Source organism: Eurosta solidaginis, chromosome 2, assembly GCF_040869045.1.
Source record: "Eurosta solidaginis isolate ZX-2024a chromosome 2, ASM4086904v1, whole genome shotgun sequence".
In the NCBI taxonomy this organism is placed as follows: domain Eukaryota; kingdom Metazoa; phylum Arthropoda; class Insecta; order Diptera; family Tephritidae; genus Eurosta; species Eurosta solidaginis.
Genome location: NC_090320.1, coordinates 191,801,868 through 192,918,236, shown reverse-complemented (window position 1 = coordinate 192,918,236; position 1,116,369 = coordinate 191,801,868). Strand labels below are relative to the sequence as shown.

At 37.9% G+C, this 1,116,369-nt stretch overlaps 16 protein-coding genes and 3 long non-coding RNA genes across 49 annotated transcripts; 10 read left to right on the top strand and 9 right to left on the bottom strand.

Annotated features, from left to right (window-relative positions):
• Positions 1 to 39,650: 39,650 nt before the first annotated feature.
• Positions 39,651 to 41,130, bottom strand: LOC137242517 (uncharacterized). Its single transcript, XR_010950271.1, has 2 exons — positions 40,227 to 41,130; positions 39,651 to 40,165 (listed from the first exon to the last, which is right to left on the bottom strand). It is a non-coding gene; the product is annotated as an uncharacterized lncRNA (long non-coding RNA).
• A 2,746-nt stretch (positions 41,131 to 43,876) lies between these two features.
• On the top strand, positions 43,877 to 150,893 carry l(2)05287 (WD repeat-containing protein l(2)05287). The gene is made up of 11 exons (XM_067766707.1): positions 43,877 to 44,267; positions 44,324 to 44,707; positions 44,776 to 44,883; positions 44,955 to 45,087; positions 64,754 to 65,164; positions 65,235 to 65,413; positions 65,610 to 66,705; positions 70,445 to 70,586; positions 70,679 to 70,839; positions 70,914 to 71,120; positions 150,196 to 150,893. Exons 1-11 carry the CDS (start codon positions 44,176 to 44,178, stop codon positions 150,673 to 150,675), a joined length of 3,393 nt encoding a protein of 1,130 aa, XP_067622808.1. The 5' UTR covers positions 43,877 to 44,175; the 3' UTR covers positions 150,676 to 150,893.
• Positions 85,164 to 86,340, bottom strand: LOC137242516 (protein OPI10 homolog). The gene has a single exon (XM_067769795.1). It carries the CDS (start codon positions 86,338 to 86,340, stop codon positions 85,765 to 85,767), a length of 576 nt encoding a protein of 191 aa, XP_067625896.1. The 3' UTR covers positions 85,164 to 85,764.
• LOC137240440 (uncharacterized) lies at positions 150,683 to 159,325 on the bottom strand. Of its 4 annotated transcripts, none has more exons than XM_067766711.1 (5): positions 159,175 to 159,325; positions 156,065 to 156,281; positions 152,617 to 152,728; positions 152,503 to 152,556; positions 150,683 to 152,286 (listed from the first exon to the last, which is right to left on the bottom strand). In XM_067766711.1, exons 1-3 carry the CDS (start codon positions 159,300 to 159,302, stop codon positions 152,633 to 152,635), a joined length of 441 nt encoding a protein of 146 aa, XP_067622812.1. In that variant the 5' UTR covers positions 159,303 to 159,325; the 3' UTR covers positions 150,683 to 152,286; positions 152,503 to 152,556; positions 152,617 to 152,632. The 4 variants fall into 4 exon arrangements, with proteins under 4 accessions (XP_067622812.1, XP_067622811.1, XP_067622810.1 ...); XM_067766710.1 differs by having other exon boundaries at positions 150,683 to 152,178; XM_067766709.1 differs by having other exon boundaries at positions 152,503 to 152,728.
• A 108,696-nt stretch (positions 159,326 to 268,021) lies between these two features.
• LOC137240438 (uncharacterized) lies at positions 268,022 to 269,516 on the bottom strand. Its single transcript, XM_067766706.1, has one exon. The coding sequence runs from the start codon at positions 269,378 to 269,380 to the stop codon at positions 268,094 to 268,096; it is 1,287 nt and encodes a 428-aa protein (XP_067622807.1). The 5' UTR covers positions 269,381 to 269,516; the 3' UTR covers positions 268,022 to 268,093.
• Positions 269,517 to 322,036: 52,520 nt separating this feature from the next.
• Tbc1d15-17 (TBC1 domain family member 15/17) lies at positions 322,037 to 342,008 on the top strand. Its single transcript, XM_067766705.1, has 4 exons — positions 322,037 to 322,475; positions 329,425 to 330,235; positions 334,239 to 334,699; positions 340,770 to 342,008. The coding sequence occupies exons 1-4, from the start codon at positions 322,392 to 322,394 to the stop codon at positions 341,415 to 341,417; spliced, it is 2,004 nt and encodes a 667-aa protein (XP_067622806.1). The 5' UTR covers positions 322,037 to 322,391; the 3' UTR covers positions 341,418 to 342,008.
• An 18,592-nt stretch (positions 342,009 to 360,600) lies between these two features.
• Positions 360,601 to 616,893, bottom strand: kis (kismet). 15 transcript variants are annotated; one of them, XM_067766698.1, is made up of 21 exons: positions 555,980 to 556,359; positions 534,717 to 535,362; positions 527,323 to 527,649; positions 506,380 to 515,525; positions 504,503 to 504,692; positions 493,887 to 493,974; positions 491,817 to 491,970; positions 480,862 to 481,189; positions 480,571 to 480,660; positions 473,003 to 473,047; positions 472,323 to 472,523; positions 470,154 to 470,296; positions 469,189 to 469,367; positions 465,403 to 466,140; positions 375,385 to 377,776; positions 375,035 to 375,308; positions 369,666 to 369,879; positions 369,366 to 369,606; positions 368,922 to 369,270; positions 368,463 to 368,849; positions 360,601 to 368,402 (listed from the first exon to the last, which is right to left on the bottom strand). In XM_067766698.1, exons 2-21 carry the CDS (start codon positions 534,758 to 534,760, stop codon positions 365,465 to 365,467), a joined length of 18,468 nt encoding a protein of 6,155 aa, XP_067622799.1. In that variant the 5' UTR covers positions 534,761 to 535,362; positions 555,980 to 556,359; the 3' UTR covers positions 360,601 to 365,464. The 15 variants fall into 15 exon arrangements, with proteins under 15 accessions (XP_067622799.1, XP_067622793.1, XP_067622790.1 ...); XM_067766692.1 differs by lacking the exon at positions 555,980 to 556,359 and adding an exon at positions 616,798 to 616,893 and having other exon boundaries at positions 469,189 to 470,296; positions 534,717 to 535,233; XM_067766689.1 differs by lacking the exon at positions 555,980 to 556,359 and adding an exon at positions 616,287 to 616,861 and having other exon boundaries at positions 469,189 to 470,296.
• LOC137240088 (cilia- and flagella-associated protein 263) lies at positions 500,347 to 504,386 on the top strand. The gene is made up of 2 exons (XM_067765999.1): positions 500,347 to 500,878; positions 503,626 to 504,386. The coding sequence occupies exons 1-2, from the start codon at positions 500,347 to 500,349 to the stop codon at positions 504,384 to 504,386; spliced, it is 1,293 nt and encodes a 430-aa protein (XP_067622100.1).
• Positions 518,219 to 520,637, top strand: LOC137240436 (uncharacterized). Its single transcript, XM_067766704.1, has 2 exons — positions 518,219 to 520,431; positions 520,524 to 520,637. Exon 1 carries the CDS (start codon positions 518,276 to 518,278, stop codon positions 520,367 to 520,369), a length of 2,094 nt encoding a protein of 697 aa, XP_067622805.1. The 5' UTR covers positions 518,219 to 518,275; the 3' UTR covers positions 520,370 to 520,431; positions 520,524 to 520,637.
• A 25,452-nt stretch (positions 616,894 to 642,345) lies between the features above and the next one.
• On the bottom strand, positions 642,346 to 700,139 carry Rpp30 (ribonuclease P protein subunit Rpp30). 2 transcript variants are annotated; one of them, XM_067766687.1, is made up of 7 exons: positions 699,991 to 700,139; positions 699,824 to 699,928; positions 699,582 to 699,769; positions 660,004 to 660,072; positions 659,662 to 659,936; positions 659,527 to 659,606; positions 642,346 to 645,874 (listed from the first exon to the last, which is right to left on the bottom strand). In XM_067766687.1, the coding sequence occupies exons 2-7, from the start codon at positions 699,912 to 699,914 to the stop codon at positions 645,684 to 645,686; spliced, it is 894 nt and encodes a 297-aa protein (XP_067622788.1). In that variant the 5' UTR covers positions 699,915 to 699,928; positions 699,991 to 700,139; the 3' UTR covers positions 642,346 to 645,683. The 2 variants fall into 2 exon arrangements, with proteins under 2 accessions (XP_067622788.1, XP_067622787.1); XM_067766686.1 differs by having other exon boundaries at positions 699,824 to 699,916; positions 699,991 to 700,122.
• Positions 672,427 to 803,383, top strand: LOC137240432 (uncharacterized). Its single transcript, XR_010949730.1, has 5 exons — positions 672,427 to 673,456; positions 730,836 to 730,981; positions 792,811 to 793,836; positions 801,431 to 801,602; positions 803,028 to 803,383. It is a non-coding gene; the product is annotated as an uncharacterized lncRNA (long non-coding RNA).
• Positions 717,904 to 719,415, top strand: LOC137240087 (myb/SANT-like DNA-binding domain-containing protein 3). Its single transcript, XM_067765998.1, has 3 exons — positions 717,904 to 718,294; positions 718,352 to 718,476; positions 718,529 to 719,415. The coding sequence occupies exons 1-3, from the start codon at positions 717,904 to 717,906 to the stop codon at positions 718,757 to 718,759; spliced, it is 747 nt and encodes a 248-aa protein (XP_067622099.1). The 3' UTR covers positions 718,760 to 719,415.
• Positions 720,080 to 724,106, bottom strand: LOC137242515 (uncharacterized). The gene is made up of 4 exons (XR_010950270.1): positions 723,778 to 724,106; positions 721,776 to 722,037; positions 720,871 to 721,721; positions 720,080 to 720,811 (listed from the first exon to the last, which is right to left on the bottom strand). It is a non-coding gene; the product is annotated as an uncharacterized lncRNA (long non-coding RNA).
• On the bottom strand, positions 734,094 to 935,546 carry LOC137240428 (tRNA-dihydrouridine(16/17) synthase [NAD(P)(+)]-like). Of its 8 annotated transcripts, none has more exons than XM_067766681.1 (8): positions 935,456 to 935,546; positions 782,795 to 783,020; positions 767,982 to 768,152; positions 755,722 to 755,881; positions 755,475 to 755,670; positions 751,922 to 752,170; positions 751,673 to 751,847; positions 734,094 to 734,987 (listed from the first exon to the last, which is right to left on the bottom strand). In XM_067766681.1, exons 2-8 carry the CDS (start codon positions 782,990 to 782,992, stop codon positions 734,466 to 734,468), a joined length of 1,671 nt encoding a protein of 556 aa, XP_067622782.1. In that variant the 5' UTR covers positions 782,993 to 783,020; positions 935,456 to 935,546; the 3' UTR covers positions 734,094 to 734,465. The 8 variants fall into 8 exon arrangements, with proteins under 8 accessions (XP_067622782.1, XP_067622783.1, XP_067622784.1 ...); XM_067766682.1 differs by lacking the exon at positions 935,456 to 935,546 and adding an exon at positions 866,973 to 866,989; XM_067766683.1 differs by lacking the exon at positions 767,982 to 768,152.
• Positions 770,351 to 771,912, top strand: LOC137242513 (uncharacterized). Its single transcript, XM_067769794.1, has 2 exons — positions 770,351 to 770,740; positions 771,293 to 771,912. The coding sequence occupies exons 1-2, from the start codon at positions 770,369 to 770,371 to the stop codon at positions 771,809 to 771,811; spliced, it is 891 nt and encodes a 296-aa protein (XP_067625895.1). The 5' UTR covers positions 770,351 to 770,368; the 3' UTR covers positions 771,812 to 771,912.
• LOC137240430 (fibrous sheath-interacting protein 2-like) lies at positions 898,481 to 902,628 on the top strand. The gene is made up of 4 exons (XM_067766685.1): positions 898,481 to 898,824; positions 898,882 to 898,995; positions 899,075 to 899,203; positions 902,034 to 902,628. The coding sequence occupies exons 1-4, from the start codon at positions 898,633 to 898,635 to the stop codon at positions 902,541 to 902,543; spliced, it is 945 nt and encodes a 314-aa protein (XP_067622786.1). The 5' UTR covers positions 898,481 to 898,632; the 3' UTR covers positions 902,544 to 902,628.
• Positions 911,451 to 935,508, top strand: LOC137240429 (uncharacterized). The gene is made up of 8 exons (XM_067766684.1): positions 911,451 to 911,741; positions 911,799 to 911,912; positions 911,993 to 912,121; positions 914,955 to 915,455; positions 923,624 to 924,043; positions 934,487 to 934,666; positions 934,739 to 934,943; positions 935,010 to 935,508. The coding sequence occupies exons 1-8, from the start codon at positions 911,550 to 911,552 to the stop codon at positions 935,255 to 935,257; spliced, it is 1,989 nt and encodes a 662-aa protein (XP_067622785.1). The 5' UTR covers positions 911,451 to 911,549; the 3' UTR covers positions 935,258 to 935,508.
• Positions 935,547 to 973,178: 37,632 nt separating the features above from the next.
• Positions 973,179 to 976,960, bottom strand: Dnz1 (DNZDHHC/NEW1 zinc finger protein 11). Of its 3 annotated transcripts, none has more exons than XM_067766673.1 (5): positions 976,875 to 976,960; positions 975,386 to 975,627; positions 975,141 to 975,314; positions 974,826 to 975,083; positions 973,179 to 974,757 (listed from the first exon to the last, which is right to left on the bottom strand). In XM_067766673.1, exons 2-5 carry the CDS (start codon positions 975,499 to 975,501, stop codon positions 974,478 to 974,480), a joined length of 828 nt encoding a protein of 275 aa, XP_067622774.1. In that variant the 5' UTR covers positions 975,502 to 975,627; positions 976,875 to 976,960; the 3' UTR covers positions 973,179 to 974,477. The 3 variants fall into 3 exon arrangements, with proteins under 3 accessions (XP_067622774.1, XP_067622775.1, XP_067622773.1); XM_067766674.1 differs by lacking the exon at positions 976,875 to 976,960 and adding an exon at positions 976,725 to 976,741; XM_067766672.1 differs by lacking the exon at positions 976,875 to 976,960 and adding an exon at positions 975,730 to 975,945 and having other exon boundaries at positions 975,386 to 975,677.
• A 15,504-nt stretch (positions 976,961 to 992,464) lies between these two features.
• On the top strand, positions 992,465 to 1,030,319 carry Stam (signal transducing adaptor molecule). Of its 4 annotated transcripts, none has more exons than XM_067766668.1 (6): positions 992,465 to 992,894; positions 1,018,431 to 1,018,708; positions 1,018,896 to 1,019,195; positions 1,023,988 to 1,025,035; positions 1,025,097 to 1,025,372; positions 1,029,304 to 1,030,319. In XM_067766668.1, exons 1-6 carry the CDS (start codon positions 992,852 to 992,854, stop codon positions 1,029,645 to 1,029,647), a joined length of 2,289 nt encoding a protein of 762 aa, XP_067622769.1. In that variant the 5' UTR covers positions 992,465 to 992,851; the 3' UTR covers positions 1,029,648 to 1,030,319. The 4 variants fall into 4 exon arrangements, with proteins under 4 accessions (XP_067622769.1, XP_067622768.1, XP_067622772.1 ...); XM_067766667.1 differs by lacking the exon at positions 992,465 to 992,894 and adding an exon at positions 1,008,537 to 1,008,650; XM_067766671.1 differs by lacking the exon at positions 992,465 to 992,894 and adding an exon at positions 1,009,983 to 1,010,217.
• Positions 1,030,320 to 1,116,369: the final 86,050 nt, after the last annotated feature.

Below are 1,116,369 nucleotides of genomic sequence, written 5' to 3'. Positions count from 1 at the left end.
TTATCAGCGAAAATTCATCTGCTATGCAGATTCCGTTCGGAGTCCCGCCAATTTGTAGGTAAAATTGAAAAGAAGCACGACGCAAATTGGAAGAGAAGCTCAATATAAATCTCCTCGGAGGTAAATCGAGCCAGGTATTTAGTTTTTTTAGCTATTCAGATGTCCTGAACAATATTTTCACTATATCAAAAGTAAAATAAAATTTGTTTGGCACACCCTAATATACATACATATATATGGATTTGCTACCAATGTCAAAATACAAGCATACTTATATGTATGATTCTAATATGTTTTTTTGAAATAAATTTATTTACCTAAAATTTTTCACGCAAATACTAACCCTTAAAACATTCTGCCTACTGTAGCTACCGTATAGCATTCTTAAATGTAAATATCCGATTTAAAAAACTTCTCAACAGTAGCAGGTAGTTATGTATTATGCATGTACATACATATATACACGAGTACGTATGGATACAGCGTATTTCAATTATGATGACAGCAAATGTAAAAATAATAGGTAGATACATTTACATGAAAAACAAAGTTTTCTTTTATTCTTTTTGAAATGAACAAAGTACAAGAAAGGGAACTACATCCTTATAAATATTTCCATTTATTAAAATATCAATTCACTTCATATACATACGTACATATATACAAATGCAATTCAACACCAAATTTAGTAAATGAAAAATTTGAAGTACATACATATGTAGGTATAAGAAAGTGAAAATAAACTTAAAAATATGAAATCAAAGAAAATATAAAATATTAAAAGAGATTCATGCGACAATTTAGTAAAACTTGAATAGAACTACTTTTTCCAGTAAAATATTATTGAGCTTAATCATAAGTAAATCATTTATTGTGTTACTGCTTAATCTGGAGCGCTGCTTAGTGAGAATTGTAGATAACGCACTAAATCCTCTCTCAACGGAAACTTGACTTGACGGAACAGCTAAAATGACTTCAGCCAGCTTATACAAATCCTTTTCTTTTATGGAGAAATTTTTCTAATAATCAAGTATATCAGCCGCAAAAGGCTCCCTTTCGCCGTATGCTAAATTATAGAGCTTTTGGCGGATATTAGCATTGCTATCAGTTGTCAATGTACACCTGGTCATGATGTTGAAGTCCTCTTCTAAAATACTGTGGGGATCATTAAGCAAACCTAGCGCAGTATCTTCTGATTCATTTCTTTCGTTGGGCAAATTGCATTCTCCATTCAAGGAATTAAGGCTTGCGTTTGTTCGTAATATATGCACCTGAGTAAATGACAATTTTTCAAACAAAAGCACATAATTAGATTTTTTACACATACCACTGCACTTTTCTTCTGCTCATCAGTCATATACGGTGAATCTAAGAAGTTAAATCTTGGATCGAGGTATATACCAGCAAGGAATGCAACGTTGTTCATCAATATTTCTTTTCTCTTTTCCATAGATTCTAACCGTTTGGCACCAAAGGCATTTCCAGTTATTCTTTTTAATTTGACTTCACATATTAGCCAATCTCTGTGGAAATCACCAATGATGTATTGCTCAGTTTGAAGTTGCTTTGTACATTGCGCCATTGGTTTGAATGCATCGCCAAGCTTTCTACAAAGATCCAATCAATTTCAGTATCAACATGAAACTCGATCTCGTTCCTGTTTATGTAATCTTTTAAACTCAACAGGGACTCCATCATTTAAAAAGTTAAGTTCCAGCGGGTGATGTTGTCCAGAGGTGGCATACGTATGTCCACAGTGTTACGACCACGCCTAATACTCGCCCTTAGGAGTTTCACAATTTTTCTGCAATCTTCTGATTTTCCTTGCATATGCTTGAAGGAATCATGTGCTGCAAGTTGAATTGTATGCGCAGCACATCTAACTATGGCCAGCACTGAATTTAAGCGATCGTGTACTGATTCGCAGTCGTCATCCTCGTTTTCTGAAGGAACCTCCAACTCATCATTTTGCAAGTCTGACATTTCCTGCTGGAGTAGTTGGGAGGCTTTTATCATGTTTCTTTTTTTCGTAGGGTCCAATCATTTGCTTAAAATATAGTTCGTCGTCGAAAATTCGAAATGGTATGTTTTTTACAGTTACCGGTCCAACACAACATTTTATAAACTCGGTTTTATTAAATTTTACACGATTTGAGTTCTTACTTGCACTTGTGGATGGTTCCACTTCACCAAAGCTATGTTTATGTATGGACTCATAGTGTCTTTTAATGTTTCCTAATATATGCCCTTTAAGCTCTTTTTCGCATAAAAGGCATTTTGACAAATTGGTATCTTTATTAAAGGCCACAAGTTTTGCCTTGTCAATATTCGACGTTTTCCCCATTTTTTTTTTTTATTAATATAATATTACTGATATTACTGATTAAACTCAACTTTTTGCATTCACACCGTAGGAACAACAATCGCGATTGCTCAAAAATTCGATCTCTAATACGCCAATTACACGGCTCAAGTATCCTTGTGCCAATTACCAATTTGCACAAGGATTTGACCGGTGTGTGCACTGGTTGCGCTATTTGCGCAGAGAACTGCGCTAAAATCAAAACGATTTTGATATTTACGCATGTCTGCAAATATTGCACATGCTTTTTTCTTCGTGTGTGGTGAATCTTACACAGTTTACCTGTGGTTCCTGATAATATAACATCAGTAATTATTGCTTAAAAATGTTAATATCGAAGGCGCAAGGACCATCTCTAGTTTGTAACAGGAATTCACATAAATTTAATAATAAATAATAATTTTTTATACAATTAGAACACATGTTTCATTTGTTGTGCTAGTTGAAAAATGAATATTGCGCAGTGCTGCAATGAGTTGAGCTGGCCTTGCAACTAAAATATATATTTTATAAATACAATGGAAAATAAACGCTTCTGTGCGAATTTTTCGGCTTATACCGTGAATTACCAGCACTGTGGAAAATAGTGATTTTTTATACAATTAGTGCCTTTTTATACAATTAAAATACATGTTTCATTTGTTGCGCTACTTTAAAAATGAATATTGCGCAGTGTTCTTGAGACGTGTATGTCAAAATTTTCATTTGCACAAATTTCGTCGTTTTATATTTGCACATGGTTTTTGTATCATGTATGGGACGTATAACGATAAATGCTAAGTTCAACGAACGTTTGTTAAAATATTTTTCGTAGTTGAGAAACCGCAGGCAATAATTTTGTGTATACACATCGAAAAAGAAACGAGCGTACAAAGCGATCTATCGCGGCGGAAAGGCTGCTGTGAAAAGTTGCTTATCTAGTCTCTCAAAAACGAAAAAGGTATACATATATTGTTTTACAATCGTTCGTCCTTATAAGTATTTATCACGAGAAATCGCGAACGTAAAATGAGATAATATGAGAAAATCATGTTTTTGAGCAATCGCGATCGAATTTTTGCGCCCCCTGTTTGTAACCACTTCTGCTACTGTTTCCGCTTCTTGGTTTGGAATTGGATATACCTCTGGCCATTTACTGCAATAATCCATAACCACAAGTACGTATTTGTTTCCGCGGTTCTCCTGAAATATACTGCTTCATCTGGCCATGACTTCGTGTTTTGGGCCCTTTCGCTCTGTTGCAAACAGTTGGCAATTTCAATGCTACAATAGTTCCTCTCTAGTTTTCCAATCGAACGGCTGTAATATGCAACTACCTTCTCCTGTCCATCGACCAGTTGTGATAAAACGCCTCCTATAGCATATCCACTCGCATCTGTATCTAGAATAAATGTTGCTCCTGGAATCGGATATGCCAACATTGGAGCAGTGCACAAACGCTCCTTCAATGTTTGGAAAGCCACTCCTTGCTCCTTCTTCCATTCAAAAGCTTTATTTTTTCTTGTAAGCTCATGGAGGCTATGGGCTACGCTGGAAAAGTTTGGTACAAATCGGCGGTAATATGTGCACAGCCCAAGGAAACTTCTCAATTTACGTAGGTTCTGTGGTATTGGCCAATCCTGTACAGCCTCTATCTTTTCGTTCCCAGTGCAGATGCCCTCTGTCGTTACCTTGTGACCTAAATAATTCACTTCCTTTTTAAAAAGCGCACTTTTTGAAACTTAGTTTCAGACCTGCGCCAGCTATTCTCTGCAAAACTTCCTCCAAGTTTTTAAGATGTTCATCAAAGTTCTTGCCCAATACGATGATGTCGTTTAGGTACACCAAGCATGTTTTGCAATGTAGTCCTTTCAATACCAGATCCACGAGTCTTTCAAAAGTAGCTGGTGCATTACAAAGTCCAAAAGGCATTACTGTAAATTGCCAAAGACCATCTCCGACGCTGAAGGCTGTTTTCTCTTTGTCTTCCTCCTTGACCTCCACTTGCCAGTAACCACTTCTCAAGTCCAGTGTGGAAAACCATTTCGTACCAGAGAGAGAGTGCAGATTGTCGTCAATTCTTGGCAATGGGTAGCTATCCTTTTTCGTGACGTCGTTCAACTTGCGATAGTCCACACAAAACCTCATTTTTCCATCCTTCTTCTTCACAAGTAATACAGGTGAGCTCCATGGACTAGCTGATGGTTCGATGACGCCGCTGTCGCTCATTTCTTGTACGATTTGACTCAACTTCCCGCTCCGCCAATGGAACACTACGAGAAGCTTGACTTATCGGCCTCGCGTCTCCAGTGTCAATTTGATGTTTTACAACATTGGTGCGGCCTGGTTTGGAACCATCCTGGTCAAATATGTTTCCGTTGTTACGGTCTCCTGTTATGGTCTACGGTTACGGTCCACTTGGGAGCGTTTTCGTTGGAACGGTCTAGTGGCTGGGGATGGGACCTAAAAGTTGCGAGGAAAAGTATCGAAACAAAAAATTAAAAAGTCGGCGATCGCTAGTAGGAAAAAAAACCACGAGTTTCCGGGAAATCGAGGAAGAAAAAAGTTTTTCTTTTTTGGCACGCTGACTTGAAGTTCTTTCTTGGTCGTTTTGGTGCAGTTTTTCCCACAGCAATAGCTTGATAAATATGCTTTAAGCTCTCAACCAAAGAAGTCTAGAAAAGTGTTATCACAGTCATTGATATTTTACGATAACCAAAAGAGTTTTAATGCATTGAATGCAGTGGCTAAAGCTACTTCATCTGGGGTCTTATTCATGAATGCAGCTATCATTTCTACTCTGGCAGTCTTAACATGTTGGGGTAACTTGGAAGCTCTTGTATTTGGATACATGAATGGCGAATCAGTTTCAACGAGCAGTCTATCAATGGGAAGTGTTCCATTTTCTAAAAGTTTGCGTACTCCACTATCTGATTTGTCCTGTTATGAAAGAGCCGGCATCTAAAATTACCAGCAAAAACCATAATAGCCGGCAACTAAAATTACCAGCAAAAACCATAATAGCCGGCAACTAAAATTACCAGCAAGAACCATAATAGCCGGCAATTAAAATTACCAACAAAAACCAAAATAGCCGGCAACTAAAATTACCAGCAAGAACCATAATAACCGGCAACGACACATAACCGGCATCAACACAAAACCGATAAGGACAACTACCATCAACCACATCATCAGGAGGTACACCAGCAGATGCCGCCGGACGGTCTATTCTGGCTAAGTAGGTACCGGCCTACTGGGTGAGTCCGTTCTGGAATAACAATAACCACATTTTTTTTTTTTCTGATGAACAAATTTTAATGTAACCAATTTTTATTATTGATTCCCACCGTACTTATACAGGCATATGTAGTCTCACAATTAAAACAACAACAACTCTATTTACTTATGTATATAAACTAACTACCATAATAGATTAATTCCGTACATGCATACATATTTATGTATGTGCATAACTTTAAATTCACCCTTTCAACGTTATCATTAATAAAAAACGTACTTTACCTTGATTCAAACAAATTTTGCCAAAACCAAAAAATATATATATATATTTTTTTTAAATTAATGTCTCCTATTAGTGAATATCTTTTTACGCGCTGCATATATGTTGATTTCTTCACCTCTTAACATACATGCTTATAAACATACCTGTACAATAGTGTATAAAATATTGTCACGGATGTTGGCATCGCTAAGTTATCCCATCACTGAGGCGATGCTAAGGCCATGCCAAGCAGTATTTACGTTAATAATCAAATCAAGTATACACATATATAAGGCAGCCGAAAGATGTCACACACAGATGCATTTACTTATACGCCTATGTATGCGCGAGAGACGGTAAACTACAAACATTCACATCAATAATTCAATCATTATGTATCTACATAAACGAATAAATAATTGTGTCTACACATATGTACGTATACGAGCAGCGGAGCGGCAATGCACAAACACATGCATATATCTTATCTGAGATGTTACAAGAGAGAGCAATAATTTGTGCACGTAGTTGTGGCTGGCGATTTTGTAGCCGAAACTAACTAGTAACTTCTGGAAATCGAAGAGCCTAGAAGTATGCAGCGTAAACTATAAAAGCGGGGCAGGCGAGTAAGAAGTAATTCAGTTTGATTTGAGTTGTCAAGCAGTTGCGATTAAGACGATATCTAGCGAGCAATAGCAGTATTATTTTGAATAGTAGAGTTTCATTGAGCTATCAACCAGCGTGGTTATTAAGCAAGCTATTCGTTGCACAGTTTGAGTGTATTGTGAAGTACTTTAATAAAGGCCATTTTGCATTATTACAAATTGGAGTTATTTATTCAACAGTTTAGTGATTCGAACTTAGCAGAGGATTTGCAAGTAAATTCGTTACAATTGGTGTCGGAAGAGAAATTGTTGAATAAATTCCAGAGGACAACAAGGACATGGCAAAGTTCAGTGAATTGAAGATCCAGCAACTGAAGAGGGAGTTGGAGAGCCGTGGATTGAATACAAGCGGCGTTAAACTTGAACTTCAGGCACGGCTACGAGAGACAATGGAAGTAGAAGGAATTGACGTGGAAGAGTATGACTTTCATCTTGATGGCGAGGAAACAACAAAAATGGAAGAGACAGTTACGCAGACAGTTACGAGCACAGACTTGAACATGATTTTGGCTGCAATATCTGCTCAAACATCGCCAATGTCATCTCAACTAGAAGAACAGAAAACGTATATGTCATCTCAACTAGAAGAACAGAAAACGTATATGTCATCACAGATGGAATCCCAAGAGACACGAATAACATCGCAGATGGAAGAACAGAAAACACACATGGCGTCACAAATTGCAGAACAATGAAAAGAACAAGAGGCACGCATAACATTACAGCTCGAAGCACAAGAAGAGCGTATCTCAACAAAGCTGGAGGCACAGGAAACAAAATTCTCATCGCAGCTGGAGGCTGTTAGTGAACGACAAAATAAAGTGGAGGCCGAGATGGATGCTTTGAAAGATCGGATTCAGGAGTTACAATTGAACCGTCAAATCACTTCAACGTCTACTCTGAAGGTAAAATCCCCAACGTTTGATGGTTCTGTTCCATTCCAGGTATTTAAGCTCCAATTTGAGGAGACGTCGGCAGCGAATAACTGGAATGCTGAAGATAAAGTTGCAGCTCTGTTCGTGGCATTGAAAGGGCCAGCAGACGAAATCCTACAGACGATTCCCGAAGGAGAGCGGAACAACTATGAAGCATTGATGGCCGCTGTCGAGAGACGTTATGGAAGCGAGTATAGAAAACAGATATTCCAAATTGAGTTGCAAAACCGCTACCAAAAAGCAAATGAGACATTGCAAGAGTTTGCTTCAGATGTTGAAAGGTTGGCTCATCTCGCAAATGCGGACGCACCCGTGGAATACACCGAGAGGGTAAAAATCCAGAGTTTTATAAATGGCATACGAGACGTGGAAACGAAGCGAGCTAAATACGCAAACCCAAAACTGACATTTGCTAAAACGGTATCACATGCATTGACTCAGGAAACGGCCTCACTATTGAGTAAACCAGCATACAAAGCTCATCGTGTGGAAGTGGAAAGACCAGATTGGGTAGACACAATTTTGGAAGCACTGAAGGGATCACAACAGAAAAATGCCGGAGTGATTAAATGTTTCAAGTGCGGCAACCCAGGTCATATTGCACGACATTGCAGCACCGGTTCCAATAGCTCCAACAATGTGGGTGGCCGTAAACGCAGAGCTGAAGGAGATGAGCATATCTCCAATTCCACTCAATCGTTAAACTAAAGCGAGTCAGCCGCAAGGGGCGAGAGTGGACTTCTTAATCGACCAGGGCATCAAGATCGGCATGCAAAGCAAGACGATGCGATATAAGAACATGGATGTACCACTTAATTTCGGCTACGAGAAAGGCTACAGCAGTAAACGAGTGCTGGTGGAAGAGAGTCAGCGAATACCACCAAAATCCGAAGCAGTCATCTGGGCAAAGGTTGATGGAGATTGTGGGACAAACAAATTGTGGGTTGTCGAAGCAGCAAACAAATCAGCACTGAACATACTTATAGGCAAAACCCTGGCTATGACAAAACAAGATGGACGTATTCCGGTAAGAATACTCAATGAGTTCAATTCACCACTCAAAATGACTAAAGGAGCTATTTTGGGAAGATGCCAAGAGGCTGAAGTAGTTATTAACTGTGACCAGCTCCAGGAACACGTTTCAGCTAGTAATACTAATCTTTCAAATGACATCACGGCATGGACGCAGGGGCTAGAGGAAGCATATCAGAGTAAGGCAAAACAACTGCTCCTAAAGTACGCGAACATATTTGACCAGGATGGTTCTAAACCAGGCCGCACCAACGTTGTGAAACATCAAATTGACACTGGAGATGCTCCACGTAGTGTTCCACTGGCGAAGCGGGAAGTTGTGAGTCAAATTATACAAGAAATGAGCGACAGCGGCGTCATCGAACCATCAGCTAGTCCCTGGATCTCACCGGTAGTACTTGTAAAGAAGAAGGATGGAAAAATGAGGTTTTGCGTGGACTACCGGAAGTTGAATGACGTTACGAAAAAGGATAGCTACCCAGTGCCAAGAATTTACGACACTCTGGACTCGCTCTCTGGTACGAAATGGTTTTCCACACTGGACTTGAAAAGCGGCTACTGGCACGTGGAGGTAAAGGAGGAAGACAAAGAGAAAACAGCCTTCAGCGTCGGAGATGGTCTTTGGCAATTTACAGTAATGCCCTTTGGACTATGTAATGCACCAGCTACTTTCGAGAGACTCATGGATCAGGTATTGAAAGGACTACATTGGAAAACATGCTTGGTGTACCTGGACGACATCATCGTATTGGGCAAGAATTTCGATGAACATCTTAAGAACTTGGAGGAAGTTTTCCAAAAAATAGCTGGCGCTGGTCTGAAGTTAAGTCCCAAAAAGTGTTCGCTGTTTAAAAAGGAAGTAAATTATTTGGGTCACAAGGTAACGACAGAGGGCATCTGCACTGCGAACCAAAAGATAGAGGCTGTAAAGGATTGGCCAAGACCACAGAACCTACATGAATTAAGAATTTTCCTTGGGCTGTGCACATATTACCGCCGATTTGTACAACATTTTTCCAGCGTAGCCCATAGCCTCCATGAGCTTACAAGAAAAAATAAAGTTTTGAATGGAAGAAGGAGCAAGAAGTGGCTTTCCAAACATTGAAGGAGCGTTTGTGCACTGCCCCAATGTTAGCATATCCGATTCCAGGAGCAACATTTATTCTAGATACAGATGCGAGTTGATATGCTATAGGAGGCATTTTATCACTACTGGTCGATGGACAGGAGAAGGTAGTTGCATATTACAGCCGTTCGATTGGAAAACCAGAGAGGAACTACTGCGTTACGCGGAGAGAGCTGTTGGCATTGGTAGAGTGCGTTAAACATTTTCACAAATACCTCTACGGCCAGCGATTCCGTGTCAGGACAGATCACGCAGCTTTAAAATGGCTACTGCAGTTCCGTAATCCGGAAGGACAATTGGCACGGTGGATCGAGCGACTACAAAGCTATGACTTTTCCATTGAGCATCGAAAAGGTAGTACCCATGGAAATGCCGATGCATTGTCACGAAGACCATGTAGTTTGGAATGCAAGCACTGTTCAAAAGCCGAGGCTAAAGAAGACATTATAGATGTCCGGCTAATGACTATAACATGTACAGATGAATTAGACAATGAACAGCTAAGAAAGTGCCAGCTAGAAGATGCAGATCTGTCACGTGTTATGCAAGGGCTCGAACGAAATGAAAGACCAAACAGAGAAGAGATATCAGCAGAGAGTCACATTGCGAAGTCATATTGGGCATAGTGGAACAGTTTAGAATTGATATCCGGTTGCCTTCATCGAGTATGGGAGAGTGAGGATGGTAAATACAAGAATAAACTGATAGTTGTTCCCAGAAAGAGGATTCCTGATGTGCTCAGCGAGCTGCATAATGGTCCAAGCGGAGGTCATCTTGGAATCACGAAGACGCTCGAGAAGATTAAACAGAGATTCTATTGGGTTGGTTGCCGTCAGTCGGTCACTGAGTGGATTGCGAACTGCGAGGTTTACAGCAGAGCGAAAGGGCCCAGAACACGAAGTCATGGCCAGATGAAGCAATATAACTCAGGTGCGCCATTTGAAAGGATCGCTATGGATGTCGCCGGTCCATTTCCTACTAGCAACGGCGGAAACAAATATGTACTGGTAGTTATGGATTATTTCAGCAAATGGCCAGAGGTATACCCAATCCCAAATCAAGAAGCGGAAACGGTAGCAGAAGTGTTTATAAACAATTGGGTTGCAAGGTATGGTGTACCAATGGAGTTACATTCTGACCAAGGCAGGAATTTCGAATCAGCTGTGTTCCAGGAAATGTGTAAGTCATTGCGCATTCGAAAAACACGGACAACTGCATTGCATCCTCAATCCGATGGTATGGTAGAACGATTCAATAGAACATTGGAGGAGCACTTAAGGAAAGTAGTGGACAAGTACCATAAAGAATGGGATACCCGCATACCATTATTCTTGATGGCTTACCGATCAGCAGTGCATGAGACAACGGGCCAAACCCCTGCAAAAGTAATTTTTGGCAATGACCTTAGACTGCCAGCTGATTTGAAGTTTGGGATAGATGCCAATGCGGAGAGAAATGTCAGGAAATCCACTAGTGATTTGGAAGAAGAGCTAAGAGAAATACATGATCTGATAAGGCAACGAACAAAGATTATGAGTGACAAGATGAAAGCCAGATATGATAAAGCAATTAATTCAGAAGGTTTTCAGGAAGGAGATTTGGTGCTGTTATACAACCCGCAACGAAAAAAAGGTTTGTCCCCGAAATTGCAATGTAATTGGGAAGGCCCATACAAAGTTGTAAAACGGATCAACGATGTAGTGTACCGCATACAAACCATCGGTAAACCACGAACCAAAATGAAAGTGGTCCATTTGGAAAGGCTGGCAACGTTTAGATCGAGAAATTTGTCTGATCGGGACGATCAGACTTAGGTGGAGGGCAGTGTCACGGATGTTGGCATCGCTAAGTTATCCCATCACTGAGGCGATGCTAAGGCCATGCCAAGCAGTATTTACGTTAATAATCAAATCAAGTATACACATATATAAGGCAGCCGAAAGATGTCACACACAGATGCATTTACTTATACGCCTATGTATGCGCGAGAGACTGTAAAGCTGAAGTCATTGGTGCCGTATGTCGTATGGCTGTATCCGTATCGCTAACGTAATCAGCTGTTTATCGTTACGACGGTAAACCAAAACCCAATTGGTTGGCTACGATACGGTTACGACCTTAGCGGCACCAATAATCGATTGCATTGATTCTCATAAGGTTGGTCGAATCAGCTGTTATAAGGTTACCGATACGGTTACCGATAAAGCACCAATGTCTCCAGCTTAAACTACAAACATTCGCATCAATAATTCAATCATTATGTATCTACATAAACGAATAAATAATTGCGTCTACACATATGTACGTATACGAGCAGCGGAGCGGCAATGCACAAACACATGCATATATCTTATCTGAGTTGTCACAAGAGAGAGCAATAATTTGTGCACGTAGTTGTGGCTGGCGATTTTGTAGCCGAAACTAACTAGTAACTTCTGGAAATCGAAGAGCCTAGAAGTATGCAGCGTAAACTATAAAAGCGGAGCAGGCGAGTAAGAAGTAATTCAGTTTGATTTGAGTTGTCAAGCAGTTGCGATTAAGACGATATCTAGCGAGCAATAGCAGTATTATTTTGAATAGTAGAGTTTCATTGAGCTATCAACCAGCGTGGTTATTAAGCAAGCTATTCGTTGCACAGTTTGAGTGTATTGTGAAGTACTTTAATAAAGGCCATTTTGCATTATTACAAATTGGAGTTATTTATTCAACAGTTTAGTGATTCGAACTTAGCAGAGGATTTGCAAGTAAATTCGTTACAATATATTGTTTTGGATACATTTTTAGCAGAGATAAAAATCAACTTATATGTAAAAGGAAAATGCAAAGATATACGAATTCGAAAATCTTACTAATTCCTACACCCCCCCCCCCCCCCCCCCCCCCCCCAATAATTTAATTAAGCTGCTCTATATACATAAATACATAAATAGTAAATTAATTTAAACAAAACTTGCCGTTAAACAAATAACAGATTTTATGTATGTAAAGCAGAATAGCATTTAAAGAAAATGTTTAAAACAAAAATACCAAAAACACGTTAATATAATAAGTTTATTATACTTATATGTGCAAACATATATACATTTGTGAATTTATATTATATTTTATGTAAGCCCAACAAAATCCAAATTTAGACTTCAACCAATTAAAATTAAATTGTATTGCCTTATGAGCTGAAAAGTTGCGAAGAGCATTCATGAATTGCTTTTGTAAGAAATATTTACAGGTGCTTGAACGTGGACAAGTAATTAGAGAGAAAGTGAAAGCCTACATAAAATATCGTACAGATTCATTTACGGCATAAATTAAATTTAATAAATACAAAGTTTTTGATGAAGTTTAATCATGAATTATAAATAAAATTGTAATAATAAGAATGGGAACGCTGACTCCCTGATTCATTTAGAAGGCACTTAGGGCATACAGGTAAGGAGCCACCGAAATTTAGGTGCGTCGGTGGCCATGGTTTTAGAGGGTGGGACAAGCACCGGGCGTCGCAACAACACCCGCGGCGCCACTATGTATATTCGGCCTATTTTCTTTTTCCTTTTCAGCTTTTCTTATTTTATTTAAATTTCAGCGTTTTTTTTTTGTATTTTAATTTTCAACGGCCAGTAACCGGTCATGTCCGGTTCGGTAATTTTTTTTGAGTTTAGTTTTTTTTTGAAGTTTCTTTTTTTTTTTTTGAATTTAAAATTTTGAATGTTTAACGGTCTGTCCGTGACATCCGGTTCGGCTGGATGTTGTTTTAGTTTGAATTTATAAGCGGTTTGAATTAGTTCTGCGCTTTTGACAGTTGATTTTGAATAGGCATGATAGGACATTTTTTCTGTTTATGGCGCAGGAACAGTAAGGTTGGCGGACCCCGCCCAGCCGACAATGACTAGCCACTGTGCACCACAACATCATGCCGACCGCCTTCCTTACTGCTTCCATCATAAATGCGTATCCACAACACCGTAGTTAGGAGCAGTGGCTTTGCCTTACTCTGATAATCTTCCTCTAGCCCCTCCGTCCATGCCGTGATGTCATTTGAAAGATCAGCATTACTAGATGAAACGTGTTTCTGGAGCTGTTCACAGTTAATAACAACTTCAGCCTCTTGGCATTTTCCCAAAATAGCTCCTTTGAGCAGTTTGAGTGGTGACTTGAACTCATTGAGTACTAAGCTGGGTTGATTTGCATGGAAGAAAGTTAACCAATATCGCGTCATCGATTTTTCGATAGGTTTTGGGCTCAGGAAAAAAAGTTCCACTAAGCATACCCAAAAAAATAATAATTTTCGAGCCTGCAAAATTAGAGTTGTTTGACTTTTTTTCTTTAATTTTTAAGGTTTTTTTCATGAACCACTTAAAACATTTTCATTTGATTTTAAAATTTTCATGTATACCCTGTCCGACTCAAAATTGTCCGCTAAAAACTTTGGCGATAACAGTTTTTCGAAAAAAAATATATTTTTTTGGTTTTGAGGAGTCTTTTGGTGAAAAAATTTAATTTTTCGCCATTTTTTTAAGGGTTTCTTCAGAAACGTGCAAAAGTGTTGCCGATGAAAACGAATTTGTCTCATAGTTCCTATCCCACTTAAAATTATGCGGTAACAAGTAAGGAAGGCTAAGTTCGGGTGTAACCGAACATTACATACTCAGTTGAGAGCTATGGAGACAAAATAAGGGAAAATCACCATGTAGGAAAATGCACCTAGGGTATCCCTGGAATGTGGTTGTATGACATGTGTATCAAATGGAAGGTATTAAAGAGTATTTTAAGAGAGAGTGCGATAGTTCTATGGATGGACGCCATTTAGGGATATCGCCATAAAGGTGGACCAGGGCTGACTCTAGAATTTGTTTGTACGATATGGGTATCAAATGAAAGGTGTTACTGAGCATTTTAAGAGGGAGTGGGCCTTAGGTCTATCGGTGGACGCCTTTTCGAGATATCGCCATTGAGGTGGACCAGGGGTGACTCTAGAATGTGTTTGTACGATATGGGTATCAAATGAAAGGTGTTAATGAGTATTTTAAAAATGTGTGTGCCTTAGTTGTATATGTGAAGGCGTTCCCGAGATATCGCCATAAAGGTGGACCACTGGTGACTCTAGAATGTGTTTGTACGATATGGGTAACAAATGAAAGGTGTTACTGAGCATTTTAAGAGGGAGTGGACCTTAGGACTATAGGTGGGCGCCTTTTCGAGATATCGCCATTAAGGTGGGCCAGGGGTGACTCTAGAATGGCTTTGCACGATATGGGTATCAAATGAAAGGTGGTAATGAGTATTTCAAAAGGGAATGATCCTTAGTTCTATAGGTGGACGCCTTTTCGAGATATCGCCATAAAGGTGGGCCAGGGGTGACTCTAGATTGTGCTTGTACGATATCGGTATCAAATGAAAGGTGTTAATGAGTATTTTAAAAGGGAATGGGCCTTAGTTCTATAGGTGAACGCCTTTTCGAGATATCGCCATAAAGGTGGAACAGGGGTGACTTTAGAATGTGTTTGTACGATATGGGTATCAAATGAAAGGTAGTAATGAGTATTTTAAAAGGGAGTGATCCTTATTTCTATAGGTGGACGCCTTTTCGAGATATCGCCATAAAGGTGGGCCAGGGGTGACTCTAGAATGCGTTTGTACGATATGGGTATGAAATGAATGGTGTTAATGAGTATTTTAAAAGGGAGTGGGCCTTAGTTCTATATGTGGACGCCTTTTCCATATATCGCCATAAAGGTGGACCAGGGGTGACTCTATAATGTGTTTGTGCGATATGGGTATCAAATTAAAGGTATTAATGAGGGTTTTAAAAGCGAGTGGCCCTTTGATGTAAATGTGGACCAGGGTGATCTAAAAAATCATCTGTCAGGTACTGCTAATTTATTTATATATGCAATACAACGAACAGTATACCTGTCAAGATTCCAAGGGCTGTTGATTTCGCCCAGTAGAACTTTTTCATTTTCTTCTACTTAATATGGTAGGTGTCACACCCATTTTACAAAGTTTTCTAAAGTTATATTTTGCCTCAATAAACCAATCAAATTACCATGTTTCATCCTTTTTTTCGTATTTGGTGTAGAATTATGGCATTTTTTTCATTTTTCGTAATTTTCGATATCGAAAAAGTGGGCGTGGTTTTAGTCGAATTTCGGCAATTTTTTATACCAAGATAAGGTGAGTTCAGATAAGTACGTGGACTAAGTTTAGTAAAGATATATATGCTTTTGCTCAAGTTATCGTGTTATCGGCCGAGCGGAAGGACAGACGGTGGACTGTGTTTAAAAACTGGGCGTGGCTTGAACCGATTTCGCCCATTTTCACAGAAAACAGTTACCGTCATGGAATCTATGCCCCTACCAAATTCCAGAAGGATTGGTAAATTTTTGTTCGACTTATGGCATTAAAAGTATTCTAGACAACCCATTTTGAAATTTTCTTTTATTTTTGTATTTTATTGCACCACCTCATTAGTGGAGTTGAATGTTGACATAATTTACTTATATACAGTAAAGATATTAAATTTTTTGTTAAAATTTGACTTTTAAAAAAATTTTTTTTTTAAAGTGGGTGTGTTCTTCATCCGATTTGGCTCATTTTTATTTAGCGCATATATAGTAATAGGAGTAACGTTTCAGCCAAATTTCATCATGATATCTTCAACGACTGCCAAATTACAGCTTGCAAAACTTTTAAATTACCTTCTTTTAAAAGTGGGCGGTGCCACGCCTATTGTCCAAAAACTTACTACTTTTCTATTCTGTGTCATAAGGTAAACCCACCTACCAAGTTTCATCGCTTTATCCGTCTGACGATGAATTATCGCATTTTTTCGGTTTTTCGAAATTTTCGATATCGAAAAAGTGGGCGTGGTTATAGTCCGATATTGTTCATTTTAAATAGCGATCTGAGATGAGTACCCAGGAACCTACATACCAAATTTCATCAAGATACCTCAAAATTTACTCAAGTTATCGTGTTAACGGACAGACGGACGGACGGACGGACGGACATGGCTAAATCAAATTTTTTTTCGATACTGATGATTTTGATATATGGAAGTCTATATCTATCTCGATTCCTTTATACCTGTACAACCAACCGTTATCCAATCAAAGTTAATATACTCTGTGAGCTCTGCTCAACTAAGTATAAAAACGTTGGCATTAACAGTTTTAAAAAAATTTTTATACTCAGTTGAGCAGAGCTCACAGAGTATATTAACTTTGATTGGATAACGGTTGGTTGTACAGGTATAAAGGAGTCGAGATAGATATAGACTTCCATATATCAGAATCATCAGTATCGAAAAAAAATTTGATTGAGCCATGTCCGTCCGTCCGCCCGTCCGTCCGTCTGTCCGTTAACACGATAACTTGAGTAAATTTTGAGGTATCTTGATGAAATTTGGTATGTAGGTTCCTGGGTACTCATCTCAGATCGCTATTTAAAATGAACAATATCGGACTATAACCACGCCCACTTTTTCGATATCGAAAATTTCGAAAAACCGAAAAAATGCGATAATTCATCGTCAAAGACGGATAAAGCGATGAAACTTGGTAGGTGGGTTTACCTTATGACACAGAATAGAAAAGTAGTAAGTTTTTGGACAATAGGCGTGGCACCGCCCACTTTTACAAGAAGGTAATTTAAAAGTTTTGCAAGCTGTAATTTGGCAGTCGTTGAAGATATCATGATGAAATTTGGCAGGAACGTTACTACTATTACTATATATGTGCTAAATAAAAATTAGCAAAATTGGATGAAGAGCACGCCCACTTTTTAAAAAAAAATTTTTTTAAATTCAAATTTTAACAAAAAATTTTATATCTTTACTGTATATAAGTATATTAAGTCAGAATTCAACTCCAGTAATGATATGATGCAACAAAATACAAAAATAAAAGAAAATTTCAAAATGGGCGTAGCTCCGCCCATTTTCATTTAGTTTGTCTAGAATAATTTTAATGCCATAAGTCGAACAAAAATTTACCAATCCTTCTCAAATTTGGTAGTGGCATAGATTCTATGACGGTAACTGTTCTCTGTGAAAATGGGCGAAATCGGTGGAATCCACGCCCAGTTTTTATACACAGTCCACCGTCTGTCCTTCCGCTCGGCCGGTAACACAATAACTTGAGCAAAAACCGATATATCTTTACTAAACTTAGCCCACGTACTTATCTGAACTCACTTTATCTTGGTATAAAAAATGGCCGAAATCCGACCATAACCACGCCCACTTTATCGATATCGAAAATTACGAAAAATGAAAAAATGCCATAATTCTATACCAAATACGAAAAAAGGGATGAAACATGGTAACTGGATTGGTTTATTGACACAAAATATAACTTTGGAAAAAACTTTGTAAAATGGGTGTGACACCTACCATATTAAGTAGAAGAAAATGAAAAAGTTCTACAAGGAGAAATCAACAGCCCTTGGAATCTTGGCAGGAATACTGTTAGTGGTATTGCATATATAAATAAATTAGCAGTACCCGACAGATGATTTTCTGGATCACCTGGTCCACATTTTGGTCGATATCGCGAGAACGCCCTCACATATACATCTAAGGGCCACTCGCTTTTAAAATCCTCATTAATACCTTTAATTTGATATCCATATCGTACAAACACATTCTAGAGTCACCCCTGGCCCACCCTAATGGCGATATCTCGAAAAGGCGTCCACCTATAGACCTAATTCCCACTCCCTCTTAAAATGCTCAGTAACACCTTTCGTTTGATACCCATATCGTACAAACATTCTAGAGTCACCCCTGGCCCACCCTAATGGCGATATCTCGAAAAGGCTTCCACCTATAGACCTAATGTCCACTCCCTTTTAAAATGCTCAGTAACACCTTTCGTTTGATACCCATATCGTACAAACATTCTAGAGTCACCCCTGGCCCACCCTAATGCCGATATCTCGAAAAGGCGTCCACCTATAGACCTAATGCCCACTCCCTCTTAAAATGCTCAGTAACACCTTTCGTTTGATACGCATATCGTACAAACATTCTAGAGTCACCCCTGGCCCACCCTAATGGCGATATCTCGAAAAGGCGTCGACCTATAGACCTAATGCCCACTCCCTCTTAAAATGCTCAGTAACACCTTTCGTTTGATACGCATATCGTACAAACATTCTAGAGTCACCCTTGGCCCACCCTAATGGCGATATCTGGAAAAGGCGTCCACCTATAGACCTAATTCCCACTCCCTCTTAAAATGCTCAGTAACAACTTTCGTTTGATACCCATATCGTACAAACATTCTAGAGTCACCCCTGGCCCACCCTAATGGCGATATCTCGAAAAGGCTTCCACCTATAGACCTAATGCCCACTCCCTCTTAAAATGCTCAGTAACACCTTTCGTTTGATACGCATATCGTACAAACATTCTAGAGTCACCCCTGGCCCACCCTAATGGTGATATCTCGAAAAGGCTTCCACCTATAGACCTAATGTCCACTCCCTCTTAAAATGCTCAGTAACACCTTTCGTTTGATACCCATATCGTACAAACATTCTAGAGTCACCCCTGGCCCACCCTAATGCCGATATCTCGAAAAGGCGTTCACCTATAGAACTACGGATTACTCCCTATTAAAATACTCATTACCACCTTTCATTTGATACCCATATCGTACAAACACATTCTAGAGTCACCCCTGGCCCACCCTAATGGCGATATCTCGAAAAGGCGTCCACCTATAGACCTAATGCCCCCTCCCTCTTAAAATGCTCAGTAACACCTTTCGTTTGATACCCATAGCGTACAAACATTCTAGAGTCACCCCTGGCCCACCCTAATGGCGATATCTCGAAAAGGCGTCCACCTATAGACCTAATGCCCACTCCCTCTTAAAATGCTCAGTAACACCTTTCGTTTGATACCCATATCGTACAAACACATTCTAGAGTCACCCCTGGCCCACCCTAATGACGATATCTCGAAAAGGCGTCCACCTATAGACCTCATGCCCACTCCCTCTTAACACCTGTCGTTTGATACCCATATCGTACAAACATTCTAGAGTCACCCTTGGTCCACCTTTATGGCGATATCTCGAAAAGGCGTCCACCGATAGAACTAAGGATTACTCCCTTTTAAAATACTCATTACCATCTTTCATTTGATACCCATATCATACAAACACATTCTAGAGTCACCCCTGGCCCACCCTAATGGCGACATTTCAAAAAGGCGTCTACCTATAGACCTAATGCCCACTCCCTCTTAAAATGCTCAGTAACACTTTTCGTTTGATACCCATATCGTACAAACATTCTAGAGTCACCCCTGGCCCACCCTAATGGCGATATCTCGAAAAGGCGTCCACCTATAGACCTAATGCCCACTCCCTCTTAAAATGCTCAGTAACACCTTTTATTTGATTCCCATATCGTACAAACACATTCTAGAGACACCCCTGGTCCACCTTTATGGCGATATCTCGAAACGGCGTCCACCTATGGAACTAAGGATCACTCCTTTTCAAAATACTCATTAACAGCTTTCATTTGATACCCATATCGTACAAACATATTCTAGAGTCACCCCTGGTCCACCTTTATGGCGATTTCTCGAAAAGGCGTTCACCTATAGAACTAAAGCCCATTCCCTTTTAAAATACTCATTACCACCTTTCATTTGATACCCATATCGTACAAACACATTCTAGAGTCACCCCTGGTCCACCTCAATGGCGATATCTCGAAAAGGCGTCCACCGATAGACCTAAGGCCCACTCCGTCTTAAAATGCTCAGTAACACCTTTCATTTGATACCCATATCGTACAAACATATTCTAGAGTCACCCCTGGCCCACCTTTATGGCGATATCTCGAAAAGGTGTCCACCTATAGAACTAAGGATCATTCCCTTTTGAAATACTCATTACCACCTTTCATTTGATACCCATATCGTGCAAAGCCATTCTAGAGTCACCCCTGGCCCACCTTAATGGCGATATCTCGAAAAGGCGCCCACCTATAGTCCTAAGGTCCACTCCCTCTTAAAATGCTCAGTAACACCTTTCATTTGTTACCCATATCGTACAAACACATTCTAGAGTCACCAGTGGTCCACCTTTATGGCGATATCTCGGGAACGCCTTCACATATACAACTAAGGCACACACATTTTTAAAATACTCATTAACACCTTTCATTTGATACCCATATCGTACAAACACATTCTAGAGTCACCCCTGGTCCACCTCAATGGCGATATCTCGAAAAGGCGTCCACCGATAGACCTAAGGCCCACTCCCTCTTAAAATGCTCAGTAACACCTTTCATTTGATACCCATATCGTACAAACAAATTCTAGAGTCAGCCCTGGTCCACCTTTATGGCGATATCCCTAAATGGCGTCCATCCATAGAACTATGGCCTACTCTCTCTTAAAATACTCTTTAATACCTTCCATTTGATACACATGTCATACAACCACATTCCAGGGTTACCCTAGGTTCATTTTCCTACATGGTGATTTTCCTTATTTTGTCTCCATAGCTCTCAACTGAGTATGTAATGTTCGGTTACACCCGAACTTAGCCTTCCTTACTTGTTTTTTTTTGGATTTTGGGACTTGTTTTGGTCGAAATCGATTTTTTTAATTTTCAAGGCTCCAAATCATTTTTTATGTATATGTTTCCGTTAGACCCACCAATAAGTATACCGAAATGATCAGGGGACGAGCTAAGTTGATTTAGCCATGTCCGTCCGTCCGTCTGTACGTTTGTTTGAACGCAAACTAGTCCCTCAATTTTTGAGATATCTTGATGAAATTTGGTAAGCAGGCATATTTTGACGGGAGATTTGACATTTGTCGGAATCGACCGGATCGGACCACTATAGCTTATACCTCCCACACAATCGATTGTTCAATAAGAGGGTTTTCGCCAATTCTGCCTCATTTTAATAGCTAGCAACATCAAATTTTACCACAAGCTTACGTATTGGGCATAGATGATTGTCTGAAAAAATTGTCAAGATTGGACATATTTTTGTGGAAATCGATTTTTAGTCCCAAGTGAATTTATGCGCTAAAGACGGTGGTAAGCGCAGCTTTTAAAAAAAATGTTTGTCCCATCTTGACGATTTTTTCAGACAACCATCTATGCCCAATACGTAAGCTTCTGGTAAAATTTGATGTTGCTAGCTGTCAAAATGAGGCAGAAATGGGGCAGAAATGGCGAAAACCCTCTTATAGAACAATCGATTGTATGAGAGGTATATGCTATAGTGGTCCGATCCGCTCGATTCCGACAAATGTCAAATCCCCCATCAAAATATGCCTGCTTATCGAATTTCATCAAGATATCTCAAAAATTGAGGGACTAGTTTGCGTTCAAACAAACAGACAGACGGACGGACGGACGGACATGGCTAAATCAACTTAGCTTGTCCTCTAATTATTTTGGTATAGTTATTGGTGGGTCTAACGGAAACATATACATAAACAAGTAAGGAAGGTTAAGTTCGGGTGTAACCGAACATTACATACTCAGTTGAGAGCTATGGTGACAACATAAGGGAAAATAACCATGTAGGAAAATGAACCGAGAGAAAACCTGGAATATGTTTGTATGACATGTGTATCAAATGAAAGGCATTAAAGAGTATTTTATGAGGGAGTGGGCCATAGTTCTATAGGTGGACGCCATTTAGGGATATACCCATAAAGGTGGATCAGGGTTGACTCTAGAATGCGTTTGTACGATATGGGTATCAAATGAAAGGTGTTAATAAGTATTTTAAAAGGGAGTAATCCTTAGTTCCATAGGTGGACGCCGTTTTGAGATATCGCCACAAAGGTGGACCAGGGGTGACTCTAGAATGTGTTTGTACGATATGGGTATCAAATTATAGGTATTAATGAGGGTTTTAAAAGGGAGTGGTGGTTGTTGTATAGGTGGTCGCCTTTTCGAGATATCGCCATAAAGGTGGACCAGGGGTGACTCTAGAATGCGTTTGTACGATATGGGTATCAAATGAAAGGTGTTAATGAGTATTTTAAAAGGGAGTAATCCTTAGTTCCATAGGTGGACGCCGTTTCGAGATATCGCCATAAAGGTGGACCAGGGGTGACCCTAGAATTTGTTTGTTTAATATGGGCATCAAACGAATGGTGTTAATGAGTATTTTAAAAGGGAGTGGGCCTTAGTTCTATAGGTGTACGCCTTTTCGAGGTATCGCAATAAAGGTGGACCAGGGGTGACCCTAGAATTTGTTTGTACAATATGGGTATCAAAAGAAAGGTGTTAATGAGTATTTTAAAAGGGAGTGGGCCTTAGTTCTATAGGTGTACGCCTTTTCGAGGTATCGCAATAAAGGTGGGCCAGGGGTGACTCTAGACTTTGTTTGTACGATATGGGTATCAAATGAAAGGTGTTAATGAGTATTTTTAAAAGGGAGTGGGCCTTCGTTCTATAGGTGTTCGCCTTTTCGAGATATCGCCATAAAGGTGGACCAGGGGTGACTTTAGAATATGTTTGTACGATATGGGTATCAAATGAAAGTTTTTAATGAGTATTTTAAAAGGGCGTGGGACTTAGTTCTATAGGTGGACGCCTTTTCGAGATATCGCCATAAAGGTGGACCAGGGGTGACTCTAGAATAAGTTTGTACGATATGGGTATTAAATTAAAGTTATTAATGAGAGTTTTAAAAGTGAGTGGTGGTAGTTGTATATGTGAAGGCATTTTCCAGATATCGGCAAAAATGTGGACCAGGGTGACCCAGAACATCATCTGTTGGATACCGCTAATTTATTTATATATGTAGTACCTGCCAAGATTTTAAGGGTTTTTTATTTCGCCCTGCAGAACTTTTTTAATTTTCTTCTACTTAATATGGTAGGTGTCACAACCATTTTATAAAGTTTTTTCTAAAGTTATATTTCGCGTCAATAAAACAATCCAATTACCTTACCATGTTTCATCCCTTTTTTCGTATTTGGTATAGAATTATGGCATTTTTTTCATTTTTCGTAATTTTCGATATCGATAAAGTGGGCGTGGTCATAGTCGGATTTCGTTCATTTTTCATACCAAGATAAAGTGAGTTGAAGTAAGCACGTGAAGTAAGTTCATTAAAGATATGCCGTTTTTTGCTCAAGTTATCGTGTTAACGGCCATGCGGAAGGACAGACGGACGACTGTGTATAAAAACTGGGCGTGGCATCAACCGATTTCGCCCATTTTCACAGAAAACAGTTAACGTTATAAAATCTATGCCCCTACCAAATTACAAAAGGATGGGTTAGTTTTTGTTCGAATTATGGCGTTAAAAGTATCCTAGACAAATTAAATGAAAAAGGGCGGAGCCACGCCCATTTTGAAATTTTCTTTTATTTTTGTATTTTGTTGCACCATATCATTACTGGAGTTGAATGTTGACATAATTTACTTATATACTGTAAAGATGTTAAATTTTTTGTTAAAATTTTACTTTAAACAAAATTTTTTTTTTAAAAGTAGGCGTGGTCCTTCTCCGATTTTGCTAATTTTTATTGAGCGTACATATAGTAATAGCAGTAACGTTCCTGCCAAAGTTCATCATGATATCTTCAACGACTGCCAAATTACAGCTTACAAAACTTCTAAATTACCTTCTTTTAAAAGTGGGCGGTGCCACGCCCATTGTCCAAAATTTTACTGATTTTTATTCTGCGTCATAAGTTCAACTCATCTACCAAGTTTCGTCGCTTTATCTGTCTTTTGTAATGAATTATCGCACTTTTTCGGTTTTTCGAAATTTTCGATATCGAAAAAGTGGGCGTGGTTATAGTCCGATATCGTTCATTTTAAATAGCGATCTGAGATGAGTGCTCAGGAATCTACATACCAAATTTCATCAAGATACCTCAAAATTTACTCAAGTTATCGTGTTAACGGACGGACGGACGGACGGACGGACATGGCTCAATCAAATTTTTTTTCGATCCTGATTATTTTGATATATGGAAGTCTATATCTATCTCGATTCCTTTATATATGTACAACCAACCGTTATCCAATCAAACTTAATATACTCTGTGAGCTCTGCTCAACTGAGTATAAAAAGGGGCAGTGCCACGTCCATTTTTCAAGATTTAAATTTTGTCTCATTTCTTGTTATATTGACTATTTTTCGCTAAGATTCAACTTATTATTTTTGCCTACGACCCTTTTTAAAGTAATTTATATAAAAGTGGGCGTGGTCTTTAACCAATCTTATCCATTTTTACTAGAAATATTTCCTGCTATTAGGAAAATATGCGTACCCAATTTTGTTAGGATATGTTTATTTTTCTTCGAGATATGGCTCCCGAAAAATTGAAAAGTGCTTAGACAAAAAAGGAGCGATGTCACATCCATTTTCTAAAATTTTAGTGTTTTCCAATTTAATGTAATAATTAAATTTAGAAAGTCAAATGTTATGTAATATATATCAAATGATATAAAGCTCTTTTTCGCTAAGATATACATAGCTTATTAGTTTCGTCTACAACCCTTTTAAAAATCTTTTATATAAAAGTGGGCGTGGTCCTTAACCGATTTTGTTAATTTTTTTTCAAAGCATTAATAACCAACCGTTATCCACTCAAAGTTATAATACCCTGTGTACAAGTACAGCTGGGTATAAAAAGTATTTTTAAAGGGAGTTCGCCTTAGTTCTCTAGGTGGACGCCTTTTCGAGATATCGCCATAAAGGCGGACCAGGGGTGATTCTAGAATGCGTTTGTACGATATGGGTATCAAATTAAAGGAATAAAGGTTTTTAAAAGGGAGTGGCCCTTAGTTGTATATGTGAAGGCGTTTTCGAGATATTGACCAAAATGTGGACCAGGGTGACCCAGAACATCATCTGTCGGGTACCGCTAATTTATTTATATATGCAATACCACGAATAGTATTCCTGCCAAGATTCCAAGGGCTTTTGATTTCGCCCTGCAGAAATTTTTCATTTTCTTCTACTTAATATGGTAGGTGTCACACCCATTTTAAAAAGTTTTTTTTTTAAAGTTGTATTTTACGTCAATAAACCAATACAATTACCATGTTTCATTCCTTTTTTCGTATTTGGTATATAATTATGGCACTTTTTTCATTTTTCGTAATTTTCGATATCGAAAAAGTGGGCGAGGTCATAGTCGGATTTCGGCCCTTTTTTACAACAATACAAAGTGAGTTCAGATAAGTACGTGAACTGAGTTTAGTAAAGATATATCGATTTTTGCTCAAGTTATCGTGTTAACGGCCGAGCGGAAGGACAGACGGTCGACTGTGTATAAAAACTGGGCGTAGCTTCAACCGATTTCGCCCTTTTTCACAGAAAACAGTTATCGTCCTAGGAGCTAAGCCTCTACCAAATTTCACAAGGATTGGTTAATTTTTGTTCGACTTATGGCATTAAAAGCATCCTATACAAATTAAATGAAAAAGGGCGGAGCCACGCCCATTTTGAAATTTTCTTTTATTTTTGTATTTTGTTGCACCATATCATTACTGGAGTTGAATATTGGCGTAATTTACTTATATGCTGTAAAGATATTAACTTTTCTTTTAAAATTTGAATTAAAAAAAAAGTTTGTTTAAAAAGTGAGCGTGGTCGTTCTGCGATTTTGCTAATTTTTATTAAACAGATATAAAGTAATAAGAGTAATGTTCCTGCCAAATTTCATTATGATATCTTTAACGACTGCCAAATTACGGCTTGCAAAACTTCTAAATTACCTTCATTTAAAAGTGGGCGGTGCCACGCCCAATGTCCAAAATTTTACTAGTTTTCTATTCTGCGTCATAAGCTCAACTCACCTACCAAGTTTCATCGCTTAATGCGTATTTGGTAATGAATTATCGCACTTTTTAGATTTTTCGAAATTTTCGATATCGAAAAATTGGGCGTGGTTATTGTCCGATATCGTTTATTTTAAATAGCGATCTGAGATGAGTATCCAGGAACATACATACAAAATTTACTCAAGTTATCGTGTTAACGGACAGACGGACGACTGTGTATAAAAACTGGGCTTGGCATCAACCGAATTCGCCCATTTTCACAGAAAACAGTTAACGTCGTAAAATCTATGCCCCTACCAAATTTCAAAAGGATTGGTTAATTTTTGTTCGACTTATGGCGTTAAAAGTATCCTAGACAAATTAAATGAAAAAGGGCGGAGCCACTCCCATTTTTAAATTTTCTTTTATTTTTGTATTTTGTTGCATCATATCATTACTGGAGTTGAATGTTGACATAATTTACTTATATACTGTAAAGATATTAAATTTTTTGTAAAAATTTTACTTTAAAAAAATTTTTTTTAAAAGTGGGCGTGGTCCTTCCCCGATTTTGCAAATTTTTATTAAGCGTACATATAGTAATAGGAGTAACGTTCCTGACAAATTTCATCATGATATCTTCAACGACTGCCAAATTACATCTTGCAAAAGTTTACCTTCTTTTAAAAGTGGGCGGTGCCACGCCCATTGTCCAAAATTTTACTAATTTTCTATTCTGCGTCATAAGTTCAACTCATCTACCAAGTTTCGTCGCTTTATCGGTTTTTTGTAATGAATTATCGCACTTTTTCGGTTTTTCGAAATTTTCGATATCGAAAAAGTGGGCGTGGTTATAGTCCGATATCGTTCATTTTAAATAGCGATCTGAGATGAGTGCTCAGGAACCTACATACCAAATTTCATCAAGATACCTCAAAATTTACTCAAGTTATCGTGTTAACGGACGGACGGACGGACATGGCTCAATCAAATTTTTTTTCGATCCTGATTATTTTGATATATGGAAGTCTATATCTATCTCGATTCCTTTATATATGTACAACCAACCGTTATCCAATCAAACTTAATATACTCTGTGAGCTCTGCTCAACTGAGTATAAAAATGATTTGGAGCCTTGAAAATTAAAAAATCGATTTCTACCAAAACAAGTCCCAAAAATCCAAAAAAAAAATTCTTTAAAAAACTCTTAATGCCAACGTTTTAATCGCAAAATTTAAGTGGGATAGGAACTATGAGACAAATTCGTTTTCATCGGCAACCCTTTTGCACGTTTCTGAAGAAACCCTTAAAAAAATGGCGAAAAAATAAATTTTTTCACCAAAACACTCCTCAAAACCCAAAAAATATTTTTTTTTTTTCAAAAAACTGTTATAGCCAACGTTTTTAGCGGACAATTTTGAGTCGGATAGGGTATACATGAAAATTTTAAAATGAAATGAAAATTTTTTAAGTACGTCATGAAAAAGACCTTAAAAATCAAAGAAACAAAAGTCAAAAAACTCAAATTTTGCAGGCTCGAAAATTATTTTTTTGGGTATGTTTAGTGGAACTTTTTTTTCCTGAGCCCAAAACCTATCGAAAAATTGATGGCGCGATTTAGGTTAATAAATCGACCCAGTACTCAATGAGTACTCTTACCAGAATACGTCCATCTTGTTTTGTCATAGCCAGGGTTTTTCCTACAAATATGTTCGGTGCTGATTTGTTTGCTGCTTCGACAACCCACAATTTGTTTGTCCCACAATCTCCATCAACCTTTGCCCAGATGACTGCTTCTGATTTTGATGGTATTTGCTGACCTTCTTCCACCAGCACTCGTTTACTGCTGTAGCCTCTCTCGTAGCCGAAATTAAGTGGCACATCCATGTTCTTATATCGCATAGTCTTGCTTTGCATATCGATCTTGATGCCTTGGTCGATTAAGAAGTCCACTCCATTTATGATTTCATCAACAATCTCTGCCACTATAAAATTGTGTAGTACCGTGATGTTCCCAATGGCTACTTCACATGTTAATTCTCCAATTATCTGGGTGTCCTCTCCCGTGGCTGTGCGTAATCTTGCTCCAAGCAATGGTCTTATCATCTTGTTGACTAAATCTGATCGAATGATGGAATGAGATGCATCCGTATCTACAGTCAGTAAACGTTCCTTTCCATCCACACGTCCTCCGACAGTAAGATTGCTTGACCTTCTTCCAATTTGCGAGATAGAGATTATGGGGCATTCAATTGCGGGAGCCAGCTGTCGCCCCTTGCGGCTGACTCGCGTTAGTATAACGATTGGGTGGACTTGGAGCTTCCAAAATTGTGTCCACCCAATCTGGCCGTTCTACTTCCACACTGTGGGCTTTGTACGCTGGCTTACTCAAAAGTGAGAGAGTTTCCTGAGTCAGTGCATGGGATACCGTTTCAGCAAATGTTGGCTTTGGGTTCGCATATGTAGCTCGTTTTGTTCCGACATCCCATATTCCATTTATAAAGCTCTGAATTTTAACCCTATCGGTGTATTCTACGGGTGCATCCGCATTTGCTAGATGAGCCAATCTTTCAACATCCGATGCAAACTCCTGCAAATTCTCGTTAGCTTTTTGGTACCGGTTTTGCAATTCTATTTGGTAGATCTGTTTCCTGTGTTCGCTTCTGTACCGTCGTTCTACAGCGGCCATCAATGCTTGATAACTGTTACGTTCGTACTCTTGGATGGTCCATACTATCTCTGCAGCTGGTCCTTTTAAAGCCATGAACAATGCAGCAACTTTATCTTCGGCATTCCAGTTGTTCGCTGCTGACGTCTTCACAAATTGGAACTTAAATACCTGGAAAGGAACAGAACCATCAAACGTTGGGGATTTTACCTTCAGAGTAGACGTTGATGTGATTGGACGGTTCAATTGTAACTCCTGAATCCGATCTTTCAAAGCATCCATCTCGGCCTCCATTTTATCTTGTCTTTCACTAAAAACCACAAGCTGCGATGAGAATTTTGTTTCCTATGCCTCCAGCTGCGAGGATATGCGATCCTCCTGTCCTTTCAACTGATCAGCCAACTGAGATGTCATATATGTCTTCTGTTCTTCCAGTTGTGATGCCATATATGTCTACTGATCTTCCAGTTGAGTTTCCAATTTGGATGTTATCTATGTCGACACTTCTGAAATACGTGTTTCTTGTGCTTTAATCTTCGATGTTATTTCTGACGACATTTCTGCAATATGTGTCTTCTGTTCTTCCAGTTGAGATGACATTTGCGACGACATTGATGTTACTGTCGATGTTTGTGCAGTTATTGCAGCCAATATCATGTTCAAGTCTGTGTTGGTAACTGTCTGCGATGTTTCGTTTTTTTCTTCAATTTTTCTTGTTGATTCTTCCAAATCAGGATAAAAGGTATACTCGTGCACATTAATTCCTTCCAACTACAATACCTCGCGTAGCCGTGCTTGAAGTTCGATCTTATTGCCGGTTGAATTTAATCCATGGTTCTCCAACTCCTTTTTCAATTGCTGGATCCTTAATTCACTTAACTTTGCCATGTCCAAGTTGTATTCGAAATCTCCAGAATTTATTCAACAATTCCTCTTCTGACACCAACTGTAACGAATTTATGGAAATTCCTCTTATTGTTGAATAAATAACTGCAATATTGAATAATGCAAAAATGGTCTTTATTAGACGACCTGAAAATACCACTTATACTTCGCAACTGATAGCTTGCTTAAATCAAACTGACTTGTCGTTCCTTAACTGTTGCTGCTTTTATACTGTGTGACTTCCTCGTTGACATATTTCTAGGCGCTTCTATTTCTAGAATTTACTAGTTAGTTACAGCTATAAAATTACCAGCTATAACTACGTTTATAGCTTCTCATATGCGCGTGTATATGTGAGTGATACCTGCACAAATTATTGCCTACTTTTGGGAGTATCTCAGATATATGCATGTGTTTGTGCGTTGCTCTCCGCTGCTTGTATGGATATATCTATAGACATAATGATTGATTTATTGATGTGCATACAAGTCACTGCTTAGTGTTGACTTAGAGATGATAATATCCCTTAGTGTTGCTAATATTCGTCACAATATTGTATAGTACTGACATATTTAGGGAGTGTTTTTACTGAAATGTTTTATCTCAAATTTGGTTCAATATTATTATTTAATGTTACTCAAACATATACGCATATTATAAACATGCAGAACACCAAATATTACAGATTTATTTCAAACATATTTTCAAGTTAATTCAACTCACTTGAAAATAGTGATATGCAAAACACTTTTGGAACCGAAATATGCAGTAATTTTCAGAGTCATTTCATTATTCTCCTAAGTGTGAAAGTTGCGTGCGCTGCCCACCACGCCCAAGGTCGGGGATTCACTCAATTTTAGAAACAAGTTTTTTCAATTAGAAGAAAGTTTTTGTAAGCATGGTTGCACCTCGGCAGTGATTAAGTAAGCACTCCGAGTGAATTTTTTTTTTTGCCATGAAAAGCTTCTCAGTGAAAACTTGCAGATGCCGTTCAGAGTCGTCATAAAACATATAGGTCCATGAAAAGCTTTTCAGTGAAAACTCATATGCCTTCCAGATGCCATTTAGAGTCGGCATAAAATATGTAGCTCCCGTCCTGCCCATTTGACGGAAAAATTAAAAGGAGCACGACGTAAATTGGAAGATAAGCTCAGCCTAAAATCTCTTCGGAGGTTATCGCCCCTTACATTTTCATTTTTTTAGCAGGTTTAATAGATTAATTATTATGATAAAAATATTCGTGAAATATTTCTCTGAGAGGAAGTATATTTATTGTCACGGATATTAGCATCACTAAATTATCCCATCACTAAGGCGATGCTAAGGCCATGCCAAGCAGTATTTACGTTAATAATTAAATCAAGTACACACATATATAAGGCAGCCCAGAGAGATGTCACACACAGATGCACTTACTTATATGCCTATGTGCGCGCGGGAGACTGTAAACTACAAACATTCACATCATTAGTTCAATCTTTATGTATCTACATAAACGAATAAATAATTGCGTCTACACATATGTACGTATACGAGCAGCGGAGCGGCAATGCACAAACACATGCATATATCTTATCTGAGTTGTCACAAGAGAGAGCAATAATTTGTGCACGTAGTTGTGGCTGGCGATTTTGTAGCCGAAACAACTAGTAAGTTCTGGAAATCGAAGAGCCTAGAAATATGCAGCGTAAACTATAAAAGCGGGGCAAGCAAGTAAGAAGTAATTCAGTTTGATTTGAGATTTGGATTAAGCGCTATCTAGCGAGCTATAGCAGTATTATTTTGAATAGTAGAGTTTCATTTGATCTGTCAATCTGTTTGGTTTTTAAGTAAGCTGTTCGTTGCAAAGTACAAGTGTTATTGTGAAGTACTTGAATAAAGGCCATTTTGCATTATTACATATTGGAGTTATTTATTCAACAGTTTAGCGATACGAACTTAGCGGAGGATTGCAAATAAGAGGATTTGCAAGTAAATTCGTTACAATTGGTGTCAGAAGAGGAATTGTTGAATAAATTCCAGAAGACAACAAGGATATGGCAAAGTTCAGTGAATTAAAGATCCAGCAACTGAAGAAGGAGTTGGAGAGCCGTGGATTGAATACAAGCGGCGTTAAACTCGAACTTCAGGCACGGCTACGAGAGGCAATGGAAGCAGAAGGAATTGATGTGGAAGAGTATGTCTTTCACCTTGATGGCGAGGAGACAACAAAAATTGAAGAGAAAAACGAAACATCGCAGACGGTTACCAGCACAGACTTGAACATGATTTTGGCTGCAATATCTGCTCAAACATCGACAGTGGCTTCTCAACTGGAATCGCAAAAGACAGATATAAGATCTCAACTGTCATCTCAACTAGAAGAACAGAAAACGTATATGTCATCACAAATGGTATCACAAGAAACGCGTATTTCAGAAATGTCGACACAGATTACATCGAAGATTGAAGCACAAGAAACGCGTATTTCAGAAATATCGTCGCAAATGTCATCTCAACTGGAAGAACAGAAGACATATATGGCATCGCAACTGGAAGAACAGAAGACATATATGATATCTCAGTTGGCTCAGCAGTTGAAAGCGCAAGAGGATCGCATATCATCGCAGTTGGAGGGTTTTAGTGAACGACAAGATAAAATGGAAGCTGAGATGGATGCTTTGAAAGATCGGATTCAGCAGTTACAATTAAATCGTCCAGCAGTTTCAGCGAGTAATCCAAAGGTAAAAACACCATCCTTTGACGGTTCTGTTCCTTTCCAGGTCTTTAAGTTACAGTTTGAGAAGACCGCAGTAGTGAACAACTGGAATGTGGAAGATAAAGTTGCCGCACTCTTCGTAGCATTGAAAGGACCAGCTGCCGAAATCTTACAGACTATTCCAGAGTACGAACGGAACAGTTATGACTCATTGATGGCTGCTGTAGAACGGCGATACGGAAGCGAACACAGGAAACAGATATTTCAAATAGAATTGCAAAACCGCTACCAAAAAGCAAATGAGACATTGCAGGAGTTTGCTTCAGATATTGAAAGATTGGCTCATCTTGCAAATGCGGACGCACCCGTGGAATACACTGAAAGGGTAAAAATCCAGAGTTTCATAAATGGCATACGGGACGTGGAAACGAAGCGAGCTACATACGCAAACCCAAAGCTGACATTTGCTGAAACGGTATCACATGCATTGACTCAGGAAACGGCCTCACTATTGAGTAAACCAGCATACAAAGCTCATCGTGTAGAAGTGGAAAGACCAGATTGGGTAGACACTATTTTGGAAGCACTGAAGGGATCACAACAGAAAAATGCCGGAGTTATTAAATGTTTCAAGTGCGGCAACCCAGGTCATATTGCACGACATTGCAGCAGCGGTCCCAATAGCTCCAACAATGTGGGTGGTCGTAAACGCAGAGCAGAAGGTGATGAGCAAATATCCAGGACCACTCAATCGTTAAACTAAATCGAGTCAGCCGCAAGGGGCGACAGCTGGCTCCCGCAATTGAATGCCCCATAATCTCTATCTCGCAGATTGGAAGAAGATCGAGCAATCTTACTGTTGGAGGACATGTGGACGGAAAGGAACGGTTACTGACTGTAGATACGGGTGCATCTCATTCCATCATTCGAGCGGATTTAGTCAACAAAAAGATAAGACCATTGCTTGGAGCAAGATTACGTACAGCCACGGGAGAGGACACCCAGGTAATTGGAGAAGTAGAATGTGAAGTCGCAATTGGGAACGTCACGGTAGTACACAATTTTATAGTGGCAGGTATTGTTGGTGAAATCATAATTGGAGTGGACTTCTTAATCAACCAAGGCATCAGGATCGATATGCAAAGCAAGACGATGCGATATAAGAACATGGATGTGCCACTTAATTTCGGCTACGAGAGAGGCTACAGCAGTAAACGAGTGCTGGTGGAAGAGAGTCAGCAAATACCACCAAAATCAGAAGCAGTCATCTGGGCAAAGATTGATGGAGATTGTGGGACAAACAAATTGTGGGTTGTCGAAGCAGCAAATAAATCAGCACTGAACATACTTGTAGGAAAAACCCTGGCTATGACAAAACAAGATGGACGTATTCCGGTAAGAGTACTCAATGAGTTCAAGTCACCATTCAATTTGACCAAAGGAGCTATTTTGGGAAGATGCCAAGAGGCCGAAGTAGTTATTAACTGTGAACAGCTCCAGGAACACGTTTCATCTGGAAATACTGATTTTTCAAATGATATCACGGCATGGACGCATGGGCTAGAGGAAGCCTATCAGAGTAAGGCAAAACAACTGCTCATAAAATACGCGAACATATTTGACCAGGATGGTTCCAAACCAGGCCGCACCAATGTTGTGAAACATCAAATTGACACTGGAGATGCGAGGCCGATCCGTCAAGCTCCACGTAGTGTTCCACTGGCGAAGCGAGAAGTTGTGAGTCAAATCATACAAGAAATGAGTGACAGCGGCGTCATCGAACCATCAGCTAGTCCATGGAGCTCACCGGTAGTACTTGTAAAGAAGAAGGATGGAAAAATGAGGTTTTGCGTGGACTACCGGAAGTTGAATGACGTTACGAAAAAGGATAGCTACCCGTTACCAAGACTCTGGACTCGCTATCTGGTACGAAATGGTTTTCCACACTGGACTTGAAAAGCAGCTACTGGCAAGTTGAGGTGAAGGAGAAAGATAAAGAGAAAACAGCCTTCAGTGTCGGTGATGGTCTTTGGCAATTTACAGTGATGCCTTTTGGACTTTGTAATGCACCAGCTACTTTTGAGAGACTCATGGACCAGGTACTGAAAGGACTACATTGGAAAACATGCTTGGTGTACCTGGATGACATCATCGTATTGGGCAAGAGTTTTGATGAACATCTTAAGAACTTGGAGGAAGTTTTCCAGAGAATAGCTGGCGCTGGTCTGAAGTTAAGTCCCAAAAAGTGTACGCTGTTTAAAAAGGAAGTAAATTATTTGGGCCACAAGGTAACGACAGAAGGTGACTGTACAGCGAATGAAAAGATAGAGGCAGTAAAGGATTGGCCAAGACCACATAATCTGCATGAATTGAGAAGTTTCCTTGGGCTGTGCACATATTACCGCCGATTTGTACAACATTTTTCCAGCGTAGCCCATGGCCTCCATGAGCTTACAAGAAAAAATAAAGCTTTTGAATGGAAGAAGGAGCAAGAAGTGGCTTTCCAAACATTGAAGGAGCGTTTGTGCACTGCCCCAATGTTAGCGTATCCGATTCCAGGAGCAACATTTATTCTAGATACAGATGCGAGTGGATATGCTATAGGAGGCGTTTTATCACAACTGGTCGATGGACAGGAGAAGGTAGTTGCATATTACACCCGTTCGATTGGAAAACCAGAGAGGAACTACTGCGTTACGCGGAGAGAGCTGTTGGCATTGGTAGAGTGCGTTAAACATTTTCACAAATACCTCTACGGCCAGCGATTCCGTGTCAGGACAGATCACGCAGCTTTAAAATGGCTACTGCAGTTCCGTAATCCGGAAGGACAATGGGCACGGTGGATCGAGCGACTACAAAGTTATGACTTTTCCATTGAGCATCGAAAAGGTAGTACCCATGGAAATGCCGATGCAATGTCACGAAGACCATGTAGTTTGGAATGCAAGCACTGTTCAAAAGCCGAAGCTAAAAAAGACATTATAGATGTCCGGCTAATGACTATAACATGTAGAGATGAATGGGACAAGGAACAGCTAAGAAAGTGCCAGCTAGAAGATGCAGATCTGTCACGTGTTATGCAAGGGCTCGAACGAAATGAAAGACCAAACAGAGAAGAGATGTCAGCAGAGAGTCCCATTGCGAAGTCATATTGGGCACAGTGGAACAGTTTAGAATTGATATCCGGTTGCCTTCATCGAGTATGGGAGAGTGAGGATGGTAAATACAAGAATAAACTGATAGTTGTTCCCAGAAAGAGGATTCCTGATGTGCTCAGCGAGCTGCATAATGGTCCAAGCGGAGGTCATCTTGGAATCACGAAGACGCTCGAGAAGATTAAACAGAGATTCTATTGGGTTGGTTGCCGTCAGTCGGTCACTGAGTGGATTGCGAACTGCGAGGTTTGCAGCAGAGCGAAAGGGCCCAGAACACGAAGTCATGGCCAGATGAAGCAATATAACTCAGGTGCGCCATTTGAAAGGATCGCTATGGATGTCGCCGGTCCATTTCCTACTAGCAACGGCGGAAACAAATATGTACTGGTAGTTATGGATTATTTCAGCAAATGGCCAGAGGTATACCCAATCCCAAATCAAGAAGCGGAAACGGTAGCAGAAGTGTTTATAAACAATTGGGTTGCAAGGTATGGTGTACCAATGGAGTTACATTCTGACCAAGGCAGGAATTTCGAATCAGCTGTATTCCAGGAAATGTGTAAGTCATTGGGCATTCGAAAAACACGGACAACTGCATTGCATCCTCAATCCGATGGTATGGTAGAACGATTCAATAGAACATTGGAGGAGCACTTAAGGAAAGTAGTGGACAAGTACCATAAAGAATGGGATACCCGCATACCATTATTCTTGATGGCTTACCGATCAGCAGTGCATGAGACAACGGGCCAAACCCCTGCAAAAGTAATTTTTGGCAATGACCTTAGACTGCCAGCTGATTTGAAGTTTGGGATAGATGCCAATGCGGAGAGAAATGTCAGGAAATCCACTAGTGATTTGGAAGAAGGGCTAAGAGAAATACATGATCTGATAAGGCAACGAACAAAGATTATGAGTGACAAGATGAAAGCCAGATATGATAAAGCAATTAATTCAGAAGGTTTTCAGGAAGGAGATTTGGTGCTGTTATACAACCCACAACGTAAAAAAGGTTTGTCCCCGAAATTGCAGTGTAATTGGGAAGGCCCATACAAAGTTGTAAAACGGATCAACGATGTAGTGTACCGCATACAAACCATCGGTAAACCACGAACCAAAATGAAGGTGGTCCATTTGGAAAGGCTAGCAACGTTTAGATCGAGAGATTTGTCTGATCGGGGACGATCAGACTTAGGTGGAGGGCAGTGTCACGGATATTAGCATCACTAAATTATGCCATCACTAAGGCGATGCTAAGGCCATGCCAAGCAGTATTTACGTTAATAATTAAATCAAGTATACACATATATAAGGCAGCCCAGAGAGATGTCACACACAGATGCATTTACTTATATGCCTATGTGCGCGCGGGAGACTGTAAACTACAAACATTCACATCAATAATTCAATCTTTATGTATCTACATAAACGAATAAATAATTGCGTCTACACATATGTACGTATACGAGCAGCGGAGCGGCAATGCACAAACACATGCATATATCTTATCTGAGTTGTCACAAGAGAGAGCAATAATTTGTGCACGTAGTTGTGGCTGGCGATTTTGTAGCCGAAACAACTAGTAAGTTCTGGAAATCGAAGAGCCTAGAAGTATGCAGCGTAAACTATAAAAGCGGGGCAAGCAAGTAAGAAGTAATTCAGTTTGATTTGAGATTTGGATTAAGCGCTATCTAGCGAGCTATAGCAGTATTATTTTGAATAGTAGAGTTTCATTTGAGCTGTCAATCAGTTTGGTTATTAAGTAAGCTGTTCGTTGCAAAGTACAAGTGTTATTGTGAAGTACTTGAATAAAGGCCATTTTGCATTATCACATATTGGAGTTATTTATTCAACAGTTTAGCGATACGAACTTAGCGGAGGATTGCAAATAAGAGGATTTGCAAGTAAATTCGTTACATTATCATCAAATATTACCTCACATAGTATTTGTATATATTTTACTGGATATTTTTAATAACGTATTTTTACCAATTTTTTCATAACACAACTTTAGAATACTTCGGAAATATTCCTTGTAATATTTTTGAAATATCCAATGCGAAAAGCAGACATTTTAATAATATTAGATATAATATTACAGTGCCCTATAATATTGTGCCCAAACATTTTAGCGCCATTTTGAAAATATTTTTTTCCCTGTGAGATGCATTCAACACAATCTTATGCTTGATGAGTAGATTGCATGTACTTTTATGGAGAACGGCAGATAGAGCTGCACTAGCGCCAACATACGAAAGTTGGCAATCTTCAACTTTTGCTACATGTAAAGCATAAGAAGAAGAACTCGACATTTGCTTTGACTATGAGTGCTTTCACACTTTGCAAGTGAAACTATTTTCCCCACTCTTGGTACTCTTGTTACTTTGGTTTCTTCGTGGCTTTCCATTTTTTCAAAAGGATTATTAAAAACCGTTACAACAATATTTTTTATTGTTATTTATTTTCAATATATCGCTAGCTTAATTCACAAAGCCCTTAACCAACCGATTTTTCGACTATACCAACCAACATAATAAAATTTTTTTTTGCTTCTCCTGTAAAATTCCAAGTTTGTTGGCTAGGGCCGTTGTGAATTAAGCTACGATATGTAGATACAAAGCAATTTTACAATAGGTATGCGGGATTCAAGGGGTTGATAAGCGCAATTCATAGTTTCGGCAACCCAATTGGCAATTCGCAAGCCGAATCCTGTATCAAAAATGAATGTATCACACACATATTTAGCAGGCGAAAGTTCCCCATGGAACTAGAAGGTGTGGCGGGATGACCTAGAAAACTCAACATGGTTATATTAAACCGTTCCCGATATGTTAAGGTCACATTAATGGTGCTTGTAACTGGAACGTATCGGATCTATATCCGGCAAAAACAATCAACAACAACACTCACCAAAACCTGCAGGGAGTGTCCTTATCGCTACAACAACAATAACGGAATTGGTGTTGAGCAAGTCTGGCTTAAGGCCCGTATTATGTATATACATAATAACGCCTAGTGATGGACGATATGGCTATTTTGAGCTATCAGTGAAAATAGATATGGCTATTATTGAATCACGGCTATTTTTTATAGCTATAGCGATGGCTTTATTTTAACAAGCGCTTCTATACAGAAGATATGATGGGCGATACAGCGATTTTGAGCTATCAGTGAATATAGATATGGCTATTTTTTACAGCTATGGCGATCGCTCTCGTTTATCTTTGATAAGCGAATCTGCAATTATTTGTATACTTGGATATAAAAAATTAATGCTTAAGTTTGTTACCGGAGTAGATTGAATGTTATACATTAATTTAATTTAGTATACAGAATATATGAACCAAAATTGTAATAAAAATACAAAAATATGAACCTTTTATTGTAAAATGATGTAATGTGAAATTCTAATTTTATGAGATGTTATATATTATTAACTGGCTTACGATAATATGTTCAGTCTCGTATTACACTCAATGAGAAGAAACTAGCTGAAATAGATGTCTATGCATCTTTGTTTTATAAATTTTGCTAATTGAAAATGCTTTAATTTTTAAATGTAAGATGAATCAACCCGAAATAAATCTGTATATGTAACAGCATAAAAACATGATTTATTTACTATATTATACTTCACCGATGTATTCAGAAATACTCCGTATGAATTTATTCTGAAAGTTGTATTTGGCTGCATAATATTTGTATAGTAAAGTGAATCAATTTTTAATGAAAACTACAGAGGAAAAATATAGCAAATTCTTTAAACTATTATAAAAATATTCTTTAGCAAAGCTCGAATTGCATTCTCCCAAAAAACTTAAATTTTGATTTAATCTGTTTACAATAAGACGAGTGATATATGTTTCTAAAATTCTTTTATTTTTCCATCAAAACACAAATTTTATACAACTGTTAACGGCTAAAGCCTAGAAGTATTAACTTATGAATAACACATGCATTAGTTTCATGTCCGAATCAGTTTTAGCAAGCGTAAAATATGCTATTGTTTTGTTGTTTAGGCCAACGTCCCACCTAATTTCTATACCCTCCTGTGTTTGCGTTTCTTTTAAATTTTTATCGTATTCTGTTTCTAGGCGTATTGATAACCATCTTAATAACGCAATAGCACTTGTGATGGTTCAGTATCTATACCTGGCTTCTCTAAATCCTGAAATGTTGCATCAATATTTTCCTTCCATAATTCCTCTAATTTGTTTATTTGTGCTGCTGATAATTGTCGTGCATGCCACTGCTCTTGCTCTGTAGGCACCTTAACCAACCACAGCAAAAACGAACGGTCAGTTATAAGTGGTTTCCATTGTTCTTGATCCCAATTCATATTTTTCAAATAGTTTTGCACTGCACATGGTTGACTAAAATTTTATTTTATTCGTTTAAATACACCTTTTAATATTTACTCCATTTTCAGCTTACCGGCATAACAACGCTACAATAGATTCCTGTGCTGTGCCTGTGCTGGAATGAATCGTAATACCAATACATTACGTACGCCACACGAATAACATTTTTAGTACTGTTTCTCCAAGTGGACCTTCACAATGTAGGGTGACTTCCCTATGTTTAGTCCTCACCGAAAGATTAACAATTTGGGATCCAGAGGTGCTTCCACGCCCATTGCAAAACCATTTTTTGCAATTATTGCACATCATTTCGTCGTCGAAATTGTTGTTGCACAAGTTTGCCTTGTTCCGTTCGTCGTTTCCACAATTTCTCTGCACAAAAAGGACACTTTTTTCGCCCTTATTTTTCGTTGTGCAGTTCCTAAGACAACCATCCCCATTTTTCGATAATAGCTGGCAAACTTTTGTGAAAGTATACTTTTTCCAATTTTTTTTTTTTTTGATTATTAGTTTCTTGGTTAAAGCGTAAGCTTATAAAACACCAGGTTATCCCTCCATTGGTGTTAATCCATAACACCATGTTATATATTCAAATTTTAATGTCTTTAAATTGTTGTACAGTTGCTCCACCAACACACAGGTAATACACTAAGGCCAGAACCATGTGCGTAGGTTTCTGCGTAATTAAGGTTATTATATATTTAGATTTAATGGTTTACTCCAAGTACGATGAATTATATTTAGATTTAATGATTTATACTCCAAGTACGATAAATTTTAAGTTTTTCAACTATTTTTAATAATTTTTTGTCATTTCGATTCCCTCATTATCCGCCAATTTGTTCTCAACCGCATGAATAGCGTCCTTTTATAGCACGCGGTTGAGTTGTGGGGAAACGAACTTGACGCGACGACGCTACAGCACGAAGTGTTTTTCCAATTTTCGAGAAAATTGTTCCTTTTTGTATCCAATAAACTTTTTTACTCAGTCAGAAAGTAAAGAACACAGATGATTAGTGATGAACGATATTTGATTATCGATGATTGCATCCCCGCTATCACTATGAGTATTAGAATTTCAGGTGAAGGAAAATCGCCAATCGCTATAATCGCTATTGGCCATGGCGCAACAATACAAGGTGGCAGCATGGAACAGCTGATTATAAACTTTTTTTATTTGATTTGATACATCAACTTCCGGTGCAGTAGGATTTTGACATTTGTCCATCGAATTTACAAAAACAAAGTGCATGGAATTTTTATTTATGTTTGTAGGTATGTCACCATGCTGCCACCTTGTATCATTGCGCTATGCTATTGGCGATATTCTGTCAGAGGTGATTATCATTCAAATGAATCGAATGAAGGAAAATAGCCAATCACTGATATTTTTGGATTGCAATAGCTATAGATATTAGCGATTTGTCAATAGCGGCGATGCAATCACCAATAGCGAAATTTACTTATAATCAAGCCCCGTCACGTAAGAATTTCATGCAGAATCGTTCGCTAACAGAGATTAGATGTATTAATTTATTTTAATATAATATATATACACTTAAAATTTGCATGAAGAGCGACAAAAAGTGCATCACCAGCGACATCTGACATGCAAAAGCACCACTTCAACTTCTGTTGCAAGCAAAGAAAAAGAATTCGATATATCTTTCTTCTACATAAAAGCACATGAGCATGAGACAATTTGTTGTGACCCCTTCAAAAAACGCGAGTACTCCATAAATAGTGTAAGGAATACTCCTTTGGGAGTATAGGAGTGTTCCAAAACTGATCTGTATTCATTCAATAAATGTGCTCCGCTCAAAAGCTTTTTCCATTATAATATCAGTGTTTTTTTTTTACTTCTATATACGTTTACGCTTAAACTTTATATAGACTGCTAAGCGACAAACTTTAAATACACCTCTGAAATTGCTGCGCATAAAATTTGTCCTACTAAATTTCAATACGCATTATACTCAGATGTAACTGAAATATGTGTCTTTGTTTCACCCTCTACACTAATTCTATGTATTCTATGTGTGTCCACAATTCATCGCAACTGATTCAGCTATATGTTATACCCTATGGCCATCAGAGGGTTGTGTCTCCGCTTTTAGGTACACCTTTGCTGTAGCTGTAGTTATTTAACCACTGCCGCTAGATGGGTCTCCTAAGCATTGTCTAAGCGAGGATAGGCGTTTTTTTTCACGCGCAAACGAAACGTATACGCGTGTAAAAAAAACAGGCTAATAAATTAAAACCGTACTTAAAGATTGAGCTCAGCGTTGGTTTGAGGTACGGATGAGGAAGCGTTTTCTTCATGCCATGCAAATAGCACTTCAATAATCTGCTCGCTTTCCTTTTTTAACTTTTTTTGCTTCATTTTCACTTACTAGTATTTATTATTATAAATAAAAAAACTTATTTCGCAACTTGTAATATTTCCACTATTTTTATTTTGTTTGTATAACCAAAGAGGATAAATACAATAAGAGCCGTCACTCGTTATTTTGTGGCGAGTCTTTCGCTGGAAATTGAAAAAATTGATGCCGAATGTTTTCTGAGAGGGACATTTTTAATTGTCTCGCATTTATCCATGCCGTGTAGGCCCCTTGTGCAACTGTGATTTTTGGAAAGAGAATTAAATAAGTTAATTAAATACACTCGGAAAAATAAACACAAATACCCCACGAAAATGTATAGAAGACATTTATAAACATCTCGCAAAAAAAAAATTGTGCCTACCTCTCAGTATACATCGAGTAAATGCCTAAAAAATAACGAGTGACGGCTCTTATTTTTTACCCTCTTTGGTATAACACTGAGAATGAGTGATCATGTCATGCAAGTAATCGATAACTGTGACAATAATCATAACATCGCATTTCTAGTGTTATTCGAATCCTTTCATAAGTTGCCTTTTTTGCAAGCGAGCTTAAAAAAACGCTTCAACTAGCTAAACAGTTTCATTATGGCAAAACCATACAGATGGTGAAAGTTTATCAGCTAATTGTTACTTTTTTTAGCTGCTATGACATTTCTACTTCTAGCGCAGTATGGTTTTGACACTCAACCAGAGAATTACAAAAACAAAATACATGAAATGCGTGTGTTTGTTTGTATGTATGTCACCCTGCCGCCACGCTGTTATTTTATTATTTTTTTTTATCTGCACTTTCGTATGTTCATTTCATTCGCTGTTGTTGTTGTTGTAGCAATGCTCGCCCCACCTAATAGCCGCGACCGATCACAAATTGTCATCATATTTCATTTCATTCGCTCGTTGACAATAGTGCCCTATTTTTGAATATGCAACACTATACAACACTATCAATCATGTCCACAAATACCTAAGCGGTTTCCACTGAAACCGCTTATCCAACTCAACTCGATTACTTTTTATTGTTGCTTTCCATGCAATTCGGTAAGCTAGCTAATGTTTTAATTGTAATAGTTAGCAACGAAATACAGCTATAGTCGAATTCTAACCTAGTTCTCTAATCTAGTTTTCGATTCGAAATGCATTAGAGAACTATATTAGAATTCTAATGTAAAATAACAATATTTCTCTAACGTTAGAAACTGTGTTTGCTGGGTTGGAGTTAGTTATTCAACAGTTTAGTTAGTCGAAAGTTAGCAGAAGATTTGGAATAAGCGGAATTGCACTAAATTCGTTACAGTATGAATAGTGATTTTTTCCTTAGAGGGGGAACATCATTCAGCCATCACTATCGGTTGCTGTCATTTTTTAACAGCAAATATCCAGTGTTTTACAGATTCAACACGTGCGGCTAAGCAAAGTATTTGAGTTAAATAAAAAAAAGAACTCGGAAATAGTTTATAAACGCTCTTAGTGCTTTAGGTAATGGTCTGCACTCTACCTGATGCACAAGAAGCCGATCCCAGCAAACAATCAGTGCAGCATAAGAACGAACGCAAACACATCCGCACGTTTGTCCGTTGACACCTCTGATACTGCATGAACTGAAAATATAATAGAAAATTGGCGGAAATCATACCTAATGGATTTCGAAGACTTTGATAAGCTCAAACTGCAATATTTGGCCGGCGCTAATCTCGTAGAACACACACCGCTTTATACGCCAGGTGGAGAGTGAGTTGTGGACGATAAAATGTCGGGGAATCTTTCTCATGTCTTCTACCCTTTAGGTTTATATTGATACAATCCAATGATGTAGTGTATGTGTATTCTACAACAACAGGCGTGCTGGCACGCCAGTTGGTGGGTGCCTGCTCGCAACTAATTTCTATGGAGTTGGAATTGCGCGATAATGAGACGTTGGTGGCATGTACAGCTACTGGAGAGGTACTGCGATGGTTTTGGCGTAGTGGACGTCTACAGCACACACTTAAATTAAAATTGCCACAAAATTCTAAAGTCCTAACGTTTAATTTGCTAAACTACTATGGTAATTCAAAAACGGCATGCGCGTTTGTAACAGTCCGCATTAAAGGCGATGACCAAGTAAAATGGTTTGTGGTGGATACATGTAATGCCGATAGGTTCAATGTGCCTTGTAAACTAAAGCTGTTGTAAGTATTGCATTCTTATTTTATCAAATTTTACTTTTAATATCAAATCTTTTTGTTTAATAATAAAGAGAATACGATCCCATTGTGGCTGCGGAAACCAAGAACTTTAATTATATAGCAGTTGTTCAAGCAGGCTTTATATATTTTGTTAATTACAAAACATGGCGTTATATTAGGTTAGTATATTACCATAATTCGAAGCACCACTTTTACGTTTCTGATATTAAATTTTCTCGTTTCTTTGTAGGTTATTTAATGCATACAAAATTCCCATGACGGTTCTGCGCATACACCCTGTAGAAGAATGTGTAATTACAGGAGATGTAGGGGGAGGAATATTATTGTGGCGCGAATTCTGGAATAAACGCTCTGTAAAAACGGTAGGTAGATTGCGTAAAATTAGTAATAATAGCAACAGTACAAAAATTAACAGTTTGCAAAAAAATTAACAATGAATGCGAGGTAAAGACTGCGTCCCATAGCTGCCCTCAATTCCTTCGTAGTACATCATCTATGTCGAACGCCCTAAAGATGTCGGGGTGGTATTCGGCCTTGTTGTTGTTGTTGGTGTTGTAGTTGTTGTTATAGCGATAAGGACACTCCCCGAAGCCCTTGTGGAGTGTTATCGATGTTGATGGTCCTTTGCCGGATGCATATCCGGTAAGTTCCGGTACCAAGCCCGACCATTTCGGGAACGATTTGTTATGACCACATGCGACCTTCTAGGCCATCCCGCTCTCCCACCCCCTACCTACGCGAAGAGTCTCGGCTGTTAATGAAACAGGATTCGCCAGGGATAGGTGAGGTTAACAATTGGGTTTGGAGAAGCTATATATTGCGCTGGCAACCTGAAAGGGTTGTGCTACACAACTCCTTGAATCTATTTGGTATTTTAGTCGCCTCTTACGGCAGGCATACCTACCGCGGGTATATTCTAACCCCCTAACCCGCTGGGTGGTGGTATTCGGCCTCAAGGAGAACGGTATATTGTTAGCATTTTGACCCGCCGGGGAGATGAATAGAGCACCGATTTGAATTATTTCAAATTAACTGGATATCAATTGATTACTTTTATTACCCAGCGGATACTTGCACACAAGGCTATATTGTAACATTGATTATATAATACCTGTACGTGATGGCATAAAGGAATCGAGGTAGATATAGACTGTTTTATATCAAAATAATCAGCATCGAAAGATTTTGACTGAACCATGCGCATCCGTCCGTCAACACAATACATACGCGAAAGCTAAGGACACTACGAAATATGGTAAAATGGCTTATCTAGAAGGTCCGTCAAGCTAGACCCCCCTATGATGGATAAATTCGATCGGCCATGAATTATGTGCTATTTATGTGCGAATTTGTTCCTAAAATAAAAAAAATTGTGCCCAAAAGTTACGTACTTTTTTATTCTCAAAATGGGGTACAGTTGGCCGACCATTTTTTGTTTTTGACAACTTTTAATGTTTTTTTTTTTTAACTTCGAAAGTAGGGGGTCGGGCTGGACGTCCACTTCTGCACTTATCCCGTTTCTATTCTGTCGGTTCTTTATAAATAGCATACAATTCTCACGTTTAAAGGTTTTGTTTGATATAGTGCTTATGAAGGGGCGGGGGGGGGGGTAGGTCTGACCGTCTGGCTGGACGTCCAGCTGCACCTCCCATTTTTAGCTAAAAAAAAGTTCTTAAATTTTGAGTACAAATTTTATTTTGGGAACAATTAAAAATACTTAAATACAAATGTATATATTAAATTCAACCATACATATGAAAGAAAGATCGCTTCTCGAAACCGAGTATACCCGTTGCTTTGGTTACCATTGATGAAATATGCGTATTAAAAATCAGTTTTGGATCAAAAAGAACGCCTAGATCAATTACAACAGATATACGCTCCAAAGGCGTGCTGTTTAGCGTATAGGATGTCAAACTTGGCTTCATTCGGTGAAATGTCATTAGTTTGCACTTCGAGCAGTTCAAAACTAGTAAATTTGCAATACACCAGCATTGAAATGAGTCCAAGTCTGCCTGAAGAAACTCCACGCAGGAATACTCCAAAGGCAAGTATGAGTAGCAAAGTTTAACATCATCCGCATAAAAACTAATGAACCAAAAATGACTACCTTGATGCACACCAGACGTTACATCTAGCAACTTTGAAAGACTGTTTTTAAACAAAACTTGTTGAGTCCGATTCACGAGATAGCTTTCAAGCCATACAAATAAATGCTTCGGAAACCCAAGTACATCAAGTTTGTAAACTAAAAGCTCATGATTGCAGAGTCAAACGCTTTACTGAATTCGGTATCGATCACATGCGTTTGCCTATTGTTTAAAAATCCATCCATTACAAAAGAAGTGAATTCCAGCAAGTTGGTAGTGGTTGATCTACGCGGCACAAAACCATGCTGGCAGGGTAATATAGAGCTACACATGTGTTGAAGTTGGCATGTAATTATTTGCTCAAATGTTTTGGGAATAGCTGACAGCTTAGCTATACCTCTATAGTTCTCAATACTAGACCTACTACCTTTTTTGTGTAATGGTATAATAAATGATTTCTTCCAAATCAAAGGAAAAGTGGCAGATTCCAAAGATAATTTATATATCGGCTCAGATGAATTAACTGCACAGTATTTGAGCACACAACTAGGAACCCCATCTGGACCCGCAGAAAAAATCGGTTTCAAACCTAGAATGCTCTGAAGAACAGTATTCTTATTAATTACTGGATTAGGAATGCAATTGAAACTTTCCAAGTTGTACGAGTATTGACCCCGGGTTGAAAACATTTGGATGAGTAGGTCGACTTGAAGAGTTCTACAAATAATTCCGCAATGTCATTATCAGAACTGGCATTCTTGCAACCAAAAGAGAAGGTAGCTGGAAAACCTGATGTTTTCCTCTTAGAATTAACGAAAGTGTAAAATCTATTCGGATTGTTGAAAAATTGAAATTTACAACTGCTTGAGTACAACTTATAACATTGTTGGTTTAAACAATGAAAGTTGCAACGAGCAACTGAATGTTTAGAAAAATTGGCAGAAGATTCTGATCTCTTCAAACGTTTATAAAGCCTAGATTTAATGTTATTGAGTCTTATAAGTTGTCATGTGAACCAAGGTGGTTTACTTGTTCCTACACTACCACATCGAAGTAGAACATAGCTTTCAAAGAAGCTATCAAGAATACCGTAGAATAATGAAGTCGCTTAGTCGACGTCGTTACACGAATAAAGATCCGACCAGTTGTTGTTGTTGTTGTCATGAGCGGCAATCACTTCGTTGAGCTTTATGAAGTCTGCTTTATAAAAACATCTTGAGCGGGATCGATATTTTAATTTTGTAAAACACAGCACCAGGCTAAATAATATCAATTGCTATTTCAAGCGTAGGATGTAAGGGATCTTCTGGAAAAGATAAAGGAGAAATACGATTGAGAGCAATACCCACTGATTCATCCACAAATACCAGGTCAAGAATCCTGCTTTTATTGCTGATCTGTAAGAGTGATGTATCTAAAATATTGTTAGAGAAATCATGCTGACAGGTGGGAGTCAAAGTGTTTGAGTCGCTCAAGCTAATCCAAATTACCGAGGGCAGATTGAAATCGCCAAGAACTTCTAAATGATCTTTGTCTCGCAACTGAGAGTACGAGTTGCAATAGCTAAATTATGGCAATTATAAACATACATATTCGACCGGGGCGGAATATATGAGCAGCAAATATATATGTAACTAAAACATCGCAATGAAATCTTTACTACTATAAACTCAATATCAGATGCGTTGTCCGACAACAACAACTCGGATGAAAGGCTTGAGGCCACAGCAATGAGAACACCGCCTGCTCTAGATATACGCTCACGTCGGTAAACGACGTAATTGCTTGAAAAGCTTAACATCTGAAATTGCTGTGTAAATGTATTTTTATGAACAGTATATGTACATTTTTGTATTGCCAAATATTTGGGAAAAAGCGGTAGATAGTACACATTTGGAATTTGTATTTTTCATTTTTATTTTATAAATAGAAAGTGGGCGCGGTGTAATCAACCGATTTTGATAAGGAAAGATGGTTATAAATAACATCACAACATCTTCAACCGGTTTTGAAGTCGACGCAAAGACTTCCAAAGTTGCCCATATAAAATTTTAGAAATAAATGACGAAAATAATTAATTATCACAGAATTATTTTTCATTTTGAAATAAATTTTTTTATAGTAGTCTCATTTGCGGCCAAAAGAAGTAGTGTGTTAAAATTCATTATAATACATTTCTCTAAATGATGAACCCTATGAATGGATAAGCAATGCTAACCTAAAATTTTTTTCGCTTGAGACTACAGATTTTTTCGGTTGACTTAAGTAAGATATTGAAAAAATAATCGCTGGGCACTACCAGCGATAATGTCGATAGTGGCTACAGAAAAAATAAGATTTTTTGGGAAGCGGGACGAGATCCACATACATGTTTTACGCCGTCTCCGAGCGGCACCTTTAAGGCAGATTAGTTTTCACTGAGAGCTTTTCATGTCAGAAATACAACCGGAGTGCTTGCCAAACACTGCCGAGGGGTGGCCCGGCTTAGAAAACTTTTCTTCGAATTGAAAAACCTTATTTCTAAAATTTTGATGTTGCTTTGCCCGGGGTGTGAACCCAGGGCATACGTGTTGGTAGGCGGAGCACGCTACCATCACACCACGATTGCCGCCACCGCTTAAAAAAACTGTTTTCTAATTGAAAAAACTTGTTTCCAAGTTTTTGATGTTGATTTGCCCGGGACTTGAACCCCGGATCTTCGGTGTGGTACACTACTACTATACCTCGGCGGCCGCGAACGAAGTTTGGTAGAGAGTCTTTGTTATGACAAAAACGGTTTCTTGTTTCGTTCGACCGTTAATACTATAAATATAGCAATTGAGATACATGGGCTTTGTAGCATGCAACGTTTTGTAGTAAGCACAGTTTATGCAAAAAGTAAGTAGCGGGTGCACGTCTTTAAATCCGGCTCTTGCTCGTCGGCTAACGGGGTGGAGTTCTTGCTCCTACCTTTCGCTGTCAGCTCACACTACAGCACAATTATTTTATTTAACGTGCCAAGAAAAAGAGACACCTAAAGGAAAGCGGATACCTACAGTGACTTACAAGTCTTGATGTCGCATTGGTTTCAGTACGGGGCCTGTTGCATGGTGTTGTTGCAACAATCGCCCTCCCTACCATGATTTCCGTAGTATCCAACTAAAACAAAACTAATCTGGAAATCCCTAAAACTTACCACACTCAACTGCTATCAGGCTAGGGAATCAAAAATAAAAAGTTTTAAGAGTCATGTTAAATTTTACAAAATTTATTAGATAACCCATAAGCTTAAACTTATTCATGAACCAAACCCTTCACCGAAACTGAATTTTCTTAATTCGAAAATTATCCAACATGCTTTTGGAAATAGTCATAATAATTAATGTTATCTCAAAAAATTTAAATTTACAAATATTTAAGGGCGTGTTATAAAATTCAGAATTTTCCGTTTAAGAAAAGTATTTAACTAACCACTAGTCGTAATAATAAATATATTTCGTTGCTACATTAGCATTTTAACCAGATCGAATTTTGATTTGCTTAAATTTATACATTTCAATTTGTTTTTCCAAAAGATTTTATTAAGGTTAATTCTATAATTTCGAGTACATCAAAAGGTAAATATTTATGAGCTGAACAATCAACAATAATTTTTAAATGTTTTAGGTTATTTTCACATTAAATTTTAAATTGAAGAAAATAGAAAGAGTTTCAATTTTTCTTCTCTAATGCTTTAATTAGGTCTTACTTTGCATCATTAAAAATCCCGAATAAAAGTTAAATAAATTTTGGGTACTAATTTTAATGTACGAATATGTCAACACTAACTTTATCTAAGTTAGAAAAATTATGCGAAAAGAGAAATGAATAATGTGTATATCATGCGCTCACCAACACAGCATAACCAAAAAATATGTGAGAGAAATAACAAAAACAAAGTTCACTCACCACTTACGGCTCCAACGTTGAAAGATCTTTCAGCAGAGGACCTGGAACAAAATGTATGCTGGAAATCGAAAATTATTAACATCTAAACTTGTTGTTGTTTTCGGTTTATATGTTAAACCAAAAACAAAAAAAAATTATTTATTTCCCTTTCCGCATGCGATTTTCTTTTGTATCACACTTTATCGCGCATTTAATAATGCAAAGTTAATGTACGGAACACAAGCAAACTATTGTAACGAATTTTCTGCAAATCCTCTTATTTGCCCTTTTGCTAGGTTCGTATCGCTAAACTGTTGAATAAATAACTCCAATATTGAATAATGGAAAAATGGCCTTTATTAAAATACTTCACAATAACACTCAAACTGTGCAACGAATAGCTTAATAAACAAACTGATAGCTTAAAGGAAACTCTTTCAAAATAATACTGTTATTGCTCGCTAGATGTCATCTTAGTCGTAACTGCTTGACAACTCAAATCAAACTGAATTCCAGCGCCTCTACATCTGCGGCCTTTTATACTCTCTGGTTTCCTCGTTCGCATCTTCTAGAATCTACTAACATTGTCCATGAGCTCTCAAACTTCTCAGCTGTAACTACAATTGCACAATTTTATAGTTTTTCTCATTGCATACTTATAGGAGTATCTCAGATATATGCATGTTAGTGCATTGACTCTCCGCTGCTCGTATAGGTACATGGTACATATATGTAGACGCAGTTATTGTTTCGTTTATGTAGATACATAATGATTGAATTATTGATGTGCATTCACGTCACTGCTTAGCATCGGCTTAGAGCTGGCAGCACTCCTTAGTTTTGCTAATATTCGTAACACTGCCCTCCACCTAAGTCTGATCGTCCCGATCAGACAATCTCTCTAAACGCTGCTAGCATCGCCAAATGTACCACTCTTCTACTCCGTGGTTTCTCAATGCTTTGTATGCGGTAGGTGGTATCACTGATCTTCTTCACAACCTTGTACGGGCCTTCCCAACTGCACCGAAATTTGGATGAAACACCTTTCCGCCGGTGAGGGTTGTATAACAGTACCAAATCTCCCGCCAAGAAACCTTTCGAATTATTGTTCTCATGGTACCTGTGTTTCATCGTACCACTCAATACCCTGGTTCGTTCCTTCACACTCTGTTGTTTGGCCGATGAACTACTTCGTAGAGCTTGCGCTGGACGGATTTGCTTTGCATAATCAGTATCGTTCCCACGTTTCCCCACAGTAGTGCGCTCTGGCTTGAAACTACCCTCGCATTCTTTCTCGGAAATTCGTTGCTTCGTTTTCCTGCGTCTTTTAGGTTTTGTCAATGCCAGTGTTTCTTTCGCAGGTACTTTTGATTTTGATTTATTTGGCCCATTCGATCTATCAACCTTTGCCTTTAACTTTCGTGGTCTTTGTCGAGTCTTTCCACCAGTACCCGATTACTGCTGAACCCTTTTTTCAAACTAAAGTTAAGTGGTATGTCCTGGTTCTTATAGCGCATAATTTTTCTCCGAATATCGATCCTGATGTCATGGTCAACCAAGAAGTCCATTCCCAATATGACTTCATCAACGCTCTCCGCCACAACGAATTTGTGTAGAACCATGACTTTTCCAATTAATACCTCACATACCACTTCGCCTTGGACTTGATTATACTCGCCTGTGACCGTACGCAACCTTGCTCCAGGTAATGACTTTACTCTCCTGTAGACCAAATCAGATCGAATCAAGGAATGAGATGCCCCCGTATCTACAGTCAGTACACGCTCTTTACCATCCACATTCCCTCTGATGGTAAGACTGCTTGATTTCCTTCCAATCTGCGACACAGATATCACAGGACATTCAATAGCAGGGGCAAGTTTTCGTTCTTTACATCCGACACGCTCTTGCTCATTTCCGCCAGCTTTGCGTTTACGGCCACCCACATTGTTGGAACTATTAGAATTGGTGTTGCAATGTCGTGCAATATGACCTGGGTTGCCGCACTTGAAACATTTAATAACTCCGGCATTTTTCTGTTGTGATCCCTTCAGTGCTTCCAAAATTGTGTCTACCCAATCTGGTCTTTCCACTTCCACACGATGAGCTTTGTATGCTGGTTTACTCAATATTGAGACGGTTTCCTGAGTCAATGCATGTGATACCGTCTCTGCAAATGTTGGCTTTGGGTTTGCGTATTTGGCTCGCTTCGTTTCGACGTCCCGTATGCCATTTATAAAGCTCTGAATTTTTACTCTTTCGGTGTATTCCACGGGTGCGTCGGCATTCGCCAAATGTGCAAGCCTTTCGACATCTGACGCAAACTCCTGCAAAGTCTCATTAGCTTTTTGGTAGCGGTTTTGCAACTCTATTTGGTGTATCTGCTTCCTGTGTTTGCTTCCGTATCGCCTCTCTAGAGCGCTCATCAATGTTTCGTAGTTGTTCCGTTCTCCCTCGGAAATAGTCTGTAGGATTTCAGCAGCAGATCCTTTCAATGCCACGAATAGTGCAGGAACTTTATCTTCCGGACTCCAGTTGTTCACTGCTGCGGTCTTCTCAAACTGCATCTTAAACACCTGGAAAGAAACAGAGCCGTCAAAAGTTGGAGTTTTTACCTTCGTATTGCTTGCTGAAACAACTGGGCGAATTAGTTGCAATTCCTGTATACGACCTCTCAAAGCATCCACCTCTGCCTCGAATTTTTCTTTAAACTGCGTTATTTTCTCGTCCATACGCGCTTCGAGTTTTGATGATATTCGTGCCTCTTGCTCTTTCAGTTGTGTTTCCATCTTTGATGTAATCTGTGTCGACATTTCTGAAATACGTGTCTCATGTGATTCCAGCTGGGATGCCATATATGTCTTCTGCTCTTCCAGTTGATATGACATTTGCGACGACATTTCGGATATACGTGTCTCCTGTGCTTCCATCTTGGATGTTATACGTGTCTCCTGCGATTCCAATTGTGATGACATATACGTTTTCTGTTCTTCTAGTTGTGTTTCCATCTTAGATGTTATATCTGTCTTTTGCGATTCCAGTTGAGATGACATGTTGGTGGATATTTGTGATGACATTTCGGACATTTGTGCCGATATTGCAGCCAATATCATGTTCACGTCTGTGTTCGCCATTGTCTGCGGTGTTTCATTTTTCTCCTCCAATTTTGTTGTCTCATCGCCATCAAGATGAAAGACATACTCTTCCACGTCAATTACTTCTAATTCCATTGCCTCTCGTAGCCGTGCTTGAAGTTCCATTTTATTGCCGGTTGTATTTAATCCACGGTTCTCCAACTCCTTTTTCAGTTGCTGGATCTTCAATTCACTGAACTTTGCCATGTCCAAGTTGTATTCCCAATCTTCGGGATTTACTCAACAATTCCTCTTCTGACACCAATTGTAACGAATTTTCTGCAAATCCTCTTATTTGCCCTTTTGCTAGGTTCGTATCGCTAAACTGTTGAATAAATAACTCCAAAATTGAATAATGGAAAAATTACCTTTATTAAAATACTTCACAATAACACTCAAACTGTGCAACGAATAGCTTAATAACCAAACTGATAGCTTAAAGGAAACTTTCAAAATAATACTGCTATTGCTCGCTAGATATCGTCTTAGTCGTAACTGCTTGACAACTCAAATCAAACTGAATTCCAGCGCCTCTACATCTGCGGTCTTTTATATTCTCTGGTTTCCTCGTTCGCATCTTCTAGAATCTACTAACATTGTCCATGAGCTCTCAAACTTCTCAGCTGTAACTACAATTGCACAATTTTATACATCTTCTAGGCGCTTCCAGAAGCCACTAGTCCAGTAGCTCTCAAACTTCTCAGCTGTAACTATAATTGCACAATTTTATAGTTTTTCTCATTGCATACTTATAGGAGTATCTCAGATATATGCATGTGTTAGTGCATTGACTCTCCGCTGCTCGGATACGTACATGGTACATATATGTAGACGCAGTTATTGTTTCGTTTATGTGGATACATAATGATTGAATTATTGATGTGCATTCACGTCACTGCTTAGCATCGGCTTAGAGCTGGCAGCACTCCTTAGTTTTGCTAATATTCGTAACACTATTTAATCGAATCCATAATTATTTGACTAATATTAATTACACTTTAACTCTAAATTCCGTTTTTATTTACTTTCTTGAAAATTTATTAACATAATTTCTAAACATTTTCTCTCTAATCAAAATACTAGTTACACACCAAAAATTCTCTCACTGATATAGGTATGCGCTAGTATACATATTTATATGTGTATACTTTGTGAATATTTAGTTAAACATGTTTTATTTCTAATTGTTTTATGTATTTTTGGGTTTTAATGATTTTTAACACACTTTTAGAAGCTAATGATATAATATGTATTTTCTAACTATTTTTTCTTTTGCAAGAGGAATTTAAAATCTAATTTTATTCATTTTTCTCCTCAAAAAAAAAATCACTACATGATTTCTGCTTCTTCTTCATGAAAGATTATGCATAGGCACCAATACGTGTAATGATTAAATGTATGTACCTACACCTTACATTTATATATTCATTTTTCCACATTTTTAGCAAAAATTAAGAATTATGGAACTTTCTTTTCTTTCTTTTTCTTTAAATTTCTAAGAAAACAAGATTTAAATTTTAATCAAAAGTTTTAGAAATAGGGACAATATTTCATGTTCGGAAAATTAAATTTTTTCTTTTTAAAGCTAAGTAAAAACTTGGCGAACTTCACTCTTTTATGCACTAGGGAATATGACGCATCCAAATGAGGGAAAATATCCACAGGAACTCGTCCTCAGAGGATGATGAAACTCCATGCTGGATTTTGGGAAACTTTTCCATTTTTGAAAGTTGTAGAATATTATAATTAATTTCGTCGATTAAAATATCTCGAATTTTATAAATTATTTTATTTCGATTATCGCGAACATTTCGAAGCGATTTTTAAGTTCAGCTTTCAATTTTGAAAAAAACCACGTGAGTCACACTTTAGACTCAGAAATTTCACACGGTAGCGAAGCTCGAATCAAAAAATATGAGATCTTAACTCTTTGAAAGATCAAACTAAAAGGGGCCGAACCACTGCGTTCTTCAGCTTAGCTTACCGCAACTTGCGGGACTTTTTTGTTCTTGCTTAATCATCGCGAGTGGCGTGATTTCAAGATCTTAAAAAAAGACATAATGATAAATGTCAGTGTAAACATTAATATGGTTTACAAACAAGTGGCAATTCCTAGATTAGCAAATGATAAAACCGGAAGTTCGAGTGTTTCGATATGAAAGTAATTGGAAATTCGGTACTTCTAATTAGAATTTAACCTTAATAAGGTAAAGTAACGTAGGTATAACTAAATAAGAACTAAAATCATAGAACAAAATAATAAAGATAAAGCAGATATAGTAGGTATAAATAACATAGTTTTAATTAGTAATAAAAGCATAGATATGGTAGGTATATAAAAAAATGTAGATATAGTTGCACTAAAATTCAATCAAAAATTTTGATTGGAAGCTTATGATCGAAGAGTTCGCATTCTATTAATCTTATGCAAAACAAAATTAGTCTGTCAAGTAGAATTGTAGTTAATGTGAGATCGGAATGTTAATTCGGCTACAAGCGCCACAACAGCTTATCTGAACTCACAATATTCATATTACCATTGAAAAGGCTGATGTTAACATTAACTAATTGAATGCCAGCTTCGTAAGACTACCAACTTCAGTCGCTAATATCTGTACTGGTAGCTGCCCTGAGTGTGCTAATATAGATTCCAGTTTATGTGTGTCGATGACTGTGATGTACTGCAAGCCGTATTTTCTGTGAAGTCGAATGCCATGGGGTTTGATGGTATAAATGCCAAGTTCTTAAAGATCATTCTTCCTATAATCCTTCCCCATTTAACTTATTTGGTAAACTCTATTCTGACCCCTGGTATTTTTCCTAAATGCCCTTTTCCCTTTTCTATCAAAGGTCGTTGAACGAGTTTTGCATGGGCAGATTACGAAGTATGTTGTTGTTGTTGTTGTTGTTGTAGCAATAAGGTTGCTCCCCGAAGGCTTTGGGGAGTGTTATCGATGTGATGGTCCTTTGCCGGATACAGATCGGGTACGCTCCCGTACCACAGCACCATTAAGGTGCTAGCCCGACCATCTCGGGAACGATTTATGTGGCCATATTAAACCTTCAGGCCATCCCCTCCCTCCCCACCACCAAGTTCCATGAGGAGCTTGGGGTCGCCAGAGCCTCGTCTGTTAGTGAAACAGGATTCGCCGCGGATAGGTGAGGTTGACAATTAGGTTTGGAGAAGCTATATATTGCGCTGGCAACCTGAAGGGTTGCGCTACACACCCCTTGAATCTGGTATTTTAGTCGCCTCTTACGATAGGCATACCTACCGCGGGTATATTCTTACCCCCTTACCCGCTGGGGGAACGAAGTATGTTCACGACAATAAGCTCATTACTGACTGTCAGTCCGGTTTCCGGTCAAAGAGAAGCTGTACAACGGCACTTCTATCTGTGATAGAAGACATTCGAGAGCGAGTTGATGATAATCATATTATTTTTCTGACCCTTTTTGACCACTCCAAAGCCTTCGACTCTGTCGACCACACCCTACTCTGTAAGAAGCGGAAAAGTTTATTTAATTTCTCGAGTCATGCAATTTCACTTATTAGATCGTATCTTGGCGACAGGACTCAGGCGATTTGTTTAGACAGTAGAAAGTCTAACTTCCTACATGTTTCCAGAGGCGTCCCACAAGGGTCTATTCTGGGTCCTCTGCTATTTGTTCTGTACATCAATGACTTGCCAAATGTGCTTAAGTTTTGTAACGTCCATATTTATGCTGATGATGTGCAATTGTATACATGTTGTCCTCGTGATGGTACCGCTTTGTGTGTAAATAATCTGAATTATGATTTGAATCAAATAGGTGTGTGGGCTTCTAAGAACGGCCTATGTCTTAACCCCAAAAAGTCGAAATGCATCGTTATTAATAGAAAGTCGTTCCCTACTAATGCTTTGGACAACATAGTTATTGACAATTCTGTCATCGAATACGTTGCCGCTGCAAAAAACCTAGGAGTAGTTTTTAATAACACCTTGACATGGAAAGACCACATTTTTATCACGGTAGGAAAAGTGTATGGAATGCTTCGTACACTGTGGCTAACTCAATATTTCACTCCCCTACATTTTAGACTACTTCTAGCGAAAGCGTACATAATACCTAAACTCCTTTATGGATGTGAGATTTACTCAAATTGTGACTATGTGTGTATGAATAAACTTAATGTTGCTTACAATAATATTGCTAGATATGTATTTGGGTTAAGAAGACTTGACCACGTTTCAGAACACGCTGAAAGGTTGTTAAACTGCTAAACTGTGATAAACTGGAATCGGTCCAAAAACAGTTTTTGCTTTTTGCTTTGAAACAATTGCCTTGGAACACGTCAAGGAATCTTCCGCCGTACTGCAGCCGGTTAAAACTATTACAGTTGCCAACATTACAGAGCCGTGGGGAGATGCTTAATGTCTTATTTATAGTAAAACTCTTAAGAGAGATGATAGCTAGCCCATTTCTGCTTAGCGAAATTAAGTTCAACGTGCCAGTCAGACCGTCTAGATATTTTCAACAACTGCATATAAGTACATGCAGATCGAACTTTGAAATGCATGACCCACTTCGCGGTATTTGTCATGATTTCAATAGTCACTGCAAAAATTTAGATACATGCGATCCGATTCTCAAAATTAAAAAGTACCTACTTACTACCTTAAATATGTAAGGTGTAACCCCCTATACCTCTGTGTGTCTTTGCATTTGAATGATTTAATACATAAGTATACAGTATATTTTTGTAATTATTACATATTTAAGTTGTCAAGCCTTTTGTTTGTTTTTTATACTATACTTTATTTAGTCTGATTAATTGTGAAATTTGTAGACTAATAAATAAATAAATAAATATTTCTTTTCACAATCTTTTAAAAGTTAAAACACTGACTATCCTTCACAAAATTATATATACAAAGGAACCTGATTATTTATATCGGAGGCTTACGTTTCTTCATTCATGGAGATCAGTGCTTCTTCTCACGCACATAAGATACCGTTTGCTAACCTCTGGACGGCAGTTCTTCGTTACTTCCATACGCCTTTGGAATGCTCTTTCCGCAAGACTTAGACAAATAGGAAATGCTCGGCACTTCAAAAATGAGCTAACCACTTTTTATAATGATTTGTAAGCCGAAACTATTTTTGTATTCTTGCTAATGAGATTGTATTATCTCATCTTGTTTCCTCTTTCCTTTCCCGCTATTGTCTAAATGCTGATTTCTACTTGCTTAATCTAATAATCATATTTGTATAAGTATCATTTCTATTTTTACTGATATTATTGTTGTATAGCTTTATTTACTTGATGTTAATTCTATTGCCATATTAATTCATCTTAAATTTAACTATTTACAATTCCTGACTAGCACTGTAAAATAATTTACCAAATTGTTGTGCTAGGAAAATGTTTAATAAATAAATAAATAAAGGCTCGAAATATGATAATAACCGCGAGCCATAAATCAGAAGCTGCCAGTATCACTTTGCAATTATGCAAAATTTTGGTTTTTGCTATTATATTCTAACAAATTCTGCGGATTTTTGATATTTATGCACCTTCTGCTAACGTTCGAAGCGCTAAACTGTTGAATAAATCACTCCAATATTCAGTATTGCAAACTGGTCTCTTGGGAGTAGTACTTCATAATTATACTTCACAACCAATAGCGTGTTTAAATCAAAACTGATTAGTTATTACTCAGCTTGCGCTGCTTATATACTCTCTGTTGGTTCGTCCGCATATTTCTCAAAAGGTCTAGACGTTTCACCTTCTAGAACTGTTGTATATCCTTGTAATGTACCTTAACTTTGGTAGAATTTACTTTTGTTAAAATAAAATAGAACGATTGAGAAGGCACGTGTTTTATTATAGTTCGTGTCTAGAACAATCTTCAATAATGTGCATATCCAAAGTATGTACAATAAGAGTGGTTGTGTAGTAATATGTATATATAGGAATGTGTATTGTGAATCGATTGTATGTGTGTTCCTGAACCGATGATAGGTTTGTTCCTGACATCCCTCCTTTTCAGCGGTACCTTGCGGATGTTTTAATTACACGTCCAGAGCGAGTGCGTGGTGGATGATTGAGGCTAGCTGCATCCTGTGGTGTGGCGGGCGTGGAAGGTTCAGCTTCACGAGGCACGTCATCTGGCGAACACTGGTGTGTTGTGGTTTCTATCGGTGGCTGTGTTGGACTCGAAGAACTTTAGTTTTTTGGTTCAACAGTAGGACGATCTGTGGACGAGTTAGGATCAACGTCGAGGGATGAAGTGGCTGGCTTAAGATGCCATGTGTTTCTTCTGTATATGGCGCCATCCTCGGTTTGTACTCTGTACGAGCGGCGTCCTTCTGGTCTCACTATATAAGCTGGAACCCAGTTATTATGGCTTTGTCTAAGCAGTACTTTCTCTTGCGTTGTGTATCTCTACTCTGTTTTTTATTTTTATCTGCTGTTCCTTTCTCACCTTCCTTGAGTTTTGTTAGTTTTTTGCTTACGTTTTTTATTATTTTTGGATTGAGTAGCTTTTCATTGGTAGGTAATAGCGTTCTGGTTCTTCTGTTCATTAATCGTTGAACTGGAAACCCTAGGTCCATGCGTGGAGTATTCCGATGATGTAGCGACGCTAGCTGTATGTCCGTGTTGTCTTCGAGCACTTTTTCATCAGGTTTTTGGCCTCTTGTACAAAGCGTTCGGCTAGACCATCTGAACGTGGAAAATGAGGGCTCGAAATTCTATGTTCAAAGTTCCATTCTTTCTGAAAAGCCCTGAAATCGCTGCAATCAAATTGTTTACCACCATCTGATAATAGTACTTCCGGGATGCCGAAGGTAGCAAACCATGTCTTAAGTTCTTTAATGACGTTGAAGCTGGTGATATTGTTTAGTTGTTTAAAGTCAAAGTATCCTGAGTAGCTGTCTGCAATGAGGATGTAATCCTTTCCTCTTAAGTGGAATATGTCCGAAGTGACAACACTCCATGGCCGTTTCGGTGCTGCGTGTAAATTTATTTGTTCAATCTGATTATCTTTTTGTATTTTGGTGCATGCACTGCAAGTTTTTATGTACTCAGTTAAATCTTTGGTCATTGTTGGCCAGAATACATTGTCACGGGCCAGTTTTAGCGTGCCTTGTAGTCCTTTATGACTAAGGCGGCAATGTTTCATTACTAATGGCACCATTGAGTTGGAACCAATACTCTGTGATCTTTAAAAATTATGTCCTCGTAAACGCTGAGAGCCTCTGTAGTACCAATATTTTTTGAGATTTATTGATGGTCTCTGGCCATCCTTTTAATATGGTTGACTTTAAATCATTAAGTTCTTTACTTTTAGAGGTCTCCGCTTTAAGTTCGTCTTTTCGCGTTTTCGTGAATGGCACAATAGCACATATTTGTAGATTTTCTGTATTTAAATCTTCACTATCTAAGTTTTCGCAGTCTCTACTCAGTAAATCTGCTACATACAATTCCGTACCTTTTTTATAAGTGACTTTTGGATTATAAGGCAGGATTTGATACATGATTCTTTGCAATCTCGGTGGTGCATCTGTAATTGGCTTTTTAAATATTGTCTCAAGAGGCGTATGGTCAGATTCGATTGTTAAATCTTTGCAACCCCAAATGTGCATGTGAAATTTTTTACATGCAACTAGAATGGCGTTTGCTTCTTTTTCTAATTGGCTATAGCCCTGTTCGGTTTTTGTGAACGCTTTCGCACAGTAAGCGATCGGCTTCTGTTTTTGTATTAGTACTCCGCCACATGCATAGCTACTGGCATCTACTGACAGCAAAATTGGCGCTTTCGTGTCATAATACCCTAGTACTGGTGGATTCTTTAACAGATTTTTCAATTTATTGAATGCTTCATTGTGTTGCGTATCCCACACCCACTCAACATCTTTTCGCAATAATTGTCTTAGTGGTTGGGTGATATCTGCCAAATTTTTTATAAATTTCGACACGTATGTTACCATACCCAAGAATCTTTGCAACTCTTTCACGTTTTCCGGTTGCTTGATTTTCGTTATAATTTCTATTTTTTCGGGATCAGGTTTTACCCCTTCAGCGGAGACTATATGTCCCAGAAACTTTACTTCTTGTGTATTAAAAACGCATTTTTCTTTATTAAGCTTAAGGCCTGCTTTTCTGAATTTGTCAAGTACCTCTTGAGTGATCCTCTCTAGTTCTAGTTTGCTGGTGGCATGCAAGAGAACATCATCCATGGACACCTCCGCGTTCTTTACGTCAGCTATCAACGAACTCATTACTTGTTGGAAAACTTCCGGAGCCGATGCTAAGCCAAATGGAATTCTTAAGCAAGAGTATCTTCCGAATGGGGTACTCAATGCCAGATATTCTGAAGTACGGGGTGTTACTTGCAGTTGCCAAAAGCCTTTTTTACAATCGAGTAACGTGAACCACTTAGAGCTGTGGATGCGGGCTGTAATTTCTTCTAACGTAGTAAATGGGTAATAACGTCTTTTGAGATTTTTATTTATCTCCGATGGATTAAACAGTCTAATTTTATTATTTTTTTTACTACGACCATGGGTGACACAGCCGGAGTCGGTTTAGTTATGGGTTTAATTATTTTTTGCGCTACCATACTATCAAGCTCATCTTTAACCTGCTGTCTAATAGTATGCGGGATTTTTTGCGCAGGGCATATGCTTAGTTTCGGATTTTCTATTAAGTCTATGTCGTATTTGTATTGCTTAAGGCAACCAATTCCTTCAAACAAGTTTTCATCAACAGTTAAGGTTTACGCTTCACTAATTTCAATTTCTCACATGTTGACTTACCAAGCACTGCTGTAACATCCGCTTTGACAACTAAGTATTTTATGGGTACCTCTTGTTTTTTAATAAGCGTGTCTATGACCACTTCACCCAGTACGGGGATTTTATGGTTTGAAAACGATGTTAATTGCTTTGTTGGCGATGGACTGATGTGAACGTCTATTTTCTTTATTATTTCGTAGTTTAAAACGTTGCACTGGCTACATGTGTCAAGCTTAAACTTTACCATTACGTTTTTGGCCAGCGTAGCTTTTTCATACCAATCTTCGACGTCCACCCTGTCTAAATCCGCACCTACCGTAGACACTACAAAACTGTAATCGTTGCTTTCTCGGTCTTGGACCAGTTCGTTGACCGTTTTGCTTTTGCAACATTTGGTAAGGTGGCCTTTTCTTTTGCATTTTTGGCAAACCTTTTTAAAGGCTGGACAGTTACGGCGACCGTGCGTGGTATCACACCTATTGTAGTGAAAGGGTTCATCTTTTTTGTTAGTTTCTTTGATGTCTCTTTTAGTTTGCTTTTTTTTCCACGTAACTGCGTCAACTGTGGCCGCTTGCTTCATTGTTGTTACCTGCATCTTAACTTGCTCTGCAGAGTGACATATATCTATTGTTTTTTCCAGGGTTAATTTGCTTTCCGCTAGTAGTTTTTCTCTTGTTGTGTCATTTGTTATACCCACTACTATTCTGCCGCGAATTAAAGTGTCTTCTAACGTCCCGTAACCACAATTTTTAATTTTGCTTCTTAGATCTGTAACGAATTCATCAAATGTTTGACACTCCTTTTGTACGATGGTGTTGAATACATAACATATCTTTCGTACGTTTCGTTGATTTGGGGTGTAAAATTTCTGTAAATCGCCTTTTGATTGTGCTGACGCTTTTTTTATCACTTTCTGTTAAATTAAAAGTATTGTAAATTACTGCTGCGTCATTTCCTACCGACGACATGAATACTGCGACTTGCACTTCTGGTTTCTTAGTATCCAGTTCTGTCGCGATCGCGCACCACTCGAATTGTTGAAGCCACAATTTCCACTCGTTTGCCACATTTTGGTAATTGTTGATGACAAAACTTTTTGGTGGTCTAATATTTTGGTCCGGTTTTTCGCTATTAGTTGCTGATTCTGGCATTTTTTCGCTTTAATTCGGGTTTCGGCACCATGTAATGTACCTTAACTTAGGTAAAATTTACTTTTGTTAAAATAAAATAGAACGATTGAGAAGGCACGTGTTTTATTATAGTTCGTGTCTAGAACAATCTTCAATAATGTGTATATCCAAAGTGTGTACAATAAGAGTGGTTGTGTAGTAATATGTATATATAGGAATGTGTATTGTGAATCGATTGTATGTGAGTTCCTGAACCGATGATAGGTTTGTTCCTGTCAATCCTGCTTGGTAATTTAGTTATATGCGTGTGTATGTGTGAGTAAGAACTTGGGCTGATGACTACATGTGTGTGTGTGAGATATCTCTTCACTTCGAGCTGCTGGTTATGTGTGTGCATGTACTTCTCGTCGCCTTCCATGCGTGTGTAACTGATGATTGATGTGTTCATGGATACAAGTGTGGCTTGCTTTAATGTTTTTGTGTTGTGATTATTTACTAACAGCATGGTGATGCTAATATTCGCCACAATATATAGATCTAAGGAAATTTCGTTAACGAACAAGCCCTCTTTATTTAAAAAAGTTGTCTAAAGTTTTAGCCATCACAAAATTGGTAACATAGGCACGTAATTATAAATTTAAAAAAAATGGTCCGCTTCTTTTAGTAAAGCCCTTCATAAAACTTTTAAAACCAAAGTCGAACAAAAAACAACCAATTGTAACGAGATTTGGTAAGGGCGTTGTTTCTATGACAGTAACTGTTTTATAGCTTCTTACGAAAGACGATGTTTGCATACATATGTAGGTACGTATAAGTAGTATACTTCAGCTCATCATTAAATTTTCATAACCTTTCTCTTTAAATATATCCTTAATATATATACGCACAGCTGGGTATAAAATGTTCGGTGTCGTCCGAACTTAGACTTATTTAACTTTATTATAATAATTTGCAATTATAATTAATTTTCGTCACTCTTTACAGACTCTCTATCATTGGCATCACACCGCTATAACAAGCATAGCCTTTACTCCCACCGGTACTAGCTTCTACAGCAGTGGTCTTGAAGCGGTTCTTGTCCTCTGGAATATCAAGCACCCAGAAATACGTCAATATCTTCCGCGTATGGGAACGGCCATTCTTCAAATATGCACGAATGAGGATCTTTCACAAATAGCTGTATGTACCGCAGATAACGGTGTGAATTTCGTTGGTACAGACAATAAAGTGTCTCACACTTTGCAAGACTTCACTTATATTGAAGATGACAAAACTGGCTATAGTAAATTTCCAGTAGGTTTACGTTTAAATCCGCGAACGAATACTCTGGTCTTGAATGGCAAACGGGGTCATTTACAATTTTATTCTGTATACACGAAGGCTATGCTGTATAATGTAAGTTATTGTGCTTTGAATGAAAGCTAGCGTGGTTTTTTTAATGATGCTAAAATTATTTGTTTCACAGATGGATATTGTTATGCAAAATATTCCCTCTCTGGAGGCTCATCAGGTTCTTTATAATATACGCGTAACTAAAGCAGCTTTTAATATTGATTGGATGGCGACTGGTGAGGTGTTTGATGACAAAGAGCATTTGCCAGAGTTACGCTTGAAATTTTGGAAATATGATGATGCCGCAAAAACGTGAGTGATCCACACCTTGTATAGAGAACATAAACTTGCGTTTGTATAGATAGTTTTTGTGGAGTTAATGCGAGCAGTATTCCTCACCAAGAAGTATAAGGAAATTTTACCTTTTCTTTCATTTATAGAGTGTATTCATTTTATGTATATATACATATGTATGAATTTTAAATTTCATTCATCTTTTCCTTCTCAGTTATAAATTAAATACAAATATCGAGATGCCTCATGAAGGTGGATTTAAAGCCATTGAGTTCTCTTCTCCAAACCAAATGGATAATCTACTATGCGCCACTGTTGGCAAAGATAACATCATAAAAATGTGGTCGCTCGAAGAATCCGATAACATTTACAAAAAAGGCAAAGTCTGGTATTGCATAGCGAAAACAAATTATTGTGATTTGTGTGTAGAGTCTATCTCATTCTCGCAAGATGGTTCTGTATTAGCTGCTGGCTACGGCAAAACGCTTTGTATTTATAGAGCTGAAAATTTGAAAATGAAAGCAGCATTAACTCCCCCTCTGGGCTTTGATGGTGTCGTGCCGCACATACAAGTGAGTTTGCGGAAAAAAGGAGAAGATTCTCCGCTTAAAGATGAATTTACACCAGAGAAGCGAAAATACTGGATGCAACTATTTTATAATTTTATTGAAAAGAATGATGAAACTCTTATTAGAGAATTTGACCGTTTTGCTGAAAAATGCGAAAAAATAGATTTCAAGCCTGAAGAAGTGCCAGCAGAAGAAGTCGATGAGGAGACGAGAAAGAAGTTATATACAAAAATAATGGATATGCATCAGTTAAATTTCCATCATAAAGTGCTGCTTTTTCAAAGACTGGGTATACGTCTTAAAGTGCATCCACAAGGACAGCAACGTATACTCACGTACTTGTACGATACGATAATGCCAGAAGGTCAACGGGAGCGACTGCGTAAAATGCAAGAAGAAATAAAACATATTAGCCCAAGGGAACGATACAAAACAAAATTGCGGTTATATGAATTTGAAAAAAGGCTTAATCGATATGAGACAGAAGTACAAAATAAGCTTGTGCCTCTAATGGAAGTACTTGATTTTGGTGATAGCAGGCAAGAATCGTCACTACCAAATGGCACAAAAGAGTGTATTAGTCCAGCAGCTGTTCCCACGTCAAAGGCGAAAACGAAATTAGAAACGACGACGGAGCAAAAAGCTAATGAAGCAAATCAACTAAAAGAGATTGCGTGGCTGCAACCAGCGACTGCGCAAATTTCAAAGGTTCAATTTGCATCTGGCGAATGGGCTCATTTGGTAAACAAATTGTCGAAATTAGTTATTTCAATTTATATCTTGCGAAAACTACCAATTGCGTCTTCTGGGTGATGAAAGCTAAACCTCAAACTGAGTTTCTTGTTTTTTTTTACATGGTGCTGGATAATGACATAAGTTGCTTATAAAGATATTCCGGTTTTCTGTAGATATCGATAATGCGAGTTAAATGAAAACTTACTTCCGTAACTTAAAATTTCCAAACGAGTGTACTCAAATTTAACACCCGTTTAAGACGTCCTTTGGACTGGCTGCCGTGGGAATATTTGTGTTTGAATTTTTTTGATTTTCCCAGCACGATTTGACAAAATTTTTATAAAGTGGTAGTTAGAAAATCATAAGATAACAAGCGTAAATAAAAAAGGTAAATATTTAATAGCATAACAATAAATAAATTGATTAACAATAGATAATTGATGGAGCATTTTGATTGAAATATAGTCGAATTATCAATTTCATTAAATTTGCTATAGTTGTTGCAATTAATTTTTATTACTCAAAGCTCCTTTACAACTCTAGCCCCGGGAAAGCTAGAGCAGGAAAACCAAAATAATTTTTAGCTTTCGTCAGTCACAAAACGAAATTGCTACTTTTCGCCAGATAGAGGCCGGAAGCTTTAGTTTTCGTTAAAAATCTTGAAAGTGAAAGTTTTCGTTAGAAATTTTGAAAGCGTTAGTTTTCGATAGGCATGTCGAAATGTAGTTGTTTACACCAACTCTAGCAAAATCGCACTCTTAGGGAGTTGTTTTAATGATGAAACATTTTCAGAAGATTTTACTAAGTGCTTTGAATCGACGGTCATGCCATCGGCATGCTATGTCAGTAATAAGTGCGGTACTATTACAACAAAATTATGTTAACGTCTTTTACAAAATCCTAAACAACGGAATGCTTACTGGTATTTGTCCTTCGAGCTTTAATGGGATGTTTTATCAGCCTTGGGCTATGACTTTAACTCTTTTCCAAAACGTGCCTTCAACACCTTCCTTCTCCGACATATGCAGCAGAACAACAGCCTGGACGGGGGATAGGTTCCCCCAGCGGGTTAGAGGCTTAGAATATACCCGCGGCAGGTGTGCCTGTCATAAGAGGCGCCTAAAATACCAAATTGATTCAAGGAGTTGTGTAGCGCAGCCCTTTCAAGGGGTTGCCAGCGCAATTTATAGCTTGTTGTTGTTGTAGCGATAAGGATACTCCCGAAGGTGCTACCCAACCCTTGAATCTATTTGGTATTTTAGTCGCCTCTTACGTCAGGCATATCTACCTACCGCGGTCATATTCTAACCCCCTAACCCGCTGGGGGAATTTTTATAGGTTCTCCAACCAAATCGTCAACCTCACCTACCCGTGGCGAATCCTGTTTCTTTAACAGCCGATGCTCTGGCAACCCAAAGTTCCTCATGGATCTAGGGGGCGGGATGGCATAGAAGGTTTCATGTGGTCATACTAAATCGTTCCTGAGATGGTCGGGCTACTACCTTAATTGTGTTTGTTACCGGATCTGCATCCGGCAAAGGACCATTAACATCGATATCACTCCCCAGGGCCTACAAAAACAACAACCGGGCTAGCTTCAATACCTTCCCGGAGCAGGAGGGTATGGAGCAGTGCAGCTGCAATGAGCTGCTCCGAGGATGATAATGAGTGCTCCGGTACATAGAACCGGCTGCCGTGGGAAGCGAGTCACCCTGGCCCAACTTCGTTCTGGATACTGTAACAGGTTGAACTCTTACTTGTCCAGAATCAACCCCGACATGTATGCATAATGTTGTTGTTGTTGTGTTAACAGTGTTAAATGGGGTTACACTGAAATGACAGCCCTTGGTCGATAAAAAAAATCCAAAGTCGGTCCGGTACATAGAACCGGCTACCGTGGGAAGCGTATATCCTGCATTCGATGTGTCCCCACATGATTAGAGTTGGGATTCTACCGGGTATTTACCATTTTTATGGGTAAATATCAGGAAAATACCCGGAATATTCCTTTTTTGTATCTTTTTTTGGGTATTTAAAAATCATTTGAATCGAGGCTGCTTGGAATTACAATTCAGCAATTAAATTTATACGTCATTTGAAATTAAAAAAATTTCGTTTTGATTTTAAACAAACAACCCAGCAAACACTTGGAGTCAACAATTAGTCTGAAAGGAGTCCAAACTTTGGATCGTTTGCACTCGTTATAAACTCATTTAGGAGCCTGAAGCGAATGTTATATGCTCATATTTTGCCTCTAACATAAGTCTTATACAGGTCTGCTTCCGATATCATATATGAGCCTTATTGGCGTCATATACTGCTATTTTTGAGTCTTTTAATGACACTACTTCAGGGCGTTTAGGAAGAATTGTTGACATATATCCGAAGAGGAAAACATAGGGAAGAAAATTGTTGTGATAAAACTCCCATCAGGATAAGATAGAAATGAAATATGATTAGTTGAATTAATTATTTATTTAGAATAAATTGTCGCAGAAAAGTTTCTGAGTTTTTATTCCGGAGCTGCCTAGTTTACTGATTTTAATATTTTTCGTTTGTTCATAATTTAATCGAATTGGAGTCATAAAAGGCTCTAAGGTGATAGAATTTTTGAAGACACATATTGATCTTCTTAACTGTAAGAGAATGTTTATAGGGTACACATATTTACGCGAACAAGGCTACCTCTCAAAAGATGCTCACGGCGCTCATAATTCAAGAATCCAAGGGCAATGTAGCAGTCAGAAAAGCGTCGAAACGCGTAGGAGGGTAAAAGAAAATTAAATGTTTGCCTTTTATTTAACGACCTAAAAGCTCTTAACCTAGCATGCAAAAATTATCATTTATCAACTTTGTTACCACAATTTTTATTGCTACCCTTGCTATTCTTTTTTTGTATAAGCAGCGACGTTTGTCCGCTCATGGACGCTTCTCGACATTTTGAATGTGACCGCAAAGCTGCCACGCTCAGTCCAGGTGTGTCGAACTATATATGACCCTAATAAGCGCTGACGGTGCCTAATAAATAGGCCATATAGATGTCAGATAATCAGAGTTTATTAGAGTTAAAAATGACGGCGGAGGGTTCCAGTAGAGTATAATATGAGCTTTTTAAACGCCTTGTAAGACTTTCTTATTTAGACTCAAATGATATACGTTAATAGGCTCATATAGGACGACCATTGCAAGAAGGGAAATACATTGGTTTCGGCCTCCCAAATGAGCACATACCGACTGTAAACGTTCCAATTTAGATATTTTTCCGACTCTTGTTTGACTTCAAACGTTTACTGGGTAAACTTAAATTTTTGCGACGGATGTATTATTGGCTAAATATTTTTGAAAAACTCTGGATTACAGATTAAAACTAATTCAACCGATAGCGTAATGGCTAACTACCCACCAATATAGGGCAAATAGGGTACATTTTGGATTGAATTTGTGGGTTTGTTTCCCATATTTTCCAAAAGATTATTTTTACCCTTCTTTTGGGTAAATATTTGGGTATTTACCCATTTTTACCATATATACCCAATTTACCGGGTATTGACCATTTGGGTATTTACCCATTTCCCATCTCTACACATGATACCAGCGCCTCTAACACCAATCTCCCTATGGTCCGCCCCTGTTGAAACTACAACTTCCTTCGACTCCCGTTAACAGTTAACAACAACAACACCCTCCCATATCGAAGAAATGATATTCTATATAGCTTAACATACTTGTATTCCTCCTTTCACAGGTGATTGTTTGCACCGAACGGCGCGTTTTAATTTATAATCTACTTACGCTACGTATACAAGCTGTATGTAAACTGTCCGTACAGCATTTAGCCTTTGATCCAATAAGCAATTTAGTCGCTGCTTTCACCAAATACAATGAATGTGAGTAACACACGCACAGACTCATGCCGAAGTTTAATAGTTTAAAATTTATTTATATATTTACTATTTTAATAAAATGTTTCTAATTTTAGTATATGTATTTCATCCCAATGTGCCATTATCCATTTATGAACGTCGCAATTTGCCACGCTTACATGGTGCAGCTTGGTTGCCGCGGCGTCATCCTAAGAACCGCTCAATTAATAGTGATTGGCAGGCACAGTCAACGCTATACTTTTTAACAGAGGAACAGGTAGATTCTGAAATCCCACAGAGATACCAGTCACACTATATAATATTTATATGATATGCATTTCCTTGTTTTAGAAAATTTATTATTTGGGTGTGCCAGATAGTGTGGACGACGATGCGCCACCTCCAATTAATTTTAGTAATTCAGCTAATCAATCGGTGCAATATAGCACCTTTGGCACTTATGCCACACAAAAGCATTCAGATATGCAGATTAATAATACACGGCAACCGATTGGGCCATTGGTAATCGGAAGTTCTGGCAAAATGGCTGTGAAATCGGTAAGTGAATCGATGGATTTCAATTTATTGTATTTAATTTAAGAACCAGACGTTCTTGGATAATCATAAGCGTAGTAAAGTGATGGAATATTGGCTTTGTTAAACCTCGGTTTTGATATTTTTAAATATTCCATATGTACCTAGTAGTATAAGTCTGCGTATTAACTGTATACCATATATGTTATGGCCTCTTTTTTTAGGCTTTTTTTTGCTCCCCTTGCAAACGCATGCTATCAACTTATCTGTCAACGCACGATGTTGCACCGAGCATATTATATCTTCCGGCTTTACTTTGTGTTCGTTGGATTAGGCGTCAAACAAGAAGTAAAAACGCTAATTTTGTCATAGTCTAAATATATAAAACTACACTGTGGTACAAATTTAGGTTAGGTCGATTCTGAGCGTGTTGGGTGAAAATAGAGGCTAAATTAGAAGATCCGTATCGCGGCGTTTGTCTATGTTAGTCCGAATTTTTTTTAATCGAACTTTGCAGTTAAATGCCGATTTTCAGCATATTGTTTGTATGGTTTTTTGGCTATAACTCGTCCACTAATTGATATTTTTTCAATATGTTATAGCCAAATCATTGCTAGAGACCTGTGCAACATTTAAAATTAAAAAAAAAAATTGATTTAGAAAACTTTTGTAGTGCTTATGAAGCAAAATGTTGGAAATTTTTTTTTGTGCTTTTTGAACATATTTTCCACAAAACTAAGTCTTTTTTCTTTCTGTTTAATCTATATTATGCTTCTCAGCATGGCGCAACGATACAAGGTGGCAGCATGGCACAGCTGATTTTAAACTTTTTTTATTTGATTTGATACATCAACTTCCGGCGTAGTACGATTTTGACATTTGTCCATCGAATTTACAAAAACAAAGTAGATTAAATTTTGATTTATGTTTGTAGGTATGTCACCATGCTGCCATATTGTATCGTTCCGTTATGCTTCTCAGTTTCTTCAATAAATTTCATTTGAAAAAAAAAACAATCATAATACAAAACTTGCGTTTTCCAGCTTATTATAAATTTACTTCTCATTTCTTATGTACCAATTTTTTCAGTGTTGGTTTTGAAGAAACATTGAAATAGAAATTATAAAAATCCGGAAAAAATATAATTTGGAAATGTTAGTTATGAAAGTTTTAAGTAAAAAAAATTTAATAAATTAAATTAATGATTTGGCCAGTCGCCGTTTAGCAGGCGGCTGTGGATCAACATCACTGCTCTCTCTAATATCTTGGTCATCGTTGTTGTTGTTGTTGTTGTTGTAGCGATAAGGTTGCTCCCCGAAGGCTTTGGGGAGTGTTATCGATGTGATGGTCCTTTCCTCCGGTAACACAGCATCATTAAAGTGCTAGCCCGACCATCTTGGGAACGATTTATGTGGCCACGTTAAACCTTCAGGCCATCCCTCCCTCCCCATCCCCAAGTTCCTTGAGGAGCTTGGGGTCGCCAGAGCCTCGTCTGCTAGTGAAACAGGATTCGCCGCGGATAGGTGAGGTTGACAATTGGGTTTGGAGAAGCTATATATTGCGCTGGCAACTATATCAACATTCAAGTTGATATTTAAAAAATCTTTTATTTTGATTTTGTTTTTAAAAATTTATATTTTGTTTATTTTTGAGTTTAGATATTTTCTAACTAATTAGAATTTTCTTTTTTTGAAGTTATTCAAAATTTTAAGTTAACACGAAAACTCAATTAAAATTATTTTAAAAATTAAAGTAAAGAGTACAAAGTAGTTAACACTATATTTACTCCCCCTCCAAGAAAATTTGAAACAAACAAATTATTAATTAATATTAAATGTAACCTTTTTTTGTTTTTTGTTGTTTAATGTATTTGTATTTAAATTAGTGTTAATAAGTATGTTTGCTGGTTTAAGTAAATCAATTGAAATATTTTTAATAGTATTATTGTATTGAATTGTAAATGTTTTATGTTTCTTAGATATAACTTTAAAAGGTCCTTCATAAGGTGATTCTAAATTAGATTTACGAAGAACTTTAACAAAAACATACTCACAATTTTCTAATTGTTTAGGAACGAAAACATTTTCTTTGTTATGATGAAAAACTTTAGAACGAACAAGTGAAAAATATTCTCTTATTTTATGAAGAGCGTCATTAGAAAAATCATGTTCTTTATTACTATTTGAAATAATTAATTCACCAGGTATTCTAAGTGTTTGGCCATAAACAAGTTCAGCAGATGAACATTTTAAATCTTCTTTAATAGAAGTTCGTAAACCAAGTAGAATGAATGGTAAAATGTCAGACCAATGAACCGTGTCGTTTGATGCTATAATTGCTGCTTTTAAAGTTCGATGAAATCTCTCTATCATGCCATTTGCTTGGGGATGGTAAGGAGATGTATGAATTTTATGAGAACCTAAAAGTTTAGTTAATTCCGCAAAAAATTTTGAGGTGAATTGTGAATCATGATGTTATTTGTATGGTTGATATTTTGATTTTCTGCATTTGTAAATTTACGAGTTCGTATTGGTGAACGTAGAACCATATGAAAAAAAAAAAAAAAAAAAAAATAAAATGAAAAATTTGAAAATTAGGAAATATTTAAGATTTTTTTTGGAAAGGGAGTTAACAATTTAAATAAAATATTTAATTTTATATAAAAAATAAGTAAATTTAAATAATTGTTAAAATATAAAAATAATCTTAAAATAAATTTGAAAGTTAAAAGGTTTAAAATTTTAATTTAAATTATAATTGAAAAATTTTAAATTTAATATTAGAATAAAAATTATACTTACATAAAATTAAATTTAATAAAAAAATATTAAAATTAATAAGTAGTTGATTGATGATTGTTTAAAAAATATCTTGAAATTAATATCTGGATTGTTTGATATCGTAATGCTTTTAAAATATGCAATGGCTTTGTTGTTTTATTTGTAAATCTCTTAATTTTCATCGTGATGTCTTCATTTTAAATCTGTTCTTGTGTGTATTGCGTGCAAAATTGTTGTTGTGGTTTGGATAACCCAATCGCTGCTTTTAAGAGTATTAGGTTGTAAATGTTTTAATTTTGTTTCCACACACGTTTTTAGAGTTTTTTATGTTTTTAATTTGATTTTCAACATTTATTCTTTGTTTTAATGTTTCGTATATATAATTTACAGCGACTGTTATATGAAATTTGCACAGAATGTTGTTGTATTTCTTCTTGTTCACAAATATATAGGGAACACAAATATAGTTAAATTATATGCACAAGAATTTCAATAGTGCTATTTATTAAATTTTTTATTTAGTTAATTCTTCAGCGCGTAGTATTCAGACACCCAATTCTTTCGGCAGATCGGAAAGTTGATTGCATGACAAATTCAGCAAAGTAAGGCGTGTAAATAGAGATACAAATGCTGGTACTTTAGTTAGTTGATTCTTGACAAACACCAAATCACCAGCACAGTCCTTGAGAAGTTGAAGCAATTCAGGCAATGTACATTATAATGGATTGTTGATAGAAATTGTATTGTAATAGTAGAGAATTTAATTTTTTTTTATTTTTGTTCACTATTGTATTAAAAATTTAAAGATTCTTGTTCAATTAATTTAATGATATTGAAGCGAAAATTTTGCACATAAACTATTTTGTAAATAATAGTCTAAATTATTTTAGATGTTTTTACACTATACACATTTTTAGTTTATTTTAGAATATGTTTCTGTTAATCAAATTCCTATATAAAATAGTCTTTGAGTTTTAAACTAATCACTGCCTTAATGATCTGGCTTTTCTTTAATCACATTTCCGTATCATTGTGTAAGCACATGTATGTGATAATTATAGTCACATTAACATCTATAATGCACTAGTTCTGCATTTAACAACGTTAATTTAAGTCCAAATTCGTTGTACAAGTATGCACGTTCAAATAATTTTAGGTCCGTTGGTAGGATCGCCAATATATCAACATTCAAGTTGATATTTAAAAATCTTTTATTTTGATTTTGTTTTTAAAAATTTATATTTTGTTTATTTTTGAGTTTAGATATTTTCTAACTAATTAGAATTTTCTTTTTTTGAAGTTATTCAAAATTTTAAGTTAACACGAAAACTCAATTAAAATTATTTTAAAAATTAAAGTAAAGAGTACAAAGTAGTTAACACTATAGCAACCTGAAGGGTTGCGCTACACAGCCCCTTGAATCTGGTATTTTAGTCGCCTCTTACGACAGGCATACCTACCGCGGGTATATTCTGACCCCCTAACCCGCTGGGGTCATCGTCATCATCATCAGAAAGGTCGATAAATTGGTCCAACTGATATTCTGGAATTTCATCTTTGTCTTCCCCTTCTTCCTCTTTTTCCTCGTCTTCCTCTTCTTCAAAGGTCCTTTTATACAACCAACAAATTTTAGCGAGTATTGCATCTGGAGATTTCTTTCCTCTGTACCTGAAACGAAAATAGTTGTCAATCGTTAACATGTTTAAATTGTGCACTCTGACATAGATATGAGAAAAATTTAGTTACCTTATTTAAAATGAAAGCGCAGTTTGGTGATAATGTTCGCCTTGCTCATCAGATTCAGTTGGCAACTGTTCAGCGAGTTGATCAAGATGCTGATGCAAGAGATGAATTTTGTACGACATATTAACCCCCATTTCATCGAAAGCTGCCAACATGTTTTCAACAGATTCCCTGTAGTTGTCTTTGCGTTCTTTACCCAAAAGTCCTTTAATGGTCAAAATCTTGACGACTCATTAGTGTCCCTATGTCGGGACCATTAACAACTCCTTCCTGAATTTTGACGTTAGTTAGTCTTGGGAAAATGTCTTTTAAGCGGTCGAATACTGTTTAGGCCCAATGCCTAACTTGTATCTGATTGACGGCGCCCCTCCCTAACGTTTTAATAATATTTCCAGCCACCCACACTCACGCCGCATTCGTGTGCATGCATGCACATGCATGCGTTTCAGACGCATGCACGTGTGTGTGTGGGTTGTCAGCACCCATGCACGTATAAGTGGGGGTTGTTGTGTGTGTGGCTTTTTTCCCCTCCTTAATACCAGAGGACTTTTTCGCGGCTTAGCGGTTGTCCTCAACGGGATAACCGGCCTCTTTTTCGATCGACCGCCAACCAGCACACATCGCAAGGATCACCATCGTCACTTAAAGCGCCAAGGTAATATTGTATCAACACTATATATATTCCCATCACTCTAAATTAAAGTATTATTTTATAACGAGGAATTCCTCTTGTGTTTTTATTTATTTCTTTTGAGCGAATCATCCATTCCAAGATCGACCCGTGTGCGCCTACCCACTGCCGGTTCCAGACGCACCCAGGCCGAACATTGGTCCTTCGAGCCGGATAAGGAACTAAAAGCACCTACAAATTACAGTCCACATATCAACCTGCACAGCACATTTGCATACTAGACAATTTGTCAAAGGATTGCCGCAGCAGCCAAACACAACACGAGAAAAGTGGGATTATATTACACAAATTAGCAGCCACCGGAGCCACAGCCATCACAGCAATAAATACCGCCAGCACAAAAACCAATAAGAAGTAAGTGTCATATTTCTTGCCACTTTTTTTTTGAGTGTCCGTGACTAAAAAATTAAGAAAATACCCGTGTTTTTGCGAAAAAATTGAGATCGAGCGGGGGTGAAAAAGGTGAAACTTTATTTTAGTGAGCGCCAGTTTTTTTCTTTCTTAAATTGTTTTTTCTTCGAATTTAATTCACTTGGTTTTAATATTTATTTCGGTCCTTGTGATTATCTGGTTCATCCCCCCACAAGCGGTAAGGTTTTCCAGACACAACACAAGGAAGAGGATAACCTAACCTCACTTTCCTCACTATATTGAATAGGTTTTTTTGTTGTTGTTATTTCGTGCACATCACAAAACGAGGTTAAGTTCAACTTAGTTAATCCGGCGCTCACTTCACTGAAAACACTTTTTGCACTTTTTTCCGCTTATTCTCAATTCCGAAAAACAATATCGCACGCACTTGTCTTTTTACAATTCAACCATTAAACTGTGTAGGTGGCGAGTGGTCCCCTTTTTCTGTTATTTACTGCCGAGGCAAAAGTCCAAAAATAAATCCTTTTTGTTGTCGCTGTTGTGACAAAAATTCCATAAAATAAACCCTTTTGCGTTGTCGCTACCAAGACAAAAAGTCTGCAATAAACAAAATAAATAATAAACTTGAAGTTCAATAGTTTTTATTTAGGGCTGGGCAGGCATTTTAACTCTGAAGAGTTCCATTTCTATAATCGGCAATTTTCTCGTTAATAAACGTAAATAAAACAATGGAAACCTACATCCGTTTAGCAGAATCAATCGCAGAGTTTGATAAAGATTACAGCCTTATTCCGGAGAGCGACCATAGCAAACACACCCTTGCAATACAGCAGGAAGAGTTGCGGCTCTTGTGGAAGAAGGTAAAGTCTGCGTTTGATTCGCTATTGGGATCTGATGAGGTGTCAGCGGATGACGTTATGGCGATCAGAAAGAAGCAAAAGGCAGCATACGCAATCTACGTGCGATGTTCAGCGTCTATATCTGCTGAGGCAGAAAAATACAAGAAAGCGGACAAGAACGTCAACCCTGAGCAAGAACCTCATGCGCATAAAATTCGCCTCCCTGCTTGCGACACGGAAGTTTTTAAAGGGGATTATCTGTCTTGGCCAACTTTTCGCGACCTTTTCACGGCAATTTATATAAACAATTCCAGCTTGAAAGGGGTGGAAAAGTTATTCCATCTCAACAACAAAACGCAGGGCGAAGCAAAAGATATCGTTAAAAAATGCCCTCTTACAAATGAAGGTTTCGAGATGGCCTGGAAAAACTTGTGTGAAAGATACGAAAACAAACGTATCTTAGTTAACACACAACTACAAATTTTATTTAACTTAAAAAAGGTAGAGAGTGAGTGTGGCAGTTCAATAAAAAAGCTGCAAAATGATATAAATAATTGTATTTCGTCCCTCAAATGCCACAAAATTGACACTTCCAATTGGGATGCAATCCTGACCTATCTATGCTCAACCAAGTTACCAGAGAGCACGCTGGCTCTTTGGGAGCAAAGTATAGACCATAAAATGGACATATCCAAGTGGGAGGATATGGATAAATTCCTGTCTAATCGGTTTCAGACACTTGAAACAGTGTCTGGTTTTACAGGGCATGCCACTTCGAAAGTGCAAAAACAAAACGCGTCGCGACAATCGTCAGAAACCCCTACGAAAAGACTTGGTGCTTTTCAAACGAAAGTATCCAAACAAACAATAAAATCAATTTGTAAAATGTGTAAATCCCCTGAACACAGATTACGCAACTGTTCACGCTTTAGCGAGTTAACCCCTCCAGAAAGGATTAAATTCATAAAATCTACAAGTGGTTGTCTGAATTGTCTATCCCCAGGACACACAGTGACCAGATGCACCAGTTCCTACAACTGCAATACGTGCCACTCTCGTCACCATACGCTCCTGCATGCGGATACCCTACAGAAAAACACCACCTACAACCCGCCCCAACACTCCTACGATAATAGGCCCTCTACTTCGAAAATGTGACATCCTGTCATACGAATTCCAGCACAGGTGTGCTATTAGGAACTGCTCGCGTACACATTCGCCATAATGGTACCGACTTCTCCGCACGGGCATTAATTGATTCAGGGTCTGAATGTTCCTTTATAACTGAAAGACTGAAACGCAGAATCAATTTGCCAGCGAGAAAAATGCATGCCCAAGTTTCAGGCATCACAAATGCGGTGTCAGCTCAGGTGAAAGAGGCATCCAAAATTGAATTACGTTCACCAGTGGATGCCTGCTTCAGCCTGACTACACCCGTTCTAGTCCTAGCCAAACTCACTGGGAATCTTCCATCCTGCCATATCAACGCCATGACTATGCAGGCATTCCCAGACTTGGTTTTGGCAGATAAAAGGTTCTACATCAACGAAGACGTAGACTTCATACTTGGAGGAGACATATATCCCCAAATTATACTGAGCGGTCTGAAAAAGAATGTACTAAATACACTTTTGGCCCAAGAGACAGTGTTCGGTTGGATACTAACCGGTCGCATCGAAGCACCGAGTCCAACGAAGAGCATCATGTCATTCTACAACGAGGTTGCGTTAGACAATCAATTAAAAGCTTTCTGGGAGGTAGAAAATGTGCCCAAAAATAAAATGCTTAATGAAGAAGAAAGGTATTGTGAAAAATTATTTAAGGACACAACAAAACGTGATGAAAGTGGAAGATATACCGTTTCGCTACCATTCAGGCAGGATTACCCTGAGAATATTAAATTAGGACCGTCCCTAAAGCGAGCATGTTCACAATTCTTCAGAAATGAGGGGCGATTACTGAAAAACCAAGAGTTAGGGAAAGAATATGTTCGGGTGTTATCCGAATACGAAACGCTTGGACATATGAGAAAAATCAAAAACAACATTCCATCCGACGATTCCGATAGTTATTTCCTGCCCCACCACGCCGTGGTAAAAGCGGAAAGTACCACTACCAAAGTGCGCGTCGTCTTCAACGCGTCAAGTCCGACAGCAAATGGCATTAGTCTAAACGACATACTCCACCCAGGTCCAGTACTCCAAGCAGACTTGCCTATTTTAATTCTACGTTGGAGACTGTACCGCTTTGTCTTTAATAGTGACATAGAAAAGATGTATAGGCAAATTTGGGTGACCGATAATCACGCCAAGTTTCAAAGAATTGTCCATCGAACATCCCCCAACGAACCCATCAGTCTTTACGAACTAAAGACTGTCACCTTTGGTGTAAACTGCGCCCCCTACCTCGCGATACGGTCACTTCTGCGGTTGGCTGATGATGTAGAAAATACGCACCCAATAGCATCGGGTATATTACGAGAAAGTATGTATGTCGACGACGTTTTATCTGGAGGACATACAATAGCGTCAACCATCAGAGCAAGAAACGAGATTCGCGAAGCATTACAATCAGCTGGCTTTCCATTGCGCAAGTGGACATCAAATTGTGAGGAAATCCTTCAGGACATCCCCAAAACGGATCTGCTCAGCGAGGACTTCCTAGCGTTTGAAGAGGCTAGCTCGGTGAAGGCACTCGGAATACGATGGAACGCGCATTCAGACATGTTTTACTTCACCGCAGGAGCTTTAGAGAGTGGCGAGAACATCACCAAACGCGTAATCCTATCCGCTATAGCAAAACTTTTCGACCCTTTAGGCTGGCTTGCACCAGTGGTCATAGTGGCAAAAATACTAATGCAGCACATCTGGTTAGAGGGCACCGGGTGGGACGAACCTGTCTCCCCAACTACCTTAGAACGGTGGGAAAATTTCACCCAACACTATAGCGAAATAGATAACATTAGGATACCGCGGTGGGTAAATTTTTCACCGGAAGACGACATAGAAATCCACGGCTTCTGTGACGCTTCCGAGAAAGCATATGCGGCAGCGGTATACATGCGCGTGAAAAGAGACGATCAGTTTTTCATTCACTTACTCTTAGCAAAAACCAGAGTAGCTCCAGTGAAAACTATCTCGCTACCACGTTTAGAACTCTGCGGCGCCGTGCTTCTCGCAGAAATGATGGAATCAATATTCCGAAATATTCATTTGGGACCCGTAAAAGTTCACCTCTGGACGGATTCAACCATCGTACTCGCATGGATAAGAAAGCCGCCCTGTTCCTGGTCAACCTTCGTCGCACACCGAATCACTAAGATCATCGATATGGTCGGTAGCAAGGACTGGCTTCACGTGGACTCGGAATCTAATCCAGCGGATCTAGGAAGCAGAGGACTACTTGCATCAGAGTTGACCAACAATTCGTTGTGGTGGCAGGGACCTTCTTGGCTGCAAGAAGACAATTCCCACTGGCCAGCACAAGAGACCGAATACAAAACGTCCGTTGAGGAAAAGAGGGCACAAACATATGCCACGACAAGGGTAGATCATGTAGATATTCTCGATCGTTTTTCAAATTTACCCAGGGCTTTGAAGGTTCTATCCTATGTTAGGAGATTTTATAAACGAACTCACCCAAAAACTAAAGCGATGTTCCACGAAAGGTCGTGCATAATCTCAGCCGATGAGATTAAGGCAACGACTCAAGCATTAATACGAGTCTGCCAGAAACAATTTTACGGGACAGAATATTTAAAATTAAAAAATAGGGAACCTATCGATCGCAAGAGTGAAATACTGTCCCTAAATCCATATATCGACAAAGATGATATTATTAGAACAGGGGGGCGTCTAGGGGCGTCAAAAGACATATCATACAACGAGCGTCATCCGATCATCTTGCCTTACAATTGCAGGCTGTCTCGCCTGACAGTTATGATGGCTCATCATGACTCCCTTCATGGCGAGAACCAGCTCATGCTCCGTCTCATCCGAACCCAATACTGGATACCGAATGTCAAGACCATGATCAGAGCCATCATCCACAATTGCAAAACCTGCATTATTCACCGAAAGCAGGCACAGTCCCAACTTATGGGGACCCTTCCCTGCGAGCGGACTACTTTTACCCGCGCGTTCACCAATACCGGGGTAGACTTTGCAGGGCCTTTCGACATCAAAAGCTACCGCGGTAGGGGATGTCGACTGTCAAAAGGCTACGTATGCCTTTTCGTCTGTTTTTCCACTAAGGCTATCCATTTAGAAGCCACTAGTGACCTTAGTACCCCAGGCTTCCTCGCGGCCTTTTCACGTTTTATCGCGAGAAGAGGATGTCCGAAGAACATCTACTCCGACAATGGTACGAACTTTGTCGGAGCTTCCAGATCTCTACGATCGGAATTCAAAGCTTTCCTGGCAGAAAGCCGAGACAAAACAGTCTCCAAGTATAGCCATCAAGCAGTAACTTGGCATTTTATTCCCGCTGGCGCTCCACATATGGGCGGCTTGTGGGAAGCGGGAGTGAAGAGCTTCAAAAGCCACTTCAAAAAGATCGCTTCTCCCCACAAATATACTATGGAGGAGTTCCAAACACTTTTGTGCCGGATTGAGGCGTGCCTCAACTCGCGCCCTCTCAGTCCGGGGTCGAATGACCCAACGGACCTGGAACCCCTAACTCCAGGACATTTCCTAACAGGCAGCCATCTTCTGGCGCCGCCAGAACCGGATGTGAACGAAAGCACGGCCTCCATAATAAACAGATGGCAGAAGCTCAAAGCCCTCCATCACACTTTCTGCAAACGATGGAAGGTGGAATATCTATCCGAACTTCAAAAACGAGTGAAGTGGAAGCATCCCAAAGAAAATATAAAAGTGGGAGATCTCGCTGTCCTCAAAGAGGACAACTTATCTCCCAACGAGTGGAGGCTAGGTAGAGTCGTCGACGTACACCCCGGAGAAGATAACCGAGTACGTGTAGTCGACCTCATAACCGAGAAGGGTCAAGTCAGACGACCTTTGGTCAAACTGATCCTTCTTCCCACGGAGATAGATTGTGCGAGGACCAAAAGCTTCGCTTAACAATCCCCCCCCGTTCCTCCACATCCCTCCGTTCAAAAAAAAATATCCCACTTACTCGTTCTCCCATAATGAGGATACCCGAAAAGCCCTCACGCAGATCCCCCATCTGCCACAAAATTCTATTTTTTCATTTTCAAAGAGAACATCCCATAATTCACTCGCTCACCCCGAGCGAGGTCACCAGAAGCCCTAACGCAGACCCGCTATCTGCCAAAGAACATAAAGGCCTTCGGCCTAATTTATTTACAATTTTCAAAATCCAAACCCTGCTCTCGCTCCCCGAACGAGGCCAAAACACCCTAACACAGATTCACTATCTGCCACAGAATCCACAATTAAATTAGCAATTACACCGCCCAAATATCATATCCCATATAACCTAAACGTCCAAATTTCAAAGTATTTTCGATTCGAGAATTATAAAATCGTCGAGAGAAAGTGTATTTCAAATGTTATTATTCTCCAATAATAATTTTCTATTGATATCCTTACACATTTCTGATCTAAGCTGTTAGTGTATTTGATATCATTGCAAAATTGAGTTTTGCCTATATGAATTAATGTTTGATTGTTTTTCGGTGTCTCTTTCCGATCATATTCATGAACATTTTTCAATCATGAGGATATGCTACAGAATTTTTAAACGGAAAGGTATTCCAAAAATTAATTTCATAAATGCGTTTTTAATTATACCTAGTATGAAAGAATTGACTTTTGGGTTTATATTTTAATTATTATAGACAATTCCATTTGTAAGGAAATTATAATAATTGCCAAAGGTAATCTCAAATGTGACATATACATCCTCCGTCAGAGAAAACCCAAGTCATTCTGGTACGTAGAACCAGTTGCTGTGGCAATTTTCATTCAACATGAAAATGCCAATTTTCACCACTAGCTTCTTTGAGAAAGAATATGGACAATAGGGATATGTTTTACTGCAGTAAAAGTTCGTTGTGGTACATTTAAAATTACAACACCTGTACTACTTATTATTGGGTAGCTCGTCGACGCTTTGCTAATTTTCTGCTATACTCATAGCCATAATCCAAGTTAGGATTGACTGCATTTCTGTTTCGCATGATTCGTTTAATTAGGAAATAAATTTGGAGATGAAGACCAGGGGCTCGGAAATGGTATGCACGATTATCAATTATTCAATTATATCGCGTAAATCGTGTTCCATGGGTTATTAGGTGTGTTATTTTGAATACGAATAATAACTATTACCACCCTTATATAGCTTTGGACTCCTACTTTCTTTATAAAATCTCCGCCTACACTCTTTTCATTTCTTCTGATTTTATTAACTAATTAGTACGTATTTAAACATCATATGACAAATACAAATTAATGACTTACATGCTCATTGTCGCTCCCTAATACAATGGTTTTTGTATTTGATTGTGACTATCCCACATCCCAGAATGTAAGTGAGCCATTTCGCGTTGACATAAAACAATTTTATTCCTCTAAAAATTAGGAAGTTAAATTAAAGGGTCAGCTTACTGATATTTCACAATATGAACGTCAATAACACTATCACCAATATACACAAATGAAGCTCACCTATCATGATTTTGTACCTCCATTTCCTTCTCCAATATTTGTAACGCTTTAGACTCCGGTTTTACGATGTATACGCTGCCGCCTCCAATGTCGAATTAGCAACATCTGCGCCTTCTAAGGCTGTGTTTACCCCGTCAGTTACAGCATCATTGCAATTGATTGTGCGTAGAAATACGATGGGATCTTTTAAACTATCTGAATTAAGCGCATCACAGGACTGACGATATTGCTCACTGAGCACAAATGACGCATAATAGTCTTCTTCTTAAAGTTTTAAAAGTGTTCATTATATCTCAATAAGTGATGATCCACATCATTGGGGTAATTGCGATTAATAAATTTTGTTTATTTGTCGGTTGGGTTGCTTCATGTACAATCGGGCCTGTGGCAACTTTGCTTATAATGTAATACCCGCCTTATGCTGCCACCATCAGGTGCTGGTGCGAAATAGTATTCTTTCACCATCTAAGCTTTCGAGTTTGGGTTCATTGATAGAATTTGCATCATTCCTATGCGAACAGAGTTGTGTGACCAAGATTCCATCGCCGTCTACTTTTTGCTTCGAAGTAGCACGCACTACTTTAGTAACTTCATTGTTAAAATGACCGATGCGTGGGCGGTTAAGAATATCTATAAACTTTGGATCCGATTGGCAATGCACTTCTCTTAATCCAAAAAAAAAAAAAAAACATTGAATACACTTCTCCTTAGCGCCACAGTGGACGCAAGAACGTTGTGTTGGCGTTGTATTCTTGCTCTTTACCACAGGCTGTAATTACTGGAAATCGCCACCAGGTTTCAACTGAATTCCACAGAAGGGGTGCTCATTTTTTGCGTATGCGTCTGACTGCGGCCTCGATTTTCTCAAAATATTGTCCATACACCATGGAGATCTCGTATCTGATTAGTCATTTGCATTTACGCCAGATTTGAACACTGGCTGGACGAGATGCCAATTCAATATAACGCTGTAACCCATAATCACCAGTGCCGATCCCGGCCAACACGTGCAAAGTTGCAACACCAATAAGACAAGCAGCTACACCTGTCGAAGCTGTAGCCACAGTGCCATCCGGTGGCAGAGCAGATATGATTTTACGCAAAAGAATACTTTTCCCTGTACCAGCAGAGCCCGTGAAGAATACACTCCTACCCGAAGGGCAGGTAATCAAAACAGTTATTTGTTCCTCACAAAGTCCTCGGAACCTAACGTTGATGTACTCTGATCCTGATAGTCTTTTTGCAGCTGGTTCTGCCTGATCATCGCCACCTTTATTTAATCGAAACGTCGTTTTTTAGCAGCCAGTGGCGGTGGCGTTTTCCCCGGACCACGTCCTAGCAGACCAATCTGCATCCTGGCCATTATTATATCCATTGTAGTTACTGGCGATGAAGCCGCCTAAACAACATCGCTATTCTGTATAAGATCACCGTATTAATCAGATAAATGCTCGATTTAAGAGGAAAACTCATCAGAAAGAATTTTTCTGGACTTAAAATCATCCTTCCATGTGCCCGATCACAATCGAAATGAACAAACCCGCGTACAAGAATTAGATTACTTCTTCTCTCGAAGTATGAACAAGATGCTAATTAACACTTCCAGAAATATGGATTATGAGCCATACGTCTTTGAAAGTTTGCATACCAATTTTGCAATGTCGATAGAGGCACTAGCGTTTCGTTGCTCAATGGTGGAATCTGTTGAGGAGTCACGGTGAAACTGGATGCGTAATTGAAAAAGTTTTCTAACATCTTTTGGCTAAATTGCAGATTTGCATTCGTATTTTGCACAGCTGGCGTCATCTCAGCAATCATAAGCTCTGGTTCGACTGAGATTGCAATTTGTGATGTATGTGAAATCTCTTGTGCACCAAAAATCATTCCATGCTCCGTCGCCTCTAGTTCATGTCTTTTCTTAAGTTGTGAGATTTTAAAGCTTGCACTGGATATGTGACCCAAGTACTGCCATGTTGGAGCCGAATTATCATCAGGCCAACTAAAGTATACAGCGGCTGCTGTTCCTTCGGGCAGGGCTGTTACACCAGTTAAAAACACAACTATATAGTTAACATGATCTATATCTGGAACATTTATGACAACTTTATTCTCACCCACGGGTGTAAAATCTGTCTGCGGCAAACGCCCTGAAATAATCAATCCAAACATATTCAGCTACTCTACACCTTAAAAAGGCAATGAATAATTAAAAAATTTGCTCAACGAAGCGCTCTAGAACAATTGGCAACTACGTGACGATTTTAATTTCCGTAGCAACCAAGTTGAACTGGCCCAACGATTGTCAAAACTTATAATGTGGGTTGCAATTGCGAATTTGATTTTGGCACCAGTTATTTTCATATGGCAGTGCTTATATTTCTTATTTTCATATGCGAATGTATTGAGAAAAGAGCCAGGAATGTTAGGAATGCGGATATGGTCTAATTACCAGTTATATTTACATTTTAATGAACGCGAACATGGATTGGACGCACGGCTGAACCGCGCTTATGATTACGCAGACAGGTACCTAGGGTCAGTTTCACCTCCTTTAACGGCAGTAGTAGCAAGAAATATATTATTTATATCTGGTGGAATTCTGGTGCTAATCCTGGCCCTGGGCATATACGATGAATATGTTTTTCAAGTGGAACACGTTTTAACAATAATGCCCTTTATACTAATGTTTGTATTTCGGCCGCAAGCATTGAAGTTGGTAAAATTTTTCAAAAGTTTTACAATGACTGTGAAGGGTGTCGGAAATGTGTGCTCATTTGCACAAATGGACGTTCGAAAATACGGAAATCCGGATTGGCAAATACCAAAGCCTTCCTTAAAACAAAAGGTAAATCTAGATGACCATGGCTTAGCTGCCAAAAATGAACACGATAATGGAAAAATTGAGCCTTCTTTAATTCGTTTTACCTTAACCAACCCCGAATGGAAAGTGCCACCAGAAGCTGCAAATGTTTTAAATGAAATACGTGAACATGCTGCTGAAGACCTGAAAATTAAAATAAAAGTAATTATTAATGGAAAATAAAATAAAATAAAAAATTGATTTTATTTTTGTAATAATGAATAGAAGCAAATATTAGAATTGTACTTACCCTTACATATTCTGCATCCAATATTCCGCAAACGATTGTACTACGGCCACGCGCCGTAGTAAAAGGAATGAAGCAACGGAAAAAAATCTTTCGATTAGTCCCGTTTGTTTCAGTTCAGAGGAATTTACATTCTATACACGGGTGTGTATGAATGTGCGCAATTTTTTTTTGTCTTGGCTGCCGGTAAATATCTACCAGTACGCGGACTTTTTAAGAGGAAAATGTTGGTAGACAAAAAAAAAAATGAAAATAGTAGTAGTTGGTAGTTTTTTACCAAGAAAACAACAGCTACAGTTCAGATGTGTACAAACAATTAGTAAGGTATTGTAGAACAAATATCGCACATTTCCAAGGAAATGACACCTTTAAAACACGTAAACAAGACAAAATTACATGCACATTTGTATATACCTATGTACATAGCTTATGCCTATACGATACTCACTTTTTTCCTGTATCGTGAGTGTGAAATACTGACAAACATGCACCAAAACGTCTAACCACAACAACAATTTTCCAAGGTACCAAAATTACTGCCGAAAAATAACCGATTTCAGCATGTTATCGTTTACGTAAAACTTCCTATTGTCGTTCAAATTATTCAAAAAAAAAAAACTGAGAAAAATAGCGCAGGAAATATTCGCGTACTCAGTCATTATATTTCTCTACTCAAAAATTCATTTCCTGTTTAAGTTCTTTTTTTCAAATTTACTGATTTGGTCAGTATCGCCTCCTAATGTTAGTTAGGTGGGCTCTGCAATTCAATACTTTAAAATTATCGCAGTATGCGTTTTCAGTGCGAAAATACTGAAATATTGGTAGAATCTAAGTGTTGGTAGCAGAAGTAGTAAAAAAATAAAAATGGGTCAAAAGGTAGGTCAAACTACCAATGCGGTAAAGTACGTGCACTGACTGCCCATATACTTATACCAACGTATGTACATATATATGCCGAGTTTTAAATGTACATTATATTAGGGATGCATAAAATGATACATACGGGTACCGAAGAACCCGTTTCCGGAAAATCGGTTCCGGAGCCAAGTACCCTTCGGGAACCGTGCCTTTTGCTAAAGGCCATCAATAAAACAGGACTACAAGCGTACTTGGGGAAAAGTTGAAGAGATAAGTGAAGGGCAATACAAAACAAAAATTATTCATTCTGCAAATTCTTCTCTTCGTCCAAAACGAAGATTTTTATTTTTTTATTTTTTCGTTACATAGCATACAATTTGCTGTCCAAACATATTTTTTGTGGCGGGCAGGGAAGTTGTTGATTTTTAGCATCAACAACACAGATAACAGCGACTCAAAAGAACCCACGCTACACACTTTCTACCCGGTTCGGTACCAGAATGTGCGAACTGAAAAATCGTAAATGCTCATTTTTCCGCAGCACTAGTGTGCCCGTGGCTAACTAAAACGCTAGCGGGTGACACAAAATAAACGAAATAAGGCACTAAAGACCCAGGCACATAACGTGCGTTGAAAGAGGCCATGCACATGATGTGCGCCAAATACGAATATTTTATACTGCTACAGATGGTTGCCCCCTACGCACGCGAAAATTTCCCAAATCTCAACAATACAATTAGGGACCACTCGCCCCTGCACTTTGACAATGACCCGACCCATTGAAACCTATTTCACTCCTTTCAGGAAAATGGGTCGTTTTGCCGCTTTAAAACGAAATGCTGCCACGAACGCAGCGCGTTATTCGTCGGAATGCCGAGTGTGTCTTGAGCGACACCCTATCCGCTTGTGCCCATCCTTTAGGGCGAAAAGGCCAGAAGAGCGCCTCTACGTAACCATTCGCGAAAGCTACTGTGGAAATTGTCTGGCGCCTGATCACCGCTCTAACGCATGCCCAAGCCAAGGGCGATGCAAACGGTGCGGCGAGAAGCACCACACGATGCTGCACATCGCCTCGATCGACGAAGAGGAGCAGCTATTACAAGAAGCCCGCTCCAAGCCATGGAGCGTCCAAGTGGAAGAGGAGCTAGATTCACCCCGAGAGCGGATAGACGACTCAATCTCGTTATATGCGTCGGACGCTGGAACGGAGACTGGACCTCTTCGTCCACTCCGAAACCGAGATGCCAGCCGAACCGGAGCGGAGACGCGGTCTCTTCGCCCGACCATAACGCCTACAGCCAAATCATTTCGACCACTTCTGCAGCACGAGAGGAAGCGGCTCCAACAAGGGACAGCGACAGCCCAGCGCCGTACATATAACGGCCGAGCGGAGACCCGGTCTCTTCGCCGGCAACCCAGGAACCCCCAACGGAGACGACATTCGCGCGACCGCAGAGCGGAGACACGGCCTCTTCGCCTACACCAACGACATCAGCCACAAGATCGCAGCCACGGAGGCAACACGCTGCAGCTCACCACCGTGTCCACCTTCCGGTCAGGGCTCGTAGCCCAGCATCCAGCGGCCACCGCCACCATGATACCAACGGTAGCGATCACACCCACCGCGGTCGTGAAGATAGAAGCTGGGGGGCAGCTACACCTCGTCCGGGCCTTAATTGACGGATGCTCCCCCACCACCGTGATAGCATATGAGCTAGCCCAGGAGCTCCAACTCCCTGCCAGCAACATTGGCGGGCAAGCAGGATGCCTACTACGCATACGAGGAAGACACGGCCAAAATAAACGAATTGCAACCCATGCGGCGGTCGTGTCCAATTTTCGGCGAATGGCCCCCACGACCAGCGTCGACAGCGCCATCGCATCCCCGTACGCACATCTCCGTCTGGCGGATCCACAGTTTTATTCATCCGCCCCGATCCGCCTCGTACTAGGGACAGACGTATATGCCGAAATAATGCTACCAGGGATTCTGCCCACCACGTTTGGCCCTTTGCTGGCTCAGAGTACCATCTTCGGTTGGGTACTCTCGGGCACAACCAAGGCCTAACATGAAAATGTTCGGTAACGACCGATATCCATGAATTTTTACACTTTTTTGTTTTTATTGAATTTCTGCTGTACACAGTCGCAAGAGGTGTGCATTGTGATTTCGTACAAGTGAAAAATCTTTCTATCCCTCCATTGCCATACCTACGTGTCAAATCATAGCTGACAGGGAGAACGGCTGTCGCGAAGGGTCAGAGAATGGAAGAAAGGTTTCTCTTTCTTGTGTTCGCCGTTATTAAATTGAAGTGCCATGAATTGCACATTTGTTTCAAATCAGCTTTTCCGTTAAATTTATATACAGAAAATCAGACTACATATTAATACTCACTCGCTGTTCACTATTGTGAACGTTTTATCGAAAATCCGCCACTTGTATGAATTCACAATGGAGGTGTGCGTTTTAAAGGCTTGTATCATTACAATAAGTTATTTTTTATTGAATTTTCTTCATACAAAATTCACAAGCATAGAATTTCCAATGAATTTGTAATAAACGGCAAGAAATATGAACACGTATATCTTCTTACTTCTTTTCGCAATCCCTAGCCCTAGGCAAACCTGGCTCACGCCTTACACCATAACGGGAAAATTGGTGAATGACCGAGGCAGCAGCAACCAAGCTCCCACACTGCGCAAACCATTTTGCGTGCCGCCAAGCCGGCGGACTGCCGGCATTATGTTAAGTTAGATATAATTAATTATAAGTTTTTATTTTTTTTCCCTCTTCTTCACGGTCGGTGATCCTTGGTGGACTGTGATGTTGCGTACCGCAAGGGGGGCGGCATGTTTAGGCCCAATGCCTAACTTGTATCTGATTGACGGCGCCCCTCCCTAACGTTTTAATAATATTTCCAGCCACCCACACTCACGCCGCATTCGTGTGCATGCATGCACATGCATGCGTTTCAGACGCATGCACGTGTGTGTGTGGGTTGTCAGCACCCATGCACGTATATGTGGGGGTTGTTGTGTGTGTGGCTTTTTTCCCCTCCTTAATACCAGAGGACTTTTTCGCGGCTTAGCGGTTGTCCTCAACGGGATAACCGGCCTCTTTTTCGATCGACCGCCAACCAGCACACATCGCAAGGATCACCATCGTCACTTAAAGCGCCAAGGTAATATTGTATCAACACTATATATATTCCCATCACTCTAAATTAAAGTATTATTTTATAACGAGGAATTCCTCTTGTGTTTTTATTTATTTCTTTTGAGCGAATCATCCATTCCAAGATCGACCCGTGTGCGCCTACCCACTGCCGGTTCCAGACGCACCCAGGCCGAACAAATACTGCTGGCCTTTTTGCGATACATTTCAAAAAATTTTTAGCAATGCCAAGTTTAATGTGGAGCAACGGCAATAAAATTTTCAATTCGGGGACAAGAGTATCGTGTAGCCTATTGTCTTTAGGCCATCTCCGTCCAATGCGACTATTCCAGTTATGCTGTTGTACTGGTTTCCTCCTCTAATACCTTCTCCGTATCGTGAATCCCAATCGCGAAAAAAACACGGATATTTTGGACGGCCAGATGCTGTTAAGCCTGTAATCAATGAAACTATTTTGAGGTCGCAGCAAATGCACCCCTGGTTTTCGTTATATTTGACTACTTCCAGAATGTGTTTCAAATTATCGAAATTTTCACTACGTCAGTGCTATACTTAATTGGAACAGAAGGCATTCTATTCGTCTTGTGCAAAAGCACAACTTTTAAGCTGATTAGTGAACTATCGATGAATAAACGCCAATCATCTTTTTTTATAGGTTAACCCTATCGTCTTCATTAACTTTTCGATATCGTTGCAATAAGCGAAGTTTTTTGCATCATTCAAATAGAAGAACTTTTCTAACTCTTTTTGGCGTTTTCGATATGCTGTTACTTGCTTATGCTGTACCTTTCGCCAGCAAATTATTTCCTTTCAAAAATGAAGCCAGTTCTTCTGATTTCTTCTGAGTCAAACACAAAATTGCAACAATTGCATTCAATTGGTTTTGTGTGACTAGGATTGATGTTTTATAGGATGTACATTCACCAGGGTCGTATTCTGAGAAAAAATGCAGGGATATAACAGTGGCGGTTGTAGTACTGATATCTGTTTGAAGATCAATACTTCGGTATGTTGGTACTGGAACGAATTCTGAGTGCGGTAATGGTAATTGGACACTTGGCATTGGTACATAAGTTTTATTCTTTACTTTCCTTCTATTCAAAGTTTTATAGTAGTTGATACCAGAGCTGGGGAACTTCGATTGGAATTGGAAATCATTATGATTAGAAAAATAAATAATCTAATCATTAGTTTTTTTGATTGTTTAACATTTTATATTACTAATTGATTAGATTAGAACTAATAAAAAATCTAATGGCGATTAGCGAAGATTAGCATATCTAATCATAACTAATCAAAACTAATCAAAAAAAAATTCGATTAGATTTCTCGATTAGTTTTGATTAGATTTGATTAGATCAACTATTTTGAAATATTTCTGTTCTTTTTTTCGTTTAATTCATAAAGTATCAAACTTAAAAGAACTTTTATTCAAAATTTCAATGTAAACATAAATCTTATTAAACAAGTAAGTACGGGTTTGTCTTCGGCTCATAGCCCTGGTCATTTCGGTACACTTATTGGTGGGTCTATCTCCACTTTTTCTCATACTAGTTGTAGTATAAAAATTAAAGGCACGTTCTGAAAAAAAAAAAACATGAGATTCTCGACGCTTTAAATGTATGCTGATTTATATTACATACATATGTTTATATTCGACTTCATTACTACCAACTTTTCAAAAGAAAATTCAGACAATGAATTCCGTCTTGGAGTATTGACTATTCCAGCAAATAAAACAGCCTTTCGACGGGCGCTGATGACGTAAGCGGGGTATTGAACGCTAGACACGGTTCCTTCAGTGCACCATATTTATTCCAAATTTCAGGACAAAAAAAGAAACGAGAGTATATACAAAAAATAATAAATTTTTTTTTACAAAAATATATGAAAATAGTTGATCTAATCAAATATATTCAAAACTAATCGAGAAATCTAATCAAATTTTTTTGATTAGTTTTGATTAGATATGCTAATCGTCACTAATCGCGATTAGATATTTGATTAGTCATAATCTAATCAATAAGTAATCGATTAGTATAGGCAACTAATCGTAATTAATGAATTATTCTGCAAAATAAAAGTTTCTAATCCGATTACTAATCATTAGGATTACTAATCATTATTCCCCAGCTATGGTTGATACATCCATAGCAATTTTCTTGTTGATGCGGGCTGTTGTCTAACCACATCATTGGTATACCAAAAGGCATGGCCTTCTTCTTTTCACTTTTCCATTACATAAGACTGGAGTAGCAATTAAAGCAAACTTTTTTAGGGGCATAGTTTACGTCAGTGATAAACTCTTGCGAGAAATATTGTTTATAGGCTTCCAAAAAACAATCACGTGCATTGCCACATTTTTCATCGCTTGCTATGAAACGTACACAAACATTACAAAAATAGTCCATTTTACATTTTGGTTCCGACATTTTTAATACAATATATATTATACAATTATATGTTTGTATGTTTAATAGTGTGTTCAGTTTTACTTAAGATTTTTTTTTCTTAAGAATTATTGAGCTTAACACCGATAAATGATAATTGTTATTCAATTATTATTTTTGGTTTTATTGGGAAAAACTGAAAAGAAGGAAACATTTACTGGCATATTGCGATGGTACCATTTCGAAAACCGCCACGTCATCGTCGTCAGGCAATTTCGAAATGTTATCAAAGGTTTCACCGAGATTCGAACTGCGAATCACACGGTGAAACTGCAGTTGCCTTAACCACTAGGATATCCTGCTTGTATTTGTCTCCTTACCTAATTCAGTTTGTTATTTCTACACTAACAACACAACTGTGATATTCTCTCTCTATTACTTTGTGTGTATGTAGATATGTTTTTGTAAAGTTTCTTTTTCGATGCGAATGAGAAGCTTTGTAAACTCGGGCTCAGTTTTACATATTTATGTTTGTTTGTTTAATGGTGTGTTCAATTTATACTTATTATTTAAGAATTCATGAGCTTAACGCCGGCTTATAATAATTGAATATTCAATTATTATGTTTTTTCTAAGAGAAACTTGAATATTCAGTTATTATAAGCCGGTTTAAGCTCATGAATTCTTAAATAATAATTATATATTTAGACTTAAAATAAAATTTAAGACTAACAAAAGAGAGCACTAGCTGCTATGGCTATCAGCTCACATGTTTGTAGAAGTACATTTGGCTTTGATATACATAAATATACATAAATATGAAAAGGCACATCCAGTTTCTGAATCTATGCGTCATACTGAGTAATATTGCCTATGGCACCATAGGTCTGAAATGAATTTAGAGCCTCCCTAATTTGTTAGAAAATTTAATATCAAAATTTTCTCACTTGATTAGGGAGGCTCGAAATTCATTTCAGACCTATGGTCCCATGGACACTAGATAGATCCAGAAACTGGATGTGCACCTGAAGTTTTTTTCCCCATACAATTTGACCCGCCCTAATAAATATGTATGAGGCATTGCCGAGAATAACTTTTTAGATGACGAAATTTACCAAACAAGAAAGTCTTGAGTTAACTGTTTATATTTTTTGTTGTTCAAAATTTACATTACAATACTAACTATAAGCCAGTTAGAATGCCTTATACATTTGGGTAATTTGTTGGTTAAAGCAAGTAAAAAAAATTTATCAAAAGATATCTAAGATATTTTTTTAAATTTTTACGACTACGCTTCATATGAATTTACTTAAAACTATTGTTTATTTATTTTACTAAGCATAATTATCTTTAAATATGTTTTAAATTATATTAAGTACAGAAAAAGGTTAAGCACGTGCTATGGAAACTTATTCAGCCCGATTCTAAATATTCCCCCGGAATTTTGTTCTCGCAGAAGAAGAAGAAGACGGCGGGATAACAAATCCGCCGGAGTTGCCTGCTTCCATTCAGCAAAGCAATTTTCTGGCGACCAAGTCGAGTTGAATTCGTCTTTCGTCATATGCCAAAATCTATTTAAGCCTTCTTAAAAAATACTTGCGCAATTTCTGGATGGCTGCATCAAATATACCAAGTGCTCTTCCGTGGCTTATGTATACTTTTCGACTTAAAATAAAGAATATTGTGGTTGAATGTACATATTTTAGCACAAATTTGTACAAATAAGTGTTCTTTCTTAAAAGAACCAATTTCCTTTAACTACTTTGATGCATTCCTTTTAATTTAACAAGTGAAAAAACTCCCAAGAAATGGCAGAGAAATCTCCCTCTCACTCACATTCATAATACCTACTTTTCTCCCATAACCGTTTTCCGCTTTTTCGAATATTGTTCAGAAAAGGAGGAAAGGGAGAAGTGAAAAAACTCACAAGAAATTTTTATTTAGAATACGAGGAATGGGAAAATTTTTGTTTAGAATTGGGCTGATTATATAGTATTTTTATTTTTCCTCATATTAAAGTAAAGAAAAAAAAACAGTCAAAATAACGAAACTCAATTATGCATATTAAACGCAATTATTGCATTTGTAATCACCTTTTCGAGTTGAAACAGTAATTTAAGTTTAAAAGTCCGAAATAAAATGTATGTATTTATTTTGTGTTGGGATGGTATCTCTCATCACTTGATTAAATTTTGTGAAAGCAAGCAGAAGATCTTTTTTTGGATTTAAAGAAAATGGTAGGAGCAGTGCTTAATCAGTCCTCAATCGCAGCAACTTCCGCTTGGAATACACTGAAGTGAGCAGCCAACTTAAACTTGCGGCCCTTGACAAAAGACCCTCCCACCAGCCTTTCCGTCCCACTTCGACCCATCCGTGAACAAGTTAACCGGTCCCCTGCCTGGTGTTCTTCTGAGAGCGCCACTGATACTAATCAGCGCCGTCTGTTGCACTGACACTAACATTTTGGAGGTGCTAACCGTGTCCAGTGCTTTCCACCAGACCAGCACCCCATAGAGTAGAAACTGTTTCACCACCATCTCATAAACCCAGTGTACTACTCCTGGCGAGAGTCCCCATCTCTTTCCGATAGCCCCCCTGCAGCAGTACAAGGCAATCGCGGCCTTCCTCGCCCTATCTCCCACTCCGCTGCGACAATTAGAAGTTTGCTAATAAATTCAACCAGAGCCGCCTCGACTCCTAAACTCAGCAGAGCTCTTTCGATTGCTCCGTTAAGACATTGTTAAAAGCCTCCTCGATGTCTAGAAAGGCACCCAGAGCAAACTCTTTGTGTGGAATAGAGTCGTTTCCGTCGATCTGCCCTTGCAGTAAGCATGCTGTGAAGCCGACAGTAACCCCCGAGGAATCCTTTCCCGTAGGTACAGGTCAATCAACCGCTCAGACGTCTTAAGAAGAAACGACGAGAGACTGATTGGCCTGAAATCCTTAGGTGATACATGAGAGCTTCTGCCGGCCTTCGAAAACGGAGAACGGAGGCATGATGAAGAATATAATTGATGCAGATTGGAGCAGACTTATTTTTTCTGTAGGCAAGAGTTGTTAGGCAGAGCCCAGTTTATTCGCAGTTGGCGATGCCTTCTTTAATGACAAAATTTATACTTTAAAAAAAAAACAGGGTTCAATGCTATTGGTCTAAAATTACTGAAATCTTCTAAATCCTTGTCCCTTTTTGAGATTGGAACAATTTTGATGTTACGCCGCCTCTCAGGAATTTGATTATTTAAAAAGGCATTATTTAAAACTGAACGTATGTTATTAAGGGAAAGCTCAGGAAGAGCTTTAAGCATGTTATATGTGATTTTGTCGACACCACCAGGTGAATTGTTGCTCTTGTTTTTAATAGTGTCACGTAGTTCTTTAAAGGTCATCTCAAGATCATTGTTATTGTCTATTTGGCGATTAATGCTCCATTGTGCCTCATTGGTAGGTACTTCGTTTTTAATATATTCCAGAAACTTTTGATCATTGTCATTCGACCACATATGTACCACGTCCACTTTGTTTGAAGTCACGCTTTGGCAAACTTCCACGCTTGTTTAATGCCCTTGCTCTGGCGTTAAAGTCACAAGACATTGTTGCAGTTTTCCAGGAAAGAAATAATACGCTCTATTTCATTGTTGAAGCTACGCACAGGTTAGTTCGTTGGGAAATATGTGACACAAATAGTTAGGTTAGGACGGATATTTGTTATGCGGGTGATTAATACATCAAAGTTGGAAAAAGGAAACTTTTTGAAATTAAATATTTTTTTTAATGCAATGGCTACACCACCCTCGCGGTTTTTTTCTACAATGTTGAAGTTAATGATGTTTCTATATAAAAATTATAATTAACTATTTAGATAAAGCTCTATATAATTGCAATTGGATTTTAAAGATTGACAATTGAATTAAAGCACCTGCATACTGATGCTAAAGAGGGTTGAGGTCTGTTCTCGTTAATAAGCCTGGCGTCATCTTCTACTGGCGTCATCTCATATTGTTGTTTAATTGCACTAATACCGTCTCGAATGGACCCTATTTGGGAATTGGAAATGTTCTTAGAGGAAAAGTTGAACAGTTCAGATACAATTTTTTTCTAATTGTGGAACTTAAATTTTAAGATATGCTGTGGAATCCAGCACAGAAGTGGTCTGATGACTTTTTTTAACATATGAGGGGGTGTTGTTTGGGACAAAACGAGCATTATCCCTAATTGCTTTTTTGGCAACATTATTGTACCTTAACGTACGGATTTTGCTGTTAACTTCTTTAACTCTGTCTCTGCTTTTTTCGGATTCCCTAGGGAGAGCAGGGAACTCGTCATCGTCGCACTGCAAAATATTAAATCGACTATCGTTATTTAAATAAGTGTCCAAGACGTCTCTTCTGGAGATTTTGCAGACTACCTTGACGAAGTTAATTTCTTTTTCCCCGATTCGACAATGGTTTCTGGCCTCTGTCGAATGATCAGCATCACCACAAAGAAGACAGCATTGACAACATTGAGAGTCGTTACAATCTTGTCTGTAACATTATAGACAGTATTTTTTGGATTTACAAGAAAATAACTTTTAAATTTTTAATTTGTTTATGCAAAGCCAAACCATTCTTGATTCTTTAATTTTTTAGTTGATCACACGAAGAAGTATAAACTAAAACGAAATACATAGATGCCTTTAAAATTTGCTGGAAAATTGAAGCGTTGTCATGACCATTGGTTTTGCTATAAATAGCCATATTGGCTTTGTTATGTTCCGCCATTTTGTTTGACACGCTTGCATTTTCTTGAGAAAATGGACTTAAACAAGCACCTAGCGTGTCACCATATGCATCAATATTCATATTAAGGTTTTCACCAGAATCATTAAAATCGTCACTTTTTTTTTAGAAAAGTCCCGTGTTGAAATTAAAATTCTCACTTTTGAGTGCATTCATTAATTTCGCCTCATTTTCACGTTTCATCAATTGATGCCTCGTTGGCCGTTGGTGTCGTCGAACCAGGAGTCGAGGACGCCATAGCAGCCTTGTTTTTGTTTAGCCGCTGCAGGCAGGCTAAAAAATAAAGCGCACTACTTATATGAAAAAAGAACTATTAAACACTCAGGATCAGCAAAATAACTACACAGATTATAAGAAATTTGGTAAAAATTGCAGCTGTTGTTGATGTTAATATGGGAGCACAAAAACTATCTAAAGCCACTAAAAGAAGCTTAGAAAAATGGCACCTCTGGTATATGAAAATGTACAAATATTTCAGACCAGATTGCTGTACAGAGAAAATCACAAATGAAAGCAAGACACGTCCATGGTAGAAAAAAGAAGGTAGTTTCACTCAAAATTTTTGGACGTATTTGGGGATTTTTGAAGTTTCATAATGTTTGTTGTTTTGCCAGAAACGTTGCCATACCGTTACTGGTTAAGGCGAAATCGTGGTTTTTCGATATGGAAACTTCTTTTTGGATGAAAACGCAATGGTCATCTGAGACAATAATAATATGCCTTAGCACGATTTATGTGCATATATATATTGATTGAGAATACAGTAAAATATGCAATTTTATTGAAAAATAGTGGATAATGACTCATATCTTTATGGCAGCTTGACCCCTATACAGAAAAAAATACACGAAAAATCCTGTTGTTCTAGCATGGCCCTATTACCATGCCCCTACAGTGGATATTTCTCAAGGCATGTTGAGAAAAAGTGTACTTCCAAAGTCTGCACGTCTATGTCAATGCTATGCTAAAAGGGCACAGAATGTGTATAGGCGGGGCTGCCCCAAAGGTGATCCCGGGTACAACGGGCAGAAACACTCTCCTAACTAGTGGCTAACCTGCAGGGCTACAGGGTAATGTTCTCCCTAAAAAATGGTTTAACAATTCCCTCCTAAAGCGCAACGCTTGAATTATACAATAAATAAAAAAATAAAAAATGTGGACTTGTAGCCGATTTATCAAGCAATTGCGGTGTGGGTTTATAAGGACCTCCTTTGAGCAAGCAATTGACAAACGTGTATGTTTTGTCAAAATGTTCTGAGCAAACGTACGGACACTTAAGACGGCTATATTCACTTGCTTTGCATACTTCGATCCATGTTTCTTCCGCCAAAACAATTTTCAGGAGCTCGAAAAACTTATTAAAAACCTTCTTTTCTAGACTGATATTTCGTATTAAAATATTTCTAAGGCATGGGGCTCATTTTTTTTTTTCTTCTTTTTTATTTAAAATAACTATGAAAGAAATTTAGTCGTATTCGTTATTATGAAATCCATCAAAATTAGAAAAATTCGTAACATTTTTCAATCTGGTAGCTTGTTTTTGGTGTAATTGTCATTGTCCCCGCAAAAGTCAAGTGGCTAACGTCACACTAAATGGAACTACCTCCGATTTTTGTATCATGGACACGTCCACACATGCTGAAATTTGCCGCGAGAAAATGAAGAAACTTAAAAGATATAACAAAAATTGTCTTATTTATAATTTAAACTGTGGAAATTCAATGTCAGAATTAAACAGTAAAGGCTTGGTTTCCTCCAAAAGTGGTGCCATTATGTTACGACCGCTAAAGAGCGGCTGATATACTCACCGTTATCGGAGGCACCGCTTTGTTGGAAACTACAAACAGTTACGGCAGACGATTCGTAAAATTGATTTCTGCATTTTTGCGTATTTTTTTTTTAGTTTTTTTTAATATTTTCTTTAAATAAACGCACAAGAAAAAAATTTTAATTAAAAAATGTAAATTTTTTTTTATAAATAATTTCAATTACTTGACAAAATGTTCAACGGTTTGACAATAGCGGTGGCAAAAAACGGTGATGAACGAGTTTCTACCGTCATGACGGCCGTAATATTTTATGCCCTGCCGCTATATTACGTTACGGTAAACTTCACCGTATTCTTATTTTCCACATAATTACTTTTACACTGCAACATTTTTGACAACATACTCTACCGCTATAAAGCGCCACCGCTTTCGAGGAAACCAAGACTTAAGGCTGTTCAGATCGTGAACAACTTTTTTAGTTTAAATTTTTTTCTTTCCAAAATTTGTTTTGGATTGACAGTTGGTGATTTGCTATTTTATGTTGAGAAGATATGCTACTTTTTGATGCTGTGCATAGCCGAATATTTTGTTGGTGCATTTTGTCAATATATCACACCAGTTGGCAAATGCAATGATGCTAGACCCTTTGCACTAAATCCTGAACTGCCCTAATGTTTTTGTTAATAAAAAAAATTACTAATTGAACAGGGTAAAATGCGACATGTCAAATTTGCGACCAAACTGTGACTACCCAAATAGGAAAATTTATGGAAATATTTATTATACACCTTTGAACACGCTTGAGGTGTCGGATTGTAATAAGGATATTTCACTGCCGCCAAGCTATTTCCCTGGCACTTCACAAGAGTCCACATATATTTTAAATTTAAAGTTTTTAGTTGTTGCCATAGTTTCCAATACGCACATACGGTGAAGAGAACACCTTGTGACAGCGGGTTAGAGGCTTAGAATATGCCCGCGGCAGGTATGCCTGTCGTAAGAGGCGACTAAACATAAACATAACATAACACAACCTTCGGGGATTGTCCTTATCGCTGCAACAACAGAAGACCTTGTACCGATATAGAAAAGAATCTAACATATAAAACTTGAAATTTTTGTTTGGCCGCCCCAATTGTTCATAAGCTAAGCCCAACACTTGACCAGTTGAGCAACGAACGAGTTTCGAGCGAGTATGGAGCTACTCAAACAGCTTGATACCCAGCTATCTTGAGCTCTAGCAAAAATGGTTCTTCCAGCTGTCTATCTTTTAAATAACTCATACAATTTTTATTTTGTTTTACAATTAAAGCTAAAAAAGAAGCAATAAATATAGCCAACAATTTTCCAAAAACTATTCGAAGATTTTAAATCATGACCAACAATATGCACATATACCAGCTTCTTACATTGACAGAATTGGTTTACTGAACCGGAAAATATGGTCTTAACTTTGGTTAAAAAAAAATTGTTTTAAGGATGATATCGATACTATTTCCGAATAATTTCGTTATAATTTTGGTCCTGGAGATGGATCGGTTCGATTCTATTTAATTCCTAAACATCTGTGAGTGACTTTCGGTTATGCTGGGAAGTCACAAAATTGTTTTTGCTGTATCTTTGTAAAGGTACTTGTTTTTATTAAGATATTTTGTATTATTCCAAAAATATTCCGTATTATCCCCGAAATCATCGAGAAATACTCTGAAAGTAATCCCGAAACTAGCGGGGAAATATATATAAAACAGAATGCATTTTTAGTTCCTCGTCACTCAATTAGTTAGGTGGATTTAAATTTAATTCAATGTGCTACGTAAAAACTATTCCTGAAGCCAAGACTGACAAAAATATGAGATAAATCTTTTGGAGTTTCGTAGAACTTTTTCGAGGAATCTGTTTTCGAAACTCTTAAAGTCAACCCATTGTCACTCATCGCGTTAAAAAAGAACGGATGTCTTCTTTCTTTTTAAAGCTAAAGATATTTACGATGACCACAAAGTATTGATTTTTTTTGAAAGTTTTGTATCATTACTTATGTTTTTCTCACCGGAATCGGATATTCGGAAAAGTTTATTTGGGGACACCATTCCAAGATTTCAATATATACCAATCGATTACATTAACAAAGAAGAAATATGTGGTACGTGCACTTCGTGCACGTAATTTTATACAAAATCGAAGTTCGATTTTCGAAATCGAATAAACGATGAGTTGCGATTATTAGAATAATCTAAATAAACCCACTATTCGAGTAGTGAATTTTTATTTATAAACGTACCAAAATATAGGTAAAAGCGAATAATCGAATACTTTTAAGAGCCCTACAACACCAATAAGGTTGCATAAAATGTGGTTTTTTCGAATTCGATTTCTAAACTCAAAATCGGTGTTTGTTTTTGTTAGAAAAGCAAAACATATACATTTTACTGAAGAAATTTGAGCTTGAGCAAACGTATATAAGTTAATGATGCATAGTGGTTTGCTATATACATATGTAGGTATGCGTAATTGACGGTTATAGAAATTTCTAAAAAATATTCCTTATTATTGTGCTACAAATAAGACTTAAAAGAATAATTTCCTTACGTGCTCTATATTATATACCATACAGACATTCTTATCATCGACGTCGCTGTAATATCTGCTAACTTCATTCAATAATATCTCACGGTAAAATGAAAAAATTCAATTGAAAGAGAAAACGTTAAAATTTCAATATTTATTGTGTATACCACTCACAAATTGTGAATATGCTCTAACGGTAGTCCGAAGAAACTTGCTGTTTTAACAGGGTTGGACCAGAGAGATAAGAGCATGAGAGGCGATGGTTCAACAATGCATTTGGTGTCATGTGGAGACATGTTAGAAGCAGGTTATACATTGGGTATGTCGGGGTTGATTCGGGATAGATAAGAGTTTAACCCATTACGGTACCCAAAACGAAGTGTATTGTGTACGTAGTACATAAAGTTCGATGCTTTTCATAACTTTGTTGGAGTTAGCAAGTTTTAGATTCAATAATATTTAGCGAGACTAGACATTAAACAACCATCGTCCCTCATTCCATCAGTCTCAAAAAGCCGTTTTTAGTGAGAACTGGAGTTAGGAGCAAGACGTCGACGATATGTAGTACATATTGTAACGAATTTAGGAAAATTCCGCTTATTTCAAACCTTCTGCTAACGATCGAATCGCTAAACTGTTGAATAAATAACTCCAATATTCAATAATGCAAAATGGTCTTTATTAGACTACTTTGAAAGTACTTCACAATAACACTTATACTTCACAACCAATAGCGTGCTTAAATCAAAACTGATTACTGATTACTGAGCTTGCGCTGCTTTTATACTCTCCGTCGCTTCATTCGCATATTTCTACCAAAGACTGATCGAAGAATAAAGATGTTGCAGGGACGAAAAATAGTGTGAAGCAAGCTTCAAAAAACCTCTAGTAGGTCACATTCACCACTTACCACAGCAGAATTTGTTAAACTACCACTGTCTGTATTTGTTATTTAACAATTATTTGTACACTTTTAATTCAGCTATGTGTTCAGAATTTACATTTTTACACTCTAAAACTACAATCAGTGTGTTTTTGTGCTTAAATTATGTTAAAAATTGTGTTAAAGTGTTTGGTGTGGTGGAAGTGACCTACAAGAATTTTGTTACGCTCCGCTGCTTTCCACCGAAGTTCGCGCCTGCAAACATCTTTATTCTTCGATAAGTCTTTGTTTCTACTAAAGTCTAGACGTTTTGCCTTCTGCTTTATCTCCTGCTTGGTAATTGAGCTACATATATGCGTGTGCATGTGTGAGAACAACTTCGGCTGAAGACTACATCTGTGTGGGAGTTATCTCTTCGTTGCCTTGTATGTACGTGTGTAAATGATGATTGATTTGATGTACACAAGACTGGCAGCTTGCTTTATTGTTGTTGTGCCTTTATTTATTTAGTATCAGGTTAAAAATAAAAAAAAAAAATTAATGTAAGGCGCGATAGCCTCCGAAGAGATCTAAGGCCGAGCTTCTCTTCCAACTTGCGTCGTGCTCCTCTTGCTTTTCCCTACAAATTGGCCGGACGGGACCTACATGTTTTATGCCGACTCCGAACGGCATCTACAAGGCAGATGAGTTTTTACTGAGAGCTTTTCATGGCAGAAATACACCCGGAGCGCTTGCTAAACACTGCCGAGCGGCGACCCCGCTTAGACAAATTTTCTTCTAATTGAAAAACCTTATTTCTAAAATTTTGATGTTGCTTTGCCTGGGGTGCGAACCCAGGGCATACGGTGTGGTAGGCGGAGCACGCTACCATCACACCACGGTGGCCGCCAATATCAGGTTAGTCATGCTAATATTCGTCACAATATTAATATTAGGTTAAACATTTATTACATATTTTTACATATTTTTCGTTTGTTTTAGTCAGAACTGGGCGTTATTCGAATTAATATTTTTTATGCGAATGAAATCTTTTCTAAAAGAATTGTTCAGAGTTAATTTATTCATGAATAAATCATCTGTGAATAAATTTTTGATCTATAATTCATTTTCTAATAGATATATTTTGATTGAATATTATTTTTTCAAAAACTCATAAGGGTAATTCGCTCAGTCTAGAAATCGTAGTAAACGCAGAACTTATTCCACGTTTTCTAGACGGAGTTAGCAATACTCAGAGAAGGCACCACTTACATAACTTATATCCTTTTAGTGATGGAACGATATTTCGCTATTGGTGATTGCAACGCCGTGAATGAAAAATCGCTAATAGCGATAGCTATTGCTATCGAAATATATCAGTGATTGGCGATTTTCCTTCAGCATGAAATTCTATACTTAATAGTGATAGCGGCGCACAGTGCTTCGTGTAGAACAAGCTAGCTGGACAAAATTATTTTATGAGATTTTCCGTTTCATATGCAGTCATTTATTACAACTACGTAATTTTTTTCAGCCATATGTTCTTTTTTTATTTTTTTCCAAAATTTTACTTCATATGCATACATTTGCTTATTTCATATACAGTAACTCATGTGAATAAGTGACATAGATCCAAAAAAATTTAAAGGACTTAAGAATATTACTTTATTGTACTTAAATTGAATGGACTACAAATCTCAATACTCTAAAAAATTCTAAAAATTCGGAAAAAAAATTTTAATTTTTTATGAAAATTCGTCGAATTTTTCAAACATTTTTAAATATAATTTAGTTTTTTTTATAGATCGTGACAAATTTTCTTATGGGAAATAAGTTAAAATAAATTTGCGAAAGCGAAAATTGTAAGAATTGTCCAAAAAGGGGTGTCTACTTATTTATGTGAGTGACTGTACATATGTACATACATGTTTTGTATTTATTTGAGTATTTATCCTGGCACTAAAATTTTTACAAAATTATTTTATAGTACCAGCCAGGAATGTAAAAGTGAATTACAATAATAATAATAACAATGTAAATAATTTAATTAATTATGTGAAAATTACTTATTACAAAAACTTAAAAGTAAAGTATCATACAACGTAGAAAAGACAATAGATCTAAATTAAATAAAACCTGATCCAACAAAAAGTTATAGGGAAGGTTATCTTTTATAATTATGTTATTATTCGCTATCATCACTTTCATTCGACGAGTACCTTGTGGAATAGTCATGAGCATCAGCAACACTACTATGAAAGCTTGAAACAACTGGGGTATTTATTGACTCCTCAACATTATCAGGGGACAGTAAATTTAAGACTTCTGAAGTCAGTCAATAGGTAAAATTGCTGATTTTATAATATCAGTACTATTCACTAAGATTTTATGAACTGTAACAGGCATGTTAAACCATGGATAGAGATCTATGTATAGTTTTTTAGTCTCGACCGCAAATTTTTCAAATCTTTGGATATTTATATTGTACCCAAATGCTAATGCGCGAAGGAGAGTGTCGAATCTTTTGATGAGTTACATCCAATCCCGTAATCTCAGCACTAGCCTCAGAATTTTCGAAAAACCTACGAGCAGTGTTGCCGTCATTGGTATTGCCGGAACCTGGTTTTGGTTTATCTACTATCAATCCAAGTACACTTTTAAATTTATTCTGGATTTCGTTGGAACGTAGTTTTACACTCTTTTTATCTGCCTCATTCCTAAGCTGCTATTTTTTTACTCCGAGGCGATAACTTATGTGAGGCAAGCATTCAAAACATCTTATCCATGCATGGAGAGTAGACAAACCAAAACCAAGATTATCTCGGTTAGGCGTAAAGTCCCGTAACTCATTATTCATATCTTTTGGAGTGGCACCACAAATATAACACTTTTGTGCGGAAGAAGTTTCAGCCAAAGCATTGCAAACTTTTCCGTCAATTATTGTTAGAAGCATATTGTGATTTACGGAAACTTCGTATTGTTCGAGCATGTACTTTGTTGGCAACAACGCAGTTATCTCCTCTAAAACTTTGTTCGTTTCAAAAACAATAAAATCTTTTGATTATTTAGAAAAAATAAATTTAATTGGACGACAATACATGGTAGAAGAAGGTCGAGGATTCTGCCAAACAATGTTACCTTTTTCATCCTGTAATTGAAGAGGAACGAAAGAAAATATAAACAAAAACTCATCAGTGCCATGTAAACTTTTGTACTGCATGAAACTTTTGCTTATAGGTGCTATGGCCAGAGCTTCCATCGGAACCCTACTTGCTGATTAAAGTATACGTCAAGTTTGTAGGTAATAAACTTACAAAAACTTCTTGATTTGCTAAAACTAAACGCTCAACAGTTTTATCTAATACGGACTGGACTTTAATTTCAGCACGTGTTTCACCCACATCAATTTCATTTGGATAGCATTCTGCCTTAGCTTTTCTTAGACTGTAAAATGATGGATAAACCTTATGGCCTGCCTTGATGCTCCACTTCCGAGTCGTTTTGTACCCATGAGTCGTCGACTTGCTATCTACGTAGTATGCTAAAGCTTCTACATTGCTCAAGCATCTTGCATCTGGCTCACATCACATCTTTTTGCCGGATATTTGAGTAGTTTCCTGTAATTTTTTTATAATGTTAGCAACATTTCTATTGCCGGACATACGCGTTGATACTTCTGCCGCATAAAGTAACTCACAAGGACTTCTAGATTGCAAGAGGTCATCCACTCGACGCCGTTTGGTTTTTTCACTGCAGATAGTAAAGTCCTTCTTTCGTCTTCCGGGGCCGGGGTTACCTGAAGAAGTGGTTGTTTGGTCTGATGGCAACTTTGAATCCACCGTTATTGTAAATGTTTGGACCCGAAAGCCACTCCGAGTTTTTATTCAAAAATCGCTCCTTATGTCTTCCAGAAGTGTTCCACTTTTGATCCAGCTTCGACGAATATGCCGATATTTGTAAGCTTCAACTTTTTATCAAATATTCGGCTGCTTCGCTGAAATCGTACTTAAGTACAACAAAACTCCATAATTCTTTATATCTGGTTTCCTTCGAATGTTGAACCCAAATGTCAAAAAACTCCGTTCTTGGTACGGTCATAACTAAACTGCTTTGTGTTGTTGATTTTCCGACGGGGTGAATTGTTGATGATTGTTGTGCTGCCATCTTAAGTGTCGTTGAACGTTCTGATTTGTTATCAGTTGTGCAGTATTTATATTACATTCAGGTATTGGCGTAGATGCTACCAAATGGGGTTGTTTTGTGTAGCATTCCTGTGTGGTTATACCTGCATTAGGATTGCTTTGTATGTACCTGTTTTTATGCCTTGGTGACTGGTGCGGTAGGTTGTGGCAGGTTGAAGTCAGTGATCTTCGCCTTTTTGATTTTGGTGTGCTCTTGTTGACCTTGCGCGTTTATTTTTGTGTGTTTTATGGCTACGTGTTTGTTCCCTGTACCTGGGAATTGGTTTTGCCGTTTGTAGATCAGCTTTAAAGGTTCAAATATCTCGTCGGAGCTGGTACGTACATACGTCCTATTTTATATGTAGAGATAACTAAATCTACAAAAAAAATTTAAAAATAGATGTGCAAAGAATTCGCAATGGTTTTTTCTTTCGACAATTAGAGAATACTTGCGACTACAACATATGTAAAATTTAGCCCGGATGTCCGCGGATGTATGTAACTTTTTTGTCCCTAAAGTTAAAAATATAGAGAAAAAATACCTTTTCTTCTTAATAACGGAATGTTAAATATATTGAAAATACTCTAATTGCGAAAGAATTACTATTAAAAAAATTTAATTTCCATCGAGCTTAGAATCCATCAAAATATTATATAAAAGTGTTCACTTAAAAGAAATATGAAGCTTATTATTCAACAAGAATTTTGCAAATTAATCAATGCATTTTACGGCCACTCCTGCCTTCTTACTTCAATTACTCAATATATATGAGCAAATATTGCTGATTTTTGATAGCCTTGTAAGTACTTATTATTGTAAAAAATTTAATGAGCTGATAGGCCTTAGTTAAATAAAACACAATATTTAAAGTTGTGTTTTAGTTTTACTTCGTCGATATTTCGATTTCAGTCTGAAATCATCTTCAGGACTGTCAAACACAAATAGAAAAAAGGACTATTAGAATAATATTCTATTTTGCATGTAGGTATATAATAAAGGAACTTACACATATGACTATGTTTGATCGACTGATCAGATGTTAAAAAATTAAGTATAATAAAGCATAAGAACGAAAGTAAACAATAGAAAATACCGCAAGTGTAAACAAATTTTTGCAATAACAATAATACATAGGACAAAGAACAATAAGACAGAAAAAAATGCATGAGCCATAACTATGGTGTTTAGTTGTTGTCATTGGATAGATTTTTAGCTGGATGTTGGCTGGACGCTGTTTGAATTTGCTGAGCACCGTGAAGCTTGCACTGCATTTTGTTGTTGTTTCAGCAATAGATGTCGATATGCATATGCACATTGGTCGGTGTCGCTTTTAAAATTCATTATCTTATCATTAGGTGTGCTCATAATATGGAGCATTTCCAAAGTAAAACGCTTATTATAATGTTTCTCAATATCCAAAATAGAAACATTTTTGAAGTCAGGATAGTGACCAGTATCCTTACATTGAGCTGTCAAGGCCGTCTTATTGTCCGAAGCATTGTTTCTAAGCTTTATATTGGACTTATGACCGGAAATCCTTGTCTTTAGCTTTAATTTGGATGTCCCCACATATACCTTATCGCATAAGTGGGACCCGTCACCGTGGAATTTTATAAATGATGTTGGATTTCTCATCTTTCGAGATTCTGTCCTTAGTATTGCTGTAAACCTGTCGTAACGTATTGTTATATGTGAACGCTAGTGTAATTTTCTCTTTACGAAAAAAAATTAGAACCTCTAATGATGAGGTAACACGTGAAACGAAAAGTAAAATATACAAGTCTATAGTATATGTTCCAGGAATATCGGAGAGAATAAAGACATCGCAATTATATGATAAAGAGGAAGGAACTCAACAGCTACAACAAGAACATCAGATTTACAGTGGAGGTCGAAAAAGACGGTCAACTACCATACCTTGACACGCTAATAAACACGCACAACAATAAAATATATTTTGACTGGTACAAAAAACCCACAGCTTCGGGAAGATTAATCAACTACAACTCACACCATGAAAGGAAAACAATTTTAAATACAGCCAAAAACTTCATCAGTAGGGTACTCACTATTAGCGACAGAATATACCACGGAAAGAATATTGCGATTATAAAGAAAATTCTAGAAGAAAATGAATTCCCCAGTAATCTCATCAACAAACTCATACGAAATTTTAAAATTAGAACCTCTAATGATGAGGTAACACGTGACACGAAAAGTAAAATATACAAGTCTATAGTATATGTTCCAGGAATATCGGAGAGAATAAAGACATCGCAATTATATGATAAAGAGAAAATTACACTAGCGTTCACATATAACAATACGTTACGACAGGTTTACAGCAATACTAAGGACAGAATCTCGAAAGATGAGAAATCCAACATCATTTATAAAATTCCATGCAACGGTGACGGGTCCCACTTATGCGATAAGGTATATGTGGGGACAACCAAATTAAAGCTAAAGACAAGGATTTCCGGTCATAAGTCCAATATAAAGCTTAGAAACAATGCTTCGGACAATAATGCTTGACAGCGCATTGTAAGGATACTGGTCACTATCCTGACTTCAAAAATGTTTCTATTTTGGATATTGAGAAACATTATAATAAGCGTTTTACTTTGGAAATGCTCCATATTATGAGCACACCTAATGATAAGAGAATGAATTTTAAAAGCGACACCGACCAATGTGCATATGCATATCGACATCTATTGCTGAAACAACAACAAAATACAGTGCAAGCTTCACGGTGCTCAGCAAATTCAAACAGCGTCCAGCCAACATCCAGCTAAAAATCTATCCAATGACAACAACTAAACACCATAGTTATGGCTCATGCATTTTTTCTGTCTTATTGTTCTTTGTTCTATGTATTATTGTTATTGCAAAAATTTGTTGACACTTGCGGTATTTTCTATTGTTTACTTTCGTTCTTATGCTTTATTATACTTAATTTTTTAACATCTGATCAGTCGATCAAACATAGTCATATGTCTAAGTTCCTTTATTATATACCTACATGCAAAATAGAATATTATTCTAATAGTCCTTTTTTATACTCAGTTGAGCAGAGCTCACAGAGTATATTAAGTTTGATTGGATAACGGTTGGTTGTACATATATAAAGGAATCGAGATAGATATAGACTTCCATATATCAAAATAATCAGGATCGAAAAAAATTTGATTGAGCCATGTCCGTCCGTCCGTCCGTCCGTCCGTTAACACGATAACTTGAGTAAATTTTGAGGTATCTTGATGAAATTTGGTATGTAGGTTCCTGAGAACTCATCTCAGATCGCTATTTAAAATGAACGATATCGGACTATAACCACGCCCACTTTTTCTATATCGAAAAATTCGAAAAACCGAAAAAGTGCGATAATTCGTTACAAAAGACAGCTAAAGCGACGAAACTTGGTAGATGAGTTGAACTTATGACGCAGAATAGAAAATTAGTAAAATTTTGGACAATGGGCGTGGCACCGCCCACTTTTAAAAGAAGGTAATTTAAAAGTTTTGCAAGCTGTAATTTGGCAGTCGTTGGAGATATCATGATGAAATTTGGCAGGAACGTTACACCTATTACTATATGTACGCTTGATAAAAATTAGCAAAATCGGAGAACGATCACGCCCACTTTTAAAAAAAAAATTTTTTTTAAGTAAAATTTTTACAAAAAATTTAATATCTTTACAGTATATAAGTAAATTATGTCAACATTCAACTCCAATAATGATATGGTGAAACAAAATACAAAAATAAAAGAAAATTTCAAAATGGGCGTGGCTCCGCCCTTTTTCATTTAATTTGTCTAGGATACTTTTAATGCCATAAGTCGAACAAAAATTAACCAATCCTTTGAAATTTGGTAGAGGCATAGATTTTATGACGCTAACTGTTTTCTGTGAAAATGTGCGAAATCGGTTGATGACACGCCCAGTTTTTATACACAGTCGACTGTCTGTCCTTCCGCTCGGTCGTTAACACGATAACTTGAGCAAAAATCAATATATCTTTACTAAACTCAGTTCACGTACTTATCTGAACTCACTTTGTATTGGTGTAAAAAATTGCCGAAATCCGACTATGACCACGCCCACTTTTTCGATATCGAAAATTACAAAAATGAAAAAAATGCCATAATTCTATACCAAATACGAAAAAAGGGATGAAACATGGTAAGGTAATTGGATTGTTTTATTGACGCGAAATATAACTTAAGAAAAAACTTTATAAAATGGTTGTGACACCTACCATATTAAGTAGAAGAAAATGAAAAAGTTCTGCAGGGCGAAATAAAAAACCCTTAAAATCTTGGCAGGTATTACATATATAAATAAATTAGCGGTATCCAACAGATGATGTTCTGGGTCACCCTGGTCTTCATTTTGGTCGATACCTGGAAAACGCCTTCACATCACTCCCTTTTAAAACTCTCATTAATACCTTTAATTTGATACCCATATCGTACAAACATATTCTAAAGTCACCGCTGGTCCACCTTTATGGCGATATCTCGAAATGGTATCCACCTATGGAACTAAGGATTACTCCCTTTTAAAATACTCATTAACACCTTTATTTTGATACTCATATTGTACAAACAAATTCTAGGGCCACCCCTGCTCCACCTTTATGGCGATATCTCGAAATGGTATCCACCTATGGAACTAAGGATTACTCCCTTTTAAAATACTCATTAACACCTTTCTTTTGATACCCATATTGTACAAACAAATTCTAGGGTCTCCCCTGGTCCACCTTTATGGCGATATCTCGAAAATACGACCACCTATACAACAACCACCACTCCCTTTTAAAACTCTCATTAATACCTTTAATTTGATACCCATATCGTACAAACACATTCTAGAGTCACCCCTGGTCCACCTTTATGGCGATATTTCGAAACGGCGTCCACCTATAGAACTAACGCCCACTCCCTTTTAAAATACTCATTAACACCTTTCGTTTGATGCCCATATTGTACAAACAAATTCTAGGGTCACCGCTGGTCCGCCTTTATGGCGATATCTCGAAATGGCGTCCACCTATACAACAACCACCACTCCCTTTCAAAACCCTCATTAATACCTTTAATTTGATACCCATATCGTACAAACACATTCTAGAGTCACCACTGGTCCACCTTTATGGCGATATTTCGAAACGGCGTCCACCTATAGAACTAAGGCCCACTCCCTTTTAAAACACTCACTAACACCTTTCGTTTGATACCCATATTGTACAAACAAATTCTAGGGTCACCCCTGGTCCACCTTTATGGCGATATCTCGAAAATACGACCACCTATACAACAACCACCACTCCCTTTTAAAACTCTCATTAACACCTTTCGTTTGATGCCCATATTGTATAAACAAATTCTAGGGTCACCCCTGGCCCACCTTTATGGCGATATCTCGAAACGGCGTCCACCTATGGAACTAAGGATTACTCCCTTTTAAAATACTCATTAACACCTTTCATTTGATACCCATATCGTACAAACAAATTCTAGGGTCACCCCTGGTCCACCTTTGCGGCGATATCTCGAAACGGCGTCCACCTATGGAACTAAGGATTACTCCCTTTTAAAATACTCATAAACACCTTTCATTTGATACCCATAACGTACAAACGCATTCTAGAGTCAACCCTGATCCACCTTTATGGCTATATCCCTAAATGGCGTCCACCTATAGAACTATGGCCCACTCCTTCATAAAATACTCTTTAATGCCTTTCATTTGATACACATGTCATACAAACACATTCCAGGGTTACCCTCGGTTCATTTTCCTACATGGTTATTTTCCCTTATGTTGTCACCATAGCTCTCAACTGAGTATGTAATGTTCGGTTACACCCGAACTTAACCTTCCTTACTTGTTCTATTTTTGTTTGACAGTCCTGAAGATGATTTCAGACTGAAATCGAAATATCGACGAAGTAAAACTAAAACACAACTTTAAATATTGTGTTTTATTTAACTAAGGCCTATCAGCTCATTAAATTTTTTACAATAATATATGAGCAAAAATATAAAAAAAGCAAAAATGCCGTTATTTTGTTTGTTTTCTTTCATTTATCATTACACTTTTCTTGGAATAAGAACTTTGTTTTTGTCCAGCTAGCTTGTTCTACACGAAGCACTGTGCGGCGATGCAATCACCGATAGTGCAATATCGGTCATCGCTACTAGCTATCCAAATATATCAGTGATTGGGATTTTGACAGCATTTCGCCAATAGCGATACTTCTTCACTCGGTTGTGTTTACTTTTAGCTAGTTTGCTCTTTCAGGCGACGTTATTTTGAATTGATATTTTTATAAACGACGTTTTAATGTGGTTGGATGCGAAAATTGGGTTGTATTAATTTATTAAAAATCCGTTTTAATACCGAGTGAAAGATGAGAGCAAATTATAGTAAAAAAAGAAGTGAAATGTGGCAATTTTATGAGCCCACGCATGCAAAGCTCGGTGATATTTGTAAAAGTCCCCGTTCATATAAATATTTCACGAAGTGTATAAAAGAGATTAAATGACTGATTTTTTTTGTTTTTAATTACTACAAATTACGCCAAATATACCTGGGTCTTTAGACTTGGTCTAAGATTGGTTGCCTGTGTAATTCCTAAGTTAATACTTCTAGGCAGTAGCCGTTAGCAGTTTTATAAAATTTGTGTTTTTGATGGAAAAATAAAAGAATTATATAAATATGTATCACTCGTCTTATTGTAAACAGATTAACTCAAACTTTAGGTTTTTTGGGAGAACGCAATTCAAGTTTTGTCATGTTATATGGTTGAATTCTCCGGCTAATTTCCAGGGCACTGAACTGGGTGGCTAGTTTTCTGTCGAAGAATATTTTTATAATAGTTTGAAGAATTTGTTAGATTTTTCCTCTGCATTTTGCATTAAAAATTAATTCATTTTACTATAAAAACATCATGCAGCCAAATACAAATTTCAGAATAAATTCATACGGAGTATTTCTGAACACATCGGTGTAGTAGAAAATCAGAGTTTCAACGGTGTAATAGAAAATTAGATTGGCAACGATGATTCAAACTTTTTGACTCCTGTCACTCAGCATGATTTTATTGGCTCACTTATTGAATTGCCGCTAGTTCAGATCAATAATGTGGTGAACTCTAAAAATAAGTTGTTAGATTTAGTTTTTGGTGATAGTTCTATAGGTACTCAGTCGAATCCCTGCCTGAAGATCCCTTGCACCCCATACTTGAGGTTACACTGGACAATTTACTGCCTACGATTAATTTCATGGAAGTGTCATGTCATTCTCGTTCGAGATATTTTAATAAAGCTAACTTTGATTTGCTTAATCAACTGTTATCTTCCCACGATTGGTCTGACCTTTATGCTTGTACTGATGTTGAGGCTGCCACGTCTGTTTTTTATAGTTACCTAAGTGACTTTATTAATCGTTGCGTTCCGTTTCATTTTGTTAAGGCTAAAAGTAGTAAACCACCTTGGTTCTCGATGCAACTTGCTAACCTGAACAATATTAAATCGAGGCTCTATAAGCGTTTTAAAAGATCTGGCGCTTCTGAAGATTTTTCTAAATATTTAGTTCCCGTTCTAATTTCCAACGCCAGAATCAAAACTGCTACAAGTCGTATTTAACAAGATGCAAAATTGAGTTTTTTAACAATCCTAAAAAATTTTACGGGTTTGTTAATTCAAAACGCAAATCTTCGGGATTTCCATCATCTTTGTCTTTGGGTGGCAAGAATGCTAGCCTTGACCATGATATTGCCGACTTGTTCGCAGACTTTTTCAAATCGACAGAACCGATCGTAAAATTGTTCAATTTATCTTTGCAATCGGCGTCATTTCCATCGATTTGGAAACAGTCATTTATCATACCTCTACACAAAAAAGGTAGTAGATCTAATATTGAGAATTATAGGGGAATTTCTAAGCTTTCAGCTATTCCTAAAACCTTTGAACAAATAATTACCTGTCAGCTGCAACATTCGTGTACTTCCATATTATCACCCTTTCGGCATGGGTTTGTGAGATGTAGATCAACCACCACAAACCTACTTGAGTTTACCTCTTTAGTTCGGGATGGTTTTTTGGCTAGAAAGCAAACAAATGTGATTTATACGGATTTTAGTAAAGCTTTTGATTCAGTGAATCACGAACTTCTGATTCTGAAGCTTGATTTACTGGGCTTTCCGAAGAATCTGACTTCATGGCTCTCAAGCTATCTTTCTAATAGAACCAAAAAGGTGCTTTATAAAAATATTATTTCAAAATCAATTAATGTTACCTCTGGTGTACCTCAAGGCAGTCATTTAGGCCCATTGCTTTTTACTCTTTTTATTAATGATCTGCCACAGATTTTGAATCACTCACGATCTCTAATGTATGCCGATGATGTAAAAATTTGCTATACATGCTTGCCTTCGGATTTAATTCGCTCAAATCTACTTCAAGTTGATTTGGACTCATTTCAACGTTGGTGTACAATAAATGCATTAGTTCTAAACTGTTCCAAATGTAAGTTCATGACATTTCATCGCGTGAAGCCTGTCCTGTCGTCTTATGCACTTTATGGCACTCTTATGGAGCGTATATCTTGGATTAAATGGTTCTGTTTGACTCGAAACTGAGCTTCAATTCACATATTACAGCTATTACTAATAAAGCAATGGGTACACTTGGTTTTGTTAAACGCTGGGCTAAGGAGTTCAAGGATCCGTATCTGACCAAAGTCCTCTACATTTCGCTGTTCCGCCCAATACTTGAGTATTGCTCGTGTGTTTGGTGTCCATTATATATATCTCATATAAAGCGTATTGAGTCTGTGCAGAAACAATTTTTAATTTTTGCTCTACGCGCCTTTAACTGGGACTCAAATCTTCATCTTCCGTCTTATAGAAGTAGACTTCTTCTCATTGATTTGCCAACTCTGGAAAATCGTAGAATATTACTCGGGGTAATGTTCCTGCATAAGCTAATTCTAGGTGAGGTTGACTCCTCTGAGCTGCTAAGCCGATTGATCTTTGCAGTTCCTGCTAGGGTGTCCAGACACTACGTGCCCTTCCATATACCCCTGTGTCGTTTAAATTTTGGCAAAAATGATCCTATACGTGTTTGGTGCTCGTACTATAACGACTTCTATAATTGCATTAGTATCGAATGCTCGTTTGTTGCCTTACGCAATGCTATACTTTTCAGTCTCAACTGATATCTTAAAGTTTACTTGTTTAATTTGTAATGATAGTTTAATTTTAGTTCTTGTTCAACGTTAAACAAAATTGTAAATTTTTAATTCTATACTTGTGTATATTTTTACGCTATCTTTTTTATGTTACTTTCCTTTGTATTTTGTTAGTCGACCACTCTTGTTAGTTGACTTTAAATAATTAAATAAATAAATAAATAAATAAATATCAGTTTACAATAAAAGGTACATATTTTTTTCTTTTTATTCCAATTTTGGTTCATATATTATGTATACTAAAAAAAATAATTTATGTATAACATTCAATCTACTCCGGTAAACAAACTTAAACATTCATTTTTTATATCCAAGTATGCAAATTGCAGATTCGCTTATTAAAAATAAATTAAAGCGATCGCTATAGCTATAAAAAATAGCCCGATTCAAAAATCGCCATATCTTTTTTCACTGATAGCTCAAAATCGCTGTATCGTCCAACACTATATCCTTTCGATATGATCCTACAATTAGCTTCAACAAATTAAAATATAACTCATATTTTATGAATCCTAAAAGTTACCAAAACTGCACACAAAGATTTGATTTTTATCACTTTCCTTAGATCTCTTCGGAGGTTATCGCGCCTTACATTTTTTTTTTTATTACTTCCACTATTCTTGTCATATTTATAAATTTTCTATTCAAATATGTAAACATGAGAGTAGAAAATGTTACACAGACGTACTTTGTTGTGGCTTATAGTTTCTATAGTTTCTAGGCATAGAGAATACCCCTATAGTTATATAAACAATTTTTTTATTAGTTACACTATTGTGGTATCTGAGCCCCGCTACCTGAAATAAAACAGGTGATTATTTCTGATTTATTTATTTAAAGATAAAATAATTTATTCTTCACTCAATAAAATTTCTTTAAATAAGCAAAATTATCTATTAGTTGTGTTTTTTTTACATGTATAAACATATGCACTTAAACTTTATATGGACTGCTAAGTGCGTAACTTTATCTACACTTATGAAATTGTTGTGCATCAAATTAGTACAAAAAAGTGTTTGTCTCCAATATCTCTCCATTCACTAATACTATTTGAAATTCGCGTGATTTTTTTATTTGCGAATGAAGATGTATATACATGTTATTAATATTATTACAACCGCTTATTATTTTGCAATCACCAAAAAAATATTTGCTTTTATTCGTTATTCGGAAAAATTTCGCCCAACTCTGGTTTTAGTTTGATAATAATGTAAGTAATTTCCCATAAACTTACGTACATACAAACATTGTTAAGTATATGTATATAATTTATGTGATAATCAGTCAGTGTGTACATATTGTCATATGTACATATATATAACAAAAATTTGTGCGTCTCCATATCTATACATAATCGAAACTTATGCTTATTTTTGCTCCTTTTTTCCTACTTTTGCTTACAATTTTTTTTCTGCTATTGCATTATCATTCACCCTCTGGTACCCTTCATTGTACATTTATTGTCATGTCAATCTGCTGCAAGACAATGTGGTGGAGGCCAGGGTCTCCCAACTATAAGCTTTCATTTAACATTACTCGAACGTGGCGCCGTTGGAACATGCAAATGTCGACAGCGGCGCATCATTAACAAATCATGTTTGAAGTAGCGTAAGCAATGCCATTGTGGTATTTTTGAAAGATGTTGCTGTAATGATAAAATTAAGAAGAGAAACATAAAAAATTTGAATAGGTTGGCTCAATTGGTTTATATGTTTGTGGATTTCTGTGGGAATTTTCAGATTTTCGCTTCTCTATTTTGCTCCCCATATTCTAAACAAAACTATATATACAAAATACTTGTATATAAATATTTATGTAGTTGAGCTTTTGCTAGAAATTCTTACTATGCAAACAATATGCATAAAAATACAAATAAAAAAATTCTGGTGAGTGATTCACGTCATATGATTGGTACCATTTTTTTATGAAAAAAAAAAAAGATTGTAGTCTATACTGTATATTTAGTCACCGTAACATAATATGTATATATATTAGGGTGGGTCGATTTGTATGGACGAAATTTAACCGACATCATATGTATACTCTGTCCGACCCAAAAATGTCCGTTAAAAACGTTGTCGGTAACAGTTTTTTGGAAAAAAAAACATATTTTTTTTAGTCGGAAAAATTAAATGAAAATTTTTTTAGTAGGTCATGAAAAAAACCTTAAAAATCAAAGTCGAAAAAAAGTAAAAAAAATTAAATTTCACAGGCTCGAAAATTATTTTTTTTAGATATGCGTAGTGGAAGTTTTTTTCCTGAGCCCAAATCCTATCGAAAAACCGATGGGTCGATATCGGTTAATAAATCGGCCCAGTCTAATATATGTATATTAGGCCGGGTCGATTTGTGGGGAGTCAAAAAAATCGCCTATTGCTCTGCGAAAATCATATTCTCGGGATCAAAATAAGAAACTTTGCCGGAGGAACCATACCTCTAAAACGAATTCTGATGTCCCCCCCTTTGGGTCGTAGGGGCAAATTTTGAAAAATCCCACTCTGAAATGCCTATGTTTTTTCTTTTTGGAGTTTATTTTTCTCTTTAGAAATTTATTTAGTCAGAACATATGTAAATGAAAAAATGAATTTAACTTAGTAATAGAAAAGAAATTTAAAAAAATTATTAGAAATTAGCGTTTTTACAACCCCCTTTTAAAACCAAGGCATCACTGTGATGCATTTGCATGTCGTAAACATAGTTGTGTGGGTTTTTTATTCAACCGTTTTAAAAAATGAAGGTATCACTGTGACACAATTGCAGATCGTAAAATTGCTTGTGTTGTTTTTTTTAAGCCACCACAAGACACAGCAGGTAGAATTGAAATTGCCCCTACCCAAAAGTTCGACCCAAAGGGGAGGACATCAGAATTCGTTTTAGAGGTATGGTTCCTTCGGCAAAGTTTCTTATTTTGATCCCTAGAATACGATTTTCACAGAGCAATGAGCGATTTTTAAATCGACCCGCCCCAATGTATATACTAAATATATATGAACGACCGGCAATAACAATTTAATTTGTTTCAAGAGTGAATAAATGTGAACATTTTATCATATCCGTAAAAATTCAGCATAAAACAAGTAAGGTGTCCAAGTTTGGGGGTAAACATACATTAACTATACATAAACTAAGCTGAGAGCTTCTTTCGTAAGAGGCGCACCACGCCCAATTTACAGTTTTTTTAATCCCTCCAATTTTTTCTTATAATGGTATTTTGGGAATTAATTTTCGCAAAGATATTGCCTATTCCTTTCGTCTACGATCCATTTAAAAATCATTTATATACAAGTGGACCATGCAATATATTCCGTCCATAAATAGAGAGAGAGAGTAGAGGTTTTCGAAAGATTTACGGATCTCTCTACGCGTTGGCTTGGGCGAGTACTAAAGAATATTGCTGGACGAGCTGTAAGTAGACATCAACTTAGTTCAGCGAATGAATGACTTAGTTCAGCGAATGAAAGATGATGCTCCGTCTAATAAAGTATTCTTTTTGGATTACGTCTGCGGAAGCAGAGGAGGGGGCGGCCCCCAATCCGCTGAAAAGGAAAGGTGGAAAACGATTTAAATTCTCTTAGTGTTACCAATTGGCGTCAGTTTGCAAAGCGAAGAACGACTGGCGTTATTATTAAATTATTTTTCACAAGGTTACTGCTTTACTCTTGAGGTATCTTTAAAAATCGTTTATATAAAAAAGGTCGTAATCCTCAACAGATTTCGCTTATTGTTTCCGCTCTTATTCCTAATAACAAGAACGAGTCGGACCCGTGCGCATCTTGCGCAACAAATATAATAGTCTCATATCAAATATCAACAGAAATCAGCTGTTCTATCAATCAAACATCTATGTCTGGCATCTGGCGAATGTTAGCAACTGCCTGTAATGAAGTGTTAGTTCTAATCAAATATTCACAATAGTGCCATAGTACAAATAGATTTCTTTGTGTGCTCACAATCGTTTATTTTTAACAAATTATTTTAATAAAATATAGCTAAACAAAAGCACTACGACTAATAATGCCCAAAGCTCGCTAATAGCACGAATCCCCATCTTTACAACCAAAACTTTATTTATAGATTTGGATTCCAAATAAGAGCGAAAAAGGGACCTGTACATAAAAACAGCATTAGAAATAATATATACGATAATTAGCTTACTGAGTTTCAATCGTTATCGTGTTTGCTGATGGGCGGACATGTCTAATGAGTCTATATACACATGTATATCTCGATTAGTTTACGCCGAAAAAAATTAGTACACACTGTGAGCTTTCCTCAGTTGAGTATAAAAATGCCAGAAAACATGGGACATCCCATTTAACTTTCATTTTAACTTTTGTCATTTTCACTGAACTTTTATTATATTTAGTTTGTACGGATATGTATACAAGTTTCTCTTTTATTCACTCTTAAGTATAAATCGAGTTTTTAGTGCCGGCCGTATAAAAGTATATGTATGTTTATATACGTATGTATAATGGATAATGTATGCACCTAGATTTTTTGATCTCTATTCCTGGCCAAGAAGCATTGATCCGCAAATTTTCCCACTTCTACCAATAAAAAAATCTCATAAACCTTTCATTTATAGACACGATTAATTATTAAACCATTTATTTTAGCGTGAGCTCGAAATATTGTAGTGGAATCTCGGCTTCAAACTTGCCAGTATAAAAATAAAAAACCGTTTTTTTTGTAATTTGAACCTATACAAATTAAATGTGTGACACTGATAAGAAAACTATTTTTGTTTTTGAAGCACGCGCGCCTTTAATATTCACCTTCAATTGTCCCACTGAATCTTCTCTTTTTATACATTTGTACAACCACAAATATTATTAATCATAAATCAAAAATCGTTAAACCTATCGTAACAAAATTCGGCAGAGAGGCTGCTTTTACTATAAGGAATGCTTTGAAGAAAAATTAACGAAATCGGTTAAAGACCACGCCCACTTTTATATAAAAGATTTTTAAAAGGGTCGTGGACGAATAAAATAAACTATATCTTTGCAAAAAAGAGCTTTATATCAATGGTATTTCATTTCCCAAGTGGATTTATAACAATAAATAGGAAAAACTTCAAATTAAAAAAAAAAAATGGGCATGGCACTGCCCCTTTTATGACAAAGGTATTGTCTATGTTTCGGGAGCCATAACTCGAAGAAAAATTTGTTCAGAATAGAACCAGATGTACATATATGTATTATTGCACAGCCTTGTAACACTATTAAGCACACAAAACAAACAACAACAGCATTTCAAGTGTACAGCTGGGTATGTGATGTTCGGTTTCACCCGAACTTAGACTTCCTTACTTGTTGGTATTATTTTTTGTCAGCTTAGTTGAGCGTAATTTTTTTTTGGGGACTGAGATTATAAGGTGAGATAACAGTAACAGTATTAAAATTCAGTGATTACAAAACTGCATACTCAGAAAAATTCTAAAAACTTAGAAAATTGATTTTCTTAAGAAAAACTAAGAGAAATATCAAAAAAGTACTTGTGCCAATACTTTTTGCACTGAATGTAGGTAAAAATGCTGAAGCGCTCTCCAATTCTCGTCCATTTCCTGATAAACTCGCGCTGCATCATCACAGGCAATTGGTTTACTGTGTGTGTTATCTGGTATTTCCTTACTTAAGCAGCAATTACCCGCCGACGTGTGCCGTACGTATGGACGTTTGTCGTACGAAACACGTTTGACCGAACCCTCAAGTCCGTAGGAATCAATGTGTGCGTCTGTGTACATGTACATAACATATTTGTGTGTGTATTGTTTACAGATAAGCACTGTTGCTATTGACCATTTTGCATGCATGCTTATGGAAACATCAATTTTTTCAAATTTAATTTTTGATGTTGTAAAAGGCTGGAATTAATATTAAATAAATATAAAAAGATCACATATTTATAATCTGCACTTTTACATAATTATTTCGAATTATTTTAACGATTTTAACAACTTTAATTAGGTGTTTTTGCATAAAACTGCAAACGGTCAAAAATTAACGCACAAAAGTTTACTAGGCAACTCTGTCTAGTGAGGGAGCGATCAGCTGACACGTTCTTACGGAAAAAATCAAAATTGTTTTGATTTCTACGTTCCGGGCTACGTACGTACGGGCGTTGCACGTCGGTGAGTTTTCGTTTACATTGCACACTCATAAGATAGGTCGTGTCAGCTGACACGCTTTTGGTACGTACGTTCGTGAGTAACTGCCGCATTAATTGTGCAAAACACAAACAAACGAGACCATCAGTTGCCTTTGCATTTTCTAGACAGCGAAGGGCAGTTTTGTCCTCCACTTTACTGTGTTGAAAAATTAAATTTTTTGCGACAAAATATAATATATGTACATATATGTATATGTATCTACATATATATATCCGTACAATGACAAACAGGTAATAATCACCTAGAAATAAATCCATATAGAACCGGATGCTCAAAAAGTATAAACACGTACAGGTATAGAGAACTTTCGAAAGACGCGCTTTGACCTCGGTATCCATACCTTTGTGTGACAAAAAAAAAATACCTGGGCTGTAATGCCATTTCTGTTGTAAGCCTTGTCGAGTAGAACACGAATCGGGATCAAAAAATTTCCAAGCACCTCTAGAACCTACATTTACGAGTAGGGAACCGATTTTCGAACCTTGGTGCCCTCATAGGCCCATAACATGGGTACGGGTTACGGGTTTTTGTATTTTTGGTAACACTGTGTAATCCGAAAATTTGAAATTTTTTTCTGGCGATGGAGTTTTTAAGCAGTTAGAACTGTTCACCTCAAAAGCTCGATATGGTATTGTATTTTGTCACGTAAAACTTCAATTTTCACACGGTGCCTAACAGCTGTAATCAAATCCTTACCCCATCCACTCTTGGCAACGGTCCACATTGACTGGCTGGCATAAGCGCAAATAAAAACAGCGCACCAATAGTAAAAATGTGGAACAATTTCAGTAGCATTTCCTTGTTTTTATTTGTTGTTATGATTTATTTATTAAGTTTTTTTGTTGTCACTTGAACTCTTCAACTCTTGATGCGCTTAAAAAGCTTGCAGCCCCAACTTTTAGTTCTGAATGATCTAATAATAAATTCGGTTTTATTTTATGTGGAGTATTTCTTAAAATTAATTTGCAATAATTTTTCAATATTGCAAGCTTTGTTTACTATTTTACTTTGCGTAATTGATACGTTTGTAACACTGCAGTGCCTTTGCTGGTATCTTAATTTTTATTTTATTTTTTACGTTCTCATTTGCTATCCTTATATTTGTAACAATTTTGTTTGTTCTTTTACTATTCTGCTTTCAACGACATTCACAACACTAAACTATTAATAATGTTGGGTGTTTTTTTTAATGTTTTATTTACATTCACTGCAATTGTTTGTTTATTTGGTTATTTTGCGTGTGCTGCCGCATACGCCACGTTGTACAGCGTTTACTCTTTTGTGTGTTCGGTCGAGTGCGAATGACAAATTGAAATAATCAGAAATAGCGTTTCATGATTTCCAATTTATATATGCGGGAATGGATGTTCGTATTGTTTCGTACGACCGCGATGATGCCGACGATGGCAACACTACTCCAATAGCGCAGATAACTGCCATAGATTGCTCATAGTCGCGGTGATGGCAAAATGGGCTGATCATAGACTTCGTACTTTGTGATAGTTTTATAACGACAACTACAATACATGCATACTTATATTGTTGTTGTGTTGCATGCTGCTGCATAAAGTTGGTCGCTGTCTTACTTGTCGCAAAACTGCTGAAAAAGTCGGGAAGTCTTTTAAGGGTCAATAATTTAAGCTAACTTACTTACTTAATTGGCGCTCAACCGTTTAAACGGTTATGGCCGTCCAAAAAGCGCGCCAGTCGCTCCTTCTCTCTGCCAACCGGCGCCAATTGGTCACACCAAGGGGGGTTTAAATCGTTTTCCACCTGGTCCTTCCAACGGAGTGCGGGCCGCCCTCTACCTCTGCTTCCATAGGCGGGTTCCGATAGAAACACTTTCTTGGCCGGAGCGTCATCTTTCATTCGTATAACATGGCCTAGCAAAAAAATATATGCAAATAATATCTGGATAACACAGGGCCAGATAATTTAAAAAAATTCCACACCAGAACGAAGAAATTACTTTTTGAAAGGTTTTTGGTTTACTTAATCTAAATACCGATTACGATTTTTTATTTTGGTTCTTGTTTTCGAGATACTCTTACGTAAAGGAACGAAATCACAATTTTCGACTGCATAACTGGGCATTAAAGCTCGGTTTTTCAGTGCACATTTAAACTATAGATAAAGTTGACTATTTAACCTTACCACTTTGGCCGCTTAAACTGAGATGAACAAAGTGGCAATGTCAAACTCTGGTTAAACTTTAACTGAAGTGCATTGAAAAACCGGGCCAATATGACTAACTAAACTATCTAAAATTAGAAATGTGAAACAATTTTAGAAAATCTGACACCACATTTAGACTCAAAGTGCCGAAAGCCTTTGATAAGGTCTGGCCTATATCTGGGTCTAAAATTTGTCGCCCTTGTAATTTGAAGAAAGAAAAAAAGCCAACTGAGCATCAAAGAAATGTTTCTTAAACCTTTGGAAAATATTTCACGCTAGGCCCGTATCGTGTTATACGATCACGAATGAAAACCAAGTTCCACTCAAATGATAAATATGAATCTGTCAACCTTTTCATAAAAATTGATAATACATTATGTATCTAATAAGGACTTGCTGCCTATATTTGACGTATTACCTAAATCCTAATCACAATTTCAGTGCTATTGCGATTCGAAAAAGTGAATTCGATCACGGATCGTATAACACGATACGAGCTCTGATATCCAACTTGCGAGAAAGATAGTTTTACATTTTTCACTCAAATATTTTAATTTATTTAAAACGTCATGAATATCAATATATAGCTTTAGTTTATATATGGGCTGCTGAATGGAATATCACCTTATCCCGGCTGCCTTTTCAAAAATACCCTATCTCGGAAATTTGTTTAAAAACGCCATATTCCAGAATTTTTTGAAAAATTACCCCGTCCCAGAACATGTTTTAAAAACGATTTATCTCAATATTTTCTGACATAAGAAGAAAAAAACAAAAAACATTCTGAGGCTGGCCGTTATTCAACCAAATTCAGTGAAAGCGCGTTTTTGAAACAACAGCAATCGATATATAAAATCAGTGCCAATTCTTCGAAATTAAATTCGTTTAAACTTTCATACATATAGTTCCTACTATAAATTTCACATAGGTTTGTTGGGTTTTATCTGAAGACAGAAAAGGTAAGAATATGTCCAGGACTTCGTTGACACTTTGGTACGACCGAAAGTATCCAAAAAAAGTATAGAAATTGGGCTTAATAGGTCGAAAGGTATCTATCTATCCACGTGCGGGAAAACTTTGCTTCGCAAACATTATAGTACTGTTATTCGTCGAGAACATTGAAACATACTATGTATGTCTGAGCTATTGCCGTTTGTAGATATATAGTGCTAGATTTAGGTTTATTACATTTATTAATTATTTTATATGCATCGTTCCTCTTCTTTTCTCTATGTGGTCAATGTAATTGCAATACCAGATAACCATTTTAAGTCCGTGAGTTGGACGTTTTTTATGGCAGACTGTTTCATTTCAATATCAATAAAAAATTCTATTTTATTACTCATTTGTAAATTGGCTGGATACTTTCGTCAAGGCAGTTTAGTGCAGTTACAGAATGTCAGTATTGCTAATGTTGTGGTGGAGTTAATGTAAGGCTTTTGACAATTATTTCAATATTTTGGTATGTCAATGTCGAATATTAATTAACTAAGTTTTTGATTACTTACTGACTCAGTAGTACACTTATTTTACATCGTTCGGATGTTTTTATACCTACCCATTAAAAAAATTATCGCTCTTAGGGTTTTTCAGAATGTATCGTTTTTCTAAAAGCAGTAATGCAAAAGGAATATTTGAGAGCACTCTGCGTTATACTCTCCCTCTCACATTTTTTCATGCTTACGCATGCATTTTTTCAGTCTATAAAAAAAAATGTCTCGAAGTATATTTGTCGTTAGTCAAACATAATGATTGTATATTGTATGAATACAAAAAGATATCGGCTCAAAGCCACGCCTTCCTTTACGATATTTGCTCAAAATGTACTTAAGCTATTCTGGAGAATTACTCCACTTTTTTACAAGACATTGCCTCACCTGTACATACATACAAAACAGCACGTGTTTTCCTGAAATTTTGAAAATGGACGTGTCCTATTTTGAATAAAAGTATATATATCACATAAAGGAAGAATAGTACACCACAATACACATTTAAGCTTAATTCACATTAGAGTTCAAGTTGAGTTCTATGCTTTTAAAATCTCAAGCGTTCTTTCTAAACAGTCTAAGTTCTAAACTTGAGAATCATAGCGTTTTCAACAAAAGGCCTTTTTGTTAGGTCTTTTAAGTTGAGCAAAATATTGTTTTTAGGTTGTACTCAAATGTGGTTCTATAACGGCTGCAGGTCCGGAAAATAACATTACTGTGCAATTGAAGACGTCCCTTCCATGGTTCAAGCTAGTTGTTCTCCTTGCTAACTTAGACATAGGAAACGTTTGCAACAGCGCGAGATGGGCAGACATGCTAGCCGCCTTAGAGCAGCGTTTCCAAATACCAAATACTACTTACAGCGCGTCATCAGAAGCTACCTCAGTGATCGCATCGTCATATATCAAACCTCTGAGGGACCGCGGACCATGAAAGTCACACGATTCACAAAAGAAGCGCGCATAAAACTCAATCTGATCATGATATCCGCAAAAGAGTGGCTAGACTCGCACAGACTCTAGTTGTCAGCAGCAAAAATAGAGTTGATACTTCTAACAAAAAAGCTTATGCTGCTGAAAGTTAACTTTGAAACCTTCTCCGGAATTATAACATCAAAAAAAGGTACTCAACTATTTAGGATTAAGGTTAAACTCCCGACCTATATATCGGCCGTAAATCCAAAATAGGCATAAGAAGGCATCTAAACAGGTGCCGCTGCTAAGCAGTTTTTGACAAACAACGGAGGATAAACAGAAAGCACAAGAAATCTGCTTATGCACTTTTCAGCAAACCCTTTTTGGAAAAAGAATCGTAAGCTTCTAACAGTTGTGCAGCAAAGAGAAGCTCTGAGAGTAAGCCTCCGCTTATCAGGACCAGCAGCACAAGTGATTACCGGAACAATCCCTACCGCAAATTAACGCAGGAATGTGGCAAGAACGATGGGAAAATTAACAACGAGGCAGATGGACAGCGAAACTGTCCACAGATGTTAAAGCATGAGGCACCAGAAGCTTTGGTAAGGTAAATTACCAGGTTACCTAAACGGTGACCGGTACTTGAAGGAATTCCTGCACAGAATAAAAAAGCTCGAAGGTCCTAAGGGCCTTCTTAAAACTGTACAAAGACTAGAGAATAATAAGAATGAGGTTGAGTATCAATTTGAGAATTAAACATTTCTAAAAGGATGGATAATATTGGGAGAATGATGTTGAATATAAACTGGAGAACTTAAAAAGTCCTGGAAAATGATATGGGATGTTATCTTAGGAACTATAAATTGAGTAGTTACGCGTAAAAAGGAGTCAAGGGTCGAGGTTCGCTTTTTGAGTTAAATAGCTCAATAGGATGAATACATTCTTTTTATACATATCGCTGAAACTGTCTTCGTATAAATGTAAAGCCTTAGCAGCCTTTTGCTCTACGTAATTCTTCTTACGGTCAATGTATTTAGGTAAATCCGCCATGAGAGTCTAACTGCGTACTTGAAATAAAATAACTTTGTAAAAAAATATTTTTTTAAAGCCCGACAAACAATTTTCCTTAAAATTTGCAGCCATTGTGGCTGAAGTAAATTTGTACACTAAGCTTCCCAGAGCATTTATCGCATCTGAGATTGTTCCGTATTGTCGACGTCCTACAAATCGACCCGCTCTAGTGTATATATCAGAAGTTTAGTATAATGTTTGCTTTCATTCGAACTTTAACTATCTTACTTGGGATCATGGGTTTGCGCTCATACGCATAATGAAATATGTCATCATGTCTGTGTGATCCACCATCAAAGTCGCAGAAGCGCTTTCGTCATCTTTCACATCAGTCGTCACCTTTCACATCAGTCGTCATCTTGTCGACGCAACTTATGATGCATTTTAGTCACCTTGCAGCAGGTTCCGCAAGTGTTAGCATGTTTTGTCCAGTTTCAGCGAGTTCCTCATTTACTTAAATGCTTATATACGTACGTATACCGAAATCGAAAGATTATAATTTCCTTATAATCTTGGGGGTACGCCCTCATTTGTTGTTCTGTCGCATTTCCTACTCCCTTGAATTATTATCGCTTCAGTTTGATTACAATCATAGTTGGGCATCGAGCACTAACATTTTTTCTTTTGACTGTATTTAAGAAGATATCCGTTAGACTTTCTCTTGTTAGTGTCATACAAATGAACCACCATTTGACCTCTTAGTACACCTCTAACAATTGGAGCATAAATCTGAAATTAATGCTTTTCAAAAATTCCACATTCCAGAATTTATTTAAAAAACATCCATTCTCAAAATTTGGTTGTATGTATGTATTGAACTTATGCTCAAATAGAACGTGTCCTAAACATAATTCTGTATTGCTAAATAGGCTCAGCACTCGATTTGTATCTACATATTAATAGGTAAGTTGAAATTTCGCTCCCCTTTTACGGCTAACAATAGTTATAAGGTATAAACAAAATAAAAGTGAATATGAGTAAATCTGTATTTTTCATTGCTGATATTGAAAGTGTTTACAAAAACAAACTATATTCAACTTGGAGTATTTATATGATTTGTTGGAGAGAAGGTTAGGAAATACAGGGAGATGAAAGGAAGGGAACGGAAAGGAAAGCAAAGGTATAGTGCCTTGTGTAGTGGTTGCGTTTTAACCCCCGGGCGAATTTTAGTATATATACATATACTTGTATATTCGGCAGACTTTGTCCTGTCCAAAAATTAGTTTGTCTGCATACAAAAAGTGAGCCTAGCTTCCCATTTTCTCTCTACATCATTCTCGCCTACTTTATCCTCCTTTGTATACCCAGCTGTACTTGTACACAGGGTATTATAACTTTGATTGCATAACGGTTGGTTGTACAGGTATAAAGGAATCGAGATAGATATAGACTTCCATATATCAAAATCATCAGTATCGAAAAAAATTTGATTGAACCATGTTCGTCCGTCCGTCCGTCCGTTAACACTATAACTTGAGTAAATATTGAGATATCTTCACCAAATTTGGTACACGAGCTTATCTGAACCCAGAATAGATTGGTATTGAAAATGAGCTATATTCGATGATAACCACGCCCACTTTTTATATATATAACATTTTGGAAAACACAAAAAACCTGATTATTTAGTAAATAATACACCTAGAATGTTGAAATTTGACGTGTTTACTGATATTGAGACTCTTGATAAAAATTTGAAAACATTTTTTAAAATGGGCATGGCACCGCCCACTTGTGATAAAATCAATTTTACAAATATTATTAATCATAAATCAAAAATCGTTAAACCTATCGTAACAAAATTCGGCAGAGAGGTTGCCTTTACTATAAGGACTGCTTTGAAGAAAAATTAACGAAATCGGTTAAGCACCACGCCCATATATAAAAGATTTTTAAAAGGGTCGTGGACGAATAAAATAAACTTAGTTAAATCTTAGCGAAAAATAGTTTTGTACCAATCGTATTTTGTGCCATTATAACAAGAAATGGGAAAAAATTCAAACCTTAAAAAAATGGGCGTGGCACTGCACCTTTCTTACAATGTATTTCCCAAAGTTTCTGGAGCCATAACTCGACGAAAAATTTGGTGCACATGTATGACTTTTAACCAGGGACAGAAAATTATTATTTTTTTTTCGGAGTCGAAAAAGTCCTGGTAAAAAATTGTCCTAGGTGAAAATGTTTGAGCAATATCATGTCGAATCATGTATCCTTTTTATTTTTCGAACTTTTTCCATAAAAGTCCACATATAAAAATAAAATCTGGATTTAACTTTTATTTCCGGACTTTTATTTTTAATAGTCCGAGTTTAACTAGTTCTATCGGACTCAGGTAATAAAAATCCGAAAATAATTTTCATCTTGATCCAAATATATTAAAAGTCCAAAATTAATAGTTTTGCAAGGAATTATATTATAAAGCCCCTGCTTTTAACAGGAAATATTTTCAGTAAAAATGGACTAAATCGGTTAAATCGCCTTCTTTTATATAAAAGATTTTGTAAAAGTGCGTAAAAGCAGGTAATAAGCTATTTCTAGTAAAAGTTGGAAAATTTCGTTAATAACCCTGCCTTTTTAAATTTTTTGTATACTTACTTGTAAACAGTAGGGAAATCCCCATATCTGAAGAAAAACTACATTATTACCCGCTCAAGGTCATTGGTGTTAGCCTCTGTATCCTTTTTGCTTCTTTTAAACGAAAGTTAGTTCAGAATAGAACCATATGTATGTATATGTATTATTGCGCAGCCTTGTAACACTATTAAGCACACAAAATAAACAACAACTTCATATCTCTCTCCCGATTTCACTCCCATTCAAACTCTCACACCCACTTCCGCTCTCACTCCCACTCCCACGCTAACCTCGTTCCCACTTCTACTCTTAACTCTACTCCCACTATCAATTCAACTCATACTCCAAATTTCTCACTCCCACCCCGCTCGCATTGGCAGTGCCTACTTTTCAAAAAAAAAAAAAAATTAAACCATCCTTTGACCATGAATGAAACTAAAAATATTATCGAAATCCGTAAAGTCGTTTTTGAGTTTTAGCAAAACTAACGCACAGTAATTTACTTCATATATATAAAAAGAATACTTGGCGGTTTTATCCTCCGAGGAGATTAAGACCGAGCTTCCCTGCCAGCAAGACACATCCTTGAATTTTTTCTACAGACTAGCGGGACGGGTCCTACATGTACTTCCGACGTGATAGGCGGAGCTCGCTACCATCACACCACGGCGGCCGACCAAAAATAATCAATGACTTGAGAAAACCTTATTTTAACTTTTTTGATTTTTTATTTAATCTCGTTTTATGATTTTATGTGTTTTGCTATTACCCGATAATGGTGCAAAGCTTCTTTCGTTATTCAAGACAGGGTTCTTCTGAAATAATCAACTTTTTAAAACCAAAAGAAAAAAATGTTGGTATAATTAAAATTATATAAAAAATACAAGGCGCGATATACCTCCGACGAGAATTTGGCGGGACGGGATTTACATGTTTACGCGGATTCCGAACGGCATCTGCAAGGCGAAATACCCTCGGAGTGTTTGCGTAATTACTGTCGAGTCTAATTGAAAAAACTTGTTTCTAAATTTTTGAATATTTTTGCCCGAAAATTGAACCCAGGATCTTCGGTGTGGTGGGCGGAGCTCGCTAGCGCCACCATGACAGCGGCTATTTAAAATTACGCTGTCGTTATACATCCGAAAATTTTCACTGTGTAGAATATCTGGACAAGTATTTTTTGTTATTTGTCCGAAGCCTGTTGTCAATGTTAGTTTCTTTTTGGTTGCTTTTCTAGGCATTTTTGTTGCGCTTAATTTACCAGCAAATCTTCTGGACGAACATAAAAAAAGGCGGAAATTTCAGATCGAATAGTCCCTTCCCTAAAATTACATATTTTTTTAATTCTTATTTTCCATATCATTTAAAAATTTAGTGCACTGTGCCCAACTATGGTATAGCTTTCCTGCAGTCAAAAGCCAAACTACTTAACACACCAGTCTAGTTCATCGATTCGAATTTTGTGGGCTTATTCATACTACTTTGAATAAATCATTGACTAGAATTTTGAGGATATACATATTTATATTCACTTTTGTTATTTTTTTTATTGAATTGGCAAAAAAAAATTTATTTTAGCTAATTTAGCAATTTTCGCGAGATTTTTCAGTACGAATAATACTACCGTACCATACGTAAACTAGTATATTAAATAGTAGGATTCTGATGTACATATTTTACTGCAAATCCTTTTATTTGCAACCTTCTACTAAGTTCGAATCACTAAACTATTGCCCGACAGATTTCGTGCTTAATCAAAACTGATTGTAGCGCCTCTATTGTTGAGGCCTTTTATACTCTTTGATTTCCTCGTTGCATCTTCTAGGCGCCTCTGTTCTCGAATCTACTAGTTGGTTATCTGTTATAATTATAACAACAGATGTACGTGTATAGCTCTCATATGCGCGTGTGTTTGTGAGCGACACTTCCACAATTATAATTGCATATGTCAGATAAGATATCTGCATGTGTTTGTTGCTTCTCCGCTGCGTATACGTTCATATGTGTAGGCATAATGATTGAATTATTGATGTGCATTCACGTCACTGCTTAGCATCGGCTTAGAGATGGCAGTACCCCTTAGTGTTGCTAATATTCGTAACAATATGTACCGACTAGTACTCAGCTTATGCCTAGATAAATTAACATGACAACTTATATGTTCGTGATTCATAGACTGAGTAGCATGCCATAGGGAATGGTTAGGTTAGGTTGAACTGGTCGGTCAATAAAGACCTCACATAGACTGAATGTGTCCATAGTGTTACCAGAACTTGTTTGACGGCCAAACGGAAGAACCCTACTTCCTACACCTGCTGTTGCTGATAAGACCTAACTTATAAGCATGTGACGCCAGAAGGCAGTGTACAGTTAGTGTGCACATCGTACGCCTTAAGCCTTCTCACTTCAGAGATATGAGCCACTTTGTGTATCTAATATTGTAGGCTTTGTACATAACCTTCGAAATTTTGTAGCCCCGCGCTTTTGTCCACGCCTTTGCTGCTTGATGGAACATATGCAACTCCTGTCTCCTTTGATTTCGCCCAAACCAAAGGATATGGTAGTGTTGCGTAAATTAAAAATAGTATGTGAATTAGTATGATGCTGATGCAGACTGGCAATTGAAATTTATAGGACATCGCCGTGTTAAAAATACCAGTCATTGTGGATAAGACAAGTGTGATATATTCAGCATAGACGACAAAATTACAAACAGAACCGATCACCTGATTTTTAAAGTGACTATCTGGCTTCATTCTGTTTCTTTTTCTATCACCCGCTGAAGATAGCCGGTCGTGTGCCCCGCCATATTGAACATCCTGTGAAAACGCTAAAAAGTAGCTATCTTGAACATCCTGTCAGGCAGTTGGCGAATAAGGTATCTCACTTGTTTTGTAGACAATAATACCACTGGTTAATATGAAAAAAAAGAACTCTAACCAGTTGGGATTTTCGGCAAACTAGTATTCGTCTGGTATTCAACTAGTTGGTTTTGCTGCAGGGTAGTGGCGTAGTGATGTGTCGGAACTCCTAATATTCGCCATAATAGGTTTTTAATTTCAATGCTGCCAATTCATTTCATCGATATCAATTTGCGTTCTATTCCGCACGTTCAAAGCAAATGACTAATCGAAGTAGGCAGTTTTGCACGCGATATCTTAAAATAAATGGCAAGGCGCTATAACCTCTGAAGAGATTTTAGGGCGATCTTTTCTTCAAATTTATCTCGTGTTACTTTTAATTTTTGCTACAAATTGGCGGGACGGGACCTACATGTTGTACGCCGACTCCGAACGGCATCACGGATGAATAAAAGTATAGGAAAAGGGTGAGGGTAGGCGAGGGAGAATAAGAGGTAAAAATGTCTTAAAAATTATGCAGTTAGACGAAAGTTAGGGCAAAACAACGTCTGCTGGTCTACTACACCATTTTCAGATTAAAATGAGAAACCTTCAATTAAAAATCAGAATATTCAGTTTAAAATGAGAAAATTTCAATTCAAAATCAGACTTTTCAACTTAAAATGAGAAAGCTTCATTTAAAAACGAGAATTTTCCATTTTAAAGTTGGATTGTTCACTTGAAAATGAGAAAATTTCGAGTCAAAATAAGAAAAACTCATTTAAAGATCGGATTAGGCAATTCAAAGTAAGGAACCTTCATTTTAAAATAGGAAATATTCATTTGAATATAGGTATAGGTATAGTCATTTTAAAATGAGAAAACATTTAAAATTAATAGACTTTTATTTAAAAATAAGAAAGTTGTGTTTTAAAATGAGAATATAATATCGTATGTGCTTAAGTTTAAATAAAAATAACTATGGACAACAGCACCTCTTTAAAGAAAAATCTTCTTCTCGGTCGATGTCATGGTTTCGTTGTCAGAGCAGAACTGCAGTATTACCCTTACTGCATTTCAGACGAGAATTTGCGCTGAGTCCAACGTGACCTTGGCTCGTTCGCCGTTTAGCAATTACCTTGACGATAAATTGTACACACGAAAAGCTGTACACACAGAGCCAATAACCATGAACAGCAGGGAAACAGATAGTTTTCATCGACGGAAAGAATTTAAATTTATTTTGTCGTCATACCAAAGGCCACTCCAAAATTTAGCAGAACAACGGTTGCAGTACTTGGAAAATTTGGTGGACGAAGATAAAGTAATCATAACTGGACATAACAAATGCTGGAGCTTTAGAAAATATGCCTGTAGGCAATTAGTTATAATAAAATTGTTATATTTTTTTTCTCATTTTCAATTGGTGTATTCTCGTTTTCAAATAAAAATGTCTGTTTTTATACTCAGTTGAGCAGTGCTCACAGAGTATATTAAGTTTGATTGTATAACGGTTGGTTGTACATATATAAAGGAATCGAGATAGATATAGACTTCCATATATCAAAATAATCAGGATCGAAAAAAAATTGATTGAGCCATGTCCGTCCGTCCGTCCGTCCGTTAACACGATAACTTGAGTAAATTTTGAGGTATCTTGATGAAATTTGGTATGTAGGTTCCTGAGCACTCATCTCAGATCGCTATTTAAAATGAACGATATCGGACTATAACCACGCCCACTTTTTCGATATCGAAAATTTCGAAAAACCGAAAAAGTGCGATAATTCATTACAAAAGACCGATAAAGCGACGAAACTTGGTAGATCAGTTGAACTTATGACGCAAAATAGAAAATTAGTAAAATCTTGGACAATGGGCGTGGCACCGCCCACTTTTAAAAGAAGGTAATTTAAAACTTTTGCAAGCTGTAATTTGGCAGTCGTTGAAGATATCATGATGAAATTTGGCAGGAACGTTACTCTTATTACTATATGTACGCTTAATACAAATTTTTTTTAAAGTAAAATTTTAACAAAAAATTTAATATCTTTACAGTATATAAGTAAATTATGTCAAGATTCAACTCCAGTAATGATATGGTGCAACAAAATACAAAAAAAAAAGAAAATTTAAAAATGGGCGTGGCTCCGCCCTTTTTCATTTAATTTGTCTAGGATACTTTTAACGCCATAAGTCGAACAAAAATTAACCAATCCTTTTGAAATTTGGTAGGGGCATAGATTTTATGGCGTTAACTGTTTTCTGTGAAAATGGGCGAAATCGGTTGATGTCGCGCCCAGTTTTTATACACAGTCGTCCGTCTGTCCTTCCGCTCGGCCGTTAACACGATAACTTGAGCAAAAATCGATATATCTTTACTAAACTCAGTTCACGTACTTATCTGAACTCACTTTATCTTGGCATGAAAAATGAACGAAATCCGACTATGACCACGCCCACTTTTTCGATATCGAAAATTACGAAAAATGAAAAAAAATGCCATAATTCTATACCAAATACGAAAAAAGGGATGAAATATGGTAAGGTAATTGGATTGCTTTATTGACGCGAAATATAACTTTAGAAAAAACTTTATAAAATGGTTGTGACACCTACCATATTAAGTAGAAGAAAATGAAAAAGTTCTGCAGGACGAAATAAAAAACCCTTAAAATCTTGGCAGGTATTACATATATAAATAAATTAGCGGTATCCAACAGATGATGTTCTGGGTCACCCTGGTCCACATTTTGGTCGATATCTGGAAAACGCCTTCACATATACAACTACCACCACTCCCTTTTAAAACTCTCATTAATACCTTTAATTTGATACCCATATCGTACAAACTCATTCTAGAGTCACCCCTGGTCCACCTTTATGGCGATATTTCGAAAAGGCGAACACCTATAGAACGAAGGCCCACTCCCTTTTAAAAATACTCATTAACACCTTTCATTTGATACCCATATCGTACAAACAAAGTCTAGAGTCACCCCTGGTCCAGAAAGGCCCACTCCCTCTTAAAATACTCATTAACTCCTTTCGTTTGATACCCATATTGCACAAACGAATTCTAGAGTCACCCCTGGCCCACCTTTATGGCGATATCTCGAAACGGCGTCCACCTATGGAACTGAGGATTACTCCCTTTTAAAATACTCATTAACACCTTTCATTTGATACCCATATCGTACAAACAAAGTCTAGAGTCAGCCCTGGTCCACCTTTATTGCGATACCTCGAAAATGCGTCCACCTATAGAACTAAGGCCCACTCCCTCTTAAAATACTCATTAACTCCTTTCGTTTGATACCCATATTGCACAAACGAATTCTAGAGTCACCCCTGGTCCACCTTTATGGCGATATCTCGAAAAGGGGTCCACCTATAGAACTAAGCCCCACGCCCTTTTAAAATAATCATTAACACCTTTCATTTGATACCCATATCATACAAACGAATTCTAAAGTCACCCCTGGTCCACCTTTATGGCGATATCTCGAAAAGGCGAACACCTATAAAACGAAGGCCCACTCCCTTTTAAAAATACTCATTAACTCCTTTCATTTGATACCCATATCGTACAAACAAAGTCTAGAGTCACCCCTGGTCCACCTTTATTGCGATACCTCGAAAATGCGTCCACCTATAGAACTAAGGCCCACTCCCTCTTAAAATACTCATTAACTCCTTTCGTTTGATACCCATATTGCACAAACGAATTCTAGAGTCACCCCTGGTCCACCTTTATGGCGATATCTCGAAAGGGGTCCACCTATAGAACTAAGCCTCACGCCCTTTTAAAATAATCATTAACACCTTTCATTTGATACCCATATCATACAAACAAATTCTAAAGTCACCCCTGGTCCACCTTTATGGCGATATCTCGAAAAGGCGAACACCTATAAAACGAAGGCCCACTCCCTTTTAAAATGCTCATTAACACCTTTCATTTGATACCCATATCGTACAAACGCATTCTAGAGTCACCCCCGGTCCATCTTTACGGCGATATCTCGAAAAGGCGTCCATCTATAGAACTTAGGTCCACGCCCTTTTAAAATACTCATTAATACCTTTCATTTGATACCCATATCGTACAAACGCATTCTAGAGTCAACCCTGATCCACCTTTATGGCTATATCCCTAAATGGCGTCCACCTATAGAACTATGGCCCACTCCCTCATAAAATACTCTTTAATGCCTTTCATTTGATACACATGTCATACAAACACATTCCAGGGTTTCCCTCGGTTCATTTTCCTACATGGTTATTTTCCCTTATGTTGTCACCATAGCTCTCAACTGAGTATGTAATGTTCGGTTACACCCGAACTTAACCTTCCTTACTTGTTTAAATGATAGTTTCTTATTTTTAAATGAAATATTCTCGTTCTCAAGAGACTTGTCTTATTTTCAAATACAGGTTTCCTATTTTGAAATGAAAAATTCTCATTTTAAACTGAAGTTTTCTTATTTTAAATTGACTATTCTGATTTTCAAATGAAATTTTCTCACATTAAACTAAAGCTATCTCATTTTAATTGGTCTATTCTGATTTTCAAATGAAGTTTTCTTATTTCAAGTTGAAGTTTTCTGATTTTTATATTCAAATGGTGTAGTTTTAAATAAATCTGATTTTGTACACCTTTTCCGGGAAAAGTAACCATTGCTTTTCGTATATTTTTTTAAGATTTTGTGACGGTATGGACGACTCAAACTTCCCCGAAGATGTTTTGCATGTCCTTAACCAAGTACCGTTCCACTGGGCTCAATTCTTGGGAGTTTGGTTGACTTTTAATATACTGTTCAAACGCTTTTGTTGGGCAGACATCAAATTGATTCAAAATGAAGTTGGCACAATGTGCTGCTATAGAAAGGTATCACAAGTTACTTTGAACCCTTCTAGTTTTTTATACCTTTGATAAAGTGCCCTTTATATCACAATTACAGATTGTCCTTAAGCCTCTGGTACACGTAGATTACCATACAAGTAGTATTTCAACAAACCTTTTTATTCAAATTATTGACAATGGAAGGTGATATCTATCGGTTTGATGCAAAACTTCAACTATATAATATTTGTTCATCCAATTGAATGTATGTTTAAATATCCGTTCTTATTCACCAAACATGCTTAGTTCGTAGATTTTTAGTGATCTATGTTTTCCTAATATCAACTTTTTTTATACCTTTTATGAACATGAACTGGTATATTAACTTTGGTCCGATGTTTGTAACGTTGAGAAATTTAGAAGACAGACTCACTATTAAGTATACCGAATTGATCAGGGCGACGAACTGAGTTGATATAGCCATGTCCGTCTGTCCGTCCGTCTGTCTGTCTGTTTGAACGCAAACTAGTCCCTCAAATTTTGAGATATCTCAATGAAATTTGGTACAAGGATGTATTTTTGTATTATATTATACATTTTTCAGTTGCGGTAGGATCGGACCGCTATAACATATATCTCCCATACAATCGATCGTCCAGATAAGACGATTTTGGTCATTCCTGCCGCAATTTAAAAAGTATAAACGTGAAACTCGGTGATATATATTCTAATATATCATAGAAGATATCTTGAAAAAATCACTTTGATCGGAGCTATATATAGTATATATCCCATACAACGGATCGTTCAGATAGAAAGATTTTTGGCGATTTCTCCCTTAATTTCCAATATAAAAACGTTAAACTTGGTGATATTTATTCTAATATATCATATTAGATTTCATGAAAAAATAATTTCGATCGGAGCTATATATAATATATATCCCATACAACCGATCGTTCAGATATAAAGATTTTTAGCCAATTCTTCCTTAATTTCCAATATAACAACGTTAAACTTGGTGATATTTATTCTAATATATTATAGAAGATTTCTTGAAAAAATCACTCTAATCGGAGCTATATGTATATATTATATACCTATCCCATACAACCGATCGTTCAGATAGAAAGATTTTTGGCCATTTCTCCCTTAGTTTTCAATATAAAAACATGAAACTTGGTGATATATATCCTAATATATTATAGAAGATTTCCTGTAAAAATCATTTCGATCGGAGCTATATATAATATATATCCCATACAACCGATCGTTCAGATAAGGGGGTTTTTTTTCCATTTTTTATTTTATATTTATGTTAAAAATCGTTTAGGTATGTACATTTGTTCACTACATATTTCTTATCTTATACATCCGATTATTTGGAGATTACGAACGGGATAAGATTATTGTTCAGCCCCATTCATGAAAGGTATGAAGTCTTCGGCACAGCCGAAGACAGTCCCGTCCTTACTTGTTTTATTTGTTTTAATACTTTTTGCTTTTTAAAAGATTTCATGTGATGTTATTGATAAGCTTATTTTATCATGGCGCCCGTAGCTCTCAACTTTTTCGCTAAACATGGTACTGATATTCATTAATTTCTATGAATTTAGGTTTTTATTGTTTATTTGGAAGAGCCTAACATTATTATTTAGCACTTCTACAATCATCTTCTACAATTTAAGCGACTTTTAAATACAAATCTTTATTTTAACTGTACACTTTTTTTCATGATATTGTCCTTCAATCTGCGGTGAAGAAGCTAATAGAAAAACCAAAAACCAAAATAGACCACACCCTCTAACACTGATTTACCCTTAATGATTTGACGCATACACTTCTGGAAATAATTAATTAAAAGCGTGCACTTTCTTTTCGGAACATTCCTTATATTCTATTTCTAAAATCATGATATTTTACGCAGCTCTGGTGGAATTTACTTTATTTTTTTAAGCGAAAAGTTTCTTTCGAGTCCAGACCTTTGAAAACTCCGGGCTGGGGGAACAAGTCCCGACCCCCCATCTGGTTGGGCTTACCATTATGACACTAGCCCCATCATCTGGGGAACGATTTGATATGACCACGTTAATCAACCTCCCAACTCCCTTCTTCCAAGAGAAATATTAGTGGCAGAAATTCCTTTGTGTCCAGCAGTAAAATGCGCTGGATTTACCCTTATATACATACATTAGGGCGGGTCAAATTGTATGGGGAAAAATGGGGAAAAAAAACTTCAGGTGCATATCCAGTTTCTGAATCTATGGGTCATACTGAGTAATATTGTCCATGGGACCATATGTCTGAAATGAATTTCGAGTATCCCTAATTTTGTTAGAAAATTTTATATCCCAATCCGAATAGCGGCTCTCACAAATAAAATACATGATAATAAATGTCAAATTCGGATTCGGATTGGTATATAAAAATTTATAACAAAATTAGGGAGGGAAATTCATTTCAGACATATGGTCCCATGGACAATATTACTCAGTATGACCCATATATTCAGAAACTGGATGTGCATTTTCAACAATAAATTTGACCCACCAAACATACATGCATATATAGTTATAAAATTTAAAGTTCATTTGTAGGTGCTGTTTTTTGCCGATAGGCTTATCGGGCACTATCTCATTCTTATTTAACGCTTTGACCCTTGACTCTTGCCAAATTTCTGCACCCCGGCACGTAACAGTATGGTGTTAAATACAGATGGGAGTTTATTTATAGCATAACCGACAGATGTGGAAAAAAATCCAAAACAATTTTGATTAGCTCCGTTTAATACAATTAGTATATGTGACCCGGTCTATGAAAAGGTGGCTTATGACTCAAAAAAAAAAAAGAACAGCACAAACGTCCTGAAGAAATGCATTGTTTATCTTTAACAGCTGTTTCTCGCAATTTATTTTTTGAGTCATAAGCCACCTTTTCATAGACCGGGTCACATATATGTATTTTATTTTGCATGATAATGCTTTTGACAGGGTAAAAGGTTGGATTTTTTTGGCATGATTACCTTGTCAATTTTGGTTAGGATGAAAATCAATTTCTGAAGAACTCGTTTTGAGTTGTACATTCTTAGGCCTGGTTTTCCGTAGTTGGCTTAAACTATGCCCCTATTAGTTGCTGTTTACGCAAGAATATTTTGCTTGGTGTAACTCATTTTTAGGCGAAGAGGAGGAGACGAGGAAAGGGGAAGGGCACCGAGTTTCTTGTGCTCGGCGAGTCGCTTTGTGCTGTGTTTATTCTGTCATTTCATTTCATTTCATTTATTAGGCATTTTCCTTATATCTATGTATGTACATATTAAAATAACATCGTAAAAGCAAACAATTTAATCTTATATATATGGGATATATGTACAAGTAGATATAGGAAAAGTTAAGACATTTTTATGCCAATTCAGCATAGTGACAAATGTCAATTATAGCAAATATAAAAAATACAGTGGGGTGAACTGTTAAATAAAGTGATTAAATTATAAATGGTTGTTTAATTTGATTAAAGTATATAAAAAGATTCAGCTAAAATTCCAACAAACCCATGGGTAAATGAAAGGAAAAGCAATTACAATTATGAAGTATTTGTTATTATAAACGGTTTATGTAGCTGGCTGAAGCAAAACTTCGATTTCATTGTGTGCGAGGCCTAAGAGGAAGGACTTAACACTTTCTGTAAATTGCCGAAGATTCCGTAAAGTACGTATTTCGGTGGGAAGTATATTGAAGAGTTTTCGTGAAACAATTGTAAAAAACTTGCTTGAATGTGTGGTTCTGGTCGAAGGTACAACGACTCTAGTTTGTGAGTTTGTCCTCAGGTTATATGTTTCCGACCTCATACTTTGCAGATAGCCACATCTAATAAAAAAAATTGTTAAAACTTTGAAATAATACAGGTCCTTGACTGGGAGAATCCCTAGACTTCTAAAAAGTTCTCTCGATGGATGCAGCCGGTTAACATTAGATATTTTTCGAACAGCATACTTTTACATTACTAGTAACGGCTGGGTTTTGTTAAGAGTGGCGCCACCCCAGCAGCTGATTCCGTATTTTAATTTAGAATGAAAGACCGCATAATAAACTATTTTGAGAAGATTGTTGGAACCGGAAGTTCTGAGATGATAAAGACAACGCAAAGAGAATTGAAGATATTTTTTTATACGGGATATATGGTTACCACAGCTCATATTCGTATCAACCGTTACACCCAGATACTGAAATTCATCAACATAGTCTATCGTGAAGCAGTACTTACTACAGGCCACAAGCGAGGCGAAGGTACCGGACTGAAAAACTTGGCACATATTGTCATGTAAAGCAAATCGCTCGCAAATCGCAGAATGAAAAACAATACTTACATCCGGTGGTTTTTTTATATTTAGACTAAAACTCATGAGTTTGGTCTTATTGCTAGCGACGAGCTTATGTTTTGCAAACCAAGTTCTCAGTAGATGTACATCATGGTTTATACTACTTATCAAATCAAAGGTGTTAGGAGAACTATAGGCCATCGCAAGATCATCTGCGAATGCAGTGACTTCCCCCAAGAAGGGCATATCAAAAATTGAATTAACATAAATTAAAAATAAGATGGGACCGAGCACGGAGCCTTGCGGAACCCCTCTCGTGATTGGATTAGTCTTCCCCAGCTTTCCGCAAACTCTGACGCATTGTACCCTTTCAGAAAGGTATGATTGAAACCACTTATGTACAAATCCTCGAAAACCGGCATCATACAATTTATTTATTAAAATAGCATGATCTACCGTGTCAAAAGCTTTGGTTATGTCTACGAAAAGACCAGCGCAATTTTTTTTATTGTCCAACTCTTGATAAATAAAAGAGCAGAATTCTAGTAGAGCATCTTCAGTAGAGCGGTTTGCTCTAAAACCAAACTGCCTTGGACTAAAAAAGCTTCTGCTTTCTAGAAACTGCATAATTCGATTTTTAAGAGCTTTTTCAAAAACCTTAGATATAGAGGATAGAAGTGAAATAGGCCTATAGTTATTTTTATCTTCCCTGTTACCCTTTTTAAACACGGGTATAATAATTGCACATTTCAAGGCATCGGGGAAAATTCCTGTAAAAACACTAGTATTAAATAGATGCTTTAGTACGTCCAGCATATTAAGGGCTATGTTTTTAAGAAGTTTATTTGAAATACCGTCGTATCCACTAGAGCCAGAGTTGCTTAGTTGCTCAGTGCCTGTGAAGGGTTCAAACATAAAACTGCACCTAGAAATAGATGCGTCACCACTGGACATGATGCAGTTGCAGGAAGAAGTATTGCATTGACCAACAGACACAAAAAAATCATTAAAAATATCAGCAACAACAGAGGGGTCGTCAATCATATTGCCACAATTATTCAGAGCAATAACCCGTTCACTACCAGAGCTATTTCGGTTGATAATGCTATTTACAACTTCCCATTCTTTTTTAGTGTTCCCATGGCAGCTCAATAGTCTACTCCGGAAATAAGTATCTCGGTGTGATTTTATGTCTTTATTTAATTTTTTGCACAACTTTTTATAACGAGATCGAAGCGCAAGATTTCTTGGATGCTTTCTACACTTAACACCTAACTTATTTTTCAATTTAATACTTTTTAAAAGGGCAGAATGCATCCAGGGTTTAAGCTTGGTTTTGGATTTACGTCGAGCACAAGTGAAACTAGAGAATTCTATGTGACCATGCAATATATTTATAAACAGAGAGTATGCTTTTGAAATATCTTTCTCAGCGTAGACAACAACCCAATCCTCATAAAGCAGCTTTTCATTAAGCATGGAATAGTTTATCATATTCGTTTTTGTATTGCTCGTTAAATCTTTCTTTTTCATATGGAACTCAAGTTTGACACCAGTCATACTGTGATCTGTAATACCTAGTTCCAAATTAATACCAGTGCACGCACACAAGCTGCTAAGACGGCAAAAAATATGATCCAGACAAGTGCCAGAACAGTTCCTTGTCGGCTCATTTAAGTACGATGTAAAACCGTGACTGGCCAATAGTGCTAGGTAGCTTTCAGATACCGCATTCAACTGCATTATATCTATGTTCAAATCACCTAATATAACTACATCCCTCTCTTTTAAACCATTTAAAAAATCTGAGAACTCTTCCAGAAAGGCCTGACTAGTTTCAGAATGTAACCTATATACACATATTAAGGCTAAAGTTTTTTCACCATTTTTTAGCAAAACTTTCAAAATATCAGCACTTTGCACGTTGTATTTAGCAATAGTACAATCAAACGTGTTTCGCACAAAAGCTCCCACACCTCCAGCAGAATAATCGTCATTATTAGTTGCAAAAAAGTTATAATTAGGAATATCATAAAAGCTATTCTCATGAGAATATATCCATATCTCCGACACAACTATTATGTCTGGGTAGACTGGAAACGATTCTGCATTACACATTAGAGAATCGAAGTTTTGCCGCAGACTACGTATGTTTTGATGCAATATATAAATACAATTTTCAATATAAGAAAGCTGGTTAACATTATTTAAAGGGCTGTTATTGATCTGTTGATCTGTTGTTCAATTCTGGTGTTTGCATTTTTGTTTGTTTTTTACACACCATTTTTCTAAGTAAATTTAATATTTTAATTACTTCATAATAATTTTAAAATTTGTAATTAATAAAAAAATATTTCTGTTACAATTTTTCAAAAAATCAAAAAAAAATTTAGTTGCCTAATCTTACAACCATTGTGGATAAAACAAGTGTGATTTCTTATCCGTCAACTGCCTGACAGGATGTTCAAGATGCCTACTTTTTAGCATTTTGACAGCGTTTTGACAGGGTGTTCAATATGGCGGCACATAGGGCCGGCTACCTTCAGCGGGTGATAGAAAGAGATACAGAATGAGACAGCGATAGTCAATTAAAAATCAAAATCCATTCTTTTTGTAATTTTGACGTCTACGCAGAAGTTATCACGCTTGTTTTATCCACAATGCTTACAACTTCTTGTGGCATTACCGTTTACAACCATGTGCTAGTGCGGTCGCAAGACGCCAAAAACTGACTGAGCCGTCACAGAACATTTTTGGAGTTGTTTTGAAAAAATATAAGAAAAAATTAAAAACTATTAATAAACCTGTAAACAAAAAATATTTAGATCTCCAAATCGGTGTTGGCCCCACCCAGGTGATAGGTGTTCTGTGCGAAAATATTATAGATCGGACTCCCTTTCCCAGAGCGATCCAGGTTATTTTTTCGGTTTCTTATGAATATCTTTTGATATAAGCAAACATTTTTCTCGCTTTCTGATTATTGACATTGTGGTCAAAACGCGAGAAATGTCTCCCAATATTTTTGGACGCGTAAGCCCTTCTCTAACCTATTACAAACAAAATAAGGTTAGAGATAACAACCATCAGTTTGAAAAACTTATTAACTTTTTAGAGCGATATCCAAAATTTTGGTTTTAATCCACTTCGCATAAATATGCTCAATAATACGTTATACTTCTTTAACAACTATTGATATTGTATGTAAGTTGTACCAGCCCAATATTGAAATCATGTTTACAACATTTTGGATGCCATTCAATTTTAACTACTCCTTTCACATACTTGGCTCTTTGTAGTTCCAAAAGATTCGACTGATCATGCAGATTTTTCCGAATACGCCGCATATCAATTTTTGGCACTAATACATTCGTCATTATAAAATAAATCGAAGCTAATGTCCATTTAAAATCATTATCTGTCAAATCATCACTTTTTTAGGTTGGCAACATCAATTCAACTTCAACGGAAATGAGTTGTAATTCGTAATGCCAAAAAGGAATTGAATCGAGGTGTAAACCGTAAAGGAGAATAAGTTTGCTTAAACTCTAGTCAAATTAGGACTACAGTTAAAGGCCGCCTTTGGGGTAAGTTTTTTGTACGGCGACATTGGCTTTTCATTACTGTCCCAACAAACATGGGAGAACTATTTCTCCTGTCTTCGAGAAAAAAATAGTATTTAGTTCTGCAGTTGATATCCAAAATCATTCTCAAATTATTCTCAAACCTGATAGCTCTCAAGCTGATATCCAACATCATTCTAATTACTATCCATCCTTTGAGAAGTTTTTTTAAAATTTATAGTTCTCAAGTTGATCTCCAGCATCATTTTAAAATTATTCTCTAACCTCGGAGTGATTTTTAGAAATGTATAGGTCTTAAATGAATGTCTAGCACATTTTCCCAATTAATATCCTACATTGGATATCGAGTTGAGGTAGAGTTGAAAAAACAAAAATATATTTTCCAAGATAAAACCCCCAAAGCGTACAGCTGTTTATTGTGAGAAATAAAAAGTGGTTGGTTGGATTATTGAAGCATTATAAATTAAAAATAATTGATGCATGTTTTATTTTATTTTCATGAAAATACTGCGGTATAGGAACTTTTAATTTGAGTCCACTTGAGTATAAGTTGAGAACTACCTTTTGCTCAACATGAGTAATAGGGTTTTTTGCTTTTTAAAAAATTCCCGTTTTGTTGATCACGCTGTGAATCTCAAGTTGAGCCACTGTTTAGAAATAACGCTTGAGATTTTAGAAGTATGCTAGTCATCAACATGAGCTCTTATGGTAATGAAGCCCAAATCTTTATTAGGTACATATTAGTAAAAGTATAAATTAAAAAACTATACTTACATTCCTCACAGGAAACATTAATTTTTTATATAAATATGTAAATGTAAAAGTGTTATTTGTTTATTTGAATGTTTTTTTGTATTTGCAATCAAACCAACAATAATGTGGTTCAATCCCCTGTGAAACCTATTGAAATAAATAAACACATTACGAAATTTCCTGACAATATTGGCGTGGCGGTTTTCGAAATGTTACCATCGCAATATATGAGTAAATGTTTCCTTCTTTTCAGTTCTTTAGAAATTGTCGCTCTTAAGTTAACAAAATTTTGTAAATTTGACAGATTCCTAATCAATCTAACTGATTTTTCTGTTAACACAACTGATCTTACAGGTAATTTCAAAGGCGGTCAACTGTCAATACATGATCAAATTTCGAAGAGAATTTTACGCTTACTGCGCTGTCTAGTTTGTACTTATGACGATGGTGCCACTTGTTAAAAAAAAAACACCAAAAGAAGAAAATCGAAATCGAAAAAACACACAAAATGGGAAAACAACAAAAAACTAGTTTTCAATACAAAACGAAAAACCATTTTTTGAATTTACTGTGCAAAAAATTATGAGATACCGGAACACCAATTTATCGGGTACAATTTTGCAACTTCTCCTCCAAGCGAAACGCAAAATTGCGCCCTCTTGTTGCAAAAGTTTTGTTTGAACGAACAAGATTTTTCCAAAGTTAGTAACATTTTGTTCAAGTGTTTACGAATTTTCATTCACGCGAACGAATCTAATAAGATAATAAAAAACATCATTTTTTAATGTTGATGTTTCCGACAGCATACAAGTTTGCTGCAACTGAGAGAATTGAGAATCAGTTTTGTGACTACTATTTTCATGGCGGTCACCGTGGTGTGATGATAGCGTGCTCCGCCTACCACACCGTATGCCCTGGGTTCACACCCCGGGCAAAAGCAACATCAAAATTTTATAAATAAGGTTTTTCAATTAGAAGAAAATTTTTCTGAGCGGGGTAGCCCCTCGGCAGTGTTTGGCAAACGCTCCGGGTGTATTTCTGCCATGAAAAGCTCTCAGTGAAAACTCATCTGCCTTGCAGATGCCGTTCGAAATCGGCATAAAACATGTAGGTCCCGTCCGGGCAATTTGTAGTGAAAATCAAGAGGAGCACGACGCAAATTGGAAGAGGAGCTCGGCCGTAGATCTCTTCGGAGGTTATCGCGGCTTACATTTATTTTTTATTTTATTTTCATTTCTATTTGCAAAGCGAAGTTCAAAACTATAAATTAAATAAATTCTAAAATATAAAATTTGGCGAAAGGGCGTTTAATAAAACAAAATAATAAAGTGTATAATGTTTAATGTGTGCCAGCATATTTGATGTAAGCCCAATTGAAATTCGATTAGTAAGTGCGTACATATGTATGTATATGTAGCAAGCATGCGTATTTATGTATTCATATATTACGTATTATGTATGTATATGGCAACATAAGTACTTTCATACAAAGCTGTCGCAACAACTTTGTTTGTTTATTTGACTACTAAAACGGTCAATTACGAATCAACGATTTGTTCGCAGTTGATTCAGCATCTTGTTGCGATGGATAAAAATTGACAGAAATTTCGGTTGAATTGACCCGTATTTCGGTTGATTTTACCAGTATGTTTCTTTCAGTGTACAAACAAATAAAGGACGAAAAAATCGGATAGGTTAAGTATAGTTCAACTCTGCCGGATCGGCCGCCTAAACTTCAGTTAAAGTTTACTGAAAAGCTGCATAATAGGTTTAAACGTAGGTAGGTTTAAACTGACGAAATGAATTGAACTTGTAGTGAAAAACCGGGACTAAGAATTTTGCATTTCTAGGACCAGTCTATGTCTTTGACCGACCAAACGTTGAGGGATTTAGTTTTGCTCTCAAAGTTCTTTGGCCAGTATATGTTGTGATTGAAATAAACTTCGTTTTGATTGAATTTGGTGTTCACTAAATGCTGTCAAGTAGTCCCAAAGTGGTCCAAGAATATACAATACAGTTCCATCCTCACACACCCTCACAAAGGTGTCACTTAGCTTAATATTAGTTGATATGCCCGCATATCCCTACCAATTAAATGAATAGTATGATGTGTCCACTTGTAATTAATGATATAAATATAAGCATTTGCAAGCCCCTAAATAAGTATGGTCCTTGCAAATTAAAAGATTAGAAAAAAAATTTTTAAAATAAAAAGATTTGCAAAAAAAGATAACAGTAGCGTGAGCTAAAGCTTGTAAATGAGTGCCTAGTAAAAAGCAAAATATTTCTTCGAAATCAAATTTATTATTAAATTTTATTTCTTTTCGATTTTTTTCCAGCTCATTAACATGTCCACCCACACAATGCCGCCACTAAGTCTACTTGCTGCCGATTTTGTGAAATCGCATTTAAAAACTGCAGATTCAACAGCAAAAGTTGACTCAGAACAAGACGAGAAAAATGAGGATAAAACTGGCAAACCATTATATAACAGAAGAAAAATATTAAATGGTGGTGGTGCTTTTATGAATGGATATGATAGACGTTCAGGTGACGATGATGATAATGATGATGACGAAAATGAGGACACGACAGCATATGCAAATGGCACGAAGAATAATATGAAGCCTGCGGTAGCAGGTGACGGTGATGTGGAAATGGAAGATGAAGAAGCTGCGTTGAAGAAACGAAAGAGTTTAATTGTAAAAAACGAGGAAATCTCGGCGAATGCGTCAAAAGCGTCTGGAGGACAAAAACATCTCGATATTGAAGCGCAATTGAAACGCATTGCTGAGGCGAGTTTAAATATAGATTTCTAAATAATAATTTTTATTGTAGATGAAAACACATAGGTAAATAAAGTAAATCGAAATATTGGTGTAACATCTATATATGTAAAAGTTAAAGGTAAACAAATATTTTAACTTTATTTATAACATGATCATTTGTAGAGTTGATTTATTCTATTCATACTTGCTATTTGTGTAAATAAAATATCATACATTTTTGCTTCTTTGCATATGCACAATACTTAAAAGCTAATGACTATAATGTAATGGTTAAAAAGTCTGCTATACAGTCGTGTCTGGATATGGTGAACTATTTTTTGCCTGACCTGTTCATAGCATCCAGGCTGTTCACTTTATTTAAGTCGATCTTGTTCATTTGTTTTATTTACTGAAAATTCTTGTTTATGTATGAAAGCTCAACAAAGTTTTGTAATACATTTTTATTTAGAATAATTTAAATGGGTAATTGTGCAGTTTATGGTACCCAGCGAAATCGCGCGATTTTTTATTCCAAATTTTCATATTTTATGATACGATTTATGCGAGAGGGGTAAAGAAGAGGAGAGAAGAGAAGAGAAGGGAAGGGAAGGAAAGGGAAAAGTAGAGAAGGAAAGGGTGGAGAAGAAAAGGAAAGGGTCTGCACCCTGAAGAAAATAAAAGGGAAGAGAAGAGGAGAGAAGATTAGAGAAGGAAAGGGAAGATAAGAGAAGGAAAGGGTGGAGAAGAAAAGGAAAGGGTGGAGAAGGGAAGAATGAAGGGAAGAGAAGAGAGAAGAGAAAATGAGAAGACTGAGCCTAAATTAAAATGAAAATTAAAAATATTTGCCAGCATCACTTTATTTGGATAAATAGACATATTCTCTTCTCTTTTAATATATTAAATTGCAAGATATTCAGTAAATTACAAAAACAATGTAATTGTATGTTTATTTAAATTTATGTTGAGCCGCCACCGCATTGTATTAATCCTAACAGAGAACAACAAAGGTAATTTTCATCGTTTCTGAGCTGGAAACACTGGTCACTTTCATGTGTTTTAATTTGGACAGACATTTTTTGCAATATTTGTTTTGATATTTTATTAGTGAAATTTAACATAATTTTTTCGTTAATTCGTGCAAGTTAGATTATGTTAATATACTAAATATAAAAAGTAAAGTGATGTGTGCGCTTAAAAGGTTGTAAAGGTGCGGGAACAGTATTACACAAACCTGTTTTTCGCCGATAACTTTTAAACGGGTAAAAAAGTTAACTACCGGATTCTTAATCTAGGCGTGAATACGCGTCTTTTGATACCTCACTCGGTGGGTACCATAAACTGCACTACCACCTTTAAATGTTCATATTAATTTATATATATTTTTACTTCATGCGTTCGGCAAATTAATTTTTAGAACGCTATTTCGCCGATTTGATTTCCCTTATGACTTCATCGAGGTGTTCACTATAGCGGATGTCCACTGCATCCTGGCGTGACAGCAATTTCATACACGATATTGCTTAAATTTTATTACGACCATAATAAATCGTTAAGCTAGATTTAAAACAAAGTTAAATAAAAAAAGGAAAATTAAATTGTGTACAACCATCCAAACATAAATACATACATATGTGCGTATTCGAAATGTATGTAAATACTACCCTAAAAAATAAAAATAAAAACATTTACATGGCATAAAAACAACAATATTATTAGGCAATTCACAAAAGAGTTGTATTCATTGTAAAGTTTATCCATGGTTTCAAAAATAAAATTTAATTAAAACATAGGACGCAAAACGAATTGGAGACGTTGTCAATTGCCTAAATAACATATTTTTTTGCACTTCAGTAAAAATGCTATAAACTGGTACTATACCTTTAATAATATAGAATGAATGCAGGTATGCTTGTAAGCTCCAAACAAGTTTAACTTAATAAAACAAAATATTCAGTTGTTGGAAAAATTTTCATATACTTGTTTTCCAATTACTACTTATAGCCACGATTCAAATTAGTTTTCCTCTTCGACTTATTAATCCAGCATGCACGAGCACATTATAGATCTCAGCTCGTGGTATTTTTTCCGCTTGACGATCGTATACCTGAAAAAAAAAAACGCGTGGCTTTAATAACACTGTACAACACTTGCCTGGGTATCGAAACAACCGAGTTTTTGATGTGATACGGTTCGGTTGAAATTGCCGCTTAATAAAAGCCTCACATAGACTGAATTTGTCTATAGCGTTTACGAGAATTTCTTTGACGCCCAAACTGAAAACCCGTAATAAGTTACCAGCTATAATAAAGTAGCATAACTCCTTCATATTGGCAAATACTAGACGTTTTCTAACACCTAGCTTAATTACCGCAATTCTGCGCCTTGTAGTTGGAGCATTGATCTTGCGAGCGCAGAACACTAACATGGGACGTGCTCACCGTTTCTTCCTACAGCTCGCACTTCTAGCATGTGCTAATACGAGGCCTAACTTATAAGGACATCGTGAGCCTTAAGTTTTCCCTTTTTTGGGATATGAGCAACTTTGTGAGTCACATGCTCTTAGAAATTTTGAAGCCTGCCCTACTATCCATATCTTTCTTGCATGATGGATCATATGCCACTCGTGTTTCCGCATTGAGTCGTCTACTGTCCGTTAATTTTCCAACTCATCAGCCTTTCGGTTACCTTAAATCCCTTTATGACCGGGAACCCTGACCGAAGTTTCTTAAATGCTTCTGTAGATTCTAGGAAGTAGATTGTCCAATGATGAAGTATATTGTCTAATGGACACGGTCCGCAGGAGGCCCTGGATTAGGAGCTTGGCAGCTCTTACACCCCTATTATGAATTTTCATACGATAGATGATAAACGCTGGCCAGCGTATCGTAAAAAATCAGCTTTCATATTGTTATTTCCACACACCCCATAGATGTACTAATGTGAATGACAGCAGAGTTTTGTTTACAAATTTTTGTGAATCTATACGAAACAGATAGCAAAACAAAACGTAAATACTAACAATTCAATTTTATTGTACATATGTAAAAGTGGCAACAGTTTGTAAAAGCTGTAATAATAAAATGTTTTCTCTGTTGCCTTTTATGTAAACTCAAATGAACAAATTGACGAAACTCGCATAGAGAAAAGAAAGAAAGAAAAGAAAGAAGAAAATTGAGAGATGCTTCCAATCTTCTTGAAAATAACTATACTGTAATTACTTGACATACTAAAAGTAAAAAAAAAACGTTTAATAAAAGAAATAGATTTTAGAGGATGTCTTAACAGAAGTAGAAGGCAGTTTGAGCGCGTGTATCGTATGAGTCCATAATAGTGGTGTTAGTCACCCACACGCCGCCGCCCTCCTATGAAGATACGGGTCCTTTAACCGCTTAGATCCAACGACAAGTTGCCTCCTATAGTTAGGTTTGTAGTGATTCATCCCTAAGCAAAAAGAGGTGTACTCGTTTTTTAAAGTACTAAAACAAGTTCGAAGTTCGAAATTGGACTCATCGTAATATATATTTTTATTTATTACTAGCGTATAAGGCAGATACTTTAATGCTATCATTAAAATAAACAGAAATACGTCATAAAAATGTATAAAAGGCATATTTATAAACGTATCTGAAAAAAAAAACATCGATTACCTTGAGTGATTTGACAAAGTATCGAGTGACGGCTCTTAACCATGGTTCAATTATATGGTTGGCTCATCTCATCAGCTGATTTTATTTTTATCATTGCATGGTCGATGGGATTGTCAAAAGGAGATGGCAAACTCAAAATGAAACCAACACATTGACAACATTTTCTTACCCCGCACAAAAACTGCTTTGTTTTATGTTTTCATTTCATTCCATTCGCACCAACACCAACACGCAGATTTTGACAATTTGAACAGACGTGATTTGGTGCTTTACAGATGAGCTAACCATATAGTTGAACCATGGCTCTTAACAAGTAAAAGCCTTGCCTATACCACTTAATTTTTTTTGATATTTGTAATTTATGTACCAAATTTGAAATCTGCTTCAAATAATACATGAATAGACCGAATTTAAATATTTGCTAATAGAGGCTGTCAGCACTCACTTTTTGAAAACTTTGTATAGTCATAAAAGTACCGGGTGACCACGCGAACCTACTGGAAAACTTGTCAGTATCGGTTGAGTACTTTGGACGCTCATGAGTCACACACAAACATAGAGTACGCTTACACAGCCACCGATTTTGATCGCCCGATGCCGGTCGTAATCGTCCGATAAAAATAAACGCTTGTATTTAGATGAGCGTGTGTACATTTCAACCGATCACCGTGTTGTCGTCGGCCGTTGTCGTTTGTCACGGCCGATAAATTCGCGCGTGTTCAATTTTATCGTCCGATAAATTGCGTGCATTTACTGTGAAGAATTAGTTGTTTGTGCGATGGACTGAAAAATTGATTGTTTGCAAAATAGGCGCCCTTTCTGGGATAAGCACATAAAAGCATAAACGCAAGCGTATTTTTGCGAAAGAGTTAAATGTAAGAAAAAAAGCTGGCGGCCGATAATCGGTTGCAATTTCAACACCAGCCCGGCCGATTTCATCAGCTGATTGCAATTATTCGGTTTATTGGCGGCTGTGTAAGCGTACCCTTACTCGTCCCAGAAAGGGCGGACTTTTGAGCATAAAGTGATAGGATGATTCCACCTCCTCATCATACATACAGCTTACCCAGCTGGGGTTGTCCACCGCATGAAATCTCTGTTAAAACTTCAATTAACATGGATAGATGAATCTTCTTTATTAACCCTTATACCCTCGCCGCGGTAAATTGCGCAATTTTTTTTTTTTTTTTTTGTAAGTGATAAGTGCTAATTTCTTAGTTTTCCCTACAAACGGGACGTAACCTAGATGTTTTATGCTGACTCCGAACGGAAATAAACCCGGAACATTTTTTTTATATTTTGATGTTGCTTTGCCCGGGACTTGAACGCAGAACCCCGCTTACTGTCATTATATGCTGTCAGCCCAGCACTTGCTTAGCAGGCTCGAGGTCCAGCTCGCAAGTGCCTGCTCGAGCCAAAAGATCAGCTTGACCCTGAAAAGGGTTCTTAGCGCATTCAGAAATTTACCTCTGACAAGGATAGCCAGGTCGTCAGCTACTGCAGCCTCCACATTATTGTTAGTGAAAGAAGGGGAGATTGACTATTTTACTCTAGGTAAGACTATGAATAGGTTTTCACGCGAAGGTAACTTCGAAACTCTTTTCTTTACATTTTCCAATTAAGTCACTTGCCAGAAGCTCATGTAGAAAATGCAAATTTAAAGTTGGTCGCATACAAGGTCATCGGTTTTTTGAACTTTTAAGTACCCATATCACCTATTTCCGCTTGCATTACATGTAATTGTTGCAAATTAAACTTAAACTTAAACTAAATGGACATTTTTTATCATTTACCGGCATCTCACCAGGTCCAAACCAGCTTGATTTGGCTAGAGCTGCACGTACTCGTGGTGTCTTATAAAAGGGATTTCGTAGCTCGTTGGGCAGAGTCTCTTCATACGCAGCATTTTCGATAACGGCAATATGCGCATAACGTTGTGGATATGCCCAAGCAACTGTAGCAACAAAAAGTAAAAAGGCGAAGTAGATAAGGTGGCATATTTTCGAGAACCTGAAATACAAAAGTTAAATGAATACACAAAAAATATTCAAGAGATTTATAAAAAAAATATAGTAAAAAATAATGAAAAATAATAATAAATTATTTGATAGAAATAGACCTTGACCACGATTGTATGTGGGACCATACAGGTGCCGCAACCTACATATATACTTAAGTATTTATATTGGTAAATACGCCGACTAAAAACAAATAAAACGAATTATTAATGATTTTTTTGGACAGTACAAAAGAGATGAGTTTACCGTAATTAAGCTATTAATCAATTAATTAATGGGGACTGCATATATCAGGGGCCAAGGATTGAAGCCGACGTAAAAATAGCTTAAAGCGACTTGCGTGTTGATCCCAGAGCCGCCAGACGTTACTTATTTTCTGACAAAATGTGTCGGAAAAGAGTAGTGTTAGCGTGTACTATAAAGACATGGACACCTCCTATCTTGGGCCGTGGGTATCACAAACTTTACTTACAGTCTCAACGCTGATTTTTATGTATGTGGAGGTCCACGCGCAACATTATTATTATCATTATTATTTATTTCATTATTCTCATAAGTATATGTACTATAACGATAGCTTAATTTTACTTGTCTACAATATCATTACTTAGAGAATAGTTAGTCACTTCTTTATTTTATATACAGACCAATTCTAAATATTCTCGCGGAATTTTGTTCTCGCGGATTTTTTTATTCCCGCGGAAAAATTCCTCCAATTCTTTTTTCCTAGGGAGAAGAATAATTGGGGAATAGGAATTTCGAAGTAAGCTGTTTTGTCAATTGAAATTTCGTTGCGCATTTCTTATTTTGTTTAAAAAACTTTAAAGTTTAATTATTGTTGCCAATTTGTTTGAAATTAAGAAATAAGGTATAAACAATGCACATTATTGCATTTCATGTGGTATTCACTGAAATGAGTAATGAATTGGTGCCACAGCAACATCAACAGAGGAGGAGCATAAGAAGAAGAATACAAATCCGCCGGAGTTGCCTGCATTCATTCTGCAAAGGAATTTTCTGGCGGCCAAGTCGAGTTGAATTCGCCTTTCGCCATATGCCAAAATCTCTTTAAGCCTTCTTAAAAAATCCTTGCGCAATTTCTGGATGGCTGCATCAAATATGCGAAGAGCTCTTCCGTTGCTTATGATATAATTTTCGACTTAAAGAATATTGTGATTGTTGTTGTTGTTGTATTAACAGTGAGAATATTGTGGTAGAATGTAAATACATATTTTAGCAAAAATTTACAAATAAGTGTTCTTTCTTAAAATAACCAATTTCCTTTAACTATTTTGATGCATTCCCTTTAATTTAACTAGTCAAAAAACTCCTATGAAATGGCAGAGAAATCTCCCTCTCGCTCACATTCATAATACCTACTTTTCTCCCAAAACCGGTTTCCGCTTTTTTGAACATTGTTCATAATAGGAGGAAAGGGAGAAGTGAAAAAACTCATAAGGAATTTTTATTTAGAATACGAGGAACGGGAGAAGGGAAAAAACTCACACGGAATTTTCGTTTAGAATTGGGCTGATAATAAAAATAGTGTTGTATGTCACATCATGTTTTAACAAATTCATTTATATAAATAGGAGTAGTGGGGTGAACAAAAAAGAATACAAGATATATATAAAAAAATTTATTTACAATGAGAACAAAATATTTCAAAAACAAATTGACTAAATGAAGTCATGAAACAATTTGAAGAAAGAAGATAAAAGCTAAGTTTACAGAATTCCTCATATGAAAACAGAAAAAAGAAAATTCAAAACTATACAATGCTCATATAAAAGTAAAGACTATCAGCCTTATTGTAAACTTCGCGTGAATGCAATTCCCAATGGAAAAATTCCCACATTTGTTCTGTTCTCATTGTGAACTTCACATGTGAAAAATTTCCCATTTTCGAAAAATTACCCTAACCGTCAACAAATTTTTTTCCACGTGAATGTAAAGAATTTGTTCGCAAACTGAAAGTCGGGAACAACACTCGATAAAATGTAAGGATTGTTTATTGCATATTAAACTTGGTTAAGAATTATTTTATATCACGTTAGGTCTATAAACAAAACTCAGTTGACTTTCTTGGTAAGCACTATGTCAGAAAATCCTGAAATAGGAAAGGGCTTCCAAAAAAAAAAAAATAAAGATAAAGTGCTGGCTTTTTTGAAGAAATTTAAAAATTCCCTCAATAGCATGGGCCCACCATCAAAATCAATCTCCGAATGGAAAAAGGTGACTATCAATGCAATGTGGCTATGGAATGTGCCATAATTTATATAGCCATTGCTTACAGGTTTGGATTGATCAAAAACGATACGTACGAAACAAGGCTGTCGAAAATACCAAAAATAGGAAAAAGACCGGTGGAGGACCTTGCAAGCAACATGTTCTTTCTGTATTAGAACAGTCAATTTTGGATATAACTCGGTCAGTAACAGCTGCGGAAGGTGTCGAAGATGGCAAGCCTTTTGGTTTGAATGCAACGAAATCAACTGGTAAGCAACGTGAAAATAACAGTAGTGATGAAGACAACAGCTCTAGGAGGACTCTGAAGTGGAACTTAGTTGCATGGACAATAGCTTGGACGAAAATAGCACCGAAACTGCCGGTGACACGCAAAGGGAAAGTGCTTTGCCTGCACAAAAAACCAGCCAGCAAACTCGCAAAAAAATTAACCCTTCGGAGCTATTAAACATTGAACTAGATGTTCAAAAAGAAATGAATGACAACGTCAGAAAGGGCTTGGAAATCCAGAGTCATCACTATACTGAAATAGAAGGCCACTTAAAGGAATTAAACCAATGCCTCGAAAACTTTCAAAATATTCAAAACAGTTTACTAAAGGAAACAAAACGCCACAATTCGGAAATTTTCATGTTTACCTTGCATTGGGTAATTCAAGGGGATTACACTTGTCGCGTAATATCCTCTTGGACACTCGTTCAGCCAATTGCTGACTGGTATTAGTTTCTTCTTCAATTAAACAAAGGCGCAAGTAAGCACTAATCATTACAATTTTAATATTTAACGCAAAAATAAAAATGTTTGACTACACATCAGCAATTTTTTCTGCAAAAATTTGTAAACAAACCATGAGTGATGTTCACAATAGCATATTCGAAATTCGAATATAAGAATTTATTCACATGAAATTAACGATACAAAGGCGCAAGTAAGCACTAATCATTACAATTTTAATATTTAACGCAAAAATAAAAATGTTTGGCTACACAACAGCAATTTTTTCTGCAAAAATTTGTAAACAAAACATGAGTGATGTTCACAATAGCATATTCGAAATTCGAATATAAGGATTGATTCACATGAAATTAACGATACCAAAGACTCTCTAACGCCCCGATTCTAGTGTGGTAACAACATTCTTCACCACGGTAACGAAATCATGTAATAACTTTTACACCCTTTTGGTATTCTACCCGCTAAAATTGCCGGATAATTTTTTACTCACAAGAGCAGGCGGTTACATCGACATAACCACACATCAGCTGTTGTTTAGAAGAAAGCAGAACTGAAAAATAAAGAATTGTAAGCGCAAATAAGTAAAGATAATAGTAAAAAAGTGTTGCCTCCTGCTATACATATTTGTTTACATTATGTACTTTCACAGAATAAATTACAATATACCTATGTAGAAACTTATCATGCATAATATGCATATACACATCGCCCCGATTATTCGTTAACCTCGTATCTACAAGTGAGACATTTTCGGTAAAGCGAACACGGTTGCCACACCATGTTTTCATTTGAGACCAAAATTCATCGAAAAAAAGGACCAAATTTTGGTTTTATTTTATTAGTATAAAAAACAAAATTTTAGGATGTTTCCATTTAAAATTTTACTGAACATAGTGAAGACTTTCCTTTAATTCAAGCTGAGCAAACGAATATATGTAGATGCAACCAAAAATGGTACTATATTTTGACATATCAGAGCCTAGATTCAGTAAGTGTGAGTTTTGATCCCAGGTCTCAGGGGTTCTGCTAGCACCTACGGGAATATTTTTATACAAAACATTTCTTCCAAAATCAAATCTGCTTTGCATTTGCTTCCTTCTGTCTTCGAGTTAAAATATTTCTTGTGCCAAGATACTTCGTTTTCAATTACCTTGCGTGCCTAAACACTACAATAGTCCTGGAATTCCTTGAACTCATTGAGCTGGGTGAGAAAGATTTAAATATCAACGTGCTAAACCAGAAGTAATGCATAGAATTTCCTTGTATAAGTTTTGAAAGTGTTAGGCTCACGGCAGAGTGCTCGCTATAAGCTATGCTAGGCGAAAAGCAATTTTTATTTGCATATATTTACATAGTGCTTGATAACAGATCGAAATATCTAGCCGTTATTAATATTATTATGAAACAAGAGTTTTTTTGATTAGTCGGTTATTTTATCAACAATTAACGGCAATGTGTTTGCCAACACTTTTATTTTTAATGCCTGGCATAAATTATATCCTGGGTGAAATGTTATTGTTCTGGTTGTTATGGATACGCATTTTCGGTGGAAGCAGTAAGGAAGGCGGTCGGCATGATGTTGTGGTGCACAGTGGCTAGTCATTGTCGGCTGGGGCGGGTCCTTGCCAACCTTACTGTTCCTGCGCCATAATCAGAAAAAAGTTCCTATCATGCCTATTCAAGACTCAGCTGTCAAATTCAAAAAAAAAAAAACCGGCAGAAGCGCAGAGACCGACTCAAAACGCTTATCAATACAAATTAAAATGACATCCGGTCGAACCGGATGCCACGGACAGACCGTTAACATTCGAAAATTTAAAAACTCAATATTCAAAAAAAAAACTGACGCAAAAATAATTACCGAACCGGACATGGCCGGTTACTAACGCTAAAATCAAAAATCAAAAAAAAAAACGCTGAAAAATTAAAAGAAAACAAAAAGAGGCCGAATATACATAGGGGCGCCGCGGGTGTTGTTGCGACGCCCGGTGCTTGTCCCACCCTCAAAAACCATGGACCGACGCACCTATTTTTCGGTGGCCCCTTACCTGGTAACCCTAAGGGCCTTCTAAATAAACAAGGAAGTCAGCATTCCCATTTTAAATTACAAATTTATTCAAAATTCCTTATTAATATGTTGTTGTTAAACCTTTTCTTTGAAAAATCATTGGATTATTAGCTAAATTTCTAATATAAACTATAATCTCTAACGACAAAGGTATTCAAATTAATTTGCTCATATTTTGTTAACCAGAAATATATATAAAGTTCTGTTTTGGTTACTATCATAAGGGGTTGGTGGTTTTGTTGGGTGTTGGTGTTGTTGGTTGCGAGTGTATATAAGTTACATCCATACATACTTGTTCTATACACATACTATTTTAGTGTTATATAGTTTATCCCCTTATTCATTTTGGCCTTAAAGTACATTGTTACAATAATCACCTATTATTTGCTTTTTTTCACTTACAAAAATTATTATGTTGTTATAGTAGAACTTATTTTTGAGTGTAACAAAATATCAAATTGGTATAATGCTAATGCGCATAGTATAATGATAATAATATGTAATATGTACTAAGAAAATTTGTTACAAAAGCAATAAAGATGACATTGCGATAGCAATAGGTATTACGTGCACGTATATTACTTTCGTATTGTTGGTCGTAAGATATTGCCCGCAATAGGGATTCATATGTATATATATATATATTGCATTTGTATGATATAAGAAAAAAATTTAATTGAAATCCTTTTGCCAATTCGTGCATAATCGACGAATGGCTGCTGTCGCAAAAAAAATTGTCTTTAAATTTATGGGTGAGCTCCAAAAATGGAACGCTAAAACTTTTCAAATGATACAGACCGGTGATGTTGTTGTTGCTGGTGAAGGTGTCGCTGTCGTCGGTTATGGCGCCCGGTCTTGGGCGCGCTGTGTTGGTACTGTTGGTGGTTGTTGCGCTCTGGTCCGAGGTAATCGAATGAACCTGGTGGCGATAAAACTTCGTGCTGACCTTTACGATCTGGATGACTTGGTAATTTTGGCGTTAGTTGTATTACGCGGCAGCGTACTGCTGGCCCTGGAGGCGGAATTGGTGTCGGACGCTTTTCCGAAGGCGGTAGTGTACTTCGTAAACGTAGAGAAAGGCATTTATCTTCGGATACCAAGGGTTTCTCATCAACAATTAGTTTAGTGCCGCCCGAATCCGAATCGGAATCACTAGAACTTTCCTCACTAGGGGTGACCTTGAAACGCCGACCTACTTCAACTGGATATTCTATACGTTGAGCTTGTGTCAACACAACACACCCGTTGTAAAGTTTATTACCACCCAAAATAGATGAGTAGAAACTAGATTTGTCGGAATGAACTCTGTCGGTACTTTGCGCTATTGACTCTTTCCTAGTTTCTGGGCATTTACCTGTTTGTTCTTCTAGTAGTTGGTTTAAGGAATCGGCCTGCAATTCCTCGTTGCAGTCTTTTGGTTCTTCAACAATACTCGCTTGAATACGTGCACAGCCGGTTAGGGTGTTTGCGATTAGTTGAATATAAGTGGGGATGTGCAGTTGATGTAGCAATAATGTTAATGAAGCAGTATAGGTGCTTGACGCCTTTGCTGTTGAAGTTGTGCGAATAGATGTTACACGATCCTTTGTATAATCGCCGGGCCGCCAAACATTAGGCTCAAGCAAATCACAAATGCCGGAAACTTATGGCAATTTTCGCTCGTTGTAGTTTCTCAATTTTTCAGACTTCCTTTTACTTTGTCATGCCGGAAACTCATGGCAATTTTCGCTAGCGATCGCCGGTCTGTGTTTTTCTTGTTTTCGATACTTTTGTATCGCAACTTTCGCCCCATCGCCAGTCACTATGTGTGTTCGCGCGAACACGCTCCCAAGTGGACCGTAACCGTAGACCATAACAGCAGACCGTAACATGGTACATTCTATTGACTGAGCAATTTTTTATGGTGAGAGTTCCATTGAAGTAAATTCAAAATTATATGGGAGCTAATGAAAGTGTGGCGAATTTTTGGGCAATATTGTTAATTTTTACCTGAGTGAAAAAGAAAGAAAAAAACCAATCGTGGCTACTGCCTAAAAAGGATAAAAAATTGAAGAAAAGGAACCAGCGGACAAAATGGGGATGGAAGGGACCAAAGTGGCAACAGTGAAAGCGAAGAAAACTACCTTTCAAATTTCTCCACAGACACTGGTGAGTTTTTCGGTGATGACGGCGTTACCACTTGGGCCAGAGTCTTGGATAAAAGAACTATGGCGCCAGCGCCAATGCGGTGCCAGCTCAATGGTAGCTCATTGACGCAATGACTCCAAGCGAATTTTTGACGCTGCTCAGTAGTGAGTGCGTAGTAGATTTCACTTGTGCTATTGAGTGAAACGATTTTTGTGTGTCAGGCACGAGTTTGGTGTTATTGGCGCTACTTGCAATGATGACACTGACCTGATGACGGTAGCGCTGGTAGTTCAGCTTTTGAATCAGAGAAAGAATTGATGACCCGTGTAAATTATTATGGCTTTGGCTATTATTGGCTGTGACTTTGAACCATACAATGTTCAATAAAGCTTGTATATCAATTTTAAATATATGTAATTTCTTGGCGTTGAATATTTAAAATACATCTTACATAGAGGCAGGCTCAAATCGTAATTTTTCATTTCAAAATCGTCCAAGCGTCAATCTAGGTGAAAGTCGTCAAAATGACGACGGCGTCGTCAATCTGTCAACGCTGGCTATAGCTGCTGATGCCTTTTTGATGTCAATAGATTTATATATTTCTGTTTAAATGCACAAAACAACTATTTTATAAAATTTTGCCAAAAAAATTAACATCAAAATTGCCGGTGCACCGCAAAACAGCTGATTCGAACATCGGATTTATTTACATTCGAAAAGAGCAAGTAAATTCGTTAATATAATATATTATAAAAACAATGGAAACTAAACGCTTCTGGTGCGATTTTTTCGACCTATACCGTGAATTACCAGCACTGTGGAAAATAAAGAGTGGTTTTTTATACAATTTGTGCTTTTTTTATACAATTAAAACACATGTTTCCTTTGTTGCGCTACTTTAAAAATGAATATTGCGCAGTGTTTTTGAGCCGTGTATGTGAAAATTTTCATTTGCACAAATTTCGTCGTTTTATATTTGCGCATGGTTTTTGTGTCATGTATGGGCCGTCTAAGTCATTTATTGTTCAACGGTATCAACGGATGCGCATCACTGCCAGTTATAACAAACGAATTGCGAAATTTAACTCTTTCTAACTGTTCAAAAGTTATTTAAAAAAACAAGCGTTGCTTAACACGGACTGCATCACCAAATTATTAAAATAAAACACTAAAAGAAAAGTTATATAATAAATTTATATGCACACTTTGATATTTTTTCAAAAAATTAATAATGAACAATGAATTCAAATAAAATGACCCAAGGCGAACATGTTTTCAAATTGTCCTCAAGTTTTTAAAAAAAGCAAATACCCAAAAAAGGTGCCGATTTTTTAAAAAATGTCATATTACGATTGGCTGAAAGAATAAGCTGAATCAGTGATGCAAAATCCTTTACTAGGTTCTAGGCGCATAAACACTCCTTTGAAATGATTCTTACCTCATACTTAAGTTGAGGATATATGTACGTATGAGCAGGGTTTGAGAAATCACTTGGGCTTACATTCAAACATCTGTTGTTTATTTTCGAAACTATACAATAGCGTCTGAAATGTTAATTTTGATTTACACACAGTCTCCCGCTTTGACATTTCCTAAAGTTGGCGGCCCTATCCAAAACTAGTACCTTGGAGTGAATCACATTGATTATAGCCTATCAACCAAGTTTAAATATCAGCTACACGTTACGGCTCCTTTTACAAATGTGAAGACGTAGGCACATATATTTACCAGCTGAGGCTTTGTCCTTCGCAAGAACAATCAAATTGGTTAATCAAAAGCTTTCCCAAGACAGTTGAACTAATGACCGTGTGTGTTACTACCCTAACGTAGGGGACAGTCGAACTAGTATGAAAACTGAAGCTACGCGGTCATCCATAATGAGCTCTTATATCATAAGGTCGGAAACAGCAGTTAACATCTTTCAACTCAAAATTGGTCGACTTTCATTCTAAAATATCGTTTTGATTTAACGAAGACTATTGAAAGCAATGTTGTGAACACAAACGTCTGCAAACTTTGGTCTACATTTTAAAAATTGTATCCAAGGTCCTTGTAAAATTTTAATTATGTAGATGCGCCGAGGATTATACGATTTTCACCCATTAGTTACGCAATGACATCCACTTAGACTGCTTATGATTTCGAAGGCGGCATCCTTGGCCGAATAGTCACTCCCTAACGTTTGAAGGTGTTTCTCTGGTGTAGCTCGGCAGCATAGCGCGACAAAAGCATCCGTTGGAAAGTCTTCGGAGCTACACCTAGAGCTTCTAGGAAAGTGACGTTGACGAAGGTATGAGTTCGAAGTCGCAGTCCTATAGCTTCTGTGCTGGCATATGGTGTGAGGGTCAGGAGGCGTGGTAGCGACTGGTGGCCCGGATTGCTTCTGTTCTCACATCGAGAATAGTAACTCTTAAAAATAGCGGAAAAACTGCAGGCGCCCTGTGTCACGAGAGTCATGAGTATTAATATACCATTAATAGCAACCGTAGGTCGTCTTTGTGCGTGACCGCCAAGGAGCCACAAATGATTTAAAGAAATTGTGTTTGCGACGATTATTAGGAGTTATCCCTAGGTGAAAGTACGCTTTGCAGAGATATACAGACAAAAGTGTGACTATATAATGTATATCTATTTCTTTTCAGCAGACGCGGCAGTACCAATTCCAAAGACCGGGGTTAGGTTCGAAGCCTCTCTGGAGTATGCGAACGAGGGACAATCCCTCCTCAAGGAGCTACTCCTGAAAAATTTTCAACGGTCTGCGGGATCTTGAGGCAAACACCCCGGATCTTTCCAAAATGGCCAACACGTTGATTTCCTTAAATGCATACAAACAAAACCTTTCCTAAATATTATTTTTTTAAATAGAAAAATCAAGCGTTTTAAACTAAGAACACCGGTGTAAGCCGGGGCGCCGCCCACCCTGTCGCCGCCGATAAAGCGATCGGCGTAAACCTCTAGCCTATAGAGATTAAGACACCGAGTCCCTGGAATCCCGAACCTCGGGATTTTCGTTCCAGTTTTCTATCCCGAAATGACGGGATTATTCTTTAGGCCTTTCTTAAAATAAAACAGTCTTCCGACTTTTTTGAAATAAAACAGTCTTTTATTTTCTCTTCTACGCGTTTCGACGCATATTCGCGGAAGGCTTTATTAAAAATACGGAAACCAACAAACAACCACAAACTTTTTCTAGATAATACTTTATTTCGACTGTTGAGTGGAATATCTCCGTATCTTGACTGTCGTTTCGAAAACGCCCTATCTCAGAAAACGTTTGAATAATATTTAAACATTTTTTTTTTCAAAACGCCCTATGTCTTTTCTTAAACACCGAGCTAATGTCAAAATAAAACAAAACAAATTGTTTACTTATTTATAAAATTTGTCTTGAATTATTTTTGTAGCATTGGACTGAATAAATGGTTATGTTTAACTACTCGTTTGCATTTACGTTACATCATTTCTTGATTCAAAATTCAAAAATAACAGTCTCTGGATAATCCTAAAAAAGCTCGGGACCCCGATATTCTCATATTCAAATACCGATTTCCATTTTGCAATATGATGTAACGTAGAGGAGGGTTCTGCATTTCCTTTAATGGATGGGAGTTATTTCGTTTTTGTATATTACATCAATGATGCTTCAAAAAATTATACCTTATAGATTTACCGAATGACAAAAGAGTCTTTGGCTTATAAGTCCTCTATTTCAAACAGTGTTGGCTAACTAAAAATACCTTTTAACTACATTAAATTTGTAATTTGAAATGAAGCAAAGAACGCTAAACCGTGATGATACTGTTCAACCCTCTGTTTCAAATATGAAGTACCAGTTACTTGAAATTTGTTTGCAAAATTGCGTTGTGATCATTATTTTTATATGTTTGTACTCAAATTTATTCTGTATAAATTCTATCTACTATTAATTTGCTCTATTGTCAATTTCATAAATTGTTATTTAATAGCTCCTTCATGAGTACATTTTAACACATTTACAACATTTTAACTTCTGCTTACTTCTAAGTTTTGAATTGAAATTGTCAAGCGTTTAATTAAATTCTGTTTAAATGTTACTTTAAAATTGATGACTGCATATGTTGTTTATATTCTGCATCATATCTTTGAATTAAGTGTCGGTATATTTGGTCTTTATAATTGTTTAATTTGTAGACTGATAAATAAAAAATAAAAAATAAGAAAAACTCTAGAACCGCATGAAACACCTCCTCCAGCTTTATGGTATGTTATCTGTATCGTACATGAAATCTTTAAGGATAAGTAATTGCATTTGGTCTGTATGAAAATTAAATTTTTAAACAAATTAATAAATTAATAACCAAATAAATAAAATGATCAAATCCTACAGACGTTGTTATGACTTTTCTTATCTATCCACCTTGCTATCCTGTCTCCCTTTTTTTTCCTCTCTTATATCCCCTCCCTTCTGAGTTTTTCCAGTTTATCTTAATCGACCCACTTAATTCGCCTACCCCTTTCAATAATCCGTAAATCTTCCCCATTTTCATCTCACTCACCCTGTTCTTGTTCTTATCTAACTCTCAATATTACTCGTTATCTTACAATACTGTTACTCTAACTGTTCCTGTTGATCTCTCAAACCTATTTTTTCTCACTATTATTCGCGCCCCCTTTCCCTCTTTTGTTCCCTTCACTTTTCCAACTTCCTCTAGTTTCGTTTCGATTTCTCTTTTCCAATGTGGAGATATATCGAATTTGGTATTTTTTTTCTCGGACGTTGTGGCAGCGCACTGCCCTCAACTGGCCCGATGAAACCAGGCTAATCCTGTTATTTTTTTTGTTTTTTTAATTCATACATAGTTTTTTTTTGTTTGTATCCTAATTCTTATTTATGTTTTATTTATAATTTATACTTTTTTTTGTTACCGAGTCTTTGAGAGGCAGTGGCTTCTTAAGCGCCGAGATCTAAAACCGCTCAGCTACAGAGAAACTCATCAGCTGAGAAATATAGATTCACAAAAAACAATAGACTAAAAGTATAAATACAATTTTTTAATTATTAAGAGAAGATAGAACCGTTTTTTTTTTATGGCAAAGAGTGAGTCCGAAACATCAATTATTCTCGAGTGAGAGTTATAATGTTCACACAAACGAAAAGGTTCGTTCAGTTGGAAATTGCTTCTGCATTGTTTAAGAATTATAGGTTTATAATGCCTTGAAACTCGGCATGGAGCATTCAAGTTTACTTCGTTCAAAAGAAATGGGCTTGAAATCGATCCATTTAAAAGTCTAGCCATAAAAAGTACACATAGCATTTCTCTATCTTGCAAGGGTAGGAAGATTTATTAGTTTTAACCGATTAGTGTAAGGAGGAAGATTATACGGAGAGTCCCATTGAAGATTTCTCAAGGCGAAAAGTAAAAACTGTTTTTGAATTGATTCTAGTCTATCCACATGAACTTGATAACGCGGATTCCAAATTATCGATCCTAATATCCACCTCACCAATGATGTAAAAAGGGTTTTTGTAACGTAAGGATCAGTAAACTCTTTTACCCATCTTTTCACAAACGCTAAAACTCCTCTTGCTTTATTGACTGTGGCATTAATATGAGGGTTGAAACTAAGTTTGCAATTCATTGTAACTCCCAAGTCTGCACATTGTATTATTAAAGCAAAATAGTACCCAAAATTTTCCCTCACTGATACTTTAAAATGCTTGATTATGAGGGCTGTTAAACTTTTGTTGTTGTACTTTTGATTTCACCTGTCTGGTTTTATATACAGGCTGTGCTTTAACTCAGAATGTTTTACAAGTGGGCGTCTACCAAAATCCTCAAAAATTTTACTTTTTGGAAAAAAAATATTTTTTATTTAAATTTTTTTATTTTTATTTTTACCTTTATAATAAGTCGCTTTCATGTTTGGCCCCTCATTTCCATACGAATTTTTGACCCACGGAAAAGTCTTTTTCGGTAACTTCCCGTTGAGCTAGACACTTGATACTTAGAACATAGTTGAGATCTGAGAGACACTACAATGCAAGTGAAAAAAAAAAAAAAATCCGCTAGGCAATTCGTAGAAAACAAAATGCCGCCAGGTGGCAGACGAATCCAGATAAACGAAAATCTCTGAAAAAACCCAGGGAATCTTGCAATCAATTTTTGGGTAGCTTCCCGGTGAGCTGGAGATATGAAACTTGAGCAGTAAGTCAGAACCCGGTGACAATACAATATTTATCAAAAAAATTCCGCTAGATGGCGCATGGATAGAGATATTAGGAAAATTAATTTTAATTTGGGAATCTTTCAATCCATTTTTAACTAACTTCTCCGTCACCTAGAGACTTGTAACTTAGCACATAGTTCGAGACCCGGTCACAAAACAATTTATAGAAAACAAAGTTCCGCTAGGTGGCGTGCTAATTGAGATAACTACAAAGCCCTGAAAAACGAGGGGAATCTTGCGATCGATTTTTGAGTAACTTGCCGGTAAACTAGAGTGATGTAGCTAGCAAGACTCTCTAAATATAAGATGGCAAAGACTCTCTAAATATAAGATGGTACATTGTAGAGTTCTAAAGCTTTGTGGAAATTGTGGGACGGCTGTACGAGGAATTCACCTTTTGCTATGCTGTCCGCCTCAACATAGCTGACTTTTTAAGGCTGTATAACTCTGTAATTTATTTTGCCTTTGGAAAAATTACCTATTTGAAAATAAGCTGGCTGAAAAATATTGGCATAACAGCTTAAGTTAAATCAACAAATGAAAATCTCAGCCAAGCGATTTGTAAAAAAAAGCTGTCTATTTGTTACTTTCTCGATATAAGGTGTGTTCGAGCTGCAGCAGTGTTACTTTTTATGCCAGCGGATAACGGTCTTCAGCAACATTTGAGCAGATGTGGCAATTTCGCGCGTTCGTTGAACGAAATGTTGACAATCTATTGATCATCTCTAGGAAATTAGCGACATTCCATCAATTAAGCAGCACTTTAGCAATACTACTGTTATTATTTGGCTGCTCAAACACACCCATATTAATTGTGCATTAAATCTAAAATATAAAATTCAAAAATGACTTTGCTTGTTATGTCCGCAACATTTATTTAGTTCAAAGTCACAGGCAATAATAGCCAAAGCATTAGCAAAGATAGTAGATTAATAAGAGGGAGCATTGTAGAGTCGTTCATTCTCCACAAAGTGGGACGGCTGCGCCAGGAATACGCCATACCCTGCTTCGTTTTCACCATCACGATTAAAAAAGTCATGAGCCTGGGCATTCGCGCAATTTTAGTTGCCACCTCAATGGTAGCTCATTGACGCAATGACTCCAAGCGAATTTTTGACGCTACTTGGTAGTGGTGCGTAGTACATTTCACTTGCGCTATTGAGTGAAACGAGTTTGGTGTTATTGGCGCTACTGGCAATGATGACACTGAGCTGATGACGGTAGCGCTGGTAGTTCAGCTTTTGAATCAGAGAAAGAATTGATGATCCGTGTAAATTATTATGGCTTTGGCTATTATTGGCGGTGACTTTGAACTAAATAAATGTTGCGGACATAACAAGCAGGGTAATTTTTGAGTTTTATATTTGAGATTTAATGCACAATTAATATGGGTGTGTTTGAGCAGCCAAATAATAACAGTAGTATTGCTAAAGTGCTGCTTAGTTGATGGAATGTCGCTAATTTCCTAGAGATGATCAATAGATTGTCAACATTTCGTTCAACGAACGCGCAAAATTGCCACATCTGCTCAAATGTTGCTGAAGAACGTTATCCGCTGTCATAAAAAGTAACACTGCTGCAGCTTGAACACACCCTATATCGAGAAAGTAACAAATAGAAAACTTAGCTTTTTTTTACAACTTTACGCTTGGCTGAGATTTTTATTTGTTATTTAACTTAAGCTGTTATGCCAATATTTTTCAGCCAGCTTATTTTCAAATAGGTGATTTTTGCAAAGGCAAAATAAATTACAGAGTTATACAGCCTTAAAAAGTCAGCTATGTTGAGGCGGACAGCATAGCAAAAGGTATGGTCAAAGACTCTCTAAATATTAATCTACTATCTTTGGTATGGTGAATTCCTCGTACAGCCGTCCCACAATTTCCACAAAGCTTTAGAACTCTACAATGTACCATCCTATATTTAGAGAGTTTTTGGTTATACCCTATGGCCATCAGAGGGTTGTGTCTCCGCTTTTCGGTACACCCTGTGCTGTAGCTGTAGTTATTTAACCACTGCCGCTAGATGGGTCTCCTTCGCATTATCTAAGCGAGGATAGGCGTTTTTTTTTTCACGCGCAAACGTAAACGTATACGCGTGTGAAAAAAACACGGCTATTATTGGTTAATAAAATTAACTAAAAAGTAAAAAATAAATTGACTGTAAAGAAATATAACACTTTATAAGTTCATTGTAACCTTTAACGATAATTAGGCTTTTTCGTCTGCGACAAAAAAATTCTATATTGTACATAATTATATCTGTGGGAATATATTATAACATCTTAAGTCGAGTTAAGTCAAATTCGAGTTGAGGTCAGATTCGGGTTCATTTCCTTACAATGCACATTTGGGTTCAATCCGTTTCCGAATTCCCGTTGTAGTGGCGCTTGTAGCCAAATAATCATTCCTAGCTCATAAGGAACAGTTAAGCTTCATTGCTAATTTATTTCTACAAATCCTTAGCCACACAAACTTGCATTTTTTTTTTTGACGTTTAGTATACCTTTATATACACATTTTTCTATCTACTATTGCTATGCTATTTTTACCAATTATTACTATATTACTTATATATATTTACTACAAATAGGTTATTCTACCATATTAATAATTGTTTACTTATACATATATGCTAATATATATAAAATTAATGTATCTAATTATTACGAAATTCTAATAAGAAGTACCGAATTTGGATTTCATTTATATCGAAAAGTTCGAACTTCTGGTTTTATTCTCGGCTAAGTCAATACATTTTTATTTTATGTATCCAATATTATTCTTTGCACAATACTATTGTTTACCCTGACATTTATCTCTACGTGTTTTTGAATTTCCATGAAAATCACGCCACTCGCGATGATTAAGCATAAGAATTAAGACATTGGAAAATGTCCGCAAATAGCGGCTTTGCTGAGGCTATCATGGCGGCAGTTCGATCTCTTTGGTTTTGGACAAGCAGACAGTGAACATCATTTTTCTAACGTTTCGAAAAGTTATAGAGTCTAAAGTGCGACTCACGTGTTCCATATTTGATTAAAAATTTAAAGTCGTTTGAATTCGCTGAAAATGTATGCGATAATCGCGATTCAAAAATTTAATGAACGCGTATATTTAATAAAATAAACCTACGAAATCCATTTTACATCTCTAATGGGAAAAGTTTCCCGAAACCAGGATGCAATCATCATCACTATCATCACTTCAGAGGACGAGCTTTGGCAGCGTTTTATACCTACCGTCAAGCATTTGGATGCCGGAATTTTTTTTTTTGTTGTGCATAAGACTGTGAAGTTAAATGTCAGAATTTCATATAGTTTTTGGACTTTTTCTTAAATTTTTCTAAGATACAAGTTATCTAAAATTTACTTCAGTTTTCTGAAATTCCTTTGTTTCTGATAAAATTGAGAAATTTGCATAAAATAAATTCTTCTTAAAAATTTGTATAAAGAAGAAAATGTTGAAAATATCATAAAACGTGTACATATATTTAATCATATTCATGTATATGTACATTCAGAGTGAGTGCCTATAGCTTTTCTAGCTTGAAGAAGAAGAAGCAGAAATAGTAGATGTATACCTACATAAAATATGTATACCTAACTTGTAAATTAGTATACGCATACCTGCATATACATATTTTAGTGTTTTTGTTTTGCTCTAATAGAGAAAGAATTAAAATAATTTTTGAAGCCTTGCTAAAAAGACGTAAAATAGCAGTTTAAAAATTAGTGGTTTTCCTTTTAATTAGTGTGGAAGTTGAAAATTTAAATATTTAATGTGTTAGTGTACCAAATTAGAAGCTTTGCATTATTATAAATGCGATAGAGTTCAAATTGCAAAATTTATCGCATGCGATTTTTCGGATGCTATATAAATTGCATGTGTCTGTTAAAATCTCACTTCAATGTTGAGTAACATATAACATTTTGAACCTGCGAAAGGAAAGGGAAATAAATAAGTGCTAATGACGAAATTTTTTTAATCGAAAACAACAACAATAACATGCATTTCGATTTCAGTCATCATTTTAGTTCCAGGTCCTCTGCTGAAAGATCTTTCAACGTTGGAGCGTAAGCGGTGAGTTTGTATTGTTTTTGTTATTTCTCCCAATTTTTTTTGTTGGTGAGCGACTGGATATTAAAATATTCATTTCTCTTTCGGTGAGGTTTCTAACTATGATAAAAGTGGTGTTGCACCATTCGTGCATTAAAATTAGTACCAAAATTTATTTAACTTTTATTCGGGATTTTTAATGATGCAAAGCAAGACCTAATTAAAGCATTAGAAATCAAAACTCTTTTTATTTTCTTCAATTTAAAATTTAATGTTAAAATAACCTAAAACATTTAAAAATTATTGTTGGTTGTCCATATCATAAATATTTACCTTTTGATGTACTCGAAATTATAAAATTACCTTAATGAAATCTTTTGGAAAAACAAACCGAAATGTATAAATTTAAGCAAATCAAGCTTCGTTCTGTTTAAATGTTAAATGCTAATGTAGCAACGAAATATATTTAATATTACGACTAGTGGTTAGTTAAATACTTTTCTTAAACGGAAACTTCTGATTTTTATAACACGCCCTTAAATATTTGTAAATTAAAATTTTTTGAGATAACATTAATTATTATGACTATTTCCAAAAGCATGTTGGATAATTTTCGTATTAAGAAAAGTCAGTTTCGGTGAAGGGTTTGGTTCATGAATAAGTTTAAGCTTATGTTTTATCTAATAAATTTTGTAACATTTAACATGACTCTTTAAACTTTTTATTTTTGATTCCCTAACCTGATAGCAGTCGAGTGTGGTAAGTTTTAGGGATTTCCAGGTTAGTTTTGTTTTAGTTGGAGACTACGGAAATCATGGTAGGGAGGGCGATTGTTGCAACAACACCATGCAACAGGCCCCGTACTGAAACCAATGCGACACCAAGACTTGTAAGCCACTTTAGGTATCCGCTTTCCTTTAGGTATCTCTTTTTCTTAGCACGTTAAATAAAATAAGTGTGCTGTAGTGTGAGCGGACAGCGAAAGGTAGGAGCAAGAACTCCACCCCGTTAGCCGACGAGCAAGAGCCGGATTTAAAGACGTGCACCCGCTCCTTACTTTTTGCATAAACTATGCTTACTACAAAACCTTGCATGCTACAGATAATAAATTATTTTTGGCGCCCAACGTGGGGCCTGAGATGTACAGATCCCACATATGTTTTGTTTTGATTTCGATTTTATTTTATCTCTTACCGAAGTGAATCTATCATACTTTTTGGTTATAAACTTTCCTATCATTCATTTTTCGAATTATACCAAGATGACGTTGTGATGTTCGCTGGAATCGTAACAGCCTCGACATTTGCCGAGCTGTTAACCAGAACAGAACTAGTGATTTAGGGAGTTATTTTTTTTGGTTTATTTGTGTGTTAATTGGAATTGCGATTTTTGGAAAATATTCAATATCAGACCATAGCAGACATATAAGACTTATAATAATTTAAAGATTAAATTTTAACTTTCATTTGATTTTTGTATGTGTTTTTTTCAATTTTTGGAATTCATTTGGAAATGTAGATTATTATATTGATGTAATATCTAACCAATGCGTACCAAAAGAGTGAATATAATCACACTATCTTTCACATGTTCGGAATAGTAGATTTTAGTTTTGGAAATCTAACCGACGGAATTACCATTGGGGTTGGATGGATTTTCGCTTAATTTTTTTGATTGATCGCAGAGGTGAATGGATCGGTTTACCACTACTTACTTCTATCAGACAAATTAAGGAGGAATCAGCAGTTTATCTATATTTTTTTTGTATCTTATTTTGGGCAAATAAGGATATCTATCTTTTATTGAGTTTACATATATATCCTGTATATCTTATGTATCTTTCGTACTACTTGGTTTTCGCATTTACATTTTTTTTGTTTTGAGAAAACATAACTCTTAACTTTAATAGAGTTTATACCTTTTAATTTCTTTTTGGCGTTTTCCTTGAGACCTTGCAACATGCCGCTAAAGCATAGTAACGAAGACTTAACCATGTCAGAACCACCAGGGTCGCGTTGTGGCATATGCAATAACCTTAGTAGTAGTATCGCAAATTTGATTAAGACTAGGTGTGAACATGCTTTTCTAACAAAATATTTAAGGAACAACTCCAAATGTCCAATTTGTGATACGCGGGTAGTGTCAGAATCGAGAACTCCCAAACCTGCCACTCCGAAATCCAACACTCCACATCGTTACGAAACTCGGCTCCAAACAGGTTCACTAGAGGAGTCTAAGTCTAATCAGACTGTTACTAAACCTGTACAGAGTGCGCAACAATCTGCCACCACCCCTGTGAAAGTAGATAATGTTCAGACTATAGTTACAGCAGCAGTAGGGGCGCAGCAAGCAGAAATGTTGCAAAGTCTTGACCATTCAATTGATAGTAGAATTGAAACACAAATGGAAGAAAGGTTTAGACGTTTAAGCCTTCAATTTCCACCGATTCAAAACCAACAACAACCACTCTTATCTAATTTTAATACTTTACCCAATGTACAACAACAAAGCTTAGAGCAGTTACTTGGACTTCCTTCCGCGGGCGTGCCAAATCCCGGATCGTCAGCTTTTAACCATGCTCCTAACAGAAGTGCCATAAGACAGGGTTTGAATTAATTAGCGTCTAGGCCTGATAAGGTTGGTCACATTATTGCCAATTGGAAGTTGCGCTTCACCGGTGCGATTGATGGTATGCCAATTGAAAATTTTATATATCGTGTTGAGGCCTTGACTAATCAGACATTAGGCGGGTGCTTTGATATAGTTTGCAGACATGCAAGTTTGCTTTTTAACTCCAAAGCTAGTGACTGGTTCTGGAGATATCACAAATCTGTATCGGAAATTCGCTGGCCTAGTTTATGTGAGGCCTTAAGGCGTCAATACAAGGAAACCAGAACAGATGTAGATTTTAGAGAGAAAATACGTGATAGAAAGCAAAAAGTAAATGAAAGTTTTGATTCGTTTTACGACTCGATAGTTCAGTTGACTGATCGGCTAAGTCAACCACTTCCGGAAAATACACTTGTAGAGATTATTAGGAGAAATCTCTTACCTGAAATACAGTATGAAATTTTAAATATTGATGTTTTTTCCATTGCTCATTTGCGTGATATTTGTCGGAAACGTGAATTTTTCCTGCAAGACATGCAAACCCGGCAAAACTATAACAAATCGTTACCAATTCGCAAACGTGTTTCTGAAGTTCAAACCAATTTTTACTTTGCCAGCGACGGAGATGTAAGCGAATATGACGAAATTGAGGAGGTAACCTTAGTTTGTTGGAATTGCAAAAGGAATGGACACAGATATCAAGATTGTGTTAGCGAGCGTAGGGTTTTCTGCTACGGATGCGGAACCGCTGATGTATATAAACCCAATTGTCCGCGTTGCAATGTTTCAAAAAACGGCCAACCGAGTGCGCTGAAAAGTGCACGCAGACAGACACGTTTGAAAAGCCCGAAACAACAAGCAACAAACACAGAATAATTCCTATTGATATCTCGAAACCCACCACAAACAAAATACTTGATTTACCTAACCCAACTAAACCTTTTCATGTTCGTGTGAAGGAATACGACCTTGCACGTGAACGAATCTTTCATGATTTTAATCAAAATAGTATCGATCTTAAATCAAAAAGTAGGTCCAGTAATCGGATAGCCACTTTTTGGAATAATGTTCGCAATAACAGGAAACTACTATTAAGTTGAATTTTTGATAAAACGAAGACATTCGACCATATGCGGAAGTGCAGTTATTCGGCAAAACTGTTTCCGGGTTGCTAGATACTGGTGCTTCTGTCAGTTGTGTTGGAAACAAACTTGCAACACAAATTTTGGAAGAGGATATACCTATTAAAACTTTTACCTCATTTGTTAAAACCGCTGACGGAAAGTCACAAAAAGTTCTAGGGTGTATAAAAGCCCAAATTACTTTTCGAAGCGTGTCGAAATCAATAAATATTTTTGTTATTCCCACCTTAGCACAAAATCTGTACTTGGGAATAGATTTTTGGAAATTATTTGATCTTTTACCTATCCATTTAAGTGAAATAAATCAGGCTTCTGACGAAGAGCTATTGTCAAAACATACTTTCACAGAAAATCAAAAACATGATTTAGAAAAAGTTATTCAATCATTTCCTTCTTTCGCTAAAATTGGTCTTGGAAAAACGCATGTGATATCACATGTCATAGACGTTGGTGATGCTAGACCAATTAAACAGCGGCACTTTCCAATCTCACCAGCGATAGAAAAGCTAATTTATGCTGAGTTGGACAGGATGATTGAACTGGACATAATAGAAGAATCTGATAGCGCTTGGTCTTCACCGATTGTACTGGTACGTAAGCCTGGTAAAGCTCGATTGTGTCTGGATAGTAGAAAGGTCAATAGCGTCACAGTAAAGGACGCATATCCGTTGCCAAATATTGAGGGTATTTTAAGCAGGTTACCTAAGGCTGAGTTTATAACGAGCTTAGATTTAAAGGATGCCTTTTGGCAGATCCCTTTGTATCCGAAGTCTAGGGATAAACTGGCCTTTACAGTGCCAGGTAGGCCTTTATATCACTATAAAGTAATGCCGTTCGGCCTCTGCAATGCTCCTCAAACAATGTCCCGTTTGATGGACAAGGTTATACCATGCCATCTACGCAGCGAGGTATTCGTATACCTGGATGACCTCCTAATTGTCTCGGAAATTTTTGAAAAACATATGGAAGTGCTTCGTATAGTTGCTCGGCATATAAAGGAGGCAGGGCTAACTATCAATATCGAGAAAAGTCATTTTTGCCTTAGTGAAGTGCGATATCTAGGTCACATTGTGGGGAAAGGGATTATAAGAACAGATCCCGAAAAAGTAGCTGCCATCACAGATTTTCCGACTCTGGTCCGTTGAGGCTCAGAAGTCTTTTGAAGAGTTGAAATCCATACTGAGTACAGCTCCCGTTCTGCATAGTCCTGATTTCAATAAAACTTTTTATATTCATTGTGACGCTAGCTTAACAGGAGTAGGAGGCGTGTTAGTCCAAAAAAACGAGGAAGGTGAAGAATATCCTGTTGCGTTCATGTCCAAGAAGTTGAATAACGCTCAAAGAAAATATTCAGTAACAGAGCAAGAATGTCTGGCAGCAATGCTCAGTGTGAAAAAGTTTCGTCCTTATATTGAAGGTCACACATTTACTATTATAACAGACCATGCATCTTTAAAATGGCTAATGTCTCAAGCGGATTTGAGTACGCGACTAGCGCGTTGGGCTCTCAAGCTCCAAGGGTTTTCTTTTAGCATTGAGCACCGACGTGGTAGCCAAAATGTTGTACCGGATGCCCTATCCAGGGTTAATACTGAGGATCTTTCATCTCTGGAGGCTGGTATGTTTGTTGATTTGAATTCATCCCAATTTAAAGCGGACGACTATATCGAGCTTAGAGAAAAGATACTCAAAAACATTGAAAAATTACCTGATTTGAAAGTAAGGTAATAGTCTAGTTGAGGGGTCGACTGCTAATACGCTACCAAAAATATCAAGTGAGGTGTCAAAAGACGCGTATTAATCTCGAGAACAACAATCCGAAGGCGGAAAAGAAAAATTTTATCTCTGTCGGGAGATATTTGCAATTGAAGTTGGCAATTTCCATGTGGTTGTTGTTGTGTTGGTACCCACCAAAAAAATTGTGCATCACCGTGGCGGTAGCCACGGTTAAACCACACACCCGGACGTGGCATGGCGTAGCCCAGGGTTATTTTTATACGCGCGGCCGAAGGCCGCCAACGCCGAAAGGTGTTCTGCGCAAAAATACTATGGATCCGACCCCCGGTTTCGGAGGTACCCGCGGGTCTTTTTTCGATTTTTCGTTAATATCTTTTGAACGCGTTAATATTTTTATTTTCCGCCTTCGGATTATTAATACTGATGTCAAGACGCGTCTTTTGACACCTCTCTCGATATTTTTGGCAGCGTATTAGCAGTCGACCCCTCAACTAGACTATTACCGAAAGTAATTGACGGCTTTGTGTATAGACGGACTGAACACTCAACCGGAGAGCAATTACACGACGATATGGTATGGAAACTTTGGATACCTAAAGGGTTGATTCCTGATATTTTGTATAAAGCGCATGATGCACATTTATCTTCTCATTGTGGTATTAACAAAACTATAGAGAAAATTCGGCGATATTATTATTGGCCTGGTCTTGTTAACGACGAGCAAGAGCCGGATTTAAAGACGTGCACCCGCTCCTTACTTTTTGCATAAACTATGCTTACTACAAAACCTTGCATGCTACACCGTTTTTGGAAAAAGTTATGACGGTTAACATTTTCAACGGCTTTATTTTTTGAATATAATTCATACGAAAAAATGTCTTACGTTAACTTAAGTTTTTTTAAATGTCTATTGGCTATTAAATATTTTGTGCACAAAAACTTTGTCAACATAAACTCAATATATATTGGTCAATTTTTATCAAGTTAAATAGAAGCAAAGACCTTATGAATACTTAAGCGTTTATGTATGAAATAACCTTCCAGATTTCCTTAACTTAAATTGACATAAGTTCTTATAATACAATAAAAATGATGAAAAAGTAAAAATGTGTCCTTTTGCAGATCATCTTAAGTCCACTTAAAATGCTCTGCTAAATTTTCGTTTGCCGATAATAGGTATTTTAAGTCAACATAAGTTTGTTTTTGTGTGTGCTAATTACTTCCCTTTTTCTACATAAGCTGTTCAGGTAACGAAATACTGTCGAGTTGTTAAGACTATTTCTTTATAAAAATGGAAAGTGAAAACGCATTAAGTCTTTTAAACATTAGCAATGTGAGTACCAACATCACTATTTTCTACTGACGATTCGGTTGTTGATCCAGATTTTAATATAAGTGATTGCACGGCGCCCAGCTCGGATTCAAAAAGCGAAGTTGTAAGTATTTTACCTCAAACAAATTTATTGGCTGCGTATAAAAAAACTAAAATTTATAAAAATTCGGAGTGTTGTAAACGAAGCGGTACCAAATAAAACCTCGCACAAGTCACGAAAACAATTAAGAAATCTCAGGGAAAGTTATACCTCAAAAGCTGGAAAACTTATTCCTGCTCGTGTTGTGCGCTCGCTGAAATCTTGTAGAAAAAGATGCGCTTATAGAATAACATTGGCAGCAAGGCTCCTGTAACTTCATACTATTATTTTTTAGAGCGTGAGGGTAAAAGAATTTCAGTTTGTCAAAAATTCTTCAGATTTACGTTAGCTGAGACAGAACAATTTATAAAAACGATTGCAAAAGCAAAATTTGAAGGAGGCAGTGTAACTGGAAATTCGCGTGGAAAACATACGAGCTCTAGAAAACTTTCTGCGGAAAAAGAACGGGAAATTATAGATTTCATAAAAAGCTTTCCGTCATATGAGTCTCACTATACTCGTTGTAATAACTCTAAGCGCTATCTACCGAGTGATTTGTCTCTAGCGGAAATGCATCGCCTCTATAGAGATAAATACAACAATTCCATATCCATTTCAAAATATACTCAATTGTTTGGAACTCTAAATCTAAAATTTAAAAAACCAAAGGTTGATACTTGCCACAAATGTGATTTGCTTCAATGTAAAATACAACTTGCCAAATCTGAAGAACTGGAATCTCTAAAATTAGAGCAAATGGGATATCTCAATCTAGCACAACAAGCTAATGATGCTAAAAAAATGATAAGGAAAAATATCTAAATGATATTAAACTCAAAGTGTTTTGTTTTGCCTTCCTACACCTCAGTTGAGAACTTCACATTTTACAAAAGGCTATTGTGGACCTTTAATCTGACCGTACATGACTGTACAACAAATCAACCAATATGCTACGTGTAACATGAGGAAATAGCCAAAAGAGGTAGAAACGAAAAAGCTTCATGCGTATTAACTAATTTATTGCAATTCAGTGCCAATATAGATCATGTTGTTTTCTATAGTGATTGCTGCCCAGGTCAAAAAAAAAAATTCTTTCGTTGCAACTATGTTTGCGATTTTGCTGCAATTACACAACAATGTAAGCATTATAGACCATAAATTCATGATCCCTGGTCACACGTACATGGAGTGCGAAAGTGACCATGCTGCGTTAGAGAAAAAGAAAAACAAATCTTCAATAAAAATCCATCATCCCCAGGATTGGTTTCAATTTATAGGAACAGTCGGGTTAAAGAAAAATGTTTGGTTAATGAAATGGATCAATCAAATATATTAGATTTTGCACACGCATCGAAAAGTTTCTTTACATGGCGAATAGTAGATGAAAACGGTGATAAATTCAGTTGGAAGGACCTTAAGTGGTTCAGATTTACTAAGGAATATGGTAAAATATATTTTAAAACATCTTTAAGTGGAGAAGATCCTTTCAAATGCATAATATAACAAAGATTCCTCAGTTGTGTTAAAATAAAAGATTTACAAACTTCTCGTTATCTCCAATAAAAATTAACACAAACTGTGAATTAAATTATTCTGTTAATAACTTAAATTTTATTATAATTTTATTTTGAGGTGATTAACTATAAATGATTGTTTGACTTTCTACTACTGTTATATAAACTCTTTTTAATTGAAAATTATTTCCTATTTTTTAGTTCGGTAATTTCAAGTAATTTTACAAGTTTTATTCGAGAGTGATGAAACCTCGAAACGCCAGCGGTCCATGGATGAATCCAACCCCACGGCACCGAAAAGGGCCAAGACGCAGTGGGGCTGGACGCGGTCTTTCGCCGAAATTGCCAAGGGTCGGCAGATCATTGGCATTATAGACGAGAGCTGCGAAGATGGCAGGATTCCGAAACAACAGTGGAAGTGGATCGAGGCCGCGCTCGCTACGGTGGCCGTTAAGATTAAGAAAGACAACCCTGGTCCACCGCCATCTTACACCGATACAGGGTGGTTCCAGGGCAATGTCAAGCTAATTGCCTGTGACGACGCCAAGTCGGTAACCCTATATAGGGCCGCCGTGACGCTGATAGGGGTGGTATATCCGGGCGCGCGCCTCAAGGTAGTGGAGGCGCGTGATATCTCCTCACGACCAAGGGCTAGATCCTGGGTTCCAGTGACGCCAACGGACCCAGCTGACATCCTGAAGTTACTCCAGGAGTACAACCCGCCACAGGTTTGAGATGCAACGTAGTTCGGAGCTCTGCATTACCGGGGCTCTCGGCTCCACTCCAGATTCCGTTACATACATACATGGATACATAGATAGATACAGGCCAAGCTAATAATCGTGTTAAAAAGGGCTCCAGTATGCTCTTTCGTAGATGTGCCATGCATCCCCTTCTATCATTAATAAAGGAATGCGTTCTTCGCATTATGTGCAAGGTTTCAAATCTATGGTCATTTGGGGTGGTCATAAGTTAATTGACCTTATGTCCGTTAACCTTATGTCACCCCACCATCACATTATTGCATTGTCATTGAGCCTTGATACGTGTGCAAAGTTCCAATCAAACTTATGGCCATTCAAAGTAGTAATAAGGCCAATTGACCTTATGGCCGTTGAACTTATGTCACCACACCATCACATTAATGCATTGTCATTGAGCCCTGATACGTGTGCAAAGTTTCAATCAAACTTATGGCCATTCAAAGTGGTAATAACGCCAATTGATCTTATGGCTGTTGAACTTATGTCACCACACCATCACATTAATGCATTGTCATCGAGCCTTGATACGTGTGCAAAGTTTCAATCAAACCTATGGCCATTCAAAGTGGTAATAAGGCAAATTGACCTTATGTCACCGCACCATCACATTAATGTATTTTCATCGAGCCTTTATACGTGTGCAAAGTTTCAATCAAACTTATGGCCATTCAAAGTGGTAATAAGGCCAATTGACCTTATGGCCGTTGACCTTATGTCACCACACCATCACATTAATGCATTGTCATCGAGCCTTGATACGTGTGCAAAGTTTCAATCAAACTTATGGCCATTCAAAGTGGTAATGAGGCCAATTGACCTTATGGCCGTTGACCTTATGTCACCGCACCATCACATTAATGCATTTTCATCGAGCCTTGATACGTGTGCAAAGTTTCAATCAAACTTATGGTCATTCAAAGTGATAAGACCAATTGACCTTATGGCCGTTGACCTTATGTCACCACACCATCACATTAATGCATTGTCATCGAGCCTTGATGCGTGTGCAAAGTTTCAATCAAACTTATGGCCATTCAAAGTGGTAATAAGGCCAATTGACCTTATGGCCGTTGACCTTATGTCACCGCACCATCTCATTAATGCATTGTCATCGAGCCTTGATGCGTGTGCAAAGTTTCAATCAAACTTATGGTCATTCAAAGTGATAAGGCCAATTGACCTTATGGCCGTTGACCTTATGTCACCACACCATCACATTAATGCATTGTCATCGAGCCTTGATACGTGTGCAAAGTTTCAATCAAACTTATGGTCATTCAAAGTGGTAATAAGGCCAATTGACCTTATGGCCGTTGACCTTATGTCACCGCACCATCACATTAATGTATTTTCATCGAGCCTTTATACGTGTGCAAAGTTTCAATCAAACTTATGGCCATTCAAAGTGGTAATAAGGCCAATTGACCTTATGGCCGTTGACCTTATGTCACCACACCATCACATTAATGCATTGTCATCGAGCCTTGATACGTGTGCAAAGTTTCAATCAAACTTATGGTCATTCAAAGTGATAAGGCCAATTGACCTTATGGCCGTTGACCTTATGTCACCACACCATCACATTAATGCATTGTCATCGAGCCTTGATACGTGTGCAAAGTTTCAATCAAACTTATGGTCATTCAAAGTGATAAGGCCAATTGACCTTATGGCCGTTGACCTTATGTCACCGCACCATCACATTAATGTATTGTCATCGAGCCTTGATACGTGTGCAAAGTTTCAATCAAACTTATGGCCATTCAAAGTGGTAATAAGGCCAATTGACCTTATGGCCGTTGACCTTATGTCACCGCACCATCACATTAATGTATTTTCATCGAGCCTTTATACGTGTGCAAAGTTTCAATCAAACTTATGGCCATTCAAAGTGGTAATAAGGCCAATTGACCTTATGGCCGTTGACCTTATGTCACCACACCATCACATTAATGCATTGTCATCGAGCCTTGATACGTGTGCAAAGTTTCAATCAAACTTATGGCCATTCAAAGTGGTAATGAGGCCAATTGACCTTATGGCCGTTGACCTTATGTCACCGCACCATCACATTAATGCATTTTCATCGAGCCTTTATACGTGTGCAAAGTTTCAATCAAACTTATGGCCATTCAAAGTGGTAATAAGGCCAATTGACCTTATGGCCGTTGACCTTATGTCACCACACCATCACATTAATGCATTGTCATCGAGCCTTGATACGTGTGCAAAGTTTCAATCAAACTTATGGTCATTCAAAGTGATAAGGCCAATTGACCTTATGGCCGTTGACCTTATGTCACCGCACCATCACATTAATGTATTGTCATCGAGCCTTGATACGTGTGCAAAGTTTCAATCAAACTTATGGCCATTCAAAGTGGTAATAAGGCCAATTGACCTTATGGCCGTTGACCTTATGTCACCGCACCATCACATTAATGCATTGTCATCGAGCCTTGATGCGTGTGCAAAGTTTCAATCAAACTTATGGTCATTCAAAGTGATAAGACCAATTGACCTTATGGCCGTTGACCTTATGTCACCACACCATCACATTAATGCATTGTCATCGAGCCTTGATGCGTGTGCAAAGTTTCAATCAAACTTATGGCCATTCAAAGTGGTAATAAGGCCAATTGACCTTATGGCCGTTGGCCTTATGTCACCGCACCATCACATTAATGCATTGTCATCGAGCCTTGATGCGTGTGCAAAGTTTCAATCAAACTTATGGTCATTCAAAGTGATAAGACCAATTGACCTTATGGCCGTTGACCTTATGTCACCACACCATCACATTAATGCATTGTCATCGAGCCTTGATACGTGTGCAAAGTTTCAATCAAACTTATGGCCATTCAAAGTGGTAATAAGGCCAATTGACCTTATGGCCGTTGACCTTATGTCACCGCACCATCTCATTAATGCATTGTCATCGAGCCTTGATACGTGTGCAAAGTTGCAATCAAACTTATGGCGATTCAAAGTGATAATAAGGCCAATTGACCTTATGGCCGTTCACCTTATGTCACCACACCACCACATTAATGCATTGTCATCGGTCCTTGATACGTATCAAAGTTTCAAATTAATCAGACTTCTAGAAACCGGTGAAAATTAAGCTGAAAGATTCCGTTACATACAGGCCAAGCTAATAAAAGCGTGTTAAAAATGACCATGCCAAAGAAATTTGACCAAAAAATACAAAACAACCCTGAAATTGTTGCACAGTGTTATTACTCTATTGTAGAAATAGATCTAAATTTGTTGTTATAGTAGACGAAGGATTATGCCGATTGGTGAGTATGCGGAAGAAGATATCTTATATCAGTGTTTAAACTTGAATTAAAAAATACGAGTGTTGCTGATAAGATCTGCAAGTGAGTTACATAACCGGCTTTACGTAGCAACAGGTTTTTAATTTTATTTTTTCGTTTTATTGTTTTCGTTTGTCTTGCCAAAGGTAGCAAAGTCACGTGCAACAACTTTTCTTAAAACTGTAACAAGATTCCAATTCAGATGACAACTGACATTTTGCCTATACTTGACTTATTTACTGATGAATGTGTGGTTGGTGTGTACACTATTTATATTCACCCTATTCCCGAAATAACGGGGCTTACAGCGTTGTGCAAAAGAAAATATTAAAACACTTCGAGAAAATTTTTTCGGTAGCCTCTATCGCCTTAATCGGTGGAAGCGTCTAGCTATATTTTTTTTATAAACGATAGACAGTCCCTCCGTCAACCTTCCGTCCTTGGAGTCATCCTCACATTTTTTTTGCTATGACTTTCATTCATAGAATTAAATTTTGATGAAATTCAACATACTACTTCTTCTGACCGCGACTAAACCCCTGCTAAAAATAGACATAACAGGTATGAAGTCACTTCCACTTTTTATATATCTAATATTATTATAATATATTATAATATACAAATAAAATATGATTCTGTGATAATCCAATACTTAACCTTTATGAGCCCGGTAGTCTAAATTTGTAGCAAGTTTTGAAAGAGAAAGGAAAATAATATAAAAAGTTCGAAAAAAACGAGGGCCCGAGGTTTTTAGTAACTTCTTAGTTATCTATTCCCAGCCGATTAAGTCCATAAAATCATCAAACTGTTATTATCCTGACACCCAGGCACTACTTGAAAAAACACTATGTCTCAGCCGGTGGCCTACATTTATAGCCACCATTTAAAATGAATAGAAAATCACATAATATGGTTGACCTCAATATGTCGAAACATGATTTTTTTTCAGCTGTTGTTATCACTAGCTTACAAGAGACTTTCTCTGGGTAGGCACCTTGTCGATGGTGTGATGGCTAAACCGAACTTCATAGCGGACGACTATTAGGAGGGCGCCAGGAGGGTCGCTGATCAAAAACTGTGGCTCTTCTTTCCTATACCTTGTGTTCATAACAAGAAGGAGAGAGGGAGAAACCAGTCATACGCGAGAGTAGACAAAAGCCCTACAAGCAATACGTAGGACTCGTTGAAGAGGTTTGCCGCTAGAAACCTTCGGTACAGCAAGCAGTATGACGAGGAAGAAGCTTCACACGGCAGAATGAAAAAAGCACGTATAACTATCGAAACGGCACTAAATCGATGCTTATCTGTGACTTTTGATGCTTCCAACGAAAAACAACGTTGTCGACATTATGAACTATTTGACATAACTCGAGTTTATCCCAGGCTTTGGGCACTTTAACGAAGATGATAGTTAAAATGAAAGCAATATAGCCAAAGTGGTAAGGTTAAATTGACCTTGTTCTTGTAACAGTGCTGGCACCTATCCAATAGGTGCGACTACTCACAAATTGTAATCAATATCATCTTAAGGGAGTTCAAGGAAACTTGCAGCTTCAACTGGGGTGACCCAGAGAGAGTTCCACATTGTAATTGAAAGATATAGACCGAAGTTGAGCTAGAGTAACGCGCGTCTCCCTGGGGAGGTTTTTTTCGTCTGCTGCGAGTTTGGGGTATCTGACTTTAAGAACGGGATTCGACAGGCAATTCCTGCTATAGAAGTCCGACGCGTTTTGTTGGATTTTTCTGAGGACCTTTTTGTGCCCTTTTCCTTCATACGGCTGGGTTGTAAGGTGCCGCATTTTCTTATAATGCTTGCGGACATGAGTTCTTAAGTCTCTGGGAGGTGGGACCTCTTCAATCAGTTGCCTGCTGGGATGCCCAGGCTTCTGGGTATCCAGCAAAAACTGTTTGTTCAACATTTATTTTCTTTCCTTTATGAGGAGTACTATCCCCTTACTATGTATATGGTGTTGCGGGGACTTAATGAGACAGCGCGTAGCAGTTCTGAGGACGGAATTTTGGCCTGTAGTTTCTTCCAATGAGTAACCCATAGGCTCGGCGGCCATATCGGCGACGCGTAATATGCAACCGGCCGGCCAATTGCTTTGTAAGTGGTAATGAGCGCCTCTTTATCTGTCCCCAAGGGCTGCCGGCAACAGATTTGAAGATATTATTACGGCTCTGCATTTTAGGTACAATTGCAGATGAATGCTCACCAAAATGTAGATCCTGTTTAAACATTACACCCAGTTTTCTTGGATGTAAGACAGTCGCTAGCGTAATACCATCGACATGGATCTCCATTATGGTCGACATTTATTTTGTGTATGTTGTAAATAAGGTCGCCGATGATTTAATCTGTGACAATATTAGGTTTCACCAGGCGAAGAAACTGGAGACACTAGGGAGATAGTCGTCTATTATGTAGCCATTATTGTGCAGTCATCAGCGGACACAACGGTTACTCCTTATGGTGCCAAAGGGATCTTCGATATATAGAAGTTAAACAAAATCGGGGATAGGACACCACCGTGAGGCACCGCATCTTTAATTCTTCTAGGTTTATATGTTACTTTACTGAATTGCACCGATGCCTGAAGGTCAGACAGATAATTTGAGGTTCATCTTTTGAGATTAGCGAGAAAGGGGGAACCTTCCAAGTCTTGCAGTAACGTGCCGTGGTTGACTGTATCAAAAGCTTCTGATAAGTCTGACGCTACGAGTACTGTTCTGTGATGGGGAGTCTGATTCAAACCGCAATTTAGCTGTGTGTTGATGGCGCTTAACGCGGTGGTAGTGCTTTGTAGTTTTCGAAAGCCTGGTTTGCGGTGAAATAGAGCATCAGAATAGCTTTGAGTGTCTTGGCTACTGACGATAGGAGAGATATTGGACGATATGATTATCCTGATTGGCCGGTTGGTCAGGCTTTAGAAGCGGTAACACTCTCCGATTTTTCATTTTTCGGGGATAGCAAAGATGGACAAAGGCAGGTTGAAGATATGTGCTGAATATATTAATTCCACATTCCCAAGGTTTTTAAATAGGCGTGGCTATACCGCATGGGCCTACTGCGTACGATGTTTTAGCAAGTTTCATGGCTTCTTCAACTTCTGTGGCTGTGATGGTTTTTAAAGACGCGCTATGTTTGTGTTTATGTGCGCGTCTGACGGTCTGGCAGAAACCGTAGTAGTAAGGAGTCCCTTGAGATGTTTTTCGACACACATTTCCCATTGAGAGATGATTCAGAAGAGCCAGCAGACAGCGCTTAAACTTTGATTACGGAGCGGGTAGTGCCGGGCTTGGTGACCGATTCCGAGATCGAATGGGCGGCGAAAAATGTCTCTAAGTATAAGCCGCCTGGCGAAGATGGTATATTCCCAGCCATGACATGCTTCAAGATTTACGCGGAGTGGTCGTGAAATGCCTTATTATAATATTGGACTAACTAAGACTGAATCATATTCCGCACTCTTGGAGAACTCCTCGTGTAGCCTTCTTACCAAAGGGGGGAAGATCGGTCATATGTATCCCAAAGACTACAGGCCCATTAGCTCAACATCATGTCTGCTCAAAAACTTTGAGAGGCTGATAGATGTGTGCCTGCCAGGCTAAGACTCCAGCTATTAAAATTGCTACAGCCGTCATATCTAAAAGAAGCAAATGGCATAGATCCTAGAAAGCTTGCCAAAGGGACGGAGTTACTTTATAAAATGGATCCTGCTTTTTGGCAAGTCGATAAACAAACTTCTGGTAACCCTACGGACTCATTCATTTGATAGGACTTTACGGAAGACCATATTTTACATACACCGGCAGAGAGATTGTCCAAAAGCTTTCTAAAGCGTTGGTTAATGTCCGTTATTTGGGGGTCGCCAGGGTCGTGCTGTCTATAAGGTCACGCTCTATCGCCAGGGTTGCGGCCTCCGTTGAAAAGTTTGGCCGGATTTCCAGAATTCTTCCAGAGAAATAAAACGAGCCGACGCGGATTCAATGACCTTGCGGAAAACACGCTCCCCTGGATGAATTTCAGTCTGGATTGGGAGGCCAGCAATGTGATTATCTGTATATTTTTTGTAATCTTTCCACTTTCCTTTTTTTTAAATTTATGTAAGTGCGTTTTTCTGAAATAATAAATTCGGCTGATCGGCCGAGCGGAGTATGTGGTCGGATGCAGATGTAGATATTAATAATTTCTAAATTTGTATCGCATGACCGCACAGATATGCCTTGACGTTGGAGGACACTGTCTGTGCTACCGGTGTCGGGATCAAATAAATTATATTTCACAGAGTTGTGGGTGATAAATGCGAGTCTGCGTCCACTACCACTCTCACGACTTTTCTATGGACGTTGTACCCAAAGCAGGCCTGCAAAGCAAATATTGCCGTGAGTTTAGTCTCTTGGAAGGCAGCAGGATGTTGTGCCACAACAAAAATCGTCTATTTCTGTGATCTTCCCACTAAACCCATTGCAGTTAAACTACAGTCATGAGAAGTTTAATGGGTAAGATGTCATCGCTTTGGGGGTAAGTGACGGGTGACTGCGTTGGGGAAGGCTGTATCGCAATTGTTGTTGCGGCCCTGGGACTGAACGTCTTTGGGTAATGATCGGAGTACTGTGTGGCCACGCCTTCTACGCGCGCTCGTATCTTTTAAAAAAGCTTTGAAATCTCTCTTTCCTTATCAAAAAAGAATTGGTCTATACAATAATCACAAAATCGGTTGATTACCACGCCCACTTTCAATATACAAATAAAAAATACACATATAGGACACATATGTACAAATTCGCGATATTTATGTCTGCCTCAAAAAATGGAGCAGAAGTTTGGCATACCATTGCAGACTTTGAGGTTTCTTGGATCAGCATGTAAATATCTGTGGAAATTTGACAAACCCACCTATTTCGAGTTAGGATAAAAGTGATATTTTGGCTTTATAACAGAAATTCATTACTGATCCCCCTGTTGTTGTTGTTGTTGTTGCATTAACGTTAAAGACCCTCCGCGAAGGCTTTGGGGAGTGTTATCGAAGTTGATGGTCATTTACCGGATATAGATCAAGTACGCTCCGGTAACCAAGCACCATTGAGGTACTAGCCCGAACATTTCGGGAATGTGTAATATGACCACATTAAACCTTCTCCCCGCCCTCCCCATCCCCTAGTTCCATGAGGAACTTAGGGTCACCAGAGCCTCGCCTGCTAAATATGCATATGATACATTCATATTTGTAACAGGATTCCCCTCGCGTTGGTGTGGTTGACAATTGTGTTGCGGAAATGGATGCTACAAAATATAGGAAGTTACAATGATGAGTTGCGGTTATCTCTTTAGATATATCTAGGTCCATTTAGCGCCATTATCCTTACTCGAAAAGGGTTGTTTTGTCCAATTGCCACAGATAATAATGTAAGAGATGTGGGCATATCCTACACCACGTCATCGGTGGTTGGAGTGACTTCGAATTTACTTAGTAAATGCTATCCCATTGGGAGTCAAAAGAACTTTTTTTTACTTCTTTATAGACACAATCTCGGGAGTCACATGCCTATCATTCCAATACGAAATTAATAGTAAGTAAGCCTCATACATGGATGGTAATTGGAGTAGCGAGACGTTGATTGAAAATTTATGTCGCAGTTAATAAAAAGGTGAGTGGCAAGTTTATCCAGTTTTATTTTTGTCGGCGTTGACCATACGTAGCCAGCGCCACTCGACTGCAGCTACGCATTTTTCTGCATTTGTACCCTTCCTCGTTGCCAATATAATACAGGTATATTATTTTGATACCAACACAACCATTGGCTCCACAGGCGTAGCCAGACTCAAATTTAAGGGGAGATGAAAATATGTAAAAGTGAGGCTAAATCTGAAATTTTTTTGTTCCACATATATGACCAGACTAAACTTGGTTTAAAATTTAGAGTATACCGGTCTTTTTGAAAAATGAATGTGCAGAACTGAGTTTTAATTTTAAACTGGAGAAGTTTGCACTTGCAGTTATAAAAAAAACTAGTAGGCGTTGGCCTGATTTGAAATCACTGTGCCTTGAACCACAGTGTGTATTAACTTTGATTGGATAACCGTTGGTTGTACACTGTACAATATACAGGTATAAAGGAATCGAGATAGATATAGACTTCCATATATCAAAATCATCAGTGTCGAAAAAAATTTGATTGAACCATGTCCGTCCGTCCGTCCGTCCTTTAACACGATAACTTGAGTAAATATTGAGATATCTTCACCAAATTTGGTACACGAGCTTATCTGAACCCAGAATAGATTGGTATTGAAAATGAGCTATATCCGATGATAACCACGCCCACTTTTTATATATATAACATTTTGGAAAACACAAAAAACTGATAATTTAGTAAATAATACACCTAGAATGTTGAAATTTGACATGTGGACTGATATTGAGACTTTTGATAAAAATTTGAATTTTTTTTAAATGGGCGTGGCACCCCCACTTGTGATAAAATCAATTTTACAAATATCATGAATCATAAATCAAAAATCGTTAAACCCATCTTAACAAAATTCGGCAGAGAGGTTTCCGTTACTATAAGGAAAGCTTTCAAGAAAAATTAACGAAATCGGTTAAGGGCCCGCCCACTTTTATATACAAGATTTTTGAAAGGGTCGTGGGCGAATCAAATAAGCTATATCTTTGCAAAAAAGAGCTTTATATCAGTGATATTTTATTTTCCAAGTGGATTTATAACAATAAATAGAAAAAACTTCAAACTTAGCAAAATGGGCGTGGCACCTCCCTTCTATAACTCGAAGAAAAATTAACGGATCGTAATAAAATTGGGTACACATATTTTCCTTATAGCAGAAAATATTTCTAGTAAAAATGGACGGGATCGGTGAAAGACCACGCCCACTTTTATATCCCTAGAATATCATACTTATTTTTAATACGTAAACATCATACTTCGTCGAATCGACTACGGTAATATTTAAAAGGTTACAAAGGATGTCTCCTGTTTAAAAAAGATGTTTAAATTTGTATTAATAAATTCTTTTTAATGTATTTTAATGAAATAAGACAAAAACAGTTTAGCTTTTTAATAATATCTATACAAAAAATCAGCAAAAAAAAAAGATAAAAAAATTTTTGTTGCTATATCGGCCTACTGATTTGTAAGATCGCGGGTTCGAATCGAGCTCAAGGCCTAACAATAATTATTTTATCATTATTATTGTTATGATAAATTTTTATACTCATTTGAGCAGAGCTCACAGAGTATATTAAGTTTGGTTGGATAACGGTTGGTTGTACATATATAAAGGAATCGAGATAGATATAGACTTCCATATATCAAAATAATCAGGATCGAAAAATAATTTGATTGAGCCATGTCCGTCCGTCCGTCCGTCCGTTAACACGATAACTTGACTAAATTTTGAGGTATCTTGATGAAATTTGGTATGTAGATTCCTGAGCACTCATCTCAGATCGCTATTTAAAATGAACGATATCGGACTATAACCACGCCCACTTTTTCGATATCGAAAACTTCGAAAAACCGAAAAAGTGCGATAATTCATTACAAAAGACAGCTAAAGCGACGAAACTTGGTAGGTGAGTTGAACTTATGACGCAGAATAGAAAATTAGTAAAATTTTGGACAATGGGCGTGGCACCGCCCACTTTTAAAAGAAGGTAATTTAAAATTTTGCAAGCTGTAATTTGGCAGTCGTTGAAGATATCATGATGAAATTTGGCAGAAACGTTACTCCTATTACTATATATACGCTTAATAAAAAATAGCAAAATCGGAGAAGGACCACGCCCACTTAAAAAAAAATTTTTTAAAGTAAAATTTTAACAAAAAATTTAATATCTTTACAGTATATAAGTAAATTATGTCAACATTCAACTCCAGTAATGATATGGTGCAACAAAATACAAAAATAACAGAAAATTTCAAAATGGGCGTGGCTCCGCCCTTTTTCATTTAATTTGTCTAGGATACTTTTAACGCCATAAGTCGAACAAAAATTAACCAATCCTTTTGAAATTTGGTAGCGGCATAGATTTTATGACGTTAACTGTTTTCTGTGAAAATGGTTGATGCCACGCCCAGTTTTAATACACAGTCGTCCGTCTGTCCTTCCGCATGGCCTTTAACACGATAACTTGAGCAAAAATCGACATATCTTTAATGAACTTAGTTCACGTGCTTACTTGAACTCACTTTATCTTGGTATGAAAAATTAACGAAATCCGACTATGACCACGCCCACTTTTTCGATATCGAAAATTAGGAAAAATGAAAAAATGCCATAATTCTATACCAAATACGAAAAAAGGGATGAAACATGGTAAGGTAATTGGATTGTTTTATTGACGCGAAATATAACTTTAGAAAAAACTTTATAAAATCGTTTTGACACCTACCATATTAAGTAGAAGAAAATGAAAAAGTTCTGCAGGGCGAAATAAAAAACCTTTAAAATCTTGGCAGGTATTACATATATAAATAAGTTAGCGGTATCCAACAGATGATGTTCTGGGTCACCCTAGCCCACATTTTGGTCGATATCTGGAAAACGCCTTCACACCACTCCCTTTTAAAACTCTCATTAATACCTTTAATTTAATACCCATATCGTACAAACTCATTCTAGAGTCACCCCTGGTCAACCTTTATGGCGATATCTCGAAAAGGCGAACACCTATAGAACGAAGGCCCACTGCCTTTTAAAAATACTCATTAACACCTTTCATTTGATACCCATATCGTACAAACAAAGTCTAGAGTCACCCCTGGCACACCTTTATGGCGATATCTCGAAACAGCGTCCACCTATGGAACTAAGGATTACTCACTTTTAAAATATTCATTAACACCTTTCTTTTGATACCCATATTGTACAAACAAATTCTAGGGTCACCCCTGCTCCACCTTTATGGCGATATCTCGAAAATGTGACCGCCTATACAACAACCACCACTCCCTTTTAAAACCCTCATTAATACTTTTAATTTGATACCCATATCGTACAAACATATTCTAGAGTCACGCCTGGTCCACCTTTATGGCGATATTTCGAAACGGCGTCCACCTATAACACTAAGGCCCACTCCTTTTAAAATACTCATTAACACCTTTCATTTGATACCCATATCGTACAAACAAAGTCTAGAGTCACCCCTGGCACACCTTTATGGCGATATCTCGAAACAGCGTCCACCTATGGAACTAAGGATTACTCACTTTTAAAATATTCATTAACACCTTTCTTTTGATACCCATATTGTACAAACAAATTCTAGGGTCACCCCTGGTCCACCTTTATGGCGATATCTCGAAAAGACGAACACCTATAGAACGAAGGCCCACTGCCTTTTAAAAATACTCATTAACACCTTTCATTTGATACCCATATCGTACAAACAAAGTCTAGAGTCACCCCTGGTCCACCTTTATTGCGATACCTCGAAAAGGCGTCCACCTATAGAACTAAGGCCCACTCCCTTTTAAAATATTCATTAACACCTTTCTTTTGATAACCATATTGTACAAACAAATTCTAGGGTCACCCCTGGTCTACCTTTATGGCGATATCTCGAAACGGCGTCCACCTATGGAACTAAGGATTACTCCCTTTTAAATACTCATTAACACCTTTCATTTGATACCCATATCGTACAAACGCATTCTAGAGTCACCCCTGGTCCACCTTTATGGCGATATCTCGAAAAGGCGACCACCTATACAACAACCACCACTCCCTTTTAAAACCCTCATTAATACTTTTAATTTGATACCCATATCGTACAAACATATTCTAGAGTCACGCCTGGTCCACCTTTATGGCGATATTTCGAAACGGCGTCCACCTATAGAACTAAGGCCCACTCCCTTTTAAAATACTCATTAACACCTTTCGTTTGATGCCCATATTGTACAAACAAATTCTAGGGTCACCCCTGGTCCACCTTTATGGCGATATCTCGAAACGGCGTCCACCTATGGAACTTAGGATTACTCCCTTTTAAAATACTCATTAACACCTTTCATTTGATACCCATATCGTACAAACGCATTCTAGAGTCAACCCTGATCCACCTTTATGGCTATATCCCTAAATGGCGTCCACCTATAGAACTATGGCCCACACCCTCATAAAATACTCTTTAATGCCTTTCATTTGATATGCATGTCATACAAACACATTCCAGGGTTTCCCTCGTTTCATTTTCCTGCATGGTTATTTTCCCTTATGTTGTCACCATAGCTCTCAACTGAGTATGTAATGTTCGGTTACACCCGAACTTAACCTTCCTTACTTGTTTCTTCTATTCTGGTTCGTGCCAATTGATATTCACAACACTGCGACATCTGTTGCAGAATGGATGTGAAAATTGGACTTGTTTGATGGCAATGCTGCCATAGTGTCATATTTTATTGACACTTTTTTCCCCGTGATCTGGGATGTATTAACAATTTTTGTTGTTATATCGGTCTAATGATTTGTAAGATCGCGGGTTCGAATCGAGCTTAATACTAAGTTCAAACACACACCAAATTGGCAATTTCTACTATTTGGGCAATTTATTACGCAATTTGGCATATAATAAATTGTAATAATAAATTGCCAATTTAAAAAAAATTGCGTAATAAATTGTTTCAAACTGCAAATGCAACATTGTAAAGTGTGTTTATTGAGTATATTTCAACGTCAGTTACGCATGGCTGAACTATATGGTTGGCTCATCTCATCAGCTGATTTTATGTCTTTCATTTCACTGGAGTAGGGATTGTCAAAAGAAGATGGCAAACTCAAAATAAAACCAAAACATTGAACACATTTTCTTACAACACACAAAAATTTCAAAGTTTTATGTTTTCATTCCATTTCATTCGCCTAATAATGTACGTGTTCATTTTGACAGTCTGAACAAAGGTATGTTCTTGATGTAGAGATGAGCCAACCAGCTATCAAATTACTATTGTGTAAGCTAAATCGAGTTGTATGAACAGCACTCAATTCAAATCGAAATTTCCTCAATTTATTTTTCTGTTTGAACATAGTATAAGGCCTAACAATAATTTTGTTATCATTATTATTGTTATGATAAATTTTTTCTTCTATTCTGGTTCGTGTCAATTGATATTCACAACACTGCGACATCTGTTGCAGAATGGATGTGAAAATTGGACTTGTTTGATGGCAATGCTGCCATAGTGTCATATTTTATTGACACTTTTTTCCCCGTGATCTGGGATGTATTAACAATTTTTGTTGTTATATCAGCCTACTGATTTGTAAGATCGCGGGTCCCGAAATGGATCTATACAACCAGCTTTGGCAGTTGTCTATATTTTTTCTTTCTTCTATTCTAATTAAAATTTTTTTTAATTAAGAAAAAATGTATCATTACAATAATAAATGATACAAATTATTGTTAGGCCTTGAGCTCGATTCGAACCCGCGATCATATAAAAAAAATAAAAGGAGAAAAACCAAAAACAAAAACATGCGTCGTCGTTTCGACGAAGTATGATATTCTAGGGATATAAAAGATTTTTAAAAGGGTCGTAGACTAGATTAATAAACTATAACTTAGCAAAAAATAGTTTTGAATCAATGATATTTCACTTATCAAATTTACTGTAAGAGGAAATGGGCAGAAATTTTTTTTTAAACGGGTAGTGCCACGTGTTATGTAGAAAAGTAATTTATCTGAAATGAAATGTACAATTGAAGCTCACGCTGAGTATATAATGTTCGGTTACACCCGAACTTAGACACCTTTACTTGTTATATTTAAATATCCAAAGTGGTTTGGGTTTGGAATTTACAAAATTTTGAGATTTTATACGTATTGTTCAATCAGAGTATAAAAATGAGGGAATTCCATTGTCAGTTGTCGGTCGCCATTTTAATACCTTTCATGAAAATGAAATGGTATATTAATTTCGTCACGAAACCCAAAATTGTAAGTCCTTAAAGGAAAATAGATAGACCCACCATTAAGTATACCGAAATAATCAGGTTGAAGAGCTGAGTTGATTTAGCCATGTCCGTCTGTCCGTCTATCTGTTTGTATGCAAACTAGTCCCTCAATTTTTGAGATATCTTGATAAAATTTGGTGAGCGGGTGTATTTGGGTGTCCGATTAGACATTTGCCGGATCGGACCGCTATAGCATATATCCTCCATAAAACCGATTTTTCAGAAAAAGAGGATTTTTGTAATATGTTACTCAATTTAACAGATTGAAGCTTCAAACTTCATCATATACTTTCGTATATTGCACATATTGTTGTCTGAAAAAATTGATGAAATCGGTCGTATATATAGTATATATCACCCACAACCGATTGTTCAGATAAGGAACTTTTCGTAATTACTGCCCTATTTTAAGAGCTAGATGCTTCAAATTTCAACGAATTTTTACGTATATAGCATATATTGTTGTCTGAAAAAATCATAAAGATCGGTGGTATATATTGTATATATATGGTGATATATATAGTATATATATATAGTATATATATATATTTTCGCAATTTTAGCCCCATTTTAACAGCTAGAAGCTTCAAATTTCACCGAATGCTTACGTATATAGCATATATTGTTGTCTGAAAAAATCATAGAGATCGGATGTATATATAGTATATATCTCATTCAACCGATTGTTCAGATAAGAAACTTTTCGCAATTTCTACCCCATTTTAGCAACTATAAGCTTCAAATTTCACCAAATGCTTACGTATATAGCATATATTGTTGTCTGAAAAAATCATAGAGATCGGTGGTATATATATTATATACTTCATATAAACTCTCATTTTTGCCCCTTTTTTAAGGCTAGAAGCTTCAAAATTCATCAAATTTCATCAAATAGTTACGTTTAGGTCATATATTGAAATACGTGATTCGTAGTCATAGTTTTTACACGCAGACCACAAAAAACCTGAAACTTTGCATCCTCACACAAAGTACCTACCTATTTTTTTATTTTATATTTATCTTAAAAAATCGTTTAGGTATGTAGATCTGTTCATTATATATTTCTTATCTTATACATCCGATTATTCGGAGATTACGAACAGCATAAGATTATTGTTCAGCCCCATTCATGAAAGGTATGAAGTCTTCGGCACAGCCGAAGACAGTGACGTCCTTACTTGTTACTACCTGACAATAACACAGATTATGACATTTCGTGCTACCATCTCAACTAAAAATAATCTTTCATATTTTTATTGGTTTCAAAAATCTATGCAATTTTCATGCTCTGTTAAAAATTTACCAATCTGGCCGGGAAAAATTGGCAATATAAAAGGAATTATTACTAGTTATTTCGCCAGGGTATACATACTGCGAGTCATCGAGAGCCTTCGTAACATTAGAGCCCGATTGGAAAGGCTTAAATTTGTTCAAATATCTATGTCTCAAGTCAGCGTATTATCTTACCAAAACGTCAAATATGTCATGGGGAACTGATTTCACTCCAGAGAAGGAAGTCGGCCGCAGTGGCTTGTCTACCTCTTTTTTATTGTTCTACTAAAGAACCGACGCACTATGGCGCCTTTTGAGTTTTTTCTTTGCAATAATCATAACTTTTGAACTAATGAAGATATTTTAAAGATTTATACTGCATCTGAAAGCTAATTATTTAAACTTTGGACAATACAGGGTGCCAGAGTGACAGGGTGCTTCACAATAATTCGTTAAAATTGAAAAATTGTAGAAAAATACAAAAAAAAAAAAATTTGTTAAAAACTGAAGGACAAACTTTGAAACTTTTTTATGAGGATGTATTTGAACATGAAATCAGATAAACTTATGATTTGTATGAAGGAGTGTGGCTCTACCCACTTATGATTAAAAGTTTTGTCTTAGTAGCAAGGTTATCAATATCCACCAAACTTGATGGACGCATTACTCCTTTAAAAATGTTATACTCTTATAAAAGTGAAATGTGTCCGCTAGGGGATAATTATATAAACATTGCTTGAAAATTCATTGTATACATTTACTTACATATTTTTGAAAAATTCAAAAACCAAATATTTTATTAATACTTAACTAAGAAAAACTATTAAAAGTTGTTCAATATTATTGTATATGTGCCAAAGATGAACAACTAATGAATTTTTGAGCACTGCCCACTTATGATAAACAGTTTTATCTTAATAACCGCTTTACCAATTTTATTGATTTCTGTAAAAAATTTTTACTCTTCTGATAGCCAAAGCCTACGCTTTAAAGTAAATATACATAAAGGGTGCTTCAAAACTCATCTTAAAATTTGATAAATATTAAAAACGTGTAAAAACGAAAATTATATGATTATAATTACTAAATGAAATAACTGTATTATTTATAATAAATAATAAATTTGTATTTATTGATTTTTTTTTTCAATAAAATAAAAAAAAACTAAGTACTAAATAATTTTTTTGTTCTGATAGAAAAATGTGGATCATTTATTTAATCTTAACGCAGTCTTCCTCACTTGAAAATATATCTAACAAGGAAACCATTTCTGAGCTATAGGTGTCTGTAAGATCCTTTTGTGATCTTACATGCCTCATGGATGATATAACTGGATCAGAAGAGATGGCCAACATGTTGAAAAGGTCCTCGTTTTGTCTAACTCGTGAGATTTTGCAAGCGTTAGTACTTCTATATCTTTTGTAGTCCTTGTTTTTAGATTCTTGAGCTTCTTCAGACAATTCTCCTAATGGTAAACACTGGTATTCTATTAAATCTTTTCTATGGGCCAAAATTTTCTGTACCGTTAGTGTGAGCTTTTTCTCAGGATACCTTTGAAGCAGCAGCTCTGCAGTTTTCGATGCATATTCTCCAAATTTAGGTCCGTTAACTTTTTCATGGCAATTTAAAATATATAAAATTACTCCCAATCGTTTGACAATATCTCCATCGACTCCAGTAATGCGACCAGTCATTTCATCGTGTTCAAAAAATTTTCTTGAGGAGTTTCCATCATTTGTGTTGCCGTATCCATACTTTGGGCAGTCAACTCTCAGGCTAAGCTCCTTATAGAATGCATCTTGGATTATTTTTTTTCTAATGTTTTGTTTTTCCTTAGATGTTGCATTGTCGTCGAAAACTTCTCCTTGTTGTGGTAGTGTATAAGCCAGTTTCAAAACGAATCCCATGCACCTTATCCTCGCATGCAAAGGAGATATTCCATACTCATAATTTAGTTCGTATAAATGATGTGTAGATGATGTGTTTGTTAGAAGAAAATCATGCTTTATGGTAATAACATTCCCGTCTTCGATTTCAATTATTGTTGGTTTTAATTTTGCGATTTGATTTTTTATATCACTCACTGTAGCTTTTATGAGTTCCAAAGACTCCTTCTCATATTTAAATAATATCGGCCGGCACAATTTAACTGGTGGCGGCCGTGGATTTTTCCCATATTCTGAAGCTTCATCTTTTAAACGGAGGGGAACAATAGAAGCCATAAACATATAACCATCTGTAATTGTTCCATCGTCTACATTTATTCTTTGTTTATATGCACTTTGTCCTGATGATCCATCACAGCCACATTTATTTATCAATGTTAGGCTTTTTGGCAGTGATCCTTTAAGTTTTGGAGCTCAACATCAGCTGATACTTCCGTTATTTTGGCTCTTGGAGGAACTGCTTCTTTCTTGGCTTGAGTGATTTGTTTGTATCCAGGGAAAAGATCGGCATTATGTTGAAATAATGACTCACGCAATATATTATATTTATCCTTCGATAACCCGAGATCTATAAACAGCGCCAAAGACTCTTCAGGAGTGTATCTCCTAGGTAGCGCATTTGGTGGTGTGGGAATGCTGTTTGTGATCCTTCTCAGTCACACTGGACTTGCCAACGCAACTGCTCCTATGGTATGAGACTTGGTGTTTTCTTCGTCCTTTTTATATTTAATAGCCAATGCTTCTGAAAGATGAGTCGTGGCGATAGTTCTAGTATAATCTGACAGCTTCCTTTTCCTATGGGTTTTGTTGGTCTTCCTCTAGTTCGATTGGTTGATGTGCTAGGCATTTCTTCGTCCACAAAACTTTTACCAGCTAGCCAGCTTTCATGCTTACTTATAAACCCTGAAGTAGAACGACCGACTGCATGCCATTTTCTTTGTATTGGAATGTAGAGGAAGCCAATCTTTTCTTTCAAGTCTTCGTCTTCTTTGTTGCATACTGCATTTGGTAATTCTGTCATAATAACCTCAACGAACTCCGCTTTTGTCTTTGAAGCTTTGAACACCTCAAATAGTTTGGAGTTTTCTAGAGACATATTAAAATTTGCCATCGGGTATATCTTACTAAAAAAATATGTGAGCTATATTTATGTTTATTTAAATAAACAGAATACCTTATTCTATAGACTCCAAAAAACGATTGATTTTGAGCATTGTATTAAACATTGCTTCATATACTCAAATTATGGAAATGAGTTCCAGGTATATTATGCAGCTTGTAACCGAAAAATTTGGTTTTATTAACAAATTCCAACAACAAAAGTGACCGTACTAAATTCGCCTCCTTCTTACCTATACCTGCTCAGGCGCGTATTTGTACCCAAGATTGCTTCACTTTATTTGATGTAAAAAGTGAAATCGCAGCCGGACGCAGGTGAACCTTATAATTCAGGTAATTGAATATTTAGGAAATTCCTACTGTAGACTTCACGGAGATCTTTTTTGTCCTTTTTTTTATTTTCCATCAAAGTTTGAAAAAGGTCCTAAAAATAGGCTTTTCGAAAAACAGGTAGGTCTGACAACTTTTATAAAAAAAAACAAATTTTATGTTTTGCTTCAACCTAGAATTAAATATCCTTTCGTTATAATACAAGGAAGCAGTAGCAGGCCGTTTTATTTAGAGACAAAACCATTTTTAATACAACAAAAAAGAACAAAAACCACAAATTTTTCTAAGTGTTAAAAATTAATCAACTTTGAGCGGCTCTACCCCCTAAAATATCATTTTCTGTTTAATAAGAGTTATATACAGTGTACTCTCTTTTAACGGACACCTCTCATAACCGGACAGCTTACAACACTTTTTTTTTTTCATTTACTCTTTACCATATTCGTACAGCTGCTGCTTATTCACTAATCCGTGCATGGATGTAGTGGAGTCCCCTAAATACGAAGAACCTGTTTTCAATACAGTAAAAAATATAAAAATGTATGTACCTATTGCATACACGTAGTTAGTATCTTCTTGTGTGTGTAAGTACGTGAATCGCAATACCTAAAGTAGTGTTGAGTATTAAAAACAAAGTTAATGTCATTGAAATTCATAAGAAAGAAAAACTAAGTGTACGAGAGTTGGCAAAGAAATGTAAGATCAGCAAAACGCAAGCTGCTAGCATTATCAAAAACAAAGATCAAATTTAAGTTTGTGGGACACTGACATCAACCCGGAGAGAAAAAGGAGTCTGCTGAAGCCCAAAGGCCTTAATATTGATAAATTGTGCTACGAATGGTTTGTGAAGGCTCGAAATAAGAGCATTCCTCTGTCAGGCACACTTATAAGGAGCAAAGCTAAAGAAATTGCTGTGAGACTCAATTACGACGATTTTAGTGCATCATCCGGGTGGCTGGAAAGGTTCAAAAAATGTCACAATATAACTTTCCGTACAATTTCTGGAGAGGCCGGTAAGGGTAAACCAACAAGACGTCAAAAGTTTTTGCGCAAAAGTACCATATTTGATTGAAGGATATGTTTCACGAAATATTTATAATGCAGATGAGACTGGCTTATTCTTCCGAGCATTACCCGATAAAACATTTGCATTAAAAGGTGAAAAACTGACATTCAACTACATCTTCAAGATGTTGAAATTAAAGGAAAACCTCGCCAAGCGAAAATTTCTAACTTTTTAAATTATTTTGAATATTTTGTACACAAAACTTTATTCTTTAATTTATGAACAAAGCTTTACGAACCTCCTAACTCAATCTTATTTGTATGTATTAATATTCTTGTTTTGGAAATAAAACTGTTTAAACATTCATCAATAATACTTTTCTCATAAGCGGACATCTTTATACGCGGACAAATTTGGCAGTCTCTTAGGTGTCCGTTTAAGAGAGAGTACACTGTATTCGTCTTCCTGGAAAATTCTCTATTAAATACATGTATTAGGTTTATCGAACGCTTTCATGAAATTTTTGATTTTTGCCAGGCTTTTCGGGCAGAGGCGCCATAGTGCGACGTTCGAACATTGATATTTTTAAGGTAGATGTTGCATCCCGATTTGATGATGCCGTTCGGAGTCGGCATAAAAGAAGTAGGTCCCGTTTTTTTTGATAATGCCTTTTATAAATAACCTACATATGGGGTATTCCATCCCATTTCGACCAATTTTGAACCCGACCCCTTTAGAATTAGCTGAAAGTTTTTCTTCTTTTTCTAGCTTACGAAAGACGTTTTTCAGAATTTTTTCAAATTTTTTCATCCAACTCAAAAAAAGTTATGAATTTTTAAAAAAACACCGTTTTTGTTTTCAAAATGATATAACTTTTTCAAAAATTGACCGTTTGGGATCTTTTTTTTTTAAATTTGTTTTTAAATGTAGTTTTCGGAAAAAATACAAAAAAATGTTTAAAGTTTTTTTTTAATTTTTCAGTTTTTCGAGATTTTTCGAATTTCACCATTTTTTTTTTTTCTCATAAAAAACTTCAATCAATTCTGCAATCATCCCCACTAATCCCGGAGTGGGCCGATAATTTTTTTTTAATTAATTGAAAAAAAAACTTTAAACATTTTTTTGTATTTTTTCCGAAAAGTACATTTAAAAACAAATTAAAAAAAAAAAGATCCCAAACGGTCCATTTTTGAAAAAGTTATAGCATGTAGGGTTGCCATTTAGAGTTAACACCTATTCGAAATGAAAAAAAATTGCTAGAGATATGCCGATATGGGTATCAAACGAAAGGTATTTCACTCCGCATAACAATAGGGAATTTTTGAGTAGGGTTGCCATTTAGAGTTGCCACCTATTCGAAATTAAACGAAAAATTGCTTAAGATATGACGATATGGTTATAAAAAGAAACGTATTTCACTCCGCATTACAATAGGGACATTTTTGAGTAGGTTGCCATTTAAGGTTGGGGTAGTTAGATGAAATAGTACTCTACTTACTCATATTCTATTAAAGCTTTAAAGGAGACCATTAAAGTTAAAAATCTTCGTAAAAAAATCTTATACTTGATTTCTCATCGTAGCAAAAAGATATCTCACCATGGTAATTTGCTACCGTTGAACACTAGAGGCATATGTTCAATTTGAAAACGACATCTAACCATTTAACTACTTACCAACAGATGGCGCTTAGGGAAGTAAGTTGACATTTAATTAAACTAACTGATAGTTGTCATTCGTGAAATTTACAAGTTTTTGGAATGTAAGAAAGTTGTGAGACTTTCATAGTGTATAACTAAAAAAATGTTTGAAATTAATAATTCGGCGCATGAAGATAATCGAGAAACGTTGGCAGCACAACGACACGTTGCCGAGCAAAGCTCGGTCGCCCAAGTACTGTATTTATACACGCGATATCAATACTAGTTCAACTATTTTATAGTGATATCAGCTTATTCATATAAGAAACAAAACTATGGATGATCTATTCGGATCACATTTTTGTTCCATTTGCATGTAAAATTCCTATCAATATCTGGATCGATATCCATTGGAAGGCGGGGGATACTACTTTTGACAAAATTAGTAAACTCATCTGAGCAAAGCTTACAGAATATATTAACTTTGTCTCATGTCGTATATGGCATAAACTAAAAGAAATAGTACATACAGTGATAGGGTGATTATTCACTAAATAATGCAGCTACAATAACCAAATTTCATGCGTAGGTTAAGGTTATTATAAAAAATGAAAATCGGTAAAAGGCCACGCCTACTTTTATATAATGGACTTTTAAAGAGATCTTAGGCGAATATAATATATCGGCGTAACTTAAATTCTACAGTATATTTTTAACAAGAAAATTAATAAACAAAAAAAAAACAAAAAATTGTTTTTTATGAAAGTGGGATAAAAGGAGCGTAGACTATATCTTCGCGAAAATAACTTTATGTAATGTAATATAATAAAAGACTTCTTGGATATGGACGTGGATTCTACCTATCGTGAAAAGACTCGGTACACTTATGTCCTTTATAAAGAGGAAAATTTTTGAAAAAAAAAATTATAAAATCGATTAATAAAACCGGCATATTTTGGCAAAACTTTGTATCAAAAAACTGAAGATAAATGAACTAAGCTGGCGAAACTGGCGGCCACCGTGAGGTGATGGTAGCGTGCTCCGCCTACCACACCGAATGCCCTGGTTCACACCCCGTGCAAAGCAACATCACAATTTTAGAAATAAGGTTTTTCAATTAGAAGACGGGGCGCCCCTCGCCAGTGTTTGGCAATCGCTCCAAGTGTATTTCTGCCTTGAAAAGCTCTCAGTGAAAACTCATCTGCCTCGCAGATGCCGTTCGGAGTCGGCATAAAATAAGTAGGTCCCGTCCCGCCAAATTGGAAGAGAAGCTCGGCCTAAAATCTCTTCGGAGGTTATCGCGCCTTACATTTATTTATTTTTTTTTTTATAAATGAACTAAGCAAAAGAAACTCTAAACAGAGTATTTAATGTTCGGATACACCCGAACTTAGACAGCCTTTTTTTTTTTTTTTATTGGACGTTGTGGTAACGCACTACCCTCAAGTGGCCCAATGAAACCAGGCTAATCCTGTTCATGTGTCCGCACTCCGTGGGACCGCCGTTAGGCATAACGTCATGGGTAGGAAAGGTGATTTAGTCGCCACTACTTCGTAGGCACATTTCTTTCTATCTTCAGTCTTTCGCCGTGAAAACGGAGGGACAGTGTGACACAGTGTGGACAGAAAGGATCCTCCTCTATCCCACGCTTATGTAGATATTCCGCCGTGCCCGCTTAATATTTGTGTGAGGCGGTAATTTAATTCGCCGTGTTTTCGCTCGTACCATTCCGCTATACTCCGAACTAGCATGAAACTCCAGCGCCCATTTCTGGATTCTTCCCAGCGTTCTTGCCACCTAACTATTGTTCGTGACCGTGCGCTTTTATTAGCATCTTCAGATTGTCGGCTGATTCCAATGCCATAGAGATCGGTTATTTCACCTGAGAAAAGATCTACTGGGATTTTCCTGGATAAAACATGGATCGCGTTTCACATCGCGAAAGCACATGCTATTCGTATAGCAGTAATGAGGTTGGCTGCTAGTATATCTTTTTGGTGGCCCATTTTAGATACGTGCCATACTGGTGCTGCATATGGACACCCTTACTTGTTCAATATCATTGATAAGACTGAGGACCAGAGGTAGCACCCCGCGTCCACGCATGAAATAGTTTCATAATTGTTTGTTTAAGAATGACAATTTTATACACAATAAATGTTTAAGAATATTTTGTATATTGGACTATATAACACGGAAAGCATATCAATATTTGTTGATAAGACCGGATTATTAAATTTTATTTAATGTAGTATCCATTGTTGTGAATGATCGAGCCATAGGTTTTACTTTGTGTACAGGTCTCTATACATACCTCGAAATGCAACATCAATGACTATGGTCTTTACTGTGATCTTTTCACTGAAGCATCTTCAGTTTTGGTTGGAAGGCGCACTAACTGATTTTAATATATAAAAGCAATTTCACAAGTGCTTTTAACTCTGCCAACTTTTCAACAAAAAAATAACTGAAATTATGCTAGAATCTGCAGCCTTTTAATAATGGACGTGGTCAGACGAAACTGACGGGAAAACTAACACAAAATACTTTAGGCATATTTTTTTAAACGTGGCGGCCCTGCGACAGTGGCGTAGAAAGCCCTTCGAGTGGAACTCTACCATGAAAATCTTCTCAGCTAGTTTGCACATCTACACGAGGTATGACCACTACAACTGCCGTCAATAAGGAGCAACAAGAGATATAACAAGTAAGGAAGGCTAAGTTCGGGTGTAACCGAACATTTCATACTCGGCTGAGAGCTTTGGAGACAAAATAAGGGAAAATCACCATGTAGGAAAATGAACCTAGGGTAACCCTGGAATGTGTTTGTATGACATGGGTATCAAATGGAAGGTATTAAAGAGTATTTTAAAAGAGAGTCGGCCATAGTTCTAAACGTGGACCAGGGGTGACTCTAGAATGTGTTTGTACGATATGTGTATGAAATGAATGGTGTTAATGAGTATTTTAAAAGGGAGTGGGCCTTAGTTCTATATGTGGACGCTTTTTCCAGATATCGCCATATAGGTGGACCAGGGGTGACTCTATAATGTGTTTGTACGATATGGGTATCAAATTAAAGGTATTAATGAGGGTTTTAAAAGGAAGTGGCCCTTAGTTATATATGGGGATGCGTTTTCGAGATATCGACCAAAATGTGGACCAGGGTGACCCATAATCGGGGTGACCCAATGTCGGGTACCGATAATTTATTTATATATGCAATACCACGAACAGTATTCCTGTCAAAATTCCAAGTGCTTTTGATTGCGCCCTGCAGAACTTTTTCATTTTTTTTTTTCTACTTAATATGGTAGGTGTCACACCCATTTTACAAAGTTTTTTTCTAAAGTTATTTTTTGCGTCAATAAACCAATCAAATTACCATGTTTCATCCCTTTTTTCATATTTGGCATAGCATTATGGCATTTTTTTTAATTTTTCGTAATTTTCGATTCCGAAAAAGTGGGCGCGGTTATAGTCGGATTTCGGCCATTTTTTGTACCAAGTTAAAGTGAGTTCAGATAAGTATGCGAACTGAGTTTAGTAAAGATATATCGGGTTTTGCTCAAGTTATCGTATTAACGGCCGAGCGGAAGGACAGACGGTCTACTGTGTATAAAAACTGGGCGTGGCTTCAACCGATTTCGCCCATTTTCACAGAAAACAGTTACCGTCATAGAGTCTATGCCTCTACCAAATTTCAGAAGGATTGGTAAATTTTTGTTCGACTTATGGCATTAAAAGTATTCTAGACAAACTAAATGAAAAAGGGCGGTTTAATGTGGTCACCTTAATGGTGCTTTGTTACCGGTACATACCGGATCTCTATCCGGCAAAGGATCATCAACACCAATAACACTCCCCAAAGCCTTCGGGGAGTGTCTTTATCGTTAATAGAACAACAACAACAACAGAAGCTTAGGCAGAAGCTCTACTTAAACGGACAAACTCTATAACATAGGCATTGAAAACACCGATATTGCCTGCTTTCAAAACTTCCCTACTGATCGGTTTCAACAAAAAGTGATTGATACTAGTATATAAAAAAAAGGCGGTATATTTAGGATTTCACAAGGTTCAGTTCTAGCGCCACTACCATTCAACATATGTATATATTAACGACATAAATACAGAATCACAACATTCCAGAATAAAGCTGTTTATTAAAGAAGAGTGTGTAAACGCTACCGCCAGTTGGATAGGGAAGCGAGACGCCTTTACAGGAAGAAAAAAGCAGAGGCATAAAGACGTGACATGAGCAGCTGGCAACCAGGAATAACACCCGCCAAAACAACAGCGACAGACGGAAGATTTTAAGTCCGGGGCAAATTCCTGTAAGAACAAAAACGGCCACCTTGTTACCGATGTCCAGAGAGTACTTACCCTATTAAGGGAACACTTCTCTGCCGCCCTAAATGGAGTCAGCGATGAACCGCATGGGATGATGAACCCGATCCCACAATCGAAGTAGGGGAGATTCCAGGACATTGGAGTTTTGTGACAAAGATGTATACCCTAGATATTTACGCCGATCACTTTATCGGCGGCGGCGGCGTAGGCTCTATTATATACCGTCGGCGGCGGCGTACGCCGGTTTTCTTACTTTAAAAAGCTTGATTTTTCTATTTAAAGAAATAATATTTAGGAAAGGTTTTATTTGTATGTATTGAAGGAATTCAAAGTTTCGGCCATTTCGGAAAGACCCGGGGTTTTTGCATCAAAAACTCGCAGATGTTTCAAAAATTGTCAGGAGTAGCTCTTTGCGGAGGGATTGTCCCTCGTTCACTTACTCCAGGGAGGCTCCGAACCTAACCCTGGTCTTTGGAATTGGTACTGCTGCTTCTGCTGAAAAGAAATAGAGATACATAAAATGATCACACTTGTGTCCGTATATCTCGTGCAAAGCGTAGTTTCATCTGGGGTTAACTCCTATTAATCGTCGCGAACAAAATTTCTTTAAATCATTTGTAGCTCCTTGGCGGTCACGCACAAAGGCGACTTACGGTTGCTATTTATGGTCTATTAATACTCATGACTCTCGTGGCACACGGCGCATCCAGTTTTTTTCGAGCTACAATTCCCGATGTTCGAACAGTATCAATCCCGACCACCAGTCGCTACCACGCCTCCTGACCCTCACGCCATATGCCAGCACAGAAACTATAGGACTGCAACTTCGAACTCATATCTTCGTCTACGTCACTTTCCTAGAAGCTCTAGGTGTAGTTCCGAAGACTTTCTAACGGATGTTTTTGTCGCGCCATGCTGCAAAGCTACACCAGAGAAACACCTTGAAACGTTAGGGAGTGACTATTCGGCCCTCGAAATCATAAGCAGTCTAAGTGGATGTCATTGCGTAACTCATGGGTGAAAATCGTGTAACCCTCGGCGCATCTACATAATTAAAATTTTACAAGGACCCTGGATAAATTTTTTAAAATGTAGACTAAAATTTGCAGACATTTGTGTTCACAACATTGATTTCAACAGTCTTCGTTAAATCAAATCGATATTTTAGAATGCAAGTCGACCGATTTTAAGTTGAAAGGTGTTAACTGCTGTTTTCCGGCCTTATGATATAAGAGCTCATTATGGATGCCCGCGTAGCTTCAGTTTTCATACTAGTTCGACTGTCACCTACGTTAGGGTAGTAACACACACGGTCATTAGTTCGACTGTCTTGGGAACGCTTTTGCACTTTGATTGTTCTTGCGAAGGACAAAGCCTCAGCTGGTAAATATATGTGCCTACGTATTTACATTTGTAAAAGGAGCCGTTACGTGTAGATGATATATAAATTTGGTTGATAGGCTATAATCAATGTGATTCACTCCAAGGGACTAGGTTTGGATAGGGCCGCCAACTTTAGGAAATGTCAAACCGGGAGACTTGGATATTGAAGGATCAAATATGAAAATCAAAATTAACATTTCAGACGTTATTGTATAGTTTCGCAAATAAACAACAGATGTTTGAAAATAAACCCAAGTGATTTTTCAAACCCTTCTCATACGTACTACATATATCTTCAACTTAAGTATGAGGTAAAAATCATTTCAAAGGAGTGTTTATGCCCCTAGAACCTACTAAAGGATTTTGCATCACTGATTTCGCTTATTCTTTCAGCCAATCGCAATATAAATTTTTTTTAAAAATCGGCACCTTTTTTGGGTATTTTTCTTTTTTAACAACTTCAGGACAATTTGAAAACATGTTCGCCTTGGATCATTTTATTTGGATTCACTGTTCATTATTAATTTTTTGAAAAAAATATGCAAAGTGAGCATGTAAATTTATTATAAAAATTTTCTTTTAGTGGTTTGTTTAATTAACTTGGTGAATTGGGTGATGCAAAGTCCGTGTTAAGCTGACATCGAAAGCGCCTGTTTTTTAAAATAACTTTTGAACAGTTAAAAGGAGTTAAATTTCGCTATTAGTTTCTGGCAGTGATGCGCATCCATTGATACCACTTTCGACCATATCCGACCAATTTTCGACATGAACAATAATAAAATAGTAACGCACCGGACGCCGCCGCCGCCACGCCGATATTTTTGGCATTCGGCGGCGGCGTGCGAAAAACGACTAAAATCGGCGGCGGCGTTTATCGGCGGCGTATATCTCTAGTATACCCAGCCATCCATGCTATGCTCAAAATTTTATGTACGATGTGTGTCACGAATGCAAGCGCCGAAAGGTCTTTTTCAACATTACGTCGGTTGAAAACGTGGCTCAGAACCAGCGTTGCTATATATTTTTTTTCCAAGTCGTCAGACACCTCCAAAAAAATCGTAAAAAATCGTCATATCTATGGCAACAACCAAAGTTGAGTTAGGACAAAGTTGGGTTATTACCAGGGGACGTACGATTGTATTCACCGGAAACTAAAATGAGATCGCCGGATTTCATTCAACAATATTAACTTTAAAAGCGCTTTTCTGAAAATTGTCTTTGATTGTTATATTTGTTGCCACATACCACACACAAAATCGTTTCTAATTCATTTTATTTTATTTTATAAATAACAAAAACGTCTTAAAAGATAAATTTTATATTACATACAAAAGGTACCTGTTTTCAGCAAGTTTAACAATTATTTTTCTTTTGTTTTCTTAGAGCTCGAATCGAACCTCGCATAAACTCCTATATCATTTTATTTTCTTAGTTATACATTTTCGCGTACATCTTTTTTAGCATATTTATTTGCGGTTCAATATTATGACAGGAAAAGTTATTCAATTTTAAATAATCAGTTTCCAGAGAGTTTCGTATTTTTGTTTTGTTTAAATTTATTTTAGCTGAAGACCTTAGAAATGTCTTCAAAATATGTCTTAAGTTCTAACAACTTCAATTCCCTATACTTGCTATCAATATCCTGCACAATTTTCTGATCGATTGTGTGCGACAAAAGTTGTAAGACCATATGCAAAGAATCAATTTTTTTCCAGCAAATTCTTTGGGATCCATAAAACTTAAGTTGCCATATATTTTGTTAAAATCAAAACGCTTTCTAATTTGATCACACAGTTCAATATAAAAACTAATACAATGTTGTTTAAATTTGACGTCTTCTTGCTCCGAAATGTTAGAGGCGATAAGCTTATCCATCGCATAAACTCCTATATAAATCTGATCACTTTGCAATATATTTGAAATGTTTTTATAATCTATAATTTCTATGTTGTCTAATGTATATATTCCGGCTTTACCAAATTATACAATATACTTAAATAGTCTTGTTATTTCTGAACACATATTATACTTGAGGGCCCTCATTCTGGAAAATATTATTAACTTTACTAATATTTTGAAGGATATACTTCAGGAGGGAAAGAGATATATTTCATCCATATCATCCAAGTTATCATTTATACAATTATACACATTGGTGCGCAATGTTTCTACACTGCTGGTTAGCTTTAAGCAGGCATACGAAGAGCAAAGTGCCAAAGAATGATTTACGTGACCTGGAATCATGAACGGGATCTATTGTGCGAAAACGAGTTTTCGAGAAAAACGTGTTTATAGTTTTTGTTTAGCTTGATTCGGTGTAGCGGCCGGCCTTTGTGAACGAATTTTGTAATTAAAATTTAAGTAACTTCCCGATAAGCTACAAGCTTGAAACTTGGAATATAGTTCAGAACCCGATGACAATGCAATAATAAGAAAAAAATCTCCCATAGGTGGCGCATGGATCGCAATATTTCAAAAAATCGTATTTGTGGTCCGATTTGGCTTTAAATGCGATTTGTGAAAAAACTAAGAAAGAAAACTACGGATTGTTCCATTGGAGAGAGCGTTAAATTTTCTATAAGAATCACTCAAAAAATTAACAACGGTATTTTCGCACAATAGGCCCCTTTCATTATTCCAGGTCACATATACATTTAAAAGCAATAAAGTTAGAAATTTCTTTTTCAAAAATTCTGGCGACCGAATGCTTCAAGCCGGTCATGTTATTGGCCCCATCTGCAGCAAAGCTGGCATATTTTTAGTATAAGGTATACAATGTTCAATAAAGCTTGTCAATTTTAAATATATGTAATTTTTTGGTGTTTGAATATTTACAGTAAATATTTAATATTTAGATATTTAAATTAAATCGTAATTTTTCATTACAAAATCGTCGAAGCGTCATTCTAGTTGAAAATCGTCAATCTGTCAACGCTGCTCAGAAGGACTATGCTTCAGCAAAGATTGGTCGGTCTGGCGTTGCTGAATATACATTCTGACATTAAAGTGAAACCAGAAGATATCGTCGAACGATTCTCGAATCAGGGAGGACATAGGATGGTTTTATAGTGCGTGTTTCATTTTGAGTGAAAATTTCTTAAACGGATCACTTAAAAACGTGATAATTGAGCAACAGAAGTATTATTTGATAGCTGTGAAACAATAAAAAAAACGCTTATCTTCGATTTTTCCAAAAAAAAATCGTGTCCTTACTAATTGCCGTTTGAGTTTTTTGTCCTCTTTCTTTTGAAGTTGAGTAGCATCCTATAGGTTTCACCGATTTTGACAATTCAAACACCAATTTGCTTGTAATTAAAAACTCTTTAAAAGCACATTTTTTTTATTTCTGTGAAATATATTTCTATTTTTAAAATTGTTGCAAAAACCGTGCAAAAAAAATTGTTCTGGAGCACATTTTTGCACGCAAGGAAGACCACATACGCAAAATTTTACTCTCTATGATACTCCGTTGAGAAAAAATGGCCGGCAGTATTGATGCTAGATATTTTCATTTGCACACCTTGAACTTGAAGATTTTCCATAAAAAATTTTATTTGAGTTTTCAAATACTTTACAGAACAAAAATGAAATATCCAAAGAAAACAAATATTAAAATGTTCAATACTTAAAGAATGAATTCACAATGGCTTTAATCAAATTTTATATTGGAAACCATGGAAACAACTCATATCTGACAATCATGGTTCAACTATATGGTTGGTTCATCTATACAGCAACAACATACCTTTCTTCAGATTGTCAAAATCTGAGTGTTGGTGTTAGGCGAATGAAATGGAGAGAAAACATAGAACTTTGCAATTATTGTGTGCTGTGGGAAAATAATGCGCTAAATTAGATGGATTTACTAAAAAAATAACTTGAAGTGATGTGTTGTTGTTGTTGTTGTTGTAGCGATGCGGACACTTCCCGAAGGCATTGGGGAGTGTTATTGATGCTGATCGTCCTTTGCCGGATGCAGGTCCGGTACGTTCCGCTACCAAGCTCCCACCCCCTAGATCCATGAGGAGTTTGTGGTCGCCAGAGCCTCGGCTGTTAATGAAACAGGATTCGCCACGGGTAGGTGAGGTTGAAAAAGGTTTGGAAAAGCTATATATTGCTACTAAAAGGGTTGCGCTACACAATCCTTTGACTCTATTTGGTGTTTTAGTCGCCTCTTACGACAGGCATACCTACCGCGGGTATATTCTAACCCCCTAACCCACTGGGGGGCTTCAAGTGATGTGAAACTACATACACCCAAAGAAAACCCGTCTTGGAAAATTAAATACGTTCCTACTCATTTTAACTTTGCTTTATTTAAATATGAGAAGCTGCAAGTTTGACTACCAAACACTTTAAATTTAAAAAAATACATATTTATTCTGCTAAAATAATATGAAATTCCTAAAACTCATACGTAAATATTTAATAATGGCAGAATTAAACTTGGGTTAAATATGAGAACACTTTAAGTCAAATATGTTGTCTAATTTGGTTCAAGTATTTTCATCCTTGAAAACGCAATGTTGATGATCAACAGATATTTTAAGTGCATACATAGTTAGACTGACGAAATTACAATTTAATGCAAAACCATTGGTAAAAATAGTTAAATCTAAGTGAAAATATTTAGAATTTCATGTTTTTTCTCTGGGTGTATTTCTTAATAAAAAATTTACCACCACGGCAGCAAATAATTGTCAATGTGTTGGCTAAATTTTCCGTAAGGTGAAAAGAATCAGCTGACGAGATGAGCCAACCATATAATTGAGTCATGCTTAAAATTTTACATGAATACGACCGACACTCTTGTCAGTTGCACAGGTATATATAACTTTTAAAACTTTGTTTTTTTATTACAAAAAATTTAAACGGTTTAATAACGTCAGCAATCGAATAATGACAGTTAACCGTTTGTATGCTATGCTGAAATTGAATACAAGGTTGTTGATTTTCAATCCACTAGGCCATTAGCCGAGTAATCGATTGTACACAAGAGACCTAGTACTTAGCATGCATTACATATAAATGGTTATTTAAGACCGCACCTTAGCACAATTGCATGTAAATTGCCCACTATCCATTATCCAGTAGCTAATAAACTAATTGTAAAACAAAAGCTCGAGTTGAAATTTATATACAAATATTGCAAAATAGCCAAATTTTGCAAGAAAATTAGCATACGAGCTAAACTAAATTAAAAACAAGTAAGAACGGGACTGTCTTCGGCTGTGCCGAAGACTTCATACCTTTCATGAATGGGGCTGAACAATAATCTTATCCCGTTCGTAATCTCCGAATAATCGGATGTATAAGATAAGAAATATATAGTGAACAGATCTACATACCTTAACGATTTTTAAGATAAATATAAAATAAAAAACAGGTAGGTACTTTGTGTGAGGATGCAAAGTTTCAGGTTTTTTGTGGTCTGCGTGTAAAAACTATGACTACGAATCACGTATTTCAAAAATATATGACGAAAACGTAACTATTTGATGAAATTTGATGAATTTTGAAGATTCTAGCCGTAAAAAAGGGGTCAAAATGACAGTTTATATGAAGTATATAATATATATACGACCGATCTCTATGATTTTTTCAGACAACAATATATGCTATATACGTAAGCATTTTGTGAAATTTGAAGCTTCTAACTGTTAAAACGGGGCAGAAATTGCGCAAAATCTTATCTGAACAATCGGTTGTATGAGATATATACTATGTGTACCACCGATCTCAATGATTTTTTCAGACATCAATATATGCTATACACGTAAGCAGTTGGTAAGGTTATAGCTGTTAAAATGGGGTAGAAATTGCGAAAAGTTTTTTATCTGAACAATCGGTTGTATGGGATATATACTATATATACCACCGGTATCCATGATTTTCTCAGACAACAATATATGCTATACACGTAAGCATTTGGTGAAATTTGAAGCTTATAGCTGTTAAAATGGGGTAGAAATTGCGAAAAGTTTCTTATCTGAACAATCGGTTGTATGAGATATATACTATATATACAACCGATCTCTATGATTTTTTCAGACAACAATATATGCTATATAAGTAAATATTCGGTGAAATTTGAAGCTTCTAGCTGTTAAAATGGGGCTAAAATTTGCGAAAATATATATATATATACTATATATATATACTATATATACCACCATATATATACTATATATACCACCGATTTTTATGATTTTTTCAGACAACAATATATGCTATATACGTAAGCATTCGCTGAAATTTGAAGCCTCTAGCTCTTAAAATAGGGCAGTAATTACGAAAAGTTCCTTATCTGAACAATCGGTTGTGGGGATATATACTATATATACGACCGATCTCATAAATTTTTTCAGGCAACAATATGTTCAATATACGAAAGTATATGGTGAAGTTTGAAGCTTCAATCTGTTAAATTGGGTAAGATATTACACAAATCCTCTTTTTCTGAAAAATCGGTTGTATGGAGGATATATGCTATAGTGGTCCGATCCGGTCGGTTCCGACAAATGTCTAATCGGACACCCAAATACACCTGCTCACCAAATTTTATCAAGATATCTCAAAAATTGAGGGACTAGTTTGCATACAAACAGACAGACGGACAGACGGACAGACGGACAGACGGACATGGCTAAAACAACTCAGCTCTTCAACCTGATTATTTCGGTATACTTAATGGTGGGTCTATCTATTTTCCTTTAAGGACTTACAATTTTCGGTTTCGTGACGAAATTAATATACCATTTCATTTTCATGAAAGGTATAAAAATAGGTAGGTAATCTGTGTGAGGATGCAAAGCTTCACGTTTTTTGTGGTCTGCATGTAAAAACGATGGCTACGAATCACGTATTTCAAAAATATATGACGTAAACGTAACTATTTGATGAAATTTGATGAATCTTGAAGCTTCTAGCCGTAAAAAAGGGGTCAATATGACAGTTTATATGAAGTATATAATATATATACCACCGATCTCTATGATTTTTTCAGACAACAATATATGCTATATACGTAAGCATTTTGTGAAATTTGAAGCTTCTAACTGTTAAAACAGGGCAGAAATTGCGCAAAGTTTCTTATCTGAACAATCGGTTGTATGAGATATATACTATGTATATATATCACCGATCTCAATGATTTTTTCAGACATCAATACATGCTATACACGTAAGCAGTTGGTGAAATTTGAAACTTCTAGCTGTTAAAATGGGGTAGAAATTGCGAAAAGTTTCTTATCTGAACAATCGGTTGTATGAGATATATACTATATATAGAACCGATCTCTATGATTTTTTCAGAGAACAATATATGCTATATACGTAAGCAATCAGTGAAATTTGAAGCTTATAGCTGTTAAAATGGGGTAGAAATTGCGAAAAGTTTCTTATCTGAACAATCGGTTGTATGAGATATATACTATATATACAACCGATCTCTATGATTTTTTCAGACAACAATATATGCTATATACGTAAGCAATCGGTGAAATTTGAAGCTTATAGCTGTTAAAATGGGGTAGAAATTGCGAAAAGTTTCTTATCTGAACAATCGGTTGTATGAGATATATACTATATATACAACCGATCTCTATGATTTTTTCAGACAACAATATATGCTATATAAGTAAATATTCGGTGAAATTTGAAGCTTCTAGCTGTTAAAATGGGGCTAAAATTTGCGAAAATATATATATATATACTATATATATATACTATATATACCACCATATATATACTATATATACCACCGATTTTTATGATTTTTTCAGACAACAATATATGCTATATACGTAAGCATTCGCTGAATTTGAAGCCTCTAGCTCTTAAAATAGGGCAGTAATTACGAAAAGTTCCTTATCTGAACAATCGGTTGTGGGGGATATATACTATATATACGACCGATCTCATAAATTTTTTCAGGCAACAATATGTTCAATATACGAAAGTATATGGTGAAGTTTGAAGCTTCAATCTGTTAAATTGGGTAAGATATTACAAAAATCCTCTTTTTCTGAAAAATCGGTTGTATGGAGGATATATGCTATAGTGGTCCGATCCGGTCGGTTCCGACAAATGTCTAATCGGACACCCAAATACACCTGCTCACCAAATTTTATCAAGATATCTCAAAAATTGAGGGACTAGTTTGCATACAAACAGACAGACGGACAGACGGACAGACGGACATGGCTAAAACAACTCAGCTCTTCAACCTGATTATTTCGGTATACTTAATGGTGGGTCTATCTATTTTCCTTTAAGGACTTACAATTTTCGGTTTCGTGACGAAATTAATATACCATTTCATTTTCATGAAAGGTATAAAAATAGGTAGGTAATCTGTGTGAGGATGCAAAGCTTCACGTTTTTTGTGGTCTGCATGTAAAAACTATGGCTACGAATCACGTATTTCAAAAATATATGACGTAAACGTAACTATTTGATGAAATTTGATGAATCTTGAAGCTTCTAGCCGTAAAAAAGGGGTCAATATGACAGTTTATATGAAGTATATAATATATTTGGTTGGTTTTATTGATTTTAAACCCCCCAAATTGCTTCCAGTTACGAGACGACTATTTAATTATAAGTGAATAAACCGTGGTTAATAAATATTGCTATTTTATTAACTATTGTAACTAAAAACTGTGTTGAAGATTTTTTATTTCGCTATCGTATAAGCGCGCACTTGTTAGCCAGTAAGTATTGCAAAAAGAATGGTATAGAGAAAATGAATAACAACTACAGGTGTACAAAATAGAACATATGTAGTAAAAGCTAGTATGTATGAAGATGGAATAGTGCAGGGTGCCACAGTACTCCCCCGCTAGATGAAACTACCGGAATCGATGTGGTATGCTAACGTGTCTACCACTGCGAGTATGTTTCATCGAAGTATGTTTATACTGCTCCTCTGTATTTTGCGTGACAGTCGATTCCGTACAGTCGGGATTTGCTATGAATGCTGGCTTTAGGCGGTCTATGCTTATATTCGTATGGCGTCCTCGTACAAGTAGTTTGAAAAATTTCGGCGATCGCTTGACTACAGGATACGGCCCGTCGTAGGGACATGTTAATGATGGTCGTACACTATCGTTGCGCACAAATACGTGAGTTGATGTTTGCAGCGCGGGCGATACGAACATTTTTGATGTTGTATGATGTGCTCTCTGTGTGGGTTGAAGGTTTTGCATTGATAATCTGAATTGCGATACCGTGTCTTCGTTGACATCGTTTAGCTTCCTAGTTTGGAAAAACTCGCCAGGAATGCGTAGTGTGGTACCATAAACGAGTAAAGCGGGACATGCTTTGATGTCAGGCTTTAAGGCGACGCGTAACCCCAGCAAAATCATAGGTAACTGCTGAACCCATTTTGATGGCTCGTGGCATAAAATGGCGGCTTTTAAACTCCTATGCCACCTTTCGATGATACCGTTTGATTGCGGGTGGTACGGAGTCGTTCGGAGATGTGTTGCACCGATTGTGGACATTAGTTTTGCAAAAACTGCAGAGTCGAATTGCCTGCCTTGATCTGACGTTATGCGTTCTGGAACACCAAACCGTGCTATCCAATGGAATATGAGTGCTTTTGTGACGGATTCGGCGGTCATGTCAGGCATAGGCGCAGCCTCAGGCCATCGCGTGTATCGATCAATGATTGTTAAGCAATATCGTTGCCCCTCACTAGGTGGGAAAGGGCCAACGATGTCTATGTTGATATGAGAAAATCGGTCTTTTGGAGGTTCATATCTCGAAGGCAATGATTTCGTATGGCGATAAACCTTCGCTCTTTGACATGCTTCACAACAGCGTACGAAATTTGCGGTGTCTTTCCTGATACCTGGCCAAACAAATCTTTGAGTCATTAGCTTAACCGTTGCACGGACACCTGGGTGTGACAAACCATGAATTTTTCGTAGCACGATCTCTCGAAACTCTTTTGGGACGTATGGGCGGACGGCTGATGTTGATGTGTCGCATACTAATTGAGCTGTGCTGTTGGGTATCGGAAAATTTTTTAGTACTAGTGAGCTGTTATGCATACCTGGTTCATTTAGAAGTGATTGCAACTGAGTGTCAGTTTGTTGCGCGGCTGCAACTTTTGTGTAGTCAATCATATGCTCGATCGATTCTATTCGCGAAAGTAGATCTGCTGTAACATTTCCTTTTCCGGCTACATGACGTATGTCGGTTGAAAATTGCCCAATAAAATCGAGTTGTCGGAGTCGGCGGGGTGAAGCTTTTTCGGGTTTTTGACGGAATGCATAAATAAGTGGACGATGGTCGGTCATGATGTAGCATTTTCGGCCTTCAAGCATATAGCGAAAATGTGACACGCCTTGGTATACCGCAGCCAATTCGCGGTCGTACGTGCTGTAGTTGCGTTGCGAAGCAGTGAACTTTTTTGAGTAAAATCCGAGCGGCTGCAGCTCACCATTGACAACTTGGTGCAGTGCAGCTCCGACAGCGGTATCTGATGCGTCGACGTATAATGCTAACTCTGCATCCGATGCGGGGTGTGCCAGAAGCGTTGCGTTTGCCAATTCGTGTTTGCAGCGTTCGAAAGCGGCTTCGGCTTCGGCATTCCATTGAATAGGTGTGCGGTCGTTTTTCTTATTGCCGATGATGAGACTATGTAGATGTGATTGATACGACATCGCATTTGGTAGGAACTTCCTGTAGAAATTTACCATTGCTAAAAAACTTTTTAATTCTTTGGCGACGGAAGGCTTCGGGAAACTGCGAATAACCGAAACTTTCTCGGGCAATGGGTGAATGCCTTGGGCGTCGACCAAGTGTCCCAGAAACTTAAGGTGATTTTTGCCAAACTCGCATTTCGAAGGATTTATAGCGAGGTTATGTTCGCGGAGACGTGTAAAAACTGCTTTTAAATCGTGCCGGTGTTGCTCGATGGACGTGGATGCGACGCAAATGTCGTCGATGTAGGGAAATGTAAAATGCAACCCACGCAAGACCTCATTGATAAGCCTTTGAAAGGTCTGCGCGGCATTGCATAGACCGAACGTCATGAAACTAAATTCGTACAAGCCGAATGGTGTCGTAATCGCCGTCTTTGGGATATCATCCTTATGTATGGGCACCTGGTGAAAAGCATGTTGAAGGTCAATTTTGGAAAATATGGTCTTACCTCGCAAGTTTGTAGTAAAATCGGTTAGATATGGGAGCGGATATCGGTCGGGCAGCGTCTGCGCATTGAGAGCGCGATATTCCCCGCATGGTCTCCATGTCCCGTCACCTTTTTTTACTAGGTGCAACGGGCTGGACCAGTTGCTACTAGACGGACGACAAATTCCTGCCTTCATCAAATATTCGAACTCCTTTTTAGCAGCCTTGAGCTTATCGGGAGGTAGACGCCTCGGTCGAGCAAATACCGGTTGACCAGTCGTGATTATTCGGTGCGTGATGGTGCTTTTCGTCGATGATCCTTGCGGTGTTAGTTTCGTAATGTCGGAGAACTCGGCTAATAAAGATGCAAATGGGTCAGTTGTATCGAACGTTTTGATTGCGATTCTTTCCGTAATTTTTGGCAACGTAAGTGGCGCACAAAGTTGGGTCATGTTATCTACAATTCTGTTTCGGCGTAAGTCTATTAACAAGTCGTAAAAACGAATAAAGTCTGCACCGATGATTGGAGTCGTTACGTCGGCTATAACAAACGACCATTCGAAATTGCGGCGGAGGCCGAGATCTAAATTAATTCTCTTTTCTCCGATTACCTTTATCGGCGTTCCATTTGCGGCATACAGCTTTGTTGAAGTAGGTCGTACATCGTAGGTTTTGGTTGCGATCGGCAGAACAGACACGTCTGCACCAGTATCCACGAGAAAAGATTTTTTTGAATTTCTGTCGTGGACCTGTAAGCGAAGAACTTTGCGCTCGGTGTCCGGGTCTTCGCCACGACTCGGCACGCGCGTTGGCAGTCATTTTGTGGATGAATTGGTGGTCGTTGCAACTGCTGCACGACTTTTGAGACGGCACGGGCTCCTGCATTTGCGGGCGCTTCGCCCATATTTTTGTGATACCAACATTCATCAACCGATGCGCCTGATGCGGAATCTCTTGGAGATAAGTTACCAGTTCGAGGTCGTGCACGTGAGGTACTGCGACCGCGATTCGTAGAACGTGAACGAGATGTTAGTTTTTCGAATTTTCTACCCAACTCCACTATGGCCGCACGTAACTCGTTAATTTCGTTGGGTTGGTCCGCACTGACTTTGTTGATATGGTTTGGAGAAATGGCGTCGACAATGGAATCAGCTATTTTTGTAAATTCGGCTGCAGTTCCAGATGAGGCGGCTACTACTGGCTGCGCGAATTCTGGTAAACGCTTCGTCCAGAGGCCTTTTAGGGCTGCCTCCCCCAGAGTGCTACCAGCAACTCTCCTCATTTCGTAGTAGAGTTCTGACGGCTTTTTGTCTCCTAGCGGCAATTCTGACAAAAGGCGATTTAATCGTCGCTGCTCACTATCGGCAAAATGTTCGATGATCTTCTGCTTTACGTAGTCAAACCTGTCGTTTTGTGGTAACGAGGCAATGACGTCGCTCAACTGTGCTATAACATTTGGATCAAGTGCTGCTAGAATTGTTGCTGTTTTTTGTTTATCAGCAGTAATACCCGATGCTGTAAACCAAAAATCCATGGTAGTGAACCATGCTTCGATGTTGGTGTTACACATCGGTGGTACTGGGAGCCTTGCGTACACAACTGCTATATTGTTTGCTGATGGCGCAGCTTGTTGTGGTGGAGTACCCGTATTCGTTAATAAACCGCTGTCGTTGTTCATGTTGTCGACTTAACAGCGAAAAACCGCGTGGTCGTGGTGTGACGATGAATTGGAATATGTAAACCCGTTTCAAGAGGTGGTGTGACTTAACGGGATGTTTTTGCCGTTACCCGAAAAATTGTCTGCGGGGTCACCAGTTTTGGTTGGTTTTATTGATTTTAAACCCCCCAAATTGCTTCCAGTTACGAGACGACTATTTAATTATAAGTGAATAAACCGTGGTTAATAAATATTGCTATTTTATTAACTATTGTAACTAAAAACTGTGTTGAAGATTTTTTATTTCGCTATCGTATAAGCGCGCACTTGTTAGCCAGTAAGTATTGCAAAAAGAATGGTATAGAGAAAATGAATAACAACTACAGGTGTACAAAATAGAACATATGTAGTAAAAGCTAGTATGTATGAAGATGGAATAGTGCAGGGTGCCACATATATATACCACCGATCTCTATGATTTTTTCAGACAACAATATATGCTATATACGAAAGCATTTTGTGAAATTTGAAGCTTCTAACTGTTAAAACGGGGCAGAAATTGCGCAAAGTTTCTTATCTGAACAATCGGTTGTATGAGATATATACTATGTATATCACCGATCTCAATGATTTTTTCAGACATCAATATATGCTATACACGTAAGCAGTTGGTGAAATTTGAAGCTTATAGCTGTTAAAATGGGGTAGAAATTGCGAAAAGTTTCTTATCTGAACAATCGGTTGTATGAGATATATACTATATATACAACCGATCTCTATGATTTTTTCAGACAACAATATATGCTATATACGTAAGCAATCGGTGAAATTTGAAGCTTATAGCTGTTAAAATGGGGCTAAAATTTGCGAAAATATATATATATATACTATATATACCACCATATATATACTATATATACCACCGATTTTTATGATTTTTTCAGACAACAATATATGCTATATACGTAAGCATTCGCTGAAATTTGAAGCCTCTAGCTCTTAAAATAGGGCAGTAATTACGAAAAGTTCCTTATCTGAACAATCGGTTGTGGGGGATATATACTATATATACGACCGATCTCATAAATTTTTTCAGGCAACAATATGTTCAATATACGAAAGTATATGGTGAAGTTTGAAGCTTCAATCTGTTAAATTGGGTAAGATATTACAAAAATCCTCTTTTTCTGAAAAATCGGTTGTATGGGGGATATATGCTATAGTGGTCCGATCCGGTCGGTTCCGACAAATGTCTAATCGGACACCCAAATACACCTGCTCACCAAATTTTATCAAGATATCTCAAAAATTGAGGGACTAGTTTGCATACAAACAGACAGACGGACAGACGGACATGGCTAAAACAACTCAGCTCTTCAACCTGATTATTTCGGTATACTTAATGGTGGGTCTATCTATTTTCCTTTAAGGACTTACAATTTTCGGTTTCGTGACGAAATTAATATACCATTTCATTTTCATGAAAGGTATAACAAATCCAAAAAATTTAAAACAAATAGCAAAGTAAACTGAAATAAACCATGTAAAATGTAAACAATCCAGCAATAAAACAGACACTTTTTCATTTAACAGCTAAAACACCCACTTGATGCAAAAACATTTGAGCGCTCTTGGACTACCCATTGACATTTTGCCGTCTACTACTACTTGTTGCAACCGCAATTGACATTCAATTGGTTTTTTTTTTACCTGACAAGAGGAATACTTACAAATTTTTTACTTTGGTGCAAGGGAAACTATTAAAAATGATAGTGAAGTTGACTGAAGTTGATGAATGATCGGGCACTTCTGCCGAAATGGTTTGCTTGTATCTTATACCCAACTGCGCCGCGGTTCGTGAAGTCTTAGAGATAGCGTTGGTTAAGCATATTTCCTTATTATGATCTTCCGTTTGTATTTCATCCTGCCCTTGCTCATGGTCTAGCAGCCAGTCGACCCACCTGATATATCGTGTTCTCGTACGTTTATCTTTACCCACTCCTGTTATAGTTTTTGTTGCAGCGAATGATAACCTTTTCACCTTCACAAATGAACTCAAAGTTAAGCTTGCGGTTGAACCAATTGGAATGAAATATAAAAGGGATAGGTATAGTTGACTTGAAATTAGTACCAGTGCTAAGTGGATACTGACATGCTCTAAGTTGAGCACTAGCGCGACCAATTTCGTATCTCGACTGCTTCGAACTGTTCTAGTAAAAAAAATCCTCTGAATTCAAGAGCAAAGCCACATCTCGGTAACTTCAAATCAAGCGGTCATCTTGGCCCGTATGTGATCTTGAGAACCGAATGGTAAGGACTTGGGATTGTTCCGAAAAATAAGTGGACACTTAAATTATTACTTATCGAAGTGTATCGGACCAATGGGCAAAACACACAGAGTGGGGTCTATTCTGGTTTTACTACTCGATTATTGTCTGATAGAGCCTTTTCAAACACTTGAATCATTTGATCAATAGTTTTATTTAGACGTTTTTATAAATGATTGCTATATTGCATTATTTACATTTTTTGAAATGTTTGCTTCACTGAATGATCATATTTTGTTTGTTATTTAGATATTAAAAATTTATATAAATATTGTGGCGAATGCATATTAGCATTTCGATACATCACTGTGCTGCTAGTAAATAAATGCACAACAGCAAAGTACATAACCACACATATGTACATGTAGGAATCAAAGCAAGCAGCCACACATATAAGTAAACATCGAAGCTAAGAGCGAAGATATTATTTCACATGTAGTCAGCACCTAACAGCGAAGAAGAAAGAGACTCAATCACACCTCATTTAAAAGCAGAAGTTACCCAATATGCACAAGTACAACTTTTTTCTAACCTTTGAGAAATATGTAGTTCTCACAGGGAAATCCAACTTTTACAACAATTGGAGATCAAATCGTTATTCCAAAGTTTGTTTTCAAATTGAGTGCTCTTGGAGGTCAATTTGAGGTACTACTTAACATTTTTTCAGATGGTAACGCGTTTATTCATTTATGTGTGTGGCAATGCTGACCAATTATCTCTCAAAAGATTGGATAGCAGTGAAACTGAAAGTAGTGAAAAAAGTGAATTAATTGATATATTTCGCAGAAGTACACAATTTTAATATTGTAAGTATTTAATTAATTTAATATACATATGCGCAACTATTAAAATGCATAGAAGCAAGAAAATTAGAAGTGAGGTAAGGCAGTTGGTGGCTTTGCTGTCGGAGCGCTCGCAGACAATTGAAAGTTTGCCAATGGAGCCTTCCACGTCAACTTCTGCATACAAACCTCCTTTGGGAAACTTTTCAAGTGAAGAAACTTCCTCGGAAAGCGATTCAGAAGAGATTGGGGATGATTTTTCCAACTTAAATGATGAAAGAGGTAGAGGGCGGCCCCCATCCGTTGGAAGCACCAGGTGGAAAACGATTTAAACTCCCTTGGTGTGACCAAATGGCACCGGTTGGCAGAGAGGAGGAGCGACTGGCAGGCCTTGTTGGACTGCCATAACCGTTTAAACGTCAATTAAGTAGGTAAGTAAGTAAATGATGAGTTAGCTAGTTGGGCAGTAGAATTCAATATTACAAATGCAGCTGCCAATAACCTTTTAAATATATATATTTCCATACAAATTTTCTACTATAAGAGCTTTATAAACTATTTTATTTATATATTCTATTCTACTGTGTACTTCGTACTTCTTTCTCCTCTAGGTTGTTGAACTCCAAACTATAGTTTGTGGCAATTCCACGCTTCATAAAATAGGTGTGGCGAAAAGTGATGAGCGATGAAGCTGCCAGGCACTTCACTTGGAAAGGCACGTCCAACAAGAAAGATATTAGAGTGATCAGTACAACGGGATACCAGAAGGGTAACTATTACATGTCCATTGTTATTTTAATTTATAATTAAAATCTTTTTTATGCCAGAGGCTTACAATCAAAAATTTGCCAACTCTTCCGATGAGGACTTTGAAAGGACTAATATGTCCTTCTTTCATCAAGCCAACAATCGCGTGGTGAAAAAAATGCAATACAGCAAATAAATATAAAATAGTCATTCTAAAATAATCATTAAAAATTTGAACTAATTGTAATTCATTAATTAGATTCTTACAAAATTTGAAAAATTCTTTGCACCAAAGCTGAGATATTTTTGTTCGTGCTCAAAGCAGCGAGAAACATAGAAAAATGTAAAAAAGTGGGGGCAACTGGAGAAATTATGAGATAATTGAGGTTATGTACGCGAAAAACGGATTTTCCCCCACTTTTGAGATTTTGTATCATTTAATACTACTCTTAATCTTCAATTCAAGATATTACGATCTTAATTATGAACTCTTTTCGTAAAAAAAAAGTTAGGAATTACAAGTACTTTATACTTTTAAATACTTTTAATTTATTTTTAAATATGTAAAATGAATTACTATTTATTTTAATATATGTTTATTCTATTAAACTGAAACCAAATTTATATACAACGCTGTTATTTTTATTCAATTGGGATGGGAAATTTAATTCTAGAAGAGTTTTCTTTTTTCATTGGGAGATTGATGTTGTAGTTCAAATTTATATCAAAGAATTTCTCAAGTGGAGAACTAAGATTATTTACGTATAAAAAATTTGCCGTTTTGTTTGAGAATGAGTTGGTTCTCCAATGGAGGTACAATGGATATTAAACATTGGAATTTGGAAAAGGAGTTGGATTTCCATTTGACCTCAAACCAATTTCCAACAAAAATGTTTATTGGGTATAACTTTCACATATGCACGCATACAACTAGAGGACAAACGTAACGATCAGATGCAGAAATGAGAAATAAATAAGCAGCTGTTCAGTTTCAGTTTTGCAATTAACCGACTGATATCACTGTTTATCTTCGAGAGTCACCAATTAGAATAACCAAGTTTGGTAAAATACCACTTTTATGGTAAACTATTTGTACTAGAGGCTTAAGGCTGTGAGGGTTCAAAATATCGTCTGACACCTTTCTACTGCAGCACATTGTATCATTTGTTTAAAAAAACATCTCAACAATTATTTAAAAAGAAGAGAATCCACCACACTTTTCAGAATTGCGCCCTTCTGAACGGTACTGTATTATTGACAGTCATAACTTGACCAATTCTGTACTACTCTGAAATATTAGAATAATTCATTAAAGCCACCATACGTCTCGCAAAGCTCGTAAATCGTGCAAACCTTACAAACACCTATGGAAAATATTTTTACTAATAAATTTTCCATGGTAACGAAGCGTTTGCTGTTTGATTGATTTGCTTTAGTGTTTTTATTCAAATTTATGTAAAGGACCTTATGGAGAGGCATGTTCCCCGGGTCCATCACAGGTCTCCCACCTTATTCTCTGCGATAGTAAATGGTCACCCCCAAGTTAATTTGCGGGTCTTTTTCATATAATAAAATCGAAAATGTGATAGGTATTTTTTGGGGATCGGTATGTGATAGGTAAAGGGGCTGCCCTATGAGTTAAGCGGGGATTGCCCGTATTGCTTTAAATGTATGAAAACGTTTATTTGAAGCAATTTTTAATTTTATAATTTATTTAATAATTTCGGAAAAATTTACACAACGTGACATCAGGACGGACAAGGCGACAGCTGTTTCGATTACTGCCCTTTGCCTGCAGGCTTAGGATCACTCACTCAAAGCGACCAGTTGGGTATATAAAGTTCGGATTCACACGAACTTGAACTTACTTAATTTTTTTACACTACTGTCAGCATAATTTGTTGTTATATATGAGGTTTTCTTCTCACTATTGTTATGACCAGTAGGTTTTTAGGCTTAAAGCTGTTAAAATGTTTTTGAGTAATTAAGATTCATGGGAGTTATAAAATTAAAATTGATTTGTATGTGCATTAGAGTAATTTTCAACAGCTATAGCTAAGAATAGACATACATACATACATATACATATGTATTTATAGTTATTTTATAATGGTACATAGTGAACAGACAGAGTTTAAGTGGGCGACAATATAAATGATTTTTGTTTTTATTATGACCTTGCTACATACCTAACATACCCTAAATACCTCGTACACCTAAATCAATAGGGACCTAAGTCAAAAATCTGAAATTTTGAAGTTATGCATACTATCAGATTTCCCAATAACGTGGGATCAGCTTATAAGGTCCTTTCAAGCGTATATTTCGAAATATTGACGTCCTTGGTGAATCGGCTGATTGGACCTTATCAGTGCGGCTTCAGACCTGGTATATCTACCATCGACCAAGTTTTCACTATGCGCCAAATCTTGGAAAAACATGGGAAAAAAGAATTGATAGAAAAGGAGTTATCTACATATATGCCGCTATGTCTGAATTTGACTTCCCTGCAACCCTGTACGCTTGTCCAAAAATGAATGCTTGAGAAAATATATAGTAGGTAGCTACAGCGCTTAACCGCTCTGGAACAATTTTTTATAAGAGCGTGCAACTAATGGCGTATGCTGACGACATTGATACCGTCGACCTAAATATCTGCGAAAAATAAAATATTTTTATAAGTAGATCGTATGGAATTGGAAAGTGAAGTCATCCACTTCTATAGGCGGGTGATTTTGTAGTCCCACCCGTCACTCTTAAAAAATGGCATTTTTTTTTGTGTAAATTCCACACCTTACTTTTATATGTTACTAGCGTACCCTCGCCCGCTTCTTACTTACTTAAAACCGCTTCGCTAGGCGATAAATTCAATGATTTGCTGAGAGTTAAATTAATACGAAACAAAACAAATTCTTTGATAAAATTTCATTTGAACTTTATTGTAACACTTTTTGGTAGACAACGTTTTTGGGTTTTCCATCTTTCGCGTAATTGATTAATGACGATTACTCGTGAGCAAGCTATATACAATTGTCCATGAGAAAAAAATGGGTATTCTAAATTAATACCGCACATTTGTAGAGATTGTCCTGCGCCTTATTAATTGTCATAGCGAAGGCAAGGCGAATAGGGAACTGAAAACGTTTGAAATCGAATGGTAAATTCATCGGAATAAGTGGAATTCTGGGTATCAAAACGTCTTCTCCTTTGTACTTCCCTTTCAAAATTGTTGCTTCGATAACGTTACCCATTAGCTTCTTCACAGCTAGTCTGGTACCTTTGCAAAGTCGTGGCACATTTTTGTTGCGCAGCATAATAATCGGTGCTCCAATTTTTAATCGTAAATTATGAGGTGGTAGGCCTGGCAAATAGAGTGAGTTTAAGAATTCAGTTGGATAATTTACGACATCATCTTGATCAATAATAGTGTCCATTGACTTATATGCAACTATGTCAGCAGGTATTTGATCCAGAATAGCTGCATTCATATCACTGACGTCCTTATTTTTCCCAGCTAAAATTGCTCTTTCGTTGAGACAATCATGGTTTTTGTAATGTTGAACTATGTTTCGAAATACACTCTGTATCAATGCCTCTTTAAACTGTGCAAAAGTGCAGAAATTGTCAGGCAATATAATCATTCCTGTTGGATCGACAGACATTTGGCCATTTCCGATTTTCAGTAATTGCTGTGAAAATTCAGCTGCTGACGGATCGTGTTGTAGTTGAACACGTACGTTTGTAGTAAGTGTAAGCATCTTTACAGGTCTCCATAAATATGATGATTTTAAACATGCATTGATTTCATCTGCAGCCGTGTATTTTGGGATCACAGGTAATGTTTGCCTGAAGTCGCCAGCCAATAAAATCATGGCACCTCCAAAGACTGTTTGGCTTCCTCGTAGATCTTTCAAAGTTCTATCAAGTGCTTCCAATGATTTCTTGTGTGCCATAGTACACTCGTCCCATACGATGAGCTTTCATACTTTAAGAACTTTTGCCATTCCAGATGTTTTCGAAATATTACATGCTGTTATTTCATTTCCCTGCATATTCGAAGGCAACTTTAATGCAGAATGTGCTGTGCGACCTCCTTTCAGTAATGTAGCCGCAATTCCGGAAGAAGCGAGTGCCAATTCAACGTTATTATCTGATCAAATTGTTGCTAATATCAATGAAATCAAAGAGATCTTGCCTGTTCCCCCAGGAGCATCCAAAAAAAACAATCCACCAGTTCCATGGCTAACATTATTCATGATTGTATCATAAACATGTTGCTGTTGGTCATTCAATTTCGTTACATTTGATGTTACAAATGTGTTTAGTTCATTACAATCATAATGGTATTCACACTCCAGTTCTCGATTGAACATATCATGGATTGGACGATTTGCTGCTGGCATGCCCAATTGTACTAACGATTTGTTGAACATCGACAAACAAATGTCGTCACTCCTTATCAATGCTTCATTGTAAATTTCCAATATGAATTCCAACTCATAAATTGCAGTATTTCGACGCATTTGGTTTAAAATATCATCTGCCATATAATCTTTGAAATTATTCCATAATTCCAATGGATTATATGGGGAGCACATTGCAATTATTATCGAAAATAATGTTCGTATTTGATGTGGACTGTCTATTACAGCTGAAACGGCAAGCGTATCTTCCCAATTCTTGTCATCCACCAACAAATTTAATTGTTGAATTGTTGGAATGATGTTGAGCCACGAACATTAATTAACAACAATCGCAAGTAAAAACAAAAATTCGTATATTTATCCAAAAAATGTTGTACACATGAAATGATCTCGAGGCACTCATCACCCAGAGTCAAATTACCACTCATCAGCACAGCTTCCTTTTGATACCCATAATGTAAAAACACATCCTAAGGTTATTCTGATCCACGTTTTGGGCAATATCTCGTGACCATAGTCACACAGATGTATGAAAACTACCCTCTGCTAAATAACTCAACAACAGCTTTCATTTGATATCCATATTGTATAAAAACATTCTTGGGGTGCCCGGGTCCACACTTTGGCCTATATCTCGAGACCCTAGTCACCTAGGGGTACGAAAAGTACCCCATATTAAAGTACTCATCAGAAGCTTCCATTTGATACCCATATTATACAAACACATCGTAGGCTTATCCGGGTCCACGTTTTGACCTATATCTCAAGACCCTAGAAATAAATTTTAAATTTTTTTTTGCTAAAAACCTTCCCCTATTTCATCCCTATAATATGAAAAAGAACGAATAAAACTGGTCTCGTATCGGCCCCAAAACATGGACAGGAACGAACATCATTTCATTTTTATAGATATAGATAGTTTTGTATCAAACCAGTACTACTAAAAAAAGAAATTTTAAAACTTCTACAATTACTAGTTAACGAAAAAATACTCAAAACTTGAGACCGAATTGCCCACCCGTCGATATGGAATACCACATGGTTAAAACACAACTGCTATTGATGTCCTTTAAAAAAAGGTAGTAAATCTTTTCACTATTTGAAATTGTTATATCCACTTGTTTTGCTTTTAATTTTGCTAATATGACAAAAGTTGAATAAAGTTGCTTAAATTTATTATAACTTGCATATAATATATGAAAATCAAAACCAAGGAAAAGCTTATAAGACTTTACCTCTTTCGGCTGCGAAATTTCCCATATATGTATGCTTATCACGATTCGATACATTCAAACAGAAAACTGTTCAACGTAGAGCCGCCAGCCAGTTGGATAAGGAACCATAGTACACGAAACAAGTTTATCACGATTCGATACATTCAAACAGAAAACTGTTCAACGTAGAGCCGCCAGCCAGTTGGATAAGGAACCATAGTACACGAAACAAGTTTATTTCGATGGTCTAGACCCAGGCCCTCAACGCTGGTGCTCCAACTATCCCAGTATCCTATTAAGCCGCGTAAGTCATAGCCTCCAAATCTAGTCATCCTTCACCTTTGCTTCCAACGCAGTGCGGGCCTCCCATTTTTCCTCCTACTACCAGCGGGTGTCAGTAAGAATATCTCCTGGCCAGGAGCAATTTTATGCGTTCACACATCTTTCAGCCAACGAAGGCTTTCAGTTTTTGCTTTATTTCCACAGCCGATATGGCACGTTATGTACGCGTTTTAGTACCTTTAATAAGTTTTCAAGACCATTTCGGGACTATATTGGGGATAGTGGTTGTGATCCACTGAGCAATGGTAGCACATTTCCCCCTCATTACGTATCACCACTTCTAAGCCCATATATTTTCAGCGAGTCCACAAAAGCAACTGGTATGATGAGGAACATCGCGCTTGAAAAAAGAGGACGCTACATATAGAGCCACGCTTCGTACGGACGCGGCAACGAGCAGTACAATGGAGCGTTATCGTGAAGTAGGAGAGGCGCTTATTTAGAAATCACGTGAGGCAGAAAACGGCGGGAATGTGAGGAGCTTCACATTAGAGATATACGCCGCCGATAAACGCCGCCGTCGCCGCCGATTTTTGTCAATTTTTCTACCAATCCTCGAACGCCATAATTATCGGCGCGGCCGTGGCGGCGCTCGGTGCAGTTCAATAATTTGTACTTATTTTAGACTGTATAATGCTAATTATCTACATCGAAAATCGGTCCGATGTCATGAAAATGGGGTATCAAATAGATGTTTTTAATTAAATACACGAGTTAATGTATATGAAATAGTAAGTAGCTTAAAATATAGACATAAAATATTTGTTCTCAAAAGATATACCTGAATAAACATATAGGTATTCATTTCATATTTAAATTTACAAAGTGCTGAAGTGCATTCAGGGCAAATATGATGGATATAAATTTGAGAGCCATACATTTTTAAAAACTTCTCTAAGGTTGGCTAGGTCCGGTTGAAATGGCCGGTCACATAGACTGAATGAGTCCGAAGATTGCATAACCAAGCCGAAAAACCCTATCAAAAACCAGGACCTATGTTATAAAATATCTCCGTCCTCATGCAAATACCAGAAGCTTTCTAGGACCTATGACACCTGCTGTTTCTAGAGACAGCTGATCACTCCTGATAGCTGGAGTCTTAGCCTGTCAAGCGCAGGGAACAAGCATAAAACGTGCTCGACCCTTTACTCCTCCAATCCGCACTTCCTAGATATTTAAATTACTGACCAAGCCTAAAATAAAGGTATGTGACGTCAGAAGGCAGTGTCCAGTCAGAATGTCAGCCATGAGCCTACAGTCCTCTTTTTTTAATGATAGGAGTAACTTGGTTAGTCGAAGGTTGTAGGACCTAACCGTGATCTTCGACACTTTACAGCCCCGCACTTGGGGCCACGCCTTTCCCGCCTGATCGATCATAATCTTGCACAATCTTATTGGGAAAGCTAGTTCATCCGCTTTTTCATTCCCATATACCCTGGGACCCAAGATAAATGTATGCTTCTCCCTATCCCTTTTCTTTACAGGGACTGCTTAATTGCCTTAATTAGATACCCAGATGTCTAAATCCCGAAGCGCCCGATCTATCAAAGAGCTAGTTGCTGGAATTGTTGTACTTCTGGAAATTGCAACGGTCATCTGCGTAAGCCGTATGTTTGACGGGTCCCTAATTAAATTTGTTGATAGCCAGCGTCCACACCAGATGTGATAACACCCCGCCCTGCGGCGCGCACCTCTCCACAGATTCCTTGGCCTCATACAATCGCCATTGTAAAGTTATCTTCCTGCAATTAAACATGCAGCCGATTCATATGGTTTTGACTGTATGCACTTCAATGCAGTTAAGACCATCCATGATCGTCCGTTTAGAGATATTGTTGAAAACCCCGTTAATGTCTACGAAGACTCCTGAGGCATACTAATATATTCTAGTGCTTTCTCTATGTTTATAACTACCGAATTAAATGCAGTGTCTACTGACATTGTGGAGATCAGTTTTTGGATTTTATGTACACATCTATCAGCCTCTCAAGGGTTTTGGGCAGAAATTATGTTAACCTAATGGGACTGTAGTCTTTAGAATACATATGACCGATCTTCCCCGCCTATGGTGGGAAAGCTACACGAGGCGTTCTCCAAGAGTCTTATGCACCCATTGAATATTATTTTAAGCCATTCCACGACCGCTATACTTGAAATTTGTAGCATGGCTGGGAGTATACCATCTAGGTCCGGCGATTTAAACTTAGAGAAAGTCTTCACCGCAAATTTGATCTTTGTATCGGTCACCAATGCCGGCCACACCTGCTTACTGATCGAAGTGTAAGTGCTATCTGCTGGCTCTTATGAATCATCTTCCGATGGCAAATATGTATCACAAAGCTCTCCAAGAGACTCCGTACTATTAAGTGACCATTTCCGGTCATCTTTCTCTTGTAGTCCCTGGACTATGTCTCCCCTTTCTAGGATTTTCCTCAACCGCGATGTTTTACTGGAGCACTCGATGTCCGCACAGAAATTTTTACACGAGACGTCCTTCGCCTTGAAAATTTCAGGCTCGTAAATCCTCAACAGATCGCTCGTCCCGGCACGCTTCCCTTCTAAGGTTGAAGAATAATTGAACAAAATGGGGCAGATCAAAATTTGTTTACCAAGTACGCCGGCGAGCCCTTATTCTAAGTTGGTAACAACACTCTTTTAACCGATTACGAAAATAACAACCAACTTTTCGTATTCTGATTGCGGATAACGTTACCGTGCAAAATTGCAAGTGTTTGCTAAATATTTGGTTGAAGATTGAAAACAAAAAAGTGTATCCATGTTGATACAAAATATTAATACTTTTTAATACAAAATTTAGTCCATTTTATTCTCAATTGTTCATCTTTGTTTTTGACAGTATAACTGTAATCGCGGTTACATGAACTGGTAACGATTATCGGTTACATAATAATCCTTTTTTATTTTGAAAGCGAGATACAAAAAATCATATTGTAACGAATTCACTTGCAAATCCTTTTATTTGCAACCCTCTGCTAAGTTCGTATCGCTAAACTGTTGAATAAATAACTCCAATATTGAATAATTGAAAAATGGCCTTTATTAAAGTGCTTCACAATAACACTTATACTTTGCAACGAATAGCTAGCTTAATAACCAAACTGATTGATAGCTCAAATGAAACTCTACTATTCAAAATAATACCGCTATAGCTCGCTAGATAGCGCTTAATCGAAACTGCTTGACAGTTCAAATCAAACTGAATTACTTCTTACTCGCCTGCCCCACTTTTATAGTTTACGCTGCATACTTCTAGGCTCTTCGATTTCTAGAACTTACTAGTTAGTTTCGGCTACAATATCGCCAGCCACAACTACGTGCACAAATTATTGCTCTCTCTTGTGACAACTCAGATAAGATATATGCATGTGTTTGTGCATTGCCGCTCCGCTGCTCGTATACGTACATATGTGTAGACGCAATTATTTATTCGTTTATGTAGATACATAGTGATTGAATTATTGATGTGAATGTTTGTAGTTTACAGTCTCTCGCGCATACATAGGCGTATAAGTAAATGCATCTGTGTGTGACATCTTTCGGCTGCCTTATATATGTGTATACATGATTTGATTATTGACGTAAATACTGCTTATAGTGGCCTTAGCATCGCCTTAGTGATGGTATAACTTAGCGATGCTAATATCCGTGACACTGCCCTCCACCTAAGTCTGATCGTCCCGGTCAGACAAATCTCTCGATCTAAACGTTGCCAGCCTTTCCAAATGGACCACTTTCCATTCAAGCCATCAAGAATAATGGTATGCGGGTATCCCATTCTTTATGGTACTTGTCTACTACTTTCCATAAGTGCTCCTCCAATGTTCTATTGAATCGTTCTACCATACCATCGGATTGAGGATGCAATGCAGTTGTCCGTGTTTTTCGAATGCCCAATGACTTACACATTTCCTGGAGCACAGCTGATTCGAAATTCCTGCCTTGGTCAGAATGTAACTCCATTGGTACACCATACCTTGCAACCCAATTGTTTATAAACACTTCTGCTACCGTTTCCGCTTCTTGATTTGGGATTGGGTATACCTCTGGCCATTTGCTGTAATAATCCATAACTACCAGTACATATTTGTTTCCGCCGTTGCTAGTAGGAAATGAACCGGCGACATCCATAGCGATCCTTTCAAATGGCGCACCTGAGTTATATTGCTTCATCTGGCCATTACTTCGTGTTCTGGGCCCTTTCGCTCTGCTGAAAACCTCGCAGTTCGCAATCCACTCAGTGACCGACTGACGGCAACCAACCCAATAGAATCTCTGTTTAATCTTCTCGAGCGTCTTCGTGATTCCAAGATCACCTCCGCTTGGACCATTATGCAGCTCGCTGAGCACGTCAGGAATCCTCTTTCTGGGAACAACTATCAGTTTATTCTTGTATTTACCATCCTCACTCTCCCATACTCGATGAAGGCAACCGGATACCAATTCTAAACTGTTCCACTGTGCCCAATATGACTTCGCAATGGGACTCTCTGCTGACATCTCTTCTCTGTTTGGTCTTTCATTTCGTTCGAGCCCTTGCATAACACGTGACAGATCTGCATCTTCTAGCTGGCACTTTCTTAGCTGTTCCTTGTCCCATTCATCTGTACATGTTATAGTCATTAGCCGGACATCTATAATGTCTTCTTTAGCCTCGGCTTTTGAACAGTGCTTGCATTCCAAACTACATGGCCTTCGTGACATTGCATCAGCATTTCCATGGGTACTACCTTTTCGATGCTCAATGGAAAATTCATAGCTTTGGAGTCGCTCGATCCACCGTGCCAATTGTCCTTCCGGATTACGGAACTGCAGAAGCCATTTCAAAGCTGCGTGATCTGTCCTGACACGGAATCGCTGGCCGTACAGGTATTTGTGAAAATGTTTAATGCACTCTACCAATGCCAACAGCTCTCTCCGCGTAACGCAGTAGTTCCTCTCTGGTTTTCCAATCGAACGGCTGTAATATGCAACTACCTTCTCCTGTCCATCGACCAGTTGTGATAAAACGCCTCCTATAGCATATCCGCTCGCATCTGTATCTAGAATAAATGTTGCTCCTGGAATCGGATATGCCAACATTGGGGCAGTGCACAAACGCTCTTTCAATGTTTGGAAAGCTACTTCTTGCTCCTTTTTCCATTCAAAAGCTTTATTTTTTCTTGTTAGCTCATGGAGGCTATGGGCTACGCTGGCAAAATTTGGTACAAATCGGCGGTAATATGTGCACAGCCCAAGGAAACTTCTCAATTCATGCAGACTCTGTGGTCTTGGCCAATCCTTTACTACCTCTATCTTTTCATTCGCTGTACGGATACCTTCTGTCGTTACCTTATGACCCAAATAATTTACTTCCTTTTTAAACAGCGCACACTTTTTGGGACTTAACTTCAGACCAGCGCCAGCTATTCTCTGGAAAACTTCATCTAAGTTTTTAAGATGTTCATCAAAGTTCTTGCCCAATACGATGATGTCGTCCGGTACACCAAGCATGTTTTCCAATGTAGTCCTTTCAATACCTGGTCCATGAGTCTCTCAAAAGTAGCTGGTGCATTACAAAGTCCAAAAGGCATCACTGTAAATTACCAAAGACCATCACCCACACTGAAGGCTGTTTTCTCTTTATCTTCCTCCTTCACTTCAACTTGCCAGTAGCCGCTTTTCAAATCCAGCGTGGAAAACCATTTCGTACCAGATAGCGAGTCCAGAGTGTCCTCAATTCTTGGCAATGGGTAGCTATCCTTTTTCGTTACGTCATTCAACTTCCGGTAGTCCACGCAAAACCTCATTTTTCCATCCTTCTTCTTTACAAGTACTACCGGTGAGCTCCATGGACTAGCTGATGGTTCGATGACGCCGCTGTCGCTCATTTCTTGTATGATTTGACTCACAACTTCCCGCTTCGCCAGTGGAACACTACGTGGAGCTTGACGGATCGGCCTCGCATCTCCAGTGTCAATTTGATGCTTCACAACATTGGTGCGGCCTGGTTTGGAACCATCCTGGTCAAATATGTTCGCGTACTTTAGGAGCAGTTGTTTTGCCTTACTCTGATATGCTTCCTCTAGCCCCTGTGTCCATGCCGTGATGTCATTTGAAAGATCAGTATTACTAGCTCAAACGTGTTCCTGGAGCTGTTCACAGTTAATAACTACTTCAGCCTCTTGGCATCTTCCCAAAATAGCTCCTTTAGTCAGTTTGAGTGGTGACTTGAACTCATTGAGTACTCTTACCGGAATACGTCCATCTTGTTTTGTCATAGCCAGGGTTTTTCCTACAAGTATGTTCAGTGCTGATTTATTTGCTGCTTCGACAACCCACAATTTGTTTGTCCCACAATCTCCATCAACCTTTGCCCAGATGACTGCTTCGGATTTTGGTGGTATTCGCTGACTCTCTTCCACCAGCACTCGTTTACTGCTGTAGCCTCTCTCGTAGCCGAAATTAAGTGGTACATCCATGTTCTTATATCGCATCGTCTTGCTTTGCATGTCAATCTTGATGCCCTGGTCGATTAAGAAGTCCACTCCAATTATGATTTCATCAACAATCTCTGCCACTATAAAATTGTGTACTACCGTGACGTTCCCAATTGCGACTTCACATGATACTTCTCCTAGAACCGTGCTGTCTTCTCCAGTGGCTGTACGCAATCTTGCTCCATGCAATGGTCTTATCTTCTTGTTGACTAAATCCGCTCGAATGAGATGCACCCGTATCTACAGTCAGTAAACGTTCCTTTCCATCCACATGTCCTCCGACAGTAAGATTGTTTGACTTCTTCCAATTTGTGAGATAGAGATTATGGGGCATTCAATTGAGGGAGCCAGCTGTTGCCCCTTGCGGCTGACTCGCTTTAGTTTAACGATTGAGTGGACTTGGAGATTTGCTTATCTCCTTCAGCTCTGCGTTTACTGCCACCCACATTATTGGAGCTATTGGAACCGGTGCTGCAATTTCGTGCAATATGACCTGGGTTGCCGCACTTGAAACATTTAATCACTCCGGCATTTTTCTGTTGTGATCCCTTCAGTGCTTCCAAAATTGTGTCTACCCAATCTGGTATTTCCACTTCCACACGATGAGCTTTGTATGCTGGTTTACTCAATAGTGAGGCCGTTTCCTGAGTCAATGCATGTGATACCGTTTCAGCAAATGTCTGTTTTGGGTTTGCGTATGTACCTCGCTTCGTTTCCACGTCTGGTAGGCCATTTATAAAACTCTGGATTTTTACCCTCTCGGTGTATTCCACGGGTGCGTCCGCATTTGCGAGATGAGCCAACGTTTCAACATCTGAAGCAAACTCCTGCAATGTCTCATTTGCTTTTTGTTAGCGGTTTTGCAACTCAATTTGGAATATCTGTTTTCTATGCTCGCTTCCATAACGTCGTTCTACAACAGCCATCAATGCTTCATAATTCTTCCGCTCTCCTTCGGGAATCGTCTGTAGGATTTCCGCTGCTGGCCCCTTCAATGCCACGAACAGTGCAACAACTTTATCTTCCGAATTCCAGTTGTTCACTGCTGCGGTCTTCTCAAACTGTAGCTTGAAGACCTGGAAAGGAACAGAGCCGTCAAAAGATGGAGTTTTTACCTTCGTAGTACTCGCTGAAGCAGCCGGCCGATTAAGTTGCAATTCCTGTATACGACCTCTCAAAGCATCCACCTCGGCTTCGATTTTTTCCTCAAACTGCGTTATTTTCTCGTCCATACGCGCTTCGAGTTGTACTGTTATGCGTGCCTCTTGTTCTTTCAGTTGTGTTTCCATCTTTGATGTAATCTGTGTCGACATTTCTGAAATACGCGTTTCTTGTGCTTCGTGTCTCTTGGGATTCCATCTTGCATGTGTTTGTGCATTGCCGCTCCGCTGCTCGTATACGTACATATGTGTAGACGCAATTATTTATTCGTTTATGTAGATACATAATGATTGAATTATTGATGTGAATGTTTGTAGTTTACAGTCTCTCGCATATACATAGGCGTATAAGTAAATGCATCTGTGTGTGACATCTTTCGGCTGCCTTATATGTATGTGTATACATGATTTGATTATTGACGTAAATACTGCTTATCGTGGCCTTAGCATCGCCTTAGTGATGGTATAACTTAGCGATGCTAATATCCGTGACAATATTATAACATTTAATGAAAATTTGGAATTGAAATCGCCTACGGCGCTTTCGAAAGAGATTTAATGTCAATTTACGTTAATTCAATTGACGTTATTGTACGGCACCATAATTAAAATATTCCAATGAGAGATTTCTTCAATAATAGAACAATACCGAAGATATTTATTTTTACTTATAACCAGAGGTCGAATTCGTATGCCAATGCATATCTTTGTTTCAGGCCGTAGAGACCCCAGACAAACTTACAAACTTGTTATGTATCAGAAGGATTAATATATCCCTGATATGTTTTGCATATTTACATAGGTTTTGGTGCATATTTTATGCATACTTCTTGTATGTTTACGTTAAGTATACACCGATTTCACTAAGAACAATTTTGGCTTCGTGCCCCGCTGCTTTGAAAACTATTTTACTTTACTACAGTTAAGTTTGTTTTTGTTTTCATTCAAGTTTTATAACACTTTCAGTTGTGAATAATTAATTATGATGCAGGTGGTGTTGTGTTAATGACATTTGTTATCGACGACCTATCGTAATGTAATCAGCATTTTATCAGTTTGTTACCGACGAGTTATCGAAGTTTTATTGGATCGTTATATATAGCGACATTATCAACGACCATAGGTTTTGTTATTAAACAGATGCCGAAAACAGATTATCTAGTAATACAGCGATAACAACTCGATATCAAGCCGATGAGAAACTAATAACAACCCGATGACTCGACAATTACAATCTAATAACAAACTGATAACTCCATGAAAGTTTCGCTATCGATAACAAACGGATAGCTCGTTGGTAACGGTTTTTACCGATGTTGCTCTTTTTAAAAAGTGCCGCAATTATACAGAAATGGTCCTTAAGAATTGCCGACATAATTCCGATAAACGTCCCAAAGCATTTACGAAATAAATCCGAAATAATACCCAGGTATGTAGATGCGAAATGACCCGGCAGATATCCGAACTAGTTCCTACATCATTACAAAGAGGTTTCGAATTTGATTCAGATAATTCACACTATTCAATAATGCAAAATAGCCTTTATTAAAGTACTTCTCAATAACACTACTATTGCTCGCCAGATAGCGTCTTAAATCAAATTGATTGCCGTGCCTCTACTGTTGCTGCCTTTTATACTGTCTGGTTTCCTCTTTGCATAGTTCTAGGCTTTTCTGTTCTAGAATTTACTAGTTAGTTATCTGCTATAAACTTACTACGTTTATAGCTTGTCATATGCGCGTGTATTTGTGAATGATACTTGCACAAACCATTGCCTACTTTTGGGAGCATGTCAGATATATGCATGTGTTTGTGCGTTTTCTCTCCGCTGCTTGTATGGACATATGGGTAGACATAATGATTCATTTGTTGATGTACATACAAGTCACTGCTTAGTATCGCTTAGAGATGACAGTACCCCTTAGTGTTCCTAATATTCGTAACAATAGTATATATCCCATACAACCTATTGTTTAGATATGAGATTCATCGTCATAGCTATCTCATGTAGATAACAAGCAACGTTTAACTTTGTGTGAGGGTCACCGATCTATTATTTATGTTATATTTATTGTAACTTTCGCTTATGCACATCTGTTTTCTTTATATTATACATCTTATTCGGATATTAGAAATGGGATACGACTATTTCTCAACTTTATCATGAATGGTATGAGCACCGTCCTTCCTTGTTAGAAAGAGCTGGCCCACGATCCACTTATTCGTATTACCCCTTGAACAAACTCTCCTAGTAGAAGTTTGCTTCTCGTTCCACAATACCGAAATAACATGATTCTGGGTTAGGTTAGGTTGAACTGGCCGGTCCATGAGGACCTCACATAGACTGATTGAGTCCGTAATGTTACCAGAAGTTTGTTTTAACGACCAAACTGAAAAACCCTATCAAAAACCAGGACCTATGTTATAAAATAACTCCGTCCTCTTGGTAAATACTAGAAGCTTCCTAGAACTTAAGCCACTTGCTGCTTCTAGATCTGACAGCTGTATCACTCCTAATAGCTGGTGTCTTAGCCTGGCAAGTGCAGAGCACGAGCACAGAACGTGCTCGATCGCTTCCTCCTTCAACCCGCACTTCCTACATCTGCTATCACTGACCAAGCCTAATTTAAAGGCATGTGACGCCAGAAGCAAGTGTGCAGTCAGAATACCCGTCATGAGTCTACAGTCCTCTCTTTTTAATGATAGAAGCAACTGTGTTAGTCTAAGGTTGTAAGACCTACACATAATCTTCGACACTTTACAGCCCCGCGCTTGAACCCACGCCTTTCCCGCTTGGTCGATCATGTCCACCTCTGGCCTTCGCTTAATCTCGCCCAATCTAATTGAGACGTCTATGGAGCAAGCTTCAAGGGATGCGCCCTTTTTAGCTAGTTCGTCCGCTTTTTCATTCCCATCTATTCCCACATACCCTGGGACCCAATATAGATGTATGCTTCTCCCTGTCCCGATTCTCTCCAGAGACTGCTTACACTCTAACACGCATTTAGATGCGGTGCTATGCGAGATTATTGCCATAATTGCTGCTTGACTGGCAATATAAAAGTTAACACGGTTGTAGCTTAAGCTATTCTCTTCCAGGGTTTATACTGCTTTGGTTACGGCTAATATTTCCGCTTGAAAAACGCTACAGTAATCCGGCAGCCTGTAGGATCTGCTTATTTCCTGATCAGCGCAATATACCGCAGACCCTTCTCCTTCCACTACTTTGGATCCATCGGTGTACACATGTATCGCCTCGTCCGCCATTTGCGCACCCTTGCGCCAACCGTCCACCTCTATTGTAGCCTTAAGATCTCCCCCGAAGCGCAGATAGGGAATCAGGTAGTCTGTTCGTCTTGTGATTGATGACGCTATACTACTATGGCCATATGGTCGGCGCACAAGTTGCCCCGAGGCACCAAGCCTGGTTGCGGTCGTTAATGCTTTGTTCTTTGCTACCAGGTCTACAGGCGGAATGTACAGAACGGCATACAGTGCAGCCGTCGGGGTTGTTTTCAGGGCTCCCGTAATGCTAAGCATCGATAGTCTGCATACCCCCTCTAATTTTTTGAGGTATGTTGTTTTTTGTGTGGCTTTCTACCAAACAGCTCCATAGTATAGAATAGGGCTTACAATCGCTGTAAAAACCCAATGAGAAAGAGAGGGCGATAGGCCCCACGTACACCCCAACATTCTTTTACATGCATAGAGTGCCGTTGAGGCCTTCTTGACCCTCTCCTCCACGTTGAGCTTCCATGACAGCTTACTGTGTAGGATGATTCCTAGATATTTTGTGCAAGGTTTCTCCTGTAAGGTCACCCCTCCTAACTTAGGCCTGGTCCAATTTGGGACCTTGTACCTCTTTGTAAACAAGACCATATCCGTCTTCTCCGCATTGACTTTCAACCCGACATTAGATGCCCAGGTATGAATATCCCGAAGCGCCCGATCCATCAAAGAACTAATCGTTGGAAGGCACTTTCCACTTATGACAATTGCAACGTCTTCTGCGTAAGCCGTAAGTTTTATGGGTCCCTCATCGAATTGCCTGAGCAGTTGGTTGATGACCAGCGTCCACAGCAGAGGTGATAGCACCCCTCCCTGCGGCGTGCCCCTGTCCACTGATTTCGTGACCTCGTACAATCCCTATTGTGATGTAATCTTTCTGCAATTTAACATGCAGCCGATCCATCTGATTAAGGCAGAATGTACTTTAATGTAATTAAGACCATCCATAATCGCCCATTTTGCAACATTATTGAAAGCCCCGGCAATGTCCAAGAAGACTCCTAAAGCATACTCCTTATAATTCAGGGATTTCTCTATGCTTATTACCACCCAATGCAATGCGGTGTCTACCGACTTGCCTTTGGTGTACGCATGCTGTATTGTGGAGAGCAGCTTTTCATCCACGTTGGACTTTATGTACACATCTATCAGCCTCTCAAAGGTTTTGAGCAGAAATGATGTTAAGCTATAATGGGTCTATAGTCTTTGGGATACACGTGACCGATCATCCCCGCCTTTGGTAGAAAAGCTACACGAGCAGTTCTCCAAGAGTGCAGTACATGATTCAGTCTTATGTACCCATCGAATATTATTTTAAGCCATTCCACGACCGCCCTACTTGAGACTTGTAGCATGGCCGGGAATATACCATCTGGGCCCGGCGATTTAAACTTAGAAAACGTCTTCACTGCCCACTCGATCTTGGTATCGGTTACCAAGCCCGGCACTACTAGCTCTGTGATCGAAGTGTGAATGATGTCTGCTTGCTCTTCTAAACCATCTCCCGATGGGAAATGTGTATCGAGAAGCACCTCAAGGGATTCCTCACTATTACGTGACCATTCCCCGTTCTTTCTTTATTAGTCCCTGGACTATGTTTCCCTTTGCTAGGACTTTTTTCAACCGTGTTGTTTTGCTGGAAACAGAAACTTTTCCATGAGTTTCTCTTCGCCCTGGTAATTTCACGCTTGTAGATCCTCAGCAGATCCCTGTACTCGTCCCGACACGCTTCGCTTTCCGCGGTCTTTGCGAGCTCAAACATTTCTTTTACCTGTCTTCTTAGAAGACTCAGCTCATTGCTCCACCATGACGGCTTTGCTTTTCCTCTGAATCTTCTTAGAGGGCAAGCTTTGTTATACGTAGTTATAAGCGTCCTTGTTAGGAATTCATTCGACTCCTCCAGTTCCTCTACATTAGCAACCTCTTTGGGTGGCCCCAGTTTTGTTTCTACATGTTTCTGGAATTTAGTCCAGTTCGTTGACCTAGGGTTTCTAAAGGTTCCTCCCTTTTCTACCCTCTTTAGGGGGATGCTGAAGCTGATATACGCATGGTCGGAGAAGGATGGCCTATCAAGAACCATCCAATCATACCTTGATATATCACGCTCGGAGCTCAATGTAATATCCAGAACATTGCTGGATGTTGGACCAATGTATGTAGGGGCATTTCCCCTGTTGACTATCAGCAAATTGGTTTGCAGGATGTGCAGGATGTAACAAAATAAAGATTCGCCTCTCTTGTTCGTATCTGCTCCTCCCCACGCATTGTGGTGCGCATTTGCATCTGCGCCTATGACCAACCGCACTTTGCGCCCTTCCTCCTGTACTAGCCTTTTGCACTCCATCGGTGGAACCTCCGCAGCATGGGCCATGTAGCAGGACGCCAGGATAAATGCCTGCTTATTCTTTTGCTCAACGGCCACCGCTACGAGATCCTCAGTGGTGTAATTAGGCAGCATATATGAATGCAGCTGTTTCCTTACCATTACTACAGCTCGCACCCGTCCTTCCGTTTGCGCGTAGTAAACGCCAAACCCGCGCGCGCTAAGTCCAGAAACCTTTCCTTCCGATGAGATCCACGGCTCCTGGATCACCGCCACGTCAAACGAACCCTCCTGAAGGTTTTGGAGGAGTTCGCTCGACGCCACTTTACTGTGTTGGAGGTTTATCTGTAGGACTCGCAGCACCATTGCGGTGTTTGTCCCCCTCCAACACCTTCGTCTTGACGTCGTCCTCCCCCCCCCCCCTTACCCTTTTGGTTTAGAGTATTCGAGGCCCCTTCAGCCTCTCGTGACTCGCCGGGTGTTCCTCTGTGCGAGTCACAGCACCATTTAGCAGTTGGTCCTCTTTTAGCACGTTCGTGGTGACGTCGGGAACCTCTACCTGTCTTTTTTCCCTTAGGGATTTGAGGTCCTTTCCGTTTTCGCCCACCTCTAACGTGTTAGGGTTTTTATCCTCGGGACTTCTTTTCCTGAGTCGCATGTAAATTTTGCCAGTTCCAAAGGACATTTTGCCAAGCTGCGTGTACAAAATATCCTCCGCCTGCTTGTTTATTTGGAAGATGTAGAACTGACCATCCTCAGTAGGCCGAGATACAGTAAGTACCTTCCAATCCTGTGCCGGTATGTTCGGATTCTGATTCTGCAGAAGTCGCAGTGTATCCTCCGACTTCATCACGCATGGTATCCATACCTTAACTTTTGGTACTGTGGGGATTTGCGCTTTATCCACCACCTCAAACCGCGCGTTCGTGCCTTGCCTTTGGAGGTTTGGAACCACTTCCTCCAGCCACCGCAAGCTCGCGATGTTGTCGCACGCTATCATCTTCACACCATTATACCATCCCCCCGAATCAAAGGTTGGAGAGGTTTACTTGGTTGTTCCCGCATCATCTTAAGCATTAAGCTAATAAGCTCCCTTTCCACAGATCTCCACCATTCAGTAGTCATTTAACCGAAAGGGCTGCTACGATCAACCAGCGCCACAGTCAGTGACTGCTTTGCCACATCACTCATCTTCTCGGGAAAAGCAGGAGTCTTAGTGTTATCTCCCTTTGGCACCTCCGAGAAAGCCGGAGTCTTAGCGTTAACTCCTTTTAGCGCCTCCGAGAAAGCCGGAGTCTTAGCGTTATCTCCCTTTGGCTTATCTCCTACTTCCGTAGTTGGAACTTCCTTCTGACTCGCAGCTTTCGAGGTAGTTGCTATCTCGCTATTGGAGCCCATCTGTCTTACAGCTTTAGGCCTACCTGTCTTGTCTATGCGACTGCCCAGCCTCGCGGCTCTAGGACTGGGTCCTTTCTGCCTCTTGAAAGCAGGCTTGTCGCCTTCCGCCGAACGTTGCCTCTTCATTCTGCCATTCGACGCTTCTTCCTCCTCGTACCGGTTGCATAACAGAGGGTTTCTCGCAGCAAACCTTTTGAACTGCCTTCGACCTACTTCTACCGCTTCATGGGCCCATTCCAAGCGCTCGATCTCCACTTGTGTTGGGTCGACCACTGCTGCCAAGCGTTGTACAGTTCTTAGTGCTGCACGGTACTGCGAGAGAGCCCTTTTACTTCCTCTGCTCCGTACTCTTCTCCACTCTTCTAATCCGTTTTCATTTGTGTGCTTCTCCAACACGGAGTTCATTTAATCAGCACTACTCTCGCTCCCCGAGTCCGACGAATCGCCTAATTCGTATTTGTCGTCCTTGGATTGCGACTCAGCTCTCCTCTTTACATCGTCCTTATTACAATCAGGTAATTAGTCGTTCATTTTGGTTATACGACCACCTGCCCGACAAGGCGGGCTCAGCGGTCCAGTATTATATACGGGGAAAGAACCGTCCGCCACAGCAGCGCCCCTTACTGTGGTAAGGCCATAAATACTTCCCGAGGTGGCCCGGTATCGGGAAGGCTCCGTTCGAATACAGCCGAATTTATCCCCTGGCTGCAAATCGTCCAATAGGCATGGTCCACATAACACCCTGGATTAGGGGGTTGGCAGTTCTTGGTCACCGACATCCCACCGCCCTCCTATGAGGCGAAACGGCGTAGATGTCAGTCCTAAACAGCTCCACCTCATAGTCGGGCGCTATGGAGTTCGGCTAAGCCCTCACACCAACGACAAGGTGCCTGCCCTAGTGAGGGATGATTCTGGGACGTCCGTTAAAAAAGTGTAAGGCGCGATAACCTCCGAAGATATTTTAGGCCGCCCTTCTCTTTCAATATGCGTCGCGCTCCTTTATAATTTTTCCTACAAATTGGCGGGACGAAACCTACTCGTTTTATGCCGACTCCGAACGGCATCTGGAAGGCAGTTAAGTTTTCACTGAGAGCTTTTCATGGCAGAAATACACTCGGAGTGCTTGCCAAACACTGCCGAGAGGCGACACCGCTTAGAAAAATTGTTTTCTAATTGAAAAACCTTGTTTCTAAAATTTTGCTGTTGCTTTGCACGGGACGTGAATCCAGGATCTTCGGTGTGGTAGACGAAGCGCGCTACGACCTCACCATGGCGGCCGCCCGTTAGATGCTCGTAAAAACTGCGATATCGAACAGTAATAATAAGAAGCAATATAGCTCCGGGGAGATCAACAAGGACTTATTTTCCAATTTCCAGATGCTACTATATAAAAAAATAACCGTAACACGAAACAATCGAAATTATAAATTGCAAAAACTTTCAAAATGCCATAAAATAACTTAATTAAAACTCGTTTATCCTACCTTGCACTACGTATAGTAAAAATTTTATTTATATTTTACAAAAATGTCCTTTTATTATGCCCCTTTCTCACGTACTTCCTTTCTCAGCAGACAGTGCTTTGGCATTTTTCACTATTTTTGCCAAGTAAATAAAATTGTATGATGTTAGCGGAAAATTGATTTGGTTTGGCGAAAAAATAAGTTGCCAATATAGTGCAGTTCCAAGTATCCTCGCTTCTGCTGAAAAATATGATCTTTGTTGAAGGTATCCGTTGGTTCGTTCTTGGCCCTATTCTTCGCGTGAGTAAGATAGACTCATTCATTCATTATTTGGCGCTTAACCGCCTAGACGACTTTGGTCATTAAGTTACAAGCCACTCCAGCTAACCCTGTTACGCGATAGCTGATGCCAATTGGGTGCATCAAGGGAAATCAAGTCTTCCCACACCTTCTTCTTAGTCAGCAAATACGCTGTTATTCCTTAGCTTAGCTGATAATCATCTTCCGTGGGAATGAGAGTTCGTGGAATTTTACGGCCAAAGCCAGCCGCCGTGTTATAGAGATAGTGTTCTGACCTATTTAGGACCGCTAATTTGTAGAAAAACGAATACTCCATACGCATACTCCAAATTGGATAAAAACATGGCTTCCTCGGAGATACGTATATCACGCCAAATTATTATTACTAGTAGATTCCTCGAATCCCCATATTAGCGGAAAGACGTTCTTTAATTCCCGTTGCGTAAACACAAATTATTGTTTAAACAATTTGTTGAATAATATCCCTCATACGGGAAAAAACAATACAATACGAGACTTAAAAAGTCTGTAATGCGGATGTCACTTATGATTCCCTGCCCACCAAAAAACTTCCTTCCACCGTTTAAGATACCTGTTCCCCATAATTATGAAAAGACGAAAAATAAGTTACTGTTTGTTATTTTTATACTCAGCGTGCTTTGCACACAGAGTATATTAACTTTGATTGGATAACGGTTGGTTGTACAGGTATAAAGGAATCGAGATAGATATAGACTTCCATATATCAAAATCATCAGTGTCGAAAAAAAATTTGATTGAGTCATGTCCGTCCGTCCGTCTGTCCGTTAACACGATAACTTAAGTAAATATTGGTATTGAAAATGAGCCAAATCGGACGATAACCACGCCCACTTTTTATATACATATATAACAATTTTGGAAAACACAAAAAACCTGATTATTTAGTAAATAATACACCTAGAATGTTGATATTTGACGTGTGGACTGATATTGAGACTCTTGATAAAAATTTTAAAAAAAATTTTAAAATGGGCGCGGGGCCGCCCTTTTGTGATAAAATCAATTTTACAAATATTATTAATCATAAATCAAAAATTGTTATACCTATCGTGACAAAATTCGGCAGAGAAGTTGCCTTTACTATAAGGAATGCTTTGAAGAAAAATAAACGAAATCGGTTAAGGACCACGCCCACTTTTATATAAAAGATTTTTAAAAGGGTCGTGGACGAATACTATATCTTTGCAAAAAAGAGCTTTATATCAATTGTATTTCATTTCCCAAGTGGATTTATAACAATAAATAGGAAAAACTTCAATTTTTAAAAAGCGGGCGTGGGACCGGCCCTTTTATGACTAAGCAATTTTCTATGTTTCGGGAGCCATAACTCGAAGAAAAATTAACGGATCATAATAAAATTGGGTACACAAATTTTCCCTATAGGAGGAAATATTTCTAGAAAAAATGGACGGGATCGGCTAAAGACCACGGCAACTTAGATATAAAACAAGTTTAAAGGGGTCGTAGACTAGTATAATAAGCTATAACTTAGCAAAAAATAGTTTTGAATTAATGATATTTCACTTATCAAATTTTATTGTAAGAGGAAATGGTGTGACATTTGTTTTTAAACGGGCAGTGCCACGTGTTATGTAGAAAAATAATTTATCTGAAATGAAATGTACAATTGAAGCTCACGCTAAATATATAATGTTCGGTTACACCCGAACTTAGACACCTTTACTTGTTTATTATGAAAACAAAATCAAAATAAAAAAATTAATATGTGAGAACAGTGAGAATTAAATTTTTTGTAATCCTTATTTAGTTTAGTTTAGGTTTTAGCTTGCAATATTATATCCAGTGTACCTGTATACAGTGAATTATATTTCGATTGGATTGGTTGGTTGTACAGGTATAAAGGAATCGAGATAGGTATAGTTCCATATATCAGAATCATCAGTATCGGAAAAGAATTTCATTTAGCAATGCCCGTCCGTTAACACATTAGCTTGAGTAAATATTGAGATATCTTCACCAAATTCAGTATTATCTGGACACAGTATAGATTGGTATTGAAAATTAACGAAATCGGACTATAACGCCCACCCTTTCAATATCGAACATTTTAAAAAATTGAAAAAATGAGATAATCCAAAAACGAATACCGCTAAGCTAATCAAATTTGGTAGGTAGATTAGTTTTATGACGCAACACATAAATTCCAAAGATTTTTGATACCACCCACATTTGGAAGAAGAAAATTTTGAAGTTTAAGGAACCGTAAATCAAACTCCGTTAAAGATGTTATATTGAAATTTGACAGAGACACTATCCTTGCCAAATTATATAGACTGAGTGAAGACAATCAAAACCGGATAAAGACCACGCCCACTTTTCCTAAAGGTCTAACCTTAACAAAGTTTGCAGTAACTCTATGGTATTTAACAACATTTGACTGATATTCTACCTCAGTAGTGGTATGGTTGAGTTAAGAACAAAACTTAAACAAATTTTGAAAACGGGCGTGCCCCTTTTATTGATACTCTTTTACTCTTTACAAAATACTTTTAACATCTGGCATTTGTACCCGCTCAAGTTCATTAGTGGTAGCCTCTGTATCCTTTTTGCTTCTTTTTAACGAAAATGAGTTCAGAATAGAACCACATATGTATTATTGCACAGCTTTATAACACTGTTAACTATACAAAGCAAACAACAACAGCGTTTCAAGTGCACAGCTGGGTATGTTATGTTCGGTTACACCCGAACTTAGACTTTCTTACTTGTTTTATCATGCTAAATACAACCTGGAGCTAAGGGCGGGCGATTTGACAGCTGTCAAAATATTCTACACCTTCTACTACTTACATTATGACATTGTAGAATCCTGGTGAAAAAAATTACAAATGAAATAAACATTCTAATTTTCACTTCAATTTAATTTTACTTTAAAACTTATTTAGCTGGTGAACTTTCTATGGCAGTTGAACAAACTTTAATTAAAGAAAAAAATTATTTTTTTTTTTTTTTTGTTTATCTAAAGTCGTGAAATATTTATTAAAATTGGTACTTTTATGTTTTGGTAGTGGGTTTAGCTTTTATTATTTTTATAAAACTCAATCAGTCAGAGTGTAAACATTAAACACTTAATTGCTTCCTTTTTGTAAAGATTTGTATGGACTTCTAAGCGTAACCAATCGTTTTGCATATTATAAAAACTTTAATAATAATTAAACTAGTATAAACAATTTTACAATTTCACACACACTCACATTTTGGACAATAATTCAACGATGACTTGTTTATTATCTAATCAAAAGACTTTTCCGTGCTTTAACTCTTCACAATTTCGTCTCACGTACAAATATACCATTAAATCGTAACTGAAATTTTTCAACTTTTATAAGTCTTTCGTTGTTGTATCTTTTGCGCGCTTTACGTAGTTTAATTGAACGCGTCCGTTTAGTAACTAAAACTTACAATGCATCTCTTACCCAAGTAACCAAATGTGCAGTCAGTCTTACCGCCCCACCAAGTGCTGAAATAGGCCTGGCTTGAGTTTTTGAAAAATTGTAAACCGTTACTAAAATGTACATATGTCAGTATATATATGCATGTATGGAAGACGAAGAAGGCTGAAGAACTTGTCAGGGGCATAAAAGAAGAAGAAGCTACAAAATATCAAGCGAATAAAATGATTAGCCAGTCGTGTAATACATATTTTGCGAAGGAATTTTTGTTTAAATTTATTTTATGTACTTTGGTGCTCGAACAAGTTATCTCATAGTTAAGTGGCTGAGCTGAGTATGGATGAGTTAGTGTTGAAACAAAAAAAAGAAAATAAATGCAAAACATGCAGATACCGGCATACACAAGCAAGTGGATAATTATGTTTTCTCTCAAAACATTGGAAAATTAAATGCATCAACATTTTGGAAAAGCGTCAAACCATGCTTTACTACGGTTATTTTGAGACAAGTTTGGTGAGAAGGTGTAATGTTAAATGATTTGTTGGTTGAGAGTCTCGTATTATGTAGTAGAATTGTGATTTATATGTGGGAGACAGTTTACCGCCTCCTAACACTAATCGCACAATTAGGTCTTGTTTGGTCATATGTGTGGATTTAGATGTGGTTGTTGGGTAGTTATTGTTTTTGTTGTAGCGGTGCTTGTTATTGGGTGGTCCCCTTAGGTTAGGTTAGGTTAAGAGGGCGTGCGTGGGTATTACCCACACTTCCACTCGGAGACATTTTTGTCCATTGTGAGTGCCCTCAGTAAGTGTATGGTGGCGGCAAATTCGTTTAGCCCCATTACCTCCTAGTGGTCCGCAACGAACCACTTGCTTTCCCTGATGAACCCAAGAAGAAACGAAACGTTAACCTTCCCAACCTCTGCCAGGCTGTCAAAAAACCGCGAGCCCAGCAATTTGAGCCTTCTTCTTTGAAGCGCCGGACATCGGCAGAGAAAGTGGTAGATCGACTCCACATTCTGACAGCTTCTGCAGAGGGAGCTTGTTGGTATTCGCCACCGTCGGAGCATTGGTTCGATAGCACAATGACCTATGATGACATCCGTAAGTACCCTCACCGCAGATTTGTTCAGTTGGAGAAGGAAGCTGGTGCCTTTCCTATCCAAGCATGGCCATAAGGACCTTGACACTTCGCAGTCAACCCTATTGGTCCATAGCAAGTCCGTTACCATGTTCTCATATTCATCGATTCTCCCTAGGAGATAACTCAGCGGCTGTCGGACGGAGCTGTCCACCTCACTTATGTCTAAGTCGGAACCTTTTCTAGCCATCTCATCCGCGAGTTCATTCCCTTCAATGCCGCTGTGCCCAGGGACCCAGCAAAGGGAGACAGTGAGATGACTTATAGAAGCCAGAGACGTTCTACGCGTCCGCACGATGTCCGATTTTATCATGTTGGACTCTAATACCCTTAAGGCGGCTTGGCTGTCAACAAAGATTGTTACGTCGGTGTTGGAGAACACACTATCTTGGAGCAGCTTTGCCGCTCTGTCTATGGCATAGACCTCGGCTTGGTATACACTGCATGCGTCATGAAGTCGGAATGATTGGCTTAACTGTAGATGTGTTGAGTACATCCCAGCTCCAGTTCCCTTTACTAGGCCTAGGCTTACTTCCCATTCCTCCCTTTGTGGCATTACCACAAGACAAGGTATTTTTATTTATGTAAATGCCAGAATGAGTCTAGCTTGTAATGCACAACCAAATGAATTTCTTCTTCGACCACAAAGAGAAAGTATTTCTGAATAAAGAACAATCAGATTTCTGCGCTGAACATAAGCGCTCATTGAAATTACTTTGTTTTATCTTCTTCAAATATTTTATACCTTGAAGTATATCGTATGTTCTGAACCTGGAAGCCCAAAGCCCCTGTGATGTGGTCCGTTTTGGCTGTTAGGTCGGTTATTATTCCGTTTAATTGCCCCTTCGTCATATCGTCCAGAATCGTCGCGTGTCCGTGCTTAGCTTTTTTCCACATGTTGGATTCTCTTAGTCGTAGAGCTCCTCTAGCAGCTAATCCCTGCCCGAAGACTTGTAGAGGGGTCAAGTGAAAGATTACATTAAGCGCTTCCTGAAGTGCACTGCTCACGGCGCCTGACATTCCCAGGCATGCCAGCCTTTGTACCTTCCCGATGCTCCGTTGATTACTCTTTTTGTCTAGCGCCTTCGACCAGACCAGAGCTCCATATGTTAGTATCCGTCGAATGACTGTGCTGTACATGCCATGAATGACATGTGGTGCCAGTCCCTAGTTCCGCCCAAAGTCCTTTTGCAGGCGTAGTATGTTGCAAGAGCTTTCTTTTATCTCATCTCAACGTTCCTTCTCCAGCTTAATTTGGAATCGAGTATAATGCCAAGATAGGTTTCACGTTATGCCGTTTATCCACGGTAAGTTAAAGGAGGGTATCTTTGTCTTTGTCGTGAATAGCCTATTTTGCGCTGCCCATCGCGAAATGTCGCAAAGTGCCGTTTCCGCTGACAGTTGGCAAGAATTTGCCTGTGATCAGAATCACTAAGTCATCGGCGTACGCAACTACCTTTCTTCCTTTTCTCCTACAGATTTCAAGAACCATTGACCACCAGTGTCCAGAGAAGAGGCGATAGCACCCCTCCTCTAGTGATCATTTTGCCAATAGAACCAGTCCCTAAAGTTGCGTTGACAACTCTACTCCTAAGCTGGGGATCGATCCATGCAACTATAGAGCTTTCGGTTCCCTATCGTGTAAAAGCCTTGCAGATGGCTTCCGTCTGCACGTCGCATATCCCCTTACAGTGGCGCATTTAGAAATTTTTTATAAGGCGGCTTTAATTAAGTTTTTAGTGAAATATGTACATGTGTATGGAAAAATTATGTGGAAATCAACAGCGCTACTAATTTTCAATCAAAAGTATTTTCGAGCATTCGAAAATTGTGAATTGCTTCTTGTTTAACTTGACTAGAGCTTCTCTTCCAATTTGCGTCGTGTTCCTTTTAATTTTTCCTACAAATTGGCGGGACGTTTTATATGATGAGAAACTTTTTATGGCAAAAATGTACTCGGAGTGTTTGCCAAAACACTGCCGTGGGGCCACCCCATAAATATTAGTAAATGTGTAATTTTCCTTGCAGATATTCAAAATGATAGCGATATTCGAATTGGAGATATTCCTCGTATTGTTGGTTGCAAAATTATGTATACTACTTTGTACAAATACAATATAATAAAGTAAAATAAAATAAAATAAAATAAAATAAAATTTAAAAAATAAAATAAGATAAAATAAAGTTAAACAAAAGAAAAATTTTAATTGTAATTCTAACCCTTTTCCCAGTATCGAAATAAAGTCCACTTTTTATCTAGAGTGCTATAATTTTCGACAGTTTCGCAAATCGTCCTCCAATCTTTTAACTTAAAGAAATAGGTAGACTTCCATTCGTTTTCTAATCGTTCTCTAACCGAAATGTTTCTTGGGTATATTGCTCGCAATGAGTTTTGAATTCGAAATCAAAGGAAGACGGCCTACAAAACTTTTGTGAATGTGGCAACTTAAATGTGAAAACATGATTCAATTACCAGATGTTTGTGCTCTAATAATAGCAGAGCTTTGACACTCCCAAATTTAAAAATTAGTACGGACGGCTTTTATCAAGTACGGAAAAGTGGGAATAATTAAATCCCCTTCAGCGAAGATTATAGTACAAAACTATATTTAGTAGTATATTAGTAGTGATACTAATTTGTAAATGCCAACAGATTTTGGGGAAATTATTAATTTCTTACTAAATATTTTGAGAAAAGTTAAAATGTTATATTGCTTTGATCATTCTTTCAGAATTTTTTAAAGAACTTCAGAACTTTATTCAAAAATACTAATACCTCAATTTTTTTTTCAAAAACTGACTACCTGAGTATAATATCAATACAGTTTTGCATAAGATAGGGCGTTTATAAAAACATTCTGAGATAAGGGGTTATTCTACCCAATTCTGATATAGGGCGCTTTTGAAACAAATCCTGAAAAGGGGAATTTTTGAAAAATATTTTGTGATAGGGCGATTTCGAGCCGGCAGCTGACATAGGAAACTTCACTTAGCAGTCGCAATAAACTCACAAAAAATAAAAATGGCTGATTGTCTTAGAACTTTATACAGGAATTATTTACCTATTTATTCTGAAACTTCGAAAAACTCTTTTCCGTTTAAGTATTCATGTAATCGTTCAGGATATACCGTTAATTTGGAATACTCACAACACGTTCGTTTGATACTACGTCACGAGGTCCGAATTTTCGAAATAAGTATATAAATAATATTCCAAATATAAAATCGATTATCCAGCGTTCAATCATGAATTTAAATTTCGATTAAGCTTTCGTATACTCATATTTTTAGTTTTCATACAAATTTCTTTTATTCAACTCCACGAAAAGATATTTAATAAATTCACCAAAGAATCGAAAAAAGTAATACTAAGGAATTATGCAGTTCAGCCCGTACCGGGCTATTGTAAATAGTTTACCCCCATTTCTACTACTAACATTTTTATTACATCGCGAAGAAACAACACAGAATTCGATCTGGGAGCAAGATGGCGTTTTCTAAAATCTAAATTACGTTTTCTAAAATAAAATTTACAAATCTAAAATCCAAAACAATTCCAATTGACCCTTTCGAAAATCCAATTCAGAATTTCAAAACGCAAAATGTTTCAAGATCGGAGAAGAATTCCTGCAGTAGCAAATGGTGATCTGGGAATCTACGGTGTTTTCTTCAAAGAATTCAAAGTTAACTGCCCGACAAAATGCGAATAACAATATGGATGGGTTGACAGCAAATTGCGAAAATTCAGGGATGGCGACACAGTGCATTTATTTGCATGGTGACACACATGGCATTATCAGATGAGGTGGCTCTGGAAGTGTTTCGAGAGAAAAATTCTTCGAAAGATTCATGAGCCTTTACGCGTCGGTGACGTCGAGTACCGAAGAAAATAATGATGTGATGTACGAGCTTTTTACAGACATCAACATAGTCCAGTGAATTCAAACACAGCGGGTAGGCTACGAAAGGCAGAGGGCGGCCCCCACTCCGCTGGAGGGACCAGGTGGAACACGAGTTGAATTCCCTTGGTGTTACCAATTGCTGCCAGTTAGCACAACGAAAAATCGGCTGGCGGGACTTGTTGGACAGCCATAACCGTTTAAACGGTAAAGTACCTGTTAAGAAATTCACACTCCGGGAGACATATCGCTAATTTTCAGAAAGGTCCATGATCCTAAAAGTCACAACTTCAGAAAAGTGGCATTAAATTTGTATCTGTGTTTTACAAACGTATTTTTTTTTTGTGAATGACTGTTAAGTATTCTCCAATTGAATGGAATATCCATAATGGTTTGCTATTGATATTAGAAAAATTTGCAAAGTTTACAAACGGCGATGGTTACTGGGACATGTTTCTGAATTTCACTTCTTCATCAGCTAGCTTCTCGGGAGCTGAATATTGAACCCGAAGTCTACATACTTTATACTAGTGTAAAGGCCACTCAGGATTGCGCAAACAAAACTTCAGAAATTGTACTATAAGCGCTCTGAAAATAAAATTGTTTTTTGTCCTTCTCAAAAATTCTAATAAATAATATACATAGCTTATGTCGCATATAAAATATACTGCTTTTGGGGTATAACACAATCATTTACAAAATCCACATAAACACATTTAAAATCCCGAAATATATAATCCCGAAATGTCCAAATCCATTCCGACACGATCAAATCCCGACAGGACCAAATCCCGACTTTAAATTCCGGCAAAAATCTTGACAACATGTAAATTGGGAAATCACACATAATGTCATAAAAAATACATACATATCTTCGGTTGTTTGGTTGGTTGCTATGCCGCCTGGATACCAAAGATCCGAGCCCAAGTCGCGCGGGGCGCCATTTTGATGCACATTTCTCCTGGAACCAATTGCTGCTGATTTACTATGTCTACTAGTACTAGTCGGTACTCCGTTCGAACCATTTGGATTGGACGACAAACCTGCTGATATCTTTTACAGAGCATTTAGCTACTTCCTTAAATTCCAGCAGTATATAACTGCCCATAGTTAGAAACATAGTGTGTGCCGGAGCTGGGCATTCGCACAAGTAGTGCGCGACTGTTTCTTTGCTGCCTTCCTCGCCGCAGCTCTTGCACATATCTTCGGTATTGTTCTACTATTTTAAACATCTCTGCGCAATAGCACTTACCCGATCGAACACCATCTACGCGATCCATAGTATTTTTCGCAGAGCACCTTTTTGCGTAGGCGGCCTTCACTGTGATTAAAAAAAACCCTTAACTAATTCAACCATTCTTACTTTATTCTTGTGTTGTATTTTATTAATATAAGTTAATGACTTTTACGGACAAAATATGTTACAAGTAAACACTACATCGGCTCTTATTTTAAAATTTTTTTCCTATTTCAAATCGCCGAGCATAAAAAGTTTCCTTTTCACCTAATTACTCAAAATATAAAATTTAGTGAAGGTTAGGTTGAACTGGCAGGTCAATAAAGACCTCTCATAGACTAATTGTGTCCATAGTGTTACCAGAATTTGTTTGACGACCAAACGGAAGAGCACAAATTGAGTAGGTGCCAAGACTTAGGTTATAGAATAAGTCCGTCCTCTTGGAAAATACTAGAAGTTTTGTAGGACCAAGCTTAATTGCTACCTCGAGATCTCGCAACTCTACCGCCCAAATAGCTGGAGCCTTGATCTGGCGAGCGCAGTACACGAACACAGAACATGCTCAACCGTTTCTTCCTGCAGCGCGCACTTCCTGTTACTGATTAGACCTAACTTAAACGCATATGACGCCAGAAGCCAGTGTCCAGTGAGCCTTAAGTCTTCTCTCTTCAGAGATATGAACTACTTTGTGAGTCTCATATCTTAGGATTTGCATTAGAAGTTCTGCAACCCCGCCCTTCTGTCCATGCCTTTCCTGCTTGTTGGATCATAGGCAACCCCGGTATCCTTTTGATTTATCCCAAACGAACTGGGACGCCTTCCGTCGATTTAGCGGCGGTATATATTGACGTGACTGCAGCCTAAGCACGCTTCCTCCAGAACTTCTGCTGATTTCTTCACGGCTATTATTTCCGCTTGTTTGACCATGCAGTAGTGTGGCAGCCTGTATGATCTACTTATTTCTTGGTCGACGCAGTAAATAAGATACCCGACCACTTCTGTAAATTTAGAACCATCGGTATACACGTATATAGTATGTTCTGCCATTTCTGCACCCTGGCGCCAACCTCCGGCTCTATTGTGGCCCCAAGATCTCTTTTATTTATTTATTTATTTTATTTTTGTCTAGTAACAGATAAGATTAGTACGGACATTTTACGTAAGCTAGAATGGCCTGTCACGCTGCTGTCAGGGTAGTTTTAAGGGCTCCCGTTGGGCTAATCACTGATGATCTTCATACCCCCTCTGGTTATTTGCTATACGCAGTTTTTTGTATGGCTGTCCACCAAACAAGGACCCCATAGAAAAGTATGGGTTTCAAGATTTCCGTAAATAAACAATGAGAGAGTATGTGTGATAGGCCTCATGTGCATCGTACCATTCTCTTGCATGCATACAGTGCCGCAGAGGGTTTCTTCACTCTCTCTTCCACATAGAGTTTCCATGACAACTTACTATCCAGTATAACTCCTAGATATCTTGTGCTATACTTTTCTTGTTTGGTAACCCCTATAAGCTTAGGATTAGTCCAATTAGGGACCCTATACTTTTTGGTAAATTATACTAGATCGATTTTGTTTCGCGTTGGCGGTTAACCCTCAGTATTCGGGTTAATTTGTGGTTAATTTTTGGTGAAAATTTATATGAAAACAAGTAAGGAAGGTTAAGTTCGGGTGTAACCGAACATTACATACTCAGGTGAGAGCTATGGTGACAACATAAGGGAAAATAACCATGTAGTAAAATGAACCGAGGGTAATCCTGGAATGTGTTTGTATGACATGTGTATCAAATGAAAGGTATTAAAGAGTATTTTATGAGGGAGTGGGCCATAGTTCTATAGGTGGACGCCATTTAGGAATATCGCCATAAAGGTGGATCAGAGTTGACTCTAGAATTTGTTTGTACAATATGGGTATCAAATGAAAGGTATTAATGAGTATTTTAAAAGGGAGTGATCCTTAGTTCCATAGGTGGACGCCGTTTCGAGATATCTCCATAAAGGTGGACCAGGGGTGACCCTAGAATTTGGTTGTACGAAATGAAATGTGGTTAATGAACATTTTAAAAGGGAGTGGTGGTAGTTGTATAGGTGGTCGCCTTTTCGAGATATCGGCATAAAGGTGGACCAGGGCTGACTCTAGAATGTGTTTGTACAATATGGGTATCAAACGAAAGGTGTTAATGAGTATTTTAAAAGAGAGTGGGCCTTAGTTCTATAGGTGGCGCCTTTTCGAGATATCGCTATAAAGGTGGACCAGGGGTGACTCTAGAATGTGTTTGTACGATATGGGTATCAAATTAAAGGTATTAATGAGGGTTTTAAAAGGGAGTGGTGGTAGTTGTATAGGTGGTCGCCTTTTCGAGATATCGGCATAAAGGTGGACCAGGGGTGACTCTAGAATGTGTTTGTATGATATGGGTATCAAATTAAAGGTATTAATGAGGGTTTTAAAAGGGAGTGGTGGTAGTTGTATAGGTGGTCGCCTTTTCGAGATATCTTCATAAAGGTGGACCAGGGGTGACTCTAGAATGTGTTTGTATGATATGGGTATCAAATTAAAGGTATTAATGAGGGTTTTAAAAGGGAGTGGTGGTAGTTGTATAGGTGGTCGCCTTTTCGAGATATCTTCATAAAGGTGGACCAGGGGTGACTCTAGAATGCGTTTGTACCATATGGGTATCAAACGAAAGGTATTAATGAGGGTTTTAAAAGGGAGTGGTGGTAGTTGTATAGGTGGTCGCCTTTTCGAGATATCGGCATAAAGGTGGACCAGAGGTGACTCTAGAATGCGTTTGTACAATATGGGTATTAAATTAAAGGTGTTAATGAGTATTTTAAAAGGGCGTGGGGCTTAGTTCTATTGGTGGACGCCGTTTCGAGATATCGCCATAAAGGTGGACCAGGGGAGACCCTAGAATTTGTTTGTACGATATGGGTATCAAATGAAAGGGGTTAATGAGCATTTTAAAAGGGAGTGGGCCTTAGTTCTATAGGTGGACGCCTTTTCGAGATATCGCCATAAAGGTGGACCAGGGGTGACTCTAGAATGCGTTTGTACAATATGGGTATCAAACGAAAGGTGCTAATGAGTATTTCAAAAGGGCGTGGGGCTTAGTTCTATAGGTGGACGCTTTTACGAGATATCGCCATAAAGGTGGACCAGGGGTGACTCTAGAATATGCTTGTACGATATCGCTATCAAACTAAAGGTATTGTAACGAATTTACTTGCAAATCCTCTTATTTGCAATACTCTGCTAAGTTCGAATCACTAAACTGTTGAATAAATAACTCCAATTTGTAATAATGCAAAATGGCCTTTATTAAAGTACTTCACAATAACACTCAAACTGTGCAACGAATAGCTTGCTTAATAACCAAACTGATTGATAGCTCAAATGAAACTCTACTATTCAAAATAATACTGCTCTTGCTCGCTAGATAGCATCTTAGTCGAAACTGCTTGACAACTCAAATCAAACTGAATTCCAGCGCCTCTACAATTGTCGCCATTTATACTCTTTGATTTCAACCTTCGCATCTTCTAGGCGCTTCCAGAATCTACTAGTCCAGCAGCTCTCAAACCTCTCAGCTGTAACTACAATTGCACAATTTTATAGGTTTTCTCATTGCATACTTATAGGAGTATCTCAGATATATGCATGTGTTTGTGCATTGACTCTCCGCTGCTCGTATACGTACATGGTACATATGTGTAGACGCAATTATTATTTCGTTTATGTAGATACATAATGATTGATCTATGGATGTGAATTCACGTCACTGCTTAGCATCGGCTTAGAGATGGCAGCACTCCTTAGTTTTGTTAATATTCGTAACACTGCCCTCCACCTGAGTCTGATCGTCCCGATTAGACAAATCTCCCGATCTAAACGTTGCCAGCCTTTCCAAATGGACCACTTTCATTTTGGTTCGTGTTTTACCGATGGTTTGTATGCGGTACACTACATCGTTGATCCGTTTTTCAACTTTGTATGGGCCTTCCCAATTACACTGCAATTTCGGGGACAAACCTTTTTTACATTGTGGGTTGTATAACAGCACCAAATCTCCTTCCTGAAAACCTTCTGAATTAATTGCTTTATCGTATCTGGCTTTCATCTTGTCACTCATAATCTTTGATCGTTGCCTTATCAGATCATGTATTTCTCTTAGCACTTCTTCCAAATCACTAGTGGATTTCTTGACATTTCTTTCCGCATTTGCATCTATCCCAAACTTCAAATCAGCTGGCAGTCTAAGGACATTGCCAAAAATTACTTTTGCAGGGGTTTGGCCCGTTGTCTCATGCACTGCTGATCGGTAAGCCATCAAGAATAATGCTATGCGGGTATCCCACTCTTTATGGTATTTGTCTTCTACTTTCCTTAAGTGCTCCTCCAATGTTCTATTGAATCGTTCTACCATACCATCGGATTGAGGATGCAATGCAGTTGTTCGTGTTACGAATATTAGCAAAACTAAAGAGTGCTGCCATCTCTAAGCCGATGCTAAGCAGTGACGTGAATTCACATCCATAGATCAATCATTATATATCTACATAAACGAAACAATAATTGCGTCTACACATATGTACCATGTACGTATACGAGCAGCGGAGAGTCAATGTACAAACACATGCATATATCTGAGATACTCCTATAAGTATGCAATGAGAAAAACTATAAAATTGTGCAATTGTAGTTACAGCTGAGAAGTTTGAGAGCTGCTGGTCTAGTAGATTCTGGAAGCGCCTAGAAGATGCGAAGGTTGAAATCAAAAGAGTATAAAAGGCGACAATTGTAAGGGCGCTGGAATTCAGTTTGATTTGAGTTGTCAAGCAGTTTCGACTAAGACGCTATCTAGCGAGCAAAAGCAGTATTATCTTGAATAGCAGAGTTTCATTTGAGCTATCAATTTTTGTTGTTGTCTCGTCCCCATCAGGATAAAAGACATACTCGTCCACTTCAATTCCTTCTGATTCCATTGCCTCTCGAGGGGTGCCTGAAGTTCGAGTTTAACGCCACTTGTATTCAATCCACGGCTCTCCAACTCCTTCTTCAGTTGCTGGATCTTCAATTCACTGAACTTTACCATGTCCTTGTTGTCCTCTGGAATTTATTCAACAATCCCACTTCTGACACCAATTGTAACGGATTTACTTGCAAATCCTCTTATTTGCAATCCTCTGCTAAGTTCGAATCACTAAACTGTTGAATAAATAACTCCAATTTGTAATAATGCAAAATGGCCTTTATTAAAGTACTTCACAATAACACTCAAACTGGGCAACGAATAGCTTGCTTAATAACCAAACTGATTGGCAGCTCAAATGAAACTCTACTATTCTAAATAATACTGCTCTTGCTCGCTAGATAGCGTCTTAGTCGAAACTGCTTGACAACTCAAATCAAACTGAATTCCAGCGCCTCTACAATTGTCGCCTTTTATACTCTTTTGTTTCAACCTTCGCATCTTCTAGGCGCTTCCAGAATCTACTAGTCCAGCAGCTCTCAAACTTCTCAGCTGTAACTACAATTGCACAATTTTATAGTTTTTCTCATTGCATACTTATAGGAGTATCTCAGATATATGCATGTGTTTGTGCATTGACTCTCCGCTGCTCGTATACGTACATGGTACATATGTGTAGACGCAATTATTGTTTCGTTTATGTAGATACATAATGATTGATCTATGGATGTGAATTCACGTCACTCCTTAGCATCGGCTTAGAGATGGCAGCACTCCTTAGTTTTGCTAATATTCGTAACAGTATTAATTAGGGTTTTAAAAGGGAGTGGTGGTAGTTGTATAGGTGGTCGCGTTTTCGAGATATCGCCATAAAGGTGGACCGCGGGTGACTCTGGTATGCGTTTGTACAATATGGGTATCAAATGAAAGGTGTTAATGAGTTTTTTAAAAGGGCGTGGGGCTTAGTTCTATAGGTGGACGCCTTTTCGATATATCGCCATAAGGGTGGACCAGGGGTGACTCTAGAATGTGTTTGTACGATATCGGTATCAAATTAAAGGTATTATGAGTGTTTTAAAAGTGAGTGGTGGTAGTTGTATAGGTGGTCGCCTTTTCGAGATATCGCCATAAAGGTGGACCAGGGGTGACTCTAGAATGTGTTTGTACGATATAGGTATCAAATTAAAGGTATTAATGAGGCTTTTAAAAGGGAGTGGTGGTAGTTGTATATGTGAAGGCGTTTTCAAGATATCGACCAAAATGTGGACCAGGGTGACCCAGAACATCATCTGTTGGATACCGCTAATTTATTTATATATAATACCACGAACAGTATTCCTGTCAAGATTTCAAGGGGTTTTTATTTCGCCCTGCAGAACTTTTTCATTTCATTCTACTTAATATGGTAGGTGTCACACCCATTTTACAAAGTTTTTTTCTAAAGTTATATTTTGCGTCAATAAACTAATCCAAATACCATGTTTCATACCTTTTTTCGTATTTGGTATAGAATTATGGAATTTTTTTCATTTTTCGTAATTTTCGATTTCGAAAAAGTGGGCGCGGTTATAGTCGGATTTCGGCCATTTTTTATACCAATACAAAGTGAGTTCAGATAAGTACGTGAACTAAGTTTAGTAAAGATATATCGATTTGTGCTCAAGTTGTCGTGTTAACGGCCGAGTGGAAGAACAGACGGTCGACTTTGTATAAAAACTGGGCGTGGCTTCAAGCGATTTCGCCCTTTTTCACAGAAATAAGTTATTGTCCCAGAATCTAAGCCCCTACCAAATTTCACAAGGATTGGTAAATTTTTGTTTGACTTATGGCATTAAAAGTATCCTAGACAAATTAAACGAAAAAGGGCGGAGCCACGCCCATTTGAAATTTTCTTTTATTTTTGCATTTTGTTGCACCATATCATTGAATGTTGAAATAATTTACTTTTATACTGTAAAGATATTAAATTTTTTGTTAAAATTTGACCTAAAAAATTTTTTTTTTAAGTGGGCATGGTCGTTCTCCGTTTTTGCTAATTTTTATTAAGCATACATATAGTAATAGGAGTAACGTTCCTGCCAAATTTTATCATGATATCTTCAACGAATGCCAAATTACAGCTTACAAAAGTTTTAATACCTTCTTTTAAAAGTGGGCGGTGCCACGCCCATTGTCCAAAATTTTACTAATTTTCTATTCTGCGTCATCAGTTCAACTCACCTACCAAGTTTCAGCGCTTTATCCGTCTTTGGTAATGAATTATCGCACTTTTTCGGTTTTTCGAAATTTTCGATATCGAAAAAGTGGGCGTGGTTATATTCCGATATTGTTCATTTTAAATAGCGATCTAAGATGAGTGCCCAGGAACCTACATACCAAATTTCATCAAGATACCTTAAAATTTACTCAAGTTATCGTGTTAACGGGCAGACGGACGGACATGGCTCAATCAAATTTTTTTTCGATCCTGATGATTTTGATATATGGAAGTCTATATCTATCTCGATTCCTTTATACCTGTACAATCAACCGTTATCCAATCAAAGTTAATATACTCCGTGAGCCCTGCTCAACTGAGTATAATTAGGATGGGCTATAGACATATGTTTCTTTTGGTAGGTATAGTAAAAATATTGTTCAGAATATCTAACAAAGTAGCCGGTAAACATTTCGGGTTTAAATATTTATTCTAATGGATTTTAGTTTTTCCATAAAAATCGTATGGGGAATTTTCGACAAAATAATCTATGTTGCATATGTATAACTTTGGCAATTTTGAACTTATTTGGGACTTTCAAACCCTTTTATATATGTGATTTCAATGGAAAACAAAAATAAAACTTAGCTTTGTAACAAACTCTGCTACAAGCGATAAAATGTAAGCTATATTAAATGACTACACTTTCATTATTTTTGCTTGGGCCCGCCCACAAAATAATATCCGATTCTCACCAAATTTTATATTTTGAGTATAGAGGTGAAACGTCGGTTGTTTCGGCTTTCAACATACTAATGTAACTTTTTACTTCAGTTAAGGTATTAAACAATAAACAAATTACTTTTAATTCTTATCATTTAATATGAAACTATCTATAAAATCTTCTAACATATCTGTCAATCTCTCTCTGTAAATGTCGTCTGACTTAAACGCTTTCAAACACAAATCCACACGCCTGGAACCGAAGAACTCGTCGAAACCATTAGAAGATCCCATCACTGACGCTGTCAGCTCCGTTGGTAAATCAGTCAAGTGAGAGAACATCAAACTCTCAATCAATCCCACAATACGGAATTTAACTATCATCTCATCAAACTCCGAAGGCGTCAAGAAGTCTTCAATACTAAGTTGCTCACGTTTCAAAAAATCTGTCATAAAACGATAATAGTCAGAAAGTAGCTCTGGCATATATTTTTTACGAAAACTACTAGTCGTCGGTATAGTGAGTAACGCCATCAAATCCAACATAGGCGGTGCATAACGCGAAAGCTGAAAGTCAACCAAGCGACACTGCAGAGGAGATTCGCCAAATTTGTCATATTGAAACATTACATTGTTTGCCCACAAGTCACCATGATTGAACACGTTCAGATACTTGGTGGATGTCTGTACCAGTTGAAAGATCAAAGATATGCGCTTTGGAAATTCATGCAAAATATAATCCAAATGGTGCTGATATTTCTTTAAATTTTTTATCAATTCGATGAAAACTAAGTTTGCATTTTTAAAATTCAGTATACGTGAGTGCTGTTCAGACTGACCTAAAGGATAGGCGTTCTCCAACACTGTCTCAGGATGTAATTCATTTAGCTTACAACCATGACGCACTTCGTACACAATTGAACTGGCGTGCAATGCTGCGACCGATTTGAGCGCGTAATGTAGATGTGCATAATTTAAAATTCCATCACGCTCGGCAGCCATGCGAAACCCCTGATCAGCTAAGTGCTCGAACACAAGCAAACGTTCGTCCGCATAATAACATTTTGGGGCTACATTGGGAAAGATCTTTTCGAATTCTGGTAGTAGCTCATGATAGACATGCATTTCCTTTTTGAATACCCCCATTTCTTCAATATATATCATGCGCGAGATCAACTCCAGTGGTGGTGATTTGGTAAAGAAACGTATCTTTTCGAAATGCTCTTTTCCGATGTTATCAATTCGGCGTACTTGGAGTGTAAGAATTTGATGGCGTCCAAGAAATCCGGTTACAGTGTCCGCGTTGGAGAAGTGCTCATAGCTCAAAACTTCAAGGTTGCGTGGTTGATTGGATTGGTAATTGTGATCATGGTAACTCTGGCAGAGATTGTCTAATGCATTGCTGCTCAACTCGATTGTTGCGGCCATGTTGCTAGAAGTGCAAAACTTTTGCAGTCTACGGGAACATCAAACTTTGTGACACTAATTATCAATTTCCCACAATTACAAACCAACAACGAACGGAGCTTGAAATAGAAAATGTCTGAGCCTTTTCTCTCTTACGAATTCGCATTTATATTAAGATTTTTGTACGTTTAAGGAAAAAAATATTTTGTTTAAATAGCTTTGCATACTATAAGATTTATTAAAATCATTATTTATTCGCTTAGAGATTAAATTTTTATTAGGCATACGTAAGTGAGCAGACTTCAGTATATCTTATCCGTTGGAAAGGTAAAGCCTACAGGTACATCCCATAAAACATTTGTGACTTTGTCTGAATAAATTAAATAATTGTAGACACATTTTTCGATAGCAACCACTTCAAAATTACATTCAAATTCAAAGTGATTGCACTTGAAAAGAGCCTCCATTACCTAATTTTGGTAAGATTATGAACGATAGAATAGTCCTGTCAATTTAGACAATTAAAAGAACAAAAATAACGACAAAGCCAAATTTGGGTCAGGTTAACCATTAACAAGTAAGGAAATTTAAGTTCGGGTGTAACCGAACATTACATACTCAGTTGAGAGCTATGGTGACAACATAAGGGAAAATAACCATGTAGAAAAATGATCCGAGGGTAACTCTGGAATGTGTTTGTAAGACATGTATATCAAATGAAAGGTATTAAGGAGTATTTTATGAGGGAGTGGGCCATAGTTCTATAGGTGGACGCCATTTAGGGATATCGCCATAAAGGTGGATCAGGGTTGACTCTAGAATGCGTTTGTACAATATGGGTATCAGACGAAAGGTGTTAATGTGTATTTTAAAATGGCGTGGGGCTTAGTTCTATAGGTGGACGCCTTTTCGAGATATCGCCATAAGGGTGGACCAGGGGTGACTCTAGAATGTGTTTGTACGGTATGGGTATCAAATTAAAGGTATTAATGATGGTTTTAAAAGGGAGTGGTGGTAGTTGTCGGCAAAAAGGTAGATCAGGGGTGACCTTAGAATGTGTTTGTAAGATATGGATATGGGTATCAAATTAAAGGTATTAATGATGGTTTTAAAAGGGAGTGGTGGTAGTTGTATAGGTGGTCGCCTTTTCGAGATATCGGCAAAAAGGTGGATCAGGGGTGACTCTAGAATGCGTTTGTAAAATATGGGTATCAAACGAAAGGTGTTAATGAGTATTTTAAAGGGAGTGGGCCTTAGTTCTATAGTTAGACGCCTTTTCGAGATATCGCCAGAAAGGTAGACCAGGGGTGACTCTAGATTGCGTTTGTACAATATGGGTATCAAACGAAAGGTGTTAATGAGTACTTTAAAAGGGAGTGGGCCTTAGTTCAATAGGTGGACGCCTTTTCGAGATATCGCCATAAAGGTGAACCAGGGGTGACTCTAGAATGCGTTTGTACAATGTGGGTATCAAACGAAAGGTGTTAATGAGTATTTTAAAGGGAGTGGGCCTTAGTTCTATAGTTAGACGCCTTTTCGAGATATCGCCAGAAAGGTGGACCAGGGGTGACTCTAGATTGCGTTTGTACAATATGGGTATCAAACGAAAGGTGTTAATGAGTACTTTAAAAGGGAGTGGGCCTTAGTTCAATAGGTGGACGCCTTTTCGAGATATCGCCAAAAAGGTGGACCAGGGGTGACTCTAGAATGTGTTTGTAAGATATGGATATGGGTATCAAATTAAAGGTATTAATGATGGTTTTCAAAGGGAGTGGTGGTAGTTGTATAGGTGGTCGCCTTTTCGAGATATCGGCAAAAAGGTGGATCAGGGGTGACTCTAGAATGCGTTTGTAAAATATGGGTATCAAACGAAAGGTGTTAATGAGTATTTTAAAGGGAGTGGGCCTTAGTTCTATAGTTAGACGCCTTTTCGAGATATCGCCAGAAAGGTGGACCAGGGGTGACTCTAGAATGCGTTTGTACAATATGGGTATCAAACGAAAGGTGTAATGATTATTTCAAAAGGGCGTGGGGTTTAGTTCTATAGGTGGACGCCTTTTCGAGATATCGCCATAAAGGTGGACCAGGGGTGACTCTGGAATGTGTTTGTATGATATGGGTATCAAATTAAAGGTATTAATGAGGGTTTTAAAAGGGAGTGGTGGTAGTTGTATAGGTGGTCACCTTCTCGAGATATCGGCATAAAGGTGGACCAGGGGTGACTCTAGAATGCATTTGTACAATATGGGTATCAAACGAAAGGTGTAATGAGTATTTCAAAAGGGCGTGGGGTTTAGTCCTATAGGTGGACGCCTTTTCGAGATATCGCCATAAAGGTGGGCCAGGGGTGACTCTGGAATGTGTTTGTATGATATGGGTATCAAATTAAAGGTATTAATGAGGGTTTTAAAAGGGAGTGGTGGTAGTTGTATAGATGGTCGCCTTTTCGAGATATCGGCATAAAGGTGGACCAGGGGTGACTCTAGAATTTGTTTGTACGATATGGGTATCAAATGAAAGGTGCTAGTGAGTACTCCAAAACGGAGTAATTCTTAGTTCCATAGGTGGACGCCGTTTCGAGATATCGCCATAAAGGTGGACCAGGGCTGACTCTAGAATGTGTTTGTACGATATGGGTATCAAATTAAAGGTATTAATGATGGTTTTAAAAGGGAGTGGTGGTAGTTGTATAGGTGGTCGCATTTTCGAGATATCGGCAAAAAGGTGGATCAGGATGACTCTAGAATGCGTTTGTAAAATATGGGTATCAAACGAAAGGTGTTAATGAGTATTTTAAAGGGAGTGGGCCTTAGTTCTATAGGTGGACGCCTTTTCGAGATATCGCCATAAAGGTGGACCAGGGGTGACTCTAGATTGCGTTTGTACAATATGGGTATCAAACGAAAGGTGTAATGAGTATTTCAAAAGGGCGTGGGGTTTAGTTCTATAGGTGGACGCCTTTTAGAGATATCGCCATAAAGGTGGACCAGGGGTGACTCTAGAATGTGTTTGTAAGATATGGGTATCAAATTAAAGGTATTAATGATGGTTTCAAAAGGGTGTGGTGGTAGTTGTATAGGTGGTCGCCTTTTCGAGATATCGGCAAAAAGGTGGATCAGGATGACTCTAGAATGCTTTTGTAAAATATGGGTATCAAACGAAAGGTGTTAATGAGTATTTTAAAGGGAGTGGGCCTTAGTTCTATAGGTAGACGCCTTTTCGAGATATCGCCATAAAGGTGGACCAGGAGTGACTCTAGAATGCGTTTGTACAATATGGGTATCAAACGAAAGGTGTAATGAGTATTTCAAAAGGGCGTGGGGTTTAGTTCTATAGGTGGACGCCTTTTCGAGATATCGCCATAAAGGTGGACCAGGGGTGACTCTGGAATGTGTTTGTATGATATGGGTATCAAATTAAAGGTATTAATGAGGGTTTTAAAAGGGAATGGTGGTAGTTGTATAGATGGTCGCCTTTTCGAGATATCGGCATAAAGGTGGACCAGGGGTGACTCTAGAATTTGTTTGTACGATATGGGTATCAAATGAAAGGTGTTAGTGAGTACTCTAAAACGGAGTAATCCTTAGTTCCATAGGTGGACGCCGTTTCGAGATATCGCCATAAAGGTGGACCAGGGGTGACTCTAGAATGTGTTTGTACGATATGGGTATCAAATTAAAGGTATTAATGATGGTTTTAAAAGGGACTGGTGGTAGTCTTATAGGTGGTCGCCTTTTCGAGATATCGGCAAGAAGGTGGATCAGGGGTGACTCTAGAATGTGTTTCTACAATATGGGTATCAAACGAAAGGCGTTAATGAGTATTTCAAAAGGGTGTGGGGCTTAGTTCTATAGGTGGACGCCTTTTCGAGATATCGCCATAAAGGTGGACCAGGGGTGACTCTAGAATATGTTTGTACGATATGGGTATCAAATTAAAGGTATTAATGAGGGTTTTAAAAGGGAGTGGTGGTAGTTGTATAGGTTGTCGCCTTTTCGAGATATGGGCATAAAGGTGGACCAGGGGTGACTCTAGAATGCGTTTGTCAAATATGGGTATCAAACGAAAGGTGTTAATGAGTATTTTAAAATGGAGTGGGCCTTAATTCTATAGGTAGACGCCTTTTCGAGATATCGCCATAAAGGTGGACCAGGGCTGACTCTAGAATGCGTTTGTACAATATGGGTATTAAAAGAAAGGTGTAATGAGTATTTCAAAAGGGCGTGGAGTTTAGTTCTATAGGTGGACGCCTTTTCGAGATAAATCCATAAAGGTGGATCAGGGGTGACTCTAGAATGTGTTTCTACGATATGGGTATCACATTAAAGGTATTAATGAGGGTTTTAAAAGGGAGTGGTGGTAGTTGTATAGGTGGTCGCCTTTTCGAGATATCGGCATAAAGGTGGACAAGGGGTGACTCTAGAATGCGTTTGTACAATATGGGTATCAAACGAAAGGTGTTAATGAGTATTTTAAAAGGACGTGGGGCTTAGTTCTATAGGTGGACGCCTTTTCGAGATATCGCTATAAAGGTGGACCAGGGGTGACTCCAGAATGTGTTTGTACGATATGGGTATTAAATTAAAGGTATTAATGAGGGGTTTAAAAGGGAGTGGTGGTAGTTGTATAGGTGGTCGCTTTTTCGAGATATCGGCATAAAGGTGGACCAGGGGTGACTATAGAATGCGTTTGTACAATATGGGTATCAAACGAAAGGTGTTAATTAGTATTTTAAAATGGCGTGGGGCTTAGTTCTGTAGGTGGGCGCCTTTTCGAGATATCACCATAAAGGTGGACCAGGGGTGACTCTAGAATATGTTTGTACGATATGGGTATCAAATTAAAGGTATTAATGATGGTTTTAAAAGGGAGTGGTGGTAGTTGTATAGGTGGTCGCCTTTTCGAGATATCGGCAAAAAAGGTGAATCAGGGGTGACCCTAGAATGCTTTTGTACAATATGGGTATCAAACGAAAGGTGTTAATGGGTATTTTAAAGAGAGTGGGCCTTAGTTCTATAGGTGGACGTCTTTTCGAGATATCCCCATAAAGGTGGAACAGGGGTGACTCTAGAATGTGTTTGTACGATATGGGTATCAAATTAAAGGTATTAATGAGGCTTTTAAAAGGGAGTGGTCGTGGTTGTATATGTGAAGGCGTTTTCCAGATATCGACCAAAATGTGGACCAGGGTGACACAGAACATCATCTGTTGGATACCGCTAATTTATTTATATATATAATACCACGAACAGTATTCCTGCTAAGATTTCAAGGGTTTTTTTATTTCGCCCTGCAGAACTTTTTCATTTTCTTCTACTTAATATGGTAGGTGTCACACCCATTTTATTATTTGGTATAGAATTGGAATTTTTTTCGTTTTTCGTAAATTTCTATATCGAAAAAGTGGGCGTGGTCATAGTCGGATTTCGGCCATTTTTTATACCAATGCAAAGTGAGTTCAGATAAGCACGTAAACTGAGTTTAGTAAAGATATATCAATTTTTGCTCAAGTTATCGTGTTAACGGCCGAGCGGAAGGACAGATGGTCGACTGTGTATAAAAACTGGGCGTGGCTTTAACCGATTTCGCTCTTTTTAACAGAAATAAGTTATCGTCCCTACCAAATTTCATAAGTATTGGTAAATTTTTGTTCGACTTATGGCATTAAAAATATCCTAGAAAAATTAAATTAAAAAGGGCGGAGCCACGCCCATTATGAAATTTTTTTTTATTTTTGCATTTTGTTGCACCATATCATTACTGGAGTTGAATGTTCACATAATTTACTTATATACTGTAATGATATAAAATTGTTTGTTAAAATTTGACTTTAAAAAAAAATTTTTTTAAAAGTGGGCGTGGTCGTTCTCCGATTTTGCTAATTTTTATTAAGCATACATATAGTAATAGGAGTAACGTTGCTGCCAAATTTGATCATGATATCTTCAACGACTGCCAAATTACAGCTTGCAAAATTTTAAATTACCTTCTTTTAAAAGTGGGCGGTGCCACGCCCATTGTCCAAAAGTTGACTAATTTTCTCTTCTGCGTCACAAGTTCAATTCACGTACCAAGTTTCATCGCTTTATCCGTCTTTGGTAATGAATTATCACACTTTTCCCGTTTTTCGAAATTTTCGATATCGAAAAAGTGGGCGTGGTTATAGTCCGATATTGTTCATTTTAAATAGCCATCTGAGATGAGTGCTCAGGAACCTACATGCCAAGTTATCGTGTTAACGGACGGACGGACGGACGGACGGACATGGCTCAATCAAATTTTTTTTTCGATCCTGATGATTTTGATATATGGAAGTCTATATCTATCTCGATTCCTTTATACCTGTACAACCAACCGTTATCCAATCATAGTTAATATACTCTGTGAGCTCTGCTCAACTGACTCTAACATGCGTTTGTACAATATGGGTATCAAAGGAAAGGTGTTAATGAGTATTTTAAAAGGGAGTGGGCCTTAGTTCTATAGGTGGACGCCTTTTCGAGGTATCGCAATAAAGGTGGACCAGGGCTGACACTAGAATGTGTTTGTACGATATTGGTATGAAACTAAAGGTATTAATGAGAGTTTTAAAAGGGAGTGGTGGTAGTTGTATATGTGAAGGCGTTTTCCAGATATCGACCAAAATGTGGACCAGGGTGACCCAGAACATCATCTGTTGAATACCGCTAATTTATTTATATATGTAATACCCGCCAATATTTCAAGGGTTTTTTATATCGCCCTGAAGAACTTTTTCGTTTCCTTCTACTTAATATGGTAGGTGTCACTACCAAGTTTTTTCTAAAGTTATATTTCGCGTCAAAAAACCAATCCAGTTACCATGTCTCATCCCCTTTTTCGTATTTGGTATAGAATTATGGCATTTTTTCCTTTTCGTAATTTTCGATATCGAAAAAGTGGGCGTGGTCATAGTCGGATTTCGTTCATTTTTTACACCAAGATAAAGTGAGTTCAGATAAGTACGTGAACTAAGTTCAGTAAAGATATGTCGATTTTTGCTCAAGTTATCGTGTTAACGGCCATGCGGAAGGACAGACGGGCGACTGTGTATAAAAACTGGGCGTGGCTTCAACCGAATTCACCCATTTTCACAGAAAACAGCTAGCGTTATAAAATCTATGCCCCTACCAAATTTCAAAAGAATTGGTAAATTTTTGTTCGAGTTATGGCATTAAAAGTATCCTAGACAAATTAAATGAAAAAGGGTGGAGCCACGCCATTTTGAAAATTTCTTTTATTTTTGTATTTTGTTGCACCATATCATTACTGGAGTTGAGTGTTGACATAATTTACTTATATACTGTAAAGATATTAAATTTTTTGTTAAAATTTTACTTTAAAAAAAATTTTTTTTTTAAAGTGGGCGTGGTCTTTCTCCGATTTTCTTAATTTTTATTAAGCGTATATATAGTAACAGGAGTGTCGTTTCTGCCAAATTTCATCATGAAATCTTCAACGACTGACAAATTACAGCTTGCAAAATTTTTAAATTAGCTTCTTTTAAAAGTGGGCGGTGCCACCCCCATTGTCCAAAATTTTACTAGTTATCTATTCTGCATCATAAGTTCAACTCACCTGCCAAGTTTCATCGCTTAATCCGTATTTGGCAATGAATTATAGTACTTTTTCCGTTTTTCGAAATTTTCGATATCGAAAAAGTGGGCGTGGTTATAGTCCGATATCGTTCATTTTAAATATCGATCTGAGATGAGTATTCAGGAACCTACGTACAAAATTTCATCAAGATACGTCAAAACTTACTCAAGTTATCGTGTTAACGGACGGACGGACGCACGGACATGGTATAATTAAGAACATTTAGGACCCCCTTTTCTTGCTATCACAATGTAACACGCTTTTGTTAGAACAATTAGGGCTGTGATATAAACTGTAAAATTTAATAATTTATGTGTAAAGTTTTAATGTTAAAAATATATAATTATGTACAATATAGAATTTTTTTCCCGCAGACGAAGAAGCCTAATTATCGTTAAAGGTTACAATGAACTTATAAAGTGTTATATTTCTTTACAGTCAATTTATATTTTACTTTTTAGTTAATTTTATTAACCAATAATAAAAGCTTATTTTTAAAAAGTTTTTTTTCTTTAATTTTATTTTTTACTTTTTAGTTCGTTTTATTAACAAGTAATAGAAGCTTGTTCTTAGAAAAGCTTTTTTCTTAAATTTAATTTAAATATGATTTTTTTTTAATTTTTAGTAGGGTAAAATATTGTTTAAATTAGAGATGTAATCTTTACTTAGTTATTTGTAACGTTTCTCATCCTATCCATTTCTTTTAATGCATCAACATTTCAAGGCTTCTTCGAAGTCAACTTTGAACAGTCAAGTTCTTCTATTCGAGTGTTAACTAACTTAAAATCATATTTTATTGTGAATTTGCCTATGTCTCTTTCAGTTTGCAACTACTCATTGCAGATCTCTGCTCTGTTCCATCGCCAAGAACCTGTAAAACAAAATCGAGTGCGTAGAAAAGTATGCAACAACATGTAAGGACGGGACTGTCTTCGGCTGTGCCGAAGACTTCATACCTTTCATGAATGTGGCTGAACAGTAATCTTATCCCGTTCGTAATCTTCAAATAGTCGGATGTATAAGATAAGAAATATATAGTGAACAGATGTACATACCTAAACGATTTTTAACATAAATATAAAATAAAAAATGGCAAAAAAACCCTTTTCTGAACGATCGGTTGTATGGGATATATATTATACATAGCTCCGATCGAAATGATTTTTACAGGAAATCTTCTATGATATATTAGAATATATATCACCAAGTTTCACGTTTTTATATTCGAAACTAAGGGAGAAATGGCCAAAAATCTTTCTATCTGAACGATCGGTTGTATGGGATAGGTATATACTATATACATATAGCTCCGCTCAAAGTGTTTTTTTCAGGAAATCTTCTATGATATATTAGAATAAATATCACCAAGTTTAACGTTTTTATATTGGAAATTAAGAGAGAAATTGACAAAAATCTTTCTATCTGAACGATCGGTTGTATGGAATATATACTATATATAGCTCTGATTAAAGTGATTTTTTTTGAAAATCGTCTATGATATATTAAAAAATATATCACCGAGTTTCACGTTTATACTTTCTAAATTAAGGGAGAAATGGACAAAAATCTTTCTATCTGAACGATCAAAGTGATTTTCTCAGGATATCTTCTATGATATTTTAGAATATATATCACTGAGTTTCACGTTTATACTTTCTAAATTGCGGCAGGAATGACCAAAATCGTCTTATCTGAACGATCGGTTGTATGGGAGATATATGTTATAGTGGTCCGATCCTACCGGATCCGACAAATTTCTAATATAATACAAAAATACATCCTTGTGCCAAATTTCATTGAGATATCTCAAAATTTTAGGGACTAGTTTGCGTTCAAACAGACAGACGGACGGACGGACAGACGGACGGATGGACAGACGGACATGGCTATATCAACTCAGTTCGTCGCCCTGATCAATTCGGTATACTTTATGGTGAGCCTATCTTTTATATTGCTCATCGTTACAAACATCGGACCAAAGTTAATATACCATTTCCTGTTCATGAAAGGTATAAAAATAGGTAGGTACTTTGTGTAAGGATTCAAAGCTTCACGTCTTTTGTGGTCTGCATGTAAAAACCAGGGATGCACGTTAACGTTAAGCTAATCGTTTATCAAAAAATTCCACCGTTTCCGTTGAAACACTTCGAAATATTATCGATAAAGAAATTATCAAGATAAATTGTATCTCGTTTTTAACCGAAACGAAAAGCTTTCGTTAACGTTAAAAACGTTAAAAAAACGTGATACTTTATGTTTGAGTTGTGCTGGCAATGCTATAGCCATGGTGAAGCCGTAAGTTGGTAACAGCGAGCGGACATACACACAAACTCCATGTAATTTGTTTGTGTAATTCGTTGGTGGTAATGTCAAAAATACTCTGAGAAATGTTCGTACTGTCAAAATTCATGAGGAAAGTTGCAATCAGCTTCGCTATTGCTTTCACCTTTAATGACTCCGCCATCAATCAGCTTTGCCAGCATAGTTTGAAATTAATAATCAACATAAACGATTTGATTTCGTTTTGATAAGACAGAAAACGAAACAAAATCATTTCGTTAATTTGACGTTCTTAACGTTAATAAACGAAACGAAGTGACTTTGTTTCGTTTATTAACGTTAATTATCGTAACGAAATGATATCGGTTGGTTGGTTAAGCATGCCTGGTAAAAACTATGACTGCGAATAACGTATTTCAACAATATATGACATAAGCGTAACTATTTGATGAAATTTGATGAATTTTGAAGCTTCTAGCCGTAAAAAAGGGCAAAAATTACAGTTTATATGGGGTATATAATATACTAGATTTACCAGGCGCACGTTGTAACGCCCGAGATCGAATGGATGTTGCGTTATTTTTTCTGTTTTGTTTGTTGATAATTTAATTTATTGTTCTGTAAATTGAATTGAATTTTGTACGCATATTTGGTGAAGTTTTCTGCTAAAACATTTTATTCTTGTATCTTATTGTATCTTATTTTTATATTCAGTTGAGCAGAGCTCACTGAGTATATTAACTTTGATTGGATAACGGTTGGTTGTACAGGTATAAAGGAATCGAGATAGATATAGACTTCCATATATCAAAATCATCAGTATCGAAAAAAAATTTGATTAAGCCATGTCCGTCCGTCCGTCCGTCCGTCCGTCTGTCCGTTAACACGATAACTTGAGTAAATTTTGAGATATCTTGACGATATCGGACTATAACCACGCCCACTTTTTCAATATCGAAAATTTCGGAAAATCGAAAAATTGCGATAATTCATTACCAAAGGGGGATAAAGCGATTAAAATTTTGGACAATGGGCGTGGCACCGCCCACTTTTAAAAGAAGGTAATTTAGAAGTTTTGCAAGCTGTAATTTGGCAGTCGTTGAAGATATCATGATGAAATTTGGCAGGAACGTTACTCCTATTACTATATGTATGCTTAACAAAAATTAGCAAAATCGGAGAACGACCACGCCCACTTTTAAAAAAATTTTTTTTTAAAGTGAAATTTTTACAAAAAATTTAATATCTTAACACTATATAAGTAAATTATGGCAACATTCAACTCCAGTAATGATATGGTGCAACAAAATACAAAAATAAAAGAAAATTTCCAAATGGGCGTGGCTCCGCCCTTTTCCATTTGATTTGTCTAGGATACATTTAATGCCATAAGTCGAACAAAAATTTACCAATCCTTGTGAAATTTGGTAGCGGCTTAGATTCTAGGACGATAACTGTTTTCTGTGAAAAAGGGCGAAATCGGTTGAAGCCACGCCAAGTTTTTATACACAGTCGACCGTCTGTCCTTCCGCTCGGCCATTAACACGATAACTTGAGCAAAAATCGATATATCTTTACTAAACTCAGTTCACATAATTATCTGAACTCACTTTCTATTGGCATAAAAAATGGCCGAAATCTGACTTTGACCACGCCCACTTTTTCGATATCGAAAATTACGAAAAATGGAAAAAGTGCCATAATTCTATACCAAATACGAAAAAAGGGTTGAAACATGGCAATTGGATTGGTTTATTGACGCAAAATATAACTTTAGAAAAAACTTTTTAAAATAGGTGTGACACCTACCATACCCGACAGATGATGTTCTGGGTCACCCTGGTCCACATTTTGGTCGATATCTCGAAAACGCCTTTACATATACAACTACCACCACTCCCTTTTAAAATTCTTATTAATACCTTTAATTTGACACCCATATTGTACAAACACATTATAGAGCCACCCCTGGTCCACCTTTATGGCGATATCTCGAAAAGGCGTCCACCTATAGAACTAAGGCCCACTCCCTTTTAAAATACTCATTAACATCTTTCGTTTGATACCCATATTGTACAAACGCATTCTAGAGTCATCCCTGGTCCACCTTTATGGCGATATCTCGAAAAGGCGTCCACCCATAGAACTAAGGCGCACCCACTTTTAAAATACTCATTAACACCTTTCATTTGATACCCATATCGTACAAATTAATTCTAGAGTCACCCCTGGTCCACCTTTATGGCGATATCTCGAAAAGGCGTCCACCCATAGAACTAAGGCCCACTCCCTTTTAAAATACTCATTAACACCTTTCATTTGATACCCATATCGTACAAACAAATTCTAGAGTCATCCCTTGTCCACCTTTATGGCGATATCTCGAAAAGGCGTCCACCCATAGAACTAAGGCCCACCCACTTTTAAAATACTCATTAACACCTTTCATTTGATACCCATATCGTACAAATTAATTTTAGAGTCACCCCTGGTCCACCTTTATGGCGATATCCCGAAAAGGCGTCCGCCTATAGAACTAAGGCCCACTCCCTTTTAAAACACTCATTAACATCTTTCGTTTGATACCCATATTGTATAAACGCATTCTAGAGTCATCCCTGGTCCACCTTTATGGCGATATCTCGAAAAGGCGTCCACCCATAGAACTAAGGCGCACCCACTTTTAAAATACTCATTAACACCTTTCATTTGATACCCATATCGTACAAATTAATTCTAGAGTCACCCCTGGTCCACCTGTATAACGATATCCCGAAAAGGCGTTCACCTATAGAACTAAGGCCCACTCCCTTTTAAAATACTCATTAACACCTTTCATTTGATACCCATATCGTACAAACAAATTCTAGAGTCACCCCTGGTCCACCTTTATGGCAATATCTCGAAAAGGCGTCAACCCATAGAACTAAGGCCCACTCCCTTTTAAAACACTCATTAACACCTTTCGTTTGATACCCTTATTGTACAAACGCATGGTCCACCTTTATAACGATATCCCGAAAATGCGTCCACCTATAGAACTAAGGCCCACTCCCTTTTAAATACTCATTGACACCTTTCATTTGATACCCATATCGTACAAATAAATTCCAGAGTCACCCCTGGTCCACCTTATGGCGATATTTCGAAAAGGCGTCCACCTATAGAACTAAGCCCCACTCCCTTTTAAAATACTCATTAACACCTTTCATTTGATACCCATATCGTACAAACAAATTCTAGAATCAGCCCTGGTCCACCTTTATGGCGATATCTCGAAAAGGTGTCCACCTATAAAACTATGGCCCACTTCCTCTTAAAATACTCTTTAATACCTTTCATTTGATACGCATGTCATACAAACACATTCCAGGGTTACCCGAGGTTCATTTTCCTACATGGTGATTTTCCCTTATTTTATCTCCATAGCTCTCAACTGAGTATGTAATGTTCGGTTACACCCGAACTTAGCCTTCCTTACTTGTATATTATTGTATTGCTTTTACCGCTGATGATTGTTGCTTTGATTACATTCCGAAGAAGCATGACTGGTGAGCCAATTTTCAAAGTTTATATATGCGCAGGCATTCCTTTTGGTTCTAAGGAGTATAGAAATTCATTTGGATAATTCACAATTTTATCTTCATCTGTAACTGTGTCGATCGATTTATATTTCGTCACTTCACCAGGAAATTGATTTTGAAAGCTATCATTGATTTTGTTAACATGATCATTTTTGGGAGCTAAGCTAATTCTTTCGCATAGCCAAAAAACAAAAACATTTAAATTTAAAATTCTTAATTCTGAAATATGAAAAACTTTCGTCTTGATCGAAGGAACCTCGAGCCAAAATTTGGTGATGATCGAAGTTTAGCAAACACGTTTTCATAGGGAACACACACACAGAATTTGATTTTTATAGAAGATGTAGATAGACTGAAGCTAAACAATTTTTTTAACAGCGGCAGATTACTAAACGTCCAAAAGGCATAACAGCTAAAGTCAACAATGCAGTCAAACTTTAGGTGTTAAAATAACTTAAGTTTGTACGGCAGCCATAGTTTTTCCCCATTCCACATTTTACTGGAGGTTTTAGGACTTAACGCCACATAGCTCCTTACCAATTTTAATTATCCTACCATTACGACATACAGATATATGCAGTATAATATATTCCATTTGTATGGGAGGTGCCACGCCCCCTTTTTCCCAATTCCATATTTTTTTGGTGGTGTTAAGAATTGACCTCAAATAACTCCTTACTGAAATTCAATGTTCTGGCATGTATACCTTCAAAGTTATGCAGTACCAAAGATTCCATTTGAATGGGAGGTTCCACGCCCCCTTTTTCCCAATTCCGCCTTTTCTTGGTGGTATTAGGGATTGACCTCATATAACTCCTTACTGAATTTCAATGTTCTGGCATGTATACCTTCAAAGTTATGCAGTACCAAAGATTCCATTTGAATGGGAGGTTCCACGCCCCCTTTTTCCCAATTCCGCCTTTTCTTGGTGGTTTTAGGGATTGACCTCATATAACTCCTTACTGAATTTCAATGTTCTGGTATGTATACCTTCAAAGCTATGCATTACTAAAGATTCCATTTGTATGGGAGGTGCCACGCCCCCTTTCTCCAAATTCCGCATTTTCTTGGTGGTGTTAGGGATTGACCTCATATAACTCCTCATTGAATTTCAATATTCTGGCATGTATACCTTCAAAGGTATGCAGTACCAAAGATTCCATTTGTATGGGAGGTGCCACGCCCCTTTTCTATATCTAAATTATTTTTAGCCTAAAACCTTCCTGTTGATCGAAGGAACCCTTAACCAAAATTTGGTGATGATTGATGTGTGGGAAATACGTTTCCATAGCGAACACACCCACACACACAGAATTTGATTTTTATATATATATGGCTAAGCCGATTTGGGATTTCAAATCAACTAACCATTATCTCTCCTTCCTGTAACTTTCCTAAAAATTTCATGGCAATCTGTCGAGCCGTTCGAGTTATGGAGTGACAATCAAAATGTACACTTCTTTTTATATATGAGCCGTTTATTTTGAAAGTGGCATAAGTCATTTCCAACTCATGGTCTTAAATGCACTGTTATTTTTGAACGAATGCATATATAGATGGTTCTATAATTATAAAATAATAATAAGAATTGCATCTTTTGGATATTGGACTCTAAAAAACTGGAGGCGAGGAGAGATACAAACAAATTACCACTGAACCTAAACGACATGAAATGACTTATGCCACTTTCAAAATAAACGGCTCATATATAGATATACCACCGATCTCTATGATTTTTCAGACAACAATATATGCTATATACGTAAGCATTTGTTGAAATTTGAAGCCTCCAGCTCTTAAAATAGGGCAGTAATTACGAAAAGTTTCTTATCTGAACAATCGGTTGTGGGGATATATATTATATATACGACCGATCTCATAAATTTTTTCAGACAACAATATGTGCAATATACGAAAGTATATGGTGAAGTTTGAAGCTTCAATCTGATAAATTGAGGAAGATATGACAAAAAAACTCTTTTTCTGAAAAATCTGTTGTATGGAGGAAGTATGCTATAGTGGTCCGATCCGGTCGGTTCCGACAAATATCTAATCGGACACCCAAATACACCCGCTCACCAAATTTTATCAAAATATCGCAAAAATTGAGGGACTAGTTTGCATACAAACAGACAGACGGACAGACGGGCATGGCTATATCAACTCAGCTCTTTATCCTGATTATTTCGGTATACTTAATGGTGGGTCTATCTATTTTCCTTTAAGGACTTACAATTTTAGGATTCGTAACGAAATTAATATACCATTTCATTTTCATCTAAGGTATAAAAATAGGTCGGTACTTTGTGTGAGGATGCAAAGCTTCACGTTTTTTGTGGTCTGCATGTAAAAACTATGACTGCGAATCACGTATTTCAACAATATATGAAGTAAGCGTAACTATTTGATGAAACTTGATGAATTTTGAAGCTTCTAGCCGTAAAAAATTGGCAAAAATTACAGTTTATATGGGGTATATAATATATATACCACCGATCTCTATGTTTTTTCAGACAACAATATATGCTATATACGTAAGCATTTGGTCAAATTTGAAACTTCTAGCTTTTAAAATGGGGCAGAAATTGCGCAAAGTTTCTTATCTGAACAATCGGTTGTATGAGATAAATACTATATATACCACCAATCTCAATGATTTTTTCAGGCAACAATGTATGCTATACACGTAAGCATTTGGTCAAATTTGAAGCTTCTAGCTGTTAAAATGGGGCTGAAATTGCAAAAAAAAAATATATATACTATATATATGCTATATATACTATATATGCTATATATACTATATATATATGCTATATATACTTACAGTTCTCGAAAGGGGAACTGTTAAAAAATTAAAGTTGCGGTGAACTCACTGTTCACCGACGAAAGGAAATACACAAATTTAGTTAAATTGATACTGAGCTGGATTTATTGTGCACTCGTTGCACTCACTAATACGACTGATCTAAAACATATTCTTTTGTTACCAACTAACTTTTAAGTCTAACTTACTTATGCCTACGTTGCAGATCCCACCACCAGCCGACATTTCATAATCGATGATTTGAGTGTATAGGCCAATGCTGCTTATGCTGCACTTCTCACGCCTTATTGGTTGTATTGTGTTACCGATCGCTTGCGCGTGTACTGAGTCAGCGAAAGTTCTATTTGGGGCAATGAAGAAGTCACATGCACGGCAACGTGAGTAAAGGGTGCGCCATTAGTTAGTATTGGGATAACAGGTATGATAACTCCTCCTCCTTTAAAGATCTGCGTCTCGCAGATCAAATGAAAAACGTGAGGGGGTTATGGTATGTACCGAATGGCTATTACTTTCTGCTGGTAGGCTAGCTTCTGGGTAATCAATTTTATATGTGGATATGCCCTTCGTGATCTTATTGGTGTTCGTGCCACAGCTCCAATGTTCAGAGATTTCTGGGAGGTCTGGTTTTCTAATGTACCATCTCCATAGGATAGCAGCGACCACGATTATTGCGCATATTGTTAGGGCTTCTGTAACGATAGAAAAATTGATCTTCTCATTAACGTATCCTAGATACTTAACATTCTCCATCGTGATGTCGTGCACATATTCTAGGTTGACCTTCATTGTGTGATTCCTGACATTCGAAAGGACGGCTGGCAACGCCTGCGCTGTCATTACCTCGTTGCTGGAAAATACTTGGTCACCTATCTTGACTGTTTCGTTGCTTAGTTGGATGATGTAGGTGCCATTAATAGTGCTTGAGGCATTGCTGCTACTGATCATGCCTTGGTAGTTTGAGAGGAATATTGTGTTGTCGTTTACCAATTCTATAATTGATCCGTTTCGTCTGGTGAACTGGCAGCTGTCCTCTTCCAATTTCGACAAGGATTCTGACTTACATATTGTAGATGAACTGATTACCATGCCATTTCCCGTCACTCCGTATGTTTCCTCTTGGTTTACGAGCATCCTGTCAAACGGTAGATGAAGTTGCTTATGTTCGTAGATGCCAGCACGAGTGATCAGAAAATTATATTTGTTAGCATCGAGAGCACGTAGAGGAGAAATGTCCCATTCGTGTATACTGATGGTTGACCGTATTCAATAGCCTCGATTACGTTCTGGTATGGAAGGGTCTCTACTACTGACAGTACCTGGTTGACCTCATCTGTGTCAAGTAGATTCGTGTTGACAATGCCCCGTTTTGCCAGTTGACATGCCCGCACAATTTCGTTTACCTCTTCGCGAATGAGCAGGATGTTGTGTAGTGCATTTCGATCAAATTCCGTCGCCTCATTTTCTTTCGTTATGTAGTTAGTGCGATTCACCACCTCGTCGATTTTCTTTAGGTCTTCCTGGGTGGCGGCGAAGAGTTTTTCATTGATCTTATATTGGTGGTTATTGCTTTGAATGACTTCATTTTGGCTGTGGAGAATGTAGTTCCAGTCGGTTGCATCTGGTGATCCTGCTAACCATTTCCATGCTGAGCCTATCCAGTCTATAGAGCGACTGACCCTTGCTTTACCCGTAAGCTCTTCAAGTCGTTCCAATGTTTGGTTGATGTAGAGATGCGCTAAAATCTGGTCGTCAGCGGTTTTCATTAAACGGTTTGCCAAACTTTCCATTTGCGTCATAATTGTAACATATTGCTGTAGATTAATAACGTGAACCAGCTTGAAGGATCCATCAATGATCCATCCATTCCCGTTTTGGATAGTTATGATTGGGGTTTTATAGTGAAATATATGGAGGGCGCTGATGGCCGATGCCAGCAGTGTGAATCTGGAAGGATGTTATTAGTGTTAGTGTGTTAGTAATTGTTAGCTTATTCACAAATATTTGTTTTACAAGATTGTTTGTATTTTTCTTTTTTCTTCTAAGTTTAAAATTGAAGTTAATTTCAAAGGAATATGTTTGTTTCGGAATTTTAGTGTTATGACATTGTAAGAGAGGAACAATTTTATGTTTATTTATTCTTGATTATACTTTACATTTTATGATTGTTAATTGCTTTAGTTTCGGTTAGTGTGTTAGTGTTAATTTAAATAAAAAGAAGGAGAAAAAAAAAATTTTTAGTTAGATGCAAATACCTGAAAAAAAGGTGAAAAATTAATTAAAATAAAGTGAAATGAAAATAAGTAAATCAAAAGCAAGAAAAAACAATTTTTTTTTTTTCCTGCGGATTAGGCGCAAGGAGTATCAATATGTGTTTTGCGGATTATATTTATCTTTTTGCTTAGCGGATTAGGCGCATAAGCTTAATATTTTTTTCTTTCTTTCACTCAACGGATTAGGAGAAGAGGATAATTTTTATTTTTATTTTTATTTTTTTCTTTCTTTCACTCAACGGATTAGGCGAAGAGGATAATTTTTTTGTTTTTCACTCAACGGATTAGGCGAAGAAGATAATTTTTTCTTTCTTTCACTCAACGGATTAGGCGAAGAGGATAATTTTTTCTTTCTTTCACTCAACGGATTAGGCGAAGAGGATAAAATTTATTTCTTTCTTTTTTTTTTTTTAGGCGCAAGCTTGCAAGTACAATTATTCTTTCATTGCTTTCTTTTTTATCAGTATTTTTTATAAAATTTTCTTTTTTCATCGCAAGGATTAAGTACCAATATATGTTATGCGGATTAGGTTCAAAACTATTTTTCTCTTTTTTCTTGCGGATTAGGCGCAAGTTTGCAATAAAAATTATTCATATTTTGTATTCTTTTTTCTTCTTTGTCTTTTTTTCTTTTTTTTTTCTTTTTTCATCCTCCGGATTAGGCGAAGGATTAAGTATCAATATATGTTATGCGGATTAGGCGCAAAGCTATTTTCTCTTTTTTCGTGCGGATTAGGCGCAACTTTGTATAAATTCGGTTTAAATTCTTTTGTAGGATAGAGGTCCATACTGTTCTCGAACTAGCTATGGGGGATCGTGTGATCCGTTTTGAAAGCAGCGTAGCCATTTGTCAAATTCGATGGCGCCACCCGCTACTAAGGCACGATTTGTCCCACTAATAAGCCGGGCTCTTGTAGTAATGAACATGTCCTTTGTTTCAATAAAAAAAGGTTTTTCTGAGAATTAATTTATCTCTGTATCTTTGGTTTTTTTTACTGTTTTTTTTGATCTGTTTGTCCTTCACGTATATGATATCATTTTCATCATAACGCTCCGGTAGAGATCTTCTTTTATTGTGCCGTTCAATATCCTCTAGTTGTTTCTGAGTCAGTAAGGTTTTTAAATATTCATTTGTTTTCTTGCTTTTTTCGAGGAGTTCCTGGTAATTAGCCGCTTTTGCGCGATTGAAAAATACCTCAGTGGGTTTCCGGTTTATAACGGAATGAATGGAGTTATTATAGCGATCTACTGCTATATTTACTAGCTCTTTGATTTTTAACCTAGGGCTATCTATCTTCAGGCATCTGATAATTTCGATTAAGGTGGAATGAAGCCTTTCGACTTGACCGTTCACCTCGCTTCTCTGAGAAGGTGTACGATACAACATAACTCCCAATGACTCTAAAAGATTTTTGATTATTGGGCTAATAAGACCGCGCTCGTTGTCGGTCACGAGGCTATCTGGGGTCGTAAAGTAGTGCAAGAGTTTGACTATTTTGTCCTTGAGGTGCAAAGTGGACTTATTTCTTAGCTGAAAGAGTTTTGCGAACTTAGAAAATTTGTCAATGCAGTTCAGAAATTTTTCTCCTTGTATTTCGAATATATCGACGTGAATTATTTCGCAAGGACGCGATGGGATAGGTGTGTTTTGTAACTCCGGTTTATTGGGACGTCTGTCATATTTACTGATTTTACAAGTTTCGCAAGACGAGACATAGCCCCTGATTATGCTGCTCATTCTTGGAAAGTAGTACCTCTCTAAAATTTGTTTTTTATTCTCATTGGCGTTGCGATGAGCTCTTTTGTGCTCCACCCATACTACTTCACAGATTCTGTCGGGATCTCTCAGATCCTCTACAATGCACTGAGCTACTCGGATCTTATATTGCATGAAATTTTCCAGGTATACTTTCTGAAGAAGTCCTAATTTACTCTCTGGTATTTTAATTCCGTTAATAACGTTTGGCCTAAGTTTTTCCTTCAGAACATTAATGAGCTCCTCTTCGCCGACTCCATCTATCTTTAAATAATGTCGCGAGTAACCTGGATGGGGTTCTTCAAATATTTCTAGCCTACCCCCAAATAAAATCTGGTTTCTAAATACGTTTATGGGAACTTCAACGAAGGGTATAAGGTCGGAGTTGTCCTGTTCTGCACTATGTACGGTATCACCGGCCTCGCTACCAGAATCCGCTGTTAACCCTGTGGTTGCATTTTGACTAGCGGCATCGTATGTGGACGTTGTAAGGGGGTTTGCATGAGTTTTGAGTCGGGACAGTGCGTCAGCCACGACGTTAGATTTACCAGGTTTATAAATTATTTCGTAATTATATTCTTCGATCCTGGCCTTCCAACGTTTTAGCTTGGCGTTGTAGTTTCGGTTACTTAAAGAGAAGGTTAGGGGTTGGTGATCTGTAAATATTCGTATTTTTTTGCTCCATACAGGTAGTTCCGAAGGTTATCCAAAGCCCACAGGACAGCAAGCATTTCTTTTTCGTTTGTTGCGTACGCCTCTTCTGTAGTGGTTAGGCTTCTTGATATGAATGCTATGGGCTTGTCTTTGCCATCATAGTCCTGTGATAGCACCGCTCCAATAGCAAAATCGGAGGCATCGGTCGTAAGGTTAAAAGATTTGTCGAAGTTAGGGAAAGTCAGGACCTCGGAGGTCGTCAGTATCTCTTTGATATTCGCGAATGCTTCCTGTGCTTCCTTGTTCAAGTTAATGGGTACCTTTTTCGATTGTGTTGCCCTTACCTGTGCGTGTTCTCCTCGTGTGAGGTTGGTAAGAGGTTTTGCAATTTTTGCGTAATCTCGAATGAATTTACGATAATACGATGTTAGTCCTAGGAAGCTCTTAAGCTCCTTTAAGTTAGACGGAGGCAGCATGTTTTTAATGGAATTTACTTTCTTTGGGTCAGGAAGTATTCCCTCAGAGGTCACAATATAGCCAAGAAATTCTACGCTTGTTTTTAGGAAGTGCGTCTTCTCAAGGTTAACCTTGAGACCCGCGGCTAGGAGCCTGGCAAGGATAGTCTCAATGTCCTTTATATGAGTGGTTTCATCCTTACTAAAGATTATAATGTCGTCGATGTATACAAAGCAAATACGACCTACAAGTTCTTTTAACACGTCGTCTATCATGCGCTGGAAGATAGAGGGTGCATTTTTGAGACCGAAAGGAAGCCGCAAAAATTCGTATTTTCCATTCATGGTGGAAAATGCCGTTTTTGGTATATCACTTTCTTTCATTGGGATCTGGTGATATCCCGAAGTAAGGTCAAGTGTCGTAAAATACTTTGCACTACCGAGACTCGCAATGGTGCCATTAATGTCAGGTATGGGATAGGTGTCAGGGATGGTTACGGCATTTAGCCGTTTGAAGTCTATCACCATTCTATACTTTTTTTCCCCATCTGCCTGGGATTTCTTTGGGACAATCCATATGGGTGAGTTGTAGGGACTTTTTGAAGGACGAATTATGCCTTCTGCTAGTAAGTCTCGGATTTGCTTTTCCACCTCCTCGCGCATATTAACGGGGTAGGGGTAGCTTTTAGTGTAAATGGGGTTTTCGGTTGTGGTTCTGATTTCTGCCTGGACATTGGTTTGGATTTCCATGCCTCGGTCAACTGGGCCGAATAAATTTTCATATCGATGTAGGATCTCGTAGAGTTTATTTTTTGTAAGGTTCGTGATATCATTGCCGAAAGGAATGTTTAAGGTAATGCTGTTGACCTGCTGCGCCTCCTTCCGCTTAAGGGGCAGCACAATATCTGGTTTTAAAATGAGAGTATTGAGCTCCCTGTCTAGGACTGCTTTAATTTCCGACAGCGTGTCATCCCCTATTATCCCATCAAATGATCTAAGCCCTGGAAGAACAAAAAATGTGGTGGGAATATCTATGCCTACGAATTTAAAAAAATTTCTGCATATTTTCCTGTCTACATTTATAGTTCCTCCTGCGGAAGTTACCTTAAACGGTTTTTCTACTGGCGTAGTATTTTGAGCTACGCGTTCGCTTATATAATTTTTGTTCGCCCCTGTATCCACTAGAAATTCTAAAATACCTAAATCCTGCGTTGCGTACTCTAGATAAGGTACGCCGAACACGAGGCTCCCATGGTAAAATTTACTTGGTCCCCCGTGGTTTGTTCTTTGTTGGTTTAGATTTGTTCTTCATCAACCGGTACTAGATGGAACAGTTTCTGTTGCTTGCTAGGGTTTCTGTCTGAATATCCTGGGGAACTTGTACCCCTCTTGGTGCTGTCATATCTTGAAAATCGAGTGCCACCTGTCTGGCGGGTTTGAGTTGATGGTTCTGCTTCTGCTCTTACCACCGCCAATGGGGTGCTGTTGCTTCTCCAATTTTGGGTAGACTGATTGCTTATTCGGGTTTGCGCTGATCCTGAGTAGGAAGGTCTAGGTCTTTGTTGGTTGCCATTTTGCCACACGCGGTTGCCATTTGGTTGAACTGAATTTCTTTGAGCGGGATAACCCTGGTCGTGGTTGGAATAATTCCTTTTAAAAAAATTTGGGGCTGAAGGTTGGTAGTTGTCATTAAAATTTTTATTATCCCTGTGGAAGGGTGGGCGGTAAATAGAGTTCCTGCGGTCTACATTTAAAATTTTCAGACATGCCGAATATGCTTCGGGTAGTGTTTTCAAGTTCTGAACTAGGAGAAGGGCAGGCAGATCCCCGTTTAGGCCCCTAATGAAGACATCTAATGCTCTTCGACGATGTGCCTCTGCCAATGCCTCTACTGTTTCCCCGTGTGCATACTTTTCGGCTTTTATGGTATTAATCATTAGGGACAGTTGTTTTTGAACCTGCGCATAAAAGTCGGACATCTTCTGACGCCCTTGTGACATTAACGTCAATTGCTGCTCCAACGTTTCTATATCCCTTATATCAGCGTAATGCAGGGAAAGAATTTCCTTTACCCTGCCCCAGTCGGAATCTAGTATATTGTGCGCAAGTAATGCAGAGCCTGCTGCGCCCCTAATCTTCCCCCTAATGTGCCTCAAGATGGCTGCGTAAATCGGCTTATGCCGCACTATTTCGTAATCCTTTATTAGCTGTTCTTCACTATGGACCCAGGAGCCGTAGTGCTCCCGTGATCCATCGAATACCTGCAACTCTTTTACGCAGTCCGGCAGTTTAGCCACCTCCGCTAGCTCGACCTCCGTCCAAGGACTAACTAGCGGTTCTACAGCCGGTTCTGGCCTGCTATCCGATGACTGCCTGCGCACTTCCTCTACTTGGGCTTCTAGCCTCTCCAGATTACTACTGAGCCCTGACAAAGACTCATCGTTATTTTTCGACTCGACGCTTTTGAGCCTTTGGTCCATTTTCTTCAGTTGGGAGAGAATGGCATTGATAGCCCCATTCGTCTCCGTTAGTGACTTCCTGATTTCTTCAGAGTCCATGATTTTATTACTGTAAAAATAGGAGAAGAAAAGGGAAATATAATGTGATTAGATTATACTCACAAAAGCCAGTTTCTCATTGGATTAAAACTATTTGCTTTTTTATATTTCTCTTCTTGAAGGGCTTTTGTCCCTTTTTTCTAAAAGGGCTTTTAATTTCTTTGCCCTTTTTTTCTCCACTTTTTAGTTTTTTGGGGATTTAATTTTTTGTCTATTCTCAACTAAACACTTAAACACTTTTTGTCCACTTTGCACCCGCTGTCTCGGGCGCCACTTACAGTTCTCGAAAGGGGAACTGTTAAAAAATTAAAGTTGCGGTGAACTAACTGTTCACCGACCAAAGGAAATACACAAATTTAGTTAAGTTGATACTGAGCTGGATTTATTGTGCACTCGTTGCACTCACTAATACGACTGATCTAAAACATATTCTTTTGTTACCAACTAACTTTTAAGTCTAACTTACTTATGCCTACGTTGCAGATCCCACCACCAGCCGACATTTCATAATCGATGAGTTGAGTGTATAGGCCAATGCTGCTTATGCTGCACTTCTCACGCCTTATTGTTGTATTGCGTTACCGATCGCTTGCGCGTGTACTGAGTCAGCGAAAGTTCTATTTGGGGCAATGAAGAAGTCACATGCACGGCAACGTGAGTAAAGGGTGCGCCATTAGTTAGTATTGGGATTACATGTGTGATAACTTATATGCTATATATACCTTCATATATATATTATATATATCACCGATCTCTATGATTTTTTCACACAACAATATATACTATATACGTAAGCAATCCCTGAAACTTGAAGCTTAATAAAATGAATAAATGTAAGGCGCGATAACCTCCGAAGAGATCTAAGGCCGAGCTTCTCTTCCAATTTGCGTCGTGCTCCTCTTGATTTTCCCTACAAATTGGCCGGATGGGACCTACATGTTTTATGCCGACTCCGAACGGCATCTGCAAGGCAGATGAGATTTCACTGAGAGCATGGCATAAATACACCCGGAGCGCTTGCCAAACACTGCCGGGGGCGACCCCGCTTTGAAAAATTTTCTTCTAATTGAAAAACCTTATTTCTAAAATTTTGATGTTGCTTTGCCCGGGGTGCGAACCCAGGGCATACAGTGTGATAGGCGGAGCACGCTACCATCACACCATGGTGGTTGAAGCTTATAGCTGTTAAAATGAGGTAGAAATTGCGGAAAGTTTCTTATCTGAACAATCGGTTGTATGAGATATATACTATATATACCACCGATATCTATGATTTTTCAGACAACAATATATGCTACATACGTAAGCATTTGGTGAAATTTGAAGCTTCTAGTGGAAAATTTTATGTTTTTTGCTGTCTGGTTACTTTCTGAATTTTGACTTCTGAAATTTTTTTCAGCCTGGAACACAGCAACGTCGAAAGAAGGCGTCATATCCAATCGAATTATGGAAATTGAGTGAAGTCCGTACAAATAATTCTATCTAAAGGTGGTACAACGTCATTCGAAGTGCGTTTGGGACACACCTAACCATGCAATACCAGAAACAAAACTGCAGCAATTTTCAGCTGGAGGCGAGCCATATCGGACGCGCAAGATAAAATATAAAGACTACGTTTTTTTAATATTGCAAATTCATTTGAAAAAGATAAACGCGAGAAGATTTAATTAATTACACGCTTGCTATTGCACACGATATAAAATTTTAGATTTTACTACTTTTTCTTTATACATAATTCTTCCAAATAAATAAACGTTTCTGAATTTTGAGAAAAATTTAATATTTTTTCTGTCGTCTGATTACTTTCTGAATTTTGACTTCCGAATTTTGCCTTCTGAAATTTGAATTCTGAATTTTCACTTCTAAAATTTGACTTCTGAAATTTGACTTCTGAGTTTTGACCTCTGAATTTTGTCTTTCTGAAAAAAGGGTTCTGACTAATGTTTTCTGAAAAAATGTGTTTCTGAATTTTTGTTTTCTGAATTTATGGGGGACACCCCGACATCTAGATGCCTTATTAGCTGATTTGTAGTTGATCAGCAACCATTGGGAAACAATTTTAAATGAATGAAAAACAGTTGCTATTCAATTGAACATCTCGCCATAGTTTCCGGACATTCGAATGAGAAAACCCAAAAAACGTTTTGAAGATAATGGAAATGAAATGATTACGGATGATCCAGAGTCTGATTTTAAAAGCAATACATTCTTGGTGATCGTTGATTCGGTAATCACGGTCATTACTGAACGATTTGTAGCTATGAGAAATTTGGACGAGACGTTTTCCTTTTTGTGACAATTTGAAGACATGGATGAAACTACGGTTCGGGCGAGTTCAGCAAAATTTGTCGAAAAATACAAGACGGACGTTTCTCAAAGCTTAGAATGCGAAAAAAAATCACTTGAAACACATTTACGAAGCAAATTTTGATAAATGTATGTCACCATTGGAATTGCTAAATGCCATCTACATATGTTCAAAATCTGCATACAATTTTCCCCAACATTTGTGTTGCTTTACGTATCTTTTGTACTATACTTGTCACTGTGGCCAGTGCAGAACGTTCCTTCAGCGTTTTTGCAATAATCAAAAAGTTGCATAGATCGTGTTCATCTCAAGAGCGAGTTTCAGGACTTGCCACGCTTTGTGTTGAATCCGTTTCGGCAAGATAATTAAATTTTGATATTATTATAAAAAATTTTGCAGCGAAAAAAGCAAGAAAAGCCGCTCTTTGATATCCGAACCTTCTATATTGAATAATTAAAATTTATAATCATCATTATATTTATCAGAAATATACTAAAATGTTACCAAATAACTAGACAAGTTTATTTAAAACAATACGTGGCTGTTAAAAGAGAACTTTATTTCTATGTTACAATAAAACAGTATAAATAGTAAATATTCTGTGTTAATTTTATTTACAGCTCTTAGTCCAAAAATCATTTAGCTGATGTTGCAACATTTTTTTATTTTTATGTAATCCATCAATAATGATTCAAGACTGAGACGTCATTAATTCAAATTAATCAAATGTATTAGTGGATTTTTTATAGGGGCCCCGTAAATTATTTAGTCCCGGGTCCGGATTTTCTCTCTACGACCATGAGTACGTGCTAAAGAGGAAGCTTTAGAAGTAGATGGTTAAATATCGAGTGGTGTGGTGTTAATATCCGATACTTTATCTGTTGGTTCAGGGGAGCCTTTGTGTTTTTGAAGCTACCGTTGCTGATGAAACATCAGTAAGTGCGCTAAGATTCAGTAAAAGTCCATCCCCTTTTCAAAATTGCCATTATCTATCTCATCTAAAACTTCGGTTATCATTTCTGATCAACAACGTAATCTGTTGAGTTGAGTTCATCAACTGCTCGATTTCTTCGTCTGTCATTGAAGATAGATTGAATTTCTTTCTTTTACCTTCGTTAGTCAGCTCCTGTGGCTTTTTCGCACAGTATCTTCTTTTTTTTCTGTGGTCTACCTCCTTCCATTTTCTGAAAATACCAGTACGACATACAAAACTAGCCTTTACAGACGTAAAAAGTAAGGAAAAAACAAGGTGATGACAATAAACTAGTGTTGCGCTACTCCATCAAATTAGGAATTTTTAAGATTACCCGGGCAAGACCGTCAGTGAGGGTCTGAACAAAACACTAAAAAGCACCATATTTTCTTTGTTCGATATTGAGCCAAACATAAAATATGAAAGTCAACAATATTTTAACTTACATTAAAAATTCCCAAATAAATTAATTCACTGGAAATCACTTTTTTATTAATTTTAAATGTGCAAAATTACTAGGCCAACTTATGCGTCACTTTTCACTTCGTCTCGCACTAGAACTAACAAAACAGTTGAATAGTTCCACTTAAGACCTATTTTTTATGAATTAGGAAGAAAGAACGTTTAATATTCAATGAACCGTTATATTACAGTTAGCGAGCGCTATACGATTTGAATGTGAATGCGTAAAAAGCAAAGACCTTCTGCAGACGGTCTTGCCTGACAAAGGGTTAAGGGGCAGTTTGAAGTTTTCATCTTAATTTATGACAGAACACAGTGCTTTTAAAACTGATATTATGAATATCGTTGCCACACTCTATTGTTATGGCAGTTTAAATTTCAACATGAAAAAGAACCAAAACTTCAAAAGAAGGGCCAACATTTTTAAAATTTTATGCGCAACACACAAGTGCAAAAGTGCTGCGCAGGGAAATTGTGAAGACACTGGATAACAGTATGCTAAACAAATATGTGGCTAAATTCCAGGCGGATTTGCTGCAAATATTAAAGCACAAAAAATAAGCCAAATAACAAATATTTTTTTACCAATATTTTAAATATTTTATAAAATTTTTTAGATTTCAATCACTTTTTGAAAGTTTAACTTAAGTCGATGCAAGAAGCTGCCAGTAAGATATAGCTACCCCAGCGGGTTAGGGAGCTTAGAATATACCCGCGGAAGGTATACCTGTCTTAAGAGGCGATTAATATACTAAATTGATTCCAGGGGTTGTGTAGCGCTACCCTTCCAATGGGTTGCCAGCGCAATATATAGCCTCTCCAACCCGGGATGGCGGGATGACCTAGAAGGTTTCATGTGGTCATATCAAATGGTTCTCGAGATAGTCGGGCTAGTACCTTAATGGTGCCTGTTACCGGATCTGCATCCGGTAAAGGACTAGCAACATCGATAACAATCCCCAAAGCCTTCGAGGAGTGTCCTCATCGCTACAAAAACAACAGCAACAGTATGTAGTTTCTGTACCCATACCCAAGAATATTTGAATAGAAAATGTATAAATGTGGCAAGCATGTTGAAACAGAATTTTTATATACATAAACAACAAATTGTGGGCGGCTGTTTTGTAAAATTTTTTAATGCATTTAAGTTTTATAAATAACTTTTGGTGCTAAATCCATGATCAGATAGAAAGGATATTACTTGTGTAAGTGTTGTGTTCTCTATATATTTGGTCTAGAAAACGTGGAAAATTTTTTTAAGTTAGCTACGTTTTTTAGAACTCATCTATATTTAAGTAGTAAAAATAAAATTTTGAACCGAAATTTTAATAAAAAAAAACCATAATATTTTGTGCGCAGCAGTTTCTTAAATTTTTCATGCCAGTAAATATTAAAGGTATGAGTCATCCTCTGCTACAAATGCAAGGTAAATACCAGGGATGCACCTTAACGTTAAGCTAATCGTTTATCAAAAAATTTCCACCGTTTCCGTTGAAACACTTCGAAATATTATCGATAAAGGAATTATCAAGATAAATTGTATCTCGTTTTTAACCGAAACGAAAAGCTTTCGTTAACGTTAAAAACGTTAACAAAAATGTGATACTTTATGTTTGAGTTGTGCTGGCAATGCTATAGCTATGGTGAAGCCGAAAGATGGTAACAGCGAGCGGACATACACACAAACTCCACGAAATTTGTTTGTGTAATTCGTTCGTGGTAATGTCAAAAATACTCTGAGAAATGTTCGTACTGTCAAAATTCATGAGAAAAGTTGCAATCAGCTTGGCTAATGCTTTCACCTTTAATGACTCCGCCATCAATCAGCTTTGCCAGCATAGTTTGAAATTAATAATCAACATAAACGATTTGATTTCGTTTTGATATGGCAGAAAACGAAGCAAAATCATTTCGCTAATTTGACGTTCTTAACGTTAATAAACGAAACGAAATGACTTTGTTTCGTTTATTAACGTAAATTATCGTAACGAAATGATTTCGGTTCGTTGGTTAAGCATGCCTGGTAAATACAAAAGAAGGAGCTTGTATAAATGGTGAGAGAGAATCGTCCTACAGGATAAGAAGTGGAATCCCTACAATTGTTAAATGTGTTGGTTCTTATAACAAAAGGTATAACTATTTGACACTACTTTATTTTGTCTTGGATTCCAAGCTAGACATGCTGACTAAACTTAATCGGGACATCAAAATACAAACATAATTTCCAACAAGAGAAAGCAAAATTAATGAAACAAGGGAAAATTATTTCAAGATCCCTTGGTTCACTTATTTCAAAAAAATGTTGAGTATAGTTAAGTGTTTGTGCATAAACTTTCCAAACTAAAACAAAATTGTAATTGACCAGCTATTTGCAGCTTTTAAAAACTATATTGTCCCTCAACAGCATCATTTTTATCCAGGGAAACCTACCAGCACAAATCTCGCCATATTTGTAAATTTTGTGATTAACTTTTATCTAAGTTGTTACATATCTGTGAGGACTATGTCCGGTAGATAAATAAATAAATTGGTCAGAAAAAACAGCCGAATGTCAAAACAACCAAACGAAATATAGACTGTATTGTTTGTTCTTAAAAGGACAATTCAACTTCCTTAACCCTAAAGGTTATCGTGCCTTACATTTAATTTTTTAATTTAACCCTAATGACATAGTCGTAACCATACCAATATCCATAACCATCTCCAATGTTATCGATTAATGGTGCCTTAACCTAAAAATCGTGAAAATTTCATAAAAATGAAGAAACCGAAAAAATTACAAACATATTCCACAAAAAATAGGTCGCTTAGCATATATGCAATACTCCTATATTGCTAATGGAAAATACTCGCAATTTGTTTTGAGTTCGCAATCAAAACAAGACAGCCTATAAAATGTTTATGATTGTAGCAGCATAAGTGTGACAAGAAAAAATTTAAATTCAGGTACATTCGATTATTGAATACAAAAGAAAAACGTTTAAAAAGCAATATATCGGCACTCTGATGTTTGGGAATGTACTGTAACGAATGTTAGCAGCACTGAGCGATGCTATCGTCTCTAAGCCGATGCTAAGCAGTGACGTGAATTCACATCCATAAATCAATCATTATGTATCTACATTAACGAAACAATAATTGCGTCTACACATATGTACCATGTACGTATACGAGCAGCGGAGAGTCAATGCACAAACACATGCATATATCTGAGATACTCCTATAAGTATGCAATGAGAAAAACTATAAAATTGTGCAATTGTAGTTACAGCTGATAAGTTTGAGAGCTGCTGGACTAGTAGATTCTGGAAGCGCCTAGAAGATGCGAAGGTTGAAATCAAAGAGTATAAAAGGCGGCAATTGTAGAGGCGCTGGAATTCAGTTTGATTTGAGTTGTCAAGCAGTTTCGACTACGACGATATCTAGCGAGCAAGAGCAGTATTATTTTGAATAGTAGAGTTTCATTTGAGCTATCAATCAGTTTGGTTATTAAGCAAGCTATTCGTTGCACAGTTTGAGTGTTATTGTGAAGTACTTTAATAAAGGCCATTTTGCATCATTACAAATTGGAGTTATTTATTCAACAGTTTAGTGATTCGAACTTAGCAGAGGATTGCAAATAAGAGGATTTGAAAATAAATTCGTTACAATTGGTGTCAGAAGAGGAATTGTTGAATAAATTCCAGAGGACAACAAGGACATGGCAAAGTTCAGTGAATTGAAGATCCAGCAACTAATGACAGGCACGGCTACGAGAGGCAATGGAAGCAGAAGGAATTGATGTGGAAGAGTATGTCTTTCATCTTGATGGCGAGGAGACAACAAAAATTGAAGAGAAAAACGAAACATCGCAGACGGTTACCAGCACAGACTTGAACATGATTTTAGCTGCAATATCTGCTCAAACATCGACAGTGTCATCTCAACTGAAAGAGCAGAAGACATATATGGCATCACAACTAGAATCGCAGGAGACATGCATAACATCGAAGATTGAAGCACAAGAAACGCGTATGTCAGAAATGTCGACACAGATTACATCGCAGATGGAATCCCAAGAGACACGTATAACATCAAAGATTGAAGCACAAGAAACGCGTATTTCAGAAATGTTGACACAAATTTCAGCACAGATATCATCTCAGATCTCCACACAACTAGAAGAGCAGGAAGTCCGTATATCATCTAAACTGGAAGCGCATATGGAAGAAAAACTAACCCAGTTTCAGTGGTCGACAGGATAAAATCGAGGCCGAGGTGGATGCTTTGAGAGGGCGTATCGAGCAGTTACAACTAAATCGTCCAGCAGTTTCAGCGAGTAATCCAAAGGTAAAAACACCATCCTTTGACGGTTCTGTTCCTTTCCAGGTCTTTAAGCTACAGTTTGAGAAGACCGCAGCAGTGAACAACTGGAATGCGGAAGATAAAGTTGCTGCACTGTTCGTGGCATTGAAGGGGCCAGCAGCGGAAATCCTACAGACGATTCCCGAAGGAGAGCGGAACAATTATGAAGCATTGATGGCTGCTGTATAACGACGTTATGGAAGCGAGCATAGAAAACAGATATACAAAATGGAGTTGCTGAACCGCTTCCAGAGGCCTGGTGAAACATTGCAAGAGTTTGCGTCGAATATTGAAAGGCTAGCACATTTAGCGAATGCGGACGCACCCGTGGAGTACACTGAAAGGGTAAAGATGCAGAGCTTTATAAATGGCATACGGGACGTCGAAACAAAGCGAGCTACATACGCAAACCCAAAGCCAACATTCGCAGAAACGGTGTCACAAGCTCTGATTCAGGAAACAGCGTCGCTTCTGTGTAAGCCAGTTTTCAAAGCACGCCGTGTGGAAGTAGAAAGGCCAGAATGGGTAGACGCAATATTGGAGGCGCTGAAAGGATCGCAAAAGCGGAGTGAAAAAGTTACCAAATGCTTCAAATGCGGGAAGTCCGGTCACATTGTACATCATTGCGATCTTGGTCATAATAGTTCCAACAATGGGGGTGGCCGTAAACGCAAAGCTGGAGGAAATGAGCAAGAGCGTGTCGGATGTAAAGAACGAAGACTTGCCCCGACTATTGAATGTCCTGTGATATCTGCGTCGCAAATTGGAAGGAAATCAAGCAGTCTGTGACTGTAGATACGGGCGCATCTCATTCCTTGATCCGATCTGACTTGGTCAACAGGAGAGTAAAACCGTTACCTGGAGCAAGGTTGCGTACGGTCACTGGCGAGTATAACCAAGCTCAAGGAGAAGTGATATGTGAAGTCTTGATTGGAAAGGTCACGGTTCTACACAAATTCGTTGTGGCGAAGATCGTTGAAGAAGTCATATTGGGAGTGGACTTCATGGTTGACCACGACATCAAGATCGATATGCAGAGAAGGGTGATGCGTTATGAGAACCAGGATATACCACTTAACTTCAAGTTGGAGAAAGGGTTCAGTAGTAATCGAGTAATGGGGAGAAGACTCGGCAAAGGCCACGAAAGTCAAAAGAAAAGGTTGATGGATCGAATGTGCCAAATAAACCGAAATTAATAGTACCTGCGAGAAAAATACCGGCATCGACAAAACCTAATGGACGCACTAAAATTACTGAAAGAATTTTTCAGATGGAATGCAAGGTTGGTTTCAAGCCAGCGCGCACTACTGTTGTGAAACGTCCAGACGATAATGATGATGCAAAGTCAATCCGTCAAGTGCAAGCTCTGCGAAGAAGTTCATTTGCCAAACAACAGAGTGCGAGGGAACGATCAAGACTAATGAGTAGTAAGATGAAACGCCGGTACAAAGAGAACAAAAATTCGGAAGGTTTCTTGGAGGGAGATTTGGTACTGTTATACAACCCTCACCGGCGGAAAGGTGTTCCCTCCAATATTCGGTGCAGTTGAGAAAGCCTGTACAAAGTTGTGAAGAAGATCAGTGATACCATCTATTGCATACAAACCACTGGGAAACCACGGATTAGAAGAGTGATTCATTTGGAAAGGCTGGCAGCGTATAGATCGAGAGATTTGTCTGATCGGGACGATCAGACTTAGGTGGAGGGCAGTGTAACGAATGTTAGCAGCACTGAGCGATGCTATCGTCTCTAAGCCGATGCTAAGCAGTGACGTGAATTCAAATCCATAGATCAAGCATTATGTATCTACATAAACCAAACAATAATTGCGTCTATATATATGTACCATGTACGTATACGAGCAGCGGAGAGTCAATGCATAAACACATGCATATATCTGAGATACTCCTATAAGAATGCAATGAGAAAAACTATAAAATTGTGCAATTGTAGTTACAGCTGAGAAGTTTGAGAGCTGCTGCACTAGTAGATTCTGGAAGCGCCTAGAAGATGCGAAGGTTGAAATCAAAGAGTATAAAAGGCGGCAATTGTAGAGGCGCTGGAATTCAGTTTGATTTGAGTTGTCAAGCAGTTTCGACTACGACGCTATCTAGCGCGCAAGAGCAGTATTATTTTGAATAGTAGAGTTTCATTTGAGCTATCTGTTTGGTTATTAAGCCAGCTAATTGCAAAGTATAAGTGTTATTGTGAAGTACTTTAATAAAGGCCATTTTGCATTATTACAAATTAGAGTTATTTATTCAACAGTTTAGTGATTCGAACTTAGCAGAGGATTGCAAATAAGGGGATTTGCAAGTAAATTCGTTACAGTACCTAGACTTTTGTGGCTATATAGCAGTATTACATAAATGTCTCTTAGTCATAACGTATCCAAAACAATGAATAAAATCTACAAAAAGTTATTAAATTCACCAACTCATATATTTTTAGGTTGTGAATATGGCGAGAAACCAAAAACCAATTGTTTTAATAATTTGGGAAAAATTTAAACAACGTGACATCAGGACGGACAAGGCGACAGCTGTTTCGATTATACCTTGTAAATCTCTTCAAAGCCTTTTCTCCAGGGAGTGGGAGTCGAACCCGCACTCATACGATAATGGAAATGGTTACAAACGCATTCAGCTACGTCATGCCTTAGTTTTTGTACAGTTTTTCCCAATTGCCTTCTTTTGCATATTTTAATATTTTACACATTGCATACTTCGTATGCAATTATGTGCTAAAGCTATGCTTGTTGGTACGGCGGTTTTCAAAGAAACTTTGGTATTGTTGCTGTTTTTGTTCTATTTATAGAACTACAACGAATTAACCAATTTTGTCTGTTTGTATGATTTAATTCGGGGATTGCCCGTATTGCTTTTTTTAAATGTGTGAATACATTTATTTGAAGTAATTTTCAATTTTATAATTTATTTAATAATTTGGGAAAAATTTAAACAACGTGACTTCAGGACGGACAAGGCGACAGCTGTTTCGATTATACCTTGTAGTAGTTTTATAAATAGTTGTAGTTCTATAAATAGAAAAAAAAACAGCAACAATACCAAAGTTTCTTTGAAAACCGCCGTACCAACAAGCTTAGCTTTAACACATAATTACATACGAAGTATGCAATGTGTAAAAGATTAAAATATGCAAAAGAAGGCAATTGGGAAAAACTTTACAACAACTAAGGCATGACGTAGGTGAATGCGTTTGTAACCATTTCAACTATCGTAGGAGTGCGGGTTCGACTCCCACTCCCGGGAGAAAAGGCTTTGAAGAGATTTACAAGGTATAATCGAAACAGCTCTCGCCTTGTCCGTCCTGATGTCACGTTGTTTAGATTTTTCCCAAATTATTAAATAAATTATAAAATTAAAAATTGCTTCAAATAAATGTTTTCACACATTTAAAAAAAAGCAATACGGGCAATCCCCGATTAAATCATACAAAAGCAATTGGTTGGCTATGGCGTCAGCGTTATGGTATGGCACCATTAATCGATTACATTGATTTCCATAAGGTAGGTTCGATCAGCTGTTTTATCTGGTTATGGTTTTATGGTTATAAGTCACCATTAATTGGCCCTTAATGAATTAAGTTGTACTTTCTTTTAAATTTTTTTTTTTTTTTGGAATATAGTTAAGTATATATATATTAACAATACTGAAACCATATTAGGAGGGAGGACAACAAAAGAATTGAAGAATAAAAACAAGAAAAATACAATAAAATAAAACAGTGTCTTGCAGGTATACCCGCAAAGCACTCCCAAACAAAAGGTAGTAGTGCAGTTTAGGGGCCCCACCCTAAAGTTGGGCCAAGATTTTCGAGTGAGGTATCAAAAGACGCGCATTTACGTGTAGATTAAGAATCCGAAAGCGGAAGTTAACTTTTTTCACCCGTTAGTTATCGGCGAAAACTAGGTTTGTGTGATACATATTAGCTATCATCCGGTGGCAAAATCCTGAGCCAGATAAATAATTTTGCATGTAAATGCAACAACAACGATTTGAGCCAGATAAATCCAGATAGAAGTCTTGTTATATTTGTGAGCCATATAATTTGTTAATTCTTTTTAAGTTGGCAACGCGGCCTGTAATACACCTACTTTCTCAAGAATAGATGTCGCTGCTTAGCCTTTCGCCGTATGAGTTAAATGAAAAACAGCGGCGACATCTGCCTATCACATTTCATGTGTGCGAAAATTTCACGACATCTGCTTCTCAAGTCTCTCAATGATCCAGGGCATTCTCGTGAGAATTGAGCGTGAGCCGGAGCTGTAAAACGCATGTTTTCAATCTTTTAAGCGTACACATCCCTTTACGTTTTATACTTGGTATATTAACATAATCTAACTTGCACGAATTAACGAAAAAATTATGTTAAATTTCACTAATTTACTTATAAAATATCAACACAAATATTGCAAAAAGTTTCTGTCCAAATGAAAACATATGAAAGTGAACAGTGTTGCCAGCTCAGCAGGTAATAAAACAAGGTTTTGTTTGATATATAAAACAGCTATATTTAGAAGAAATTTGTAACGTGCACGTACCAGTGCATCCACCCTTTTGTCGCCGTCAACATGGAATGCCCCAGCTAGCTCCGGACATAAGGCGTGGTCCTTAACCCTGATCCACGTTGACAGGGGGCGGATGTTACAATCGTCCTCGTTCATCTACCTACATTCACCGGAAGCCCGCTCATCCTTGGACCGCTCGATTTCTTTGCTACTTCAGCGAGTCCCCTTTCTTACCTTTACCCCGAATGATTCCACAGTACCTACCCTTTTGTCATCCTTCACTCCCCTCCCAATCAAATTTAGCCAACCATATTCATAGAGCTTTAGCTCAACTCAACATATATATATATATTTTCTTTTAACCACAGTAAAAAGGACAGAATTTCAAAAAAACCGGAAATGCCACTTTGGCTAATATAATATATATTGGTTTCTTTTTTTTTTTGTAAATAATAAAAAGGTTACGTAAATAAGTAAAACACATATATAATATACAATTGTTCCCTATTAGTTATTGGACCTTCTGTCACACAAAGGACCAAACCTCTATATTGCTCAATCGAAGCAGTAATGTGATTGATTTCCTTACACCCAGAATCCTACGACCTACCTAACAGAGCTCTATTTGGTAATAATAGGTATTTCTTGGGAGCCAGGCCTCTGTGGCCTCAAAAAAAAACGGAGGTAAAATTTTAAGTTTTTGGGTTTGGTGTATTCGTGTGACCGCAGCCACAAACTGTACATCAAGATCAATTTTACGACAGAAACAGAAAATAAAACTTATATAAAGATCAAAAAAAAAGGTTTTCTTTGATTTAGGACTGGTTGCTCGCAGTCGAGTTGGAATAACCCCTTTTCAAAATGTCTCGGTTTTGTAGCCACTGTAATTTTTTCTTTGGCATGGATGTGAGCTTTGTTCTAATTTGTGCTTTGTGTGACAGAAGGTCCAATAACTAATAGGGAACAATTGTATATTATATATGTGTTTTACTTATTTACGTAACCTTTTTATTATTTACAAAAAAAAAGAAACCAATATATATTATATTAGCCAAAGTGGCATTTCCGGTTTTTTTGAAATTCTGTCCTTTTTACTGTGGTTAAATGAAAATATATATTTATATGTTGAGTTGAGCTAAAGCTCTATGAATATGGTTGGCTAAATTTGATTGGGAGGGGAGTGAAGGATGACAAAAGGGTAGGTACTGTGGAATCATTGGGAGTAAAGGTAAGAAAGGGGACTCGCTGAAGTAGCAAAGAAATCGAGCGGTCCAAGGATGGGCGGGCTTCCGGTGAATGTAGGTAGATGAACGAGGACGATTGTAACATCCGCCCCCTGTCAACGTGGATCAGGGTTGAGGACCACGCCTTATGTCCGGAGCTAGCTGGGGCATTCCATGTTGACGGCGACAAAAGGGTGGATGCACTGGTACGTGCACGTTATAATTAATAATAATGGCGCCCAATCAAAAGTATTAGGATATGACATCAGCGCCTTAGGTTGAAATTGGCGCCCTCCAATGAGCGATATTTTTTTTCTGTTAATAACACCATTTCAGGTATCAAAGGTACCAAAGCTCATGTTCTTTAATAAAAGAACATATAAATAAATTTCGATCTTCAGTAAATGTGTCAAATATACAGTCGTCTCGCCAAACGGTGCTGCCTTGGTGTGACTATCGCCTTAGTCGGTGACTTGTGCGTGGTAGCCGAACCAGCAACAATTGCTCCAACGTGGGATGGTGGAATCATAATGGCAGAACCTAGTAATAGCCCTCAGATGGCATAGCCAAACAATGATTGTCAGACTATAAGCATCTTTGCAATATGTTAACGTACATACATACTTACAATTAATACAACATAATATACGCTTTGTTTTGAACCAGGACGATTGGAAGTCCGTATTGAGCACTCAAACTAGTAGCTTCTAATTCGTAAATTATGCATTATGACCACAAGCAAGGAGTCGTGTAAGGTTTGGGTAGCATAATGCATAAACTCTCATAATCAAGAACTTTTTTTATTTCTATATACAGTAGGACCTACATCCACAGGAACGTTATCGTATGCTCCAATGATTCCGCACAAGCACAAGTTTTTTTTTTGTAAGATGCCCCATAAGTCATCTGAATCTCCCCACCCACACTTATATGATCATTGGTAATAGTTGAAGTCCAACAACAAGTACAAGATAATTTCTAAACGAATTTAAAAAAGAAAATAATAAGAGCTTTTTAGATTTTTTTTGGTTAAAATTGCAAACCGGATGAAGAGAAGATATACCCCATACAATACGCGCTATAAAAATAAAAACGCAAGTATGTTAGCTTTGAACGAGCAAAACCCCATGCTACCTAGCCAAAATGATCCTGCCTTTATAGATCTCTCGGATCGTATAGGAGGGGGTAATAATTCCTCAGCTACCGGGGGGGAATGTAAGACAGGGAAATGCGAACAGTGTCCAGGCCAAACCAACCAATGCCACTGGAACAATGCCGAAAACACAAAAAGAGCATCAAGAACTCCAGAAAGAAGTAACCCCACCAACAAACTTGAACTTTCCTGAACCTAATCAGCCCGACCATAGGGACCCACTCCGCCCGTCTACAACTGATTATCGCGATCTGCGTAACAACATAGCACCCATCTTACTAGAGATGATGACTGAAGCCAAAAGGGCCACCATACAGGAGATGCGCGAAACCATACCAGAGATGTTGAGCACGGCCCAAAACACAAACGGGGCATTGCACATGTCTGGAAATAGTCAGGGGACACGAAATCGCCGTAACAAAAGAAGAAGACGCAACTCCAGCTTCGAATCGAATGAATCCAGGCGTTTTAGGACTGAGTTGGCTAGGCAGGAGAATCCAACCAATGTCAACATGAACAGAGACAACCACTTTCCCATGCCTCATACAGCTGCGCATGCACTCAATCGCAACGATCCAGTGGCGTTTCGCCAACCACCATTTTTAGAGTCAGGAGTACACACAGTTATCTCTACAGGACAAGGAGCAACATCGGAAGGGGAGAGAAGGGAGCACAACCGACCTGAAATAAATATTGAGAAGTGGGGCATAAATTTTCAAGGACATCGTGACGCAATGTCAGTAGAGGACTTCATATTCCGTCTGGAATATCTGAAGGATCAATATGGGTGTTCATGGGGGGATATTTTACGCGACTTCCATAGACTATTAAGCGGTGAGGCTAGAGAATGGTATTGGCTGTATATCCGCGTCCATGGAAAAGTCGACTGGCCGGGATTACAGTGCGCGCTGCTGCGTCAATTGGCATCACAGCGCACTGACTTTGAGATTTTAAGGGAATTGACAGATAGGAAACAAAGGTCGGGGGAAAACATTGATGATTACTTCCACATAATAGGTACGCTGCGTTCGAGACTAAAGAAGCCCATTCCAGAATTCGAGATTGTTCGCCTCGTAAAAGGGAACCTGCGCGAATCACTGGCTAAGTTAGTGTATCCTATTACCGTGTATTCGTTGGACCAACTCAGGATGGAGTGCAGGGAAGCGGAACAGTGCTTTTTACGGCGAGAACGGACGACACCCAACACATTTATGCCACGCACTCAACAGGTAGAGGAGATTAGAGAGATTGAATACCATGAGCAACTTCCTCCCGGTGATGAAGGTCAAATCACCGTGGAGGAAATACGCCACCAACAATTATCGAAGCAAACCGCCAATCGAAAAAAGGTCTCTTGCTGGAATTGTGGCGCAGATGGCCACTTTTTCACTGACTGTATGTCGTTGCAGCGTCGGATCTTCTGTTATAGTGTGGCAAGCTGGACGTGATTACTCCAAAATGTCCGGTGTGCAATCCGACGGGAAACGCTGGACGGAACGCGATTGTGACGGGGGAACCGCGTTCAACGCAAACATCGTCAAAGTAGATGTCGCCACCAACACACCAACAATAGACCAACCAACAAATAAAAAGGAAATTACCATTTTTAAAAATAACGCAAAAACAGTCCAACAACCAAAGGTTGCAAGGCAAAGTTCACTATCATATGATGAGAGGTTTAGGCAGTATCTTGAAGCTCGAGAAAGGATTTTCGCAGAAAGTGTAGTAATGGGACGTAGAGGAGTGTCGCGAAGAGTTCAAAAGGCACGACAACGATTTCGCCAACGAAAAATACTCCGGCAAAAGGTAGTGACCTCTGTGCAAACAGTTAGCAAAAGTGAACCGCGCGTGTACGCAGACATCGAGATATTGGGAATACAAGCACGGGTCTGTTAGATACGGGCGCGTCAGTAAGGATTTTAGGTCGAGGCTGTCGAGAATTCGTAGACGAAATAGGAGTGCCAATTGAGCGATACGTGTCCTCCGTCAAAACCGCAGGTGGCCGCAGACATAATGTGTTAGGAAAAATCTCCCTCCCCGTAAAATTCAACAAATCAGAAGAAACAATTACATTTTTTTTATGCCCATACTTGGAACAAAAAATTTACTTAGGGATCGACTTTTGGCGTATCATTGAGTTGGCACCAGAGATAATAGCAGCAGATGAAATTGAGGTATCAAAGATAGAACAGGACCTGGGATCCCAGGAGGACAAGAATGAACGGCGTGTGTTATACGACCTCACACCTGACCAAAAACGGCGTTTAGATGAAGTGGTTAATAGTTTTAGAACCTATGAGAAACACGGGTTAGGGCGCACTAAGTTTGAAAGGCATACCATAAAGCTTGTCGATGAGGCAGTACCAGTCAAGGAGCGGTATTACCCCCTGTCCCCGGCTATGCAGGCAATCGTCTACGAAGAGGTCGATAAAATGCTGGAGCTAGGTGTGATAGAGGAGAGTGAGAGCCCTTGGAGCAACCGGACGACGGTCGTTCGCAAACCAGGAAAGAACCGGCTCTGCTTAGACGCGCGCAAACTAAACGCCGTCACAGTGAAGGATGCGTATCCGCTACAAAATATTGAAGGCATAATAAGTCGCTTGGACGACACGCATTTCATAAGTAGTGTCGACTTAAAATTTGCATTTTGGCAAATAGAACTCGATGAAAGTAGCAAGCCATATACCGCCTTCACCGTGCCTGGACGCCCCCTATACCAATTCGTAACCATGCCATTCGGGTTGTGTAATGCAGCTCAAAGATTATGCCGGTTAATGGACCGGGTAATCCCACAAAGATTGAAATCGAACGTGTTTATATATTTGGATGACTTATTAATCATCGCACCGGATTTCGAGTCACACCTTCGAATCCTGCGGGAAGTGGTGGTCTGTCTAAAAGACGCGAACTTAGCGATAGGATTAAGTAAATCTAAATTTTGTTTCAAGGAATTGCCTTATCTAGGTGTCATTGTAGGGGGTGGAACGTTAAAAACAGACCCTGAGAAGATAAAAGCTATACTAACTATCCCGGCTCCTACAACAATTAAACAGGTACGGAGTTTTCTGGGCACCGCTGGGTGGTATAGACGCTTCATTAAGGACTTCGCCACAATAGCAGCGCCCCTAACCGACTCGCTTAAAAAGGATAGAAAACTTGAGATGTCTCCGGAGGCTTTAGAAGCATTCGACAGATTAAAAAGAGCACTTACGAGTGCCCCGGTGTTGAAGCACCCTGACTTCTCGAAACGGTTTTGGGTGCAGTGTGATGCGTCGGACTATGGCCTGGGTGCAGTGCTGTACCAAAGAGAAAATGATGGTGGTGAAAATCCCATAGCTTATTTCTCTCAAAAATTCAATGAATGCCAGAGAAAGTACAACACCACCGAGAAGGAATGTCTCGCAGCGGTGATGGCGGTTAAGAAATTTCGGCCATATATTGAGCTGATGCCATTCACCGTTGTAACCGATCACGCGAGTTTAAAATGGTTGATGTCTTTAAAAGATTTAAATGGTAGATTGGCGAGGTGGTCACTCCAACTACAAGTTTTTGATTTTGAAATAGAGCATCGGCAAAGGCTCAGAAAATATAGTGGCCGACACCTTGTCGCGCTGTATAGAGGAAGTCGCCAAGTCGCCAATCGCCAATTTAGACACAACTGAGTTTGAATCCGAAGAGTACCAGGAGTTAGTGAAAACCATAGAAAACAATAAAGATCGCCTTCCCGACTTGAAAGTAGAGGACGGGATGGTTTTTAAAAAGCTGTTGCCGAAGAACATCGAACTGGAAGAGAACGAGTGGAAGCTTTGACTTCAACTCTCATCGAGAACGCGCACTGTCCAGAGATAGCTGCACACGGAGGTATGGCAAAAACGCTACATCGTCTGCGTAGGCTGTATTATTGGCCAAATATGGTGGTGCAGGTGCGGGACTTTGTGAGGGGTTGTCAAGTCTGTAAGGAAACAAAGCCAGCTAACTCAGTGTTGAAACCAGGGATCGGGAATGAAGTAGTTACAGTGCGACCATTTCAAAAGATATACATCGATTTTCTTGGCAAATATCCAAGATCAAAACGGGGAAATTGCTTCATTTTGATTGTGATAGATCATTTCTCCAAGTGAAAGCAATGCGAGAAGCTACCGCGGGAAATGTGGTCAAGTTCATCACGGATGAAATTTTTCACAAATTTGGAGTACCGGAAATCGTACATTCCAGTACTCGGAGCTATTGGAGGCCTATGGGGTGAAACATTTAAAGACCGCCTTTTACTCACCGCAATCCAATGCGGCAGAAGGGGCTAATCAATCAGTGTTAGCAGCATTAAGTCGTACCTTGATAACGATCATCGCGACTGGGACTTGTTCTTGACCGAAATCGAATGTTCACTACGTAGTGCCGTGCACTCAGCCACAGGGGTTTCACCGTATTTCGCAGTTTTCGGTTTTAACATGTTTACTAATGGGGGGAATTATTCATGCTAGACCATAGTGACAGAATGAGAGTGACGCGCGAGAAAATTAAAGATAATTTGCATGAAGCATACGAAACTAATGCGGCGCGCTATAATACAAGAATCAGGGAAACACGTTTTATCCCTGGGCAGGAAGTGTATAAGCGCAACTTTGTGCCTAGCGATTTCAAACAAAATGTTAATGCAAAGTTTTGTAAGAAATTTACCAAGTGCCGCGTCCAGAAAGTATTGGGCAACAACATGTACCAACTAGAATCGTTGTCAGGAAAGAGTCTTGGGGTATGGCATGCAAAAGATATAAAGCAATAGTAAGATACAGGTAAGGGAGAGTCTGTTGCTAACAACCTGGCTGCAAGGGATACAAGTAGATAGTGGGGTACTGAGCGTCTGACCGTCGAAGAGGGTCAAGCCGGCGGGAAGATGAAGGTACGTAGTATTCTGTTGTCAATATAACCTGAAACAAATTCAGAAAGTAATTATTCGAATAAACATAAATAACTGACACGATTTGCCTGTAATATGGGGCAAAATCCAACAATCAAATGCCTTCACACATGCCCGGCTGAACTCTCGTGGCATGAGACGTGTCACGGGTGGGTGTTCCCCGCGTTGGGTATACCTTGCCCCGCTCAAATGAAGCGCCAAATTCTCGATATGGTGCCGAAGTAACCTGCAAAAGACAAAACAAAAGTACCATAAAGTAAAAAAAATCTTAGATTCAAGTTTCTAAGCTACTTCCCGTAAGCTCGACACTCCTCGCCACATCGCCCATTGCGCTTCAAGGCCAGAACTGTAGACGAACTGGTCATGTCGCCAGTCAAAGTCCTTTGTACTTCAGGTGTGAACAAATCGGGTCGCACAGGTATAAGCCTGAAAAGATAGCGAAGATGAAATACATACAATAGTTGTGTCGCTCATTACACGATTCGATAGAAAATAGGTAATCGTAGGGTTAGCTAAAGTTACAATCGTACTATTTAAAATGTATAGTGCCGATAATGCTGGCGTTGCGCGTGAAGATGTATGGAAACATATGATTGCAGCGCTGCTGATCCCAATGTACTTTGGTGTATCCAGCGTGTACACCCGTCGCAACAACAGCACGGTCAGTTTTCTTATATATAGAACATAAACGAATCAAAAGACAAGAATAATTACCTTTTTTTTTATGCCGCAAACCAAACATGAATACTTCTCGGGAGGGCTGGTTCCCCAATCAATGGCAGCGTTATATCAAACATACCAGGTCGGCAAGTTGAGTTGGCGCCGAATAAGTGTTGCGCGGGGGATCGCCAAACCATCGAGGAAAGTTGATTTTGGGTAGAGCTGCCATATATGGTCGGTTAGAACAATAACTTCTGAAAAATATGCACGAACATTTTTTTTTTTTTTTTGGGGTTTGGTTGAATGGCACGGACGTTAGTCCATAACGCCAGGTTATATATCAGATTGTTTTTTCTTCAGCTTGTTGTTGTCTTCAGATTGTTTCTGTTTTCCGTTTGTTGTTTTCTTTGTAGAGGTTGGTTTAGTTTTTCCAGGATGAATCTTTACAATGATTGCTTTGCACAATAAGAAGTCTGTATGACTTGTTTATTTCCTCATTCCACCAAGATTTGGGGATTCTGTTATTCTTAACAACATATGTAGCATCTTTGATTTCATCTTTGATTTTTTCTTCAAAAACACCTAGAGACGAGTCGCATTCGAGTTCACTTAGTGACTTGATGAGTTTTTTTTTGGAAATGAATTTAGTGATGTATGTGCTAATGTTATTAGTTTCTATTGTAATAGGAAAGTGATGGCTTCCTCCAATTCTGGTTTGATCTACAGAAAATTTGTATATGAAATTGTTATTGACGAAACATAAGTCGAGTACTGATCCGTTGTTTGTACGGATGTCACTTTTAAATGTGTAGGTGCCATCATTTATATTGGTAAAGTTGGATTGTTGTATGAGATGATTTAAGTGCTTTCCCTTATTTGACTCACATGTGTCACCCCAAGCAGTGGATCTTGCATTAAAATCACTATAGTTTAAATTAAAACTATTTATTTTTAATTTTGAATTTAGAAAATATTTAACTTTATTTATTTTAAAAAATGTTTTTTTTGATAACTTCCAATATTTTCATTTTGAAATATTATACAAAATAAAATGATTTAAAAATAATTTATAAAAACAAAGTGTATGTAACTAAAGTAGATAACCCTATATTTACTCCCCCTCCAGTGAAACGAAAAATTAATTTTGCTTGGAAGTAGTTGTGTAAATATTAATTACGGTGTATATTAATTACTGTAAGAATTTTGTGTTGTAGTTTGAAAAACATTTGAATTGTGTGTTAATTGCGTTAAAAGTTTATGTTAGTATTGATATAAGTACTCAATCTTTTGATGATTCGACGTACTTGATAGTTTATTTTAATTGGTGTTATGTTTAGTTATTGTATTAATATTTTACGTATATCAATATTTGGTTGTTATTGTTGTTGTTGAGGTTAAAAATAACTTAATAGCTGTATGTTAAATATTATTGTTGTTGTTGTAGCAATGTTAAATATTGTCAATTATAATTATGGTTTTCAAGAACCTAGAATGAGGTTGAATTATAGTAGTTGGCAACTTTGTGTGCACAATTACTCAAAAATTAAAAACTTGTATTATGCAGAATATATGTTCAATATATAATTGTACTCTGCATAATGTATGTCCAAGTTGTTGATAAGGAATCAAAAGTTGATTCCTTTATTCGTTTGAGGTTGACATGAAATTGTTATTGATTCATGTCATGTTAATGAGTATAATATTGAGTTTTTAATATGATTTTAATTTCAATATGAAATAATTGATATATGTCAATAAAAATAATTTTAAGAAATCTTTTGTGATTTTTTAAAATTGATTGTACTAATTAGTTTTATTTTAAAAATTTGAATGTGTTTATTGTTTTGAATTGGAAATGAGATTGGTTAAATATGAATTTGAGTTTATATGTCTGTTGTTGTAAATTTACTTACATATGTTAATGATATACATTTTTGATTATAAACTGGACAAACAGTGTATATAATTAAAATATATTTAATGTAACTGTAATTTTGAATATTTTAACGCTTGTTTTTTTTTTTTTTTTTTTTGTGTATACATTTAGTAACTTCACTAATAATTCATATAAAAGAAATATAATTTGATTATTTTGGTTGTATATTGATTCAACGAAAGATTTAGATAAAAAATGTTGAAGGTAGGAAGACGGTAAACTTCATCACTCACACTGACACTGCAATAATGTGTAGAAAATTTATCAATAATCTGCTTCATAACTTTTGTGGTAATCTTAAATTTAAGTAAATTTTTATATGTGCCGTTTTGCTATCACTGACGTATGACTGAAAGAAACTCGATGCAACTTAAATGCCAAGCGTCTCGTTGGTCATGCACGTATTGGTTTGTGGTGCAATGCTGGTAATAAAATGGAATGTACCAAAGAGTAAAACTAATAAACGTTGTGTATTTCGGCAGTGATGTAGATAATTAAAGCGTCCAAAAATTCCATTAGGTATTGTACGTAGAAAATTTTTTTTGTGTAAACTTGTAATTGTATAAACGGAGTAATTGTCCACATTGACTAACTGGCCAGTTTGCAGAAAATGTATTAACTTTTATAGTTCCTTTATGATTCGAAGCGGGATCGCCAATATAGTTTAAATTAAAACTATTTATTTTTAATTTTGAATTTAGAAAATATTTAACTTTATTTATTTTAAAAAATGTTTTTTTTGATAACTTCCAATATTTTCATTTTGAAATATTATACAAAATAAAATGATTTAAAAATAATTTATAAAAACAAAGTGTATGTAACTAAAGTAGATAACCCTATAATCACCAATTAAAAAAACATTGTTGTATCGTTCTAAAAAATTTAAAATTCTGGAAATTTCACCAGTGAAGTTACTGGTATTTATATTTGGAGGGAAGTATACGCTGCAAATTATTATGTTTGGACTTAAGTTTTTTGTTTGTATAATTAAAACATCATATTCACTATTGAAATTAATTTTGCGGAATTTGATTTCTCTTTTGACAGCTATGGCTACGCCACCATAGCCATCATTCCTATGTTTTTTACATAAATTAAAATTGAATATTTTTCTATGAGATGTGTTTCTGGATAAAAATACTTCGCTTAAGCAAGCGAAGTCAAAATTGTATTTGTTTAGGTAAAATTCTATTGTGTTTATATTAGCTTTTAATGATTGACAATTATATTGCATTATTTCCATGATTTTTGAAGGGATTTGATTGTTGAATATGGAGGGTATCTTTTTGAGCAATTATTGCTTAAAATTGGCCTTTGAGGCCTTGAATTTCTTCAAGAGCGTTGGAGTTGTTATGTTCTAGAGATATTTTTTGGGAGATTTTAATTAATTGATTTATGAACTTTTCAAATTGGGATACTAATCCTTTTTGGTATTCAGGAGAGTTGAATACAGGATTAATTGGATTTTTTTGTCTAACTATTTTGGGAGGAGATTCTCTGGGAGGTGGGGTTTTGTATCTTTCATTGCCCTTTTTGGCCACATGGCTATATTGTTTTTTGGTGAAATTTCCATTTATTTCAGTGTCTTTATCAACAATATTTGAATATTCATTTTCCAACGCAGGGAAGTCTGTTTCCTCAACTTCAAGAATTTCAAATCTGTTACCACCACGAGGGTAGTACAAATCCAGTGCCTCCTTTCTTGTTAGCTTCTTGACAGCCCTGACGCGGGCAATCTTTGCTTCTTTTTCCCACTGTGGGCATATATTCCTATCTCTGGCAGAGTGGCCCTGATTGTTGCATAGAATGCAGGTGTTAGATACACATTTTGGATTTTGACATTCAGCTTTACCACATGTTAAGCAACGTGTCTTCGTTTTACACGACATCTTTGTGTGACCAATTCTGCCACAATTTTCACATTGTCTGAGGGGAGGGATGAAAAACTCAACATTTAGCTTTGTGTAGTTGTATATAATGTGGGTAGGAATGTTATTTCCTGAAAACCCAATTTTTAAAGTCATAGTCGCAATATACTTGTCAGTGTTGGGGTCTTTTCGTGTAAAGCGTTTCACCGACACTATAGGTATAGTCGTGATTGCTTCTTTGGCAACATCATCATCTGAGAAGCAGAGTGGGACTCCTTTTACAATTCCGTATATTTCCAAGGCAGTTCTTGGAATGAATGGTTTCAAGTCTCTTTGGATGACACGTTGGTCTATAACAAAGTTATTAGCATGATATGTACTTTTGAAGATAATTTTATATAACGTTCTTCCAATGGCTTGGATGTGGTCAATGTCTTTTATACGCAAGTCTCTTATTTGACTGAATAGTGTGAGACCATTTGTCGGCGACGCCATAGTGTCTTTAAGATTTCTAGGTGCCTTGTAAGACACCTTTGCCTTTTTTTCTTTGGGCACTGTAATAAATTGCTTCTTTCTTTTTTTTGTTATTAATTTATCCAAAAGTATACTATATATTTTTTGTCACACAACTAAAATACTCACCAATTTAATATATGTATCGTACACAATAAATTCAACGTGAGAACAGTTCTAAATATATTTGTCACACACAAAACTTGTCAGTCACTAACACGCAACACTTAAAGAAAAACGCGGGACGATCCACTTTACTCCACGATTAAAGTCCGAATCATTGTAAATTTTACCAAGTAGCGCAACTAACAGCTGATCGGTGAAAATTCGCACATTCACACGCACAGTTCTCGACTCAGTTTCAAAACAAAATTTACATTATTTAATTCAAATTTTAAAGTGAGATAATCCTTACAAATTTATGTATACAGAATATATATGGGGTTTTTGTTGTTATTAAAACAATAGTTTTATTTATATTAAAGCCTTTATCATTTTTTTTTTAACTTTGAAAAATCTCCGAACACCATTGCTTCATTATATGACATTCGACTGCCTAGTCCACTGCCTTCCACTCTATTCGCAACATAACCTCTACTTAAGCTGCCAAACTATATAGTAAACAATGGTCCGAATGGCACGAAAATTTAAGTTTTTTATCATCCATGACGGAATATTTATAAATAAACAGGAGAAACGTCAAAATGAAGTGATTAAAATTTCCCAGTATTGGGATATTTCAAGAGCTTTCAGATGGACGGGTTGCCAGATGTTGAGTAAAAGTACGGTGGGTTGAAATGGTCTGTAGAAAAAAGGGGACAGATATAGGTTAGACACAGCAATAAATGGTCGGCCATGATGGAAATAGGGAAACAGCAAAATAAACGGTATCAGTGGCGGATTTTGTCTATATATAGGAGGTATTGGCAGGCAATGTGAAAAAACTGTATTAGAGTTGAAGCAGTGCGGTGTAATGCGCGCCAAATATTGTGTGTTTTCTTAAAGTGAGATCCCCTGTGCAGGACAGTCCGCTACACGAAAAAGTTAAAATAGTGTACCTAAATTTAAAAATTATTTGCGAATGCTGGGTGCTGAAGGCCCCTAAAGTGATATTGTGGCTGGTCGCCGTGCTCAATACTCTGGTTAATGGTCACGACGAATTCCTGAGGAAGAGGAAAAGACACGTGACATCCATCGATATTACGGATAACTTAACCATGTACGTGCAGAAGATTTTGTCCGGTAAGTTTTCCATATGCCATGTAGTTTTTTTTTATATGAGGTGTTAGTTTTTCTGCGCCTTTTTGAGGTTCACGCAACCTCGCCTTTCGACTTCGGTCACAAACTCCAAGGAGAAATCTGGCCCAGCATAAAGCGTATGGGGGTACAGATTTCCTCCAGTGGCTGTCCACAATCAAATTTCTTTTAATTGTCTCATAATTAGTTTTTTTTTTTGCCATTTAAATATCACGCCGGTGATATTAATCTTCTGAACAATCCGTTTGTGTTAAGAGCCTTTATGGTGCTTGTGTGCCTATAGGTACAGTGCGAGGTGCGTGAACACCAAATCAGTGTGGAGGTACCGTAATAACCTCGCATTAAATTATACCTTTTTTCTGTTAGTGGGAACCAAATAACCTAGGAACGTACGGCGCCGCGCGCCAGGGCAATTTTTAAAAGTTACCAGCACAAATTTCTATAATAAAATTGTGTTTTTATGGGAAAATGATTGCTAACTTATCATAAATAGAATAATAAGTCGAAAAAATGTGTTATTAACAAAATATTTTAATTTTATTTTTTTCATAAAAGGCTTAACTAAACATGCACAGTAATTCTGCGTAGAACACTCTTAGCTGATCCAACACGGGCTGCGCCATGTTGCACGCAGAATTACTGTGCATGGCGCAGCCGGTGTTGGATCGGCTAAGGGTATTCTACGCAGATGACTTGAGAAAAGCAAGAGTAATTTCTTGTTCAGTTAATTTCTATTATTGCTCATCTGGTAGCACTCTTCACCATCAGGTGTTTTTCTTCAACAACGAATCAGTGATTAGAGTGTATTTTCTGTATTTTTATTACCTAATTGCATATTAATTAGAGAAATTAGACACATTTTTTTCACTAACGCCCCGATTCTAGTGTGGTAACAACATTCTTTACCACGGTAACGAAATCATGTGGAAACTTTTACACCCTTTTGGTATTCTATCCGCGAAAGTAGCCGGATAATTTTTTACCCACAAAAGTAGGTGGTTACATCGAAATAACCAAACAACAGCTGTTGTTTAGAAAAAGGCAAAACTGAAAAATAAAGAATTGTAAGCGCAAATAAGTAAAGATAATAGTAAAATAGTTTTGCCTCTTGCTATATATTATATATTTGTTTACATTATGTACTTTCACAGAATAAATTACAATATAACTACGTAAAATCTTATGCATGTATGTACATATATACACATCGTTTCGTTTATTTGTTAACCTCGTATCTACGAGTGACACATTTTCGGTAAAGCCATGACGGAACCATACAAGGTGACTGCATGGTGACATACCTACAAACATAAATAAAAATTCCATGTACTTTGTTTTTGTAAATTCGATGGACGAATGTCAAAATCTAACTGCGCCGGAAGTTGATGTATCAAATCAAATAAAAAAGTTTCTATTCAGCTGTCGCATGCTGCCATTTTGTATCGTTCCGCCATGGATAAAGCGAAGAAAACCAACTTTTAAATTTCGCCACAGACATTGGTGAGTTTTTCGATGATGACAGCGTTACCACTTTGGCCAGAATCGCGAATAAAAGAACTGGAAACGATTTTCGGTTACATAATAGGGGGACTCATGAAAGCATATAAACTTATAAGGTGTAAAATTATATCCATTTACACACGCTGTTATATGAACGCACCTAGAAATGCTCTTGATAAACTTGATTGTTTATCAGCTGTATTATTGCCAAACAAACATTTTTTGATTGTTATACAAATTAAAAAATACCAAGATTAAGTTAAAAATCAAAACTAAAACGCCTTTACTTTCTGATGTTGGAGATTTTTGATGAAAATGCCGTCTGTAATGTCTGCAAGGTTGCATTCCTTTGAGTTTACCGCGTTTACACAATGAAATGTGCGCGTAAATTTATACAAATTGTGTAAATGATTTTTCATACAAAATTTGACAGCTCGTGCGTAAACTAGATAAATTTATACGTTTACACACTTTATAAGGCATTTATACGGTTACATGAGTCCCCCTAATGTTCTGGGGACTATTTTACCGGTAACGCTCAGAATCGGCCCGTAATTCGTGAATATCAAATTGTATTAATCTATCGAAAAACAAAACAGGATGTGATTTGTGCGCTTAAAAGATTGTAAATGGGCGGGAACAATAGGGCCGTTCCATTGGTTTATCGAGCTCTGGCTCTGGCTCAAATCTCATTGGAACGATCTGGATCAACTTTATGAGAACTGGCAGCACTAATATAAAACATCTGTTTTGTTGAAAATAAGAAGAAACGTACACAAAATTTCAAGATACTGATAGAATTATTAGCATTTAAATAGTTTCGCACGTAAGCAAACTATTTATTTTCCTTACATCATCTTCAAGTTGCTTACTCTTTCAGTTGTTGTTGTTGTTGTTTTTGCTTTTAAATATGGCGAATTCTTTTATGTATACACAAATGTACACATATTCAGTTCAGTGCTACAATAGCTCAACTATATGGTTGACTCATCTCACCAGCTGATTTTATTTTTTTCATTTCACTGTAGTAGGGATTGTCAGAAGGAGATGGCAAACTTAAAATGAAACCAACGAATTTACAACATTTTCTTACTACATACAAATGCTGCTAAGTTTTATGTTTTCATTCCATTCCATTCGTCTAACAGCAACACTCTGATACTGATAAACTGTACAATTACCAAACAAAAATCCCATTTTTGATTCAAATGCACCAAAGTGGCAACTATAACTATAAACAGCTGTTTTGTTATCTTTTTGTCGAAGAAAAGCCAAGTCAGTAAATAATCACGACGTAAATTATTCAATATAAAAAAGCGGTTAATTATAGTTTACAATAAGAAAGGCGCAAACGAAATACTTTTTCATTCAAATTAATTATTTTTAAAATGAATAATTCAGTGCAATATGAAAATATGGCACAAACAAATGCAGATATATCACCAACGGCGACGCAATTCTCAAATGGCACGGTCAGTATGATTATATTTTATTTTAAACGCCCCAAGTAATCAATTTAAAGATTAATACATTGCGGCAAACTGCTTCTGAGTATGTAAGATTCTTTTAGCGATTTCAATTAACTCGCATAGTAACTGAACATTGAACCACAAAAATCGAACATCATTGCTGGGATTCAAGGGGTTGTGTAGCGCAATATATAGCTTCTCCAACCCAATTGTCAACCTCACCTTCGAGCGGCGAATCCCGTTTCACTAACAGACGAGGCTCTGGCGACCCCAAGCTCCTCATGGAACTTGGGGGTGGGGAGGGAGGGATGGCCTGAAGGTTTAATGTGGCCATATAAATCGTTTCCGAGATGGTCGGGCCAGCACCTTAATGGTGCTGTGTTACCGGAGCGTATCGGATCTGTATCCGACAAAGGACCATCACATCGATAACACTCCCCAAAGCCTTCGGGGAGTAACTAATCGCTACAACAACAACAACAACATCATTGCTCTATCTAAACGACAATTTCTAAGCCGTTCTGTTGAAGAAATATTGATAATAATATATGTTGTAACTCAAAAACACTTCGGTTTGGTTTGGGAAACTTTAACGATATGCAGTCCATACCCTTGTATGAATTCGGTACACTTTTCTGATACTAGTCCTACTTCAATGTAAATATTTGTTTGGCTCCGTCGAACATTCCGATGGGTTTTCATGCAAAAGTGATTCTTCCATTCAAAAAACGCGAGCAATTACGAAAATTCATTGATATTCTTTATGTTGTACCAGCGAGACATGGATATTAAAGCCGTTAGGGTAACGTTTTACCAGACGGTGCACCACCTTATTTTTATCGAAAGTTATCAAAGGTGGTATCCAAAGACGCGTTTCGACTTCCGCTTTTAGAATCCCGGGAGGTTCCGAAATAAGGGGCCCGATCCATATTTTTTTTGCATAGAACACCTTATAACGTTGGCGGCATTCGGTCGCGTTTAAAAAAAAATAACCCTGGGTGGGTCCAACACCGGTTGGGGATCAAAATTAAATGCGCGCAGAGTACTTTTCTGCATTTGTGTATGTATGTGTACAAAAAATCTGGCAAAATACAACCACCACATGAAATTTTGAATCTATTTTTTGATTATATCTTTTGACAGAAATAATATTATAAGGCCGCGCTCGGATTCTAAAAACGGAGGTCGAAACGCGTCTTTTGATACCACCTTTCCCCAGCGGGTTAGGGCGCTTCCCAAGACATCCCGTTCTATGTATGTACCGGAGCGACTCGGGATTTTTCCCGATCAAGGGCTGTCATTACAGTGTAACCCAATTAATTTATCCCCCTTTAATTTGTTTCCTCCCACAAATCGTCATCCTCCCAGCAGATTCTTGCGGCGATACTGGAAGAAGCTACATGCCTGCCAAAATACTTCTCTCAGAACCGCCACTGGCTGTCTTCTTATGTCCCCAGAACAACATCTACATAATGAGGCGAGAATACTCCCCATCAGGGAGAGAAATGAGATGCCAACCAAACAGTTCCTGTAGAATACCCAGAAACCTAGGCATCCCAACAGGCATCTAATTGATTAGCCAACAGACCAGGGGCTTAAGGATCTCCGTAAGCATTATGAGGAAATACGGCACCTGCGAGCTCAGCCGTATGAAGCCAAAAAACATCCCCCAGCGGGTTACGGGGTCAGAATATACCCGCGGTAGGTATGCCTGTCGTAAGAGGCGACTAAAATACCAGATTCAATGGGCTGTGTAGCGCAACCCTTCAGGTTGCCAGCGCAATATACAGCTTCTCCAAACCCAATTGTCAACCTCACCTATCCGCGGCGAATCCTGTTCCACTAACAGACGAGGCTCTGGCGACCCCAAGCTCCTCATGGAACTTGGGTGTGGGGAGAGAGGGATGGTCTGAAGGTTTAGTGTGGCCATATAAATCGTTCCCGAGATGGTCGGGCTAGCACCTTAGTGGTGCTGTGTTACCGGAGCGTACCGGATCTGTATCCGGCAAGGGACCATCACATCGATAACACTCCCCAAAGCCTTCGGGGAGCAACCTTATCGCTAAAACAACAACAACAAGCCAAAACACACAAGCAGTTCCTCAGTGAACTCCACAAACAGGCGTCGGACCTTTATGCCGGGAATCGCCCGGTGAATTCAGTACTCAAAGAACAGTACCCAAAACTTGCGGAAGATGGACGCACACTCCCCAGGGAAACACGAGTCCCTCTAGCTCAACTTCGATCTTTATACTGTAACAGGCTAAACTCTTACCTATCCAGAATCAACCCCGGCATACATAATGTATGCCCGCTTGCACAGTGTTCCCACATGACACCAACCATCTCCTTAATTGTAATGTGGAACCAACGCCTCTAACACCCCTTTCATTATGGTCCACCCCTGTTGAAACAGCAAGTTTCCTTTAACTCCCGTTGGAGGACATCGATGACAATTTGTGATCGGCGACCCTATTGGATGGGGCGAAGCACTGCTACAACAACAACAACAAAAATCAGCGCCCCGTCGTCTTCTCCCCTGTTGTTGTTGTTGTTGTTGTAGCGATAAGGTTGCTCCCGGAAGGCTTTGGGGAGTGTTATCGATGTGATGGTCCTTTGCCGGATACAGCTCCGTTACGCTCCGGTAACAGCACCATTAAGGTGCTAGCCCGACCATCTTGGGAACGATTTATATGACCACGTTAAACCTTCAGGCCATCCCTCCCTCCCCACCCCCAACTTCCATGAGGAGCTTGGGGTCGCTAGAGCCTCGTCTGTTAGTGAAACAGGATTCGCCGCGGAAAGGTGAGGTTGACAATGGGGTTTGGAGAAGCTATATATTGCGCTGGCAACCTGAAGGTTCTTCTCCCCTCTTTTCCGGCAGCAATCGTGTAGGTCAGGGAAACAGACTCTTAGTCCCTACCACCGTTTGCACCGTTTGTCAGCACAGAAGATATATGTTTTCGTTATCTGCCCAATGCAGCTCCTGCCTTGGACGGTGCCTTTTTCGTAGATGTTCTGGTCTCCACGACAGCAGCCCCCGACGGGTTTCATTGCGCCATGTTGCCACGCCGTAAACCCAACTACACCGGGTACCCCAATGCTTACCCAGGGACGTCCAGTCCCAGGGCCACAACAGCAATTGCCGCACTTCAGAATTCTGCAGTTAAACTGTAATGGATTAACTGGGAAGACCACGGAGATAGTGGATTTCATGAAGCGGCATAACATCCGAATCGTTGCGACGTCGAGAGACTAAACTCACAGTAAGTATCGCGTTTACAATACACCACTCAACGTCACGGCTTATCTGTCCGGTCAGGCGATGTAAACCTAGAAATCATCAACATCTACATCCCTCCTGCCACCTGTTGCCCCAGTGGATACCGCCCTAATATCAGAGCACTACTCACTGGCGATAATCGCATTAGGCGATTTCAATGCCCATCACGATATATGGCATTCAAACCTGCAGGCGGACAGCAGGGGTGAGATTTTGGTGGATCAAATAGAAGAAACGACGTTCTGCACAATAAACGGAGACGCCCCCACTCGTATGGTAGGAAGCTGTCACAGTTCGCCAGATCTGTCCACCGTGAGCTCAGATCTTTTAAACTGCGTCAACTGGCAGCCGATAGTAACATTGGCATCTGACCACCTTTCTATACTTATTTTGCGAACCGCCGCCATCATCATCACCGAAACCCGCACTTTCATAAACTTTAAGAAAGGAAAGTGGGATGAGTACAAATACTTTACAGACAATAGTTTTGCTGCCCTCCCTATCCCGATTGATGCTCGCCAAGGGGAACGTGGTTTCCGCAGGGTCGTTGAATTCGCCTCGGCTCGTTTTATTCCCGCCGGAAGAGTTCCCGAAATCCGGCTTCATTTTCCGACCTTATAAGACAGCCGGCGTCCCCCAAATAAGGAATATAAACCAACGCATCAGATTGCTTCTGGATGAACACAAGCGGGCCAAATGGGAGGAGCATTTAAGGGATAGTAACCTCTCTGCCGGTGTGGGTAAGCTTTGGTCCACCGTAAAGTCTCTATCGAATCCGTATAAGCACAATGACAAAATGTCCATCGCCTTTGGCGATAAAGTGCTGTCGGATGCGAAAAAATGCGCGAGCGCTGTTTGCCGACAATATATAATGCATTCTACGGTCGACAAAGATAGACGGAGGGCCAACAGACACGCATATAAACATAAATACAAAGCGTCCCCAATTACCATCACCGCCAAAGAGGTTGAGGATGCCATCGGTCATGCTAAACTATCTAAAGGGCCCAGACGGTATAGACATGCCGATGCTTAAAACACTAGGTAAAGAGGGATTTAAATACTTAGCACATGTGTTCAACCTATCTTTTCCCACCTTTGTCATCCCCGAAAAACGGAAGATGGCCAAGGTGGTCCCGCTACTAAAGCCTGGGAAACCAACTAACATAGGAGATCCTTATCGCCCGATATCTCTCCTATCACCAGTAGCGAAGACGCTTGAAGCCATTCTGCTTCCCTACTTTAAAGCAAATTTGCAACTAGCCAATCATCAGCTTGGCTTCAGAAAATTACATAGCATAACCACCGCGCTAATTGCCATTAGTACTCACATAAATTGCGGATTAAATCAAAACCCCCACCATAGGACAGTACTCGTTGCGTTAAACCTGTTAAAAGCTTTTGATACGGTCAACCATGGCAGGTTACTAGAAGACCTGGAAGGGTCTCCCTTTCCCCCAAGTCTTAAAAGGGGGACCGCAAAGTATCTGTCTGGTCGGCAGGCATCGGTGCAATTGAGGAACGCAACATCCAAACAAAGACGAATTCAACAAGGGGTGCCAGAGGGTGGTGTCCTATCCCACTTTTGTTTAACTTCTACATATCAAAGCTACCTTCACCACCAGAAGGAGTCACTATCTACGCCGAAAACTGCACAATAATGGCCGCACGCCCAGGCCCACAGATGTTGTTGTTGTTGTAGCAATGCTCGCCCCACCTAATAGCCGCGACCGATCACAAATTGTCATCAATATCCTCTAACGGGAGTCCAAGGAAACTTGCCGTTTCAACAGGGGTGGACCATAAGGAAAGGGGTTCGAGGCGTTGGTTCCACATTACAATTGAAGAGATGGTTGGTGTCATGTGGGGACACATTGCAGGCGGGGCATACATTTTGTATGTCGGGGTTGATTCTGGATAGGTAAGAGTTTAACATGTTACAGTATCCAGAACGAAGTTGGGAAAGAGTGACACGCGTTTCCCTGGGGAGTATGCGTTCCTCTTCCGCGAGTTTTGGATAATTTTCGTTAAGTACTGGATTCACCGGGCAATTCCCGGCATAAAGGTCCGACGCCTGTTTATGGAGTTCACCAAGGACCTGCTTGTGTTTTTTCACTTCATACGGCTGGGTTCTCAGGTGCCGTACTTCCTCAAAATGCTTACGTAAATGACTTCTTAAGCCCCTAGGCGGTGCTGGTTCATCAATCAGGTGTCTCTTGGGATGCCCAGGTTTCTGCCAAGACCCACAGCAGAGGGGATAGGACTCCACCTTGAGGAGTTCCCCTACTGACGAACCTGCTCACCGATACCCCTGCAAGTTCTGCCTGTACTGTACTACCCTGCATAGCAGCAATTGGTGCACAAGACCCACCAGCTGAGAATCGATGTCCAGATCAGTCAGTACCTTAATGATTGAGTCAGGTTTAATGTTATTGAACGCTCCTTCTATGTCTAGGAAGGCTGCCAGACAGTATTCCTTGATGGAGAACGATCTCTCTATGCACGATGTAATTTCGTGTAATGCCGTTTCGGTTTATTTACCCTTCATATAGACGTGTTGTGCTTCAGAGAGTTGGTAATTCACTGCCTCCCTGATAAGTATTTCCATCAGCCTCTCCATCACCTTTAGTTGAAACGAAGATAGACTGATGGGTCTGAAGTCCTTAGGCTTCGCGTGGCATGCCTTGCCTGCCTTGGGAATAAATACCACTTTAGATATTTTCCATATACTTGGAATGTAGTTTAGTGCCACGACACCTCCTATTATAGCATATAGCCAGCTAGTGCTGCATTCCAGTGACTGTTGCAGTTGTATAGGTGTAACTCCGTCCGGCCCTGGAGTTTTGAATGGTTCAAAAGATTGGATGGCCCAAGATATCTTATCTCTTGTAATTAGGTTGTGCAGTATAGGTTGCACTGTTACTTGTGTCAAGCTTTGTATATACCCTGGTTCGTTCCTAGCTGCACCTGAAAAGTGTGTATCCAGCAGTAGATCCAGCGTTTCCTCCCCAGTTTCGGTCCACGAACCATCAGGCCTTTGCAAGCATCCTGGGGCCGTATTGGCCGATCTGGAAAGTACTTTCCTGAGTCTACTCCCTTCAGACACTGTTTCCATGTTGCTACAGAAATCTCGCCAGGAGGATCTTTTGGCTTTCCTTAGCTCAAACTTATAGTTTCTAAGATGTTCTTTATATACTTCCCAATGCTGCTCATCGCCAGATGCTTTAGCTGCATTGAAAGTGGTCCTACTTAACCTGCGAAGGTTTTCTATTTGTGAATTCCACCATGGTGGCTTCTTTTTACCCCTTTGAATTCTCTTGGGACAGACTTTATCTAGTGCCTTGCGGCATGCCCCCGTGAAGTTATTTACCAGTCTTTCCAGTTCTGGTATGCTACCTGGTGTTTCGGGTACGCTCTCAAGTGGCTATATCTTAGCTAGTTCCCTATTGTATTCTTGCCAATTTGTATTTTTAATATTTCTAATGGCAGCGCTCTGCTTTTTCACCAAGCCTAAGACGAATTGGATGTAACGATGGTCAGAGAATGAGTGGTCCTTAAGAACCCTCCAGTCTCTGACCAACTCTTCCGCATCTTCTGAGACTAAGGTGACATCGAGAACTTCCCTTTAGTATTGCTTAATATAATCTTGTTTTTTTTTTTTTTTGTTAGATAATGTGCACGCACGACGGTGTTCTACTTCGAAAAGCCAGCGTAGAACACATTGCCGATCTAAATACCAGCGGTGCATTATCAGTAATCGATTATGATAATCCACATCGCCTCTTCATTGAATGGAAACCCAACGATAACATACTTATTGCTGATGATAGCCAGGACTGGGCAGTGGTCGACACAATCCCACGACGTTCCCGCACTATTTCTGAATGTAAAGCATTCAACATCAAACCAACACCAGAAACGGCAGCATCTACCAAGCCGCGCTTAATACGCACCCAATTGGACGAGTTAAGCTCAATTTTAGTTAAACATCGTGGCCAAGTTCTTTGCTTTATACATAAATCTGAGGACGGCATACATAGTGAATTCTTTTTCCAACATGCCAATGCCGATCAATTTGTTAAATCCATGTGTGATCTACATATAATTGAGCTATCTTATGCTCGCCATGATGGTTGCACTGAATACACTGTACTCAATATAGAAACACAAAAGCTAAAGCGCACATTTGCTGAACTAAACATCGATGACATGAAAAGTGTTGAATCGAATAAGCAAAAAGGCTGGATGAAGAATACTTGGTCGGGCATACTTGTAACCCTACCTGACATTGCAGCCGGCGTTAAAGCTAGCTCACCAAGAAATTATGCAAATCGACATCAACAGATTAATCGTAATGCTGCAATAGATAGCTATAGCAGTAGTGACAGCCCATCACCAGTTGAAGGCGAGCTTGAAAATGTAAAAGAGGAGGATGAGAAAATGCTAAACAATTTGCCAGAGCGGCCTTTTGTAGAGAGAGGTAAATGCAAATTAATTAAATGTCCCAATTTAATAACTTTAGAAACCTTCTCAGGATTTATTAGACATGCAGAGTTTTAGACGTAAAGCACTTATCACACTAAACGAAAGCTTCGTGCTGTAAATCTCTGCAGTAAAACGCGGAATAAACTCAAAACATCTTTGAAAAAACTCTTAATGCATCTACATACATCCTAAACTAAAGAAGTTTGATATGTATTTAATTAGCGAGACCTGCTCATATTGCTTTATACAATGGTTTTTGTTATTGATATTAGAGAAAAATTGCAAAGTTTACAGACGGCGATGGTTACTAGGACATGTTTCCGAATTTCACTTCTTCATCAGCTAGCTTCTCGGGAGCTGAGTATTGAACTCATTCATTAGCGCTTTTTATTAAAGTTATATCGAAGTGGTTTACACTGATAATGTCAGGCATATATCTTGCGCTTATTTTGATCTACATATGAGTCGAAATTCTCAAAGTTTGCCTGAATGAAAGCTTTCGAATACTGTAGTTACAGATTTTAGACCTATCTGGGTAAAGGATATAAGTAAGCATCGCTTACTGTAGAACTCTTCAGCGGGTTTCGTTTCATACCCATAATATGCAAACGGATTTTGGAGCTCTCTGAGTCCACATTTCAGGCGATATCTACGCATTCAGTTCGTATATTCTAATAAAAAACACCGCTCGCTGTGGATAAACAGATTTTGGCACCATCTGAGTCCCCATTTCGACCATATCTCTAAAACTATTCCTATACTCTGCACTCAGAAGAACCCTCCCTATCGGATCATAGGATCATAAGGTTTGAGCTGGGTGCTGTATCGGGGCAATACAGCCCTAAAAGAAATCCCAGGAAAACAGACTGGGGCAGCTATAAAAGTATCATAGAGGCTAACGCGGATAGTCTCAGAAATAAGAGCAGAAGCACTAACTGTACTGAGTTAGAGGGCAGGGTAGATAAGGCAAATCAGATAATGATAGATGCCTACAACTCCAGTTGCCGAGTCTCCTTAGTTAAGGGTAAGAAGGCAACCCCCTGGTGGTCGCATGACCTGACACTACTAAGGAAGAAAGTCAGGAAACTCTTTAACGGGCAAGAAGAACCGGCAACTGGGAGGAATACACTCAGAATCTAACAAAGTACAATAAAGAGATAAGGAAAGCTAAGAGGGAAAGTTTCAGAAATTTCTGCGAGGGAATTTCTAGCACACCTGCAGCGGCAAGGCTCCACAAGGCCCTAGCCAAAGAGCAGAGGGAGATTAACTTAGCGATTAGGCTTCCAGACGGTACCTATACCGGAACGGTGGAGGAGCGAGCGAGGGCCCTGCTACACACGCATTTTCCGGGTGCCTCTCCGCAAGTACCGGAACCTGTGTTCCCCAGAGTGAAACCAACCCCATCAGACTGGCAACTGGCCAACTCCCTCTTCAGTGAGGCCAGAGTCAGATGGGCAGTGGAATCCTTTGAGAAATACAAATCTCCGGGGGTGGATGGCATCTACCCGGTGCTAATGCAGCAAGGGACACAGATCATCCCAAATCTGGCCAGGATCATGAGAGATAGTCTGGCACTGGGATACATACCCATGATGTGGAGAAGAGCAAAAGTGGTTTTCATACCAAAAGTAGGAAAAAAGGACTATTCGCAGGCAAAGTCCTTCAGACCAATAAGTTTAACTTCCTTTGTCTTGAAGGCAATGGAAATGATATTGGACCAAGAAATCAGGTCGAACGCCCTCAAGAGCTGGCCCTTACATCATAGCCAGCATGCGTACAGAGCGGGTAGGTCCACGGACACAGCTCTGTACCAATTAACAACTGAAATACAGAGAGCATTCGAAACAGAGGAAACAGTGATTTGCGCTTTCCTTGACATTGAGGGTGCCTTTGACAACACATCTCATGAAAGCGTAAATATAGCACTGCAGAGAAGAGGAATTCAGATGCCTATCCAGAGATGGATTGACAATCTACTCCGCACAAGAATCGCTGAAGTCCATGTAGGCAACAGCGCAGTTAAGGTTAATACCACGAGGGGGTGCCCTCAAGGAGGTGTTCTATCACCCCTTCTGTGGAGCCTAGTAGTGGACGAACTCCTGCAAAAGCTATCTGACAGTGGCATAAGATGCCAGGGATACGCTGACGACATCGTCATAATTGCAAGGGGTAAGTTCGAGAGTACGCTCTGTGACATAATACAGAGAGCACTGAATATTACGAAGGGATGGTGTGCCAGTGTGGGGCTGAACATCAACCCATCTAAAACGACCATCATCCCTTTCACCAGAAGAAGGGCCCTACCGGCCCTGAGAGCAATTACAATAAATGGCGTGGCACTAGAACAGGGAACCGCGGTGAAATACTTGGGGGTCACTTTTGACACCAAGCTCCTATGGAAACAGCACTTCGACTCCATGAGAGCTAAGGCCACGAGGTCCATCATGATATGCAAACGTCTAGCAGGCAAATCATGGGGCTGTAGCCCGCATGTGCTAAGATGGATGTATACCATGATAGTAAAACCTATGATAACATACGGTTCGATAGCCTGGGCATCGAAAACAACTCGGGCGACGACGAGGCAAGCGCTGTCAAAACTTCAGCGACTGGCATGTGTATGCATCACGGGAGCTGTGCGCACATGCCCTACAGCAGCGCTGGAGGCTATCCTTGATCTGACCCCGCTGCATATATCAATAGAGCAGTCAGCCAAGAGAACCCTCCTGAATATTGCTAAGGAGGGCTCGGGCATAGGTAAAGTTATATCGTCCCGGAACATGGAGGAATTGAGAGAGAAGATCCCAATCTCTCAACTCCCGAGGGATGATATCCTCAGGCAGATAGTCTATGAGAGAAGGTACAAAGTAGAATTGGGAGACAAGGGTACGTGGGAGGAAAGCAGAATTGTGTACATTCATCAGCTAAATAAAATAGTATGGTACACAGATGGCTCGAAGACGCCAGAGGGGATTGGATCTGGAGTCATTGGACCCAGAGCCAAGATATCAACGCCTCTGGGAGCACACCCGAGCATTTTTCAAGCGGAAGTGTTCGCTATAAGCCAGTGTGCTGACCTGAACCTTCAGCGCGAATACTCCAACGAAACAATTGCCATACTCAGTGACAGTCAGGCCGCCCTCAAGGCGATTTCGGCGTCTGAAATAAAATCAGCACTAGTACTTGAGTGCGTTGAAAAGCTAAATCGACTAGGAGCACACAACAAACTGTTGTTGGCCTGGGTTCCTGGCCACCGGGGAGTGGATGGCAATGAGCAAGCGGACAGCCTGGCAAAGGAGGCAGCAATGACACGACCTATTGGTCCTGAGCCGTTCCTGCCAGTAGGCCTGCAGGAAATCAGAGGGCATCTACTATTAGAAGAAAGGGATAAGAGGGAAGAACACTGGCGCAATATGCCAGGCTTGAGGCAATCTAAGTTACTGCTGGGGGGCTACAACACAACTCGATATAGAGCATTAATGGGTCTGTCGAAAGATAACCTGAGGATCCTAGCAGCTATTCTTACAGGGCACTGCAGACTGAACAGCCACATGCAGAAGCTGAGCATCCTATCGAACAACACATGCCGATTTTGTGATCGATCAGCGGAGACGGCGGAACATATACTCCGGGAATGTGACGCAATCTCAAGACGTAGGGCTAAGTTTTTGGGCTCACCATGGCCAGAGCACTCTCACATCAAATCCCTCAAGCCAGGTGAACTGCTAGGGTTCATCAGAGAAGTCGGCTTGGATGAGGTGCTGTGAAGCAGTTGAGGGCACAATAGACCAATGGTCGCAGTGCGATCCTCAATTAATTATCTATCTATCTATCTATACTCTGCACTTATAAAATTTTGTGATTTGTTTAAAAGTTTAGGCAAGTGTTCGATGCCAATATTGTATAAAACTAAATTAAGGGATACCTGAGTCACCGTATGAGATATTGAAATATGTATCTTGTTAAAAAGCGTAATATTTTGTTTGTATCAATTTCAGGTACACCACTAAATGAAACACAATGGTTGGAATTTCAATCAGCAGACGGCCGCATAACAGATGCCACCCGTATTAAAGAGATCATATTCCATGGTGGCATTCATAATAATATACGAGCAGAAGTTTGGAAATATCTTTTAAATTACTATCGTTGGAATGATACTGAAGTCGAACGTATACAATGTCATAAAGAGAAATATAAGGAGTATTATAAAATGAAAGCACAATGGCTTTCAATGACAGCTACACAAGAAAACAATTTTAGTGGTTTCCGTGATCGTAAATGTCAAATTGAGAAGGATGTAAAACGAACTGATCGATCGCTAGAATTCTTCGCAGGTGTGGATAATCCAAATTTAATGGTACTTCAAGGCATACTTATGACCTATGTTATGTACAATTTCGACTTGGGCTATGTACAGGGTATGTCGGATCTGCTAGCACCCATACTTTCAGTTCAGGTAGGACGCAAAACATTTTCATACTTTTGAAGTGAAACTTTTATATGCTGAAAGGACTTACTCGATTTCTCCGGCCACGTAGTAGGGTGTGTACCGCCTCGATATCTCTATTTGGTGTGTTAGATAGTAAGATATATTTTTCTAGAAGCATATGCAGTATTTACACTCTTATTCTGAACGTTACCGGCAAACTTCTAACCGGAGAATCATCCCAACGAACATAAAAAAATGCATCCGAACTGTAAAAAATGTATAGTTCTCAAGTTGATACCTAACACTATTATCTAACTATTCTCCAACCATTGAGAAATTTTTTCATCAAATGTGTTTATCTCCAGTATTGTTTGGGAATTATTCTTCAGCCTTTTATAAATTTTGAGAATCTTATAGTTCTGGAGTTCATATGGAATATCATTCTCCAATTATTATTGAACATTATAGAAATGTAAGGTTCTCAAATCCAGATCGAACATATTTTTTCGGTGCACAACCCACATTCTATATCGAGTTGAGGTGAAGTTGAAAATAAAAATTTTATTTGAGGTAGAACCACCAAAAGCAATAGCTTTTTATAGTGCTGAAATAAAAAAATTTATTTACGAGGAGGAGAAGGGCAGATCGAGCGACACTGGCGCCATCTGACATGAAAAAGTAGCCGTCTTCGAAATTTTGTTGCAAGCAAGCACAAGAAGAAGAATTTGACATAAAAGAAGAATTTGAAGTAAAAACTGCAGTTTAACAAATGCACAGGGCACAATATATGTTAGCAAGTATTTTTCTTGTATAGTGAGAATGCTTGTAATAGTGATTCGCAAAGTTTTTGTACGTGAATGAGCAAGGCGAAATAAACACAGCACCTTGGTTGTTTGTGGGGATGTTAATGGAATGCATAAGCTTGTGTTAATAGCATCTATATGAAAAAAATTCATTATGCCGCGGTCTTTACATTTCAATTTTTGTAGACCACTGGGTTAAAGCCCTAGTTGCTGTTTCACTGTCACTATAAAAGTTGACGCAGCTGCAGTTTAAGCTCTTGTCCTCCAGAGTTTCGCCCTACCACTTCCGCTAGTTTGGAACCATCGGTATACACGTGTATCGCCTCGTCCGTCATTTAAGCGCCCAACTTTATTGTGGCTCTAAGATGCCCAACGAAACGCAGGTACGGGACCAGGTAGTCTGTGCGTCCAATATTTGATGACGCTATACTACTATGGTCGTATGGTTTGCGATGAAACTAACCCCGAAACATTGAGGATCGTCACAGTTGTTTTCGTTATGTTCTACGCCACCAGACGTCTGGGTTGCTTTCATCGCTAAAATTATGAGTTAGGTTTTTTTGTATGCCTGTCTACCAAAAGTGTAACGAGGCTAATCCTGGTCACGCGAATAATTTATTTTAATATTACATTTTTTTCTCTTTGACGAGTCGTTGATGGGAGCGGTTTGTCAAGGGTCGAGATCTAAACCTGCTCAGCTGAGCGTAATACTTAAGCTAATAAAACAGGAAAAAACATATTATACATTAATAATTAAGAGAGGTGAGAACAGTCGTTTTTATGGAAAAAAGTGAGTCCGAGCTATCAAATGTGTTTGAGTGGGAGTTATAATCTTCACACAGACACCGGAAAGGTTCATTTAGTTGGAAATTAGTTCTACATTGTTTCAGAAGAAGAGGTTTGAAGTGTCTCGCAGGTTCAGAGGGAACACAAAAGCGTACTTCGTTCAAAAGAATGGGCTTGAAATCTATCAATTTAGTTGTTTTATCATAAATATTACACCATGCATTTCCCTTCTACTAGCAATAGTTGAAAGGTTGATACGCTTTATCGATTAGTAAAAGGAGGAAGATTATACAAAGAGTCCCATGGAAAATTTCTTAAGGCAAATAGTAAATTTTTTTCTGCATTGATTCGAGCCTGTCTGCATGGACTTGATAACGCGAGTTCCAGACTACTGAGCCGTATTCTAATATTGGCCTAACAAATGTTGTAAAAAGTGCTTTAATTACGTAAGGGTCGTTAAATTCTTTTGAGCTCTTTAGTGAACCATACTTGGATTGAATCAGATTGTACATAAACCCGCTTGGGTACGTATTTTGCAAAACGAAAGTAAATTGTATTATGAAAGGGAGAAACGCCTTGTTCCCCGTCATATCTGTACGTTGACCACGCCGACGCATTAGGGTACAACCCAACATTAGATACGCCAATTGTTGAAGATTTTCTACCTATGACGTCATCTGCGTACGTCGTAAGCTTGACGAGTCCCTCCTCCTACCGTTCGAGTTGTTGATTGATAACCAGCGACCACAGCAGAGGTTGTGATACCTACTGCCTGCCCTCCTCTAATAAGCTAATGGGCCTTCAGTTTTTGGGGTACATATTGCGGATCTACGCCGCCTTTCGTAGGAGAGGAGTGCATGGTCCTGTCATATTTTATCTTAAGTCATTCCACGATCGCTCTACCCGACATTTGTAGCATGGTAGGAGATAGAGCATACGGGCCCGGGGATTTAAAGCTAGTGGAAGTCTGCACCGCCTATTCGATTTTGATATCAGTCATGAAGAAAATTATAATATTGCGAGAAATGTCTCCCAAGGATGAGGGAGCTGCATTCCTCTAAACCTTATTAAGGAAAGGTCTGGCCCAATTCCGATTACCATCATTTGGCAAAACCGCTTAGTACTTAATTCGTTTCGACAGTTTTGTTCGTCCTACAAATCGTCCCAGACACTTCTCCTTTGCTGGATCTGCCAATTGGAAACATCAAAGAAGTCCTGCTTCTTCTGCTTTCACAGGCTGGTGCGGATATGAATCCCTTTTAGACTGCATCATCTTCCTTCATTCGTATAATATGGGCTGTACAGCATAGCCGCTGTATTTTGTAGGTGTCCGTAATTATTTCGTGGAACTTTTTTCTAGAAAATTTCTCAAGCTGCCTCATTTGATGTTGGCTATCGTCCACGTGTCTGCACCTTATAGCAGGACGGGTACGTGAAGTGACTTGCACAGCTTGAATTTCGTTTGCCGATAGAGTACTTTACTTCACAAGTGTATACTAGAGGTTTTCACTTAATCGGCGGCGGCGGCGTGGGCTCTATTATATACCGACGCCAACAAAGTTATCGGCGTAAACCTCTGAATTTAATGGCTGGACTTCAGTGTATACCATTGTCCACAAATAATGAATACGATCTGGAAAAATATCATTAACTTGCTGATGAAGATCCGGGAGGCTTGTAAAGCGAAAATTTAAAAAAATTATATTTGCAAAGGTTTTGTTTATATTGTAACGAATTTAGTGCAATTCCCCTTATTTGCAATCTTCTGCTAACATTCAAATCACTAAACTGTTGAATAAATAACTTCACTATTCAATAATGCAAAATGGCCTTTATTAAGGTTCTTCACAATAACACTACTATTGCTCGCCAGATAGCGTCTTAAATCAAACTGATTGTCGTGCCTCTACTGTTGCTGCCTTTTATACTCTGTGATATCTCATTTGCATACTTCTAGGCTCTTCCAGAATTTACTTAGTTACTGCTATATAATTATAACTACAGATGCACGTGTATAGCTCTCATATGCGCGTGTATTTGTGAGCGACACTTCCACAATTATAATTGCCTACTTTTTGGAGCATCTCAGATAAGATATCTGCATGTGTTTGTATGGGTGAGCGACACTTGCCAACCATTGCATACTTTCGGGAGTATCTCAGATTTATGCATGTGGTTGTGCCCTGCTTCTCCGCTGCGTGTACGTACATACTTATGTGTAGACATAATTATTGATTTATTGATGTGCATACAAGTCACTGCTTAGCATCGGCTTAGAGATGATAGTATCCCTTAGTGCTGCTAATATTCGTTACAATATGCACTTAAGGAAATCGACGTTTCGGTTATTTCGGAAAGATCCGCGGTTTTTGCCTCAAAATCTCGTGGATCGTTCAAAAAATTTCAGGAGTAGCTCCTTGTGTGTGTGTAGTTTCACCGAAGGAGATGTTCTGGGCTAACTCTAATACCCGTCGTCGGCACGATTTCTTTAAATTATTTGTGGCTACATGCTGGTCATGCACAAAGGCGACTTACGGTTGCTATCAATTATATAATAATAGTCATGACACTCGTTGTACAGTTTTAACGATTAGCGTCAATGCTAGCTTATTGTTGATCGCGCCAAAGGGCGCCTTCAGTTTGTCGGCTGTTTTTAAGAGCTACAATTCCCGACGTGAACAGTAGCAATTCCGACCATCAGTCGCTACCACGCATCCTGGCCCTTATACCATATGCCAGCACAGAAGCTATAGGACTGCGACTTCGAACTCATACCTTTGTCGACGTAACTTTCCTGGAAGCCCTGGGTGTAGCTCCGAAGATTTTCTGAGAAATGTTTTTTGTCGCGCTATGCTTCCGAGCTAGACCAAAAACACCTTGAAACGTTAGGGCGTAACTATTCGGCCAAGAATGCCGCCCTCGAAATCATAAACAGACTAAGTGGATATCATTGCGTAACACATGGGTGAAAATCGTATAATCCTTGGCGCATCTACATAATTTAAACTTTACAAGGACGGTGGATAAAAGTTTTAAAATGTAGACCAAAATTTGCAGACATTTGTGTTCGATACATTGACCTCAATAGTCTTCGTTTCCGGCCTTATGATATAAGATCTCATTACGGATGACCGCCTTCAGTTTTCAGACTAGCTCAACTATCCCCTACGTTAAGTTAGTAGAACACCCGGTCATTTGTTAGACTATCTTGAGAAAGCTTTTGCTTCACCACTTTGTGTTCTTGCGAATGACAAATCCTAACCTGGTTAACAAATGTGCCTACGTATTCACATTTGTAACAGGAGCCGTCACGTGTTGGTCATATTTAAACATGGTTGATAGGCTATATCCAGTGTGATTCACTCCAAGGGACTAGTTGGGAATAGGGCCGCCAACTTTAGGAAATGTCAAACCGGGGGACTTCGGTGTGGAATGAAGTGTGAAAATTAAAATTAAGATTTCAGACGCTATTTTATAGTTCAGCAAATAAGTGATTTTTCAAACCCTTCTCATACGTGTTGAAGATATGTACAAATATGCAACTTAAGTATGAGCTGAGAATCATTTCAAACCACTGGAGCATACTAAAGGATTTTGCATCACTGATTTCGCTTATTCTTTCAGCCAATCGGGATATAAAATTCGGCATCTTTTTCGGGTAACTGGCTTTTTTAACAACTTGAGGAAAATTTGAAAATATGTTCGTCTAGGGACATTTTGTTTAAATACATTGTCCTTTATTAATTTTTTTAAAAAATGATGCGAAGTGAGCATTTAAATTTATTATATAACTTTTCTTTAAATGTTTTGTTTTAATAACTTGGTGAGTTCGGTGATGCAAAATCCGTGTTAAGATGGCATTGAAAGCTCCTGTTTTCTCAAATAACTTTTGAACGGTTAGAAAGTGTTAAATTTCGCAATTGGATTTTTATAACTGGCAGTGATGCGCATCCCCTGATACCCCTTTTGGCCATATCGGACCAATTTTCGACATGAAAAATAAATAGCCTAGACAGTCTTAAAAGAGTAGAAAATATAGTAACGCACCGAACGCCGCCGCCGCGCCGGTATTTTTGACATTCGGCGGCGGCGTGCGAAAAACGTCGCAAATCGGCGGCGTATATCTCTAGTGTATACTCAGTCCAAAGTAACATTCTTGGCAATGGTAATCCTCCGCTGTATTTCTATGCTTACGTTTTTTTTTGTATTAATGCTGGTTCCCAAATAAACGAAATATTTTACTATTTCCAAATTACGGCTGCCAAGGCGCAAACGTGCCTGATTTTTTGCATGATGTCAGCAGGTACTTCGTTTTGTCCTCGTCCTACCATCAAATCCTTCCCAGATTGTTAAAGTTCTGGAGCATGCTCCACAGCTGTTTTTCTGCCTTAAAAACATGTACCTCATTTAAGTAAACTAACAATAAGAGCAGGACAAGTTTCACTTCACATATGTACATTTTTATTTTATATATATTATATTTACATTTCCACATTTTCATCATTCAGGGTAATGAAGTTGATGCGTTTTGGTGCTTTGTTGGCTTTATGAACATGATTTTTGCTAATTTCGATATCGATCAAGCGGGTATGAAAACACAATTTCGTCAATTACAACGTTTAATAGAATTTTCAAATCCACGCCTATACAACTACATGGCCACACACGATTCTGATAATATGTTTTTTTGCTTTCGTTGGTTACTTGTTTGGTATAAGCGTGAATTTTCTAACGATGATGTGCTTAAGTTATGGGAGTGCCTTTGGACGCGTTTACCGTGTCCAAACTTTCATTTGTTTGTCTCAGTGTCCATATTGGATCAGCAAACAGATGTTATAATTGAAAACAAATACGAATTCACCGAAATTTTAAAACACATTAACGAACTCTCCGGACATATCGATGTAAAGCGTACCCTGGAAATCGCCGAAGCAATTTATCTACAAATTAAAGCAGCAGACGATTTGCCAAACGACATTCGTCAAATTATTGGAGAACAACTTTTAGATTCGGATAAAGACGATGCCGAAAATATAAGTGAACATGATTTTGCTGATGATTTATATGAATTAGTGCATAAACCAGAAGATGAGCGGCGACAAGAGGAGCAATTCGATGAAGCATGCGAACGGTCGATGTTTTTAAATTACACGTAGATATAGCAAGCTATGAAACGAACTATTTTTTTTTTTTTTTTTAATCTAATTAGCTCTTAGACACATTAAAATTAAGCGTTTTATAAGCAAAGTGAAGGCGATACGAAAAATATCGTAGTATATATAAGAAAAAAATATGCGTCACATTCGTATCATATTTGCAAACATTTGTTCGCGTCGTATTCCGCTAATGAACTGATGATTCTAGTTTAATATGGTTTTTCTTTGTACAAAATTCAAATAAATATTTGTGAAAACACATAGCTGTAATTTGTATGAGCTGTAAAAAAACATATGTAGATCAAAATTAATTTAATTCATTTAGTTGGCCTATTTAGTAAAACTTAAATTTTACCAACTTGAATTCCTATTTTATTATACAAGCTCATAAGAACAATTCATTATAATTGGATATTATTTATATTTCATCCTTCATTTATCTGCTCTTATAATTGGTTATTAATGGTTAACTGCAAACACTGATATAAAAAAATATGTAACAACGAAAACAAATGTATGTAATCTATTTAAAACTTCGTATAGCACACAATAAACATACATATATGCAAATGCCAATATAATAAACTACAACTTGGATTTTATTACTGTGGATTACTTTTACTTCGGTTTGCGTCGTGCTATTTTTAAGTGCCCTACAAATTGGGGCGATGAAGCCTACATATTTATGTCGACTCCGAACGGTAAGTGCAAGGCAGATAAGTTTTCACCGAGAAGCTTAATGGCAGAAATACGCTCTGAGTGCTTGCGAATCTACTGCTGAGGGGCGATTAAGAATAGACCAATTTTATTCAAATTAGGTAAGTAAGTCGTTTTTATGAAAGCAAATGTTGTATAGCCTGTTACAACACGATATTTAAATATGTATGTACAACTAATTTCTTTTAAGTCATTTAATGTTCGTGAAGTTTTTCTTTAAATATATCTTGAAAACAGGAGCATAATGTTAAAAGTTTTATCGCATAAACGTTGCATCATAATACTTTTGAATAATGCCACTTTCACACATATGCTTAATGAAATAATTAGTCAAGTTGTCTACATTAAATCCCTTATTGAACTCAATCTTCCATACAAAATACAAATTCTTAATTATCTCATTATTGCTTTTTTGAATGCAGACCTGTTACATTTGAATTAGCATTAGTAATCAATTAATTAGATGCCTATTTTAATGGCCAATGATTATTTCAATTATTTTCCGAAAAAAGCAATTACTAATTGATTACCATTAGAAAAAAACAAAAAAAAAAAATCAAGATTTTTGCATCATATAGGGCGAATGGTATATGAGCGTTGATCTAAACATATTCTCCGGTAAGTATACACGCTTATGCATATTTTACTTATTACTTAATTGGCGCTTAACCGTCTAAACGGTTATGGCCGTCCAACAAGGCACGCCAGTCGAGTTTAAATCGTTTTCCACCTGATCCTTCCAACGGAGTGGGGGCCGCCCTATACCTCTGCTTCCATAGGCGGGTTCCGATAGAAACACTTTCTTGGCCGGAGCATCATCTTTCATTCGCATAACATGGTCTAGCCAGCGTAGCCGCGGCGTTTTAATTCGCTGGACTATGTTGATGTCTGCGTATAGCTCGTACAGGTCATCATTAAATCTTCTTCGGTACTCGCCATCGCCAACGCGTAAAGGTCCATAAATCTTTCGAAGAACTTTTCTCTCGAACACTCCCAAAGGCGCTTCATCTGCTGTTGTCATGGTCCTTGCTTCTGCCCCATATAGCAGAACGGGTACGATAAGTGACTTGTAGAGTATGACTTTCGTTCGCCGAGAGAGGACTTTACTTTTCAATTGCCTACCTAGTCCAAAGTAGCATTTATTGGCAAGATTGATTCTTCGCTGGATTTCAGTGCTGATGTTGTTGCTCATGTTGATGTTGGTTCCCAAATAAACGAAGTATTTTACTATTTCGAAATTATGGCTGCCAACAGTAGCGTGGTTGCCCAGCCGCGTATGCGCTGACTCTTTGCTCGATGACAGCAGGTACTTCGTTTTGTCCTCATTCACCATCAAACCCATCTTTACCGCTTCTTTTTCCAGTTTAAAGTAAGCAGAACTAACAGCGCGGGTGTTCAGGCCGATGATATCAATGTCATTAGCATATGCCAGTAATTGCACGATTTTATAGAATATTGTTCCAGTGCGGTTAAGTTCTGCAGCTAGTATAATTTTCTCCAGCATCAAATTAAAGAAATCGCACGATAGGGGGTCACCCTGTCTGAAACCCCGTTTAGTTTCGAACGGCTCGGAGAGGTCCTTCCCAATTCTGACTGAGCTGATGGCGTTGCTCAACGTCATTTTGCACAGCCGTATAAGTTTTTTGGGGAAACCAAATTCAGACATAGCGGCATATAGGCAGCTCCTTTTCGTTCTGTCGAAGGCAGCTTTAAAGTCGACGAAGAGGTGATGAGTGTCGATTCTCTTTTCGCGGGTTTTTTCCAAGATTTGGCGCGTTGTGAAAATCTGGTCGATGGTAGATTTACCAGGTCTGAAGCCGCACTGATAAGGTCCAATCAGCCGGTTCACGGTGGGCTGCAATCTTTCGCACAGTACACTTGAAAGGACCTTATATGCGATATTAAGAAGGCTGATTCCACGATAGTTGGTGCATTTCGCAGTATCCCCCTTCTTGTGGACTGGGCAAAGAACACTTAGATTCCAATCGTCGGGCGTGCACTCGTCCGCCCATAGTTTGCTAAGAAGCTGTTGCATGCCCAGACAATATGTAAAAAAATGTTGGATTCATAGGTTGGCATCCAAAAGCTTTCATTTAGCAACGATTTTTTATGGTTTCGTCCTTAAGTCTAGCCAATTTTGTCATATCCAAAATAAATATACACTATTTTGGATAACGTTATGGCTATGCACTGATTATTTTGTACATACAAGTACATTGCTGGATGTAACGGTATATCGTGAGCGCTTTTCTAGGCATATGGGTACCAATGAACTGCAAAAATCGAACACAACAACGTTCGATTACATTCGGCAACATGATCGTGTTCAATGATCCAACTTGCTTAAAGCGCCAAAAACACGACACGAACATTTCCGCGAAAATTCCCGTTATGTCATGTTTCTGCGACCTTTTCTGTCGTATATGGTGGTGTTTGCCAGTTCGCGCAAATGTTCGCCAAAAATCAAAATATTTTAATTTTTGGCGAACATTTGCGCGAACTGTTCGTGCGTGTATGGCGAAATAGCTCATAATCGTAGTAATTTCTGAACGGAACAGACGTGCGCGGAAAAGTAAAATGGACAATAAAAAATTTCTGAGTGAATTTATTGAATCTTCTCTTTTTTACGCTTAATTGCCACAGAGAGCAATATTGCTGCAGCACAATTGTTGTGCGTATTCATCGCTGTCTGAAAGAGAACTAATGTTCGGCCAAAAGTTCGTATGGCGTATGGCCAAAGCTGCGAACAAGATTGCGGAATGTTCGCGGAAATGTTCGTGTCGTGTATTTGGCGCTTAAACGAACATAATCGACATTGATTTAAAATCAACCAACTTATTGCATGCGTGAATATAATCAATTCAGGCGTTTGCTCGTTTGCCTCAAGGGCGATTACATTCATCGGAATGAAAAGGCAAATATGAAAACTCCATGCGTCTGAATATTTGCATGATTCTTCTGCCCTTACGTCACGGCGACAAGCTCCATAAAAATATACATATAAGCATATATATAAACATTGCTTACAATTCTGTTTGTTTGCCGAACTAAACGATACTAATTCTCGTTCTGTGATTTTATTCTCCGCTTGCCTTCGTTTGATCAATACAATCGTACGCAAAACCTGTTCGTTCATTCGATCGCAATCATGCTAACAGAGTCTTGGAAAGACAGATGCTGAGTTTATTCAATTATGAGTTTATTCAATATCAGTTTATTCGCATGATTGAATGTGAATGCAAGTTTTAGTGTTTGATTAAATCAAGAAAATTGTGATTTTTGCAGTTCACTGATGGGTACATACATACCCACCTACAAATTATAGTGTCTATAGATGTATCCGACGAATACCTTGCGGGGGAGTGCGTATTGTTTTACGACAAAACAATATGCTCAAACAATATGTATGAGTAATACTACTTAGGTCGATAGCTTCACTTCTAACTGGAGCGATCCTCTAAGTTGTCATTCATCATCATGATCAGTTGTCTAACCAAAGATTGTTATATCCCAAATAAATTTATTAACATATGTCCATGTACATTAGATTGAAGCTTCTTTTAATTTCCTTATGATTACGTCTAGAATATTCCCCCCTATTGCGAGTGTCGATTGCAGTAGATAGTCGACCGCTGAGCGATAATCGATTATCTTTATAATGTATACAAATTATGTTATATACATCGAAAAGTTGAAAAAATAGCAAAATCTGTTTTGTATAAAATAACTGTTTATAATGGTCCAAAGATTTGGCGATTAATTTGTATAGTAATAATATTAAATGCAAAAAATGGAATCGACAAATTGTCGATTCTATTCCGATCGACACTCACAATAAGGGGGATTTCCTATAAAATTTAAATTTTGCATAGTGAGCCATATTCTTATTACTAACAATGGAAATTCCAAACACATTTGTTTGCCTATCATACATTATTTTTTTCGACATGGTTGGATATTTTCCAAGAATATATATATATACATATATACATTTTAAAAGTCTATAACAGCGGTCGGCTGCTAACACGTGCCCTTAAAGACTTAGATTCACCTCAGTATTAATAATCCGAAGGCAGAAAACAAAATTTTTGAGTCGTTCAAAATATATTAACGAAGAAAAATGCTTATATATGATAAATCTCTCTAAATGGGAGGAAGAACACTCACATAGTGGCGATGATATGAAATTAATATTACTAAAATAAAGCGAACAATATGATAAACTTTGATTACAAAACAATCAGTGCATAGCCATGACTTAATCCAAAATAGCGGACATATTAATTTTAGATACTAAACGAAATCAGCTTGACTTAAGGATGAAACCATTATTATTTTATATAATGAATGTAATAATGCTCATGTGTATATACTTACCTGAGAATATGTTTGAATCAACGCTTATATACTATTCGCCCTATATGTTGCATGTATATATTCGCCTCGATAAGCGCTTTCAACAAAGCGGAAAAAAATCAAAAAAAATTTAAAAAAATCAAAAATAATCATTACTTTTGATTTTTTTCTAATTTTTGATTATTTCTGATTTTTTTCAATAATCGGAAAAAATCATGATTTTTTTTTGATTATTTTTTTAATCAATTGAAAAGTAATCATTAAATATAGAAAATAATGGCAAGTAATCATTATATCGCGTTTCAAGACAATAATCAATGGAACGGCTAATCATTACCATTAGTAATCATTATTTAACAGGTCTGATTGAATGCCTAATCGAGTGAAAAATCCAATCGGTTTTGCTTGGTCCTTCGAATTTTATTGTCAATGCAACAAATGACAATCAAAAATAAATTATTTTCACGAATTATATTTACGAAAAATAGAAAAACGCGAAAAAATTCAAAATTAAATTTTCGCTGCATTTTCTGCAAAAGATAATAATATGGCTTTTTCAATAGCCACATATTTGGTTAGATGCAACATCTATGGGTAGTTGCGCAGGCATTTTATTTTGATTGTATTTATAGTTAAGAAGGAAACGACTGCTTTCCATTTTAATTGTTTTTTGTAAAAACGAAATATTTTTTGGGGCTGCTGACGACAGATGTCGCTTAAAGAAGCAAAAGGCCCTGTATGAAAAGGGAAACTTAATTATATCATAAAATAGAATTTTTATTAAAAGCTAATAGCCCTGAATAATGTAAATTGTTAGATTTGTTGAGCTAAAAGGCTTCACAGATGAATAAAACTTATTTTTTTGTTTATATTCATTTACAATTTATTTGATCGATATTTCGACTTCAATCTGAAGTCATCATCAGGGACATATGGATATATATGATCGACCTTGCTCACCAAACAAGTTGTGCGAACAGTACAGCCCCATAATGTGTGTACGTTTGCCCTATATGTGTGAGCAGTATGAGCAATCACATAAATCGGTACGATACGGAATGGATAATCACAAAAGTTCCCGATGCTCGATGCTATTCGAAAATGTTACTGAAGATTTCACGCGTTTCATCGTCACAGATAGGAACATTTTACTATGCAATTAAGGGGTACACTTTTTGCTGGGATGTTTTTTTGTTGGCAATAAACGTTGTAATTTTAATGGAACTCATAGTATATGTATATTATTTATTTCTTTGCTTCATAGCTTCTAGTCTACAATGCTGGACGACTTTGTCCGTCCCCAACAAAGCACGTCAGCAAATATATTAATCGAAAAAGCTAACCTTATAATTTAGCCGGTAATTCCAGTTTTTAAAAACCTTTTTATCCCAATTCGGTGGACGCTTCCACGGGAGTTTACCAAGATCAATTATCTAGCAAAGCCTTCGAAATCTCATTTGCTGTGTTTTGCATATTTTAAGATGATATACAGTTTTTAAGCTGCTTGTTTTCTGGGTTTCTACTGATGCATCGCGGGTTTTTTCCAAGATTTGGCGCGTTGTTAAAATCTGGTCGATGGTAGATTTACCAGATCTGAAGCCGCACTGATAAGGTCCAATCAGCCGGTTCACGGTGGGCTGCAATCTTTCGCACAGTACACTTGAAAGGACCTTATATGCGATATTAAGAAGGCTGATTCCACGATAGTTGGTGCATTTTGCAGTATCCCCCTTCTTGTGGACTGGGCAAAGAACACTTAGATTCCAATCGTCGGGCGTGCACTCGTCCGCCCATAGTTTGCTAAGAAGCTGTTGCATGCCCAGACAATATGTAAAAAAATGTTGGATTCATAGGTTGGCATCCAAAAGCTTTCATTTAGCAACGATTTTTTATGGTTTCGTCCTTAAGTCTAGCCAATTTTGTCATATCCAAAATAAATATACACTATTTTGGATAACGTTATGGCTATGCACTGATTATTTTGTACATACAAGTACATTGCTGGATGTAACGGTATATCGTGAGCGCTTTTCTAGGCATATGGGTACCAATGAACTGCAAAAATCGAACACAACAACGTTCGATTACATTCGGCAACATGATCGTGTTCAATGATCCAACTTGCTTAAAGCGCCAAAAACACGACACGAACATTTCCGCGAAAATTCCCGTTATGTCATGTTTCTGCGACCTTTTCTGTCGTATATGGTGGTGTTTGCCAGTTCGCGCAAATGTTCGCCAAAAATCAAAATATTTTAATTTTTGGCGAACATTTGCGCGAACTGTTCGTGCGTGTATGGCGAAATAGCTCATAATCGTAGTAATTTCTGAACGGAACAGACGTGCGCGGAAAAGTAAAATGGACAATAAAAAATTTCTGAGTGAATTTATTGAATCTTCTCTTTTTTACGCTTAATTGCCACAGAGAGCAATATTGCTGCAGCACAATTGTTGTGCGTATTCATCGCTGTCTGAAAGAGAACTAATGTTCGGCCAAAAGTTCGTATGGCGTATGGCCAAAGCTGCGAACAAGATTGCGGAATGTTCGCGGAAATGTTCGTGTCGTGTATTTGGCGCTTAAACGAACATAATCGACATTGATTTAAAATCAACCAACTTATTGCATGCGTGAATATAATCAATTCAGGCGTTTGCTCGTTTGCCTCAAGGGCGATTACATTCATCGGAATGAAAAGGCAAATATGAAAACTCCATGCGTCTGAATATTTGCATGATTCTTCTGCCCTTACGTCACGGCGACAAGCTCCATAAAAATATACATATAAGCATATATTTAAACATTGCTTACAATTCTGTTTGTTTGCCGAACTAAACGATACTAATTCTCGTTCTGTGATTTTATTCTCCGCTTGCCTTCGTTTGATCAATACAATCGTACGCAAAACCTGTTCGTTCATTCGATCGCAATCATGCTAACAGAGTCTTGGAAAGACAGATGCTGAGTTTATTCAATTATGAGTTTATTCAATATCAGTTTATTCGCATGATTGAATGTGAATGCAAGTTTTAGTGTTTGATTAAATCAAGAAAATTGTGATTTTTGCAGTTCACTGATGGGTACATACATACCCACCTACAAATTATAGTGTCTATAGATGTATCCGACGAATACCTTGCGGGGGAGTGCGTATTGTTTTACGACAAAACAATATGCTCAAACAATATGTATGAGTAATACTACTTAGGTCGATAGCTTCACTTCTAACTGGAGCGATCCTCTAAGTTGTCATTCATCATCATGATCAGTTGTCTAACCAAAGATTGTTATATCCCAAATAAATTTATTAACATATGTCCATGTACATTAGATTGAAGCTTCTTTTAATTTCCTTATGATTACGTCTAGAATATTCCCCCCTATTGCGAGTGTCGATTGCAGTAGATAGTCGACCGCTGAGCGATAATCGATTATCTTTATAATGTATACAAATTATGTTATATACATCGAAAAGTTGAAAAAATAGCAAAATCTGTTTTGTATAAAATAACTGTTTATAATGGTCCAAAGATTTGGCGATTAATTTGTATAGTAATAATATTAAATGCAAAAAATGGAATCGACAAATTGTCGATTCTATTCCGATCGACACTCACAATAGGGGGGATTTCCTATAAAATTTAAATTTTGCATAGTGAGCCATATTCTTATTACTAACAATGGAAATTCCAAACACATTTGTTTGCCTATCATACATTATTTTTTTCGACATGGTTGGATATTTTCCAAGAATATATATATATACATATATACATTTTAAAAGTCTATAACAGCGGTCGGCTGCTAACACGTGCCCTTAAAGACTTAGATTCACCTCAGTATTAATAATCCGAAGGCAGAAAACAAAATTTTTGAGTCGTTCAAAATATATTAACGAAGAAAAATGCTTATATATGATAAATCTCTCTAAATGGGAGGAAGAACACTCACATAGTGGCGATGATATGAAATTAATATTACTAAAATAAAGCGAACAATATGATAAACTTTGATTACAAAACAATCAGTGCATAGCCATGACTTAATCCAAAATAGCGGACATATTAATTTTAGATACTAAACGAAATCAGCTTGACTTAAGGATGAAACCATTATTATTTTATATAATGAATGTAATAATGCTCATGTGTATATACTTACCTGAGAATATGTTTGAATCAACGCTTATATACTATTCGCCCTATATGTTGCATGTATATATTCGCCTCGATAAGCGCTTTCAACAAAGCGGAAAAAAATCAAAAAAAATTTAAAAAATCAAAAATAATCATTACTTTTCATTTTTTTCTAATTTTTGATTATTTCTGATTTTTTTCAATAATCGGAAAAAATCATGATTTTTTTTTGATTATTTTTTTAATCAATTGAAAAGTAATCATTAAATATAGAAAATAATGGCAAGTAATCATTATATCGCGTTTCAAGACAATAATCAATGGAACGGCTAATCATTACCATTAGTAATCATTATTTAACAGGTCTGATTGAATGCCTAATCGAGTGAAAAATCCAATCGGTTTTGCTTGGTCCTTCGAATTTTATTGTCAATGCAACAAATGACAATCAAAAATAAATTATTTTCACGAATTATATTTACGAAAAATAGAAAAACGCGAAAAAATTCAAAATTAAATTTTCGCTGCATTTTCTGCAAAAGATAATAATATGGATTTTTCAATAGCCACATATTTGGTTAGATGCAACATCTATGGGTAGTTGCGCAGGCATTTTATTTTGATTGTATTTATAGTTAAGAAGGAAACGACTGCTTTCCATTTTAATTGTTTTTTGTAAAAACGAAATATTTTTTGGGGCTGCTGACGACAGATGTCGCTTAAAGAAGCAAAAGGCCCTGTATGAAAAGGGAAACTTAATTATATCATAAAATAGAATTTTTATTAAAAGCTAATAGCCCTGAATAATGTAAATTGTTAGATTTGTTGAGCTAAAAGGCTTCACAGATGAATAAAACTTATTTTTTTGTTTATATTCATTTACAATTTATTTGATCGATATTTCGACTTCAATCTGAAGTCATCATCAGGGACATATGGATATATATGATCGACCTTGCTCACCAAACAAGTTGTGCGAACAGTACAGCCCCATAATGTGTGTACGTTTGCCATATATGTGTGAGCAGTATGAGCAATCACATAAATCGGTACGATACGGAATGGATAATCACAAAAGTTCCCGATGCTCGATGCTATTCGAAAATGTTACTGAAGATTTCACGCGTTTCATCGTCACAGATAGGAACATTTTACTATGCAATTAAGGGGTACACTTTTTGCTGGGATGTTTTTTTGTTGGCAATAAACGTTGTAATTTTAATGGAACTCATAGTATATGTATATTATTTATTTCTTTGCTTCATAGCTTTTAGTCTACAATGCTGGACGACTTTGTCCGTCCCCAACAAAGCACGTCAGCAAATATATTAATCGAAAAAGCTAACCTTATAATTTAGCCGGTAATTCCAGTTTTTAAAAACCTTTTTATCTCAATTCGGTGGACGCTTCCACGGGAGTTTACCAAGATCAATTATCTAGCAAAGCCTTCGAAATCTCATTTGCTGTGTTTTGCATATTTTAAGATGATATACAGTTTTTAAGCTGCTTGTTTTCTGGTTTTCTACTGATGCATTATGCAAGGAGGCGGATGCTCTCAAGGATTTTGAGTATGAGAAATAGGCCGAATAGGTTCACTTACGGTTTGGTTCAGCCTTTGCAATAAACTAGGCTATCTGATATAAAGCTAACGTTATGTAAAGAGTCATTATAAAAGAAATCATCGAAGTCTCGTCTAGGTGACTACGTTAATGTTGGTTTCCATAATTTCGAAAAAGTAAAGGACTATCTGGGAGCTGACTAAGTAGACAATTGAAAAGTAAAGTCCCTTCACCTTTGACGCACCTTGATCTATAAAATAAATAAATGTAAGACGCGACAACCGCCGAAGAGATTTTAGGCTGAGCTTCTCTTCCAATTTGCGTCGTGCTCCTCTTGATTTTTCCTACAAATAGGCGGGACGGGAGCTAATTGTTTTATGCCGACTCCGAACGACATCTGCAAGCGAGATGGGTTTTCATGGCAGAAATACACTCGGGGTACTTGTCAAACACTGCCGAGGGGCGACCACGCTTAGAAAAATTTTCTTCTAATTGAAAAAACTTGTTTCTAAAATTTTTGATATTGCTTTGCCCGGGGCGTGAACCCAGGATCTTCGGTGTGGATGGCGGAGCACGCTACCATCACATTTCATGTGAGGTACAGGGTTGCTTTTCACATATTTAATTTGTCAATGTTAGGCATTTAAATATAGTGAAAAGGAATTTTCGCAATTGATTGCATAGATACATATACATAAATGTATCATTTGAAATTTGGAGTTAAGGCTTGGTTTCCTCAAAAAAAGGTGCCTTTATGTTACGACCGCTAAAGATCGGCCGAAATACTCACCGTTTTGAGCGGCACCGCTTTGTTGGAAACTATGAACACTTACGGCAAACGATCCACAAAATTTTATTTTACATTTTTCCTTTTTTTTTAGTTTTTCGTCATATTTTTTAACTGCGCATACAAAATTAAAACATGTTCCAGAAAATTTTATTTTATAAATATTTGACAAAATGTTCACCGCTTTGACAATAGCGGTGGCAAAAAAACTGTGATGAACGAGTTTCTACCGTCATGACGGCCGTAATATTTTATGCCCTGTTGCTATATTACTTTACGGTGAACTTCACTGTCTTCTTAGTTTCCACATAATTACTTTGACACTGCAACATTTTTGACAACATACTCTACCACTATGTAGCGGCCGGCACATAGCGGCACCGCTTTCGAGGAAACGAAGCCTGAAGAGTTATCCAAATCCAGTGCAATTTGGCAGTTTATTTTGAGACCATCATTTATTATATTCCGCCCGGCAAATTTAATATTTGCAAAAAAGTAACTATATATAAAGAACGCCTTAAATGTCCGGAAGTTGGTTTGTTTTTAAATCATAATATTCAAGTCTTTGTGAAAAGCCCTTTACCAACGCAAGCCCTACTCGATTCATAAAAAATGGACCTGGCCACTTTAAAAAAATAACGGCTAATATATGCACCGTTTTCGAGGAAACCAAGCCTTTATGTTTGCCAATGTGTTGACTTAAATTATTCCACTTCCGAATTTGATACATCTTAAGTAATTTTTTTATGTTCTTGTTCCTTTAGGTCAGAAGATATATGAAGGCAAATACTAAGGTTTACTTACATTTACTACAACAAAAATCATAGATATTACTCATAACTCAACATAAAACATGTTATGGTCATTCATCTTTGTTACGGTCTGCCGCTACGGTCTACGGCTACGATCCACTTGGGAGCGTGTTCACGCGAACACACCTAGCGATGTGGCGAAAGTTGCGATAAAAAGATATCGAAAACAAGAAAAAGACAGACCGGCCATCACTAGAGGAAGAGAAAAAGAAGGCAATTAAGCATTGTTTACTATATAGTTTGGCAGCTTAAGTAGAGGTTATGTTGCGAATAGAGTGGAAGGCAGTGTACTAGGCGGTCGAATGTCATATAATGAAGGAATGGTGTTCGGAGATTTTTCAAAGTTAAAAAAAAAAATGATAAAAGCTTTAATATAAATAAAACTATTATTTTAATAACAACAAAAACGCCATATATCAGGCATTCTTAACCAACGAAACGATATCATTTCGTTACGATAATCAACGTTAATAAACGAAACGAAGTCATTTCGTTCGAAACGAAGTCATTTCGTTTCGTTTATTAACGTTAAGAACGTCAAATTAACGTTATTTTGACGATCTTAACGTTAATAAACGAAACGAAATGACTCCGTTTCGTTTATTAACGTTGATTATCGTAACGAAATGATATCGTTTCGTTGGTTAAGCATGCCTGCCATATATATTCTGTATACATAAATTTGTAAGGATTATCTCACTTTAAAATTTGAATTAAATAATCTAGTTTTTTTTGAAACTGAGTCGAGAACTGTGCGTGTGAATGTGCGAATTTTCACCGATCAGCTGTTAGTTGCGCTACTTGGTAAAATTTACAATGCAATTAAGTTTCCGGCAAGATAAGGTGTGGAGGTACGTACAATTTTTAAAAAAAGATCGGAAAACATCCTCGCCGGCGGTGCACTTACCCGAGGATCTGTAAAAAAAGCGAAGAAAGAGTCAATAGCGCAAAGCACCGAAACAGTTCTTTGCGACAAATCTCGCTTTGCACGGCTATTTTGTGGTGATCATAAACGCGTACAGGTTATGATGAGTGGACACAAGATCCAGTGGAAGCAGGCCGGCGTTTGCAGCATACTTAGTGAGATAAACCTTTTCCTCTACGTTTACTAAGGACACTACCACCGGCGTAAAGGCCAGCACGAAGCTTTATCGCCACCCGGGTCATTTGGTTACCTCGGACCAAAGCGCCAACCACGAGCGCAACAACCACCAGACCAGTTGCAACTCACGTAGCGGGGCCACGTACAATAGGCCTGCGGCCATTAATGTTAACACCAACAACAGGCGGTACCACCGACCTCAATACTAGCCGCATCTTTATTAGAGGCGTTCATACCGGCGAAAATACTGCTAGCGCATCTTTATTAGATGCGTCCATACCGGCGATAATACTACTAGCGCATCTTTATTAGATGCGTTCATACCGGCGATAATACTACTAGCGCATCCTTATTAACTGCGTTCATACCGACAATAATACTACTAGCGCACCCTTATTAGCTGCGTCTATACCGGCTATAACCATACTAGCGCAACGCTTATCCGCTACGACCATATGGGCTACAATAAACCAGCTACAATGACAATCACAGTGCAGCGAATATAGGCCTGCGGCCATTCCAATTGCGATAACGAACATCAGCGGTTAAGCGGTGAGTTCGTTCCAATACTGACCTAAAATTATGTATTTGTAGCCTTAACCTTGTCTTTTAAAATTATATTTTTGACTCCGCAACATTATATAATGTCAATATACCAACATACTCAAGTTTAAGGCTATCACCCTAGTGTAGAATTAAAGCGAATGTGAATACGAATGCAATATGCACAATGACCAAAGGAAATGAAAAGTTTAGAAAAAAAAGCAAATCTTGTTGTACGTTCAAAATTGTTGCATACAAAAAAAAATTACCCAACAAAAAAACAAAGCATATTTTAATGATCATAGGTGTGCAATTTATACTGCCTGTGAAACAAAAAAAAAGTGTTTCAGGTATTAAAAATTTGCTTTGCGTTACGGTAGAATTTTACCATTACATTTTTTTTAATTGATGCAATCGTTGCGAATATGATTTTGGAATGAGCAAAAGTGTTGATATTGTTTCGGTAAGGAATAAAGTTTTATTGGTAATTCAAGTTCAGTTGCATTATCAGCTAAAATGCATTAAATCTATATTAAGAGACGCAAATAACAAGTAATGCGGATTAGCTTGCATTATCAAAACAAAAACTTCTTTTGTATACATTTTTTGTTGACTGAGTTGAACTAAGCCCGAAACAATACCAACCCTGACTCTTACATGTAAAACAGTTTACGTTTCACTTGAACAAGTAAAACGATCTCATTAATTGTACTATAAGTTTAAAAGGTTCATGCTTTACCTGAACCTGTAAAACAATTTCGTTGAGTTCACAATAAATTTAAAAGTTCACGTTCTACCTGAACAGGTGTATGACTCCCGGAATTTTTCCATGATTTTAAAAGCATACGTTTTACTTGAACTTGTGAAACAACATTTTTTTGAGAGGTAGGATTTACCCCAAGTTTAGTCCTAGTTGCGTTTTTAACAAATTTCTTAGTGCATAGTACATATTAGTGTCATTATACTATGTGTAATACCAAATTGATGTTCTGTTAAACTCAAAGTCTAATACAACAACCTATTAATTTTGTAAGGGGGCCCCAATTATCCGAAGTTGTATCCAAACTGTACAGCCCTAAAATAGATTTGTGAAAAAAAAAGAGAAAAGGGCATTTAACCAAATTTCTACAAAAAAAAAAAATTTTTTTTATTACACATATAGTATAATAGATTATAAAACAAACCAATTATTATTACTTTCAAGGGACCGTCGCAAAACGCGGCTCACAATAAATTTTTCTAAAAACTCACAAACAGGAATAGAGTTCCTCTTTAATTAGGCTCGCATTTTCAATTGCTATATTTTTTTTTATAAAATTATTTATAAGCTTAAACATATTTAAAAACCTTGCAGTAAGAACAGAAAAAGAAACCTATGTTGGTAATAATGAATATTGAATTAATTTGTTAACAATATGGGAATGCTGGCATCATTATTGATTTAGAAGGCACGTAGGGTAATGCAGGTAAGGGGCCACCGAAAATTAGGTGCGTCGGTGGCCATGGATTTTGAGGGTGGGCTAAGCACCGGGCGTCGCAACAACACCCGCGGCGCCCTCTGTATATTCGGCCCATTTCTTTTTCATTTTAATTTTCAGCTTTTTTTTTGCAATTTTATTTTTCAGCAGTTTTTTTTTTAACTTGATTTTCAGCGTTAGTAACCGGCCATGTCCGGTTCGGTAATTTTTTTTACGTCAGTTTTTTTTTGAATTTAGATTTTGAATGTCAACGGTCTGTCCGTGACATCCGGTTCGGCCGGATGTTGTTTTATTTTGTATTGATAAGCGTTTTGAGTCGGTCTCTGCGCTTCTGTCAGTTTGTTTTGAATTTGACAGCTGCTCGTTTTGATAGGCATGATAGGAATTTTTTTCTGTTTATGGCGCAGGAACAGTAAGGTGGGCAAGGACCCGCCCCAGCCGACAATGACTAGCCACTGTGCACCAACACATCATGCCGACCGCCTTCCTTACTGCTTCCACCAAAGATGCGTATCCATAACATCTTTAATTGCCTCTTAACCTGCTAGGCAAATTTGTCTTGGGGAAATGACACGTCATTCTTGCTTTGCAATAACTGACGTCAATTATGAGCATCTAGGGCGATCCACTTGTTTCTTCCAACTCGAATGTCGAAAAGAATATTCAAGGAGAGTCAATCACAAGGGACAATAATGCTTACCGATTGCATTTCTGAAAATTAAGGATATAGACAATTTAAAGCGGTGTTTAATAGTCAAAAAAGTTTACCAAAAGTATCCGACTATTTAAATATGATTTTTCTATACGAAAACACCAGTTAAATGCATTTTTTGTAAGATTTTCTTATTTTTATTTGATTTTAAGTAATAATTCAAATATTTAAATCTGTTGTGTTGGTAATCTTAATTAAATTTTAATATCAATAATTTATGAATGCGGTAGTTTAGATTTGTTGTTGCTGATTTGTTTGCTATGGTATGTATGTATGTTTGCATGCGAGTTCTCTCTAATAATTATATAATTGAATTCACATTGCAATCATATGTATGTATATATATGAATGTATGCATGATGTTTTAGAGTTACTTTATTTATGCTCTTATGCTTTACATACAATGCATTTATAATATGTTTACATATGCATTGATATTTGTATTTGCAAACTGTATGTATGCATTTTGAATGGTATGAATGCTTTATGTACATTACATATTTAGATGAATGTTTATATATATGTATATATATAAATATTTATTTATGTATGTATGAATAGTTTAATAAGTTAATATTATAATTACAATTTTGTGTTTATGAATTTTTATTAATTTTTTTTTTAATATATTAAATTATATTTTAGTTCTCATACCAAAAAAATTTTTATCATTTTTATTTATTTGAATTTGGCTTCGTAACTGTAATTGTGTTACTAGCGAAATTCAGCCTTTCTAAATTAACATCTTCGTAATTATTTGTGTAAATATTACTATCATTAAAATTTACATTTATTTTTAATTTCCTATTCCATTTTCAGTTACATCATACCTTTTATATATTTCGTATGGTGAAAAATGTGATTACAATTTATTTAGATTTACAATAATATATATTATGATTACCATTTATTTATTGAAATTTGTTTAGGCAAATTAAAAAACGACAAAACACTTCTAAAACATTGACAGCGCAACTAAAAAGGAATAGTCTAAAAACATGTTTTTGAAAAATATTGGCTGTGGTCTTACTTTATAATCGATTTGAATATAAATTTGCAAAAATTAGAAATTTTTAAAATTTGTTGCATCCTATTCTGTAGTGCGATGTGAAAACTGAATATAAGAATTTGAAAGCCGCCTCGACTTAAAGCAGGCAAATCAACGCATCAGCGGTGTATTACCAACTGCCAAAGCGTTTTATTTCTCAATTATTTTCAAGAAACCTCTATCTCAATATTTTCTTCAAAATACCTCAAAATTTATTCAAGATCATCCTATTTCAGAACACGGTAGAACAATCTACATATCTCCGATTTTTTTCACAAACGCTCTAAATCATGTCATAATTTATGCTGGAATTGGGCATTTTTGAAACCAATTTCGAGATAGGGTGATGATCAACCGGTTAATAAAATTCTGAAATGGTACGTTTTTGTAAAAGATTTTGATACGGCTGAGAAACGGAAGTCGAAATGTTGCTTATTTTTACTATTCCAAAATAGAACTTCAGATATAAAATTTAAAAAAGTTTTAGTGAGTTCAAATTCGATTCGAATTTTGCATGGCGGAACCATACAATGTGGCGGCACGCCGCAATACGTACTAACATAAATACAAATTCCATCTATGCATTTTGTTTTTGTAATAATTTTGTTGAAGTGCTACATCTTATTAAAAAAGTACATTTCAGCTGATTTCCGGCTCTTAACTGTACGGTTCCGCCATGGAATTACGTAATATTTTATTTTGGAATAGAGAAGAAATAGTATTTACAGAAACCGCAAATTTAAGTCAAATATTAGATGTGAATAAAACTAAATTTGCAAGCGTGTTACTGTATAGAGCTCCCAAAAAAGGAGATAACGTGAAGAAGACATTTGGAGAACAGAGAAAATCAATGTCAAGCTCTAAATCCTTATGTAAATAAATCTGTTTTTATTTGTTCTACAAAATAAAATGGACAGTGTGCCTAGTGTCTGAATCGATTCGAAAGTGAATTTTATTTGAGTTTTTTAGCTATTGATTTTACTATTGATTATTTATTTACAAATGCGAAATAGACTCACTAAACACCAAAATCCTAAAATCGCTGTTCTTTCGAACTCACTAAAAGTATAATAAAATCTTCATGCCTACATGTACATAAAACCGTAATACAAAAAAAACATGAAATTAAGTATATTATAAAACTTTTATTATAGAAAAAGAAAAAAAAATTTATAATTCGTTTAAAACCATAAAATTTTTGTAAATTAAAAAAAATAAAGTTATTACAAGACAATAATGGATATCATACATATATTGAACGTATGTAAGAATACGTACATATTTATAAAAAAAGTGTATAATTTAATGTAATAATATGGTATATTGTGTTATATATGTTTTGTTTCTTTGTCTTATTTATAAATAAAACATGCAGTTGTATTGTAAATTGAAATAGAATGTGTGGATACTTCCAATTTGTAGCTTCTAGCTTAGAACAATAACTCAATCTCAGTATACAACATTTTTTATTACAACAAGTTTGAGAATAAAGATATTAAATATATTACACTATAAGAAAAAACAAATTATTTTATGGTTATTGGAGAAACCAATTTTTAGAAAAAAGTAATCCCTTAATTTTTCGAAGCTAGGCTCCAAAATAAAGTTACAAGATTTCGAAGTTCAAAATTGAACTTATTATATTTTAAATTAACGTATGTATTACAAAATCACAAAAAGTAAACAAATTTGGACGTGATCGATTTTTTCTCATTTCAATTATATTATTTTCGTTAAAGGTGTATATAACATATGAGGGTTCGAAAGTCACATCTTCAAGCAAAATTAAAACAAAAACGTATTTCTACGTGTTTTGAAGTTGGACTCTAAGTTCATAACTGGATACTTTGTAGTATATTTTTTTAGTTATTGTATTTTAAGTTTATATAATAGGTGGGAAAAATTTTCAAAATAAATGGCTTTTAATTTTTTCGACGATCAAACTTTTGACAAAGTAGAACTTCCGTTGTATAAACTTCAAGGAAAATAATGTTACATTTAAATGGGGGATTGGTGAATCTCGCCCACAGTTTTACTTTACAGTTTCAAGTTTTTGAAACACATTTTTTTTTTAAAAACTATACCTTGGAGTTTAACTACAAAAAACGGTCAAATCCCCAACACTAGAAATTAATTTGTTTTCTGATGTACATAAGTTTTTCATTAGGCAATTCACAAAAGCGTCACATTCGTTATAAAGCCTTCAGCTGCTTCCATAGTTTCCAATATAAAATTTGATTAAAACATACATATGTCATTTGATTAGGGTATTCGAAAAAATAGAGGTGCTTGTGAATTACCTAAATAAAGCTACAAAGATATTAAAAATTTAAATCACTTTTTCGCAAACGTAATGTGGCAGAGTGTGTGTTCGAGCTGCAGTTGTTGCAGCAAACTTACTTTCTTTTTGACAGACCATCATCACGTTATCCGGCAAAGTTTGTGCAGTTATGGCAACGTCGCGCGTTAGGTGAATGAAATGTTGACAATCTTTTGACACACCCTGAGAATTGTTGAAATTTCCAATGCTGTGATAATTATTAAAAATGAGGATGCAAATCATCAGCCTATACTCTTCTCAAGGAAGAAAGTTTGTCGGAATTCGTTCTTTACCGGAAACGGATCCGAAATCAGAAGCTTAACCAGAATACAAGATACACATACCGCACGATTTATTGTAGACCGAAGTAACACCAAATTTAATTTTTTTGGGAAACCGCAATTGATGTTTAGCTATTTTAGATAGTCAAGTTCTACCGCCAATTTCTACGGCACCGAAAGAGTTACGACAATTGGAAAGGCTGCAGTAAAAACTTCAATTATTTGGTGATAATATTGTTAAAACCATATTGATGTTATTATTCACTTTACTATACTTTTATAGTAAATTCATGCAGAGCACATCTGAACGTAGCATAAAAAAATAAAAGAAAATAACTTTTTTATAATGTAGAACAGATTGATTTCGAATTAATTCACTTTACAAGGCAGTGTCCAGTTAGAACGCCCATCGTGAGCCTTAAGTCTTCTCTCTTCAGAGATATGAGCAACTTTGTGAGTCTAATATCGTAGGATATGCACATGATCTTAAAAATTTGGCAGCCCTGCGATTCTGATTGAAGGATCATATGCAACTCCTGTCTCCTTTTGATTTCTTCCAAACGAATTGGGACGTTTACCGTCGATTCAGCGAGTGCTACACCATCCTTTACCAACTCATTGGCGTTTCGTCACCTTCCATTCCTTTATGACCGGGAACCCAGTACAGATGTATGGTTCGGCCTGAGCGCAGTTTTTCCAATGCTTCTTTGCATTCCAGGATTCTTCTTGATAAAGTACTGTGTGAGATTATTGCCTTAATCGCTGCCTAACTATCATATATATATCGACGCGACTGCAGCGTAAGCACGATTCCTCCAGAATTTCTGCATCTACTTATTTATGGATCGACACAATAAAAAGCTGGACCGAGGCAGCCATACAATACTTAGTATAATGACGTCAGTCAGTTATTAAAATATATCATAATAACATTGAGGATAAGACAAGTGTGATATCTTCTGCATAGACGTCAAAATTACAAATATAATGGATCACCTGATTTTTAAAGTGACTATCGTGATCTCATCCTGTATCACTTTCTATCACTCGCTGAAGATAGCCGACCGTGTGCGTCGCCATATTGAACATCCTGTCAAAACGCTTAAAAGTAACAGTCTTGAGCATCCTGTCTGGCAGTTGACGGATAAGATATCCAACTTGTTTTATACACAATGATTTTCACTATCGGTAAAATGATGTAAACTGGAGTCAAACTAGATTGAAAAATAAATTTGCTTGATTTCAAATACATTTTCATTACGGGAGCCCTGAAAACAACCTCGATGACTGCACTGTGTGCCATTCTGCACATTCCACCAGTAGACCTGGTAGCAAAGAACATAGCATTAACTGCAACCAGGCTCGGTGCCTCGGGGCAGCTTGAGCGCCAACCATATGGCCATAGTAGTATAGCGTCAATCACAAGAAGAACAGACTACCTGATTCCCTATCTGCGCGATCTTAAGGCCATAATAGAGGTGGCTGGTTGGCGCAAGGCGGACGAGGTGATACATGTGTAAACAGATGGTTCCAAAGTAGTGGAAGGAGTAGGGTCTGCGGTATACTGTGCTGATCCGGAAATAAACAGATCCTACAGGCTGCCGGATTACTGTAGCGTTTTTCAAGCGGAAATAGTAGCCGTAACCAAAGCAGTAGAAACCTTGGAAGAAAATAGCCCAAGCTGCAATCGTGTTAACTTTTATATTGACAGTCAAGCAGCAATTAAGGCAATAATCTCGCATAGCACCGCACCTAAATGCGTGTTAGGTGTAAGCAGTCTCTGGAGAGAATCGGGACAGGGAGAAGCATACATCTATATTGGGCCCCAGGGCATGTGGGAGTAGATGGGAATGAAAAAGCGGACGAACTAGCTAAAAAGAGCGCATCCCTTGCAGCTTGCTCCGTATACGTCCCAATTAGACTGGGCGAGATTAAGCGAAAAGCGAAGCCGAGAGGTGCATATGATCGACCAAGCGGGAAAGGCGTGGGTTCAATCGCGGGGCTGTAAAGTGTCGAAGATTATGTGTAGGTCTTACAACCTTAGACTAACAAAGTTGCTTCTATCATTAAAAAGAGAGGATTGTAGACTCATGACGGGTATTCTGACTGGACACTGCCGTCTGGCATTTTCAAATTTTAAGTTATATTACTGAATATAAGTTAAAAGTTTCCAAATATTTCAACAAAATAGTGGTAATTGCAAATATACTGGAGTAAAAATTTCACCAGGATCATATTCTCTCAAATTTCTTCTGTTAAAAATTGAGTTGAGCTAATGAGTTTGTTTCACCGGTTGTGAAATGTGAAAATTGTAGTGAAATAAAAGAAAAAATCGATTATATTTACTTGCAATAACAGGGCTTCGCTTGTCAAGCCGAGGCAAATTATGTTATATATCACCCCATTTCGGCTGGCAGCTCAAAAACGTCCTATGTCAAAATTTGATTGAAGAACGCTATATCTTGGTTCAAAATGTATTAAATTTATGCTGGGATAAGAGGTTTTAAAATCCAATTATGAGATAAGGCATTATTCAATAAAAATCTAAGATAAAGTGTTTTTTAAAACTTTAATGAGATAGGGTGGACCGGCTGCCGAGATGGGGTGATATTCCACTCAGCAACCGAATTACATAAAATACATCGATATTATTATTGTGAGTCAAGGTTGAGCATGAGGGTTTGGTTTTGTAGGGTTGTTTTTAAATGGAGCCGGATGCGTTCAAGTTGAAGTGATACACTTTTCGAATACCATCAAATTTCTTTAAGTTAACATTGAAAACTTTTATAATCTTTAACAAGTGAAAAAAAAAATACATGTTCCCATTACTCCTTTTTAGTTATTTAGTTACAATAGCATTTTTCCGAAGTCAGGAGCAATATAAAGCATGAAAATACACCACAGAATAATAAACATGTCTTCCCCATCCTGGACGCCAAACTAAGCTTTATACTCATACAATTTTTGTTATAAACAGAAGTAAAAAAGTGTAAAAGACAAATTTAATAATTTACAGGTTTTTGTATAGTTACAGGCTGGTTTAATGCATCAAAACGTTTATTACAGTATGTATTATATGTATATTACTTTACCTCTTTTGAATACCAACAGGAAATTAAAATAACTTTCACAATATAATTGTACACGAAATTAAAAACTGAAATATAATTTATAAAATACACATTTTTAAGATATGCGCATGTTTATATGTTTCCTAAGCAATTATTTACGCGTTTAGTTTTATAGCTTTTTTTTTTACTTTTTTCTTTTACTGTTACAAACTATGCAAGCAATTTCGAGAATTACGCTTACCATTAAATACTATAATATAACTACAATTTTTAATATTGTTTCACGGCGTTGCGTGTTATCAGAAATACATACATACGTTCGTTCTATAATAAATGTCGTAAGCTCTCATTTTATTTTTATCGTTGCCTTCTATAGACTATCATAACTTGTGCTTACTCCAAATACAATTATAACGTAAATAATTATGCAATCCAATTAAATTAAATTGTCGTCGTTTAAAAGCTAAATTGATTAGTTTTTAATGTTTTTTGTTTACTGCTTGTTTAAGCTTTTTCTTATCAATAATTTATATTACTATTCATTTTTTCATAATCTGCTTACAATTATAAGCGCTTTTCATAATATTTATTCATCTTTTTATGTTACTTTCGTTGCTTCTCAAACTCTAATTTTATAGAAGACTTATAAAAACGAAGAAAAATTCGTGTAAGGTAAGAGAAGAGAGAGCCAGAGTATGTGAGAGTTCGTTTACGCACTCCCTATTTAAGTTAAAAGCACAGCAGCATGCATAACGTAACAGCAAACAAAGAGCTTTGGCGATGAAACAGCAAAATGACAGTTGCAGCAGTAGTCAAGTTGCGCGCCATGAAGTCGTTGTCAATCTTTGCTATGATTAAAAACAGCAGCAGAAATTTTAAACATGTTTCAAATTCATATAAAAATGTATGACCAGCAGCATTGATCGCACAACATAGTTTGAATTTTTCTTTACACACTGCAATTTACCTCTTTTACGTCTACTCTTCTCTCTTCCAGGTTATCATTCGAACCTTTGCTCTTCACATTATCTAATTTTTTTACATCATCACCGATTCGCGCACATTTTCTGTAGTTGTTTCTATTTAGACATCGTCGTGGTCATCAGTCGCGTAGTACGTCGCAGTACTCATTCATTTTTTTCCTCAGCCTCACTATTTGTTGACAAATTCAATGATGTTTCGACACTACCACTTGATTGACGCGTGTGGCGCGTTGAGCGCAATTCACGTCGTTTCTCCGGTGGTTGATCGCTTTGAGGGTGATCGCCTCCGGTACGTGGTCGTTTCAAACGGCTCGAAGAACGACGATGTTCTTCGTTGGCAGATGCCGCCGCTGCCGCCGCAGCTGATGTAGAAGGTGTGGGAGCTGAGTTGTCATTGCCTCCGTTCCTTTCATTAACATTACCATTACCACTATTACTGTTATCATTGCCATTACCATTGCCACCACCAGTAGTGCTCACCATGCTTGCAGCCACCGCTGTTTCTAAATCTTCTACGCTACCATGCCTGCTTGATGCCACACTGGGCGCTGCAGATGTTGGCGTATTTTGTGGTTTTTTTAGTATTGGCTGTATTATGAGCTCATCCGCTTCTTCGTATGGTGGTGGTAATTTAGCTGCATCAGCAGCATTTGTGATAGTTAACGAGATACGTGATTCACTACGTTCGGAACGTTCGCTGCTCGAGCTAGCGCCGGAACTAATCGGTGGCGCGATAGTTATGGTTGTTTGCGATGGCAGGTTGGCTGTAATGCCTGCAGAGTTTAATGGTGTTAATGTAACTTTGTCGGCTTCGGGGATTGTAGCGCTACTACCACCCCCACCCCCCAAGCCCATATTCCCACTCCGCAAGCTCTTCTCTATGCTAGTCATTCCACCGCCAAGATTTAATGGTAGTCCGCTGGCTAACATAGCGGCTGACAACTCGTCCTTTGCATTTGCTAATGCTGCGGCGTGTGAGTCGGCAGCACGTGACCGTTTTGATTTATGGTGATCATCCATTTGAGCATTGGATGCAGTGTGGGATACACCGCTTACGTTGCTAATACTAGTTGCAACTGAGGTGGGTATCAGTGAGATGCCAGATCCAAGTCCTAATGTTTTTGTATAATATTCCATTTGTTGTTTAAAGGCATCCTTGGTCAAGGCATCCGGATCAAGCATGTTGGTACTGTTACTGCTACCACCTCCGCCACCACTGCTACTGCCGGCGCCACTGCGTTGGCGTTTCGAGGAACTCGAGGTGCTGCTACTGCTGCCACCACCACCACCGCCCATAGATGATGCAAGACTGGTAGGCGGCGCAGTTAAGCCCGCTAAACTTGCCAACGAACCAGGCGCTGTCAATGCTTGTGCCATATCGGCAATCATCGATGGTGCAAAATCACTTGGTAGTCCAAGTATTTGTGGTAATTGCGCTGCAAGCGCAGCAGCTGCAGCTTTCGAAGCATTTTTGCTCGCTGTTGCCGATGATGTTGACGCCGACGACGAAGTGGAAGCCGATTGGCTACCACCACTCAGGGAGGCGGGGAATTTACCTTGCGAAAATGCTTGCAATGTAGCTAAATCTGTGGGTAATTGACTTCGTGCTATGCTTTCCATCCATTTTTGTTGTTCTTTAGCTGCTTGTTTTTCTGCTTGTGCCTGTTGAGCAGCAGCAATTGATGCAGCCGAATTGCTGTTGGACGAACGTTTTTCATTCGATGATTGTGCTGTCGGTGCTGTGAGTGGTGGTATTCCCAACGAACTCAACAAGCGCGTACTTTGTGCTAAATCCATGCGGCTTAACGATTCAAGTAAATGCGGATCCGTACCTGGCAAAAGAAGACTTGATAGTTGGGCCATTTCAGCTACTTGTGCAGCAGCTCGGCTGGCTGCTGATTGTCGATTGCTACCGCGTGATGATTGTGAGTTACATGCACTAGTTTGTGGCTGACCAGTCGCGCCCATGCTCGCCATTGCATTCATTAGATTAGCTACAGAGGCAGCTGATGCTGCAGATGCCGAAGAAGTCGATGTCCGCGAATTACTTGATTTCGATTGGCTCTGATGGGATTTTGATTGTGTTGTGGAGGAACTGCCTGCCGATGATGCAACTCCTGCAGCACCATTTAATAAATTGTATTGTTGAGCTAACTGGTCGTAAGCGGAACCAAGCCCAGAAGATCCCAATGAATATGGATTCAAACCACCCAAGCCCATTGGTGGATAAAGTAATGACGGATTGGGAAACAGATACGGGAAACATCCTGTCAACTGTGATGCTGTAGCAGCTGTTGCATTTGAATTTTTATTTGACGTGCTTCCCACACCGCTGCCAGCGTTTCCGCTATTGCCTGTATTACCAGTTAATGCACCTAAACTCATTGAATTTTGTTGTGTGTCATTTTTATTTTTCTTGTTAGATGAACTACCAGATTGCGAACTTTTGCCGACGGAGCCAGTGTTTCCACCGGCACCTGTATTCGTACCACCCAAACCTGCCAGCGCCGAGCCAGCAGCCATTAAAGCGGCCAATGTCTGCGGATCCATGGTGGCCAAATTCCCTAGGCCACCCATACTGGCTAAACTTGCAAACAAGTTCATGCTATTTAAATTATTCAGTCCAGGTATATTGCCCATGCCTGGCATACCGGTAAATGGCATTGATAGCAGAGGATTTTTTGGATCAAAGGCTCCAAGGGGATTCTTTGGATCAAAAGCACCTAAACCAGGCAAACTGGCCAAAATATTTGGATTCAAACCAGCCAATGAGCCAAATTGCATTGCCGCATTTGCTTGATCGATTGCTGATTGCCGTGATGACTTCTTGGAAGACATGGTGGGTGATGGTGCTGGTGATGAATGTGCGGATGTCGATTGTTGCTGTTGTTGTTGTTGTGCATGCGCTCCTGTTGATGAGTTACTTGAAGTTGATGAGGGACGACCACCATGCGATGATTTACTTGTTGATGCATAACTACTAGTATCCATGTTAAGCATTTTTGGTGAGGGTATAGTCATTGGATTTTGAATTTGTTCTAACCATTTTGGGTCAACTTCGTAAGCGGGATTCTCAGTCAGCCTAAAGAAAAGATTGAAAATTAGTCAACATTTACTTAAAACGGGTTTCCATACAACTTACCATTGCATTAGGCGTTTTAATTGTGGTGCTTTGCTGCCCGAAATACGTTTACCGGTTTGCTTATTTACAACTGGCACGGGCTCTTCGCCTGTCAACCCCTGTGAATTGGGCATTGCTGACTGTTGTTGTTGTTGCTGCTGCTGCTGCTGTTGGTGCTGTGCATGCGACTGAGTGGATTGCGCTGCTGCGCTTTTACTCATTTGCGACATAGATGATCCTTGATGTGAAGAGCTACTACTTTGTTGGCGATTCGAGCGCCGGCTACTCGAATTACCACTGGTATTAGCTGCAGTATTTGTAAAGTCCATATTCAATTGGTCGGTAAGTGGCGTACTCATGTCTGTCAGCCATTTATTAACCTTTAGATCAGGCACATTATATTTAGCGCTGTAGAGAAGACATAAGTAGAATATTAGACTATATTAAGTTTCGCCACAATAATAATTTCTTAATAATTACCTTAATTTCATAGCTTGTTCCATTTCGGCCAACATAGCCTCGTAAGCTTTCCGTTGAGCCGGCGGCAAGCATTGCATCATTTTTTGTTGTTGCTTGAGTAATGTCTGCGGGTCTGAAGCCATTGTTTGAGCTACAATAGCATTAATGTCCTTTGTTGACAAACCACTACCAAAGCCCATATTTTGGTTAAGCTTTTGCAGTGTTTGCGGGTCAGTAGACATTGTTTGTGCTACAATGGCATTAATATCTTTTAATGATAGACCACCAGTCATCATGGGCAGACTACTGCTTGATGTAGATGGGACAGAGGCTGGAGAGGGCATTGAAGAGTTTCCACCTGATTTAGATTCTAAAATTTTTAAACGAAAAATATGCAGTTATTATTTGTTTTCATTGGTGGGTATTCAATTATGCTAAAAGAAAGGCTCAGAGACTCAAACTCACTTCCAGGCACTGTCGTAACAGTGATAGTGAATGGCTTTTGATTTTGTTGATTTTGATTTGAAACGGAGGTTGGCAGACTGGCTGGTGTTACTGATACACTTGGTGGTATTTGTGGTTTCTTCGATGATGGCAACGATGGATCTGGGAATGTTTTTTGTTCCTTAGCTGCTGATAGACCTAATACAATTTCATCGAGTTTTTTGCGTTTTTTCTCTTTACCAATAACTGGCTCTTCGATTGTCTACAAGAACAAACCAGTTTTGTTAACGCGATTCATTGTAAAGCTGGGCATATACTTACGCAATTATTTTTCTTCATTAACTTGTTGAGGGTATCATCAAGTTTGCCCTTCCCTCCCATTGATGGGAATGCAGAGCTTAATGAGGCTTGCAGATGGGATGTCGTAGATTTCTTTGATGGCATTGAGAAATCTTGTACTTCACTTAAATCAATCGCTCCTGATGTATTTGACGACGCAGATTTTAGCATATCTGTCATATTCATTCGAGGCAAGCTAATTTGGGGAACATTATAAATAGATTTATTAGAAATACTTAAGAGGCAAACAAAGGCTAAAAATAAACCAATAAAAGCTTGTTCATGTATTAAGACATAAAGACGCCTCAACCGTTGATGCAACATTGGTGTACTTGAATGGTGTTATGTACATTTAAAGAAGTTTCTTTCCTTTTCCTCATCTTCGTCGATCTGTCCACCCCTTTTTTCCAATATGTAAACCCCACCAGATTATTTTAAAAGACAGGTGGATCAAGGGACATGCAAAGAGCGAATTTGAAATCGAAATGCAAATTAGTTAACACTATGGGCGGAGGAGATGACGATACAAACAATAGAGGGGTAATTTTTTTTTTCTTATTACCCAAAAGAACTGCAACTAGCAAACACCGGAGTGTATCGGCCGTACGACAAAAAAATGCTTGATATCATGCTATGTTCAGAGAATGAAATGTAAAGGTATAATTCCTGATAGGCCGTCTCTCATACACCAGGCATATGTCAGCTGCAAGTGAGTGGATCAAATTCTTGGAATTCGTTAATGTATTTACATACATGCAGATAAGATTTAAAAACTATGGATATATTCAGTCTATGTGGGATTTTTGTTGTTGGGTACATTCGACGCCATTGCGAAGGAGCACAAATAACTGATAGGTTAACTAGAGTTTAACCGGGTCAGATCGGCCGCGCAAAGCAACATCAAAATTTTAGAAATAAGGTTTTTCAATTAGAGGAAAATTTTTCTAAGCGGGGTCGCCCCTCCGCAGTGTTTGGCAAGCACTCCGGGTGTATTTCTGCCATGAAAAGCTCTCAGTGAAAACTCATCTGCCTTGCAGATGCCGTTTGGAGTTGGCATAAAACATGTAGGTCCCGTCCGGCCAATTTGTAGGTAAAAATCAAGAGGAGCACGACGCAAATTAGAAGAGAAGCTCGGCCTTAGATCTCTTCGCAGGTTATCGCGCCGTACATTTATTTTATTTTTTTTTTTAGTTTCACTGCCAAACTGAGTTGAACTTGTACTGAAAACCCAGACCTAAAAGGTAGAGGTTACGGTTTTTTGCTTTTTTTTAGTTCATGTAAAGCCACCATACTCTTTGGCATGTTACTCAGTCTATGAGTGAGGGTCATATCAGTCGACATTGTGGCGTCACAGACATGCTAATCAATCTAGGCATCAGCTGAATGCCTTTTGATATACAAATAGGTACATACATCAGCATCCGACTAGTAAATATATTATTCCCCTATTGCCGTTTACAACTCAATTTAGTTGGGTTGTAATTTAAAAAACCCAACTTTAAGACAACTCAACTCCTGTTTGGTATTACGAATTACAACTTATTTCAGTTGAAGTTGAATTGAGTTGCCAACTTAAGAAAGTGATGATTTGGCAGATAAATAAACAGCTGATCAATTTGTGGCGGAAATTTAAGCATTTGCAAAAGCGATTTTGTTATTAAAAGCAAAACGGATATTATATGAAATCTATTTTATTATGGTGAAAATGTTGGTGATTTACATGTCGCGAATACGGAAAACATTCGCGTGATCATTCCAATCCCTTGGAACTACCAAGCACCAGATAAGAAAATGTTTAAGTGACAAATGATGAGCTTCTTATGAAGTTATTTTGCAGATTTGAAAGGAAGCATTTTGCTCATTACTAAACAAAATTAAGGACCACTTCTGCATACGCCTTCGTATTTTAAAATTATGCGCCACCCTCAGATTCCTTGCTGACGGCAGCTATCAAATATGCTGTAGAAATGATTTTGGTCTTGGACTGGTTTTAGATATTATTGAGGAGCATATTTGCGCGAAGTGGATTAAAACCCCAAAAGCAAAAATTGTATTTTACTTTAAAACAGGATTCCCAGGAGTAGTGATTAGTATCTGTTGAGGCGACACGAGCTTGACACGTTGGCAGGACACAAGTTTATCCGTCATTCATAGCTTGTCACTCACGATGAAGAGTTACCAGATCTTTCTCAACAGTATCAATGGGACTCACGTTCGCATAATTTCACCTATTTTGGCTGCATCCGAACTGCGGATGCAAAACAACTTATATATGACTATTAATAGAAATTTGACGCGTCCAATGCTTTTATTTAATTGTCTGATCAGCGCCCTAGATTGATGAGGAGTGTGATGACTAGTACCTAGGACCTACCTAATTATTTTATAGCTTTTAGTACTTTCATTATTACTTCATGCAAGTATTGTTTTCAATAAAACCGTTTAACTTAAACATTTTTTTTTATTATTTTATTTTCAAGTTTAGTCTTTATTTAATTGCCTATTATTTCTCATTCTATTTAGTTCATTTAGTGACTCGTCCAACTTCGGAATGCCGCTCCATAAAGTCAAAAAGTTATTCAATGTAATCCTTCGTTTAAACGTGGTTTTTTCTCCTAATATGTACAAAACTGTTGATTATTGTTTGATTAAAAAAGGTTTAACTACGGGCTTTAAATTTGTTGTTTTTTTTTTGGTAACGTTTTATGAGCTCGTGCACCATCTAAAGGTGGTATCAAAAGACGCGTTTCGATCTCCGTTTTTAGAATTCGAAAGCGGAAATTAAAAATTTTATTTCTGTCGAAAAATATTTACAAAAACCCACAAAATGGCCCGAGAGTGTCCGAAATATGAGGCCCGTTCCACAGTTTTTTCGCACAGAACATCTTTCTGCGTTGGCGGCCTTTGTCCGCGATTTTTAAAAATAAGCCTGGGTGGGTCCAACGCCTTTCTGCATTAGTGTGTACAAAAAATCTGGCAAAATACAACAACCATATGAAATTAGAAATTTTTTAGAAATAAAATTTTTAATTTTTGTTTTCGGATTCTTAAATCGGAGGTCGAAACGTGCCTTTTGATACCAACTTTGAAAATTTTTGTTAAAAATTAGGTGGTGAACCGTCATCTAAAACGTAAAATTACATTAGAATTCGATTCGTCTTCTAATAGTTTTCTAACCTAAATGTTTGTTGGGAACGAAATGAATAAAATAAAAAGATTAAATGTGACTGAATAGAATTATTTAAGAAAAATGCGTAGCTCTATACTCAACATAAAATACTAGGACCCTATGTTCCACTATCGTAATATTTGTTTTTTTTTTTTATTATTGTCAACCCCAATACGAAAAAAATATAGCATATTGTATTAAATTTCAAAACAATATTTTATCCCGTACGAGTAGAAAAAGGACCTGTCCGACAGTACCCATAGGCGAGCAATAAGAATATGTCCGACAGTACCCGCAGGGGTATAACGGAGAGTAGAAAAAGGATATGTCCGACAATACCCATAGGGGTACAAAGAGGGCATGTCGAACAGTACCCAAAGGGGAACAAAGAGGAAGTGTCGAACAGTACAAAAAGGATCTGTCCGACAGTATCCGTAGGGGTATAAAGAGGACCAGTCCGACACAGGCATGAACAAGTACATTTGGTCTCTCCATAGGACATGCTGAAACAAAAGGGATCACTCCAACCCATAAAGTAGCATAAAATGCGTCCTTAAACACAGACATAATGTTGATGAACTTGAATTTTGAAATTTTAACTGTAGCTTTCGGAAACAGTTCATCAAAAACAAAACTATAAAGGTAGAGCGCAATTATCGAATCTGGGTGAACAGGAGTGAGACTCCAACAACATTAAAAACCTCGCTGTAAAGAAGATATAAAACATCTATAAATTGCGCACTACCTTTATAATAGTTTTTCTTTGCATAAGCTGTTTACAAAAGCTACAGTTACAATTTAAAAATCAAACTTTATGTTTGTGTTTAAGGACACATTTCCGCTGCGTTTGAACCGTTTATATAAAGGAAGTATTTAAAAAACTTTGTTTTTATTTTACCCTTTTGTACCATTATTTGGGTGCTCTAAAGTGTATGTAAAACTACAAGTTCGTAGCTTAATAGTAAGTCTCATGAATTTTGATCACTCCATGCCCCCGTCCGTACCATTTTCCAAGTAAAATGATCCGGGTGTCACTTAGGGACATTTTTTAATAGATATTTTAGCCCCATTGGCATCAGAAATACGTAAATTTTTCCTAAATATTAGCGCCTTATGCCCCCCATAGCTATGTTGAAGTTTCAGGTCTCTAGGTTATCTGGAAGTTTCTTAAAACTCGAAGATAAAAATTTCGAAATTGGAAGATTTTCTTTTAATTTTCACGTTCCCTGCGCCACGCATTTTGTACTTTCATCTGGTTCTGAAGTATTGTTAAGTTTCAAGAATCTAGCCTAACGGGAAGTTACACATTTTTTAAATATCTCGATCCCTGCCTCATCTAGACAGTTTTTGTATATTAAACATTACAATATAATTAGGTTCTAAGATATGTATACAGTTTTAAGTCATTAGGTTATCGGGAAGTTCCTTGAAAGTAGAAAGTAAAATTTCCAAGTTCGGACGATTTTTTGAATTTTCAAGTTCCCTGGACCAACTAGGGAAAATTTCTTCCCCTCATATGCATTGTCATGGGGTTCCGAAGTATGTTCTTAGCTTCAAAAATATAGCTCTACGGGAACTCACACAAATAGCGTTCGCAAGATTCCACAGTTTGAAATGGACTTTCTAAATATTTCGGTCCTGCTCCATCTAAAACATTTTTTTATGTAACATAAAATCACATCGTCATAGAGCCCACAGTTTTGTTCAAAGTTTCAGGGCTCTGGGTTATCGGAAGGTTCCATAAACTCGAAAGCAAATTTTCCAAATTCGGACGGTGTTTTGAGTTTCCACGATCCCTGGACCACCTAGGGAAAACTGCTTTCCCTCATGTTGCATTTTCATGGGGTTCTGAATGTTTTTAGTTTCAGGAATATAGCTCTCCGCGAAATTACTCAAAAATGGATTGTAAAATTACCCAATTTTGTAATGAAATTCGCGGAAAAACATAAAACGAAGCTAATATAAAGGAAGAAAAAATATTGAGCAAGTGGCAACGCTGATGGCGAGCGCAGCGATCGAGATTCAGCAGAACAAGCAGAGAATCAGTTCTTGCTTGTACTTCATGCAGCAATCAAAGCCTGTGTAAATTCTATGCTCAAATTTGTTCACAACTCTCCTTACAAACACACATACTGTTATACATGCAACTAATGAACTATTTTCGACAAAATAGTGCACTTACCTTGATGATAAATCCATTGGCGAACCCATGGACGTTTGTGGGGCTTTTAATGGCGGTATGGCCGGTTTATTAAATTGCCCAGATGATTGCCTCGCCAGTGAGGCATGCTGATGTGCAGGAGGTGGTTGTAGCGGTATATTTGCTGGTGCGGGGCTTGCCGGTGCATTTGGCGATACAGCCGAAGCGCTGCGACGTCCTGACGGTTGGGCTGTAGTAACAGCAGGAGCTAATGGTTCCATATTTGCTATTTCAGTTTCCCAATCTTTTTGGCCCACTATAAAACAAAAACCAAAAAAATGCATTTAGAAATAAATACGTTGTAGTTTTCAAAGTATGCATAAAGTACTCACAATTTTGTGAACTATTCAGCAAAGCATGCAATTTAGCGCGCTCAGTTTCAACATCAATCGCTATGTGACGTTTACGTTTCTTTCCTGTAGTTTGGGTGGTAGATGGTATAGGTGCTGGTACAGGACTTGGTATATTGGTTGAAGGCGGTGTTACTGGTGCTGTGTTCAAAGCAGCAGCGGCCGCCACTGTGGCTGGTGTCATAGTCATACCTGGTAACAGCGCTGAAAGCGTAGTAGGGGATAATGCATTCGGATTATTGCCACCAGATGCAGCGGCTGCAACTGCAGCCGCAACAGCAGCATTTATGCTATTAGCATCTATTGGTGGTGGCGCACCCATATTACTGACCATACCTTTGCCAGCGCCATTCATAGCAGCTATTGTTGTGGGAGCGGGTGGTGGCAACAATCCTAACCCGAGCGGTGTATTAACAGTGGGTGGCGTTGTGACGGATAGTGGTTGTGGTGTTGGTGTGGAAACGGTAGCACCACTTACTTGTTGCATTTGTGATGTTTGCAATTGTTTCGTAACACCCTGTTCGCTAGTAATGGTGATCACATCGGGTGTGGATGGCGGACGTTCAACATTTTTAAGATGAGGTATAGCCTCATGCAAACAAATATTTAAATCAATACCCTTGCAACCGGCATACGCGGTATAATTTCTGTTGACAGGCCACTTATTTGTCTCCACACAAATGACAATATGTGAAATGCGACGTTCTAGCGCAAAATCTTTAAACCAACGTATCATGCACATTTCTAATTTGGGTTTATCCAACTTTTGTTTCACTGCAGCCGGTTGTATAACTTCTAAATCGGGGAAACGTGCCTTCAGTTCAGCAGCTTGCTTTTTGCACTCCTCTTCAACTGCTTTTTCTTTTTCCTTCATAACCTCTTCGTCGTCGGGATCTGTGGTGCTTGTGGTAGCTGTAGCTAAATCGAGTATTTCTTCATCGACTGTGGATTTTAATTGCTCCTCAGCGACTGTGGTTGGTTCTTCGGTATTTGATCTTGCAGCTTCTTTCTTTGCTACGGAATTAGTTCCTTCATCATCCTTTTTAACATGTGTTTCATTTTCCGCATCATTTTCTTTTTTGGTTTTCTCACTTTCACTTATTTTGTTAGTCAAGATTTCTTTTTCATCCAAGCTTTGTTTTTGTACCGCTATATCGTCTTTAACATCGTCGGACACTTCTTTTGTGATTTCGGTAGTATTTTCAGCGCCTTGCCTCAACTTGTCGCTATCGATAATCGCATTTGCATCTTTATGATCTTCGACACTGCCATCACACTGCATCTTTTCACTTGCTTCGTCTTTGGAAACTTCTTCGCAAGTTTTTTCATCGTCTAGTTCTGCTAACTTTTCTTTTGACTCCAAATCTATACCACATTTTTCCTTACTACTTTCTTCCCTGTCTAGTTGTTTATTTTCTAGACTAGGTATGGTTTCCTTCTGTAATGCTAACTCAGTGCTAGGTGCAGGATTTTCCTCACCAGATTCTAACTTATCGTCATCAGTCTTTTGTTCGTCTGAAATCGTCTTATTTGCTACCGCATCTGACTCCGCTTTCGCTGCTAAGCTTAATTGTTTAGCGCTATCTAGCAACTTCTCAGATTTTATTTCCGCTTTGAAAGGTGTAAATTGTTCCTTTTTGATAAGACTGTCTTTTGTAAGTAATTCGTCATCCAAATCAATAATTTCACCTTTCAAATGAGACACTGCTGTTGCTGCTGTTTGAGGCAGGCGTTCAGCACTGAAAGATTCTAATTTGATTGTACGTTGAATTTGTGCTTCGAGTTCGCGTATGAAACGCTTCTCAGACTCGGCAAAGCTATAGTTTGGATCATTGAAAATAAAAGTTTCCGAACGATAAAGGCCATGTTTTAGTACAGCCGATATCAGCTCTTTGTCATGTCTGCCAGGTTCCCACCAATCGGGTGTGTCTGAATTCATTAGACATAACTTGAGACGCTCTTCCAATTGTGGATGTCGGGCAACTTCACGTAATTTTGACAATAATTCCAAACGTTCTAATATAAGTTTTGCGTGATCTTCGCTTATATCTTCTATAACACCTTCAAGACCACGTTCGCTATCGGTGAGTTTAATGCCAGCTTTACGTTTACACATTGCTAAGAATACTTTGTAATAATCGCTTAAAGTTTCATCACTTTTGCGTTCTAGATGTGCCATTTGTTTGAATTTGGTCCAATCGGGTGCTAAACCAATGCCCATTGTGTTCGGTGGCTGTAAATCGACACCATAACCGGTGAGTACTCGTAAAAATTCATATTCTTCACGGCGATTCCATTTTTTCGGTATTTGTTGGAGTCGTTGACTTTCACGTTCCTTTGCGGCCAGCTCCATTTTACCTTGGCGTTCCATTTTCTGTAAAATTTTCGAGTTAAAAAAAAAGAAAAATTGTAGTTAAATAACAACGTAGTTTTTTTTTTTAATCTTAAAGAGTTATATTAAAAGTAAACAGGTGATTTATGTATGAATATGTTGTATATTGAGTGTGTGGATGTGTGTGTGAGTGTGTATGTGAATTGAATAATATGAACTAAGCGAAAATAATTGCAAAGGTTAGGAAGTTAAATTTAGAATGATTTAATACGATTCATATTTATTATGTAAAGCATTAGTAATACCGTAACCAAATAATTGCAATACCCAGTCGGGAATTTTGTAGTGAGTCAAAGAAACAAAATAATTATAAGTGTATACCTGGTTGAGTTTTAGCTTAATCTAAGCACATGCAGATAACAACGGTTTGGGGTAAACATTTGACTTGTATTTTATTTGTTTATCCTAAATTTTAGTTGATCCAAAATTCATGCAGTAATCAATTAATAAAATGAACCCAGAGTTATCATATTCCCCATTCACATACTTTATTATTAAGTTTGCTTATGGGAATTTATAAGAATTTGTTGTTGCTTTCTTTGAATTATCTTATAAAGTGCTTTTTCCAGAGATAGCAAATAACAGTTCCCGAAACCGATATTTTCTATTCAAACAATTATTTAATGAAAATTCTTTAAATAACTGTTAAATTCGTGTACTGCTGGTTTCGGTATCTCACAGAGAAAGACCAGTTTGCAAACAAAATAAAAGAAATGGTCAGTGAGCGAGAGCTACCAATTGCCAGAAAATAAATATAAATCACGTTCTGCTAAGACGTTTATATATAGCATACATTTTTGTGTGCGTAAATAATAGAAAAGGAAAGGAAGGAAAAGAAAAGAGCAAAAAGGAGAGGAAAGGATCAGTTGCTATCCTTATCGACCAGTTATCGGATTGTTATCGACGGTTGATAGGCGTGTTATGCATTTATTTTGGATATCGATATCTTCTCAATTTGTTATCGGCGAAATATAGACTAGTTAGCAATTTGTTATCGAAGAGCTACAAATTTGTTATTGATAGTAAACAGTTCAATATTGAAAAATATCGAATTTTTATCGAAAAAACATCGATATATGGAAAAAGTTATCGGTTTTTTAAAAAAAATATAGATTTATTATCGATTTTCCATCCAAAAAATTTCGATATTTTATCGAACACATCATAATGAACCGATAATACGTCGATAGTTCACCAATAATATACCGCTAATTTTTCGATGAGTTACGATCGATAACAAGTCGATGGCAATGACAATCCTATCCCCGGAATCTAAAAATCTCGAAAAATCTAAAATAGTCCCAAAATTATACTCGAATAGTCCAGAAATTATCTAAAATAGGTTCTAGAAACATTTCTATATGACCCCAAAAATATACGATTGGGACTTGGCAACATAAACAGTTTTAAAAAATCTTAGGCAATAAATCACACTAAACGATCTCAGTGATGTCGAGAAAACTTTTGAGAATAGAAATTAATCACTCAGAAAGACCGAAAAAGTTCAAAAATAAATCGCAATAACACTGAAATGGTGATCAGGATTGAGGTAATACGTGAAATATAGGCTGCAAGTACTTATTAGATTCATAATATATTATCATTTTTATTAAAAGCTTGAGAGCTTCATGATTTCATTTGAGTGAAATTGGTTTTTCATCTGTGATCATATAACAGGATACGGGCCTAGGTCTACTTTGATTCAACGTTGATACGTTGACTAGAGCGCATTAAATTTTTCACAGGCTTGGATGTTCAATGTAAAGGTAATTATCGATACATTCGCTGTGTTTTTTATGCAAAATGTTCCAAAAATGTGATCGATTGTTTGTCGACTATTATCCTGTCGACTATTATCCAGTCCTATTACGTACTTCTGTAACTATTCTCAATAAATATTCCCAACTAATAAGCCCTGCAGACTGTTCTGCCCAAAAATTGGTTCGCATACATTCAAAAACTGAGCCTTGTTTCCCCTCTTCTTTCTCTTCATTATTCCGTCAACTTTATCATCCGTTTTCTTACTATTCTTGTCCATCCCTTTTTCCGTTTATCTCCCTCCCACCCCCACTCCAACCCTCCCTCCCATTCCCACCTCCAACTCCCACTACAGCTCTCACTTCCACTTTCCCTCCCACTGCGACCACATATATGGAATATGTATAATAAATTTCGGATACCTTCTTCAAATAAATGCGATTACAACTTTTTGGATCGTAATATCTCAGAAATGGCGGCTCGGAGGAATTTGTTGTATATGGGGTATTCCATCCCATTTCGACCAATTTTGAACCCGACTCCTTTAGAATTGTCTGAAAGTTTTTCTTCTTTTTCTAGCTTACGAAAGACGATTTTTCAGAATTTTTCCAAATTTTTTCATCCAACTCAAAAAAAGTTATGAATTTAAGAAAAAACACCGTTTTTGTTTTCAAAATGCTATAACTTTTTCAAAAATTGACCGTTTGGGATCTTTTTTTTTTTTAATTTGTTTTTAAATGTACTTTTCGGAAAAAATACAAAAAAATTTTTAAAGTTTTTTTTTTAATTTTTCAGTTTTTCGAGATTTTTCGAATTTTGCCATTTTTTTTTCTCATAAAAAACTTCAATCATCCCCACTAATCCCGGAGTGGGCCGATTTTTTTTTATATTTTTTTTTTATTTAATTGAAAAAAAAATTTTCAAAAATAGGAATTTTTTTTTTATCAATTTTATTTATATAACAAAAAAATGTAAGAAAATGATTTTTAAGTATTCTTTTCTTTATATATTATGGTAATCTACGATTAAAATGACTCGCTTTCGCTGTCCAGCAACTGCATTATCGTAGATTACCATAATATATGAAGAAAAGAATACTTAAAAATCATTTTCTTACATTTTTTTGTTATATAAATAAAATTGATAAAAAAAAATTTTATTTTTGAACATTTTTTTTTCAATTAAATAAAAAAAAAATATAAAAAAAATCGGCCCACTCCGGGATTAGTGGGGATGATTACAGAATTGATTGAAGTTTTTTATGAGAAAAAAAAATGGCGAAATTCGAAAAATCTCGAAAAACTGAAAAATTTAAAAAAAACTTTAAAAATTTTTTTGTATTTTTTCCGAAAAGTTCATTTAAAAACAAATTTAAAAAAAAAAAGATCCCAAACGGTCAATTTTTGAAAAAGTTATAGCATTTTGAAAACAAAAACGGTGTTTTTTCTTAAATTCATAACTTTTTTTGAGTTGGATGAAAAAATTTGAAAAATTCTGAAAACGTCTTTCGTAAGCTAGAAAAAGAAGAAAAACTTTCAGCCATTCTAAAGGGGTCGGGTTCAAAATTGGTCGAAATGGTGATAAAGTACTGTTTTGTTGAAAATCGCGAAAAACTAATTTTGTTGACCTTTGCCCTTGAATAAAATGTTTTCCACAACTGGAGTGCTGAGAAGTTTCAAAATTTTTTTTATAATTATATTTAGGCTGGGTGCGAGTTGGCCTAAATTTTAGGTGCCTAAACTAATATTCGGCGGCCGCCATGGTGGCCTGGTAATATGCTTCGCCCACCACACCGAAAATCGTGCGTTCAACTCCCGGTCAAAGCAACATCGAAAATTTAGAAAAACGTGTTTTCAATTAGAAAAAGTTTTTCTAAGCGCGGTCGCCCCTCGGCAATTATTTGGCAAACACTCCGAGTGAAATTCTACAACAGCTTTTCAATAGCTCAGCATATCGCGCCTTGCATTTATTTAAACTAATATTCTACTGGAACTTTCCAGCACTGCAACAATTTAGGAAAAAAACTGTCAACAGTGTTAGCTTAGGTGATGTGGTAGCTGCTCTGATAAGGATAGCTCACTTGGACAACACGAAGGTCCGTTGTGATACCACATACACCAAAAATAACGGTGACTTAGATCTAGCTACTTAGAGAATCGTTGGATAGTCAACAGTGTAGTAAGTGTAATCTCTACAGCAACAACATACATTTGTCAAAATCTGGCAAATTCTGCGTGTTGATGTTAGGCGATTGGAAAGGAATGTAAACATAAAACCTAGCAGCTTTTGTGTGTTTTATGAAAATGTTGTCAATGTGTTGGTTTGAGATTGCCATCTCCTTTTGACAATCCCTATTCCAGTGTAATAAAAAAAATTAAATCAGCTGATGAGATACTGTCAAAACAGTAGAATGTCGAGAAGCTCGCGAGCTTTACGAGTATGAGACTCGAGAATCTCGTGAGAAGGCGAGTCTCGTGAGAAATTTCTTCTCGAACAAGTTCGAGAAATCGTAAGCTCTTATCATTACTATTGCGCGATTTCGTTTCGAAAAACGTTTTATAGCATTTTGATGTTACTTCTTCCGGGCCTTGAGCCCAGCACCGTTTTGGTGGTAGGCGAGCACGCTGCCGCCACACCACGGCGGCCATCAAACTGTTTTAAATATATGGCGCACAGTTTAAAAGATAAAGATTCTATGTGGACAAAAGTTATAGCTCGCGTCTAGTCAGTATAAATTTCATTTCCGAAATATTTTGCGGTTGCCGATATCGAATATGTTTGTAAGGGTGCAAAATTTCGCGAATTTCATTAAAAATCACAAAAAACTATTATATGCAAAGGTGATAAAGGCAAAGGAAATACATGATAAAACACGTGTACTTGTAATAGGCAGTTATACTTTTATTGTGTTTAATGACATTTACGCGCATAGTTATTGTCACAGTCAAGGGTGTCGTCAGAGTCAGAGTTAACATCGTTAGTGTTATTTAAATTAAATTATTTACCAAAGTAAAAAAAAAAAGTTAAATCAAATTAAGTATACAAGGGTCATCGCCTTTTTATGAAAGAGTTACCTAATTGCTATCGATATGCTGTCAAATAGTTTTTACATTTGTCATCGGCGTGTTATCGATTCGAAAAAGTTATCAGTTTGTTATTGAAATGTTATAGATTTGTATTCGAAAAGTTATCGATTTGCTGTCGAAAACTTAAGAGATTTCTTTTTGCAGTGTTACAAATATGTTATCTACGATTCATTGCTTTGTTATGAAACAGATAAGCACCTCTTACAACAGGCAAACCTGCCGCGGGTATATTCTAAGCAACGTAACCCGACGAGGGTGTTTATAATAACTAAGCTGGGTAAGTCCCAAGGGAGTACCCGACGAACGAATTTTTATTTTATTTTTTTTTTTCAAACATAGGGTGAACTCCAGTTAATAATGTGTTCTAGATTGATGGTCATTACAGCGTTTTATACCCCGAAGAGTTGACGGGTGCAGAAAGAGACTTTATGTTTTAATATTTGATTTAATTTTTGATATGCTCAAGTAAAAAATATAATACAGTCGACTAGTGATAATATGAACACCGGAATGATATGAAAACTTTTTTGCTTCCTCCTATTACTTCAAAATATTAACTTTGGACTTTGTCCAATATATATGAACGTCAAACAATGTCTTATGAACTTCAAGAGCTTAGACAGAGGGATCTCGCCAGCTTAGAGAATGATATTTCATGCCGTTTCGATAGATTTGCTGTTTCTGTAGGAATAAATAACCCTGTTGGTGTTATAATTTTCCATCTCGCTAGATGAAATGATATGCTAGTTGATGCAGTTGAAGTGGAGAAAGACTTGATCACACTTGAAGCTCCCAATAGCCGACATACGTATATCCGGATAGATAATAGAAAATTGCTTACGTCTGTGCATTGAGCTTGATTACTAGGGTCAAGCAATACAAATTAGATGCGTATGAGGCAGCTACAGAGGATTTGCTCCAATGGGCGCTCGCTTAGGTAGGTAGGTTGAACTGGCCGGTCCATGAGGACCTCACATAGACTGATTGAGTCCGTAGTGTTACCAGAAGTTTGTTTTAACGACCAAACTGAAAAACCCTATCAAAAACCAGGACCTATGTTATAAAATAACTCCGTCCTCTTGGCAAATACTAGAAGCTTCCTAGGACCTAAGCCACTTGCTGCTTCTAGATCTGACAGCTGTATCACTCCTAATAGCTGGAGTCTTAGCCTGGCAAGTGCAGGGCACGAGCACAGAACGTGCTCGATCGTTTCCTCCTCCAACCCGCACTTCCTACACCTGCTATCACTGACCAAGCCTAATTTAAAGGCATGTGACGCCAGAAGGCAGTGTCCAGTCAGAATACCCGTCATGAGTCTACAGTCCTCTCTTTTTAATGATAGAAGCAACTGTGTTAGTCTAAGGTTGTAAGACCTACACATAATCTTCGACACTTTACAGCCCCGCGCTTGAACCCACGCCTTTTCTGCTTGGTCGATCATGTGCACCTCTCGCCTTCGCTTAAACTCGCCCAATCTAATTGGGACGTCTACGGAGCAAGCTTCAAGGGATGCGCCCTTTTTAGCTAATTCGTCCGCTTTTTCATTCCCATCTATTCCCATATGCCCTGGGACCCAATATAGATGTATGCTTCTCCCTGTCCCGATTCTCTCCAGAGACTGCTTACACTCTAACACGCATTTAGATGCTGTGCTATGCGAGATTATTGTCTTAATTGCTGCTTGACTGTCAATATAAAAGTTAACACGGTTGCAGCTTAAGCTATTCTCTTCCAGGGTTTCTACTGCTTTGGTTACGGCTAATATTTCCGCTTGGAAAACGCTACAGTAATCCGGCAGCCTGTAGGATCTGCTTAATTCCGGATCAGCGCAGTATACCGCAGACCCTACTCCTTCCACTATTTTGGAACCATCGGTGTACACATGTATCGCCTCGTCCGCCATTTGCGCACCCTTGCGCCAACCGTCCACCTCTATTGTGGCCTTAAGATCTCCCTCAAAGTGCAGGTAGGGAATCATGTAGTCTGTTCGTCTTGTGACTGAGGACGCTATACTACTATGGCCATATGGTCGGCGCTCAAGCTGCCCCGAAGCACCGAGCCTGGTTGCGGTCGTTAATGCTTTGTTCTTTGCTACCAGGTCTACAGGTGGAATGTGCAGAATGGCATACAGTGCAGCCGTCGGGGTTGTTTTCAGGGCTCCCGTAATGCAAAGCATCGATAGTCTGCATACCCCCTCTAATTTTTTGAGGTATGTTGTTTTTTGTGTGGCTTTCCACCAAACAAGAACTCCATAGTATAGAATAGGGCTTACAATCGCTGTAAAAACCCAATGAGAAAGAGAGGGCGATAGGCCCCACGTACACCCCAGCATTCTTTTACATGCATAGAGTGCCGTTGAGGCCTTCTTGACCCTCTCCTCCACGTTGAGCTTCCATGACAGCTTACTGTCTAGGATGATTCCTAGATATTTTGTGCAAGGTTTCTCCTGTAAGGTCACCGCTCCTAACTTAGGCCTGGTCCAATTTGGGACCTTGTACCTCTTTGTAAACAAGACCATATCCGTCTTCTCCGCATTGACTTTCAGCCCGACATTAGATGCCCAGGTATGAATATCCCGAAGCGCCCGATCCATCAAAGAACTAATCGTTGGAAGGCATTTTCCACTTATGACAATTGCAACGTCATCTGCGTAAGCCGTAAGTTTTACGGGTCCCTCATCGAATTGCCTGAGCAGTTGGTTGATGACCAGTGTCCACAGCAGAGGTGATAGCACCCCTCCCTGCGGCGTGCCCCTGTCCACTGATTTCGTGGCCTCGTACAATCCCCATTGTGATGTAATCTTTCTGCAATTTAACATGCAGCCGATCCATCTGATTAAGGCAGGATGTACTTTAATGTAATTAAGACCATCCATAATCGCCCATTTTGCAACATTATTGAAAGCCCCGGCAATGTCCAAGAATACTCCTAGAGCATACTCCTTATATTCCAGGGATTTCTCTATGCTTATTACCACCCTATGCAATGCGGTGTCTACCGACTTGCCTTTGGTGTACGCATGCTGTGTTGTGGAGAGCAGCTTTCCATCCACGTTGGACTTTATGTACACATCTATCAGCCTCTCAAAGGTTTTGAGCAGAAATGATGTTAAGCTAATGGGTCTATAGTCTTTGGGATACACGTGACCGATCTTCCCCGCCTTTGGTAGAAAAGCTACACGAGCAGTTCTCCAAGAGTGCGGAACATGATTCAGTCTTATGCACCCATCGAATATTATTTTAAGCCATTCCACGACCGCCCTGCTTGAGAATTGTAGCATGGCCGGGAATATACCATCTGGGCCCGGCGATTTAAACTTAGAAAACGTCTTCACTGCCCACTCGATCTTGGTATCGGTCACCAAGCCCGGCACCACTAGCTCCGTGATCGAAGTGTGAGTGATGTCTGCTGGTTCTTCTAAACCGTCTCCCGATGGGAAATGTGTATCGAGAAGCACCTCAAGGGATTCCTCACTATCACGTGACCATTCCCCGTTCTCTTTCTTTATTAGTCCCTGGACTATGTTTCCCTTTGCTAGGACTTTTTTCAACCGTGCTGTTTCACTGGAGCACTCTATGTCCGTACAGAAACTTTTCCATGAGTTTCTCTTCGCCCTGGTAATTTCACGCTTGTAGATCCTCAGTAGATCCCTGTACTCGTCCCGACACGCTTCGCTTTCCGCGGTCTTTGCGAGTTTAAACATTTCTTTTACCTGTCTTCTTAGAAGACTCAGCTCATTGCTCCACCATGGCGGCTTTGCTTTTCCTCTGAATCTTCTTAGACGGCAAGCTTTGTTATACGCAGTCATAAGCGTCCTTGTTAGGAATTCATTCGACTCCTCCAGTTCCTCTACATTAGCAACCTCTTTGGGTTGTCCCAGTTTCGTTTCTACATGTTTCTGGAATTTAGTCCAATTCGTTGCCCTAGGGTTTCTAAAGGTTCCTCCCTTCTCTACCCTCTTTAGTGGGATGCTGAAGCTTATATACGCATGGTCGGAGAAGGATGGTCTATCGAGAACCATCCAATCATACCTTGATATATCACGCTCGGAGCTCAATGTAATATCCAGAACATTGCTGGATGTTGGACCAATGTATGTAGGAACATTTCCCCTGTTGGCTATCTGCAAATTGGTTTGCAGGATGTAACAAAATAGAGATTCGCCTCTCTCGTTCGTATCTGCTCCTCCCCACGCATTGTGGTGCGCATTTGCATCTGCGCCTATGACCAACCGCCCTTTGCGCCCTTCCTCCTGTACTAGCCTTTTGCACTCCATCGGTGGAACCTCCGCAGCATGGGCCATGTAGCAGGACGCCAGGATAAATGCCTGCTTATTCTTTTGCTCAACGGCCACCGCTACGAGATCCTCGGTGGTGTAATTAGGCAGCATATATGAATGCAGCTGTTTCCTTACCATTACTACAGCTCGCACCCGTCCTTCCGTTTGTGCGTAGTAAACGCCAAACCCGCGCGCGCTAAGTCCAGAAACCTTTCCTCCCGATGAGAGCCACGGCTCCTGGATCAGCGCCACGTCAAACGAACCCTCCTCAAGGGTTAGGAGGAGTTCGCTCGACGCCACTTTACTGTGTTGGAGGTTTATCTGTAGGACTCGCAGCACCATTGGGCTGTTTTTCCCCCTCCAGCACCTTCGTCTTGACGTCGTCGTCCTCCTCTTGCCCTTTTGGTTTAGAGTATTCGAGGCCCCCTTCAGCCCCTCGTGAATGTTGTGCCGTGTGTTCCTCTGTGCGAGTCACAGCACCATTTAGCGGTTGGTCCTCTTCTAGCACGTTCGTGGTGACGTCGGGGACCTCCACCTGTCTTTTTTCCCTTAGGCTTCTGAGGTCCTTTTCGACTTCGCCCACTTCCAGCGTGTTAGGATTTTTATCCTCGGGACTTCTTTTCCTGAGTCGCATGTAAATTTTGCCAGTGCCAAAGGACATTTTGCCAAGCTGCGTGTACAAAATATCTTCCGCCTGCTTGTTTATTTGGAAGATGTAGAGCTGACCATCCTCGGTAGGCCGAGATACAGTAAGTACCTTCCAATCCTGTGTCGGTATGTTCGGATTCTGATTCTGCAGAAGTCGCAGTGTATCCTCCGACTTCATCACGCATGGTATCCATACCTTAACTTTTGGTACCGTGGGGATTTGCGCTTTATCCACCACCTCAAACCGCGCGTTCGTGCCTTGCCTTTGGAGGTTTGGAACGACTTCCTCCAGCCACCGCAAGCTCGCGATGTTGTCGCACGCTATCATCTTCACACCATTATACCATCCCCCCGAATCAAAGGTTGGAAGGGGCTTACTTGGTTGTTCCCGCATCATCTTAAGCATTAAGCTAATAAGCTCCCTTTCCACAGATCTCCACCTTTCAGTAGTCATTTGTCCGAACGGACTGCTACGATCAACCAGCGCCACAGTCAGTGACTGCTTTGCCACATCACTCATCTTCTCGGGAAAAGCAGGAGTCTTAGTGTTATCTCCCTTTAGAACCTCCGAGAACACCGGAGTCTTCGCGTTAACTCCCTTTAGCGCCTCCGAGAAAGCCGGAGTCTTAGCGTTATCTCCCTTTGGCTTATCTCCTACTTCCGTAGTTGGAACTTCCCTCTGACTGGCAGCTTTCGAGGTAGTTGCTACCTCGCTATTGGAACCCATCTGTCTTACAGCTTTGGGCCTACTTGTCTTGTCTATGCGACTGCCCTGCCTCGCGGCTCTAGGACTGGGTCCTTTCTGCCTCTTGAAAGCAGGCTTGTCGCCTTCTGCCGAACGTTGCCTCTTCATTCTGCCATTCGACGCTTCTTCCTCCTCGTACCGGTTGCAGAACCGAGGGTTTCTCGCAGCAAACCTTTTGAACTGCCTTCGACCTACTTCTACCGCTTCATGGGCCCATTCCAAGCGCTCGATCTCCACTTCTGTTGGGTCGACCACTGCTCCCAAGCGTTGTACAATTCTTAGTGCTGCACGGTACTGCGAGAGAGCTCTTTTACTTCCTCTGCTCCGTACCCTTCTCCACTCTTCTACTCCGTTTTCATTTGTGTGCTTCTCCAACACGGAGTTCATTGAATCAGCACTACTCTCGCTCCCCGAGTCCGACGCATCGCTTAATTCGTATTTGTCGTCCTTGGATTGCGACTCAGTCCTCCTCTTTACATCCTCCTTATTACATTCAGGTAATGAGTTGTTCATCTTGGTTATACGACCACCTGCCCGACAAGGCGGGCTCAGCGGTCCAGTATTATATACGGGGAAAGAACCGTCCGCCACAGCAGCGCCCCTTACTGCGGTAAGGCCATAAATACTTCCCGAGATGGCCCGGTATCGGGAAGGCTCCGTTCGAATACAGCCGAATTTATCCCCTGGCTGCAAATCGTCCAATAGGCACGGTCCGCATAACACCCTGGATTAGGGGGTTGGCAGTTCTTGGTCACCGACATCCCGCCGCCCTCCTATGAGGCGAAACGGCGTAGATGTCAGTCCTAAACAGCTCCGCCTCATAGTCGGGCGCTATGGAGTTCGGCTAAGCCCTCACACCAACGACAAGGTGCCTACCCTAGTGAGGGGGCGCTCGCTTAGTAAAGGAGAGGTGGCAAAAGAGCAAGCAAAGCAACTTAAAGAGAAAACAACGAGATTAATGTATATTTATATCATTTATACAAATAAACAAGTTTTTTTTAGTCCATACGGTTTTAGATAAAAATAAAGGAATTTCTTAACCAATAAAACTGAATTTTTGCACCGTTTAAACTGTTATGGCCGTCCAACAAGGCACGCCAATCGGTTCGTCGTTGGGTTAACTGGCGCCAATTAGTGACACTAGGAAAATTTAAATCGTTGAAGGGTGGAATCACTGGTGTGTAGAAGTGTGGTGCCAGGGTGATAATTGTGCATGCTACTCAACCAGATCAATACTTCCGTTCGCTTGCCAAGCATCCTCTGAGTAACCACTTGGTAGGCCGCTCCGTCTTAATCGATTAAAGGGCCAGCTGGGCGACCTCATCATCAGCGTCTAATCACCATAAGGTGAGGCTGCATGCGGGCGTCTCTTTTGGATCAAGCGGCTCGCTATATAAACGTGCAAGTAGTACTCTCATCACCGCTGAGAGGTTTGTTCACTGGGTTTGGGCCCGCCATAATACCTCGGATTTGAGGAGTACTTTATGAGTATACGAGTACTCCGAAAGAAAAGCTGGTAAAATCAACTGAATTACGGGTCAATTTAACTGATATTGCTGTTAATTTGTAACCATTGCAAGTAGCTGCTGAATAAACTTCGCACAAATTATTGATTTTGAATTGAGTATTTCAACAGTCTGATCAACAAAAAATAGTTCATCAAATGTAAACCACAGCTCTGTTAAAAATAAATAAACTATTTTCCAAAGATTTTGATGTTGCCTTATCCACACTTGAACCCTGAATTTTAAGTGTGGTAGGTGTAGCACGCTACGGTGGTCGTCTAGCTCTGCTTTGTTAACTAACAATTAAATTAACAGATTTCTGTCAACAGTAGAATAATAGTGGCTGTTGATATGAGAGATTTATGTGGCACGATAGTCATAAGAATAAAGTAATGAGCGCCGTAAGCGTAAGTTTCTCTTTAATATCATCTGATGCATTTGCATAATATTGACAGTTGTTCGTTGTTGAAATGGCCAATGATTGATTGAGAGAATCTGTAATTTATACAGAATATTGTTAACTTGAAACCAGCAGTTTTTCTTCAGTTAAAATGACCAAACTTGATAAAAAAAAACTCAGTTTAATTAACCAAAATGCGATCAATTTTACTAAATAACTATTAATTTAAGAACAGCAAAACTGATTTGCTGATTTTACTAGCTTCATTTCTTTTGGTGTAAAATAACAATAAATAAATTAACAACTCGCCCCTCGAACCACCAAAGCTTAGATATGATCCTTGGAGCCAAGACTGATACGAAACGTTAGCGATATAAATAGATATTTTGGCAATAGAAATCTGTTCTTATGTTTTGCTATAACATGCTAAACGATGCAATTGTACTTCAGAAGCAATAGTAAGACGTGGTCTCCTTATTATAACTTCATAAAATGCAAATCTGATTGACGACAGCAGTGGTGTGGTGGTAGCGTGCTCCGCCTACCACACCGACGATCATGGGTTCATTTCCCGGTCAAAGCATCATCGTAAATTTAGAAAACAGTTTTTTCAATTAGAAAAAAAAAAATTCTAAGCGGGGTCGCCCCTCCGCAGTGATTTGGCAAACACTCCGAGTGTATTTCTGCCATGAAAAGCTTCTCAGTGAAAATTTATCTGCCTTGCAGATGACGTTCGGAGTCGGCATAGAACATGTAGGTCCCGTCCTCCTAATTTTTAATTAAAGGGAGCACGAGGCAAATAGGAAGAAAAACTCGGCCTAAAATTTCTTCGGAGATTATCGCGCCTTTCATTTATTTTAATTTTAAAATGCAGATCTCATATTGATTTATTTTCCCACCCGTCTACGCTATCTTACGAAGAAACACCATTCCAATTTGAATTGAAATTCAAACTGGCTAAGTTAGAAGACATTTTCCGTTTTCTTTTTCGATGTATTCACACAGAACACATTATTATAAAATATATAAAAAAGGGGCACAAACAAATGTTAGTCGGAGACTGACTCTACTCATATATACATATGCATATGCACATGCAAAGGTACACACATCGCCAGTTACAAACATGCCATACTAGTTAAATGAGAGTCAAAAACGTGGAATACGCGCCCGCTTTTCTCAACTATCCAGTTTAGCTATAAAAATCAGCCCAGCCACCAGCGAGAGCACGTTAACCAGCAAAAGTAGTCAATCAACCTCCCCCATTAATGAGAACAATATTTCGCAAATCGTTACGTTGAGTCGAATCGAGTCGAGTAGTATCTTAAAAACAACCAATGACAAACTGTAAGAACAACACGAACATTAGAGTCACCGCCATCAACAACAAAATAACGCAACGGGAGGGTGCAATAATACCATCCGATGCCGTTACCAACTGAGAATATCGAGATGTCACAAAATCAAGTGACAGTAGGAAAAGTAGGAAATTCGAATCACAAAAAAGTGAATAGAAATGAAATGAAAAACACAAAATAAAAATGTACATATATACATATGCAAATGTATAAGATATATGTAATATTAAATATGCAATAGGTATGTATGTAAGTACGCGAATGAAGGTATTATATCTAATGACGGTGCGCAAATATGAATACTTGGTTAAATGCAAGCAGCACACGTATGAAAATGGTGATATACAAAAATACTAATAAATAAAAAGTAAAATCATTTTACACCCTTAATTTCTTTGTTATAGATACATATAAATAGATATGTATGTTTATATGAATGGATAAATATTCCAGTATAACAGTGTGCGCCGGTGTTTATAAAAATAAATATGTACGTGTGTATGTGTAGGTATAATATCCAAATGAATCCTGTGAGGCCAATTGTATATGAAAATACATCAAACAGTGGTGGCCTTATAATAAGAAACAAGTATTTAATGTATTTTTTAATATTTAAGGACTGATCCGAAAAGAAAATGCACACTTTACTTTGCTTGTAATTCGAAGGGCTTGCAGTTTTTTCCTTCAATTTTCTTCTAATATATTTAAATTAATATATCTAAATTAGTAGCGACACGAACCTTTGTGCTACGGTGCTATAACATCAAACATCTAAGTCGATTGTAGATACTAAAACGGCATCATATTTGCGCGTTTTTTATACTACGAGCCGGACCCGTGCGCATGTTGCACAACCAATATAAAAGTATTTTGTCAAATATCAACAAAAATCAGCTGTTCTATCAATCAATTAAAATTTACAGCTTGCGCGGCCATCTAGCATATGATAGCAACTGCCGATAATACAGTGGAAATATTCACAATAGTGCCATAGTACAAATAGATTTCTTTGTGTGCTCACACTCGTTTATTTTTAACAAATTATTTTAATAAAATATAGCTATAAACAAAACCTCTACGACCAAAATTGCCCAAAGCTCGCTAATAGCCCGAATCTCCATATTTACAACCAAAACTTTATTTATAGATTTGGATTCCAATACATAAAAACAGCAATTAGAAATAATATATATGATATTTATTACTTATATGGAATTTTGTATTTTTTGGGATGTAGATGCCGCGCTTTATTACAACGCTACGAAGACTACTAAAAACACAATGACTAACGTAAACAATATTTTTAGTTGAATCTTCTTTTATATTGTTTTACTTAAGATTTAATTAATCATTATTTTTTTACCATATGTCTATTTCCCTTTGTCCTATATACTTATTACCAATGCAATGCGAAGGGACATCCTTAAACATTAAGCATTCTGAATTTGTTATCTTTCTCAGCGGAAGTAATTAAACAGATTTAAACACTGAGGCGCATAGTCAATTAAATTTAGTTGCAGCTTTTTGACATAATTTTCTATGAGTTATCTGTCAAAAAAGGTGCAGCTAAATCTAAAACTATTTCATTTTGACTATGGCTACGTGACTGATTGTTGTAGGATAGGGGAATAATTATATTTTCGGTATACCACAGAGGTACTTCACTCAGGAAAGCGTGAGTTAAGAGAAATAGAGTTTTCTATAAGTCTCTGAAAGTATTTGTCGTATAATGTGGAAAATTTGTATAAGGAAACCGAAGTGGTATAGAGAGAATGTGCTAAGCCACCATGTCAAAGGTTCCATATTTAAGTCTCAGGTCAAGTAACATCCAAATACTTAAGAAAATCTTTTCAAACAGGCTCTCTCCCTCTCGGAGGTGGCTTGGAAAACACTCCGAGTATATTTCTGACATAGAGGGTAAGGTAATAAAACCGTGGCGAAATCAGAATAAGGCGATGGAGGGGAGAGCATAGTTAGGACGATTTCTACATAATATACAAAGTTTGAACAGAACGGTGCTTTTTTAATATCGAACTTGAATTTCATATATTTTACTCTTTAGAAATAAAAGTTACTTTTGTAGAGTAGCTACATAAATACATATGTAAAAATAAATCATGTTCATATTTACGAAAAAAAAAATTCGAATTTGTTTTGCTGTACAGGATTTTGATGTATTTTTTCGACTTTTGACTTTTTAACGATTACTTTAACAGAAAAAAAAACAAATCGTACGTCGGTATGGATTCAAAATCGGTTCGAATTTTTTCTGAAAACTGGAGGAATTGAGGATTAAACAAGTAAGGAAGGTTAAGTTCGGGTGTAACCGAACATTACATACTCAGTTGAGAGCTATGGTGACAACATAAGGGAAAATAACTATGTAGGAAAATGAAACGAGGGAAACCCTGGAATGTGTTTGTATGACATGCGTATCAAATGAAAGGCATTAAAGAGTATTTTATGAGGGAGTGGGCCATAGTTCTATAGGTGGACGCCATTTAGGGATATAGCCATAAAGGTGGATCAGGGTTGACTCTAGAATGCGTTTGTACGATATGGGTATCAAATGAAAGGTGTTAATGAGTATTTTAAAAGGGAGTAATCCTTAGTTCCATAGGTGGACGCCGTTTCGAGATATCGCCATAAAGGTGGACCAGGGGTGACCCTAGAATTTGTTTGTACAATATGGGCATCAAACGAATGGTGTTAATGAGGGTTTTAAAAGGGAGTGGTGGTTGTTGTATAGGTGGTCGCCTTTTCGAGATATCGCCATAAAGGTGGAGCAGGGGTGACTCTAGAATGCGTTTGTACGATATGGGTATCAAATGAAAGGTGTTAATGAGTATTTAAAAGGGAGTAATCCTTAGTTCCATAGGTGGGCGCCGTTTCGAGATATCGCCATAAAGGTGGACCAAGGGTGACCCTAGAATTTGTTTGTACAATATGGTTATCAAAAGAAAGGTGTTAATGAATATTTTAAAAGGGAGTAATCCTTAGTTCCATAGGTGGGCGCCGTTTCGAGATATCGCCATAAAGGTGGACCAGGGGTGACCCTAGAATTTGTTTGTACAATATGGGCATCAAACGAAAGATGTTAATGAGTATTTTAAAAGGGAGTGGGCCTTAGTTTTATAGGTGGACGCCGTTTCGAAATATCGCCATAAAGGTGGACCAGGGGTGACTCTAGAATATGTTTGTACGATATGGGTATCAAATGAAAGGTGTTAATGAGTATTTTTAAAAGGGAGTGGGCCTTCGTTCTATAGGTGTTCGCCTTTTCGAGATATCGCCATAAAGGTGGACCAGGGGTGACTCTAGACTTTGTTTGTACGATATGGGTATCAAATGAAAGGTGTTAATGAGTATTTTTAAAAGGGAGTGGGCCTTCGTTCTATAGGTGTTCGCCTTTTCGAGATATCGCCATAAAGGTTGACCAGGGGTGACTCTAGAATTCGTTCGTGCAATATGGGTATCAAACGAAAGGGGTTAATGAGTATTTTAAAAGGGAGTGGGCCTTAGTTCTATAGGTGGACGCCTTTTCGAGGTATCGTAATAAAGGTGGACCAGGGGTGACTCTAGACTTTGTTTGTACGATATGGGTATCAAATGAAAGGTGTTAATGAGTATTTTTAAAAGGGAGTGGGCCTTCGTTCAATAGGTGTTCGCCTTTTCGAGATATCGCCATAAAGGTGGACCAGGGGTGACTTTAGAATATGTTTGTACGATATGGGTATCAAATGAAAGGTGTTAATGAGTATTTTTAAAAGGGAGTGGGCCTTCGTTCTATAGGTGTTCGCCTTTTCGAGATATCGCCATAAAGGTGGACCAGGGGTGACTCTAGACTTTGTTTGTACGATATGGGTATCAAATGAAAGGTGTTAATGAGTATTTTTAAAAGGGAGTGGGCCTTCGTTCTATAGGTGTTCGCCTTTTCGAGATATCGCCATAAAGGTTGACCAGGGGTGACTCTAGAATGAGTTTGTACGATATGGGTATCAAATTAAAGGTATTAATGAGAGTTTTAAAAGGGAGTGGTGTGAAGGCGTTTTCCAGATATCGACCAAAATGTGGGCTAGGGTGACCCAGAACATCATCTGTTGGATACCGCTAATTTATTTATATATGTAATACCTGCCAAGATTTTAAGGGTTTTTTATTTCGCTCAGCAGAACTTTTTCATTTTCTTCTACTTAATATGGTAGGTGTCACAACCATTTTATAAAGTTTTTTCTAAAGTTATATTTCGCGTCAATAAAACAATCCAATTACCTTACCATGTTTCATCCTTTTTTTCGTATTTGGTATAGAATTATGGCATTTTTTTCATTTTTCGTAATTTTCGATATCGAAAAAGTGGGCGTGGTCATAGTCGGATTTCGTTCATTTTTCATACCAATATAAAGTGAGTTCAAGTAAGCACGTGAACTAAGTTCATTAAAGATATGTCGATTTTTGCTTAAGTTATCGTGTTAACGGCCATGCGGAAGGACAGACGAACGACTGTGTATAAAAACTGGGCGTGGCATCAACCGATTTCGTCCATTTTCACAGAAAACAGTTAACGTCATAAAATCTATGCCCCCACCAAATTTCAAAAGGATTGGTTAATTTTTGTTTAACTTATGGCGTTAAAAGTATCCTAGACAAATTAAATGAAAAAGGGCGGAGCCACGCCCATTTTGAAATTTTCTTTTATTTTTGTATTTTGTTGCACCATATCATTACTGGAGTTGAATGTTGACAAAATTTACTTATATACTGTAAAGATATTAAATTTTTTGTTAAAATTTTACTTTAAAAAAAAAATTTTTTTTAAAGTGGGCGTGGTGCTTCTCCGATTTTGCTAATTTTTATTAAGCGTACATATAGTAATAGGAGTAACGTTCCTGCCAAATTTCATCATGATATCTTCAACGACTGCCAAATTACAGCTTGCAAAGATTTTAAATTACCTTCTTTTAAAAGTGGGCGGTGCCACGCCCATTGTCCAAAATTTTACTAATTTTCTATTCTGCGTCATAAGTTCAACCCATCTACCAAGTTTCGTCGCTTTATCTGTCTTTTGTAATGAATTATCGCACTTTTTCGATTTTTCGAAATTTTCGATATCGAAAAAGCGGGCGTGGTTATAGTCCGATATCGTTCATTTTAAATAGCGATCTGAGATGAGTGGTCAGGAACCTACATACCCAATTTCATCAAGATACCTTAAAATTTACTCAAGTTATCGTGTTAACGGACGGACGGACGGACGGACATGGCTCAATCAAATTTTTTTTCGATCCTGATTATTTTGATATATGGAAGTCTATATCTATCTCGATTCCTTTATTATATGTACAACCAACCGTTATCCAATCAAACTTAATATACTCTGTGAGCTCTGCTCAACTGAGTATAAAAATTGCCATAAAAGTTGTTTACAAGTTTAACAACACAATCGAAATAATGACAAATAAAACTAAAGTTAAACAAATGAAACTAACTTAAATTATATATGACATTTATTTGGAAGGCAAGCTTCAAAAACCTGCGGTTTTATAATAAAGGTTATTTCTATTTCCTCAAACTTTCAGGGTTTCAAAGACAACCTCGGGTTGTTCTTTAAGCAAATTATTTTCGATAGCTTCTTTTATTAACGGAATTCGCAAAAGTTTCGTAAAAGTAAAAGACCAATTTTGGGCCGCACCCGAACTGCACGCTAACCGAATCCGCACCAAATGCTCGGTCATGCACTATCTAAAATACCATGCGTCCACTATATCCCAACACCAATACAGTTAACTAAAAAAACATTTGCATTAGAGTGGTTAAAAAAAGTAGTACTAAGGAAACCCATATGGCCAAAATTGCTATAAAGTAAACCGTAATACATTATTTGCGGGTGTTGCGTAAAAACCATTTCGTATGAAATTTTATTTATTAAACGATCTAGTAACACTATAAATAATTGAATCGAATGTTTGTAATTTTGACATACCGCCCATTTTAAAACAAAGATCTGAAGTGGAAGGATAGAAAAGAATTCAACATTGCAGAAAAATGTTAATCAAATTTCAGTGAATTATTTTTTTCGTGTAATTTTGAGCTTAATATAAAGAAAATTGTTGGTTGCAATTAAATCCTAGTAAGTTTTAGCCCAGTTGTGCTCGGTATGCAGATTTGGCTGCAATTTTGTGAAACGAGACAGCACAAAAACCCTTTATTTTTGTTTTTTATGAAACTAAGCAACTTTTTAATGATGCACTGTTAAATTTTCCTAACAAGGTTCAAGGATTTTCAGTATTTGTTGAAAACACATTGAATAACAGCAGGCAACATGGACGAAAACTGGCCAAACATATGTAGCGTTGCAGTGATTTTACAAAAAAGCGCTTTATTTCTGCAATTAATTAGCTCAGCAAAACAAATTTTGTGGCCAAGCTAAAAGCTTCAGGAAAACACTAAAGATACAAAAAGTGTCCACCGAATGCAAGCGCGAGAGAGTCATTGCCTTTTTAAACGGTTTTATTTAGGTTGACTTGACGGCTGCAAGTGAATGAATTTTGTAATTGAAATTTAAGTAACTTCCCGATAAGCTACAAGCTTGAAACTTGGAATATAGTTCAGAGCCCAATGACAATGCAATAATACGAAAAAAATCGCCGCTAGGCGACATATTCACAAAAATCGTATTTGTGGTCCGATTTGGCTCATATTTTAAACGCATAATACATACAAGAATAGAAAGCGACCTATGAAAAAGAATCGCCGCTAGGTGTCGCAAGGATCGAGATATTCACAAAAATCGTATTTGTGGCCCGATTTGGCTCATATTTGGAACACATAATACATACAAGAATAGAAAGCGACCTATGAGAAAAATCGCCGCTAGGTGGCGCAAGGATCGAGGTATTCACAAAAATCGTATTTGTGGTCCGATTTGGCTCATATTTGAAACAAATATTCACCCCTATTACGGTTGTACACGTCAACCATCACTTCGTATCGACATCAACATCAACGTCAATGCATAATTGGTATTTATACCTATATGACACTACTTTATTTTCGTGTATTTTTTCTTGTATTTTATCTTCAATTTTTTGTCGCACTCCCTCCTAATACGGCTTCAGTACTGGTATAAGTGTGTAAATTATGTTTAAAAAAACTAAAGAAATACAAGGAAAATACAATCTAGTTCCTTAAAAACAAACGAACAAGTATTTCGATGGGTTTTTTTGACATTCGGCCGTTTTCTTTTTTTATTTTTTTTGACACATGAAAATTTTGTTTTTAGTTTAAACATTTGGTGCATAAAAACACAATTAAAATCAACTTTCTTGTGAAAAAAGTGAACCATTAAAGACCGAAATAATTTTCGCGTATTATTTGCAATGTTTTTATTGTTAAGTGTTAATGTAAAAATAAAATGCAAAACATAAACAAAAACATGTCAAACTCACTAATTTTGGGGGAATAGTGGTCTCGCTTTTTCATGATAGAAATTGTTTTTGTGTTTTGAAGTTCCGATAAGGTTTCGTCAGTTTTTTAGCTTGGAATCCAAGCAAAAATAAAGTGGTGTCATATATGCTTTACTAAGGCAATGTATTGATGTCGACGTGATATCGATAAAAATACGATCCCTATATTTTTGACAGTTATTTATTTACAATTTGTATTGAGTTAATTTTTTGTTTAGTGAACAGTTTGTGGATCTAAACAATTGCTGAAATCTATTAGTGCACAATTAAGCATTCCGGGCAAAATACACACAATGAATTTGTTTGAATATATTGTAGATGTTTGCATTTCTCTTTAGTACACCATTAGCGACTCCTCTACCTCCCAGAGCGTCGTGCACTAATGGAAAACTGAATCGAATTCGGGAGGGGTATCAAAATACCCTTATTGCCCTCGGTATTAATAATCCGAAGGCGGAAATAAAAAATCCTTGAATATTAACAAAACACCTTTTAATGAACCACTTGAAAGCTTGCAAATGTTTATTTTGCAAATATTTCCTAACGCAAGTAAAATTTTTATTTTACGCCTCCGGATTATTAAAATCAAGGTCGATATGTGTCTTTGGATACCTCTCCTGAGTTTTTTGGACGTGTTTTAGCAGTCGACCGCTGCCCTAGAACATCACCACAATTCTATTAAACTGACTGTTGCTGGTTATTTTGACTATTTTCTGAAATTTAATAAAAAATTAATAAATAAAGAGCATAAAAAAGCTTATTTTTGAATTATTAATAGCTGAATTCTGTATTGCGCGCTTGTCGTCACCAAAAACTGTGTTGACAATTTTTGTGTCGCGTCACGTCAACACAACTTCAGCATTGTTTTAGCCAATACCAAAAAAGCGTCAACACCCGTCAATAGTTATCGACGTTGACAACGCCGATACCAATTCATGAGCGTCGACACTAATTTTCTCACTATTGACAACCGTAATAGAGTGATTACATACAGTCGGGTAGAAGTGACATCAAAATATTTTGGAGTTGGAGGAGGGACAAGCATACGTGGCGCAGAGTCGAGTCTTTGGAAGGATTATGTATTGAGGACTTAGATTGTAACAAATTGTAAGGAAAGAGTCCTTGTAATAAAGAGTCACTAAATGAACTAAATAGAATGAGAAATTACAGGCAATTAAATAAAGACTAAAAACTTGAAAATAAAATATAAAAAAAAAAAAATTAAGTTAAACCGTTTTATTGAAAACAATACTTACATGAAGTAATAATAATACTAAAAGCTAGAAAATAATTAGGTAGGTCCTAGGTACTAGTCATCACTCTCCTCATCAATCTAGGGCGTTGATCAGACAATTAAATAAAAGCGTTGGACGCGTAAAATTTCTATTGATAGTCATAAGTAAGACCAACTGAACCGTAATCAGGTTATGCTACGCTTCACATTTATAGAAATTTCATTTTAAGCATTTACAAACTTTGACGTGATGTTGATTGATGTTTTGTTTGCACGTATTTTTATGGAGAACGGTAGATTGAGCAGCACTAGTGCCATCTGATATGAAAAAGTAACCAACTCTCTCTTTCTATTAGCTGTTTCTATTTAGTTTATTTAAAGTTTTATTTATTGTATAATGTTGTTCTTCTTGTGTAAGTTTGAAATTAAGCAAATCAGTCTAAAATTGACAATGTAAACAGAATTGCTTTATAAGCAAAAAGTGCGTGTTGGTAATCAAAGAACATATTAGTCGAACTTTGCGAATGCGCATTTGCAAAATGCAGCCAGTATGAACACCTTTTCTAGTCGTATTCTCAAAAATTTACAATGCAAACAAAGTTGTTGTGTAAACAATAAGCACGTGCTTCGAATGTTGGTACACAAAAAAACATTTGATTCGAACTTTGCAAATGCGCACTTGCAAAACGCGATCAGTATGAACACTTTTCGATTCCTATGCTAGAAAGGCAAAATGCTAAATGCAAAAATGAGCATTAACATTGTAAAGAAAATAAGGTCAATAAGGGTTACAGAAAGTATCTTCTCGGAATTACATAACAAAATGATTTCTACTAAAGTGGCAAAAAAAAACATACAAACGTATGCGTTCGAAAATTTCCCATAAAAACCTTTAAAAGACGGAGTCAAACATAACGTCATGTCAATGATAGCCGATTGATTGTTGTTGCGCCAGCTTTGAGTATGCACCATGGCGGAACCATACAAGGTGGCAGCTTGGTGACATACCTACAAACAGAAATAAAAGTTCCATGTACTTGGTTTTTGTAAATTCGATGGACTAATGTCAAAATCGTACTGCGCCGGAAGTTGAAAAAAAGTACAAATCAGCTGTCCCGTGCTATCACCTTGAATAGTTCCGCCATCGTATGCACCATGTCAATTAATTCAAAGCATGCTTCGATAATTTCCTACACTATTTGATCGAATTCAATTTGTTTTTACATAGTAGCCAAACGCAGCCAAACTAGTTCTGTTGTTGGTCAAGGAGAACCAGTAGAAACTTGAGGTGGAAAAACATTTCTTGCATTAAATCTCCAAAGAGATATCAAAAACCGTATAAGTATCTGAGGTTTATTAACGAAATACCAAATATGTATGTATCGAACAAAATTACCTTATACGGCTTTCACACAGAAACTTAATCGAATAAAAATTCTATATAATGAAATATCTAAGTTACCCTTTTCATACAGGCCTTTTGCTTCATTAAGGAACATCTGTCAGCAGCCCCAAAAAAATATTTCGTTTTTACAAAAAATAGTTAAAATGGAAAGCAGCCGTTTCCTTCTTAACTATAAATACAATCAATATAAAATGCATGTGCAACTACTCATAGATGTTGCACCTAACCAAATATGTGCCTATTTTCGAAAAAGCCATATTATCTTTTGCAGCAAATGCAGCGAAAATTAAATTTTGAATTTTTTCGTGTTTTTCTATTTTTCGTAAATTATTGAAAATAATTTATTTTTGATTGTCCGTTGTTACACTGACAATAAAATTCGAGGCAACAAGCAATACCGACTGGATTCATGATTCAATCACAAGAGGTTTGCTCGACAGACAAATTTTTTGACAATTGCGGCCATTTTGCTCCCAAATCGAATTGACATCCGTTAACAGTTTTGTTTCTTTGCGATTTTGCGGAAGCAATCAGTTCACAAATAAATATATTATATATTTTTTATTAACTATTTATTAACTATGCCTCGATCCATTAGTATGGCTGAACATTGAACATAGGTAATTTTATGAAAAGTGAGGACACCAAGAAATCGTGCACTTTCGTAAACCTATGAATATACGAAACCTAAACCAATACAAAATTCATCGTTCAACGTCAAAACCTCGACCATTAAATCGATTCACGTAAAAATGCCATTAGTAAATAATGGAGATGCCATAACGAAATGTACTCATTGGGCATGTTAACTTATTCTGGTAAAAGTCTAGAACAGGAGTCTACTGCTAATACGCGTCCAAAAATATCGAGAGAGGTGACCTCGACAACAATAATCCGAAGGCGGATGTGATTGTTGTAATATTTTTGTGCACTGAAAAAGATTTTGTGTAGAGATTTTGCACGCATTTAATTTTGATCCCACCTCATTGGTGGACCGGCCAGGATAATTTTTTATTAGCTCGACTGAAGGCCGCCAACGCAACCCGGGGTAATTTTTCGGGTTTTCGTCAATATCTCTTGAACGAGCTAAAATTTTTGTTTCCGCCTTCGAATTATTGTTATCGAGGTCAATACGCGTCTTTTGACACTTCTCTCGATATTTTTGGGCGCTTTCTATTAATTCCGTATGTTCGGAACATTCGTCTCCATTTAAGAATTTGGGGAACCGCTTTATATTTGGAATATTTTGTATATACTTATTTGATATTTTCAGATCTCGTGAGGTAGTATCAAATGAACGTATTCCAAATATTCTAAATTAACGGTTTATCCGGAACGCTTCCATGAATACTAACGGAAAAGAGCTTTCCGAAATTTCAGAATAAAAAGGTGAATACTCCCTGTGTAGCAGGACCGCACAAAATCTTAACTCTTCTGTCAACAAGGTAGGAATATAAAGTTCTAAGACAATAAGCCATTTTCTTTTATATTTGTTTTTGTCAGTTCATTGCGGTTGCTGAGTAGCGTATCACCTCATGTCGGCTGCCTGTTCAAAATCGTGCTATCTCAAAATATTTTTCAAAAATTTCCTAATTCAGGATTTGTCACGAAACCGCCCTATATTAAAGTTAGATTCAAGAACGCTTCATCTCAGAATGCTTTTCATTAACTCCCTCTTATGACAAAATATATTGAACTTATGCTCATATAGGGAGTTTTTGAAACAAATTTTGAGATAGTGCATTTTTGAATAAAATTCTAACGTACGGCATCCTTCAAACAATTTCTGAAAGAATGACCAATCCAACATAACTTTATCAATTCACGAAATATTTAGTAGAAAATGAATTATTTCCCCAAAAACTTTTGGCATTTACAAATTTATTATCACTACTAATATACTACCAAAGATACTTTTCTACTACAATTTTCACTAAAGGGTAGTGAATTATTCCGTTTTCCTTACTTCGTAAAAGCAACCCCACCAGCTTTTTCAACTTGGGAGTGTCAAAGATCTGTCATCATTGGAGAACAAACCTCTAGTAATTGAATCATGGACTGGATTTTTCACTCGATTAGGGATTCAATAAAGCAATAATGAGATAATCAAGAATTTGTAATTTTTATGGAAGATTGAGTTCAATTAGGGCTTTAATGTAGAAAACTTGACTAATTATTTCATTAAGCCTCTGTGTGAAATTGGCATAAATCGAACTTAATTTTATTCTATGATTAATTGTTTAATTCATTGCCAAAATTTTTACAATCACTCTAATATACATACAGACAACAACATGATGCGATTGATTAAATTTATTATAAGTGCTAACCACATATTGGGAGCTGGAGACGCAAGACAAATATTTTAATACGCTCTCTTCGCAAAATGGAGAATTACTCTTATAGATACGTATACATATACTATATATGTATATGCATATGACTTGCATTCAAGCATACATACATACATAGATATGCGAATATCGAAAATTAATAATGCAATCGTTACAAGGTGATATTAGGACCGCCAAATAGCATTTGCCGAAAGGGGGAGGAACATTGCGAATTTGGGAGTTCTAAATAGTGAAAGGAAATCAATATTTCGGGTAAAAAATTGTCTTATAAAAAAAGGCGTGGTTACAAAGTACTCGTGAAGTTCGATGTGTAAACATACAGGTTAGGAAATTGACGTTTTAAAATTAACTAGAGCTGGCCACTGCGCCGATATTTTTGACATTCGGCGGCGGTGTGCGAAAAACGACAAAAATCGGATACGTCGGCCGCTTATATCTTTAGAACAGACATGCAGCCAAAAAATTACATTTATCGGACAAAATTTATTTATTTTTTTTTTTTCGTTTAAAAACTTTTACAGTCATTGCGTTTTGGTTTGCCTTCGGATTTGCTTGTGGGTAGTCCATTAAGTAATTTTATTAGAATTATATGGAAAGTTCTCGCCCGTAGGTGTTCCATGGAGAACTCTGAAGGTGAATTCCGAGCTGAAGTAGGTGATCATAGCCCAGGACATCGCCATGAAATTCGGACCACATTTTTTATACGTATGAGGATCAGTAAAGGAGTCTCGTTAACCCCTTAAATACCTTACAGTACTCCACAATTCATGTAAACAAAATTTTCAACTCAGACAATGTACAAATTGTATGAAATTAATGCGTTTTGTTATAAACGTTTTTTTTAATGTTCTGGATGATTACATAGTTTTTTGAAAGTGCAGATAAATACCATCCATATCTCAAAAAAAAAGTTAAGGGTGCACTTATTGTGGTTTGGTTTTGAACTCCTCTTAGCGGCTTATTATCGATGGATTAAACACATGGTTCAACTATGCACATATGTGGTTGGATCATCTCTACAGCAACAACATACCTTTGTTCAGATTGTCAAAATTTGCATGTTGGTGTTAGGCGAATGAAATGGAGAAAACATAAAACTTTGCAATTCTGGTGTGTTGTGCGAAAAATGATGCGCTAAATTACATGCATTTACTGAAAAAATAACTGAAAGTGATGTGAAACTAATTATTTACAAAAAGAAATTAGTACCACGGCAGTAAATTATTGTCAATGTGTTAGTTACATTTTACGTTCGCCATCTCCTTTTGACAATCCCTATACCAGTGAAATGAAAAAAACGATAACATGAGCCAACCATATTGGTTAAACATGTGTAATTGATTTTATATTGATGTTTTATATGTAGATATGTGTTTCATAACAAACTGAGAAGTTGTCGATAATAATTCAATAACATGGCAATAACATTCCAATAAGAATTCGATAAATTTTCAATAACAAGTCGATTACATTTCTGATAAAACATCGATAACCTTTAGATAACAGATCGTTAACAAATTGATTCCCTTTTGATAACATATCGATGACATTTGTTAAATGTAATCGATAACTTTTCGCAAACACTCCGCAAAAAATTTGGTAACAATCCAATAGCAAACCCATAACATTCGATAATTTTTCGATGATACACCCATAACTTTTAGATAACAAATGCATAGATAGCTTATCGATTGAAACCGAACTTGCGTTTTTTGGTTGACGAAAAAATTCATTTGATCGCTACAAATCATTGAAAATATCAGCCCAATTCTAAACGAAAATTCCGTGCGAGTTTTTTCCCTTCTCCCATTCCTCGTATTCTAAATAAAAATTCCTTGTGAGTTTTTTCACTTCTCCCTTTCCTCCTATTCTGAACAATGTTCGAAAAAGCGGAAACCGGTTATGGGAGAAAAGTAGGTATTATGAATGTGAGGGAGAGGGAGATTTCTCTGCCATTTCTTAGGAGTTTTTTCACTTCTTAAATTAAAAGGAATGCATCAAAACAGTTAAAGGAAATTGGTTATTTTAAGAAAGAACACTTATTTGTACAAAATTGTGCTAAAACATGTATTACCATTCTACCACAACATTCTCACTGTTAATACAACAACAACAACCACAATATTCTTTATTTTAAGTCGAAAAGTATATCATAAGCAACGGAAGAGCTCGACGCATATTTGATGCAGCCATCCAGAAATTGCGCAAGGATTTTTTAAGAAGGCTTAAATAGATTTTGGCATATGGCGAAAGGCGACCTCAACTCGACTTGGCCGCCAGAAAATTGCTTTGCAGAATGAATGCAGGCAACTCCGGCGGATTTGTGTTATCTCACCGATCTTCTTCTTATGCTCCTCTGTTGATTTTGCTGTGGCACCAATTCATTACTCATTTCAGTGAATACCACATGAAATGCAATAATGTGCATTGTTTATACCTAATTTTTAATTTCAAACAAATTGGCAACAATAATTAAACTTTACAATTTTTTAAACAAAATAAGAAATGCGCAACGAAATTTCAATTGACAAAACAGCTGACTTCGAAAATTCGAAATTCCTATTCCCCAATTATTCTTCTCCCTAGGAGAAAAGAATTGGAGGAATTTTTCCGCGGGAATAAAAAAATCCGCGAGAACAAAATTCCGCGAGAATATTTAGAATTGGTCTGTATATCTTTGTTTACTTAATTAGGGCTAATAACCCTTGAGAAGACTGAATATTGTTATTAAAAATTATTAATTTAATTTATGTTTTCTTTTATAAAATTGAAAAACATTAAGGCAGCTCACTCAAACTCGCTTTGCCTCGAAACCATGGAAACCTCGCGAATGGAAAAATTGTGTATATAATTAAGCTTGCGAAGTTTAAATGGTTTGCGAGGGGTTCGCGAAATTTTTCATTAGCAGTCCTAAAAATTTAGTACCTCAAAATATTGTTGTTGATAATGATTATTCGTAATGCCGTTGCCGTTAATAATGTTTAGAAATGGGGGTGACGGCGTTGGGTTTGATGATGGATTTGTTGTCACCGCAGTTGTTGCACTAACAAATCCGTTTGTTGTTGCTGCTGTTGTTGTTGTTGCTGCTACTGCTGCTGGTGCAACTTGTACTAAAGGTGATGTTGTTGCTGTTAATGTCACTGTAGTTACGGCGTTTGTAACTTTTTTCGCGGATTTATCCAAATGCTCACAAAATGCAGAAAAACTGCTAAAATCCATTGGTTTTATAACTTCCATTTCGATGGCGGAATTAACGACGCCACTACAGAAGCGTTCTAAACCGGGGTTCTATAGCTAAAAGTGGTTAGAATGAAATACATTGGAACACCACCGCAGAACCGTAAACAATCACAATTTCGCAGGACTATTAATGAACATTGTCGTTTTGGAGAAAACAGACGAACACACACGCATCAGGCCATACGCGAAAATTTAACAAATTTGAATTCACAATTAATATTTTTCCTTTTTTTTTTCTATTTTCACTAAATCATACTAACTAAAAATCACATCACCATAGAGCTTTGCAATTTGTATTATATATGCATGTGCATGTGTGTGTATAGTATTCACCACACTTATTTAATTTAATTGAACTTTTTATTTTCGAATGCCTGCGTGCACATTAATTTCCATTATAATAAGTTCCATTCATATCTATGTATGTTTGTAGGCATTTAAATAAAATTCATCTTTATGTGCATCTGCTGCTTCGACACATATGTACATATATACATACATGTATGTATCTATACATCTTTGAATGTATGTGTATAACACTACACCCTCTGCCACTTCATCATCATCGACATCTTTGCACTAATTACTTATAAATCATTTATTCGACGTCAAAGACGGGTACACTACATATTCGAAATGTAGTACATTAGGCTGGTCCTTATGTGGCATAAGCACTTTTTTGTATACGGATTTCTTGCCAAACTTTTTGAGTTAAGCGCGGTTTCCACCACACAAAAAAAGGTCAAACAATTTTTTAATTTTTCCCTTGTAAGCCATAGTTGAAGTTTTTTTTTTATTTGAAAATATGTGTTTTTCCTTGTTATTATTAATTTTCTTTACAAAGTTTCGTTCTAAGAAATGCTCAAGTAATAGTTCCAGCCTTAAATTTATGGCTGCAGAACTCGTCTCGGCAGCAATTTTAAAAAGGAAATGCATAATAAAATATGAATTTAAATATTTCAGAATGAAAAATTTTGAAGTTTGGTTTGCAAAAGAGAAATAAAAAAATTTGAGCGTTTTCCTGTGATCTGGATACCGAGCTTAAAATATACAGAGGAACCACTTTTAATGGACACCTCTATTAAGCGGACACCTCCATTGAGTTGTCACTTTCCCTGCGACAAGCTTAAGGTATGATTTGCTAAACAAATACGCTTCGGGCCGTACGCGGACAGTAATTTTTCATAAAATTGGTCCGCAAACCTTTAATAAGCGGACGCGAACTTCTTATCAATGGAAATTAAGATTTCTTTTGATGGGTTAACAGCTGAATTCAGTAAGCCGTCTCTAGTCACTATTAGAGACTATTTGGGGTGAAAATCACTTTTGAGGCAATTTGCCATTCTGTAAGCTGTCTCGCGTCTCCAGCCTCACAAAAGCAATCACTAATTTGTGAGCTGGGCCGGGGCAGATCAGAAACATGAAAATTTCAGAAAAAGTATGAAAATTATTTGCGAAAAACGCTTTAAATATGTTGTTTTATTCCTCAAATTAAAATAAGCATAGAAAAAATTTAAAAACTTAAAATACTTAAAAAAACATCGAACTCTATGTGGCGCCGCTGAGATTCGATCCTACACACTGTGGGACTTTCTATACAAAATTGTGAACGGCGTCTTCGCAAGCTCAGCCAACGTTATATTGACAAAATGCAATGCTACATTATATGTCCAATGTATGAGTAATTTGTCTTTGTGATGAATTTCGTTGATATGGTGAATTGTTTTTGTGACTTTCGTTTACTGAATACCGAAATCATCTAAAGTCACAAAAATTGTATCTAAAGGAAAATGTAAAATTTAGAGACTTGAGATGAGACTGAATTACAGAATTCAGCCGTAAGTCTAACTATGATCTCCTGCGTTTACGAAGTAGCTATTGTTGTTATGTACAATGGTGCGAAAGTGGCCAAAAGCCTGGACTAATGGTGTTCGAGAAAACTTTCTCATCGCAACAGCAATTTTCGAAAGCGACATTTTTCGAGTTTGAAGCTTCGGTTACAAGTTCAACGTAGTGCGACACAGTGAGCTATAATCGACTCTAACTTTGGTTTTTCATTACAGAACCTCGTACAATTTTAGGAATAATTAGATTCTCCAAAGTATAGATGCAAATAAAATGCAGGGATGCACCTTAACGTTAAGCTAATCGTTTATCAAAAAATTTCCACCGTTTCCGTTGAAACACTTCGAAATATTATCGATAAAGAAATTATCAAGATAAATTGTATCTCGTTTTTAACCGAAACGAAAAGCTTTCGTTTACGTTAAAAACGTTAACAAAAACGTGATACTTTATGTTTGAATTGTGCTGGCAATGATATAGCCATGGTGAAGCCGTAAGGTGGTAACAACGAGGGCACATACACACACAAACTCCATGTAATTTGTTTGTGTAATTCGTTGGTGGTAATGTCAAAAATACTCTGAGAAATGTTCGTACTGTCAAAATTCATGAGAAAAGTTGCAATCAGCTTGGCGAATGCTTTCACCTTTAATGACTCCGCCATCAATCAGCTTTGCCAGCATAGTTTTAAATTAATAATCAACATAAACGATTTGATTTCGTTTTGATATGGCAGAAAACGAAACGAAATCATTTCGCTAATTTGACGTTTTTAACGTTAATAAACGAAACGAAATGACTTTGTTTCGTTTATTAACGTTAATTATCGTAACGAAATGATATCGGTTCGTTGGTTAAGCATGCCTGATAAAATGTAAACAATTTGAATAAGAACAAAAATGTAAACCACGCCAACATTTTTAATTTTTAAGTGACAATAAATTCATAACATATATTAGAAAGGATCCACTTTCGAGCTTAGAAAATCAATATCATTATTTTGGTGGTTATCTTCGAAAAACCGTTTAGTCTTATACCCATAAAAACCAGTTATTTTGTCGTATGATGTAATTCTCAAATTGTTGCAATATAATTGAAGAACGCATTATACAAAACAAAGCTTTTAAACTTCTGTTAGGACACTCTTTCTGATTTAAGCTCTGTAGCATTCTTTCTTGTAAAGGACTATTGAGTGGATTTGAGAAAAAAAAGAGATGACCCTAATGCACATAAGTGGATACAGTGGTTTTCAAATAAATAGCACATTGGTTTTGGATATATTACTTATGCATACATATGTATATACTCTTTCACTCGTAAATAAAACAAAGAAAACTTTAAGGGCCTCATACTCTATTGCGATACGAACGCTCGTTCCGACGAATCGTTCTCCTGTTTGTATTATGTTAAACGATCATAACAAAAGACGGGAACAGCTGATCATTACTTGACAATAACGTAAGAAATGAGAACAAGCTAGGACGAATCGTCACAAAAACAAAGAAAACACGTATCATGGTGAGACGAAAGCACATTTTGTTTGGCTCGCATGGACCAACTGTTATATATTTAAAGTTTGACCCGAATCGCAATCCCTCCAGTAACCTAAATGTGCATCAGCACGATCTAGCCGTTGAGCCGTTGTAGTCGGTAACAGACCTATGGAACACAGAGTATATCCATATATAGTAACCAAATTTTTGATTAAATCTCTCTATCAGCTTTCCATGCACAAATATTTTGTCCACATATTAAGTGGTCATAAAATACATTTTAGCGACAGGTTGACTTGCATAGGAGGGACATTCTTCGAGGACGTTCACTCCACATCCGGCATCCAAGTTCTGGCAGTGATCTTAGCCAACCTGGGCAGATGTAGATAATCTTTCATAGCTGACTCCTCCAAAAATCACCAACAAGTTTTGAAATACATATATACAATATGTTTATTTAAATAAATTTGGCATTTCCAATATAAAATTTTTTAAAAACTTAACTCATGCTTATAAGTTTATCAAATAAATTGGGTATGGCTACATATCATTTGACAAATGCTTTTGTTTTCCTTTGACATAACGTAAGAAACGTAAAAGGCGACCGAAAACGATACAGAATATGTTTGCTAGACGAAATCGTCAAGAGACGAATCGTTCGACATTATCATTTAAAAGATGGTTGGTGTGTGGACACATCGCAAGCAGTACATATGTACATAAAGTATGTCGGGATTGATTCTGGTTACAGTATCCAGAACGAAGTTAGACCAGGGTGAATCGTGTCTCCCTTGGTAGTGTGCTTTCATCTTCCGCAAGAGTAGGAAAGTGTATATTGATAACGTGGTTCACTGGCCGCGCTCTGCCAAAATTAGGCAGTTGCTTGCTAGGGTGTCCCGGTTTGTAACAACTAAGCAAAAACCGTATGTTCATGGAAAAGTTAATATTTTCAGAACCGCTCCAATGCAAACCGCCCACAAGGCGCTTGCAACGCTCCTTGGGGATATTGCACCAATAAGCTTTCACTGTGGATTTTTGTCCATAACAAATAAGACCACATTATGCCACAAATTCTTTCCTGGTAATCGGCAAGAGGTCATAAGCTCGTCTTACGAATAATTTTATAAGTCTTTTCAGACACCTTTTGTGCTCCATTTTTGTATTGCAAAAAACTAAATGGCATTGTGGACCTGGAGTATTTAATGATCTATAAACTTCACGCACTGCGCGCATCACCAAGTCCTTAAATTATCATACATGTTACTATAATCTTATTTTGTAACACAAATTTTAGAAATTTGGTTGGTACTTTTCTAACATGTTTACAGTTAAATACTGCAATTAATAAGTGAATAGGACACAAAATATGTTAGCAAGTATTTTTCTTGTGTGGCAAGAATGTTTGTTTCTGTTTGTCTGATGTTTGCGTAACTGTGGCGGTATTACTGGAATGCATAAGATTGCGTTGAACGCATCTATATGAAAAACTTCATTGTGTCTCGGCCATTAGGCGAAAACGAGCCGGACCCGTGCGCATCTTGCGTCAGCTGTTCTATCAATCAATTAAAACTTACAGCTTGCGTTGCCATCTATCGTACGGTAGCAACTGCCGGTAATACAGTGCAAATGTTGGTAATAGTGCAGTTTACGGTACCCACCGAAATTTGGGCCAAAATTTTCGAGTGAGGTATCAAAAGACGCGTATTCACGTCTAGATCAAGAATCCGAAAGCGCAAGTTAACTTTTTTACCGGTTCAAAAGATATTAACGAAAGCCCGAAAAAAGACCCGCGAGTCCCTCCGAAACCGGGGATGGGATTCATAGTATTTTTGCGCAGAACACCTTCTGCGTTGGCGGCCTTCGGCCGCGCTTATAAAAAATAACACTGGGCTACGCCATGCCAAGTCCGGGTGTGTGGTATAACCGTGGCTACCGCCACGGTGATGCACACTTTTCTTTGTGGGTACAAACACAACAACAACCACATTAAAATCGCCAACTTCAACTGCAAATATCTACGGACAGATACAATTTTTCTTTTCCGCCTTCGGATTATTGTTCTCGAGATTAATACGCGTCTTTTGATACCTCAAACTTTAGGGTGGGTACCGTAAACTGCACTACTACCCAAATATTCACAATAGTGCCATAGTACAAATAGATTTCTTTGTGTGCTCACACTCCTTTATTTTTAACGAACTATTTTAATAAAATATAGCTAAACAAAAGCACTACGACCAAAATTGCCCAAAGCTCGCTAATAGCCAGAATTTCCATCGTTACAACCAAAACTTTATTTATAGATTTGGATTCCAAATAAGAGCGAAAAAGGGACTCGTACATAAAAAAAACAATTAGAAATAATATACAAAAACTACAAGCAAGGATAGTATGCTATTTATATGATCACCACTGTATAAACACGGTATGTATTAATTTATTGTACTAATTTTTTCCTGTTATTATTCGTAAGCGTTTCTTCTGTGGCCTGCTTACTTGTTTGCCTACGTACATGTGTATCTACGTACATATGCATATACATATGTATGTATGTATACAGTGTGTATATTTAGTTTTGTCAGATCTTTTAAATTTTTAATTTATTTTAAACATAAATGTTATTGCTTTTTCTTCATTTCTTCAAGTTTTATTTGTATGTTTTTTCTTAATTGCTCGTTGAATGTAATCGCACAATATTTGAATGTTACAAAAACACCAATAACAACGAAAACCAATAACGAAAACTAATAATACATAATTAAAATGATTATGTACAATATAAAAAAAGAGACAAAAAATATATCACGAGCGAGAGGTACGAGTACGCGAACAAAAACAACAAAATTATTAAAATTAAAATTCAAAGGCGCAGACGAAGACGACAACCACGACTGGTGGCTGTGAGCAAAACTTTGAATTCGACTTCGACAAACAAACACGCTGACGGAAAAGGAACGAATACAATAACGACATTTCCAACTATTGGTGACAACGAATAACGATGATGATTTAGTTTTTAAGTGTCAATACTTAATTTTCGAACACTTAGTTTGGATTTATGCTTTTTTTTATTTACTCATATGCCTTTCCCGTTTTACACATACACACGCATACCTATAAACATGTAAGTGCATATTTTTTCTTGGTTTATCGCACCAATCCACCACTTGCAATTGGTAAAGCAGCACTTTGCCACCACAACTTTTTTTTATCTTTCTTTCATGCTCTTCTTCAATTACTTTGCTTACACATTTTCTAATTTCATTAATTAATTTGGTTTTTTGTTTTGCTTTTAGCCGCAACGTGCATTTTTTGTTTTACTCAGCGCGCGCCAACAAATCTTTACACACGACCACACAAAAGATATAAAATAAAAATCGTTTGAAATTATTTTTTACAACTTTACACGACGACGCTCAAACAAATAATGAGCAGCAGGGAAACTCAACTCACGCTAAACCAAAAATGAATGTTGTATGCGCCGCGTAGAGATAAGCAAGCAAACCAAGGCAAAACGGAGACTAACGAGACAGAGCGACACACAATAATAACAACAGCAACAACACAAAAGTAACAGAGCCATAAAGTAAACTCAAAAGCAAAGTGGTGAAACAGTGTGTCAAGTCAAAGGCACCAAGTAAACAACCGCTGAGCTGCACGCTAGCAGCGGCAATCGAACCGAAAGAGCACACGGGTGGCATAAAATGTGGCATGGAATCATACATATGTACATACATATGCCCATACGCATATACATATATGTACATTAGTAATACAAGTTAAGGTGTTTTCAGATATGGCAAGCGGATGTATGTATGTATGTAGGGTTTAAACTCAGTTTTAGGAGATGTCACTTCTCCACCTAAAAGTAGGACTCGGAAATTAAATTTGACATGTTATCTTGAATGGTGTACCCTGCAAAAATCGTTGGATAATGTGGTCCACTGGAGTACTTACCATTATACTCCACTGTAATGCAGCAATGGACCAACTCATGTTTCGACACGAACATATTGTAAGCCGATCATTGTTCGTTTTTAACGATTGCAATCACTACACGATGTTTATTGGACTGTGGATACTCCATGGATTACTCTGATGTAATGCGGAGCTGGAGTATATGGTCCAGTCCTAGGACATCGCAATGCTAATTGGACCATATTTTTTGTATGAATTGTGGTTAATTTTGGAGCACTCGGTTGGTCCATAGCGAGTACTCCATACATGCATGCATGGAGTACTCGCGATTTTTGCAGGGTAGCGCAAACTGGGTTCTTCCCAATACGAAATAATAATAAAATGCAAAATACTTTCCTTCAATCGCATAGCCTGAGTCCTCTCGATTCACTCAAAAATTAAGCGTTTCATAACAAACACTTTTTATCACTTCAATCACCACGTGTTCTCATACCTTCCCACAGCCGAGTGAAGAAGGCATTTAGAGAGGACGTTAGCGCGGAAATGTTGGCAAGATACGATTTTGATGAGTATGAGTCCCGGGAACGGGGACTCATGGTAGTATTTTGTGTGACAAAATTTTATTAAATGTTGGTGTTTTCCATCAGTATTGTTTTAATATGCCTGCTAAACTTTAAAAAGGTGTGAACCCTCTGAGCAAGTATGCAAAAAAAAATATTAACAAAATGGGTCAAAAGAATGAAAATAGAAGTGGTTTTTGTTTTACTAGATAGGAACTTTCGGAGATTGTACATCTGAGATATTTTCGGACGTAAATGGTGCCGACTTCATTCCAACTGACCGTGAACTGCTACAGAATATCACAAGAAGTAAAACTGTTTACCTTTGCCTCACTCGTCAAGAATTAATTTGTTTCAAATGTGCCAAAAAAGTATGTGCGGTATGTGCTGTTATTGACTGACTTCAGTCGTTGCACTGTTTTTTGCAATGGGAGTCAACTTTCTAAAGCTTATTTCATAGGACCCACTTGCGGAACGGCAAATTATTGTTTTAGCTCAGAGTTAATTAAAAAAAATGTCAAACATGTATGAGTTTAACCTCTCATGTCAAGTTAACTCTGAGTTCAAATGATAACTTAACGTTCTGCAAGCGGACCTAAGAAACATTTCATATTTAAAGGAAATATAAAAAAAATTGTTTGTCTTGCATTATATAAATGATTTGTTTTCGTTTAACGTGAAGCCTTTATTTTTTAACATTTTTTTAACAACACAGAAAAATAGCATAGCCACACCGAAGATCCTGGATTCGATTCCCGGCCAATGCAACATCAAATCTTTAGAAACTAGTTTTTCAATTAGAAAAAACGGGGTTGTCCCTCGGCAGTGATTTGGCAAACACTCCGAGTGTAATTCTGTCATAAAAAGCTTTTCAGTGAAAACTCATCCGCCGTTCAGAGTCGGCGTAAAACATGTAGATCCCGCCAAGTTGGCCTATAATTTATTCCAAGGCTATCGCACCTTGGATTTATTATTTATATACGTTTTTAAATTTTTTTATATTATTTTATATTATAAGAACTTAAATTCTATATTAAATAAACATTATATAAAATGATAAAAAAATGCCATTGGTTTTTTTTCGTAAATGAGAAATGTGTGTGACCTGAGGGACTCAGAACTTTTTTAGGGGGTGCCTGCGATTGAGATTTGCAGGCGTTTGCACATAGTCATTTTTTCATAGTTTTTAAAACCGTGAAGCATACTTGAAGGGGCTACAACTGGTTTTGCAAACAAAAATAAATGAAAACAACTTCAAAACTCAAAACTAAATGAAAATAATTTTAAGTAAGCTAATTAAAAATAATAAAAAAGTTTCGGGTGTTGCAAGGATCAAAAAAACATCATAAACTTCAGACTTCATTGCGATCTTTTACAACTTTTTTTTCGACTATTATTCCCAGTAATTTTGCATGTGGAACATTCCATTAGCAAAAATTATAATAAAATGTGAATGACAATGAAATTTTGTGTAAAAACTAGATTTAACTTTGTTTTCTTTTCGCATTAAACAGTAGGTTTTAACTGTCGTTAACGGCAGTAAAACTGTTGGTACCAGGGCGAAAAATAGCCTGGTTCACCTTATGTAAGATTTGTTCCATATCAGCAAGCTTATAACCTTAGACCTGAAATTGTTAATGTTAGAAAGTCCCCCGGTCTCTACTGCCATTTCAAAAAACGCCCAATTTCAGAAAACTTTTAACAAACAAATATTTGTTTGAGAAACGTTGAAAAGTTCTTTTTATTAGACCAAAATTAAACACGATATAAAACTGTATTTGAAGCACTGTCGAAACATTTTTGAACTCACGAAAGACGTGAACCATGGTTCAACTATATGGTTGGCTAATCTTAACAGCAACAAATTATGTCTGTTCAAATTGTCAAAATCTGTGTATTGGTGTTGGTGCGAATGGTATGGAATGGAAACAAAACTTAGCAGTTTTTGTATGTGTAAGAAAATGTTGCCAATGTGTTGGTTTCATTTTGAGTTTTGTCCTTTTGACAATCCCATCGACCTTGCAATGAAATATATAACATCAGCTGATGAGCTGAGCCAACCATATAATTGAACCATGGACATGAAAAAAGTTTCGAACAGTTCAGAATCAGAATATTTATCTTTTTCACTGAGTTCAATAAACTCATAATAAACTAATTCTTATTACATCAATTGTTTGTTGAAAAAAATAGTATATACATATGTATGACACTACTTTATTTTCTTGTATTTTCTTTGTACATTTTCTGTGTTTTTTCGCCCTCTCCTAATAGGATTTCAGTATTGGTGTAATTAATTGGCGTGCGAAATTTCTGAAAATATCCCCTCAGAGAACTGACAAAAAACTCTTTAAACATAAAATATCTTCGTGCAAAATTTTAAGAAAATAGCTCAATTGGTAGTGGAATGTTGATGAATTTTATTTTTAAGCAATATTTGATATATAAAGTGGGCGTGGTTATATACCTATTCCGTCCATTTTAGGTGAAAGACTTTCTCGTACTAAGACGATGTACGTGAAATTTCATTTCAATACGATTGCTTAAACGAAAGTGAATGCAAAAGAACATGTTACGACGAACCTTCAGATGGTTTGGCTGACGGATAGATGGACGAATGGATGAGCAATGTTAACTTACATTTTTTCGGTAAAGGCTTTCGAATTTTCTAGTTGAGGCTTCCGTTTCTTTTCGGCAGTCAATTTGTACTTTAGTCGGAAGCATTATGTCTTCAACGTCGTGTCAAATAAAGTCACGTGAAAAATTGGAGTGGCAAAGGATATACAGTGACGGATAAAAATCTACATACACCCCCTATTTCCGCTGGATTGAAAGACGTATAACTTTTCTGAAAAGTTTGTTTATACAATTGTATTTTAAACCATTTTCTAATCAGAATACACTGAAAACATCTTTTTATGTACATTAAATAGCAAAATTATGGGAAAGAAACATAAAAAAACATTGACAAAAGTCTACATACAGTACAAAAATATGAACATCTATCTACACGTACACAAATATGAAAAACTTCACGTAACACTAAATAATATCGTCTCCTACTAGTTAGTCGGTTCACCATAAACATCAATAACAGCTTGAAGCTGTCGTGGCATTGAGGCTACTAAATTTGTTAACTCTGCAGGAGTTATACTGTTCCAAGCTTCTATGATGCGTTCTTTGAGATCTACTGCGATTATTATTTTCAGTAGTATGACTATATTCAAAGGTTTTTACAATGGTTTGTACTGTGATGAATTTTTTCTTTTCTGTACTGTACAAACAAATTTCTTACGTAAACCGAAATTTCTTTTTTAGGAGGCATTGTTGATGCTTAAGTGTTCAAACCGCAACTAAACTCAATCTTAGCAAAGCAACAACCATAAAAAGTATGAAACTAGGTAGTACTTTTGGGTTAGTACAACACAACATATTAGTATTATTGCGAATATTAACATCACAAAGTGATACTAACAGCCCTGAGCCGATACTAAGCAGCCACTCGTATGTACGTAAACAAATCAATCATCATTTACACATGTACATACAAGGCAACAGAGAGATACTCGCCATCAGCCGAAGTAGTACTCACATTATATACAGACGTATATGGCTGCAAACTACAAATATACATGTATATGGCTGGTAACCAAGCATAAAGTTCACGAAATTACTAGACCTTAGGAGAAATGGGTGAACGAGGAAACCGATAGTATAAAAGCAGCGCAAGCTGAGGCATGACTAATCAGTTTTGATTTAAGCACGCTATTGGTTGTGAAGTATAAGTGTTATTGCGAAGTACATTCAAAGTAGTCTAATAAAGACCATTTTGCATTATTGAATATTGGAGTTATTTATTCAACAGCTTAGCGATTCGAACGTTAGCAGAAGGTTTGGAATAAGCGTTACAGTATGTTACTTTTGTCAACACTAATATTGCGTTTTTCGCCATAACTTAGTTGCTTCTTGTTAAAGAAAGGATTTGTTTTTGATAAAACGATTAAAAAAAGAGTTCAAACGAAATTGCATATACACTTTTTCCGCAATGTGTCTCTCCTAAACAACGAAAGTAGGGGGTGTAGTAGACTTATGTCCGTAACTGTAGCTGTTTGTTTTGAAGCACAGCTTATCTATGTATAATAAATTCCGGGTCTGTTGCTCTTTTGCGCATTCGTGGATATGTAGAAGTTAAACTCCCACCCTATGGCAGCCTCTATTTATTCTTCTTGATATTAGAAAAATATGGAATCACTACGAAACTATATAAATGATTGAAAAATTCCAATTCAGTTGATTATGTGTACAAATTTGGGTATATTAACCCACACCCCCGCTAGGTCAAATGTACGTTCGTTTGCTATGTGTGACAGAACCTTAAATATGCATAATTTGCACATAAATGTGTGAGTGGTAATGTCTAGAATGCTTATGAGTATGGCATAGATGGAAAGGATTATATGCGCCAATAACAGCAAGAACAAGCCATACTTACACGGTATGAAATGGGGAGAACTACACGTATACATACATATATGGGAATAAATGTATGTACATATGTACAGATTACAAACGAAATAAAAATGAGTGAATATATAAATTTGTATAATTGAGCACTCGCGCCAATCGCGCTGCAATTAAAAAAAAAGTTAATGGCATTAAATCAAGGGTCTCCAAAAATTGAAAGTGACTGCCCTTCCGAATACACAATGAGAGCACAATTGTGCTATGGAATGCAGACCCCTGCATTAAATGTAGAGTTGGGTCGTTTCGTTCTGAACTTGTTCAATTGACCGGGTCTCTCAACTGAACAAGTGAACTAGATCTTCGATTTCGGTTCATTTTGTTCTTTTAGTTCATTTGTTCTTTTAGTTCGTTTTATCTAATGTTATTCTTTCTCTCTTCTTGTTCGCGAACATTGTAAATTCATACATATATACGCAGAAATTCACAGTGAGCACGAATGTCGACGATGCCACTTACACTAAAGATATGTGTGGCCATCTTTGTGTGTGGCACTGCTAAAACAATGTATGTATGGACTTTTTATGAAAAACATGTTTTGTAAAAATCTAATTATTACATTTATTAAACTTGAAAAGTTCATATTTATGTACAATTTTTTGAAGTTAATTATACATATATATAAACTTATTTATTCATTACTCATTTAAATATACGTACACAAAGCATTGCTGCATACACACCACCATCTATACCTTGTTGGCTTTTTTCGCGGGTGCGAGCAGCAGTGATCAAATTTGCTTGAAAAAAGAACAGATGAACAAAAAGAACAACTTGTTCGTTCATCAGAAAATGAACGAAAGATTCGAATCTCTGAAATGAACGAAAAAGCACAACTCTAATTAAATGCATTGTCGAAATAATTAATCAACTAGCAAAACATATCTAAATTTCAAAATCAGTCAAACCTAATTGTATATTCGAAAACCTTACAGAAACTAAAGTGGTATCTATTTAAATAACTCCGTATGTACATACATAAGTATGTATCACATTTTTTCAATAAAGTCAACAGCAACAACGCACCAATTATTGCGCTATAAAGCAAGAAAACTATCACCATATTTTTGTTTTCACAGATATGCTTCTTCTTGTTGTTCCTATTTTTACTCTCAAATACTATGCTTGTTGTTGTATTTGTTGATAAGTACTCTTTTATTGCAGTCTTATATTATAAGATATATGTACAAATATTTTAGAGTACTCGGCTTGACTAGTGTATACTTATTACATATGTACATATATAACACAGGACCGCATTTACAATGTCAGGCCCGAAGAAATTTAATATTTCTAGGTGAGTACTATGAACCATATAACAGCTAAATTTGTAAAAAAAAATATATATATATAAACCCGAACAACCCACATGTGTCCATCAGACACACTTTTAATATATTTTGGGTCTCAAGTACAAAGTGCGGTATCCACATTATAAGACGAAATAGAGCAGCCAAGTAATTTTGACACTTTCTTTAAACGTTTCTCTGTTTTCTACGAAGCGACGTCAATCACTCCCTGCAAGATATGAAAATCAGATTCAGCAATGGATTAGAAGAAAATTTGTTAAAATTAAGAAATTCAAATTGAAAATGCACTTAAGTTAAATAGAATACACTAGACTAGTGAAAAAAGCACTTGTGCTCATTCTATTTGAATTAAATACAATCACTGTTATTCGTGGTGTTGAACCAACTGTGTCCTTACTGGGACCCTGCCCAAGAAATAATGGGACGCACATACATATTTCTTGGCGTAACCAGGGCTCCCCTGCGCTGGTGTTCTAAAAATATTTAGAAGGTAGCAGAAACATTAGTTTTCTCGACAAACGAAATTTTGCTTGATCCATTTTTTCTTTTGTATGAAATTTTTTATTTCTTGCAATGTGGATACCGCTTAAGTGGTAATTATGTTTTATGCATTTTTTTTTCTCCAATATACTCTAAGTAACGAAAATATCTTAAGCAGGGCTACCAAACCAGAAATGTCCAGTAAACAAATATACATATTTGTATCCTTCTTGAAATTAGCGGAAAAATAGTTAAGGGGAAAAGCTCTTTTTGTACTAAATTTGTGGAAGATCGGTCACATAATAAGTAATAAATTAAGAAATGAACATTAAAAGTTTTGGTTATTGTTGTAAACGAACTCAAACATATGTATATTATGTTTAATTGGTAATTAATTTGCACTCAAAATAACTTTGTTTTCTTTTTGAAAAGCAGGTGATTGTCTTAGGCACGGTTTTTCAGTGAAACCCAAACTAAGTTTGCTTAAACTCCAGTTAACTACAGATCAGGTTTTCAGTTACAGTTTAAGGCCGCTTTTGCGGTACGTCATATGGTTTTTAATTACATAGATAATTTGTAGATTCGGCAACAGCTAGAGTATGTATATCCAACAAACAGGGAAAAAATATTTCTTCAACATTAGAGTAATATATATCTAATTCTGGAAATGATATCCAATACATATCTTTCTCTGGATAGTGATTTCCAAACCTTGAGAAATTTTGTAAAATTTATAGTTCTCGAGTTAAACTCCGTCATTCTCAAATTATTCTCCACTGCAGCATTGTACTAGCGTATGGTGATGATATTGATATTATTGGCCTGAACAAATACACGGTGAGTTGTGTCTTTTCGGGATTAGATAGAGAAGCAAAAAGTGGGTCTTTCTGCAAATGAGGACAAGACGAAGTACTTGCTGTCACCCAAGAAAGAATCGACGCATTCACTCCTTGGAAGTCACGTCAGTGATGAAGGATATAAACTCGATATTGTGAAGAACTTCCGTCTATTTTGAAATTTGCACTAACAGCAAAAACAATGTGCAATACATTCATATCTGTCCTAATGTGTGACTCGGACGATGGCGAGGGAAGATGAGACGGCTCAGCACTCGAGAGAAAAGTTCTCCGGAAAATGTATGGTCCTGTCCGTGATGCCGACGGCGAGTATCGAAAGAGGTATCGATGAGCTGTATGAGCTTTACGCAGCTAAGACGATAGTGCGGCGAATAAAAACCAAAAAGCTTCGCTGGCTAGGTCATGTTTGGCGAATGGACGAAGGCGCTCCGGCCAAGAAAGTATTTCAGTCGACACCGCAGTTTGGAAGCAAGTGGTGGACGATGACTTCACCTCCTTGGAGCTCCCATTAGCGTCAGTTATCGCGAATCAGGGGCAGTTGGCGTTACTTGTTACGAAACGGCCAAAATTGCTTAGGAGGTTTAGCGCCAATTAATGATCATGTAGCATTGGAATCTTACAGTTGAGTCCAGTTAGAGAACCACACCAACTTGAGTATCAACATTTTTTGCTATATAAAAATTTCCTACGACTCTCCAGTTTTGCCACTGTTTCAAAACAACTTTCGATATTTTAAAAGTATGATACCTATCAATCAATGGTATTCAAGCCCAAATTCTTTTTGAGTATACTAGCTCAGCTTAAACTTTTGTTAAGGTTGTCTGAAAAACTTCATAATAAGTTTAGTGTGGTTTTACTGACAAACTGAGTTGAACTTGTACCGAAAAACCGGGCTTTAGTGTGTCCAATGGACAATTGGTCAAATACACCACAATAGTTTACTGGATAGTTAATGGTTGATGAAAATTCGTAACTTTTAAAATAAAATTATTCGATTTAAGAAAATAAAATTACTCAAGAAAAATTGTATAGCAACTAAGTGAAACAGCATTTTTAAGGGCGCAACACTGAATGGAAGACCACATATAAAGACCTGAAAATCGTTTTACTACTTTTACTTGGTCATATATTTTTACTATGGTCATCTATAATTTTTAATATTTTGCCAGATATTTTGGAATAGAAGGTTTAAGAACATTAAGGGTCAAAAGATGCAGTTGGGGTATATATGTAGAGAAAGGATAAATCGTAACGTTAAGTTTCACGTTAATCAAGAAATTTCAATCGTATCCATTGAAACACTTGCGAATGTAATTGTTAAAGCAGTTATAAAAATAAGTTTCATTTCGTTTTTAAACGAAACTCCATGTACACAGGTTAAGCAAATCAAGCATATTCAAAATAAAATTATGTTAAGCCAATAAAAAAAAATTTTAATTAAATTTAATAACATTGAGTACTTCATCTTGTTTACTACTACAAACCCAATATAGATAGGAAAGTCTGCCTAAAAGTATGCTATAAATATTACTTTGGGTAGCAGCTAATATTGAGAAAAATTCAACAGCGTTTGTGAGGGAAGTGATTGTGCTTTCAAACGGGTATGTGTAGATCTATATATATAAAATTCAAATTATGTATGTATGTAGGTATAGATCGGGTTGCGTCCTAAACGGATCGACCGATCACAACCAAATTTACGCAACCCACTAGAAACCTTCCAGGGATGGTCATAGGCTAAAAATAATTTCGATATATAAAAGGGGCGTGGCACCTGCCATACAAATGGAATCTTTGATACTGCATAATTCTGAAGGTATTCATGCAAGAACATTGAAATTCAGTAAGGAGTTATATGAGGTCAATCCCTAACACCACCAAGAAAATGTGGTGTGAGGAAGAACGGGGCGTGGCACATCCCATACAAATGGAATATATCATACTGCATATCTCTGGATGTAGTAATGGTAGGATAGTGAAAATTGGTAAGGAGCTATATGACGTCAAGTCCTAACACCTCCTGTAAAATGTGGAATTGGGGGAAGGGGGCGTGGCACCTTCCCAACATATGGGATTTTTCAGAACTATGGCTGCCGTGCAAACTTAGGCTAAAGTTTGACTACAGAAATGAGTTTGACTGTTATTCCTTTTGGACGTTTAGTAATCTGCTGCCGTTAAAATTTTTGTCAACTTCGGGTTATCTACATCTTCTATATCTATATAAAATTCAAAATTTCGAAAACAACAAAGTTTTCATACCAAGGATTCCATTAATAGTATCTTAAATCATCTCATAATTCTTTTCGAAAACTCTCAGCATAAATTAAATACGTTTTGAGCTCAGATAGGACCTTTTTGAAACAAATTCTAATATAAAACGTTCATCAAACCATTTTAAAGATACGGCGTTTTCGAACTTGTTTGAGATAGGATCAGTAAAAAAATTTTTGGGGCGTTATATGGAAGAAAATATTCAACAGCCAGGAATAAGTCCATACATATGTATGTATGTATGTATTTTTCTTTGAACTACGTTGAAATAATTACAACTTAAATTATTCTGAAATATTGTTGCCCTCTGCGCGCCGCTAGCCAGTTACCCAGTCTACCGCGTTATGATTAGTGCGGCACTGCACATATGCAAGTATGTATGAATGTAGCTATCAGAAATACCAAAATGTATAAAGGGATAAAATATAAAATAAAATAGTAATAACACAACTACATGTATACGTTCCACGCCAAAAAGGCACACCACACAGATACACTAACACATACATACGTACGTTACTGTTCAACACTCATTTATAGAAACGATACCACGCGAGCACTTAGCACAACAGAGACACCCTAACTAAAATGGATTAAGATTCAGGTACAAAAAGTTATTTAACGCAAATTCAGTACTGGTCGCACAGTGTGCAAATATTGAACAAATTTTATTAGCTAGGGACTGTCGAATTGTTTTAGCTAGAGTACTCGAATTTTTTCGGTTTCGTAAATGGTGTTCATCATGCGTCCTAAGTTCAGCTTACTCCAAACTGGAAAATTGCGAAAAAGATGGGTTTTTATGGTGACCGAGGACAAAACGAAGTACATGCTGTCATCAAGCCATAATTTTGAAGTAGACAAACGAAAATCATGCTCTACAAGTCAGTTTTCGTAACCGTCTTGCTGTATGGTGCAGAAGCATGGACAATGACAACATCAGCTGAAGGAGTGTTCGGCGCTACGCTGGCTAGACTATGTTATGCGAATGAAAGATGGTGCTCCCGTTAAAAAAAGAGTTTTTATCAGAACCCGCCTATGGAAGCAGAGGAAGAGGGCTGCCCTAATTCGCTGGAAGGAACAGATAGAAAACGGTTTAAGTTCCCTTGGTGTGACCAATTGGCGCCAGTTAACCCAGCGAAGAAGCAACTGGGACGCCTTTTTGGACGGCCACAATCGTTTAAACGTTAAAGCGCCAATTAAGTAAGTACAACACGAAGAGTCCAATTTCGAGCTTCGAAAGACAAAACCTACGCTGTAGAGGATAATTTCGAAAAAACGAGAAATTACTTTGATTGAGTTGGCTCCATATCCAACTGGGTGCTGTGGAGCGTAAGAAATCATACAAACTAAAACAAAAAAAAACTAAAACATTTTACTGTGCATAATAAATTATTTGAAGACTCCATCGCGCTCTTATACACACATGAGCGGCGCTCTCACCAAAAGACGATGATGGTAAATTGAAGGTGGAAATGCAATGCGGTAAAGGCAAGAGGCGTTGGATGTGATGTTACCGATTACGGCGACAAAAACAATGCAAACAGAACAAACAACGCCGATGAAGAAAGAAGAAGAAGCAGACTTAGCGACTTTTTGTTGTTTCTACTTGCTTCCACCACATGCATACATAAATTGAACTATATGAGGAGGCTAAATAAAAAGAGTACCGCAGTTTTGCTCAATCTAAATGAGCATAAAAACCCTAAAGATTACGTACTATGTTCTATGAAAATTGAGAAAATTTGTTCGTTTCTTCTTATTTTTATTTCATTTCTATTAGGTCGGTTGAATGTTTGTTAAAACGTAGACATCATTTTGGGAGAGTAAAAGTGGTAGACGTTCAAACCGACTGCATGTAGTGAGCGGTGACAGTGGAAGCAATGGGCCTTAAATATTTTTTTTTATTTTGTTGTATTTTATTTTAAGTTTAGACAGAGAATAAGAAGAGCAATCGGTTTTGGTTTCGAAATTTCATATGGCTTGACTGGATGTTATTAGTTGACAGCTTTTGGATGCCGAGGGTTACTTTTGGTAGGTTGGTTGGTTTTGTCGTTTGCTCAATATGTTGTACAAGAAGTGTTACATTAATAAAAATTAACATTAGCAACTGTAAATATGTACAAACATGTGTATGCGTATATGAATGTATGCATGCGAAGTCTCTACTCTCATAATCAGCATATAAATTGTATGTATGTAGAAACTAATGTACAATTTATACAATAAAATCTCTACGTGGCGATGAATCTCAAGACCAAACCGACAAACAATTGGATGTGAGTAAATATGTAAATATACAAGTACCAAACAAGCGCAGATGTGAGGAAAGTATTCTAGGTAGATATATACATATATACACGCTTGACACCCGCCGCCCTACTTGAATTGATTGGATACAAGTGGCATCTACGCCAGCAGTCACGCGAGTTCTTCGTCTCATTCGAATATGGAATTTAGATTTTTTAGTTTAGAATAATGGATTGATATTTGTGTGTGTGTATGCTGTAACCCTATAAGAAAATTTTTATTGAAGAATAAATGTATACTACGCAAGAAGCTTGTTCGTATGCGAGTTCGACTCATTTTAAGATGTAGAGCTAGTGGTAGAGGTCTAGGATAAGTAGAAAAGGGAGGAATGAGAAAAGATATATGGAAAGGCGGTAGGGCAGTGGTCACCGATGTTGAAGCTGTGAAGCTATTATTCTAATATTGAAGAAAATCTGTTATTTTAACAGTTTTCATTGCTATTATGAGGGCAGAGCTAGGCGGTCACCGTGCTGCGGTGGTAGCATGCTCCACCAACCACAGCGAAAATCCTGTGTTCAAGGCCAGGATAAAGCTAGGCAAAAATTGTTAGAAAAAGGTTTTTCAATTAGAAAAAAAAATTCTGATATTAAGCACACAAAACAAACAACAACAGCTTTTAAGTGTACAGCTGGGTATGTAATGTTCGGTTTCACCCGAACTTAGACTTCCTTACATGTTATATTTGTTTTTGTTGGTAGTGTTATAGTGATAAAGAGACATACCTAGTATGCAATCATAAGATTTAGCTCTGAAGTTTTTTTTTTAAATGCGAATTCTACACATTACCGAGCACAACAAAACAATTTTTAACAGAAAAAAGTCAAAGTGAGGTAATTTAGTCTACAGTCTGTTTAATTGAAGCGTGACCGACAGTGTTAAAGTTAGTGTCACATTATAGCAAAATTTTAGGACATACTACGTAGGTAGATGCACATTCCACCTGCAGACCTAATGACCAAATATATAGCACTAGCAGTTGCAATAAGGCTTACGGCCTCTGGACAGCTTGAGTGCATAAGGCCAAATCAGTACAGTGCCGTTAAATAATGAGCGAACAGAGTATATGGTCCCGTTCCTGAGCTACGAACGAGTTCTTGGGGCCATAATAGACACGGAGAGTTAGCACACGGGTGCGGCAATGTCAGAACATACTATATAAGCGTATACCAATGGTTCGAAATTACCGTAAGGGGTTGGTCTGCCATATGTTGATCTAGAAATAAGTATATCCCACAGGTTGTTAGATCACTACAGCGTATGTCAAGTGGACAACCTGGAGGAAGCGTGCTTAACCTGCAGTCTTTTCAGGCGACTGTCAAGGCAACAATCTCACACCGTACTTTCTTAAGTCTTGGAATGGAAGCATTGGAGAGACTTGGCTCAGACCGGGCCATACATCTTTACTGGGTTCCCGGTCATAACGTGATAGAGGGTAACGAAAAGTCCGATGAGTTCAGCACACATTGAATCGACGGTAGGCGTCCCAATCCCTTAATAAGTCATCTGCACGCTCTTACGTGTCAAACCCATTGGATTTCTATACCTGGAGGAGGTCATAGTATATGAGTGGGGTCAACATTAGGAATTAATAAAAAGTTTTCGTTTGCATAAATCGTACTTTTCTTGAAAATAATTGAATATGTACTATATACATACATATGTAAATGCATACTAACAATCGTTTTCTTTTGCATATGTCCATCGATAAACCATATAGCCGCCTCTTTACATACATATGTATACATATCGATGTGCATATTTACAGCAGGTAAAAAACCAAGAACTTGAACGCACATTCCTACATGCAAACATATTTATGCAGTTAAAACTGTCAGGTAGTCAATATATGGATGGATGTTCAAAATGAGTGGCAGACGAGTATAAATGGAAATTAATACCCATAATAATAATATACATATTCGCTCATACAACAAAGAAAGTACTAAGGCAATTCGATGGCATCAGAGCAGCGCAAAGACACCGAACTCAGCGATAAACGAAAAAAATTAAATGGTAGAAACATGTAAATCAACATTGTTTAACTTTACCTTTAATACATTCACAGCCATACGCTCTTATCCACCACGCTGCCACACAGCCGCACTCACAGACAACATAGACGACTACGTACATACATAATCAAATTTAAGCAAATGCAATGAGAGTAACACCAAAGTAATAAAATAAGCATTCAATGGTTATAGGAAAATTTGAAATACAGAACCACTAGACGAAAATCGTGAAACAGTAATTCAGTGTTGAACTAAATCGGGCCAACCTATAAGATAATGCATACAACAATCGAAGAGAGGTGGTAGCAACAGCAGCAGCTGAGCCAACAAACAGACAATCAAACAAACAAAAATACTTATTTTATATTTCAAAAAACAAAAAATTAAAATTGAACAACGAAAATAGAGAATACAAGCGAAAATATATCTTAAAATTGCCACCGATGATAGGTACATAGCTAAGGGATAGATAATTATAAGGCTGCTGCTGCTCCTGCCGTTTTTGCTGTTTTAACGAGGCAGAGTCGAGAGAGGCGCGTTGATGATGGCTGATGGTTATATTGGCGTTTCTTACGATTTCTGTCTTAGTTAATGTTGTTGTTCTTATGTCTGCATTACTTTGCACACGCCAACTTCACTGTTGCACAGTGGAAGCATTTCATAATAGCGTAATAAATTGGAAAAGTCCAACACGATTTGGTACCGAATCGAGTTCTGATGTATTTCTCAAAGCTAGACGATTTGCCGAACTGTCGAGAATTATAGGGGAAATCGTTCTCGATTTTTGGAAAAGGATTAGAGTTCTAGCATATCAACAGGTTGCTCACTTTACCTCTTCAACTTTTTTTTATTGATTTTCATTTACTAACTTAATTTATTACAAAGTAGCCTTTACCCGCGCTCCGTCCGCAAGGAAAAAATTAAATATATGGGCTCATCGTTAAATATATGGCTGCTTATCACTTTACTTGTTGAAAAAAATAGTCTGTCTAATATATTTTATTTTTGTAATAGAGTAAAAAAAGAACTAAATGAGCTGACAACCTGATAGGGGAGTGACGCCGACGGGATCCTGAGCTGTTTCCTAAAACCATCCATAATTGATATCTGAAGGCTCCGCAAATGATCACCAAATGATCCCGGAATAGTCCCGAAATAACTCCGACGCGATCCCGAACCGGATCATACAGAAATTATCCCGGAAGGGTCCCAAAATGATCCCAAAATAGTTACAAACAAACATATAGGGAAAGCAGTAGTAAAAGCGTGCTAATAAAAACAAGTAAGGAAGGCTAAGTTCGGTTGTAACCGAACATTACATACTCAGTTGAGAGCTATGGAGACAAAATAAGGGAAAATCACCTCGTAGTAAAATGAACCTAGGGTAACCCTGGAATGTGTTTGCATGACATGTGTATCAAATGAAAGGTATTAAAGAGTATTTTAAGATGGAGTGGGCCATAGTTCTATACATGGACGCCATTTAGGGATATCGCCACAACGGTGGCACAGGGGTGACTCTAGAATTTGTTTGTACGATATGGGTATCAAATGAAAGGTGTTAATGAGTATTTTAAAAGGGAGTGGGCCTTAAATCTATAAGTGGACGCCTTTTCGAGATATCGCCATAAACGTGGACCAGGGGTGACTCTAGAATGCGTTTGTACAATATGGGTATCAAACGAAAGGTGTTGATGAGTATTTTAAAACGGAGTGGGCCTTAGTTCTATGGGTGGACACCTTTTCGAGATATCGCCATAAAGGTGGACCAGGGGTGACTCTATAATATGTTTGTACGATATGGGTATCAAATTAAAGGTATTAATAAGTATTTTAAAAGGGAGTGGGCCTTAGTTCTATAGGTCGACGCCTTTTCGAGATAGCACCATAAAGGTGGACCAGGGGTGACTCTAGAATGCGTTTGTACAATATGGGTATCAAACGAAAGGTGTTGATGAGTATTTTAAAACGGAGTGGGCCTTAGTTCTATGGGTGGACACCTTTTCGAGATATCGCCATAAAGGTGGACCAGGGGTGACTCTATAATATGTTTGTACGATATGGGTATCAAATTAAAGGTATTAATAAGTATTTTAAAAGGGAGTGGGCCTTAGTTCTATAGGTCGACGCCTTTTCGAGATATCACCATAAAGGTGGACCAGGGGTGACTCTAGAATGCGTTTGTACAATATGGGTATCAAACGAAAGGTGTTGATGAGTATTTTAAAAGGGAGTGGCCCTTAGTTCTATAGGTGGACGCCTTTTCGAGATATCACCATAAAGGTGGACCAGGGGTGACTCTAGAATGCGTTTGTACAATATGGGTATCAAACGAAAGGTGTTGATGAGGGTTTTAAAAGGGAGTGCTGGTAGTTGTATAAGTGAAGGCGTCTTCGAGATATCGACCAAAATGTGGACCAGGGTGACCCAGAACATCATCTGTCGGGTACCGCTAATTTATTTATATATGTATGTAATACCACGAACAGTTATCCTTCCAAGATTCCAAGAGCTTTTGATTTCGCCCTGCAAAACTTTGTCATTTTCTTCTACTTAATATGGTAGGTGTCACACCCATTTTACAAAGTTTTTTTCTAAAGTTATATTTTGCGTCAATAGACCAATCCAATTACCATGTTTCATCCCTTCTTTCGTATTTGGTATATTATTATGGCATTTTTTTCATTTTTAGTAATTTTCGATATCCAAAAAGTGGGCGTGGTCATAGTCGGATTTCGGCCATTTCTAACACTAATATAAAGTGAGTTCAGATAAGTACGTGAACTGCGTTTAGTAAAGATATATCGATTTTTGCTCAAGTTATCGTATTAACGGCCGAGCGGAAGGACAGACGGTCGACTGTGTATAAAAACTGGGCGTGGCTTCAACCGATTTCGCCCTTTTCCACAGAAAACAGTTATCGTCCTAGAATCTAAGCCTCTACCAAATTTCACAAGGATTGGTAATGTTTTTTTCGACATAGGGCATTAAAAGTATCCTAGACAATATAAATGAAAAAGGGCGGAGCCACGCCCATTTTGAAAATTTCTTTTATTTTTGTATTTTGTTGCACCATATCATTACTGGAGTTGAATGTTGACATAATTTACTTATATACTGTAAAGATATTAACTTTTCTTTTAAAATTGGACTTTAAAAAATTTTTTTTTTTAAAAGTGGGCGTGGTCGTTCTCCGATTTTGCTTATTTTTATTAGGCATACATATAGTAATAAGAGTAACGTTCCTGCCAAATTTCATTATGATATCTTCAACGACTGCCAAATTACAGCTTGCAAAACTTCTAAAATACCTTATTTTAAAAGTGGGCGGTGCCACGCCCATTGTCCAAAATTTTACTCGTTTTCTATTCTGCGTCATAAGTTCAACTCACCTACCAAATTTCATCGCTTTATCCGTATTTGGTACTGAATTATCGCAATTTTTCGATTTTTCGAAATTTTCGATATCGAAAAAGTGGGCGTGGTTATGGTCCGATATCGTTCATTTTTTATATATCTATCTGAGATGAGTGCCCAGGAACCTACATACCAAATTTCATCAAGATACCTCAAAATTTACTCAATTTATCGTGTTAACGGACGGACGGACGGACATGGCTCAATCGAATTTTTTTCGATACTGATGATTTTGATATATGGAAGTCTATATATATCTCGATTCCTTTATACCTGTACAACCAACCGTTATCCAATCAAAGTTAATATACTCTGTGAGCTCTGCTCAACTGAGTATAAAAATTGAAGGAGGGCTGATGGCGGTAGGAGAAGGAGAGCATCACTGATCGTTTTTCCAAAATTGTTAAGATCTCGATCTGTATGAGCCAGACACCAAAAATTATTGATTTAGGAGAAAATTTATATTGAGTTTTAACAATTTATAAATTTTGCACCAGAGGGGGAGAGGGAGGGAGGGTGTCAATTCTCACTTTGTAAGCCCTCGACTTGATTGACCCATTGAGTTTGTAATATTGGTGAAGGTACGTAAAGTTATAATGTGTAAAAATTATTAAAAAGTAATTGTTCTAAGGGTCGTAGGACGTCCCCCTTTCTATTTTCAAAAAAAAAAAATGTCGCTATTATCTGTGTCCCAAATTTCAACAAAATCCGTGTAGCCGTTCTGGAGTGACTCAGTCAAAAAGACGAAAAATATAATAACAAGATTACAACTGTTCCTAGGGGACAAACACATAAGTTAGTAGATCCTTCTAGACTATTGGCTATATGTGTACAAAATTTCATCCAAATCCGTTCAGTCGTTCTTTTGTGATTGAGTCACAAACACAAACGTCTGGACATAAAAACATCCAAACATCCAAATCCAAACTTTCGCATTTATAATATTATTAAGATTAAGATAAGTATAAGATGAAAAACTGATTTTCTAACTACCAACATTTTCGCACAGCATTTCACGATTTTTCTTTTGTATAACACTAAGGATTAGTGATCATGGCGAACAAATAATCGATAACTGTGGCAACATCGCATTTCTAGTGTTTCCCAAATCGAATTCAAACCTGCAACACTAGCCTAGTTTTAGATTAGAGATGCATTAGAATCATGTTAAATCACAATATTTCTTTAACGTTAGAAATCTTGTTTGCTGGAGGGTACTAACAAAAGTTTGCCAGAGCAACACATTCGCAGAGAATGTAAACCGGCGTTACATACGCCAGCACACAAAAACAACAGATTTGTATATAGATTTAATTATCTTTCACTAGTGTCCCGTATAGTACCCCGTGAGTTTTCAAAGCTCCTCTCTGCTTAGATTAATGAGTTTCACTGGGAATGTAAACAATTTGGCCTGCCTTTTCCCTGGGTATTCAATCCAGTGTCTGAACTGCTTTGTGTCCCAGTTACTTATGGTTTGCCTAGGGGGTTCCTTTGCGAGTCCACAGAAGAACTCTGAACCATATCGACCTATCCTTACAGAAAGGTCGTAACTGAAAAGTTTTCTTAACAAGGACGTGTCTCAGCGAGAGCGTATCTAAGTACTCCGGTTAATAAGGTTGTGACTGAAAAAATAAATTTTTGACAAGAATATATATAAACTTAATGTAGCTTAATTTTCTAGAGAATTTTCCATGGGAGGACCGGCGAACCAGGAAAGGGCTATTACCGCCCACTCGTTTTTGGTATTAGCCATTAACTCTCATCTAACTAATGTGTTAATGTTTGTTTTGTTTTATGTCATATTTTATGATAAATATACAGTCTCCCTGATGAAGATGAAAAAATTTCATCGAAACGCGTAGGAGGAAAAGAGAAACCTTGTGTTTTGTTTTTATTTTATCGGCCGAAAAGTTCCAAATAATTACAATTAGCCATTGAAGTTCCCATTAAAATTTTCTGAATTTTAATTTATTCAATAATTTTGAAACTATTGAAATAACGCGACACCAGAAAGAACAAGGCGGAAGCAGTTAGACTGTACCTTGTTATCGACGGGTTACCGATGTTTTATCGATTTTATTCAAGTTTTTTCGGTATCTGTTTCATAACAAATAAATGACTCGTCGATAACAAATTGGTAACACTCCGATTTGAAATTGATAACTTTACAATAACAAACAGAGCATATTTTAAAAACAAATCACTCGCTTGTTCATAACAATTCTAAATTTTCTTTGCTAATATATCGATAGCTATTCGATAAATAGTCAAAATCTCTTCGATAGTAAATCGATCACTTTGCGGTAACAAATCAATAACACGCCTACAATACATAGCTCCGATAACAAGTCGATAATACTTGTATAATTAAATAAAACATTATTCGTTGGATATCCACTTAAGAACAGCGAAATTTCTCAAAAATGAAAATATACATATTACGCTGGGTCGATTTGTATGGACGAAAGTTAACCGATATCGCGCCATCGATAGGATTTGGACTCAGGAAAAAAAGTTCCACTACGCATACCCAAAAAATAATTTTCGAACCTGCGAAATTTCATTTTTTTGAGTTTTTTCATGACGTACTAAAAAACAACGTTTTTAGCGGACATTTTCGGGTCGGAAAGGGTATACATGAAAATTTTACAATCAAATGAAAATTTTTTAGTAGGTCATGAAAAAAAACCTAAAATCAAAGTAGAAAAAAGTTAAAAAAAATGAAATTTCGCAGGCTCGAAAATTATTTTTTTTGGGTATGCGTAGTGGAACTTTTTTTCCTGAGCCCAAATCCAAAATCGAGTGCGCGACATCGGTTAATAAATCGACCCAGTCTAGTACATATACATATGTATCAACTTAAGACCTATAAATTTCTGAGAGGTTGGAAATTAATTGGAGAATGATGTTAGATAGGAGAATGATGTCAGAGCAACACATTTCTTACAGGTTGCAGAATAAAAGGCGAAAAATGTAGCATATTAGACAACCATTAATTTCTCAAAGGTGGGAGAATTATTTTTTCGATGTTTGTTGGGTTATATGCAGAAAGCATACATAGCCTAGTGGTTAAAGGCAACTGCAGTTTCACCATGTGATTCACGGTTTGAATCCCGGTGAAACATTTGATAACATTACAAAATTGCCTGATGATGATTACGTTGGCGGTTTTTGAAATGGTTCCATCGCAATATGCCAGTAAATGTTTCTTTCCTTTCAGTTTCTCTTAGAAAAACATAATAATTGAAATTCAGTTATTATAAGCCGGTGTTAAGCTCATGAATTCTTAAATACAAGTACTTTTTTCAATTCGATACCTAATAAAGGTTTAATTCGATTGCTACCAAACTTATTTAGGCGAGAGGTTAATTTGTTATTTGAACATTTTATTTTTTTTTATTTTTGCTTAAATAAATATTTGGAGTGGTTTCTGTGATATTTTTGTAAGTGTAAATTTTGTACGAAAAATGTTTTTAGTCGAGACGAAAAAAAAAATTTTTTTTAACTTTTATTATAAAATTCATAATTGATTGGGTCCGTGGTTAAAACTTCTTTTTACTATTCAAAAAACTATTCAATGCAAATTATTAGTTAGTTATTTGGCATTAAAAGGTGGTTGCCCAATGGAAAGCCAATCCAAATCTCATATAAATCCATAGGGAAAATGTATCGCATTTGTGGCATGGTTGCAATAAATAATAATACTAGTACAGTAGTCGCTCACAAATTAGAACCTTCAGTAATTAGAATGTCCAGAAATTAGAATCAACTTTTGCAATACATTACACGATCAGAAATTCGAATTTTCGGTTTTTTGTTTTTTGTTGCAAAACAGGTATAAAAAGGGGATTCCCCGATTTATACATGTTACGCTCGGTAGTCGTTGGATTTTCGTCGCGGTTTTGTAACTTTTTGTGTGAAATTCGATACGCGTACACGTGTTTTGGCATTGTTTGTTTAAAAGTAAAAGCAATTCGCTGAAATGCCAAACAAACGTAAGAAAAATGCTTTGTCGTTGGAAACCAAAGTTCAGATCTTGGAAAAGGTTGACAAAGGTGTTCAAGGGAAGCAGTTTGCCCTAGAATTTGATGTGGCACCATCTGCAATCAGCTTTATCAAACCGAATAAATCATCAAATTTAAATGCTGTTTCTAATAACTGTCCTGAGGCTAACAAAAAATCATTGCACATCGCGGAATATTAGTTATGAAGTTTTGGATTCCTTTTTGGCCTTTTTAATGTATTTCTATCGATCTTTTATGTATTTTTAATTAAAAAATACATATCTTTATTGTAATTGGGGTTTTTGTTTTTTGGAACTTTTTTTGATTTAGCGTATATATACGGGGTATTCCATCCCAATTCGACCAATTTTGAACCCGACCCCTTTAGAATTGGCTGACAGTTTTCCTTCTTTTTCTAGCTTACGAAAGACGTTTTTCAGAAGTTTTTCAAATTTTTTCATCCAGCTCAAAAAAAGTTATGAATTTAAAAAAAGCACCGTTTTTGTTTTCAAAATGCTATAAAAATTTTTAGTTTTTTTTATGAGAAAAAAAAATGGCGAAATTCGAAAAATCTCGAAAATCTTAAAAATTAAAAAAAAAAAACTTTAAACATTTTTTTGAATTTTTTCCGAAAAGTATATTTAAAAACAAATTAAAAAAAAAAAGATCTCAAACGGTCAATTTTTGAAAAAGTTATAGCATTTTGAAAACAAAAACGGTGTTTTTTTAAAAATTCATAACTTTTTTTGAGTGTGATGAAACAATTTGAAAAACTTCTGAAAAACGTCTTTCGTAAGCTAGAAAAAGAAGAAAAACTTTCAGCCAATTCTAAAGGGGTCGGGTTCAAAATTGGTCGAAATAGGATGGAATACCCCATACATATCTGTATATTGCATAAAAAAACTTGTGATTTGTATTGTACTGGATTGTTATCACATGTTCTCTTGTTTTTATGAACAAAATTGAATAAAACAAATTTTCATTGTAGTTTTTTATGTAAATTTACTTAATTTTTAAGGTTTTATACCAATAAAAAACGTCCAGGAATTAGAATTTTTTATAAATTAGAATCACCCTAAAAACAAAGCGGTTCTAATTTGTGAGCGTCTACTGTAATTAATTTTGAATTTTAAACCAAAAACTGAGGGGGCGATTCGGGGAAAAACTTGGTAAATTATAGCATGAACATATGAGTTAGTGCTGCCATCTCTCATACATTTTATCTGAATCGTTCCAAAGAGTTTTGATCAAAATCCAGAGCTGTATAGCTCATTAGAACGCCCTTAATAGTTGAAGTCCGGTAGCCATACGAATGTATAATATTTATGGCACTTAAATAACGAATAATATCTGTTATTAGTTTGCCAATTTTTTTTAAATTTTAAAGTAAAATTATGTGGGTCGATTAGTGAAGAAAACTGTTTAAATAACAGGGATTATGTGTACATATGAGTTGAGTCTTAACAACTAGCATAGAACTGATCTGGATCGTTCCGAACTCATTGGAACGCCCTCATTTTATCGTTAACAGAGTTATTTTTATTGATTTAATTTGCTAACTAACCCTGTTTAACAAATATTGAACAATTGGTTATTTAACTAGCGCGTTTAACTCATTTTATGGCCAAGACTTGGGACAGACAAAATCAATAATTAATTAATTATTCAATTGCTAATACGTTTAGCTTAAAAACATGCAGTTCTGAAATCGTTAACCGCATACGTATGTACATAAATAGATGTATATGTATAAGAAATGTATTATGTCACACAAAAACGATAACTAATACTTAATTCTAAATCTTGAAAGTGTTTTTTATTCGTATAAGCATCTTCGTTTATTGACCTTAGTGAATAGAAATTTTTCATTACTCACACACATTTATTAATAAATAAATACTACAAACATACATACACAACACATGTACAACAACGAAAATTAAGAAATAATCCAATAACGTAGGGGAAAAAATGTATGAGCTGTTCAATTTCTTTTTATATTGAGATTAGCGCGTGAAAGACACAAATAAATTTTATGTAAGGAATTGCACATACAATTTTAATTACCAGAAAATAGTTTCATTCAATAAATATGTAATAACAACGCTTTACAGATGAATAAATATACATATATGCATGCATAATGTCCAATAAAAATGTTTTTCCATCTCAAATTGAGAATCAAATCGAGAACTAATCTCAAACATTTTTAATATGCAATTACTCAGGTTAAGACATTTTATATTCTCAATCCCATTTCAATATGACCGAAACTCAATTGAATCGAAAAATGTTCAAGATTTTCAAAAAACGTTTAGTTTGTGGAACTTTTTTTTTTTTTTGTTCTTTATTGGGTAACTCTGCCCTGCACGAAAATTGGTTTTCCTCGCTTCCTCTCATCAGTCTCTATATCATTCAGGCTTGGAGGCTTTATTTTTTTTTATGTTAAGAGATGGGGCCCACTCCTTTTAATTAAATTGATCTTGATTAAAATTGATAGTCATCTAGCGAACGACGATTTTGGAAAGTGGACAGGGAAAATCGTTTCTAATATTTGGTATCTGGGTCAAATTGATCGAGGTGTAAGCAAATTGACCCACTGTCTCTGCTGAGATTACACTTCGCAACGCGATGTCAACGACTTTAGCGAGAAACTCAAATCTACGCAAAGTTGTTAAAAAAAAAATAAAAGCACAAATTTCTTAAATGGAAATTGTTCGACTTTTTTATTTAGGCCAAAGTGACAAAAATTTTTAAATATAAACTATGAATATCAAAAACCCCTAATAATTTTTTCGTGCTGATTTTTTGTTGTATCAAAGTACAGTAGGTGTGTTCAGACAAACACTATTCAACATTCCATGCAATCACAACATAATCGACACACGATGTCAAACCAACAACAAATCGTCCAAGTAAATAAGCAACCAAACAATACAGATTATAATAATATGTATGGATTGGCGCTATGGCAAAGCGCATCAATATGAGTCTCTGTCCTATGAGTTTCTCCTTTCAACTTTTGTCACCAAGGCTGCTGCCGCTGTTACTGATGCACAGTGTAACGCCAGTGTAAAAATCTAAGTAAAAATTCCGTTGGTAAAGTCAGAGCTTCTCCAATTATTCCTTAACTTTTGAGAAATTAAAAAAAAAATTCGAATTGTTCTCTTCAAAGAAACAAAAAAGTAATAATAAAGAACGAAAATGATACATACATATATCTAAATAAAATAGATGAATTAGAGCTCAAGACACCCAGATGTTTAAATGTTTGCTCAGCAATTTCGAGCTTTTGAGCAATTCGAGCTGTTAAATAAAAAAAATTTAAAAATTATTTGTCTGGGTCCTTATCTTATCACGGATGAAACCCCAATTTCACTCAAATGATAAATATGATTATTTCAAACTATTTATAAAAATTGTAATAAAATAAGGACCTAATGAATAGTAATGGTCACTAGTAAACATATGTCATTCAAAGGATTCACCACTTCAAAGCTATTATTATTCAAAAAATTCGATCACGGATCGCCCAACACGATACGGCCCTGTTTTCAACTATCGTATATTTGTTTCCGAATTAAAGAATTTATAAACGGCATCTAGAAACGAGGTTCAGCGCTCTGAAATATCAGCCACCTTCAGCAAATATGGTAATGAGAATGTAAATTCACATACATATGTAGTTCTCTTGCAAATACTTGACTCCGAAACAGATAACTCGGCAATGCACATCAATTCCACGATTCTCAAGAATACCTAACATGAGGGTAAGGCAATATACATGGCGATCAGCTGCCCGATCTGAAGTAACGTTGCTCTGATTTGGAGACACTGCAAGCTTGCCAAATCCGTGTTCCTGGAATGAACGCAGCGTTTCTTTGACCCCTGGTAGTATCTTTGGAGTCTCTTGAAACTTATCTTTATAGCGAGGCTAGTGACATATCAGCGAGGGAGCACAAGATTATGCTAAAAAGCCGAGTTCAAGCGATTACTCGTTGAAAACGCTTGAAATTTGATAAGTATGTTAGTTCTCAACTTAGCTCTAATGTAACCCAATGTTCATTGTCAATTTCATTGTTTTCTAAAATCAACTACATCACCTACATTCTGACTCGTAGTGACTACTAATTGTCCGTTCTCATTGTACATTAAAAATTATAGGGAAAGTTGGATGCATATTTAAAATTTTCAAATCTACCGAAATGTATATGTGTTAACATTTATATAACCCATAATTAGAGTAATCGAGGAAATTGTTAGAAAACTAAACTAGTAATCGAGTCGAGAATGAACTATTGCAAATTCAATTGGCATAAGGATCCCATTACAGCAATACATTGAGAACTATAATTTTTCTCAAATTGATAATTGTTTTAAACCGCTATGTGTCTCCAGTATTTCTCGGGCCATCCTCTAATATTAGAGATTCGAGAACAGGGGTAGTTATCTAATCTTTATCTAAATTCAGTATTTTTTGGGGTACCATTATTACGAAACCGAAGTGCGTCAACTATTTTTGGCTCCAGTTAAACTCAGAACGTTGCACTGTATTTATGGTCACCGTCACTGTCGTTAAGCTATGAAATGCTCATTTGCAATGATGTTTAAAATGGCCGGTTGCCAATGAGCTCCGATGTTTGCATTATAGATATTCAGCTCGCCGTGCTGTTTCTTGACTATTACATACTCTGTTTTATTGCCCAAACGTCTGATTGCCTAAAAGACGACTACTCCTCCGGTAAAAGGTGTAGTCGTCGGTCGGCGTGTCGTCCATAACTTTGTTTGTACGTACATACATGTTTGTTGCCTATATATTTATATGTAGTTTAGTATAGAGATTCGCTTATTTTATGTATTGAAGATAGAAAGTGCCACTTGGCTTTAGTAAACAATAAATTCTCTAAATTGAAAGTATCGTACATACGTATTTCACTAATTTTGCCTCCCTCTAATTTTGTGGATACACAAAGTCGTCATATGCGTTAATGAATATACATAAAAACACATTCGCACGTATACATTAGTGACGCACACAAGATAAAGGAATCGGGTCGGGTCCGTGAAACAGTTCAATGGTTCTAGAGAAACGAATATGTTCTCAAAAAAATCGAATGTATGGCTCATGACTATAAAGCAAAAGCTTTCTACGATAAGATATATGCAAACTGCTCAGAAATTCCCATATGACAGTTAAGTGATGTAATGTCTTCAACGCTCAGAATACTGGACCGAACTTCCAGAAATTGATACCAATGGGATGCTACCCCACTATGTTTTAGGCAGAAATTTATGCAATATAAAACAGCCAGGCAGGCTTGCCTGCTATGTAGTTTTACACAATGGTTTCCGAGCATCAGGGACGTGAAGGTGCAATAGTGGCATTCTTTGGTCCAGAACCCTTCCGTGGACTCACAAAGGCACACACAAGGGAAACTATAAGTAACTGGGAAACAAAGCAGTTCAGAACACTCCCAGCAATGAGAGTATCACACAAACTCATCAGCTGAAGTCTAAGAAATCACTTAAGTAAGTTAAATCTAGCGATATACTAATTTGTCGTTCTTATGAGCTGGAAGATGAAACGACTGTTCACATTTTTCGCGAATCCGTCGTTCTGGCAAAGTAAACAGTCCCCCCATCCAGCTGACGTGACTATTAATCCACTCGTGATGTGGAATATAAAGCGTAAAGAGGTATTTAAATACATTAAAATCCTCTACACACAGCAATAGGCTGAAAAGTCAAGCACAATTGATCTAAATAAAGGGGCAGTGCATGGAGGCCTAATAAATTGCTTATATTTATGTGTCCGATGTTACACTATAGTAATAAGTCATGGGGTAGAGAATATAACTAGTTGATGTAGAATTGACACAGAGTACCCCGGAACCCGTATTAACTTGATGTATAATATTGTTTGCGAGATTGACATATACATCAGACATCATCCGGTCGCAAAGTTCTTGAGCCAGATAAATAATTTTGCAATTAAATACAACAACGACGATTTTAGCCAGATAAATCCAGATAGAAGTCTGGTTCAATTTGTGAGCCAGCCAATTTGTTAATATCTTGTCTTTAGTTTGGCAACACTCCCTTTAATAAACCTAATTTTTCAAAAATAGATTCCGCTGCTTGGCCTTTAACCGTATGTGTTAAATGAAACGCAACAGCGACGTCTGCCTATCACAACCCATGTGTACAAAAATATCACATCTGCTTCTCAATGCTGCATTCATTCATGATTCAGAGCATTCCCGTAAGAATTGAGCGTGATACGGAGATAGAAAACTCACTGGATGATGGCTATCGTATTTTGAACGTAAACGACACACAAGAAAAACGAAAGGCACAAATACGTATTTCCGCTAAGGTTTAATTTTGAATTTTCTGGCAAATGAAATCATAGTTTGTTCATTAATTGTATTGAACATGCTCACGTTTTCAGAAAATATTTAAAAAAAAAGCTCAATTTCTACCATTGCGCACTGGATTGGAAAAACAAACATAAAATAAAATAAAGAAAAGTCGCAATATATGTCTTATAACCTCATTCCAGAAGGTATTGTCTATACTTCTTTTAGTATATGGGTTATGTCAATACTTCATCCATAAATAAGAGACTGCAATCATTACCAATGGAACCAATGGAACCAAGAATGGAAAATATCTACCGTTGCACTGGTTGAGAAAGTAAAATATACCATATGTGCAGAAGAGCTTATACCTTTAACAAAGAATTCCAACTATCTCATTTTATAAGAACAGGCTGGCTTTAGAGCAGAAGAGGTCGTCAGCTAGTGAAATAATTATGCGTGCTTACTTCACATAAATATGTGTATCATAGTTATCTTTCGTTTAGAAGTCGCTTACCAAGTTTATTAAAGCATTTCAAAAAACTTATTTTGCAAACAAACATTCTTGCGCAGAATGTTTCAATGTTAGCAATATCCCACTCAGCATTTAGATGATACAATTTTGAATTTCCCTACATATAAATACAATTTGATTACTCTTTCTGACTAAATAATGAGTTATCATACAATTGAACAAAAGAAATAATCAAATATGAATACTTTTGATGATCAAAAACTGAAAATCATTTTTCGATCACTTTTTGGAATCATTTTTGAAGTCCTTTGACGATTAAATTTTTATATTTCTCAAAAAACATCAAAAGGAATAATAAAATATGCTTACCTTTGATGACCAGAAACTGAATATGGGTTTTCAATCACATTTTGGAATTATATTTGAATCAAATGTGTTTACTTTAGGTGATCAAGAATTTATAATCATTTTTAATTTAGCTTTCTGAATCTTTTATGAATATATTTGTTGACTGAATAATGAATTTTATACTTGTTAAAATTTTACTTTTCAATGAAAATCTTATTTCTTTCACATACACATATTTTTTCAATCATGAAGCTCAGAAAAAATATATAAAACGTTTATTATTTATGCAATTATACATATTCTTCAAGACAACAAATAATGTAAATGCTGCTCGTGACCGAAGATTTCCCCAACCATTTCTCCACCTTCGGCTTCCCCGAAAATACATAATAGTTGGACAATACAAAGGTTGTGAGCTATTTGAACCTCTGGTAAGTGAAACTATCTTGACATACCTGGATACGGCTTCAACATCCCTTACCGTATCGTATTTTAAGATATTGACGATTATAGCTGATGTTGGATGTTGTAGTCGCAGGAGTTTGTTTGCGAATGACCTGTGGTTCAATTAGCTCACTTCCGCATGCTTTCTTCCCCTGATGAAATGAGATTATTTTGTAGTATCTTATTTTGAATTAGATATAACGAATAAATGCTTCATAATCGCATTCAAAAATGATTCAAAAATCTCAACCAAAACGATTGAAATATGTTCACGAATATGATCAGAAAATGACTGTGGAAAGTAGTCAAATATTACTATAAAACAATTATAGCTCAATTTTACAATGATATCAATTATGAATAAAAAGCGTTTCGAAATATGAATCATAAAAGGTTATTCAAGAATAACCACATTTATGGTACATTTTTCTCCCGACGATACAGTTATTTTCGAACAGAAAATGCTTTTAAATTTGAACGTTTTTAATCATCTTGCGGTATGATATTTGAATATTCTTTGATCAAAATTTTCAAAAAATGCTGGCTGGGATGTATTTTGTTTAAATTTTTTGAAACACTAGAAATTACAAAATATATCGTCAGCTTATATTCAATACTTTCCATGAGAAATTTTAACGAAAATAAGTTTTAGATGGCAAAATGATATCTAACTCCCCTTTCATATATGACATTAATGTCAGCTTTAAAACTTAGCTCAAATGGTATTAATTCTCATTTTGAAAATTTCTCTATAACCAAACAAATTTATTTACTTTTTTTTTTTTTGTTCAAAAGCAAAACCCCCCCTATATGCGTACATTTTCATATCCAGCTATACTCAAGCATAGTAAATTACAATTTAGTCGCATAACGTTGGGTGGAATCTTGTAATAGGGTCGAGATAGACATAAACTTCCGTAGATCAATATTTTCAAAAAGTATTTTGATTGCGCCGTCTGTTCGTGGTTAACGTTTTTAACCAAATAAGGCTGAGTTTAGAATAAAAAAAAACTAGTTTGTATATACATCGGGATCTTTTATCATCTATTGGGGTACTTAATATTATTACCAATTTACAATATAGCTGGCAAAACTACTCTCCTGAAAAACTGTTTTTTTTTCTGATAGAGGGTATTGAATATAAGCCGACAATATTTACTAATTGTTTTGAGCAGGGACGCACCTTAACGTTAATAATAATAAGTCAGTTGCGAGATTGACATATACATCAGACATCATCCGGTCGCAAAGTTCTTGAGCCAGATAAATAATTTTGCAATTAAATACAACAACGACGATTTTAGCCAGATAAATCCAGATAGAAGTCTGGTTCAATTTGTGAGCCAGCCAATTTGTTAATATCTTGTCTTTAGTTTGGCAACACTCCCTTCAATAAACCTAATTTTTCAAAAATAGATTCCGCTGCTTGGCCTTTAACCGTATGTGTTAAATGAAACGCAACAGCGACGTCTGCCTATCACAACCCATGTGTACAAAAATATCACATCTGCTTCTCAATGCTGCATTCATTCATGATTCAGAGCATTCCCGTAAGAATTGAGCGTGATACGGAGATAGAAAACTCATTGGATGATGGCTATCGTATTTTGAACGTGAACGACACACAAGAAAAACGAAAGGCACAAATACGTATTTCCGCTAAGGTTTAATTTTCAATTTTCTGGCAAATGAAATCATAGTTTGTTCATTAATTGTATTGAACATGCTCACGTTTTCAGAAAATATTTAAAAAAAAAGCTCAATTTCTACCATTGCGCACTGGATTGGAAAAACAAACATAAAATAAAATAAAGAAAAGTCGCAATATATGTCTTATAACCTCATTCCAGAAGGTATTGTCTATACTTCTTTTAGTATATGGGTTATGTCAATACTTCATCCATAAATAAGAGACTGCAATCATTACCAATGGAACCAAGAATGGAAAATATCTACCGTTGCACTGGCTGAGAAAGTAAAATATACCATATGTGCAGAAGAGCTTATACCTTTTAACAAAGAATTCCAACTATCTCATTTTATAAGAACAGGCTGGCTTTAGAGCAGAAGAGGTCGTCAGCTAGTGAAATAATTATGCGTGCTTACTTCACATAAATATGTGTATCATAGTTATCTTTCGTTTAGAAGTCGCTTACCAAGTTTATTAAAGCATTTCAAAAAACTTATTTTGCAAACAAACATTCTTGCGCAGAATGTTTCAATGTTAGCAATATGTATTTTGTTTAAATTTTTTGAAACACTTTAGAAATTACAAAATATATCGTCAGCTTATATTCAATACTTTCCATGAGCAATTTTAACGAAAATAAGTTTTAGATGGCAAAATGATATCTAACTCCCCTTTCATATATGACATTAATGTCAGCTTTAAAACTTAGCTCAAATGGTATTAATTCTCATTTTGAAAATTTCTCTATAACCAAACAAATTTATTAAATTTTTTTTTTTTTTTTTTTGTTCAAAAGCAAAACCCCCCCTATATGCGTACATTTTCATATCCAGCTATACTCAAGCATAGTAAATTACAATTTAGTCGCATAACGTTGGGTGGAATCTTGTAATACGGTCGAGATAGACATAAACTTCCGTAGATCAATATTTTCAAAAAGTATTTTGATTGCGCCGTCTGTTCGTGGTTAACGTTTTGGAAAAGAGAACCTACATCATGGCCTTCGATATGAAACTCTAACCCTTTACCCAATATTACAAGCTATCATTCTCAAAGCATGGTTCGACGTCAACGCTACATCCAATATACTAATAATTGCTTTGCTCTGCAAAAACCTCAACAATATTTTTTGTAAAATATGTTGCGCAACCAATATAAAAGTCTCTTCTCAAATATCAACAGAAACCAGCTGTTCTATCAATCAAATAAAACGTACAGATTGCTCTGCCATCTGGCGTATGGAACCAACTGCCGGTAATGCAGTGCAAATGTTCACAATGGTGCTATTTTTAACAAATTATTTTAATAAAATATAGCTAAACAAAAGCACTACGACCAAAATTGCCCAAAGCTCGCTAATAGCCCGAATCTCCATCTTTATAATCAAAACTTTATTTATAGATTTGGATTATAAATATGAGCGAAAAAGGGACCCGTACATAAAAACAGCAATTAAAAATAATACATATATGTACATATATGATAATTTCCATTTGAATAGCAAAAACCTCTACTACTTTTAAACTAAATAAGGCTGAGTTTAGAATAAAAAAAAACTAGTTTGTATACACATCGGGATCTTTTATCATCTATTGGGGTACTTAATATTATTACCAATTTACAATATAGCTGGAAAAACTACTCTCCTGAAAACTGTTGTTTTTCTGATAGAGGGTATTGAATATAAGCCGACAATATTTACTAATTGTTTTGAGCAGGGATGCACCTTAACGTTAAGCTAATCGTTTATCAAAAAATTTCCACCGTTTCCGTTGAAACACTTCGAAATATTATCGATAAAGAAATTATCAAGATAAATTGTAACTCGTTTTTAACCGAAACGAAAAGCCTTCGTTAACGTTAAAAACGTTAACAAAAACGTGATAATTTATGTTTGAATTGTGCTGGCAATGCTATAGCCATGGTGAAGCCGTAAGGTGATAACAGCGAGCGGACATACACACACAAACTCCATGTAATTTGTTTGTGCAGTTCGTTGGTGGTAATGTCAAAAATACTCTGAGAAATGTTCGTACTGTCAAAATTTATGAGAAAAGTTGCAATCAGCTTGGCTAATGCTTTCACCTTTAATGACTCCGCCATCAATCAGCTTTGCCAGCATAGTTTGAAATTAATAATCAACACAAACGATTTGATTTCGTTTTGATATGGCAGAAAACGAAACAAAATCATTTCGTTAATTTGACGTTCTTAACGCAAACGCGGTCACGCCTAGACAGTGCTTTGGCACACACTCCATGTGTATAAATCTACAATGACAAGCTTCTCAGTAAAGGTGCATCTGCCTTGCAGATGCCGTTCAAAGTCGGAATTAAATATAAAGGGCCGCCAACTTGTGGGAAAGAAATTAAAAGCAGCACGCTAGAAATTGAAAGAGAAGCTCAGAAAAAATCTCCTAGGAGGTATATTGTTCCAAGTTATTATTACTAACTATTTAATAGACGAGGCAAATGCATGGTTCCGCTTTTATACGGAGTCATCAGAACCGGTTCTTTTCATAAAAATACCATTAATATGCCATACATATGTATGTAAGTATGTAAGTATGAATGAAAATGGGCTTTGTTTTTTCAATGTTCGATTTCATATTCTATATGCGGACGTGGAATATCTTTTAAAATTATTAGCAAGCGTTGCATTAGGGGTTGATTTGTAAAATAATAAAAAGGAAGAAGAAAAAAGACGAAATCAACATAGCATTTAGATTATGTAACGAATTTGAGAAAATACACAATGAAGAGGCGGTAAATGTACGTTCATATGTATGGAGTTCAGTATCAACTGAAAGAGGTAATTTTTACTATTTCACCATGTCACGCCATTCGTGATGTACATATGTGTGTGTGTCAGTTAGTATGAATTCTAAATTGACTAATCAAAATTTTCGAATTTAAATTTTATATGCAAATTGGTGTGCGAATGAAATACTATTTATTTTTTATTTAGTACATACACATGTAAAATTTTAACTGGAATTACACTGTATGACGAAAAAGAATTAATATGCATTTTTCGAGACAGACATATCGCTCATTTACTTCAATAGTGTCATAACTCAAAAAACATGACTTTTGAGTTAATAACATAGAAACGTACCCAATATCATGATCTATGTTGTGCAAAAAAAATTTTGTGATCAGCTAAAAATTTACCGCGTGCTATAAAAATGAAAATATGCCTTTATATGCGCAACATATGGCTGTTAAAATCTTTGAATGGCTCTCCTGGAAAATTGTGTTTTTTGAGTAATGACACTATTGAAGTAAATGAGCGATATGTATGTATGTATGTACGTAAATGTTCTTTAGATAAGTCAAATGAACTCTAGATATGTTAAATGCACTTTAGAGTGAATCAAATATATTTTAGAAAGCACTAAATGTACTTTAGTTAGTCAGAAGTCAAATGTTCTTTAGAAAACTGAAATAAAATAATTAAATTTTGTTTCAAAAACATCAAATCTACTTTAGATAAGTCAATTACACTTTAGATAGAATCAAATATAATTTCGATAAGTAAAAAGTACTTTGGAAAAAATGAAATGTACTTTAGAAAACACCAAATGGACTTTAGATAAGTCAAAGGTATTTCATAAAGAATCAAATGTAATTTCGATGGGTCAAATGTACTTTAGAAAAAATCAATTGTACTTCATAAATTGTCAAATGTACTTTCATAACATCTAATTGATATTTTTTATTGTTTACATTATTTATTAAAATAAAATATAAAATAATTAATGTGGTTCCAAAGTACATTTGATATTAACGAAAGTATATTCGATACTTTCTGAAGAACCTTTAATTCTTTCTAAAGTAAATTTGTTATCTTATAAAGATTTGATAATTCGAAAGCTCATTTGATATTTTCGAAAGTACTCTTGGAAAAGGTAAAAACAAAAACTGCATATTCAGAATTTTTAATAGTCCCTCAAAATCTGGAGTTAAGAGCTCCTATTCATAGGCTGAAGCATGTTATAACATATAACTTTCATTTCTGTTTAATATATGACCAAAGCTTAGATCTCATTGGAAATGGGACATTTTTTCGCTTTAAACGGTGTGTGGTTTGTAAACTTAGCTTTAGAAATTTCAGAAAAACTTTGAATCGAAAATATATTTTTTTGTATGAGGTTTATATATGAAATTGTCCAACGCAAGACCTAAACCTAAAAGTATCTTTAAGATTCCTCGTTTAACATACAATTGACTTTGAATTCGTGGAATTCAAGGGGTTGAGTAGCGCAACCCTTGCAAGAGGTTGCCAACGCAGTTTATACTGATTCGTTTTGATTTTCCGACGGAGTGGATAATTGATGTATATTGGAACTACTTTCCGTCATCCCGGCGTTGCGTCATCATCAGTGTAATTTTTCGAAAACGAACACTGGTTATCTAGGGGGCGAGGCTGTGACAGAAGCAGGGGTTGTATGCCCTAGAAGGTTCAACGTGGTCTTATCAAATCGTTCCAGAGATGACCGGGCTAGTACTTCAATGATTCTATTTTCCGGAGCGTAACGGGCCACTACCCGGCAAAGGGACATCGATAAAACTCCCTACAACGTTTTTAGCGCTACAAGAAGACTACTGAAAATTATTCTTAAATAATCTTAAATATAAACACTGGTTACACTGAAGGAAAAAACTGGTTAAATTAACCAAATCATGGGTCAATCACTCAAAATGTTTGTCAATTTTTATCCAGGGCAAATAGCTGTTCAATCAACTTCGCACAAATTGGTAATTCGGACTTGAGTGTTTAAACAGTGGAATCTACAAAAAAAAAAATCATCCAATGTAAACCAGAGCTCTGTTAAAAAAATATGTTAACGAACAGTTATTAATGTCACTCTGAGAATACCAATGAAAACTGTTAAAATAACAGATTGCCGTCAACCTAAGAACAGTGGACGTTGATATGGCAAGATTTCTGTGGCGCAGGGAGGGCTGTGAGCGGAAGTTTATCTTTAAAAATTAGCTGATGCATTTGCAAAATATTGAAAGTTGTTCACTGCTTATGATCAATATTCAATGAAATCAGCCCTTTTGATAAAAAAAAACAGTTAAGATTTTTAAAGAATTTTGTTAATTTGAGACCAGTAATTGTTCTTCTGTTGAAATTGCTCAGCAAACTTGTTTTCGTGACATTGAACGCGTTCTTAATTGGTGCAGTCGTAGGCGATTCTGAAATAGTCGCAGCCCTTTATTTAAATTAATTTAGATATGTGCATATAGCTCAGGCTTAACCGCTGTCGGTACAAGTGTGACTACCAACTGTCCCGCACTGCATTCGATTAGCACCACTTCGAAGGCAGTCATTAAACCTGTAATTCCTTGCATGACTGTCTCCCATTTAAATGTTTCATTTCGGTGTGGACCTCCGCATATGATACATTTTCTATTCCTTTCGTACAACTATCAAAAATATTTTTGCACAATTAATGAATTCAATTTTTTTCTTTAGCTCATTTTACATATTAACGATAACAAATTTATTATTTATTCTTCATTCTGTTGTCCGTTATTGTGTCGGTTGCTACACATATTCGAAAAAATGAAGCAACGACATAACTATAGAAACCGGTTTCGAAGGCAAAAAGTCATGAAGAGCCGGTTAAGTTATTGTCATGTACGTGTGTACTTATTTATTGTACATTTGTAATAATTAAAATGCTGCTGACAAACTGCCTATAACATCTCCAATAAATCTCATTTAAGTTTTTCTTTACCTAAAACACCGAGTATTGGTGGTCGTAAGTAAGTAGCGGTAGTTTAAGATTTTTATACTCAGCTGAACAGAGCTCACAGAGTATATAAATTTTGTTCGCATAACGGTACCCCGCAACGGCATAAACTAATCGGGATAGATAACACAGGTCAACAAAAATAAAATTTTTTTGTACATGGGTTTTGCCATATATATTCGGATTCTATGTTGAATTCTATAAAAAAAATGCAATTATGAATCAAAAATATTTGGTTTTGTAGAAGTTATAGCGATTTGAAAATTTTGCATTTTTGGACCGCGCTATTTCGGTCGATAGAGGGCGGGTAGCTACCTATGCAGCGATGCATCGAAATAAGATCGACTTAAAGCACATCATACTCATCTTTAAAAAAAAACCAAAGAAATGTGGCTGAGAAACAGTAAAAAGGAGATAAAAGGTCCCAGATACACATGATTTTAGGTAGATTTGGCAATTCGTTAAGTACATATTAAGAAACTTATCGAAACTTTTACTGACGGATTGGCAGGCCTAGCAATAGAGCATGCCAGATACCTGATAGCGTTTTTGTAAGTAAAATTTTTTTTAAGAAGCTGTATTTTCTTGGGTCACTCGTTGTGGGCGACACTATGTTTTTGCATATCACAGAGGAATGATGTCTTCGAGAAGTTGTAAACGAGCGGCTAATTCGTTTTGCTATATATGTGGCGAATGTATTAAAAGAAGACAAAAAAAAAATTTGATTTAACTGAAAACACAAGGATTTGCGAGACCTACCTAGCCTTCTTCGGTCTACCTGTTAAAAACCAGGACAAAAAATGGGCTCCACATGTTTCATGTAACTCTTGCAGAAGCATTCTGGAGCGTAAGTTTATTTTCTCTTTTTTATTGTACTAACTGTTTCATATATATACATATATCTACATATATATAATTGCATAATAACTGAAATTGTTATGAAATGCTTTACGTTCTATTATAGTTTGGTACCAGGGTGAGAAAAGAGCCATGAAGTTCGCAGTGCCGAGGATTTGGAGGGAACCGAGTAATCATGACACTGATTGCTATTTTTGTGTAGTAAACCACTGAAAGGGAAACGTCTAAGGAAAACAATATATCCGGAACTACCATCGACATCCGCTCCAGTACCACATTGGGAACAAAATCCTGTACCTGATCCACCTGTGTTGGAAAAGCAACTATTCCCTCAAGGCAGCTTTCAAACACCGAGTTCATCTGCATCCGTACATTCCGAATTTGTTCCACAATTTGAACCAGGACTACGACATCTCATCAACTCTGAAGATCTCAATGACTTAATAAGAGACTTAAATCTATCAAAAGACAAAGCAGAGTTATTAGCATCGCGGCTTAAACAACGAAATTTACTTACTTCTGATGCTCGAATATCTCGGCAAAGAAAGCGTCATGAAGAATTTTCTTTTTTCTACAGTAAGGAAGATGGACTCTGTTTTTGCTATGACGTGAAAGGTTTATTTGAAGCAATTGGTGTTCCTTGTAATACAAATGAATGGCGCCTCTTTATCGACAGCTCAACAAAAAGTCTAAAAGCAATTCTACTACAAATGGGAACAAATTTCCATCTATTCCACTGGCACATTCCATACATTTCAAAGAAAATTATGACAGTATTAAAATGCTATTAACTGCAATCAAATATACGGAATACAAGTGGGAAGTTATTGGAGACTTCAAGATGGTTTGTTTTTTTACTGGAATGCAAGGTGGATATACCAAACACTCCTGTTATCTTTGCCTATGGGATAGCAGAAATGATGCCGCCCACTATCACCAAAAACATTGGCCTGAACGTACTGAGTATGGAGTGGGAAGATTTAATATTAAACATGAAGCAATTGTCGATCCTAAAAATATATTGATGAATATTGAGTCTAAAGCTTTCAAATATTTGCAGACTTTTTCCAAAGCTGTCAGAGGCGAAAATTAAAGCTGGAGTCTTTGTCGGCCCTCAAATAAAAAAATTATGAACTGCGATATTTTCCCGGACCTCAATGAGAGAAACTAGCGTGGAACAGTTTTAAGGCAGTAGTTCATGGCTTTCTTGGAAATCATAGGGATGAAAATTATGATGAGCTGATAACTGGCATGATTACGAATTTTTCCGCCATCGGATGTAGAATGTCGCTAAAGATACACATGTTACATTCACATCTGGATAAATTCAAAAATAATATGGGAGCTTATTCAGAAGAACACGGGAAGCGATTCCATCAAGATATAATGGAGTAATAAGAGAAAATATTACCGAATATGGCAGGAAAAGCAGGAAAAAGCATTTTTAAACATTTAAACTGTATTCTAAAACTAAATTTATAAGAATAAATCTTAAATTGATTTTTACTATACTAGAATAAATCAAATCTATGTCAAATTTTGATGAATTTTCATGTTTTTCGTTTTTCTCATTTTTTTCGAACAAAACCAAATCAAAAACTTTTTTATGTTCATATTCTTATTTCTGGGTGCAAAAGCAATAAAACCCATATATAAAAACGACACATGTACAAAAATGCTGTTGACCAGTGTAATAGACTTATATACATATATCAAAATAATCTGGACGAAAGAAGAAATTCATTTAGCCATGTCCGTCGGTCCGTCTGTCCGTAAACAAGATAACTTGAGTAAATTTTTAAGTAAATAAATAAACGTAAGGCGCGATAACCTCCGAAGAGATCTGAGGCCGAGCTTCTCTTCCAATATGCGTCGTGCTCCTCTTGATTTTCCCTACAAATTGGCCGGACGGGACCTACATGATTTTATGCCGACTCCGAACAGCATCTGCAAGGCAGATGAGTTTTCACTGAGAGCTTTTCATGGCAGAAATACACCCAGAGCGCTTGCCAAACACTGCCGAGGGGCGACCCCGCTTAGAAAAATTTTCTTCTAATTGAAAAACCTTATTTCTAAAATTTTTGATGGGCACTCATCTCAGATCGCTATTTAAAATGAACGAAATAGGACTATAACCACGCCCACTTTTTCGATATCGAAAATTTGGAAAAAACCAAAAAAGCGCGATAAATCATTACCGAAGACGGATAAAGCGATGCAACTTAGTAGGTGGGTTGACCTTATGACGCAGAATAGAAAATTAGACAATTTTGGACAATGGGCGTGGCACCGCACACTTTTAAAAGAAGGTAATTTAAAAGTTTTGCAAGCTGCAATTTGGCAGCTGAGTATGTAATGTTCGGTCACACCCGAACTTAGCATTTCGTACTTGTTTTAACAAATTTAACAAATTTAAAATTTGAGGTAATGAAGAAGGTCTCGCATCAAGCTTTCACCCTTTCTAATCTACTCATATTTGAATATGATGTCTTTGCCTCTTAAGTCACAATTTCGACACTTTAAAGTGCTCTACTTAAAAAAAAATGTTCTGCTCTTACGTTTACACCGGTTGCGCTTGTCTATTGGAAGGCGTTAGACAAAAATAGCAATCAACATAAGGTTGGAAAGGTGCAAAGGCTAGCATCGCTGGGTGTCAGGCGCAGTGAACAGCGTACCTCAAAAAGGGTTAAACGTAATTTTTCACTAGCTGCCTCTACAAGTCTTCGAAAAGTTGTCGATCTAAAATTTGCTAAATTTGTATGTATAATATCATTAAGGTGGTCAATTATTGTCTAACGACTTCTCCGGAATTTCTATTCTTTCAATGGGGATAATTTCAGAATCAAGCTAATCGTGTGTTCAACGAACAGAGAAAAATAGTCTCTCTAGATTTTTCGCTTCCAAGCGCCGATTTTTTATTATTTGGAGTTCCCCTTTTTATACTATATTTTGCTGAAAACCCACGTCAATATATAAAGCTACTAGATAAGACATTAATAAAGGAAATATTTCTAGATATTTTGTGCAAGGATTTCTTATGTTTATAGCCACCCTACGCAGTGCCGTGTCTACGACAGACTTGCCATTGGTAAAAGCACGTTGTGTTTTTGAGAACACGTTTTTTATCCATGTTGAACTTTATACATATACACATCTATCAGCATCTCAAAGGTTTTGAGCAGAAATTTTGTTAAGCTAATTGGTAGAAAAACGACACGAGCAATTCGAGACAATAATTCAGCACAATAAATTTCAACCTCTCTTGTTCCAAGTTCAGACGAAAAATTAAATGCGAACTTAATATTCGGGTGGAAATTTCAGAATTAAAGCAAATATCAGGTGTTAATTTAAGCCTTAAAACTATCGTTTTTGTAGTCCAAACGTGGGATACTCGAGATTAGTATTGCCATCTAGCTTTCCTATATAAATCCACACTTAAAATAACGCATTTATATACTCTTTATGACCATGTACACCAAGAGAATAAACGGCGCCTTCTGTACACGTTTATGCTCTGATGTAGTGAGCCTAAAGCTGTTATAATGATTTTATACAATCCTAATTAGCTTATGGGTCATTCCGTCAAAAAAAGACACCACGGATATGCATAAACGAAGGGACCTATCCCTGATGAGTATCCTCATTTTGTCAGATAGCCAGGCAGCCTTACGTGCTTTGCAGTCTTACACAATTCGAAGCTAGTGGATGAATGCATTGAATGGAGACATATATGATCTGGGTGCCAAAAACAAGGTTTTGTTAGGATGGGTACCCAGTCATCATGGACATGGAGGTAATGTACAGGGGAACTACCTAGCCAAACATGGGGGTTTAGCAGCGTTTGATGGTCCAGAGTCCTTCTGTGGACTTACAAAGGCACACACTAAGGAAACCATAGGTAACTGGGAATCAAAACAGTTCAGACAACACTGGATTGATTGGTTCCCTCCCTAAATTCAGAAACACATTTTTTTCAGAAAACATTAGTCAGAACCCTTTTTTCAGAAAGCCAAAATTCAGAAGTCAAAACTCAGAAATCAAAATTCAGAAGTCAAAATTCAGAAGTCAAATTTCAGAAAGTACCCAGCCGAGGGGCGACCCCGCTTAGAAAAATTCTCTTCTAATTTAAAAACCTTCCAAGCCAGCAATTTTTGAAAATTTTGATAAAAAAATATTCAAATATCATACCCCAAGATGATTAAAAACGTTCAAATTTAAAAGCATTTTCTGTTCGAAAGTTAACTTATCGTCGGGAGAAAAATGTACCATAAATGTGAATATTCTTGAATAATCATTTATAATTCATATTTCGAAACACTTTTTATTCATCTTTTTATCATACTTGATATTACTGCAAGATTGTACTTTACTTCTTTTGGAATAACATTTGATTACTTTTCACAGTCATTTTTTGATCACATTTAAGAACAATTTTCAATCATATTATATGATGGTTTGGAATCATTTGTGAATAAGATTGTGATTCATTTTTCCATCATACTTAATACATAACTAAATACTATATAAAGATCATATTTCATCAGGGGGTGAAAGCATCTGGAAGCTCGGAAGTAAGCTTTTTGAACCGCAGGTAGTAATTAACTTGACCGTTGTACACACACACGACTACAACATCCAACATCATCTATGATCATCATCTTAGATCATGGTAACGATGTCACTTTAAAAATCACGATTTTACTATGTCTCATATCATTCTTTAAATATAACTAGATGTTTTCGACAACCATAGCTCATGGAGGATGTTGAAGCCGGGTCCAGGCGTGTCGATCAAGCTTAACTTACCAGCGGTTAAAGAGCTTACAACTTCCGTACATCGGTTCCATCCAGTATGTCTTTTCTGGGAAGACGCATCTAGGGAAATGCTAGAAGACATCTTAGGTTAGCAGCAGAACTTATATTACTTTTAATCTTGAATATGTGTTGTATATTTGTAATTTTTTTGGATTTTATGATTGAAAAATTGTGAGCTAATTAAGAAAAATCAAGTTTTCAATGAGAAGTATAGTTTTAACAAGTAAAAAATTCATCATTTTTCAAGAAAGGTAGTCTGCAAATATTAAGAAAGTTGATTGAAAAATGATTTTAAATTTTTGATCACCGAAGTTAAAGAAATTAAATTCAAAAATGATCCAAATTGTGATTGAAAAATTGTTCTCAGTTATTGATCATCAAAAGCAAACAAGTTTTATTATCCTCTATGTTCATTTTTATAAAATCTTAAAATTTATTCATCAAAGTTATTCGAAAATTATTTCAAAAAGTGATCGAAAAATGATTTTCAGTTTTTGATCATTAAAAGTAATCTTATTTTATTATTTATTTTGTTCAACTGTATGAAAACTCAGTATTTATTCGAAAGGAGTAGTCAAATTGTATTGATATGAAGGAAAGTTCAAAAATGTATCATCTAAATGCTGTGTGGGTAGTCAGACAACATATAACATACAATTTTGCGAATTATTTAATATTTTTTGTTGTCTGATTACTTTCTGAATTTTGACCTCTGAATTTTTTTCAGCCTGGAACAAAGCGAATTATGGAATATGTATAATATCACCAAATTGAGTGAGGTCCGTACAAATAATTCTATCGAAAGGTGGCATAACGTCGTTAGGAGTGCGTTTGGTATACACCCTAACATGTAACGGAAACAAAACTGCAGCAATTTTCAGCTGGGGCAAGCCATATCGGAAACGCAAGAAAAAATATATTAATTACATGCTTGCAATTGCACACAATTTAAAATTTTAGATTGTACTACTTTTGCTTTATACATAATACCCAAATAAATAAAAGTTTCTGAATTTTGAGAAAAATTTTATATTTTTTTCTGTCAACTGACTACTTTCTAAATTTTGACTTCTGAAGTTTCACTTCTGAATTTTGTCTTTCTGAATTTATGGGGGGAAACCGGATTGAATGCCCAGGGAGAAGGCAGGCCAAATTGTTTATACTCTCAGCAACGAGAGTGTCAGCCAAACTCATTAATCAGTGTTGTCACATCTAAAATCTATTTAGTGGTAGATTTTCAAAAACATTAAAACCAATTTTTTTCAAATTATTATTATTCAACCATTAAAACGAACATAACAACTTCAAGTACATTAACAACGTACATATAAACATCTGTATGAAGAGTATGTGTATACTGTATAGGCTTTCGACCTTATCAAATAAAAAAATATAATTAAATAATAGGACTCTCACTTAGTTTTTAATTCTGAAGTTAGTAGTTTTTTTTTAATAAACTATTTGAATAAGTATCAAAGAACTAGTCTTAAAAGTTTGAAAAATTGTTTACTACAAAAACCTTAACAGCTGAAATTGATAATCGAATGCGAACTACTGACCCAGAACTTTAACAAACCATGTGTGGATACGACTAAAGTTAATTTACAGTCTCCAAATATTCCATTTTTCATAACACATAGTTCAAACATATAATAATACTACTAAGAAACCTTAAAATAACAAATTACTTCAATGGTATCCAACGAATACCAATAGCCCCAATCTAATGAAATAGACTGGTGCATTAAAACAATTTATTTTTCAAATCTTACAGCTTACATCCGTGACATCGAAGGCATCCATCGGATACTGCAATCGACGGCTGAGTGGAATATCGCTCGTATCTCGGCTGCCAGTTCGAGAACGCCCTATCTGAGAATGTTTTTCAAAAACACCATATTTCAGTTTATCTTGTGAAAACGACCTATCTCAGAACTCGATTGAAGAACGCCCAAAATGTTTTTCATAAACGTCCCAGCTTATGTCACGAATTTATTAAATTTAAGCTGATAGTCTAAGAGCTGGTAAGCATTTTTGAGCAGGTATTTGAGGCACAATGAAAATTTTGTACACGCTTTTTTAATGGTATCTAAGTATAGAAATGCAGAACTGGCTAAGGGGTGGTGGGGCTGAGACTGCCCTTGAATTTAACAAAAAAATTAATTTTTGCATTCTAAAAATGTTTTTGAGGCACTTTGAAAATTAGATATGTTAAAATTTAATATTTGAAAAATATAAAAAGAAATAAGCCAGATTATTAGGCTGGGTCTAAAACTTTGCCAGGTAATTTTTTTTAATTGAAAAAATGTTTTTGAGGCACTTTGAAAATTAGATATGTTAAAATTTAATATTTGAAAAATATAAAAAGAAATAAGCCAGATTATTAGGCTGGGTCTAAAACTTTGCCAGGTCATTGCAAATAATTTTTTTTTTAATTGAAAAAATGTTTTTGAGGCAGTTTGAAAATTAGATATGTTAAAATTTAATATTTGAAAAATATAAAAAGAAATAAGCCAGATTATTAGGCTGGGTCTAAAACTTTGCAAGGTATTTTTTTTTAATTGAAAAAATGCTTTTGAGGGACTTTGAAAATTAGATATGTTAAAGTTTAATATTTGAAAAATATAAAAAGAAATAAGCCAGATTATTAAGTTGGGTCTAAAACTTTGCCAGGTCATTGCAAAATATTATTTTTAATTGAAAAAATGTTTTTGAGGCACTTTGAAAATTAGATATGTTAAAATTTAATATTTGAAAAATATAAAAAGAAATAAGCCAGATTATTAGGCTGGGTCTAAAACTTTGCCGGGTCATTGCAAAATAATTTTTTTAATTGAAAAAATGTTTTTGAGGTACTTTGAAAATTCGATATGTTAAAATTTAATATTTGAAAAATATAAAAAGAAATAAGCCAGATTATTAGGCTGGTTCTAAAACTTTGCCAGGTAATTTTTTAATTGAAAAAATGTTTTTGAGGCACTTTGAAAATTAGATATGTTAAAATTTAATATTTGAAAAATATAAAAAGAAATAAGCCAGATTATTAGGCTGGGTCTAAAACTTTGCCAGGTAATTTTTTTTTAATTGAAAAAATGTTTTTGAGGCACTTTGAAAATTAGATATGTTAAAATTTAATATTTGAAAAATATAAAAAGAAATAAGCCAGATTATTAGGCTGGGTCTAAAACTTTGCCAGGTCATTGCAAATAATTTTTTTTTAATTGAAAAAATGTTTTTGAGGCACTTTGAAATTAGATATGTTAAAATTTAATATTTGAAAAATATAAAAAGAAATAAGCCAGATTATTAGGCTGGGTCTATAACTTTGCCAGGTCATTGCAAAATAATTTTTTTAATTGAAAAAATGTTTTTGAGGTACTTTGAAAATTCGATATGTTAAAATTTAATATTTGAAAAATATAAAAAGAAATAAGCCAGATTATTAGGCTGGTTCTAAAACTTTGCCAGGTAATTTTTTAATTGAAAAAATGTTTTTGAGGCACTTTGAAAATTAGATATGTTAAAATTTAATATTTGAAAAATATAAAAAGAAATAAGCCAGATTATTAGGCTGGGTCTAAAACTTTGCCAGGTAATTTTTTTTTAATTGAAAAAATGTTTTTGAGGCACTTTGAAAATTAGATATGTTAAAATTTAATATTTGAAAAATATAAAAAGAAATAAGCCAGATTATTAGGCTGGGTCTAAAACTTTGCCAGGTCATTGCAAATAATTTTTTTTTAATTGAAAAAATGTTTTTGAGGCACTTTGAAAATTAGATATGTTAAAATTTAATATTTGAAAAATATAAAAAGAAATAAGCCAGATTATTAGGCTGGGTCTAAAACTTTGCAAGGTATTTTTTTTTTAATTGAAAAAATGCTTTTGAGGGACTTTGAAAATTAGATACATATGTTAAAGTTTAATATTTGAAAAATATAAAAAGAAATAAGCCAGATTATTAAGTTGGGTCTAAAACTTTGCCAGGTCATTGCAAAATATTATTTTTAATTGAAAAAATGTTTTTGAGGCACTTTGAAAATTAGATATGTTAAAATTTAACATTTGAAAAATATAAAAAGAAATAAGCCAGATTATTAGGCTGGGTCTAAAACTTTGCCAGGTCATTGCAAAATAATTTTTTTAATTGAAAAAATGTTTTTGAGGTACTTTGAAAATTCGATATGTTAAAATTTAATATTTGAAAAATATAAAAAGAAATAAGCCAGATTATTAGGCTGGTTCTAAAACTTTGCCAGGTAATTTTTTAATTGAAAAAATGTTTTTGAGGCACTTTGAAATTTAGATATGTTAAAATTTAATATTTGAAAAATATAAAAAGAAATAAGCCAGATTATTAGGCTGGGTCTAAAACTTTGCCAGGTAATTTTTTTTTAATTGAAAAAATGTTTTTGAGGCACTTTGAAAATTAGATATGTTAAAATTTAATATTTGAAAAATATAAAAAGAAATAAGCCAGATTATTAGGCTGGGTCTAAAACTTTGCCAGGTCATTGCAAATAATTTTTTTTAATTGAAAAAATGTTTTTGAGGCACTTTGAAAATTAGATATGTTAAAATTTAATATTTGAAAAATATAAAAAGAAATAAGCCAGATTATTAGGCTGGGTCTAAAAGTTTGCCAGGTCATTGCAAAAAAAAGATAAAACCGGTGAAAATCTTACAGAAAAATCAGGATTATCAAACAGCATTAATAAATCTTGGAGTTGCCCACATATCCGGTTCGCGAGAGGAAATATTTGAATCTCTAGAAAAATACGTTTCTGAAATTTATGGCTTCCAGAACTGCACAAACATAAATGAAGCAAGGTTTAAAAAATTTTGTGCTGTTTTCAAAGGCAATAAAAAAGACGAGGCGTTCAAAAAATTATTAAAAAACTGTGACCCTTCTGGATTTCCTCCGTGTAAATCCGAATTATACGAACACCTATTAAGATCACAATACATAACTAGTATTTGGCGTAATGCGTATTTACGTTTTCCTACTTCTTTATCACCAGACAGAAACGGATGGTAACAGAATGCTGATTCACTGGAATTTCATTGGTTTGATAGATATTGTGCTCCAAATTCAGTAATTAATGCTATTATAGACGAAGCGAATACTGTCGATGAAAACAGCACAGCAGGTGAGCAGCAAGAATTTTTTTATAACCGAATTTTTACAGTTTATCAGTTAATAAATATTAAATATACATTTATTATTATTCCCAGATAATTCCGATGACTTCGAAGAAGACGAGTATTCAAGCTGTGACGAACAGAACAATGAAGATACAAATTCAGACTCTGAATAAAAAAAATCAATGTTTTTTACTTTTACAAATACTTAGATTATACATTTCTTCAATAAAAAAAAAATATTTTGCAATGACCTGGGAAAGTTTTAGACCCAACCTAATATTCTGGCTTATTTCTTTTTATATTTTTCAAATATTATATTTTAACATATTTAATTTTCAAAGTGCCTCAAGAATATTTTTTCCAATTTAAAAATAAAAAATATTTTGCAATGACCTGGCAAAGTTTTAGACCCAACCTAATAATCTGGCTTATTTCTTTTACATTTTTCAGCTATTAAATTTTAACATATTTAATTTTCAAAGTGCCTCAAGAATATTTTTTCCAATTTAAAAATAAAAAAATATTTTGCAATGGCCTGACAAAGTTTTAGACCCAACCTAATAATCTGGCTTATTTCTTTCTATATTTTTCAGATATAAAATTTTAACATATTTAATTTCCAAAGTGCCTCAAAAATATTTTTTCAATTAAAAAAAAAATATTTCGCAATGACCTGGCAAAGTTTTAGACCCAGCCTAATAATCTGGCTTATTTCTTTTTATATTTTTCAAATATTAAATTTTAACATATCTAATTTTCAAAGTGCCTCAAAAACATTTTTTCAATTAAAAAAAAAATTATTTTGCATTGACCTGGCAAAGTTTTAGACCCAACCTAATAATCTGGCTTATTTCTTTTTATATTTTTCAAATATTAAATTTTAACATATCTAATTTTCAAAGTGCCTCAAGAATATTTTTTCCAATTTAAAAATAAAAAATATTTTGCAATGACCTGGCAAAGTTTTAGACCCAACCTAATAATCTGGCTTATTTCTTTTATATTTTTCAGCTATTAAATTTTAACATATTTAATTTTCAAAGTGCCTCAAGAAGATTTTTTCCAATTTAAAAATAAAAAAATATTTTGCAATGGCCTGACAAAGTTTTAGACCCAACCTAATAATCTGGCTTCTTTCTTTCTATATTTTTCAGATATAAAATTTTAACATATTTAATTTCTAAAGTGCCTCAAAAATATTTTTTCAATTAAAAAAAAAATATTTCGCAATGACCTGGCAAAGTTTTAGACCCAGCCTAATAATCTGGCTTATTTCTTTTTATATTTTTCAAATATTAAATTTTAACATATCTAATTTTCAAAGTGCCTCAAAACCATTTTTTCAATTAAAAAAAATTATTTTGCAACGACCTGGCAAAGTTTTAGACCCAGCCTAATAATCTGGCTTATTTCTTTTTATATTTTTCAAATATTAAATTTTAACATATCTAATTTTCAAAGTGCCTCAAAAACATTTTTTCAATTAAAAAAAAATTATTTTGCAATGACCTGGCAAAGTTTTAGACCCAACCTAATAATCTGGCTTATTTCTTTTTATATTTTTCAAATATTAAATTTTAACATATCTAATTTTCAAAGTGCCTCAAAAACATTTTTTCAATTAAAAAAAATTACCTGGCAAAGTTTTAGACCCAGCCTAATAATCTGGCTTATTTCTTTTTATATTTTTCAAATATTAAATTTTAACATATCTAATTTTCAAAGTGCCTCAAAAACATTTTTAGAATGCAAAAATTAATTTTTTTGTTAAATTCAAGGGCAGTCTCAGCCCCGCCACCCCTTAGCAAGTTCTGCATTTCTATACTTAGATACCATTAAAAAAGCGTTGTACATAATTTTCATTGTGCCTCAAATACCTGCTCAAAAATGCTTACCAGCTCTCCTACTATGAGATAGAGCGTTTTTGAAACAAGTTCTGAAATAGGGCGTTATTCCAAAATTTTCTGGGATAGGGCGTTTTCGAAACGGCGGCAGAGATACGGCGATATTCCACTCAGCAGTCGAAAAATCAGATTATTACAAAGTTTTTGGCAGGAATTTCCCATCAATAAAGTTAAATTTTACATAAAAATGTATAAGTGGTAGATTTAAAAAAAAAGTGGTAGGCGTGGTAGATCCGGATTTTAGCCTAAATAGTGGTAGATCTACCACTATAGTGGTAGAGTGACAACACTGTTATTAATCTAAGAAGAGAGGACCTACGAACTCTCACTGGGTACTATACAGGACACTGTAGTCTGTAGTATTAGACCGCCATAATAAAGTAGCTGTGTGGCGCTTATAGAAGATATTTTAATGCGACGGATAAAAGTCTACGAATGTCGTTTCTAACAAAAGAAAAATGTCTGATCCAATGCCTTCTATAGTTTTACACCACAGTGTGCCAGAATGGATCATCCGTAACTTTGGAAAAACCCATATGTAGATGTACAACTTATACATGGAAATATATAATTATATAAGGAAACGGAATACCAATATGGTTATGTACACATGAAAATATCAGCAAAAATTGTCCACCTATTTTATTAGTTATGATTTTTTTAATTTATTATTTTTTAATTTTCGAACAAATTTTGTGAGTGCAAATCAATTTCAACAACGCTTTCGAACATTTTTGCAGTGTTTAAAGATTTTATCGAAATTTCGAGTTTTGTTAGCCCAATAAATTTTGGTCTAAAAAAATATTCAAAATTCATTCATTGTTTCAGTTTTTGGTCCATAGAGTTTATTCAAAAATCAATGCATACGAGTACAAAACTGAACCTTCAAAAAGTTTCGAAATTTAAGACAAAAATAGAAATCGAATATTAAAAAATATAGCGGGTTTCGCTATTTAACTTTTGAATAACTCAACTTTGAATGGATTATTTTAACTAATCATCTTAAGTAGTTAATAAGGTAAAAAGCAAGTTCCGAAATTATTCCAAAACTAAATAACAGTTTGAGAAATGTTGTAGTATGGAATCGCACCTTTTATGTATGAACATGTTCAAAGAAAGAGAGTTAAAAACTTTTTTAAATAGCCCCTATATATGTACTACATAAATAGTTAGCAAAATTGGGAGGTGACTTTAGTGCGTTAAAATAATGTAATTTGTTGTTGGTAGTGTTTTAAAATGATTTGTATGAATATGGTAATGGGTAATTATTATGTCAATTGTCTCTTAGTATTATAGAAAAAAGTATCGTTTGAGAAAAATTGGCGATCATTACATTGTTCATACTAACCAAATACATGGCCAGCTTATTCAAATCCAAATTTGCCAGCTGACTAACATCGGTCGTATTCAAAAGGCTCAACATTAATCCAATATCTGCGGCTGTGGGCATTTGTGCTGCAACTGAAGCCGCTGCTGCTGCTTGCTGCTGGTGCTGTTGTTGATGAGTTATATTTTGTTGGTGGTGTTGTTGTTGTTGATGTGTAATATTCTGTTGGTAATGCTGTTGTTGTTGGTGCTGTTGTTGCGGCTGTTGTTGTTGCTGTTGTTGATTAACCATTTGTTGTGTCTGTGACGTATGTTGTGAGTGCTGTTGAAGTGATTGAGCACAAAGCTGTTGACCAACTCCACCCCCACTTGTCATGACTTGACCAATATTCGGTATATTACCAACATTAGAACCGGTATTTGCGGCTGATGCGGCAGCAGCTGATGTACTAGCACCTGTTGATAGTTGTTGCTGTGGTGTTTGCCTTCCACCAACATTACCGCCACCATGTATACCTGTGGCGTTAGTATTTTGTTGTATCAACGATTGTAAAGTACGATTGCTCGATTCGACCGTATTTGTTTGTTGAGAATTTCCTGCTGATGTGGCATTACCACCGCCACAAACACCTCCTGCCATACCAGCAGCGGAAGCAGCAGCATTTTGCATTTGCATTTGCAAGGATTGTAAAGTTGGTGTTGTAGGCACCGATAATGGTGGTGTTGATGAGACCAATGCTTGGAGCTATATACATTATATATATTTTTTTATATACGATAAAGATAGAAAAAAAAAATGGAGATCGCAATTTGGGATATAAAATTTCAACGTATTTCAATTTCGCATTTAATGTGGGGAAAATGTATGCGAAAATATGAACGTAGTAAATGACTTTGTTTCTGCCTACAACTTTTTCCTTCGAATAACTTAGATTATTATTTATTGATTATTAGTATCAATGATTGAACTTCCATTTCTTTAATGAGCTTATACGTCTGGGTCTCTTCTAAACTTAGTTTTTCTATAATTTCGAAATATGTCATTAACTCTAATTATTTAGAGGAGCATATAAAAAAAAATTTAACTAAACTAAATACATCAAAACGTAGAAAACACACTATTTCTGTGTGGGTTGTGTTCACATAATTAGCGAGGTACAGCTATGTTGTTGTTGTTGTTGTAGCAGTGCTTCGCCCCATCCAATAGGTGTGACCGATCACAAATTGTCATCAATATCCTCTAACGGGAGTCCAAGGAAACTTGCTGTTTCAACAGGGGTGGACCATAATGAGAAGGGTGTTAGAGGCGTTGGTTCCACAATACAGTTGAGTTGTCATGAAGCATGTTGGTCCGACCAATTCGTAGTGCCAAATTTGCCATAAATATCAAAATAAGCCTTTGCTTTGGAATGAGGTCGATTAATGTTCTTCATCTTATAATATCAAACAAGGAAAAAGTACCGTGGTACTTTCGTCGGAGGTTGAGTTACGCGCAGTCAATCCAGGTTCCACAAACATCCACTGCATAATAACAGGTTTATGTGCTACCATTGAATACATACACGCATGAGGCTAGAGAAATTAGGACGAGAGGAGTTGGTCTGATCGTGATAAAGCTATTACGGGAGTAACCCAACAGCTGGGATGACGGAGAACCGTAGTAAGCAGTGGGGAGGATCGGAACAATTGGGAGACGATAATGGTCGTAACAGCGGAGGCTTATCGCCACTGGAGCCGGAAGGATGGCAGTGTCGGAGGGAACACAGGCGGTAAGGAAGTTTACCTTTGACAGTGGATGCTTCTATGCAGATTTCTTTTCTTCTGCGATATGTATCGCCGGTGGACACGTGCATCACTTGCGCGACCCTATCACTGTCGATAAAAAAAACTGTACCACGGGGAGCAGGAAAATCCCGTTGTGACCTCTATATAATGTATCACATAATTCTTGCATAGAAGTATTATCTCATGTCCTTGGGTTCGGCCCTTTGCGATTGCTGTGATTTCATCGCGCATGGTTAGTTTTTTCCCCTACATGCGAGGATGTTCACTTTTGGGGAAGTTGACAATAAAGCATACTTAACAAAGCTATGCAGTCTCTTCTCCGCTGAAGAGGACAATAAAGCATTATTTTCGAAATAATGCGGTCTCCTCAGCTTTCGATGTAGACAATAAAGCATTCTCTTCGTAGTAATATGGTATTTTTCATTGGAGAGTTGGTAATAAAGTTTTCCCTTCGTTCACCTACAAGGGTTAAGCGGCCACTTTACCTGTTCTAACCTAAGCATAAATGTTTCAAAGATTCTTCTGCGGAAGGTCAAATAAAAGGTTGAGCACATCCCTTAATTGTTCAGAAAGCAGATGCCTATATTTCGTAGATATCAATTGATTATTGTATGTGCTCTTCTTTTTGAAATGTTTGAAACTGCGTTAGGTCATGCTGAAGGGTGGCATCGGATCTAAAGATTAGTAGCTGGGGAATGCCCCGATTCTACAGCGAACGTGCATTTCAATTCGATGCGACGAAAAGTTCGTAATCACATCCCTTAATTGTAATGCAGGATATCCTGGTGCTTAGAAAAGGTTGTTCACAGCCCAACCGTCAGAACTGATGCATCGAATTATTTAACGTGGAGTTGCCTTGCAACCGGATGTCATATCTTTAAAATGGTAAGGGATTTTGATAGACACCGCATCTTGTCATTGTACACCCGATTACAAGCTAATTTGGTACCAACACGATCGTGCACTGAGGTGTTTTGTGTTTAAAACGTGGACCCGATAGTTGGGCCAATGATCACGCAATTAGATCCGTGTGTTTGAAAGCGTGAGGTTGAACTTAAAGAAACAGGTGCTCCCGTCAATCATATATATAATAATAACCCATCCAGTGTTTACATGCTAATATAAGGACCGAGAAGGTGGTTTACCAGGTCAGTGAAGGTGCGGCACCGGCTCATAGCCGAAGCCATTGCTGAAGGAAGAGGTATACCCCTGGCAGCACTTCACTGCTTACCCAAACGACAGAGTCATGCTGGAGCGCAGCGCTCATCTCTCTATTCTTAAATGTAAAAACAACACTATTGTAGAAAGGGCAGGGTTTCGCTGCAACATATCAGACACTACTGGACGAATAAGGTTCTTTACAAACAACAATGCGGTACAGGTATAAAATAGGTACCAATAGATGGGTTTATGTCTTATCTACACTATAAAAAGTAGCCAAAGCTGCAGCTGGCGTAACCGTTTGGTGGGTTACCAACAGAGCTATTTGTGTAGAATATGCAGTATATTTGAAATAAAGAAAGGTTAACATAGATTATAAAACCATTGACGATAAAAAAAAAAAAATAACACTCGCTGCTCTGCTAATTAAATGAACACAACTGTAGTTATTATATAACTGCAAGACACACTTAATTACTTAAATACGTTTTCTAATAAAAAAAATCATATAAAATAAACAAATAACTAACTAAAAACATTGACAGCCAAATCCAAATGAGTGCTACCCAATTTAGACAAAACTGAAATTTGTCACAAGTAATTACTTTTAACTACAATCAAAATAGGATAGACCTACCCGGAAAGTATATCTGATAAATAAGTACTATATAACGCACGTATTATCATGTAAGTACAAAATAGTGCTTTATACCTAAATATATTAATTTATATTCCTTTTTTTTTAGTACTCATATCTCAATAATTCATCGATATATCTAGACAAATGGAATATGCGGGAATATGACAAAGAGAAGAGGATAATAAATTTGGAAAATGTTTCACTTACCTTGGCTTTTTGTTGTTGCTTTAATTCTTCTTTTTTATAATTACGTTGATATGCCGTTATTACACGCCTCAAACGTGTATTCAAATCTTGCATTGATGGCCAACTTGTGGCATCATCAGCTGTTACAGTCGTCGGTGGATAACTACTTGCAACACTTTCATTTTCACATTCATCTAAGCCTACAGTAGTCGAATTAAGAGTTTCATTTTGCGTTTGTTCATTATTATTGGTAGAAGTAGCATTATTTGTGGTGTTACTAATTGTTTCTGCCGCATTTTCGTTACCGGTAGTAGTACTTGTGTTGTTGGCGGCCGTTGCACTATCGACAGCACCGACCGGCGTTGACAGCTCTGATAGTGCATTCTCATTTTCTGATTTCATTTTATCGGAATCAGTACCACTTTTAGTTTTAGGTGAACTTGAATCACCGTTTTGTGCTGGCGACGCTGATGCCGAGGGCACCGTTGTATCAGCTGAAGAAGTTGAATCTCCGCCAGCAGTGGCAACAGTGATTACCGTTGTTGTTGTAGAACCAGTATCAGATATATTAGCTTCATCAATTACTTCAGCCGTTTCCATCGCAACTGGTACATCAGTTTTTGTTTTATTAGTGTTCTCAGTTGTGGTGGATGACGAAACATCACCTGTTACCATTGCTGTCAATACACTTTCTGCATTATCAACAACGGTGTCATCTGCATCGGTTGATTTTTCTTGGCATACTTCTTCTGACTTTTTCGACTTTTTCGAATGTTTTCGTTTTTCACGTTTTACTAGATTTTTACTTGTCTTTTCGATTATTTCAACATTTGCTGCTTGATTTTCATCAGTTTCTATTTCGTTTGTATGATCGGATTTATTGGCTGTGCCGTCGGTACCGTCGATAGTGGCTATTGAGCTCGCAGCGACGTCACCAACACTACCAACGTCAGCGGCTTCAATTTTCGCCCGTTTATTACTCTTACCCGATGAACTGGGACGCTCGGGATCGAGTGGATCTTTGTTATCGCCTGTTGTTAATTTGGTGGAATCCGAGTCTTTGGTTGTCGTAGCATCATCATCAATTTCTTCAGCATCTTCATGTTTTGAGTTTGCATCGTCTTCATTTCTATTTTTAGCCAAGAAAGAAAATGGAGAAATATTAGTTTCTCTGCATATAAAAGAACAGTATACATGCATACATATGTACATAAAACGTAAGCATAATTAAAATGTGTATATTAAATCAGATATGGATAGCAAATCATCCTAAACATTGAGAATTGGTACACGATGAATAGCTAGGAGTCCCAGAGGAGACCACCAGTGGGTTAGAATATACCCGCGATTATGCCTGTCGCAAGAGGCGACTAAAATACCAGATTCAAGGGGTTGTGTAGCGCAACCTTTTCAGCTTGCCAGCACAATATATTGCTTCTCCAAACCCAATTGTCAACCTCACCTTCGAGCGGCGAATCCCGATTCACTAACACACGAGGCTCTGGCGACCCCAAGCTCCTCATGGATCTTGGGGGTGGGGAGGGAGGGATGGCCTGAAGGTTTAATGTGGCCATATATTCGTTCCCGAGATGGTCGGGCTAGCACCTTAATGGAGTTGTGTTACCGGAGCGTACCGGATCTGTATCGGGCAAAGGACCATCACATCGATAACACTCCTCAAAGCCTTCGGGGAGTAATCTTATCGCTACAACAACAACAGTCCCAGAAGAGTATGTTGTACAAACATGACTCGAATGTCAGGATTGCGCACAAACCTCTACTTGCAACGCTGGTGAGTGTTGGCTGTTAACGCTGCCAAAACGGAAATGGGTTTTTATCAAAATATAAATTCCATTGGATTTACCGACAGGGTGAATAATTGATGTAGATTGGAATTATTATCCGCCATCTCTTGAAAAATTTGATTTGTAGACAACCCAGTTCAGGCGTTGTGCCATCTTCAGTGTCACATTAGATACTGCTGGCAGCCAAAATTTTAAAGTATTAACGATCTTCCTTTTCCTGGGAACCAACAGGAACCATGAAGACTATTATCACAAATGAGAAATACTTTGCTAGCCAGAGTTGTCGAGCAGTTTTTTTATGGATGACTATTCTCTTTTTTATTTATTCCTGTCTGTTGCGAAGATGACGTGAACCCGGTGTTCTTCAACAAGACAAGAAAGCAACCAACAAAGCTGTGTTCTCGTTTGTACAAAGCATCAAAATGACGTTGAAATATAGGCCTCTATCCGAAAAATCAAAGAAAATAAAATGTCGCCAATCAAGCAGTTTTATGTAGGAACTTTGCTGATCTAAAGTCAAATTACTTGTAAAGCTTGTGGGAAAATTTCTTTAAAATATGACTTAGATGACAAGTAATTATCGTAAACGGTGCTTTGTTGCAAGTATATATAAAAGGGAGGAGCCGTGTCTTGAAATGCACGTAAGTGAGCGAAAGGTTCTGATCGCCATTCACCAGGGAATGGACAGGGTGATTCTTTATCGATATCAATAGGATGCTACCCAACTATTTTTCAGGCAGAAATCCATTCAACAGGGACCGTCTACGGAGAGCCTGATCCTCACTAAACAGCCAGGCAGCCTTGCGACCCTTGCAGTCTTACACAACTATTTCTAAGCTAGTGAATAGATGCATTGGATTCCATAGTGATCTGGAAGCCAAAAAACCAACTTTTGTTCGCCTGAGTTCCGGGCATTACGGACATGAAGGACTACCTAGCCAAGCAGGGCGCTATAGCAGCATTCTATGGTGTTTTTCTGGACACACAAAGGCACACCCTAAAGAAACCATAAGTAACTGGGAAACAAAACAGGTCAGACACTGGATTGAATGTCCAGGGCAAATATAGGCCAAGTAGTTTATACTCGCAGCACCGAGAGTATCAGCCAAACTCATTATTCTTAGCAAAGAGGGCTTAAGAACGCTCACTGGACTTGATAGCAGACACTGTAGTCTAAAATATCGCCTAATTAAATCTATCCAACACACAAATCTGTTGATTGAAAAGGTTATGCAAACAGTAATATGCTCAAGCACAATCTAAATAAAGGTTGCAGGTCATCAAGTCTTAATAATATTAATTATAATAGTATTTTAAAATAGTACATTAGTTTATAGTTCTAGCACTTACGTCGGCAAATTTGTTACAGTCGTTTCATCACCGGCACCAACATGACTCACAAAACATAAATTCGGATCGGCACGTATCTGACGGTACATTTCACAGCCATGCTTGTATGTTCCGACCAAAAGACTCTTATCACAACATGCGGGATTCCACCAAGATGCTGGCACCTGATCGGGCGTTGCTGGCGGGCGAATTGGAAGCTCGCTACATGATAATATAAATATGTTTTAATTATAAAAAAAGAGTGCATGAATATTGATTAAAAATAAAAGAAATTAATAAATTTCATAAAAATTTTAAAATTCAAAAAAAGTATACCATCAAAAAATATATAAACAAATCAACAAAATTTTGATTAAACAACGAAAGAGTTTAAAGCCAATGATGTACTACTACAAAAAGTTTAAAAAATGTCACTAAATATAAACTAAAAATCGCTACTACGCATCCAAGTATTTCACCAAAACTTTAGTACAATAGATCTTTTAGCTTAAGAATTGAGTTTCAATTACTAAAGTGTATTAATTTTTAGTTCTTGTATACCAAAAAACAAAAAAAAAAAAAAAAAAAAATATTTGTAAACAAACAAATGAATCGACACAGTGAGTAAATTTTAGTTCCCTGTTCGCCTAGCACATTTCCTCTTCCAATTATTTCTCTATGCTTACGCTTTATCATATTACCTTTTTGTGTTATTTTCGTTTTGTGTTTGAGAGAAGACGCGATAGCTACACGTTGAATTTGTAATACACGTCGAATAAAGAAGTTTTTGTTTAAGTTATTGAATGAACTACATAATTAGGCAAGATTGATTCACTGATAAAGTATGTACATATGTATGTATGAATGTATGCACAAATGTACTAGTAGATATGTAAGCGATTGAGATAATTAGCTTTCAGTTTAAATAAAGTAAGAAAAGCAATTTAACTGCAACAAATTGTACTCTAAAACATTCTACATTAGACCGTATATGAAGCACTTGTGCAAGGGTTTTCGAACAATAAAATTTTTCGGTTGTCAAGCGGCTAGGTTCAAGTGCAATCAATTTCTGGAAAAATTGTATGCAAAAGATGAAAACATTAACAGAACTATAAATAACGAAGATATATAAAAAGAAAATCGTTCACGAAAACAATTTATACTATCCATTCTACTTCGCGATATTTTCTTATTAGAGTACATATCGCACAGAGTTGGGCAAACATTTTCCGAATAGCGCATAAAAGATAAATTATTTTTGTCGGTTATTTACGAACACAGATGAATTTTTCTTTATTTAAAGAAATTTTTTTTGAGTGGCGAATAATTATTTTGCTTGTTTTTCGAATAACAAACAAGAAAAGAAACACTTGGTTTCTTTCAGTTAATATAAAAAATATTTTTTTGCTTTATATTTAAATGAGTTTTTGAAACTAATCTTTAATCGAGAAATTTTTCACAAATAATTTATTTATAAAAATTTATTAAATAATAATTTATTGATGGATAAATTATTTATGAATAATTTTCTTAAGATACATATTTACTCTAATAATTATCTGAATAAAAATATATTCGAATAATGCCCAACTAGATCAATGAGAGCTAGCTAAAAAACCTTAAGTGTCTAGGTCCCGCCAGCTATCCATGTTTCGCGATAACTGACGCCAATTGGGATCACCAAGGGAGGTCAAGTCTTCTACCACCTGCCTCTCCCAACTCAGTGGTGGTCTCCCCTTCCGCTTCCAAACTGCGGTGTCGACTAAAATATTTTCTTGGCCGGAGCATCTCCGTCCATTCCCTTGATTACAAGCAACACATCAGGACAGGTATGATAAGTAACTTGTAGAGCGTGATTTTTGTTCGTTGAGAGAGCACTTTACTTTTCAGTGACCTACTCAGTCCAAGGCGCGGATGCACCGATTATTTCTCGAATGATAGAGTACTTCGTTTTGTCCTCATTTACGGCATATCTCACTTTATTCTTCTTTATCTAATCCCGAGAAGGCAGAACTCACAGCATATCACTATCATCTGTATATGGCAGTAATTATACGCTCTGATAATAGATTGTACCATACGGCGTAGTTCAGCTGCTAGAATTATCTTCCCCAGCATTATGTTAAGGAAATCGCACGAAAGGGAGGCGGGTGTCTGAAGCCTCGTTTGGTTTCAAATGGCTCGAAGGTATCCTTCCCAATCTTTACGGAGGTGGTGGTTTTGCTCAACGTCATTTCACAGAGCCTTATTAATTTGCAGTTAACTTAAGAGTCAGACATAGCAGCATACAAAAGTAGTTTCTTTTCGCGCTGTTTAATGCTGCTTTAAAGTCGACGAAAACATTTTTGTGTCGATTATATAATCGTGAGTCTTCTCAAGGATATGGCGTATCGTGAAGATCTGGTCGATGGTGATTTACAAGGTCTGAAGCCGCACTGATAAGGTCCGAACAGTTTGTTGACTTCAGACTTTTGCACAGTACGCTGATAGAATCATATAAGTGATATTAAGCAGGCTGATTCCGCGGTAATCCGAGCGGTTTTCGGGATAGCCTTTCTTGTGGACTGTGATTTTTTAGCCATACTCTCTTCATCATAGTTGGGTGCCGGAACGTGTTTTCCATCATCGGCCATTGGGATATCAGGTTCGTCTTCTCCCTCGCTAGCTAGAAACACACTCTGTACGCCTATTACCATGTCGTCATTATCGTTCCTGAAGGAATGAGTACCTCCAGGATACACAATTCAATACCTGCCGAAGTGTGTATTTGAGTTACTAATACCTCCTCTTATCAGTGAGAAAATGCAATTTTTTTTGAGCTGATCGCTGTTTTCATCCAGGTGTGCGATATTTACATATATGCGAAAAGGCGACACGATTGTGACCAGGAAAATTTTATTTGTTTACACTATCTTGCAAAATTACTTCATACATATTAGTAGTATCGGCAACGACTTTTTTATATTTGTACATTAGCCTGTCTTGTCCACCATATCAAAAAAAAGTGGAATAATAAAATTAATCTCTATAATTTGACTTTTCTATAAAAACATAAATGTAATTTTTATTAATGTTTTACATTTAACAGAAAATTAAATTACTTCATACGCTAGAAAAGTTGAAGCTTTTGAGTTGTTGACATTGAAGCAATCAATATAAGTTGCATGAAAATATTTATTTCGTAAAGTTGATTTCTCCGTTTACATTGATCGATTTTTCTTTTTTTATTCTTTGAATGAACGGAATGTCACTTATGAATGAAAAAAAAGTGTGAAATAAAAGTTTTTTCACAAAAACCGTCCAAAATAGAATAAAATGGTTTTCATGAGCGTCGAAACGTAAACAAACACAGTGTTGCACAAAACCAAAAAATTTAATTTATTCAAACGTTGACCGCCTACCAACTTTGTTGCATGCAATTATTTCATGTTTAGTAACATTTCAAATAACTTGCAAAAACTATCAATCCGTGTAAACGGGTCAACAATTTTTCTTATGCAGCTGAAATTGATTGCAACATTGACCATTAAACACCTCATTAGTCTGACTAGAATGGATATGCGTATATAAACATTAGAAGCTATGAACATTATTTCTGATCAAAATTGGTAAGATGTCAGACTATAAGAACACCAATATCGCTTCGCACTCAGCATGGACTTTAGCTGGTAGCACTCTGCCGTCAGTCACCAAAGACCTAGTCTTTTCTAGGGAGGCATCCTAATATACTAAATATATTTGTACATACATATGTACTTATTTCGTACTAGTAAATGTTTCGGTATACGCAATGAGCACGCTCGTACAGAGAGAATGGAAATTCTAAATACTCTAAAGCAATAACTAATTAAAAAATAGTATTTATAAAAAATCCCGGGTTACTGAAGAGGCACGTTTTGTACGAAAAATGTGAACCGTTTACGGCTTTACAATCGCTAAAAATCACTCTAAATATACAGTTAAAAAATCACCCCCAGCGGGTTGGCGGGCGGAGAATATACCCGTGGCAGGTATTCATGCCGTAAGAGGCGACTTAACCATCCAATTGATGCGAGGAGCTGTGTAGCGCAACCCTTTCAAGGGGATACCAGCGCTATTTATAGCTCTTCCTCACCTACCCGTGGCAAATGGCCTGAAAGGTTCAATGTGGTCATAACAAATCGCTCCCAAAATGGTCGGTCTTATACCCTAAAGGCGCTGTTACCGGAATGTACCGAATCTATATCCGGCAAGGGACCATAAACATCGATAACACTCCCCAGAACCTTCGGATAAGCTACGATTGACAAGGATATAAGCCCAACGAGCATTCGCTGAGTGCTATCCAATATAAAGAGAAAATTAATCAGTATTGAGCTGGAAAGGTCAACGGGGTCAATTGGCATGATCTTAAAGTGATTTACGCTAGTCATAGGTGACCTTCTTCAATTACTGAAATCCAATAGATTTGACACACAAGAATGTATGGGGAAACAGTATCCAATCGCATACAACAAGCCCTGCAAGTCATAGAAAAAAAGGTGGAAAACAAACGGATTGTCTATCAATCCTAACAAAACTGAAATGGAATAGCAATTTCTCGAATACCACGTATCAAAACATTTGCTAGTACTAAGTATGTAGCGGATATATTGTAGGATAAAACATTTTAAATGTATATAAATCACAGCGAAATTGTAGTCTTTGCTGAACTGAGAAACACACAGATAAGTCAATTAATTGATGTAAAATTTTTAAGACATCGATAGAACATTTAAAAAATAATCGTTTGAATTTTTTAGTACATAAAGTGTAAAAGCGGTTAAAAGGTAGCAGCCAAAATAAAATTAGTGCAATTAACCTATATAAAAAAATAAAATAAATGTAAGGCGCCATAACCTCCGAAGAGATCTAAAGCCGAGCTTCTCTTCCAATTTGCGTCGTGCTCCTCTTGATTTTCCCTACAAATTGGCCGGACGGGACCTACATGTTTTATGCCGACTCCGAACGGCATCTGCAAGGCAGATGAGTTTTCACTGAGAGCTTTTCATGGCAGAAATACACCCGGAGCGCTTGCCAAACACTGCCGAGGGGCGACCCCGCTTAGAAAAATTTTCTTCTAATTGAAAAACCTTATTTCTAAAATTTTGATGTTGCTTTGCCCGGGAGTTGAACCCAGGGCATACGGTGTGATAGGCGGAGCACGCTACCATCACACGACGGTGGCCTATATACATACATATATATTAAGAGTGTTCTTGCTTCTTTTTTTTTTTTTTAAACTCATACGGAATCGAAAAAAAAACGCTCTAATCATATACATTAATACAAATCTGTTACCACTAAAATGAATCGCAATAAAAATGTCTTTGGTTGGGTTTAAATTTTTAGCTGAGGCTTTTTGTCCTGATCTAAAGAAATTTCAAAAGTCGACCACATCACCAATCTGAAAATAAATTTTCTTCTCAAATATTTATGTATCTACCCAGTTTGCTGCCGCTTATTGAAGTAGTAATTTTATTTATATTTAAACGAGTTTTTTTTGTTAGTGTTGAGTTTTCAAATGCGATAAGGAGTTCGTTCAAACGCAGTTTAATGTCGCTTCGCGACTAATTTCAAGAATTAGTAAACTAGTGCTCTCGGCAGACTTTGTCCTGCCAGAAAATTGGTTAACCTACTTTCAAAAAAAGCGCTTCACTTCCCCTCTTCCCTCTCTATACCTTTCTCGACTACTCTACCCACCAATTTTCTTCTTATTCTTGTCCATACCTTGTTCCATTAATCTCTCTCCCACTCCCACCAAAACTCTCACATTTACCCCTACTCTCACACTCGTATACACTCCAACTCTCATCCACGCTCTCACTTCCATTCTCACTCTAACTTGTACTACTTAGTAATTACTACTACTAATATACTACTGTATAGTACTGCATAGTTTTGAAGTAGTTTCTAAAATAGTTTCTTAAAGCTGGTTTGTTAGATACTAAATTGAACCAGTTTTTCCATGTTTGTGAAAATTTCTAACAGTTCGAGGTTAGCTGAGATAAATTCGAAATTTGCTTGAGGCATTCGTGGCCACTTTCGTTCGGACTATCGAATAACTTTTTGATAGATAAACTCAAATTAAAAAGTTTCCGACCACCAAGTATTTATTTATTAATCAGAGGCCAATTAAAAATTTAGTATAAATAGTTTAAATATTCCTTTGATGAAAAATAATAAAAGCTATACAAAATTAAATTTTTCGAATTTGCGGTATAAAGGTATAAAATGTTTAAAACTACATGCACTAAATGCGTTTGGGTAAAGGCGTCTATACGCTATTGCAGCTGACATAAGATTAAATATATAATAACGACGAGGAGTTTTGGAGCCATATTATGAGATATCTCACGTTTTATTGTAAACTAATGTAACGCAAAATTTCTTCGTTTTTCGAACTTTTCCTTCAGCACATTGATATGGGCTTTTAAAGTTCGAAAGTTAACCTTTCGTGCGTAATATAGTTTCATAACTCATTTGATTTATAAGCACCTTAAAACGAGGCCGTCGTGGTGTGGTGAAACCGTGGTCCGCCCACCGGGCAAAGCAACATCAAAAATTTAGAAACAACTTTTTTTTGTCAATTAGAACAAAAGTTTTTTAAGCGGTTTCGCCCCCGGCGATCATTTGGCAAACACTTCAAAAAGTTTTTTAGTGAAAACTCACCTGCCTTACAGACGCCGTTCAGAGTTGGTGAAATACATGTAGGGACCGTACGGTCTTTTTTTGAAAGAGGAGTCCTACGGACAATAACCCCAATACGCTAAAAGCTGCGGTGGTAGAAAGGTATCTCGAGAACCTGAAAGTAGGGGCAAATGACGAAGGCATAGGCGCAGTGGTGGAGATCTTGAAAGTGGACAATCAGCTCAATAATTGCTGCCAGTGTTAACAATAACAAGATGCTAAACGTAGGGGAGTTAAACAGTGACCTCGAGAACCTGGAAGTAGCGTCAAATAACGAGGGTTTAGCCGTAGAGGAGATCATTGGGCTTATAATCATTGCTTGTTCGATAGCTTGATGTGTCGTGTTATCGAAAGCCTCTCAGATATCAATAAAAACGAAGAGGGCTATATTTTTAGACTGAAGTATTTTCAATTTTTTCGTGAGGCTATAAATAAGCGTCTCCGTGGACTTCCCTTCTATAGGCAAATTGAGTCCTACCCATAGCGAGTTTGTTTAGGTTGCCTTTCCTAATATATTGATCCAAAAATTTCTCCATACCCTTTAGGGGAAACGAACTAAGGCTAATTGGTCGATACAATGAGGGCAGTTTAATCGTACCTAAACCTCTTTCCATCAAGGCAAGGTGGGTTAAGGCTAGGGCTATATAGTTTATTCAATGATGTAACAGACTGGGATAGACACTATTTGGTCCTGGTGATTAAATGGGCTGAAAGTAAATAAATCCTATTGCACTCCCTTGACAGTGGTGAGCTTATGGCTTTTTTTCTCTACCACTATTGGGCGGCAAGCCTCCCAATATATCTGAGTGTTGATAGTCTGCTATTAAGTTCGAAAAGTGAGTTTTAAGTACGAGCTTACATGTCTCTTTCGGCTGCTTAGTGTAACTCCCATCTGTCTTTTTCATAGTTGAAATTACATTTCTGTGCTCTCTAGAGAGGGCTTTTTGGAGTCGCGCCGCTGATGGAAACGTTTTAAAATGATTAATTTATGAATACATATTACGCAGTTTCAAATTTCTAACTTCGAAAGCCCATACTCATGTTTTGGAGTCTAATTTCCAAAAACTAGAAAACTCATCACACTTAAAATTTTTTATAAAATATTTAAATTATAAAAAAAGCATCTGTATCGCGAAGCGTAAGCAAATGCGATCCGAAACCTCTCAAATGACACTTACAATACGCAACAAATTCCTTTCGCAACGCAATACAAAATCAAGGTCAAGTACTAGAAAAGAAAACCTTAATACAGTCAATTTGAACATAGTAAGAACATATATACATCAATATTAAAAATATTTAGAAAATTATTGAAAAAACATTACAGAACTCGTAGTGGTGGAATTTATATACTATACTATAAAATAAATAGCAACATGAAAATTAAAGAAAACAAACAATAATAATTACGAAACAGTTGAAAAATGAAACTCATAAATGATATAAATACGTCTAAGAAAAGTTAAAAGTTATATACCAAGACCAAGCAAAGTTTTTTTTACAAGTGATACATATATGAATGAAAATAAGTAACAATATTATTTCGAAAATTGTATGTTACCTGACGGGCGTGTTATCTTTGATTTGTTGCACTAAATCACCAATAACCTCATGTTGAATATAATAGAGCATACGTACGCGCAAAAGTACTCTGAAAACATAATCAATATAATGTGTAATAAAATAATCAGAAAAATAAAGGTACATATGAAGGAAATCAAATATGAACAAAAAAAAATTATTAACGAAAATGTAAAGAAAGAAAACAGTGAGAGATAGAATGGAAAAAAACATTAGTGAAAAAATTCCATAATAATTTGGGCAAAATAGTTTTCGATTCCACACGACTCACTTATTCGCGTGTCTGCTTAAATGCTTCTTATAAGCACATTCCAAAAATGCATCAGCATCAAATTTTTCCTCTTTACTCCAATGATTTGGATCGTTTAGAGCATTTTGACTTGCGCTTGCATTCGGATTTGTAGTTGATAGCGGCGTGTATACAATATTTATTGGTGGGGTTTGAGCATTAGTCGGTGAGGCTGTAGCCGATGTGGTGGCACTTGTATTCCCACCATAATCCTTTTCAGCATCCATTGCTGATTTAGCATTCGGTGTAGATGTTGCAGAAGCGGTCGGTGTTACAGTTATTTCTTTTTGCCCCTTACCGCCATTTCGACCTGCAATGATTTACAATTGAATATTATTTAGTACTGAAATAGCGGATGATTAGAAAAGGATATAAAAAGTTAGTATGTATGATGAAAATGACTTATTTTCCTTTTATATTTTATTTACATACACATTTACAATAATTTAATTTGAAAAGTAGTAATATATCTAATATATGTGGAAAATAGATATACAGCGTTATAATGATGACGTTTATTTGGTATATGCAATTGGATTTAAATTTGTTCATGAAAATGTGTGTATGTATGTGTGTGTGTAGATACCCAGCAAACAATCGGAGTCAAAAAAGACTCAGAAAGGAGTCCTCATTAGGATCAATATGAACTCATTTATGAGTCCGGAACGAATTGCGAGGGTTCAAGTCAGAATAGAATTCATATATGACACCTATTGGCCTCATAAACATATAATTTCTACTTTTATCGGAGCCTGAACAGATTCTTTTTAAGACGATTTTCAGAGTACTGTATTCAAGCCTTATATAGTGCAGATAAATGACATATGTTTAACATTGGAACTACGAATAATTCCCGAACCTGTTTAAAAACACGATATTTGGGAAGAAGCACTTAGAATAAACAGAGTAAGAAATCAGTATGGATGCTTTTCCCATAATTAGGACATACCAATGCTAGAGCAGTCAGCGCAATAGCACTACTAGTTCGCTCTCTATCTCTTTTGCATACTTTCAACTGGCAAATTTAATATGGCGATGTCCTAGGCGGTGGAAATTGTTCGCGCTGCATTACCTTTTCTGTAATTCTGAGCTAGATACAAATTTCCACTTTGAAACTAGTTTATTTATTGGCACTTTTTTGATAGTTCCCAACTAGTTCAAAGTTCAATAGTATAGATTTATTAGTTTATTTGTACTACATATTTCTATAGTTCCGAGCTATGAGTAAAAATCAACAGTTTAGATCTAGTTCTTTTGTTGGTACTATTTTCTTGGTTCCGAACCAACAACATGTTCAGCATGTTGCTTCTAATGCGATTTTATTCCATTCAGGTTATATACGGATTCCCCGAAAATGCCCTCTGAATTGACACATATGTATATAAGTAGCATTTAATTGTCTTAATGTACTATGTTGAATCTATCGGGAATTAATTTTCTAGGTAGAAACCTTTTCCTGCCAATTTCTTACCAATGTGCCATAGAGTTTATGCAAGGAAAAAAGTATGGGGAAAAGAGTCATACTCAAAGTCGAAGCTCATTGAACTTTAAAGCAGTTTATATTTGTAGTAGCATTTTATAAAATATCTGGAACTAGAGAAAATCTAGTTACTATCGAACTAGTACTTGTTTGGTACTTTAAATGAACAGATTCTTTTTAAGACGATTTTCAGAGTACTGTATTCAAGCCTTATATAGTGCAGATAAATGACATATGTTTAACATTGGAACTACGAATAATTCCCGAACCTGTTTAAAAACACGATATTTGGGAAGAAGCACTTAGAATAAACAGAGTAAGAAATCAGTATGGATGCTTTTCCCATAATTAGGACATACCAATGCTAGAGCAGTCAGCGCAATAGCACTACTAGTTCGCTCTCTATCTCTTTTGCATACTTTCAACTGGAAAATTTAATATGGCGATGTCCTAGGCGGTGGAAATTGTTCGCGCTGCATTACCTTTTCTGTAATTCTGAGCTAGATACAAATTTCCACTTTGAAACTAGTTTATTTATTGGCACTTTTTTGATAGTTCCCAACTAGTTCAAAGTTCAATAGTATAGATTTATTAGTTTATTTGTACTACATATTTCTATAGTTCCGAGCTATGAGTAAAAATCAACAGTTTAGATCTAGTTCTTTTGTTGGTACTATTTTCTTGGTTCCGAACCAACAACATGTTCAGCATGTTGCTTCTAATGCGATTTTATTCCATTCAGGTTATATACGGATTCCCCGAAAATGCCCTCTGAATTGACACATATGTATATAAGTAGCATTTAATTGTCTTAATGTACTATGTTGAATCTATCGGGAATTAATTTTCTAGGTAGAAACCTTTTCCTGCCAATTTCTTACCAATGTGCCATAGAGTTTATGCAAGGAAAAAAGTATGGGGAAAAGAGTCATACTCAAAGTCGAAGCTCATTGAACTTTAAAGCAGTTTATATTTGTAGTAGCATTTTATAAAATATCTGGAACTAGAGAAAATCTAGTTACTATCGAACTAGTACTTGTTTGGTACTTTAAATGTAGTTGTGAACCATACTTTTATCACTAGTTATTGACTTCCTACAGTGTAATTGGATATATAGGGGATTGGCTTGCGTGCCAGGGAATAACGCGCAAGTCACAATCATTAGATGTCCAAAATACTTACATCTAAAGATGCAGAGACTTCCACCGGCAATAAAAGAATAGCGTTCACAGGAAAGGATATTTGTGAGTTCTGAGGCTCTTTTTTTTTTTTTTGCACATATTTCGGACATTGGCGACCGAAGTAATGTGGTGGTAGCGATCTCCGACTGCCACATCGAAGATCCTGGGCTCAAGCCCCGGACAAAGTAACATCGAAAATTAAAAAAAAAAACTTGATTCAATTAGAATAAAGTGTTTCTAAGCGGGATCGCCCTTCGGAAGTGATTTGGCAAACACTCCGAGTGTATTTCTGCCATGAAAAGCTTCTCCGTGAAAATTCATCTGCCTTCGCATAAAACATGTTGTTGTTGTTGTTGTAGCAATGCTCGCCCCACCCAATAGCCGCGACCGATCACAAATTGTCATCAATATCCTCTAACGGGAGTCCAAGGAAACTTGCCGTTTCAACAGGGGTGGACCATAAGGAAAGGGGTGTTAGAGGCGTTGGTTCCACATTACAATTGAAGAGATGGTTGGTGTCATGTGGGTGCGTTGCAAGCGGGGCATACATTTTGTATGTCGGGGTTGATTCTGGATAGGTAAGAGTTTAACCTGTTACAGTATCCAGAACGAAGTTGAGCAAGAGTGACACGCGTTTCCCTGGGGAGTATGCGTTCCTCTTCCGCAAGTTTTGGATAATTTTCGTTAAGCACTGGATTCACCGGGCAATTCCCGGCATAAAGGTCCAACGCCTGTTTATGGAGTTCACCAAGGACCTGCTTGTGTTTTTTCACTTCATACGGCTGGGTTCTCAGGTGCCGTATTTCCTCAAAATGCTTACGGAGATGACTCCTTAAGCCCCTAGGCGGTGCTGGTTCATCAATCAGATGTCTGTTGGGATGCCCAGGTTTCTGGGTATTCAACAGGAACTGTTTGGTCAGCATCTCATTTCTCTCCCTGATGGGGAGTATTCTCGCCTCATTATGCAAATGGTGTTCTGGGGACATAAGAAGACAGCCCGTGGCGATTCTGAGAGCAGTATTTTGGCAGGCCTGTAGTTTCTTCCAGTGGGTGATTTTTAGGCTTGGCGACCATATGGGTGACGCGTAGCACGTAATCGGCTGGCTAATTGCTTTGTATGTAGTCATGAGCGTTTCTTTATCTTTTCCCCAAGTACTGCCAGCGAGGGATTTGAGGATTTTGTTACGGCTCTGAATTCTCGGAACAATTGCGGCTGCGTGCTCACCAAAATTTAGACCCTGATCAAACGTTACACCCAAGATTTTGGGGTGTAGGACAGTCGGTAGCGTAGTGCCATCGACGTGGATGTTCAAAATGGTCGACATTTGGGGCGTCCATGTTGTAAATAAGGTCGCGGAAGATTTAGTCGGTGATAATGCCATGTTTCGCGAGGCGAAAAAACTGGAGAGATCAGGGAGGTAGCCGTTTATTTTATTGCATAGCGCATCGATCTTTGGGCCTGGGCCTGTGGCCATTATTGTGCAGTCATCGGCGTAGGAAACGATTGTGACTCCTTCCGGTGGTGAAGGTAGCTTAGATATGTAGAAATTAAACAAAAGTGGGGATAGGACACCACCCTGTGGCACCCCTTGTTTAATTCTCCTTGGTGTTGATGCTTCGTTTCTAAATTGCACCGATGCCTGCCGACCACCCAGATAATTTGCGGTCCACCTTTTAAGACATGGGGGAAGGGTAGACCCTTCCAGGTCCTGCAGTAACGAGCCATGGTTGACCGTATCGAAAGCTTTTGATAGGTCTAGCGCTATGAGTACTGTTCTATGGTGGGGGTATTGATTTAAACCGCAATTTATCTGGGTGCTAATGGCATTTAGCGCGGTGGTAGTGCTATGGAGTTTTCTGAAGCCATGCTGATGAGGGGCTAGCTGCAAATTTGCTTGGAAATAAGGGAGCAAAATGGCTTCATGCGTCTTTGCCACTGGCGATAGGAGAGATATCGGACGATACGACTCACCTATGTTAGCTGGTTTCCCAGGCTTTAGTAGCGAGACCACCTTGGCCATTTTCCATTTCTCAGGTATGACAAAGGTGGAAAGAGACAGATTGAAGACATGCGCTAAATATTTGAAACCCTCTTTCCCTAGGCTTTTAAGCATCGGCATGGCTATGCCGTCTGGGCCCACTGCTTTGGATGGTTTAGCACGACCAATGGCGTCCTCAACCTCTTTAGCGGTGATGGTGATTGGTGACGCGCTGAATTTGTGTTTATGTGCGTGTCTATTGGCTCTCCGTCTATCTTTGTCGACCGTAGGATGCATTATATATTGCCGGCAGAAAGCGCTCGCGCATTTTTTCGCGTCCGACAGCACTTTGTCGCCAATGGCGATGGAAACTTTGTCTTTGTGCTTAGTCGGATTCGATAGGGACTTTACGGTGGACCAAAGTTTACCCACACCGGTAGAGAGGTTACAACCTCTTAGGTGCTCCTCCCATTTCGCCCGCTTGTGTTCATCCAGAAGCAATCTGATGCGTTGGTTTATATCCCTTATTTGGGGGCCCCCTGGATCAAGCTGTCTTATAAGGTCACGTTCTCTCGCTAAGTTTGCCGCCTCCGCCGGGAAGTGGGGCCGGATTTCGGGAATTCTCCCGGCGGGAATGAAATGTGCCGAGGCGGATTTAATGACCTTACGGAAGGCGCGCTCCCCTTGGCGGGCATCAGTCGGAATAGGGAGGGCAGCAAAGCGGGTATCTGTAAAGGATTTATATTCTTCCCACTTTCCTTTTTTGAAGTTTATGAAAGTGCGTTTTTCAGTGACGATGAAGTCGGCGGTACGCTCAAGCGAAATAAGTATGGGCAGGTGGTCGGATGCCAGTTGACGCAGTTTACGAGTTCTGCGCTCACGATTGAGATATCTGGCGAGCTGTGACAGCTTCCTACCATACGTGGGGGGGCGTATCCGTTTATTGTGCAGAACGTCGTTTCTTCTATTTGATCCGCCAACATCTCACCCCTACTGTCCGCCCGCAAGTTTGAATGCCATAGATCATGATGGGCATTGAAATCACCTAAGATAATGCGATTGTTGCCAGTGAGTAAGGCCCTGATATTAGGGCGGTATCCACTGGGGCAACAGGTGGCAGGAGGGATGTAGATGTTGATGATTTCTAGGTTTGCATCGCCTGACCGGACAGATAGGCCTTGACGTTCTAAGACATTGTCCCTGTGGTCGATGCCAGGATCAAATATATAATATTGCACAGAGTGGTGTATGATAAACGCGAGACTGCCTCCATTTCCGCTCTCGCGGTCTTTCCTGTGGACGTTATACCCAGAGCAGGTCTGCAATGCAGATCTTGCTGTGAGTTTAGTCTCTTGAATCGCAGCAATGCGGATGTTGTGCCGCTTCATGAAATCGCTATCTCCGTAATCTTCCCAGTTAGTCCATTACAGTTTAACTGCAGGATTCTGAAGTGCATAAGGGGAGACGTCGCCACTCTGGGGGTAAGTGACGGGTGACTACGCCTGGGTTGTGGAAGGCCAGGACGCAATTGCTGTTGTGGCCCTGGGACTGGGCGTCCTTGGGCAAGCATTGGGGTACCCGGATGATTTGGGTTTGCGACCTGGCAACATGGCGCGATGAAACCCGTCGGGGGGTTGCCGTCGCGGAGACCAGAACATCTGGGAAAGTGGCACCACCCAAGGCAGGAGCTGCATTGGGCGGATGTCGCAAACCTATATATTCTGTGCTGACAGACGGTGCAAACGGAGGTAGGGACTAAGAGTCTGTTTCCCTGACCCTTGCTGCCGGAAAAGAGGGGGGGGAGAAGACGGGAGCAGGGGCTGATGCTCAGCATTGCTACCAACTCTACTACGAAGGTAGTAGTTATGAGTGGTATCAGCTGTTTGAGTTGTTGGCGCCGTGGGGCGCGAGCAGCAGCGGGTACTTGTTGTGGCTTGCTGAGCAGCGGGGCTGCTGGAAGATAGTGGGGGGGGGGGGGGGGGGGGGGGGGGGGGGAGCGCTAAGGCGTAGACTACGGGACGCCCTTGGGCGTGAACAGCAAGGATCCACAAAAGATTTATAAAAGTTACGTGGACGTTGGGTTTTGGGATCAAGCCCAGAACAACCTGTCCGATGCAACCATCCCTTGCACGAGACACACTGAACAGAGTATGACCGTCCTAAAAAGATTCTTTTCCGGTAGATGCAGCAAAACCATTTCTCAGGACCGGGGTCAGGAGACGGACCCGGATTGGATTCGATGCCTTCCCGGAGTAAGAGAATATGGAGCAGTCCTGCTGCAAGGAGCTGCTGGGAGGATGACAATTTGTGGGAGGGACGAAACAAATTAGATGGGGTCACACTGAAATGACAGTCCTTGGTCGGGAAAAATCCCGAGTCGCTCCGGTACATAGAACCGACTGCCTTGGGAAGCGCATGTATTTTTTATTTATTTCAGATCAACATCGGAATCCTAAGTTAGGAGCCTACAGAGATTGTTTGTGGTGTAAAAACATATTTGTGCTTATGAGTGTTAATTACAAATCTGGGTCTTTTTAAAAATAAACTTAATATATGAATGTGTAAAGTGGTTTTAAATGAATATCCAGATGTAAATATGTATCAATCTATTTATAAAACGACCAAATTTATTTTGATACATTTGTTTTTCGACCTTTTTCAACAACATTATCTCAAAACTCGTATATTTAAGTAGGCTTCATTCGATCCGTAAATTCTAAACACTCTGTAGATTTCTCTAATAAAATTACGGCTTGTATATGCTTTCTTCATTTAGAGACCTACTACTTATGTTACATAATCGAATTCGCTCATGATCTTTAAACTTTACCATCTCAACATATTAATCGCACTGTCTACTTAATTGAAGTACGTCTTCGTTTCTTGCATCCATTGTTGTCCCCATATGTTAATTGGTGACCATAATTGTCGTAATATCTTGGAAATATTCAATGTATCCATACATAATCTTAGATTTTCAGCCCAACATTGGACTTGAAGGATCAATATGTGCTAAATATGATCCTCATATGAGTTGGTTAGTTAAATAGTATTCCAAATTTTGATCTGTCCCTACCATAATCTGAACATATTTCGTTTGTCGGACCATCTTAAGTGAAGAGGTAACAGTTTTTAACCCAAACTCACTTAATTTGGAGAGAGTCGACTCCATTCCAAAATAGTGCATGTCTAACTTTTTATACAAAATTTTATAGGCAATGTAATATATTATTTTTCCGTAACATTTTGGAGACCGGAATAATTTTTTTATATTGAAAGCAAATTTCTTTAAGATTGTGGATTATCTTCCTAACATATTCCCATATGTGCTAGTCATAATGCCTGAATTGTTTAAAATGTATCATCGTAAACGTATTCAAGTATACAGTTTCCCACCAACAGATTGTTAAAATCATTGCTCACGATTTCATAAAAATTAAAATACGAGATTCGTAATTCAGGTTAATCTTTATCACTCCGGTAAGAACTGGTATTTTTCTTAAGTTCTTTAACCGACTGAAACCAGTGCCAATCTTTATCTGTCATCTCTGATATTACAGACATTGATTTCGCACTGTTAGAAACGAAACAAGTAAGGACTGTACTGTCTTCGTTAATGTCTTTAATAAATGGAGCTGATGAAATTTCAAAAAATCATAAAGCCGAAAATTAGTTGTATGGGATACATTTTATATTTACGACCGATTTTGACGATTTTTTCAAACAACAATGTATGGAAGCATCCTGTGAAATTTTTTGTAAGGGAGATATATGCTATAGTGGTCCGATCAATCGGGCACCCAAATAAACCCGTTTTTCGCATTTCGTCAAGTTTTCACACAAAACGAGCGGCATTACTAAATCAACTAAGCTCATCATCCTGATCATTTCGGTACACTTATTCTCTTCTCCTTTAAGGAATTAAAATTTTCGAAATTCGAACCAAACTTAAAATATCATTTCATTTTCATGAAAAGGTATACAATTTTTATCCTTTCAATGACATGAAAATAATGTTTGTAGATAAACAAAAACAAAGCCTCGACATATATGTATAAACAGGGGTCTCGGCTCCCAACCAACTATTCAGTTTCTATATACTTATATACACTTCTATACCTACAATTTTAGATATGTCTTACAAGAGGTGTATTTTCCCGTCACACATTGGGCGCTTTCAGCAAACACAACTGTTGATCAATCGTTGGGTGATAACTTTCTGAACACGCCGTTGAATATTCTTGATCCACTCAACGGTTTGGAGTTTACTTCAAATTTTCGAGCATACATTTCTCTTTTTACATTCACTCAACGTGTTTATTCGGCTATCTGGTAGTTTTTTGGCACTATAAAGTGATCATAGTGAAGTGAGAAAAATAATTTAGGAAGTACGTTTCCTTAAAATTTAAGAATTATTTCTTTTGGTATTTGGCTTAACTCCATCCTACTGCAGCTGCATGGTGGATGATGAGGTGGTATCATCGAGTCAGTTTATGCTTCATTGTCCAGCTTTTTCAGAACTAGGCGCAAGTATTTAGGTGTCGATTCACTTGGATCTTCGGAGGATTTTTTCCAAGATTGACATCAGTCTCAATCGAAACCATATCGTTGCTATGTGCTATCACAACGGATCTTCATGCTGTCCAAGTGAGCTTTTCCTACCAGGGCAGCTCTCATCTAACCTAACCTAACTCCCCGTTCATAAAACCAAATTTCTATCACTCAACTGACGAAAACATGTTTGCAACGTGTCTATAAAAGTTGTGTTTCCTGAAAGTGCTCATTGTAACTAAAAACATTTAAAACGTATAAAATATTTTAAATCTATATTTTATTTTTAATGAATTTGACTTTAGGAAATTACAGATATTTTTTATAGGAAATAAAGAAACAATACACGCACATCCTTTCATGTAAAAATCCAATTGAGTTTACTTTACTTCTAATAAATTGTAAAGGCATAAGTGAGGAGTAAGCAATTTTCATAGTTTGCAACAATAAGTAGTTTGAATACACGCACACACACATATATATATATATATATATATTTATATATTAAACAAATAATTATAAACGCTGTACAAAAAGAATTTGTAGCACAATATGAGTTAACATTAATTTCAGCCATATACCATATACAGTTTAGAAAAAATGGGCCATATGCATAAAATTAATTTTTAAGTGATTATTATCAGAAATAGACCACCAGTTTTTTTGCATATTGCCCAGTATGTGTTAGTTAATTTTTTCTTTTTTTTTCTTTCAAGCAGTTTCTTAAAAATGCAAAAACAAAGTTGTGCCTTTTTTCCTGCACGTTTCGGTACTATTTTGCACCTTCTTCAGGGGCCTTCTATATTTCACAAAACATAAGACAAATATAAATATAAAATACTCACTGAGGAAGGTGCAATATAGGACCAAACGCGAAGGAAGAAGAAAGAACTTTGTATATCGTCGTCTTATATTTATTACCCTCCGTCAGCAATTTTAACGAAGATGAGCTTTAGACATAAAACTTAGCTCAAATGGTGTTCTAATTTTGAAATTTGCACTATTTTATATTTTTACATATCAAGCCCCTCTTATAAGCATACGTGTTTATACCCATGAATAGGTATTATAGCTTTAATCGGACAACGTTGGGGTGTAATGGTTTAAAGGGGTCGATATGAGCATAAAATTTGGTATATCAATTTTATCAGTGTCGAAAAAAATGTTGATTCTACCAGCTTCGTCTGTGCGTCCGTCAGCCATTAACGTTTTTAACCAACATCATGCCATTCGTGTGAAAATCTAGTACTTTACCTACTAGTACAACCCAACGACAAAAATAAAATAATTTTGGATCGAAAAGCAAATGATTTATCTGATTTTTAAAATAAATTAAACTCAGTTGAGAACGAAAAACTGAGCTGAATACACAACGGGATTTTTTATCACCTATTATGGTACTTCATAGTAGCAATTTACAATATATCTTTTCAAATGTATTTTTTTTTTGCTCTCCTCAAAAGCAGGGTTTTTGCTGATACAGGGTATTTAATATAAGCAGAACATACATTTATTTATAGATATACATTTTTAAGTACATTTTATTGACAAACTATCTTTTTCATGCACGTTGGGGTATGTTTAACGCATTAGGAGCATTGCTCGTATTGATCTCTATTATTGAAGTTGAATATTGTTAAGTGTTCGTTTTTATTTTTATTTATCTCTCCGTTTCAGGGTGCGTGCGTGCATCAACTACTACGTACGTGTAAAATTTAGAGTGCGTGCTTGTATCTTTTACCATACCTTTTGCATTCCTACCTCGTGGCACCAAATTATGTAGGCCACTATGATCCCTGCTGATCTTTTGCACCTCACCATCTTCAGTTGGAGTTATTAGATCCCATATGAAATTTTTGATTTTCTCATCACCTTTATAAACTTGTAAGCAATAGAGTAACTGTAAAATAAATTTAAATATGGTTATGTTATATTTATTGAAATTACAAAAAAAGGCAGCTGATAAACTTGTGGCATGAAGTGTCTTTGTTTTTATTCATTATACATACTTTTTACAATTGTCCCTATGCGTCTAGACTTTTTTATTTCACTAGAACTTTGGGAAGTCTTGGGGAAAAATAATTGTACGGAATTTTGTTTTTATGCTTTTATTATTATTTTATTTGTTGTTAGGTTTTATAAGACTACTAGCTGCCACTGTGACTTTGTTCCGCCTTTGAGGCAATAAATAAGCAGTTCACGTTTTTATTATTATTAGGATAAGTAAAAAAACCTTATTTTCTTTCTTTTTTACTTCAGCTAAGCACCTTGTGGTACAGGAAGTTATTTGTTGTATTATCAGGCGCAAAAACAAACAACGCACCCGTGAACATGTCACATATAACTAACCATGGCAAAACATCGATTTTCCCGATTCAGATCTCAAACTTTCAAGGATTGGCCGTGAGATTTGTTAGTAGTCATTTTAACTCAAACGGGACATCGGTTGGGATCATCGGGAAAATTGTTCTAAGTTTCTCTTATGCACAACTTTAATGAATAAAAACCTTGCCATCAAATTTGCAAATGTAGTACTATATAGCCGAAAATTTTTACCAGTTTATGGAACTGAGATTCTCCCACGGTTATACTATCAAAAAAACAAGTAAGGAAGGGTAAGTTCGGGTGTAACCGAACATCACATACTCAGCTGCCAAATTACAACTTGAAAGGCTTTTAAATTACCTTCTTTTAAAAGTGGGCGGGGCCACGCCTATTGTCCAAAATTTTACTAATTTTCTATTCTGCGTCATAAGGTCAACCCACCTACCAAGTTTCATCGCTGTATCCGTCTTTGGTAATGAACTATCGCACTTTTTTGGTTTTTCGAAATTTTCGATATCGAAAAAGTCGGCGTGGTTATAGTCCGATTTCGTTCATTTTAAATAGCGATCTGAGAGGAGTGCCCAGGAACTTACATACCAAGTTTCATTATGACACCTCAAAATTTCCTCAAGTTATCATGTTTACGGACAGACGGACCGGCGGACGGACATGGCTAAATGAATTTCTTTTTTTGTCCAGATCATTTTGATATATAGAAGTCTATATCTATCTCGCATAGTTTATGCCGTTACGGGGTACCGTTATGCGAACAAAATTAATATACTCTGTGAGCTCTGCTCAGCTGAGTATAATGACAAAAAGTTACATGAAGAGAGTTACCGTATGTAAAAAGAAAGCGCAAAACCAAGAGAAATTCCCGATAATGAGCAACAAAAATATTTGTTTGAAGCTCTGTCTGAGTATACCTAAATTTAAAGTTTTTCTCGTCACATTTACGCAAAAATTGTGTTAGAAAAATTGTGTAGGCTGTCTTTTTTTGGTTTCGAATTCAAAACTCATTGCGAGCATTTTGTACAAGCAATATAAAAGATTTATTACATATATAGTTTATAATTATACTTATACTTTATATTCAAATTTTTATTTTTTTATTTTATTTTTTATTCAGATTTTTATTTTTCTTTAGTTCCATTTTTATTTTTATTTTTCAATTTTAATATTTTCATAACAACTAATTATTTTTCTTAATCTTTCTTAAATGTTTATAGTTCTTATTTTAAAAATTTAATTAAAAACTTTTCTTTAAAAATATTTTGGTTTTAAATTTTGTGCATTGTTTTCTGTATGACTGTCAATGCACATATTTTGTTGTTCTTTTTTTCCTTTTTGTTATTTTACCAAACTACATACCAACATCTTGAGACAATTCAATTAAATTTTTTTTTTATGTATCACACCAAACTTTTTTTCGGGATTTCATTTGACCTAATCTTATTTCATTCGTCCTCTTCTGTAGTGCAATATACTTACAATTATTCTAGCACAGTCTTCGACGTCCACTTCGCGCCAACCACGTTTAAATTGTCCCAATTCAAGAATTTCAGACCAACGCCCCCATCTGAAACGAAAAAATAGCACAAATCCACTTAAGTGACTTTATATTGGTTACAGGAGAAATTTATTTATTTTTGAGAAAGCAATCAGTGTGTGAGAAGATTTTTTACTCAGCGAAAACCTTAAGTTTTCTCAATATTAGCATGGTTGGTCATCATGTTTAAAATGAAAAAAAAATATATATAATATAAAACAAGTAAGGGCGGGACTGTCTTCGGCTGTGCCGAAGAGTTGATACCTTTCATGAATGGGGCTGAATAATAATCTTATCCCATTCGTAATATCCAAATAATCGGGGTATAAGATATGAATATATAATGAACAGATGTACATACTGTAACGAATTTACTGCAATTCCGCTTATTCCAAATTCTCTGCTAACGTTCGTTTCGCTAAACTGTTGAATAAATAACTCCACTCTTCAATAATGCAAAATGACCTTTATTAAAGAACTTCACAATAACATTTATACTTCGCTTACTTGCTTAACTCAAACTGATTCTCGCGCCTCTACTGTTGCTGTCTTTATACTGTGTGATTTCCTCTTTGCATCTTCTAGGCGCTTCCAGAATTCACTTAGTTACTGGTATATAATTATAACTACAGATGCACTTGTGTAGGTCTCATATGCGCGTGTATTTGTGAGCGACACTTCCACAATTATAATTGCACACTTTAGGGAGCATCTCAGATAAGATATCTGCATGTGTTTGTGCGTTGCTTCTCCGCTGCGTGTACGTACTATGTGTAGACATAATGACTGATTCGTTTATGTAGATACATAATTATTGATTTATGGATGTGCATACAAGTCACTCTTAGCATCGGCTTAGAGAGGACAGTACCCCTTGGTGTTGCTAATATTCGTAACACTGCCCTCCACCTAAGTCTGACCGTCCCGATCAGACAAATCTCTCGATCTAACCGCTGCTAGCCTCTCCAAATGAACCACCCTTCTATTTCGTGGTTTCCCAATTGTTTGTATGCGGTTGATGACATCACTGATCCTCTTCACAACTCTGTACGGGCCTTCCCAACTGCACCGATATTTGGATGGAACACCTTTCCGCCGGTGAGGGTTGTATAGCAGTACCAAATCTCCTTTCCGGAAACCTTCCGAATTATTTTACTTGTTGTACTTGTGTTTCATCTTACTACTCATTACCCTGGGCCGTTCCTTCACACTCTGTAGTTTGGCCAATGAATTACTTCGTAGAGCTTGCGCTTGACGAATTGGCTTCGCATAATCAGTATCGTTCCCACGTTTCACAACAGTAGTGCGCCCCGGCTTGAAACTACCCTCGCATTCTTTCTGGGAAATTCTTTCCTTCGTTTTGCTGGGTCCGTTCGGGTTTGTCAATGCCAGTGTTTCTCTCGCAGGTATCTTTGATTTTGTTTTGTTTTGTTTGGCCCATTCGTTCCATCAACTTTTACCTTTGACTTTCGTGGTCTTTGTCGACTCTTCTCCACCAGTACTCGATTACTGCTGAACCCCTTTTCCAAACTGGATTAAGGGGCACATCCTGGTTCTCATAACGCATCACCCTTCTCTGCATATCGATCTTGATGTCATGGTCAACCAAGAAGTCCACTCCCAATATGACTTCATCAATAATCTCTGCCACAATAAATTAGAGTAGAACCATGACCTTCCCAATTAAGACTTCACATATCACTTCTCCCTGGACTTTGTTATACTCGCCTGTGACCGTACGCAACCTTGCTCCAGATAATGGCTTTACTCTCCTGTTGACCAAATCAGATCGGATTAAGGAGTGAGATGCGCCCGTATCTACAGTCAGTACACGCTCCTTGCCAACCAACTTTCCTTTGACGGCAAGACTGCTCGATTTTCTTCCAATTTGCGACACAGATAGCACAGGACATTCAATAGCTGGAGATAGCTCTCGATCTCTACATCTTACTCGCTCTTGCTCATCCCCTCCAGCTTTGTTATTAAAACCACTCATGCTGTTGCAACCACTAGGATCAAGATCGCAATGACGTGCAATATGACCGGGCTTCCCGCATTTAAAGCATTCGATACCTCTCACTCCGCTTTTGCGATCCTTTCAGCGCTTCCAATATTGCTTCTACCCACTCTGGCCTTTCTACTTCCACACGGCATGCTTTGAAAATTGGCTTACACATAAGCGACGCTGGTTCCTGAATCAGAGCTTGTGAAGCCGTTTCTGCGAATGTTGGCTTTGGGTTGCGTATGTAGCTCGCTTTGTTTCGACGTCCCGTATGCCATTTATAAAGCTCTGAATCTTTACCCTTTCAGTGTATTCCACGGGTGCGTCCGCATTCGCTAAATGTGCCAGCCTTTCAACATCCGACGCAAACTCTTGCAATGTTAACTCCATTTGGTATATCTATCTCCTATGCTCAGTTCCGAGTCGTCTCTCTAGAGCACCCATCAATGCTTCATAACAGTTCCGTTCGCCCTCTTGAATTGTTTGTAAAATCTCAGCTGCAGGCCCTTTCAATGCCATGAACAGTGCAGCCTTTACCTTCAGCATTCCAGTTGTTCACTGCTGATGTCTTCTCAAATTGAAGCTTAAAGACCTGGAAAGGAACAGATCCTTCAAAGGATGGGGTTTTTACCTTCGGATTGCTTCCTGAAACAGCCGGGCGATTTAGTTGTAATTGCTCCATACGACCTTTTAAATCATCGACTTCTGTCTGAAATTGTGCGATTTTTGCATCCTGCGATTCAAGTTTTGATGATACCCTTGCTTCCTGTGCCTCCAGCTGCGATATGCGAGTTTCTTGTGCTTTCAACTGCTCAGCCATATATGTCTTCAGTTCTTCTGTGTTTCAATCTTGGTTGTTATCTGTGTCGACATTTCTGAAATACGCGTTTCTTGTGCTTCAATCTTGGACGTTATGCGTGTCTCTTGCGATTCCAGTTGAGATGACATTTGTGACGACATTTCTGAAACGCGTTCCTCCTGTGCTTGCATCTTGGATGTTAAACGTGTCTCCTGCGATTCCAGCTGAGATGGCACTGTCGATGTTTGAGCAGTTATTGCAGCCAATATCATGTTCAAGTCTGTGCTCGTAACTGTCCGCGATGTTTCGTTTTTCTCTTAAATTTTTGTTGTTGTCTCGTCATCAAGATGAAAGACATACTCTTCCACATTAATTCCTTCTGCTTCCATTGCCTCTCGTAGTCGTGCCTGAAGTTCGAGTTTAATGCCGGTTGTATTCAATCCACGGCTCTCCAACTCCTTCTTCAGTTGCTGGATCTTCAATTCACTGAACTTTACCATATCCTTGTTGTCCTCTGGAATTTATTCAACAATTCCTCTTCTGGCACCAATTGTAACGAATTTACTGCAATTCCGCTTATTCCAAATTCTCTGCTAACGTTCGTATCGCTAAACTGTTGAATAAATAACTCCACTCTTCAATAATGCAAAATGGCCTTTATTAAAGTACTTCACAATAACACTTATACTTCGCTTACTGATAGCTTGCTTAACTCAAACTGATTCTCGCGCCTCTACTGTTGCTGCTTTTATACTGTGCGATTTCCTCGTTGCATCTTCTAGGTGCTTCCAGAATTTACTTAGTTACTGGTATATAATTATAACTACAGATGCACGTGTGTAGCTCTCAGATGCGCGTGTATTTGTGAGCGACACTTCCACAATTATAATTGCATACTTTAGGCAGCATCTGAGATAAGATATCTGCATGTGTTTGTGCGTTACTTCTCCGCTGCGTGTACGTACATATGTGTAGACATAATGATTGATTCGTTTATGTAGATACATAATGATTGATTTATGGATGTGCATACAAGTCAATCTTAGCATCGGCTTAGAGATGACAGTACCCCTTAGAGTTGCTAATATTCGTAACAATACATACCTAAACGATTTAAGAAAAATATAAAATAAAACAAGTAAGGAAGGCTAAGTTCGGGTGTAACCGAACATTACATACTGAGCTGAGAGCTTTGGAGACAAAATAAGGGAAAATAACCATGTAGGAAAATGAACCTAGGGTAACCCCGGAATGTGTTTGTACGATATGGGTGTCGAATGAAAGGTGTTAATGAGTATTTTAAAAGGGAGTAGCCCTTAGTTGTATATGTGAAGGCGTTTTCGAGATATCGACCAAAATGTGGACCAGGTTGACCCAGAATATCATCTGTCGAACAGTATTCCTGCCATGATTCCAAGGGCTGTTGATTTCGCCCTGCAGAATTTTTTCATTTTCTTCTACTTAATATGGAAGGTGTCACACCCATTTTACAAAGTTTTTTCTAAAGTTATGTACATTTTGCGTCAAAAAACTAATCCAATCACCATTTTTCATCCCTTTTTCGTATTTGGTATAGAATTATGGCATTTTTTCACTTTTTGAAATTTTCGATATCGAAAAAGTGGACGTGGTCATATTGGGATTTCGCCCATGAATTAAGTTTAGTAAAGATATATCGATTTTTGCTCAAGGTATCGTGTTAACGGCCGAGCGGAAGGACAGACGGTGGACTGTGTATAAAAACTGGGCGTGGCTTCAACCGATTTAGCCCATTTTCACAGAAAACAGTTATCGTCACAGAAGCTATGCCCTTACCAAGGATTGGTAAATTTTTGTTCCGAGTTATGGCATTAAAAGTATTCTAAACAAATTAAATGAAAAAGGGCGGAGCCACGCACATTTTGAAATTTTCTTTTATTTTTGTATTTTGTAGCACCATATCATTACTGGAGATAAATGTTGACATAATTTACTTATATACTGTAAAGATATTAATTTTTGTGTTAAAATTCGACTTTAAAAATATTTTTTGCTAATTTTTATTTAGCACACATATAGTAATAGGAGTAACGTTGCTGCCACATTACATTATGATATCCTCAACGACTGCCAAATTACAGCTTGTAAAACTTTTAAATTACCCTCTTTTAAAAGTGGGCGGTGCCACGCCCGTTGTCCGAAAATTTCATAATTTTCTATTCTGCGTCATAAGGTCAACCCACCTACCAAGTTTCATCGCTTTATCCGTCTTTGGTAATGAATTATCTCACTCTTTCGGTTTTTCGAAATTTTCGATATCGAAAAAGTGGGCGTGGTTATAGTCCGATTTTGTTCATTTTTAATAGCGATCTGAGATGAGTGCCCAGGAACCTACATACCAAATTCCATTAAGATACCTCAAAATTTACTCAAGTTATCGTGTTTACGGACAGACGGACGGACGGACATGGCTAAATGAATTTCTTTTTTCGCCCAGATCATTTTGATATACACAAGTCTATAGCTATCTCGATTAGTTTATGCCGTTACGGATTACCGTTATGTGAACAAAGTTAATATACTCTGTGAGCTCTGCTCTATAAGTAAGCATTCGGTAAAATTTGAAGCCTCTAGCTGTTAAAATCGGACAGTAATTACGAAAAGTTTATTATCTGAATAATCGGTTGTGTGAGATATATAATATATATACCACCGATCTATACAATTTGTTCAGATAACAATATGTGCAATATACGAAAGCATATACTTAAATCTGATTAATTAAGGAGGATATGACAAAAATACTCTTTTCTGAAAAAATCGATTGTATGGGGAATATAGTATGCTATAGTGATCCGATCGGGCCGGTTCCGACAAATGTCTAATCGGACACCTAAATATACCCGCTCACTAAATTTTATCAAGATATCTCAAAAATTGAGGGACTACTTTGCATACAAACAGACAGACGGACAGGCGGACATGGCTAAATCAACTCAGCTCTTCATCCTGATGATTTCGGTATACTTATTGGCGGGTCTCTCTATTTTCGTTTAAGGACTTACAATTTTGAAATTCGTGACAAAGTTAATATACCATTTCATTTTCATGAAAGGTATAAAAAGTTGATGAGATTTGCAGGTTCCAGCCGTTAAAAAGGAGGCAAAATGACAGTTTATATATACTATATATACGACCGATTTCTATGATTTTTTTTCTGACAACAAAATATGCTATGTACGTAAGCATTTGGTGAAATTTGAAGCCTGTAGCTGATAAAATGGGGCAGAAATTACGAGAAATCGACTGCTCAAATTTAGACAATATTGTGCATAACACTTTGCTAATTATTTTTTGAAATTAAAATTGAATCATAAAGTGAACCCCATTACATTTTTTTTTTTTTTTTTGTTCAATTTCACCCCTTTGAATTTCATTTCGAAACGGATGAATAAAATCAAATTTCCTCGTGCTATTTCAAATAAAAATATATTTCACTGAGGAAAAGGGGGACATTTACAAGAAGAAATTTTAAAATTAAAAATACTGAGCGATGGCTTCACAACCCTCTGGGGAATCTGTTATTCGTCTCTATAGTATGGACGGAAAAAATAATGTTCAAATGAATGAAATAACTGGCGATTTTTCTTTGGAACCATTCATCAATAGTCTGCAATTAGATTTGTACCGTTTGCTGCAAGAGGAAGCAAAAAGTGAATATTTGGAAAAGTATGATGCATTGGACATGTTGAATGCCGTACAAGAAATTAATCGCGAATTAGCTGCAGTTAAATTGGAAAATCATTTTCTAACAGATTTTCTAGAGCGGAATGATCCGAAAATGTTGCTTGGCTTAAAAGCAAGACGAATTACACCAACATTACAAAAACGCCCAACAACAACCTCAAGCTCGCCTGGTAGTACATTCGTATCAAATACAACTCCACGGCGTTCCATCGGCTCTAGGCCATCTCAAACGATTTCCATGTACAATACAAGTCAATCGAATTATGCAGCTGCTTCGAAGAGAGGTGGATTGACGGGTGCATTTGGCGGACAAGTGGAGTATAGATTGAATTATAAAGCGAAATGCGATATGGCAGAGAAAGCAACTACCGAAGTGGAAAAGAGAGTAAACGACGTTGAGTCAAAAGGTGAGGTCGTATCGTCGTTTACAACAAAAACTATCACTTTGAAATTCACACGGAAGACGAACACGTTACGTTATTTGCATGGACACATTTTGGCCCACTTGCAAAACGGCAAGATATATTTTTAACGCAGAGTTAATTTAAAACAATTTTGAAAAATTTATGTTTCAGAGTTTAACAGTACTGCTGAGCTCCAAGATGGCCCATAGCTCGCGTTTATGGAGTAGTGTGAATGAAATATAACCCCTCATGCTCAATTTAGGTTAAATCTGAGTTAAAAACGATAGCTTACCGTTTTGCAAATGGACCCTAGTTTATTGCCATCGAAGATTAGCATGCTTAGTCTTCAAGGAAAAATAACGATTTGGGCTCGTTTTCCACACGATTAAAGAAGCGTTTTAGTTTCGATGGAACCGACGATATGCAAATATAGTAAGCAAGAAAGTATTTTAATTTCGAACATGAACGAAGTGATATACGAAGTGAATATTAGAGCCGTAGTATACCGCCTCTAAGAGACAGTTCTATATACAATGTGAATGTCTGTTTAAAATCTCGTTGGTATCTTTTGAAGAAACATTCTCTTTCCCCTTTTTATGTCACCCACATCATTTCCCATATGAATTAGACGATAACGAGCATTTACGCTTAATAGACCAGCGAAGAAACTAGGCCGCATAAAAATGTGTCGATGAAACGAAGTGATGCACTGATTTGCCACCCACATCATGGCGCATTGTTTTATTGTTGTTGTTGTTGCTAAGGACACTCCCCGCAGGTTTTTAGGAATGTTGTCGATGTTGATAGTCCTTTGCCGGATGCAGATCCCGTACGTTCAGGTAACAAGCACTAAGGTACCAGCCCGACCATATCGAGAACGATTTAGTATGAATGACTACATGAAACTTTCTAGGCCATAGCGCTCGGCTGTTAAAGAAGCGGGATTCGTTACGTATAGGTGAGGTTGACAATTGGGTTTGATATTATTATTGCGCTGGCAAGAACCCCTTGAAAAGGGTCGTTCGTACAGAGTTGTCTTCCTAGCTTCTTTCTCTTTTAAGTCATTATACGGCCATCTCTTTAGTGAAATGCTTGCATTCGTAATTGCTACTCCAGGGAGCCCAATAGTGAGAAGAACTGGAGTGTTTGAAACGAGGATTGAAACTTTTTTAGAATGCCTCCAAATAAGAATCCATTAAAAAGGACCCGGAATCCGTATCCCCAATGTCGAAAAATCAGACGCTATCTAGCATATTGTCCGAGACTTAGTGCAAAGTTATTGATCAGATCTTCACGATATTCAAAATTTCGGATAATACGAATGAAAAAGAACCGAGATGCAGCACCTTCTCTCCAAAGCTTTGATTTAATTTTCCTACCACACCAGCAATTTCATCAGCACTGGAAAGGAGATTTTCAAGTCATTTAAAACAATGAATAAGTATCTCAAATAACCGATGATGACGTTCTCAACCTAAATTAGGAAGTTCATGTTCTCAAATGTACTCAAACATTACCGGAACGGTAAAATATAGGTTCCAGAAAATCTTGCGTAAAATTTTAGTTTCGAATGGGAAAGGCTGAACAGCAAGTCCTCAAAATCTCGAAATTAATGCTGGGCCATCAATAATATCGATATTATTTAACTTGTCAGTTAAGTTCTACATTCTCCGCTGTGGGTAAAGAAGCCAGGAAAATGTTATAGGAGATAAACTAGAGCAAGATGAAGTGTTGGCTATAAGAAGAAAAGGTCGACTCCCTAAGTACTTGGGCCTTGGTATACATACAATCCTGCGTCTATTGATCTTTGGAAACCAATATCAATACCAAAAGTTTTATTAACCGGAAATTCAATGAATGTATCACTTTTTTAAGACTGAATAATGCTGTCGCCGAGGTGTACTAGTGTGCTCTCTTTCCACAACGAAGGTTCTGGGTTCAAGCTCCGGGCAAAACGGCACACAAAAACAAAAAAGTTTTCAAATTAGAAAAAAAAATTCTTTGCGGGGTCGCGTCTCGGCGAAGGTTTAGCAAACACCAGTTTGTTTTTGCCATGGAAAAGTTCTCAGTGAAAATTAATCGGCCTAGATCTCCTCGCAGCAAAATCAGGCCACGCGTTTTGAAGTTTTTTTTTTTGATTAGAACTGATCTTATGGGATATCTTGGTTTCCTTTGGTGCTTTTAATAAATGCCTAAAATAATTGTAAAGTAATCTTAGCAATTGCATAATATTACCTTCTGTATGTACTCTTGCTATTGTGCGATATCACTGTTTCCCTTATCTCCTTCCTTATCTCGGTTTAACTAGCCCTCTGTCTCTCCCTGCTTTGCTCTCTTTTGGGCTTCGATTTCCCTTCCCCCTTTTTATTTTTTCCATTAAATCTCTTTCTCCCTTTCTCGCCCTCTTTAATTGCTTTCTAAGTTGTCCAGAAATAAGATGGCAGCGGGTTATCAAAATAAATTAAAACGGACAAACTTTCTTTCGACTTGAACCTCTCCCCCCCCCCCCCCCCCCCCCTTCCCCATACCTCTTCCAGTAGTTGATCTCCTGAAATACTTTAATAATGAATACGACCTTTTCAATAGGAAATTCCAGCTACGGCCTTTTGAACGCTACCGCTAAGTATATCATTTTTTGTAAACTTCCATGTTATGCCCTATCTTTTAGAATAGGTTCTTATGTATACATACAACATTCCCATAACCACTAGTTTCTTACTTGAATGTCAATTGCATATACATATTTGTAGCAATGCATGCAATTAAATTACTTAACGCCAATATTGAGGAGCTACAATTTCGTTATAGTGAAACCGACGAAACAATCAAGAACTTTCAATTACATTTCCTTAGAGATGAAAGAGATCTGATATTTCTGGAGACAGCTGGTGAGAGGCAAATCGAGCGCAAATTTCGTAAATTTGTAAATATTTGGCTAAAAAATGCACGAGCCCTACTTAGCACAATGCGTTTACGCATCACAGCGCTACATGAAAATTGCCAACAACTACGTAGTGATCTCATCACAAAATCGGATCTTAGTGGCCTATTGAGTGCTGTTGATTTCGAACAATTAATGATAAAGCGTAATGAGCTATTGAATTCATTAGATGAAAAGAATGCGCATATGGCTGGATTAAAAGGTGTCACTGGCAAAGCTTCGTTGGCCATGTCTGAAGAGAAACAAATTATGATGAATATTGAGGAAGAATCAAAAGCGATTAGTGTAAAGACTGTTGATGTAATTAAAAATGTTTCACAACTTGAAAAAGAAGCTAAAACCGTTGAAGAGGAAAATAAAAAAGAATTAGAAATATTACAAACGCTTAAAGATCAATTGGATCGTTATCAAGCGCCTAGCGTAAATCAATATGTTGAAAAGAAGGACGATTTACATATGTTGGAAAAGGAGGAAAAAATGTTGCAAAGAAAAATTTATATATTAAATATGAAACTAAATAATGTTTACAATCGTTGTACAAAGATGAGGGGAAGCAGTGGTATTCTGTAAATTCAAATGTACGTATGTATGTATTTTCATATAATTTTATTTTTATGTATGTATAATAAATTAAAAATAAAATATATGTAACAATTATAATTATCATGACTACTTCTTGCGCTTACCCAAAAGATAAAAGTCCCTTCTCCACTTTGAAGCACTCAGACTTAGCCCAATTTCCATATTGTATTTCATCCAATCCCAAGGTGGCCAAAGCATCACGTTCTCTCGGTATGTACTCATCATTCAGATTTATTTTCTTTTCACGTTCTTTTTCGCGTAGACGTTTCTCCTTGCGACGTCTTGAACGCAAGCCTGAAAAAGAATACACATTAAATCAATAAATAAAAATAAATACAAAACAAATTAATAAAATTTGAAGTTCACTATCTCAGTTTTTTTTTTTCTAAATTTGCTAAGAAGCTTATTCGAAGAAAAAACTAAAGCTTTAAATAAAAGCTCGCCTTTGATCTGATCTTCTGATCTATTTATTATGTGCAAAAAGCAATACAAAATTTTATTTTGATTTAGAAATAATTTCGGGACCATTCCTGGATTACTTCGCAACTATCTCTGGATAATTTCGGATTTAGGTAAAGTTGAACTGGCCGGTCCGTGAGGCCCTGACATAGCCTGAATGAGTCCATAATGTTACTAAAAGTTTGTTTAACGGCCAAACTGAAAAATCCTTAAAAAACCAGGACCTGTGTTATAATTGGCGGCCGCCATGGTCCTGGGTTCAAGTCCCGGACAAAGGAACATAGATAATTTGGAAAAAAGTTTATTCAATTATGCTTGTTGCTTCCAAATCTGATAGCTATGCCACTCCTAACATCTGAAGTCGAAGCCTGGCGAGCGCAAGGAACGAGCGCAGGTTAGGGGCTTAGAATATACCCGAGCAGGTATGCCTGTCATAAGAGGCGGCTAAAATACCAAATTGATTCAAGGGGTTGTGTAGCGCAACCCTTTCAAGGGGTTGCAAACGCAATTTATAGCTTATCCACCCCACAAACCGCACGTATTAAATCTGTTATCACTGACAAGGTATAATTTAAAAGCATGTGAAATCATAAGGCAGTGACGGGTCAGAATACTCGTCATGAGCCTCCAGTCCTCTTTTTTGAATGATAAGTGTATCTTTGGTAGTCTTAGTTTGTAAGATCTGCTAGGAGGATCATGAGCAACTTTCGCCTTCTTTTAATCTCGTCCAATCTGATTGGGACGTCTACGGTACAAGCTTTGAGGGATGGGCATATCTGAGAATCATTTCGAGCTTATTTTCTGGATCGTGTTGCTGCTGTTTCGAGATCATTTTGGGATCGTTTTAAAAAATATTTCGGGATTGTTTTAAGGGCCTTTTTTCACTAACAGACATTGACATGACAGTTCAATTGAGCCAGGCTTGCTTCACGCATATTAGGTTATTGAATCATAAAATATAAGGACTAAACACTGTACAAAGAAGCTAAAGAGTTTAGTAATAATTTCAAGAAGAAAATATAATTTGATGAGTTAGCTGATATGGTAAATGGTTTCAAAAAGAAAGTGGTCTCCACTCGTAGCGAGTGAAACCAGAAACTAGAAATCGTTAAAGCACTGCCGGCCATGAAGGTATTTAATTCGTAATTGCAAAACCAACCCTGTTTCCCCTCTTGAGAACTGAAACAAAATTGAATTTAAATGAAACAAACCCAACCATTACATATAGATTGGGAGATACCACACTTTCAGACAGACACCATCGAAAGGGCCTCCTTATAAACAAATAAAACCCGACAGACTTACTTTTACAAGAAAATATACATATTTTCGGTTAAGTCTAAGTCTGTGTGCATAATGTGTTATTTGGCTTATCAATTTAGGAATCAAAATGTTTTCTGGGAAAAGCAAGTCTGTGGTTTTTTATAAAGTGTTTGAAAGTAACTATTGTATTTTGGCACCAAACTCGGCATATATGTATGTATGTATGTATGTATATAGTTGGTATTGTTTGTATACTTACTTATTCCACCCTCTTCGTCACTGTTATCATTCGACGAGTCATCAGAATTGATTTCCATAACATCCTCATGACCATAGCGCTTTATTTGCGTACGTCTTCTAGGTTCAGACAGCACCAGATCCTCAGTTTCATCACGTTCGCATGCATCTGGATCAATATCCGCTTTCTTCGCCCACTTTGTCCAAAAATCGGGATCATCAATTGTAATATCCGAACGATTGCAAGAAGCAGCAAACGATGCTTTTGAGAAAGTTGAACCCTTTTCAGATTCCATGGTAATAACTTGTGTACGTCGTTTTAAAATCGAATCGATATCTTCTTCACAAAACTTGTCGCCCGCATTATCATCATCCATAACAGCACCATAAGCGCCCTTGCGCAACAAATCTTCAATTTCCTTCTTCGTCAGCTGACGATTGCCGCCATCTTTGGAGTTTTGTGTATTCATCGATTGCAAAACTGCTTTGTCTAAACCCAACTTCATCGAGGCTTTATCAAACATTTCACGCTCATATGTATTACGACAGAGTAAACGATAAATTTTAACCATTTTCCGTTGACCAATACGATGACAGCGAGCTTGCGCTTGCAAATCATTTTGTGGATTCCAATCAGAATCATAAATAATAACTGTATCCGCTGCAGTCAAATTGATACCTAAACCACCGGCTTTGGTGCATAATAAGAATACAAAACGATCTGAGCCGGGTTTTGAATATCGATCTATTGCTTCTTGACGTAAATTACCGCGTATGCGACCATCGATGCGCTCAAATGGATATTTTCTGTAAACTAGATAATCTTCTAGTATATCAAGACAACGCACCATTTGACTGAAAATCAATACACGATGACCATTCGCTTTTAGTTTCGGTAGCAGTTTATCGATCAGTACCATTTTACCAGCAGATTGTATAAGATTTTTGTAATACGATTCAGGGTCATCACCATGTTGCGCACGAAAATCGTATTGTATTTGCTCCTCGGCACCATTCAACAAATATGGATGTATACAACATTTGCGCAACTCCATCATTGTGTTCATTAGATTTGGTATATTTGCTGAGGTTGTACCCTTTTTTAGAAAAGAAAAGTTTTGCTCCAAAATGCCACGATAATATTTCTTTTGTATATTTGTCAATTCTACTTCGATGATAGTTTCTTCTTTTGGCGCCAAAGATTTTTCCACATCGTCTTTGAGACGGCGCAACATCATTGGTTTCAGTAGTGCTTGCAGTTTATTAACTTCCTCCTCGGTCCGCAAACTACTAAATTCTGACATAAATTCCTCCGGACTAGAAAATTGATTTGGTTCAAGAAAATTTAATAACGAAAATAATTCGCTTATATTATTTTGTAATGGTGTGCCGGATAAAAGTACACGATGTTCTAAATTTAATTGTCGCAGACCTTCTAGTAATTTACAATTACGATTCTTTAAACGATGCGCCTCATCGATAACGCATAAACGCCAATTGAATGGCTTCAAATCCATGTGATCGGTTACAATCATTTCAAATGTTGTAATTAATACATTAAATTTAATTGGTTCTTTTAGTATTTTATTTGTTTCAGTTTTATAAAAGAATTCATAATCTTGTATCATTTGTTTGCTCGTCACTGAGCCATGATAAACAACAATATTCATATCTGTCCAGCTTTCGAATTCACGCTGCCAATTTGGTATGGTGGATAATGGCGCAATCACAAGGAATGGTCCACGTATTCCATATTCATGTACCGAATGTACAAATGTTAAACTTTGTATAGTTTTACCCAACCCCATCTCGTCGGCTAAAATGCAATTGTGTGAATTATACCATGAGAATTTTAACCAATTCAAACCCTCCAACTGATATGGACGCAAAGTGTTGCTACCTTTATAGATTGGTGTCGTTTCAAGTTTCTTCCATAGATCTGGATGTGGACGTTTCTTACTTTTCCACTCGGTACGTGGTGGTAATTTATTGAAGCGCATATATTGTTCAATTTTATCTGCATCGACGTCTTCTTCTAGCTCCCATGTACAATCTTCGTATGGTAAAGATTTCCATTTTACTAAATAATGTTTTGTAGTTTCACCTGTGTTATCGTCTGTATGTACGGACATATCTAATACACGATCTACTTCAACAAAATCGGGATTGAACGGTTCCTCCTCGATGCTATCAAAGATATTTATTTGTTGTGCTTGCTTTTGCTGGAATCGACGTATCTTGGCAGTTACACGACGATCGCCCTTAAAAAGCTCTTCTTCTGTACGCCATTCGCAATGTAGATAAGAAAAGTTGCGATATTTAACGAAATATTCTTCAACATTTATATAAACGGGTTCAGGTTTATTTGAGCTTGAAACAGCATCTTTAGTTTTCTTATAATTTCCTTTGTCATCATCCTCTTTTTCCTCTTCCTCGTCTTTAGCATTATCTTTGACCTCTTCCTTATTTTTGACCTCCTTCTTATCTTTACTCTCTTCCTTTTCTATGCATTCGTCCTTATCCTTAGCCTCTGCCTTAGCTTCATTTTCCTTTTTTTCGTTGTCTTCCTCATTATTTTTGCTGCATTTCTTATCCTTTGCTATTTTTGCAAGCATTTGTTTTTCTTCAACTTCGACCTTTTCGGCAGCACCCTCATTTGTCTCAGTATTTTTCATATGCTCTGGCTGTTCTTTAGACATTGCACCGAACTCTTTATCCTGTTCAGGCTTTGCTTCACCATCATCTATATCCATTTTATCCACATTATCTTTAATCTCAAGTTTAACTTCCTTCGTCACTTGCTCGACTTCCGTTTTGAGCTCTTCTAACTTATCCGCCAATATTTTTGTGCCGAATTCATCTGTGTCCATTTTATGCTTCAGCTCAATTGCACTATCTTTTGTTATATCATCAACATTCTTTCCGTTTTCATTTTTCTCAGCATCCTCTAACTTTACATTTTTAGCTGCATTGATTTCAACTGCGAGGCCTGTTTCAGTCTTTTTCTTTGCGCAAATTTCATTATCATTGTCTATCATAGGTGTCGCGCCTGGCACATTTTTGTCAAGACTCATTTTCTCAATGCACGCTTCTTCCTCTACTTTCTCAGTCTTTTTACTTTCGCTATTTTCGTTATCCCCTTCTATTTTCATTGTCGTATCTTCATCATTATTTTGCTTATCATCTTTTGGTACATCTACGGTCTGTTGATTAGCCAGCTCTGACATGTCATCACCCTCATCTTTGTTCTGGTCATTTCCTTTTTTCTTATCTTTGAGTGGTTCGGGTGGTGGATCCGGTATTAATTCTCGCCTACCCATACGCACAGCTAGCACATATTGTACCACCATACTGTCTTCATCGCCAGTATTGATATAAACATAGTTTGGTTTTGCGGATATGGGTGGTGGTGGTTGGTCAGCTGAGGGCGTCTCCTTTTCTGTTGTTGTGCTGGAACTTGCCTCCATAGTAATTGCGTCTTCTCCGCCGTCACCCGCAACAACTTTTTCCTCACTACCAGCATTATCACCTTCAACTGCGGAATTGATTGAATTTGCATCTATCTTGTCGGCATCACTGATCTGTGGTGCGGTGATTGCCGCCAACACTGCTGTTGTCGTCGTGGCTGCTGCTGTTGCTGTCGCAGCTGCGCCCTTCTTTTCTCTCTTAACGGGCGAAGACATCAAGGATGATTCATCATCAGAAAAGCGCAACATTACATCATCAATATATTTCTTACGTTGAGTATTTCGTGAAGAACGTCGTTTGTTGGTGTCTGTTTCAGAATCCGGTGGCGGTGAGGGTGGTGGCGTACTAGCCAATGTATCATCTTCACCATCCGATTCGGGCACAATACGTCCACGATTGCGACGTTTCTTGAGCGCACGTGCAGAGAGTTGACCGCGACGTCGTGTGGTATAGGTGGCATCATCGCTATTGTTGTTATTGCCACGACTACGTCCACCTGAACGTTTCTTACTGCGGCGACTTGGTGTTGTTGTAGCGGCGTCTCCTGCAGAATCGGGTATTGAGTCTATAGTCTCATCGCCAGCCTCAGCAGATTTTTCATCATCTCCGTTTGGACGCGTCGTAGGTATTTTCGAAACGGGTATATCATCGTAATCAGGTGTTTCAGCGTCAATATGTGCGGGTTTAGTATCACAACCACCACCACCACTCGTTTCATCCGTTGTTGTTATTTCGGGTTTATTTGCGTTTTCGCTATTTTCGTTCGCGCCACTTGCAATCTGCTCCACGGCATCCGACTTGCAAACTGATAAAGGCTTGTTATCTTCAGCTTCACTACCATCTGCTTTTTCTTCTTCTTCGCCATTCTTTTTCTTTTTGGCAGCAGCGCTACTCCGTCGTCGTATCGCTGCAAGTGATTCACCTGGATTAAGCTCACCTTCTCTCACTTGTTTAGCTTTAGGCGTACGATTGCGTGGTGGCTTATTCGGATCCCTGGGTGCACGTGGTTTACGCGGTTTCTTCTTCTTCCCGGCATCATCTGTAGATGTATCTAAATCGTTGGCTGAATGCACAATATCTTGTGAATGGGCAACATTGCCTTCATTATACTCAAGTAAGCCAACTACAGATGTATCGCCGGCGCCCTGTGTCACACAATCTTCAGACACAGGTAATTGTGTGGTTGGTATGGACGGCGTATGTGAGGGCACAATGTTGCCACTTATATCCATAAGATCGCTAGTAGGTAGCGGTTGCAATTGTTGTTGCTGCTGCAGTAGTTGTAACGCAGCCTTTTCACCCTTTTTAGTGCGGGGCTTACGTGGTTTGGCTGGACCTTTACCACGTCCTCGCCCAGTTGTGCTTGACACCTGTGGACTCTCCACCATCATTTGGCTGTGCAATATACTAGTACTACCATACATAGGAGGCATGCCACCACTTTGATAGAGTAGGCATTGTGGTCCAGCAGCTGAACATTGATCGTTTACTTCATGTTGCTGAAGAATATTTAAACGTTCTTGTAAACGCATTATTTTCTCTTGATGTTCGGGGCCGGAAGGTGGCATGCAATACATTTCTTGTAATTGTTGTTGCAATGCAGCAACTTCTTGTTGATGCAACATTGGATATGGTGGATACATGTGGCCGGGTGGTGGGACCGGAGGTGGTCCATATGGTGGCAACATCATTGGTTGTGTACCATCGTAGCCCAACGCAGTCATACCAGGTGTATTGGCCATAGGATGGTGTGGTAGCATACTTGGTGGCATCATACCAGGTGGAATTTGTGGTGTTAATGGCTGTGGTTGGGGGACTTTTGTTGATACACTACCTACTGGTGTCACGTTGGGTAGAGTAGGCAGCTGTGTCATGGTATCGCCAGAAGCTATTGTTGTCGGTACAACAGTTTGTTGTGATTGTGGCTGGGTCTGTGGTAGTGTTTGTGTGCGCACTTGCTCCGGCAGTGGCAATAATGTCTGCGGTTTCGTCTGTTCAGTAGTTTGTGGCTCTGTTTCAGTAGCGGATAGTGTTTCCTCAGAGCACTTCGTCTGCTCTAAGAGGATATCAGGCAGCGTAGTATCTAAAGGTTTATTGCTTTCTTCAAGCATTTCGGCAGTTTCAGTATTGGTAGTGCAGGATTTGCTAGTAGCATTTTCGTCTTCATTTGGCTTTTCGACGGCTGGATCTTTAATTTTGAAACCCTTATCTATTGACTGTTCTATGAATGTTTTGTCTTCGCGTCGTTGCTGTTGTTTGTTTGGCGCTTCTTCTAAAACATTTTTATTATTCTCATGGATCTGTTGCGGTAGCTTACTGGAACTATCGTAATCGTTAACGTTCAGTCCCGTACCAATAAATGATGATTGCGAATTACTATCGAGCATTGCAGCTGCCACCGATGCTGCTGCTACTGCAGCCCCTGTTGAAGACATGGAATTGTTGTCGAAAAGACTGGCGCCCGCGCTATCTAGCAGTCCAACATGTCCGGTAGGCATAGCTGAATTCGAATTGCTATTTAATACGGCATTGCCTATACTATCTATCCCAGACAAAGACTGCTGTTGATGTTGGCCGCTATTGATTGAACTTTGTGAATTACTATCATGCACCGAGGTGGGTTGATTATTAACGATGCTATTAGTTGAACTATTACTACTACTATTGTTGCTATCATTGGCCGCCACAGCCAATGTGGAAGAGTCATTGGAGTTCGCTGTCTCGTTAAGAATACTAGCCAAGTGATGAGATGGAGTAGTTGTCTGTGTTGGTGACTGTTGTTGTTGTATTGATAGCTGAGCGTGTTGCTGTTGTAGTGTTTGCTGTTGCTGTTGTTGGTGTTGAGTGTTGGTAATGCTTGGTGTCGATGAAACCGGTGAAGATGCATGTGCTGGTGACAAAGCAGATTGCACCGCATGTTGTTGCGCTTCACGTTTTTGTGTGTGGGCTGATTGCTGTGGTTGTTGATGTTGTAACAAAGGCGATTGCTGTTGTGATTGTAGTTGCGACTGGGACTGCATCTGCGGATTCAATTGTGCGTGCGCCTGTAATTTTGGTTGCGATTGCACCTGGTGTGGAGTCTGAGGCTGGGGTTGTACCTGCGTTTGAGGCTGCATCTGAGTCTGTGGATGAACCTGAGACTGTGGTTGCGTCGGAGTCTGTGGTTGAACCTGAGACTGTGGTTGCGTCTGAGGATGGGACTGCAATGCCGATTGCTTGTGTTGTGGCTCCAGCTGCTGTGAATGTGGGTGCTGCTGCAGTCCGGACTGCAAACCCGTTGCTTGTTCCTGTGTGGCCGTTAACATAGTAGCAAATGGATCACCAAGCTGATGATTATGTTGTTGTTGTTGATATGGTTGATGCAATTGCTGTGGGGGTGGTTGACTGTGTGGTGACAATTGTGAATGATGCCGCGGTGACTCCTGTTGCAGTATAGACTGATGATGTGGTGATTGTTGTTGTTGTTGCTGTTGATGATGTGGCGAAGATTGATGTGGGGAGGATTGCTGTTGTATCTGAGACTGTACATGAGAAGATTGTTGCTGATGTTGCTGCGCTTGCGATGACGGTATAACGCCTCCTGTAGGATCATGTGTAGGTGCGGTTCGGTTCAGTAAAGTTGCTGTTGTGTGATCGGAGGACGGTTGCAGCTGATGATGTCCAATGTGATGTATGCTTGCCAACCCAGGTGGCTGATGATGAAGTTGCTGTTGCTGCTGCTGATGGTGCTGCGGCTGCTGTTGAACAGGTGGTGGAATCTGCTGCGATTGTTGGTGAGGCGCCTGTTGTTGTTGTTGCTGCTGCTGCTGCTGCTGTTGTTGTTGTTGCTGCTGAGTATGCATTGGTGACATTGCTGCCAATTGTTGAAGCTGTTGTTGTTGCTGCTGCTGCTGTTGTTGATGTTGATGCCCGCTACCGACAATATCATTAATCGAATGCTGTAATTGCTCGTTCAATTGCTGATGCTGTGGCTGTGGCTGGGATGGCGGCTGTGGTTGCGCTTGTGATTGCGGTTGTGTTGGTTGCACCTGTTGTGATTGAGGAGTCTGCTGTTGCTGCGTTGCGCCAATGGTCGAAGAATGTCCAGACGATGTGAGTCCAGGTGGCTGCTGCTGCTGCTGGTGAGTCATGCCCTGTGCTTGTGTGTACATATTAATTTGTTGCTGTTGGTGTTGCAATTGGGCCTGTGAACTCATGCCACCGCTCACGTTTAATGCGTTGGGGTTCTGTGGTTGTGGTAAACCCAAATGTGGGCTCCATTGCATATGATGTTGAGGTGAAACCGGCATACGCGGACCCATTGGTGACATTCCAGCGTGGCTAGACGATTGGCGATATGCCGATGGATAATCCATAGGTACACCCCCCGGGCCGGTCATAACGTTCTGCGTGGGCATAACCATCTGTTCGAGTGCTTGTAATGTATTGACTGGTGGGCCACCGCTCGATTTAGAATTGGATGGACCAGTATTAGGTAATTGTGGTCGTGGTGATGTTAGGCCAACCATGCCCGATATGCTATGATGAGTCGGTTGTTGCTGTTGTTGACTGGGCGAATTGACTTGTTTCTGTGATTGCCCTTGTGTTTGTGACTGGGTTGGGGGTTTAACTGGCGATATCCCAGGACGTGGAGACATTTGAGGATGTGGCGACATTGTTGGTGGCCTTGTTGACATTTGTGGTGAGAGCTGTGGAAATGGTGCACGATATTGTGGCGACGATGACAATTGTGATGACGCGGATTGATGCTGCTTAGCTGCGGACAAATAGGACGCTGCGGCTGATTGTACACTCTGCACATTACTAGACTGTTGCTGGTTTTGATGTTGCTGCTGCTGTTGCTGATGGATACTACTATAGCTTGGGGGTACTCCTATGCTATGTGGTGGTGGTAAGCCAGCTCCTGGCAATTGCTGAAGCTGACTTGAGGGTTGTATTAGGCCAACATGATTTTGTTGCTGCTGTTGTTGTTGTTGAATTTGCTGTGGTTGTTGCTGTTGGCTTGGCAACTTGTGTGTGTTGCCTTGCTGCTGCTGGGATGAACCTAAACCAGGAGGTAATGACGGCTGACTTGGTAGAGTGTTACTACCATGAGAGCCACCACCTGGAGTCTGCTGTTGTTGTGGCTGTTGTTGGCTACTAGGTCCCATATGTGGTGGAGCATGAGCACCTAACTGTCCAGCCTGCTGCTGCTGTGCAGTTAAGTGATGCGTTGGGACGCTAGTAGGGGCAGCAGATGTTGGCACATGTTGCCCATAAGGATTCGTCTGATCCAAATATCCATAGGGCGTGTGTTGAACACCAGGACCAGTCTGATGTTGCATTTGATTCCCATAAGGATAGCCTTGTGGTCCGCCTGGGACAGGTACAGATGAACTTGTCTGTCCCGCTGATGTCGGTGCAAATGGATAAGGAGGATGTTGAGCTGGAGCCTGCGGATAATGTTGTGGTAGACGAGTTTGCTGGTTCGGTTGTTGTTGTTGCTGCTGCTGCTGTTGTTGTTGTTGTTGTTGTTGTTGTTGTTGGGGTGTAGGTGCTTGTTGTTGCTGCGGTTGTTGTGATTGCGATAAAGCGCCATAACCTGCAGAGCTCACACTTGATCCCGACTGCTGCAACAATCCACTAATCCCCATTTGCTGCGAGGCGTAAGACAATTTTTGTTGATCTTGCTGACCGTAGGTGGGAATATGCTGACGATAACTGTAAATGAAAAGACGAATTAATAAATTGAATGGTTAAAAAATGCAAAAGGATACAAAAATGGTGCCCAAATGACCCGAACTAAACCCATACGTATGAAATCTTGCTAAGCAGCAGAAGTAAGGGATTTTTATTGGGAGTTGGGACGCCAGGAGGTGTGGTTGCTACCGGGTCTGTCTAGAAGCAACCATCAAGGGAGTTTGGAACCTCATACAAAAATTAACTTTAAATGCAATCTTACACCTCATCAGGCCACCCTTTAGTAACAGAGGGACCATATTAACCCTTTGAGGGCTACGATTTGATGGTATGCACACGGACATTTCAAGCAGTGACCGTGTAAAGGTAAGGGCATATAGTTTGCTGGGTAGAGCTTTTATGGTCGTTTTAATAAGTGTACTTTGTTGTTTTTGTATTCTTTGACGCGTTTCGACGCTTACTGCGTCATCATCAGAAAGCTGTTTTTATTTGAAAATATATCAAATATATAAACATTAACTACTTTATCCAACAATAAACATGAAAATGTTATCTTGACAATTGTTACTTACATTGATTGTTTACCTAACACAAAAGTACCATGCTATAACTTATCTAAGCATATTGGAGTTGTACTGAAGAATATAATATCTGAAGAATATAATATAAAGAACTCATTTCAATTAAAAGAAAATCTCAAAAATATCCATATAGAAGATGACGAAATTCTAATATCTTTTGATGTAGTTTCATTATTTACGAACATCCCAATACATTTAGCAATACAAACAATAATGAAAAAGTGGCCAGAGTTGGAAAAACACACAAAAATTTCAAAGAAACGTTTCCAGACTATACTCGAGTTTTGTCTAAGAGAAAATAATTATTTTATGTACAACTCGAATTTTTATCAACAAATGTACGGCATGCCCATGGGCAATCCCCTATCGCCAACCATAGCTGACATAGTTCTTGACAAAATACTTGACGACAGCATAGCTGAACTTAAAACCAATGACATATATATCAGATACATAAAAAAGTATGTAGATGATATATTCGCAATCATAAAGAAAAAGGACGCGGAAGACATCTTGAAAATATTGAACGCACAGCATACTAAAATAAAATTCACAATGGAAATAGAACAAGAAAATGAAATAGCCTTCCTAGACCTAAAAGTAATCCATAAAAATAGAAAATGTACAACGAAATGGTACACGAAAACCATTGCATCGGGGAGAATAATTAATTACCATTCGAACCATCCGTGGAAACAAAAGTTAAACACAGCGAAGAACCTAATTAGAAAATCAATATTACTCACTGACCACGAGTTTATGCCAGAAAACAAACAAAAGATTAAAAAAATTTTGTACAACAACAGCTATCCACACAAGCTTATTGACAAATTAATAGAAAATGTAACAAATAAAATTCGCGAAGATAAAAAGGAAACACAAAAATCCGATGAAATTCACCAAAAATACATCGGAGTAACATTTATCCCGGGTTTAACGGACAACCAAAATCTGCATAAAATAATGCAAATTAAAAATGTGAACTATGCACACAAGCCAAACTTTACTCTAAGAAATATTTTTACAAAAACAAAGGATCCGGTGGAAAAAGAGCAACAGAACAATGTAGTATATCAAATAAAATGTAATGGCAAAGTGGGTGAAAAATGTGATCAATACTATATAGGCACAACAAAACGACAACTGGGTATACGGCTAAATGAACACAGAACAGATGCGAAAAATAAGAAGATGACAACGGCTCTCGCACAGCACCTTACAAAGAGTAACCATACAGCGGATTTTGACCATGCACAAATATTAGACATAGAAAAAAGAGAAAAAACACGTCTAACTTTGGAGAGCTTAAGAATACAACAAAAAATACACCAGGTTATGAATTTCAAAGAGGACGCTAACAATATAAGCAACATCTATACCGCAGTTGTACAAAGAGCAAAGAAACAAGCGCAAATCAGTGCTACTTGATAATATGTAAATATGTATGTGTGTTTTTAAACTGTGATATTACAATTAGTTAAACAATCAATGTAAGTAACAATTGTCAAGATAACATTTTCATGTTTATTGTTGGATAAAGTAGTTAATGTTTATATATTTGATATATTTTCAAATAAAAACAGCTTTCTGATGATGACGCAGTAAGCGTCGAAACGCGTCAAAGAATACAAAAACAACAAAGTACACTTATTAAAACGACCATAAAAGCTCTACCCAGCAAACCATATAGTTTCAAATTGGTCTAAATAAAAATAGTAAAAGTATATAATCGGTGAGCAAATCCGAAATACTATTAATACCTAACCAACAATAAACATAACAATGAAACAGTTTTTTCGACACATAAAACTAAAATACAATGAGGAAACACAGTATACAATCAAGCAATTTAACAAAAACTCGAAAAAAATAGTTAAACAAAAGGGGAAACTGAAATTTTTGCTGAAGTGTAAAAACTATGGAATTACACCACCACACCTACGCGGCAAAACAAAGGCATTACTACATTGTTTCCAACTTGACACTACACGTCGCCAATTTGATAAAATAGAGGAATGTTTTCTACAAAAAATTTTAAAATTGGAAATAAAAGAAACAAATGTAACCATACAAATAATTGAAAAAGATTTGAAACGCATAAAAGACACGCTAATAGCGATACTCGGAGAAGAAGATTACAGTAATATCGTAGAGACACGAGATCAATTTATAAAACACATCGGCACTGACATGGAAAAAACTCATCAAAAAAAGCTTCAAAGGCAAATATTTAGCAACATTCAAAAGTTTGGGATCCGATTCAATGAAGACTGGTTCATTAATACTACGAAAATCGAAATACCGCAAGAATATCGTTGGATACTTTCGCTAGGCTACAAATTCTCACTACCGGTTTCAAACAAAAATTTCTCACCATTGCAAGTTATCGCGGAACTGGAACAAGGAGTACAAAAAATCGAAGATGACAGAACTAAGGACAGTGTAAGAAGCCACATCGCAATGAAGATAAATAATTACCAGAGTAGGCGCAACAATAACGCAAAAGATAAACTTTTGCTAAAAACTTTTGAGAACACAAAAGAGTTCATATCTAAATACAAAGATGAGATAGTTTTAACTCAGGCTGACAAAGGAAACAAGACAGTCTTGATGTACAAAAATATTTATGAGGAAAAAATGAAAAAATTGTTAGATGACCGTAATGTATACAAAAAGATACAGAAGGATCCCACACAACAGCTTATGAGAAAGAACAACCTAATTATAAATGAAATGTTTAAGCAAAACGAAATCGAGCTAAAACAGAAATTTCAATTATCTAGTGTTGCAGCCATCGCTCCTAGAATATACGGTCTTCCAAAAATACATAAGAAAAACATGCCCTTAAGGCCAATTGTATCGTCGACAAAAGTACCATGCTATAACTTATCTAAGCATATTGGAGTTGTACTGAAGAATATAATATCTGAAGAATATAATATAAAGAACTCATTTCAATTAAAAGAAAATCTCAAAAATATCCATATAGAAGATGACGAAATTCTAATATCTTTTGATGTAGTTTCATTATTTACGAACATCCCAATACATTTAGCAATACAAACAATAATGAAAAAGTGGCCAGAGTTGGAAAAACACACAAAAATTTCAAAGAAACGTTTCCAGACTATACTCGAGTTTTGTCTAAGAGAAAATAATTATTTTATGTACAACTCGAATTTTTATCAGCAAATGTACGGCATGCCCATGGGCAATCCCCTATCGCCAACCATAGCTGACATAGTTCTTGACAAAATACTTGACGACAGCATAGCTGAACTTAAAACCAATGACATATATATCAGATACATAAAAAAGTATGTAGATGATATATTCGCAATCATAAAGAAAAAGGACGCGGAAGACATCTTGAAAATATTGAACGCACAGCATACTAAAATAAAATTCACAATGGAAATAGAACAAGAAAATGAAATAGCCTTCCTAGACCTAAAAGTAATCCATAAAAATAGAAAATGTACAACGAAATGGTACACGAAAACCATTGCATCGGGGAGAATAATTAATTACCATTCGAACCATCCGTGGAAACAAAAGTTAAACACAGCGAAGAACCTAATTAGAAAATCAATATTACTCACTGACCACGAGTTTATGCCAGAAAACAAACAAAAGATTAAAAAAATTTTGTACAACAACAGCTATCCACACAAGCTTATTGACAAATTAATAGAAAATGTAACAAATAAAATTCGCGAAGATAAAAAGGAAACACAAAAATCCGATGAAATTCACCAAAAATACATCGGAGTAACATTTATCCCGGGTTTAACGGACAACCAAAATCTGCATAAAATAATGCAAATTAAAAATGTGAACTATGCACACAAGCCAAACTTCACTCTAAGAAATATTTTTACAAAAACAAAGGATCCGGTGGAAAAAGAGCAACAGAACAATGTAGTATATCAAATAAAATGTAATGGCAAAGTGGGTGAAAAATGTGATCAATACTATATAGGCACAACAAAACGACAACTGGGTATACGGCTAAATGAACACAGAACAGATGCGAAAAATAAGAAGATGACAACGGCTCTCGCACAGCACCTTACAAAGAGTAACCATACAGCGGATTTTGACCATGCACAAATATTAGACATAGAAAAAAGAGAAAAAACACGTCTAACTTTGGAGAGCTTAAGAATACAACAAAAAATACACCAGGTTATGAATTTCAAAGAGGACGCTAACAATATAAGCAACATCTATACCGCAGTTGTACAAAGAGCAAAGAAACAAGCGCAAATCAGTGCTACTTGATAATATGTAAATATGTATGTGTGTTTTTAAACTGTGATATTACAATTAGTTAAACAATCAATGTAAGTAACAATTGTCAAGATAACATTTTCATGTTTATTGTTGGATAAGTAGTTAATGTTTATATATTTGATATATTTTCAAATAAAAACAGCTTTCTGATGATGACGCAGTAAGCGTCGAAACGCGTCAAAGAATACAAAAACAACAAAGTACACTTATTAAAACGACCATAAAAGCTCTACCCAGCAAACCATATAGTTTCAAATTGGTCTAAATAAAAATAGTAAGGGCATATAGTTACGATGTTATATTTCTAGATGTTCGTCAACGCCAAACCAAAGGTCAAGCCCTTGTTTTACGAAATGGTAGTCAAGCCGATAAGGATCTGTTATTATTATTATTATTTATTAACATTATTAAAATAAATTAACAAGTTAATATGTCAAATGAGCATTAGCTGCCAGGGCTATCCGCTCGATGGGAATTAGTTATATCGAATAATTTTTTTTTTTTTTTGTAAGTTTTTAAAGTAATGTTAGATGTGTGCTTTAATGGCTTTGACGAAGTTATTGATTGAAGTTATGTTCGCTTTCGTGGGTATTTTTAGTAGCTCAATCCAGTTGCTTTTTAGGTAGCGTCTTCTGGTTTCTTCGAGGTCGGGGCATTCGGTGAATATATGTTTTAGTGTTAGATCCGTTTGACAAAATGGGCAAGACGGTTTTGGTTCTCCAGATAGGAGGTATTGGTGCGTGTGAAGTGTGTGACCAAGACGAATACGTGAAAAGGTTTTTATGTGCCCTTTGGGAATATCTGTTGGATAATTTGGAGTTTCCGATATTAGGTTAATGCTGCTGTAGTGGTGGTGGTGGTAGTGTTACAATTCTTGCTTGCGTTTATGGCGTAGATGATTTAAGATGAATCGCTGGCTATCTCCTTTCTCTATGATGTTGCATGTCGTTACAGGTGACATAAGTACTGATTTAGCGGCTAGGTCTGCTGCATCGTTGCCGGGGATACCTGCATGTCCAGGTATCCATAATAGCCTGATTTTTTGCTCACTACCGATTAGCATATCTCTTATTTTGTTTATTGTCTTTGAGCTAGGGATTGGATTTTGGACTGCTTTAAGAACGGAAGCACTGTCGGTACAAATAAGGATCTTAGAGGCTTTTTCTTGCGCAATCGTAATTGCGTTATAGATAGCGATGGCTTCTGCTGTGAACGAAGATGAGGTTTCTGAAAGGGTTTGCATCTTTAAAATGAGGCCTTTTGCGTCGACGACGGCATAGCTGGCCGGAGTGTTGTTAGTTTTGGAACCGTCTGTATACCAGAGAATCCATTCAGCCGCTTGATAATAGGCTTTGCGTTCTTGGAATTTTTGGCGGAATTCGGCGTCGGTGGTGCAACTCTTTTTTTGTGCAGATAAACTAAGATCGCAGGATATTTTTTTAATGGCCCAAGGAGGCTTTGCTGCGTGGTAATTTTCACCAATCTAGGATAGTCCCAGTTTGCTTGAGGTGTCAAGGACTAAATACAAGGTAGACGGTATTCTCGGCGTTTAATTGTTAAGAATTATGGAAGATATGTCGTCATCGATGACCGAATTTGAACAGAAAGTTACCTTTGGTACCAGCCTAGTATGAATATCGTTTGTTCTATCCTCTAATGAGGGTAAACCAGATTCTATCAGGATGTGTTTTATTGGTGTTGTTCGGAAGGCGAAGACGCATGCCCTTGCTGCCTGGTGATAAATGGAGCTAAAGATATTCAGCGTTGATTTTGGAGACTTGCCATATAGATACAATCCATAGCCTATCTTACTTAATACTAAAATTTTTGTTACGTATCTAAGAGTGTTTATGTGTACTTGACATCTTGTACTTGAGAGGTATGTTATTAAATTTACCCTGGCAGCTAATGATTTCTTTAGTTCAATACAGTGATCTTTCCAACGGTAATCATGGGAGAATATGACACCTAATATTTTTAATTTTTTAACGTTCTCAATTTCTGAGTTGTTAACAGATATTTTGTAGTTGTGATAATCACATCTACGTCTTCTACAGACATGAAAATTTTTTGTTTTACCAAAAGATATTTTGACTCCAGAGAGGTCAGACCATTCTGACATGTTTTTTAAAATATCTTCGAATATTATTTTTGTCTCATCTGCTTTATTCCTCTTACATAGAATATACAGATCGTCTGCGTGCAGACAGTGATCTACCGAGTTGTGAAGTTTTATGATTTTGCTTTGAATGCTATGGAGAATAGAATAACTGACAGGGGGGATCCTTGAGGAACTCCATTGTGTAAGGGGTAAATATTGGAGAGTGAGTTTCCAACTCGAATTCTGAAACGTCTGTTCGATAGAAAAGATTTTACAAAGTTGAAGATTTTTGGCCCTACTTTCCAGTTGTGGAGACATTTTAATACCACCGATTTTTTTAATGAACCGATACGGTCAAATGCCTTTTCGAAATCCACGGAGAGAATTGATACATGTTGACGTGCTGATAGAGCTTTGCATATGTAGTGGTCGATGTGGAGAAGAGCGTCGGTGCACCCTTTTCCTGGCTTGAAGGCGACTTGGCAATGGTCGGTAAGTTGGAGTGTTTCTAAAAACCATGCAATGCGGTTAGCTATTATAGGCTCTAAAACTTTGGATAAGCAAGGGAGCAGGGATATTGGCCTGTATCCGTTTGTGGAGAGGGGGTTATTATTTGGTTTAGGTATTGGGATTATTGTTGCAACCTTCCAGCTTTGCGGTATGACGCTGGAGTCAAAAATTGAGTTATAGAGGCTTAACAACCGGGATTTTGAATAAGGAGATAAAGACTTTATCATCTTATAGGATACACGGTCGAATCCGGGAGTTTTTCCTTTAGCTTTCCCTAGACATACATTTAATTCCGTACTAGTAATGGGCATTTCGATAAGATTTGCTTTAGGATTAGTATTTGAAAGCGATATTGACATATCTCCAATGTGGGATTTGGAGTGTCTAAATGAATGTAAAAAATTATGATCTGACGAGTACTGAGACCAGACGGATGCAAATTGATTAGCGATTATTTTTGGGTCAGAGGAGGTTATGTTATTGCATTTTATTGCTATAACGGGTTTGGATACATTTCTATTGTCAAGTCTTTTGATGTTGTTCCATATTTTGGGGATTGAGGAGTTTGGGTTGATAGATTCGGTGAACTTCTCGAAGCTCTGTCTCTTTTCTATTTTCATTTCTTTTCGAAATCTAGCATTGGCTTTTTTAAAAGTTCGTAAATTTTGTGTAGTGGGTTGGGTTTTAAAATTTTTCCACGCTTTAATTTTTTCTGCTCTGAGGTTTGCAAGGTTTTTGTACCACCAAGCCACGTTTTTTCTTTTTGAATTAGTTGCTTGTGGAATAAAGTGATTTGCAGCCACTTTAATAGGTTTGACTATGCTGGCGGCATCGTGGTTGGGGGAGTTTGTGGGCGTACGAGCTTCTAGTTCGAGATCAACGAGTTTAGCAAAATTAGGCCAATCCCCGTGTTGTAATAGAAATTTTGGCTGAGATTTATCACTTTGGCCAGTGTTTCTGCCTAGCGAGAAAGTTAAAAGAATAGAGAAATGGTCGCTATTGTATAAGTCATCTAGAATTCCCCATGAGATGAGCGGGAAGATTGAGGGAGAACAGAGGGATATATCTATATGAGTGAGAGTAGATCAGGTGGAGAAGTGGGTCGCACTACCATCATTCAAAACGCACATGTTTGATTGTATGATTGCATTTTCGATAAGCCGTCCGCGGTGATTAACCGTTCTTGATCCCCACAAATTGCTCCAACCATTGAAGTCACCCAGAACAATGATTGGGGTGCTAACTGATGAGAATATGTCACTGAGCTCTCTGCTGGAAAATGTTTGACTGGGGGGATGTAAATAGACATTATGGTAAATTTTATATCCATATCTATCTCGAGTGCTATTACTTGGAGGGGGAGGGAATGTGTATTCTTTTATGTGGTATGTGAGCTTTTATCAGAATGCCGGCGCCTTGTTTTGATAGAGTATTTGTTGTTGAGTTGCAAAAGTAGCCGTAGAAATTTTTTGGGAGTATTGGAGTGAAATTATTGGTGCAATGGGTTTCTTGTAGGGCGATAAAGTGTGGGTTGTGTTGATTTATGAGGATTTGAAGTTCAGAATAGTTAACTGCATCTCGAACAGACGCTGCCCACCTAACATCTGAACTCATTCCCCGATGACGATCTCCGTTGGAGATCGAAATATATTGGAACAAAAACAACAACAACTTGTTTAATTTATTGACCTAGAGCCAGTTTTGAAGAAATAATTATTTATGAGACCTTTAATATTCCACTGAAAAATACTGAGGTTCATGTTAACAGAAGTACTTAATATAATTTTTTGTAAAACCGGTTTTACAAAAACTATATAAGAAAGGGAGGGGTGATATATAATATATAGTATAAAAGGAGAGGGGGAAACGAAATCAGACCTCTTCTTGCGAAGAGTCCATGGATTCGTCTAGGTTTTTGGAGTTGTGGATATAGTAATTATTGCTCTTGAGCAATTTTTGTGTGACTTGAGAAATAGGAGATGAATACGATACGTTAGTGTTGGAGTAGGTTATGCTCGTGGTGGTTGGTTTGGAATGTGGTGCACTAGTAGTTGACGTTGAGATATATGTGGACGTTGAGAAACTTGGTGTATTACTATTTGATGTGTTTATTGAAATCTGATTTTCAGTAGTTGTGGTATTGTTATATACGTTCGGTGTAAAGGTAGTTGAGGATAATTCTTTAGAATGTCTTTTGTTTAAAGAGTTTGCTGGGAGTGTTGTTTGTTATGTTGCTATTTGTTTCCGCTCGTGGAGTAGAAGGGGGGATTCTTGTTGTATTGGCATAGGATGTTGCTAAATGGTTAAACGGCAGTCTTTCTCTCTGTCTACGACGAGCTTCACTAATGCTGCATTTTTCTAGAGTAGTAATTTTAAGTACTTCTTTCCCTTGAATGAATTTTGAGCAGTTTCTATCAGAGGCTGGGTGTTCACCTGAGCAATTGGCACAGAATGTTCTGCTACATATATCAGGAGTGTGTGGGGGAAGGTTGCAGTTGCAGCAAGATGGATTATTCGACCATCTTTTCAGGGTATGGCCTAGTCGCTGGCAATTCTTGCAGCGCATGGGATTGGGGACATAAGGCTGGACTTTGACCTTGTACCAGGCAACATCTACCGACTCTGGGAGGCGATATAGGTCAAATGTGAGTAACATGAGACCGGTGAGGGTTGGTTTGCCGTCAATTTGGCGGGAAAACTTGTAAACTGCGGTGACATTTTGGTTTTCCATTTCGCTTACAATCTCGTTTTCGGGCACGTGTTTAAGACAGGGCGCGTATATTACGCCTTTCACAGAATTTAGATTTTCATGTAGTTTAACATTAATTGGGCACAAGTTGGACAGGGCTTTGGTTTTAAGGAATTTTTCGGCAATACGGGCATTTCGTGCTAGAATTAATAGACTTTGCATTTTTTGATAGCGAAGGGGCTTAGTTGTGAAAGGGAAATATTGCTGTCAGCAGATGAAATTAATATGAACTTTGGGTTGTTGGTTGGAGCGGATTTTTGGGGAAGAAGGGGAAAGTCGTTTGATTTAGAATTTGGTTTTTTCTTTTTTTCTGGGTTTGCGTCGAAGACCTCCAATTCAGAGAATCTGTTTGGAGGCCTATCTGGCCACGGCATGTTGAAAAAGAAAATGCACTTTACTCTAAATAACTATTTTCTTTGTTTTAAAATTATATAAATGATCAGATCCATGTGGATAGCAAAAAAGAAACGAATATAGTGTAAAGCACAATATGATTGTTTAAGGTAACGGAACCTTTCTCACTGAGTATCACTTTTTGACAAAACACGTCTGATTGCTTTGAATGATAGTCCGCGACTGTGAAGGATCTATAGGGTGGTGGTCTAATGGTCTAGTGGACGGACAGCGCTGGTTAGTAACAGTGGCGCGCTGAATTTGAAGCTCCGGATACGATACATTCAATCGCCAAAAAAAATGGATACGGAAATAAGTGGACCATAGGATTAAAGAGAATGTAGAGAGAAGTTATAACAAGCCGAAAAAAGAAGTAAAACCCTGGGCAGTGTTAACATACGGACAGTACGAGACAGTATTATATAAAATAGCCAAGGTATTTAAGAAGCATAAAATCCAGACTGCATTCAAAAATAGGAAAACTTAGGGAGAATATTAACTAAAGGCACAAAAAAGGAGGACGTTATGGCCGAGAAGGTTTCATGTTGTCATACCAAATCGTTTCCGAGATGGTTGGGCTAGTACCTTAATGGTGCTTGTTACTGCAACGTACCGGATCTGCATCCGGCAAAGGACCATCAACATCGATAACACTCCCCAGGGCCTTCGGGGAGTGTCCTTATCGCTACAACAACAACAACAACTCATTAGATAAATAAGGGATTTATAAGATAAGTTATAAGTTAACTATATTTCGGGAACACATACGGTATTTTAGCAAGGAAACGCAGAAATCAACAGCGCTCCAGAATTGAGCTGTGCACAAAACCGGTTTTGTCCTCCAAACCGAAATTGATAAGGGATGACGGAAACTTGTTCCAAATTAGTTCTAGCTCTCACTCTGTGAAAATTCAACAACAAAGAATAATCTAATTCACCCATACGCCCAAACGGTGGGGGTTGAGGTTTTCTAATGGAAAGGTTATTTTAAACGGCATTGCTTCTACGAGTATGCAATGGTCCAAACGTATTTTTGGCATGAAAATTCTCTCAGCAAAAAATAAAGACTAAGCAGACGCCGTTGTAGCTTGGCTGATGTACATACATACGAATTATGACGCTGCGAGGATGGCTGAGAGGAATAATGAACGGAAATTTTAATATACAATCCATTTCAAAGAATCTTACCTTGGCTGTGCTGTGGGTTGTCGTTGTTGCGTTGGTGGCGGTGGTTGAGGATGGCCATACGCACCAAGCCCAGATCCTGGATAGGCACCACTTTGACTTGGTGCTGCACCCCATCCACCTAAGTCCCCCATTCCAATACCATGTTGGTCGGCCAACCCATAGATGTTATCCGCCGTCGGCTGATACGTTGGATATTGAGACTGTTGTTGTAACGGATGCGGAGCACGATGACGTGGTGGATAGGAGCCAGGAGGTCCCATCGCGCGTGGTGTCGCCGCCGCTGCTGCTGCAGCAGCTGCGGTCGGGTCATAGCGATAGTATGGGTCTCTGAAAAATTTTAATAAACAAAATAATAAAGAAAGCTATATTTAAATATGTACGTTGCAAATAGAGCCCGTACTATTCTCAACTGTCTAGCGTTGCCGATGCTCGAACATAAACTGTAAAAACTTTTATAAAAATATCATAATAGCACCGACTCTGTGGTTGTGCGGTTAAGTTTCATAAAAAGTTGGCGAAATGCTGGTCGTAAAGAACCGTCAATCCCCAAAAGTGGACCGTACCTACTTTTATTTATTTAAAGCCTCATCTCCATCGCCTAAAAACTCTGAATGCATTTAGACGAATTCGGCGATTACAGTAAAATCTTCCATTTTTTTGCACATTTTAGCGATGTACGAATGAATGAACGAATAATGAGCAAATTATTTAGGTAACGTAATTAACTGTTTTTGGCAGTGAATTCTGCTAAAATTGAGATTCTGAAGCACTTGCTTTTGCTTAAAATCTAACGATACCCGGCTGCCTGGGGATGTAACGATGGCCTTACCACGGCAAATGCTACTTTCACATATTTTATACTCCGCAGTGCGTGGAAGCCGTTGTTGTTGTTGCTGTGTTAACAGTGCTTCGCCCCATTCAATGGGCACGACCACTCACAAATGGTTATTGGATGCCTCTAACGGGAATCCAAGAAAACTGGCAGTTTCAACAGGGACGGACTATAGGAAGATTGGTGTTCGAGGCGTAGGTTCCACATTACATTTAAAATATGGTTTCTGTCATGTTGGGACACATCGTAGGCAGGACATACATTACGTATGTCGGGGTTGATTCTGAACAAGTAAGAGTTTAACATGTTACTGTATCCAGAACGAAGTTGGCCCAGGGTGACTCGTGTCTCCCTTGGTAGTGTGCTTTCTTCTTCTGCAAGAGTAAGATATTGTATATTGATAAGAGGGTTTACCTGGCGCGTCCTGGCAAAGGCGTTTACCGATTCTAAATGAATTTTGCTCATTGCCTCCTTATGCTTGCCTGTGTTGGCAGGTGCCGGATCTCATTATAGAGCTTATGGAAATGTTCCCTTAACCCCCGTGGAGGTGGGGCTGGGTCAAGCATTTGTTTGCTAGGGTGTCTTGGTTTACGCCGATCACTTTATCGGCGGCGGCGGCGTAGGCTCTATTATGTACCGCCGACGGCAGCGCGCCGGAGCACGCAAGCGTTCTTATTTAAAAAAAACTTGATTTTTCTATTTAAAAAAAATTCATTTAGGAAAGGTTTTGTTTATATTTATTTAAAGAAATCAACGTTTTGGACATTTCAGAAAGATCCGGAGTTTTTGCCTCAAAATCTCGCGGATCGTTCAAAAAATTTCTGGAGTACCCTGCCTTTCATTCACTTACTCCAGGGAGTCTTCGAACGTAACCCCGATCTTAAGGACTGCTACTGTTGCGCCTGTCGAAAAAAATTCAAATATTAAAAATGGTCACAATTTCGTGTGATTGCCTTGTGCAAAGCGTAGTTTCACCGAGGGAGATGTTCTGGGCTAACTCCTAACTCGTCGTGGATAAGATTTCTTTAAATCATTTGTGGCTACATGCTGGTCACGCACAAAGACGACTTGCGGTTGGTATCAATTGTGTACTAATAGTCATGACTCTCGTGGCACAGTTCAGAAATTACAATTCAAGTTCAGAAAAGTACAATTCAAGTTCAGAAAATTACAATTCAAGTTCAGAAAATTACATTTCAAGTTCAAAAAGTTACATTTCAAGTTCAGAAAATTACAGTTCGAATTCCGAATTTTTAAGTAGGATGTTAATTTTCAAAAGTTATTTTAATTAATTAATTTTATACTTATATGTTACTTGCGGAAGTGTTGATGCTTCGTTGACCATGTTGCCAAAATGGTGGCTTGGGTATAGTGTACCCCAAATTTTCTTCAAGGTGTGTACATCCCGAACCTTGAAATCAAATGGACGATAATTCTTTCCAACAAGTGCATGATGACGCTACGGCGAAGAAAGTACTTCAGTCGAAACACCAGTTTGGAAGCAGTGGAAGGGAGAGCCCTCAACAGAGTTCAGATCAATGGTTGTGACGCTAAGAACATAGCTGGATGGATTGCTTCTTATGAGCGAGAGTTTTTTTCTTCGCTATCTCGCAAAATTGATTTAAACGAGTTAAGATGTCCAATGCTTCCTGAACACATAGGTACCATCTTACATACATTTACTTCAATTGTATGAAAAAAACAAAATACCCGATACATTTTCTGAACCTGAATTGTAAATTTGAATTTGAATTATAATTTTCTGAACTTGAATTGTAATTTTCTAAACTTGAATTGCAATTTTCTGAATTTAAATTGTAATTTTCTGAATTTGAATTGGAAATTTCTGAATTTAAATTGGAATTTCTGAACTTGAATTGTAATTTTCTGAATTTGAATTGCAAATTTCTGAATTTAAATTGGAATTTCCGAACTTGAATTGTAATTTTATGAACTTGAATTGTAATTTTCAGAACTTGAATTGCAATTTTCTGAATTTAAATTGTAATTTTCTGAACTTGAATTGGAAATTTCTGAATTTAAATTGTAATTTCTGAACTTGAATTGTAATTTACTGAATTTGAATTGTAAATTTCTGAATTTAAATTGAAATTTCTGAACTTGAATTGTAAATTTCTGAATTTAAATTGGAAAATGTGTAGTTTTTTCAGCTGTTTTATAGCTATAATTCCCGATGTGCGAACAGTAGCAATCCCGAGTACCAGTCGCTACCACGCCTCCTGGCCCGCACATCATATGCCAGGACGGAAGCCATAGGACTGCGACATCGAACTCATACCTTCGTCGACGTCACTTTACTAGAAGCTCTAGGTGTAGCTCCAAAGACTTTCTAACGGATGTTTTTGTCGCGCTATACTGACGAGCTACACCAGACAAACACGTTGAAATGTTAGGGCGGGACTAATCGGCCAAGGATGCCGCCCTCGAAATCATAAGCAGTCTAAGTGGATGTCATTGCGTAACTCATGGGTGAAAATCGTATAATCCTGGGAGCATCTACATAATTAAAAATCTACAAGGACCCTGGATAAAAGTTTTAAAATGTAGACCAAAATTTTCAGACGTTTGTGTTCGAAACATTGATTTCAATAGTCTTCGTTAAACCAAAACGATATTTTAGAATGAAAGTCGACCGATTTTAAGTTGAAAGATGTTAAGGTTATATGCTTAGTCCAAACTGTTATTTTCCGGCCTTATGATATAATAGCTCATTGTGGATGACCGCGTAGCTTCAGTTTTCAGACTAGTTCGACTATCCACTACGTTAGGGTAGTGAACACCCGGTCGTTTGTTCGACTGTCTTGGGAAAGCTTTTGCTTCACCACTTTGAGTGTTGTTGCGAAGGACAAAGCCTCACCTGGTAAATATATATGTGCCTACGTATTCACATTTGTATTGGGAGCCGTAGCGTGTAGGTGATATTTATATTGGTTGATATGCTATAATCAATGTGAATCACTCCAAGGGACTAGGGCTGCCAACTTTAGGAAATGTCAAACTGGGAGACTTGGGTGTTGAAGATGAATTGTGAAAATCAAAATGAACATTTCAGACCCTATTTTATAGTTTCGCAAATAAACAACAATTGTTTCAATAAAAGGCCAAAACCTTCAAACCCTCCTCATACGTACATATATCTTCAACTTAAGTATGAGGTGAGAATTATTTCAATAGAGTATTTAAACCCCTGGAACCTATTTAAGGATTTTGCATCACTGATTTCGGTTATTCTTTTAGCGAATCGGGATAAGAATTTTTGACACTTTTTTCGGGTAATTTGCTTTTTTAACAACTTGAGGACAATTTGAAAACATGTTCGCCTTGGGTAATTTTATTTGAATTCATTGTTCTTTATTAACTTTTTGAAAAAATTATGCAAAGTGATCATTTAAATCTATATATATAAAAAGAAGTGTACATTTTGATTGCCACTCCATAACTCGAGAACGGATAGAAAGATTGCCATGAAATTTTTAGGAAAGATACAGGAAGGAGAGATGATGGTTAGTTGATTTTGAAATCCCAAATCAGTTTAGCCATTCTTGAGTTATGATTTTTTTTTATAAAAAATTCAAAACTTGTTATCTAATATATAAAATTCTCCTGTCACGGTTTTAGAGGCTTGTGAGCATATTGGGTAGGTCTGAGAATCGGCCAACGTCTACCTTTTTTTTCGCTACGTGCCTCGGGTCTTGAGATCAAAACGTGGACCCGGGTACCCCTAGAATGTGTTTATACAATATGGATATCAAATGAAAGCTGTTGATGAGTGCTATAGTTCAGGATAATTTTCATACCCATGTATGACTAGGGTCTCGAGATATAGGCCAAAACGTGGACCCGGGTACCCTTAGAATGTGTTTATACAATATGGATATCAAATGAAAGCTGTTGATGAGTGCTATAGTACAGGATAATCTTCATACAACTGGGAGGCTAGGGTCTCGAGATATAGCCCAAATCGTGGACCCGGAAACACCTAGAATGTGTTTTTATATTATGGGTATCAAATTGAAGCTGTTGATATGTTCTATAATACAGAGTAAGTTTTACACCGATGAGTGACTAGGGTCTCGAGATATAGGCCAACACATAGACCCGGATACCCCTAGAATGTGTGTGTATTATGGATATCAAATGAAAGCTGTTGCTGAGAGCTCTAAAGTTCATTAGTCGCATCAACCTGGCAAAACTGGTAAATATGCATGCGAAGCCGAAATAAAGACAAGAATTAATAATACCCACATACCTATTTACATACGTCCTATTCGATTTACCTGAAATTTCGTATATATATTTGCCTATATTAGTATTTACGATGCTTTTTTCCGGGAAGTATACCAGAGACGGACTGGGATTAGGACTGGGACTGAGACTGAGGCTCGGACTGGGATTAGGACTGGGACTGAGACTGAGACTCGGAGTGGGACTGGGACTGAGACTCGGAATGGGACAGGAACCAAATACATACCACCCTCTGGGACTGGCAATAAGAGATGGAGAAGGACAAAAGAGAGGAGGAGACTGAGAAAGAGATAGAATGAGACGAGGATGGAGATGAAGCGAAAAAGACGGAGGGAGCAGTGAATAAAAAGATTAGGAAAAAGTGTAGAGAGTAGGGCAGAGTTAGACGGAAAAAGCTTATTAAAATGTATGCCGGCCGATAGGCCAAATTTAGGCTGAACAACGTCTGCCGGGTCTGCTAGTTTATTATATAAATTTTCTTTTAGTGTTTTGTTTTGATAACTTGGTGAATTGGGTGATGCAAAATCCATGTTAAGCTGGCATTGAAAGCGCTTGTTTTCTCAAATAACTTTTGAACGGTTAGAAAGTGTTAAATTTCGGAATTGAATTGTTATAACTGGCAGTGATGCGTATCCCTTGATACCCCTACCCCTTTCGGCCATATCGGACCAATTTTCGACATGAACAATAAACTGACTAGACAGTCTTAAATCAGTAGAAAATATAGTAACACGCCAACGCCGCCGCCGCCGCAAAAACGATGAAAATCGACGGCCACGGCGGCGTATATCTAGTATATATGTATGTGGGACATGTAATGTGTTGGATATAACACTGATGTCCGAGCGTGATATATCAAGGTATGAGTTGAGGGTCCTTATTACCCCCCCCCCCCCCCCCACCCCCCCAGCGGATTAGAGGACTTAGAATATACCCGCCGCAGGTATGCCTGTCGTAAGAGGCAACTTAAGTACCAAATTGTTTCAAGGGGTTGTGTAGCGCAACTGCCAGCGCAGTTTATAGCTTCTCCAACACATTTGTCAACCTCACCTGCCCGTGTCGGATCCTGTTTCTTTAGCAGCCGAGGCTCTGGCGAGCTCAAGTTCCTCATGGATCTAGAGGGTGAGAGGGGCGATATGGCCTAGAATGTTTTATGTGGTCATACTAAATCGTTCCCGGGATGGTCGGGCTTATACCTAAATGGTGCTTGTTACGGGAACATCAAAAACCCATCAGGGAGAGTCCTTGTCGCTACAACAACAACAACAGGGTCATTATTAGGCCGTAATTATGAGACCATACATTTAGCAGCTTCAACACCTACGTGAGGCGAATCTTGTTATAAATATGAATCTATCATACACAGATTATAAAGGTGAGGTTCCGACGACCCAAAGCTTCTCGCGGAAGAAGGAAGTGGGGGCTGTAATAACGTGGAGGATTCGACCGGGTTCCATCAAATTCTCGAATGGTCGGCCTAGTACCTAAATGGCGCTAGTTGCCAGAATGTAGTGAACAAATATCCTCAAAGGACCAGCAACATCGATAACACTTTCCAACGCTCTCGGAGAGTTTCTTCATTGGCACAAAAGAAGCTTCCACCTAAAGAAGGTAGAAAGAAGTAAACCTTCTGTAAACCACATCGTTAGTCGGGTTGAAAAAATTGGCTTAAACAGCCGATACCGACATTTTTAGTAGTTATTAATTCATCTTTGCTATAATGTTTTCAGTAAATTTTACAGTATACGAATTTTCATTATTTAAAAATTGCATAAAAGCCTAATACCAATTACACAGAAACTTAATGGAATCACAATTTCGTTTAACGAAATATATAATTCTTTCTTTTCACACAGGGCCTTTTGCTTCATTAACTAACTTCTGTCAGTAGCCCAATAAAAATATGCTTTTAAAGATAGATGTTGCATCCTACCCAACATGTGCTAATTTTAAAAAAAACCAAATTATTTTTTGGTGCAAATGCAGCAAAAGTAAAAATTTTTTCTTTATTATTATTAAAAATAATTTACTTTTGATTGTCAATTGTTACATTAACAATAAAATCCGAAAAACACAACATGCAAAATCGACTTTTCACTCTATTAGGTATTCAATTGAGCAATAATGTGATAATTAAAACTTGGAATATTCTATAATAGATTGAGTTTAATAAGGGCCTTAATGTAGAAAACCTACGTAATTATTTCATTAAACCTTTGTCTGAAATCGGCAGAAAGGCGGTTATGAGTCAATTAAAAAAAAAAAACAAAGAGTTTAATTTTAGTTTTCCTCTTACCCTTGGTGATTTCCGTGAAACATATTTTGGGCATTGCCATCCATCAGATTCTATCAGCCAGATATTCGAAAATCTACTCTTTTCACACCTTTGTTGCAATTAAAATTTTTCCTGCAATTTATTTGGAGCCCGTTGACCGATTCTTGCTCCGACGATGCAAATCGTTTCAACACTCCGCCCTATTGAAATTGCGCACATCCGTTTGAGGCGGAAAAGGGTTTTCGCCCTCCTGGCTCTATGCGATAAACTTTCGTGTAGTGTATCAATAATTAGAATATTAAAATTATATATCCTTCTTGATCTTTATCTTCTTAAGAGGGTTTTGTTATAAAATTGTGCATCCGCTTCTGTTTAGCTTACTAAATGATCTCTGAGCGTTCAACTCGCTTGTTCTTATAAATTGGTCAAAAGTACCTTTTGTTAAATTTTGTTTGGAACCATTTGCTAATAGATAATTTTCCCAATGTAAACAAAGTTGATAGGACCTTTGATATTTGCAGTGTTACATCATTCACAACTGTAAACATAAAAATATATACTAAAACCTTATTTCATATTTCTGTAAAATTAAAGAAGTAAATATGATTATTCCATTTAATAGTATTTTCCTATCATTTTCACATAAGCCTTATTTTGTAATGCAAATCTGAAACGAAAAGAAAAACGGAATGCATTAGATACTGTTACTACGTTTGTATAGGTATAAATGTTTTTTACTTAGAATATTTTGTTGCTTAGATTTATTAGTTGGATAGTAAAAAGCTATCTATCGTGTCAATGAGATCATTTGCTAGTTACTTTAGCAGAATATGTAATTTTTTTGGTCAGTACATGACCGTTGTTTCAAAAACGTAAGTCTCCGTTCTCTCTTGCCAAAGGCTGAGACCAGAATGATTTTACACCTACGCAATTTTAGATTTGAACCTTGGGCGTTTCGTAACAAGTCAAGCCAGCAATCCCTGATTCGCGATAACTGACGCCAATTGGAAGCACCAAGTGAGGTCAAGTTTTCCTCCACCTGACTCGCCCAATTCAGTGAAGGTCTCTCTTCCTCTGCTTCGAAACTGCGGTGCCAACTGAAATACTTTTGTGACCGCAGAGTTTGCGACCATTCGCATAACATGACTAGCCAGCGAAGCCTTTCAAGTCTTTATTCGCTGCACTATCGTCATATCTGTGTAAAGCTCATACAGCTCAGCATTATAACTCCTCCGATACTCGCCGTTGGCGTCACGAACAGGACCATAAATCTTCCAATGAACTTTTCTCTCGAACACTCCAAAAGTACTTCGTCTTGTCCTCATTTACCGCAATACCCTTTCACCTCTTTATCTAATGCAGAGAAGGCAGAACTCACAGCGCGTTTGTTCAGACCAATAATATAAATATCATCTATGTACATACGCCAGAAATTGTACGCTCTTATAACAGATTGTACCATCACGGATTAGTTCTGCTGCTAGAATTAGCTTCCCAAGCATTATGTTAAAGAAATCTCACGAAAGGCCTCGTCTGAAGCCTCGTTTGGGTTCGAATGGCTCGCAGAGGTCATTCCCAATCCTTACAGAGCTGGTGATGTTGCTCAACGTCATTTGGCAAAGCTTACACGCTACCCATAGAGTAAAGTAATTTTGATTCATTTTATTGTAGATCCGAAAAACTTTGAGGTTTGGCTATATTCAAAAAGTGAGCCTCGCTTCTTCTCCTCTATCTCTATTGCATTCTCGTTTAGTTTATCCTCCATTTTTCTTTCTTATTCCTGCCCACCCCTTATTTTTTTATTTAGCTTCTACTCCCACTCCTACTCAAATTCCAAATCTCACTCCCGCCCTGGCTCTCACTCCCACTGAAGCCCCACTTATATATGGAGTCTATTATACATTTTGGATCCCTTCTTCATATAATTTTGGAGATCAATCAGGTGCCAGGACTTATGTTATCGAATAACTCCGTCCTCTTTGCAAATACTAGATGTTTTCTATGACATAGCTTAATTTCTGCCACGCCTTTCCTGCTTGATGGATCATATGCAACTCGTGTCTCATTTTGATTTTTCCCAAACGGATTGGGATGTACACTCCTTTGCCAACCTATCTCTTTATGACCGGGAACCTAGTACATATAATACATATACACAAAGCAAATTCCGACCATATTGAACATTCACGTCGTTGCCATTTTGCTACCGACTGTCATAAATACAAAAATACTGGGTATGACGTTCGATCAGAATCTACATATTGGCGGGCATGCGCAGCAATTGTACCTTAAATCCAGAGTCGGAACAAAATCCTCAAGCCACTTGCCGGCAGCACTTGGGGTAAAGATAAGGAGCAGCTCATCACCACTTCCAAAGCAATCAGCCGGGCTCTTGCATGTTAAGCTTCCCCGATATGGGCGCCGAGCCTAAGGCGTACATTGGAGAAAACAGCAGGCCTGTCAAAACACCGCTATAGGAACTGTCACGGGATGTGTTATGACGAAAGCAACCTCAGCAGGGAGACGCGCGTCACTCAAGCTCAACTTCGATCTAGATACTGTAATGGGTAAAACTCTTACTTATCCAGAATCGACCCCGACATAGCCAATGTAAGTTGTAAGTGTCCCCACATGACACCAACCATTTTTTCAATTGCAATGTGGAAAGTCTTTAACACCCTTATATCTCTGGTTCAGACCTGTGGCAACTTCCTCGGACTCCCGTAGAGTAGCTCTATGTAGTTGGCACATCCAAAAAAATTTTTTTTGTTTTATGTGCTAAATTGTGTATCCGTCGTTCACCCATCGTTTGTCAAAAAAAAAAAAAAAAAGATTTATAACTTTTTAATAAAAGGTGGACAGACAGTTTCCTGTACAAACATTGACAAACGCCGGGCATATGATTTAGCACAATGCAATAAAATTGTATAACTTTTTAACATACTGTGACGAATATTAGCATCACTAAGCGATACCAACATCACTAAGCCGATACTAAGCAGACACTCGTATGTACGTAAATAAATCAATCATCATGTACACATACATACATACAAGGCAGCAGAGAGATACTCACAAACGCATGTCATCATCAGCCGAAGTAGTACTCATATATGCACACGCATATGGTTACAAACCAACAATATATATATATATATATGTATATAGCTGGTAAACAAGCATGAAGTTCACGAAATTACTAGACCTTAGGAGAAATCGGTGAACGAGGAAACCGAGAGTATAAAAGCAGCGCAATCTGAGGCATGACTAAGCAGTTTTTATTTAGGCACGTTATTGGATGTGATATTGAAGTAAATTCTACTACTCCCAAGTAGACTAAATAAATGCCATTTTGCACTATTGAATATTGGAGTTATTTAATCAACAGTTTAGCGATTCGAACGTTAGCAGAAGGTTTGGAATAAGCGGAATTTCACTAAATTCGTTACAATACATTTTTTCCTGGAGGTGTGGTTGAAAATAAAAATGTTCTCTTAGGTGGCGCTACCAAAGCCAGCTGTTTTTTATTGTGAAGAAATAAACAAGTAATTGGTAATATGAGCGTTATAAACTAAGTCGGTCGCCTTGGTATTGTGGTAGCGTGCTCCGCTTACCACACCGAAGATCATGGGTTCAAGCCCCGGACGAAGTAGCTATTTCATGAAAATTCTGTAGTATTGGAATCTTATACTGTTTTCACACAGAAACTTAATGATCTCATTTCACCTGCTAATGAAATCGTAAATTTTTTGCACACAGAAGTAACTGCTCGATTAGTATGAAGGATGAGACAGACAATCATGGCGGAACGATACAAGGTGGGAGCATGGTGACATACCTACAAACAAACAAAATTCCATGCACTTGTAAATTCGATGGACAAATGTCAAAATCGTACTGCGCCGGTAGTTGATGTATCAAATCAAATAAGAAAGGTTATAATCAGCTGTTCGATGCGGCCACCTTGTATCGTTCCGCCATGCAGACAATGACATTTGCTTTGAAAACTAAGAAACGGAAACGGAAGCGGAACGCTGCCAACAGAGTTGCATTGTGCTTTTGACTTCATTAGGCATTCGATTAGCTACTAATAAAATAATAATAGATTCGAATTTTGTAGGGAATATTGAGCTCAATAAACGTCTTAATGTAGAAAATTGCCTTTATTATTCAATAAGCCGTCTGTGTGAAATTAGTATTACATTTGAGTTCAATTAGAAAAACACGGTTGAGAACAAGTTGAGAACTATCTTTTTCTCAACTGACGAAGCACGTTTTTTGTCATTTAAAAAATGGCCTTTTTGTTGAAAACGCTATGATTCCCAAATTCTGTTTGCAAACAAGTTTTTGAGAGTTGAGAAATATGCTATATTAAATTGACCAGTAATGAGACTCAAGCCCAAATGCTTATTGGGGTTTCGCTTGAAAGCCCATATGTGACCAACTGCATTTCATGAGTAAGAAAGAAATTTTCTGTGGCTTTGATTTTATATATGTATATATGTAGTTTTGTACATATTCGAAACGTTTTCTTATCTTTTGTTGGTAAAGTAAAATTCAAACAAAAATATTTTTAAAAAAAATCGTTTTTGTGAAGATGCATTTCCTGAGGATTACCTGGCTTTTCGGTTCACGCTTGCTTTTGTTTTTCAATGTACCTTTTTACGTGTCTGGTGACAAGCGAACACAATCGTACAACTGATTTGACTTCACTACGAATAGTAGTTTTATCTTGTGGAGATCGAAGACGGAACCGAAGACGCGAAAGTGGAATCGAGGTAGTAGCTGCAACGAATAATCTAGTTTTTATTTATTGAATATTTAACTAGATTTTACATTTATTAGATTTTTATCTTATTTGTTGCCATAAAATGTTAAGTATTAATTATTTGTTGTATGCGCAATGGCATTTAAGGGGAAAAGCTATACGCTTATGAATATTTGAATTCACATAAACGCACAGCATTACCCCCTAAAGGCAGTGCGATGTATCCTAAACTATTTTTTGCCCAGTGGTTGATATTCATACACTAAAGATGTCGCTATACCTTTGTCTACCGCTCATTTCTTTTCATCTCCTGTTCTTTCTTTTCTTATTCTTTATTTTCATTTCCATTACATTTTAGAGTTTAGTACGAGTTTATGGCGCAATGCCTTATTAAATTTATTGATAAACGAAATTATCAAAATAAGTTTCTTTCGTTAATAATCAAAAAAAATTATCAATAAATATTCAAAATAGTAAGATTTTGTTAAATGGGTAGAAGAAGAAATGCCCGTTACCGAAATATTTTTTTCTTTTTTTTATAGTTACCGTTATCTATACCGTTATAACGAAGAGGCTATTTGTCACTCCCCATACAAACACTTTCAATCTACTATCTGTTAGCGCATGATGCTGCATCAAAAATCGTATGTGTTCGGGCGTTTACATCAAACATAGTTATTCGATAAATGTGACTTTTAGGCTGCCTGGATGCTCTTTCATAACTGCTATAATATTGTGGCGAATATTAGCAATTTCGACACGTCACTATTCCGCTAGTAAATAAATGCTGCAGAACGGCACTAGTAATGTAGGTAGAGACAACAAACAGCTACGAGCACGTGTACACGGTACTAAGAGCGCACTCGATAGTACGCACTCATTTACCCAGTAACAAAGAGCGCAGATGATAGCTATCATCCGGTGGCAAAATCCTGAGCCAGATAAATAATTTTGCATGTAAATGCAACAACAACGATTTGAGCCAGATAAATCCAGATATAAGTCTGGTTCAATTTGTAAGCCAGATAATTTGTTAATTACTTCTTTTTAGGTTGGCAACGCGGCCTTTAATATAGCTACTTTTTCAAAAATAGATGTCGCTGCTTAGCCTTTCGCCGTATGAGTTAAATGAAAAACAGCGGCGACATCTGCCTATCACATTTCACGTGTGCGAAAATTACACGACATTTACTTCTTAAGTCTCTCAATGATTCATAGCATTCCCGTGAGAATTGAGCGTGAGCCGGAGCTGTAAAACTCACTGAAAGGCGGCAAATATTTCACACACATGTACAGAGCAAAAAAACTACTATATACATATATACATTGGGATGGGACAAATTTATTGTTGAAAAGGCACACCCAGTTTCTGAATCTATGGGTCATACTGAGTAATATTGTCCATGGGACCATAGGTCTGAAATGAACTTGGAGCCCCCTAATTTTGTTAGAAAATTTATTTATTTTATTTGTGGGAGCCGCTATTCGGATTGGGATATAAAATTTTCTAACAAAATTAGTGAGGCTCGAAATTCATTTCAGGCCTATGTTCCTATGGACAATATTACTCAGTATGACCCATAGATCTGTGAAACTGAATGTGCACCTGACAATTTTTTCCCCCCTTTTTCCCCATAAAATTTGACCCGCCCTAATATACATGTATATAGCCAAACCCAATATGAGGTACAGAAACTAGAAATAAATAAGCAACTATTCGAGAAGACTGTTCGCGAAAAGTCTAGACCCTGGGATAAAACAATGACGAGCCAACGGAGAGTATAAAAGTAGCTCAATCGAAAGAATAGTCAGTTTGATTTTAGCACGTCATAAGAGAAGTGCGTATATACATTAAATTGTGAATATCTACTTCCATGGTGGTGCTGTAGATAAATAGCATTTTATATTAACAACATTGCCGTTTATTTATTCGACAGTTAAGTGATTTGAAAGACAGCATAAGCATAAAATGTTCCACCATTTAAGACTGCACACATTTTATAATTTAGGAACTTGTTATGAGTCACTTATTACGTTTTGGCTTTGGCCTACTCATTAATAATGATTTATACCTTAGAATTAAAGCTTGAATTTATAGTGGCACAAAGTTTTCAACTTGTCTATTTATTTTTTGCAAATTTCTGAAATAATTGTTTGCATTACTTTTCGCGATTAATCGAGAAGTATGCCATTTCGTGATCTGTCCGTTTCAGACTTATCAAATGCTGACTTAATCTAAATACTCTTTGGTTCATAAAAAGTTTGATTTTGTGCCATAATAAGAGTTGTGTAAAAATTAAAGTAACTTTTGTGAAAATAAATAAAACGACAATTGTGCATATTAGTTGCGACGAAAGCCGATGATGACGGCAGCGGCAATAAACTTAGCCAGGATGACGATTGACTGTACTTTTATTTAAGTAACACCACAAACTATCGATTATAAGTATATACAAATGAAAACCAAACACAAAGCACCAATTAAATACCAAACGAATAGCAAAAACGTAATAATTATATACACAGCCAAACTACAAATGCATACAGTGATATGCCATGAAATAGAGCCACGCACTATCAACATCATATAAATAAAATAAACTAGGGAGTCTATGGGTCTATGGATTCAATAAGTATAAGAGGTAATTTGTAGGCTTCACATTGAATTCAGTTAGTAACATCTTAACCATTGTCCCAAAGTTTTAAAATTAGTTGAAAAACTACTATGGCTGTGATTTAGAATTGAGCCAGGAGAAATTTCTTTCCTTTAGTCGTGGCCAGTTATGTTACTACTTGGAATACAACTAGACTGTTAATAGAAGTTAATTCATGGCCCTTAAGTTGAGCGCAATACTTGGTTCGGTGTCTATTATTATTGGTTGCAGGTGTGTAATGACTGACCCCATAATCTCCTAGTTGCCGACAGCAATTTGCGGGGATTCGCCCTCATTTGGATCATAAGAATGCCGAATGAATGTTGCGTTATTTTTTCTGTTTTGTTTGTTGATAATTTAGTTTATTGTTCTGTAAATTGAATTGAGTTTTGTACGCATATTTGGTGAAATTTTCGTTTAAAAAACATTTTATTATTGAATCTTATTGTTATGCAAGTGGGTACACAATATTTTTGGATCACCTGATTTTTTATTGACTATCGCTGTCTCATTCTGTATCCCTTTCTATCACCCGTTGGAGATAGCCGGCGCTATGCGCCGCCATATTGCACACCCTGCCAAAACGCTTAAAAGTAGCCATATTGAACATCCTGTCAGGCAGTTGACGGATAATATATCACACTTGTTTTATCCACAATGCACAATATTTTTGGTTTTTTAGCTCGGTGCAAAGATAAACAAATTTTTTGGTGTTCCAACTCTAGAGCAAGCAACATATAGCTGGCCATGGGAAAAGCACAGACTCTAAATTTAAGCCTGCAACAGTAAACGATTGTCCTTGTGCTTTGTTGGTTGTAATTGCAAAAGCAAGGCGTACCGGAAACTGTAAGCGCTTAAAATTGAATGGCAAATCTGTAGGAATCATTGGGATCCACGGTATAAGCACATCTTCACCTTTGCTTTTACCGCTGATGATTGTTGCTTCGATTGCATTCGGCATTAATTTCTTAACGCAAAGTCTGGTTCCATTGCACAATTTTGGTGGGTCTAAATTCCGTAGAAGCATGATTGGTGGCCAATTTTCAAAGCTAATATATGCGCAGGCAATCCAGGTGGTTTTAAAGAATTTAGAAATTCAATTGGATAATTCACAATTTGATCTTCATCTGTAACTGTGTCGATCGATTTATATTTCGTCACTTCACCAGGAATTTGGTTCGAATGCGATCATTGAGTTTGTTAACATGATCATTTTTGGGAGCTAAGATTGCTCGTTCGCATAGCCAAAAAAGTTTAATTTAAAATTCTTAATTCCGAAATATGAAAAACCTTCGTCTTGATCGAAGGAACAAACCTATAGCCAAAATTTGGTGATGATGGAAATGTGGGAAATACGTTTCCATAGGGAACACACACACAAAATTTGATTTTTATATATATAGATGTAGATAGTCTGAAGCTAACAAATTTTTTTAACGGCGGCAGATTACTAAACGTCCAAAAGGAATAACAGCCAAACTCAACAATGAGTCAAACTTTAGCTGTTGAAATAGCCTAAGTTTGTACGGCAGCCATAGTTCTGAAAAATCCCATTTATAGGGAAGGTGCCACGCCCCTTTGACTTACCGTCATATAACTCCTTACCAATTTTCATTATCCTACCATTTAACCCTCACTAGGGTAGGCACCTTGTCGTTGGTGTGAGGGCTTAGCCGAACTCCATAGCGCCCGACTATGAGGCGGAGCTGTTTAGGACTGACATCTACGCCGTTTCGCCTCATAGGAGGGCGGCGGGATGTCGGTGACCAAGAACTGCCAACCCCCTAATCCAGGGTGTTATGCGGACCGTGCCTATTGGACGATTTGCAGCCAGGGGATAAATTCGGCTGTATTCGAACGGAGCCTTCCCGATACCGGGCCATCTCGGGAAGTATTTATGGCCTTACCGCAGTAAGGGGCGCTGCTGTGGCGGACGGTTCTTTCCCCGTATATAATACTGGACCGCTGAGCCCGCCTTGTCGGGCAGGTGGTCGTACGACCAAGATGAACAACTCATTACCTGAATGTAATAAGGAGGATGTAAAGAGGAGGACTGAGTCGCAATCCAAGGACGACAAATACGAATTAAGCGATGCGTCGGACTCGGGGAGCGAGAGTAGTGCTGATTCAATGAACTCCGTGTTGGAGAAGCACACAAATGAAAACGGAGTAGAAGAGTGGAGAAGGGTACGGAGCAGAGGAAGTAAAAGAGCTCTCTCGCAGTACCGTGCAGCACTAAGAATTGTACAACGCTTGGGAGCAGTGGTCGACCCAACAGAAGTGGAGATCGAGCGCTTGGAATGGGCCCATGAAGCGATAGAAGTAGGTCGAAGGCAGTTCAAAAGGTTTGCTGCGAGAAACCCTCGGTTCTGCAACCGGTACGAGGAGGAAGAAGCGTCGAATGGCAGAATGAAGAGGCAACGTTCGGCAGAAGGCGACAAGCCTGCTTTCAAGAGACAGAAAGGACCCAGTCCTAGAGCCGCGAGGCAGGGCAGTCGCATAGACAAGACAAGTAGGCCCAAAGCTGTAAGACAGATGGGTTCCAATAGCGAGGTAGCAACTACCTCGAAAGCTGCCAGTCAGAGGGAAGTTCCAACTACGGAAGTAGGAGATAAGCCAAAGGGAGATAACGCTAAGACTCCGGCTTTCTCGGAGGCGCTAAAGGGAGTTAACGCGAAGACTCCGGTGTTCTCGGAGGTTCCAAAGGGAGATAACACTAAGACTCCTGCTTTTCCCGAGAAGATGAGTGATGTGGCAAAGCAGTCACTGACTGTGGCGCTGGTTGATCGTAGCAGTCCGAAAACTGTAAGCGCTTAAAATTGAATGGCAAATCTGTAGGAATCATTGGGATCCACGGTATGAGCACATCTTCACCTTTGCTTTTACCGCTGATGATTGTTGCTTCGATTGCATTCGGCATTAATTTCTTAACGCAAAGTCTGGTTCCATTGCACAATTTTGGTGGGTCTAAATTCCGTAGAAGCATGATTGGTGGCCAATTTTCAAAGCTAATATATGCGCAGGCAATCCAGGTGGTTTTAAAGAATTTAGAAATTCAATTGGATAATTCACAATTTGATCTTCATCTGTAACTGTGTCGATCGATTTATATTTCGTCACTTCACCAGGAATTTGGTTCGAATGCGATCATTGAGTTTGTTAACATGATCATTTTTGGGAGCTAAGATTGCTCGTTCGCATAGCCAAAAAAGTTTAATTTAAAATTCTTAATTCCGAAATATGAAAAACCTTCGTCTTGATCGAAGGAACAAACCTATAGCCAAAATTTGGTGATGATGGAAATGTGGGAAATACGTTTCCATAGGGAACACACACACAAAATTTGATTTTTATATATATAGATGTAGATAGTCTGAAGCTAACAAATTTTTTTAACGGCGGCAGATTACTAAACGTCCAAAAGGAATAACAGCCAAACTCAACAATGAGTCAAACTTTAGCTGTTGAAATAACCTAAGTTTGTACGGCAGCCATAGTTCTGAAAAATCCCATTTATAGGGAAGGTGCCACGCCCCTTTGACTTACCGTCATATAACTCCTTACCAATTTTCATTATCCTACCATTTAACCCTCACTAGGGTAGGCACCTTGTCGTTGGTGTGAGGGCTTAGCCGAACTCCATAGCGCCCGACTATGAGGCGGAGCTGTTTAGGACTGACATCTACGCCGTTTCGCCTCATAGGAGGGCGGCGGGATGTCGGTGACCAAGAACTGCCTTACCGCAGTAAGGGGCGCTGCTGTGGCGGACGGTTCTTTCCCCGTATATAATACTGGACCGCTGAGCCCGCCTTGTCGGGCAGGTGGTCGTACGACCAAGATGAACAACTCATTACCTGAATGTAATAAGGAGGATGTAAAGAGGAGGACTGAGTCGCAATCCAAGGACGACAAATACGAATTAAGCGATGCGTCGGACTCGGGGAGCGAGAGTAGTGCTGATTCAATGAACTCCGTGTTGGAGAAGCACACAAATGAAAACGGAGTAGAAGAGTGGAGAAGGGTACGGAGCAGAGGAAGTAAAAGAGCTCTCTCGCAGTACCGTGCAGCACTAAGAATTGTACAACGCTTGGGAGCAGTGGTCGACCCAACAGAAGTGGAGATCGAGCGCTTGGAATGGGCCCATGAAGCGATAGAAGTAGGTCGAAGGCAGTTCAAAAGGTTTGCTGCGAGAAACCCTCGGTTCTGCAACCGGTACGAGGAGGAAGAAGCGTCGAATGGCAGAATGAAGAGGCAACGTTCGGCAGAAGGCGACAAGCCTGCTTTCAAGAGACAGAAAGGACCCAGTCCTAGAGCCGCGAGGCAGGGCAGTCGCATAGACAAGACAAGTAGGCCCAAAGCTGTAAGACAGATGGGTTCCAATAGCGAGGTAGCAACTACCTCGAAAGCTGCCAGTCAGAGGGAAGTTCCAACTACGGAAGTAGGAGATAAGCCAAAGGGAGATAACGCTAAGACTCCGGCTTTCTCGGAGGCGCTAAAGGGAGTTAACGCGAAGACTCCGGTGTTCTCGGAGGTTCCAAAGGGAGATAACACTAAGACTCCTGCTTTTCCCGAGAAGATGAGTGATGTGGCAAAGCAGTCACTGACTGTGGCGCTGGTTGATCGTAGCAGTCCGTTCGGACAAATGACTACTGAAAGGTGGAGATCTGTGGAAAGGGAGCTTATTAGCTTAATGCTTAAGATGATGCGGGAACAACCAAGTAAGCCCCTTCCAACTTTTGATTCGGGGGGATGGTATAATGGTGTGAAGATGATAGCGTGCGACAACATCGCGATCTTGCGGTGGCTGGAGGAAGTCGTTCCAAACCTCCAAAGGCAAGGCACGAACGCGCGGTTTGAGGTGGTGGATAAAGCGCAAATCCCCACGGTACCAAAAGTTAAGGTATGGATACCATGCGTGATGAAGTCGGAGGATACACTGCGACTTCTGCAGAATCAGAATCCGAACATACCGGCACAGGATTGGAAGGTACTTACTGTATCTCGGCCTACCGAGGATGGTCAGTTCTACATCTTCCAAATAAACAAGCAGGCGGAGGATATTTTGTACACGCAGCTTGGCAAAATGTCCTTTGGCACTGGCAAAATTTACATGCGACTCAGGAAAAGAAGTCCCGAGGATAAAAATCCTAACACGCTGGAAGTGGGCGAAGTCGAAAAGGACCTCAGAAGCCCAAGGGAAAAAAGACAGGTGGAGGTCCCCGACGTCACCACGAACGTGCTAGAAGAGGACCAACCGCTAAATGGTGCTGTGACTCGCACAGAGGAACACACGGCACAACATTCACGAGGGGCTGAAGGGGGCCTCGAATACTCTAAACCAAAAGGGCAAGAGGAGGACGACGACGTCAAGACGAAGGTGCTTGAGGGGGACAAACAGCCCAATGGTGCTGCGAGTCCTACAGATAAACCTCCAACACAGTAAAGTGGCGTCGAGCGAACTCTTCCTAACCCTTGAGGAGGGTTCGTTTGACGTGGCGCTGATCCAGGAGCCGTGGCTCTCATCGGGAGGAAAGGTTTCTGGACTTAGCGCGCGCGGGTTTGGCGTTTACTACGCACAAACGGAAGGACGGGTGCGAGCTGTAGTAATGGTAAGGAAACAGCTGCATTCATATATGCTGCCTAATTACACCACCGAGGATCTCGTAGCGGTGGCCGTTGAGCAAAAGAATAAGCAGGCATTTATCCTGGCGTCCTGCTACATGGCCCATGCTGCGGAGGTTCCACCGATGGAGTGCAAAAGGCTAGTACAGGAGGAAGGGCGCAAAGGGCGGTTGGTCATAGGCGCAGATGCAAATGCGCACCACAATGCGTGGGGAGGAGCAGATACGAACGAGAGAGGCGAATCTCTATTTTGTTACATCCTGCAAACCAATTTGCAGATAGCCAACAGGGGAAATGTTCCTACATACATTGGTCCAACAACCAGCAATGTTCTGGATATTACATTGAGCTCCGAGCGTGATATATCAAGGTATGATTGGATGGTTCTCGATAGACCATCCTTCTCCGACCATGCGTATATAAGCTTCAGCATCCCACTAAAGAGGGTAGAGAAGGGAGGAACCTTTAGAAACCCTAGGGCAACGAATTGGACTAAATTCCAGAAACATGTAGAAACGAAACTGGGACAACCCAAAGAGGTTGCTAATGTAGAGGAACTGGAGGAGTCGAATGAATTCCTAACAAGGACGCTTATGACTGCGTATAACAAAGCTTGCCCTATAAGAAGATTCAGAGGAAAAGCAAAGCCGCCATGGTGGAGCAATGAGCTGAGTCTTCTAAGAAGACAGGTAAAAGAAATGTTTAAACTCGCAAAGACCGCGGAAATCGAAGCGTGTCGGGACGAGTACAGGGATCTACTGAGGATCTACAAGCGTGAAATTACCAGGGCGAAGAGAAACTCATGGAAAAGTTTCTGTACGGACATAGAGTGCTCCAGTGAAACAGCACGGTTGAAAAAAGTCCTAGCAAAGGGAAACATAGTCCAGGGACTAATAAAGAAAGAGAACGGGGAATGGTCACGTGATAGTGAGGAATCCCTTGAGGTGCTTCTCGATACACATTTCCCATCGGGAGACGGTTTAGAAGAACCAGCAGACATCACTCACACTTCGATCACGGAGCTGGTGGTGCCGGGCTTGGTGACCGATACCAAGATCGAGTGGGCAGTGAAGACGTTTTCTAAGTTTAAATCGCCGGGCCCAGATGGTATATTCCCGGCCATGCTACAAGTCTCAAGTAGGGCGGTCGGGGAATGGCTTAAAATAATATTCGATGGGTGCATAAGACTGAATCATGTACCGCACTCTTGGAGAACTGCTCGTGTAGCTTTTCTACCAAAGGCGGGGAAGATCGGTCACGTGTATCCCAAAGACTATAGACCCATTAGCTTAACATCATTACTGCTCAAAACCTTTGAGAGGCTGATAGATGTGTACATAAAGTCCAACGTGGATGAAAAGCTGCTCTCCACAACACAGCATGCGTACACCAAAGGCAAGTCGGTAGACACCGCATTGCATAGGGTGGTAATAAGCATAGAGAAATCCCTGGAATATAAGGAGTATGCTCTAGGAGTCTTCTTGGACATTGCCGGGGCTTTCAATAATGTTGCAAAATGGGCGATTATGGATGGTCTTAATTACATTAAAGTACATCCTGCCTTAATCAGATGGATCGGCTGCATGCTAAATTGCAGAAAGATTACATCACAATGGGGATTGTACGAGGCCACGAAATCAGTGGACAGGGGCACGCCGCAGGGAGGGGTGCTATCACCTCTGCTGTGGACACTGGTCATCAACCAACTGCTCAGGCAATTCGATGAGGGACCCGTAAAACTTACGGCTTACGCAGATGACGTTGCAATTGTCATAAGTGGAAAATGCCTTCCAACGATTAGTTCTTTGATGGATCGGGCGCTTCGGGATATTCATACCTGGGCATCTAATGTCGGGCTGAAAGTCAATGCGGAGAAGACGGATATGGTCTTGTTTACAAAGAGGTACAAGGTCCCAAGGTGGACCAGGCCTAAGTTAGGAGCGGTGACCTTACAGGAGAAACCTTGCACAAAATATCTAGGAATCATCCTAGACAGTAAGCTGTCATGGAAGCTCAACTTGGAGGAGAGGGTCAAGAAGGCCTCAACGGCACTCTATGCATGTAAAAGAATGCTGGGGTGTACGTGGGGCCTATCACCCTCTCTTTCTCATTGGGTTTTTACAGCGATTGTAAGCCCTATTCTATACTATGGAGTTCTTGTTTGGTGGAAAGCCACACAAAAAACAACATACCTCAAAAAATTAGAGGGGGTATGCAGACTATCGATGCTTTGCATTACGGGAGCCCTGAAAACAACCCCGACGGCTGCACTGTATGCCATTCTGCACATTCCACCTGTAGACCTGGTAGCAAAGAACAAAGCGTTAACGACCGCAACCAGGCTCGATGCTTCGGGGCAGCTTGAGCGCCGACCATATGGCCATAGTAGTATAGCGTCCTCAGTCACAAGACGAACAGACTACATGATTCCCTACCTGCACTTTGAGGGAGATCTTAAGGCCACAATAGAGGTGGACGGTTGGCGCAAGGGTGCGCAAATGGCGGACGAGGCGCTACATGTGTACACCGATGGTTCCAAAATAGTGGAAGGAGTAGGGTCTGCGGTATACTGCGCTGATCCGGCATTAAGCAGATCCTACAGGCTGCCGGATTACTGTAGCGTTTTCCAAGCGGAAATATTAGCCGTAACCAAAGCAGTAGAAACCCTGGAAGAGAATAGCTTAAGCTGCAGCCGTGTTAACTTTTATATTGACAGTCAAGCAGCAATTAAGGCAATAATCTCGCATAGCACAGCATCTAAATGCGTGTTAGAGTGTAAGCAGTCTCTGGAGAGAATCGGGACAGGGAGAAGCATACATCTATATTGGGTCCCAGGGCATATGGGAATAGATGGGAATGAAAAAGCGGACGAATTAGCTAAAAAGGGCGCATCCCTTGAAGCTTGCTCCGTAGACGTCCCAATTAGATTGGGCGAGATTAAGCGAATGCGAGAGGTGCACATGATCGACCAAGCAGAAAAGGCGTGGGTTCAAGCGCGGGGCTGTAAAGTGTCGAAGATTATGTGTAGGTCTTACAACCTTAGACTAACACAGTTGCTTCTATCATTAAAAAGAGAGGACTGTAGACTCATGACGGGTATTCTGACTGGACACTGCCTTCTGGCGTCACATGCCTTTAAATTAGGCTTGGTCAGTGATAGCAGGTGTAGGAAGTGCGGGTTGGAGGAGGACACGATCGAGCACGTTCTGTGCTCGTGCCCTGCACTTGCCAGGCTAAGACTCCAGCTATTAGGAGTGATACAGCTGTCAGATCTAGAAGCAGCAAGTGGCTTAAGTCCTAGGAAGCTTCTAGTATTTGCCAAGAGGACGGAGTTATTTTATAACATAGGTCCTGGTTTTTGATAGGGTTTTTCAGTTTGGTCGTTAAAACAAACTTCTGGTAACACTACGGACTCAATCAGTCTATGTGAGGTCCTCATGGACCGGCCAGTTCAACCTACCTACCTACCTACCATTACTACATCCAGAGATATGCAGTATGATATATTCCATTTGTATGGGAGGTTCCACGCCCCCTTTTTCCTAATTCCACATTTTTTTGGTAGTGTTAGGGATTGACTTCATATAACTCCTTACTGAATTTCAATGTTCTGGCATGTATACCTTCAGAGTTATGCAGCACCAAAGATTCCATTTGTATTGGAGGTGCCACGCCCCTTTTATATATCGAAATTATTTTTAGCCTAAAACCTTCCCGTTGATCGAAGGAGCCTATAAACAAAATTTGGTGATGATTGAAGTGTGGGAAATACGTTTCCATAGCGAACACACACACACAGAATTTGATTTTTATATATATAGATTACCGGTCAATATGTTAGATACAAAAGTTTAACCTTTTATTTACACTTACTATGTTCCCATATTCCACTTATCAATTATAAAAAAGTGTTTCCAAAGTGGGGTCGTCCCTCGGCGGTGATTTGGCAAACACTCCGAGTGTATTTCTGCCATGAAAACCTTCTCAGAGAAACCGTTCGGTATCGGCGTAAAACATGTAGGTCCCGTCCCGCCAATTTGTAGGAAAAATTAAAAGAACCACAACGCAAATTGAAAAAGAAGCTCGGCCTTAAATCTCTTGTGAGGTTATCGCACCTTGCATTTATCTATTTCAAATTAATTATATTTCATCAATTTCTATTGGCCTTCTCATGAAAACTCAAACAGTGATATCACAGGACACTATTAAAGCTAAGAAATTTCACTTGGCTCTATTTTATATAACTGCGATAATATTGTAACGAATTTAGAGAAATTCCGCTTATTTGCAACCTTCTGCTTACGTTCGTATCGCTAAGCTGTTCAATAAAACACTCCAATATTCTGTATTACAAAATGGTCTTTATTAGACTACTTTAAGAGTACTTCGCAATTAATCAGCTTGTGCTGCTTTTATACCCTCTGCCCAAATGTCTATACGTTCTTCTGCTAGAATTTTCTACTTGGTTGCCAGCTATACGCTACTATCTATAAACTACAGACACACGTTTATAGCCTCTCGCATAGCCATATGCGCGTGTATATGTGAGTACTACTTCGACCGATGACTAACTACATCTGTGTGTGTGAATTATCTCTTCGTTGCCTTGCATGTATGTGGGTAAATGACGATTAATGTGTTTATGTAGCTTACTTTAATGTTTTTGTTGTTGTGCATTTAATTAGTGATGTGAATATTCGTCACAATATGATGCTCTAATGAATTTTGTATTCTCGGGATTACGGCTTAAGCTTAACATGTTTACACCACCGGTTGCTGAGTTAATTTCATTTACATGGTCTAGCAACTGCCTGGCTCTATTTCATAGAACATCACTGTATATACAATAAATTTAATAATATATGTAAATATATCGTTGGCATATATCTAAATATAGTTCATATGCACCTAGAATATGTATAGTAACAGATTTACAAAAACGCATGTGGCCAAAGGCCAAACTAGTCAGTAACATTCTAGTTCATTGACTAGAATTTTGGGGTTAATAGTTAATTGAATAGAGCTTTGTAGAGTTATTGATAACAGTTAAATTGAAACTGAATTAACTCAGTTTAAGAAGACCAGTATATATAAATACTTGGATAAACATTAGTTTACAATGATTTCTGTAACGCGATTTTGACTAACAATTACATACATATCTCATTTACAATAATATTCAGCTCCCATGCAGCTGCGTTCGGCATCAAAGCAGAGTCGCTAACGCGGCGCAGACGATAAAAGTTGAAAGCACGATAGAACAGCTGATTTCTGTTGATATTTGATAAGAGACTTATATTGGTTGCGCAAGATGCGCACGGGTCCGGTCCGAATAGTAATAATTAACAACAATAACGAGTTTCAAGAAGCAATACTAAAAATACCAACAAAATTAGTGAAACTATTGATTTCACATTAGTAACATTAAAAACAGTAGCTGGGTGATCAAGCTTAGCTCGGCGTTGACTTTGCCTCAGAAATATTTATTAGGCGTAAGTACCAATTACTCGTGAAGTTCGAAGTGTAAACATACAGGTTTACGTCTAGAAGCTTTTTTTTTTATTTATATAGAGCTTGCCAGGGTTTGAAGTTAAACCACAACAGATGTCACTTTACCAGAAACAAATAATTTCTGGTTATTTGAGAAGAGCTTCGTCGGCTTCTTATTGGTAACCACTTATACCGACAAGTTTCAACTCATACCGCTTCTTTCCTATGAATGATCGATAACAAATCGATAAAACGTCGAAAACAGATTGGGAACACTCCGAAAACAAATCGATGTTTTCTTTAACAAATGGATAAGTTTTTCATGAAAGATCGATAACTTTTCGGTAATAAATCGATCTTACTTACTTACTTAAATGGCGCTTAACCGTTTAAACGGTTATCGTTTGACGTGGCGGGCTTGCTCCAAGACAGACGCCCGCTTGCAGCCGCACCTAGTGGTGAAGAGACGCTGTCGCTACAATAACATGGGAGATCCCCCGGCTAGCCCTTAAACCGATTATGTCAGAGTGGCCTAGCCAGGTTGTCGCCTTCTCACATTAGCTCACCACTAAACGGATGTGTGGCTACCCAGAGGATAATTGGCCGCAAGAGACCGGAAGTAGTGAGCTGCTTGAACCGCATGCAAAGAATCGCTCTGGCAATTTCCAGGTGAATGGCGGTCAGAAGCTTTCCCCACTTTCGTGGACTTCTACACACGACTCCACCCTCAATAACAATGCAAGTTTTTAATTTGCCCGGAATGGAGTTTCCCATTCACGTGGTTTTTGATGCAAAAGAGAACCAGACGATCACTTACAAAACTTCGCGAAACACTGCCTACACAACGAAATCATATTTATCAAGAGTAAATATTTTTATATTTTCTGATAAAAATAATGTTATTATGCAGTCTGCTATTCATTCTTTAAAATGCAGTTTTTGATTTTGAAAATGTTGAAAATGTACCAGCGAGTTGTGAAAAAATTTCGAAGTTAGAAAATATTACTTATCTGTCGATACTATGCACGCTGCTGCATCAAAAATTGTATGTGACGGGGCTATTAACTTTCTAACTAACTAGACGTTCTGGGTTTTGATTTGTTTTCAAATCGTAGGTTGGGTCCCTGCGCATATACATGTTTTGATCAGTGTTGCCAGGTTAGCCAGTCAGTGTTGGGAGGCTAGATTTAGCCTTTTTTTTTGCCTTTAGCCTCGAAATTTTGGGTTTAGCTTCGTGACTTTTTTCTAGCCTTTTTTACTCCGAATGTATTTTTAATAATTTCTAAAATAAAATAATTTCAATAGTTCCTGTGAACACCTAATACCTAATAATATGAGTTCTCTACAAAAGATTAATTCTTTTTCTGCTGAAAATTCGTTAAAAGTTTCAAAGCCAGATGTATTTTCTTACTTTGAAAAAGAGAAGTATAGTTATTCTTCAAGTCAAATAGCATTAATAGAGATGCAGTGGCGAAAACTTATAACAATACAATGGCAAAATGTACACTCCACCATGGAATTTTGGTCGGAAGTCCGAGAACATAAAAATGCATTAAACGAACCTCCTTTTTTAGAACTTGTCGAAATCATATTTAGTTTTTTAGTATTACCACTCAGTAACGCGGAGGTTGAAAGAATTTTTAGTGGCATGGAAATTCTGAAAACTAAATTAAGGAACAAACTAAAAATTAAAATGCTTAATGCGCTGCTTAATATTAGATGCTCGTTAAAACGCTTATCTAAATGTTGTAAGGATTTTGAAATTACCGATGATCTCATATTTATGGTAAATAGCCAAACTTTATACGCAGACTTAAGCTCTTCTGATTCTTCAGACGGGGAATATTTTATATAAATAATTAGTTTGTAATATTTTTTTTATGTATATACACATATGCAATCATTTAAAGTAATTCCATGTGCTAGTCAAGGAAAATGTGCCTGATATGTTTTGAAACAAGAAGTTATGTTTATGTTTTTATTTACAAATGTGTAAACTAAAATATAAAAAAAAATTTTATGAATTACCCAAAAAAATTTCTGGCAGTTTTTTGCTTCTTTTTTTCTAAATTTAGCTTTTTCTAACCTTTTTTTTTGCCAATCTAGCTTCTTGTTTTGTCATCACCTGGCAACACTGGTTTTGATCAATCTGCTACGCTCTCAATATTTATCTATTGGATATATAAAAAAAAGTATGTGTATCTGAAATACTTGAGAACTAGCTGAGAACCTGTATGTTCACAGCTACTCGCATACAAACATACATATGTATGTACATTTCTAATACAAGCTTTCGCACATATTTTACAGGTACAAAGAAGGCAATGCAAAAAACAAAAAAATGTAATCGTAACGGTTAACAAAAACAAGAAAAAAAAACTGGCATGAAGCATTTATTGATCCCATGTTTATTCGTACTTACACACTGGGGATGCCAGGCAGGGAGACCCGGTTTTTTCAAGTTACGAAAATCCCGAGATTTTTTAAAATACGCAAAGGCATCACGCTTAAAATCCATTGTAACCCCTAAATTCGTTAAATTTGTTGTCTGCCCAATTTCGTTGTTGTTGTTGTAGCGATAAGGACACAGATGCGGTACGTAACCCGCTGGGGATGCTCAATTTCGTAGTCCGCAATAATTTTTCTATGAATCGGTACTGCTTTCCTAGTGCAACACATGGACTTGCATTTTTTCAGGTTAACAATCGAAAAAGATGGGTCTGAGTATGAATGAGGACAAAACGAATTACCTGAGTCAGTGCATTTGCGCCTTGGCAACCACGCCACTGTCGACAGCCATAATTTCGAAAAAGTAAGACTTCATTTATTTGGGAACCAGCATTAACACAAACAACAACTTTAGCTTTGAAGTCCAGCGAAGAATCACTCTAGCCAATAAAAGCTACTTTGGGCTAGGTCCTCTCTCGACAAACATGCTCTACAAGTCACTTAACATACCAGTCCATTTATATTTTATATTTAAGTTTGTGAAGTGTGGCAAGACGCCAACTCCAATGACATACCAATGTTAAAAGGACATAGAATGTATATAGATGGGTGTTGCCCCTTCTTCAACGGGCATAAGACATCTCTTGCCTAGGTAGATAGTTTGATTTTGGTAAAGCCTCCGTATTTGTAGGTGACGTGTAGCTCACAAAGCTTTCAGCGTTAAACTATGATTCGAAATTGTTGGCAAATCCGATGATATAACAAAAGAAACGAAAAGATACACATTAAAAAATAAGAAAAGAAAAAGTTCATTAACCTAGCTTTTCTAGCAAATAGCCAAAACAAAACTTAACTGAAATGAAATTAGTTACTCTAAGTTGGAATTGCTAAAAATAATTGCAAAACTCATAGCTTATATACATATTTATATACCCTACACAAATATACATACATATATCTACCATCAAACTACCAACAAAATAAAAGTTATAAGTTCACTGGGTTTGTTTTGGACTAAGCGTTTTGCACGTCACACGGCCGCTAAACTTAACCGTACAATATGGACAATGAAATTTCTCATGTTCAAATGAAGATCGTCACAATCGCGCAAGTTGTTGCGTTTGTAAATATGACAGAATTACATACTTATAGTTCCGACACATAAGCACTTTTTCATATAAATGAGTTTAACACAAGCTTATGCATTATGAGTAGATTGCACATATTTTTATGGAGAACGGTAGAATGAGCGACACTGGCGCTATCTGATATTGAGAAGTAGCCATCTCCCAAATTTTGTTCCAAGCAAATCATAAGAAGAAGAATTTGACATTTGCTTTGGCTAAGGGTGTTGGCACACTTCGCAAGTGAAATTGTTTTTCCTACTGGTTGGTAAAATTTCTAACATTTTTCGCAATTAAAAACTGCAACATAACAATCAAATGCGACATAAAACATGTTAGCAAGTAATTTTGTTGTATAGGGAGAATGTTTATAAAAGTGCTTCGCGAAATTTTGTATGTGAATGGACAAGGCGTAACAAACATCAATTGCCAAGTCTGAAGTTCCTTCATATTTACAAACGCAACATCTAGGTTGACTTTCGGCTGTGCCGAAGACTTCATACCTTTCATGAATGGGGCTGAACAATAATCTTATCCCGTTCGTAATCTCCGAATAATCGGATGTATAAGATAAGAAATATATAGTGAACAGATCTGCATACCTTAACGATTTTTAAGATAAATATAAAATAAAAAACAGGTAGGTACTTTGTGTGAGGATGCAAAGTTTCTGGTTTTTTGTGGTCTGGGTGTAAAAACTATGACTGCGAATCACGTATTTCAACAATATATGACGTAAACGTAACTATTTGATGAAATTTGATGAATTTTGAAGCTTCTAGCCGTAAAAAGGGGGCAAAAATTGAGTTCATATGGGGTATATAATATATATACCACCGATCTCTATGATTTTTTCAGACAACAATATATGCTATATACGTAAGCATATGGTGAAATTTGAAGCGTCTAGCTGTTAAAAAGGGGCAGAAATTGCGCAAAGTTTCTTAACTGAACAATCGGTTGTATGAGATATATACTATATATACCATCGATCTCAATGATTTTTTCAGACAACAATATATGCTATACACGTAAGCATTTGGTGAAAGTTGAAGCTTCTAGCTGTTAAAACGGGGCAGAAATTGCGCAAAGTTTCTTATCTGAACAATCGGTTGTATGAGATATATACTATATATACAACCGATCTCTATGATTTTTTCAGACAATATATGCTATATACTTAAGCATTTGGTGAAATTTGAAGCTTATAGCTGTTAAAATGGGGTAGAAATTGCGAAAAGTTTCTTATCTGAACAATCAGTTGTATGAGATATATACTATATATACAACCGATCTCTATGATTTTTTGAGACAACAATATATGCTATATACGTAAGTATTTGGTGAAATTTGAAGCTTCTAGCTGTTAAAATGGGGCTAAAATTTGCGAAAATATATATATATATATATATATACTATATATATATACTATATATACCACCATACATATACTATATATACCACCGATCTTTATGATTTTTTCAGACAACAATATATGCTATATACCTAAGCATTCGTTGAAATTTGAAGCCTCTAGCTCTTAAAATGGGGCAGTAATTACGAAAAGTTCCTTATCTGAAAAATCGGTTGTGCGGGGTATATACTATATATACGACCGATCTCATCAATTTTTTCAGGCAACAATATGTGCAATATACGAAAGTATATGGTGAAGTTTGAAGCTTCAATCTGTTAAATTGGGTAAGATATTACAAAAATCCTCTTTTTCTGAAAAATCGGTTGTATGGAGGATATATGCTATAGTGGTCCGATCCGGTCGGTTCCGACAAATGTCTAATCGGACACCCATATACACCCGCTCACCAAATTTTATCAAGATATCTCAAAAATTGAGGGACTAGTTTGCATACATCTCATCAATTTTTTCAGGCAACAATATGTGCAATATACGAAAGTATATGGTGAAGTTTGAAGCTTCAATCTGTTAAATTGGGTAAGATATTACAAAAATCCTCTTTTTCTGAAAAATCGGTTGTATGGAGGATATATGCTATAGTGGTCCGACCCGGTCGGTTCCGACAAATGTCTAATCGGACACCCAAATACACCCGCTCACCAAATTTTATCAAGATATCTCAAAAATTGAGGGACTAGTTTGCATACAAACAGACAGACGGACAGACGGACATGGCTAAATCAACTCAGCTCTTCAACCTGATTATTTCGGTATACTTAATGGTGGGTCTATCTATTTTCCTTTAAGGACTTACAATTTTCGGTTTCGTGACGAAATTAATATACCATTTCATTTTCATGAAAGGTATAAAAATAGGTAGGTAATCTGTGTGAGGATGCAAAGCTGCACCTTTTTTGTGGTCTGCATGTAAAAACTATGACTACGAATCACGTATTTCAAAAATATATGACGTAAACGTAACTATTTGATGAAATTTGATAAATTTTGAAGCTTCTAGCCATAAAAAAGGGGCAAAAATGAGAGTTTATATGAAGTATATAATATATATACCACCGATCTCTATGATTTTTTCAGACAACAATATATGCTATATACGTAAGCATTTTGTGAAATTTGAAGCTTCTAGCTGTTAAAACGGGGCAGAAATTGCGCAAAGTTTCTTATCTGAACAATCGGTTGTATGAGATATATACTATATATACAACCGATCTCTATGATTTTTTCAGACAACAATATATGCTATATACGTAAGCAATCGGTGAAATTTGAAGCTTATAGCTCTTAAAATGGGGTAGAAATTGCGAAAAGTTTCTTATCTGAACAATCGGTTGTATGAGATATATACTATATATACAACCGATCTCTATGATTTTTTCAGACAACAATATATGCTATATACGTAAGCAATCGGTGAAATTTGAAGCTTATAGCTGTTAAAATGGGGTAGAAATTGCGAAAAGTTTCTTATCTGAACAATCAGTTGTATGAGATATATACTATATATACAACCGATCTCTATGATTTTTTGGGACAACAATATATGCTATATACGTAAGTATTTGGTGAAATTTGAAGCTTCTAGCTGTTAAAATGGGGCTAAAATTTGCGAAAATATATATATATATATATATATACTATATATATATACTATATATATATACTATATATACTTAATGGTGGGTCTATCTATTTTCCTTTAAGGACTTACAATTTTCGGTTTCGTGACGAAATTAATATACCATTTCATTTTCATGAAAGGTATAAAAATTTCACGAAGGACTGTTATAAATATTCTCACTACACAAGAAATATGCTTTCTAACATATCTCGTCTCCTGTTCATTTATTAAAATCCAATTTTTAATCGTGGAAAATGTTAGAAAAGCACCAAGGAGTGGGAAAAATAATTATACTTGCAAAGTCTAAAAGCATTCATAGCCAAAACAAACGTTAAATTCTTCTTCTTATGCTTTGCTGGCAACAAAAGTTGAGAGTTTACTACTTTTGCGTGTCAGATGGCGCTGGTGATGTGCTATTTGTCGCTCAGCGCACGATGCTGCATCGAAAATCTTATGTGATGGGATTTGTATCTTTACAAGCACTGAAGTCACAAGTCTTCATGCCATTGATTATGACATAGCTACTATTAAGTTGTATAGGGACTGCTTTTTTGGTAGTTTGTAATTATTTCCGTACATGTGATTGATGCACTTACCAAAAATCGGCAACCAACACCCAATCACAGCTTTCGCCATAGGAACAATTAACTTCGACAATTTGAGCCAAAAAACCTGTGACCTGTAGATGGAAATTGTCAGCATTCTCATGTTTTGGAAAAATTGTGAGATTCTCGAGCTTTCCGGTGCCTAAAGACTAGTACAGAAGCGTCTGCAAAGTAAGAACTCCATATACGTTTTATAGTAATTTGATTTTATGTTTTGTTTAAACCAGGCATGCTTAACCAACGAAACGATATCATTTCGTTACGATAATCAACGTTAATAAACGAAACGAAGTCATTTCGTTTCGTTTATTAACGTTAAGATCGTCAAATTAACGAAATGATTTCGTTTCGTTTTCTGCCATATCCAAACGAAATCAAATCGTTTATGTTGATTATTAATTTCAAACTATGCTGGCAAAGCTGATTGATGGCGGAGTCATTAAAGGTGAAAGCATTAGCCAAGCTGATTGCAACTTTTCTCATGAATTTTGACAGTACAAACATTTCTCAGAGTATTTTTGACATTACCGCCAACGAATTACACAAACAAATTACATAGAGTTTGTGTGTGTATGTGCGCTCGTTGTTGCCACCTTACGGCTTCACCATGGCTATAGCATTGCCAGCACAATTCAAATATAAAGTATCACGTTTTTGTTAACGTTTTTAACGTTAACGAAAGCTTTTCGTTTCGGTTAAAAACGAGATACAATTTATCTTGATAATTTCTTTATCGATAATATTTCGAAGTGTTTCAACGGAAACGGTGGAAATTTTTTGATAAACGATTAGCTTAACGTTAAGGTGCATCCCTGGTTTAAACACTGTCACCATATTCTTATTCATTTGAATGTTAAGCTGACAGAGCACTAAATTTCTCGAAAAATATAAGAGCACTTAATTCGCAAATGCGGCACTTAATGAGAACCTAATTTTGTATATAAAGGGTTTTTGTTCTGCTGACCTTGCTCAGCTGACTTAACGCAGCTCAACACACGGTTAACAATTTCACCCTAAATTTGAGACCATTAATCGCTTCAAGAAACTTTTAAACTCTGTTGTAAATCTTTCAATTTCAATTAATGTTATTTAAAAAAAATCAATAGGTTAAAAGTTACTGCAGAAAATCTATAAATCGCCAGCTGAGTTGAATATCACCCTATATCGTTTTCCAATAGAAATTTACATATGCTTTAAAGAATAGTACCGAAAATTACGAGTAATACAAGTTCTTATAGGAAATTGAAGGATCTTAAACAAATTGTAAGATGATATTGTGCTCAGTTTACTAGTCCAAAAGTTTTTTAAGGTTAAAGTTCAACCGCAAACTACACTGCTCTACAAAATTAAACTTTTTGCATTACCCTGGATCACCACTATTTTTTTTTTTATTTGCTATATTCCGCTAATTATAAAAATGGTCGAAATTTAAAATTCTATGGATACGTTTTTGTTTTTTTTTTTTTTTTGTTTTCTAGAAAACAGCATATAATAGCAAATAAAATTACCTTAAAATTGTTTAAATACCATTTTTTTAAATACTTTTGGTTTCAGAGTAATTTGCATCGCATTATAAAAAATCGAGTTTATGTATTAAAAATTTCCATCTTTTTTTTTCTTCTTTAATTCGTAAAAAATTGAAAGAGACAAAAACTTACAACTTTTATTAGATGATCGTAAAACTGTGAATATTCCAAATCAGGCAAGCTTTATTTCATGAAAATCCATGGATAAACGGTAATATTATTAACAATTAAGTGAATGAAGGGAAAATACGTATTTTTAATATTTTCGTTTATTTAGCTATTTAAGATACTTTTATTAAAGAAATTCTACAAAATTTAGTAATTGAAATATTTAAAAATAGTTTCTGCTTTTTGCTTGTCTACTGTAATTTTCTGGATTGGATTCTCGTATAAGAAACCAATTATAATCCCCCATCATATTTTCGTTCCAGAATCCTTGATCCTCCATTGACTTAAGTTGTTGGTGAAATCGTTCTCCATGCTCGTCACTGACATCACCAAGATTTGAAGGGAAAAATCCAAATGGGAGTGTAAGAAATGCATTTTTAAAGACATGTTTGCACCTGAAATTATATGTTTATGTAATTTAGAGGTTACAATTATGATGAATATAGAAAAATCATATCATATTCCTACTTACCGTTTTTCGAATAGTTGGTTAGTAAATCAGAAATGATTTCCTTATAATTTGGACCCCGATTATTTCCTAAAAAATTTGAAACAATCAGCCTAAATGAGTTCCAAGCAGCCTTTTCATCGGGTGATAGTAACTTCTCGAATGTTGAGCTCTGTAGTAGTTTTCGGATTTGTGGACCAACAAAAACACCTTCAGAAATTTTTGAAGCGGATAATTTTGGGAATATTGTTTGAATATAATCGAATGCTTTTCATTTTTGTTTAGCGCCTTAAAAAAATTCTTGACTAATCCAAGCTTGATGTGTAATGGAGGAAAAATAACATTCTCCTTTTTTATTACATAATGTGCGCTTCGATCTCGGCTATCCCAAAGGCAAAGAAAACAACAATGTTTGTGTAACCACCTTGTAGTCCAGTTAGTAAAGCAACCACTTTCAAGTCGCAACATATTTTCCAATCGTGTTTTTCATAATGAATATATTTTAAAAGTTTGGACATGGTTTCATAAGTCTCCTTCATATTTACGGCGTGTCCGATGGGTATTGATGGCGTCGGATTGCCATTGTGTAATAAAACTGCTTTAAGGCTTTCTTTGTTACTATCAATAAATAATCTTTCACTTGCGTCATATGTTTGGCCAAGCTTTCCAAAAAGTCCAGTTATATCATAGAAAAAACATATAAAAACAAGCATATGGCTTATGTCGCTCACGATAGGTAGTTATCGTAACCTGTTTTTCTAATAAATGTCTTTCTATTAGACGGGATGCAAGTAGCTCTGACTTATCTTTTGGAAGCTCTAGGTCTCTTATAAGATCGTTTAACAAGGACTGTGTCAGAGGCTTTGGGCAAAATCCATCTGATACGCTGGAGATTTTTGAAGACGAAGAAATAGGCGATGGAGGAACTTCAGTATACGTATCATGTTGATTTTCAGGACGTGGAACTCCATCTGAATCTAGCACGGGAAGAGTAAAACCACCAGCTCAAATCGTGGGATAAGACCAAATAATATGTTTTCCAAAGCCCTTTTTTTTACTTAAACAAAAGTAACAGTGATCACGTTTCCCTCCACATCATGGATTTTTCAATTTGCATGTTTTCTCTGTGAAAAATGAGTATCATAAATATTTTTAATTAATAAATGTAATTGTTACTTACTGAGGTTAGGATTTCCATTTCTTTAAAATATATATACAGCTATCACAAATTGAATTTGAAGTCCAATATTGGCTCAAATTCTCAACATCTATTTTAAAATAATCCTTATATGAATTTTGTAGTGAAATAGTGAAATTTCTCCGCCTTTTTTCTGTAGTGTAAAGACCACATACATAACAAAATATATTCGGGTCATTTTTGCAGACAAATTTTCTACTGTTATTATTAATTTTTTAAAATTCACTAACCAATTAATAGTTTTTTACTGTTGTTGACAATTTGACTTTTCGCGATCCGGAATGCTAGTTAAATAACATTGAATGAACTAAATGAATTACTTTAAATAGTTGCAGGCCACTTCGATTTTCAAAAGTATGTATGTATCTTTTTTTTTCGTTAAGTTTGTCACAATCGCCGACAATATACCATACAGGGCAGGCATCTAATGAGTCTGTAAATTTTTTAACCACTACCTGCGAAAGGGTTCGAAAAAAGGGGTTTTCAAAAAAACTTCATATGCTATGGGAAATGGCCTGTGCAGGCTGGGATGTTCAGTAGGTAGGTATAACAGTTTCTATGACGGAGTGATAATTTGATTTTTTTGTTTTTATGATTTAAGCATTCTAAGAACATCGCAATAAATGCCTCAAGGAAAAAGTTGTATTAATTTGATAACAAATATATATGACCATACTTCTTTCTTACGAAAACCCGCGTTGGCAACTTAAATTTTCCATACCGTATGAGGCATTTTTTCTTATGATCTGCGTTTTGCCTTAAGAAAAATTTCTTGAGTGTCATTATGGAGTTTTCTCATTTCTGGCGATGCCCGTAGTAAGTTTTAAAAAGACAAAGTTGCGCAAAATGTCATACCTAAATAATTTGTTTGTAAAAAAACTATAATAGGCTTGATATGCAAAATTTTCGCTAAATTGGGCATTTTCACTTTATTGTCAATAAAACCAACATTTATTCATGTATTTTTACGAAATAAGGTTTTTATTAAAATTCGATTTTGCAAAAATAAAATTTTTTTTTCGCATTTTTATGTGAATAACTCCACAACCGCCGATCATATAAAAAAATGTTCTTATCAAGACTTGAAGAAAATTTTGCGGTGAATCCACTGGTGTTTCTCTCAACGAATTTAGATAAGTAATTTCCAAGGTATGATAAAATAAATGGAAAGACCTCTGTGAAAATTCGTGATTTTAGAAAAAGAAAAAAAATCGTATCCGTAGAATTTTAAATTTTGGGTGTTTTTGTACTTAGGGAACCATAATACATCGAAATTAAATAGTTAGACTTGAAAGTAGTTTCTCTTGTTGACTAGTGCTATCTGTGACGACTGGAAAGTCTATACAAGTTCAAAAATAAGAAAGAAAAAATCTTCCGAAATATGTTTTCTATTTTTGAGTTATTAGAATCAAAGTAAGATAAACCGTGAAAAATACAGATCTAGATTTCCAGTACCATTTATCTAATAAGTTTTATTGGAACAGCCAAAGTTCCAAGACTAATCTAAGCTCAATTAACTGCAGCTTAAACTCACACTGAACAATTAAGCATTAGGTGACAGGATCTGCCCTTAATAAGGTAAATTTTAAATAGTTGTCGCGTTAAAGAAACATCTAATAAGTAGTAAAATTATAAAATACGATAAGCATAATTGTTTTGGAAATTACTTTAGTAAAGCTATGAAACACTGCAAAGCCAAAAGTGGTTTATTTAATCAATAGGGAGTTCTATAAATAGAACAATGCAACATATTCCTCAAAATAAACCGCCAACATTAAATCTAACATAGATTAAATCAAATATTATATTCCTAACTGCTTTTTTTATGTGCGGGTCCCTTTTTCGCTCTTATTTGGAATCCAAACTTATAAACAAAGTTTTGGTTGTAAAGATGGAGATTCGGGCTATTAGCGAGCCTTGGGCAATTTTGGTCGTAATGCTTTTATTTAGCTATATTTTATTAAAATAGTTTGTTAAAAATAAACGATTGTGAGCACACAAAGAAATCTATTTGTAAATAAAAAAAATAAAATAAATGTAAGGCGCGATAACCTCCGAAGAGATCTAAGGCCGAGCTTCTCTTCCAATTTGCGTTGTGCTCCTCTTGATTTTCCCTACAAATTGGCCGGACGGGGCCTACATGCTTTATGCCGACTCCGAACGGCATCTGCAAGGCAGATGAGTTTTCACTGAGAGCTTTTCATGGCAGAAATACACCCGGAGCGCTTGCCAAACACTGCCGAGGGGCGACCCCGCTTAGAAAAATTCTCTTCTAATTTAAAAACCTTCCCAGCCAGCATTTTTTGAAAATTTTGATCAAAAAATATTTAAATATCATACTCCATGATTAAAAACGTTCAAATTTAAAAGCATTTTCTGTTCGAAAATTAACGTATCGTAGGGAGAAAAATGCACAAAAAATGTGATTATTATTGAATAATCATTTATGATTCATATTTCGAAACGCTTTTTGTTCATATCTAATATCATTGTAAAATTGGGCTTTAATTGTTTTGGAGTAATATTTGAATGCTTTTCACAGTAATTTTCTGATCATATTCGTGAACATATTTTAATCGTTTTGGTTGAGATTTTTAATTCATTTTTGAATAAAATTATCATGATTTATTCTTCATATCTCATACAAAATAAGACACTACATGCTGATCTTATTTCATCAGGGGAAGAAAGTATGCGGAAGTAAGCTATTTGAACCACAGGTCACTCGCAACACCTGCGGCTACAACATCCAACATCAGTTATGATCGTCAACATCCTACATCAGTTATGATCGATGTTGAAGCCGTATTCAGGTATGTCAAGAGAGTTTAGCTTACCTGGGGTTCAAATAGCTCACAAACTTTGTATTGACCACCCATTATGTTTTTTTTTTTTGGAAGCCGAAGGTGGAGAAATGATTGGGTACATCTTCGGTTACGAGCAGCATTTACAATATATTTTGTATAAATAAACAAAATTTTATACATATATTTTTTCTAACTTCATGATTGAAAAATGTGTGCACGTGAAAAAATAAGATTTTCAATGAAAAGTAAAATTTTAACAAGTATAAAATTTATTGTTCAGTCAACAAAGATAGTCGGAAAAGATTCAGAAAGCTGATTGAAAAATTATTAAAAATTTTTGATCACCTAAACTAAACACATTTGATACAAATATGATTCCAAAATGTGATTGAAAAACCATATTCAGTTTTCGATCATTAAAAGTATTCATATTTGATTATTCTCTTTGTTGATTTTTATGAAATATTAAAATCTAATCATCAAAGGACTTCAAAAATGATTCCAAACAGTGATCGGAAAATGATTTTCAGTTTTTGATCATCAAAAGTATTTATATTTGATTATTTATTTTGTTCACTTGTATGATAACTCATTATTTAGTCAGAAATAATAATAAAATTGTACTGATATGTAGGGAAATTCAAAATTGAATCACCTAAATGCTGAGTGGGTTATTTCTAAAAATCTATTTGTACTATGGCACTATTGTGAATATTTGCACTGCATTGCCGACAGTTGCTACCATACGTCAGCTGTAAGTTTTAATTGATTGATAGAACAGCTGATTTCTGTTGATATTTGATAAAACTTTTATATTGGTTGCGCAAGATGCGCACGGGTACAGCTCGTATAATAAAATGTTGTAAAATAAATAAATTTAAAGCAATAAAGGGCATTCCCGCGTAATAATACAAAAATGGTTTTATTTGAAATGAAAAAAAGTTTTGATTTAAAAAAAGTGTAATTTGATCTAAAAATGGTATAGAGCATTTTCGAGCTGCCAGGCAGATAGAGTGCATCCGACATGTTTTAGATTTGAAATAACATTTAACACAAAGTGATTGTACGGTATCGGCAGTGGCGGATTTACCATATAGGCAACAACGGCTAGAGCTTAGGGCGGCAAAATTGAGAGGCGGCATTCGGATTTTGCTGCACTTAAAATAGTGTTTTTGTGTATTTTTTATGCCTTTCGAAATTAGAATGGAGCTGTAAAATTCTTTTTCCGCATAGCAGTCGTAAAAATTTGCATAGAACGTCTTCTAATCACGCGCCTTAGAAACCTAACGGCGCGCCTGCGCGTGGCGTTAAGAAACAACCGACCCACCAACCTGAGAAACAGAATCATCTAAGAAACAGAATTGTCTAAGCTTTGGGCAATTGAGGGCGAGCAGTTTAATAAGAGTTATAAATGAGTAATTTTATGTGCTTGTAAGCGTATGAGTCGTGGCACAGTGGCTGACGTACCCGACCAAACGCCCGGGGTTGCGGGTTCAACTCCCACCAAGCATTCCTTTTTTTAAATTTATAAATTATTATTATTAATGGACTGTATTGAGTTTATGGGGTTTTTGATTTAATGTATTCCATTTATTGAGTTGGGTAGTTTTAGTGTTATTGGTGTATTTAAGTCATGGGAGGATGCATAGCATCAGTACACCTTTATTTATTTAATTTGGGGGCGAGCACTGGGTGGCTCTGAGGCTTCGCTCTACTGAGCCACCTCATCCTCTATTTGAAGAACCCTTTAAAATGTGATATGGAGGCGAGCACGGGACGGCTCTGAGGTATTGGCACCCCATTTTCTACAAGAAAAACCTCTATTTATTTAATTTGGGGCGAGAGTTGGGCACTCTGAGGTTTCGCTCTAATGAGCCACCTCATCTTCTATTTGAAGAACCCCTTCAAAGTGTGATATGGAGGCGAGCACTGGGCTCTGATGTATTGGCACACCATCCGAAGAGCCTCGATTTTAATTAAAAAACTCAAACTATGTCTTTAGAATATTTCACTAACCAGTTGAGAATTACAAGCACACTCAATGGCTACTGAAACAAACGAACGAAAAATGTTCATAGTTTAAGTCGCTTAAACATACTCCCCCCTTAGACGGCTTAGTCGTCTAATGAAACTTCCATACGAGCCAGTCATCCGGCTCGAAGGACCATGTCTAAGCTTTGGGCAATTGAGGGCGAGCAGTTTAATAAGAGTTATAAATGAGTAATTTTATGTGCTTGTAAGCGTATGAGTCGTGGCACAGTGGCTGACGTACCCGACCAAACGCCCGGGGTTGCGGGTTCAACTCCCACCAAGCATTCCTTTTTTTAAATTTATAAATTATTATTATTAATGGACTGTATTGAGTTTATGGGGTTTTTGATTTAATGTATTCCATTTATTGAGTTGGGTAGTTTTAGTGTTATTGGTGTATTTAAGTCATGGGAGGATGCATAGCATCAGTACACCTTTATTTATTTAATTTGGGGGCGAGCACTGGGTGGCTCTGAGGCTTCGCTCTACTGAGCCACCTCATCCTCTATTTGAAGAACCCTTTAAAATGTGATATGGAGGCGAGCACGGGACGGCTCTGAGGTATTGGCACCCCATTTTCTACAAGAAAAACCTCTATTTATTTAATTTGGGGCGAGAGTTGGGCACTCTGAGGTTTCGCTCTAATGAGCCACCTCATCTTCTATTTGAAGAACCCCTTCAAAGTGTGATATGGAGGCGAGCACTGGGCTCTGATGTATTGGCACACCATCCGAAGAACCTCGATTTTAATTAAAAAACTCAAACTATGTCTTTAGAATATTTCACTAACCAGTTGAGAATTACAAGCACACTCAATGGCTACTGAAACAAACGAACGAAAAATGTTCATAGTTTAAGTCGCTTAAACAGTTACCACACTTGATATCACTGCCAAAAAACGAGCGTGCATTCGATGCAATTCTTGAGCTCAAGCCCTTCTATGCTTCACAAGTAAATTATAATGCATAAAATCTGATGGTTAAGTCTGGTCGTACGTCAAATAATAGGCAGTATATAGTCTTCTGTTTGTCTCGCGCGATAAATTTTCTCTCATCACTGATATGAAACATCTAAGCAACGAAGAATTACGTAAGAAATCCATCATATTGAGGAACTAATATACCCAAGATCTGGAGGAAAATTTGGGAAGTGAAATGCTCTTTTTTAAGGCATACTGCATCGAAAAGAACATTTCAAATTATTCTCCGCTGGAACTTTTGAAAATGCTGAGACAGGATAATTTTAATATCTCTTACCCTAATGTTGGCATTGCGTTGCGAATGGTTGTTTCAATTCCTATTGCAACATGTAGCGCAGAGAGATTGTTTTCTGTTTTAAAACGCGTGAAAAACTACCTCAGATCTTCATTGGGCGAAGACAAAAGAAATGTAAATGAGGAATGTTTGGAAAAACGTTAAGGTTAAATATCTCATTAATGCAAATGTCGATTATCTTGATTTCGTTATATATTTCATTAATAACAAATTACACTGTAATAAAGCACTGAAAATCGCAATCATTGTGTTAAATAGTGTTATTGTGAAAATAAGGGCGGCAAGTTGTGTATTGCCTAGGGGCGGTGAATATTCAAATCCGCCACTGGGTATCGGTAACGAATTGAAATTGCATTTGTATCTAAATATGCAAACATCGCAGCATTACGTATTTTACAGAAAAAGGCTACAGTAAATATTACTTTCAAACTACCGAACCAACATCTTCGCGCTATGACTAACTCGTCAGATAGTGCATTCATATTAAATACAATTAATGCGAGTGGCAAAGATACAACAGCTTCACTGCAGAGTTCAATTACCTTTTTGGTTTGAAGCACCAAAACGTACAACAACAAAACACAATCGCCAGTCAAAAACAGGCATTAAAAGAGCTAATTATAGCAGATAAAACAATCACGCAGAGCCAGACGAACTGCAAAACATAGGTAAAATGTCGCTTCAACTTGCTTTCTGACTTAACGCTATGCGTTGACTGCAATATAAAAAAATATTTTCAATTACCTTGCTTCAAGCTCTAAAAAACATTTCCCTACAACAAATATTGCATACATATCATATTTATAATTATACTTTTTTTCAAAAACTATATGTGGAAAAATGTTTGAACAAAATTAGAAATGCACAATAATAATGTAAATAAATTTAAAAAATTATATACACAACAAGAAACACTTACCAAAAGAAATAAAGCTAGTAAAATCAACAATCAGGTTTGTTGTTCTTGAATTAACAGACATTCAATAAAATTGAGGGTATTATGATTAATTCAACCGTGTTTTTTGTCAAGAAAACAAATTTGTAAGTTTACAAACGGCGATGGTTACTAGGACATGTTTCTGAATTTCACTTCTTCATCAGCTAGCTTTTCGGGAGCTGAGCGTTGAACTCGAATCTCCAACATTCATATCAGTGCAAGCCTTTAGCTGCTAAGCCATATGAAAACCATTGTATAAAGCAATATGAGCAAAGCTCGCTAATTAAATACATATGAAAACAAATTTGTTTAGTTATTTCCACAGAAGGAAATTTGCTGGTCTCAAGTTAACAATATTTTGTAAAAATTCAGGATTCTCAATCTAACCTATTTGTCTATTAAAAGAACTAATTTCATTTGTCATTTCTACAGCAAACAAATGTTACTATTATGCAGATGCATCAGCTGATTAGATTAATCACGTGGCTGCTATAGCATTAATTTTCATAGAGATGCAAAATGACGTGAATGCATTCAAATGCTAAAGCCAATTTATTTATTTTATTTCTGTTATTAATATACATTAATATTTCTACAACAAATTGATTAGATAGTTAATTATAATTGCCTGTATATTTTTGCAGCTCCCTGAAATTTTTTATATCCGCGAACGTGTTTAAGAGAAATTTACGGCGTTCACTACTTTGTTCTTAAGGCCAAATTAAACTTCCTTAACCCTAACGTCATAGTCATAACCATACCCATATCCATACCCATCTCCAATGTGATCGATTTATGGCGCCTTAACCTGAAAATTGTGAACATTGCATAAAAATGAAGAAAACGCAAAAAATTACAAATATATACCACAAAAAATAAGTATCTTAGTCAAAACGTATCCAAAACAATGAATAAAATCTACAAAAAGTTATTAAATTCACCAACTCAAATATTTTTAGGTTATGGATATGGCGAGAAACCAAAAACCGATTGGTTGGCTATGATATGGTTATGGCGTTAGCGTTATGGTATGGCACCATTATTCGATTACATTGATTTTTATAAGGTAGGTTCAATCAGCTGTTTTATCTGGTTATGGTTTTATGGTTATAAGTCACCAAGAATTACATCTTTATGACTATCGTACCACTTAAATATCTGTCATATCGTAAGCCACTGTTATTCTAATGTTGACAGAAATCTGTTATTTTAACAGTCTTAACTGGTATTCTTAATTGTTAGTTAACAGAGCAGTGATACGTCTAGCACACGAACATCCGGGTTACAAGGCCTGAAAAAAGCAACATCAAAATCTTTGGAAGTTTTTTCAATTAAAAAATAATAATCTGAGCATGGTCGATCCGCAAATATGTGACTGTTGAAACACTCAAAATCAACAACTTTTGTAACGAAATCAAAGCTCGTATAGTGTCAAGAGTGACCATAAATCTCCTATAGAACTTTTCTCCCGAACACTCCAAGCGCAATCACATCTTTCAGGATCCCCAAACTATACTTCAGGTAAGGTGTAATTTAAGACAAGAATAATTTTTGTTCGATGAGGAGGACTTTTACTTTTCAATTTCCCACGTTGTACTTGTTGATAAGTGAAAACGCTATAGAAGAACTTGCGGCGTGTTCTTTTATGTCCAAGTGAACATATCCTACAAGCTGCCAGATCACTGTAGCGTTCTTCAAGCGGAAGTATTAGCTGTAATCAAAGAAATAGAAACACTGGAAGAGAATAGCTTAAACTGCAGCCGCTTAAATTTTATATTGACAGCCAAGCAGCAATTAAGGCAATAATCTCGCATCAGCACAGCATCTAAAAGTGTGTTAGGCTTTAAGCAATTCCTGGAAAAAATCGGTACAGGGAAAGGCATACATCTATATTGGGTCCCATCACATATGGGAATAGATGGGAATGAAAAAGTGATGGCCAATCAGTTTGATTTTAAAACGCTAGAGGTCAAGTACGCGAGTAATTTAATTTCAAAGTATTACTACCATAGTAGTGTTGTACATAAAGAACATTTTGCTATACTGAATATTTGAGTTTTTTATTCGACAGTTCAATGATTCGAACGATAGCAGAAGGTGCCGAATAATCAAGAATTTCCTAAAACTCGCTGCAATATGGATACCATAGCATAGTTACGAGCCGCTCTCTTGATTTCTCAGAACCGATTTTGTATTACGTTGCTCGCCGCCGTTCAACTAGTATTGTTACGAATATTAGCAACACTAAGGGGTACTGCCATCTCTAAGCCGATGCTAAGCAGTGACGTGAATGCACATCAATAATTCAATCATTATGACTACACATATGTACGTACACGCAGCAGAGAAGCAGCGCACAAACACATGCAGATATCTTATCTGAGATATGCAATTATAATTGTGGAAGTGTCGCTCACAAACACACGCGCATATGAGAGGTCTCTTAAGCTAGCCCAACCTTTTCAGCCCAATCAAAAAACGAGACCGTACTAAATTGCACAACATTTATTACTAATTTAGTGTCGATTAATTAAATTGATTACCCTTGTATTTTAAAAAATATCGAGGGTTGGGCTAGCTTAAGTTTAAGCCAGCCCAACCCATATGCACAATCAAAAAACGAGACCGTACTAAATTGCACAACATTTATTACTAATTTAGTGCCGATTAATTAAATTGATTACCCTTGTATTTTAAAAAATATCGAGGGTTGGGCTAGCTTAAGTTTAAGCCAGCCCAACCCATATGCACAATCAAAAAACGAGACCGTACTAAACTGCAAAACATTTATTACTAATTTAGTACCGGTTAATTAAATTTATTACCCTTGTATTTTAAAAAATATCGAGGGTTGGGCTAGCTTAAGTTTAAGCCAGCCCAACCCATATGCACAATCAAAAAACGAGACCGTACTAAACTGCAAAACATTTATTACTAATTTAGTACCGGTTAATTAAATTTATTACCCTTGTATTTTAAAAAATATCGAGGGTTGGGCTAGCTTAAGTTTAAGCCAGCCCAACCCATATGCACAATCAAAAAACGAGACCGTACTAAACTGCAACATATTTGTTACTAATTTAGTACCGGTTAATTAAATTTATTACCCTTGTATTTTAAAAAATATCGAGGGTTGGGCTAGCTTAAGTTTAAGCCAATATGCACAATCAAAAAACGAGACCGTACTAAACTGCAAAACATTTATTACTAATTTAGTACCGGTTAATTAAATTTATTACCCTTGTATTTTAAAAAATATCGATAGTACTGGTTAATTAAATTTATTACCCTTGTATTTTAAAAAAATATCGAGGGTTGGGCTAGCTTAAATTTAAGCCAACCAAACCCATATGCACAATCAAAAACCGAGACCGTACTAAACTGCAAAACATTTATTACTAATTTAGTACCGGTTAATTAAATTTATTACCCTTGTATTTTAAAAATTATCGAGGGTTGGGCTAGCTTAAGTTTAAGCCTACCCAACCCATATGCACAATCAAAAAACGAGACCGTACTAAACTGCAAAACATTTATTACTAATTTAGTACCGGTTAATTAAATTTATTACCCTTGTATTTTAAAAAATATCGAGGGTTGGGCTAGCTTAAATTTAAGCCAACCCAACCCATATGCACAATCAAAAAACGAGACCGTACTAAACTGCAAAACATTTATTACTAATTTAGTACCGGTTAATGAAATTTATTACTCTTTTATTTTAAAAAATATCGAGGGTTGGGCTAACTTAAGTTTAAGCCAGCCCAATCCATATGCACAATCAAAAAACGAGACCGTACTAAATTGCAGAACATTTATTACTAATTTAGTACCGATTAATTAAATTTAATGCCCTTGTATTTTAAAAAATATCGAGGGTTGGGCTAGCTTAAGTTTAAGCCAGCCCAACCCATATGCACAATCAAAAAACGAGACCGTACTAAATTGCACAACATTTATTACTAATTTAGTACCGATTAATTAAATTGATTACCCTTGTATTTTAAAAAATACAAAAACTTAAGCTAGCCCAACCCATATGCACAATCAAAAAACGAGACCGTACTAAACTGCTCAACATTTATTACTAATTTAGTATCGGTTAATTAAATTTATTACCCTTGTATTTTAAAAAATATCGAGGGTTGGGCTAGCTTAAGTTTAAGCCAGCCCAACCCATATGCACAATCAAAAAACGAGACCGTACTAAACTGCAAAACATTTATTACTAATTTAGTACCGGTTAATTAAATTTATTACCCTTGTATTTTAAAAAATATCGAGGGTTGGGCTAGCTTAAGTTTAAGCCAACCCAACCTATATGCACAATCAAAAAACGAGACCGTACTAAACTGCAAAACATTTATTACTAATTTAGTACCGGTTAATTAAATTTATTACCCTTGTATTTTAAAAAATATCGAGGGTTGGGCTAGCTTAAGTTTAAGCCAACCCAACCCATATGCACAATCAAAAAACGAGACCGTACTAAACTGCAAAACATTTATTACTAATTTAGTACCGGTTAATTAAATTTATTACCCTTGTATTTTGAAAAATATCGAGGGTTGGGCTAGCTAAAATTTAAGCCAACCCAACCCATATGCAGAATCAAAAAACGAGACCGTACTAAACTGCAAAACATTTATTACTAATTTAGTACCGGTTAATTAAATTTATTACCCTTGTATTTTAAAAAATATCTAGGGTTGGGCTAGCTTAAATTTAAGCCAACCCAACCCATATGCACAATCAAAAAACGAGACCGTACTAAACTGCAAAACATTTATTACTAATTTAGTACCGGTTAATTAAATTTATTACCCTTGTATTTTAAAAAATATCGATGCACAATCAAAAAACGAGACCGTTCTAAACTGCAAAACATTTATTACTAATTTACTACCGGTTAATTAAATTTATTACCCTTGTATTTTAAAAAATATCGAGGGTTGGGCTAGCTTAAATTTAAGCCAACCCAACCCATATGCACAATCAAAAAACGAGACCGTACTAAACTGCAAAACATTTATTACTAATTTAGTACCGGTTAATGAAATTTATTACTCTTTTATTTTAAAAAATATCGAGGGTTGGGCTAGCTTAAGTTTAAGCCAACCCAACCCATATGCATATTTTTTGATTGTGCATATGGGTTGGGCTGGCTTAAACTTAAGCTAGCCCAACCCTCGATATTTTTTAAAATACAAGGGTAATAAATTTAATTAACCGGTACTAAATTAGTAATAAATGTTTTGCAGTTTAGTACGGTCTCGTTTTTTGATTGTGCATATGGGTTGGGCTGGCTTAAACTTAAGCTAGCCCAACCTTCGATATTTTTTAAAATAAAAGAGTAATAAATTTCATTAACCGGTACTAAATTAGTAATAAATGTTTTGCAGTTTAGTACGGTCTCGTTTTTTGATTGTGCATATGGGTTGGGTTGGCTTAAATTTAAGCTAGCCCAACCCTCGATATTTTTTAAAATAAAAGAGTAATAAATTTCATTAACCGGTACTAAATTAGTAATAAATGTTTTGCAGTTTAGTACGGTCTCGTTTTTTGATTGTGCATATGGGTTTGGTTGGCTTAAATTTAAGCTAGCCCAACCCTCGATATTTTTTTTAAAATACAAGGGTAATAAATTTAATTAACCAGTACTATCGATATTTTTTAAAATACAAGGGTAATAAATTTAATTAACCGGTACTAAATTAGTAATAAATGTTTTGCAGTTTAGTACGGTCTCGTTTTTTGATTGTGCATATTGGCTTAAACTTAAGCTAGCCCAACCCTCGATATTTTTTAAAATACAAGGGTAATAAATTTAATTAACCAGTACTAAATTAGTAATAAATGTTTTGCAGTTTAGTACGGTCTCGTTTTTTGATTGTGCATATGGGTTGGGCTGGCTTAAACTTAAGCTAGCCCAACCCTCGATATTTTTTAAAATAAAAGAGTAATAAATTTCACTAACCGGTACTAAATTAGTAATAAATGTTTTGCAGTTTAGTACGGTCTCGTTTTTTGATTGTGCATATGGGTTGGGTTGGCTTAAACTTAAGCTAGCCCAACCCTCGATATTTTTTAAAATACAAGGGTAATAAATTTAATTAACCGGTACTAAATTAGTAATAAATGTTTTGCAGTTTAGTACGGTCTCGTTTTTTGATTGTGCATATGGGTTGGGCTGGCTTAAACTTAATCTAGCCCAACCCTCGATATTTTTTAAAATAAAAGAGTAATAAATTTCATTAACCGGTACTAAATTAGTAATAAATGTTTTGCAGTTTAGTACGGTCTCGTTTTTTGATTGTGCATATGGGTTGGGTTGGCTTAAATTTAAGCTAGCCCAACCCTCGATATTTTTTAAAATACAAGGTTAATAAATTTAATTAACCGGTACTAAATTAGTAATAAATGTTTTGCAGTTTAGTACGGTCTCGTTTTTTGATTGTGCATATGGGTTGGGTTGGCTTAAACTTAAGCTAGCCCAACCCTCGATATTTTTTAAAATACAAGGGTAATAAATTTAATTAACCGGTACTAAATTAGTAATAAATGTTTTGTAGTTTAGTACTATCTCGTTTTTTGATTGTGCATATTGGCTTAAACTTAAGCTAGCCCAACCCTCGATATTTTTTAAAATACAAGGGTAATAAATTTAATTAACTGGTACTAAATTAGTAATAAATATTTTGCAGTTTAGTACGGTCTCGTTTTTTGATTGTGCATATTGGCTTAAACTTAAGCTAGGCCAACCCTCGATATTTTTTAAAATACAAAGGTAATAAATTTAATTAACCGGTACTATCGATATTTTTTAAAATAAAAGAGTAATAAATTTCATTAACCGGTACTAAATTAGTAATAAATGTTTTGCAGTTTAGTACGGTCTCGTTTTTTGATTGTGCATATGGGTTGGGTTGGCTTAAATTTAAGCTAGCCCAACCCTCGATATTTTTTAAAATACAAGGTTAATAATAATAAATTTAATTAACCGGTACTAAATTAGTAATAAATGTTTTGCAGTTTAGTACGGTCTCGTTTTTTGATTGTGCATATGGGTTTGGTTGGCTTAAACTTAAGCTAGCCCAGCCCTCGATATTTTTTAAAATACAAGGGTAATAAATTTAATTAACCGGTACTAAATTAGTAATAAATGTTTTGCAGTTTAGTACGGTCTCGTTTTTTGATTGTGCATATGGGTTGGGTTGGCTTAAACTTAAGCTAGCCCAACCCTCGATATTTTTTAAAATACAAGGGTAATAAATTTAATTAACCGGTACTAAATTAGTAATAAATGTTTTGCAGTTTAGTACGGTCTCGTTTTTTGATTGTGCATATGGGTTGGGTTGGCTTAAACTTAAGCTAGCCCAACCCTCGATATTTTTTAAAATACAAGGGTAATAAATTTAATTATCCGGTACTAAATTAGTAATAAATGTTTTGCAGTTTAGTACGGTCTCGTTTTTTGATTGTGCATATGGGTTGGGTTGGCTTAAACTTAAGCTAGCCCAACCCTCGATATTTTTTAAAATACAAGGGTAATAAATTTAATTAACCGGTACTAAATTAGTAATAAATGTTTTGCAGTTTAGTACGGTCTCGTTTTTTGATTGTGCATATGGGTTGGGTTGGCTTAAACTTAAGCTAGCCCAACCCTCGATATTTTTTAAAATACAAGGGTAATAAATTTAATTAACCGGTACTAAATTAGTAATAAATGTTTTGCAGTTTAGTACGGTCTCGTTTTTTGATTGTGCATATGGGTTGGGTTGGCTTAAACTTAAGCTAGCCCAACCCTCGATATTTTTTAAAATACAAGGGTAATAAATTTAATTAATCGGTACTAAATTAGTAATAAATGTTGTGCAATTTAGTACGGTCTCGTTTTTTGATTGGGCTGAAAAGGTTGGGCTAGCTTAAGAGACCTGCATATGAGAGCTTTACACGTACATCTGTAGTTATAATTATAACAGATAACCAACTAGTAGATTCTAGAACAGAAGCGCCTAGAAGATGCAACGAGGAAATCAAAGAGTATAAAAGGCCTCAACAATAGAGGCGCTATAATCAGTTTCGATTAAGCACGCTATATGTCGGGCAATAGTAGAGTTATTTATTGTGAAGTCTTGAATAAAGGCAATTTTGCATTATTAAATATTGGAGTTATTTATTCAACAGTATAGTGATTCGAACCTTAGTAGAAGATTGGAAATAAGCGGAATTTCAGTAAATTCGTTACAATTGGTGTCAGAAGAGGAATTGTTGAATAAATTCCAGAGGACAACAAGGACATGGCAAAGTTCAGTGGATTGAAGATCCAGCAACTGAAGAAGGAGTTGGAGAGCCGTGGATTGAATACAACCGGCATTAAACTCGAACTTCAGGCACGACTACGAGGAGCAATAGAAGCAGAAGGAATTAACGTGGAAGAGTATGTCTTCCATCTTGAGGTCGATGAGACAACAAAAATTGAAGAGAAAAACGAAACATCGCAGACAGTTACGAGCACAGACTTGAACATGACTTTAGCTGCAATATCTGCTCAAACATCGACAGTGTCATCTCAACTGGCAGAACAGAAGACATATACGGCATCTCAGCTGGAATCGCAGGAGACACGCATAACATCCAAGATGGAAAAACAACTAGAATCGCAGGAGAACCGTATAAACGCGAAGATTGAATCACAGGAGACACGTACATATCTCAGAAATGTCGTCAGAAATAACATCTAAAATTGAAGCACAAGAGGCACGTATATCAGAGATGTCGACACAAATTTCAGCATAGGTATCATCGCAGATCTCTGCACAACTAGAATCGCGTATGGAAGAGAAGCTAACGCAGTTTCAGGAAGGGTTCAGTGGTCGACAAGATAAAATGGAGGCCGAGATAGATGCTTTAAAAGATCGTATTCAGGAGTTACAATTGAACCATCCAATAACGTCAACATCTACTCTGAAGGCAAAATCCCCAACGTTTGATGGTTCTGTTCCTTTCCAGGTATTTAAGGTCCAATTTGAGAAGACGTCGGCAGCGAACAACTGGAATGCTGAAGATAAAGTTGCAGCTCTGTTCGTGGCATTGAAAGGGCCAGCAGCCGAAATCCTACAGACGATTCCCGAAGGAGAGCGGAACAACTATGAAGCATTGATGGCCGCTGTCGAGAGACGTTATTGAAACGAGCATAGAAAACAGATATTCCAAATTGAGTTGCAAAACCGTCACCAACCGTCACTTTGCAGGAGTTTGCCTCGGATGTTGAAAGATTGGCTCATCTCGCAAATGCGGACGCATCCGTGGAATACACCGAGAGGGTAAAAATCCAGAGTTTTATAAATGGCATACGGGACGTGGAAACGAAGCGAGCTATATACGCAAACCCAAAGCTGACATTTGCTGAAACGGTATCACACGCATTGACCCAGGAAACTGCCTCCCTATTGAGTAAACCAGCATATAAGGCTCATCGTGTGGAAGTAGAAAGACCAGAGTGGGTAGACACAATTTTGGAAGCATTGAAGGGTACGCAGCAGAAGAATAATGATGCAGTCAAATGCTTTAAGTGTGGAAAGCCAGGGCACATTGCGCGTTATTGCAACACCAACCCTAACAGTTCCAACAATGTGGGTGGTCGTAAACGCAGAGCTGAAGGAGATGATCAGACCTCCAAGACCAATCAATCGTTAAACTAAAGCGAGTCAGCAGCAAGGGGCGACAGCTGGTTCCCTCAATTGAATGCCCCATAATCTCTATCTCACAAATTGGAAGAAGGTCAAACAATTCTTATTGTCGGCGGACATGTGGATGAAAAGGAACGTTTACTGACTGTAGATACGGGTGCATCCCATTCCATCATTCGATCAGATTTAGTCAACAAGAAGATAAGACCATTGCTTGGAGCAAGATTACTTACAGGCACGGGAGAGGACACCCAGGTAATTGGGGAAGTAGCATGTGAAATAGCAATTGGGAACGTCACGGTACTACACAATTTTATAGTGGCAGAGATTGTTGATGAAATCATAATTGGAGTGGACTTCTTAATCGACCAAGGCATCAAGATCGATATGCAAAGCAAGACGATGCGATATAAGAACATGGATGTGCCACTTAATTTCGGCTACGAGAGATGCTACAGCAGTAAACGAGTGCTGGTAGAAGAGGGTTAGCAAATACCACCAAAATCTGAAGCAGTCATCTGGGCAAAGGTTGTTGAAGCAGCAAACACATCAGCACTGAATATACTTGTAGGAAAAACACAGGCTATAACAAAACAAGATGGACGTATTCCGGTAAGAGTACTCAATGAGTTCAAGTCACCACTCAAACTGACCAAAGGAGCTATTTTGGGAAGATGCCAAGAGGCTGAAGTAGTTATTAACTGTGAACAGCTCCAGGAATACGTTTCATCTAGTAATACTGATCTTTCAAATAACATCACGGCATGGACGCAGGGGCTATAGGAAGCCTATCAGAGTAAGGCGAAACAACTGCTCCTAAAGTACGCGAACTATTTGACCAGGATGCTTCCAAACCAGGCCGCATCAACGTTGTGAAACATCAAATTGACACTGGAGATGCGAGGCCGATCCGCCAAGCTCCACGTAGTGTTCCACTGGCGAAGCGGGAAGTTGTGAGTCAAATCATACAAGAAATGAGCGACAGCGGCGTCATCGAACCATCAGCTAGTCCATGGAGCTCACCGGTGGTACTTGTGAAGAAGAAGGATGGGAAATGAGGTTTTGCGTGGACTATCGCAAGTTGAACGACGTCACGAAAAAGGATAGCTACCCATTGCCGAGAATTGACGACACCCTGGACTCGCTCTCTGGTATGAATTGGTTTTCCACACTGGACTTGAAAAGCGGCTACTGGCAAGTTGAGGTGAAGGAGGAAGATAAAGAGAAAACAGCCTTCAGTGTCGGTGATGGTCTTTGGCAATTTACAGTGATGCCTTTTGGACTTTGTAATGCACCAGCCACTTTTGAGAGACTCATGGACCAGGTACTGAAAGGACTACATTGGAAAACATGCTTGGTGTACCTGGACGACATCATCGTATTGGGCAAAAACTTTGATGAACATCTTAAGAACTTGGAGGAAGTTTTCCAGAGAATAGCTGGCGCTGGTCTGAAGTTATGACCCAAAAAGTGTGCGCTGTTTAAAAAGGAAGTCAATTATTTGGGTCACAAGGTAACGACAGAGGGCATCTGCACTGCGAACGAAAAAATAGAGGCTGTAAAGAATTGGCCAAGACCACAGAACCTACATGAATTGAGAAGTTTCCTTGGGCTGTGCACATATTACCGCCGATTTGTACCAAATTTTTCCAACGTAGCCCATAGCCTCCATGAGCTTACAAGAAAAAATAAAGCTTTTGAATGGAAGAAGGAGCAAGAAGTGGCTTTCCAAACATTGAAGGAGCGTTTATGCACTGCCCCAATGTTAGCATATCCGATTCCAGGAGCAACCTTTATTCTAGATATATGTAGATGCGAGTGGATATGCTATAGGAGGCGTTTTGTCACAACTGGTCGATTTACAGGAGAAGGTAGTTGCATATTACAGCCGTTCAATTGGAAAACCAGAAAGGAACTACTGCGTTACACGGAGAGCTGTTGGCATTGGTAGAGTGCATTAAACATTTTCACAAATATGTACCTCTACGGCCAGCGATTCCGTGTCAGGACAGATCACGCAGCATTAAAATGGCTTCTGCAGTTCCGTAATCCGGAAGGACAATTGGCACGGTGGATCGAGCGACTACAAAGCTGACTTTTCCATTGAGCATCGGAAAGGTAGTACCCATGGGAATGCCGATGCAATGTCACGAAGACCATGTAGTTTGGAATGCAAACACTGTTCAAAGGCCGAGGCTAAAGAAGACATTATAGATGCCCGGCTAATGACTATAACGTGTGCGGATGAATGGGACAAGGAACAACTAAGGAAGTGTCAGCTAGAAGATACAGATCTGTCACATGTTATGCAAGGGCTCGAACGAAACGAAAGACCAAATAGAGAGGATATTCAATATAGTTTATTAATAAATTTGTACAGGTGAGACTTTTGTCTCTTAAAGTACATCAACATTCGGATCTTATACAATATTTCGAATTTCTAAATTTATTTTTAATATATATTATGTTGAATAAGTAATTTATTAAAACTAATCGTAGAATTAATATCAACTATTCTATGTGTATATATTTGTATGAATGTACAAAAATTAAAACAAAATAAGAAAAAAAAAAATAGAAGAATGACTGATTCAGAAAAATTAAAAAAAAAAGATATTATGCATGTATATTTTGCAAAAATTCTGATAAAGCCAATTTAAAGCGCCTGTTATTGCGTTCATTTTTAATGTCATTTGGTAGTGGGTTCCATTATTTTATAGCACTGACAAAGAATGTTCTGGAAGATGTAAGATACTTATAGCGTGGAACAATAAGGTTGCCAGTTCTGTCGGATTTTGAAAAACGTAAATTTCTAAAGAGGTATTCCGGTTGCCTTTTATGGATTAGATCGTGCAGGAACCCCAAATTGCGATAATTCAGAAAGCTAACGAGACTGCAATTAAGTATCTTGGAGGAAAACTGTGATATATGATCAAATTTCCGCCTAGAAAATATATATCGAGCGCAGCTGTTTAAAGCTAGCTGCAGCTTTTTCAGTGACTCACTGTCAATATTTCCGAAAACGATCCCCCCAAAGGATATCAGTGGAACTATAAGAGTTCTCACCAATTTCAGTTTCACATTAATTGGAATTAGATCTGCTGAATGCCACAACTTTCTTAGGACGTAGTATATTTTGCTTAAGGTATAGTTTACATGGTCCTTGCATCCAAGGTATGAGTTCAACTTAAATCCAAGGCTCGTAACCACAGGCCTTGCAAGGATAAAGTAGGCAATGTCGTAACGAGCTGCCGGGAATACGCCAAACACATAGCCTTGGTCTTAGAAGCATTTAGATTTAATTTATTGTCATTTGCCCATGAAGATATGTGCTGAAGGTCTTCGTTCATTCTGCACATCAGATCATCAGATAGGCCAATCGGACGAGAAAGATATACCTGAGCATAATCAGCATACAGATGTATCGATACGCTCTTGGTAATATAGGTCATATCATTAATAAAAATAGAAAATAGTATTGGACCGAGAATGGATCCCTGTGGCATGGTGATATGTCAGCAGAGAATCCCATTGCGATGTCATATTGGGCACAGTGGAACAGTTTAGAATTGATATCCGGTTGCTTGCATCGAGTATGGGAGAGTGAGGATGGGCAATGCAAGAAGAAACTTATAGTTGTTCCCAGAAAGAGGATTCCTGACGTGCTCAGCGAGTTGCATAATGGTTCAAGCGGAGGTCATCTTGGAATCACGAAGACGCTCGAGAAGATTAAACAGAGATTCTATTGGGTTGGTTGCCGTCAGTCGGTCACTAAGTGGATTGCGAACTGCGAGGTTTGCAGCAGAGCGAAAGGGCCCAAAACCCGGTCATGGCCAGATGAAGCAATATAACTCAGGTGCACCATTTGAAAGGATCGCTATGGATGTCGCAGGTCCATTTCCTACTAGCAACTTCGGAAGCAAATATGTACTGGTAGTTATGGATAATTTCAGGAAATGGCTAGAGGTATACCCAATCCCAAATCAAGAAGCAGAAACAGTAGCAGAAGTGTTTATAAACAATTGGGTTGCAAGGTATGGTGTACCAATATACATACATTCTGACCAAGGCAGGAATTTCGAATCAGCTGTGTTCCAGGAAATGTGTAAATCATTGGGCATTCGAAAAACACTGACTACTGCATTGCATCCTCAGTCCGATGGTATGGTGGAACGTTTCAATGGAACCTTGGAGGAGCATTTAAGGAAAGTAGTAGACAAGTACCATAAGGAGTGGGATACCCGCATACCATTATTCTTGATGGCTTACCGATCAGCAGTGCATGAGACAACGGGCCAAACCCCTGCAAAAGTAATTTTTGGCAATGACCTTCGACTGCCAGCTGATTTGAAGTTTGGGATAGATGCCGATGCGGAGAGAAATGTCAAGAAATCCAATGGTGTCTTGGAAGAAGAGCTGAGAGAGATACACGATCTTGTAAGACAACGAGCAAAGATTATGAGTGACAAGATGAAAGCCCGATACGATAAAGCAATTAAGTCGGAAGGTTTTCAAGAAGATTTGGTGCTGTTATACAACCCACAACGAAAAAAAAGGTTTGTCCCCGAAATTGCAGTGTAATTGGGAAGGCCCATACAAAGTTATAAAACGGATCAACGATGTAGTGTACCGCATACAAACCATTGGCAAACCACGAACCAAAATGAAAGTAGTTCATTTGGAAAGGCTGGCAGCGTTTAGATCGAGAGATTTGTCTGATCGGGACGACCAGTCTTAGGTGGAGGGCAGTGTTACGAATATTAGCAACACTAAGGGGTACCGCCATCTCTAAGCCGATGCTAAGCAGTGGCGTGAATGCACATCAATAACTCAATCATTATGGCTACACATATGTATGTACACGCAGCAGAGAAGCAGCGCACAAACACATGCAGATATCTTATCTGAGATATGCAATTATAATTGTGGAAGTGTCGCTCACAAACACAGGCGCATATGACAGCTATATACGTACATCTGCAGTTGTAATTTTAACAGATAACCAACTAGTAGATTCAAGAACAAAAGCGCCTAGAAGATGCAACGAGGAAATCAAAGAGTATAAAAGGCCTCAACAATAGAGGCGCTACAATCAGTTTCGATTAAGCACGCTATCTGTCGGGCAATAGTAGAGTTTTTTATTGTGAAGTACTTGAATAAAGGCCATTTTGCATTATTAAATATTGGAGTTATTTATTCAACAATTTAGTGATTCGAACCTTAGTAGAAGATTGGAAATAAGCGGAATTTCAGTAAAATCGTTACAGTATACTATTTCATATTGGCTTATAGGAAAATGCTCTTGGCAGTTTCATTTTCATTGATGTTGTCCCCAGCAAAATTGCCCTTCTCTATTTCAGCAAACAAATTTTCATGTTCACAGGGCACTTAGAAGTTTTTCGTGTTGAATTTAGCAGGTGCAAATGCGCCCATCAGTGGAACTATGTATGTTTGAATACAACTTTTTCTCAAACTGTCTGGAGTAAGATTATTTTTATTCCAAATCAGTTATACAAATTAAACTACAAGGTAATTTTTTAAGTAATATTTGATGTAAGTTATTTTACAGTGTAATATGTTGTATTTTTAGACAAAAATACTCTTTTTCTACATTAATTTTAAGCCTAAGCAGTGCTTAACAATTCAATTTGTTTTTTTTTTTTTTATTCATAATTTTGCCAAAATAAATCTGGGATAAAACAAATTTTCTTGAAATTTTATCTGGTAGTAAAAACTAAGCAGATAACACTGGACTATAGGCATTCTAATTTTATCACATACATAAATGCGGGCATCCCTAGCTTGCAAACTAAAAAAAAAAAAATGGAAACAATTTAACGAGCGAATCAACCACAACTACAAACAGAAACACAAATCATTTTATCCACCATCGATTGCTTGCAAGCTGGTCTGTAGAGAAATCGTTCTCTTGGCTCTCTATCGCTATCGCTCACAATAACACAGCTACAGACATTTCACTATTTCTTTTGTATTGGTATCTTTTTAATTATACAAGCATTATTGTCTTAATTTTTTTATTCTTCATTTTCTCCTTTCTTTATTTTTTTAGTAAAATGCACATCGCGAAATTTGGTCGCTACGTCCGTCGTCATTTATGATTTCTTGTAGTGTCACATATCTAGTTTTAGATTTGTTTGTTGCTTGGAATGGAAAAATTTAACATGGAGCTTGAGCTTCAAGTAGATAGTTTACCTATAAACATCCAAATAATAACAATAACACTCTTATAATTTTCAAAAATATATTCTGTGCTTCATACATTTTTTTCGTTGCAAATTTTGTTATTTATACTCAATCCATTATATTTTGGATCAACCTAATGTGCTTTTGTTAACTGTAGGATGTCGGTGTGTAGAACACGAAGTTGATGCATCTGTGGATTTATGTGCCATTGCTGGCTTGGTTGTTTGTTGTTGTGGGTATTGCTTTTGCCGCCACCATCGTTTCTCGACGTCGTTGTTGAAGTGAAGTCGTTTTTTTTTTGTTTTCGAATTTGTTGTTATTAATATGTATTAACGTGTGCTACAGTTAAAGATACATAATTATTTCTAAAAAGCAACTTCTGCCTGACCATTGTCGTAAATTTCTCGAAATTTCACGAATCGGCTAAGCAAAGCGTAATTGCACGTTTGTTTGCCAATACATACATACATACTTAGTGATTGTATGAAAACTGTACATGCATATTCCGCTTAAATCGACGCCTTATTATAATAAAAATTAATATACATACATCCATATATACACATACATAGATACTCTCTTAACAGTCATCCCTGATATCACTTTAACTGGTACATTTCAGCATTAATTGTTCCTAAACTACTCTGTTTTTAATACTACTTCTATCTTGTAGCAAAATTTAACCGTTCTGTAAAAACCCAGTTTCGTTCTCCACTTGCTTATTTTCCTAAAGCGCTTATACTTACTATCTAACAAAAAGCATCAAAGCAACCGTCCCCAAATAAATATTAGGTGAGTTTCAATGAACACTGAACCAGATCCCAATAAAAATGTAACACCCCTAAAAAATCGTAAAAAATCGGATTTCATATTGCGAGTTCCACACGCCCGATAGATGTACTATTGTAATGACAGCAGAGCTTTGCTTACAACTTTTGTGAATTTACATATACGAAACAGATAGCAAAACAAAACATAAATACTAACAACTCAATTGTTTTGTACGTAAAAGTGGCAAAAGTTTTAAAAAGTTGTAATAGTAAAATGTTTTCTGCAACCTCTGTGGCCTTTTATATAAACTCAAATGAAAAAATTGACGAAACTCGCCTAGAGGCCATAGAAAGAAGAAAATTGAGAGATGCTTCCAATCTTCTTGAAATGAACTCTACACTGTAAGAACTTGACATACTAAAAGTAAAGAGATTGTTTAATACAAAAAAAAAAAAAAAATAGATTGCAGAGTATGTCTTAACAGAAGTAGAAAGCAGTTTGCGCGCCCGTAAAAATAGGTCATACAACCCAAATATTTTGAAGGTTTGTGCCACTTTACGGCTTCTTGCCCAGGATGTTGCAACAAGTGTTGGGAATGAGGCTTTAGTTGGATTCTTTTGGATTTTGTAATAATTTTATATTTACTTTTATTTAAATAACTCCCAACGTATCGTGCAAAAATTTATCAACGATAGCTAGCGTAGAAAATTGAACAGCTGATGCGATAGTTAGCGTATGGCAATACCACAATAAACGATAAACGCTAACGATCGGGTTTCACACGCTAGAATTTATTTCATAATACGGTATAAGATTGCAAGCGTTTATCGTGTATCGAAGTGCATAATAAGGGTGTAATATGCAAATGCAACAACAACGTTGTGAAATAGGGAAGCAAAAAATTAATGCAACAATTAAAACCCAGAAGAATTAAACAAGAGATACCACAGGATGGTGTCCTATCCCCGCTTTTGTTTGGCTTCTACATATCGAAGCTCGCTTCGTCACCAGGAGTTACTATTGTATCCTACGCCGATGACTGCACTATATTGGCTACAGGTCCGGCCCACCCATCAATGAGCTATGTAATAAAATAAACTATCTCCCTGATCTCTTTAGTTTTTCCGCTCCACGAAACCTGATATTGTCACCAACCATTTCATCGGAGACCTTATTTACCACAAAAGCATGGCACATATCGACCCCAAAAAGACTGGGTGTGACGTTCGATCAAAATCTTCATTTTGACGCAATTGTACCTAAAAACCAGAGCCGTAATAAAATCCTCAAATCTCTTACCGGCAGCACTTGGGGTAGACAAAGAGATACTCATTACCACTTACAAAGCTTGCATGCTACGCGTCCCCGATATGGTCGCCAAGATAGTGAGGCGAGAGTACTCCCCATTAGGGAAATGCTGAAAACATGGCCTATCCAGCGTATTCGCTATGTTTTAATTCGCTGGACTATGTTAATATTTACATAAAGCTCCTACAGTTTATCATTAAATCTTCTTCAGTAAATCTTTGGATGAATTTTTCTCTCAAACACTCCCAGGGCCGCATCATCTTGTCATGGTCCATGCGTATGCCCCATACAGCAGGACGGGTACTATAAGTGACTTGTAGAGCATGTTACCCTGTCTGAAACCTCGTTCAGTCTTGAAGTGGGAACAATCACTACACACAAGTTGATATAAAAAATGTGTTCTCTATTTCAATGAACTGTTACGGTTAGGAGATGAAGGAAATTTAAAAAATAATTTCTTATAGTTTTGACTGCTGAGTGAAATATCACCCTATCTCAGCTGCTAGTTCGAAAACGCCCTATCTGAGAATATTTTTCAAAAACACACAATTTCACAATTTGTTTCAAAAACGCCCTATCTGGACTTAAAATCAATACATTTTGATATTAGCTCGGGGTTTGTTGAAAAAATTCTCAAGTAGGTTGTTTTTGAAAAATATTCTCAGTTAGGACGTTTTCGAACTGGCGGCTGAGGTAGGGTTATATTCCACTCAGCCGTCGATATCGTCGCCCTTATATCGAAAACACGTTTTTTTTTTTTTTTAATGAAGTATCCAATCTACAAATGTACAAGTCACACGAATCGAGCAGATAAATGGTTATAAAACCAACAAAAAAAAAGATCCCCAACGAAATGAAAAACATCAAAAAGCATTTTCCTTGCAGGAGAGCCCTCAGAGACTAAATTGGCAAACAAAAAAGTTTTTAGTGATTACGAACGATGTAAAGTATTTTAAAGTGGCCCTAAGAACGTTGCCAGCTACCCAGTTCTACTGCATGCAGTCTGAAGAGGACATTCCAAATTCGGAAAAAACCATTCAGATAAAAAAGTAAAGCAGAAATGTTCTGCTTTCGCAAGCTATTTGTAAATGCAGACATAAATCTGTGCATCTCTTCACAATGGGAACCATCATCGCAGAAATTTAGGTGAAAAAGTGTCTACAAAACCGTCTTCTGCTATTCCTACTTCGTCATAATGGTCCAAAAGTAAAAACTACCCAACGTGCCTGAGTTGCGGCCAATTGAGCCATATTGGGCTGTGATGCAAGGAAAACTTTTGAGAATAGGGAAACCAACAAACACTGTTACAGAAGTAAAAATAATGTGCACGAACAGTGTAGCCAAAATGGATAAAACCGGTGTACAAAATTTGATGTTGGGTCTCTCCAGAAAAGTTCGGTCATACGGAAAGCAACGAATAAATATGTATTTCCATGCTAAAAAAACGGAGTACAAACCGTTAGCACTTTATTTGCAAAAGTTTTTGTACCAGTCCTTAATAAGAGTTTCTTTTCAGATATGTTCATAAAAGCCTAATAACAATAATAACAAGTAAAGGTGTCTAAGTTCGGGTGTAATCGAACATTATACACTCGCTTGTACATTTAATTTCAGATAATTCTTTTCTACATGACACGTCACCGCCCGTTGAAAAGAAAAATGTCTGCCCATTTCCTCTTACAGTAAAACTTGATAAGTGAAACATCATTGATTCAAAACTATTTTTTGCTAAGGTATAGCTTATTATTTTCGTCCACGACCTTTTTAAAATCTTTTATATAAAAGTGGGCGTGGTCCTTAACCGATTTCGTAAATTTTTCTTCAAAGCATTCCTTATAGTAAAGGCAACCTCTCTGTCGAATTTTGTTACTATAGATTAAACAATTTTTGATTTATGATTAATATTTGTAAAATTGATTTTATCACAAGTGGGCGGTGCCACGACCATTTAAAAATTTTTTTGTTTTTTAAAATTTTTATCAAGAGTCTTAATATCAGTCCACACGTCAAATTTCAACATTCTAGGTGTGTTAGTTACTAAATAATCAGCTTTTTGGTGTTTTCCAAAATGTGATTTCAATACCAATCTATTCTGGGTCCATTTACTCAAATTATCGTGTTAACGGACAGACGGACGGACATGGCTCAATCAAATTTTTTTTCGATACTGATGATTTTGATATATGGAAGTCTATATCTATCTCTATTCCTTTATACCTGTACAACCAACCGTTATCCAATCAAAGTTAATATACTCTGTGTGCAAAGCACGCTGAGTATAAAAACGGAAAATACAGACCATAATGTGCAAAGCATCGCATACATTATCTTCCAAAGATAACTTCATACATAAACATTTTCGTCGTTCATCGTCGTTCTTAGGCTAGACATCATGTACATACATTGCTAAACATTACTTCATTAAAACTTGCTTTAGGTTTAATATTCAATTGCAATAGCTTCCAAGCATCATTTCATACAAGAAGAATGTAATGATTATATTTTCCCACTGGGTAATTTAGTTTTCTTTGCAATATGAAACAGAAATAAAAACTGGAAGTTTTCTGTGCACCACTCAAGTGACTGAAGAAAAATATTTGTGCACTAAGCTGAAGCCTTAAATATTTTCACTATACTGTTGTGCCATCTTCAGTGCAATTTTTCCTTCGTTGGAACTGAAGGTGTCACAACCCCGTAACCGGTTTGTCTCCAAACGAAATTTGGTAAGGGATCTGTAGCCATGTATAGTTTTAAAATTTGTTGTCACGATAAGACCACATTGCAGACAAGTTGTTCAAAAGATCACACGTTTAGATGTAGATAACACGTAACGCAACTCCTGTTTTTATGTTATTTTACAAGTTATTAAGATTTACCACTTGTAGACAAAAGATAATACCTATTGTAACTGTTACAAACTAAATAACAAAACTTTATTTACTTCCCACGTGCGTATACTAAGTTCCCTTGTCCATGCGTAAGTGATTGACGGACTTCGATAAAATTTTCACTGGAACTGTATCGTATGTTCTTCAACCATTTTGGAACTTTTTCGGCAGCGTTTTGTGATCATTTTGGGATGTTGTTGTTGTTGTTGTAGCGATAAGGTTGCTCCCCGACGGCTTTGGGGAGTGTTATCGATGTGATGGTCCTTTGCCGGATACAGAACCGGTACGCTCCGGTAACACAGCACCATTAAGGTGCTAGCCCGACCATCTCAGGAACGATTTATATGGCCACATTAAACCTTCAGGCCATCCCTCCCTCCCCACCCCTAAGTTCCATGAGGAGCTTGGGGTCGCCAGAGCCTCGCCTGTTAGTGAAACAGGATTCGCCGCGGATAGGTGAGGTTGACAATTGGGTTTGGAGAAGCTGCATATTGCGCTGGCAACCTGAAGGGTTGCGCTACAGAGCCCCTTGAATATGGTATTTTAGTCGCCTCTTACGACAGGCATACCTACGGCGGGTATATTCTGACCCCCTAAACCGCTGATAAGCTAAATTGCTTATCATTTTGGGATGAAATCAGACTATATCGAAACCAATTCAGAACAGTTTCAGGATCATGGGATAACTTCAGGATCATTTCGGAACAGTTTAAGCATCCTTTCGGGTACACTTCGGAACTATTTTCTGAATCATTTCCGGATTATTTCTGGACCATTTCAGTACAGTTACAGACTCATTTCAGGATCACTTCATGTTTAGACTATTTCAAAACGAAGTTGAAACAATGCCAGCATCACTTTTTTGATTGTTTTTATAATAATTTCGAGATAATTCGGACACATCCAGCAAAGTACTTGCTTAACCCGCCAATGGTGACGCAAATTTGACTTTGATTAATGGTGACGCCGGTCTCATGCACCGGCGTTTTCAACTGAAGATTTTTCGAAACGTGTTACTAATAGTTCACGTTTTTTTTTTTTAACTAGAGCATTAAAAATAACAATGTTTTAGCAATCCATTAAGAAAAAAATAAAAAAAATCACATATTCATTAAGGAAAATAACGTTAATTAGCCTTTCGATAGTTGGAACTTTTATAAAATGAACAAAAATTGGTATATAATAATACAAATTTAAAATAATATAAAATTAATCCTTGATTATTTTACTTACATATACGATGACTCACGGTCTCACACACCAGGTTAGTAAAAAAATACAGAAATTGTGCTCACTGAGCAGTTTCGTCGTGAACTGATGGTGGGGGACGTGCAATGCGGCAGCTACTCGGAACCGCAGCAAAAAAGAATAATGGAGAAGAAAGTTATACGATTTTTTACACAACCGGTCTCACAGACCAGTAGGTCACCATTGGTGGGTTAAGTTAACGGAGTTTTCCCTACTTCATTATTTTGATATAAAGAAAAACTATTCAAAGAATATGCGATACATTTACATCCCTTCAAAGTTTTATCGAAGTTCCGTCAATCCTTTACACATTGACAAAGCTGGCACTTAGCTCCATTTTAGTTGATATGCACGCGTATCCCTACATTGTTTATCGCCGACCTTTCATTTATGCAAATGCATATGAAATGATAAAAGTATTTAAATAAAACTTACCTGTAGTACAATATTTCTTATTGTCTTTTTCTTATATCTTTGCCGCAAAATAGTCACATTTCTATCACATAAACAGTCACAGTATAACATAATTTGCGGTAACTTAAAAAATTATTATAGAAATTATTTATTTTATATATGTATGTATATTGTAATTTAAAATATTTTTTCCAAACACTGCTCTTTGTTATTTTTATTAGAAATATTGATTCGAGATTTAATACCTCATGGATAAAGTTATTTACGTTGCTTTAATGTTGACCTTATTGCCGACTTTTTTTTCAATAATTAAAAGAATTAAACATTAACGGCAAAAACAACGTAAGTAGCACTAACTTAGTTTAAAAACGTAAATGTGTATGAGTAAAATGTTTTCCAAATTCAAATACATAAAGGAGTTCAGAGTTTTGTGCATTTGATGTTTTTAACATTGCGAATTTGCAATGACGTAGCCAATTCATAGCCATGAGTTTTGTTAGTGTATTGTAAAATTAGTTTATACCACTTTGCAATACAATAATGCTAGACCATTTGCACAAAACCCTGAACATTCCTATAGCAATTTTTTTAATATTTTGAGTTACAATGGACGTACTGAGCTAATGGTATTGGATCTGTTGCATGGAAAGAATTTTTTGTTGACACCGTTGTGTACGAGAAAGTAAGAAATGTTGTCATAGGCTATCTTCAACGAGCGGTGAACAGAGACGCAAGTTAAGGAAAAAAGGCGTTTCATGTATGGATACTTTTGTAGAGAATTCAAATCTAAAAAATGCAACCACTGTAACCAAACTGGTTTCTTGCAAGTCAATTTTGACGGCTATAAAGCATCATTATAGAAAATCATATGACTCAAATTGAAAGAGAAGTTCAAATATCGCCGACTTAGCCCCACTTGCAGAACAGTAAGTTAACCTGACATGAGGGGTTAGACTTTTTCATTTTTTGAAAAAAAAAACTAAATTAAATCTCAGCAAAAAACTATTTGAATTATTCACTGAAAGCATAAGAAGTGTGGCCAATATTAATATTTAATGTTACTGTTCTGCCAGGTTGAGGCATATGCTCCTATCAAACTGCATCAACAAGTAATGTTTGGGAAAAATGCAGGTTTCAACTCTAAACCGACTGATATATATTTTTCCGACCATCATACAAAATTAACTCCACTATTTGGTTTATAGTCAAAAGGTATCGGTTTTGGAACTAATTGTTCCATACTGTTCTCACTGTACATACATATGTATAGCAGGGCGCACGAAAATGGCAGTGGCAATTTTTATCAAATTTCGTCTTTTCGTTTTTTTCGATGATTTAAAAAAAAAAACTTTCAATAACTTAACTGCAACTATACAAATCAGTCTCAAAAACAGTTTCGCAAAAAATTCGAAAATTCGAGACAATTTCAAGAAATTTCGAAACATTTATTTGGAGCTCTCTGAATTTGTTATAGTATGCAGTTTTATTTCTAAACCAATTTCAAGTTGGCAAACCTTCGCGGAGTGTCTTTGTCGTTAATACATCAACAACATATTTTTCCCGTGATTTGGACTCATTTCAATTATGGTGTACAGTAAATCTACTAGTTTTGAACTGCTGCAAATGTAAACTAATGACATTTCACAGAGTCAACCCAGTTTTAAAATCCTATATGCTAGATGGTGCTTCCTTGGAGCGTATATCTGAAGTATGTGACCTAGGTGTTCTTTTTGATGCGAAATTGAGCTTTAACATGCATATTTCATCTATTGTAAACAATGCATCGGGTGTACTCGGATTTATTAAAAGATGGGCTAAAGAATTTGATGATCCTTATTTAACCAAGACTCTTTACACATCTTTGGTTTGCCAAATACTTGAGTATTGTTCCTGTCCCCCGGGATATAAAAATCATATAGATCGGATTGAATCGGTACAGAAGCAGTTTCTAATCTTCGCTTTACGCGGTCTTAACTGGGAATCAAATCAACATCTTCAACCTTATGGAAATAGACTTCTTCTCATTAGTTTGCCAACTTTAGAGAATAGAAGAACATTACTCGGGGTAATGTTCCTTCATAAACTGATTATCGGTGAGATAGACTCCACTGACCTTGTAAGCAGACTGAATTTTTCCGTTCCTGCGAGAACTACAAGACACTATGTACTCTTTCATTTACCCATTCTATGGCGTAATTTTGCCAAATATAGCCCTCTTCGCAATTGGTGCTCGCGCTATAACGAACTGTACAACTGCATTAGTTTTGAGTATTCGATTGCTGCTATCCGTAAGGAAATACTCTCACGTCTGGCATGATATTTTTAAAGATTTTTAAATAAGATGTCAATTTTATTTCAATATTAATTTTAACTAATCTTTATTTTTGATTTGATTTATGTATTAATTAAAGTTTAACTTAATTAATTTGATTGTTTATTATTTAAGTTTTTACTTTAAATTTTGTTTTTTACGCTTATGTTTTCTTTCCTTGTTATATGTATTGTATTTTATATTTAGTAGTCGACCGCTTTGTGTCTGTGTTGGAAAAAAATAGTTTATTTAATTAATAAGAACCGCCCTAATGTAAATATTGTGTACCATTTTTAACATCTATACACATATGTACATATATTAAACAAAACTGTAAAATACTTATTTGAAGGTGCATATTCCACAACTAGGCAATTGCCACATTTTTCGCCAGTCTTCTTTGATTTCGCCTCTTCCCTGCTCGCCATTCGGAAGTATCTATATAAACATGGTTTTACTTTACACAACCGTTTGTAAATATGTACAAATGAATGTGCAAATAAAACTATATATAATATCTACCAGCATGGTAGGTAGATATGCATAAAAAATATGTTACATACCTATTGGGTGAAGTGAATGAAAAATACGCAAATGTTTTCGGTATTATTAATAGGCGCTTAACCTCCTAGACGATTGCTAGCTATCTCTAGTTCGTTATAACCGACGCCAAAGGCGAACATAAGGCTAGATCAAGTATGGTCCCACCTGTCTCTCCCAACTCAGCGGATCTCTGCTCCTTCTGCTGTCAAATACCGGTGTCGATAGGGATGATATTTTGACCGGTGCGTCTACATCCATTCGAATAACATGAAGTAGGCATCGAAGCCTTTACAACTTTATTCGTCGCACTATGTGTATAAAACTAATGCCGCTCATTATTAAACTAACTTAGATAAATTCGGCTGGCATCACGGCGAGGATCATATGTATTCCCAAAAAAAATTTATTTCGAATCCTCTTTCGAAACCGACAGCTATTGACAATTGTATCCGTTTGACTATAACATGAGTTCACACAGTAAAGTAAAGAATGTTTCGTACAACCGAACTCAAAACAAATGTGAGCTTTATCAAAAAACTTTTCAGAAATCGAATAAGCCATATATAAGGAGCGCATTTATTTTGGTGGGTATTTATTGCACTCATAGACACATACGCGCGAACATTGTTAAGTTTGAGATTCTTTTCTCTCAATGCTCCCTCAATTCATTTCTTATTTTATGTTAATCCAGTATTCCAACCAGGTCTTTGGCAGCTCAACTATGTTTTTTTGTTTGTTGCCTCATATTATGTACCTACTTTACATTAGGGATGAACTATGTTGTACATACTTAAAACTCTGATGAATTCAAGGTTTCTGATAATATACCTAGATACATAGATGTCGATAAACTCGATTATTCAGCTATTTCAGTTGGCCAAACTGCATACAAGTTCCTCAAGAGAGAAGTGGGTGGAATGATCTACATAGAATAGAGGCGCCCTATTCACCTGCAAGTCGTATGAGCTCAACGACTGAGATGCAGCAAAGCAAGCGAGGATCACTTTTCGCTTGTTCTTCAAAAAAATCTCATGCGAAAGTTCTACGCTAAAACTGTTTTCGCTATGCTCCATGTACATGCATACCACTACAAAAAAATTTACGTTTGTGTTCAAAGATATGCTGGTGTTTCACATCTCTGAACTAAAAGGTTCAAGGTAGTCATATCAAATTGTTCCCGAGATGGTCGGGCTTGTACATTAATGGTGCTAGTTTTCGGATCGTACCGGTTTGGGGAGTGTCTTCGTCGCACAAGAAGGCATTTTTAAAACATTGTTGATTGTCACCAAGTTGAGATCAATGTTCCTTGGGCCCACTGGCTGAACGGCTAGTTATATTTTTAACTCACGAGTTTACCTGACATGGGGGTTTAAACTCATGCATTTTTGACAAATTTTTTAAGCTAAAAAAATAACTTACCGTTCTCTACGTGATCTTCATCCACGCGCTTTACATCCAACACCTTTCATAGTCATTTCACTATGGTTAAAGTTTCAAATATTCAGCTCTTTGTTTTGTCTCAAATAAAAAATAAGGAAATAAAAAGAAAAATTTAGGAAACCTAAACAAAAACCCAAAAAAACTGTGTACTGATAAAAACACAAGATTCACAATTTGTCGGAAGTTCCTTAATTCGCAATAAGACCATTGGATGTTTTCCTCTTTTGTTGTATGTTGGTTCTAACCCTAATAGTTATCTAGCTCAATGAGAAGTTACTTAAAAATCTATAGCAGGTGTCTTCATTTCTGGATGGATAATAAGAGGGCGCACAAGAAAGTGACCTAAAAGAAAAGTAAGAACAAATAGTATATAACTCGGTTAATGGGCCTAAGAAAAAGTTGTAATAACTTTATAATATACTAGCCTTTACCCGCGGCCCCGTCCGCAAGGCGAAAATTAAATATATGGGATATTCACGTTAGCCTGCTTATCAAGTTATCTGTTTAAAAAGATGTTTCTGTCTAATACATTTTATTTTTCTAATTGAGTAAAAAAAGGACTAAATGAGCTGATATCCTGATAGGATCCCCAAATGATCCCGAAATTATCCAGAAAAATCCACGAAATGACCCCGACGCTATCGCGGACAGATCCCGAAAACCATCTAGAAATGACACGGAAGGGTCTCCAAAAGTTCCCGGAATAGTCCCAAAAAACCCGAAATGACAACGACACTATTCTAGACTTATCCAGAGAACCACAAAGAAATGATGCCTGAAGGGTACCAAAATGATCCCGAAATAGTTCCGAAAAAGTTCCGAAATGACCCTGACGGGCTCCCGGTCTGTTCTCAAAAACCATCCAGAAAATATCCAGGAAGGGTCCCTAGGGGATCCACGACGGATCGCGAAAACCATACAGAAATGATTCCGGAAGGGTCCAAAATGATCCCGTATTAGTCCCGAAAAAGTCCTGAAATGACCCCGACGGGATCCCAGACGGATTCCGAAAACTATACAGAAATGATGCCGGAAAGGTGCTCAAATGATCCCCTAATAGTCCCGAAATGACCGAAAACCATCCAGAAACTATGCCGGAAGCTACCCCAAATGATCCCGTATTAGTCGAGAAAAAGTCCTGAAATGACCCCGACGGGATCCCGAACGGATCCCGAAAACCATACAGAAATGATGCCGAAAAGGTCCCCAAATGATCCGGTATTAGTCGAAAAAAAGTCCCGAAATGACCCCGACGGGATGCCGGACGAATCCCAAAAACCATCCAGAAATGATACCGGAAGGGACCCCAAATGATCCCGAAAAAGTCCCGCAATTATTCCGACGGGATCCTGAACGGATACCGAAAACCATGCAGAAGTGATGCCGGAAAGGTCCTCAAATGATCACCTAATAGTCCCAAAATGACCCTGACGGCATCCCGGAAAGATCCCGAAATCCATCCAGAAATGATCTTGGGAGGGTCCCAAAATTATCCCGAAAGTCTCCGAAAAGTCCAGAAATTACCCTGACGGGATCCCGGACGAATCCTGAAAACCAATCTTAAATGATGCCGAAAAAGTCCCGAAATGACCCTGATGGAACCCGGAAAGGATCCCGAAAACTATCCAGAAATGATGCGGGAAAGGTCCTCAAATGATCTCCCAATAGTTCCGAAAAGACCCTGACGGGATCCCGAACGGATCCCGACATTTATCTAGAAATGATACCGAAAGGGCCCGCAAATGATCCCGTATTAGTCGAGAAAAAGTCCCGAAATGACCCCGACGGGATGCCGGACGAATCCCAAAAACCATCCAGAAATGACGCCGGAAGGGCCCCCAATGATCCCGAAAAAGTCCCGCAATTATTCCGACGGTATCCTGAACGAATACCGAAAACCATCCAGAAGTGATGCCGGAAAGGTCCTCAAATGATCACCTAATAGTCCCAAAATGACCCTGACGGCATCCCGGACAAATCCCGAAATCCATCCAGAAATGATCTTGGGAAGGTCCCAAAATGATCCCGAAATAGTCTCGGAAAAGTCCAGAAATTACCCTGACGGGTTCCCGGACGAATCCTGAAAGCCATCCTTAAATGATCCCGAAAAAGCCCCGAAATGACCCTCACGGGATCCCGAAAGGCTTCCGAAAACTATCCAGAAATGATGCCGGAAAGGTCCTCAAATGATCCCCTAATAGTCCCGAAATGACCGTGACGGGATCCCGAACGGATCCCGACAACTATCCAGAAATGATGCCGAAAGGGTCCGCAAATGATCCCGTATTAGTCGAGAAAAAGTCCCGAAATGACCCCGACGGGATCCCGGACGAATCCCAAAAACCATCCAGATATGATGCCGGTAGGTATCCCAAATGATCCCGAAATGACCCCGTCGGCATCCCGGACGGATACCGAAAATTATCCAAAAATGATGCCGGAAAGGTCCACAAATGATCCCCTAATAGTCCCGAAATTACCCTTATGGGATCCCGGACGGATCCCGAAAACCATCCAGAAATGATGCCGAAAGGTTTCCCAAATGATCCCGTATTAGTCGCGAAAAAGTCCCGAAATGACCCCGACGGGATCCCGGACGGATCCCGAAAACAATCCAGAAATGATGCCGGAAGAACCTCCAAATGATCCCGAAAAAGTCCCCAAATGGCCCCGACATACTCCAGAAAAAGTTCCGAAATGGCTCCGAGGGAATCAACGACGGATCGCGAAAACCATACAGAAATGATTCCGGAAGGATCCCAAAATGATCCCGAAATAGTCCGGAAATGACCCAGATGGGATCCCGCACAGATCCAGAAATGATCCCGGAAGGGTCCAAAAACTATCCCGGAAAAGTAGATAAAATATCGCGAAATGGCTCCTACGGCATCCCGGACGGATCCAGAAATGATCTCGGAAGGGTCCCCAAATGATCCCCGAAATAACCCCGACGTGATCCCGCACAAATCCCGAAAACCATCCAGAAATAATGCCGGAAGGGATCCCAAATGAATCCGAAAAAGTCCCGCAATGATTCCGACGGGATCCCGAACGGATACAGAAAATCATCCAGAAGTGATGCCGGAAAGGTCCTCAAATGAACACATAATAGTCCCGAAATGACCCTTAAGGGATCCGGGACTGACCTCGTAAACCATCCAGAAATGATCGCGATATAGTCCCGAAGAAGTCCCGAAATGGCCCTGACGGAATATCGAAGAATCCCTAAATGACCCTGACGCGATCCCGGACAGATCCCGAAATCCATCCAGAAATGACCTTGGGAGGGACCCCAAATGATCCCGAAAAAGTCCCGCTATGATTCCGACGGGATCCTGAACGGATACCGAAAACCATCCAGAAGTGATGCCGGAAAGGTCCTCAAATGATCACCTAATAGTCCCAAAATGACCCTGACGGCATCCCGGACTGATCCCGAAATCCATCCAGAAATGATCTTGGGATGGTCCCAAAATGATCCCGAAAGTCTCGGAAAAGTCCAGAAATTACCCTGACGGGTTCCCGGAAGAATCTTGAAAGCCATCCTTAAATGATCCCGAAAAAGTCCCGAAATGACCCTGACGGGACCCCGAAAGGATCCCGAAAACTATCCAGAAATGATGCCGGAAAGGTCCTCAAATGATCTCCTAATAGTTCCGAAAAGATCCTGACGGGATCCCGAACGGATCCCGCCAACTATCTAGAAATGATGCCGAAAGGGCCCGCAAATGATCCCGTATTAGTCGAGAAAAAGTCCCGAAAAGACCCCGACGGGATGCCGGACGAATCCCGAGGACCATCCAGAAATGATGCCTAAAGGGACCCAAAATAACCCCGAAAAAGTCCCGTAATGATCCCGGAAACCATCAAGAATTTATCTCTCGAAGGTACGCAAATGATCCCGAAAGTACCCCGACGGGATCCCGGACGGATCCCGAAAACCATCCAGAAATGATGCCGGAAGGGTCCCCAAATGATCGCGAAATAGTCCCGAAATGATTCCGGAATAGTCCCGAAAATGTCCCAAAATAACCCCGACGGGATCCCGGACGGATCCCGAAAACTATACAGAAATGATCCCGGAAGGGTCCCAAAATGATACCGAAATAGTCCCGAAATTACCCCGGCGTAATCCCGGACCGATCCCGAAAACCATCCAGAAATGATCCCGGAAGGGTCTCGATATGACCCTTACGGGATTACAAATAAGGTGAAGCTAATTATAAAACCATGTTAATAAGGCAGCATGCGCATTGGAGCGAATAAAAAGTTATATAGAAACATACAGGTAAAGCTAATAAAAGCGTGCTAATAAAAACAATTGATGGAGGGCGGATGGCGGGAGTAGAGGAGAGGACCACTGATCGTTCCTCCAAAATTGTCTATATCTCGATCTGTATGTACCAGATACCAAAAACTATTGATTTATGAGAAAATTTATATTGAGTTATAACAATTTATAGATTTTACACCAGAGGGGGAGATAAAGGGGGAGGGCGGAGGGTGTCACTGCTTACTTTGTAAGCCCTCGACTTATTTGACCCCTTGAGTCTGTGATATTGGTGAAGGCCAGTATACGTAAAGTTATAATGTGTAAAAATTATTAAAAAATAATTGATCGAAGGGGTCGTGGGACCCCCACCCCTCTTTCCATGTTCGAAAAAAATTTCGCTAGTAGACTACTGTCTGTGTCCCAAATTTCATCAAAATCCGTGTAGCCATTCTGGCGTGATTCAGTCGCAAAGACGAAAAAATATAATAGTTAAATTATAACTGTTCCTAGGGGGCGGAGACCACGCCCCTTTTGAAAAATATATAGCTAGTAGATCCTTCTAGACTATTGGCTATATGTGTGCAAAATTTCATCCAAATCGGTCCAGCCGTTCTTGCGTGATTGAGTCACAAAGACAAACGTCTGGACAAACATCCAAACATCCAAACATCTTCACATCCAAACTTTGCCATTTATAATATATATTAGATGAACCCTATCCCCCTATCAAAAAATTTAAATCATCTTTTTTTATCTAATATCAGAATCCATAATAATGAATAGGGTTAAGTTATGTCTTCATTTGCTAGTCTGAATTTGACCCATTTGCCCTTAAAACTACTATTACACCATACAATTCTTGAATTCAAAGGGAAGAGTACAACAACATCCGTACCATCAAGTCGTTTCAATTTTTTCTTGCTATCTCTTCCTCTGCTTGTATGCCGTTTCAGACTTGCTTTCAAGAAAAATTTATAAAAATAAACGCAAGGCGAATTCAGTACCAGGTGGTGTTATCCCATCAGCTGATTGCTTCTTCTTGATAATTTTCCATACAAAGCCTTGTACAACAAAATGTCAGTTAATGGAAGTCTATGAAAATTTTCTTTTGACTTGACATTCATCTGCACGGCGAATTGATTGAATTCGCTTTGCCACCACCTAGTATAGATTCGCCTTGAATAAACTCGAATAGAAAGTACTAAAGGGAGCGCCAACAGAGTAAAACGGGACTAAATGTCTCCAATCGGGACCCAAAATTTATGTGCCCCCTTTTGCACTATACAATTTTTGAATTCAAGTCTGTAGCGATAAGGCGAAGGGGGTGAGAAGAAAGCAGAATAGTACAACATCCGTACCGTCAAGTCGTTTCAATTTTCTTGCTATCTCTTCCACTCTCTGCTTGTATGTAAATTTTTGTTCACACGCGCTTTCAGATAAATCGATAAAAGTAAACGCGAATAGAAAACACAAAAGGGAACAGAATTTAATTCAAGAATTGTATGGGCTGTTATTACCATTAGGCTATGGGATCTATTGAACTAAAGAACGAAAGAACTAGATATTTTAATTGAACTAGTTCGCTAGTTCTTTCAGTAAAGTGAACTAAACTTTTATGTGGCAACTTTGAAAATTAACATTTCAAAATGTATGGCAACTCGCTTCTTTGTCAAAATTAAAACAGCTGATCTAATTTCGCGATGTTAAGCGCCATATCGTAATTTTGTGAAGTTTTACAATTTATTTTAGAAGTTTAGTATTTTAAATGTAGTAGTGTTTCCATTTTGCTTTCATAAATTTAACTAGAAAAATGTGTGCTTAATACATAATGATTTGTGTCAGATTCCAAAGCGAAGTGAAATATGGAAGCACTTTAAGAAACTCGTGAAGGAAACAAAATGAAATGCAACTACTGCCGAATTTCGATATGTGTTGCATATATGATGTTTAAATCAGGAAGCGAGTATATTTGACTTCGGAATTGAACTATTGAACTAGTTTAATCGGTTGAACAATAGTTCAATTAGGTGACCGAACTGAGAGCCAAAAGAACTAGTTCGATGGACTGAACGAACTAAAAGTGAACTAATCTTTTCATTGAACTAAAAAATCTAAGTCTAAATACCATTTACCGTTGGGTTTTCCGTTTATGAAGTGAGCTTTTAAAGTTATACTTTTTTAAGGGCCACCTCAATGTGCATAAATACATACATACATACGTACATGACGCTTAAGGTAAAATGCACAAGATATGACATGTAGCTACGATTCCTGTCCGCCTCAAGATCTGCACACGAACCTCTTTCAAGCATCGCAACAAAAAGCAAACAATTATAGAAAAAGTAATAAATTAAGTTATTTCATGTATATTCGTGCCCAAAACAAAAACAGATAAATAGGTATTAAAAGTTGCGTGCATCCCCGTGTCTTTGTAAATTATGATAGGCAAATTTTTATCACCGTGAATTAGAGAAATATAAGTGATTTCTAGTTTCCAACACTTTTTAGCTTTTAATCGCATCAACAGTGTCGAACCAAGCTTTCTTGGTGTTAAATACTCTTTTTCACTTTGGCGAAATACTCTTCACGCACTTTTTATAACTGAAATAGCATTTTCTAACTAATTAAACAAACTGCATACACGAGAATTTGAACAAACATCTTGTTCTTCGAGTTAAATTTATTTAACTAGACTAAAAATACCACTTTTAAAAACATTAAAAATACAATCCACCCTAATGTAGAGACATATATATGTACATATGTAAGTCAAAGAAGTGCCACAGCGTGACGTTTACAAATATTGAGTACATAATAATATGCTTATAGATGCTGAAATCAATGTAGACGAAATATGATGTTGACTGAAGTTGAAGAGGCGTGTAAGAGAGAAATGAACAATAAAATAGAGGAAAAGCGAATTGTGTGACAGCCAACGAGTTGATTCACATTTTTCTCATATTACAAAAACTAGTCTCAGGTTTTGGCATCTGCTTTTCCATAAATAAGTAGAAGGTATGAGCACTTAATATGGAAACATATCGAGCTTAACGTGGCGTGGTTATCATCGATTTCGCTCATTTTCAATACCAATCTATTCTGAGCCCGGATAAGCTCGTGTACCAAATTTGGTTATCGTGTTAACGGACAAAGGGACGGGCGGACATGGCTCAATCAAATTTTTTTTCGATACTGATGATTTTGATATATGGAAGTCTATATCTATCTCGATTCCTTTATACCTGTACAACCAACCGTTATCCAATCAAAGTTAATATACTCTGTGTGCAAAGCACGCTGAGTATAACAAGTTAGTCTAGTGTTAAGTACTATACAAACATGTGTATGTAACTAATGGAGCTTCATTTTTTTGAAAATATGTAGGCATGGGAGACCAAACATATCGTCGTCATGTGTGGACCAAAATTCAACTTATGTGAACATATTTTGAATTCAAAAATACATTATATTGTATTATACAATACATTTTTTCCTCAAATTTGTTTTTGTTGTTGTACCAATGAAGACACTCCCCGACAATCTCACGAGCGATTTAATGAGACCACATTGATCTTTCTAAATTTAAGTTAAAATATTTAACGGTTTAAGATAGGAACAGAAAACCCTCACCTGTAAAATTGTCTTCTTCGAACTTATGATAGAATTTTAATACTGGATCGATATGTACAAAAGTTGGCAGGTTGCTTCTTTTTGTTATTGTGTTAACAGTGCTTCCGCTCATTTAATAGGTACGACCACTAACAAATCAACACATCAAAGTCCCGTAACGGGAGTTCAAGAAAACTACCATTTTCAACAGGGTTCAATCATAGGGGTTGAAAAGGCGGTTGGTTTCATTTGGGTACACATCGCATGCACGTCATACATTACGTATGTGCGGGTTGATTTTGCACAAGTAAGGGATTAACCAGTTACAGTATCCAGAATGAAGTTGGGCCAGAGTGACTCGTAGTCTGCTTTCTACCTCTTTAAGTTTTGGATAGTTTATATTGATAACGTGGTTCACCGGGCTTGACCGAGCGATACTCATAACGCGTACGAGATATTTCCTTATCCCTTTTGGAGGCGGGGCTAGATGAAATAGTTTGCTGGGATTTCCAGGTGTGTGACAATTCAGCAAAACCTATCTTTTCAGCATTTAATTAGGCTCTTTTATATTGAGCTATTTTCCGTTGCTTTGTATGCAGTGTTCAGGGGTCATTAGAAAAAATCCCGCGGCAGGGTAAAAGTCTAGAAGTCGACTGCTAATACGCGTCCAAAAATATTGGGAGATATCGGGATGTCAAAAGAAGCGTATTGACTTCGGAAACAATAATCCGAAGGCGGAAAAGAATGTCCAGAGATATTTGCAGTTGAAGTTGGCAATTTTCATGTAGTTGTTTTGCATTGAAAAAAATGTTGTGTACAAAGGGATTTTGCACGCATTTAAGTTTGATCCCATCCCATTGGTGGACCGACCAGGGCCGAAGGCTGGCAACACAGAAAGGTGTTCTGCGCAAAAATACTATGGATCCCACCCCGGTCTTGTAGGGACCCAGGGTCACTTTTGGGCTTTTCGTTAATATCTTTTGAACGAGTTAAAATTTTTATTTTCCGCTTTCGGATTATTGAGGGTCTCTTAAGCTAGCCCGACCCATATGCACAATCAAAAAACGAGACCGTCTAAATTGCACAACATTTAATACTAATTTAGTACGTTTCAATTAAATTTATTACACTTGTATTTTAAAAAATATCGAGGGTTGGGCTAGCTTAACCCATTTGCGCTCTCTGTACTATATAAACGACACCAATACAAGCCATGCCTAAAACTTTGCTACGACTTTTATAACAAAACTATTTAGATGTGCAGCCACCTTGTAATATTATCTTCGTTTTGCCTAAGATTACAGATAAATTGGTACAACAGATGATTCCAGATTTTGACATTTGCACATGCAGTTTTAACATCGGAGTTAGTCAGAAGAAAAATTTGCGATTTTTCATTAAAATATTGGAATTACCATTTAAATATTCATAATTTTAAAGTGTAAAAAGACAATCTTATTTAGTGCCGTGCTTGTAAATGTTTATGATTTGCAGGATTTAGGAAATCATTTTGTCAACTGTCGCTTTCTTAGTACAATGGGCACATGTGATATGTATGTTCATGCACCGTAATGCGAATTTCGATGACGATTCTGAATGGAACGATAGTGATGACGAACCCTTGTGTAGCGAAAGAAGACGTTTAAATCCGTCTGACTCACGGCCAAAATGGAAAAATGCACGCCGTCTTACTCCTCCCAGTTTATGAATAATGATTGCTCATCGGGAAAAGTCGAAGTTATTGAACAGCTACCTAAACTTTCGTCGGTAAGGATATTTGAAAAAAATATTTGGTGAGGAGGTAGTCCATTTGATCAAGCAGAACACTAACCTGTATGCTGCCTAAAATAATAGGCATGACTTCGTACTGGACGATGATGACCTACGGAGATTTTTGGGTATCCTAATACTATCTGGCTATCATAGACTACCACGGATGCCAATATTGGAGTTATGACGAAGATCTTGAAGATTCTATTGTGTCGAACGGTATGTCACGAAACGAAACTTTCACTTAGTTGATAATAGCCTTGCATATACTTCCAATGATAAGATGTTCAAAATTAGACCCCTGCGTGACCTATTGATTCAAAAGTTTTGTCCGAACGGGATATTTCATGAAAACATTTCGATCGTCGAATCAATGATAGAATATTATGGCCACCATTCCTCTAAGCAATTCGTTCGAGGTAAGTCAATTAGATTCGGTTACAAAAACTGGGTAGCAGCCAGTTCTGATGGTTACTCCTATGTTTTTGATGTATATTGCGGAAAAACATCTGTCACCTCAAAAGGTCATAGAGTTGTCAAATCGTTGTTACTAAAAATGCCTTCGATACCTGAGGAACATACAATTTATTTTGACAATTTTTTTACTAATTGTGATTTACTGCGAGACTTGAAAGAAACTGGATATAAAGCAACTGGAACAATGCGTGAAAATCGCACTGGTATTCGTGGTAAAAATGGTGGTGGGTTATCTTCACATACATGCTTGATATGAGCATATCTAACACTTGGCGTCTACATACTTTATCTAGCGAAAATAGGTTCGACCAATTGGCTTTCAGAAGGCACATTGCTCGGAGCTACCTTAAGAACCGTAACGTCAACAAAGCTCGTCCATCCGGCTGTATCGTAGCAGGTCCAAACAGGAACAACGGAAATATCCCTGGAAAGCTTCCCAAACAGTTACGATATGTTTTGTGTCATACGCGAATAAAATGACAATGTACAGGATGCCAAAAAACGATATACATTGACAAAGAATGTTTTAAAATATATCACTCATAAGTGCCCGCTGTACTAAATAAAGCACACCCTCAAAAGTCAACTTTTATCACTTTTTCGTAAATTTGTAACACTGAACTTAATTAATGTGATTTGTAAGATGACAAAACTGCAAATAAATATAAAAAAAAGACTTAATACGGACTTTGTTTGGGCGTAAATGGGTTAAGCTTAAGTTAAGTATTAAATGTTGCGCAATTTAGTACGGTCTCTTTTGATTTAAAATACAAGGGTAATAATTTTAATTAACCGGTACTAAATGTGTATTAAATGTTGTGCAATTTAGTACGTCTCGTTTTTTGATTGGGCTGAAAAGGCTGGGCTAGCATAAGAGACCTGATTATTGTTGTCAATACACGTCTTAAGACACGTCTCTTGATTTTTTTAGACGCATATTAGCAGTCGACCCCTGTTCTAGACTATTACCCGCGGCAGTCCTGAGCGAAGTATTTCTTGGTGGATTTGGCTGAAAGAGATTTCTGGCAAATAGGAGTGGCTTTAATTTGTTCGCTTTCATCTGTGATTTGTTCATTTTCGTATGAAATTTGTATTGTTCATAACTGTGGTTACAGTAGTCAATAATCGCTTAAGTCATATCCTTTTAGATAGGACTTGGGCGATTATTGCTTATGACCACAAATCAAAGTTCTTAAGGAATGCAATCCATGCATTTCCATGCCTGGACTAATACTTTTGGATTGCAACCTTTATAAACAGTTGAATTCTCTAAAATATTAAACTCCTAATTTACTAGATACGCGATTTTATTTTACGTTTTGATATTTCATTACCTACGTAATTGTTACTTTCAGGCTGTAGGTTTACCTCCTGAATGTCTGCCTCGTGTTTTTGCTACAAGACGGCATATCATATGCTAATGTACATTTACGCCTTCTGGTTTCTAACCGGAGAAAGTATCGGTCATATCGAACTTATTTATTGCATATATTTATATTGTTTTTTTTTTTTTCTTTTCAAAAATCGGCAACACAATTTCTGGATGGCTGCATCAAATTTACTAAGAGCTTTTCTATTGCTTATTGATATACTTTTCGACTTAAAATATAGAGTATTATGGTAGAATATTAATGTATTTTGGAAAAAATTTTACAAATAAGTGTTTTTTCGTAAAAGAAACAATTTAAAAAAATACCTTAAAACGGCAAAGAAATGTTCATTTCAATCCCATTCATAACACTATGCGACAAAATCAACTTTTTTTGTGGGTATTGGACCAAACCAACTTTTTTGAGGAGATTGAGGCTTAAGTATAAAAAGTACTATCTCCGTTTTCCTAAGTTAGCCTTCAAAAAATAGATATCGGCTTTCGAAGTTCGAAATTCTACATTTCGAAATTTTATTCTTTTTTGTTCACGCGTTCAGCAAATTAAAAAAGTGAAATTGTGGTCGTGCTCTTTTCCCTTATTTGAAGGGCTGAATTCTTTTTTTGAGAAATTTATTATAACAGCTGGTATACGAGGTGAAAAATCAGAACTTCGAAAATATGCAGCCGAATTCTAAACAAAAATACCGTGCGAGTTTTTTTTTCCTTCTCCCATTCCGCGTACTCTAAATAAAAATTCGTTGTGAGTTTTTTCACTTCTCCCTTTCCTCCTATTCTCAACAATGTTCGAAAAATCGGAAACCGGTTATGGGAGAAAAGTAGGTATTATGAATGTGAGTGAGAGGGAGATTTCTCTGCCATTTCTTAGGAGTTTTTTCACCCGTTAAATTAAAGGGAATGCATCAAAATAGTTAAAGGAAATTGGTTCTTTTAAGAAAGAACACTTATTTGCTAAAATATGTACATTCTACCATAATATTCTTTATTTTAAGTCGAAAAGTATATCATAAGAAACGGAATAGCTCTTGTTATATTTGATGCAGCCATCCAGAAATGGAGCAAGGATTTTTTAAGAGGGCTTAAATAGAGTTTGGCATATTATGACGAAAGACGAATTCAACTCGTCTTGGCCACCAGAAAATTGCTTTGCTGAATGGAAGCAGGCAACTCCAGCGGATTTGTGTTATCCCGCCGCCTTCTTCTTCTTATGCTCCTCAGTTGATGTTGCTGTGGCACCAATTCATTACTCATTTCAGTGAATACCACATGAAATGCAATACTGTGCATTGTTTACATTTTATTTCTTAATTTGAAACAAATTTGCAAAAATAATTAAACTTTTAAATTTTAAAAAAAAAATAAGAAATGCGCAACGAAATCTCAATTGACAAAACAGCTGACTTCGAAAATTCGAAATTCCTATTCCTCAATTATTGTGCTCCCTAGGGGAAAAGAATTTGAGGAATTTTTCCGCGGGAATAAAAAAATCCGCGAGAACAAAATTCTGAGGGAATATTTAGAATTGGGCTGATGAATTTTCGTAACCCATATAAAAAATCTTAATATTGTTGTGAAGTAACCACCTTCCTTGCCTTTATTTTGGTATGAATATCTTTAAACTTTATGAAGAAAAATTTGGCAAAACCCCTGTTTATGCGAAAAGATTCCTTTTTACCAGCTAGAAATTGTGCTGGTTAAAATAAATTTTTGGTAAAAAAACTAAACAGGGATTTTGCAAATTTTTCTTCATAAAGTTTAGAGATATGCATATCAAAATAAAGGCCAGTTAACCACCTTCACAGCAAAATTAATATTTTTTATATGGGTTGCGAAAATTCGGAAATATGAGCTTTTTCTTATTTTCGAAGTTCTGACATTTCACCTCAGCTCATAACAGCTGTTATACAAAATTTTTCAAAAAAAGAATTCAGCCATTCAAATATTAGAAATAGGTGGGCCACGACCACATTTTCACCTTTTTAATTTGCTGAACGCGTTAACAAAAAAAAAAAATTCGAAATGTAGAATTTCGAAAGCCGATATCTACTTTTTGGAAGCTCACTGCGAAAAACGGAAATTGTACTTTGTCTACTTAAGCTTCAATCTCTACAAAAAAATGGATTTGGTCCAATACCCAGCCGGCTGTTGCACAGTGTAATACCTACTTTTCTTCATTAATCGGATTTCCCTTTTTCGTATATTGTTCAGGATAAGAAAGGGAGAAGTGAAAAAGCTCCCGAAAAGTTTTTATTTAGAATGCGAGGTTGGGAGAATGGAAAACCCCGCGAGGAATTTTTCAACTTTTTTAAATTAAAATTTTAAATTTCTTAAAAATCAGTTGCGGGAGATCCATGTGTACCCAAAATAAGAAGAAAATAAAAATATTTCAAGCACTTCCTGTAGGGTTCTATTAAAATATTATAAATTCTAACTTTATATAATTTGTAAATTCATTAGTTTATTCAATAATTTTATTTTAATTTCTTGATTTGTTATATTTCAAAAATTTTCCTTTTTTTGATTATTAAAAAAAATATTGTCAACTACTGGAATTGTATTTTTATTATATTCATCTCCACATTTTTTCTATTTTTTTTTAATTGAAAATATTTTTTAATAATCAAAAAAAATTAAAATTTTTGAAATATAACAAATCAAAAAATTAAAATAAAATTATTGAACAAACTAATGAATTTATATATATATATATATATATATATATATATATATATATAAAGTTAAAGTAAAATGTATAATATATTAAAACGACCCCTACACTTCCTTTATATAAATAGGCAAAAATCAGCAAAAACAATGTTCCCTTATACAAAGACATACGTATTCTTGCTGAACTTTGATTTTTTTTAATTTTGACATAGACATTGTAAAAATATTTATGATAATTAAAAATATAGAGTGGAGCGCACACTACTTGAATTGGAAAGTTGGCAGGAAAGGAGTCAACTTATCAATATATAGTCAATTAATTGCGCCCCACCATTATATTTTTAATTCTCATAAATATTTTTGCAACTTCTATGTCAAAATTAAAAAATCAAAGTTCAGCAAGAATATGCCTTTGTATAAAGCACATTTTTTGCTGATTTAGGTCCATTAATATTAAGGAATTGCTTAAATTTTTTTTATTTTCTACTTTTTAGTTCTAGGTGGAAGAGAAATGCCTTATTTATTAAAAGGTCAAAATCTTATTTTTATTAAGTCAGAATACATTCAATACTTGTATGTATACAATATAGGACATATCAGAGAAATACGTCAAGCTATATTAATTTCTAAGCTAGTTGAAAATTGCTCATGTATGCCAAGCTTGGATTGCTACGAGTGAGTACGTGGCTTACTTGCTATAATTATTTCGATCCGTCCGCTACCTAACGGAACTTTTTTCCTTTTGTTCCCTTTTCAAGGTGTCTTGTCCTATCTGTGAAGTTTCATGTTTGTAGCTCCCTTAGAAGCTACTTAGAAATCAATCGCAATATTCGCTCCGTTCCGTACGAGTTTTATTAATATTTCAATCCGTGCGCCTCCTAACGAAGGTTTTTGTAATATGTTTTATACTGTCATCGGCCTCTGAATTCAGTTTGTAAGTTCAAGTCTCTAACTCTTAGAGAAGTTACCTAAAAGCCGGTTTAAAATTTCCAAATTCTCATCTAATTATTGCGATCCATTCGCCACCAAACGGATTTTTTCCTTTTTGTTGCTCGGTGTCTTAAAGCCCCGACATATAAGCAGACTTTCACATAGATGCGTTCTACTAAATCTTATGCATTATGAGTAGATAGCACGTATTTTTATGGAGAACGGTAGATTCAGCGACACTGGCGCCATCTGATATGGAAATGTATGTAGCCAACTCCCAAATTTTGTTGCAAGCAAATCATAAGAATTTGACATTTGCTTTGGCTAAGGGTGTTGGCGCACTTTGCAAGTGATTATATTTTTCCCACTGGTTGGTAATTTTTCTAACATTTTTGCAATTAAAAACTGCAATATAACAATCGAATACGACACAAAATATATTAGCATGTATTTTTGTTGTATAGGGAGAATGTTTATAACAATGCTTCGCGAAATTTTGTATGTGAATGGGCAAGGCGAAATAAACTTCAATTACCAAGTCTGAATTTCCTTCATATTTTCAAACGCAACATCTTGGTTGATTGTGGCGATGTTATTAGAATGCATAAGCTTGTGCCGCGGCCTTTAACATATATGTAAAGTTTTAAGTTTGGAGCTCAATAAGAAGTTACTTAAAAATCGATTGCAAGATTTGTATTGAAAATGCGTATATACATTCAACCGACCTAATACTAAGGAAATAAAATTTGAGGAGCACTAAACTTGGTGAATTTTTAAAGAACTTATTGTGGATTAATCAACTCATACGAATGTGTTCAATATTAACTGTGCAGGTGCTTTTATTTTTTTTTTGCAGGTGCTACTTCACAAAATCGGATATATACATACATACATAGTGTTGAGATATTGAAGATATTCGACGACACTTCGCCATGACAGTACCATAAAAATTATATACACAGATATGTACTACAAGCATACATACATAAATATGTATATAATTATATTCATCAGTTTGAATGCAATTTATAACGATTGCATATACACGAACATTAGCGAATACACGACTTATTTCTTGGTTGTAAAGAAAAAATTAATTTAACAACTACAAAGGTACAAACTTTCAATAAGCATTCGCTTCTAACAAAATGAAAAATCCATAATGGTACTGAACCGCGACGCCGCCATCAAAAAAAAAACGAACAAATTAATTGTCTGCATATTTTTCTTATCCATACCCAATAAACAAAAGACAATTTATTCCTCAAAAGTTCACAATAAGAATTGGTTGAAGTATCCATATACATATGTACATATGTAATCATAGTACAGATTTACAATGTATGTATGTAATACTCCTATATTGCTTATAGAAAATGCTCCCAGTGAGAGCAATTTTTTACTTTAGCCCACAACTGCCCAAAAATATCGGGAGGTGTCAAAAGATGCGTTTTGAACCCAGGACCGCGAATGCGATTTTATTTCTGTAAAAAGGGGTGGGATCCATAGTATTTTTGCGCAGAACACCTTTCTGCATTGGCGACCTTGGGAAAAACTTTACAACTCAGGCATGACGTAGCTGAATGCGTTTGTAACCATTTCAACTATCGTAGGAGTGCGGGTTCGACTCCCACACCCGGGAGAAAAGGCTTTGAAGAGATTTACAAGGTATAATCGAAACAGCTGTCGCCTTGTCCGTCCTGATATCACGTTGTTTAAATTTTTCCCAAATTATTAAATAAAGAAGGTAACGTTTTACAAGACGGTGAACCACCTAATTTTTATCAAAAATTACTCCACCTCCGTTTTAAGAATCCGAAATCGGAAATTAAAAATTTTATTTCTGTCGAAAGTTATTTACAAAAAAAACCGTATAATGAAATAGGGGTCCGACCCATAGTTTTTTTGCATAGAACACCTTTCTGCGATGGCGGCCCTGGGTGAGTCCCACGCCGATTTGGGGATCAAAATTAAATGAGCGCAGAACACATTTCTGCATTAAGAGTGTGTGCGTGTATGTGTACAACAAATCTGCCAAGAAACAAAAACCACAAAAAAATTTTAACCGATTTTTTTGCTTATATCTTTTGACAGAAATAAAAATTTTAATTTTCGCTTTCGTATTCTACGGAGGTCGAGACGCGTCTTTTGATACCCGTTTTGTTAATTTTTGATAAAATTTAGGTGGTGGCGCCGTCTTACAAAACGTCACCGTAAAGAACTACCAAAGTTTAAATTTAGGTAAATTCGATTATTGAATACAAAAACATTTAAACAGCAATATATCGGCACTCAGATGCTTGTGAGTGTACTAGCAGCAATATAGGAGTACTATATACATATATGGACGTGTCATATTTGGATCATTTTATTTTCTTTTTTTTTTCCATACAAATTTAACAATACAAAATTTTAAATTAGATTGAGATCAACAAATTAATCAACGTACATCTATGAAATAAGTATGTTAACTTTACCTTTACCACACGTGAAAAAACACGTATGTATCTTTGAGTTTAAACAGCTGACGTTTGATGACAGTTTACAATATTTCAACAAAAAATCTTCCGACTACTCTTAACAGAGGGGGCCCTAATTAGCTTTTTGCTGCGCTCATTGTATTCGGAAATCCGTGTACGGGATGTATTTCCAATATATTTCACCATTCTGAGATGGTTTTATCACTGCTCCATAAAACAGACAAGTGACAAATGAAATGTCAATATTGCAACTATACTAGATATTAGCCTTTCACATGTATTTCAGGGTTAACATTTGATATTTCGGAAGGGTTGTTTGATACAAAAGAAAAATGTTTAATGGGTAATATGTATGTTCGTCCACATGTGTAGACTATCTTATGAACATGGCGTAAATACATGAAAACGCAAATTTTCATAAAAGCATTAAACTTGCCTTTTTAATCTGTAGTATTTATGAGCGTTTGCCAATAGTTGATTTTACCGCATTTAAATCAATAGGGTGGCATGGGCAAAAGATGAACGATACAGAGAAGACGGCAAATAAAAAAGCAATAAACTAATTTTCAACGTTTCTACAACACAAACGCAGAAAACATGTTCGTCGTTGTCGCCTCAAGTTGGTGTAGATGTAGCGAACGCCATCACCATCTCGCATAGTCTATCATCGATGTCGTGGAGACAAACGAAGCGCACTCGAATAAAAATCAAGTCAAGGTGGCAAGGTGGGATGGGCCGCCTAGAGGGGGCTAATGCACAGTGCGACGGTCAACGCAGCGATGTGTATATATATATACATATTGACAGGAACACAAACGCCATTCAACCAAGCATGCAAATGTCCAATACCATCGAAATAAATTATGCAAATACATACATATGCGTAGAAAAGTAACAGAAAGTCATGAATTCAATTTGATATAAAAATTAATTTTAACTAAAGCATAGATATACCAAAGCTTTCTAACAGCTGTATTCCAATTTTATTGTTCACCGTTATACATGCGGTTTTCTATTTCTTACTTTGTTTTTTTTTCGTCTTATCATCTCTTGTTAATTGTATGTCATGATGGAATTACATTACGTTGTATGTTTTCTCCGTTTGTTTTTTTTTAATACTTTTTTGCATTCAATTTCATTTCAATTCATTTCTTTTTATGAGTTATTTATTGCACTTTTTTGTTTTGTGGTTCATTTTACACGCACGTTCACCAAATATTTTGAAACAAAGGGTATTTGAATGCTGTTGCTTTTTTCGGAGAGCAACTGCCCCAAAAGAAACTATGAATAGCAGAAAATAAAGATGAAAAAAACCTATTATCGGCTTCGTTGGTCATCGTCGCCGTGAAGTACAGAAATTTTTCTTCTCGTTTTCTCTCGATTTTCACCAAGTGTCTGCAGTTCGTTGATTTTCAAAGTCAGTTATTCACAGTAAAATCACTATCAATTTATAAAACTTTTAATACAAGAGATAGCTCTTATGTTTATTAACAAAGTTTTCCTAATTTAATTAATTATTTTCCACTTATTTTACCATTTACACAAATTTTTAACACAACTTGCACATAAATGTACGCACCAAATCAAAGACCTCCATTTTGTTTTAAGAATTCATTCTTTTGCCGACGACGATTGATTTGACAGCAGAATACAGAGTCGAGAAAATAGTGGTGCCATATCATTTAAGTGAAACTAGCAATTTGTTTGACAGCAGCCGGTGTGGGATTTTAGCAAAGCCTAATGCTGCATTTACATAGCATCTAATGCATTGTTACTCATGAAATTAGGTTAATTTTTGGATGAACGCTTCTAACATAATTTTGAAATCTGCTTTTATTAGCTGTCATTATTTGCAAACAATCTGCAAAAGCACGATCAAATAAAAAAATAAAAAGTATCACTATCCTATAATTTACTATATCTTCATATATTGTATAATTTGCAATGGCTTCATGCATTCGGGCAGTTTAAAATACCAATATAATTGAAAAATATATATTCAAAATTTTGTTACCTTATGCTGGGAGCACTGGAGGATTGGAAACGCGTCCTTTCCATCCTACCTTAACAGAGTGTTGCCCACACTAGTCCGTTTGTCACCCTAGTAAATATATTGATCGGAAACACTTGGCATCCCGACAGCATATGCAATAGAACTAAGTAATTAATTGTAATAATGAATTGTATTTAGTAGTTTAAGTTAAAGCCTAAACAGCCCTAATAATAAATAAATTAAATTAAACGGTGGTGTTATTTCAAAATGAAGGTATAATAAATTATTGCTACATTCGTGGATCAAAAAGAAAGTTAAACAACTAATTTCGAAAAATGTGTGAAATATAGTTGTAAATATTGCTAAATTGTTGTTCAAACTTTAGTTAATGTTTAGATTGTGAAAATACAAATCACCAGCAAATCTATAACCAACTACCAGTTTGAAGGTGGTAACAACAATTGAATTGGACGAAGCACTGTTAACACAACAACAACCAGCCTCATCTGGGGCCCTATTCAGTAACTCTGAGTTTTAAAATGTACACTTTTTCTTCATATAATTTGTATGAAAGAAAATGTACATTTCAAAACTCATAGTTACTGAATAGGGCCTCTGGTATATTTGCATATTGTTGGCTCTTATCTATTTCTTTGTTTTTTATTCGTGATTGTTAGTGATTTTTTAATATTAGTGATTGTATCCGTAAAGAACCGTTTACATTGATCAATTTTTCCAGTCAAAATCTGAAAATTTAATAATAGCTGTGTTTTTTTTACATCTATAGACGTTTGCGCTTAAACTTTATATGGAGTGCTAAGCGTCAAACTTTAAATGCACCTCTGAAATTGCTACGCATAAAATTTGTACTACTAAATTTCAATACGCATTATACTCAGATGTAACTGAAATATGTGTCTATGTTTCACCCTCTACACTAATTCTAAATATTCTATGCAAGTCCACTATTCATCGCAACAGATTCAGCTATATGTTATACATTATGGCTACCAGAGGTTTGTGTCTCCGATTTTAGGTACACCCTGTTCTGTAGCTAGTTATTTAACCACTGCTGCTAGATGGGTCTCCTAAGTATTATCTAAGCTAGGATAAGCGTTTTTTACGCGCACACGTCGTATACGCGTATACGCTTGTAAAAAAAACACGGTTAATTTTAACGGACATGCGATAATTGCATGCAACAAAGTTGATAGGCAGCCAGCTTATGAATTCATTCAATTTTTGTGCAGTGCAACCCTGCATTTGTTTACGTTTGAACATTCGTAAACACAATTTTATTTGTCAAATTAAGTTTCATACCATTTTTGCAAACTTCTATCTTAAATGGGTATGAGCATAGTGTACCTATACAAGTGTGTCAACTAGCGTTAAACGTCAAAACTACAAACAGCCTCGCTCACCTGATGCAAATCTCAGGTCTAGAGTTGCATTTTTGGTACGTAAGAGTACTTCAAGCTGAGTTGCATTTAATAGTTTAAGAAAACTTTGTAGTATTTACAGATGTAATAGTTGCATATATTTCCGCTGAAATAAGAATACTAGAAGATTTGTAGCCTGCAAAAATGCGGAAACATACGGAACCCAAAACTTATTTAAATCAGAGTTAAAATATAAAGCGCCACACGTGTAACATGGAAACATTTCACTTCTAAGGCTGTTTACACAAATGCATAAAGGCAAAATTATATAAAACGCTTTGGTCGCTTCAAAGCAAAGATAACGTACGGCGTTTCATTGTTTTTCGTATGGCGTTGTCAAAGCGTAGGCACGCAACCAAAGCATTTATGTAAATTTTTCGATACTTCGCCCGACAGATGAATTAATGAATGCAACACAACCAAAGCGTTTGTGTAAATCCGCCTTAATTTTTGTAGCTGTGAAAGTCTCCGCAAATATAATGGTGTTGCAAGTGCAAACAAATCAAACTCCTATATGACGCTACTTTATTTTCTATCTATTTTTCTTGTATTTTCTCATGGTATAATTGAATCATGGTATTTTCTCTTATATTTTTTGTCGAGGGACCCAATAAGGTTTCAATACTGATGAAAGTGTGTGAACTATATTTTAAAAAAACCAACGAAATACAAGAAAAATACAACGTAGTTCATTAAAAACAAACAAGCCAGTTGTATTTCGATAGGGTTTTTTGACATTAGGCAGTTTTTTCTTTATTTTTTCTGACAAATGAAAATTTTGTTTTTAGTTTCAAAATTTTGTGCATAAACACACAACTAAATTCAAAGTGTAAATTGTGTGTGCAAATGAGTTTTCAATAAGTGTACATTTTTCAGTTTTTCATAGTTATGGAATTGGCCTCCAGATTCTTGTGTTACACAAATATAGTGAACTTATGTACAGAAATTCAAATTAAAAAGTTTTTCGCAATAATTTGAAAAACTCTACGTTTTCTCTGCTTTTTACACCTAAAGGAGTTGCGAATGTAAGAACGGTTTTTTTTTGTCGCGGTTAATAAATCAAATTGCCCATTTGTGTTTCAATCCATGCTTTCTTTTAAATGTATATACAGAAAATGAGACTACATATTAGTATTTATTTTTAAAATCTAGTTAATAGAGAAAATATGAGCAGCTTGTTAACCAAACCTTTTAAAATATGTAAATAATGCAATGTACCAGTCATCTATAAAAATGTTTGAAGAAATGGGGTAAATGATTTCAGTAATCGAACAGCGATTTAACAGATGAAACAGCCTGGTTTACTATTGTGAACGTTTTTTTTTAACATTCGCCACTTGTATGTACATTACAAAACTCACACTTACTGAATATAGCCCCAGGTCAACCTTGGCCTTGAGCTGGGAGTTAAAGTAAATTAAGTTTTGTCATCTAGAATCATACTTCTAGCAACTGTTATTTATGTTTATTTTCAAAGTGTGGTGTACTAACGAACATTTTACCAAGAACTCAAACTAAAATCTTTTATCAAAACAAAGAGGTCGACAGCTTCCTTCTGACCCCTTCAATTATTTCTTCCCCTTATATTGTAATTGTAACCATTTCAGAGTGTCCTGTGGATATTGGTAGTGGGGTGTTGTTGTTGTAATAATCGAAGTTTTAGGGGGGTGTTAAGAATATGAACAGTCCTATGCCAAATTTGAACACTATAAGCTCCGGCCCTAACTCTGGGACGACTCACCTTTCTTATACGTTCTTTGCTCCATAACGTCAAGAAAACGGGAAGGCGTAAAATCCGTAGATCTGTTGTGGTTATTTCAATGATACGAACACTGCTCGAAGTCTTGGGGAGTGCTATCGACGTTGCTAGTACTTTCCCGGATAAAGATCTGGTACGACGTCCACCTTCATGTAATCTGTTGTTGTTGTTGTTGTTGCAGCAGTGCTTCGCCCCATCCAATAGGAGCGACTAGTCACTAATTCTCATTAATGACCTCTAACGAGAGTCCGAAGAGACTTTCAGTTTAAATCGGGTTGGACCAGAAAGATAAGTGTTTTAGAGGCGTTGGTTCCATATTGCAATAGAAAAGATAATTGGCGTCATATGAGGACACATTATAAGCGAGACATGCATAAGGTATATTGTTGTTGTTGTGCTTTGTCCCATCCATAGGTGCGACCACTCACACAATGGGTATGTGTCGATTCTGGATAAAAGAGTTTAACCTATTACAGTATTCAGAACGAAGTTAAACTAAAGTGATGCGCGTCTCCCTGGCTGGGGAGGTTGCTTTCCTTAACTGCGATTTTAGGGTATTTGTATTTAAAAACGGGGTTCAGGTTGTAATCCTTGCCATAGTGGTCGGATGCGTTTTTATGGGTGCTTCTGAGAGCCTTGTCATGCTACTGAGTTCTTATGTGCCGGATTTCTTCTTACTGTTTACTAGAGACATACGCTGTCGATAAATGCCGTTCATCGTTTTTTGCACGCCGCCGATGAATGTCAAAAATACCGGAGCGGCGGCCTTCGGTGCGTTATATACTATATTTTCTACTTATTTAACACTATCTAGGTTGCTTAAGCTAAGGACACACTAAGCTGTAGTGCAATACGCAGCAAAAAATTCTGTGCATGTATTCTCCAGAGAGTATTTAAAGTAGAGATGTTGCATTCGCGAAAAAATTCACAAAATTGTAGTAAGACACTTTCACCACTCACCACAGCAGAATGTGTTAAACTACAACTGTCTGTATTTGTTATTTAACAATTATTTGTACACTTTTTATTCAGCTAATCTGTTCAAAATTTAATTTTTACTCTCTAAAACTCCGATCAGTGATTTTGTGTGCCTGAATTATGTTAAAAATTTTGCGGTGTGGTGAAAGGGTCCTATTAAATTTTTGTGAAGCTCCGCTGCTTTCCACTGAAATTCGCGCATGCAACATATTTATGTTCAAACGTTTTGTATTCTCATGGAGCAATTCACACTAAGCGGCAGCAGCAGCGTGCGAAAAAATTAAGCGCCGTCCAATGTGTAGTTAGCTTTATTGTTCATGTCAAATATGGTCCGTTATGGTCATTGTGGATAAAGCCGGAGTCATTGGTGCCGTATGTCGTATCGCTGTATCCGTATACCTAACGTAATCAGCTGTTTATCGTTACGACGGTAAACCAAACCCCAGTTGGTTGGCTACGATACGGTTACAACCTTAGCGGCACCAATAATCGATTGCATTGATTCTCATAAGGTTGGTCGAATCAGCTTTTAAAAGGTTACCGATACGATTACCGATAAAGCACCAATGTCTCCAGCTTAAGGCATGGTTCAATTATGTACAGGTTGGCTCATCTCATCAGCTGATTTTATTTATGTCTTTGCATGGTCGAAGGGATTGTCAAAAGGAGATGGCAAACTCAAAATGAAACCAACACATTGGCAACAACTGCAGATTTTGACAATTTGAACAGACATATTTTCATTGTTTACTATATAGTTTGGCAGCTTAAGTAGAGGTTATGTTGCAAATAGAGTGGAAGGCAGTGGACTAGGCAGTCGAATGTCATATAATGAAGGAATGGTGTTCGGAGATTTTTCAAAGTTAAAAAAAAAAATGATAAAAGCTTTAATATAAATAAAACTATTGTTTTAATAACAACAAACACGCCATATACATTCTGTATACATAAATTTGTAAGGATTATCTCACTTTAAAATTTGAATTAAATAATCTAAAGTTTTGTTTTGAAACTGAGTCGAGAACTGTGCGTGTGAATGTGCGAATTTTCACCGATCAGCTGTTAGTTGCGCTACTTGGTAAAATTTACAATGGGATAAGGTACACAATGGATATCATTGTTTACTATGATGGATATGGTCGAAAGAGGTATAAACTGATTCACATCGTTGCAAGTTCTAATAATACAATTGCGAAATTTAGCTCTTTCGAGCCGTTTAAAAGTTATTTACAAAACAGACGCTTTCATTGCCAGCGCAACACGGATTTTGCATTACCAAGTTACTAAAACAAGACCTTAGAAGGAAAGTTATATAATAAATTCAAATGATCGCTTTGCATAATTTTTTCAGAAAATTAATAAAGAACAATGAATTCAAATAAAATGATGAAAGTCGAACTTGTTTTTAAATTGTCTTCAAGTTATTAAAAAAGCAAGTTATCCAAAAACAGTGCTGTAAAACAGCAAACAGTGGCGTAACAATAGGGCGCAGGGCTGGCAAAATGCCACGGGCCCCCGACCCAAGAGGCCGCGACCTCAAAAATATTTTTTTACATTGTATTTGAGTATTTTATTTTATTCTAAAAGTATATTTTTATAAGTTCTGTTTAAAATCCAAAGTGAGGCAACTAAAGACCATAATACAATTTCAGGTTAGGTTAGGTGGTAGCTGCCCTGATAAGGATAGCTCACTTGGACAACACGAAGGTCCGTTGTGATACCACATACACCAAAAATAACGGTGACATAGATCTAGCTACTTAGAGAATCGTTGGATAAATCCTCGGGAGATCCAAGTGAGTCGCAACCGAAGTACTTTCGCCTAGTTCTGGCAAAAGCTGGGCAATCAAGCATAAAGTGATTTGGTGGCCCCACCTCATCATCCTCCATACAGCTGCAGCAGGATGGAGTTTCCAGTATATTGAGAAGTACCGCATGGATACCCATGGGACAGTGCCCTGTCAAAACCCTAGTGACCATTGATAGGTGAGCCTTAGTGAACTCAATTATTTCAGCAGACCTCCTGCCATCCATTTTCGGCCAGAAAGATCTTGCTACCCTGCAAGACGTGGTGTCCGCTCAACGTTTGCTGAGCTGACTCGAGGCCCAGCTATGAAGGAGCAATACACAGGTAGCCAGCGGGATCCCGAAATCCCTACAGCCATCTTCATCCGGTTCAGTTGTACCGATGCGGGCTAAGAGATCCGCTTGACAGTTACCCGGGACATGACTATGGCCCGGGACCCAGATAATCTTAATTGTAAAATAATTCGATGCATCGCAAGCGAGATCAGGTACTCCCAGACCACCCTTGATCGCACTGTAGTTGAGCTCAAGGCCTTGATTGCCTCTTGGCTATCAGAGTAGATGTTAAATTCCCTAACCGTAGTAGCACTGGATAGCATTCCATCCACCGCATCCTTAATCGCAGCAACTTCCGCTTGGAATACACTACAGTGATCAGCCAACTTAAACTTGCGGCTTACATTTAGCTCTCCCCCCCCCCCCCCCCCCCCAACCTTTCCATCCAGCTTCGACCCATACGTGAACAAGTTAACCGGTCCCATGCCCCAGATAATTCCTCTTCCCCACTCCTCTCTCGGTGGAATGACTGGGGTGAAGGTTGTATAGTAGGGCGGGTCAATTTGTGGGAGGCAAAAAAATCGCCCACTGCTCTGTGAAAATCATATTCTAGGGATCAAAATAAGAAACTTTGCTGAAGGAACCATACCTCTAAAACGAATTCTGTTCCCCACCGGCGATTTTTTGAAATTTTTGTATGGTGAACCCCCAGGGGGTTCCAGGGGGTGTGCCACTGGCATCGGTGGGTCGGGCCTCCAAAGTTAGTGGGGGTCGGTCATACATTTGGACTCGATTGGAGCACTCTAAATGGGTCAAAGTGGGATTTTTCAAAATTTGCCCCTACCTTGGGGGGGGGGGGGGGGCATCAGAATTCGTTTTAGAGGTATGGTTCCTTCGGCAAAGTTTCTTATTTTGATCCCTAGAATACGATTTTCACAGAGCAATGAGCCATTTTTAAATCGACCCGCCCTATTGTAGGGGGCAGTTATCGGCATACAGTAGTCCGTTGTCCGGGATAAAGTCGAAACTGGTAAGAAGGCTAGAGTGTCCGCGGTCAGAAAGCCCATATCCCATATCACGAAGCCTGACCAACGACCTTGCCGCGGCCGCCTTTCCCGCAGTATCTACTGGGTATATGTTCAGCATGACGTTCAGTGCCAAGGTAGTTGTTGTTCTGAGAGCGCCACTGATACCGATAAGCGCCGTCCGTTGCATGGACATTAACATTTTGGAGGTGCTCGCCGTATCCAGTGCTTTCCACCAGATCAGTACCCCATATAGCAGAATCGGTTTGACCACCATCTCATAAAGCCAGTGTACTACTCCTGGCGAGAGTCCCCATATCTTTCCGATAGCCCCTCTGCAGCAGTACAAGGCAACGGCGGCCTTCCTTCCCTGATCTTCCACATTGGGTCTCCCGGACAGTTTATTGTCCAAAACAATCCACAAATATTTAACCCTGTCAGAAAGTACCAACGGTACCCCTCCAATCGAGGGAGTTCTGAAATCGGGCATCTTATATCTCCTTGTAAAAAGAACCAATTCCGTTTTCCCGCGTTGACCGCCAATCCACATGATTCAGCCCACCTAGCCACAGTATCCAGGTAGCCCTGCAGAACATCCCGCAGGGTGGCCAGAAATTTGCCTCTGACTAGGATAGCGAGGTCATCTGCATAGGCAACCACCCGACAACCATTGGCTTCCAGCTCCACAAGAAGCTCGTTGACTACCACAACCTAGAGCACAGGAGATAGGACACCCTCCTTTGGCGTGCCCCTGCACACCTTCCTCTTAATTATGCCCCTCCCCACTCCGCTGCGACAATTATGCAGCATAGAAGTTTGCTAATAAATTCAACCAGAGCCGACTCGACTCCTAAACCCACCAGAGCTCTTTTGATTGCCCCCGGTAAGACATTGTGAAAAGCCCCCTCGATGTCTATAAAGGCACCCAGAGCATACTCTTTGTATTCTAGGGACCCCTCTATTTGCTTTACAATCGAATGGAGAGCCGTTTCCGTCGATCTGCCCTTGCAGTACGTATGCTCTGAAGCAGACAGTAATCCCCGAGGTAACCTTTCCCGTAGGTACAGGTCAATCAACCGCTCAAACGTCTTAAGAAGAAACGACGAGAGACTGATTGGTCCGAAATCTTTAGGTGATGCACGACAGCTTCTGCCGGCCTTCGGAATGAAGATAACCCTAACCGTGTGCCAAGACTTCGGGATATAGTTAAGCCTGAGGCAGTTAGTGTAGATGATGGCCAACCAGCGGCAGGAAATCCCCAAAGACTTTTGAAGTTGCGCAGGAATGATTCCATCCGGGCCCGGAGACTTATAGGGCTTGACACGATCCTATAGCCCAGGTTATTTGACTTTCCCGTATTGGAATGGCAGGCACTTCTGCATGGCGAACGACCGCCGCCGACCATGCAGGCAAAGATCCCTGCGCAACTGGGACATCGGGAAAATGATTGTCCAGTAAAAGCTTTAGGACTCCTCGCTACTCATCGACCATCCCCCACCATCATCTCTCAGACATCCCAGAGGAGCGGGATTTCTAGAGAGTATTTTTCTAAGCCTCGCGGATTCATTTCAGCCTTCTACGTTTTTGCAGAAACTTCGCCTTGAATCTCGCTTGGCTATCCTTATTTAATATTTATAAATCCCCAGACTCACCTTATAGAGCTCCCAGTCCGAGGGTAATTTACTCCTCCTGGCTCTGTTGAAGAGCCGCCGGCTCGACGCCCTTAGGTCGTCAAGAGATTCCGACCACCAGGGCGGCTTGCCCTTCCCCCTGTAAGTTTTCAATGGACAGGACAGTTGAAAGGCGCTATTGCTTGCCGAGGTGAAGTTTTCCACCAGAACGTCTAATTCAGATTCGGACAGGTCCGAACTAAGGGTAGGCGCCGCAGGCAACAGCTCTCCCAGCTTCCTACAATAAAAGTCCCAGTTAGTACTTTTAGGGTTCCTAAAAGATATTTTACCGGAACGTTTTTCGTTTACCGATAATTGAATATATCGGTGATCAGAGAAGGAGTGCTCGTTGAGAACCCTCCAGCCAGATATCCGACCTTCCAATTCCCTCAAGGACAAGGACTATATCCACTCCGCCTTTTTCAAGGCAGAGCAACAAATTTGCGGAAGCCGCCTTAGAGTGCTGAAGATTGATTTGACGGATTTCCATCAAAACCGCTCTTCTTCGGCACCCCATACTTGGCGGATTCGTGTTAGTCTTGTCCATTCTAAAAAGTCCCCCCTGAAGGCCGCTATCCGGAGCCGATTGTGTAGTCGCCCTTCAACGGTCTCGTGGTTATCTATGCTACGCAGAGAGGCCACGCGAGGGTTGACGCATTACCTTATGGGCAATGCGTTCAGAGCCAGACCGGACGCAAAGCGGGACAATTTTCAACCGCACCTACACCACCAACTTAACGGTGACGGAGCCGGAACGTACCTTGAGGCCCGCCACGGTTTTAACGGGACGTAGGCAGGTGCAGCATTAGCCTACCAGCCATTTCGGCAAGGTTTCACCCCGAGCTACTAAGGTGGAAGAATACCGCACCTACCAGCCCAAAGTCATCAAGTCCAAAAGAGACTCAAAATCAAAATCCCTAACAATCCAGTTCGTCACCGTTGTGTACCGATCTTGACCCTTAACAGGGATCTCCCTCCTCTGAGCTCGGCACAATGACTCAGGGGTGTGGGTTTTATAGAGTTGTCCTCTCTAGATCCGCCATTATCAGTAGAAGCAGGGGCACCTCGTGCAGGACGTGATAACTAATCACGTGTGGCAATTCGTCACTATGGCCGGTCTAAGACTGATACCAGTCCCTGATCCAGAGCCTGGAACCACGTATGATATCCAAGCCAAGTATCTTAAACTCCTAAATCCTTAAGCATTTCAACCAAACTAAACAAAAATATGTTTATTCATTTTTAGAGATGTACACGTTGCACGTGAGAGGTTATTGATATGCGATTTTTTTTTTTTTTTTTCAAACAATTCGACACATTTTTTTGGCATAGTATCAAAGATGGAATATTTTATCGAGTTTTATATCTAATAAAGAAAGTGACTCTACTACTTCAATAACATTAAACCCTACTAGATGGGGAGGACGTTATGATGTCGTTTTTGCTTTAAAATTTCGGTTTGTTGAAGTCCAAAATGCGTTAACGAATAGACTCTGTTAAATTGTAAATCAGATGAAAGAAATGAAGCTGTTTCACTCAAAAGGAAGATCGAAAACTACAATTTTGTTAGTGATTGGTTTTCCATTGCAAGATCCTCTAAAGCACTTTAGTCTAAAGCCACCGAACTTTCAAATGCCTGAAAACATTTTAAAATTTGTCTAGAAGAATTGGACATGAATTTGAAAATTCAAAATGCGAGTAGAGTAGCGAAAAATGGGCCATCACCCCTGAATTTCCTAAAACTCGCCAGAGGATGGTAAAACGCCACAGCACTCAACTACGGTGAGTTAAAAAATCACTTATTAATGAATTCGATACCGCAGTATCAGAGTCCCTCCACTGCTACGTCCAAAGTATACAGGAACTGGCAAAGCGTGAGAATGTTGCAGAATCCTAAGTCACCAATTTCATAATCGACGGGATTGGTACTTCGACACGGCGCGTACGCTAGATAAGTTGAAGGCGCTGATTGCGCCTTACCAAGCGAAGTATCTCATGACAAAAGCTATTGGGGCGAATCCTAAAACGACAGCCGTAAGACTACAGACAACTGGAACAAAGGCACGTCACCAATAAAGGAAAACAAGAGCAAGCACTATGATACAATTGTTCACGCATGGGGCACATGAAGCTCATGTGTCCATATCCACTAAGCCCAGATGGGTCATGTTTTCGGTGGTGACAGATGGGGCATGAACCACGGGATGACGTGGCCTTCGTCGCTGTAGAGGACGAATACACAGAAGACGAGTTAGTAGCATTCAATTATGTAAGTTTAAAATTTGAAGTAGACGGTAAAACATTAGCTAGTAATACATTTTTCTTTTTGACACCGGTAGTCCGGATCGTTTCGTGAAGGCGTCACAAGTCCCAAAAGACTTTGTAACCGACCAACACAGTGGACCCAATACAAGGGGATCGGAGGAAAAAATTTATTTATTATTAACAAAATTAAATGTAAATATAAAGGTAAAAAAAATGAATCTAATATTTTTATTAGATATAATAGGGGGACTCATGTAACCTTATAAATGCCTTATAAAGTGTGTAAACGTATAAATTTATCTAGTGCGTAAACGAGCTGTCAAATTTTGTATGAAAAATCATTTACACAATTTGTATAAATTTACGCGCACATTTCATTGTGTAAACGCGGTAAACTAAAGGAATGCAACCTTGCAGACATTACAGCATTTTCATTAGAAATCTCCAACATCAGCAAGTAAAGACGTTTTAGTTTTGATTTTTCACTTAATCTTGGCATTTTTTAATTTGTATAACAATCAAAAAAATTTTGTTTGGTAATAATACAGCTGATAAACAATCAAGTTTATCAAGAATATTACTAGGTGCGTTCATATAACAGTGTGTGTAAATGGATATAATTTTACACCTTATAAGTTTAAGCTGGAGACATTGGTGCTTTATCGGTAACCGTATCGGTAACCTTTTAACAGCTGATTCGACCAACCTTATGAGAATCAATGCAATCGATTATTGGTGCCGCTAAGGTCGTAACCGTATCGTAGCCAACCAATTGGGTTTTGGTTACCGTCGTAACGATAAACAGCTGATTACGTTAGGGATACGGATACAGCGATACGACATACGGCACCAATGACTCCGGCTTTATATGCTTTCATGAGTCCCCCTAATAGCTTGCATTTGCTCTAAGCGTCATTCGCTAAAAACTTTTGCGGATTGAAAAGAAAAATGGAAGATTTGACCAAAAGTATGAAAAAGACTGAAAAAAGTGAACAGGAACACTGAACAAATTTGCTCGGTATTAGCGGACTTAGTTGCAGAAACCTAAAGGCATCACTTTGCAACTGAAAAGTTATTGCGGGACAAGACTGAAGTAAAGGGGCAACTCTTGCAACTGGAGCTTGGAAGAATGAATAGTCCGCTACTACAACCTTCCCTTCCACATCCTAGCTTGCATCCACCACCCCCCTCCCTCCTGTCTCCATCACCGCCTCTCTTGTAAAAAAAAAAAACAAGTAAGGACGGGACTGTCTTCTGCTGTGCCGAATACTTCATACATTTCATGAATGGGTCTAAACAATAATCTTATCCCGTTCGTAATCTCCAAATAATCGGATGTATAATATAAGAAATATATAGTGAACAGATGTACATACCTAAACGATTTTTAAGATAAATAAAAAATAAACGAGTAAGGAAGGTTAAGTTCGGGTGTAACCGAACATTACATACTCAGTTGAGAGCTATGGTGAAAACATAAGGGAAAATAACCATGTAGGAAAATGAACCGAGGGAAACCCTGGAGTGTGTTTGTATGACATGTCTATCAAATGAAAGGCACTAAAGAGTATTTTATGAGGGAGTGGGCCATAGTTCTATAGGTGGACGCCATTTAGGGATATCGCCATAAAGGTGGATCAGGGTTAACTCTAGAATTTTTTTGCACGATATGGGTATCGAATGAAAGGTGTTAATGAGTATTTTAAAAGGGAGTGATCCTTAGTTCCATAGCTGGACGCCGTTTCAAGATATCGCCATAAAGGTGGACCAGGGGTGACTCTAGAATGTGTTTGTACGATATGGGTATAAAATAAAGGTATTAATGAGGGTTTTAAAATTGAGTGGTGGTAGTTGTATAGGTGGTCGCCTTTTCGAGGTATCGCCATAAAGGTGGACCAGGGGTGACTCTAGAATGCGTTTGTACAATATGGGTATCAAAAGAAAGGTGTTATTGAGTATTTTAATAGGGGGTGGGCCTTAGTTCTATAGGTGGACGCCTTTTCGAGGTATCGCAACTTAGAATTTGTTTGTACGATATGGGTATCAAATGAAAGGTTTTAATGAGTATTTTAAAAGGGCGTGGGGCTTAGTTCTATAGGTGGACCAGGGGTGACTCTAGAATGTGTTTGTACGATATTGGTATCAAATTAAAGGTATTAATGAGAGTTTTAAAAGGGAGTGGTGGTAGTTGTATATGTGAAGGCGTTTTCCAGATATCGACCAAAATGTGGACCAGGGTGACCCAGAACATCATCTGTTGGATACTGCTAATTTATTTATATATGTAATACCTGCCAAGATTTCAAGGGTTTTTTATTTCGCACAACCATTTTACAAAGTTTTTTCTAAAGTTATATTTTGCGTCAATAGACCAATCCAATTACCATGTTTCATCCCTTCTTTCGTATTTGGTATATTATTATGGCATTTTTTTTCATTTTTAGTAATTTTCGATATCCAAAAAGTGGGCGTGGTCATAGTCGGATTTCGGCCATTTCTAACACTAATATAAAGTGAGTTCAGATAAGTACGTGAACTGCTTTTAGTAAAGATATATCGATTTTTGCTCAAGTTATCGTATTAACGGCCGAGCGGAAGGACAGACGGAAGACTGTGTATAAAAACTGTGCGTGGCTTCAGCCGATTTCGCCCATTTTCACACAAAACAGTTAACGTCATCAAATCTATGCCCCTACCAAATTTCAAAAGGATTGGTAAATTTTTGTTCGACTTATGGCATTAAAAGTATTCTAGAAAAATTAAATGAAAAAGGGCGGAGCCACGCCCATTTTGAAATTTTCTTTTATTTTTGTATTTTGTTGCACCATATCATTACTGGAGTTGAATGGTGACATAATTTACTAATATACTGTAAAGATATTAAATTTTTTGTTAAAATTTTACTTTAAAAAACAATTTTTTTAAAAGTGGACGTGGTCCTTCTCCGATTTTGCTAATTTTTATTAAGCGTACATATAGTAATAGGGGTAACGTTCCTGCCAAATTTCATCATGATATCTTCAACGACTGCCAAATTACAGCTTGCAAAAGTTTTAAATTACCTTCTTTTAAAAGTGGGCGGTGCCACGCCCATTGTCCAAAATTTTACTAATTTTCTATTCTGCGTCATAAGTTCAACACACCTACCAAGTTTCATCGCTTTATCTGTCTTTGGTAATGAATTATCGCACTTTTTCGGGTTTTCGAAATTTTCGATATCGAAAAAGTGGGCGTGGTTATAGTCCGATATCGTTCATTTTAAATAGCAATCTGAGATGAGTACTCAGGAACCTACATACCAAATTTCATCAAGATACCTCAAAATTTACTCAAGTTATCGTGTTAACGGACGGACGGACATGGCTCAATCAAATTTTTTTTCGATCCTGATGATTTTGATATGTGGAAGTCTATATCTATCTCGATTCCTTTATACCTGTACAACCAACCGTTATCCAAGCAAACTTAATATACTCTGTGAACTCTGCTCAACTAAGTATAAAAATAGGTAGGTACTTTGTGTGAGGATTTCAGGTTTTTTGTGGTCTGCATATAAAAACTACGAATCACGTATTTCAACAATATATGACGTAAACGTAACTATTTGATGAAATTTGTTGAAATTTGAAGCTTCTAGCCGTAAACAAGGGGCAAAAATTACAGCTTATATGGGGTATATAATATATATACCACCGATCTATATGATTTTTTCAGACAACGATATACGATATATACGGAAGCAATTGGTGAAATTTTAAGCTTCTAGCTGTTAAAATGGGACAGAAATTGCGCAAAGTTTCTTATCTGAACAATCGGTTGTATGAGATATATACTATATATCACCGATCTCTATGATTTTTTCAGACAACAATATATGCTATACACGTAAGCATTTGATGAAATTTTAAGCTTCTCGCTGTTAAAATGGGGCTGAAATTGCAAAAAAAAAATATATATAATACTATATATATATACTATATATACCATCATATATATATTATATATATCACCGATCTCTATTTTTTTACACATACATACATACATTTTTTTACACAACAATATATACTATATGCGTAAGCAATCGTTGAAATTTCAAGCTTATAGCTGTTAAAATGGGGTAGAAATTGCGAAAAGTTTCTTATCTGAACAATCGGTTGTATGAGATATATATTATATATACCATCGCTCTCTATGATTTTTTCAGCCAACAATATATGCTATCTACGTAAGCATTTGGTGAAATTTGAAGCTTCTAGCTGTTAAAAGGGGGGTGAAATTGCGAAAAGATATATATATATACCATATATACCACCATATATATACTATATATACCACCGATCTTTATGATTTTTTCAGACAACAATATATGTATATACGTAAGCATTTGTTGATTTTTGAAGGCTCTAGCTCTTAAAATAGGGCAGTAATTACGAAAAGTTTCTTATCTGAACTATCGGTTGTGGGGATATATACTATATATACGACCGATCTCATAAATTTTTTCAGACAACAATATGTGCAATAGGCGAAAGTATATGGTGAAGTTTGAAGCTTCAATCTGATAAATTGAGGAAGATATGACAAAAATCCTCTTTTTCTGAAAAGTCGGTTGTATGGCGGATATATGCTATAGTGGTCCGATCCGGCCGGTTCCGACAAATGTCTAATCGGACACTCAAATACACCCGCTCACCAAATTTTATCAAGATGTCTCGAAAATTGAGGAACTAGTGTGCATACAAACAGACAGACGGACATGGCTAAATCAACTCAGCTCTTCATCCTGATTATTTCGGTATACTTAATGGTGGGTCTATCTATTTTCCTTTAAGGACTTACAATTTTGGGATTCGTGACGAAATTAATATACCATTTCATTTTCATGAAAGGTATAATAAAAAAATTATGTAATAAAGACAATGAAATGATTTAAATATTAAGTACAATAAAATAAAAAAAAATTAGTATTAACAAAAAGTATGTATATAGTATAAAATATTTAGCGTGGCCATGAAGGCAGTATTTTTATTTATAATGAAATGAATTTTTTTTTAATTATTGAAAATAAACAAGAATTTATAAAAGTTGCATTGTACTATAGTTTAAGTATAGTAAATATTTTACATGGCTATGAAGACAGTATTTTTATTTATAATAAAATAAAATTGTTTATAAAAAACTTTGAAGCATTTGATTTCGTAATTCAACTGATTTACTATAATACCTTTCCGGTTGCTCAATTTCTTGAAAATGTGTTTCTCCGTCCTCCTCATTATTTACGTTATCGAGATACTCATCGTGGATATTGTAGTGAATGCGTAAATTGTGAAGTGCTGCAGCTATACTGATTATTAGCACAGCCTTCTCAGGAGAGTAGTGAAGTTATCGTGCAGACAGAAGACATCTACACCAGTTCTTCCAAACACCAATAGTTCTCCCTATAATGTTTCGCCCAGAACTATGCCATTTGTTGAAGCGGCTTTGAGGAGTATTAGGTGCAAGGTTGCGAAAAGGAATTATAAGCCAGTGTGCAAGACCGTATCCTGCGTCACCTATAAATTTGATATAAAGTTATCGTTGAACAGTAAATTATTATAAAGATTCCTTATACATAATAGAAGTAGACTTCTATTTCCGCTTTCGTATTGAGCTTGGAAGAATTGTGATACGTCACTGTTAAACCAAACGAATGAGTCGTGCGTTGACCCAGGGTAATTCGCGTTAATGTACCGTATAGGCTGTTTATTATCACATATCTCAAAAATTTAACACATTGATTAAAAATAATACAATAAATAATTAGGCTTACAATCAGTACGTTAAGACTATAAAAACCTTTTCGGTTATAAAATAAATGGGAGTTCGCTCCTTAAGGTTTTGCTATCCTTACGTGTGTACCATAAATGCACATAACAATACCAGGAATTATGGATTTGTTGAAGAAGTAACTTCGAGATTCCATTTGCTCCGCGTCATTCATTTTCAAATTAGTCCACTTTTCGCACAATTCCCTTTCCATAATTTCAAGAACTTCTGAAAACACCTTCGACACTGTTGGTTGAGCCACTCCTAGCATGTAGTCTTTACCAACTGCATTCTGATAGCTTCCTTCGGCTAATATTCGTAGACATAAGGAAAGCTTTTGTTCGCGACTTATTGCTGTGGATTTAATCAGGGAGGAATATTACTGCAAATTATGCTTAAAAGATGTCTATAAGCGTTTCTAACGAACCTTTAAATAAAAAATGTACACTTGTATGTGTATTAAAATTTTCTTAATTTACCTACTTACTCTATGTCTGCCAGCTCGAAAATGTCCGGTGCCCTATCCCTCACAGATCTTCTAACGCATGCGGTGTTGTTTTCTGCTTCATTTGTGTCAAAATAAAAAGCAATTGAATCCATACTTTTTTATGTTATATTTCTATTTTATATTTTTCACGCACAATATAATCGCAATTTTTAACAATTTTGATTTATTTAAAGAAATGTCAAACAGCTTTTGACACAATCCGCTAGGTGAGTGGGTAAAGCAGCAATCCCACGTTTATGAGAATGGCATAAATTTCAACATGTGAGGGTAGTGCGAATTGAATGGCATTCGTCGGATACCATAATAGGCATGAAAAGCACGTCTATAGCTCTTATTTTGGGTTGTGACCCCCTTCGGATATTTAAAATTCACTTGAAATTTATTGTAAGAAGATATTCTATGGGGATGTTACTAGAGTTAGGAAACAACACTAGGGCTACAACACCTATGATAACGCTACTTGTAACTGATTCTGATGCACACATTGCCACCGTAAAGCCACCACAACCGGATTCAAAATATTATAGTGATAAGACCAATGCTAAAGAATTTCATAGTTCGAGAATTCCGCTGCCGTTGACGTACCCTACGTATTTGGTATCAACATTTCTCATGATGCAAAGGACAGTCGATATATGTAAATCCGAGACTAACTAGAAGCCAATGCGACGACCTAGACCGCCCCATTGATGGTGCCTATCTTAACCATCACGTAGAACCTGAACTATATTAGTATGAAATGAAGATACATTTAACCAGTGGCGTCCCTTTCCATTGTGCCCCTCGCAGACTTTCGTATGCTGAGCTCAGTGGCTCTCCATACGCCTCTGCCATTGTATTAGTAAGGAAGAGGAGTGGTCAAATACCAATCTGTACAGTTATCGCATTAAACAAAAAAACAACAAACACTCGATTGAAGACTGCATCGACTACTTAGAAAATAAAAGTTTTTCTCGGTACTCGATTTAAAGAGTGGATTCCACCAAGTGCAGTATTCCAGCGTTTCATTAATAATATTTTCAGGGACATGATTGATGATAGGAAGATTATCATCTAAATGGACGATATTCTTGTTGCCACTGAGGATTCCGAACAGCACAAGAATTTCTTGAAATTGGTATTAGAACGTTTTTCTTTACGAAGCCTGAAACTCAACTTAGAGAAATGTAAGTTCGGATACGACGAAATCGACTATTTCGGATATACTGTGACTCGTTCAGGAATTTCTTCAAATAACTCCCATATACGAAGTATACAAAACTTTCCGATACCAACTAACCCAAAAAAACTGCAATCTTGCCTTGGTCTGTTTTCACACATGCAACGACAAGAATACAAGAAATTCCAACCGATATCATATTTTTCAAAAACCGCGTCGAATGCCGAATCAAAGTACCACAGCTTTGAACTTGATACCCGCTCGATAGTATACGCTCTGAGGAGATTCATTGGAGGGTATACCGTTCACCATAATAATAGACTGTAATTCTTTAACAATGACCCTTGAGCGATATAAATACGGGCGACGTAGATTTTCAACTGCATGTCAGGAGCGGGATAAACATTTCGAGCTAATACGAAGCCGGTTGGAAAATGAAGACTTATTTGAATATGAAACATTAGACAGAGTTGTATGCAAGACGAAACCAAACGGCAAGAGAGTCCTTTACGTTGCCAAAGAAATGAAACACAACGTAATACAGCTAAATGACGAGAAGCTAGGCCATTTGTCAGTGGATAAAACATTGAATAAACTGTGACTGTATTACTGGTTCCCAAATAAGAGGGAAAAAGTGGAGAAAACTAGTTGAAGTGCATCATGTACTCAACTCCGCCGCACGGCAGGGAAAGGACTTTATTCCCGATCCTTAAAACACCGCTAACATTCTACACCATTCTTATTGACCATTTCGGGTCATTTCCATCTATAAAGTTGAAACGCTAACACGTTCTTGTAGTAGTCGACGCCTTTACGAAATATGTCAACCTTTACCCGACAAACTCTACAAGCACCCGAGAGGTCATAGCCGCTCTGGAAAAATATTTTAACTACTATATTCGACGTATCATAAGCAATAGGGAAACTTGTTTTACCTCTTTGCAGTTTGGTTAATTTCTCGCTAAAATTAACATATGCCATACAAAAATTGCTGTGGCATCCCCGCAGAGGAAAGAGTTAATAGAGTGCTAAAAACCATAAGAAATTGACCAACAAAGTAAATCAAGATGACTGGGTTAAGAGGCTACTTGAGGTAGAATACGCCATTAACAACTCCAAGCATAGCACTTGCCGTGACGCCCACTTTTTCTCCTTGCCCTCATATAAGGTGAAATTTCACACCGTGGTGTGATGGTAGCGTGCTCCGCCTATCACACCGTATGCCCTGGGTTCAACTCCCGGGCAATGCAACATCAAAATTTTAGAAATAAGATTTTACAATTAGAAGAAAATTTTTCTAAGCGGGGTCGCCCCTCGGCAGTGTCTGGCAAGCGCTCCGATTGTATTTCTGCCATGAAAAGCTCTCAGTGAAAACTCATCTGCCTTGCAGATGCCGTTCGGAGTCGGCATAAAAACATGTAGGTCCCGTCCGGCCAATTTGTAGGGAAAAATCAAGAGGAGCACGACGCAAATTGGAAGAGAAGCTCGGCCTTAGATCTCTTCGGAGGTTATCGCGCCTTACATTTATTTTTATTTTATTTTTATATTTTCTACTTTAAAAGCATTTTCCAGTGCCAATATAAATAAATATTATTTACTTTAGCTTAGAGGCTTTTGATTAATATTTAAAAAATTTTATTTTGAAAGTCAAACACAACAGGTACATATATTTGTAAAAACTGAATCGAAATACATACTTATAAATAAAGTGATATTTTAACTGGTATAAAGTTAGTCGGAGTCAATATCGTCGACATGCTCTGATTCAGATAATAAGCCAATAACTTCACTCGTTAATGCTCGCCGCTTTGGCCTAGGGGTTTCCCGCAAACTGTTTATGAACGGGTCTGACGATATCAGCAATCTGTGCAGCAAATCCAAGTTACTACAAATTCTGGACTTTTTTGTGGAGAAAAGTTCACGATAGTTTCGTGCATCTTTGTTTCTGGACTCTTGAGCTTTTTCCGAAAGTTGACCAATAGGAAGAATAGCAGACACGATTATACTCTTTCCATGAAACAGAATTTTATGTACGCTCACTGGCATATTGTACCAAGCATATTCCGATAAATATAGTACCTTTGTCTCTGTCACATAGTGGTCAAAAGCTTCACAACTTATTTGAAACCCACATCCTATGCATGAAAGTATTGTATGAAACCTTTTCAAAAGATTGATGTTTATGCTGGTTATGTCTGATGTTATTTCAGGATCTCCAAAGAATCTTCTCGCAGTGTTGTCATGATTTGTGTTGCCGGTTTTTTGCTTTGGCATATCAGTCAAAAGACCAACTTCTTTCCTGAATCTATTTTGGATATGTTCTTTCTTCTTTTTCATCTTTTCCTTATTTTCTTCGCCCCGCACATACCAGGTCTTCATTTCCATTCGATAAGCGATGTGTAGCCTACATTCCATGCATCGTATCCAAGAATGCATCGTATCCAAGAATGTATAATTGCATACTTTTTGGAGCATCTCAGATAAGATATCTGCATGTGTGAGCGATATTGCACAACCATTGCATACTTTCGGGAGTATCTCAGATTTATGCATGTGGTTGTGCGTTGCTTCTCCGCTGCGTGTAAGTACATATGTGTAGACATAATGATTGAATTAATGATGTGCATGCAAGTAACGGCTTAGCATCGGCTTGGAGATGATAGTATCCCTTAGTGCTGCTAATATTCGTTACAATATGTATATTCCCGAAGCACTCAATTGCTTAGAAGTATCACCCATAATAGACGACCCTCAGGTAGGCGTGCATACATAAGTTGATGGGATAAGTGCACAACTCGTTAATTATGGGAAAACTCATATGACAAACAATGAAGGCTATTCAGTGCACAAGTTTCCTTTTTCTGGGTTTTCACCATTTCAGGTATAACTGTCTTTTTTGAGATCTAGTATTGTAGACTTGAATTGAGGACATTCCATTGTTAGGTCACTGCTTTTCTTACGTGGCGATTACAAAGAAAAACGCAAAATTTCGCAATGGTTTGATTTTTTATCTGAAACTATATGAAATTCCCTTTAATGTATATGTATTCGTTCAATGGAATTGGGCGGAATCAGGCAAGTTGTATTCTATTGAAAACGAAAAATTTTCTAAGCTTACCAAATTTTTAGTGGCTGTCTAGAACAAAAAAAAAAAAAATAAAATAAAAAAAAAATGCCTACGCGGCTGAAACTTACCAATGCTGTTATAAACTACTCAAGTATGTTAAATAAAATAGCTTGAAGTCAAAACAGTTATCGAAAAATCCACCACGTGGCCACAAAGTTGCTCAAAAATTTTGGACTGTGAAATGATTTTTACACTTGTTTCAATTATCCAAGTTTCATAATGCTTATCATAGTGATCGTGGGTTTTTTACTTTGCTGTGTATACATTTTCTTAACAGTTTTTTTTTTTTGAAATTCGATTTCAATGGTAGGGATCCACATATACCAGGTTATATTCCAAAAGTGTTCATTAAATCGTATGTATATTATTTCAATCTATGGCTTGCCGCCATCTTTTTCCAAATTACTCCACCAACACACAGATAATGCACTAAGGCCAGAACCATGTGCGTAGGTTTCTGCGTAATTGAGGTTATTATATATATTTAGATATATTCTGATTTCATGGTTTATTCCAATTAAGATATTTTTTTAGTTTTTTAAATAATTTAAATAAAATTTTTTGTCATTTCGAATCCCGCACTATCTGCCATTTTGTTCTCTACCGCATGAATAGCGTCCTTTTATAGCACACGGTTGAGTTGTGGGGAAAACGAACTTGGCGCGACGACGTTACAATTGATTATTAATCTGCTGCATGTCAAAACATTTGTTTGAACATTGTTTTTTGGACTTTTGGCATCCTAAAAGTGCAAAAAGTTACACTGTGCGTCGTAGTGAGAAATGTCGATACAACTGTCGGAGTTAACAAAAAATTGATAGCGCATTACAAATGTCCCTATGTGATTCACAAACTATTGGGAAATGATATATATGTAGTTAGAGATATAAAGAACTGCCAACTAACTCAACTCCCGATGGGTTTGTTGAGGTCCACCGAATCAGGAAATGGCGGCAGAGTGTGCTGATGAACCAGAGCGCGACTTGGGACTGAATGAGTCCTGATCTAGGATCGAGATCGATCCTCAGTCAGGTTGACCGAGTTGTAAAGCAGCAAATGCAATCCTGCTAAATATACCAACAGCTGAATATTGTATAACGTATATCGAAAGATAATAGTTACGAAGAACCACAGCCAACTTCTGTAAGCTAAAAAAAAGACTTCCGTTTGGATCATCAGTCATAAGAACGTGTTTTATTCCAATCTATATCTATCAGGAAACATCTGTCTACCTGTCCGAGAAATAATTGAAATTTTAATAGTGCAGATTTTTTCTAAAATTCTTTATCCCTATTAGCTAAAAGGTTTAAACATTCCTTTGAAATGATTTTCACCTCATACTTAAGTTGAAGATATATGTACGTCTGTTGTTTATTTGCGAAACAATAAAATAGCGCTTGAAATGTTAATTTTGATTTTCACAATTCATCTTCAACACCCAAGTCTCCCGGTTTGACATTTCCTAAGGTTGGCAGCCCTAGACCCTTGGAGTGATTCACATTGATTATAGCCTATCAACCAAGTTTAAATATCACCTACACGTTACGGCTCCTGTTACAAATGTGAATACGTAGGCACATATATTTACCAGGTGAGGCTTTGTCCTTCAAAAGAACACTCAATGTGACAAAGCACAAGCTTTTCCAAGACAGTCGAACAAATGATCAGTGGTGCTGAGAAAATCTACGGCCACCCCGTTTACGACGTGGAAGGAACAGATGGAGTACGCGTCGATGGTGTCACTCTGCCGACTGTCAGTCACACAGAGATCTTAGGGGTAACGTTCGATGATACTCTAACCTTCAAGGCTCATGCCACCGAGATTGTTTCTAAAGTACAAAGTCGCAACAAAATCCTCAAGTCACTTGCCGGCCGCACATGGGGAAAAGATAAAGAAACGTTGCTAATCACTTACAAAGCAATTGACCGGTCGCTCATGAGCTACGTTTCACCAGTCTGGTCGCCTGGTCTTAAAAATACACACTGGAAAAGGCTACATACCTGTCGAAATACTGTAATCAGAACTGCCAACGGATGTCTCCTTATGCCCCCGAACACCATCTACATAGTGAGGCCAAAGAGCTCAATATTAAAGAGCACAACGAAATGCTGAACAAGCAGTTCTTGCTTAATTGTCACAAACAATGACATCCTAGCAAACAACTTCTGGATTAAGTACTGCCTCCACGGGAATTAAGAGAACATCTCCTAAAGCACTATGACGCGATCCGGCACCTGCCAACACAGCCGTTGGATCCAGGCAAGCATAAGCAAGCTCTTAGCCAAATCCACACAGAATCGGTAAACGCCTTTGTCAGGACGCGCCCGGTGAACCCCGTTAGTAATATGCACCCCGTAGCCCACCTTTGCAGAAGAAGGAAGCACACTACCAAGGGACACACGAGTCACCCTGGCCCAACTTCGTTGTGGATACTGTAACTGGTTAAACCCTTACCAGGATCAACCCCGACATACAAAATGTATGCCCTGCTGGCAATGTGTCCACATGACACGGACCATCTTTTCAATTGTAATGTGGAACCTACGCCTCTAACACCTATCTCCCTATGGTCCGCCCCTGTTGAAACAGCCAGTTTCCTTGGACTCCCGTTAGAGGACTTTGATGACAATTTTTGAGTGGTCGTGCCCATTGAATGGGGCGCAGCACTGTTAATTCAACAACAACAACCGGTTGTGCTGCTATCCTAACGTAGTGAATATTCGAACTAGTCGGAAAACTGAAGTACACGGCAATCCATAGTAAACTCTTATATCATTAGGCTGGGAAAACATTTCGGACTGAGCATATAACCTTGAACTTCTTTCATATTAGAATCCGTCGATTTTCATTCTAAAATATCGTTTTGGTGTAGCGAAGACTATTGAAATCAATGTTTCGAACACAAACGTGTGCAAATTTTGGCCCACATTTTGAAAATTTTATCCAGGGTCTTGTAAAATTTTAATTATGTAGATGCGCCGTTAATTATACTATTTTCGCCCATGAGTTACGCAATGATATCCACTTAACAGCTTATGATTTCGAGGGCGACATCCTTGGCCGAATAGTTACTCTCTAATGTTTCAAGGGGTTTCTCTGGTGTTGCTCGGGAGCAAAGCGCGACAAAAACATCAAGTCGTCAGAGCTACTCCTAGAGCTTCTAGGAAAGTGACGTCAACGAAGGTATGAGTTCGAAGTCGCAGTCCTATAGCTTCTGTGCTGACATATGCTGTGAGAGGCAGACGCAGCAGTACCAGTCCCTAAGACCAGGGATAGGTTCGAAGCAGCACTGGAATAAGTGCGTGAAGGACAGTCCCTCCGCAAGGAGCTACTCCTGAAATTTTGCGAACTATCGAGTTTTGAAGTAAAAAATCCAGATCTTTCCGAAATGGCATAAACGTCGATTTCCTTAAATACATACTCGTATAATCAAAACTTTTCACAAATATAATTCTTTTAAACGGATAAATCAAATCTTTTAAAGCAATTACGCCGCCAAGCTGGCGTCGCCGCTGGCCTCTCCAATCAGATGTCTGTTGGGATGCCCAGGTTTCGGGGTATTCACCAGAAACTTTTTGTTCAGCATTTCATTTCTCTCCCTTATGGAGAGTATTCTCGTCTCACCGTGTAGGTGATGCTCTGGGGACATAAGAAGACATTCCGTGGTAGTTCTGAGTGCGGTGTTTTGACAGGCCTGCAATTTCCCCCAGTGTGTTTCTTTTAAGCTCGGTGACCATATTGGGGACGTTTAGCATACACCCAGCTAATTGCTTAATATATGATTTTGAGTGTTTCTTTATCTATGATCCAAGTGCGCCAGAGACAATATTGGTTCATGTTAGACAGTCGGTAGTGCAGTGCCATCGACGTAGATGTCCAACATGGTCGAAATTTTGATTTTTATCGGTGTCAATGTCAGATATTAGGTATTCCTTCCATTTCTCCCTCCTGTGTTTGTCTACAAGCTGTCTGATGCGCAGTTATATGTCCCTAATTTGAGGGTCCCCAAGGCCTTACTGTCTCACAAGGTCACATTCTCTCCCTAAATCTGCGGCCACCGTCTTCCAGCGGAAATGAGCCGACGCGGACTTAACGATCTTGCGGAAAGCACTTGTCCCTTTACTGACATCAATCGGGAATGCGAAAAGATTATCTGTACATTCTTTATATTTTTTCACTTCCCTTTTTTAAAGTTGATGAAAGTGCGTTTTTCAGATGTTATGCCAATGTTACCATCGGCTGCGAGCTGACGCAGTTTACAAGTATTGTCCTTACAATGGAAATGGCTGGCGAGCTATGACAATTTCCAACCATTCGTGTGTGGACCAGGATTCGTTGATTGTGCAGAACGCCATGTCCTCAATTTGAACATCTCACCTCTACTGTCAGGGTGTATATCAGAATGCCACAGATCATGGTGGGTATTACAATCTCCAAGAATGCGATTTTCACCTGCGAGAAGGCCACTGATAACAGGGCAATATATACTGGAGCAGCAGGTGGCTGCATAGCGACACTGGTCGCTATAAATCACCTGCCGTTTATGCTGTTCTTGGAGGGCACCGCCTCCAGATACTTGCTATGTTAGCTCCTTTCAATAAGTTGGTTATAATCGCGGTGGACGACGTCGCCACACTTTAAAGTCCATTAAAATGAATAAAGGTGTACTGCGATTTTGTATATTTAAATATAATACTTTATTTAAAATAACTTTGAATAAACACGTCCGCGGTTGAATGAGTCGAAAATTATAATGGTCGCGATGAAATATGAAAATGGCGAGGACACTATTGCCAATCGACATTTTCATAATTCACCCCACATATGTATCTTATTCTTTCTTATTAACAGCTTTACAGTAGCTGAAAATATATCTATATATAATATGTCTTACTCTTTCTTGACATATTAACATTGTGAGCAACGATGTTGCCAGATGTGTCTATCGGAAGATGACTTGGGGAATTTTACCCTTACAGCATGTAATGTTGATAATTTCTAAATTCGTATCGCCTGTTCGTACATATATACCTTGACGTTCCAAGACACTGTCTCTGCGGCTGATGTCAGGATCAAATAGGTTGTAATGCACAGGGTGGTTTGTGATAAAAGTGAGTCCGCCTCTTTACCTCTTTTCTGTGGACACAGCCAGAGCAGATCTGCATAGCATATTTTGCGGTGGGCTTAATCTCTTGGATCGCGGCTATGTGGATGCTGTGTCGCTTCGTGAAATCGACTATCTCCGTGATCTTTCCAGTTAACCCCTTAAAGTTTAACTGCAGCATTGTGAAGTGCAATGGGGGAGATGTCGTTACTGTAAGAGTAAAAAAAGGCGATTGCCCCTGGGTTATATAAGGCTGGGTCGCGTGCCGTTCAGGCACTTGAGTAGCCGATGTGACAAAACAACCCGTCGAGGGATTTCCGTCGCTGAGCCCAGAACATATAGGAGAGCAGCATCGTCCAAGCCAGGAACTGTATTGGGCGGATGTCGTCAACGTATATATTCTCTACTGGCAAATGGTGCTCAGCGTAAAAGGGACGAAATATGTTTCCCTGGCCTACTCGTGTGCTGGTGTCGGAATGATTGGAAGAAGACGGGAGCAGGGGCTGGTTGTTGTTGTTGTTGCGATAAATACACTACCCGAAGGTTTCGAATATAGACCCAGTAAGTTGCGGAAACAAGAACCATTAAGGCAAAAGCCCGACCGTCTCAGGGACGATTTAATATGACCCCATTGGGTATCCCGTCCCGTTCCCTAGTTCCGTGAGAAACTAGGGGTTGCCACAGCTTCGCCTGCTGGGTTTCGTCATTGGTATCTTTGAAAATTGGGTTGAAGAAGCTAAAAATTGCGCTGGCAACCCCTTAAAAGGGTTGCGCTACACAACCCCTTGAATAAATTTGATATTTTAGTCGCCTCTCACGATAGACATACCTGCCGTGCGTATTTTCTAAACTCTCTAATCCGCTGGGATTTACAGGGGCTGTTGCTCGGCATTGCTACCGTCCACGATACGGCGATTGTAGTGATGGGTTGTAGCGACCGTGTGAGATGGTGGCACCGTGGGGCTGCGGATATGCTGAGTAGTGGGAGGGTAAATGTGCAGACTACGAGACGACCCGTGGCATGAACAGGAAGGAGCCACAAAAGTTTTGAAGAAATTTAGGGGTCGGCGAATGATGGGATCTAGCCCAGAACACCCCGTTCGACGCAACCAACCGTGAGACCGTCCTAAAAAGGTTCGTTTCCGGCACATGCAGCAAAACCATTTCTCTATATCGGGTTCAACACCTTCCCAGAGCAAGAAAATATGGAGCAGTCCCGCTGCAAGGCAGAGCCTTGGATGATGGCAATTTGTGGGAGGGACGCAACAAATTAAATGGAGTTACACCGAAATGGCAGCCCTTTATCGAAATAATCCCCAGTCGCTCCGTTATATGGAACCGGCTGCCGTGAGAAGCGTGTAATTTGTCAAGCAGCTGCACGCTACTACACTCTTCACCAAAGCTCCAACAGTGCGACATCTTGTTAAAACAACAGCAATTACTTACTCTACATTATCTCAACTCGAACTATTTTTTATAAAATCAAACACACTCAAATACGAATTCTATACCACTTTTAACTTTTTTTTTCTAGGTTGTTCTGCCGATTCGTCACTCAAGAAACTGTCACACTCTGCTTTAGCATCACTTCTGTTATTTGTATCTTCTAAATTTTCTTCTTCATCTGATGTTTCGGAAAATACTATTGGTCCAGCCGCTTTGATAAACATAATAGTTTTGCCAATACGACGAGATTCTGAAAGAAAATAAGAACAATAATTAGAACAAGAATTGTAAACCAAATCATACCAAACAGAGAGTTATAGAAAATGTTTAGTCTAAATGATAATTAACGCTTTCCCTAACATTTGAGAATTTGCATTTTGTTGTTTATTGAGATAATAGGGACAACACACTATTCTGCGGCACCCGTTGTTCAATCCCTCTTGATTACGACATTTCGCTTCTGTATTTTATAGACGCCTGTGTACCTCATTGGAATCAAGGCAATGTACGTTTTCTATACTGCCGTCCATAGCAAAAATGCAGTAAAGTTCACTTACGGCTTCTGATTGAACTTTTGATACTGTAACGAATTTAGGGAAACTCCGCTTATTTTACACCTTCAGCTAACGTTCGAATCGCTATTCTGTTGAATAAATAACTCCAATATTCAATAATACCAAATGGTCTTTATTAGACTACTTTGAGGTACTTCACAATAACTCCTACTTCACAACTAATTGCGTGTTTAAATCAAACTGCTTACTGACTACTCAGCTTTCGCTGCTTTTATACTCTCTATTGCCTCGTCCACCCAGGTCTAGTAACTTCGCAAACTTCATGCTTGGTTACCAGCCATATATGTACATGTATATTTGTAGTTTATAGTCTCGCACAGCCATATGCGTGTGTATATGTGAGTACTACTTCGGCTGATGGTGAGTATCTCTCTGCTGCCTTGTATGTACATGTGTAAATGATGACTGATTTGTTTACGTACATACAAGTGGCTGCTTAGTATCGAATTAGGGATGCTAGTATCACTTAGTGATATCAATACTTTACTGCTTTCTGGCTATGGAGTGCAATATATCTATTTAATGAGTTGCTTCTATGTCAAAGGTTTCGACAGGCGTGTGTTAAGTACCGTCCCGCGGTGGAGCTTAAGTTGGTTAGCCTGCAGTTAATCTGCGTGTTTAACTCAATTAGAGCGGAGATGATTATATAAATTTTGCGGAAGCTATGCTGTCTTCAAGCGAAGCAACAGATATCGAATATGAAGTACTTCTGCTTTATTGATGGCATCATCCTCCCCTGTTTCCATATATCCAGGATGGCAAAGGTGTACGGAATACAGGTTAAAACAAGTAAGGACAGGACTTCATACCTTTCATGAATGGGGTTGAACAATAATCTTATCCCATTCGTAATATCCAAATAATCAGCTGTATAAGATGTATGTGTGGAATATATAGTGAACAGATGTACATACCAAAGCGATTTTTAAGATAAATATTAAATAAAACAAGTAAGAACGGGACTGTCTTCGGCTGTGCCGAAGACTTCATACCTTTCATGAATGGGGCTGAACAATAATCTTATCCCGTTCGTAATCTCCGAATAATCGGATGTATAAGATAAGAAATATATAGTGAACAGATCTGCATACCTTAACGATTTTTACGATAAATATAAAATAAAAAACAGGTAGGTACTTTGTGTGAGGATGCAAAGTTTCTGGTTTTTTGTGGTCTGCGTGTAAAAACTATGACTGCGAATCACGTATTTCAACAATATATGACGTAAACGTAACTATTTGATGAAATTTGACGAATTTTGAAGCTTCTAGCCGTAAAAAGGGGGCAAAAATTGAGTTTATATGGGGTATATAATATATATACCACCGATCTCTATGATTTTTTCAGACAACAATATATGCTATACACGTAAGCATTTGGTGAAATTTGAAGCTTCTAGCTGTTAAAATGGGGAAGAAATTGCGCAAAGTTTCTTATCTGAACAATCGGTTGTATGGGATATATACTAAATATACCACCGGTATCTATGATTTTCTCAGACAACAATATATGCTATACACGTAAGCATTTAGTGAAATTTGAACATATCTAAACAATTTTTAAGATAAATATAAAATAAAAAATAGGTAGGTAATCTGTGTGAGGATGCAAAGCTTCACGTTTTTTGTGGTCTGCATGTAAAAACTATGACTACGAATCACGTATTTCAAAAATATATGACGTAAACGTAACTATTTGATGAAATTTGATGAATTTTGAAGCTTCTAGCCGTAAAGAAGGGGAAAAATGACAGTTTATATGAAGTATATAATATATATACCACCGATCTCAATGATTTTTTCAGACAACAATATATGCTATATACGTAAGCATATGGTGAAATTTGAAGCGTTTAGCTGTTAAAAAGGGGCAGAAATTGCGCAAAGTTTCTTAACTGAACAATCGGTTGTATGAGATATATACTATATATAACATCGATCTCAATGATTTTTTCAGACAACAATATATGCTATATACGTAAGCATATGGTGAAATTTGAAGCGTTTAGCTGTTAAAATGGGGAAGAAATTGCGCAAAGTTTCTTATCTGAACAATCGGTTGTATGGGATATATACTATATATACCACCGGTATCTATGATTTTCTCAGACAACAATATATGCTATACACGTAAGCATTTAGTGAAATTTGAACATATCTAAACGATTTTTAAGATAAATATAAAATAAAAAATAGGTAGGTAATCTGTGTGAGGATGCAAAGCTTCACGTTTTTTGTGGTCTGCATGTAAAAACTATGACTACGAATCACGTATTTCAAAAATATATGACGTAAACGTAACTATTTGATGAAATTTGATGAATTTTGAAGCTTCTAGCCGTAAAAAAGGGGCAAAAATGAGAGTTTATATGAAGTATATAATATATATACCACCGATCTCTATGATTTTTTCAGACAACAATATATGCTATACACGTAAGCATTTTGTGAAATTTGAAGCTTCTAGCTGTTAAAACGGGGCAGGAATTGCGCAAATTTTCTTATCTGAACAATCGGTTGTATGAGATATATACTATATATACAACCGATCTCTATGATTTTTTCAGACAACAATATATGCTATATACTTAAGCATTTGGTGAAATTTGAAGCTTATAGCTGTTAAAATGGGGTAGAAATTGCGAAAAGTTTCTTATCTGAACAATCGGTTGTATGAGATATATACTATATATACAACCGATCTCTATGATTTTTTCAGACAACAATATATGCTATATACGTAAGCAATCGGTGAAATTTGAAGCTTATAGCTGTTAAAATGGGGTAGAAATTGCGAAAAGTTTCTTATCTGAACAATCGGTTGTATGAGATATATACTATATATACAACCGATCTCTATGATTTTTTCAGAAAACAATATATGCTATATACGTAAGTAGTCGGTGAAATTTGAAGCTTCTAGCTGTTAAAATGGGGCAAAAATTTGCGAAAATATATATATATATATATATATACTATATATACCACCATATATATACTTTATATACCACCGATCTTTATGATTTTTTCAGACAACAATATATGCTATATACCTAAGCATTCGTTGAAATTTGAAGCCTCTAGCTCTTAAAATGGGGCAGTAATTACGAAAAGTTCCTTATCTGAACAATCGGTTGTGGGGGATATATACTATATATACGACCGATCTCATCAATTTTTTCAGGCAACAATATGTGCAATATACGAAAGTATATGGTGAAGTTTGAAGCTTCAATCTGTTAAATTGGGTAAGATATTACAAAAATCCTCTTTTTCTGAAAAATCGGTTGTATGGAGGATATATGCTATAGTGGTCCGATCCGGTCGGTTCCGACAAATGTCTAATCGTACACCCAAATACACCCGCTCACCAAATTTTATCAAGATATATCAAAAATTGAGGGACTAGTTTGCATACAAACAGACAGACGGACAGACGGACAGACGGACATGGCTAAATCAACTCAGCTCTTCAACCTGATTATTTCGGTATACTTAATGGTGGGTCTATCTATTTTCCTTTAAGGACTTACAATTTTCGGTTTCGTGACGAAATTAATATACCATTTCATTTTCATGAAAGGTATAAAAACAGGTAGGTACTTTGTGTGAGGATGCAAAGTTTCTGGTTTTTTGTGGTCTGCGTGTAAAAACTATGACTGCGAATCACGTATTTCAACAATATATGACGTAAACGTAACTATTTGATGAAATTTGACGAATTTTGAAGCTTCTAGCCGTAAAAAGGGGGCAAAAATTGAGTTTATATGGGGTATATAATATATATACCACCGATCTCTATGATTTTTTCAGACAACAATATATGCTATACACGTAAGAATTTGCTGAAATTTGAAGCTTCTAGCTGTTAAAATGGGGAAGAAATTGCGCAAAGTTTCTTATCTGAACAATCGGTTGTATGGGATATATACTATATATACCACCGGTATCTATGATTTTCTCAGACAACAATATATGCTATACACGTAAGCATATGGTGAAATTTGAAGCGTTTAGCTGTTAAAAAGGGGCAGAAATTGCGCAAAGTTTCTTAACTGAACAATCGGTTGTATGAGATATATACTATATATACCATCGATCTCAATGATTTTTTCAGACAACAATATATGCTATACACGTAAGCATTTGGTGAAAGTTGAAGCTTCTAGCTGTTAAAATGGGGAAGAAATTGCGCAAAGTTTCTTATCTGAACAATCGGTTGTATGGGATATATACTATATATACCACCGGTATCTATGATTTTCTCAGACAACAATATATGCTATACACGTAAGCATTTAGTGAAATTTGAACATATCTAAACGATTTTTAAGATAAATATAAAATAAAAAATAGGTAGGTAATCTGTGTGAGGATGCAAAGCTTCACGTTTTTTGTGGTCTGCATGTAAAAACTATGACTACGAATCACGTATTTCAAAAATATATGACGTAAACGTAACTATTTGATGAAATTTGATGAATTTTGAAGCTTCTAGCCGTAAAAAAGGGGCAAAAATGAGAGTTTATATGAAGTATATAATATATATACCACCGATCTCTATGATTTTTTCAGACAACAATATATGCTATATACGTAAGCATTTTGTGAAATTTGAAGCTTCTAGCTGTTAAAAAGGGGCAGAAATTGCGCAAAGTTTCTTATCTGAACAATCGGTTGTATGAGATATATACTATATATACAACCGATCTCTATGATTTTTTCAGACAACAATATATGCTATATACTTAAGCACTTGGTGAAATTTGAAGCTTATAGCTGTTAAAATGGGGTAGAAATTGCGAAAAGTTTCTTATCTGAACAATCGGTTGTATGAGATATATACTATATATACAACCGATCTCTATGATTTTTTCAGACAACAATATATGCTATATACGTAAGCAATCGGTGAAATTTGAAGCTTATAGCTGTTAAAATGGGGTAGAAATTGCGAAAAGTTTCTTATCTGAACAATCGGTTGTATGAGATATATACTATATATACAACCGATCTCTATGATTTTTTCAGACAACAATATATGCTATATACGTAAGCAATCGGTGAAATTTGAAGCTTATATCTGTTAAAATGGGGTAGAAATTGCGAAAAGTTTCTTATCTGAACAATCGGTTGTATTGTATATACTATATATACAACCGATCTCTATGATTTTTTCAGACAACAATATATGCTATATACGTAAGCATTTGGTGAAATTTGAAGCTTCTAGCTTTTAAAATGGGGAAGAAATTGCGCAAAGTTTCTTATCTGAACAATCGGTTGTATGGGATATATACTATATATACCACCGGTATCTATGATTTTCTCAGACAACAATATATGCTATACACGTAAGCATTAAGTGAAATTTGAACATATCTAAACGATTTTTAAGATAAATATAAAATAAAAAATAGGTAGGTAATCTGTGTGAGGATGCAAAGCTTCACGTTTTTTGTGGTCTGCATGTAAAAACTATGACTACGAATCACGTATTTCAAAAATATATGACGTAAACGTAACTATTTGATGAAATTTGATGAATTTTGAAGCTTCTAGCCGTAAAAAGGGGCAAAAATGAGAGTTTATATGAAGTATATAATATATATACCACCGATCTCTATGATTTTTTCAGACAACAATATATGCTATATACGTAAGCATTTTGTGAAATTTGAAGCTTCTAGCTGTTAAAACGGGGCAGAAATTGCGCAAAGTTTCTTATCTGAACAATCGGTTGTATGAGATATATACTATATATACAACCGATCTCTATGATTTTTTCAGACAACAATATATGCTATATACTTAAGCATTTGGTGAAATTTGAAGCTTATAGCTGTTAAAATGGGGTAGAAATTGCGAAAAGTTTCTTATCTGAACAATCGGTTGTATGAGATATATACTATATATACAACCGATCTCTATGATTTTTTCAGACAACAATATATGCTATATACGTAAGCAATCGGTGAAATTTGAAGCTTATAGCTGTTAAAATGGGGTAGAAATTGCGAAAAGTTTCTTATCTGAACAATCGGTTGTATGAGATATATACTATATATACAACCGATCTCTATGATTTTTTCAGACAACAATATATGCTATATACGTAAGCAATCGGTGAAATTTGAAGCTTATAGCTGTTAAAATGGGGTAGAAATTGCGAAAAGTTTCTTATCTGAACAATCGGTTGTATTGTATATACTATATATACAACCGATCTCTATGATTTTTTCAGACAACAATATATGCTATATACGTAAGTATTCGGTGAAATTTGAAGCTTCTAGCTGTTAAAATGGGGCTAAAATTTGCGAAAATATATATATATATATATACTATATATATATACTATATATATATACTATATATACCACCATATATATACTATATATACCACCGATCTTTATGATTTTTTCAGACAACAATATATGCTATATACCTAAGCATTCGTTGAAATTTGAAGCCTCTAGCTCTTAAAATGGGGCAGTAATTACGAAAAGTTCCTTATCTGAACAATCGGTTGTGGGGGATATATACTATATATACGACCGATCTCATCAATTTTTTCAGGCAACAATATGTGCAATATACGAAAGTATATGGTGAAGTTTGAAGCTTCAATCTGTTAAATTGGGTAAGATATTACAAAAATCCTCTTTTTCTGAAAAATCGGTTGTATGGAGGATATATGCTATAGTGGTCCGATCCAATCGGTTCCGACAAATGTCTAATCGGACACCCAAATACACCCGCTCACTAAATTTTATCAAGATATCTCAAAAATTGAGGGACTAGTTTGCATACAAACAGACAGACGGACAGACGGACATGGCTAAATCAACTCAGCTCTTCAACCTGATTATTTCGGTATACTTAATGGTGGGTCTATCTATTTTCCTTTAAGGACTTACAATTTTCGGTTTCGTGACGAAATTAATATACCATTTCATTTTCATGAAAGGTATAAAAACAGGTAGGTACTTTGTGTGAGGATGCAAAGCTTCACGTTTTTTGTGGTCTGCATGTAAAAACTATGACTACGAATCACGTATTTCAAAAATATATGACGTAAACGTAACTATTTGATGACATTTGATGAATTTTGAAGCTTCTAGCCGTAAAAAAGGGGAAAAAATGACAGTTTATATGAAGTATATAATATATATACCACCGATCTCTATGATTTTTTCAGACAACAATATATGCTATATACGTAAGCATATGGTGAAATTTGAAGCGTTTAGCTGTTAAAAAGGGGCAGAAATTGCGCAAAGTTTCTTAACTGAACAATCGGTTGTATGAGATATATACTATATATACCATCGATCTCAATGATTTTTTCAGACAACAATATATGCTATACACGTAAGCATTTGGTGAAAGTTGAAGCTTCTAGCTGTTAAAATGGGGAAGAAATTGCGCAAAGTTTCTTATCTGAACAATCGGTTGTATGGGATATATACTATATATACCACCGGTATCTATGATTTTCTCAGACAACAATATATGCTATACACGTAAGCATTTAGTGAAATTTGAACATATCTAAACGATTTTTAAGATAAATATAAAATAAAAAATAGGTAGGTAATCTGTGTGAGGATGCAAAGCTTCACGTTTTTTGTGGTCTGCATGTAAAAACTATGACTACGAATCACGTATTTCAAAAATATATGACGTAAACGTAACTATTTGATGAAATTTGATGAATTTTGAAGCTTCTAGCCGTAAAAAAGGGGCAAAAATGAGAGTTTATATGAAGTATATAATATATATACCACCGATCTCTATGAGTTTTTCAGACAACAATATATGCTATATACGTAAGCATTTTGTGAAATTTGAAGCTTCTAGCTGTTAAAGCGGGGCAGAAATTGCGCAAAGTTTCTTATCTGAACAATCGGTTGTATGAGATATATACTATATATACAACCGATCTCTATGATTTTTTCAGACAACAATATATGCTATATACTTAAGCATTTGGTGAAATTTGAAGCTTCTAGCTGTTAAAATGGGGGTGGAAATTGCGAAAAGTTTCTTATCTGAACAATCGGTTGTATGAGATATATACTATATATACAACCGAACTCTATGATTTTTTCAGACAACAATATATGCTATATACGTAAGCAATCGGTGAAATTTGAAGCTTATAGCTGTTAAAATGGGGTAGAAAAGTTTCTTATCTGAACAATCGGTTGTATGAGATATATACTATATATACAACCGATCTCTATGATTTTTTCAGACAACAATATATGCTATACACGTAAGCATTTGGTGAAAGTTGAAGCTTCTAGCTGTTAAAATGGGGCTAAAATTTGCGAAAATATATATATGTATATACTATATATACCACCATATATATACTATATATACCACCATATATATACTATATATACCACCGATCTTTATGATTTTTTCAGACAACAATATATGCTATATACCGAAGCATTCGTTGAAATTTGAAGCCTCTAGCTCTTAAAATGGGGCAGTAATTACGAAAAGTTCCTTATCTGAACAATCGGTTGTGGGGGATATATACTATATATACGACCGATCTCATCAATTTTTTCAGGCAACAATATGCGCAATATACGAAAGTATATGGTGAAGTTTGAAGCTTCAATCTGTTAAATTGGGTAAGATATTACAAAAATCCTCTTTTTCTGAAAAATCGGTTGTATGGAGGATATATGCTATAGTGGTCCGATCCGGTCGGTTCCGACAAATGTCTAATCGGACACCCAAATACACCCGCTCACCAAATTTTATCAAGATATCCCAAAAATTGAGGGACTAGTTTGCATACAAACAGACAGACGGACAGACGGACAGACGGACATGGCTAAATCAACTCAGCTCTTCAACCTGATTATTTCGGTATACTTAATGGTGGGTCTATCTATTATCCTTTAAGGACTTACAATTTTCGGTTTCGTGACGAAATTAATATACCATTTCATTTTCATGAAAGGTATAAAAATAGGTAGGAGGATGCAAAGTTTCACGTTTTTTGTGGTCTGCATGAAATAGCTTGACAATGAATCATTGCAAAAAGTTTCTTATCTGAACAATTGGTTGTAGGGACATATACTATATATACGTCCGATCTCTTCGAATTTTTCAGACAACAATATCTGCTATATACGAAGGCATATGGTGAAATTTGAAGGTTCTAGCTGTTAAAATGGGGCAGAAATTAGGAAGAATTTCTTATCTGAACAATCGAACACAAAACAAAACACAAAAGATAACTGATTCAACAAATATAATTATTGAAAATATCAAAAACAAATTTCAAAGGGAAAGGGAAGCAAGATTAACTAACGAAAAAGAAATAAGTGCCTTTATTGGAATTCTATTTCTAATTGGAACCTTGCGAAGTTCTAGAAAAAATGCTCACAAAATATGGGATAACTCAAAAGGAAACGGCGTGGAATTATGTTACCTGGCAATGAGTGAAAAGCGTTTTAGATTTTTGTTAAGATGCCTAAGGTTTGATGATATTAGAACAAGAAATGATAGAAGAGAAGTCGATAAATTTGCGCCCATCAGAGATGTATTTGACATATTCGTGGCTAATTTTCAAAATAATTTTATTGCAAGTGAATTTTTGACAATAGATGAGCCGTAGTTGGCTTTTAGAGGGCGATGCTCCTTTAAACAGTATATACCTAGTAAACCGGCTAAATATGGGCTAAAGATGTTTGCGTTAGTCGATGCAAAAACTTCTTATACGTTTAATCTTGAGTCTTACGTGGGAACTCAGCTTGACGGACCATACAAGCTTAGTAATTCTCCGTATGAAGTTGTTCTCCGATTGGTGCGGCCAGTAGAAGGAACAAACCGCAATATAACTGGCGACAACTGGTTTACCAGGTCGCCAGAGCCTCGCTTGCTAAACATGTGTGCATTACTCTCGCATAAGTGAGGTTGGCAATTGGGATGCGGAAGCTCTGAAGCTATATAGCTTTGTACTGTGCTTATCAACCCCTTGAATCTGTGTGTTTAACGCAATCAGCCATGCTGACGATTGGAAGTCGCACATTTGCGTTGAAATAGGGGAGTAGAATGGCTTCGATATTTGAATCCCTCATTGCCAAGGTTGTTAAGCCTCGGCGTGGCAATAAGGTCTGGGCCTACATTGTGACGAAAAATTTTTAATCGCTTTATGGTCCAAGTTATGTTATTTCTCTTTTTGCGGTAAAGACGCTCCGTAGAGGTTCCAAGAGAAATTTGGCTCCGCCAGCGCCGTGCCTATTAAATATGTGTATGATATATTTATACTTTTAATAGGATTCACCTCGCGTATGTAATGTAGACCAATAGGTAGGGAAATATGGCGGCACCGTGGTGTGGTTGTTATTGTTGTATTAACGACAAAGAAACTCCCCGAAGGTTTTGAAAGTGTTATCGATGTTGATGGTCCTTTGCTGGATGCAGATACAAGCACCATTAAGGTACAAGCCCGAACACCCCCTATTTCCATAAGGAACTAGGGATCACCAGATCTTTGTCTGCTTAATATATGTATGCGGAAACTCTGAAGCTATAAAGCTTTGTATTGCCCTTATCAACCCCTTGAATCCTACCCTCCCGTGGTGTAGTGGTAGCGTGCTGCGCCTACCCCCGAAGATCCTGGTGTCAAGCCTCGGACAAAGCAACACAAACATTTTGAAACAAGTTTTTTTAACGGTTCTTCTAAGCGGAGTTTCCTCGGCAGTGATGTGGCAAGCACTCTGGGTGTATTTCTGCCATAATAAGCTTCTCAGAGGAAGCTCGTCTGACTTACAGATGCCGTTCGGAGTCGGCGTAAAACATGTATGTCCCCATACCTCTAAAAATTAAAAAATTAAGAGAAGCAGTAGGCAAGTTGGATGAGAAGCTCAGCCAAAAGTCTCTTCGGAGGCAATCGCGCCTTGCGTTTTTATTAAGTACTAGCAGATCCGGCAGACGTTGTTCTGCCCTAAATTTTTGGTCTATCTGCATACATTTTAATAAGCTTTTTCCGTCTAACTCTGCCCTCGCCCCTCTACACTTTTTCCTAATCTTTGTATTCACCCCTCCCTCCGTATTTTTCGCTTCATCTATCACCATCTTCGTCTCATTCTATCTCTTTATCAGTCTTTTCCTTCTCTCTTTTCTCTTCTCTCAAGTTTTTCTCATTCTTGGTGGTATGTATTTTGTTCCAGTCCCATTCCGAGTATTAGTCCCAGTCCGACTCCGAGTCTCAGTCTCAGCCTCAGTCCCAGTCCTAGTCCTAATCCCAGTCCCAGTCCCAGTCCCAGTCCGTCTCTGGTCTACTTCCCGAAAAAAAGCATCGTAAATACTAATATAGGCAAATTTATATACCAAATTTCAGGCAAATCGAATAGGACGTATGTAAATAGGTATGTGGGTATTATTAATTCTTGTCTTTATTTCGGCTTCGCATGTATATTTATCAGTTTTGCCAGGTTGATGCGACTAAATCGAATATCACAGTGAAAATTACTTTAAAGCTCTCAGCAACAGCTTTCATTTGATATCCATAATAGACACACATTCTAGGGGTATCCGGGTCCATGTTTTGGCCTATATCTCGAGACCCTAATCACCCAGCGGTGTAAAACTTACTATGTACTAAAGCACACATCAACAGCTTCAATTTGATACCCATAATGTAAAAACACGTTCTAGGTGTATCCGGGTCAACGTTTTGGCCTATATCTCGAGACCCTAGTCACCCAGCGGCATAAAACTTACTCTGTACTAAAGCACACATCAACAGCTTCAATTTGATATCCATAATTTAAAAACACATCCTAGTGTTACCATTATCCACGTTTCTGCCTATATCTCGAGACCCTAGTCACCAATAGGTATGAAGACTACCCTGTACTAAAGCACTCATCAACAGCTTTCATTTGATATCCATATTGTATAAACACATTCTAGGGGTGCCCGGGTCCACGTTTTGGCCTATAACTCGAGACCCTAGTCACCAATAGGTATGAAAACTACCCTGTAATAAAGCACTCAACAGATTTCATTTGATATCCGTATTGTATAAACACATTCTAGGGGTGCCCGGTCCACGTTTTGGTCTATATCTCGAGACCTTAGTCAACCAGGGGTACGAAAAATACCCAGTATCTAAGTACTCATAAACAGCTTCCATTTGACACCCATACTCTACAAACATATCCCAGGATTACCCAGGTCCACGGTTTGATCTCAAGACCCTAGCCAGAACGGGATAAAAAGTAACCCATGTCCGTGCCCTGGTTCTGAGCTACCTCTCCACCAATTTTCAGCCAAATCGGTTCATCCGTTCTTGAGTTATGCGTAGTGTAACTAACACCACTTTCTTTTATATACAAATTTGAATTTTTTCTAAAAAAAAAATCATAACTCAAGAATGGCTAAACCGATTTGGGATTTCAAAATCAACTAACCATCATCTCTCCTTCCTGTATCTTTCCTAAAAATTTCATGGCAATCTTTCTATCCGTTCTCGAGTTATGGAGTGACAATCAAAATGTACACTTCTTTTTATATATATAGATAAGCATATAATTAGGCAGGCGGCCGCCGTGGTGTGATGGTAGCGTGCTCCGCCTACCACACCGTATGCCCTGGGTTCAAACCCCGGGCAAAGCAACATCAAAATTTTAGAAATAAGATTTTTCAATTAGAAGAAAATTTTTCTAAGCGGAGTCGCCCCTCGGCAGTGTTTGGCAAGCGCTCCGGGTGTATTTCTGCCATGAAAAGCTCTCAGTGAAAACTCATCTGCCTTGCAGATGCCGTTCGGAGTCGGCATAAAACATGTAGGTCCAGTCCGGCCAAACGCAAATACCAGAGGTGAATCCAATTGCAAACATGAATGTTGCTGTTGCACTGAGACTCAGTAAGGGGTGGGGACGGGATGCCCTAGAAGGTTTAGCTTGCTCATATTAAGTCGTTCCCGAGATGCTGGGGCTGGTACCTTAAAGTGCTTGTTGCCGAAAGAAATCCGATCTATATCCGGCAAAGAACCATCAACAACGGTAACACAAGAAGGGGATTCAAGTTCAGTTGATAAGCACAATTCACACCTTCCGCACCCAATTGTCAACCTCATCTACGCGAGGCGAATAATGTTACAAATATGAATGTATCATACACATATTTAGCAGGCGTGGCTCTGGCGACCTCAAGTAAAAATAATAAATATGTAAATACAAGGCGTGGATTTTTGGAAACCTGATTCATATCCGGCAAAGGAACAATTCAACAACAATTTCATTAGCCTTTGAGGGCATTTTTACATTCACAACAACTACGTCACTCACCAGCTTTTAAAAATAGATGCCTGCATACTTTATTCACTGCATTCTTTCCCTGATCCTCCGATAAGCCAAATATATATGATCTAAAAATACACGTATTCATCATTAAGGAACACACGTGTATTCACATACCCTTACAGATTCGCCACATCATATGGTCCTCTTAGTTCGAATGCGTTTGTTGCGCCGCTACTAAAAATTATGTTTTTCGATTTTCCGCGCACACAATAGTTGTGTGCAAGTTTTATCATGTCTTTGCGTACGCTGGAGTCTCTTAATGCTGGCCCATATTTAATTTCAAAATATAAGCCACGTTTAACACCTATTTGATATGCCTTGCGATTCACTAGCAATTTAACGCCAGCTTCCGTATCGAAAGTTACCAAATCTCCGGCGAATGATGTGCAACAATGCTTGATATATATGAAAAAAAAAGTAAAATTTTTGTCAACCGTATAATAAATAATTAGCTTTTTTTACCGTTAAAGCTGCGTCCGTTTTCGGCTGACCGGCAATTAAATTGTACTTTTTCAAATTTTGTGAGTTAGTCTGTAAGGGAATAACAATTTCAGTAAATCACATGAAGCCGTATAATTTGGTTGTTGTTGTAACGATAAAGACAATGTTGTTGTTGTAGCGATAAGGACACTCCTGCAGGGTTCCTTTTAATATATTATAAATTTTACTTTTAACTTTAGTTTATTCAATAATTTTATTTGCATTTTTTTATTTGTTAGATTTCAAAAATTTTCATTCTGTTGAAAATATTTATAAAATCAAAAGATACATTTAGGCATGTTACTTAAAATAAAAAAGTAGTTTCAATATACTACATTTGGATATCCTACCAGCCAACAACGCGTATTTACAACGAAAATGTATACAATTTTCGGTTAATATTGAAAAACATAAAACCCGTCAGGACGTGATAAAAACATAAATTGTGTTTTTGTGTGTGCTACTTGAAATTATGAATTGAATTACCGAATAACCAACTAAAACTTTCATGCATCCATCAGCCAATGCGATTTTAACGTTAAATTTTAAAGATTTGACATTCCTAAACTGACCTGCGATAGATAAGCGCAGCGGCTAACCGCAAAGGCGTTGCGAAAAATGGCTATACAATTTCGACAATAATAGTTAATAAAACTGTTTACTTGCCATTCTGTGCGTACAACAGCAGCAACAGCAGAAAGTCCCTCTCACCGTTAAAATTTTGTTCATGGTGCGACTTGTTTTTAGGAAAGCCCTCATTAGTGGGAAATTTCCTAAAGGCAATTATCAACAAATAAACCAAAAATCAATAAAATAACAACAACAACAAAAATAACAACAACAGTAGTAACCTAATCAAGACGTGGTGCATTGTCTCAAGCGATGGAAAGATCGAGAGCAACCTTTAAATTGCTATATCCATATATTAATACGGCCACCGTGGTGTGATGGTAGCGTGCTCCGCCTATCACACCGTATGCCCTGGGTTCAACTCCCGGGCAAAGCAACATCAAAATTTTAGAAATAAGATTTTTCAATTAGAAGAAAATTTTTCTAAGCGGGGTCGCCCCTCGGCAGTGTCTGGCAAGCGCTCCGATTGTATTTCTGCCATGAAAAGCTCTCAGTGAAAACTCATCTGCCTTGCAGATGCCGTTCGGAGTCGGCATAAAACATGTAGGTCCCGTCCGGCCAATTTGTAGGGAAAAATCAAGAGGAGCACGACGCAAATTGGAAGAGAAGCTCGGCCTTAGATCTCTTCGGAGGTTATCGCGCCTTACATTTATTTATTTATATATTAATACGCTTACAAAATTTCCATAAATTCAATTCACAAGCTTTTTCACATACTTAGCATACGTAAAATCATATAAAAGTTATATGAATCGATTCGTATGGATCAGCCGCAGTGCATAGGCCTTTTTGTTAACAAATATTACTTTCATTTGTTTATAATTAATAGAAAAAGTTTTTTGTAAATTCGAACAATCTCTCCAAATATCGAAATTTACTTTCGTGCACAAAAGCGCACCATCTGTAGGACCAATTATGTAAGCGCTCTAAGACACAAACCAACATATGTAACCCCGCTGAATTCGAAATTCGAAAAGCTGGGTAGTCGTGTTGTTCAAATGTTTCACCTACATACATATGCGTACGCGCCAGACGGCGAAAGAATAAAACATGGTTCCCCATTGTTCCCACACTGAAAGAAATGGTGCTAGTAAAATCAACAAATCGGTTCTGTTGTTCTTGACTTAACGGAGATTCGGTGAAATTGATCGAATTATGATTAATTCGACCGAGTTCTTTGTCAAGCGAATAAATTAGTTTAGTCATTTCAACAGAAGAGAAATTATCGCTCTTAAGTTAACAAAATTTTGTAAAATTGACAGATTCCTAATCAACCTAACTGATTTTTCTGTTAACACAACTGATCTTACAGGTAATTTCAACGGCGATCAACTGTCAATACATGAGCAAATTTCAAAGAGGATTTCACGCTCACTGCGCTCTCTACTTTGTACTTATGACGATGGTGCCACTTGTTAAAAAAAACACCAAAATAAGAAAACCATCAAATCGAAAAAACACACAAATTGGGAAAACAACAAAAAGCTAGTTTTTCAGTTATCAATACAAAACGAAAAAACCCTTTTTTGAATTTACTGTGCAAAAAATTATGAGATACCGGGACACCTATTTATGGGGTACAATTTTGCAACTTCTCGTCCTAGCGAAATGAAAAACTGCGCCCTCTTGTTGCAAAAGTTTTGCTTGAACGAACAGGATTTTTCCAAAGTTAGTAACATTTTGTTCAAGTTTTTATGAATATTCACTCACGCGAACGAATCTAATAAGATAATAAAAAAACATTCTTTTTTAATGTTGATGTTTCTGACAAAATAAAAGTTTGAGTTGTTTTGGAATCGTTTCAACTTAAAGTGTTACGAAAATTAAACTTGCCGAATTACATGTAAAGTTACTCCAGTGGTGAATTACCTTTCTGTGATTTGATTCTTTACTTTTCTATAACTTACAAGTTCTATTTTTAAAATGTTACGTCAAACATTTATACTACAAGCTTTGTTCGAAACAACCAAGTGTGGCAACTACATGCGAGAGAAGAAATTTAGAATGAGCTGAGCTGCAACTGAAAGAATTGAGAATCAGTTTTGTGACTACTATTTTCATTTCTATATTCATACTAGCAGACCCGGCAGACATTGTTCTGCCCTAAATTTGGCCTATCTGCATACATTTTAATAGGCTTTTTCCATCTAACTCTGCCCTCCCCCCTCTTCACGTTTTCCTAATCCTTTCATTCACTCCTCCCTCCGTCTTTTTCGCTTCATCTATCTCCATCTTCGTCTCATTCCATCACTTTCTCAGTTTCCTTCTCCTTCTCTCTTTTCTCTTCTCTCAAGTTCTTCGCATTCTTCTTCATCCCTTATTGCCTGTCCCAGAGGGCGGTATGTATTTTGTTCCAGTCCCAGTCCCACTCCGAGTCTCAGTCCCAGTCCGTCTCTGGTCTACTTCCCGGAAAAAAAGATCGTAAATACTAATATAGGTAAATTTATATACCAATTGTGGATATTATTAATTCATGTCTTTGTTTCGGCTTCGCATGTATATTTATCAGTTTTCCAGGTTGATGCGACTAAATAGAATATCACAATGAAAATTACTTAAGAGCTCTCAGCAACAGCTTTCCTTTGATATCCATATTGTATAAACGCCGTCTAGACATTCACGGGCCCACGTTTTGGCATATATCTCGAGATTCTAGCCACCCAGGGGTATGAAAATTACCCTCTTCTAAAGCACTCATCAACAGCTTTCATTTGTTATCCATATTCTATAAACACATTCTAGGGGTAGCCGGGTCCACGTTTCGGCCTATATCTCGAGACCCTGTGCGTCGATCGCAACCAAAGCTATGTAATAACCACCGCGTGGGGTATATGCAACTTGTGTGAAAGTTTGAACAAAAGCGACCGACGCATTTCTTCAAACACCGGCGACCGACTAACACACATTTTAGCCTTTCTTTTTATATATATAGACTTATTTTTCACACTTCACTATAATATTAAAACGAAATGCAGATATTCGTTACTTTTCAAATTCGGCTTTAAAATTGCACATGGAACAACTTAAGACTCTCCTGAATTAAAAAAAAATGTCTTAGTACCTCTAAATCGCCCCCTTCAGAAACCCCGGGACCGGGGTAATCCCACCATCCCCCCCCCCCCCCTCTCGTCGGGCCTGGTGATGTGCTATACTTGATATCATTCGCTATATTTTTTAGTGATAAGCACGTTTGTTTAATTAAATACCAACCAATTACACGGAAGTATATCTCACCTGAAAATATGAGTGCCGGTGCGTATACTTAACATTTTATTATTACGTATAAACATATAAAAAAATTTGCAATAAAATAATATAGCGACTAAAAACTGAGATATAACCTATCCTGTATTTCAAGTTAGATCAAACTACACACGGGGTACAAAACAAATTCAAAATCGGTTCAGTAGTTTAGGAGTCCATCGCGGACAAACAATGTGACACGTGATTTTTATATATAAAGATGTATTGTTTTTGTTTTTATCGGCCTGTTGATAAATGATTCAAGGTTCGATTCGAGCTCAAGGCCAGAACAATAATTTTTTTCTAATGATAATTATTGTTATTTAAATTTAGAAAAATTAAAAAATAACAATAATTATCATTAGAAAAAAATTATTGTTCTGGCCTTGAGCTCGAATCGAACCTTGAATCATTTATCAACAGGCCGATAAAAACAAAAACAATTGTTAATAAACCATGAGCACTTGGGAATGTCAAACAAAGTAATTGACAATAAACAAAAATCCAACATTATCAGTGATTTGCACCAGATGGCGCAACGCTGAATAAATATGGTTGGTAAAAAGGAATAGAAGTAGCAAATTTGCCAGTCAAACACACCACCGCTGTATAGCTAAATGGTTAGCACAGCATGCCTAAAGCGTACTGATGATGAAGGCTTAGCACCCTTCGAAATGGATCTATCTGCGCAGCTATGGCAGGTTGTCTGAAAAATTTTCTACTTACTATTCCAAAAACAAAAATACAATTTTTCAAATTTAGAAAAATTAAAAAATAACAATAATTATCATTAGAAAAAAATTATTGTTCTGGCCTTGAGCTCGAATCGAACCTTGAATCATTTATCAACAGGCCGATAAAAACAAAAACAATTGTTAATAAACCATGAGCACTTGGGAATGTCAAACAAAGTAATTGACAATAAACAAAAATCCAACATTATCAGTGATTTGCACCAGATGGCGCAACGCTGAATAAATATGGTTGGTAAAAAGGAATAGAAGTAGCAAATTTGCCAGTCAAACACACCACCGCTGTATAGCTAAATGGTTAGCACAGCATGCCTAAAGCGTACTGATGATGAAGGCTTAGCACCCTTCGAAATGGATCTATCTGCGCAGCTATGGCAGGTTGTCTGAAAAATTTTCTACTTACTATTCCAAAAACAAAAATACAATTTTTCAAATTTAGAAAAATTAAAAAATAACAATAATTATCATTAGAAAAAAATTATTGTTCTGGCCTTGAGCTCGAATCGAACCTTGAATCATTTATCAACAGGCCGATAAAAACAAAAACAATTGTTAATAAACCATGAGCACTTGGGAATGTCAAACAAAGTAATTGACAATAAACAAAAATCCAACATTATCAGTGATTTGCACCAGATGGCGCAACGCTGAATAAATATGGTTGGTAAAAAGGAATAGAAGTAGCAAATTTGCCAGTCAAACACACCACCGCTGTATAGCTAAATGGTTAGCACAGCATGCCTAAAGCGTACTGATGATGAAGGCTTAGCACCCTTCGAAATGGATCTATCTGCGCAGCTATGGCAGGTTGTCTGAAAAATTTTCTACTTACTATTCCAAAAACAAAAATACAATTTTTCAAATTTAGAAAAATTAAAAAATAACAATAATTATCATTAGAAAAAAATTATTGTTCTGGCCTTGAGCTCGAATCGAACCTTGAATCATTTATCAACAGGCCGATAAAAACAAAAACAATTGTTAATAAACCATGAGCACTTGGGAATGTCAAACAAAGTAATTGACAATAAACAAAAATCCAACATTATCAGTGATTTGCACCAGATGGCGCAACGCTGAATAAATATGGTTGGTAAAAAGGAATAGAAGTAGCAAATTTGCCAGTCAAACACACCACCGCTGTATAGCTAAATGGTTAGCACAGCATGCCTAAAGCGTACTGATGATGAAGGCTTAGCAACCTTCGAAATGGATCTATCTGCGCAGCTATGGCAGGTTGTCTGAAAAATTTTCTACTTACTATTCCAAAAACAAAAATACAATTTTTCAAATTTAGAAAAATTAAAAAATAACAATAATTATCATTAGAAAAAAATTATTGTTCTGGCCTTGAGCTCGAATCGAACCTTGAATCATTTATCAACAGGCCGATAAAAACAAAAACAATTGTTAATAAACCATGAGCACTTGGGAATGTCAAACAAAGTAATTGACAATAAACAAAAATCCAACATTATCAGTGATTTGCACCAGATGGCGCAACGCTGAATAAATATGGTTGGTAAAAAGGAATAGAAGTAGCAAATTTGCCAGTCAAACACACCACCGCTGTATAGCCAAATGGTTAGCACAGCATGCCTAAAGCGTACTGATGATGAAGGCTTAGCACCCTTCGAAATGGATCTATCTGCGCAGCTATGGCAGGTTGTCTGAAAAATTTTCTACTTACTATTCCAAAAACAAAAATACAATTTTTCAAATTTAGAAAAATTATAAAGATGTATGTATATGTAGCAAGCATGCGTATTTATGTATTCACATATTTACGTCTTTATATGGCGGCCGCCGCCAATTAGAAGAAAAATTTCTAAGCGGGGTCGCCCCTCGGCAGTGTTCGGCAAGCACTCCGAGTGTATTTCTCCCATGAAATGCTCTCAGTGAAAACTAATAGGCCTTGCAGATGCCGTTCGGAGTCGGCATAAAACAAGTATGTCCCGTCCCGCAAATTTGTAAGAAAAATTAAAAAGGAGCACGACGCAAATTGAAAGAGAAGTTCGGCCTAAAATCTCTTCGGAGGTTATCGCGCCTTACATTTCTTTATTTATATGGCAACATAGGTACTTTCATCCAAAGTTGTCGCAACAACTTTTTTTGTTCATTTGACTACTAAAACGGTCAATTACGAATCAACGATTTGTGCGCAGTTGATTCAACATCTTGTTGCGATGGATAAAAATTGACAGAAATTTAGGTTGAATTGACCCGTATTTCGGGTGAGTTTACCATTCTTTTTCTTTCAGTGCACTTACCTATAGTGGCCTCTACCAAAATCCTAAAAAAACAATCTTAAGTAGAATTAATTTTTGACCGGCGCACTTTTTGTAGCAAATTTCACTTACACGTAAATATATAGGTCTTTATTTAACAGATTCCTTGTTTTTTATTTGAGTTGCTTTCAAAAAAAAAAAAACAATAAATCGCAAATAATGAGTTAACTTTTGTTGAAACTAACTAAATTTATTTATAACAATTAATGGCAAATTTGTCCGAAAATGTTTTTGCATTTGCAGATTTAGTCCTCATTTTATACACTGAACAAAAAAAATAAATTTGCGATTTTTAAGATAAATATAAAATAAAAAATGGCAAAAAACCCCCTTATCTGAACGATCGGTTGTATGGGATATATATTATATATAGCTCCGATCGAAATGATTTTTAAAGGAAATCTTCTATGATATATTAAAATATATATCACCGAGTTTCACGTTTATACTTTCTAAATTAAGGGAGAAATGGCCAAAAATCTTTCTATCTGAACGATCGGTTGTATGGGATATAACTATATATAGCTCCGATTAAAGAGATTTTTTCAGGATATCTTCTATGATATATTAGAATATATATCAACGAGTTTCACGTTTATACTTTCTAAATTGCGGCAGGAATGACTAAAATCGTCTTATCTGAACGCTCGGTTGTATGGGAGATATATGTTATAGTGATCCGATCCCACCGGATCCGACAAATGTCAAATATAATACAAAAATACACCCTTGTGCCAAATTTCATTGAGATATCTCAAAATTTGAGGGACTAGTTTGCATTCAAACAGACAGACGGACGGACAGGCGGGCATGGCTATATCAACTCAGTTCGTCGCCCTGATAAAGTCGGTATACTTAATGGTGAGTCTATCTTCTATATTTCTCAACGTTACAAACATCGGACCAAAGTTAATATACCATTTCATGTTCATGAAAGGTATAAAAATAGGTAGGTACTTTGTGTGAGGATGCAAAGTTTCACGTTTTTTGTGGTCTGCATGTAAAACCTATGACTACGAATCACGTATCTCAACAATATATGACGTAAACGTAAGTATTTGATGAAATTTTAAGCTTCTAGCCGTAAAAAAGGGGCAAAAATGACAGTTTATATAGGGTACATAATATATATACCACCGATCACTAATTTTTTCAGACGACAATATATGCTATATACGTATGCATTTGGTGAAATTTGAAGCTTCTAGCTGCTAAATTGGGGCAGAAAGTGCGAAAAGTTTCTTATCTGAACAATCGGTTGTATGAGATATATACTATATATGCCACCGATCTCTATGATTTTTTCAGACAACAATATATGCTATATACGTAAGCATTTGGTGAAATTTGAAGCTTCTAGCTGTTAAAATGCGGCTGAAATTTCGAAGATATATATATTTACTATATATATATACAATATATACCACCGATCTCTATGATTTTTTTACACAACAATATATGCTATATACGTAAGCAACTGGTGAAATTTGAAGCTTCCAGCTTTTAAAATGGGACAGATATTGCGAAAAGTTTCTTATGAGATATATACTATATATACCACCGATCTCTATAATTTTTTCAGACAACAATATATGCTATATGCGTAAGCATTTGGTGAAATTTGAAGCTTCTAGCTGTTAAAATGCGGCTGAAATTTCGAAGATATATATATATATATATATATATAAATAAAAAAAAAATAAATGTAAGGCGCGATAACCTCCGAAGAGATCTAAGGCCGAGCTTCTCTTCCAATTTGCGTCGTGCTCCTCTTGATTTTCCCTACAAATTGGCCGGACGGGACCTACATGCTTTATGCCGACTCCGAACGGCATCTGCAAGGCAGATGAGTTTTCACTGACAGCTTTTCATGGCAGAAATACACCCGGAGCGCTTGCCAAACACTGCCGAGGGGCGACCCCGCTTAGAAAAATTTTCCTCTAATTGAAAAACCTTATTTCTAAAAATTTTGATGTTGCTTTGCCCGGGAGTTGAACCCAGGGCATACGGTGTGATAGGCGGAGCACGCTACCATCACACCACGGTGGCCGCCGTCGTTTTGTGGGGAGGCCAAAAAATCGCCCATTGCTCTGTGAAAATCATATTCTATGGATCAAAATAAGAAACTTTGCCGAAGGAACCATACCTCTAAAACGAATTCTGATGTCCCCCCCTTTGGGTTGTAGGAGCAATTGAAATTGCCCCTACCCAAAAGTTCGACCCAAAGGGGGGACATCAGAATTTGTTTTAGAGGTATCAGAGGTTCACAGAGCAATGAGCGATTTTTAAATCGACCCGCCCTAATATATATACTACATATAACACCATATATATACTACATATACCACCATATATATACTACATATACCGCCATATATATACTATATATACCACCGATCTCTATGATTTTTTTAGACAACAATATATGCTATATACGTAAGCATTCGTTGAAATTTGAAGCCTCTAGCTTATCTGAACAATCGGTCGTGGGGGATATATACTATATATAGACCGATCTCATCAATTTTTTCAGACAACAATACGTGCAATATACGAAAGCATATGGTGATGTTTGAAGCTTCAATCTGATAAATTGAGGAAGATATGACAAAAATCCTCTTTTTCTGAAAAATCGGTTGTATGGAGGATATATGCTATACGGGTCCGATCCGGCCGGTTCCGACAAATGTCTAATCGAACACCTAAATAAACCCGCTCACCAAATTTTATCAAGATATCTCAAAAATTGAGGGAATAGTTTGCATACAAACAGACAGACGGACATGGCTAAATCAACTCAGCTCTTCATCCTGATTATTTCTGTACACTTAATGGTGGGTCTATCTATTTTCGTTTAAGGACTTACAATTTTGGAATTCGAGACGAAATTAATATACCATTTTATTTTCATGCAAGGTATAAAAACGTCCCAAAAACGTTTTTAATTTACGTCAAAACGGCAATCGGCATCATAGCGGCCGTATTGCATAGGCTGTATATTACCTACTATATTTATTATTAGGCTAACTTTGTTCGATTATATGCCCATTAATTGTAGTGAACCGAGATGATAGGCTTCAACTCGTGCGCGCTGAGTTCATGAACAATATCCAAACTTCTTTTGAAATCTCTGCGAAGAGATACAACCTCTGAAGTAGGTCGCAAACGTTCGTAGTATGTGAAAATGTTTGTCGTAGAAATTTTGTACTTAGCGATCGTTCAAAAAAAGTGCAATGGTAAATTTGCCCCAGTTTTTATTAAAGCCAAAGTTATTAATAACAAGTAAATGTGTCTAAGTTCCGGTGTAACCGAACATTATATACTCAGCGTGTGCTTCAATTGTACATTTCATTTTAGATAAATTACTTTTCTACATAACACGTGGCACCGCCCATTTAAAAAAAAAGTCTCCCCATTTCCTCTTACAGTAAAACTTGATAAGTGAAATATCATTGATTCAAAACTTTTTTTTGCTAAGTTATAGCTTATTATTCTAGTGTACGACCTTTTTAAATTTGTTTTATATCTAAGTTGCCGTGGTCTTTAACTGATCCCGTCCATTTGTACTAGAATTATTTTCTGCTATAAGGAAAATATGTGTACACAATTTCATTCCGCTATGTTATACTAGGTTCAAACACACACCAAATTGGCAATTTATACTATTTGGGCAATTTATTACGCAATTTGTCATATAATAAATTGTAATAATAAATTTCCAATTTAAAAAAAAATTGCGTAATAAATTGTTTCAAACCGAAAATGCAACATTGTAAAGTGTGTTTATTGAGTATATTTTAAAGTCAGTTACGCATGGCTGAACTATGTGGTTGGCTCATCTCATCAGCTGATTTTATGTCTTTCTTTTCACTGAAGTAGGGATTGTCAAAAGAAGATGGCAAACTCAAAATGAAACCAAAACATTGAACACATTTTCTTACAACACACAAAAATTTCAAAGTTTTATGTTTTCATTCCATTTAGTTCGCCTAATAATGTGCGTGTTCATTTTGACAGTCTGAACAAAGGTATGTTCTTGCTGTAGAGATGAGCCAACCAGCTATCAAATTACTATTGTGTAAGCTAAATCGAGTTGTATGAACAGCACTCAATTCAAATCGAAATTTCCTCAATTTATTTTTCTGTTTGAACATAGTATTAATTTGTCTTCGATTTATGGCTCCCGAAACATGGAAAATTGCTTAGTCATAAAAAGGGCGGTGCCATACCCATTTTAAAAAATTTTAGTGTTTTCAATTTAATGTTATAATTCAATTTAGAAAGTAAAATTCTATACAAAGTTCTTTTTCGCTAATATATAGCTTATTATTTTCGTCTTCGGCCCTTTTAAAAATCTTTTATATAAAAGTGGGCGTGGTCTTTAACCGATCTCGTCCATTTTTTCTAGAAATGTTTCCTGCTATAGGGAAAATTTGTGTACCCAATTTTATTACGATCCGTTGATTTTTCTTCGAGTTATGGCTCCCGAAACATAGAAAATTAGTTAGTCATAAAAGGGGCGGTGCCACGCCCATTTGTTTAAATTTGAAGTTTTTCCTATTTACTGTTATAAATACACTTGCGAAATGAAATACCATTGATTTTTTAGCAAAGATATAGCTTATTTTATTCGTCCACGACCCTTTTAAAAATCTTTTATATAAAAGTGGGCGGGATCCTTAACCGATTTCGTTAATTTTTCTTCAAAGCATTCTTTATAGTAAAGGTAACCTCTCTGCCGAATTTTGTTACGATAGGTTTAACCATTTTTGATTTATGATTAATATTTGTAAAATTGATTTTATCAGAAGTGGGCGGTGCCACGCCCATTTTAAAAAATTTTTCCAAATTTTTATCTAGAGTCTCAATATCAGTCCAAATGCAAATTTCAACATTCTAGGTGTATTATTTACCAAATTATCAGGTTTTTTGTGTTTTCCAAAATTTTATATATATAAAAAGTGGGCGTGGTTATCATCCGATTTCTCTCATTTTCAATAAAAATCTATTTTGAGTCCAGATAAGCTAGTGTACCAAATTTCGTGAAGATATCTTAATATTTACTCAAGTTATCGTACTAACGGACGGACGGACGGACATGGCTCAATCAAATTTTTTTCGATACTGATGATTTTGATATATGGAAGTCTATATCTATCTCGATTCCTTTATACCTGCACAACCAACCGTTATCCAATCAAAGTTAATACACTCTGTGTGCAAAGCACGCTGAGTATAAAAAGGGAAACAACATGTATGAATTGCAAGATAAAGAAAATGGTAGGATAGCTTGGTATTGTGCGAAAGATATAAAGACTTGTCAAACCCAATGTTAATGTTTTCGCCAACTCGAAGCGAAAAACGCCGAAATGCTGAAAACAGAGTTGTTTTAGATGGGCATAAATAGGTATCTACTTGGTCTTGCAGCCATTTTCCTTCGCTCGAAAAGTTCTTTTTGAATTTGGCGATCATCAGGAGCAGTTCATCTGAAGTATATTTCTGGCGATAAAGTATTTTTTTTTTAATATAAAGTTAAATAAAGTAAAGTTTTGAAATAACCAAATTTTAAATAAATAAAGCTGATACGTTTCAATTATTGTGAATCAGATCAATATACCAATTGTACAACGTTCATATTCGAGGAAGCAGGTGGAGAATTTCGCTCTTGAGCCTATAATCCAACATACATATTTTCATCGGAAATAGAATTTTTGCTCCAGAGGAGGAAGCCCACACGCATAATTTAGCTTATAAAAATACCTTTTATATATATATATTTGGGAAAACTCTTTAAGTACAAAAACACTGAAGAATGCAGGCAGTTTGACGTGCAAAAACAAAAAAAAATTCTATCAAAAAAAAAAAAAAAGAGAAAGAACTGTTTGCAACATTTTGAGAGTTAGCCAACGACTCACTTAGTATTTCTTTACCACTTGGGAAAACAAGTAGATATCAGTTTTGAGCTGACCGTACAGCGTTTATCTAATTTAAACTATGAATTAATTAATAGTTAAATAATACTAAAAGTGAAGTGAGGAAGATATTAAGAAATAGTTACGTAAACCATCGTGGTTGAAAATAAGTTTACAGAAAAGAGTATTTGAATGAGAAAAAAATATCTCTAAATAATTATTGTTAAGTATTTACAGCAAAAAAAAAACAGAAACTAAGAGAGCTCAAAGTAGAGTTATTAATGTAAGAAAAAAAATGTGTGTACTAAATGAGAAGAAAATCAAAGTTAAAAGAAATTCCATAAATAAATACAGCATATTAATAAAGTCTTGGAAAAAAAGAGAGGGAAAAGTCAAAGGAGAGGAAGTTTAAAGAATTTAATATGTGCGGCTTTTTTTTTTTTTGCTTTAACTAAATGTGCAGGAATAATTTAATCGACTTGATAAAATCAAAATAGGTGCTACTATTAAAAATCTAAACTCATCGACATAAGGGAATTTCTACTTGCTTAAAATGGCATATCTACAGTGTGAGGAATATACCAAGGCCTTCAACAGATCCAGTATCTCTGTAAGTATTAATCATTGTTGTTGCTGATTTTATCATTTTACTATTTGTTTAAACCTGCTATAATTTCGTATTTCGGTTGGCAATGTGTTTTTTCGACGATTTCTCCTTAACTATTGTAAAATATTTAATATATTAATTGGATAATAATTAAATATAAATCTAGTTTTGGTTTTCTTAGAATTTCTTTTCTATCATGCAATATATTTATATAATGAGAATAATAGAAATTTGCCTACTCAGGAATTCATTTGCGATCAGTGTCTCTTTGACTTTTCTTCTACATACCTACATACCTATGTATGAGAATCTCTCATTACATTTGTTTCTCTCGCATGCGACAAATTATTGTAACAAATTTAGTGCAATTCCGCTTATTTCCAACCTTCTACTAATGTTCGTATCGCTAAACTGTTGAATAAATAACTCCAATATTCAATAATGCAAAATGGTCTTTATTAGACTACTTTGAAAATTCTTCATAATAACACTTATACTTCGGAACTGATAGCGTGCTTAAATCAAACTGATTGCTGCTTACTCAGCTTTCGCTCCTTTTATACTCTCTGCTGTCTGGTTCGCATACTTCTAGGCGTTTCTTTTTCTAGAATTTACTACTTAGTTACTAGCTATAAACTTACTTGTTATAAACTACAGATGCACGTTTATAGTAGATATACGCCGCCGACAAACGCCGCCGCCGCCGCCGCCGCCGATTAGGGTCGTTTGTCGCACACCGCCGCCGAAAGTCAAAAATATCGGCGCGGCGGTGGCGGCGGCGGCGTCCGGCGCGTTACTATATTTTCTACTCCTTTAAGACTGTTCTTGCCATTTATTGTCCATGTCGAAAATTGGTCGGATATGGTCGAAAGTGGTATCAACGGATGCGCATAACTGCTACTTATAAGAAACTAATTGCGAAATTTAACTCGTTCTAAATGTCCAAAAGTTATTTAAAAAACGGGCGTTTTCAATGTCAGCTCAACACGGACTTTCCATCATCCAATTCACCAAGTTATTAAAACAAAACACTAAAAGAAAAGTTACATTATAAATTTATATGCTCACTTTGCATATTTTTTCAAAAAATTAATAATGAACAATGAATTCAAATAAAATGACCCAAGGCGTTTTAAATTGTTTTCAAATTGTCCTCAAGTTGTAAAAAAAAACCAAAATACCCAAAAAAGGTGCCGATTTTTTTTTAAATATTATATTGCGATTGTTTGGCTGAAAGAATAATCGAAATCACTGATGCAATATCCTTTAGTAGGTTCTAGGGGCATAAACATTCCATTGAAATGATTCTTACCTCATACTTAAGTTGAGGATATATGTATGTATGAGAATGGTTTGAAAAATCGCTTGGGCTTACATTCAAACATCTGTTGTTTATTTGCGAAATTATACAATAGCATCTGAAATGTTAATTTTGATTTTCACACTTCATCTTTCAACACCCAAGTCTCCCGGTTTGACATTTCCTAAAATTGGCGGCCCTATCCAAAACTAGTCCCTTGGAGTGAATTACATTGATTATAGCCTATCAACCAAGTTTAAATATCAACTACACCTTACGGCTCCTTTTACAAATGTGAATACGTAGGAACGTATATTTACCAGGTGAGGCTTTGTCCTTCGCAAGAACACTCAAAGTGGTGAAGCAAAAGCTTTCCGAAGACAGTCGAACTAATGACCGTGTGTGCTACTACCCCAACGTAGTGGACAGTCGAACTAGTCAGAAAACTTAAGCTACGCGGCCATCCACAATGAGCACTTATATCATAAAGCCGGAAAATAGCAGTTAACATCTTTCAACTTTGGTCTACATTTAAAAAATTTTATCCAGGGTCCTTGTAAAATTTTAATCATGCAGATGCGCCGAGGATTATACGATTTTCACCCATTACGCAATGACTTCCACTTAGATTGCTTATGATTTCGATGGCGGCATCATTGGCCGAATAGTCACTCCCTAACCTTTCATGGCGTTTCTCTGGTGTAGCTCGGCAGCATAGCGCGACAAAAGCATCCGTTGGGAAGTCTTCGGGGCTACACCTAGAGCTTCTAGGAAAGTGAAGTCGACGAAGGTATGAGTTCGAAATCGCAGTCCTATAGCTTCTGCACTGGCATATGGTGTGAGGGGCAGGAGGCGCGGTAGCGACTGGTTGTAGGGATTGCTACTGTTCGCAGATCGGGAATTGTAGCTCTTAAAAACAGCCGAAAGCGCTGGAGGCGCCCTGTGCTACGAGAGTCATGAGTATTAATAGACCACTAATAGCAACCGTAAGTCGCCTTTGTGCGTGACCGCCAAGGAACCACAAATGATTTAAAGAAATTGTGTTCGCGACGATTATTAGGAGTTAACCCTAGGTGAAACTACGCTTTGCACGAGATATGCAGACAAAAGTGTGGCTATTTTATGTATCTCTATTTCTTTTCAGCAGACGCAGCAGTACCAATTCCAAAGACCGGGGTTAGGTTCGAAGCCTCTCTGGAGTAAGTGAACGAGGGACAATCCCTCCGCAAGGAGCTACTCCTGAAAAATTTTGAACGGTCTGCGAGATCTTGAGGCAAAAACCCCGGATCTTTCCGAAATGGCCAACACGTTGATTTCCTTAAATTCATACAAACAAAACCTTTCCTAAATATTATTTTTTTTAAATAGAAGAATCAAAAGTAAGTAAGAACATCGGCGTACGCCGGCGCGCCGCCTACGCCGCCGCCGCCGAAAAAGCGATCGGCTTAAACCTCTAGTTTATAGCCTCTCGCATAGCCATATGCGCGTGTATTGGGGTATTCCATCCCATTTCGACCAATTTTGAACCCGACCCATTTAGAATTGGCTGAAAATTTTTCTTCTTTTTCTAGCTTACGAAAGACGTTTTTCAGAAGTTTTTCAAATTTTTTCATCCAACTCAAAAAAAGTTATGAATTTAAAAAAAAACACCGTTTTTGTTTTAAAAATGCTATAAATTTTTCAAAAATTGACCGTTTGGGATCTTTTTTTTTTTTTAATTTGTTTTTAAATGTACTTTTCGGAGAAAATTCAAAAAAATTTTTAGTTTTTTTTTTTTGTAATTTTTCAGTTTTTCGAGATTTTTCGAATTTCGCCCTTTTTTTCGCCCGGTGTTTTTTCAAAATGCTATAACTTTTTCAAAAATTGACCGTTTGGGGTCATTTTTTTTTTAAATATGTTTTTAAATGTACTTTTCGGAAAAAATACAAACAAATTTTAAAGTTTTTTTTCAATTAAATAAAAAAAAAAATAAAAAAAAAATTCTCGGCCCACTCCGGGATTAGTGTGGATGATTGCAGAATTGATTGAAGTTTTTTATGAGAAAAAAAGGGCGAAATTCGAAAAATATCGAAAAACTGAAAAATTACAAAAAAAAACTTTTCAAATTTTTTGAATTTTTTCCGAAAATTACATTTAAAAACAAATTTAAAAAAAAGATCCCCAACGGTAAATTTTTGAAAAAGTTATAGCATTTTGAAAACAAAAACGGTGTTTTTTTAAGAATTCATAACTTTTTTTGAGTTGGATGAAAAAATTTTAAAAACTTCTGAAAAACGTCTTTCGTAAGCTAGAAAAAGAAGAAAAACTTTCAGCCAATTCGAAAGGGGTCGGGTTCAAAATTGGTCGAAATGGGATGGAATACCCCATATATATGAGTAATACTTCCACCGATGATTGCATACTTTTGTGAGTATTTCAGATATATGCATGTGTTTGTGCATATCTCTCCGCAGTGACTGCTTAGTATCGGCTTAGAGATGATAGTATCCTTTAAAAAAAATAAATGTAAGGCGCGATAACCTCCGAAGAGATCTAAGGCCGAGCTTCTCTTTCAATTTGCGTCGTGCTCCTCTTGATTTTTCCCTACAAATTGGCCGGACGGGACCTACATGTTTTATGCCGACTCCGAACGGCATCTGCAAGGCAGATGAGTTTTCACTGAGAGCTTTTCATGGCAGAAATACAATCGGAGCGCTTGCCAGACACTGCCGAGGGCCGACCCCGCTTAGAAAAATTTCTTCTAATTGAAAAATCTTATTTCTAAAATTTTGATGTTGCTTTGCCCGGGAGTTGAACCCAGGGCATACGGTGTGATAGGCGGAGCACGCTACCATCACACCATAGTATCCTTTAGTGTTGCTAATATTCGCCATACTGCCCTCCACCTAAGTCTGATCGTCCAGATCAGACAAATCTCTCGATCTAACCGCTGCTAGCATCTCCAAATGAGCCACCCTTCTATTACGTGGTTTCCCAATGGTTCGTATGCGGTAGATGGTATCACTGAACTTCTTCACAACTTTGTACGGGCCTTCCCAACTGCAGGAAAGTTTGGATGGAACACCTTTCCGCCGGTGAGGGTTGTATAGCAGTACCAAATCTCCCTCCCGGAAACCTTCCGAATTATTGTTCTTGTCGTACCTGTGTTTCATCCTAGTACTCATTATCCTGATTCGATCCCTCACACTCTGTTGTTTGGCCAATGAACTACTTCGTAGAGCATGCGCTCGACGGATTGACTTCGCATAACAGTATCGTTCCCACGTTTCACAACAGTAGTGCGCCCTGGCTTGAAACTACCCTACCAATCTTTCTGCGAAATTCTTTCCTTCAATCCAAATTTCCTCTGATGGTAAGGCTGCTCGATTTTCTTCCGATTTGTGACACAGAGATAACGGGACATTCCACAGCTGGAGCTAGCTCTCGATCTTTACATCTGACTCGCTCTTGCTCATTCATCTTTGTTCTTAAGACCACCTATGCTGTTGAAACTACTAGGATCAAGATCGCAATGACGTGCTTCTTCCCGCATTTGAAGCACTTGATAACTCCGACATTTTTTTGTTGTGACCCCTTTACAGTCTAGCCTTTCTAACTCCACACGGCGTGCTATGAAAGCTGGCTTACACAGAAGCGATGCTGTTTCCTGAATCAGAGCATGTGATACCGTTTCTGTGAATGTAGCTTTTGGGTTTGCGTATGCCGCTCGCTTCGTTTCCACGTCGCGTATGCCATTTATAAAACTCTGGATTTTTGCCCTCTTGATGTATTCCACGGATGCGTCTGCATTTGCGAGATGAGCCAATCTTTCAACATCCGAGGCAAACTCCTGCAAAGTCTCGTTAGCTTTTAGGTACCGGTTTTGCAATTTTATTTGGTAGATCTGTTTCCTGTGTTCGCTTCCGTACCGTCGTTCTACAGCGGCCATCAATGCTTCATAACTGTTACGTTCGTACTCTGGGATGGTTTGTAATATCTCAGCAGCTGGTCCTTTTAAAGCCACGAACAATGCAGCAACTTTATCTTCGGTATTCCAGTTGTTCGCTGCTGACGTCTTCTCAAATTGGAGCTTAAATACCTGGAAAGGAACAGAACCATCAACCGTTGGGGATTTTACCTTCAGAGTAGACGTTGAAGTGATGGGAATCCGAACTTTCAAAGCATCCATATCGGCCTCCATTTTATCTTGTCTTTCACTAAAAACCTCCAGCTGCGAGGAGAATTTTGTTTCCTGTGCCTCCAGCTGCGAGGATATGCGATCCTCTTGTGTTCAGCCAACTGAGATGTCATATATGTCTTCTGTTATTCCAGTTGTGATGCCATATATGTCTTCTGTTCTTCCAGTTGGGATGACATAAGCACCGACATTTCTGAAATGCGTGCCTCCTGTGCTTCCATCTTGGATGCCATATTTGTCTTTTGTTCTTCCAGTTGAGATGACATTTCGGTTGATATTTGCTTCAACACTGCTAGTATCGCGTTAGTGTCAACACTTGCCAATGGATTCGTAGTCTCTATCTTCCCCTCAATTTTAGTCGCTGGCTCTTCCACATCAGGATAAAAGACATACTCGTTCACATTAATTCCTTCCAACTCCATTACCTCTCGTAGCCGTGATTGGAGTTCGATCTTATTGCCGGTTGTATTCAATCCACGGTTCTCCAATTCCTTTTTCAGTTGCTGGATCCTTAATTCACTTAACTTTGCCATGTCCAAGTTGTATTCGAAATCTTCAGAATTTATTCAACAATTCCTCTTCTGACACCAATTGTAACGAATTTAATGTAATTCCGCTTATTTGCAACCTACTAACGTTCGTATCGCTAAACTGTTGAATAAATAACTCCAATATTCAATAATGCAAAATGGTCTTAATTATACCTTGAAAATACTTCACAATAACACTTATACTTCGCATCTGATAGCGTGCTTAAATCAAACTGATTGCTGCTTACTCAGCTTTCGCTCCTTTTATACTCTCTGCTGTCTCGTTCGCATACTTCTAGGCGTTTCTTATTCTAGAATTTACTACTTAGTTACCAGCAAAAAACTTAATAACTATAAACTACAGATGCACGTTTATAGCCTCTCGCATAGCCATATCCGCGTGTATATGTGAGTAATACTTCCACCGATGATTGCATACTTTTGTGAGTATCTGAGATATATGCATGTGTTTGTGCATATCTCTCCGCAGTGAATTCTTAGCCGTCAATCTTAGAGAGTTTTCTTTGTTTTTTTTTTTTTCGAATACAAATATATAAGTACGGTAATGTAAATCAGTGCGATAGTGTTTAACCCTAGTGTGCATACAAATTTTTCTGATTTAAACTCACTGGTCTTTTAGAGTGATGAGGATATCATAACTACTTTTTATGAATCCACGACAACTGAAGCTACGGGACTAAGCCAGATGCACACGAATAGTTATGATAAGCTTTCCTCTCATCAAAAATCATAGTAAAATCTTTAAAACCCAAAAAAAAGTAAGCCATTAAGAAGAGTTACATAACATAATCGGATGCTTAGATCCCATAACCTTGTTTATGTCGCTTAAAGTAATGAAATTAATTTTATTTTAGTAAATATTGTAACGAATATTAGCAGCACTAAGGGATACTATCATCTCTAAGCCGATGTTAAGCAGTGACTTGTATGCACATCAATAGATCAATCATTATGTCTGCACATATGTATGTACACGCTGCGGAGTAGAGACGCACAAACACATGCAGATATTTTATCTGAGATGCTCCCAAAAGTATGCAATTATAATTGTGGAAGTGTCGCTCACAAATACACGCGCATATGAGAAGCTATACACGTGCATCTGTAGTTATAATTTTATAGCAGTAACTAATAAATTCTGAAAGCGCCTAGAAGATGCTACGAGGAAATCACAGAGTATAAAAGGCAGCAACAGTAGAGGCGCGACAATCAGTTTGATGTAAGACGCTATCTGGCGAGCAATAGTGGTGTTACTTTGAAAGTAGTCTAATAAAGGCCATTTTGCATTATTGAATAGTGGAGTTATTTATTCAACAGTTTAGTGATTCGAACGTTAGCAGAGAGTGGCAAAGAAGGGGAATTGCACTAAATTCGTTACAATTGGTGTCAGAAGAGGAATTGTTGAACAAATTTGTTTTGTGGTGTGAAAAAAATCGACTTCTTAATGTTAGTAAATGTTTCCATGTGTCGTTTGCGAAGTCTCGTTCCTCTATTCCCACCTCCTATTCCATTGGCAACTCTAACCTATCCACCCTGAATGAAATATCTGACCTGGGTGTTATTTCCGATGCTAACTTTTCATTTTTGAGCCATATCAACAGCACTATAGCAAAATCGTATGCTATGCTCGTCGGTTTAGTTCGGACTTTAGTGATCCGTATACGCTGAAGCTCTTATAAACGTCACTTGTTCGCTCCAAACTTGAATATGCGGTCTTCATTTGGAGACCTTATTTTGATTGTCATATCAAACGACTTGAGCGTGTTCAAAAGGTGTTTTTGCACTATGCTCTACGCTCATTAAATTTTATAGACCCACTTCCACCATATATTGCCTGACGCAAATTGATTGTTGATGAAATCATAATTGGATTGGACTTCTTAATCGACCAGGGTATCAAGATAGACATGCAAAGCAAGACGATGCGATATAAGAACATGGATGTACCACTTAATTTCGGCTATGAGAGAGGCTACAGCAGTAAACGAGTGCTGGTGGAAGAGAGTCAGCAAATACCACCAAAATCAGAAGCAGTCATCTGGGCAAAGGTTAATGGAGATTGTGGGACAAACAAAATGTGGGTTATCGAGCAAACAAATCAGCACTGAATATACTTGTAGGAAAAACCCTGGCTATGACAAAACAAGATGGACGTATTCCGGTAAGAGTACTCAATGAGTTCAAGTCACCACTCAAACTGACCAAAGGAGCTATTCTGGGAAGATGCCAAGAGGCTGTGAACAGCTCCAGGAACACGTTTCATCTAGTAATACTGATCTTTCAAATTATATCGCGGTATGGAAGCAGGGGCTAGAGGAAGCCTATCAAAGTAAGGCAAAACAACTGCTCCTAAAGTACGCGAACATATTTGACCAGGATGGTTCCAAACCAGGCCGCACCAACGTTGTGAAACATTAAATTGACACTGGAGATGCGCGGCCTATCCGTCAAGCTCCACGTAGTGTTCCACTGGCGAAGCGGGAAGTTGTGAGTCAAATCATACAAGAAATGAGCGACAGCGGCGTCATCGAATCATCAGCTAGTCCATGGAGCTCACCGGTAGTACTTGTAAAGAAGGATGGAAAAATGAGGTTTTGCGTGGACTACCGGAAGTTGAATGACGTTACGAAAAAGGATAGCTACCCATTGCCAAGAATTGACGACACTCTGGACTCGCTATCTGATACGAAATGGTTTTCCACACTGGACTTGAAAAGCGGCTACTGGCAAGTTGAGGTGAAGGAGGAAGATAAAGAGAAAACAGCCTTCAGTGTCGGTGATGGTCTTTGGCAATTTACAGTGATGCCTTTTTGACTTTGTAATGCACCAGCTACTTTTGAGAGACCAGGTACTGAAAGGACTACATTGGAAAACATGCTTGGTGTTCCTGGACGACATCATCGTATTGGGCAAGAACTTTGATGAACATCTTAAGAACTTGGAGGAAGTTTTCCAGAGAATAGCTGGCGCTGGTCTGATGTTAAGTCCCAAAAAGTGTGCGCTGTTTAAAAAGGAAGTAAATTATTTGGGTCACAAGGTAACGACAGAGACCATCTGCACTGCGAACGAAAAGACAGGGGCTGTAAAGAATTGGCCAAGACCACAGAATCTACATGAATTGAGAAGTTTCCTTGGGCTGTGCACATATTATTGCCGATTTGTACCAAATTTTTCCAGCGCAGCCCATAGCCTCCATGAGCTTACAAGAAAAAATAAAGCTTTTGAATGGAAGAAAGAGCAAGAAGTGGCTTTCCAAACATTGAATGAGGATTTGTGCACTGCCCCAATGTTAGCATATCCGATTCCAGGAGCAACATTTATTCTAGATACAGATGCGAGTGGATATGCTATAGGAGGCGTTTTATCACAACTGGTCGATGGACAGGAGAAGGTAGTTGCATATTACAGCCGTTCGATTGGAAAACCAGAGAGGACCTATTGCGTTACACGGAGAGAGCTGTTGGCATTGGTAGAGAGCATTAAACATTTTCACAAATACCTCTACGGCCAGCGATTCCGCGTCAGGACAGATCACGCAGCGTTGAGATGGCTTCTGCAGTTCCGTAATCCGGAAGGACAGTTGGCACGGTGGATCGAGCGACTACAACGCTATGACTTTTCCATTGAGCATCGAAAAGGTAGTACCTATGGAAATGCTGATGCAATGTCACAAAGACCATGTAGTTTGGAATGCAAACACTGTTCAAAGGCCGAGGCTAAAGAAGACATTATAGATGTCCGGCTAATGGCTATAACGTGTACGGATGAATGGGACAAGGAACAGCTAAGAAAGTGTCAGCTGGAAGATACAGATCTGTCACATGTTACGCAAGGGCTCGAACGAAACGAAAGACCAAATAGAGAGATGTCAGCAGAGGGTCCCATTGCGAAGTCATACTGGGCACAGTGGAACAGTTTAGAATTGATATCCGGTTGCTTGCATCGAGTATGGGAGAGTGAGGATGGTCAATGCAAGAAGAAACTGATAGTTGTTCCCAGAAAGAGGATTCCTGACGTGCTCAGCGAGCTGCATAATGGTCCAAGCGGAGGTCATCTTGGAATCACGAAGACGCTCGAGAAGATTAAACAGAGATTCTATTGGGTTAGTTGCCGTCAGTCGGTCACTGAGTGGATTGCGAACTGCGAGGTTTGCAGCAGAGCGAAAGGGCCCAAACCCCGAAGTCATGGCCAGATGAAGAATTATAACTCAGGTGCGCCATTTGAAAGAATCGCTATTGATGTCGCAAGTCCATTTCCTACTAGCAACTGCGGAAACAAATATGTACTGGTGGTTATGAATTATTTCAGCAAATGGCCAGAGGTATACCCAATCCAAAATCAAGAAGACAGTAGCAGAAGTGTTTATAAACAATTGGGTTGCAAGGTATGGTGTACCAATGGAGTTACATTCTGATCAAGGCAGGAATTTCGAATCAGCTGTGTTCCAGGAAATGTGCAAGAATTTGGGCATTCGAAAAACACGGACAACTGCATTGCATCCTCAGTCCGATGGTATGGTGGAACGTTTCAATAGAACATTGGAGGAGCATTTAAGGAAAGTAGTAGACAGGTACCATAAGGAGTGGGATACACACATATGAAAGTGGTTCATTTGGAAAGGCTGGCAGCGTTTAAATCGAGAGATTCCCGATCAGACTTAGGTGGAGGGCAGCGTAACGAATATTAGCAGCACTAAGGGATACTATCATCTCTCAGCCGATGCTAAGCAGTGACTTGTATGCACATCAATAGATCAATCATTATGTCTACACATATGTACGTACACGTAGCGGAGAAGAGACACACAAACACATGCAGATATCTTATCGGAGATGCTCCCAAAAGTATGCAATTATAATTGTGGAAGTGTCGCTCACAAATACACGCGCATATGAGAAGCTATACACGTGCATCTGTAGTTATAATTTTATAGCAGTAACTAAGTAAATTCTGGAAGCGCATAGAAGATGCAACGAGGAAATCACAGAGTGTAAAAGGCAGCAACAGTAGAGGCGCGACAATCAGTTTGATGTAAGACGCTATCTGGCGAGCAATAGTAGTGTTATTTTGAAAGTAGTCTAATAAAGGCCATTTTGCATTATTGAATAGTGGAGTTATTTATTCAACAGTTTAGTGATTCGAACTCTAGCAGAAAGTTCCAAATAAGGGGAATTGCACTAAATTCGTTACAATATGTTTGCGTGCGGCCGCCGTGGTGTGATGGTAGCGTGCTCCGCCTACCACACCGTATGCCCTGGGTACGCACCCCGGGCAAAGCAACATCAAAATTTTAGAAATAAGGTTTTTAAATTAGAAGAAAATTTTTCTAAGCGAGTTCGCCCCTCGGCAGTGTTTGGCAAGCGCTCCGGGTGTATTTCTGCCATGAAAAGCTCTCAGTGAAAACTCGTCTGCCTTGCAGATGCCGTTCGGAGTCGGCATAAAACATGTAGGTCCGGTCCGGCCAATTTGTAGGGAAAATCATGAGTATCACGACGCAAATTGGAAGAGAAGCTCGGCCTAAGATCTCTTCGGAGGTTATCGCGCCTTACATTTATTTTTTTTTTATGTTTGCGTGAATAATTTCAATGTTTTTGTTTGTTTTTCTTTTCTTTCTAATTTATTCTGCTTCGTTACATCTTGGTATTATATCGTTCAAAGATGATATTTTATGGCAGATATGGTCAGATATATTCATGAAATGGAATTTATGAATGAAATTTAATACAAATTAATTACGTACATAGATCTTAATGGGAATCCCAACATGAAATATCAGAACATTATAATCTTCATATTTCTACAATGATAACATTAAAACCCGGAAAAAAGTCTAAGTGCACTTATGCATTTTTATATGGAACTGTTTATTCACTTCACTTAATTTTTTCGCACTTTAAGTACTTTATTTTTTTCTTTCATTTTAAATTTTTTTAGTAAAATCTGCCTTCTTTCCCATTATATAATGTTTTTATATTTTTATTTTATTTTTTATGAAGGTATCCTCTATTCTATTCGAAATTTTCGTTTTGTGTCACACTTACATATTACATATCGTTAGCTTAATGTGAAAATGTGCTAAGTCACTTTTTACGAATTTTACAGGAGACGGAAAAAAATGAATAATTTTTTAAATAAATGAGGATACCTTAGTTGCAATACTTTTGAGTGGTGAAGCTTTGAAAAAGATAAATAAAAATCATGTATGCCAACCCAGCAGCTATTTTATGACTTAAAGTAAAAAAAAAAATAAATAAATAACAACACTTTTTACTCAATATGTTTCCTCATCACTCCTCCCCTTTAATGATTGAAATATAACTATGTATATATGTGGGAATGCAACTCTGACCTAAGCGTCCCTGATAAAAAGCGACTGAGACTCAACGAAAACTTTACCAACGCTTAATAACTCATGGACGAATGGACGATCAAAAAAGACCGAAAGGACAGTTGAATTAAAGCACTCGAAACGGACGGACGCGTTTAACATGCGCACGGCTACTTAGCCTAGAAAATAACTATTGTTTAATAACTAAAGGTGATCAAAATATTGAACGTTTGTGTAAAAATAAAACCTAAGCAAAACCTACAACTATGTTTGAACTTACATGCGAAATTAAAATCTAAGCAACAATTACAACTATTACTATTCTAAAACTACACTTAATCTGCAGCTATGTGTAAAAACTAAACCTAATTAACAATTAATAAACATTCTTAATAAACAAAATAAATATTGAACTACAAATTGGGGGCTCAACCAAAATCAGATGCTCCGCTAGTTCGTGAAAAGGCTGGAAAAATTCGCCATTATGCGAAAATTGTGAAACAGCAAATTTTTGAAGTCAACTGTACGCAGTAGCAGAGACGCTAGCAATTTCAAGGCAAGTGCGCCAGCAGATCAAAGGAAGAATCCAACAACAACAACAACAAATTCGCAAAAATTCTTAAATGGAAGAAGCATATCAAAGTAGAGCGGAGTACAAGAAGTTGCAGCTAAGTCATGGTTGTATTTTAGTAGAAATAGTAGTAGTAGAAATGACATTTTTATAAATAAACGTTAAGATGAAATTGTAAAGTTTAAAAGATTTGAGTTGTGAGAAAAGAAACTCATTAAAGCAGCGAATTAAAGTAGCGAGTTTCTAAATCGAAATTAAAAAGTGGAAAAGTTGAAAAGGGAAATATACAGGTATCAATTTGAGTAGAGAAACCGAGAAAAGTATATTGATGTAAAGAAGCGAGAAAACAAGAATGTAAAGAAGAGAGAAAACAAGAATGTACAAACTAGCGAGAATATGCATAGTTATGTAAAAATATAGAAGAAATTTGTGAATGTAAAGAAGACGTAGATCAAAAGGCGTAGTTAGAAAGAGAAGTTAAAGTGTCATAATAAAATATAGCTGAACTATAGGGCGAATAAAGTTTTGTGCTGAAGAAAGCAAATAATAACAAAAGTTAGAGTAAATAAGAAGTATCAATAATTTTCAACAAGAAAATGGCTAAGAAAGAAGAAAAGTAAAAAGAAAATTCTTATTAGAATTCAAAAAGATATTTAACATTGCCTTAAATTTCGCTTAATCAAACACTGTAGTTTAGTAAGATCGATAAGATAGTAAAAAATAACAATAATTTAAGTATTTTTTAAAAATAATTTTTTTTTCTCCATTCACATCTATCTTGCGCGCAACTGACACTATGGAAGTGCAAACGATTACATCATTAACAGTGGACGGACTGAAAGAAAAGTTGACAGAGTTAGGGTTGAGTACAACGGGACGAAAGGTTGAATTACAAACCAGGTTGCTCCAGCATTTCAATCTGTATAACGACGGGGCATCCGGCTCAGATAATGGTTCTTTATATGGAGATGTAACCGGTGTTCCCCAACAACTATCGACTGTTCAGCCATCACACTTTACATTGCGTGATATAGAGGACTCGATGGGCCATTTTACGGGGGTAGGTTATCCGAGTATAGGTCAATGGGTGAGGGATTTTGAAGATAAGCGTTCACTCTTGGTTGGAACGAACTGAAAAAATTTGTTTATGCAAGGCAGTTGTTAAAGGGAGATGCCAGAGCTTTTGTTAGAAGCCAATCTAACATCGGCGACTGGAAATCGTTGAAAGAAGCACTAAATCTAGAATTCGGTAAAAAATTGTCAGCTGTCGAAGTCCATAAGATGTTAAAAAATCGGAGGAAGAAACCATCGAAACCTTGCGAGAGTATTTGTATTGTCTAATGGAGATAGGGAATGCTATTAGCCTTGATGAGGAGAGTTTAGTCGAATATTTTGTTGAGGGTATCCCGTTGTCTTGGCAAAGCAAGTCAATCCTGTATCAGGCACAGACAGTCGAAGAGCTTAAGGTTAATTTAAAAATGTACGAAAAGGTCATCAAACCTCTGTAGTGGGTGGTAAAGCACAGGAAACCAAACAAACAAGCGACTCTTCATGTTTTAAATGTGGTGCAAAAGGGCATTTGGCCAAGAACTGCGAGTTGAAGGGTTTTAAGTGTTTTAAATGTAATCAGGTTGATCATCGCGCAGTCGAGTGTAAGAATAAAAAAGCAGAAGATACTAAAAAGGAAGCTTCAAAGAAAGATAAGGATAGTTTGCACATGAGTTCTGAATATGAAGTATGGACATTAACTCCATCGGGTAACCGAGTTTTCAAGGAATTGACCATTAACAATGTTAACATATCTGCTATAATCGATACAGGAAGTGACATTAGTGCTATACGTTATGATACGCTATTGATGCTAGATGGTATCGAACTGACCAAAGAGGTCAAAAAGTTTACAGGAATCGGTGGCGCAACAATAACCACAATAGGTAGCTTCGAAAGAAAAGTCAAAATCCACGGAATTGACCTTAAAATTAAGTTTCACGTCGCGAGAGAGAGAGATATTTTATATAGTGCAGTTCTCGGAAATGACATTTCAAAACGGGTTAATGTGTTTATAGGGGATGAAGGAGCTAAATTCCAGCTGAAAGAGAATTTCAAACGCCAGTCTGGAGAACAAAAAACCACTTGCGAAAGCGGTGATGATAGAAAGGGGAGGGCAGTTAGGAATTCCGCAGATAAAAAGTGTCAGGGCATCGGGGAACTAGTACAAGAGTTTGGTGAAATCTGTTTATCTACCATTATCGAAGAGGTGAATAAGAAGGACCATGACTTAGACCATTTGAATGTTGAATGCAAGTCAGAATTGAATAACCTCATCGAAGGATATAGGCCGAAGATAACTCAGACTTCTCCCGTGGTAATGAAGATTGTTCTAAAGGATGAATTTCCTGTATACAGTCGTCCCAGACGACTACCTATTTCTGATCAGGCAATAGTAGATAGGAAGGTGAAAGACTGGCTAGATGAGGGGGTTATCCGTCCAAGCACTTCCGAATACGCGTCACCTATAGTATTAGCAGCGAAGAAAGACGGTTCGAAGAGACTATGCTGCGACTATAGGAGATTAAATGAAAAAGTGGTAAGAGACAAACAGAGGTTAGAAAAGGCTAAGGCCCTGGACCTAAAAGATGGCTTTTTCCACGTACCATTGGATTCGGAGTCCAAGAAATTTACGGCATTTGTCACTCATAACGGCCAATATGAATTCAATTTTGTTCCGTTCGGCATCTCAAATTCACCCGCAGTTTTCTGCAGATTCATTTCCGCCATTTTTCATGAGCTAGTACAAGAGGGTACTGTAGTTATCTACATGGATGACCTCATAGTCCCATCCAAAGACGAACGTGAAGGAATTGAAAAATTGAAAAGGGTCCTAACTGTAGCCGAATCATACGGTCTCAGAATAAAGTGGGACAAATGTCAATTTCTGAAAAGGGAAGTGAGTTTCTTAGGTTACATCATCGAAGACTCAACCATAAAAGTGTCCAAGGAAAAGACGAAAGCGGTTAGGGATTTCCCGGTGCCAAATGACAAGAAGTCACTCCAGCGCTATCTGGGGCTAATTACGCAACAGTTGGAAGGTCATTGACGGATCTGCTGAAGAAAGATTCAAAGTTTGCAATGGGAAATGAGCAAGTAGGTGCGGTACAACAGCTTAAGGACGCTTTGACGAGTGCTCCCGTACTTAAAATTTATGATCCCACAGCATTAACTGAGGTTCATACGGACGCCAGTAAGTACGGTTATGGAGCAGTTCTTTTACAGAAAGACAGTGATGACGGACAACTACATCCTGTCCAGTACATGAGTAGGAAAATGACACCAGCACAACAAAAGTACCATTCATACGAACTAGAAGTGCTCGCCATCATCGAAGCCTTAAAAAAGTGGCGAGTTTATATTTTGGGAACCAAATTCAGAATAGTGACAGACTTCAACGCTTTCGCAATGACGATGCAAAAAGATGATGTTCCCTTAAGGGTGTCTAGGTGGGCAATGTTTATGCAGGAATTTGATTATACCATAGAGAACCGTTCAGGGCCTAAGATGAAGCACGTTGACGCGTTAAGTCGAGTAATTTGCTTAACCGTTTGGAGATAATTTACGGCATCGTATCAAAGAAGCGCAGTTGAAAGATGAGTGGACTCGTGCTGTTAGGGTTGCCTTAGGGGAAAATAGCTACGAAGATTATTATTTAAAGTATGACTTTTTATATAAAGATACGTCGAAAGAGTTACTAGTGGTACCAGCGATTATGGAGCAGGAAATAATCAAAATCGCGCATCAACAAGGTCACTTTGGCGCGAAAAAGACGCAAGATATAGTGGAAAAAGATTTTTATATTCCTGATTTAAGTGCAAAAGTAAAAAGTGTGGTAAAAGGGTGCACTGAATGCATCATTATAGACGCAAAGGGCAGGGAAAAAAGAAGGCCTGCTTAACCCCATAGATAAGGCGGATATACCACTCAAAACCCTCCACATTTACCATGTAGGACCCATGGAGAAAACACAAAAGCGGTACAATCATATACTCGTTATAGTAGACGCATTCTCGAAATTCGTCTGGCTTTATCCAACGAAGGGTACAGGTGCAGCAGAAGTAGTGGATAGGTTGCAGAAACTCGCGTCTATTTTCGGGAACCCAGAGCGAATCATTACAGATAGGGGTACGACATTTACGGCGAAAGTGTTCGAGGAGTATTGTAAACAAGAGATGATTCAACATTTTCTTATTGCTACTGGTATACCGCGCGGAAACGGACAGGTCGAACGAATTCATAAAATTGTTGTCCCAATGCTAGCCAAGTTATGTGCAGGGGATCTAAAGGTATGGTACAAGCACGTCGAACGGGTACAGCAAACGATAAATAACACACCCCCACGCAGCACAAAACACTCTTCGTTTAGGATATTAACAGGCGTAGAAATGCGCACAAACGATAATGCAGATATCCGAGCACTTCTTGAAGAGGAAAATTTCCGGGTTTTATATGAAGAACGGGATGAGATTCGAGAAGAGGCAAAACAAAATATAAAAAGGATTCAGGAGGAAAATAGGAAATCTTTCAACAAAAAGAGAGTACCTGAAACAGAATATGCACCAGGGGAACTAGTGGCCATTAAAAGGACACAATTCGGGTAGGGATTAAAACTCAAGCCTAAGTTCTTGGGGCCGTATAAGGTAGTCGAGAAACTCAATCACGGACGGTATTCAGTCGAGAAAGTAGGGAACTCGGAGGGGCCAGCCAAAAGCTATTCTGTGATGGAGAATATGAATAAATGGAACCCAGCATTCGAGTCGAATGCCCTGTCAGGATAGCCGAATGTGGGAATGCAACTCTGACTTAAGCGACCCTGATAAAAAGCGACTCTGATACTGAACGAAAACTTGACCAACGCTTAATAACTAACGGACGAATGGACGATCAAAAAAGACCGAAAGGACAGTTGAATTAAAGCACTCGAAACGGACGGACGCGTTTAACATGCGCACGGCTACTTAGCCTAGAAAATAACTATTGTTTAATAACTAAAGGTGATCAAAATATTGAACGTTTGTGTAAAAATAAACCCTAAGCAAAAGTTACAACCATGTTTGAACTTACATGCGAAACTAAAATCTAAGCAACAATTACAACTAAAACTATGTTTGAACTTATATGCTATTCTAAAATCTAAGCAACAATTACAACTATTACTATTCTAAAACTACACTTAATCTGCAACTATGGATAAAAACTAAACCTAATTAACAATTAATAAACATTCTTAATAAACACAATAAATATTGAACTACATATATTTCACAAAAAATACTATTTATTTGTCAAACTATTTCTAACGGTTCTGATCTGGACTCTTTTGTCGGTTGGTGCGCAGACAATAATTTATTTTTAAATTCAAACAAATGCTGTGTCGTGTCTTATTCCAAAAAGGCAGCAGCCACATACTTTATCTACAAACTAAATGCTAAATCTCTTAATCGTTGTCAAGAGAGTAAAGACTTGGATGGAATTTTTGACTCCAAACTCTCTTTTTCTAGCCACATTGATTTCATTGTTTCAAAATTTGTTGCAATGGTTGGGTTCAGTAGAGGTAACACCAGTGACTTTAAGGACCCTATGACGTTGCAGGTACTTTATCAGACCAATTCTAAATATTCTCGCGGAATTTTGTTCTCGCTCGGATTTTTTTTATTCCCGCGGAAAAGTTCCTCCAAGGGAGAAGAATAATTGGGGAATAGGAATTTCGAATTATCGAAGTCAGCTGTTTTGTGAATTGAAATTTCGTTGCGCATTTCTTATTTCGTTCAAAAAATTGAAAAGTTTAATTATTGCTGCAAATTTGTTTGAAACTAAGAAATAAGGTATAAACAATGCCCATTATTGCATTTCATGTGGTATTCACTGAAACGAGTAAGGAATTGGTCCCACGGCAACATCAACAGAGGAGCATCGGCGGGATAACACAAATCCGCCGGAGTTGCCCGCATTCATTCTGCAAAGCAATTTTCTGGCGGCCAAGTCGAGTTGGGTTCGCCTTTCGCCATATGCTAAGACCTATTTAAGCCTTCTTAAAAAATCCTTGCGCAATTTCTGGATGGCTGCATCAAATATGCGAAGAGCTCTTCCGTTGCTTATGGTATACTTCTCGACTTAAAATAAAGAATATTGTGGTTGTTGTTGTTGTTGTATTAACAGTGAGAATATTGTGGTAGAACGTATACATATTTTAGCACAAATTTGTACAAATAAGTGTTCTTTCTTAAAATAACCAATTTCCTTTAACTATTTTGATGCATTCCCTTTAATTTAACTAGTGAAAAAACTCCTATGAAATGGCAGAGAAATCTCCCTCTCCCTCATATTCATAATACCTACTTTTCTCCCATAACCGGTTTCCGCTTTTTCGAACATTGTTCAGAACAGGAGGAAAGGGAGAAGTGAAAAAACTCACAAGGAATTTTTATTTAGAATACGAGGAATGGGAGAAGGGAAAAAACTTGCACGGAATTTTCGTTTAGAATTGGGCTGTATATATCCTTGGTCAGAAGTGGTATATATTATTGTTCAATAATATTGAATTCTTTCTATGAATATAACTCCTATAAAATTGAGAAAGTTCAAAAATTGTTTACAAAAAATTGCTTTACGTATGCTTCACTGGCCTCCCATCATATACCAGCATGCACACAAATTGTTTGGCCTTCAGGCATTGCATGACAGAAAAACTTTAATCTCACTCATGCTTGCCTATAATGTAATAAACTTTAGCACGAATTGCTCTGATTTATCTAATTTGTTCATTCCATATATTCCACTGCGTAATCTTCGGCATAATAGATTATTTATCGTAATTACTCATAAAACGAATTATGCTATGAATGAACCTATAACTAGGACTATACATCTATCAAATCGATCCAGTAGTGTTAATAATTTTAATAACAGCTTATGTAAGTTTAAGCTTGAATTGTTTTCTATTTTTAGCTAGTCTGTAAGAAGGCATGTAGTTATCGACATGTAAGAATTGAAGTAGATTATGGTCAGCGCAAAGCATTTATCAAACACCAAATGTATGTCTCAATTGGGTGAATCCAATTTCAAGGGGTTGTGTTCGCAACCCTCTCAAGGGGTTGCCAGCGCAATATATAGCTTCTCCAACCCAACTTTCAACTTCACCTAACCGTAGCGAATCCTGTTTCATTGACAGCCGACGCTCTGGCGACCCCAAGTTTCTCATGGAACTAGGGGATGGGGAGGACGGGATGGCCTAGAAGGTTTAATAAGGTCATATAAATCGTTCCCGAGATGGTCGGGCTAGTAGTACCTTAATAGTGGTTTGTTATCGAAACGTACCGGATTTATATGCGGCCTATACACTTTGGGATTTTCTATACAAAATTGTGAACGGCGTCTTCGCAAACTCAGCCACAATACCACCCAACGTTGTGTTGACAAAATACAATGCTATATTATTTGTTCAATGTATGAGTAAATTGTCTTTTTGGTGAATTTCGTTGATATGGTGAATTGTTTTTGTGACTTTTGTTTACTGAATACCGAAATCATATCACGTCACAAAAATTGTCTCTAAAGGGAAATCTTAAATTTGGGGACTTGAGATCAGACTGAATTACAGAATTCAGCCGTAAGTATGAATATATTATTACAGCACTTCCATAGGAAGTGATAATAACTGTTTTAGATTTGATCCAAAATCCCCCTATTAATAATAAATTTACTGAACTTAAAAAAGTGTTAATAGAAAGACACTCTCTTAGTGAAAATTCTAAACTTGATAACATTTTAAACGATTCTGAAAAGGGTGATCGTAAACCCTCAGAATTTTATAGTTCATTAATTATGATGATGATTACGTGGCGGTTTTCGAAATGGTGCCATCGCAATATGCCAGTAAATGTTTCTTTCTTTCTTTTATCTTATGAAAACATAATAATTGAATATTATTATTATTATAAGCCGGTGTTAAGCTCATGAATTCTTAAATAATAAGTGAAAATATTTTAAAGAAAATTTGGATGCGTAAACTTCCTAAAAATTTGAGTATGATTTTGGCTAGTCCGAGTTCAAATAATATTACTGAATTTATAAAATTAGCAGATAACATTTCGGAAGTGATAAACAAAAATTAAGTATTTTCGGTTAATAATTTTCAAGAAACAAAAACAAAAAATTCTGTTGTTGAAAACTTAGTTAAAACGACATCTTTGACTTGTGCGAATTTCCAGAAACTCTCTTTAGAGTTATCTGAAGTCAATAAGCAAATTTATAGAAATAAACATAGATCGCGATCCAGTTCGAGAAACAAATTTAGGAATACATTTAGGCATAGATCGAATTCACGAAATAATCAAAATTGGTTGTGTAGATTCCACTACAAAAGTGTGAACAACCTTGTTCCTATAACAAAAACAAAGATTCAACAAACTAAATTCTTCCCATGTTGCAGCGACAGTAAACGGAAATTTAGAATTTTCGACGCGTCGCTTATTTATTTTCGATAGAGAAAACAAACTTTTTTAATTGATAGTGGAGAAATTTCGGAATTACCCGCGTCTAAATTTCCTCATACGAAACTTTCAGACATAATTCCCACTGCAACTAATGGCTCAACAATTGCCACTTACGGGAAAAGGCTTTTAAACGTAAATTTGAGTTTAAGCCGTGAATTTCCCTTTATTTTTGATTGCAGATATAGCCAAGCCAATTGGCGCTGATTTTCTTTGTAAATATGGTCTCCTTATAGACATTAAACATAAGCGTGTAGTAGATCCATAAACCCATCTCTCAGTTAATACAGTATCCTATTTTTGTGATATTCCTTTACCTAAATTATTTGTGGTTGACAATAAATTTACAAAATTATTAAGTTTCAGTCACTTATTGCAGGGCCAGATTATGCTAAACTCGTTAAACATACAGCAGTACATCAACTTGTAACAGAAGATAGTGTTCCATTTTATAAGCCCAGGCGCTTAGATCCAGTAAAATACATAGTTGCAAAAACGGAGTTTGATTTCTTAGTTAAAACAGGCATATGTCGCCCTTGTTGTTGTTGTAGCAATGCTCGCCCCACCTAATAGCCGCGAACGATCACAAATTGTCATCAATATCCTCTAACGGGAGTCCAAGGAAACTTGCCGTTTCAACAGGGGTGGACCATAAGGAAAGGGGTGTTAGAGGCGTTGGTTCCACATTACAATTAAAGAGATGGTTGGTGTCATGTGGGGACACATTGCAAGCGGGGCATACATTTTGTATGTGGGGGTTGATTCTGGATAGGTAAGAGTTTAACCTGTTACAGTATCCAGAACGAAGTTGAGCAAGAGTGACACGCGTCTCCCTGGGGAGTATGCGTTCCTCTTCCGCGAGTTCTGGATATTTTTCTTCAAGTACTGGGTTCACCGGGCAATTCCCCACATAAAGATCCGACGCCTGTCTATGGAGTTCACCAAGGACCTGCTTGTGTTTTTTCGCTTCATACGGCTGGGTTCTCAGGTGCCGTATTTCCTCAAAATGCTTACGGAGATGACTCCTTAGGCCCCTAGGCGGTGCTGGTTCGTCAATCAGATGTCTGCTGGGATGCCCAGGTTTCTGGGTATTCAACAGAAACTGTTTGGTCAGCATCTCATTTCTCTCCCTGATGGGGAGTATTCTCGCCTCATTATGCAGATGGTGTTCTGGGGACATAAGAAGACAGCCCGTGGCGATTCTGAGAACAAAATTTTGGCAGGCCTGTAGTTTCTTCCAGTGGGTAGTTTTTAGGCTTGGCGACCATATGGGTGACGCGTAGCACGTAATCGGCTGGCTAATTGCTTTGTATGTGGTCATGAGCGTTTCTTTATCTTTTCCCCAGGTACTGCCAGCAAGGGATTTGAGGGTTTTATTACGACTCTGAATTCTCGGAACAATTGCGGTTGCGTGCGCACCAAAATGTAGATCCTGATCAAACGTCACACCCAAGATTTTGGGGTGTAGGACAGTCGGTAGCGTAGTGCCATCGACGTGGATGTTCAATATGGTCGACATTTGGGGCGTCTATGTTGTAAATAAGGTCGCGGAAGATTTAGTCGGTGACAATGCCAGCTTTCGCGAGGCGAAAAAACTGGAGAGATCAGGGAGATAGCCGTTTATTTTATTGCATAGCTCATCGATCTCTGGGCCTGGGCCTGTGGCCATTATTGTGCAGTCATCGGCGTAGGAAACGATTGTGACTCCTTCCGGTGGTGAAGGTAGCTTAGATATGTAGAAATTAAACAAAAGTGGGGATAGGACACCACCCTGTGGCACCCCCTGTTTAATTTTCCTTGGTTTTGATGTTTCGTTTCTGAATTGCACCGATGCCTGCCGACCACCCAGATAATTTGCGGTCCACCTTTTAAGACATGGGGGAAGGGTAGACCCTTCCAGGTCTTGCAGTAACGAGCCATGGCTGACCGTATCAAAGGCTTTTGATAGGTTTAGCGCTACGAGTACTGTTCTATGGTGGGGGTATTGATTCAAACCGCAATTTATCTGGGTGCTAATGACATTTAGCGCGGAGGTAGTGCTATGGAGTTTTCTGAAGCCATGCTGATGAGGGGCTAGCTGCAAATGTGCTTGGAAATAAGGGAGCAAAATGGCTTCAAGCGTATTTGCCACTGGCGATAGGAGAGATATCGGACGATATGACTCACCTATGTTAGCTGTTTTCCCAGGCTTTAGTAGCGGGACCACCTTGGCCATTTTCCATTTCTCGGGTATGACAAAGGTGGAAAGAGACAGGTTGAAGACATGCGCTAAATATTTGAAACCCTCTTTCCCTAGGTTTTTAAGCATCGGCATGGCTATGCCGTCTGGGCCCACTGCTTTGGATGGATTAGCGCGACCAATGGCGTCCTCAACCTCTCTAGCGGTGATGGTGACTGGTGACGCGCTGAATTTGTGTTTATGTGCGTGTCTATTGGCTCTCCGTCTATCTTTGTCAACCGTAGGATGCATTATATATTGTCGGCAGAAAGCGCTCGCGCATTTTTTCGCATCCGACAGCACCTTATCGCCAAAGGCGATGGAAACTTTGTCTTTGTGCTTAGTCGGATTCGATAGGGTCTTTACGGTGGACCAAAGTTTACCTACACTGGTAGAGAGGTTACAACCTGTTAGGTGCTCTTCCCATTTCGCCCGCTTGTGTTCGTCCACAAGCAATCTGATGCGTTGGTTTATATCCCTTATTTGGGGGTCGCCTGGATCGAGCTGTCTTATAAGGTCGCGTTCCCTCGCTAAGCTCGCGGCCTCCGCCGGGAAGTGGGGCCGGATTTCGGGAATTCTCCCGGCGGGAATGAAATGTGCCGAGGCGGATTCAATGACCTTACGGAAGGCACGCTCCCCTTGGCGGGCATCAGTCGGGATAGGGAGGGCAGCAAAGCTGCTGTCTGTTGCAGATTTATATTCTTCCCACTTTCCTTTTTAGAAGTTTATGAAAGTGCGTTTTTCGGTGACGATGAAGTCGGCGGTACGCTCGAACGAAATAAGTATGGGCAGGTGGTCGGATGCCAATGTTACCATCGGCTGCCAGTTGACGCAGTTTACGAGTTCTGCGCTCACGATTGAGATATCTGGCGAGCTATGACAGCTTCCTACCATACGTGTGGGGCGTCTCCGTTTATTGTGCAGAACGTCGTTTCTTCTATTTGATCCGCCAACATCTCACCCCTACTGTCCGCCCGCAAGTTTGAATGCCATAGGTCGTGATGGGCATTGAAATCGCCTAAGATAATGCGATTGTTGCCAGTGAGTAAGGCCTCGATATTAGGGCGGTATCCACTGGGGCAACAGGTGACAGGAGGGATGAAGATGTTGATGATTTCTAGATTTGCATCGCCTGACCGAACAGATAGGCCTTGACGTTCTAAGACATTGTCCCTGCGGTCGATGCCAGGATCAAATATATAATATTGCACAGAGTGGTGTATAATAAACGCGAGGCCGCCTCCATTTCCGCTCTCGCGGTCTTTCCTGTGGACATTATACCCAGAGCAGGTCTGCAATGCAGATCTTGCTGTGAGTTTAGTCTCTTGAATCGCAGCAATGCGGATGTTGTGCCGCTTCTTGAAATCGACTATCTCCGTAATCTTCCCAGTTAGTCCAGTACAGTTTAACTGCAGAATTCTGAAGTGCATGAGGGGTGACGCCGCCACTCTAGGGGTAAGTGACGGGTGACTACGCCTAGGTTGTGGAAGGCCAGGACGCAATTGCTGTTGTGGCCTTGGGACTGGGCGCCCTTGGGCAAGCATTGGGGTACCCGGATGATTTGGGATTGTGACCTGGCAACATGGCGCGATGAAACCCGTCGAGGGGTTGCCGTCGCGGAGGCCAGAACATCTAGGAAAGTGGCACCACCCAAGGCAGGAGCTGCGTTGAGCGGATGTCGCAAACAATTATATATACTGTGCTGGCAGACGGTACAAACGGAGGTAGGGATTAAGAGTCTGTTTCCCTGACCTGCATGATTGCTGCCAGAAAAGAGGGGGGAGAAGAAGACGGGGGCAGGGGCTGATGTCGCCCTTCAAATTCTTCAGTAGCATCACCACTTCACCTTGTACCTAAAAAAAAGAGTTGAATGATTGGCGTCCATGTGGTGATTTTAGAATATTTAATATTGTAACTGTTCCCGATCGTTATCCCTTAACCCACATTCAGCATTTTAATATGAACCTTCATAATAAAAATATATTTTCAAAATTAGATTTAGTTCGGGCATAACACCAATTTCCTATGGCTGAGGAAGACATTTATAAAGCTGCTATTACAGCTCCATTCAGTATGTTTGAATTTATGAGAATGCCTTTTGGACTTAGAAATTCTGCACAAACCTTTCAAAGATTCATAAATGAGGTAGTTGGTGACTTAGATTTTGTATATTTAATATGAATCTATTGAACCTTCTAGGACATCCCGCCACACACTCCATAGTTATAAGAGGAACTTGGGGCCGTCAAAACCGTGGCTGCTAAAGAAACAGGATTCGGTACGGGTAGGTGAGGTTGACAATTGAGTTGGAAAGGCCATAAATTGCGGTGGCAACCCCTTGATTCATATGGCTGTTTTAGGCACCTCTTACGGCAGACATACCTGCTCAGAATATACCCCTGAGACCCCTAACCAGCTTAGGGTATATAATTTTGTTTACCATAGCGTGTGCGACTCCAACATCAACATACATAATTGTAAGTCGTTGTAGAATTCTAACTTGGTCTCCGAATTCGTCTTCAAGATACTTGAGAGTAACAGGCGCTGGAAATATGTCGGCAGCACGTTTGGTTGCATCTCGTTTGCTGTGGTCGTAGACTCGTTCAATGGCAATAGTTTTATAGCCCACTAGAAAAGATATACTTAATAATTTAAATAAATTTAATGGTTAAATTTACTTACTACTACATGCCTCTTTCAAAATTTCAAGCATCACCTTCTCATTGTCTTGGTAAGGAATGCAAAAGTCATAAAATGGTTTCGTTTTCTCCATTTCTAAAATTTAAGCTGATTTCAGTAAAATTATCTTGGTTCAAGAATCTACACTATAAATTATTGAAAATGCTAACTTTGTTTAATGCAAAAATTCCAAATTCTCTTGCATTGTGAATTCACGTTCTTTTGCTTCGCCTTGTAAACAAATATCAGCTGTTTATACCACGTGCCAGTGCTACCAGCCTTTACCAATATATATTGTGATCATGATGGCCATGTCAGAAGTTATTTGCTATGTTCCTTAAAATCATGGAAAGGAACTCAAACTGGGAAGTTTCGGACACCTGCTGCAGAGCAAAAGAACATAACGCATATGCCAGTATAAACGTGAGATTGATATATAATTCCCAATTATATATATGAAAGAATAAAATGTTTGGTGGTCGCGCGTCGTTTGTGAATATATATTGTAAAAAAATTTAGTTCAGCGTTAAATAACACCCCTATTATGAATTTTCATACGATAGACGATAAACGCTTCCTAGCGTATCGTAAAAAATCAGCTTTCATATTGCGATTTTCACACGCCCGATAGATGTACTATTGTGAATGACAGCAGAGTTTTGTTTACAAATTTTTGTGAATCTATGCGAAACAGATAGCAAAACAAAACATAAATACTAACAATTCATTTGTCTTGTACGTAAAAGTGGCAAAAGTTTTTAAAAGCTGTTATAATAAAATGTTTTATGCAACCTCTGTTACCTTTTATATAAACTCAAATGAACAAATTGACGGAACTTGCATAGATTCCACAGAAAGAAGAAAATTGAGAGATCATTTCAATCTTCTTGAAATGAACTCTACACTGTAAGTACTTGACATACTAAAAGTAAAAAAAAAGTTTAATAAACAAAATTGATGTCAGAGTATGTCTTAACAGAAATAGAAGGCAGTTTGCGCGCCCGTAAAAATAGGCCATCCATCCCAAATATTTTGAAGGTTTGTACCACTTTAAGGCTTCTTGCCCAGGGTGTTGCAACAGAGTGTTGGGAATGAGGCTGTAGTTGGATTATTTTGGATTATGTAATAATTGTATATTTACTTTTATTTAAATAGTTCCCAACGTATCGTGGAAAAATTTATCAGTGATAGCTAGCGTAGAAAATTGAACAGCGTATGCGATAGTTAAGCCCCCATTACTGATACTTAGCATTGACTTGACTTGACTTGGCGTAAACTTGGCAACTTAGCCACGATTATACTCCACTTGGCGCATAAAATCTGGCATCATAATCAGCGTTGAAATTTTTTTTTAAATAAATGTCAATTTGTATGACAAAATGTCAAAATGAAATGGAAACAAACAAATGGCATCTCAAAATGTAAACGTCACTTAGAACTTACATAGAAAATCAAAATTCAACAGACTTCTAAGTCAAGTTAAGTTTTGAGTAATCAGTAACATGCAATGTTCATTTAACAGAACTGTAAGTGACAGTTCGCAAGCCAAGTCAAGTCTATGCTAAGTATCAGTAATGGAGCCTTTAGCGTATGGCAATACCACGATAAACGATAAACGCTAACGATCGAGTTTCACACGCTAGAATTTATTTCATAATACGGTAGAACAGATTGCAAGCGTTTATCGTGTATCGTACGAGTTCATAATAGGGGTGTAAAACAAATTGGCTATTGTAAAACAGAAACAAAAAATATAATTTTATAGCAGTTGCATCTGGGACCAATTTATGAACATGAAACAACATTTATATTAATTTTTAAGTATAATTTAAACAAGGATGTTAATATAAAGAATAAGTTGATGTTATTTATAAAATCAAAATTTGTTAAGGATCAAAAAATTACAATAAATGATTTGTATTAAAAACAATCATTGTTATATCCATCGGTCAGTTGTAATAGTATTACTGTCAGCATTGACACAATTCATAACAAACAGCTGTGCTTACTTTAGTGTTAGCCCTGATGTAATGACTTGAGTGGGACTGATCAGTACTGCGATTAATTGTTAAGCGATTGTACTGTGTACGAGTGATACAAAAACTCTCATGTACACAGTTGCGCAAGTCCTCTTAAATTTGTGCGAAGCGCTGATCGCTAAGTTGACAGCACTGACTATCAAATGTCGTATCAAATGATAATCAGTGTTCTTGTAGGGAATCGCGGAAGATGTTGCTTTTCTAAAGCTGGAGACATTGGTGCTTTATCGGTAACCGTATCGGTAACCTTATAACAGCTGATTCGACCAATCTTATGAGAATCAATGCAATCGATTATTGGTGCCGCTAAGGTCGTAACCGTATCGTAGCCAACCAATTGGGTTTTGGTTTACCGTCGTAACGATAAACAGCTGATTACGTTAGGGATACGGATACAGCGATACGACATACGGCACCAATGACTCCAGCTTAAATCTAACAAAACTTCAGACTTAAGGGCCAATTAATTGTGACTTATCCATAATCAGGGAAACAGCTCATCGAACCAACCTTATGTAAATCAATGTAATCGATTAATGCTGCCATACCATAACGCTAACGCCATAACCCACAAATCACCTACCCAGATTGCGCATTCACGAGTTCAAAATTGCTTCGATCTGCGCATCAACGTCACAGTTGACTGCTTGAGCGAATGAAAGAAAGAGAAAAAACAAGAGCTAAAGGAAAATTACGTATGAATTGCCCATAAAAAACAGCTGAATTTTGTTTACATGCGCAATCTTCTTTGTGTGATTTGTGGTCATAACCATACCATAGCCAACTAATTGGTTTTTGGTTTTTCGCCATATCCATAACCTAAAAATATTTGAGTTGGAAAATTTATTAAATTTTTGTTGATTTTATTTATTGTTTTGAGTACGTTTTGACTAAGATACTTATTTTTTGTCGTATATGTTTGTAAACCTTAGCGTTTTCTTCATTTTTATGAAATTTTTCACGATTTTTAGGTTAAGACACCATTAATCGATCACAGTGGAGATGGTTGTGGAAATGGGTATGGTTAAGACTATGGCGTTAGAGTTAAGGAAGTTTAATTGGCCCTTTAGCAGCGGACACATTTATAGCCAAAAGAAACGTCAATTCTTCTTCTTATGCTTTGCTTGCAACAAAAGTTGGTTACTTTTGCATGTCAGATGGCGCTGGTGACGCTCTAATTTTCGCTCTCCATGCAATCTACACATCTGTCAGCGCCCGATGCTCCAATAAAAATCTTATGTGACGGGGCTTTTAAATATCACACGTGTTTTAAGCCCAGGGCACATTTAGGACAGCGGCGCTTCACTTTTTTGGCTATTGATCAAGTTGCAGCTTTTTTGAAAGATAGATCATAGAAAATTATGTCAAAAAGCTGCAACAAAATTTAAAATCTATTTTAATTTATCTATCACTGTGCGCCCTTGTGTTTTAATTGTGTGCTTTTACCGTACAAAAACGAAAAATAATAATTTTTGCAAATAGACTATTGCAATACATATAAAATTATTCTAGTAATTAGTAAGCGTTGATAGTGACTAGAGTTGGCAAATATCCGTGTACCTTTGATTTTGTCACAGCTACTGAAATATCACAGTACACTCCAGCGACAGCTGGCAAGGAATATTCGTGACTGATTGCCTGTGACAGCATTTATTTCCCATTACCAATCACAGACTCAAAAATCACAAAACACACACAGAAGATTGCGCATGTAAACAAAAGATCAGCTGTTTGTTATGGGCAATTCATACATCATTTTCCTTTAGCTCTTGTTTTTTCTCTCTTTCTTTCATTCGCTCAAGCAGTCAACGGTGACGTATATGCGCAGAACGAAGCAGTTTTGAACTCGTGTATGCGCAAACTGGATAGATGATTTGTGCTCAAACATAGCTCCCATCACAGGAACAAATCGCTTCTATGCTATGAACTAATACAATGAGCAATTTACTTAAGCTGCGACTGAATAACAGTAGATGTCCCAAAAAATTACGCAGAAGTTATTATTCGCAAACCAATCCGCAGGGAAAAATATAAAACTGAGGTAATTCTATATGATAGCATGACACTGCTAATACGCGTCCAAAAATATCGAGAAAGGTGTTAAAAGATGCGTTTTGATCCCAGGACCACAAATCCGAAAGCGGAAATTCCAAATTTTATTTGTCAAAAGATATTTCCAAAAAACAGAAAATGGCCCAGAGTGCTCCGTAACCGGGGGGTGGAATCCATAATATTTTTGTGCAGAACACCTTTCTGCATTGGCGGCCTTCGGTCGCGCTTATTAAAAATTACCCAGGGTGGGTAGCGTTGCCAAATTTCCTGTATTGGCCGGGACATCCCGTATTTTTCGCAAATTTTAAAGTGTCCCGCCGGGAAAAGCTATGTCCCGGCTTTTTCACAAAATCAAAATTAACAAATTATAATCTGCTACGAAACATGGCCATATTGCGGCTTCGATTGTATTCAGGTCATTAGCATATTGCATGCAACTCTGTAAAAAAGAAAAATGCATCCCCACTGTGGTTCTGAATATTGTCAATATTTGACATAACCTACACCTAAACATTCATTTTGCATGGGGAAGTTTTGTGTTTTAAAATAACGTTAGCAAAATGAATCCATAGAATATTAGGGGGGACTCATGAAAGCATATAAACTTATAGGGTGTAAAATTATATCCATTTACACACGCTGTTATATGAACGCACCTAGTAATACTCTTGATAAACTTCATTGTTTATCAGCTGTATTATTGCCGAATAAAATTTTTTTGATTGTTATACAAATTAAAAAATGCCAAGATTAAGTGAAAAATCAAAACTAAAATGCATTTACTTGCTGATGAAAATGCCTGCTGTAATGACTGCAAGGTTGCATTCCTTTGAGTTTACCGCGTTTACCTAATGAAATGTGCGCGTAAATTTATGCCCCTATTACGGTATACAACTCAACTTAGTTGGGTTGTGTCACGTACACATATGCGAAGGCCTCTGTGTACCCACCCGTGGTTGGCTCTCAAGACGGTTGCCCTGGCTAGCTCAGAACTTCGGGTCGCGATTCTTAACCCTGCCGCCTTGAGAAGGGTGCATATTATGGGTCGTTCTTGACGGTTGTTGACATGAGTTCCTCTCACAGGATGCCCTCCCTTCCTTGAACCGCTCCTTTTCCGGTTATACTTACGTGCAGTTCCCTTTTGCTCCAGCTCCAATCATCCTAATACCTACGTTCCTCTTATCATCTTCCCCTCCCCCGTATTAAAAACTTAGCTCAAGGTGTGCATTTTGGATTTTCACATAATACTATATAATTATAAAGTTTATTTAGAAACATAAGTTTGGGGTTACATTCATACAAACATATATATCCTTAAAACGATTTTAAATGCGATGTACCACCGCCAAAAGGGGTAAATAACGGGATTTTTCCTGAGGCAATTCGCCCGAAAAGAACCTGACTTCCTGCCTAAAAGAGCTCTCTTAAGAAGGCCTACAGTTTCTATAAGCTGATAATATATATGTATTTTTTTTTTCCTGCTCACCGGTCTTTACTAACCCTCGCCATTAACAAATTTTGGAGGAGTTACACCACCGTGCAATAATACAAAATTTTTACAATCTCACAAATTAACTAAATTTAACAGCACTAATGCTACATTACATGGAATCCAAAACGTTCAATATTTTAAATAAATCAGTCTATATCAGTGCCTGACTGCCAACTATTCCCAATGCGGCCCTTATAATTTTTTTCTTTACACATTCGGAGGGTGATGGCCGTGATTGTCGGGATTGTAGTGTCCGACTAAGCTGTGGCAAATTGGAAACTCCTAATACGGTGAGCTTTTATAGATGGTACAGGTATACCCCGTTCTCGTGGACGCAAAAAAAACTGGTATATCTTTGGGGTTAGACAAACTTACATATCCGATTCTTAGGGTGTATATGCGTGCGGACTCGCTTATGTCAATAACTTTTGGTTATGCTCGCCAGCAAACTTTTGAAATGTATTTTTGTTACCGTATATGTTGAGCCTTCAGGATATTCCACTTCCCTTACGCTCGCCTCCTCACTTGTTGGTTGTTGCTCCTCTGCCGGGAGTTGATCACTGATGGTTAAGTTACGTATATAATTTTCTTTTTTTATTTGATGGCCGTTTACCGTGACCGCGTTTCTTTGTTACGCGTATCTCTCGTGCTCGAGCATATCTTTATTATTTTGCTTGAGTAATAAGTTATCGGAATTGCAAAGAAAAATGATTTTTTTATTTTTTTCTTTTTGCTATCTAATTAGCGCGCGCACTTTTGGCTATTTCTTCGCCACACACCATTCGGACCTTTTTTTATCAAAATTTCACGTCCGCCACAAACTGAATCTTCATTCCAATCTCCCGCTATTTCTCTTGTCTGCCCCTTTTATAGATTTTTTTTTCTTTGTCATAGCCGAACGTTTCACCTAACGTTTCTTATTATATTCTTTCCGACCAATCACATAAGCGCGTATAGCGTGATACATCTGTCACCCTTCTCTCATCGAACTCTCCAAACACAACCTTTCAATATGGTAACACCCTTTTGGATCGAAAGCTCTATTTGTCATTTTGTTTTATTTGACATTTTAACAACTGCGTGAAGTTAGCTGCGTTCGGGTAAGTAGAATTTGTTTTGATTTTGCCATTCTAAAAAAAATAATTTAATACATTTCTTTTTCTTTTAGGTTCCAGATCGGGACAAGGAGTCCTATTTAACAAAAATCTACAATATTTTGTAGCGCCGCTCAACGCGGGGAACACCCACCCTGACACAGTCTCCTGCTTAAAGAGCTAGACCGGGCCTTCACTGCAAATTGCACCTTCTTCATTTACATGTACGAATTGTGAAGCTTGGTATTGTCCTCATGCGCGAAAAAGGTTTACACTAGCCCAAACACTATTCTACCTCATCTTCTTAATACGTGAAGTACACCAAAGGTTTCTCGTATAGTGTTATTTCCCTATAGAAGGGTTTTTCCCAGTCATGACATCAAGTGATTTGGAATCGAGATTGCACTTGCATCACCCCTCACGCGTGATGAAGACAATACCCAGCTTAAACGTGAACTTTATATTTACTCTCCTTTTACATAAAAAAAAAATCTTTAACTTCTGTTTGTTTTTTTCCAGGTCGATCATCATGTTAAGGTGCGAATACCACAGCTAACTTAATGCATCCAGATCCGAAAATGCCGAGGATGCTCCGGGCATGAAATACACTTGTCGAAAGGTGCTTCTACGCGTGCGATGATCCACTGCTTATAGCTAGTGATACGGAATAACTTACTTTCGACATGTTTACGGGACGTAACAAAAAAACTATTTTTGTGTTGTAAAGAATTCCTTACTTTATGGTTACTTCTTACAGGTAAAGGTGAAATATTTGGATCTCAATTGGCACGTACATATTTTGAAAAGCCTATCCTACCCGCCTCGTATGCTGTTTTTGGGCCTGGCCCTTATAGTCGCCCTAATTCCTGGATAAATGTTCATGTAAGTGTAAAACTTAATTTCGGTGGATTGCGAACAGTGGGGACCTTACAATCACGGTCGGTATGGTATGCGTATATAAAGCTCTCAGTTATGTAGAAAAAGTTAAAACTGTGCTTACTGCAAAAAAAAAATATGGAATTAAAGCTGGTCATTTAGCCAAAAATGTTGCGTGTATTACACACGCACAAAGATACGTATGGTCTTTTAATTGGCTTTTATACGATATGGAGTGGTGCTAATTAGAAAAAGTTTGTGGGTACTAATGTTTACTTAACGAAGTTTATAACACACCATCGATCCTTCCCTGGTCGACTTGACCCTCATCGCCAGGGAAGTTCGTACGGACTCTATTGTTTTAGGTCCTTCGCGTGCCATGCCCCAAGACTTTTGCCGGTGAGAGATTCCAGCATGTACATATTGTTGCCGAGAGCTCTCGTGATACGGCACCGGGTGAATTTCTTACAAAATTTCGAGTTGATACTGTTTTTGAAATTACTAAGCACAAAGTTTCTTTTATAAACCTCTTGACCTGGCTTGAACCGAACCTCACGAACTCTTTTATTATACCGCTTTGCATTCGTTTCGTAGGCTTTATGCATATTGGCTTTAATCTTTTCACGCATAAGTCGCAGTTTGTCGTTCTTATCTAGCAAAAGTAGCTCGTGGTCCTCAAGCGAATTTAGTTTCCGCGCCAGTGCGTAGTCAGCGCCGTTTGTGAACATGTTCACGCCAAATAACGCAAAATAGGGTGAAACTCCTGTTGCTGAATGAACTGCGCTACGTAAGGCGCATTCAATTTCTGATAAGTACATGTCCCAGTCTCGATGATCCTTATCGAGATATGCTCTTATTGCAGCTAGGACGGATTGATTCACGCGTTCGGCTGCGTTTGATTGTGGGGAATAATGGGCAGTTTTCATGTGCTTTACCTTATATGCTTCTAACATCTCAGCGAATTTCTTTGACGTAAATTGTTTTCCATTGTCGCTGTGTATTGTTTCGGGGACACCGAATTTATGAAAAATTTCTTCTGTGATAAATTTGATTACATTGCCTGTTGACGCTTCGCGCATTGCCTTAAGGAAAGTAAATTTGGAAAAGTGATCTACGACAATCAGTATATAACTATTTCCACGCTTTGATCGCGGATATTTTCCTAAGAAATCCACATAGATTTTCTGAAAGGGTCGTACCGTGATCACCTCGTTTCCTATGCCGGGATTAGTTAACGCGTTGTTAGGTTTGCTTTCTTTGCATATTTGACAATTTCGTACATAGTTTCGCACTTGTACTATCATGTTAGGCCAGTAGTAGAGACGACGCAGTCGGTGTAGGGTTTTCGTCATCCCTCCATGTGCCGACGTTTCATCACAATGCGCGCTTTCAATCAGGGTAGAAGTTAATGCTTCCGGCACCCACAATTTCCACGTATTTTCTTCCATTCCCATGTCCTTTGGCAGTGATTTCTTAAACAGGAGTCCATCCTCCACCTTCAGATCCGGTAACCGGTCGGCGTTGGTCTCCACTGTATTTATTAACTCTTTATATTCTGGCGAATCAAATTCTATTGTATCTAAATTGGATATGGGCGAACTAGCAACTTCTTCGATGCATCGTGAAAGAGCATCGGCGACTACATTTTCAGTCCCCTTGCGGTGTTGTATTTCGAAGTCAAATGCCTGTAACTGCAAAGACCATCTGGCCAGCCTTCCGCTCAGATCCTTCAATGACATAAGCCATTTTAAGCTAGCATGGTCTGTCACTACCGTAAAAGGCATTAGCTCGATATACGGCCTGAACTTCTTTACGGCTAACACCGCCGCCAGACACTCTTTTTCAGTGGTACTATACTTTCGTTGACACTCATTCAATTTCTGGGAAAAGTATGCTATGGGTTTCTCTCCTCCGTCTTCTTCTTGTTGAAACAATACGGCGCCTATACCAAAATTCGATGCGTCGCATTGTACCCAAAAGCGCTTGGTGAAATCCGGGTGTTTGAGCACTGGGGCACTGGTAAGAGCCCTTTTCAGGTTGCTGAAAGCCTCCAGAGCTTGGTCATTCATTTCAAATTTCTTGCTTTTCTTTAATATATCTGTCAATGGAGTGGCTAATGCGGCGAAGTCCTTAATAAACCGCCTATACCACCCCGCGAATCCTAAGAAACTTCTTACTTGTTTTACGTTTTTTGGAATAGGGATATTTTGTATGGCCATTACCTTCTCCGGGTCAGCCTTCAACATACCGCCGCCCACGATAAACCCCAGATAAGGAAGCTCCTTAAAACCAAAATGAGATTTTTGTAGGCCTATTGTTAGGTTGGCTTCATTTAAACATTTGGCAACTTCGGTCAGATATTTGAGATGCGATTCAAAGTCTGGTGCTATAATCAGCAAATCATCAAGATAGGTAAATACATTGGCTTTAAGCCTTTGAGGGATCACGCGATCCATTAGGCGGCACAACCTCTGCGCAGCATTGCATAGTCCAAATGGCATGGTCACGAACTGGTACAGAGGTCGTCCCGGTACCGTGAACGCTGTATATTGTTTGCTATTCTCTTCCAGATCGATTTGCCAAAATGCGTGTTTCAAATCAACGCTGCTGATAAAATATGTGTCATCAATCCTGCTAAGTATACCTTCAATGTTCTGCAGTGGATAGGCGTCCTTGACGGTCACAGAGTTGAGCTTCCTGGCATCTAAGCAAAAACGATTTTTACCAGGTTTACGGACTACTGTTATGCGGTTGCTCCATGGGCTTTCACTCCCTTCAATAACGCCTAATGCCAACATCTTGTCGATTTCATCGTATACAATGTTTTGCATGGCTGGTGATAATGGATAATGCCGGTCCTTAATAGGAACTGTATTTTCCACTAATTTTATAGAGTGCTTTTCCAGGTGAGTTCGTCCTAGCCCGTGCTGCTCGAAGGTTCTGAATTTGCTCGTAACTTCATCCAGACGTTGTCGTTGCTCAGCAGATAGGTCATGTAATACGCGTCGCTCTCTTCTGCCCTCATCCGAGACCATGTCTTTTTCCAATTTGACTAGGTCAATCTCACTCACGGATATGATTTCGGGCGCTAATTGGAATGCGCGCCAGAAGTCCACCCCTAGATACATCTCCTGCTCTAAATAAGGACAGATAAAAAAAGTTATATTTTGCTTCAAATCTCTAAATTTTACGGGCAATGAAACTTTGCCTAACACATTGAGTGCGCGGCCACTTGCTGTTCGCACAGTCGACACATAACGCTCGGTTTTAATATTGTTTTCTTCTAGGAACTCACGGCAACCTCGTCCGAGAAGACTCACTGATGCGCCCGTATCTAATAACCCACGTTTTGGGACTTTATATATTTCGACCTCAGCGAAAACTCGCGGATCCGACCGGCCCGCATTCTTCACAGAAGCTGCGACCTGTTGTCTCAAGGATTTGCGCTTAAGAAATCTATCCCGAGCTTTTTGCACTTTCCGAGATATAGTTCGACGTCCCATAAGTGCGCTTTCAGCGAAGATACGCCGCCGAACTTCTAAGTACCTCCTCCAGCGTTCGCCATACGTTGGACTCTTCTCTTTCGTAACTTTATTATGTTTATTGCTCATTACTGTGTAACAATTATTAATATTCTCTATATTTTCAGGTTCATCAGTTTCTACCGTAGTTTCCGCGGCAATAGGGGTGTTTGTTACTACGTCTACTCGTGCGGGGTTTTCGTGGAGCGCGATTCCCCCGAAATAATCGCGCTCCTCCTTACGTTTCCCGCTGCGTTGCAAATAGGGCATCTTGGCGTTATAACGTCGGGTTTACCGCACTTAAAACAAAAAATTTTTCGTTGAAGCGACATACAATCGGTGAAGAAATGTCCTTCAGCTCCACAGTTCCAACATATAACTGTTTTTTGTTTGCCTCTTCGTTGATGTATTTCCTCCACGGTGACTTGACCCTCATCAACGGGAGGCAATACTTCATCGTCGTCGATCGCGACCACTTCATTCACATGGTGGCCCTTTGTCGCAAAGCTACTAGCCATTGTGCGCTCTCGTCGCGGAAAGCACCGTTCAACCTCATTGCATTCCAGCCTCAGTTGCTCTAACGAGTGTGTTATGATAGGGTATACTATTTTAGCTACCGACTCACGCAGATTTCCCTTTACCAGGCGGATTATTTCGTACTCCGGAATGGGGTTCCTAAGACGGGAGCGCAATGTACCCACTACGTGAAAATATTCATCTATAGTTTCACCCGGTCGTTGTTTTCTTTCGGTTAACTCTCTTAAAATTTCAAAATCGGTGCGGTGAGATTCAAATTGGCGACGAAGTGCAAATTGCAACGTCGGCCAATCGACATTTCCATTGGTACGGATATATAACCAATACCATTCACGCGCTTCGCCACTTAGCAATCTATGGAAATCACGTAGTATGTCGGCCCACGAACAACGGTACTGACCCTGTAAATATTCTAACCGGAATAGAAAGTCCTCGATTGGCATGGAGTCGCGATGACCTTGGAAGTTTATCCCCCACTTTTCAATATTTAAGTCCGATCTAATAGTATCATTATAAGGCCTTGCAATTTCTGGGTGTGAATTCCCTATCCCAGCAGGGGGTCTCTGAAAACTAGCAGTTGGGTGGTGTCGAGTAGCCGGCGGCTCGTGATATGCTAAAGTATAGGAGGTAGCTTGAGCCGTTGGCATTGGGTTGTTAGTAACGATGTTTCGGTTAATATTACCTACGGGCTGGCCTCTTTCCTTAGCCCTAGCTTCTATAGAATCTGTACTCGAATCATGCTTTCGTTTTTTGTTATTTCTATCTCGCGCCCCATCCCCGGGTCCTGAAGCTCCCTGTTCCATAGCTAAATACTGTGTTGCATTCCTAATTTCTTTTAACCCTTCGCGCATCTCTTCCAACAGGGTCTGCTGTGTTTCAGCTACCATCTCCTTTAATATTGGCATAACTTCATTTCGTAGTTGCCATGAATTAACCTGATCAAGCCTTGCATTCCAATTAGGGTTGTTGTTATTGTTAGGTGGTGGATGTGGAAAGTTCAGGGTAGGTGGCTGTACTAGTACCGACTGTGTGATTTGGGCACCATTCGTTTGTTTGGGCATCGTACCCGTGTTCTTTGCCATGTTTTCCGATGTGGCGCTAGCAACATTTTGGTTTGGTAGCCCATGCAACTCCCTATTGGGGTTGTTGTTGCTGCCTTTGGTTTTAATCCTATCAGATAGGTCGATGAATGTTGTATCCTTGGCACTTTGGCCATCTTGGTTCGGGGCGTTAGCGTTCGGCATATTCGCAAATCTTAATTGGTAACGCGTGTTGTAATATACTACAGGTAGCTCCTTCATATAGGATTTCCAAAAGCAAAATTCAAGATTTCGGATTTCGCACAAAAAAAATTTTTTTTTTTTTTTTTTTCCGTGATGTTGGGGGGGGTTCAGATGACTTGAGTTGGGACCAGGCAAACCCAATGATCGGAGCTCAGCCTATCGCTCCTGTGAGAAAACTCATGCAACTTTGTCTTTAAAAAAAAATAAAAAGGTTTGGGGTTTTATAGATCATGTTTCATGCTTCGCAGTTCACACAAAGAATATTTCCTATCGGTCATGATTGATCTTTACTATCGAAGCTACTTAATTACATTTCAAAAATAAGGTCTTCGAATTCTAACACAGAAACTACTTAAAAAAACTTATTCAAAAGCACATAGTTTGTGGGGTTTACGGCGATGCATATAGCCGACTAAAAAAAATATCGTGCTACGCCATCGATGGATTATTGTAGCCGTCAGGTGATACGGTTACTCTGCTGTACTGGTGCAATTAGATCTTGTGAAGATCACCTTTCCAAGCCACCTAGCCAGCGAGGGGATCGCATCCTCCATGACTTCTTAAGAACGAACACCAACAAAAAACATATTTTTAAGATTGAAATTTATTTTTAGTTTCAAAATGAGAGGAGCTGTTATCAAATGAAGTATTTTTCACCGCCTGGTATGACGATTTGGAACCTTCTCATTCGCGGGCGCCATCTTCAATCTTCGGCGCAACACAAAAAAATTTTGATCACTCGCCATTTTCCAAAATGGCGCTTATTTGGTTTTTAAAATTTCGCGCCATTTTATCATAAGGCACTATTATATTGTCGATATATGTATCTATATATGCAAATAATTTTTTAAAAAAAAATCTTTTTTTTTTTTTTTTTGGTTTCACTTGGGCGCCATTTATATTTATGTCACGTACACATATGCGAAGGCCTCTGTGTACCCACCCGTGGTTGGCTCTCAAGGCGGTTGCCCTGGCTAGCTCAGAACTTCGGGTCGCGATTCTTAACCCTGCCGCCTTGAGAAGGGTGCATATTATGGGTCGTTCTTGACGGTTGTTGACATGAGTTCCTCTCACAGGATGCCCTCCCTTCCTTGAACCGCTCCTTTTCCGGTTATACTTACGTGCAGTTCCCTTTTACTCCAGCTCCAATCATCCTAATACCTACGTTCCTCTTATCATCTTCCCCTCCCCCGTATTAAAAACTTAGCTCAAGGTGTGCATTTTGGATTTTCACATAATACTATATAATTATAAAGTTTATTTAGAAACATAAGTTTGGGGTTACATTCATACAAACATATATATCCTTAAAACGATTTTAAATGCGATGTACCACCGCCAAAAGGGGTAAATAACGGGATTTTTCCTGAGGCAATTCGCCCGAAAAGAACCTGACTTCCTGCCTAAAAGAGCTCTCTTAAGAAGGCCTACAGTTTCTATAAGCTGATAATATATATGTATTTTTTTTTTCCAGCTCACCGGTCTTTACTAACCCTCGCCATTAACAAATTTTGGAGGAGTTACACCACCGTGCAATAATACAAAATTTTTACAATCTCACAAATTAACTAAATTTAACAGCACTAATGCTACATTACATGGAATCCAAAACGTTCAATATTTTAAATAAATCAGTCTATATCAGTGCCTGACTGCCAACTATTCCCAATGCGGCCCTTATAATTTTTTTCTTTACACATTCGGAGGGTGATGGCCGTGATTGTCGGGATTGTAGTGTCCGACTAAGCTGTGGCAAATTGGAAACTCCTAATACGGTGAGCTTTTATAGATGGTACAGGTATACCCCGTTCTCGTGGACGCAAAAAAAACTGGTATATCTTTGGGGTTAGACAAACTTACATATCCGATTCTTAGGGTGTATATGCGTGCGGACTCGCTTATGTCAATTACTTTTGGTTATGCTCGCCAGCAAACTTTTGAAATGTATTTTTGTTACCGTATATGTTGAGCCTTCAGGATATTCCACTTCCCTTACGCTCGCCTCCTCACTTGTTGGTTGTTGCTCCTCTGCCGGGAGTTGATCACTGATGGTTAAGTTACGTATATAATTTTCTTTTTTTATTTGATGGCCGTTTACCGTGACCGCGTTTCTTTGTTACGCGTATCTCTCGTGCTCGAGCATATCTTTATTATTTTGCTTGAGTAATAAGTTATCGGAATTGCAAAGAAAAATGATTTTTTTATTTTTTTCTTTTTGCTATCTAATTAGCGCGCGCACTTTTGGCTATTTCTTCGCCACACACCATTCGGACCTTTTTTTATCAAAATTTCACGTCCGCCACAAACTGAATCTTCATTCCAATCTCCCGCTATTTCTCTTGTCTGCCCCTTTTATAGATTTTTTTTTTCTTTGTCATAGCCGAACGTTTCACCTAACGTTTCTTATTATATTCTTTCCGACCAATCACATAAGCGCGCATAGCGTGATACATCTGTCACCCTTCTCTCATCGAACTCTCCAAACACAACCTTTCAATATGGTAACACCCTTTTGGATCGAAAGCTCTATTTGTCATTTTGTTTTATTTGACATTTTAACAACTGCGTGAAGTTAGCTGCGTTCGGGTAAGTAGAATTTGTTTTGATTTTGCCATTCTAAAAAAAATAATTTAATACATTTCTTTTTCTTTTAGGTTCCAGATCGGGACAAGGAGTCCTATTTAACAAAAATCTACAATATTTTGTAGCGCCGCTCAACGCGGGGAACACCCACCCTGACAGTTGTAATTAAAGCAACTCAACTTTCAGACAACTCAACTCCTGTTTGGTATTACGAATTACAACTTATTTCAGTTGAAGTTGAATTGGTGGTGCCAACCTAAGAAAGTGATGATTTGACACATAATTGAACAGCTGATCAATCTGTGGAGAAAATTTAAGCATTTGCAAAAGTGATTTTGTTATTACAATATATTATATGATATGAAATCTATTTTATAATGGCGAAAATGTTGGTGATTAACATGTCGCGAATACGGAAAACATTCGCGTGATCATTCCAATCCCTTGGAACTTCCTAGCAGCAAGTAAGAAAATGTTTAAGTGACAAATGATGAGCTTCAAATGAAGTTATTTTGCAGATTTGAAATGAAGCTTTTTGCTCATTACTAAACAAAATTAAGGACCATTTCAGCAAACGCTTTCGAGGAAAGGCTGTACCCCTATTTTAAAATTATACGCCACACTCAGATTCTTTGCTGATGGCAGCTATCAAAAATGCTGTGGAAATAATTTTGGTGTTAAGACTGGTTTTAGATATTATTGAGGAGCAAGTTTGTGCGAGGTGGATTAAAACCCAAACAGCAAAAATTGTATTTTACTCTAAAACAGGATTCCCAGGATTAGTGATTAGTACCAATGGGACTCACGTTCGTATAATTCCACATATTTTGGCTGCATCCGAACTGCGGCCAGCCTCGTCCAACTTCGGAATTTTTATTTCTGTCGAAAAATATTCACAAAAACCCACAAAATGGCCCAAGGGTCCGAAATATGAGGCCCGATCCATAGTTTTTTGCGAACAGAATACCTTTCTGCATTGGCGGCCTTTGGCCGCGATTTGTAAAAATAACCCTGGGTTGGTCCAACACCTTTCTGCATGGGTGTGTGCAAAAAATTTGGCAAAATACAACAACCACATGAAAATTTGAACCGAAATGAATGTTTTCGACTTCTTAAATCGGAGGTCAAAACGCGTCTTTTGATACCAACTTTGAAAATTTTTGTTAAAAATTAGGTGGTGAACCGTCTTCTAAAACGTTACATTTTTTCAAAACAACTGCAAAATTGTATGAGACAACTGCTAGTCATCAGTTGTAAGATTTAGACGTCTTTGACAACTACACCAACACAAGGTTGTAAACGGTAATGCCACAAAAAGTTGTTAAGACTAGACAACTCAACCGACATTTTTTTTACAGGTTGAGTTGTAATCTGTAATACCAAATAGCGAAATTTCAACCCAACCAGAGTTGAGTTGTAAACGGTAATAGGGGCATTATACAAATTGTGTAAATGATTTTTCATACAAAATTTGACAGCTCGTTTACGCACTAGATAAATTTATACGTTTACACACTTTATAAGGCATTTATACGGTTACATGAGTCCCCTATTGAATTCGCATTAAACACATTACTTACTTACTTATTAATTATTAGCCTGTTTCATAAAAATATTCGTTATAAATAAATGAGTTTAAAAAGTTCAATTCTATCTGAAAATTATTTCATATTATTGGTAAATTTAATAGCCTTGTTTAATATAATTTGATAATTATAATTGAGCTTTAGGCCAGATAATTGAATAAAACTTCTTTTTTTAGTAGTATTCAAAATATATTTATTTGTTCGATATTTCGACTTCAACTTGGAAGTCATCATCAAGAATCTACGAAAAGAAAACAATTAACATCTTTAAACATACATTTCCGTAGCAAAGATACGACTTACACATATGGATATGCATGATCGACTAACCAGAAATTATGACAAGATATATAAAGAAAAATATAAATAAAGATAAATCAAAAAATTATTTCGCCGAAATAAGCAACCCATACAAATATGTAGGTGTTTCTTATTTTTCAAATGTCCCGGGGAATTTTTAAAAATCCCGGGAATTTGGTTAAAATTTGAGGTTTGTCCCGGGAACCCGAAATATAAATCTGGCAACCCTAAGGGTGGGTCCAACACCGGTTTGGAGACCAAATCTATATCCGCGCAAAACACTTTTACCCACAGTTTTTCTTGTGGGTTCGCAAAATAGTCAAAATTACAACAACCACATGGAAATTTTCTATTTTTTTTGCAAATATCTCCGAAAATAAAAAAAAATGTCCAGTTTCCGCTTTCGGATTCGTGATCCTGGGCCCAAAGCCCATGAATTTTTTTTTTCAGTCACAGTCACGGTTAAGGGCCGTTTTCATTAAAGCCGGTAAGCGGTATATCTAATCAACGATTGCTTAACCGCTGATATTCTAAAATGAGAATTTCGTTTTCACCAAGGGCTGGTTAATTTATCGCCGATTACACCGCTCATTGTGAATAAATAAAGAAAAAGTTGCATTGTGAATAGGTAAAACCGTTGATTTTTGTTTTGCTTAAATCAAAGTAAATACTATTTTGTAGTATATAAAAAGTAATTCAAAGTTAAAAAAAAATTGGAAAATGGAATTCAAAGGAAGCAAAAATAAGCCCCGTCTTCCAAATTTTAGTTCAGCAGAGGAGACACTTCTAATATCTTTGGCTGAGCAGCACGCCTCAATATTGGAAAATAAAAAAACCGACGCGGTCTTTTGCGAACAGAAACGGAAAGTATGGGAGCAAATAGATCGCGCTTTTGAGGCCCAGATGGGCGTCAAACGTGGAGCAAAAAATTTAAAGGAAAAGTATGAGAACATGAAACGGAAAGCCAGAAAGTCCCTGGCAGAGGAGCGACAGGAAATATATAGAACTGGTGGTGGTCGTAACCGGAGCTACGTGGACCCAAATACCGAAAGATTAGCGGCGTTGTTGGGCCAGACGGCAACTGGCTTTGCAAATAGTTTCGATAGCGATGGTAAGATGTTGAATATTTCTGTTAAACCAAAATGTATCTAATAATGTATTATTTCAGTTATAACATATGAAATAGAAGCAATGGAAAAGCCAAGAGTGGACGAAGCTTCCTCAGAAATTTTGGAGGAGTCCATGAGGTGCATCGAAGTGCCTATATTTGAGGCAGTTGAGACCTTAGAAAATGTAGTAGAGTATTTTTATCATTTTTCTCTTTAATAAATTTATAATTTTGTAGACCACTGCAACCGATTGGAGCTCGTGGAATCCGACGCAGCTCAAAACGAAACCCTCGGAGAAACTAGCGGTGCATAAGGACGGAAAAAAAACAACTGACCGCCAACAAGAATTTTGGGAGGAGGATAATAAGAGGGCGGTCGAGAGGCATCAGTGGGCAAAGGAAAAACATATGCTCGAAATGGAACTACTCCAAATTAATTTAAAAAAAGCTAAATTAAATGTCGAGTAAGAGGCAACCAAAGTAGCATAAGTCGACGGCTGTGAATAGCGTTCAAAAAATTTAATTTTAATATTAGGGTTGCTCACGGTCTGGTGCAAGTCTAATAACATAGCTTATTTACACAATAAACTTCAAAGGTACATGAATTTTGAAATTTGTTGTGTAAATATGCCATAAATGTTACGTTGTTAGACAATTTGCAAAAGATTATGAGCATCCTTATTTTATTTACTTTTTATGTAGTATTTTTAGATTACATTTACTTTTTGTTTCCTATCTACTACCACGTAGCTCCGGTTACGACCACCATCAGTTCTATATATTTCCTGTCGCTCCCCTGCCAGGGACTTTCTGGTTTTCCGTTTCATGTTCTCATACTTTTCCTTTAAATTTTTCGCTCCACGTTTGACGCCCATCTGGGCCTCAAAAGCGCGATCTATTTGCTCCCATACTTTCCGTTTCTGTTCGCAAAAGACCGCGTCGGTTTTTTTATTCTCCAATATTGAGGCGTGCTGCTCAGCCAAAGATATTAGCAGTGTGTCCTAGCTAAAGTATAAAACGTTTTGCAAAACGAAATTGCAATTTTCCCCAAAAATTACTTCTTTAGATATAACTTCGCAATTTGTTTATGAAAAGAATTTCTTGAAAACTGTACATATGTAAACTCCTGCTCATATAATTAAGGATATTGGATAAAACTTTGAAAAATTTTTATTGAAAATTGAAACTTTTTTATCTCAATTTCAAACAATTTTTTTTGTATGCAGTTTTGTAGCTCATTCAATTTTAATATAATAATGTGCACGTTAGAAGTACTTCAGAAGTAAACCCGAATTTTCAGATTTTTGTGTTGAGTTTTTCTGTTCCATCCGTTTTGATTGAAAAATCACTTTTTGTTCACTCAACACCTTCTACAAAAAAAAAAAAAAAATCTGAAAATTTGGGCATACTTCTGAAGTACTTCTAAAGTACTTCTAAAGTACTTCTAAAGTGCACACTATTATATTAAAATTGAATGAGCTACAAAACTGCATACTAAAAAAATTTTTTGAAATTCAGATAAAAAAGTTTCAATTTTCAATAAAAATTTTTCAAAGTTTTATCCAATATCCTGAATTCTGTGTAAGTCATAGACATTTTACTTATTCAACTTCTGTTATAGATTACGCTATATTTTAAATCAAAATTATAAAAAGCCCTTATGTAAATATACTTTACGAATAACATCCTTGGTATTTATAAAATATTAATCCATTTATTTTATTTAAGCGTATTAAAAACAACTATGTATACTACTATGAAAAATGAATTAAATTAATCCTAACTACCTATATACGTGTACATGAAAAATGAGTTTAACTAAAGATAACTTTGAATACGATGTCTGCGTAAACCTCATACAGCTCATCATTACATCTTCTTCAGTACACACAGTCGGCATTGCGTTGAAGCCCATAGAAATTGTGTCGTGAAAGTGCTTGCGTCGCTGGTCTTTCTCTACCATTGATATCTCGCTAGTGTTTGCTGTGTTTGATGTGTTTGATGTGTCTTAATAGGAAGACAAAAAAGTTCTTCTGGAGATTTATGGTCCTTCCCGTGATGCCAACGGCATGTACCAATATTAATTTAATCATGACTTGTATGAGCTTTACTGCCATATATATGAGCTTCTGTATGTAGCTCTATAAGTTTTTAATGTAGATTTTCATCCAATTCAATTTGCTAGGAATCAGGCACTCTTGATTGTAGGAAATCAGCAGCCAATATTGCATTTAATATAGCGATCGCTTGTACTTTATTGGAGGATGTGGTCTGTGTTATTAAATATTTATTTAGATTTATACCACAATTCTGAATTATAAGTTGATTTTGCATTTCCTCATGCGGTGTTACTAGCGAGTTGGACTGGTGCAGTATGTTCTTTCGATCCTCAACGGACATGCTGTTACTTGAGTGAGTGGAAAATCGTTTTGCTAATTTCACATTTTTCTTCGAGTTCTTGTTGCAAGGCTTGCAAATCTGCATGCAAGTTCACCGCTATGTTTGGAGACTCTTTATAACCTGGAAAAATTTTAAATGTATGTTACTCCTGGCTTTAAAGAGTTCACTTATATACTAACCTTGCAAAATAATCCCTGATCAAGCTCGACCTCATAAAGGAGGCTTCCTGACTTTCTGTCGAGTGGTATTCATATATAGTTTCAGTAGACTCTTCAGTGCTACAACTATCTTCTTCGGAGGGGTCTGCATCGCCGTTTTTCCGAGCGATGTTATGTAAGCGCATACAACAACGACTGCCATTACGGTTTCTTGCGAAATCCTCAATCCTATGGAAAGCACTGGAAAGCGACGTTTCCACACACCAAAGCACCTCTCTATGCAATTTCTCGTACGTATTTGCGACTCGTTATACAAGCGTTCCGCGTCAGTGTTTGGATGTGAAAGTGGAGTCATCATGTATCTATTTACACCATACCCACTATCTCCTAGTATAAAACCGTCTTTAAATTCGTTTAGCTCAAATCGGTGTTTAATACGGCTGTTATTAAAAATGTTTGAGTCATGCGCGGAACCAGGCCATCGACAAACAATATCTCTAATAACGAGATCTGCATCGCAAACTGCTTGCACATTGTACGAAAAATACCCCTTTCGATTTCGGAATATTTCCGCATTTTCTCCACCTGGTGATTGGATTTTCACATGGGTACAGTCAATGCAGCCAACGACTTTGGGGAAACTAGTAATGCGGTGGAAACTACGAGCAGTAATTTCCAGTTCCATATTGGTTTTAGGCATTTTGATGTATTCCGCGGAAAGTTATGCAATTGCTATTGAAACCTTTCTTATGACCCGGCTTGCAGTGGCTACACTCACTCCACAGAAATCAGCTACTGTTATCAAAAAGCTTCCTGATGCATAGAAGCGTAAGGCTAACAGTAGCATTTCTAATGGGCTAAGTGCTCGATTTCTGTATAACGAATCTTATTAATATAAGCGATGCCATTATAAATATACTACGAACCTTTCAGTGTAATTTCGTATTTTATGTTGAAGTTTGTCTAAACACTGGAAACACTTCTTTTGGAGAGACGAAACCTTTGAACAAAGGTGTGATCGTCATACTTCTCAAAAAAGTTTTCTCTAGTTCCAAATGTACGTGGTTTTTTTGTAAAGCGCAGGGAGCCCAAACGGGATAAATTGTCAAGCTCGATATTATGATCCATTATTTTGTTTATAAATTATTTTTCCGCTTCTAGGTTGAATGGCTCGGATCACAGGGAACTCTATATGCCAGGTTGTACACCAAATGTATGTTGTACTTCAATCAATACAAATACCAAAAACATTTGGTGTGTAACAAATATATAAGTACTTAACAATTGTGGGTAATAGTCTAGTTGAGGGGTCGACTGCTAAACGCTACCAAAAATATCGAGAGAGGTGTCAAACGACGCCCCTTGACATCAGTATTAATAGTCCGAAGGCGGAAAATAAATATTTTAGCGCGTTCAAAAGATATTAACGAAAAACCGAAAAAAGACCCGCGCGTACCCCCGAAACCGGGGGTCGGATCCACAGTTGTTGTTATTGTTGTTGTAGCAATGCTTCGCCCCACCTAATAGCCGCGACCGATCACAAATTGTCATCAATATCCTCTAACGGGAGTCCAAGGAAACTTGCCGTTTCAACAGGGGTGGACCATAAGGAAAGGGGTGTTAGAGGCGTTGGTTCCACATTACAATTGAAGGGATGGTTGGTATCATGTGGGGACACATTGCAAGCGGGGCATACATTTTGTATGTCGGGGTTGATTCTGGATAGGTAAGAGTTTAACCTGTTACAGTATCCAGAACGAAGTTGAGCAAGAGTGACACGCGTTTCCCTGGGAAGTATGCGTTCCTCTTCCGCGAGTTTTGGATAATTTTCGTTAAGTACTGGATTCACCGGGCAATTCCCGGCACAAAGGTCCGACGCCTATTTATGGAGTTCACCAAGGACCTGCTTGTGTTTTTTCACTTCATACGGCTGGGTTCTCAGGTGCCGTATTTCCTCAAAATGCTTACGGAGATGACTCCTTAAGCCCCTAGGCGGTGCTGTTTCATCAATCAGATGTCTGTTGGGATGCCCAGGTTTCTGGGTATTCAACAGGAACTGTTTGGTCAGCATCTCATTTCTCTCCCCGATGGGGAGTATTCTCGCCTCATTATGCAGATGGTGTTCTGGGGACATAAGAAGATATCCCGTGGCGATCCTGAGAGCAGTATTTTGGCAGGCCTGTAGTTTCTTCCAGTGGGTGATTTTTAGGCTTGGCGACCATATGGGTGACGCGTAGCACGTAATCGGCTGGCTAATTGCTTTGTATGTAGTCATGAGCGTTTATTTATCTTTTCCCCAAGTACTGCCAGCGATGGGATTTGAGGATTTTGTTACGGCTCTGAATTCTCGGAACAATTGCGGCTGCGTGCTCACCAAAATGTAGATCCTGATCAAACGTCACACCCAAGATTTTGGGGTGTAGGACAGTCGGTAGCGTAGTGCCATTGACGTGGATGTTGAAAATGGTCGACATTTGGGACGTCCATGTTGTATATAAGGTCGCAGAAAATTTAGTCGGTGATAATGCCAGGTTTCGCGAGGCGAAAAAACTGGAGAGATCAGGGAGGTAGCCGTTTATTTTATTGCATAGCGCATCGATCTTCGGATCCATATTATTTTTGCGCAGAACACCTTTCTGCGTTGGCGGCCTTCGGTCGCGCTTATAAAAAATAACCCTGGGCTACGCCATGCCAAGTCCGGGTGTGGGGTATAACCGTGGCGGTGATGCACAATTTTTTTTGTGGGTATGAACACAACAACAATCACATGGAAATCGCCAACTTTAACTGCAAATATCTCCGGACAGGGATACAATTTTTCTTTTCCGCCTTCGGATTATTGTTCTCGATATTAATACGCGTCTTTTGACACCTCACTTGATATTTTTGGTAGCGTATTAGCAGTCGACCCCTTAATTAGACTATTACCCGGCCGCGCTTATAAAAAATAACCCTGGGTTACGCCATGCCAAGTCCGGTTGGGTGGTATAACCGTGGCTACCGCCACGGTGATGCGCAATTTTTTTGTGGGTATAAACACAACAACAATCACATGGAAATCGCCAACTTTCCGCCTTCAGATTATTGTTCTCGAGATTAATACGCGTCTTTTGCTACCTCACTCGAAAATCTTGGCCCAACTTTAGGGTGGGTACCGTAAACTGCACTACTACCGTCGACCCCTCAACTAGACTATTACCCAATTGTGTACGGTTTTATTTTGTTTAATAAAATACACCATTTTCATACAATTTACAATTTTTGTAAAATTTTCCCGTAAATTTTATTTTGAAAACAGCTGACAGCCGTCAAATTTTGCTCGATTAGCAGACATGGTTCAACTATATACAGGTTGGCTCATCTGTAAAGCAACAAAATATGTCTGTTCAAATCGTCAAAATCTGTGTATTTGTGTTGGTGCGAATGGTATGGAATGGAAACATAAAACTTAGCAGTTTTTGTATGTGTAAGTAAAATGTTGCCAATGTGTTGGTTTCATTTTGAGTTTGCCATCTCCTTTTGACAATCCCTTCGACCATGCAATGACATAAATAAAATCAGCTGATGAGATGAGCCAACCTGTACATAATTGAACCATGATTAGCAGATAACCGGCCATCCATCGCCGGTAAAGTTAATCGGGCTTTTAATCGATTGATTCGTGATAACCGGCCATGGTGAAAACCAATTTTAGCCAAATCAGCGATTAAATTCCGATAATGCGGTAATCGGCTTTTATGAAAACGGCCCTAAAAGCCGCTGTGACTGAGAGGTCACAATCACAGATACCATTGTTCCCCAAAATTCACGGGATCGCCAACATTAATAGTGACATACACTTAGTGATAGAACTTTTATAAGAGGTATCGATACCAATACTCGTATAAAATACTTGGATCAAAGTATCGATGCTAATACTCATACTCAGTAAAAGGTATCGAGTATACTCGATCCAAGTGGGTACCTCGGAATTTTTAAATGTAAAATGAAAAATTTCACTAGAAGTAAATTGGAAGAGAAGCTGGGTCTAAATCTTCTTGGAGGTAAATCGCGTCAAGTATTTTAACTACCCAGCAAACACAGTTTCTAACGTTAGAGAAATATTGTAATTTTACATTAGAATTATAATATAGTTTGTTATGGAATACGCATTTTCGGTGGAAGCAGTAAGGAAGGCTGGGGCGGGTCCTTGCCAACCTTACTGTTCCTGCGCCATAAACAGAAAAGAAGTCATATCATGCCTATCAAAACTAACAGCTGTCAAATTCAAAAAAAAAAAACCGATAGAAGCGCAGTGACGACTCAAAACGCTTATAATTCAAAATAAAACAACATCCGGCCGAAGTGGATGTCACGGACAGACGTTAACATTCAAAAATTTAAATTCAAAAAAGATAACAGCAAAAAAAATTTACCGAACCGGACGTGGCCGGTTACCAACGCTGAAAATCAAAATCAAAAAAAAAAAACACTGAAAAATTAAAAGAAAACAAAAAGGCCGAATATACATAGGGGCTCCGCGGATGTTGTTGCGACGCCCGGTGCTTTTGCCACCCTCAAAAACCATGGCCACCGACGCACCCATATTTCGGGGGCCCCTTACCTGTATTCCCTACGTGCCTTTTAAATCAATAAGGACGTCAGTATTCCCATTTATAAACTTTATTAATTACAATTCATTTTGTTTGTTAAAGGAAAACCAATAATACAATTCTTTGTCTGTTTTGCTTAATTAATATAACCCTACAGCTCATGGAAGCAAACCTTATGTTTCTACATATAAAATTTTTGTAAGAGGAAAACGTTAAGGAAGAATTCTAAGCTTTTAATAAGAAACGCTCTCTGTTTTCGCAGATTTAGCTATAAATGTACTATGCTTTCAAACAATTGCAATTGTTGTCAAACTTCTACAGTATTCTTGAGAATGTTCAATGCATTTTGCCTGCATCTGGGCAAAAAAAAAGGTTACTTGTATGTTTTCAATGCGTTTAATTATTTCATTTAATTCTTTTATATGCATTGTGTATACCGCCTAAGAAAGTTATATAATAAAAACTATATTAAAAGCTTGTATGCAGTTTAGAATGGGCCTCATACCATCCGGAAGGCACAGACTAAACTTTTCTAGATTAATTGTCTAAAATGTATATTATGGTTGCGACATCAAATCCTTAACTTTTTTTTTATTTAATTTTAAATTTAATAATGATCTTAAATTTAATTTTCCGATTTGGAGATGCCGTAAATATTATTATTTCGATAATCATAAATAGATGGTGCAAAAATTCAATGCCTATTGGCCGTCAACGCCATAGTTTTCGCCTTTCAAACGTGCGCTTCCTTATAATCTAAGTATAGTTAAATGAACACGCCCTAGGTGTCATATACGTACGTAGTGTATGAAGAATAAAATTTATGGGAAAAAAGATTAATTACAGTTCATATACTTTTATGTACTTCCCTTTCTGCGATTTTGCATGTACATACATTTAGGTATATTTTAAATGATGTTATTTCAAGAATCTAACATGAGTTCATTAAATTGAATAAAAAAAATGTTTGAATTGGGTACAGCTGTGAGCACGAACATAGCATCGAAAATTAATAACAAATGTTTTATGTTATTATCTCCCTTCACTTATTTTCGTCAAAAGTTCGAAAGTGTTCAGAGCAAAGCTTCGTTAAAGGTTCAGAAAAAAACTTTCGGAACCATTACCGAAGAAGCTAATGTTGGAAAAAAAACGTTTACGAAGACCTCGCCGATCTCGTGGAAGGGTTTTTTTTTTCTTTCTAGTTAGTCTACTAATTATTTGTTTAAATTATATGCATGCCCAAAGTTTTTGTTCTTTACATAGTTTTACAGTAAAATTGGATTTATCGTGATAGTGACGCAACATCAAAAAAAAAAAAAAAAAATGCGCATACTAAAAAGCTTGTATTAATTATTATGATTTGTTGAAAAAAATTTAGTGCTAGTTATTCGAATTCATTATGTATATAAAGTTTTCGAAATTTCCTAATCGCATGAATGATAATGCGCATTCTGTTCTGGTGCAGAATATTTGTTCTAGCTGTTCATTACGATCGGCATATCAGATATTTCTTTTACATAAATATGCAGCGAGTTAAATGTTGTAGCAAAAATATAAAATAGTGTTTATTCTTGTCTAATACATACATATGATTTTGTATAAACTAAGTTCGATTTCTTAGATTCAGCAAGGTTTGATAAAAAGACAAATTCTATTTCATCTATCCTACCACGTAGGATAATGCAAAAAGATTGCATCTAAATACTAAACTCAACTGCAACTGAGCTCCAAGGAAGCTAGGCTGTGGTGCACTGAATGAATCCACACGCGTCAAATTTATATGTATGTACTATCCTTACGTATGTGCAAACAAATTCGCAAAGGGAAAAAAAACCCGCCTTAAGTACTACAATTCACACAAAAACAATTTTATTCAAATGCTTAAGTACACTTATATATCTTAGTGGTCTCTTCCTAATTTCCTTCTTTGGTTTATGTTAATTTACGAAATATACATATATATACTAGTGTCAAATGTCTACTGTGTATGCTTCTAAATACTTGGCGGCGACTCACCCGGTGTCTGGTACTTACATAGCCGGCAAGAGTCTGTACCGTGGGCCTCTGCCGGCGTGGTTACTGGTGATATCATTTTTGCTGGTGAAGTTGTCGCTGTTGGTGGTTCTAAATATTGATGGTAGTGGCGCGCGGTATTGGCGCGCTGGGTTGGTAATGTTGGTGGTTATGGCGCGCGGCCTTGGCGCGCAAAGTTGATGGTTGTACGCGGCTTTGGCGCGCAGTGTCGACGCTGTTGGTGGTGCTAAGTATTGCTGGTGGCTACCGGTAGCGGCTAAATATTGATGGTGGTTGGCTCTTGGCGTTGCCTATGACGATTATTGTTACCACGACCAGTACGACCAATGCGAAGTACGTCGTGTTCGGATGAATTTGGATAATCGTAATTGATGACGTACTGCAAATCTTCTATATCTAAACCACGAGAGGCAACATCAGTGGCAATTAAAATATTGGATTTGCTCTTACGGAAGTCTTTCAATACTGAATCACGTTCAGGTTGTGATTTATTTCCACGGATGGAAGTGGCGGTGTAATCTTCTTACGTATTTTCGGTAAGATTTCTTTGACCTTAATTGTTGTTTCGACTAGAATACTACCTTTTTAGTGTTTATGGCTTTTATTTTGAAGTCAATCTTCTTATTAGAAGGTAATTGAAGCTTTTTATTCCTTCCGCGGGTTTTATGGCCTATCTGATCACGTTTTCTTTTTCCAGCTGCCGTAATGACTCTCCAAAAACCAAAAGACCTTTTTTCTTCTCTGAAACTAGCGATCGCCGACTTTTTCTTTTTGTTTCTATACTTTTCATCGCAACTTTTAGGTCCCATCCCCAGCCACTAGACCGTTCCAACGAAAACGCTCCCAAGTGGACCGTAACCGTAGACCATAACAGCAGACCGTTACAAGTTCGCTAATGTATTTCCATTCGAAAACTAAGTTAGAATTCGACTGTGAAACGATTCGAATAACACTAGAAATGCAATCTTATGATCATTGTCACAGGTATCGATATTTGCACGACATGATCACTCATCCATAGTGTTATACAAACAAAATAAAAATAGTGAAAAGTTGTGTGAAAATATTATAATTTGCGAAATAAGTTTTTTTATTTATAATAATAAATACTAGTAAGTGAAAATTAAAAAAGGAAGACGAGCAGATTATTGACGTGCTACTTGAAAGGCATGAAGAAAACGCTTCCTCATCCGTACCTCAAACCAACGCTGAGCTCCATTGTGAATCAAACTAAGTGTGATATCTTCTGGGAAGACGTCAAAATTCCAGTGATTGGATCACCTGATTTGTAATTGACTATCGCTGTCTCATTCTGTATCTCTTTCTATCACCCGCTGAAGATAGCCGGCCCTATGCGCCGCCATATTGAACATCCTGTCAAAAGCCTATTGCACATCCTGTCAGGTAGTTGACAGATAAGATATCACACTTAGTTTGATTCACAATGCTGAGCTCAATCTTTAAGTACGGTTTTAATTTAGTATAATAGAAAAAGTCTTTGAAATATGTTCATTCTTAATACATAAGCTTTTAACAAAATAAAAGTATTTGATATAATGAAACAATGAAAATTCCGCTGGTTCTAAATAATTCAGCTTAATTGCGCATCATTTCAGAGTTCTCATTAGAATTTGACGTTAGAATTCGATTAGAATTCTAATCCTTTTCTCGATATCGAGAACGAAGTCCCCTTTTTGTCGAGAATGCTATAATTCGCGACAGTTTCGCAAATCGTCCTCTAACCTTCTACCTTAGAGAAATACATTAGAATTCGATTCGCTTTCTATTCGTTTTCTAACCTAAATGTTTGTTGGGTAAATAGAACTTGTGTACTTTGCACTGTCATATCTCTACTGGTTGTTGTAACACTGCTTCGCCCCATCCAATAGGTGCGACCACTCCCAAATTGTCATCAATGTCCTCTAACGGGGGTCCAAAGAAACCTGCAGTTTTAACAGAGGTGGACCACAGAGAAAGGGGTGTTAGAGAGATGGTTGGTGTCATGTGGTTGATTCTGGATAGGTAAGAGTTTAACCTGCTACAGTATAGATATCAAAGTTGAGCTAGAGTGACGAGCGTCTCCCTAGGGAGATCGCTTTCCTTTTCTTCCTGTATTTAGCTTTAAGAACGGGGTTCCCCAGGCAATTCCTGGCATAGAGGTCCGACGCTGGTTCTCTTAAGCCCCTGGGAAGTGTAGCCTCATCAATCAGGTGCCTGTTGGGATGTCCAGGTTTCTGGGTATTTAACAGAAACTGTTTGTTCAGCATTTCATTCTCTCCCTAATGGGGAGTACTCCGGCCTCATTGTGTAGGTGGTGTTAAAAGTTAAAAAAAAGCGGCGGTAGAACTCCACCGTGTTTAATTCTTCTGGGTTTAGATGTTACGTTTCTGAATTGAACCGATGCATGCCGGCCCGACAGATAATTTGCGGTCTACCTTTTAAGACTAGGAGAAAGGGGGGACCCTTCCAAGTCTTGCACTAACGGGCCGTGGTTGACTGTATCAAAAGCTTTTGATAAGTCTATCTCTTCTGGTAGTATTGTTACGTACCATATATATATATTGGAAATTTTGTTAAGATTAAAAATGTACAGGGCTGTCATGGAATCCAAGTCGGTTTTGCGTTTTGTCGGAATTACAAACCAATATTGACTTAAATTGGTGTCATAAAACCGCATTTGTTTTGCTCTTTTCGAATGTAAATAAAACCGATGTTCGAATCAGCTGTGTTGCTGTGCACCGGCAATTTTGATGATAATTTTTTGGCAAAATTTTATAAAATACTTGTTTTGTGCATTTAAACAGAAATAAACAAATTTATTGACATCAAAATGGCATCAGCAGTTGTAGCATTTATATTATTGGAAGAAGAAAGTTGCGAGGTCAAAAGGAAAATTTTGAGATCGCAGCAATCCATTTGAGTTTCCAGAGACAGCATAATTAAAAATATCTCTTAATGTGGGTTTCTAAATATTTCTAGTGTATTTGCAGTTACATTGCATACTATCGCATAAAGAAAGAGGCTTTCCGAATGGTATTGGACATCTTTGAAGAACGCTTAACTCGCTCGAAAGTTCTACCAGTGCCGCAACTAGCAGCTACGTTACGATTTTTAGCTGAAGGACACTATCAAAGATCAGTTAGCAAGGATTCTAGCATGAGTGTAGGTAGAAGCACGGTGTCAACGAATTTAGATGATGTGCTTCGTGAAGCCCTTCCCAATATCTGGATGTTTCTCCATAAATTCAGTCAAAATACTGTTTTGCATTCAATTTTTATGTTTTCCCCTATTAAGAATGAAAATATATGTAAATTTACATTTATTTTTATAAAATAAACCTTTATTTACTTACATTTTTAGAAAATACTCAACTGCAACAGAAATACAACTATGAAAAAATGAAATCCAATAGCATTTAACTGATTGGATTGTTTCCGATAGCAAAATCGATATTATCGGATTCTGTGACACCTAAAACCGACACTAATTCCAACCCTTCAAAAAACGTGAGTACTCTATAAATAATGTAAGGAATACTCCTTTGGGAGTATAGGACTGCTCCAAATCTAATATGTATTCATACAAAAAATGTGCTCCAATTAACATTACGATGTCCTAGGAGAGGAGTAGGTGACCCCCCTCTCGCTTTGTTTGTGAGTATTCCATAGAGTACATTCCACAGTACTTTCACTGTAGTACTCCATGGAGCACCCACAGAGGATCATATGCCAAAGTACTAAAGAGGAATTGTGTTGTCGGAAAGAATTATCGGAGTGAATTTAATTTAAAATGAAAGTAAATGAAGAGAGGCAATACAACTTTTATATTTTATACTACGAATATTCTTATGTTATTTACCATTTGCATGAATAAAGAAACTAATATTTCTCTATACTATAGTATGTATACATAAAACCAGTGCGCTGTTGCATTTTATCAGAGTTGCCAAAGTAAAATTTTATTATCAGTTATTTGTATGCAATATTTTACTTTTGGCAACTCTGTTCGATCGTCATCGTGTCGTGATCACTCTCGTTAAAAAACGAGCAATAATCGGCTGATGGTGGTCCGCAAACGCATTGGAAAGGAGTATTGTTAGAGTACTCCAACAAGAAGAAAATGGAACACGTAATCCAACAATTTTTGCAGGGAATTCGAACATTAAACCGATAACATAAGATTTCATGACACCAAAGTAATTTTTTTGTCGTTTTTAAATCCGATTCCGACAACAATTGGATTCCATGACAGCCCTGGTAAGCCCCTTTTCTTTAAAGTACATAATTTTGTAATTAAAATTCAAGTAACTTTCCGTATTTGTGGTCCGATATGGTTTATACTTGGAACAAATATTACATACAGTCCGGTAGAAGTGACATTAAAATTCTTTGGAGTTCGAGCAGGGACAAGCATACGTGGCGCTGAGTATAGTAAAGTCTTTGGAAGGATTATGTATTGAGGACTTAATAGATTGTAACAAATTGTCAGGAAAGAGTCTTTGTAATAATGAGTCACTAAATGAACTAAATAGAACGAGAAATAATAGGCAATTAAATAAAGACTAAAAACTTGAAAATAAAAAAACCAAAAAAAATGTTTAAGTTAAACGGTTTTTTTGAAAACAATACTTACATTAAATAATAATAATACTAAAGCTAGAAAATAATTAGGTAGGTCATAGGCAATAGTCATCACACTCCTTATCAATCTAGGGCGTCGATCAGACAATTAAATAAAAGTGTTGGGCGCGAGAAATAGTATCTAGAACCTACCTAATTATTTTCTAGCTTTTAGTATTATTTCGAGGCAGTACTTGAAAAAAAGTATCGAGTACGAAACACTCAAGTATTTTTTGGTAAAGTATCGATACTACTAAGTACTCGTATCGTTCTATCACCAAAGAGGATAAATATAATCACCCCTATTCTGCATTTCGATTACGTTCCCGTTCTACGCTCCGCTTTAATCGACGTTTGGTATTCTGCATTACGACGGAATCGTAAAGAGAAGAGGAAGAGCAAATGGTTTTTCGAAATCAGCTGTTAGTACGGAATGTGTGAACATTGGAACAAAATAAATTAAAGAAAATTTGTAAAAAACACTGAAAAACGTTTATATTTTATTATCCACGCCATTTTGTACAAAAAAAAGCAATAGAATATATTGCCGCAGTGTTATATTTTTTTGAGTGAAGTGCTTTCATAATTGTAAGTGTGTTTTTGTCGTTCTTTTGACCAATTCCCTGCCGTGGCCACCAAGTTTTGTTAAAACGGATTCCTGCACGAATATAGTTGATATTTTCTGAATTTTAAGGATGCTAATTATTGCACTGGCCTAAAATACTTTATAAAGGTTTATTTATTCTTTCCGCAAGGATTGTTTACGTTTTCGCTTCACCTTCCTCTACGCCGGCAGCTTGCTTTGGCATATAACTGGACCCAACGAACAGACACAAATTATAGTTGTCTATTATAATGGAATCAATAGACGCGGCATTATTTATGGAGTTGGAAAGCAACGCATACGAAAATTGCCAGGCGAGAATGGAAAGGCAAATATTGCGAGATTTGTGTAATCCATTTGAGATGAGTGGCGAATTGCAAGAAATTGAACTTAAAAGTGGTAAAGTTTAATGACTTATTTTCTTATTTAGGTTCAAAAAAAACTTTCGACTTAACAAGGATGCTTTCAGGTATGTGTTAGATACAAACACGTCCAAGGACTTCGACATCGACATGTTGTTTTTGACCTGGAAGCATATAAAAAACAATCATCATCAAGCCTTCTACGTTTCTTAACAATTTTTACTTACATTTTTGTGAAAATTTTGTTATAAATTAATAAAAAAATAAAAAGAAAATATTTTTCCGCCAACTAATTTGCAACTTAGAAAAACGGAACTACGATCGAAATGCAGAATACAAAAAATCGAACGATTCGAAGTTGGATCGAAAAAGATTGGAACACAGAATACCAAAATTGCCAAATCGAAAAAATTCCAATCCAAGTCGAAATGCAGAATAGGGCTGAATAAGAGCCACCAGTTTGCTACGAGTGGCGAGTAACTCGCTGAAAATTAAAAATTGTATGCCGAATGTTTTCTATGAGGGATATTTTTGAATTATCTCGCATTTATCCATGCGGTATAGGCACCTTATGCAACTGTGATTTTTGGAAAGCAAATCAATTAATGAATTAAATACAGCCGGAAAAATAACACAAATACCCCACGAAAATATATAGAAGACATTTTATGCAAATCTCGCCAAAAAAAAAAAAACACCAGCGACTACCTCATAGGGAACATCGAGCAAATGGCTACGAGTAGCAGATTGACGTCTCTTGTTTTAATTTATCCTCTTTGCTATCACTACCAGAGAACGTGTAACTTAAGAGAACCGCCAATAGTGGGAAACAGTAAAGCATCAAATCGCGGGTAGGTAATTCACCATTGGGGAAATGTGGCATGCAATTCTTCAATTCCAACGCTAAAAAAATATTATTTTGATAAAATAACCACAATTTAACTATTTTTTTACGTTACACCGCTTTTTTTGCTAAACTTCTAGTAGGCTGTCCGTCGTTGATTATTGTATATAGATTTACGTCTCTGATCACTACATACAATTGCGTTTTATTTTGAAATTGTAAATGTCAAGTGATGCGCCAAATTTTTATCAGACATTGCCTTTAGGATTCCACTTCTGATTGGTTTCTGCATTCCCACATACTTTTCTCTTATTGACCAATAGCAGCGAACTAGGTCGTATAGTCGGACTGGCGAAATTATTTCCATTGCATTGAAATAAAGATTTTAATACGTATTGGTAGAGGCTTACATCAAGGATTTTTATACATACCATTTATACATACCATTTGGTTTGAATTCAATGTACATGAAAGTAAATTCTTAAACAATTGGTCTAAATGTGGTACAAACAATTTTGTATCAAGCTTAACTAATATTAAGTACAGTTTACGAGTTAAGAATCAACTGTTCCCATTATTAAGAATAGTGTCCGAAATTTCGAAGCTATCTATGTGCATAGTCGTATTTATTCTTTCTAACGCTGCATCTTCTACGTCATCCGACACACCCGAATCATTTTTGCCTTCTATCTCTTCACCTTCAAAAAGTTTTGCTTTAATGCGTCGCGACTTAATTAAAATACCATGTCCTGGGCAATCACGATCCTCTGAATAGCATTTCTCTCGACAACAAACGCGACATAAACGGAACTCACATTTAATACCCACCGGATTTGCGCATTGATCGCAACATTCCAAGCTTCGTACATGACGACCCTCTGGCTTGTTTGGACGACGCATGCGCCGTCGTAACTTTTTCATCCTCTTACGTGAGATCTCATTGCCTTCGGTGTCGAAAAATTGGCGCTTCGGCCGATTAGGATCCTCAGCTAGACGCACTTTCTCCGCGATAATTTGTTTATGAGTTTCTGGTGGTAAGCGAATATAGGGTTGACACAACCATGGTGGCAATGATAAATTGAACTAAGAAAAGAAATTTAATAAATTAGAATAAATAGAAATATTATTTATATATTATACTAACAATAGCTTTGTTTTTTTTTACATCTATAGACGTTCACGCCTAAGCTTTATATGGACTGCTAAGCGTCAAACTCTAAATACACCTCTGAAATTGCTGCGCATAAAATAAGTACTACTAAATTTCAATACGCATTATACTCAGATGTAACTGAAATATGTGTCTATGTTTCACCTCTACACTAATTCTATGTATCACCTCTTAAAATGGTGCATGACCACAATTCATCGCAACTGATTCAGCTATATGTTATACATTATGGCCACCAGAGGTTTGTGTCTCCGATTTTAGGTACACCCTCTTCTGTAGCTACTTATTTAACTACTGCTGCTAGATGGGTTTCCTAAGCATTATCTAAACGAGGATAAGCGTTTTTTTACGCGCAAATGTAAACGTATAGGCTTGTAAAAAACCACGGCTAATAATACGGCCCATTTGCAGAACGGCAGGTTATCTTTTTAACCCTGAGTTAACCAGACATGAGAGGTTAAAAAGTTAAATAATAAACTCAAGAGTTTTGGGAGGTTAAATGGCTAACTCTGACTCAATTTAACATTGTCAACTTTAAATATTTTATGTACATATAAACAATTTTAATTTAATTTGTTGTTTTTCGGGCTTCAATATTTAAATTATTAATTTTTTCGAGCTCAAGGCCACGCATAAATAAAAACCAAATATTTTATATCTTTCAATAAATATACTTGTTTAATGATTAATCGATATTTCGACCTCAATCTGAGATCATCCTCAAGAACTCTTGGCATTGGTTTTTATTTATGCGTGGCCTTGAGCTCGAAAAATTTAATGATTTTAATTTAAAACATTTTACATTTACGGTTTTTCTCTTTTTACACTGCCGGTAAAAGTCTAGGAGGGGTCGACTGCTAATACGCCACCAAATCGGGAGAGGTGTCAAACGACGCGTATTGACCTCGACAACAATAATCCGAAGGCGAAAAAGAAAACTTTTATCTCTGTCCGGAGATATTTACAGTTGAAGTTGGCGATTTTCATGTGGTTGTTGTAATGTTGGGTACCCACAAAAAAATTGTGAACATAAGTGCTTTGCGCGGATATAGTTTTGGTCTCCAAACCGGTGTTAGACCCACCAGGATTTTATAATGGCGGCGGAAGGCCGCCAATGCAGAAACTTGTTCTGCGCAAAAATACTATGGATCCCACCCCTGTTTCGGAGGGACCCGCGGGTAATTTTTTATTTTTCGTTAATATCTTTTGAACGAGTTAAATTTTTTATTTTCCGCCCTCGGATTATTAATACTGACATCAAAAAGGTCGTGGACGAATAAAATAAGCTATATCTTTGCAAAAAAGAGGTTTATATCAATGGTATTTCATTTACCAAGAGGATTTATAACAATAAATAGGAAAAACTTCAAATTTAAAAAATGGGCGTGACACCTCCCCTTTTTGCATTATTCAGAAGTAAAATATGCCACTTTTAGTACTTTTTTCACATAAACTATGAGGTGAATATCGATGGACCTTTACTGGATTTAATTACAGAAATTCATCAGTTAGGGTATCTTTGGTGTTCTCTTCCATAAGTAAGGCCGTGGTAAACTAATACTTCCATATTTTTGATATTATCATTATATACATACGTTTAATTTCTTCCCAAAAAAATTGAAAAAGGACTTTGTTAAAACAAACTATTTGCATTCACGTCATATTCAACCAAGGATCTTCCCCTAAAAATCAGAACACTAAGATGAGAGGAATGTTACACTTAAGAATTGTAATTTAGAATATATGAATCCAGCTCGCTCTGGATCAGCATCTTATCGTTCTAGGCCGAGTGCCACTGGGCTAGTCTATCCCCCGATATATTTTGGTAAATAGTAACTTGGTAACATTAGTAATACATCATGAATTCAACTGTCAATAATGCTTGGGGGATCTTTTGATTAAGTTTGTTGTTATATATTAGAAGAGCATATTTTTTAATCCCGACTCTCAACGAGAAAACAATAAAGCAGATGAACATGTCAATGAATTTTAAGGGACGGAAACACATTTAAGACTATCACGATCACTTCCAAGTGTGACTGTAAAACTTTTCATCGAACCCGAAACCCATTTCAGTTCCGCCAAAGGCAGAAAGGTACAACTAAATAACTGACGTACATATGTATGTGCTTTATATTGTAACGAATTTACTGCAAATCCTCTTATTTGCAACCTTCTGCTAAGTTTGAATCACTAAACTGTTGAATAAATAACACCACTATTTAGTAATGCAAAATGGCCTTTATTAAAGTACTTTCAAAAATAACACTGCTACTAATCGACAGATGGAACGCTTAAATCAAACTTCAGTACGCGAGCATGAAGATCACCTTCACACAGTTTTTTCCATATTACAGCGGCATGGTTTGACAATTAATGTGAACAAGTGTCAACTTGGAAAACCTGAAGTAAATTTTCTGGGGTATGTCATCAACGGTGATGGTGTACGTCCACCCGCCGACCGAGTAGAAGTCATAAGGAATTACAAACCACCTGACACAGTTTGCGAACTTAGCCGATTTACCTAAAGAGTTGCGTCACAAAGTATATCGGTACATGGACTTTCACACCCGGGTGGTAAGGCAACCCTAAAACAACTACGAAAAAAGTATATTTGGCCTTCGATGTGCAAAGACGTGGCGCTTTGGGCAAAGGCTTGTTTACCTTGTCAACGAGCAAAGATTCATAGACACAACTCCATTTTACCGGATAAAATCGACATGCCGGACAACAGGTTTGATCATGTGCACATTGACATCGTTGTAATGCCCCAGGTAAACGATTATCGTTACTGTTTGACTATGATCGACCGATTCTCACGGTGGCCTGAAGCCGTTCCCCTGCAAGACATATCTGCGATAACTATAGTAAAAGTTTTTTGGACTCATTGGATCGCTAGGTTTGGCTGTCCAAAGACCATCACGACTGACCAGGGCACACAATTTGAGTCAGCACTTTTTAGAGCTCTCACGAACATGATCGGATGTCAACGCATACACACCACAGCCTATCATCCCCAATCTAATGGGATGATAAAGCGATGGCATCGATCCTTCAAAACAGCGCTCATGTGTGACCCAGCAACTCCGTGGCCAGATCTACTACCGACCGTGTTACTCGGATTACGAACATGCTATAAGGAGGATCTTCGAGCTTCCACTGCAGAAATGTTATATGGTGGTCCAATTAGATTACCCAATGAGTTTTTTGAAGACCTAGACAAAACTATCGATCCACAAAATTTTCTGGAAAAGCACCGCGAATATATGCGCAACACTTGGCCTATTCCAGCTGCTCATCATAACTCGAAGAAAAGTTTATTTTTGCTCAAAAACTTATATGACTGTTCGCACGTACTGGTGAGAACAGATGCAGTTCGAGAGCCCTTAGAAGCTCCTTACACCGGCCCCTACGAGGTTATAGATCGTCCCACTGATAGAGTTTTTAACGTGAAGATGAACAACAAGAAAGTTGCTGTATCGGTTGACAGATTAAAGCCAGCTTTCATCATACGTGAAGATACAGATACCAGTTCCGATGAGGCAGCTACGAAACCGATCCCTCGAACATACGAGAAGTCAAGGCGCGTACGATTCCTGAACCAACAGTGACTTCGTCATTAAAAGGGGAGTACTGTGGCAGCTCTGCCAGCCACCTATCAACGACTAGCACGGAGTAGTAAACGAACAACCACAACAATACATTTTGACATTTCATTGTATCTTGCTATGGTATTATTCTTCTTATACTTTCTTAGCGACCAGACGTGTCGAGTAACTTAAAATTGAATTATATTAATCTTTGTAATTATTAATAGGTGTTGTTGAATAAATTGAATGAAACACCAAAAACTGAATTATTGCGCCTCGACTGTTGTTGCCTTTTATACTCTCTGATTACCTCGTTCGCATCTTCTAGGCGCTTCCATTTCCAGAATCTACTAGTTGGCCATCAGCTATCAAATTTCTCAGCTGTAACTACAATTGCACGATTTTAGAGCTTCTCTCATTGCGTACTTTCGGGAGTATCTCAGATATATGCATGTGGTTGTGCGTTGCTTCTCAGCTGCGTGTACGTACATATGTGTAGACATAATGATTGCTTCGTTTATGTAGATACAAGTGACTGTCTGCTTTATTGTTGTTGTGACTTCATTTACTTAGCATCAGACTAGGGATGTGAGTATCACTTAGTGTCACTCATACTCGTCACAATATGAATAACACATGTTTCTTTTATATCCGGTTTTTCAATGAAAGTTGCAACTGCAGTTGAAATTGATATCAGTTAAAGTGGCCAAATTGAATTTTTTATTTTTATTCGATCCTAAAATTAACGTTAACTCGCACTGGTCCTTTGTATGCAATTTTGCACTGATATGCTAAAAACAGCAATTTCTGTAACGGCTTTCGTAGCAAGGTATTTATTTTTCTACTCCTATTTCTTCAAAGCGGGTAAAAATGTTAGCCACTTCTGACCGTCGAAAAAAAATAACTACCGTTTCAGATAGCGTACATCTTCTGTCTTGCTTCACCTGGTGATTCCACCGTGGAGTACATGACGAGGTCCTTAACGTTACTTGAAGGATTATGTGGTGGAAGATGTGTGTCGTTTTCGTATCATGGGATTATTGAAAACCTTATCCAGTCCCTGTTGGTATCATTTGATCCTTACTCAAAATGGGTGATTGACAGTTGAATATGATTCTCTTGTAAGGGACTATTATGTCAAACAAATGAATTAACCCTATGTGGTGCATTTAGGATTTTATCACTTTTTTTTTTTGCATTTTACCTTGTGTGACAGCATTACTTATGACTACAGAGAAAAGATGTTTGATTCAAGAAGAGTGAAAATGTCTTACTTTGAGGAAATCGAAAGAGATTTTGAAATTATAGACGATTCGCGATTAATGAGAAAGCCAAAAATATATAAAGAACGATTTGATCCATTTGTTTTAGGGTACAAGGTTTCTTTAAATATTAAAAAAACATAATTCGTTTTGCGAGCAAAGCTCATTATTTAATACAATTTGTATTCTTTTTGCTATTAGACAAAAAGTGCACACGGCGATGGTTACTAGGGCATGTTTCTGAATTTCACTTCTTCATCGGATGGCGAGCTTCGAACTCAAGTACCTGCATTTGAAAAACAAGCTGATGACGAAGTGAAATTCAGAATCAAGTCCTTGTAACCATCTCTCTAATATAAATAACAAACGTAATTCAATCTAAATATTTCAAATATACTACATGTTAACACCGTTCTATCATTTGGTGCTAACCATTTTTATACTCAGTTGAGCAGAGCTCACAGAGTATATTAAGTTTGATTGGATAACGGTTGGTTGTACAGGTATAAAGGAACCGAGATAGATATAGACTTCCATATATCAAAATCATCAGGATCGAAAAAAAATTTTGATTGAGCCATGTCCGTCCGTCCGTTAACACGATAACTTGAGTAAATTTTGAGGTGTCTTGATGAAATTTGGTATGTAGGTTGCTGAGCACTCATCTCAGATCGCTATTTAAAATGAACGATATCGGACTATAACCACGCCCACTTTTTCGATATCGAAAATTTCGAAAAACCGAAAAAGTGCAATAATTCATTTCCAAAGACAGATAAAGCGATGAAATTTGGTAGGCGAGTTGAACTTATGACGCAGAATAGAAAATTAGTAAAATTTTGGACAATGGGCGTGGCACCGCCCACTTTTAAAAGAAGGTAATTTAAAACTTTTGCAAGCTGTAATTTAGCAGTCGTTGAAGATATCATGATGAAATTTGGCAGGAACGTTACTCCTATTACTATATGTACGCATAATAAAAATTAGCAAAATCGGGGAAGGACCACGCCCACTTTTAAAAAAATGTTTTTTTAAGAGTAAAATTTTAACAAAAAATTTAATATCTTTACAGTATATAAGTAAATTATGTCAACATTCAACTCCAGTAATGATGGTGCAACAAAATACAAAAATAAAAGAAAATTTCAAAATGGGCGTGGCTCCGCCCTTTTTCATTTAATTTGTCTAGGATACTTTTAATGCCATAAGTCGAATAAAAATTTACCAATCCTTTTGAAATTTGGTAGGGGTATAGATTTTATGACGTTAACTGTTTTCTGTGAAAATGGGAGAAATCGGTTGAAGCCGCGCCCAGTTTTTATACACAGTTGTCCGTCTGTCCTTCCGCATGGCCGTTAACACGATAACTAGAGCAAAAATCGACATATCTTTACTGAACTTAGTTCACGTACTTATCTCAACGCACTTTATCTTGGTGTAAAAAATGAACGAAATCCGACTATGACCACGCCCACTTTTTCGATATCGAAAATTACGAAAAATTAAAAAAATGCCATAATAATTAATACTCATTAACACCTTTCATTTGCTACCCATATCGTACAAACAAAGTCTAGAGTCACCCCTGGTCCACCTTTATTGCGATACCTCGAAAAGGCGTCCACCTATAGAACTAAGGCCCACTCCTTTTAAAATACTCATTAGCACTTTTCGTTTGATACCCATATTGTACAAACGTGTTCTAGAGTCACCCCTGGTCCACATTTATGGCGATATCTCGAAAAGGCGACCACCTATACAACTACCACCACTCCCTTTTAAAACCCTCATTAATACCCTTAATTTGACACTCATATCGTAGAAACACATAGAACTAAGGTCCACTCCCTTTTAAAATACTCATTAACACCTTTCGTTTGATACCCATATTGTACAAACGCATTCTAGAGTCACCCCTGGTCCACCTTTATGGCGATATCTCGAAAAAGCGACCACCTATACAACTACCACCACTGCCTTTTAAAACCCTCATTAATACCTTTAATTTGATACCCATATCGTACAAACAAATTCTAGGCTCACTCCTGGTCCACCTTTATGGCGATATCTCGAAACAGCGTCCACCTATGGAACTAAGGATCACTCCCTCTTAAAATACTCATTAGCACCTTTTTTTTGATACCCATATCGTACAAAAAAATTCTAGAGTCAACCCTGATCCACCTTTATGGCGATATCCCTAAATGGCGTCCACCTATAGAACTATGGCCCACTCCCTCAAAAAATACTCTTTAATGCCTTTCATTTGATACACATTATCTATAACATCTATGTGGCAGTTTATTAGTTCCCGCAAGCAGTCTCTCTCGCGGTTACTCCAGTTTTGTTCTCTTTTATTGTTCTATAGTAATAAATACAAATTTTAATTAATTATCGAGGTTAAAATACATTTTTCATTAACAAATTGCTTACTTTTTGCATTTTTAGCAATCAGGCGCAAGAAATTTATAACAACCAGCAATCGTCAAGACGAGTGATTTGAAAACATTGCGTAATAGATTTTTTTTATGTAATAAAATTTTGCCTAAAGTAGGCTCTCGTTACAGCATGTCACTAAACTGACTATGATATACTTAGAAATGAAATGTACTCTATCTTTTTAGTGCCGCACCAAGTGAAGCATACTCTAACTCAGGACTATGAATATGCCCCATTGTTACGAATATTAGCAACACTAAGGGGTACTGCCATCTCTAAGCCGATGCTAAGCAGCGCCTTGTATGCACATCCATAAATCAATCATTGTGTATCTACATAAACGAATCAATCATTATGTCTACACATATGTACGTATGTATACGCAGCTGAGAAGCAACGCACAACCACATGCATATATCTGAGATACTGCCGAAAGTATGCAATGAGAGGAGCTATAAAATCGTGCAATTGTAGTTACAGCTGAGAAATTTGATAGCTGATGACCAACTAGTAGATTCTGGAAATGGAAGCGCCTAGAAGATGCGAACGAGGAAATCAAAGAGTATAAAAGGCAGCGACAGATAGAGGCGCTAGAGTCAGTTTTGATTAAGCACGCAATCTGTCGGGCAATAGTAGAGTTATTTATTATGAAGTACTTTAATAAAGGCCATTTTGCATTATTAAATATTAGATTTATTTATTCAACAGTTGAACTTAGCAGAAGGTTGCAAACAAGAGGATTTGCAAGTAAATTCGTTACAATATGTATATGGTATTTTGCTTAATTGTGCCTAACTTGCAGGACTCGGTTCAATTGGAATTAAATACTCAGATCTGACGGACAGCTGATAAAATCAGTTTCCTTAAAATTATTCTCGCAAAGGAGAGATGCATTTGTTAATACAATCCCATAGCTTTCTTTCCATCTCTTCCGTTTTTGTTCGCAAGCTGGCGTTTTGACAAAACGGCCGACTTTGCTGTCCTCGCTGCTGTAACACGCAGAGCAATCTTCATACCTTGTGCTTTCTACCATCTATGATCTAAATGGAGTTGTAAGAGGATTCAAGGGGTTGATAAGCGCAATAAAAAGATTTATAACCTTACAGCTTCAGCAACCCAATTGTCGGTCAGGCTGACACCTGTGGGAACCCTGTTACAAATATCGAAGTATGATACAAATATTTAGCAGGCAAGGCTCTGATGACCCCAAGTTCCTCATGGAAATAGGGGGTGGGTGGCGAGATTTCCTAGATTGTTCCATGTGGTCATATTCAGCCGTTTCGGGATGGACGGGCTTGTACCTTAATGGTGATTGTTACCGGAACGTGCTGGATCTATGTTCGGAAAAGGACCATCAACATCTTTAACACTAACCGCCTGAAGAAAACTAGATTTCAGAAATGCAAATGATATCTACATATATCGGAGGCCTTGCAAAGATTCTATAGAGGTTTTGCGCGTTGATGTGGATATTTATACCTTTAAGTCGTCTGCTAAGTATGCGCAGCAACGTAAGATAGCAGTCTTTGCAGCTCCTTGGCCTATAGAAAACTCATACATTTTTGACCAAATTTTTAAATCAACTCTGAGCTAAAAAAATTACCTGCTGTTCTACAAATGGGCCTTAGGTCCGGGTTTTCAGTGCGAGTTTAAACTCCAGTTAAAGTTGACTAGAGTTTAACCCTGCCACTTCGGCCGCTTAAGCTGAGATGAGCAGCAAAATTTTATGTTACTGAACAAAGTGGCAAGGTTAAAATCTAGTCTAGTTTAGCTAGAGTTTAAACTCGCACTGAAAAGCCGGCATTAGTATAATAAGCATTTTGCGGTAAAAGTGGGGGTTTTATATTGAGTAATATAGTTGCTGAATAAAGGTGCAAAGCGGCAGGGTTGTTGTTGTAGTGATAAGGACACTCCCCGAAGGCCTTGGGGAGTGTTATCGAGTTGATGGTCTTTTGCCGGATGCAGATCCGGTACATTCCGGTACCAAGCCCGACCATTACGGGAACGATTTCTTATGACCAGATGCGACCTTCTAGGCCCGCATCCCAAGGCAGTCGGTTCTATGTACCGGAGCGACTCGGGATTTTTCCCGACCAAGGACTGTCATTTCAGTGTAACCCCATTTAATTTGTTGCGTCCCTCCCACAAATTGTCATCCTCCCAGCAGCTCCTTGCAGCGGGACTGCTCCATATTCTCTTGCTCCGGGAAGGTGTCGAATCCAATACGGGTCCGTCTCCTGACCCCGGTTCTGAGAAATGGTTTTGCTGCATCTGCCGGAAAAGAATCTTTTTAGGACGGCCATACTCTGTTCAGTGTGTCTCGTGTAAGGGATGGTTGCATTGGACAGGTTGTTCTGGGCTTGATCCCAAAACCCGACGTCCACGTAACTTTTATAAATCTTTTGTGGCTCCTTGCGTCCAAGGGCGTCCCGTAGTCTACGCCTACGATTCAAGAGACTAAACTCACAGCAAGATCTGCACTGTAAACCTGTTCTGGGTATAATGTCCACAGAAAAGATCGCATGAGCGGAAATGGAGGCGGCCTCGCGTTTATCATACACCACTCTGTGCAATATCATATATTTGATCCTGGCATCTACCGCAGGGACAATGTCTTAGAACGTCAAGGCCTATCTGTCCGGTCAGGCGATGCAAACCTAGAAATCATCAACATCTACATCCCATCTGCCACCTGTTGCCCCAGTGAATACCGCCCTAATATTAGCGCCTTACTCACTGGCAACAATCGCATTATCTTAGGCGACTTTAATGCCCATCACGATCTATGGCATTCAAATTTGCGGGCGGACAGTAGCGATGAGATGTTGGCGGATCAAATAGAAGAAACGACGTTCTGCACAATAAACGGAGACGCCCCCACACGTATAGTAGGAAGCTGTCACAGTTCGCCGGATATCTCAATCGTGAGCGCAGAACTCGTAAACTGCGTCAACTGGCAACCGATGGTAACATTGGCATCCGACCTTCTGCCTATACTTATTTCGTTCGAGCGTACCGCCGACTTCATCGTTACAGAAAAACGCACTTTCATAAAATTTAAAAAAAGGAAAGTGGGACGAATACAAATCTTTTACAGACAACCTCTTTGCTGCCCTCCCTATCCCGACTGATGCCCGCCAAGGGGAGCGTGCTTTCTGCAAGGTAATTGATTCCGCCTCGGCACGTTTCATTCCCGCAGGGAGAATTCCCGAAATTCGGCCCACCTTCCGGCGGTGGCCGCAAATTTAGCGAGAGAACGTGACCTTATAAGACAGCTCGACCCAGGCGACCCCCAAATAAGGGATATAAACCAACGCATCAGATTGGGGCGAAATGGGAGAAGCACCTAAGAGGTTGTAGCCTCTCTGCCGGTGTGGGTAAACTTTGGTCCACAATAAAGTCCCTATCGAATCCGTCTAAGCACAATAACAAAAGTTTCCATCGCCTTCGGCGATAAAGTGCTGTCGGATTCGAAAAAATGCGCGAGCGCTCTCTACCGTCAATATGTAATGCATTCTACGGTCGACAAAGATAGACGGAGGGCCAACAGACACGCACATAAACATAAATTCAGCGCTTCACCAATTACCATCACCGCCAGAGAGGTTGAAGATGCCACTGGTCACGCTAAACCATCCAAAGCAGTGGGCCCAGACGGCATAGCCATGCCGATGCTTAAAAGCCTAAGGAAAGAGGGTTTCAAATACTTAGCACATGTCTTCAACCTGTCTCTTTCCACCTTTGTCATACCCAAAAAATGGAAAATGGCCAAGGTGGTCCCGCTACTAAAGCCTGAGAAACCAGCTAACATAGGAGAGTCGTATCGTCCGATATCTCTCCTATCGCCAGTAGCAAAGACGCTTGAAGCCATTTTGCTCCCCTACTTACAAGCAAATTTGCAGCTAGCCTGTCATCAGCATGACTTCAGAAAACTCCATAGCACCACCACCGCGCTAAATGCCATCAGCACCCAGATAAGCTGCGGTTTAAATCAAAACCCCCATAGCACAGTACTCGTAGCGCTAGACCTATCAAAAGCTTTTGATACGGTCAACCATGGCTCGTTACTGCAAGACCTGGAAGGGTCTACCCTTCCCCCATGCCTTAAAAGGTGGATCTGGGTGGTCGGCAGGCATCGGTGCAATTTAGAAACGAAACATCAAAACCAAGAAGAATTAAACAAGGGGTGCCACAGGGTGGTGTCCTATCCCCACTTTTGTTTAATTTCTATATATTTAAGCTACCTTCACCACCAGAAGGAGTTACTATCGTTTCATACGCCGATGACTGCACAATAATGGCCACAGGCCCAGGCCCACAGATCGATGTGCTCTGCAACATAATAAACGGCTACCTCCCTGATCTCTCCAGTCTTTTCGCCTCGCGAAACCTGGCATTATCACCGACTAAATCTTCCGCGACCTTATTTGCAACATGGACGTTCCAAATGTCGACCATTTTGAACATCCACGTCGATGGCACTACGCTACCGACTGTCGTACACCCCAAAATCTTGGGTGTGACGTTTGATCAGGATCTACATTTTGGTGAGCACGCAGCCGCAATTGTTCCGAAAATCCAGAGCCGTAATAAAATCCTCAAATCCCTTGCTGGCAGTACCTGGGGAAAAGATAAAGAAACGCTCATTACTACATACAAAGCAAACGGCTGGCCAGTTTACGTGCTACGCGTCACCCATATGGTCGCCAAGCCTAAAAATTACCCACTGGAAGAAGCTATAGGCCTGCCAAAATACTGCTCTCAGAGTCTCCACGGGCTGCCTTCTTATGTCCCCAGAGCACCATATACATAATGAGGCAAGAATACTCCCCATCTGGGAGAGAAATGAGATGCTAACCAAACAGTTCCTGTTGAATACCCAGAAACCTGGGCAACCAAACAGACATCTGATTGATGAGCCAACACCGCCTAGGGGCTTAAGGAGTCATATCCGTAAGCATTTTGAGGAAATACGGCACCTGAGAACCCAGACGTATGAAGCAAAAAAACACAACACACAGGTCCTTGGTGAACTCCACAAACAGGCGTCGGACATTTATGCCGGGAATTGCCCGATGAATCCAGTACTCAAAGAAAAGTACCCAAAACTTGTGGAAGAGGAACGCATACTCCCCAGGGAAACGCGTGTCACTCTTGCTCAACTTCGTTCTGGATACTGTAACAGGTTAAACTCTTACCTATCGAGAATCAACCCCGACATACAAAATGTATGCCCCGCTTGCAATGTGTACCCACATGACACCAACACCTCTTTAATTGTAATGTGGAACCAACGCCTCTAACACCGCTTTCGTTATGGTCCACCCCTGTTGAAACAGCAAGTTTCCTTGGACTCCCGTTAGAGGATATTGATGACAATTTGTGATCGGTCGCGGCTGTTAGGAGGGGCGAAGCACTGCTGCAACAACAACAACAACAACCTTCTAGGCCATACCGCCCTCCCACCACCTAGATCCATGAGGAGTTCGGGGTCGCCAGAGCCTCGGCTTTTAATGAAACAGGATTCGCCACGGATAAGTGAGGTTGACAATTGGGCCAGGAGAAGCTATATATTGCGCTGGCAACCTGAAAAGGTTGCGCTACACAACACCTTGAATCTGGCATTTTAGTCGCCTCTTAGGACAGGCATACCTACCGCGGGTATATTCTAACCCCCTAACCGGCGGGGTTATAGCGGATACCATGATTGGCTAAAGAAGGTCGAATATTCAAGGCAATTCGCATCACAAACACGGTTGCCATTTGGTCCGCTGGCCCCTTTTTTTAATTGTTGATCATTTATCCTTAGCAGCCATGACTTTGGTACTTTTATTGCTTTTTCACTGAGAAAAATTTATCTCGAAAACGGTTAAAGATACGACGATGAAATTTCGTATGCGCCTTTTTAATTTGAAGATGCTCTCCTCTGGTTGAAATTACTAAAATCGATTAATGAACACGACCATTTTCTATATAAAACAACAATATCATGAAGTAGCGGATGATTATTTGGAAGGGTTGCAATACGAAAACTCGGAATTGACGTTCTAACATTTATCTACACATTTAATGCAAACGTTAAGGCATTGAGCAGAAAGAGGTGGGTGGTGTTAAAATATACTTTCCATCTTCCTCTTTTTCTCTTTACTTTTCCGACTCCCCCTACTTTTTCTTCCCCTGTTTTCTCTTTTCTATCATGCCCCCGTTTCCTATGTGGAGACTTTGTCTTTTTTTCCACACATGACATTATGTTGGTAGTGAAAATGCAGCAAAACAGTACCAAACATTTTCCCTGCTCATTACTTTCAAATTCATGGACGGATTATGAGGGCCGTCAAAATTTTGTTGTTGTACTACTGACTTCATCTGTGCGGTTTTATTGCGTCATGATAACAAACATTGTGGATAAAACAAGTTATCCATCGACTGCCTGATAGGATTTTCAAGATGGCTACTTTTAAGCGTTTTGACAGGATGTTCAATATGGCGGCGTATAGGGCCGACCATTGTAAAGGTTTACAAGTAGGACATGTAGCAGCACGCACACACACATCCATGCTCACCTGATAAAAATGCTTGTTCTTGTTCATTTTTTTGTGGATGCTATTTGGCATGATTTGGCGCTGTTGTAATTCATAGGTACAAAAAAAGTGTAGTAGCCGCTAACGAAAACTGCGTAGAAATTTCATTGTAAATTTACAAAGCATTTTATTTTCAAATGAGCACTTAATTATATCTCTCCTTAAAATTCATATGTTTTGGAAAATTTTAATTAACAAATTGTGATACTTTATTACCGGGGACGAATGCTAAAACACGACCAAAACCGTCGGGGGAGATATTATTAGACGCGTTTTTGTCTCGCTTCGAATAATTCGAATACTTTTTCGCCTTTGGATTATTGATACCAGGACAAAACGCGTCTTTTCATATCTCTTTCCACATTTTTGGACGGGTTATTGCAGTCGACCACGGTTTCAAACTGTTGTTCGCGGAGAGCTTTTGAACGGGTAGAAATACTTAGCACCCGTGTTTGTATTCATAATGCTGGAATAACTACGTGTCCTCAGATACCCCAATTGAAGACCTTTGTATAATTTTCTGTAGGACCCATATAGGTGCATTTTACATTTTGATACTAAATTCGTTCAAAAAAATGTACCATCACAGCAACCCATATCTGATATTACGGTCCTTTTTTTGTTTTCCTGCGTCGCTTTCGACGACAGAAACCCCAGTAATTTTGGAACTTTGTTCAGTGCCAAACTCATGTTCCACGCAGGTGCCACTGGATTCCACGCTAGTTTGACACTGACCGAAGTGTCAAACGGCAGTGCGTTAGAAAGAAAAAGGAATTGTTTCCTTCTCACACATATCATACTTGTAAACCTGATAGAAAGAAATACATGAATGGGACCACGATAGTCAATTAAAAATGAGGTGATCGTGAGACTAAAGAGAACCGCCAACAGAACGAATAGTGGGAAACAGTAAAGCATCAAATCGCGGGTAGGTAATTCACCATTGGGGAAATGTGGCATGAAATCCGCCAATTTCAACGCTAGAAAAATATTATTTTGATAAAATATCCACAATAAAATTGTTTTTTACGTTTTCAATAAATTTTTTTATGAAATTTTAACGAAAACACTACATTTTTTGATAATCTTCAACTAGATTGAATTACCTATTACCAGTTTGACAATTTCTGCCCGTCGTTGGTTATTCTCTATAAATTTATGTACGTCTCTGGTCTATGCAGAAGTTATCACACTTGTCTTATCCACAATGATGAAAACCATGATAAAAACACCTACAAGGTATAACCGTTTCTGACATTATTGATCTTTTCCGCAATGAAAAAAAAAAATTGAAATTTGTCAACTGCACACATACATATTTATTTCTTTCTCAAACAAAAACAAATTTGAATATTTTACTTTGCTTATTTTTTTATTACCTATTGTTCTAAGGCGAATCCATACAAGGTGATGGTAAAGCGAATTCAACTAATTCGCCGTGCAGAATCTCAAGAAAATTTTCATTGATTTCGATTACATTTTGTAGTACAAGGCGAATTCAGTACCAGGTGTTGTTATCGCAATAGCTGATTACTTCTTCTTGATTATTTTCCTCACAACGCCTTGTGCAATAATGTTGTTGTTGTTGTATTAACCATAAAGACACTCACCGAAGGTTTTGGGGAGTGTTATCGATGTTGATGGTCCTTTTCTGGATACAGATTCGGTACGTTCCGGTAACAAAGCACCATAAAGGTACTAGCCCCACCATTAAGGAGTCATCTCCGTAAGCATTATGAGGAAATACGGCACCTGAGAACACAGCCGTATGAAGCCAAAAAACACAAGCAGGTCCTCAGTGAACTCCACAAACAGGCGTCGTACCTCTCTTTCAGGAATTTCCCGGTGAATCCTGTACTCAAAGAACAATACCCTAAACTTGCAGAAGAGGAACGCAGACTCCCTAGGGAAATGCGAGTCACTCTAGCTCAACTTCGATCTGGATACTGTAACAGGTAAACTCTTACCTATCCAGAATCAACCCCGACATACAAAACATATGTCCTGCTTACAATGTGTCTTCACATGACCCCAACCATCTCTTCAATTGCGGAACCAACGCCTCTAAAACCCCTCTCATTATGGTCTACCCCTGTTGAAACAGCAAGTTTCCTTGAAATCCCGTTAGAGGATATTGATGACAACTTGTGATCGATCACACCTATTGGATGGGACGAAGCACTGCTACAAGAACAACAACTAGCCCGATCATCTCGGGAATGATTAATATGACTACATTAAACCTAAACCCCCCCCCCCCCCCCCCCCCCCCCCCCCTTTAGTGTCATGAGGAAATTTGGGTTGCCAGAGCCTCGTCTGCTAAACATGTATATGACACATTCCCCACGCGTAGGTGAGGTTGACAATTGGGTTGTGGAAGCTTTGAAGGTATAAAGCTTTATATTGCGCTTATCAACCCCCCTTGTACAATGATATGTCACTAAATCGAAATCAATGGAAATTTTCTTTGGACTTGACATTCTTCTGTACGGCGAATTGGTTGAATTTGCTTTGCCATCACCTTGTATGGTTTCGCCTTGGTTTTGTTCTGAGATTGACTTTTAAACTAAAAAAACATTAATGGCCGACCAGAAAAGAGAACGGTTATAACTCGTAAGTGGTTTTATCACGATGAAAACGACCCTGAAAAAGTGAAAAGCTAGTCAGCAATAAAACATATGTCTAGGAAAAGAGTTGTTTGTCGTGAAGTAAAATAAATACTCACTCCTTGTTCGATTACTAAAACGCTGGGATCCACTTCTTCGGCATTGTATATAGCTGCGCCCACATGGTATGGCTCATATTTATTCTTAATTTTATTGACGACAGTTCGAAAGTGCTCCAGTTGATTGGAAACGGCCAACTCTTCACGCAATCCTCCATTCGGTCGCAAATTCATTCTTTTGTTAAAAAAAAGAGCAAACTTATTGATCATTGAAACTTGGACGTTTGAATTCATAAGCGTAATACATACAAATGATGAAAGATTTTGAACAAATGCCCTCGAATATAGGAAACTGCACACGGAAATTGCTGTACATAGTCTAAATACTCGCTAGCCATATCCCACGTTTTCACCAATTTTCCAGTAAATATAGCTGGATTGTGTAAATTTCCTTCGGCAGTCATAACACCATCAACACCTGTTTCCGAAATGCAACGCTTTACGTCCTCCAAGCCAAGTATATTGCCATTCGCGAACATTGGAATCTTTATATTTTGTCTGATAAGAAAAATAAGGTTTAATAAAAATCCACATTTAAAAAAAACTCTCAAGAAAAAAAACGAGTGTTCTTTGTTTTGCGTGAAATGGTTAGGTTAGGTTGAAGGTCCTCAGGGACCGGCCACATAGACTAATCAGTGTTACCAGAAGCTTGATCAAAGTGTTATCAGAAGAGCCATACCTATGTAATAAATATATCGCCCGTTTCATAGTAAACAGATGTAATTAAATTTATTTAATAATTTGGGAAAAATTTAAACAACCCAAATTTAAACAATCGCAAATTATTAAATAAATTATAAATTGCTTCAAATAAATGCCCCCCCCTCCCCCCTTCCCCCTTTTAATTCAAACAGATGTAATTAATTCCATTTATTGCGCAAACGCAAAGCTTTATTTTTTTTATATAGCTCCATTACAAAAATTGAATCTAAAGAACTCAGGTCCGGTAATTTTTGCCCCTAGCAAAATTCTATGTACGTCAGCATAATTTTGCAAGGCGGATGTTTTGAGATAGCATAAAATCACGGAAAATAAAACGTGCGAAGTTGTTGTTGTAGCAGTACTTCGCCCCGTCCAATAGGCGCGACCGATCACAAATTGTCATCAATATCCTCTAACGGGAGTTCAAGGAAACTTGCAGTTCCAACACGGGTGGACCATAGTGAGAGGGGTATTAGAGGCGTTGGTTCCACATAGCAATTGAAGAGATGGTTGATGTCGTGTGGGGACACATTGTAAGCAGGACATACATGATGTATGTCGGTGTTGATTCTGGATAGGTAAGAGTTTAACCTATTACAGTACCCACATCGTAGTTGAGCTAGATTGACGCGCGTTTCCCTAGGGAGAGTGCCTTCCTCTTCTGCGAGTTCTGGGTAATTTTCTTTAAGAACTGGATTCGCCTGACAATTCCTGGCATAGAGGCCCGAGGCTTGGCGACCATATCGGGACGCGTACCATGTAATCGACGGGCCAATTGCTTTGTAAGTGGTAATGAGCGTTTCTTTGTCTTTATCCCAAGTGCTGCCGGCAAGAGATTTGAGGATTTTATTACGGTTTAAGGTACAATTGCGGTTGCATGCTCGCCAAAGTGATCGAACGTCACGCCCAGTATTTTTGGGTGTAAGACACCGTCGGCAGCGTAATGCCATCGACGTGGATGTACAATATGGTCGACATTTGCTGTGTCCATGTTGTAAATAAGGTCGCCGATGATTTTGTCGGTGACATTGTCAGGTTTCGTAAGGCGAAAAACTGAAAAGATTAAGGAGATAGCTGTTTATTTTATTACAAAGCTCATCGCTGTGTGGGCCTGGACCTGTGGGCATTATTATGCAGACTCGTTTTGGCGCGAAGGGAGCTTCGATATGTAGAAGTTAAACAAAAGCGGGAATAGGACACCACCCTGTGACAACCCTTGTTTGATTCTTCTGGGTTTAGCTGCTACGTTTCTGAATTGTACCGAGGCCTACCAACCATACAGATAGTTTGCGATCCACCCTTGAGACTAGGGGGAAGGAGGACCCTTCCAAGTCCTGCAGTAACGTGCCATGGTTGACCGTATCAAAAGCTTTTCATAAGTCTATCGCTACGAGTACTGTTCTGTGGTGGGGTTTTTGATTCAATCCGCAATTAAGTGTGTGTTGATGGCGTTTAGCGCGGTGGTAGTGCTATGTAGTTTTCGAAAGTTATGCTGATGATTGGTAAGATACAAGTTTGCAGTGAAATGGGAGGAGCATAATGGATTGAAGTGTCTGGGCTATGGGGATAGCAGAGATATCTGACGATAAGATACTCCTACGTTAGATGGTTTCCCAGGCTTTAGTAGCTGTACCACCCTCGACATTTTCAATTTTTCGCGGATGTCGAAGGTGAGAAAAGGTAGGTTGAAGACATGTTCTAGATATCTAAATCCCTCTTTGCCTAGTTTTTTTAGGAACTGGCATGAATATACCGTTTGGGCCTATTGCTTTAGATGGTGATAGGGGACGCGCTGTGTTTATGCTTGTGTGCGCGTCTATTGGCCCGCCGTCAAGCTTTGTCAACCGTGAATTACGTATTGTCGGCAGAAAGCGCTCGCGCATTTCTTCTCATCCGACAACACTTCATCACCAAAGGCGATGGATATTTTGTCGTTGTGCTTAGTCGGGTTTACCTACACCGGCAGAGGTTACAATTCTTTAAATGCTCCTATCGTTTCACACGCTTTTGTTTATCCACAAGCTGACTGATCGCTTTCCAAGGCAGTCGGTTCGAGGCGTCACGGGATTTTTGTGGAGAACAGTCTTTTATCCATGTTGAACTTTATCTACTTATCTATTAGCCTCTCAAAGGTTTTGAGCGAAAATGATGTTAAGCTAATGGGTCTGTAGCCCTTGGGACTAATCTTCCCCGCCTTTGGTAGAAAACCGACACGAGCAGTTCTCTAAAGTTGGGTACATAATTCAGTTTTATGCACCCGTCGAATATTATTTTAAGCCATTTCACGATCGCTCTACACGGCAATTACAGCATGGGAGGGAATATACTATCTGGGACTGACGACTTAAACTTAGAGAAAGCCTTCGCCACCCATTTGATCTTTGTATTGGTGAACAAGTCCGGTACTGCCCGCCCCAGGAACGGAGTGTAGATACTGTCTGCTGGCTCTTCTGTATCATCTGATGGCATATGTGTTTCGAGAAGCGATTCAACGGACACTTAACTAGCACGTGACCATTTCTCGCCCTCTTTCATTATTAGTCCCTGGACTCTTATCTCCCTTAGTTAGGACTTTCAACTGCCCTGTTTTGCTGGAGCACTCGTTGTCCGCACAGATGTTTATTCGCAAGACTCTTCGTCCTGTGCATTTTACGCTTGTAGACCATTAAAAAGTTCGTTTATTTCTCCCTGCACGCTTCGTTTCCACGACCTTTGTCAGCTGAAACATTTCTTTTACCTATCTCTTAAGAGGACTTAGCTCCTTGCTTTAATTTTTCGCTGGATTTTACAATCAGCTAAATTTGTTGGGCCAATTCGCTGCCGGCTAAACCTAATTTTTTCCGGCACTCGCGTGTAAGGGATAATATAAAATGTGGGAAGATTACCTTGCTTTCACAAGTGCTATTGTGAAAATTTCCTGAAGTATGGATAGGGACTTTCGGAGCCAATAAAATAGACAGCACACACACTGTAAATTTCATTTACAAGATTACGGGTTGAAGAAGCGGGAAATCATCTTATTATGCGTTATACAAAATTAAACTTTTAGTTTCGTCTAACTTTGAAAAAGTGGATATCAAAACTGTGCAAATCCACGTACCTCACTTCTTTGATATAACTCCAATCGGCCACACCGGTGAGCGGCCCCTTTTGCTCTCTTGTTCGACCATGTACTGTTATTAGTTGACAACCTGCGGCTTCCAACATTTTTGCATATTCCACTGTGCGTTTGCGATCTTCAAAAACACGAATTTTACACGTGACTGGTACAGAGAGTTGCGTATGTAATGTGTTCACTAAATTGGAGACAGTCTTAAAAGTCTGCAAGAAATTCCCACAATACTTACCAATTCCAGCTAACAACTTCCATTCGTCTTGCAAAAATGCACCATAATGGCCGCGTTTGGCAATCGCTTGCGGACAACCCAAATTAATGTCAACAGCATCACAATGATCCTGTGCCAAGAGTGCAGCTTCCAGCAGTGTTTGTGAATCATTACCACAGAACTGTAAATGAAATGATGTGACATAAGTTTTCGACGCAATAGTTGTGCAACTTATTTCAAGGTCATATTTTATGAATACTTGTTTCATTTTTTTTATACACAATCGCCGATGCGAGAGTACTGAATTTTCACTCGCTGCACTGAAAAACGTTCAATACCCAATTCAATGTCTTATTTTTCGGGAAATTTGCCTGATTTTTCTATCTTGACTACACTAAGGGCATTGCAATGAGCCATCAAGCTCTGGATCACGAACAAATCTCACTGGAACGATTCGGATCAGTACGTTGAAAGTTCGCAGCACTCAACTTATGTGTACACATATATGTATAAAAATTTGTATAACCGATTCGCTCCTTAAAAATTTAAAACAAATTATCAAACTAATAACTAGTGTTTTTAGTTATTCAAAGGATGCCACAAATGCGATATATTTTCATATAAAATTGTATGGGATTTTCGCTTAAAAAAGCTAGAGTATTAATACTAAACGTAAGGGGTCGGCAGTTAAATTACTTCCAAAAATGTCGGAAGGAGTATCAAAGACGCGTTTTGAACCTTATAACAATCGTCCGAAGGCTGATATTAAAAATTGGAAAAGGGTTAGCTGTCAAAAATGTCCCACAAAAAAACGAAATCAACAGAGCCACCTTATGGATCGAAAACTAATCCAGATAGATATCAGAATCACAAATGTTTAAATAGCAGAAGGGCATTACTACTTTGTTGGCAAGTTGCAGGGCTGAGTATATCCGCACTTTGTTATCTACAATGGTTTACATGAAGGTTGAAGCAGCGGGAAATCATTGTGCTGTTTTCAAAACATAATCTCAAGGATCGTAAAAAATGTGAAAATAAATAATCAAGGATATGTGCATTGAATGTCACTGTAAAAAGTAAAGTTTAAGTTAACAATAATAGGGGGACTCAGGGACGGATTAGCAAGTAGGCAGTTGCCTGGGGCGCCCGATTTTAGCGGGCCCCGAAAAATGAAAATGACTTCTAAAATGTTTCTTACAAACATAACATTTTAGAGAGTGAAAGAAAAATATAATTAGAACTGAAAATAATTTTTACTCAAATAAATAAAACTCAATTGACCGCATTCAAAAGGCGACGACCGACGAACTAGACAAGGTTCCTAAAAAGGACATTTCCGACTCATTTGACAAATTGTATTAGCGTGCAAAGAAGTGTATCGATGTGAAAGGAGAGTATATTGAATAAGAAAAAAGAATTATCTCAAATGCACACTGGCTGTTTTTATGTTGAACAAGTAAGGAAGGTTAAGTTCGGGTGTAACCGAACATTACATACTCAGTTGAGAGCTATAGTGAAAATTTGAGAGCTATAAGGGAAAATAACCATGTAGGAAAATGAACCGAGGGAAACCCTGGAATGTGTTTGTATGACATGTGTATCAAATGAAAGGCATTAAAGAGTATTTTATGAGGGAGTGGGCCATAGTTCTATAGGTGGACGCCATTTAGGGATATCGCCATAAAGGTGGATCAGGGTTGACTCTAGAATTTGTTTGTACGATATGGGTATCAAATGAAAGGTGTTAATGAGTATTTTAAAAGGGAGTTATCCTAGTGGTGAATGAGGACAAAACGAAGTACCTGCTGTCATCGAGCAAAGAGTCAGCGCATATGCGCCTTGGCAACCACGCTACTGTTGGCAGCCATAATTTCGAAATAGTAAAAGACTTCGTTTATTTGGGAACCAGCATCAACATTAGCAACAACATCAGCACTGAAATCCAGCGAAGAATCAATCTTGCCAATAAATGCTACTTTGGACTAGGTAGGCAATTGAAAAGTAAAGTCCTCTCTCGGCGAACGAAAATCATACTCTACAAGTCACTTATCGTACCCGTCCTGCTATATGGGGCAGAAGCATGGACCATGACAACAGCAGATGAAGCGGCTTTGGGAGTGTTCGAGAGAAAAGTTCTTCGAAAGATTTATGGACCTCTACGCGTTGGCGATGGCGAGTACCGAAGAAGATTTAATGATGAGCTGTACGAGCTATACGCAGACATCAACATAGTCCAGCGAATTAAAACGCAGCGGCTGCGCTGGCTAGGCCATGTTATGCGAATGAAAGATGATGTTCCGGCCAAGAAAGTGTTTCTATCGGAACCCGCTTATGGAAGCAGAGGTAGAGGGCGGCCCCCACTCCGTTGGAAGGACCAGGTGGAAAACGATTTAAACTCCCTTGGTGTGACCAATTGGCGCCGGTTGGCGGAGCGAAGGAGCGACTGGCGCGCCTTGTTGGACGGCCATAACCGTTTAGACGGTTAAGCGCCAATTAAGTAAGTTATCCTTAGTTCCATAGGTGGACGCCGTTTCGAGATATCTCCATAAAGGTGGACCAGGGGTGACCCTAGAATTTGTCTGTACAATATGGGTATCAAAAGAAAGGTGTTAATGAGTATTTTAAAAGGGAGTGGGCCTTAGTTCTATTGGTAGACGCCGTTTCGAAATATCGCCATAAAGATGGACCAGGGGTGACTCTAGAATGTGTTTGTAGAATATGGGTATCAAATTAAAGGTATTAATGAGGGTTTTAAAAGGGAGTGGTGGTAGTTGTATAGGTGGTCGCCTTTTCGAGATATCGCCATAAAGGTGGACCAGGGGTGACTCTAGAATACGTTTGTACAATATGGGTATCAAACGAAAGGTGTTAATGAGTATTTTAAAAGGGAGTGGTCCTTAGTTCTATAGGTGAACGCCGTTTCGAAATATCGCCATAAAGGTGAACCAGGGGTGACTCTAGAATGTGTTTGTACGATATGGGTATCAAATTAAAGGTATTAATGAGGGTTTTAAAAGGGAGTGGTGGTAGTTGTATAGGTGGTCGCCTTTTCCAGATATCGCCATAAAGGTGGACCAGGGGTGACTATAGAATGCGTTTGTACAATATGGGTATCAAATGAAAGGTGTTAAAGAGTATTTTAAAACGGAGTGGGCCTTAGTTCTATTGGTAGACGCCGTTTCGAAATATCGCCATAAAGGTGGACCAGGGGTGACTCTAGAATGTGTTTGTACGATATGGGTATCAAATTAAAGGTATTAATGAGGGTTTTAAAAGGGACTGGTGGTAGTTGTATAGGTGGTCGCCTTTTCGAGATATCGCCATAAAGGTGGACCAACAATATGGGTATCAAACGAAAGGTGTTAATGAGTATTTTAAAAGGGAGTGGGCCTTAGTTCTATAGGTGAACGCCGTTTCGAAATATCGCCATAAAGGTGAACCAGGGGTGACTCTAGAATGTGTTTGTACGATATGGGTATCAAATGAAAGGTGTTAATGAGTATTTTTAAAAGGGAGTGGGCCTTCGTTCTATAGGTGGTCGCCTTTTCGAGATATCGCCATAAAGGTGGACCAGGGGTGACTCTAGAATATGTTTGTACGATATGGATATCAAATGAAAGGTGTTAATGAGTATTTTAAAAGGGCGTGGGGCTTATTTCTATAGGTGGACGCCTTTTCGAGATATCGCCATAAAGGTGGACCAGGGGTGACTCTAGAATGTGTTTGTACGATATTGGTATCAAATTAAAGGTATTAATGAGAGTTTTAAAAGGGAGTGGTGGTAGTTGTATACGTGAAGTCGTTTTCCAGATATCGACCAAAATGTGGACCAGGGTGACCCAGAACATCATCTGTTGGATACCGCTAATTTATTTATATATGTAATACCTGCCAAGATTTCAAGGGTGTTTTATTTCGCCCTGCAGAACTTTTTCATTTTCTTCTACTTAATATGGTAGGTGTCACCACCATTTTACAAAGTTTTTTCTAAAGTTATATTTCGCGTCAATAAACCAATCTAATTACCATGTTTCATCCCTATTTTCATATTTGGTATCGAATTATGGAATTTTTTTCATTTTTCGTAATTTTCGATATCGAAAAAGTGGGCGTGGTCATAGTCGGATCTCGTTCATTTTTTATACCAAGATAAAATGAGTTCAGATAAGTACGTGAACTAAGTTCAGTAAAGATATGTCGATTTTTGCTCAAGTTATCGTGTTAACGGCCATGCGGAAGGACAGACGGACGACTGTGTATAAAAAATGGGCGTGGCTTCAACCGATTTCGCCCATTTTGACAGAAAACAGTTAACGTCATAAAATCTATGCCCCTACCAAATTTCAAAAGGATTGGGAAATTTTTGTTCGACCTATGGCATTAAAAGTATCCTAGACAAACTAAATGAAAAAGGGCGGAACCACGCCCATTTTGAAAATTTCTTTATTTTTTGTATTTTGTTGCACCATATTATTACTAGAGTTAAATGTTGACATAATTTACTTATATACTGTAAAGATATTAAATTTTTTGTTAAAATTTTACTTTAAAAAAAACATTTTTTTAAAAGTGGGCGTGGTCCTTCCCCGATTTTGCGAATTTTTATTAAGCGTACATATAGTAATAGGAGTAACGTTCCTGCCAAATTTCATCATGATATTTTCAACGACTGCCAAATTACAGCTTGCAAAAGTTTTAAATTATCTTCTTTTAAAAGTGGGCGGTGCCACACCCATTGTCCAAGATTTTACTAATTTTCTATTCTTCGTCATAAGTTCAACTCACCTACCAAGTTTCATCGGTTTATCTGTCTTTGGTAATGAATTATTGCACTTTTTCGGTTTTTCGAAATTTTCGATATAGAAAAAGTGGGCGTGGTTATAGTCCGATATCGTTCATTTTAAATAGAGATTTGAGATGAGTGCTCAGAAACCTACATACCAAATTTCATCAAGATACCTCAAAATTTACTCAAGTAATCGTGTTAACGGACGGACAGACGGACGGACGGACATGGCTCAATCAAATTTTTTTTCGATCCTGATGATTTTGATATATGGAAGTCTATATCTAACTCGATTCCTTTATACTTGTACAACCAACCGTTATCCAATCAAACTTAATATACTCTGTGAGCTCTGCTCAACTGAGTATAAAAATTTCGGTTATTTTTGGAACATAGGGTGTAGAAGCCTTCAACTTTATTTTGACTGCTATGCGTTCAGTGAGTAAGTCATTGCAAAGTGAAAAAGCAGATTTGCAAACATGTGCTTTTTTTCCGGATCGTTAGAAGAGAGTTTAGATTCATTCCGTGAAAAGTTCAATGATTTCGAGGAAAAAACAAAACAATTATTATTATTGGTTTTTTGGTTTCGGGTTTACAGTCCAATGAATCAGAAAAACGCTTTTTTTATTTTCTCGCCAACGTTTCGACCTTTTATTTTGGTCTTCTTCAGGGCCTAATGACAAAAAAATATAAATTCTTAGTATATAAGGCCTTGCATTGCAAAAGAGGGTTAATAATTATTAATTACATATACACACAAAAGTACATATATAACACAATTATTGAAATCACAGATTCTTACTCAAAATTACTGCGTTCTTCCTTGTACAGTTGTTTTGTATAGATGTTTTGTTTTCTGCATTGTGCAGAAATGGTCATATATAAAATTTTAAATTATAGGACTTATTTATACATTTGAATAAAATTTAAAAGAAATAAGTAATAAAATGAACACAATGTAAATTCAAACAACAAACTATATATAGGTATTTGACGTTTGTTGATATTTTGTCAGCCGGTTCGTGCTTGATGGACTATGTAGAGCAGCTGATGATTGTTGACATCGTTAGAAAATGCACGTATAGATGTCGCTGATGTTTTTAGCTTCTACGCTTCTTTTATTAACGCAGTTTTTATCAGCTATAATAAATATTTCTTCTAATACGATTCTTTTTCCCCAACTTTTCTCTCTAGCCAATACTTTAGTTCCTTCCGAAGTCAAATCTATGTCCAAAAGTAATAGCGTGGAGGGCGAGTGCACTTTTTTCTGTTTCTTTCTTCTCAACAGTTTTTCTATGTTGATTTAGGCGTTTGTATAAATGTTGAGATGTAGTGCCTATGTAACTTTTTCTTCGCTGGCAGTCAATACAGTCTATTTTGTATACATCGTTCTTTTCTTTATTTGTTGGTATTTTGTCTTTAATCTTGTTGTACATTTTCCCAACATTGTTTTTATTTTTGTACGCAAAACGGACGTTGGCAGTGAACTCTTTGAATTTGTTTGTAATACATTTTGTAATATACGGGAAATATGAAATTGTCATAGTTTTAATTTCTGCTAATTGTTGTTGAGCGTTGGTGCTCGTTAATATTGGGTCGGTGTTTTTGTTGTTGATGGATATTTTATAATGATTTATTAATCTTGAAACCAATTTTGGCGGATAATCGTTCGCTTTGAGGATGCCTTTTATAATTAATTTGTTCTTGTTGTGGTATTTTTCATCACTTAAGTTAAGAACTCTGTTTATTAACCCTTTTGCGGTGCTGATTTTTTGGGTTAATGGATGTATTGACCTATAATTTAAAATACGACCTGATGGGACTGGTTTACGGTACCAGTCCGTGTTAAAGGTTCCATCCTGTGCGTTTCTGAAAATAACCAAATCCAAGAATGGTAGCATATTTTGTTGTTCTTTTTCAAATGTGAACTCGATTCCTGGTTCTATGGCATTGAATATTTTTAAGACCGATGGAAGGATGTGTTCAGGTAGTAGTAGGTATAGGTCGTCTACGTATTTCTTAATTATGCTAATGTTAAATTCTGGTTCTTCTTTTACTCTCTGAATGGCTCGCTCTAAAACGTTGTCCATTAGAATTTCTACTAGAATACAGCTGATGGGTGATCCCATTGGGCAACCGAAATTCTGTGCATAGAACTGTTCGTTAAATTGAAAATAGCTGTTTTTTGTGCAAAGAGTAATCATTTCGATAAATTCACTTTGTGAAAGATTTGTGATGGATTCAATTTCCCTCCACCTCTCGTATAAGATTCTTAAAATAGAATCAACTGACGCATTTATAAATAGGCTTTTTACGTCAAATGATACTTGTATTTGGCCCGGTTCGTGTGTTTGTTGGGCGATGAATGCTTTAAATTCAAATGAATTGCATATGTGGAACTGCGATTTTGGTATTTTGGCTAGAATCGATGTTGCATATTTCGACAGTGCTGTTGTTGGTCCATCATAGTCGGCGGAGATCGGTCTAAGTGGCATTGGAATTTCGTTTTTGTGGTGTTTTGGTGCGAAGTATATCCTTGGCGGGTTTGCGTTGTACGTTGTAAGTTTCCGTTTAGTTAGGGAGTCTATTTTACCTCTATTGAATAGGGTTTTTACAAACAGATTGTTTTTGATTTGTATTTTGTTTGTTGGGTCAGTTATGGCGTTGTATGTGTCAGTGCCGCTGAGCATCTCCTCTCCAAGTTTTAATAGGTCGTTTTTGTACATAAACACAGATTTATTTCCTTTATCCGATCTAGTGCATATTATTTCAGGATTGTTCTTAAAAAACTGTATGCAACTTTTTTCTTTTTGTAGTAGGAAGTTTTCTAAATTAGATTTTCTTGCTGTTGATTTGGCATGTAATATTGTGCGTGTCACCGTTTGTCTGATTTCGTTTCTGTTTTGGGGATCTACGCAATTTTGCATAATGCACTCCACTTCTGCTATTATCTGTTTGGTTGGTAGCTTGTTAAGAGTTGTTGGTAGTCCAAAGTTTGGGCCTAAGCCTATTAAGAGCATAAAGTCTTTTGGTAAATTTATAGTTGTTAAATTGTGTATAAAGCATGTTGTGTCAGATGTGATGTGTGTTTGTATTTGAGTTGATTCTAGTTTGTTGTACTTTGTGTTCAAGTTATTTATGGTTACTTCGTGTCTATTTTGCTAGCTAATTTCTTGTGTTCGGAAAAAATCATTCGTGTTAGGTAAGCTTCTGGATTGGATAATTGATCTTAGATTATTGATTTGTTGTTCTAGTCGATTTATCTTCCAAAAGGAGATTTTTATTTCCAAGTTAAGTATTTTCCTTCGAAAATCTGAAATTAACTGGCCAATCTGTTTGTTGTATGGTGTGTCATCTTCCAAACTTTGGAAGGTGCAGCTTACGTTATTTATTATATGTTTTGGAATGATATTGTTTTTCCGACATTTGAGTAAAAAGAACTTCCGCGCCCTAAGTTTTGCTAATTTTATGTTGTTTGTTGCGAAAGCCTTAAATAAAGTTTTGGTTTCTTGGCCATATTGTATGCCAATCTTGTCAAAGAATGGATTTCGCTGTGTACCCGGCGTATTATTCATATTTTTGTACTACCGACTGTTTTCTTTATTTATTGTAAATTTGTTTTTTGGTTTCGGGTTTACAGTCCAATGAATCAGAAAAACGCCTTTTTTATTTTCTCGCCAACGTTTCGACCTTTTATTTTGGTCTTCTTCAGGGCCTAATGACAAAAAAATATAAAACTTAGTATATAAGGCCTTGCATTGCAAAAGAGGGTTAATAATTATTAATTACATATACACACAAAAGTACATATATAACACAATTATTCAAATCACAGATTCTTACTCAAAATTACTGTGTTCTTCCTTGTCCAGTTGTTTTGTATAGATGTTTTGTTTTCTGCATTGTGCAGAAATGGTCATAGATAAAATTTTAAATTATAGGACTTATTTATAAATTTGAATAAAATTTAAAAGAAATAAGTAATAAAATGAACACAATGTAAATTCAAACAACAAACTATATATATACGTATTTGACGTTTGTTGATATTTTGTCAGCCGGTTCGTGCTTGATGGACTATGTAGAGCAGCTGATGATTGTTGACATCGTTAGAAAATACACGTATAGATGTCGCTGATGTTTTTAGCTTCTACGCTTCTTTTATCAACGCAGTTTTTATCAGCTTTAATAAATATTTCTTCTAATAGGATTCTTTTTCCCCAGCTTTTCTCTCTAGCCAATACTTTAGTTCCTTCCGAAGTCAAATCTATGTCCAAAAGTAATAGCGTGGAGGGCGAGTGCACTTTTTTCTGTTTCTTTCTCCTCAACAGTTTTTCTATGTTGATTTAGGCGAAATGTTGAGATGTAGTGCCTATGTAACTTTTTCTTCGCTGGCAGTCAATACAGTCTATTTTGTATACAACGTTCTTTTCTTTATTTGTTGGTATTTTGTCTTTAATCTTGTTGTACATTTTCCCAACATTGATTTTATTTTTGTACGCAAAACGGACGTTGGCAGTGAACTCTTTGAATTTGTTTGTAATAGATTTTGTAATATACGGGAAATATGAAATTGTCATAGTTTTAATTTCTGCTAATAGTTGTTGAGCGTTGGTGCTCGTTAATATTGGGTCGGTGTTTTTGTTGTTGATGGATATTTTTTGTCATTAGGCCCTGAAGAAGACCAAAATAAAAGGTCGAAACGTTGGCGAGAAAATAAAAAAGGCGTTTTTCTGATTCATTGGACTGTAAACCCGAAACCAAAAAACAAATTTACAATAAATAAAGAAAACAGTCGGTAGTACAAAAATATTATTATTGGTGTAAATTATACAGAAATCGTAAAACGTACTCGTCGTAGAAAAAACATCCTAATGACGGAAATGCTCCAGAAGTAGAATTTTCGCCTCGCGATGATTTTAGGACAAAAGGTTTCCTCGAAATCATCGACAATCTTCACAGTGAAAGTATATGGAAGTTTCAGAAAGCTTTGCATTTCTCATAAACTTTTCTCTAAGTGATGGAGACCTCCACGAAGCTATAAATAACTTAGTAATTTTTTATTCTAGAGATTTGGAAGAATTTTTCATTGAAATGAAACATTCCAAAGTTACGTGAACTCCAGATACACTGATGCATAAATAACTCATAGTCATTTGTATAAGATTCTAATGGAAGATCAATTAGCCGATGTATTTTCTATCACAGAAATAGGATATTTTAACATTAATGATCACAAATTGTTCTGCCGAACGATCCTTCTTGCAATTAAAATGAATCAAAGCTGCTGAAAGAGCTACAACGCGCCTCGAGATGTTAGGTATACTTTGTATTGAACAAAACCGATATTCATATAATTGATGAATTTGCCGAAAACAAATGTAGAGAACGACATGTTTAGATAGTAATTTTATATATTATCAACACATTGTGACAATAAAATTTTTATGAAAGATATAAGTTTGTATTTTTTAATCGAAAAAAGAAGGGAACGGACGTGAAAAAAGGGTCCCAAAATTGATGGTTGCCTAGGGCCCCGTTGAGGGTTAATCCGGCCCTGGGGGGGGGGGGGGGCTCATTTAACCTTATAAACCATGATGCAATTACAAGGTGAGTGACGTTGGCAGCTTCTCTTTCTAATCCGCCATCTTGAACTCCCACTCTGAAACTCAATTTGTCTCTTTACAAAACTACTTTTTTATTCAGAGGAAAAAGTTTAGTAAAAACCAGGTATGCTTAACCAACGAAACGATATCATTTCGTTACGATAATCAACGTTAATAAACGAAACGAAGTCATTTCGTTTCGTTTATTATCGTTGATTATCGTAACGAAATTATATCGTTTCGTTGGTTAAGCATGCCTGGTAAAAACCATACAATTCAGTTTTCCTCCAAAAGTATGCAAAGGCATCACTTTTTTTCTCCAATTATATTTTGTGTTGACTTTTCTATCATTCAAATTCGTGATAAAATAATTTTGTTTACTAAATTTTTTTTAGAAATTTGCATACTTTCGTTAAAACATGAAGGTAAAATGTTTAAAATAATTATGATAGTTCACTTTCTAAACACTTTTTTACAAGTTGGTGTTCTCATTTCCTTTTCCAAGTACTCTGCCTTTTGCTGTCGCGAGTTGGATGCCAATTTGGGTTGCGCACATCCAAAAATCCAAACATGTCTTCCACTTGTAGCAATCTTTTTTTTTTTTTTTTTTCGACCGAAAGGCAGGACAGGAGTATAAAACATGTCTCGGTCGCAGGCAAAGTGGATCAGTCTCAATTCATTGCAAGAGGTATTGTTGTAGGGGATGAACCTTCCGGCTTTGCGGCCAAATATACGTTTTGTCCCTCCTGGCATTGAAGTTGGCAGATCTGACTTTTTTAACATGTGCGTCACACGCGCTCCTCTTTCTACTACACGAATCCGAAACCAAGCCTGCGTTCGTTTGCTTGACCACTTCCGTTGGTCACATTTACTTTATTGGTACGTCGCATCCCTGGCTCTTGTTATGTTTTCAATGGAACGTGGTTTTACGTGGCAGAAGCTCATCATAGCGCCTAACGCGTTTTGACATGTAAAGTGTAACATCACACCTTTGTACAGCTAGCTGCCAAAGCAATCCATAAGAGGCCTCAAAGATATTTTTATTTTATCACATCGCCAAACATCCCAAAAGAATATTTCTGGTTATTCCCACATGAACGGCCATTATAAGCTTTTCTCCGTGGGTGAATTTCTACATACGACCCCAACCTTCTAGGATCTGTGGGTCGACAGAATATCGCCCCTCCACTGGTTCGCTACTTAGTAGTGATTATAGGATGGAGTTATAAGACTTAAACTTCTGCTTTTTTTGATATCCATAGTGTGTAAAAACGTTGATACTTTGTCGTATTAGCGTAAGTGCAAAAATTAATACATTCACAGGCATATTTACAGACTGTTATAAGCGCAGACATATCGTATTGTTTGAAAAGTCACTAAGTTAATTTTAGCATTTTTGAGTTAATGACAGCAAACATTCTCAAAATTTGCGACAGCAAGCCTCATTCAGTCCATTTCAGCGAGTATAGCTGGTGGCATACAAAATATTTAATCACCAAGTCGCACACGAACCTTTTTATGACAGACCAAAACCAATAAATCATTTTGCAGTTAGTAATTTTTACTAGAACGTCGACCATATATAGCTATAGTCGTGTCGTAATCGTAGACGTAAACACATAGGAGTAAGGTAGATAAATGAGTAATACTACATCAGCAGTGACAAGATCGCAATATTAAAATTTTTTTTACTATGCCACTTGGGATTACATTATGGCACCATTACGTTGTAATTTTCGTTATCGATAATAAGGATTTTGTTACTTGAATAGGGAGTATGATAAGCAAATTTGTTCTCGCATTGTCCACTTTGTTTGGTTCAAATTCCAATTTTCTTTATGGTATTAATTTTTTATGGGTCCTTACTTCTCATATCTTGGCTAACTAACCTGAATTATTAATGGTCGATCCTCAGGGCATGTTTGTAATGCATCCTTGCGATATTTTGGATCCTTGGCAAATAAGTTACTGTGAAACATTGGCGAGTAGCATAGCTGAGCTCCATATTTACGACAAAACATACGCCATGCCAATTCACTTTGATCAACCATGGGTGCCACCTACAAAAAAGCCAGAGAAATTTGTGTGTAATATTACATACGAGAGAGTGAGTATGACCATTAGACCCCTTCAGAAAAGATATTTTTGATTCAAGCAGTCTGTCTCCTCCCTTACCAGAGGAAGCTTTCGCTTTTAATTTTCCTTCTGTCTCTTCTCCCTACATCACGCTAATTTTTCCGCTCTCCACTCCGACTCTCACCATCAATTTAGATTTTGTTCGATATCTCCGAAATTAGATGAGATGTTCACTTAATACCCCCAACATTTATATTCAGTAGCTCTCATTAATTTCATTAGTTTTGTATACACAAATATTTGGGTTATCCTGGCACAGATTTTAGGCGATATCAAGCCAACCCAAGGTAATATATGCAATAAAAACCACCTAATCTGTATTGATACCTTCGTTAATACCTATATTACCAAAAGGCAAAACGAAGAAAGTATCCGTTTACAAAGAAAAATAAATTTAAGTTTATCTCAATGAAATTCATGTCGGAATGCTCTTTATGGATTTTTGACCTAGCGCCAGTGTTAGTTCCACCAACAATAAACAGAACGGCCCAGTAACAGCCATCTGCTTATTCGGGATGAAGTAACACTCTGCTAAAGAAGTCACGGAAAATATAAAACACGAAGTTAGTGCTGACATCATGAGATGTGTTTTTAAAGCGGTCAGATGCGCTCCAAACCCAGTTGTTTCTCATAATACCTAAGACATCGATTTTCTTAAACATATAACCTTAGGTCGTTCTAAAATTCATAAGAGCATAGTAACAGTCAAAATAAAATAGGTTTTAAATTTAGTTGGAGCTTTTTGACATAATTTTCTATGAGCTATCTGTCAAAAAAGCTGATAGTGTTCGCAGAATACCCCTAAAAGAAATTAACTTAGGGCCGATCAACCTGTCCGGTATTAAGTTGTTGCGTTGATACCGAGGGGCCATTGCACTAATAGCTCTGGTCAAACAAGACTTATAGCGTTTCCTTTTCTGAAATAAATTGTTGCCTAAGTAAATGGTACAGCCTTAATAGAGTTACTCCTACCCCAGAAAATTGTTAACATTTATAGAGCATACAAAGAATATTTCAACCCACCATATTCACTCATATCAAAAATCAAACAAAAAGATTGCGCATTGCGCATGTAAACATTAGATCAGCTCTTTTTTATGGGCAATTCTTACGTCATTTTCCTTTAGTTCTTGTTTTTTTTCTCTCTTTCTTTCATTCCCTCAAACAGTCACCTGTGACGTATATGCGTAGAACGAAGCAATTTTGAACTCGTGAATGCGCAATCTGGGTATGTGATTTGTGCACTCATATTAACAGAGTATATGTGGAACTTAAGAGCGAATTGAGAGTTTCACAGAGTTGCACTGCCACACCGCCATTTTATACAGGGTAAAAGTGTAAGGCTTTTGCGTTGCGAGCAGGCAACAATTTTCACAAAAGAACGAAATACCCGTAAAGGCGTTGCCTGTATTTTAGAATAGAACAACAACCCTTGCGCGGCGTACAAAAAGCGCAACACTTTAGCCAGGAAAGAAAACGCTATTAGTCTAAATTCAACGCGGTGGCGCTAACTTTTCATTTGCTACCACCAATGGCAAATGAAACTAACGACAGTAGGTAGATTTGGTATAGAGAGGTGCTGCGTAATAAATAAAGGTACAAGGAAATTAATTTATTTCGTTCAAAAGCTGAATTACAAGCTTTGCGACATCATTTGTTATAAAACATCAATAGACAAACACTTCAACACAATGACGTTTGTAGCGCTAATTAAAGTCATGTCTGACGCACAAATTTGTTCGTTCGCGGCATCTACTAGGCAGCACTAAAAACTTGCTTGGCGCCATCGCGCTGATACCAGTCCTGTCGCTGGGTATATGGTATCAGCGTAAAAAAAGCGCCAATATCCAGTCTTGCAATAGTACCTGTGTTTATTTTATATCTATGTACGTTTACGCTTAAACTTTATATGGACTGTTAAAGCGCCAAATACACGACACGAACATTTCCGCGAACATTCCCGTTATGTCATGTTTCTGCGACCTTTTCTGTGTGTTTGCCAGTTCGCGCAAATGTTCGCCAAAAATACAAATATTTTAATTTTTGGCGAACATTTGCGCGAACTGTTCGTGCGTGTATTGCGAAATAGCTCATAATCGTAGTAATTTCTGAACGGAACAGACGTGCGCGGAAAAGTAAAATGGACAATAAAAAATTTCTGAGTGAATTTATTGAAATGTATAAATCTTTGCCATCATTGCGGCAAGTAAAAAGCAAAGATTATTGTAATAGAATTAAAAAGAATAATGATTATGCGACTTTAATCGAAAAATTAAAAGAAGTAGATCCTGATGCCACAAAGGATACAGTTATAAAAAAAATAAGTAGTTTGCGGGCGCAATACCGGCGTGAATCAAAAAAAAAGAGAGATAGTTTGAAGTCTGGTGCTGGTGCTGAGGATGAATATGTTCCTACTCTTTGGTGCTATGATTTGCTATGCTTTTTGAAAGATCAAGACGAACCTTTGGCAGGCGTTACCACAATGCAGGATGAAAATACAAACACATTTGAGGTAAGAAAAAAAGTCAAAATTTTATTGTTTCTTTTTTTTGTGAACACATTCATTTTGTTTTTATTCGGTAAATGATTCACTTTCTTATATTTAATATATTGTTCTGCCACGGAACTGCTCCCACTGTATTAAAATAATTACAATATTTTTCTCGAGTAGGTTTTGCTAAATTGGATGCATTCTTTGCACTTGAAGCTTGAAGAGCTGAGGGTCAGGAATTTTCAATGTTTTATTTTTTAGAGATGAAAAAAATTTTGTTTCGCTAAAAAGACCGGCATCAGACGCTCTTCCATTTGTGCCAACATCCACCATCAAAAATTCGTAATTAGCATTAACCACTGCCATTAAAATGATGGAAAATTTTTTTTTATAATTATAATAAAAAGATCCAGATCCAGGTGGCTTTGTTATATTGACGTGTTTTCCATCAATTGCGCCTATACAATTTGGGAAGTTCCAGCGTGCATCAAAATTTTTCGCTTCTACCTTCCAATCTTTTTCTGTTTGTGGAAGCTGAAAAGTAATGAAAAACTTATAAATCTTTCTTTTTAGGAATTCACTGTTCGACCAAGCAAAAGAAAAGTTTCTGAAGAAGATACACTTATTAAAATTGCATGCGAGAGACTTGCCAACAGCCGCGAACCCACAGAAGGTGACTCCTTGGCTCAATCGTGGGCTTCGCAATATAGTGAAATGGAGGCCTTCCAGAAAACGATTGCGCGAAAAATCATATCAGATGTTTTATTTCAAGGTTGCTTGGGAGCATTGGAATTTAGACACGCGATTCAAATCCAAAATGTTTTTAACCCAAGTCAAATATTAACACCAAATGTCATTCCGCAATACCCAATGCGCACGTCTACGCAACTTAACTACGCGGTGCCCCAACACATGCAGAATTATACAATAAGAGTTCCGACTCCTTTAAGTAGCGGCTCATCCATAAACAGTAGTAGAATGTCACCTCAAGTCACACAAAACGTACGAATCGTTGAAGATACATCATCCATTAATTCGAGCTCGGTAGAAAACTTACAAAATTTCTTTGCATCGTTTGAAACGGACGAATAATTTATTTTTATTTTTACTTCAAAAAACCAATAATTTTCAGACACACATATGTACACATGAAACTTTTCTTGTTTAGTCGAAAACAAATAATTTAATCAATAAATAATTACCTTAATAAAATCTTTCAATTGACTTATTATGACATCACAAGTCTCTGTAACTATTTTCCCAATCGTTTGGGGCGCAATTGCTGTCAAAAATTTTAAGTCTTCAAAGCTATTGTCACTAGCTAGAAAGCGCAAAGTTAAAGCAAGGCGGTGATGAGGGGGAATCGCTTCTCTCATTATTGTATCCCGTTTCGTTATGAGTGGCAAAATTTTTTGTAAAAGTTGGTCAAATATTGCCTTGCTCATACGAACGTAATTTTTAAAATCATTTTGTGACGTGAATTCCAGTTCTTTAATAAGCTCACTTTGTCCAAGAACTGCTCGTTTTTTAAACCATTCTTTGCACCAAATTCTTTTTTTGCGATCTTCTCTCTTTATTTTACGCTTAATTACCACAGCGAGCAATATTGCTGCAGCACAATTGTTGTCCGTATTCATCGCTGTCTGAAAGAGAACTAATGTTCGGCCAAAAGTTCGTATGGTGTATGGCCAAAGCTGCGAACAAGATTGCGGAGTGTTCGCGGAAATGTTCGTGTCGTGTATTTGGCGCTTAAGTGTTAAACTTTATTTTCTCTTCTGAAACGCATAAAATTAGTACTACTACTTCAACACGCATAATACTCAGATGCAACTAAAATACGTTTACGTTTGCGCGTAAAAAAGCGCTGATCCCCGCTTAGATAATGCTTAGGATACTCATCTAGCGGCAGTGGTTAAATAACTAGCTACAGCAGAGGGTGTACCGAAAAGCGGAGACACAAAGCTCTAATGGCCATAGTGTATAACATATGTATAGCTGAATCAATTGCGATGAATTTTGGACACGCACCATTTTAAGAGGTGAAACATAGACACATATTTCATTTGAATATGAGTATAATGCGGTTTGAAATTTATTAGTACTAATTTTATGCGCGGCTATTTCAGAAGAGTAGATAAAGCTTGGCACTTAGCAGTCCATATAAAGTTTAAGCGTAAACGTCTATAGATGTAAAGAACAACACAGCTTACGCGCAAACGTAAACGTATAGGCGTGTAAAAAAACACGGCTAATATTTCTAGGAAAGCATTCGGTTCCGTTAACATCTAATTTTTTTTTTATACAAACGAAGCTTTTGACCTTATTTGGAAGACCAAAAATACATTTTTTTCTGAAACGGTCTGATGGACATTTATGCACTGGAAGAAAGAAACTGGTAAAATCAAACGAATTCCGGATCAATACAACCGATATTTCTGTCAATTTCTATACATCGCAAAAAGCTGTTGAATAAACTTCGAACAAATTGTTGATTCTGAATTAATCTTTTTAAACATACACACATGTAATACTCCTATATTGCTACTAAGGGCCAATTAATGGTGACTTATAACCATAAAACCATAACCAGATAAAACACTTGATCGAACCTACCTTATGGAAATCAATGTAATCGATTAATGGTGCCATACCATAACGCTAACGCCATAACCATACCATAGCCAACCAATTGGTTTTTGGTTTTTCGCCATATGCATAACCTAAAAATATTTGAGTTGGTGAATTTAATAACTTTTTGTTGATTTTATTCATTGTTTTATGACTAAGAGACTTACTTTTTGTGGAATATGTGTGTAATTTTTTGCGTTTTCTTCATTTTTATGAAATTTTCACGATTTTTAGGTTAAGGCACTATTAATCGATCATATTGGAGATGTTTATGGATATGGGTATAGTTACGACTATGGCGCTCGGGTTAAGGAAGTTTAATTCCCCTATACCCACAAACATCAGAGTGCCGATATATTGCTGTTTAAATGTTTTTGTTTTTGTATTCAATAATAGAATGAACCTAAATTTAAAGCATTGTAAACCTTACCACGTAGCGCAACTAACAGCTGATCGCTCAAAATTACCACACACATACAAATATCACTAATGGCCATATTACGAAAATCTTTAAAGAAATTCAAGTTAAACTATTAAAAAGTCATAAACAGTTATAATTTTGCATAATATAGCATTAAGGGCACCTTGTTTGCAGTAATTAAGAGAAAAAGTTTGCTTATATTCAGGTATTTAGTCATTTTTTCTACATTTATCTTCAATATTGATTGAAGGTATATTGATGCAATGTAACTGTCTTCTTCATTCGGCTGCCTTCCACTCTATTAGCAACATAACCTCAATTTAAGTTGCTAAACTATATGGTAAACAACGATTTAAAGTTTTTCTTGTCACACTTAAGGGCCAGTTAAACTTCCTTAACCCTAACGCCATAGTCGTAACCACTCCCATATCCATAACCATCTCCATTGTGATCGATTATATAACCACAACCTTAAATAGCTGACATTTTCATAAAAATGAGGAAAACACAAAAAATTACAAACATTCCAGAAACAATAAGTCTCCTAGTCAAAACGTATCCAAAACAATAAATAAAATATACAAAAAGTTAATAAATTCACCAACTCAAATATTTTTAGGTTATGGATATGGCGAAAAACCAAAAAGAAATTGGTTGGCTATGGTATGGTTATGGCTTTAGCGTTATGGTATGGTACCATTAATCGGTTACAATAATTTCCATAAGGTTGTTTCGATCAGCTGTTTTATCTGGTTAAGGATAAGTCACCATTAATTGGCCCTTTATGCCGCTACAATCACAAAAATTTTGTAGGCTGCCTTGTTTTGATTTCTAATTCAAAACTCATTACGAGCATTTTCTATTAGCAAAATAGGAGTATTACATATGTATATGGTTTTAAAAGTTAGGTTGAACTGGCCGGTCCATGAGGACCATGGGCCACCCATGAGGATATATAGAGTGGGAGTGATTTCATGCCTATTATGACCATTTTTAGCAGGAGTCTTAGCCGCGGTAAGAAGAGGCTTTGAATGTCATCACAATACATTTCTTTGAAAGAAAGTTGTAGCAAAAAAACATGTGAGGATGACTCCTCGGACGGATTCGCTGGAAGGTGAGGAATATATAAGTAATGATAAACTTTTTTTCGGTTGTCGTAAGTCGGTAAAAAAAAAACCGCTAGACGCTACAAAAAGCTACCGAAAAAGTAGGATTTTTTTTCGTATAGTCTTAACGCCAGGGCGGGCAAAGAAAGTGTTTTTGGCCCCACAGTCGGAAAAATCAGCCTACACAATGGAACCTCTCCTAATGGACAGGTGCTCGAAATGTGGTCATATCCAGATCGACCGCATTGTCACAGACGGACGGCATGCCTCCAGTGTTTTAGATGTGGCACGATCCGAGGACCTAACATCGACTCGGACCATTATCTCGTCGGAGCCAAAATACGCACAAAAACACAAGGAAATCTAGACCTTGAAAGGCTGCAATCGTAAGAGTTTGCTACTGATTCGACTCTTACACCTGCTTTCTGAGAGCACAAATGCAGGAGCAGTGGGAGTACTTCGTACTGCTGCCGAGGAAAAAATTCATTACTGGCGACCACGGAAGAGATGGTACGATGAAGAATGCCGCGTTGCAACCTAAAGAAAAGACGCTGCCTACCGGCGCACCAAGAAGAGTGTGAGAATCCTACGGCGTGTTGAAAAGCGAGACGCCTTTCCCGGAAGGAAAAAGCAGAGACAGAAAGGCGCCAGTGCGAGGAGCTTGAGCTGTTAGCCACCAGGAATATCGCCCTAAAATTTTACCAAAAACTCGGCGACAGACGGAAGGTTTCAAGTCAGGGGCAAACTCTTGTAAGAACGAAACCGCCGACATTGTTACCGATGTCTAGAGAGTACTTAGATTATGGAGGGAGCACTTCTCTGCTGGAGACAGTGATGTACCGCAATCGATGATGATGGAATTAATGTCCCTCCCTCCGATATGACGAAGTCAGAATAGCAATAACTAGATTAAAACACAACCAAGCCGCAGGCGCTGATGGATTGCCTGCGGAGCTATTCAAATAGGTGGCGAGGAGTTGGCAAGGCATCAGCTTCTTTGCAAAATATGGGCTTAAGTGTTCTTTGCCCAGCCAACAAGAAAGGGGATCCTGCAAACAGCGCCAACTATCGCGCAATCAGCCTTCTTAATAGCGCATATAATCAATGAACAACACCATCAGCTCAGTTGGGAAGAACCTCGCCGTTCGAAACTTTTTATATCACCATCCTACTTCGGTTTGCAGGACTCGCTGATGAAATTTCAGGTTTAGTAAAATGACGCCGACATGGGATCTTACTCTATATTATTTACAGCAAAAATTATGACATTGGCAAAATTGATATTTGAGTAATAAAAAATAGCAATATTAACCGCAATAAGGTTTTGCAGAAATTGGCGTTAACAACATTATCCGCCTTTACCCTTTATTTTGTGGCGAATATTAGCAGTGTCGATACGTAACTACGCAGCTAGTAAATAAATGCTGCAAAATATTAACAGAAAAGCAAGCAATCGCACATATATAAATAGAGCGAAGAGGAAAGAGAAAACAGACTCACATGCATGTACACTTCAATAAACAGCGCATATTACTCAGTCATATACCCACATATGCATCAGTGAGCTGCAATTATTCATCTTTTAAGGTTATTAGTGGATTTACCAAAAAATTAGTATTAGTGCGTACACAAACAAAGAATATCAAGTAGTTATATCCACTAAAACACATTTACATAGTCATGCTTCGTAAAATGAATAACCGCTCATAAGCCACGAAACAGTTCAGCACTCAATTGTCTTATTGAGCAAGAAAGTCAACTGTGTTATACGAAAACACTAATTGGAATAAGTAAGACTGGCAGTGCAATAAAATGAATATAGTCATATCAGTCTTCTGACGCTAGCAACACAACGATGTACACGAAACTAAACTGAATACAGCGCTAAAGAAAAACCGATAATAAATGAAGTATACTGTGTATTACACACGAAACCAACGTGCTACTGAGATAAAGCGACTATGATTTCAGTTTATACTCAACAATGTCATATATGTATGGGACATATGTGTTGTGGGGCACTCGTATGTATTTTCTATTTTATGTGCTGGTCACTCATAGTATTGGCGGCCACCGTGGTGTGATGGTAGCGTGCTCCGCCTACCACACCGTATGCCCTGGGTTCACATCCCGGGCAAAGCAACATCAAAATTTTAGAAATAAGGTTTTTCAATTAGAAGACAATTTTTCTAAGCGGGGTCGCCCCTCGGCAGTGTCTGGCAAGCGCTCCGAGTGTATTTCTGCCATGAAAAGCTCTCAGTGAAAACTTATCTGCCTTGCAGATGCCGGCCAATTTGTAGGGAAAATCAAGAGGAGCACGACGCACATTGGAAGAGAAGCTCGGCCTTAGATCTCTTCGGAGGTTATCGCGCCTTACATTTATTTTATTTTTTTTCACTCATAGCATTTTTCTGTACTTGACTAAGTACACTAGACAAAATTTTTTGGCTCATGACTAAGTGCACTAATTTTATTAGTACTCAAAGCAGATCTCTGATATGCATAGAAGGCAACAGTGCGAGCGCATAAGAGCTCAGACGTTATTACTCACATGTATACACGCATATAACTAGAAGACAAAGATACAGAAATGAGAAATAAATAAGCAACTGTTCGAAAAGGCTGTTCGTGAAAAGTCTAGACCCTAGGAAAAATAGGCGAACGAGGCAACTGAGAGTATAAAAGCAGCGAAAGCTGAGGAATGTTGAATAAGTTTGAATTTACCATGCCATTAGTGAAGTACGCGAGTAAATTAAGTCCGAAGTACTACTACTATAGTAGCATTGTAAATAAAGAACATTTTGCTATACTGAATATTTGAGTTATTTATTCGACAGTTCAGCGATTCGAACGACACAAAAGAGTGTTTGAGTGTAGTATAAATTAATTTTTGAGCGAGGTGGAAACACTAAAAAGCCAAATTGAAACCCTGAGTGTCAAGAGGAAAGCGGCGGAGTTTGCAGAAGACGCGGTGATCTTTGGAGTGCCATATGCTGAAGGGGAGAACCTAAAGAGCGTGTTTAACCAGGTTTGCCTCTCAATAGACTTCCTAGCGCCACAAATTCGGGATATTTTCCTAGCTCGGAGGTGAGAAACATGACCAAACAGCGTAATAATAATTAAATTCTATTCCGCGATTGACCGTAATAGAACACTTCGGGCTTTTCGTGACTTTAGAAAGAGAACGGGAGCAATAGTACCATTAGATGCAGTCGGATTTAACGGCAGGTTTAGTAACTATAAAAGTTTGTCGTTGCATAACCGAAAAATTTTGCAAGAGGCAATAAAGTTAAGACGATCAGGTGCTCTTGTTTCTACATTCACGGTGTGGTCACGCCAGTTTATACAATTCTTTTTATATATTTAATTTATTTTTTATTTTATATATAAAAGTTTTTTTTTCGCCTTTAGTTCACTTAAACCATGTCATCTGATGATAGAGTGCGTTGGGTTGCAGATAATAGTCGCATTATGGTTGATGTCTTGTGCCAGCAAACGAGGGGATTTAGGATTGTGCACTTCAATGCTAGGAGTTTAAATGCTGAAAATATGGATTTTGTTAGATACGTATTTGAGTCATCGGGAGTTGATTTGATATGCGTAACAGAGACATGGTTTTTAGTGCATTTGGAAGATGCCCATTTCGGTATTAATAACTATAGGTTGATGAGAAACGACAAAATATCAAAAAAAGGGGGAGGTGTGGCAATCTACTATAAAAACAATATTCACATGAGACCTATCATAAAGTCAGAAAGCTTGGGGAATAACACTGAATATTTGTTTGCGGAACTGTATGAAAATTCGAATAGAGCTCTTATCTCTGGTGTATACAATCCAAATAAAAATATTAGTCTTGATTCGTTTTTTGTAGCTATGTCCTCATTCTTGGTTAACTATGACAACCTCGTTGTTTGTGGTGATTTTAATGTAAACCTCCTTGTTCGGGATATTCGTACTGTTAGCTTGTTGGATGAGATTGCTGGTGCTGGTCTACATGTTGTGAACATGCTTGTGCCCACGAGATATTGTACAAACAGTTCTCCGAGTTTGCTTGACTACATTATTACGTCGGACCCTAGGGCTGTTCTTAAATTTGACCAAATTTCCTTCATATCAGACCATGACTTGTTGTTTTGCACCCTTGACTTGCTTTTTGGTTGCCAAGTATGTCATATACATATAGAGATTTTCGCTCTATTAATCATAATGATTTGCTTTCTGATCTATTAAGAGTAGACTGGTGCCAATGTTGGTATTTAGCTACTGCTGATGATAAGCTTAGTTTTTTGCAGGGACGGAAATAATAATTTTTTTTTCGGAGTCGAAAAAGTCTTGGTCAAAAAATTGTCCTAGGTGAAAATGTTTCAGTTCCCAGGTATCCCTATAGCAATAGCATGTCGAATCATGCATCCTTTTTATTTTTCGAACTTTTTCCATAAAAGTCCACATATAAAAGTAAAATCTGTATTTTTATTTTTTGAGTCCGATAGAACTAGTTAAACTCGGACTTTTAAAAATAAAAGTCCGGAAATAAAATTTAAATCCGTCTGGATTTAACTTTTATTTTTAAAAGTCCGAGTTTAACTAGTTCTATCGGACTCAAAAAATAAAAATCCGAAAATAATTTTTATCTTGATCCAAATATATTAAAAGTCCAAAATTAATAGTTTTGCAAGGAATTATATTATAAAAGGAATAACAGTTTCCGCCCCTGGTTTTTTGAACACGGAAATCCTAAAAGCGTATAATAACCATGTTCCCGAACGTCGAAGTAACTCTAAGTCTATCTCTTGTGCGTGGTATAACAGTAGAGTAATTGCGGCAGTAATGAAACGCAACAAGGCATTCGAGAGTGGAAAAGGAATAGGACTGAGCATAACTGGAATTTATTCAAAATTGCCAGGAACACTGCAACCAGAACTGTTCGACTTCAAAAGCGTAAATACTTTATGTCTAAACTTGATCCATCACTCCCGTGTAATACTTTGTGGCGTAATCTGAAAAACCTACGTGTATGTGGCAAGAAAATGTGGACTGTAAACTAAATGCTGATGTGCTAAATGACGAGTTTGTCAGGACTCCACGTACTAATGTGCCTGATAATTTCACTGCCTCTATATCTATGTGCTACTCAGACACATCATTTGAGTTCTCAACTGTTTTTGAGAGTGATGTACTTATCCGTGGCTTGTTGTTATATTTCATTGGAGTGTGGTTTTACGTGGCGGATCCCAAGCCCAGCGCACAACCCGCTCAGCGGAAGTGAAAATATTACTTGCACGTTTATATAGCGAGCCGCTTGCTCCAAAACAGACGCCCGCTTGCAGACGCACCTATAGGTGTACAGACGCTGCCGATGAGATCTCCCCCGGTTAGCCCTTAAACAGATTATGTCAGAGTGGCCTAGCCAGGTTGCCGCCTTCTCAGATTAGCACACCGCTAAACGGATGTTTAGCGGCTAGGATACTTGGTCGCAAGCGGCCGTCAGTAGTGAGCTGCTGGAACCGCATGCAAAAGAAACGCTCTGGCCATTCCCAGGTGAATGGCGGTCAGAAGCTTTCCCCACTTTCGTGGACTTCTACACACGGCTCCACCCTCCCTGATGATGAGCTGTACGAGCTATACGCAGACATCAACATAGTCCAGCGAATTAAAACGCAGCGGCTGCGCTGGCTAGGCCATGTTATGCGAATGAAAGATGATGCTCCGGCCAAGAAAGTGTTTCTATCGGAACCCGTCTATGGAAGCAGAGGTAGAGGGCGGCCCCCAGGTGCAAAACGATTTAAACTCCCTTGGTGTGAACAATTTGGCGAAGCGAAGGAGCGACTGGCGCGCCTTGTTGGACGGCCATAACCGTTTAGACGGTTAAGCGCCAATTAAGTAAGTAAGTAAGAGAGTGATGTTGCTAGATGCATTTTTAAAATAACATCCAATGCAGTGGGAGGAGACGGTATTTCAATGAAATTCGTTAAAATTATATTGCCATATATATTAAGCTGCCTTACGCACATTATTAACTGTATTACAACATCATGCTTCCCTGACCTGTGGAAGGGCGTCATTGTAAAGCCTGTGCCTAAAAATAGAGATGCAAGTTTACCAAATGATTTTCGTCCCATAAGTATTTTACCTGCGCTGTCAAAGATTTTTGAAAGTCTACTCTCGGAACAAATTACCCTGCATGTCCAAAACAAGTAACTACTTTCCCCCTATCAGTCGGGATTTAGAGCCCACCACAGTTGCTCAACTGCGATGTTAAAATTTTTAGATAATATACGGTTGTCCTTTGATAAAAATGAGCTAACATTGCTTTGCCTCTTAGACTTCTCGAAAGCTTTTGACTCCGTTAATCACATTTTACTATGCAGCAAACTAAGAAAATATTTTTGATTTGGTGAAAATGCAGTAAAATTTATGAGTAGCTATCTGACCGGCAGATACCAGCGAGTGGACACGGGCTACGATTTATCACCATTGACCATGGGAGTTCCACAGGGTTCTATCCTTGGACCTCTATTATTCAGCTTGTTTATTAGCGACATTTTTCTACAGTGCAACCACGTTAGCTTGCATACCTATGCTGACGATGTGCAAATGTACTTGGCTGATAATTTTAGCAGGACCAATGACTTATGCTCTAAATTAAATGCTGATTTACTGAGTATTTCTCGCTGGGCTAGTAAAAATGGTTTTTGCCTCAACACTAATAAGTCTTATGTTTTGCCAATCTCTAGAAAGAAGATCGAAATTGGTAACCTCCCAGCCATATATATCGATAAGAACTTCATAAAAGTAGTTAGCAAAGTAAAAAATCTTGGCTTTATGGTAAATTCTAGCCTCACATACACAGATCATATTAATTTTATGGTAGGAAGGGTATACGGTACTCTACGCAATTTAAGGCAATCGTCAATGTTTACAGCAGCCGTTACACGTAAAAAACTGGCCATTCAGCTACTGTTGCCGATAATCACTTATTCAGAATTAATGTACAATAAACTAGACTCTTGTTCTGCCCATAAAATTGATATAGCCTTTAATCATATAACACGCTATGTATACGGTCTAAGTAAGTTTGACCATGTTTCTGCTTGGAAGTCATTGCTTCTGGGCTGTGATATCCATAATTACTTGAAGGCTATGAGTTGTATTTTTCTTGTAAAACTAATTGCCACAAAACACTTCCTACATATGCGAAAAACTTATGTTTCCTAGATCTAACCGTTTAACTAATCTTATTGTTTCAAATTTCAACTTTGTTCCATCAACTCGAGTGTTTTCTGTTAACACCATACGCACTTGGAACTCTATTCCAGCTACTGTAAGAAACTGTTTAAACGAAAGAAACTATAGACAAATTAATTATAATTTTTTTTCATCATAATCGACCTGAATATTGTAGTATTTATATACCTTGTTCTTTATTTTAATCATGTGGTTTATTTATCTATATTTGTTGATATAATCATGTTATGTGGTTCTTCTTTTTTGAAGGCTGTTAATATTAAGATTTAAATTCTGTTGTTCCTGTTTACTTAAATGTTTATAAAAATTTGTATGTAATAACGTTTTGTATTATAAAAGACCGGAAGATGGTCTTATTGTACTAATAATTCCCAAATAAATGAAATGAAATAAGCAGGAATGGCCGGGTCACAATCAACTTTTTCATATAGATGCGTTCAACGCGAGCGACACTAGCGCCATATGACACACAAAAGTTGGAGATCTTCAACTTTTGCTCGTGAGAAGCATAAGAAGAAGAATTCGACATTTGCTTTGGCTATGCGTGCTAGCGTGATTGTGGTGATCTTACTGTCATGCATAAGATTACGTTGAACGTACCTTTATGAACAAGTTCATTGTGACGGCCGTAAATGTGAGTATTGTATGAATAAATATCTTGTTACCACCCACCACATATTGCGGTGCTCCAAGGACATTGCGGTAAAATTCATATCCTTCAAGTTTAGGACGTGTTTTTGGCTTTATTTCTTGTGCTGCGACATAATTTTTTGGTATTTGCTTTTCAGTTTCCGTTGCCAATAGTGATGACGATGGTGGAGAGATAGTTGTGGATTCGTTAGGTGTTACTGTGACGGTTTCATTCCGCATTATGTCTCCTTTTTGTTAGTTTTTCCAGCTGAAATTATATCAATATGAAAACAGGAAATTAAAAAAAAATGAACGCTATTGTTAATCTGTCTCTACTATGACCTCAAGAATGTTGCTATCTAAGTTATAATCTAAGTTTCATCAACAAGTAAATGGCCTGAACTTTGGTGGGATCAACATTCCTGTTATAAAAAGAGATTCGATATTTTCGAATTTCAGCGCTATCGGCGGACGCTTTAAGGACAAACGATGCATCGAAAATTTGAATTTTCGTTGAAATTTTTCGTTTTCAGTAGTTCTGTGTCTACAAGTAATGAACAACAAAGATCCTTTTATGTTTAGGTTTTCTTTTCAACGATTTCATATAAAAGATAGATATTGTGACGAATATTAGCATCACTAAGCTGATACTAAATAAATAATCACGCAACAATAAAAAAACTTGAAGCAGCCACTCGTATATACATAAACACATCAATCATCATTTACACACATATGTATATAAAAGGCAATGAAGAGATATTTCACACACACGCTTGTGGTTATAAGCCGGAGTAGTTGCTTACGCATACACACGCATATGACTATGAGAAACGCATAAACTAGAAAAATATACATGTATAACTCTGGTAACCAAGCGGGAGATTAGAGAAGGCGAAACGTCTAGACCTTAGTAGAAATATGCAGACGAGGCAACAGAGAGTATAAAAGCAGCGCAAGCTGAGGCATGACCAATCAGTTTTGATTTAAACACGCCATTGGTTGTGAAGTATAATTGTGAAGTACTAATCCCAAAGTAATCTAAAAAAAGACCATTTTGCAATACAGAATATTGGAGTAATTTATTCAACAGTTCAGAGATTCAGTTTTAGATTTAGCAATGCATCAGAAGAAAATTTATTAAAATTCACATATTCCAACTGAATTTACGCTTAAGTAAAATAGAATATACTAAGAAAGAGAAGAAAAAACCTGCGCTCAAATAGAGTTGCAAGTCCCATTCAAAAACTAATAAATACAGCCACTGTTATCCGTGGAATTTAACCAAGTAATGTGTGCTCCACCTTTATATTTTTGCTTCTCATAAATATTTTTGCAATTTCTATGTCAAAATTTAAAAATCAAAGTTTAGCAAGAATATCTATCTATAAATCTTATAAAATAAAGTCGGTAGATGCCATGTATGCACATAACTTCACACAGAATGCTCCGATTTTAAAAGGGGTTTTTGCATTTGAAAGCTTAGCTACGTGAGATGGTACAGTTAATATAATTTGAAGGTATATATTATAGGGGCGTGGCAAATTGCCAAAATGTAGTCAAAAATCATAAAATTTTTGTTTACACAGCTATAACTCATAAACGGATGGAATGGATTTAAAAAATTCTACTTTCAGTAAAACTTTGAAATATTTACCTTCGATCTGCTTAAAAAAAATACTTGATTCCTTTCTTATATCAGCCAAATTGTTTAAATAAAAGTAACATTTTTATCAAAAAATGCGTATGTGTGTTTGTTCGCTGTGAACTGTCCGCGCTAATTGTTTTTGAGTGAGGCTTGATGCGACACATACATACGCACATATGTAGCATTCGCTGCGTTATTTAACTTCGGCCGTAGGTTTATAGGTATATATGGATGTACATCACTATACATAGTATAAAACAAAGTCGCTTTTTCTGTCCCTATGTTCCTTTGAATGCTTAAACCTTTAAAAATACGCAACGGATTTTGATGCGCTTTTTTTAATAGATAAAGAGTGATTGAAGAGGAAGTAACAGATGAACATATTTGGTGGAGGGGGAGCTTAGAACCAGGAGACGGACATAGGCTAATTTTTATCCCGTTCTGGATAGGGTCTTGAGATCAAAACGTGGACCTGGGTAATCCTGGGATATGTTTGTACAATATGGGTATCGAATGTAAGCTGTTTATGAGTACTTTGATACGGGGTATTTTTCGTACCCGCGTGTAACTAGGGTCTCGAGATATAAGCGAAAACGTGGACGCGGGTACCCCTAGAATGTGTTTATAGAATATGGATAACGAATGAAAGCTGTTGATGAGTGCTTTAGTACAGGGTAGTTTTCATACCTATTTGCGAAGGGTCTCGAGATATAGGCCAAAACGTGCATCAGGGTAACACTAGGATGTGTTTTTACATTATGGGTATCAAATTGAAGCTGTTGATGAGTGCTTTAGTACAGAGTAATTTTTATACCGCTGGGTGACTAGGGTCTCAAGATAAGGGCAAAACCTGGACCCGGATACCCCTAGAATGTGTGTGTAATATGGATATCAAATGAAAGTTGTTGCTGAGAGCTTTAAAGTAATTTTCATTGTGATATTCGATTTTGTTGCATTAACCTGGCAAAACTGATAAATGTGCATGCGAAGCCGAAATAAAGACATGAATTAATAATACCCACATTACTATTTACATACATCCTATTCGATTTGCCTGGTAACAAGGGATGAAGAAGAATTGGAAAAACTTTAGAGAAGAGAAAAGACGGAAGGAGAAGGAGACTGAGAAAGAGATAGAGTGAGACGAAAATAGAGATAGATGAAGCGAAAAGACGGAGGGAGGTGTGAATAAAAGGATTAAGAAAAGGTGAGGAGGGGGAGGGGAGGGGGGGCAGAGTTAGACGGGAAAAAAATGTATGGAGATAGACCAAATTTAGGGCAGAAGAACGTCTGACGGGTCTGCTAGTGTCTTTTTATAAGGAGACATTTTTCGCTAATTTTTGTCCATTTATACAAAGGAAGTGCTTAATATTTTTTTATTTTAATTTTATTTTTATATTTAATTTGAGAAATATGTTATCTACAAAAAAACTGCTACCAGCTTTAAATAACTTCGACTACGAGTATGATTTCTTTTCCCAAACTTTTCCACTGGCTCGGAGGCATCGATAAATGCTCTAATATCGTACTAGAAGCAGAATTTAGAAATTTTCTCTTTGGTTCGGGACCAACGAAAAGAAAATAAGAGTAAAAAAGTAAGCTGTCATTTTAACACTTGTTTGGAAATACCGAAATAGTTCCAATAAACCAGCTAGTTCCAAAGTGGAAAAATGTATCTAGTTTGGAACTATAGAAAAGTTAATGAAACTCAAATAAACTAGGACGTCGCCAAATTCGCCAGTTGGAAGCATGTAAAAGATATAGGGGGCGAAGTAGTAGTTGTTCCGAATGTACTAAAAACGCACCAGTTTTGTACTAGAGATTTTTCCTACAGCGTTGCTCTATCTACTTTGTAAGAAATCACTTCATAACACCTTATATGTAAGTTATAACAGCAGTATCCAGCGGTTGACCCATTTACTCACGTTGCTGAGCATGTGACCGCGCTATGTTGCGTGTTGAAGTTTCGCTGACGCAGCACACGCGCAGAATAAGCGGAAGTTAATTGGGAAAACGATTGGTGTAGTTGCAGAAATTGTGATTGAACAGCATAATCTAGGTTTAGTTAAGTAAACTATTTTTTATACAATAATTGGTTAGCATAGCATAATTACTTTTACACAAGAACTTTGCTGCTAGGTAAATTACTTTGTTCGAGTTAGTTCAATTTGGATCGTGCAAGAGCACAGAATAAATTTTATAACGTTAACATATTTCTCGTGTTTATTTTAATTCGGTGGACGGCCTGCTGCGAGGCTTAACTTGTATTTATGCTTGTTTGTTTAATGGTGTGTTCAATTTATACTTATTATTTAAGAGTTCATGAGCTTAACACCGGCTTACTGTATCCCGGCCTACGGAAGAAGGTCAGTTCTACATTTTCCAAATAAACAAGCAGGAGGAGGATATATTGCACACGCAGCTTAGCAAAACGTCTTTTGGCACGGGCAAAATTTACATGCGACTCAGGAAAAGAAGTCCCGAGGATAAAAATCCTAACACGCTAGAGGTGGGCGAAGTCGAAAAGGACCTCAAAAGCCTAAGAGAAAAAAGACAGGTGAAGGTAGCCGACGTCACCACGAAGGTGTTAGTAGAGGACCAACCGCCAAATGATGCTGTGACTCGCACAGAGGAACACCCGGCACAACAGTTACAAAAGGCTGAAGTGGGCTTCGAACACTCTAAACCAAAACGGCAAGGGGAGGACAACGACGTCACGACGAAGTTACTGTAGGGGGACAAACAGCCCAATGGTGCTGCGAGTCCTACAGATAAACCTCCAACACAGTAAAGTGGCGTCGAGCGAACTCTTCCTAACCCTTGAGGAGGGTTCGTTTGACGTGGCGCTGACCCAGGAGCCGTTACTCTCATCGGGAGGGATGGTTTCTGAACTTAGCGCGCGCGGGTTTGGCGTTTACTACGCGCAAACGGAAGGACGGGTGCGAGCTCTAGTAATGGTAAGGAAAGAGCTGCATTCATATATGCTGCCTAATTACACTATTGAGGACCTCGTAGTGGTGGCCGTTGAGCAAAAGAATAAGCAGGCATTTATCCTGGCATCCTGCTACATGGCCCAAGCTGCGGAGGTTCCACCGATGGAGTGCAAAAGGCTAGTACACGAGGAAGGCGCAAAGGGCGGTTGGTCATTGGCGCATATGCAAATGCGCACCACAATGCGTGGGAAGGAGCAGATACGAACGAGAGAGGCGAATCTCTATTTTGTTACATCCTGCAAACCAATTTGCAGAAATCCAACAGGGGAAATGTCCCAACATACAATGGTCCAACATGCAGCAATGTTTTGGATATTACATTGAGCTCCGAACGTGATATAGCAAGGTGTGATTGGATGGTTCTTGATAGACCATCCTTCTCCGACCATGCGTATATCAGATTCAGCATCCCCCTAAAGAGGGTAGAGAAGGGAGGAACCTTTAGAAATCCTAGGTCAACGAACTGGACTAAATTCCAGAAACAGGTGGAAACAAAACTGGGACAACCCAAAGAGGTGGCCAATGTGGAGGAACTGGAGGAGTCTAATGAATTCCTAACAAGGATGCTTATGACTGCGTATAACAAAACTTGCCCTCTAAGAAGATTCAGAGGAAAAGCAAAGCCGCCATAGTGGAGCAATGAGCTGAGTCTTCTAAGAAGACAGGTAAAAGAAATGTTTAAGTTAGCAAAGACCGCGAAAAGCGAAGCGTGTCGGGACGAGTACAGGGATCTACTGAGGATCTACAAGCGTGAACTTTCCAGGGGGAAGAGAACCTCATGGAAGAGTTTCTGTACGGACATAGAGTGCTCCAGCGAAACAGCACGGTTGAGAAAAGTCATAGCAAGGGGAAACAGTCCAAGGACTAATAAAGAAACAGAACGGGGAATGGTCACGTTATAGTGAGGAATCCCTTGAGGTGCTTTTCGATACACATTTCCCATCGGGAGATGGTTCAGAAGAGCCAGCAGACAGCGCTCACACTTCAATCACGGAGCGGGTAGTGCCGGGCTTGGTGACCGATACCAAGATCGAATGGGCAGTTAAGACGTTTTCTAAGTTTAAATCGCCGGACCCAGATAGTATATTCCCGGCCATGCTAAAAGTTTCAAGTAGAGCGGTCATGGAATGGCTTAAAATAATATTCGATGGGTGCATAAGACTGAATCATGTACAGCACTATTGGAAAACTGCTCGTGTAGCTTTTCTACCAAAGGCGGGGAAGATCGGTCACGTGTATCCCTAAGACTATAGACCCATTAGCTTAACATCATTTCTGCTCAAAACCTTTGAGAGGCTGATAGATGTGTACATAAAGTCCAAAGTGGATGAAAAGCTGCTCTCCACAACACAGCATGCGTACACCAAAGACAAGTCGGTAGACACCGCATTGCATAGGGTGGTAATAAGCATAGAGAAATCCTTGGAATATAAGGAGTATGCTCTAGGAGTCTTCTTGGACATTGCCGGGGCTTTCAATAATGTTGCAAAATGGGCGATTATGGATGGTCTTAATTAAATTAAAGTACATCCTGCCTTAATCAGATGGATCGGCTGTATGTTAAATTGCAGAAAGATTACATCACAATGGGGATTGTACGAGGCCACGAAATCAGTGGACAGGGGCACGCCGCAGGAAGGGGTGCTATCACCTCTGCTGTGGACGCTGGTCATCAACCAACTGCTCAGACAATTCGATGAGGGACCCGTAAAACTTACGGCTTATGCAGATGACGTTGCAATTGTCATAAGTGGAAAGTGCCTTCCAACGATTAGTTCTTTGATGGATCGGGCGCTTCGGGTTATTCATACCTGGGCATCTAATGTCGGGTTGAAGGTCAATGCGGAGAAGACCGATATGGTCTTGTTTACAAAGAGGTACAAGGTCCCAAATTGGACCAGGCCTAAGTTAGGAGGGGTGATCTTACAGGAGAAACTCTGCACAAAATATCTAGGAATCATCCTAGACAGTAAGCTGTCATGGAAGCTCAACATGGAGGAGAGGGTCAAGAAGGCCTCAACGGCACTCTATGCATTTAAAAGAATGCTGGGGTGTACGTGGGGCCTATCGCCCTCTCTTTCTCATTGGGTTTTTACAGCGATTGTAAGCCCTATTCTATACTATGGAGTTCTTGTTTAGTGGAAAGCCACACAAAAAACAACATACCTCAAAAAATTAGAGGGGGTAAGCAGACTATCGATGCTTAGCATTACGGGAGCCCTGAAAACAACCCCGACGGCTGCACTGTATGCCATTCTGCACATCCTACCTGTAGACCTGGTAGCAAAGAACAAAGCGTTAACGACCGCAACCAGGCTCGGTGCTTCGGAGCAGCTTGAGCGCCGACCATATAGCCATAGTAGTATAGCGTCATCAATCACAAGACGAACAGACTACATGATTCCCTATCTGCGCTTCGAGGGAGATCTTAAGGCCACAATAGAGGTGGACGATTGACGCAAGGGTGCGCAAATGGCGGACGAGGCGATACATGTGTACACGGATGGCTCCAAAGTAGTGGAAGGAGTAGGGTCTGCGGTATACTGCGCTGATCCGGAAATAAGCAGATCCTACAGGCTGCCGGATTACTGTAGCGTTTTTCAAGCGGAAATATTAGCCGTAACCAAAGCAGTATAAACCCTGCAACCGTGCTAACTTTTATATTGACAGTCAAGTAGCAATTACGGCAATAATCTCGCATAGCACAGCATCTAAATGCGTGTTAGAGGGTAAGCAGTCTCTGGAGAGAATCGGTACAGGGAGAAGCATACATCTATATTGGGTTCCAGGGCATATGGGAATAGATGGGAATGAAAAAGCGGACGAACTAGTTAAAAAGGGCACATCCCTTGAAGCTTGCTCCGTAGATGTCTAAATTAGATTGGGCGAGATTAAGCGAAGGCGAGAGGTGCACATGATCCACCAAGCGGGAAAGGCGTGGGTTCAAGCGCGGGGCTGTAAAGTGTCGAAGATTATGTGTAGGTCTTACAACCTTAGACTAACACAGTTGCTTCTATCATTTAAAAGAGAGGACTGGAGACTCATGACGGGTATTCTGACTGGACACTGCCTTCTGGCGTCACATGCCTTTATATTAGCCTTGGTCAGTGATAGCAGATGTAGGAAGTGCGGGTTGGAGGAGGAAACGATCGAGCACGTTCTGTGCTCGTGCCCTGCACTTGCCAGGCTAAGACTCCAGCTATTAGGAGTGATACAGCTATCAGATCTAGAAGCAGCAAGTGGCTTAAGTCCTAGGAAGCTTCTAGTATTTGCCAAGAGGACGGAGTTATTTTATAACATAGGTCCTGGTTTTTGATAGGGTTTTTCAGTTTGGTCGTTAAAACAAACTTCTGGTAACACTACGGACTCAATCAGTCTATGTGAGGTCCTCATGGACCGGCCAGTTCAACCTACCTACCTACCTGACTCAATGAAAAGTATACCTAACATCTCGAGTCGCGTTGTAGCTCTTTCAGCAGTTTTGATTCTTTTTAATTGCGAGAAGGATCGTTCGGTTTGGCGATCATTAATGGTAAAAAATCCTATTTCTGTGTTAGCAAATACATCTGCTAATTGATCTTCCATTAGAATCTTATACAAAGGACTATGAGTTATTTATGCATCTGTGTATCTGGAGTTCACGTAACTTTGGGATTGTTTCCTTTCAATGAAAAATTCTTCCAAATCTCTAGAATAAAAAATAACTAAGTTATTTATAGCTTTGTGGAGGTGTCCATCACTTAGAGAAAAGTTGATGAGAAATGCAAATCTCTCTGAAAATTACATATACTTTGACTGTGAAGATTGTCGATGATTTCGAGGAAACCTTTTGTCCTAAAACCATCGCGAGGCGAAAGTTCTACTTCTGGAGCATTTCCATCATTAGGTTGTTTTTTTCTACGACGAGTACGTTTTCCGATTTCTGTATAACTTACACCAATAATAATAATTGTTTTGTTTTTTCCTCGAAATCATTAAATTTTCACGGAATGAAACTAACGATCCGTACAAAAAAGTACACGTTTGCAAATCTGCTTTTTCACTTTGCAATGACTCACTGAAAGCATAGCAGTCAAAATAGAGTTGAAGGCTTCTATACCCTCTGTTCCAAAAATAACTGACATTTTTCAAAATAAAAATAATCAGCGTACATTTTGAGATAATTCTTTTTTATTATTCACTATAATCTCCTTTCACTTCGATACACTTCTTTACACGCTAATACAATTTGTCAAATGAGTCGGAAATGTCCTTTTTACGAACCTTGTCTAGTTCGTCGGTCGTCGCATTTTGAATGCGGTCAATTGAGTTTTATTTATTTGAGTAAAAATTATTTTCAGTTCTGATTTTAGAAGTCTTTTTCATTTTTCGGGGGCCCCTTAAAATCGGAGGCCCCAGGCGACTGCCTATTCTGCCTACTTGTTGAAGATCAAATCCATAAATCTAATTTTTTTAAAGGCTGAAGAAATATTGTTTCGATGTTTAATGGGTACATACAAAAGTTATTGGCCTATAAGAATTAGCTTAATTAACTTTTATTCACTTAAAGTGCATTTTTCGCTAAGTGAACGCTGCACAACCATGACCAATAGCGAAAGCCTGCCAACCGCGCCAACTTGCAACAAAGTCTTAATACTTTTCTATTACTTTTTTACTTTCTAGTTAAGTTCACTATGAAGCATTTGTTGTTGTTTTCGCTGGCAAATTTTATAGCAACCTAAGAATTGCGTTTCTCGAATAAACGGGCGGATGCGCCCAGTTGCGTGTTGTTGCTTTGCTTAAAAACAACAAATGATGCAAGTGTGCCACAGTTGTTTTTGGCTCTTTAAGATTACATGAACTTTTACTGTTAAAACTGACGGCACCAATTCAATACACGTAATTTTTGTGTTTTAACCTAGATATATCAGCCTTTTCAGCCTTCACTTTTACTTTCTTCGTGTAAGTACAACTATTATGAGATTTTCACTCTATAGCCTTAGTTCGTAATTCAATTAGATTTTCAAGTGCAAGGAAAATGAGACAAGAAACTTTTTGATGTGTAACAATCTTTGCTCACCGAATGGTGTAACCGTAGAAGAATGTAAATGGCGTAGTGTGTGGTATTAGTCTACTGTATGGAATTCTAGAGAAAGAGAGAGTAGTCACTCCACTATAGCGTAATGTAGGAACAAAGCACGTATTAGAATTGATATGAACGAAATCACACAGCAGCTCAAGGCAAACACGTCACCTATAAACTAAATTCTCTGAGCATATGATGTTAGCTTTATGCATGCAAGTGCACGAACAGATGTATACTCTGCTGTTTTGTTGGAAAAAAAGAGCTAGAAATATAATGGCAAACATGAGAAAATGCGTGGTTTTGATTACTTATACAAAAAGTGTTTTTTAAGTTAAAATTTCTTTCTTTTTAGGATTTTCTTCGTTCTCCCTCGACGAACAAAAATTGCGCCCTACAAGCTAAGCATACCTGTCTTGATGTGTGGCTCGGACTCATGAAAGAAGATGAAATTGCTTTTGGAGTGTTCGAGAGAAAAGGTTCTCCGGAAGATTTATGGACCTGCCCGTCATGCCGACGGCGAGTTTTGAAGAAGGTATAATGATGAGCACTATGAGCTTTACACAGATAGGAAGATAAGCACAGCGAATAAAAACCCAAAAGCTTTGCTGGCTAAGTCATGTTATGCGGATGGACAAAGACGCTCCGGCCAAGAAAGTATTTCAGTCGACACCGTAGTTCGGAAGCAGGAGAAGGGGGAGATCATTACTGAGCTGGGACAGACAGGTGGAAGAAGACTTGATCTGCCTTGGTGCTTCCAATTTGCGTCAGTTATCGCGAAACACAGATAGCTGGTTGGACTTATTACGAAAAGGCCAAAATCGCATATCGAACTTCATAAGCACTTGATACTTACGCCCTTTTTTGGCTTCGAATTTGCTTGCACAAAAAAATCCTTCAATGTATTTAAAAGCAATTGGTTACTTCCCGCTTGCCAAGAACAACTAACCTCACATCAAACTTCACAAGTACTTGGTACGCACGCTTTTTTTCTTGAACCCCTTATGCCCGCACAACGTGGCTCTGTAGGGCTTCTTTGAAGCTCTCAGAGAGCAGGTGTAACATCAGAATGGAGCAATCATCAGTTGGACAGAGGTGTGTACGTATTTTTGTCACTACAACATAGTGGTTCGAGTCTATATATCCAACATCAATTAGGGAACATCCATGACGCTGGAATAGTTTCAGCTCATGTTAACCGGTTGTAGAAGCAAACACATATTTCTTGCCCAACTTGACGTTGAAGTAAACATGCACGGGTTTGACGTTAGTCTCAATGAGCACCAAAGTCATATATATCTGGGCTGCTGTATAGAGCACAAAAGTCAGGATTGAAAATGGTCACCTCACCGCATGAGCGTCTCACTTGCAATATATTCACGTATGTATATACATATATTCCAAATAAATTAAAATATAATTAATTCATTAATGAGACTGCAACACTTAGTGGCTAGGAGACATGGCGGCGTAAAATATTTACAAAGCAGACATAAACAATGAAAGTAAAAAATAGCCAGTAACTTGGCGCAATGACTTCTTCCTCTCCTATAATATATAAATATCTTACATATTTTTACTTGTAGCTTTTCGTTGCTTACTTAGTTGTTACAAGTTTAGCTTTCAGCCAAATTAATTAGCGCGGAAATTATTATCGAGACTTTTTGCATGTCTGAAAAATCAATGTACCACGCTCAGACAACACGAGTAAATAACCACATTATAATACCCACCGTATGTATATGGGGTTTCCATCCCATTTCGACCAATTTTGAACCCGACCCCTTTAGAATTGGCTGAAAGTTTTTCTTCTTTTTTAGCTTACGAAAGACGTTTTTCAGAAATGGGATCGAATACCCTATATATTTATGAAAGTACATTTTGCAAAAATAATTAAGTTTTAATAGTTTTGTACTCAAATATTGATTACGCCATATGAAGACTGCCGGCACTCAAAAGGAAAGGAAATCATATATTTACAGCGCTTAAACGATGCTATTTAGGGGCGGATTATTTATAACGCGATGTTAAGGCAAAGATATATATCAGGGTATGTAGCGTACCCGGCAGGATTTGTCCTGCCTCACTCTCTATATCATCGAATAGACTACAACTTTACTACTTTTTCTTCCATTCCTCCTTCTTATTTCTGTTCTTTTCCTATATTTCCATTATTTAAACTACCTTCTCTAATTCTCCCTCTCACTCCCAACCCATTCCCACTCCATATTTAACTCCCACTCTCATTCCCATTCCAACCTTAACGCTCTCTACCTCTCCCACCTAAATTACTTCATATATGGAATCTATATACTAAATATTGGACACTCACTCCTGCCTTCACTTCTACGGCCTCTACCTCTCTATACTATCTATCACTACATCCTATCACTCTCAAACCCATTCCTACTTCCAATCTCATTCCCATTCCCCCTCTTCCACTTCCTCCACCTCTCCCACCTAGATTGCCTCATATGTGGAATCTATATACCAGATATTGGAAACCCCTCCAAATAATTACGGATATATCGCAAATTTACACTTCTGTTCCACTCCCGCTCTCACTCATAGCGAATTTCAAATTTGTGCTTCACTGCACTCGTTCACATCTCTACTTTCATTTATACTCCCTTCAGCTCTACCACCATTTTTTTTTTTTTTTTTTGATATTTGGAATTTCCTTACCAAATATTGGATGTACATATTTGCTAATAGGGGAATGATCTCGCTCACTTTTTCACTCGGTGGCCACGTGAACCTATGCTGAAAATTGTGTGACGACCGGTTAAGTGTTTTTGACGCCCATGGGTCACACACACACACATACTCATTAATATGCAAAATACTTGCTCTTTCATTTCTTTGCAATACACGCCATGGTGCGATCATTTGCGAGACTAGAAATAGCAGCCGCACATACTTATAAGCGGCGAAGCAAACAGCAAAGATAATATTTCACATACATGCATGTAGGCAGCAGCTAAAAGCAGAATTTATTACTCACACATACACGAGAAATATAACTAGAAGAAAAAACGTGAATATCAGAACCTACAGGAGAAATAAATAAGCAACTCTTCGCGAAAAGTCTAGACCTTAGGAGAAATATGCGAACGAGACAACAGAGAGTATAAAAGCAGCGCAAGCTGAGGAATAATGAATCAGTTTGATTTTAACACGCTTTTAGTGAAGTGCGCGAGTAAATAATTTGTGAAGTAGAGTTGTAAATAAAGAACATTTGGCTATACTGAATATTTGAGTTATTTATTCGACAGTTCAGCGATTCAGCAGATGGTGCAAAATAACCAGAATTTCCCAAGATTCGTTACAATATATATAGGGAGCATATACTCAATTATCAATGGTTTGAGGTAAACAGACTCGCATTTTCGACAAAATGAAATGTCTATTGGCTGCGGGCGTGGCACCGTCCACTTTTCCGAAATTTCATATAGTCAGAAAACTAACAGGTGACCACGTCAACCTACCATGAAGATATTGTTAAGATCGGTTAGGTACTTAGGACACGCACACATCCATTTCCATTTATAAGAAGATTGAAATACTTATTCTCTTAAACCAGGGACAGTAGTAGCCACTATTTCACGCATTACCTCAATCCCACCACCTCAGTGATGTTACGATTTAAAAAATTTAATTCGATCACGGATCGCATAACACGATATGGACTAAGTTTCAACATTTTCGATAAAAACATACTAACCGCAAGGAGAGATTGAACCAATATTTTATTGACATGCCGCTAGTAAAATTGCTATTTTCCTAGAACAGGTAGCGAATGTAAAACATGTTACTTTTTTAAACCGGATTACGATTACGGATACCTTCTTACGGTACTTTCTAAACAGGTTTTAAATCTTCTTTAGAACAGTTTACTTGTTTGGCACAGGTTAGCGGTTTGACACCAGTCACTTTTTTGGAACAGGTGATAGGTTTTAAACCGATGTATTTTGGAAAGAATTTTAGTCGAAAATGTACACTCATGCCACAACTCCAAAGCCAGGTTATCTCCAAACCAAGTTCGACAAGGTAGGACGAACAATTTTTCCAGTATAAATAGTATTGAAAAATACCCGAAATATTCCTTTCTTATATTTTTTTTAGATATTTTCAAATCAATTGAATTGAGGCTGCTGGAATTAGAATTCAGTAGTTGAACTGACGTTATTTGAAATTAAAAAACTTTGTTTGGACTGTAAACAAAAGGAGTCCAAATTTTGGATCGCTTTCGCTCATTTAGGAATGTGAAGTGAATATATTAAACTTCTTGCAATAGTCGTCCGATTTAAGGTTGATTTCATGCTTCATATATGTATATACATAAGCTCAAGTATGGGTCCGAAATTACACCCAGCAGAATAATAAGCAGCTCACATTTTTCCTCTTACATATATGAATCTTACCACAGACCTCTTTCCAATGACATTTATGCGCCTTATTGCTTTCATATACTGCTAATTTTGAATTCTATGCGAAGCGCAAATATAGAGAAGAAAATTATTGTTATAAACTCTTTATTATATATACAACCATGTGTACTACAAAAGATATTGTGGCGAATTTTAGCATCACTAAGCTGTTAGTAAATAATCACGCAACAACAAAAATATGAAGCAGCCACTCTTATTTACATGCAGACATTAAAGCTAGCAACACTTATGTAGAAGGCGACGAAGAGATATCGCACACACACACATGTAGTCATCAGCCGAAGTAGTTACTCACACATACACACGCATATGGCTATAAACTACAAATATACACGTATAAAGCTGGTAACCAAGCATGAGCTACAAGAGTTCTAGAAGGTGAAACGTCTAGACCTTTGGAGAAATATGCAGACGACGCAACAGAGAGTATAAAAGCAGCGCAAGCTGTAATCAGGAATCAGTTTGAATAACACACGCTATTGTGAAGAACGTGATATTGAAGTGTAATTGTACTACTCCTAAGTAGACTACATAAAGAAAGACCATATTGCAATACTGAATATTGGAGTGATTTATTCAACAGTTTAGCGATTCGAAAGTTAGCAGAAGGTTTGGAATAAGCGGAATTTTCACTAAATTCGATACAATATATACGCAAATTGATCTACGAAGGGAAAATACCAAACTGGTAGGCAGCAACATTGAGGATCAGGAAACAAAAAACTCCCATGAAATTTTTATTTTGAGTGAATTGTCACAGAAAAATGTCATGCCGGTGCAGCCTGGCTTAATTATTTTAATACTTTTCGTTTGTTCAATAAATAAATAAATAAATAATAGTAATCAATTTCTGAGGCTCATATTTTGCACATAGGTACATACATATTTCAGACTCATATTGGACCTCAAGATTATAGTGCTTCGAGAATGTTTGCAGGGTTATATTTACGTAAACAAAGCTACTTCTCAAAAATTCTCATCTCGCTCATATTCTAAGAATCTAAAATGAGTCCAAAATATGTGGGGAGTTTATTTATATTTTATTATGACAATTTTTTTTTGTAATAGAAATCAATTACATGCATACATTAGTTATTGCTGCCCTTGTTGTTTCTTTTTTATTGGCATCGAGACTTCTCCACTCATTTACGCTCCGCCATAATCAGTTTAGTCATAGTTTCCCTATATGCCTCATAAATGCGCTCACGGCGGTGTTCCCTTGCTCTAAGGGTTTCCTCTTAAATATTTTGTTAATAATATTTTTACTAAATGTCATTTACCATTACCATTGTAACAGGTAGCGCAACTAACAGCTGATCACTCAAAATTGGCACGCATACTAAAACATCATTAATTACGAAATTCTTTTAGAAAAATTAAGTTAAATATTTAAACAGACTCAAACGGTGATAATTTTTGAATATATAGCATTTAAGGCATCTTATTTGCAGTAATTAAGAGAAAATGTTTGCTAACATTCAAGTATTTATTTATTTTTTTTACATTTATCTTTAAAATTGATACAAAGATTGAAGGTATATTGATGCAATGCAACTCTGCTCTTCTTGCTGTTCTTCATGCCACTCCATTCGACTGCCTTCTTTTTCTGCCTTACACGCTATTCGCAACATAACCTCAATTTAAGCTGCCAAACTATATAGTAAACAATGACCATTACGTTTGAAATTTCTCTTTACATGCCAAATGCCTAATAAATAGGCCAAATGGGTGTGTCATATAATAAGAGTATATTAATAGAGTCATAAATAACGACGGAAAGAGTTCCAGGAGACGCTAAGTAAGAGTTTATTTATTTAGGCTTATATAATATATGAAAATAGGCTCATATAGGATGACCATCTCAAAAAGCGAAATACATTCATTTCGACCTCTCAAATATTGTCACAATGACTGTAGAGCCTCAGATTGAGAGTCATACTCTATTTTGACTTCGAATGTTTGCTGGGTAAATTAAAATTTTTATAACGGTCTACATTTTTGGATAAATATTTTGGATTACAGATTATAATTATTTCGTTTTTAGTTTCGATTCTTAGCCACAACAACGAATGTCGGGTTTGATTAAAAGGCTAGAAATATTTCATATGTTACTGTGACACTAGTTAATTTTTTTTGTTTTTTTTAATTTTTTTGTATTTTGACATGTTTTAGTTTCACTTGTTGTTGTTTATTATCAAAACTTTATTGATTTTTTCATAAATTTTTTATCGCCGAAGAAAACTTTTAAAATATAGAACAACATGTCAAACACATTTACTTTGGGGGAAGTTTGGCCTCACACTCTCTTCTGCGAATTCGTTTTGTAATTTGATGTTCCGACAAAGTTTCATCAGTTGTTTAAGCTTAGAATCCAAGACACAATAAAGTAGTGTCATAAAGGTATTAGAAGGTTATACTGGTTAGCCAGCATTGTATAAATTACCAAAAAAAAAAAAGAAACTCGGCCAAAAGTTCTTTTTTATGCTGCAGGTAAATCTACAAGCTCTGGTGCCGTATCGATTTACATTATTATTCATGCAGGATCGAAAAAAAACTTCACTTAAAGGATAAATATGAATCTATCATACTACAGATTTAAAGATTATCTAACCCAGAAGGTTCAATGTGGTCATATTAAATCATTCCCGAAACGATCGGCCCTGTACCGCAATGGTGCTTGTTACCGAAACGAACCGAATTTACATCCGGAAAAGGACCATCAACATCGGTAACACTCCCAAAGCCTTCGGGGAGCTATAACTTAAACAACAACAACTTCGGAAAAGGTTTAGTGGCCATCACTACGAGCTCTACACGGACATAAACATAAAGACAATTCACGATTAATTGCATATGAGCTGACAAAGTTATGTATTTGCATGAAAATGCTCCAGATTGTGTGCAACTTTAGTAAATCACCATAGCAAATGCTATAGCAATCACAAACTGAAACAACCCCACAAGACACGACTTAGATGAAGACAGCTTAAGTAAAATAAAATGTTTAAAACAGTTCGTGTTTCGCGAATTAGCTGAAACAAATCACTCGCATATACCCACACTAGGGTGGCCCTTAGTGGTATGGAGAAAAAAGTGTTTGGATTTTCGATCTCAACACCGAGAAATATATGGCATAAAACATTTAAACATTTAAAAACATTTACAGGTTAGCGCAAAGATTTTGAAACCATGCTAGAACAGCAGGATTTTTCGTGTATTTTTTCTGTTTAGGGATCAAGCTGCCATAAAGATATGAGTCACTAACCAATGTATGCGTCATTAACAAATGTATGACCAATACTCGTGGCCATATTCTTTACCTAGAAACACCTGCTCATTTTCAAAGCTATTTATATATCATTACTTCCTTTCTTTTTTAAAATCACTACAATCTTAGAATTCGGTCCATTTATAACAGACCAAAATATTATATAAATAAAAGTAGTATTTTTAAATTAATTGTATACAAGAAATTACCAACCCCCCACAAAAAATGTTCAAAACTAAACGGAAGTCGATAGCGTTTTGAAACTTGCAAGTCGTTAAATCGAGAATCGGCATACTTTGAAAAATAAGGGCCACCCTAACCCACGCACGTATATTATTACCAATTTCCTTTTATAAACACCCAAAACTTCCATTGAGACCATTGGGGGAATATCAGCTGTTCGAAATGCTGATTTGTGGATTGCATTGATATTCAGTATTACATTCTGCAACATTTTTGACAGGTGCATAATACATGCAATTTTGTTGTTGCATTGCATATGGTATGCTATGGAGCGATTCAAGCCCATTTCCACCGAACTGCCCTATAGTATGTTTCATAAAGTTTTGCTATAAGCACTGGGAAAGCTCCCTATATGATCATGTGCAGAAAAACTACGTCACCCATGGTGTTCCTAATTGGTGCCAGTTGTAGCGGAGAGTAAACGACTGATAGCCTTTGGTTCCTCGATAATTTTAACTAATATGTTTTAAAACAAATTAATAAAAATTTATAATAAATTCTCTTACTATACTATTCTCCCTATTTACTACTACTAGAGACTGTTACGTTAATTTTCCAAGATTAAAACGCAGGTCAGGATTTTGTGCAAATGTTGTAGGATCATTGCATTGCAAATTTCTGTAGCATATTTATTCCATTACACTAACAAAATACACGGCTATGCATTTGCAAAAACGCAAAACAAAACAAAAAGTGCAAAAAAAAAATTTTAAATGTAAAAGGTTGCTCACCATTCGTATCTAATATTTGCTATTCTAACTTTTCCAACGTCAAATACAAAAAATTCTGAACACCCCTTATAGTTTATTTTTTTGTAATTGAAAAGCAAATTTGTAACTGTCAATAAAAAAATGCGAAAAGAAATATTTTAAAAATAATCGGTAGCTTTTATTTTCTATGGGATACGTTTCCTGTACAAATGCACAAAACTCTGAACTCCCTTATTTATTGTTTCATCTTTAAAAGGGCCAAACGTGGAAGTGACTTATTTTTTACACTTTCAAATGGTTTAGTTAGCGGTCAATGAACTCAACTCAGAACGAAACTAAGCACTACTTTTGGTTTATGAAATTTGCATGACACCACTTTTGGAGCGAAATGCAACAATAAAGTTGTTTTGGATACGCAAAACAATATCATATGAAGAAGAGGGCAATTTCATAGCGAATTGTGGATGCGTATAAGGTAATGAAAGTGCATCTATGTATATATGTATGTGGGTAGGATATACTATCTATATACGTATATATATTAGACTGGGTTGGTCCCCATACAAAAAAGAAAAAAAGTTGGTAATGTCCGCCCCTAAATTTGAAGATTATGTTGAGAGGGTTTCGGAAATTTTTTTTAAATTTTTGTTGATCCTTCGAAATACAGCCGTAAATGTTTTTTCGTTGTAACTTGGTTATTCGACGTCCGATTTTCAAAATTGATATGTCATTATTTTGGCCTTCAGAAGCTTCACATTTCCATTTAATGTCCTTTTAAGCTATGAAGTCGTTTTCACATGATTAGGTCAGCTAACAAAATTTTACCCCCCCCCCCCCCCCCCCCCCCCTATAGTATGTTTTTTTCCTTACCAAAAGTAAGTACGAATAGGGGAAGTCAAAGTAAATAAGTGACTCAAACCTGTTGTTTCGTATTTATAATAATAACGCTATGCCACAAAATCAATTTGCTGAACGCGTTAACAAAAAAATAATGTTCGAAATGTAGAATTTCGAACTTGGTAAGCCGATATCTATTTTTTGGAGGTTAAGTTCGAAAAACGGAGATAGTACTTTATTTAATTAAGCCTGAATCTGTACAAAAAAGTGGGTTTTGTCCAATACCCAGAAAAAAAGTTGATTTTGTCGCATAGTGTTATTATTATAAATACGAAACAACAGGTTTGAGTCACTTATTTACTTTGACTTCCCCTATTTGTGATATTTGGCATATCTTTATTAACCTTTCAATGCAAACCCTGCAATTTTTCCTCCAAAAATATCATGAGTTTCAGGTCTAAATATAATAAGAATCAGGTAAAATAACAGTTGCAATAAATATTGAAAGTGCAATAACTTCTTTGTTTATTATTTTAGTAATATGGTTTCAAAGCAACATTTTCTTGAATTTTTAAGTACTTTCGTTTGGTAAGGAAAAAAACATACATTAGGGAGGGGGGGGGGGGGGGGGGGGGGGGGGGGGTATAATTTTGTTAGCTGACCTAATCATGTGAAAACGACTTCATAGCTTAAAAGGACATTAAACAGAAATGTGAAGCTTCTCAAGGCCAAAATAATGACATATCAATTTTAAAAATCGGACGTCAAATAACCAAGTTACAACGAAAAAACATTTACGGCTGTATTTCGAAGGATCAACAAAAATTAAAAAAAAATTTCCGAAACCCTCTCAACATAATCTTCAAATTTAGGGGCGGACATTGGAAACTTTTTTTTCGACCCAGTCTAATATATATTATACTATATATGTAGATATACATATGTATATGGTGATTATAGTAAGGACGTAGCATGCATAACAATATACAAACATATATAAACCATTTCATGCCAACTCATTCTAGCGATGGATTTTCATTAATTTGTTTGAGTTTTCTTCTAGTTAATCGGAAAATATTGTGACGAATATTAGCAACACTAAGGGATACTATCATCTCTAAGGCGATGCTAAGCAGTGACTTGTATGCACATCAATAGATCAATCATTATGTCTACACATATGCACGTACACGCAGCGGAGAAGAGACGCACAAACACATGCAGATATCTTATCTGAGATGCTCACAAAAGATGGCAATAATTTGTGCAAGTATCATTCACATATACACGCGCATATGAGAAGCTATAAACGTAGTTATAGTTGGTAATTTTATAGCTGATAACTAACTAGTAAATTCTAGAATAGAAAAGCCCAGAAATATGCAACGAGGATACCAGACAGAATAAAAGGCAGCAACAGTAGAGGCGCTACAATCAGTTGGATGTAAGACGCTATCTGGCGAGCAATAGTAGTGTTAATTTGAAAGTAGTCTAATAAAGGCCATTTTGCATTATTGAATAGTGGAGTTATTTTTTCAACAGTTTAGAAGAAGATTTGAAATAAGCGGAATTGCAGTAAATTCGTTACAATATGATTATTTGGAAATTTTGGGGATTTTGGTATAACTTTTTCTTTAACTAGCAAATTGAGTTCTGCCTGAACTATGGTTCCTATCGCTTACACTCCTTCCCCTCTACTTATCTTTTAACCCTTCATCTTTCCCACGACTGCTTCCTTTACATTTTTCTCCTACTCCCTGATTTGAAGCATTTCTCCAACTCTATTTTATAAGCTCTCTCTCTTGCTAACTTTCTGCTACCCACGAGTAGCTTTTATTCATAAGAGCCGAATGTTTTCTCAAGGAATTTTTGGGAAGATTTGGTTAATTAATGCTTGTACGTTTACATCTCGCAGCATAAGCATGTGTTTTTAATAGTTCAGCCTATGGTCCAATTCATCGAAAAAAGTAGATCCAATAGAAAGATAAAGATAATAATGTATTTATATAACGTCCAGCACCAAATTTAAAGCAAAGAGGTTCGAAGTGGGCACAGATAATTCCGAAAATATGTGATCTCAAAGATTTGGTTCGTAAGGGAGGGAGGCGCCACGCCCAACTTCGATTTTAAAACGTCAACCTATTCGAAGCTAGCTGATGAATAATCATGGAATATGTTTTAAATTGGATAACTGAATATGGGTGAAAACGGGTTTTTTGTACATCAATTTGCATAAACTTCACTGAACTTATTTTTGAGCGTAACTAATTAATCCCCCATAGTCCAAAGCCCGCAGGCGTTATTGCCCCGGGCGTTATTGTACTGCAACACTTTCAATATACAGTTGTTTGCATGATATCATGTGTGCACAAATTTCGAAAATCTTACAAGCTAAATATTAGACATATTTCAATTTTGCCTATTGCTTTGAAAACCGGTAAACGATTTGTTTCTTTTCCTATATTTTGGTATATTGGTGGCTGCAAATTAGAGGTTTGCGCCGATCACCATAGGCGGCGGCGGAGTTCTTCCTTTAAAGAGCTTGATTTTTCTATTTAAAAAAAATAATATATAGAAAAGGTGTTGTTTGTATGTATTTAAGTAGATTAACGTTTTGGCCATTTCGGAAAGATCCGGGGTTTTGCCTCAAAGACTCGGGGATTGTTCAAAAAATTTCATGAGTAGCTCCATGCGGAGGGACTGTCCTTCATTAAATTACTCCAAGGAAGCTTCGAACCTAATCCCGGTCTAAGGGACTGGTACTGCCGAAAAAATACTTAAAATGGTCTTTTCTTTCATCGTAGTAGTTGTTTTTCCGTGGCCGCCGGTAGCTAATTTTTTCCTCGGTGGTAGAGATATGCCCCCACTGTTCCTGCATTCCGTCCGGTTGAGTTGTGCTCTCAGAGAGCAGGTGTGAGCCTCGAGTTGCGAAATCATTGGCAGTATGTTGCGATTGCAACCTTTAGACGTCTAGCTTTCCTAGTGTTTTTTGTTCCTTGGTTTTAGCAGGGCAGAGACGGGCGCGTATTGTGGCTGAGACTAAATAATGGTCCGAGTCGACGTTAGGTCCTGGGATAGTGAGCACATCTAAAACACTGGAGCTGATTGTGAGTATTTCGATCGGGGGACAGCCATGTAGCTTGGTGTATATTTTTATGCATGAACCTCGTGTTGGATATGACCATGTTTCGAGTACCCGCAAAGTCAATCAGCCTCAGTCCATTAGGAGAAGTTTCGTTGTGTAGGCTGAACTGTGGGGCCCAAATATCTTCTTTACCCACCCTGGCGTTAAAGTCGCCAAGCACGAATTTTATATCATGGCAGGCCAGCGCTTGTATTTGCGTTCTAATCGTACATAGAAAGCATCTTTCACCTCATCGTCTTCTCCTCTGTCGATGCATGGGCGCAGATGAATGATATATTAAAAAATTTTGCTTTTATTCGGATAGCGGCGAGACGTTTGTCCACAGGCGTGAACGCCAATACTTGGCGACAAAGTCTCTCTCCCACCACGAATCCGACGCCGAAACTGCGTTAATTTGTATGGCCACTCCAATAGATATCAGAATTTTTAATCTTCTTTCTTCCTTGCTTCGTCCAACGTATTTCTTGGATGGCGGTGGTGTCAGATTTTACTTTGACGAGTACATAACCAGCCGCGCATTTGCACCAATCCCATTCAGGGAGCGAACGTTGCAGGTGCATGCCCTCAAATCATTGTCCTTCAAACCATGGTCGTAATCAGTAAAGGGTTGTCTTTTTATCCGAGGCTTGTTTTTTCCTTTCATTGGAGCATGGGATGACGTGGCGGGTCCCAAGTCCAGCGCACAACCCGCTCAGGGGGTATGAAAATATTATTTGCACGTGTATATAGCTAGTCGCTTGATCCAAGACAGACGTCCGCTTGCAGCCGCACCTCGTGGTGAACAGACGCTGTCGATGAAAGATCCCCCATTTAGCCCTTAAACCGAATATGTCACAGGGGGATAGCCAGGTTGTCGCCTTCTCAGATTAGGTCACCACTAAACGGATGTTCAGTGGCTACCCAGAGGATACTTGGCCGCAAGCGACCGGAAGTAGTGAGCTGCTTGAACCGCATGCAAAAGAATCGCTCTGGCCATTCCCAGGTGAATGGCGGTCAGAAGCTTTCCCAACGTTCGTGGACTTCTACACACGGCTCCCCCGTCTACTGAAAAAATAATAAAATATAAAATTAATCAGAGGTTATCATAATAAGCTACGAATGCAAAATACTTTTGTGAGCCACTGTTTATGCAAAACGAGCCAAAGATTGATCGCTGACATAATAAATGGATTGCAGATATGAACGTAGATATGTATAAATTCTGGCCAATGGTTGCAGGCTCAAGTGGGGAAGAAGAAAAGATGTGACAAAAGTAACGAAAGATATACACAGAAGAGATAAAAAATAATTTTTAGTTATTTTTATTGTTGTTTTGTGTAGCAAAATCTGAGAAAAAATTGATCGTTGAATTAGCTCCACTGTGGTGAAGAAAATCATTGCATTGCCAGAACTTTCTTTCATTTGGTTGAGTGCTTTTTATTTTATTCATAACGGGAAAATAGTATCTACCAATTTGTAGGAAAAATTAAGAAAAGCACCAAGCAAATTGGAAGAGAAGCTCTAAAAAAACACGGCGAGCTTTTTTCTTATTTGAAATGTAAAACATTTTTTCTCACGTAGAGTTAGGGATCTATTGAATTTTGATCCGTTACTATACTTGTTAGTGCCTAGGCGACCGAGAATTATTCCCCCTTTTTCGATGATGCCGCCTAATTTGCTTTGTTCTCGATATTCATCACTTTCGCTAGATGTCTCATGGGTTGTGATATTTTCAAAACTCATCAGAGTTTGGAAATTTTGCTGCCGAGTTTTCAGTAACTTTCCGATGACACTCAGAACATTACTTTAAGTTCTTTTAAAATGGAATACTTAGGATACAATTTTTTTAAGATGTGGCAAGAGAGATATGTATGTAGAGAACTTTGGAAAATCCCTTCAGAGGATGTATAACTTTGCGACCGATTTTTAAGTAACTACCCATTGTGCGGATGCGAATGCGCATCACAGCGTATGGAGAGGGGACGGTATTAATGATAGAAGTGAGTCCCTTTTTTGTTACATACTACAGAGTAGTCTACAGGTGGCCAACAGGGGTACCGTGCCTACATATGCTGGTCCTACGTCAAGCAATGTATTTGATATCACATTGAGCTCTGAGCAGGATATATCGGGATATGAATGGAGAGTTCTTAACAGATCATCATTCTCAGAACATGCATATATCAGCTTCAGAATCCCCCTAAAGAGGGTAGAGAAGGAGAAAACGGACTGGTACAAATTTCAGAAATGTGTATCAGGCAGACTGGGTTGCCACCGTAGAGGAGTTGGAGGAGTGCAAAAACTTCTTATCAAAGATGCTGACAACTGCATACAACAGAGCTTGTCCTCCGAGAAGATTCAAGGGGAAAGCATGGAGGAGTAAGGAGCTGAGTTTTCTTAGAGGGCAGGTAAAAAACGTGAAATCAACAGGTCAAAGCGGGTTTCATGGAAGAATTTCTGTGCCGACATAAAAAGCTCCAGCGAAGCGCAGAGACTGAGGAAAGTCCTATCTAAAGGAGATGCAGTTCAGGGACTGATAAAAAAGGACAACGGGGAATGGTCACACAATAGTGAAGAGTCCCTTGAGGCACTACTTAACACACACTTCCCATCAAGAGATGATGCGGAAGAGTTATGTAACCACGTCTACAGTCCTAATACGGAGCGAGAGGTACCAGGGTTGGTGACAAATAACAAAATTGAATGGGCAATAAAAATGTTTGCTATGTTCAAATCGCCGGGCCCAGATGGGATATTCCCTGCCATGCTGCAGATGGCCGGTAGAACGATTATAGAATGGCTAAGAATAATATTTGACTGAACCACGTCCCGCAAACTTGGAGAACGGCTCTACTAGTCTTTATACCGAAAGCGGGAAAAGGCATTATCTGCACCCGAAACACTACATGCCTATTAGTTTGGCATCTTTTCTGCTCAAAACCCTTGAGATATTAACAGATGTGTATATAAAATCAAATATGACCGAGGAATTATCCTCTTCAGCACAACATGACACCAATGGCAGGCGTCACCTTTAAATTAGGCTTGGTCAGTGATAGCAGATGTAGGAAGTGCCGGTTGGAGGAGGAAACGATCGAGCACGTTTTGTGCTCGAGCCCTGCGCTTGCCAGTCTAAGACTCCAGCTAATAGGAGTGATACAGCTGTCAGATCTAGAAGCAGCATGTGGCTTAAGTCCTAGAAAGCTTCTAGTAATTGCCAAGAGGACGGAGTTATGTTATATCATAGGTCCTGGTTTTTGATAGAGTTTTCAAGTTTGGTCGTTAAAATAGGCTTCTGGTAACACTACGGACTCATCCAGTTTATGTGAGGTCCTCATGGACCGGCCAGTTCAATTTAACCTAACACTTAACGCAAGATCTTGGTTATGCCAGCCCACTTAAGTTCAAGCAGTTTTGTTGCTCAGAATTTAGTGCACTGCTCCCAACTCTGGTTTTGTAGCAGTATACAATAGACATTATTAACAGTTTTGAAACAAATAAAACTAATTAGTGTACCCCCTCGCCATTGTACTTGTATGTGTTTTTTCATTAAAAATACGGACATTGTAGTACACACATCAACTTTTGACAACAAAATTCGATTCTGCAAACACATATATCGTTAGCTTAATGTGAAAATGTGCTAAGTCACTTTTTTTGAAAAATTGTATTTTAACGCAGTTTTAAAACTGAATTCAAAATACATCGATCACAGAAAAAAAAATTAAAATTTTTCATTTTTACGTGCTGTGGGCAATGATGTGTAAATGTGCTAAGTCGTCAGCTGTTAAAAAATGTGCTAAGTCAACCTGTCAATAATATCAATCTGAATTCATAGTCATTCCTTTGTGCACGCATTTTATTTATTTATTTAATTCATTCAGTCTAAAAGTACATGCTTTGTTGTTGTTGTTGTATTAGCGATAAAGACACTCCCCGAAGGCTTTGGGGAGTGTTGTCGATGTTCATGGCCCTTTTCCGGATATAGATCCGGTACGCTCCGGTAACACACGGAGCTAGCTCGACCATTTCGGAAACGATTTATATGACCACATTAAACCTTCTAGGCCATCCCGCCCTACCCACCCCCTAGTTCCATGAGGAAATTGGGGTCGCCAGAGCCTCGGCTGTCAATGAAACAGGATTCGCCACGGTTAGGTGAGTTGACAATTGGGTTGGAGAAGCTATATATTGTGTTGGCAACCCATTGCAATTGGATTTACCTAATTGAGAAATGCCTTTGGTGTATGATAAATGCTTTGCGCTGACTATAATCTACTTCAATTCTTACATTTCGATAACTACATGCCTTCTTACAGAATAGTTAGAAATAGAAAACAATTCAAGCTTAAACTTATATAAGCTGTTATTAAAATTAATAACACAGCTGGATCGATTTGCTATATGTATAGTCCTAGTTATAGGTTCATTCATACCATAATTCGGTTTATGAGTTATTTCGATAAATAATCTATTATGCCGAAAATCACGCAGTGGAATATATGGAATGAACAAATTATATAAATCAGAGCAATTCGTGCTAAAGTTTATTACATTATAGGCAAGCATGAGTGAGATAAAAGTTCTTCTGTTATGCAAAGCCTGAAGACCAAGCAAATTGTGACTGCTGGTATATGATGGGAGGCCGGTCTGGCCAGTGAAGCATACGTAAAGCAATTTTGTAAAAAATTTTTGAACTTTCTCAATTTTATAGGAGTTATATTCATAGAAAGGATTCCATATTATTGAGCAATATTCAAGACGACTTCTGACCAAGGATATATAAAGTGCGTTCAACGTCATAGGGTCCTTGAAATCACTGGTGTTACCTCTACTGAACCCAACCATTGCAACAAATTTTGAAACAACGAAATCAATGTGACTAGAAAAAGAGAGTTTGGAGTCAAAAATTACAACCAATTCTTTACTCTCTTGACAACGATTAAGAAATTTAGCATTAAGTTTGTAGATAAAGTATGTGGCAGTTGTCTTTATGGAATAAGGAACAACACAGCATTTGTTTGAATTTAAAAATAAGTTATTGTCCGCGCACCATCCGGCAAAAGAGTCCAGATCAGAACCGTTAGAAATAAAATGTAAGGCGCGATAACCTCCGAAGAGATTTTAGGCCGAGCTTCTCTTCCAATTTACGTCGTGCTCCTTTTTTTTAATTTTTCCTACAAATTGGCGGACGGGACCTACTTGTTTTATGCCGACTCCGAACGGCGTCTGCGAGGCAGATGAGTTTTCACTTAGAGCTTTTCATGGCAGAAATACACTCGGACTGCTTGCCAAACACTGCCGAGGGGCGACCCCGCTTAGAAAATTTTCTTCTAATTGAAAAACCTTATTTCTAAAATTTTGATGTTGCTTTGCCCGGGGTATGAACACAGGGCATTCGGTGTGGTAGGCGGAGCACGCTACATCACACCACGGTGGTCGCCAATAGTTAGAAATAGTTAGACAAATAAATAGTATTTTTTGTGAAATATATAGTTTTAGTGTTATATTTCAATCATTAAAGGGGAGGAGTGATGGGGAAACATATTGAGTAAAAAGTGCTAAGTCAGGAGAAAAAATTTGTTTTGAGTGAGGAAATTGTGCTAAGTCATAAAATAGCTGCTGGGTTAGCATACATGATTTTTATTTATCTTTTTCAAAGCTTCTACACTCAAAAGTATTGCAACTAAGGTATCCTCATTCACAGTTTTGAAAAAAAGGTTATCTCAAAAATTATTCAGTTTTTTCGCCTCCTGTAAAATTCGTAAAAAGTGACTTAGCGAATTTTCACATTAACGATATGTATAAATAAACAAGTACAAGGAAAATTTCTTTTGAAAAAGTATAGCAAAATGTTTTTACAAGGCCGTGTTTATTTCATTTCGTTGGAATATGCATAAATACCTGTTTGTTTAACTAATTAAAAAAAAAGCTTTTCTTTGTATAGCTTTAATTTAAATTTAGAATTATTTTTGTTGTGTCAACTTCCTGAAATTTTGACTGAAAAGTTTTTGCCTATTTTTAATTCACACGACTCAATTAGGTATAAAAAAGAGGTGCCAAAGGTCTTAAAATAAAATGAATTCTCGCATTAATTTCGCGATTCTGTTTGTCGTGCTTAGCTGTACGTGCCATTTGAGCTATGCGAATGCACATTAGAATTAGGAGAAAATATAGGAATAGAGCAGAGCCCACATTCCGTAGCTATATTTATTTATGAAGAGTATATTTGCGTTGGTTCCATCCTCAATACGAAATCGGTGATTACGGCTGCGCATTGTGTAGTAGAACAAGAACGGGAGGATCTCGTCGTACTAGCTGATGTAGCCGATATACGTGAAATAGACACAGGAAGAGGGCAACAACGCAATGTGGAGCGTATACATCATGATTGTCAATACGATGTACAAAGAGGATTTATGGATATAGCTGTTGTTGAAGTGGATATACAGTTTACCCCGAATAATGCAGTACAACCAATATAACTTTGCAAAGCTGGATTAACACCGAACACAAGGATGCGAATTAGTGGATGGGGTACGTACGTAGTATGGACCCTTATCCTCTTCTCCAAACTACGTTTGTGACTATAATAGAAATGGAAGGATGCAGGGCTGCTTATGCGGCGAAACGGAGACCTACAAATTTACCAGATACAGTTCTTTGTGCTGGATGGAGTGGAAATGATGCGTGTTATGGATATTCTGGAGCACCGGGCATTGTGGATGGAAAAATTTGTGCGATGGTACAAGGTGGTTGTAAGAACCCCCGTTTTCCGGTTTTATACGCAAATTTAACAAATCCAAGACTTCGAAGCTTTATATTAAACGGGATAAGGATGTAATTGAAAGATGTTGGTGTAAATTGACTGTTGAGTGGAATATCGCCCGAACTTTTTTCGATGTTTGTTGGGATGAAGCACTTGAATTAGATTAAATAACATGAAGCAAAGAGGGTCGACGAGAAACTTGCTTTGCATAAAGCGTATCAGTAGTAAGAAAACCAACAAGCGAGAATGTCCGCCACTAATTTGTACCCAATAAACATTTTGATCTCAAGTTGCAGGTCTAAGGCCCAATAGTTTGGTGAAAAAATCTTCGTAAGAAGTACAGAAAGTTCAGAGCTCTACTTGCTCGGACACCTCTGGAGAGTGTCACACCTGCTTGACAACGCCTTTATATTCCATTTTAGACCTGCTTTTGTAACATCCCAAGGATTGCTGCTGTTCAATTTTTTTTTAAGTATAAAAAACAAAACAAAAATTAAAAAATTTTTTTTAACATATAATTCTTAATTTTACGGCCAAAACACGTTCAAAAAATTGGAACGGATATCGAAAGACGTGTTTCGGTATCATTATTAAGAAACCGCCAAATATTGATTAATATTATTAAAAAATAAAAAGTAATTAGCACCTAATTAAACTTTAGCTTTTTCAATCAATGTTTTCAACTAACGGGCGTACGTGTCAAAAATTTAAGCTCATGCAAGCTTATGGAAACGGACCATGCGCCGTAGATATGTAAACTGTATTTTTTAAATTAAATGGTTATAATATTGTGACGAATATTAGCAGCATTAAGCTGATACTTAGTAAATAAAGGCACAACAACAATAAATCAAGCTGCCACTCTAAACAAATCAATCATCATTTATACACATACAAGGCAGCGGAGAGATACTCACAAACGCATGTAATCATCGGCCGAAGTATTACTCACATATACACACGCATATGGCTACAAACTATAAATATACATGTACATGGCTGGTAACCAAGCATGCTTTTCGCGAAATTACTAGACCTTAGGAGAAATGGGTAAACGAGGAAACCGAGAGTATAAACGCAGCGCAAGCTGAGGCATGACTAATCAGTTTGATTTAAACACGCTGTTGTGAAGTACGTGATATTGAAATATAATTGTACAACTCCCAAGTAGACTAAATAAAGATCATATTGCAATACTGAATATTGGAGTGATTTATTCAACAGTTTAGCGATTCGAACGTTAGCAGAAGGTTTAGATAAGCGGAATTTCCCAAAATTCTTTACAATATTAATGTTCGCCCTCCGAATTAAGATTCCAGAGAACTAAACGTGTCTTTCGATACAGCTCTTAACATTGGTCGTTTTTAGCAGTCAAGTGCTAAAGCAAAGAATTAAAAAAGTTTTAATTATTTTTATCTTTATTTCTGTAAATGGCCACTCTGAATAAAAAGCGTCAGAAAATTTCGCACGCATTGTGTTTTGAGTAGACGAAATTGCGCCCGACTCGGCGTATATCGTCGTCGCTCGGCGTTGTGTGTATAGCTTTACTCACACCTGCTAAGGAATAATCAATCACACGGTTGCCACCTTGGTCCATTTTGACCAAAAATGGTCCTTTCCAACCCCGCTTGGTCCGCTGGACCCCTTTTGGAAATTTAGGCAAAGGCAGACATATTTCGATCGTTTACCAAACAATTTTTGTCACTAGTTGAGCTAAATAAAAGTAACACAACACCGAATTTAAAATCTATTTAAAGAAGCACGTGTGCCTCTTGATAATTTTATAAAGCTTGCCATTGATGGACATTACGAGGGACGGCGAAAAGTTTATTGAAAACAAAAATTTTACATTAAGTACAATTCACATACCGACGATATTGAGAGTTTGTGTAGCAATATATTGTGGCGAATGTTGACATCACTAGGCTGTTAGTAAATAATCACGCAACAACAAAAACATGAAGCAGCCATTCTTATATACATGTCCACAAGCCAGCAACACTTATGTAGAAGGCGACGAAGATATGTCTCACACACACACACATGTAGTCATCAGCCGAAGTAGTTACTCGCACATACACACGCATATGGCTATAAACTACGAATATACACGTGTATAGCTCGTAACAAGGCATGAGCCACAAGAGTTCTAGAAGGTGAAATTTCTAGACCTTTGAAGAAATATGCGGAAGAGGCAACAGAGAGTATAAAAGCAGCGCAAGCTGAGTAATAACTGATCAGTTTTGATTTAAACACGCTATTGGTTGTGAAGTATAATTGTGAAGTACTACTCCCAAAGTTATCTAAATGAAGCCCAGTTTGCAATACTGAATATTGGAGTGATTTATTCAACAGTTTAGCGATTCGAACGTTAGCAGAAGGTTTTAAATAAGTGGAATTTCCCAAAATTCGTTACAATATAGACGTGTAATACGAAAAGTAGCATTTCCAACATTTTTTGTCCTCTCTTTGTAAAATATGAGTTCAAGGATTTTCTCTACTATGGTGGAGTTGTGCCATACTAATACCTTTCTTACTCGTTGGCTCACGTATTGGGAAGCAGTGGGAGGCGTTTCGGCTATATTTTCTAGCCTCGTCCTCGTTCCTCTAAGTTCGTGGCGATATTCATACAATGGGTAGAGAGTTCCAACCAGGAAAAGTTCGTCTGCCGTATACCATCTAATTAAGGAGCATGTCAAGCTCATTTTGAGTAATATATGTGTAGAAGTTTTAGTGGAAATTATATATTAAAACACGTCTTACTACGTTGAATAATTTGCAAGAAGAAAGATTTATTTAAGAAGAATAGACAAAGTGCACATAAAAGAAAAAGGGTTGCCAAGTGTGTAAATTGTATCTCTCACTCTCAAAGTTATATTACAACACCCTCACTAGAGATTCAATTAATTTTTCTTTTCAATTAACAATTTCAAAATTCATTAATAATGTTAACAATTCGATATTACATTAAGTATATGTATGTAAGTGATTCAAATAGTAATGTGTGATAAATTAAGTTTTGCCTAAACCATATTGTTCAGTGAATTTAGATAATTTTGAAGAGTTGGCTTAGTCATTATGTCAGCAATCATTTCATTTGTACTTATATAGTTTAGTTTAATTATTCCATCAGCGAGCTTTTCACGAATAAAATAATTTTTCACATCAATGTGTTTGGTGCGAGCATGATAGTTGTTGTTTGAAGCTAATTTGATTGCTCCTTGATTGTCGCAGTAAAGTTGCATTGAAGTTGCTGCAGTCTCAAAAAGTTCGTTTTCAATGCGCTTCAGCCAAAGTGCTTCTCGTATTGCAGCTACCGTTGACATAAACTCTGCCTCTGTCGATGACAATGCCACAGTGGGTTGCTTACGTGTGGCCCACGAAATTGCACCACTTTGCAAGACAAACACGTAACCGGTGGTAGAACGGCATTCATCTTGGTCGCCTGCCCAATCCGCATCACAAAATCCCACCATTTGATCATTATACATCTTCTTGTATGTTAATTTAAAATCTAAAGTACCTTTCAAATAGCGAAGAACTATTTTCACGGCGGTCCAATGAGCTTTGCCGTAATTTGAATTAAAACGACTTAATATACTCACGGCGTAAATAATGTCCGGGCGACTAATTTGTGCAGCATATATGAGGCAGCCTATGGCTTCTTGATATGGAATCGAAGATTTCTTGTCGCTCTTCATTTGACTGTGGACTCATATCCTTTGATAAATGCTGATTTGGGTCCATCGGCGAGCCCACAGGAGTACATTCACTCATGTTAAATCGCTGTAACACATCCAGTATATACTGCTTCTGATCTATGGAGATCGATCCATCATTGTTGCGCGTGACATTCATGCCAAGTACCGTTGTGGCGGGTCCCAAGTCCTTCATTTTGAATTGGGTAGATAAATCATCTTCAAGTTTCTTAATTATTACAATATTGCTTCCAAAAATCAAAATATCATCAACGTATACAGCCAGTATCAGGATATTTTGCGCTGAGTTCTTGAAATAAATGCATTGATCAAAGTTTGACCTTTTAAACCCAAGTTTACTTATCAAGACCGAATTCAGCTTCATGTTCCACATCCGACTGGACTGCTTTAGTCCATATAGGGATTTGCGAAGTCGGCATACCCTAGTAGTTTTATCTTTAAAGCATTGTGGTTGGCGCATGTAGATTTCCTCATCTAATTCGCCCTGTAGGAAAGCTGATACTGCATCCATCTGATGCACAATCAGGTCACATTTAACGGCGGTAGCCAAAAGAAAGCAGATCGAAGAATATCGCGCGACTGGAGAGTACGTCTCATCGTAGTCGATGCCTTTAACTTGCGAGTAGCCTTTCACGACTATACGTGCCTTGTATCGGTTAACTACACCATCCGAGTTCTTTTTGATCTTAAAAACCCACTTAGACTCAATAGGCTTTCTTCCAGGTGGAAGATCTGTTAACTCCCAAGTACCGTTTTGTATCAAAGCATTATATTCGCTTACCATAGCATTTTTCCATTCTTTACTATCTGCGCTATCCAGCGCCTCCCGAACGGTCAATGGCTCGTTACCGCAACCTGCTGTTGCTAATAGCACTAGTTGCGTTTCTGCATCGTTCGCCACGTTGCTTTCACCGTCAGATATTTGAATAGTGGATATCTCACCTGGTGATTGATGTTGAGGATTCGCCACCTCACTGCTATCGTCATCACCCTCACTGAATCCGAGAAAATCAGATTGATCACCAGATATGTTATACTCAGGATAGTTCAATACTTCTTGTCGCGAAGTGTCTTCACTTGCATTTCGCCCCTCTGATTTGTTCTGGGATTCGTATCCCTCAAGGCGAGATAAGCCCTCACTTAATCCAATAGATTCATCTTCATCAGAATAGTCCGTGTCTTCGTCATCATCGATGATTTCGATCCGTTCAGCATTTTTATTTCGTGTTACTGGTTTCTGTGCATATCGATGATCGGTATAACTATTTACATTTGATGTTGGATCTTCAAAAAATATAACGTTACGACTTACCACAGTGTTCTTTGTATATTTGTTATACAATTTGTAAGCTTTTGCTGTGTCACAGTAGCTCAACAAAATGCAATTTTGTGACTTTGAATCTAGCTTGCGCCGCTTTTCTTTTGGTATATGTACCATGGCCTTACATCCAAAGACCCTAACATACGACAACTTGTTTTTGTTTTGTCCAAATTTCTTCTGGAGTGGTACATTTCATATCTCTACAGGGAATTCGATTAATTAAATACGCTGCAGTGGCTGCTGCCTCTGCCCAAAATTGTTTATTTAAATTCGCATCGTATAACATACAGCGTACTTTTTCTATTAACGTTCTATTCATACGCTCGGCGACACCGTTTTGCTCAGGCGTATAAGGCGACGTATGCTGATGTATAATTCCATGCTTTTTGATAAATGCTTCAAACCTCCCATTACAGAATTCTCTGCCATTGTCAGATCGCAATATTTTTATAGTCGCGTTTTGTTGATTTTCAACTAATTTCTTGAAATTTGTAAATATATCGAAAACCTCATCTTTACTTTTCATTGGATAAAGAAATACTTTGCGACTGAAGTCATCAACGAATGTCAGCATATATCTCGAACCCCCGAGTGATTTTGTTGACATGGGCCCACATACATCTGTATGTATAATTTGTAAAACTTCAGTGGCACGGTTACCCTTCTCTTTAAATGAAGCACGAGTTTGCTTACCTTGCGCACATACCGTGCACGAATCCAATTTTTCATTTTGTAACTCAAAACCTTCGGTCGACTCTTTTATACGATTCAAATTTGATTCACACGCATGTCCCATGCGTCCTGTGCCACAAGTTGCGAGACGCCGCAACTGTCAACGCCGTTGCACGTTGTTCCGTTGTACAGCTTAGTCGATATAAATCGTCGACTAGCGGAGCAGTAGCCAATAATTTTCCATTTTGGTCGAAAATACGACAGTTTGCACTATTAAAAATCAATGTTTTACCTTGCTTGGCCATTTAACTTACAGACATCATATTTGCGCATATATTTGAAATGCATAAAACGTCTTTAACAATAACTTTATTCGCGCTAGACCAGCCGTCAGCTGAAATTGACATACTAATATCACCAGCGCATTCGACTTTCAAACGCCCATTGTTACCCACAATTACTTCGTTTGAATTTGCTACATTGCGCTTACTTAAATTAGCTGAATGCATTGTCATATGCGACGAAGCTCCCGAATCAATAACCCATTCATTTTTTGTTGTTTTTGCAATTAAAGATGTTTGTGCCAATAATACATTTTTAGTTTCCTTCTTAGATTTTAGCGAACATTTGTTTGCATAATGCCCTTTTTGGTTGCATTCAAAGCAAACAACATGTTTAACCTTTGATTTTTTCTGAACATTTTTGTGCTTCTTTGAAACTAAAGCCAATGCTTCACCACCAGCAGGATCGTGTCTAATTTCTTGAAGTAAATTCGTATGCACCAGATCAGTTGTGAACGCTCTACCGCTCTTTGCAATTGCCATTACCATTGGCCGAAATTCATCAGGCAAACAGCTTAGCATAATTTGCGCCACAATGTCATCAGGAATCTTTGTGCCGGATTTGTCTAATTTTTGATGTGTGCTGGTCATCTTGTTAACGTAATCTTCCATGGACGAACAATCTGTTAATTCCAGCCGCATTAAATATTTAAGTAAATCCATTCGACGCAACACTCCGTTGTCTTCAAATGCGCTCTCAAGCGCTTTCCAAGCAGTATTTGCATTTGCACAATTTTGTATATACGGATAATTAGACGGCTCTACTAGCAACCCTAACGCTGATATGGCATGTAAATTTTTTGTTGCATCTTTTTCTGAACCTTCAACACAAGATATGATTTTGCAGCGAATTTCCAGGAATCGTAATTTTCCCGACCTTTTAACTTTTCGATTTTGTCCAGTCCCATTATTATTTGTTTCAACACGTGATTCTAACCCCAAAAATCACACCACTTGCTCGCCGCAAATTTCGTATGTTGGACAAAAAGTTATTCTTTTTCGCAATTAGAAGGTGGCAAATTTGCTTATTCAATTATCTTCAAGGATAAAACGTGGGTGCCCATAACCTGTAGAAGTTTTAGTGGAAATAATATATATTAAAACACGTCTTACTAGGTTGAATGATTTGCCAAGAAGAAAGATTTATTTAAGAAGAATAGACAAAGTGCACATAAAAGAAAAAGGGTTGCCAAGTGTGTAAATTGTATCTCTCACTCTCAAAGTTATATTACAACAATATGCATAGTAATTATATTAAAAATATTGAATCAATATTCCATTGCTACAAAGTGGAGAATTTTAAGACCATTGAACTTTAACCGCAGGTCTGAAAAGGGCATCCCTACTACTAACAATTTAGAAAATAGTAAGTAAGAAAAAAAGAGAAGAAATATCTGCTTTATTTCATTTATGATTAACTAAGTTTTATCGTTAGGTGGCAGCTTAGCCTAAAATTTTCAACTGCACCACTCTGCACATTGGAGATTAAGTCTTAAAAATGTAATACATTCAACAATGTAAAACTGATTTTATAATAAATCTATGTCGATGCAGTCTTTATTTTTTATTTGCATATTACTGTTAGTTTCATTATTTTTTATATTAACTGTGAAGATCTACTACGATAGTAGTGCTGTTAATAAATATAATTTTATTTCAGATAATAGAGGGACCAGAATTATTAACTAGATTTCCAAAATTTCGCTACAATATCTGAAGCATAGACTTAGTGTACATACAACGTCCTAACTCCTAATCGGTAATTAAATAACTAGATTTCTATCTACAATTTTCAATTCGATTGTTAGGGGTAAAGGTTAGAAATGTCGATTCTTTTCCTAGACCTCGAACCACATCTAGATTGGTAACACAAAATAAGATAGAAACGTCAAAATTTTACAGTTAATAATCTAGTTTCTAGGGATGGCGCATATGTGAACTAGAGCTGGTACCCTTATGATGAATTCGGAATGAGTCGCAAAGGAATATGCGACTATAGCCAGTTTTTACTTCTTTATCTGCGTTGGAGTTATTACTTTTGTTTGAGAATTTTCTATGGAGAGACCAATTGCACCTGTTTAAGCCTGAACGGGTAATGTCGTGCGGGCCCTCTTTATATTTTTCAGCCGGATAGATCCTTTTTCTTCTATTATTTATATTTTTGCGTGTGCTGTTTGACACATCCTTTTTGTACCACTGCGGGTACTGTTCGAGACGTCCTCTTTTGTATCGTCCTCTTTCTACCCGCCAGAAATTCTTACGGATTTTATAATTTTTATACTCAGCGTGCTTTGCATACAGAGTATATTAACTTGGTTGGTTGTACAGGTATAAAGGAATCGAGACAAGTATAGACTTCCATATATCAAAATCATCAGTATCGAAAAAAAATTTGATTGAGCCATGTCCGTCCGTCCGTTAACACGATAACTTGAGTAAATATTGAGATATCTCACCAAATTTGGTACACGAGCTTATCTGGATCCAGAATAGATTGGTATTGAAAATGAGTGAAATCGGATGATAACCACGCCCACTTTTTATATATATAAAATTTTGGAAAACACAAAAAACCTGATTATTTAGTAAATAATACACCTAGAATGTTGATATTTGACGTGTGGACTGATATTGAGACTCTTGATAAAAATTTGATATTTTTTTTAATGGGCGTGGCACCGCCCACTTGTGATAAAATCAATTTTACAGATATTATTAATCATAAATCAAAAAACGTTAAACCTATCGTAACAAAATTCGGTAGAGAGGTTGCCTTTACTATAAGGAATGCATTGAAGAAAAATTAACGAAATCGGTTAAGGACCACGCCCACTTTAATATAAAAGATTTTTAAAAGGGTCGTGGACGAATAAAAGAAGCTATATCTCTGCAAAAAATAGCTTTATATCAATGGTATTTCATTTCCCAAGGGGAATATAATAAATAGGAAAAACTTCAAATTTTTAAAAATGGGCGTGGCACTGCCGCTTTTATGACTAAGCAATTTTCTATGTTTCGGGAGCCATAACTCGGAGAAAAATTAACGGGTAATAAAATTGGGTACACAAATTTTCCCTATAGCAGGAAATATTTCTAGAAAAAATGGGCGAGATCGGTTAAAGACCACGCCCACTTGTATATAAAAGATTCCTAAAAGGGTCGTAGACGAAAATAATAAGCTATATCTTAGCGAAAAAGAGCTTTATATCAATAGAATTTTACTTTCTAAATTGAATTATAACATTAAATTGGAAAGCACTCAAATATTTGAAAATGGGTGTGTCACCGCCCTTTTATGACTAAGCAATATTCTATATTTCGGGAGCCATAACTCGAAGAAAAATTAACATATCGTAATAAAATTGGGTACCCATATTTTCCTTATAGCAGGAAATATTTCTAGTAAAAATCGAAAACGGTTAAAGACCACGGCAACTTAGATATAACTTACTTACTTACTTAATTGGCGCTTAACCGTCTAAACGGTTATGGCCGTCCAACAAGGCGCGCCAGTCGCTCCTTCGCTCCGCCAACCGGCGCCAATTGGTCACACCAAGGGAGTTTAAATCGTTTTCCACCTGGTCCTTCCAACGGAGTGGGGGCCGCCCTCTACCTCTGCTTCCATAGGCGGGTTCCGATAGAAACACTTTCTTGGCCGGAGCATCATCTTTCATTCGCATAACATGGCCTAGCCAGCGCAGCCGCTGCGTTTTAATTCGCTGGACTATGTTGATGTCTGCGTATAGCTCGTACAGCTCATCATTAAATCTTCTTCGGTACTCGCCATCGCCAACGCGTAGAGGTCCATAAATCTTTCGAAGAACTTTTCTCTCGAACACTCCCAAAGCCGCTTCATCTGCTGTTGTCATGGTCCATGCTTCTGCCCCATATAGCAGGACGGGTACGATAAGTGACTTGTAGAGTATGATTTTCGTTCGCCGAGAGAGGACTTTACTTTTCAATTGCCTACCTAGTCCAAAGTAGCATTTATTGGCAAGATTGATTCTTCGCTGGATTTCAGTGCTGATGTTGTTGCTAGTGTTGATGCTGGTTCCCAAATAAACGAAGTCTTTTACTATTTCGAAATTATGGCTGCCAACAGTAGCGTGGTTGCCAAGGCGCATATGCGCTGACTCTTTGCTCGATGACAGCAGGTACTTCGTTTTGTCCTCATTCACCATCAAACCCATCTTTACCGCTTCTTTTTCCAGCTTGGAGTAAGCAGAACTAACAGCGCGGGTGTTTAGGCCGACGATATCAATGTCATCAGCATATGCCAGTAATTGCACGCTTTTATAGTATATTGTTCCAGTGCGGTTAAGTTCTGCAGCTAGTATAATTTTCTCCAGCATCAAATTAAAGAAATCGCACGATAGGGGGTCACCCTGTCTGAAACCTCGTTTAGTTTCAAACGGCTCGGAGAGGTCCTTCCCAATTCTGACTGAGCTGATGGTGTTGCTCAAAGTCATTTTGCACAGGCGTATAAGTTTTGCGGGGAAACCAAATTCAGACATAGCGGCATATAGGCAGCTCCTTTTCGTGCTGTCGAAGGCGGCTTTAAAGTCGACGAAGAGGTGATGTGTGTCGATTCTCTTTTCACGGGTTTTTTCCAAGATTTGTTGCATTGTGAAAATCTGGTCGATGGTAGACTTACCAGGTCTAAAGCCGCACTGATAAGGTCCAATCAGCCGGTTCACGGTGGGCTTCAATCTTTCGCACAATACACTTGAAAGGACCTTATATGCGATATTAAGAAGGCTGATTCCACGATAGTTGGTGCATTTTGCAGTATCCCCCTTCTTGTGGACTGGGCAAAGAACACTTAGATTCCAACCGTCGGGCATGCTTTCGTCCGCCCATATTTTGCTAAGAAGCTGCTGCATGCGCCTTACCAACTCCTCGCCGCCGAACTTGAATAGCTCCGCAGGCAATCCATCAGCGCCCACGGCCTTGTTGTTTTTCAATCTGGTTATTGCTATTCTAACTTCGTCATAATCGGGCGGGGGGACATATATTCCATCATCATCGATTGCGGGATCGGGTTCTTCATCTCTGCGCGGTGAATTGCTGCCTCCATTTAGGAGAGCAGAGAAGTGTTCCCTCCATAATCTAAGCACTCTCTGGACATCAGTTACAAGGTCGCCGTTTTCATTCCTACAGGAGTTTGCCCCGGTCTTAAAACCTTTCGTCTGTCGCCGTATTTTTTGGTAGAATTTTCGGGCGTTATTCCTGGTGGCTAGCAGCTCAAACTCCTCGCACTCACGCATTTCTGCTTCTGCTTTTTTCTTCCTGAAAAGGCGTCTCGCTTCCCTTTTCAACTCACGATAGCGTTCACACACTCCTCTTGTCGCGCTCGCTTTTAACGTAGCCCTGTAGGCAGCGTCTTTTCTTTCGGTTGCAACGCGGCATTCTTCATCATACCAGTTGTTTTTTCGTGGCCGCCGGTAACCAATTTTTTCCTCGGCGGCAGTATGAAGTGCTTTGGAGATATGCTCCCACTGCTCCTGTATTCCTTCAGGATGAGTTGTGCCCTCAGAGAGCAGGTGTGAGAGTCGAGTTGCGAAATCATTGGCAGTCTGTTGTGATTGAAGCTTTTCGACGTCTAGCTTTCCTTGTGTTTTTTGTTCCTTGTTTTTAGCCGCGTTGAGGCGGGCGCGTATTTTGGCTGCAACGAGATAATGGTCCGAATCGATGTTAGGTCCTCGGATCGTTCGCACATCTAAAACACTGGAGGCATGCCGTCCGTCTATCACAACGTGATCGATCTGATTGCGAGTATTTCGATCAGGAGACAGCCATGTAGCTTGATGTATCTTTTTATGCATGAACCTCGTGCTTGATATGACCATGTTTCGAGCACCGGCAAAGTCAATCAGCCTCAGTCCGTTAGGAGAAGTTTCATTGTGTAGGCTGAACTTTCCGACTGTAGGGCCAAAAACACCTTCTTTGCCCACCCTGGCGTTAAAGTCGCCAAGCACGACTTTTATATCATGACGGGGGCAGCGCTCGTATGTGCGTTCTAATTGTTCATAAAAAGTGTCTTTCACCTCATCGTCTTTCTCCTCTGTCGGCGCATGGGCGCAGATGAATGATATATTAAAAAATTTTGCTTTTATTCGAATAGCGGCGAGACGCTCGTCCACAGGCGTGAACGCCAGCACTTGGCGACAAAGTCTCTCTCCCACCACGAATCCGACGCCGAAACTGCGCTTATTCGCATGGCCACTCCAATATATGTCACAATTTTTGATCTTCTTTCTTCCTTGCTTCGTCCAACGCATTTCTTGGATGGCGGTGATGTCAGATTTTGCTTTGACGAGGACATCAACCAGCCGGGCATCTGCACCAATCCCATTCAGGGAGCGGACGTTCCAGGTGCATGCCCTCAATTCATTGTCCTTCAAACGTTTGCCATGGTCGTCATCAGTAGAGAGTGTATTTATCCGAGGCTTGTTGTTATATTTCATTGGAGTATGGTTTTACGTGGCGGGTCCCAAGCCCAGCGCACAACCCGCTCAGCGGGGGTGAAAATATTACTTGGCACGTTTATATAGCGAGCCGCTTGCTCCAAGACAGACGCCCGCTTGCAGCCGCACCTAGAGGTGTACAGACGCTGCCGATGAAATCTCCCCCGGCTAGCCCTTAAACCGATTATGTCAGAGTGGCCTAGCCAGGTTGTCGCCTTCTCACATTAGCTCACCGCTAAACGGGTGTTTAGCGGCTACCCAGAGGATACTTGGCCGCAAGCGACCGGCAGTAGTGACCTGCTTGAACCGCATGCAAAAGAATCGCTCTGGCCATTCCCAGGTGAATGGCGGTCAGAAGCTTTCCCCACTTTCGTGGACTTCTACACACGGCCCCACCCCTAGATATAAAATAAGTTTAAAAGTGTCGTAGACTAGAATAATAAGCTATAATTTAGCAAAAAATAGTTTTGAATCAATGATATTTCTTATAACTTGATAAAGTTTTATTGTAAGAGGAAATGGGGATCATTTTTTTTAAACGGGCGGTGCCACGAGTTATGTAGAAAAGTAATTTATCTGAAATGAAATGTACAATTGAAGCTCACGCTGAGTATATAATGTTCGGTTACACCCGAAATTAGCCTTCCTTACTTGTTTAAACTCTAGATAGTATTTTTCTTAAATTATTCGATTCAATCACATTTCATCTCGCTTAGTTTAGTTTTTTTATTGTTTCTTAAAACTTGCTACGTAAATTTCAAACTGACTCATCCCAACTGTACCCGAAAGGTACTAGAGGGGATCAACTATACCCCAATGTATACAAAAGATATCAAGCAGATCCCTCTCTTTAGGGATGAACCCATAATTTTTTTCGAATGCTCTAATATTCGAATAATTGCTGCTGATTCAGTTAATGTGAGTTTTAAAATGTACACCTTTATTTCATATAAAATGTACACTTCTTTTAGTTAAGCTCTTCAAAAAACTTTCAATATTAAATTCGAACAAAAAGCGACCAATTTTAACGAGATTTGGTAAGATTATTATTTATAAGGCAGTAGATGTTTTATAGCTTCTTACCGAAGGCGATATTTTCATGTATATAAGTTGTATATTTCAGCTTTCAAATATTTTAATGTTAATGACACTTTTCTTTAAATGAATCTCTTGTATGTATATGAGAGCACACAGCTGGGTATATAATATTCTATTTCGCCCGAATTTAGACTTCCTTACTTGCTTTTTTATTGGTATTGTGGGAAAATCAAAAATACTACGCTAACACAACAAAACGCACTACTCACCAAATATTTAAATATTTTGTTTCAATTTCATTTAATTTTATTTCACTGCATCTTTCTAACTCTTAACCATAAATTTAATTTAACCGCGTCGTCCTTATCCAACGAAAGGATATTAATACGTATTAGCACACACCCATTAGTTCAAACAAGTGTACAGAGGATTATATGTCAAAAAGTACACAAGGCATGTACTATATTTAGAGGCTTGCAATTACATATAAGGGTATTCACTTTGCATTGGCAACGGTGCACGGATTGTAAAATATCCGTGCAATTTATAGTATCGTCAAACCTATGTACACTTTGGTACACCAACTGTGGGAAATGAAGTTACAACCAGAGTTGCCATTTTGGTGCTTTTGGAGCCAGATCTAGCACTTTTTTTTGTGTTTAGCTACAAAAATTCCGGTGTAGCTCCTAGCGCTTTTTTTTGCCCTTTTTAAAATGTTTACAACTTTTTGGCTCCAAATCTATTTCGGCAATACGCATTGTGAAATTTATAATGTGTTTTATGTGTGTCGAAGTTTTATTTTATTTGTTTCGTTATGTATGATGTTGCAGCTCGGTACTCAACTGATAACAAAAACTTTAATCGATAAACTGTGTCATGAGGTTGTACATTTGCTTTTCCAGCTTGTGCAACAGCATAGTTAGTGTAACCTTCTAAGAGTTTCGACCCTTTTACTTCAGATGATAATAAATTTTTGTCTCCCGTACCTTATTTTCATTATACCTTTAAGAATATATACGAATTAAAAAAGAAGATAAATGTATAGACGAATTTATTGAAAGAAAGATACGTAAAGTATGTCGCGACTGCATAATTAAATTAATAGATCAATTAACGCAACGCTTGCCGCACAATATAGAAACGCTTAGCAAAATAGATTTCTTTTCTGTTAAAAACACACTGAGAATTGTAAAACTTCAAAGCTTTTCATATTTCACAAATGAAAAAAACAAGTATAGCACTAATGAAATAACTAGGTTAGAAATGCAGTGGAAGAATATCTATCTCCAAAATTGGAAAAATGTGTCTTCAACATTAAGTTTTTGGTTTGAGTTTAAAGAGTTTAAGAACGCTTTATATGAAAATCCTTTCCAAGAGCTTACAATCGACAAGCTTGCTTGCATTTTTTTTGCTGCCAATAAGTAATGCTGAAGTTGAAAGAACGTTTTCAAACATGAGTTTAATTAAAAGCAAACACAGAAACTAAATGAATTTAAAAAATAAAATAAATAAATGTAAGGCACGATAACCTCCGAAGAGATGTAAGGCCGAGCTTCTCTTCCAATTTGCGTCGTGCTCCTCTTGATTTTCCCTAAAAATTGGCCGGACGGGACCTACATGTTTTATGCCGACTCCGAACGGCATCTGCAAGGCAGATGAGTTTTCAGTGAGAGCTTTTGATGGCAGAAATACACCCGGAGCGCTTGCCAAACACTATCGAGGGGCGACCCCGCTTAGAAAAATTTTCTTCTAATTTAAAAGCCTTATTTCTAAAATTTTGATGTTGCTTTGCCCGGGGTGTGAACCCAGGGCATACAGTGTGGTAGGCGGAGCATGCTACCATCACACCACGGTGACCGCCACAAAATGAATTTAAAAATGAATTTAGTTATGTTGAATTCGCTTCTGACAATATGAAGTGGTCTTAAACGGATGAATAAATGCTGGCATGACTTTGAAATAAACAACGATCTCTAAAAATTAATGAACACAAAAAATATTTATGAATGTAGCAATAATAATAATTCATCTTCTGAGGACGAAATTATAGATTTTGATTTTTGAAGGGATTTTGAATATCGCCGATACCTTACCGCCAAATGGCAAAACAAAAGTTAAAAAATAAAAGGTATTTTTGTTGTTAAAAATATAAAATGAACTATAAAAACAGTATTATTGATGTACCTCTGTTGAACCTTTTTTTTTGTGAGTTTACTGTACCTTTTTTATAACTTTGTTTGAGTTTGATTTGAAATAAATGTGAAAACTTACATTGAAAAATATACATACATATACTTTTAGCTCTTTTAGCTACAGGTTTTGGATTTTCTTGAATAAATTTAGCTCTTTCTAGCCCTTTTTTTCTAGATTCTAGCCCCAAAGAAATTTTTTTCCTGGCAACACTGGTTACAACTCTGCTTTAACTGTATTCCGCTCAACTCTTTCATTTCGCCCGCGACAAGATTGATCAATTTTGTTTCTTGTTACTGTTGCATGCTATAACTCTGCAATGGAGTCCTTTTGCAGTCTTGCAGATTTTAGCTAAGGATATTGTGACGAATATTAGTGACACTAAGTGATACTCACATCACTAGTCTGATGCTAAGTAAATGAAGTCACAACAACAATATAGCAGTCAATTGTATCTACATAAACGAATCAATCATTATGTCTACACATAGCAGAGAAGCAACGCACAATCACATGCATATATCTGAGATACTCCCGAAAGTATGCAATGAGAGAAGCTATAAAATCGTGCATCTGTAGTTACAGCTGAGTAATTTTATAGCTGATAACTAACTAGTAACTTCTGGAAATAGAAGCGCCTAGAAATAGGTCAACGAGGAAACCGCACAGTATAAAAGCAGCGACAGTGGAGGCACGACAATCAGTTTGATTTAAGCAAGCTATTGGTTGTGAAGTATCAGTGTTATTGTGAAGTACTTAAATAAAGGCCATTTTGCATTATTGAATATTGGAGTCATTTATTCAACAGTTTAGCGATACGAACGTTAGTAGAAGTTTGCAAATAAGAGGAATTACAGTAAATTCGTTACAATATAAACAATCCTTTCAAGACAAAGCGAGTGCCCCTAATATTGTATATACATATGTATATACATATATCAATACGTATGTGAGCTGCTTGCGCATCGCTGAGCTTTATAACCGTCGAATATATTTCTTTTAACGGTACTAACCACGCGATTGATGATGATGTTTATGTTGGGGAGCGTTAGCGAATCCAATACGTGGCTACCAGTTAGTAATTACAGGATAACAGGCTGCCGGCTGCCAACGACAACGGGGTGTGTCCCTGGTGATGAGTTTCCATTGTGCATGTTACTTTGGTCGATATACATACATACATATGTACATTTGTCTATACATCGATGGTAGTTATGGGAGCGTACAAGAACTTAGACAGTTAAAAATCTTGCTTTCTTCTAAGATGTACAGGCATCCACAGTTGGTTTAAAAAGAAATGCACGGAGAGCATCTCAAAATTCAAAGATATCAAGACTGCAAAAGTTGAAAGCATTCTTCACCAGGTGGTCAGTGTCATCTAGAAATCATCGAACTGCGAAGAAGACACCTTGGAAGCCTTCCTCGACATTGAGGGTACCTTCAATAATGTTCAAACGGGGGCCATTAGCAAGGCTCTTATAAGACATTGAACCCAAGAGTCTATAGTTGCATGTATATATTCTTAGCTCAGGAGAAGGGTCGTAAACGAAAATTTAGCAGCTGGCTCAGTATGTAAGAGGCGCCACTCAGTGCTCTCGGCTGGATACTGCCAGTTAATGAAATTCTAGAAATCATTAGGGAAAAGGAACTAGGTTAGTCGCATACGCCGATAACGAAGTGATTCTGATAACAGGTAAATTCCTGCCAACGACTAGCGAGCTCATTGAAACGGTACTTTGTAGCATTTCGCGATGAGCAGGGCAAAACGGGCGGTGGTGAATCCACTTGGAGAACCCAACCTGTGGAAATAAGCCAAAAACGGGCACGCGGTTCTTGACAGCCAGGTGCAGATAATAAGATATCCTTCAAGGGTTGAACGGGGGTAGGCCTAGCCGTGGTACGGGCACTACAGCTTGAAAATGGAAAAGAAAGCTGGAGCTGTAATCTACTCAAAGCATCTGCAGGTAAATCAGTCCCACCGACTTTTTCACTTATACAGGCGGGGGACAATGCCATAGAGAGAGAGTAGCTAAACTGTTCCAAAACAGTACGGGCTCAGGCACCAATGCAACTATCTTTGTCGACGTGATTCAGATATCGTACAGGGGCCGAGCCTCGCTGGCGTCCATAAGGCAACCCAATATGTCCCTTTGTTAGGTTGCTCGACACAGCGATATTGCATGGAATAAATTTGTAGATGAGAGGTTAAAAATGGTCACACGCGAGGCGGAGAGCTCCATACGACCAACGCTCGGTTATCTCCTGAGGAATATGGATTAGGGCAACGGTAATGAAATAGGAAAAGAATTGACTTCCTTCTGAAGTGGGAGTACTTACGGGTATCATCACAGATCATACTGCATTGATATTGCTTCCACTGCAGACGCTTTTAAGATGAGGAGGGAGTAAAGTCTATTCATCACTTTCGCTGCCGAGGTCCATGACTACAAAAAAAACGACTCAGATTTCTGGGGAATGGTTTTTCGACAATCTGGCAGAGGTTGGGAAGGTGGATCTTTCGCTCTTACTTAAGTTCATCAGAGAAAACAAGAGGTTTGTCGTGGACTATTAAGAAATTGTCTGGATGGACAAATGTGCCGCCATCCTGTACTCACAATGGACGAATTTCCACGCACGCTCTCTTAACCTGACCCAACCTAAGACTGGAAAAATTTCCCGTTTTTTTATATCGATCTCAGTTGAATGATTAAAAGGAGAACAATCCCAATTCTTAACAATACAGAGTATATAATCAAACGCAATAACGGAGCTATGCATGCCTGCAAAATAATGCGGGGCAAACAGTGGGGTCTGTGGTCAAACTTTACGGAATGGATGTACAAAGCAACTATTCGACCGATCCTAATATACGAAGCGCTGGTGTGTTGGAGGACAGTTGACTTGAAATACATTAATAGCATCGAGCGATTGAATCATTCTCTTCACAGGCTGTAAGCATGATATGCAATGTGTCGCCGATCGAACTCTTAATCAAGCAAACGACACCAAAGGTTCCTCTAGGTTTCGGAAGTTAAGCCTGTGGAAAGGTCGTATCCCACTCAATAATGACTCCTGTATCACAACCCAAACGAAACCAACTAAAGGATCTTATTTACTACAAAGAAAGTTTTGAAATATGGAAGGCTTACTCATAGATTCGGCATCCCAATGTTCAAGCACTAATATAAAATTTCTTGTGGAATATGAGCGAGAGAGTATTGAGTTCGTTTAAGGAAGTATCATTAATTTACAGGATATGTCGGAGCCGTTGCATGTTTATTTTCGTTATATTTAGTGAATTATTTTTGGGATCAAGACGTTTTCGATATCATTTCAGTTCTATCTCAGGACCTCTCGACATTTCTTTTCTGGGTTATTTCGGGTATATTTTTTGGGATTCATTTCAGGATCATTTCAGAACTATTTTAGCTATGTCTTGGGAATATTTTGGGGTTGCTTTTGCCAATTTGATAAATTGGGACCAATTCATGATAGTTTGGGGGCCATGAATTCATTAATTCATTTCAAGATCATGAATGGTTCTCAGAATCATAACGGGACCATTTCTAAATCATTTGGCTTTGTTTACAAATTTACTTCGGAATCATTTCGGAACTATCTTTCAACCCAAGTTATGACTGAAATTGAGATAATATTTTTGCTATTATTTGTCGACTGTTTAAGGATATCTTCGAGACTAATCTGGACCTGTTTTGCAGAACATTTCTAGACTATTTATAGGATTATATCGCGACTATTTTGGGGTTGTTTCTAGATTGCAGAGTTGTTAGGGAATGCGTCCATTTGGAACAATTATTCCTTTGATTATAGCCCCAGATGATTGCAATATAAAACTTTAGTCATTTAACTTTTTGCGTTACGGACTAATTATTCTTGTTTGTTTCTCTTTTTTTATTCCATTGATTGCATTCATTGGTCTGCAATACTCGTAGGAATGCATTCAACAATGCTTTGCATGCCTTCTGCTTTTCTATATTATTATTCGATTGCGGAATGTTTTTGAATTTTGTTATTCCACATGAGGAATACAAAAAGGAATAGTTAGTCCGAAATAACAAAATTGAGTTATGACTAAAATAATTTATTCCTTATTCAAAAAAAAAAACACGACTGAAGGCTGCAAAAGTGTTAGTCCAGGAATGGGAATGCATGGATTGCATTACTTAACAACTCTGATTGATATTTGTGTGATTGTTTAAATCATTTAAACTCCATAAGCTGTCGAACAATAATAGTTGTTAATTGGGTTATGTAGATAAATCGGGCATCAAAGCAATTTTCGGATTGAGACCAGTTTTATACTTTTCCGTAAATGAAAACTTTTCCAAAAATAATAAATAAAAAATATTGACAAAGTTCAAAACAAAATGAATGCAAACGCGTGATTAAATTTTATCGATTTATGTGCACCTGCACACATAAATATGCACCTACATATAAACACAAACAAACGCGCATAAAATTCATAAACACGCGCGTCAAATATTATGGCTTTTTGTTCGTTTCACCTGCATACATACTTACACTTTTTGTTAGAAATATGTACATATATATGTACAAAATATGTGTTTACTTGTTTGTTTGCATTTGTAGAGGAGAAAGTTTTCCATTATGAATGCAGCCAACTCAAGCTCGTAAATAATCGCCTACGTAGCTTAATATGTTTGTAAAAATAAATAAATATATAAAACAAGAAGCGGTTGTTAAGGGTTTGAAATCAATAAATTTCCATTTATTTTGGTTTTGACTAGTACTTAAATTTTACTAAATCTTACATTTTTTATTCTTTTTTTTAATAATTTTAGTTGGGTGTACCCATTAAAATAAAATGTTTTCATTTGCTTAATTAGTAAACCAGCAAAAGTTTGCGTATTAAAAAAAAAAATTATTTCTAAATACCTACATAAGTATTTATATGCTTTAACTGTTAATACAACGATTTTTTGTGTGATTAATATTATTTTGTAGAAAATTAGATTAAGCTTTTTTTCTCCGTTTAGCTTGAAAAGTTGCGATTTAGCTTGAAGCTTTTTATACTCAGTTGAGCAGAGCTCACATATGGATAACGGTTGGTTGTACAGGTATAAAGGAATCGAGATAGATATAGACTTCCATATATCAAAATCATCAGTATCGAAAAAAAATTTGATTGAGCCATGTCCATCCGTCCGTCCGTTAACACGATAACTTGAGTAAATTTCGAGGTATCTTGATGAAATTTGGTATATAGGTTCCTGGGCACTCATCTCAGATCGCTATTTAAAATGAACGATATCGGACTATAAACACACCCACTTTTTCGATATCGAAAATTTCGAAAAATCGAAAAAGTGCGATAATTCATTACCAAATACGGATAAAGCGATGAAACTTGGTAGGTAAGTTGAACTTATGGCGCAGAATAGAAAATTAGTAAAATTTTGGACAATAGGCGTGGCACCGCCCACTTTTAAAAGAAAGTAATTTAGAAGTTTTGCAAGCTGTAATTTGGCAGTCGTTTAAGATATCATGATGAAATTTGGCAGGAACGTTACTCCTATTATTATATGCGTGCGTAATAAAAATTAGCAAAATCGGAGAACGACCACGCCCACTTAAAAAAAATTTTTTTTTAAGTCAAATTTTAAAAGAAAAGTTAGTATCTTTACAGTGTATAAGGAAATTATGTCAACATTCAACTCCAGTAATGATATGGTGCAACAAAATACAAAAATAAAAGAAAATTTCAAAATGGGTGTGGCTCCGTCCTTTTTCATTTAATTTGTCTAGGATACTTTTAATGCCATAAGTCGAACAAAAATTTACCAATCCTTGTGAAATTTGGTAGGGGCTTAGACTCTAGGACGATAACTGTTTTCTGTGAAAAAGGGCAAAATCGGTTAAAGCCACGCCCAGTTTTTATACACAGTCGACCGTCTGTCCTTCCGCTCGGACGTTAACATGATAACTTGAGCAAAAATCGATATATCTTTACTAAACTTAGTTCACGTAATTATCTGATCTCACTTTGTATTGGTATAAAAAATGGCCGAAATCCGACTATGAACACGCCCCCTTTTGCGATATCGAAAATTACGAAAAATGAAAAAATGCAATAATTCTATACCAAATACGAAAAAAGGGATGAAACAAGGTAATTGGATTGGTTTATTGACGTAAAATATAATTTTAGAAAAAACTCTGTAAAATGTACCATATTAAGTAGAATAAAATGAAAAAGTTCTGCAGGGCGAAATTAAAAGCCCTTGGAATCTTGGCAGGAATACTGTTCGTGGTATTACATACATATATAAATAAATTAGCGGTACCCGACCGGTCACCCTGGTCCTCATTTTGGTGAGTATCTCGGAAACGCCTTCACATATACAACTACCACCACTCCCTTTTAAAATACTCATTAACATCTTTTATTTGATACCCATATCGTACAAACAAATTCTAGAGTCACCCCTGGTCCACCTTTATGGCGATATCTCGAAAAGGCGTCCACCTATAGAACTAAGGTCCACGCCCTTTTAAAATACTCACTAACACCTTTCGTTTGATACCCATATTGTACAAACAAATTCTAGTCACCCCTGGTCCACCTTTTTGGCGATATCTCGAAAAGGCGTCCACCTATAGAACTAAGGTCTACTCCCTTTTAAAATACTCATTAGCACCTTTCATTTGATACCCATATCTTACAAACAAATTCTAGAGTCACCCCTGGTTCACCTTTATGGCGATATCTCGAAAAGGCGTCCACGCATAGAACTAAGGCCCACTCTTTTTTAAAATACTCATTAACACCTTTCGTTTGATACCCATATTGTACAAACGCATTCTAGAGTGACCCCTGGCCCACCTTTATTGAGATATCTCGAAAAGGCGTCCGCCTGTAGAACTAAGGCCCACTCCCTTTTAAAATACTCATTAACACCTTTCATTTGATACCCATATAGTACAAACAAATTTTAGAGTCACCCCTGGTCCACCTTTATGGCGATATCTCGAAAAGGCGTCCACCTATATAACTAAGCCCACGCCCTCTTAAAATACTCTTTAATACCTTCCATTTGATACACATGTCATACAAACACATTCCAGGGTTACCCTAGGTTCATTTTCCTTCATGGTGATTTTCCCTTATTTTGTCTCCATATCTCTCAACTGAGTATGTAATGTTCGGTTACACCCGAACTCAGCTTTCCTTACTTGTTTTTAGCTGTTTTTTAGAAATTGTTTGGCCCTTTAACTTTCTTCAAAATTTTAGAACGTCTAGATAAACAGTTTTATGTAGATTAAATTTTAAGAACATTGAATGAATTTAGGTTAGATTTAAAAAATATGAGGGGTTAAGGAACAGATAATGTTGGCATTATGGTTGGCAGAAATCGAGGCGTAGTAACTTTATTAAGGCAACATCAACCTAATATCATTTTCGTTCCGTGTGTTTGCCACTCGATTCTATGACTGTTTCATTTGCTGCGAAACCGCTTCCGACCCAAAATGGATTTTAGATTTCAGAAACATTTAACTGGGTTTCTATGTCCACATGTAGACGAAAAAGCTACGCAATGATACATATGTATGTATACGCTGCGTAAAACGGCGGACCTGATCCGATGCAAATCGCATCCACACGAATGGGTAACTACTTACTCCTTGTTTTTCTGTACTTATGTCAACAGGCATAGTATTTATTTGAAAGATACCGTTGTGTGTAAGGCTTATAGCTCATATAAAGTAAAACATACGTATGGAATTATTATAAGCCAATAATAACGAGGTTGAATAAGGATTGGTGTATAATGATTGGTGTTGTAAGCGGCTATCCACGGAACTTGAGATATTGCCATTTAAATAACGCGGGAATTAGGGTTTTAACATTATTTTGTACTGCAAAGTAGTTTACATTCTGACAAACTTGACTATGTTAGGAATGTGTTTGAAACCTCTACAGTAGAAGTTATATGTGTCTGAGACGGAGTTTGATGCGAATCTTGAGTTCCAATATACTGTAGGAGTAATGTAAAAAATAGCCTTTTATTCAAGTCTGGTGACTATAAAACCGAACTCTTAACTGTTGAGATGTCTGATAAAAGTTTTAAAACTCTTATGTCATGTATTCATAATCCAATCAAAATAAGGCCATTAGCTGGGATCCATTGTTTATTGCTATGTCTGGGTATCTGGTTGGATTTGGCATTATTATTGATGCTTCAAATGTAAATATACTCAATCTCAATAGTTATAGTGATCGTTTGCTAGACAGCATTGCTAGAATGGGGTTGTCTGCAGTAAACTCCACTGTATCCACAAAATATGCCAATCATTATGCACCGAGCCTGCTAGACTACTTTAATGCGTCCGACCTGAATAGTGTCTTGAAGTTAAATTACACAAAAATAATGAAAACAAAGGTGCATAGGAAAAAAGTAAAAACAAATCAAAAATTTAAACATTAAATTTAAATAATGACACTTAAAGCTAAGCCAATAAATTCTTGCCAAAGATCAATGACCTCATGGAAACGGCAGTTTGCGACATTTCGCGATGGGCAAGGCAAAATTGGTTGGGGGTAAACCAAACAAAACCCGAACTTGTCTGTTCAGGACAAGGAAAAAGATACCCTCCTTGAGCTTACCGAAACTAAACGGCATAACGTTAAATCTATCTTCGGAAGCCAAATATCTTGGCATTATACTCGATTCCAAATTAAGCTGGAGGAGGAACGTTGAGATGAGATCAAAGAAAGCTCTAGCAGCATATTACACCTGCAAAAGGGCTTTTGGACGGAACTGGGGACTGGCACCACATGTCATTCATGGCATGTACAGCACAGTCATTCGACCGATACTAACATATGGAGTTTTGGTCTGATGGAAGGCGCTAGAAAAATGAGTAATCAAAAGACGATCGGGAAGGTACAAAGACACTGGCATGCCTGGGAACGTCAGGCGCCGTGAGCAGCGCTCCTCAGAAAGCACTAAATATAATTTTTCACAGGGATGCACCTTAACGTTAAGCTAATCGTTTATCAAAAAATTTCCACCGTTTCCGTTGAAACACTTCGAAATATTATCGATAAAGAAATTATCAAGATAAATTGTATCTCGTTTTTAACCGAAACGAAAAGCTTTCGTTAACGTTAAAAACGTTAACAAAAACGTGATACTTATGTTTGAATTGTGCTGGCAATGCTATAGCCATGGTGAAGCCGTAAGGTGGCAACAGCGAGCGGACATACACACACAAACTCCATGTAATTTGTTTGTGTAATTCGTTGGTGGTAATGTCAAAATACTCTGAGAAATGTTCGTACTGTCAAAATTCATGAGAAAAGTTGCAATCAGCTTGGCTAATGTTTTCACCTTTAATGGCTCCGCCATCAGTCAGCTTTGCCAGCATAGCTTGAAAATAATAATCAACATAAACGATTTGATTTCGTTTTGATATGGCAGAAAACGAAACGAAATCATTTCGTTAATTTGACGTTCTTAACGTTAATAAACGAAACGAAATGACTTTGTTTCGTTTATTAACGTTAATTATCGTAACGAAATGATATCGGTTCGTTGATTAAGCATGCCTGATTTTTCACTTGACGCCTTTACAAATCTTCGTGAAGAGATTAGCTGCAAGACCAGCTCTACGACTAAGGTAATCCACCATGTCGAAATCAGCTAAGCACGGACACGCGACTATTCTGGACGATATGACGAAGGGACAATTAAACGGAATAATAACCGACCTAACATCCACAACCGACCATATCACAGCGGTTTTGAACTTCCAGGTTCAGAACATACGATATCCTTCAAGGAAGGAATGGGAAGAAGGCCTAGACAATGGCAAGGACATTACAATCTACACCGAAGGCACGAAAATGGAAAAAGGGAACTGAAGCTGGGATGTACTCAACACATCTACAGTTAAGCCAATAATTCCGACTTCCTGACGCATGCAGTCTATTCCAGGCCGAGGTCTATGCCATAGACAGAGCAGCAAAGCCGCTTCGTGATAGTATGGTCTCCGACACCAACGTAAAAATCTTTGTTGACAGCCAATCCGCCTTAAGGGCATTAGAGTACAACATAATAAAATCGGATATAGTGCGGATATGTAGAGCCTCGCTGGCTTCTATTAGTCATCTCAATGTCCTCCTTTGCTGTGTCCCTGGGCACAGTGGTGTTTAAGGGAATGCACTCGCAGATGAGATGGCTAGGAAAGGTTCCGATTTGGACAAAATTCAGGTGGACAACTCCTAGGGAGAATCGACGAATATGAGAACAGGGCAACGGACTTGCCTTGGACCAAAAGGGTTGACTACGAAGTCTCAAGGTCCTTATTACCATGCTTGGATAGGAAAGGCTCCAGCTTCCTTCTCAAACTGCACAAATCCGCGGTGAGGGTACTTACGGGTGTCATCGCAGGTCATTGTGCGCACCAATCATCCGACTGTGGCGAATACCAACAAGCTCCCTCTGCAGAAGCTGTCAGGACGAGGAGGGGGAGGAGTTGATCTACCACTTTCTCTGGCGATGTCCGGGGCTTCAAAGAAGGCTCAGATTTCTGGGTTCACGGTTCTTCGACAGCCTGGCAGAGGTTGGGAAGGTGGACGTCTCGCTTCTTCTTGATTCATCAGGGAAAGCAAGTGGTTCGTTGAGGACCACTAAGAGGTAATGGGGTTAAACGAATGTGTCGCCACCCTGCACTTACTGAGGGCCTCACAATGGACAAAAATGTCTCCGAGTGGAAGTGTGGGTAATACCCACGCACGCCTTCAAACCAGCTTTTAAGCAACTTCTCGATGAGCTAGAGACTTGAAATTTCAAACCTAATTCAGAGGTCGATGACAGCCGATGACACGATACAAAAAGATTCACTAGGGGCGCACGAGATGAGATATTTAGAAAAATCGTACGAAACGGAGGGAATTTTGGGACTGATTTTTATGTAAGTTCTCATTGAGCTTCAAGCGTAAAACTTAACAGATAGGTTAAGACACCGAGAAAATTTAAGAAAAGGAGAAAAGATTTCCGTTAGGTGGCGCACGGATCGAAATATTTAGGTAAGAATTTGGAAATTTGGTGTTTTGAGATCGATTTTAAAGTTACTTCTCATTGAGATTCGTCAACAATACGTGAAGACGAGACTGTTGGCAAATGCGAAAAACATCATTTATAACAAGTAAAGGTGTCTAAGTTCGGGTGTAACCAAACATAATATACTCAGCGTGAGCTTCAAGTGTACATTTCATTTCAGATAAATTACTTTTCTACATAACACGCGGCCCCGCCCGTAAAAAAAAAAAAATGTCTCCCCATTTCCTCTTACAATAAAACTTGATAAATGAAATATCATTGATTCAAAACTATTTTTTGCTAAATTATAGCTTATTATTCTAGCCTACGACCCTTTTAAACTGGTTTTATATCTAAGTTGCCGTGGTCTTTAACCGATCCCGCCATTTTTACTAGAAATGTTTTCTACTATAGGGAAAATTTGTGTACCCAATTTTATTACGATCCGTTAATTTTTCAATTTAAAAAGTAAAATTCTATTGATAGAAAGCTCTTTTTCGCTAAGATAGAGCTTATTTTATTTGTCCACGACCCTTTTAAAAATCTTTTATATAAAAGTGGGTGTGGTCCTTAACCGATTTCGTTAATTTTTCTTCAAAGCATTCCTTATAGTAAAGGCAACGATAGGTTTAACGATTTTTGATTTATGATTAATTACATTTGTAAAAAAGTGACCATGTTAACGGACAGACGGACAGACGGACGCATGGACGGACATGGCCCAATAAAATTTTTTTTCGATCCTGATGATTTTGATATATGGAAGTCTATATCTATCTCGATTCCTTTATACCTGTACAACCAACCGTTATCCAATCAAACTTAATATACAATGTGAGCTCTGCTCAGCTGAGTATAAAAATGCTGAAGAGCAGAGGACCAAAAATATATCCTTTTGACACCCCACTTTCAACACTTCAAATCCGATCTTAACTCATTGGCTCCTGTCTGATAAATAGGTTTCCATGAGTTTTAATGCGCTAATGCTGAGTATTCTTAAGCTTACAACGCAACAGTGTGCGACTAACAAAGTCAAACGCCTTAACAAAATCAAGTAAGTAGAGTAATGTCAGATCATTTTTAACAATTTAGTTAATAATTTGGGAAAATTTTAAACAACGTGACATCAGGACGGCCAAGGCGACAGCTGTTTCGATTATACCTTGTAAATCTCTTCAAAGCCTTTGGGTCGTAGGGGTAAATTTTGAAAAATCCCACTTTGAAATGCCTATGTTTTTTCTTTTTGGAGTTTATTTTTCTCTTTAGAAATTTATTTAGTCAGAACATATGTATGTAAATGAAAAATTAATTTAACTTAGTAATAGAAAAGAAATTTAAAAAAATTATTAGAAATTAGCGTTTTTACAACCCCCTTTTAAAACCAAGGCATCACTGTGATGCATTTGCATGTCGTAAACATAGTTGTGTGGGTTTTTTATTCAACCGTTTTAAAAAATGAAGGTATCACTGTGACACAATTTCAGATCGTAAAATTGCTTGTGTTGTTTTTTTTAAGCCACCACAAGACACAGCAGGTAGAATTGAAATTGCCCCTACCCAAAGGGGGGGGGGGGGGGGGGGGACATCAGAATTCGTTTTAGAGGTATGGTTCCTCCGGCAAAGTTCCTTATTTTGATCCCTAGAATACGATTTTCAGAGCAATGAGCGATTTTTAAATCGACCCGCCCTATTATGCATGTTTAACAAAGTTTTGATGAATATCCTCCAACGTTTTTAACACAGCCGTACCACAGCTGTGATTTTTGCTAAACTCGGATTAAAGAGGCGCAGTAGGTGCAATGAAATTTCTTTAGTCATGAGGGCTTCAAAACCCTTAAAAAAAGCGGACAGAATACTGACTTGGCGAAAATCTGTTGGGAGGACAGAGTGGTATTTTTGGCAACAGGTAGAACAGTGGCAACTTTACACACACGAGTAAAACAAAAAGTAACAAAACCATGGTTTATGATGTGGGGAACGGTTATAAATTTGATTGGCAGGCCATACACACCTTCAGCATTGGAATTTATCGTAAGAACTCACCTGCCCACATCATAAGCTGACACCGCAGAAAACTCAAACTCACACCTATTGAACCAAACGTCCTCACGAGGAACAAAATGCTGGATGTCTAGGTTGGTAGCACCACTTTTCAGGAAAGCAGAGTTAATTACTTTGTGATCAAGCGGTCTCTCAGCCTTTCCACGTATGTATCTTCATTATTTTTATATTTTGCAACAACAATTTTGTCGGAAGATTGGCATTTGGTTTGAACCAAAAATATTTAAGACTGCTTTTCATACCTAATGACACACGTAGTCTTATCTCTCGCTCTCTTAATAGAAGCTTCCCACAATCGATGTAAGAATACCTAGATTAAAGAACAAGACCGCGGGCGTTGATGGATTGCCTGCGGGCTATTCAAATACGGACCCCAGGAGTTAGTAAGGCGTATGCATCAACTTCTACTCAAAGTATGGTGTAACGAGTGCATTTTCGACGATTGGAATCTAAGTGTTCCTTGCCCAGTCCACAAGAGGGAACCTACAAATTGCGCCAACTTTCACAGATTCAGCCTTCTTAGACCTGGTAAATCTACCATCGACCAGATTTTCACTGTGCGTCAATTCTTGGAAAAATACCAGGTAAAAAAATTTACACACATCACCTCTTCATCGATATTAAAACCGCATTCGACAGCACGAAAAAGAGCGGCCTATATGCCGCTATGTCTGAGGTGGGTTACCAGGCAAAACTTAAACAGCTGTGCAAAATTACGTTAAACAACACCACAGCTCAGTCAGAATTGGAAAGGACCTCTCCGAGCCTTTCGAAACTAAACGAGGTTTCAGACAGGGTGAACGCCTATTGTGCGATTTCTTTAATTTGATGTTAAAGAAAATTTTACAAGCTGCAGAACTTAACCGCTCTGGAACAATATTCTATAAAAGCTTGCAATTACTGGCAAATTCTGAGGACATTGATATCACCGGCCTGAACACCCACGCCGTAAGTTCCGGTTGCTCACAACTGGAAAAAGAAGTGGAAGGGATGGGTCTGATGGTGAATGAGGACAAAACAGAGTACCTGCTGTCATCAAGCAAAGAGTCAGCGTATTTGCGCCTTGGAAACCACGCCACTGTCGGCAGCCATAATTTCGAAATAGTAAAGAACTGTTTTGATTTGGGAAAAAGCATTGACACAAACAACAACGTTGCCAACACATACTAGTTTGGACTGAGTAGGAAATTAAAAACTATAGTTCTCTCTCGGCAAACGAAGGCAACATCAGATGGATAAGAGTTTTTGCGAAAATAGTTCTTCAGAGGGTTTAAGGGGCTCTACGCGTCGGCGGCGGCGAATACCGAAGAAGATTTAAAGATGAGCTGTATGAGATTTATGCAGACACCAATATAGTCCAGGAGGAGGCAGTGTCGGGAGAAATCTACGTCCAAGAAAAGATACGTATACATGTGATGCGCTTTGGTTGGTTGGTTTCTGTGCTTCCCGAATACCAAAGACCCGAGCTCAAGTAGCACCCACATTTTGTTGCACATTCTCCTGGAGCCAATTGCTGATGTTTTAGAATGGCTAGACAGTGTTTCGTTTAAACCATTTGGTGCGGACAACGAACCTGCTGATATTTTTTACAGAGCATTTAGCAACTGAAGTTCCGGCAGTATATAACTGCCCATAGTTATAAACCTGGCGTAAGCTAGAGCTGAACATTCACAGTATTGTGAAACAAAATGCTTGGATAAATAAGATGGCAAATTAGGCATTTGTTTAATAGAGCAAGAGATAGGGTTGACTGGCCTCCGTACAAAACCTCGCTACTATCATACCACATGTTACATGGGGAGAACATTAGCTCCAACAAAAGCAGTTCGACTCCAAAATGCCCTTCCGTGAGATTACAAAAATGTAACTGGCCGATCTAAAAAAAAAAAAAGATGAGAACTCCAAAGATGTGGACAGACGGGAGACGAGTGGTGAAATTCAGCGGATCAAGGTTTAACGAATATCGATAAAAAAAAATTTACTAAATACCACAATCGCTATTGTTATCTATTCGCCGATATATAGACCACGATCATAGTTAAAAAAGCTAGTGAATTCCACCAGAGGCAAGTGCCCTCGTAGCATCGACTTATTCCACTGAGTTCTCTTTAAGGAAGTTCTTGGAAGGCTCTACTTAAATTACCATTTAGAAAAATCAACGGAGACTGCTTTGAAAAGCCTTACGGAGAAAACTCAAAAGGCAGAGTCTAAAAATATAGTCTCGACACGACACGACACCTCACGCTATAGAACAAGCTCCAAAAATGATAAAAATTGGTTTGCAGCAAGGACAACCTAGCGGACGCATCCCCTTTTCTTCCGTGGTTTTTGGTACACAAGGGTATGCAGATTCCATAACTGAGGATCAGCTTTTTTATGTGAATAGGTGCCGGTAAGTTTGAAATCAGTGTCTCCATCTCGAATGGCAAGCACTGACTTTTACTACACCAAAAATCTGGCTTCAGACTAAATTTCGTAATAAAGTGGCGCAATAGCTCCAGGATTGCCAGTCGAACTAGACAAAATAACAGTTTGCTAAACTTCAACTCAATGCAAATATTACACTTACGATTGGCGAGCGACGTCTTTTAGCAAATACATTCAATTATCGAAAGGTGCTACGTAATCGCTTGTAATTTAAGAAATTTAATTAATCTGGTTCGAAAGCGCATTCATCAGCATTGTCGTTATTCCTTTTACCTAACATCACCTGGCAGAAACTTCAAGTCAATGGCGACGGTAGCGCCAGTCAACAACACTAGTACGCAATTAAGTTCCGGGAATTTGTCAATTAAAATCAAGAAAATTTTGTTTTAGAAAGCATTATACTATCGACCTTCACTTTATTCTAACTCTACACAACGATTCGAAGGGTTCTACCTTGATTGGAAGTACCATTTGTAGTCCTCCGAAGTAAATCAGATTAGCACAACGGTTACAGCATCTCGAACCTCCTGTACGCCACTATGATGAGTTTCCTTGATCTGCTTTTTCATCCCGGGGAATAGAAAAACGTCATAGGAAGCTATATCGGGGCTAAAGGGTGAGTGAGTCAAAGTTGGTATGCCTGCACAGCGATCAAGGAATGGACCGGTGCATTGCAGTGATGCTATATCCAGTCAGCCTGGTGAGTTTGGGTCGCACACGAAAAACATGTGCCCGCGGACTCTACAAAAGGCCAGCATAAACTTTTCAGTCACTGTCTGGCCAGCGGGAACGTATTCAATGAATGATGCCGTGAATACCGAAACAAAAGATCAACTTTGCCTTCAGATGTGACTTTGACATCCTCGCTTTCGATGGTCGCCTTCCACCCTTCTCAACCCACTATTGGCTTTGTTTACGCGTCTCAGGGTCATACTCAAACACCCAAGTCGCATCTCCAGTTACTATCCTACTCAAAGGCGTGGCAAAGTTGATATAGTCATAACCATATTTTTACTTATCCATATCAATTGGCATCAGTTATTGGTGCCTTAACCTAAAAACTGTAAAATTTTCATAAAAATTAAGAAAAAACTATAAACATATTCCACAAACAATAAGCCTCTTACTCAAAACGTATCCAAAAAAATAAATAAAATACTTATTATTTAAGAATTCATGAGCTTAATATCGGCTTATAATAATTCAATATTCAATAATAATGTTTTTCTAAGAGAAACTGAAAAGAAAGAAAGAAACATTTTCCGGCATATTGCGATGGTACCATTTCGAAAACCGCCACGAATGCATCATAAGCCGGTGTTAAGCTCATGAATTCTTAAATAATAAGTATAAATTGAACACACCATTAAAAACAAACAAAAATCAAAAATATATACAAAAAGTGAAATATTTTTAGGTTATGGATGTGACGAAAAACCAAAAGCCAATTGGTTGGCTATGGTATGGTTATCGCTGGGGCGTTGGGTATGGCACGATTGACCAATTTCATTGATTTCCATAAGGTTGGCTGTTTTATATGGATATGGATACGTCAACTTTGGTGGAGCTTTCATCCAGTCTATGCGTCGCTCTGGGACAACAGATCCTCGTAGCACGTTGCTTGTAATGTACGTCACACATTTTCACTACGCCACTAAAAAAAGTACTTGCAAAATATAAGTATAGACAGCTGATGACGAATGAAACATTTTTGCCAATTCCCGGAGCTTTATTGCAACACCTCCTAAGAGCGTGAATTCGCCGCCTTATGCTTAACGCCACAAATTTAATTTAAGGCTATTTTTTTTTCTGTTTTTTATTCAATATTACATTAAAATACATTTCAATCGTATACACTAAATATTTTTCACAATTTTTTTTGTGTTGAAAATCGTTTTCATAGCACTTACTTACATAGCCCTTTTTACATTATAGCATTTCTTTAATTAACAAAAATATCTGCACCAAAGAGGCATATTTATCTACAATTGCTAATATGTAACACCAAAAGCTTCAACACTGACGCTGTTCAAATAAATTAGGATTTTTCTTATCATAAAAATTGCCAGTCTTGCTTAATTTAAAAATTTTTTTGTATATTTTTTTGTGCTGCTTTACATATTTTTATTTTTTTATTTTTTTTTATTATTATTAAAGAAAAATTACAAAATGTGCCCACGGCATTGCTTACTAGGGCATGTTTCTGAATTTCACTTCATCAGCTAGCTTGTTTGAACTCGAGATCATTGTAAATGTTTATAAGTAAGATATGTATCAGCTGTTCGTTCATAACTGCCCTCACCCGACCATTATGCTTCTTCTATCTCCTTTTTTGTGCAGGCTATTCGGCAGCGTCGCACTATTTTGGTATAACATAGTGCAGTAGCTGTAGTACTGTTTTTCGTTTTGAACGGGTGAAAATACTTAACTTCCCTATTTGCATTCTAAGTGTTGCATCTTTGGATACCCCATTCTATGAATTTTGTAAAATTTTTGATAAGTCCCATATAATACACTATTTATTTCATACTAAATTTGTTTAAAAAATTTACCACCACAGCAACCTATATCTGAAAGTTCGCTCCTTTTTCGCTAACTATTGCATTCCTCCGTCGATCCCGATGGTAGCAATTCCGCCAATTTTGACACTTCGGGCGGTGTGTTAGAAAAAGAAGGAAATAAACATACATATTGTTACGAATATTAGCAACACTAAGGGGTACTGTCATCTCTAAGCCGATGCTAAGCAGTGACGTGTATGCACATCAATAATTCAATCATTATGTCTACACGTATGTACGTACACGCAGCGGAGAAGCAACGCACAAACACACGCGCATGAGCTGTGAGAGAAGCTATAAAAATTGTGCATCTGTAGTTATAGCTGCGAAACTTATAGCAGATAACCAACTAGTACATTCTAGAACAGAACGGCCTAGAAATGTCAACGAGGAAACCAAACACTATAAAAGGCAGCAACAGTAGAGACGCGACAATCAGTTTGATTTCAGCATTCCATCTGTCAAAAACAGAAGACACGTATGTCAGAAATGCCGACATAGATTACATCCAAGATGGAAACTCAGCTTGAATCGCAGGAAAATCGTATAACAGCGAAGATTGAAGCACAAGGGGCACGAATATCCGAAATGTCGGCGCAAATTTCAGCACAGATATCGGCGCAGATCTCTGCTCAACTGGAAGAGCAAGAAGGACGTATTTCCTCGAAGTTGGAGGCGCAAGATACAAAAATTTTACAGTTTGAGGAAAAAATCGAGGCCGAGGTGGATGCTTTGAGAGGACGTATCGAGCAGTTGCAACTAAATCGTCCAGCAGTTTCAACGAGTAATCCAAAGGTAAAAACACCATCCTTTGACGGTTCTGTTCCTTTCCAGGTCTTTAAGCTACAGTTTGAGAAGACCGCAGCAGTGAACAACTGGAATGCTGAAGATAAAGTTGCTGCACTGTTCATGGCATTGAAAGGGTCTGCAGCTGAAATTTTACAGACCATTCCAGAGGGCGAACGGAACTGTTATGAAGCATTGATGGGCGCTCTAGAGAGACGATACGGAACTGAGCATAGGAGACAGATATACCAAATGGAGTTACTGAACCGCTTCCAGAGGCCTGGTGAAACATTGCAAGAGTTTGCGTTGGATGTTGAAAGGCTGGCACATTTAGCGAATGCGGACGCACCCGTGGAATACACCGAAAGGGTAAAAATCCAGAGCTTTATAAATTGCATACGGGACGTGGAAACGAAGCAACCGACATACGCAAACCCAAAACCTACATTCACAGAAACGGTATCACATGCTCTGATTCAGGAAACAGCATCGCTTCTGTGTAAACCAGCGTTCAAAGCACGCCGTGTGGAGGTAGAAAGGCCAGACTGGGTGAGCACAATAATGGAGATGCTGAAAGGGTCGCAAAAGCGGAGTGAAAAAGTTATCAAATGCTTCAAATGCGGGAAGCCCGGTCACATTGCAGGTCATTGCGATATTGGTCCTAGTGGTTTCAACAGCACGGGTGGTCTTAATAACAAAGCTGGAGGGGATGAGCAAGAGCGAGTAAAATGTAGAGATCGAGAGCTAGCTCCAGCTATTGAATGTCCTGTGATATCTGTGTCGCAAATTGGAAGGAAATCAAGCAGTCTTACCGTCAGAGGGAATGTGGATGGCAAAGAACGTGTACTTACCTGGAGCAAGGTTGCGTACGGTCACTGGCGAGTATAACCAAGTACGGGGAGAAGTGATCTGTGAAGTTTTAATTGGGAAGGTCATGGTTCTACACAAATTCGTTGTGGCGGAGATTGTTGATGAAGTCATATTGGGAGTGGACTTCTTAGTTGACCAGGACATCAGGATCGATATGCAGAGAAGGTTTATGCGTTATAAGAACTAGGATGTACCACTCAACTTCAGTTTTGAGAAAGGGTTCCACAGTAAGCGAGTGCTGGTGGAGAAGACTCGACAAAGGCCACGAAAGTCAAAGGTAAAGGTTGATGGAACGAATGGGCCAAACAAAGCAAAATCAAAGATACCTGCGAGAGAAACACTGGCATTGACAAAACTAAATGGACGCACAAAAACGAAGGAAAGAATTTCCCAGAAAGAATGTGAGGGTAGTTTCAAGCCAGGGCGCACTACTGTTGTGAAACGTGGGAACGATACTGATTATGCGACGCCAATCCGTCAAGCGCAAGCTCTACGAAGAAGATCATTGGGCAAACAACAGAATGTGAGGGAACGAAGCGCGATAATGAGTAGTAAGAGGAAACACAGGTACGAAAGGAAAATAATTCGGAAGGTTTCCGGAAGGGAGATTTGGTACAACCCTCACCGGCGGAAAGGTGTTCCATCCAAATATCGGTGCAGTTGGGAAGGCCCGTACAGAGTTGTGAAGAGGATCAGTGATGTCATCTACCGCATACAAACAATTGGGAAACCACGAAATAGAAGGGTGGATCATTTGGAAAGGCTAGCAGCGGTTAGATCGAGAGATTTGTCTGATCGGGACGATCAGACTTAGGTGGAGGGGAGTGTTACGAATATTAGCAACACTAAGGGGTACTGTTATCTCTAACCCGATGCTAAGCAGTGACGTGTATGCACATCAATAATTCAATCATTATGTCTAGACATATGTACGTACACGCAGCGGAGAAGCAACGCACAAACACACGCGCATGAGATGTGAGAGAAGCTATACAAATTGTGCATCTGTAGTTATAGCTGAGAAACTTATAGCAGATAACCAACTAGTAGATTCTAGAACAGAACCGCCTAGAAATGTCAATGAGGAAACCAAACACTATAAAAGGCAGCAACAGTAGAGGCGCGACCATCAGTTTGATTTAAGCATTCCATCTGTCGAGTAATAGCAGTGTTATTAAAGGTCATTTTACAGTTTAGTAATTCGAACGTTAGAAGAATATTTCAAATAAGGGGAATTGCAGTAAAATCGTTACAATATCATACTTGTAAACCTATTCAATGCTCGAGATCACAAGCATTCATACTGGTTAGGGTGGATCGATTTGTATGGACGAAAGTTAACCGATATCGCGCCATCGCTTTTTCGATAGGATTTAGGCTCAGGGAAAAAAGTTCCACTACGCATACCCCAAAAAAATAAGTTTCGAGCCTGCGAAATTTCATTTTTTTGACTTTTTTTAGACTTTGATTTTTAAGGTTTTTTTCATGACCTACTAAAAAAATTTTCATATGTACATATACCCTGTCCGCTAAAAACGTTGTCGATAACAGTTTTTTGAAAAAAAAAAAAAAAAAACTGTTATCGCCAACGCTTTTAGCGGAGATTTTTGGGTCGGACAGGGTATACATGAAAATTCTACAATCAAATGAACATTTTTTTAGTAGGTCATGAAAAAAACCTTAAAAATAAAAATCGAAAAAAGTCAAAAAAATTAAATTTGGCAGGCTCCAAAATTATTTTTTGGGTATGCGTAGTGGAATTTTTTTTCTGAGCCCAAATCCTATCGAAAAATCGATGGCGCGATATCTGTTAATTAATCTACCCAGTCTAATACTGGTGTTATGGCAATTTTATTTTTTTTATTTATAATGGGTTCACATCATTCTTTATCTTGTTTGCCTTCTATTCATTCATATCCTTTCCGCAAGTTATAAATAATTTGTTACCTTTAACTGTACATATGTATTTTACAAGTACATATTTGTACGTATGTGAATACACATGAAAAGCTTTTTCTGATTTACTTCTACTCTATTGGACTACCTGTCAGCTGAACTATATTTATACGCACTTATACGCACTTACATTATGGGAATTTTGCCAAATTGCTTTCATTATAAATAAGTAAAGCATAAAAAATGTCATTTCGCCAATTCGATGTTTCTAGTACTGGTATTAGTTTTATGTTGGAAGTTATTTATTTCATTCGTAAAAATGTGAGTCATTGAACTGCCTTAAATGGGGACACAATTCGAATTTATAAGTACAGTTACTCAGCAAATCTCAACCTGAAGTGCTCCCGATTTCTACATTTATTTTTGGCGCTTAAAATTACTTCAAAGATTATGTGCACTCATTAGAAGATAATAATAATAATCTATATATAAAAATCTCAGTGTCGGGATGTTTATGCTCTTGAAACATAGGAACCGCAACGTGTGGAGTCGCGGCTATAGTGCCTACTTCTATTGTTCTGGCCTTGAGCTCGAATGGAACCTTGAATCATTTATTAATAGGCCGACAAAAACAAAAACAATTGTTAATAAACCATGAGCACTAATGTCAAAACAAAGTAATTGACAATAAACAAATCCAGAATTATCAGTGATTTGCAACAGATGGCGCAACACTGAATAAATATAGCTGGTAAAAGGAATAGAAGTAGGAATTTATCAGTCAAACAAACCACCGCTGTATAGGTAAATGGTTAGCGCAGCGTGCCTAAAGCGTACTGATGATGAAGGCTTAGCACCCTTCGAAATGGATCTATCTGCGCAGCTATGGCAGGTTGTCTGAAAAATTTTCTACTTACTCTTCCAAAAACAAAATACAATTTTTCAAATTTAGAAAAATTAAAAAATAACAATAATTACCATTAGAAAAAAATTATTGTTCTGGCCTTGAGCTCGAATCGAACCATTTATCAATAGGCCGATAAAAACAAAAAAAATTGTAAATGTAAAATAACGCTTTCTAAATTTTTGTAAATTTTGCTCTGACAAATCCCGTTAAATTTTATTTTAAGACTTGCTACACTCGACAATTTTGAGTTTCAATATAAAATTACTCGAAAACAATATTGCATTCCACTCATAAATTGGCTTCCAGAAAAAAAAACCAGCATTTGGAAATTTTTAGAAGAAATTTGGCCGTTGCGTAAAAAGTAAGTGCAAAAATCCTCTACTTCCAAATACGGGTGCCGACATGAATAGTACCTGAGAGTTCTGCCGGATCTGATTATCTTAGATTTACCAGATCTGAAAGGGCAGTGATAAGATCCAGTCAGTTTGCTGATTATATTAACAGAAGTAGTCTGTGCATTTGACAAGATACACATGCATTTTAAAATAAAGGTAGGTAGTTGGCCAGTTTATGAGGCACTCTGAAAGCTGAGTCTACATTTTTTATGAGATATCCAAGGATAAGCATACGTTCATCATCTTTCAATGTTTTTATAGCAGGCCAACAAATGAAAGCTCGCAGCCTTATCAGTTACGGGGAAATCGTGAGTCTTGAGGGATTTACTTTAATATGGAAGCAACAGATTAATTTTCATAAGTTTTACTGAACTTTTTAATGAGTATGATACACGTAAATATAAGAGTACTTTCCCTCAATACTTTTTTTTTGTGTATCGATTACTTTCCTCGATTCTTTTAAATGAGTACAGGTATCGAGTACAAGGTGTTATCGGAACAACACTAACTAATGCCATCTTTCAGTAGGGGGACTCATGTAACCGTATAAATGCCTTATAAAGTGTGTAAACGTATAAATTTATCTAGTGCGTAAACGAGCTGTCAAATTTTGTATGAAAAATCATTTACACAATTTGTATAAATTTACGCGCACATTTCATTGTGTAAACTCAAAGGAATGCAACCTTGCAGACATTACAGCAGGCATTTTCATCAGAAATCTCCAATATCAGCAAGTAAATGCGTTTTAGTTTTGATTTTTCACTTAATCTTGGCATTTTTTAATTTGTATAACAATCAAAAAAATTTTGTTCGGCAATAATACAGCTGATAAACAATCAAGTTTATCAAGAGTATTACTAGGTGCGTTCATATAACAGCGTGTGTATATGGATATAATTTTACACCTTATAAGTTTATATGCTTTCATGAGTCCCCCTAGTGAGTTTTACAGCTCCGGCTCACGCTCATTCACGGGAATGCTCTGGATCATTGAGAGACTTCAGAAGCAGATGTCGTGAAATTTTCGCACACGTGAAATGTCATAGGCAGATGTCGCCGCTGTTTTTCATTTAACTCATACGGCGAAAGGCTAAGCGGCGACATCTATTTTTGAAAAAGTAGGTATATTAAAGGCCGCGTTGCCAACCTAAGAAGAAGTAATTAACAAATTATCTGGCTCACAAATTGAACCAGACTTCTATCTGTATTTATCTGGCTCAAATGGTTGTTGTTGCATTTACATGCAAAATTATTTATCTGGCTCAGGATTTTGCCACCGGATGATAGCTTAAATGTGCTTTGTCGTTGATTTTGACGAAGTAGTCGGTGTGCTATCGCTCGCCGTATAAGTATATGTTCGCTTAGTAAGTGCTAAGCTCACGCATACTAATGCCAAAACGTGGGATTTTTTAACAAACAATCATCTAAAAGGATATAAGGGATTTTCGCAAGCTAACAGAACAAGAAGTGGGAATTTTCGAAATGAATACTTTTTGATTGCTCAGTTGAACAACAATATGTGAATTAAGCACGTTTTCAGGAAAGTCTTTGTTACTCGAATAAGGAAAAAAATTGGCAAATGGATACAATTCAAGGGATTATGTTCTCGATTCGGTGACATCCCTGATACACATACAAATTTGGTTTCATGTCAATATTTCCGCACAACATATGTATGTACCACCTATTTATACAATGTACATATATTATACATATATTCTAAATTTTTCCGTTCATGTTGCTACATTACACTTGTTTACTTACATATGTACAACAAAAGCCACAGAAGTCGGTTTACAATCAAAATTGGGAATGAGTTTGACTAAATTAAATACCTAAAGCAGTGCCGACCATCGTGTTGGACGTATCTGCAGCGTTTTAAGGCACTTACAGTGATTAGAGCACACGCACACATACATGACAAAAGCCCTCTGTCCACTGGGAAATATGAGTCGCGAAAAAGTTGGTTGTTACAAAGTCCTTTCTCGGTTGGTAGTAAATCGATTATACAGATCAATAAGTGATTAATTAGGGTGTGAGCTTAACAGATTTGAAAATATTTTATTGGTAGAGTTTTTTACTTAATAAATAAAGCTCCTCAATTTTTAAAACTTACACAAAATGTGATTGCATGGGTGTAAGCATCACTGATTGAGGTGTCAGAACTTTTTTTATATAAATATTTAAGAATGGCACAAGAGCAGGTTAAACATTGGACACATGTAAGCCAAATGAATCTGCTTGCTAGGGGCGAGTAGTGAGTCGCGAATGGTAATAACTACGGCAGCCAACACTATGTGCAAAAAAATACTGATTTGAGGCGCTCCGAATAGATTTTAGGCCGAGCTGCTCGTCCAATTTGCGTCGTGCTCCTTGAAATTTTTCTTACAAATTGGCGGGACGGGACCTACTTGTTATACATAAATACCTTTGCCATTTTGTAACAAAAAAGTGCAAGAAAACTGGATAAAATCTCTTATCTTCTGGAGGGCCATACATTTCTTTTTATTTTTTTTTTGTTTTAGCGCTATTTAATATGTAAAAATCAATTTCCAAACAAAAGGTAATCCAAAATTTAAATAAAAATTAAATCTTCATATTTGTTTTTGTTTAAGTAAATATAAATAAAAATGTATCTGTGCAATTGAGTAGTTTGAAATTTTTTCATAGCGGAAAAACGCCAGTAATGTCAGGAATGGTTATAAATAGCTCTACGATATATATTGGAACGATTTTCCGTCATTCCTTGTTCCAATCATATATATAATACTTCTATATCAATACTTTCCCATCTTCCTAATTTGCAAATTTTCTGTCAATCATTATTTGCTGAAACTGTGCAAATGTATGTTCTGCGCATGCGCGGGTTTTGTTTGTAGTAGCGTGTGTAAAAAAAGTATTAAAGGGGTACAAAGGGTCACTATCCCCTTTACCCAAATTCTGCAAACTAATTGTTATACAATCTCAGTTTAGTCGATTAAACAATGAAAATGCCAAGAAATACAATACAAGGCTTGATGTATTTATTATTTAAACATGGGCGGCAGCCATAGAAAGTATATTTTTTACATAAATAGTAAAAAAAAAAATAAGGCGATGAATTCATATTTTTAAAATGAAAAGAATTCAAATATACATGTATAAAAATATACTTATACATACGTCCTAACAAGCATTTCTTTAAAAGTTTTGAGTTTTTAATGATGTAAATTTTTGATGAAGTAAACAAAATATGAGTCCAGTACTCACTGGCTGCTATTGGTGTTGAAATAATATCAATTTTGTAAATTTTTTTCTAACATACTCTTTTTCGTCCGTGCTTTTTTTCGTTTCAAAAAACAAACGAATATCCAAATAAAAACTTATTACTTCCTTACGCAGCTGTGTCCGGTGATTATTAAAGATGTCATTGCTAAATAAATTTTCGATGGCTATGTGATCGTCCATGATGTGGCGCCAATAATTATTCAACTAAATGATGACCCCTGATCTAATAGAGAAGTTTGCAGGGTTTACGAGCAAATAATTTTTATTAAACACAAAATTGTTGTTAACACGTAGAGCCGCTCAAACTAAAAAAATTTTAACACTGGGAAAAAAGAGCTGAAGGCTTTAAATTAAAATACAAGTAAGATGGCAATCAGTCAGTCGTTCTATTTCAAGGTTTATAAGTAAACATGAAGGATGGTTAGCTGGGATAATAGAGACCAACAAATCCCTAATACTAAAGGAAATGTACGAGGTCAGGACTTCAATTATCGCCAGCTTGTCTTTCATACGCTATTGAATAAAAAAAGGCAGCACACACCAAATTCCGAAATATTTATATGAAAATAGAAGTATGAATCTTGCAATATTTCACTAACTAGTATTCAACCAAACGATGTATTCAACCAGCCATCTGTTCTGATCCAGTCATAGGCGTATAGCTCAGAATGCTTTTTTTGGTAGATACATATATATTCCAGTTACAATTTAAAATAAGTTATTCACTTTTTTTATACTCAGCTGAGCAGAGCTCACAGAGTATATTAATTTTTTTCGCATAGCGGTACCCCGTAACGGCATAAACTAATCGAGATTGATATAGACTTCTATATATCAAAATGATCTGGGCGAAAAAAGAAATTCGTTTAGCCATGTCCGTCCGTCCGTCTGTCCGTGGACACGATAACTTGAGTAAATTTTGAGGTGTCTTGATGAAATGTGGTATGTAGGTTCCGCGGCACTTATCACAGATCGCTATTTAAAATGAACGAAATCTGACTATAACCACGCCCACTTTTTCGATATCGAAAATTTCGAAAAACCGAAAAAGTGCGATAATTCATTATCAAAGACGGATAAAGCGATGAAACTTGGTAGGTGGGTTGACCTTATGACGCAGAATAGAAAATTAGTAAAATTTTGGACAATGGGCGTGGTACCGCCCACTTTTAAAAGAAGGTAATTTAAAAGTTTTGCAAGCTGTTATTTGGAAGCTGAGTATGTAATGTTCGGTTACACCCGAACTTAGCCGTCCTTACTTCTTTTATCATAAATTGATTAAAAATTCAATTTAGTTATTCTAGTTATTCTACTGAAATTATTGTAAATTTAGTTTCGAAGATTTTAATAATATAACTTTCGTTTTTGCATTTTAAAAATATTTCTAAAATTTTAAGATGAATTTTGAAGCACCATGTAGGTATATTTATTTTAAAGCATATGCATTTCACTTTCAGAAAAGAACAAAATTTTTACAGAAATCAATACGTCCATCGAGTTTGGTAAATCAGTCACTGAGATAAAACTTTTTGTCAGTAATTTTTACTCAGTTATTAATAAAATATTTGGTTTTAGAGTTTTGTTATTGTGGCATATATACATGTATATACATAAATTCATGCTAAACATTTGACTTTTATTAGTGTGTTATATATTAAAAGAAGCGATACGTCTTTCAAGTTCGGTGGATCAAACTTTTTATCATAAGTGGACAGTGCCACGCCCCTTCCAAAAAATCATAAGTTTATCTAGGTTCATGCTTGAATACATCTTTACGGGAGAAACTTCCATTTATTTCCTTCAGTTTTTATTGAACAGATTTTGTTTTAAATTTTTCTAAAATTGTTTATCTTTAACGACTTATTGGGATACACCCCGTTGCTGTGGCTCCCCAAGTTTTCAAATATTGGAAGTTCTAACAATTTCAGGTTCAGTTTAAATCTTTAAAATCTCTTCAATGGTTCAAAAGTTATGATTTTTACAAAGAAAATTTTCAAAAGGCGCCATAGTGCGTGGCACCAATAACACTATAACAGAATAAAAAAAATTAAAACACCTTTTTCAAAGTTCATATCCCATTTAAAAAAAAGAGAAACACGTTTTCATAAGAAAAGAAATGAAAAATTAAAATATCTAAGTGTGTATGTTTCATAGGCGCCCTAAGCTCACAACCTATCTTGTCCAAATTTTCACAATAGGTTCACGCCATCACTCAGTATTTTTATGGATTTGTAAGATTTTGGAAAAGAAGGCAACTTAAATTTCACTTTCAAAGGGGCATTTGCATATGTCAAGAGTGAACGTTTTATTATTTTCGCTATATTTTTATTCAGTTGAATGAAAAGAGAATTTTACGGCGCTCCTTTTCCTATATTTTGGTCACATTCTTGTGAAAACGCAGATAAAATCTGAATCGATTGGGTAATCTCTAAGATACGAAGAATTTATTCAACTAAAAGTTTAGTCTCATTTTAATGAAAAAACGAATTTAATACTGGTCTGGAGTTGAATTCTTCAAAATAAGAATAACTTATTTAAATGACAGTTAGAATCTTGAATTTTAACTGTTAGAAAAATAATGTTGAAGTGTTCATAAGGTCAATGGATCTTACAGCTATTTGAAGCGGTCATAACGTCAATTGCCCTTTTCGTCGTTGACCTTATGATACCCCACCAAAATGGACAAACATTTGTGCGCTTAATGCAGTAACCTAATACTTGGCTAATTTACATTAAAGGGGCTGACTGTCGCAAAATTGGCTACTATCACTGAGCCATTCCTTGTCCAGCGTAAATTGTGGCTCATGCGAGCTCATATAATTGATATGGATTTTAGTTTGCCATTGCACAGTGGTCGGCTCCATAGGCCAAAAATAAAAAAAATCAGAGTGAAAGGTTTGTCACCAAATTTGTCGTTAGTATCTCTTATTAGAACAGCCTTTTAAAAGATATATTTGTTTTTGTTGTATTCGAACTGTACTCTTTAAGAATAGCTTCAAAAGTGAGGTTATGGTATTATTTGGTTTTTGCAGTGTGAGCAAGTTAAAAATAAAGTGCAAGTTTAAGCTATTTAAAAATACACAAAATATCATTGTATTGAAATAAATAAAAATGAATATTGAAGTCAAAGGTATTTACTTCATTTTGAAATAATTTTAGTGTCTTTAGCCTGTTGTGTTTTTTTGTGTTATTTAAAATTTCACCTGTGTCTTTATTAGTGTTTATTTGCACAAATATTTCAATTTCAGCTAAAGTTTTAGTTGGGTTCCTCACCGATCCTCACGTTGGGACTAATATATCTTATTATTAGTCAAAGTTTTAAGATTCTAAAGTGTTAATATCAGCTGCCACTTTTTGCCACTAACTATGTTTTGCGACAGTTTTCTGATAGCGTCACCCTGATAAATTATTGTCGTATGTTATTGTGCTCACATGTAACATACGACATTATTTTATTCAGTCGTCGGTATGAAAATGTAAACTTTCGTGTATGTTTGTTGTTTTGGTATTGTTATGTTTGCAAGGTCTTTTAATAACTTTAATTTCTTTATTTAATCCTATCAAACATTGTATTTGCGATAGACACATCTGCCTGCGGTGAAAGTGGGTGGTTGTGGGCCGATATGAAGGTATCACCCGCACCAATTTTATGAAAAAATAATTCTCATATATTTGTAAAGCCGTGGAAGTATTTTTGGCCACCAACTCAATATAAGACCGACCACTGTGCATTGTGAACTACATAGTACGAAATTCTGCTCGAAATCTGACCCCCATGAAACCCCCATGTTGAAAATACCACGTCTGTATGAAAAAAAAATCACTAGCTGACCAGTTAGGCATATCCTTCGTACTATCCGAAAGGTAGTTTGACACAACATAGTTCCTATGACTTCAATGTACATGTAAATACTTACTTATATGCAGGCTCGACGAGAGGGGAGGGGGAATGGGGGATTCCCCCCGGGCCCGGGGTAGCTCAGGGGGCCCGCGATTTAGAGGTACTAAGACATTTTTTTGGGAGCGTGTCATTAGCCGTGTTTTTTAACACGCGTATATCCGTTTACGCTTAAACTTTATATTGACTGCTAAGAGACAAACTATAAATACACCTCTGAAATTGCTGCGCATAAATTTTGTCCTACTAAATTTCAATACGCATTATACTCAGATGTAACTGAAATATGTGTCTTTGTTTCACCCTGTACACTAATTCTATGTATTATATGTGTGTCCACAATTCATCGCAACTGATTCAGCTATATGTTATACCCTATGGCCATCAGAGCGTTGCGTCTCCGCTTTTCGGTACACCCTGTTGCTGTAGCTAGTTGTTTTACCACAGCCGCTAGATGGGTCTCCTAAGCATTATCTAAGCGAAGATAGGCGTTTTTTAACACGCGCAAACGAAACGTATACGCGCGTGTTAAAAAACACGGCTATTATTCTGTATTACAAAATTCTGTAAATTGCAAAAAAATTCTGCTTGAACAAAATTCTGCTTTTTAAAATTCTGCATGTTTAATTCTGGAAGTCAAAATTCCGGAATCATCGCATGGCGTAGCCGGTTTTGGATCGGCTAAGGGTTATTTTTTTAAAGTGCGGCCGAAGGCCGCCTACGCAGAAGGGTATACTACGCAGACATCACCGTGGCGGTTTTCCACGGTTATACCACACGCCCGGACTTGGCATGTCGAAGCCCAGGGTTATTTTTTATAAGCGAGGCCGAAGGCCGCCTATGCAGAAAGGTCTTCTACGCAGAATTACTGTGCATGGCGCAATTTTTCAAAATAATTACATGACCTCTTTACCATTGTTAACATTATGTTTTAATACAGAATTTTGAAAGCAGAATTTTAGAAAGCAGAATTTTAAAAAAGCAGAATTTTAAAAATCAGAATTTTGCTTTTAGAATTTTGTACATACAGAATTTCGACACCAACCCGATTTTTTTAATTCAGGAGAGTCTTTAGTTGTTCCATGTGCACATTTTAAGCCGCATTTCAAAAGCAACGAATATTGATAATGATATTTTGCCTGGGCCTAGGGAGACAATAAAAACATCAAACAAAAATGTATGTTTTCATGAATCCGAAATCGTAAAAAGTTTTCGTGGTGACACTGATGAAGGTTCATCTTCAAAAAGTCTTCCAACAATACCACCAACTCTGTATCAAAGTCCGGATTATTTAAACGACTTCGATATCGGTACCGTGAATAATGAGTTTTTGCAATCCGAAGAAGTCAACGAAATAATTCGTCGATGTCATCAAAAGTGTCCTGTTATTTTTCCACGTGATTGTCATGACGAAGCATTTCCTACCTCGTGGTTAAACAGAATCTTGCCAAATGGAGAGAAAGTGGAGCGTGACTGGTTGGTGTGGAGTGCCAGTAGCAATGCTTTCTATTGCCTACCATGTCGTCTGTTAAGCACCAATACTTTAAATCGACCTAAAATTTGTTGTGCGGATATTCGAAATTCCAGGTATGTAAGAAGCTATACGATAAACTGCCACCACACGAAAATACTCAAGATCACATTAAATGTTATATTCAATGTCGATCTTTACAAAATCTAATTCACACAATGAACAGCTAATCACTGAAACTCAAAAGCGGAAAGAAATGTTATATAGAATTTTGGACACTATTTTATTTTTGGGTGAAAGGGGTCTAGCTTTCAAAAGCGAAAGTATATATCTTGGTGAACGAAATCGATAATCTAATTTGCCATACTTTAGGTAAACATGAAATCCCATTAAAAGATTGTCGTGCACAAGGTTACGATAACGGCGCCAATATGAAAGAAGCTTACAACGGTGCACTACGTCAAAAACTCGAATGCTGATTACTCGCCTTGTGCAACCCACAGTCTCAATTTATGTCGTTTTGATGCTGCAGAATGTTGTACGACTGCAATTACTTTCTTCGGAGTTGTACAAAAATGTTTTACTATTTTCAGCTGCAGTCCACAAGGATGGGACATCCTCAAAAAAAAATGCACGGAGCCAAATTTTACTGCGCAAGCATACGGCGATGTTACCGGCATTCTCAAGTCCATAAACAAGTTTGAATGTATCTTGCTGTCTTCAGTTTGGTTCAAAATACTGACTACCATTAATGAAAGAAACGTGGGGGATGTGTAGCGCAACCCTTTCAAGTTGCCAGCGCAATATATAGCTTCTCCAAACCCAATTGTCAACCCACCTATCCGTGGCGAATCCTGTTTCACTAACAGACGAGGCTCTGGCGACCCCAAGCTCCTCATGGAACTTGGGGGTGGGGAGGGAGGGATGGCCTGAAGGTTTAATGTGGCCATATAAATCGTTCCCGAGATGGTCGGGCTAGCTCCTTAACGGTGCTGTGTTACCGGAGCGACCCGGATCTGTATCCGGCAAAGGACCATCACATCGATAACACTCCCCAAAGCCTTCGGGGAGTAACCTTATCGCTACGACAACAACAAAAACAAGGTCCGACATCTTGAAGCCTTATTAGCTGATTTGAAGTTGATCAGGAACCAATGGGAAACAATTTTAAACGAATGCAAAACAGTTGCTATTCAATTGAACATCTCTCCAAAGTTTCCGGACATTCGAAAGAGAAAACCCAAAAGACTTTCTGAAGATAGTTTAAATGAGATGATTACAGATCATTCAGAGTCTGATTTTAAAACCAATACATTCCTGGTGATCGTTGATTCGGTGGCAATTTGAAGACATGGATGAAACTACGGTTCGGGCGAGCGCAGAAAAATTTTGTCGAAAAATATAAGCCGGACATTTATCAAAGATTAGAATGCGAAATAATTAACTTGAAACACATTTGCAAAGCAAATTTTGATAAAGGTTTGTCGCCATTGGAATTGCTTAATGCCATCTATGTTCAAAATCTGTATACAATTTCCCCAACATTTGTGTTGCTTTAAGTATCTTTTGCACTATATCTGTCACTGTAGCTAGTGCAGAACGTTCCTTCAGCGTCCTTTCAAGAATCAAAAACTTTCATAGATCGCGTTCATCTCCAGAGCGAGTTTCAGGACTTGCCACACTTTGTGTTGAATCCGTTTTGGCAAGACAGTTAAATTTTGTTATTATTTTAAAAAATTTTGCCGCGAAAAAAGGAAGAAAAACCACTCTTTGATATCCGAACCTTATATATTGAATAATAAAAATTTATAATCATCATTTAATTTACCAAAAATGTATTAAAATGTTACCAAATAACTAGAAAAGATTATTTGAAATATGTGGTTGTTAAAAGAGAATTTTATTTCTACGTTACAATAAAACAGTATAGTGTGACGAATATTATCATCACTAAGCGATACTATCATCACTAAGCCGATACTAAGCAGCCACTCGTATGTACTTAATCAAATCAATCATCATGTACACACATACATACAAGGCAGCAGAGAGATACTCACAAACGCATGTCATCATCAGCCGGTGTTGTACTCACATATACACCCGCATATGGCTACAAACTACAAATATACATGTAGATAGCTGGTAACCAAGCATGAAGTTCACGAATTTACTAGACCTTAGGAGAAATGGGTGAACGAGGAAACCGATAGTATAAAAGCAGCGCAAGCTGAGGCATGACTATTCAGTTTTGATTTAAGCACGCTATTGGTTATGAAGTATAAGTGTTATTGTGAGGTACTTTCAAAGTAGTCTAATAAAGACCATTTTGCATTATTGAATATTGGAGTTATTTATTCAACAGTTTAGCGATTCGACCGTTAGCAGAAGGTTTGGAATAAGCGGAATTTCCCGAAATTCGTTACAATAGTAAATATTCTGTGTTAATTTTATTTTCAGCTCTTAGAAGGTGCAAGTAAAGAGCTATTCGACTAAATAGACTGCTTTGTATGATTTTGCATTTCTAAGCGCTTAAGAATTTACAGTCAACTACACAGTCAAAGTTGCCATTGGGCGCTTTCAGCAAACACAAGTGTTGATCAATCGTCAAGTGATAATCTTGTAAGAACGTAAACGGCGACTTTTAACCGATGCCCAGAGAGTACTTAGGTTATGGAGGGAACACTTATCTGCCCTCCTAAATGGAGACAGCGATTTACCGCGCAGGTTTGACGAACCCGATCCCGCAATCGATGATGATGGAATATATGTCCCGATTATCACAACGTCAGAATAGCAACGACCAGATTAAAAAACAACAAGGCCGCGGGCGCTGATGGATTGTCTGTGGAGCTATTCAAACACGGCGGCGAGGAGTTGGTAAGGCGGATGCATCAGCTTCTTTGCAAAATATGGTCGGACGAGTTGCCTAGTCCACAAGAAAGGGGATATTGCAAACTGCGCCAACTATCGTGGAATCAGCCATCTTAATATCCCCAAAACCTTCGGGGAGTGTCCTTATCGCTACAACAACAACAACAACAGGTATGTCTGTCGTAAGAGACGACTAAAATACCAAATTGATTCAATGGGTTGTGTAGCGCAACTTTTTCAGGGGGTTACAAGCGCAATATATAGCTTCTCCAACCCAATTGTCAACATCACCTACCCATGGCGAATCCTGTTTCTTTAACAGCCGAGGCTCAGGCGACCCCAAATTCCTCATGGATCAAGGGTTTGGAGGGCGCTATGGCCTAGAATGTTTCATGTGGTCATACCAAATCGTTCCCGAGATAGGCTAGTACGTTAATTATGCTTGTTACCGGAACGTACCGGATCATCATCCTGCAAAGGACCATCAACATCGATAACACTCGCTGGATACTATACGTGACATTGTAGTCTATGATATCACCTAAGTAAGTTAGCTTGAATGGGTCCCTCTGGCAGGACATTGCCCGGTTCATTTACTCAATTTACTCAACCAAAGGAGCAGTTTGCTGTGTAAAAAAGTTAGGTGCTGGATTCTTAATCTTGGAATTATTACGCGACTTTGGATACCCCACTAAAATATGTAGTCCCGACTTTTTGTGCGCCTGATAAACTGTAAATTTACCTAGACTGCTTTTGTTTTTATGTCCCGGTGGATTTAATTAAAAATTTCCATTGCGTATTCCGTGAATTTTCGTGCCAGCTTATTTATGAGCGGAAGACAATACTCTCAAACCCGAAAAATTTTCGGGGCATATTTCTAGGGAAATTCAACATTGCCAAGTTTTGCGAATCTTGAAATAAAATTTGGCAAGAATTGTCAGACCAAAAGTACAGGGGCGTTATTTTACAAAAGTACTCTAAACTTGGACTCTATGCCTACTCACTCGAGACTAGGAAGGAGCTGGTATGAAATAATCGATTACGAAAAATACTCAGTATTAAATTATCCTAGGAAAAATTTTACGTTTTGCTCTTGGATGACACTTTTTCGAAAACACCCATAATACAAAAAAACAAGGTAATTTCACTTTGACGTATTTGACATAAGCTGTGTAAGTTGACACGAGATACAATCTGTCAAATGCTAAAAAAGCATTGCCACTTCAACAAAATTATGTTTTGGAAATTTTAAATGGGGCATTCAACTATCAATATTTAAACAATTAATATTTATATTAAAAAGTGTGAACTTATTAAAATAAAACTAAAATTCCTCATCCGGAAAGTAAAACAAATTCTGTATATTATTTTAAGGAGAGTCACGCTTCCTAAACTCTGACCTCTAATGTGGGAAAACCACCCTGCACACCATTGCCCCCCAACACTACGTCTTATTTTTGCTCTGGGTAAAACGTATTTATACTTCGTCTATTTGTTTATTGGGAGGACGGATATATTCGGAGTACTTTTAATCCCTTGTCGGTATATTAGGGTTTTGAATACGGTTTTGAATACCCAACAGATTCGACGCGTCCTCAGACTTTACCACACATGGGATTCCTGGCCTGCCCTTGGAAGTTTGGAAAGTCACTCAAACTATTCGAAGGCATTTGTATAGTTATCAACTTAACTCCATTGTAGCTGATGAATCGTATAGTGCTAGAGGTTCACTTGGTTCCTCTCGCAATATTCTGACCATGAAATTAAGCAGCTTCCTTTCTTCAGATATCGAAGTCTTGATAGACAGCTGTCTATAGGAACTCCTACGATCTATAAGGAGCATTTTGATAGCACTCTGAGATTGGACAACACGAAACCGACCAGAGTTCGGTACTGATATTTGCCAGCGATGGACATTCGTAAAGGAAATGGGTGACCGTTTCCTTACAACCTTCCTGGTCATCCGTCATCCCAAATATTTTTTTTTTTAAGAAAATTTTAGTAAATCTTCGGTTTCTTTGATTTAAGGCCGACTAAATTCTTTTGGTGGTCCTACATGAATCCGCAGAGTACCAAATTCTTTAAATAAGTAAGAATGTGACTTTTTATTGAGTTGAGCGGTCGATGTACAGCGACTGCGCCAGTGACGTCTAAAGATGCACCGGCCTTTTCTAGTTCATCCATCTACCATACCAAAGATCCTGGGTTGAAGCCCCGGGCAAAGCAACATCTAAAATATAGAAACAGGTTTTTTCAATTAGGAAAAAGTTTTTCTAGGCGGTGTCGTCCCTCGGTAGTGATTTTGCAATCACTCCAAGTGTATTTCTGCCATAAAAAGCTCCTCAGTGAAAACTCATCTGCCATGCAAGTGGGGGTGGTGAGTTCAACGCTTTGAGCGCTGCTTGGATGTCTGAGATTTTTGCCTACATTTCGGCCGTTTAGAGAGCTCTCCAACAGAAAGCAAGAGACCTTCTATTCATTGTAGCTTTGCTTGAGAGATACTAGCTGAGTTTTGAAGACTGATTGAGAGTTCGACTTCTAGCTGTTCGGAGAAGACCCTTGCATTAACACCACAACCCTTTTGGCCACCGTGGTGTGATGGTAGCGCGCTCCGCCTACCACACCGAATGCCTTGGGTTCACACCCGGAAAAAGCAACATCAAAATTTTAGAAATAAGGTTTTTCAATTAGAAGAAAAATTTTCTAAGCGGGGTCGCCGATCGGCAGTGTTTGGCAAGCACTCCGAGTGTATTTCTGCCATGAGAAGATTTCGCTGAAAACTCATCTGCCTCGCAGATGCCGTTCGGAGTCGGCATAAAACAAGTAGGTCCCGTCCCGCCAATTTGTAGGACAAATTAAAAAAAAAGCACGACGCAAATTGGAATAGAAGCTCGGCCTAAAATCTCTTCGGAGGTTATCGCGCCTTACATTTATTTATTCATTTTGGACGCATTAGCGAATAGTTAGATAGAAGACACCCTCTTTATATACCATGTAGTTAGAAGCTTATATCTGTCGAAATTGTGTAGAAATTGCGAAATGTTTCTTATCTGAACAATGAGTTATATGGGATATATACTATATATAAGAGCGACCTCTAAGATTTTTTTAGACAAAAATTGATGTCTTATATGTAAGCACTTGTTGAAATTTGAAGCTTGTAACTGATAAATTGAGGAAGATATTGTGACGAATATTATCATCACTAAGCGGATATTAAGCAGCTACTCGTATGTACGTAAACAAATCAATCATAATTTACACATACATACAAGGCAGCGGAGAGATACAAACGCATGTAATCATCAGCCGAAGTAGTACTCACATATACACTCGCATATGGCTACAAACTACAAATATACATGTATATAAGCATGAACTTCGCGAAATTACTAGACCTTAGGGGAAATGGGTGAACGGGGAGAGTATAAAAGCAGCGCAAGCTGAGGCACGACTAATCAGTTTTGATTTAAGCACGCTATTGGTTGTGAAGCATAAGTGTTATTGTTAAGTACATTCAAAGTAGGCTAATAAAGACCATTTTGCATTATTGAGTATTGGAGTTGTTTATTCAGGTTTGAAATAAGCAGAATTTCCCTAAATTCGTTACAATATTACAAAAAAAAACTATTTTCTTAAACATCGATCTGTTCCGACAAATGTCTAATCCGACATCATAATATACCCGCTGAGAAAATTTCATCAATATATCTCAAAAATTGCGAGACTTGCGTTCAAACATACAGACGGACAGACGGACGGAAGGACATAGCTGAATCAACTCAGATCGCCATTCTGATCAATTCGGTATACTTATTGGTGGGTATATCTCTTCTCCTTTAAGGACCTACAATCTTCAGATTCGTGACAAACTTAAGATAACATTTCAGAGGATAAAGAAGACGAGAATGGTATAAAGAGAGAAGCGGGGAAGGGAGGCTCACTTTTTGAATGTAGGCAAACCAATTTTTGGACAGGACAACGTCTGTCGGGTACACAAGTGACAAATAAAATATAGATTAGTATCCATCAAAATTTTCGTAAAAATATTTCCGTTCTTGGTTTGCTTAGGGCTAGAGTGAGTTATATGGCCGAATTATTGGTTGCATGCATACTTTTTAAAAGAAAATATGGTTTGGTGGTACACATTTTACATCTTGGGAAATGCCTGCTAAGTTGAACGAGGCAAAGGGATATAGAAGGATATATATCTTCTAGTGCAATACGTATAGTGGGGAATGTTGACATCACTAGGCTGTTAGTAAATAAGGGCACAACAACAATAAAGCAAGCTGCCAGTCTTGTGTATATGAATACATGAATTTAATCCATTTACACACGTACATAAAAGGCGACGAAGAATAACTCACGCACACACATGTAGTCATCAGTCGAAGTTGCTTCTCACACATACACACGCATATATCTGGTAACCAGGCAGGAGATTCTAGAAGGTGAAACGCGTAGACCTTTGGAGAAATATGCGAACAAGGCAACAGGGAGTATAAAAGCAGCGCAAGCTGAGGAATGACTAATCCAGTTGATTTAAACATACAAGTAGTTGTGAAGTATAAGTGTTATTGTGAAGTACTCTCAAAGTACTCTAATAAAGACCATTTTGCATTACTGAATATTGGAATGATTTATTCAGCAGTTTAGCGATTCGAACGTTAGCAGAAGGTTGCATAATAAGCGGCATTTCCCAAAATTCGTTACAGTATGATTTGAAATTCTGTATTAAAAAACATACAGAAATTTGTCACACATACAACATATTTGTTTTCCAGTAACTCTAATATCAGACTAATTGTAACCTTAATTATTAATACAGCTAACAAATAAAGCATGAATAAACTATTACCAAGCTTTCGAATAATAAATGTTGAACAGTCAACGGGAAAACATCCACATTTGTAAGTATTTAAGTACTGCTGGAATTGGAGCTTATGCTATGTAATGAATTATTCGATGAATTCTTTCTCCCTAATTCGGTTGAGTCGCAAAGAATGGCCGTTGGCGCAGCAGCGCACACACCCGATGCGGCAGCATTGTGACGTCCCGGCTGTGGCGAGGTTGGATTCGATAATCCGGTTTCATGTATTGGCGATAAAGTTGGCGAACGTGTGCGCATAAAATGTTTACGACGTTGACGACGATAGACATTACCCAGCGAGGGAAGTCGTTGCACTGGCGACAGAGTACCTGAACTACCAGCCGACGATTGAGAAACAAAACTCAACGTCTCTGCAAGTTCTTCTAAATTTGTGGGATTTGGTATTTTGCGACGAGTCGGCGGAGGCAAAGCTGGTGGTAATGTGAACCCCATTGGTGTTGTGTATGTCATGGACGTATCGTCACCACGTATTACTGATGTAGGCAAAATAGTTTCAATTGCATTTGGTGTTTGGCTCGACGGCGTTGTTAAATTACTCGAATCACTATAAATACTCTGATCGCTACGCTCCGATGCAGTCGTTGTAGATGAGGGCGGCTGTGGTGAGCTGCTATCGTTGTAATGTTGTTGTTGGTGATTAAGATGATTCTGGTGGTGGTGGTGGCGGTTATAGACGCCTTTGTCACTAGTTTGTAAATGTAATGGGCGGATTTGATTTTGTTTAATTTGGTTTTTTTCATCGTTAATGCCGACGACGACGTTACCATTACTTTCAACTGACTGACGACAACGTGTACGTCGATAACGACCCAACATACGTAACATATTACGCAGGCGCGGCATTGGCCAAGTACGTGCATTACGTATGCGCGAGTCTGATTTCACATTGGCACTACGTGGAGAGGTTGGACGACTACTACTTAAGCTGCTTGGTGTCGTAGTCGTACTATCACCGTTGGCGCTGCCACTACCATTCACTGTTTTAGTAAATTGCACGGGTATTTCGGTAGCGTTGACATTTTTTCCAGCGCTTGTAATCGAACTATTATTTTGGTGACGCAACGCCAAAGCGGCGATAATGTCATTCGGCACATCGGGACTATCGGGCACATTCGAACAACAATTCCATTTTCGACGCCAGCGTTGATTTTTCGATATCGATTTCATACAGCACCGTTGATGTTCACTAGTCACCACTTTGGCGCTGGTAGCTGAAATCGTGCGTGGCGTTGGACTTAACTCTGTGCGAAGACTTTGTGTACTGCGGCGTCTGCTTGTCCCAGTACGTGTACTAACATCACCAACTCGTTTACTCACAATCGGGCTGCGTATGCGGAATGTACACAGAGTGCACTGCTCGGTGTATTGCATGTAAGCGCGTCGCGCACTTAACGCGTCTAAATCATTCACTAATATGGCTTTGGAATTGGCAGCACTAACGCGTCGCTGCGTCGCCAAAGCGCCAAATGAGGAACAGCAATGAAAGGTTTTAAAGCCGCTATCTGGTGTATCTTTGGCATCACCGTCAGCGGTATCATAAAAAGTGTCGACTACTCTCCCACCTCCCGCACCGCTGATGCGTGATATATCGAGTGGCGAGCTGATGGTGCTCTCTTCTAGCAGCGAACACATGTAGTAAGTTTTCAAGGCGGACTGATGATAATCACGCGAATTGACACAACAATGCAATTTCGATTGTGTACTTTCATCATTTGTTCGCTTCGCATAGGCTTTACGCCCTTCAAAATAATGCAAATCCGCTGGATTTATGGCATTTGGATGTCTTGCGTTCGAACACATATACATTTGGCCGCATTCTGGAGTCTTTTTGGACGGAGTTAAAGTGGGAAAATGTTGGTTTTCTTCTTTTGGCAGATTTGGGATAGTTTGCTTAGCTTTATTCTCCTGTGCTTGGCGATGATTGCGTATATACTCATAGGTGGTGAGCCCCAGAAACGAAATGTAAATGTGGAAAAAGCACAGATGCAGCAGCAGTCCAGCAGTAATGGCTGCTAAGAGGCCAAGAAAGCCAATTAATATGAGAAATATTGTATTATTGACCCCTATGCCGGCGATTGTAGCGTCAGTTATATTGTTCGCAGAGATCTCGCCTGCTGCATCCGCCGTATTTTGCTCATCCAACACAACAAAGGTTTGATTCAAGTGTAACAGCAGGGTTTCATTGATGGTATCCACAATTAGTGTACTTGCGTTCTCAGCAAGTGTTGGAAAACTCACATTATTCTCACTCAACAACAAATCTGTATCCAACAGATATGAGCTTATATTACTTGTTATATTTGCGGTGTAATTAAAATTATTTTGTGCTGTAACATTCAGTCCATTCGCAGTAGCACTGGTGCTGCCATTGAATGTGCTCGCATTTCGATTGAACAACAACACTGTTGTGGGCTCATTAGCGTTTGCTTCGCTTGTTGTTAAGCTGCCGCTTGCACTATTTTCCACCGCAGGGTGCCAAAAGCTCAGCATTTCGGGATTAACATAATAAAGTATGATTTGCGTCACTACGGCAGCGACAATCACCACCGTTGCAATAACAGCACTCACCACACACATTAGAAATGCTACATAATTACGTGAACCAATGCAATGATTCAGCCATTTACAATGATGATCAAATTTCCCCACACACTTATTACAAACCGAACAATGCTTGGTGCGTGTTGACGATGTGCGTATATTGCATAAATGGCAGCGTCCGTTCTCAATAACATGTGCGTGTTTGCTACGATCAAATTCGGGTACTATTCGATCGTTGCGATGAACGCGTTGCAGCTCACGATCAGCGGGATCGATTAGCAGCGCAGCTAAATGCGACACAACATGCACTATATACAAACCGGAAAGAAGACTATAAAGTGGACCTTGTATAACGCTGGTAAACGATGGTATTAATACTAGGAATGATGCAACACCAAAGAGTATTAGCATAAGCCAACCGAATACTTGTAACGGATGTAATGGTAATTGTAAGCCATGTAAACGACGACCGCGTCGATGATGTACTTCGGCAATATTTTCTTGAAACGAAATGCAATGCGATGGATTACGCAAGTGGACGGCAGTTGTTCGCGCCTGTGTATGCCTTTCGTCTTGGGTATTGTAGATAGCCGAAATTGAAAGAGTTTTGGGATTAGAGGTGGCGGCGAGTTGTTTAAGTTGAGTACAGGAGTGGCGAGCGGCGACGTCTGTGCCTGATTTTGTTTTGGGTGATGTATTGGATTTTAGCGTTTCAGCGTTATGCAAGTCAGAATGATACTCGTTTGTGATGCTACTAGTGCTGATGGTTATGATATTATCACCTTCATTCAAAGTGGACTCATATGGCTTTACAACACCGTCGTCGTCGTCGTCCTCGTCAGTCACAGCAATCGTTGGAGTACTCGGATGTTTAAGCATTTTTCATAAACATTTGTTGTATTGTAGCTTTGAAGATTAAGTCGAGGTTGATAGTTGATTCGACTTTTTTGTTGACAATGATTACGATGTGGATGTTGATGATGTTGTTTATGATGCCGTTTGTGTAGATTTAGGTTGCTTAGATGAAGTGAGAAAGTGAAGTAACGGTTTTTATGCAATAGCAGCAGGTACATCACAGTGCCGTGACAGCCAAAGCGAGGAAGCGATAATTCTTAAGTTTTTTTTTCGTTTACTGTACAGCAATAAGGCTATAATAGTGCATTTTTTTGAAAATAGTTTTATCTAGTTTTCACTAGTAAAAGAAGTTGTTTTTTAGAATTACTGCTTTTTCATAAATTTTTATACAACACTACTCAGTTTTTATATTTCATAAGTAGCACTTGACGCCTTGTCGCTTGCCACTGAAAAACCTGCTAAAAGCACAAAAAGTAATCAAGTCAGAGTTCGGCTAGAAGCGAACAGTATATACCCAGTAGTGAGCTTTTACAAAAATCTGCTTAAGCTTATATTATTTTCTTCTTATTATTGTAATTTTTTATGCAGCACCCGCAATCCATGACGCCTCGTCACAAAACTTCGAACGCCAGAAACCTTAAACTAATATCAGCTGACGCAGCAAAAAACAGTCTATATATAAAAAATGTTAAACGAGTCTGAAGCTGTTAAGTAACTTGATCCTTATTCTTGAGGGTTACACTCCTGCAGCAAAAATGGATGAAAGTCACTCAAAGCAGCAGTTTGGCATTACAGGTATAATGACTACCTCTAAACTGGTGCTAATCGGATACAGAGACGGACAGTTGGTAGGCAAACTTATACTCAGTCTGAGCTTAAGTCTGAACTATATGAATTTAATTTAATTACTCAAAGGCACCGAGTATTTCAGATCCACCTACGATTGACCCAGTTAAGAACTCCTTCAAACGGCCTCATATAAATTTTTATTAAGTGGCGCTTAACAGCCTAAGCGATTTCGGTCGTTTCGTAACAATTCACGCCCGCTATCCCTGTTTCACGATAACTGACGACAATTGGAAGCACCTAGGGATGACTTCCTCCGCCTACCGAGTCCGTATTTAGACCTCGAAGAGTGCGCACATACAGGACACTGGAACTATGTTTGCCGTCGATCAAGAGATCCATATTTCGAGCTGCGGTGAAGTCAATCAACCTCAGCCCCCTGGGAGATATTACGTCGTGCAGGACAAATGGCGTTAAAGTCACCCAGCATGATTTTAATATCATGACGGGGGCAGTCATCGTATGTCTTTTCTTTTCATATTCATATTTAAAACTTGTTTTAAAACAATTTTGAGGATTTGGACTTATTGCTTAGTTAGGTTTGTACTTTAAATCGAATAAAACTAAAAAAAACGTAAAAGTAAATTTAAATGTTTACAATTTAAATATAAACGAGATCTAGGCCAAATATTTGTATATTCTTAATAAAACACAATACGTGAATTTTTGATATACAATTATATTATTTAATTTGTCGATATTTCGACTTCAGTCTGAAGTCATCATCAGGAATTTTTGAATGCAATATGTCGACTCTATTCAAAAATTCTATTGCATTCAAAAATTCCTGATGATGACTTCAGACTGAAGTCGAAATATCGACAAATTAAATAATATAATTGTATATCAAAAATTCACGTATTGTGTTTTATTAAGAATATACAAATATTTGGCCTAGAGCTCGTTTATATTTAAAAAGTTATAATTCAAAGGCCGTAAACAACAAAAATAATGTTTACAATTAAGTTTCAAAAATTGAGTAACCCGATTAATGGTTTAAAGTTTAAGCTCAAGCGTTTCAAGGTGTACTCATCAGCATTATACGATTTTCGCAGATGCCTTACCCCTGTTTCGCTATAACTGGAGCCTATTGAGAGCATCCAGAACGTGACCATAAATTATCCGAAGAACTTTTCCTTCGAACACTCCAAGAGCCATCTCATCTTCTCGCAGAACCGTCCGCCGAGCCATACATCCGGATAGGTATGACGAGCGACTTATAGAACGTGTGCCAATCTCCTTTTTATATCTTGGATGACACTGTTTTCACTGCTTATGTCTGTTCCTATATAAAGGAAGTGCTTCACAATTTCGAATTCATATCCGCCAACAGTGGAAGGTGCCAAGGCGCGAATGCGCCGTTTTTTTTTTTTTTTTTTGAGCACAGCTTTTGTTTGGTTTCGAAGAAGCGCAAAACTATTGCATCAAGAGACGATACTAGTTCTAATTGTTTCACCCCGCAATGCTTTCAACTGAAAATTTTAATATTGTGATGTCCTACGAAATGACACCTGCCGCGCTTTTGCAAACTTTTTGAACGCGTTCTTAATTGGTTCAGTTGTAGTTTCTTCTGAAATAGTTTTAGCCACTGAATATATAGCTTAGACTTCGAGTCAAGTGTGTCTACCAACTGGTCCGCTCGCCATTCGATTAGCACCAAGTCGAAGGCAGTCATGTAGGCCGAAACTGTCGCCTTGTGTGACTGTCTCCCATTTTCGCTGCCGCGTAGCTATCATACCAGGAGATTTTTATATGACTGGCTTCCTCGATCTTTCAATGGCTATTTAAATGACCCTGCAGACGTCGTGAGCGCTAACATTACTGGGTATATACTCAGAAAAATTAAACTAAAGTAATGACAGACTGTTGGAGCCTCTGAGATAAGCACGTTCATTGGAGCCGAACACAAGCACTTGAGCGATACTTTTTTAAGTCGCTTTATAAGTTTGTTTATGTTCTGTGAGGGTGTTTTTTTTTTTATTTCGTGTGCGGAGGTGAGAAGACCGCTTTAACAAAACGCCTGCTGGCTTACGTTTGCTAGTGTTATGTACCGTTATGTGTCTGATTGCTTACTACATTCCGTTACTTGTATTAACTTTTGAATGTAGCGCGCAGTTTTGTATTGTATATTATTTTGTATATTATTCACACACTCATACTTCTTACACATGCACAATATTTCGCTAGCCGATGGCTGATTGTAGGCCGCATGTCAAGGTTACAATGCGGATGCTTGCACGTACAGATGTACATATATACAAATACAAAAAATATATTACTTCTTCATCTTACTTGCTTCTCGCTATGGGGCAAGCCTTTTCCACACAAATTTTTAGTAGGCAAACAAAAAATTAATATGTTCGAACATCATTTCCAATATTTTAGCTGCTTAAAAATATTTTTTTATTTTCCTTTCGTTTTTCTTGCTTATTCTCTTACGCTTTTTTAATACATTCTGCACTTTTCACAAATCATGGGTTTTATGTAACCTTTTGCATGGAAACTCAATTTTCTCTCTTTCACCTCTCCACTCGTATGCACCACTATTTTTCAAAACGCCATAAAGTATGCAACATTTTTTTTTTCATACAACAATTTATATAGTTGGTAGTCCTTTTTTGGTTGCACTTTACTATTGCCTCACGCTCAATCCTTTGTCATTATTTAAAACACATTAAGAAAAGCTACATGCAAATGGGTTACACACAGGTAAACATTGTTATTACGTTGAAAAAAGAAAAAGCACAACACCACGTAAGCTGAATTTATTTGTTTCATTTCACTTGTTTGTACCTGCGAAAGTAGGCGTCTGTGTGTTCGGGAAATATGTCTCGTTTTTGTGTTGTTGTAGTTCACCCCATACCTCCAACGGATGCGAAGAGGGCACGATAAATGCCTTGCTACCGTATAATAAAAAAGTTTCCACCAAGCATGAAAGCGCACACTTCTACTTCATAATCATCATCATCATTCGTTTCTATATGAAATTTAAGCGACGGAACTTGCGAAAAGTTTCAACGCTTCTGGTCATCACAGCTGCTTGAGTACACAGGGGTACATACATATATTAATATATTTATGTATTTCTATTCAAGTATTCAAATATAATTGCTTTGTCTCTTTCCCCCATACAATTGCAAATCAACACTGTTACAACCCCTTGCAGAGATATTCACACACACACACACACTGTTAATTGGGTGGTGGGTTGGCCGACAATATCAAATACATATGCACAAATATACCGCTCATTTGCTGCAACGTCGTCATAACTCAAAAAACATGACTTTTGAGTTAATAACATATAAACTTACCCAATATCATGATCTATGTTGTATAAAAAAATCTTCGTGATCATTTAAAAATTTAGCACGTGTTATAAAAATGAAAATATGCCTTTATATGCGTAACATACGGCAGTTAAAATCTTTGAATAGCTCTCCTGGAAAATTGTGTTTTTTGAGTTATGACGACGTTGCAGCAAATGAGCGATATGTATGAGTATATGTGCCAGTAGCAAAAAATATTGTCAAATTTTCACAAAGCACAATTTTTCCGATTATTTTCCGCTTACGACCGTTGAGTTTCGAAATCTTACAGCTACTATTCGTACTACCGCTATCTTGCACTATGAACAAAAGGAAACACTACTGAGCATGCGTTTACTCTTGCTGCTCAATGCAATTTTGTTTGTTTTTCTCTCCAATCATTTCATCGGATTTTGAACTTCTACAACAATATTTCAAATATTATGGTTCGTCTACCTGTGTTTGCCGGTTTTGTGGTGTTTCGTGTTGTTTGATTTGCAATTTTGGTTAGTGGGGTTGCGCATGGGTAACTGATGAAAGCATTTGCATGTGCTTTGCACACAGAGTATATTAACTTTGATTGGATAACGGTTGGTTGTACAGGTATAAAGGAATCGAGGTAGATATAGACTTCCATATATCAAAATCATCAGTATCGAAAAAATATTTGATTGAGCCATGCCCGTCCGTCCGTCCGTCTGTCCGTTAACACGATAACTTCAGCAGGGATGGGCGTTATCAACAAATTTGAATAACGATTGACGAAAAAATAAAAAATTATTCATCATTTTTGGATTGATGCATAAAAAGTTATTCGTTATTCAAAATATCCTGATTGATGATAATCGGTCATTCTTATTTTTGTAAATTTTGAGTAAAGAGTTGAGCTATTATTCCTTATTTAAAAAATTTGGAATAACAATAAAATTTCAATTTTTATTCAGTTATTCAAAAATAAAATAATAAACCATCGAGATGCCCTGAAAATGTACCCATATGCGTAACAAGTTCGCTTGTAGTTCTGATGCTTCTTATGGTAATATTGAGATGATTTTGGGGAGTATTCCCAGGGTTTTTGGGGTAATTTCGGGGACTCCCTCGGGGTCATTTGCGGGTAATTCCGGAATGGTTTTGGGGACTCCCTCGGGGTCATTTGTGGGTCATTCCGGGAACTTTTTGGGAACTCCCGGGGGTCATTTGGGGTTATTCCGGGATGGTTTTGGGGACTCCACCTGGGTCATTTGGGGGTCGTACCGGAATGGTTTTGAGGACTCCCTGGGGGGTCATTCGGGGGCCACTGACGCTGGTTGATCGTATGTAGCAGTGCTGTTGTTGTTGTAGCAGTATGTAGCATCTCTTTCGAGCAATTGTCTGCTGAGAGGTATACGAAACGGAAAGGTCAACGAAATCTGTTGGCGCCAAAGCGTAGATGTGTGAGATTCAGTTTGATAATATTAAATGTATACAAATCTTTGGAAGTTTTCAAATAATTACAAAGAAGGGGAAATGCAAAGAAATTATTAATTTCCCTTTACAAGCGTGCGTTAACAATAGATGTAGTAGTCTTGATAGGTGTAAATTAAGTTTTACCGTAATGATTTATTACCACATCAGAAATTATGCTAAGTTACCAATTAATTCTTCAATAATGCTCACCTCCATTATAAATGAGAAACTATACCCTACAGACAAGCCAACTGTCAGCCAAATAAATTTGATGTATTCGGTCAAAAATTGGATATGCATACTAGCTTGAAAGAGAGTTGAAAATAGAAGTTTAAAACGACATTAGTGGCTTGAATCTCTCTGTTGGAACAGCACAGCGGGTAGTTGTTGCGCTTTATAATATATGATTTGAGATATTTGCATTTTAACTTGCCATAGCAAAGTGATTGAAAGTAGTTTTCATCATCGCCATCGATTTGTGTATCAAGTTCATTTAACAATCAGGAAAACTGTGCATTGCGGTTGCCAGGTCGGTATTATTCTTACAGCAAGAACTCCGTCTTCTTTTCTGCTTCGACGTTCATGTATATCTCTCGCATTTTAAGCTCCCCAACCTGTCTGGTACGTCTAAGGCACACGCTTCGAGATATGCCTCTTTTTGGCTAGCTGCTTCACTTTTTCATTTCCACATATTGCTATATACCCAGGGACCCAGTATACAAGATGTATACCTCTCCCTATCTTAGAGTTTGGTTGAAGAACGGCCTTATCAGAATTAAATAATGAAGGAAAAATGCTGCATACAAGACAACGTTAAAATTGAGCGCAACAAGAGAAGCGAAACTCCTTTACAGGTAAAAACATTCAAGATAAAAAGACGGGATTTCGATGAGCTTCAACTGCTAGCCACTAGGAATAACACCCGTAAATTTTAACAAAAAATTCATCTACAGTGGCAGGTTTGCAGCCAGAGGGCAAACTTCTGTAAAAACGAAAACTAAAACCAGTTAACCAGAGAGTACTTAGATTATGAGTTTTAGGCCCTTCTAAACGGAGTACACTGCTGTTATTTTTGATCTTGTAGCACTGCTTCGCCCCATTCAATAGGTGTGACCAATCACCTATCAAGACTTCTAAATCTATTGTTAACGGACGCTTGAAAACGGAAATTAATAATTTCTTTGCATTTCCCCTTCTTTGTAATTATTTGAAAACTTCCAAAGATTTGTATACATTTAATGTTATAAACTGAATCTTACACATCTACGCTTTGGCGCCGACATATTTCGTTGACCTTTCCGTATCGTATCCCTCTCAGCAGACAATGGCTCGAAAGAGATGCTACATACTGCTAGAACAACAACAGCGCTGCTACATACGATCAAACAGCGTCAGTGGCCCCCAAATGACCCCCAGGGAGTTCTCAAAACCATTTCGGAACGACCCCTAAATGACCTCGAGAGAGTCCCCAAAACCATACCGAAATGACCGCCAAATGAGCGCGGAGGAGTCCCCAAAACCTTCCCGCAACGACCCCCAAATGACCCTGGAGAAGTCCCCAAAACCATCCAGGAATGACCACAAATGACCCCGAGGGTCTCCAAAACCATCCCCGAATGAACCCCAAATGACTCCGAGGGAGTCCCCAAAACCATCCCAGAATGGACCCAAATGACCCCCGGGAGTCCACAAAAAGATCCCGAAATGACCCCCAAATGACCCCGAGGGAGTCCCCAAAACTATCCCAGAATGACCCCCAAATGGCCATAGAGGAGTCCCCAAAAAAATCCCGGAAGGACCCCGTGGGAGAACCCAAAACCATCCCGGAATAACCCGAAATAACCCCCGGGCAGTCTCCAAAAAGATCCCGGAATGACCCCCAAATGACCCCGAGGGAGTCCCCAAAACCATCCCGGATTGACCCCCAAATTACCCTTTAAGAGTCCCCAAAACCATCCCGGAACGAACCCAAATGACCCCGAGGGAGTCCCCAAAACCATCCCGGAAAGACCCCCAAATGACTCCGAGGGAGTCCCCAAATAGATCCCGGAATGACCCCCAAATGACCCCGAGGGAGTCCCAAAAATCATCCCGGAATGACCCCAAATGACCCTGGAGGAGTCCCCAAAACCATACAGGAATGACCGCCAAATGACCAAGAGGGAGTCCCCAAAACCATCCCGGAAAGACCCCCAAATGACCCCGAGGGAGTCCCCAAAAAGATCCCGGAATGACCACGAGTGAGTCCCCAAAACCCTACCGGAAAGACCCCCAAATGACCCGAGTGAGGTCCCAAAACCATCCTGGAATGACCCCCAAATGACCCCGAGGGAGTCCCCAAAAACCTCCCGGAAAGACCCCCAAATGACGGAATAATTTTTTATTTTGATTTTTTTTATTTCAAAATGACTCAACCCTGAACTTGAGTACATATTGAGATATTTTCACCAAGTTTGGTATACAAGCTTATATAGACCCAGAATAGATTGGTATTGAAAATGAGCGAAATAAGATGATAACCACGCCCACTTTTTATATATATAACACTAGAAGACCCGGCAGATGTTGTTCTACCCTAAATTTGGCCTATCTGCATACATTTTAATGAGCTTTTTCCGTCTAACTCTGCCCTCCCGCCCTCTTCACTTTTTCCTAATCCTTTTATTCACTCCCCCTCCGTCTTTTTCGCTTCATCTATCTCCATCTTCGCCTCATTCTATCTCTTTCTCAGTCTCCTTCTCCTTCGCTCTTTTCTCTTCTCTCAAGTTCTTCTCATTTTTCTTCATCCCTTATTGGCTGTCCCAGAGGGTGGTATGTATTTTGTTCCAGTCCCAGTCCCACTCCTAGTCTCAGCCCCAGTCCGTCTCTGGTCTACTTCCCGGAAAAAAGGATCGTAAATACTAATATTAAATAGGCAAATTTTTATACCAAATTTCAGGCAAATCGAATAGGACGTAGTAAATAGGTATGTTTGAACAAAATAGACCGACGCATCTCTTCAAACATCGGCGACCAACTAACACACAGTTTAGCTTTTATTTATATATATATAGATTTTTATTTTTCACACTTCACTATAATATTAAAACGAAATGCAGATATTCGTTGCTTTTGAAATTCGGCTTAAAAATTGCACATGGAACAACTAAAGACTCACCTGAATTAAAAAAAATGTCTTAGTACCTCAAATCGCGGGGCCCCTCAGAAACCCCGGGCCCCCTCTCGCCGACCCTAGGGATGTGCTATATATATGTAAAGTTAAATAAGCACGTGCACAAACATATCCATACCCACTGAAAAGGGGTGCACCACTGGGTATACGTAACATTTTATTATTACGTATAAACAAATAAAAAAATGTCCAATAAAATAATATTGCGACTATAAACTGAGATATAACCTATCCTATCTCTCAAGTTAGATCAAACTACACACGGGGTGTAAAACAAATTCAGTAGTTTAGGAGTCCATCGCGCCCAAAAAGTTTGTGACACGTGTTTTTTATATATTAACATTTTGGAAAATACAAAAAACCTGATTATTTCGCAAAAAATAAACCTAGAATATTGAAATTTGACATGTGGACTGATATTGAGACTCTTGATAAAAATTTTAAAATTTTTTTTTAAATGGGCGTCGCACCGCCCACTTGTGATAAAATCAATTTTACAAATACTAATCATAAATCAAAAATCGTTAAACCTATCATAACAAAATTCGGCAGAGGGGTTGTCTTTACTATAAGGAATCCTTGAAGAAAAATTTACGAAATCGGCCCACGCCCACTTTTATATAAAAGATTTTTAAAAGGGTCGTGGACGAATAAAATAAGCTATATCTTTGCAAAAAAAGAGCTTTATATCAATAGTATTTCATTTCCCAAGTGGATTTATAGCAATAAATAGGAAAACCTTCAAATTTTAAAATATGAGCGTGACACCGCCAATTTTATGACTAAGCAATTTTCTATGTATCGGGAGCCATAACTAGAAGAAAAACAAGTAAGGAAGGTTAAGTTCGGGTGTAACCGAACATTACATACTCAGTTGAGAGCTATGGTGACAACATAAGGGAAAATAACCATGTATGAAAATGAACCGAGGGAAACCCTGGAATGTGTTTGTATGACATGTGTATCAAATGAAAGGCATTAAAGAGTATTTTATGAGGGAGTGGGCCATAGTTAGGTGGACGCCATTTAGGGATATAGCCATAAAGGTGGATCAGGGTTGACTCTAGAATGCGTTTGTACGATATGGGTATCAAATGAAAGGTATTAATGAGTATTTTAAAAGGGCGTGGACCTAAGTTCTATAGATGGACGCCTTTTCGAGATATCGCAGTAAAGATTGACCAGGGGGGACTCTAGAATACGTTTGTACGATATGGGTATCAAATGAAAGGTGTTAATGAGCATTTTAAAAGGGAGTAATCCTTAGTTCCATAGGTGGACGCCGTTTCGAGATATCGCCATAAAGGTGGACCAGGGGTGACCCTAGAATTTGTTTGTACAATATGGGCATCAAACGAAAGGGGTTAATGAGTATTTTAAAAGGGAGTGGGCCTTAGTTCTATAGGTGGACGCCGTTTCGAGATATCGCCATAAAGGTGGGCCAGGGGTGACTCTAGAATTCGTTTGTGCAATATGGGTATCAAACGAAAGGAGTTAATGAGTATTTTAAGAGGGAGTGGGCCTTAGTTCTATAGGTGGACGCATTTTCGAGGTATCGCAATAAAGGTGGACCAGGGGTGACTCTAGACTTTGTTTGTACGATATGGGTAGCAAATGAAAGGTGTTAATGAGTATTTTTAAAAGGGAGTGGGCCTTCGTTTTATAGGTGTTCGCCTTTTCGAGATATCGCCATAAAGGTGGACCAGGGGTGACTTTAGAATTTGTTTGTATGATATGGGTATCAAATGAAAGGTGTTAATGATTATTTTAAAAGGGCGTGGGGCTTAGTTCCATAGGTGGACCCCTTTTCGAGATATCGCCATAAAGGTGGACCAGGGGTGACTCTAGAATTCGTTTGTGCAATATGGGTATCAAACGAAAGGAGTTAATGAGTATTTTAAGAGGGAGTGGGCCTTAGTTCTATAGGTGGACGCCTTTTCGAGATATCGCCATAAAGATGGACCAGGTGTGACTCCAGAATGCGTTTGTACGATATGGGTATCAAATGAAAGGTGTTAATGAATATTTTAAAAGGGAGTAATCCTTAGTTCCATAGGTGGACGCCGTTTCGAGATATCGCCATAAAGGTGGACCAGGGGTGACCCTAGAATTCTTTTGTGCAATATGGGTATCAAACGAAAGGAATTAATGAGTATTTTAAGAGGGAGTGGGCCTTTCTGGACCAGGGGTGACTCTAGACTTTGTTTGTACGATATGGGTATCAAATGAAAGGTGTTAATGAGTATTTTTAAAAGGGAGTGGGCCTTCGTTCTATAGGTGTTCGCCTTTTCGAAATATCGCCATAAAGGTGGACCAGGGGTGACTCTAGAATGAGTTTGTACGATATGGGTATCAAATTAAAGGTATTAATGAGAGTTTGAAAAGGGAGTGGTGGTAGTTGTATATGTGAAGACGTTTTCCAGATATCGACCAAAATGTGGACCAGGGTGACCCAGAACATCATCTGTTGGATACCGCTAATTTATTTATATATGTAATACCTGTCAAGATTTTAAGGGTTTTTTATTTCGCCCTGCAGAACTTTTTCATTTTCTTCTACTTAATATGGTAGGTGTCACAACCATTTTATAAAGTTTTTTCTAAAGTTATATTTCGCGTCAATAAAACAATCCAATTACCTTACCATATTTCATCCCTTTTTTCGTATTTGGTATAGAATTATGGCATTTTTTTCATTTTTCGTAATTTTCGATATGGAAAAAGTGGGCGTGGTCATAGTCGGATTTCGTTCATTTTTCATACCAAGATAGAGTGAGTTCAGATAAGTACGTGAACTGTTTAGTAAATATATATCGATTTTTGCTCAAGTTATCGTGTTAACGGCCATGCGGAAGGACAGACGGACGACTGTGTATAAAAACTGGGCGTGGCATCAACCGATTTCGCCCATTTTCACAGAAACGCCATAAAATCTATTCCCCTACCAAATTTCAAAAGGATTGGTTAATTTTTGTTCGACTTATGGCGTTAAAAGTATCCTAGACAAATTAAATGAAAAAGGGCGGAGCCACGCCCATTTCTAAATTTTCTTTTATTTTTGTATTTTGTTGCACCATATCATTACTGGAGTTGAATCTTGACATAATGTACTTATATACTGTAAAGATATTAAATTTTTTGTTAAAATTTTACTTTTAAAAAAATTTTTTTTTAAAAGTGGGCGTGGTCCTTCTCCGATTTTGCTAATTTTTATTAAGCGTACATATAGTAATAAGAGTAACGTTCCTGCCAAATTTCATCATGATATCTTCAACGACTGCCAAATTACAGCTTGCAAAAGTTTTAAATTACCTTCTTTTAAAAGTGGGCGGTGCCACTCCCATTGTCCAAAATTTTACTAATTTTCTATTTTGCGTCATAAGTTCAACTCATCTACAAAGTTTCGTCGCTTTATCGGTCTTTTGTAATGAATTATCGCACTTTTTCGGTTTTTCGAAATATTCGATATCGAAAAATTGGGCGTGGTTATAGTCCGATATCGTTCATTTTAAATAGCGATCTGAGATGAGTGCTCAGAAACCTACATACCAAATTTCATCAAGATACCTCAAAATTTACTCAAGTTATCGTGTTAACGGACGGACGGACGGACGGACATGGCTCAATCAAATTTTTTTTCGATCCTGATTATTTTGATATATGGAAGTCTATATCTATCTCGATTCCTTTATATATGTACAACCAACCGTTATCCAATCAAACTTAATATACTCTGTGAGCTCTGCTCAACTGAGTATAATTAACGGATCGTAATAAAATTGGGTACACAAATTTACTCTTTAGTAGAAAATATTTCTAGTAAAAATGGACTGGATCGGTTAAAGATCACGGCAACTTAGATATAAAACAAGTTTAAAAGGGTCGTAGACTAGAATAATAAGCTATAGCTTAGCAAAAAATAGTTTTGAATCAATGATATTTTATTTATCAAGTTTTATTGTAAGAGGAAATGGGGAAACATTTTTTTTTAACGGGCGGTGCCATAACACATGGCAACGTGGAAAAGTAATTTATCTGAAATGAAATGTACAATTGAAGCTCACGCTGAGTATATAATGTTCGGTTACACCCGTACTTAGACACCTTTACTTGTTCTAGTTGATCTTGGAGATTTAAGAATGAACCTGGAGTAAAAAATAGTTTTTCGCACCGTCGGACACTTACGTACCTATAACTTTGTTGGTTATAAATCGAGTTTTCGTTTTTCCGGATCTCATATGAAGAAACTTAGACCTTTGCAACGATATATCTGTGGTCACAAGCAATAATCACCGAAGTCCCATCCTTTAACATGGGACTTAGGCGATTATTGTTTATAACCACAGTTATATATCAACTAGGGAAAACAAAACTGTGATTATCAAATATGATAAATTTATTCGTTTTTAAATAAAGGAAAAACAAACGATTTATCACTATAAGACCCGATTTTTCAGTTAAATTTCTACTCATTTTGTCAGTTAAACTACGCCTAAATTTATTCTGTAGTTTTTCAGTCTACTTTAACTGAAGTTTAAGCTGAGCTTAAGCGGCCGATCTGGCAGTGTTAAACTATAGTTAACAACAGTTTTTTTTCGTTCGTTCGTGCGTTGAATATACCCAACAAGAATTCGGGCCATTAGAGACCACGTTCCAAGAATTTGTTCGAAACAGTGGCTCTAGTTGAGAATCATAGCGTTCTCAGCAAAAAAGAGATTTTTTATAAACAAAAATTGCTCTTAAGATTCCAATGCTACAGTATTTTTACGAAAATGAAATAAAACATGTATAATTTATTTTTTCGGTAAACAAAATCCAGCTGTTGCCGCAAATAATCTAGATAATACAAAACCAATGTTGCCGTACAATAAAGCCTACCCTAAAGGCGGCATTAAAACTGCTCTATAGTTTAACTATACGTTAAATTTGACTTGAGTTTAAGCAAACTTAGCTAACTAACCACTAAAAAATAGGGCTGAAGACAAAAAAAATATTTTCCATCGCCCATTCAAAGATAGATATTGTAACGATTTTACTGCAATTCCCCTTATTTGCAATCTTCTGCTAACGTTCGAATCACTAAACTGTTGAATAAATAACTCCAATATTGAATAATGGAAAAATGGCCTTTATTAAAGTACTTGACAATAAATAATACTGCAATTGCTCGCCAGATAGCGTCTTAATCAAAACTGCTTGTAGCGCCTCTACCGTTGGTGTTTTTATACTCTGTGATTTCCTTGTGGCATCTTCTAGGCGCTTCCAGAATTTACTTAGTTACCGCCATATAATTATAACTACAGATGCACGTATATAGCTTCTCATATGCGTGTATTTGTGAGCGATACTTCCACAATTACAATTGCATACTTTTGGGAGCATCTCAGATAAGATATCTGCATGTGTTTGTGCATCTCTTCTCTGCTGCGTGTACTTACATATGTGTAGACATAATGATTTATTCGTTTATGTAGATACATAATGATTGATTTATGGATGTGCATACAAGGTACTGCTTAGCGTCGGCTTAGAGATGGCAGTACCCCTTAGTGTTGCTAATATTCGTAACACTGCCCTCCACCTAAGCCTGATCGTTCCGATCAGACAAATCTCTCGATCTAAACGTCGCTAGCATCTCCAAATGTACCACTCTTCTACTTCATGGTTTCCCAATGGTTTGTATGCGGAAGATGGTATCACTGATCTTCTTCATAACTTTGTACGGGCCTTCCCAACTGCACCGAAATTTGGATGAAACACTTTTCCGCCGGTGAGGGTTGTATAGCAGTACCAAATCTCCCTCCAAGAAACCTTCCGAATTATTGTTCCCATCGTACCTGCGTTTCATCTTACTACTCATTATCTTGGATCGTTCCTTCGCACTCTGTTGTTTGACGAATGAAGAAATACTTCGCAGAGCTTGATCTTGACGGATTGACTTTGCATCATCAGCATTGTCTTGACGTTTCACAACAGTAGTGCGCGCTGGCTCGAAACCACCCTTTCAGTCGTTTTGGTGCGTCCGTTCGGGTTTGTCAATGCCAGTGTTTCTACGGGCCTTCCCAACTGCACCGAAATTTGGATGGAACACCTTTCCGCCGGTGAGGGTTGTATAGCAGTACCAAATCTCCCTCCAAGAAACCTTCCGAATTATTGTTCTCATCGTACCTGCGTTTCATCTTACTACTCATTATCTTGGATCGTTCCCTCGCACTCTGTTGTTTGACCAATGAAGAACTACTTCGCAGAGCTTGATCTTGACGGATTGACTTTGCATCATCAGTATTGTCTTGACGTTTCACAACAGAGTGCGCGCTGGCTCGAAACCACCCTTGCATTCTTTCTGGAAAATTCTTTCAGTCGTTTTGGTACGTCCGTTCGGGTTTGTCAATGTCAGTGTTTCTCTCGCAGGTGCTTTTGATTTTGCTTTATTTGGCCCATTCGATCTATCAACCTTTGCCTTTGACTTTCGTGGTCTTTGTCGAGTCTTCTCCACCAGTATTCGATTACTACTGAACCCTTTCTGCAAACTGAAGTTAAGTGGTATATCCTGGTTCTTATAACGCATCACCCTTCTCTGCATATCGATCTTGATGTTATGGTCAACCAAGAAGTCCACTCCCAATATGACTTCATCAACGATCTCCGCCACAACGAATTTGTGTAGAACTGTGTCCTTTCCAATCAAGACTTCACATACCACTTCTCCCTGGACTTGGTTATACTCGCCAGTGAACGTACACAACATTGCTCCAGGTAACGGTTTTATTCTCCTGTTGACCAAGTCAGATCGGATTAAGGAATGAGATGCGCCCGTATCTACAGTCAGTACACGTTCCTTGCCATCCAGCTTTCCTTCGACGGCAAGACTGCTCGATTTTCTTCAAATTTGCGACACAGATATCACAGGTAGCTGGGGCAAGTTTTCGTTCTTTACATCTGACACGCTCTTGCTCATCTCCTCCAACTTTGCGTTTACGGCCACCCACATTGTTGGAACTATTAGCACCAAGATCGCAATGACGTGCAATGTGACCGGGCTTCCCGCATTTGAAGCATTTGATAACTCTTTCACTCCGCTTTTGCGATCCTTTCAGCGCCTCCAATATTGCGTCTACCCACTCTGGCCTTTCTACTTCCACACGGCGTGCTTTGAAAACTGGCTTACACAGAAGCGACGATGTTTCCTGAATCAGAGCTTGTGACACCGTTTCTGCGAATGTTGGCTTTGGGTTTGCGTATGTAGCTCGCTTTGTTTCGACGTCCCGTATGCCATTTATAAAGCTCTGAATCTTTACCCTTTCAGCAACTTTATCTTCAGCATTCTAGTTGTTCACTGCTGCGGTCTTCTCAAACTGTAGCTTAAAGACCTGGAAAGGAGCAGAACCGTCAAAGGATGGTGTTTTTACCTTTGGATTGCTTGCTGAAACTGCTGGGCGATTTAGTTACAATTGCTCCATACGACCTTTAAAATCCTCGACTTCCACCTGAAATTGAGCGATTTTTGTATCCTGTGCTTCCAGCTTTGATGATATACGGACTTCCTGCTCTTCAAGTTGTGTAGATATCTGCGATGATATCTGTGCTGAAATTTGCGCTTCAATCTTCGCTGTTATTTCAGATGACATTTCTGCAATACGTGTCTCCTGTGATTCCATCTTGGATGCCATATATGTGTTCTGTTCTTCCATCTTGGACGTTATGCGTCGTTGAGATGCAATTTGCGACGACATTGATGTTACTGTCGATGTTTGTGCAGATATAGCAGCGAATATCATGTTCAAGTTTGTGCTCGTAACTGTCTGCGATGTTTCATTTTTCTCTTCAATTTTTGTTGTCTCCTCGCCATCAAGAGGAAAGACATACTCTTCCACGTTAATTCCTTCTGCTTCCATTGCCTCTCGTAGTCGTGCTTGCAGTTCGATTTTAATGCCGCTTGTATTCAATCAACGACTCTCCAACTCCTTCTTCAGCTCCTGGATCTTCAATTCACTCCACTTTGCCATGTCCAAGTTGTATTCGAAGTCTTCGGAATTTATTCAACAATTCCTCTTCTGACACCAATTGTAACGAATTTACTGCAATTCCCCTTATTGCAATCTTCTGCTAACGTTCCAATCACTAAACTGTTGAATAAATAACTCCAATACTGAATAATGGAAAAATTGCCTTTATTAAAGAACTTCACAATAAATAATACTGCTATTGCTCGCCAGATAGCGTCTTAATCAAAACTGCTTGTAGCGCCTCTCCGTTGGTGTTTTTATACTCTGTGCTTTCCTTGTGGCATCTTCTAGGCGCTTCCAGAATTTACTTAGTTACCGCCATATAATTATAACTACAGATGGACGTATATAGTTCTCATATGCGTGTATTTGTGAGCGACACTTCCACAATTACAATTGCATACTTTTGGGAGCATCTCAGATAAGATATCTGCATGTGTTTGTGCATCTCTTTTCTGCTGCGTGTACGTACATATGTGTAGACATAATGATTGATTTATGGATGTGCATACAAGGCGCTGCTTAGCATCGGCTTAGAGATGGCAGTACCCCTTAGTGTTGCTAATATTCGTAACAATATTAAGTCACTGCTTAACTTTGAGCTTATATCATCTGTGTCCTCATTATTTCCGGATAAATATAGCTGGATATCATCAGCATATACATGCATATGTACAAAGTCGCCGAAGTCGCCAAACTGCCAAAAATCGAGATTTTCAAAACTTTGAGGGCCCCAGTGGCACGGGCTAACATCTTCAAATTGTGCTCAAACTTTGGTAATCTTAAAATCTAACAAAATGGAACATTTTTTTCACTCTATGAGATAAAACCACCCTAATGTACATGCTTGCACACACAAAAAATTTTATTTGTAAATAGACTGAACCAGGGATGCACCCTAACGTTAAGCTAATCGTTTATCAAAAAATTACCACCGTTTCTGTTGAAACACTTCGAAATATTATCGATAAAGAAATTATCAAGATAAATTCCATCTCGTTTTTAACCGAAACGAAAAGCTTTCGTTAACGTTAAAAACGTTAACAAAACGTGATACTTTATGTTTGAATTGTGCTGGCAATGCTATAGCCATGGTGAAGCCGTAAGGTGGTAACAGCGAGCGGACATACACACACAAACTCCATGTAATTTGTTTGTGTAATTCGTTGGTGGTAATGTCAAAAATACTCTGAGAAATGTTCGTACTGTCAAAATTCATGAGAAAAGTTGCAATCAGCTTGGCTAATGCTTTTACCTTTAATGACTCCGCCATCAATCAGCTTTGCCAGCATAGTTTGAAATTAATAATCAACATAAACGATTTGATTTCGTTTTGATATGGCAGAAAACGAAACAAAATCATTTCGTTAATTTGACGTTCTTAACGTCAATAAACGAAACGAAATGGCTTTGTTTCGTTTATTAACGTTAATTATCGTAACGAAATGATATCGGTTCGTTGGTTAAGCATGCCTGGACTGAACAACAGCGGACCCAAATCGACCATCTGAAGTTTCAATGCAAACTTTGACACGATGAGATCGACCCGTATTATAGTTCTGTATGAGACGAGTTGCGGAGTCCCCAAACTCAACGATAGAGTAAGTAGAAATGGGCGGTCCGTGGGAACCTCACATAGGCCAAATGAGTTCATAGTGTAACCAGAAGTTGTTAAATTGCCAAACTGAAAAACACTATAAAAAACTAGGGCCTGTATTTTAAAATAAGTCCGTCCTCTTTCCAAATACATTCATATCAATAAGTAAAATATATAGCTACGTATACATTAGACTGGGTCATACTCATACCCTAGAGATCATGAACTAAAAAAAGGTTGTTCCTTCATTGCATAGGGTGGTCATGAATATCGAGAAAGTCCTGGAACACCAGGAATACGCCCAAGATGTTTTTCTGGACATTGCCGGGGATGTCAACAATGTCTCGAAGCCCGTAATCATGGACAGTCTCAAGAGCTCATCCGGCCTTAACATTTGGATTGGCACTATTTGAAGCTGCAGAATGATTACGTTACAATGGGGTTCATGCTAGGTCATAAAATCTGTAAACAGAGGAGCAAAGCTTGCTTAGGCAGTTCGACAGAGGACCAGTGAAAGTAACGGCGTATACACATAACGTTTCAGTCATCATAAGCGGAAGATGTCTACCAACAATCAGTTCTCTGATGCATTAGGCGCTTCGGGATGTACATACCTGGATATCTGGAGTCGGGTTGACCGATACAAAAAGAGACCATTCAAGTATTACTTACTAGGATATAAAAGGTCCCTAACTAATAGGCTTAAGCTTAGAGGGTAAGTTGTTGTGGAAACTCCATGTGGAAGAGAGAGCGGAAAAACCTCCCCGGTACTGCATACATGCAAGAGGGTGCTAGAATGCAAGTGGTATCTATCGCCGAAACTCCCTCATTGGGTATTTATGGAAATTGTCAAGCCCATACTTTGTACCAAAAAGCTAGAGGCGGTATACATAACGGACGCCTTAAAAACTACCCCAGAGCAGCATTTCATGCCATTTTGCATATCCCGCCTGGGGTCGTTAGACACTGCTACAAGGCTTAACGCCTCGTGGCAGCTCCAGCTTCAAAAGCAATATTTGGGCCACAAGAGAGCCGGGGGGTTGATGCAAGGATGCAGAAATGCCAGAACATACTATACACGTGTATACCGCTGGTGTAAATTAATGGAACGGCCGGGTCTGCGGTTTACTATGACGATCCAGAAATAAGAAGATTCTACAGGCTGCCAAATCACTGCAGGGCCTTTCAGGAGGAAATTGTAGCCGTTAAGAAAGTATTAGAAACTCTGGAGGAAACTTGATACATTGATAGTGAGGCAGCGCTTAAGGCCAAAACCACACAGTACTTCCTCAAAAAGTGTCATGTAATGCAAAGAAGCATTGGAGAAACTTTGCTCATGCCGGACAATAGACCTATATAAGGTTCCCGGTCATAAAGGAATAGAAGGTAACGAAAAGGCCGATGAGTTGGCAAAGGAGGGTGCAGCACTCGCTCGTCGACAATCCGTTTGGGAGAAATCAGAAGGAGATACAAGTTGCAAGTATTTGCATACATGCATATATAGTATGTATCCAGTACAGACATATATACATATATAAGTGCATCGATAACTCTTTATTACTGCATTCAAAATCGTGTGTTGCCTCTCCTTATGTAACATCATTATACTCAGCTGAGCAAGGCTCACAGAGTATATTAAAGTTGTTCGCATACGGTAATCCGTAACGGCATAAACTAATCGAGATAGATATAGCCTTCTATATATCAAGAAAGAAATTCATTTAGCCATGTCCTTCCGTCCGTCCGTCCGTCCGTAAACACGATAACTTGAGTAAATTTTGAGGTATCTTGATGAAATTTGGTATGTAGGTTTCTGGGCGCTCATCTCAGATCGCTATTTAAAATGAACGAAATCGGACTACAACCACGCCCACTTTTTCGATATCGAAAATTTCGAAAAACCGAAAAGTGCGATAATTCATTACCAAAGACGGCTAAAGCGATGAAACTTGGTAGGTTCGTTGACCTTATGACGCAAAATATAAAATTAGTAAAATTTTGAACAATGGGCGTGGCACCGCCCACTTTTAAAAGAAGGTAATCTAAAAGTTTTGCAAGCTGTAATACAACGACTGCGAAGATGTCATGATGAAATTTGGCAGGCACGTTACTCCTATTACTATATGTATGCTAAATAAAAACTAGCAAAATCGGATGACGAACACGCCCACTTTAAAAAAAATTTTTTTTTAATTCAAATTTTAACAAAAAATTTAATATCTTTACAGTATATAAGTAAATTATGTCAACAATCAACTCCAGTAATGATATGGTGCAACAAAATACAAAAATAAAAAATTTACCTATCCTTGTGAAATTTGGTAGGGGCATAGATTCTATGACAATAACTGTTTTCTGTGAAAATGGGCGAAATCGGTTGAAGCCACGCCCAGTTTTTATACACAATCGGCATTCTGTTCTTCCGCTCGGCCGTTAACACGATAACTTGAGCAAAAATCGATATATCTTTACTAAACTTAGTTCAGGTACTTATCTGAACTCACTTTATCTTGGTATAAAAAATGACCGAAATCCGACTATGACCACGCCCACTTTTTCGATATCGAAAATTACGAAAAATGAAGAAACTTCCATAATTCCCTACCAAATATGAAAAAAGAGATGAAACATGGTAATTGGATTGGTTTATTGACGCAAAATATAACTTAAAAAATATTAAGTAGAAGAAAATGAAAAAGTACTGCAGGGCGAAATCAAAAGCCCTTGGAATCATGGCAGGAATACTGTTCGTGGTATGACATACATATATAAATAAATTAGCGGTACCCAACAGATGATGTTCTGGGTCACCCCTGGTCCACCCTTATGGCGATATCTCGAAAAGGCGTCCACCTATAGAACTAAGGCCCACTACGTTTTAAATAATCATTAATACCTTTCAATTCATACCCATATCGTACAAACACATTCTAGTCACCCCTGGTTCACCTTTGCCGCGATATCTCAAAAAGGCGTCCACCTACAGAACTAAGGCCCACTCCCTTTTAAAATACTCTTTAATACCTTCCATTTGAAACCCATGCCATACAAACACATTCCAGGGTTACCCTAGGTTGATTTTGCTAAATGGTAGTTTTCCCTTATTTTGTCTCCAAAGCTCTCAGCTGAGTATGTAATGTTCGGTTAGACCCGAACTTAGCCTTCCTTACTTGTTATAACACATTTTGTGTGCTCCGGTACAAAATGAAAGGATATGCAACTCCTAGTGAGATACTTAAGGCCGCAGCAAAATGACATTTTTCATATATAGTAGATTTCACGTATTTTTATGGAGAACGGTAGAATGAGCGACACTGGCGCCATCTGATATTGAAAAGTAGCCAACTCCCCAATTTTGTTCCCAGCAAATCATAAGAAGAAGAATTTTACATTTGCTTTGGATAAGGGTGTTGGCACACTTTGCAAGTGAAATTATTTTTCCCACTGGTTGGTAAATTGTCTACCATTTTTCACAATTAAAAACTGCAATATAAAAACCGAATACGACACAAAATATGTTAGCATTTTGTTGTATAGGGAGAATGTTTATAACAGTGCTTCGCGAAATTTTGTATGTGAATGGGCAAAGCGTAATAAACTACAATTGCCAAGTCTGAAGTTCCTTCATATTTACAAACGCACCATCTTGGTTGATTGTGGCGATGTTATTGGAATGCATAAGCTTGTGTTAAACTCATCTATATGAAAAACTGCTTATATAACGGAGCTATTAAATTTTTACATACATACTTACAAACCATGCATTCGTAGGGATTAGTGATGTAGCGAGTATGCACATTCGCAGTATGAGCCTCCTGCGATTTACAACCAGATTGACTGAATTTTTGTATGTGTGCGTGTCGGGTATTTGACGCTTGCCCCGCGACTATCAAATAAAAAGCCATCAATCAACATTTGCATTGAGAAACCGTAGCGTTCGGATGATGACTTTTTTTTTACTTGCAACTACAGCAGTTTTATTAAATAATAAAAAAAATTTATAAAAATTTTATTAAATAATAATAAAAGCTTTACATTCCATAAAGCTGCTAAACATTGATAATTTTCAATAAATTTTAATATGAATTGCTGTTTTTCCGCGCACTTGTTCATTTTGAATGACGACACAAACTAAATACAACACTGCTGTTTTGTCAATCACACCCCGCGACTATCAAATAAGCAAGCGTCAAATGAAAAAATCAAAAATTTTTGATTTTCATCAATGTGTAGCCGACAACAAATACGTGTGTCACGAAGCCACCCGACTGCACTAATACACACAAAATTCAGTCAATCTGGATGTAAATCGCAGGAGGCTCTATGTATTTGCAAGAATGATGACGTTGACGGTCACAGGTTTTATTGCATGGGATCTTATGCATTATGGTTGAAGTACTTTTTACCCTAATTTCAAATGTAGAAGGTGTTTTTTCCAAGCACATCTAATTTCCGAAATACTTTAGTAAAAACAAATTTATTTTTTTTGCATAAACTTTATTATTATCAATTACAGTGAGTTTAATTTTCTTTTAAGAGATTCTTCTTTATTGAGTTGATTCAGGAGCACTACTCTGAATACTCCAGCAGTAATCAGCTAACATATGTGCGTTCCAGCGTTCTTGATATCGCTCTTCCACAGTGCGGACGTCCTGGTGAAAACGCTCGCCTTGCTCTTCACTGACGTCGCCTAAGTTTTCATGAAAACGGTCCAGGTGACTATGGAGAAAGTGCATCTGCATAGTCGTGTTTATCAGTTGGTCTATAAACTCACAGAAGTTAGGTAACTTCCTGTTCCCCAACAAGTTTTTTACAACCCAACAAACTCGTCCCATGCAGATTTTCAGGTGAAGCTAGTGAGCTCTGGGTCTCGAATTAGTTTTTTAGCTTGTGGGCCATTGAAATCTCCATCTTTTCGATTCGGAAATTTATTTGAAACATTCACCACTTTTGTCTAAGGCCTTTACATATTGTTTCATAAGACCCAATTTGATCTGCAGAGGAGGTAATATTGTATATATAAGTGTATGGGTACTAGTGGGGTATTGATGACGTTAAGCTTTCCTGGATTCAGAGATCCCCTTAAAGACCAATCTGTTTTGGTCCAGTGCTCTGACTTTGCTCTACTGTCCCATAAGCATATGAAGCAGGGTTGTTTTGTGTGGTAGCTCTACTGGCCCAAAATAAAACTTAGCATTTTTATATCAACACGTATTACCCAATTATGTTCCTTGTATTTAATTTTATCCAGAACTAAGGATATCTTATGGTTCTTTTCTTTTGGTGTGGTTGAACATGCAATAAGCCATAATTTGTTACCGTTATGTAAAAGCACACATTTCAGACTGTTGACGAGTCAATAAACAAACAACTCATTTGGGTCGTAGCTTTGTTGCCCCGGTAATACGTGGTATGCGCTTCCTTCGTAAAGCCAGCAGTTCTGCTGCCAATTATGACCATATTCATCACGGCTGTTCGATGCATTCTGCTGAATTGCATCCTCTGATTAATGCCGGGATAAACTGGGTTGAGGTTCTGAGGAATATAGTGCACTAAGAACTGGTGCAACAGCTGTCAGTAATTGGCATAGATCGATTTGGAGTGATTTCCTCGGTTTATTCCTGTTATGTTTACCATACAGAAATAACTGTCGCTATGAAGGTCCGAGGGTTTACGCAATATCACAGAAGTTTGGTACTTAAAATGAGGTCTTTCTGTGTTTGCCCATTAGCGTAATGGCTCGACACAGCTTTTTACATACGAAACCTGGAGTTTGGGGTTTATTAGTTTCATATGGGGAACCGAATCAGTCCATATAAGCTCGCTTCACTAGGTCTGACGGATTCAAACGAAATACTTTGAGCATATATGCTCCACAGATAAAACAACAACTGTTTGGATTGTTTACAAATATTCTTCTCGATGAACTCATAATACAAGTTAACACGCGCCAGTTGCTCTTATTGTATGGCCAATACACGTGCCCTGAGTCAGCAAATTATATTTATCACTACATACGGCCACCCATGGCAACCTAACACCCTAATTAAGACGCATTCTCCAGACGCATTGTCAGCATAATTGTATTTAACACGGTTGTGAAATTAAGCCAAAGCTTACTAAACCTGTTGGAAGCGGCTGGCATTCGGATTGACAACAACGGGCTACACAACAGTTGCAGCGCTGCCGCGATGAATGTTATAAAGGGACGACCCCGACATTAAGCAGTCAGTCGAGTTCGGGACGGAGGAGCATTTCAACCTAATTAAGTCTAATTAGTGTTTATTTTCAACTGGTGTTTAGTGTTAACCGTAAAATATAAAATAAATTGTTTTATTGATCAAGGACTATTGTCCTTTAACTTACATGACGCAATGGATTACAACTGAGAAGTGTTCTTTCATATGATTCCCGTATTTCTAAAACTCGAGCTGCTAGAAGAAATTTGAGGGCAGATTTGACATCAGCGACCCCAAATTAGTGAAACAAAAGAAAAACTCCATGCAACAGCCACAGGGTGTTATTTTGGCCACCAGTGTAATGTTATAACGGTGTCCTTATGCAGATAGCATCAACCCTTCAGTATGATTTTTTTTGTTTACAGATATTCAAATAATATTTTATTGAGGATGTTTATTTGAAAAGTAATGTATTTAGAATTTCCCGAAAATTGTTTACGGGCGAAATTTGTTTAGAAAATTTGAAAATTTTTCTATCCCAATTTCACACAGATGCTTAATGAAATAATTACTGTAATTTTATACATTAAAGCTGTTATTGAACTCAATCTTCCACATATATTCTTAGTTAAATCATTATTTCTTTGTTGAATGCAAGGCGAATTCAGTGCCAGGTGTTGTTATCCCAACAGCTGATTGCTTTTTCTTGATTACTTTCCATACAACGCCTTGTACAACAATATGTCAGTTAATCGACATCAATGAAAATTTTCTCTTGACTTGACATTCTTCTGCAGGGTGAATTGGTTGAATTCCTTTTGCCATCACCATGTATTCGAAATTTGGTTTTTGCAGCAATATATAATATGATATGAAATTGTGACTCCATTAAGTTTTTTTGCGAAATTGGTATTAGAAACAAACTTAAAGAAAAATTATATAAATTGTTTGGTCAAAGTTCGAATTTTTTAGCTAAGCCTAAATTGAATATGTCCGAAGCCGGAGGAAGAACACTCCTTACCACCGATGTTGCAAGAACGAAGCTTTGAACATATTTTATACGAGTTGATTTTCTGGTATACTTTTTTACGTTCAACTTACCTTGCCTTTAATAAAGGGTGCACTTCAAGAAATCAACCAGATAACCGACTCGTGTAAAAGACTCTCAAAATTCTGCATTCGCAGCATCTCTAGTACGGGGTCACCACTTTCTTTTCAAAGAACGATGAAAGTGAATATATTGAGGAAGTGATGGCGAATGTGATAAGCTCCCTTTGAGTTTTTTTTATTTTCTTTATTTTCCTTTCTATTGCAAACAAAAAGTTTATATAAACAAATAACAGCAAGAGAAGGCAACGCTGACTTCGGCTCTTTCGACAGCTTTATACTTTACATGATTCTAGTTCTATGGTTGGCTCGTCTCATCAGCTGATTAAATTTTTTTTTTCATTTCATTGGCATAGGGATTGTCAAAAGAAGATGGCAAACCCAAAATGTTACCAACACATTGACAATTATTTACTGCTGTGGTGGTAAATTTTTTATTAAAAGATAATTTCACAACACTTTAGTTATATTTTTACTGAATGCATCTAATTTAGCGCATAATTTCCCCACAACACAAAAGAGTTGCAAAGTTTTATGTTTACTCTCCATTCCTTTTGCCTAATACCAACACGCAGATTTTGACAATATGAACAAAGGTATGTTGTTGCTGTAGAGATGAGCCAATCATATTGTAACGAATTTACTGCAAATCCTCTTATTTGCAACCTTCTGCTAAGTTCGAATCATCAAACTGTTGAATAAATAACTCCACTATACAATAATGCAAAATGGCCTTTATTAAAGTTCTTCACAGTAACACTACTATTGCTCGCCAGATAGCGTCTTAAATCAAACTGATTGTCGTGCCTCAACTGTTGCTGCTTTTATAGTGTTTGGTTTCCTCGTTGACATTTCTAGGCGGTTCTGTTCTAGAATTTACTAGTTAGTTATCAGCTATAAAATTACTCAGCTATAACTACGTTTAAAGCTTCTCATATGCGTACATATATGTGACTGATACTTGCACAAATCATTGCCTACTTTTGGGAGCATCTCAGATAAGATATATGCATGTGTTTGTGCTTCTCTCTCCGCTGTGTGTACGTACATATGTGTAGACATAATGATTGATTCGTTTATGTAGATACATAATGATTGATTTATGGATGTGCATACAAGTCACTGCTTAGCATCGGCTTAGAAATGATAGTATCCCTTAGTGTTGCTAATATTCGTCACAATATAGTAGAACCATGATTCTAGTGAAAGTGTTACCCTCTGCTCTACAATAAATAAATGAAAATATAACTTTTGAAAGTATAACTTTTGATGTGTGAACATCTTTACTCACAGTATTCCCCACAATTTCTGAATGTAAGCGTAAGGAATAAGTGTAAGCGTTAGCTTAGTCATTGTATTTGATATGCGATATGGTAGAATTTAAATGAAGGCGTGGTATATAATATTGGTGTATGTATGTACTGTAACGGAAAAGGAGTACTAGAGAATGTATAAGCGTAGTCAGAGTGTGTAGTATTCTGGATGGGGTAATAAAGAATGACAGCGAAAGTATAGTCACCTTCTTGTAGCGTAATGTGAGAACACGCTACGTGGTAGAGTCGATGTGAGCGACATCACACAGCAACTCAAGGCAAACAAGTCACCTATATATGTATATACGCAGATATATGTATGTACATATAATCAAGTACAACTTTAGGAAAAATCAAACCGGGAGACTTGGGTGTTGAAGGATGAAGTGTGAAAATCAAAATTAACATTTCAGACGCTATTGTATAGTTTCGCAAATAAACAACAGATGTTTGAATGCAAGACTTAGTGATTTTTCAAATCGTTCTCATAAGTACATATATCCTCAACTTAAGTATGAGGTAAGAATAATTTCAAAGGAGTGTTATGCCCCTAGAACCTACTAAAGGAGTTTGCATCACTGATTTCGCTTATTCTTGAGGACAATTTAAAAACATGTTCGCTTTGGGTCATCTTATTTGAATTAATTGTTCATTATTAATTTTTTCAAAAATGCAAAGTGAGCATATAAATTTATTATATAACTTTTCTTTTAGTGTTTTGTTTTAATAACTTGCTGAATTGGGTGATGCAAAGTCCGTGTTGACATCGAAAGTGCCTGTTATTTTAAATAACTTTTGAATAGTTATAAAGAGTTAAATTTCGCAATTAGTTTCTTATAACTGGCAGTGATGCGCATCCGTTGATACCACTTTCGACCATATCCGACCAATTTTCGACATGAACAATAAATGGCCTAAACAGTCTTAAACGAGTAGAAAATATAGTAACGCGCCGGACGCCGCGCCGCCGCGCCGATATTTTTGACATTCGGCGGCGGCGTGCGAAAAACGACCGAAATCGGCGGCGGCGGCGTATATCTCTACTACCAAGTACCCTAGTATACATATAAATTGGTTGTCATAAAAAGAAAATATTTTTCTCTGTATTAAATTTTTCATTTGAAATTTGGCTATGCTGAGAACGGGATCCGTAAAAAATTGCTTAAAACTTACTAAATCATCCAATCGGTACATTTTCATCTCACATAAAAAACGTAGCACAGTTCAGTTTATGTTAACTAAGTAAATAAAAACAAAATGATTGAAATACTTTCACTACCAAGACGGCCTAAATTGGATGTGGCGGGAGTACCAAATTTAACATTCAAATCAGGGCTGCCAATCAACAGCTTACCCGGTTGGGAGCTGATACCATTAAATTCGAAATTGCCTATGCTAAAATGTCCAGGAAATCAAGTAATTTTTTCGAAAAATAAAATTGGACAATCGGTAAGAATTGGTTTGGTAATAAATGTGAAAGTAAATTTTTTTAAAATTTCAAATTAGTTCAAACATTTGAAACAAGAGTTTGATCCCTCCGTACGGGAAAGCCTGCCAGAATATAATCCCTTACATGATTCCAATTTAAAAACATTTTATGCCAATGAACGCAATCTCAAGGTGAGAAATCAGCTCAATACTCCTATATTTAATTTTATTATATATGTACATACATATATATTTTTTTTCACTTTTCAAGCGCTTACGTGAAAACGGCGAAATAACGCAGGACAATGACGTAATTTGCAATTTAAAGGATTTCAATGAATATCGTCAGCAACTGCATCGGACAAGACTTTACTACGTGATGCAGGAAATTAATAGACAAGTAAGTAACTGATAAATGTTACTTTAGAGTACAGGAGCAGAAGTCTTAGATATCATGCTTGTTAACAGACTGGCTGATGACGTGATTTCATCAAGCATAGAGAGCACCTTCGACATCACAGACTAAACAGTGTTAATCGTGCGCTTGAAATAAGAAAAAATCAGTGATCTAATATAAGAATGTCGCACAAGGATCGCCGAAACCACGACAAAATTATTACTCTAACCATATTTTTTTAAATGCAAACTTAACAGGCGGATTTACATAAGCGCTCGGACGGATATCAAGTGACAAACGCGGAAAGGCGTTATAAGAGTTGGGTGGGGATTATTTTAAGCTGGGAATGTCTTGTTGGGGATTTTCGTGGCACTACCGGGGCACCACACCATAGCGTTTTGGTTCAGTGGTTCGCACCACTTTGGCAAAACTTAATTAAGGCACACTTGCAGAACTCAGAGTTAACCTGACATGACTCATACATTTTTGACACATTTTTTAAACTAACTCTGAGCTAAAAACAAAATAACTTGCCTTTCTGCAATTGGGTGGTAAGTTAATGAGATATCTGTTGACCTTGGGGCTTAATTTGTTTTCACATATAAAATTAAATTGCCCACCTTTAGATCTAGTGGCGAAGAGCATAGTGTTAATAAATCCATCGAGACTCATTATGGTCATAGCAGTGGCGAGACTATACACGAATACTCCGGTGATTCCACACTAATAGATATGGCAGGATCTGCTGTTGTAGTTTCTTTCAGGCGGAAGTGGTAGCCGTGCCCAAAATTAGAAAACTGCAGCCGCATAAACTTTTGTATTGACTGCCCAGCAGCGATCAAGGCAATAATCTGGAATAACACAACAAAGTCGGGAAATAGTAAAAGCGTTTCCATTATAATGGGTCCCCAGTCATATGTGAATAGGAGCAAATGAAAAAGTGGGTGCAGAAGGAAAATAGTTGTATATGATTCAGCGAGCGGGAAATGCGTTGAACTGCGCTGCAAAGTGTCGAAGATTATGTGCAGGTCTCACGACTTCAGACAAATAAAGTAACTCTTATTACTAAAAATAGGGGACTGATGGGTATTCTGACTGGATACTGCTTTCTGGCGTCATATGATTTTAAATTAGGCCTCGCCAGCGATGGCAGTGTGTTCGTGCTCTACGCTCGTCACACTAAAAAATTAGATATTAGATCTAGAAGTAGCAATAGAAGTTGCCAATACAATACTTGGCGCGATAACCCCGAACAGATTTTAGACCGAATTTCTCTTCCAATTCGCGTTGTGGTCCTTTTGAATTTTTCATACACATTGGCGGCATGGGACCTACATGTTTTATGCCGACTCCGATAGTATTTTTTAAGCTATCGCAAATATCGACATTTTTACAGCTCTATGGTGGAGCTATGGGAAAACAAGGCAGAGGACCAGAGTTCGCACACACTTCCACCCATAAAAAAATTTTTAGAACTTAAGAATGGTGTATTTCTTACGAAGATATTACATATGTATAAATATTCAAATACTCAGAGAAAAACGTCGTTTTAACTCCAGCACCACCGGACTCAATTTAAGCCTTTCATGTTCTTGAAAAACGAACGGCCAGTTCTTAAAACAATAACCTTGTGCTTCAACTGACACCATTTTCTTGAAAAGAGAACTGATGATCTTAAAATATAAACAAATGTTCTATTGATGAGAACAGTTCTTAAATTAAGTACAATCATTAAAACATATAAATTTATAAGGTGTAACATTATATCCATTTACATACGCTGTTATATGAACGAACCTAACTAGTAATATTCTTGATAAACTTAATTGTCGATCAGCTGTATTATTGCCAAAAAAATGTTTGTTATATAAATAAGAAAATGCCAAGATTAAGTGAAAAATCAAAACTAAAACGTTTTTACTAAGATATTCTTGTAAATGACTTGCTGATGTTGGAGATTTCTGATGAAAATGGCGGCTGTTATGTTTGCAAGGTTGTATTCCTTTAAATTTACCGCGTTTACACCATGAAATGTGCGCTTAACTTCATACAAAGTTTGGTAGTTCGTTTACGCACTAAATAAATTTATACGTTTACACACTTTATAAGGCATTTATAAGGTTAAATGAGCCCCCCTAATGTTCTTAAAGTAACTATAATTTGTGTGCACTACAATGTTAAATACAACATTAAGCACAAGCCAGCGGTTATGATGTTGCAGTTGCGATCGCGTGCCGCGAGTTCGATCACCGTCAAACTCTGAAAATTTTTAAATAAATTTTTTATCTTCTGTTTTTTTTTTTAACTTCAATTCGATTTTACATTCACATATGCACAGGTAATTCTCAAACTTGTTATGCAATTTTTTAAATATATATGCAGATTACATCTTCAAATAAGAAGAATTTCTCAATAAGAGAAATATATAAAAAATGCATATTATGCATTTTTTCTTAAACTTTTGGATTTCAATAATATTTTTTATTAATTAAAAAAGAGTTATTATTAATAAAAAAATAAATAAATGGGTACCTATTAAAAAAATTACCTTCCCACTCGCACCAATGGCCAAGCACAAACCGTTCTTGAATTGAGAACGAAAACTGTTAAATCGACCACAAATCGTTCTCGAAGCGTGAGAACGAAAACTCTTAAATCAAGCACAAATAGTGCTTGAAATGAGCACAGAAGGTCATAAAATACGAACGGTGTGCTTGGAAAAACTATTCTTAAAACAAGCCCATCGGTCACGAGTTAAGAAAAACCGTACTTAACAGACTTTTGTCAACGAATGTCCTTAATTTCATTTTTGTTTTTGTTTTTTTTTTTTCAGGAAAATGAGCAGCACGATCGTATGCTAATTAGTAACGCCGAAGCGATTACAGCTCGTGATCATCACAATCTCGCTGCACGACAAAATAGTTTTACCGAAATACAGGGACGCAAACGCAAGCTGGAGAATATGAGGGCTGCACGTTTTCAGAAAATGTGGCAACGTACACAGGATAAATTTGCACGAAAGGCAGCTGCCGTTGAAATGGAAAAAGCATATCACGAATATCGAAAGCTTCTTAATCATATGAAAATGCAACGACACTTGGAAGCCGCCGCAGATTTGCAACGAAAACAATTAATCAAATTAAAAAAGTTATTCCAATTTAAACAGGATCGTCTACAGAAGAATTTACGCAATGTTGAAGAAGATCGCTCTAGGAAAAACGAAATAATACAAACTGGCTTCTGGGAGAAACGCTTGAAGGAACGTATATCTTATCAGGATAAGATGAAAATACTACTGGAATCAATGTCCACACAACGACAACAATTTATTGAGGTTTTTTGAAAATTAAGTTCTCACATAGACATTTATTGTAGGTGAAATCTATTTACGGAAAAAGACTTGGCACATGTCAAGGAATTTTGAAACACTATTGTGGTAGTCCGTAAATAGCTTCAACATAATTTCTTATATCAAACTTATTCCTCATTAGGATATTCCACTTCGTTGTGACAATTTTTCTTTTAACTTTCTGCTATCTATCTTTCCAATGGGTCTTTCATACCTTAAGTTCCTGGGAGGCAGGGCCTCTTCAATCAGATGTCTATTGGGATGCACAAGTTTTTGGAAAATGAACAGAAACTGTTCAGCACCTTATTACCCTCCTTTATAGAAAGTATTCTCGTCTTACTGTTTAGATGATGTTCTGGTGACCTAAGAAGAATCCCGTGGTAGCTCTGAGCGCGCTGTTCTGGCAGGCCTGTAGTTTCCTCCAGTGTGTTTTTTAGGCTGGCCGACCATATCGGAAACGCGCAGCGAGTGATGATTTTGTGGCGGCTTCGAATTTTAGGTACAATTGCGGCTGCATGCTCGCCAAATCGACCGTCACACCCAGTATTTTTGGATGTGGGATAGTCGGTAACGTAATGCGATCGACGTGGATGTCCAATATTGCCGACATTTGCCGATTCCACGTTGTGAATTAGGTCGCCGCGGGTTTGATCGGTGACACTGCCAAATTTCGCGAGGTAAAAAAACTGGTAAGACTAGCAAATCTCATCAATGGATGTGCCATTATCGTGCAGTCATTGAATGAGGTCACAGTTTTAACTCCTTGCGGGAAAGGGAGCTTCGATATGTAAAAATTAAACATAAATGGGGAAAGGACACCACTGTCTTGATGGCGTTTAGCGCGGTGGTGGTGCAATTCGGCCATTTTTCATTTTTAAGGGATGACGGAAGTGGACAGAGACAGATTGAAGACGAGCGCCAGGTATTTAAATCTCTCATATCCAATCCCATCCGGGCCTACTGCTTTTTTTTTTTTTGTCGGACGTTGTGGAAGCGCACTGCTCTCAAGTGGCCCGATGAAACCAGGCTAATCCTGTTTTGTGTTTTTTTTTTTTTTTTTTAATTCATACATACTATTTTTGTTTTTTTTTTTTTGTTTTTTTTTTTCGTATCCTAATTCTTATTGTGTTATTTATAATTTTTTTGTTACCGAGTCTTTGAGAGGCAGTGGCTTCTTAAGCGCCGAGATCTAAAACCGCTCAGCTAAAGAGAAACTCATCAGCTGAGAAATATAGATTCACAAAATACAATAGACTAAAATTATAAATATAATTTTTTAATTATTAAGAGAAGATAGAACCGTCTTTTTTATGGCAAAGAGCGAGTCCGAAACATCAATTATTCTCGAGTGAGAGTTATAATCTTCACACAAACATAAAAAAGGTTCGTGTAGTTGGAAATTGCTTCTGCATTGTTTAAGAATTATAGGTTTATAATGCCTTGAAACTCGGCATGGAACATTCAAGTTTACTTCGTTCAAAAGAAATGGGCTTGAAATCGATCCATTTAAAAGTCTAGCCATAAATAGTACACCTAGCATTTCTCTACGACTTGCAAGTTTAGGAAGATTTATTAGTTTAACCGATTAGTGTAAGGAAGAAGATTATACGGAGAGTCCCATTGAAGATTTCTTAAGGCGAAAATTAAAAACTGTTTTTGAATTGATTGTAGTCTATCCACATGAACTTGATAACGCGGATTCCAAATTATCGATCCATATTCTAATATCGGCCTCACCAATGATGTAAAAAGGGTTTTTGTAACGTAAGGATCACTAAACTCTTTTGCCCATCTTTTCACAAATGCTAAAACTCCTCTCGCTTTATTGACTGTGGCATTAATATGAGGGTTGAAACTAAGTTTGCAATTCATTGTACCTCCCAAGTCGACAAAAACATCAACGCTTTCCATAGTTTGGCCATTAATTGTGTAGGAAGCTGGCTGTATGATCCCACGTGAAAAACACATGGATTTACATTTTTCTATGTTGAGAGGCATAAAATACACCAAGTAACTAAACGATTTAAATCCGCCTGGAGTACAGAACGTTCTTCAACCGACGCGTATGACTTAAAAAGTTTTACGTCGTCGGCATACATTAAAATTTTAGAATATTTTATAGTTGTGGAAACATCGTTTATAAAGATCAAAAACAGAATAGGACCGAGATGGCTGCCCTGAGGCACACCGGAGGGAACATCGATGACATTCGAACAAATGTTTTTAAAAATGACTCTTTGAGTTCTACCGCAAAGCTAGGAGGAGATCCAGCGATTTAGGCCAGGTTAAAAACCAAGCAATTTGAGTTTATAAACAAGTAATGAGTGGCGTACTTTGTCGAATGCTTTGCTGAAATCAGTGTATATAACGTCGGTATGATGATTGTTTCTAAACCCATTAAAAACATGAGTTGTAAATTCAAGCAAATTGGTTGTGGTTGATTTGGCTCTACAAAAGCCATGCTGAGAACTATCTATCAATGTAGAAATCGAAAATGTAAGGTGATTAGTAACGACTGCTTCGAAAAGCTTAGGGATAGCGGAGAGCTTTGCTATTCCACGATAGTTTTCAATAGAAGACTTGCTTCCTTTTTTATGGAGTGGGATAAGAAAAGATTCCTTCAAAGCCGTCGGGAAAATGCCAAAAGAGAGGTTAAACAGATCAGTAAGGGGCTGGTAAATGTATTCCGCACATTTTTTAAGAAAACGTGTTGGGATCAAATCGGGACCGTATTTGAAGGATTCTTTTAGGGTCTTTAGATGTAGTAGAACATCTTCAGACAGCAAATGTGGGGCATATATTGAGTTACTAGAATGGAGCTCATACGGATAATTTGTAGGTGATGAATCAACCACAGCAGAGTAATTAGAGTGAAAGAATTGAGCGAAGAAGTTTGCAATCTCTTGATCGTCGCTGGAAATGCTATTTCTAAACTCCATGGCAGAAGGAAACCCGTTAGTTCTGCGTTTAGAATTTACGAAATCATAAAAAGACTCCGGGTGGCAAATAATGTTTCTTTTAATTTTACATATGTAAGCTTTATAAAACTTTTTTTAAGTTCAAAATACTTATGACGGAAAATAGCGTACTATACATAATGAGAATGTAAACCGGTTCTCTTATATAATTTGAATAAACGTGATTTCTTATTTTTTAAAGCTTTTAAATCTTTAGTAAACCAGGCTTGCACTGGTTCAATGTACGAGCATGTGCGTTTGGGCACATGTTTTTCAAATAAAGTATAAATGGTTTTATTAAAATGTAAAACGTTTTCCTCTACTACTTCATTGCTTATGATTTCGTAAGTTATCTCAAGAGAAGGATGGTAAACGTCTTCTGGCAAAACAAGAGGTTCATACCGATTTATAGAGAATTTAGATATGTCGTCAGCAAATGCTAAGTCTAAGAATTTTCCATACTTATTCGGAAAGAAGTTGATCTGATTAAGGCAAAGATCAGTAATTCCACCCAAAAAGTAATTGTTATGCATCTTGGATGATACGGGGACAATATTGTGATCAACGGTATTCCAAGATATATGTGGCAGGTTGAAGTCGCCCAAAACAATCATTGAGTCTCTGGGCTTTATCATCGAATTGACTGATTGTAACAGTGAAATATGGTGCATATACACTGATAGATCAGAAGACGGTGGAATATAGCAAACGGCTAAGTAAATATGACCCCGGCATAGTAAGATTCGGATGCATTTAAACTCGATGGAATCAACTTCGGCTAAATTAACATCTTCAGATGGAATTGAAGAATGTACAGCTAGCAAGACACCACCTCCGGTCCTATTTAAGCGATCATTTCTATAGGTCTGATACTCACCGCAAAAAATTTCGGAATTTAAAACATTGCGTTTCAGCCATGTTTCGGTAAAAGCAATAATATTATAGTTACAGTGAATGGTTTTCAAATATAAGTCAGTTAATTTAGTATTTAAGCCTCTAACGTTTTGATAGTAAATGCTTAAGCAAGATGTTAAATTAAGTTTTTTGGATCGGAACTTTGAGGAGGAATTTTCGCTACATTTTCAGTAATCTCAATAGTCTTATGCACAAATTCGCGAACAAAAGCCCCTGGCGGCCAAAATGCGCTGTAGTAGACATCAATTCTAAATGAAGAAATGTTTCTTTCGTAATTAAATTTAAATTTTCTTAAAGTCATGCCGTCAGCCTTAATTTTCGAAGTGACATAAGACTTGATATCCTCAACGGAAGTGTCTTTGTCAAAGCGAGATACAAAAATCGATTTTTTGAGCGGGACTACAACCAGCTTCTTAGCCGGTGCTTCTGAATAAGAAGTCACAGATTGAGAAGTTACAGTTTCAGAAGTTACAGTTTGAGACTCTAAGGTTTTTTCCGCGGCCTTAGAAGTGGATGGAACCACAGCTTGCGGATTAGGGGAAGCCAAGTCTATGAGCTCCACTTGTGGAAGATTAATGTTCTGAGCAGGATTAAAATTCAAAGCGTTAGGTGAGTCTTCAGAGTGTTTTTGTTTATTATCGCGGTTGTCTTTATTTCTATTTAAACAATGCGGTAATTCATCCAAACACTTTAAGGATTTGAACAAGCTATCGTATTGATTGAACTTTTCCGTGATTATGGAAAACTCTTTAGCAATTTCAGAAAACGCATTTCGTGTTTGTCTAAACAGTTTAAATAGGTCAACCTCAGTTGATCTGCATTTGATGCATGACCAACGTACTCCCTTCTCCCCATCATTGACATGTCAACAACTCTAGCCGTCAGTCCCGCGCACTTTCCATGGGCGAGCCCATCGTAAAGCCAGCAACAGACAAAACGTTCGGATTCGCTTTTTACCTGACAGTTTTTGAAAATGCAAGTCATTTTTTATAGAAAGGTGAAAATAGACTAGTATAAGAATATAGAAATGGTAGATATGTTTGTAAATTACAAAGAAAAAACAGTTGAAATATCACTGAGAATGAGAAATGTTATATATAAAGCAACTCTGAAAATTTGGGAGCTTAGCGGTAGCTAGCAGTTTTAGAGTCACTGTCACTTGACACTTAAAAAGCGACGCAAACAACTGCGAAGTAAATTGCGAGAAAAACAAAAAGTGTGCGCACAAAAACAATTGCAAAGTGAAAAGGTGCCAATCAAAATTGCAACAAAAACACAAATGCACAATGACTCGGCAAACACAAAATGAATAATAGGAATGTGATTAAAAACTTTAAAAATTCACAAAATCTTAACTTTTTAAAGCAAACCAATTGTATTAAAATGAACTCTAGGTTTTCGCACTTATTTTTGTCACAAACTAGTATTACAATTTAGATAAAAATGCAACTTCACAGCTATAATGACGTTTGCGTTATGATTTAGCATGTTCGATGGCTTCCTTAATCTCTTTGCGGTGATGGTTATAGGAGACGCGCTGTGTTTATGTTTGTGTGTGCGTCTGTTGGCTTCCCGTCTGGATTTGTCGACAGAGAAATGCGTCACGTATTGCGGGCTCTTAATCGCCGAAGACTATAGATATTTTTGCTTAGTCAGGTTTGAGAGGGCCTTTTCGGTTCCTTAGCATACACTGGCAGAGGTTAGAGCTCATTAGATGTTTCGCCCGTTTCGCCTGCTTGTTATTGTCCACAAGCTGTCTTCCGCGGAGCAGGTTTATGTCCCTGATTTAGAGGTCGCTAGAGTCTAGCTGTCTTACAAGTTCTCGTTCTCTTGCTAAGGCTGCGGCGTTGGAAAGTCTGTACGGATTTCGGGAATTTTTGCAGCGGGAACAAAGCGAGCTGACGCAGATTCAATGACCTGACGGAAAGAAAGTATTCTTAAGGAATATCAATCGAGATTGGGATGGTGCCAACTTTTTTAAATTGATGAAAGTGCCTTTCTATATCAGTTGACGCAGTTTTCAAGCCCTGCTCTTACGACGGAGATGACTGGCTAGCTATGGCAATTTCCCAACACAAGTGTGGGGGCGTCCCCCTTAATAACGCAGAACGCCGTATCCTCTTTTCGATCCGTCAACATCTCACCCCTATTATCTGATTGTAGATCATAATGACACAGATGTTGTTGTTGTTGTAGCAGTGCTTCGCCCCACCTAATAGACGCGACCGATCACAAATTGTCATCAATATCCTCTAACGGGAGTCCAAGGCAACTTGCTGTTTCAACAGGGGTGGACCATAATGAAAGGGGTGTTAGAGGCGTTGGTTCCAAATTACAATTAAAGAGATGGTTGGTGTCATGTGGGGACACATTGCAATCGGGGCATACATTTTTTATGTCGGGGTTGATTCTAGATAGGTAAGAGTTTAGCCTGTTACAGTATCCAGAACGAAGTTGAGCTAGAGTGACTCGCGTTTCCCTGGGGAGTATGCGTTCCTCTTCCGCAAGTTTTGGGCACTGTTCTTTGATTACTGGATTCACCGGGTAATTCCTGGAATAAAGGTCCGACCCCTGTTTGTGGAGTTCACTAAGGACCTGCTTGTGTTTTTTTGCTTCATACGGCTGAGTTCTCAGGTGCCGTATTTCCTCATAATGCTTACGGAGATGACTCCTTAAGCACCTAGGCGGTGTTGGCTCATCAATCAGATGTCTGTTGGGAAGCCCAGGTTTATGGGTATTCAACAGGATTTGTTTGGTTAACATCTCATTTCTCTCACTGATGGGAAGTATTCTCGCCTCATTATGTAGATGGTGTTCTGGGGACATAAGAAGACAGTCCGTGGCGGTTCTGAGAGCAGTATTTTGGCTGGCCTGTAGCTTCTTCCAGTGAGTAGTTTTTAGGCTTGGCGACCATATTATGGACGCGTAGCATGCAATCGGCTGGCCAATTGCTTTTTACGTAGTAATGAGCGTTTCTTTGTCTTTTCCCCAATTACTGCCAGCAAGGGATTTGAGGATTTTATTACGGCTCTGGATTTTCGGTACAATTGCGGCTGCATTCTCACCAAAATGTTGATCCTGATCAAACGTCTCACCCAAAGTGTAGGACAGTCGGTAGCGTAGTGCCATCGACGGGGATGTTCAAAATGGTCGACATTTGGGACGTCCATGTTGTAAATAACGTCGCGGAGGATTTAGTCGGTGATAATGCCAGGTTTAGCGAGGCGAAAAAACTGGAGAGATCAGGGAGGTAGCCGTTTATACTGTTGCAAAGCTCATCTGTGGGCCTGGGGCTGTGTCCATTATTGTGCAGTCATCGGCGTAGGAAACGATGGTAACTCTTTCTGGTGGCGAAGGTAGCTTAGATATGTAGAAATTAAACAAAAGTGGGGATAGAACACCACCCTGTGGCACTCCTAGTTTAATTCTTCTTTGTTTTGATGTTTCGTTTCTAAATTGCACCGATGCCTGCCGACCACCCAGATAATTTGCGGCCCACCTTTTAAGACATGGGGGAAGGGTACACCCTTCCAGGTCATGCGTTAACGTGCTATGGTTGACCGTATCAAAAGCTTCTGATAGATCTAGCGCAACGAGTACTGTTCTATGGTGGGGGTTTTGATTTAAACCGCATTTTATCTGGGTGCTAATGGAATTTAGCGCGGCGGTGGTGCTATGGAGTTTTCTGAAGTCATGCTGATGACAGGCTAGCTGCAAATTTGCTTAGAAGTAGAGGAGCAAATGGCTTCAAGCATCTTGGCTACTGGCGATAGGAGAGATATCGGGCGATACGACTCTCCTATGTTACCCTAGCGGGTTAGGGGGTCAGAATATACCCGTGGTAGGTATGCCTGTCGTAAGAGGCGACTAAAATACCAGCGTAAGCGTAAGGAATAAGTGTAAGCGTTAGCTTAGTCATTGTATTTGATATGCGATATGGTAGAATTTAAATGAAGGCGTGGTATATAATATTGGTGTATGTATGTACTGTAACGGAAAAGGAGTACTAGAGAATGTATAAGCGTAGTCAGAGTGTGTAGTATTCTGGATGGGGTAATAAAGAATGACAGCGAAAGTATAGTCACCTTCTTGTAGCGTAATGTGAGAACACGCTACGTGGTAGAGTCGATGTGAGCGACATCACACAGCAACTCAAGGCAAACAAGTCACCTATATATGTATATACGCAGATATATGTATGTACATATAATCAAGTACAACTTTAGGAAAAATCAAACCGGGAGACTTGGGTGTTGAAGGATGAAGTGTGAAAATCAAAATTAACATTTCAGACGCTATTGTATAGTTTCGCAAATAAACAACAGATGTTTGAATGCAAGACTTAGTGATTTTTCAAATCGTTCTCATAAGTACATATATCCTCAACTTAAGTATGAGGTAAGAATAATTTCAAAGGAGTGTTATGCCCCTAGAACCTACTAAAGGAGTTTGCATCACTGATTTCGCTTATTCTTGAGGACAATTTAAAAACATGTTCGCTTTGGGTCATCTTATTTGAATTAATTGTTCATTATTAATTTTTTCAAAAATGCAAAGTGAGCATATAAATTTATTATATAACTTTTCTTTTAGTGTTTTGTTTTAATAACTTGCTGAATTGGGTGATGCAAAGTCCGTGTTGACATCGAAAGTGCCTGTTATTTTAAATAACTTTTGAATAGTTATAAAGAGTTAAATTTCGCAATTAGTTTCTTATAACTGGCAGTGATGCGCATCCGTTGATACCACTTTCGACCATATCCGACCAATTTTCGACATGAACAATAAATGGCCTAAACAGTCTTAAACGAGTAGAAAATATAGTAACGCGCCGGACGCCGCGCCGATATTTTTGACATTCGGCGGCGGCGTGCGAAAAACGACCGAAATCGGCGGCGGCGGCGTATATCTCTACTACCAAGTACCCTAGTATACATATAAATTGGTTGTCATAAAAAGAAAATATTTTTCTCTGTATTAAATTTTTCATTTGAAATTTGGCTATGCTGAGAACGGGATCCGTAAAAAATTGCTTAAAACTTACTAAATCATCCAATCGGTACATTTTCATCTCACATAAAAAACGTAGCACAGTTCAGTTTATGTTAACTAAGTAAATAAAAACAAAATGATTGAAATACTTTCACTACCAAGACGGCCTAAATTGGATGTGGCGGGAGTACCAAATTTAACATTCAAATCAGGGCTGCCAATCAACAGCTTACCCGGTTGGGAGCTGATACCATTAAATTCGAAATTGCCTATGCTAAAATGTCCAGGAAATCAAGTAATTTTTTCGAAAAATAAAATTGGACAATCGGTAAGAATTGGTTTGGTAATAAATGTGAAAGTAAATTTTTTTAAAATTTCAAATTAGTTCAAACATTTGAAACAAGAGTTTGATCCCTCCGTACGGGAAAGCCTGCCAGAATATAATCCCTTACATGATTCCAATTTAAAAACATTTTATGCCAATGAACGCAATCTCAAGGTGAGAAATCAGCTCAATACTCCTATATTTAATTTTATTATATATGTACATACATATATATTTTTTTTTCACTTTTCAAGCGCTTACGTGAAAACGGCGAAATAACGCAGGACAATGACGTAATTTGCAATTTAAAGGATTTCAATGAATATCGTCAGCAACTGCATCGGACAAGACTTTACTACGTGATGCAGGAAATTAATAGACAAGTAAGTAACTGATAAATGTTACTTTAGAGTACAGGAGCAGAAGTCTTAGATATCATGCTTGTTAACAGACTGGCTGATGACGTGATTTCATCAAGCATAGAGAGCACCTTCGACATCACAGACTAAACAGTGTTAATCGTGCGCTTGAAATAAGAAAAAATCAGTGATCTAATATAAGAATGTCGCACAAGGATCGCCGAAACCACGACAAAATTATTACTCTAACCATATTTTTTTAAATGCAAACTTAACAGGCGGATTTACATAAGCGCTCGGACGGATATCAAGTGACAAACGCGGAAAGGCGTTATAAGAGTTGGGTGGGGATTATTTTAAGCTGGGAATGTCTTGTTGGGGATTTTCGTGGCACTACCGGGGCACCACACCATAGCGTTTTGGTTCAGTGGTTCGCACCACTTTGGCAAAACTTAATTAAGGCACACTTGCAGAACTCAGAGTTAACCTGACATGACTCATACATTTTTGACACATTTTTTAAACTAACTCTGAGCTAAAAACAAAATAACTTGCCTTTCTGCAATTGGGTGGTAAGTTAATGAGATATCTGTTGACCTTGGGGCTTAATTTGTTTTCACATATAAAATTAAATTGCCCACCTTTAGATCTAGTGGCGAAGAGCATAGTGTTAATAAATCCATCGAGACTCATTATGGTCATAGCAGTGGCGAGACTATACACGAATACTCCGGTGATTCCACACTAATAGATATGGCAGGATCTGCTGTTGTAGTTTCTTTCAGGCGGAAGTGGTAGCCGTGCCCAAAATTAGAAAACTGCAGCCGCATAAACTTTTGTATTGACTGCCCAGCAGCGATCAAGGCAATAATCTGGAATAACACAACAAAGTCGGGAAATAGTAAAAGCGTTTCCATTATAATGGGTCCCCAGTCATATGTGAATAGGAGCAAATGAAAAAGTGGGTGCAGAAGGAAAATAGTTGTATATGATTCAGCGAGCGGGAAATGCGTTGAACTGCGCTGCAAAGTGTCGAAGATTATGTGCAGGTCTCACGACTTCAGACAAATAAAGTAACTCTTATTACTAAAAATAGGGGACTGATGGGTATTCTGACTGGATACTGCTTTCTGGCGTCATATGATTTTAAATTAGGCCTCGCCAGCGATGGCAGTGTGTTCGTGCTCTACGCTCGTCACACTAAAAAATTAGATATTAGATCTAGAAGTAGCAATAGAAGTTGCCAATACAATACTTGGCGCGATAACCCCGAACAGATTTTAGACCGAATTTCTCTTCCAATTCGCGTTGTGGTCCTTTTGAATTTTTCATACACATTGGCGGCATGGGACCTACATGTTTTATGCCGACTCCGATAGTATTTTTTAAGCTATCGCAAATATCGACATTTTTACAGCTCTATGGTGGAGCTATGGGAAAACAAGGCAGAGGACCAGAGTTCGCACACACTTCCACCCATAAAAAAATTTTTAGAACTTAAGAATGGTGTATTTCTTACGAAGATATTACATATGTATAAATATTCAAATACTCAGAGAAAAACGTCGTTTTAACTCCAGCACCACCGGACTCAATTTAAGCCTTTCATGTTCTTGAAAAACGAACGGCCAGTTCTTAAAACAATAACCTTGTGCTTCAACTGACACCATTTTCTTGAAAAGAGAACTGATGATCTTAAAATATAAACAAATGTTCTATTGATGAGAACAATGTTCTTAAATTAAGTACAATCATTAAAACATATAAATTTATAAGGTGTAACATTATATCCATTTACATACGCTGTTATATGAACGAACCTAACTAGTAATATTCTTGATAAACTTAATTGTCGATCAGCTGTATTATTGCCAAAAAAATGTTTGTTATATAAATAAGAAAATGCCAAGATTAAGTGAAAAATCAAAACTAAAACGTTTTTACTAAGATATTCTTGTAAATGACTTGCTGATGTTGGAGATTTCTGATGAAAATGGCGGCTGTTATGTTTGCAAGGTTGTATTCCTTTAAATTTACCGCGTTTACACCATGAAATGTGCGCTTAACTTCATACAAAGTTTGGTAGTTCGTTTACGCACTAAATAAATTTATACGTTTACACACTTTATAAGGCATTTATAAGGTTAAATGAGCCCCCCTAATGTTCTTAAAGTAACTATAATTTGTGTGCACTACAATGTTAAATACAACATTAAGCACAAGCCAGCGGTTATGATGTTGCAGTTGCGATCGCGTGCCGCGAGTTCGATCACCGTCAAACTCTGAAAATTTTTAAATAAATTTTTTATCTTCTGTTTTTTTTTTTAACTTCAATTCGATTTTACATTCACATATGCACAGGTAATTCTCAAACTTGTTATGCAATTTTTTAAATATATATGCAGATTACATCTTCAAATAAGAAGAATTTCTCAATAAGAGAAATATATAAAAAATGCATATTATGCATTTTTTCTTAAACTTTTGGATTTCAATAATATTTTTTATTAATTAAAAAAGAGTTATTATTAATAAAAAAATAAATAAATGGGTACCTATTAAAAAAATTACCTTCCCACTCGCACCAATGGCCAAGCACAAACCGTTCTTGAATTGAGAACGAAAACTGTTAAATCGACCACAAATCGTTCTCGAAGCGTGAGAACGAAAACTCTTAAATCAAGCACAAATAGTGCTTGAAATGAGCACAGAAGGTCATAAAATACGAACGGTGTGCTTGGAAAAACTATTCTTAAAACAAGCCCATCGGTCACGAGTTAAGAAAAACCGTACTTAACAGACTTTTGTCAACGAATGTCCTTAATTTCATTTTTGTTTTTGTTTTTTTTTTTTTCAGGAAAATGAGCAGCACGATCGTATGCTAATTAGTAACGCCGAAGCGATTACAGCTCGTGATCATCACAATCTCGCTGCACGACAAAATAGTTTTACCGAAATACAGGGACGCAAACGCAAGCTGGAGAATATGAGGGCTGCACGTTTTCAGAAAATGTGGCAACGTACACAGGATAAATTTGCACGAAAGGCAGCTGCCGTTGAAATGGAAAAAGCATATCACGAATATCGAAAGCTTCTTAATCATATGAAAATGCAACGACACTTGGAAGCCGCCGCAGATTTGCAACGAAAACAATTAATCAAATTAAAAAAGTTATTCCAATTTAAACAGGATCGTCTACAGAAGAATTTACGCAATGTTGAAGAAGATCGCTCTAGGAAAAACGAAATAATACAAACTGGCTTCTGGGAGAAACGCTTGAAGGAACGTATATCTTATCAGGATAAGATGAAAATACTACTGGAATCAATGTCCACACAACGACAACAATTTATTGAGGTTTTTTGAAAATTAAGTTCTCACATAGACATTTATTGTAGGTGAAATCTATTTACGGAAAAAGACTTGGCACATGTCAAGGAATTTTGAAACACTATTGTGGTAGTCCGTAAATAGCTTCAACATAATTTCTTATATCAAACTTATTCCTCATTAGGATATTCCACTTCGTTGTGACAATTTTTCTTTTAACTTTCTGCTATCTATCTTTCCAATGGGTCTTTCATACCTTAGGTTCCTGGGAGGCAGGGCCTCTTCAATCAGATGTCTATTGGGATGCACAAGTTTTTGGAAAATGAACAGAAACTGTTCAGCACCTTATTACCCTCCTTTATAGAAAGTATTCTCGTCTTACTGTTTAGATGATGTTCTGGTGACCTAAGAAGAATCCCGTGGTAGCTCTGAGCGCGCTGTTCTGGCAGGCCTGTAGTTTCCTCCAGTGTGTTTTTTAGGCTGGCCGACCATATCGGAAACGCGCAGCGAGTGATGATTTTGTGGCGGCTTCGAATTTTAGGTACAATTGCGGCTGCATGCTCGCCAAATCGACCGTCACACCCAGTATTTTTGGATGTGGGATAGTCGGTAACGTAATGCGATCGACGTGGATGTCCAATATTGCCGACATTTGCCGATTCCACGTTGTGAATTAGGTCGCCGCGGGTTTGATCGGTGACACTGCCAAATTTCGCGAGGTAAAAAAACTGGTAAGACTAGCAAATCTCATCAATGGATGTGCCATTATCGTGCAGTCATTGAATGAGGTCACAGTTTTAACTCCTTGCGGGAAAGGGAGCTTCGATATGTAAAAATTAAACATAAATGGGGAAAGGACACCACTGTCTTGATGGCGTTTAGCGCGGTGGTGGTGCAATTCGGCCATTTTTCATTTTTAAGGGATGACGGAAGTGGACAGAGACAGATTGAAGACGAGCGCCAGGTATTTAAATCTCTCATATCCAATCCCATCCGGGCCTACTGCTTTTTTTTTTTTGTCGGACGTTGTGGAAGCGCACTGTTCTCAAGTGGCCCGATGAAACCAGGCTAATCCTGTTTTGTGTTTTTTTTTTTTTTTTTTAATTCATACATACTATTTTTGTTTTTTTTTTTTTGTTTTTTTTTTCGTATCCTAATTCTTATTGTGTTATTTATAATTTTTTTGTTACCGAGTCTTTGAGAGGCAGTGGCTTCTTAAGCGCCGAGATCTAAAACCGCTCAGCTAAAGAGAAACTCATCAGCTGAGAAATATAGATTCACAAAATACAATAGACTAAAATTATAAATATAATTTTTTAATTATTAAGAGAAGATAGAACCGTCTTTTTTATGGCAAAGAGCGAGTCCGAAACATCAATTATTCTCGAGTGAGAGTTATAATCTTCACACAAACATAAAAAAGGTTCGTGTAGTTGGAAATTGCTTCTGCATTGTTTAAGAATTATAGGTTTATAATGCCTTGAAACTCGGCATGGAACATTCAAGTTTACTTCGTTCAAAAGAAATGGGCTTGAAATCGATCCATTTAAAAGTCTAGCCATAAATAGTACACCTAGCATTTCTCTACGACTTGCAAGTTTAGGAAGATTTATTAGTTTAACCGATTAGTGTAAGGAAGAAGATTATACGGAGAGTCCCATTGAAGATTTCTTAAGGCGAAAATTAAAAACTGTTTTTGAATTGATTGTAGTCTATCCACATGAACTTGATAACGCGGATTCCAAATTATCGATCCATATTCTAATATCGGCCTCACCAATGATGTAAAAAGGGTTTTTGTAACGTAAGGATCACTAAACTCTTTTGCCCATCTTTTCACAAATGCTAAAACTCCTCTCGCTTTATTGACTGTGGCATTAATATGAGGGTTGAAACTAAGTTTGCAATTCATTGTACCTCCCAAGTCGACAAAAACATCAACGCTTTCCATAGTTTGGCCATTAATTGTGTAGGAAGCTGGCTGTATGATCCCACGTGAAAAACACATGGATTTACATTTTTCTATGTTGAGAGGCATAAAATACACCAAGTAACTAAACGATTTAAATCCGCCTGGAGTACAGAACGTTCTTCAACCGACGCGTATGACTTAAAAAGTTTTACGTCGTCGGCATACATTAAAATTTTAGAATATTTTATAGTTGTGGAAACATCGTTTATAAAGATCAAAAACAGAATAGGACCGAGATGGCTGCCCTGAGGCACACCGGAGGGAACATCGATGACATTCGAACAAATGTTTTTAAAAATGACTCTTTGAGTTCTACCGCAAAGCTAGGAGGAGATCCAGCGATTTAGGCCAGGTTAAAAACCAAGCAATTTGAGTTTATAAACAAGTAATGAGTGGCGTACTTTGTCGAATGCTTTGCTGAAATCAGTGTATATAACGTCGGTATGATGATTGTTTCTAAACCCATTAAAAACATGAGTTGTAAATTCAAGCAAATTGGTTGTGGTTGATTTGGCTCTACAAAAGCCATGCTGAGAACTATCTATCAATGTAGAAATCGAAAATGTAAGGTGATTAGTAACGACTGCTTCGAAAAGCTTAGGGATAGCGGAGAGCTTTGCTATTCCACGATAGTTTTCAATAGAAGACTTGCTTCCTTTTTTATGGAGTGGGATAAGAAAAGATTCCTTCAAAGCCGTCGGGAAAATGCCAAAAGAGAGGTTAAACAGATCAGTAAGGGGCTGGTAAATGTATTCCGCACATTTTTTAAGAAAACGTGTTGGGATCAAATCGGGACCGTATTTGAAGGATTCTTTTAGGGTCTTTAGATGTAGTAGAACATCTTCAGACAGCAAATGTGGGGCATATATTGAGTTACTAGAATGGAGCTCATACGGATAATTTGTAGGTGATGAATCAACCACAGCAGAGTAATTAGAGTGAAAGAATTGAGCGAAGAAGTTTGCAATCTCTTGATCGTCGCTGGAAATGCTATTTCTAAACTCCATGGCAGAAGGAAACCCGTTAGTTCTGCGTTTAGAATTTACGAAATCATAAAAAGACTCCGGGTGGCAAATAATGTTTCTTTTAATTTTACATATGTAAGCTTTATAAAACTTTTTTTAAGTTCAAAATACTTATGACGGAAAATAGCGTACTATACATAATGAGAATGTAAACCGGTTCTCTTATATAATTTGAATAAACGTGATTTCTTATTTTTTAAAGCTTTTAAATCTTTAGTAAACCAGGCTTGCACTGGTTCAATGTACGAGCATGTGCGTTTGGGCACATGTTTTTCAAATAAAGTATAAATGGTTTTATTAAAATGTAAAACGTTTTCCTCTACTACTTCATTGCTTATGATTTCGTAAGTTATCTCAAGAGAAGGATGGTAAACGTCTTCTGGCAAAACAAGAGGTTCATACCGATTTATAGAGAATTTAGATATGTCGTCAGCAAATGCTAAGTCTAAGAATTTTCCATACTTATTCGGAAAGAAGTTGATCTGATTAAGGCAAAGATCAGTAATTCCACCCAAAAAGTAATTGTTATGCATCTTGGATGATACGGGGACAATATTGTGATCAACGGTATTCCAAGATATATGTGGCAGGTTGAAGTCGCCCAAAACAATCATTGAGTCTCTGGGCTTTATCATCGAATTGACTGATTGTAACAGTGAAATATGGTGCATATACACTGATAGATCAGAAGACGGTGGAATATAGCAAACGGCTAAGTAAATATGACCCCGGCATAGTAAGATTCGGATGCATTTAAACTCGATGGAATCAACTTCGGCTAAATTAACATCTTCAGATGGAATTGAAGAATGTACAGCTAGCAAGACACCACCTCCGGTCCTATTTAAGCGATCATTTCTATAGGTCTGATACTCACCGCAAAAAATTTCGGAATTTAAAACATTGCGTTTCAGCCATGTTTCGGTAAAAGCAATAATATTATAGTTACAGTGAATGGTTTTCAAATATAAGTCAGTTAATTTAGTATTTAAGCCTCTAACGTTTTGATAGTAAATGCTTAAGCAAGATGTTAAATTAAGTTTTTTGGATCGGAACTTTGAGGAGGAATTTTCGCTACATTTTCAGTAATCTCAATAGTCTTATGCACAAATTCGCGAACAAAAGCCCCTGGCGGCCAAAATGCGCTGTAGTAGACATCAATTCTAAATGAAGAAATGTTTCTTTCGTAATTAAATTTAAATTTTCTTAAAGTCATGCCGTCAGCCTTAATTTTCGAAGTGACATAAGACTTGATATCCTCAACGGAAGTGTCTTTGTCAAAGCGAGATACAAAAATCGATTTTTTGAGCGGGACTACAACCAGCTTCTTAGCCGGTGCTTCTGAATAAGAAGTCACAGATTGAGAAGTTACAGTTTCAGAAGTTACAGTTTGAGACTCTAAGGTTTTTTCCGCGGCCTTAGAAGTGGATGGAACCACAGCTTGCGGATTAGGGGAAGCCAAGTCTATGAGCTCCACTTGTGGAAGATTAATGTTCTGAGCAGGATTAAAATTCAAAGCGTTAGGTGAGTCTTCAGAGTGTTTTTGTTTATTATCGCGGTTGTCTTTATTTCTATTTAAACAATGCGGTAATTCATCCAAACACTTTAAGGATTTGAACAAGCTATCGTATTGATTGAACTTTTCCGTGATTATGGAAAACTCTTTAGCAATTTCAGAAAACGCATTTCGTGTTTGTCTAAACAGTTTAAATAGGTCAACCTCAGTTGATCTGCATTTGATGCATGACCAACGTACTCCCTTCTCCCCATCATTGACATGTCAACAACTCTAGCCGTCAGTCCCGCGCACTTTCCATGGGCGAGCCCATCGTAAAGCCAGCAACAGACAAAACGTTCGGATTCGCTTTTTACCTGACAGTTTTTGAAAATGCAAGTCATTTTTTATAGAAAGGTGAAAATAGACTAGTATAAGAATATAGAAATGGTAGATATGTTTGTAAATTACAAAGAAAAAACAGTTGAAATATCACTGAGAATGAGAAATGTTATATATAAAGCAACTCTGAAAATTTGGGAGCTTAGCGGTAGCTAGCAGTTTTAGAGTCACTGTCACTTGACACTTAAAAAGCGACGCAAACAACTGCGAAGTAAATTGCGAGAAAAACAAAAAGTGTGCGCACAAAAACAATTGCAAAGTGAAAAGGTGCCAATCAAAAATGCAACAAAAACACAAATGCACAATGACTCGGCAAACACAAAATGAATAATAGGAATGTGATTAAAAACTTTAAAAATTCACAAAATCTTAACTTTTTAAAGCAAACCAATTGTATTAAAATGAACTCTAGGTTTTCGCACTTATTTTTGTCACAAACTAGTATTACAATTTAGATAAAAATGCAACTTCACAGCTATAATGACGTTTGCGTTATGATTTAGCATGTTCGATGGCTTCCTTAATCTCTTTGCGGTGATGGTTATAGGAGACGCGCTGTGTTTATGTTTGTGTGTGCGTCTGTTGGCTTCCCGTCTGGATTTGTCGACAGAGAAATGCGTCACGTATTGCGGGCTCTTAATCGCCGAAGACTATAGATATTTTTGCTTAGTCAGGTTTGAGAGGGCCTTTTCGGTTCCTTAGCATACACTGGCAGAGGTTAGAGCTCATTAGATGTTTCGCCCGTTTCGCCTGCTTGTTATTGTCCACAAGCTGTCTTCCGCGGAGCAGGTTTATGTCCCTGATTTAGAGGTCGCTAGAGTCTAGCTGTCTTACAAGTTCTCGTTCTCTTGCTAAGGCTGCGGCGTTGGAAAGTCTGTACGGATTTCGGGAATTTTTGCAGCGGGAACAAAGCGAGCTGACGCAGATTCAATGACCTGACGGAAAGAAAGTATTCTTAAGGAATATCAATCGAGATTGGGATGGTGCCAACTTTTTTAAATTGATGAAAGTGCCTTTCTATATCAGTTGACGCAGTTTTCAAGCCCTGCTCTTACGACGGAGATGACTGGCTAGCTATGGCAATTTCCCAACACAAGTGTGGGGGCGTCCCCCTTAATAACGCAGAACGCCGTATCCTCTTTTCGATCCGTCAACATCTCACCCCTATTATCTGATTGTAGATCATAATGACACAGATGTTGTTGTTGTTGTAGCAGTGCTTCGCCCCACCTAATAGACGCGACCGATCACAAATTGTCATCAATATCCTCTAACGGGAGTCCAAGGCAACTTGCTGTTTCAACAGGGGTGGACCATAATGAAAGGGGTGTTAGAGGCGTTGGTTCCAAATTACAATTAAAGAGATGGTTGGTGTCATGTGGGGACACATTGCAATCGGGGCATACATTTTTTATGTCGGGGTTGATTCTAGATAGGTAAGAGTTTAGCCTGTTACAGTATCCAGAACGAAGTTGAGCTAGAGTGACTCGCGTTTCCCTGGGGAGTATGCGTTCCTCTTCCGCAAGTTTTGGGCACTGTTCTTTGATTACTGGATTCACCGGGTAATTCCTGGAATAAAGGTCCGACCCCTGTTTGTGGAGTTCACTAAGGACCTGCTTGTGTTTTTTTGCTTCATACGGCTGAGTTCTCAGGTGCCGTATTTCCTCATAATGCTTACGGAGATGACTCCTTAAGCACCTAGGCGGTGTTGGCTCATCAATCAGATGTCTGTTGGGAAGCCCAGGTTTATGGGTATTCAACAGGATTTGTTTGGTTAACATCTCATTTCTCTCACTGATGGGAAGTATTCTCGCCTCATTATGTAGATGGTGTTCTGGGGACATAAGAAGACAGTCCGTGGCGGTTCTGAGAGCAGTATTTTGGCAGGCCTGTAGCTTCTTCCAGTGAGTAGTTTTTAGGCTTGGCGACCATATTATGGACGCGTAGCATGCAATCGGCTGGCCAATTGCTTTTTACGTAGTAATGAGCGTTTCTTTGTCTTTTCCCCAATTACTGCCAGCAAGGGATTTGAGGATTTTATTACGGCTCTGGATTTTCGGTACAATTGCGGCTGCATTCTCACCAAAATGTTGATCCTGATCAAACGTCTCACCCAAAGTGTAGGACAGTCGGTAGCGTAGTGCCATCGACGGGGATGTTCAAAATGGTCGACATTTGGGACGTCCATGTTGTAAATAACGTCGCGGAGGATTTAGTCGGTGATAATGCCAGGTTTAGCGAGGCGAAAAAACTGGAGAGATCAGGGAGGTAGCCGTTTATACTGTTGCAAAGCTCATCTGTGGGCCTGGGGCTGTGTCCATTATTGTGCAGTCATCGGCGTAGGAAACGATGGTAACTCTTTCTGGTGGCGAAGGTAGCTTAGATATGTAGAAATTAAACAAAAGTGGGGATAGAACACCACCCTGTGGCACTCCTAGTTTAATTCTTCTTTGTTTTGATGTTTCGTTTCTAAATTGCACCGATGCCTGCCGACCACCCAGATAATTTGCGGCCCACCTTTTAAGACATGGGGGAAGGGTACACCCTTCCAGGTCATGCGTTAACGTGCTATGGTTGACCGTATCAAAAGCTTCTGATAGATCTAGCGCAACGAGTACTGTTCTATGGTGGGGGTTTTGATTTAAACCGCATTTTATCTGGGTGCTAATGGAATTTAGCGCGGCGGTGGTGCTATGGAGTTTTCTGAAGTCATGCTGATGACAGGCTAGCTGCAAATTTGCTTAGAAGTAGAGGAGCAAAATGGCTTCAAGCATCTTGGCTACTGGCGATAGGAGAGATATCGGGCGATACGACTCTCCTATGTTACCCTAGCGGGTTAGGGGGTCAGAATATACCCGTGGTAGGTATGCCTGTCGTAAGAGGCGACTAAAATACCAGATTCAAGGGGCTGTGTAGCGCAACCCTTCAGGTTGCCAGCGCAATATACAGCTTCTCCAAACCCAATTGTCAACCTCACCTATCCGCGGCGAATCCTGTTTCACTAACAGACGAGGCTCTGGCGACCCCAAGCTCCTCATGGAACTTGGAGGTAGGGAGGGAGGGAATGACCTGAAGGTTTAATGTGGCCACATAAATCGTTCCCGAGATGGTCGGGCTAGCACCTTAATGGTGCTATGGCACCGGAGCGTACCGGATTTGTATCCCGCAAAGGACCATCACATCGATAACACTCCCCAAAGCCTTCGGGGAGCAACCTTATCGCTACAACAACAACAACAACAACATGAGTAATAAGCCCCCCATTTGCGAATTGACTAATTTAATTTGCTATTACTTGCAGGATCATCGCAAAAAGTATGCAGAGAAGTGGGTGCGTATTCAAGAGGAAATCAAAGAACGAGCACGGAAAATGAAAAAACAAAGCAAACTGCATTTGCAACGTAAGAAAAAACAAAAACATTTACAATCGACCTTACCTAAATCGGAAGATGGTATGGAATTCTGTGAAGTGCCAAATGAAAGTTTGGATCAACTTTTAGATCACAATCTTTGCGAGGCCCTAAATGCAGCAATTGATATGCAAAATGATCTTGTTTTACCAGTGAGCCCTGGCGAACCGATTTACAAGGCGGCAAAATTCATTATAACCCATATCATAAAGAAATTCGATAAAGATTTGAGTAATGATCCCAGAACATGTAAGGATGTGCGAGAACGAGTTGATCAATTCTTCGATGAAGCTAAACGATTTGTGCTTTTTGTAAGTATTTTTTAATTAGCTTTTAGCAGTACATTACTCATATCTAGGTTGTTAAAACATGTGTAGCTCAAGAATGGTTTGTAACTTTTCAAAAATATGCAAACAGCTCGCAAGCTCATAAGAGGGCATGGACCCCCAGCGGGTTAGGGGATCAGAATATACCCGCGGTAGATATGCCTGTCGTAAGAGGCGACTAAAATACCAGTTTGAAGGGGCTGTGTAGCGCAACCCTTCAGGTTGCCAGCACAATATATAGCTTCTCCAAACCCAATTGTCAACCTCACCTATCCGCCGCGAATCCTGTTTCACTAACAGACGAGGCTCTGGCGACCCCAAGCTCCTCATGGAACTTGGGGTGGGGAGGCAGGGGATGGCCTGAAGGTTTAATGTGGCCACATAAATCGTTCCCGATATGGTCGGGCTAGCAGTTTAATGGTGCTGTGGTACCCGAGCGTACCGGATCTGTATCCGGCAAAGGACCATCACATCGATAACACTCCCCAAAGCCTTCGAGGAGCAACCTTATCGCTACAACAACAAAAACAACAGGGCATGGCTTCTAGGTTCACATAGGCTAGGGTTGCTACATGGCTTTGTTACCGAGCCGGTTGGGACTCGAATTCTTTAACTTTTTTAACATTTATCAATTATGCGCTGAACAATCTTTCAACGGTTTTTGGGGAGAGTTATCGATGCTGACAGCCCTTTTCTGGACACAAATGCGGTACGCGCTGGCAACAAATACCATTACGGTACCAGCCCGACCATCTCGAGAACGATTTAATATGGGCACATTGAACTTTCTTGGCCATAACGAGCCCTCAAGTTTCATGAGGAACGTGGGGTCGCCAGAGCCTCTCCTGCTAAATATGCGTATGATAAGATTCATATTTGTGACAGGATTCCCCTGTTGGGACGTTTGACGCAAATATTTGACGTTCACGTCTATGGCACACCGCCTGCGTCTGTCAGTCACGCAAAGATAGTACGGATAACGTTCTATAACAATCTTGCCTTCAAGGCATATGCCTCGGTTTTATATATGAGTGTTTATTTAATTAATGAAATAAGTTAATTGTTACATTTTAAAGTTAATGCGTCAAAGTATGTTAATTGAAAGATAAACAAGTAAGGAAGGCTAAGTTCGGGTGTAACCGAACATTACATACTCAGTTGAGAGCTATGGAGACAAAATAAGGAAAATCACCATGTAGGAAAATGAACCTAGGGTAACCCTGGAATGTGGTTGTATGACATGTGTATCAAATGGAAGGTATTAAAGAGTATTTTAAGAGAGAGTAGGCCATAGTTCTATGGATGGACGCCATTTAGGGATATCGCCATAAAGGTGGACCAGGGGTGACTCTAGAATATGTTTGTACGATATGGGTATCAAATGAAAGCTGTTAATGAGTATTTTGAAAAGGAGTGATCCTTAGTTCCATAGGTGGACGCCGTTTCGAGATATCGCCATAAAGGTGGAACAGGGGTGTCTCTAGTTGTACGATATGGGAATCAAATGAAAGGTGTTACTGAGCATTTTAAGAGGGAGTGGGCATTAGGTCTATAGGTGGACGCCTTTTCGAAATGTCGCCATTAGGGTGGGCCAGGGGTGACTCTAGAATGTGTTTGTATGATATGGGTATCAAATGAAAGATGGTAATGAGTATTTTAAAAGGGAGTAATCCTTAGTTCTATAGGTGGACGCCTTTTCGAGATATCGCCATAAAGGTGGACCAAGGGTGACTCTAGAATGTTTGTACGATATGGGTATCAAACGAAAGGTGTTACTGAGCATTTTAAGAGGGAGTGGGCATGAGGTCTATAGGTGGACGCCTTTTCGAGATATCGTCATTAGGGTGGGCCAGGGGTGACTCTAGAATGTGTTTGTACGATATGGGTATCAAACGAAAGGTGTTACTGAGCATTTTAAGAGGGAGTGGGCATTAGGTATATAGGTGGACGCCTTTTCGAGATATCGCCATTAGGGTGGGCCAGGGGTGACTCTAGAATGTTTTTGTACGATATGGGTATCAAATGAAAGGTGGTAATGAGTATTTTAAAAGGGAGTAATCCTTAGTTCTATAGGTGGACGCCTTTTCGAGATATCGCCATAAAGGTGGACCAAGGGTGACTCTAGAATGTTTGTACGATATGGGTATCAAACGAAAGGTGTTACTGAGCATTTTAAGAGGGAGTGGGCATTAGGTCTATAGGTGGACGCCTTTTCGAGATATCGCCATTAGGGTGGGCCAGGGGTGACTCTAGAATGTTTGTACGATATGGGTATCAAACGAAAGGTGTTACTGAGCATTTTAAGAGGGAGTGGGCATTAGGTCTATAGGTGGACGGCTTTTCGAGATATCGCCTTTAGGGTGGGCCAGGGGTGACTCTAGAATGTTTGTACGATATGGGTATCAAACGAAATGTGTTACTGAGCATTTTAAGAGGGAGTGGACATTAGGTCTATAGGTGGACGCCTTTTCGAGATATCGCCATTAGGGTGGGCCAGGGGTGACTCTAGAATGTTTGTACGATATGGGTATCAAACGAAAGGTGTTACTGAGCATTTTAAGAGGGAGTGGGCATTAGGTCTATAGGTGGACGCCTTTTCGAGATATCGCCATTAGGGTGGGCCAGGGTGACTAGAATGTGTTTGTACGATATGGGTATCAAATGAAAGGTGGTAATGAGTATTTTAAAAGGGAGTAATCCTTAGTTCTATAGGTGGACGACTTTTCGAGATATCGCCATAAAGGTGGACCAAGGGTGACTCTAGAATGTTTGTACGATATGGGTATCAAACGAAAGGTGTTACTGAGCATTTTAAGAGGGAGTGGGCATTAGGTCTATAGGTGGACGCCTTTTCGAGATATCGCCATTAGGGTGGGCCAGGGGTGACTCTAGAATGTTTGTACGATATGGGTATCAAACGAAATGTGTTACTGAGCATTTTAAGAGGGAGTGGACATTAGGTCTATAGGTGGACGCCTTTTCGAGATATCGCCATTAGGGTGGGCCAGGGGTGACTAGAATGTTTGTACGATATGGGTATCAAACGAAAGGTTTTACTGAGCATTTTAAGAGGGAGTGGGCATTAGGTCTATAGGTGGACGCCTTTTCGAGATATCGCCATTAGGGTGGGCCAGGGTGACTCTAGAATGTGTTTGTACGATATGGGTATCAAATGAAAGGTGGTAATGAGTATTTTAAAAGGGAGTAATCCTTAGTTCTATAGGTGGACGACTTTTCGAGATATCGCCATAAAGGTGGACCAAGGGTGACTCTAGAATGTTTGTACGATATGGGTATCAAACGAAAGGTGTTACTGAGCATTTTAAGAGGGAGTGGGCATTAGGTCTATAGGTGGACGCCTTTTCGAGATATCGCCATTAGGGTGGGCCAGGGGTGACTCTAGAATGTTTGTACGATATGGGTATCAAACGAAAGGTGTTACTGAGCATTTTAAGAGGGAGTGGACATTAGGTCTATAGGTGGACACCTTTTCGAGATATCGCCATTAGGATGGGCCAGGGGTGACTCTAGAATGTTTGTACGATATGGGTATCAAACGAAAGATGTTACTGAGCATTTTAAGAGGGAGTGGGCATTAGGTCTATAGGTGGACGCCTTTTCGAGATATCGCCATTAGGGTGGGCCAGGGTGACTCTAGAATGTATTTGTACGATATGGATATCAAATTAAAAGTATTAGTGAGGGTTTTAAAAGCGACTGGCCCTTAGATGTATATGTGAAGGCGTTCTCGCGATATCGACCAAAATGTGGACCAGGTGATCCAGAAAATCATCTGTCGGGTACTGCTAATTTATTTATATATGCAATACCACTAACAGTATTCCTGCCAAGATTCCAAGGGCTGTTGATTTCGCCTTGTAGAACTTTTTCGTTTTCTTCTACTTAATATGGTAGGTGTCACACCCATTTTACAAAGTTTTTTCCAAAGTTATATTTTGCGTCAATAAACCAATCCAGTTACCATGTTTCATCCCTTTTTTCGTAGTTGGTATAGAATTATGGCATTTTTTTTCATTTTTCGTAATTTTCGATATCGATAAAGTGGGCGTGGTTATGGTCGGATTTCGGCCATTTTTTATACCAAGATAAAGTGAGTTCAGATAAGTATGTGGGCTAAGTTTAGTAAAGATATATCGGTTTTTGCTCAAGTTATTGTGTTAACGGCCGAGCGGAAGGACAGACGGTGGACTGTGTATAAAAACTGGGCGTGGCTTCCACCGATTTCGCCCATTTTCACAGAGAACAGTTACCGTCACAGAATCTATGCTTCTATCAAATGTGAGAAGGATTGGTAAATTTTTGTTCGACTTATAGCATTAAAAGTATTCTAGACAAACTAAATGAAAATGGGCGGAGCCACGCCCATTTTCTTTTATTTTTGTATTTTGTTGCATCATATCATTACTGGAGTTGAATTTTGACTTAATTTACTTATATACAGTAAAGATATTAAATTTTTTGTTAAAATTTGAATTTAAAAATTTTTTTTTTAAAAAGTGGGCGTGTTCTTCATCCAATTTTGCTAATTTTTATTTAGCACATATATAGTAATAGTAGTAACGTTCCCGCCAAATTTCATCATGATATCTTCAACGACTGCCAAATTACAGCTTGCAAAACTTTTAAATTACCTTCTTGTAAAAGTGGGCGGTGCCACGCCCATTGTCCAAAATCTTACTAATTTTCTATTCTGCGTCATAACGTCAACCCATCTACCAAGTTTCATCGCTTCAACCACCTTTGGCAATGAATTATCGCATTTTTTCGGTTTTTCGAAATTTTCGATATCGAAAAAGTGGGCGTGGTTATAGTCCGATATCGTTCATTTTAAATAGCGATCTGAGATAAGTGCTCAGGAACCTACATACCAAATTTCATCAAGATACCTCAAAATTTACTCAAATTATCGTGTTAACGGACGGACGGACGGACGGACATGGCTCAATCAAATTTTTTTTCGATCCTGATTATTTTGATATATGGAAGTCTATATCTATCTCGATTCCTTTATATATGTACAACCAACCGTTATCCAATCAAACTTAATATACTCTGTGAGCTCTGCTCAACTGAGTATAAAAAGTAATAAAAAAGAAGATAAAGAATGTTATGGCAACACAGTTGCCAGATTTATATATAAATAATTTATTGTCGTGGCGCTACCATCTCGTTTCATACATAACATTTTTCCCTCCTCTGTAAGGGCTAAGGTGAGTATCCGACAGGTGCCCTTCTCTGTCTGGTTGATCGCCGTGGAATTTGAGGTATCCTACTTGTTTCGGGTGTTGTATGCGGTGTCGATGTAGGATTTTGTCCTATTGTACTATTGGCCGAAGCAAAGCCTTCAAAATATTCCGATCCGCAAGATTAATTTTGCGCCGTTTCAGTGACCACAGGTTGCGTTATTGCTTCAGTGCTATCTACTTCAGCTGATGCCTCGGTTTCATTAGCGTTGTCTTCGGTTTACAGCCTTGTAATAATCAACTTCCCGATCTGTTTTATCAGGTCCAACCGGGACTTTGCGTATTTGGTCCACATGCCGTTTTACACTTTTCCCATTGAAGAGTATTTCATAGTGCAGAGCACTTAGACGTGCGTTTATGGTTCCCCTGAGCCACTTACAAATTCGTGGATTTCCAGACAAAAAGTAAACATTTTGATTTGGTTCAAACTCTCTAATAGTTTTCTTGGACTTTACGTATTGCTTCTCTTCTACCTTCTTTCAAATTTCCTCTGGTCGTATCAGATTCAACCTTGTGCGCAACTGTCGCCCCATAAATAGTAGTGCTGTGGTTTTTCCTAAAAACAGTTGTAACTCTTCGAAAGTCGTTGGCTTGGGAGCGTTTAGTACCGCTTCAATGTGCTTTTTGGATTTATGTACGCCCTGTTCGTCGATGCGGTGGCCAAGGAACACTACCGATGGTATCGCAAAGACACACTTTGACTTGTTCAAATGCAAACCATGTGATTTAATGCGGTTTAGTGTCGTTTCCAAACTATCAGTAGCTGCTCGAAGTTTCCAGCAAACACCAAGATATCATTAAAAAAATTTAAAACATTTGGGACTCCCTGTAACACAGTCTCCATTTTTCTTTGCCAGATAGCTGGAATATTTCCTGCTCCATATACCGCACGAGTAGGTCGTATTAACCCATGCGTCACTGTATTTAATGTCAATAGATGCGCAAACTCATCGTCAATTGTTAAATGCGTATATGCATCTGTTATATCTAAGTGACAAAATATTGTAGCATTTTTCATTTTATTACACAAATCTTCTGCTTTTGGAATCGGGTGTTCGTCGATGATCATTTTTGGATTGACAGTGGCTTATAATTACCGGTAGTGCGAATACCCCCGTTCTTTTTTGCTACTACGTGTGTTGTTGAGGCCCATTCTGAATGCTCCACTCTCTTGTAAAAACCTGACTGAATTTTACGATCTATTTCCTGGGCATACTCCTCTCTCAGCGCCATCGGTACATCGCGCGCTCGCGCGAAAACTGGTGTTGCTCCAGCTTTGAGCTTTACTTTTGCAGGTGGCCCACTGTTGTTGTTGTTGTAGCAATGCTCGCCCCACCTAATAGCCGCGACCGATCACAATTTGTCATCAATATCCTCTAACGGGAGTCCAAGGAAACATGCCGTTTCAACAGGGATGGACCATAAGGAAAGGGGTGTTAGAGGCGTTGGTTCCACATTACAATTAAAGAGATGGGTGGTGTCATGTGGGAACACATTGCAAGCGGGGCATATATTTTGTATGTCGGGGTTGAATCTGGATAGGTAAGAGTTTAACCTGTTACAGTGCCAAGATCAAAGTTGAGCTAGAGTGACTCGTGTTTCCCTGGGGAGTGTGCGTTCCTCTTCCGCAAGTTTTGGGTACTGTTCTTTGAGTACTGGATTCACCGGGCAATTCCCGGCATAAAGGTCCGACGCCTGTTTATGGAGTTCTCTGAGGACCTCCTTGTGTTTTTTGGCTTCATAAGGCTGAGTTCTCAGGTGCCGTATTTCCTCATACTCCTTACGGAGCTGACTCCTAATGCCCCTGGGCGGTGTTGGCTCATCATTCAGATGCCTGTTGGGATGCCCAGGTTTCTGGGTATTCAACAGGAACTGTTTGGTTAGCATCTCATTTCTCTTCATGATGGGAGTATTCTCGTCTAATTATGTAGATGGTGTTTTGGGGACATAAGAAGACAGCCCGTGGCAATTCTGAGAGCAGTATTTTGGCAGGCCTGTAGCTTCTTCCAGTGAGTAGTTTTTAGGCTTGGCGACCATATAGGGGACGCGTAGCATGCAATCGGCTGGCCAATTTCTTTGTAAGTAGTAATGAGCGTTTCTTTATCTTTTCCCCAATTATTACGGCTCTGGATTTTCGGTACAATTGCGGCTGCATGCTCACCAAAATTTAGATCCTGATCAAACGTCACACCCAAGATTTTGGGGTGTAGGACAGTCGGTAGCGTAGTGCCATCGACGTGGATGTTGAAAATGGTCGACATTTGGGACGTCCATGTTGTAAATAAGGTCGCGGATGATTTAGTCGGTGATAATGCCAAGTTTCGCGAGGCGAAAAAATGGAGAGATCAGGGAGGTAGCCGTTTATTCTCTTGCAAAGCTCATCGACCTGTGGGCCCGATACTGTGACCATTATTGTGCAGTCATCGGCGTAAGAAACGATATTAACTCCTTCTGGTGGCAAAGGTAGTTTTGATATGTAGAAGTTAAACAAAAGTGGGGATAGGACACCACCCTGTGGCACCCCTTGCTTAATTCTTCTTGGTTTTGATGTTTCGTTTCTGAATTGCACCGATGCCTGCCGACCACCCAGATAATTTGCGGTCCACCTTTTAAGACATGGGGTAAGGGTAGACCCTTCCAGGTCTTGCAGTAACGTGCCATGGTTGACCGTAGCAAAAGCTTTTGATAGGTCTAGCGCAACGAGTACTGTTCTATGGTGGGGTTTTGATTTAAACCGCAATTTATCTGGGTGCTAATGGAATTTAGCGCGGTGGTGGTGCTATCGAGTTTTCTAAAGCCATGCTGATGACAGACTAGCTGCAAATTTGTTTTGAAGTAGGGGGTAAAATGGCTTCAAGCGTGTTGGCTACTGGCGATAGGAGATATCGGGCGATATGACTCTCCTATGTTAGCTGGTTTCTCAGGTTTTCACAGCGGGACCACCTTGGCCATTTTCTATATTTGGGGAATAACAAAGGTGGAAAGAGGCAGGTTGAAGACATGTGGTAAACATTGGAAACCCTTTTTCCCTAGGCTTTAAGCATCGGCATGGCTATGCCGTCTGAGCCCACTGCCTTGGATGGTTTAGCATGACCGATGGCATCCTCAACTTCTTTGGCAGTGATGGTAATTGGTAACGCGCTGAATTTGTGTTTACGTGTCTGTTGGGCCTCCGTCTATCTTTTTCGACCGTAGAATGAATTATATATTGTCGGCAGAAAGCGCTCGCGCATTTTTTCGCATCCGACAGCACTTTATTGCCAAAGGCGATGGAAATTGATGTATATTAGAACGATTTTCCGTCATCCCTTGTCAAATTTGGTTTTGAGACAAACCGGTTTCGGCGTTGTGCCATCATCAGTGTCGATTTTCGTTCTGATCTGTTGTTGTCGTTTGTCCTGTATTTATAGTTCGTAGGTATATGAGCAGGTATTGCCAAATTGATGCTTGTGTATATTTACTTATGTGTATGTGCTGTGTGTTCATTCAGAACCGAGGGTGGTTTACTAATCGATTTGTGTAGCTGACTGGGGTAGGTAGAAATCTGTGGTTTTAGTCGTTTGACCTTCTTTGTCGGTTTTTTGTTTTGGTGTGTTAATTGTTTTGTTTATTTGTTGCTGTGTGTTTGTCTGTTGTACCTGTGGGATTAAGTTGTTTCCTGTAAACAAGTTTTAAAGGCTCGAATAATGTGTCAGAAATTGTGTTTATCTGTTCGTTTATTATTCTACCGTCGAATGTTTCCTGTTTGTAGATTTCCATGTTTTCGAGTACGTTGAGACGTCGGCCCTTTTCCTGTATGTGAAGAACCCTAACTGTTTTATTGATGTTTGCTGGGGAACATTCATTCTCGACCATGTGATTCGCGAAGTTAGACTCGGGTATAATGTTTGGATTCCGTATTTTTTTGTTGTAATCTCTAATATGTTCTCTGAACCTCGTTCTTATTTGCCGTCCTGTTTGTCCTATGTAACTATGCTGGCATCCGCAGGTAAGCTTGTATACGCCGTGGCGGCTAAACGAATCCTCTGAGTTAATGTTAGTTCTTAGTTTTCGCCCTAGATTGTTCGATGTTTTGAATGCTGTGTTAATGTTGTATTGCGATGGAAATTGTGATTGTGCTTAGACGGATTCGATATGGATTTTACGGTGGACCAAAGCTTACCTACACCGACAGAGAGGTTACAGCCGCTTAGGTGCTCCTCCCATTTCGCCCTCTTGTGTTCATCCACAAGCAATCTGATGCATTGGTTTATATCCCTTATTTGGGGGTCGCTGGGATCGAGCTGTCTTATAAGGTCACGTTCCCTCGCTAAATTTGCGGCCTCCGCTGGAAAGTGAGGCCGAATTTCGGGAATTCTACCGGCGGGAATGAAGCGAGCCGAGGCTGATTCGATGACCTTGCGGAAAGCACGCTCTCCTTGGCGAGCATCAGTCGGGATCGTTTCTTCTATTTGATCCGCCAACATCTCACCCCTACTGTCTGTCTGCAAGTTTGAATGCCATAGATCGTGGTGGGCATTGAAATCGCCTAAAATAATGCCATTATTTCCAGTGAGTAAGGCCCTGATGTTTGGGCGATATCCACTGGGGCAACAGGTGGCAGGAGGGATATAGATGTTTATGATTTCTAGGTATGCATCGCCTGACCGGACAGATAAGCCTTGACGTTTTAAGACACTGTCCCTGCGGCCGATGTCGGGAACAAATATATGATATTGCACTGAGTGGTGTAAGATAAACGCGAGGCCGCCTCCATTTCCGCTCTCGCGATCTTTTCTGTGGACATTATATCCAGAACAGGTCTGCAGAGCAGATCTTGAAATGATTCATGGAATCGACTATCTCCGTGATCTTCTCAGTTAATCCATTACAGTTTAACTGCAGAATTCTGAAGTGTAGCCTTTTATACAATCCTTTTGTGGGTGCTATTGTATCAATAGAAATTGTTGGATTGTGTAGGCAGCTTACTGACCACCAGAACTTATCAGTCCGATATGAGGTTGATTGTTATTACTTGCTCTTCTAAGATTTAGCATTTGCGAGGATTTAGTCAGGGTATACTGCTTATAGATTGTGGTATGAACAGGATATTTCAGTCGATTAATCCGTAAGGTTGGATTACTTTCTCCTTGCTAAAACCATACCATATTCATTTTTATTTTAGAGATCCTCTCAAATTATCGCTTGTATACGTGAACAAGTAGAAACGAACCAAGGTACGAATGGCCAACGACCAACCATTGTATCCTTTAGTCGTTTACCATTGACCATAGGGGAATCAAGCTATGCTATACATCCAATGGTGGATATCAAGGCAGTGGGAACACGAACACCAACGCCAGTGGTAAAATTGAAAAGCCTGTTTTATTACAGCTACATTTTGTTTATATGTATGTAAATTGTGTTGTTCTTTTAGGGTTCCCTGGCTTCAATCAAAGTCAACTCGGATGAGCACATTTTTAAGAACACGCCGAATTTGTGTCGAAACGAGTTAATTTTCATCGAACATTATATTATTAAATTTAAACGAGAGCTGATTATTGGTGTCGGCAAGCGTGTATTTTCTGCCATTGATTGCCATTTCTCCAAGAAAATCATGGATGTACGACCGGAGTTGCTTAGTAAGTGATATATGACAATTTTTATGGCAACAGAAACATCCAAACATTCACTTCATTTCATTACAGATTTGAATCGCAATTTCTTGACGTGTCAAATGACCAAAGCCATACTTAGCTATGGTGTAAACAAATTAAATTATGATGCTAGTATTAAGCTGTGTATTAGCGCTTTGGCCAGTGAAATAATATGGTCCCTACAGAAGCATCTTTTGAAACCCGAACGCGATCCGCGTGGTATTGTGCCTTCGCAGCGCTGTGATGATAGCGCTTTGCCACATATGCGTCTCTGTCTGTATTGCCACAAAGAAGTATGACCAAGCATTGAAGATGCAATTAAGCGAGGACATCGTAGCGCATTACGTCGTGCATTTGTTTTTATAAGCATTTGGTAAACACTGTTTAATTCATTCTTGTATGTAATACAAATTCAGGTTAGGCATAATCAATTTGTATAATTAAATGAGAAAACTTGTAATTCATATATAAATCCATTCGAGATTTTTTTAACTTACCTGTAAATTAATTAGATAATGGTAGAGGCAATAATATTATCTAAATGCACAAAACTAAATCAAAACAAAACACATTGTTTTTACATTTGCCATAGAGCTGGAAAATCGAGCGATAGTAGATCTGTAGTATCGATAGTTTATAATTTTAAACACAATCGATAATTGGGTAACTGTAACGTGGTAACGGAAACAAAAATTAGTTTTCTGAGAAAAGATATTTGCAAAAGAAACTAAAAACTTTCAAAAAAAAAATTTTGGAGATAATTATTATGCGTGGATATAGTTTTGATCTCAAAGCCAGTGTTGGACCCACCCAAGATATTTTTTTTTAATCGGGGCCGAAGGCCGCCAATACAGAAAGGTGTTCCGCAAAAAGTATGACTCACACCCACCATTTCGGAGCGGTCCGGGGTAATTTTTCTTTTTTTAGAAATATCTTTTGACAAATAAAATTTTTAATTTCCTGGTCTTGGGTCCAAAGCGAGTCTTTTGATATTTTCCCGATGTTTTTGGAGGAGTTTTAGCAGTTGTAGGCTAAAGTAAAGAACTACCAAAAAAAGACCAAGAAAGTCACACTGATCGGTCGCACCTGTTGGATGGGGGCAAGGACTGTTCCGATAACAACAGCAAACAAGAAAGTCGATGGAGATATCCAAAAACCCGTTCCGGCTCCGGCACCATTAATCCGAAATGGGAATTAAAAAAATCCTAGCCCTTGGACCAACTTGCGGGTTTGTTATGGTTACGCATTTACAAGGGAAGCAGTAAGGAAGGCGGTCGGCATGATGTAGTGGTGCACAGTGGCTAGTCATTGTCGGCTGGGGCGGATCCTTGCCAACCTTACTGTTCCTGCGCCATAAACAGAAAAAAGTTCCTATCAAACTAGCAGCTGTCAAATTTAAAATACACTGACAGAAGCGCAGAGACGACTCAAAACGCTTATAATTCAAAATAAAACAACATCCGGCCGAACCGGATATCACGGGCAGACCGTTAACATTCAAAATCTAAATTCAAAAAAAAACTGACGCAAAAAAAATTACCGAACCGGACACGGCCGGTTACTAAAGCTGAAATTCAAAAGAACAAAAAAAAAAGCTGAAAAGTAAAATAAAGGGAAAAGGGCTGAATATATAGAGAGGCGCCGCGGGTGGTGTTGCGACGCCCGGTGCTATGCCCCACCCTCAAAATCCATGGCCACCGACGCACCTAATCTTTCGGTGGCCCTTACCTGGTTTACCCTATGCCTTCTAAATCATTGGCGACGCCAGCATTCCCATATTATTAACAACTTTTATTCAAAATTCATTATTCTACTAACATAACTTTCTCCTTTTTTTTCTCTTACTCCTTACTGCAAGGGTTTTGAATATATTTAAGCTTATAAATAATTTTTTTTTTTTTAATTTATAGCAATCAAAAAGGCTATATATGTAATAAAATAAAAATATACTATCTATGTAATAAAAAAAATCTTTTTTTTCAGAAATTTGGATAAATGCCCTTTTCTCTTTTTTTTTGTTTTACAAATCTATCTTAGGGCTGTACAGTTTGGATACAACTTCTGATAATTGGGGCCCCCTTACAAAATTAATAGTTGTTGTATTAAACTTACTTTGAGTTTAACTGAACATCATTTCGGTATTACACATAGTATAATGACAGTAATATGTACTATGCACTAAGAAATTAGTTATAAACGCAACTAGGAATAAACTTGGGGTAAATCCTACCCCTCAAACAATATTGTTTCACAAGCTCAAGTAAAACGTAAGCTTTTAGATTCATGGAAAAATTACCGAAGTCATTCACCTGTTCAGGTAAAACATGAACCCTTTAAACTTATAGTACAATTAATGAAATTGTTTTACTTGCTCAGTTGAAACGTTAACTATTTTACATGTAACAGTCAGGGTTGGTATTGTTTCGGGTTTAGTTCGACTCAGTCACCAAAAAATGTATACAACAAAAAGTTTTGTTTTGATAACGCAAGCTAACCCGCATTACTTGTTATTTGCGTCTCTCAATATAGAGTTAATGCATTTTACTGATAATGCAACTGAACCTGAATTACCAATAAAACTTTATTCCTTACCGAAACAATATCAACACTTTTGCTCACTCCAAAATCATATTCGCCACGATGGCATCAATAAAAAAAAATGTAATAGTAAAATTCTACCACAACGCAAAGCAAATTTTAATACCTGAAACACCTTTTTCTTTGTTTCACAGGCAGTATAAATTGCACACCTATGACCATTAAAATATGCTTTGTTTGTGTTGGTTAAAATTTCTTTTCAGTATGCAACAACTTGAACGTACAATAAGAATTGCTTCTTTTCTTTTTAACTTTTCATTTCCTCCGGTCATTTTGCATATTGCATTAGTATTCACATTTGCTTTGATTCTACAATAGGGTGATAGCCCTAAATTTGAGTATGGTGGTACGTTAACATTACATAATGTTGCGGAGTCAAAATTATAATTTTAAAAGATAGGGTTAAGGCTACAAATACATAACTTTAGTTCAGTAGTGGAACGAACTCACCGCTTTAACCGCTGATGTTCGTTATCGCAATTGGAATGCCCGCAGGCCTATATTCGCTGTCCTGTGATTGTCATTGTAGCAGGTTTATTGTAGCCCAATCTGGTCGTAGTTGGTAAGGGTTGCGCTAGTAGTGTTATTGCCGGTATGGACGCAGTTAATAAAGATGCGCTAGTAGTGTTATTGCCGGTATGAGCGCGGCTAGTAAGGATGCGGCTGGTATTATTGCCGGTATGAGCGCAGTTAATAAAGGTGCGCTAGTCTTGGGGTCGGTGGAACCGCCTGTTTTTGGTGTTAACCTTAATGGCCTCAAACCTATGTACGTGGCCCCGCTACGTGCGTTGCAACTGGTGTGGCGGTACGTCTGATGGTTGTTGCGCTCGTGGTTGCGCTTATGAAGGAGTTGGGGGAGGTACTACCGATGGTGATGCCCGTGGTAATAGTAGGCACCGTTGGTGGTCGCTGGCGCGGTGGTCCGAGGTAAACAAAAGACCCAGGTGGCGATAAAGCTTCGTGCTGGCCTTTACGCCGGTGGTAGTGTCCTCCTAGGTTAAGATATATTACCACCCAATTCCCCCTTTTTTTATTTCTGCGCAGCATACAATTGCCACTTGAACATGCCTAATGGTTGATAGGTTAAAATGCAGATCTAATTCTGGCGTTGTTTCATTGATGGGAAAATGTTCACGTTGTAAGTCCCAATAATCATTTAAAAACACCATCGGTGAATACGTTTTACCACCATCATCTAATTTGGTGTCGATTTGGCCGGCAACTCGGCGATTTTTCTTGATTTAGTTTTTCTTACCATTTTTTTCTTTCCTTATGTGTATACGGCGGAAACTCAATCTTCAAAGGGGCCGATTTTTTTCGTAGTGATGGCCGGTCTGTCTTTTTTCTTGTTTTCTTTTTATCGCAACTTTCTCCACATCGCTAGGTGTGTTCGCGTGAACACGCTCCCAAGTGGATCGTAGCCGTAGACCGTAGCAGCAGACCGTAACAGGATAGATTATCCTATCGACTTAATTCGTCAATATTTGGCAGCTATGTTGTAAAGAGTTACCCAAATATCTCTTCACAGAATTAATCATTACAATTTAGCTCCCAGATACTTGGTCCAAAGTCAAGTTCAATGCTATTTCCAACATATTTCGACTAGTTTTAACAGTCGACCGACATTGTCATGCCTTTAATAGTCTTATCGACGTTTTTGTGAAGGTATCGAAAATATCGATGGCATGTATGTCGGTAGTTTTCCAGCTGTAATTTGCCATGCCTTTTTGGCATTCCCCTTTTATTCTTTTCTTCGTGTCATTTCAAACCCATTGACACTTATTCCTCGTGTTCCAAGGAAACGTGAACCAGATACGGATAGAGACTTAACATGCAAATGCAACAACAATGTGATCCATCCATATGGTTCACATTGTTCCCTCCAAAAAACGCGAGTAATAAGCCAATTACACGGCTCAAGTATCCTTGTGCCAATTACCAATTTGCACAAGGATTTGACCGGTGTGTGCACTGGTTGCGCTATTTGCGCAGAGAACTGCGCTAAAATCAAAACCATTTTGATATTTACGCATGTCTGCAAATATTGCACATGCTTTTTCCTTCGTGTGTGGCGAATCTTACACAGTTTACCTGTGGTTCCTGATAATATAACATCAGAAATTATTGCTTAAAAATGTTAATATCGAAGGCGCAAGGACCATATCTAGCTTGTAACAGGAATTCACATAAATTCAATAATAAATAATAATTTTTTATACAATTAGAACACATGTTTCATTTGTTGTGCTAGTTGAAAAATGAATATTGCGCAGTGCTGCAATGAGTTGAGCTGGTCTTGCAACTAAAATATATATTTTATAAATACAATGGAAAATAAACACTTCTGTGCGAGTTTTTCGACTTATACCGTGAATTACTAGCACTATGGAAAATAGTGATTTTTATACAATTAGTTCCTTTTTTAAACAATTAAAATACATGTTTCATTTGTTGCGCTACTTTAAAAATGAATATTGCGCAGTGTTCTTGAGCCGTGTATGTCAAAATTTTCATTTGCACAAATTTCGTAGTTTTATATTTGCGCATGGTTTTTGTGTCATGTATGGGCCGTATAACCCATAAATAGTGTAATACTGTTTTCACACAGATGCCTTATTGAATAATAAAGGCAGTTTTCTACATTAAGACGCTTATTGAGCTTAATCTTCCCTAAAAAATTCTATAATTATTTCATTAGTAGCTAATCGAATGCCTAATGAAGTCAAAAGCACAATGCAACTCCTTTTTATACTCAGTTGAGCAGAGCTCACAGAGTATATTAAGTTTGATTGCATAACGTTTGGTTGTACAGGTATAAAGGAATCGAGATAGATATAGACTTCCATATATCAAAATCATCAGGATCGAAAAAAAATTTGATTGAGCCATGTCCGTCCGTCCGTCCGTCCGCCGTTAACACGATAACTTGAGTAAATTTTGAGGTATCTTGATGAAATTTGGTATGTAGGTTCCTGAGAACTCATCTCAGATCGCTATTTAAAATGAACGATATCGTACTATAACCATAATGCCATAATTCTATACCAAATACGAAAAAAGGGATGAAACATGGCAATTGGATTAGTTTTTTGACGCGAGATATAACTTTGGAAAAAACTTTGTAAAATGGTTGTATCACCTACCATATTAAGAAGAAGAAAATGAAAAGCTCTGCAGGGCGAAATAAAAAACTCTTGAAATCTTTGCAGGTATTAAATATATAAATAAATTAGCGGTATCCAACAGATGATGTTCTGGGTCACCCTGGTCCACATTTTGGTCGATATCTGGAAAACGCCTTCACATATACAACTACCACCACTCCCTATTAAAACTCTCATTAATATCTTTAATTTGATACCCATATCGTACAAACACATTCTAGAGTCACCCCTGGTCCACCTTTATAGCGATATCTCGAGAAGGCGTCCCCCTATAGAACTAAGCCCCACGCCCTTTTTAAGTACTCATTAACACCTTTCATTTGATACCCATATCGTACAAACAAATTCTAGGGTCACTCCTGTTCCACCTTTATGGTGATATCTCGAAACGGCGTCCACCTTTGGACCTAAGGATCACCCCCTTTTAAAATACCCATTAGCACCTTTTTTTTTGATACCCATATTGTACAAACAAATTCTAGGGTCACCCCTGGTCCACCTTTATGGAGATATCTCAAAACGGCGTCCACCTATGGAACTAAGGATTACTCACTTTTAAAATACTCATTAACACCTTTCATTTGATCCCATTTTACAAACAAATTCTAGAATCAACCCTGATCCACCTTTATGGCGATATCCCTAAATGGCGTCCACCTATAGAACTGTGGCCCACTCCCTCATAAAATACTCTTTAATGCCTTTCATTTGATACACATGTCATACAAACACATTCCAGGGTTTCCCTCGGTTCATTTTCCTACATGGTTATTTTCCCTTACAAAAACAAAATACACGGAATTCTTATTTATGTATGTAGGTATGTCACCATGCTGCCACCTTGTATCGTTCCGCCATGATTGTCTGTCATATAGCATTGTCATTTTATTCGCTTGACATTTCATCCTTCATACTAATCGAGCAGTTACTTCTGTGTGAAAGCAAAAAATTTACGATTTCATTAGAAGGTGAAATGAGATCAAGTTTCTGTGTGAAAACAGTATAAGGAATACTCCTTTGGGAGTATAGGAGTGTTCCAAAACTAATCTGTATTCATACAAAAAATGTGATCCAATTAACATTGCGATGTCCTAGGAGAGGAGTAGGTGATCCCACTCTCGCTTTGTTTGTGAGTATTCCATAGAGTACATGCGTGAGAGTAGTTTCCAGAGTATTTTCACTGTAGTACTCCATGGTGCACCCACAGAGGATCATATGCCAAAGTACTAAAGAGTAATTGTGTTGTCGGAAAGAATTATCGGAGTGAATTTAACTTAAAATGAAAGTAAATGAAGAGGGGAAATACAACTTTTATATTTTATACTACGAATATTCTTATGTTATTTAGCATTTGCGTGAATAAAGAAACTAATATTTCTCTATACATGCTATAGTATATATACATAAAACCAGTGCGCTGTTGCATTTTATCAGAGTTGCCATCGTAAATTTTATTATCAGTTATTTTTATGCAATATTTTACTTTTGGAAACTCTGTTCGATCGTCATCGTGTTGTGATCACGGCCGTTAAAAAACGAGCAATGATCGGCTGATGGTGGTCCGCAAACGCATTGCAAAGGAGTATTGTTAGAGTACTCCAACATGAAGAAAATGGAACACGTAATCAAATAATTTTTGCAGGGTTGTTGCATTTGCATCATGGTTCAATTATGTACAGGTTGGCTCATCTCATCAGCTGATTTTATTTATGTCATTGCATGGTCGAAGGGATTGTCAAAAGGAGATGGCAAACTCAAAATAAAACCAACACATTGGCAGCATTTTACTTACACATACAAAAACTGCTAAGTTTTATGTTTCCATTCCATACCATTCGCACCAACACCAATACACAGATTTTGACAATTTGAACAAACATGTTTTGTTGCTTTACAGATGAGCCAACCTGTATGTAGTTGAACCATGATTTGCATGTTAAATCTCTATCGGTATCTGGTTCATGTTTCATTGGAACACGAGGATCGTGTTTGATTGACAGATAGTTATTAGACTGGCCAGCCTAGTCAGGAAACCGGCAAACAATTGTGGGAAAAGTTAGCTGTTTGTTTTCGTTCCAGCACAAATAAATACTTACAAGCATAGTGTACAAGTACAAGTGTGTTGACTTCTTTCTGACAGGCACTCGCTTAAAACGCCAATTACACTGCTCAAGTATCCTTGTGCCAATTACCAATTTGCACAAGGATTTGACCGGTGTGTGCACTGGTTGCGCTATTTGCGCAGAAAACTGCGCTAAAATCAAAACGATTTTGATATTTACGCATGTCTGCAAATATTGCACATGCTTTTTTCTTCGTGTGTGGTGAATCTTACACAGTTTACCTGTGGTTCCTGATAATATAACATCAGTAATTATTGCTTAAAAATGTTAATATCGAAGGCGCAAGGACCATCTCTAGCTTGTAACAGGAATTCACACAAATTCAATAATAAATAATAATTTTTTATACAATTAGAGCACATGTTTCATTTGTTGCGGTAGTTGAAAAATGAATATTGCGCAGTGCTGCAATGAGTTGAGCTGGTCTTGCGATTAAAATGTATATTTTATAAATACAATGGAAAATAAATGCTTCTGTGCGAGTTTTTCGACTAATACCGTGAATTACCAGCACTGTGGAAAATAAATAGTGAATTTTTATAAAATTAATGCCTTTTTTATACAATTAAAATACATGTTTCATTTGTTGCGCTACTTTAAAAATGAATATTGCACAGTGTTTTTGAGTTGTGTATGTCAAAATTTTCATTTGCACAAATTTCGTCTTTTTATATTTGCGCATAGTTTTTGTGTCATGTATGGGCCGTCTAAGTAAGCATAATGGGAAAATCTGGGTTGCAATTGTTGTTTCGGTTGAAAACGGTCAATTAGGGCTCTGTGCAGAGACGTAAAAGATTAAAACATAAAACAGGGTTTATGTAGTCACAAAAGTTGCTCCTGTTCCACAGCATTTTAATTTTATATCATGGCGAAAAGTGTTCAGTTCAGAGTTATAGATCTTCATTATATGCTTAATTTATTACGAAGGGTTACTCCTTTAAGCGTAAAAAGCAGAGTAAACGTAGAGTTTTTCAAATTATTGTGAAAAACTTTTTCATTTGAATTTCTGTACCCAAGTTCACTATATTTGTGTAACACAAGAATCTGGAGGTCAATTCCTTAACTATGAATAACTGAAAAATCTACACTTATTGAAAACTCATTTGCATACACAATTTACACTTTAATTTTGGTTGTGTTTTTATGCACAAAATTTTTAAACTAAAAACAAAGTTCTCATTTGTCAGAAAAAATAAAAAAAAAAACGGCCTAATGTCAAAAAACCCTATTGAAATATAAATTGGCTTGTTTGTTTTTACTGAACTACGTTTTATTTTTCTTGTATTTCGTTAGTTTTTTTTAAATATAGTTCATAAACGCCGTACGTTATCTTTGCTTTGAAGGGACCAAAGCGTTTATATAATTTTGCCCTTATGTATTTATGTAAACAGCGTTAGAAGTGAAATTTTTCCATTTTACACGTGTAGCGCTTTATATTTTGACTTTAATTTAAATAAATTTTGCTTTCCGTATGTTTCCGCATTGCTGCAGGCTTCAAATGCTCTAGCATTCTTATTTCCGCGGAAACATATACAACTATTTCATCTGTAAATACTACAAAGTTGTATTAAACTATCAAATGCAACTCAGCTTGAAGGACTCTTACGTACCAAAAATGCAACTCTAGACCTGAGATTTGCATCAGTCACTTAGTTGACACACTTATATAGGTACACTATGCTTACAATTAAAATTTGGCTGCAGGCACTATAGTACATATATAGACAATCGAAGGGAAAGGTGTATATGAAATATCACGGGTTTCAATTGCCGACTAGAAGTTAGGTAGAAAATAAAGATAATGGGGCATTGCATAGTCAAAATTAAGTTTGTACTTCAATTTAGTAGCAGCGTTTGGCCATAATTTCCTCTGATCTATTTGCCAAAAAGGCTACAACTAGCTTTAAGAATCCCTACAGTCCCAGTTTGTTTATATCTGAACTTGATTATAAACAAGCATAGCCAATTTGATACTTTTCAATATCTTAAATATGACTAATTTGAATATTGATTTACAAAGTAACGAATTCGACCAAGTTGAGAAACTTCTTAAATTTTTTTCGTAAAAAAACTCATTGTTATGGTCCACTTGGGAGATTTAACCTTGGAACGTACCAGTTGGCTGGTGATAGGGAAAAACGAGGGATTCACCCTAACTCATGTCTGCCTAGGGTGGTTAAAACAAAGTTTTGTTAGTTTCGTGCGGGTGGCATCGCCAAAAATTTCCATGACATTGTCGAATTTTCAATAACACCTGGCTCAATGGTGTAGGTGGGTCATCTCATCAGCTGATTTTACTCGTGTCATTGTACTGGCATAGAGATTGTCAAAAGGAGATGGCAAACGCAAAACGCACCCGATACATTTGCAATTATGCACTGTCGTGGTGGTAAAATTTTACCTAATTTAGCGCACGACGTTCCCACAACACACACAAGTTGCAAAGATTTACGCTTTCTCTACGTTCCATTCACCTAACATCAATACAAAAGTTTGACAACCGGAACGCGACATGTATAGTGCTGTAGGGATGAGCTAACGATAACAATGAACCAATCGACAATCGCCGCCACAGTTAGATAACTGCGTTCTTCCATCGCTGAATGGAAGGGAAACAATTTTTCGGCAATATTGGGTGTGCGGCCATTTTAGAAAAAAGAAAGGAAAAAAAGGGAGTGGTCGTGCAAGCGTGGGGGTCGCGGAAGAAATATTTTATAATTAACTTATTAAGAAAAATTACATGTGTTTGGCTCTAGACCAAACCACTTGTAAGCATTAAAAATAATTCCGTGCGGTCATACACAGAAGAAAAAAAAAAGGCAGCGAGTGGTGCAAGCGTGGTGGTCGCAAAAGGAAAATTTTATAATTAAATTATCGAGAAAAAATATATGTTTGGCTGCGAACCAAACAACTTGTAAGCGTTAAAATAATCTCGTGCGGTCATACACAAAAAAGAAAAAAAAAGACTTATTCAGCAATCCCAATCACCGAAATTTGTTCGATACAAGAACGGAAGTGAACTGTAAATTATCCTTTGCAACTATCGTGCTTACACATAAATAGGATCGTATGCCTTGCAATGCAGCAGTGAATGTGCAAGAACGCCAAACATCCCTACTAAGGTAACTACAAATAAGAAAAATTTTAGCACATTGGTCGCAGTGGAACAACGTTATCCTCAAGCACACTTTCTCAGTGGGCATAGCGCAACCGCCACACTTGCGACGCAACAGTTACGAGCGCAACCACCACCAACTGCGCCAACCAGAAACAACGTTATCATCAAGCACGCTCTTTCAGTGTGCATAGCGCAACCACCACCCTTGCGACGCAATAGCCACGAGCGCGACCACCACCAACTGCGCCAACCACGTCGCCAGTGCCCACAACAACCACCTCGACCGCGCAACCACAACCGCAATCCCATCGGCAGCTCCAACCAAATGCGCAACAACTAATACCATAAACGGCGCCATTAACCATCACCAATAATCGCGCACAACCACCAAACAGGCGGTCACGATAACAACCTCCCACGCCAAAACCGCGCGCTACAACCAAGGGCGCTGATGCCACCAGCTTTAGTACAACAACCAGCAGGGCCGCCGCATATAGGCCTGCTGCAACACCAACTTTAGTACAACAACATCAGCAGGGCCGCCGCATATAGGCCTGCTGCAACCACCCAGCTGTGAACACTTACCGGCAATGACAGCATAGTACCAACTGCAACAACGACGTTCGAAACAAGCGGTGAGTTCGTTCCGTAATACGGACAACTAAGAATGTGAAAATTTATTAGTTTTTATTATCATTCATTTATTTATAAGCGAATAAGTAGTTGTATACGGCATTCTTTATAGAAAACATATATTTTAAATAGCGATGCATAAAAGATTATATTTATATTTTGGTATCCAGCTTATGTGATGTAAGCGGACTATACAACCTTCCAAGCCTTTCATGGTGCAGCTCGTTTACGATAGATTTAGAAATTCAAAGCCCTTAGCACGAACTCTATTCCGCTGAGGTCATTGATTGTGCTGTAAAACTGGTAGGGATTAGCAGATTTCAAGACGTCTTGGCAATTTAGTACATGTTGGAAGAAGATTTTGTTAAAGCCGAAGAAACTCACATAAGCAGGGAGTGGTTAGTGATAATTACTGCACTTTATGCTGCTTCAAGTTAATTTGGTTGCGATAGGTGATCTTTTATGAATCTCCTCCATTATTACCATGTATGAAATTTAAGAATATGCCATTACATTTTAGCTGCACGGACAAGTGCTTCCGGTTTAGCTGTAAGATTCGCCAAAACTTACCTCAGGTATTGTCGAAAGCGTAACTCTGAATAGTGGGACAAAGATCTTTATTTTGCTCTGAGTCTAAGCATTGAATTTCTTAGAATATACGTTATATTCCCCAGCATAGGGGTAAATGTAATAATGAAGCAAGTGACTGAGCAAGCTATAAATCGTCAGTAATAATACGGTATACGATAAGACCAATATTCATACTTTTTAAAATTTTTTTTATCTTATGCCTCATAAAGGGATAAAGGTTGCAAGTACAACCGATTAGTTAGCTTTAGTGAACTGTTGTGCGGCAACGGCATAAACGCATAAAAATCCAAGTAAATTAACCTGAAATAAAATAAAATGGAATTAAATAGAAATACGCTACACTGAATTAAGCTAAGTAAGATAAAGGCACTTGCATTAAAATTAGCTAAATCTTCAAAAAAACCATAGATTACAATAGAGTCGAGTAAGATAAAATAAGCTAATGTAGTAACTATTGGATAAAATTAGAAAGTAACAAATATATCTTGCTACGTACTACATATTGGGTAATACATAAACTTGAAAATTTCCTTTTGCCTTAGGGTTCCCTTATCATAATTTTGAATAAGCCTTAGTATAGTCTTAGTACGATCAAAACAGACTAGTAAACATTGTGAATGATGACTAAGTGTGATATCTTATCTGTCAACTGCTTGACAGGATGTTCAATATGGCTACTTTTTAGCGTTTTGATAGGGTGTTCAATATGGCGGCGCCTATCTTCAGCGGGTGATAGAAAGAGATACAGAATGAGACAGCGATAGTCAATTACAAATCAGGTGATCCAATCACTTTGGCATTTTGACGTCTATGCAGAAGATATCACACTTAGTTATCATTCACAATGCAAGTAAAGTTTCTCAGGTTATACCTTTTTGCCCTTTTTCTGTTTAAGCCTTTTAGTCCACTAATAAGACGGGAAGAAGATATAGAATGAAATCAACTATCAAGGATGAGGCAGTTTTTTTTTGATGTTGATTTTATAAGATTGACCCTTAAGTTAATATAAATCTTTGCCTAATACTGTTAAGTATATATATTTTAACTACGTTTTCAACTATAATGAATTTCAAATAAATTTGTAAATATAAATGGGAATGCTGAGGTTTCTCCTTATTTAGAAGGCACATAGGGAATGCAGGTAAGGGGCCACCGAAAATTTAGGTGCGTCGATGGCCATGGTTTTTGAGGGTGGGATAAGCACCGGGCGTTGCAACAACATCCGCGGCGCCCCCTAATTATATTCGGCTTTATATTTTTTCGTTTCAATTTTCAGCTTTTTTTATTTTTGGATTTTCAGCAATTAGCAACCGGTAATTTCCGGTTCGGTCAAGTTTGTAATTTTTTGGCGTTTAGTCTTTTTTTGAAGTTTCTTTTTTTTGAATTTTGAATTTGAGTGTTTTAACGGTCTGTCCGTGGCATCCGGTTCGACCGGATGTCGTTTTAATTTGAATTTCAAGCGTTTTGAATGCGTTCTGCGCTTTGTGACCATTTCAAAGGCATGATAGGAACTTTGTTTCTGTTATGGCGCAGGACAGCAAGGTTGGCAAGAACCCCAACCCAGCCGACATGACTAGCAGTGCATCCCCAGATCATGCCGACTGCCTTCCTTGCTGCTCCCATAGTGGATGCGTACACCATAACATCATATTCCTTCCATCTATACGCCAAACTATATGCTGCATCTGGAAACAGGCTTGCAGTCCCTATATTTACCAACGCTTCGCCTACACATGTTCTATATCGCTCGTTGCTTTAGCCTATCACAGACAGACTTCCGCGTATTCTAATAAAAGAGACTGCCAACCTGGGGATTTCTTGGATAAACACTTGGATAGAACTTGCTAACGCCGACAATCTACCTTTCATTACGCAATTGCCATCGGTTAATATACAGACCCATGATTCAATTACACGAGGTTTCGCATGTAGCTTTTTTAAAAATATGACACTCCGCACTCATGGTTGTTTTTAAGAAGAAGTCGAGAAGGGGGAAAACTGAAATCCCCTTTTTTAAAAAGGCACAAATTCGACAAAAGCTCCTTTTGAAATATGACGATTGATAAAGCTTTATCAATTTAGTTGGGTTGTAATTAAAACAACTCAACTTTAAGACAACTCAACTCCTGTTTGGTATTACGAATTAAAACTTATTTCAGTTGAAGTTGAATTAATGTTGCCAACCTAAGAAAGTGATGATTTGACAGATAAATGAACAGCTGATCAATTTGTGGAGAAAATTTAAGCATTTGCAAAAGTGATTTTATATGAAATCTATTTTATAATGGCGAAAATGTTGGCGATTAATATGTCGCGAATACCAAAAACATTCGCGTGATCATTCCAATCCCTTGGAACTACGAAGCTCCAATTAAGAAAATTTTTAAGTGGCAAATGATGAGCTTCAAATGGAGTTATTTTGTAGATTTAAAAGGAAGCGTTTTGCTAATTACTAAACAGTATTAAGGACCATTTCCGGACACGCGTTCGAGGGAAGGCTGTTCACCTATTTTAAAATTATGCACTACACTCCACCAAAATGCTGTGGACATGATTTTGGTGTTGGACTGGTTTTAGATATTATTAAGGAGCATATTTGTACGAAGTGGATTAAAACCCAAACAGCAAAAATTGTATTTTACTCTAAAACAGGATTCCCAGGAGTAGTGATTAATATCAATGGGACTCACGTTCGCATAATTTCACCTATTTTGACTGCATCCGAACTGCGGGCAGCCTCGTCCAACTTCGGAATGTCGCTCCATAAAGTCAAAAGGTTAATCAATGTAATCCTTCGTTTAAACGTGGTTTTTTCTATAAATGCGTACAAAGTTGTTGATAATTATTTGATTAAAAAAGGTTTAATTACTGGCTTTAAATTTTTTGTTTTATTTTCGGTAACGTTTTATGAGACCGAACACCATCCAACTCTTATCAAAAGTGGAAAGCGGAAATTAAAAATTTTATTTCTGTCGAAAAATTTTTACAAAAGCCCACAAAATGGCCCCGAGAGGGTCCGAAATATGAGGCACGATCCATAGTTTTTTTGCACAAAACATCTTTCTGCGTTGGCGGCCTTCGGCCGCGATTTGTAAAAATAGGCCTGGGTGCATCCAACGCTTTTCGGCATTAGTGTGTACAAAAAATCTGGCAAAATACAACAACCACATGAAAATTTGAACCGAAATGATATGACAGAAATTAAATTTAAAATTTTTGTTTTCGGATTCTAAAATCGGAGGTGGAAACGTGTCTTTTGACACCAACTTTGAAAATTGTTGTTAAAAATTACGTGGTGAACCGTCTTGTAAAACGTTTCTTTTTTTCAAAACAACTGCAAAATTGTATGAGACAACTGCTAGTAATCAGTTGTAAGATTTTTGCGTCTTTGACAACTACACCCACACAAGGTTGTAAACGGTAATGCCACAAAAAGTTGTTAGACTAGACAACTCAACCGACTTTTTTTTTGGACAGGTTGAGTTGTAATCTATAATACCAAATTCCGAAATTTCAACCCAACCAGAGTTGAGTTGTAAACAGTAATAGGGGCATTAGCTAAGGGCTTTGTTAGAGAATGTTGTTACGGTCTGCTGTTATGGTCTGCGGTTACGGTCCACTTGGGAGCGTTTTCTTTGGAACGGTATAGTGGCTGGTGATGGGACCTAAAAATTGCGATAAAAAGTATCGAAACGGAAAAGGGCGATCGCCAAAAAAAAGGAACCATGCTGTTTCCGGAAGGAGGCTGATTTTGGGCTTTTTTGCTTTTTTTTCTTGCTTCGCATGGGGCAATACCACCTTTCAGATCACAAAATATCACTCAAATCGTAAAGAAATATAGCAGCCTATTTGGCTCACAACTGTTGAAGTGATTTTATTTCGGGGTACACTTCGATATCGATCGGTAATTGCTATAAAGGTTTCCAACGTGGTAAAATATGCAAATAGTATAAACTGTATACGCACCATTCGCAAATGGTCGTGAAAATACCAAACGACAGCAGCAGCAATACATACACCACGTCCAGTGCAATATCAGCGGCAAAACACCACTCTAACGACCACGTCCACGACATTGGGTATAAGTGGCAGAAACCACGGGTTGAGCATCCCTAACCTTGGCAATTATAGTACCAATGCATCGTTTTGGAAAAATAGTGGATGTTTAGGCAAGCCGTCCTAGTCCGAAACGTATTGAAGTTACTCCGTATAGCGGAAATAGTAGTGGGCGTGCCACGAATCAAGAAGTTATATAAACCACGAGTGATTATCCGGGTTGTCGCACTCCGGATATACAGTGAGTAATCTAAACGAATACAAGGGCAAACGTGAAGAGAACCCAAACCCAACCCATAAATCCAAAGGATTACATATATCCTAACCCAGTGCTAGTTTATAAAACAGCGTCAGGGTTCTTTCCTTTGAAATTTTTGAACTGTAACCCACAACTACTTGGTCAGCGCCGCCACTGCCGTCATCACATGCCCCAAACGTTGCCCGCTTACCAACATTGTGCGTCAAAACGGCAAAATCCAGCCGCCGCCTAAACTACCACCAGCTTAGCGCAACCACCACCACCATTAATAGCGCCTTACCATGCGCGCAGTCCACCATCGACGACAGCAGCCATTCCGGCAGGGACCACATTTAACGGCAAGAACACTTACCAGCAATAACGATTACCGGCAACCACCTTGGGATTACCAAATACACACTCTAGAAATCCGGGTGAGTTCATTCCTAATAAGGAAGACCCAATTTTTCTTTTATGGAAACAAACTAATCTGTTATACCTGAATTGTAAATAACCAACTGCCCTAGATAAATATGGGGAATATTGTTATTAACTTAATCGAGATAAATTTTGCTGTTAGTAAGTAGTTGAGTACACTTTCAATTTTTATTCAAAACGGAAAACGCATTACCGTGTTAGTAATTACAACAATACTAAGAAAATCACACTAATTGAATATTAATATAGGATTAGAAAAGGAGCTGCATAAGCAAGACATTCAAATATTCAGTTGCTGAAAAATATTTTAATACTATAAGCTTAATGAAATTAATGCATTGAAAAACTTGAAGAGAAGTGTGCAAATGGTAGCGGCAAACACAAAGAACTAGGCGATTAGCAAGACAAAGGAAGCTTATACGAATTTTAAATGAAATAACAATTAAGACAGTTATTAAAATTACTTAGGAGCGTACAAGGTTTATAGCGGTCGAAATAGAACATGTATATACTTGGGAAATAATACATATATGTACATAGGTATGTATGTAAAAATAGCCAAAAAAAATTATGTGCAACTGCCTCAGTATTGTTACATTTTTTTTTTGTTTCGTTAATTTAACAATATTGTATTTATGTTTGTAACAGCAACTATGCAAAAGCAATAACGGAACCATTGTCAAAACCAAGAAAAAAATTCAAATTCGAAAATGCTTTTTTTTACTTTCGTTAATCATATATAAATCAAAATTAAAACAAAACTTCGTTTAGAATTTTATCACACCTGTATATAACTTATACAAAAAAATTATTAAACATCAATTTTTTTTGAAACTTTAAGGTTCTGCTTTTAAAAGCTGCAACTCAAAAATATTTTCATGACATTATTAATAGAAATTTGGAGATTGAAAAGGAGCGAAGACTTTCTAACACTTCTGAAACTTTCCCGAAAACGTTTTCGAAATCCGCTTAAACGAGTTTTGTTGTACCAACCATTAAAGCCTACCTTGTAATAACTTATATAAAACGAAATGTATCCCTTACAGTAAATTTGTATGCCTGCCACTATAAATTCCGATGTTTGTATTTTCTCACACACAGCGCTTATACTGATATTAATCCATAAATATGTGTATGATTTGAAACAGCACGAACAAAAAGAAAACAAGCAACAGAGCAAGCTTAGCTAGCCTTAAGTATTCATATTCCCATTTATCCCCGCGTATTTCCACGCCTTAAATAATAGAAGTTAATATGCAATATTCTTGTAAGTTATCATGTTATATTACCACACTTAACCATTTTTACGGTTTAGGAAAAACCAAAGGTTTCATTTTCATTGTGCGCCAAAACGGCAACATCCAGCCACCGCCTAAACTACCACCAGCTTAGCGCAACCATCACCACCATTAATAGCGCCTTACCATGCGCGCAGTCCACCATCGACGACAGCAGCCATTCCGGCAGGGACCACATTTAACGGCAAGAACACTTACCAGCAATAACGATTACCGGCAACCACCTTGGGATTACCAAATACACACTCTAGAAATCCGGGTGAGTTCGTTCCTAATAAGGAAGACCCAATTTTTTTTTTATGGAAACAAACTGATCTGTTACACCTGAATTGTAAATAACCAACTGCCCTAGATAAATATGGGGAATATTGTTATTAACTTAATCGAGATAAATTTTGCTGTTAGTAAGTAGTTGAGTACACTTTAAATTTTTATTCAAACGGAAACCGCATTACCGTGTTAGTAATTACAACAATACTAAGAAAATCACACTAATGGGAAATAATACATATATGTACATAGGTAGGTATGTAAAAATAGCCAAAAAAAAATTATGTGCAACTGCCTCAGTATTGTTAAATTTTTTTTTGTTTCGTTAATTTAACAATATTGTATTTATGGTTGTAACAGCAACTATGCAAAAGCGATATCGGAACCATTGTCAAAACCAAGAAAAAAATTCAAATTCGAAAATGCTTTTTTTTACTTTCGATAATCTCGAAGTATTTTAATGCACTGTACAACGGAAAATGTGCCAAGTAATTTAACTTAACCAGTTAAAATGCCTTCTTTCTTTGTTTTATTCCATTAGTGTAGAATAACATAACGAAAACTAGGCGGCTTCTCAAGCGGCTTCTTTTTTTTGATCTTCGTTATCTTTTTTTAATTACTTGAGTTAATTGTATAATTAACCGGTGCAAAGAAATTTTGAACGTTTCCAGAGAAGAAATTATTATGGAAACAAATCAAAATTAAAACAAAACTTCGTTTAGAATTTTATCACACCTGTATATAACTTATACAAAAAAATTATTAAACATCAATTTTTTTTGAAACTTTAAGGCTCTGCTTTTAAAAGCTGCAACTCAAAAATATTTTCATGAAATTTTTAATAGAAATTTGGAGATTGAAAAGGAGCGAAGACTTTCTAACACTTCTGAAACTTTCCCGAAAACGTTTTCGAAATCCGCTTAAACGAGTTTTGTTGTACCAACCATTAAAGCCTACCTTGTAATAACTTATATAAAACGAAATGTACCCCTTACAGTAAATTTGTATGCCTGCCACTATAAATTCCGATGTTTGTATTTTCTCACACACAGCGCTTATACTGATATTAATCCATAAATATGTGTATGATTTGAAACAGCACGAACAAAAAGAAAACAAGCAACAGAGCAAGCTTAGCTAGCCTTAAGTATTCATATTCCCATTTATCCCCGCGTATCTCCACGCCTTAAATATGTACATAGTCGTAGTGAGAATAGCTATTCCGCTTACTATAAATATATTGGAATTAAATTAATTACCATTTCGCAAAACAATACTACAAAGTAACAATTGAAAATGATATGGAACAAACACACACAATTAAACTTGGTTTAGCATTTAGTTATACCGATTAGTTACTACAAAGACAAGATTTAACACTTAGTCTAGTATACATGCATATAGACAAAATCCAAAAGGATGCGAAACGCCCTTATTAGCTTATAATTAATTTAACTCTATAGCGTTTTTTTTTGGAACACCTGCATTTACATACTATAAAGCAAACAAAAAACCATAAATAACTTAACTACATATTAGTGCCGAATACAAGGCAACCAAATTATAATATTTAAAGTTATATCCTACTACATACCTACAATGTGCTACCATTAAATTTTTGTAAACTAATCGTAATCGCCATGAATAAATAAATTGTAATTGAATATGGGAATCCTGACTTCCTTTATTGACTTAGAAGGAACTTAGGGCATACAATTAAGGGGCCACCGAAATATAGGTGCATCGGTGGCCATGGTTTTAGAGGGTGGGACAAGCACCGGGCGTCGCAACAACACCCGCGGCGCCCCCTATGTATATTCGGCCCCTTTTGTTTTCCCCCTTTTATTTTTTTCAGCTTTTTGTTTATTGTTTTTATTTTTCAGCGTTATAACCGGTCTTTTCCGGTTCGATTTTTTTGCGGTTAGATTTTGTTTTAAATTTTAAATTTTGAAGTGCTAATGGTCTGTCCGTGGCATCCGGTTCGACCGGATGTCGTTTTATTTTGAATTTCCAGCGTTTTGAATCAGCTCTGCGCTGTGTGACCATTTAATAGGCATGATAGGAATTTTTTTCTGTTTATGGCGCAGGAACAGTAAGGTTGGCAAGGACCACGCCCAGCCGACATGACTAGCCACTGAGCACCCCCAGATCATGCCGACTTCCTTCCTTACTGCCTCCACCGAAAATGCGATTCCATAACAGATGGCGCCCAACGTTTTGGTGTCCGAGGCACTGTCGCGATGACAGTTGCTGAGGGCGCCATAACAGATGGCGCCCAACGTGGCACCTGAGGCGCTGGTCGCGAGGGTCAGTCGGGTCAACTTGTGAAGTTAACCATCCCACCAGTCCGAGTGAGCAGCCGTAGGAGCTGCCACCCACGTTGCGGTGGGATGGTTGGACGGATCAGGTTGTCCGGACTGGTCTTCGGGGGCAGTAGCTGACGGAGCCACGAGACTTAACGTCAGTCTCCGGATTTTTTTTTTCACCCGGTGAGGCAGTGCTGCACACACTTTATATTTTTTTTAGTAACTGGGGGTTTTTTTTTACCGGAAGTTGTCCGTTAGTCGGCTTGGTAATATTTATGTCCGTTAATCGGGGTTTTTATTGTTTTTTGTTTCAATGTTTAAATTTTTATAGTTTTTTGTAGTTTCCATTTTTTTGCCGAATTTGTGATGTCTGGTGTGAGTGGGTGAGTGAAATTGTAAGGACCCCAGCTCAGCCCACGTCTCAGGTGGTACCACAGAACACCACCTGAATTGTGACGGGTTGAGCTGGGATTCAAAGCGGCACCCTTTCCTGTCCCACCAGTCTGGGGAGCGGGCATTGAAGCCGCTCCACCCATAGCGGCGGAGGCAGGAGGGGTGTTCAGGGTGAATGACGGGAGGCCTCAACACCCCCAGCCAGTACCATTAGCGCGTCCCTGGAGACCGCCTCTGCGTTGCGGCTGGGTGTGTAGGAAATTGACCCTAGTGGCCCCAACCAGTCTCGGAGGGGGGCCTTAAGACCCCCTCGCATGGGAGCACTAGGGACAAGTATGAACGTATTTTTGTGTTAAATTTTTTTTCTGTAGCCTATTGCCTTCTGAGGATGGGATGTCAGCATTCCCATTGATTGTATAAGATATATATTTAACTAATCACCTTTTTTCAGCTTGGAATATTCTTCGATACGATTATCGAATAAATTTTGTTAGTATTTATTCTCGCGGATTTTTCTTATTCCCTCGCGCAATATTTTTTATATATATATAATTTTTTTTTTTAAACCAATCATCGTTTAGGATATAGGGTGAACTTAACTGCTTTACATCTTATTTTAGCAGAAGTATATAAAATACCAACAACTAAATTTTTTTTACCGAATTATAATGTCGCGTGACCAGTCATTTTGGCAACCGGGCCAGAATACTCCGTTCGGGAGTGCGGGAAATTTTCGAGGGCACCAGAACCGGGGTGTTAATAATATGGGGGCCTTTTCCAAGGCTAAGCGTCCCTTGGTGGTGCACACCCCAGTAGGGGGGCAATACGAAAATTCCGCGGGGACACATACAGGCTCGACCCTGAACGACCACCGCGAAAAATTGGATAGACCTGGAAGCACCAGTCATTTGAACGCGCCCCTACTAAACGCGCATGATATCTCGGGGCTAATGACCAATGTGTCGACCTAAGCACCAGATGGAGCTGTTGCTTTACCACCAAATTATGGAATGGGAAATATAAGAGAAGCTGCAAGTGGCCGGTCGAATACTCCAGGGATCCATAACGAAGCTCCTCGTGGGGACCCGTGGGTGGAAGTATTACACCAGCTGTTCAGGACCTTGCAGGAAGAGATGCGGAGGAAATGGGGTCAATCAGAAACTATATGGACCAGCTTAACGCCGCGCTCGAATCTGCGCAGCAGTCCATAAATTTGAATAGGAACGCGAATAGAATGGAACGTAACCCACTTCCAACAGTAGTACCACCAATGAACCCTGCTCCGAGCAGCATAGTGGTGAAACCGCAGGAGTGGAAAATATCGTTCGACGGGACTGGAAGCGTGGCGGATTTTCTATTTAAGCCAAACACCCTGTGCGAGCGTACACAATGCACGGACCACCAGATAATGGCTAGCTTCCACCAATTCCTTTCTGGGCGGCCGAAGGGTGGTACTGGCTGTTCACGAAACAAAACCCAAATGCGACCTATGCGTTTTTGTGCTATTCCTTGAAGAGAGAATTCGGAACTTTAAAAACTGACCACGAGATCATGATGGAGATCTCCATGCGGAAGCAGAAAGCAAGCGAGTGCTATGACGTGTTCCACACGGACATAAGCTCCTTGAACGTGCGCTTAAGAGAACCCATGTCAGAGGTATTGCTGATTGACATAATAAAAAGAAAAGTCAACAGTAGCCTTAAGCTGATGCTTTTCAACGCAGATGTAAGAACCCTTCATGATCTACGCGATGTAGCACGCAGAGGTGAGGAAGTGCTGAAGGAAAGCAAGCTGTTGGGAGCCACTTACCCAGGAAGGCGTGTGAACGAAGCACGTGTGACAACCCCGGACATGAAGAGGGAAAGCGAGGACGGCGAAATGGATCCGCAGATAGAGGCGCTGGAATATCGACGCAACAGGAGACCGGACTATTCAGGAATCCAATGATGGAATTGCCAGGCAATGGGCCACTCCTATATATACTTTGAGGAACCCATTAAGAATCCTTTTTGGTTTAGATGTGGGATAAAGGTGTATTTACTCCTAAATGCCCTAGGGACCATCGCAGGCAGGGAAACCAGTACCCGAGCGAGAAGGCGGGGGAACCTCGTTCGGCTTCATAGCTCCCACACCAGCCGGTGCTGGAGGGGTCGTCCCGTGGTGAGCTTCCGAGGTGCAGTAGTACCCTGGCGGAAGAACCCTCAAACGTGATAATAACTTACCCTGACAGTACGGATAATTCCAATAGTGCCGAATCCGAGGGTCAAACGTCCTCATCCGCGATGGGCGAGCCGATCAAGATTCTGCGACGCCAGCCCAGGGATGTCGCTTGCCAAACGCATTTTTCACCAAACCTAGAAGAAAGGGAACATAGATATGAACAAATAAGCCATACCATTTTTGAACAATACCCGGTATCGGACAATATTTTGAGGTGCAGAAAGAGATACCACAGGAGAGTACAGGAGCGTAGACTGCTGCAAGCCACCACGTTAACGCTTACAGAGGATGAGAGGCCTCTCGTAAAGCCAAAAAATAAAGATATTTTTATTGTAGGGTTGTTGGACTCGGGAGCCAACGTCTCCATCTTAGAAAAAATGGGCTAAAATTCCTAAAGGATAACGGCTTCGATTATCAGCCCTTACATGCGTTCGTATATACCGCGGGCGGCAACAAGCAAAAAATTTTTGGCTCAGTATCTCTACCGGTCACCTTCAAGAATATCACAAAGGTTATCCGTTTTTACCTTGTTCCTTCACTTCTCCAAGAAGCTTACTTCGGAGTAGATTTTTGGAGAGCAATTGCGTTAGCTCCCGAAATATTCCCAAGTGTAGAGTGCATAGAAGTTAGACTTGAAAAGGAAGAAGAACTTAACCTCCATGAATTGTCACCAGCCCGGAAAAGAGAACTGCAAAAGGTCATAGAGACATTTCCTTCGTACGAGAAGTTAAGCCTGGGGCAAACTAAATTAGTGGAGCATCACATTGACACCGGTGATGCCGTTCCCATAAAAAGCAAACATTTCCCTCTTTCGCCACCGAGGCAAGCCGAAGACAGGTTACTCGAATTGGGAGTTATAGAAGAATTAAACTCTCCGTGGTGTAGTCCTGTGGTACTGGTCCGGAAACCAGGTAAAGTTAGGCTGTGCATAGATTCCAGGAAGGTCAACGCAGTGACCAAGAAGGACTCATACCCCCTGCCTCATATCGACGGATTGATGAGCAGACTAAAAGATACGCACTTTATTAGTGGCATTGATCTGAAGGACGCATTCTTCCAGATCAAATTGACAGAGTCCTCCAAGGAAAAAACAGCATTCGCAGTTCCGGGGAGGCCTCTGTACCACTTCAAGGTAATGCCATTTGGTCTGTGCAATGGACCGCAGACTATGAGTAGGCTGATGGACAAGGCAATCCCTTCGCGTCTGCGGGAGAATGTCTTCGTCTACCTGCACGACCTGATGGTATGTAGTACAAATTTTGAGGACCACCTGAAATTGCTGGCGGAAGTGGCAATGTGCTTAACCGATACAGGTCTGACGATCAACGTGAAGAAGAGCAAATTTTGCCAAAAAGAAATTCGTTACTTAGGGTACTTGATAGGCAACGGGTGTTTGAAAGTGGATCCAGGGAAAATAGAAGCGATGCAAAACTTCCCGATCCCATGAGTTACGCAATGGCATCCACTTAGACTGCTTATGATTTCGAGGGCGGCATCCTTATCTGAATAGGCACTCCCTAACTTTTCAAAGTGTTTCTCTGGTGCAGCTCGGCAGCATAGCGCAACAAAGACATCCGTTATAAAGTCTTCGGAGCTACACCTAGATCTTCTAGGAAAGTGACGTCGACGAAGGTATGAGTTCGAGCTCGCAGTCCTATAGCTGGCATATGATGTGAGGGTAAGGAGGCGTGGTAGCGACTGGTGGTCATGATTGCTACTGTACACACATCGGGCAATGTAGCTCCTAAAAACTGACGGCGCGCCCTGTGCACCACGAGAGTCATGAGTATTAAAAGAACATTAATAGCAACCGTAAGTCGCGTTTGTGCGTGACCTCCAAGCAGCCACAAATGATTTAAAGAAATTGTGTTCGTGACGATTATTGGGAGATAACCCCAGGTGACCCTACGCTTTGCACGAGATATTTAGACAAAAGTGTGACCATTTTATTTATCTCTATTTTTTTTCAGCAAACGCAACAGTACCAATTCCCAAAAAACCGGGGTTAGTTTCGAAGCCTGAAAATTTTGGAACGATCTGCGAGATTTTGAGGAAAAAATACCGGATCCTTCCGGAATGTCCAAAACGTTGATTTCCCTAAATAAATACAAACAAAACCTTTCGTAAATATTATTTTTTTAAGTAAAAAAATCAAGCTTTTTAAAGTAAGAACCCCGGCGTACGCCACGCCGCCGCCGCCGGTACATAATAGAGCCTACGCCGCCGCCGCCGATAAAGTGATCGGCGTAAACCTCTATTGTCTACAGAAGAATGCATTATAAATTGTCGGCAAAAGCCGCTCGCGCATTTCTCGAAATCAGATAAAATTTTGTCACCGAAGGGTATTGATATTGTAACGAATTTACTGTAATTCTGCTTATTTGCAACCTTCTGCTAGCGTTCGAATCACTAAACTGTTAAATAAATAACTCCAATTTTCGGAAATGCAAAATGGTCTTTATTAGACTACTTCAAAATAACACTTATACTTCGCAACCAATAGCGTGCTTAAATCAAACTGATTGTCGTGCCTCAACTGTTGCTGCTTTTCATACTGTTTGGTTTCCTCGTTGACATATTTCTAGGCGCTTCTAATTCTAGAATTTACTAGTTAGTTATCAGCTATAAAATTACCAACTATAACTACGTTTATAGCTTCTCATATGCGGGTGTATATGTAAGTGATACTTGCACAATTATAGCTTCTCATATGCGCGTGTATATGTGAGTAAACTTGCACAAATTATTGCCTAATTTTGGGAGTATCTCAGATATGTGCATGTGGTTGTGCGTTGCTCTTCGCTGCTTGTATGGAAATAATAATTAATTTGGTTATGTGCATACAAGTCACTGCTCAGTATCGGCTTAGAAATGATAGTATCCCTTAGTGTTGCTAATATTCCTCACAATATTTTATCGTTGAGTTTAGTTGGATTATGCAATGAATTGACGGTTGACCACAATTTACCAACACCCGCAGAGACGTTGCAGTTCTTTAGATGCTCCTCCCATTTGGTACGTTTATGCTCATTTACCAGCCGCAGGATATCCAAGTTAAGACTCCTAATAAGAGGGTCCCTAGGGTTGAGGTTTCTCGCAAGGTCACCTTCTCTTGCTAAATTTGCGGCTTCGACCGGGAAATGCGGTATGATTTCAGGCATTCTACCGGCCGGGAAGAAGCGTGCAGAAGCTGAAGCGATGACCTTGCGGAACGCACGATCGCATTGCCAGCCATTAGTCGAAATGGGAAGAGCAGCAAAAGATTGATTTGTAAAGGTTGTGTAGTCTTCCCAATTGGCTTTTTTCAAATTAATGAAAGTCCGCTTTTCATAGGTGATAAAATTGGCAGGTCGCTCAATTGAAAGGAGTATAGGCAGGTGATCAGAAGCTAAAGTAAGGATCGGTTGCCATTCAACGCAATTTATGAGCCCTGCACTGACGATTGAGATGTCAGGCGGGATATGGTGGAGGCATCGCCATTTATCGTGCAGAAAGTCGTATTGTCTATTTGCACTGCTAGCTGCCTGCCTCTGCTGTCGACTGGCAAGCTGGAACGCCAGAGATCGTAGTGAGCGTTGAAATCGCCAAAGCTAAGACGGCTTTGGCCACAGATTAGCGTACTGATATCAGGGCGATAGCCACTTGGACAGCAGGTGGCAGGGGGAATATTTATTTATATATATCTACAGGACATAGTCTCCACAGATGGGGATAATACATCAAATAAAATAATAATTATCTACACAATACGAGGAGTTGCTTTAAAAGAACAAACAAAAAGTCTTGGCGACTTAAATACATTTAAATAATAATTACATTAAGCATCTCCCTATGGCTCTGTAATGTAGGAAACTGTGATAGTTTTAACCGGCTGCAGTACGGCGGAAGATTCCTAGACATGTCCCATGGAAAGTGTTTCAAAGCAAAAACTGTTTTTGGACCGATTTCAGTTTATCGCAGTGAATCTGATAACGTGGGCTCCAGATTATCGAAGCATATTCCAATATTGGCCTCAGAAATGAAGTAAACAGAGTTTTAGTAGCGTACGGATCATTAAATTCTTTAGACCACCTTTTCACGAACGCCAAAGTACCTTTAGCCCTATTAACGCAAGTTTCTATATGTAATCTAAAATCGAGCTTAGATGTTAATTATTTCTAGGTCAACATCGCCTGACCGAATGGTCATGCCAAAGAGGATAAATATAAAACGAGACGTCACTCGTTAATTGTAGCAATTTGCTAAATGTTTTTTGGGCGAGATGTGCATACAATTTCTTCTATACATTTTCGTGGGGTATTTGTGTTTATTTTTCCGACTGTATTTAATTATCTTTCCAAAAATCACAGTTGCACAAGCTGCCTACACGACATGCATAAACTGATGACATGATACGAAACTTTTATTCTCTCTCAATTCGTTTCCAGGAATGGGTCTTGAAGTTCATTCGATTGTAAACAAAAGTTCGTTCGTTTCCAAGAATGGGTCTTGAACATCAGATGGCTATAGAGTTGCCTAAACTACCCAAAAAAAAAAAAACTCCAAGAAATTCGTTCGGTTTCATTATTTTCAAAAAATCAGCAAGTAAGGTGATAAAAACTTATTAAAATTTATAAAAAAGGCAAAGTTTTGTAGAAATATTTTGTGGTAGATAAGTGAAAAAATATGAAATAATATATTTCGATTGCGTTGCTTTGCTTTGTTGCGCTGGCACCGACATAAGATAACAATGAACGGCTAGCCCCTTTTTCACTTTGATGCGACCAAAATGTTTATTTACATACATATGTATATCCACATACAATAAAAAACGCAAAAAATTTATTAGAAATTACGAAATTAGATCACTTGGTGAAGTATCTGCGTTGTCGTCCGCAAAAGGCTGTTAATTATACATGTTGCGTTAACTTTTACGTATACCTACAGTTTCTCTCAGCTGTCAAAAGTGGAATGTTGCAACGCTACACAAAAACCTGGCCTTTATGCATCCATTTACATCAATGCGAAGACTAAGAAGCTGACTTTCTCCAATCGAAAGCTGCTATCGAAACCCGTTTCGTGTGCAGCCCTTCGATGATAGGTGTTGTCACTGATAAATTTTCCACGGGTGAAAAATAGTTATTTTTTCTTCGGATTTGTAATCCTGACAAAAATTCGAGTTTTTTGATATCCCATTTGACAATCTTGAGTAAGTTTTCAGTGAAAATTATAAATTAAACCTTTACCATGTAAAATACCCCAAAGTTATTCTGAAATGCTCAAATTTGATTTTGAGCATGATGGTATCTATGGCCAATATTATAAAAAATGCACATTTTCAGGCGCTCTCAGAGAGCGAGAAGTTTCATATCATGTCATCTGTGGCATAAATGCGAGACAACCAAAAATGTCCCTCTTAGAAAACATTAGGCATCAGTTTTTTTAATTTGCAGCGAGTTACTCGCCACTCGTAGCAGACTTGTGGCTCTTATTATATTTATCCTCTTTGGTTATGCCTTGTCTTTCTAAGGTATTATCCCTGCGGCTGATGTCAGGTTGAAATAGACTATATTGCAGGGTGTGGTGAGTGATAAAGACAAAGCCACCACCATTACCTTGTGCGATTTTGCCTATGAATGCTGTAGCCATCGCAAGTTCGGAGGTCCGATCTGGCAGTTAGCTTTATTTCTTGAATTGCGGCAATACGGATATTATTTTTAAGCTGCAGACACTGGTGCTTTATCGGTAACCTTATAACAGCTGATTCGACCAACCTTATGGGAATCAATGCAATCGATTAATGGTTCCGATAAGGTCGTAACCGTATCGTAGCCAACCAATTGGTTTTTGGTTTACCGTCGTAACGATAAACAGCTGATTACGTTAGGGATAAGATTACAGCGATACGACATACGGCACCAATGACCCCCGCTTCCTTCATGTAGTCAACTATCTCTGCGATCTTGCCAGTTAAACCGTTACAATTATGTTGCAGAATTCTGAAGTACATACTGGGGGTAGTCGTCACTCTGGGAGTAAGAGATGGATGAAGGCGCCTTGAAGGATATAGGCTTTATCGAGTGTGCTGTCCGATTGCTGTGGTGTACCTAGTGTCAATGAGTTGGCACTAGTGTTTTGGCAGCAAGGTGCAACCAATGTACCGGTCGGACGGTTGTCGTTTGTAAGCCCAGAGCATCTATGAAGGAGGCATAGGCCTAGGCATGAACTGCATTAGACCGATGCCGCGATAGTAAATATTCTGAGCCGGTATACCGAACACACGGTGTGGGGGACAAGGAGTTGATGACTTCTTCCTACGCCACTACGAGTGTCGGAAAGGGAGGGGAGGGGCGGAGGTAAAAAATGGTGCTCGGGGTAAAAACTGTAGGTTGATGCAGAGTGCTGAGCAGCGTCGCTGCTAGAAGGTGACAGAGGTACGTTTGAGAGTGAACCGCGGGACGTCCTTGGACGTGAACAGCAGGGAGCCACAATGGTTTTATAGAAATTTCGTGGGCGACGAACGTTAGCTTCTAACCCAAAACAGCCCGAATGATGGAACCATCTTTTACACGGGACACACTGGCAAGAGTGTGTCCATCTAAGATAAATCCTTTTCCGGCATATGCAGCAGAACCACAGCCTGGGACCGGGGCTAGGATCAATACCTTCCTGGAGAAGGAGGGTATGGAGCAGTCCAGCTGCAAGGAGCTGCTCCGAGGACGACAATTTGTGGGAGGGACGCAACAAATTAAATGGGGTTACAATGAAATGACAGCCTTGGTCGAAATCCCGAATCGCTCCAGTACGAAGAACCGGCTGCCGTGGGAAGCGCTTCGAAGGCCTTGGGAGTGTTATCGATGTTAATGGTCCTTTGCCGGATGCAGATCCTGTACGTTCCAGTACCAAGCCCGACAATCTCGAGAACGATTTGTTATGACCACATGCCACCTTCTAGGTCATACCGCCCTCCCACCACGTAGATCCATGAGGAGTTCGGGATCACTAGAGCCTCGGAGGTTAATGGAACAGGATTCGCCACGGAAAGGTGAGGTTGACAATTGGGTTGGAGAATCTATATATTGCGCTGGCAACCCCTTGAAAGGGTTGCGCTACACAACCCTTTGAATCGATTTGTATTTTAGTCGCCCCTTACGACAGGCATACCTACTGCGGGTATATTCCAACCTCTGGGTGTTATCGCGCCTTACATTTATTTATTTATTTTCAAAGGCTTCGTTCTTATTTTGGTTTCACATCCAGATTGGGTCCAGTTTCAATGCCAATTTAGATCCTGGCTTTGGCTCCACTAGTCAGTTTTATTTTCGGTTCCAGTTTCAGATTAGATTTCGATTTTGGCTTCAATACGGCTTTGTCTCTGTTCCGGTTTAAAGGCCAAATTAAACTTCCTTAACCCTATCGCCATAGTCGTAACCATACCCATATCCATAACCATCTCCAATGTGATCGATTAATGGTGCCTTAACCTAAAAATCGTGAAAATTTCATAAAAATAAAGAAAACGCAAAATATTACAAACATATTCCACAGAAAATTAGTCTGTTAGTTATAACGTATTCAAAACAATGAATAAAATCTACAAAAAGTTATTAAATTCACCAACACAAATATTTTTAGGCTATGGATATGGCGAGAAACCAAAAACCAATTGGTTGGCTATGGTATGGTTATGGCGCTAGCGTTATGGTATGGCACCATTAATCGATTACATTGATTTCCATAAGGTAGGTTCGATCAGCTGTTTTATCTGTTTATGGTTATAAGTCACCATTAATTACCTCTTAAAGCTCCACCAAAGCTAACATATCCATATCCATATAAAACAGCTGATCCAACCAACCTTATGGAAATCAATGTAATTAGTCAATGGTGCCATACCATAACGCCTTAGCCATAACCATACCAAGCAATTGATTTTTGGTTCTTCGCCTATAAATATTTCATTTGGTGAATTCATTAACTTTTTGGATATTCAATTTTTTGTTTTGAATACGTTTTGACTGACTTATTTGTGGAATTTTTTCGTAATTTTTTGCATTTTCTTCTTGCTTATGAAATTGTCACATATTTTAGGTTAAGGCATTAATAACCGATGCTAATTGATATGGATAAGAAAAAATATTGTGACGAATATTAGCAACACTAAGGGATACTATCATCTCTAAGCCGATACTAAGCAGTGAATTGTATGTACATAAACAAATCAATCATCATGTATACACATTTGTACATGCCAGCAGCGGAGAGATGCTCACAAAAGTATGCAATCATCAGCAAAGTATTTCTCACACATACACATGCATATATCTGAGATGCTCACAAAAGTAGGCAATCATTTGTGCAAGTATCACTCACATATACACGCGCATATGAGAAGCTATAAACGTGCATCTGTAGTTTATATCTGGTAAAGAAGTAGTAAATTCTAGAAATAGAAACGCCTAGAAATATGGCAACGAAGAAACCGACCAGTATAAAAGCAGCACCAGCTGAGGAACGATCAATCAGTTTGATTTAATCACGCTATTGGTTGCGAAGTATAAGTGTTATTGTGAAGTAGTGTAATAAAGACCATTTTGCAATTTTGAATATTGGAGTTATTTATTCAACAGTTTAGCGATACGAACGTAAGCAGAAGATTTGAAATAAGACGAATACCACTAAAATTCGTTACAATTGGTGTCAGAAGAGGAATTGTTGAATAAATTCCGAAGACTTCGAATACAACTTGGACATAACAAAGTGGATTGCATTGAAGATCCAGCAACTGAAGAAGGAGTTGGAGAGCCGTGGATTGAATACAATCGGCAATAAACTCGAACTTCAGGCACGACTACGAGAGGCAATGGAATAGAAGGAATTAGCGTGGAAGAGTATGTCTTTCATCTTGATGGCGAGGAGACAACAAAAATTGAAGAGAAAAACGAAACATCGCAGACAGTTACAAGCACAGACTTGACCATGATTTTGGATGCAATATCTGCTCAAACATAGACAGTGTCATCTCAACTGGAAGAACAAAAGACAAATATAACATCTCAACTGGAAGAACAGAAGACATATGTGGCATCTCAACTGGAAGAACAGAAGACGTATATGACATCTCAGTTGGCTGAGCAGTTGGAAGCACAGGAGGCCCGCATTTCCTCGCAGCTGGAGGCACAGGAGATAAAGGTATGATCGAAGCTGGAGGCCCAGGATACAGCAATTTTACAGTTTGAGAAAAAAATCGAGGCCGAGGTGGATGCTTTGAGAGGACGTTTCGACCAGTTACAACTAAATCGCCCAGCAGTTTTATCGAGTAATCCAAAGGTAAAAACACCATCCTTTGACGGTTCTGTTCCTTTCCAGGTCTTTAAGCTACAGTTTGAGAAGACCGCAGCAGTGAACAACTGGAATGCTGAAGATAAAGTTGCTGCACTGTTCATGACATTGAAAGGGTCTGCAGCGGAAATCTTACAGACTATTCCAGAGTACGAACGGAACAGTTATGAGGCATTTATGGCCGCTATCGAGAGACGTTATGGAAGCGAGCATAGGAAACAGATATACCAAATTGAGTTGCAAAACCGTTACCAAAAGGCAAATGAGACTTTGCTGGAATTTGCGTCGGATTTTGAAAGATTGGCTCATCTCGAAAATGCAGACGCACCCCTGGAATACACCGAGAGGGTTAAAATTCAGAGCTTTATAAATGGAATACGGGATGTCGATACGAAACGAGCTACATATGCGAACCCGAAGTACAAAGGCCAGATTGGGTGGACACAATTTTAGAAGCACTGAAGGGATCACAACAGAAAAACTCTGGAGTTATGAAATTTTTCAAGTGCGGCAACCCAGGCCACATTGCACGGCATTGCAGCACCGGTCCTAATAAATTTCCAACAATGTGGGTGGACGTAAATCTCCAAGTCCACTCAATCGTTAAACTAAAGCGAGTCAGCCGCAAGGGGTGACAGCTGGCTCCCTCAATTGAATGCCCCATAATCTCTATCTCGCAAATTGGAAGAAGGTCAAAAAATCTTACTGTCGGAGGACATGTGGATGGAAAGGAACGTTTACTGACTGTAGATACGGGTGCATCTCATTCCATCATTCGAACGGATTTAGTCAGCCAGAAGATAAGACCATTGCATGGAGCAAAATTGCGTACAGTCACGGGAGGAGACACCACGGTTCTAGGAGAAGTAGCATGTGAAGTTGCAATTGGGAACATCACGGTAGTACACAGTTTTATAGTGGCAGAGATTGTTGATGAAATCATAATTGGAGTGGACTTCTTAATCAACCAAGGCATCAAGATCGGCATGCAAAGCAAGACGATGCGATATAAGAACATGGATGTGCCACTTAATTTCGGCTACGAGAGAGTCTACAGCAGTAAACGAATGCTGGTGGAAGAGAGTCAGCAAATAACACCAAAATCAGAAGCAGTCATCTGGGCAAAGGTTGATGGAGATTGTGGGACAAACAAATTGTGGGTTGTCGAAGCGGCAAACAAATCAACACCGAACGTACTTGTAGGAAAAACCCTGGCTAGGACAAAACAAGATGGACGTAATCCGGTAAGAGTACTCAATGAGTTCAAGTCACCACTCAAACTGACCAAAGGAGCTATTTTGGGACGATGCCAAGAGGCTGAAGTAATAATCAATTGTGAGCAGCTCCCGGAGGAGGTTTCAACTAGCAATATTGATCTTCCAGATGACATCATGGCATGGATGGAGGGCCTAGAGGAATACTATCAGAGTAAGGCAAAACAACTGCTCCTAAAGTACGCGAACATATTTGACCAAGATGGCTCCAAACCAGGCCGCACCAATGTTGTGAAACATCAAATTGACACTGGAGTTGTGAGGCCAATCCGTCAAGCTCCACGTAGTGTTCCACTGGCGAAGCGGGAAGTTGTGAGTCAAATCATACAATAAATGAGCGACAGCGGCGTCATCGAACCATCAGCTAGTCCATGGAGCTCACAGGTAGTACTTGTAAATAAGAAGGATGGAAAAATTAGGTTTTGCGTGGACTACCGGAAGATGAATGACGTTACGAAAAAGGATAGCTACCCATTGCCAAGAATAGACGACACTCTGGACTCGCTCTCTGGTACGAAATGGTTTTCCACACTGGACTTGAAAAGTGGCTACTGGCAAGTGGAGGTGAAGGAGGAAGACAAATAGAAAACAGCCTTCAGCGTCGGAGATGATCTTTGGCAATTTACAGTAATGCCTTTTGGACTTTGTAATGCACCAGCTACTTTTGAGAGACTCATGGATCAGGTATTGAAAGGTCTACATTGGAAAACATGCTTGGTGGGCATCTGGACTGAGAACGAAAAGATAGGGGCTGTAAAGGATTGGCCAAGACCACAGAACCTACATGAATTGAGAAGTTTCCTTGGGCTGTGCACATATTACCCCCGATTTGTACCAAATTTTGCCAGGGTAGCCCATAGCCTCCACGAGCTCACAAGAAAAACTAAAGCTTTTGAATGGAAGAAGGAGCAAGAAGTGGCTTTTTAAACATTGAAAGGGGGTTTGTGCACTGCCCCATTGTTGGCATATCCGATTCCAGGAGCAACATTTATTCTAGATACAGAGGCGAGTGGATATGCTATAGGAGGCGTTTTATCACAACTGTTCGATGGACAGGAAAAGGTAGTGGCATATTACAGCCGTTCAATTGGAAACCCGTTACACGGAGAGAGCTGTTGGCATTGGTAGAGTGCATTAAAAATTTTCACAAATACCTCTACGGCCAGCGATTCCGCGTCAGGACAGATCACGCAGCGTTGAAATTGCTTCTGCAGTTCCGTAATCCAGAAGGACAATTGGCACGGTGGATCGAGCGACTACAAAGCTACGATTTTTCCATTGAGCATGCATCGAAAAGGTAGTACCCATGGAAATGCTGATGCAATGTCACGAATACCATGTAGTTTGGAATGCAAGCACTGTTCAAAGGCCGAGGCTAAAGAAGACATTATAGATGTCCGGCTAATGACTATAACATGTACGGATGAATGGGACAAGCAACAACTAAGGAAGTGTCATCTAGAAGATACTGATCTGTCACATGTTATGCAAGGGCTCGAACGAAACGAAAGACCAAATAGAGAGGAGATGTCAGCAGAGAGTCCCATTGCGAAGTCATATTGGGCAGAGTGGAACAGTTTAGAGTTGATATCCGGTTGCTTGCATGGAGTATGGGAGAGTGAGGATGGTCAAACTAAGAGGAAACTGATAGTTGTTCTAAGGAAAAGGATTCCCGACGTTCTCAGTGAACTACATAACGGTCCAAGCGGAGGTCATCTTGGAATCACGAAGCGCTCGAGAAAATTAAGCAGATATTCTATTGGGTTGGTTGCCGTCAGTTGCCAACTGCGAGGTTTGCAACAAAGCGAAAATGCCCAAAACACGAAGTATATTTCAGGTGCACCATTTGAAAGGATTGCCATGGATGTCGCAGGTCCATTTCCTACTAGCAACCGCGGAAACAAATATGTGCTGGTGGTTATGGATTATTTCAGCAAATGGCCAGAGGTATACTCAATCCCAAATCAAGGAGCGGAAACAGTAGCAGTAGTGTTTATAAACAATTGGGTTGCAAGGTATGGTGTACCAATGGAGTTACATTCTGACCAAGGCAGGAATTTCGAATGAAATGTGTTCCAGGAAATGTGTAAATCATTGGGTATTCGAAAAACACGGACAACTGCATCATCAGTCTTATGGTATGATGGAACGATTCAATAGAACATTGGAGGAGCACTTAAGGAAAGTAGTGGGCAAGTTCCATAAAGAGTGGGATACCCGCATACCATTATTCTTGATGGCTTACCGATCAGCAGTGCATGAGACAACGGGCCAGACCCTGAAAAAGTAATTTTTGGCAATGACCTTTGACTGCCAGCTGATTTGAAGTTTGGGATAGATACCGATGGTGAGAGAAATGTTAAGAAATCCACTGGTGTTTTGGAAGAAGAGCTGAGAGAAATACACGATATGATAAGGCAACGAACAAAGATTATGAGTGACAAGATGAAAGCCAGATTAATTCGGAAGGTTTTCAGAAGGAGATTTCGTGCTGTTATACAACCCACAACGGAAAAAAGGTTTGTCCCCGAAATTGCAATGTAACTGGGAAGGCCCATACAAAGTTGTAAAACGGATCAATAATGTAGTTTACCTCATACAAACCATTGGTAAACCACGAACCAATTGAAAGAACACTAAGGGATACTATCATCTCTAAGCCCCCCAGCGGGTTAGGGGGTCAGAATATACCCGCGGTAGGTATGCCTGTCGTAAGAGGCGACTAAAATGCCAGATTAAAGGGGCTGTGTAGCGCAACCCTTCAGGTTGCCAGCGCAATATATAGCTTCTCCAAACCCAATTGTCAACCTCACCTATCCGCGGCGAATCCTGTTTCACTAACAGACGAGGCTCTGGCGACCCCAAGCTCCTCTAGGAACTTGGGGTGGGGAGGGAGGGATGGCCTGAAGGTTTAACGTGGCCACATAAATCGTTCCCAAGATGGTCGGGCTAGCACTTTAATGATGCTGTTACCGGAGCGTACCGGATCTGTATCCGGCAAAGGACCATCACATCGATAACACTCCCCAAAGCCTTCGGGGAGCAACCTTATCGCTACAACAACAACAACAACAACAACATCATCTCTAAGCCGATACTAAGCAGTGACTTGTATGTACATAAACAAATCAATCATTATGTCCACACATATGTACATGCCAGCAGCGGAGAGATGCTCACAAAAGTATGCAATCATCAGCAAAGTATTTCTCACACATCTGAGATGCTCATAAAAGTAGGCAATCATTTGTGCAAGTATCACTCACATTTACACGCGCATATGAGAAGCTATATACGTGCATATGTAGTTTATAGCCGGTGAGTTTATAGCTGGTAAACAAGTAGTAAATTCTAGAAATAGAAACGCTTACAAATATGCCAACGAGGAAACCGAAGAGTATAAAAGCAGCACCAGCTGAGGCACGACCAATCAGTTTGATTTAAGCACGCTGTTGGTTGCGAAATATAAGTGTTATTGTTAAGTAGTGTAATAAAGACCATTTGCATTATTGAGAAAAAAAGTGTTATTGTGAAGTAGTGTAATAAAGACCATTTTGCATTATTGAATATTGGAGTTATTTATTCAACAGTTTAGCGATACGAACGTTAGCAGAAGATTTGAAATAAGAGGAATACCACTAAAATTCGCTACAATATGGTTATGAATGTGGCGTTATGACTATGTTAACTTTGTTAGGCCTTTAAGTCTGCACGACCTCTTAATTTGGATCCGTCCGGACTTATACTTGTTTCGGTTCCGGTTGTTGTTGTAGTGATAAGGTTACTCCCCGAAGGCTTTGGGGAGTGTTATCGATGTGATGGTCCTTTGCCGGATACAGATCCTGTATGCTCCGGTAACAGCACCATTAAGGTACTAGCCCGACCATCTCGGGAATGATTTATATGGTTACATTAAACCTTCAGGCCATCCCTCCCTCCCCATCCCACGTGCCATGAGGAGCTTGGGGTCGCCAGAACCTCGTCTGTTAGTGAAACGAGATTCTCCGCTCGAAGGTGAGGTTAAAAATTGGGTTGGAGAAGCTATATATTGCGCTAAACAACCCCTTGAATCCCTTTCGGTTCCGGTTTAGTTTGGTTCTGCCTTCGGTTCTGTTTTCAATCTTCGAATCCGAGATTCCGGCTTCGTTTCGGTTTGAGGGAAAAATATTAATGCGTACATAGTGTAAGAAATTTTAATAATTCTCTTTTATTTATGGTTAAATAAATTTACAAAAAGTTTTTATTCACATTTGCAAATTGCTTGATGCAATAACTTTGCTTTTTCATGGCTGACATTACATACACCATTTATATTATTTCTGTGGAAGTATTGTTAGGACATCTACAGATTGATTCTCGACAGTATCTCGTATGGTTTTATTCAAATTTTTGATTATTTGTTTAATAAGTATATTTCCAAAATACTTATTCATATATTATGATCTAACATACATAGGTACAGTACATATACACACACATATTAATACAATATACAGATGACAAAAACCTATAATTTCCATACGTACATATGTATATATTAATGCAGATATAGTTTTTTCTTACTTATTTAAGTAGTTTATCTTAATATTTTTCACTTCGTCAACACAATAAAATTACAAGCAAATGTATTTCCTCCGTTTAAGCCAATTTCTTATTTTTATATTGTGATTACTTGATACAGAGGAATATCCTAAAAAGACCTGAGTAACGGAATTCTTAATGTGTTTGATGTGCCTTAGAATAGCATACTTCTAAAAGTAATATTAAAATATTTTAGAAACCTTATTGATAAAATGAATATATGTATGTATTATGTGACTTTAATTTTGATTATCCAAAGGTGCAAGTGCAATATTTTTAATATAAAAAATAAAATCTAGACTATGTATGTGAACATTGTGGACTTTATTATCTGATTTGTATTTTATTGTGGACTTTATGTAAAATACAGTTGTTTAATGAAAACAATTTAATCTTAAAATCTTTTAACTCACTATCCAGTCTTATAAAAATTTAAAATCATTTTACGTTTTGTGAGAAATTATTAGTAGCGATTATTTTAAGTATTGAATTTTAAGCCCTCCAATGCTTTCTTATTAAATTCCACTCCTCCTTTATCATACACAACATAGCGTTTTTATGCAGAAGTTTGCTTACGTTTGAAACTATAATATCCGTATATAATGTACATACTATTATATTTTAATTCGCCAGTCACTAATTTAGAAATCAAGTCAAGCCACGTACTTCTTGATGTCTTACAAATTAACAAAATTTACTATGACGAACATACTAAACTATATATGAAATGCGCAGAAGTCGGAAATCCACTACTAAAATTATAAATACAATTGGTAGTCATAATATGAAATTCATAGAAAATTTAAAAAAATCGTAAAACTTCAATGTAAATGTTATGTGTAAAAAAATTGCACACTCTTTCAAACACTCAATAATTTATGACCATTGTTAAAGTTTTTATACGTCATAACTTGATAAAAGCGGTGTATCATAATAACGTTGTGATGAAGCAAAACTGGTGCACGGCAAAAGCCAACACATGGGATGACCGCGTCCAAACACCTCGGCAAATAGATGACACCTTCTACGCCTAGGACGTTGCACGTCTTTACCTTTCATTTGTACAGCTTCTACTGCCGTTTCATCATGCAATATAGCATGTAGCTGGTCAACCATTATAGCCAGAACGAAAAGTCCAAATAATGCAGATTCTAATAGAAGAATTACACTATGCAGCCTGCAATCACAATAAAATATTAATTCCAAACACTTTTTATGAATATGTAATATCTTTTCAACTTTTACATTCTCGTTTGTGTTTCCAATGTTGAAACATTACAGGTTGTACATGGATAGATGAAGCTGTAAGCCACTAATGAAATGGAATATAGCGAAAGCAAGCCCACATAAAAAAGGAATTGTAGAAAGAATTTCTGGTTTCTTTCGCCTACACAGTTATTTATCCACGGACAATGATGATCCATACGCCTGATGCAACGCTTGCAAATGCGACAATGATGTGCCCGTGGCGGACGGTATGTCTCACATCTTGTGCATACAGTCCTGTAATATTTAAAGATAACTAAGTTTTTATTACCTACTTGAAATGCATAAACTTACCATTCACTGCCGCCACTATTGTTATTTTTGCCGGTTGTATGCAGGTCTGAGAAATCAAGACGGTTTGCCGGTAGTGGCACACGTCCTGGGTCTGAAAGCACGGCTTTGAGATGCGACATGCACAACAGAAACACTGTTGTGTTGAACAATATTACGTGCAATGGTGCCCAGATACTAAATATATTAATTAATTTATGGATTATACATATATGTATGTAAATGTATATGTCAAATTACAATCTTACCTTGCCTCCATAGTTTGCAGTATAATCCAACGTAGCACAACGTAATCTGCATAAGCAACTGCACCGTAGGTGATGACTAGGCAAACAATGCCACAAGGATCTCGTATGAAAGTCATTATTGCCTTCGTCACCACCCCGCTATTATACAGAAACTATTCTAATTAGATTTGTGACAAATTTTTGTTTTGCTAAGACACTTTTGTACTTAATATTTTAAGTACTTTATTCGCCGAACCATCCACCTATAAGCTAGTTAGTATGACAGCATTAGTTGGAGCTTGCTCCTCACATTCTAAATATAAATTTTTTAATACAACAATTGAGTTTAAAAAGTCTTTACGTACGAAAAATCCTTATGTGTACTTATCCACAATGGATTATACGACACTTTTTTCAGAATATTTCTTTCCTCTGACATTTGCCTTGCAAGCCCTGTATAATTGGCAACGCGTCATAGGAACCAGACTAAAGTTTTTGCAACAGTAAAGTCGAAATAGATGTGTTTTCCGCACAGCCAAAGAGGATAAATATAACTAGAGACGTCACTCGTTACTTTGCATAATGTTTATGGTTAAGGCTCCATTACTGATACTTAGCATAGACTTGACTTGGCTTGCGAACTGTCACTTACAGTTCTGTTAAATTAACATTGCATGTTACTGATTACTCAACACTTAACTTGACTTAGAAGTCTGTTGAATTTTGATTTTCTATGTAAGTTCTAAGTGACGTTTACATTTTGAGATGCCATTTGTTTGTTTCCATTTCATTTTGACATTTTGTCATACAAATTGACATTTATTAAAAAATAAATTTCAACGCTGATTATGATGCCAGATTTTATGCGCCAAGTGGAGTATATTCGTGGCTAAGTTGCCAAGTTTACGACAAGTCAAGTCAAGTCTATGCTAAGTATCAGTAATGGGGGCTTTAGAGTAATCCCAGGTTTTTTTTTGGGCGAGATCTGCATAAATGTCTTTATACATTTTCGTGGGGTATTTGTGTTTATTTTGCGACTATAATTAATTAATTCTCTTTCCAAAAATCACATTTGCATAAGATGCCTACACGACATGGATAAATGCGAGACAATTAAAAATGTTCCTCATAGAAAGCATCAGGCATCACCTTTTTTAATTTCCAGCGAGTTACTCGCCACTCGTAACAGACCGGTGGCTCTTATTATATTTATCCCAGGGTTGGGTTTTTCGATACAATTGTACTTTTTTGATACAATTTGACTCAAGAAAGTACTGAAGTACTGCGCTGCAATTTTTGGTACAATTTTGTCTACAGCTAATATTCTAATTTAAGTAATGTATTTTGATGCTATGGCAACCTTCTTTCAAACAAACGACAACGTTCCTTTCATCTGTGAACTTGCACTAGTAATTCGATTAGCACTGTCTCTCTTTATCACATACGATTTTTCAAGCAATAATTAGTTTGAAATAATATGTACCTTTACATACATATGTATGAAACCCACCTGTCTTCACTGAAATCAAAAAGAATATTTGGATAACACCATGGTTCAACTATATACAGGCTGGCTCATCTGTAAGGCAACAAAACATGTCTGTTCAAATTGTCAAAATCTGTGTATTGGTGTTGGTGCGAATGGTATGGAATGGAAACATAAAACTTAGAAGTTTTTGTATGTGTAAGTAAAATGCTGCCAATGTGTTGGTTTTATTTTGAGTTTGCCATCTCCTTTTGACAATCCCTTCGACCATGCAATGACATAAATAAAATCAGCTGATGAGATGAGCCAACCTGTACATAATTGAACCATGGATAACACTAATATTTCTAAAATAGATGTAAACAAAAACCATATGGATATTGATAGTATATATTGCGGCGCTGAAGTAGATCTATTCATTTGTAAAAATTTATTGGAAAAACATTATATTCAAAATTTTAAACTAAACGTCAAACTATTTTACATGGATTTTTGTAAAAACCAACAGACGAAAATTGACTTTGATAATGAAATTTTGAATTGTGTCACAAAGCTTGCTCCTGAAACTGTTTTATCAGGAGAAGTAACTAGCATTGTTCCACTGGTTGCTAAATTATTTCCTACATGTGAAATTGATAAAATCGAGGAAATTAATTCGGAATATCGAGCCCTGTCAGAACACGAAGAATTGCGTGCTCTTAAAAATCATTCCATTTCTGAGTTTTAGCAAAGGTGCGATTATTGAAAAATTAACTGAACGAGCCGTTTTTTGCAAAGACATATAAACAGAATTGCACGGGGGTTTTTATCAATTTCACATTCTTCAGCGAATGTTGAAATAATATTTTCGATACAGAATATAATTAAAACCAGGTGTAGAAATCGTTTACTTGTTGAATCATTTTCTTCTTTGATAAAAACAAAGGATTTTATTAAGAACAGGGGGCAATGTTGTAATAACATGCAAATTGATAAGGGAGTGAGTCGTGAACAAAGTTTAATCGTTGACGAGGATGAAAAGTTTTTTGATTAACAAACATATATACATATATGCAAATATTTAAAATATACCTATGTATGTTTTATCTCTGAGAAAAGAATATTTATGTTTTTTAAAAACTCTTATTCCTTCTAAATAAAAGAAAAATTAATTTCAAATGAATACATACATTAAGCACGTATGTTTTTTTTTTTGGTACTAAGAATTAAAAAAAAGTAAATGAGTAATAGTGCAATATATGTAAATCCATACACAACAAAATTCAGTACAATTTGAACGAAAAAAATACGATTTTTGAGTGGATTTAGTACAATTCATGAAATGATATTTCCCAACCCTGATTTATCTTCTTTGGCAGTGATGAGGGTTTCTTTTTTGACCTTTCACCACATATCACTGTATGGCCGAAAGGACTAGGGAAAGATTATCGGAATAAGGAAATACAACTTCTAAATGGGGGGCGGAACAAATTAAATGGGGTTACACTGCAATCAGAACTGCCGCCGGATGTCTCCTTATAACCCCCGAACACCATCTACATAGTGAGGCCAAAGAGCTCAATATTAAAGAGCAAAACGAAATGCTGAACAAGCAGATATTGCTTAAATGCCACAAACCAGGACATCCTAGAAAACAACTGCTTGGTTTAGCACCGCCTCCACGGGGATTAAGGGAGCATCTCCTAAAGCACTATGAGGAGATCCGGCACCTGCCAATACAGCCGTTTGATCCAGGCAAGCATACTGTAACAGGGTAAACTCTTACATGTCCAGAACCAACCCCGACCTCTTTACAACATGGACGTCCCAAATGTCGACCATTTTGAACATCCACGTCAATGGTACTACGCTCCCGAATGTCTTACACCACAAAATCTTGGGTGTGACGTTTGATCAGGATCTACATTTTAGTCAGCATGCAGCCGCAATTGTACCTAAAATCCTCAAATCTCTTGCTGGCAGTACTTGGGGAAAAGATAAAGAAACGCTCGTTACTTACAAAGCAATTGGTCAGCCGATTACATGCTACGCGTCCCCGATATGGTCGCCAAGCCTAAAGACTACTCACTGGAAGAAGCTACAGGCCTGCAAAAATACTGCCCTCAGAACCGCCACGGGTTGTCTTCTTATGTCCTCAGAACACCATCACCACATAATGAGGCGAGAATACTTCCCATTAGGGGGAGAAATGAAATGCTAACCAAACAGTTCCTGTTGAATACCCAGAAACATGGGCATCCCAACAGACATCTGATTGATGGGCTAACACCGCCCAGGGGCTTAAGGAGTCATCTCCGTAAGCACTATGAGGAAATACGGCACCTGAGAACACAGCCGTATGAAGTCAAACACAAGCAGGTCCTCAGTGAACTCCACAAACAGGCGTCGGACCTCTATGCCAGAAATTGCCCGGTGAATCCTGTACTCCAAGAACAATACCGAAAACTTGCAGAAGAGGAACGCACACTCCCTAGGGAAACGCGAGTCACTCTAGCTTAACTTCGATCTGGATACTGTAACAGCCAAACTCTTACCTATCTAGAATCAACCCCGACATACAAAACATATGTCCTGCTTGTAACGTGTTCCCACATAACACCAACCATCTCTTCAAATATATTGTGGAGCCAACGCCTCTAACACATCTCTCATTATGATCCACCCCTGTTGAAACAGCAAGTTTCCTTGGACCCCCTTCAGAGGATATTGATGGCAATTTGTGATTGGTCGCACCTATTGGATGGGGCGAAGCACTGCTATAACAACAACAACAACACACGTGATGCATGTGATGTGCCAACCATCTTTTCAATTGTAATGTGGAACCTACGCCTCTAACACCTATATCCCTGTGGTCCGCCAGTTTCCTTGGACTCCCGTTAGAGGGCTTCGATGACAATTTGTGAGTGGTCGTGCCCATTGAATGGGCTAATCACTGTTAATACAACAACAACAACAACACCAACAACTTCTCCTAAATTACGCAAACATATGTAAAACATTATCAGTAACTCCAACCTTTGCTAACACTAAAACTCCATCGCCGAAATATCTAATCATTATCAAGTACACAACAAAATGTGCAACACTTAGTACCATCGGGTCACAAGGAATAAAAGTCTAACCGCTATACTTTTATACAGGACTTAGGCCTTATGACCACTTTGTAATAAATTTTGCATGCTTTTCTGCGCACGTGATACTGTTTTAGAGGTATAAGCTTTAGCGATGGTTGGAATTTGGGGTCAGGAAAACGTTGGAAAGAATTTTAGCATCACTAAGCTGTTAGTAAATAAAGGCACAACAACAAAAAAGCAAGCTGCCACTCTCATGTACATGAATAGACGAATTTAATCCATTTACACACGTACATAAAAGGCTACGAAGAAAAACTGACGCACACACATGTTGTCATCAGCCGAAGTTAGTTGCTCACACATACACACGCATATATGTAGCTCAATAACCAAGCAGAAGATACAGCAGTTCTAGAAGGCGAAACGTCTAGACTTTAGTAGAAATGTGCGAATGAAGCAACGGAGAGCATAAAAGCAGCGCAAGCTGAGTAATTAGTTTGATTTAAGCACGCTATTGGCTGAGAAGTATAAGTGTTATTGTGAAGTACTCTCAAAGTAGTTTAATAGAGACCATTTTGCATAATTGAATATTGGAGTTATTTATTCAACAGTTTAGCGATTCGAACGTTAGCAGAAGGTTTGGAATAAGCGGAATTTTTCCCAAAATTCGTTACAATTGGTGTCAGAAGAGGAATTGTTGAATAAATTCCGAAGATTTTGAATACAACTTGGACATGGCTAAGTTGAGTGAATTGAAGATCCAGCAACTGAAAGAGGAGTTGGAAGCCTGCGGATTGGATACTACTGGCAATAAATCCGAGCTACAAAGACGACTAAGGGTAGCTATGCTATTTGAAGGAATCAATGCTGAAGAGTATGTCCATCATTCTGAAAGCGACAAGGCAACCACAAAAATGGAAAAAAAAACGAAACACCGCAGACAGTGACGAGCACAGACTTTAACATGATATTGACTGCAATATCTGCACAAACATCGACACTGGCATTTCAGCTGGAGTCACAGGAGGCACGCATTTCAGAAATGTCATCTCAACTGGAAGCGCAAGAGGCACGTATATCTGAAATGTCGACACAAATTCCGGAACAGGTATCATCGCAGCTCTTTGCGAAACTGGAAGAACAGGATGCAAAAATTTTACAACTCGAGGAAAAAATTGATGCCGAGATAGAAGCGTTGAAAGGTCTTATGGAGCAGTTAAAACTAAATCGCCCAGCGTTTCCAGCGAGCAATCCGAAGGTAAAAACTCCATCTTTTGACGGCTCTGTTCCTTTCCAGGTATTCAAGCTTCAATTTGACAAGACGTCAGCAGTGAACGACTGGAATGCGGAAGATAAAGTTGCTGCACTGCCCGTGGCATTGAAAGGGCCTGCAGCTGAAATCTTACAAACTATTCCAGAGTACGAGCGGAACAGTTATGAAGCATTGATTGCCGCTCCAGAGAGACGTTACGGAAGCGAGCACAGGAAACAGGTATATCAGATTGGGTTGCAAAACCGCTACCAAAAAGCGAATGAGACTTTGCAGGAGTTTACGGCGGATGTTGAAAGGCTGGAAGATCGAGCAAATGCGGACGCACCCGCGGAATACACCGAGGAGGTAAAAATCCAGAGCTTTATAAATGGCATACGAGATGTGGAAACGAAGCGAGCAACATACGCAAACCCAAAGGAAACAGCGACACTTTTGAGTAAGCCCGCATACAAAGCTCATCGCGTGGAAGTGGAAAGGCTAGATTGGGTGGACAAAATTTGGAAGCACTGAAGGGATCACAACAAAAAAATGCCGGAGTTCTGCAATGTTTCAAGAGCGACAATCCAGGTTACATTGCACGTCATTGCAGCACCGGTCCTGGTAGTTCCAACTTTGCTGAACACAAACCTGGAGGAGATAAGCAATAGCGAGTCAGATGTAAAGATGGAGAACTTGCCCCAGCTATTGAACTTCCTGTGATATCTATCGCGTAAATCGGAAAAAAATCGAGCAAGGAATGTGGATGGCAAGGAGCGTGTAATGACTGTAGATACGGGCGGATATCATTCTTTAATCCGATCTGATTTGGTCAACAGGAGAGTAAAGCCATTACCTGGAGAAAGATTGCGTACGGTTACTGGCGAGTATAACCAATTCCAGGGAGAAGTGGTATGTGAAGTCTTAATTGGGAAGGTCGTCGTTCTACACAAGTTCGTTGTGGCAGAGCTCGTTGATGAAATCATATTTGGAGTGGATTTCTTAGTTGACTATGACAATAGGATCGATATGCAGAGAAGGATTATGCAGTATAAGAACAAGGATGTGCAACTTAACTTCAGTTTTGGGCAAGGGTTCAGCAGTAAGCGAGTGCTGGTGGAAGAGATTCGAGAAAAACCACAAAAGTCAAAGGCAGCAGATCGGGCAAGGGTTCATGGAACGAATGGGTCAAACAAATCAAAACCGAAGGTACCTGCGAGAAAAACACTGGCATTAACAAACCCTAATGGACGCACTAAATCGAACGAAAGAATTACCCAGAAAGAATGCAAGGGTGGTTTCAAGCCAGGGCGCATTACTCTTGTAAACGTCGGAACGATACTGATTATGCAAAGCTAATCCGTCAAGCGCAAGCCTTACGAAGTAGTCCAGTGACCAAACAACAAAGTATGAGGCAGAGAACTAGGATAATGTGTAGCAGGATGCAACACGGGTGCGACGAGAACAAAATTTTGGAAGGTTTCTTTGAGGGAGATTTGATACTGTTATACAACCCTCACCGACGGAAAGGTGTTCCATCCAAATTTTGGTGCAGTTGGGAAGGCCCGTACAAAGTCGCGAAGAGGATCAGTGATGCCATCTACCGCATAAAAACAATTGGGAAACCACGAAATAGAAGGGTGGTTTATTTGGAGAGGCTAGCAGCGGTTGGATCGAGAGATTTGTCTCATCAGGACGATCAGACTTAGGTGGAGAGCAGTGTGACGAATTTGGCATCACTAAGCTTTATTTTTTTTTTTTTTTTATATTTAAGCTGGCGGCCACCGTTGTGTGATGGTAGCGTGCTCCGCCTACCACACCGTATGCCCTGGGTTCACACTCCGGTCAAAGCAACATCAAAATTCTAGAAATAAGGTTGTTCAATTAGAAGAAAATTTTTCTAAGCGGGGTCGCCCCTCGGCAGTGTTTGGCAAGCGCTCCGGGTGCATTTCTTCCATGAAAAGCTCTCAGTGAAAACTCATCTACCTTGCAGATGGCGTTCGGAGTCGGTATAAAACATGTAGGTCCCGTCCGGCAAATTTGTAGGGAAAATAAATAGGAGCACGACGCAAATTGGAAGAGAAGCTCTGCCTCAGATCTCTTCGGAGGTTATCGCGCCTTAAATTTTTTTAAGCTGTTAGTAAATAATCGCAACGACAAAACACAGCAAGCAGGGACACTTTTTTCGGCACAAGTTCTGTACCGAGTTGTCGGTAGATGGGTCTCCTAAGCGAAGATACGCTTTTTTTACACAGAAACGTAAACGTATACGCGTGTAAAGAAAAACACGGCTAATATATAATTTTTTTTGTGATTAATTACGGTTCATTACTGCTATCAACCAGGTGTTTATTTCTTACAATAAACAGTTGGTGGTTTTGGTGGTACCACCTTGGAGATATTGTTCAACTCCACCTCAACTCGGTATCCAATATAAGATATCAACTGGAGAAATGTGTTGGATATTCATTTGAGAACTGTACATTTCCAAAAATATCTCAAAGGTTGGATAATAATTTGACAACGATAATAACGTTGGAGATCAACTCGAGAACTCTAAATTTTTCAAAGGTTGAACGAAGTTAAATATCAACTCGAGAATTATCTGGTTTAAGAATAATTAAATAATGATGTTGGATATCATCTCCGGAACTAGATAAATATTTCGCTGGAGAAATATTTTTTCCATATTTCTGGGGGAAAAAAATTCAACCGTATCTAAAAATTATCTGGATAATAAATAAAATAATTAAAAAAAAATTTTTAAGTTAAACGGTTTTATTGAAAACAATACTTACATGAAATAATAAAAATACGAAAAGCTAGAAAATAATTAGGTAGGTCCTAGGTACTAGTCATCACACTCCTTATCAATCTAGGGCGTTGATCAGACAATTAAATAAAAGCGTTGGGCGCGTGAAATTTCTAAAAATGTGAGGCGTAGCATAACCTAATTAAGGTTCAGTTGGTTTTACTTATGACTATCAATAGAAATATGTCGCAAATGCGATTTTTTTTCTTATTATTGCATTGTCATCGGGTTCTGAACTATATTCCAAGTTTCAAGCTTGTAGCTTATCGGGAAGTTACTTAAATTTCAATTACAAGATTCGTTCACAACGGCCGTGCGGCCGTGCATGAATTTGACTAGAGTTTAAGCAAACTTAGTTTAAGCTTAGCTTAACCAACTACTGAAAACCCGGGCTTTAAACGGTAAATTCAAAAGAGTGCGTTAAAATGTTAAAATTAAAGGAATTAATTCTATGACTTCATTTAAATGATTTTTATACTCAGCTGAGCAGAGCTCACAGAGTATATTAATTTTGTTCGCATAACGACACCCTGTAACGTCATAAACTAATCGAGATCGATATAGACTTCTATATATCAAAATGATCCGGGCGAAAAAAGAAATCCATTTAGCCATGTCCGCCCGTCTGTCTGTCCGTGAACACGATAACTTGAGTAAATTTCTAGGTGTCTTGATGAAATTTGGTATGTAAGTTCCTAGGCCCACGCCCTTTTTTCGATATCGAAATTTTCGAAAAACCTAAAAAGTGCGATAATTCATTACCAAAGACGGATAAAGCGATGAAACTTGGTTGACCTTATGACGCGGAATAGAAAATTAGCAAAATTTGGACAATGGGCGTGGCAACGCCAACTTTTAAAATAAGGTAATTTAAAAGTTTTGCAAGCTGTAATTTGGCAGTCGTTGAAGATATCATGATGAAATTTGGCAGGAACGTTACTCCTATTACTATATGTGCTTTAAATAAGAATTAGCAAGATCGGATGACGAACACGCCCACCTTAAAAAAAATTTAATATGAATATCTCTACAGTATATAAGTAAATTATTTTAACATTCAACCCCAGTAATGATATGGTGCAACAAAATACAAAAATAAAAGAAAATTTCAAAATGGGCTTGGCTCCGCCTTTTCATATAATTTTTATACTCAGTTGAGCAGAGCTCACAGAGTATATTAACTTTGATTGGATAACGGTTGGTTGTACAGGTATAAAGGAATCGAGATAGATATAGTCCTCTATATATCAAAATCATCAGGATCGAAAAAAAATTTGATTGAGCCATGTCCGTCCGTCCGTTAACACGATAACTTGAGTAAAATTTGAGGTATCCTGATTTTTTATCCTGAAATTTGGTATGTAGGTTCCTGAGCACTCATCTCAGATCGATATTTAAAATGAACAATATCGGACTATAACCACGCTCACTTTTTCGATATCGAAAATTTCGAAAAACGGAAAAAGTGCCATAATTCTATACCAAATACGAAAAAAGGGATGAAACATGGTATTTGGATTAGTTTATTGACGCAAAATATAACTTTAGAAAAAAACTTTGTAAAATGGGTGTGACACCTACCATATTAAGTAGAATGAAATGAAAAAGTTCTGCAGGGCGAAATAAAAAGGTGCTTAAAATCTTGGCAGGAATACTGTTCGTGGTATTATATATATAAATAAATTAGCGGTATCCAACAGGTGATGTTCTGGGTCACCCTGGTCCACATTTTGGTCGATATCTGGAAAACGCCTTCACATATACAACTAACACCACTCCCTTTTAAAAGCCCCATTAATACCTTTAATTTGATACCCATATCGTACAAACACAATCTAGAGTCACCCCTGGTCCACCTTTATGGCGATATCTCGAAAAGGCGTCCACCTATAGAACTAAGGCCCACTCCCTTTAAAAATACTCATTAACACCTTTCATTTGATACCCATATCGTACAAACATATTCTAGAGTCACCCCTGGTCCACCTTCATGCCAATATCTCGAAAAGGCGACCACCTATACAACTACCACCACGCCCTTTTAAAATCCTCATTAATACCTTTAATTTGATACCCATATCGTACAAACACATTCTAGAGTCACCCCTGGTCCACCTTTATGGCGATATCTCAAAAAGGCGTCCACCTATAGAACTAAGCCCCACGCCCTTTTAAAATACTCATTAACACCTTTCGTTTGATAGCCATATTTTACAAACACATTCTGGAGTCACCCCTGGTCCACCTTTATGGCGATATCTCGAAAAGGCGTCCACTTATAGAACTAAGCCACACGCCCTTTTAAAATACTCATTAGCACCTTTCGTTTGATACCCATATTGTACAAACGCATTCTAGAGTCACCCCTGGTCCATCTTTATGGCGATATCTCGAAAAGGCGTCCACCTATAGAACTAAGGCCCACTCCCTTTTAAAATGTTCATTAACCCCTTTCATTTGATGCCCATATCGTACAGGGTCACCCCTGGTCCACCTTTATGGCGATATCTCGAAACGGCGTCCACCTATGGAAATATGGATCACTCCCTTTTAAAATACTCATTAACACCTTTCATTTGATACCCATATCGTACAAACAAATTGTAGAGTCAACCCTGATCCACCTTTATGGCGATATCCCTCTTAAAATACTCTCTAATGCCTCTCATTTGATACACATTTCATACAAACACATTCCAGGGTTACCCTCGGTTCATTTTCCTACATGGTTATTTTCCTTTATGTTGCCACCATAGCTCTCAACTGAGTATGTAATGTTCGGTTACACCCGAACTTAACCTTCCTTACTTGCTCTAGAATACTTTTAATGCCATGAGTCGAACAAAAATTTACCAATCCCAGTGAAATTTGGTAAGGGCATAGCTCCTATGACGATAACTGTTTTCTGTGAAAATGGGCGGAATTGGTTGAAGCCACGCCCAGTTTTTATACACAGTCGACCGTCTGTCCTTCCCCTCGGCCGTTAACACTATAGAACTAAGCCCCACGCCCTTTTAAAATACTCATTAACACCTTTCGTTTGATAGCCATATTGTACAAACACATTCTGGAGTCACCCCTGGTCCACCTTTATGGCGATATCTCGAAAAGGCGTCCACCTATAGAACTAAGCCACACGCCCTTTTAAAATACTCATTAGCACCTTTCGTTTGATACCTATATTGTACAAACGCATTCTAGAGTCACCCCTGGTCCATCTTTATGGCGATATCTCGAAAAGGCGTCCACCTATAGAACTAAGGCCCACCCCTTTTAAAATGTTCATTAACCCCTTTCATTTGATGCCCATATCGTACAGGGTCACCCCTGGTCCACCTTTATGGCGATATCTCGAAACGGCGTCCACCTATGGAAATATGGATCACTCCCTTTTAAAATACTCATTAACACCTTTCATTTGATACCCATATCGTACAAACAAATTGTAGAGTCAACCTTGATCCACCTTTATGGCGATATCCCTCTTAAAATACTCTCTAATGCCTCTCATTTGATACACATGTCATACAAACACATTCCAGGGTTACCCTCGGTTCATTTTCCTACATGGTTATTTTCCTTTATGTTGCCACCATAGCTCTCAACTGAGTATGTAATGTTCGGTTACACCCGAACTTAACCTTCCTTACTTGCTCTAGAATACTTTTAATGCCATGAGTCGAACAAAAATTTACCAATCCCAGTGAAATTTGGTAAGGGCATAGCTCCTATGACGATAACTGTTTTCTGTGAAAATGGGCGGAATTGGTTGAAGCCGCGCCCAGTTTTTATACACAGTCGACCGTCTGTCCTTCCCCTCGGCCGTTAACACGATAACTTAAGCAAAAATCGATATATCTTTACTAAACTTAGTTCACGTACTTACCTGAACTCACTTTATCTTGGTAAAAAAATGGCCGAAATCCGACTATATCGATATCGAAAATTACGAAAAATGAAAAAAAATCCATAATTCTATACCAAATACGAAAAAAGGGATGAAAACTGGTGATTGGATCGGTTTTCTGTCGCAAAATATAACTTTAGAAAAAACTTTGTAAAATGGGTGTGACACCTACCATAATAAGTAGAAGAAAATGAAAAAGTTCTGCAGGGCGAAATCAAAAGCCCTTGGAATTATGGCAGGAATACTATTCGTGGTATTGCATATATAAATAAATTAGCGGTATCCGACATATGATGTTCGGGGTCACCCTGGTCCACATTTTGGTCGATATCTCGAAAACGCCTTCACAGATGCAACTGAGAGCCACTCCCTTTTAAAACCCTCATTAATACCTTTAATTTGATGCCCATATCGTACAAAAACATTATAGGGTCACCCCTGGTCCACCTTTATGGCAATATCTCTAAAAGGCGTCCACCTACAGAGCTAAGGCCCACTCTCTTTTAAAATACTCATTAACACCTTTCATTTGATACCCATATCGTACAAACACATTCTAGAGTCAGCCCTGGTCCACCTTTATGGCGATGTCTCGATAATGCGTCCACCTACAGAGCTAAGGCCCACTCCCTTTTAAAATACTCTTTACTACCTTCTATTTGATACCAATGTCATACAAACACATTCCAGGGTTATCCCAGATTCATTTTCCTAAATGGTGATTTTCCTTATTTTATCTCCAAAGCTCTCAGCAGAGTATGTAATGTTCGGTAACACACGAACTTAGCCTTCCTTACTTGTTTGTATAAATTTTTGTCGTGCAACTGAAATCGAATAGAATATGGAACAATGTCAAGAGTCCATGGCGTAGTTATTTTTGAATCATAATTCATAATTCAAAAATAACAGTCTGGATAATCGCGAAAAATTACGGGGTCCCGAGATTGTTACTTTCAAATCTCGAAATCCCGGAATGCCTTAATAGCCCTCATCCAGTGAGTTTTCTAGCTCCGTATCACGCTCAATTCTCACGGGAGTGCACTGGGAGTTTGCGCAGCAGGTCGAACTAGACTTCTATCTGAATTTATCTGGGTCAAGTCGTGGTTGTTGCCTTTTACATGCAAATTTATTTATTTGACTCGGGATCTTTACTGAATCTGCTGCGGGATCTATAGCCGAATCGGATGAGGTGAATCGTGGACACACACATTTTTCGGTCATAGAAGTGGAGAATAGTTTAGAGATAAAATGGAAAACCACATTTCTGTTGCATCTGAGTATAATGTATACTGAAATTTAGCTGTACCAATTTTTTGCGCAACAATTTCATCGGTTTAGATAAAGTAATGCAGTTGGCAGTCCATATAAAGTTTAAGTGCATATGTATATACATGTACAACAAAACACAGCTATTATAAGTATAACTTGTGGTAATTAAAAATTTAATTTCAGTCAAATGATAATTCCATAAAACAGAAAAATGGCCCTGAACCGCTCTAACAATGGCCCTTTTGCGCAGAACATCTTTTTGCAATATCGGCCTTCGGCCACGCTTTTAAAAAAATTACCCTGGTTGTTGTTGTTGTAGCAATGCTCGCCCTACCTAATAGCCGCGACCGATCACAAATTGTCATCAATATCCTCTAACGGGAGTCCAAGGAAACTTGCCGTTTCAACAGGGGTGGACCATAATGAAAGGGGTGTTAGAGGCGTTAGTTCCACATTACAATTGAAGAGATGGTTGGTGTCATGTGGGGACACATTGCAAGCGGGGCATACATTTTGTATGTCGGGGTTGATTCTGTATAGGTAAGAGTTTAACCTGTTACAGTATCCAGAACGAAGTTGAGAAAGAGTGACACGTGTTTCCCTGGGGAGTATGCGTTCCTCTTCCGCGAGTTTTGGATAATTTTCGTTAAGTACTGGATTCACCGGGCAATTCCCGGCATAAAGGTCCGACGCCTGTTTATGGAGTTCACCAAGGACCTGTTTGTGTTTTTTCACTTCATACAGCTGGGTTCTCAGGTGCCGTATTTTCTCAAAATGCTTACGGAGATGACCCCTTAAGCCCCTAGGCGGTGCTGGTTCATCAATCAGATGTCTGTTGGGATGCCCAGGTTTCTGGGTATTCAACAGGAACTGTTTGGTCAGCATCTCATTTCTCTCCCTGATGGGGAGTATTCTCGCCTCGTTATGCAGATGGTGTTCTGGGGACATAAGAAGACAGGCCGTGGCGATTCTGAGAGCAGTATTTTGGTAGGCCTGTAGTTTCTTCCAGTGGGTGATTTTTAGGCTTGGCGACCATATGGGTGACGCGTAGCACGTAATCGGATGGCTAATTGCTTTGTATGTAGTCATGAGCGTTTCTTTATCTTTTCCCCAAGTACTGCCAGCGAGGGATTTGAGGATTTTGTTACGGCTCTGAATTCTCGGAACAATTGCGGCTGCGTGCTCACCAAAATGTAGATCCTGATCAAACGTCACACCCAAGATTTTGGGGTGTAGTACAGTCGGTAGCGTAGTGCCATCGACGTGGATGTTCAAAATGGTCGACATTTGGGACGTCCATGTTGTAAATAAGGTCGCGGAAGATTTAGTCGGTGATAATGCCAGGTTTCGCGAGGCGAAAAAACTGGAGAGATCAGGGAGGTAGCCGTTTATTTTATTGCATAGCGCATCGATCTTTGGGCCTGGGCATGTGGCCATTATTGTGCAGTCATCGGCGTAGGAAACGATTGTGACTCCTTCCGGTGGTGAAGGTAGCGTAGATATGTAGAAATTAAACAAAAGTGGGGATAGGACACCACCCTGTGGCACCCCTTGATTTAAACCGCAATTTATCTGGGTGCTAATGGCATTTAGCGCGGTGGTAGTGCTATGGAGTTTTCTGAAGCTTGGAAATAAGGGAGCAAAATGGCTTTAAGCGCCTTTGCCACTGGCGATAGGAGAGATATCGGACGATACGACTCACCTATGTTAGCTGGTTTCCCAGGCTTTAGTAGCGGGACCACCTTGGCCATTTTCCATTTCTCAGGTATGACAAAGATGGAAAGAGACAGGTTGACATGCGCTAAATATTTGAAACCCTCTTTCCCTAGGCTTTTAAGCACCGGCATGGCCAGACGGCATAGGGCCCACTGCTTTGGATGGTTTAGCACGACCAATGGCGTCCTCAACCTCTTTAGCGGTGATGGTGATTGGTGACGCGCTGAATTTGTGTTTATGTGCGTTTCTATTGGCTCTCCGTCTATCTTTGTCGACCGTAGGATGCATTATATATTGTCGGCAGAAAGCGCTCGCACAGTTTTTCGCGTCCGACAGCACTTTGTCGCCAAAGGCGATGGAAACTTTGTCTTTGTGCTTAGTCGGATTCGATAGGGACTTTACGGTGGACCAAAGTTTACCCACGCCGGTAGAGAGGTTACAACCTCTTAGGTGCTCCTCCCATTTCGCCCGCTTGTGTTCATCCACAAGCAATCTGATGCGTTGGTTTATATCCCTTATTTGGGGGTCGCCTGGATCAAGCTGTCTTATAAGGTCACGTTCTCTCGCTAAGTTCGCGGCCTCCGCCGGGAAGTGGGGCCGGATTTCAGGAATTCTCCCGGCGGGAATGAAATTTGCCGAGACGGATTTAATGACCTTACGGAAGGCACGCTCCCTTTGGCGGGCATCAGTCGGGATAGGGAGGGCAGCAAAGCGGCTGTCTGTAAAGGATTTATATTCTTCCCACTTTCTTTTTTGAAGTTTATGAAAGTGAATGAAATTACCCTGGTAATTACGCCGGTTTGAAGATCAGACTATATCCACGCAAAACACTATTCTTCAAAATTTTTTTTACCGGTACACAAAATCACTAAAATTACAACAACCACACGAAAATTTTTAATTTGTTTTGCAAATATCTACGGACAGAAATTAAAATTTCAGTTTCTGTTTACGGATTCGTTGTCCTGGGTCCAAAGTGCATCTGTTAACACTTCTGCCGATATTTTTGGACGAGTTTTAACAGTTATCAAAAACCTAAATACCTATCTTATTTTTAGTTTGCAACTTCATGTAATATTTTCTGATTATTTCAAGACGAGTTTTAGCAGTTGTGAATAACCTAGCAAGTTAACTTATTTATAATCTGCAACTTCATGTAAAGTTTCTGATTATTTCAAGAATATTCAGTAAGTAACTGTCCAGTGGAGTGCAATCAACTGATAGTTTGTTACGGGAAAAAATATTTTTTTGACTCCTATATTCTGGGCTGCAAACGTGGCTTTTATTGTTGTTGTATTTGGGGTTTTGGGGAGTATTATCGATGTTGATGGTCCTTTGCCGGATATAGCCTGGGACGTTCCTGTAACAAAGCACTATTAAGGTACTAGCCCGACCATCTTGAATCCCTGACTGGGCTTTTAGAAACGTTAGCCGTGTTCTTTTTTGCGTGTATATACATCTACATTTGCTTGTAAAACAACGCTTATCATCACTTAGATAATGCTTAGGACAGCCATTGTCTACTCTGGCAACTCCCAACTTATTTGACAGCAAATGAAAGTGAAACAAAAGCAAGAAAGAATGACATTTACAGAACACTGATATTCGTTAGTCATTTTTTATTGAAAATTGTCTCGGCTTGGTAGGAAAATTACGTCTATTATCCAAAAAAAAAGAAAATATCTTCATTAAACTAATTAAAGAATGCTAAAGCGCGATTGCATGAACAATTTTTGATTCTTCTAATCGACAAGCGAACGTTATTTATTGCGTAAAAAGTGTACAAAGCAGATCCTAATTAGAAAGGCGGACGAACGAAAAAAAGGAAAATCGATTAAAATATAATTCAATAGCAGAGAGTTTAGAAGCATACGTCGGTGTTCAACAGTCTCGAAAGTGGAAAGTTGTTAATACGCAGTGAAAAGTTGAAATTTGTGTTTCAATCCAATTACAAAGCATTAGGACTGAAAGATGGGTCTTTTTGGCCAATCGACGCCGTTCGATGCGGATATTGGTAAGTACATTTGCTACTGCAAAGGTGGCTGAACTTAGGGGCAGTCTTTTACGATGCGTTTCGGAAAAAAGCATAAGGATTTACATAGGATGGGGTGAAGGGTTATCACTGTTCGCTGTTGCGTTGTGTGTTCTTAATTCTTGTTCGTGAGCTGTTGGTTTTTTATAGTACCTATCTGGCTGATTGCAGACAACAAAGGACTCAATGAATTTCGAAATTCGGTGCATTGCCCTGAAAACGATCTTAATTTTCATTTAGTCAATCACAAAGCGCTCAAGATATGAAACATCAGATGAAACCTTACTGATTTTAAAGCAAAAAACTTATTGCGGTAAAATTTTATATTTTTTATCCTTCAATCCTGCTTGCAGTTGTGCACAACTACTTCGATACAAACATATGTGCCTTATTACAATCAAAGATGACATCAATGATACAATACCAATATGCAATGCTTAGAAGCACATACGCTCTTGGGTGCTAACGTATTTGTAGTGACGTTCCTCTTACGCAGTTTAAACTCCTACCATTCGCCTTCACATATTATTTTCAATAAATAATGAAAGCACATACTTAATGGTGTTTGCAAATATTTGCTCTTTAACTCTGAAATGAAGCAAAATTTGTTGGGGAATGCATTCCATTTGGAATAATAATTCTTTTGATTGCAGACCCAGAAAATTGCAATGCATTTTCGTTACTCCGGAATAATGACTAAACACTTTAAGTTATTACCTATTCTTTTTGTTCATATGGAATGATTATTCTCCTTTTATTCACCGAATTGAATTCCTTTGGAATGCAATACTGAAAGGACTACATTGATCTATGTTGTTTATATTTTGATGTTGATGGTCCGTTGCCGAATGCAGATCCGGTACGTTCCGGTTCAAAAAATATTAAGGTACTAGACCGATCAATTCGGGAACAATTTAGATCCATGAGGAACTTGCGGTCGCCAGAGCGCCAGAAACAGGACTCGTCAAGGGTAGGTGAGGTTGACAGTTGGATTGGAGAAGCTATATATTGCGCTGGCAACGCCTTGAAAGGATTGCGTTACACAACCCCTTGAATCACATGGTGAGGGGGACTAAGAGTTGATGACTCCTTATTACGAGAGTGCGTGTGCCGGAAATGGAAAAGCGTGACGGGGGTAAAGGCTGGTGCTCGACATTGCTTCTATCCATGCTACGTAGATTGTAGTGATGGGTTGGAACGGCCAAGTTAAATCGCCGTTTGACGCGAGCAACAGCGAACAGTATACTGGGACTGCTGGACAGCGTTGCTACTAGAAGGTGGATGAGGTACGCTCAAGCGTATACCTCGGGGAGCCATACAAGTTTTGCAACAATTTCGGCGAAGACGAACGTTGGGTTCTAGCCCAAAACTATCCTCACGGTGCAACCGTCTTACACGTGGCACACTCGCAGGAGTATGACCCGTAGACGTAGATTTTTTTCCGGCATATGTAGCAGAACCACATCCGGGGGGGTCACTGCGGTCACACTGAAATGACAGCCCGGAGTCGGGAAAAAATCCGGGACATGTTGTTGTATTAACGATAATAGAACCGACTTCCGTTGTTAAGTAGTTTTTCGAATTACATGGGGCATTCCAGCATAGAACAAGACACACACCCCAGATTGTAAGGGGGTAGAATATACCCGCGGTAGGTATGCCTGTTGTAAGAGGCGACTAAAATACCAAATAGAATAGATAGGGGTTGTGTAGCGCAACCCTTTCAGGTTGCGAGCACAATATATACATTCTCCAAACCCAATTGTCAACCTCATCTATCGGTGGCGAATCCTGTTTCATTAACTGCCGAAGCTCTGGCGACCCCGAACACCCAATGGATCTAGGGGGCGGGAGGGCGGTTGGGCCTAGGTCGCATGTGGTAATAATAGATCATTCCCGAGATGGTGGGGCTTGGCATCGGAACGTACCGGATCCTCATCCGGCAAAGTACCATCAACGTCGATTACACTCCCAGAGTGTCCTTATCGCTACAACAACAACAACAACAACAACAACAACAACAATAGGACTTGTCACAGCTCGCCACACATTTCCATCGTCAGCGCAGGGTTCATAAACTGAAAAGCGTATTAGGAGTCTGAACTTATATATTATGCAGCTGGTAAAGGAACACGACAATTTCTAATTCATCGTTCACCCATTACCATCATCTCTGCAGAGGCAGAGAAAGCCATCAAAAAGGCTAAGCTCTCTAAATCAATAGGCCCAGGCGAAAGAGCCATACCAAAGCTAAAAGACCTTGGCGCTGAGGCAATAAACTACCTAACGCACATTTTCAGCCTGTCGTTGAAGTTCTTTGTCATTCCTGAACATTGGAAAATGGCAAGGATAATTCCAGTACTAAAGCCTGGGAAACCAGATAAGGAAGGCGAGGCGTATCGACCAATATTTAATTAATTTAATTTATTTATTATTACGGCTGTTTAGGCCTAAAACTTAAACTACTAAGTACAATTCATTGGAATGCCATTTGATTCCGATCAGAATATTTACTGGCGTGACAAACGGACGAGTCTGGGAGCCTCTCATTCAAGGGAGGTTGGAAAGAACGCGTTTCCAGTTCTCCCGTGCTCCCAACTTAAGGCAACAAAATTTGGAACTTAAAATTTTCAATTATATTTGTATTTTAAGCTGTCGGAATGTATTAGTCTCCGATCAACACAGCTAAATAACGTGTATCCAATTACCCCTCAACTTTGTTTTGTAAAGACGCTGTCGGAATGCATGCAGCTCAACATATAATGGGAGGTTGAAAATTACGTGTTTCCAATCCCCCCTGCTCCAACTTTTCGTTTGGTCTTATTTTCTTTACCCATATAATTTTATTGTTATATTAATGCTGTCGGAATGCGAGTTATTACGATCAGCAACAGTAAATATCGGCTGAAAATACCGAATTCCAGCGAAATTAGTTGTTGGCACTGTCTGGAGTTACAGGTGGCGACCGATTTTCTTTTCCTTAGGGCCGGATGCATTGTATTTTGCTGCTTCCGATATTATCATTCCCTTTTTGCGCTTCAGTATCGGATATGTCTTGTAAAAAAATAAAAGGAGACAAACTTTATCTTATTGGAAGGGTTTTACAATGCTCCAATAAACTTTTTTTTTTAAGTATTCAAGTTATTATTACTTTTTATGCGATTAGGAAGTTCATTGAAATATTTCAGACCCTTATAAAATGTATTTTGCTTGTCCACTTCTGTTTTGAAAAGAGGTAATCTAAAATTATTGTTTTTTCTGATTACGTATGAATGTGCATCATTTATAAATTCCATAGTGTGGTAGAATATAAGCTGTTTTATACTCAACCAGTTTAGTGCTTCTGTCATGTTATTAATGGGAGTATCATACCTCATGTTTAGTATAAATCTCGTAGCTTTATTTTGCATAACTTGAAGCTTATCTACCTGAGTTTCATTGGCAATGAAGAATATTGTGGGACCAGGTTAAACTCTTACCTATCCAGAATCAACCCCGACATACAAAATGTATGCCCCACTTGCAATGTTTCCCCACATGACACCAACCATCTCTTTAATTGCAATGTGGAACCAACGCCTCTAACACCCCTTTCATTATGGTCCACCTCTGTTAAAACAGCAAGCTTCCTTGGACTCCCGTTAGAGGATATTGATGACAATTTTTGATCGGTCGCACCTATTGGGTGGGGCGAAGCACTGCTACAACAACAACAACAATAATATTGTGGGACAATATATAAAATGCGGCTCTATGATGGATTTATCCACTTTCAGTTTGTATTTAATACTGATAAATTTGCATGACCTCTTCCAAAAAACAATTTTCTTGCCTATTTTGGCAACTATATAATCAATATTATCACTAAATTTTAATTTGTTATCAATCTGAACCCCTAAGTACTTGAAAGTTTTAACTTCGTTAATGTTTCAGTTCATTATTTTTGGCTCGATATTACAAGATTCCTTGTTCATTGCTCTGGATATGACCATAAAATTGGTTTTATTAACATTAAGTTTAAGCTTATTGTTACAAAGCCACCTGTATAGGTATTTCAAGTCTTCCTGCATTTTGCTCCTAGCTAACATGATATACATTTCACTTACTTCGAGCAATGCGTCATCCGCAAACAGCCTTATTTTACTATGTTTTATTGCCGAAGATATATCATTTATATATATGTTAAATAGGATTCCTGTCAATACCTCATCTGAGACAACCTACTCAATGGCTGTTTTTTGTCTCCGGGTACCTAAAAAGCTCTGAAACCACTGCAGCTCGTTGCCCCTAATTCCAGTTTTTTTCTAAATTTTTAATCGTCATATCGTCATTCTGTCTATTGTTTCAAATGCTCTCTTTAACTCGATAGAAACCGCAAGCTTACTATTCTTTTGATTTAGTTCTTCTTTCCAACTTGATATTACGTAATTTAAAGCCGCGTAGCAAGACTGCCCTTCTCTGAAACCGGATTGTTCTTTAATTAGTATTTTATTTATTTCCAAGTAACTCGCGAGCTGATTTTTTACTACTGTTTCTAGAATTTTTTCGATATTCGGCAACGTTTTGATCGGTCTAAGACCCGAATGATACCGAATTTTTAATTACTCCTTCTGATAGTAAGTTTGTACCTCCGATTTTATTTTTTAACCTTTTGGCTACCAATATGACATCATCAACGGTAACTTTTTGGAATTTCAGACATGTGCTAACCGTGTATGGCACACTGTCGCCACTATCAAAAGTTTCGATGTCTCGGTTTATATCAACAATACTATCAACAAAGAAGGAATTAAATACTTTATATATATTTCCTGGTGTTTCATATGTTATACCATTTACAATCACTGTCAGGATATTGTCTCGCACTTCAGTTAAGTTTACTGCTTGCTTAAGGTGTTTCCATATTAATTTGTTATCAGAGGAATTTAAGGCGACATTTTTCTCCATATACTTATTCTTTTTAATTTTGATTAGTTTTTTATAATACTTCGCAACCGTATTATATTCCGAAAACTCACCATAGGATCTGGCTTGTGAGTGCAATTGAATTTTTAATTCGTTAATTTCGGTCAGCTCATGATCGTACCACTTATTTCTCAACCACATTATTCTGTCTTGTTCTGATGTTAATAAACCCATTCAGTGTGATAAGCAGGTATTTATATATTCAACCGAGTCATTGACAAGCGTATTTTTTAATACGCTGAAATCATAGTTTCTTAATAAGTAAATGAGGTTATCAGCACAACAATTCTTCCAACACATTGTGGGTATCACTCTCCGCAGAGGATTTGAATTACACACTTTGAAAGCAAATGAAATGTGATTTTCAAGATTAGTACAGGATAGTACATCAGCATTTGCATATAATAGATCTATTCTCGTTTGGGACCTCTCAGCAATCTTTGTATTGAAATTTACCATTTGCCTCATCGCGCTACGTGAAAAATTCTCATTGAGCTTAGAACACGTTGCAGTATTAGATATCACTCCTTTCGCTAGTAGCGAAGACATTGGAAACCGTTTTGCTCCCTGATTTTAAGGTGCGTCTTCGCCCAGCCATCCATTAGTATCGCTTCCGCAAAATGCATAGTACTACTACCACGCTAAACGCCATAAATACTCAGAGAAATTACGGTCTAAATCAGGAAAAACTCCATCCAGGACGGTGCTCGTGGCACTCGGCCTGTCAAAAGCTTTTGACACAGTCAACCACGGCACGCTACTCCAAGACATATAAGGTTCGCCCCCTTCGGTTCGATTCAGGAACAAAACCGCAAAGCCTAGGAGATTTAAACAGGGGGTGCCACAGGGTGTTGTCTTATCCCTGCTTCTCTTTAATTTCTACATACCAAAGCTCCCTTCACCACCAGAAGGAGAGACAATCATTTCCTATGCCGACGACTGGCCGATAATGAAAATGGAACCTGGGCCTCCAACAGATGAATTAGTTTCTAGAATTAACAGCTATCTCCCCAGTCTATCTAGTTTCTTCACAAAACCACGGCCACTCCGTTTACCACGTGGAAGGAACAGATGGCGCAAATATTGGACTTCGATGGCGTTACTCTACCGACTGTCCGTCACCCAAAGATCTTAGGGGTAACGTTCGGTAATACTCCCACCTTCAAGGTACAAGTCACAGAAATTGTATCTTAAGTACAAAGCTGCAACAAAATCCTTCCCAAGACAGCCGGTTCTATGTACCGGAGCGACTCGGGATATTTCCTGACCAAGGGCTTTCATTTCAGTGTAACCCCATTTAATTTGTTGTAACCCCCCAACCCCAACATACATACGTAATGTATGCACTGCATGCGATGTGTCACAATATGACACCAACCTATACCTCTAATACCAACCTCCCTTTGCTTTACCCCTGTCGAAACTGCAGTTTCGTTGGACTTGCACTGTAGTTTACCGTATCACGAACTTTTAGGTTTTTTAATAAAAATGTAAAGCTTTGTTTCTTTCAATAACGAGACAACAAAATGTAAAATTAATGGCTTCATTCTGTATTGCGGACGATAGCTCAGACGAACGATTAGCCTCCAAAGGATTACGTCTAGCAATGGTATTCTCTATCATTTTCGTTCGGCCTTTACGTTTCTTACTTTATGTATAACAGTTACGCGAAAGTAACTGTCAGCTGATATGTTGCCATCGTTTAACATAGTGCAAATACCCTAGCAATTTGTCTTTGAAGCGAAACGAACGTTCGTTTCGTAATAGAGAATGGGGCTCTAAGTCTGGGTGTAAGTTCGTCTAAATTTTAGGTACCTAAACTTATATGCCACTTGAACTTTACTGCACTGCTACAATTTGGGAAAAAGGCAACTAAATATTGTTTGTTTATTCAAATAATACAAAACTGGAATATACTCGCAAATGCATGCTTCAACAGAATACGGGTCAAGGAAAGCATGGCATCCTAGATAGCAGTATGAAAAAATACAGTGTCTTCAGCTTAAAGGGTATTTTTTGCGGACGTCGTGGAGTATATAGAGCAAGGATGATAAATGGATTTTTTCATTTTGTACCAAACGAGGGAAAGAAATGTACCAAATCATCCAAAAATGTACCAAAAGTTTTCGGATGCGAAAACTGTTTTTAGTCAAGAAACTCTTTGAGTTCTTTGTTGTTGTTGTTGTTGTAGCAATGCTCGCCCCACCTAATAGCCGCGACCGATTACAAATTGTCATCAATATCCTCTAACGGGAGTCCAAAGAAACTTGCCGTTTCAACAGGGGTGGACCATAAGGAAAGGGGTGTTAGAGGCGCTGGTTCCACATTACAATTAAAGAGATGGTTGGTGTCATGTGGGGACACATTGCAAGCGGGGCATACACCCCGTATGTCGGGGTTGATTCTGGATAGGTAAGAGTTTAACCTGTTACAGTATCCAGAACGAAGTTGAGCAAGAGTGACACGCGTTTCCCTGGGGAGTATGCGTTCCTCCTCCGCGAGTTCTGGATATTTTTCTTCAAGTACTGGATTCACCGGGCAATTCCCGACATAAAGGTCCGACGCCTGTCTATGGAGTTCACCAAGGACCTGCTTGTGTTTTTTCGCTTCATACGGCTGGGTTCTCAGGTGCCGTATTTCCTCAAAATGCTTACGGAGATGACTCCTTAGGGCCCAGGCGGTGCTGGTTCGTCAATCAGATGTCTGTTTGGATGCCCAGGTTTCTGGGTATTCAACAGAAACTGTTTGGTCAGCATCTCATTTCTCTCCCTGATGGGGAGTATTCTCGCCTCATTATGAAGATGGTGTTCCGGGGACATAAGAAGACAGCCCGTGGCGATTCTGAGAGCAGTATTTTGGCAGGCCTGTAGTTTCTTCCAGTGGGTAGTTTTTAGGCTTGGCGACCATATAGGTGACGCGTAGCACGTAATCGGCTGGCTAATTGCTTTGTATGTGGTCATGAGCGTTTCTTTATCTTTTCCCCAGGTACTGCCAGCAAGGGATTTGAGGATTTTATTACGGCTCTGAATTCTCGGAACAATTGCGGTTGCGTGCGCACCAAAATGTAGATCCTGATCAAACGTCACACCCAAGATTTTGGGGTGTAGGACAGTCGGTAGCGTAGTGCCATCGACGTGGATGTTCAATATGGTCGACATTTGGGGCGTCCATGTTGTAAATAAGGTCGCGGAAGATTTAGTCGGTGACAATGCCAGGTTTCGCGAGGCGAAAAAACTGGAGAGATCAGGGAGACAGCCGTTTATTTTATTGCATAGCTCATCGATCTCTGGGCCTGGGCCTGTGACCATTATTGTGCAGTCATCGGCGCAGGAAACGATTGTGACTCCTTCCGGTGGTGAAGGTAGCTTAGATATGTAGAAATTAAACAAAAGTGGGGATAGGACACCACCCTGTGGCACCCCTTGTTTAATTCTCCTTGGTTTTGATGTTTCGTTTCTGAATTGCACCGATGCCTGCCGACCACCCAGACAATTTGCGGTCCACCTTTTAAGACATGGGGGAAGGGTAGACCCTTCCAGGTCCCGCAGTAACGAGCCATGGTTGACCGTATCAAAGGCTTTTGATAGGGCTAGCGCTACGAGTACTGTTCTATGGTGGGGGTATTGATTCAAGCCGCAATCTATCTGGGTGCCAATGACATTTAGCGCGGAGGTAGTGCTATGGAGTTTTCTGAAGCCATGCTGATGAGGGGCTAGCTGCAAATGTGCTTGGAAATAAGGGAGCAAAATGGCCTCAAGCGTCTTTGCCATTGGCGATAGGAGAGATATCGGACGATATGACTCACCTACGTTAGCTGGTTTCCCAGGCTTTAGTAGCGGGACCACCTTGGCCATTTTCCATTTCTCGGGTATGACAAAGGTGGAAAGAGACAGGTTGAAGACATGCGCTAAATATTTGAAACCCTCTTTCCCTAGGTTTTTAAGCATCGGCATGGCTATGCCGTCTGGGCCCACTGCTTTGGATGGTTTAGCGCGACCAATGGCGTCCTCAACCTCTCTAGCGGTAATGGTGATTGGTGACGCGCTGAATTTGTGTTTATGTGCGTGTCTATTGGCTCTCCGTCTATCTTTGTCGACCGTAGGATGCATTATATATTGTCGGCAGAAAGCGCTCGCGCATCTTTTCGCATCCGACAGCACCTTATCGCCAAAGGCGATGGAAACTTTGTCTTTGTGCTTAGTCGGATTCGATAGGGACTTTACGGTGGACCAAAGTTTACCTACACCGGTAGAGAGGTTACAACCTCTTAGGTGCTCTTCCCATTTCGCCCGCTTGTGTTCGTCCACAAGCAATCTGATGCGTTGGTTTATATCCCTTATTTGGGGATCGCCTGGATCAAGCTGTCTTATAAGGGCGCGTTCCCTCGCTAAGCTCGCGGCCTCCGCCGGGAAGTGGGGCCGGATTTCGGGAATTCTCCCTGCGGGAATGAAGTGTGCCGAGGCGGATTCAATGACCTTATGGAAGGCACGCTCCCCTTGGCGGGCATCAGTCGGGATAGGGAGGGTAGCAAAGCTGCTGTCTGTTGCAGATTTATATTCTTCCCACTTTCCTTTTTTGAAGTTTATGAAAGTGCGTTTTTCGGTGACGATGAAGTCGGCGGTACGCTCGAACGAAATAAGTATGGGCAGGTGGTCGGATGCCAATGTTACCATCGGCTGCCAGTTGACGCAGTTTACGAGTTCTGCGCTCACGATTGAGATATCTGGCGAGCTATGACAGCTTCCTACCATACGTGTGGGGGCGTTTCCGTTTATTGTGCAGAACGTCGTTTCTTCTATTTGATCCGCCAACATCTCACCCCTACTGTCCGCCCGCAAGTTTGAATGCCATAGGTCGTGATGGGCATTGAAATCGCCTAAGATAATGCGATTGTTGCCAGTGAGTAAGGCCTCGATATTAGGGCGGTATCCACTGGGGCAACAGGTGACAGGAGGGATGTAGATGTTGATGATTTCTAGATTTGCATCGCCTGACCGGACAGATAGGCCTTGACGTTCTAAGACATTGTCCCTGCGGTCGATGCCAGGATCAAATATATAATATTGCACAGAGTGGTGTATAATAAACGCGAGGCCGCCTCCATTTCCGCTCTCGCGGTCTTTCCTGTGGACATTATAACCAGAGCAGGTCTGCAATGCAGATCTTGCTGTGAGTTTAGTCTCTTGAATCGCAGCAATGCGGATGTTGTGCCGCTTCATGAAATCGACTATCTCCGTAATCTTCCCAGTTAGTCCATTACAGTTTAACTGCAGAATTCTGAAGTGCATGAGGGGTGACGCCGCCACTCTAGGGGTAAGTGACGGGTGACTACGCCTAGGTTGTGGAAGGCCAGGACGCAATTGCTGTTGTGGCCTTGGGACTGGGCGCCCTTGGGCAAGCATTGGGGTACCCGCATGATTTGGGTTTGCGACCTGGCAACATGGCGCGATGAAACCCCTCGGGGGTTGCCGTCGCGGAGACCAGAACATCTAGGAAAGTGGCACCACCCAAGGCAGGAGCTGCATTGAGCGGATGTCGCAAACCTATATATTCTGTGCTGGCAGACGGTGCAAACGGAGGCAGGGACTAAGAGTCTGTTTCCCTGACCTGCATGATTGCTGCCAGAAAAGAGGGGGGGGGGGAGACGAAGACGGGGGCAGGGGCTGATGCTTAGCATTGCTACCAGCTCTACTACGAAGGTAGTAGTTATGAGTGGTATCAGCTGTTTGAGTTGTTGGCGCCGTGGGGCGCGAGCAGCAGCGGGTACTTATTGTGGCTTGCTGAGCAGCGAGGCTGCTGGAAGGTAGTGGGGGGGGGGGGGCGCTTAGGCGTAGACTACGGGACGCCCTTGGGCGTGAGCAGCAAGGAGCCACAAAAGATTTATAAAAGTTACGTGGACGTCGGGTTTTGGGATCAAGCCCAGAACAACCTGTCCGATGCAACCATCCCTTGCACGAGTATGACCGTCCTAAAAAGATTCTTTTCTGGCAAATGCAGCAAAACCATTTCTCAGGACCGGGGTCAGGAGACGGACCCGGATTGGGTTCGATACCTTCCCGGAGCAAGAGAACATTTAGTAGTCCTGCTGCAAGGAGCTGCTGGGAGGATGACAATTTGTGGGAGGCACGAAACAAATTAAATGGGGTCACACTGAAATGACGGTCCTTGGTCGGGAAAAATCCCGAGTCGCTCCGGTACATAGAACCGACTGCCTTGGGAAGCGTCTTTGAGTTCTTTAAATGCCTCAGTTGACAAAAAGCTTTTTTTCGTATCTATATTATGACAACTACTGTTAGCTGATTTCATCGAGTCTTTAGTTTTTATTAAATTCGAAACTGTGTTTATTTGAAGTATATTTCTGCACTTAGTTTTAATTAAATTTTGTATAAAAAATATTCTTTCTACGTTTGTGGATAAATGTGGAATCGACAATACGCCTTGAACTATTTTATAAATATTGGAAAACGTTTAATTCATTTTTAACTGATCTTAATTCTGCCCAAAAGCTGCATATATTTAAATTCTTGAATTTTTAAGGCTCTCATTCTCTGTAAAGCTCTAAATTCGGAATTAATTTTCTCTATTTTATCTAATTCAGATTTCGGAAACAAGTCCATAACTAAAGGCACAATACTATTTGTTTCGCCGCTTAAAATACTTTCTGGTGAAAGCTTTGCAGCCCACAACAAAGTTTTATCATTTAAATTTACTTTCTTTAATAAGGAACCACAAATTTGTATATAAAATTGTTTAGCACAGCTCTTAAATATGTGTACGTCATCTTTTTCGAAAAGGTTGTTTGATAGAATAATATCCACATTAACACCGAAGTAAACTTCATTTGGGGTTAAGTGATTTTCGTCTGAATCAATATTTAACATCCAAATAGAACTGGAGTCTAAATAAGATTTTTTTTATAAATTCCTTGGCACTCATCTCAGATCGCTATTTAAAATGAACGATATCGGACTATAACCACGCTCACTTTTTCGATATCGAAAATTTCGAAAAATCGAAAAAGCGCGATAATTCATTACCAAAGTCGGATAAAGCGATGAAACTTGGCAGGTGGGTTGAACTTATGACGCAGAATCGAAAATTTGTAAAATTTTGGACAATGGGCGTTGCACCGTCCCCTTTAAAAGAAGGTAATTTCAAAGTTTTGCAAGCTGTAATTCGGCAGTCATTGAAGATATCATGATGAAATTTGGCAGGAACATTACTCCTATTACTATATGTGCGCAATTAACAAAATCGGATGAAGAACACGCCCACTTAAACAAAAAATTTTAAGTCAAATTTTAACAAAAAATTTAATATATTTACAGTATACAAGTAAATTATGTCAACATTCAACTCCAGTAATGATATGGTGCAACAAAATACCACAATAAAAAAAATATTCAAAATGGGCGTGGCTCCGCCCTTTTTCATTTAATTTGTCTAGAATACTTTTAATGCCATAAGTCGAACAAAAATTTACAAATCCTTATGAAATTTGGTAAGGGCAAAGCTTCTATGACGATAAAAGTTTTCTGTGAAAATCGGTGAAATCGGTTAAAGCCACGCCCAGTTTTTCGATATCGATAACTTTAGCAAAAATCGATATATCTTTATTGAACTTAGTTCACGTACTTATCTGAACTCACTTTATCTTGGTGTTAAAAATGGGCGAAATCCGACTATAACCACGCCCACTTTTTCGGTATCGAAAATTTCGAAAAATGAAAAAAAAAAAATGCCATAATTCTATACCAAATACGAAAAAAGGGATGAAACATGGTGATTGGATTGGTTTATTGACGCCCTCACATATACAACTAAGGGCCACTCCCTTTCAAAACCTTCATTAATACCTTTAATTTTGATACCCATATCGTACAAACACATTATAGAGTCACCCGTGGACCACCTTTATGGCGATATCTCGAAAAGGCGTCCACGTTTAGAACTAAGGCCCACTCCCTTTTAAATAATCATTACTATCCATAACGAACAAACGCATTCTAGAGTCACCACTGGTCGACCTTTATGGCGATATCTCGAAAAGGCGTCCACCTATAGAACTAAGGTCCACTCCCTTTTAAAATACTCCTTAACACCTTTCATTTGATATCCATATCGTACAAACACATTCTAGAGTCACCCCTGGTCCACCTTTATGGCGATATCTCGAAAAGGCGTCCACCTATAGAACCAAGGTCCACTCCCTTCTAAAATACTCATTAACACCTTTCATTTGATACCCATATCGTACAAACACATTCTAGAGTCACCCCTGGTCCACCTTTATGGCGATATCTCGAAAAGGTGTCCACCTATAGAACTAATGCCCACTCCCTTTTAAAATACTCACTAACACCTTTCATTTGATACCCATATCGTACAAACACATTCTAGAGTTACCCCTGGTCCACCATTATGGCGATGTCTCGAAAAGTTGTCCCCACCTATAGAAATAAGGCCCACTCCATTTTAAAATACTCCTTAACATCTTTCATTTGATATCCATATCGTACAAACAAATTGTAGAGTCACCCCTGGCCCACCTTTATGGCGATATCCCTATAGAACTAAGGCCCACTCCCTTTTAAAATACTCATTAACACCTTTCATTTGATACCCATATCATACAAACCACCTTTATGGCGATATCTCGAAAAGGCGGACACCTATGGAACTAAGGCCCACTCCCTTTTAAAATACTCCTTAACACCTTTCATTTGATACCCATATCGTACAAACACATTCTGGAGTCACCCCTGGTCCACCTTTATGGCGATGTCTCGAAAAGTTGTCTCCACCTATAGAAATAAGGCCCACTCCATTTTAAAATACTCCTTAACATCTTTCATTTGATATCCATATCGTACAAACAAATTGTAGAGTCACCCCTGGCCCACCTTTATGGCGATATCTCGAAAAGGTGTCCACCTATAGAACTAAGGCCCACTCCCTTTTAAAATACTCATTAACACCTTTCATTTGATACCCATATCGTACAAACACATTCTAGAGTCACCCCTGGTCCACCTTTATGGCGATATCTCGAAAAGGCGGACACCTATGGAACTAAGGCCCACTCCCTTTTAAAATACTCCTTAACACCTTTCATTTGATACCCATATCGTACAAACACATTCTGGAGTCACCCCTGGTCCACCTTTATGGCGATATCTCGAAAAGGTGTCCACCTATAGAACTAAGGCCCACTCCCTTTTAAAATACTCATTAGCACCTTTCATTTGATACCCATATCGTACAAACACATTTGTCAGCAAGCTGGTAACCCTACTCACGAAAAAGGCAATGAACAACAAGATGGCTGTTAGTCAGTCGATTGCGAGAACTAAAAGAGAAAGCGTCCAAAACTGCAGAGCCAGCGTGGAATTTATGAACTTTATACATAAACTCTGTACAAATAAACGTTTTATTAAACATTAAATATCTTTATTGAAATTATTTCATTAGAACTCAAGAGGTCTCCTGACAGCCTCAGAAGTTGGATGAAATCCACCCTTAAAAACGTAAAACTCGAAATGCAGCATATAATTGAATAAGTGCAAGTGTGTGTGCAAAAACATTCAATTGTGAAAATATGTGTTTAAAAGAGTAAAAATACATATTATCGATTTTAAAAAGAGGTGTTCGTCATTAAATTAAATTAACATATCGTTTATCTAACGCATAAAAGAAGTTGAGACTCCGCTGAATCAATTCGTGGTAAACGGGACTCCTCTGCACTTACGTTTTAGTATTGTATTCGTCGTTAATTTAAAAATTTGCGCGTCCATACGAACAAGAATTTTCTCAACACAAAAGCAAAGAGGATAAATATAATAAGATACGTCACTCGTTACTTTGCGTAATGTTTCTGGTTAGGGTAATCGCAGGTTTTTTTTGGGAGAGACGTGCATAAATGTCTTCTATACATTTCGAGGGGTATTTGTGTTCATTTTTTCAACTGTATTTAAATAATTAATTAATTCTTTTTCGAAAAATCACATTTGCATAAGGTGCCTCCACGGCATGGATAAATGCGAGAGAATTAAAAATGTCCCTCATAGAAAACGTTAGACATACATTTTTTTGATTTCCAGCGAGTTACTCGCCACTCGTAGCAGACTGGTGGCTTTTATTTTTTTATCCTCTTTGACAAAAGGTGGAGTGAAATTCGGCAACATCGCTATTCGTCTTTACTTGCTTGTGAAACATATTTTCTCTCCTCACGACCAGCCTGAAGAGAATTCACCAGCAACGTCATTCGTTTCAACTTTAATATCTTTCTCTCAGTACGAAAAGCTGAAAGAAACTCGTCAAAAACACTGTTCGTTATTTTCTCGTGGAACGCATTCTTCTTTCAGCACGACTGAAAAGAATTCACCAAAAAAATAAAACGTCATTCGCTTCATATTCTGGTATATTATCTCGTTTTATGTTATGTTTACTTTGTTTCATTTGCATACTTGGTAAACAACTTGACGATCATTGAACGCACACGCAAGGTTTATATATATTGGTGGCAATAGTAATGCAAACCAAAGTGACAATAACAATCAAATTGTCTGTTACGTTTATTTGTGCTCGCAGTACTCGCTGTAAAATCGTTCAGTTGTGTTTGGTATTTGTTTTACCATTCGTATTTATATCTTAACTCAACTCCACTCGTTGAATATCATTAGCAAAACAAAACGTGAAAAATGGAAAACGTTCGTTCCGCAAACGTCGTTGAGCTAAGACAAATGTGTAAAGATGCAGGACTTCCAACTAGTGGTAACAAAAACACTTTAATAAAACGTTTAGAAACACAAATCCGTACTGAAGAATATTATTTAAGTGCAAGTTCGATATTGTCACAGCGTGTGGCAGATTTAGAAAAAAAACTATTGGTGAAATGGAAATACGGCAAAGTGATGTTGTAATGTCTAGCAATTTCGAACCGCAGTGTATCTCTTCACCACTAGATACACAAGCAGTGTCGTTGTCTACAAACGTACATACAGTGCAATCGGTTGTGCCACCATTGCAGACGGCGATCCCGCATCCGTGTCCACCACCTTCAACACAAACATTTCCAATTTCTGTTAGTAGTGCCTTCTCTAATGCGCAGGGTGCACCCGTATCGTACTCAATACCGGTTTCCGGCGGTTATGCTCAGCCGATTTTTCAACCTAGTATTAACTACACGTACCTTCCAAGTTACACCGCACGTCCAAGCCAATATTCCGTACATTCCCCAACAGCCGGTTTGGCAATCGCGCCCTATGTATAATGTCCGTGAAATAATAGAGCTATTGCCAACATTTGGCGGCCACCGTGGTGTGATGGTAGCGTGCTCCGCCTATCACACCGTATGCCCTGGGTTCAACTCCCGGGCAAAGCAACATCAAAATTTTAGAAATAAGATTTTTCAATTAGAAGACAATTTTTCTAAGCGGGGTCGCCCCTCGGCAGTGTTTGGCAAGCGCTCCGGGTGTATTTCTGCCATGAAAAGCTCTCAGTGAAAACTCATCTGCCTTGCAGATGCCGTTCGGAGTCGGCATAAAACATGTAGGTCCCGTCCGGCCAATTTGTAGGGAAAAATCAAGAGGAGCACGACGCAAATTGGAAGAGAAGCTCGGCCTTAGATCTCTTCGGAGGTTATCGCGCCTTACATTTATTTATTTTTTTTTTATTGCCAACATTTGACCCACTTTCAAGTGTATCTTTAAATGCAACCCAATTCATACACCGCGTCGAAATGGTACGAAATGCATACGGCATCGATGATAGTATTTTAATGTGTCCGCTAAAAAAATGATCGACTCCCTGCAAGTCGTATATACGTCGTGGTCAGAATTTTGTAATCGATTAGTGTGCGACTTCCCATGTCTACAAAGTGTCGCGGATGTGCACATAAAAATGTCCCAAATGAAAAGAAATACGAATGAATCACCACAAGAATTTTGTTATCGTATGGTTGCGTATGGTATGAAAAGAGGCATTCCAGAAAACGATATCACTATACATATTGTGAACGGTATAAATGATGCGGCCTTAAACGAAAAATATCGAATTATTACTCGCGATGTATTGATTTGTTGCGTGATATCAATAACTACAATATACTTAACGAGGTTAAGACAAATTCACAAGCAAGGCCAAAACCAATGGGCCTAACTAATGCTACGTCCGGTTCGCGAGATATTGCTACAAAATCCAACGAAAATGTAAAGTGCTACAACTGTTTGAAGTTTGGGCATTATTCAATAAAATTCCAGACCCGCAGAAAAAAACCCGTTGTGAAAAATGTCAACGCACTCACACAATCGAGACTTGTCCGGAAAAATCAAATAATACGGTAAGACTAATTAATCAATCCGTTCAACCAACAAAAGAAATTATTGACGTAAACATCAAGGAGATTAAAGTGAACGGACTTTGGACAAATTCTTTCGTAGATCCTGGCAGTAGTCGTACTCTTGTAAGAGGCAGCTTTGCCAGGAAACTTGGCAGCTGTACACCGTGCTTAATAACATTGAATGGGTTTGGTGGCGGTAAATTCGTATGTAATGAGAAAATAAACTTGATAATAGAAATTGACTTTGACAAAATTGAAAGTGACGGGTTGATAGTAGAAGATAATTTGATAAGTGAAAATGTTTTGCTTGGGACTGATAGTTTGTGCAGAACGGAAGTCCGCTGGTTATCGATAATGAAGGTTGTCGTATTGAAAATGTTTTAAACGTTCGTGAACGTACTACTCTCGTTAATAAAGATTTCGACAAACTCGAACAATTACTCTCCTCGTTCCGCGGTGTTTTCTCGGAAAAGGTTTCAGAACTCGGTAGATGTAACATCATGAAAATGAAAATCGAATTAAACTCGAATATACAGGTAAATATGAAGCCGTATCGTCTGCCATTTTCAAAGCGGCCGATTGTGACAGACATAATCAAAGACTTACTCGACAATGAAATCATACGTTTATCAGAATCCTCATATGCGTCACCAATTGTACTGGTCGAGAAGCAAAATGGTGAGCATCGCCTCTGTGTGGATTACAGGTGCCTAATCACGAACAAAACGTCAGTCGATGCCAGTTATGGATGAACATTTCTCTCAGCTAGCAGGTAATAAATATTTTTCAATATTAGACCTAAAAATGGGGTATTATCAAATAGAGCTCGAAGAACAATCAAAACAGTTCACAGCATTTGTTACCAACGAAGGGCATTACGAATTCAATATAATGCCGTTTGTTTTAGTCAACGCTCCGGCCGTGTTCCAAACGGTAATGAATAGGTTAGTATCCAAGATGAAACCTGGGGAAGTTTTGGCATATTTGGATGATATCATAATACCAAGCCGCACCATTAATGAAGGATTACAACGTCTTAAAAAGTTCTTATGTATCTTGGGCGATAGTGGGTTGACATTGCGTATAGGCAAATGTAAATTTTTAGAAGCACGAATCGAATACCTCGGTCACGTGATTACCGAGAACGGTATAACCCCTGGAAATCGCAAAGTATCAGCTATTAAAAATTTCCAAGTGCCTACGAATGTCCTGATTACTCGCTAATAACTAAGCCCTTGACCACGCTTCTACGCAAATCCGAACAAAACTCGTTCTGCTGGACTGATCTTCAACAGACCTCTTTTAAACGAATCATCGAACTTTTGACAACCACTCCGGTACTGGCCCTATACGATCAAACCGCGTTTCACGAGGTACATACTGATGCCAGCAGTCTTGGTCTAGCTGGTGTGCTGATGGAGTCACACGATAACAAGACGTGGCAGCCTACAATGTACTTCAGTCGACACTGCACAGATCCGGAAAGTCGCTACCATTCATATGAATTGGAAGCCCTCGCCGTAGTTGAGGTACCAGAACGATTCCGCATTTACTTGTTGGGAAAAAAGTTTCGTTTGGTGACTGATTGCTCAGCCGTGGCCAAGGTACGAGATAACAAGGAACTTAAGCCTAAAATCGCGCGTTGGTGGTTGAAGATATCGGAGTTCGACTTTGAAGCAGTACATCGTGCAGGAAGCAGACTTGGCACGTAGACGCAATGAGCCGAGCGCCTGACCAGCCCGCTGAAAACGTAGAACCGGCTGGATCTATCTTTGAAATAAACTCCGACGTGAATGATTGGCTTTATACGATGCAAATACAAGACCCGAAACTTCGTGAAATCATCGCCATTTTGCAAGGTCACGTAAAATCTCAGCCAGCTCCAGAGATCAAGAAATATTTGCGTATCCAAAAGTATCGCCTTTATCGTCAAGAAGAAGATGGACTGAAATTTGTCTTCCCTAACTCCGTACGTTGGCGCATTGCTCAACTTTGCCACGACAAGATGGGTCACCATGCTGTGGAGAAAACCATTGATCGAATTCGCAAAACGTTTTGGTTCGCGCAAATGGGGAAATACATTAAAAATTATATCGCCGCGTGCACGGAGTGCTGTTATCGTAAGGCTCAATTCGGTAAGGCTGAAGGTACTTTGCATTTCGATCCGGTAGACCCGATTCCGTTCCGCGTGATTCATATCGATCATCTCGGGCCGTTTATTCGTAGTAAGAAAGGGAATTCGTACGTCATAGCGATTTCAGACTCATTTTCCAAATATCTCATGGTTAGACCGGTTCGCGATACAAACACGACGCACGTAATAAATTTGTTAAATGATGTAACGAGCTATTTCGGGCTGCCTCTTAAAATTGTTACAGACCGTGGAACCGCTTAAACGTCAAAGGCATTTACCACGTATTGCGAGCTGAACGGTATAAAGCACGTAAAAACAGCGGTACGTACTCCGCGAGCAAACGGGCAAGTCGAGCGGGCAAACCAGATGATTTTAAATTACTTACGGACCTCGGTTGATAACCCTAAGGAACGGGACTTGTTGTTGCGAAATTTGCAATTTACAGTCAACTCGCAACCGAATAAAATGACCGGATATAGCCCAAACGAACTAATATTCTACTTTAACTTGCGCGATATCGTCCACAATTTGTTAGTTGCCGCCGTGCATGATGACGTCGACCAAACCGTAGAGAATATTCCGATATACGAAAAACGTATACAAGCTACGGAGAATATCGAACGCGGACGACATAAATGGAAAAAACGGTTTGACGAAAAACATACAATCCCTCGAGTTTATCGCGAAGATAATTTAGTTGTCATTGAGAACGAAGCCGCCGCTACCGGTGAATCGAGCAAATTAGAGTCAAAATATCGTGGTCCGTATTGTATAACCAAAGTCTTAAACAATGACCGGTATTTAATCGAAGACATTCCGGGTATGTCAATAAAGTCGCGAAACTACTCTTCTGTTTTCGAATCAAGCAAACTGAAACCTTGGTGTAGAAACTGTCCCGAACTCGATGAGAACGAAACAAGCTATAGCGACCTAGAAGACAACGAAATCGGGGTCGATTCCATATCAGGAAAGGCCGACTGTCAGCAAGCTGGCAACCCTACTCACGAAAAAGGCAATGAACAACAAGATGGCTGTTAGTCAGTCGATTGCGAGAAGTAAAAGAGAAAGCGTCCAAAACTGCAGAGCCAGCGTGGAATTTATGAACTTTATACATAAACTCTGTACAAATAAACGTTTTATTAAACATTAAATATCTTTATTGAAATTATTTCATTAGAATTAAGAGGTCTCCTGACACATTCTAGAGTCACCCCTGGTCCATCTTTATGGCGATATCTCTAAAAGGCGTCCACTTATAGAACTAAGACCCACTCCCTTTTAAAATACTCATTAACACCTTTCATTTGATACCCATACCGTACAAACAAATTGTACAGACACCCCTGGTCGACCTCTATGGCGATATCTCGAAAAGGCGTTCACCTATAGAACTAAGGCCCACTCCCTTTTAAAATAATCTTTAACACATTTCATTTGATATCCATATCGTACAAACAAATTGTAGAGCCACCTCTGGCCCACCTTTATGGCAATATCTCGAAAAGGCGTCCACCTATAGAACTAAGGCCCACTCCCTTTTAAAATACTCATTAACGCCCACTCCCTTTTAAAATACTCATTAACACCTTTCATTTGATACCCATACCTTACAAACACATTCTATAGTCACCCCTGGTCCACCTTTACGGCGATATCTTGAAAAGGCGTCTACCTATGGAACTAAGGCCCACTCCCTTTTAAAATACTCCTTAGCACCTTTCATTTGATATCCATATCGTACAAACAAATTGTAGAGTCACCACTGGTCCACCTTTAGGGCGATATCTCGAAAAGGCGTCCACCTATAGAACTAAGGCCCACTCCCTTTTAAAATACTCTTAACACCTTTCATTTGATACCCATACCTTACAAACACATTATAAAGTCACCCCTGGTCCACCTTTATGGCGATTCCCTAAATGGCGTCCACCTATAGAACTATGGCCCACTCCCTCTTAAAATACTATTTAATACCTTCCATTTGATACGCATGTCATGCAAACACATTCCGGGGTTACCCTAGGTTCATTTTCCTACATGGTGATTTTCCCTTATTTTGTCACCAAAGCTCTCAGCTGAGTATGTAATGTTCGGTTACACCCGAACTTAGCCTTCCTTACTTTTTAAAGTTGCTTTTATTTAGAGTACTGCGAATGGATACTGGGATAGAGTTCCATAGACGAATAGCATTGAAAAAGAATAGCCGTCCCGATGTGAAATAGTTATAAGTTGGTACTATTAGGTCGTAGATTCGTAGACAGATTAATTGCGTTAAAAGTTTATGTTAGTATTGATGTAAGAACCCAATCTTTTGATGATTTGATGTACTTGATAGCTTATTTTTAGTTGTTGTTATTGTTTACTTATTGTATTATTGTATGGTTGTGTTATTGCTATGTTGTTTATGAAATATTGTTATTTATCATGATGTGATTGAAGAATCTAGAATTAGCTTGAGTAATAGTAGATGGCAACTTTGTGTGCACAATTACTCAAAAAATAAAAACTTGTATTATGCCGAATATATGTTCATATATAATTGTACTCTGCAGGTGATTCCTTTAATTGTTTGAGGGTGAAATTGTCATTGATTCATGTTATGTTAATGAGTATAAATTGAGTTTTTTATATAATTTTAATTTCAATGTGAAAGAATTGATATTTGAGAAAAATTTTTTGTTAAAATTTAATTTTAAAAAATCTTTATAGATTTTTAAAAATTGTAGAAATTTGTTTGATTTTTAAAAATCAAAGTTATTTTTTTTTTATATATTTAATAATTTTATCAATAATTTGTATTATAAATTATATATATAACTTGAATATTTTGTTTGTAAATTCGTGCAACGAAAGTTTAAGACAACGAACTTTTATTGAAAAAATACGTACTATTTAAAAAAGAAAATGAAATTTTGAACAAAATAGCTACCCAAAAATTGAGGGTAGGTAAAAATTGAGGGTAGGTAGATACTGGAGTTAAAAACATAAATTGATAATGTTGTCATTTTGAATAGAATAAACTTATTGTTCTAAAATAATCCTATACTTGAGGATCTTCGGTCTTTGCTAACATATAGTAATTTTCTCCATGCTTTTTCAAGATCAGATGTTGGATACGTTGTAGTTGTAATATGTTCGGCTGATATTTCGACTCGCATAAGAATAATAATGAGACTCAAAATCGTAGGCATTAGTAATGCAAATAGAAATTGTATATGTTTATTCCAATGTTTGAAACAATCCATCCATAACATCCATTTGAAATGAACCTAATGATAATTCGTTGGAACTAAGTCTTCATCACTACTAAAGAACACCATTTCAAAAATGAAAATTTTTATTTTAAATATGATTAAAATTATGGCACAAACACAATGTTCTTAGCAGTATTTTATCCTGTTAATTTGGATTTTTGTTTGTAATAGATTGTATTAATCAAATAATTGTAAATTTCACAAAATGTAATTAATTTTTAGTATTAGCACTCTTTAGTGGTTGTTCTAGTTGTATGAAAACGCACTGAATTTAATTTTAAAATTTCTTTGAAAGTCATATTAAAAAGTCTTCAAAGACTTAGATAAATTTAGGTCCGTTGGTAGGATCGCCATTATATTTGTAATAAACCAAACCGATATTTGGAGATTTCACAGCCCAGTAGACGCGCTCTCCAGCTGCATATATGATCAAATCTAGCTTAACCGAATACATAACGTGTAACATGGTTAAATGCTACATCAATTATATGAGCAGACTGGGAACTCAGTTTACTGTAGACTAGCTCAGAGTAGCGTATGACCGGCATAATTAATTTATTTGCAAGTTTTCTCATAACATTGACAGGAGTATAAACATTTGTATGTTCGTAAGATATTGTATACTTTTAACCACCGAGTTGACATGATCATCACAGGTCAGGTGCTGTGTTAATAACAAAACCAAGATTAGTCACTTTTGAAACGAGTTTGAGACATTTATTGGCAACGCTTAAGGGCGGAATACTTGAGAAACTTAGTCGTTTTTTAGATATAGGCAACACATACGACTTCTCACTGTTCAGACATAAATAATTTTTCCTAGCCGATTCAAATATGGATGTTAAGTCATTATTTAATCTTGAGTATAAATCATTTGTCGCCTCATGATTTTCCGATAAATATAGCTAAACAGATTATTTGAATGTTCATCTTAGTTTAGACGGCTAAAGTGGCAGAGTAAAGCTAATTCAAACTGTAACTATCACTGACAACTAAGGTCAAAGTATGGCCGTTTTACATGAAACAATGCGAAAAACCCGAAACTTTAAGGTATTTATTGGCTGGAGGAATGATTTTGTTATTCCAAAAGGGGAATGCTTTCAAATTTCTTTATTCCACGTCAGAAATGCAAAAAGGGATAATCCGGATAGCAAAAAGGACTAATGACTAAAATATGTACTTATTATGCCAAAAATTCCATGAATGGGAATGAATGGATTGTATTCCAGTTCAGCGAAAACCTAATTGATTACACCTGAACTAGCGGTGCTATAAACACCATAGCGCTATTGCTGTAAACAACAAAAAAACACTGACCACAGTTTTGAGGATTGCTGCTGGCAAATCAGCCTTTTGTTACCAAACCAATTGAATGCTTAACGTCAATACGTGTATCTACACTTGTAGGTATATATAATGGAGACAAGTACGGCTAAGGAGCCTCTGAGTTACGTTTGCTTATCGCCATCAGACTTGCTTAAAAGATGTCACTCGCTATCAGTCACAACGTAATTATAATTATCTTCATATCAACGACATCAATACCATCATATCTACACCAGCTCTGCACATACAGGAATATCTGGCATGATGTTAGACAGTCCTTTGTTGGCTTAAAATCCGTTACGCAAAGGTACTAGCATTCCAACAACCATGTGACGATTTGATTTGTACACGGAGAACTTATCACTTCCCTAACTTGGAATCGCAAGAGCCACGTCTGTTAAATATGACATGAGGTAGAAACTTAAATTGAATAGGCTATGGCTTGGGACACACAACTTCTTAAATTCCCCAAAGAGATTGGTGTAATACAAAACTTTCCAGTTATAAAGATATGTAAGCGTCGATTCTGCTACAAATTTCACATTTGAGTTTTGCTAATGTTTTTCGTATCTAAGAAAGTAGACAAGTGCAGAGTAAATAAGCTCGACTCTCTCTTCTCTCCCCAGCACTCACTCTCGAATACTACCACAGTAAAACTTAGCTTCCCTAGGAGGCGATACAAATCCACAGACCCAAAGCTTAAAAAAGCTTTCCCGGGGGAATTCGTCTACTGGACTTTGCCGAACTCACATCCAGAAAAGGACTGGCTATAACCGTAACACTCATAATCAAAATATGGGCCACTTAATGGCTAATGTACGCAAATGACGCCTGTCGTTCCTCACATCAATTGCATCTGAGATTTTCGGTATGAATAATCTATACATTACATCTATACTACAGCGCCCGGCTAAACCTACTGATTACTTTTACTTATATACGAGCCGGACCCGTGCGCATCTTGCGCAACCAATATATAAGTCTCTTATCAAATATCAACAGAAGTCAGCTGTTCTATTATTAATTAAAACTTACAGCTTATGCTGCCATCTAGCGTATGGTAGCAAATGCCAGTAATGCAGTGTAAATATTCACAATACTGCCATAGTACAAATAGATTTTTTTGTGTGCTCACAATCGTTTATTTTTAACAAACTATTTTAATAAAATATAGCTAAACAAAAGCACTACGACCAAAATTGCCCAAAGCTCGCAAATAGCCCGAATCTCCATCTTTACAACCAAAACTTTATTTATAGATTTGGATTCCAAATAAGAGCGAAAAAGGGACCCGTACATAAAAACAGAAATAACATATATGATAAATGTATATATTCGCTTTGTTCTGTTTCGAACTCGATATTGCTTGTGTACTTAAGGTCAGGGTTAAGCTGAGGTTTTAACTTACTCTCAACGTAAAATAACAACTAGCTGAGTTTCTTCCATCCACTGATAACAACAGACTATGATAAATAGCAACTTTTTATTAATTTTTTCAGAAAAAGTCACAAGCGAAACCAATACAAATGAAAACTGGTCGCTCATATTAGATGTGTGCGACAAAGTATCATCCACTCCACGTAGTTCCAAAGACTGTTTAAAGGCAATCATGAAACGTATGAGCCATGCCGATCCGCATGTAGTTATGCAGGCTATTACACTGTTAGATGCTTGTGTAAGTAACTGTGGTAAACCGTTTCATTTGGAAATAGCTTCACGAGATTTTGAGAATGAGTTCAGACGGTTGTTATCTAAAGCAGAACCGAAAATATCATTGGTAAGTAGTGAAAAGTTTTTTATCATTTAACTTTAAAAATGTATCTTCTTTACAAAAAGAAGAAATGTTCCCAAGAAATATATAACGTAAATATATTTTAAAAGTTATACGACAAAACGATTCTTAAAATGCTATAGGGTTTAAAAATTTGGAAATTTATTAAAAACAATTTCTTATTCTTTTTCAGAAAATGCGACAAGTGCTTAGAAATTGGGCGGAGAATGATTTCAAATCCGATCCCGAATTAAATTTAATACCATCGCTTTACACGAAGTTACGTCAAGAAGGCTATGATTTTAGTAATCTAAATGAAAAACCGCAAAAGTCGGCAGCTAAATTGTCTGCGTTGAAAGATCCAAATGTGGTTAGTAGTCAACAAGAGGAAGATGATATTGCCAAAGCTATTGAATTATCATTGAAAGAGACAAAAAACAGTCCAAAGCATCAAAGCGCTGCAGGTGCTACCTCGAGTGTTTCTTCAGCTTACGTAAGTAGTTTACGAATATGAAAATCTAGCTGTTTTTTAGTATTTGTATGTCGATGGTGACACATGTGCAAGGCCCCCGTATACCTGGTCTTGGTGTACGTCCATCCTGGAGTGTTACCCCACCACTATTAAGCATCTCTTAGAGGATATCTAAATCTGCTGAAATTTCCGTTCGAAGCACGCTTTTATGATCTGCTGGGATGAAATAAGTCTCATTGTTTTTGGAGAGAATGTCTCTTCTTTTCCTATACAGTTAGTAATCTTATCATAGGTCGAGATGCCTTCAAAGCCAGAATTATAAATACAACTTTGGTTTTGAACTGTTTTCAGCCGGAACCCATTTTTAAAGTTTGTTTAAGTCGAAAAAGTCCGGGTCAAAGCAATTAATTGACGAATCATAAATCCTTTTGATCCACAGGCCAAATCTTAGTGTCATAGTTTCTGTAGATACCTTTTCTCCGGGACCAGACGGTGTTCCTAGTTGCGTGCTTAAGTACTGCGCTGAAAACATGTATGAGCCTATTTTAAAATTATTTGAGCTATCTCTGGGATCTGCGTCATTCCCGCCACTTTGGAAACAGTAGTAGGTCAAAAGTTGAAAGCTAATTGCTAAACTTTCAGCCATTCCTAAAGTCTTTGAACATATTGTTACCAGTCAACTCCAATATCAGTGTTCTAGTATTTTATCTCAATGCCAACACGGTTCCATTCGTCAAAGGTCATCCACTACAAATTTGCTTGTATTCACCTCTATAGTTATGGAAGGATTTTTAGCGAACAAGCAAACGGATGTCATCTACACGGACTTCAGCAAAGCATTTGATACCGTCAACCATGAGTTACTTATTCATAAGCTTGATTTACTAGGCTTTCCGTTTCACCTATTAATGTGGCTGAAAAGCTATCTTTCTAACCGGGCCCAAAAAATTATGTTCCAGTGTAATCTGTCGGAATCGTTCAGAGTTTCCTCCGGTGTACCCCAGGGAAGTCGTCTGGGCCCTTTGCTCTTTACCCTTTTCATTAATGACTTGCCACAGACAATATTATATTCCCATACTATAATGTATGCGGATGATGTAACACTTTGCTACACTTACTGTCCTACTGATTTGAGTTCCTTGGATCTTCTTCAGGCCGACTTGGACTCGTTCCAATGTTGGTGCACAACAAATTTACTTGCTTTAACCTTATGTAATAGATGGTACGCCTTTGAAGCGTATATCTATTGCAAATGATTTAGGTGTCCTTTTTGATGCGAAACTCAATTTTAATATGCATATTTCATCTATTGCCAACAAATCGTTGGATGTACTTGGATTTGTTCAAAGAGTTCGATGATCCGTACCTAACTAAGGTTCTTTACACATCGCTGGTTCGTCCAATACTCTAGTATTGCTCATGCGTTTGGTGCCCTGTCTCTCAAAAGCATATAAAACGTTTTAAGTCAGTTCAAAAGCAATTTTTGATATTCGCATTGCGCGGCCTTAATTGGGACTCAAGTCTTCACCTTCCTCCATACAGAAGTAGACTTCTTCTTCTTAACTTACCCACTCTGGAAAATCGGAGAATATTACTGGGGGTATTATTCATCCATAAGCTCATTATTGGAGAAATTGATTCTGAGGACCTTCTCAGCCGCTTGTTTTTTGCGGTTCCTCCTAGAGTATCCAGACACTACGTTCCTTTTTATTTACCCCTTTGTCGTTAAAACTTTGCTAAAAATAATCATCTTCTTATCTGGTGCGCGCACTACAATGACTTGTATAGCTGTATCCGTCTTCAATGTACTTCTGCCACTATACGTAATGCAATACTTGCCTATCTAATCTAAGAGATACAAGTTAATTTAATATGCCGTCATTTATTTCTTCATGAGTCACTTACCGGAATCGTATGCATTCCGGCAGTATAATCTTATGGGTCAGGCATCGAGCTGATTGGAATCCGGTGCATTCCAAAAACACAAGTCATGTTACTTTTTTATGCCTTGTGATGGCGTATACTCATTACACTACTCTTAGCTCTGCCGGATTCCCATGACATGCTGATTGGAATCTTGTTGCATTCCAACAGCGAGATTGGAATCCACTGCATTCCGAAATCATGCTGAGCGGAATCTGATGCATTCCGCCAGTATAAGATCTCGGTATAAGATCTTATTTCTGCTCATATTTCTTATTATTATATTCTAAAATTAAACTGTAATGTTCAATAATATATCTTTCTTTGTAATATAACATTGTTGAAATCTCGATATATCTTAAATTTTAACTTTTGAGTTGTCCATTTCAAGTTTGTCGTCGACTTTAAATAATAAATAAATAAATAAATACTAAAATAACGCATGTTCTGTGTTATATCTAATTTTCTGTTTGCAAAAAGTGAGTGTGATTACGGACTGAATATGTCCATTTTCATACAGAATCCTGTGTATAGTCCGGTATATAAAATTTCAAGGATATATTTCAAACTTATGGCAAAAACAGGTACAAGTTAACTACGGAAAAGTATAAGTGAAGTACTATGCGGGTTGGTTTTAGTTTTTCTAAGACAAATTTCTGGTATTAGTAACAAAATCTTTCAAATGACGATATATGCTTCAAATCTAGGCATTTAGAAGAATCTATTGGTAAAAAATCCATAGCTCTAGGGCGGGGCCTTTATCCTTAAAATATAAACCTTCGCTTTCAATATTATATTTCGAACTAAAAATTAAAAAATCCAGAAATATATTTTTATAAAAAAAGGGATATTAATTTGGACCCCTGGTTCTCGGATATTGAAAATGCTTTGCTTACGTAAAACAAGAGTGTATAAATTGTTTCGATCTAACATGCAGCAGAATACCTGTGACTTTCGATATGATAGACAAGCAAGCAACCCATTATTATTATTAATAGGCCTGGAAGCACTGCGATCTTTGTGTAGATCTAATGTGCATGACCTTTCAGCCAACTTTTGTACGTGGAGGCTTTAAATGTATCTTAGTACCTCTTCAAGCTTTTCACTTCATATCACATGGGTATTAAGAGTCACACCACCTAGATGGGGGAGTTTCTGCCTTGCCAGAGCGACGCATTTGCAGAGAATGTGACCCGGCGTTTCATCCTCCAGCTCACAGAAACGACAAAATTGAGTATCTGATAGATTTAACTTACTTAGGTGATATCGTAGACCAGAGTGTCCCGTATAGTACCCAGAGAGAGTTCGTAGGTCCTCCCTGCTTAGAATAATGAGTTTGGCTGATACTTTCGTACTTTCGCCGGAAGTGTAAACACTTTAGCCTGTCTTTGACCTAACAAGTCAACCCAATGACGTCTGAATTGTTTTTTTTACTAGCTACTTATGGTTTCTATAGTGTGTGCTTTCGTGAGTCCACAAAAGGGCTCTGGACCATAGAATGCTGCTATAGCACCCTGCTTGGTTAGGTAATCTGCATGTTCATTATCTTCATGGCCCTGATGTCCGGGAACCCATCCTAACAAAACCTTGTTTTTGGCTCCTAGGTCATTAAGGATTTCAATGCAGTCATACACTAGCTTAGATGTAATTGTGTAGGATTGCAAAGCACGCAGGCCCGGCTGGCTGCCCGACATAATGTAGATGCTCTTTGAGGATGAGCCTCTCCGTAGATATTCTCTACCGCAAACTTCTATTGCATGGATGTCTGCCTGAAATATGGTAGGGTAGCATCTCATTAATTTCTTGAAGTTCGGCCCATAGATGCCAGCTCCCGTTCTTCCGTCATCGAATTTCTATCCATCCGTGAACCAGACCTCTGAGTCAGGGTAATTATAAGGATTTCCTGTTTCCCAGTGGGTTCTGTCGACAATGGACACTTCAATCCGTGAGATTCTGGGCTTAGGAGATATTACGTCACACAGTAGTAATGTGGGATTTCCTATGAATTTTCTTATTACTTTAATATGCCCTATCATGTTTCCTAGCTTCAACTCCGAAATATTGTGAAGTCTTAGTGCGCCTAGTGTTACTTTCTCTACCAGAATAGGGAAGGGAGGTATTCCCACTAAAACACTAAGTGCAGGGGCCGTTCTCATCGCACCCGCTATGTCAATGCAAACTAGTCGATGCAGTTTGCTTAGATTTGCTGTTGCCGTTCTTTTTCGTGACCTTCTGCCACCAAACTAGGGTAGCATAGGTGACTATTGGCTTAACAACAGTATTAAATGTCCAGTATACCATTTTTGCGGCCACCGTGGTGTGATGGTAGCGTGCTCCGCCTATCACACCGTATGCCCTGGGTTCAACTCCCGGGCAAAGCAACATCAAAATTTTAGAAATACAATTTTTCAATTAGAAGAAAATTTTTCTAAGCGGGGTCGCCCCTCGGCAGTGTCTGGCAAGCGCTCCGATTGTATTTCTGCCATGAAAAGCTCTCAGTGAAAACTCATCTGCCTGGCAGATGCCGTTCGGAGTCGGCATAAAACATGTAGGTCCCGTCCGGCCAATTTGTAGGGAAAATCAAGAGGAGCACGACGCAAATTGGAAGAGAAGCTCGGCCTTAGATCTCTTCGGAGGTTATCGCGCCTTACATTTATTTTTTTATTTTATACCATTTTTGGAGATATATCCTATGTTTTGCCGTAGAGACGCTTTGTTTAGTATAGCATTCAAATGAGCATTCCCAAAAAGCCACAAGGCAAACCTTGAGTAAGGATTTCAATAATATTAATTGTTATCTCTAAATGTTCACAATTCAAATCAAAGCCTTGATATATTTTTTTGCAATGTTCATAACGAACATGAGTTAATATATTTTTATTCACCATAGCCTTCATTATATCCTTCATTTTCTGGATCGGGTTCAATGGGAAGCATAACTTCAACAGGTGGAGTTTCCAATAATTCTGTTAATTCTCAGCCAGAACCTCGAAAGGTGCGAGCTCTATACGACTTTGAAGCAGCCGAAGAGAATGAGTTGACATTCAGTTCTGGTGAAATTATACACGTATTGGACGATTCAGATCCAAATTGGTGGAAAGGTTACAATCAGCGTGGCGAAGGTCTATTTCCATCAAATTTTGTTACAGCCGATTTATCAGCCGATCCCGAACGTTTAGATATAAATCAACAAAATAAAACTAAAAAGAGTGTACAATTCGAAGACGATGCCAAAGCGTTGCAACTAAAGACTGAAGCTGCCGCAGCGGCAGTTGCTGAACAACGAATAGAAATTGATGAAGTTAAAATCGATCGCCTTCTACATTTGCTGCATGAAGCAAATCCAGAAGATCCCTCACAAGATAGCGAAGAAATGTTGCGCTTGGAACAGGAAGTACATCAAATGGGGCCGCTAATTGATGCTGAGCTCGAACGTGTCGATCGCAAGCATGCACAATTAACACAACTCTCTAGTGATTTAGTAGACGCAATCAATCTATATCATTCATTAATGCGTGACGATCGGCTAGGAATGCCAGGTGGACCTGTAGCTGGAGTATATATGGGTGCTGGTATGCCATCTGGTAGTATGCCAGGTTCAATGCCTGGCCTGGGCTATCAAGGTACATCGAATCCACAAATGTTATATGGTGCTGCTGGTTATTCAGGCAGTACGAATTTTTCACCACACATGCAACAGTCCCAACAAATGCCACCAGCACATAACTACGCTGGTATGCAATCGTTACCATATACAAGTTCAGGACAATTGCCGGGCAATGTTGCCTCAGCGTCTGCACAGAATTCATTAAATCAAAATGTGATTTCTCAACCAACTTCATTAACAGGAGGTTACCCCATACCAATACAATATCAGAATGGTCATTTGAATTCAACACAGCTGAATGGGAATCATACTGCGCCTGTCGGCATAAATGGTGAATTTAGTAGCTTTTCTTATTATCTAATAAAAAAATATAACTTGTCACTTGTTTGCAGCACTGCCGCCCTCTATGAATTCGTTACCATACAACACTGTAGGTTCTCCTTTACCTGCAACATCTGCACCGCCGTCAGCCACAACCGATCAACATCAACAACAGTTAACATCTTCAACTGTTCCTGGCTCTACATCTATTGGTGGCTATAATGCGAACACTCAGCACCCAAACATGGGTAATATGCAACTATTTCAGTCATTACCACATATGACACACTTTCATAATGGGCACATTTCTGGAGCATTAAATCAAATAGGAGATAATGGATTGAATGGTAAATTTTGATACCCTGATAACTACATACATACTTCAATTACTCGACGCAAAATTATTTCTCCGTTCACCTACACCACCGAAGAGCCTGGTCTCAAGTCCCGTTCAAAATAACATCGAAAATTTAGAAAAAAGTTGTTTCAATAAGAAACAAACATTTTTTTAAGCGAGGTTGCCACTCAGCAGTGTTTTTGTAAACACTCCAAGTGTATTCCTGCCATGAAAAGCTTCTCAGTGAAAGTTCATCTGCTTTACAAATGCCGTGCGGAGTCGGCGTAAAATATGTAGACGGGACCTGCCAATTTGTAGGAAATATTAAAAGGAGCTTGACGCAAATAGGAAGAGAAGCTCGGCCTAAAATTTCTTCGCAGGTTATCGCGTTTATACTTCCACTAAAAGTATTTCTCCATTTTTGGATTTTTGAGTGACGTACAAATTTCACTATTTATCAAACTACTTAATTCGCAGGATGGTCAACATTTTTTTTGGCAAGTCTGATGTATTAAATTTTTTATTGGAGCAATTCCAAATCAAAAACAAGTAAGGAAGGCTAAGTTCGGGTGTAACCGAACATTATATACTCAGCTGAGAGCTTAGCTGCGTTGGTTTCGTAGATGGTTTATAAGTGGTTTTTAATTCCATATCACATACGGTTGGGAAATATCGACCAAATTGTAGACCAAGGGTGACGTTTTTTGGAACGATTTTCCTTCATCCTGTGTCAAATACGGGAAAATCACGATGTAGGAAAATACACCTAGGGTAACCCTGGAATGTGTTTGTAAGACATGGGTATCAACTTAAAGGTATTAAAGAGCATTTTAAAAGGGAGTGGGCCTTAGCTCTATAGGTGGACGCCTTTTCGAGATATCGCTATAAAAGTGGACCAGGGGCGACTCTATAATGTGTTTGTACGATATGGGTATCAAATCAAAGGTATTAATGAGGGATTTAAAAGGCTCTTAGTTGAATGTGTGAAGACGATTTCGAGATATCGACCAAAATGTGGACCAGGGCGACCCAGAACACCATCTGTCGGGTACCGCTAATTTATTTATATATGTAATACCACGAACAGTATTCCTGCCATGATTCCAAGAGCTTTTGATTTCGCCCTGCAGAACTTTTTCATTTTCTTGTACTAATATGGTAGTTGCCACATTCATTTTACAAATTTTTTTCTAAAGTTATATTTTGCGTCAGAAAATCAATCCAATCACCATGTTTCATCCCTTTTTTCGTATTTGGTATAGAATTATGGCATTTTTTAAGTTTTCGAAATTTTCGATATCGAAAAAGTGGGCGTGGTCATAGTCGGATTTCGCCCATTTTAATACCAAGATAAAGTGAGTTCAGATAAGTACGTGAACTAAGTTTAGTAAAGATATATCGATTTTTGCTCAATTTATCGTGTTTACCGGCCGAGCGAAAGGACAGACGGTCGACTGTGTGTAAAAACTGGGCGTGGCTTCAACCGATTTCGTCCATTTTCACAGAAAACAGTTATCATCATAGAATCTATGCCCTTACCAAATTTTACAAGGATTGGTGAATTTTTGTTCGACTTATGGCATTAAAAGTATTCTAGAAAAATTAAATGAAAAAGGGCGGAGTCACGCCCATTTTGAAGTTTCTTTTATTTTTGTATTTTGTTGCACCATATCATTACTGGAGTTGAATGTTGACATAATTTACTTAAAAAAAATAAATGTAAGGCGCGATAACCTCCGAAGAGATCTAAGGCCGAGCTTCTCTTCCAATTTGCGTCGTGCTCCTCTTGATTTTTCCCTACAAATTGGCCGGACGGGACCTACATGTTTTATGCCGACTCCGAACGGCATCTGCAAGGCAGATGAGTTTTCACTGAGAGCTTTTCATGGCAGAAATACAATCGGAGCGCTTGCCAGACACTGCCGAGGGGCGACCCCGCTTAGAAAAATTTCTTCTAATTGAAAAATCTTATTTCTAAAATTTTGATGTTGCTTTGCCCGGGAGTTGAACCCAGGGCATACGGTGTGATAGGCGGAGCACGCTACCATCACACCACGGTGGCCGCACATAATTTACTTGTATACTGTAAATATATAAATTTTTTTTAAAGCTTGTCTTTTAATTATTTTTTTTTAAATGTGGGCGTGTTCGTCAATCGACTTTGCTAATTTTTATTTAGAACACACATAGTAATAGGAGTAACGTTCCTGCCAAATTTCATAATGATATCTTCAACGACTGTCAAATTACAGTTGAAAAACTGTCAATTACATTCTTTTAAAAAAACTTTACCAATTTCCTATTCTACATCATAGGGTCAACGCACCTACCAAGTTTCATCGCTTTATCCGCCTTTGGTAATGAATTGTCGCTCTTTTTCGGTTTTTCGAAATTTTCGATATTGAAAAAGTGGGCGTGGTTATAGTCCGATTTTGTTCATTTTAAATAAGTTATCGTGTTTACGGACAGACGGACGGACGGACGGACATAGCTAAATGAGTTTCTTTTTTCGCCCAGATCATTTTGATATATAGAAGTCTATATCTATCTGGATTAGTTTATGCCGTGCGAACAAAATTAATATACTCTGTGAGCTCTGCTCAGCTGAGTATAATACGGGCCTAAGTATGTACATTTGGGTCGGCGAAATCAAAAGAACAGTTTGTTTGTCTTCATTTCATTAAACGAAAATATCACGTTCAAGAATGGAAATGTTTGAGGCGTGTCGCATTGAGGTCCAATTTCAGATTTCGGTGTGGGAACTTAAAGAGTCCCAAACTACTTTTTGCGTATCTGGTAGTCAAAATCGACAATGCTATCTGCCGTCCAGAGCAAAAAGGCAAGTTTACTTTACTGTAAGAATGATTTCAAAAGTAGTAAGTTTCATTTTATTGCTTTAAAAGAAGGTTTCATGTTGCCGGCAAAGGACCATCAACATCGCTACAACAACAACAACAACAACATGGCAATCTATTGAAAGGATTACGCTACACAACCTCTTGAATCATTTGAGTGTTTCAGTCACCCCTTACCCCATACCTGCCGCGGGTATATTATAAGCCCATTAGCCCTCTGGCGGGGAGTGTTATCGGTCTTGAAGCATTTAACGATTTGGGAAAAATTTAAACAACGTGATATCAGGACGGACAAGGCGACAGCTGTTTCGATTATACCTTGTAAATCTCTTCAAAGCCTTTTCTCCCTGGAGTGGGATTTGAACCCGCACTCATACCATGGTTGAAGTGTTACAAACGCATTCAGCCACGTCATGCCTTAGTTGTTGTAAACCTTATCCCAATTGTCTTCTTTGCATATTTTTCTTTATTCACAGTCCATACTTCTTATGGCATCATGTGGTAAAGTTATGCGCTGCTAACCGGTTTCAAAGAAACTTGGTGTTGTTGCTTTTCGTTATATTTATAGAACTACAACGAATTAACCATTGTTATCTATTTGTATGAGTTTTAAGCGGAGATAAGGGAAATCCTTTTTATTGCTTTAAATGTATGAAAGCAATTATTTGAAGCAAGTTTTAATTTTATAATTTATTTAATGAGTTGGGAAGCTGTCGCCTTGTTCGTCACGTTGTTTACATTTCCCATACAAGCACGGTAAAGAATGGGTCCCCACTGCCTTTCCTGCTGAATATGTGTATGATGCAAACCTAAGTATCCACAGCCGCACTAGTTTTCAAGTCCAATGCTCCTCTCTAGTTAGCCATATGTCCGCTGGGCCATTCGTTGTGAGATTTTCCTCTAATTGCCCTTTCCTTTTTAAAACTCCTTTGGTATATATGTTTTTCTATTTGAGCGTGGGCCTCGACGGAATAAATAGCATTTCTGTATCTGTATATTTGAGCAGTGTATGTCACACATTTATTTACTTTTACAATCACATTCATGCTGAAATACTTAGTAAGTTATTAATACATTCTTTTATAGTTATGCCACCCGATCAAATGCAGCAGCAACAACAGCCACAACTTCCACATCACCTTCAGCATCCACCACACTATGGGCCACTACCAAATCCAACGTCGCAGCCACAGCCACAAAATTCATATATGACATCACCTCCGCCAACTGCTGCCGGCATGGTCCCAGGAATGCTGCCATCAAATCAAGGCATGCATAATCCAGCTAATGTAGGCGATCAATATAGTCAATTACAACATCAAATGGCTGCTATATCTTTAGCAGGTGGCATAAATCAGCCCGTAACTCAGAATTTTCTTGTACAAAACGATCCGAAACATAACATTCCAATTTATCAACAACAGCGGTAAAACGTTGATTGTTGTGTTGATCTACAACAAGTCGTAAAACTTTTACTATCGTCCTCTCTTTGTTGAATGAAAATGAAATTTATATTTACAAGCAAGACAAGCGCTTCAATGGCAAAAAAGCTGTGCACAGCACCGATTAAAATTTATTTTGATATAACAACATTTTCCACTTTATTTCCATAAACATATGTATGTACTTTACTTTGTTGCAATGAATGCATGAATGCACTGTATTTTAATTGATACTAATATTATTAAGTTGTTTTAAATCATGGACAAACATATTGTTTCCTAACTTAGTTACTTGTGCTAGTTGAACAAGCGTTATTAAAGAAGATTGCTATATTTGGAAGGCATGGGTGTATGTTTGTATGTATGGGAATAGACACTGTGCTCTATCCTTTATTATATACTTACATCGGTATGTAGGAGGAAATATTTGAGACTATGTAGAAATAATGTATTTCCCATATATCAAAACAAAACATGATACCTATATATTAAAAAACTTGCATTGTTTGTGAATTCGATAGAAAAACAATCTAAAAAGAAAATATTTGTATGAGAAATAATCTATAAACTAAATATGTAATATTACTGCTACGTATGTATAAACGATTAACGGTATGATAATGGAAAATTAAATAAAAAAATTATTAAAAACAAAATAAAGGTTCTTTGAAATGAATATATGTAGGTGTAAGTTTAGTTAAGTTTATCTAAGTGATAGGTAGGTGAGGCTGACAATTGGGTTGGAGAAGCTATAAATTGCGCTGGCAACCCATTGAATAAATTTGGTATTTTAGTCGCCCCTTACGACAGGCTTACCTTACTTACTTACTTAATTGGCGCTTAACCGTTTAAACGGTTATGGCCGTCCAACAAGGCGCACCAGTCGCTCCTTCCCGGCGCCAATTGGTCACGCCAATGGAGTTTAAATCGTTTTCCACCTGGTCCTTCCAACGGAGTGGGGGCCGCCCTCTACCTCTGCTTCCATAGGCGGATTCCGATAGAAACACTTTCTTGGCCGAAGCGCCATCTTTCATTCGCATAATATGGCCTAGCTATCGCAGCCGCTGCGTTTTAATTCGCTAGACTATATTGATGTCTGCGTAAAGCACATACAGCTCATCGTTAAATCTTCTAGGTACTCGCCCATCGCCAACCCGTAGAGGTCCATAAATCTTTCCAAGAACATTTCTCTCGAACACTCCCAGAGCCGTTTTAACCGATGTTGTCATGGTCCATGCTTCTGCACCATATATCAGGACGGGAACGATAAGTGACTTGTAGATAATGTAATAAAATAATTTTTCCTATTCTACAGGTTATTAATAAAATTATTTTTCCTAGTGATATTTTGTATTCTACAGGGCCCTATATATATGCTATCTAACGTATGACCGAATAAATATAGGAGATTTAGTTTTCCTTGCCTTGACTATTTCTATTAAACAAAGCTTTTGCATTGTTATTAAAATTAAAACGTATAGAAGAGGATGATGGTTACAGTTATGATTGGCTGAAAATTGACATTGTTCTAAAAAGCGGGATTTCTGAGCGTATTATATACAGTAGATTGGGTAGATTCAATTGCTGCTAGAACAAGAAGTAGTTGTATAGTGATAAGTGGTTAAACCAATGGGTACAGTGGATGCAAAAAAATATTTCATACCATTTTCATTTTTTCCAGCAATATTTTTTATTAGATCTTATGTGTCATGCGGTTTCTGGGTGGCCTTCCCAGATTGGATCGTCATGATATTTATGAAGAATTTCTTTAATTTCTGTCGACATTTGTCACATGCATAACTTCTGGGGTTAATGCAAATATTAGATCTTTGAGAACTTGGGTACCTATTTTATTTTTATTTTTAAATATGCATACTCGAGTATTCATTATTCTTGACCAATTTGTCCCCTAAGGGACACCTGTCTTTTTCTCTTACAAGTCCTAGATTGCCGGCATTTTTAAGCCTGGTCGAATATTGTCCTAAGTCAATAACTTCCTCAACAATCCGGTTGCTTGTATTTATTATGGTACAAATTTTCTATCATTTTGGATGAAAACGAGCGCGACATGTCTAATTGCTAATTTTTTTTATTTATTAAGCGCTTTATTTATAGTAAGGTTCTCTTTGTGACTCTTAGTTTCTTCATTACTGTTGGTAATAGTGTTATTAGCTGGTTGTTTTTTTTAGAGTTTTGCATGCCTCCACTGGCATTTTCCTTTCTAGCTATGTACTCTTTGAAGCATTAATTGTGATATCAAATCAAATTCCTTATTTTTATAATGGGTATGTAATTATTTAGAAGAATATTAAGTACATGCATTTTTAAAAAAAATTGTCCATCAAAACTTTTTCAAAGATGTCATGAGCATCCAAAAGGATTATTTAAATTTTTGGTTTGCTTTCGAAATTAGACAGTGCTGATAAAGCTGCTAATTGAAGAATTTTGAGGCTTATTGTTTGGAAATGGGTTTTTAATAGTAAGGTAATAAGGTTTTTGTTTTTAAATACGCTCTTGAATGTTTTTTTGCTTTCTAAATTAAATTTTGATATAATTTTTGAGCATCATAGCTATTGCAATGATCAATAGTATGAATGCGAAAAATAAATCGACTAACCAAACGTCGGGGATGTTTTGAATGTTGTTGGTTTCTTCTTCAACTGGTGGCTCATATTTAATTATTCGGTTCTCGGATACCTTGTTTTCCGAATTTCCTGAGCTTTCTTTTCCTATCTCAATTTGTCAATTTTTTCCACCAAGACATTGTGAAAAATAAAAATTTCCTTCAATAACTTTCCTGTTTTGAAAAAAAAAAGGACTAAGAATATGAAAAAGGACTAATTTAAGCCTAATACAATTATTGATTTTGTTCTTTATTCTAGGTATTCCAAGTTATTTAAAATTTTATTTTACAACTTTCTTGTTTGTAAAAATTTTTCCTTTTAAAAATATTTTTTTTTCAAAATATCATAATTTATTTTTTCTTATTTAACAAACTTTACAGAATATTGGAATTTGAAAATTTATTTTTCTACTATTTTCATTCATGTAAATGCTGTTTTTATTTCTATTTCATTTTCAATGCCACTTTGGGCTTCATATTTTTTCTTTTTCTTCATATTAATCTACGCAAGAATACTGCGTCAAATTCTTCCTGATTACTAATGACGGTCATTTGAAAAAAAAAAATGTTCTTAAATTTATTGGCAAAAATCTACTTTTTGCCCGTAAACTGGCAGCCGTTAGGTTGCCAAATGCTTCTATTATAATCTTACAAATACGTGGATAATGAATACATAATCTGCTGTATCTGCTTATTCCAACAATCGTCCGACACAGTAATTATAATGCTATTTTTGATTTGGTCTTCGGGGACCCGATCGACCGCCTGTATAGCACATACGGTTTATTCCAGGTTTATTCCACTTCGTGATGCGTCGGCGGTGGTTGTTGTTGTTGTAGCGATTAGGTTACTCCCCGAAGGCTTTGGGGAGTGTTATCGATGTGATGGTCCTTTGTCGGATACAGATCCGATACGCTCCGGTAACACAGTACCATTAAGGTGCTGGCCCGACCATCTCGGGAACGATTTATATAGCCACATTAAACCTTCAGGCCATCCCTCCCTCCCCACCCCCAAGTTCCGGCGGTGGTCGTGTTGGTGGGCAGTAGTGGTCTTGCAGTTGCAAACATTTAATTTAATAACGAGAATGCAATCAGTATTAAAGACCAAAAATATTTTTCCTTCTTTCCTTTGTGGTATTCGTTTTTAAAATTTGAATTGCACCCTTGTTGTCACTGTCACTGTGATCCGCTCCTTTGCATTGACTATACCATTCGCCGTTGCAAAGTTGATGCCTTGGACTCCTTTTTTTTTTTTAGAGGAGGTCTGCCTATACTTCAAGCAGCAGACGAGGGAGGCTGCCGATTTAATTCAGCAGCTCAAAGGATGTTAAGCAGACTGCCGGTATATTTTCAGCAGTATGGCAAGATCGCCATGTAGGATGGCGTATCCTGGTTGGTATAAAATAATGACGGCTAAACTAGACCTGCTTGTTATTAAGCAGGTATGGCAGGATCGTCATGTAGGATGGCAGGATCGCCATGTGGGATGACATTAAATTTGGGAAGTGCCATTGAAGCGGCACCAAGATTGAATTCCCTTTATTCACAAAATTTCGGCTTATTTATACTAAAATATTCTAAACAAATTCTTATGTACTAAAGTACCTATATACTAAACATACGTAGATACATATTGCATGAGCGATGTAAACTTTTGTACATAACAACCGTTCGCACGGTCGCTGGTGCATAAGCGTGGCTCATATATCGCACGCGCTTCGCTTGCTTGCCTGCCTGTGGGAACGTAATTATGTTGACATTGCTTATTATAAACGCATTCATACTTACGACACAAGCAGAGTGTCGAATGCATTGCAGCGTGAGAAACGTTTAGAATGCATGCAGGATATATGTATGTAATACTGTGTCAAATGTGGTTTTTGCTGATTTAACCCGTAATTAATCTGAGTGTTAATGTCGCGATCGTTAACACTCTGAGCCGGCACAATGAACAGACGGTGTGGGGGACAAGGAGTTGATGACTCCTTACGCGAGTACGAGTGTCGGAAAGGGAGGGCAGGGACGGGGGTAAAAGCCGGTGCTCGGCATTGATACTATCCATGCTACGTAGATTGTAGTGCTGGGTTGTATCGGCCGCATTGGGTGGAAGCGCCGTTGGGCGCGAGCAACAGCGCACGGTTGATGTAGACTGCTCAGCAGCGTCGCTGTTAGAAGGTGGCGGAGGTACGTTTGAGAGTGAACCACGTTATGTCCTCGGACGTAAACAGCAGGGAGCCACAAAAGTTTTATAGAAGTTTCGGGAGCGACGAACGTTGGGTTCTAACCTTGAGCAGCATGAATGATGCAACAAGCTTTTACACGGGATACACTGGCAAGAGCATGACCGTCTAAGATAAATCCTTTTCCGACATATGCAGCAGAACCACAGCCTGGGACCGGGGTTAGGTTCAATACCTTCCCGGAGTAGGAGGGTATGGAGCAGTCTAGCTGCAAAGAGCTGCTCTGAGGATGCCAATTTGTGGGAGGTACGCAACATTATAAACACTCCGGAAAATGTTGAGTTCTCCCCAGAGCCCGAAGCTGAAATACCATATCCTGGAAATTCAACAAGATTTTTACAGAAATATAAAGACGGGTTATCTGGCCGCTTGTCGAATTTTATAAATCAGTGCTTCGAGAGCGGTCAGTATCCAGATGAATTAAAAATCGGGTCTGTAGTTCCCATTCAAAAATCTGGAAGCAAGGAGGTTTGCCCAAACTGCAGGCCAATAACAAAATTGAGTGCAATCGATAAGGCTTTCGAAAGCATTTTGCTGAACCGACTCAAACATTTTATTAAAATTAACAATATAATAAGCTATAATCAGTTTGGATTTACCGAAAACTCGAGCACATTATCTGCTAGTATCAATTGCACAGAATTTTTATACGAAAACTTAGCCAAGAAAAAATATGTTGCAATGCTCTCAATAGATCTCAGCAAAAAGTTTGACTCAGTAAATATCTATATTATGATCCAAAAGCTTAAGGAGTTGGGAATTAATGGCAGTGCTATTAACCTCTTCGAAAGCTTTTTAACTAATAGAAAACAATTTGTTCAAATCAAAGATATAAAAAGCTCAATTAAAAATGTTAAATCTGGCGTTCCACAAGCATCAAAGTTAGCTGCCACATTAGTTTTATTATATATACACAAAAATATATTTAAACTTCACTTGAATGGAATTCCGCAATTCTATGCCGATGACGGGACCTTTTTGAATGCTACTGATACTCTCGATGACCTCTTAGCTAATATGCAAAGAGATCTTAATTTAATTTCACAATGGTTTCGGCGTAATTTATTAAAAATTAATCTATCTAAAACTAGCTTTATAATATTCAACAATTATAAAAAAATACCTAGTTTGAATGATTTGAAGGGAATTTACCTGGAGGGCAGCTTTATTTCGAGAGTCATAATAATTCATAACAAATAGAGTAAAATAGAAATAAGCTATTTTCTCTCGCAAAAACTTCGCTTTTTTTGAGAAATATTGTAATAATTTTAAACCTTGTTGTCAATAAAGAAAAAAATAATTAAATGGGGTTACACTGAAATGACAGCCCTTGGTCGGGAAAAAAATCCCGAGTCGCTCCTGTGCGTAGAACCGGCTGCCGTGGGAAACGTCATCAATGTCATCAGCATATGTCAGTGTTTATAGAATATTGTTCCAGAGCGATTAAGTTATGCAGCTATTATAATTTTCTCCAGCATCAAATTAAAGACATACCACAATAGGGGGTCACCCTGTCCGAAACCTCGTTTAGTTTCGAACGGCTCGGAGAGGTACTTCCCAATTCTGACTGAGGTGATGGTGTTGCTCAACGTAATTTTGCACAGCCGTATAAGTTTTGCGGGGAACTCAAATTCAGAGGTAGCTCCTTTTCGTGCTGTCGAAGGCGGCTTTAAAATCGACGAAGAGGTGATGTGTGTCAATTTTTTTTTGCGGATATTTTCCAAGATTTTGCGCATTGTGAAAATCTGGTCGATGGTAGATTTCCCAGGTGTGAAGCCGTACTGATAGGGTCCAATCAGCCGATTCATGGTGGGCTACAATCTTCCGCACAATACACTTGACAGGACCTTATATGCAATATTAAGAAGGATGATTCCGCGATAGCTGGTGCAGTTTGCAGCATCCTCCTTCTTGTGGACTAGGCAAAGAACACTTAGATTCCAATCCTCGCCCAGAAGTGCTAGAATAACTTACATAAGAATTTTTGAAACCGAAGAATGGGCATACTCAAAAAACTTTAAGTTTGAATTTATAATCTACCAATTTGTTATTATCTTCGCCTCATCCAATAGGTGGGATCACTCAGCAGGGGAGGACCAGAGAGAAAGAGGTGCTAGAGGCGTTGGTGCCACATTGTACTCAGCAGAAACTAATAGTTAATTTAGGTACAATTGCCGATTCATGCTCGCTAAAATGTAGATCCTGATCGAACGTCATACCCAGTATTATTGGATGTAAGAGAGTTGATAGCGTAATGCCATCGAAGTGGGTGTCGAATATGGCCGATATTTCTTTTGTGTATGTTATAGACAATGTCAGCTTTCGCGAGGCGAAGAAATTGGAGAGATCAAGAATATAGTCGTTTATTTTATTACATAGCTCATCAATGAAGAACTTTTAGCCATTCATCAGCTTAGGATACAATGGTAGCTCCTACTGGTGGCGAGGGGAACTTTAATATGTAAAAGATTAACAAAAACTGGGATAGGAAACCCACCCTGTGACACCCATTGTTTAATTCTTTTGGGTTTAGATTTTACGTTCCTCCCCTTTTTTAGGAGATCAGGGATATAGCTGTTTATTTTATTATGTAGCTGAGCGATGGGTGGGCCGGGACCTGTCGCCATTATCGTGCAGTCATCGGTGTAGGATACAATGGTGACTCCTTTTGGAGACGAAGGGAGCTTCGATATGTAGAAGTAAAACAAAAGCAGGGATTGGACACCACCCTGTGGTACCCCTTATTTAAGTATCTGGGGTTTCGATGTTACGTTCCTGAATTGCACTGATGCTTGCCGACCAGACATATAATTTGCGGTCCACCTTTGTAGACTTGGAGAAAGGGAGGAACCTTCCAAGTCTTGCAGTAACGAGCCGTGGTTGACTGTATCAATAGCTTTTGATAAGTCTAGCGCCACGAGTACTGTTCTGTTTGATTCAATCCGCCATCAATTGATGATGAATAATATGCGAATAACCGGTTTAAGCAAATATTTGATGAGCCAAATCGGTTTTACGCAGCACCGTTATTGTGTCGGTATAAACAAGGGTTATGATAAGCTAGCTGAATCTGACGTAACCTAGCATCACTGTCCCGAATACGTAAATTCGTTTTAAGGATCGCTGGGAAAAATACCGCATAAAAACGTCGATTGATTTTCTACCTATTTAGATTACTTCCTTCCACTAAAAACGATATCAAGTTAGAAGCTCGATACCTTCCGACATGTTCGTGTCCCTAGCATAAATAACAATCCAGCATAAAATTACTTTTGTGATCAAATTCCACTTTGGATTGAGAAGGCAAATGAAAAGTAAAGCCCTTTCTCGGGAAACAATGAGCATACGCTATAAAGATTTTTGGACTTCCATCCTTAGACGATTGCGGTTATCGTAGACGATATAACTATAAGCTGTTTGAGCTCTAACATTGATCCTTCAAGCAAGGAAACAAATACAAGCAGGATAGCCTAGTGGTTAAGGCAACTGCAGTTTCTCCGTGTGATTCGCGGTTCGAGTCTCGGTGAAACCTTTGATAACATTACGAAATTGCCTGATGACGATGCCGGTAAATGTTTCTTTCTTTCTTTTCAGTTTCTCTTAGAAAAACATAATAATTTAATATTCCATTATTATAAGCCGGTGTTAAGCTCATCAATTCTTAAATAACAAGTATAAATTGAACACACCATTAAACAAACACACATAAACTTGTAAATTCATAACAAAATTGTGTACATAAAGTGGGTTGAATATTTTACGAGACACTATTATATACAATTTGCTAGCGTGTGTGGTTCTCCAAGAAGGCACAGCGACCGAAGCCATGCTTTCCAGGTAACCACATCTAACGAAAAAAACTTTAAAATAATATAGGTCTCTCACTGGAAGAATCAATAACCTTCTAAAAAGCTCCATTGAGGAGTGCATTCGGTTCACCTTGCATATTCTCCGTATTACACACTTTTGCAATGTTATAAGTGGTTGAATTTTGTTCAATTTTGAGTGAAATAATGCGTAGTAAACTATTTTCATAGTTTTACTAGAACAGTAATTCCTGAGTTGATAGAAGCAGCGTAATGAATATTGCAAATATTTTTTCAAGCGGGAAATGTGACTAGACCAATTCATATTACAATCAACGATTAGACCTAGGTATTGAAATTCCTCTACTATGCCAATTACAAAGCAGCTGACGCTACAGGGTGTAAGAGAATTGAAAGTACCAGACTTTAGCTCAGGACATAAATGCTGATGAAGGGTGAAGCGTTCGCAATCTGAAGAATGAAAAGTTATGTTGACAGTTGGAGGTAGCCTTGAATTCAAGCTATACAAAATTAAATTAGTTTTACTGCTGTTGATGAGTTTATGTTTTGCAAACCAAGATATTAACAGACAGACATCATAATTTATATTAGCAATTAGGTCAAAAGAACTACCAGACCCATATGCTAATGCAAGATCGTCAGCAAACGCAGTAACATTTCCTTTAAAGGGTAAGTCAAAAATGGAATTTATATAAACGAGGAAAAGAATAGGGTCCAGCTCGGAAAATTGTGGAACCCCAACTATAATTGATTTAGGATCACTGAGAGTGTCTTGAGTTCTTACGCTTTGCACCCTTCTAAACCAGTCGTGTATAAACCCACGAAAGCCGGCACAGTATAATTTATCCAGTAAATATTTATGGTCAACTGTATCAAAAGCCTTCGTAATGTCAACGAAGAGACCCCCGCAGTTTTTTTTTGCTATCCAACTCTTTGCAAATGAATGAAAAAAATTCGAGGAGCGCATCTTCAGTAGAACGGCCCGACCTGAAACCGAACTGTCTCGAGCTAAAGAAATTTTTACTTTCAAGAAATAGTAGTATGCGGTTTTTAGTGCGCTAAATAAGAAGAAGAAGAAGTAGATTTAAATGTTGCAACAAAGTACGCTTACCTTTCCAATTTATATTTATTTACATCATTCCCAGTATCTTGATATAAAACTCTGTAAACCATTACAACAACATGACACCAATTTTATTTAATGACCAAATGACATCGAAATCAGCGCAACCATTTCTTATCCATCATAAATCTTTTCCACGGTGGCGTTGGGGTATGCAAACGTGCACCGCCTCTTAGTAGTTTGTCTTGTGGCATTTTAAGCCGCGCATGTTTGGTTTCGACTGTCTACGCTCTAAAAAGCCATCATTAATTTTGTTGATATTCGCGTTTTTTTGACGGTTCGACTTTCCAAAATAGCCAACGTTGACAGTGCGCGCGAAAGCCAATTATTTTCCGTAAGTTGTTTCCGTATGGCTTATGTTTGTCGATACTTTTCTCACTAGATACTACAATAAAAGCAAATGATGTGTGAAAAGCAAAAAACAATAAGTGCACCGTCTACAATGAAAACACGAATCAACAAAAGATAACTGAATCAAACAATCACGTTACCAGCCTCGTAAGTAAGAAGGATCGGCAGCGCTGCTTTTATGCCAATGTCATGTCCATTTACATTTTCTTTGATATGAATGGTCATATTTAGCGTGCTATGGACATTTTATGATGGCGAACTTACGAAGGGAGAATGGAAATCGGCGGAACTAAATAACACGCAGTAATTACGCGATGGTGTGGGGGAAACGTTTAATGTTGTAATATGAGTGCGAAACGGATATTAGCAGAAAAACTGGATATCTTGTAATTGGAATTTGCACACCATATTTTCGTTATTGCTCTGTATATTAATTGAAAGATCGAAGATTTTTATAGAGCATTCTCGTTGGCAAATTTGTATTAAATTTAATATTCAGGTATGCTACTTTAACATTCCGAATCAAAAGGGTAGCTTGATTTCTCAGAAGGCGGTAATCTTCCCAGTGCTTATCATCGCGATATCTCTTCCATTCTCTGTAAGCCCCTCAGGTTTTTTATGTGTTTCAAAACCTCCGGTGTGAACCAGGGCTTTTTATGGCCCTGGATTTTAAAAGATTTTAGCGGAACAAATCTACCAAAAAGGTACCAAACCAGGTTATTAAAATATTTTACCTTCTCGTCCAAATTTGAAATGGCCAAGCAACCACTCCAATCAAGACGAGAGGCTTCTTCATTAAGAAGTTCCATATCAACACCTTTGTAATTTCTGTAGGTTATTACAGATTCGGGCTCTGCTGTATTAAATTTCAAATCATAGCACAAGAAGAGCATTTCTTGGTCAGAGATACCATCCATCGGAAGCTGGTCAGTATGATTGATATAATTTATATTGTTAACACACATTAAATTTAGCAAACTAGGCTTACTCTTAGGAGCAAAACTGGTTGCAAATTTATTTATAATTTTTAAGTCACACGCCTGAAAATTATTAATAATACTTTTACTACGGGAATAGCAGATCTACGTTAAAATCTCCACGAATAATGACATGGTCATAATTTAAAGAATACTCTGTTATTTTGTGAAAAAGGTGTGTTAAACGTTAGATCTATTGGGGTTATAAACACATGCCACAAAACACTTTGTACTGGCATCGCCTATTTCAATAAAAATACATTCAACCTCTTGTGCATGCTCTGAACGATAAACCACTTTTGGATTTAAAACATCTTTGCAGTAAATTGCAACACCACCACCACGAATGTTATATTTTCTGTCTTTCCTCAGCAGTACATATTTATTTATAGAATAAGAATCATCATTAACGTTGGAAAGATCTCTCCTTGTTCAAACTGGCCCCAAAGTCGCCTAGCATGATTTTAATATCATGACGGGGGCAGTCATGTTATGTGTTTTCCTGTTTCTCATAGTAGGAGTATTTATCTTTGTAGTCCGTATTATCTATTGATACGTAAGCGCATATAAATGATGTATTAAAAAACTTCGCCTTTATACGGATCGTGGCGAGACGCTCGTTCACAGCCAGTGCTTGATGGCGATGTTTCTTTCCCACCACAAACCCAACACTTTGCCTACGACCTATGCGTGTGTTCATATGGCCACTGTAGTAGCCGTTGCAAGGCTCAATTGTCCTTATGCCTTGCCCCGTTCATCGTATATGTCGGTCTTTGCCCTGGCGAGGACATCAACCAACAGAAACCGCCGGGGGTCGTACATTTTTTTTTTATCTGTCTTTCAGCCAGAGTTGAGATGACTTCGGCCCAGAAAATTATACTGAAGTTGTTGCACGGTGTTATATTGCATCAAAAAAAAAAACAGGAAATTTCGTATGATTGATGATATATTAGGGAAACATCTGCACATACTAAAATGATATCAAATTTTTGCATTGAAATAGCTCATATGTAAAATAATTAATTGCATTATCACTTGTAGTAGCAGTTGTTGTAGCAGTGCTTATCACTTCATTCTTAATGGTTTAAATCTACTGCGCTAAAGGTAACATTCGTTCATTCAATTTCACTGACGCATTTTCAGTTTTGTAATTATTCAATTCAGTTATAATTATAAAAATCATATACATATGTACATATGTATATTGTACAAAATGCTGGTATATTCTGCAGCTATTACGCACTTGAATTAATTGGCAACACTAAATTATTCGCTTCAATTATCTCTACCGCAATTCAATTTATTTTCATTTTTAAAAAGCCCTTTCTAGCTCGCAATCTACGAAAGCTTTTGCAAAAAAGCTAGAAAGAACCTTAATCTAATCCTTATCTATTAAAATTGCTCAGAGGCATTCACAATATTCTTATCCAAATATCCCACTACTGAAGCGATTTCACTCGTTCGATATTTTCAGACAATGTGGCTGCAATGTAAAGTCGTATATAAAATCGTGCAGTTGTAATTCGTGCAGTTGCTGAATACCCCAATCATCAAAAGCTAGTATACACCAAAACCAAATTCAGTAATCCGAAAGAAGAAACCGCAGAACCAATTTATTGATGGCATTGACAACATTGATATACCTAATAGTGCATACAATACCGAAATGTATGGACGGGCCTTCATATCTTTCATGAATGGGGCTGAACAATAATCTTATCGCATTCGTAATATCCAAATAATCGGCTGTATAAGAGATGAAATATATAGTGAACATACCTAAGCGATTTTTAAGATAAATAAAAAATATAAAATAGGTAGGTAGTTTGTGTTAGGATGCAAATTTTCACGTTTTCTGTGGTCTGCACGAAAAAGCTATGATAATGAATCACTTATCTCAACAATATATAACGTAAACGTGAGTATTTGATGAAATTTGAAGCTTCTAGCCGTTAAAAAGGGGGCAGAAATGACAGTTTATATGGGGTATATAATATTGTGACGAAGATTAGCATCACTAAGCTGCTACTAAATAAATGCACAACACCAATAAAGCAGCCACTCTTATGTAGAAGGCGATGAAGAGATATCTCACACACACAAGTATCAGTAGTCATCAGCCGAAATAGTTACTCACACATACACCCGCATATGGCTACGGGAGACGCGTGGACTACAGATATACATGTATATACCTGGTAACTAACTAAGCATGAGCTACAACTGTTCGCGAAACGTCTAGACCTTTGGAGAAATATGAGGACGGGGCAACAGAAAGTATAAAAGCAGCATAAGCAGAGTAATAACTAATTAGTTTTGATTTAAACCCGCTATTGGTTGTGAAGTATAATTGTGAAGTACTACTCTCAAAGTAATGTAAATAAAGACCAGTTTACAATACTGATTATTGGAGTGATTTATTTAACAGTGTAGCGATTCGAACGTTAGCAGAAGGTGCATAATATCCAGGATTTCCATAAATTCGTTGCAATATATATACCACCGATCTCTATAATTTTTTCAGACAGCAATATGCTATATATGTAAGCATTTGGTGAAATTTGAAGCTTCTAGCTGTTAAAATGGGGCAGAAATTATGATAAATTTCTTATCTGAGCAATCGGTTGTATGAGAAATATACTATATATGCCACCGATCTTTACATTTTTTCAGAAAACAATGAATGATCTATACGTAAGCATTCGGTGAAATTTGAAACCTCTAGCTGTTAAAATGGGGCAGTAATTACGAAAAGCTTCTTATCTGAACAATCGGTTGTGGGGATATATGCTATATATACGACTGATCTCATTCATTTTTTCAGACAACAATATGTGCAATATATGAAAGCATATGGTGAAGCTTGAAGCTTCAATCTGATAAATTGAAGAAGATATGACAAAAATTCTCTTTTCTGAAAAATCGGTTGCATGGTGGATATTTGCTATTGTGGTCCGATCCGGCCGGTTCCGACAAATGTCTCAAAACTTGAGGCACTAGTTTGCATACAAACAGACAGACGGACAGAGGGACTGGCTAAATCAACTCAGCTCTTCATCCTGATCATTTCGGTACACTTATTGCTGGGTCTATCTATTTTCGTTTAAGGACTTACAATTTTCAGATTCGTGACGAAGTTAATATACCATTTCATTTTCCTGAAAGGTATAAAAAGTAGGGAAGCTTATACGTTTAGTAAAACTGAATATTTTATTTCCAGTTGAGATCTATTATGGCATCTCACATAATGGCATCAACATATTCAAAAGCAGTTATGGAGAACTCTAATCTAACTCGATATTTGACAAAATATCACAGTGGATTATGGTGAGTTATGAAAAATTAAACTCAATTAGTAAAGTAAATCATTTCACGAAAAGTATCTAATATTTATTGTTCAATAAAGGGAATCATCAGCTCTTTACTAACTCGACTTAATTAAATTTGAAATTTTGTAAGAGAGCGACCCATAAAAATACAAAGGGTTTATAAGGCTTATAAAAAATGATATTTCCATATGAATTTCCAATTATAGAGAATTATATCGTGGCGGATCTCAGTAAGGGCCACGTACTCATCTTAACGGACGCACACCACGTTCGATATCAATGCTCGTAGTGAGTCACTTTTTGATTGCCTTCTAACAACTAACCTGCACCAGCTTTTATTACTAAAAACCGCAAAGTGGTCATAGACCTTACTATTTGTAACGAAAGTGTTTATGGTTGGGTTAAAAAACGGCATGCTCGTGATGAGCACTGGTTCTAAGGCCACCGTTGTATTGACGTGGTGTTAGACTTTTGATGACTTTTAATGGATTGTTAATCAACAATGAAACACTCTCTAATGCCTTATAACAGACTTGACCCGTGTCCAAATTACGCGTAAGCCTAAACCTGACTGATAAACTAAGGACCAATAAAGTTAAACTAAGATCTAAAGCAAGTAAAGAGAACTTCGTGGAGAAACTTCTGCATTGGAGTGAAAAGTGTCAACGACATAGCAAGGCTACGGTGCTTGCTTTCACAGACGCAAATACCTACGAGCTGTTTGCGATGACCTGACGGTACCAGGATCAGCATAGATGCACCTGTAACAAACCTGGATGATAACGTACCCATCACGCAGGAGGGGGTTAAGTGAGCAGTTAAAGCTTTAAACCTTTTAAGGCAGCTGCTCCAGACAGGATTGTAACCGCACAGTTCGTTTACTATTTGGAGTTAAGAACTAACTGGATGCGTCCTATTTATGCCGACTATTTGGTTCTCAATTATTGTGGAGAATTGCCACGGTTGTTTTCAATCCTAAGTCTTGGAAAGCCTCCCGTTATAGGACTACAGAACGAGCAGCATTTCGTCTTTCGCTCTGAAGACCCTGGAGAGGGTATTTCGCAACTTCTTAACTACCAACACTGATAGCAACCTCATATCTGGCTATCAACATGTGTACATAGAAGGTAAATCAACGGAAACTGAGCTTCACAGCCTCGTTTCTACTATTTAAACAACCGGAATCGAAAAGGTTTATTGTTTTGCGGCCTTCCGAGAAATTGAATAAGTGTTCGAAAATGTAAGCCCAGACGCCGCGAACAATGCCCTAACGAATCTAGTGGGGCTAATTGATTAATTGCTCAAGGGAAGAAAAATAACTTATCGTTGAACAAGTCTAATATAACGCGCTATTTCAAATAGGCACATTTAAGGGTAGTGTTATTTTAACCGCTACTACGGAACCTAACGTTAAATTCGGTAGTAAGAGATACAGGTTGGCCTAGCTATTGCTTACAGGTGCAATGAATTAAATGGGGCGTGCCTTAATCTCAGGGATAAGGCCAAATTCCTAAGCATAGTTCTTGACAAAAAGATGAAGAGTAATGGCTGTACGGGTAGTTATATGGTGCACAGATCAATAAAAATCAGCATACGTAGTGCTCTAAGAACAACGACAAGCGAAGCTCTTCCGATCAATATTTATGATCGGTGCTACGCTGCTGACGGCAGCAGTTCCATATAAACCAAACGTTGGAGGAAGGGCTATGGAAACTGAAGTTTGGATAGAAAGTTACTCTATCGGCAAGGAAATCTTTATTTTTAGCGACAGCATAGCGGAAATCAATGCCCTTGGCTCTAACTCATTCAATTCTGAACTGACACTTAACTGTCGCCGATCTTTTTAGGAGGTTAGCCAACATAACCGACCTCACATGGGTCTCGGAACACAGGGACATTGAGGGAATCTGTATTGTAGACGAACTTGCTAGGCAGGGCACTACCAAGCACCAAGCAGATTCTCACCGACAAAGAACACTTAGGTATACTTGCAAATGCAAGCTTATGCTAAAAGAGTATATATACCGTAAAGTTAAAGTCACCGAGAGATGCTAGAATTTCGAGACCGGAAAAAGTGTCCGGGACTCGCGATCCAAGTACTGTATTCCTTCATCAACAAAAACTTGATTCCTACATATTTATTTATGCTCCCTTTCAATTGTTTTGCATATTTTGCATGCCCACTTTGGAGTTATTTTACTGCGTTTGGCACGAAATATGTTGGTATGTATTTTGTTAAATGTGATCATTTTGCGAATCCGTTGTACAAAATCCTGACCAATTTGTTGCGCAGTGAGCGTGACGGCGGTAGGGATGGGTAAAAAGCGGAGATTTAGTTTGTTAAAGAAAACTTTGCATTCATTCTGACTAAATCAAGAAAAAAGCAACAACAACTAAATGAGTAAGGACAAGCGCTACTGCAATGGCAAACGAAACTTTTGAAACAATTTTCAAAACTTAGCAAAAACGCACCAATAACAGTTGTACAAATAAGTGTTTGTGGTGAAAAGGGAAATATCCGCAAGTTGTTGAGAGCTCTATAAAAGTGTGTATGTATATGTAGATATAAATAAATATAAAAAGATAATCCATAAATAAATCTAAATTGATAACATAAATAAGTAAATGAGTACGATTTCGGAAATAACCTATACTCAGTTGTGGGTCTCTATTGTGCAGTTCATTAATGTTATTTTCTTTCCTGGAAAAAATGTCACCGTCATGTTGCACTTTTAAACCTTAACTTTTCCTCTAGGTTAGGTCTATTCGTAGGATACGAGACCTCTTTCAGTGGAAAATATTGCTGAAAGGGACACACAAACTCAGGAGAGCTGAGAAAAACCAACAGGGCGATATGTTTATACTGAATTTGGTTATGAAAAGTAAGTTCTTCTTCAAGTTATGGCAACCGAAACGCTGTGAATCGCTTGGTTAAAGAGTGGCAGAGCTACGCCTTCAAAGTAAAAAGCATTTTTATTATAAAAAGTTTTAAAATTGTCACGGGTAGGACAAAAAATAGACGTTTTCCATTAGTTCAGTTATATATTATAAAAACTCTGCGAATATATGGAAATAGCTTGTTTTGTTTCAACACTTTTAGATAAACGAACAGTCGGGAGTCCAAATGCCGTAAAGATAATTCATTTTTTAAGGATTTTATTGCTATTATCTAAGATATAAGTGTCACGGGTGGGACACGTCCGAATTAAAGGCATTTAATGAACTTGGTATTAGTAAATGAAGTATTCCAATTGTCCAAAATAACATGCACGTCATGGAATCAGTTCATGGACTGAATGAATTTGAGTTACGGAAATTTTTAAGAATTTTCACTGTCAAAATTCAAGGGCCAGGAAGAAAACTACTTCATAGGTGTCGTATTTTGATCAACATTTCCTTTGGACCTAATTAGTTCATATCTCTATGAGGACTATAAAGAATATCAGCAATGCCTTATTCCTAACAACTCTTTCTGCGTACATGACACCGGTGGTAGAGATATACGCCGCCGCCGCCGCCGATTTTAGGCGAAATCAGTGATGCAAAATCCTTTAGCAGGTTCTAGGGGAATGAACACTCCTTTGAAATGATTCTTACCTCATACTTAAGTTGGGATATATGTACGTATGAGAAGGGTTTGAAAAATCACTCGGGCTTACATTTAAACACCTGTTGTTTATTTCCGAAACTATACAAAGCGTCTGAAATGTTAATTTTGATTTTCATACTTCATCCTTCAACACCCAAGTCTCCCGGTTTGACATTTCCTAAGGTTGGCGGCCCTATCCAAAACTAGTCCCTTGGAGTGAATCACATTGTTTATAGCATACCAACCAAGTTTAAATATAACCTACGCGTTACGGCTCCTTTTACAAATGTGAATACGTAGTCACATATATTTACCAGATGAGGCTTTGTCCTTCGCAAGAACAACCAAAGTGGTGAAGCAAAAGCTTTTCCAAAATAATCGAACTAATGACTGTATGTGCTACTACCCTAACGTAGTGCACAGTCGAACTAGTCTGAAAACTGAAGCTACGCGGTCACCCTTTCTAAAATATCGTTTTGATTTAACGAAGACTATTGAAATCAATGTTGTGAACATAAACGTCTGCAAACTTTGGTCTACATTTTAAAAATTGTATCCAGGGTCCTTTTCAAATTTTAATTATGTAGATGCGCCGAGGATTATACGATTTTCACCCATGGTTTGCCGAATAGTCACTTTCTAACGTTTGAAGGTGTTTCTCTGGTTTAGCTCGGCAGCATAGCGCGACAAAAACATCAGTTAGAAAGTCTTCGGAACTACACCTAGAGCTTCTAGGAAAGTGACGTCGACGACGTACATATGAGTTAGAAGTCGCAGTCCTATAGCTTCTGTGCTGGCATATGGTGTGAGGGTCAGGAGGCGTGGTAGGGACTGGTGGTTGGGATTGCTACTGTTCGGGAATTGTAGCTCGAAAAAACTGGATGCGCTCTGTGCCACGAGAGGGTCATGAGTAATAATAGACCATTAATAGCCACCGTAAGTCGCCTTTGTGCGTGATCGGCAAGGAGCCACAATTGATTTAAAGAAATTGTGCTCGCCACGATTATTAGGAGTTAACCCCAGGTGAAACTACGCTTTGCACGAGATATACAGACAAAAGTGCGACAATTTTGTGTATCTCTATTTCTTTCCAGCAGACGTAGTAGTACCTTTCAAAGACCGGGGTTAGGTTCAAAGCCTCCCTAGAGTAAGTGAATGAGGGAAAATCCCTCCGCAAAGAGCTTCTCCTGAAAATTATTGAACGAACTGGGGTTTTTTGAGGCAAAAATCCCGGATATTTTCGAAATGGCCGAAGCGTTAATTTCCTTAATACATAAAAATAAAACCTTTCCTAAGTATTTTTTTTTAAATAGAAAAATCAAGCTTTTCAAAGTAAGAACACCGGCGTACTCCGGCGCGCCGCCCACGCCGCCGCCGCTGCCGCAGCTACCGGTATATAATAGAGTCTACGCCGCCGCCGCCGATAAAGTGATCGGCGTAAACCTCTAACCGGTGGGACGTGTTCCATTGTTGAATAATTCCTTAAAAACTTAAAAAGAATACGGTAGTTATTTTTCTTATTAATCACTCGAGTATTAAATCGCAAATTGTTTGACAAACAAGCTATTACAAGTAATTAAATCAGCTGTTTGTTTTAAGAGTAAAAAAAGGTATTGAAAATTCATCAAAGATTAAATTTAATATTTTTAGGATGAGGTTTTTACAACATCTGTATCCAGACTGTCCCCAGTTTTATGAGAAAAAATAATTCCGCACCAAGGTTCACTTTATCATGGAACCTACCTGTAATTTTTTTTAATTTGGCTTTTTTGGTGCATATTCAAAGTCTTTCAATTTTAAAAAAGTTGGACTTAATTTTCAAACTTGAACTATGGCTATACGCTATTGTGTTGGTGGCTTCAAGTGAAAGCAGAAAAATGAAAAAATTGCATCATCACCATCAATGGGTGCTTAACCGCCTAGGAGATTTTGGAGTTGCGTAAAAAGTCAGGCCACCTATACCTTGTACCATAAATTATCGGCAGGACTTTTCTCTTGAATACCCCAATGGGCCATTCCATTGACTCTCAACACTGTCCATTATTTCCACTTATAAATCAGGGCATCTACGGCGAGAGAATAATAGTGGGTTATTAACAAAAGTTATTCTCCATTTCAATTTGAAGCTAAAATTTCAGAAAAGGAATATCTTAAAACAAAAATTGTATATGCTCCCAAGTACCCAAGGTCGGTTTCTCTACTATAAATAAATTTGAAAAAAAAAAAACAAATGCAGAAAGTATATTTCGGTATCAAATACACTAATAATACCACTCCGATGGCAGAACCATGTAAAGAACCATGTGGTACCCCTTGCTTTTGTCAAGTAGCCCGGGGGAATAAACCGGCGAGCTTTATTAAACGGTAAATATTGTGTAAACAGTAAACCAGCAATAAAATTTTTTGGCTCGATTGATATCTTTTCAGAATCGATTCTCAGCTCTAATTTGTATGGATATCAACACAGCCTTTATCAGCTGTTGTGACCGCCAAAGGAGATATCTGGCAGTCCTAACCTGAGTTCATGTCAAAAAATAAAAAATTAAACCAATTTTTGGCGACTTTAAAATTTGGAAATTTCAGATATGAAAAAGTCACAATTTATAGCGATCAGCCCTTATAGAGATTAAATTTAATTGATTACGCAGGGAATATATTGTAACGAATAATGGGAAATTCCGCATATTCCAAACCTACCTGCTTACGTTCGAATCGCTAAACTGTTGAATAAATCACTCCAATCCAATATTCAGTATTGCAATATGGCCTTTATTTAGTCTACTTGGGAGTAGTACAATTATACTTCAATATCATACCACGTACTTCACAACAGCGTGTTTAAATCAAACTGATTAGTTATTACTCAGCTTGCGCTGCTTTTATACCCTCTGTTGCCTCGTCCCATATTTCTCCAAAAGTCTAGATGTTTCACGTTCTAGAACTCTTGTATCTTTTGCTTGGTAATTAGTTATATGCGTGTGTATGTGTGAGTCAGAACTTCGGCTGACGATTACATGTGGGTGTGTGAGAGATATCTCTTCACTTCGATCTGCTGGTTATGTGTGTGCATCTACTTCTCGTCGCCTTCCATGTATGTGTGTAAATGATGATTAAATTGATGTGTACACAAGAGTGGCAGCTTGCTTTATTGTTGTTGTGCCTTTATTTACTAACAACATAGTGATCCTAAAATTCGCCACAATATGTATATTGCGTTGATAGTTTGGCAGAAAAAATTTGCAAGTGTGCAACACTACCGTTAAAACTTAATCTTCTTGGCTCATTGTCTTTCCTTAAATTTCTTATTTTATATTTTTGTTTATGTAAATATGTCAGCGTGTACTTGAGGACAATAATGACATTTACTTACAAAGAGGTTGGGGCCATATCCTTAGCGGTTTCATGTACGCTGTAAGGCAGCGGTCGCGGCTGTACTAAATATTACGCCAGCGGTTGCTCTTAAGTTACAAAAACGATAACCTTGTAGTGTCATTTGCTTAATTATGTTATAAAACGGAGGAATTATCTTCATTTTCCAAAAAAAAATGCAGAGAGCGATGAAAACACAAAACTGCCTGAATTATTTTATAATGATTTGACAGGGGATGAATCAAATCATTCCAGAATTCAAATTAAGACTAACTAATATCGAGCTCACACAGAAACTTCATAAAATCATTAAGACGTATGATGAAATAACACAAATTTTATTTTCATACAGAGCCACATGCCGTATAAACGAACAGCTGTCAACTGTTCTCAAGAAAATCTTAGTTTTTTATGGGCGTGGCACCGTCCACACTTTTGTATGGGTGTTGTCCTTGCTATCAAATATACATAATGTGGAAACTAACAAGACCCTTGGCGACCAAGCTCACTTTAAAAAATCTATATCGAAATTTCGAAAAATGGAAAAAATTCGATAATTCATTAGCAAAGACTGATAGTACTGAAAACTGATATGTGGGTTAACTTTATGACTGAATTTTGATTTTCTATGTAAGTTCTAAGTGACGTTCACATTTTGAGTTGCCATTTGTTTGTTTCCATTTCATTTTGACATTTTGTCATACAAATTGACATTTATTTAAAAATAAATTTCAACGCTGATTATGACGACAGATTGTATGCGCCAAGTGGAGTATAATCGTGGCTAAGTTGCCAAGTTTACGCCAAGTCAAGCCAAGTCTATGCTAAGTATCAGTAATGGAGGCTAGAGAATTGGAATTCGGTAAAATTTTGGACAAGAGCGTGAAGAAACTTTTAAAGTTTTGCAAGCCGTTGAAGATATGAATAGTTGTAGTGAAAAGTAGCCATTTACTATTTGAGCTTATAGATAATCCAAATAAAGTATGTAATTATTCTTAAATAGCCACATACGTACATACATATGTACATATGAGCTAACTTACCTAAAAGCCGTCAGAGCGGGGTAGTAATGATTACTTCATCAATTCCTTTCCTTCACAGCAATTGTCGTCATTGTTGTCATGGTCCATGCTTCTGCCCCATATAGCAGGACGGGTACGATAAGTGACTTGTAGAGTATGATTTTCGTTCGCCGAGAGAGGACTTTACTTTTCAATTGCCTACCTAGTCCAAAGTAGCATTTATTGGCAAGATTGATTCTTCGCTGGATTTCAGTGCTGATGTTGTTGCTAATGTTGATGCTGGTTCCCAAATAAACGAAGTCTTTTACTATTTCGAAATTATGGCTGCCAACAGTAGCGTGGTTGCCAAGGCGCATATGCGCTGACTCTTTGCTCGATGACAGCAGGTACTTCGTTTTGTCCTCATTCACCATCAAACCCATCTTTACCGCTTCTTTTTCCAGCTTGGAGTAAGCAGAACTAACAGCGCGGGTGTTTAGGCCGATGATATTAATGTCATCAGCATATGCCAGTAATTGCACGCTTTTATAGTATATTGTTCCAGTGCGGTTAAGTTCTGCAGCTAGTATAATTTTCTCCAGCATCAAATTAAAGAAATCGCACGATAGGGGGTCACCCTTTCTGAAACCTCCTTTAGTTTCGAACGGCTCGGAGAGGTCCTTCCCAATTCTGACTGAGCTGATGGTGTTGCTCAACGTCATTTTGCACAGCCGTATAAGTTTTGCGGGGAAACCAAATTCAGACATAGCGGCATATAGGCAGCTCCTTTTCGTGCTGTCGAAGGCGGCTTTAAAGTCGACGAAGAGGTGATGTGTGTCGATTCTCTTTTCACGGGTTTTTTCCAAGATTTGGCGCATTGTGAAAATCTGGTCGATGGTAGATTTACCAGGTCTGAAGCCGCACTGATAAGGTCCAATCAGCCAGTTCACGGTGGGCTTCAATCTTTCGCACAATACACTTGAAAGGACCTTATATGCGATATTAAGAAGGCTGATTCCACGATAGTTGGTGCATTTTGCAGTATCCCCCTTCTTGTGGACTGGGCAAAGAACACTTAGATTCCAACCGTCGGGCATGCTTTCGTCCGCCCATATTTTGCTAAGAAGCTGCTGCATGCGCCTTACCAACTCCTCGCCGCCGAACTTGAATAGCTCCGCAGGCAATCCATCAGCGCCCACGGCCTTGTTGTTTTTCAATCTGGTTATTGCTATTCTAACTTCGTCATAATCGGGCGGGGGGACATATATTCCATCATCATCGATTGCGGGATCGGGTTCTTCATCTCTGCGCGGTATATTTACATAAACTCAACAATAAATGATAACAAAATAAATAAACTCAACGATTTCGATTAAAAAAGTTTTAATGCAGACATAAACATAATTTAAAAACAAGTAAGGAAGGCTAAGTTCGGGTGTAACCGAACATTACATACTCAGCTGAGAGCTAAGGGAAATCACCACGTTGTAAAAGGAACCTAGGGTAACCCTGGAATGTGTTTGTATGACATGTCTATCAAATGAAAGGCACTAAAGAGTATTTTATGAGGGAGTGTGCCATAGATCTATAGATGGACGCCATTTAGGGATATCGCCATAAAGGTGGACCAGGCCTGACTCGAGGATTTGTTTGTACGATATGGGTATCAAATGAAATGTGTTAATGATAATTTTAAAAGGGAGTGGGCCTAAGTTCTATAGGTGGACGTCTTTTCGAGATATCGCCATAAAGGTGGACCAGGGGTTACTCTAGAATTTATTTTGTACGATATGGGTATCAAATAAAAGGTATTAATGAGTATTTTAAGAGGGCGTGGGCCTTTGTTCTATATGTGGACGCCTTTTCGAGATATCGACATAAAAGTGGACTAGGGGTGACTCTAGAATTTGTTTGTGCTATATGTCTATCAAATGAAAGGTGTTAATGAGTATTTTAAAAGGGCGTGGGCCTAAGTTCTATAGGTGGACGCATTTCGGAATATCGTTATAAAAGTGGACCTGGGTTGACTCTAGAACGAAAAGTGCAATAAGTGTTTTAAAAGGGAGTGGGCCTTTGTTCTATGGGTGGACGCCTTTTCGGGATATCGCCATAAACGTGGACCAGGGGTGACTCTAGAATGCGTTTGTACAATATGGGTATCAAATGAAAGGTGTTAATGAATATTTTAAAAGGGAGTGGGCCTTAGTTCTATAGGTGGATGCCCTTTCGAGATATCGCCATAAAGGTGGGCCAGGGGTGACTCTAGAATTTTTGTGTACGATATGGGTATCAAATGAAAGGTGTTAATGAGTATTTTAAAAGGGCGTGGGCCTTAGTTCTATAGGTGGACGCCTTTTCGAGATATCGCCATAAAGGTGGACCAGGGGTGACTCTAGAATTTGTTTGTACGATATGGGTATCAAATGAAAGGTGCTAATGAGTATTTTAAAAGGGTGTGGGCCTTAGTTCTATAGGTGGATGCCCTTTCGAGATATCTCCGTAAAGGTAGACCAGGGGTGACTCTAGAATGCGTTTGTACAATATGGGTATCAAATGAAAGGTGCTAATGAGTATTTTAAAAGGGTGTGGGCTTTAGTTCTATAGGTGGACGCCTTTTCGAGATATCTCCATAAAAGTAGACCTGGGGTGACTCTAGAATTTGTTTGTACGATATGGGTATCAAATGAAAGGTGTTAATGAGTATTTTAAAAGGGCGTGGGCCTTAGTTCTATAGGTGGACGCCTTTTCGAGATATCGCCATAAAGGTGGGCCAGGGGTGACTCTAGAATTTTTGTGTAAGATATGGGTATCAAATGAAAGGTGTTAATGAGTATTTTAAAAGGGAGTGGGTCTTAGTTCTATAGGTGGACGCCTTTTCGAGATATCTCCATAAAAGTAGACCTGGGGTGACTCTAGAATTTGTTTGTACGATATGGGTATCAAATGAAAGGTGTTAATGAGTATTTTAAAAGGGAGTGGGCCTTAGTTCTATAGGTGGACGCCTTTTCGAGATATCTCCGTAAAGGTAGACCAGGGGTGACTCTAGAATGCGTTTGTACAATATGGGTATCAAATGAAAGGTGCTAATGAGTATTTTAAAAGGGTGTGGGCTTTAGTTCTATAGGTGGACGCCTTTTCGAGATATCGCCATAAAGGTGGACCAGGGGTGACTCTAGAATTTGTTTGTACGATATGGGTATAAAATGAAAGGTGTTAAGGAGTATTTTAAAAGGGCGTGGGCCTTAGTTCTATAGGTGGACGCATTTTCGAGATATCGACATAAAGGTAGACCAGGGGTGACTCTAGAATTTGTTTGTACGATATGGGTATCAAATGAAAGGTGTTAATGAGTATTTTAAAAGGGAGTGGGCCTTAGTTCTATAGGTGGATGCCCTTTCGAGATATCTCCATAAAGGTGGGCCAGGGGTGACTCTAGAACTTTTGTGTACGATATGGGTATCAAATGAAAGGTGTTAATGAGTATTTTAAAAGGGAGTGAGCCTTAGTTCTATGGGTGGATGCCTTTTCGAGATATCGCCATAAAGGTGGGCCAGGGGTGACTCTAGAATGTTTTTGTACGATATGGGTATCAAATGAAAGGTGTTAATGAGTATTTTAAAAAGGCGTGGGCCTTAGTTCTATAGGTGGACGCCTTTTCGAGATATCGACATGAAGGTGGACCAGGGGTGACTCTAGAATTTGTTTTTACGATATGGGTATCAAATGAAAGGTGTTAATGAGTATTTTAAAAAGGAGTGGGCCTTAGTTCTATATGTGGGCGCCTTTTCGAGATATCGCCATAAACGTGGACCAGGGGTGACTCTAGAATGTGTTTGTAGGATATGGGTATCAAATTAAAGGTATTAATGAGGGTTTTAAAAGGGAGTGGCCCTTAGTTGTATATGTGAAGGCGTTTTCGAGATATCTACCAAATAGTGGACCAGGGTGATCCAGAACATCATCTGTCGGGTACCGCTAATTTATTTATATACGTAATACCACGTACAGTATTCCTTCCAAGATTCCAAGGGCTTTTGATTTCGCCCTACAAAACTTTTTCATTTTCTTCTACTTAATATGGTAGGTGTCACACCCATTTTACCAAGTTTTTTTCTAAAGTTATATTTTGCGTCAATAGACCAATACAATTACCATGTTTCATTCCTTTTTTCGTATTTGGTATATAATTATGGCATTTTTTTCATTTTTCGTAATTTTCGATATCGAAAAAGTGGGCGTGGTCATAGTCGGATTTCGGCCATTTTTTACACCAATACAAAGTAAGTTCAGATAAGTACGTGAACTGAGTTTAGTAAAGATATATCGATTTTTGCTAAAGTTATCGTGTTAACGGCCGAGCGGAAGGACAGACGATCGACTGTGTATAAAAACTGGGCGTGGCTTCAACCGATTTCGCCCTTTTTCACAGAAAACAGTTACCATCCTAGGAGCTAAGCCTCTACCAAATTTCACAAGGATTGGTTAGTTTTTGTTTGACTTATGGCATTAAAAGTATCCTAGACAAATTAAATGAAAAAGGGCAGAGCCACGCCCATTTTGAAATTTTCTTTTATTTTTGTATTTTTTTGCACCATATCATTACTGGAGTTGAATGTTGGCATAATTTACTTATATGCTGTAAAGATATTAACTTTTCTTTTAAAATTTGAATTTAAAAAAAAATTTTTTTAAAAAGTGGGCGTGGTCGTTCTCCGATTTTGCTAATTTTTATTAAGCAGACATAAAGTAATAAGAGTAACGTTTCTGCCAAATTTCATCATGATATCTTTAACGACTGCCAAATTACAGCGTGCAAAACTTCTAAATTACCTTCATTTAAAAGTGGGCGGGTGGCGTCATAAGCTCAACTCACCTACCAAGTTTCATCGCTTAATGAGTATTTGGTAATGAATTATCGCACTTTTTCGATTTTTCGAAATTTTCGATATCGAAAAAGTGGGCGTGGTTATTGTCCGATATCGTTCATTTTAAATAGCTATCTGAGATGAGTGCCCAGGAATCTACATACCAAATTTCATCAAGATACCTCAAAATTGACTCAAGTTATCGTGTTAACGGACAGACGGACGGACGGACGGACGGACATGGCTCAATCGAATTTTTTTTTCGATACTGATGATTTTGATATATGGAAGTCTATATCTATCTCGATTCCTTTATACCTGTACAACCAACCGTTATGAAATCAAAGTTAATATACTCTGTGAGCTCTGCTCAACTGAGTATAACAAGTAAGAAAATCTAAGTTCGGGCGAGACTTGGCATTATATGCTCAGCTTTGTGCTCTCATATTTTTATTTGGAAACCAGCGCTAACACAAATCACATCATAAGCTCTGAAAACTAGCGAAGGATCACCCTTACCAATAAATGCTACTTTGGACTAGGTAGGCAATTGAAAAGTAAAGGCCTCTGGAGGCAAACAAGTCACTTTCCGTACCCGTTCTGCTATATGCTGCAGAAGCATCGACAATGACAATATCAGATGAAGCAGCTCTGGGAGTGTTGGAGGGAAAAGTTCTTTGAAAGATTTACGTACCTCCACGCGTTGGCGACGGCGAGTATCGAGGGAGGGGATTCAAAGGGTTGATAAGCGCAATACAAAACTTTATAGCTTCCGCAACCCAATTATCAACCTCACCACCGCCAGGGGAATCTTGCTACAAATGTGAATGTAGCTTACATATATTTAGCAGGTGAGGCTCTGGTGACCCCAGGTTCCTAATGGAACCAGAGCCTAGAAGGTTTAATGTGGTAATATTTATCGTTCCCCAGATGATCGGGCTAGTACCTTAGTGATGTTTGTTACCAGAACGTACCGGATCTATATCCGGAAAAGGACCATCAACCATCGATAACACTCGCCAAAACCTTATGGATGCATATAAGTTAACATACCAAATATCGTAAATATATCTCAATTTTTCCCCAAGTACATGGCTCGACCAAAATTTTTCTGACGCTGATAATATTGATATAAGGAAAGCTATATTGTGGCATCACTAGGCTGTTAGTAAATAACGCAACAACAAAAACAGGAAGCAAGCCACACTGGTGTACATGAGTACATCTGTCACAATTTACACACATCCATACAAGGCAACGAAGAGATATTTCACACACACACATGTGGTCCTCAGCCGTAGTAGTTACTCACGCATACACACACATAGGGCTATGCGAGAGGCTATAAACTACAAATACACACGCATATAGCTGGTAACCACGCAGGAGATTCTAGAAGAAGAAACGTCTAGACGTTTGGAGAAATATGCGGACAAGGCAACAGAGAGTATAAAAACAGCACAAGCTGAGGAATAACTAATCAGTTTGATTTAAACATCATTTAAGTTGCAAAGTGAAGTATAATTGTACTAGTCCCAAAGTATTCAAATAAAAACCATTTTGCAATATAGAATATTGGAGTGATTTATTCAACAGTTTAGCGATTCGAATGTTAGCAGAAGGATTCAAATAAGCGGAATTCCCCGAAATTCGTTACAATATATATCTCGCTTTCTTTGAGCCATAACGTACTACCGTACAGGTACTCGCTGGGCATAAAAATACAATAATAATATGCCTCAGCAGCACTGAGGGCCACCCTTTATGCAAAGCTAAACTGTCCAATGGGAAATAATTCATAAGAAGACGCCAAAATATACTTTTTCAATTAATTTTAGTAATTTGAAAACAAGTAACTAACCAGTGACGACAGATTGTGGGAAATTAAAACCTCTTAGAAGGATTGAATTGCACTAACAAATTAAGTGAAGGAAAAGAAAATTATATTTATAAGTCTGGCATATAAAAGAAATATTTTTGAGTAGCAATATTTATGATTGATTAAATTGTAGCAAAAAATAATTGGCGGAGATGCAAAAAAATTACCTGTAGATGTTGTGTGGAGTAAAATGCATAGTCAACTTTAAAAACTATATTGAGGTCCGTCTAGCGATCGCGGGACCGCCATGTAGCTTTCTTCTACAAGCTGGTGTTGTATGCGACCATATTTCAGTAACCGGCGAAGACGATCAGCCTCAATCCATTAGGTTTCGTCGTGGAAGCCGAATTTTCCGATTGCGGAATCAATGCCCACTTTGGCTTTGAAATCTTCAGGCACGACTTTTATATCATGGAAAAGGCAGCGCTCCGTTTCCCCATTTTCCTTCTCCGCTGTCAGTGTATGTATATACACTGATAAATGAGTTATTAAGAAATGTTAACTTAAAGTGGAAACATGCTTGAGTGAGAGTGCCTTCCGATGAAGTCTATATCCCACCACCAATCCGAAATTGCGCTTTAATGCATACCACTCCAGTAAATACTAGATATTTTATATGCCATATTTCCATGTTTGGTTCATCGCATTTCTTGTATGGCGGATTTGCCAGATTTTATCTTTTCACATTAGCTCACCATCAATCGGATGTTCAATGGCTAGCCTGAGAATACGTGGACGCAAGTCTCGGGATATTAATTCAAGTTTCCTATCATTTTCCTTGCCACAGGTCGCATGTACTGTGAAATTTATCCCAACTCTTTCTCTTACACTTTTATTTTTATGAACGTCATTCCTATTTTAATGATTGTTTCTGTATGTTTGTTTGTATGTACTTTGATCTGCGAAGCGGAAAATCATAAACGCAACTTTCTTGTAGTTTTCCAACTTTTTGCTCTACACATGTATTGCTAAATTCTTGTTGTTTTAGTGTTAGTTTTGATTGTATTGACAACTTAATGCTAAAAGCTTTGCGCAAGTATAAGAAATGTTGCTCTTAAGAAAACTTTTACGCGTTATCCATGCTCATTGTAAGTGCATTATGAGTAAAATAATTTGCTTTAAAATGTGATAAAAATTAAGTTCTAAAGAGTGCACGGGCTTTTAAAAAATGTATGTGCCATTATGTAGCGGCCCAGGCTCATATGGCTTTAAACAATTTTGTTGTTATTGATATTAGAGACGAACTTACTAACTACGACATGTTCTTAATTTCACTTCTTCATCAGCTATGTCGCTTTTCAGGAGCTTAGTTTTGAACTCGAAATCTCCAACATTCATACTTAATACTGATATAAAGGCAGATGCCTCTTTTCACTCCGCTGCACGCTTTGTAATTCTCCTGCACGCTTTGTTAGCATTGCCTTTTTGCCTTACTTACTTACTTAAATGGCGCTTAACCGTTTAAACGGATATGACCGTCCAACAAGGCAGGTGGCTTTTTCACAATGCTAACTGGCACCAATTGGTCACTAAGCTAATTTTAATCGTTTTCTAGCTGGTCCTTGCAGCGCAGTAGGCGCCACCCTCTCTGCCTCTGCTTCCATAGGCGAGTTCCGATAAAAATACTTTACTAGCCGGAGCGTCGTCATCTTTCATTCGCATAAAATGGGCTAGCCAGCGTAGCTGCTGCGTTTTAATTCGATGGACTCTATTGATGTCTGCGTAATGCTCTTACTTCTCATCATTAAATCTTCTTCGGTACTCGCCTTCGCCAAAGCGTAGAGGTACGTAAATCATGCAAAGAACTACTCTCTCGAACACTGCTGAGCCGCTTCATCTGTCATGGTCTATGCTTCTGCACCATATAAAAGGACGGGTACGATAAGTGCCGTGTAGAGCATAATTTTCGTTTGCCGAGAGCGGACTTGACTTTTCAATTGCCTTTCTGGTCCAAAGTAGCATTTATTGAATAAATAAATAAATGCAAGGCGCCAGACCTCCGAAGAGATTTTAGGCCGAGCTTCTCTTCCAATTTGCATCGTGCTCCTTTTGAATTTTTCCTAGAAATTGGAGGGACGGGACCTACTCGTTTTATGCCGACTCCGAACGGCATCTGCAAGGCAGACGATTTTTCACTGAGAGCTTTTCATTTATTGACAAGGGTGATTATTCGCTCGATTTTAGAGCTGATGTTGTTGTTTGTGTTAATCCTAGTTCCCAAACAAGCGAAGTATTTTACTATTTTGAAGTTATGGCTGTCAACAGTAGCGTGGTTGCCAAGGCTTAAATGCGCTGACTCTATGCTTAATGACAGCAGGTACTTCGTTTTCTCCTTCAGCATACGCCAGTGTGTATAGAATATTGTTCCAGAGCGGTTAGGTTCTGCAGCTTGTATAATTTTCTTCAACATCAAATTAAAAAAATAGCACGATAGAGGCCACCCTGTCTGAAACCTTGTTTAGTTACGTACTGTTCGAAGATGTCCTTTCCAATTCTGACTGAGTTGGTGCTGTTGCTCAACGCATTTTGCACAGCCGTATGGGACAGCAGTTGTTCTGTACTCACTACATCCTCTCGGTCTGATGCACGGTGTTTGCCGTTGGTTCTATTGTACCAAAATTTTGCATTTTGCTTATATTTAATTCGCTAGCCCTTTTTACAATGGATATGTGCAATTTATTAAACTGCTAGCAATTATGACAAAACAGGTAAAGAAGTCATCGTCACTCTCTTGCCAGAATCTTAAATGTGCATTTTTTCGATTTTATGTAAACTGGGTTTACCGCTGAATGTTGAAAAAATGTGAAAATATATGGAATTTTCGATACAATCAAATTCAAACTTGATCTGCTCTAGCTTTAGTCCATCTGCATAACTTTTAAGCAGTTTTTACCTCTTAAAATCCCAGTCCTTCTCTCCCCGTATTTTCCCTCACTTGTTTTCCGCTCCATCTATACCTATCTCTCTACATTCGTCTAACTCTAACTCTATCTCTTTATCCTTCCCTCTTTTCTTTTCTCTGCAGTTCTCCTTACTCTTCTCCATCCTTTGTTCCCAGTCCCAGCCCCAGCCCAAGTCCCAGTCGCAGTCCCAATCCCAGAATAAGTCCCAATCCCAGTCCCAGTCAGTCCTGCTCCATTCCCCGAAAAGAAAGTGACATAAATACTTATCTAGGCAAAGGGCTACCTATATACCAAATTTTAGGCAAATCGAACCATGAATAGAATTTGTTCGAATTGATCGGTGTCTGGTCCCCTTCCCGGAAATAAACTTCACAGGAACGCTATCCTATCTTTCAAGTTGGATCAAACTGGACACGATGTGCAAAGCTTCCACGCGAGAAGCCGAAACGTGCCAGTTTTCCACGCGAACAACGAAACGTGTTAGTCTTCCATGGGACCGACGATATAATAGCAAGGAAACTATTCTTACCAAGCATGCTTTTGATTTACGGATTATCTTGTCATAAGGTCAATCCACTTGCCAAGTTTTATCATTTTATAAGTATTAAGCTATGTATTTTTGCATTTTTTCAATTTTCGATATCGAAAAAGTGGTTGTGGGTGCCGTCCGATTTCGCCCTTTCCAATACAAATCTATTCTGGTCGGAGTTAAGCCTAATTTGGTGAAGATATCTATATACTAATATATTTTATCAAGTTTTCGTGCTAAGGAACGAACAGTTATGGCTCCATAAAACCTTCTTCGGTGGTGGTAAATTTGATATAAGGAAAGTCTTCGTGTCTAATTCAGTGGTCATGTCGGTGCACTGACTGAGAGTCATAGGTTATCCTGGACTTCGTATCGAAAAACAAAACTAGGTACATATGCATGTATAACGTAGAAATTAATACAAAACTAGTACAAATCTAAAACGACCTTAAAGAAAGCAGAGATAAAGCTTCAGTATACTTTCTGCTTTAAATTATTTTATACACCAATCTTCAAATCTGCAACATAGTTAACCAGGACACGAGTTTTGCCATTTTATGAGAAAGTCAAAAGGAAATAGTTGTAGGTGAGAAAAGCACATCTAATTCGCTATTTGCCAAACAAACTATTACGATACACAAACAAATAAAAATATAAATTTGTTTTGCAAGTTTAAAGCTCATGCATTTTGCTGATGAAGAATGCCGGACTGCAGCAACCAAGGCGAGGAGGTAAATGTCAAAGGAAGAAAATGCGCGTAAAATTGGTGACTATCCTGCAGCGAATATTAGGAAAAACGATAGTTACGTACTACAGGGTTAATGACGATCTCCGAACCGGTGCTAATCGGATGCACAGCGGGACAGTTGACTTTAATTATTATACCAACAGTGCATACTTAAGTCTAGGCGCTATGTATTTGATCAATCAGAGGTAGCGATTATTTCAGAACCACCTACAACTGAGCCAATTAAGACTGCGTTTAAAAGGTGGGCAATTGCCACATTGGTGTGGTGGAAGCGCGCTCCGCCCAGCATACCGAGGATCGTGGGTTCAACTCTCGGCCAAAGCAACATCGAATATTTAAAAAAAAAGTTTTTCAATTAGAAAACACATTTTTTTTTAGCGGGGTCGCCCCTCGGCTGTGATTTGGCAAACACTCGGAGTGTACTTCTTCAATGAAGAGCTTCTCAGTGGCAATTCATCTGCTTTGCATATGCCGTTCGGGGTCGGCATAAACATCTAGGTCCCGTCCCTAGGCCCAAAATCTCGTCGGGTGTTATCGCGCTTTGCATATATATTATTGTTTATTTTTAAGTACTTTTTCGTAGAAAATTACAATGTTAAAAGTGTCAGTTGAAAGACTGCGAGGATACAGAATTAGTACGGTCTATAATGCAATAGTTCAGCGTTAGTTCGTTAAGTTAGGTTGCCCTGACCAGTCCATGAGGACCTCACATAGACTGAATGGTTGGTGAATTGGTTAGTGAACTAGTTAGTCTAAGATCGCGTGACCTGCACATGACCTTTGCTTGGCTCCACGCTCTTCCTGCTTGGTCGATTATGTGCAACGCTCGCATTTTCTTAATTTATCTCCATCTTATTGGGACGTCTGCGGTTCAAACTTCGAGGGATGCGCGCTTTTTAGCTAGTTCATATTCATTCATTTTTCTATTCCCATATGTCCTGGGACCCAATGCAGATGTATGCTTCGCCCTATCTCTATGCTTTCCAGGAATTGCTTTTACTCTTAAACACTTTTAGATGTTATGCTATGCGGGATTATTACTTTATTTGCTTCTAGTATTTCTACTGCTTTGGTTAGCGATACTTCTTTCCCCTGAAAACCCCTACAGTGATCTGGCAGCTTGTAGGATCTAGTTACTTCCGGATAAGCACAGTATATAGTAGACCCTACTCCTTTCGTTACTTTGGAACCATCGGTGTAAACGTGTATCACCTCGTCTGTGGCTCAAGGAGCCCCTTCGCAGCGTAGGTGCGGAGTAAGGCAGTGTTGTTGTAGCAGTGCTTCGCCCCATCCTATAGGTGCGACCGATCGCAAATTGTAATCAATATCCTCTAACGGGAGTCCAAGGAAACTTGCTGTTTCAACAAGGGTGGACCATAATGAGAGGGGTGTTAGAGGCGTTGATTCCACATTACAATTAAAGAGATGGTTGGTGTCATGTTGGGACACATTGCGGGGCATACATTTTATATGTCGGGTTAGGGGGTCAGAATATACCCGCGGTAGGTATGCCTGTCGTAAGAGGCGACTCAAATACCAGATTCAAGGGGCTGTGTAGCGCAATCCTTTGAGGTTACCAGCGCAATATATAGCTTCTCCAAACCCAATTGTCAACCTCACCTATCCGCAGCTCCTCATGGAACTTGGGGGTGGGGAGGGAGGGATGGCCTGAAGGTTTAATTTGGCCATATAAATCGTTCCCGAAATGGTCGGGCTAGCACCTTCATGGTGCTGTGTTACCGGAGCGTACCGGATCTGAATCCGGCAAAGGACCATCACATCGATAACACTCCCCAAAGCCTTCGGGGAGAAACTTTATCGCTACAACAACAACAAGAAATACGCTATTTCATACATTCTACTTATTGTAGGTTGAATTGAAGTAAACATTTTAAAGGTGTTGGTCTTTGACAGTGGCGGGGCGAGGGAGGAGGGCATCAAGTCCCGGGCGCTAGTCACAAAGGCGCGCAAATGGTACGCAAAACAAGAAAAGTAAAATTAATTTTTAATATACATATTTCATTTATGGCATATTTACTCCAAATTTAGTGCCAGTGTAATATAATAAATCCTTTTCTGTGTGGACTATCACCCTATTTCTGCTGCCAGGTCCAAAACGCTGATTCTCAGAGTGTTTTTCAAAATCGCCCTATGCTCAGACAGGGAGTTTCTGAAACACATTCGGAAGTTCGTTGTTTTTTTAGGTTTTCTTTAATACGGCATTTTCAAAACGGCAGGATAGCGTGATCTTCTATTTGAAATGTTAAATCGTTAATTAATACGATTATTTGTATATTCCCAGCAAAAATCGTTGGATCATGTGGTCCACTGGAGTACTTACCATTATACTCCACTGTAATGCAGCAATGGACCAACTCATGTTTCTACGCGAAGATATTGTAAGCCGATCATTGCTCGTTTTTAACGATTGTAATCACTACACGATGTTTATTGGACTGTGGGTACTCCATGGATTACTCTGATGTAATGCGGAGCTGGAGTATATGGTCCAGTCCTAGGACATCGCAATGTTAATTGGACCATATTTTTTGTATGAATTGTGGTTAATTTTGGAGCACTCGGTTGGTCCATAGCATGCATGGAGTACTCGCGATTTTTGCAGGGTTGTGATAATAGAAGGGATTCGCTTTGTCTTGCAAACGGTGCACGGAATTCATGGATTGCACGCATGTGCTCAAACCTTTATATCAAAAATATTTATATGAAAATCAACCTTGCTTCAACGGTATTCCTCTCAAAGCTCTTATTTCGCTCACGAGAAGACTGAGCAATTTATTTTCATATATTTTCTTCGTATTTTGTTATTTTCTATGCCATTTTTTTTAAATTTGCTATAGCTGTATGCCTTAACTTCGCAATGAGGTGCTCTTTTAGTCTTACATATTTTGTTTTGGGATATAAACAATCTGCGCTACCCGTGCACCTTGCAATATAAAGCGAATCCCCCTAATATTCAGTGATTCAATCGTTTTGACATGAATTGGAATAATAATTTTTGTTTCTCATGTTCACCGTCAGTCCGTCAGTATAGAATTTATTACAAAATGGGTTACTAAAAACTGTCAAACATGACTCTGAAACACGTTAGAGCGCCAAAATATAAACTATTAGCGCTATCGTCGATGGGCCAGAGAATAAACCTATCTAGTAAAACTTTCAGAGGACACTATCTATTACTATATGCTTTATGACTAATTACACTACCAGAAAGTTGAAAATTTATTAAAAAAGGATAATTTTGATAAAGACCTTGAAGAAAGTTGCAAAAATTAGAGTGAATAGAACTCTTAATCGAAATATGTGACTGAGAGGCTCTAAAAAGGTGCAGGCCTCCGAGCGCAGGATAAGCTCGCTACGTCACTAGTTATTCAAGCGGATATGAAAACCTGCGAATCTGTCATGGTTTGGCGATGGAGTGTTATTAGAATTTGCTAACCCTAATGTTACACTCCATACATAAATGCTTGTATTACCTTGTATGTTTGTATATATGTATCTTTTTGTTATGTTGGCAAATCTTTCAAATGTTGCCAACACCCACATTAATACAAACACATTATCCGCAGAATATTAACATTTTTAGTCAAATAAAATAAAAAATAAAATATTGTGACGAATATTCACATCACTAAGTGATACTAGCATCCCTAATCCGATACTAAGCAGCCACTTGTATGTACGTAAACAAATCAATCATCATTTATACATGTACATACAAGGCAACAGAGAGATACTGACCATCAGCCGAAGTAGTACTCACATATACACACCCATATGGCTATGCGAGAGACTATAAACTACAAATATACATGTATATATGGCTGGTAGCCAAGCATGAAGTTCGCGAAGTTACTAGACCTTAGGAAAAATAGGTGAACGAGGCAACAGAGGGTATAAAAGCAGCGAAAGCTGAGTGGTCAGTAATCAGAATGATTTAAACACGCAATTAGTTGTGAAGTATGAGTTCTTGTGAAGTAGTCTAATAAAGACTATTTTGCATTATTGAATATTGGAGTTATTTATTCAACAATAAAATTGCTCACAAAGATCTTGCAAATATGACGCATATTTCCTAGTTTGACAACATGGCGGGTATATAAGGGCCACAGTCATAACGTCAATTAACTTTATAACCACTCCAAATGGTCACAAAGACAATTAAAGTTGAAAAGCCCTTTGCAAGTGGTAATAATGTCAATTGACCTTTTGGCCGTTGACTTAATGTCACCTAACTGGCAAAGTCTAGCTCCTTTCAGAAAAATTGTACAGTGAAATAAAATAACTCAGTTATATGAAAATTAATGGCGTTGTTGGTTTTCAAAAACATTTTGAAAGGAATGTGATATTCACTTAAAAAAACATCAATTTGAAATCGTTTGTTGCCCTGCTGGTGAGACTCTTGGTATTCAGTATTCTGTTAAACTAAATGGTAGTGCATCATGGTTTACATTGAGTTACTGTGGGTTAGGGATGTTCCGAATGTCATATTTACAACATATGTGAATAAGAACAAAGTGAATATGTGAAGCCAACAGTTAGAAACAGCTTTCCTGATCAGAAAATACGGCTCTACTTGCCAAAGTCCTGGCTAAATTTTCCCTTTCAATATTTAAAGCACAGCAATGCCATTAACAGTTTGTTAATCCTTTCTACGGAACCGGCTGGTGCTTCGTATGAAGTACTGTCTAAAGTTTTCTTAGATAACCCCTGTTAAAAAAAATGTAGGCCCAGCTTCTCTTCCTATTTGTAGCAGAGCTTCGCCTCATCCAATAGGTGCGATCACTCACAAATTGTCGTCATCTTCCTCTAAAGGTAGTTCGAGAAGATTTGTAGTTTCAACAGGGTTTGACGACATAGATATAGGTGTTAGAAGCGTTCTACATTGCAATTGAAAAGATGGTTGGTGTCATGTGGGGACAGTATCCCTTTTCCTCCTTTTTACTTTTTCCTACATGCGTTATGCCTACACTGAATGGCATCTGCAAATCAAATGAATTTTTACTGAGAAACTTTTGTAATATTGTAAAGAATGTCCTCAAAAGTTTAGATTCTGTTTTTGTTGCTGTAAATCTCCTCGGAGGTTTTGTGCCTCACATTTATTTTATTTTTTATTTATTATTAAGGGGTTTTTAAATTATAGTAATTAAGAATTCAGAAAGTCTTGTCGCATATAAGCATATCGCTTATACCAAAGTTTCAATGCAGTTAGCGCCTAGCTAGCGTATGGAGGTGCAACCTAACGTCATATGCCAGCCCTATATAACACCTATACCAAACTTTCTACCCGGGCAGCATTTGGAAAAATTTAGAAAGATCGCTTAGGTCCCATTACCTGTACTTGATTATCTAATCACTACTGCACTTGAATATAATATTACAGAGAAACTTGTATCGAGAAACTTCTCGTTGACTTGGCGCATTTCACTTTGTATTATGTTTCTTATTCCGATTATGCAGTAATCTCCATCGTCGGCTATTGTTGGCTCTGAAGGAATGTATGTCATCCCCTGCGAAAGCTAGCTCTAGTGGCATAGAGAGACATAGCACAACTCGTACGCCTGAATGAAGATAGTATGTACGTCTAGTGCCTATCGAGCCTAAGCAATCCGCACTTGTAAGCATTCGGTACATTCCTATTGTGCTCACTTGCATAAACGCCCGTGTCGTTGGGTCTCTAGCCAAACATTGGATCTTTATATTATTTTAGTATAGCTGAACTAAAAACATGAAACGCCCAAATTACATAAATGAATAATAAACAATTTAGTTTTTTCTTCTTTCTCTTCTTGTTTGCATATCTTGCCCAATTCATGAGAATGTTTGCAATTATGTATAACGGTGCTCGCCTATTTGTTTGTTTGTAGAAAATATAACTCAATTATGTAAATTATATGTAAACAATTGAAGTTCCGGTGAACCCACTGGGCCGGATGTATGTAAGTATTTGTATGATCAATGGTTTTTGTTTTTTTTTTTTTCAAATTTGTAAAATACATTCTAGAGCGTTTAAACTGTTCCAAATTTGGACACACAAAATAAAAGAAATTTATAATTTGAAGATGCCTTAGATTTACAACTAGGTCCGTTTTCATTCCTATTTTATGGTGCGGTTTCCTTGAATTTCGGTACAGAGGTATCTCTTTGGCCAAGTCAATATTTGAGAAACTTTTAATTCCGGAAAAAGGACCAGGACCTATTCCAAAAACTCTAATTTATTGTGCAATTTGCTTGAGATTTGGCACATGGGTTCCTTTCCGACAAGCTCAATTTATGGAACGATTTATTTGAAAATTATTATTTAAGCAGCCTTTCGAATAGGTAAATTTTATATATAACAGAGAAAGCAAAATCTGTTGGTAACTTTATATCTCAAGATCGAATGAACAAATTTTAAAAATCATAGATGGAAATAAAAATATACATAACAAGTAAGGAAGGCTAATTTCGGGTGTAACAGAACATTACATAAACAGCAAAGCCAAAAGCCAAAAAACCAATCCAATCACCATGTTTCATCCCTTTTTTCGTATTTGGTATAGAATTATGGCATTTTTTTAATTTTTCGAAATTTTCGATATCGAAAAAGTGGGCGTGGTAATAGTCAGATTTCGCCCATTTTTAATATCAAGGTAAAGTGAGCTCAGATAAGTACGCGAACTAAGCTTAGTAAAGATATATCAATTTTTGCTCAAGTTATCGTGTTAACGGCCGAACGGAGGGAAAGACGGCCGACTGTGTATAAAAACTGGGCGTGGCTTCAACCGATTTCGCCCATTTTCACAGAAAACAGTTACCGTCATAGAATCTATGTCTCTACCAAATTTCACAAGGATTGGTAAATTTTTGTTCGACTTATGGCATTAAAAGTATTCAAGACAAATTAAATGAAAGAGGGCGGAGCCACGCCCATTTTGAAATTTTCTTTTATTTTTGTATTTTGTTGCACCATATCATTACTGGAGTTGAATGTTGACATAATTTACTTATATACTGTAAAGATATTCAATTTTTTGCTAAAATTTTACTTAAAAAAAATTTTTTTTAAGTGGGAGTGTTCTTCATCCGATTCTGCAAATTTTTTATAGCACACATATGGTAATAGAAGTAACGTTCCTGCAAAATTTCATCATTATATCTTCGACGACTGCCAAATTACAGCTTGCAAAACTTTTAAATTATCTTCTTTTAATAGTGGGTGGTGCCACGCTCATTGTCCAAAATTTTACTAATTTTCTATTCTACGTCATAAGATCAACCCATCTACCAAGTTTCATCGCTTTATCCTTCTTGGGTAATGAATTATCGCACTTTTTCGGTTTTTCGAAATTTTCGATATCGAAAAAGTGGGCGTGGTTATCGTCCGATTTCGTTCATTTTAAATGGCTGTGAGCTCTGCTCAGCTGAGTATAAAAATTCAAAAGTTGTGAGGGGAAGATAGGGCGGAGAGGGAACTAGAGAAGTGAGGGAGATGAAAAAAAATAGAGGGAGGAGAATTAAGTTGGAGCAAAAGAGCGAAATATCGAGAAAGTGAAAGGGGAAGATACGGAGAGAGAGACAAGGATCAAACAGGGAGTGAAGGAAGGAGAGGCAAGAAGATGCAAACAATTTTTCTGGGCTGGTGTAGGAGTGGGTGTGGGAGCAGGAATGGGAGTGGAAGTAGGAGTTCTAGTGGGGATAGGAGTGGGAGCAAAAAAATTTAATTCGGGATGAAAAAGAATAAGAGAAAAATTTAAGATAAAATAGAAGAAATGGGATTGAGAGTGTTGAGTGGAAGCGAGGTTCACTTTTGAAATGCAGTAAACCCAGTTTTCAGGCAGAACAAAGTCTGGCGGGTACTCTAGTACATTTATACACCTATCCCCCGATTTACACGGAAGATCGGCTCCAGACAAAACCGTGTAAAGTGAAATCTTCGTTTTCCTATACAAAAACCGTGTAAAGCGAAAAAACTACCCAATTCAGTCATTTATTTAAATAAAACAAAACTAAAACATCTTAATGAAGGTTCACGAAAAGATAATTCAATCGATAACTTACCAGTTCAATCCAAAATAGTAAAATTATGGCTTTTTGTTCAAATTTTCATCAAACGATTTTCCTTCCACATGAACTACATATGAACTCTGCGTTTGAATATGTACATAAATATTCACAATAAGGGGAATCCCTCAATATTGCAATCAGTGTTGCCAAGGGGACTCAAAAAGGTTTTTAATGATTTGTGAATCTTCGGAGTTTTTCAAATTTTGCTGATTTATGAACCGTGTAAAAGCGAAATCGTGTAAAACAAGTACCGTGTAAATCGGGGGATAGGTGTATTTATATTGATTGTTTGCTTACAAATCGGCATTATCAAAGTATTTAGCATAAATCTCGTCAAAATGCAGTACTGATCAGGAAATTGTTGAAAATTTAAAAGAACGAGGGAAGAATGAGACGAAGTCAAAAAATAGATAAAATCCAGACAAAAAAGTTCGCTAGTTCACTTTCAAATTTTATTCCCTTATTTCTAGGGTACTGAACAGAGCGCACTTGAATACCAACCTGAGGGCATGTGCTCGTATCTTCAACATCGTGCCTAAACATCCCGGCATAGCTATGACTGCATACTTTTAGGCTTGCTAGTGCAGCCGTTCTGTGGAATAAAATATTAATATACCCAATTTAAATTACTCCAAAACTTTCCAAGAAGTTATCAATTGAAATTTCAACTTCCATTTAATTTTACTCTCAGCTCACCTCCTAAGGAGTTTATTTTAGGAATTGAACTTTCTGTATAAAATGCATAAGTAGCATTTTTATTATTTTAGTTTCAGTTTTACATGGAGCACTCTACGGTTGGTACGGGACAAATCGTACGTACTTTGTCAGTTGTCGACAGACGGACTACAACTTTTTCAGACAAACTATTTAGTACATTAATATCTATGTTGTGGTCTAAATAACAAATAACTGAAATATTTTTATTTGTGTGTGAATAATCCAAAATAAGCATGCATTTGCACACTCAGAGAAAAACGCCGTTCTAAAATCCAGCACCACCGGACTCAATTCAAGATTTTCCTGTTCTTACTTTTTTGTTCTTGAAACACGACCGACCTGTTCTCAAAACAACAACTTTGTTCTTGAACTGACAATCATTTTTGTGAAAAGAGAGCGGCTGGTCTTAAAATATGTACAAATGCTCTAATAATGAGAACAATGTTCTTAAATTAAGAACAATGTTCTTAAATTAAGTTCAAGTAAAAAGAAACGGTAAAATTCGTGTGTACTACAATATTAAATACAACATTTGGCGCAAGCTATCAAGCAGTCGTAGTGGCCCAGCGGTTATGATGTTGTGGTTGCGATCGCGTGGCACGAGTTCGATCACCGTCAAACTATAAAATTTTTTAAAGCAATTTTTTAACTTTTTTTTCGTTCAATTATGTTTTCCATTCACTTATGCACAGATAATTCTCAAACTTGTTATGAAATGTTTTAAGTATATATGCAGATTATATCTTCAACTAAGAATAATTTCTCAATAAGATAAACATATCAAAAAATGCATATTATGCATTTTTTCTTAAATTTTTGGACTATAATAAAAATTTTTTGCTATAAATATTTTTTATTTATGACAAAAAAATTATTATTAATAAAAAATAAATGGGTACCTATTGAAAAAAATACTTTCCCCTCCCATCAATGATCAGGCCAAAACCGTCCTTGAATTGAGAACGAAAACTGTTAAATCGACCACAAGTCGTTCTCGAAGCGTGCGAACGAAGTATCTTATTTAAAGCACAAATAGTGCTTGAAATGAGCACAGAAGGTTCACACATCAATACCAAACTGGTCATAAAATACGAACGGTGTGCTTGGAAAAACTGTTCTTAAAACAAGCCCATCGGTCACGAGTTAAGAAAAAACGTAATTAACAGACTTTTGTCAACGAACGTCCTTAATTTTGAACTTGTTTCGTTCGTTTTAGAACGATTTTTTCTCTGAGTGTACGGGGCAGGATATTGTTGTGCCAGGTGAAATTTCAGCGTAACTAATAATACTTCAACTGCATTATATGGTTTGTTAGAATAACAAAAAAATAAAATAGTTTTATTTGCAAAAAAAAAAAAAAATAAATAAATTATAGTGTGAAAATTAAATTATTTGTAAAGGATATTCGTGTTTGTACGGTGCACTTACGAAATTCAGTTTTTAGATTTTTATTTTATTATTTATCATCCAGTCAGGCATCGGCACCAATCCCATTAAAGGAACGGACATTCCAGGTGCATGGCCTCAAATCATAGTCCTTAAAACGTTTGCAGGGGTCGCCATCAGTAAAGGGTTGTCTGTTTGTCCGCGGATTTTCGTTGGTTTTCATTGGAGTGTGGTTTGGTGTGGCGGGTCCCAAGCCCAATGTACGAAACGGTCAGCGAGACTGAAAGTACTACTTGCACGTTTGCATAGTGAGACGCTTGGTCAAAGACAGACGCCCGCTTGCAGCCGCAACTTATGGTGGTCAGACGCTGCGATGAAGTCTCCCAGCTAGCCCCTTTACCGATTTGTCGGATTGGCCTAGGCAGATTGTCGTCTTCTCACATTAGTTCGTCAATAAACGGGGGCTCAAAAGAGTCGCTCTGGCCATTCCGTGGTGAATGGCGGTATTCGAAATTCGGCAAAAATTTTCGATTTCCCTTGGAAATCTCCATATCCTCATTTTAGAATCTCACATTAGAAGTGAACTACACATTCCCTTTCACCTCATTACACCACACCAGCGATGAATTGGTTAAGAAGGGTTAAATTTTAATTGATCGAAAGTAAAGCGTAATTATAAATTACTTAAAATACGCAAAGTTTAAATTAAGACTAAACTTTTAGATACTTCATCGTAGATGTGCCCGCAAGTACATCTGAGAACATTTTATGTATACAACTTCATTGAAAAGCTAATCGCATATTCTACTAATTGTTCAAAGCTTCTGAAAAATTTTGAACATTTGCTTAAGTTTCTAATTAATACACAGGAAAACTACGTTAAATGGAATTCGCGTGTCGTCGAAAATTTCGCTTGCTTTTTCGTTGTGCCTAAAGCTCACTCTGCCTGCATTTGATGCATTTTGACTAGGAGTACAAGTACGAGTATATCAAAAATTGGAAGGCAAGAAATGGCTTTCAAAAGTTTCACGTTAAACTACAAGCAAAATTACTTACCAACAATTTACATTAGTTTTTATCATGGTGAGTGATACAGCTGAAGTTTCTTGTTGTCAATTGAGCAAGTTTATACCCAATTCGCATCTCCTTGCAATAATTGTACCACTGCTTATCATTTGAGCGCCGAATTGGAAGTTTAAGCAAATTTGTATGGTTCAAAAGAAATACTTCATTAGCTGTGTAGATACTTTAAACGGTCAAAGAAATAAAATAATTAAAAACAAGTAAGGAAGGCTAAGTTCGGGTGTAACCGAACATTACATACTCAGCTGAGAGCTTAGCTGCGTTGGTTTCGTAGGGTTTCGTAGACGGTTTTTAATTCCATATCACATACTTTTGGGAAATATCGAACAAATTGTAGACCAATGGTGACGTTTTTTGGAACGATTGTCCTCCATTAAAGAGTATTTTAAAATCAAGTGGGCCTTAGTTCTATAGGTGGACGCCTTTTCGAGATAACGGGACCGGTGGTGACCTTATAATGTGTTTGTACGATATGGGTATCAAATGAAAGGTGTTAGTGATAGTCGGGTAGTCGGGTACCGCTAATTTATTGATATATGTAATACCACGAATAGTATTCCTGCATAATTCCAAGGGCTTTTGATTTCGTTCTGCAGAATTTTTTCATTTTCTTCTACTTCTTCTACTTAATATGGTACTTGTCACACCCATTTTACAAAATTTTTTCTAAAGTTATATTTTGCGTCAAGAAATCAATCCAATCACCATGTTTCATCCCTTTTTTCGTATTTGGTATAGAATTATGGCATTTTTTTTTTCATTTTTAGAAATTTTCGATATCGAAAAATTGGTCGTGGTCATAGTCGGATTTCGCCCATTATTAATACCAAGATAAAGTGAGTTAAGATAAGTGCGTGAACTAAGTTTAGTAAAGATATATCGATTTTTGCTCAATTGTTAACGGCCGAGCGGAAGGATAGACGGTCGACTGTGTATAAAAACTGGGCGTGGCTTCAACCGATTTCGCACATTTTTACAGAAAACAGTTATTGTCATAGAATCTATGCCCTTACCAAATTTCACAAGAATTGGTAAATTTTTGTTCGACTAATGGCATTAAAAGTATTCTAGACGAATTAAATGAAAAGGGGCGGTGCCACGCCCATTTAGAAATTTTCTTTTATTTTTGTATTTTGTTGCACCATATCATTACTGGAGTTGAATGTTGACATAATTTGCTTATATACTGTAAGGATATAAAATTTTTTGTAAAAATTTGACTTAAAAATTTAATTTTTTAAGTGGGCGTGTTCGCCATCCGATTTTTCTAATTTTTATTTAGAACACATATAATAATAGGAGTAACTTTTCTGCCAAATTTCATTATGATATCTTCACCGACTGCCAAATTACATCTTGCCAAACTTTTAAATTACCTTCTTTTAAAGGTGGGAGGTGCCACGTCCATTGTTGAAACTTTTACTAATTTTCTATTCTGCGTCATAAGGTCAACGCACCTACCAAGTTTCATCGCTTTATCGGTCTTTGGTAATGAATTGTCGCACTTTTTCTGTTTCTCGGAACTTTCGATATCGAAAAAGTGGGCGTGGTTATAGTGCGATTTCAATCATTTTAAATAGCGATCTGAGGTGAGTGCCCAGGAACTTACACACCAAATATCAATAAGATACCTCAAAATTTACTCGTTATCGCGTTTACGGACAGACGGACGGACGGACGGACATGGCTAAATGAATTTCTTTTTTCGCCCAGATCATTTTGATATATAGAAGTCTATATATATCTCGGTTAGTTTATGCTGTTATGGGGTACCGTTATGCGAACAAAATTAATATACTCTGTGAGCTCTGCTCAGCTGAGTATAATTAAGGTCATTTAGTCGTGTAAAGCTTGTACGTATTTCTTGATGGAGACGATCGAGAACACTTTTTATAACGCGAGAAATTTTACATTCTGCGGAAAGACCAACATCTCTAGCCGATTCTCCGGGCATTTTGCGGCGCCTTTTTACATGTTTTACTATATCAATATCCCATTTTTCACAAAGAGACTTCGCTTTTTCTACTTCTTCTTCACAGAGAGTGTCTCGAATTTCGGATAGTTCAGTCGTTAATGATTTAAGATAATTAAACGCTTCTCTAAAATTCATCCCCGGATCTAGTAATCTGAGCTGCACACAATCAATCGTCCTTAAGATTTCATACCAGAAATGAACTAATGTTATGAAACTAAAATTTAGTATATTTTGCTACAGAATTGTAGCTTCGCTCCTGGTGTCACTTGTGGTGTTAGTGTCCTCTCCTAATTGTTCTAAGTGTTCTACTACATACCTCTAGCCCATAGATGATAAATCTAAACGCTTGTATTATGGCGCTCCAACGTGTTTCAACTTCACGTTTGACAGTTTTTGTTAAAGCATTTCTCCCATCGTAACGTTAGACGTGAGAAAAAAAGATATATCGTCGGTCCAATGCCAAAGTCACGAATGTGCATATTTGATGTTTTGAGAAAAACGCGTAAAGACATTGTTAACAAGTAAGGAAGGCTAAGTTCGGGTGTAACCGAACATTACATACTCAGTTGAGAGCTGTGGAGACAAAGTAAGGGAAAATCACCATGTTGTAAAAAGAACCTAGGGTAACCCTGGAATGTGTTTGTATGACATGTGTATCAAATGGAAGGTATTAAAGAGTATTTTAAGAGGAAGTGGGCCATAGTTCTATAGATGGACGCCATTTAGGGATATCGCCATAAAGGTGGACCAGGCCTGACTCTAGAATTTGTTTGTACGATATGGGTATCAAATGAAAGGTATTAATGAGTATTTTAAAAGGGTGTGGGCCTAAGTTCTATAGATGAACGCCGTTTCGAGATATCGTCATAAAGATGGACCAGGGGTGACTCTAGAATTTGTTTGTATGATATGGGTATCAAACGAAAGGTGTTAATAAGTGTTTTAAAAGGGAGTGGGCCTTAGTTCTATAGGTGGACGCCTTTTCGGAATATCGTTATAAAAGTGGACCAGGGGTGACTCTAGAATGCGTTTGTACAATATGGGTATCAACTGAAAGGTGTTAATGAGTATTTTAAAAGGGCGTGGGCCTTAGTTCTATAGGTGGACGCCTTTTCGAGATATAGCCATAAAGGTGGACCAGGGGTAACTCTAGAATTTGTTTGTAGGATATGGGTATCAAATGAAATGTGTTAATGAGTATTTTAAAAGGGCGTGGGCCTTAGTTCTATAGGTGGACACCTTTTCGAAATATCGCCATAAAGGTGGACCAGGGGTGACTTTAGAATTTGTTTGTACGATATGGGTATCATATGAAAGGTGTTAATGAGTATTTTAAAAGGGCGTGGGCTTTAGTTCTATAGGTGGACGCCTTTTCGGAATATCGTTATAAAAGTGGACCAGGGGTGACTCTAGAATGCGTTTGTACAATATGGGTATCAAATGAAAGGTGTTAATGAGTATTTTAAAAGGGCGTGGGCCTTAGTTCTATAGGTGGACACCTTTTCGAAATATCGCCATAAAGGTGGACCAGGGGTGACTCTAGAATTTGTTTGTACGATATGGGTATCAAATGAAAGGTGTTAATGAGTATTTTAAAAGGGCGTGGGCCTTAGTTCTATAGGTGGACACCTTTTCGAAATATCGCCATAAAGGTGGACCAGGGGTGACTCTAGAATTTGTTTGTACGATATGGGTATCAAATGAAATGTGTTAATGAGTATTTTAAAAGGGCGTGGGCCTTAGTTCTATAGGTGGACACCTTTTCGAAATATCGCCATAAAGGTGGACCAGGGGTGACTCTCGAATTTGTTTGTACGATATGGGTATCAAATGAAAGGTGTTAATGAGTATTTTAAAAGGGCGTGGGCTTTAGTTCTATAGGTGGACGCCTTTTCGGAATATCGTTATAAAAGTGGACCAGGGGTGACTCTAGAATGCGTTTGTACAATATGGGTATCAACTGAAAGGTGTTAATGAGTATTTTAAAAGGGCGTGGGCCTTAGTTCTATAGGTGGACGCCTTTTCGAGATATAGCCATAAAGGTGGACCAGGGGTAACTCTAGAATTTGTTTGTACGATATGGGTATCAAATGAAATGTGTTAATGAGTATTTTAAAAGGGCGTGGGCCTTAGTTCTATAGGTGGACACCTTTTCGAAATATCGCCATAAAGGTGGACCAGGGGTGACTCTAGAATTTGTTTGTACGATATGGGTATCAAATGAAAGGTGTTAATGAGTATTTTAAAAGGGCGTGGGCCTTAGTTCTATAGGTGGACACCTTTTCGAAATATCGCCATAAAGGTGGACCAGGGGTGACTCTAGAATTTGTTTGTACGATATGGGTATCAAATGAAAGGTGTTAATGAGTATTTTAAAAGGGCGTGGGCCTTAGTTCTATAGGTGGACACCTTTTCGAAATATCGCCATAAAGGTGGACCAGGGGTGAGTCTAGAATTTGTTTGTACGATATGGGTATCAAATGAAAGGTGTTAATGAGTATTTTAAAAGGGCGTGGGCCTTAGTTCTATAGGTGGACACCTTTTCGAAATATCGCCATAAAGGTGGACCAGGGGTGACTCTAGAATTTGTTTGTACGATATGGGTATCAAATGAAATGTGTTAATGAGTATTTTAAAAGGGCGTGGGCCTTAGTTCTATAGGTGGACGCCTTTTCGAAATATCGCCATAAAGGTGGACCAGGGGCGCCTCTAGAATTTGTTTGTACGATATGGGTATCAAATGAAAGGTGTTAATGAGTATTTTAAAAGGACGTGGGCCTTAGTTCTATAGGTGGATGCCTTTTCGAGATATCGCCATAAACGTGGACCAGGGGTGACTCTAGAATTTGTTTGTACTATATGGGTATCAAATGAAAGGTGTTAATGAGTATTTTAAAAGGGCGTGGGCCTTAGTTTTATAGGTGGATGCCTTTTCGAGATATCGCCATAAACGTGGACCAGGGGTGACTCTAGAATTTGTTTGTACGATATGGGTATCAAATGAAAGGTGTTAATGAGTATTTTAAAAGGACGTGGGCCTTAGTTCTATAGGTAGACGCCTTTTCGAAATATCGCCATAAAGGTGGACCAGGGGCGACTCTAGAATTTGTTTGTACGATATGGGTATCACATGAAAGGTGTTAATGAGTATTTTAAAAAGGAGTGGGCCTTAGTTCTATGTGTGGACGCCTTTTCGAGATATCGCCATAAACGTGGACCAGGAATGACTCTAGAATTTGTTTGTACTATATGGGTATCAAATGAAAGGTGTTAATGAGTATTTTAAAAGGGAGTGGGCCTTAGTTCTATATGTGGACGCCTTTTCGGAATATCGTTATAAAAGTGGACCAGGGTTGACTCTAGAATGCGTTTGTACAATATGGGTATCAAACGAAAGGTGTTAATAAGTGTTTTAAAAGGGAGTGGGCCTTAGTTCTATAGGTGGACGCCTTTTCGGAATATCGTTATAAAAGTGGACCAGGGGTGACTCTAGAATGCGTTTGTACAATATGGATATCAAATGAAAGGTGTTAATGAGTATTTTAAAAGGGCGTGGGCCTTAGTTCTATGTGTGGACCCCTTTTCGAGATATCGCCATAAACGTGGACCAGAGGTGACTCTAGAATTTGTTTGTACGATATGGGTATCAAATGAAAGGTGTTAATGAGTATTTTAAAAGGCGTGGGCCTTAGTTCTATAGGTGGACACCTTTTCGAAATATCGCCATAAAGGTGGACCATTGGTGACTCTAGAATTTGTTTGTACGATATGGGTATCAAATGAAAGGTATCAAATGAAAGGTGTTAATGAGTATTTTAAAAGGGCGTGGGCTTTAGTTCTATAGGTGGATGCCTTTTCGAGATATCGTCATAAACGTGGACCAGGGGTGACTCTAGAATTTGTTTGTACGATATGTGTATCAAATGAAAGGTATCAAATGAAAGGTGTTAATGAGTATTTTAAAAAAGAGTGGGCCTTAGTTCTATGTGTGGACGCCTTTTCGAGATATCGCCATAAACGTGGACCAGGAATGACTCTAGAATTTGTTTGTACGATATGTGTATCAAATGAAAGGTATCAAATGAAAGGTGTTAATGAGTATTTTAAAAAAGAGTGGGCCTTAGTTCTATGTGTGGACGCCTTTTCGAGATATCGCCATAAACGTGGACCAGGAATGACTCTAGAATTTGTTTGTACGATATGTGTATCAAATGAAAGGTATCAAATGAAAGGTGTTAATGAGTATTTTAAAAGGGCGTGGGCCTTAGTTCTATAGGTGGACACCTTTTCGAAATATCGCCATAAAGGTGGACCTGGGGTGACTCTAGAATTTGTTTGTACGATATGGGTATCAAATGAAAGGTATCAAACGAAAGGTATCAAATGAAAGATGTTAATGAGTATTTTAAAAGGGCGTGGGCTTTAGTTCTATAGGTGGATGCCTTTTCGAGATATCGTCATAAACGTGGACCAGGGGTGACTCTAGAATTTGTTTGTACGATATGTGTATCAAATGAAAGGTATCAAATGAAAGGTGTTAATGAGTATTTTAAAAAAGAGTGGGCCTTAGTTCTATGTGTGGACGCCTTTTCGAGATATCGCCATAAACGTGGACCAGGAATGACTCTAGAATTTGTTTGTACGATATGTGTATCAAATGAAAGGTATCAAATGAAAGGTGTTAATGAGTATTTTAAAAGGGCGTGGGCTTTAGTTCTATAGGTGGACACCTTTTCGAAATATCGCCATAAAGGTGGACCTGGGGTTTCTCTAGAATTTGTTTGTACGATATGGGTATCAAATGAAAGGTATCAAACGAAAGGTATCAAATGAAAGGTGTTAATGCGTATTTTAAAAGGGCGTGGGCTTTAGTTCTATAGGTGGATGCCTTTTCGAGATATCGCCATAAAGGTGGACCAGGGGTGACTCTAGAATTTGTTTGTACGATATGGGTATCAAATGAAAGGTGTTAATGAGTATTTTAAAAAGGAGTGGGCCTTAGTTCTATGTGTGGACGCCTTTTCGAGATATCGCCATAAACGTGGACCAAGAATGACTCTAGAATTTGTTTGTACTGTCACTAAGGCGATGCTAAGGCCATGCCAAGCAGTATTTACGTTAATAATCAAATCAAGTATACACATATATAAGGCAGCCCAGAGAGATGTCACACACAGATGCATTTACTTATATGCCTATGTGCGCGCGAGAGACTGTAAACTACAAACATTCACATCAATAATTCAATCTTTATGTATCTACATAAACGAATAAATAATTGCGTCTACACATATGTACGTATACGAGCAGCGGAGCGGCAATGCACAAACACATGCATATATCTTATCTGAGTTGTCACAAGAGAGAGCAATAATTTGTGCACGTAGTTGTGGCTGGCGATTTTGTAGCCGAAACAACTAGTAAGTTCTGGAAATCGAAGAGCCTAGAAGTATGCAGCGTAAACTATAAAAGCGGGGCAAGCGAGTAAGAAGTAATTCAGTTTGAGTTGAGCAATCAATCAGTTATTGATTAAGCACGCGATCTGGCGGCCAATAGTAGAGTTTAATTTGAGTTATCAATCAGTTTGGTTATTAAGCCAGCGAGTAGCAAAGTATAAGTGTTATTGTGAAGTACTTTAATAAAGGCCATTTTTCCATTATTCAATATTGGAGTTATTTATTCAACAGTTTAGTGATTCGAACTTAGCAGAGGATTGCAAATAAGAGGATTTGCAAGTAAATTCGTTACAATTGGTGTCAGAAGAGGAATTGTTGAATAAATTCCGAAGATTGGGAATACAACTTGGACATGGCAAAGTTCAGTGAATTGAAGATCCAGCAACTGAAAAAGGAGTTGGAGAACCGTGGATTAAATACAACCGGCAATAAGATCGAACTTCAAGCACGGCTACGAGAGGTAATGGAGTCGCAAGGAATTGATGTGGACGAGTTTGTCTTTTATCCTGATGGGGACGAAACAACAACAAAAATTGAAGAAACGAAACATCGCAGACAGTTACAAACACAGACTTGAACATGATATTGGCTGCAATATCGGCACAAATGTCCGAAATGTCATCACAAATATCCACCAACATGTCATCCCAACTGGAAGAACAAAAGACAAATATAACATCCCAACTGGAAGAACAAAAGACAAATATAACATCCCAACTGGAGTCACAGAAGACATATATGGCATCCCAACTGGAATCACAGGAGGCACGTATTTCAGAAATGACGTCGCAAGTGTCATCTCAACTGGAAGACCAAAAGACATATATGGCATCTCAATTGGAAGCGCAAGAGGCACGTATATCTGAAATGTCGGCAGAAATTTTGGAACAGGTATCATCAAAACTGGAAGTGCAGGATGCAAAAATGGCTCAATTTCAGGCAGAAGTAAATGATTTAAAAGGTCGTATGGAGCAGTTACAACTAAATCGCCCAGCTGTTTCAGCGAGTAATCCAAAGGTAAAGACACCATCCTTTGACGGTTCTGTTCCTTTTCAGGTCTTTAAGCTACAGTTTGAGAAGACCGCAGCAGTGAACCAATGGAATGCTGAAGATAAAGTTGCAGCTCTGTTCGTGGCACTGAAAGGGCCTGCCGCGGAAATCTTACAGACCATCCCAGAGTACGAGCGGAACCATTACGAAACATTATTGAGCGCTTTAGAGAGACGTTACGGAAGCGAGCATAGAAAACAGATATTCCAAATTGAGTTGCAAAACCGCTACCAAAAAGCAAATGAGACATTGCAGGAGTTTGCTTCAGATATTGAAAGATTGGCTCATCTTGAAAATGCGGACGCACCCGTGGAATACACTGAAAGGGTAAAAATCCAGAGTTTCATAAATGGCATACGGGACGTGGAAACGAAGCGAGCTACATACGCAAACCCAAAGCTGACATTTGCTGAAACGGTATCACATGCATTGACTCAGGAAACGGCCTCACTATTGAGTAAACCAGCATACAAAGCTCATCGTGTAGAAGTGGAAAGACCAGATTGGGTAGACACTATTTTGGAAGCACTGAAGGGATCACAACAGAAAAATGCCGGAGTTATTAAATGTTTCAAGTGCGGCAACCCAGGTCATATTGCACGACATTGCAGCAGCGGTCCCAATAGCTCCAACAATGTGGGTGGTCGTAAACGCAGAGCAGAAGGTGATGAGCAAATATCCAAGACCACTCAATCGTTAAACTAAATCGAGTCAGCCGCAAGGGGCGACAGCTGGCTCCCGCAATTGAATGCCCCATAATCTCTATCTCGCAGATTGAAAGAAGATCGAGCAATCTTACTGTTGGAGGACATGTGGACGGAAAGGAACGGTTACTGACTGTAGATACGGGTGCCTCTCATTCCATCATTCGAGCGGATTTAGTCAACAAAAAGATAAGACCATTGCTTGGAGCAAGATTACGTACAGCCACGGGAGAGGACACCCAGGTAATTGGAGAAGTAGAATGTGAAGTCGCAATTGGGAACGTCACGGTAGTACACAATTTTATAGTGGCAGAAATTGTTCATGAAATCATAATTGGAGTGGACTTCTTAATCGACCAGGGCATCAAGATCGACATGCAAAGCAAGACGATGCGATATAAAAACATGGATGTACCACTTAATTTCGGCTACGAGAGAGGCTACAGCAGTAAACGAGTGCTGGTGGAAGAGAGTCAGCAAATACCACCAAAATCCGAAGCAGTCATCTGGGCAAAGGTTGATGGAAATTGTGGGACAAACAAATTGTGGGTTGTCGAAGCAGGAAACAAATCAGCACTAAACATACTTGTAGGAAAAACCCTGGCTATGACAAAACAAGATGGACGTATTCCGGTAAGAGTACTCAATGAGTTCAAGTCACCACTCAAACTGACTAAAGGAGCTATTTTGGGAAGATGCCAAGAGGCTGAATTAGTTATTAACTGTGAACAGCTCCAGGAACACGTTTCAGCTAGTAATACTGATCTTTCAAATGACATCACGGCATGGATGCAGGGGCTAGAGGAAGCATATCAGAGTAAGGCAAAACAACTGCTCCTAAAGTACGCGAACATATTTGACCAGGATGATTCTAAACCAGGCCGCACCAACGTTGTGAAACATCAAATTGACACTGGAGATGCGAGGCCGATCCGTCAAGCTCCACGTAGTGTTCCACTGGCGAAGCGGGAAGTTGTGAGTCAAATCATTCAAGAAATGAGCGACAGCGGCGTCATCGAACCATCAGCTAGTCCATGGAGCTCACCGGTAGTACTTGTAAAAAAGAAGGATGGAAAAATGAGGTTTTGCGTGGACTACCGGAAGTTGAATGACGTAACGAAAAACGACACTCTGGACTCGCTATCTGGTACGAAATGGTTTTCCACGCTGGACTTGAAAAGCGGCTACTGCCAAGTGGAGGTGAAGGAGGAAGATAAAGAGAAAACAGCCTTCAGTGTCGGTGATGGTCTTTGGCAATTTACAGTGATGCCTTTTGGACTTTGTAATGCACCAGCTACTTTTGAGAGACTCATGGACCAGGTACTGAAAGGACTACATTGGAAAACATGCTTGGTGTACCTGGACGACATCATCGTATTGGGCAAGAATTTTGATGAACATCTTAAGAACTTGGAGGAAGTTTTCCAGAGAATAGCTGGCGCTGGTCTGAAGTTAAGTCCCAAAAAGTGTGCGCTGTTTAAAAAGGAAGTCAATTATTTGGGTCACAAGGTAACGACAGAGGGCATCTGCACTGCGAACGAAAAAATAGAGGCTGTAAAGGATTGGCCAAGACCACAGAACCTACATGAATTGAGAAGTTTTCTTGGGCTGTGCACATATTACCGCCGATTCGTACCAAATTTTTCCAGCGTAGCCCATAGCCTCCATGAGCTTACAAGAAAAAACAAAGCTTTTGAATGGAAGAAGGAGCAAGAAGTGGCTTTCCAAACATTGAAGGAGCGTTTGTGCACTGCCCCAATGTTAGCATATCCGATTCCAGGAGCAACATTTATTCTAGATACAGATGCGAGTGGATATGCTATAGGAGGCGTTTTATCACAACTGGTCGATGGACAGGAGAAGGTAGTTGCATATTACAGCCGTTCGATAGGAAAACCAGAGAGGAACTACTGTGTTACGCGGAGAGTGCTGTTGGCATTGGTAGAGTGCATTAAACATTTTCACAAATACCTCTACGGCAAGCGATTCCGTGTCAGGACAGATCACGCAGAGTTGAAATGGGTTGTGGAGTTGTGTAATCCGGAAGGACAATTGGCACGGTGGATCGAGCGACTACAAAGCTATGACTTTTCCATTGAGCATCGAAAAGGTAGTACCCATGGAAATGCTGATGCAATGTCACGAAGACCATGTAGTCTGGAATGCAAGCACTGTTCAAAAGCCGAGGCTAAAGAAGACATTATAGATGTCCGGCTAATGAATATAACATGTACAGATGAATGGGACAAGGAACAACTAAGAAAGTGTCAGCTAGAAGATGCAGATCTGTCACGTGTTATGCAAGGGCTCGAACGAAATGAAAGACCAAACAGAGAAGAGATGTCAGCAGAGAGTCCTATTGCGAAGTCATATTGGGCACAGTGGAACAGTTTAGAATTGATATCCGGTTGCCTTCATCGAGTATGGGAGAGTGAGGATGGTAAATACAAGAATAAACTGATAGTTGTTCCCAGAAAGAGGATTCCTGACGTGCTCAGCGAGCTGCATAATGGTCCAAGCGGAGGTCATCTTGGAATCACGAAGACGCTCGAGAAGATTAAACAGAGATTCTATTGGGTTGGTTGCCGTCAGTCGGTGACTGAGTGGATTGCGAACTGCGAGGTTTGCAGCAGAGCGAAAGGGCCCAGAACACGAAGTCATGGCCAGATGAAGCAATATAACTCAGGTGCGCCATTTGAAAGGATCGCTATGGATGTCGCCGGTCCATTTCCTACTAGCAACGGCGGACACAAATATGTACTGGTAGTTATGGATTATTTCAGCAAATGGCCAGAGGTATACCCAATCCCAAATCAAGAAGCGGAAACGGTAGCAGAAGTGTTTATAAACAATTGGGTTGCAAGGTATGGTGTACCAATGGAGTTACATTCTGACCAAGGCAGGAATTTCGAATCAGCTGTGTTCCAGGAAATGTGTAAGACATTGGGCATTCGAAAAACACGGACAACTGCATTGCATCCTCAATCCGATGGTATGGTAGAACGATTCAATAGAACATTGGAGGAGCACTTAAGGAAAGTAGTGGACAAGTACCATAAAGAATGGGATACCCGCATACCATTATTCTTGATGGCTTACCGATCAGCAGTGCATGAGACAACGGGCCAAACCCCTGCAAAAGTAATTTTTGGCAATGACCTTAGACTGCCAGCTGATTTGAAGTTTGGGATAGATGCCAATGCGGAGAGAAATGTCCGGAAATCCACTAGTGATTTGGAAGAAGAGCTAAAAGAAATACATGATCTGATAAGGCAACGAACAAAGATTATGAGTGATAAGATGAAATCCAGATATGATAAAGCAATTAATTCAGAAGGTTTTCAGGAAGGAGATTTGGTGCTGTTATACAACCCACAACGTAAAAAAGGTTTGTCCCCGAAATTGCAGTGTAATTGGGAAGGCCCATACAAAGTTGTAAAACGGATCAACGATGTAGTGTACCGCATACAAACCATCGGTAAACCACGAACCAAAATGAAGGTGGTCCATTTGGAAAGGCTAGCAACGTTTAGATCGAGAGATTTGTCTGATCGAGACGATCAGACTTAGGTGGAGGGCAGTGTCACGGATATTAGCATCACTAAATTATCCCATCACTAAGGCGATGCTAAGGCCATGCCAAGCAGTATTTACGTTAATAATCAAATCAAGTATACACATATATAAGGCAGCCCAGAGAGATGTCACACACAGATGCATTTACTTATATGCCTATGTGCGCGCGAGAGACTGTAAACTACAAACATTCACATCAATAATTCAATCTTTATGTATCTACATAAACGAATAAATAATTGCGTCTACACATATGTACGTATACGAGCAGCGGAGCGGCAATGCACAAACATGCATATACGCGATCTGGCGGCCAATAGTAGAGTTTAATTTGAGTTATCAATCAGTTTGGTTATTAAGCCAGCGAGTAGCAAAGTATAAGTGTTATTGTGAAGTACTTTAATAAAGGCCATTTTTCCATTATTCAATATTGGAGTTATTTATTCAACAGTTTAGTGATTCGAACTTAGCAGAGGATTGCAAATAAGAGGATTTGCAAGTAAATTCGTTACAGTACGATATGGGTATCAAATGAAAGGTATCAAATGAAAGGTGTTAATGAGTATTTTAAAAGGGCTTGGGCCTTAGTTCTATAGGTGGACACCTTTTCGAAATATCGCCATAAAGGTGGACCAAAGGTGACTCTAGAATTTGTTTGTACGATATGGGTATCAAATGAAAGGTATCAAATGAAAGGTATCAAATGAAAGGTGTTAATGAGTATTTTAAAAGGGCGTGGGCTTTAGTTCTATAGGTGGATGCCTTTTCGAGATATCGCCATAAACGTGGACCAGGTGTGACTCTAGAATTTGTTTGTACGATATGGGTATCAAATGAAAGGTGTTAATGAGTATTTTAAAAGGGCGTAGGCCTTAGTTCTATAGGTGGACGCCTTTTCGAAATATCGCCATAAAGGTGGACCAGGGGCGCCTCTAGAATTTGTTTGTACTATATGGGTATCAAATGAAAGGTGTTAATGAGTATTTTAAAAGGGCGTGGGCCTTAGTTTTATAGGTGGATGCCTTTTCGAGATATCGCCATAAACGTGGACCAGGGGTGACTCTAGAATTTGTTTGTACGATATGGGTATCAAATGAAAGGTGTTAATGAGTATTTTAAAAGGACGTGGGCCTTAGTTCTATAGGTGGACGCCTTTTCGAAATATCGTCATAAAGGTGGACCAGGGGCGACTCTAGAATTTGTTTGTACGATATGGGTATCACATGAAAGGTGCTAATGAGTATTTTACAAAGGAATGGGCCTTAGTTCTATGTGTAGACTCCTTTTCGAGATATCGCCATAAACGTGGACCAGGAATGACTCTAGAATTTGTTTGTACTATATGGGTATCAAATGAAAGGTGTTAATGAGTATTTTAAAAGGGAGTGGGCCTTAGTTCTATGTGTGGACGCCTTTTCGAGATATCGCCATAAACGTGGACCAGGGGTGACTCTAGAATTTGTTTGTACGATATGGGCATCAAATGAAAGGTTTTAATGAGTATTTTAAAAGGGAGTGGGCCTTAGTTCTATAGGTGGATGCCTTTTCGAGATATCGCCATAAACGTGGACCAGGGGTGACTCTAGAATTTGTTTGTACGATATGGGTATCAAATGAAAGGTGTTAATGAGTATTTTAAAAGGGAGTGGGCCTTAGTTCTATATGTGGACGCCTTTTCGGAATATCGTTATAAAAGTGGACCAGGCGTGACTCTAGAATTTGTTTGTACTATATGGGTATCAAATGAAAGGTGTTAATGAGTATTTTAAAAGAGAGTGGGCCTTAGTTCTATGTGTGGACGCCTTTTCGAGATATCGCCATAAACGTGGACCAGGGGTGACTCTAGAATTTGTTTGTACGATATGGGCATCAAATGAAAGGTTTTAATGAGTATTTTAAAAGGGACTGGGCCTTAGTTCTATAGGTGGATGCCTTTTCGAGATATCGCCATAAACGTGGACCAGGGGTGACTCTAGAATTTGTTTGTACGATATGGGTATCAAATGAAAGGTGTTAATGAGTATTTTAAAAGGGAGTGGGCCTTAGTTCTATATGTGGACGCCTTTTCGGAATATCGTTATAAAAGTGGACCAGGCGTGACTCTAGAATTTGTTTGTACGATATGGGTATCACATGAAAGGTGCTAATGAGTATTTTAAAAAGGAGTGGGCCTTAGTTCTATGTGTAGACGCCTTTTCGAGATATCGCCATAAACGTGGACCAGGAATGACTCTAGAATTTGTTTGTACTATATGGGTATCAAATGAAAGGTGTTAATGAGTATTTTAAAAGGGAGTGGGCTTTAGTTCCATGTGTGGACGCCTTTTCGAGATATCGCCATAAACGTGGACCAGGGGTGACTCTAGAATTTGTTTGTACGATATGGGCATCAAATGAAAGGTTTTAATGAGTATTTTAAAAGGGAGTGGGCCTTAGTTCTATAGGTGGACGCCTTTTCGAGATATCGCCATAAACGTGGACCAGGAATGACTCTAGAATTTGTTTGTACTATATGGGTATCAAATGAAAGGTGTTAATGAGTATTTTAAAAGGGAGTGGGCCTTAGTTCTATATGTGGACGCCTTTTCGGAATATCGTTATAAAAGTGGACCAGGCGTGACTCTAGAATTTGTTTGTACTATATGGGTATCAAATGAAAGGTGTTAATGAGTATTTTAAAAGGGCGTGGGCCTTAGTTTTATTGGTGGACGCCTTTTCGAAATATCGCCATAAAGCTGGGCCAGGGGTGACTCTAGAATTTGTTTGTACGGTATTGGTATCAAATGAAAGGTGTTAATGAGGGTTTTAAAAGGGAGTGGCCCTTAGTTGTATATGTGAAGGCGTTTTCGCGATATCGACCAAAATGTGGACCAGGGTGATCCAGAACATCATCTGTCGGGTACCGCTAATTTATTTATATATGTAATACCACGAACTGTATTCCTTCCACGATTCCAAGGGCTTTTGATTTCGCCCTGCAAAACTTTTTCATTTTCTTCTACTTGTTAACGGCCGAGCGGAAGGACAGACGGTCGACTGTGTATAAAAACTGGGCGTGGCTTCAACCGATTTCGCCCTTTTTCACAGAAAATAGTTATCGTCCTAGAATCTAAGCCTCTACCAAATTTCACAAGGATTGGTAAATTTTTGTTCGACTTATGGCATTAAAAGTATCCTAGACAAATTAAATGAAAAAGGGCGGAGCCACGCCCATTTTGAAATTTTCTTTTATTTTTGTATTTTGTTGCACCATATCATTACTGGATTTGAATTTTGACATAATTTACTTATGTACTGTAAAGATATTAACTTTTCTTTTAAAATTTGAATTTAAAAAAAAAATCTTTTAAAAAGTGGGCGTGGTCGTTCTCCGATTTTGCTAATTTTTATTATGCAGACATATAGTGATAAGAGTAACGCTCCTGCCAAATTTCATCATGATATCTTCAACGAATGCCAAATTACAGCTTGCAAAACTTCTAAATTACCTTCTTTTAAAAGTGGGTGGTGCAACGCCCATTGTCCAAAATTTTACTAGTTTTCTATTCTGCGTCATAATTTCAACTCTCCTACCAAGTTTCATCGCTTAATCCATATTTGGTAATGAATTATCGCACTTTTTCGATTTTTCGAAATTTTCGATATCGAAAAAGTGGGCGTGGTTATTGCCCGATATCGTTCATTTTAAATAGCGATCTGAGATGAGTGCCCAGGAACCTACATACCAAATTTCATCAAGATACCTCAAAATTTACTCAAGTTATCGTGTTAACGGACGAACGGAAGGGCAGACGGACGGACGGACGGACGGACGGACGGACATGGCTCAATCAAATTTTTTTTCGATCCTGATAATTTTGATATATGGAAGTCTATATCTATCTCGATTCCTTTATACCTGTACAACCAACCGTTATCCAATCAAAGTTAATATACTCTGTGAGCTCTGCTCGACTGAGTATAGAAATAAATAGATTTAATTTTGTATTTTTCAACCACTATTGGAAGGTTTACTTTTGTAAACTACTAAGTAATGTTAATTGAAAAATGATTTTTTAATTTTTTTTCAAAAAAATTCATATTTGTTGTTTTGGCTTTGCAAAATTTGACATATATATTATATTTCGTTTAAACAAAAATGGCACATTCGTGACTTTGGCTTTGTACCGACGATATGCTTTCAATTATTCCACAACCTGTGTTCTGGATATGTGCATGCATTTTTATACTCAGTTGAGCAGAACTCACAGAGTATATTAAGTTTGATTGGATAACGGTTGGTTGTACAGGTATAAAGGAATCGAGATAGATATAGACTTCCATATATCAAAATTATCAGGATCGAAAAAAAATTTGATTGAGCCATGTCCGTCCGTCCGTCCGTCCGTCTGCCCGTCCGTTAACACGATAACTTGAGTAAATTTTGAGGTATCTTTATGAAATTTGGTATGTAGGTTCCTGAGCACTCATCTCAGATCGCTGTATAAAATGAACGATATCGGACTATAACCACGCTCACTTTTTCGATATCGAAAATTTCTAAAAACCGAAAAAGTGCGATAAATCATTACCAAAGACAGATAAAGCGATGAAACTTGGTAGGTGAGTTGTACTTACGACGCAGAATAGAAAACTAGTAAAATTTTGGACAATGGGCGTGGAACCGCCCACTTTTAAAAGAAGGCAATTTAAAACTTTTGCAAGCTGTAATTTGGCAGCCGTTGAAGATATCATGATGAAATTTGGCAGGAACGTTACTCCTATTACTGTATGTACGCTTAATGAAAATTAGCGAAATCGGAGAAGGACCACTCCCACTTTAAAAAAAATTTTTTTTTTAAGTAAAATTTTAACATAAAATTTAATATTTTTGCAGTATATAAGTAAATTATGTCAACATTTAACTCCAGCAATGATATGGTGCAACAAAATACAAAAATAAAAGAAAATTTGAAAATGGGCGTGGTTCCGTCTTTTTTCATTTAATTTGTCTAGGATACTTTTAATGCCATAAGTCGAACAAAAATTTACCAATCCTTTTGAAATTTGGTAGGGGCATAGATTTTATGACGTTAACTGTTTTCTGTGAAAATGGACGAAATCGGTTGAAGCCACGTCCAGTTTTTATACACAGTCGTCCGCCTGTCCTTTCACATGGCCGTTAGCACGATAACTTGAGCAAAAATCGACATATCTTTACTGAACTTAGTTCACGTACTTATGTAAACTCACTTTATATTGTTATAAAAAATGAAGGAAATCCGACTACGATCACGCCAACTTTTTCGATATCGAAAGTTACGAAAAATGAAAAAAATGCCATAATTCTATTTCAAATACGAAAAAAGGGATGAAACATGGTAAGGTAATTGGATTGGTTTATTGACGCGAAATATAACTTTAGAAAAAACTTTGTAAAATGGTTGTGACAACCGTATTAAGTAGAAGAAAACGAAAAAGTTCTGCATGGCGAAATAAAAAAACCTTGAAATCTAGCGGTATCCAACAGATGATGTTCTGGGTCACACTGGTCCACATTTTGGTCGATATCTGGAAAACGTCTTCATATATACAACTACCACCACTTCCTTTTAAAACTGTCATTAATACCTTTAATTTGATACCAATATCGTACAAACACATTCTAGAGTCACCCCTGGTCCACCTTTATGGTGATATCTCGAAAAGGCGTCCACCTATAGAACTAAGCCCCACGCCCTTTTATTTACTTCTTTATTTATTTATTTATTTAGTTATCTCGTTTTAATCTAGAAAATGTGAACATTTTCATACAGATTACAAAAAAAAAAATAGACACACAGTTACTTAATCGTAAAAACTAAAAGTTACCTAAAAGTTTACGTACATAAGTCATTTAATATCGATTTAAACATATTGTAACGAGTATAAAAATGCATGCACATATCCAGAACACAGGTTGTGGAATAATTGAAAGCATATCGTCGGTACAAAGCCAAAGTCACGAATGTGCCATTTTTGTTTAAACGAAATATAATATATATGTCAAATTTTGCAAAGCCAAAACAACAAATATGAATTTTTTTGAAAAAAAATTAAAAAATCATTTTTCAATTAACATTACTTAGTAGTTTACAAAAGTAAACCTTCCAATAGTGGTTGAAAAATACAAAATTAAATCTATTTATTTCTATACTCAGTCGAGCAGAGCTCACAGAGTATATTAACTTTGATTGGATAACGGTTGGTTGTACAGGTATAAAGGAATCGAGATAGATATAGACTTCCATATATCAAAATTATCAGGATCGAAAAAAAATTTGATTGAGCCATGTCCGTCCGTCCGTCCGTCCGTCCGTCCGTCTGCCCTTCCGTTCGTCCGTTAACACGATAACTTGAGTAAATTTTGAGGTATCTTGATGAAATTTGGTATGTAGGTTCCTGGGCACACATCTCAGATCGCTATTTAAAATGAACGATATCGGGCAATAACCACGCCCACTTTTTCGATATCGAAAATTTCGAAAAATCGAAAAAGTGCGATAATTCATTACCAAATATGGATTAAGCGATGAAACTTGGTAGGAGAGTTGAAATTATGACGCAGAATAGAAAACTAGTAAAATTTTGGACAATGGGCGTTGCACCACCCACTTTTAAAAGAAGGTAATTTAGAAGTTTTGCAAGCTGTAATTTGGCATTCGTTGAAGATATCATGATGAAATTTGGCAGGAGCGTTACTCTTATCACTATATGTCTGCATAATAAAAATTAGCAAAATCGGAGAACGACCACGCCCACTTTTTAAAAGATTTTTTTTTTTAAATTCAAATTTTAAAAGAAAAGTTAATATCTTTACAGTACATAAGTAAATTATGTCAAAATTCAAATCCAGTAATGATATGGTGCAACAAAATACAAAAATAAAAGAAAATTTCAAAATGGGCGTGGCTCCGCCCTTTTTCATTTAATTTGTCTAGGATACTTTTAATGCCATAAGTCGAACAAAAATTTACCAATCCTTGTGAAATTTGGTAGAGGCTTAGATTCTAGGACGATAACTATTTTCTGTGAAAAAGGGCGAAATCGGTTGAAGCCACGCCCAGTTTTTATACACAGTCGACCGTCTGTCCTTCCGCTCGGCCGTTAACAAGTAGAAGAAAATGAAAAAGTTTTGCAGGGCGAAATCAAAAGCCCTTGGAATCGTGGAAGGAATACAGTTCGTGGTATTACATATATAAATAAATTAGCGGTACCCGACAGATGATGCTCTGGATCACCCTGGTCCACATTTTGGTCGATATCGCGAAAACGCCTTCACATATACAACTAAGGGCCACTCCCTTTTAAAACCCTCATTAACACCTTTCATTTGATACCAATACCGTACAAACAAATTCTAGAGTCACCCCTGGCCCAGCTTTATGGCGATATTTCGAAAAGGCGTCCACCAATAAAACTAAGGCCCACGCCCTTTTAAAATACTCATTAACACCTTTCATTTGATACCCATATAGTACAAACAAATTCTAGAGTCACGCCTGGTCCACTTTTATAACGATATTCCGAAAAGGCGTCCACATATAGAACTAAGGCCCACTCCCTTTTAAAATACTCATTAACACCTTTCATTTGATACCCATATAGTACAAACAAATTCTAGAGTCATTCCTGGTCCACGTTTATGGCGATATCTCGAAAAGGCGTCCACCTATAGAACTAAGGCCCACTCCCTTTTAAAATACTCATTAAAACCTTTCATTTGATGCCCATATCGTACAAACAAATTCTAGAGTCACCCCTGGTCCACGTTTATGGCGATATCTCGAAAAGGCGTCCACACATGGAACTAAAGCCCACTCCCTTTTAAAATACTCATTAACACCTTTCATTTGATACCCATATAGTACAAACAAATTCTAGAGTCATTCCTGGTCCACGTTTATGGCGATATCTCGAAAAGGCGTCTACACATAGAACTAAGGCCCACTCCTTTTTAAAATACTCATTAGCACCTTTCATGTGATACCCATATCGTACAAACAAATTCTAGAGTCACGCCTGGTCCACTTTTATAACGATATTCCGAAAAGGCGTCCACATATAGAACTAAGGCCCACTCCCTTTTAAAATACTCATTAACACCTTTCATTTGATACCCATATCGTACAAACAAATTCTAGAGTCACCCCTGGTCCACGTTTATGGCGATATCTCGAAAAGGCATCCACCTATAGAACTAAGGCCCAGTCCCTTTTAAAATACTCATTAAAACCTTTCATTTGATGCCCATATCGTACAAACAAATTCTAGAGTCACCCCTGGTCCACGTTTATGGCGATATCTCGAAAAGGCGTCCACACATAGAACTAAGGCCCACTCTCTTTTAAAATACTCATTAACACCTTTCATTTGATACCCATATAGTACAAACAAATTCTAGAGTCACGCCTGGTCCACTTTTATAACGATATTCCGAAAAGGCGTCCACATATAGAACTAAGGCCCACTCCCTTTTAAAATACTCATTAACACCTTTCATTTGATACCCATATCGTACAAACAAATTCTAGAGTCACCCCTGGTCCACGTTTATGGCGATATCTCGAAAAGGCATCCACCTATAGAACTAAGGCCCACTCCCTTTTAAAATACTCATTAAAACCTTTCATTTGATGCCCATATCGTACAAACAAATTCTAGAGTCACCCCTGGTCCACGTTTATGGCGATATCTCGAAAAGGCGTCCACACATAGAACTAAGGCCCACTCCCTTTTAAAATACTCATTAACACCTTTCATTTGATACCCATATAGTACAAACAAATTCTAGAGTCATTCCTGGTCCACGTTTATGGCGATATCTCGAAAAGGCGTCTACACATAGAACTAAGGCCCATTCCTTTGTAAAATACTCATTAGCACCTTTCATGTGATACCCATATCGTACAAACAAATTCTAGAGTCGCCCCTGGTCCACCTTTATGACGATATTTCGAAAAGGCGTCCACCTATAGAACTAAGGCCCACGTCCTTTTAAAATACTCATTAACACCTTTCATTTGATACCCATATCGTACAAACAAATTCTAGAGTCACCCCTGGTCCACGTTTATGGCGATATCTCGAAAAGGCATCCACCTATAAAACTAAGGCCCACGCCCTTTTAAAATACTCATTAACACCTTTCATTTGATACCCATATAGTACAAACAAATTCTAGAGGCGCCCCTGGTCCACCTTTATGGCGATATTTCGAAAAGGCGTCCACCTATAGAACTAAGGCCTACGCCCTTTTAAAATACTCATTAACACCTTTCATTTGATACCCATATCGTACAAACAAATTCTAGAGTCACACCTGGTCCACGTTTATGGCGATATCTCGAAAAGGCATCCACCTATAGAACTAAAGCCCACGCCCTTTTAAAATACTCATTAACACCTTTCATTTGATACCTTTCATTTGATACCTTTCATTTGATACCCATATCGTACAAACAAATTCTAGAGTCACCTTTGGTCCACCTTTATGGCGATATTTCGAAAAGGTGTCCACCTATAGAACTAAGGCCCAAGCCCTTTTAAAATACTCATTAACACCTTTCATTTGATACCTTTCATTTGATACCCATATCGTACTGTAACGAATTTACTTGCAAATCCTCTTATTTGCAATCCTCTGCTAAGTTCGAATCACTAAACTGTTGAATAAATAACTCCAATATTGAATAATGGAAAAATGGCCTTTATTAAAGTACTTCACAATAACACTTATACTTTGCTACTCGCTGGCTTAATAACCAAACTGATTGATAACTCAAATTAAACTCTACTATTGGCCGCCAGATCGCGTATATGCATGTTTGTGCATTGCCGCTCCGCTGCTCGTATACGTACATATGTGTAGACGCAATTATTTATTCGTTTATGTAGATACATAAAGATTGAATTATTGATGTGAATGTTTGTAGTTTACAGTCTCTCGCGCGCACATAGGCATATAAGTAAATGCATCTGTGTGTGACATCTCTCTGGGCTGCCTTATATATGTGTATACTTGATTTGATTATTAACGTAAATACTGCTTGGCATGGCCTTAGCATCGCCTTAGTGATGGGATAATTTAGTGATGCTAATATCCGTGACACTGCCCTCCACCTAAGTCTGATCGTCTCGATCAGACAAATCTCTCGATCTAAACGTTGCTAGCCTTTCCAAATGGACCACCTTCATTTTGGTTCGTGGTTTACCGATGGTTTGTATGCGGTACACTACATCGTTGATCCGTTTTACAACTTTGTATGGGCCTTCCCAATTACACTGCAATTTCGGGGACAAACCTTTTTTACGTTGTGGGTTGTATAACAGTACCAAATCTCCTTCCTGAAAACCTTCTGAATTAATGGCTTCATCATATCTGGCTTTCAACTTGTCACTCATAATCTTTGTTCGTTGCCTTATCAGATCATGTATTTCTCTTAGCTCTTCTTCCAAATCACTAGTGGATTTCCTGACATTTCTCTCCGCATTGGCATCTATCCCAAACTTCAAATCAGCTGGCAGTCTAAGGTCATTTCCAAAAATTACTTTTGCAGGGGTTTGGCCCGTTGTCTCATGCACTGCTGATCGGTAAGCCATCAAGAATAATGGTATGCGGGTATCCCATTCTTTATGGTACTTGTCCACTACTTTCCTTAAGTGCTCCTCCAATGTTCTATTGAATCGTTCTACCATACCATCGGATTGAGGATGCAATGCAGTTGTCCGTGTTTTTCGAATGCCCAATGTCTTACACATTTCCTGGAACACAGCTGATTCGAATTTCCTGCCTTGGTCAGAATGTAACTCCATTGGTACACCATACCTTGCAACCCAATTGTTTATAAACACTTCTGCTACCGTTTCCGCTTCTTGATTTGGGATTGGGTATACCTCTGGCCATTTGCTGAAATAATCCATAACTACCAGTACATATTTGTGTCCGCCGTTGCTAGTAGGAAATGGACCGGCGACATCCATAGCGATCCTTTCAAATGGCGCACCTCAGTTATATTGCTTCATCTGGCCATGACTTCGTGTTCTGGGCCCTTTCGCTCTGCTGCAAACCTCGCAGTTCGCAATTCGCAATCCACTCAGTCACCGACTGACGGCAACCAACCCAATAGAATCTCTGTTTAATCTTCTCGAGCGTCTTCGTGATTCCAAGATGACCTCCGCTTGGACCATTATGCAGCTCGCTGAGCACGTCAGGAATCCTCTTTCTGGGAACAACTATCAGTTTATTCTTGTATTTACCATCCTCACTCTCCCATACTCGATGAAGGCAACCGGATATCAATTCTAAACTGTTCCACTGTGCCCAATATGACTTCGCAATAGGACTCTCTGCTGACATCTCTTCTCTGTTTGGTCTTTCATTTCGTTCGAGCCCTTGCATAACACGTGACAGATCTGCATCTTCTAGCTGGCACTTTCTTAGCTGTTCCTTGTCCCATTCATCTGTACATGTTATATTCATTAGCCGGACATCTATAATGTCTTCTTTAGCCTCGGCTTTTGAACAGTGCTTGCATTCCAAACTACATGGTCTTCGTGACATTGCATCAGCATTTCCATGGGTACTACCTTTTCGATGCTCAATGGAAAAGTCGTAGCTTTGTAGTCGCTCGATCCACCGTGCCAATTGTCCTTCCGGATTACGGAACTGAAGAAGCCATTTCAACGCTGCGTGATCTGTCCTGACACGGAATCGCTGGCCGTAGAGGTATTTGTGAAAATGTTTAATGCACTCTACCAATGCCAACAGCTCTCTCCGTGTAACGCAATAGTTCCTCTCTGGTTTTCCAATTGAACGACTGTAATATGCAACTACCTTCTCTTGTCCATCGACCAGTTGTGATAAAACGCCTCCTATAGCATATCCGCTCGCATCTGTATCTAGAATAAACGTTGCTCCTGGAATCGGGTATGCCAACATTGGAGCAGTGCACAACCGCTCTTTCAATGTTTGGAAAGCTACTTCTTGCTCCTTCTTCCATTCAAAAGCTTTATTTTTCCTTGTTAGCTCGTGGAGACTATGGGCTAAGCTGGCAAAATTTGGTACAAATCGGCGGTAATATATGCACAGCCCAAGGAAACTTCTCAATTCATGCAGATTCTGTGGTCTTGGCCAATCCTTTACTGCCTCTATCTTTTCATTTGCTGTACAGACACCTTCTGTCGTTACCTTGTGGCCCAAATAATTTACTTCCTTTTTAAACAGCGTACACTTTTTGGGACTTAACTTCAGACCAGCGCCAACTATTCTCTGGAAAACTTCCTCCAAGTTTTTAAGATGTTCATCAAAACTCTTGCCCAATACGATGATGTCGTCCAGGTACACCAAGCATGTTTTCCAATGTAGTCCTTTCAGTACCTGGTCCATGAGTCTCTCAAAAGTAGCTGGTGCATTACAAAGTCCAAAAGGCATCACTGTAAATTGCCAAAGACCATCACCGACACTGAAGGCTGTTTTCTCTTTATCTTCCTCCTTCACCTCAACTTGCCAGTAGCCGCTTTTCAAGTACAGTGTGGAAAACCATTTCGTACCAGATAGCGAGTCCAGAGTGTCGTCAATTCTTGGCAACGGGTAGCTATCCTTTTTCGTAACGTCATTCAACTTTCGATAGTCCACGCAAAACCTCATTTTTCCATCCTTCTTCTTTACAAGTACTACCGGTGAGCTCCACGGACTAGCTGATGGTTCGATGACGCCGCTGTCACTCATTTCTTGTATGATTTGACTCACAACTTCCCGCTTCGCCAGTGGAACACTACGTGGAGCTTGACGGATCGGCCTCGCATCTCCAGTGTCAATTTGATGTTTCACAACATTGGTGCGGCCTGGTTTGGAACCATCCTGGTCAAATATGTTCGCGTATTTTATGAGCAGATGTTTTGCCTTACTCTGATAGGCTTCCTCTAGCCCATGCGTCCATACCGTGATATCATTTGAAAGATCAGTATTACTAGATGAAACGTGTTCCTGGAGCTGTTCACAGTTAATAACTACTTCGGCCTCTTGGCATCTTCCCAAAATAGCTCCTTTGGTCAAATTGAATGGTGACTTGAACTCATTGAGTACTCTTACCGGAATGCGTCCATCTTGTTTAGCCAGGGTTTTTCCTACAAGTATGTTCAGTGCTGATTTATTTGCTGCTTCGACAACCCACAATTTGTTTGTCCCACAATCTCCATCAACCTTTGCCCAGATGACTGCTTCTGATTTTGGTGGTATTTGCTGACTCTCTGCCACCAGCACTCGTTTACTGCTGTAGCCTCTCTCGTAGCCGAAATTAAGTGGCACATCCATGTTCTTATATCGCATCGTCTTGCTTTGCATATCGATTTTGATGCCTTGGTTGATTAAGAAGTCCACTCCAATTATGATTTCATCAACAATACCTGCCACTATAAAATTGTGTAGTACCGTGACGTTCCCAATTGGTACTTCACATTCTACTTCTCCAATTACCTGGGTGTCTTCTCCAGTGGCTGTACGCAATATTGCTCCATGCAATGGTCTTATCTTCTTGTTGACTAAATCCGCTCGAATGATGGAATGAGATGCACCCGTATCTACAGTCAGTAAACGTTCCTTTCCATCCACATGTCCTCCGACAGTAAGATTGCTCGACCTTCTTCCAATTTGTGAGATAGAAATTATGGGGCATTCAATTGAGGGAGTCAGCTGTCGCCCCTTGCTGCTGACTCGCTTTACTTTAACGATTGAGTGGATTTGGAGATTTGCTCGTCTCCTTCAGCTCTGCGTTTACGGCCACCCACATTGTTGGAACTATTGGAATTGCTACTGCAATGACGTGCAATGTGACCTGGGTTACCGCACTTGAAACATTTCATAACTCCGGCATTTTTCTGTTGTGATCCCTTCAGAGCTTCCAAAATTTTATCTACCCACTCTGGCCTTTCTACTTCCACACGATGAGCTTTGTATGCTGGTTTACTCAATAATGACGCCGTTTCCTGAGTCAATGCATGGGATACCGTTTCAGAAAATGTTTGCTTTGGGTTCGCGTATGTGGCTCGCTTCCTTTCGACGTCCCGTATGCCATTTATAAAGCTCTGAATCTTCACTCTTTCCGTGTATTCCACGGGTGCATCCGCATTTGCAAGATGAGCCAATCTTTCAATGTCAGAAGCAAACTTCTGCAAAGTCTCGTTAGCTTTTTGGTAGCGGTTTTGCAATTCTATTTGAAATATCTGTTTCCTGTGTACGCTTCCGTATCGCCGTTCTACAGCAGCCATCAATGCGTCATAACTGTTCCGTTCGTACTCTGGAATAGTCTGTAAGATTTCGGCAGCTGGTCCTTTCAATGCTACGAAGAGCGCGGCAACTTTATCTTCCACATTCCAGTTGTTCACTGCTGCGGTCTTCTCAAACTGTAGCTTAAAGACCTGGAAAGGAACAGAACCGTCAAAGGATGGTGTTTTTACCTTTGGATTACTCGCTGAAACGGCTGGACGATTTAATTGTAACTGCTCCATACGACCCTTCAAATCATCGACTTCTGCCTGAAATTGAGCGATTTTTGCATCCTGCGCTTCCAGCTTTGATGTTACTCTTGCTTCCTGTGCTTCTAACTGTGAATACATTTGTGCCACCTGTAATGATAAGTGCTCTTCTTGTTCTTCCATCTTTGATGTTATGCGTGTCTCCTGCGATTCCAGTTGGGATGCCATATATGTCTTCTGTTCTTCCAGTTGAGTTTCCATCTTGGATGTTATACGGGTTTCCTGCGATTCCAGTTGTGAAGAAATTTGTGTCGACATTTCTGAAATACGTGTTTCTTGTTCAATTTTCGATGTTACTGTCGACGTTTGTGCAGATATTGCAGCCAATATCACGTTCAAGTCTGTGCTGGTAACCGTTTGCGATGTTTCGTTTTTCTCTTCAATTTTTGTTGTCTCCTCGCCATCAAGATGAAAGACATGCTCTTCCACATCAATTCCTTCTGCTTCCATTGCCTTTCGTAGCCGTGCCTGAAGTTCAAGTTTAAAGCCGCTTGTATTCAATCCACGGGTCTCCAACTCCTTCTTTAGTTGTTGGATCTTCAATTCACTGAACTTTGCCATGTCCTTGTTGTCCTTTGGAATTTATTCAACAATTCCTCTTCTGACACCAATTGTAACGAATTTGCTGCAAATCCTCTTATTTGCAATCCTCTGCTAAGTTCGAATCACTAAACTGTTGAATAAATAACTCCAATATTGAATGTTGGAAAAATGGCCTTTATTAAGTACTTCACAATAACACTTATACTTTGCTACTCGCTGGCTTAATAACCAAACTGATTGATAACTCAAATGAAACTCTACTATTGGCCGCCAGATCGCGTGCTTAATCAAACTGATTGATAGCTCAACTCAAACTGAATTACCGCGCCTCTACATCTGTTGCCTTTTATACCCTTTGGCTTCCTCGTTCGCATTTTTCCAGAATGTACTAGCATTGTCCATGAGCTCTCAAACTTCTCAGCTATAACTAAAATTGCACAATTTTATACATCTTTTAGGCGCTTCCAGAATCTACTAGTCCAGTAGCTCTCAAACTTCTCAGATATATGCATGTGTTTGCGCATTGACTCTCCGCTGCTCGTATTCGTACATGGTACATATGTGTAGACGCATTATTTATTCGTTTATGTAGATACATAAAGATTGAATTATTGATGTGAATGTTTGTAGTTTACAGTCTCTCGTGCGCACGTAGGCGTATAAGTAAATGCATCTGTGTGTGACATCTCTCTGGGCTGCCTTATATATGTGTATACTTGATTTGATTATTAACGTAAATACTGCTTGGCATGGCCTTAGCATCGCCTTAGTGATGGGATAACTTAGTGATGCTAATATCCGTGACAATATCTTTTGTGGAGGAAAAGTCCAGACCCACAGGATTTGATAGCATATTAAACTCTTTTAAAGCTCTTGAAATTGGAGCATTAGACGCGTAATTTGTTCTAACCGTGTCCAGCCAGAAAGTATCGTGATTGCGTAGACTCCTCTGTGGGATGTTGAAACAAATTCTGGCCAGCAGAAATGGGCAGTCAATCGCTCCACTTATCAAGTCAAAAACAAAGGTGAGGGACAGAATAGAACGTCTGCTGTTTAACGATTTTAGGCTTATGAGCAAACAGCGACTACTGTAAGAAGGAATCGGGTCATTGAAATGCAACGACCGTAGGGCAAAGCGAACAAAAACTTTTTGCACACGTTCAAGCCTAGTAATGTGACAATTATAGAATGGCCTCCAGATAAAGACGGCGTATTCTAATTTAGACCGCACAAGAGAGGTGTATAGCAATTTTAATGTGTAAGGATCGGTAAAATCAGAGCTAAATCGTTTGATGAAGGCAAGTGTTGAATATGCCTTCGCTATTATGTAATTCAAATGGGTTTGAAACAGAAATTTACAATCGAATACAACACCAAGATCAGTAATTTCACTTAAAGTGGATAATCGAAGACCATCGATTGTATACCATGTGGGTAACGGACAGCGAGACTTTGAGTAGCAAACATGTGAGCACTTTTTTATATTAAGATTCAACTTATTACGTTTACACCAGTCGGCAACATTATCTATATCAGATTGTAGCCTTACCATGTCTTCATTGCTCGTAATTGTCGAAAAAATCTTAAGATCATCAGCGTACAACAGAAAATTTGCGTAATTGAAACAGCTGGTTATATCATTGATGAAAATTACGAAGAGAAGAGGGCCCAGTATGCTACCCTGTGGAACCCCAGAAGTCGCAATGAAAGGATCAGATGATGCCCCATCAACCGTAACCACACATTTACGAGAGGAGAGATAGGATTCAAGCCATTTTAAAAGAGTGGAATGAAATCCTAGAGCTGTCAGTTTCAATAATAAAATTGTGTGGTTCACCTTGTCAAAAGCTTTTGAAAAGTCAGTGTAAACTGAATCAACTTGAAGGCGATTTTGAAACGCAGAAATGCAGTATTCCGAAAATACGGCGAGGTTTGAGACTGTTGAGCGACCTTTAACAAAACCGTGTTGTTGAGCGGAGATCAAGTGATTTACCGTAAAATAAATTTTATTTTTAACTATAACCTCAAATAGTTTTGAGACTGAGGATATCTTTGAAATTGGCCGATAATTCGCAATATTGTTCTTATTACCACTTTTAAACACTGGAGTGATAGAACTGACTTTCCACGCATCAATAAACACTCCTCGTTCAAGTGATTTATTGAACAGAACTAACAATGGGGAAGCAAGGGCAGAACATTTTTTTAATAGGTATGAAGACAACCCATCCACATCGGTTTTAGTAGAAATCTTCAGTTGTCGGATTCCTTCTTCTATATCAGCGAGCGTTAGGGTTAGCGATCCAAAATTTATTGGGGAATTTATGTTCGTGTAACACACCTGATCAAAGTGCCAGCTTCGAAGTTTGACTTGAAGAAATCAGCAAAGAGATTAACAGCTTCAATAGTGGAGTGCGCTTTGGTCTCATTGAGATAGACAACAGAAGGTATACTCGAACACGATTTTCTGGAATTGACATATCTCCAAAATGATTTCGAGTTTTGCTTTATATCCGATTCGAACTTACGAGTATAATTACGCTTCAAGTGCCTGTTCATGGATTTAAATTTACTTGAATAAAACAGAAATCTTTATATATAACAGATTTGGACAATTTAAACTTCTTGAGATATTTGTTTCTTAAATTCTTAACTTTTAACAATCGTTTTGTATACAAAGGTATTTTATATCTGGGTTTCTTAAGGATTGGGATGTGCTTAACGCAGATCGCACCTAATTTATATTTAAAGATTTCAAAGCAGTTGGCAACATCAACGTTGGAAAATATTGAATTCCAATCAATGGCATCAACTGCAAGGTTAACCATATCGGCATCCATTCGACTGAAGCAGAAATTAGTAACTTGTTCATCATAATGAACCGAATTAAACTCATAGAATTCGACCTTTAAAACGAATGGTATATGATGAATACCAGGAGTAGATAAAGGATCAAGGCATTCAAATAAAGAAAAATGTACATTATCGTTGACAAAAATTAAGTCTAAAATGCGAGAAAGCCGATTTCGAAAACCATTTATTTGAGAAAGGCCGCAACTGGATAAGTTATCAACCAAGTAGGATTCAGATATACTATTTACGTTATTTGCATATAGCTCATTACTATCATCAATATAAGACCAAACAATATTTCCCAAGTTGTAGTCACCCATGACACAGATGCTATCATTATTATGACTAGATGCTACTGCTAAAATATTGTCCACATGTGCTCGGTATAGCATATCGTTGCTTGTCGGAGATATATAAGAAGCGCAGATTAAAATGTTTGAAACGCCTTTTACTGCCACGCAGAGCTGATCCAATAATGTATCATCATTCTTTAATGTTACGAGTGACGAGCGAAATTTCCGATTAACTGCTATAAGAACACCTCTGCCTCTACTGTGACCAGTTTTAATATAATCACGTTTCTTTCGAAACACATTGTATAAATTCGAATCGAAATATTCATTATCAAAGAAACTCTCGTTTAGCCACGTCTCAACGAGAACAAAAGTCCAGGTGCGAGCTCAAGGCATAAAGCAGCTTAGATTTGGTTCTCAACCCAGAAACATTTTGATAATATATTTTTAATTTTTTGGCAGGATTGTTATTAACGGAACTGGTTATCGTTGTTGTGTTGATACACCTTCTTGGTGAAAAAATCGAAACGGACGAATTTTCACAAATTCAGGCCATATAGCTGGATTAAGCACCTTATCAAATGAACATTCCGAAACACCCAATTTGAAATTGACTTTGGTTAGGCTATCTATGGGAATGTCTTTCTTTACCAATGTATGACATATCAATAAATTGGGTTCAATTTTAGAATGACTTGAAACATATGATAATATATCAGATTCCTTAATAGTAGGCGAAAATGACAAAATATGCAGAAACTTGAAAACTGGAACTACTTTTAACTCGCTGGTATTACAATTACCAATAACAATGGGCTTACTTAATTTCCTTCCAGTACTTTTTGCTTGAATTTCCCGCTGGGTTACTTGGCGCACTGTGCATGCTGGTACATTTACCGAAGCAACAGCAGATTTAGCAACAGATGCAAATGTAGGCGTAGCAGAGGCTTGCGACGCAGCATGAGGTGTCACTGCTAGCTTACGCTTAACATTTTTAGTGCCTGCAGCATTACGCACTTTAGATTGGGACGTTGACGTCATTTCACTATCAATAGGTACATCATTGACAGAAGGGGAAGGCAAAATAGTAACGTCATCATTTGTGCTCATTTGAGGTTCTGACTCATTTGCAATTATGTTTTCCTTTATTTTTGAATTTATTGGCTTTACTCATTAACACCTTTCATTTGATACCCATATCGTACAAACATATTCTAGAGTCACCCCTGGTCCACCTTTATGGCGATATCTCGAAAAGGCGATCACCTATATAACGAAGGCCCACTTCCTTTTAAAAATACTCATTAACACCTTTCATTGGTACCCATATCCTACAAACATATTCTAGAGTCACCCCTGGTCCACCTTTATGGCGATACCTCGAAAAGGCGGCCACCTATACAACTACAACCACTCCCTTTTAAAACCGTCATTAATACCTTTAATTTGATACCCATATCGTACAAACAAATTCTAGGGTCACCCCTGGTCCACCTTTATGGCGATATCTCGAAACGGCGCCCACCTATGGAACTAAGGATCACTCACTTTTAAAATACTCATTAACACCTTTCTTTTGATCCCCATATCGTACAAACAAATTCTAGAGTCAACCCTGATCCACCTTTATGGCGATATGACTAAATGGCGTCCACCTATAGAACTATGGCCCACTCCCTCATAAAATACTCTTTAATGCCTTTCATTTGATACGCATGTCATACAAACATATTCCAGGGTTTCCCTCGGTTCATTTTCCTATATGGTTATTTTCCTTATGTTGTCACCATAGCTCTCAACTGAGTATGTAATGTTCGGTTACCCCCGAACTTAACCTTCCTTACTTGTTTAGTATAGAAAATATTTTTCCAGAAATCAGTTAAAGTAAAAATACAAATTATCCAGGAAGTTCTGCTTTGCGGACCATTTGGCGCCCCCCGTGAGTGTAATATTTTACAATACAATTGGATATCTGAATATTATAATAAGAACTTAAAGTAATAATCAAATATGAATTTGGAGGAATGCATTGAATACAGCTGAGAGAGCTGTCGGAATGCACAGGATTCCGAATCGATCCAATCCATCATCATTATTATTTCATATATTTATAAGTCTAGGTAGTTATGTGCCCAATAGGGGGCTGGCGTGAAGGGCTCAAAAAGGACGTGCATGCCAAGTAGAGGACTCATATGAACTGCATGTGAATGTTGTTGATGACGAAGCTAACAGTACGTTATTGAAATGTGTGTATTATGGTATAATCTTATTACACTTGATTTGACCATGCTTGCATTACATAAATAATTTCACCATGAACAGCACGCCTGCCATTTTCCTGCGGCTCTCAAAAGAAGGTAAGTTTATAAGCTTTAGCCGGCTATTTTAGGACGGAAGATTCTTGTCGGATCTCATGATAAATGACTAAACACAAAAAGCCGGAAGAATTTTGAACTGATTCCAGTTTGTCACGATAAATATAATACCGCGGGTTCCAAACGATTGATGCATATTCTAATATCGGTCTGTTTACGGCAGTCAAGAGTGAATTCTTTGGTCATCGTTTAATGAATGCTAAGACACCACTAGATCGAGTCAAGATAAGTTTCAATATGGAATTTGAAGTCGAGTTTACAGTCCAATAAAACACCGAGGTTGATGAAGAATTGTTAAATTTGATGTGTTTGGTAAGACTCTCTTCATCAATTTTTCGATAACCACATCTTGGCTTGCCATCTTTTGTTTGATTGCTAATATCTCTGTTTTTAGTTCCTTTAGAAGTTCAAGCTGCTGAGACAAAATGGTTTTAATGACTACTATATCTGTTCTTTGATTATTCATGAACATAGTTTGCTCCTCGTTGTGAAATTCTACGAAAAGAAGTATTCAATTTTAGAAAAAAAAATCAAGTACTGAAAATAAATCGTAATTACTTAATTTCAACGAAGGTATACTTACCAATTTTTGGGCATTTTGCTTGCAACTGGCTGTTCTCCTCTAAATTGCCGAGCATTCTTTTTGCGCTGCCTTCGCTAAAAACCTTCTCTTCATGCCCTTCATTCTTCAAGCGGTCACCCTTTTTTAATAATAATGTAAAACTGATACAAAAACTGCTCTCTCTCGTATTGGCAAAAACATACATTTGCTGATTAAGTTTGTAATTGGAAATATTTCTTCATTATCACTGAGATTGCTAACATATGCAATCCCTAACGACGACATTGAATCCACAGGTTCAGTGAAAAAATTACTTTTATTAAGAAAAAATATATATTCTTGGCCAGACTGATCTTTGAAAAAACCATTAATTTTTGCAGGCACAAATGGTTTAAAGTAGCAATAACAATCGGATGCGTCGATACTCAAAAAGAATTCGTTGAACTTGTAATTTGTATATAAAGGTGAATTTGAGTATGGAAACCTATGAGTAACTATATTTTTATCCATGCCGATTTTATTTTTAGTTGACACTTCATTTCGTTCATTGATTCTATTACAAATCTGTTGTAATATAGAGTTAGGCTTCCGGCAATCTTCTTTTAATACTTGAAGATAATTTTCATACCTATAGGCTGAAAAAGAATTTACATTTCCAAATAGCTGCACACAACTTGCAATATGAAGCAGATTATGCACATTATAGCTTACTTTGTTTTCGCAATAAATATATTGAAAATTATAAACAAATACTTCTAACATACTTTGCACACAGTCTAAATTAGCTTGCCAGTTAGTGGATGAAATAAGCCCGTAAGAAGCATGAAGCAGAAGGAAATGTGTGTACAACGTTTCCGATAGAAAGTTTTTAAACAGAACAGGACCCACATATAAAACAATCAGCCTGAACTCTGTAGCCTTCCATCGGCATATGTCATTGAAAGATCGAGGCATCCTTTGGAACTCCTTTGGAATACAGTTTCTTAAAGATACGAAAAGTTTATCCATATCGTCTTTTTTTTCTTTTGAAATCTTTTCACTGCTTAGTTCATTATTCCATATTAAAAGCAGCATTTTTTTAACAACTTCCAGGTCAATTTGATGCATTACGTCTAAAGGGAACTGACTTATCATGTTAACATTTAACTTTTCTAGAATATGTTCATTGTTTATAAACATTTTTAGATGGAATTTTTTGTCCTTTCTCGTCTTGAAGTCATCGTCGGTTCTCAAGGGCCCAACTGTTACGCTATATGTCAAGCGTTTCTTTTTTTCCCAGAACAATTAGAACATTCACTTTTTTGCATAGCCTGTTGTGTGCACTTGGAGCATCCAGTGACAGAAGTGTGACCTACAGTTCCGCTAACGAAAGCACGAGCGGGAGCATCGCATATAAATGCTCGCAGTCTAACAAAACTGTAGAAGATCCCAGCTCAATGCCTCTTTCCTTTAAAATCAAAAACTCCTGCACAAAATCAAATAGGAAATCGTTAATATCTTCGGGCTTTTTTTGCCCCATGTAGCATCCAATTAGAAATGGAGACATACTGGTATGGTTTGCTACTGATCCAAGAATTGGCCATAATGAACTTGAGGAACTTTTATATAGGGGAAGACCATCGATACCAATGTCCATCTCTAAACTGTTTTGATCTAGAGGGACTTTCAACTGCAAACATTTTTTAATGCCCTCCTCTATTCTATAATGAAAATATTCCCCAGGTTTTACTACACGCGTCTGAATAGATTGTTTTACAAAAAGACCACTTGTTGAATTAGGGACATTGAGACCAGATTTGTTTAACAAATGAAGCATATCTTCTGCAGCGGCTCATCTTATTTTATGGTTCAACATCCATTCCTTAAATCCCGTGACAATATTGAATGGCGGTTCCATAACAAGCATCTCAAATTCTGCATTTTCCGGAACAATAATTTCACTGGCATCAGAATTTTCTTTATCTGTGCATAATTCAGGGCTATTTGTTGAATCTTTTGAGGCTTCCTCATCTACGGTTTTGATACTATTCAATTCTTTGGCTACAAGTCGCTTGAAATGCCTTTTGCTATAGCCCAAAAACGCATAACTCATTTTACCTGTCTGATACAACTAGTTCTCTGCAAAATGAAAATTTCATTATACGTGGTGCAATGAGATTTATTCCCTGCGGCACTTATAGAATGCACTTTGCTCACCTAGAAAAGGCCAAACTACGACGCAATGTGTGGTTTTGGATGCAAGGTGTGCTCTGCAAAATGAATATTCAATACAAGAATTAAAATGCAAATTGGATCTATAGCAAAACGGATTCAACTGAAATTCACTCCACTCACCTCCAAAAAGATAAAAATATGAAGAAAACCAAGCCAGCAAGAGTTTGTATTATTCTGGAAAGCTCCCACTTCTATATTTTTATATATACCAATCTGATTTTTAAGTTTTTGGCAAATTTCCAATTTAGTTTATATTTTCATAAACACCGTACATACTTTATTACAATACTTGGATTTATTTATATATTTTTATTAATAAATGAAATCGCGACAAACACGCACGTGCAAAAAACTCAATCTTCGACTGCTGAACACGAAATGAAAATAAAACAAAATGGCAGAAACATATAAGGAAATTAGCGCTTGCTGATTTTCTGCATGTTAGGTAGCGAATACGGAGCACTTTGCTAAATGCCTATCTTTCAGCGTTTTTGGAAGTGAACAGGTGGCGCATCAAAAATGAAGTTTAGAGAAGCGCATGAATAAATTCTGCTGGGACGTTACTGCAAGATCTGGAAGGGTCTACACTTCCTCCCAGTACCAAAACGTGGACTGCAAACTATCTGTGTTGTGCCACAGGATGGCGTGTTATCCCCACTTTTTTAAATTTTTACTTATAGAAGCTCCCTTCCCCATTTGAAAGAGTTGCCATTATAATGGGAATTGGTACTGACCCATCCATTGATGAGCTTTGTGATAAAATAAACTACAATCTCTCTAGTCTTTCCAGTTTTTTCACATCGTGAAATTTGGCACTGTTACCGACCAAATCCTCGGCAACCTTATTGACAACGTAAGCGTGGTAAATATCGTCAATATTGGATGTACACGTCGATGCCACCGCTACCGACTGTCCTACACCCAAAACTACTGAGTGTGACGTACGACCAGAACCTACATTCTAGCAAACATGCAACCGCATTTGTACCAAAAGTTCACAGTCTCCAAGAAATCCTCAAATCGCTTACAAATACCTGGTGAACCCAGTTCTCACTGACAAATACCCCAAACTCACAGTTTAGGAAAGCAGCCTCCCCAGGCAGACATACATATGTCGCGCTACTCAAATTCTTTCTGGATATGTAATAGCTTAAACTCTTTCTTAACCAGATTCAACCCCGACCGCTTATAACGTGTCTTCACATGACACCAACATTCTTTCAATTGCAATGTGGATCCAGCGCAAGGTGGAGCACGTATATTTCTTTGGTTCAACCATGCTGAAAGTGCAAGTACCCTCGGACTCCTGTTAGCTAGTGCGGGCTAGAGTTGGTCATTCACAAATGTATGCAGTGCGCGACTGTTTCTTTAATACCTTACCTACCGCAGCTCCTGCAAATACTGTTGAAAGGGATCCCCATTTTCTTGGCCTGCATGGCAGAGCGGCCAGTGTCCCGGTGTTTGTAGCAGTGATCTTAAAGATTCTTTTCCTTAACTTATTTATTTGCACATGGATGAGGACTCCTTTTATAAAAATCTAGTAGAGGCATACGATGACTACCTCGCCACCACATAAAATCTTGATTTATCTAGGAAGAAAGGGCGCTGTGCATGGACGCAGTAACGCACGGTGTATAGCAGAGGTGTAGTGACGTAAAGAAGAACGAGAGACGCATAATTAAAAAGAAGAGAGGCGCAACGACGTGCGTGTGCATAGCAGATGGAGCGAACACTTTTCTTCATTATTAGATAACAATATAAATGACTAAACCTATACCGCAATCACTGATTAAGGAATCTCAGTTCTAAAAGTCTCAGTGTCGAGATAAGATTTTCGCAAGACTTGTGCGGGCAAGCTGTGTGGCGTTTAAAGATAAAGCGAGTAAAGCTTTCAATTTGGGGTGTGCTTTGAAACGATTTTTAAAAAAAGACGTCCCAGTGTGCTTTCATACGAGGACTTCTTGTTTATTGGTTTAGAAATTTATTCACTACTACCATGCAAATTGTATTTCTATCAACTCACTTCCGTAGTTAACCAACTTTTGGCGCCTGCACTTAGGTGGTGTGACTAAAAAGTGAGTAAAAGAAAAAGACAAAGAGAGAATATTAAGAAAAATGCCCAGAAAAAGATAGACATGCGAATGTAGTACAACCATTGACCATTTTAATTAAGATGGAACGAGCACCCGAATATGTGGGTTAAGGCTGTACGAGTATGAATGCAGTGAGGGCGACATTGAGCACAACGTTTGGGGAAATGAGCAGGAAAAGAGCTGTGAAGTATTAGATAGTTGTAAATTCAGATATTGTGAGCACCAAAAACTGCTGCAGTAATTGCAACAACTTATGACAAATGACGATTATAATTTGCAAATTGCTTTTCAGTGTCCTTCTGCCACGTCTATCTACTAATGCCTCACTGTTGGCTCACGGCTCACGGCCTCAATGGACAAGTAACAACAGCAACGAACTAAACTATCGCTTGCTGTTGAGTTGCTCTGCCATTACAATTAATAAAACGTGAAGTGTGTACAAATGTACATTAGACTGTATCGAAAAAATAGCAGTTGACTTTTTTTGTCAAATAGCTTCGGTGTCCTTTTTGATTTTCTCAAAATGAAAACCAGAGTCATAACAATTTAAAAACCCCGATTGGGGGGGGGGGGGGCGCCACTGGTTCAAATAACAATCCAGAAATAATACCAAAATTGTGATCTTTCGAAAAACCCGCAAACAATGCTGGTATAGATCCGACATTATCCCTTTATCCCTTAGTTATTGCACAATGATAGTTAATGCAATCCTGTAATGTTCCGGGGATGGTCCTCAAAAGACCCACACATTGTCTCATGATGATGCCAAAATGGATTCTTAACATTCCGGAAATGGTCTTTAAAATAATACTGAATCTGAAAGTTATTCCCAAATGGTCTTGAAATATTTCAAAGTGGTACCAAAATCACTCTCCAAAGGTCTCGCATACATGCGAATACTACATCGAAATGATACTGAAACAATTTCGAAATGATATCCAAGTTGTCCCGATATAATCCTTTAATAATTTAAAAATAGTGCTGTAATCCTTCCAAAAATTATCCACAAACTGTATTTTAAATTATGCCAAAAGCCATCCCGAAAACAACTTCGAAATGATCCGAGAGTAGTTGAACCATAATTTGCAACTCGCTCCGAAATGATCCTCAAAGCAACGCCGAAATAACTACATAATAATCCGAAGTAATCACACAATTCCGAAAAAAGTCCCGTCAAACCGCCGACATGATTTTTAAATGAATCCCGAAATTATTCCGAAGTCATTGGGTTATATTTCCGAAATGATCCCGACAAAGTTCCGAAATGATAGGGGCAAGAGTGAAAGGGGAGGCAGAAATGAATGGGAGTAAAACAAAACTTTTTAACTCGCTGTATTTGCTTTGGTATATATATATATATTGGATTAGATTTATTCATTTTCTTTCAAATCAAAATAATTTTTTACATGTTTACATATATAAAATTGCCACTTAAATTAATACATTGAAATTGAAAGAAAAGTAAGGCATTCTGTAAAATTATCTAAAACTTTAGTTTTGAATGCCATCTCAAAAAAATTAATGAATATATACAAATGTGTGTGGGCTGAAAATAGTTAATAAGTTGAAGTTAAAGTTACAAAATGTAAAACAAAATGTATAACAATAGAAAATAACAATGTTGAATTTAAATTTTTAAGTGGTAGGGCTCAGCAAAGTTTTCATGTTGTCGGGTGACTGTGACGATGATTTGATATGTTTTAAAAATTCACGCATATTTCTAATGATACGTATAGACGCAGGTAGCGTATTGAAAGCTTTACAAGATACGATAGTAAAAAAGTTATTATAATGGGTAGTACGAGATGTGGGAACAACAACAAGTCCGAGTGAGTTTTGCCTCAAATTATAATTATCCGTGACTAGGCTGTGTAAATAGCCACAACGAATAAAGAATATTTTTAAAGTCTTGTAATAGTACATGTGTTTTACTGGAAGAATTTTCAGCTCTCTAAACAACTCCATGCTGTGGTGGAAACGGTTCACATTACATATTTTCCTTATGACACATTTATATTCGGTATTTGAGGTTATTTAGGTGGGAGAGGTAGAAGGAATGAAAGTGGAAATGAGAGAGGAAATGAAAATGGGAATTAAAATAGGAGTAGAAGTGAAACAAAATATTAAACTCTCCATAGCTATGTATGTAATGAGAGTGCGAGTGAAACTAATATTTTAATTATCTATATCTTCCTAATTATTTGAAGAAGGTGTGCCATATTTGGTATAAAGGTTCCATGTATGAAGTAATTTAGATGGGAGAGATAGAGAGTAGGACATGAGGAAGTAAGAGCCGGAATGGGAATACAAGTGGGAGCTGGAATGAAAGTGGGAGTGGAAATGAGAGTAGGAGTTTAAGTGGGAGTGAGAGGGAGAATTAGAATAAGGAAGGGATGGAGATATAGGGAATATGAATAAAAAAAAGGAATAACAAGCCAACCTAATATAAACGCACGCAAGTCATTTTCTGTCAAAAATGTCTCATGCACATACAACTTGTATGAGAGCAACTCAAATTGAATTTGCTGCGTGAAAACCTAACTCGATTTCCAATTTTTGTTCTGCGTGACATTTAGATTTGACGTTTGCACACATGCTTTACATTGTCGCAACGCATGCTTATTTGGGTTAGGGCAAAAAACGCCGGTTGTTTGCGTGCGCTAAAAAAACGCAGTGCGGTTTTATTAGCTTGTCTTATAAGAAGGAGAAATGGAGAAAAAGTAGTAAATTTATAGTCTGTTCGATGATTAAGAGAGTAATAGAGGGAAGGGAAGTCCAGTTTCCAAATGTAGGGAAGGGCAACGTCTACCGGGTACTCTAATATGGTTACAAAAAGAAGACTCTTACTGTGACCAGAAATACATATCTGTGGTCATAAGCAACAATCGCCTAAATCGCGTGGTAAAAGATAGGTGTAAGCTGACAGCAGATTCTAATAAATTTTTGGTTCGGAACTGCCTCAAAAATACTTCATATCGGGTTGGTCTGCTTCGAACCTTTGTTTTTGATACACGCTAATGTATAATGTAAACATGGTGTTATAATTTTTTTCGTTGTAGTGTAGAATCTTTGAGTGTTGTAAAATTTTATGATTTTTTTGTTTTTGTTTTGAAGCACGAAAGGGATGATATGCAACTGTCGCAGTTAAGTATGCATTTTGAATGAATTTTCCTAGTTTATTTTTCACCTACCCTCGTCTCTCTTGTTTTACATAATCCCAATGCAAGTAGAATTAAATTTATTTAAATGGACGGCAGTAAGTAAATCTGTGGCGTAACCATTTGTTAAATCGACTGTTGGTGCCAAGTTTGCATAGTTCTTTACAATTCCAAACGCAAATTTATGAGCGCTACTGCATTAAAAACATGTCATCGGCCTGGAGTGTACACCTGCTAAGACCTTTTTGGTTTAAATTAGCTTTTTATGCAGTTCGCTAGAACAGAGGATAGGGTCGACCAAATATAAATTGAATTTTGATGCCTATAATTTCAATGAAAAATTCAAAAATTTAGATTTTGCACGTCACTTAATGTTTAAAAAGGCTGCACTCCAAGCCGAGGATATTTCGCTTAAATTCTGATTTGTAACTCAAATGAATTTAAAACTTCGGTTTTATTGAATAAAATGCTATGAATTTGTTGAGCCCTACCCAAATGAATATTCATGCAACATGCACCCTTAAGGTTCAGTTTATTTATGAAAGTGTTGCCGCAGATATTTTTCGGGAAATGCCATGAACGGTTTGTGACTTCCAGGTGCAGAACATAAGATATCTTTCAAGCAACGAATGGGAGGAAGGCCAACGGAATTAACAATCTACACAGACGACACGAAAACGGATAAGGGAACTTGAGCTGG

Coding starts and splice junctions, on each gene's coding strand:
- Rpp30 (XM_067766687.1), bottom strand. CDS start 699,914: ATGGAGAAAACGAAACCATTTTATGACTTTTGCATTCCTTACCAAGAC. Junction 660,073..699,581: donor TTGGAGTCGCACACGCTATG/GTAAACAAAATT, acceptor ATTCCCTTACAG/ACTAACTCACAAAATTTGAA. Junction 659,937..660,003: donor AAACGGACGCAGCTTTAACG/GTAAAAAAAGCT, acceptor ATATATATCAAG/CATTGTTGCACATCATTCGC.
- LOC137242513 (XM_067769794.1), top strand. CDS start 770,369: ATGGACAATAAAAAATTTCTGAGTGAATTTATTGAAATGTATAAATCT. Junction 770,741..771,292: donor AAAATACAAACACATTTGAG/GTAAGAAAAAAA, acceptor CTTTCTTTTTAG/GAATTCACTGTTCGACCAAG.
- LOC137240430 (XM_067766685.1), top strand. CDS start 898,633: ATGATTGAAATACTTTCACTACCAAGACGGCCTAAATTGGATGTGGCG. Junction 898,825..898,881: donor AAAATAAAATTGGACAATCG/GTAAGAATTGGT, acceptor ATTTCAAATTAG/TTCAAACATTTGAAACAAGA. Junction 899,204..902,033: donor TGCAGGAAATTAATAGACAA/GTAAGTAACTGA, acceptor TTTTTTTTTCAG/GAAAATGAGCAGCACGATCG.
- LOC137240436 (XM_067766704.1), top strand. CDS start 518,276: ATGGAAAAAACTCATCAAAAAAAGCTTCAAAGGCAAATATTTAGCAAC.
- Dnz1 (XM_067766673.1), bottom strand. CDS start 975,501: ATGACTTTCATACGAGATCCTTGTGGCATTGTTTGCCTAGTCATCACC. Junction 975,315..975,385: donor CTGCAAACTATGGAGGCAAG/GTAAGATTGTAA, acceptor TAATATATTTAG/TATCTGGGCACCATTGCACG. Junction 975,084..975,140: donor AATAGTGGCGGCAGTGAATG/GTAAGTTTATGC, acceptor TAAATATTACAG/GACTGTATGCACAAGATGTG.
- Stam (XM_067766667.1), top strand. CDS start 1,008,578: ATGGAAAACGTTCGTTCCGCAAACGTCGTTGAGCTAAGACAAATGTGT. Junction 1,025,036..1,025,096: donor TGCGCCTGTCGGCATAAATG/GTGAATTTAGTA, acceptor ACTTGTTTGCAG/CACTGCCGCCCTCTATGAAT. Junction 1,025,373..1,029,303: donor AGGAGATAATGGATTGAATG/GTAAATTTTGAT, acceptor ATTCTTTTATAG/TTATGCCACCCGATCAAATG.
- LOC137240429 (XM_067766684.1), top strand. CDS start 911,550: ATGATTGAAATACTTTCACTACCAAGACGGCCTAAATTGGATGTGGCG. Junction 911,742..911,798: donor AAAATAAAATTGGACAATCG/GTAAGAATTGGT, acceptor ATTTCAAATTAG/TTCAAACATTTGAAACAAGA. Junction 912,122..914,954: donor TGCAGGAAATTAATAGACAA/GTAAGTAACTGA, acceptor TTTTTTTTTCAG/GAAAATGAGCAGCACGATCG.
- kis (XM_067766692.1), bottom strand. CDS start 534,760: ATGGATGGCAATGCCCAAAATATGTTTCACGGAAATCACCAAGG. Junction 493,975..504,502: donor AAGGGACTTTTATCTTTTGG/GTAAGCGCAAGA, acceptor TTTTCGTTTCAG/ATGGGGGCGTTGGTCTGAAA. Junction 375,309..375,384: donor GCTGAATAGTTCACAAAATT/GTGAGTACTTTA, acceptor TTTGTTTTATAG/TGGGCCAAAAAGATTGGGAA.
- Tbc1d15-17 (XM_067766705.1), top strand. CDS start 322,392: ATGAATAATTCAGTGCAATATGAAAATATGGCACAAACAAATGCAGAT. Junction 322,476..329,424: donor CGCAATTCTCAAATGGCACG/GTCAGTATGATT, acceptor TTTTTTTGTTAG/ATAATGTGCACGCACGACGG. Junction 330,236..334,238: donor GCGGCCTTTTGTAGAGAGAG/GTAAATGCAAAT, acceptor TATCAATTTCAG/GTACACCACTAAATGAAACA.
- LOC137242516 (XM_067769795.1), bottom strand. CDS start 86,340: ATGTTTGGATTGATTATTTCAGGGCGTTTGCCGCAGACAGATTTTACA.
- LOC137240440 (XM_067766709.1), bottom strand. CDS start 159,302: ATGATTAGTGCTTACTTGCGCCTTTGTTTAATTGAAGAAGAAACTAAT. Junction 156,282..159,174: donor CTTGAATTACCCAATGCAAG/GTAAACATGAAA, acceptor TTTGTATTTCAG/GTTCTCGAAAATATGCCACC. Junction 152,729..156,064: donor TTGGACCTGGTGAGATGCCG/GTAAATGATAAA, acceptor TTTTTTTTTCAG/GTATACGATCGTCAAGCGGA.
- LOC137240428 (XM_067766675.1), bottom strand. CDS start 870,425: ATGCTTAAACATCCGAGTACTCCAACGATTGCTGTGACTGACGAGGAC.
- LOC137240088 (XM_067765999.1), top strand. CDS start 500,347: ATGAATGAAATAACTGGCGATTTTTCTTTGGAACCATTCATCAATAGT. Junction 500,879..503,625: donor AAACGACGTTGAGTCAAAAG/GTGAGGTCGTAT, acceptor ACATATTTGTAG/CAATGCATGCAATTAAATTA.
- LOC137240438 (XM_067766706.1), bottom strand. CDS start 269,380: ATGGCCGCAACAATCGAGTTGAGCAGCAATGCATTAGACAATCTCTGC.
- LOC137240087 (XM_067765998.1), top strand. CDS start 717,904: ATGGAATTCAAAGGAAGCAAAAATAAGCCCCGTCTTCCAAATTTTAGT. Junction 718,295..718,351: donor AAATAGTTTCGATAGCGATG/GTAAGATGTTGA, acceptor GTATTATTTCAG/TTATAACATATGAAATAGAA. Junction 718,477..718,528: donor CAGTTGAGACCTTAGAAAAT/GTAGTAGAGTAT, acceptor ATAATTTTGTAG/ACCACTGCAACCGATTGGAG.